Source organism: Carettochelys insculpta, chromosome 3, assembly GCF_033958435.1.
Source record: "Carettochelys insculpta isolate YL-2023 chromosome 3, ASM3395843v1, whole genome shotgun sequence".
NCBI classification, from domain to species: Eukaryota; Metazoa; Chordata; order Testudines; family Carettochelyidae; genus Carettochelys; species Carettochelys insculpta.
Genome location: NC_134139.1, coordinates 91,088,385 through 92,241,817, shown reverse-complemented (window position 1 = coordinate 92,241,817; position 1,153,433 = coordinate 91,088,385). Strand labels below are relative to the sequence as shown.

The 1,153,433-nt window shown below is 42.7% G+C and overlaps 8 protein-coding genes across 22 annotated transcripts; 4 read left to right on the top strand and 4 right to left on the bottom strand.

The window, feature by feature from the left end:
* Nucleotides 1-70,145: 70,145 nt before the first annotated feature.
* OPRM1 (opioid receptor mu 1) lies at nt 70,146-100,622 on the top strand. Its single transcript, XM_074988703.1, has 4 exons — nt 70,146-70,541; nt 87,966-88,318; nt 96,023-96,543; nt 100,513-100,622. The coding sequence occupies exons 1-4, from the start codon at nt 70,246-70,248 to the stop codon at nt 100,549-100,551; spliced, it is 1,209 nt and encodes a 402-aa protein (XP_074844804.1). The 5' UTR covers nt 70,146-70,245; the 3' UTR covers nt 100,552-100,622.
* A 26,829-nt stretch (nt 100,623-127,451) lies between these two features.
* On the bottom strand, nt 127,452-226,274 carry IPCEF1 (interaction protein for cytohesin exchange factors 1). 5 transcript variants are annotated; one of them, XM_074990357.1, is made up of 16 exons: nt 226,015-226,200; nt 224,336-224,541; nt 204,715-204,800; nt 203,266-203,359; nt 202,003-202,060; nt 180,884-180,934; nt 178,775-178,927; nt 175,960-175,996; nt 175,217-175,383; nt 165,405-165,478; nt 161,398-161,469; nt 156,859-156,920; nt 151,656-151,747; nt 140,253-140,637; nt 132,268-132,458; nt 127,452-128,793 (listed from the first exon to the last, which is right to left on the bottom strand). In XM_074990357.1, the coding sequence occupies exons 9-16, from the start codon at nt 175,373-175,375 to the stop codon at nt 128,629-128,631; spliced, it is 1,200 nt and encodes a 399-aa protein (XP_074846458.1). In that variant the 5' UTR covers nt 175,376-175,383; nt 175,960-175,996; nt 178,775-178,927; nt 180,884-180,934; nt 202,003-202,060; nt 203,266-203,359; nt 204,715-204,800; nt 224,336-224,541; nt 226,015-226,200; the 3' UTR covers nt 127,452-128,628. The 5 variants fall into 5 exon arrangements, with proteins under 5 accessions (XP_074846458.1, XP_074846454.1, XP_074846455.1 ...); XM_074990353.1 differs by lacking the exons at nt 178,775-178,927; nt 202,003-202,060 and having other exon boundaries at nt 226,015-226,060; nt 226,171-226,274; XM_074990354.1 differs by lacking the exon at nt 178,775-178,927.
* A 26,699-nt stretch (nt 226,275-252,973) lies between these two features.
* Nucleotides 252,974-328,486, bottom strand: CNKSR3 (CNKSR family member 3). The gene is made up of 13 exons (XM_074990351.1): nt 328,171-328,486; nt 286,324-286,487; nt 279,916-280,118; nt 278,489-278,576; nt 273,457-273,498; nt 270,839-270,958; nt 269,175-269,234; nt 262,736-262,804; nt 261,810-261,956; nt 259,526-259,650; nt 256,761-256,969; nt 256,200-256,289; nt 252,974-254,365 (listed from the first exon to the last, which is right to left on the bottom strand). Exons 1-13 carry the CDS (start codon nt 328,220-328,222, stop codon nt 254,067-254,069), a joined length of 1,668 nt encoding a protein of 555 aa, XP_074846452.1. The 5' UTR covers nt 328,223-328,486; the 3' UTR covers nt 252,974-254,066.
* A 152,075-nt stretch (nt 328,487-480,561) lies between these two features.
* SCAF8 (SR-related CTD associated factor 8) lies at nt 480,562-711,337 on the top strand. Of its 5 annotated transcripts, none has more exons than XM_074990343.1 (21): nt 480,562-480,923; nt 507,072-507,155; nt 512,368-512,412; nt 515,178-515,339; nt 517,140-517,296; nt 519,544-519,674; nt 522,828-523,004; nt 537,895-537,974; nt 539,418-539,535; nt 543,473-543,604; nt 543,736-543,848; nt 544,366-544,559; nt 548,352-548,452; nt 552,191-552,304; nt 552,912-553,068; nt 553,886-554,016; nt 559,920-560,064; nt 560,804-560,881; nt 562,769-562,990; nt 563,662-565,423; nt 711,218-711,337. In XM_074990343.1, exons 1-20 carry the CDS (start codon nt 480,894-480,896, stop codon nt 565,407-565,409), a joined length of 4,119 nt encoding a protein of 1,372 aa, XP_074846444.1. In that variant the 5' UTR covers nt 480,562-480,893; the 3' UTR covers nt 565,410-565,423; nt 711,218-711,337. The 5 variants fall into 5 exon arrangements, with proteins under 5 accessions (XP_074846444.1, XP_074846445.1, XP_074846443.1 ...); XM_074990344.1 differs by having other exon boundaries at nt 711,222-711,317; XM_074990342.1 differs by lacking the exon at nt 711,218-711,337 and adding an exon at nt 620,597-621,699.
* TIAM2 (TIAM Rac1 associated GEF 2) lies at nt 664,197-924,561 on the top strand. Of its 5 annotated transcripts, XM_074990337.1 has the most exons (28): nt 664,197-664,386; nt 711,218-711,342; nt 782,630-782,740; nt 783,755-784,957; nt 793,001-793,436; nt 804,303-804,475; nt 806,393-806,617; nt 818,888-819,073; nt 821,525-821,671; nt 824,686-824,757; nt 839,374-839,541; nt 843,256-843,360; nt 846,584-846,662; nt 848,314-848,406; nt 849,831-850,088; nt 877,802-877,905; nt 905,005-905,184; nt 908,756-908,824; nt 909,228-909,353; nt 910,255-910,363; nt 911,062-911,241; nt 913,064-913,182; nt 914,845-914,953; nt 916,251-916,309; nt 917,525-917,630; nt 920,723-920,810; nt 921,680-921,834; nt 923,936-924,561. In XM_074990337.1, the coding sequence occupies exons 4-28, from the start codon at nt 783,761-783,763 to the stop codon at nt 924,559-924,561; spliced, it is 5,169 nt and encodes a 1,722-aa protein (XP_074846438.1). In that variant the 5' UTR covers nt 664,197-664,386; nt 711,218-711,342; nt 782,630-782,740; nt 783,755-783,760. The 5 variants fall into 5 exon arrangements, with proteins under 5 accessions (XP_074846438.1, XP_074846440.1, XP_074846437.1 ...); XM_074990339.1 differs by lacking the exon at nt 664,197-664,386 and having other exon boundaries at nt 711,311-711,337; nt 839,377-839,541; XM_074990336.1 differs by lacking the exon at nt 664,197-664,386 and having other exon boundaries at nt 711,311-711,337.
* Nucleotides 924,562-925,592: 1,031 nt separating this feature from the next.
* On the bottom strand, nt 925,593-983,476 carry TFB1M (transcription factor B1, mitochondrial). Of its 3 annotated transcripts, none has more exons than XM_074990347.1 (8): nt 983,276-983,476; nt 980,657-980,811; nt 972,996-973,147; nt 966,558-966,666; nt 963,863-964,014; nt 955,170-955,289; nt 930,034-930,161; nt 925,593-925,839 (listed from the first exon to the last, which is right to left on the bottom strand). In XM_074990347.1, exons 2-8 carry the CDS (start codon nt 980,784-980,786, stop codon nt 925,593-925,595), a joined length of 1,038 nt encoding a protein of 345 aa, XP_074846448.1. In that variant the 5' UTR covers nt 980,787-980,811; nt 983,276-983,476. The 3 variants fall into 3 exon arrangements, with proteins under 3 accessions (XP_074846448.1, XP_074846449.1, XP_074846450.1); XM_074990348.1 differs by lacking the exon at nt 983,276-983,476 and adding an exon at nt 982,943-983,085; XM_074990349.1 differs by lacking the exons at nt 980,657-980,811; nt 983,276-983,476 and adding an exon at nt 968,398-968,471 and having other exon boundaries at nt 972,996-973,026.
* On the top strand, nt 944,672-945,331 carry CLDN20 (claudin 20). The gene has a single exon (XM_074990350.1). It carries the CDS (start codon nt 944,672-944,674, stop codon nt 945,329-945,331), a length of 660 nt encoding a protein of 219 aa, XP_074846451.1.
* Nucleotides 983,477-1,020,594: 37,118 nt separating the features above from the next.
* NOX3 (NADPH oxidase 3) lies at nt 1,020,595-1,081,785 on the bottom strand. Its single transcript, XM_074988702.1, has 13 exons — nt 1,081,741-1,081,785; nt 1,080,994-1,081,089; nt 1,080,682-1,080,792; nt 1,079,799-1,079,883; nt 1,073,740-1,073,885; nt 1,066,243-1,066,424; nt 1,063,991-1,064,120; nt 1,055,330-1,055,422; nt 1,049,074-1,049,327; nt 1,045,410-1,045,572; nt 1,032,153-1,032,299; nt 1,024,683-1,024,807; nt 1,020,595-1,020,747 (listed from the first exon to the last, which is right to left on the bottom strand). Exons 1-13 carry the CDS (start codon nt 1,081,783-1,081,785, stop codon nt 1,020,621-1,020,623), a joined length of 1,704 nt encoding a protein of 567 aa, XP_074844803.1. The 3' UTR covers nt 1,020,595-1,020,620.
* Between the last annotated feature and the right edge of the window lie 71,648 nt (nt 1,081,786-1,153,433).

Below are 1,153,433 nucleotides of genomic sequence, written 5' to 3'. Positions count from 1 at the left end.
CACACATACCATCCCTGAAGAGAAATCTCTGCCCTTGTAAAAGAATGTCCTGCACTCCCAAATTGCTTATCTCCTGTCTTACAAGTGCAAATTAAGTAAGAATTGCCCTTGTAACAAACTGGCGTCACAAAATACAGACCAGTATGATCTGGCTCCATAGATAAGAAAGAGAATACATAACCTAAAAGGGGGTATAAAGGTGGGCCCAGCAGAACTCTAACCTTGAGTGCATTTCCACCAACAACCTGCTAGTCGGGTCAGGTGATTGCCTCCCGAGGTCCGCAGCTGGGGACGCCCAACCTCGTATTCGTCTTTCCGCAGAACTGACTGACCGATCCAGCTTGGCTACAATGGTATCGAGAGACGCAGAGAGGGTAAGATATACCCATGCAAGGTCTTCTTTCTTTTTGTGCACAGTGAAAGAATTAGAGCTCTGTAACTAGATGTCATTGTATCAAGATATCATTGTGTTAGATGGTAACAGATATCTTTGTATTGGATTGTAACGTAACCTGTTAACACCTGTACTTTGCTAGCATATAAGAAGTAGACAATAGCCTTTTGTAACCACACACTTATAACTGTAGCTTAATAAACTTGTAACCAGTTAAGATCTAAGCCTGACTGCTGTCGCCCTTTTGTCACTGCAACACAGCCGGCACAATAAAAAGAACTTTAACCGTTTGGTTACCACAGCCTGGCCATAGGTGAGAGTGCTAGGAGCTCCCTGCTCTAACAGTAAAAAAACTGGGTTGTTTAGGACACAGGGGAATACCTCACCATACTTTACCTGGCCACCGGCTAACAGGTGTCCATCCAAGGGTTCTGAAAGAACTCAAATGGGAAATTGCAGAGCTATTAACAGTAGTTTGTAACCTGTCCTTTGGGTCAGCTTCTGTACCAAATGACTGAAAGATAGCTCATGTGACAGCAATATTTTAAAACAGCTCTAAAGGTGACCCTGGCAATTACATACCAGTAAGTTTAACGTCAGTTCCGGGCAAACTAGTTGAAACAATTGTAAAGAATAAAATTGTCAGGCACATAGAAGAACATAATTTGATGGGCAAAAGTCAACATGGTTTCTGCAGAGGGAGAAGAATGGGGAGAGTCAACAGTGTAATGCTGTTGGAAAAAAAAGCAAACATGATTCTGGGATGCATTAACAGGTGTGTTGTGTACAAGACACAAGAAGTCATTCTTCCGCTCTACTCTGCACTGGTTAGGCCTCAGCTGGAGTATTGTGTCCAGTTCTGGGCACCGCAGTTCAAAAAAGATGTGGAGAAACTAGAGAGGGTCCAGAAAAGAGTGACAAGAATGATTAAAGGTCTAGAGAATGTGACCTATGAAAAAAGGTTGAAAGAATTGGGCTTGCTTAGTTTGGAAAAGAGAAGATTGAGGGGAGACATGATAGCGGTTTTCAGGTACCTAAAAGGGAGTCATAAGGAGGAAGGAGAAAACTTGTTCTTCTTGGCCTCTGAGGATAGAACAAGAGGCAACGGGCTTAAACTGCAGCAAGGGAGGTTTAGGTTGGACATTAGGAAAAGTTCCTAACTGTCAGGGTGGTCAAACAGTGGACTAAATTGCCAAGGAAGGTTGTGGAATCTCCATCGCTGGAGATATTTAAGAACAGGTTAGATAGATGTCTATCAGGGATTATTTAGATAGGACTTGGTTCTGCCATTGGGGCAGGGGGCTGGACTCAATGGCCTCTCGAGGTCCCTTCCAGTCCTGGTGTTCTACAATTCTATGATTAATCTGTTAGAGTTCTTTGAATGGGTTAACAAACTTCCAGACAGGGGAGATCCAGTGGATATAGTATACTCGGATTTCCAGAAAGCCTTTGACAAGGTACCCCATCAAAGGCTGTTCCATAAATTAAGTTGTCATGGGATAAGAGGGAAGGTCCTTTCATGGACTGAGCATTGGTTAAAAGACAGGAAACAGAGGGTAGGCATAAATGGTAAATTTTCCAAAGGGAGAGGGGTAAATTTTCCAAATGGAGAGGGGTAGTGGTGTCCTCCAAGGGTCAGTCCTAGGACCCATCCTGTTCAATTTATTCTTAAATGATCTGGAGAAGGGGATGAGCAGTCAGGTGGCAAAATTTGCAGATGACACTAAACTGTTCAAGATACTCAAGACAAAGGCAGACTGTGAAGAACTTCAAAAAGATCTCATCAAACTGAGTGAGTGGGCAACAAAATGGCAAATGAAATTTAATGTAGATAAGTGTAAGGTAATGCACATTGGAAAAAATAACCCCAACTATGCTTCCAATATGATGGGGGCTAATTTAGCTATAACTAATCAGGAAAGAGATCTTGGAGTTCTCATGGATAGTTCTCGTGCATAGTGAAAACATTCACTCGGTGTGCAGAGGCAGTCAAAAAGGCAAATTGGATGTTAGGTATTATTAAAAAAGGGATAGAAAATAAGACAAGGTATATCCGACTGCCCCTATCTAAATCTATGGTACTCCCACATCTTGAATACTGTGTACAGATGTGGTCTCCTCACTTTAAAAAAAAAAAGATATCCTGGCACTGGAAAAGGTTCAGGAAAGGGCAACTAGAATGATTAGGGGCTTGGAACAGGTCCCGTATGAGGAGAAACTAAAAAGATTGGGACTTTTCAGTTTAGAAAAGAGGAGGCTGAGGAGGGACATGGTAGAGGTATATAAAATTATGACCGGTGTGGAGAGGGTGAATAAGGAGAAGTTATTTGCTTGTGCCCATAATACAAGAACTGGAGGACATCAAATAAAATGAACGGGTAGCAGGTTTAAAACTAATAAAAGAAAGTTCTTCTTCACTCAGAGCATAGTTAACCTGTGGAACTCCTTGCCAGAGGAGACTGTGAAGTCTCGGACTATAACAGAATTTAAGAAAGAGCTAGATAAATTCATGGAGGTTAGGTCCATAAAAGGCTTTTAGCCAAGGGTAGGAATGGTGTCCCTGGCCTCAGATTGTCAGAGGCTGGAGACGGATGGCAGGAGACAAATCACTTGATAATTGTCTTAGGTCCACCCCGTCTGGGACACCTGGCACTGGCCACTGTCTGCAGACAGGCTACTGGGCTGGTTGGACCTTTAGTCTGACCCAGTATGACCATTCTTATGTTCTTACGTGAATTAATTACTACTTTTTATGTTTAATACATTCTCTTTCGTTTATTGCCAAGCCCAGTGTAAATAATTTTTATCTGAAGCAAGTAACTACTATGTATACCTCACTTCCATTAAGTCCCTTTAATACTTAAAGGGTTACAATAAGGGGGGTGCATAATTGGTTGAATAGTCATTCCCAAAGAGCAGTTATCAATGTTTCACAGTCATTCGGGAAGGACATTACAATTGGAGTTTCACAGTGATCAGTTTTGGGAAGAGTTCAGTTCAATGTCTTCATTTTAGATAATGGCAAAGTTTGTGGATGATACCAAACTGGGCAGGGTTACAACTGCTTTGGAGGACAGGATTATAAGTTAAAAGGATCTGAACGATCTGGAGAAATGATCTGAGGCAAATAGGGTAAATTTCAATAAGGACAAATGTAAAGTACTCCACTTAGGAAGGAAAAATCAGTTTCACACATACAAAATGGGAAAATTACTGCTGGGGAAGGATTGATGCAGAAAGGCATTTAAGGGCCATAATGGATCGCAAGCTAAATGAGTCAACTATCTTACACTGTTGCAAAAAAACATAAACATCTTTTTAGGCGGTATTAACAAAAGCGTTGCAAGAAAGACATGAAAAGTAATTCTTCTGGTCTACCCTGCATTGATAAGGTGTCAGCTGTAGTATTGCGTCCAGTTCTGGGCACCAAATTTCAGGAAAGATGTGGATTAACTGGGGAAGTCCAGAGAAAAACAACAAAATGACTAAAGGCTTAGAAGGCATGACCTGGGAGGGATGATTGAAAGAACTGTTTTTAAGGCTGTTACAAGGAGGAGGGAGAAAACCCTAACCCTAAACCCTAACCCTGTTTATTAATCCTAGGTTTTCTATTGAAAGTTATTATTGGTAGAATCACAAAATCATATGTAGTACTCAGAGGCACTGAGATCTCATATGGGGTGAGTGAAGTCTCTGTTCTACAGCCTTGGCTGAGAGCCAGCTGAACTCTAGCTCATGGGGTAGAGTACAGGGCTTTAGACCCTATGCTCGCAGACTCTATCCCTGGTGCTGGCAACCCCAGGTCTGTTGGTGTTAGACATAGAATACTAAAACTGGAAGGGACATCAAGAGATCATCAAGTCTAGTCCCCTGCACTCATAGAAGGAGCAAGCACCATTTAGATCATCCCGAACAGATATTTATCCTGTGCTTTAAAAACTCCAATATTGGAGATTCCACAACCTCCCTAGACATATTATTCTAGTGTGTAACCCCCCTGACAGTCAGCAAATTTTTTCCAAATGTTCAACCTAAATCTCTCTTGCTGCAATTTAAGCCCATTGCCTCTTGTCCTATCAGATGCTGAGAATAATTTTTCTCCCTCCTCCCTTGTAACAATTACATTGGGTGACCCTTGATTTTTATGCTATGTGAAGGAGTTCCTTATTTATTTTCTCCATACTACTCAGCATTTTATATACTCTTTCATATCCCCTCTTAGTCACCTGCTTTCCAAGTGAAAAAATCACAATCTTTTAAATCTCTCCTTGTACAAAATCTCCTCCTATGAAAGCAACCATAACCATTTTTTCTACCCTTCTCTGTAATTTTTGAATGGGTCTGAAGATCTGACCTATTGTATCTTTCAACACTGTTTTACTGGTTTAATCTAGATTTTATTTTTTTAAATAAATCTTTCACCTTTCATATTACAGCTGATAATGGGCTATATTCTGCTTTTATTGACACTGACATACATTTTAAGTAAATCTGACGGACTGGCATTATTCCTGTTTTGTACCATTACAAATGTGAGTATAATGTAGCCTGTTACTTTTTCAATAAAAAGGCAAGTCCTTTCATCTATTTGTCTTAACTTAAAAATAGAACATTATTATTTCTCAGTTATTCCCAGTTTCTCTGTTCCCTCTATTGATTTCATTTCCATTACAATAAATAACAGAAAATTAGAAGACAGTGCTCGAGCAAATAACAAAGTCATTTCTGAATAGCACATCTGGCCCTTATTTCATGTACCTCCACTAGAGGTAGATAGAATTAAGCATGTCCTCGAGTTTCTTTGATAGAAAATGGCATATAAGCAAGGTTTTGAAATCTCCTAATACAGTGGTTCCCAACCTTTTCAGTAACACAGCACACTTCAATGAGACAAACAATTCCATGGCACAACCACATTTTCAGCTGAAACAATTACTCACAAAGATCATATTTACTTATGTTTACAATGGTTATAATCTTATTAGAGAGGTCTGCGGTACAGTAGTGCATATAACAAGGTAACCAAGGATCAAATGCATTAATGTTTCAAATCCACCACAGAATACTCTTCTTAGACAGTGAGCACAGACACATTTTCAAAAATCGGCTCAATGCCTTACTAGGGATGTTGAGTAAATGAATAACCACTGAAAGCAGGTTCCCCCCTCTGCCAGCCCATTGGCATCAGGATGTGGTATTTAAACTGTGTCCCAGATCCAACAGACCCCTGCCCTCCCTCTCTCCCCCTAGCCGCAGCAAGGAGTGGGGATGGGATCTCTGCCAGTTTGTTTGGGCTGTGAAGCAGCATTTCAGCTACCTCCCAACGCAAATGGGGTCCTGCGGGCTCAGCATTTCCCTGCTCAGTGATTCTGCAAAGAGCTGCCATGGGGGGAATTAATGAAGTGTCATGGCACACTTGCACAGTTCTCACAGCATACCAGTTGAAAACCACTGCTCTAGAGCTGTCAGGCCCAATTCTCAGCTGGTTTAAATCAGTCTAGCTCCATTGATTTCTGTGGAGCTATAAAATAAATGATGATTCATTTCAATGGAGTAATGCCAGTTTACACCAATTAAGGATCTGTCCTGTTACCTTGAATTGTTTTGTATTGAATATTTATGTTTATAACAAAAAGGCAAGATAGTATCTGCAAGGATGTCAAATACAAATCTAGTGTAAGAGTGATAACAAGCTTATACATTTATAAAACAAATCAACATTTTTCAGCACTAAAAGTCCCTTGCTATCTCACTTCAGAAAGAGAGAAAGAGAGAGAGAGAGAGATGCAGTAGTATGTGTACCATGATCCAGCACTAGAGATGCTTGTGACTGTTAAAAAACACCTTCCTAATTAAGTGCAAACATTCACTTATCAATCTGCTACTAGTACGTAACACACCTGAAAATTAAAAAGAGGAAAATTATGCCTACCCAAATTACTCAATCAATCAAGCTAAATCAGAATCACAATTGTAGGGTGCAGTGCTGTTGTAGTTATGTTGGTCTCAGAGACAAGGTGCGTTAAGTAATACCTTTTGTTGGACCAACTAAATAAAATAAATTAACAGAAAAGAAATATATTTCTCTCCAATGTTCACTCTCTCAGGATCATCATAGCATTCAACAAGTATTGTATGTCTTGAATGATTATGAGCTACTAAATTCATCGACTTTCAGGTTGGAAGGAACCATCATGAACATCTAGTCCGACCTTCTGCACACTGAAGGCCATAGAAACTATTCACTCACTCCTGTAATACACTCATAACCTCTGGCTGAGTTTATACATGCACTAACCCCTAAAGGTGGCAGCTAGGTGTATGGAAGAATCTTTCTACTATCTGCACGGTGGGGGTTAGATCGGTTTAACTATGTTACTGGGTGGGTCCTTATTGTTCACATCCCTGAGCAATATAGCTGGATCAATCTAATGTTTCAGCATAAACCCGGCCTCAGAGCCATCTCCGTTTAGTGTGTTTTCTCCAGCCATAGAAGATATTTGCTAACAGTGCAAGCATCTGAGTTTTCTATCCAACAGCTGAGGAATACAAGAGAGATACAAAAGAGATACAGGAAGGACATTCAGGAAGGAAGAAGGTATAACCAAGGCTAGCTGAGCCCAGCCAGTGCAGAGATCTCATGGAAAGGAAAACTTTCCCTAATACTGGCCCTATGGGAAAGGATAAAGGTAGAGAAGCATTGTATATAATATCGTTTCTGGGGCTGTAGTGGTATAGTAATGGGAATGTAAATAAACCACATGAAGTGTCTCCACAATGGATAGAGTCTGAGAGGTTGCTGATGCATTTAAGGAGAGAGACAGGGCATGCCCCGTCACAACCCTTTTAAGCGGGATTCAGTGCCATGCTCTTTTCTTCGTGCAGACAAGAAGGAGAAGAAGGGTATAAAATCCTGAGAACTTCAGGGTAAAAAACTGAAAGAGCCGACTAACTTAACAACACTAATACTGTGTTCATTCTTCACCACACAGAACTGTCTCATACATGAAAATAGCATCTTAATCACAAGAATCTGCAAGTCTAGAAATAACAGGCGAAGCTGTAAATCTCATTCTATTTTGAACTTGTCTTATGATTTGGCAGGCACACTTGCTGAGATTTCTAATTTCTATGGCGTCACAAAGTTTTGAGCATCTTAAGGTGCATGAAATATATGTCACACCATAATCCACTTCCTACACAAAGCACAAAGGACAAGACAGCCACATACTTACTTTAATCATTATTATCAAAATTATGGTAGTACCTAGGAACCCCAGTCAAGGGGACAGCCCCTGCCACAGAGAGGTTGACATAGGTGGCAAATAAGACAAAGGAATGGAGACATGGAGAAGGGGATGGTGGGAAGGCATGGTCCCAAAGCAAGCAAAAGCTAGCAGAAATCACAGCCTGCATTTGCCTGCCCAGCATCAAGCAGGAGCAATCTATAGGCATCACTTTTTAAGTAGCTTCTAAGGAATGGGTTAGAAGAAAAGGAGATAGCTTGATTAATGCTAATGTGGAGTTTTTCTCCAAAGAGTAGGAAGGCGCTGTGAGAAAAGCTGACTTTAAACCTACAGAATATTATATATGACTTTTCATCTCAAGATAGAGCAGCAGAAATGTAGCACTTTAAAGACTAACAAAATGATTCTGTCCCACGAGAGCTCGTCACAGAATAAATAATTTTGTTAGTCTTTGAAGTGCTACGTTTCTGCTGTTTTGTTTTGTTGGAGTACAGACTAACATGGCTCCCTCTCTGTTACATCTCGAGATAGATTGGGGCATGACAACCACTTCGAACCATGAGCGTAGTCTGGGGGAAAGAGGAAGGCATTATGTCCTCAGGTTGAATTTGCCCCTCCCTTCAGTGGGCCCATTGGCCTCACTGATATAGCCCCTTCCTCCCAACATAGAAATCAAACTATGCCTATGTGCAGGCCTACCTATAGGGGGAAGAGGGACAAAGAGGGCACCTGCCCTCGGACCCAGCTATTTAAGAGGGATGCTGCTCCTAGCTGCCATCTTTGCTACTGTGGCAGCAGTGGCAGGTGGAGTTCCAGGCCCTTTAAATCACCTCTGGAGCCCCACGTGACACATTCCAGGCATCACTGAAGGGCTGGTTGCAGGAGGCTATCCTCCACCCCACCCGAGAGTCTGTCCCTTCTCTGGGAATGGCATGAAGCTGCCCCCGCATCTTGCCCAGGGGCTTGACAAGTCCATCAGCTGCCCTATCTATATGTTAATCCATTACCGATATTGCATGTTGGCAGCCACCAGGATCAACACCCACTTACCCTAAGTACACACATGCTAGTGTTGATGAGCACTGATGTCCGGCCCTGACTGCCATCAACTCACATTTCTGGCTACTAGTGCCACAACTAGTCCAGTGTCTTTCCCTCAAAGGGGAGCGCAAAGGAAATCTCTGCACAACAACCCAGTCTGCAAGGTGAAGCACAATCGAGCCATTATCATTTAATTATTCAACCTTTTCTGGCTTCCTCCAACCTGCAAATTCCTCACTGAAATGGCTTATTATTTTTAACTCTGTGTTCCAACTTTCTTTTTCCAGTGGGAACCGCCCAGCTGTGACATGTCTGCATGAGGGACCCCCCAAACCCTTGGCATTGTCACTGGTTTTTGTCCATTGCCCCTCGCCTTTCTCTTTTGCCTTTCTCTTGCTTTTTTTTTCCCTCCCTGCATATTTTTGCAATTTGCATTTCTGCTTTTTAGTCTTAATTTCTTTTCTCTCATTTTTGTCTCGGGGAATGTCTACACCACAGTCAGGTATGGCTGCAGCACCCGTAGATGTTGCTCAGCTAACTTTGAGGAACAATACCATGGGAGGTGGTGGCAACATGCAGCTGCATAGGCTCACAATGTGTGCTTAGAACTGCAGGTACACATGAAAGCAGCTGCTGCCTGTGCTGCCACAGCTTCATTGTTATTCCAGCTAGCATATTTCTGTTATCAGTTCAGGAACAAGCCCATCAGAGGAGATGCCAAGAGGGCAATTTGGCCGAGGCCTCAGGAGACAAAGGGGCCTCTAATTTGACATTTTTCTATGAAGTCATTTCCATGTATTGTACACCTTGCAGTTATAACAGAGACAGCAAAAGAATCTATATTTACCTGCAAAAAATCAATTTAAATCATTGTAGGACCTCAGGCCTTTGCCAATTTTTTGGTCACATCTGAGTTTTCATCTGCATGACTGCAGACTGGAGTAGCTTCTGTGATTAATAATTCTATGTTATGAAATGTTGTTTACAGTCTTTGCATAGCTTAGAGGTTTTTGAAAGTCATAATTAATTCAGTTACTCTAAAGTGATTTGCTTGGGCTGAGGGTGAGTTTAACCTTTAAATCAGATGTTTAGCTCTGCACAGGCGATTTTTGTATTCCTGTTTTTTCTTGCATATCATTGTATACAATAGCCATGTCAGGCTCAGCTGCAAGCTACATCTTCATCCAACTTTACATTCAATGTAAAGACTTTTTTGTGATAATGAAATTTTAATTCTAGGTGTTTAATAAACCTTGTACCAGGCAAATTAGTAGAAACACTAGTAAAGAATAAAATTGCAAGGCACGTAGAAGAGCACGAATTGTTGGGCAAAAGTCAGCATGGTTTCTGCAGAGGGAAGTCGTGTCTAACTAATCTATTAGAATTCTTTGAAGGGGTTAATAAACATGCGGACAAGGGGCACCCAGTGGACATAATATACCTAGATTTCCAGAAAGCCTTTGACACGGTCCCACACCAAAGGCTTTTATGTAAATTAGGTGGTCATGGGATAGGAGGAAAGATCCTTTCATGGATCGGGAATTGGTTAAAAGACAGAAAACAAAGGGTGGGAATAAATGGTAAATTTTCACAATGGAGGAGGGTAACTAGTGGTGTTCCCCAGGGGTCAGTCCTGGGACCGATCCTGTTCAACTTGTTCATCAATGATCTAGAAAATGAGGTAAGCAGTGAGGTGGCCAAGTTTGCAGATGACACCAAGTTGTTCAGGACAGTCAAAACCAAAAGGGATTGTGAAGAACTACAAAAAGATCTCAGCAAACTGAGTGATTGGGCAGCAAAATGGCAAATGAAATTTAATGTGGGTAAGTGTAAGGTAATGCATGTTGGAAAAAATAACCCAAATTACACGTACTACATGATGGGGTCAAATTTAGCTACGACAGATCAGGAAAGGGATCTTGGAGTTATAGTGAATAGTTCTCTGAAGACATCCACGCAGTGTGCAGCAGCAGTTAGTAAGGCAAATAGGATGTTAGGAATTATTAAAAAAGGGATCGATAATAAGACAAAAGATATCATACTTCCCCTATATAAAACTATGGTACGCCCACATCTTGAGTACTGCATGCAGATGTGGTCTCCTCACCTCAAAAAAGATATATTGGCATTAGAAAAGGTTCAGAAAAGGGCAACTAAGATGATTAGGGGCTTGGAACGGGTCCCATATGGGGAGAGGCTAGAGAGACTGGGACTTTTCAGTTTGGAAAAGAGGCGATTGAGGGGCGATATGATAGAGGTATATAAAATCATGAATGGTGTGGAGAAAGTGAATATAGAAAAATTATTTACCTTTTCCCATAATACAAGAACTAGGGGACACCAAATGAAATTGATGGGTAGTAGGTTCAAAACTAACAAAAGGAAATTTTTCTTCACACAGCGCACAGTCAACCTGTGGAACTCCTTGCCCGAGGAGGCTGTGAAGGCCAGGACTCTATTAGGGTTTAAAAAAGAGCTTGATAAATTTTTGCAGGTTAGGTCCATAAATGGCTATTAGCCAGGGATAAAGTATGGTGCCCTAGCCTTCAGAACAAGGGCAAGAGATGGATGGCAGGAGATAAATCACTTGATCATTGTCTTCTGTTCTCCTTCTCTGGGGCACCTGGCATTGGCCACCATCGGCAGATGGGATGCTGGGCTGGATGGACCTTTGGTCTGACCCAGTATGGCCATTCTTATGTTCTTATGTATCTAATCTGGCAATTACCCCATGTTGATAATAATGGGAACATGTTGTCAGACAAAATTTAAAACCTTTGAAATAAAGCTATATCGGCAGTAGTAAATAACACCCACAAACCATTATTATATAATATTCATTTTGAAGTATATACAATTAAAATTTTGTATAATAGCCTTTAGCCAATTAATTTATTGTGTGCCACTCTTATTTAAAGGAACCCATTTATAAAAATTAAGTGAAGATTTGAAAGTGATGCAAGTAAGAGCTGGCAAAGCAACAGAGTGAAGCAGCAGTTAAGAGTTTAAAGCCAGTAACAATATTTCCTGTAGAAAAGATGCCTCAGCCATTAGACAGTGACCATACTGACAGTGATGCTTCCAGTTCTGATGATGAAAACCTTGTACCCCACATGACATTTCAATGCCACTGCTTAAAAATGGTCATTTATCAAGACACAGAAATGCCAATAGCAGTGACAGATACAGAATCTATGCTCAATGGGGGAAAGCCGATTGGTACAGAGGAGCAGGTGGATTGGACATAAACTCCTCTTAGAGGAGAATCCATCGAAAGAGATACTATGGGCTTTAGTAAAAAAGAGAGATGGGGAAATATCGAACAATGGGCTAGATTGGACAAACAATCACTTATAAAAAATCTAATACATCTGGCATGGGAAGACAAATAAGCAGAGGCAAATCTTTAAAAAGCTTCAACACAAATGCTAGAAGTCTGACTAATAAGATGGGTGAACTAGAGTACCTTGTATTAAAGGAGAAAATTGACATAACAGGCATCAAGGAAACCTGGTGGAATGAAGACAATGTATGGGACACAATCACACCAGGATATAAAATATATCAGAAGGATAGAATGGGCTGTCTGGATGGCAGAGTGGCACTGTATGTGAAAGATAACGTAGAATCAAATGAAATAAAATTTTTAAATGAATCAAAATATTCCCTAGAATCACTATGGATAGTAATTCCAAGCTCTACTAAGAATATAGCAGTAAGGATTTATTATCGACCTGCTGATCAGGACAGTGATAGTGATGTTGAAATGCTAAGGCAGATTAGAGAGGCTACCAAAACAAAACAGTCAATGGTAATGAGGGATTTCAATTATCCCCATATTGACTGGGTACATGTCACATCAGGACGAGATGCAGAAATAAGATTTCTTGATGCTGTTAATGACTGCTTCTTGAAGCAGCTGGTACAGGAACGCACAAGGGGAGGGGCAATTCTCAATTTAATACTGAGTGAAGCGCAGGATCTGGTCCACGAGGTCACTATTACAGGACTGCTTGGGAATAGCGATCATAATATAATAACATTTAATAGCCCTGTGATGGGAAGAAAACCTCAGCAGTCCAACACTCCAGCATTTAATTTCAAAAAGGGGAATTATGCAAAAAGTGAGGAGGTTAGTTAAACAGAAATTAAAAGCCAGAGTGACTAGAACAAAAACCCTGCAAGCTGCATGGAAGCTTCTCAAAGACACTATAATAGAGGCCAAAGTTAAATGTATACCCCAAATTAAAAAAACATACTAAGAGACAGAAAAAAAGAGCCACCATGGGTTAACATCCATGTAAAACAAGCAATGAGGGATAAAAAGACATCTTTCAAAAAGTGGAGGGCAAATCCTAATGAGGTAAATAGAAAGGAACATAAACACTACCATATTAAGTGTAAAACTGTAGTAAGGAAAGCCAAAAATATTTTGAGGAACAGTTAACTAAAAGCTCAAAAGGTAATAACAAATTGTTTTTTAAATACATTAGAAGCAGGAAGCCTGCTAAAAAACCAGAGGGTTCCCTAGATGATACAAATACAAAAGGAGCAATCAAGGACATTAAAGCCATTGCGGAGAGACTAAATGATTTCTTTGCTTCAGTCTTCATGGCTGAGCATGTTGGGGAGATTCCCACACCTTCACCATTTTTTGTGGAAAATGAAACTGAGGAACTGTCCCAGATTGAAGTGTCATTAGAGGAGGTTTTGGAACAAATAGATAACCTTAACGTTAACAAATCACCAGGACCCAATGGCATTCATCCAAGGGTTCTGAAAGAACTCAAATGGGAAATTGCACAGCTATTAATACTAGTTTGTAACATGTCCTTTGGATCAGCTTCCATACCTAATGACTGGAAGCTAGTGTGACACCAATATTTGAAAAGGGCTGTAGAGATGACCCTGGCAATTACGTACTGGTAAGTTTAACATCAGTTCTGGGCAAACTAGATTTTAAAATAGTAAAGAAAAAAATTATCAGGCACGTAGAAGAACATAATTCGACGGGCAAAAGTCAACATGGTTTCTGCAGAGGGAAATCACGTCTTCCTAATCTGTTGGAGGTCTTTGAAGGGGTTAACAAACATGCAGACAGGGGAGATCCAGTGGATATAGTACACTTAGATTTCCAGAAAGCTTTGACAAGGTACCCCATCAAAGGCTCTAATGTAAATTAAGTTGTCATGGGATAAAAGGGAAGGCCCTTTCATGGACTCAGAACTGGTTACAGGACAGGAAACAAAGGGTAGGCATAAATGGTAAATTCTCCAAATGGAGAGGGGTAACTAGTGTTGTCCCCTGAGGGTCAGTCCTAGGACCAATCCTGTTCAATTTATTCATAAATGATCTGGAGAAAGGGGTGAGCAGTGAGGTGGCAAAATTTGCAGATGACACTAAACTGTTCAAGATAGTCAAGACAAAGGCAGACTGTGAAGAACTTGAAAAAGATCTCATCAAACTGAGTGAGTGGGCAACAAAATGGCAAATGAAATTTAATATGGATAAGTGTAAGGTAATGTACATTGGAAAAAATAACCCCAACTATACTTCCAATATGATGGGGGCTAATTTAGCTATAACTAATCAGGAAAGAGATCTTGGAGTTCTCATGGATAGTTCCGTGAAAACATCCATGCAGTGTGCAGAGGCAGCCAAAAAGGCAAATACGATGTTAGGTATTATTAAAAAAGGGATAGAAAACAAGACAAGGTATATCTCACTGCCCCTATCTAAATCTATGGTACTCCCACATCTTGAATACTGTGTACAGATGTGGTCTCATCACCTTAAAAAAAAGATATCCTAGCACTGGAAAAGGTTCAGAAAAGGGCAACTAGAATGATTAGGGGCTTGGAACAGGTCCCGTATGAGGAGAGGCTAAAAAGATTGGGACTTTTCAGTTTAGAAAAGAGGTGGCTGAGGAGGGACATGATAGCGTTATATAAAATTATGACCGGTGTGGAGAGGGTGAATAAGGAGGAGTTATTTGCTCGTGCCCATAATACAAGAACTAAAGGACACCAAATGAAATTAATGGGTAGCAGGCTTAAAACTAATAATAGAAAGTTCTTCACTCAGCGTATAGTTAACCTGTGGAACTCCTTGCCAGAGGAGATTGTGAAGGCTAGGACTATCACTGAATTTAAGAAAGAGATAGATAAATTCGTGAAGGTTAGGTCCATAAAAGGCTTTTAGCCAAGGGTAGGAATGGTGTCCCTGGCCTCAGATTGTCAGAGGCTGGAGACGGATGGCAGGAGACAAATCGCTTGATCATTGTCTTCAGTCCACCCTGTCTGGGACACCTGGCACTGGCCACTGTCTGCAGACAAGCTACTGGGCTGAATGGACCTTTGGTCTGACCCAGTATAGCCATTCTTATGTTCTTAATTTAGATGCCACAAAGCAAGAGCAAGAATTTACGACTGGCACACAAGACAGTGGCTGTATCTACGCTAGCCCCCTTCTTCGAAGAGGGCATGGTAATCAGCCTGTGCAGGGAACAATAATGATGTGCTGTGATGAATATGCAGCACCTCATTAGGCTAATTCTCCCTGCAGCAACTTTAAAGTTGCAAATTTAGAAGTGCCATCATGCTATGCAGCAATGGGCACTTTGAAGTACCCAGGCAACTTTGATGTGCCCTTGCTCCCTAAACTTTTTGGAAGTGAGGGCATTTGGAAGTTGCATGGGTACTTCGTAGTGCCCATAGCTACACTGCATGACAGGACTTCGAATTTTGCAACTTTGAAGTTGCCACAAGGAAAATTAGCCTAATGAGGTTCTGCATATTCATCACAGCACTTCATTATTATTCCTCGCACAGGCTGATTACCATGCCCCCTTCAAAGAAGGGGGCTAGTGTAGACATAGCCAGCATAACAACAGTGGAATCAGAATCTGGTATTGGACTTCTTGATAAGAGCAATGCTGCTCAAATGGAGTCATTTCTCTAAGTTAATTGTCTTCAGATCCCAAGTATTATACTGAAAGATGCTAAAAATCGTGGTTTTCCTGCTCATATGCTGACAAAAACTTTCAAAAGGAGAGATCTACACATGAGACTGGCTCTGCTGGAGCATGGAAAAGCAGGCTCTGTACTGTGTACCCTGTTTAATTTTTAATAGTAATACTTCAAATGTATCAGTCCTGTCTGTTCCACCTGGCTGGAGCATCCGTAGAGATTGGAAGCAGTTGACAGACAGAAACCTTCACATGAAACTTTAGTGTCTGATAAAGATAACTCTGTTGTGCGGTAATCGTCTAGTAGAGCAGTGCTATCTGACAGTTCCATTTAAAACTTACTCCTGAATGAAATAAACACAGCAACTAATAACTGGAAAAAACTCATTGAGCACATAATGAATGTCATTCTTTTTCTTTCTGAATAGGGTTTGGCTTTGTTTGGTTCCAGTCAACATATTGGTGACTCTACAACTGGCAACTTTCTTGCTATACTTGAGCTTCTCAGCAAGTAGGACCCAGTTTTATCAGACCATGTTAAGCAAGTTCATGAATCGTAAGAAAGCAGAAAATGAATGCAAATCTATTATCTGTTTACCAGAATACAAAACAAGTTTATGGAGCTGTGTGGGACATTTGTGCAAACAACAGCCCTTGAAGAGATATGACATGTGAAGTACTTTTCAGTTATTATTGATGCAACTCTGGGCCAGTCTCATCAAAAGCAGACTGCCTTGGTTGTTTGATGTTTTAACATGGCAGGAAGTTTAAAAATTTCAGTTGAAGAACGATTCATTTTATTTGATATTTTCACAAAACTACTAGAAAAAAAATCACAAGCTCATGTATTAAAAATTCTGGAAGACTTCAGATTATATTTTCAAGTCTGCATTGGCAAAGGCCATGGCAATGGATCCAATCTGGCTGGGAAATACAATGGCATACGAGCAGTCCTTCTTGAAGAAAATCCAAACTGTATTTTCTCCAGTTGTGGCACCACACAATAAATCTTGTAGTCATTGATTGCACTGAATCATGCAAGGAAGCAATCATGTACCTTGGAACAGTCCAGCAATTGTACAAGCTCCTCAGTAGCAGTCTTTGAAAGTGGGCAATTCTAACACAGTGTCTGCCTGTTTCCCTTCACGTCATGTCGATGGTCAGCATAAAATGATGGCATTGAACCAGTTGCAAGGTTTTGGACTTAGTGAGAAAGGCTTTCAGTGAGCTTGTATCTCTTACTTTCACAGCACAGGCTCACACTGAGCTTAAATCAATTCAGAAGTATACACCCAAATTTGAATGCATTTTAATGTTGTCCATGTGGGTGAAGATGTTAAAAATGATCCTCAAAACTGATCTTGCAATTGAAGCACACGATGCTGCATTAGGTATTGAGAGGGATAACACTGAACTTCTTAAAGATATTTCAAAGATTTGTGATCCATGGGACACAATCCTTTGAGTCCAGATCAATAGCACAGGCTATTAACATTTCATCTAAATTTTCCATCAATCACTACCCAATATCTCAATCTGATGCTGAAAGGCACTAACAAGTCAGTGTGGATTTTGTTGTTGTTGATGTTACTATTTACTCCATCAAATCTGGTTTTTAACCTATCTGAGTCACTGCAACAAATTTGTACCTTTTTTGGATTAGATATGTATGGGGTCTGGGGCTGGACTGGGCTGGGATCTCTAAACTCAAAGTGGACTGAACCTTTGTCATTCTCTGAGAGGGCCTGTTCAGGATGGTAGGTCACTAGGCATTGTGACTGTAAAAAATAGCATTGTCATCTTCTTGGGGGTTTTCTTGTCCCTCATTTTTATTCTGTGACAGATAAGGGACCATGTGGCTGAAACAAGCCCTCTCTGACTTTGTGATTACTATAACTTGCTATTTTTCCCATTACCAGAACAACAATAACTAGTCCCAATTCAGGGAAACACTTAGACACATGCTTCAGTCCTACATGTGGAGAACGATTACATACTTTTCCTGGCTTTCAAAAATGTTACTAGAATTTAAAACAAACAAAAAAACCCCAAACCAGAAATCACTCTAAAAGCTACTGACATAGTCCAAGCCACAGACCAATCAGTGAAAGAATTTTTCCCTAGAGTTGCATATCATTGGAGGATCTGTCATCAGCAACTATTCTAAGTGTTTGGAGCAGGTGCTGTCTGTTTGGTCTGTGCTTGTACAAAGCCTTGCACAATGAGGTTCTGGTCCACGACCAGACTCTTAGGTGCTACTGCAGTACCAACAGCTATGCTAAGAACAGTAGTAATATTTGCCACACACTTTCCTTTGTATGCCTCTCTTTTGATATGTAAGTGTTGGGTTATGATTTTGTTACTCAAGCTATGAGTGGGACAGACCCTGCTATCTGTGCACCAGCCTGCTGGAGGGACAGCATGGTGCTGCACTTTTCCAAGGAGTGCACCAGAGTGCAAATCTGTCCAATCCCCAGACAGGCCATGCATGTGGAAAAGGCCCTGCAGACACCCCTTCCCACCACACACACACACACACACACACGCCGCATAAGCAGAAGAGTAATGCAAAAGATGCTGGACAAAGAGCCAGCTCCCATTCCTGTGCATCAGCAAACAACTCTTAGGCTAGTTCCACACTAGAGTGTTTTGTTGATAAAACCTGGGGAGCCTCCGGATTCCCAAGGCGTTCTGTTGACAGTAAATCATTTACAGCACTTTGGGCAACAGCTGTACCCCACTCCCCATGAGGCAGAACACCTCTCTCGACTGAGATTAGAAAAGGCCTCCAGGATACTGCACAGGTACCCTGGGAGACACCCTGTCTACAGCAATGAGCCCTCTATGGTGCCTGACTCTGGCCCTTCTTAAAGCCACAGGGAGCCCAGGAAATCCTGTGGCAGGAAGCTGAGAGTATGCAAGCTGCAGAGGTACCATTTATGGTTCCCTCATGCCCTGACAGCTGCTCCTCTCTCAAGAGCCTTCGCAGCCACACATGCACAGGGGCTCTCGAGGGAGAAGTCTGAGGGTTCACGGTAGCTACCCCAGGGCACCAAGAGGCAGTCGCCCTCCTGGACCAGGGTCGAGGTTCAGGCCCTCCTGGACCTGTGGGGTGAAGAGGAGCTACTCCAGCACCCCAAGGCAAACTGCCGTAATGCCCCAACCTACACCCAGATGGCCACTGCCCTGGCAGATGGAGGCCACACTCCCCCTCCCCCACCCCACTCCCCGCAGCATGGACCTGATCCAGGTGAAAGAGCTCCAGCAGAGCTACACCTGGATGTGGGATGCTGGCCAACACTCCAGGGCAGGACCCGCCACCTGTCTTTATTACAAGGAGCTTCATGGACATCCTGGAGGGGGAACACATCACCTCCAGTCCGCACCATTGACACAGTACTGGAGGCCCCCTCGCCACAGCCAAAGCCCCCAGAGAAGGAGGAGGAAAAGGAGGCCTCAGGGTCTCAACCACCACTGGAGCCAGAGCGGACAGAGCCTCACAGGCCAGCAGCACCCTGGTGATACACCTGGAGCCAGTCCCCACCAGCCATGCCGCCTCCCAGGCATCTTCAGAGCTGGACAAGGTTCCCTCCAGGGAGTACCCTCGCCACCCCAGGGCATGGGAGGCAGCTGCAGATGTGGGGGTGTTATAAGCATCACCTGGCCGGTTCGGGTGGGACCTCTCACTTTAGAGCTTGCACATGGTTCCATGTGCCAGGACTGACCAGACCCAGCAGACAGCCCCCAAGCATGCGCACCAGCCTACTCCCAGGCTCACAGGAAGCTGAGCGAGCCCCAGGCCCCGGTAGGCAGGAGACCCTGCCAGCACCTGCCATGTTTGGAAGCAGGCTGACCACAAGGGTGCTAGCCTGATGCCTGACACCCCAGAAAGTGCAGCTCCTGGCACACAGGTGTGCATGCAGGTGTGACGTAGAACCCACTCCCATGGACAGTGCTTCAAGCTACAGCTATGGGGGTGGGGGACCTGCGGAGGGCCAGGCTGCTCCCAGCTCATGAGCCTCCAATGAGGGGACCCCTCTGTGGCCAGACACCTCCCTTGGCCATTAGCCCATTCTCCAGGGAGGCACCATGGATTCCCTGTGTGGCAGGGCCCCATTGTGCAGGCCACACATTACTTTGCTCCCAGGACACGGGAGTGTTGGTTGCTGCTTACAGTGAGGGGGCAGGGCCTTGGAGACTGTGTTGTATGAAAACTCACTGTCCCCCCTCCTTGGCTACGTCTACACGTGCCCCAAACTTCGAAATGGCCATGCAAATGGCCATTTCGAAGTTTACTAATGAAGCGCTGAAATGCATATTCAGCGCTTCATTAGCATGCGGGCGGCAGCCGCGCTTCGAAATTGACGCTCCTTGCCGCCGCGCGGCGCATCCAGACGGGGCTCCTTTTTGAAAGGACGCCGCCTACTTTGAAGTCCCCTTTCGAAAAGGAGTCCCGTCTGGACATGCCGCACGGCGGCAACGAGCGTCAATTTCGAAGCGCGGCTGCCGCCCGCATGCTAATGAAGCGCTGAATATGCATTTCAGCGCTTCATTAGTAAACTTCGAAATGCCATTTGCATGGCCATTTCAAAGTTTGGGGCACGTGTAGACACGGCCCTTGTCTCCCCAGCCAGCCCCACCCCAGCACCAGTGAGGATCTGCAAACACAGGAGCTAGTGCCAGATGCAAAAGGACTTCCAGTGATAAAACAATGCCACCCTCTAGGGGATGACTGGCGGCCTGGAGTGGCAGCTGCAGGATGACAGGGAGTGGCTGTCATGGGGCTGGGACAAACTCATGCCCTGCTTTGATGCTGCAACCCACATCTGGTGGGACTTGATGGCCCAGCTGCCCAGAGCTGCTGCCCCCATCCCTGCTCCTTCACCGTCCATCCCGCAGGGTGCCCTGGACCTTCTGCAATGGCAGGGCCATGCCTGCCTCACCTTCCCACTCCCTAGGCTGCCCTCTCCCCAGGTCCCCACACTCCTCCTGCCCATCCAGACCCTAGCCCCACCTTCTCCATACCTCCCTTTGATCCCACTGGAGGGTCCTGAATCTGGGGGGGGCCTCCCACACCCTCTATGGACTGAAACCACCCCATCTCCTGTCCCAAGCCCCACCCAGCTGAGTTCTGATGCCTCAAACCCCTATCCCAAGCCCCCCCACATTGTACATAAATTAAGAAATTTTTGCACTTTGCTTTTGTAAATAATTTGTAATTACACTTGTTCTTTTCAAACAAGAACAGGGGTCAAGAGGCTCAGGGGGATGAAGAGAGGTGTCATGGTGGGGACAGGTAGGGCTGTGGGGCCTTGGCCCAAGGCATCTGCTGGGGGAAGTGCCTGGGGAGGGTTACTGGGGATTGGGGGAGGTGCTCTCCCTCAGGGCCTCCCAGATCCACACACCATCCTGATGGGCCTGGTGGATCAGAGCTGCTTCTGGCAGCTCGTACCCGCAGCTGGCCTCCACCCTGCACCTCATGAGGATGGACTTCCCCGTCCCCTCCATGATGCTGTGCAGGGCACAGCACGTGGCCACAATTTGGGAGATGTTGTGCTCTCCCACATCCATGCAGGTAAGCAGGCACCAAAAGCATGCCTTGAAGTGGCTGAAGGTGCATTTAACCTGCGTCTGGGCCCAGCTGAAGTTGGCATTACAGAGTTCCTGACTTGGGTCCAGGTGGCAGGTATAAGGCCTTGAATCCTAGCACGTTGGGGTAGGTTGCATCCCCCCATGATGCACAGTGGCATATGTATCCTCTGGCACACCCAGGAATTATGTGCCTGCCCCGACCACCCCAGGTAAATGTCTGTAAACTATCCAGGGTGGTTGACCAGGGCCTGCAGCACCATGGGGAAGTATCCCTTTCAGCTGATATGTTTGGCCACGCTCTGGGCCAGGGCACAGATGAGGCTATGGGTCCCATTGATGGACCTGATGCAATGTGGGACTCCCCAGGTGGTGAAACCAGACGATATCTTCCAACAAAAACTTCTGTAGACAGATCATTCTAATCTAAACATAGCCTATCTGACGTCAATCACAGCAAGATTGAGAGAAGAGCAACTGGAATCAAATGCAAACTGATCTTATAGGGGTTTGTAGATTCAGCTGAGAAAATATATGCTAAATATTTGCAAATGCTAAATTAACTTTGTGATTGTATTTTTATGAGTGGCATCATTGTTTTGGCCTACTAATCAATCATCACAATTCATCAAATGAATCTTACACTGTTAGCTGATGATGTTTCAGAGCAGTCCCTGACCAATCCAGGGGAAAAAAATAATACAAGGCGTAGGGGTGGGGTATGTAAAATGGTTTTTCATTTCTTAAAAACATTATAGCTTGTTTTCCCCCCTATGGAGATGTCAGCTCAAGTCTCTCCATGTCATTGTGGTATCAATAGGCTGTTGCTAGGATGTGAATGTTTCCATGGCAATAGGTGAACTCTCTAGCTGCATTGACAAGTAGAATTCCTTCCTCCTTCTCTCTTTCTTCCGTTATTGAATTTTCTTCTGAGTTTCTGAACTTATGCATACACAGAAGTGGAAGCTGGATGGGTAAATTCTGCATCGATTTGAACACTATGCAATCTCCGTTACTTAAGGGGCACTGCAAGGCTTGTAAAGCTGCATCCACACTTGTATTCCTCTTTCAAAAGAGGCGTGCAAATGAGGGAAAATGAAGATGCAAACGAGGTGTTGATTTACATATCTGGCACCTCATTTACATATTCTTCTTTTGAAACAGCTTTTTTCAAAAGAAAAGCAGTGTAGACTGTTTCTGTCAAAAGTAAACCCGCATCTTCGAAAGAACTCTTCTTCCCTTTTTGTAGGTGAAGAAGGGTTCTTTCAAAGATGGGGTTTACTTTCAAAAGAGCTGCGTCTACACTGCTTTTCTTCTTTCGAAAGAAGCTCTTTCAAAAGAGGATTATGCAAATGAGGTGCCAGATATGTAAATCTGCATCTCATTTGCATTTTCAATTTCCCTCATTTGCATTTCTCTTTCAAAAGAGGAATGCCAGTGTAGACGTAGCCTAAGTGAATTTGGCCCCAGGAATAGTTTGCTGCTTTCTCTTTATTCAGATTTCTAAAGTAGAACTAGTAATATATGTATCTGCTAAGAAAATGGCCAGAAAACAGTTTTTCTAGCAAGAAGCTAATTTTTCAGTCTGGCATTCCCTTTCTTCTCCCCCGCCCCCATCCCCGTTCCCTTCCTTCTTCCCACCCCCCTCTCCCATCCCCCCCCCCGGCACACTTTTGTTTTTTTTTTTGTTTTTTTTAAGAATGCAGAGACACTTCAGCACACTCAGTGAACAGGAACAGGCTGTAGTGTGATTGCCACCTGTTGGGTATGAAATTGCAACTGCAGCAGTGTGAAATGTGAGGATGACACAGTGGTACAGTAACCAGGTATTCTTAAAACAACATTACAACATTTACAGGCCCCTGGAGGTTTTACCCCAACAATGAAAAGTGTTTTGCTTTTGTTTATGTAACGCTGAAGCCCACCCTCCAGAGACTGGCTCCTGGAAGTAGCCATTGTCTTTCTGAGTAGATGAAAGCAACAAAAGGTTGGTCAGGGCAGGTAATACAAGAGCCATGTCCCTACAAAAAGCAGCATTTTGCCCTCTTCAGAATCACATCAGCTAACATTGCTGTTCCAGCTCTGCCAGTGTCCCAGTAGCTGGCTGAACAGCTGAGTCTCTCAAATGGTTCCTCCTTGTCCTTCTTACCACAGGACCTCCCAGTAATTGCCAGCCCCTATTATCACAATATCCACTTACCTCTGAGCTGATCAAATCCTCCTGGAACATGCTAGGATACTCTGCTTACTCCCATGACTTATGTATTTCCCTCACATTGTTGCAAGGATTAGGCAGGGGTTTTAGAGTGACCCCATAAGAGTAATTTGTGTTTGTATTTTGTTGCCAGGCACCTGTTTTTGTTTGATGAGCTAGCTAAATAAACACCCATTAAATCAGAAAGCGGGGGAAAGGCACTGAAAACTCAAAATGCAGATTCATTTGTTTTTTGGTTTTTTTTAACAAGTTCCTTCATTCTCTTTCAATTTGCAGTCTCTTAAAGGGAAAATCCCCATCTTGAAAGTCTCTCAAATGGCATCAAATGCTCTTACTGGGGAAAAAGAGAGAAGAAGGCTGGTAGCTGTCATTTCCTAGTTTCTCTTCTTGCTGCTTCTTCTTAAGACAAAGAAAGACAAATGCACACAAAGGGAATGGTGTGAAGAACAACAAAAGATGGGAAAATGAACCTTCTGTCTCAGATTTGCAGTATATTTGCTGGAGGACCACAACCACAGCACCTCACCTAGCCATTCCTGGACCCTGGCTTCATAATCCTGGCTGTAAAATAATAATAATAATAATCTGGCTCATCACCTCCAATTTTCTTCTCTCCAATTTAGAAGGCAAAACTTCTACGGCTAACATGCTTCTCAGTCATTACGTTCAGCTTGCCTAACTGATACAACAGTGAGGGGAAATTGACCAACCCTGTGCCAGCTGGAAATCAGGCAGCCTTGCTGCTTGAGCCTGCAGCTGGCATGTGATTATCAATCCTTCCTCCCCTTGCCCCCACCCCAGCTCTACAAAGAGCTGAGGGAAAGGGTAATTGACCAACCCTGGACTGGCTGGGGGCTCAGGTAGCTAGGCTGCCTGATTCCAAGCTGGCAGAGGGTTGGTCAATTTCACCTTGCAGAGGCTTTTCAAAGGTTGTGACATTTATGAGTAACCAATGCAGCTGGAAAGAGTAGGTGTGCTGTGGAATTGTTTGTCTCATTGAAGTGTGCCATGTAACTGAAAAGGTTGGGAACCACTGCTTTGGAGGAAGCAGAACCACAGAACAGAGACAGGAAGAGGCAGATAGGTGAATATTAAGACACAGTAATGCCCCCAGATGTTTGGGTGCTTTATGCAGCTGTCTATTCTGTGTATGGGTAGGGCCCTAATGACCACAATGGTAATGGTGATCAGATCTGGCGAACTGATTAACCCTGCTAGAAAATGACATTGAGTGAAATCTGTTCTATTCTGAAAGCAAATGTGCAAAAAAACAAAACAAAAATGGAGAAGAATTTCAGCCCCCCCCCACCCCATGTGGTCGGGCAAAGGCCTCATACATGCCCTTCAAAATACACAAGCTGCATGGTGCTAGACAGTCAATGAGCTCAGTGTAATTTTTAGGAACTATATCTAAACATTTCTGGAATGTGTTTTTTTGCCAGATAATTTTGATAAATTTCCTTGGTTTTATACTTTTCTTGAAATGAATAAATTTCCCAAGCACAACGACTAGGTGGGCTGATTAAGTAGGTGACAAGTTAAAGAAAAATATGTGTAGAATTCCCTTGCTACAATAGTCACAGTACATAGTGGCCTTTCAGTCTGTGTTTGTGATTACATTCAGATGACCATCAGCAAATCCCAGGACATCCCAGCTCACAGATATGTTCCTCAATAGCACAAAACTCTCCTCCCCATACTTTTTGTTTTTCCTTAATAAGTCAATTAATCACTAATATAAAATAGATGTACACACTGAATGTTGTGTTTTCAACTAGGAAATGCACCATTCAATGTCTGAAAAAAAAAACAAACTGTTCCTGGCTTCATATCTCTTCTGTTGTGGGAAGCCGGTAGGACAACAGTATCCTGATTTATTTACCTAATGGAAATTTTCTTAATTTTAAAATTGTTGTACCAATTTCCTGCAAAAACCCAGCTCCTCAGCTGGTATAAGTATGTGCAATGACATGCAAGTCACTGATAGACCCATTTTCACAGTCCTATGTGTTTTGTAGCTCTCACTGGGACAGGCTTTAATGAAAATAGTGGAGTAAACAATGTGATGCTACTTCGGCTTCCACAAGTGTAATTGACAAGCTAAGAAGCTGCAAGGAGAGATTATTGCTGGGGGAAAACAACTGATGGTGCGAGAAAAAAACCTCAGTTGCCTTTAGTTGTAAATGAAAATGTTTGAACTTGACGAGGACAAAAGGCGGGCAAAGAGGAAGGAGAGACTGGCTCCCAGTGATGTTCAGCAGCCTCCTGCTGTACCTGGAAATATCTATCCTCACTGTAATAGAACTTGTGGTTCAAGGATAGGCCTTATCAGCCACCTGAGGTTGTGCAGCCCCCATGAAATATGATCATACTCAGCATCGAGTGATCGCCCTCACCATCAACCATAAACCTCAGTGGATTTTGGAATATGTTCCAAGAGGGAATGAAGAGAGGACATGACAGAAAACTTACTAAGGAAGGTCAGACCATGTAGGAAGGAATAAGATAAAGCCAGGGTTCTGAGCTAATTTCATTTACGCTGGAAAGCATTCTACAGAATTTTGTGAAAGGCACCAATGGGCTAATGATCCCCAGCTTTTGTTTCTTTCAATATGGTTGAGCGTAAGTGCCTTATACGATCAGCCCCTCAAACAATAAGAGAAGGGGCCATTTTCTCTTCCTCAAAATAGGTGATAGAACTCCTGGCTACCACAAGTATATGGTCTCAGAGAGGTAGCTGTGTCAGTCAGCATCTTCATAAAACAAAATGAAAAAAAGCAGTCCTGTAATGCATTATAGACTAATAATATTATTTGTTAGGTGATAAGCTTTCTTGGGACAGACCCACTTCTTCAAATCTGGAGAATAACTAATAGAGAAAAATGAAAAAAAGATAGAAAAAAATGAAAGGAAAAAACTGACAAATCAGCTAGATGGGGGAAGGAAGGAGCGGGGGAAGGAGGAGAAAAAAAGCCTCTGCACATGTCTTTTAATTTAAGTGGGATGCCTGCAATATTCATTCTTCTTGTCTTGAATGAAGCCCTAGAAATTCTGTCATGAGGTGTGAGGATAATCTGCTTTTAGTGGTGTTTTCATTTATCAGTGCATCAAAAAATGTAACAAATTTGAATGCGAAACTACAGAGCCTCAAGCCTGCCCTCCTCTGCCCAGCATCTTATAACTGACAAGAGCCCTAGAGCTTACCAAATTCGCCAGCGCTCTTCTCTGAGCACGTCTCAACAGCCCTCGACAACCTTAACTGAGTTCTGTAATAATACTGTGATGGAGAATGAAAAATAAATCTACTGGGTCTTTAAAAATCAGTTTAATCTCATCTAGGTCCCCAGCACTAGAAAATCTTAATCGTAATCTCATGGTTTTGAATGGTGTCATTGGGGGCAGCGTTAAGGTTTCCACTGAATGAGAAACATTCAATTATGAAAAATAATGGGAGGGGGAAATTGCCATTAAGCCTTACCTAATCAGATGCGGCCATTGCACAAGACTGCAGAGAGTTTTCCTAGGGGAAGGGGGCTTGGAAGGAAGGGTATATGACAGGATACTTGGAATGTCCTAACTCTGCATTCCTATGCCATGCTCCATTTGCATTTTTTAAGTCTAACTTAAGTGTGAATTTTCCTATAAACACTCCAGTTTTAAGCTAGTGTAATGCCATTAAAAAATTGGGTTGCACTAGTGTAAAATTGAAATAACACAGCACAGCATCAAACCTCACATCTCCTATATAATCACCAGCATGTATACCTCATTTCCCCTGTATATGTCACTTGTTTCATTAGTCTAGTTTAACCCAATTTAAACAAATTTCCTCTCATTATCAAGCAAACTGATGATAATCTTCCTGTGTTTGTCTACTTCATTTTTTGATTCACGGTTATCCCTGCTGTTTCATAAATACTGTCCTTTTATCTGCATTCATTGGCTTTTTATGCCTTGTTTATAAGCTTCAGCCGCTCCCTTTTTATTGTTGTTACTGCTAATGAAGCTCTCTCTCTCTCTCTCTCTCTGGCAGTTCTCTGCTTAGAATCTCTATTTCTCCACTGGGTAACATAATGTAACACCTAATTTGTATGAACTGGAAATATGGCAGATCAGGGCATCTGTATTACAGTCTAAATTGAACAAGATCCAGCTTATACCCTGCCTAAACATCTGCTGAAATGAGCAGATTCCAGGCTTTTCAAAGCCAAGTAGCCTTTCCCTGGGTTTAAAAGCCTCATTTGCATGGCTCAGGGGTAAATGGGACCCAAAGGCAGGTTAATGTCTAGGGGATGAGGTACCTTGTGCTTGGGTTATTCTGGGAGTGGAAAGTGATAGAGCACTCAGGATTACACACCTCATGCAGCCAGACACTTTCTCTGTTCACAGACCTGGGTGTCCCAGGGAAAGTTGACAAACTTGAGGGATGCTCCAGTTCATAGCAGCATCTAACAGCCCCCAGGAATCAAAACTGCAGCCAGAGATCAACACAGACTCCTGACCAGATACTCCTACACTCCTACACCAGCAGAAGGGAGAACAGGGCATAGGACCTATTTTATTGCCTTCAGACCATCAAAGGAACTTGCTGACACCAAGCTAAGGCTGCATTTACATAACTAGATAAATTCAAACTTAGGGCACTTAGCTCACTATTACCACGTGGCAGTCTTCACGATTTACAGAGTACTAATATTGAGATTACAATATCGTTGTTACCTGATGCATATAGTGTCAAGCTCGAATTCAGAAGACATTGTCTTCCTGCTTTGACCCCCTGCAAAAACATGGGCGGGAGGGCAAATTGAGATTCCTGTTTTCAATATATGCTCTGTGTGTGATATTTCATTGTGATCCCCCATGTTAGCAATGTCTGTGTAGTGAAGTGGGAAGACAAAAATCTTTTTTCCAAGACTTTCATATCCTCTTTCTTCTAATTTTGAGAATACATTCAGGGTCCCTGTGTTATTTTCAGGGCCCACATGCAATTTACAGGAGGGGAGCACTCAGTGGATGACCGGTTGAGAATACAGCTTGTACACAGAAGCCTTCTAGTGCACTGGAAAGCCAAAGACCCTCCCCTCAGCAACTCTCATTTTTCAAAAACTTTCCTATCTTCTCTTTCGTCTAGTTTTTCAGGGTCTCTGTGTTATTTTCAGGGACTGGATACAATCACAGGAGGAGGAACACTCAGCGGATGGCCAGTTGAGAATTCAACTACGGAAGAAAGATCTCTGTAGATGTCCCATTTTTCCTTCCTTCCAATGGGAAAAATGGACGTTTGCTTACTATGGGAGGGGAATGAGGAAAATGCAAAGTGGGAAGATGATGTCAAAAGACCGGTGAGCAGACCCAGAGTACTATGGGGATAAGGGAACTCTAAGATAGGTTCCCATGATGCACTACTGCAGCAACCGATGCTTGTCGAGTGTGGCAGCAATAAGTTGAATTTGTGAGGAGCACGTGGGGAGGTGAGGATAGTAAAAATGAAATTTATAAATTCCAGAATTACAAAAATGATATTAAGAAATTTGAATTTATTCCATAGCGTAGATGCAGCCTAAGTCCCTGAGCCAGGTATGCTAGCTTTGTAGGTAGATTCTGACAATGCAAAGATGCCCCGTCACATAAAATGATTGGCTCCTAACTCTAAATATCTGCATGGGATGTTATTCTTCATGACACACAGAGATGTCTTATAGACCTCATCAGGGGCTAATACAAGCTCATAGTGTTCTTTGATATTAGCAGCAATCTCTAACACATATTGATGGGAGTGATTCAAGGCTCACCTTTTGAAAAGAAGTCAGGATAGGATGAATTTTATTCCACATCAGGGCTTGTCTTTTAGAACTGTTCATACTCAGGAGCATAAAGCATTCAGTTATTTTAGGGAACCTCCACAATTCTTTAACTAAAGCTAAAGCTGTTTACAGTCATACATCTCTTGCTGTGAAAAAATATACATCGAACCTTGCAAATCCACATCTATCCATTTCATATCCAGAAACACCCTCCTCTGCAGCTCTGGATGCAGATACCCACAGATAATTTTTGCAGATGCAGATACCAACTTTGCATACACACAGGGCTCTAAACATAGCGGTGAAACTTTTTGGTGACTGCATTATTGGAGACCTGGGTGGTCTTCCCAGCTCTGACACTATTTTGCTAGAGGACCTGGTGCAAGTCATCTTACCACTCTGTATCTCAGTTTTCCAATTCACCATTTTGTTATTTTGTCTATTTAATCTGCAAAATATATGGGACATGGACTATTATTTATGGTGCGGCTCTACAATGGTTAACATACTGGAGCTCCAGCCCAGATTGGTGATACATCAGAAAAAAAAATATCTCTCTCTCTCTTTACATATATTATATATAGAAATATATATAGATAGTACTAATTTGTCTGACATTATTACATTTGAGAGAATGTCTTCCGTCAGCTCCAACAACCCTCAGAAGGATGGAAAAAATTGAAGCTCAATACAAAGATTTTTTTTCTCTCAGGCTCAGAATAGAATGTGATGCAGCGCTAATTCTTTTTAATTAATCATTTGTATTGACTTAGCTGGACCTCCTCCTACGGTGGCTCAGTAAAAACATCTTACTATGCACTATGTTTTGCCAGAGTAGCAATGTCAGATCTGGGTCTTGTTTAGTGTATGTCTTATTGGTTCTGTGGTGGGTGTCTGTGCTTTTTTGGTACAGAAAAAATGGATTAAACTCGTCCTTCAGGAGGATTGTGTCCAAGATTTTCTTAAATAATTTGAGTATTTAAGACATCGATAAACTTGACTTAAATCCGAGCATTATAAAGTTGACTTTTTTCCAGTTCAATTACAATCCTAGGATAATGAATCTTCAAACTTTTCATTCTACAGGCTACTTTTAGAAAGAACTATTCTGTCTGTAATAACCCTTTTCAATGTCTCAGTCTCAGTTCTTAAACTTCTTAATTTTGAAGACAAGCTATGGAAAATTTGAAGGCACCTGGTGAAGCATGCTCACAGTTTGAGAATCAAGAAATCCCTCTCTCATAAAACTGAAAGGGACCGTGAGAGGTCATCTAGTCTAGTTCTCTGCACTCACAGCAGGACCTATAACAATCCCAACAGATTTTTCCCCCCTACCCCAGACCCCCGAAAGGCTCCCTCAATGGCTGAACTCACAAACCTGCATTTACACAGCCTGCATGCTAACCATTGAGCTATCCCTACCCACTTTGTGAGTGTGAATTTAATAGTTCTAATCTGGTCTTTCATAGATATTTGAAAACATCACAAAGACTCCTGACATTTTAGTTCAAGGGCTCAAACTTGTAAAATGAGTGGGGGGGGTGTGAATCAGTACACACACACACACACACACACATATATATACACACACACACACACACATATATATATATATATATTACCTATGGGAATGTGCGATGTATGGAACACTTGCTTGCTTATAACCATCTAGTTGGTCGTCTCTAAGAATTGAACCTAAAACTGCTGGAGATAATATTATAAACATCTACAGCTTGAGAAAAGGAGTGAGCAAACTGCACCCCACTTTTCATCCCTGTGATTCATGCCAACCTGTCCAATGTAATCTAAACCAATGGACATTTTAGTTATATTCAAATGAAAAAAAAATCCTTTTGGCACATAGAATCATAGAACACTAGGACTGGAAGGGACCTCAAGAGGCCATTGAGTCCAGCCCCCTGCCCCAATGGCAGGACCAAGTACTACCTAAACCATCCCTGATAGACATCTATCTAACCTGTTCTTAAATATCTCCAGCGATGGAGATTCCACAACCTCCCTTGGCAATTTAGTCCACTGTTTGACCACCCCGACAGTTCGGAACTAAACCTTCCTTGCTGCAGTTTAAGCCCGTTGCCTCTTGTTCTATCCTCAGAGGCCAAGAAGAACAAGTTCTCTCCTTCCTCCTTATGACTCCCTTTTAGATACCTGAAAACCGCTATCATGTCTCCCCTCAATCTTCTCTTTTCCAAACTAAGCAAGCCCAATTCTTTCAACCTTTTTTCATAGGTCACATTCTCTAGATCTTTAATCATTCTTGTCACTCTTCTCTGGACCCTCTCTAGTTTCTCCACATCTTTTTTGAACTGCGGTGCCCAGAACTGGACACAATACTGCAGCTGAGGCCTAATCAGTGCAGAGTAGAGCGGAAGAATGACTTCTCGCGTCTTGTTCAAAACACACCTGTTAATGCAGCCCAGAATCACGTTTGCTTTTTTTGCAACAGCATCACACTGTTGACTCATATTTAGCTTGTGGTCCACTATAATCCCTAGATCCCCTTCTGCTGTACTCATTCCTAGACAGTCTCTCCCCATTCTGTATGTGTGAAACTGATTGTTCCTTCCTAAGTGGAGCACTTTGCATTTGTCCTTATTAAACTTCATCCTGTTTACCTCAGATCATTTCTCCAATTTATCCAGATCATTTTGAATTATGACCCTATCCTCCAAAGTAGTCGCAACCCCTCCCAGCTTGGTATCATCTGCAAACTTAATAAGCGTACTTTCTATGCCAATATCTAAATCATTGATGAAAACGTTGAACAGAACCGGTCCTAACACAGACCTCTGCGGAACCCCACTTTTTATACTTTTCCAGCAGGATTGAGAACCATTAAGAACTACTCTCTGGGTATGGTTATCCAGCCAGTTATGCACCCACCTTATAGTAGCCTCATCTAAATTGTATTTGCCTAGTTTTTTGTTAAGAATATCATGAGAGACCGTATCAAATGCTTTACTAAAGTCTAGGTAGACCACATCTACCGCTTCTCCCCTGTCCACAAGGCTCGTTATCCTATCAAAGAAAGCTATCGGATTAGTTTGACAAGATTTATTCTTTACAATCCATGCTGGCTGTTTCCTATTACCTTACCACCTTCCAAGTGCTTGCAGATGATTTCTTTAATTACCTGCTCCATTATCTTTCCTGGCACTGAAGTTAAGTGGAAGAAACATGGAAGAAAATAAGTGTGTAGAATATAAAAACTTTAACTAATCAGCATATACATGTAAAAAGACATTTTAAACTTCTGCTTATATAAAACCTTCAATGTCAATTCAGTGTTAAAGAAGGTAGAAACTGATGAAAATGACCTTTGCATACTAATTTGGTTTAACACTTAATAAAAGTACCTGGAAAACTCATTTGATTGCTTCATAACTGTAGTATTCAAAGTTTGAGGCAATGGTTGATCTTTGCCTACAATTCAGTCAACGCATGCAGTTCATATTGACTCCATTGGAAATAATTCACAGAAGGAATGCAAATCTCTTATTGATACACTTATAAAAACATAAGAAAGGCCTTACTGGGTTAGATTAATTGTCCATCTAGCTTACCCTTCTGTCTTCTTATAGTAGCCCGAGCTAATGCTTCCAGAGACAACAGGGCAATTACCAGGTGATCCACTCCCAGTTCTCCAGCCCCAGCTTTTGTCAATCAGAACTTTAAAGACATCCAGAGCTTGGGATTATGTCCTTGACTACTTTAGCTAATGGCCATCGGGAGAGTGAGGTTTGTTTAAAGACTGTTACCCAGATTTTCAACAGACCTCCTTAATTATATCTCCTATATTTGTAAACACAGTTGTTTTGACAGTAGACGAAAACTAGAAGATCTTCAATGAAACTAAAAAAAGGAGTCCTACAAAAAGTGGAAACAATGTCAAATTACGAAGGGTGAACATAAAGAACACAAGAATGTTGGGAAAAAATTAGAAAGGCCAAGGTACAAAATGAAATTAAACCAGAGAGAGAGAAAAGGTAACAAGAAAATACACTACAAATACATTAGAAGCAAGATGAAGAGCAAAGATGGGATAGGGCCATTACCCAATGAGGGAAGAAAAGCAATAAACAGAAAGTGTGGAAACGCCAGAAGTGCTGACTTTTCTGTTTCAGTTTTCACCAAAATATTTTAGTAGCAATTAGACATCCAATTTAATGAATGTCAGTAAAAATGAATTAGGATCAGAAGCTAAAACAGGGAAAGAATATGTTAAAAATTACTTAGACAGCTGAAAGGCATCCAAGTTGGCAGGGTCTGATGAAATACATCCTAGAATACTCTAGCTGTTTACTGAAGAAATATCAGAACCATTAGCAATTATCTTTGAAAAGTCAAGGAAGATGGGAGGACTAGAAAAGGATAAATACAGTGCTCAACTATGAAAAGGAAAGTAAAATAACCTGAGACTTACAGACTAATCTTAACTTTACCAAAACAAGCAGTCCTGTAGCACCTTAAAAGCTAGCAAATCGGTTAGTCTTTAAGGGGCTGTAGGATTGCTTGTTTTTTGTAAAGCTACAGACTAACATGGCTACCCATCTGAGACTAATCTTAACTTTAGTGGCCAGAACAATAATGTAGTAAATAATTACACAATCAATTTGCAGACACCTAGAAGATAAGTGATCAGTTACAGTCAGCATGGATTTGTCAAGAACTAAATCACATCAGACCAACCTCCTATCTTTTTTCATAGAATAACAAGTCTTGTGGATGGAGGGAAGTGATAGCTGTGGTATATCTTGACTTTGGTATGGCTTTGGATACTGCCTTGCATGTCCGCCTCATAAACAAACTGCAGACATACAACCTAGAGGTAGCTACAATAAAGATAGAAGAATAACTGGTTGCAAAATCATTCCCAGAAAGTAATTAGTGGTCCTTCTTCCCCTGTGGAAAGACATATGCTAGGGAGGCCCAGTACAATCAGTCCTGGTTCTGGATATGTTCATTATCTTTACCAGTGATTTAGATAATGTCGTACAGAGCACACTTATAAAGTTGGTGGAGGATATCAAGCTGAGGGGAGTGGAGGCTTCATGTGCTTTGGAGACTAGGATTAAAATTCAGAATGATCAGGACAAACTGGAGAAATGGTCTGAAGCAAATAGGATGAAATTCAATAAGGACAAATGCAAAGTGCTCAGTTTAGGAAGGAACAATTATTCACACACAAACTGGGAAATGACTCCCCAGGAAGAAGTACTGCAGGAAGAGATCTGGGAGTATAGTGTATCACAAATTAAATATGAGTGAGCAATGTAATATTGTTGAAAAAAATCAAATATCATCTGCGATATATTAGGATGACTGTTAAGGGAGACATGGAAAGTAAGCACTCTGCTCTGCTCCATTCTGATTAGGCTTAAACTAAACTAAAGATTGGTGTCCAGTTCTGGGTGCCACATTTCAGGAAAAGATGCAGATAAATTAGAAAAAAGTCCTGAGAAGAGCAATAAAAATTATTAAAGTCTAGAAAATATGACAAATAAGGGAAGACTGAAAAAATTAAATTTGTTTCATCTTGAACAAGGAAGACTGAAGGGGATCACAATGGTTTTCAAAGTGTAAAAGATTATAATAAAGAGGAGGCAGAAAAAAGAAAATTTACCTCTGAGAGAGAACGAGATGGATTTAAATTGCAGCAGGGGCAATTTAGGTTGAACATCAGGAAAAGCTTCTTAACTGTCAAGGTATTTAAGCACTGGAAAAATGGCCTAGGGTGCATGTGTAATCTCTCATTGGAGATTTTTAGGAGCATGTTATACAAGCATCTGTCAGAGATAGTCTAGATAATATTTAGTCCCACTTTGAGTGCAGAGGACTAGAGTGGAAGGAGTGGACTAGAATGACTTTTCTAGGTTCCTTTTAATCCTACAATTCTTTGATAAAAGTAGTTGTAGTCACAAATGCTAAATTTGCACTAAAAATGTAGCATCTGAACATGCAACTGTCAGGTATTTTTGCTTAAAACAAAGGCACCAGTAACTATCACATTCTGTTGGAGAAGCAATAGATAGACAGCTAGATAGATAGCTAGATCTTATTTTCTACAGTTCTGTGGTTGATGTAACATTCACACTATAGGGACTATCCTGGCATAGCTATGGCACTGTAGTTATGCCAATATAACCCCATAATGTAGATAAAGCCTACACCAATGGAAGGGGATTTCCCATAGGTGTAGCAACACCAAATTTCACAAACCATGACATAAACATTCTTCCATTGACTTATGTGCATGTACACTGGAATTTAGGTCATCATAGCTAACTCACTCCAACTGCGGATTTTTCACATCCTGTCAACCTAAATTTTAACTGTGGACTAAACTATTGGGATATACTAAAAACCAGTATAAGACATTGAAATGACAAGAAACCAAGAAATACAGCACTGCAAAACCGAGGCACGGAGATTTGATTTTTATTGGCATATTGCATCGTATGTCAGTAAAAATTCCATTTCAGATAAGCGTATTTATGAATAAGATTACAAGGAACTGAGAACTGATATGTTCCTCATGAAGTTTCATGGCTGGAAAAAAGATGATAAAATAAACACAACTGAGTAAAAGTATCAAGATCTCTGAACATCCATGTTTCAAAAATATGCGATAGAAACAGCTTTGCAAGTTATTCCCTGTTTTGTTTAATATGAAATTCTCTTGAAAATGTGATGCAGTATCTATTTCAGCTCCTTTCTTTTCATGCACCAACCAAGAATGAATTGCACAGCAGGTCTCACATTATTTTCCTATACCTTCTACGTTTCATAGCATTTAAAATGTAATGGGACCATGACACTTCTTTGGAAATATGAGAACTGGATGATGTACTGTACCATGAAACATGGGCTTCTTTGTTGTTGTCAGCTATTTTAAGGCACCTTTGGACAATATGTTTGATGAAACCTAGAACCAAAATAGCAAAGGCATTTATTCCTTGTGACAGAGTCCACCGCCTTGAAGACAGCATACCCACTGTGACTTGTTGGCAGAATTACACTAATTTTGACGGCTGTGTGGGACCTGTCTATAAACAAGGAGCTCACATTAAATTGAGTCCCTTGTCCTGGGCACATTGAGCTGTCTATCCATATAATTTATGCTGAAAATCTTCATGGGATGAGCCATCTTTTTATTTTTATCTTAGACTGGTTCTTTTCTTTTTTCCTCTTCCTGTCTTCTTGTTTAGCAAGTACCCTACATACAGATTTGAAACGCAGGACTTTTAAAAGCAGAGAAAAGATCACACTAATTTACCAGCATTCCTTTTGCATTTCTTTGAAGAAAATGTGTTCCATGCTTTCCAGTGTAAATTGTACAAGATACAGTTATGCTGGATGATGATAATGGCTGCCTTGGGTGCAAAGTCAATAACAGACCTGGTTTAAAAATCAACGGATGTGCTAAGCACCTTTCTTTCAAACTAAATGGCAGGTACCAAATAAGCTTCTCAAAACCTAGCTGGGTTGTGCGTGGCCAGACCTAGTAATTGTAGCCAGAGTCCCATAGTCAAGGAACAGGAATCAAGAGTCAACTAGGTTAAGATACCAGGACTTCAGAAGCAGGAAACAAACTGGAGATGTGAACCATGGTTCGGAACCAGACAGTCAGTACGGGTCAGGATAACAAAGAATAAGGAGGAGCCAAACTGGACATCAGAACCAGACAAACAGTCTAGGTCAGAGGTCTGCAACCTGCAGCTACGGAGCCACATGCAGCTCTTTTAGGATTTCTTTGTGGTTCCTGATGCTATAAATTGCAAAGTTAAAAAAAATAGAACATCCTGACTGTTTTCAATAGATGGTGAACGTCTAAAAGCCCCAGTATGAACAACGCATAGCTAAATAGCTGATGATATTTAATCTTAAAATGTTAGATAACTCCACCTAGTGTCCTCCAGAGAGAGAGAGATGATTTGAGAGTGAAAGTCAGTGGAAGAGAATGGTAAAAACACATACATAAAGTGTGAGGAAATAGAATACATAAAAAAAGTCTGAACATCCTGCAGTAAACATGCATCACATTACAAATCATTCTGTGTGAGCTGTTCTTTAAATAGGGCTACAAAAAGTACAGTTTGATGTTATTTATTAAGGACTGTCTCATATTCACATGCATTGCAACGCTTGAATTATTGAAGTTGTTTTTTTTAAAACCAAATAGGAAGAAGAGCCATTTTTTCCAATTTTGGTTGCTCACCCTGACCTAGGTAAACCAGTTGCAAAGGCAGGGCTTAGGAACTTAGCTGAGCAGGCTGTGGATCAGAGGCATAAAACAGCCAGGAAGTGAGCCAGGCTAAAGTAATGGAAGCAATAGTAAGAGGAACCTGGAGCCACAGCAAAGAGACAGAGCTTCTTGGGCACAGCACTCACCAGAGAATTAGGCTCTGAGGGTTTCTGATCAAAGAAACTTACTACTGTTGTTGATGTCAACTGCATTTAAGGAAACTGGACTTTGTAAAGGAAAAAAGGATTGCACCAGAGAATATCTCAGACTAAGAGGATCCTGTGTCACAACTTCACAGTTAAACTGGAAATCATTGAGACCTTGAATTTTATCACTAGCCATCAAATCCTCTGTGCAGAAATGCATTGGTCCATAAACCATTACATTCTCTCGCAGATCAGAAGAGTTGGCCTGAGCAGCTAAGCACTCCCCTAACATTTCTGAGTCCCCTGTGCCTGCCTGAGATACAGTGCCTGCCCAAAGCATCAGCTCGGGGAATGAGCTTCTACAGCAGAGCTGTGCAAAGTAGGGGGTGCACCCCTTTGGGATGCAGGACATTTTGTAAGGGAGGCACACGGTGATCAGCCCCTCCCCCCTGCAGCCTTCTTTATATATAATTTTATATGATTAGAGACACACATCTCCTAGAACTGGAAGGGACCTTGGGAGGTCATCTAGTCCAGTCCCCCGCCCTCTTAGCAGGACCAAGCACCACCCCTGGCATCTATTTGCCCTAGTGCCTCAATGGCCTCCTCAATGACTGAACTCACAATCCTGGGTTTAGAAGGCCAATGCTCAAACCACAGAACTATCCTTCATGCCTTTGCTGGCTCCTCCTCACAGCTATGGACTCTGCTGCTGCCGTTACCAAGGTAGCATGGCTTGTCGCTTGGTGCTGGGCAGCTGCCCCGGCAGCAGGGTTCGGGGGCAGGTCGTACCTGGGGCTGTAGGGCTGCCACACCAGCAGCAGGGTGAGGTGGTCATACCTGGTGATGCAGGGCGGCAGCAGTAGGGGTGGATGTACCCAGTGGCGTATGGCAGCCGTACCAGCAGCGGGGTGGGGGAGGAGATGTACCAGGGGCCTGCGATGTGTCACTTCCAAGAGACGGCCAATAGCAGGTGTGGAAAAAGTGAGGCCCAACATAAGAAGTTCACTCACCCCTGTTCTATACTATCTTAGCATCCCTTATTGCAGGCTGTACCTTGAAGGACTGGTTTACTCCCCGGATGCTGGGATACTGATAGAGTCTGAACTTAAGAGTTTGACTATTGCAGAACAAAACTAATCCATCAAAATTCAAACAGCGCTTTAAGAACAAGACAAAAATCACATCCCTCAACCTTTACACTCTGATGTTTGATTCAAGTATACAATCTACAAGAGACTGAAGCAGTGCTGCTGTAAGGATTACAGGAGCTATTCTGACACCATTTGGACTAATAGAGGATAAAATTATTAATACAACAGACTGATAAAACTAGATTCACAAGATGCTCTGTCCCTCTCAAAGCTACATGTCTAGCATGAGAATTTCCTGGCAGTGAAGACTATAGAGGCTGCTATACAGGCTGAATCGATATCCATGACAGTCAGTAGGAGAAAGCGCTTGATGTAATTATATTCCCAAAAGTTATTTATTACTTCCATGCACTTGTTACTTAGAGCTGTCACTTGCAGATAGTTTTAACCCCATATACTATTCCAAATCCAACACAGACTTTAATGAATCCCCAGTCAAAGGCCATGGATCATATATCTGAAACCCAGAGCATGTAGTCATACTATCTATATAGAAATATACACATATATGCCTTTATGTATCCCTCTGACTCACCTGCAAATATTGAAAAAGTCTACACACTAAAAAAGTTACAGGTTTTCCAAGTTTCATGAAACATGATTGTATAGTTTATAAGCTCTGCTGACTTCTCAACACAAATAAGTCCAACATTTATCCACTGAACAGTCCTAAAATAGGAAAAATGTGCTACTCTTTTGAAGATCAACACAATGACGTAAATACGATATTTCTAGGCTGTGGTATTGTTACATTATGAGGTGGCAAAATATGTAAAGGATTTTTTTCTCAAAAGTGAAAATTGACGGCTGTATAAATAGGACCGTTGGGCCTAGCCACCCTTGCCAAAAGTCTCTACTACTGCCCTCAGCTCCCCTCACTTTTTGTCAAAAAGGAAGGTGACAGAGGAGCTAATTTCAAGCACAATAAGCTCCATTTTGTCATGGTAGGGGGATTTTTTTTTTTTAAATGGAAAAACTACATGCAACTTTCACAGCCTCTCCAAAGCATAAATTATTAATATGAAAATGCATCTTCAATACAAAATTTAGTAATTGTGGCAGTAGCAAATAGTATTCTGAAGCAATTGGGGTGCTGGGTGTGTTCATTTGCTTCTCAGCCAAGATATTCTTCCAGCTAATTCCAGCTCTTGTAACCTCTGAATTCGGGAAATAAAACTGAAAGATTTGAACAGGTTTCCAGGCTCAATTCTGTGCAGTTGTTAATCCTAAACAATGCAAAATTATACACATTTTCAGTCATGATAACTTTGTTCTGATTAGGTTTTCCATCTGCTGAAAAATAGTACAAAAGATGCTCTTAATCTCACACAAATCAGAGCTGAATTTTTAAAACCAACCATCAGCACCTCTCCAGGAACAAATATTTAAGTCTATAACTGATACTGGAATTAATCGTGCCATCAGAGCAATCTGTCATGAATCAACAAACAAATATTCATACTGGTCTCCTGCAGCGAGTGACACCTCCAACAAAAAGCCACAATATTATTCATAGTGGGGGGAAAAAGGGAGGTGAACTGGCATGGAGGTTTTCACAATAGATCTGATTTTCTGAGCACTGTTGAGCTCCTGCCTTAATTATACTACCTGTTTACAATAACAGTGTGCATGGAGGAGCAATCCTGACTGTTCGAAATACTGTACACATACAGAGCATTTAAATGTTTTTCAAACAAGGGATGGCTAAATGCAATACAGTAAACCCTCAATTTAATCGACCCTGATATAAAGGCCTTTTGAAATAACAGACTATCTGCCTGCCACACGCCCACCCCCCACCCCCAACACCACCACCACCACTCTCTCCCCAAATAAATACCAGAGACTCACCAGAGCTGCTGCTAGGGCTGGAGAAGCTGCCAGAATGGCTGGGGTCACCAGGGCTGGAGGAGCCAGGGAAGGGGGTTGTGGTGGGGCACAGGAGCTCTCCTCCCCCAGCCCCATGTGCATGGGCCATGTGGGCACCTGGCTGCCACTGCCTGCAATGGCATTGAGTGGCAGCCATGGGGTTGGAGGGTGCGGCTCACTAGCAGACTGGGGACGGCCATGCTCTACCTTTGCATGGGTGGCTCAGAGCTGGGGGCTGAAGAAGCCACAGCACTGAGAGCTGCAGGAGGTGGAAGGACCCAGGCCAGCATTCAGCTCCTTTCCTGGTAATTGGGAGAGGGAGATGGAGGTGTGAAGGGAAGAAAGGGCTGGCGGGTTGGGGGAGAGAGAGAAAGGGGGCCAGAGGACAGGGTCGAGTGATGGGCTGGGAAGCTCAGTGCATCATTATACAATATAACCACTGGGATATAAACAGACTTTCAGCATTAACTGACTCCCCTTCCCTCCTTTTAGCCCATTAAATTGAGGGTTTACTGTATTTATCTGGTCCATTGCTATTATCACTTTCAATTGAAGGTGGATTTCTGACAAATCAGAGGAAATAAAATGGAACATGGGTCAAGGCTATTTTCAGATGGAGGAAGAAAAGTTTCACACCCCTTGTTGATTGCAAGTCCTACTAAAATATAACATGAAGGTATTGGAAAGAAAGATAAGACACACTAGGGAAAAGGAAAAGATGAAAGAAAACACTTCAGTGTCAGCAAGAGCATGTTCACTGTCAGGACTTCATTTATTATAAGAATTTATCATTGCTATTTATTTATTATGCTGTCTTACATGGGAAGCAGTGAGAATTTGCTTGGATCTCTATGAATCATTATGGTCTTGAACTTACAAAGTGCTGAATGCTCTAGCCCAGTGGTTCCCAAACTTTTTGGCATCATGCCCCCTTTTAGATTTTTGAGTAACCCTCCTGCCCCCTCCACCTCTTCTTTACCATCATCCAACCCCCCATTTAACAAAAAAATTAATTTGTAATTTAAAAGAAACACAAAAACTTGGCATAAAATTTTATTTAAAATTAAAAATAAGCATGAATATTTTTCTTGGCTCAAAAATTTAATACAAATTTAACATCAGAAATAAACAGAAACAAAATGAATTTAATGTGAAGGATGATGCTATATTTTCTTCACAAGCTGGGAAATCCTAGCTTTGAAAGATGAAAGTGCGCAGCACAAATCTTTTGACATTCCGTCGATTTCTTTGTTTTGTTTTTAATGTGACTAAACTTGAAAAACATTTTTCACATAAGTATGCTTCTTTTCCAACTTTCAAGCACATTGGGAAATATTTTATCCAAAATTCCTCCAAGCCTGAGTTTTTGAAATTATCCTTCACACTTGAATCATATTTTATTTTGAGTGTTCGTTCTGGCACCACTCCTGGCAATGAATGGACATCAGTGTTGAATGGACTATGTACTAATTTATGAATGGGGTTGCCAGAAAAGTTGTCTGGAAAATAGCAGAGAAATACATCAGCAAGGCAGTCCAGAAGAAACACAGTTTTGTTCCCCACATCTCTCTACAGAGTTCTTGGAAACCTTCACTTTCAGTGAGTGATGAAAATGTCAGGCGAGATGCAAAGTTAGGTGTCTAAGCTTGTGTTTGATGTTTCCAAAGCTGGATTTTTTCCCATAAATGCTTTGATGGTATCAGGATGTGCTGTAATGTTTGCAGCATTGCTTCCTTGCAGCTTCAAACTGAGGTTGTTCAAGATTCAAAAATATCCATGAGGCATGTCAGTGAAAGTTTAAATGTTTGGTCCACAACATATGATAAAACTCTTCTTTTTTCTGCTTCTTGAGGAAATTTTCCATTTAATCTTTCTGTTCAAATAGCCTCAAAAGCATGTTACATTTGGAAAGCCATCGTCCCTCTATGTGAAACAAGTGTTTCATGATCCGCTCCCAAATCCATACAACGAGCAGCAAAAAGCATGGTTCTTCCCAAAACTAACAACTTTGGTGACAATGAGTCACGTAGGTCATCTGGAGGGGTTTTAGCAGACAATGCTTGTCTGTGTATGACGCAGTGAGTTGTGATTACGGGTGGATTATTTTTTTTCACCAATGTCACAAATCCAGAGTGAGCACCAAGCATTGCTGGAGCACCATTTGAGCATATATCAACCAGTTTTCCCCATGAAGGTCTATTTTCTTCGAAAAAGTCAGAAATCGTTTTCATAACATCAGACACCTTTTATGCGGTCATCAATTCCTTCATAAAAAACAGTTATTCTATCACAGTTCCATTGTTAATTAATCTAACACAAACAAGTAACTGACAGCATTGTGCTACATCAGTGATATCGTAGCAGTGAAATGAGAGAAAAGGAGAAGCCAACACTGCCTCCACAACTTGAAGTTTGAGATCATTCACCAGGTCATCAATGCAACATTTCTCAGAATTGTCAGAAAGTGGAAGTTTCCAAGAGCTGTTTCTTGTTTTCGACACCAAGCACAATGTGAGCTGCTTTCAACAAGCAAGTCTTCACAAGAGTTTCTCCATTTATGTGCACTTTCTTGGCTTTAGCAATGAACAATAACAGTTCAAAAGATGCTTCTACCACTTTGGCCAATGCTTGATGAAAAGCTCGAGTAGCGTCCTGCTTCGTGCATTTCAAATTTTGACGTTTAGCAGCAAAAAACTTCTTTGGTTTCTCTGTCAAAGGGCTGCAGTTTGGTCAAGTGTCACTCAAGACAGCTAGGTCTCAAGGCATCATTGCTGAGAATGGTGTGGCATACTACGCATTTAGGATGATCGACCACGTTTTTTTCCATGACAGTGAAGCCATACGTAGTCTTCATCCTACTTCCTTTTCTTCATTGCAGCCATAATATATTAATTAAAAAAACTATAAAAATAATATTCCTGATTAGAATACATCTAATGGATGCAAGTTACTTTGTAAGTTATAGCAAATGTTTATTTACTACTAGTATTACATGCTGACACATACTGCCTTATATATACCGCACCACCAGTAACTGCACAAGACCGGCTACCTACTCCCACAACAGAACAGTCCCAAACACTCCCGTGAGCATGCTACCAAGTTCAAAAATGTTCCATTGTCTTCTGCATCACTCTTCAGCCTCCCACCAACTGAACTGGTGCTCCAAAATGTTGAAAGGCAAAAAAATCATGGTCTTTATTTATGGGAGATGCAGGGAATCCGTTTTGGGTCAGGGCCCCTGACCCCCACAAAAATAAGTCAGGGACCACACAAGAGAGATGCAATAAAAAAAATCCTCCAAATGCCCCTAACTGAGACACCTCCCTCCCCTGGCACCCCAGCCCTATGGTGGGAGGGTAGGTAGGACTGAGGTTCAAGGCCTCAGGCCAGATTAATTCTTCTGGGATTCCAGGTTTAGTGAAATTTGTGGGCCCTGCTACACTCTGAGGTGGGTCCAAAAATTAGGAATCCAGTGTGTGAGATGGGGCTGCTAGTGAGTGGGATAGGGATGGGGTGAAGAATCTGGGTGGAAAACGTGGTACAGGAGCAAGCTGGGGGTAGGTGTCTGGCTTGGAGGTACAGGGCAGGAGCAGGGTGCTGGTGGGGTTGGGGCAGGGCGCAGAGTGATGGTGGGACTCTGGGCAGGGGGCAGAGGGCAGGTGCAGCCCTGGGCAGGGTACTTGTGGGGTCTAGGCAGGGAGTAAGGGTACTTGTGAGTGTCTGGGCATGCTGCCTCCTACCCCACTGCCACCATGCAGGAAGGCAGCACGTGGAAGAAAGTCACCAGTGGGCAACAGACCTGGCTTTTCAGGAAACTCACCAGCCCTTTGGGGAGGCGCAGCAGCACACACACTCCCTGAGATGCCGCTTCTGGCGTGCAGCTCCAAGACTTCCCCACCACAAAGAGAAAGCCAGTGCTACCTCTATTTTTGCAGGAAGTAACTCCAGCATGTGCTCTTTCCTGGGGCGGAGGAGATTGACTGGGGGTGGGGTGGATTGCCTTGTGCCCCCCCGGAATTTCTTCATGCCCTTCATGCCCTCCAGTTTGAGAACCTATGTTCTATCCCAATCCAGCACAACACATAAGCATGATCTCAACTTTCAGCTCTTGAATTGTCCCATTGGCCGAGTCAGACTGTTTACGTGCTCTACTTCAAGTACATGACTGAGTCTTTGTCTGGATCAGGCTCAAAAGATCAGCACTTTGCAGGCTCCAATTCAGTAGTCCATCCCTACTCATCAAAGCCCTTAAGAACACACGGGCTCCAAGTGAAACATATGCTTAAATATTGTTTCTGAATTGGGCTGAAAAAGAAGTAACTCACTGATTTGATGAGCTTATATGCTAAGAAACAGAGGAGACAAAGTATTTTAAGAAACCCAAAGGAGGAGGAAGCTTGCAATTTTTGTTTATTTGTTTGATTACTTATGGTGACAGATGGTAGAACAAGGAGCAGTGGTCTGAAGTTACAGAAGGAAAGCAGTAGGTTGGATATTAGTAAAAACTACTTCACCAGGAGGGTGGTAAAGCACTGGAATGTGTTGCCTACAGAGCCGGTGGATTCTCCACCCCTAGAAGTTTTTAAGTCCTGGCTTGACAAGGTCCTGGCTGGGATGACTTTGTTGGCATTGATCCTGCTTGAAGTAGGGGGCTGGACTAGATAACCTCCTGAGATCCCTTCCAGACTTATGATTCTATGGTTTACTTTTGAGTATAATGGGGAAAGGAATCTTTGACTGTGGATTAAAGATTCAGAGAGTGTGGTGAATAGGTATGGAAGAGGTGTTCCATCCAGAAGAGTGAAGTGACAAAAAGCATGAGAGAGAAAGAGAGAGACAAATGGGGAATTGAAACAGATCCTTCTGACCACAGATAGCTGATAAGAGAACATGAATAAATGAGATCGAACATGTAGATTGGATATACTCACTTAGAGCCTTGAAGCGAAAAAAAGAAATCTAAATTTGATGTGGTGGGTTACTAGGGTAGATGGACAACTCTCACATGCAGAACTATCGATGGCATAGAGGAAGAATACAGAATTTAGGAAAAGGCTAAGCAAATGAGTTGAGGACACTGTGACCAAGAAAGATGCAGGTTGTTTCAGCTCCAACACAGCTCATGGGGAAATCTCCAAATATCACCCCCTAAACTGCACAATCCAATCCCAAGAAATATTACATCTGGTTATTGACACCCCCAAAATACCCTCTGAAATGCCTAAAGGACTGAAAAAATAGAGCTCTATCTCCATACTTTCTTCAAACCAAGTAGTGTCTGAACTTAACAAGGAGCCCAGCAGATAGGGGAATTATAATGGGTGTCTACAGATATCGTTGGAGTTAGATCTACAGTTTCTACCCAGTGAGTGATTTAAAGTGCACTATAAGCTCTATTCAGGCAGATGAGTGAAACTGAACTCAGAATCTCTAAAGTGGAAGATGATTTCTTAGAGAACAAATTACAGGCTATGAAGAGCTTTAATGGTAACAAATATTAATGCTTGGCTCATTGATGGGGTTGACCTTGTAGCTCACAATGACTGCAATTCCATGTGGAGGGAATGCTTGAGAAGTGAAGAGCAAGTTGGGCTGACTTTTTAGAGGTCTGTGATTAGCATGGACCCTGAAGACAGATACGCCATTTTCCCTCCTTTGCTTTACCCTAACTCTATTTTCTTCATGCACTATGATGAATTTGATATTTTTTAAAAAATAATAAAAATGTAAATAAACAAAGACCATGAGTTGAGTGGTAAACAGTATTAATATCAGGTACTGTGTATTTTCTCTTGAGGAAATTATGGAAACATGCAGTGTTTTCAAATGAGAAATAATTTGCTTTGTTGACTTGCTAGGGGAAAAAACTACTGATTTTGGCTTGACACTTTAAAGCCTTTCTTGTGCAAGTTGTCCAAAGAGCTTAAATGTCATGAATGAGTCTCAGTGGGCTAAATGTCATATTGTAATTACTAACAGCTTACTCTATCAGGCCCCCCAATATGCAAGGTGTTGTACAAAGAGAACAAAATGAAAGTAAGTACCTCAAAAACTTATAGATCATTGTCAAAATCATGAGACCTGGTAGATAAGGTCCGATGGATAGAAAATCTAAGGAGAAAAGAGCACAGGAGACTCAGGTAGTTTTTCAAAGAGACAATATTTAAAGTTCAACAGCAACTATACTGAAAAGAGGAAAAAGCAAAATGCAAATATGACTCGACTCCATCAGGAGCACTTAACTGAAAACCAGAAAGGAATATGATAAAAATGGAAACATGGACAAATAGCTTTTCTAATGATGAATACAAAAGAATAGCACAAACAATTAAGGACACAGTCAGAAAAACTAAGATACAAGATAAGTTACACCTAGCAAAAGACACAAAATGCAGTAAAATGTTCTATGAACACATAGGCTACATTTACACTGACCTGAACTGCCGGCAGCAGTTTGCAAGTAGATTGTCTTGAAGATGCAAATGGCTGCTCATTTGCATATTCACTTGTCAGCGGAGGCTGCTGCCAGTTGGAAAAAAGCACTGTAAACATGGTTCTGCTGGTGACACCCTGCCTGTTTTGGCAGCTTCTTATGCCTGATTTTTTCCAGGCATAAGAAGCTGCCAACAAAGGGGGCGTGGGGTGGGGGGTTCACCAGCAGAACCACATTGACACTGCTATTTTCTCTGTCAGCAGCAGCCTCTGCTGGAAAGCAAATAAGCAGCCATTTACATTTTTGAGAACACCTATTTGCAAGTGGACCCAGAAAATTAGACCAGTCACTCTAAATTTGATATTAGAAAGTGAACCACCACTTTCCCTCATCTTTCTGTTGCTCCCTTTGCCTATGTCTACACTGTATTCCTCTTTCAAAAGAGGAATGCAAATGAAGGAAGTCAAAAATGCAAATGAAGGCTGATTTACAAATCTCATGCTTAATTTGCATAATTTAATCTGATCACTTTCTGGAAGAGTTTTTTTTTTTAAAAATAAGCAGTGTAGATGGGTTCATTCAGGAAAAAAGGCTCTTGAAATAACCTTTTTTTCAGGAATAAGGGTTCTGTTGAAAAAGCTTTTTTTTTTCCTGAATGAACCCCATTTTTTAAAATATCTTCCAAAATAGCAATTGGACAAGATTATACAAAGATAATTGCTAATGGCTCCATAATTGCTGCAGATAGTTCCACAATTATCATGGGGAGAATTTCATCTGGCTCTGCCAACTTGCATACCTCAATATAATTCAAATATTCTTTAACCTGTTATTTCCCTATTTTGGCTTGAAATTGCTCCCCCTTGTTGTTAATGCTAAATGTTAAAATTAACAAAAAAGAAATATAAGTTGAAACGGGGAAATCAAGGAACCATGAGGATCTACTGAATTATAGACTACTCACCCTAAATTCTATACGGTGCCTGAAATGATAATGGAAGAAATTCTTAAGGTATCAATTTGAAAGCACCTAGAGAATAAAAGGGTAATAAGTAGTGGCCAACATGGATTTGTGAAGAACGAATCATGCCAAACCAACTTAATTTTCATCTTTGACAGGATTCCTGGCCAAGTAGATAAAAGGAAAGCGGTCAACATGTTGTGTCTTCATTTTACTAAAGCTTTTGGCACTGTCTGACATGACACTCTTACAAGCAGACAAAGAAAATGTAGTCTAAATAAAATTACTAGAAGGCTGATGCAAAACCAGTTGAAAGAACATATGCTTAAGAGGACTTATCTAGTGCTGCCCCACAAGGGTCTGTCACTATATGTATTTCATTAATTACTTGTATAATGGAGTGAAGAGTATGCTTGTAACATTTGCAGATGGTACCAAGCTGGGAGGGGTTGCTAGTACTTTGAAGGGTAGGACTGGAATTCAAAATGTCCTTGACAAACTGGAGAACTGGTCTGAATTCATGAAGATGAAATTCACCACACTACAAAGTACTACACTTTGCAAGACAATAATCAAATTTACAAACACAAAATGGGGAATAACTGAATAGGCAGTTGTAATGCTGAAAAAAGACCTGGAGGCTATCATGGATCATAAATTAAATGAAAGCTAATAATATAATGTACTTCCAAGAAAGGCTAATGTCATTCTGCCAGTCACTACCAGGAGAGTCATATGTAAGACACTCCATTTAGCATTGGTGAGACCTCAGAAGAAGTGCCATATTTTAAAGAAAGATATTGGCAAATTGGAAAGAGTCCAGAGAAGGGCAACAAAAATAATAAAGGCTGAGAAAAGGCTAAAAAACCCAGGCACATTTATTCTTGATAAAAGGCTGGGGGGAAGCTAAAAAAGCCTTCAATTATATTGAAGGCAATGATGGTCAATTGTTCTCCAAAGCAGGACAAAGAGTAATGAGCTTAATTTGTAGCACAGGAAATTTAGGTTAAATCTTATAATGGCCATGTCTACACTTGGCCAAAATTTTGAAAGGGCCATGCTAATGGCCAAATTGGAGAATACTAATGAGGTGCAGAAATGAATATTCAGCACCTCATTAGCATGCCGCTGGCCACGGCACTTCGAAAGTGCCACGTTTTGATTGCCTGCAGCTTGCCTACATAGGATCCTTTTCGAAACGACCCCGCAAACATCAAAATCCCCTTATTCCTATCAGTTGAATGGGAATAAGGGGATTTCGATGTTTGTGGGGTCCTTTCAAAACGGGACCCATATAGACAAGCCATGCACAATCGAAACATGGCACTTTTGAAGTACCCTGGCTGGCAGCATGCTAATGAGGTGCTGAATATTCATATAGCCCTTTCAAAATTTTGGCCAAGTGTAGACACGGCCAATAAGCCAGATGAGCACAGGAATAGGCCTGCCAGGACAGTTGTGGAATTCCCATAGAATCATAGAACACTAGAACCATGTCTACACGTGCCCCAAACTTCGAAATGGCCATGCAAATGGCCATTTCGAAGTTTACTAATGAAGTGCTGAAATGCATATTCAGCTCTTCATTAGCATGCGGGCGGCAGCGGCGCTTCGAAATTGACGTGCCTCGCCGCCACGCGGCGCGTCCAGACGGGGCTCCTTTTCGAAAGGGCCCCGCCTACTTTGAAGTCCCCTTATTCCCATGAGCTCATGGGAATAAGGGGACTTCGAAGAAGGTGGCGTCCTTTCAAAAAGGAGCCCTGTCTGGACGCGACGCGCGGCGGCAAGGCGTATCAATTTCGAAGCGCCGCTGCCGCCCGCATGCTAATGAAGCGCTGAATATGCATTTCAGCGCTTCATTAGTAAACTTCGAAATGACCATTTGCATGGCCATTTCGAAGTTTGGGGCACGTGTAGACGTAGCCTAGAACTGGAAGGGACCTCGAGAGGTCATCAAGTCCAGACCCTTGCACTCATGGCAGGACCAAGCACCATCTCGACCATCCCTGATAGATGTCTATCTAACCTATCCCTAAATATCTCCAATGATGGAGATTCCACAAGCTCCCTTGGAGGTTTTTCCACCATCACTGGATGTTTTTAAAAACAGGTTATAAAAAACTTGTTTGTCATGATTTAGGTTTTTCTTGGACCTGCCTCAATGAAAGGGACTGGACAATATGATTTCTCTAGGTTTGGCCAGCCCTACAGTTTTATGAAAAAATAATACTATGTTGGTTACACCTTGATAGCAAAGATCTTTCTGAAATATACACAAGCCTATGCTCTTCTAAAATATATTTTATGATTTTTTGAAATTGATAAACTAACCCATACTTTTCCAAGAAATTTCTGTTGTGTTATAGCCTGAAGCACACAATTTGCTTCCCACCCCGAATCAGACTGGACTGCCTCAAACATTCCACTATACGACCATCCATTTGACAGAAAGATATCTATCTTGATAGTCTGAAATAGCAGAAATCAGCTCATATAAAGAGAAAACTGTTACAAAAATCAATAGCTGCTGCTTTGTAATATAAAAGTGTTGTGTACTATCTAGTAGTAATTGACTATTATCCTTTGATGTTTTCATCCCATTAATGAAGGCTCATAAATATATTGAAACTAAGTATCAGGACTATTATAGTAAGTATGTATGGAAATATTTGTATCAAACAGCAGTGGATAATATAAAATGTACGTTTATTCCTGGAAAAATTCAGAAAACAAAAACATGTTAAAGTTTTAGGAAGAAAAATTATGCAAACATAGAGCTATGTTCTGGCATGTGCTAGGTGTACCCACTACAGCTGTCACCAAGTACAATGATATTTTAATGCTCTATTGATGCAGCATTAGGCTGTGTTTGTGTACATGATAATACACCCATCAGTCTTCCTTAGTGCATGGGGAGGATGACTAAACATGCACCTTGAGGCATGGCCAAGGGATTGGCCCCTCTGCACACCTGGCAGTGCCTAGTAGCAGCAGCAGCAGCAGCAGCAACTAGGTGTAATATACAATTCTTTTTTGGCCATGTCTCAACAAGTGCCTCTGAGTGTGCTGCTCGCTGGCAGGCAGAATGACTCTGGACCCCCTCACTCAGCGAATTCATCTCCTCACCAAGCATTTCCTACTCACTGTGTCTCTGGCCACAAAAGCCAGAATCTAACCCAAAGATAGAAGGAAACAAGTGGTTACTCTATCACAAAACAGACTTTTGATGAAGACATGAATAGACTGTAGAAATTAATTAGATGCCATTACGAGCCAGATCCTCAACAGGTGTAAAGAAGCATGCTTCTGCTGACTATAATAGAACTAGGTCAATTTACTCCCATGGAGGATCTGACCCTATATATAGTTTACAACTCCAAGTGAGGTAATCACACGTGGGGAATGACTATAGATGTGTGAGCAAGAAATCCAAAAGATGAGAACTCAAGATTTGCTGCCCCAACAGCAGAAACTCAAAATAGAGGCAACCTGAAGCCAGCTAGCACAATACCAAACGTGTGTGTCCCTGCAGCATGGAGGGTGTCTGAAAAGAGCTATAGGCAGCAGTTAGGATAGAGCATGATCAAGATGGCACATGGTCTAACAGATAGAGCACTAGGCAGGACATAAGGTAATCTAGAGCATGGCTATACTAGAGAGCTTACAGAGTGAAGCACAGCTGTAAAATGTAGCTGCACCACTGTAAGATCTCCCAGGTAGCTGCATTATGCTGGTAAGAGAAATCTCTCCCATTGGTAGTTAAACCACCCCTAACAAGCAGCAGTAGCTGCATCATCAGGAGAAGCTCCCCCAGGCTATGTATGAGATGGTGCCCTAATCTTGAAATAGGCTATTTCAGCATGTGGAGCTGTCTAAATGGAGCCACAGGCTGAAATAAGGCCCTATTTTGAGGCATCTGTGTACTCTTCATGCGATGAGGTTCACAGGAATACCGGAATAACACACCTGTTACTTTGAAAACTCTTTCAAGAAAACAGGAGTGTTGCATCAACATAGGCAGTTATTTTGAGATACTTTTGTATTCCAAAATAGTACACACCGTGTAGGCATAGCCCCACTGACATAGCACAGTCCACGCTCATGTTTATGTCAGTGTAATGTATGTCACTTAGGAGTGTGCTTTTTGCACAGCCCTGAGCAATATAAGTTACATTGACAAAAGTGATAGCATGGACATGGCCCTAGAGCTTGACTAAAACACAGTAGGTGACCAGCTTGGAGTGGGACTCTACTCTGCACTAGCCTGCCATAGGACAATAATCCGGGTGGACTCTGCTGACATGCATTAACATGTTTGTTAATATATTTTGATCTAGTTCTCTTTGAAACAACTAGATTAAATGCATTAAGAGTTTGCTAATGCAGATCTTCAGAATGCACTATGACAGCTGGTCTGCAGCCCTTTACTATGGGGGGGTAGATTCAGACCCCAAGTCCATTAACTAAATGTTCACAAAGACATATCTTGAATGTGTATTCCTAGCTCTGCCGTTCAGCCATAGACAGGAGCTTCTCAATTGGCCCTGAACTGCTGCAGTGAGAGACGATTGGGGTCGTCTTCTCTCCTCCAGGCACACTGTATACTGGACCCCTTATTCCCAGCCCCACCCCAGATCAATGATTTCATGGCATCAAAGGACACTAGAACTGGAAGGGACCTCACTATCTTACAGAAGTACCAAGTAAACCTCCTAGAGTCTCTGGACCATCCCTGATAAGTGTTTATCTAACCTGCTTTTTAATATCTCCAGTGATGGAGATTCCACAACCTCCCTAGGCAATTTATTCCAGTGTTTACTCACCATGACAGTTACGAAGTTTTCCCCTAAAGTTCATCCTAAATCTCCCTTGCTGAAGTTTAAACCCATTGCTTCTTGTCCTATCCCCAGAGGCCAGGGAGAAAAATTGTTCTACATCCTCCTTGTAACATTCTTTTACAAACTTGAAAACCACTATCACATCTCCTCTCAGTCTTTTCTAAACTAAACAAGTCCATTTGTTTCAGTCCTCACTCATAGCTGATGTTCTTTAGACCTTTAATCATTCTTGTTGCTCTTCTCTGGACCTTCTCTAATTTCTCCACATCTTTCTTGAAATTTAGTACCCAGAACTGGACACAGTACAGTACACCCCCAAAATACATGGCTTCAAATTGCGGTTAACTCGCGTTAAAGCAAGTTACACACAACTTGAAGCTGCTCTGTGGTTGTCAGCCTGCCAGGATGCCCACACCTGTGGGCAGCTAGGCAGACTAAAAGCCCCTTCACCCTGCCATCCCCCCAGTGGCACCACTGTCAGGCTGACAGCTAGGGAAAGGCAGGGAGAAGTAGCCAGGAAACTGACCAATGCTAGTGGGCTGTTCAGTTTCCCAGGTCCCACAAGCTGTGGGGAGCTGGGAACCAAGTGGCAACCTGGTTCCCAGCTCCCCATCCCGACTTACACAAATATTTGAGTTACACAGGGGTTACAGGAATGCAACCCTAATGTAACTCAGGGTTTTACTGTACTCCAGTTGAGGTCTAATCAGCACAGAGTACAGCAGAAGACTTCTTGTGTCTTTGTTCACAATACTGCTATTAATGTATCCCAGAATCATATTTGCTTTTTTTTGCAACAGCATCACACTGTTGACTCAGATTTAGCTTATTTAACATATTTAACTATGACCCCTAGATCCTGTTCTGCAGTAATCCTTGCTAGGCAGTCATTTTCTGTTCTGTACGTGTGAAACTGATTGTTCCCTCATCAGTGGAGTACTTTGCATTTGTCCATATTAAACTTCATCCTATTTACCTCAGACCATTTCCCCAGTTTGTCCAGATGACCCTATCTTCCAAAGTAGTTGCAACCCCTTTCAGCTTGGTATCATCTGCAAACTTAGTAAGCGTACTCTCTATGCCAATATCTAAATCATTGATGAAGATACAGTAAACCCTTGATTTAACAGACTAATGGGGGGAAGGGGTGTCTGTTAATGCTGAAAGTCTGTTATATCCGAATGGCTGTACTGGATGATGATGCACTGACCTTCCCAGCCCACTACTCACTCCTGTCCTCTGCCTCTGCTTCCCTTCCATCCTCCTGCCTCATTCTTCCCCTCACACCCCCATCTCCCTCTCCCAATTACCAGGAGAGGAGCTTAATGCCAGCCTGGCTCCTTCCACCTCCTGCAGCTCCCAGTGCTGTGGCTCCTCCAGCCCCCGACTCCGACCTGCCCATGCAATGGTAGAGTGTGGCCAACCCCAGCCTGCCAGTGGGCAGCAGCCTCCGACACCATGGCTGCCGCTCAGCGCCATTGCAGTCAGTGGCAGCTGGTCATAGACATGTTCCACAAACACGGGGCTGGGGGAGGAGACCTTCTGCACCCTGCTGCAGCCCCTACCCCTGTTTCTCTGGCCCTGGTGGCCCAAGCCACTCCAGTTGCTCCTCCAGACTTGGCGGCAGCTCTGGTGAGTCTCCGGCATTTATTTGGGTGGGGGGAATGGGGTCTAGCAGACCGTGTCTGTTATTTCCAAACTCTGTTATATCAGGGTCCATTAAATGAAGGATTTACTGTATTGAACAAACCGGTCCCAAAACAGACCCTTGCAGAACCCCCCTTGTTATGCCCTTCCAGCGTTATTGTGAACTCTTAATAACTACTCTCTGGGAATGGCTCCAATCAGTTATGCACTCACCTTACAGTAGCCCCATCTAAGTTGTATTTGTCTAGTTAATTGATAAGATCATGTGAAATTGTATCAAATGGCTTACTAAAAATCGAGGTATGCCACGTCCACCACTTCTCCCTTAGCCATAAGGCTTATTATCCTGACAAAGAAAACTATCAGACTGGTTTGGCATAATTTATTCTTTACAAATCCTTGCTGCCTGTTACCTATCACCTTCTATTCTTCTAGATGTTTGCAGATGAATTCCTTTATTACTCGCTCCATTATCTTTCCTGGCACAGAAGTTAAACTGACTAGTCTGTAGTGCCCTGGGGTGTTCTTACTTCCCTTTTTATAGATGGGAACTGTATTTGCTCTTTTCCAGTTTTCCATCCTGACTTCCATGATTTTTCAAAAGAGGATAACAAAAGGCTCAGATAGCTCCTCCAATTTTTTGTTTTAGTTAAAGATCCAAGCAATGCTGGGTGAATCTTCTAGTACTATGATAACAGTAAGAGTGTTAATCTCCACGGGTGACACTTCTGTGGCATCTCAACCACAAACTGAAGCTTCCCTCCCCCACCAGAGCCCACAGGCAAGGGAATATCATTACTGTTTCAACGAGTTGCAATTTGCTGCTCTCTGCTGTAGCACTGGTAAATTGTGTACCCTGCTCCCACTAAATCTGCCTCCAGAAATAGCTAGCATTGTACCTGAGAAGAAGGGTCCCTGACAGCTGTGCCTGAATCTTCTATGGTATATACTTGTCTGAGCATTTTCTTAGATTTTTATTGTGTGCTTGTACTCTGTGCATGAATTCTAGCTGCTGATGGCACAATGCTCTGGGAGGATGATTGCACTAAGGTAGGTCTACCAAATGATGTGGCTGACTAATTGAATGAGCTATTGGTAATAATAGTGAGTCATTTGGTTCTTTTTTCCAGCCCTCTCTCTCTCTCAGACTGGCTTCTCCATACCAGAGAAAATCTTTATATATCAGGGACTGGACTCTACTTCATGATTTCTAACTGCATAAATTAGTCACTAGAGTAGCAGTAACACTTCAGGTTGCCCTCAGTCCATCCACAATTAGCCATATCAAAGGGGGGATTTTTATGTGTTGATAATGACATGAGCTCTCTAATCCTTTTTCTAATTATTGTTTCTGTTCTTCTTGACCTAAAGAGCACTGCAGGAAACTGGCGAGCAGTTTCTCAAGTCAAGCAGAATCTACAAGTTGTCTGCCAGCTATTAGCACCACAGTACCAGCTTTATAGTATTGGTGTTGACCTCCAAAGCTTTTTGCAAATTTCAGGGCTGAGAATTCTTAACCAGTATTCGACAGGTGCAAATAAATTGTTTGAAAAAAAAAAAAAGGATATCTTCTCCACAGATTGTGATGGTTTTCAAGCACAAAAAAAAAACAAAAAAAAAAACCCAACCCTTTATCCTCTTCATCTTGGTTTCTATTAGTGTTACTGCAGAACTCCACATAGGGCTTGTCTACACTAGCTCACTACTTCGAAGGGAGGATAGTAAGTAAGGTGTCAGGAGATTATTAATGAAGTGCTGTGGTGCATATGCAGCACTTCATTAATTCTCCCCCGCAGCAACTCCGAAGCATTAAACTTTGAAGTGCCTGCTGGCATCTAGCCGCAGCTCACCCGCTGGTACTTTGAAGTGCCCAGGCAACCTCAAAGTCCCTTTACTCCAAAATTGTGAGGAATAAAGGGACTTCTAAGTTGCCTAGGCACTTGAAAGTACCAGCGGGTTAGCTGTGGCTACATGCAAGCAGGCACTTTGAAGTTTAACACTTCAAAGTTGCCATGGGGGAGAATTAGCTCAATGAAGTGCTACATATGCAGCACAGCACTTCATTAATAATCTACCAACACCTTACTTACCATGCTCCCTTTGAAGTAGGGCACTAGTGTAGACACAACCATAGTGATTTAACCCAAGAGAATGCTTTTGCCAAGAGTTACTTGATGAAATGGTGTGTGTGTATATATATGGATAATTTGGAACACCGCCACTTTGTATTGTCACATCACCTGTCATTAAAGGACCATAAGATCACTTTACAAATGTTAACTAAACGATATACAGCAAAAGCCAGGTAATCTGGAATTCAGATTACACGTATGATCAACTAACTGGCAGCTGTTCCACCAGTGGCCAGTGCAGGTTAACTGAGCATGTTTTCAAGGGATGAGCAGCTGTGAGGCCAGCTGCAGGGCTGGGGGCAGCAGCAGTAGTGCCAGGGTCTGGCTGCTGTACAGGGGTCAGCAGCAGCAGAGCCAGAAGACAGCTGCCCAGCTGGTAGTGGCAGCAGGGCCAGCAGCCATAGGGCCAGCTGCTCAGCCAGGAGCAGCGGAAGCTGGACTTGGGGCTGGCTGCCTTGCCATGGCTGGTGGCAGCAGGGCTTTGGCCATCTCACAGAGGAGACAGTGGGAACGGTGCCAATGGAGCAGGGTCAACACCCCCAATCCACTATCCTGCACATTGATTATCTGGTACCCTCTACCGTAGTAGCCTTAGAGGGTAGACAAAGGATATGCGGAGATTCCTAAACCACCATTTAAATGCAGTCACCTCCGACATGAAACAAGGCTACTGTGTAAGAACACTACTCCATAATGGCTTTCTCTCATGAAATGAAAAACAACATATCCTGTTGAAACAGCGTGTGTGGAATATAATTACCTCTTTTGTGGTATTGGTAATCTCCAGAGGCCTCAAGCAGGACACAGGGGTTAACAACTTTATTTTTACATGCAACACTGTGAAAGCATTAGTAACTATAAGTGCTCAGGACCTGAGCTTATTGGAAAGGCTCCATTTCCGGTAACAGTATCACCTAAAATCATCTTGAGGTACTGGTTTAGCATGAATTCTAATGAAAGAGCTCAGCTACTGAAACTCTCACAGCACTTACTGGAGCAACTTCACTGCTTTTTGAAGATGTCATGTCTGAATTCAGCTCACTCCTTCTGCTTTTGTGTGAGCTAAGAGGAGCGCAGCACAAGGCGGCGGGGCTACAGATAAAGTAGTGTATGGAAAGTCTCATTGTTCTGTATTGCAGTAGCACATACAGATCCCTAGTCAATGATCCACTGACCATTCTAGTAGGCAAAAGATTACATCTGTCTAAAAATTTTACAGTCTAAATACATCAGGTTACTAACTACAAGATTTCCCCGAGGCAAGGAAAATGCACCTCTTGCTGTTCTCATACAGCATATCTGCGTTGCTTTCAGTTAAATTATTCTTTACTCACCGCAGCACAACTGAGCTGAACCAGGCCTTTCTGACTCAGTCACATAAAATTCATTCAATCATGACAAAATGCATTCTTCCATATTACATATGGTACATAAAGGTGATGCCACCCAGGTTCTGATTATCTGTTATTAGCCCAAGCCTGCCATAAACAATAGCTTACCAGAAGCAAGTATTCACCAGAGTAACACAAGTACTGTTAATCTCTTGTTTCACTGACCACTCAAAGGCACGAGATTCATCCAAAAATATAAAAAAAATTATCATATGACTATGACATCAGCAATGCTTTTTACCATTGCATCTCCATTATTTTTCCCATTACACAGTTCCCGATCTTTTGTCTCATCAAAGTTGTCAGCATTTGGCTGAGCCAGGTCAAAAAGATGTCGATTCTTGTGAATTTTCATTGAGTTAGCTCTCAGAACCACACTGTTCCAGGTGACCCATTCGACTCCCAGCTACTGTGGGAAATAGTCGATATGTTGCATAACTCTTAAAATGTTTTTGGTGCATACATTGTGCAGTAAAATGGCAATAGCTCTTACCTACTGATATGGGGTGTACATGCCCTTCCACTTTGGTGAATATTGTGAAGATGGTGATCTCAGAGGAAACATAGTTGATGTGCAGGCAAGTCCCTGGCTACAGACTGTGTATCCCCATCTGTGACCAATATAGGGTACCAGGTTATTAATTTGTATGAAGACAATGATGCCCTTTAGTGCCCTAAGAACCAGAGAAGAGTCCACTCAGAACTGATGTGCCCATTGGTGTGCTGAATGAACACCACACATTTGTGTGTCCCATTGAAGTTCCTTGCCATATATGGCAAAAACAATTCTTTACATTCCTAAATTGTACACATTGTGTCAGGGCTCATGTACTTCTGGTATTCAGTCCAATAGCTCCCATTAATTAGCATAGACCAGACCATTCCTCGCAACAGCATGGGTTAGCTAAGATGAGGCCTCCCTTGCACGAGGGTGGGGAAGCAAGTACTGGGAAGACCTCCCCTCCTGTAGTTCCTGAGGAGTGTCACCCAAAAATGGATATGTAAGGAACAGAGCCATAACCTTTCATACACACTCACATACAGCAGCCCCTCCATTTATGCGAGGGTCAAGGACACACTCTTTCACATAAGTCGGGCACAGGTTTTCCACCCCCAGCGGAATGTACGTTCTGCAGCGGGGGAAGAAGTAGTCGCACCTGGAGCTCCTTTGGAAAGGTAAGGCCTGGGGTTGGTGGGGTCATTTGGGGAGGGTTAAGCCTGGAGGTGGGTTTGGGCTGTGGGAGGGGGGCAGGGGAGTTAAGCCTGGAGGTGGGTTAGGGCTGCAGGAGGTGGAGATGAGCCAGAGCTGCGGGAGATGGAGTGGGGTTGAGCTAGAGCCACATGCAGGGGTGATGAGCCGGAACGGCGCTCAGGTGGTGAGCTGGGCTGTGGGGTGGTTGAACTGGGGCCCCAGTGGGTTGAACCAGGGTTGTGCACAGAGGGTTTGTATGGGAGCCAGGGGAAGGGGATGAACTGGAGCCAGGGGGGTGTTGAGCTGGAGCCACATGCTGAGTGAGGGGTTTGAGCCAGAGCCAGGTGCGGGGGGTGAGGACGATGAGCTGGAGCTGCACATGGGTGCTGAGCAGGGCTGGGGAGGGGGTCGAACTGGGGCTGCACGAGACTGCAAGAGTTGAACTGGGGCCGGGGGTTGTGGGATTTTGAGTTGCGCTTAACTGGCACATTTTGAGGGTTTATTGTACACACTTTTTCAGCCCATGGATCTAGATGGACGTATAGAAGGAAGCCCAATTTCAAAGAAGACTGTGCAAATGAAAGATGGGAACAGGAGATCTGCATGCCTGTTCTTGGTGCAAGATAAGGCACAGAGACACATTTCAATGAGCTTGAATAGAGGTTATTATGCAACCCTCCATGTATAATACCACCACAGGAAAAAGGACTACATCTGAATGGCGAGTGACGTTTTCCCCCATAGGTATAAAGCAGAGGTCAGGAGAGGGGTAAGCTACAGTATCCCAGCTCGAATGCCATATCATCCGCAAAAACTTAACTGTACAAGATCACAGCAATGTGAAATAAAGCAAAGTTGGGTTTTTTTAGCAAATGGTCAATATAAACTTTGGGCTGGATTCAGCTGGTTCTCTGCATCCCTGACTGCTGGCTTATTTAGGGCTGGCACAGCCTAACCACACATTAAATCCCACAATCGTTCAAAGGAGGGCTAGGAGTTGAGAGCTGCTCCCCTCTCTGCTCCAAAGTTTCATAAATTCCAAGATCAGGTGGGACAATTGCAATCATCTAGTGTGACCTCCTGCATAACACATGCCGAGAATTCCCTCAAAAGGGATCTTAGAACGTAACTGGTAAACAAACACCCAAACCTGATTTTAAACTGTCAATAATGTTAAAGTATTACAATGGTTAATTACTCTCACTGTTAAAAATTTGCATCCAGTCTGAATTTTTCTAGCTTCATTTAATCTTATTATGCAATTTTCTGCTAGGTTAAAGAGCCCATTATTAAATATTTTTCACATTTAGACTACAATCAAATACCATTAACTTGTTTTCTGCTATGTGACATAAATTGAACTTTTTCATATTTTCTAATCATTTTACCACTCTTGTGGACCTTCTCTGAATGCTCTCCAATTTATCAGCATCCTTCTTGAACTGAAGGCACAAGAACTGGTGTCAGTATTCCTGCAGCAGTTGCACCAGTGCCAAACAGAGGTTAAAATAATAATGCTACTCCTACTCAAAAGTCCTGTTTATGCATCCCATGAACATCCTTTTGGCCACAGCATCACAATGAGAGTTCATGGTTATCTGATTATCCACCACAACCAACATGTTTGCAGGGTGACTTCTCCCTAGGATAGAGTTCTCTACCTTATAAGCATGAAATTTGTTCCTACATGTATACACTTATGCTCATAATATTTAAACGTTTCTTTGTGCCTAGTTTAACATGTGATCCATATCATTCTCAATAATCTGTCCTCGTTATTCTGTACAGCTCCCCAAGTTTTTATACCATCTCCTAACTTCGTCGGTGATGCTTTCATGTTTTATTCCATAGCAGACAAAATTGTAAATAATGTATGCCCAAGAAACCTATATCTGTGTCTACACTACAAAGTTTTGTCGACAGAAGAGGCCTTCCATCGACAAAGCTAGGGAGTGTCCACACCACAAATGTGTTCTGTTGAGAATCTGTTGACAGAACACAACCTTTTTCCCAGCAGAGTTATGTCTTGAAAGGTCGAGGCATAGCGCCTCTGTAGATAGATTCTGTTGACAGAAACATAGTGCAGACCTTCCAGAGGACCTCTGTTGACAGAGCAAGCTTCTGGTTCACATGGCAGCCCTGTTTGCAGATCCTCCAGTTGGCTGTTCTTTCAGCAAAGGGCTGGGCAGTCTGGCTGTTCTCTGTCTACAGAGGATGTCAACAAGAGGAGCCCCTGTTAGGTGTGGGCATGTTTTGTAGACAGATATTCTGTCAGGAAATATCTGTCAACAGTGACTTCTGTTGACAGAACTCTGCAGTGTAGACCCAGCTTTAGGGTCCAGGGAAGTGACCAGTTCCTCTTTATTTGTGAGGATAAAGTCAAATAAACAATTCCTCTGGGTTGGCTCAACACCTTTTGAATTGGGAAATTGTTATTTCTATATGGTTTAGAAATTCCAAGGATGTATAAATATTCTAAAATCAAATAGACAAAAAATGAAATAAAAGTTAATCCATTTGTCTCTGAGGCAGCCTGAATTCCTCCATCCCCAGACTCTGAGGTGGAACAGCCCTGACTCCTCATTGGCCTAGCAAACTGTCTGTATAAAATCACTTCTTCCAAAGCTCCTCGTTGGATTTTGGAGCAGTTTCTTATGTATTCTATCCCCACCCAAAATCCTAAGCAGTTTGGGACATGGTATTTGGAGGCTATGGAATCACTGTTGATGTAGTTAAGAGAAGAGCATCTCAGAGGCTCAGTTCAGTTTCCAGGAGCAAGAAAACTCCTGTCTACGCTATAAGCACTATCTATAGAGACACAGATATAGCACTGCATCTATACAACCTTAGTGCAGATAGTAGCTACAGCAACAGAAGGGGGTTTTCCTTGCTATAATAAATCCACTCCTCTGAGATGCAACAGTTATTGTTCAACTACAGGAGCTGGTGGGTGGCTAGGCTGACCTAATTACATTGCACAGGATACAGTGTTTTTCACAGTCTGGATCAATGTCGTGAGGCCAATCTCACATTCAGATGTAGACCAGGCCTCCAAAAACAGTTACAGAAGAATGAAATGAGACTCTTCAGACTGTTCTCTCTGGAAGGCATACTTCAACCATAGACCACTCCTTGGCTACCTCTACACTAGCCCCTTCTTTTCGAAAGGGCCATGGTAATGAGTGAGGTCAGAAGATGCTAATGAGGTGCTCCCATGAATATGTAGCACCTCATTAGCATAATGGTGGCCTCAGCAATTTAAAAGTGCGCTTTTGAATCACGCGCTACCCATGTAGACGGGGGCCTTTCGAAAGGACCCCCCCAGTCTTTGAAAGTCCCTGATTCCTATTTAGTTTTGTACTTGGACTTTCAGAGACCCTTTTGTAGTAAGATGAAGGCCTAAGCCCCTACAGCACAGGTCTGGTTTGAGACCTACGGCTTAGCAGCAATAGATAAAACATGGCTAAAAGGAAAGCTAGGCTCTGAGCAAGAGGTAAGCACCTAATAACAGAATTTGCCACAAACACGGCTGAAAGTACAAAACACTAATTGGTAATCAGCCCAGGTGCAGAACAATAATTAGTACAGGTCATAAACTGAAATCACAAGGCACCACCAGCTCATTAAAAAAGATCTTGGTACCTACTCCTTACAGATACAGGCCCAAGTTCAGGAAAGGGTCTAAAATGACAGCATTGTGTATATGAGATGAGCTAATCAAACCATGAGGTACAAGGTGATGGGAGGTAGCTAAGCAGCATCAGAGGGTGGTAACCTGACAACATCAGAGGGTGGCAACCTGAAATGTCAGCAATGAGGTGTGATTTCTTTGTACCTTTATATAAAGTGGTGTCTTGCAGGGACTGTCTTTGTCTGACCTGGGGGGAGTGGAATTTTGCCACTGACTTGAGTTAGTCCATTGCAACAGGTACATATGCACAGTGGATTAATAGGGTCTACTTGACAACTGTTATTGTAACTTGCTCTGCAATAAACATGGCCAAGGGCCTTTGACTTTATCTGGTCTGTGGTCTTTGGGAAACCTCATGGGTCTGCTGTGATCATTGGGACTACATCACTGAACAGACACACAAGCAGCCTTCTGGTTATCATCATTGATACAGCCAAAGACCCATAGGGACGCAATGGTGTAAATCCATCGAACTGCACCTTTAACAAGGTCCTTCATCAAAGGTTTTCAAGCAAAGTAAGAAGTCATAAGATGAGAGAGATTGTCCTCTCATGGTTCAGTAACTGGTGAAAAGACAGGAAATAAAGAGTAGTAATAAATGGTCAGTTTTCACAATGTTTAGCATCAGGGTCCCTCCAAAGATCTGTCCTGTGCTGTTCAATACATTCATAAATGGTCTGAAAAAGACTAAACAGTGAGGCAGAAAATTTTACAGATGATGCAAATTGTTCGAGATGGTTACAAAGGGATCTCACAAAACTAGGTGACCAGGGAGAGTGAAGAGAATGGGAGATGAAATTCAGGGTTGATAAATGCAAGGCAATGCAGATGAGAAAACACAATCCCAACTATACATACAAAATGCTAGGCAAATGCTCACTCTGCCCCAGGCCCTGCCCCAGGTCCACCTCTGTGCCACCCCTTTCTTTCCACTTCTTTGCCCAAAGTCTCTCCCTCTAGCAATATGGCCTGGGACAGTAGCATGGCTGAAGCCTGGTGTCAGCAGCAGAGGTTGGGCCCCAAGGCTCACCTGCAGTGGCAAGAGGAGCAATATGGTCCTAGCTGACTCTGATCTCCCACCTACTGGCCATGCCATTCTGCTTCCTGCTGGTGAATGGAGGGGGGTGGTCCTGTCCCCCTCCCAAGTGATGTGAATAGGAGCTGCAGGAGTAGAGCCAGGTTGCTCCTCTCCTCCCACCCCCCACTGCTGCCAGTGATTGGTGACAGGCTCCCCTCAACTAGTCCCCAGGCTGTCCAGAGGCTCTGGCCCCTTGCCCCTCACACACATGGCATTTGGTGGGTCACATGGCCTCTCACTCCCCTTCGCGCATCTCCAGTGATTAGGGTTATGAAACCCGTTCCATATAAGGAATTTTTTTTAAAAACAACTATGACTGTTCAGCATCGGAAAGGGATAGCTAAGCAGAGGATATGACAGACATCTATAAAATTAGCCATGGTGTGGAGAATGTGAATAAGCAAGTGTTATTTACCCCTTCACATAAGGCAAGAATCATGGGTCACCCAATGAAATTAACCAATGGCAGGTGTAAAACAAATATGAGGAAGTATTCCTCTGTGTAGCACACAGTTTACCTGTGGAATTTGTTTCCAAGGAATGTTATGAAAGCCAAAAGAATAACCGGTTTAAAATAAATGAGATAAGGTTATGAAAGCCTGGTCTATCAGTGGCTATTAGACAAGATAGTCAGAAGTACACCACCATGTTCTGGCTTACACTAAATCTCTGAGAGCCAGAAGCTGGGACTGGACTACAAGGGATGGATAAGGTCAGCAATTGTATTCTTTTGCTCATTCCCTCTGATCTGTCTGGTACTTATCACTTTTGAATGACACGATTCTGTCTTGGATGGATCATAGGTCTGAGCCAGTTTAACATTCATTTTTTCTTAAGCATATAGAAGAATGGTGAGAGAAGAGGATAAAGAGAGGAATATTGGATTCTTTGACAGGGACATCAGTCTACTGAGCCATAACTAAACTTCCTGGGAGGGTAATTTAGCTCTGCTTTGTAGAGAGGAGTGTATGTTAACTGCATTGCTTCTAAATCCCCATTGCAGACATTTTATTGATTGAATTCTGACTGAAGTTGGATAAATAATGGAAATGTGTTCATAAAATGCTCCTTGATGAAATCCTACCAACCTTCTCAATGAATATTAACAAACTCAGTGGGTGGCTCAGTGACCTGGGATAAGTCCTGACGAACGTAAGATAATATAAAGCAATAACAGCCACAGGACTTAAATTATGCCTCTTTCTTTGACAGAGAAAAAAACCCAAAATCAATTCAAAGAGATATTTAAATCTGCATCCTGTCTATGCTTTATACATTAAACAGAGTCACAAGATATTGAAGACTTTTTTTAGATAATAAGGCAGTTACTGTTTATTAAATTTTGCAGCCTTATCCTGGGTTGGAAGTAGTAAGAATGACACTCAAGTGACCAAAAAAGCTACTGACAGCTTTTGCTTGTGCAAAGGGGGCAGGGAGAGCTGGGCATGCTCTCCCATGCCTTTCTGAAGTGCACTCCTTCCCAGAACTCACTGCAAGTCTCCTGGCAGGACACTTGTGATGCGTCCTGGGCATACCTATGGTTGTTGTGAGACATCTCACTACCACCTGCCCTGAGCATAAGGAAGCCTTGTTTGTGCCTGCTGTGGGTCAGTTCTGCAGCACCATCACGCTCTGGCAACACTAGCCCTGTCCTCTTAACCCACCTTCTTTCCCAGTGACCAGCAGTGAGCAGCTCTCTTACAATCACTGGGGCAAGTCAGGCTTCTTGTTTTATGCAGGAGCAGCCTTCCTGCCTTCAACGGCAGTCCTCAATTGCTTGGCTTTCCTCCTCTTAAGTCCAATACCCAAGGAGAAGGGGGCTAACTGAGCCAAGGGCTGCTTTTTAATCTCTTTCTACCTGGTACAGCATCTGTCTACCTGGTCACAGATGACATATTTAAAGTTCCTATAGACAGGCACATAAAACATTCCCTTAAAAATACCTTTTAATTGGAAATAGATGATGCTTGTTCTGAATCTAGATGAGCATTGTAGGAAGAAGGTCTGAAAAAAATTCAGTTTGGTCATTTCTGTATCATAGACAAATATCAGAGGGGTAGCTGTGTTAGTCTATAAGGTACCACAGGTTGTTTTTGCAGATATAGACTAACAGATACTCTGGAGCATAAGCTTCTGTGGACAAAGACCTGCTTCATAAGATGCATGAGTGGGGATTCCAGAGGAGGGTCTAAATATATAGGTTTATGAAAAGGAAGGAGTCCCAGGATTTTTTTCAGCATTTGCTCTGCACTCTGACTATTCAGAAAGGCTCTTTTTTTTCTAAACTGAAAATTTTACTTGTGTGTAATCATCCCTGCAATTTGAAGAAAATTGATCTGGATACACAGAGGGTATAAGCTGTAACTCTCCAGGCCCACACTATCCTTAACTTTCATAGGAATGCCAAAGGGCCAGCTTCCAGACAAATGCATGCATCTGTGTTTGTATTGCTTCACATATGTTTCCAGATATTGACATTTCCTTCAAATGTTTAATTCTTTCATCAATTCATACAAAATGTTTAAATAAATGCCATGAATATATGCAGTGTGGCCTTCACATAAACACCCTTTAGATCAAATGCTCTTTTCCGAGAAATTATTCTCTGACTTGGGCCACATGTTCAGAGGCAAAACAAGGCAGGAGAGACACAGTGGATGCTAGCACCATTCTACATTGCTTATGCCTTGAAAAACTCAAGGGCTCCTTTAAGGGCCATCCTTACTCATTCCTGCAAGAAATGCCTGAGGTGCAGGAGTGATTTGTCTGCAGGTGGTGGGCTCCCCTTGAGGCCTGCAGCCTGAATTTAAGTGCTTGTGTCAAAGAAGGGTAGGGATTATGCATCCACACTCTGGTTGGCATGTGCCAGTGGCTAGTTTATGTGCCTTCCCACACCTAACCATGCTGGTATTGCGGATAACATACTTAGGCACCTATCTCTCCACATTCATCATATGGAGAATTTAGGTGCCTAACTCAGCTTTGTGTATTGCAGTAAAGGTTGAATATCTCTCGTCTGACACCCTTGGTACCTGACAGGTGCCAAAACAGAGGACAACTGGAGGTCAATATTGTCTAGCAGCATTGCCAATGCTTCCACAGCTTACTTGGCCCTTGGAAAACATTTAGGGGTAAATTACAGCTAAATTACAGCACAGAACACTGGGATCCAGGACTGGTAGCTGTAAACACGCTTTATGAGATCAGGGGAAACTTGGCCACACCCATGGTAAATGGTCATCTAGCTTACAAAAGTCATGCCAGATTAGAGGTTCAGCCTAAGTACCTTTGCAAAACTCAAACACTGTGCTTTGATTTTCATCCCACGACTCGTGTCATGCTGGCAGTGAGATCACAATCATCCCATCTGACCTTATTATCTTTTAAAACAATTAACCTGATAATTAATAAATTCCTAAGAAAATTCATTCTGTACATTTGTAGCAGATACAATATAATATTTGTACATAATAAAGAGATAGTGGGATCTCATGGTCCAAAACCTTTGGCTTTATATTGTTATTTACATCTGCGTATTCTGTTCTGAACGCACTTCACACAGGTGTAAATTACAATGCACAAAGCACTGGAGATGCTGACACACTGGGTGACAACCTGGTCTATGTGGGGAGTGGGGCTAGGAGTTTGCCTACTATTCCTGACAATAGGAAATATCAAAAGTGCTCCCAAAATTTGAGGGGTTACGAATGATACCAAAGATTCTCAGGGATGTGCAAGCTAAAAGCTGTGCTTCTACCTCCTGGGTGTGACAGCTGTCCCTTCTCACCTGATTCAGCAAGTCTGCAATTGAGAAGAGCTCGGCAAAACCGTACTTAACCAGGCCTTGATTATCCTAATTCCCCTGTTATCAAAAAGAGAAAGTCACATGCATTAATCCTATTAAAAATCCACTTAATATACAGAAAACTTGATTATTGCAATGTATTCAGTTGTACTGTGTTTGTAAAATGCTTCATTTAACTAGTTTCTTTTTCTTTCACTTACCTCTGACATGCTGTTTAATGAAACTTGTTCTTCATGCAACTTGCCACTCCTCAGTACAATCAAGGTTTTCACCTGTCAAAAGATCAATTTCATTTATGCTCTATTTTTTCTGTCTTGTGTAACAGATATTGTTATGTACTAGCACATTTAATCCAGGCATCAATAACTCATTTTAAGATGCTAAAGGTCCTACAATGACCAGTCTAATGAGGCATCAAACTTCATTAAAATCAAAGGCCAAAATAGGCAACAGGTGGTTGTGATAATTAAAAGACAATAAGGGATGTGAACAGACTCTGATAGCAGCATTATTAGCTTCTGCCCTACACCTTCTTATTCCTAGAAGTGGGCTAGACATAGGCACATGAGAAGAATTAATGACCACCTGGCTCCAGTCCTGAGGTGCTCTGTCACATGGCTTTGATGGGGATTACAGGAGTAATAAGTATCGGATGGGTAGCTGTGTTAGTCTGGATCTGTAACAGTAACAAAGGGTCCTGTGGCCCCTTATAGACGAACAGAAAAGTTTTGAGCATGAGCTTTCGTGAGTACTGACTCACTTCATTAGATGCTCTGATGAGTGATGCTCTGATGGTTAGAGTGGGGGCGAGGCTGGAGCTGCCTGGCTCTGGGGGAGGGCAACGGACCACATATTATATTTATGTTATCTGTACTGTGTATATATATAGAGAGAGAGATTATAGCTGTATAGAGCAAAAATATAATGGCTCATTGCATTCTATCCGCGTGGCTCTGGTCACCCCTGCTGTAGACCCTTGCACTTTTCCCCTGCTGTATAAGCAGGAGGTGCATTGGTGCAGTGACTGAGGGAGGTCTGAGCAATGCAATGCAGCATAAAGAGTAACCACACTGCCAGCTGTTTCCTGCTCCCTGTTCAGTGGGAGCTAATTTTTTTTCCTCTCACTTATAGTGCAGCTACTTTGACTTCAGGGACATGACAGCAAAAGCATTTGGTCCAAGAAATGCTGAGCAGAAAGGCTGCTCCTGGAAATGCACAGGAGTATCTCTGTGCAGCTTTGGAACGAATGTGCTTAATAAAAGTGCCAACCGGTCCAAAAAAGAAATGAGCCAATCAAATACAAGCCCCACAGCCTTCTGGGGAGGGTTCTTTTGGTCTGTTCCTTTACATGATAGCAAAATTTGTAACATATCCACCTCTTGCAACAATAATCACTAAATTAATCACACAGACGTTTCTCTGGTGACTAGCCTTTGCCTTCCCAAAAAGTAAATAATTTTCAAAGCTCAAGTCCATTTGCCAATCATTTCATAACCTGTTACCACGCGAAACGAGCAGTCTAGTAGCCCATTAAAGACTAACAAAATTATTTATTAGTAAAGCAAAACCTCATTACCTGATAAATACATTTGTTAGTCTTTAAGGGGCTACAGGACTGCTTAGTTTTTGTGAAGCTACAGACTAACAGGACTACCCCCTGAGACCCTGGCCATAGGGTTAATCACGCGTTATTACTACATACAAGGAAGCTATCTAAGAAAAGGGCGACCTCCCTTTAAGATCTCCTGATTACTTGAGTTAATCAATTGCACGTTAAACACCTTCTACACTCAGACTGCTGAATCCCTGGCGTCAGGTCACTTTCTCTGTCGTGATACTGGCGCTTTCTTGCCTCCAGCAACTGCCACGAGCAGGCGGCAGCCCCTGGGGCAGGGGAGATCTGTACTGGAAGAGCCATTGCTGCCGTGGCTTTGGGAAAGGGAGCTGTGTGGCTTGTCCCAGCAGCTGCCCTCCTGTCCCTCCGGGAGGAGGCGGCAGCGGGCAGATCAAAGCTGGGGGAGTGAGATCCAAAAGGATCTGTAGGGAGGGGATTCAGCCTGCCCGCTCCCCCGCATTCCCTCTGCCCCGGGGAGGGGCTAGTTACCGCCCTGCCAGGCTGGGACAGAGCAGCGGGCTCACGTGTCCTCCGCGGGCACGCCCGGTTCCCAGGCCCAAACCCCCGGAGCGTCCCTTCCCCCCAGCCGCCCGCTCCGCCTCCCCGCGCCGGTGCCCTCCGCCCCTGCGAGCGGGCGAGCCGAGCCGGGCCGGGCAGTGTCTTCGGCGCCAGCTCCGCTCCTGCTCCCGGGGAGGGCTGGGGGCAGCTTCCCGCCGGCCGGGCTCGCTCTCCCGGCTCAGGGTGAGACCGCGGACTCCTCCAGCACCATGGACAGCGCCCTGGCCGCCAACGCCAGCGCCTGCGGCTCCTTCGCGCCCCGAGCCGCCGCCTGCCCTCCCGACCCCTGGGCCAACCTGTCCGGCCGGCCGGAGGAGCCGGGCTGGAACCAGTCGGACGCCTGCGGCGGTGCCAACAGCAGCCAGGGGGCAGGCGGCGGCGGGCCGTGCCCGGCCGGCGGGGTCAGCCCCTCCATGATCACCGCCATCACCATCATGGCCCTCTACTCCGTGGTGTGCGTGGTGGGGCTCTTCGGCAACTTCCTGGTCATGTATGTCATCATCAGGTAAGCGGGGCGCCGGCCCGGGGCGGCTAGCAAGCAGCGCACCTTCCCTCCAGGCCGCCTGCCTCCCCGCCGCGCCCACGCCGGGAGCAGCGCCAGGGCGCCGGGCCGGCTGGGAGATGCCCCACTGAACGCAGCGGGGTGGGTCCCCGGGGAAGGGGCTAGGCAGAACGTGGCGTCCAGCTGGGACCTACGGGCGGAGTGGTGGCCGGTGGGTTCGTCTGCAGCCGCAAACACAAGGCGAAGTCCCGCGGCCCCTCCGGGACGAGCAGATCTACTGCAGCATCAGCCGGGGTGGGCAAAGACCCGGGCAGCTGCCCACGCGGGGCTCTGCCCACCGAAGTGTGTGCTCCGATAGAGCCGTTCGTCTCTAAGGCGCGGCGGGGATTCGCCGTGTGTCTGCCCGGCCGGGAGACCCTTTCAGGCGGTGTCGTGGAGAGTCCTACTCCCTATCAAGTGACGGCCAAGACTTTCCGCACCGCGCTCGGCGTCTCTCTCCTGCTCCGGGCTGGCCGGCGTGGCCAGGGGCCGAGGGAGTTGCGGGATGCCTCTCCCTGCTTCGAGACCATAGGGGCGGAGGCAGGTCTCCGTTTTCCTCTGTCTGCTTCGTGGCTAACCGCAGACGCTAGAAAAGTCTGGGCACGACACCTTGGGGGAGGCGTCCCGCCTCGGGCCAGGGGGAACCGAAAAAGTGCGGGGGAAAAGTTGCGCTCTAAGTCCGGTGGGGAGAGCAAATACTTCACCAAGCTCAGATCAGAGGGAGGCAACGGCCCTTTCTGCCCGAGGAAGGAACTTGCAGCCAGGCTCAGAGGTGAGCTTCCTGAAGGACTAAAAGTAACTCAGAGAGAAAGGAACTAGCAGCCTGCGTCAGGCAGAGGCAAAAAGTGGTGTGTGTTTGTGAAGGGGGTAATTGGTAAACTTTATGCCTGTGATTTATAATCTGGTAAACGCTACCTGAGAGCCCACAGCAAATGCTCTGAAATAACTGGAGGAAATGCAATTGCTCAGAACAGTTCTGATATACTTTGGCAGGAAACCCTAGCACACCAGCTAAGGAAACAGAGGAGTCGAACAACAATTCTTTAAAACACATGGACGTGTGTGTTTGTGTGTGTACGTATATGTACACACACACATACATACACATACCACCCAAACTTGTTCTCTGGTACCCACCTCTTTCTTCCTGGGGCTATGTAGGCTCCCTCTTGAAATTAATGACAGATTCCCACTGACCTCTGCTAAGGAAAGGATGGCATCCATTAAAACTGACTTGCTGATGCTGTTCTGTCTGTCTTAGCTTTCTCACAGCTGTCCCACTTCCGGATAAATGTACTTATTAGTGGGACAACCGTTGTTCAAAGGAGCCAGTTAGAAAGGCTTTTTAAATAAACTGCAGATGTTTCATGAGTGAGTCCTCTATTCCTCTCGCAAATCACATTGCTTAGTACAAGGCAAGAAAGGAATTAAATTTGCTCCTTACAGCTGTCTAACATTTGGGAGAAATCAGATAACAATCACTTTCTCTGAGAAAACAGCACCATCTGTCGAAAGCAAGGATCACAACAGATGGGATTGCTATAGGAAGGAGACTTCATTTAGAATATGCATTCTAAGGAAGAAATACCTTTCTAATGTTACTTTTAATGTATTTTTCAAAGTTTTGTAATAAAAGGAAAGAGAAATAATTCTAGGCATAAAAGCAAAGTGATTTGTTATGATCCTGAGTGGTCACATCTGAAGTTACACACCATTAGAGTTTGAAATAAATAAAAACAAAACCAGATTAGCAGTTATTCTCTAAAATTACTTTTTTTCACTCATTTAATTTCATTGTTTGTTTATTTATTTTAATTTTCTAGGGAATAGAAGCAGAAGGGGACTTTTTAATGTCTGATTCAACCTGGGATTAATTTGGCAGATTGGTGCAGTAGTGGCAATTAACAGGAATAGCATGGAAACTAGATGCTTGTGAGGAGAGCCTTATGGAAACAGAAAGGGCATAATTAGCAGGAAAGGAGACAGTCCTGAAGCACCTGCTTGCACTACAAAGGCAACCACAGAAACTTCACAATGGAGATGTGTCCCAGCAGTGAAAATCTGAACTACCAAAATACAAGGACTGAGGTATTGAGGAGAATAGAAATATGTCTCAACCATAGTATTTCTTTAAGAGCAGTAGTATCATGCTGGTGAATTTAGGGTATACTTATTAATACACCATCTTGGCAGACAGGATTAAAGGAAAGGAAGATTGAACAATATGCGCCAATGGCTCAGAACAGAGTAGTTCTATCCCAGGTCAGGGAGCTGTTGTTCCAAGTTACCCTTTAGAATCTGGATTTTAAATTTAAATATCTGGAAAACTTCTATACCACGCTGTGGTTTTAGCCAATCAGCAAAACATACCATTTCCCAGCAACATTCCAACTATACAAATACTTCTTCATGGCTTAACTATAAGACCTGTTTTATGCATACATTGAAAGTATTACACTGGGGGAAATCAGTTGCATAATAGAACACAGTAAGTATGATTTTAAGAAAGTAAGTATTGGTTTGCGGTTGCTTAGTCACGCCAGCTAGAACTTCTTCAATATCCAATAACTGATAGTAACATTGTAACAATTTCATATTTTTATTATTTGTATCGTATCAGCACCAAGAGGCTGCATTGTCCTAACTGTCCTCCATAGTCATTTTAAGGAACAGCCTCAGCCTCCAAAGAACTTAAATCTCAATAGTAAAACAAAGTGTGGAAAAAGGAAATATGATTACTTTCATTTTACAGATGGGGATATGAGGCACAAAGAGGCTAGGGTTGGGCTCCAAAAAGGTACATAAGCACTTAAGTCCCTGTTTTAGGCTCTACTGAGATCCACAAAACTTCTTTTCAGGTGTCACATAATGTTATAAGTGGCTAAATTCACTCAGAATCTGTAGAGTTTTTTTAAGTAAAAGTTCCTTAGGTACCTTTGTTCCTGCATAATGACATGTAAACTGCTGCCTCCTTCTAGGCAGCCGAGCACTTACCTCCTGTCTAAGCCCAAAGTGACTCACAAACTGGGGAAGACCGGTGTTTGACAGCCTAAGTTTAGGGGGTGGGATTTGTTGCCAAAGGCATGTTCAAAGGCTGCCTGCCAGAGTGGGTTCCTTGGGTACATTAACACAAACTAGCAATGTATAAAGCTAAAGCAATATTGTGACTTTTAGCCCACTGGTTAAGGTACACAAATAGCATCTGGGATACTCCTGGTTCAAGTCCTCCTGCCTGCTGAGTAAAACAAATTTAAATAGGGATCTGCCACTCTTCAGCAAAGAACTTTAACCACTAAGCAGCAGTTATTCTAATTAGCTCTGACTCCATTCATATTTCATTATTTAATTAAAAGGAAACAACTTCAATTGGAGAGATGGAGGGAGACCCACAATCAGAGTGCTCTATTATTTCAGTAGGAGTTAGGCACCTAAATACCTTTGAGGAACTGGACCTAGCTACCTTGAAGACTCAGCTCCAAGCAGAAGAATGACTTGATTTTATATGGTAATTGGAGGGAGACATCTCCTAGAACTGGAAGGAACCTCAGGAGGTCATCCAGTTCAGTCCCTTGCCCTCTCCACAGGACCAAGCACCATCCCTGACATCTATTTGCCACAGTCCCTAAATGGCCGCCTCAAGGACTGAGCTCACAACCCCAGGTTTAGCAGGCCAATGCTCAAACCACTGGTTGAGGAGAAATAATGTTTGGGATTCATGATAGGAGGCAGAGAGAAGATCCAGAGCCAAACTAAGCCAATCCAGGGGACTAAGCACCACAGCATTAGGAATCAGCCTAATGCTATGGCACCTCTTGGGTAGAAAATGAGCTCATTCCTCTCCGCTGTGGTAGGATGGCGGCACTGTCCCTGCCCTAATACTTACTCATTCAGGTGCATCTGCTTGGGTGAGTTGGTCATACAAGTGCACTCTTCTGCTCCTGTCTCCATTGAGCTGAACTGTGAGATACGCCCCGTCTTATTATAGTCTGAGGGTCTCTGCACACTGGCTGCACTGTGGGGCATTTTCAACTTTGTCTTCACAACCAAGAAGACAAGTAATTTGTTTTTTGTTTTTGTTTTTTATTTTTTAAACAGAAGGACAAGTTTTTCATGTCATCACAGGACTCCAGGAGTTGGACCCATAGCACCCATTCTTCAATCCACGATCAGAGTGGGGGAGCCAGAATTCATAGGACATGCTGACGTTGATGAATATTTTTAATAGGAAGACGATTCAGTGATTCTTTTACTTGTGTTTTGAATAGTAACGGAGAGATAGCTGTGCTCCTCTATGTACTATCAAAACAAAAAAGCAGTCCAGTAGCACTTTAACAAATTATTTATGAGATGATGAGCAGTAATTTTTTGTTGTGAGGGTAATTTTTTCTTTGAATATTTTGTGAAAAATATTGCTGCATATTTCCTCAGGCTCTCTCTTCTTTTGACATGTGGTATGCATGTTTTCCTTTGCTAATGGTATTTTCTTAATTGCTTTTTTTTAAGCGAGGAAAGATGCTTTTGGAAGAGTTTATAAACATTGTAGGGTGGGAAGGGAGCTTAGAATTCTGTGTGTTGTTTGGAGAGCTGTACATTAGAGGCTCATTAACTCCTATTAATGACTAAAAGACCCACTAATGAAATTGGCAAAAGGCCTGATCCAAAGACCAGAGAAATCAATGGAAATCTTTTAGTTGATGTCAGTGGGTCTTGTATCAGGCCTCGTAGGAACAAACAGTAAAAAAAAGCAAAGGTAATGTATCATAAAATATGCTTTACATATTCAAACACTTGAAAACTGTTATTAACTAATGAATAATGCTCTGGGATATACTACTGTAGCAGAATATGTAAAATGAATGACCTCAGTGTAACTGTGTTTGATAATAGGCATTTGCAGAGTAATAAAAGAAACTGCATTTTTATGCAAATTATAAAGTGTGGATTAGCAAATTCTGCTGTGGGGTTTTTTTTTGTTTGTTTGTTTTTTGTATGCTTCGTGTATGTTTCTGCAGTGCAGAATCTCAGCTCTAAATGGCATTTTCAGCAATGGAATTTTGTCAAACATCTATTTGGCCTACTCACTTCATGAAATTATACCTAACAATCGCTTCAAGTGCAGAGCTCTAAAATCAAATCCCACTGTGACCATTTTGAGAGGTTTCATTTGGTTGGTCCTTTTGGGTGGGATGGAGAAAAGTATTTGTCTTTTTTTTCCTTCAGTAGCACAGGTGTTTTAACTTTCTTCAGTGGGGAAAATTTAATGTCTGGGATGCTAATATCTCTTTTTTGATTTAAGGCATTATTTGTGGTGCCGTTAATCATATTTAATTCAAGTGATTAACTCAAAACATTAATTAAAATAATTGTAATTCATTGTCATTTAATCACACTGTTTAAAGCTATCGAAACAAAAAAGCAGTCCAGTAGCATTTTAAAGACTAACAACATAATTAATTAGGTAATGAGCTTTCGTGGGACAGACCCACTTCAGATCATAGCCATACCAGAACAGACTCAATCCCTATAGTATGGCTGAAGAAGTGGGTCTGTCCCAAGAAAGCTCATTATCTAATAAATTATTTTGTTAGTCTTTAAAGTGGTACTGGACTGCTTTTTTGTTTTGAAAGTATATAGATTAGCACGGCTATCTCTCTGTTACTGTTTAAAACTAATCTAAATTTATTATAAGTATTTTTGGCTCTTTTTCTACACTTTCAAATATTTTGATTTTCAATTAGGCTACGTCTACACTAGCATTCCTCTTTCCAAAGAGGCATGCAAATGAAGCAAATCAAAAACAGATATGTAAATCTGTGCCTCATTTGCATATTCCTTCAAAAGAACTTCTTTCGAAAGAAAAAAAGCAGTGTAGGCGCATCTCTTTCTAAAGTAATCCCCATCTTCGAAAGAACCCTTCTTCCTATTTTGTTTCAGGAAGAATGGTTCTTTCAAATATAGGGTTTATTTTCAAAAGAGCCCAGTCTTCTTCTGAAAAGAGATTATGCAAATGAAGCATGAAGTATGTAAATCAGCGCCTCATTTGTATTTTCAATTTCCCTCATTTGCATCCTCTTTTGAAAGAGGAATGCAAGTGTAAATGTAGCTTTAGAGCACAGAATACAAGGTGCACAGTGGTCACTTTAAAATTGTTTTTACAAATATAGGCACTGAGGAAAAAAACTGTATTTTTTCAATTTACCTCATGCAAATATCTCAGTTCAGTCTCTTTATCACTGTGCAACTTACAAATGTGGAATTTTTTAACATAACTGCATTTAAAAATAAACCAATGTTAAACTTTAGAGCCTAAAAATCTATTTAGAGCTACTTGCTATTCAGCCTATCGCAAAAACAAACAGGTCTATTTACATTTAAATATTTCATATTTACAATAGCAACTGAAAGCAAGAAGAGGTCTTCACCTGGCATTCTTGAAGCTGGAGTGGCAAGATAATTACTTGCCAGGTATGCTAAGCATTCGTATGCCCCCCCACCCCCTTCATGCTTTGACTAGTAGATTTTACTATTGTTTGCTTATCTTTTTTTATTTACAGTATAAATATTTATAAAACATAGTACTCTACGCAACACTTTAGATTATGCATTTTAATTGAAAACCTAGAAAAACAGCCAAAGATATTTATAATTAATATAAAATTTATATTCTATTATTGTTTGTCTAAATCCTTAGATTGTATACTCTTTGGATTAGGGATCGAAATGTTTATGAGAGAAGCTGAGCTCATTCTGGAGGTTAGATTAAATTCTAGATAGTGGTTACTATGCTATATATTTACAGCATTTGATTATAGATTGGGCTGTCATTTTTGTTTTTATCAAAAACAGTTTAACTGAGAAGAAAACTACATATTTTTGAGTGCTCAAACCATCACAGTTGCTGATTAGCAGTTAGCTCAGTGGGGTTATAAAAATGTACCCCACTTTTATGTAGGTTTACCATATGTGGCCTTTCAAGAAAGAGGATCGAGTGTATCTGTATTAGTATCTACCGACTCACTTTGTATTAATGTACTATATGTATAATATTACACATTAATACATGAATTGGTAGCTATTGATACAGACGCACTCACTCTCAGGAGTTTCCTTTTTTTAATATGGTAACCCTACCTTATGTTGCACTTAAAGTCTGCTATTATTGTAAGGTAATTGAACAATTATGACAAAATATTATTTGGTATTTTACACTAAATAAGCTTCACACCGTGGCAGCTCTCTATGTCTCTATGTCGTTTGTATTTCCAAAAAGACAGGCATATGTATTTGCATACCACTTGTGGCTGAAATTTAGCCTTTGTAAATCACTACGTCCTGGTAAATGTTCAACTGTCAAACCATTTTTTCCTTTAGAGACCAAAGGAACCAAATTGAAGAAAAGCATTTATACCACCGTACCTGTTTTATTAGTGCTTGAACAAAGGATGGACCTGACTCAAATGCTCTCTTTTTCCTGTCTTTATTCAGCCTCATTATCAAAATCTATCTTAACATTTTTTTTTACATTGAAATTTCACATTTAGGATAAATTGGGTGACTGAGGATTTGTATGGGCCACATAAGCTTTCATGTTTCCGAAGGATAGCAGTGTCAGCCTGCTTCAGCAAAAACAACATGGAGTCTGACAACAAAGACTAAAGGCTAACAACTAACAAATTTATTAGGGCATGAGGACACCTGCTTTCATGAAATACAACTTACTTCCTCAGATACTGAAGAGAAAAGAAAACAGAAAGGGAGACAGAGGTGGGAGTTTGACATCAGTTCTCATCCACATCCACTCTGATTTAATTAGCACTGGTGTCACACTCTACGTCTACACTACAAAGATCTTTCAAAAGAAGCCCTTCTGGAAGATCTCTTCTGAAAGAACTTCTTTCAAAAGAGCGCATCCACACAAAAAAGCGGATCAAAGGAGTGATCTGCTCTTTCGAAAGAGACCGTCCATGCAGCCCCCGCTCTGTCCAATGAACAGGTCAGGGATCAAAAAATCAGGTCCCATGAGGACTGCTCTTTCAGGAAAAAAAGAGCCTGTGGAGTATCTACACACATTTTATTTCTAAAAGGATTGTTCTTCCTGAAATGGGAAAGGAAGAGTGATCTCAGAAGGAGTGCCACTTCCTTTCAATTTACTTTCAAAAGAACACTTTGTGTGTAGATGCTCTGCAAGCTCTTTCGACAGAGCCCCCTTCTTTCAAAATAGCTTTCGAAAGAGCTTGCTAACGTAAATGCAGCTCACCTCAGCATCCCTGCCTCTTCTATTTTCTTTTCTCCTCAGCATCTGAAGAAGTGAGTTGTATCTCATGAAGACTTATGCCTTAATACCCTAATAAATGTGTCTAATTTTTAAAATACCGTAAGCTTTCATTTCATCTAAGGCTTGTCCGGACCATCCCACACCAAGTTATTACCATGTAGAGATCAACCACATGCAGTTTAGTTGATACTTTTGCTACACCCATGCATGATTTGATGCATTGCATGTTGCGTCATATCTCAAAGTAAATGCCAGTTGGAGAGAATGGTGCATTACGCAAACTAGCACTGCTATGCAATGCAGGAACGCCAGGAAGAACTCTGCTTCTGGACAATGTCCCCCAAGCACAGTGCCTCCCAGAGCAAACTTAGGGCAATACATCTGTGACCCGTGTCTTATTTTGGGCTGTGCATAATTAGCCTTGTTATTCGATGCAAATATGTAAAAATACCTCAGCTGTGTTAATTAAAACAATTGTGGTCAGATAGCAGTGACAGGATGAAATCAACACTTATCATCTAAAGTCATTTGTCTTGCAAATATCTTACTAAGAGAGTTAGGGCATTCATAATTACTTCATATACAACTCAAAGTGATGAGTTTGCTGATTTTTCCTTAAAAGTTAGGGACCAAATTATATCCATGAAGCTGCATGCATAATTGAGGACCAGTTTTGGTCCCTGTCTTACACAGCAAAAGTCACTCCATTTTGCTACCCATTCTCAACTAATAAATTCGGGTTAGTATTGAGCCAAATTCTGCCCTTGCTTCCATGGATGAAAAGCTGTAGTAAATCAATTTACTCTAGAATTTGCATTGGTGAGCCTAAGGACCAGATTTAGCTCAGGACACAATGAAATAATTAGTTGTTAAATGTAGAAAGATTCTGTTTTTATGGCCCATGATGCATACAGCTATTTCCATCTGAGCTCAAACCAAAAATTCAGCTAGTTCAGTGTGCTGTCTAACTGTGGCTGTGACCATCAGGATTCACATCTGCGCAAGGTTGGGGGCAGGGGAAAAGGTTTACGATCCAAAAATGAGCAGTTAAATTTGCTGGCGCCTACTATATTCTACTGTACTAGTAGCTCCAGTAAGGCCTCTTAGGAAAGCTTTTTGATGTACTGAACTTGATGGTCATTCTGAGGTATGTGTTGTAGACTGTGATTGTGACTCTGTTGAAAACTGCCCATAATTTGTATAATAACTTCAGATACACTGTACAGCAGGAAGGGGAACTGGGTTTAGTTGGCAACAAACCAGCTTACAGCACTCATCCATTGTCCAGTCCAGAAAAGACAATGTAATAGTAGTAAGCCTCATCTACTCCTACATCTTGGAGCACAGGCCATTAATGACTATTCACCGCGTCCCCTGTCATGGGTGAGCATTTTCAGTTCTGACCAGGTGTATCCCATCTTTTAGTGTCTGCAATGATGGACCATTAAAGTTAATGGGAAGGCATTGAACCCTCAAGTTCAGAGGGAATTTTCAGCTCCCTTCTTTGAATAACCAAGAAGCACAATGCTAGGGGCAAAATGGAGTGGGGAGATTTTGTAAAGGCTTTTAACAGTTTTTAATCAATAAACTGGGGGGACGAGGGCAGAATCTAAGCAGGAAGCTGTCTGTGAAATCCTGGCATCTTTCCATGAGGTAAGGGGCTTGCTGTGAAACAGTTTAAAGCCAGGGTGAGGAAAAGCAAATTGGGGGCCACATAAGCAAGAAGCCAAAAAAACACCATGCTGAAAACCAAGCAAACAAAAAAAAAAACTGCACCCCTCATACATGAGCCCCAGAACCTAGGAAGGCTGGGGATAGAAGATTATTTTTGGGCCTCCGTAGATTCTGGGCTGGAGCCAAAAATGAAGGGCTCAGTGCAGGAAAGGTCTGCCAGGAAGCAGGCTTGGGGTGTGGAATCTGGGTGGGAGGGAGGATGCAGAGGTGGGCTGGGGATGTGTCAGGGTGGTCGGGAGCAGGCTGTGGGGGCGGGCAATCTGGACGAGAGTAGTGCGCAGGAGTGGTCTGGGAGATGGTAGGGCACTTACCTGGGGCAGCTCCCCCACCGTAATTCTGGCCAATGAGAGCAGCAGGGGAAAAGCCTCTCCAGGCAGCACTATGCTGCCTGTTGCCCCAGCTGGGGGAGGGGGAGCAGCAGTACTGGTGCATGGAGCCTGGATCTGCATCATTCCTCCTGCACCTCCAGGCAGAGGCCTGAGCAGATCCTTCCCTGGGGTGCCTAACTCCAGCCTGTGTGGTTCTGGGCTCCACAGTGGGAGGGATGCTGGGGAAGGGGGACCTGAGTTTTGGGATCCAGATCCAGGCAAGCCACAGACTGGATCTGCAATGCGGGCCAGGGGTTCTCCACCCCTGGTTTAAATGTGACATGTTAGAAATGGGAATTAATGGTAGCCTAAAGATGCAATCTGGTTTATTTTCTATGTTAACTTGGATATGTTTGTTCTCCCTCGCTGGTTCAGGTTTGAATCTGTGGCTTGTCTATTAAATAAACTTGTTTATTTTTTACCCCAGCAGGTCTCTGTTGTACAAAAGATGAGAAGTGGGCGTGCTCTAATGTGAGCCAATAAGCAAGGCGGCTAGTTTCAAGCTTCAGGAGTGACAAATCAGAGCAGAGCGTTCAGTAGTTTGGAACTCTGAATTTGAGGAGATTCTGGACTAAAAGGGCTTGTTGGGGAGCACCCTGTGGAGAGTTACCAGGGTGAGACCTTGTGCTTGTCAGCAGCACACTGGTGTCAGTCAGGTATCTAAGTCATTGCAACTCAGCATTAAGGCTTCTCAGGGCTACAGGGCAGCCAGTCCCAGAATGCTTGAGGGTCTGGGTGATTCCCAAAGCATCACAGTGCCTGATACTAGAAGGCTCAGAGCAAAAGGAAAGAAACCCTGTAGATATTTATGAAATATGTAAAGCTGAGCAAATAATTGTTTTGGTTTGATGGCCAAGCCAAAATAAATGTAATTTTGGTTCAAACTGATTTTTTTAAGAATTACTGGCAAGTTGGAAAATTGCAACAATGAATTGTGCTTTCGGGCAAACAAGGGGGATGGGGTAGGCAATTTTCATTTTGCACTGTGTTTGGTGTTTAAAATATTAAATGATTTTTGAATAAAAAAAAATCCTAGTAGACCCCAAGCACTGCTTGTGTGTGTGCAGGTCTTGTGGAGTGTTCCCGGAAATGTTGAATTAGTTGTCGTGAATGCAACCCATGATTTTTCGCAAAAATAAGTTTCACTGGGAGCTCTGAGGACAGTGGCAAGAGGAGTGGTTGAAGCTGAGTGTTCTTTGCAGTGGTTTTTATGGCACAGCAAGTACACTCTAAAAAGGCCCACTGCTAGAAAAGGAGGGTATACTGTATGTATTAGCAACATTTATCTTTTCTCAGTGTTGTGTTACACGGTTCACTAACTGCTGGAGACCCACCTTGTGTCATAACACCTAGTCGTAATGGAACTGAGTTAATGGCAGTTTGACAGTTTTCCTTCCTTTGACTGCAGGGAAGCTTCACCCATTTACACTAGAGATGATGTGGCCCCAAATGTTCTTACAGTTTATTGGTTTGTGTATGAGAGCATTCACTCGACACCAATTTCTTTTTAAAATGAAATTGGTCTTCACTGCTTGCCTTGGAGGAGAGGAGGGGTAAGACAGTAAGAATATTTTTGCACTGAACCATAGAAAACCAAAGAATTATTTTACTGGCAGTTGTTTCTCTTTTTAGAGGTGTATTGTAATAATGTTTTTTTAAAATTATATTGTTTTTATTTAGTGCAGGCTCTTGCCATGGCTCTTTCCATATATATGTATAAAATATATGTAAAATGAGGAAATAAAATTGAGATGAAATCAGTGGTAAAATTACATTATATAAACTCTGCAGCAATTGCACGTTCTAGTTAGAACACCTTACTCTCTGACTGCTAAACTCTTTGCAAACATAGCAAAATTGTTGCCTGCACTGACTAGATAAACTGCCATTCTCTAACTAGAAGAACCCGTTTTGTTCCATCTGAGGGAGGATTAATACCATCAAATAATTCATAATTAATCATGGAAAACACGTGAGATGGAAAAGTGGTGGAGGGGGCATAGGAAACAAGTGAATTAATGGGCAGCTTGAGCACAAGGCATCCCCCACCATTAAAACAATTAATTAAAAAACTGACATGCTTTGTGAGATGCATCAGCGGGTGCCACATCATTTCTGACAAGAGCAGCTGCAGGTGGCTAAAAATTAACTTGGCTCAACAATTACCTCAGCTTTTATGCCCTCGTTTCCAGAAGCTGGGTCACCGCACAAGTTGCTAATTAGCTCTAGATGTGTGAGTAAGGGCAGTAAATACACAGGCTTCGGCAAAGGAATGTCTAGCCTTTTGAAGCTACTTCCTTCTCCTACCCCTATAGGTGCTCTGTGAGCACAGGGTGTAGATTTGCATTGCTCAGGTCTCCTAGGGATGCTTTCCTTCCTCTCACTGCATGTGCTAGCAGAGTAGCTCAGATGGCCGAGATCATGGTGAAAGAAAGAAATTTGGGGGATGACCACATCTGAGAAAGGAAATAGAGTCCAAGGAAAAGAATGAGGTGAGGAAAGAACCTTGTGGGGAAGGGAATCCACAGACTGAGACCAGAGAACTGGAAGGGAGGAATTGAGGGCAAACAGTGGTCTAACTGAACCTAACCCGTTGCCCATGCCATACACCAATATTGTAGCTATGCTCTGGTCAAGTTCTTCTCCATTCAGACCTACTGTACATCGTTTCACAGTCAGGAAAAGAACAGTGAATTCAGTAAGTTGTACCACTCATGTTAATGTGTCATGAATTAACAATGGTAAAAGCCCCAGAAGAAAACATGTCCTTGCTAATTATTGCTTCATTAGGGGAAAATATCTAGGCATGTATCCAAAATTAATCAAAGTAGCCCTGAAAATAAATGCCAATTTAAATTAGTTCATTGGGATGTATTTTATGCATTTTAATCTTCTAAAGCCCACTCACAGAGATCAACTTCATGAAATTGTTTAATGCATCTGAACAAAAGTCCTCATTTGTTTTAACAAGTCATTTGTGCATAGAGGGTGTGAGTTTGGGTGGCACATTTTAATGTCCACAAGCATGGCAAAGAGAGGGTTATAGGAATGTTATCAGTTGTGTGTGTGCGCGCAGGTCTTTCCTGCACATTTCTGAGCAGCAGGTCTGTTTGCACTCTTGCTTCAGTGAGCATAAGAACAACCTAATAGTTTCATAAGAGCTTTCTTCCCACGAAGGATCTCCCAGAATGTTACCACTCCAATTTCTCATTTATTTTCTATTGAGCCTAAATTCATCATTATGGGTTAGATTTAAGCAGAAGTTCAGCCTCCAAGTTAACACTAGCTGGGAAAATCTTTGTGTTACTGAGGTTATTGCTACCACACCATATGCTAGCCCACCTGCCCTTGGAAGCATGCTGATGGAAGACCTGACTGCAGCAGCCCAATTCTCTTCTGTCTTGCAAATTGTGTTGTCATCACAGCATCTCAGAGTTCACTCTGATTGGTTAGGGTTTTACAGTCCTGTGCTCACACCTGACCAGATATTGGCTCCCTACTCTGACCCCTTCTGGTGGCACTAAGGCCAGAAATTTGATGTTCCAGCAACCCATGATGCACTTCTGCTCTCTGATGTAAAGGGCGTATCCAGGGAACATTAAGAACAAAGTTGGGAGGGGTCAGATCTGTATCCAAAAATGAGTCAGGCCTGGAAAAATCGTCATGATTTTTAAGCTACTTTTTTAAAGTTATACATTGGGGCTTCTTTTTCAGTTGCCTATGGCTTGAAATCTCTGGAAAGATTCAAGCTTCATTTTCAAGCATTTCTTTTGCATCCAGGAAGATGGGAAACCTGATCTATGTTTTAATGAAAGTGGCGATTCTCATACCTTTCTTTCTTGCTTCCAGTTCTGTTGAGATGATGTCTAGAGCAGTTTACAAACTGCCCCATTTTAGACAGAGATAAACAACTAGGCAAAGTGCAAGGCATTGGAGAGCAAGCCTGTTGCAAATAAGAAATTTCAACACCTGACCTATTGTTTCAGTTGTAAAGCAGGGAATGTACTTCTGTCTTGCACAAATTTGGATCCATTTGCTATAGTTACCCTAGAGAGTAGTGTGGTTCACATTTTTAATTAAAAAAGAGACAATGCTGGTAGAACAAGTTACGTCTTACATAAAGAGTAAGTGAGACAGCAACAGCTATGCTGGAGGAAAGATGTAACTTAAAGCATCACAAATAGAGTTAGAAAGCCTACTGTGCAGCTAAAGGCCGTTTAAAGTAATACTCAGTCATTTAATTGCCCAGGAAGATAAACAAATGACGACTCATGTTTCTTTACTAGTTTTAAGATCTGCTTTCATTTTGCTCTAAAATACAGAGCTGTCCCCCCTTTTTTACATCTGGTATTGGAGTTGTACTCAGATACCTTGGGCCATGCCATCTGCTTTAGTTAATGTACATTAGGTCTAGAATCTTAGGTATGTAAGATGGGATGTTTCTCTGTCTATTAATATTCTACTGAAGCTTTGCTGTGGTCCAGTGAAGCATATGTCTAACTTTAAGTACAGAAAGTCCCATGGAAGTCATTGGAGCTACTCATGCTCAATGCTAAAGAAGTATTTCAAATATTCTGCTGGACTGATGCATAAATGAGGGCAAAATTTGCAGACAGACACAATACTGGACATATGAGTAATCCCCTTATTTGGGCAAGTAATCACTTTTAATATAGTACCTCTTTTAGAAAAAAATCGGTTTATGTAATCTTAAAATTGTACCATCTGGACAGACATTTATCACCTGATCAAGCCCTTGAGAGCAAAATGCTTTTGGTAAGCATGAAGGCTTTGCTTCCATTATATTTAAGAACACATCAGTTAAATATCTGAAGGTCACATAGCACATCAAGCAGACTTCTTCATCAGTGGTTTATATAGTCCGTAAAATGAAACAATCCACAGTCTGAGAATTTTTAAAGGTCCCACTGACAAAGAATAATACAATGACAGCAAGAATGAAAATATCTGAGCCTGGTCTGCCTTGGAAATTAGATCAATTTAACTTTGTAGGGCAGGAGTGTGAAAAATCTCATGGACCTATCTACTGCCTCTCAGGGTGATGAATTACCTACAGTTATGAGAGAATCCCTTCTATTTGCACTCATTGAACCACTCCAGCAGCACCACTGCAGCATTTTACAGGTAGAAAAGCCCAAACTTGTATATGGTGTGATAGTCTCAGAGACGTAGCTGCATTAGTCTGTATCTTCGCAAAACAAAGCAGTCCTGTAGCATCCTAAAGACTAAAAGTAGTATTTATTAGGTGATGAGCTTTTGTCATGGTGAGACATATTATCCCACTGTGGCCCTGATTAAAAACAAAGGGGAAGTTACTGCATCAGTCAGAGCAATATTAAGACTATCTCTACTACAAGTACTACAGGAGCAGAGTTCCAGCACTACAGCTATGCCACTGTAAAGTTAAATAGACACTTGTTGCAGCAATGGAAGGACTATCGTCATCCATGTAAATCCATGCTCTAGCGAGGTTGATAAAAGGACTCTTCCATTGACCTAGCTGCATCTACAGGAATCGGTTGGCCTATCTGTGATAGGGCACATTTGTCACAACCCTAAGCAGCATAGCTAGGTCAACCTCAGTTTGAGGGGCAGACCAGGACTAAGTTAAATTAGAATAGAAACAAACTCTACCAGTTCAGTGGTGATTGAAAGGTACTTGGTAGATTTAAAACTAATATCTTGATTTTCACAGCTGGTTGCTAAGTTTTATACTTCTAGGAATTCATCCTTATATTAGCAGCTCACTTCTCATTCAATTTTTCCTAATTATACATGTAGACATATCTCATAGAGCTGGAAAGGATCCTGAGAGGTCATCAAGTCCAGTCTTCTGCCCTGTCAGCAGGACCAAGCACCATCCATGACAGATTTTCTTTTTTTGCCCCAGACCCCTAAATGGCTACTCCAAGGATGGAGCTCACAACCATAGGATTAGAGGGCCAGTGCTCAAACCACTGAACTACGTACCACTTCAGGAGATGGGATTGTCTTACGTTTCACTGCTGGAATATAATTATAGTAACATTGTTATTTAATGGTTTAAGTTTTGAATTATAACTTTCCTAATGATATCAGCAAGCCAGAAGTCTTAAAATAAAATTTTGGATTTTTTTAAATAAATTCACAATTTCTTTTTATTTACCTTTTCACCAAGAACCTGAACCATTGTAATACCACAATATATATGAATTAGGTATCCATTTTTGTATATCTCAAATCCAATACTACTTTGATAAAGCAGTGCTTTTCATTTCATATGGTGCCCAGAGGACATTAAAATATTTATTGGATTAGTTTTTGGTTCAATTCCAGTGGAGTCATAATGATCTTCTGCAATTTTTTTCCCCTCTATCGCATTGTGGCTCATTACATTAGTGTTTCATGTTGTTCTAAAATGTGCAGGCATTTTTTATTTTGATTGAACCTTCTTTCTTTCCTACACCTTGGAGCACAGGCCATTGAAAACCATTCACCAGCTTTCCCCGGGCAATCTTTTCCAGTTATAACCAGGGGTATCCCTTCTGTTTAGTGTCTGCCTTCAGGTCTTTATGCCATGTGTTAAAGGGGTGGTCAGTGGGGTATATTCCTTTTTGCTTTAATTACAGCATGTCATAGTCCCTCAAAATGAAGGCCCTTTTTCTCCCAGGAGTGGAATCTGTGAATTGTGGGCCATGTTTCAGTAGCTGAGATTGTTTTACTTGGTGGGGGTGCTATCCCTATGCCCAATTCTCTGCCTTTCTCATCCAGGCTTGGGATTGGCCATGATGGAGTTAAACATACATGGAGGCATCTAAAAATATTACATTTGATGCCCATGCATTAGACAGTTGCTTGATAAAATAAAATGAATTATAAAAAGTATTTCTTTGAAAAATCTCAAAGCCAATACTGTTGTTCCACAGATGTGTCTTGCAGGTAAGCCATTGGTATTGATTTTATTTAATACCGATAGCTCTTTTCATTCACTCACTTTGCTGATTTTTCCAGGTACACCAAAATGAAGACTGCCACCAATATCTATATATTCAACCTTGCCCTGGCAGATGCCCTTGCAACAAGTACCCTGCCGTTCCAGAGTGTGAATTACTTGATGGGAACGTGGCCATTTGGTACAATCCTTTGTAAGATTGTCATATCCATCGACTACTACAATATGTTCACAAGTATCTTTACACTCTGTACCATGAGTGTGGATCGCTACATAGCTGTTTGCCACCCAGTCAAGGCACTTGATTTTCGCACTCCCAGAAATGCCAAAATTGTCAATGTCTGCAACTGGATTCTATCTTCAGCCATAGGTCTACCCGTTATGTTCATGGCAACCACAAAATACAGGCATGGTGAGTCTGCCCTTTCCTAACCAGGGCTGAGTTAAACTGAATGTTTAAATTCTCATGCTCTTTAAGAGAAAACAGTCTCTGTTTATTTTAGAGGTTTGGGGCTTAATGCTGACCCTCACAGCTGTCAAACAGGAGAAATCATTAGATATGATGTTAGCAGCAATGAAAGCAGAATCAAGCCCTTTCTATATGGAGAAAGTAATTCCTGTCATAAATGCAATAATGTTACAGAAGGTTTTTGCCATATGAAGTATAGCTTGGCATTCTAAACCAGTGGTGACCGTCATATCAGGGGAAAGAAAACATGAAATTTTGGCTGACAAAAGAAAGAGTGTATACCAGCAGCAGTGAATTCACTAAAGGTGATGTAGGAAATAAAGTGAGAACAATTTTTGGGGGGTAGTATTTTCAAAATTCTAAATCTCCATTTGGTCAAAAATGGGATGGCAGTGGGAGGCAGGGAGATTTCTTGGAAGTCTTCTAGATTTTCCTGTTTATTTTTTTAATTTCAAAATGTTGGTAATTTTGTCAAATTTTTGTGTTGGACAGCTTTAATGGTCAGTGTATCCTATCAGTATGGAGAGATTCCACTACAGGCAAGCAAGTTTTTTTTGCAGACACTAGGGTAACATGAAGATATTATTTGATTGTAATGTTTTAAATCTTATCCTCCACATCTGTTCTGCCCCTTCAAATAACAAAAAATCTTAATACACACCAAATACTGCAGAAGAACTTGTATGTAGAAGCAGCCAAAAATGTCATGAGATATCCACAAACTATAGCTGACTAGTAAGTAACATAATGCCAAGGATTTTTGTTCCTAAAAATAGGCTTCCAGTTCTCATGTAAGAAAAAATACTATTGCTCTATTAAAAGTCCGATTCAAGCCCAAGGAAATTACTGGAAAGACTCCTATTGACTAGGGCCTGATCCTGCACTACCTGAAGCTAATAACAAAGATCCATTGATTTCAAGGATGTATGATAGAACCCTAGAGAGTGAGCCTGGGATCAAGCCCAAAGTATCAAAAAAAGGACAGAGCACCACTTGTACATGTCCAAACATTTATAGTCTAATCCTATAAACAGATTTCCCAACATTGATTTTATTGGAACTCTTCATGGGTCCAGGAGCCCCGGAGAGCAGATCAAGGCTTAAATAAAAATATAACAAGGGGAAAAATACAGAGGAAAAATGACAGGAGGAACAGGATTAAAAGAGCATGAGTTAACTTAATGCTATTGAACAATCTGAAGATATGGCATTATGTTAACTTTACATGACGATAATAGCTGTGCACGCAATGTGGCTATGTCTACACTACAGTGGTCTTCCATAAGACCTCTTCCAAAAAAACTTCTTTCGAAAGAGTGCGTCCACACACAAAAAAGTGGATGGAAAGAGCAATGCACTCTTTCAATAGACAGCATCCACACAGCCCCTGCTCTTTTGAAAGAACAGGCCAGGAATCAAGAAATCCAGAGCCTGAGGGCGGCTTTTTCGAAAAAAGCCCCATGGAAGCATCTACAGATGCTGCTTTTTTTTTTTTTAAGCAGCTTTCAAAAGGCACGCTCTCCCTGATCCAAATTACCTGAATTACCCACCAGGAGAAATAAAAAAACAAATCGACACAGCCAGACGAATACCCGCAGACCAGCTACTCCAAGATAGGCCCAGAGAAGCCAACAGAATACCACTGGTCATGACCTACAGCCCCCAACTCAAACCACTGCAATGCATTATTAAAGACCTACAACCTATCCTTAATCAGGATGCCACACTCCAGAAGGCCCTAGGTGACAGGCCTGTTCTCTCCGACAGACAACCTCCCAGCCTTATGAGGATTCTCACCCACAACCACAGTCTATACCACAGGAACACCAGTCCTTGAACTTTTCCTTGCAACAGAGCCCGCCACCAGCTTTGTCCACATATCTATTCTAGAGATACCATCACTGGACCTAACCAGCTTATTCACAGAATCACGGGCACGTTCTCATGTTCCTCAACTAATGTCATATACGCCATCATGTGCCAACAAGGGCCAGATGCTTTGTATAGTGGACAGACTTCAAACTCTCTTAGACAAAGAGTTAATGGGCACACAACAGACATAAAAACACCCCTGATCCACAAACTGGACAGCCAACATTTTAATGGAGTGGGCCATTCTGTTAATGCATCTTACTGAAAAGGAATTTTCACAACAATCTTGAGAGAAAGGCTGCTGAACTCTCTTTTATATTCAAATTCAACACATTTACATGTGGTTTGAACCAGGATGCAAATTTTGTGGGTCATTATAGGGGCTATTTTGCATACTTGGCTTAATCTAATTCTTGACTTTCCTCCCCCACTCCCACCCCTCCACTCTCTGATTTGCTTGCCTTGATCATTTTTTTTCTGATTTGTCAACCTTGATTGCTATTTTTGGTACTCTGTGCCTTAAATATTGAGTCTGTTCTGGTATGGCTATGGCCTGAAGAAGTGGGTCTGTCCCATGAAAGCGCACCTGATAAATTAGTTTGTTGGTCTTAAAAGTGCTACTTGACTGCTTTCTTGTTTTGATAATATGTTGACTAGCATGGCTTTCTCTCTGTTACTCTTCCTGATCCAGGAGTGGAAGATTGCTTCTGGAAGAAGAGCTGCATTCTTTCAATTTTGGCTTAAAAGATTGCATTTTGTGTGTGGACATTCCTCATGTTCTTTCGAAAAAGCACCAGGTTTTCCAAGAGATCTTGCTAGTGTAGACACAGCCTGTACATGGTTATGTGTCAGTTCCTATTTTAAAATATTTGAAAACTTTGGCTTAGATCACTGAAGAGTTTTGTTCTTCATATATGTATGCATGTACTCACACATACACTAAATGTCCAGAAATGCTGGAATAAAAGTTCTCCCATGATATATAAAGCATGTACAATTAAACCCAGACTTTGCCTACTCTTTGTTTAAGAGCATATTTGGGTTTTATTGCAGAACCTACATATATTAAATCAAGGCACACCCACCTATTGATTTACAGTCCCTAAAATATAAAACATTACATTCTGGCAAGCGAGGGAGATGTAATAGTATATTAGCATTTCAGATTTTTTTAATGAGCACATTAATAGGAAATATTATCTAGAATAACACTGGGACATGTAGAAAACTCATCTGCATACTAATCTTATTAAATGAAGAAGTCGATCAAGGACTAAAAAAAAGGAAAAGCAAACAAGACAAGAGCTGAGATGTTGATGCTGTGGAGCAGAACTATGTTCCATGGCTGACATGTGTAAGCTGTGATTGCCAGCCAAGCAGGAAACAAAAGCCAAGAAGAGCACATTGGAACAAAAGTAGCCACTATTATCATCACAGATTAGTCAAACTCATTTTCATGCATCTGATGAAGCGGGTCTTTGCCCATGAAAGCTTATGCTCCAAAATATGTTAGTCTACAATGTGCCACAGGACTTCTGGTTGATTTTCCTGTTGCTCACTGACTAATATCTGCAGATACGTTCTTCATTTATTCCTGTTCAGGCTCACTGACAGCAATTCTGGGTCTCAGGGCAGCTGAGTGAGCCCACCTCCTGCAAAGAGAGTCACAAGCCCCTGCCAATTCACTGCCCAGGGAAACCCCAAGTGCTAGCACCCACATCAAATCAGAGGACTCCCTGATTGGTTACAACCTCATCCCCACCTGCCTTTGACTCTCTGCCATCCCCATCTAACCTATACAGCCCTGCTTCCTAGCAGTCCTGTGCCCAGCTCGGTTATATCCCCCCCTGCCTTTCCAGGAACCCCCAGCCCAGCTCTGCCCTTCAGTGTTCCTTTGTCTGGCTCTGCTCCTTCCTCCTCTGTCCCTCAGCCCACCTCTGCCCCCCTGCTCGTCTGTATCCATCTTTGCCCCTACCCTTCTCTGTCCCCAGCAATCCTCTGTCCAACTCTTCCCCACTCTGCACACCACCAGTCCAGCTCTGCCCTGCCCCCAGTTTTCCTGTGCCCACCTCTCCCCCACTCCCTCTTTGGCCCCCAGACAACCCTGTAAAGCTCTGCCACCCACCATGGTGCTGTACCCAGCTTGCCTCCTTCCCCTCCCTGCCCCACAGAGGTCCAGTGCCCCCACCTTGGCTCCTTTCTCCCAGCATCTCCACTACCTATGTCCTCACTTTTCTGATCTTTTCCCTTCCCAGCCCTCTTCCTCAGCTTCCTTCAGCCCTCCCTCCCTGCAGTCTCATGCCTGACTTTACCTCACAGTTGGTGCCCTCCTTTTCTTCCAGGCCTGGCCCGGCTCTGCTTCAGCCCAGCTCCCCTCCATTCTCTGCCCAGACTTCCCCTCCCTACTCAACCTCCAGCTCCAGCTCTGCAGCTCCATGGATCCCAGCACTGGGGCTCTCTCAGTCCTACCTCACTGCTACAGCAGCACCATTTAAAAGGACCCAGTTAGCGGCAGCCCCAGGCCACCTTGAACTCACCAGGCACCAATGCAATTGTCACTTTTGCCCCACTCCATCAGTGGGCCTGTACCTGTTCCATTCTGAGGGCTGGCCACTGGAAGGTCATTGGTAGCTGGCTGTGAGCTGAAATTAAAAGGGTTACCAAATTATATGAACCAAAAGACTACAGGAAGAATGTGCAGCTAGATACAATGAGATCATCATCATATAAACAATGCATACCAGTAAAACAAAGCAATTAGGTGGTAGGGGAAAGATCATTCAACACACATGTATCAATACAGATGAAGAACTCCATGTGCAGCAATAACACAAATAAGAATGAAATCTGCAAAGGCTACAGCTGTGGAGAGACCCATCTTACAGTTTGAGGGCATTGTGGAAAATCTTGTATTGCAACTTCTCTCTTTATTTGGGTAACAGAAGAACTGGAAGACTGGCACATTTCATGTGTGCTAACTATATTACATTGCAAAGAAGACACTCAAAAGTATTAACAGGAGTCTCTTGGACTCTATCATTTTGATTACACGTAAACACACACTACTCTCTCTCTCACTCCCAATAGTCAATAGAACTATTTATCGCAAGTATCTGATTAAGGAGACATTTTTTACCTGGTCATTTCAGTCAGTGAGTTCTTTTTGACTGTGTTCACTGTTATCCATGTTTAATAAGACTGGTGGAACCACCTTCTCTATGGCTGCCTGGGTTCTTGCCTCTCTTCTCCTCTAACACTCAGCAGCTAAATTAATCTTCCTCTCCCCCCCTTAACTATGCCATGCATTGTGCTTTAAGGGCTCAATCCTGCAAGCTGCTGACCACTCTGACAATTGTTCAACACACCTCTTTAGTTTGTGTTTAAGTGCTGGAACAGCTGCGCCACTGTAAGCTCACCAGTGTAGACGTGGCTTTACTTTGAGTGCATGATGGCTGTGACAGACTGCAGAGAACCAACCCTGTACTGAGGTACATTTACACAGGGTCAGCTGATTTGGGCACAGGCCTTGGGATGAGAAAGTGCCATGTAGACTCTCGGGCTCAGGCTTCAGGGTCCTAGAGCTCAGGTGCCAGCCGGCACCCAGTATCTGCATTTCAGTTTCATAGAATGCTAGAACTGGAACAAACCTCAAGAGGTCATCAAACCCAATCCCCGGGCTCATGGCATCAGTGAGCATCCCCTGGGCATCCCTGAAATGTGTTTATTGAACCAGCTCTTAAAAATGTCCAGTGATGAAGATTCCACAACCTCCCTAGGCAATTTATTCCAGTTTTCTTTCATGTCCAATGGAAGCCTCCCTTGCTGAAGTTTAACCCCATTGCTTCTTGGCCTATTCTTAGAGTTCGAGGAAAATAATTTTTCTCCCTCCTCCTTTTAACACCCTTTTAGGTAGCTGAAAGTTGCTATGTCCCCTCTCACTCTTCTTATTCCCAGATTAAACAAATCCAGTTCTTTCAGTCATCCCACATAGGTCATGTTTTCTAGACTTAAATCATTTTTCTTCCTCTTCTCCAGATGTTCTCCAATTTCTCCTCATCTTTCCTGAAATGTGCTGCCCAGAACTAGAGACGCCTGAGACCTAATCAAGACAAAGTAGATTGTAGAAATTACTTCTTGTGTCTATCTCACAACACTCCTGTTAATGCATCCCAGAATGATCTTTGTTTTTCAGCACTGTTACACTGTTCACTCATATTTAGCTCAGGAACACTATGATCCCTAGGTCCTTTTCTGCAGTACTCCTTCCTAGACAGTCTCTTCCCATATTTTATGTCTGAAACTGATTGTTCTTTCCTAAGTGCAGTACTTGGCATTTGCCCTTATTGAATTTCATCTCATTTACCTCAGACCATTTCTCTGGTTTGTGAGCCCAGAGCCTAAGCCCGTGAGCCTGACTCAGTTGACCTCGGCCAGCCACTGCTTTGTTTATCCCTGCATAGATACACCCTTACCGCTTCCCTGAGAAAGCCAAATAGTGCCTGACTGAGGTGCAGAAGACTGGGAAGATGAGCTATGAGGCTAACTATCCCATCAGCTAACAGATAAAGAACAAAAGAAGGAAGTACAAAGGAGGAGGGAAGATTAGAAGACCCAAAGAAGGCCAGGTTGCTGGGTGGCCAGATTGCATTATCTCCTTCCCCTGCAAAGAGAGAATGGAGGAGTGAAGGATGCTTTAGAGAGAAGTGCTGCCCAAGGATCATGATGTTGATTTGGTGGAGATTACAAGTGAAGATGGATGTGTTCACAACAAAGACATGCCCAAGACTATTTGTGAGGGAGCCCATGGTGGAAGAGAAGCCTGTCCTGTTACGATGGTCCAATTGATTTCAACTTGCATCAGAATACATCTGGGTGTTTTGCTGGATCAGGGATAGCATGCAAGTCAGCACCTTACAAGACTGAGCCCCAAATCCCAGCAATGCCATCTTGTTTTGTTTTGCATAAAATTCAAATGTCTCCTGACTTTGACGAAACAAAGCAAGCAGCCCTGTAGCACCTTAAAGGCTAACAATTATTAGGTGATGAGCTTCTGTGGGAAAGACCCATTTCTTCAGATCTGGAGTATCGGGTCTGTCTCATGGTAGCTCATCACCTAATAAACAATATTGGTAGCCTTTGAGGTGCTACAGGACTGCTTGCTTTGTTTTGTTAAGATACAGACTAACATGGCTACACCTTTGAGACTACTCCTGACTTCAAGGCCCTCTGCATGCAACTCATCTCTTGTCACTCCCTCTGCTTCACCCACTCAGCCTGTTGCTTCCCTTGTCTCCTCCTCCCATTCTCGCTTTTGAGTCTTTTTCATGCTGCTTTCTACAGCTGGAAAACCAACCCTCGTTTTCATTGGTCCTATTAACTCTCAAACCCTCAAAACAAGACCTTGTTGAAACTATCCTAGTTCATCAGGTTCCATACAGAAACTGAAATTGGCCCAAGGTTGCCGAAAGCTTGACTTAGGGTTTGCAAACAAACAAAAACAAAGCAGGATTCCTTTGCTCATGCCTTTTAACCCAAAATGTCCCAAATATCTAGCCAGAACACTACATGCTTCAGAAACTGTTCAGGCGTGTGGTAAGGTACCAGTATGGGCTTAAAAAAATATGTATCAGCCATTCAAAGCTATTTTGTTTTAGTTATTTTATAAAATTGCATCAAAGTGCTGTACAGTGTTGCAGAGTGGGGAGGGGAGGTCTAAAGCAAAACAAGTTAACCACTGCACTATTCACTCTTCTCTGTAATTTTGTTTTGCTTTAGGCTCCGTTGACTGCACGCTTACGTTCTCTCACCCAGCTTGGTACTGGGAGAACCTCCTGAAAATCTGTGTATTCATCTTTGCCTTCATCATGCCAGTCCTGATCATTACCGTGTGCTATGGGTTGATGATTTTACGCCTGAAGAGTGTCCGTATGCTGTCTGGCTCCAAAGAGAAGGATAGGAACCTGAGGAGAATCACGAGAATGGTCCTTGTAGTGGTGGCGGTGTTCATTGTCTGCTGGACTCCCATCCACATTTATGTCATCATTAAAGCCTTGATCAACATTCCAGAAACTACTTTCCAAACTGTCTCCTGGCACTTCTGTATCGCTTTAGGGTACACAAATAGCTGCCTTAATCCAGTCCTTTATGCATTTCTAGATGAAAACTTCAAAAGATGTTTCAGAGAATTCTGCATTCCCACTTCCTCCACTATTGAGCAACAAAACTCCACGCGCATACGACAAAACACTCGTGATCATGCCTCCACTGCCAATACTGTGGATAGGACTAACCATCAGGTATGACTAGCAGTGGAGAGGTCATCTCTGGATTCAGATCTCCCTCCTGGAGATGACATGTGTTCTGAAGTTACAGTCTTTACTGAGTTATAGCTATCAGGGGGTAGCTTGGTTTATCTTTAAAACTGGTGTATATATACAGATATGCACAGCTCCAGCCTGTGACAAGCAAGAAGTGTTTGCAATTTCCTTTTTCAGAAGTACGTGGCATGATCAGGCCTTGTGTGGCTGTGTGCACACGTGCGCACACACACACGTTACACCAGAGAAAGTAGCTTAATGGTCTTTCTTACAACATGTTCGCAATTGCTGAACATTCTCTAACTTATGAATAGCCTTTTCTGTTTACACCACTAGTGGTAAGCCGAACAGATATCCTGTATCCTTCACCCATTCACGCAATTGTTGCTTCTTTATAGCCTATGAAGAAATTCTTAAAGGCCATGTTTTTCCTTGGAGATTGTGCAATATTTGGCTCAGTCCACAGTTTTTATATTAGTATAGTTAAATAAGTTAGGGGTGTTATTAATTTTTAGCAATATATTTATACTAGTGGAATTCCTAGTGTGAGTACATTTACGGCAGGATAAAGAAGTCTTGTAACCCCTTTCCACAGAGGAATAAGTTATTACAATACAAGCCAAATTAATGACATTATAGCAGCACCCATACTAGATGAGGTGGGAAGCTTATTCTGTGCCACTCCAGCTAATGAAGAATGACTTGTGTATGCAACAGACCTTAGAGAACTAGTAGGTATATGAAAGACAGATACAAAAAAAAAAAAAAAGCTTTATTGAGAGGGAAGAGATTTTTATTCAAACTGTTTAAAATGCTGGGCTTTGTTTTGTCTTTTTTATTGACATCTATTTAATTCAATTGTCAAACTGCTGGAGAAGTTATTTTGCTACTGATTAAGCACCAGTACCCCTTTACGTCTGAGAACTCTATTCTACATCCAAGTCTTCTCAGGGAAAAAGACAAACTAAATAGGGAAGTAACAAAGAGGAAGCCGTGCTAGTCTATACACTATCAAAACAAAAAGCAGTCAAGTAGCACTTTAAAGACTAGCAAAATGGTTTATTAGGTGAGCTTTCGTGAGACAGACCCACTTCTTCAGACCATAGCCAGACCAGAACAGACTCAATATTTAAGGCACAGAGAACCAAAAACAGATCTGGTTGACATGCCTGTTCTCTCCTACAGACAACCTCCCAACCTCATGAGGATCCTCACTAACAGCCACAGTCTATACCCCAGGAATACCAGTCCTGGAACCTTTCCCTGCAACAAAGCCCGCTGCCAGCTTTGTCCACATATCTTCTCTGGAAATACCATCACTGGACCTAACCAGGTTACTCACAGAATCACGGCCACTTTCTCATGCTCTTCTACTAACATCATATACGCCATCATGTGCCAACAATGCCCAGATGCTTTGTATATTGGACAGACTTCTAACTCCCTTAGACAAAGGGTCAATAGGCACAAAACAGACATCAAAACACTCCAGATCCACAAACCAGTTAGTCAACATTTTAATGGAATGGGGCATTCTGTCAACCACCTAAAGGTATGTGTGTTACTGAAAAGGAATTATCGCACCGTTTTGGAAAGAGAAACATCTGAGCTGGCTTTTATATTCAAATTCGGCACATTAACACATGGTTTAAATTGTGATGGGAACTTTCTGAGTCACTATAGGGGCTTAGTATCGGAGGGGTAGCCATGTTAGTCTGGATCTGTAAGAGCAATGAAGGGTCCTGTGGGCTTGTCTGCATACTTGGCTCAATCTAATTCTTGACCTTCCCCCCAACCCCTCCACTCTCTGATTTGCTCACCTTGATTATCTTTTTCTGATTTGTCCTCCTTGCTTACTGTTTTTGGTTCTCTGTGCCTTAAATATTGAGTCTGTTCTGGTCTGACTATGGTCTGAAGAAGTGGGTCTGTCCCACGAAAGCTCACCTAATAAACCATTTTGCTAGTCTTTAAAGTGCTACTTGACTACTTTTTGTTTTAAATAGGGAAGCTGTGTCTGCAGTACAGAGTTCTGTCAACAGAAGTCACTGTCAACAAATATTTCCTGATAGAAACTCTGTCTACAGAACACATCCACACCTAATACAGGCTCCCCCCGTCAACATCCTCTACAGACAGAAAGCGGCTAGAGTGCCCAGCTTTCTGTCGACAGAACAGCCAACCAGAAGCTCTGCAAACAGGACAGCCCGGTGAACTGGAAGCCATCTCTATCGACAGAGGGCCCCCTGAAGAATCTACACCATTTGTTGATAGAATCTGTCGACAGAGGCACTGTGCCTTGTATGGTCAAGACAGAACTCTGCCAGGAAAACTGCTGTGTTCTGTCAACAGATTCTCAGCAGAACGATTTTGTAGTGTGGATGGTCCCTAATTTTGTGAACAGAAGGCCTCTTCTGTCAACATAACTCTGTAGTGTAGACCCAAGAAAAATGCAACATTCCTGCTATTTTAGAAACAAAGCAGAATAAAAAACCCTTTACCGAGATACCCTGAAACAAAACAGCAGAAATGTAGTACTTTAAAGACTAACAAAATGATACCCTGAGTTTTCTTTCCAATTCATGTAAAAAAGAAAGGGAACAAAACCTGCTAGTGCTGGGTAAAGCCAGACCCCTACTTGCTACTTAATTGACGTGACTACTTGACTGGCCCTTAATCAGCAAAAAAATTACACTTTTTACAGTATAAGTTGCATCTACACTAGGAGGGTTTTACAAAACTTTTACAACTATAGATATACTAATAAACCTTTCTAGTGTGGGACTTGGTCTGAGTACAGATTCCTTAGACTACTTGGTACAATTCCTGTTATTTTCAGTGGAACTGACAAAGACCTCTAACAAAGTGCTGACTGAATGCTCTCAATTCATACAAAAGTTAATGAGAACTGAAGACACTCAGAATCCCCACCAGGATGAAGCCCAAACTGATAAAGAATAGAGCTGCTCAGGAATATGACAAAGAACTCTGTGTCAGAATGTGACAATTCATTGAATTGTTTTGAAAAGACAGCTGTTATCTCACTTGTGTTCATTGAAGTAGGGGCTCAGCTATATGTTGAACACTTGATTGATTAGCTAGAAATGAAACCATCAGAATGAGCTAGACCTGTCAGAATTCAGCAAGCATCATTAATCCATTGACAGCTGATCTTTAAGCTAATCAGTAGGTGACAAAAATGAATTATAAAAAGGTTCTTTTAAGTAACAGTAGGGTATTAATCTCTGTAGTGCAGAAAAATATTCAAACAGTTTTTTACCAAGAAACATGATTCTGCAGATAATGTTCACCTGCTTGGGATAAGAAGTTGCTTTAATATTTTTTAGGTCAGATTCTTAGCTAATATTAACCAGAATAGTCACATCAAATTCGACAAAATGACAGTATGCCATCTACGCCTGCTGAGTGTCTGACCTTTTATTTAAACTCCATATCTATGCTGGGGTGCTCATAGCAGAATCCAAAATACTGCAACATTAAGCAATTTTATTTTGCAAAAGGGCTTACCTACCATTTATTCCTCTCTCACCCATCACTGAAAGCCTAGCCAGTGGGTGTAAGAGGCAAAGGGAGGCAATGTCTCCCTGGTCTTAGAGTTCAATTTCTCCCCTCAGCTAAAACACCACCACAGAATGCTGAGAACCAGGACTGGTGGCTGTAAACAAACTTTATGGGACCATGGGAAACTTGGCCACACCCATGATAAGTGGTCTTCCAGCTAGCTAAAATCATGCCAGATTATGGATGTTGCTAGGGGAGAGCGTGCTGGACTAGAGAAGTTCAACCTGTACTTGGATAAAAAGCGAATAGAATTGTTGCCACCTCACCTTACCAAATGCTGGGTAAATTCACCCAAAAACAGTTGCAAGAAAAATGTCATCGAGGAAATCCATGAGGCGCTCACAGTATTTACAATCTCTTTCCTTGCAGCTGGAACTTCTGGAAGCTGACGCCACACCTCTGCCATGAGAGGGTCTCCTGCCGCAGAGCTCTCAAAGCAATCACAAACCAGTGCCACAGTGCGTTTGTGGGGAATGTGAAGGAGACACTTCCCCTGCCCCCTTGGGCACCACCTTGGAGGAAAGTGCTTGCTTTTAAGACTCCTTCAAGTGGCTTGCCATTATGGCAGATCTGCATTGCACGTTACAGAAGCATGAAACCTAGTAGCAGGCAGAGGCAGATGAAATGGGGACCTACAATGCTCCAGTGTACAAAACTACACAGATTCATCACGAATATATACATTTGTCTAAAAGGGGACTACAGGACATTAGTGAGGTCAGATGGACCCAAGTTTTGCTCTGAATGGTTACAGTAGCATGAGGTTGGAAGCAAAAGCTCAAGGACTGGCTACTTAATGGAGGTGATTTTCTAATAAACAGAAGGAGAATTGCATACATTTGCATATACCTAGGGATATTTTGAAACAGATTCAAGCTACAAATGTTCTCTATAATGGTGATTTCTTGTATAGCTGACAATACATATGTTTTTCATGTGAAAAATCATAACTATGTCAGCTACAGTAACAAAGGAGGTCAAACCTACTGTGTGCGATAGACAATTTTCTTAAAAAAATGTATGGCCCTTTCTCACATTTTAAAGGGAAATTACTCATTTTTCCCAATGCTCACTTCAAAAACCCACATCTTAACCTCCTCTTTCATGTTTAACACACAAAACTATTTTACCAATGAGAATACTGCCTTGTCACGTGTTCAGGAAGAGGCAACTGGGAATAACAGTTGGAAAGGTTTGACAGCCCTCTCATGCTGTTGTTGCTGGTAAAGTGGATCAATAAATGGACATCAGCTATTTCTGTCGACTCCATTGTGAATATGTGTACATTGTTAATCCTTTCAGAGCAAGCACTGTGTACTTATACATTCTCTTTGAACTAGTTTCTCCTGTTTCAGCTGTGCAAACACCAACGTCTCATACTCATCCAACTATCGCTTTTTGTATAGCGCTACAGAATCCTTCAGGATGAAAGGAACTATATTAAATATAAATCACTACTATTATATCTGTGAAAAGCTTAAGCAAATACAGAACATAATTTAGCTTTTTTTTAAAAAAAAGAAAAACAGTAAAGTTACATTTTGCAAGTAAATTACTTTTTTAAAACCAAGCCCATAATAGCTATGCTTTTCTAAGCAATGTAATGAAATTATAGTCTGTATTTCCATTTTGTATTGGCTGCTAAAGCACTTTAAAATGTACAAAAGAAACATTGTACAGAAGCAATTGTTGTGTAACCTGCACTGTGGTATAAAAGAAATATCCATGTAGATAATTTGTGGTAATATGTTATTTTCTAGCCACTGTTTGGTATGTGCTGTATACAGTTAAAAAGTCAAGTGACCCTTGAGGCAAAAAGTACTTACATAAATTTACGTGCACTGTAAAATAAAACCTTACTAAATATTTGGATTTCTTTATTTCTACTACTACATTTCATTTCCTTCCCTCTTGTAATTAAAGTATAAACAAAATATTAATCTTTTAGGGTCTGCCTACACAGCACAGTTATTTTGGAATAATGACAGCTATTCTAAAATAATGCTGTGAGAATTTACACAGCAAAAACTGCTATTTTGAAATAATTTTGAAATAGCGGACATCTTATTTTGAATACTGTAAACCTCATTTTACAAGGAATAGTGCCTATTCCAAAAATAGATATTTCAAAATAGAGGCTGAATAGACAGGGAATACGGGCTATTTCAAAACTGGGAGCCTCGGCCTATGTCTACACCACATTATTATTTTGGAATAGCTGAGTGCTGTCTCAGTGCCCGAGCATTTAGGAATTTTGGGTATAGACGCACTATTTAAAAATAAACTATTCTGGAAAATGTCTCCTGGAATAGCTTATTACAAAATAACACTGCTGTGGAGACATAGCCTTAGAGCACGTCTATACTTCTGGGACGATCAACCCAGTCAGGATTGATCTTCTGGAGTTTGATTGTGCGTGTCTGGTAAAGACGTGCACAATTGATCTCTCTGGGGTCAGCAGTTGAACCCTGTACTCCTTGCTAATGTGAGGAGTAAGGGAGGTTGATGGGAGAAATGGTCCCATTGACCTTCCTTAGTTAGAACAGTCAGGTAAGTCAATTTCCAATATGTCAGTTCTAGCTAAGCAATTGTCATACCTAGAATTGAGTATCTGAAATCGATTTATTTCCCTGGTATAGACTAGCCCTTACTGTGAAAATGTTGGTTTGTGTCTGAATAGTGTAACAGAGATGAAGAACCAAATCCTCATCTAGTAAAATCAGGGTGTTGCTACTAAGGTCAATGAAGTTACATCAATGTCTTCCAACTGAATTTTTGACCCCCCCCCCACCTCTCGCCTCAGTAAAATACAAAAAATCAAACCCATAAAAGTGTCTTATTTTTCTCTCTTTCTATTGAAAGCTACCTCATGCTGACAGAGGATTTAATCCGGGGAAGCCATCTCCTGCAATAACACAAAATCATAGAAGTCTTACATGTCATAACACAGATTTCAAGGAATAAGTCCCTGATCTTGTTGCTATGATGGGCAAGCCTCCAGAGACAAGTGTGACATAGGCTTTGCTAATATATTGCATTATTCTTTGGCTCACAGTGAGAAATTGAACCCTCTTATGCACTATTTGTACCAGAAAGGAAAACGGAATAGTCCTCAGCCTGCCTGGTTATTGAACAACACTATCAATGTCACTATTCTGTTATAGCCCATTTAATGGAATTTAAAAAACACTTAGGCTATGTCTACATGGACCCATGCTGCCAGCAGCATGATGCAAAGGAGTGCTCTCAAAAATGCAAATACCACCCATTTGCATAGTCATGTGGCTAATTTGCATACTCCCACAGGATCACCCTGTCAGCAAAGGCTGCTGTGATCCATTAACACAACATGTATACATTGCTCTGTCAGAGAAAACCTCCTTTGTTGGCAGCCCCTTATCCCTGATTGTTTTCCAGGGATAAGGGGCTAATCACAAATGCGGTTTTCACTGGCAGAACCATGTCTACACAGCGCATTGTCTGACAACAGCAGCCTCTGCCGGTAGGACAATCCCAAGGCAGTATGCAAATTAGCTGCACAACTATGCAAAGGAGTCACCATTTGCATTTTTGAGACCCCTCCTCTGCATCACACTGCCAGTGGCACAGCTTTGTGTAGATGTAGCCTTACAGTATAGCTATACTTATGAGGAGATTGCAGTGCAGCAGTTGATCTTCCAAAGTTCAATTTTGCCGCATCTATGAAGAGACAGCAAAATCAATTGCTCTGGGCTCAGACATCTACCCTCGTACTCCACACTATTGCATGGAGGAAGGGACATAGGTGCAAGCCAGAAGAGCCCCTATCGACACTAGGGCAGAAAGTCAAATCCAATACGTTGATTGCGTAGCTATTACTTTGTTCCCTAGTGTAGACCTAGCCTATGTGAAATATGAAGAGCTACAACTTCTTAAAGCCCTCAGTAGTCAGACAGAAAAACAATAATTACTTAAAAAACAGAAGTTATGGCTTCCTGCATTCATTAGTTTTCCACTGAAAGTGTTTAATTATTCAAACCCCTAATTTCTTTTGGAGTGGGAATGAACTAATGTTCACAAGTGCAGTAATCACAGTCTTCATGGTTCGCCAAATATTTAAAAAAAACGATTTCCCACAGTTCAATAATTAACTTAAGTACATCCATTATTATTCACTGTGAATACTTTTTAGCAAACACTGTAGTGAAGCATTAGAAAAGTGCATTTCTTTCATTTTTGCTATGGAGGCATGAATGTTATTGGGCAATGATTTAAAATAAGTCACAAATTGCCATGTGGCTTTTTGTTGTAATGCATTAATTAAAATAATTCTTGCGCAGGTCATTCACATACAATGCACTATATTATAAATGGCATCAATTCAGTAAAAACAGCTAAAGGCTTGTCTGAGTGTCCAACCCTTTACCTTGGTTATGAAATAAGGTTCAGATCCAGTCTACTCTACAAACCTGGGACCATTTTATTCTGTCATTTGGGAACAGACCTGGTATAACCAAGTTCTTTTATATTTATTTGTGGATGGGCCTCTTCAGCTACAAATGTCACACTTCTGGCACCCTAATCTGTGTGTCTACAGCAGCAGCTATTTTGGGATATGCCCTGTGTCTATGCAATGTGTCCATCATTTCAAAATATTTTTCGATATAACAACCATGCTATTTCAAAATCCCTGTACACCTCATCACAGGAGGAGTAAGGGATGCCTCAAAATAGCACTTTATTTCAGCACATGCCACTGTTTAGATTAGATAGCACCACATGCCAAAGTAGCCCATTTTGAAACTGATTCAAAATAAGCTATGCAATTTGTATAGTGCAAATTACGTAGCTTATTTTGAGTTTAGGCTGTTGTGTAGACATAGCCCTAGGATCCTGTCACAGGTCCTCAATACAGGTCACCCAAGGATAGTAAAAATGAATGTTTCAAGTTGGCTCCCAAATGCATATTTGGGAATGTAAATGATTGACCTGATTTTCAGAATTTCCAAGTTCTTGTCAGCTGCTCTTGGAATCATCTTGAAGGCTCATGTCCTTAACCCACTGCCTTTGAAGAGAATCAATGATCTTTGTATAATCTTTTATTATAAAAAGAAAAAAATACATAGGCCATACTCTGCCTTCACTTATACCCTAAGATACCCTGCTGAAAAAAGGTTGTTACACAGCTATCATATTAAGGCAGAATATGGTACCTGTAAAAGTCAGGCAGTCTGCAAGTTAGGACAATTATTTTTTTTTTACTTGTAAACTATAGCATATTCTAAGTAATGCATGTCCACATAGTCATAAAGGGCATGTATATGAAGAGGTGAGAGGAACAATGCAGCCAAAATCTCAACAAGAGATTCTGGATGGGATAGAAAAGGGGCTATAACCTGGTGCATTTCAAATAGGCATGTGCCAAGGTCTCCCTTATTCTACAAAATGGACACACATCAGGAATGGGAGTCAATCATGCCAGGTGCATGCCTGTGTACCTGGGTCCATGAATTTTTGACCAAGTAATTTTTTCTTAATAGAACTCTGGGTAAAGGCAGGGACAGAGTCAAAGGAAAGTATTGTGGAATTTTAATAAAGACCAGTGACCAAATAAATTGCCAGCACTTGCCAATGCTCTAAGCTTTCTGTTTTACAGGTCATTAGTGGTTGGAGCTTTGCATTTAATTTCATAATATTGCTCATGGAGAATTTCATCCTCCCCTTCACCAGTTATGCAGAGGTTAATAGATTATTACAATGCCTGTTGAACCAGTGGTTTCAGATTTCTTTGCATCAGGGTGTGCTATTGATAATTACCACTGTTATAGCCTTTTTCATCTGCAATCATCAATGTAAATTATGCCTGTTTATAGGACATTTCCCCCCCAAAGGAACTTGTGAGCATATCGGAATAAACTGAGAGAAGAGAGATTTTCTACATTTGGATATACACCCCTGGGCTGCAATTGTGTGTCCTAACATCCTTTTACTTTCCATTTGGTATCTTGTCTGGATGGCAAAACTTACACAGCTGGATTCAAGTCCCATCAAAGCACACATTAGGCTTTGCCTGAAGTCAATTCAGATTTTTTTTTTAAAGGCACAGTTTGTTTTCTCTCTGCTGAAAGTACGTCACTCTTTTTTTAAGAATATTCTGTTCAAGTCATTCCCCGTACTCAGACAGTGCTAATGCAACAAACATTGTGTTAGCGGACATCAGTGTTCCCTGTAAGCTGAACACTTGTGCAGCTGCTCAGATGAGATTCACATACTACCCTGCTGATTTGCAGAAGGCCCTCTTCAAATCAGCCGGGCAGCATGTGAATCTCTTCTGAGCGCTGTAGGGCATTGTGGGATACATATGGGACAAATTTCAACAAGTATTGTTGCTCCGGCAGGGGACCACCCCCCATAGTGATGGGAGGGGGGACGGCTCCCCATACAGTCAGTCGAGGCTGGTGCCTCCACTTGAGCAACAGTGCTTGTTGAAATTTGGCGAGACCCATCCCATGTTGGACAACTCTGTGTAGTGAATTGGGAAGCCAAAAACCTTTTTCCTAACCCTTTCTGTCCTCTTTCTTCAAGCTCTGTCCCCTTAACACAGGGAAAAGTGGCTGGAGGGCCAGCTGAGAAGACAGACAGACAGACACAGACACTTTGGTACAGTTTAAGCCCTGCTGCTTTTTGTAAAATCTTGATATTTCAGTTACAAAAACTAGAAATTTCAGTCCATTTGGCAATCTTTGTTGATGCCTTCTTCCCAATCTTCGTTTCTTTTGGCAAATTTCTTATCAAATGGCTTCCTTAAGACAGGGAAAAATGGCTGGAGGGCCCGTTGAGATGACACAAACTCCTGGGTGATCCCAGGGCACAGCAGCATTCATGAGTGTATAAATTTGGTGAGCCCCATCTCCCATGTTGGGCACCTCTGTGTAATGAACTGGGAAGCCAAAACCCCTGCCTCACAAAATCTCTTTTTCACAAACCTTTACTATCCTACTCTTTCTTCAAGCTTTGCATTGTTCATGTATTATTTTCAGGGATTATTTGTAATCAAGGGAGGGGGAACAGTAGCTGGAGGGCCAGTTGAGAACTCAGACACGTGCTAGAGACAAAGAGCCAAAATACCTGTGACTATGTGGAACCACATATATATTTATTATTATCTATCTATATATAAATAGTAGATATCTATATGGGTTGTGGCAAGGGCCGTGTAACTCCTGGGCCCCAGTCCTCTGTTCAGGCCACAGTCCCACAGCTTGGGGCCCAGTTCAACTTGCCAAGGGTTGGGGCTTTGGTTCCAAGTCCCAAACTACAGAAGGTAAGAGCCCCACCTGGTCTGAACAGGCTCAGTCCTCAGTCCTCTCAGCCTTCAGCTGGGCCCTCAGGTTACCTGTGGGAGCTGCTCCCCACCTCCGCTGTCTCTGGGGTGAATGTCCTGTGTCTGAACCACTAGCTAATTCCTTGCTTGCTTGCTTGAATCTCCAATCTCCTTGCTAACCTCCTCCTACTCTCTGTCCCCTGGCCCTAGTGGGGGAAGGTTTTTAAAGGCAGCCTTAAGTGGAACCAGCTGGCCCCAGCTGATTTAGGGCAGCCTCCTCCCCAGCTGCTCCCACTTGGCCTGATTGCCAGGGCTGTATTGAGCTGCTTTTTTCTCTTGTATGTTGCTCCCCTGGTCTCACCCTGTCACAGAATAGATAGATAAAAATAAATATATATGTGGCACAATGCCCTCCCCCAAAGCCAGACACTCCCAGCCCCGCTTCTATAACCCAACCCCCACCTGTCCCCCAGAACCAGGCCCCCTCTAGACCTCCCGCTCTAACTAAATTCCCCTCCCCTCCTCCAGGGCCAGCACCCCCCAGGTCTCACTCTAACCCAATCCCCCCACCCCTCCCCAAAGGCAGGCACCACAAGACTTACTGCTCTATCCCAATCCCTCTCCCGTCCCCGAGAGCCAGGCCCTCTCAGCTCCCCCATTCTAACCCAGTCACCCACACAAACTCTAACCCAATGCCTGAGACTCACTGGAGTTGCAACCACAGCTGCCACCACACGCTTCTCCATCCAGGCATTGGGGCACATGTGTAGCGCAGCAGTAAGCACTCCCAGCGCATGGCTCCAAGCAGGAGCCACATTTCATTGCTCAAAGAGGTGTATGTGACTTGAGACCCACAGGTTGGCCACCCCAATTTATAACCTAGCAATAATCCTGGCGACCTTAAATTTGCCGAACTCCTGTTTTGAAAAACTAGTGGTAAATTTCTCTCGACTAAGGCCTCTCTCCTCTCTCTCCATTTCTCTGTTCCTTATTTTAAGTTATGGTGTGACATTTTTCATCTGCTAGGATTAAATGTGTGTTGTTCTTTACTTTTGGTTTACAAATGAAACAGTCACCCTTTAGGGAAAAGTGATGGGAATAGTGAATTGCTGGATAGTTTCAGGCTTTTTACTTTTTAGAATGAAAAAGTTTGAGAATGTGAAACACTTGCTAGACCCCATTAGATAGGCTACCAAACACTGTGATGATGAATATTCTTCTATTTATTGCCAAGAAAATAAATGACCTTCCATGAGCAGGAGAGAGAGAGAGAGGAAAAAATACTCTGGAAAAATGATCAAATATTCACAGTACATTCTCTTTATTCATAAACTTTGTAATCACTAAGAACATGAAGAGAAATATGATGCTCAATTTCACACTCTTCTTGTTTCTGCTATCAGAAGACCCATAATATGTATTAAATATTTTAATAGGCACAGTGTGCATTTCAAATTGGCAACTATTCCTAGCTAGAACTAGCAATACCTGTCCATCATTATAATAATCAAAAGATAGTTCGGCATCTGTGCAGCGGCAATACCAAGATCACTAAGCATGCTTCAGACAGAAAATATAGTGAGAACAAAATGAAGAGACAGTAAAAAGAAGTCTTAAAAATCCTTACCTGTGGTAATAGCCAATGATAGGCTCTTTCATGATAACAATGATGGCTTTTACCAAAGTTTGGATAATGTAGAGTTCACCAAAGTTCCACCTGTAATAAACCCATGGCTTGAATAATCTACAGAGAGTCCTCAACTGTATGACATTTGATTTACAATGAATGGCACTTTCAACATTTCTGAGCTGACACTCTGATTGGACTTACAACAGTGGTTCCACTTTATGATGCTCAGTCCTGCAATGGATTGGACTATGGGCTATGATTCTGATATGTATCTGGTATTCTAATTATAAGGGTAGTAAAGCTTTCAAACAAGCTTCAAAGAGAGGTTGTGGAATCTCCATCATGAGATGTTTTTTTACAGGTTGGCTAAATACCTGTTGACAAGTCTATGTTTACTTAGTCTTGCCTCAGCTCAGGGGATATCTTGTTAATATTTCGAGTGTCTCTTTGAGCTACATTTTATCTTCCAGAAGAATATGCAGTCTTTATTTAAAGACATTCAGTAATGAGAATCCATAGGGTCACTAGGTAATCTGGTCCAACGGTTAATTAGCTTCACAGTGTAAAATTTGTGCTATATTTCTAGACTGAATTTATCTAGTTTCCACACATTAGGTCTTATGCAAAAACCACATTTCCTTTAAAACAATTCAAGTACTGTACTGAAGTTACTGTTCCATGACTTTAGCAGTCAATTGTTGAATGAACTCCTACATTGCTACAAAAATAGCTGGTACATATTAACAGTGCAAATTGTTGTAAGTTTACGGAGCTAAATTCATCACTGACATAATCATGAACATTAAAAAGTCAGTGGATTTACATCATGTTCCATAAGCTGGGAATTTAACTCTTTCTAATTAGTCAAGTGAGCACAGGCTGATACAATAATCACATATATTTTGCAAAGATTGATTTGAATTCCTCATTTCTTAAAAAGTGAGTTGAGGATGTAAGTCAGGAAAAACACTGGAGAAAATAAAACATATTGGATCAAGGGAAACTTGGACAGTCATTTTAAAATAAAAAATCTCTATTACAATAACGTTAATGCATTTAACAAAGATATAGATTGATTATGGATGTTTGTTACTATTTCTTTTAAGACTATTTGTATACCATTAATGGGGGAGAGATTATACCACCAAAACATTGCCTTTCCTGCTTAAAAAAAATTAAGATTGCATCACATTGTAATTCCAAGGCCTGACATAACAATAAGAAAGAACTCTGGGTGAAGTGCTACCATTTTTTATAAGAACAAGAAAAATATGGCATTCAGTGAAGTGATAATGAGCAGCTTGTGCCATTCAAGCTGTGTCTACACGTGCACGCTACTTCGAAGTAGCGGCACTAACTTCAAAATAGCGCCCGTCACAGCTACACGTGTTGGGCGCTATTTCGACGTTAACATCAACGTTAGGTGGCGAGACGTCGAAGCCGCTAACCCCATGAGGGGATGGGAATAGCGCACTACTTCAAAGTTGAATGTCGAGGTAGGGCACGTGTAGACGATCCGTGTCCCACAACATCGAAATAGCGGGGTCCGCCATGGTGGCCATCAGCTGAGGGGTTGAGAGACGCGCTCTCTCCAGCCCCGGCAGGGCTCTATGGTCACCCTGTGCAGCAGCCCTTAGCCCAGGGCTTCTGGCTGCTGCTGCGGCAGCTGGGGATCCATGCTGCATGCACAGGGTCTGCAACCAGTTGTTGGCTCTGTGGATCTTGTGTTGTTTAGTGCAACTGTGTCTGGGAGGGGCCCTTTAAGGGAGCGGCTGGCTGTTGAGTCCGCCCTGTGACCCTGACTGCAGCTGTGCCTGGCACCCTTATTTCGATGTATGCTACTTTGGCTTGTAGACGTTCCCTCGCAGCGCCTATTTCGATGTGGTGCTGCACAACGTTGATGTTGAACGTCGATGTTGCCAGCCCTGGAGGACGTGTAGATGTTATTCATCGAAATAGCCTATTTCGATGTTTCCACATCGAAATAGGCTACTTCGAAGTAGGCTTCACGTGTAGACGTAGCTTCAGTAGCACAAAAGGACACCATATGTATAATTAACATCACCACTAGGTGGCCCTCCAGTCAAATTGGTCCTTCAGTAGTGACACCCTACCTTCAGCATTACAAAGAGCTAGAACCAGCCATGCACACACTGACTCATCACAAGTTACCACTTACAGTGACCCTTGTTTTACCTTTGACTGGCTTTTGGATAGTGTGGCCTAAGTTTACTGGACATGCAAAAATACAACTAAAGTAAAAAAGCAGCATAGAAAATTGCATCAGATCAGAAGCAAATACAAGTCATTCCTGTAGAGGAACAGCAAGAATTCCTGTGGCACCTTATAGACTAACAGATATTTGGGGGCATAAGCCTTCCTGCATCTTTGCCCATGAAAGCTTATGCTCTGAAATATCTGTTACTCTATAAGGTGCTGCAGCAATTCTGGTTGGTTTTGAAGATACAGACTAACATGTCTCTCTCTCTGATTCCTGTATAGGAGGCTCACCCGATCAACATTTTGAATCAATACATTCTTTTGTTACTATCATCTTATAATTTATAAATCTCCACATATTTTGTACTGTTGGTTTTTACAAGTGACACCAGAATATACAAATGGGTTCTTCTGTATTGTCATGTTCTTAGTGAGCTACAATAACATTTATAAATAAAAATAATTAAACCAGAACGCTTGTGCATTTGTCTAGGAACACTGCAAATTAGTGTGAGTAACTGCTCAAGAGAAAGTACTCACTACTACAGAAATTGAGAAACCTATATATTCATAGGACTCCATTAAACACTGAGAGATTTTGAGTTCTACGTCATATTAGTGCAAAAAGCAGTCAAGTAGCACTTTAAAGACTAGCAAAATAGTTTATTAGGTGAGCTTTCGTGGGACAGACCCACTTCTTCAGACCATAGCCAGACCAGACCAGACTCAATATTTAAGACACAGAGAACCAAAAACAGTAAGCGAGGAGGACAAATCAGAAAAAGATAATCAAGGTGAGCAAATCAGAGAGTGGAGGGGTATGGCGGAAGGTCAAAAATTAGATTGAGCCAAGTTGCTCAGTCTGATTCTTGACCTTCCCCCCCACCCCTCCACTCTCTGATTTGCTCACCTTGATTATCTTTTTCTGATTTGTCCTCCTCGCTTACTGCTTTTGGTTCTCTGTGTCTTAAATATTGAGTCTGTTCTGGTCTGGCTATGGTCTGAAGAAGTGGGTCTGTCCCACGAAAGCTCACCTAATAAACTATTTTGCTAGTCTTTAAAGTGCTACTTGACTGCTTTTTGTTTTGATAGTGTATAGACTAGCACGGCTTCCTCTCTGTTACTATTTATCATATTAGTGCATATGATTGTAAGTATCATCTGAAGTTCCTCAGTGTGCAATGCAGAAGCAGAAGCACTCTGACTGGTGCCCTACAGAATAACTTGGAACATCACAAACCAAAATATTAAAGGTTATCATTCCATCCCCATTCTTTTTAAAAAGGTCTCATTGTTAGCAATGGGAGCTCCCAGGATAGGATGAAGGTAATGGGAAATGTGAGGAACAAGATAAGAAAAGGGGTCTTATGCCCATGTGAAGATCACAGGTGAAGTTATCCTAGCTGATAAAAATGTTATTCCATTTACCCAGGCAACTACCACGCTGTGACATTTACATCCCTGGAATATCACAAAATAAATGTAATTTTTAAAGCAGTAGCACAGTTCAATCCCTTATTGTTATTTCAGGAAGTTCAGACTATAGCAACAAAGGCAAACAACAAATGATGTGAGCAAATGATTGAAAACTATGACTTGCAACAGGCAGTATACAGGTACGTCTACACGAGAAGCCTCTGTCAGTAGAAGTCACCATCAGAAGGGATTCCCCGGCACAACTTCTGTCGAACAATTGCTTCTGGACACAAAAGCAAACCAAAAGCACTATCCGCTCTGTTAGCAGTGAGCAGCTAGACTGCCTGGTGGCTCTCTTGCCAGAAGGGCCAACTGGAAGCTCAGCAAACAGAGTGAGCTGGAGAACCAGAAGCCCTGTCTGTCGACAAAAGGTTCCTGGAGCATCTGCGTGGCTGTTTTCTTGACAGAATGCTATCAATGAGGTGTTATACCTGAATGGGGACAGACATGATGTTGCCAGCAGATGTGCTGGGTTGTGTTGACAAACTGTTGACAAAGCACATTTTGTGGGTAGACACGCTACAGGTTTTTCTGACAAAAACCTGGTTTTGCCGGAAACACCCTGTCATGTAGACAAAGTTCGAGGGACTGGATGCCTGCCACTTGGAGCTCTGAAAAGATCCTCCAGAGGTGACTAAGTAGCCTTTATGACTTCATGGATGCTTTGGCCACCAGAAAAAGATTGCAAATGCATTATTTTGGCAAATTCAAAGAAGTGCTCAGATACTTAGTTTGGGCAGTGGAGTGGTCTAGCAATATACATAGATGTTTGGAGCAACAGTCAGGAAAAAAAAATTAAATAGTTCCTGATTCACTTCATGCTTCAGATGAAAATGCTTGCCACTTAATAACTAGAAACAGAATTGGGGAAAGGGCAGGAAAATGTTGAGTAGAAGGACAGAGGGCCAGGACAGAAATGTTTGGATGAAAACTGGGAGAATAGAGAGCAGAGCTGGATGACTGATTAAGGGGTTCATATGGCATACGTCATTGTAATGGCTATTTCCAACCACGTATCAGTTCCCATCATGAAAACAGTTGCTCCAGTTCTAGAAGTTAAAGATAAATATTGCTATGTAAGCCAGTGACCCAAGTAAGTTAGTAGTGCACACTTTTGTAATTTCTGCAGAACCACTCTGCCAAGGGAATCTGCTGGCACACTACCAAACACTTTGAGAGAGTATTGAAAACAATTACTCTTGATGTGAGTCACTGCTGGAGAAATGAGTCAGTTTTCTTTTGAAAGTAATTCTTAATATTTTTTATATCAGCTACTCAACCAGACTGGGTGAGTTTTGAACAGAGAGTGAGGCGGAGTTGAACAAACTGATATTCGTGCAACAGGAGAGCCAAAAGCTTTACACCAGAGATTCCCAACCTATTGGTCGGGACCCAAACATGGGTCATGATCAGATTTGTTAAGGGGCGCCAGCAGCTTGGGGCTGCATGTGGCTCTTAAAGAAGCCATTTGCAGCTCCTTAATGCTGCCACATCCAGTATCTACCTCTATCAATAGAGAAGCAATTATGCATTACAAAGACATCTTCTCCACCTTTGATATTTGTAGCCATCCCAGGCATACCACTTAATAGATTCTGGCAGTAAGTAATTTTCACCCCCCAGTCCACCCTTTCCCCCTTCTGTTCTATGTGGCTGATTTGTCAGTTTTCTTTTTTTTGTTTGTTTCTCCCCCCAGCCCCTGAGTGTGACTCACCCAGACCCTCCAGCCCGAGTGTGATCCTCCCAGCTCAAGTGTCACTCCCCCCGGCTCTGAGTGTGACCTCCACCCCGCAACCCCTGAGTGTGACACCCCCCAGACCCTCTAGCCCTTGAGTGTGACTCCTTCCAGCCCACCAACTGCCTCAGCCTTCAAGTGTGACCTTCCCAGCCCTGGAGTGACTCCTCCAAGCCCCTGAGTGTGACCTGCCCCCAGCCCCTCCAGCCTCTGAGTGCAGGGTTTAAGCTGAGGGAATGAGGGGGAGCAGTTTGAGGATGAGGGTCTTTCCCCCACCACAACTCAGATCAACTATAATAAAATAATAATTAACTATAATGAACGTAGTGTTATTTTATTATTAAAGTATTTTCCCTTTTTCTATGAAATAACTACTATGAATATATAACCATAAGGGGGTGTACTTTTGTATTCTTGCCTCAGGCACAAAATTACCTACTTACGGCACTGCTCCCCCCACTATTTTTGAATTGCCTTGGGTCACCAAGTCTTCCTGAATTGTCAACATGGGTCTCCATCTGGCAAAAGGCTGAGAAACACTGCTTTACACTGAGCAGACAAAATGAGACTTGAGGCGTAACTCAGACTCGTCAGATTCTTTCAGAGAGTGACACAAAGGACCAGAGTCTGATCTCACATTTGTGTCGACAACAAGTCATTCAGTTGGCGTGAAAGTGATAAAATCAGCATCAGGCTTCAGGGCCACAAATTTCGCAGCTGTAGAGTGGATACAGTGAGAGAGAGGGTAGATAAAGTTACACCAGAAAGACCCAGGATTTGGTGCCTGCTAGCTCCTCAGCAAAATCTCCTCGCACCCTACAACAATGCACAAGTGAGAAGCGAAACAGGAACTCTCGTTGACATGTTCTGTCATTCTTTTCCCCCATGACACACCCTCTGGGAAGTACAGTATGTGGCAACTAATCAGGGTGAGGGAGTGAATCACAAAAGGAGCTGCTTACATGACCATACCCAAGGTCTGACTTTATACTTTGCCACCCCTCTCTCTACCCTCACCTGTCCTGAGGCCTCATCACTGTAGCATTTGAATGACCTGCACCTGTTAATGGATCTTCATCCTGCAACCCTGTGAGACAGGCAACAGTTATCTCCATTTTACAGACGGAGAACGCAGACACAGGAAATGTTACATGACTTGACAAAGGTCACACAAGTGATCTATGACTGAGCCAGAAATTTCATCAGGTCTCCTGACTCCCAGTTCACCACCCTATCTAGCCATTAAGCCATCCTGCCTATCACAGGCAGATCTCTTTCACTGTGTGTGCAAGGTAACAAGATGCGGATGGGAAGAGTTATTGCTACTTCAATTGTACCCTAAACTTAATTGATCTGGGGTGAGATCAATACATTTTGTGGTACATGTGCTCCAAACTCCTCCAACCAGCTGCCGTAGAGTGCAGCCTTAGCTGCTACCAAATTTCCACCTTGATTTACACTACAAAATTACTTTGGTACAATTACACTGCTCAGGAGTGTGAATGACCCACAAGCTGTATTTATACCACACTAAATGATGATGTAGGCAATACTGTGTCAGCAGGAAAGTTAGGCCAGCAACATTAGTGTTTTTCAAAACAACTCAAAACTAGAAATTTTTTGGTTTTCAGCAAAAGCCTTGACAATGTTCCAACTGCTCTTTTCAGCACTGATGGTAAAGCCTGTGGACAATACAGCCAGTTGTGCCAATAACCATTCCTTTAGTAGGGATTGTTCCAGTGTTGTCCCAGAGGAGTCCCAGAAATAACCACAGTTGGCTGCAGTGGTAAATGTGGAAAGCTAGTTTCACACCTGGAGCAACATTGCATAGCTCAGTTAAAATCAGTGGACTCACAGAAGCATAGAACTGGAAGGAACCTCAAGAGATCATCATGTCCAGGTCAAATACCAGACAGACCATCCCTTCAGGTGTTTAGCTAACCCGCCCTTAAATATCTCCAGTGATGGAGATTCCACAATCTCACACAGCAATTTATTCCAGTGTTTAGCCATGCTGGCAGTTAGGAAGTTTTTCCTAACGTCCAGCCTAAATCTAAATTTTCCTTCCTGAAATGTACACCCATTTCTTCTTATCCTATCATGAGAGGTTAAGGAGAATTATTTTTCTCCCTCCTCCTTTTATATGCCTTTTAGGTACCTGAAAATGGTTATAATGTCCCCTCTCAGTCTTCACTTTTCCACACCAAACAAAGCCAATTCTTTCAGTTTGCCCTCTTAGGTCACATTTTCTAGACCTTTACTCAATAGCTGTGGTGTCCAATATGTTCACTACTCACCACATGTGGTGAATAGGTCACTGCCTTGTGGCAAAGGTATGCACACCCAACTCATAAGACTGGGGTGGCCAACCCACGGCTCTTGAGATGCATGCAGCTCTCGGACGCTTTAAATGCAGCTCCTCCTGAAAGCCTCATGTTGGGAGTGCAGTCTGACCCCTCCTAGCACATGCCCCACCACCTGGTGGGAGAAGCATGTGGCAGCAGCAGCCCTGGAGGTGGCCCCGGCAAGTCACCCACATCGAATTAGAACAGGGCATCTGGGGATGCCTGGCTCTGGGGGAGGGGGTGGCCTTTACTTAACTACCACTGTTTTTATAGTACTCGAGTTTTGTATAATACGTTGTGGTGAATATGCAAAGATGACAACCACAAGTGTGGGGAACTTTGAATTCCTATAAGATGCTGCTGCTCTACAGAGCTATACTGACCTACACCAGATCAGAGCTATAATGACCCATACCAGCTGAGAATTTGACCCTGAGTCTTTAATGGACCTCTCCTTGAGCCATAGTGGTGGATCTGCTCTCCCTCTAGGGAATGGTTACTGTTTGGCACTATGCACATTATTTTTATTTTTTTTCGATAAAAATACAGAACAATTATAGTGAAGCAGTTGCCCCATCCAATGCACAAGAGTCATACATCTAACCTTAAAAATTAGAAGTTTTGCATGAAATCTTGGCCCACTGAAATCAATGGCAAAACTCTCAGGCTATGTCTAAATTAGAGGGATTTGTCAGCAGAAATGTTGGTTGGAAGACATCTTCTGACAAACTTCTGCCGACAGATTGTGGCCAGACTGCGAAAGCAGATCGAAGGAGCAATCCACTCTGTCGACAGAGAGCAGCCAGATTGCCCAACAGCTCTATCAGCAAAATGACCAGCCAGAAGCACAGCAGACATGGTTGCCCAGTGTCCCGGAAGCCCTGTGCGTAGCCAGAAGGCCCCACAGAACTTCCAGACCAGCTTTTTGTCTACAGATCTCTGTTGACAGAGGCATTGTTCCTTGTGGCAAGCCGGGTACAGCTGTCGACAAAAGTGCTGCATTCTGTCTAAGGCCCTTGAGAATCTGGATGTTCCAGGGGGTTTGCTGACAAAATGGCCATTTTGTCAACAAAACCCTCTAGTCTAGACATAGCCTCATTGACTTCAGTGGGGTCAGGGTTTCACCCCTTATCTACATATGCTTATCTCTGTTTACCTTCTCAGCCAGCCCACAAAAGCCAAAGCATTAAGGTGATGTAAAGTGAATTTCTGCTATATCCTTCATTCTGACATCACATGACACACTCCCAGCCAACTGTCTGTGATTAATCCACACAGCAGCGTAGCAAATAAATGAATGTCTGATTAAACTGCAATGACAAATTCAAGGAAATCACACTCTCCCCCCTGATGTTTCTTGAGCAAGGAGAAAAGCTAAATTAAGTGTGTCTCTCAGTCAATCAGTTCTACTTTGTATTCTCTTTCTTACATGGACAATGTTGTTTTGCAAGCTATTCCGTCCTATATTCTCAATGCCCATCTAATTTCCCAAAGATCGAGGAAATCATGTTTCCTTGGTAAACAAGCTATGTGGGTCTCTGGGGGCAAGGTATGTCTTCACTTTGGGAAAACATCAAATTAAGATACGCAACTCCAGCTATGTCAGTAGCGTAGCTGGCGTCGATGTACTTTTAGCCAGATTTCTTTGGTGTCACACAGTGAGAGATTGACAGGAAAAACTCTCTCATTGACTTCTCTTACTCCTCACAACCTCATGTAGTACCAGGGTCAACGGAAAAGCAACAAACAGTCAATTTAGCACACCACTATTAGACGGGGTAAATCAACCCCTGGAAGATTCATCTCCAAAGCGTCCATCTCCTGTTAAGTGTACACAAGCCCACAGCCACAGCAAGACATCATGTGCGTCACTTGCTGAGGCAGAGTTGTGTCTGCATAGACAGGACATGACTATTCTGGAGCCCAACAGTATTAGCAGCATAATTCAACATTTTACAACGCAATAAACTGTGGTTCAAATGTAACACAGGATGATGGAATTTGAGTTCCCTTTGCTTGTCATCATGCAAGAAGGAGAATTTCCAGTCTGAATAATAATAATAATAATAGAGTCAATCCCAACTGACAAGTGATAACAACATCAAGTATCAAACAAAGGCCACACAAGCTGTTGATGAAAGCGATGGACATTTTTTCCAGTTATTTAACAAACTGCGTGTATGCTTTCTGTTGGCAAACACCCCTCGTCCCCCGCCCCACACCCTGTTTCAGAATTCAGTGGTGCTCTCCTGCAGCAGAACCCCAAGAGGTGATCATCAGTGCCCGTCACCCTCATGCAGTTTGCATCATTATCTGTTAACAGGAGTTAATGTAATTCTCTGTGTTTAATAAGACTGCTCCCCACCCCCTCAGAAAATAAGTAATTACAGCAGTGGAGCTACAAAGAGAAAACTGCTGGAAGTGCCATACGGCAAGATGGGTTTTGGTTTTTTTATAACGCTGGATTATGATGTAGGAATTCTATTCTTAACTCTGCTGTGGAGTGCTTGTGTGACGTAGGGTGGTTGTAAAATCTCCATCAGTGGAGATATTTAAGAACAGGTTGGATAAATATCTAACAGTGATGACCTAGACAGTGCTTGATCTTGCTGTGAGGGCAGGGGACTGGATTTGTTGACCTCTTGAGGTCCCTTACAGTTCTAGTGTTCTATTTCACTTATTTGAGCCTCAGTTTCCCCATGAGTAAAAAGGGAAATTTCCGTACTTCAGAGTGAGATTTGCAAGGTTAAGGTCACTAACATTTATGAGGTGCTCATTTAGTTCCTAGACAAACCCTATAGAAAAAGAGTATACACATAATATTTGAATGGCGTATCTTTCTTCAAGTTCATAACTTTGTTAATTTCTAGTCAAAATTCCTAAGGTAAGATTTGCAAAATTTCATATTTCAAATCACAGCTCAATTTAAGCTGTCCATAGGAGAGAAAACGTAGCATATTTTAAGAATGGGAAGAATGTATTTTTATGCTGTCAGTAACTTAAAAGCAGATGGACTCAGCTAGCTTAAACTTTCACACACAAAAAATCATATTCAGACTGAGACCAAGCATGGAACATCTCAGAATAAAATGGCATGTGTTGGAAAGTTCTGATGAGTTCTGACAAAACTACTTTTTATAACACAGCAACACTACCTCTGAGCAAAATAGGTAAGGGAAAGAAAATAATTATGTATAAGAATAGCAAGTAAGGGACCATATATTTCCACACCAGAAACACCCTAACTACATTTGAAGTCTGTTAGATAATACAATGGTGTATTTTGGGGAGGTTCTGTTGCTACTTCTACAGTTATCTAGATTGGGTAATATTTAAAATTAATATTGTTTTTTTTCAGCCATTTAAAATTATCAGTAGATTCTAAAACACAGAATTGCATAGATATTTATTAGTGGTTGCTTTATGATGCCTTTGCATTTATGTGTGCTTGTTCTTAATATAAGAAAATTTAAAAAAAAACCTTAGAGAGAGCCAAATAATCTTCATAGAGCGTACAACTAAATCAATCATTACAATTTAATCATCAGGCACCAATTTCTTGCTCAAGCCACTGCATGTAACAGATATTCTGAATCTGGGTGGTAGAATGACAAGGGCCTGATCTTGATCCAGATCCTATCTACAGAGCGCCAACACAGAAATCTACTAGGGTTCCACTTAGAAAGTCTGCCTGGCACCATCAGGGCATAACTGATCCATTTACATAGCATGTAGCAGAAGCATAACTGACACGCAGCCTGCATAATATGGCTTTGGTTTTTTGCCAGGCAAAGTGAATTGGTCAGCTGAAGCCCACCGTTACCATAGTTAGGTTTCAGTGCTCAAGTGTGAGTATCTATAGCTGCGACAAAGGTTTTTGAATCAATGACAACACTTGGACACCACATCTACACTAGGGGAAAACTTTGAAATGGTCATGCAAATGGCCAAATCAGACAATACTAATGAGGTGCTGCAATGAATATAGGGGATAGGAATAAGGGGATTTCAGCATTTGCAGGGTCCTTTCATTTCAGAGTCTCATTAGGATTCTCTGATTTGGCCATTAGCATGGCCACTTCGAAGTCTTCCCCTAGTGTAGACATAGCCAGAGTCATGCAAATGTCAAAATGTAAATGCAAAACAGAAAACATAAGGATACAAAAAGGAAAAAAAATGACTCCCATAAATGAGCTTATTTCATACTTCACTTGCAATATCAGCAAAAGCCAGCAGGTTGTGCTTGTGTACAAGTTTTCTTAATTAAAAAAAATTATTATTTGATAATGCTGTCATAAAGCTGCCTTTTCCCAAAGGCCATAAAATGATAGTTTTACCCTAAAATATTATCACCCTTTCTTCCTTTGTTTTACTGAGCTGTAAGAAGGGAACATAGGCTAAAGATTTTGCCCACTAATAATAAGTTACTGTGGCACATACAGAGCAATACACAGAAAGTCACGTTTTATGTATTTATAACACAATCTCCCATATATTTAAACCTTTTACTTACAGATAAGGTACATCCACAGATCAAAGAGTTCACTTCATTTGCATTGCCTTAATTGTTTTATTTTTTTGTAAAACGAGCTGCCTGGCTATGCTACTTGAGTGAAATTGTAAGCACATCACGTCTTTGAATGGACTTCACTTAGCATAAGGTGCCTTCCTGAAGGAACGGATACAGCAGCCAGTTAAGGGAACTGTTTCAGCCATGAAGCTCCAAAAAGAGATGTGCTCTGCTAGAATGCAAGGCATTTTTAAAAATGGCCAATCACAGAAGCTTCCTGATGCTATAAAACCAGGATTGATAATAATCCAGATTAATAAAAATAATAATCCCCAAGGAAATTTGCCTGTTTTAGCACAGGCTATTTGTTATCTTACTACAAAGCAGTCAAGGTTTGGGTTTCCCCCTGCCCCCCAAGTCAACTATGAAAAAGAAAACAGAAAAGTCTCAGTTAAGAATTCTGTCTTGAATGTTTGATGCAGAAGTGTAAATGTAGGAAACTGGTTCCACCTTGTGCACGTCATGTCCCCTCAGGTGAGAAGTTACACTCATGTCATGCACCAAGATGCCAAAAAGTATAGTACTGAGGTCACCCACAGCACTTTAAATTTTAAGATATTGATCAAATATTAACTTAACTAAGTAGGAAGCAGTGGACAGAGACTCAAAATCTGGGTTCTGTTTGTGACTCTGTCATTGGTCTACCGAATAACCTTAGGCAAGTCACTTCATTACGCTGTGCCTTAGTTTCCTTGTCTGTAAAAGGAGGATAATGTACTGACTTTCTTACTAAGGTGCTTTCAGACTTATTATTATTATGCATGTGTATCACTTTACTCATGTGAGTCATTCCACTGACTTTTCATAGGTAACATTACTCTACTGCATAAGTGCTTGTAGAACTTGGTATTAACAATCACATCACCATATGAGATAGCTATTTAGATCTCTCTTTTACAAAAGTGAGATGGGATGGATAACTTCTTAGAGGAGCTACTGTAACCTGTCCAGGGCCCCACAATATCTGGAGCAGAGCAAGCAATAGGACTCAGCTGGTTCCCAAATTGTTGGCAAATCTACTAATCCCCACAGCCTGTTGGAGAAATTTGATCCCAGTGCAGGTGGCCCGCAAAAAGGCTCACGTTCACTTAACTCCTCAAATTAGCATCTAAGTGGCATGTATTAGTGGCTTGTCAACTTGGTCATGCCTGCCTGCAGAGGGGGAATTTCACTCACCTAGTAGAGCATTCTGTTCACAAAAAAGAAAGGTAGATTTTTAAATTCAGTGGATTGGAGAAAAGCAAACTGCAGATCTTGCTCAGAGCAGAAAGAAATTTTGACTGACATTTTAAAGTGTATGTTCTTTGTAAATGTTCCACATAGCACCGGAAATTAGGAAACCAGAAGAAAACCACTCCATTTCCTGTTACCAGACTTTAGTTTCTCTTATAAATGACACACATGGCCACTGAAATTGGTCAGTCTTGAGCCACACAAACAATCCGCCCACACAATGCAGGGAGGCTCCAGCTGCAGAAGAACCTTACATTTAAAAAGGCAGATTGCATCAGAAATAAGTTGGCCTTCCAAATATATTCACGCACCCCTCTCCATATGTCTAAGTATGATACCCATGCAATCAACTGCATTTATCTTCCACATTTGACCAATTCACCTGTACTCTGCCCTTTAATTTCACCACTCAGGAGTAATTCTGAAACTTGGAGTAGATTTAAATCAGCTCCATTTCAATGTGTACATACATGTACTTCAGCAGTCTGCCATAAAAAAATTTATTTTTCCCCAAAATGGTAGGATTTCTCCCTCTCCTGCAAAAATTAAATGTGTCTGAGACACAAAGGAGTCAGCCCCAGACCGATCACAACTGTTCAGGTCACTATCTGGTGAAATAAAACAAAACATTGCTTTGACCTACAGAGTGCTGGGATGCAATCCCATCTGAGTGGATCACAGCATTCGCTCCTTGTCCTGGAAGCTCATGAGCTCTAGATCTTGGCAAGAGAGAGACATCCTTGATTTAGTGACAAATGGATTTTAAAAATCACTCAAACTGTGGCATTCTACTTGTCTAGTCTCTCCAAGGCCCGTATAGTGAAGAGATGGCCCTCATGGACAGAGGAATAACAAGGAAGCCCTTTTTCCCCTCCTCGGTCTCTGTCATATACATGCACTTAATTCTAAAACATTTTTAAGTTACCCTCAATAATATGTGAAATAACACACATAGGTAGGCTAATATACCGGTTGCTTTGGCACCCATTTAGGATCCTATGCGTAATTCTCTGGATACTTTGCATTTTAGAATAATGGTGCTGTTCCAAATTCATATCCCTAAACCTTTTATGCAAACACTAATGACCACTGAGCAAAGAGCATATAGTGATGTAATTAATAGTTACATACACCACTGACGTAGATATGCTTAAATAGGATTCATCCACTCCTGTACCCTTTCTCATTCTAAGATTTGAGATTTTTGAGCTCTCACTGATGCAGTTATTTCAGCTTCAGATGGAAGAGTTATTTATCATCTAAGAAAGTTGGAATGTTTTCCCTTAATCAGAAAACGTCATTTGGTTCTGATTCTATCTTCACTTAACATTCTCCATGCTTTCCATTTCCTCCATGTCTTGGAGGCTCAAAAACCATCTGAAGAGGCAAGAGGTGAGTTCTGATTGCTGCATTTATAGGTACAAAAATTTATTTTCTCAGACCCAGGAGTTTTTTGCCTGAGATATTAACTATATTAAAGTTACCTTGTGCTTATAATTTGCTGTTGTATTTTAAGTAACAGAATGCTGTGACCCACCCTCCACGAGTTGCTGAAAAGTCAACAGTTCACAAATCTATTGGCCAGTGAACAAGGCAGAATTCCAAAACTATTTCAGGCTGCATGACCGCATTACAACCAATAGTACTGCATTTATCAGCCCAAGGACATTGTTGTGTTACTACAAATTATACAAACATGTACACGTCTCCAATTCTACATATGCATACGCATGCCTTCACACTGATTGTAAAACAGTATGACTAACTGGGCCAAACTGTGCTCCCATTTACACAGTGTAAATCTATTTCAACCAATGGAGTTACTCTGGATTTGCCAGGATGTGAGGGCTCAGTCCCAGAAGCTGCTGACTGCTCTAGTTTAGAAACACACTTGAATGTGCAGGCAGTGCAGGTGGTTAAAGCACATAGGAAAGTGATCAGCAACTTGCAGGACTAAGCCCTAAATTACTGCAACTTGGCTATTTATTTATTGATTACTTAGCACTAACAACAGGTTTAAAGTTGAGATGGATCCAGTATATTAATCCTTATGTTGGTTCCTCTGAGCATGAGGACACCACAAATGGGTTGACTTAAATTATTTGATATGGTGCCAAACACAATCACTCTTGCATGTCTTCATTTTCACATCTCACTGGGCAGTTCTTTTGTGTGTGTGGGAGGGGGTAGAATTACATCAAGGAGTCAGACAACTAGGTGTATCTACCTTCAAGGTTTTGCTAGAGATGATTGTAAGATTGAAAGTGTTTTCAAAGCAGGTTCAATCAAAAACCAGTAAGAACTTACGTGTGCTACAAAGTCAATTCAGTCAGGAGGCAACCTGGCTCAAGGCTTGTCTGCAAACATCTAGTTCATGGCAACTATGGAGTATAACTATACCATGCACTAGGTGGCCACACACAGACTGAATGGACTCTGTTGCTGTACAGTAGTGCTCATTGATGTACAGGTTGAACCTCTCTAATCCAGACCACACATCCAACAAACTCTGTATCTGGCATGATTTTAGTTAGCTGGTTGAACACTAATCATGGGTGTGGCCAAGTTTCCCATGGTCCCAGAAAGTTTGTTCACAGCCACCAGTCCTGGCTCTCAGTGTTCTGTGCTGTCATTTAGCTGTAATTTACCCCGGAATGTTGTCGAAGAGCCCAATAAGCAGTGGAAGTGTTGGTAACATTAGTGTTAGGCAATATCAACTTCCTGGTGTCTGGCAAATTCTTTCCTCTGGCACTGGTCAGGTCCCAAGGGTTTTGAAAGAGAGAGTTTCAACCTGCATTCCAGTGAGTTGCACACTATATCAACATATATGTAAGCCCTCAGTTATTACCGATGTCCACGGGAGTTGAAGGCACAGAACCCTTCTTAAAATTAGACTCTCATCATGTATCTCTACACCTCTATCTCCAGTTGAACAAAGCCAGATTACAGATGAAAAATATACATATATACACATATATAAGCCAGCCAAGAGATAATAATTAGTTTGGTGGGTAGCAGGCACATAACAGAAAATTGGCAGATTTGCGGAAAGAATTCTGACCAGGACAATAAATATCACTAAAAATCTGCAGTTTTGGCCTTCGCTAGAAACAACTGAAAATATGTGCTTAAAGTCTAAAAGTATTATATTAAGGAATCCCTTATTGTAAGTCATTATTTTCTTGATTTATCCTACACAGAATTTTCTCTTATGTTCCTCAAGTATTACAAACCTCTGGCTGAAAATGTCAGCATACAACTGGCAAAAAATAAAAATAAAAAATAAATCTTCTGGACTGTTGTTTAAAACAAGAGAATACATACGCATGTGCAGGCGTGCGCACACACCCAGACATACATATCGAGACATAAAACAAACCTTCATTATGTGACAGTTAAGAGAGTTCAAGAGAATGGGCTGGATGGTAAGGCTGGTTTCAGATCTACTTTTGTCACTTAACGTGCGGTTTCCATAGTTTAGGAGGTTGAGTTTAAAAGGTTTTGTGGTTTTGTTTTTAACAGATATGCCCAGTGATTGTTTCACTCTCGTTCTCTGATTCCTACAGCATTTCTTAACACCCAGTTCCAGTCCCCCAGATGGTCCTTGTTCTCTAGCTATGGCTCTTGGTAGCCCAATACTAACTGACTCAGCAGTTCCACTTCCTAGTGCTGTGCTGCAGTGCTAGTATCCCAGAGCCAACTCGGCTCCCTAGTCACCGCACCCAATCAACCCATTTTTGCCTCCTGTGCCTTGCCAGCCCTCAGTCCACTCTTCTCCCTCCACTAATAGCTACAGCAGGGAAATCCTGCTTCACTGGAACATGTATAGTCTACCTGCCCAGGGCTCCCCACAGCCAAACTGTAGTAGATTTACTAGCTGCCAAAAGTGCCCTTTATCAGTTCTCAGAGCATCCCCTCTTCCCAGCTTCCTTCTCCACTCAGTTCCTATACCCAAACCATCTCTAATGAGCCAACATCCCCTGGATGTTCTAGGATACAGCTAAGTGTTTAGTGTTTAAAATATTAATTGCTTAGTAATGAGCCATCGCCAAGCAATTAAAACTAATTGCTGAGCAAGTGGAGGAGAGTCAACCTCCCTCCAGTGAAGATCATTAATATTTCTTTTCATAATCGAAATTCTAAAAATCCATACTGTGCATGCAGGTGGGTCAATATCTCCATGTGCTTCTATTTTTGGTATTTATAGTGTATTCTGTTTTAAAGCTAAATGAGAGCAATAACTCTTGAGAGTATCTTTATACAGTGGGTAACTGCAGTGCATCTCCTTCACACCCGAGCATTTGGGTATATGTATCTTTAAATGCTAATTTAATAAGGGAGACTATTTCTTAGAACTCAGTGACTTTACAAAGCTTCATGTGTTCAGAAGTTCAAATAAAATCACACTGCACCTGGCCAAATTGGGAGTTCAAAAATGTATCCTATGCTAGAAACTGAAGGCCGAAAATTATAACATACTGCAGCAAATATATTACTTTTTGATTAACCAGTGTGCTAATCAAAACTATGCCATCTGCGGTTATGAAACTCTCTCACCTGAGGTAATGGTCTTACAGAAAAATATCTTCCTACCCTAGAATATGTAGTGAAATTTTCAATCCAATCCCACAATGAGAGCTAAAGGCAGAAGTGAGGTGGCCATTGGAGCTTACAGTGCAACTCTCAATGTGCCTGCAACCTTAGGATGATATGAATATGAATTTGCATTAATTACATTTGAGTATGAAAACTGAGCAGACATTTCTCTTGAAATCAACAGATGAACAATCTCAGCTACAACATGTGGTCCTTTTTACAGTAGGAAATCCACAGTACATAAATATATAAATAAATGACAAAGTACATGGTCATACATACATGTAAGCCATCAAGAGACATATATATTAACAAAAATATAAGCAACTATGTTTTGTATTTTTGGATCTGCCCAGCTCTGTCACTACCTGCTAAATGTCATTGGGCAAGTCACAGTCATCTTGTGCCATGGTTTCTCCATCTGTAAAATGGAGAAAATGACACTGATTTCCTTTGTAAAACATTTTGTGCTCTACTTACTAAAAGCACAATATAAGAGCTATTATTATGTCTAAGAATTCAAGATACACTAATACTTTATTTATTCAATCCTCTCAAAAATATGCAAGCAGAAAAGTGTCCTTTACTCCATAAGAAAAGTTGAAACTTGATGAGACAGAGTTTCCACATGCAGAACAAATTTATTTGTCAGCAACACATTAAGAGACCTTCTCGAGATGATGTAGGAAAACAGTATCTTGATCTTGTCCATACACAATCAGGAAATATATATGGCGTCCATTGACTGAGTGCCTCGAAAATTATTTAAAATTCAGGTTTTTGCAGAATAATTATCCTAGTGGTCACCATTTTAAAAGGTTATGCAGTCTAAACAAGTGAAAGTAGAGATAAAAGGCTGGCTGTAGTTAGCTTGAAGAGACAAGTGGTAAAAGAAAGGATTGTATCCTGTTAGCAATATCATAGGTTTTCCTTAAAAAAAAAGTCCTTCTATCAATAGGTTACCTGAATAAGATGGCCCCAAAAGGTCTAGTATCTACAATATGTACATTCCTCTGTGACCTTCAGGTCTTTGTGTGCCCAGTTTGCCATTTAGGAAAGATGGTCCATTCCTGAATGTAAATCCATTTCCTCTCTACTTCATATACAGTTTGCCTCAGATGTGTACCCAGACAGGGCTTCTTTTGTGATTTTTGAGTTCCATTTGATTGGCATGAAATGAGTTTGGAAAGGAAATAATGTTTTGGAGAATGGGTTGCTTTCCTTTCAAAAGGGATGATACACACACTTGGAAAAAACAAAACGTGCAACTGTAGTAGCATCACCAGGCAAAGAGGTGCAGGGAGGAATCCCATCATGTACTTCAGGGTCCACTGTCCTCGGAGAGCATTTTCAATTAAAGAAAGTTGGTGAATTCATTTATGGTTCCTGGCTATTCCCTTTAGGCACAGCCAGGGCTGCCTGCTGCTGGTAGAGATCTTGGATTAACATGGTGTTTGTGTTCTTCCATTCTCTATATTTCCTTGCTGTCAGCTCTGGATCATCCAGCAACTGGTTAATCATGGCCAGGTCATGCTCTTTACACTAGTAGGAAATCAAAAGGATTAATACAGATATACTTCCATACAAACTTCACACTGTATTTTCCTTAATAAAAACTGTAGGAACATTACTGGCCCAGCCCCTAAGATAATTGGCAAATTGTCCGTCCTGGCAGTGTGATCTCCTTTTTGAATAGGAGAATTTTCAAACACAGCCCATGACAATTTTTTTTTTCCAACTGAAGTTATGGTTCTATTTACACCTGGGGATTTCAACTATCCCAGATATTTCACAGGCTCTTTGTACAAAAATCTTTAGATAAGAGTTACATGAAGAACTGGTCACTTTTCACAGAAATGTTAAATTTTAAAGAAACTGCAGCAATTAGAGCAACTCAGACACGGCTTTTGATGAACATTCCTTGCCTACACTGTAAATACCCCTACTTTAAATCCTAGATGTATTAAATTAGATGTAATCCATGCTCACAAAGAGTAGCCATTAGACCCTACTGTGAGGTTTACAAAGCTACTACCTTTATGTTAACAGTCCTTGTTCCTTCAGTGCAGTAAGCAGAAGCTCACATTTTTAGGCCTAGAGATCTCAGTTTTGCTCCTCACAGAGAATATGAGCAGAGACATCAGCACATGGAGAATAAACACCTCAACATTTGTTCTCTGTTTAAGCAGCCCGCCAACATTTCCTGCTTGGACAACATGCAGACAAGCCATAGTCTGTAAAATTGTAGCTTCTTTCAAGCCACTCACCTAGGCTGTGACTACACTACATTCCCCTTTTGGAAGGGGAATGCAAATGAGGCTGATTGGAAATGCAAATGAGGTGCTGATTTACATGTTGCATGCCACATTTGCATAACAGCATCCACTCGCTGTTCTGAAAGTGCTGTTTTCAGGGGAAAAAGCAAGCAGTGTAGATAGGGTTCCTTCGAAAACAAGCCTGTGTTCAACAGACCCCTTCTTCCTGAAAAATATGAGTGACCTAACCTTTTGCTCTCTTGCCTTTGGCTGTACTAGGGGAGTGTCCATGTGATGGTGGCTACTCTGCAAAAGCCTCTCCCTTGTGTTTAATCTCACACCCCCATGCAGTCAGAGCAGCCATAAGAGTACTTCTTCTGTGGCAAATTTCTGAAATCACTGCCTCCTCCTGGATGTGATACAACAGACCCCTCCAATAGCCTCTGTGAAGCCCCTCTAGTCAGCCCTAGGTAAGGGTGATTACACAAAGGAGAGGACAGTAAGACAGAAAATGTTTCAGGGTTAGAGGATGAGACAAAGAGTGTGTAAAGGCAGGTTATATAGCCCAGAGCTTTCTAGACCCAAGAAATATACACAAAAGTAGTCTTGATCCGTGGCCTCAACAATTTTCCTGGACAGCCTGACATCTGTAATCTGTGGACCAACTGGAACTAGAAAGCTTGTTAAAAAGGCAGACTACAAAGGTTATGAGCTAGACAAAGGGATGAGTAAGAGAACAGCAAAAGGCCCAGGACAGAGAACTAAACACAGGTGCTGCTAATGTAGAAGAAGGGACGTTTCCCCCCCATGGGGAAATTTTTTAACTGTGAATTTTTCTTAAATATCCCTGGAGCACAGCTTAATTTCCCCCATTCACTTAGTATGTGAAATGCTCTGCACACTGCTTCCTCCTCTTCCTAGCCACCCACAGCATGTTTTGCTAATGATATTCTGCAGCAGGAGCAGCAGTGATTCATAGCTAGAGATGCACACTCACTCAAGGTTAGTAGAAAGTCCAAAATAAGAATCCCAGTCAGCTTTGGTATGTTCATAAATCACTCTTTTTAAAGCTAATAAAGGTTTAGTCAAAGCACAGCAAATACGGATTAGACTGTAAGACTTCCCTGTGTTCTGTATTTGCAATAGACCATGCAAGGTTAATTATGTCCTGCTTCATATAATATTAAAAAGAAATTACTTGAAAAGCATACTTTTCTTCTGATGCACAGAGTTTGGCATTTTCCTTGCTATGAGAATGTGCTGCTGATCCTAGCTAACGTAAACACAATTGCTTGAAGAATTCTATTTGTCTCCATGTGAAATTCTCTAATGCCATATTTATCTTGTCGACATGCCAAATTCTCAGTCTGAATAAAGCAAAACTCATCATATTTTCTGCATTAAGAAAAACATATAAGAAAATGACCTTTGTTTTCTCAAATAATGTTAGAAAGCCCCACAGAAATAAAAGTCTGAAATTATGAAGCATGTTAACCAGTGACCACCCTTGTCAAGTCCATAATTTTCTCATTTATTTACCTAGAGGGATTTGAAACCCCCTAGGAAATAAATGAAAACTCTAATAGCATTAAAGTTTTTACTAAGCTTTCCATGATTCAAATATGAAGATTTACCACTAATATGGGAGGTACCAATCCACTGGCACTAAGCAGTTCTGTTCATTCCTTTATCAGTGATACACATCACACTGGAAAAGCCATGTAACATTTTTCTGTCTCTCAGTTTCCTCACCTGTAAAATGGAATTACTGTTTATCTATCTTTCAAGTGTGTGGTGGGACTTACTTCATTAGCTATTGGAGATCTTCAGACAACAATTGCTATAGAAGAATGGTTTATTCTCAGTCTCAGAACAACTGAACTAGCAATAGCATGGCTGAGAACCTCTGTATGAATTTCTCCAGAATAAATGTGCCTTAAAGCCAAGTAAGAGCATTTGAGGTAACACTCAGTTCTTACTTCTAGTGACAAAAAGCAAGAGGATGGAAAGCCAATTTTTAATGTTCATTCAAACCTCTTTATTTACAGTTTCATTTTATATTAATAAGTTCTCTCTCTCCTCCAGTATCACCCAGCAACAGGACTAGAAACTCCATGAGACACAAATGAGGCTCCAGGTGAGCCCTATCCATCAGAGCACCTCATAATCTATTTATTTATCAGACCCTCCAAGGAATGCTCTAAGAAACCCTGTCATCCTGTACTCAGGGTAAGATTCCAACATGGAAGCAGGATGCCTGTGTTATTAAAACTATTTTAGTTCCAGGATGACCTTAAAATAGCTTTGGCACATCCTGTGCATTCAACAGTAATCGCTTAAGGAAAACTTTCTTGGCTTAGGGTCATTTGTTTGTCCCTTAGCATCAGTGCAGACCTGCTCTCTCTCCTTTGAGGCTGCCCCATTCAGCACCTTCACCAAACATTCGCTGAGTGTGTGAATTTTACAATTGACTAAAATATGGTCCTTTTATAAAATTCCTTACATCTTCCTCCAGTCCAGTGGTCAGACTGAAACTACAGCAAGAACAGTTCTTTCTGAACTTTTGCTTCCGCTCTACTTCAAAATATAGCCACAGAACACAGAGGCACGAAAAAGTGAAATATTATTGCAAAGACTTAACTAAATAACACTCACTTGGGTATTGGGGTGAAGCCTAGGACTGTTTCATTTTTAATTCAAGTTGTTGTTTTTTTTCTTTTTACCCCCTTTTTTTCTTTTTTACCTCCTTGTGTCATCTCACCTTTAATGTGCTATTCAGCATTCGGATTTGGTGGAGTTTCTCATTAACGGAAGGGTTTTTGCTCCTTTTGACGAAGGACTTCCTGAGCTCCTTTTTGGTTGAAGGTCGACGGTCCCCTATGGGAGACAAACTTGCTTGTTCTAATGACTTGTAAAGTCGCTCCATTTCATCTTCTGAGCATTTTGCCTGTTCTGTAAAGAAGAGTAAGAATAAAGACGACAAGAATGTGACTATGACTGTGAGTTACAGTGGTGCTGAATTCAATTAGTGGAAAGGATTTTAACAAAGTTAAAGTTACTGTATTCTCAAAATAAAAACAGATGGCAATTTTTCAATAATGTATACAAGAGAAAAAATAAGTAAGTGCTGGTATTGATACTTCCAGCTTCTGTTTCAACAGTGGCATGTCTGTTTCTTGAAGTGAAGAAATTTTATGTTCTGAATGTCTCTATCATGAAACTCAAATCAAGTGTTAACAACATTCATGGTGAGCAAAAAGAAACTTTGATTGTATCTGCTCCCATTCAGCTTTTCTCTTCACTCTGAACACTGTGCATCTCCTTGTACACTTGTTCCACTGGTCTCAATCTGTTCCTAGAAAACAGAGCAAATTCTGCTTGGTACAGCAGCACATCTTGAACTACCATTTTGTAGTTTTTAAACACACAACCAAAAATATTTTCATGGAGGGAATAAAAAAATGGGAAATTCAAGAGTCACGAAAGATGTTTCTGAGATGCTGGGAGAATACTTGAACATGTGGTCACATTACATAAAGTTGCTAAATTTCATAGACTGACTGTGGCATAGAATTCCTCATGGACACGTCACAGTGAATCCCTGTTTATCCCTGTTTCAATTATTCCTTTCAGCCTGACAGTTTCCTAGTTGCAGCACCATCTACTCTAGGTGGGCACACGTGGAAGAAGGAAAGAGCAGCTTGGAATTAAGCCAAAAGGTAAGACAAAAGCGACCCTGGATAAAAGGTAATTTTTTCAAGACACAATTTAATATGAAAGCATAACCAAAAATACATGCCAAGTTTTAGAGGAGTTAGGCTTAGTAAAAGGGTATTTTCAGTATAGTAATCTTGACTGCTGACTCATTTTGCCACTGATCTGACAAGGCCAGAGATTTTTGGACATCAATTCTTACTACAAGCTACAAATTTTAGGCTCATCTAGTTCACAAAATCTTGCAGGAAAAGAGCCTGAGTATACTGTTTCTTTCAGTGATACTGAATCCTTTATTCAGCGGCGGGACACAATTCAACTTTATTTCACTGCTTTTTTGAAGTTAATTCTTTCCTTTCAGCCTATCAAACTATCTTCTCTTCTAGAAAATCTTTTCTTGCCTGAAGGAACGGGTTATACTGACCTACCCCTACTCAGCAAACCCCCTCCACACACAGAGCGCTTCATACAAAAGGCTTCATTTTATGACGGACCAGGTCTCTCTAAGGAAAGGATTAATTAAAACTGCCCACAAAGATCCTTCTTAGATCTCCATGATAAATACCTTAAGGAAAAGCACAGGCTTTTTGGTGATTCTTGCCATTAGAAAGCAGCTTTCTGGAAGATGAAAGAGTAGGGTAGGAGCCAAGATGTGATCCTAAGAATATCTTTGTTTGGTTTTCCTATAGCTCGCCTGACCAGAATGTCTAAAGGCCTCATCCTGTATCTGCTGAAGTGAATAGAAATCCTTCCATTGACTTCAATGGCCAGTGGATCATGCACCAGATGTTGATGTCTACTACTACTACTACTACTACTACTTAAGCCTTGTACTCCACATGGAGCATAGGTCATCTACAAGTCTCTTCCACTTCACCCTGTCTTGGGACAAAAATGTTGAAGTAGTCTAAAAAAATCTCTCTCGGGTTCTAAAAATAATTTTTGCTTTCTTTTCCCTCTCTTTCCCTGTTTTTCCTAATGCTTTTTAAAACTCTTTGGCTATACTGAGAAGAAATGAGCTGTATGGTACATCTACTATATATTCTAGAGCATTTGTCTGTTTAATCAGGAACTCCTCCTAAATAGCATGAAATAGAACCATCAAATTTTGTATACAGCTTCTTCTTATCATAACTTAAAACAAGGTAAGGGTTTGGTTGTGCCAGAAAAATGGGATGCACCTAGAATGGGATTGTTTCTCATAAAACCAAACATAAAAGAGAGAGAATCACCAAATCAAGTACAATCCTCAAAACTGACATAGGTGAGCAAATGTTGAAAGAGACTGAACCAAGATGAGCCAGAAGAAATAAGATGAACCTGGAACACAATTGCATCTCAATAAAGCTTACAGGAATGAGGCAAAATGGAGAAATGTGGAGTAATGCTCTGTTATGGCACAGCTAATCAATGCTTAAGATTTGAAACTAGAAGAAAACGTTATGGGAAACCAAATGGACTATATCCCATTTTTATTAAAACATCATGAATGATAAGAATTTATGGGAATGAAGAGAAAACACTTGATGGAATTCACATTTTTAAAATTTACTTTAAAAAGGAAAAATTTTAACAATCCCCATTTTAACAAATCCAAGATAATAATTAACTTTATAAAAATAACACTGTTTTTTTGAAAAACACAAGAATTTTTTTAAAAGCCCCTTAACTGAGTTAAGAACCTAAGCAATGCCAGGTAAATTTTCTGGTTACACATTTTGTGTTCCCAATGCTCAAGACATATGTACATTATTTTTACACATTTTTAAGTTACTCTGCAAAAATAAACAGATTGACTGTACCTTGCCTGGAACTAGATATAGATTGTGGCTTTGGTACAATATTTAGGTGAGGGGAAGCAACTGCTGTGTATTAAACGAGCCACAGGAAACAGGAAAAAATGCACGTGCTAAGCATAATACATGGCAGTAATATTTCCTGAAAATTGCTGGCTCACACTGTGAGTTTCAGAATTATAACTAGGTTCCTTTCTGTTTATTGTGGAAGAAGCAGTTGGGAGGGGTGGTGTCAACACTTGGTTCTATTCATGGCAGGGTTGTTTCTGAGGGTAGCATGACACATGGAGATCATAAATGTAACATTCAATTTCAGAGTGACGATAACAATTATCAGGTGCATAAGCAATTCAGTAGGAAAAAGTTTATTTTATTAGCCCTATGCAGCAGCCCAAAACACACTCATCAGAGACAAGGGTTCAACCAAGAATTAGTTGAGTTCATGGAGGAGAAGTCTATCAATGGCTATTAGACAGGATGGGCAGGGATACAACATCATGCTGCAAGCGGCTTAGCATTTGTTTGCCAAAAGCTGGAAATGGACCGCAGGGGGTGGCTCACTTGATGGCTGGTCTTTGTGTTCATTCCCTCTGGGACACCTGGTATCGTCCACTGTCAGAAGACAGGATGCTGAGCCAGACAGACCTTTGGCCTAACTCAGTATGGCCATTCTTATGTTCTTATATAGAACATTTTTGAAGCTTCTCAGTGGTCAACAATGTACTATCGGGTTTCTGAGGAGCCATCCATGTCTTCCATGAAAACCCCTCTTCTGATTTCTACTTGCTGACATCTTATAGACCAAAATTCCTTTTCTTAATAACAATTAGTCTATCTTATAGGGCAGCAAAAATCATTAGTTCCTCAGCCAAACAGCCAGTTTTTAAGCTCTTCGATCAATTCCCCTTTTCATACTGCCCACAAAATGTTTCAGTTGGAATGCTACTAAAACGCTCATATGGTCAAAGGCCACAACTGCTATTTATTTGAGAGCTTGGATGACAGTGAGCTGATGAAAATTCATATTTAATCAAATTACTTCATCAATTCAGAACGGTTAAGACCAGAAGGGACTATTAGATCATCTCCTCTAACCTCCTATATGTCACAGGCCACTAAATGTCACAGTCTTATCCTGTCTGCCTATCTCCTCAATTTAAACCTCATGATACAGTAAGGGAGGTTGTTTTCTGGACAAAGCTCCATACAGTACCTCCCAAGTGACTAGCACTTTGAAGGACAGGCCAGAATTTTTAATTCCATTTCCAAATCGGTCCAAATATTTTGGTGTCAAGATTCACAGAGGAGAGAAGATGAAGGTTGTGAGATGAAGAAAGAGATAATTCTGCACCTCCATCTTGTGGTTCCCTCACTGTCCTCCTTATTTCATCTCCTTTCTCAGATATGACTGGAAGATGCCACTGTCTGTTTTCAATTATAACAGAAGACATGGGACTTGTGCTTAAGAGGGAACGAGGGAAAGTCAAAAAAAATTTTGTTAATTTTTCCTAAAAAGGTCTGTTTCGAGGTTTTGATGATGTCCCAGGGAATTTAATTACAGCTCTCTCTCAAAGCCACAAACAAAAGAAGCTGGGGAATAAATGACTAAAGACAGCAAAGGTTAAACAAACTGGCCCCAATGAATGCAAGAGCTACAAAATTCAACCTTGTAAAATGGAGAGCCAAAAGAAACAGGAAAGTTTTGTCATTACTTACATTAAATACAAAGCCATTCACCCTATTTGTACTTTGTGTTAAGAACAGAACCAATTTTTAAAGAACTGTAACCTGTCGGGGAGTTGCTCAGTTAAAAGCAAATTTGCAAAGTTCTGAAAAATGTAAACATAAATTTTCAGTTTAAAGCTTTGATCCTTTTCTACATCTGTCAGGACTATCAGAATAAAGCTCAGGCTAGTCATTTCCACCTTCAGGACTTCCTACCACATGCAGCACCAGGTTCTCTCCTGCAGCAGAACTCCACTAAGAGAACTCTGTTGGTTATCTACAGCCAGAATCAGACCCTTTTACACAGTCAAAGAAGAAAAAAGTCAAGGCGTACTAGAGAATCCAGCCCATGGAACTAAGATCAGAGATCGGTTAAACCCAGGGAAGGGAATGTCAATTCCAAAGACCAAGAACTGTTCAGATCCAGATCTCATTAGCAAATTCCTTCCCACTCCTGCCAAAGTTCAAGGAGTTTGAAGAATAGGCTCCACTTTTGCACAGTCTCTGCTTACAAGCATGTGACAGAGCATCAAATGTTTAAGATTAAAATGAAGCAGCAGAACCACCACCATGAGAATCATTCACTGGAAGAATTCCTTGCAGTAAGGCCATTAACCTCAGCTAGCTGTAAACCCTCAGGAAGTGCTCTGGAAGAAGGATGTTATTGCTGTTGTAGAAGAAATTTTTATAAACATAAATAAATGTTTCCATTCTCTTGTACTAGTGTAATATCTTCTGCTTCCTTTCTTTCTTTGTTGTTGTTATTATTTGTGGTTGTGGTCATAGGCAAGCATTGTGTTCCAACAGTTGCCAAAGAAATAAAAATACAGGGGCTGGTTATGGAGTATGTATCTTGCTGCCAGGGAGGAGGAAAGCAAACCCCAGGATACAGAGCACGTAGTCAGATACTTGTTTATATGTTTAACTAACTGGTCTTTACTTCTCTGTTTCGTTATGTCAGATGGAGTTTTGATTCCTTTGTCTTAGGTGCAGCAGGCAACAACACTGCAATATTAATTGCTATAAAAAGCAGAAGATAGAATTGTCTTCCTATTTCAGAGTGAGAAACCAGTCACATCTCTCTACAGAAAATATTCCTTTATATCTTTCTCTTACCTCAGGTTTTGTACCATAGTCATCTCTACAATATATGAGCTTTCCTCAAAATACAGAGTAGTGGAGATTCAGTGCTAATAATAATTTTTAAATGTGCAAGTCTCAGACTATTCAGCAGTTCAGCTTAAATGGAGTCTGAACATTTAACTGCCATTTTGAAAATAGAGCACAGGTTTCTTTCATTTCTTCTTTCCCTTTGTCCATGTAATGTTGCTTCCTGAACATGATAGTTATTATCACCCAATGTATGTGCTGGGTCTGCTGAATTCTATTCTCCAAAGGGTATATCACAAAACAGGGACTCTGCTGGTGTCTACAGTTGCTCATTCATATTCTTATCAGCTTAGTGTTACACAGATGGTTTTCTTTCCTGCAGAGTATTTTTAAACTAGTGTTGCTGTGTTTCTCTCTCTCTTGCCAGTACCTCAGTAAAACAAAAAATTCTTGTTTAGTTTTGAATGCCCCCCCCAATGTTTAATTTTTAATCTGTTTTTAATCGCACTGTTTCTCTTAATCGCACTGTTTCTTTGTCACCTGTGGGCAGGCCGGCTGACGGAGGGTGGGGAGGCAAAGGGGACAGTTGGCCCAGGACCTGAGCTTTCAAAAGGAGCCTGTAACTCTTGATGGCTGTGTGCCCATACCATGATCCCACACCAGACACCCTACAGTCTGCTCCCACCTCTGGACACTCCATCTCAACCCAGGGAGCCCATTTCCTTGCACTTTGTGGTAGATCTATCAGAATTCAGTGGTTTCATGACCATTCTGATGGTGCTGGACTGCTCTTCAACAATGGCCCACTTCATTCTTATTTTGATTTTACTCTCTGTAGAGGAAACCACCCAACGTAATCTGTTTTCAAGACTGCCCAGGTCATGTCACCTCTGAGCAGGGTCCCCAGTTCACTGCCTGCTTTTGGCATGAGGTCTTGTGTCTATTAGGGGTCAGCAAGCACTTGTTCCCTGCCTGCCATCCTTAGCCAAAGGGCCAATTGGAAATAATCAGATTGTAGAGCAATACCTTTGATTCTATTCCAATCAATATCAGGATGACTGGTTTACACTATCACCACACACTGAAGTCTTGTACAATAATCCAGGCTACGCAATCAAAGGCTACAGACTCTACTTTGTCAACTATGGGTGCCACCCCGATTTCATCCACAGCCACCAACATCCTCCTGCACCTGCCTTCATCCACTTTGGGCCTTGTGCAACACATCCATCACATCCAATAAGAGGTAACACTTTGAGAAGATGGAGTAGAACTACAAAAATCAAATGGACCACCATAAGCAAAGAGGTTCTTCCTACTCTGTAGGACAAATGTCTGACTTTCTATAGCCAGGACAGACAGACCATCTCGGAAACTAGGTCACTGGTTCCTTGGCCCATGCCAGATTTGGTGACAAATCAATCCGATTACATTTGAGTTCCATCTCCCTCAATCTCTTGGACTCCACCTTGTATTCCATGTACCATTTGTAATACCCTACACTGAGAATATATTTCCCCAGAAAGCCCAGTCATCATCCCTTCTAGTGCAAGTACAAGATCAGGAGGAGATACATTGTCCATAAAGTCCTCAATTCCAAGTTCAACCTGAGTAAATTGTGGTACTTAATCAACTGGGAAGGTTATGGTGCAGAGGAATGCAACTGAGAGATAGCTGAGAACATTCACTCTCCTGCCCTGATTTGGATCTTCCATAAAACCCACACTCAGAACCCTGAACCTATGTCACCCTGAAGGCAACCCTGGGAGAGTGGATATGTCATGATCCAGAAGCCTTGAACTTTGGCCCACAGAGTTCACAGAAGCCAACACTCCCCCGACAGCCTACTGATAATGGCTTACCCAGGACCCATGAAGCCCAATTCAAATTTGAGGCTTCCCCCCTGAGGTCCTATTGGCAAAGTCCTACAACAGCCAATTGGCCCACTGGATTGATTTAAGCCAGCAGCAGGAACAGCAAGCTGTCTAAACAGCTGAGACAACCTGTTCTGTGTGCTTCCACTACCACCACCCCAGCTTGACTTCCTGGCACCCCAACTCAGCTTGACTCTTGGCTTCTGACTTGTGATTCTGATCCCAGGTTTGTCTCCTGCCTCTAAGCCCTTGGTATCCTGACCTGGCCTGACTCAGGTTACCAACTCAGGGTTCTGACTGCAGGTTTGTCACATTTGACTCTTGACTTCCATCCCAAGATGGTGGAGTCTTGCTCTGATCATGTGACATGGTCACGACAGCTGGTTATATACCCAATGCATTGTACAGACATTTACTCATCAATCACATTCCACTGGAAACTTATTTAGAGAAAAATTAAAGAGAAGAGGAAAATGCAGAATTTATTTATGCAGCCCTGCACGGAGATGCCTCTCTGATACACTCACCTTTGGATAGTGTTCTCATTCCCACCAAATCTTCTGGTACAGGTAGGTGATCTCTGCTGCTGTCTGATGAAGTTGTGTCTTCACTTAACAAAGAGTTCTGAGATCCATTATTAGACTTGAGAAGCCGGCTTTCTGCCATTTCATTAAAGTCTTCCATTGGATGATCACCAGCATTTATCTGGACACAGAAGGATAAAGGTGGATCGACCTCTTCTGTGGCAGAAGAGATGTTAACTATGTCAAGCCATGATTGTCTCTCTGGATAAGCCATTTTGGCTAGCAAGGAAGAAGAGGAACCTTGGGACTTCATGGTGCTTTCCAGGGAGGAGAGAGAATGGGATGCTTCACTTGAGAGAGGCGAGATGAAGCAGGGCTGCTGCTGAACCTGTTTTCCAGAAAAAATCCAGAGGGTGGAAAAACGTTATCCAATGCCTCTTTTTTCCATATTACAATGGCAATGAAATAGAAGACAGCAATATATTTGTACTTTGTCAAGGCTGTTCCACACTCTAGCACTTTGAGTGCAGAAGTTGTGGACCTGCAAGAACTTTCAAGTACCTTGCCACTAAAGGCTTCTGCTTAAAAAACTCCCAAGGTCACAGACTCCCTGACCTTGGGTGATACACTTAAGGGAAAAGGGGGGTGGGCATCCATCAAGTATACCAGGACGCTGCTTGCCCTTCTTTGCGGTCTTCACCATTACAGGAGAGGAAAGTACACACAGCTCGAATACATGTCCCTCACTCCTGCCAGAGAGGCATAGAGGAGTCATTCACACTCCCTCATTGCTCCCTAATAGTCAGGGGACCAGAAGGAAAAGCAAGAAGCATCCTGGTATGCACAGCTGCTGCCTCCCCTCCCTTCCCAGAAATGGCGCCTGTGGACACGGTGCCACCACCCAAATGCAAAAAGCCCTTCTGAGAATCCCAGAATGATAGAATCCCAGGGCTGGAAGAGACATTTGGGATGCTCCCCGTGGAGCATCCAAGCTCTTAGCCTCCCTCAAGAGAGAGCCTGAAAACAAACTGTGATTTCCTAGTAGCTGCCCTTTCAGCCTCAGGCACATGCACACAGAATCTCCTACTTTCAAGGACACAGGAATCAGGTCATAGTTTTAAGAACGCGATTTTTATTAACAAAACAAAGATGACGTAGTCGGTGACTCCACCTGGGTTCCATGTGTTACAGAGCAACTGAAAAAGCTAAGTTAAAGAAAATTCCACAAACCAATCCCAAAATCAAAAAAAAAAAAAAAAAAACCTGATTGCTTGTGACTAAATATCCCCTTTTTGCTCATCTATTTACTGTCTCAGGTTTCTCTCTTGAAATTCCATACCTGGTTCCTGGCTTAATCCGTCTCTCCCAACTCACCTGTGTCACACAAAAGACTGCAGCAGACAAATCACTGCTCCAATTCAAAAATCCCACTCTCTCTTCCCATTGGTTCACATGGCTGCCTGCCTGCCAGTCCTTCCTGGAGATTTTCAGGCACCCTTTGTCTCTGGGCTTAACCCTTTACACATAGTTTGTGTAACTGTATGTCTGGGGCGCCTACAAAAAGTAGTACCCTCCATCCATCACCTATATATGTAGGTTTGTGCAAAGTTTCCCATGTTTTCAAAGCATATGAAGAAGTGCATTGTCACAAATTAAGAACTTCTCCACAGACTCACTTTCATACATACCCCAAGAGTACCTCCTCTTTGGAAAATGTGGACAGATGGCTTTCAAATACCTGCCATGGCCTTGTCTATACCAGGGACCTGTTCTGCTTAAAGCCATTGGTTGGCAGTCATTAGGAAGGTAGAAATGGTGCAACTTCCAGTGTCAACATGCACACCCCTACATGTCAGTGAGACATACCCCAGTTTGAAGCAGGGGACAGCACCAACTCTACCAGTGAAATGTCTGTGTTTTGGGTTTGGACTCCATGGCACCTCAGAACTTCAACAGATATTAGTTCTTCCAGGTTCAATGATCTGTGCTGTGATGACTACAGGTATCTGACATGCTTTAAGACTTGCCTACAGAAGGCATCTGCACTATTGCATCTAAACCAGTGGCTCTAATCGGGTCAAATCCCCAATGCACAAGGGACGACAGGCAAGGATCTGCACAAGAAGCTACTTAAGAAAGTAAAAAGTCATGGGTGAAAGGCAAAATATTGTCATCACTCCAAAACTCCTAAGACAGAAAACAAAGAGCAAGAATAAAGCGACCACTTATTGTATCTATGGTATTTATTATATTTATTAATGAACTAAAAAGGACAGGGTGGCAAAGCAGCAAAGTAGCAACATTTGCAAAGGATGAAGTTAAGATGGTAACGCCCAGAGAAGACAGAGGAATTTCAAAGGGGCAACATGCTAGAGCCAAGGTGGGCAATAATTTTCACAGAGGAACCCCTCCATGAATTTTGGTACTGGTCACAGGCCACCTCTGAGCCTCTTGGAAGGAGCAGGGTCTTGGGCAAAAGAGTTGGGGCTGGGGGCTACAGAGAGAGACAAAGAGAGCATGCGAGTATCACAGAGAAACATTTTGTGTGAAAGAGACAAACTGTGACATAAATTGAGTGTCTGCTGCAGTGCATATGTGACCGTGACTCTGTGTGTGTGGCACAAACTGGGTACATGTGACAGTGACACTGAGTGCATGTGCTGGGTGATGCTGGATAAGTTTCTGAGAGAATCCACCCTCTGGTCTTTAAGGGAAATCAGTCCTGCCCTGTTGTCTTTTCCCTCCACCCAGTTGTGCTCTGCACTCCTGAGCGAGTCACTTACCAACCACGCATCAGACAAACAGTTCCACTGTGTGTCTCCCTCTCCCCAATCCCTTCTCTGCAGAGATGGGGTACAGGGGCAGGAGATCACCCTGACCTCAGCACTATCCTCTCCCCTCCAGCACAGCTAGTAGGAGGATGCTAGCAGCTGCTCAGCTGCAGGCAGAACAAGGTAGGGGGAGGGGCAGCTGAAAACATGCTGCTGGCTGTAAGTATGAAAGCTCTGCTAATAATCTGCACAGACCTGAAAGAAATGCTTGGCAGGCTAGATCTGGTCCCCAGGGTCGATTTTGCCCACCTCTGTGCTAGGGGATGAAAGTCTATGTTGATAGATGCAAAGTAAAGTACATTGAAGGGAAAACTGTACTACTCATAGACCTCCCAGGGTTTTAGTTGTACTGAATCAGCTCACAAGAGGGATTGGAATATCACAGTGAAAACATCTTTCCTCAACACAAAGCTGCAGTCCTCAAATCAAAGAAGATGTCAGAAGGTATGAAAAATATGGCTGAGAAAATTTTCAGAAAATATTGTGCAAGTGAGCAGAGTGATCACCGTGTGCAGTACTGGTCACTCCATCTCACAAAGAAACTGCGGGGGGTCAGAGAACAGCAACAAGAATAATAAGGAGCATGGAAAAAAAGTCTAATATGAAGTGAGATTGTGAAGACTGTCATGTTTTAACTTAGAAAGCAGATGAAGAAAGAGGGCATGGTGGAATGGCATCCATAGCCTTTGTTTGACAAAAGCTGGGAATGAGGGACAGGAGAGGACTCAATTTATGATTACCACCTAGAGCACTTGGCACTGGCTATTGTTGGAAGACAGGATACTGAGCTTGACAGAGCTTTGGTCTGACTCAGAATGGATGTTCCTATATTCTTATGATAAAAATATATGGAGCAATGAAAGGCACAGAGAAGGCAGACTGGAAACTTTTTATTCCCTTTCTCTTGACATATGAAGAAAGGGACAGTTAATGACAGTAAAAAAGATGGCAAATTCAAAACTGATAAAAGGAAATATTTTCCACAGACAACACCTTTAGACTGTGGCATTTGCACCGAATGGTGTGGACACTAAGAAATTAGCCAGATTCAAAGAAGGACTAAATGTTTATATAGATAAAAACAGAATCTAACATTCAGGGAAAATTAAAGACTATTGGAAGGGAGACAAAACTACACATTTCTGGGTTTAAACAAACCTCAGAGTATTCAGGATTAGGATTGGAAGCACATTATCTCACATCTACTAATTGTGGATGCTTAAACCTTTCTCTAGAGCATCTGGTACTGACTATGGGCAGAGACTAGAGGGCCCACAGTACTGCGGCAATATGGCGATCTTATGTGGGACAGGCTGTTCACCCCATGCCAGAATGTATGGGGTGAAAAGCAGCCTGGTGAAGCAAGCAGCCAGTCAGAGAGATGCTGCCTGGAGTGACCAATCTGGGCCCTTCTATAAGGGGGCGCTGCAGAGCCAGAGACAGTCAGTGACCACAGGAAGCCTAGGGAAAGAGGACTGTATTCCTAACAGTCAGCAGGAATGTAGCTCTTTGAGCAGAGTGGCTATTGTCAGGGACTGGGGGAACTCCTTTCTACGCACTGGGATATGCTAGCTGTAGGTCTTGAGAAGAGGGGGAAGAAAGTGCTGGAGCTCTAGGAAAGTAGCCCAGGAAATGGAAGGAGTGTTGCTAGAGCAGTTTAAGAGAGGCAGGAGGAGGCTACTATCTATAGAGTCCCTGGGCCAAGATGGAGAATAGTGTGAGGGCCTGGGTCCTCCCCCAGGGCCCCTCAGCTGAAGTGGCTGGACTATAAAACTGGGAGATACTCTCCCCCCATCTCTTCTCCAGAAGGGGGAAAACATGAATACTGATGTGGCCAGTGGACTAAGTCATGAAAAGGATTCTCTGAATCCTGGACTGGGGTTGGTCTACAAATGGAAACAAGGGTGGCAGAGAGACTACCAGGAGAGGGCGCAGCAGCTGAGAGTAAATCTATGGGACAGTGAGCAGGAGGCACCGCTCTGGCACGGGGACTACATCACACTGTTTTCCTAAAATAGAATAGATAGCTGTAGTGATGAGAAGAGAGATCAAAACTGGGAGCACTGAACAATGTTGAAGTTGGGTTGCTATGGAAACCTGCTTACTAGGCAAGACAAATAAAAAAACAGGATCACATCCTCAAATAAAGGACTCATCTAATTCCCTTTTTAACACTATACCAATGATCCACAGATTAACAGGGTATCTAAAAACCAAATATAACCTTGTACATTTCCCTGCACAAGCTTTTGTATCTTAGCGCTGCTGTCCGTTGCACTATCTTCCTCCAAATTAAGGGATAAAGTCAAACATAGTTTCCTCTTGTGGTGCAATTGCTAATCTTTTTTCTGAAGACAAGGCATGTTGATTTAAAAAAAATACCTCAAAAACACTGGGTAGAGCTATGAGAGGGACTGATTTTTCAGTTCACTGGCTGGTCTGAAAAATAGGGGGAAAAAAGTTTAGGTCTAATTGAAACGGAAATCTTTCAGAATTCTCAATGAATCAATTAAGATGAAACAATTATCTTGCATGTCAGACAAAGTAGCTCATGGTGGGTATTTTTAAAAAGAGGAAAGGAAGAGCTAGATTCACAAAACTGGAAGTAGAGCTACCCTTATATGCAAAAGCCAAGTGACTGGGGTGCTTACCAGGACTGGGGGAGATCCAGGTTGAAATATCCTCACTAAAGCAGATATTTGAAACTCAGCCCTTCTGCTTTCCAGGTGACTAACTTAACCACTAGGCTATCCCAGAGTGGGTCTCTCTGAAGCTCTAATGCTAAAGCTATTATAGTTTGCATAAAATATTAATTGGGCCAGAGAAAGAGAGTGGGAATAACTCTAACCCAGGGGTTCAGGTTCTCACCTGAGAAGATCAATGTCTGGGCTGCACGGCTTGCTGCAGAGTAGGGATGTGAACCTCCTTCCCTCCCGGCTGGCACCACCCTTTGCTCTAGTTCTGTGACTGGAAAGTAAGTCCCTTTCTGAATCTAGTCCCAATACTGAAACCTTCCACTGTAATAATGACAAAAGAGTTTACTTTGAAATTTCCAAAATTTTGGAACAAAGAGCAGTCAAGTAGCACTTTAAAGACTAGCAAAATAGTTTATTAGGTGAGCTTTCGTGGGACAGACCCACTTCTTCAGACCATCTGGTCTGGCTATGGTCTGAAGAAGTGGGTCTGTCCCACGAAAGCTCACCTAATAAACTATTTTGCTAGTCTTTAAAGTGCTACTTGACTGCTTTGTGTTTTGATAATGTATAGACTAGCAAGGCTTCCTCTCTGTTACTATTCAAAATTTCAGGTTTTTTATTTTGATGGAAAAAATTCATTGACTTGAACAAAGTCTGAAGTGTTCTGACCAACCCACACCTGCAATAATTAAAAAAAAGTCACTCCAAAGTTTCCTCCAGCTCTGAACCTGGGACACTGTTTGCAGCACCGACTGCAGTCTAACTCCACTGCTTTTTACACTCTGGATATGTTGCAATCTTTGGACATCAGCAATGTTTTGTTTAAAATAGAAAAGCTTTACAGATACATAGCAGAAATACAAAGGACATAAAGATGGTCATAAAAATCATCTGCTAGAATCCCAAGTTCCTTATGGTAGCTCAGGAAATAAAGCCGATAACAACCAAGTCAGAAAAGTTCCTCTTCCCCAGAATTTAAATCAGGAGCAGGGAACTTTTTCCTTATCAGGGGTCACTAACTCCCCAGAAAAATCAGTCACAGAGGACACATGCAAAAGACACCCTTAATGATATGTACACTCTGCATTTGGGTGAAGGAGTCTTTCTTTCCCCTGTGTATTAAAAAGACAAAGGGTGAGGGGGGTGACAGAGGAAAAAACTCATCTAGTGCTCTGTTTTTATTGATTTGAAGATGTTCAGTATTTACCTAAGTCACCAGAGAGGCTCCTCTGGACTTATTGCAATATTCCATATACTAGTATATCTCCATTTTAGAGATATTTTTAAAAGCAGCTATTTGGCCAAGGCAATCCTAAGGATCCCACTGCAGATCAGTGAATCTTTAGGGTCTCTTTTAGAGGAAAATTACTGACATGAACCACTTCAACGTCCTCCGGGACCTCTGCAGTCTATCATCTCAAGTTAGCTGCTGTTTGGGGGGAAAAAAAATCCATTCACCTGTGGGAAAACTGAACACACATAGCAGCATACTTCTGCCCTAATAGTTTGTTTTCACAGCTCCCCTTCCGATAGCAGTCTTATGACCAATCACGTTTTGTCTTTAACTTCTCAAATGGATTTTGGGTTCGGGGAGTACGAAGAGGCAGCTGAAACTTTAACCTAGGAAAACAGCACAACCCTTACTGCTCTAACACACACCATGACCTGAACGGACAGGCTGTGGTGTCTATGGAGTTTCAGATGCTGCTTCTGACCTTTGGGGCCTCAAGTGGACTGGGGCCTTCTTGCCGGAGGAGCCCTGTTAAGATTGCAAGAGAGTAAGTGACTTAGTGTGCTGGATCAATTAAATTTACCCCATCCAGCTCTTGTGGAGACAGACCCTCAGAAGCCTAAGTCCCATTTTCAGAAATGAAGTAGATACTTAGGAGCCTAAATCTCACTGAAATTCAAGAAGATTTAGGCTCACAAGTGTGTTACTTTTGAGACTGAATTGTGTTTCTAAGATAAATGTTACTTCTAATAAAAAACAATTAAAACCATGCAGCTAGAGTATGGACTCCAAACTAGGGTATGTCCAGAGAGCAGATTTTCATATAATGGCAGCCAAAATCTGGCCGACTTCAGGGATTTATAGCATGGCACAAAAATTCTACATGGAATAAACACATCAAAAACATTCCTTCACATCCCTTACCCAAACCAGCTGCTCCACTTCAACAACTACCCCACTATGAGATGTGTTCATTTTTTTCTAGTGGTTCTGCTGCTCCAACGGCTGCTTCCAGAGACACGGACTTTCTAACGCAGGAGTAGGCAAAAATCAGCCCTAGGAGCCAGATTTGGTCTGCCAAGCATTTCTCTCCAGCCTGCCCAGCTGATTAACAGAGCATGCATACTTACAGCCAGCAGCATGTGTTTAGATGCCCCTCCCCCCTGCCTTGTCCTGTCTGCTGTGAAGCTGCTCCCAGGATCCTCCTGCTAGCAGTGCAGAGGGTGAAGGGACTGGAGGGGAGAGGGTAGTGCAGAAGTCAGGGTGTTCTCCTGCCCCCATACCACATTGCTGCAGAGCAGGGACTGGGGAGACACACAGCGGAGCTGCTCTAGTCTGAAGCATGGATGACAAGTGACTCACTCAGGAGACAACAGAGCAAGACAGATTTCCCGTAAAGAGCCTGAGGGTGGCTTCTCTTGGAAACTTACCCAGCAGGAGCCACCACACACACTGTGTCACTGTCACGTATACACAGTCCATGCCACACGCACAGTCACTGTCACGTATACACTGCAGCACACATTTCATCTGTGTCACAAAGTGTGCCACGCACGAAGTGCTTCTCTTTCACACACACACACACACACACACACACACACACACACTCTCACTCTGTCTCTCTCTGCATCCCCCAGCCTCTCCCCCTTCTGCCCAAGGCCCCACCCCTACTGGTGGGGGGCCCAGAGCCAGCCCACAACCAGTACCAAGTTCATGGAGTGGCCCCTCTGTGAAAATTATTTTCCATCCCATTCTAATGTGTTGTGAAGGGCTCAACCCCTGCTCTGTCTCAGGCCCACCTCCCCCAGCCTCTTCCCACCTCTGATCTGCCTCTGCCTTTCCTCTTCCCATTCTGTTATACTCCCTCCATCAAGTGCACCCCACCTTCACTCCTCCTTGCTAGTTCCTCCTACACATGGCTGAAGAGCTGACCACCACCGCGTGGGAAGGGGCAAGGATGGTGAGGAGGGCCACCCCTGGGGGCTCAGCGCCCGCCATTTTTTCCATAGCCCTAGCTCAGCTTTCTGTACAAGCAGTCAGTGCCTATGATTCTCTCTGGCGACTTGTGAAATTTTGGCCAAGGAGAGCTTTGACGCAACATTAACAATAACCAGAAAACTGCGGGTAGGAGAGATGAGTGCCAGTAACTGCCCTGCCTATAGACCAGCTCTAAAGAACAACTAGGTTGCTTGGCAGGTATTAGGCTTGTTTCCATCAGGCAGGTGATGTGGGGGTGAGGGAGAAGAAAGCTAGAGGGGGAAGAAAGGAAAGAGAAGCTTGATGAGAGGTGAGGTCAAGGAAATCCCCACAACGCCCATCGTGCTTGCCCCCTCCCACTCCACAGCTTGCTAAAATCCTGAAGCCAGCCTGACTCCTGGTGCAGTTGATTTCACATTCAACAGAACACACAGGGAGGACACACCCAACGATGGCCTTTGCAGTAATGGAGCGGCAAGCTGCTGGCATGCCAGAAAAGAGAATATTAAAAATAGTACATGATAAACCCACCTGTGGCAAAATGCAGAGATATTCAAGCAAAGTCTCGGTAATGAACATGAGGGTAGGGCTACAAAGTATGGTAACAACTCATTTCCTTTAATGCTGGCTCTCTTGAGAAAATGATTCACCGCAGTCTAAAATTGAAGACACTTGACTCATTACTAGCTTTTGGGGCAGAATAAATCTTTTGTAGGATCTCTGAGCTTTTCATTCTCTCTGCTATTTATCATCAGTAGATCACATTTAACTTCCATTTAGTGCAAGGAATAAAAATAATCTGGAATTCTACATGCCAGTGAATAATGCATGTTCCAGGAGTGCCAGGTGGGTTTGTTTTACAGCACTCAACCTTTGAGAACAGGTTTAGGAGGAGAAGTGCAGACGAATTTATCTGACATAATGGAGTATGTGACATACAACCCCAACTTTATAAAAGCAACTTCAGCTCTGGTGCAGGGTGCCAAACAGACATCCCTGCAGACAGAGCCTCTTAGTTCCCACTGAACAGTACTTTCAACACCATAAGCTTCACTGACTAACCCACATGCCTCCACTTGTTCATGAAGAACCTCTAAGGGGAGTGGGTGTTTTATACTTAGGAAAAAATCAATAATGGAGCCACTTAGTGCCAACCATGTTCATGTTTACTGTGGTGTGGACTTCAGTTTACATGTTACTGGATTCCTTTTTGTTGTGAATAATTCTTATTTATTACTGATCTGGGGTAGATTGTTTAGATTGCAGTAGTGCCCAAAACAGGTGTTTTCCCAACACACAGACTGCCATAGTCCTTGCAATAGGGTCTCTCTTTATTACTAATAAAATCTTACAGTTGGCACATGCCTGCTGACTTGGGCTTGCAAGGCTCAGGCTAAAGGGTTGTCAGTGTTTGGGCGCCAGCTAATTTTGGGATCCTCTGACCTCTCAGGACCCTAGAGTTGGGGCTCCAGGCTGATCCCAAATGTCTGTACTGCAATTAAGCAGCTGCTTGGCCCAAGGGCCAGCCAGCCACAAGGCTTTAATTGCAATGTAGACATAGCCAAAATGAGTCTAAAAAGGTAAAGAGAAACAAAGTGGTGCAGCAATGTGCAAGCAAGGGGATAAGTAACTAATGGTGGGTGTTGATTTGACTGATTTTTCTTGTTATGCTTCCTTCCCCTCACCTAACTGCATATAAATACTGTTTATGTTCATCTGTAATAGCAGCCAGGCAGGAGGGAACTGGGGAGCATTCTAGAAAGAAGCTCTGTGGGAAAAGAGAAAGAAAGAAAGAGCCAGCCAGTGTAGTTTTAGTAATACTTTTTTTCTCTTTTGGTAATTGTTTGCCTGTTCAGCGTTAGAAGAAAGCGACACTGATTTTTTTACTTTTGTGACCTACCATCATCCTCCATCCATTCACTTCTGACTCACATCAGTTCCAAGGCTTTTAGGTCCTTCTCGCAACACTGAACCCCCCCTCCTGTCATGCTAATGAGAAGCTAACTCCTCAGGTAAGGAGACAAAAATCGATAGGTTGTGTGACTGTGAGATTATTTTTCCATATCACAGAAGAGGAGACTCTTTGGAGGGGAATTACAAGACAGCAGAGTATTATCTTTATGGAACAGCCCAGGAAAGGCACTCAATGTAGGGTGTGCAAACCACCACTGCCCTGAAAGATGCATTCCCCCTCCAATTTTCTTTCCAAAACGATACCTTTGGGTTGATCTGTTCATGCAACTTAATCATTTTGTTCATGTGTTCCGTTCACTCTTGTGATGAAGGTAGACATGCCAGTGTGCACTGTTGAGGCAAAGGCAGACACGCCAGCACCAGCTGTCACTGCAAAGGCTGGCAAGCATGTGCACTGCCTCAAATGAAGCCTGACACACCAATGCGCAGCTGTCACCCCATCAGCTGACACACCAGTGGGCAACTGTCACTGTGAAGGTGGGCACACCAGTGTACCTTTTCACACAGCTGTGGGGAGAATAGAGGGAGGAGGCAGATGCAGTAAAATAAGACCATCCCTTTTCCACAGGCAGATTAGATAAATGCCTACGCCCAGATTGCAAATTATCAGTCAGAGATGCACCTACTGCAGCGGGGGTGATGACATTTGGGCCAGCTGTTTAGCAACTGGAAATGTACTAATTACTGTAATGCATACCAAATGAGGAGGTGGTGGCTGTGCTGTATACGGCGGGGGTGGTGTTTCTGCTGCTATTTCTGGATCTTCATGTTCACTCTCACTATAGCATTCTAGGAAGAAAGATATTTGTGGGAAAAAAAAAAATCAGACACTCATTTATTCCTTCTAGTTTCTCAGCAGTTTAAGATCATTATAGGATTATATTCAGGAACATGATGGAGCTGCCTCTGATGGCAGGGAACTGCACTCAGTGGTCCAGCCAAGAACTCCCTTCCAGCCTTACCTATTTGGGTCCAAAGGCTAAAACCCATTGGCCGTGTCTACACTAGCCAACAGCTTCGAAATGGCCATGCAAATGGCCATTTCGAAGTTTACTAATGAAGCGCTGAAATACATATTCCGCACCTCATTAGCATGCGGGCGGCCGCAGCACTTTGAAATTGATGCAGCTCGCCGCCGTGCGGCTCGTCCCAACAGGGCTCCTTTTCGAAAGGACCGCAGCTACTTCAAAGTCCCCTTATTCCCATCTGCTCATAGGAATAAGGGGACTTCGAAGTAGCCGGGATCCTTTCGAAAAGGAGCCCCGTCTGGACGAGCCGCACGGCGGTGAGCCGTGTCAATTTCGAAGTGCTGCAGCCGCCCGCATGCTAATGAGGTGCTGAATATGTACTTCAGCGCTTCATTAGTAAACTTCGAAATGGCCATTTGCACGGCCATTTCAAAGTTTTTGGCTAGTGTAGACATAGCCATTGTGTCTCAATGCCTCTAGAACGTTGCGTCCACCTTGCTATTTTATGGCCACTTGTTTTGGAATATATTTTTATCCCAATTCTATTATTATAGCAGAAGTCATGAGATAATGCTGCCATGGACAGTTTTACCAGTTCCTTTTCTTGGCACATGTGCAGCGTTCAGTCTGAAAAATATGCTGCAGCTTTTAATTTTGGGGAAGACGTAACAAGGCTGTTCCCTTCCTCAGTTGCTCTCTCTAATGTCAATTCCTAGGGCAGAGTTGTTCCCTGTGAAGGAGGCATCAGTGTTTTGGCCAAGATTCCTGGAAGAGGTGGATTGCCTACTGTGGCAAGATACCCCTGCATCTTGCCAGGGTCCCCCACCTTTCCTCTTTGGCTGGGGGTTGAGGTTGTACATACCTCTGTCTGCCTGAGCCAGTTGGTCAGTCCCCTCCCCACTAGCCACAGTCAGGGCTTTCTGACTCGACAGGGAATGGGAGTCCAAGCCCTCTCCCCTCCAGCTACTCCCTCAAGTCTTTTGCAAACACTCTTGGTCTCTGTATCTGCCTCTCCATTGTTTCCCAGCTGCCTCTTTCACTCCCCCACTTCCCTGACTGGGACAGGTTTTTAAAAACCCCGCCAGCACCCCAGCCCTGAGATCAGCTGGCCCTCACTGATTAAGTACAGCCCACTCCGCTGCTTCTACGTGGGAGCTTAACCAGCTGTTTCTCTTCTTCCCCTGGCTGGGGCTGCATCCTGTGCTGCCTTTCCCCCTTCTTACTATGGTCTGCTGGCCTGACCCTGTTACACTACATACTGTTCATGACCATCTTCATTCTCAGACTAAGGTACACAGGGCGAAGTCAACAAGCTGCACCAGGAATACGCTCAGGCCACGTCTACATGGGCAGCCTCTGTCGACAGAGGAACCCCACCAGTACCTCTGTCAATGAATAGTGTCTATGCTCAAAAGCAGATCGACAGAGCAAGACTCTCTGTTGGCAGAGAGCAACCACACTGCCCTGCCCTCCCTCAACAGAATGGCTGACCGAAAGCTCTGCCAAGAGGGCTGCCCAGGGAACCAGAAGCCCTCTCTGTCAACAGAAGTGTTTACGTGGGCCCTCTGTCAACAAAACACTGTCGACAGAGGTGCTATACCTGATCGGGTACAGGGATAAGGCTGTGACTGAACAGCTCAGTTTTGTTGACTAACTCTTGACAGAGCACTTTAACCGTGTAGACACTTGGTCAGTTTTGTCAACAAAAGCCCAGTTTTGTCAACAGAGGCTGCCCGTGTAGATGCGGCCTCAGACTCCACCTCACTATTTTTTATCTCCAGGGGAAACCGACCTAAAGGCCCCAACATCTTCTACTGCCCAGTAGAAAGACAACAACAATATAAATCAAAAGAAAACTAGCAGGGGAGTTGGTGGAAATATTCACTGGTGCCACTTGGAGTTTTTTTAAAACTAGATTAAACAAACAAAACATTCAGAAACATGGTGCAGGTTTTAACCCACATAAATTCGTTTAACAGACAGAAATTGAGACATAGAGCTTAAAACAGCAAAGCAGGTGACAAAAGAAACCTACATGTAGATGGTTCTAATTCCCACGCCCTTGCTGTAGTCACCAGTCAGCAGTGCTTCCACTGGTTTCAATACCTCAGCAGCTAACAGCACTGCAGGCTCAAACTCAGAGGAAGTGTTTATAGGTAAGATTTCCTTCTGCTTAAATGCTTTTCTGTGCTGCATCCCACGTGCGACAGTACATGCTCCCTGTACCTGTACATCTGAGTTGAACGGAGCCATCGTGTGGTTAGCAAGCATCAGTTAAGCAAAGTGTAATGACGGCAGCAGTAGTGGGTGCTGGGAGACGGAGGTGGTGACTGCCCCTGTGGTTTGACTGCCCCTGTGGAACTAGTACTCTTCACTTCCTCTGTTAATCTGTTGCACAATATTACTGTGTGCCGTTAAACAGCAGTAGCACTCATCTGGTGGAAATACCACCTTACTATGTTTGACCGAGCTCACACGAAGTTTGTGAGGTTTCTGTTTTTATTGAAGCATTTTGTGGTTTTTGGATTTTCAGACGGGTGAGAAGGACTACAAATTAGTTTCACCAGCTGGTAACAATCTATTATCACATCTTGTGGATAAATAATTGGCTGTACATTTTTCTTCTCTCTCTCCTGCTTTATATATTGAAAACTGTGGCACTTTTGGAGTTCTAACAATTTACCTGTCAGCCAAAAGTGCTGATGTGAAGATTTTAAGCAAAAGAAAGATGTCATAAACAAGCTGATGAAATGACATGCAGGGGTTTGCCAAGTTTGGGGTAGTTTTGCATATGTTTGCTTTTTACTATTGGCAGAACTAGTGCATTAGTGTATTTTTTAAAATGCTTTGATTTTGTTTACTGAAAACTTTGGCCAGCTACATATTTTAAAAATATGTTTGGAATAAGAGATTGAAATTTCATGCAAGTAGAAGAATTTAAGAAATCAAGGAATTACTGATTAACAAAGAAAATATTCTGGCTTGTTCTTTTGGCGTTTTCTTTATAAATACACACAGTGCTGGAAACGTAAAATCTTATCTATACCTTGTTTCTCAGTTTGTAAATGGATCAAAGGAGGGACTAAATGCATAGAAACCATTCTCCTCATGCACTCTCCTCCCAGAAAAGCAGGAATACAAGAGTGAAATCTAAGAGCGCCTTGAATGACGTTACGATGTGCAACACAGGAAAGAGAGAGAATGCCGAAAACTGGGGCATGCCCATAGGCAATGTGAGCAATTGCCCAAAATGTGGGGTGTGCTCATGGACAGAAGAGGACAGGCCTTTAACAACACACATCTAAAGTACAAGGGAGAAGATGGGGAGCTGTGCATTTTCTTGAAAGTATGGGAAATGCTGGACAATATTTCATTTGTTCTGACAGTAAAGTGCTGGTTACTCAGCCATCTGCTGCAGAGGTCAACTGGGTAGTTTCTCAGGACACAAGCTCTTTCCTCTGCTGGCATGGTCCTCATTCAGCTCAACTGACTTTCCTAATTTTAGTTGCTTCTCATGTTCCTAGTTCTGCTTTTGCTTCAGCTGTTTTTCCAAACCAAACCAGTATGTAGTGTACTTTCTGGATCTTTCATTTTTTAGCTCCTATTTGTTTCCATCATACTGAGAGATTGTTAATCAAATTACTGTCCTTATCTTTCAACCAGCCATTCTGCTGCTAATCTAAACAGCTCAAGCACAGCCGGACTCCTTCTCTCCCTGCCACAAGAACTAAGAGTCAATGTAGCAACAGGCTTTCTACTTGCCACAAACTGCTCTGCTTTAATACCTGGGTGAGGGGATGAAGAGGCAGTAGGGAATGTATCCATAAGTGTCCAGTTTCTGGGGAAAGTTAAGGGACCAGTGAATAGAGGTTTTTGCTAAAGAGAAGGAAGGGGAAATGCACTGGCTACTTCTACCCTAAGAGGATTTTCAAAAAAAGCCGGGAATCTTTCAAAAAATCCTGTGGTGTGTCTACACACAAAATGCCTTCTTTTCATATTAAATTGGAAGAATGCAGCATTTTTTCCAATGCCTCTCTTCTGCTCTCTGATGAGGAAGAGCAACTTTTGCTGAAAGATTCTTTCCAAAAAAAAAAAAAAAATGTGTACACTCCCCAGGGGCCTTTTTTCAAAAAGAGCAGTCGTCCACAGGACCTGATTTTTCAATCCATAGCATCTCCTGGAACCTTTTTTTTTTTTTTTTGAAAGAGCAGCTGGAATGTGGCCACTCTCAATCAAAACAGCAGATCGGTTTTTGGTCGTGGCCTTTTGAAAGAAGTTTTTTCAGAAGAGATCTTCTGAAAAACAGCTGGAGTGTACATATAACCACTGCATCCTGATCAGAGCAAAGGAGAGAGTGAGGCATCCTGATTCTCCAAACACCTCAGATTATCACCACCACTGATTTCTATCAGCACAAAGCAGCTTGCATTGCTACACCACATGGCACTGGGTAAACTCAACACAGTTAGCCTGTAAGAATGTGCCCTCTGTACAAGGTAGATCCCTTATTCACAGAAGTAGCAAAGAGCTTACAGGGAAGAATGTATCATGACCCTTTGGTGCTCATAAACAAAGCATAAGCCATTAAGGCTCTGAAATTCCCTGGGTGCAGGGATCTGTTATTGAACGTTTAGAAAGCATCATCCACAGATATAATGCCATATTAATGAATAAATCACTGAAACTCTTTTAACTCATACATCTCACAGTTGTCATGCTAATTAATGACTGTCCCTTGGTTGACTGAAATCAGATATTGCAAGGCACAGCTGGCTTTGGTGCTAGTGAAATATGAACCAGCCAATGAGCCACTAACTAAACATTTAAAGAGAACAGGGATAATATGAAATTCATACAAGTAAAAAAAAAAATCACAACGTGAAAAATGAAATAGTTTGAAACTTCCATGTAAAAAATTATGAGTGAACATACCTTCTTCAGTCTTTCCATTGGGTGCCTGAGGAATTACGGCTAGCCCCAACTTATTTAGCCATCTATGTTGTAAACAGAAAATAAACACATTTTTAGGGATATTTGTACACAACCCTGCAACATCTCGGACAGGCTTCAGATATAGTGAGCTTCCTAAACTTTCCAATTACCACCAGTGTCCTTTTCTTTCACCCGCAGTTGAAACTTCCCATAGGATTAAGGGTGGAAGGTCTACATTTCCAAGTGAGGTTGGCTTGCCTATATGTAGGCTGTGAAAAATTTCATGCCCTCCACAGGGTAGTTAAGCTGATATAAGATCCAGTGTAGACACTGCTAAACACTGCCTCTTGGAGAGTTGGACTTACAACAGCAATGGAATAACCCCTTCCCTGTAGCACCTGTAGCTAATGTCTATACACTGCTGTGCTGCAGCAGCACAGCTGATGGGGAACCTGTTGTGTTGACTCTACTTCCATTGATTTCAAAGAGAGCTGAGCGTTTCAGAAGGGGATATGGGCTCCTCACCTCACAGGCTAAGGAACAGTTTATCAGGCTACTTAGAAATCCCTCTGTTTTTAAACTGCTTCCACACAGAGCAGTTTAAACTGAACTAGGCAGTTATTTAAGAAACTAACACATTATTTATTCCTCACAGTTACACAATCTTGTGCGCTGATCAGATCACAGTGTACTTGGTAAGAGCAGGTCCTTAACTCCAGCTTCCTGATGAAATTTAAAATTGTGTAAGTAATGTTCTGCCTTTTCTAACGTCAGTTGTCTATGGCATTCTTCACTTCCTGTTCTAAACTGTTTGGTAGCATTGTTGCGTGCTATTAACAGCTGCTGTGTCTCTCTCCTTCCCTAGAGAGCTGTGTTTCTTTTGTGCATGAAGGGGCACCTGGCTATAATTTCTGTACCTTTCAGTTTATAAGTCATTGGGATCCTTTGGCCTGAAAGGTGCTACAGTCTGTAAGATATTACCTGCCCAAAAATTCATTCAGACCCATCTCTCTGTCTCGTGATACTCTGGAAACTAGCTACGCAACAATTAGGTAACACAGCATCTGATCTTATTTCCACTGAGGTCATTGGGAAATTTGGCAATAACTTCAGTAGGCGTAGGACTGGGTCCTTAGTCCCATCTCCTCCTGATCACCGTATGAAATATAGATGTGCATTACAGGCTGTCAGTCTGGTGAAAGTGGAGAATGAATTTAGGCTCCAGTATACTAAGGACCTTGGCCCTACTGAATGCATATTAATGAAGTAGAAAAGAAAAGAAATCTTAATATGTCAAACAGAAGGGATAGAGTGAAAAAAAGTCCAGCTTTAAAAGGCTGCCATCATGGAGGAGTGCAAAGTGCACATTGGTAAACACATATAGCGATATGCTATCCAGTACTCCTTTGCTTTTTTATGCTTGCTTCAAAGAATTCATCTTCTAGCACATGTACTAAATAAATGAAGCATACTACTCCCTGAATAAACCCATTAGTGGTTTAATGGATGGATGCCTCTAAGAGTTACAAACAAAGGTCCTAATGCTGTAAACATTTATGTACCTTAGTAATTTTGTACATGTGAATAGTCTCAATATGCTCAGTGGGACTACTCACAAGTGCAAACAGTTTCAGGATTGGGACCAAGAAGACAAATACCTCTCACTCTGGTTCAATTTCTTTAAAGCCATAATGAGGTTTTGTTTGTTTTGAGATGTCTCTTAGGCAACGTCTACACCAGAAGCATCTGTCGACAGTAACGTCAGTCGACAGAGTTGTGTTGACGGAAACTTTTTGACAGAGCGCACGTACACACAAGAGCAGATCGACAGAGCAATCCACTCTGTTGATAGAGAGCCATCAGACTGCCCTGCTTTCTGTCGACGTAACAGCTTACTGGCAACTCTGCAAACAGGGCTACCTGGTGAACCAGAAGCCCTCTCTGTTGACAGAAGTGTCTACACTGCATTTCTGTTGACAGAATTCTGTTGACAGGGTGTCATTCCTCAAATTTTCGAAGGATAACACTGTTGAGACAAATGCAGAGCCAGATTGCTTTATGTGCATAGCCACTCCCTGAGTTATGTTGACAGAAGGCCCCCTTCTGTCGACAAAAATCTTTAGTGTAGACACCGCCTTCACGTCTTAGAAAAATTTGTAAGAAACTGTTCATATGAAAGAGCAAACTATTTTTTTTTCGCGTATGTAGATGTTTCCTTCAGTATGAAATGAACTGAGTTTTGTGACTAAAGGAATCTTGGTGGCAGGTCCAGAGATTTTTTTTTTCTATAAACATTTGTAAGAATCAAATTTTGTTTGTTTGAATGTTCATGAAAAACAAGGGGAAAAGTGTGTGAATAATGCTGAAGCAAAATCAATTTTAAAACTTACCAAACTGTGCAAAAAGGTTTTTATTTTCTACTCCATATTCATCCACTTTTACATTCTGCATTGTCTGACTTACTGTGGCTGGGCCTTCCACCCCATGCCTCTCCCCAGGGCTTCCATCCCCCTTTGTCAGGCCCAGCAGCCTAGTCGATGTTAGCAGCCTCTGGCCTGAGCAGCCTAATCAATACCACAGTCAGGCCCAGCAGCCTAGTCAGTCCTAGCAGGTCATGCTCCCTCTTCCTTGACGTCACAAGGGTGGGGTAGGGGAGCCCAGGCCCTCCCTCTCCACTGGACCCCAGCCCAGGTCCCTGTCAGTGGTGGGTATGCCCCCAACCTCCAGCTCCATGGGGAATCCCTCCACAAAAGGCTAAGCTCACCAGGGTAACCATCTGGCTCCCTGCCCTGGGTTATGTCCTTCCCCTATTCCATCTGTGCAGTGCCTCTCTGGCTCTGGCTGCTGCTCCTCACCAGGCTGCTGCTGCTCTCAAGTGAGAGCAGCTGTTCCTTCTCCCCTGGTGACCGGTTCCCACCGACCCGCATTTCTGGCCTTTATACCAAGGCTGCAGTTGGAGCATGCCCAACAGGGTCATAAAGATGGGGTCTTCCCCAACCAGTAAGCCTGGCCCCCACCTCCCTGGCCAGTGTGGGGTGGGTACACCCCACCACACTTACATATAGCTTATATTTCCTTTGTCTCTCCTACTGTAGATTGGATGCTTCTGAAGATAGGGATGCTGCTTATACGTACCTAAAAGCACCATGAGTTTATAGGGCTCTGAAGAAATAAGAAATAGTAATAAGCAGCTTGTTGCAGAGGCACTGTGATCTTGAGGTAGAGACAGCAGCAAGTGGGACCTCATCCTGGTTCAGACATTGATCTTTGGCAAACAACCTAATCTTTCTTCAAACTGTTTCTCCAGTCTGGAAATTGGAGCAATACTACCTATTGCTCTCACTGAGGAAGGGGGTGGTTGTGAAAATTAGGGTTTGTACACTTCTGCAAGTGTAATTAGCTACAGAATTACTAGATATCAGCTGCACCCAGGAGGAGCAGGGAGCAGCATTCATATTGTATATATACCACAGAGCTGGAAGAGTCCCTGAGAGATCATTGAGTCCAGTTCCCTACACTCACAGCAGGACCTATCACCATCCCTGGCAAATTACTTATAAATCTATTTACCCCAAACAGCCCCCTCAAGGGCTGAACTCACAACCCTGCAGTTAGCAGGCCAGTGCTCTGGCCACTGAGGTGTCCCTCTCCCAAGAGCATTGTGCAGAGGGACATTAAATACCACTCTATATATCTCAGATCTAGTCTCTTCTTTAGAGTGAAAATTCTTGTGATATGTAAATTGAGGAGGAATGAGAGAGAGTGTTTGGTGGAAGAATCTTCTGCAAAGTAAGAAGATGTAGTCAAGAGGAAAGTACACAGGGCAACACCATTTTTAGAATTCAGCTGGAAGATATTAGTATCATAATAATCAATAGTGAAAGATTTAGTCTCCTTTGAGTGAGTGATTCAAATCTACGCAGCCATGTCTCACTCCATCCTCGAGAAAGATACTCTGCAAATTGCAGTTGTTCCGTAAATTTCATGATGACTTGAAAATCAAGACCAATATTAAATATGTGTATGCTCTATTGCAATGTACCTTATTCTGTAAGGTTGTACAAGAAATTTCAGTTTGGATTGTCTAATGTGCATTAAAATTTGTCAGACAATTCATAATTCACAATACAGTCCATACTTTAAAGTCCTAAGTACAAGAGTCAGAGTTAATCTTTGTAGATTTGCTCATTTATGAGGACTTTAGGAAGACTAATTTATTTTTGTGATGCTTTGGCAGATTTATTGAAAACTGACTTTATAATCTGATCCTAACTGAATCTTCATTGTAAAACAAATAGTGTCACTCATAATATCTAATTATTTGGCATGTTTTTAAACAGCCTACACTAGCACCAAGTGTTTTATCTTATATTTATCTCGAAGATAACCACTGCATCTACAAGAAAAAAACCCAAGCTAAAATCTAATAGTACTCTTGAATCCCACCCACTACGTGCCAACTGAAGAACCAACATGGAAACAAAGGAATGTTTCTAAGATTGTGGACCAGGATAGTGGTGTTCATTTGCTTTTACTTACCTATTGCTTTCCTCCACATTCTCTGCTGCAAAATAAAATGTCTTGATCTGTGGGTGGCTGATCTTAATAGCACTTCAAGAAAAAAAAACAACACATACACATACACACGCACAGAGAGAGGAAAATTTAATAATGGCAGGTAAAAAAATTGAATAGTGTGAGAAAATTATCCAATGCATATCAGTTTTGCACACCTCATTCTAATTCTCCAAAGCAAGTTATTCACCACGAAATGAATTTCTTTCCTGAAAATGCTCCATAATTTTTAGTAGAGTTTATGGGTCTGTCATTTTAGCAAAGAGACAAAGAACATGGGTGTCAAGCTAGATAAGAGGCTTATCGCTAATGAAAGGACATTTTCAGGAGAAAAATCTATTAAAATACTTCTAGCATATTAGCATCATTTTGTGGCCTCCGGATCTGTACACCTTTTTGGTGAAGAGAATGGAGTAAACAATACACTTTTAAAAATAAATGTATAAAGATATTAGCTGCCCTCTACTTGTACATGTGCTTAAGAATAAGCACTGACAAGATTCCAGCTAAAGAAAAAGTTTCCAAATCTGAATGCTCATATTCCTCAATTCACCTCTGTTCTGTTGTGCCTCGCCCCTACGCCTACCCCTACCTCAACCCCTGTAGCCAGACAGAATCCCTCTGCTCTACTCCATCTTGCCTGCCCCTCTTAGGTGCCTCGGAGCACACAGCACAAAGAGACAGCACAATCTTGGAATGTTTTAAGAGCACATGGGCTGGTGCCTCACAAACACAGATGTGCTATGTCAGCATGACCCTGGACTGAAGAATACAGATAAGAGGGCTAACAGGCTAGCTGTCGGCCTCGGGGCTTTAAGCTGCCCTTGGCTGGCATTGATAGTTGATCCGCCCACAGCTGGTCCCAGGAGGGGATCTTTACTGCCCGTGTGAAAGTTTGCGCTGTGTCTATAAATTTAGTTATCTCTCTCCTTACAAGTGTAACTGCCTTGTCAGCGCTGGCGTCACAAAGACGAACCAGTACAATTGGTACCTTGAGATAAGGAAGAACCTACATGCCCCAAGGGGTATAAAGAGGGGCCCGGCAGCCTACTCTAACTGAGCTCCAATTTCCTGTGCCTGCCGGTCAGGTAAGGTTATTGCCTCCCGAGGATCTAGGGGACCACTTTCCTCGTACAGTTCTTCCCAGGGGATTCAGTGAATGACCTTGGCCACGCCAGAGTCGAAGGAAGCAAGGGTGAGAATTTTACCTGCAATGGTTTTTTTTTTTGTGCACGTTTAATAGTAAGAGCTCTTTAGTCTGAGGCATCTGGTCCTCAAATGGGTAACTTTCTCTAATTGATGTGTCATTTGTAACATCCTACTATAGTAGCTAAGCAAATAGAGCAACAACAGTGTAACCATTAAGATTTTATCTAACTTTTCCTGCAACTGTAGCCATTAAGATTTTATATAATTCTGTAACCATTAAGATTTTCATTTCTGCTTTGTAATAAATAGTAACCGTGTTTAAGCTTCAGCCTGACTCCTTCTAGTTGCTGTCACTCGGCCAAACACAAACAAAGAACCTTAGCCGGTTTGGCTATATTCAGCCTGGTCAGTGGTAACGTGTGCTAAAAGCTGGGTGCTGAGTCGTGCTGCCTCCACAGAGCAGATTCTTGGGGCACCCATGCCCAGCCATCGGCTGACACTCCCCCACAAATGTCACCCTGTTTCAGAAGATCAATAAAATTGCCTTGTAGTAAATGACTGGAAGACCCATGGGATTGGAATCTACTCATAGTACTGAACTGAAAGCTGATTCCATTACGTGGTTGTTTGGTGGCTTACGTAAAATGAATTGCACTCAGTCCAAATACTGTCAGCAAGTGTTCACACAAACACGCATCATCAACTCTATCAATAAGTGGCAGCTTCAATGAAGAAATGTACAGCAACATAGTCTGAACTAGCTTGTTAAAATACACTGCTAAGTTAGCATAGAAGAAATTTATACTTGTACAGACAATTTTATCTCTGTTTTGTGATACTTAGAAGATTTCAGGCAACCTAAACAGACCAGGGGGCACATTTTCTCAAAATAGCTGATTTTTTTTTCATTTATAGTAGTGGCTAAAATGCTACCAAACTAGTTTGCTTCAAACATGATCACTGAAACAACCAATTAGAAATGAATTGGAAAATAGCCACAGAAGGGGAACTCTGAATTTGCGAAGTATTCACACAGAAATCCTCCTTCTAAGGGTTTCACTCGCAACAGTTAGGGAATATAAACCCACCAGGTGACTTACCACTGAACATTTCATGCTTGAGCACCTAATTGTATTCACTTAGGATATCATGCTTAGTGGTACAAATAGTCCATTGAAGCCAAAGACAACAGTCAGTACTTGCTGAATTATGTGGCTCAACAAATACCAGCTCTGAGAAAGCAGCAAGGAACTCTAGAGACATGAACTCTCATACTCAGGACATTTTGCCTCTGTTTCTCAAGAACTCAAGTAATAGGCCTTCCAGCAAGCATGCCTCAAGGAAAATATGGGATAAAGCACAGGGAGGAAGGCATTCTCTTAAAAGCCAGACAGAAAAATGTGTAGTATTTTATAGATTAAAAATTAAATCCGTGAACTACATTTAGAAACTCCTGGAAGCCATTGCAGTGTACGACGCATAGCGATCTGGGCCGCCTTAGACCAAGTGGTGCCCCAGGGAAGGGATAGTTTTGGCATCTCCTCCCCCCTCCAGCTGTTAAATAGTTAAGCCTAGAATATTAACCCATGTCCTGGGCTCTCATTTCACATCACTTTGTTCATATGTCTCACTGACTGACAGGCAACGCACCACCTCTTATAGACCTGCACGGCTGACACATTGTAGGAGGTTCAAGGAAAATGTAGTCCTCAGAAACTGTGGAATAGCTGAAATATTTTACTTCAAACAGACAGCCTATCTTCCCTTTCATGACTGACAACCAAAACAGCATCCTGTGTCCAGTGGCCTTCAAGCCTGACACTACAGGGTTGCCTGAGTTACCTGCCTCTAACTGTCTCCTGAAAATGTCTTAATGTATTATTTATCCCTATCTTCAGATAATATATCAGACTGTTTATGCTGTTTTGTAAATAAGCTGTCATTCCCTGCACAAATAAAGACTTCTGTGTGATTCTTATTCACATCCCAATGAAGAGCCCATGTAATCTAATCAAAAGAATAATCGCTGTACACACAGTATTATTTATATCATTACAGTAAAAGCCAGGCTATCTGGCACCCAGATAACCATCACATTTGGTTAGCTGGCATGCTGCAAGCTGGTTACCCAGCCAAGGCCAGCTGCTGTGTGGTTGGTTATCCTGTTGGGTCTTTGTTGGATGCCCGTTGCCCATCTGTAGGGGCAGAGCAGAGTCAGATGCCATCTCCAGCTTAAATAACCAGCACATTTTATTATTCAGCATCCCCAGTCCTCCAGGGATGCTGGATAATAAAGCTTGTACTGTATGAACCCACCCAGTTAAGAAAAGTTGGCCAATGAAGACTGCTCTTATTTGAAAAACTGTTGGAAGAAAGCCCTTAGTATATAGACATATTTGTTGTTTAATAGAGTAGCATGACCCTACATGCCATAGATTTTATCTTTATAAGGTGCACACTTTGCACAACTCCTACGACTGCTTAAATCCCATGCCAAAGTTCTCAGTGGAAGACTAGATGCTCAGTCCAGATAGGGCAGCAATATACAGGACGCATAGTGAGCAAAAAAGCCACAGCAGAAAAATGGATAAAATAAAGTAAAATAAATAATCATAATAATACTTTTCCACGTGATGCCAAAAACACAAAACCAGCTATTCTTTGCACAGAAGTTAAACCCAGTATTGGTGAAATTAAGCAACTCAGAAGTTCCTGTTCTGATAATCTATTCATGCCATTTCTGACTAGCACCACATTCAAGTCTAGCTTTTGGTGTATAAAATCTCTATTCAGACAAGCTTTGGGCTGCATGTCACACTTACTGCTTTTTCTTGCATTCACTTGCTCGGTCCACAGTGAAGTCTGGCAGGTTGATGAATCCTTCAGCTTTTTCTGCCTGCAACAAAATATGTCATCAGCAGTGAGGGGACACTGCTGCCCAAGGTCACATCAATTCCCGACAACCCTTTATTTTGTGCACACACATTTCTACTGCAAAGAGCCAGATAGGACTTGCCTTTATGTTACTGTGGGTAGCAGGGAAATCAGAAACCTCGCATGAGTTGCCTGTCTCATTGTGCTGGTGGTGCCACTACTCTGCCTGCTGTGCTAATAAGCAGGTTGTGGATGTAGATTTTGCTCCACACCCAGGTACCCTGTAAGCTGAGTTCTTGGGCAGCTGCCTAACAGAAATTCAAATGCCACCCAGCTGGCTGGCCTGGTTCCCACAGTATGTGTTATCTTTGGTGGTGCACATCCACACATGCCTCAGTGCACACAAAATTTATTCTGACTATGGATGGAAAAAATTAGTGTGAACTCTGCTCCTCATCCCGCAGAGCCAAGCAGCAGCAGAGGTGGACTGGCCCAAGAGGGGGTGGAAACTGCACCAGTATAAGGTTAGGGAAGATTATTCACTCCTCTGGAGCAACTATGCACTGCTCACGTTCAGGATTTGTCACAAAGTCACACTCTGGTTCATATGGTCAGCTATGGATACAAGCTCCAAAAGCGAAATGTAGTCTTGGGTCTGAGCGGGACAAATAGAGAGGAGGAACTAGGGGAATGCGGTGCCTTTGTAATGATCACTACTCACACACAGAAACAAAGTCATCAGCCAAACCTCCCATACGCAGCATGGGAAACTGAACTCTTAACTTACAGCTCCAAAAACCAGAAGTCTCTTCTCATCTGAGGTGAAGGCTAATGTCAATGTTGGTCAGTAGGAGCAAGGACTATATCCTTTTTTCAGGCATGGCTATTAAAAACAATCTCAGAAGGGTTAGTGCTGGACATTCAGCACAACCCTGCTTAATACACATTGCTAAAATAAAGGGCCAGAGTTGCTAGGGTTCTTCTAGTCATTCACATCATTGCCAGTCCAATTAAGACCTCTACATATCTGATTTGCAGGTATAATTGGGCAGTTAAGCATTGACAGGTGAGATTTTTGAAAGTGCTTCTCTGAGACCCAGTTTAGTGCCTGAGACACAAGGCTCCTGGGGAAGGTTAGACACAGTACCCCGACCCCAGAGTTGTGTTAAAAAAGTTGCAGCCAGCTGCTAAAATCCATCCCTATGTCTGTTTTCTTACACTTGGGCATCCTGCTCAGTCAATGCAGCTCTGAATCCTTCCCTTCCTATGAACGGCAGTGATGCAGACAAGTAAGAACCTGCTTCCATATGTGTGAGGCAAATATGGATTTGCACCTTCAAAAAGCATTAGAAATATTCATTCCTGAATTATTCACTTCCTGCCCCTCCTCCTCCCCCATATCCCATTATAATTCTGAAAACGTACACAGCAAAAAGCAGCTCAGCTACCTAAGGAGAATTCAAAGAGCAGGGACAATCGGGATGGAGCGGAGGTGCCCCTCGAACTGACATTGTTGGTGTGTGAATATGAAGTGATCATAAAAAGGAGGATATTCGCCAAGAATAGTCTCATGCTTTTATATGACAAATATTTAAACGAGAGTGACAGAAGATATTGAGAAATTAAGTGAAGAGGAAGCAATGAGGTTAATCATAGGAGGTGAGGAAATTGCAGCTTTGTGGATGGGTTTCTTCTGCAGTGAGAAATAGTGGTTTGGTGCTGCTCTTTTTTGTCTTCTCCAGATTATAATTTTAATTATCTGTCCAGGGTGCTGAGAGACTGGGATAGGCTTACTTTTATGCTTCATACGTTGAAATGTAAGTAAGTTATATTATAGTGAGAAGGGAAATCAGAAATTTTTTAGAGGGAAAATAATAAGTGGGAGGGAATTTTACTAAAATTGCGTCATATTTAAAATAGGGTAAACACCACCCTGAGGTAATGCTGTCAATTTAGCAGCCAGAGTAAACGAATGGAAAATGAAAAGAAAGATAGGAAGAGAATGAGGAGTTCCATGAAAGTGCTTTCCAGAGTTTTGGCTACTGATAGTACTAAGGGAAGAGAACAAGTTAGCGTTTCCAAAGCTCAAACCCCCCAGAGCTAAGTATATTAGATGAACTACATCTGTGTCTCCCCCCGACCACAAGCATGCAAAACAAATGCCAACATGGACAAGTACTCCATGTGATTCCTAGCACAGCACTGCAACTGTTGTTATTACATGCACCATTGGACTGTAAAGGTACACCCACAAGTCTGGTTTCTCCACTCCATCCGTCCCCAAACAAGTTATACGCTTTTGGAAATCAAGATCCAGATGATCTTTTTTAAAAAGAGACATCCCCAAGCCCCCTCTTCCCGCAACTCTAGTCACACAACTGAAATTTAAAGCAAGAATCAATGAACTTTGCAACACCGGGAGGCTCTTTGGCAGCATGATATAAATCTCTATTTGAAAAAAAAAAAAAGAAAGAAAGAAAGAAAGAATGCATATTGCCACGGGACATGGTTTTATATCTTTCTTGCGGAAATCAACAAGGTATGGTCTGTTGGTAAATAAATGCAAATCCCCAGCATTCAGAGCCATCCCAATATACTTTTTACCATTTTAACAAGGATGTTGAAAAACCAGAGAGGGTTCAGAGAAGACCTAAAAATGAATCAAAATGCCTGACACAGAGACTTTAGAAAGCTCCAGCTGTTAATCTTGTCAAAACGAAGATTTAGAGGTGACTTGATTACAATGTATAACTGCCCTCACAGGGAGGTAAGGCCAGATATTACACTCTAGCAGGCAAATGTAAAACAAAAACCAAATGACTGGACACTGAAGTCCGCTAAATATAAATGTGATTTTTAGCAGTAAGGGTGATTAGCTATTATAACCAGCTACCACGGGACACAAGGCTGCCCCAAAACAGGGGGAGCAAAACCCCCACAGTGCCTCAGGTGCAGTGCCCTTGGCAGCACCTCACTCCCGTATGGCCAGTCCTGCCCCTTCCCAGCCCCTGGCCCCTTCCCCAACCAGCCTGGGTCAATCTCCCCACCTTGACCTATGGCCAGAACAGCTCTGAAGGGAAGCGGTGCATTCTCTGTCTCTCTCACTATCTTCAAATCCAAACGTTCAGCCAAACACTCATTGTAATGCTTCTGTCAAACAAGTTAATAGGCTCAACATGGGGAGAACTGGATGAAATTCTAGGGCCTGTGATGTACAGGACCTCAGATAAGATGGTCTAATGGAACCCCCGACCTTAAAAAACATATGTATTTATGAATCCCAGTCCTAGTCCCGTCCAGCCATTGTTAGTTACACCAGTGATCTGCAGAGGGTGCATCTCTATAAAAAAGTGTAGGATATAGTAAGTCTGATTTTAGAATTCTGCAGATTGCAACTGATCCTTTTGTTCTACTGTGGGCCACTGAGTTTTAAAGAGCATCTTTCCTGTCATTCATTTAGGAAGATGGATACTTACATGCATTTTAAAATTAATATTAATATTAATTTAACTAAACTAATTAAATGTTTATTTAATGACAATAAACAGGCATTTTAAAAAACTTATCTTTGGAAGTAGTCATCTTGCTGAAAAAGTGAGTGACTATACGTGGCTTGTGAAAAATTTCCAAAATTTTAAGCTATAAAATAATTTTAAAAAATCATCACAATTAATTGTAACATTTAAAAAAGGGTTGTGATTAACCACATCATTAACCAGCAATGGAAGACCAGTTTAAATGTATGAAATAAATTTCAATGATTTTAAAATAGTGGATTTTTAGTTTTGCAATTTTAAAGCCACTTATAAAATATATTAATCATTTCATTTTCAGCCAAAAAAGAAAAAAAAAACACACTGAAATCTTGAAAGTATTTTGATTACAAAATGTCACCAGACTTAACACAAAAACTGGTGCATTGATAGTACAAACATTTTATTGGCCTCATCAAACATCATGCTTCCATTATAGTCGGGGTGTGCAGAGGGCAATTTGTAGGCATGAGTGAGAAGTTGAGCCTCCATGTCTACCACTGCTTCTCTGACAAGTCCCAAGATTGCAGATAATCCTGTAAAGTTGACCCAGGTCGGTAAGGAACTGACTTCACAGTCCAACAGTCACCAGAAAGCAATGACTTTCATCAGGACCAAAGGCTCTGATGAGCACAATTGAAGCACAGTTAGAGCAAGACTTAAGGATAAATATCAAGAGTTTATCACCACCTGGGCCTGCCAATATGTAAAATGCCCTGCACCATGAAATCTGGGACACCCCCTGCCTCTGCTCCACCCCTTTCCTGATCACACACCACCCCTTCCTCTAAGCCTCCCCCCCCATGCTCTGCCCCCTCACGCTCTCCCCCTTCCACAAAGCCCCCCTCGATGAACCAAACCTGCCCCACTCACACACTCCGCCTCTTCCCCTAAGCCCCTGCCCACATGCCACATCTGCCCCACGCACATTCCATTCCATCCCCTCCCTGCAGCTCATGCCCAAGCCCTGCCCCTGCCCAGCCTCTTCCAGCCCATGTTCTGCCCTGTCCCAGCTCTGCTCTGCTCCCACCCCACCCCCTTCCACCCCTTCCCCAAACTCCCTCTCTTGCGTGACACGGCTCAGGGGACTAGCGAGGGCTCTGGTGCTGTCAGCAGAGGTCAGGCCAGGCCCCTGCACTTATCAGCTGCAGTGCGTGCGGGGGGAGAAGCAGAACTACCTAGACCAGCCCACTCCACTCCGCCAGCTCCCAACCACATCACTCCAACCCCTGCTGCCTCCCTGCTGTGCTCCTGCCACCTGACAGCTCCTACCCCTGCAGTCCTAAGCACAACTCCCTCCCCCCGCCCTGCAGAAGGGCTGGCCCCCACCTGCTTGGGGGAGGCTGGGTAGGGCTCCAGAATTTCAAGGGACAACCCTACCCGGGCCACCTTCTACTGTTTTTCTAAGCTAATTGCTCATGACACTCTTCGAAGTCCTAGTCCCTAGCACAATGTGCACAGCCGTGGAAGACAATTTGGAATGGATACATGACAAACAGTTGATTGGTATCCACGTCCAATGAACCATGGGTGCACATGTGAGGCAGACATGAGAGGAAACAGGAGTCTAGCACCCCCATTATTTGTGTTCATTCTCCTCCTCCCATGCAGAAGCGATGCCCCACTCACAAGGTTTCAGTATGAATGCTCCAGGCTAGAAATAAAACTGCTAGGGGGCAGGCAGAGCCTCATGATGTCCTTGCTAAGTGTTCAGTTTAGAAACATCCATCTGTACAGAACAGCAACAAAAAGAGGGAACTAGACACTAGCAAAGAGCGACTCTCAAAGCTATCTGCAGTTCAGTCTGGATTCACGTGCAGACATTTGGAGTTTAATCAGACTAACTAACCAGGTCTCATTCAGGCCTTTGCACCCAATCAGATCCTTCTCAGTTTCCTTCTGCTCCCTGGCTACCTTTCCTGCTTCTTCTCATCCTTTTTTATTACACAGTCACAAATCTGGCACAGTGTCTGTTGAATTTCCTCCACTGCTGTCTTGTGGAATACTTCCAGTGAGATGTGAATGCATTTATTCCCCTTTCCTTTTTCTGAGGAAGACCCAGCACCAGCAAGATTTGAGCATGATAGTCAGACCAACAAATAGTGCCAGAGCTTCCAAGGCCTCAGAGAAGATTTAAGCAAGAGCACACAATCCACCTGAGATTGTGGAGAATATCCACCCTTATCACTTAAGAAAACAGACACGCATTCAGTTAGAGATTCCACCCAAATTATGATATTTCTCCAGTCTCGCTAGAAAAAGGCCCTCATCACTACACTGCTGTTGCTATGCTACAGTTGTCAGTGTAAAAAAACCTCTTGCATTTTAAAATAAAAGAAATGGGTCATACAGGACCATGCGTAGCCAAAGTCACTGACTAACCTCATTCATTTGAACTCGGCTTGATTCCATCCTCACCACTTTTTACTAATTTGCCAACATCTGTGAGGATCTATGTGTAGAGGCCCTTTTATGTAGCAGTCTGAGCTGCTGAGTGTTTAGATCTTAAAGTGGAAAGTTACCGGGCTGAATCCTCACAGCCTAACATACAGCTGCTGAGCCCCACCATGTTGAAACAATACAATATTCCAATGTTCCTTAATACAAGTGGGCCCAATTCTTACGTCAGTTGTGCTGGTGCAAGTCAGGATTAGCTCCCCTGAAGGTAATACATTGACACTAATGTAAAAACTGGTGTCAGATCAGAGAACTGGGTCCATAAAATATTTCAGCAAGTCAGTAAGGCCAGGTCTACACTAAGGCAGACGTTCAAATTAAGGTACGCAATTTCAGCTATGTTAATTACATAGCTGAAGTTGACATACCTTAATTGGGACTTCTATGCCATCTCCACTGAGCGGGGTGGGGGTCAACAGGAGTGAATTCTCTTACTCCTAGTGAGGGGCAGGAGTACCGGCACTGATGCAGCACCATGGGAGTACCAGGCATGCTAAATTGAACTCCAGAAGATTAATTGTGGCAGCGTCGATCTTTCTGGAAGTGAAGACATAGCCAAAGAAACCAGAAGAATCTTATTACATGCTGGTCCACAGCAATGCACCTTTATTCTGCTTCAGCCATTCACATGTAGGAGCAAGAGCGATTAAATGACCAAGGCTTTAACAAGCATTACTAAAAATAAATGAAGAGCTGGAAGCGTTCACTGAGCTATAAAATACAATAGGCCAAATACATCCCTAGGGTGACACCACTGCCATTAATCAAACTGCACCTACCATGGCTTTGACCTAATAAAGGTAAGGGAATAATCTTCTTTTGGTGCCCTTTCATTGGTGTGAGTCAGTTGAGCACTGTCTGGAGGCAGGTGCCACTGAAGCTACAGTCCAACTCAGCCCGTTCCATAAAATTGTTTCTAAAAATCAGCAACAGTTGGAGACAAAGGGACTGGTACAAACCAGGGATTGCTTAAGTTAAAAGAGCGGTGATGAGGAGCATTACATTTGCAGATGGATGACAACGAGCTGAAATGGCCCCAGAATGGGAGGAAACGTTTTAGTGGAAAACACTGTAACGTGTTTGGAATGGTTCACTAAACAGGGTAGCCACCACTTTTTGGACATGGTATATGTGGGGCGGGAGGCGGTCACTCAGGGTATGTCAACACTACAGAGTTATCCCAGTATAGTTTATTTTAGAGTTATTATTTCAAAATAAGCTATTCCGAAACAACTCATCCACACCACTGGGAAAAAACAAAATAAACAAAACGTATTCCATAATAGTGTGTCCACACACACAATAGAGCCTATTTTGGATTAAAGCCTCAGAAGCACTGCTTCCAGGGGCTCTGATCCAAAATACTATGTCTACACAGCAGCTTTATTTTGGAATAAACTTTTTTGAATTATCTTATTTCAAAATAGCCACTATACTCTGTCTATATAGGCCCTATTCCAATTTTTTTTTTCAGAATAGGCACTATTCCTCATAGAATGAGGTTTACCAATTCAAAATAAGCCATCCACTATTTCAAAATTATTTTGAAATAGCAGTTGCATTGTGTAGATGTTCGCAAAGTTATTTCAGAATAGCAGCCGTTATTCTGAAATAACTTTACTGTGTGCACACACGCTCGGTGACCATCAGGAATGTGAGACATGCACTGGAAGGAGACAGCTTTATTATCTGGCTGTCATCTCCACCTTCTCCTAAGGCCCCAGAATCTACCATGATACTGCTAGGCCTTAAGATCACCCTGATCCTAAGAGGGAGACCTGAAAAGAGCAAGGCAGGGAGAGGAAAGAACTGATATCACCACATCCACCTAGCATGCAGGATATGCGCTCCACTCCCTCATGTCACTTTCCTTTCCAGTTTTATTTTTCCTCTTTCCTATCCCTCTTTCCTTTCACTTGCTGTCCAAAAAGATTCTGGTTAGCAGGCCAATTCTAAAATGTCCCAGAGCAGCTGATAAAGCTGTGTGTTCTGCTCACGTCCCACCAGAAGCATGGCTGAAAATAGGATTCGACAGCAGAGTCAGAAGCTGCTTTCTATCTTCGTATTGCTTCTCTTCTTGTGTTTCTGTCTGCCTTTTATTTTAAAGGAAGAAAGCTTAGCCTTCAGCAATGACTGCTGCAATAAGAATTGCCCCAAACCACCTCAACTGTCTTCCCTTTTTGTGTAAAAGAACAGTTAATCGCATCTAAAAACACTCCCAGAAAGGGGTTTCTTTTATTAAAAAAACTGTCTGCCCCTAGAAAGATGTTAAAATGAAAACCTTCCTCAACACTTTACATTTAAATATTTTAGCTGTTTTCTTTGATAAAACGTTTTAGAGATTTTTAATGGTAACTGTTACACTGCAGCTAAACCCACGATCACTTGACATGAAATCCCAGGCACGCTTAACTGTTTAATGCTCTCCTTGTAAACAAGGGTTTCAGTAATATCTTAGCTCTTGTTGGGCCTGTGATACTCCTTTTTTCAGCAGAACAGCTATTGGCATTTAGAAAACTTTTGCATCATTCAGCAATTAAGCTTCTGGTTCCAAGCCGCTATGTTGTCACCACCTAATCCCCTTACCCATCCAAATTCTGGGATCTCTCAGTGAAGGGGTCTGTGAAAAATACAGTTGAAGCTTTGGTGCCACATCCATGGGACACAGGAATGCAACAGGAGTAAAAACGGGGGGAGGGGGGAGAATGCCCCAGTTTAGGTCCTCCTGGTCAGCAAGTGCATAATGCTAGCCCTGCCTGAAGGAGTAGGGTTACAACAAATAGTCTCCAGTGCACGCAGTGCCTTAGACACAAGCCATAAGCCTTCATTAAAAACCCAGGTAAAGCTTCTTAGCTAAACAGCACCAGTTCTGGGGGATTGGCTGCAGCAGAGCTCACCTAATCATGCCACGAGAAAGACAGTGACACAGTATTTAATCTGTGCTTCTTTGGCACATTTGTTATTTCTTTTCTTAATTTTGGTGGATCCCAGAGATCCAGGGACTCTCTGTCTCCATCCCAGGCTGCATCCCATTCACATTGCAATCTGAGAGGGACTACCTGGGGAAAGGGATTGTCATAAATAGAAAGGACATACCATTTTCTGTAGGGAAAGCACATTATCTGAAGTGAAAGCTGAATGTATTCTTGCCTTTAAACAGGGCAGATCTGGCCCTTTACCGCTGCACACCAGAGCAGCAGGTCACAAATGAGCAGGACCCACAACAGTTTAATTACAGAGTACTGTCTGTGAGAAGAGCAAGAAAAGAGAGAACACAGAAATGAGCTAGCCAAGCTTTAATTCTGGCACCCGCTTTCCTAGCACACCGTAGTACCAAAAGGAGAGTAAAAAACAAGGTTGAGCAAGGTTCTATCTGGAGGTGGGGAGAAAAAGCAAGTTCCCTTATTAAAATTAAGCAGTTAGTTCAGCTGAGAACATCTGGAGAGTGCTGCCCCTTCCTTGACTGCAGGTGTCTGTAAGCATCTCATATTGGCAAGTTTCTTCCAGCATTTAAGTTACTATGAAACCAGTAAAGAACACCCCTTAAAGGAACAGACCCTACGACAAACGTATGTTTCACGAGTGCTTGCAGAATCAGAAAATGGAGCAGCGAGGTTCCAGCATTTGCTCATTTTACAAGAAACCTCAGAGCTGAACAAAAATTAAATATGCTTGATCATTCATTCACCCATCAGCAAATTATGCTTCAGATCTGCCCCCAGCCCCAATGCTTGGTCACCCATACAGAGTTAGGAGGTTATTGTACTCACCAACTGGCTGCTGTACCAGTATAAGGATGACCCCTTCAGCACAAACCAGAACTTTTTCCATTTGTTGCCAATGAAAGGTCCTTTTTCTTTTTTCTTGTAGAGCCATCCCTGGTAATCAACTACGCCCAGGTCCTTACACGATATCCTCCGTCGACTCATAATAATTCCTGTGCCATTAAAATAAATGGTTCTCCTTGTTTAAATAAGCAGTACTACACAAATTAAATGCATCAGCCAACCTACATTTGTTATATTAATGATCATCCAAGTGTCTCTTAAAATGCACACAGAAGTCAGGTGGTCAGTCTATTGCACAGAGTTAAAATGAAATGTTCTCAGAAAATAATTACCAATTATAGGTAATTGTACACAAATAAGATACATAAATTACTGCAAAGTAAAACATACTAAATAAAAATAGGTCTCATCTTTCTTGCAACTGCATTAGAAAACAATAGCTCTATTTAAGTCACAGAGAAAGAGAACTAGCTTTCAACTAAATGAAAAGCCGCCTGTCTATCTCCCTGCCTCACTCTAGACTCTCTAGCTCTGTGTCTATTGACATACCACAAGGGCTTAGTCCAAATGAACAGCATGTCGTCATTTTTTTCAGAATCAATGCAAAAATAAGCAGAGTTGAAATAACAGTCCTTCACTGGCTCAACAGTGGTACAAAAACCTCAACCCTCCACAAACAAGACACACTTTAAAAAATGAAAAAGAGGAAGAAAAAGATCTGTTACCTTGACTTTCCTGTTTTGTCTTCTGACGCAAGGGAACCTGCAAGAAATGCAGGAAGGAAAGAAAGGAAATTTCAGATTGTGTTACAACATTTGTAAAGAAAGACTGGTGAGCGACTGGAGGAGGTGCTGTTTATATAGAGGATGGATTCTAAAAACCCACTTGCAGCTAAAGGGATGCTACTAGCTGAAGCATAAAACGTGTTAATTAAAACTGATATGTGTGTAGTTGAACAAAAACAAATGTAGCATTATTGTATATAAATTTATCCACTAGTGCTTCCTGTTTCACACCCACAGTCAGCCTTTCTCTGACTGCTTTTTAGCGTGAATGGTAAAATGTTCTCTGAAGTTTAAAAAAAAAAAAAAAAGTTAAGCCTCTATTGGAGATAATTACTAACATGAAGCATGGAAAATATACGTCAGGTATTTTTGTTGTTGTTGTCATTGAGCTCTCAGCACATTGTGGATATTTCTGTAAACAAATAATAAAAATATCACTGTTTTTCCTCTTTATCCTTCTAGCACACATATCTCCCCCTATGCAAGTAAAAGGTTGACAAAATACATTACAGATAGGAGGATATTGTCTCAATATAAAAAACTTATTGCCCACATTTGGTACATTTTCCTAACTGTAATGTATAAATATGCTTAGTTTATTAATCATCCCATATATATTTTAGGTATTTTACTTATATGTATTTATTTGTATAGTTTACATATATATAAGCCAACGTTATTATATGGAAAGTACATTTGCCTTACTGAAAAACAGAGAAAATGAAACTAAGGGTTAGCAATTCAACTTTAAACATACAGGGGAGCCTAAGGTTGAAGTTGAGCTGCCAACTCAAATTAAAAGCTGAGTTGTATTTTCACTATTTTAACCTTAGTTAGCTCACACAGGTTAACTAATCAAACTTAGGAATTCACCCTTTTGTGAATCATGTGAAGTGGGGTCCTGAAAATTGAGAATTAGGAATCAAAACTCCTAGGTTCTATTAGCACCTCTCCCCTGACCTCTTAGGCTAGGAATCCACTGCTCTTTGCCTCAGTTTTCTCATCTATAAAATGGGAACGATAACATTCTTTTTTAAAAACAATCAGCTCTCTTGGTGAAAAATGATGCACACACACTTAGTATTTTGAAATTTGCACATAACCCAGCTAAGCAGAGGTGATATTCATCTGGGCTACACAAGAAGGTTTTTCCAGCATAACCAGACTTCTGTGGAAAAACCCTGGAGCGTCTATGCACAAAATGTGCTTTGTCGACAGTCTGTTGACAAAACTTGCACATCCATCAGTAGCATTATACCTCTCCCCATTCTGGTATAATGCATCTCTTGACAGTTTTTTGTCAACGGAATAGCTGTGTAGATGTTCTAGGGCCCCTTTGTCAACAGACAGGGCTTCCAGTTCACCAGGAAGCCCTCTCTGCAGAGCTTCTGGTTGGCTGTTCTGTTGGGAGAGGTCCAAGCAGTCTGGCTGCTCTCTGTTAACATGCTGCTTGCTCTTTCAATTCACTTTTACGTGTAGATGCAATCTGTCAACAGAAGTTTTGCTGGGAAAACCCTTCCGACAGTCACTTCTGTCGACAGGTGCTTCTCGGTAGACGTAGCCCTAATGAATTGCAGAACTATGTAACAAAAGGCTATCTTTGAGCACCTGTTTTCCAAGATATTGTCTTTTCAAATTATATTAGCTTTGGGGGAAGAAAAGTTTTTTTATGATCTTTTGGAAGGTTTTCATGGCTCCCCATACAATTGAGCTCATGGTAACTAAAACACTTGGCTTTACAGTGGCAGGAACACCAAAAAACTCTCAAAATCATGTTTTTAAAACCTTCAAATATTTTCCAAATATTTTTCGCTGTAACATAAGGTAACACATACATAAATGTGTACCACAACATTTGTACTGGTTCTTGTGTGGGGTGACTGCCTAACTCACTCATGCATGTCTTTGCCAAGGTTTAATGATCACAGATTGATGTTAATCATCATATATTCCATATCTTTTTTTAAATTTACATTATGGAACACTGGGTGTTTCTCTCAGGTCAACGCTCTATGGCAACAGCTCAAGGAAAACAATAAGCAAATAGTCCAGTTACATGGGAGCCACTAATTTTCCCCGATTCCCACATGGGCCTGTCTGACTCAGCCTAGGGCAACAGGGAGATAGTAACAGTTTTCAGGATTACCCCCTCCCCTTGAAGCCAATGCCTCCTACTTAGCAATCATAATGGGATGAAGGGAGAGGAAGATGAAATAAAACCTCTCATGCAGGAGCCATGTAGTGGGAATGATGCTGTGGTGCTGTATAGGTGATGCATCGTCTAAATCCAGATTAATGAAATGTCATGATGATAAGGTTGCAACACAGTGACAGGATGTGGCTCTGTGTAACTATTTGATGAAGTAGCTCTTCAGCTAATGCACAACCTTTATCACTGAGCTTTAGCTTAGATAATAGACAGCTGTGAAGGGCAGAGCTAGAATTCCCATTACATGTATCATTTATAATTGAAATGAAAAAACACTGATAAACATAACGGAGGCAACAATCCCAGCATCAGGGCATGGATTAGAGTTGCCATCAATTAATATATGCTTCTGGTACCAGTTTCTATGGTTGTACAGGCTGGACTTCTCTAATCCGGAATTTTTTTGTTCAGCAACTTCTGTAATCTGGCATGATTTTAGTGGCTGGACAACCATTTATCCCAGGTGGGGCCAAGTTTCCCCATGGACCCATAAAGTTTGTTTACAGACACCAGTCCTGGTTGTCAGTGTTCTGTGCTGTTATTTACCTGTTATTTATCCCTAATTTTTTTTTCTAACAGCCCAGTAAGCAGTGAAAGTGTTGGTAATGCTGCTAGACAATATCGGCCTCCCATGGTTCGGCAAATTCCCTCGTTCAATCACAGCCAGGTCCCAAGGGTGCTGGCCTAGAGAGGTTCAACCTGTAGTAGCAGAAAGCCATGAACTTTTATGTTAGATTAAAAAGATTAAGCCTGTGACAAGCTTGCTGTTTACACAAGCCCAACAGCATTTACTACTTGTTAATAAAACTATATAAAAATAAGAGCAGGATCTCTTTTCTCTCTGCTAAAAAATATTTCATGCACCCCTAATGAATTCAGAGTAGAGTTTAGCATCACTGTAATCCAGGACTCTTCAACAGTGGAATTTGCCATTGAATGTCCCCACCCTTACAAAATTGTCCTCCAGTATTTCAGGTCACTTAAAAAAATAAAAAGAAAAAAGAAAAGTTGATATCCCTCCTGGGCACAAAGCTAATAAATTTAATGGGGGGGGGGGGGAACACAGCTATGCGCACTGAACTCATTTGCATATTTAATATTATTGAAACCTCCATTTTTCCAGAGATGCCAAAACTAGGTCCAGCTTATCACCAAACACACAGGATGTTAGGTTGCACTAGCAAATGGGTCTTGAAAAATCAGATCAAAGTTTCTCAGCTGCATGATGTCCAGATATGTCCACCATGTGTTAGGAACCTTGCAGTACAGGATACGCCAGAAGGTAGCACAAGGAATCACACTTATAGAGATGTGATAGTTGGGGGTATAAGTCTCTGGCAGGGGTATACGTCTATGGCATCTGACAAACTCCATCTCGTTTCTGTGAGTAGCACATTGTATTTTCAGCCTCGGTCAAGGATGTGGCTTTTGATGTGGCTTCAAGCCTTCTTTGGTAGAAGGAACCTGATATCTTTTGGATAGATTAAGAGTTATGTCTTCCCTGTAGAGATATATGTCAGTATAGCTACATAACATAGATTCAGCCTACACCAATGGAAGCGGTTTTTCTGTCGCTGCAGGAATACCCACTTCCCTGAACAACATTAGCTATGCCAACAGAAGCACTTTTCTATCAGTGCAGATTTGAATACACTAGGGTTTTTTTTTCTCTTTTTTCAGAGAGCTGCAGCACTTGCAGATGTAGATGTATCACAAACTGCCCAAGAAGGGCATCAGATATGGAGTTTGCACCTGAGAAAGTGCCAGAGAGGCCCAACGCCAGGAGCAGAGACCAGAGTCACTACCAAAACCTAGAGATCTTAAAAACACATGGAACTCAGCCACTGGATCCAATCAAAACAGACTGATGCCCCTCCAGAGAACAGAACTAGATTATGTTGCTACAATCTTATTGGCCAAATTATTTTGAAATAAGTAATTTTGGAAGAGATTTTCTGGAATAGCTTATTTCGAAATAGCGCATCTACACACAAAATGCAATTAGAAATAGCACTCAACTATTTTGACATAGAGCATTCTGACACAATAGAGCCTATTTTAGAGCCCTTGGATGCATTATAACTTATTTTGAAATAGCCCCAATTTCCTGTCTACACAGCCCCTATCTGGAAAAGGTGTTATTTCTCCTTGAATGAGTTTTACCAAATTTAAAATAAGCCCTCTGCTATTTCGAAATAGCAGTTGCATTGTACAGATGCTCGCAAAGTTATTTTGGAATAGTGGCCATTATCCCAAAATAACTTAGCTGTGTAGCCACACCCTTGGAAAATAAAAATACATGTACAAGAGAGCCACTTCCCTTAATCCCCAAAATGCAAGATATACTTAGAATCACAGAGCTCTGTCTAGACACAAAATTGGTATCTGTATCATGTTTGCATCTGCAAAAATGATCTGTGGCTATCCACAAATTTGCAGGATTCTAGATACAAAATTTCTATATGAATCCATATCCTCAAAAATTATCCATGGATATCCACATCCACATCCCAGGATGCAGATACCCACAGATACAAAGCGGATATCTGCAGATTTGCAGGTCTCTAATCATACAGATGAAAGGGACCTCGAGATGTCATCTAGTCCTGACCCCTGTAGTCTAGATCATTTGTAATAGGTGTTTTTCTAACTTACAGGAGCATTGCCATCAGCAGCCATGTAGACTTCCAGAACCCAGGGGAAAAACTGTAACAAGATAAAAAGATGGTTAAGTTCTAAGAGACGCTTTAACAGAATACGTCTCAGTGAAAGGGGCAGACAGTTTTCAAAAAATTCTACATTGCCTGAATTTAAGATGGGTTCTTCAAACAAAAGGATACTGTATATGAAGTAGCTTTACTAACAGAGAAGTAAAATAATGATCTGGGCCTGACGTATAGCCTCATCAAGTCTCTTGTCAACATATACAATACAAAAGCACAAAATTAAACTTTGTCTTAGAAAATTAATAGAGATGATCTAAAATAATTTTCCCTTTAGACATTTTTGATTAAAATGAAGAACTTAAGCAAAATCAACTTTTAATCAAAATTCAAGTTTTTAAACTAATTTATCCAAAAATGGGAGTAGTGTCTCAAAGGAATTTAGTTTGTTTCTTATCCCTCAAGGCTCCTCTGTGGGCTAAGATCCACAGCTGGACTACATCTCCCATAAGCCATCCTGGTGTCTACTTTTGGTGGGGAGAAGCAGTGCAATATTAAGTCCTTGGCCATCATGTGTGAGGGGGGATGAAGTCCAGCAGGGGATCTTTCCCAAAAAGAGAGAATCTCTCTCCAGGTTTCAGGCCACCAACCTACATAATACCAACTGCAGACTCTATGATTTTGGAGAGTAATATTCCTTTGGACCCTGAAATATCTGGGTCATGGGAAAAAAATCAAAGCAACTTATTGAATAGAAGAAAGACACAATGACTTTGTGAAGACCAGCTAGCGAGAAAACCAATCCATCAAAAATAATGGATGGGAAAGAGTATTTTGGTAAAGAGCAGAGTTTAGAGAATATAGTATTCTGTTTAAATGAGCAGCAGCAGGAATGTAAGAAAATATAGTCACTCTTCAGGGAATTCTATCTAGCTGGGTTTTTTCTTCTGCTGTCTAAAACTGAAATTTTAAGAGATATGACATTCTTAATATCTAATTATCTATTCTGAAAATCACCACCACCACCATCACACACACCCCGCCCCACACACACACACACCACCACCACCCGCCTGCAAGCACACAGACAGTCTGGCCCTGAACAGTTTGAAACCAAAAAAAATAAATAAATAAAAGTAGCTAAATCTGAAGAAATATATTAATAAGGAGAGATGCTATAGAAAAGAATGGAAAGGCTGTTTAAAAATCATATCCAAGTATAAACAGGAAGAGAGGAAACATCTTAGTTATACAAGCAAATTAAAGCAGACTCATCAAATGCTGGAACAGAAAAACACGGGAATAACTGAACAAACAATTGACAATGGTCATTACTGTAATTCAGAGAATTTACAGATTTAGATCACTCTGTGCCTGTGAGTGGAAGATAAAAGAGATTTAAGTAACTGTCAACGAAAAGGTTTCTGTGTGGCAAAGAGAGGCCCATTTATGCTTCAGGGCTGAATTTGGTTTTAGGAAAATCTTTGCTATGACTTTGACTGAAGGTAACATTTTCAAAAGCATTTCCAAAAGTGACTTTGGTACAGAGGCATCTAAGTCTCACAGACTTTTTCCTTATGTTAGTTAACCTGAGATAAGTCCTGTTATTAACAATCGACTTCTATGGCCTCGCATCCAGCAGGTCAATGGTCTGATGATGGAGGTCCAGAACAGGCACACAATCAATTTTGAAGGTAAAACGTCTTCCCACTAAGCGGAGTTTGAAGCATACAATAGCAAACCCCATTGCCAAGAACTCTCTCTCAGTTTGGGAATATTGTGCTTCCGCTGAAGTGAGAGTATGAGATACAAATAGAACCGGATGTTCCTCCAGGAAAACTGCCCTGGCTCCTGATTGCATTCATCCGTTTGAAAAGCCAGAGGCTGCTTCAGATCAAAAAAAAAGTGCAGGATTGGATCTGATAGAGGACTTGCTGCAGGATTTCATTAAGTCTGTTTTGCTCTTAATCTGAACCAACTGGCCCTGGCTCTGAGTTAAAATCTCACAGCAGGTTGGCAAGGGTACTAAACTGGGGCAGAGCATGGCCACTTATGGATTAAGTTAGGTTAGAGATGAATGTAACCTCTTATGATCAGTGAGTAACACTAGGAAAGTGATAGCTTGTACCCTTTCAAGCATCAGTTTCACACCATTGTCTGACAGAGAATACCCCAGAACAGTGATTCCCAACCTTTTCATTAGTTCAAACTCCCAATCACACACCGCCCCCCGAAACAGTGTGTGGACTCTCCAATCCCTGGATCAGCAACCAAAATAGCAAGAAGAGTCATTTTTATCGGAATTCGGTAAAAAACTCAATGCAAGAGCCACTATGCTTTTAATAAATAACTAAAAACCCTTTAATAAATAACATCAAACCACACTTTGTGTAACCCTTTTTAAGAACAGTGCACACACAAGCATTTGTAATGTGATACATGTTTACTGCAGGATGTTCACAAACTTTTTACACATTCTATTTCCTTACACTTTATATGTGTGTGTTTGCATGACTGTCTTCCTGACTTTCACTCCCGAACCCACTTCAATTATGCCAATTTTACATCATGTTTAATTTCAGTTTTCTTTCTTAAAATGCACGTTGCCCTTCATAGCGGGAATGCTGCAAGCTTCCTTGTCCTTTTCAAAATCAAGAGAGATACAGTATCATCTCCCACAATGCACTGCACATATTAAAGGGGGAGTACTCCAATGTTTTGAAATTACATATTGTTTGCTATTTAGATATGCATTTGTTGTTGGGCTTTTAGATGTTCATCGTTTATCTAAAATAATCAGTTTTTTTTTAACTTTGCAATTATAGTATCAGAAGCTTCAAAGAAGTACTTAAAGACCCACAGCTTAAACGTAAATAATTGGAGAAACACATCTCCTAGAACTGGAAGAGACTGTAGGAAGTCATCTCGTCCAGTCCCCTGCCCTCTTGGCAGGACCAAGCACCATCCCTGACATCTATTTGACCCAATCCCTAAATGGCCTCCTCAAGGATTGAGTTCACAACCCTGAGTTTAAGCAGACCAATGCTCAAATTACTGAGCTGCGCCTCCCACCTAACCCAAACCATTCACAGACCCCCATCAAAGCCAATGCTAGCTGCTATGTACGCTTCCTTAAATGAAAAAGGAAACCACAACATAGACTTTCAGACAGCAATTAATAACATTATTGGAAGATATTTAGTTTAAAAATAATAATTGTTTATAACTTTGCAATTTATTTAAAACTTATTCTCTAAGATCATTTTTATTTATCTGTGTGTGTGTGTGTGTGTGTGTGTGTGTGTGTGTGTGTGTGTGTGTGTGGACCCTCCGCGATACCCTTGCAGACCCCCCAGGGGCCATGGATCCCTGGTTGGGAAGCACATCCCTAGAAAATCTACAGCATCTTTTGCAAAACACAGCTTAGCGGCATTCAATTTTATGACATGTTGGAATTGGGTTAGCACCTAGCTCAGAATACCATTGTGCTCTGGAAGGGTCTTAGCATTGACAAGAACATCATCCAAATACCAACATCAATGGTCCCTGTAATTTTTTTTCCTCCCATGTGCAGAATAAATTTTATTGTGCGCACTGAGACACCTGCTGATGTGCACCACAAATAGAAACACATGCTGCTGGCTGTCGGTGCTTCATTAATCAGCTGGACAGCACTGAACTCTTTTCTGAGAAGCCACAGAGTTCACTGCTTACAGGGGACACTGAGCAACATATACCCTGCATATTTTCATGAAGCTGAGAGACCTCTCTCCAAAATACATCAGGAACAAGATGTACACATTGATAGCTGCACCTCCCAAATGGCATGCTGAAAGTCAGCTGCAACCTTTCAGCCACAGATTGCTAACATGCTAGCAGTAATCCAACACCCAGAAACCTAGAAACCAGTTACCTGACAAGTCTGACCATTAAAGCAGCTTATGTAACATATACGTATTAAGTGCCCTCAAATCTGTGCACAGCCAAATGTGACCATTCTTCTTGTATATAATTGCTGCGGGTGAGCTCCAATCTGCAGGCCCTTCCACCTCCCAGATAATGTCATTATCTTTCATGCACTGCTTGTAGCTTCTCCGCAAGTGCAGGGGGTACACAACACGCAGGCGGTTAAAAGGGCTTGGTACTCATATCCAGCTGCTGGGAATGCACATATCCCATGGAGAGAACACCAGCACTGCTAATAAACCCACAATGAGAGCCCTGAACCATGCATCAGGGAGCCCCTTCTAATCTAACCAGCACAAACACACCTGAGGCGCCCTGTGCAAATCCATGAACAACATAGATCCTATGACAATAATGGAACAATATGCACAAAAGCACCTTAAACAGTTAACCTGCTGAAGTCAAGGCCATGCACCTGTAGAATGCAGCACATACAGTTTCAGCCACTGCCTGCAAAGCACACCCCTGTAGTCACAGAAATATCCCAATTCTGAACTAATCCAGAGGTGAAGTTACACATCACTGTCCACATCCGTCACGCATTTCATCAGTGTACCATTAATTCCTTCAAACAGGATACCAACCCCAGCACCTTACCACAAGAGAAGGTCATATTAAAACAGGGATGCACAAAGTGGAGGGCAGGCCCCCTCATGGGGACATGAAATTTCGTAAAGGGGTGCAGCACGATCAGCTGCTGGCTCTCAGGCTCACCCGTCTCATTGTAAATGTTGAAACATTACTGGTTTTATGTATGTGTGTTCACATTTATATACTGATTAAGTTTTTATATTCTACAGACTTATTTTCTTACGCATGCCGAAAGGGGCTCCCCCTCCGTGAACATTACTGAAATTTCCATCGGTCTGGATTACATTACATAGATTGGGATGATTGCAGGGAGGAGAAGTGGGACCTGACATAAAAAAAAGTTTAGTTTAGTGTTAGTTTGTGGTTTTGTTTTCTGTCTGACACTTCTTTGCTTATTTTTACTTTTCTGTGTGTGTGAAGTATGAACCAAATTAAGAGTTGACATCCTAGAGAAAACGTGCCCACCTGAGTGAATGCCTTTTACTCTCCTACTGAGGAAACCAGGAAGCTGAATTGCACTCACTGTCCTCCTCAGTTGCCCCAGCACTTGCATAGGGCATCATATGGGAAAACTTTGACTGTGAAACCCCTATTGCCATGGCAGCAGCCTGTTATACTCACTGCCTGTGTGGACCACAGGGCTCCTAGGTGCATGCTGGTTGATACCACTGACAGCGAAGACAGCTGAGTAGGTGCGTGGAAGCCCTAGCTACACTGGAAGAGCCTACCCAGTAGTGAAGCCAGCAGCTCCTGGGCACCACCAGGACCTCATTTCATTTTCTGCCCTGGGGCCCAGAAACGCTGCCAGCGGGCTTGTGCACCTTGTCATGAACCAGTGCACTATGGCCAACTATGAAAGTGTACTTCCTTCCCACAAGCTCAGCACTTAGCAGTTCCAGCATGCGGGGGCATTGGCTATGTGACTGTACTGCCATAACAGTAACAAGGAGGACTTGACCCCATTTGCTGATGAGGTCATGGAGACCATAGAATCACAGAACACTAGAACAGGAAGAGACCTCGAGAGGTCATCGAGTCCAGTTCCCTGCGCTCTCAGTCGGACCAAGCACCATCTAAATCACCCCCTACAGGTGCCTATCTAAGCTGCTGTTAAAAATCTCCAGCAATGGAGATTCTACAACCTCCCTATCTAATTTATTCCAGTGTTTAGCCACCCTGACAGTTAGAAAGTTTTTTCTAATGTCCAACCTAAACCACCTTTGCTGCAGTTTAAGCCCATTGCTCCTTAAAGATGGTTTAGGTAGCCTTATATGACTCTTGGCAACTGACCTAGGAAGTACGGCTGACGTCTCAGAAGTAAACACAAAGGTAGTAGCAGCCTAACACATCAAAGTGCTTTGAGCCTGGACCACTTCAAATCATCACAGTCTGAAATGCAGACATACAGCAGCAGACCCTAAGTAGCTGCACACCCCAATTCCCCTTCCTTCTGTGTCCCCTCTCCACTCTCGTTAACAATTGCTGCAGCACTGAGTGCAGGGAACAGGAACCAGGAAACAAACAGTTAATTGTTCACTGACAGGGTTTGCTGCTTTTCAGCGTCCCTTTTCTGTATTTGTATGGCTGCCTTTGATCGGCCAGTTTGTCACAGTGGGGTTTCATCAAAGATGAATGTTTTCATTTTTAGAAATTGATGTGGAAAAAAAATATTGAAATTTCTGCACATTATGGAGTCAGGGGGCAGAAAGCATAGCTTAGATCAGCACAAATTACTAGTACTCTTTAGCTCCGTTCTTACAAAATCTACATTAGCCTAGTGGCATGTGAGTAACGGATGATGTGATGAACATGGAAACACAGCAAATATCTTCTAAGAAATATCTTGCAATAATTTCCACCTAGCTACTGCTTCCATTCTGAAAAATACAGATGTCACTGTCAAAGGTCAAAGATACACAGAGAGGATACAAACAAGTACCGACAATCTTCATGTCAAAGGGGAACCCTAATCTGCTAATCACATTTTTCCTGAAGAATTTAGGAGCTACTGTTCCTGTGAGTTTGTATCTCACGGGTTGTAAAAATACAGTGCATGTGCTAATTTTGCCAGGACTTTAGGCACAAGTCTGGCTTATGGCACATGCCTCAGATGATATCCAGAAGAAGGGAATATGCCCTGCAGCTTGTGAACAAATACTTTGGATATGTTACATATCTTGATTCATATTGAAGCATCCAAATTGAGCATGGCTCAGTTCATGCTCAGAACAGAATAGTATAAAACAGACTGGCTGAAGAAACTCCAGTTTCCACTCAGACTAGAATCAGGCTATGTAACAATCAGGGAAGAGGCAAATGCTTTTGGAGTTCTCTCACTTTTCTTTTCTTTTTTTTACATTTCTCACTAACTTTAGTTCCCTGGTTTTTTGTTTGCCTGCAAGACTTCATGCTCCAGTAGATAAGGAATTGACAGATGAGATTAAACTACCCACAGCTCTCTTTGAAAAAAAAAGACAGCCATAGATTTTACTTAATCACCATTGACAATTTCATAATCATAATGATGCTTGAGGCACATCTGCAGTTGACATACATCAAGGTCATAGCCTCACACAGCAGTCCTTTAGTCATCTCCTGTTCTCTGGGTAAGCTCCTTACAACAACACAGAGAAAAAGCCACCTGAGCTTTAGCCCTATAACGTATGTTGAAACAGATGATTCCTCTGGACCCAGGAAGCAACATATGTGCTGTCCTTTTGACGACTGAAGATGTTCTCAGCGAGTGTGGGCTTCCCTGTTCCCAAACTACTTACCTCACTTGTACAAGGAGATGGAAGACCATCTGTAGATTTTTTCTGACATGCCAGTATTCAGGAAGGTCATAAAATGGTCTGATCAGTCATCCCAACAGGCCAGCTTGAGAGCCAAATGCTGAACAGTTGTGTTTTTGTTTTGTTTTGCTTTGTTTAATTTCCCATGAACTGTCCCTGAGCTGTGAATGCGGCTGCATTCTGCCCTACCTTGCTTGCAACTGAATGACATTTCAATATGTAAATACAGTAAAGCTGCTGCAAAACTACAGATTCTCTCATTTGTTTTTTAAGGGACAAGAACTCTGCATGGAAGCATCATCAACAATTAATGTTTCCCCCAGAGAACCTGCACCCTGGACTTGAGTGATATATTTATGGGTTGATATGTCCCCCTCTGGATAGATGACCCTTTGAAAGGGGAGGACAGGTGTAAATGAAGGCCACCCTGGAAGCAAGAAATGCAGTCAACAAATTTGGTTAGTGCAGTCTGGGTCCTTGTCTGGCTTGTCTGGATCTAGACTCAGACTCAGGGCTCACCTCCCTAGCATCTGGCCCATGGTGGGGTGGAAAGTTTGGAGCCCTGAGCCTCGCCAATCAGATCAGGCAAACTGCAGTCTGGAGCCAGACCACAGGCTCTGCCAGGGGCCAGGAAGTAGTTCCAGGGTCCACTTCTACTCACTGATGTTCCCCCAACTAGGGATTCTGGCTAATCAGAGTAGCAGAGGGTGCTTGAGAGCGGGAGGAGTGATGCAGACTCACGTGCATCCTGTGATGCCGCATAGGTAAGTGCACCACCAACACCCAGACCCTGTGCCCCCACCCCATCCAGACCCCATCTCCCCACCTTCCTGCACCCTCCCTCCAACCCCAGCTCCCCACCCACACCCTACTCCTGCCCCCTCTCTTCCAGATCCTTTATCCCACCCTGACCCCTCCCTCCCAGACAACTCACCCCAAATCCTCCTGCACTCTTCCTCCCTCCAAGACCCACACCCCCAGCCTGGTCCTGCACCCCCCCGCCCAAACCCCCACCTATACCCCCTTCCCACACAGATCCCCCACCCCCAGCCCACTCCTGAGCCCCACTTCTGCTCCCCACTCCTGCCCAGGCCTCCCCAATTTCCAGCCTGCTCCTGCACCCTCCCTCTCACCCAGACCTCATATCCCATAGTTAGGGATCATATTTTTTGCTTCTTCCTTGTGTGGCCCCCAGCTGATCTGTCTATAGGTCAGTGGCCCTGACCCAAAAAAGGTTCCCCACCCCTGAGTCAGAGGATTCAGACCTTCCACATCCTCGTTTTCAAATACATGAAAGGGGGATCCAATCCCCTCACCGGGATGTCTCCCAAACAGAAGAGCTCTGATTCCTCTGGAGAGAGACCTAAGAATGATGGAGGTAAAGTTCATGGCTCCTACCATAACTGGACAAGGATCTGTAGATGTAACCCTGCCTGTGTTCCAGCCCTGTTAATGAGCACTGGGATGTCTAGACAGGCTGCCTGCGAAAGGACTTCGGGGGAAGTCTGAAGGATGCAGATCCGAGACTAGCTGGCTCCCAGAAGAGAAGAGGAGGAGGAAGCAGGAGATGCATGTGAACAAGGATGCTGGTGCTAAGGCTATTCCTGAAGCACCCAGGACAAGCACAGCTTGTTAGGGTGGCTGACTGTCCTGGGGGTATGTTTCTACCCTTTATTTGCCATTGCCCATGTAACTAACTGATGAGTGTGCGCGATAGGATCCCTTTTGTGCTAGGGTAGTTGTTACAGCCCCTATGTATAGCACTTCAGCTCAGCCCCTAGCAGGTCATGTGGTTAGGTCTGGAGAGTCTTGGTTCAATCCCTGGCATATCAGCCACATGGGCAGCCCTCACGCTTGCAGGTTGTAACATGCTGCAGGTTCAAGTGGGTGAGTGACCTGGCTGCCTGGCTCTGAAATTTGCTCTGCTGCTGCTAGCCCTGAAAAAATCCCAGATGGGCTGCCAGGAAAGCAGAGGCCTTCTGGGAAGACAGGACTGTGATACTGAAGGGCCTAACACCCCCTTACTGACCCTCTTGTAGTGCCTTCTAAGAGATGTAAAAACAACAAGGAACCCTGCAGCACCTTTGAGACGAACCGATGTAGTAGGACATAAGCTTTCATGGGCAAAACCCACTTCATCAGATGGATTTGAGAGGAAATATCGCAAATTCTTTCATATTCAGCAGCCCAGGAACCAGGAGGTTGCTGTATGCTCAAATATTCTGCATAATAGAGAGGTGTACCTAGCAATGTGTAACGCTAAAGGAAAACAAGGTTAGATATTCAGAAAAACAAAAAAGTATGCAGAGTACTTTGCCAACAACAGTAGTATTGTACACTGTGAACTTATACAGTAAACCCACGACTTACGCATAGGTTTCGTTCCTGAGCAACCTCACAAGTAAAAATTTGTGTAAATCATGATGGGTCCCCCATCCTGGCTGCCTGCTCCCATGAGCGGCAGGGAGCCCAGAGCCAAGCACAGCAGCACTGGTCAGTTTCCTGACTACTGTGAGTGGTGGGGAGCCAGAAAATGACTGGGGCTGCTGCACCAGCTTCCCAGCTGCTTGCCACTCAAGGGGAGCCAGGAAACTGACCAGCGCAGCAGCACTGTTCAGTTTCCCAGCTCCTGCAAGCGGTGGGTCACGGCAGACCAGGGGGGTCCACTGACAAGGCAGTTCAGCTGCTCTCTGGCTTCCCCCAGCTGGGGAGCAAGGGGGCAGATGGGTGCGACAACCTGGCTGCTCCCCTGTTTCTCCCTAGCTGGAGGAGCCAATGGCAAACCACTGTGGTGGCGCAGCTGCTCTGGCAGGCCGGTGCAGTGGCATGGCTGCTCCCCAGTTTCCCCCCAGCTGGGGGAGCCCGGGGCTGGAACCCACAGGTGGAGCACTACACTGCCTGGCCAACTCCATTTCCTTATTTTGATGCGCGTTAATCCAAGTAACGCGTAAATTGAAATTGCATAGATCAGGTTTTCACTGTACTGTATTTGCTGCATTGATTTGTATTTACTTTCACTATACTGTACTTATGGAAAATGTAACTCAAATTTACTTGATCTTTAACCTAAACAGTACTGTATACTGTGTTTACTTTCACTGGACATGTACTGTGCTTATATGAAACTTAACTAAAATTTACTTGACCTTTTACTTAACTTTATTTCACCACTTTAACATAAATGCTGGTTATCTGAGAATTCTGGATGACAGAATGCCAGTTAAAAAGGGTTTACTGGGAAAAGGCAGTAAGAAAATTACTGGAGAAAAAAAGATGCTATCCATTGTAAGTTAGAGTGATCAGCCAAGGTGATTGTGGCCACTCAGTGTAAGTGATGGGGAGATATGAATGTCCATCCAGGGGAAGTTGCTTCTGTAGAATGTTAGCCAATTAAGCTCCTTATTGAAGCCTACTTGTATAGTATTGAATTTACAAATGAGTCCAAAGAGTTGTGCAGATGAGCTAAGCCACTGCTTGCCAAAGTGGGAGAACAACAACTCTAGAATGGGTTTCCAAAACAAACCTGCCAGGTTTCTGTCCACTCACCTCCCCCACTCCTCAGTAGCCCACCTGAACAGGAGCAAAACCCTGGAAATCCTAACTTCCAGACTCTCAGCACCTCAGTAGCCTGGTGTCTCAGGTTCCAGCAAGCTCTGGTTCAAAAGCTCCAAGGTTCCCAGTTCAGCTAGCATTCCAGCTCCCAGAGCCTCATCAGCCTGCCAGGCAGAATTTCATTTTGAAATCAAAATGTTTTTTATTTTTCTAAATGTATTTTTAATTTCTGATTTATGTAGAAGTTTCAATTTTTGTTGTTGTAGTTGTTCCAAATTGAACAGAAAATAAATGTGAAATTCATCTGTGAAATGGAATTTACCAGGTCCCTTACACATGAAGGTCTTGAGAATGAAAAAATTTAATCTATAACTGTATATATTCATGGAGCCATCTAGTGGCCAGAAATAATTTCAGACAATGAACACATTACCTTAGAAATCAACCAACCTAATCTACACACTCACGCCTGGAATGCCCCCGATTTAATTTTATGTTGCACACTGAACATAGAACAACATATCTGAATCTAATAAAGCTGACTGGCAATTGTAGCAAGAGCAAATCACTCCTTTCCAAAAGTGAAACCAAACATGTCACAGCTGTCAGATAATAGTAAAGTACAAGGTAATAGTAAAACTGATTGTTCAGTCACTAATACTCGGCTTTTCCCTTTGATGCACACATCTGAGCGTAAAAGAAAAAAGAATGTCATTACATTGTTTCATCCATGCATTGAGACACTGATGCTCTGCCTGCCCACCTGGCCTTGAATGTGGAACTGGAAGCATTTCAGAGAATGCCACCATGGAGGTCATACATTTCAATCCCTTTCCTAGAAGCTTAAAGTTGGCCTCCAGAACCTCTCTCCAGCCCTTTTCTATGTCATTGGTGCCTAAATGTATCACAACCACCAGCTCCTCCCCAGCACTTCCCATAAATCTACCTAAATATCTTGAGAGATCTGGAACCTTCACGCCAGGCAGGCAAGTCACTGTACTGTTCTCCCAGTCATCACAAATCCAGCTGTCTATTTTTCTAATGATCCACTCCCCCATTACTAACATCTGCCTTTTCTTAATGACTGGAGTTCCCTCCCCAGGAGAGGTATCCTTAGTGTGAGAGGGTACAACAATATCATCTGGAAGGAGGGACCCACCTATGGGGTGGTTCCCTCTGCTCCAGTTGAATGTTCTCCTTCCCTGAGCCTTTCACACACCTCAACAACACAGGGCCTGTCTGAATGGAAGTGGGACAGTTCTACAGTGTCCCAGAAAGCCTAATCTATGTACCTCTCTGCATTCCTTAGCTCCTTCAATTCAGCCAAAGCCAGTAAGTGGTCTCTGAGAGCCAGGAGCTCCTTGCATCAAATGCACACATATGCCACCTGTCCATGGAGCAGTTAATCATACTTGCTGCATTGGGTACAATAAACAGGATAACCCCCACTTTGCTTGTGGGCTGCTGCCTGCATTTCCTCCTACAAATAATTAGAGTCCTGATAGCATTTTTTTTATTTAAAATCAGGTAGTTCTAGTTTAGTTTAAAAGAAGTTTTAAAGAATGCCAAGCGTATCCAGCCTCCTTCAAAACTCCCCCTCTCAATACCCACATTGAACTCCCTCTTAGCTGTTGCTGTTAGCTAAACTTCCTCGTTGCTTACAGTGCACTTTGTATAGACAACCCCTCCCCCTGTTAAGGCTTGACCAATGGACAGAGGGTTATAGATTTCAAAAGTTCATTAAGAATCGCACAGTTTCCAACTGCTGTCCTCAGCACAAGGGTCTTCAAATAGACAGACACAAGCCCAGAACACAGTATCTTTTAGGCAACCAGCTACTAACCCCCCGCACTCCTACACAAAACTCCATTAGCAACAATCCAGCAGCAAACTGACCTGACCCCAACCTCCCTGCCCAGCGCTCTCTATCCTCCACGCCTGGCTGAGCCCCCAGGGCAGCCCTGGCTTTCCCGATACTGGGCATGTCTTCTCGTGTGGTGACATGACTTAAACCAACCCACCTGGCAGGACACTGCTTTTGTCCAGAACTCTTGCTAACATACAGAATGGCACCTTTGCCCCTCCCATCTAATATTACCAGCCTGGCCAAGTACATGCTGTTATGCCTCCTGTTTCTTTTGGCCACTACAGGACTCTACTCGCTTTCCAGTCGGACAGTCTAACCTTGCATGGATGTTTCAAAAGCACTATCAAGTATAAGAAAGACCATAAACAAATGGTAATGTCTTACAGAAGTACTGCAATGGCAAGGTATTTGGGCAAGTCATCCAGGCTATATTTGCACTGCAATGAAAAACCTGCAGCTGGCCTGTGCCAGCTGAATCTGGCTCACAGGGTTTGGGCTGTGGGGCCATTTCACTGCAGTGCAGGTTTTCAGCCTCAAAGCTGCAGCCCAAACTCTAGGACACAGTGAGGTGGGATGGTCCCAGCCCAGAAGCCTACATTGCAGCGAATCAGCCCTGTAGGCCGAGCCCTTCAAACCCAAGTCACCTGGCCCATCCCAGCCACAGGCGTCCAGTTGCTATGTAGACTCAGGGATCTGAGCCACTGAGAAGATATCTACAAAATGGGCCTACCTCGAGAGATGTTGTGAAGATTAATACATTACAAGCTGTGAAGTGTTTTGCAACCTACTTGTGAAAAGCACTGTGTAAGAGTGAGGTATTTTTCCTACTATTATTTAATATTTTGGATGTAGACCATCTAACCTTGGCCTGGTACTAGTACACTAGTGTTACTGAGTTATGAGTGACTTGTGACCAATGAAGAAGCCATCCTAACAGCTGGGTCTGACTGGAAATAGTTAAAAAATCCCAGAAATCTTTGTGTGCCCATGTGAAAACAAGAGTCCTATTCAGTAAAGGCAAAAAGCCAGGCACCTTCCTGAAGTAGGGTTTCTATAGTGCATGGTCTCAACCCTGTTCTGAAATAGAGAAAAAAATATTTAGGGGATTTAAATGCACATGACAAACACCACAGCCGAGAGACAAATTTTATCCTCACGTCTTCAGATCTCACAATTCTAAGTCATATCTATTGAAGTAAATGCTGCCAAACCAAACCTAACCAAAAATCAGTTATTCCACAGCTTTAGTTAGAGAGGAATGTGTGCAGACCAGACTACTACATAAGGTCTTGTTCACACAGGAAAATATCCTAGAAGAGCTCATGCGGAATTGCTATTGCTAAGTAGCTATTCCACATTCGCTCACTATCTCCCCGTGTGGACACTCTCATTTTACAACAGTGGTGTCCAAAAGGGCTCACCACGGCCCCCACCCCTCACCAGGCACTGCTGCACGCAGTCAGGCACCCTCCCCCACCCCAGATTACTCGTGGAAGCCAGCCCAGAACGTGGTTGCCGCTGCACTGCACGAGCTGCCCTAGAACCCGGCTGCAGATGACGACTCATGAGCCACCTTGGCTACGTCTACACGTGCACCCAACTTCGAAATAGCTTATTTCGATGTTGCGACATCGAAATAGGCTATTTCGATGAATAACGTCTACACGTCCTCCAGGGCTGGCAACGTCGATGTTCAACTTCGACGTTGCTCAGCCCAACATCGAAATAGGCACAACGAGGGAACGTCTACACGGCAAAGTAGCACACATCGAAATAAGGGAGCCAGGCACAGCTGCAGACAGGGTCACGGGGCGGACTCAACAGCAAGCCGCTCCCTTAAAGGGCCCCTCCCAGACACACTTTCATTAAACAGTGCAAGATACACAGAGCCAACAACTAGTTGCAGACCCTGTATATGCAGCACGGACCCCCAGCTGCAGCAGCAGCAGCCAGAAGCCCTGGGCGAAGGGCTGCTGCCCACGGTGACCACAGAGCCCCGCAAGGGCTGGAGAGAGAGTATCTCTCAACCCCCCAGCTGATGGCCGCCATGGAGGACCCCGCTATTTCGATGTTGCGGGACGCGGATCGTCTACACGTCCCTACTTCGATGTTGAACGTCGAAGTAGGGCGCTATTCCCATCCGCTCATGGGGATAGCGACTTCGACGTCTCGCCGCCTAACGTCGATTTCAACTTCGAAATAGCGCCCAACACGTGTAGACGTGACGGGCGCTATTTCGAAGTTACTGCCGCTACTTCGAAGTAGCGTGCACGTGTAGACGCAGCCCTTGAGAGGCGCCTGCAGCCACCATCATGCAAGCTGCCTCGAAATGCGGCCACAGCCATCACCGCACGAGCAGTTCAGGAACGTGGCTGGAGCCCGCCGGGGCCAGAAGAGTCACCTCTGCTGCTGCCACCAGGCACTTGTCCTGTCACACGCTGGGGCACATGCGCGGAGCAGTCTGAGGGGCACCCCATGTGTGCAGGCCTCCTGAACAGCACTTCACCACATGTGGTGAGCAGAGAACATATTGGACAGCACTGTTCTACACCGAAGACTCATCTACGCAGGGACAGGCAGGAAAGTGAGGATGATGCAGCTGACAGAGGGATGTCATCAGTGTGCCTGAGTTAAAGCATGCCACTGCCACCGCCACCGCCACCACCACCCACTCTGGGAAGCTCTCACAAGCAAGCAGAGTGATCTTAATTTGATGTAACTTAATCCAGCAGCAAACAAAGGCTACATCTATCCTCAAGAGTCTGTTCCAAGATAGCTTCCCCTCTGTAGACACAGCTCACACCGACACAAGGGCTACATCTACACGAGAGGGTCTTTTCAACAAAACCAGCACTGCGTTGGCAAAACCCACAGCGCATCCACACTAAAAATGCATTCTGTCGACAACTCAGCACTTTTGTCAACAGACTTCTGCCTCTCCCCCACGAAGCAGAATGCCTCTCTCAACAGAATCTGTTGACAAAACTGAAGTGTGAATGCTCCAGGGGCCCCTCTGTTGGTGGACTGGGCTTCCAGGTCACCAGACAGCCCTGTCTGCTGTGCTTCTAGTTGGCCCTTCTGTTGAGAGAGGGATGGGCAAACCAGCCAGTCTCTGTCAATAGAGCAGATCACTTTTTCAATCCACTTTTGTGTGTGGACTCACTCTGTCAACAGAAATTTTGTCAGAAATTATGTTTCAATAGTGACTTCTGTCAACAGATCACTGCAGTGTAGATGTATCCCAGAAGTTTTTCTGACAATGTAGGAACAACTTTATCAAGTACGGCATTGAGAGCATGGACCACCTGTGGGGAGGGGACACAAGGACCCATGAGGGTGTGCAGGGTGCCCCAGGCCCCTCCCAGGCACCCCCCACCTAGCCCCTTCCTCCCAGACACCCCTCCCTCCCCAGGCCTCCACCCAGCCCCCTCCCACCCCCCCAGGCCCACACCTGGGCCCCCCTCCCCAGTCTGCCCCCTGTGTGTGCATGCCCAGGTCTCCTTACCCCATGATGACGGCCCCAACCATGGCCTTTCCCACTCCAAACTGGTGTTCCACGGAGTGGTAGCTGTCTGGAGTGGTCAGCTTCCAGACTACTATTGTGACCCTTTTCTCCACAGGGAGGGCGCATTGCATCCGGGTCTCCTGGTGCCTCAGCGCGGGGGTGAGCCACTGGCAGAGCCCCAGGAAGGTCTGCTGGCGCATGCGGAAGTTCCGCAGCCATATGTTGTTGTCCCACTCCCCCACGCCCCATGACCAGCTGCTCCCACCACTCAGAGCTGGTGGGATAGCTCCAGAGGGGGTGGAGCACCCAGCGGGGGAGGAAGAGGGGAGCCTGGTAGTCAGGGGCATTCCTGTCTGCCACCTGGGAGGGCTCCTCTGCCAGGAGATGCTGGGCGGCCTCCTGTGCAGCATCTAGCAGGGTGCTTGCTCCCTGGGTGACTACCTGGAAGGCTTCCAGGTGCTGCTGCTGCTGCTGCTGGGGGTCCATGGCTCCTGTGACTTGGTCTGCAAGAGGGTGGCTAGCACTCTGCAGACCTCGTGCTGTGCAGGCCGGTTGTGTCTGGAAGAATCTCTTTGAAGGAGCAGCTTGCTGTTGCCCAGGAAGGGCTAGTCCAGCCTGTGACCCTGTCCACAGGCTTTCCTGGTCTCTTATTTCGATGGAGGATGCTTGCGTGCGTGGACGCTCTGTTTTTCCATCCGTGGCGGCCCCTTTACATATTCCCTGTCACTACTTCGACGTTGAACATTGATGGCACCCGCCCCGGAGGATGTGTAGATGATACGCGTCAAAGTAGCCTGTTTCAATTTCGTTACTTCAAAATAGACTACTTCAACGTAAAGTCCTAGTGTAGACATAGCCAAAGGCACTCTTGGGGCACATCTACATGGTGATACTCAGAAAACTTAAAACAAACCACGTAAAAGCACGAAATCAACGTGCATAAGCTAAACTACATTTAACATCCCCATTGCCACACCTGTCCAGGTGGATGCTGTCACTCATAGGTCAAGTGTGTCCTAAAGATTCATCTACACTTAAAAATTATACTAGCATAGATATGTTAATCAAGGGTTGAAAACAATCAGACCCCAAACAACATAACTATGCTAACAAAAATCAAAGTGTTGCTACAGATGTATTGACAGAAAAGCACTTCCATTGATGTAGCTGTTATTAAGTGGGGTGGTGTTCCTCCATTGAGAGAAAAACTGTCAGCACAGGCTGTATCTACACGAGGGGCTCTATGATAGAACACACCCAGTAGTGTAGACATAGCTTCAGCACCGAATAAGGCCAGGTCTACACAAGGCGGTAACATTGATTTTAGATATGCATATCCATCTACAAGAATTGCATAGTTGGAGTCGATGCATTTCAAATCAATTTTTGCTGAGGTTCAGACAGTGGAAGTTGAGGGGAGAAACTCTCCTGTTGACTCCCTTTGTTCCTTGTGACTGTCAGGAGTACTGGGGTCAAGAGAGTGGTACCATGACAGTTCGATTTAGTGTGTCCCCACTAGGCACACTAAATCAAACCCCAGAAGACTGACCTTTAGAGAGGTCGATCTTCCCCTAAGTGTCGACATGCCCTAAGTCTATCCACATGGGGAGTTGCAGCTGAACAGTTTCGCACTTTAAATTCACACCTTAGCTATGTTGCATTAGCTTTCCTGCAACTTCCTTGTATTGACAAGCCCTCAACTGCACATGAACAGTTGAAACCTGATTCCAAAGTAGGTGGTAAGAGCAACAAAGTGGTAAAGTCTGTATAAGGAACACCAGTAGGTTTACTGCCTGAGAGATATTTTTTTAAAAAATTATTCAAAAGTATTGCTGACACTTTTGTAAAAGGTTTGTGTTTATAGTAAATTTTGTCAGTAAGAAATTGCACGGTGCTCTCTCTTTGAGACAGTGTGAATGCTCCTACTGACACCTACATTCAGAGTTTTGCATTTCCTGGCTTTGAGGTTTAACTCTGTTTAACGCTTTTTCTGAAAAAGTCATGAAAAACCAGAAATCTCGTCTGTGCTTCCTGAGAGAGGTGAGCTGAGGTGCAGAAAATGTGGACTGAAAAAGACGTCAGGGGATTTCACTACTACCTGATCTTTTGGGCAAGTCAAAAACTGATAGCGCCAACCCCATAGTCTCTTACATGGAAAGGGAATCCAGCCAGGCCACAAATGCAAAGTGCCACTCCAATCTCCTCCTGGTGCAACCCAGGTACTCAGTCAAAATGAGTAAGATAGAATCTGCTCAGACCTTCAGTCCTATCCAATCTTGGCACTGGGAGGAATACAAAGGCAACAACACCACTTAATACATGAGATTATCTAATTACCCGTGGCACAAGAAAGCAGTATAGCTAAATCATCCCAGAACCACATCCAACCTGGTTTCATTAACAGTAAGTGACACAGCAGCCTGGCCTCACTCTCCAGGGCCGCTAATCATATTATATACACGATCAGAAGTCTGAGTATCCTCCAAGGCCAGTCCTATGCACATCTTAATGAAATCATTCAGCCTCACAGTGACAGAGAGCCTGGACAACTGCTGCGATTTCCATCTCAGAAAAAAGGGATGCGCCCACTCAGCTAAGTCTCAAATGTCCAGTGTGTATCACTTATAATGACATCCTTGAATCCAGCAGCCGCTGAAATCCAACAAGGCCTCTGTCTTGCAAAGTTGCTAACAAAAGGCTGCTTATTCCCTGTCCTTTGATCAAGGGAGCAATTAACATCTTCCTCCCTGGACAGTTCCTTCCAGCCACTATTAAAACCTTTTTTACCCTGATTGAATCCCTGCCAATTCATTCCCTTCCGAGAGCCCACTCTTTAAACATCCCTCTGGAAACCCCCTCCTCCATCTGATGAAGTGGGTCTTTGCCCACAAAAGCTTACGCTCCAAAATATCTGTTAGTCTATAAGGTGCCACAGGACTTCTTGTTGTTCTCAAAGATACAGACTAACACGGCTACCTCTCTGATATATATTACCTGGGCACTGACACCATAACAGAGACTTTGCCAATTTCAGCTAGCGGAAACACAAAGCAGAACTAAGTGTCATCAACTGTGAAACCCCTATTGTCTCACCGTCTCCTCTATCAGCCTCATATGTGCCTGCAGAATGGAGAGGACTAGTATAAAACTCAGCAGAGCAACACACAAGCAAGCACACCACAACACTGCTCCCATCCTGAAAGACATTTACCACCACCTTACAGTCCTTTGCAGCGTAGCTGTACCCATGTTGTCTCAGAATATCAGAGGGGCAAGGTGACTGAAGTCATCTTTTACTGGACCAACTTCTGTTGGTAGAAGAGACAACCTTAATATCCTTTAAGCCCGGGACAATTGGTAAGCAGCTTCTGCATGAAGCACAGTAACTCCACCAATGTGTGATTTCCCCTCTCGCCAGTGAAAAAGTCAGTGCTGTTTTCATACAGAACACAAAAGTTGCAAACAGAAGGCACATACCCCTCTCTTTCTATTATGAGTGAGAGATTGCCATCCCAATTTCCAAAAATTAACGAGAGAGAGCAAATAACTTGGACAAAGTCACAATGAAAACACATTAAAAGAGGAATGCTCACATCACTGAATTCAGACATATTGAAATAGACATTCTTGTACATGCAGCAATGTGGTAAGAAGGCCTATGTAAAGGATGGCACAGCAGGAACATATGCTATTTCCAGAGGGCACTAAATATCTCTAGGAATCTACAGAACTTGAAAAACTGGGAAGAGGACAGAAGTAATAGCACCCAATGGAAGCCAACAAAACATTTTCTCAGTTAAAAGAAGCTTGCTCCAGTCTCTGAATTGTAAAACTCTGGCATTGCTGAAAGCCTACCAATTCCTTAGGGAGACAAGCTGGGTGAGATATCATCTTTCATTGTACCAACCTCTGCTGGTGAAAAATACAAGCTTTCCAGCTACACCCAGATCTGGGAAAGGTCCAATAATACCAAATCCTTATTAACGGTATTCAGATTTCTTAGCTGAACTAATGTATTAGCAAGAAGTACATTAGGAATTAAATTCAACCAAGCACAGAGACACACTATTATGCTTCCCAAAGGACATCTGTTGAGAGCCAGAGAAGCTTGGAGAAGTTGCTTATCTGAACCTTAAATAGGTCTGAATTCATTTTATGGGAATTGTCCTATCTTCCGACCCAGTGTTACATAAACTGGCATATCTCTTCACAAAGAAGCCTGGGATGTGAACACTATGAGACTCACAGTTAGAGCCTTAGCTGAGTGAGAAAGCTCAGATAAATCATGCCTGTCTTTTTGCACACTGACACCTTCACCCCCATTTCTATGAGCAAAACAGATGAAAGATTTGCATATTTTGTCCTTTTAAAAAAATCAGAAAGGTATTTACTTACTGCTATTGCTGCAGCAGATTAAATCCCATCATTTATTTAGCACCATAAATACACATAACATGCTATGACACAAGTTTTTCCTCTGAGGAAGTCAGATTTGTTTAGCAGTTTCTGTTTACTTTGCTGTCACATACTTATTTTTACAGACATCATATTTCAGTGCAATGAGCAAAATGAGGCCTTATGAGATACCAAATGTTTTTTTAACAAGGTAGAAATACATTTATTTAAAAACTACGTCAGAGTAATCCATTTGCTTTAAATAAAGGGGAAAAGGAAGTAGCATCTCTCTTTTATGTGCAAATGTGAACAGCTTCCTTTATTTTCTACATGTAGTTACTGATCATTTGAAAGGAAGGAAGTAAACATTCGATACCATGATAGTCATTCAGCAAAGACAAGAAAGCACACAATTTCAGAGGAAAGGATTCAAAGCAACTTACCCACCAGCTAGGAATTCCTGTGACCAGCAACACACTTGCCTTGCCAACTCCTCAGCATCTCAAAATGGAGAGGAAATTCTTACTCAAAGAAGTTGCAATGCTTAAGTTGCCCAAGAGGAAACTGATGTGTCTTTGAAAAGTGATGACTAGTGAACTAAAAGTGGTAAGCCAGTTGATACAGCAACTGCAAAATGCCATGCCAACAAGGACCAGGCTAGCTGGTGAGACGAGAACCACAAAGGAGAGAAGGAGTGCTAGAAATGTGCAATACATGCTTTACCCACATACATATTTTCACAGGAAGTGAAACACTGAAGAAAAATATAAAGTAAATATCTTAAATACTTCGTTTTATTGCTGGGGTAACCGATCTTTGTTCACCACACATTTAATCTGTTTATTGCAGGGATGTGGGCTTCAAGCATCAAACAGGATTTAATCAGAGAAAACTGATACATCCTCCAGCACAGTGGTTCCCAACCTTTTCAGTAACATGGCACACTTCATTAAGACAAGCAATTCCAGGGCACACCCACTTTTTTCAGTTGACTGGTCATAAACATCACATTTACTTTGGGTACAGTCTTCCTAGAGAGGTTTACAACACAGTAGTACATAGAACAAGCTAAACAAGGATCAAATGCATTGATGTTTCAAGTCCACCACAGAATACACTTCTTAGACAATGAGCACAGACACATTTTCAAAGTCTGCTCAGTGCCATGCTAGGGATGTTGAGTAAAGGAGTAACCACTGAAAGCACACTCCCCGCCCTGCAATTTATACCACACAGCAGCTCCAACAGACTCCTGCTCTCCGCCACTTCCCCTTGCCACAGTAGGTAGTGGGGGCAGGCTCTCTGCCAGCTCCTTCAGGCCAGGAAGCAGCATTTCAACTGCCTCCCAACATGAACAGGGCCCTGTGGAATTGGTATTTCCCCTCATGGTAGCTCTGCAGAGAGCCACCATGAGTGGTGGGGGAAAGGGATGGAATTAACAAACCATGCACCAGCTCAGACCTAGGCAGTCTTGCTGCTTAAGCCCCAGCTGGTGCAGGGTCCATAAATTTCCCTCCATTGTGGCTCTGGTTGAAAACCACTGCTCCAGAGCTTCAAGTCTGACACATTACTTATTAGTTATATCATCTCAATCCATAGGAAGTACCAAATATACTTAATAGAACCCCCACCCTCAGCACTACTAAAAATATGGCGATTCATTCCAATTTCCCTATCAGGATCATTTGAATAACATAGATAAGCACCTCCAGAGGAAGAAAAGAAGCTGAACTTCTTTCTAGGGATTCTCAGTGTGTCTCCTCAAGCTTCTCCTCATTCATGTGCATTGAGTTCCATGGTCTGAAAAGAGGTAAAGGAAACATGCAATCAACCAAACATAGAACTATTGTAGTGTGAAAATAAAAAAATATGAAGGTGCATTTCAGACAAGTACCGACACTGGGCCTGCAAAATTGGGACGGATGTTTCATGAACAAGTTCTCTCATGGTATTGCTACACATCTAGTCCTGTAATTTAGGGCTGATCCTGTTTTGGGCAGGGGGCTGGACTTGATGACCTCCTGAGGTCTCCTCCAGCCCTAGGGTTCCATGATCCTATGTAATCCAAAAGTGTAGAATGACATACAAGGGTGGGACAAGGATGGAAGTTAAATGAAACCTCCCAGCCTTCTTGCTATAAGATTTGGGGCTTTCAGTCGTAGCGGTCTCATATTTCTGTGATTAGCTTGTTCTTGGGTTTGTTTTACAACAAAGCATATTTATTGGTTTGACTACTGCTGTGACTGACACTATTGATGTCATCTGTCACTTTATCACACTTACTGACAGTTAAGCAGAGTCCCGGGATTTAATGGCCACAGAATAGGAATGACTCATTTCAGACTGTCATTCTCCACTACATTCATTGTACCAATTTAAAGATATTGGTATTGTTAAAGCATCTCAGCTACCAACCTCCATGTGGTCACAGTTATATTGGTATAAAGGTGCTACATACTGGGATAACGAATTCTGTATGGGAAGGGGAATAACTAGAGTAGTGTAAGCTACCTTTACAGCATTACAGTTCATCCGTACTAGGGTTTGTACTGGTATAGCTGTAAGGGTAAAAAGACACACACTTAACCAATTTAGATATTTGGTATTACTTCCAGGTTGACCACAAGGCCTACGACACAGTTGAGGCAGGTTAAGAAGAGAAAGATTGCCCTGCTGCTGCTCAGGTTGGATTTTCTTTAAATAGAGGACTTCTGCTCTTAGCAAATATCTCCAACAGCCTGAAATGAGATACTAGACAGGGAGGGCTTTGAATCACTACACAGAATTATTTCCCAGGTGTCCAGTTGTTGGATCTTGCCCACATATTTAAGGTCTACCTGATGGCCACATTTGGGGTTGGGAAGAAATTTTCCCCTTGTGTCAGCTTGGCAGTGACACTGGGGTTTTATTATTAAATATGTATCTGTTCTTGTGCCACCTCTCCTCGCTGAATAAAATCACCTACATTTGCTTGAACAACAAGAAGTCCTGTGGCACCTTATAGACAGACTAACTTCTTGTTGTTCTCGAAGATACAGACTAACACGGCTGCCTCTCTGATACTATGTTTGCTTCTTACTGTTTGTGGTTCATCAGGGGAATTTTCCATTTAAGTGTTATTAGGCATTCTTTAATCATAAGTAAGTGTATGTTACCTGGTCAGTTTGTTATCCTTTTCACCCGATAATGACAAAGGCTCCAATCTCTCCATGACTAGTCAGGCTGAGTCCCCTAGCTGACTCTGGGAAGAAATAAAACTTGAAACAGAGGTGGGAATTAAAATCAGAAGCTTTTCAGTTTCTCCAGTCCCTAAATATATACAGCACTAATGATTTTCCAGAGAGCATTGCCTATGTATGTCTTCTTTCCATTGTATAACTTGAGGATACATATTAAGACAAGGGTATGTGTGTGCATGTGTGACTCTGCATTACTATTTTAAATATTTGAAGAGTACTCAGCAGAGTAATCTGTATCTACTGAGCCATGAAAGTATCAGCTCAAATGAGGAACTTGGGTGTCATATGAGACACATCAGTGAAGACCACTGAAGAATGTGTAGCTGCCCTTAAGAGTCCAAATAAAACATTAGGATGCACAAGGAATGAGCTGGTGAATAATAAAAACAGTATTATAATGTCCTTGTATAATTTGAAGGTGTGTCCTCCTCTGGACTGGTCACACCCGCATCTCTGAGGGTATGTCTACACTGTAGAGTTATTCCAGAATAGTTTATTCCAGAGTTATTATTCCCAAATAAACTATTCCAGAATAATGCATCCACACTATAGTGAAACCCCAAAATAGGAAAAACTTATTCCAAAATAACGTATCCATACACAACAGAGCCTATAGAAGCAGCCAGGATTCAGCCTCTAGAAGCAGCCAGGAATCAGGATCTGCACTGCTTCCAAGGGCTCTAATCCAAAATACTATGTCTACACAGCAGCGTTATTTCAGAATAAACTATTCCAGAATAGCTTATTTTGAAATTATTTCAAAATACTTTGCTGTGTATATACAGCCTGAAGGAATAATACAGAACTAGAGAGATGTCAAGATTCATTAGAATGATCCAGAATTTGTAAAAATGCTTGTTTCATATTAGACTGAAAATAATGGGATTTTTCTAACCTTAAAAAGGCAATGAATAAGAGGGAATATGATAAAATTGTGACTGGTAAAGGGAAGGTAGATGAGGAAATTCCATTTTCTATGCCTTCTAACACAAGAACAAGATCTATTCAACTACATTAGGGTGGCAAATTCAAAAATTAAAAAGGAAATACTTCTTCACATATTGCATAGACTGCGGAACTCATTGCCACAGAATTCATCAAGGGCAAACACTTACACTTTTTAAAGAGATTAGATACCTGGATACTCAAAGACCATCTAGGCTTATAACTAATGACAAGAAGTGGACAAAATATGAAAACTTCAAGGTTTAAACCAACCAAACTATTAGAAGGGTAGCCATGAAAATATGCGGCTTCACAAACAGCATACAGTCCTGTAGCAACTTAGAGACTAATAAATTGATTAGGTCACGAGCTAATGTGGGTAAGACCCACTTCTTCAGATGATCTGTTGTTAGAGATTAGGCTGAGACTTGACCTGGGAGACAGATCATCCCACACTGACTTCTGCAAGGTTGTGACACCTTCCCTCAGGGATACCCGAACACTTCTTATAGACTACGTCTACACTACTGTGATCTTTCAAAAGACAGTCTTTTGGAAAATCACTTCCAAAAAAAAAAAAAAAGAGACTTCCTTCGAAAACATGCATCCACACACAAAAAAAGCAAATCAAAAGATCAATCTGCTCCTTCGATAGAAAGTGTCCACACAGCCCCACTCTTTCAAAAGAATGGGACCAAAAAAATCTGGTGCCATGAGGACTTGTCTTTGAAAAAGGGGCCCACGGAGTATATCTACATATGCTTTTTTTGCTAAAGAAGCTTTCGAAAGGAGGTGCTCTTCCTGATCCGGGAGCGGAAGAGGGCTTCTGGAAGGAGAGCCAGGTTTTCAATTCTGGATCGAAAGAGTACATTTTGTGTTTAGACGCTCCATGTGTTCTTTCAAAAAAGGGCCAGATTTTCCAAAAGAACTTGTAAGTATAATGCAGCCATAGTTGGATGCTGATGACCGAAACCATGGATTTGTGTTGTTACTATCACTTCAAGTCAGGGACGTTGCAGAAGCGCGCCCCTAAACCTCCACCGCTCCTCACTATCCTTAGTTTTACCTCCTGTCTTCCTGTGAAGCATGTCTTGCTGGCCACAACCAGAGACAGTGTACGGGACTAGATAGCCCTTGGATCTGCACAGTCTGGCAGCTCCTATAGGTACAAGGGACATAGTGAAGAAAGTGGGCCCCTAAGGTCTTGTGATCAGGTCCAAGGGGTTTTTATAGCTAGCTCCTTAGAGGTTTGTATTGCACTTTGTGTTAGTGAAGGAAACACAAGAAGGGGATTCTTTGAAAATATAGAAGCTGGCATGCAAGAATGAACCCATCGTGTTCAACAGGTGTATGAATACAGCAGCCACTGAGTACCACACCTAAAGCTCTGGAAGCTGGCATGGAAGCAAAATTATAACACTGGTGAAGCACAGTAAATGGTGAATCATTGTATATAAATCAGCCAGGAAGAAAGTAGTTCCCAGTAGAAATATTACATTCCTCATGGCTCACAAGCAATAACTCAAATACGAGAAGCTAGCTGCAGGCACAGTTTCCCAGATTCAACTAGTCATGAAAACACAAAAGGCTGTTTCTGGGCCAGAGGATAAATTCTGTGCACCGAATATGTACAGTTTTGATTCTGCTGAACGATTAAAAACCCCAAAAGAATTAAAATGCTTTTTCCTCAGTAAATAATAAATTCGACTAACTAACAGGTATTGCATTGTATCATAAAGAAAACAAACACACTTTTATTTAAATGCTTTGTCAGGAAAGCTCAGTAACTATCAGATTTTTGTTCATCCCATACAGTCCTCCTTGTCCTTCATGTTTAATAGCTGGTGGTTATGCACAATGAAACAAGAAAGTCGCTGAAGGAATCATGCTTCCTAAAATTCTGCACTCTGTGTGATTTCTGTCAAACAGTACATACCACTGTTTTTAACCAATGTGATTCAGATATGTCACACCCACATACTACAGGGAAAAAGTCACAGTATATATCTAAGATTCATATTTAAAAACATATAAACTAACACACATGCTATGTTCAGATAACCTCTCAGACATTTTACCTTTACTCATCAAAGCCAGGAAGTTCTGAGTCATGCACCAAGTTGTCATTTGGGGTTTTTTCCTACTTATGTGCATAAGAGCGTGAAGTGGTTTCACAGCTCATAAAAATCAACCCATCTTTGAAAACTCTAGTAACACCTCAATACAAAGAGAGCATTGGGGCTTGTAGACAGGGTTATAGTTCCCTTACTTTCCAGGTTCAAGTCAAGCTCCTAGGAGTATTATTTCCAAGCATTTAGGAGGGATTTGGCCATACAACTCCCATTAATGTCAGTGCTTGTCTTTGAAAATACAAGATCAACAGATTTGGATGGATTAATTTTCTTTTGGTTAGAACAGGAAATCAGAACTCCTAGGTTCCAGCCCCAACTCATCATGTGATTTAGGGCAAACAACTAACCTTCTACACCTCCGCTTGTAAAGTGGGTGTAAAGACTAATTACCAATTTCAGAGTAATTTTGTGTGATTTCATTAATACATACTTGTGAAGAGTTGGGAGCTGTTTAAATTACACATTTCATATAAGGGCAATATATCACAGTGGTTAAGAGACAGTGACAGCACAAGAGGGAGGAGAAACAAAATCTCACCCGAATGAACGGGGAGGGAGAGTTGATTAAGTGCCTTGAAAAATGCAGTAGCGGGTGAACCTAGCTGAGAATAAAATACTGGCTCAACAACAGCATTGGCCAGGGGAAGGCGTTGTTTAACATTTTGTGAACAGAAACCTAAAGCTCAGAGATTCTTTTAAAATTATTCATTTCATAACCTTGCATCACTGTTTCTCCCCCTCCCACCACCTTTGGCCATCAGCTATAGGCAGATTTCAACACAAATAGGGTCTATTGTATGTACACAAGTTCATGTGTTTGTGTAATTAATAGCATGCAGTGGGTTATCTTCATACCAGTACTTCTGTAGACCACTTTCCTTCAGTAAAGCTGAGACATCTGTCAGGAACTCACCTGGCTCCAGACTCAGTCACCTACTAAACCAATGAGCTCAGCAGGGCCCAGATAAGCCCTCACTAAGTGACAGTGTTCCCTGACAATACAGAAGGGCCAATAGATAACCTTTGTACCAATAGCAGGACAGTGGCTGCTCACCGTGTTCCGTGATGGCAGTGGTGCCTGACCTGCTTCCTGTACAAGCCCCAGCTCCTACCCATCCCTGCTCTCACTCCAACCTGTCCCCACCTTCCCTAGAACCTTCCCTGGATATTTCCCCTGACCACCCTTCAGGTTTTGCACTTGGGTTTGGTGACAGCTTCTCAGCCAGACTCTTGTTCCGACCACCCAGTCACACCGCTTACATCCCAATGCAACACCACCTTTGTATAAATCTCCTTAACCCTGTGCCTGATGCTGAATGTTCCAGATACAGTAGGTACCTGCTGTGCTCATTGTGTTACCAGTTACATCCAAATGTTCCACTAAGGCAAGGTCTATATTAGATACTTTTACTGACATGCTAATGCTGGTTAAGGGTGTGATTGTTTTTAAGGACACTTCTGTACTGACAAAAACCTAGTATACATGAAGTTATAACATCCAAAAAGAATATTCTTTCGTTGCTTTAAGCTGCATCTACACTCACAAGGTTTGCCAGGCTAGATATGTTGGCAAATACCGCTTAAAGAGTTCTGAAACAAGTGGAGGCCTAGCACAATCTGGGCACTCAGCTTTGGTAAAGCAGTGCTCAAAAATGACGCATTCCCTGAATGTGGCTCTATTAATTCTGCCCCCCTCACACACAGACTGGCTACCTGTTCCCCAGCTGCTAACCCACTTTAAGCACAGCCAGCAAATGTTTCTAGTGTTTGGTAGGGCTAATAGAATGACGGCAGCACTGTAAGTTCAGCTGATGGCCTGAGGCAAAGCAGTTAAAGAAACTTTGAAGGTAGAGAAGGCTGCATACGTGGGGGGCAGCGGGAAGGAGTGCAAATTTAATATCAGGTGGGCCTGGCCCAGCAAGCCTTTTGCTCACGGAAACGCTCTGCACATAAACTGCTTGTCTGATTAGCCCTCCAACTACAATACTTCTAAAACAATTGCTAACACTATTTTTGTTAGGATACTTAGTAAGAATCCCTTGTAGGACTCGCCTCAATACAGTAAATCCCTGACTTGCTCAGGAGTTTTGTTCATAAGTCAGATTTTGTGCACAACTCAGGGGAGCCAGGAAACTGACCAGGGCAGCAGGACTGGTCAGTTTCCTGGATCCAGCAAGGGAAGGGGAGCTGGGGACCAGGCAGCAGCTGGCTCCCAGCTCCCCTCCACTTGCTGATGTGGGAAACTGACCAGGGCAGCTGCTCTGGTCAGTTCCCCACTCCTATCAGTGGCAGCAGCTGAGAACCTGACTCTTGGCTGCCCTCAGAGACAGGAGCAAGGAAATCTCTCCTATCAGGGGCGGCATCCAAGTTGGCTGCCATCCTGACAGGAGCCGGGAAACTGACCAGTACAGCAGCCAGGCACCAGATCCCTGCCACTCAGAGTCGCCTTACCCCAAGAAACGCTACTTGCTGGAGTCAGCAAACTGACCAGCGGAGCAGTGCTGGTCAGTTTTCTGGATCCCACAAGTGGAGAGGAGCTGGGAGCCAGGCTGCCACCTGGTTCCCAGCTCCCCATCACTCCGGGGAGCAGGAAGCCCCATCAGGGCCCCTTCACCACCCGGTCCCAACTTATGCAAAATTTGACTTATGCGTGGCTGCTCAGGAATGCAACCTGTGTGTAAGTCAGGAGTCTGCTTTAGTCAACTCTCAAATATTAATGTCATCTGAATGTCTTAATATTCAAGGTCTCGTTTCTGTTATAGGCAATTTTAAATCTACAAAAAATCCATACAAATGTTTAAATTTTAAATCTACACAAAGTTATATTAGTAACAAAACAGGGATGTAAAACTGCGTATATTTTTATGTTTGCGTTACAAGTTCTAAAATAATGGCTTTAAATGCATGTGTGAGTGTAAACACACACACAGACTGCTAAAGCCAAATTAACACCCAAATTGTAGCTTTGTGAAAATATACATATGAATGCTCTGAATGAAAACATTCATGTGAATGTTATGAGTGTTCACAGTTAAGTTACAAAGGCCCGAAATGAAAGCTGTATAATGGAAATGGTGATAAAGTCTTGACTGGAGCAGAATTACCAGGTGCCAGCCCCAAGAACATTTGCTTGTCATTTCTTGTCAGCACTTTATGCTGAAACTGCAAATGGCAATTTTTTTTTCAGTTCCTCTTTTTATACATTACTCGCCCACTTCATTGCTCACTTGAGCATTTCAAATACTGTTGAGGAGGCAAAGAATGGCAAGTGTCTTCTGTGTTGTTTTTCTTTTTTTCTGCATTTCCTCCACACCCAGCTTACTTGCATTCTGCATTATTAAAGATCAGTTGACTAGGCAGAGGAAAGGAGTATTTATTAAGACATATTAAGAAATTCTCCGCTAACATGAGACTCCTTATGGTCTAGTGGAGTTAAATTAGTGCCTTACTATAGTAGTCAGTCACTAACAATCAAGAAATATGGTTTCTCTCTTTTCCCATTAATTCACTTGTTTGCACCATTAACTTAGCACTGGTGCAAACTCTATTAGCTGTAGCAGCAGCAGGAAACACAACACTGAGAATGACCAAACATTTTCAGTAGGGTGCTGCTTAACACTCTTGTGTTAAAACTAGAGTTTGTCAAGCAACATTAAAGTATCGGTACATCTACACTTGGAACTAACTTTCAAGTTAACTTCAAAGTTGAGGCTACTTTGAAGTAGCCTACAAAGCATCTATACACATTTTTCCTAACTTTGAAGTTAACTTCGAAGTAAGGGAGCCCAACTTCAAAGTCCTTACTCCATTCCCAGGAATGCAGTAGTGCCCTACTTCACAGTTTAACTTCAAAGTAGGGTGTGTGTAGAAGCTCAGCTTCGAAGCCTGTTGTACTTCGAAGTAAGCAATGTTGAAGTTATTTTGTAGGGTAGACACAGCCTCTGATTCAGTATTTACATACGAGGAAATTGAGGCATGAGTGTTAAATGGCATCCTGATTAAAAATAAAAACCTTCTGCCATTTCTAAATTGGCATTTCACCATTGCTACCAGCAATGAAGACGCACTCATTCTAGACTATCCAAACAAAAAAGCAGTCAAGTAACACTTTAAAGACTAAAAAAATAACTTATTAGGTGAGCCTTCATGGGACAGACCCACTTCTTCAGACCATAGCCATACCAGAACCGACTCAATATTTGGTAACATTCTGGTAATACTCAATAAAATATTCTGGTAATACTCAATAATCTGGTATGGCTATGGTCTGAAGAAGTCAGTCTGTCCCACAAAAGCTCATCTCATAAAATTATTTTGTTAGTCTACTTTAAAGTGCTACTTGACTGCTTTTTTGTTTTGATAGTATATAGACTAACACGGCTCCCTCTCTGTTACTATTCATCATTCTAGACTAACAACAGAAGCACTGGAAATTCCCATTATAGTTGTTTCCACTTCATGAACCTGGGTGAGTCACATGACATCTTGGTGTTTGGTTTCCCTATACATAGAATGTGAATAGTCCTTAACCATCTTTCCTTTAAAAAAAAAAAAAATCTGAGATTCACAGAACTATGATATGACCATGGTGATGCACTGAACGGACTTTTGTCTGGAGTAGTCCCTTGCAAGTCTTCTTTCTTTGTCAAGAGTCTGTATGAGAGGGGTGTGGCTTCTTAAATCCTTCAAAATTCCATCTTCCAAGCTCATTTGCAGTCGGTCTTATGCACCTCTTCCTTCACCGTCAGTTTTGTGAACCTTTCTTCCGCCTTCACTTCTGACTCTGAAAATCATTTGAGTTCCTCTCTTCAGCCGCTTTTAATGACCAAGATTCCACTCCATATAAGACAGCTGTTGCCCCGCTGTTGAACATTCATTAATTAGCTGTCACACAGACATCCCATCACCCAAACGGAGGTCTTTGAGGACACCGAAATGCTGTTGACACAACCCCAATCCAATCCAACATATAACTTCTTGGCATATAAAACCTTCACTGTCAACCAGCTAACCAGGTGGATAAAAACTATTTAATGTAATTGCCTTCCACGTACGGTGTTGTCATGTCTTTCAGTTCTGTTTCACAGGAGGCATGCATAGCTTTAGTTTCATCACTGCTGACCTTACGTCTCATGGATTCTGTCGTTTTCTCACGGCTTCTCCAGCATTAGCTGTAGACAGTCTCTTCAAGTAAGGCAATATCGTTTGCATAATCAAGACCATCTTATCTCTATGGCACTATGGCAAATTTATCTACTGTGTTTTTAACTCATGAACACCTTAGATTGAAAGGGAGAAATCTGTTTTCCTTTTAGATCCTGGTTTAATTTCAAATATGATTTTCATGTTATTCTTACTGATGTGATGGAATACGAAATTAAGTTGCAATATAGGATGACTGCATTCATTTTCTTCAGCTCACTAGTATTTAAAAAAATAATATTTTTGTAAAAAGGTCATTAAAGTTGCCACTGCTGACTCTGTCGGTGGGGGTGATCATCTTGATGGAAGTGAGGTCATTTGATAGGCTGGGATCACATGAAAAGAACTGTCATGCAAACAAGTTTCCAATCATCTGAATACATTTCACAAAGACACAATCTACAGTTTATGAATGGTGACAATTGCTGCTTATGCTGTGAACTTTCGTATTGCTGGGCTGTGAAAAAGGGTCATACATTTTCCTCTCACTGCTGAAGTCTTCAGCAGTGTAAGAATGATGACAGTACCTCTAAAACGTCGGCTCCCAAACTGGGCAACACGACTCCCTGGGGGTGCATGAAGAAATTCCAAGGGGGGCATGAGGCATCCCAACCTCCCCATCCATTCCCCCCGACCCCAAGAAAAAGCCTGCGCTGGTGTTACCTCCTGCAAAAATGAAGGTAAAGCCCACTTCCTGCAGCATCGTGGGGGGAGGCACATGCGCTGCTTCCCCTTCCCAAACAACAGTTGCTTTTCCTTCTGCCAGCTGCCTTCCTGCATGGGGGTGTGGGGGCAAGTAGGAGCTCCCGGTCCATGCCAGCTCCAACCACTCAGGCAGCATGTGCCCTGCTCCTCATTCCCCATGGCAGCTGTGCCCTGCCTGAGCAGTTGGAGGTGTTGCAGACCTGGGACTCGCACTCCCTCCTGCCCCCCACCGCAGAAAGGCAGCAGGTGGAAGGAAGTCGCTGGGGGGGCAACAGACCCAGCTTTTCGGGAAACACACCAGCTGTTTGGGGAAGGGAAGCAGCATATGCGCTTCCTGAGACCCCAGACCTGGTGTACAACTGTGGGACCCCCAGGTACCAGCCAAGCTGTCCCCTCCCCTCACCCAGCCCCCCATGAGTACCCTGCCCCCTGCCCAGGGTAGCACCCTGCCTCCTACCCCCTAGCCAGATACCTATACCCAGCTAGCTCCTGTACCCTATTTTCCACCCAGATTCTCCACCCCAGCCCACTCCCTAGCAGCCCTGTCCCACACACCGGATCCCTCATTTTTGGCCCCACCTCAGAGTGTAGAGGGGCCCACAAATTCCACTAAACCTGGAACCCCAGAAGAGTGAATCTGGCCTGAGGCCTTGAACCTCAGTCTTACCTACCCTCCCGCCATGGGACTGGGGTGCCAGGAGAGAGAGGTATGGAGGGGTTTGGTTGATTGGTTGGTTGGGTTTTTTTGCATCTCACTTGTGTGACCCCGACTATGTCTCTGTGGGTCAGTGACCCCAACGCAAAACAGGTTCCCCGCCCCTTCTATAAATACAGGCTATGCTGAAACATTTGTGTTGGACATATTTTATTTAAAAATGAAGCCTGGCCAACAAGCCCCAATCTGGCCACAGCATTATAACACACACACACACACACACACACACCTCAATCCTGAGCGTATCAAACACTAGAACCTTGTTGTCCTGAGCCTCTCACAGCCCAAGTCTTCTGCCACAACACTACTGCGCCATCTGCACACTGCAAATCTGTGTCCTGAGCTCATCCTACTCCCAACCCCACTGCCCTGAACCCCTCATTTACCCCAGCCTGAACTCTTGCACCCTCATATCCACAAGCCTGTGGTTTGCTCAGCACCCCAGCACTCCACCTGACCCCAACACTCTCCCGCCTGGAGACCACTCCCCCAAGCCAGCAACCCCTTCTCCACCCCTTCCCACACCCAAATCCCTCTTTCCCACCCCAGAGCCCTGTGACAAATCCCTGTCAGCCCCCTAGCGGTTCCTGCACTTCCTGGCAGATTCCTGGTGTGCCTCAGAGACTCCCAGTGGCCTCTTAACTGCCCGAGTCTTTCCCGAGGGATGGCTCACAAAGCGGGAGCCTCTCTCATCACGGGCAGGTCCTGGGTGGGGGTAAAACAGACCCCCTTGTGGGCATTTGCAGCTCCCCCACCCCAAGATAGCATGCTGGGGAAGGGTGGGGGGAGTCCAGACCCACCCACTAACCTGGACTCCGGCCCAGGGTCCCTGTGAGGACAAGAGGCAGCTAGCAGAGCTCTTGCCCCTGCCTCAATGTAGCGACCTCACCCTGGGCCACTTCGCCCACCACTTCCCCTTGGAACCTTTTTGTGTTGAGGACTTCTTGTTTGTTTTGAAGATACTGACTAACTCGGCTACCTCTCTGGTACAAAAAACCGAAACTCAGTTACTCACAGAGCAGTGTTCACCTTGTAAGATCCTCTATTAAGAATCACAGTGATGCCAACTCGCTTCAGGTGATTCACCCACCTTTGAGGGGTCACACCCACCCATCCACTCAACACTCAGGAGAAGTTACGTTCTCAAGGGCTGAACCCCCACCAACTCCTGACCCAATGTCTGGGGTATGGTACTGTTCTCAGCAGCTTTCCACTCCTCCTTTCCACAGTGAAAACAGTTCTTTAAATACTGAAACTGATTAAGCTATTAAGAAAATGAAATTGTGTGAAGGAAACAGATTTTGAGGGTAGTAGGTGAAAGACAAGAGACAATTAAGGCTCTAATTGGGCTGGCTTTGCATTGCTCATTCCTGCTTTACGACACGTGCTTCTATGGTGTCCTACTTCTCAACATCTCCATCCCTTGCTGAAGGGTTTGTCAATCCTGGGCATTTAGCCAGAAAGGTAACAACATATTTAGTGAGCTCTGGTTACTCCTCTTCCTGCTTTCTAACCCCAACCCTATCAGTAGGTCTCTTACTTTTTTAAATGTCACATTCTTGAGTGCATCTCCTATATTGAATACTGCCTACTAAAGCCTCTAGTCCCAGCGCCTATCCATTGTGGTGTTGAAAACTATGAAGAGTCAATTCCAGAATTTCACAAGAAACTAATGAAGCAGTATGACAGAAATTCTCTCTTGCTCCCAGATAGTCCTCAGCAAAGCCTTTTCCCTTGCCAGATGTTTCACTTGAACCCATGTCCATCTCCTTCTCCAACCTCCAACCTTAGAATTGCCTCTGAACATGACCCAAGGTGTAGAGGGACAGCACACGGCCCTTTTCACCCTGTGGATGTCACAGCAGGACCTGGCAGAGCAGTCACAAAGAAAGGCCCATGCACCTCTTCACAGCATGGAAAGGATTTCTGAACAAGCCTTGAATAAACTACAGCAGAAGCTGAGATGTAGGCAGTGGAAGGTCCACAAAATCCACATTTGTGGAGATTCAGGGTTCCCACTCCATTAGATTGGTATGTGGGGCCAGATTTTCAAAAGCGCTCAGCAGCCAATGCCCATAATTAGCTCACACATTCTTAATGGAGAGGAAACCAGTATTGCATAAGTAGCCCTACTCCAATAATCTGAAGAAGTTGGTCTTACCCATGAATTCTCATTATCTGATAAATTTGTTAGTATTTCAGATGCTGCAGGACTGCTTATTATTTGTGTAGCTCAATATCTGTTCATGTCTACTGAAGGTGATGTGGAACTGAGACATGTGAACCCTTCCTCCCCAACAACAACAACAACAACAATCTGTTTCTTAGGGTTTCTTCATGTCCAGAACAGAAGATTTGTCTGTAATATGTTACTTCCGCTCACTAAAATTCAGAGCCCAGTTCATCCTAGATGTTCCTATTTATTTATAAGGCTTCCCTAGCCTGAGGGCTTTGCCAGTCCTCTGAAAGAGCATCACAGGCTGAGGAGTCCACATCATCCTGAAAAGAAATTCTGTTGTACTGCGTGTCTCTCAAGAAACCTGAACTGCTCTGTGATTCAAAACAAAAGCTGATGTTTCCTTAGCAGTGCTGGCTGCTTGAGAGCAGCTGAGGTTTATCTGTCATGGGTTTGCCAGGAACTTCCACCAGGTGGCAGCACCTCAGAACATTGCTCCAGGTTAACTTTTCTACTGGGGCATTCATAATTTTAAAGGTTGCTAGCAACAGTCTGCTGGGAAGTGGCTGCACACACCAGACAAATGGAAACAGTTACATGCCCATAATGCTATGCAAGGCAGCTTGCTCAATAGACATTATTCAGTCTGTATGCATGCATACACTAAGCAGCTATTGCATAGCACTATATTGAAATCATCAGGCCTCCTACCCTTCAACCCCAGATCTTTGGGCTTTTGGCCATAAACACTGAAATGGAGACACTGAACTCCCAACATCAATTCTAGATCCTGACTCCATGAAGCATTCCACAACCCTATCTCCTCCAGCCAGAATGTCTTTCAATTATTAACTACCTGCTGGACTGTGAAGGATTTCTAATGGGCATATAATGAGTTCTGTTTTCCTCAGCATGCTAAGGCTGGAGTAAGCAGTGTTCTAAAAACAACTTATTTTTGTGAAGTGGCAGGCTCAGTGACCCACCTGAACAATCACAAAGACGGTGGGACCCCTCTTCTCCTGCAGGACTCAAACTACAGAGACTTTAATTTCAACCATGTGCTCCTTTGTCAAGGTCTCTGTTCAAAATGCCAGTGGGCCAAGGCAATAAGTGAGGCTATTAGTCTCTACAGGAGACTAGAAAATGTTTTTTTAACATGATGAGCCCATCCATTACAGCTGACCAAACCACGGTGGAAGTTCATTAAACTAGAGCAGTGTTGAGCTGTGTTATATTTTAGAGGTCGTGATCCAAACTATGCAAAATTTTCCTGAAACTGATACTTTCAGCCATCAAAAAATTCCCTGAACAATACTCAGATTAAGCACTTAAAGGCCTTGCATGGTCCTGCTCTACAACACGCATGGAATAGATGAATAGGAACTTAAGCACAACTTTCTCTGAACCTAACCAAACTACCCTTGGAGCAGAAATGGATGGCAAACAGGGATTTTTCAAAAAAGGGCACAGGAAGGTTATTAAGATCCTGACAAAACTGTTTATACAGACCACACCTCAATACCCTTTGAACAATTATCACCTAAAACAGTGGTTCTTAACCTGGAATGCACGCACCACCTGGGGGTGCGTGATGCCCTTCCTGGGGGTGCGAAACATGCTAGATTTTTTTAGAAGGTAAATCACTGAAAACACAAAATTAAGCACAGGCACGTAAGTACAACTACTTCGTTTCACCAGGCTTATGTATTTATTAACATTATGCATGTTTAATAACAAAACTATTTTACATATATTTGATATGCATTTAAAAGTGTGTAGCCCCCCCACCTCCATTTTTGATTTTTGATAAGGGGTGTGAGAACATATTTTGAGAACCAAAGGGCTGCAGGCTGAAGTAAGGTTAAGAACCACTGACCTAATACAAAGCTCCAGTTTCTGTAGACACCTATACCACCACCACTACAGAAGGACAATCCAGGAACTTAAACAGAACTCACCCTCTACGTGTAACAGACATCGCAAACTACAAATCTTAAGCCTTTTTACAGACAACTTTCCAGTAGCTTGTAACATCACACACAGTCTGGTGATTTGTATGAGTCTATTCATCAAAATAAGAAAAAATACGGGCACTCTATGTTAAGAAAAATGAGACTGAAAATTAGCAGAAAGAAAGAATACAAGGATCTCTGAGATCCTAGTAAAAAAAGCTTTGTTATTTTTTAAGGACAAACATATTACACAGACTTGCCTCCAGTAGAACTTCAAAAGATTTTTATAGTGATCATTTTGTTCTCCCTGCCAAAAAGAAAGTTAAAAAGGGAATTCAAACACAAGCTATGGAATTGCTCTGTCAGAGCATAGCAGTGGCTAAAAAAATCAATCATTCTAGACGGAGTGAAATCACCTCCTACCTCTTTCTCAGTGACACTGCATAGATCAGGGGTGAGGAACCTTTTTCTGGGTCTGGAGCCATTGACCCATAAACAAATCAGTTGGGGTCCACACACGAGAAGAAAAAAAAAATCCAAAAAAACTGTCACTGATCTGGTCCCTGCCTGAAAAACAACACTCCCCTTGCACACCAGGGCTAGTGCATTTTGTGGGCCCTCTTGGCACTGGCATTGGTGTGCAAGGGGAAAGAGGGGTTCAGAGTGGGAGGGTCTGCCAGTAACTGGCATGAGATGCAGGGTCTGGGCAGGAAGGAGAATGCAGGAGCAGGCTGGGCATTGAGGGCCTCAGAGGGCGGGAGGGTACAGGAGCAGGCTGCAGGTGGGGAATCTGGACAGGAGGTAGATGGAGGGTTTGGGGTGCAGAACTGGAAGGAAGGGGTAAGGGTGTAGGTGAGGGGTCTGGAAGGAAGGGTTAAGGATCAGGGTGAAGGTGAGAGGGATAATGCAGGAAGAGGGTGAGATGGGGCTGCAGGAACAGACTAGGGGCATGAGGTGTGGATGACAGGGGTGCAGGTTACCTAAGCAGCACCTCTGGATGCACATGGCTCTGGGCCCCCTCCCACCCACTGCCCTCTACTAGGCTGATTGACTGGAATTCCAGTCACTCACAGCAGTGGGATGAAGCCTCTGGGCAGGGCTGCCGAGGCCACTGCTGCTCCCCCTCCCTGTCTTCCAGCTAGGGGAACAGCAGCAAGCAGCATCAGCACCACAACCAGACTTCATGCTCCCTGACTTCTCAGCAGAATCTGTGGGCCGGATCCAGCCCTGGCTTGCCTGATCCAGCCCGTGAGGCTTGGGGTTCCACACCCCAACTCTGCCGCAGGCCAGATGCTGAGGAGGAAAGCCCCGAGCCTCGGGGTCTGAATCCAGGCAAGCTGCACTCCTGATCTGTACCATAGGCCAGGGGCTCCCCACCTCAGTACTGATTCTTAGCCTCATGTGCTCTCAATAAACTAGGGGTTTGACCATGCATGGACTCCTCTGAAGGCACAGGGATCTGTTGATTCAGAGGTCAATACAGGATCAGGGATTAGGTGATTGATGGTAGCCACTATTACTACTAGGTTAATGAATAATTTGCAGACATTAAGTTGAGAGTCCTTTGAGAGAACAGTTTGAGCACTAATATATAAACGAGGTTTAATTCCCTGCTCTGCTATGGGCTTTTTGTGTGACCTTGAGCAAGTAACATAAAGCTAATGGCAAAACTCTCAGTGACTTCAGTGGTGTAAGAGCAGTAGTGCAAATAAATACATTAAAGACTGAGATGCTCAGGTGCAAGGGTTACAAGGATCATATACTAGCTAGACAGCCATTTTGTGAGAAGACTTAGTCAGTGACCGTCACCTCATCAATAGCAGTGTGCACCTTTGGACTACTAGAGAAACAAGACAAAGTCAAAGAAACACAAGAGCATATTAAAGAGCTCAGCCAAAGCATGGTAAATAAAGGCTAGGCCTGCGGCGTCCAATAGGCCTCCCGTTCACCATCACAGTGTGGCGAAATGGAGCGCCCTACACCCGCTCTGCACACGGGCCGCCCCACCACTTGATGGTACAAGCACATGGCGGCAGCAGCTGTGGCTGCTCCAGCCTGGGGCACCTGGGGCATCTCCAGCTGTGGTGCCTGGCGCTTCTCCAGCCCCAGGACCCACGCAGCCCTCGTGCCTGCAGCTGTGGGGCCCAGGGGGCCCAGTGCGGCTCACACAGCCTGGTGGTTCCAGAGTGGCAGCGGCAGTGGTTCTGGTGAGTTGCTGGCAGTTGCAGGGGTGTGCCAGGTTCTAGGGGAGGGTCTGTCTTAGGGCGGGCTGGATCTGCGGTGGGGGGGCTGGGAGGAGGCTGTGACAAACATGAAATGTCTACTGGACACCACTAGCTGGGCACTATAAACTATAACTGAGATACCCTGAGAAACCATGACCACAAAGGTGGTTAAGAGTCACCTGTTGCACTGCAGCCGCGCTGACCGCTAAGATTTCCCCAAATGGAAGAAACTCGCCTGCATAATTTGCAGTTACACAAAAAGACTTCCAGCTTGGGCTGACTCCAACAGCACGCAGCAGAGCCGATCCAGCTGCTAAAGAAGTCTTTGCCCTCAGCACGAGAGGTGTAACCCTTGAGCCTGCACGTTCTTATATCTGCACACAGCACTGTCCAACACTGAGGCTGCAAGCAAAGAACGACCACCTGTGTCAATCCAATTGCAGAAGTAGAGCCTAAATACAGAATCAGCTTCCTTTCATCTGAAATCAATGAAATAAAACAAATTTCCTGGAGCCAGCTGATGACACTGTGGCTTCTTCTCCACTCTCATTCTCCCGTCGGAGGCAGCACGATAATGAGGCAATTGGAAGCAGGCTAATGAGGTGCTAAGATTCATATTCAGCACCTCATTGGCATAATGGCAGTTGCACAAATTTTTAAGTGCAGACTTCGAATTGCAGGTTGACAGTGTAGGTGGGGGGCAGCTTTGAAATCAGTGTCCCACTTCGACATACCTTTACTCCCGAAGAACTATATTGGAGTAAGGGAACATCAAAGTGGGGCACTTATTTCAAAGCTGCCCCCATCTTCACTCTCAAGCTGCAATTCGAAATCTGCATTTTGAAACTCGCGCAGCTGCTGTTATGCTAATGAGATGCTGAATATGCACATTAGCACCTCATTAGCCTGCTTTGAATTGCCTCATTACCATGCCACCTTTGAGGGGGGAGAGAGGGAGAGTCTAGAATCAGCCAATGTTTCCCTCTTCTCAGGTAACGAAGGTGACCCAGCATAAATGCCAACTCTTCCTATTTTCACCAGTATTTAATATAGTCTTTTGACACTTTCTCAAACATTTGCAAAGGTTGCCAAGTCTGATGGGGAAGTTGATCCCTCCATACAACAGATTTTACCCTCCATTCCTTTATTTAAGCTGGTAGGGCCAGAGAAGAGGAAGGGTTTGCATGGAACTTGAGTTAGAGAAGGAAGACTTCTCACCACAAGCTTCTTTGTTTGGCATACAGAATTTAGAAAGCAGTACTCCTGCAAAAGTGGGGAGCAGCCTCTTCTTCCACCTTTAACTTCCAGGGATGTTCCCCTTTGCATTAATCTCCTCTGCTGAAAGAATCTTTTCTCCAGGGGAGGGAGAAAGAACAACAAAACTCAGGAATGATACCAACCCTTCTTTCAAAGTGGTATCCTGCCTGTCTCCTGAAGCTTGTCACAGAGAAAACACTCCTCTTTCCTTCCTTCCCCTCCTGCTTTAAGGAATTTATTTCACCCACTGTCCTCTCTCCATCCTGATCCAGAATCTAGCTCTCTGAAGCATGCAGATGTTTCTGGCAGATGATGTTGTTAGGTTTGCACTAACCCAGCAGAAGCTAAAGACACAGGTGAGACAATAATGAGAATGGAGGCACTGAGAGCCCCAGCTGTCTAACAGGCTTCAACAGATGGGCAGACTAAATGGATTTGACACATCACAGGCTGGGCCACCACTTCCAGCTGCTCCCATTGTCCAGAAACAGATAACCATGGTCTGTGAGGTTCTGTGCCTGCAGATGCTCAGGTAAATAAAGGGTCTGGCGGCCCACCAGCAGCTAACCCTAATAAACCACATGCAGCCCATGAGCCAGTTTCCTCACCCCGCTTAACAGGAATGGGTTTTAGCCAGGAGTGAAAGTAACTAGGTTTCTTAGCAGTACTGTGGTATGACACCCCCTGGGGGAGGGCTCGGAAGTGGGTTGGGGGGTGCAATACGACAGTTCCTGTAAGAAATTAAATTGGGGGTGAAGTATGAGGGGCTCAGTAGGAGATTGGGGGGCACAGGAAAGGGGGAGGGATGTGTGGGGATGCAGGAGTCAAGGCAGGAGTTGGGACTGAGGAGGAGCCCAGAGCAGGGGCTGTGCAGGAGTCAGGGCAGAGGCTGAGGATGGAGTGTGTAAGCAAGAGCAGGGGGATGCAAGGAAGCCATTTTGGGAGGGGGGTGGACTGCAGCCACACATACCAAGATGCTGCTACTCTCCTTCCTCTTCCCCTGATGATCAGGGAGTGAGAGGAAAGTGCACAGTTTGCACAAAGTATTCTTGTGCCCCTCCGCACAGCAACCAGGCGCAAGAGGATGGTACACAAGCTGTGTACTTTCCCCTCACTCCCTGGTCACTGGGGGAGGAGGAAAACAAGCAGAATCCCAGCACAGGTAGCTGCAGCCTCCCCCACTTTCCTAAAGGGCACTGGGGATGGGGCTGTAGCGTCTGGGGTAGCCCCAGCCAGTCCCTTTCTCCTGCCCAGCTGTCTGCTTCCTGGCAAGACAGCCTGCAGGAGAACCCTGGCAGCCTTCTTTCTAGAATGCCACACCAGGGCACACCAACTTTCATCTCTAATTGTGTCTAATAGTTTTTGGCTGAAGTGGTGCCAGCTAAAATAAGGACAAGGAGTCAAGCTTCCTAATGCTGGTTCCTAACTCAGCATTAAAGATTGATAATATGTTATTAGCACAACCTACAGTCAAGATCAGGGCCTCAACATACTAAGTGAAGGTGACTGCCGAAGCCCCCTTTGTGCCCCTGAAACAGTGTAAAGGAACCATAGCCTGCAACAGAATCAGGTGCCCACCATGTTCACTCCTCCTGAGAAGCCTCCCAAAGGAAGGCGTGATCCTGCCCCAGAGATCTTACAAAAATGAGTTAGCAAGGGCAAGCAAATCAGCTGATATCTTTGGAATGGTTAGAAGTGAATTCTGCTCCCCAGGAGCCACCTAACTCGACCATTTTTGATCTCTTCCAAAGTAATAATGAAATGAACTGCAATATTTAGAAATCTGAGTGTGTTTGGGTATCCATCAGGAATTAAACGCCAAACTCAGGATGCTGTGTATGCTTCTTATATGTGCCTTATGACCAGAGTCAAGCAAATAGTTTAAAAAATGATGTTTCCAGGCTCTGAAATGCCACTTCTTGTCAACTTTTTTTCAGTTGTTCCCATTGGTTTTATTTCTGTACAGACCCAAGCATAGTAATATCAGACCTATAATTTGTGGCTTCCTGACTCCATGACCATCATTCTGAAGGCATTCTCATGTTGCCATTCTGCTAGCTAAATATTTACACACATACACTGTGCATAACATTTACTTGTGTGTATGGGCAAGAGTTCAGCATATTTCACATAACTTTGCAGAGCCTACATGTGTTTCAGATCATGACAACATGTTCAAAATATGTGCCTACAAAACACATCTCATATGTATTGATACAAAACATTACCTGTTTGTCCTTAATGTATTTTCTCTATAGAGAAAAAAGACAGAACTAAGATAAGATTTCCTGTTCTCACGCAAGATCTTTCCTCATTATTAATCATTTGCAGTTCCAGGCCTTCATTGGGAATCAGTTGTGCATTGTTTTATCAGTGGTTTATGAACTCAAAATTTAGGTGAGATAATACACACAACATCCAGAAAACACCCATCCTGTAAAAAATAATTCAGAAAAAACAAATGACATTTGATCATTTTAAAGCAATTATGCTGGGAAAGGAAAGTATGTTACTGTACTTGCTTTATAGCCAATAAAGTCATATCTGTTAGGACGCTCCTTCCAAGAGGTCCCTAGCGTGCAGCCAGAACAACTGTGGTAAAGAAAGGTTGGTACATTTGGCTGTGGTTGGACTTAAATAACATTTTTGCAAAAAATCTGCTCATAAAACAGTTGGTTCTATTCACACAGGGGGAAAAAAAAGGTGTTAGAACCTGATGCAGTCCTAGTTTGTCATGGTTCATTGAAAAGCAATGTTTATGCCCTTCTCCTCAGCATTTCATGCGACCAGGTACAGAGAAAATACTTGAGGAAATTTGCTAGGATGCTCTAGCCACGGGCTAATCCCAGCCTACAGAGAACAGCAGAGGTGGCTTCAAGCCACATTTACACCATTCTTATTCTAGGCTGCTCCACACATCAGAGGCAAGACTCCTTCTACCAATACACCAAATATGCAGCTCCATAGGGCGCTATGAAATTGGAGGCACCAAACTGCCTCAAATTCTGTGATGCCCTAATGGATGCATGCTGCATATGAGGCAGCATTGACTCTGGTGGCCAGTCTAATCCCCTTTCCAGGCCCCCACAGCTGTGCCAGCAGGGCTGTCCCTCTGGGGGCTGGGCCTGAGACAATGCTCCTCCCCAGCCTTGCCCACACTCTACCCCTTCCTCCATGCTCCCTCTCCCAAGCTATGTCACCCAGGAGAGCAGACAGGGGCCTGATGCTGGCAACAGGGCTAGGATCCACACCCCCGCACTCAGCAGCAGCAGCAAGAAGTGGAGTGACCCAGCTCCACCCCACCAGCTCCCAGCTGCATTGCTCCAGTTCCACTCCTTCCCCCAAGCCCACTCAGCCAGTGATGCAGCTGGGAGCCAGGGGAAAGGAGTGGGCTAGAGCCTAACCCTGTCAGGCTGTCATGCTCCTGTCCCCTGTCACTCCGAGCCTAAGCCCCTACAGCTCCATGGGAGTGAGAGGGAGGAAAGAGCAAGTAGGGGACAGGCACTCCTCTGCCAGGGCAACACTTTGAAGGCATGAACCTTTCAGCTGGGTCTCCTACACTAAAGCCCCCACTCTTGTTCTGTCTCCTAGCGTCAACCAAGTGGGAGAAGTAGAGGTTGCCACTTAAAAAAGCAGCCGCAGCATCAACATGAGCTCATCAGCCAGGAAGGGCAGAAATGTGGGGATTTTTCTCCCCAAAATTCTTGTCAGGCTTTTCTGACTCTCCCCACCAGGTTTCAGGTTTGAAGTAGAAGTTCAGGCCAGTTCTTATTTTATCCAAATAGGTTTGCCAACCTTTACATGAGAAATGAATTCATTCAAAAAGGTAACAGTGCTCCACAGAACCAACCACATTTTCAGCAGCGGAACGTCTCTGTAACATAACAGTTAATCCAGAATGCCTTACCTTATCCCAGAGGACAGAAGAGGGTTGAGCCGAAGGATAAATGTGTCTATACAACCAAAGGAGGCAAAATAAAACATATTTTAAGTTGTGCAAGTGGCGCCTCATAGTCTACAATCTGTCAAGTTAAGCAAACAAAAAGAAAAGAAAAAAATCCACCTTGTAAATAAAGTGATTACAAATCTAGCTTCTAAATTCTGGCACGAGGCCAGGAGCTAAGTGTGAAGGACTGAAAGGAAAATCCATTACAAATTCCTTCAAGCAGAAAGTCTGTGTTTAAAAGGCACGGGATAGCAGTTTCCAAAAGCTCATGAAGTCACAGCAGTATTTCCAGAGCAGAACCCCCAAAAAACAAGCTGCTGAGACAGAGAACAAATTAAATATGACAGCCTTCTTACTGTACAAGTCAGTTTTAAAGTCAGCTGTAAGGAATCTTCCACTTCTTTGCCTGCGCAACCCGTGCTTGGCATAAACATAGCTTTTTCGTCATCAAAGCACTTTACAAGCTAATTGTACTGAAAATGCCCTATTTGAGCATCTAAGCCAAGGGTGTCCAACCTTTTTTCATCAGGGCCCACGTGGCAATTTTTTACTTGTTCTGGGGGGTCAAACACAATACAGCCCCAAAGCACCACCCCTTACCTCAGCAGCCCCAAACCACCCGCTTAACATCACACCTGGGGCAGCTCCCTGCCCTGCTGAGAGAATAGGACTCAGTTTAATTGGTTTAATGGCAGGATCCCTCCTGCCGTCCATTAAACCAATTAAATTGACTTCTACTGAAGTGTTTCTCCACCTTTTTTATAAAGTACACCTTTTTTGAAAGAGTACCCCAGTTACCCCAGTAGCCACAATTTCAAGCACACAAAATCCCCAACTCCCCCTCCCATCTCCAGAGCCAGGCACCTCCAGCTCCCCAATTTAAACCACTCCCCTTTTCCATTCCCCCAAAACCAGGCACCCCCCTCGCTATAATCCAATGGCAGCAACTCAGTGGAGATGCCACTGCCACCACCACCACCACCGCCACGTGCTTCTCCCTCCTAGCGCTGGGGAGGGATGCATGGGCAGAGCAACACACAGTGCTCCCACCGCTCTGAGCACTTTATTGCTCAAAAAGCCACATGACAGGAGTAGCTCTCAGTGCCCTGCTGCTCTGAAACAATAGGACTGAATTGGTTTAATGGTGGTTAACCCAGTCAAATCAAGTGCTATTCTTTCAGCATGGCAGGAAAGAGGAGTAAGGTGGCAGCAGTGTGAGCCGCAAATGGCTTGTTAAAAAGCCACATGTGGCTCAGAGCCACCCAGCCACCTTTAAAAATGGCGGCAGTGCTGGTGTCACGGGCCAGATAAAAAGGCTCCACTGGCTGGATTCTGGCCCACTGGCCATGGGTTGGACACCCCTGATCTAACTGTATCTTAATTTTGGAAGAATTTGTTCTTGCAGGTAATTGTCCCATAACACACAAAGCTGCCTACCTATTGCATCCCAAACAAACTAGGCCCCTTTATCAGCCCATTGCACTAGGCTTTACACCCCTGCCAAATGAGTGATGGTGACAAGCCTGACAAGACACAGTGTTACTTTTGTGGAAATAATGTAGGAGCAGAAGATGCTGCGGGATGAGTCTCAAAGGAGGATGAACAAAGTCAACTAATTAGATTTGATTGATAGATCCTAGGTTCCAGGCATGTCTCAGTCCCCTCTTGCTGCAAAGAGCCTTGGAACCCATCTGTTGTGCTGAAGTGAAGGAAAAAGCTCTAGGCCTTGAGGCCTGCAGGGTGCTTTTGGGGCCTGGTAAAAGGCTTTTTTCAACATGCTGCTCATGTAGTCCTTTGGAGCTATCTGAGGGCTGCTGCGCCACCAACCTTGACTTCCTCTGCGCTGTTCCATCTGAATGAAGCTGTCCTGAATAGATGGATTTTGGTCACTGAGGAATGGATTCCTCCTGCACAGAGCCACCAGAGCAGTGCCCTTGCAACCCACCTCTCTGAGCTAACCCAGCCCACCAACAGGGCCCAGCATCTCAAAGGGCCCCAGAGCTCTAGCTGCCACCAAACCGCTGCTTTGGCAGTGGTGGTGGCCAGAACTCCACGCCCCTTGGAAGTGCCATAGCAGTGCTGCTCAAAGGCAGCTCTGAGGGACTGGGGGAAATGGGGTGGGGATGGCAACACTGCAATTCAAGAGGTGCTGGGGACTGACTGCCCTAAGACCTGCCCCCTTCTGCCTTTGGCCCCACTCCTTCTACCCCTGCCCCTGTTTCCAGCGCATGTAGCTGAACCCCCTCCCACCTTGCCCCAGGGCCTATGGTGGCTGTCCAACCTGGTTGACCCAACCAACAGCTAACTAGTACAAGGGAGTCTGGACATGATTTTAAAGCTACCTTTTCATGCCCACCTGTGAGCTGAACTGAGAGTTCCTCTGTCGCGTGTCAGGATCTGAGCCCCTGTGTTTTCTTCTCGTGGGCCATCAGAAGGACGAGTTCTCTTCCCCTCAGTAATCAACAGGGATAGAATCTTAATTCATTTTAAGTGACAGCTTACAATCTGCAAAAATTGCCAAGGCAACTAGACTCCCATTCTACTGGCCTGCTTCGAAAGGAGACCCCATCAGTTCAGAACTGGAATATTAGCCATCCAGACTGCGACTTCTACTGAAGACATGTGAACCCAATTGACACGCTCCTACTAGCTTAGGAAAGCCAGCATCTGAGCCAGAGAACAGAGCTGCCAAATGGTCTTCATCCATGGGGTACTCCACTCTGATCCAAAGCATTTGCTTCTGCCCTTTAAGCCTGTTGAACTCCTGCTGTTATTTATTATGGCTGTGCCTAGATGCCAACTTAGACCACAGCCCCAATGTCCTATGTTGTGTACAAACATAGATTAAGAAACAGTCTCCGCATCAAAGAATTTACAATCTAAATAGATGGGACAGACACAGGGTTAGCACTTGGGATGTGGCACAAAAGCCATATTAACATTTGCAAATTGCATTATGTTCAATGGTTTCTTCCTTGTTTTAATAAAACCTGGTTCCACTACTTTAATTCAAAAGATACAAGGAGCATGCAGCCAGTGCTATCACAAACTAAACTGTTTGTGTCCTCTTACTGAGTGAGCAGAAACATGAGAACTGTATTAAGTGGTGGAGTTCCACACTGATGTTTCTCAGGAGCAGCTGTTTATCATCAATCCAGTGGCCTTCCCCCAAATAGTGGTGCAGGGATAAAGTGCTGCGGTTAGGATCTGTACATTTTGTACTATTCAAGTAGCAAAATGTGAAGCCATGGCTCATTATGTGACGATTCCCCCACCGTGGTACAGACCCTTTGATACCTTTTTATGTCCTCCCCTCCCTCTGCACCTCTTAACATAGGGGAGGTGTTGGGGGTGGGACATGGTGCATTTGCACACTTCCTGGCAAGTGGACCACACTCCCAAAGCTTCTTAGGGGTCACAACCTTCTGGCTGACATTAGACCAGTGGCTCTCAAAAATTGTGTGTTGGTTTCCCACAGGAACCCTTTGAGTGCAACCTCAACCCTTCATAAATTAAAAAGGGGAATGTTTGATTTCAAATAAAATTAAATGCAGTTTTAATTTATGTCACTAGGGCTATCAGCCCTGCACCTGTCGGAGTGCACAGTGGGTGCTATGCCAGGCACAGAGCTGACAGCTCGTGACCCCAGGCAATAGCCTTTCCACCCCCAGCCTGAGAACCTCTGCTTCAGAACAATCTCTGTGCTACTCTAAAGCGGACCAGGCTCAGCACAGAACACGCTCAAAGTTCAAAGAGGCACAGCTTGAGTGAGGCTGAGGCTCTAGGCCAAGGAGTGCTGCTACCGGTTGAACGTCTCTAGTCCGGCACATTCTGGTCTGGCAACATCTGTGGTTCGGCATGATTTCAGTAGCCGGACAAGCGCTTATCCTGGGTGTGGCCAAGTTGCCAGCAGTCCTGTAAAGTTTGTTTACAGCCACCAGTCCTGGCTCTGGGTCTGTGTGTTTATTTAGCTGTCATGTACCCCAAATGTCTTTTAAAATCCCAGTAAGCTGTGGAAGTGTTGTTAACGCTGTTAGACAACACTGAGGTCCTGTAGGCCACCAAATTCTCATCCAGTCAGGTCAGGTCCTGAGGTTGCTGGACTAGAGAGATTCAAGCTATAGAAGGATATCCTCGTTTAACAAAAACTGAGAAATACTTCCTAGCTGTAAATGAAGGTTGCTTTAGAGGAGCTCAAAACTATATCACACACGTTTCCACTCCCCTGCGCATTTTTTACTTTTACTAGAACCAGAGAGAACCCCCCCCCCACTGATTCTAGGGGGGGAGTGTCACTTTCTTTTGACTCGTTACCCTCTTTCTACCTTTTGAGTCTCTCGTAGGTTTCTAAAGGACAGGAACATCTCCATCTGCATGCAGGACAAAATAGCAGTCTAACAGAGCGTGCCTTATTCAAACCACTCTGATTATGCAGTTTTTCCAGGCGAACTTTGCACAAAATGCACAAATGGCACATTGTGCCTGTCTGAATCAAGGACACAGTTAATAGTCCAAGTACACATCAACACAATCTCTATTTGAGAAACAGAGGAAGGGCATGTTTAACTCTTTGGAGCGCAGTACATTCAGATCAATGGCTGACTATAGCTACAGTTCTTGCTGTGCACTGTTTTTAATAACCTTTTCCCTGACATACTCCCTCATTGTAGTGTGTATGTAGGATAATGGACTTATTCAATAGACATCTCTTCTAAAGCAGGCCTAAGAAAATAAAAACATGTAAAAGAGGATCTAGTTGAGGGCTCACCAACTTTAAAGCTCCCTGACTATGACGCGTACTGGTTTTAGGAAAAAATAAATCAAACAAACAAACCAGGCTGTTTCTCTCTCTAAAGAGGGCAAAGGTTCAGTCTTACTGGGCAGCAAGCTAAGAAGCAGCACCGTTTTGAAAGCTCTCTCTCCTCTTCACTTTAGCTGCATTTGGAAATTTTGTGATGTCCAAAGCCAGAAAGCATTATTCTTACAGACTATTAGAACATCAGTAAGTCTGAAGATTTCCGGGCAGTGGGGAACTAATACAAATTTGCAGGCAGTGAGCACTCGGTAAACATGAGGAAATGCCTGTTTTACTTCTCTAGTTGCAGTGCCCTTTTGTTGAAACCTTCAATTTCATACTCCACACCTCATGCTCCTATTCTACCCTCGGTCGTGCCAGTATAAAAGGAGCAACTCCATTAACTATAGTGGCATTGGAGTAAAAGCAGTGTAAAAGAATCCGGCTCAGGGCACTCAGCGGCAGCACTCAGTGCCAGACTAGTGTTTGGCCTAAAAAAACGACACACAAAATATAAGCTCTGCTGGAGGACTGAACGCTCTTGTTTACAGATACGTAACTGTCCTCCTTATCGACATCATGCCAGTTGGGCAGTGACTGAAGATAAACAATTGCTAATGTTGCCTAAAGGGACACATTACAATCCATATATATAGTGAGGACTTCCACCAGTCCTGGCCTTCTCCTTACAGCCAGGTAGGGGAAGGTGACACTAGGATGTATTAGACTCAGAGAAGTAACTATATGAGTCTATAGCTTCAAAAATACCAAGCAGTCCCATGGCACCTTAAGGACTTACAAATTTATTAGCTCCTGAGCTGTCATCTGATGAAGTGGGCTTTGCATGAAAGCTCATGACCTAATAAATTAGTTATCCTCTAAGGCGCCACAGGACTGCTTGTTACCAGAATGCATTGTTCATCTTTGGAAATAGCTTACCTTTGAGAATGGTGAAAACCATGGGACATGCCTGTGCTTTAACTGCTAAAGGGAACTGGACTGAGGAAAATGTTCATTTGCATTGGTTGAGGGGATGGGGATTGTGGGCCACAGGTGAGTACAGTTCCTACCATCACTGGGTGGATGAGGCCTATAGGATGCTACCTCAGGGCCATACTGCACTGGTGCCTCTGTTCCTCAAATAGCAAGGGCTTCATTTTCTTTTCTTACAACCTTCGTCATCGCAAACTATAGATTTACACACCTTAGAACCAGAAGGGATTACCGTGATCAGGCCTGTTGGCCCACATAACACAGGCCATAGCATTTCACCCACTCATTCCTGCACCAAGCCAAAACTATTGTTTTGCCAATTGGTTCTAGAACTGGCTGAAGATTTCTAACGTTAGAAATCCTGATTGAACTTGGCAGCAGCGGGGAGAAGGGCTGAAATTTCAGTGGGGGAAAGGAAGAGAAACATCACAAAAAGTCCTATTTTTGGACCAGATCATTTCAAAACAATAGCAATTAGACGTTTCTTTTACTTTACCAACATGTGTGTCTGTGGGTACACACAGAAGTGTGTGTTCATATGCACATTCATGCACATGCTTTAAATTGAATTTTTTAAAATGGTGTCCCACAATGGCTGTCTAGGTGGGGCTGGCAAGCTCCCTGCTAGCCTCTGAGCTGCGTGGCTCCCAGGAGGAAGCCAACATGTTTGCCTTCCAGTTCTTATGTGTTGAGACAGCCAGGAGGCCCTGAACTGTACTTCCACCCCCAAGTGCAACCACCACGCTCCTATTGGCTTAGACTTTGGCCAGTGGGAACTGCATATACATCATCTGCAGATGGGACAACACACAGAGTCGCCTGGTCGTGCCAATGCATAAGAGCCAGAAGGGTGACATGCTGCTGCATGAAAGTGAGCAACCATAACAGGACTGCACCAGTTGAAATGGATCTTAATACCATTTTTTTCCTGCTGCTTGTCTGGGGAGCTGCTGAGGCTCCCAGCACTAGCTGTTGATGGGGAAGAGTTGTCCCAGCTGGGAAATATTTCACCCCTGCTCCTCCTCACAATACTGTGGGCATCTTCTCTTCCCTGCTACTAGCTCTTCCTCCATAGGGAATAGTCCAATTAGTAGCTAGAGGGAAGGACAGAAGAAGGAAAGAGAGGAGGAGATGAGGACTACAGCTCCACCTCCTTTCCCTACAACAGGCTGCAATCCAGATTCACAGTCAATGACCAGGAGAATAGCACATCTGTCTTTGGCTCTAGTGATCTGTGTGTTTAGAGATGAAGGACCAAGCTTCCAGACACCATTCCTCCTTGGGGTGGTCTAAGCACTTCTTAAGCAGAGTCAAAACTGACTGCTTACTAAGTACCAGAGGAATTTTTAGGACAATCAAAGACTTGGAAGCGAGGATGGCTCTTGCAAACGCTGTCTTGCAGGCAACCCTATTATTATTGAAAAGAACAGTGAGGCTCTGGCTGATGTTATCTTAGACAGTGAAACAAACAGCTGGATAAATGCTATCAGTTAAAATGGCATTTGTAGTTAACTGTTTGTGCAATAAATTCCTGGAAGGAGACCACTTGGAATTAGTGCAATCTAATCCTAGTTTGCAGGACGTTCTGAGCAACATCAGATTCTCTTGTACTCGACTTCCACTTTAAAAAAAAAAAAAAAAAAAAAAAGTGGGGGATGTTTATGGGACATAGTTAATCGAGAACTTTGAAGCCAATCTGTTATAAAAACTTCAGTGTACTGAGTGGGGTGTACTTCTGTAGAAGATTTTGAATTGTAAAAATCTCAGCTATAGCTATGGGCCTGGGGATTTTTAGAGTGTCATTTGGACACCCATAAACAGAATTTTTTCTGCCATGAGAGAGGGAGGAAAATTGCAGATATTTAAGCACCGAGCTTGCAGACAGAAGATCTCATTTCTAATCCATGCTATTAAGCATGCTTTGCTTTGCTCACAGTCAGTTACAGGTACTCCGCATAAGATACTACAATTGAGGGGACAGGAGGACTTTTGCAGGACTAGAACAGGAGTCAGATCTAAGAACCACGAGATGTTTGCAAATTGGGGAAACTGATGCAGAAGCTAAATGATTCCCTCCTTCACAGCTGTAAGAGGATACAATTTCTTAGTAAGCCCTCAACCACACTCTCAAATCTACATAATGACGTAGGTTGATTAGTCTTCATCCCACCCAGGTCTCATTACAATCTAGCACAGGGGTCGGCAACCAAATTAGAAAGAAGAGCCATTTTTTTCCCGGTTCAGTAAAAAACTCAGTTATCCAAGAGCCACAATGAATATAAACACAAAACAGTCCTTAATAAATAAAGTCAAACCACACTTTTTGTAACTCCTAATTTAAGAACAGCGCCGTAGGTGAGTTGCCGCAGGGAACAGCCGAACCTGCTCCCTACAGGATGTAGCCCTGGGGCTGAGTCCTGTGTTCAAGCCTCAGTGGGTTGACACACATCTCCTTGGGCAGGCACCACGACTGGTCTAGCCCCAAAGTCAAACAGCCCAAGTCCTGGTACAGGGTGGAGCAGCGAACAACCAGTCATAAGCAAATCAGGCCCAGGCCCTGGGGCAAGACTGGGCAAACAAACAAACAGTCAATATATAGAGCCGGCTCAAGCCCTGATGCAAGGTGGAGCAGCAAACAAACAGACAATATACAAGGCAGACCCAGACCCTAGTACAGGGCATGGCCACCCAGGCATGTGCCTGGCCTAGCAAGTGGCAGGAGACTGTCACTCACAAGTCGGGGTGGCAGAGGGGACACAGGCCTGCCCACTCCACTGCATCCTGGGCCAGGGCCCTGCTGGCAGCCATGGTCTGCTGCGATGGTCAGCGGGGGTTCAGACAGAAACACACTGACCCCTGTCACCCCAGACCAATTCCATATCTCCCTTTCCTCCTGACTTCCTGGCTTCCACTCCTGAATCTTCTCTGTCTCTGGAGGATGCTGGGGGAGTTATCCAACATTCTGAGATCACATTGTTTGCTATTTAGAAGAGCTGTTCATTGGGGAGCTTTTAGACATTCACTGTTCATCAAAATAATCAGGAGGGTTCCCCCCCACACTTTTTTTTTTTTTTTTTCAAACTTTCAATTATAGGATCAGAAGCCACAAAGAAGTCTTTAAAGAGCCACATGTGGCTTCAGAGCCACAGACTGCAGACCCCCTGGTCTCGTGCAAAATAACTTCTGGAGAAGAGAAATTGTAGCTTAACTTATGAGAGGGTTTTGCTGTATTCAGAGCCCCTGCAAGGACATTTAGCATTATTTTAAACCATTGTTTCTCAAGTGGGGGTACATGTACCCCGGAAGTACACAGAGGTCTTCCAAGGGGTATGTCAGCTCATCTAGATATTTACCTGGTTTTATAACAGGCTACATAAAAAGAGTGAAGTAAGTAGGAAGTAAAATTTCAGACAGACAACTTGTTTATGCCTCTTTATATGCTTTACACCGAAGTATAAGTACATCACAAGCCCATTAAAGGGGTGAGGCAAGAGGGGCTATTACAACAGGGCCCAGGTGAATTACAAGGGCCTGGGTTCCTGGCCATTGCAGGAGCAGACAGGAGCCCTGCTTGGGTCCTTTGAAATTTCATCACGATGGCAGCAAAGCAGCAGCAACAGAGGAAGAGAGGGGGAGGCAAGGGGTTGTCATGTGGCTGGGACTTTTATATTGGGTCTGGAAGCCATTTTAATGCCTATTGTGACTATTGGCCCCAAGTATTGTGCTAGGGGTGCCATGTGAGGTGTCAAATGAAAGCTGATGATGCCCTGAATCTATGTACTTGTATATCTGTATCATGCACGTAAGTAAAGTTGTAGATTTCAGCTCTGCAGCTGTATGGGAGATGTTTCAGTGCTGAGGTTCATAATGGGAGGTGGGTCTCTACCCCAGCCTGGACAACAGACTGAGCAAAGTCCCAGACAGCCAACGCCCCTTTTGTGATGGTGGGGGTTTTCCCAATTTGGGACTGTAAAGAATGGAAACCCAGCACACAGTGATCCACCTGGTCAGATGGTAAGCCAAGACCTATGGAGAAGAATGGAATTTTCCCTCCGCATATGAAAACTATAAGATGTGGCCTTGGCAGGTACATTTTTGTTCTTCAGTGCTCATGAGTTAAGGCTGTCTGGACTAGGGGCCCATCTTTCTAAGGGATGATGTAGATTTAGCAGTGTCCATCTTGGATCTTTTGTGTTGTGGTCTCCAAGGGTCCAAGTGCCAGCATGTGGACCCCAGTGGGCTAGATCCACAATGCTCCAAAGACTGAATTTATGGAACCTGAAATGAACTTTCAGAGATTCTTAAGAATCAGCAAATACCACCACTGGCCTGCATCAGTAGTTATGATTGATGCATGTAAAGTATTGCTTTAACAATTCTTCTTTCTAACCCCGTTTTTTTTTTTTTTTTAAAGCTGATAAATCTTTAGATACTAAATCTAAAGAATCGGTAAGTGCGTTGTTTGGGTAAGATCCAAGTATATATTGACCGGGTGTTGGGCTCTTTGGGGTCTGGAAGAATCTGTGTAGTGTTTGGTGAAACAGGCTTAAGAGCCTCTCACCTGAATTTGGGGGTTGTTGGTGTGGACTGGTAGAGCAGCTGAGCAGTCTGTGAGTTTGCTTGTGTGGCTTCTGGCTGGCCAGTGGGGCTGGCAGATGTAGCGTTGTGGCTGGTTGGATATGCCTTAGTGAGAAGGAAATCCCAGCCTAGGGCTATAAGTGGCCCGAATTTTAAGCAAAGGTACCCTGGATTGATTTTTCTAGCTGTGCCCAGAAACCCCATCCTATTACTGGGATTCTGAAATTTTTAAACAGTAGCAGCAGGTGAGAGGAACAGTATTATGGTGAGTATAAGACCAGGGAGGTGTATAAAATGACTAGCAATATTAATAGGAAGTGGCAATGGAAGCAGATGGTGATCAAAGCTGAGAACAAAGAAATGCTCATGAACAAGGAGAAGGTTGTGCAGTGATGGACAAGATACTGCACCAATCTATACAAAGCACAATTGGACCCAAGTGTCTCAGAGGCACTGATCAAAGAACGAGAGAGATCTCTGCCGAGCATCGAGAGCCACGCCAATATTTCGTAAAAAGAGCAGTGAAATGACTAAAGAACAACGAGAGCCCTGGAAATGATAAGATCACAGGAGAGATGATGAAATATGGTGGAGAAAGCATGATTCAGGAAATACACTATGTAATATAGCATGGAAAGAAGGGAAGGCACTTAAGGAATGGGCAAGATCCGTGCTAATGACAAAACACAAGAAAGGAAGTGCACTGGAGTGCAAGAACTACAGAACAATTGCCCTAACTAGTCATCTAGGCAAGGTGCTGATGCTGATATGGATGGAGAGACTGAGATCAGAGAGAGGAACACCTAGGGGATCAGCAAGAGGGATTCAGGAAAGATAGAAGTACCAGACAGCCAGTAATTGGCACTAAGATTCATAACAAAGAAAGCTCGACAAAAGAACATCTACAACTGTTTCATTGATTTTCAGAAGGCATTTGACAGTATAGATGAGAAAGTGTCTTAGGTAGCGTTTGAGTCCTATGGAGCAGATAGCAGACAGATACAGTTGTTGAAGGATACCAACCACAATATAGAGGCAGCAGTGAGAATGTGCAGAGAACTGGGAAGTTGGTTTAGAACAAGTAGAGGTATGAGACAAGAAGATCGGATATCATTGAGTATCTTCATCACACACCTAGAGAGAGCAATGGACAAGATCAAGGAAGAGATAGAATGGGTATCTGTGCATGGGATGAAAATCAACAACTTGAGGTTCGCGGATGATATCGTTATCGTTGAAGATGACGAGAAGCTAGTGAGAATGATGTAGGTGCTAAATGAAGAAGGGAAGCAGTATGGACTGCTTATGAACATTGATAAAACAAAAACAATGGGGTTTGGAGATAAGAAAATAGGAAGACCAGTATAGACAGGATTAAACTAGAGAACATAGAGAAGTTCACATATCTGGGGAGCAACATAATGTATGATCTAGACTGTAAGAAGGAACTAGCAACTATAATAGCGAAAGCCAGAATGAGTTTGAAAGTGATGGATAAGATCGGGAAAAGCAAAGCAATTGGCTTAGGAATAAAACTGAGCATCTTGAAAATATGTGTATTCAGCAGCATGTGGTATGAATGTGAGACGTGGGTGATAACAAAAGATGTGAAGAGAAAAAGATATTGTCATTTGAGAGGAGTTGTTAGAGAAAGATCCTGAGAATAGGATGGATGCAGGAGGTCACCAACGAGAAATTATATAGGAAGATACAGACAAAAGGGAGCCTGCTGCAGAAGGCTATACAACTTTTTATGTATATGGAGATATACTTATCTCACAGAGCTGGAAGGGACCTTTGGAGATCATTGAGTCCAGTCCCCTGCCCTCTCAGCAGGACCAAGCACCACTGCTGACCATTTTTTTTTTATATATATATATTTGGCCCAGACCCCTAAATGGCCCCCTCAAGGACTGAGCTCACAATACTGTGTTTAGCAGGCCAATGCTCAAACCACTGAGCTATCCCTCCTCCCCCTCACAACAGCATTTAATCAGGCATATCTGCAAAATGAGTGACAAACAAGAAATCCAGACCCTGGTATTTGGCATAATGGACAGCTGGAGGAGAGGCAGACTCCACAGACAATGGGTAGATGATAAAATAGCCTCTGTAGACTAGCTCCGCACAAAACTAGGCCAGTCTGCACTGGACAGGGAAAGATGGAAGGAAATAATGAGGGAGGCTTTGGACACCAATGGGTTGTTGATGATGATGATGATGAGCAGCTGCTGCAGTGGTCACCTGTTGGGCCCTTTTAATTCGTGTCTCAGAATTGGCACAGCAGTGGCAGTGGTGGCGGGGAGCCAAAGTGCTCTGTCTCCTTTAAATTGAAACAGTGGGGATGCAGTGCAGGCATTGTCTGGTTGCCGTGGTATCATCAGTGGTCCAGCTCCACGTGGGGCTCATGTGGCGACACCATGCCAAGCCAGCAGTGTGTGGGGCCCACCTCCAGCCTGCACTGCATAGCACCAACCCGATTCAAGGAGGCAGAGGCTCCCTGCCCCCAACTGTGTACATCCACCACAGACACCACCCTCTATTGTATGTGGTGCCAAGCTGCAGTGCCACCTAGCAGGTGAAAAGCAGAAGAGCAATAGCACTTTTTAGGCAAATAATGTATTTTGGAGTGAGGAGTCAGCAAAATAGCACAAGAAAAGAATAGCACAATCCTCATAACTCCTTAAAAAAAAAAAAACCCTAAACGGTTGGTTAAAAATAGCCCGTTCAGACAGTAATAATTTTGCACAGCACTGCTGCACACTGGTGGTGTGACTGGCAGAGCATCATTATGGAGTACAAACCTAAGTGTGGAGCTCAGAAAGAGAGACAGAAAGGAGAAAAAGAAGCCTGACTTGAAAAAGTAGGCAGGGCAGTCGGACTGTATTTGATCGTGGAGTTAGGCTTAAAGATGATTAGACGATAATTACTTGTAGTGAGCCTCATAGTTCAGAGCAAGCCTGGGATCATTCCTTGAGAACAGGCTACCGAATGGAAGCAGCTAACAGGAGAATTGGTGAGGGAGCTCTCCAGGTGAAGGAGGAGCAAAAGAAACAGAGAACAGTGTGAAAACAGAAAGAGTAATATTTCTTCACACAACGCACAGTCAGCCTGTGGAACTCCTTGCCAGAGGATGTTATGAAGACGAGGACTTTAACAGGGTTCAAAAACAAACTAGATAAATTCATGGAGGATAGGTCCATCACTGTCTATTAGCCCGGTTGGGAAGAAATGGTGTCCCAAGTCTCTGTCTGTCAGAAGCTGGGACTGGGCAACTGGGGATGGACTATCTGATGATTACCTGTTCTGTTCATTGGACTATCTGATGATTACCTGTTCTGTTCATTCCTCTTGGACACCTGGCAGATGCCAAGCATGCAGCCAAAGCTATGTCAGTCAAAACACCTGCCAAGTGAAACTAGAGTCCCTGAGAAATGTGCAAAAAAGAGAAAGCTATTTCACAATGAACCACCAGAAGTCCATCTGGGAGAAAAGACAGCAGAGATTTTTAAAGTGAATGTTTTGCACAAGCCTTTGACTGTGTAATTGGTGGGTTGACATAGCAGTTTGTCATGGCCAGAGATATTAATAATTATATTTGCTCTCTGTGGTTGTATTTGGAACTTACTGATACACAAATTGAAAACTCATGTTCTGCTTTTGGCAGAGAAAATGGCAGTGGCATATCCCCAGACATCATCAATGAGCGGAAACACATGAAAGCACTTTGTAAGGCAAACTTTAGGAGTATATATCTCAGAAAGCTAGACATGTAAATAAAATTCATGAGCTTCAGTTGGAACGTTTTTTCCTAACCTTACCATAACTTTGTCAATATTCTGCACCACACTGGTCACTGTTTCTGAAGCCAAAAGATCTTTTGGCCAAATGAAACAAATCAAAAGTACGCAAAGATCAACAATTCAACAAGAAAGACTTAGTGGTCTTGCCCTTTTTGCTAGTGAGCAAGATGTTGCCAGGTCGTTGAACTTTGAAGATCTAATCCATGATTTTGCTGCAAAAATCCCAAAGAGTTGCATTTTATGACCCCTTCTACATTCAGACTTTTTAATTTTTTTAAATTTGTTTTATTTTGTATATTTGAACTTTGTTGTTCATATTCAGTTACACCTTGCATATCAGTTTTTCCTTGTCTTCACATTAAACACCTAATCCTGATTCATGTGGAATTAGTCTACTTGAGTAATAATAATTGAGTAATAATTTGTTTTCTTAGTTTGTACTTGTTTAAATGTTATATATTATTTAAATTTCCTAGCCTTAAAGAAGAAGAAGGTTGGAACAGATGAAAAACCTCAGACAGTCATCTAGTCCACTGACAGCAATTCCAGGTGCAGGGCAGAACAGTTAATGGGCTCCCTGATGGCTGAAGTTTATGACTCTACTTTGTATCCCGACACATTAGAACCCACTATCTGTAAATTGTGGTGTTGCTTGATGTAGTTAACTTTTCTAGTTACAGCACTCATATTAAACTGTGAGCCTAATAAGATGTAGATTTTAAATATATGTATATAATTCAGTTAAATACAATATGGAATAAAATTGGAAGATGACCAGTGGAGGCCAATAAAAATGATTAGGTGGCTAGGGTGCATGATCTATGAAGAGAGGCTGAGGGAACTGGGCCTGTTTAATCTGCAGAAGAGGTTTGTGAGGGAGGATTTGATAGCAGCCTTCAGCTCCCTGAACTTCCAAAAAAAGATGAGGCCAAGCTATTCTCAGTGGTGGCAGATAGCAGAATAAGGAGCAATGGTCTGAAGTTGAAGTGGGGAAGGTCTGGGTCGGATGTTAGGAAAAACTATTTCAATAGGTGTAGATTAGTGGATTTACTGCCCTTGCGTTCTCTTGGGTCTTTGGCACCACTGATAACCAGAAGGCTGCGTGTGTTTGTGTTCGTGTTCAATAATGTGGGCCCAATGATTACAGCAGACCCTGTGAGGTTCCCCAAAAACCACAAACCACATAAGGATCAAAGGTACCCAGCGAGGGTTTATTGCCAAGCAAGGTACAAATTACAGTTAGCAAGTAATTGTACACTGTACTGATACATTGTACATAGGTACATTCTGCAATGGACTGACACAGCCAGTGGGAATTCCACTGACCACCTAGGTCAGACAAAGAGTCCCCAAGAAACAACGTTATATATAGGTACAAACAAAGCATACCTCACTGCTGACATTTCAGGTTATCATCCATCTCCCTGAACCTCATAGGTTGGTTAGATCATCTTTTATCCATCATGCTGTCATTTTAGACCCTTTCCTGAACCTAGGTCTGTATCTTTGAGGAGCAGGTACTAAGCTTTTTTTTTTTTTTAAATGAGCTGGTGAGACCTTGTGATTTCAACTTGTACTAATTATTGTTCTGCATCTGCATTGATTAACCCGCACTTTTTTTTCCCCCCACTCTCAGCCATATCTGAGCCAAGTTCTGTTAGCTGAGGCCTGCCTCTTGCTCACAGTTTAGCTTTGAGCCATGCTTTGTCCATTGTTAGCTAGGTCTCAGGCCTCAAACCAGGTTTGTGCTGTATGGTCTTAGGAGTTCCAGCTCATTACAGGAGGGTGGTGAAACACTGGAACCAAATGCCTAGGGAGGTGGAGAGGTTTTTAACGGCAGGCTTGACAAAGCCCTGGCTGGCATGAGTTAGTTGGGATTTGTCCTGCTTTGAACAAGGGGTTGGACTAGATGACCTCCTGAGGTATCTTCCAACCCTAACTGTCTATGATTCTAGGATCACCACCACCACCAAAAGCCCTCTTGGCCACCATCTTGTCACACCACTGCCAATGACCCATCTTTACAAACTTCAGGGGCTGCCCAAGGACCAGAGAAGCCCTTTACCCCTGCTCTTAGAGTGAGAGCTTAATATTCTAAACCACCCTCACTATACCATGGCTCTGAAGAATGTTGTTTTGAAAACAATATTATTAATGGGATTCACCAGACTCGCTCTTCGCTCCAGACCAAGCCCACAGAAACCAAAAGTAGCAATCATCTTCCAGACAGCCATTTGGTGCTCTAAGAAAAACTGATTTTTAATATTTCTAAGATGACAGGCATCCACTAATCAACCAACGTTCTGGCAGAACAAGAGAATTTGACTTGTTTACACTATATTACCTAATGGTCTCTTATTCCCTCCTTTAGAAAGGGGAATATGTTAATCGCAGAGCAGAACTCTCAGTGTAGCTTGCAGGATGCTGAGTGTTTTCGATTTAAAAATAGTGGAGCTCAGTGAGATTACACATGAAGAGCACTCAGCCTATTTTACAGCTCAGGTCCTAGGTACAGGGCTATGGTGATAGAAAACTCACAGGCTACAAGAGGAAAAGGTCACACCCATGCAATTGCCCAGATCTTTTATTAGGCTCAGCACAGGCCAGGCAAGTCTGATGCAGGATCAGGACTGAAAAAAGGAAGGTGAAGTCTGTCTTATTGTAAAGTATCAAATAATCCAGCCAATGCATTACTCCTATATGAATATTTCATGATGAGGTCATGTTCTAAGCAACATAAGCAGTTAATTAGGGAGAAAGATAAGTACAAAACTAGCTAGGAACCTGATGCGATAAGGTGTTTAGCAGGCCGGTTTTGATGAATGATTGGTCCAGGCGTAGTTATCCTACTCACATAAAAGGGAGGCAGGAGGACTCAAAAAGGACTTAGGATGTAAGTGGTGCAGGTCTTAGGAAAGAATTTTAGCAACATCAAGGCCCCCAAAAATGCTGTGGATGCACGGGTAGAACAATTGAGGAAGGATATCTGCTCACTACATGCAACAACAAAAAAATCGCTTTACAACTTGCACTTGAGAAAACAAGTCACTTAAATAATATTCCCACACAGAGAAGTCCTGTCATTTATCCAATTGTAAAGGTGTCCACGTTTTGTCATCTGCTTCCTGATTTGGCCAAGTTTCAGGTTTTATGTTGTGTTTAAATGAACACACACGTCTACACAGAATAGTGTTTTAAAGCAAGTTTTGTTCAGTAAGAGGAAACAGCTTGCTAATTTCCTTTGATCTTTGGTTACAGAGTACATTTTTGTCACTGCTGGGCAGCTTATTTCCAAGCAGTAGTTGTTCAGAGCACTTATAAATTAAGTTATCCTGATACCAGAAAACCAAAATTGCTTTTAAGCTGTCCTGAATGTATCGTTACAGACTGTCCTCATTCTATCAGTCAATTTATTTAACTTAAACTCTACAGGCTTTCGCTGGGCCTGGCTATTCTCCTCCACAGCTTTTGATGTAAACATTGCTGCAACTGCAATGCCCAATGCACACACCTCACTCACTAACACCAAAAATTCAGTACCCCGCCTTTTTTGTGGAAAGGCAACTGATTTCTCTAATATTGACAAGAACAAAAGCGGTCCTGTAGCACTTTGAAGACTAACAAAATAATTTATTAGGTGATGAGCTTTCGCAGGGCAGACCCACTTCTTCAGATCAGGAGACAATGCTGTATTAGAAATAGTGCTGAAAGTGAATTGGCATGACAATTATGTAACAGAGTGACACAAACCCAAAAAATTGAAATGAAAACTGACAAATCAGGTACATAAGCCAGAAGGTGGGGGAAGAAGGGGGAAATTACTTTGTCTCTATTAAGTGGCTTGCCTGAGATAGCTACGAAATTAAAATGCGTTGTTCTCCCTTCCAACCCCGCATAATACTGCAAACCATTCGATTTTGACTACATGTAGGTGAACCCGCTGGACATGGTTATCCAGTGAGGGGGGCTGAGGTGGACTATGCTTTGGACACCTTTTCTAGCCCCTCCCTCATGTGGGGTGAGCAGAGTGGATCCTAAATAGGGCTACTCAGTTGTGGATGCAGCAGCCAGGCCATTCTAGCCCTTCAGTCCTTGAAACAGTATGACTGATACATAACATCCACCATCTACACACTGCTTCATGACTAAAAGCTTCCAGATTTCACGATCCTGCTCCCGTCACCATTCACCAGTCACTGTAGGGCTTAAGTTTAGGTGAGTAGTACACAGAGGAAAATGCCCATGTGTGACTTCCTTTTAACATGAGGGAACTGTTGCACTGCACCCACCACACGATTCTTGATGGGTAGAAAACTCAGGTCCAGTGGCATAGAATCCGCGACAACTGGGTGTCTTCTGTTCACTGCAGTCCTCATCCACCCTTCACAGCTGTTGTAGCAATACCTTTCCTATTCTCCGCCTGTTCTGCCATTGAGGATTTTTAAAGCCATTCTTTGTCTGGACCCTCCACCTTGATCTTGCTGCCATGGGTGACTCTGCTGGGAGCATGAGACTCCCTGTGGCATTGCTCTTGAGTTCGTTGAAACACACAAGACCTCTCACCACGACAAGGTGATGATCCGGAGAGTAGGAACATGGAATATTTGGACTCTAAATGGACAACCCACACAGTGAGCGACCGGAAAGACACAGCTATTATTGCCCAGAAGCTGCGATAATTCAACATCAATATTGCTGCCGTCAGAAACACGCGGGCCAGGACAACTAAGAGAAGAAGGCAGAGAGTACACATTTTTCTGGAAAGGAATCTCAAAGGAAAAAAAAAATGAATTCATGGAGTTGGATCTGCCATGAAGAACAAACTGAAAAAGATCCTATCTGAAGTCCCTGTTGGTGTCAATGAGCATCTCATGCCACTCCACTTGAAGCTTGCAAAAAATCAAACAGACAACTGTCATCAGTGCTTATGCACCAACTCTAGACACTGAAGATGATGCAAAGGAGAAGTTCTACACCCAACTAGACACAGTCCTGAAAGACATACCCAAAGATGAGAAGATTGTTCTCTTAGGGGATTTCAGTACCAAGGTCGGAAGAAACACAGAGCTCTGGCAGACTAACACTGGAAAAGGAAGAGTCAGCAACAGCAATGCCAAGGGAGTGCTCTTCCTTACAAATGTGTGGAACATGATCTAGTCACCACAAACATCCTGTTCCACCAGAAAAAACAAATTTAAGACCTCATAGCAACATCCTTGGTCGAAGCACTGGCACTTCATATAGACTGTCATCGTCCATGCTCGGGATTGTCATGATGTCCTTCTCATACATGAAAGGAGTTGTGCTGATGACTGCTGGATTTACTCGATCCACAATGGCGATTAGGATGGTTAGCAAACGGAGAACAGGAAATGGATCCCATGAAAGATCAATGTACAAGGCTTGAAGGACCCCATCAGATGAAGAGACTTCCAGAGAGCACTTCAAGGGAAGCTGCCAACAGTACATCCTGAAGATATGGAAGAACACTGATGTCAACTGAAAAATGCCACAATTGGAGCTTGTGGAGAAATCACTGGCTACCAGATCAGGAAGCATCAAGACTGGTGTGATGAGAACAGTGTGGAAATTGAATGATTGAGGCAAAAAGGAAAGACTTTAGGGCCGGGCAAAGCAACATCAATTGCACACCCAACACAGAAGTGCATGCCAAGGCTAAGGCAGATGTGCAATGTAAAGCAAGGACTCAAAAACCAGTGGTGGACTGAGAAGGTATGAGAATTCAGCATCTCACAGACATCGATGACACAAGAAGTTTCTTCAATGCTACCAAAGCTATTTATGGGCTGAGAAACCATGAAATCAATCCCTTGAGATCAAAAGGATGGTACCCAACTCTTGAAAGACAGACAGTGAAACCATTGCTTCTTGCTGGAGGGAGCACTATAACGAGCTCTTGAACCGCTCTCCACCGTGGTCCCAGAATCCCTTGACCAAGTCCTTCAGCAAGCGCCTAGAGATGATCTTGCAACACGTCCTACTCTGAGTGAGGTCCAAGCTGCCATCAAAGCAATGAAGCATAACAAGGCAACTGGACAAGACAGAATCCCCACCAAGTCTTCAAAGAATATGGACCAGAGCTTCACAAACAGTTCCACCTCCTGATTCTCAAGATCTGGGATAGGGAGCAGATGCCACAAGATTTCAGAGATATAGTGATCATCAGTCTTTTCAAGAAAGGTGACAAGTCGGACTGTGGAAGCTATTGTGGCACCTCCCTCCTGGCAACAAAAAGGAAAATCTTAGCTCAAGTCCTCACAAACCAACTCCTGCCACTCTCAGAAGAAATTCTCCCAGAATGCCAGTGTGGAACAGCAGACATGATCTTCACTGCCCGGCAATTGCAAGAAAAATGTTGTGAACACAACCAAGCCTTATACATGAGTTTCAATGATGTGACCAAAGCATCTGACTCAGCTAACTGTAGCACCCTGTGGACCATCCTCTCAAAGATCAGCTAACCCAAAAAAATTTGTTAGCATTTTAAGGCTGCTTCATGACAACATGACTGCCACAGTACTGAGCAACAACAGATCCCAGAGCAACGCCTTTGAGGTCAAAACAGGAGTCAACCAAGGCTGTGTCATTTGCCCCATCACAGTTCTGCATCTTCATCACCATGATGCTTCACTTTATTGATGGCAAGCTTTCATATGGTGTGAAGATTGTCTATAGAATGAATGGGAAGCTTTTCAGTTTCAGGAGACTGAAGGCTAAAAACAAGACCTCCACAACCTCAACCACAGACCTCCAGTACACAGGTGACAATATGATTGTTGCTCTATCTTAAGTGCCTTCACTCTCTTGGAACGATAGGTGCAAACACACTAGAGGCCTGGAAGAGTCTAACATGACGAGCACTCAAGCCACTGTCAGTCAGCAACTTCGTTGGACTGGTCACGTGGTTCGGATGTCTGACCAGTGCCTCCCAAGATAGATTCTGTTTTCTGAGTTGGAGGAAAATCAGAGGAGGATTGGGGGCCAGCAGAAGCGATATAAGGACATGCTGAAGGCATACATGAAAAAGTGCAGCATCGGTGTCACCACTTTGGAGAACCTTGCCCAACACCATTCCCAGTAGAGAATGCTAATCCATGAAGGGGTGGTGCAATTTGAGAGGCCTGGCCACAGTGCAGATGACAAGAGGTGGAGAAGAAGAAAAGAGCATCAAAAACTGCCTCATACTCCTCCAACAGCTACTAACACCTGCTTGTTCTGTGATAAGATCTGCAGCTCCAGAATTGGGCTGATCAGCCATCAGACTCACAAATAGATGTCCTACTGATTACCAAGTGACTGCCAAAAAGGAGGAAGATACTGCAAATAGATGCATTGTTGTACCATAACAGGATAACACTGCCAGCTTCCTGTAAATTTAGTATTATTCTATATGCAAGGGTCAACTGTTACATTCTTCAGTAAATTTAGTCTAAGGATTACTCAATAGAATATGCACAGCCTACCCACCAGGTATGTGCTTACCAGGTAATCTTGAACTTGTAAATTTCCCAAGTTTTGGCTTGATCCCAAACACTACAGAGCACACACAATACCTGTTGCAGTCAATGGGGGTTACATGTGCTTAATACCTCTCGGAACAGACCATAGAACACAAATGTAGGTCAGAAAATGTTTACGCTTGGGACACGTGTGCCGTATAACCATGGGAAACAAAAACATTCAGAAGTTTCCCCTGAATTCTGAGTCAAAAACAGCTAGTTGATAAAGTGGGTAGTTTTAGACATAAGAGGAGGGAAAGAGAAAAATGTTAGTCATATTGACACATGCATTCACACCAGGTGTGAGCTTACCTTCTCCAGCTGAGAACAAAGATGGGACATGAATGTTTTGTAGAAGTCATATTTTTAATAATTTTCCATGTTACAGTGTTAAGAGATAGACCTTTCAACAAAGACAGTTATGGTACAACATGAACTTAATTCAGACTCTGCCATAATCTGACCTTCATTGCTGCAGATTCTTCTATGTATTTTAATCCTTCTAGATAAAACCAGTAGTTGCACTTGTTCTGTATTGTCTCGCTATGTGCTAAATATCAGCTAATTAATCATGAAGCTTTGGGTGGAGGTAGAGAGCTGTTCAAGTAAGATTTAAGTTTATTCTTCTCCCAAATACATTATTCCTCTTTGCCAGCAAAGGATCATCAAGGAAGTAACCACCATCTGCAGATTCAGTTTTCTGGGGGGCAATGAGGACACACTTTGATATCTTCAAGTTCCTGGTCTTTTTATTTGATGTATTTCCCCACATGTTGGTTTTTGGATCTGTCATTTACTTAATGTTCAGAAAAAGCAAGGGGTTTGATATTGGCTTGAAAAAGATGTAGAGAATTGATCAGCATTTACACTAAGACCCCTGGTGCTTGACTTTAACAGTGCCAAGGAGCCTTATCATAAATAACTCAGTCCAGCAGTCTGTACAATTCTTCACAGCTCTGAAAAGGTCTCCCCCACCTTACAACTTGAACCACCCTCCACCATTCCAGTCCTTCTCCTGAACAGGCTTCCAGTGGTATGGCCATTTTTAGGCACAAAAAGGTATTAGGGGATATGTGTTCTCCATTTTGGGGCGAGGGAGATCAGTTGCACATGAATTGTTGTCTAGCAAACACATGGAATACTCTCAGAGATCCAACCACAGCCTCGCCACATGGAGAGTGGTCTCACAGAGAAGAGAAGACCACATGGCAACACAGCATGCTTTCAGAAAAATATAGCAAAGTGGGTATGGAAGCAGAAATTCACCATGATTCTTGCACAAACTTCTGCCCAGCTGCTTTCCCAGCCTTCCCCAAGGAAGAAAGCATAACTACCACCAGGAAGCAAACACCTAGCCATAGTGCACAAGAGAAGGAAGAGCCTTAATCAAAGCACAAAAGGTCAGGCTTTCAGAGGTTGGGACTGGGATCTTTTCTGGATTCTTGCACTGAAGATGGTTTGAGAGCTACATCCCTTTCCACAGTTTTACTAGCCTCCCCTCCCTCACAGCATTCACCACTACAATGGGAAAGTTGTTGCCTTTCCTTAAAACCAAGCCATTTTGAAGCACTGTTCCCTTTGTTCTCCCTATTCATCCTCTTCCCCCTGCTGCAGAGGAACAAAATAGTTCTAAGAGAAGACATTTTTACCTACAAAGTCTGTGCAATTGCCTCAGCTCCCAGACACAGTGCTGTACACTTGTAAATGCTCTCATTGGATTAGAAATTTTCAGGAATTGCCTTTAATTTTAATTATGCTCCTGTGCAGTAAATTAAGATCAGATCCTCAGGAAGCAAACATGCTTGTGAAAGGGTAGACCAGGTGTGCCAAAGAACCACTTTAGCAGACTGCCAGGAACCACCTGTGTGTTGTCTGATTTATATACACTGTCATGTACCTATACAACCATTATATTCAATGATATTTCGAGGTTCCAAAACATGCTGTGTTCCTTACTAATTGGATTCAGCCGGAATGAAAGCAAAGAGCCAGCGTAGGCCGTTCACAAGGACATCAGAAAGCAGGAGTAAGTTTAGTCTGTTCTAAGACACAGAAAACTGAAAGTAAGGGTACATTTTAGGTACTTCTGTGCTGGGCAGTTTGTGCTTACAAATTGAAACCACTGGGCTGGCCAGATGTTGGTGTCTGTCTTTTTCCAATATTATCTCTCTCTCTCTCTCTCTCTCTCTCTCACACACACACAGAGTCACCTCTGATCAAGTCTGCAAAATACCAGCTTCACAAATAAAGCAATGCTACAAAAGAAGATTGCAATCTGTGCTGAAACAAAATAAGCAAAGCCTGGGGCTACCAGACTCATTCACACTCATTCCCCACTAGCAGGGCAAGCTCAGGCAGCTTGCTCAAACACACATTAAATCATGGTTGATTAGCATGTGCTTTTTACAGCATCTGGAGCCAGTCCATCATGCTCTGCTGCTGGCATATGCGGTTGGTGCTCATTGACCTTGGCAGACCTGATAAGGGGTGAGCTATTATTTCACAGCAGTTATGCATAGGAAGTAGATATTGGAGACTAGCTCTCTGAAAAGCAGTTCCTCCAACTCAAGTTCTTGCAGAACTTTTTTTTTTTTTTTTTTTTTAATTTCATTCATTCCTCCCTCACCCCCTTATGCACCCTTAGTGTTATTACAAAGACACAAGTGGGAGACGTAATATCTTTTAAGGATCAACTTTCTCTAAGGTAAACTGTAAAGGAACAATAAACGTGCTTGTTATTTCCAATGGTGCTCAAGGTCTGTGCACTGATGGGTTCCAGGTAACCCCCTCTCATGCTCTTGGTTTGGGTGTCTTGTCCACATACTCAGTTACCATGGATTTTTTTCCCACTTGGCTCTGGAGTGTGGGGCCTGCTAGGATTGTCTGGGCATATTCCATCTCATCTTATTCCCCTACCTCAGTCTCTCCATCTCTCCCTGAGGACTGAAATGTTTTGGCCTATCATCACTGGAGTCAACACAGGGGCACCTAGGTGAAGTTTAGGGTATACCTACACTGCAACTACACCCTCTCGGCTGGCCCACACCAATTTAAGTGTTCGGGTTATGGGGCCGTTTAACTGCAGAGTAGATGTTGGGCCTCAGACTGCAGCCTGAGTGCTGGGACCCTCCCATGTTGCAGGGTCCTCAAACCTGGAGTCCAGCCTGGGCCCAAATATCTACACTGTTATTTAAGGCCCCTTAGCCCAAGACGCACAAGCCCAAGTCAGCTGGGTCAGACCAGCCTCCAGTTTTTAACTGTAACTTATACATACACACAAAGGCCTGTGATATACAGAAGTCAAACTAGATGGTTTAATAGTACCTTAAACATCTCATGATGTTTATGAAAAAAAATTAGACCCAGGAGCCATATTTTAAGGTTGTTAGGCACCAACATATATAGATAGGGGCTAGTGGAATTTCCTGAAGTGCCTTGTCACTCAACTCCCATTTAAATCAAAGGGAGGTCAAGACTGAAATCAATGGCAATTAGGCGCTATGACACTTATGAACACCCACTAGGTTCCCATCTGCAACTGTAGACACCTAAATATCTTTAAAAATCTGGATGCTAGAATCAGTGTCACATCATCTCTCATTGGTGGGGAATGAGCAATCCCACTACAGCTGCATCGCTCTTTGGTTCCTCCAACAAAGAGTAAGAGCCTTGCAATATCATCATTAACTTTTATCAAAAAGTCTGAAGCTATGTTTTTTTTAAGCAGTAAAGGGCAAGATAAAAGGTTTGGTTTTGCTTTGCAACCTTTCTTTAAAGAAAAGGCAGGAGACAGATTTTTAGATTTCTAGTGTGATTTGGCTGACAGATATGGAAGTGACCAAACTGTTAGGAGGGAGAGAACAGCTCAGTGGTTTGAGCATTGGCCTTGTAAATCCAGGGCTGTGAGCTCAATCCTCCAGGGGGCCTTTGAAGGGTCTGGAGCAGGTTAGATTTTATATATCTGTGAGGGACGGCGATAGGTCCTGCTGTGAGGGCAGGAGACTGGACTCAATGACCTCTTGAGGTCCCTTCCAGCTCTATGATAGGTTATAGTTAGCATTCAGAATATAGGAAAGTTAACTGGTCAAATAAGATCAGCACAAAAACTGGAACAGAATAAAATAAACTGAAAATCCAAATTAGGGTTAGGATTAAGAACTATTCTCAAGCATAGTTTAAAAACCAGTGTAGATTAAGCAGTAATAACTGAAGTTTTAAACTACTTTGGCTGAATTAGGGCACACTTTTCTCACTAGTCTTGGTAGACCAAGCGTGGCTTCCAGAGAACTGGACTGGATGAGCCTCCAGCACTAGACCCAGAAAGGGAAAATTATTCTCTGGAGGCAACCCCGCCAAAACAAAAATCAGTGCACATCTCTGATTCCACCCCCTGAACACATGGAGACAAACATGTTTTCCTACACCTTTAAGCCCATCAAATGTAGGACATCAAAGTGGATTACACTGAATTTAATAGCAGTTGTTGCATTGGACAGACTGCACTTCAACAGCAGTGAGTCTGGTCTGCGTGTGCAGGGCTGGACTATGTTGCAAGCAGTTGGTTGCCAGGACGTATTTATAACAGAGTAGCTTCTGTACTTGGCTCTACCCTATCCACACAGATAGAAATCAGCTGAGCTACAGGTGGGTTTGATCTTCTCTGAACTACAAGTTCCATCATGTTGGAGGAGACTAGGGCAGCAGTGCCCTCACTATTACAACATGGTAGGATCGTGCCTGTGGAGATGGGACCAAACCATGCTATAACCACGTTACAGAATGGTGTGACGGATCTACGGACAAACTCCACTTTGGGCAGATCACAACAGAAGTCAATGCAATTGTACTAGCTTACCAGAGAGCTGAATGTAACCATCTGGTCTCTAGAAGGTGGTAACAGAATTCCATAACATTATCATACCTTCAGCATTGTCATACCTACATATGCAGACCTGTTCTATGCTCTAACATTTCCAGGGCAGTACACCAACATGCTAAAATCCATAACACAAGGATTTTAAAACCTGTTGAACTGTTTTCCCTTTCTTTGATGTAGATGGAATACAAGAGGCTGTCATTACCACAAGATCATTCTGTGCAGCATTTGGCAGGTGATTTAATGGAGAACTTAACAGCATTTGTTTTTTGGCATGGGTTAATTAGTGCACAGTGTTTAGATAGGAATGTACAACCTACATAGGGTTAACAGTAAAAAAAAAAATACAGCTGTATTTAACACTTAAATTACATTTTTTGCATACTAATAACCTTTTGTACATTCACTTTTAAAACAATGATTCTTTAATAAACTAATTTTACAAGCTTTTTTCCCCCCTCTTCCCAAACACCTGCTGCTACTTGAGATTTTCAAAGGTGAAAAATTTGGAGCTATATTTAAAAATAGCCAGGTGCCTTAACTGTAATTTATCACACTTTTTCCTTTTGAAAAGACAGATCAGTTCAAAAACAGAATCACCGCAGAGGTTCCACAATACCAACAGGGTTTGTTTTAAAAGGAAACTTTGGTATACAGCAAATTATTCTTAAATAATGAAGGAAAATATACATTTCTTTTACCACCTTTATAAATGCACTTCCTTGGCATATTGTACCAATGCATTTCTTTATGGATGAGCATGGCAGGAAGTCAGAGAGCACTAGTCTGCCTGTAATGAGCTCTCAAAAAGTGGATTATAAACCAGGTTTAACATATTCCTAACACAGTTCTCTGGTTGTCACAGAGATGCAGGTACTTTACAAAGTTAAAGCTGCAGCAGTAACATGCCACAACACCACACTATTGTATAAAATAGACTTTTCCCATCTTGTCTAGCTGGTCAGGAGAACAACTCCAGATTTTTGTTGAGACTTCCAAATTTGGTAACCTAGCAGGCTGTGTAGCATCAGAGCATTTTAGCCAATCAAGTGCCACCGGACCTCAATGTAGGACAATGATTGCATCTGCAGAGGTCAAAGATTTTTGGATCAGATCGGACCTCTGAATTCACTGGAGGCTTACTTGCTTCCAGAGGACTGAAGTCCCCCAAGGTTGGGGCAAGAAAAAAAGAAACTAGACCTTTATCCCACTTCCATATCACATCATCCAATTCTTTCTGCTCAAGAATACCAGAACCATGCCCTTCCCCCCCACCAAATAAAAAATTCACACAAAAAAATTTGAGGGTGGTTTGGATGTGTGTACAACTCTCCATGAATAGATCAGCACGCTAGTCACCATGTAATACTGTATCTGAAAAGCAGAGAAGTTTACTGAGGAACAAAGGCACTTGGTAACAGAAGATGAGAACGCGTTCCATTAAACACTCAGTGAGTCAACAGCTTAAGTCTCGTGATCCAACTGACCAGTAGTGAGGGCTCTGTGGAGGAAGACTTTGTGGGTGATGTAACAGAGAGTTTTTTAGCTCCTTCCTCCTGGAAAGGGATGGTTGCACTGTTATGGAGATCTGTGTTCACAAAGCACCTGCTGCCTCGGATGTAGTCTGCACCCCTCACTAACTGCCTGTCAGCCACTGGCCTTGCAAAATGCTGCTGGGAGGAAGAACTTTCTTCAACGATTGGGGGTATTCTCTCGTTACTGAAGTATCTGCAGAGGACCTCATCACCTGCAATAAAACAAAAGATGAAGACCATGTACTTTTTTGCCTCTGAAATCCAATTTTAAATTTTTAATTACTCAGAGGATTCTCAGGGCATGATAAAAACATCAGTTAAGGCGTTCAGTGTACTTATGAGATGAATGAGTATTAACTGAGGTCCACAGAGGTTGTGTGAGATTTTCCCATGCGTAGACCATGAAATCAGTGACATAACCTAGGAGTTATGGCATCCCATCACCTGCTCTAGGAGTGCATCTTCAGGCAAAAAAGATAACTTTTAGCAGAGACAAAAAGGCAATTTGATACCAGAGCAAAACAATAACTGATAACTTTTAACACTATTCCATTCCGAAGAGGAAGACTCAAAGAGGGCAAAACTGCTCTAAAGAAACATTTTACATGAGTTAGCACCACAGCAATCTGTGTTAGGTGACTTAAATAACATTGTTTCCATACTGCCAAGAGACCAGTTGAACCAGGCACCTCCTCCTGTCTCCCTATAACCCTCTTATAGCTACAATATTCTGTTCGGACACTGGCAATCAAATATTTTGAAGATACTTGTAAGCTCTTTATTTCTGATTGCACATTTATATTGTAGTAATAATTCAGGTACATTTAAAAACCTCCTGAAATCTAAACAAAAAGCAGGCCTGCCATCTGCTGATCGGTTTGGTGGAGTGGCTACTTACTCGGTGCACAGCCTTTTGCAAACCTCAAGCCAGCTTCGCTATATTGCAATGGCCTTTTTTGGAAATACACACAGACTTCTGAAATGGACTTCAAGAACAGGTAACAGTCATCCCGCCGGCTTTTGTATTTTGCACAGATTATGCAACCCCTATCACTACAGTAGTACCTGAACTTTGGATTGGAGAATCAATAAGAACCATGCTAAATTAACACATGAACTAGAAGCTTGTATCCAACACCATCAAAGTAAGTTTCTCTACTGGTCTCCGCGTACTGTTTTAGGATTTATTACCTCCTAACTGACCCAAAAGTGCCAAGCAAGTCAAGGGCTCGAGTATCATCAGTTTTGCCAGCATAAGTACATTTTTTAGAGAATGGATTTTCTCAACATTTTGTTTAAAACACTGTTCAAATGGGACATCAAAAAAAAGTATGTCCAAAATTTTAGGAGCGTCTTGGTGACCCAACTGGTGTTTTGGGTTTCTTACCTTGACATCTGCTGAGGCCTGAATTGGCATTTCTAGAGAAAATGCTTCTTGTCTAACAACAACGCACTGTCTCTGACTGAATAAACGTTGTCTCTAGCACTCTTGGTCTTCTCTACCTGCAGTCAGTGAGGTAGTCCTCCCCCTCATCACAACCACTTTCTAAGAGCTCCTGGTGCTGGACACTAGCAGCAGGTGTTAATGGGGATAATTCCAGAAAAACTCTGCTTTGCACTGATCAGAACTAACTTGCTTCAAAACCCACCCCTACTTCAGGTTGAACAAACAGAAAAGCTGTGATGAAAAAAAGTAGTTTAGTTGTCAACATTCATGGGCGAGATGTGGGAGGGATGAGAGAGGACGTGTGAAATAGAACTGCTGTTAGCAGAAAAGAATACCAGTACAGATATGCTGTAATCCTTCCAATCCACCTCCAATAGGTAAGTAAAGTGCCAGACAGAACAACAAATATTTTGATCTCAACTCAAGCTAAGCCTGAGTTGTCCAACCCCTGCCATGTGTGGTTAATACTTCTAGAAGCATATAACGATGACATCAGTGCTGAACACCTCCTCTGCAAAGAAAAATTCTTTGTTCCTAAACTTAAGATTTTTTTTCCCCAACTCATCTTCTGAAGGAAGTTCTTGTTTTAATAGCCTTGCCTTTTCTGCCTGCTGCCCGTGGCCTCGAGAAAGGGTCTGCAGCTCCCAGCCAGCTCCCATCTGCAGGCATTGATAGAGGTCGAGGTTTTCCTGAGGGAAATATAGAGAAGGTTAGAAGAGGAATGTTACTGGTAAGTTTAGGAGAACATTTTCATTGAGTAACATTACCTCAACTCCATTTATCTCAGAGTATGTGAGAGCACACATTAGGTCAAGACACTTTGCTTATATAACAAGGAAGCATTATGAACAAATCTGACAGGCACACACAATGCATATCTCCAAATCTACCAAAAATGATGACTAAAAAATTACAACCAATGCACAAACAGGAAATCAAAATCTGATCTCATTCATCTGGGCTTTGATGCCAGTCATTAAATGTAATGACTCAGCAGGGTTGCATTTGAGTGAAACAAACAGTTTCAAACTTAGAATCTTGTTTATGTTTTCCTCAGATTACCTTTAAAATTCAGCCAGCAGTTCAGACTCTCACAAAAATCCACATTCGCCCAAGCATATAAATCCTGAACAGCAACAATAAAAATGGCCTGAACTCACCGCAAGACTGAATTTTTTCCCTCATCTTTGTTGGCAGTATATTCGCTTCCATGGGATACCCAGGCAGTTGATCAGAATCAGCAATAGTAAACCTTCGCCTTCGACTTTCCTGATCGAGGAAAGAATTAGGAGACTCTGCCCCCTTGGAGCCAGGTAATGACTGTTTAGGTTTATTACCTCCTCCATAAATGAGACTCTCCTTCTCATCTCTGAAAGAACATTTGTCTCGATTAGCAACATGAAAGTTATTTTACTACTGCAATCATGAGTCTAACCCAATCATTCTAGCTCATAGTCATGCTTTTTCCCAACTGTAACGGCTGTGCAAATAAACTGTCGAGAACTTTCAGAGAACAAGGCACAATTAGAGTTGAAAAACTTCAAGAAGCATATCATCAAGGAGGAAAGAAATACAAATAAAAATTCAGAGATAAGCTAGCAATGCATCCCAAGTAAAATGTATGGGTTTCCTAACAGAATACTACACATAAAACTTCAGGGACCAGAAATGAAAGTTTTTATCATGTAAACTACAAGGCTCTCATCCTCTAATGATCACATATGCAGAGCAGCTGAAGCACTTTGGAGGCTACAGTTCTTTTTTGAATGGATTAAAATTCTTTGAAGGGAAAAAGATAGGTTAAAATAATGGTATTCCTAAGGTTTTTTCAGTCTTGAGTGAGCACCCTAGTTGGGAGATTGGCATTTCAGTCATTACAAATCATATTAGCAATTGGGAGCATATTATCCTCTCCCCACATTTACAGTAGTGCAATTCCCTCAGAGTTTTTAATTATAAAATGTTCATCAATTAGAAGTTTACATATTCTTGAATTTTTCTGCATGAGCTTCCCTTCCTACAGTGACCATATGTTCATGAAAGCCAAGAGCATTTGTTTAATTCTTAAAAACACATGCACACCCCATATGACAACTGTGATCTGACCCACTTTTTGCATCCACTATAATACGGTGACCATTTGAAGGAACTGCCAATCAGCTGAGCCAATGAAACTGACAGCAGGCTCTGAGTACATACATCTGCTCTCCCCACACATACACACATATCTACAGGGATCCAGAAGCTGAGCTGCACAGAACTGCACTGAACAGCTAACATACAGAGAGCTATGCTATACCACAAACACTTGCAGGTGACCATAGTTTTCTTCACTGCGGGTTGGGACAGAAGAGACACCACCATACAAAATATAATAGGAGCGGGTATCCTCTTCTCCTTCCAACTGCCAAAGCTTCCATGTTCACTTCCTTGCAGGAACAAAATCAATTATCTATTTCCTTTCATGACCCCTCCTAGAAGAGTTTCCAAGTTTTATAAACCCCCAGCCCCCTAACTCCATCCCTTCAACCACTCATTCAAGGTCCCTAAATTAGGCTTAGATTTGCTATTCTGCGCCTAAAAAAATCTTCCAAAGAGCTGTTTAAAACCACAGAAGAGCCTTGTAATAAAAACTATTTTAAAATGCTAAAGAAAACAGTTATTTTGATAAGTTTTAGAATTAAAGACCAATGTTTTAAAAACTGGGCATTTCAGGCTCTTAAATACTTATTTATATTTGTTTCGTATTTATGTACATGAGACGTAACTTTCAGAACTGCTGAGCTTCCAACAGCTTCTCAGGCCTGTTGCCACAAGAAACTAGCTCATCAATGATGAAGGAATAGCTTAATGCCAACGTAATCTCAACCACCTGATCTCTCTCTTATGTAACTAAGTCTGATTTTTATTATGGATTTAGATCCTCAGATGACCAAAATAAAGCCTGCCAGCTGACTCCCTTTTATTCCGTCCAGAGTATTCCTGAGTTTTAGGATTCTTCGTATCTAATAAATTTCAAAGAGAACAAAACAGCAGTAATGTAGCACTTTAAAGACTAACAAAATGGCTCATTTCATTAGTCTTTAAAGTGCTACGTTATTGCTGTGTCAACACATGCTGCTTCTTCCGGAAGCGGCACGGTAATAATCTATCTGGAAGATGCTAATGAGGCACGGATGCAAATTTTCCATGTCTCATTAGCACATCGGCACATGGTTCACAGTCCGGAATAAGCTCTTCCCGACTCCAGAGAACACATGCAGAGGCTTTGCCTGCGGGGATCTTCCAGAAGGAGGATTTCCTTCCGGAAGATCCCCAGGGGCTGCGCATCTGCATGTGTGCTTTGAAGTTGGGACGAGCTTCTTCTGGACTGCGAACCACGTGCTGATGTGCTAATGAGGCATGGAAAATTTGCATCCATACCTCATTAGCATCTTCTAGATAGCTCACTACTGTGCTGCTTCCACAGGAAGTGGCACATGTGGACGCAGCCATTTTGTTTTGTTAGAATACAGACTAACACAACTACCTCTCTGTTAAAATTTAAAACAGGTTCTTTTCTGTCATAAAATTCTTCCAAGTAGTCACTGAGATTGATAAAGAACAGAACATTGGAAAAAATGTGATGAAAAGGATTAAGTATGGGGTTTTTTTGCTATTCAGTGGTTTTTCACATGCTGTAATGGGAATTGCTCTATTTAGCACACAGTGATTTTCTAAATCTGTACATAACTGTTTTCTCAAACAATAAGAAGTACTGTTATATTCTTAGTGGCTTATGTATTTACTAAGTCCAGAGAAAATCTGTAAGATCTGCAATTTCCTCAAGATAACTTGCACAGAGTTCTGCAGGCAAGCCAGCACACGGAAGTTGATGATAAAAAGAGGGAGCTTTTTGTTTAAGCAGTACACTTTATTTGCATACCGTGGAGAATATGGAACAGCTGGTGGTGGAGGTATATAGAGGTCCAGAATGGCTGGCTTCTCCTTCTTCACTGAGGTATCGATGGTGCTTTCTGGTGACTGAGTTGAAGTTGGAGGAAGACTGGTCTGAAATTAAAGCAATATAATACATGTAAGATATTTTTCCAATTATGTTCTCCAGCATCTCCTACTACCCACCAGAAGAACCAATCACATGATCAGTTACTGTATTTTACTCACTTTGGAATTTACTGTCTCAACAGACTGCTTATTGTGTATAAAGGCCCAAACATAAGTTATTGCTGATTCAGGGATTGCAATGGTTGCCTTCAATATGTTAAAGTAGTATCACCATTTCCTTCAACCCAATAGTATGATTAAACAATTTACCCCATGTCTAACGCACACAGAGAGGAGAGCAAGATATCAGACTCTATGTAGGTAACCCTGAGGCAATATTATTAGGGTAGGGGAAGAGCAAAATAGAAAATATTTGCACCACTGCTTGGAAAGTTTGCCCTGCCATCTCATATTCAGTTTGACAACCTCAGTCTTCTTGTATCCCTGTTTACCTCTAGCGTAGCAGAGGTTACAAGAGATGTTCTAACCTTTGCTTAGCAAGGAGGTTGCACTCTTTACTTTCAGATCAAGGGCAGTCCACTGCCATTCACAATTTGGTCACCCTGCAGTTAAGATCACTAATACTCAGTTTCCATAAAGCTACAGCCTGAACCCTGTTTGGTTTGCTAGTGCACCAGCAAGTACTCATTCATCAAGTGGTATTTCCCAAAGGGATATGTTTACACCCAGGCTCTGCAAGCTGCATCAGTTGATTTCTCTACATGTACAGCTAGGCAAAAATCTCCAGCTTCAACATGCTGGGCATGAACACATCTACAGAGAACAAACATCTACCCAAAAAAGAACCGTGATCAATTGATGCACCCAAGCTAACAGGCCTTAGTTTAACAAGACAGACTGTGGGAGGGGCCAGACAAGCTCTAAGTCTCCTAAACTATGAAGTATACTTCCTTCCTTGTGGTCCGTCAGATCCTGGATTTGATGTCCTTCAGGGGACGCTCCAAATACTTTTCTTTCTTGCACGGGAGAGGGAGAATGAGGAGGGAGATTATCTAGGTTCCTATAGCCTGTCACCATAATACTCAAATGCCTAGAAGGGAGGGCCTGCTAGAGAGAACAAGACATGTGTGTGGTGGACAAAGGTGTTGGGGGAGCGGGGGAACAGCAGTTTTGGACAATGGGGCAGAGTTTGCATACTGGATCCATTCATTCATTAAAAATGTGTATATATGCATAAACCTTTGGATGGTCATATTTTAAATGCCTCTGTCATATAAATGGGATACATGTTGTAAACCACGTAAAAAGGTGCTCAGAGTGCACAGGTGAAACCTAAAAATCTCATTCATATGTAGCAAGAAATTCTAATGTATAGCTTTCTGGAGCATGCGTGTGCATTCTTTTTTTTTTTTTCCTTTCTTTCTCCCTCTCCCCTTATCTTTACACTTTACTGAGAAACAATTGCCCCTATAGCTATAGGAATCCTGTGCCAGAAGAGAGGCTGCAACAAAGGGGGGGAAAAACTGTACCTGTATTCACAGGTATTTATTATATTAGAATTTTACTAATTGCCTCTTCCTGTAACTGTTAAATAACTTTCTTCTGCTAAACATGTTTTCCTCCAAAACAATTCTCTGAAATTATTAACCCTTGTTTCTCCCACACCCATTACTCTTCCACATACTACTCAAAGACATTCTATTCATGCTTACATATATGATTTGAACACATGCAATACACACAAGAAGCTCACTCTTTGTTTTTTATTACTTCATCTATTTTTTCCTTTGCAGACTAACACAGGATGTATACATTGGATAGCATTAGTTTGTTCAGCAAAAATAATCTCATATTAGTTCTCCAAATTAATCTCAGTATTTACTGCTTACTTACAAAATTCAACAGTGCGAGTCAGCAGCCTAAAATCAGTGTGCCTTGATAAACTGGACTAAGAAAACCAATATTAAATACTCTTATTCTTTTAGATGACTAGAAGAGATTATTTGGCTAAGAAGGACCCCTTCTTATTTTGACTTTGAATCCAAAAGGAATGGCCATGTCACAGTTAACACCCCCAAAACTCCATAGTTATAGGATCACATTGGCTGTTGACTTCAAATATTAAACAGTCTATTTTGGAGGGTATTTTAAATAACTCATATCCAGTCATTAATGTACAAACAACTCTTCCAGGAGTGTATTACCTGCACAAGTGGTGGTTTCCAGCGAAGGTTCTTCAGTGGGGCAGGAGCAAAATTAAAAGAGCCTGTGGGACGTTTCTTAAGTAACAATTTAACTCCAGCAGGATTCTCTCGCAACTTTCCCACAAGGTTTTTTAGTTGCCATCCCACCTTGAAAAGAATAAAAGGCACCTTTTACATGCATTCAGAATGAATGGAATATAATTAAGTCAGACTATTTCTCTCACTCAATAAAAATGAGCACCCCAAAAACAACATCCACCAAAGCAGCTATAAAAGGCACAAAACTTGAAACAATTAATCATTCTTCTCCTTTAGGGGATCTCTCAAATATGCATCACATTTTCAAATGTACATCCATTTATGATAGGTCAGGCTCCAGTCTAGCACGGACTTAGGCTTATGTTCAACTTTGAACACCTGTGCAATAACACTGTATTACTCCAATATAATTACATCTAATATTTAATACAATTGAGTTCTGTGGGTCTGCTCTTGTGTGTGAAGTGGAACCATGACTTTATGGGACCAGGAGCTAAAATGGGTGGGAGAGAGAGACTTCCTGAACCCTCTATGGGGAAGAAGGTATTTGCCCAAACAAATGTGTTTTATTAATAAATTTGGTATTTGTGTATATTAAAACATAGGCCCTAAGTAAGAAACCATTTTATCCAAACATATGGTAAAGATTTATTGACCAACTATCTGTGTGATGAAAATCAAATGTTTTACGTATTTTCAGTTGAAGAAATGATTTCCACATTAAAGCCAAATCATTTTTACACACATTACAATAAGGACGAAAAAAAAATCCACAACCCAAAACCTCCAAATTCAACAAAGTTCCTTACATACTTATTACCTTGGAAGAAAGCCTTGAAGAACAATCAAGACCTAGGAAAAGGTTGATAGGGCTTTTGGTTACTTACTACAGTCTGACGATTCACCTGGATCACCTCATCGCCAGCATGAATCTTTTGAGATCGATCAGCAGGGGACTATAGAGAGATAAATAAGAGGTGTGCTTTGACAGGCTTTTCCCAGGAGAAAGAAAGACAGACAGACAGTTTTTGTAATGCCAAAACTCAGACTGTGAAAGTAATATTTAAAGCAGCAGCAGGTAATATGTGTATATACAATTATATTTATAGACAGAACTGTCAAGTGAGTATTATGTCTCCAGTACTCAACTGGCTAAGCCCTTTGCTGAATCAAGACCTATGACAGGAGAACGTCTGTTCAATAATAACGCAATGGCCCATAGATATTTTAACAACGTAGGTCATCAAGTACAGCAGACATCCTCCTTCTGCAAACGCTACCAAGCACAGCACTAGCCACATTGCAGCATGCTCTACATGTGGGAGTCTTTACAAGGATCATAGCAGTCTTCCTTCAGTCAAGTGTAAAACAGAGAAGGAAAATAGGATAGCTGAGATCAGAGGTTTAGAAGTCAAGTTACAGAATTATAATTATAGAATTACTGTGCATATCATCTATGTGCATGGTTGTGGGTACAGGTAAAGGAAACATGAAAATAGCACTTCTTCAGGCTTAATATCGGATGTGGAAGGATTTTTCAGACAAAATGTTTTTTCACAGGGAAATATCAATATATTACTGCAGAAACATGCAGTTTTGATGTATCAGACTTTACAGAACTATCACTGGGAATGATTTCTCTGGTTACCCTGTAGCTTCACAAAAAGCAAGCAGTCCTGCAGCACCTTAAAGACTAACAAAATTTATTTATTACGTAATGAGTTTCATGGGTAAGACCCTCTTCTTCAGATCTTCGGATCTTCCAAATCTGTTTCAAGTCCTTCCTCTGCCTCATTCAGACCAGACACCTGAGCATCAGTCTACCACATCCAAGCGGAGTGCTCTAACCACTGAGCTATTTTGGAAGCTGTGGAGAAGGGGAAATCTCAATCTCTCCTGTTGGATCTGTTCAGCTTTAAGAGGAGTGACTGAAAACATCCCCACTCCTCAGACTCTAGAATAGCCCCACTATTTAGGGCAAGCAGGTGGGTACCAGGAGAATGATGTTGAAACGTCTGGGACGAATCAGGCAGAGAAGGGACTTGAATTTGTGTGTCCCCTATTCCAAGTGAGTGTTCTAACCAGTGCCCTATTCAAGGAGGAGCACGCAAGCACACTTTCATTCTGGGGAAAATCCCAGGAAGATCTCAGTTTCATCCCAGTATGCATCAGGAACACATCTGAAACCTCTAAATTTTTCATGCAACAGGAAAACACCAAGCTCTCGTCAATATGCCAAATGTTTATCTTTGCCTCACACCAAGAACATCCCCCCGACTTCCGCCCCCCACTATTCACACCAGTCAGTTGTCTCAGATACTTTAATTTGGGTGTTCTAGAGCCTGTTGTAACTATCTGATCTGCTCTTAGCTACCACCAATAGAAACAAACGTAAGTAAAGACAAAATGGCAATTATGATTGTGAGTTTGGGGAATTCTGTGCTAAGTAAAGCCAAGAACAGGGGCTGAAAGACAATTCACAATTTGTTTGGTTGTACGAGGCTGGAAGAGTTGGCTAAATTTAAAGTTTTTAAATCTACAGAATTTTAAATTTGATTTAAAAATAAAAATTTATATAAATTATTCAGAATAAAAGGTTTCTGATGAGAAAACAGCTTTGAAAAGGATAATAAAAAATTAAACAGCTAAAAACAGGCACTGTTAGTTAGGTTGCCATTTGTTATAACAATCTAAATAGAATAACTTAATTGTATTTACTTAAAACTCAAGTACAGAAGATATGGGACAGAATGCTATTGAGTGCAGCTGGGACCATTTCATTTTTCATCACTGCTTACTAATCCAAATGAAAGCTGCAGATTTTAACTTGGAAGTCCCTAATTTAGTCATTTAATCCAAATGGCTGTATCAAGAAACTACACTAATTCTACTTAAGTATAAGGATGATACCAGATGTGTGCATGATGTGTACTGAGAGATGAACACGTTTAAAAAAGAAATAAAAATTAATTTCCTCCCAAAACAGACAAATATGCTCAGACAGAGATTAACAGCCATTAAACATGTAAATGTTTACTCTGTGTTACCTAAAGTTGGTGCTATGCACAAGTTACTGCTACCGTTATTTAAAAATATTCCTGAAACCATAACAACACATCAACTCTGAGGAAACCCTGGCAACGTAGGCAGAAGAGAGATATATTAACAGATGTGCCCCCAGTCCAATTCATACAGGAGGCTACTTACAGAGGAAAAGCCTCACTCTCTCCCCAGAGAACAACAAGGTAGCCAAGCAATTGCCCCGCACTACTAAAGAACTGCAAATTAGGATGGAAGGTGTCTCTCTCTCCCCATCACCAGCCCTTCACAGGTCAAGTAGTATCTTGTACCAGAAGAAAAGTACAGGAAAGATGATGTAGAAGTACATGAGTTTCCAGTTACCAGGAGTAACATTGTTTTTTTTTTTTTTGCTATCCTCTTGCTTCTTCATCAAGGAAATGCCTGTCTGGATGGGGTGAATTCTGTCCAAACGAAGATTAATGGCATCTTTTGGTCTGTCAGTATGCTTGCAGAAAATATCCTATGAGGTCCCAGACAGATCATTTCTGGCACCATTACTATTCAGTCTCTTAATTCATGATCTGGATAATGGAGCAGACAGTGCGCTTACAAAATCTGCAGAAGCTGTTTAAGGAGTTGCAAGAACTCTGGATGATAGCATTAGATTTCAAAACTATCTTGACAAATTAGAGAATTGGTCTGTGTTTTTCTTTTTTGAAAATTATCCCCCTGAATTCAAAAGTACTACATGTAAGAATAAAAAACCCACAAATGCCTATAAAATGGGGAATAACTGGCTAAATGGCAGTACTACTGGAGAAGATCGGGAGGTTGTGGTGAATACTGAACGAGTGTCAATAATAAGATGCACTAGTTAAAAAAAGCAAGGTGGATTGTTTTAGAATCAAGGTGATTTAAATCATTGATTTAAATCACAAAAATCATTGATTTGAATAAATGATTAAAAAACCCCAAGACTCAGGCGGGTCTACACAACAGCAGAAGGTCCGATTAACGTATGCAATTCTAGCTACATTAATAATGTAGCTAGAGTCAACACGCTTTAATTCAAGCTTCTACACCATCTCCTCCATCACCTTTCCTTACCCCTAATGGGGTGGAGAGGGCGGTTGGGAGAGAGACAGGGAGAAGTACCAGCCCTCCGTGAGGTCGATTTAGCAATAAATCAAACTCCAGAAAAGGGAAAAAAAAAAAAAAAAAAAAAAAAAAGACCATGCATGGTCAATCTCCCCTGTAGTGAAGATGTACCCTGACTGTCCTTAAAGCGCACTTAATTTTGGACTGAACCTCACTGAATTGTCACTTCTGTTTATTGAGAAAACAAGTATAGAATGGGGCCCTGCATTTCTGTGATTCTATGATTCATTAAGAAGTGAGCATTGAAATAGAGTATCACTATAGGGTGATCAACAGTCTGCCTGAGATATCTCAGGCAATGCCAATATATGCAGTTTCAGCTCATAAGGCAGCTACTGCAATGATATGGAGAACATGCAAGAAAGTGGAAAATTTTGTTTTGGCCCGTATGTTCTCATGCAACACAGGAAGTCACGAATAGACAGGAAGACCTTGGAAATCCTGTCAACTAACTGAAATTAGACAGCACATTGCTTTCCTGGAACCACTGTGTGGTAGGTGCAATACTAGAGCTCTGATAACAGCCATCTGGCAGAGGTTTCATTCACATATGTTAAAAAAGTAATTTTGGAAGAGCAAATAAAATGCAGATACTACTTTTGTCAGAAAGGTTGTTTGTAGCCTGATGTGCAGAAGAGAAGGGGATAGGGAAGAGAGAGTCTATTACTGCTAGCAGAGCTCTCACTTCCATCTCCCAGATCAGTGTTGCCCCATGTTATTTGGCTACAGAACCCTTTTAAACTAAAAAAAAAAAAAAAAGAAATGTTGCGGAACCCCATTCCCAGGCTCCACCTCCCTCGGTCCCCAAACCTGCCCCCATCTCCAGACATTACCTGCCTCAGCTTCCAAATCCACCCCCCATCCTCAAGCTTTTTGTGTCGCCCCCCCCCAATCCCACAAACTTGCCCCTCTCAGCCCCAAACCCACTGCAGCCCCGGCTGGGGAGTCTATGAGAGGCAGCCACATACACCCATCAAAAGGAAGTCTGGCATGGAGGTGTTCCACTGAGCCGAGCCACACCCACTGGATGGGTGTGGCCACTTAGGTAGCCGGGCAAGTGAGGGGCTGCTCTCTGTGGCTCCCTGCCCTGCTGCCACTGAAATAATGTAATTAAATTCAGTTGGTTTAATGGCCAGGTCCCTCTCACCACCCTGCTGGCTATTAAACCAATTACATTGAGTTCTACGGTTTCAGCGGTGGCAGGGAAGGGAGCTGCAGAGGAGTCAGCTATTGGAATGGAGTTCTCACAGAACCCTTATTTGTACTTAGTGGAACCCCAGGGTTCTGTGGAACACCACTTGGGAAACACTGTCCTAGCTGATTTTATTTCTCCAATGAAAATGCAGTTTCCCCGAGAGAGGAATTCATAGAGACCCGTTTGGATTTAGAGCTTTAGCTCATTGCTGCAGCAGTCTCAATCAGAGCTTTCAGCCTGTTTCAATTATCTATATAAACTTAATGGTTACAGTCTTGCACATCTATCAAATACTGACATTGCTGCACAACAGACTCAGTCTTTCAGCCTATGGTAAACCAGTTATGCCAAATTATCCAATAAGATTAATAATTAGCAGATATAAAAGATTATAGCTTTCATGATAGATGGGAAGTACAGATTTCCACTTCACTCCTCCACAATGACTAACTTAGCAAGGTTTCAGAAGGAATCCCAAGTCCTTTCTCTCTCTAGAAAAGCATATCATATAAGCTGCATTTCTCAGGCTTTCCTTTCAGAAACCACACCATCCACCTCACCACACAGCTACTCCAGGTTGAACCTCTCTAGGCTGGCACTCTCTCGCCAGCAAAAACTGTAATCTGGCATGATTTTAGTTAGCCAGATGACCCCTTATGATGAGCGTGGCCAAGTTCCCATGGTCTTATAAGGTTTGTTTACAGCCACCCATCCTGGCGCTCAGTGTTCTGTGCTCTTATTTAACTGTAATTTACCCTAAATGTCTTCTAAGAGCCTAGTAAGCAGTGCAAGTGTTGGTAATGTGCTAGATGATACTGACCTCCTGTGGTCCAGCAAAATCTCAGTCAGGTACCAAAGGTGCATAACATAGCCCAGGACAGTTAATTCCACAACTGGAGACCATGTGTTCTGGCCAAAAGGACACAAACTACACATCCAGCATGTAGCCTTATCTCCATCTGGCAGAACGGAAGGTGTCTTGCTGCTTAGAATTTAAGAATATATGTTTGTCTTGACTCAAAGCTACTGAAAAATTTGTTCATCCCAAGTATCACACTCTCATTACCTCAGGATGTATGATAGCTATTGAGGTCTCCAACACCTATTAAAGGGCAGCTGGGACTCAGTAAAACCCGTCTGCTACAGGAGTCAGTTGTTGAATGGTAGACATTGGAGGAGGCAAACTCACTGATTCTCACTGTGATGACATAGGGGATGGAAGACTAGGTCCGCAGACTTCCCAGGGCTCATCTCACAAACATTGCCAGTTCGTGTTTTGGATGGTGTTAGCTCCCCACCACATGATTTTCTGTAATGCTTCATTTTTCCATTACCCTATAAGTGTCTCATTTACTAAGTGGTTTGGCTTAATCAATGCTATCAACATGGCAATCCAACACCACATTATGGCCTCACAGGCTAAAAAAGTAACTCAAGTGACAATCAAGAGAAACAGCCCTGTCTCAGGGTCATCACCAAAAGAAGCACCTAGAATCAGACCTAGATGTATGCCACCTCAGTGTAGAAGGCCTCTCTGCTTAACCATACTATTATATCAACATAAGATTAATGTCCTTGTGCTGTTCTATTAACATATATGCATATGTATAATCTTTACAAATCCAGAAGCACCAATGGTATATCACACAGAATCATAGAATCATAGAAGAGTAGGACTGGAAGGGACCTCGAGAGGCCATCGAGTCCAGCCCCCTGCCCTCATGGCAGGACCAAGCATTTTCTAGACCATCCCTGAAAGCCATCTATCTAACCTCTTCTTAAATAGCTCCAGTGATGGAGATTCTACCACCTCCAGAGTTGCACACAATAGGATTATGAAATCTATACAAGGCAGGAAAAAAAAAATCTCAGGAATCTGCCTAAACACAGTTTCATCCTGAAGAGTTTTAATGAAAAACACCTCTCTTTCACATTGAATTAAGTGTACTTACATTTTCTGTAGTTCCAGTAATTACATGCAATCCATCATAAGTTGATTTGATATACATTCCCTAATGGGGAAGGGGGAAGAGAAGAGATTAAAATAGTCACATTTAAGAAAGGTAGTGCCACAAATAAAAGTTTTCATACTACTTATATAACAGATTAAGCAACGTTTTACAACAAATTTAAAACTCACTATGTAAAAAACACCAAATGTATGAACATTCATGGACTCACACTTAGTAGTAGTATGATCTAATATCAACATGCTAAATGTTCCTCTTTTTCTGAATTCTCAGGCACTCAGTATACAGTAAACTCTCTCACATCCAGCAGCGCTAGGACCGGTGGGGGGTGGCGCGGCGCATGGTAAGGAGTGCCAGATATTCAAAAATTCTGGATAAGAGAGGTATACCTAACAATGCATAACACTCAAGAAAAACAAGATAATATTAAGAAACCAGCAAAAATGTATGCAGAGTAGTTTATTTACCAACAACAGTAGTATTGGACACTAAACTTATACTGGATTTGCTGTATTTATTTGTATTTGCTTTCACTATACTGTACTTACGGAAAACGTAACTAAAATTTACTTCTGGCTAAAATGCCAGTTATATGAGCATTCTGGATAATACAATGTTGGATATGAAAGAGCTTACTGTATATAAACTTAAGAGACTGGAATTTTACACTTCGCCCTTTCCAAATAACCATTAAAATATTCATTTTTAAATAGTATAACCTGACTAGTTTATAGTTTGACTACTTTGGAAAATTTTAGATTCATTTAATGCTTCATTTAGCACTTCTTAAGTTTGCTACAAATATTCTACATGTTAACAAAGAGGAAAAAATCTATTTCCTTAATGCAAGCCATCTTGTAACATAATGCGGGCATAAAACGAGGAGCACAGATAAACTAGGTGCTAGTACCACTTTACTATACTACTGACTGTGGATGCAGGGATAAATTAAAATCAAATAGGTCTGATGGTATGTTAGAGAATTCATACAATCTACAAATGCTGATACTTTAATTACATGTGAGCATAGCAACGTAGGAGACTTCTACCTGTATGGAAATTGATATACAATAGCTCTTCTCTCCTGATAAGCTGTTTTGAAGATTACTTATTACCCATGTCTTTTAGCTGTGCAGTGCTATGCAAGTGCAAAGTGCTATTTAAATGCCAGGAATTACCATCTACCACTTAGATTTATCCTTCCTGCTCCCCCACCACCTCCTACACCATTCCCTTGTTTCTTGCAGAGCACAAGCTACCCATGAATGCCCATGTTTGATACCCAAACCTCACTGTAGATTGTTGCTGTATTTCTGAAACATAGTTCACTTATGCTCTTTCTGTTAACACTGCAATAGTGTAGCTCAAAATGCTCTAATTTCTCTGTAAGAGGCCCTGTGTTTTATTAAAACTGCTCAACAAGAGATATTGCTCTCTTCTTCATAGCCATTGCTGCGTCTTTACAAACAAGGGACTGAATCTGCAGAGTGTTTTGCCCATGTAACTAGCTACTCCCACACTGAACTCTTGGTGATTTTAATGGGAGTAAACAATATTCATACGCGCAAACCGCTTGCAAGATCAGGCACTAAAAATGCAGACACAGGGTTTCACTTGTAGAGTAACCACAGGAGCCGAGTTCTTACCAGGCCTTCTCCAGGTTTAATGTTGGTTAAATGAACCTCCTCCAGACATGCACTCTGGCTCATCAACGGATCTGTAGTTGATCTGATCATCTTATCACAAATTCCATTTAAAACCTTGGACTGAAAAGGAACAAAAATTTGTTGTGAAAGCCATATTCTAGAATTCCTCCCCCACAGTTTTTTCAATGATAAAGAAGTTATTTAATTATAAAATGTGGTCCATTAGGAAACATCGATAGAACTTCTAGCAGAAGCTGAGAACATCAGACAATTATCCTCTCCGGTCTTGTCTGTCCTAGGCTTGTGGGTATTACTTATGGTCAAAGGTCTACCATGTGTCCCTGCTACAAAAGGGTCCACAAATTAAATACATGATCACTCCTGCTACCACCACTACATTAGTAGCAGGAGCATTGGGACAGCTAATGTAGATAAGGTGTCTGGGGAAAAAGGCAACCACACCAACAAAAAAAAAAAAAAAAAAAAAAAAAAAAAACTTTTCCAAAAATTATTCTGTTTTTTCTAGCATTTTTATCTTGAAATCCAGAATATCTGTCTATTCACTTGTGCCAACAGCTGCCCATGTTTAACACAGTTATTTGGACCTGCTTAGAGTTGGTCAGCCTGGTGCTAAAGAAGCTCAATGGTGAGTACTCTGCATCAAGCTTTCGAGCAGGTAGGCATTTAACAATTAAATGCTTTCACATCAGTTACCTCCTTTGTGCCTATTGCTGGAACCCTGACATAGGATCCTTACAAACATATATTTGCTTTTTACCAGAACACCTCCAATCCCAAATTAATATGAGGTATAAGGTCAAATTCTGACCTCAAATATACTTATGTAACTCATAATGAAGTCAGTAGCAGTCAGGCTTATATATCAGAGGGGAGTAATTGGAATTTTATGGTCTCAAAGTTTTAAACAGGCAAAACAACTGTTTAATCAGAGAAAAATGTAATGGTCAAAACATCTATCTTTCCCATGCACACTCAAATTTTTATCACCTATCAGATTATTTAAATTCCTATCAACATACAAAACAATGCACTTAACTCAAAGTTGTTTCCAACAGTTAAGGAGATAAGGCTCTTGAAATGTTCAGGACACCATTTATTCATAATTGGCACTGAAATTGTAAGGTGGCCCACCTGAGACAATAAATATCTAAGTGCCCTTGGGACTCCAGACTCAATAGAGACATACGTCAGTAAGGGGCCATACAAAAATGCAGCCTTGTATAAAGACAGCTCTGTTCAAATCACAGGGGGAATAGCATAAAATATTCTCAAGGCCTTTTATTCTAAACCAGACTTATAGAACTTCAATAATGTAATTTACATAAGTAAAACAAAGCCTAAGCATGAATACGAGGAACTGCTAAAACAAGGGAATTCCAAACAACAGTGTATATGTGGGAGGGTGTGTGGAAAAAATGGAAAAGTGAGAAACTGAAAATTCCTATTTGCTTAGTTTCCTTTTTTATGGACAAAATTATTTTTAGCTATTGCGCTACTGAATGCCTGAGCATCTATCAGCAAACGGAAGGCCTTATCAAAGAACACAGCCTGGCTCATGTCAAAAGCAGGAAGCGATGATTAACTGTTACAAAATATTAAAAGCATTTTCATTACATCCCACTCTTGGTCACGAGATTGCTTCAGAACAATTCTGAAAACTCAGAGCTTTCAAAGTAAAGTATAATTAGACATAGTTCTTTCCTGTTCTCCAGGCAGGACAGTCCCTTCACAAGGGCCATAAAATACATTATCTATTAAAAAAAAGTTCTCTCTCTCATACTGTGGATCATGGACACTTTTGCTATACATGATCTAATAGCACCTTACATTCTTTTCCTATACCTTAAAATCTGAGCCAGACATCGGTCTTGAATAAATACCTATTCAATAAAACCTTAAGATCATCTATTGTATATAGCAGTGCTGAGTTACATAGAAATCCACCACCATCCCTTCTGAAAAAATAATGAATGATAGAGAACAACCTACAATTGAATTTTGCTTACATGGTACATTTAAATGTTGTCAATATGACTAATCATTGAAAGTCACTGAAATAAGTGGGAATACAGTAAACCCTCAAGAAGCGTGATTTCAATTTGCACTTAACTCACATTAACACGACTTAAGTGCAAATCTAACACACACACACACACACACACACACACACACACACAGAGCCCCCATCTCCCTCATCTGGAGGATCCTGGAGAGCACACAGCTGCTTGCGGCACTGTTTCTCTTATCTGGGAGAAACCGTGCCACAAGCAGCTGTGTACCCCCCAGATGGGGGGAAGCTGGCAGCTGGAACCACCAGCCAAAACGCTTCTCCCAGCCAGGGGAAGTGGGCAGCTGGAATGGTGGCGGAGCACTGCTGCTCCCTGGCTTCCTCCAGCTGGAGCTCTGCAGAGGCTCCAGTTGCCTGCTCCCCCAGCCAGGGGAATTCCAGGGATCTCCCCAAACCGCCCCCCCACCCCTCCCACTGCCTCCAATTTATGCCAAATTTGATTATGCAGTGGTTGTCCAGGACAGAACCTCCACGTAAATCGAGGGATTACTGTACAAATAACCAAACTGAAACTGAAAAGTTTACTTACGACATGCACAACTTTATCTTCCATTTCAGCCACAGCACAATCCTCAAAAGAGAAAACAAGCACTATATTAGAAGAACTGTGTAAACAGACTAGGTTCCAGAACACTGAAATTTACCTGCCCCTGACCTCAAGTAAAAAGGATAGTATCTTTGGAGCAGGGATCAATCCGACATTCGCTTCACCTTTTAGGGATCAAACGTACCACTGAACAATAATTTTCTGACACCTGGTCTATAAAGGTAGTACAGCCCTTCAAAATGTCAAGAAACTACAAACCTCTCAGTTACTGAAGACCAATTTTCCAGGAAAAATGAGTTATGCACAAATAAAGATGGACTTTGGTAAAGTAAACCATAAAAACTTGTTTCGGGGACTACAAATACTGAACCAGCCATTACTGTGGTCAACACTTCCAAATGGACAAAAAAATGATTGAAAATAGCTTCAGAAGTGCTTTGAAAATATGCTATTGATGGCATTCATGAAGGCAAGGGAACAGCACACAACGCATTATTTACACAGCACAGGTACAAAAGACTTTGAAATGAAAAGAATTCATTTAATAGATTACTGAAGAGACTATTGTTCTCTGAATAAAATAGCCTAACTAGAACGTGCCAATAGATTTTCAGGCAACAAGAAGAGTAATAAAGTTTCAACGATGGGTACAATTGTAAATTAATTAACAAACCCCCACTGTGCAATGTTGTCTCAAAAATAACAAGATGCTAGAAAATACAAAGTTCATGTTATATTTTGGCGGGGACCAAGCCCCAAGGTTATATGGGGGTGGGGACCCAATCACCACGAAACTCACCTGAATCATCTTAACTCTAACTCTTAATGCCAAGCTGCATAACTGTTACTCCTTATTATAGGAGAGAAACATTTGAATTAAGAGATTTCATTAAGGAGGATTTGCTGAAGATGTAAGTACTCACGGTCTGCCTATGCAGATGGCTTAAATGTTTAAGTTTACTTACTTTACATAGTTTACGTAAGAAGTCAAAGATCTCAACACACAACTTGGGTTTCATGAATAAATGTACATATAAGTGTGAGCTCAATAATCTGAACCCTTCCCATCAAGTTAATTTTTGGCCTCTCTCTTAAAAGGGTTAGAGCCATAGCACAGACATCTATACCAATACTGACTACACACTTTTGCATAATACTGGTGTATCTCCTGCAGTTCCTTGGCTTTCACACTGTACTGCTGCTGGTCCCCATCATACTCAGTCTTCTGCATCCCCTGAGCTATCTGCTTACGGATGTCAATATTTCTGGAGTTGATTCAGAGTCTCTTCTTCCCACAGGCCCAAGAGTGCCACTCTCTCCTATTTACTCCAAGCTGGAGTGTTTCTGGAGCATACAGCCAGTTTGGGCAGCTGCACACAATGGAGAATAGCCAGGGTGCTCACCAAACCAGACATTTCAGAAAAGCAATTTCAAAACTTCACTGGGCTGTCAAGGGAAAAGGGACTTCTGGACTCTGTGACCTCTGTACAATGGTGATGTGAGAGGCCACTGTGGAGTACCGTAAGACAATGGCCAGAGGACAGTTCAGATCAACTTCCGTAATTCAGCATCTACACTTGCACTGTGTCACTCAAGAGCATAGTGTTACTATGCTGCACGAAAGGGTGTTTTTGTAAGTGGAAAACCAATTTAAAATGAAGCCTTGAGAATATGTTAGGGGGAAATAGGGAGCAAAAGGAATCAAAGGTAGCCTGAGAAGCCTTCAATTGTGATCTGCAAATGCACTGTTAAAAGTTAGCTCACAGCAGGGTCATGTGCAGAATGCCCCTTGGCAAGGTTAAGGAGGACACATTGAGCAATGAAGCAATAAAACCTGTGTGGGTGCCTGGTTCCAGCTTTTTCTACAATACTCCAACATTTGCGGTCATCTGCAGTATTATGAAGTTATCTCAAAAAGGGAGGGCAATTAACTAATTTTCTCAGTGCCGTTAACTAGCTAATTTTGTGCCTGAGGCAAGAATACAAAATTACACCCCTTCATGTTCATAAATTCATAGTAGTTATTTTGTAGAAAAAAGGAAACTAATAAATACATGATTAATAAATAACGATAAACATGTTTTTGTTGTGAGGGCCTCATGCCTGCCCAGGACCTGAACACACCAGCTGTATAAAATCTGTCTGGAGGTTAAAGAGTAGGTACAAAACATGCCAAAGCAGATGCAGTTGTGGAGTGCACTTTGCCTGTCCAGGAGAAAAGGGTAGGGCAGGAGGCACCCTAAGCACCACGTGAGCTGGCTGGCATGGATATGGTTGCAGAGAAAGTGCATTATCCAGGTGGGGGACAGCAGATTGGACACACTGCCTGTCAGAATGCCCCTGCCCTGAGTAGTTACCGGGACAGATAATTTGTTTGAGGTGTTCAGGCAAGGAGGGGATTGAGATCTGTTCCCAGGCGGCCCCCTGGGGATGAGGGTAAGAATGTTCTCTGCGTGTTGGCTCTCCTAAGGGGGTCATTACCGACTCCAGGGCCTAGAGCAGGGGTCTGCACCCAAATAGCGAGAAGAGCCATTTTTTCAAATTCAGTTACAAAATCCATACTTCAAGAGCCGCAATGCATGGGAACACGAGAGAGTCCTTAATACACGACATCCAACTGTACTTTTGTTGGTATCTCTGGTATCTCCTTTTTAGGTGAGGACGTGCTGGTAGCTCAGCCACCCAGATGTTGCCACATCCTCCCTCAATTCCCAAGAAAACCCTATCAAGGAGTTATACACATCTCACAGAACTGGAAGGGACCTTGAAAGGTCATCGAGTCAAGTCCCTGCACTCACAGCAGGACTTATCATACCCCTGACAGGCTTTTTTTAAATCTAACCTGCCCCAGAACCTTGAATGGCCCCTCAAGGACTGATCTCACAACCCTGGGTTTACAAGTCCATTGCACTAGCCTGTATGTGGAGAGAGGCAGAGAGCAGATACAACAACATAGCGCTCTCCCTCTTGGTAGCTCTTTGCACACCACTTGCAATACCCCAGGGAATAAGTGTTAGGCACTGGCTCGTATCTCTGTAAATAGTACATTAGCAGGCCAATGGCGCTCAGTGCGTTCACTGTCTAACAGCCAGCCAGAGCAGTGGTGTGTATGTGTAGCCAGGCCTTACATGTGAGACACAGTAAGTAACGAGTTATTTGAACCCCACTGTGGCAGTGTGGTTGCTTCACAGGCAGGAGTCCCAGCTGATCTGTTGGGCAGATAAGGAAACAAGCAGGGAGGTAAAGGGAGTCACAGGAAGAGGTGTCGGCCATATCTAGCAGCAGTGCAGGTGACACTGGTGCCTGCTTCCCCCCTCATGTCTGCTACAGACTGGCAGCCAGGCAGCTGGTCTGCAGCCGGAAGGGCTCGCTGAGCAGGCTGCACCCTCCATGGATCAGGGCAGGGAGCATTAGCCAGGGCAACAGGTAGCAGAGATAAAGAGGAAGGGAGTGGCAGCGGGCAGACTGACCCTAGCCTGCTCTTCCCCTCTACATCCACCCCAGCCCCCCAAACCCCACTTATACAGCAGCCCCCAGCACCACTACAAACCCAGCTTCTTCCCCCAAGCCCCACTCACCTGGCAACTCCCTGAAACCCCTATAAACCCAGAGGGTGAGTTCCCAGGCCGGGAGGGGGGCGGCTTGGATTTCAAAACATGCAAGCAGGCTTTTTAGCTCCAGTTAGTAGAATCAACATGGGTAACTTGTTATAACAACAGGGGTAGGGTCACCTCAAGGGGGCACAGTAGCTGGTTGTGCAGCTCCCTCTAAGCTGCATGTGGCACTTTAAAAGCCATTTGCAGCTCATTATGGTGGTGGTGGTGGCTTCTGCTGCAGACAAAGGCAACTGCAGCTAGCAGCCCCCGCTGAAACTCCCCCTTCCCCTGCCCCCCAGCCAGAGCTGCAGATGCCTTTGTATCTGTAGCAGCAGCAGCAGCAGCATGAGCTGCAAATGGCTCTAAAGACTCACCTGCAGCAGGGAGGGAGATGCCCAGATGGCTACCTCTGCTCCCTGAGGTGCAGCACCTGAAGCTATTGCCTCAATCACCTCACCCTTGCTATGGCCCTGCATATTCTTCCAACATATGGCATGGTTTTCAAGGTTTTTGAAAATTATAGTTTTTGGGCAGATCTATAAATCTGTCCCTCTCTCACACCCCCACCCTGTGCACAAACTCATTACATAGGTTTAACCCCACCCACAATAAAATCCTCTACATATACCATTTACCTAACCACCTCCTAACAAGGGAGTTCCATACTCCACCAGGCGTCAATGGGAGCTGCATGTCTCAGCATGGCACGTACTGAAGCCTCAATGTAGAGTGGGACTCAACCACTGTGACACCAGTTATACCCAAAGCATGACCCAAAGCATAAGACGAGTTGGTCTGCAGAAAGTCACTTTGGTGCTGTATACCCTCTAGCCATGATAATTTTCGCCAATCACAACTGATAGTTTTTAATACAATACTGTAGAAGTCAGCGTGGGGCAAGCAGATATGGAGGGTGGGGGAAAGCAGCTTTTCAGTCACTGGTTTCTGTCCACACCCAAAAGCTACCGCTCTCTTCACAGGTGTAATTTGGGTTACTATTACATTTATTATAAAAAGTTACAAATGTTGATTCTACCAACTGCAGTTAAAAAGCCTGCTTGCAGGTTTTGAAATTCAAAGCAGCTGTTCCAGGGCCTACCCAAACTCTCTTATTACAGTTAATAAAAACACTAATGGACTTTATATGAGAGCTGAATCAGACATAGCCAAACACTGCTGAGAAGTTTTGAAATTAATGGGACAAAAATCTTAACGGCAGAAGAACAGAGTGACCAAAGCTGGCAGCAGCCAGTATACACCTGCTCACTATCACGTATCTGGTCCTCGGAGCATTTGTTTTCCTTAGTAACAAGTTGCACATAACTCGCAGTTACCTCCCAAGCCACCCACCTTCCTTCCTTTTTGGAATAGGTGAGAAGACAGTGGGGGTGGAGGGAGGAGGGAAAAAGTCAGCTGACCTTCTGAACTGTGGTCGTGAGATCCAAGCAGAGCTGAATGATCCTGTTCTTTGTTGATGAAAACTCTGCAATCCCTGTAAACGGGGCCCTGTCACAAAACAAAAGCTACTTTAAAATAAAGAACCCGCTTGGCTCCCAACGCTGGCTGTTAATGGGCACAGCACGCAGATTTACACAGCTTCAGGTCACACAACAAACCTGAGACGTGCAGAAACTATCACATTAACAGTGTAAAAATTGAATCTGAATAATGTAGCAGAGTAAACAGACTAAAGTGCCTTTTAACACAAGTGCACAGATAAGGTTAAGAACAAACTACCCTTATAACGAGCTTATTCTCCACCATGGATAATATCTCAGCCAAGATAAACCCCTGTAACAGTTTACTTTAATCTTTACAGCTGCTAAACTTTTAGCACCTCTTACAACAGACTCAGGTCCACCTCAAGGTGTTTTTATACGCTGCCTCGTAAAGGAGACAGCTTTAGGGAGCTGGTGAGGGAGGCTCCTCAGCACCACCTGCTACTTTATGAGGCACAGGGAGAAAATGGAATGAGTTCTGAAACTGACTGGGCTCACTGTTGGGTAAGTCAGCATCTCCCTGCTGGGGCTGAGAGCAGCAGACAAAGTCAGTGTGGGCTGGCAGCGATCAGTAGAAAGGAAAGGATTAAGTGAGAAGAGAATGTGCCTGCCAGGGAGCACCACCTGACAGTGACAACAGGCCCATTCATGGAGATAACAGCTCTTCCTCCCCATGATCTCTTTTTGACCTCCCTCCCCACAAGCTGAGCGCTAAGGAAAGCTGGCTCCATGCAATAAATTTACAGTCATCTCTTATCCTATACTAGCATCACTGCTGGGACTCTATCTGCTCAGCTGCATGTTTGTTTCCGCAGCAGCTGTCACAGAGCCACTTCAGCCTAAGTAAGGAAAGTCAAAGGAGTGTCTCTTGCTGCCTATTTCACTCCACATTCGGAAAAGAGCAAATTAAGTCAAAAATGAAGCCATGTCAATAAATGGTTCTTTTAAAACAATTATTTTGCGTAAGAGGGTGGAAGAAAAAGTTGCAGCTAGATAAGGAGGTGGGGGGCAGAGGGAATTTACTTTAAAGCCCTGTGTGTAGTAGGATAATTTGGGGCAGAAGGGGAGGTGCAGGAAGTGCTCTATCACTGTAGACTCCGGTTAGATCCACTAGTTTTGGCAATATTGCCCCATCTCTTGCAGCCACCAGCTCCTTGGAAATTCAACTTGCTAATTACAGACTTCCTAATATTTAAATAAAGGGGTGGTCTGGGTAGGAACAAGAACATTTACGTCCAGACATTACTCTGGAAACTGCCTTTGCAAACAGGAATAATTCATTTCACTTACACAATCAACTAATTTCTGAACTTCACTTTTTTTACATCAGAGTACCAATCACTTACCTGTCCAACCATGCTAGCAAGGCTTTAGCAGCACCAATGAGCTCCACCACTGAGGTGAGAAATTCGTTGGGGGGTTTGCGTAAGATTTTCCCATCGTAATTTGAATTTTTCCTCCGGCTGCTGATATAATTCTGCAGGTTGTTGGAAGAAGCTCGCAATTTGAGAACCAAGTTCTTCATGTTGTCTGTTTCAAGGCCATAATTCTGCAAGAGATGTTTTAAAATAGTTTTGAAAGTTACCATAACACTTCCTGAAAAGCGAAGGCTCTTTAAGGCATCTCAAGTTGATCATCAAATGGCAGGAGTACCCAAAACCACGAGTCATCTTCAAAAAAGCTTGACTATAGTGTCTACTATACTGAGATTTTTTGAAACTCTCCCAACATTGCTATTGCACAGATGAATACCCACACTGCCTAGAAATGGCAGAAGCTCTAGTGTAGTCCACCTATGTTCTTGAATTGGAGCGACACCAATGCCATAGCAATGGTGCACTTTACAAAAGCCTGTGATCAGATACTGCCCAAGCCAATACGGCATCACTCCAGCATAAAGTACAATTAGGAAAAATAAACTACACAGTAACTCAAGGAACAATTATAGGGATACAATAGGTTGTAACATATCCTTCTGATGATTTTCAACTGCACTTTGCATCTAAGCACTTGATTTACTGATTATGATATACAACAATCCAGTTGTCTGGTAAAATCTCTGTCATTCTCTGCCTCCTCCCAAGCACAGTATTCCTCCCAGAAGCCCTCATGGCCTTCAAAAATGCCTCTTCCAACTCCACTGATCTTACAATCACCTGCGCGCGCGTACACACACACACTTTTTTTTCTTTTGCTGGCAATATTCCCAAAGCAAAAATATAATGGGATTTTTCAGGCACTGAACTGCCTTTAAACTATCTCCCTCCTCTGTCCAGGGGGTATCCATCACACAAGCCTACCAGAGTATTTGACAAGGGAGTGCATAGCATTAAGACTACATCTAGAGATGTGTTGCTGAGATGAGACAGGATGTGGTCTAACAAACAACACCCTTCCAACAGCCGAGGATATCCTTAAGCTTCCGTTATCCTAGAGCAGGAAAATTTCTGGCTTTAGTAAACAAAGTCTGAGCATTACACTCTGAAGCCATATAAACTTGCCACCCTTCAACTTTAAGAAAAACAAACAGGAGAATATCATTCGGAGGAGTTTATTGCAGCCAAGTTTTTTCATCTGCTCTTATACGATGCAGTCTTGTTTGGTTTTGGAGTGCTGCTTCCCCACCACCAGCTCTGAGTGCCAAGCCAACTCCGCAGCCACAAGTATGTGAATGTAGCAGTGTGCCAGACAAGTATAAAAGCCTAATTACATTGGCAAGGGGATAGGGCACCCTGAAGAGCCTTTCAGTGGGGACTAAACATGTTTTAGGCCCTATTAGTGGAACTACCACAGGTGGACTCAAACCTGGAACCTCTGGAGCTTAGTGCATGAGCCTCTACAGCAGGGAACAAGAACCCCTGGCACAGGGGCCAAGGCTGGCACGGGTGTCAATTTTCACCTTGTCTAAGATTTGTCCCCACCCTCCTACTCCCTGCACTGAAGGTGCACAAAAAAACAGTCCTTTCTGCTTTTCTTTTTTTAAAGGAATGGCCAAAACAAAACAGAATGAGGAAAGAAACAAGAGAGCCTTCAAAGGCAGCTAAAATTTAGCAAAGTCATACCTAACAATCTATAATTAAACAGCTAAGGCGCTCTAGCCAGGGGTGGTGCAGAACACCACTTACATTATTTTGATGCTTGATATCCCTCCAATTACTTGATTTAAATCAAATCATTTTTCATTCAAAATAACATTTTTAATCTTCAAAAGGATTCACAAATACCAGTTAATCATCAATACCACCAAGAAGTAACTAAATATAATCCACTTCATTTTAATTTCTCCATCTTTAAGAACAGATTATGTGACTCACCAGAGGCCACCAAAGGAGTTATAATCAGGATTATAATCCAGGAGTTGTTGGCTCCCAGTCACTTGATCTAAATATTCCTCCTCTCCCTACTCATACACACTGTGTTTGTCAGGTTGAGTGTTACTTTTCATTCATTTTTAGATATATTTTAGCACATACATGAAGTCCAAAAAATTTAGCTTTTTGCTTTAAGCAGTTTAGTACCACCCACATGTTTTAACTGTTTATTACTTCAAGGAAAAAAACAGTTGTGTTGCTTTTGTATATTTCTCTTTCAATAATCAACCAACTTGATTTTTCATCAAAATATACAAAGAAGTGGGCCATCAGGAGCACATGATGCCAAACATTCCTATCTGGTTATTCATTAACTGGGAAGACATATACAAAAGGTCCAGGTTAAAGACTACACCTCAAAAAGTGTATCTATTCTGTCCCGCCCTCGTTCCCCCTCCACCCCAGCACCAAACCACGTTACAGTTTACAGAGACAACAGTTTGTTAAGCATTGCACTGTCAAATAGCTGACAGCTACTGAGTTAAGGTAACTGAAATAGAAGTGGAGGAATGCGGGACAGAAGATACAAAAAAGTCTAAATTTCGAATCTGTACAGATTCCAATTTCCTGCAGTCTTAAAAAGTAAAAGTGAATGTACTGCTGGGCTAAGTTACTGGCTTGAAACCTGCACAAGCTCAGGGTATACCTTTCTGCACACAGACAATTACACCATAAGAGCAGCAACACACACTTAACCTAGAACAAGGTTGTCATCTATCCTGGTATTTTTGATTAATCTTTAATTTTTCAGGTCAATTCCACAAGTGCTGCTTATGTGATGTCACTGTGCATTGCAATCCTCCGCAATACCATCATGATACAAGTTAATCCGGCGGTCTTGTGCTCTAGGTGAGCTGGTCAACTTTTGACATGATCCTGAAGATGACAACACACCGCATATCATTAAATTGGACTGCACCATGCTGATGCAACACCACAAACATTGCAACAGCACAAGGAAGGAGTTTGCTCTAACTCAAAAAGGTGGATCTACCACACTATGATGCCTCAACTCTAAAGTGGAGAAAAAACAGCTGCAGCTCTAGTTTGTATTGTAATACAGTATTTCAAGCAACAGGAGAATTCAGGACCCTAATCCCAAGAGCAACCTAAAGTTAAAGCTATTATTTCCCATTAATGCCTGCATTGTTTTTCATTCACTACAGCTGTGCCAAAAAGTCTAGCAAGATTTTGCACACATTTTACCACCCTTCCAGGTGATTTTTGCTCAATTCACCTTCATGGTAACATCTTACATTTTAAATTTGTCCCTGTGTGTTTCTGTTGCTTAACTCAAGTTTAAAAAGCAAATTTATGTCCCTTTAAAATTTCAGTCAACTACAATGTCTTTTTCCCAAGCAAGTAAAATATGGGGAGAAAACAGGGTTGTAATGTATATAATCTCTGCAATGCCAGAGATAATTTGATATTTTAAAAAAAAGTCAGTTTTCTGACAGAGCACCCATTTAATCCTAAAATTAAAATAACTAAGGTTTTTTGCCCCAGTTACTTGTTGAGAAGGGTATTTTAGGCAGGCTCAACGGCAACAAACGTACATGCTCAGAGGGGAGCCCTTCACCGTTTTGCTCAGAGTACTCACTTCCCTGCTCTTATCAGTGACAGTTCTTATGCTGCAGGTGTTACTAATAAACACCAGTCCAAAAAAGCTAGGGAGAGGATCTACATCAAACAGACTTTGCACAATGTAATGTCAAATGCAAAAGGTAAACAGGAAATATAAAGCAACTCCAATTTTCACTTATACTGCCTTAGAGGTTCTTGACTAGAACAGATGATATTTAAAAGGAGGTTGAGTTTTCTTTTATACCATTAATTCTCATCCTTCAATATGGTCTTCTTTCCAATTTTCTTTGATGTCCTTTCCATAGTGACATCTCAGCCTCAGAGTCTCCTTTATTCAGTGGCTGGATGCACCTGGGAAATCCTCAGAGGTCAACAACGTTGGTTTCATTCAAGGAGAAAGATGCACCAAAGGCAACTTTCCTGCTGTTTTTTGGGAGGTTTCAGGATTTCTTCTTGTATACACTGGGACCAGAGGACACTCTTGAAAAGAGGTCCCAACAAGAACCAGGCTTGGCAGAACTGAGGAAAAAGGGCCTTCTTTCACAAAAGCTCAGAGTGAGGATAAAGCACCAAGATCCTGACAAGATCACAGAGAAGTCAGATGCATTTGGTATGTGCCAATTCATACAGGAATATATGTAGGGAGGCAGAGGATGAGGTCTGCATAAAAGTACACTTGTAACAGTAATTATGGATTATTTCGGGCTTTTTTCCATCAGGAGTTAAAATTTTAGGAAAAATGTCATTTCAGCACAAAATACCCAAATATATTAATACCTAAAGGTGCATCAAAGATCTAGGGAAGGCAGGGAAGACGAGACTTTCTTTCTTTCTCCCTCCCACAAAAAGTGAAAGCACTAGCAAAGTCATGAAAAACTGAATGACATCCTGATAGAAAGCAGAAATACTGGAGCATGAAATTACAGCTCATTTGATATACTAACACCTTCCATAAAATTAAAAAAAGAAATCAGGATGATGACAAAGGGCACCAGTAAAAACACAGGAACACTTTCCCCTCCAAAAGAACAAGGATATTTCAGTTATAATGTATAAACTCTGTCTGATGCATTAACTTAAGCCGTACTACACAAAGTATTTCCAGAAATGGGTCTGAGGTCAAAACTTTTGTCTACAAAGGAAATTAGGAGGAAATTGTAGCAGATAAAATACAGCTTTACATTCTGGCTGTCATCCAGTTTTGTTGTATTCTAATATCATAACAGTAAGAAGAAAAAAAGTGCCTTAGGGTAGATGCCACATCCATATTTCACTTAGGCCAGTATACAGTACATTTACTACTTCACTAGACTCCTTTTCCCCTGCCTGATACACTATACCCACCCCCACAGCATGAATCATAGTTCAGTTCTTCCTATTAACATTCACTTGAAGTTTATAAAAAATTGAGAGAAATACTTAGGGGAAAAAAGCCTATTATACAAACATTTGGCTGAAATAAAAAATGTACATATTCTTTTGATGAAACACAGTTGCTTTGTTATAGGCTACCCCATTTGTGCTTGGTTTAAATCAAGAACAAATTATCTCTGTACAACCTTTTCAACGGCACATTTCACATGGAGTAAAAGCTCTGTCCATTTTAAGAAGAATACACTCGAGGCAACAAATGTTACATACTGAACGGAATGTAGGCTAGTAATGGCAAAAGAATTACTGAGCATTCTTTCCCACCAGTCTCAGTGATGTAATTGTATATATTTCTGGCTCTAGTTCATAGTGTTACAACAAACACATACTCAAAGGCCATGGTTACACTACAATGATCTGCCGATAGAAGTCAGTCGGAAGAGATTTCCCAACAAAACTTTGGTCGACAGAGTACAGCCGCACACCAAAGCCAATCAAAAGAGTACTCCACTCTGTTGACAGAGCAGCAGTACTGCCCGGCTGCTGTCTTGACAAAACAGTCACCAGGAAGCACAACAGACAGGGCTGCCCATTGTTATGGAGGCCCTGTCTCTCAAGAGAACGCCCCCTCAGACCATCCACACAGCTTTTTTGTCAACAGCAGTTATGCCTCATGGCTGAGAAGCAGAATGCTACCGGCGAAAATGGTGAATTTTGTCAACAAACTGTCAGCAAAATGCATTTTGTGTGTGGACGTTCATCTGTTTTGTTGATAAAAATTGGGGTTTTGTTGGCAAAACGCTAACTAGCGTAACCATATCAAAGTGTGTCCAAACCATGATGTTTAAATAAACTGTATTGGTAATACTGTACCACTAACACAGACAGCAATTTATACATTCATTCCAGAGCAGTTCTACATTTAAAACCCATACATACAACAGGAAGGCAGGAAACAGGTGACATTTCAGGCACAATGATTTTTTTAATTCTCCTGTTCTATTCTCTTACCATGGAAATATTCCTTAATTCATTTTACAGACCTATTAAAAGGCCTATATTTATAATCTACAAAATACAGAGTACTACAGTTTTTCTAGTTCACAGAGCAGAAATGCAGCTATTCTAGTTCACGTTCTAACCACCAGTTATTAACGCTGCCATTTCCAGCGTCATTTTTTATGACCATTGCACTTTACTTGACAGTAATTTTCCTCACTAGTGACAAGAACCGTGTGATTTTACCTTGGTGCCACTCAAAATAACTGCATTCTTAACATAAAAGTCACTTAATATGTTCACCAGGAGTGAAAAAGGATGCGAGAACTAACAACATGGCATTGATCTAAATTAAACAGTTTTCCACAGTTTCATTTTCAACACCCTAAGTTTCTTAAGCCACATCTGTATGATCACTGTATAACTGACCAGTGCACAGAGAAGATCCACTGCCTCCAGAACTAGCTCCTGGTGTCCAATTCGTGAAATACCCAATTCTTCAAGATCTTGATGGGAAATCTGTAACAGCTGTTCACCATTTATCTTCTCCCTTTCAAATTTGGGTACGTACTGCTGCAGGCAATCATCCAAGCCTAACAAGAAAATGAAAGATACAAACCAAATTATATTTTTTAATTATAAAACATCACAAAGAAACACAGCCACCAGCATACGTCGCCCCAAATTATTAAGCAAATGACTTCTACCAGGTTGTGTATTGGCAAAAAATGCAAGCAGCATACCAAGTAGCCTGGCTTGCAAAATCGATATATGCCCAACTTGGAACATGCTCTCAATTGAGTGCACACTCCAGGGTTATGCCCAAGTAGATAAACATGCTCCCCTTAGCTGTAGATTAGTGTAGAGATGTGGAGAACTGCACTTCTTATGGAGATATTTCCAGCAGGGGAAGAAGGCTTGCTACAACTGGTGCTCAGTCCACCCTGAATCTGTAATTAGAACTGATCCAAGACCCGTACAGAAGAACATAGACTGCAAGTAACAATAGGTACTATATAACAGCCAAGATAAACGATGTGCTTTATAGGACACAAGAAAAATCAATACCCATACTTTGAAAAAAAAGAGTCCACTTTAAAAAACAGAACGCTACTGAAGGCAAAGGAAGCAACGTAAAGAGATGTCCATTCCCTGATGCAAAAGAAATCCCTGATTCAGGATGAAATTTTACATTTTAAAAAGAGTATATATTTAAAAGTAGTTCTGGGTATACTACACCTGGGGTCTGAGTTCCTATATTGATTTTTAACTAATTTCTAGTTTTGCCAGAGAGAGCGCGCGTGAGAGAGAATACCACCTCATTACAGCATGCAAGATTTTTAAAACCAAAGAAGCAGACAAGAAAAGGGAAACAATGAAAATCAACTACATAATTTAATTGAATGAAAAAATAGCCATTTTATAATCCCTTACAATTCTAGCAATCTTAGGGGATGTCTACACAGAAAAGTTATTTTGAAGTAACAGCCACTATTGTGCAAAATAGCTTTGCTAGCGTCTACATAACACAACTGCTATTTCTAAACAATTTCAAAATAGTGGTTGGCTTATTTCAAAATAGGTAAACCTCATTCCACAAGCTACAGCACCTATTTCGACAGCGTAGACAGGGAAGAGAGCCTATTTCGAAATAAGCCCTAGTGCATCCAATGGCCCTATTTTAAAATAGACCCAATTGTGTGTAGACACTATTTCAAAATAGTTGAGCTCTATTTCAAAATGCATTTTGTGTGTAGCAGCATTATTTCAGTATAAGCTATTCTGGACCCTCTCTTCTGGTATAGCTTATTTTGAAATAACACTGTTGTGTAGACATACCCTAATATGTAAAATCTTAAGAACATAAAGGAAAAAAATATACTGAAATAAGTGTTTTTAAGTCAACAGGAGCCTCTTAGTGCCCTTCTTCAATCTGTAGGCCTAATTAAACAGAATAAAGGAAAACAAATCCCACTGATTCACTCAGCTTACATGGGGCAACAGTGCAACTGACATAATGCACAGGAAGACTAATTAGACCTAAATATTTGAAATAGAGCCCACACACATAGTAACTGTATAATATCCAAAATATACTGTACATCAATACATACAGTTTCAAAAGTTTATTGTTTAAATTTATTTTGCCTTCTTCATTGAGATGTGGCGGGGTTGTCTTCACATTACCAATGGAAACAGTAATATCCTGAACTGAGGGTGGGGCGGGGAGGCAGAAAGTACTGAGTACAACTCATCTTCCTGAAAGAGGTAACAGAAAATGACATGTACCAAACATATTGGCTTGCCACACCCATATGAGAGAGAAAATGAAAGAGGGCTGTGCAAGTCCAATGCAAAGTATTCATACAATAGCTGCAAAGCATAAAGTCACTACTGCCGTACCATTCCTTGCCACAGGATTCTTGCAGACTACAAGTACTTGTGGAAGCCTGGAACTTGTTTAAATGCACTTGAATTGCCCTGATGAGAACCTACAAGCCAGGAAGAGCAGCAAACAAGCACCAGTGGGATTAAGCAGCCTGTCCTCTTCCAAGAGTTACGCCTGCTTAGTTGCTGTGGTATGGTATTTCAAACCTTGGGCAGATGTATCCACATGCATGACTGTTTACCAATGTTTGCTTAAAAAAAAAAAAAATCAAGCCGTTTTGTGCTACCCTATCAACACCTGCAGAAATGCCCTGAGGCAAATGGGATGAGCATGAATTTCCTATTGCTGTCTCCTATTAAAGTTCCAGTCTATTTTGTCAAGTGCTCAAGAGTTCTGAAAACTGAGGTCAGTGTTTTCTTTTTCCCATTGGTGCCAAATTCCTTTTTGAGTCTGGCAAACTCTTTTCCCAGAAAAGCTGGCCTTCATTGTTTAAATATTTACTTTTTATAAACAAATCTAAACCAAGACTAATATATAGCATACATATTTAAGATTCCTAATTTTAATGCTTATCCATCTTTTCTCATCACTTCCCACTGGAAGTCTATCATTTCCATTAAAATTATTCAGACATCTCAAGCAACTACATTTTACTTGGACTGTTACAAGGAATGTGTATGTCCAAGAAATTTGGAGAAAAGGATGTATCTGTCCCAGGTGCTGATCCAGTTGTTTTTTGTTTTTTTTTGGGGGGTGGGTGGAGTTATTTGATTGATTCTTCGTTTTTGTTTTTTTAAATGAACACTATACAAAGAGTCACCAGGCTCATTTATGCGCACATCCTCAACAGAAATATAATTGTGCCTTTCAGTTTGCTTGGGGATTTTCTCTGTTCACATCTTCCTCTTCTTGAATAACAGCACAATATCTTTTCCTGAGAAAGTATGTATTCAAAAGAAAAATCCTGTGTTTTTCACAATAACCCTTGAGAACATACTTCTATGGTCTTCATGAGGGAATATCTGTAAATTGAAAGAATGCTATTAAATTATGAGGCTATTAATCCCAATCAGTCAAGACCAAGGCTTGTTTATGGAGAGTAATTAGAAATCCTCTTGTATCTCATAAAACACAATTCAGATTATAAAGTTGGGAAGACTCTATATACAAGTTATAAATCAACTTCAAATAGGTGTCTCTAGAACAGTGGTCCCTACTCTTCCAGGAGGGGAGGAAATGGAGGAATGTTTGGGTGGCACAAGGCCAGTCAGGTACAGATCAGCTACCACCATGGATATGCGTAGGGGCCTCTGTCAGCCCGCATGGGGGCAGATGGCAGGCAAGAGGGCCCAGGTCAGACTCCACCCAGCTTTGGCCTCAGTCTCAGCTCTACCCCCAAGCCACAGCTCCATTCTGCCCTGACCAGTTTTGCCTTCATTCCCTCTCTGCCCCCAGGACAGCTCCTTCTTCATCCCCAGTTCAGCCCCCAGCTCTACCTTCCGCTCGAATTCCTTTGTGGAGCCAAGCGTGCAGCAATGGAAGGGGGCAGACAGATTCCATTACTGGGAAGGGTTGGGGGTGAGGGGAACACAGGAAAAGTAGACACCACTGCTCTAGAACCTCAGGGCTCATCGAAACACAGGATATAGAAAAAGGGTTTAGAATACATTATGATTAATATGCACTATTGCTTTACAATGTGTGTACTAATATCCGAGACTAGACATGAGCATTAACATCTTTTCCAGTTCTTTAAAAAATTCCTAGCCAGGTTCATGTTACTAATATCCTGAATATCCTCCAAGGAAGCTCACAGTGCCTATTTAAAATGCACAAATCTCTCTCCTTACTTTTGGGAGGTGTGGGGATGTGCAGCAGATCCTCATAACAGTCTACACTCATTTTTCTACAACAGAACTTTAACACCACTCCAAACAGCCCAGGAGTGACTTGATATTCTGTATCCATGCAAGAAAATAGAACAATATGAGAGTCTATAGATTTGTACTGATACCTATCATTAGATGATTACAGCTAACTTCCAGTCTGTTTGTCATGATTAAGATCATTCTGAATTATAAAAGGAAAGGTAGAGGACTATTACAAGGAAAACAAACTTGGGTCATAACCATAGTCAACAGTTCACTGCACAAAGGGAATTAAAATCTCCACTATGTAAAAGACCAGTCACTAGCAATGAAAAATACACATTTTATAAGATAAATCTGACTTAAGAACACCAAGGACAAGAAAGGTTTGTCAACACATACATATGTGCAATAGTGATTTGTTTTGCTTAAACACTATGCTGATATCAGACAATTTAATTAGAACATAGCACAGAAACAGACTGCAAAATTACAGACCCGTACCTACTTTCCCTTCTGTAAAAGAAATTATCTGATATGCCAAAGCTGTTAAGACCAATATAGTATCTGGCTGTAAAAGAATGGCTGAACCCTAGTGTTAACTGGAGAAACCAATTAAGTGAACACCTAACACTCTGGATAGCATTCAGGTCTCATGCTGACTGCCAAAGCCTTATCCATTTCCTTGTCACTCTCAAGCAAACATTCCAACAATGTCAAAATATGACCTTCATAACTGAGGGTATTACAGACTTACTCTACTCCACTACTTCAGCATCTTCTGCAGCACTGACATCCACCATTGGGAAAGCAGCCTGGAGGAAAATCTCTCTCAATAGAATCCTCTGCTGATTTTAAAGAATGTCTCACCTACCCATGTTTTGGTGGTACCATAGTATTGGATTCTTATATTGGATATGTAGTTTTTGTTGTCATCATCATTTAACCCTATTCATTTCTTTTCTTAACTCCAGGACTGAAGGGCCCAAAAGAAAGTTTTACAGGTCAGAGGGACCATGTGGCAGCATTACAGTAGGAGAGGGAGACAGAGTAGGGAAGCAGCCAGAGGGCACCAGGACACCAAAACAGGGAGATGGGAAAAGGAAACAGACCTAGAAAGCTGCAAACCAGCTCTGTGAAAGTACAGAAGCAGCTCACCCTGAAGTAGCTGAGTCTATGATTACACTAAAGTCAAATTTAATAAAGTCGACTTTTTAACACCAGATTTTATGAAGCTGACTTTCCACAAGTGTTCAGAAAGTTGACTTAGCACGTCTCCACTGCCTTACCTATGTTCGACTGCATGAGCAATGCACTGTGGGTACCTATCCGACAGTGCCAGTTTTGCTGCCTCTTCTCCTGGAGCTAAAGCAGCAGCCCCTCCTGCAGACCATCTCCATTCTCTCAGCAGGTACCAGTCACTTCTAGCTGAAGCTCCTAACCCCACTACCCTGCCACTCAGTAAAGCCACAGCTGGAGAAGGTCCACAGAAAAGCAACAAGATGATTAAAGGTCTAGAGAACATGAGCTATGAGAGAAGACTGAAAGAACTGGGCTTGTTTAGTTTAGAAGAGAGAGGGGAAATGATAGCAGTTTATAAGTGTGTTACAAGAAGGAGGGAGAAAAATTGTACTCATTGGCCTCTGAGGCTAGGACAAGCAGCAACGTACTTAAACTGGTGCAAGGGAGGCTTAGGTTTGACATCAGGAGAAACTTCCTGTCAGGGTGGTTAAACACTGGAATAAATGGCCTAGAAAGGTTGTAGAACACCCATCACTAGAGATATTCAAGAGCAGGACCTCTTGAGGTCCCTTCTAGTTCCAGTGTTCTATGATCTCCCTCCCCAAGTCTGGTAGGCAGATAGTGGGGGAGTATCAGTGGCTCTGTGAAAGAGCCACAAGAAGCTCACAAAGTTGCAGTTTGGCCACTCCTGATAAAACTTACCACCTTGACCAGAACTGGCATACATGTCATTTTGTGTTAATTGAATGGCTATGCAGACCGAGTTACCTCTCTTCCCCTCTGACTACAACCACACCAAGCAGATTTAGCCAACAAAGCAGGGAGAATGCATGGTCCCTGCCTAGACTGGTACTTCAAACATTGCTCTAAGTGGTGGAGCACCAGCTGTAACACTGCAGAAGTTAGAGGCAGTTTTTCCTGAGTGACGCATATTAACAGGACAATAGAGGGAAAAGTGGTACTGCTATGCTCCATATTGTACTTACAGATCCGATTTACAGGTTTAACAATTCAGTACTGTAGGCAAAGCTCTTTTTTGTTGCTGTAAAGAAACTATTTACCCTTTTCATAGCTGTTATTTAGCAGAACTAAATATGTGGATATTTACCACTATAGAAGCATAAAATCCCTCCATAATCTCAAATAATTGAGTAAAAAAAAAATAGGCTAAAGGTTCACTATTGCGCTATAGCATGACCATTTAAATAAATACAGCCTCAGTTTCACACGCCAGTGAAAAATGACTAGAAAACATCAAGCACTACAGATAATGCTATGAAAAACAGACTCAGGTGAACGGCAGAGCTGTTCAGACAAGTTTTAATCCAGGATGCAATATAAAAAGCAAGCAGCACTGTATTCTGCAATTTAGAGGTCCACATTAAAGAATTTTTTTTTAACTGCAGAGTTTTCACCAACAAGACAAATATGTACACACTAGGGCACCTAGCACAGTTCAATACAGTACTCCATGAAAGACATCCCAGGGAGAAATTATGGTTCACAGACCAGTGGTCCATTCCCCAGGGAAGCCTTGGCTAAAATTCAACTACAATTAATTTTTGAAGTTGCTTTCTTTCAGAGAAATCTAAGACATAACATTATGGGAGCTATGCACCTCTCTTTTCTTATCTTCAGCTAGAGTTGTAAGTCATTTCCATTATTTTTATAGGAATTTTCCTGTTATTTATGGCCCAGTTTTTCAAGATTTAGAATTACAAGCAAAATTGTACTGTAATACCTGGGAAGCAATATAAATAGAAAAATGAACTGAACTGTCAGTCTTTTTGAAATGTAATGTAACTTAATTTGGATCAAACCAGAATGGCTTAATAAAAAATTAATTGGTATGAAGATATGAACTAAGAGCCAACCATGAACCTTCACCACACCTGACACAGAAAAATAGAGCATAATACCAAAACCAATGCAATACTATAAGATCTGAAGTACAGCTGTGTAAGCTTTCTGAAAAATCAAACAACATATCAGTTGCATACATTTGGTGGAAAGATCATCCCCCGGTCACTACATCTGCACATGCTGGCTTGTTTGGTAGCACGTGAATATACAGTGACAGAGAGATACATGCAGACCATAAGCAAGCAAGGGCTTCTACAAGCCATGCTATGTGATTCCTCTTATTCCTCAGCCCACTCAGTTTAACACACACAATAAGTAACACATGGTCTCGATCCAAGAATTACTGGATGAACTGGTGGGTGTTATGCAGGAGATCAGACGTAACAGTGACGCCTCTTGGCCTTAAAGTCTGTTTGTATTACACACGTTTATAAGTACGTATTTACTTGTTACAAGTTGTACGTGGTAACACTGAAAGATGGCCAGAGTCACCTATGTTAAATTGTCGTTTTTCATTTTTTTCTTTGTTCATGTCTTTTGTTCATAATGCAACTTCATTACATGAGGCAAACAAAAGTGACATTATGGCTACGTCTACACGTGAAGCCAACATCGAAATAGCTTATATAGGCTATTTCGATGAATAACGTCTACACGTCCTCCAGGGCTGGCAACGTCGATGTTCAACTTCGACGTTGCGCGGCACCACATCGAAATAGGCGCTGCGAGGATACGTCTACACGCCAAAGTAGCACACATCGAAATAAGGGTGCCAGGCACAGCTGCAGACAGGGTCACAGGGCGGACTCAACAGCAAGCCGCTCCCTTAAAGGGCCCCTCCCAGACACAGTTGCACTAAACAACACAAGATACACAGAGCTGACAACTGGCTGCAGACCCTGTGCCTGCAGCATAGATCCCCAGCTGCCGCAGAAGCAGCCAGAAGCCCTGGGCTAAGGGCTGCTGCCCACGGTGACCATAGAGCCCCGCAGGGGCTGGAGAGAGAGCATCTCTCAACCCCCCAGCTGATGGCCGCCATGGAGGACCCAGCAATTTCGACGTTGCGGGACACGGATCGTCTACACGGTCCCTACTTCGACGTTGAACGTCGAAGTAGGGCGCTATTCCGATCCCCTCATGAGGTTAGCGACTTCGACGTCTCGCCGCCTAACGTCGAAGTTAACTTCGAAATAGCGCCCGACGCATGTAGCCGCGACGGGTGCTATTTCGAAGTTGGTGCCGCTACTTCGAAGTAGCGTGCACGTGTAGACACAGCTTATGTGTTGTTGCAGTAGGAACAGCAAGAGCATCAGACCTGTGCATTATGCAGGAAGAGAACTAAGGACAACTCTACCGACTGCTCCATTCCTTCCCACATGATTCAATCCATCTTCACTCCCTTCTACCAAAACCCACAGATACAACTTTCTCTGTTTCACAGGTGTGAGGGCAGCTAGCAAGGATTGCAGAATCTTGGGAATACCCATGATTTCCCCAATTACAGCAATTACTTTACCATAAGTACAGACAAAATTGCATCGTATTTTAGGTGCCTATTACGTGGCCTGATTTTCAGAGCATCTGGTCACCCCCACAAAGCCTTTTTTTAGGGAAATGTAGATATAGTTAGGTTGGGATTAGTTAACACATGCTAACTGAAACTGAACTAACCTCAGCCTCTTTCCTAGTGTGTTTGTATGAAAGTTAAGACCAGGATGAGCTAGCACCTATTAACTAAGTCAGACTTGAAGCTGGCCACTTTTCATAGTCAAGACAAAAACCCATTGGCCTCACATTTGACTATTAGGTCATTGAAATAGCTTCAGGCCCCAAGGCTGAAAATGACTCAAGTGGAAAAGGTAAACATGCCCCTCTTTAAGAATTCACCCCTCACACTTCAATAGCCAGGCTTCCCTGAGACACTGAATACTCAACTTGCCTGTTCCTTCTCTACTGACATTACAAACAAGGCCCATATCCAGGTTTCCAAGTGCTGACCACACAATGTGCTGTTGGCAGCTCTTCCATGCCAGCGGCTCACTAATTTCATCCTATCTCAAAAGTGGGGTAACTGACTAGAGCAACAGGGCACAAACTTTCCATGTTGCCCTTCCCCTTCGCAGCAATGGAAGCTGTCTATGCCCCCTCCCTCCATCACTGCACAGCTGGCTCAGCAGAGGAGCTTAGGCTAAGGGTAGAGCTGGGAACTGAACTGGGCCTGTGGGGAGAGCTGGCCTGGGGCAGAGGGAATGAGGGCAGTGCCATGCTGGGGGTGGAGTAGATCTGTGGCTGAGAGCAGAGCAGAGGCTAGGGCTGGAGATGGGCTACGTAGCACTCCTTCCCAGGTGCCCCACCTCCACCGGTGGGGACTGACTCAGGCTGCCACTGCATGCTCTTCAAATGTGTCTTCATGCCCTTCCCTTTGCATCGTTTGCAGACCATGGGACTAGAGAGCATTCAAAGCAATATCTAATGTGGTAACACACATACTCAAAGCATGAGAGGGAAAAAAAAAAAAAAAAGGGCATCACGTGTTTGCGCCGAGACTGAAATTTCAGCGGATGAGGTGGTTTTGTGGATGTATGTTACTGGGCTGACTCACCAGCAGCCAGCTCTAGCAACTCTCTCATCTGCTACATCTGAATAAATCTCAACTTCTCCATTCATTAACTAGATTTGACAAACTTAATAAATGACATGAAAGCAAAGTGCATCCACTTGTTCACGGCAGACCCCTGACACTTCAGTTTCAACAAAAAACACATTTAAAAAAGCCAACTTTCCGCAAGTGCATGCAATATATACACATGATACTGTAGTATACCTGCACTGCACAGGCACTCTCACACCCAATATCACAGAGTGCCACTACTGACAGCTCTATAGCTGAATCTGTACAGGCTGAACCTCTCTAGTTGAACCAGCACTTTCTGGTCTGGCAATGTCTCTAGTCCAGCATGATCTTAGTTAGCAAAATGTCCAGTTATCATGGGTGTGGCCAACTTTCCCACAGTCCCATAAAGTTTGTTTACAGCCACAAGTCCTGACTCTCAGTGTTCTGTGCTGTTATTTAGCTGTAATTACCCCTAAATATTTTATAAGGCTATGACTACATGGCGGGAGCTATTTCGGGATACTGAGGTATCCCAAAATAGCTGCCCATGTCTATTCAACGCACCCATTGCCTCAAAACCGTTTTCAAGATAATGGGCACACTATTTCAGCATCCCCACACACCTCATTGCAGGAGGAGTAGAGGGATGCTTTGAAATAGCACTTAATTTCAGCATGTGGCACCATTTAGATGCATGCTGAAACAGCCTATTCCGAAATAAGCCATACAATTTGCGTAGCACAAACTGCATAGCTTATTTCAAGGCTAGGCTAGATCTACACAGAACCCTAAGAGCCCAGTAAGCGGTGGAAGTATTGATGATGCTGCTAGACAATACAGACCTCACCGGTACAGCAAATTCTGTGGCTTGGCACCAATCACATGCTAGACCAGAAAGATTCAACCTGTATTAAAAAACAAACGAAAGCCCTATTTGTGGCGAGATCCAATTCACCTACAACCTTAACTAGTGTGCACAATAAACAAGACAAAAATCAAATGAAAAGCAGCATATCCTAGCACTATTAAGGCATTTACAAATTTGTTGTTTAATTGACTTATAGATCTGTTTAGGGGGCAGAGAGCAACCCAAGTGCAGCACTCTCTGCTGGTAATACCCAAATGTTTGTTCACACCCAAGGGGAGTAAGGGGGGGGAGACAAAGCTCATGGAAGATGGGAGGTGATGATCTAAAATAAGAAACCTCCCATTCAATTTTTAACACAACTAAATGTGTTTAAAGAATCACTGTAACCTGTGCCACTGATAAGGATATACTGCCATCAAGTCAAAAATGTGACTCAGATCTACTTTTTGTAGTTTTCCCTGATTCATTATCACTGTATTAAAACAACAATCCACTCATTTCCCCAGAACAACAAAAACCATGAACTATGCACACCTTTCCTGTTTACACTTACACACACACACACACACACACACACTCTTACAGCCTACAGAGTTTTCCTGTACACTGATCATCTAGTTTAGAAGAACTTGTGAACAATTTCAGCCATGCTCTTTCAACAGTAATTGTCTCAAATAACTGCTGCGATGTATCCTACTGTTTATCACATCCTATTACTGAAATCAGTTTGGCTGAATGAAAACACATGCCTGGGAAAAAGTGTCAAAGGAACAGCTTTTAGCACGGTGACAGAACAATTGCCAAAAGCAACTTTATGCATGAGTGTTTTAAAGGGGAAGTGAAAAAAATTGTTTAATAGACATACCAGAAGTAATACAGGCAATGACTATATACACATACCTAATAAGACCATACATAGTGCCATGATCAGCAACACTCAGCCAGAACGATTACCAATCCCTCCTTCAAAAATGGTAACTGATATAACTTTGCCTTGATACAACTATGGCCTTGTCTACATAGAAAATTATACAAGTTTAACTAAAGCAACGGATTTTAGTTAACTCAGGGCATCTCTTGCATTTAGACTAAAGCACACAGGCGCTCTCACTAAACCCACACACCACGTCAGTTTAATATATGTACATTGACTGTCACCTCAAAGGCCCTTTCCAGTTTATCTTAAATATAAGGCCCAGACAACAGGGCTAAAAGGCCCAGAAATTTAGTGCACTACTTTCAGCATGACTGAACATCAGCACGGACTCTTCTACCAGTTTCAGCAATGTAATGCATAATCCTGATTTATATACAAGTTTCTTCTTTTTCAACCAGCGAATCATTCAGTAATAGAGGTGCCTTTTCATGGATCTCCTCCTACATGAGGACCTCCACCCTATATTCCAAGGGTTTTCTGAAAGGGAGATATTTCCAGGAAAAAAACTCTAGTACACAGGGGCCTTGAAAATTCAGTTATCTAGGAAGAAGAGTAGTTCTTCCCAAGTGAGTAGGATCAAAGAGCTGCTGGATCCCTCCTCAGCCACTGGAAGCAGAAAACAGAAGCCCTGACAGGAAAACAGAGTGACATGGGCAGTATTATCTTTTTAAGGCTGAGCCCAGACTAGAAAAATAGCTTGCATTTTAAGACATGTTCATTAAAACATTGTACCTAATTCTTCAACTGACAATTGCATCAGTCTACAGAAATGCCAACCTTACCCTGAGAATTGTAAGGAAGTTTATGAAAATAATTAGAAAGGAATTAGGAAGGTTGTTTGCAACGCACCCTTCTCCCTCCCTCCTACAATAGTGACTGACAGGAGGCAAGCCACAAGCTGTGCTCCATACGGACCCTGCTCATGCAGTCTAAGTACCTACAGAATGTTGGCACAGTCCACCAGAGTCCAAGCAGGGCAGCCCTAGGCTAGGAGGGTGAATCCAGGAGTACCTCAACCCATTCATAAATGACCATGTCTTGCTTCTTACCAGTGCCTCACTGCACCCCATGGGCAGTGGGGAGAGAATGCCCCTTCCCCCCATTGCAGCACTATTTGCTACTGCAGACTAAACCATTGTCACCACCACTTAAGAAGAATTCTACGCTATAAAGCTGTGACATATTCCTCAAGGTAATATAAAACAGTTGGCTAGTTTTACACATGATGGACATTCACTCAGCCTCAAAGTTCAAATCCCTGATTTATTGGGAGGATAGGTCAGTCAGGACACTGGGTAGGGCCATTTAACCTGCCTTTAGCTTTCACTAACGATAAATGGAACACCATTTCTATGAATCATTGGAGAATACAATTTCAAAAGAGCCCGTCTCTCCTTTTCCTAAGTGCTCTGATTTTTTACTGAAAAGGCAAAGACCAACTGACATTCATTCAAAAAAAGACCTGCTTAGAGAAGCAATGAAAATATATTCAGTAACACCTTCTACCACTTGGAGTCTCCCAGCTTACTCGACTTCGAAAAGAGCAAAGCAAGCAGTTCTGTAGAACCTTAAAAACAGTTTTATTTATTAGGTAATGAGCTTCATGGGTAAGACCCACTTCTTCAAATCTGGAATGACCCTAAGGTTCACTACACTATATTCTGCGAGATTAAACTGCTCTCCTACAGGTTTATGTATCTCCAAATTCCTGATGTCTGAGTTGTGTTCATTCATTCTTTGGCATAGGGACTGTCCGATGTACATGGCAGAGAAGCACTGCTGGCATCTATCACATTAGTGGTCATGCAGCTGTATGAGGCCCTGATGGTGCTGCTGATGTGGTTAGGTCTCTGTCCACATATCTATATTAGAGACACCAGTCAAGTTCCAAGGGTACCGGATTAGAGAGGTTCAGCCAGTATCAGTAAATCTGCTGGTTATTAAAGTAAGGGATGGCTTGCAGTTTTGAATTTCTCTTACGCTCAACGCACACAGAAATACTGTCCTCTACAGGGGCAGGAGGAGAACAGAGGCACAGCACTTTTTGCCTATGCAAGCCAAGTCTACACTAGACATTGAAATTGATTGTAGGTAGAAATTCTAGCTAGACAATTGCATAGCTAGGATCAACTTACCTGGACAACCTCACAGAGGGAGGCTGACAGGAGAAACTCTCCTGTCAACCTCCCTGACTCCTTGCAATATTGAGGAGCACAGGGGTTGACTGCCAAACCCAGGCAAGTTTGATTTTGCGGGTCTCTACCAGGGGCACAAAATTGAACCCCAGAAGATCAACCCTGACCCAGTTGCTCTTCCACATAGTATAGAGACACCCTCAGCTTTTTTGTTTCTCTGTATAGTCAGTCTGTTCTTCACCTGCTGAAGAGATTGTTCCCGAAGTAAGGACAACAAAAATGATTAGGGGTAGGGAGTGTCTGCCATATGAGTAGAGATTAATAAGACAGACTTTTTAGTTTGGAAAAGAGATAATTAAGGGGGCTAAGGAGACGGACTGGGGAACCCTAGCAGGGTTGGTGGATTTAATGGACTTTTGGGATTAACAGACACCCTTTCCCTCCCATTAGGCTGTTAAATCAAGGGTTTATTGTTGTCTTATTTACACATCTATTAATAATATTAACAGAATTCTCCATTTTCATACCTTAGCACTATACTGTTAAAATAAGGAGAGGGTGCACCTCTACAATGCACAGGAGTAATTTATCCCAAAGATAAGAGCCAGAGCTACCACAGGCCAATCAGCAATTAAAAGCAGTACACCTATGTCTAGAGTCACTTAAAAAAGAAAGTTTCTCTTTCAGTTTCTTATACAGTTTTTCATTCATTGGTCTCATAATTGTTTAATGACTAGTGGTTTTTAAAGTCATTCATAACTTTCTACTTGACAGCCTCCTGTTGTTGCTCAGAGGTCCTATGCCGTCCACTAACAATTATCCCAAAACACAGTCAACTGTCATATCCAGCATTCTGTCACCCGGAACTCTCAAATAACTAACATTGTAGCCTTAAGTAAATTTTAGTTATGTTTTCCTTAAGTACAGTATAGTGAAAGTAAATACAAATAAATACAGAAAATATAGTATAAGTTTACAGTATCCAATACTACTGTTGTTGGTAAATAAAGTACTCTGCACACATTTTTGTTTGTTTCTTAACACCTAATCTTGTTTTTCTTTAGTGTTATGCATTGCTAGAGATACCTCTTTATTATCCAGATCATTTGAATAGCCGGCAACCTCTCAGCCCTGGGGCTGCCCGACATGAAAGAGTTTACTGTACTAAGTTGCATGTACAGTCCTAAGAAGGAATGTGACTTGATGGGAGTGGTACCTAACACAATGTAAGGTACTATTATAAGTTTTTATATAAAATGACGTGTTATACAAAGGATACACAATTCCAGAAGAGAGCCAGTGTAATATGATCCTGGATTGAAAATAGCAAGATGTAGGGAGAATAGAAGGTAGTCATGTGGGAAACAGAGAATCATTTTGCATTAGTTTAACAGAGCTTTGTTAGTTCTCCTTTTCTATCAAGCCTAGCTAACTTTCACTCTCAATAAAACAGTACTGTACCTCTAACACATTTTCTAGGTTGAAAGCCGAGTTGCTAGAAGGATATATTAAGCTCTCTCCTTCCCCCAGTCTATTACACAAGTAATATTTATCACAGAGTGGTTTTATTAGTACTACTAACTCAAAACAAGTAAAAGGCTATAAAATCCCACACAAAATTAATGTTGGTTTGTGGAGGAGGGGGTTGTAACCCTGCAAATTACACCTCACCTTTTAAAAGGTTGCATCTGTTAGGGATAAAGTTTATATAGAAGTAAACAGCATAGAAACTTTTTGCAACTGACACATCCACTGCTCAAAACAACTGTGAGTCTTGCAAATTCAAACAATACTGAAAGGTTTAATTTTGGCAACAAACTCACAAAGTAGATTGCAGCCTCATCACCCATTTTGGCTTGGCTAAGCAGTAGAGGGCCTTGTATTTGCAACCTACCCAAAAAGATGAAGAACCATAGGTTACCTCAATTTAGGAAGTATTTTTGGATGTTCACCTGTCTGTTGGTGTGATCATATTGATCGTATGAATAACTTCCATGTTCCAAACAACACACATGCACCAATATAAACTCAAAGTAGTACTTTGATGCAAGCACATGTATTATTTTGGGAAAGAAGAATTTAAAACTAAGTAGGGCTTCCAGGTTAGAGAACTAAAGTCACTTTTACATTTAAGGGGTTTCCAGGTTCTTTTAACCTCATGTTTAACACAAATTACATGTGTATTGATTTTGTGTAATAATTTTAGACACTTACATCATTGAACATATTTGTTCTCCCATGTGTTTACACGCCTTATAGTTTCAGAGTGGTAGCTCTCTCAGTTTCAGCAAAAACAATGGGGAATTCTCTAGCACATTAAAGACTATACCCTATACCCTAATAAATTTGTTCATTTTTAAAATGCTTTATACTGGTGTTCTTTGTATCAAGAACATAAGTTCATTTGTGAGAGGTCAGGACTTCTAGGAATTTTTGATGGACTTTTTTAAGGGCATCTAACGCTTCGCAAGATGCCAAATTGCCAGCTCTTGAAACTGAAGCCTCTACCCACAGAAAGGCAACAAAACAAGACCAGAATCCCACAACAAATCTGTGACCAGCTTCAGCCCCAAGATAGAAAGACTGCCACTAGGAGCATCATTTAAATCACTATTCTCACCACATCAGGGGTGGAGATAATGTTCGCGGGGGGGCCACTCCAAGAATTTTGGTAAATGGTCACAGGCTTCATTTTGCTATAACATTAAAGGGGGGGTGAGGTCTGGGATGGCATTGGGCACACAAAATAATTCTGACCTGGGGTAAGGAGGAGGGGGCAGGCTGTTGGCTGGAGTTTGGGTTCAGGAGAGTGTTCTGACCACGGGACAGTATGTAGGAGGGGGTGCATGGCCTGAAAGGGAGGTTGGGTGCAGGAGGGTGTTCTTCTAACTTGGGAAAGGGACATAGGATGGGGTACAGGGCCTGTGAGGGGGCTGTGACCTGAGGCAGGGCGTTGGGTGCCAGAGAGGGTTATGACCTCCGGCTGGAAGGGGTTTACAATAAGCAGCTCCCAGCCAGTGGCACAGCAGGGCACTCAGGCAGGCAGGCTGTCTGTATGCCGTGGTGGCTGCATGCTGAACAAAGCAACCATCTGCTGGGACAAGCATATCCACAAACTCCCTGAGGGGAGGAGGGCAGCAGGTATACACATGCTGCCCCTACCCACAAACACCCCTGCAACTTCCACTCGCTGGTTCCCAGCCAATGGGAGCTGCGAGGATGGTGCTGGGGCACAGGCAGTGTGCAGACACCCACTGTTGTCCCCCTCCACCCAAGGGGCAGGCAGAGGCATGCTGGCCACAGTAGACGGCTGTGGCACTTCCAAGAGCAGCACAGTCAAGGCTGCAAGCAGGTAGGCGGCCTGCTGTACCGCCCAGCTGAGCCATGGGAGGTTTTCTTCTGGCCCTGGCCCAAAGTGTCTTGACAGGCCAGAGAATCACAGAACAGTCGCACTAGAAGGGATCTTGTGAGGCCATCGAGTCCAGCCCCCTGCCCCAATGGCAGGACCAAGTACTGTCTAAACCATCCCTGACAGACATCTATCAAACCTGTTCTTAAATATCTCCAGCGAGGGAGATTCCACAACCTCCCTTGGCAATGTATCTCACTGTTTGACTACCCTGACAGTTAGGAACTTTTTCCTAATGTCCAACTTAAACTTCCCTTGCAGCAGTTTAACTCCATTGCCTCTTGTTCTATCCTCAGAGGCCAAGAAGAACAAGTTTTCTCCCTCCTCATGACACCCTTTTAGATACCTGAAACTATCATGTCGCCCCTCAATCTTCTCTTTTCCAAACTAAAACAAGCCCAATTCTTTCAGCCTCCCTTCATAAGTCACATTCTCCAGACCTTTAATCATTCGTGTTGCTCTTTTCTGGACCCTCTCTAATTTCTCCACATCTTTCTTGAACTGTGGCGCCCAGAACTGGACACAATACTCCAGATGAGGCCTAACCAGCGCAGAGTAGAGTGCAAGAATGACTTCTCGTGTCTTGTTTACAACACATCTGTTAATGCATCCCAGAATCACGTTTACTTTTTTGTTTGCAACAGCATCACCCTGTTGACTCATATTTAGCTTGTGGTCCACCATAACCCCTAGATCCCTTTCTGCTGTAGTCATTCCTAGACAGTCTCTCCCCATTCTGTATGTGTGAAACTGATTGCTCCTTCCCAAGTGGAGCACTTTGCATTTGTCCTTATTAAACTTCATCCTGTTTACCTCAGACCAATTTATCCAGATCATTTTGAATTATGACCCTATCCTCCAAAGCAGTTGCAACCCCTCCCAGCTTGGTATCATCTGCAAACTTATTAAGCCTACTTTCTATGCCAATATCTAAATCATTGATGAAGATATTGAACAGAACCGGTCCTAACACAGAACCCTGTGGAACCCCACTTGTTATACTTTTCCAGCAGGATTGAGAACCATTAAGAACTACTCTGAGTATGGTTATCCAGCCAGTTATGCACCCACCTTATAGTAGCCTCATCTAAATTGTATTTGCCTAGTTTTTTATAAGAATATCACGCAAGACCGTATCACATGCTTTACTAAAGTCAAGGTAGACCACATCTACCACTTCTCCCCTATCCACAAGGTTTGTTATCCTATCAAAGAAAGCTATCAATCAGATTGGTTTGACATGATTTGTTGTTTACAAATCCATGCTGGCTGTTCCCTATCACCTTACCACCTTCCAAGTGCTTGCAGATGATTTCTTTAATTACCTGCTCCATTATCTTTCCTGGAACTGAAGTTAAGCTGACTGGCCTGTAAATTTCCTGGGTCATTCTTATTCCCCTTTTTATAGATGGGCACTATATTTGCCCTTTTCCAGTCGTCTGGAATCTCTCCTGTCTCCCACAATTTTCCAAAGATGATAGAAAAAGGCTCAGATTTGGTGAAGCTGGCTGTGGCCTGCAGGCCATAACTGCACACCCCTGGCCTCTCTACTGAAACTGCCAGAAAAGGTATCAATCATGATGCTGATTTCTGGAAAGTGGATCCCATTCACTATAAAGCTGACATACCGCTAAAATGTCACAGTAACAGTAACTATGTAATAATGAATCTTCCCACCCCAACTGGGAGATGGTGAAAGACTGCACAAGCAGTTCCCGAACCACATTGACTCCATGAACCACTGATTTTCCACGGAGCACTTGCTGGCCATGTGGCATTCATCTCTTCTTGTTCTTTCTACCCATGTCTGGGCTCTTCCTGCTGAGAGCTTTGGGGAAAAAAACACCGCTAGTGAGGAGCCAGCTTGGCTGCCTCCTAACTCTGTAAGAGCAAGGAAGAGAGAGAACAGGAACTACTGCCTCCATGTCAGGAATGCCATTAGAGAAGGACATAAGGTAACTGAGCAGCATATTCAACAAAGCAGAGGGAAAAGATGAAAACTAGTTATCTAGAAGGAAGTAGCAGGAAAGACTGTACATAAGGAAGAGGGCATGGATAAGGACAAATGAGAAGGAGTACCAGTATGCAGATATGTATACATGACAGACGCCAAACAACGTTAAGAGCAAAAGTAGGCTGTGTAAGACTTTTACAAATCATATTTGTCATAAATGAATGAATGCCCGAAAAGGGTTAAACGCAGAGAGAGTGGGTTCTCCGCTAGCAAGCAGCCAGGTGAGCCAATGGGCAAACAGAAGGACTTTTTTGAACTGAAGCAGTTACCTGCCGAGGCATTTCTCTTTTGTGGGGCTGATGCAGTGACTACCAAACGTCTTTGGGAAGGCTGCAGGTGCACCGGGTAGTCCAAAAGGGAGAACATTACATTCATACAGTTAAGCAAAGGTCAGCCTTCTGCAGGAGTTTGATGTTCTCCCTTTTGGGCTACATAATGCACTTGCAGCCTTCCCAAAGATGTTTCGTAGTCTCTGCTCCAGGCCCACAAGAGAGAGAGACTCCTCGGCAGGTAATTGCATCAATTAAAAAAAAAAAATTCCTCCTCTCTCTTCCCATTGACTCACCTGGCTGCTTGTCAACAGAGAACCCACTCACCCTCTGGTTTCAACCCTTCACAGAAATTCCTTCGTGACAATACTGCATTGAAGTTAGCTAAATACATTACTTCCCTCATGTTACTTTTCCTGATTAGCAATCGATTTCATTTCCAAAGATAGCACGATTGAAAAGGAAACTCCCCACAAGACAAACAATGAAAATTTGTGTACCACATGCCAGGTCTCTTTATCCATATACAATCCTGCTAGTAACTGTTTTTTCTCTTAGCGCAGGACAGGTTCGATTTCCACTGGAACAGAAAACAGTATGAAATTGCCCTCCATCCCACCCGCTTACATATCTAACTTAAACAGTATTAGACTATCAACACTTATGAGTATGCAGTAGGGAAGTTAAATCCTGTTTAATTGGTTAACCAGTTAAACCTAGCATTTAACCAGTTAACCAATTAAACAGGCAGGTTGGGGATGCAGCTGGGGAGGCCAGTCCAGCACAGCTACACTGGAGCAGCCCCACTGCCATGAACAGGGGCTGCTTTGGCTGCACTGGAACACCTCCAACTGTGGTGTGCCAGAGACTGGGCTGTTCAGACCCAGCTGGAGCGTCCCTGCCCGTGGCCCTGCTGCAGGTGGGAGGCACTCCAGCACAGCTGGAGCAGAGCACAGCAAGAGTAGCCCCCATCCACAGTGACCTGGCCAGGAAGTGCCATGCGTGGGGGTGCTCCAGTCAGGTCAGAGTAGTCGTGGTGCACAGCAGGGAGCCACTACAGCCTGGCTGGACTATAGCAGCCTCCCCAGCTGCCCCTTCCCACTTTCCAGCCACCCTGCTGCCCCAGGGCTGCAGTGGACGGCGCTACTCCACCTTGGCTGGCTCAGGGGTCAGGTAATGGGACAGGGGCCTTTCCCCTCTAGGGGGTGCTGGCTCCAATCTGCCCACAGGTTGGGAGGCTGGCTGGCTTGAGGGGTAGGGAATGGGGCCCTAACCCTAACCCTGCCGGTGCCCCCAGCCAACCCACAGCCAGCACCCTCTGGAGGGGAAAAGGCCCCTGCCCCATCCCCTGCCCCCCGAGCCAGCCACTACATCCCCCCACCTGCAACAGCCCTGTGGGCAGGAGGCTGCCCCAGCCCCTACTGGTTAACCAGTTACACTTTAACACCCCTAATCTCTTTTAACGTCTCTGTGCCTTCTTTGTATGTCTGAATTTAGTGTTTGCCCAGGATATTTTAGTGCTTGTCAAAGACACTGGACTGACAACCCTAGAAACCAAAGTCTTCCATTTACTCACATACACTGACAGCACTGTATGCTTCCCTATACTCTGACCTGGAAGGACCAAATTCTAGGGCTCAGAAGATGGGCCAGCCTCTAGCCTACTTGGTTTGAAAACATATGGGTTGTTGAAACAAAAAAAATCCCCTTTGAAGCATGTCTCCGAGAGATTTATCTTAATGGCTTGTCAACTAATACTTCAACATTTTGGGTTGCAGATACATGGTTCAGGGAAATGAGGTCAATGACTTTCTTCCAAAGAAGAGCCCTGTTTATAGACTTCAACAAATGTAGCTAGACCCTTCATTGACCTTCAAAAAAAAAAAAATACATAAATTTATACAGGTCAAGCCCAAGTTTGTTTTGCTTTAAAACTGGATTAGTGTATTGTATGTTACTTGTTTGTACTTCTTACACATCAAGTTTGTGTGTTTAGTAACTCCATGTGGTTGCAGCAGTGCAGCAAACCCCCGCTTAGGGCTTCACCTAAAACACGCAATTAAGAGCTCACTCTGTTCAAAGGGACATGGACTTTTGTGGTTCAAGGGAGCAGATCATTAGTCACAAGAGCTCATTTTCTTGAGCTTTATAATTAAGGCTCTGGTGCCCTGTTCCCACAGTGGAAGCAGGAACAAGCATTGCAAAACTGTCTCTTGATTCCCAAAAAGAAATGGAGCAATCTCTTCAATTTGGTGGTTAGGCTCTTGTGCTACCATTTGGAAGTGTTCTAGTTGATTGCAACAAGGTCTATGACTCACACTTTTTCCCCTTTGTGCATAGATATATGAATAATGTACCTATGTGGGAATCTGCCACAGCCATTGTTACACCCATGAACTAGTCAAAACAACATTTAGGAAGGCAAAAGCTGATTAAGTTGACATATAACCAGCCTTGGAGATAACCATCTAGGAGATGAGTATGAAATCTCTTGAAACATTTATGAGTAGCAACCCTACAAATATTTTGTTTATGCCCCACCTATGAAAATCACTAGCTATCAACAAATGCTAATCACCTAAATACGGCAGAGCAAGACTTATGAAAATAAATACACTGTTTGAACTCCCAAATTAAAAACAAATTGTGAATACATTCCTTACAGCAAAGGGACAAAAGGTTGCACTTATTGGGATCAGTGTTCTGGCTCCAGTAGGAGACTGTTATTAATATGACTAATACCCAGGAGCCCCCATCATGGAACAGAACCCATTGTACTAGGTGATGTTCAGACAGAGTAAGATGACAGTACCTGTCCCAATGAATTTACTATTTATGTACAAGTATTAGGGGGTAGCCATGTTAGTCTGTATCTGCAAAAACAATGAGGAGTCCTGTGGCACCTTATCGACTAACAGAGCTATTGGAGCATAAGATTTTGTGGGCAAAGACCCACTTAGTCAGATGCATGGAAAAAGGAGCAGCAGCAGCTCATGTTTGAAGTAACAGAGAAGGGGAGCCAAGGATGCAGATAAGGGTGACATGGTGAAAGCAATGGGCTAGGAAAATGATCTTTACAGAAGAGCGCACCTTTCCTGCACAGGCAATATCCCAACCCCTGGCCCAAAGACCACAAAGACCAGTCTTCAGTCATTCTCACTGCTACAGAACTCTCACTTTGTTGTAACCTGGTTAAAATATGGTTCACAGTTTTCAGTTGGTGGCTGGAAACAAACCTGATAGGACCACGGAACACTGGGCCACACCCATGATAAGAGGACATCTGGCTAATTAAAATCATGCTGGAACACTGATGTTGCCGGATGTGAATGTGCTGGATTAGAAAGGTTCAACCTGTACTGTCCCTCTGTAGAATCCAAGTCTACATTCCAAAATTATCTCTTCACAAAAGTCTCCCGAGACATATTCTGAAGATGCACAGTACAGGAATAGCTATAGAACTGGACCCTTGCAAGACAATTAGAGCCACAAGAATCTCCTTTCTTATGGGCCCTATAAAACATAGCCCCCGACTCTGCCCTTAAACACAGAACAGGTTATTGTTCCAAGTTCACCTCTTTTTTGGAAGTTATCTTTAGCATTAACTTGGACAACAAAACAATCCTCAGCCTACATTTCCTCCTGGGTCAGGCTCGTTCCAAGGGTTTTCCCCTGAAGGACCCCGCTGTCAAGTTCCCTAAATCCTTTGTAGTAGAGACAGACCCCAGCTTCAGCCAAATATGATACTTTAACAAGAGCCACCCATCACTGGGGCAACAAAAACTGCTCTTCATCTGACAAAGGATGAGTCCAAGCTCTCCATCAACATGCTATTTTCTAAAACCTGCCATGCATGTTACAGGAGCTATTTACATTATACACTTTACCATTGGGAAAAGCATTTTAAAAACATACCACAGGACTGCCTCTGCTGTAGTGGAGTAGTTTGTGTCAACAAAAGCAAAGGGGCAGGGTGTACTATACTATACTGATAAGCTTGACATGCTAAACCATGTAGTACGATTTAGCAGCTTCCACATTATAAATTTGATTTACTAGAATGTAGCATGTTTGACTCTGGGAATCAAACAATCCTCCTTCACTCCCATATTTTCATAGTTGTTTAAATAATGACCCACCTTTTAATTATTCCATATCATAAAGCCAAACACACTGACTGTTACTTCCCAGTATGACGAGACCTTGTCTGCATACAAACACATGTGCAATGCTTTAAGAAAGGCGACTAATACGTGACTTTTGTATGTTTAAAACACCAGTTCATATCAAACATTTGGCAGCCTTGTCAATTTACGTGTGTGATGTGTGCTCACTGTGGCACTAAGCACAAATTGGTGCAACATAAAGTGTAATGTGTTATTTTGGCAACATTTATTACCCTTTTTTCTTTTATTGGTGTATGTTCTAGAGCAGCAACAGGCAACCAAGAATAAAGCGAGCTGTATGAATGGCTCTCCACCTCAGTGGGACACAACCTGCCTGCAGCTCACTGGGGTTCCACCTGAGGTCCTGTGCATGCGTCGGACTTTCCTCCCTCATGCACCTCTTGCACACTGGGACACCGTAGCCCTGCACTTCCTATTTCTCCCCCTCCTTCCCAGTACTTTCGGAGATCATGAATCAACTGATCTGTGCACCATCCCTGCTCCTGGCCCTCCCTCCCAGAATTTAAAAAGCCAGGATGGCTGACTCACAGTGCTCCAAAAGTTCTGGGAGGGAGGAGGAAGAGAAATAAGCACAGGGCTCCAGTGCCACGTGGGGAAGGAAGGCAGACAGAGGGTCCGTGGGCTGCAGGTGGAGCCCCAGTGGACCACGTGTGGCCCATAGGGCGCAGGTTGCCTACTACTGTTCTAGAGTCAATGGGAGGTCAAAGCTTGCAGAAAATAGTCAGGCAAACACACACAAAACAAGAACCACAAAACCACAACAAGACCACCTCTTGGGAATGCTCTGAAGGCAAATGAAGTTTGCAGAAGTTGGCAATTTTGTGAGACAAAGCAGTTTTAAGCAATTTATACTAATGAGCAGAATGAGTTTTGGTGAAGCTGCAACAGGTGTTTAACAAAATTTACTTACAGTTAATGTGTTATAATCTCAACATATTTCATCCTTGGAAACCCGACAATGATTTTAACCTATCATAATTTAACTGAATGTGCAAACATGGGTCTGAGAAACAGGGACAGCCCATCCCTCTTCCAGCATTTCCAGCAGTAAACCAGGTTCTATTGACTGATGTATAACTAAGTTCTCAGAAAAGTTCAGGATCTGGGATGTCAATATTTGCCTGAATGACTGATGAACGAAAGGCCCCAAGCACGTCAGGCGTGTGGTTTGTCCACTGAGAGCTGGAATTCCTCTCCAGGTAGACTGCCTTGAGATTTGTCAGCACAACTCTAACAGAAGTAAAATCTCTGCCATTAAAATAAAAGTTGCCAATGTTACTGTGATCGCTAGCTGGTGCTTAGATACCAACTTGATAAGAGACTTAGAAATACGAGATTTGCATTACTTTAAAAAACAGGTGGATCAAGAATATAGGAGTTCTTTAAATGATTTATTTTAAAGCTACGTTTTTATAGGCACAAATCCAAGTATCTACATACCTCATAGAGCTGGAAGGTACTCCAGGAGGCCATTGAATTCAGCCCCCTTCACTCACAGCAGGACCTATCAGCATCCTTGACAGATTTTTTTTTTTGTTTAAATCTAATGTGCCCCAGACCCTTGAAAGGTCCCATCACAGACTGAATTCACAACCAGGGGTTTACAAGACCAATGCTCTAACCATTGAGCTATCCCTTCCCCCACTGACTGTATGTTTTTATCATGTCCAGGGATAACCATGGTGCAACTAGTTGCACTTCTATGTTCAATTCCATAGGTGGACACGATTTCAGTTACAGCAGGGAATACAACTGAACTTGGTAAGAGGGTCCAAAGAATACCAGCAAGGTAAAATGGGAAATGTTCAGAAAGTATAAAGTAGACTGATATTTGAGAATTAACAGAAACTTGATAGCACATGGCACCTGACAGTAGCTCAGCCTTCAGTCTACTCCTCAGCTCCTTTCCAGTCTTCCGAGAGGCCAGCTTGGTGTCTGTTAATTAGTAATATTGCATCAGCCCTACACGCCGTCAAGCTAAATTCTTCATGTTTGACATTATCTGGCTGGCTTGGACAAAATATCACTTATTTACAGTATTATGACAGCATCTATAACCCTAACACAAATGGAGGAGGATGGTCCAGTGATTCAAATAGTAGCTGGAGACTTTAGGGCACCAGCTCATCCTCCCCACTCCACCCCCAGTCACAAGACACCTGTATAACCCAGAACAGGGGTGCACAAACCAGGGTGGCACAATATTTCAAAAGAGGGGGGTGCAGCACAATCTGCCCCTCCCACAGGAGCCCCCCACTGCCTCCCTGCAGCCTATCAGCTCAGCAGTGCTGCCCTATGCAGCACTACCTGCCTCTGTCTGCCATTGGCAGAGGGCTGGCTTCATTTCTGGTCCCTCCTCTGCCCCGCGGAGGCCTCTGCAGCCTCCCCAGGCTAGGCAGACCTCTGCTGCCAGCCTTCCTGCCTCCTAAGGGCCCATTATCTCCTGGGAGCGCTGGAATCATTTCTGGTCTCCCGGCATGAGCAGGCTGGGAGGCACATGTGGCAGAGGCAGCTGAGTAGGGGTAAGCTTCTAGGGACAGCCCCTTTGTTCAGATTCCCAAGAGAGTTTGAGTGTGTTCTTTTTATGTGCAATCATGTTGATCTTTTGTTTCATACTTCTGTTTAACTTTGCCAGGGAGGGCTGGAGAAGGCAGCAGGGTGGAGGGGCCTCTAAACTTCAGTGAGATTCCCTGTCCTGCCCCATCCCCAAGCTAGAAAGTGGGTGGGATGGGCTCTTAAAACAGCAAGATAAGCATTTTTAAAGATATAAAGCACTCTCCATCTCATTCAAAATTTTGAAATAAGTTACTGTTTTTATGTACCTACAGTAAACCCTTGATTTAACGGACTAATGGGGGAAAGGGGTGTCCATTAGTGCTCAAAGTCCATTATATCCAAATGGCTATACTGGACGATGATGCACTGACCTTCTCAGTCCATCACTCATACCTGTCCCTCTGCTCCTGCTTCCCTTCCATCCTCCTGGCCCATTCTTCCCCTCACACCTCCATCTCCCTCTCCCAATAACCAGCAGAGGAGGTGAATGCCGGCCTGGCTCCTTCCACCTCCTGCAGCTCTCAATTCTGCGGCTCATCCAGCCCCTGGCTCTGAGCTGGCTGCATGAAGGCAGAGCATGGCCACCCCAAGAATGCCAGTGGGCAGCAGCCTCCGACACCAGGGCTGCTGCTCAGTGCCATTACAGACAGCAGCAGCTGGGCACCGACCTGCTCCATGCACACAGGGCTGGAGGAGGAGGGGGAGAGTTCTTGCACCTCGCTGCAGGGCCCCTCCCCCCGGGTCCGGTGACCCCAGCTGCTATGGTGGCAGCTCCAGCCCCAGCAGCAGATCTGATGAGTTGCCAGCATTTATTGTTGGGGGCAGGGGGAGGTGCTGGCAGACAGAATTCATTATTTCCAAAATCTGCTATAGCAGGGTCCCTTAGATCGAGGGTTTACTGTAGAGTCACATTTATACACTGATTAATGAAGTTTTTACATTCTACATACCTCTACATGCTGAAAGATTGTTGGGTTTTTTTTGTTTTTGTTTTATTTTTCATGTGAAGATCACGGAAATTTCTTTTGGTCTGGATTTTATAAAAGTGGTTGGAGGGATGAAAAGGGGGTCCCCCAACATAAAAAGTTTACTTGCCCCAACCTGGAACAAGTTGCTTAATTTCTCTGTACCACAGTTCCCTTTCTGTACAAGAGGGTAACGGTCTTTCCTCAATTAACAGGGATATTGTTAGGATACATTAAAGATGTGGCTGTGCCTAATGAGGGTTTCCTTCCAGAAGATCTCCACAGGCTGCGCATCTGTCTGTGTACTTTGGAGTCCAAACCACATGCCGATTTGCTAATGAGGTGTGGAAAATTTGCATCTGCACCTCATTAGCATCTTCTGGATTGTTCATTACTGTGCTGCTTCCAAAAGAAGCAGCACGTGTAGACGCAGCCTGTGAGGTGCTCAAAAATACAGTAATAGAGATATACATACTTACTATAGGATCTGGGTACTGTGTAAACACACAGAACCCTGTTCCTGCCCCCAAGGAATTTGTTTGCCGAGTCTTTTTAAACTGTTTCCTACTTTTGGGTGTTTTAAAATAAAAAAAAAAAAAACAAAAAAACAGACAACATATCCAAATATGCCAGCGTCCCACTATTCACTGACAGACTGTGCACATGCTCTGGCTAATCATCAGTCATGTCTGGGAAAGCAATTAGGACATCACAGAAGAGAAAGCAACAAATATGAGAACATCTTTATATGTGGATAAAAACAGACCCTCACAACTTAGTAATTCTAAGGTCAAAAGGCATCCTCTATGCTACTTACCACCTGGCTACTATCTGTGTCACACTCTCAGGACTGGGACCTTTTATGAGCTTGGCACTGCTGGGTCAGTGACCCCACTTGTGATGGGAACAACAGATGAACTTCACATGCTCTCTTACTAACAGTCACCTGTATCGGTGCCAGAAAGGAGGAGGGAAAAATTAAAAATAGTCTTTTCGTCTTATTCCTGTGTAGGTACCACTAAGAGAAATGGTATTCCAGTGAGTCATATAAAATACCTTCCAGAAGTTTACCTGAGAGTTTGGTTTTCAAAATTTTGTTCTATTTTGGTCATATATGGAGTTCAACTGTATATACACATACATACACCCAATCTATGATTTTATTCCATGTTAATTAGATCTCATTAAAAGATAGCCAGTTTCTATGAAATAGGCTTTTTATGTCTAAACAGACACGGATCTTCATAGTAGGCCTGAGCAGTCATCACAGTTGAAAATATAAATCAGAGAGAAGTGTATATACAGGGCTTTTTTTATGGTAGGAGCCCAGGGTGGGAGCTTGCCAGAAAAGCGCACGCAGGGGCGCGCGCACCACACACACACACAGTGCATCATATGTGCTTTCCTCCAAGTCCCACTCTTATTTTCTTTATTAATTTTTTAAAAATTATGTTTGTAGTTTATCATCACTTGAAAGTTGACTTTGAACTACTATTAACTAGAGACTGAGCAAGAGGATTTTGTACTAGGACTCTGAGGGAAAAGAGGAAAGCTAAGCAGTTAAACAGTTTCTTAAAATCATTGCCAACAAAACTAGGAGGTGAGCAAACTAATGGGCCAGGTGAACTCAAACTGCCTCTGAAAATTCCACCTTTCATGTTTTCCACATTTAGGGTAAACGTACTAGTGATTCTTCCTCATTATCAGCACACAACAATTCCTTCAAAAAGTTATATGTTGACTCTTCATAGTTAAGATAACACTTTGGAGAAAGAATAGTACCTTTTTTTCCCTTCTAAATATTTTTGATAATCTCACTCATAGTTCAGATTTGTGCTTTTCACTGCATTCTCATTTTCTCTCCCTAGGTACATAAGCCACATTCGACTAAGCACCACCCTCAAATCTTCCAAAAGCTGTCTCCCTGGGCAAATCCCATATTCTTCAGTCATGTCCAAACTTGTTTCTTCTTACTTGGTCCTCTGTGGAGGGTGAAGCAGAGGGGGAATACACACAAAAATCCTATAGCTCTGTATTTCAAAGTAAATACTTTAAGTGAGGATATTATTGAGCAGTAGTGCTAAGTTACCTGGTCAGATACTGTACAGCATTCCATCACAGGACTTCTTCGGGCAACGTGACTAGCTTTTTTAGGGCTGCCAGTTTTGGGTGGATGTATTGCTGGAGATTTACAGCAAGGTCGCAACACTTGAGTTCAACATTCAAGAATTCAATTATTCATGAGCTGCCACCGCTTCGCCGGGGCTCCAGGGCTGGGAGCACCCATAGCTGGCACTTCCCCATAGCTCCTAGGGAAGAGTACTGTCGGCTGCTTCCCTAGGGCTCTGAGAGCCAGCCAGGGGCATGGCACAGCTACTGACCAGCTCCCCACAACCCCAATGCCAGTCTCCACCTCCCCCACTGCTGTCCAGAGCTGCTCAGGAGCCTGCTGAGTTCCTCTCCCTCAGCCGGGACAAAATGATATTCACAAAATTCAACATTTGTGAGGGTTCTCAACACCGAATCCTCATGAGTGTTGTGACCCTACTGTAATCTTCAACTCTTGGAGACATCAGGCCAATGCTGGACGATTAGCAATGATAAAACTTTCAAACTTACTTTTCAAGATCACTGCCTGAGCTGCAATATTCTCCCTCTCCAGACACAGACTGATTGAACAAAGAGTCGATATCAGCCACTCAAGGGAAGCAATTAACAAATGAGGGGGGAGAGAGAGAGAGAGACACTGCTATTCTGATAAGCAAGTTAAAAAGGCAGAAAAATGTTATATCTGCAAGTCACAACATGCACGTTCTTAACTACAATGACAGCAACAGTACCTTAGATCAGGTGTGAGCAGACTTTTTACATCAAGCCCCACTTTTCACCCCCGCAATTAGCAGGGAACCCTCCCAGCCTGTCTAATGTAACCAAAATTTCAGTCGGTTTGCATTATGTTCATATGAAGAAAACCCTTTCTGCATGGGTAAGAAAATAAGTATATAGAACATAAAACTTTATTAATCAGTATATAAATGTGAATGCACATACACAATAATGGTAACATATTTCAACATTTTTAATGAGATGGATGAACCTGAGTCCCAACAGCTGACTCTTATGAAATTTCATGCACGCACATATACCCAAGGGAGCCCACCACCCATTTTGCACACCCCTGCCACAAACCAGCAATTAGCAGTGAAGGGCAAAGAGCTTTCTTCTGGGAGGCTGGGCTCCACTATCAACTGCTCTCTGCTTCAGTTAACTAACCCAGGCTTAGTGCAACTTAAACCATCTAATAAGAGCCCTGTTTTGAAAGAGTTACTTTATTGGCCACTGCCGCCACAAGCCTGTCGGGATGGCGGGGGCGGGGGGTTCTCCTCTCTCTGTTATTGACAAAGAGTCCATGTAAACGCTGCTATTTCTTTTGTTCCCAGAACCAGCTGCCATCAATATCCCACTATGCCTGCCCTGATCTCTCTGCTCAGTGTTTTGATCTCTGGTACCCTGCACTCATGCACCCCTAGCCTTTCAAAGATCTGGGAAGCATCTGACAACTGTCCAACAGCTGAGTGTGCTGCTCCATTTGAGGAACAAAGAGCAAATCACTGGACAACGCTGCACTAGGAATACAGCAGCAAGCAGGCTGCTGCTGCATACAGAGGCACGAGGGGAGAAGACAGGGACACAGGACTGGTAACATTCCTAGGAGAGGGTGTTCCAGACAGCCCCAAGCCATGCCACAGAGGGGGAAAGGAGCTCTAGCCTGACCAGTGACTTGAACCCTGGGCCCTCAGATTAAAAAAGTCTGATGCTCTACCAACTGAGCTAGCCAGGACAGGTGCTGTTTTTATATTCTTCAGCCTGGAGAGCTCACAGACCTGTTACTTCTGGAGGATGAGGAGACAGAGAGCATTAGCTCTGTCTTCCCACAAGCACTACATACCTACAGGGCATTGCTCACACAGTCCACACTCAGAGTACAATGATGGACATAACCTGTTATCAAAGCAAGTGTGAACACCCACTGGTGATTTTTGTCTTGTCAACTTATGGGCTTCAACCTAAGTTTTGTCACAAAAAACTTGGTAATGTAGAGATAGCCTTGAAGATTTTTAAGGGAGTCTTGGTTGATAGAGCAGAAAATGGAGACAGCTCACTTTGCAAGGATTTGACCAACTGTGCTTTTACGAACTAGTTTAGCTACAGCTAACTGCAAGTGTAAATACACCCAAAAATGAACTAAGGTCTTGTCTACACTTACACTACACACCCCTCAGAGACAGGGTGTCGTTAAAAGTCAGGCACAGTGTAAATGTATTTTGTCAGCAAAAGTGCAGACAAACAGCTTCCACCTCCTATGAGCAAGGGTTCACAGTGCAGACAGGAGAGCACGCCAGAGGACAATGTGCTGTTTACACTGCCACTTGCTGCAACAAAACTTTTGTCTTGGTGGGGGAGGAGTGATTAAGCACCTGTGAATGACAAAAGTTTTGTTGCTTAATTGGCAATGCAGACAAAGCCTAAGAAAGATCAATCACTTGTGTGCCACTAAGAGGAACCCATCTTCACTGACAAAGATTTATGAGTAACTACACTGACACATGCCTGGTTGTTTGATGTAGTAGGATAGTACTCTATTGCCTGATTCAGCCCCTAGCTAAGTGAGCCTCACAAGTACAGTTTTAGCTATCATCAATTCAGTAACCCATAGATTCCAAGATTTGTCTGGCATTGTGTGTGACAATTAATGCAAGTTAGCTCATTCACAAGTTTGGAAATAGCTTGCCTATAATCGTCAGCGTTGATTTTAAAATACATGATGTGGATTTCATGCCAGAGCAAGGATTTCCCTTGCAGGGCCTCTCTGCTTGGTCAGGAAGCACGTCAGCAGGTATCTATCCTTCTTAGGAAAAGGACAGGGCAAAGTCCATGGGAAGCCTTGGCTAATCAGAGGATTTTAGGGGGAGCAGTCCTGGGTGGCAGGAACTATGGTCCAGAGTTACAGTGCCCACATGGCACTCTGGAGACTCACTCAATTCTCTGCTTTCCACAGATTCACGCAAGTCACTTAGGCCAGTGCTCAGCCACCTTTAACACCTCATGGCACACTTCAACAATCTATAATTTCACAGCACACCCAATATATACACAACCCAATCCCCCTCCCCCGAATAACTCAATGCCATCCCCCCGAACTAGGCCCTTCAGCCATGCCCCCCTTCCCCCCACAGGCTCTAACCTGATGCTGGTGACTCACCAGACCCACTACCACTGCTGCCACCACCCAGAGCTGCCATCGCCAACACCACCACCTTGCGCTTCTCCCATGAAGCAGTGGGACACACGCGCAGAGCGGCAGAGGGTACTCCCTCCGCACGGCTCTGAGCCACACTCAGCACGGCTTCGTGGCACACAAAGGTGCCATCGCACACCCATTATGGAGCACTAACTTAGGGCACATCTACACTAGCACTTTTGCATGTGTAACTGACATCACTTAGGCATGTGAAAAGGCCCACTCCCGAGCAATGCAAGATACACTGATTGAAGCACTGATATGGATTGTAATACACCAGCAGGAGATACACTGCCACTCACACAGCTACCAGTTACGGTTGGTATAAGTAGGTCAATGGGAGATCCCTTTGGCATATTTACATAGCAAGGATTTAGGATGATCAATACTTCCTAAATAAACAAACAGTTTTAAAATGAGAGAAAAGAAATCATGAAGAGCTCAGATATCATGACAACTAGGGCCATATAAATACTATAGCTAGATAATGGGTTGCTTCAAGGCCACCCCTTTTTTAGTCTCTAGCCCAATAAGAGCTTCTCATCTCCTACCTTTTACCAGTCCACTGCTTGGCATGGCTGTGATCAGAAAGTGGAGAACAGTTAGAAAGGGAAATAGAAAAGCTGCCTTCTCAGCAAGAAAGAGTAGCCCTCGTGGTGAGCAAGCTGACCTGCCACCCATACTTGAGGCCTGTACAGATACAAAATTGGTATCTGCATCCACATCTGCAAAAAATGAGCTGCAGATAGCTGCGAATTCACAGAGTTCTAGATACAAAATACGTATCTGTATCTGCAGAAATGAGCTGCAGATATCCACGCCCACCAATGGCCATGGATATAAAGCAGCTATCCACAGATTTGTAGGGCTCTATGAATACTCTCCTGCTTGCCCACAGCCCAGGAAAGCATAATAGCTAACGTATGAGGGGTGACCTTCAGGACAAGCCTATGAAACAGGACAGGTAATACCATTATGAATATTAAATATAATTACTGATCTGTTAAGAATGAATCTAAACAATGTTCCTGTTAATCAGCTTAATAGTTACAAAGAAAGATGTTTTCTTATTAATGCAAGTTCTACCTCAAGAAGAAAATGCAATAAACAGAAGGAAAATTGAGTGGCTGCCTGATATTTTCAGAGGGAAACTGAGGTTAAGCCACTTCTGAACTTCCGTGAAATGGAAAATTACTGGTTATTCCTAATCATTGTCTGTTTTTGATTTTCCACCCCACCCCCTTCCCCAAGAAAAGAATTAGCCCCAGAGAAGTCCATTTACCCTATTTAAAAAAAAACAAACAACTTAAAACATGATTTCAAAACTGTAGAAATTCCCTGTGTAAACATATACACACATACCACCCCTCTTATAAACTACAGTTCACACAGCTGCCTGCTGTCACAGTAAAACAGCTAAAGTCGAGAGGTTTTTTGCTTTCAGCCAAGATGGTGGCAACAATGACAGCACATTGACCAGTATGCACTTTTGTTTTTCCCATGCAATGGGCCAGGAATTGTACAAGTATACAGAAGTATGGTCTCTGCCCCCAAAAAATTTACTTTCTGAATGTGTCCAGCTTTCTTCTGCTCTAGGAAAAAAAATCAGGTAAAAGCATAAAGCAAAGAGCCTACCATTTGAACTAGCAAGCACCAGTTTTTCCAACAGGAACAAAGCTTTCCTCATATACAGTGATAAATACAGAAGACTTACTGACACTGAAAAGCTTTTCAAAGGGAAAAGTTACAACTTGGGTTTATATACCAATCTCTTCTACACGGCAATTTACAGGGGTTTCTCTCACCTAAGACACTTGACATCTCCAGTAAGCTAAAACTGAATGCATGCATTTTTGGATCCCACAAGCCCTCCAAACACACTGCCACCACTCCTGCATATTTCCATCCACAAGCAGTGCTTACATTACAGAAAAAAAATTAAAAACAACTTTCCAATAAACCTCTGTTGCTTTAAAGTTTAACATGTGTTTAAAATAACCTAATGGTATTTTGTTTGTAAGCTCCTGATCCTTTGTTAAAATAGTTTCCATCAGCCATTTGATGTCCAAAGTAAATAGACACAACTGACCGTGTACACTCACTTAAAAAAACCTCATTCATAGAACCCGTGAACTGCTCAAGAAATTGCAACACAGCAAAACCAGAAAACATGAGCTAAATACTCTATAATAATGAAAATGCTAGCTCCTTCTTCTCAGCTCTGTTTTTATTTGGTTTTTGGTATGCATTCATTGATCTTTGTGCTGGTAAATGAATAAAACAAAATAGGAACTTGCTGGGCAACTTTAAAAAATTAGTTTCAATGTAGATAAGTGATTTGTTAAATATTTTTAACCTTCACCAAGCACATTTACTGGGTGGTTCTGTTCTATTTCAATAGACAGGGCTTAAAGTATCCATTCAAAGCTATTTCCTGGTCAATAATGCAAAGCCTCTTCACAATTATTTCTAAACATAAGAAACAAAAATTCTTCTGCAGCCCAACCAATTACAATAGCAACTTTCAAGTCAGAAGAATGAAGATGCAAGTACTTGCAAGTAAGAATCTATAATCCCCACAATACTGTACTTAAAATTATTTGGTACCTTGCTACACTGTTCAGTTTTCCCAAGAGAGTACTACAAAAAGTGAGTGCTAAGAAGTCCAATGCCCTTGTGCCATTCATGGTTGTTCCAACTATGGTTTCCAACTTAATAGCATAAGCAATCATGTCACAATTGACCTTTAACTCGCATAAATTAAACAACATAAAAGACAAAGAGCTTTAAATAGTCAAGAGTCTGTCTTGATTAACTGCTGTTAAACTAGTAGAAAACAGAAAAAGAAGGGAAATGTATTAAGATATATTTAGCACAACTGTTTTTACAGGTATCAAGAAAAGCAATCAGAATAGTTTATGAGATACTAGAGGCAGAAGCCAATGAGACCCATGAATAGACACACACAGACAGAATAATTAAAGCAGCAGCAATTAAAGAATGAAATGTCAACTTGGTCCAAGGCTACCCAAGTCTAGAATTATAAAAATCATAGAATCCATTCTGTAGTATAACAAAGATACACAATCAAAGTGTCTCTACTCCAGTATATCATCACATTATCTTTGCTGTATGCAGAGTTTGGTTTGAAGTCACAACTAACATAGGTATGTCAATAGGTAGAGAACCAAGCGGCTATAGAGCACAAAAGAAATATAGGTGATATTCCTTTAGGTTGCAGGAAAAAGCAATGGCACCAATGCTTGCTTTACAGAAGAGAACCACATCGTTAAAAAAAAGTAGCAATGAATAAATCTATATTCTTCCCTATCATTTCTTCTGAAGAATAAACACAAAATGGTTACAGTTATATCAGAGGCCTCTGGGGTTTGTCTACACAGGGACATCAGACCAGCTATTGGTGCTTCCTGTAAGCTGTGCGCTTGTGCAGACACTCGGAGATTCAAATGCAACCCAGCTGATCAGCAGAGTGCCCACAGCTAGGTTTTGTTACTACTAGTGGTGCACATGCACGCCAGACTCAATGCACATAAAATTTATTCTGCACATGGAGGAAAAATATCAGAGGGAACATTACTAGGTATAGTTGTACCAGTGCGTCTCCCCATATGGACAGTCTTATTCCATAATGTGTGTCCACACAAGCAACCATATTACTGTAACAGTGGTCTGTTTACAACAGTAAATTCACCTGGTAACTACAAAGAATCTATCCTAGATTTGTAAAGACTAAGGATGCCCCCTCACTGCACAGCTACCTCAGTCATCAGCACCTGGACGAGCTTCAGTGACACACTGCAGAACTATAGCAGAGTGGTTCTACACTAGCACTACACTCACTCATCTGAGAGCACAAATACTCCTGGGGTCACTTCCCGCACTTGTTTGCGCTGCAACTGAATCAGGCTAGGATTCTTTCACAGTGAGTAGTCAGATAACTTGCCCATTCTGCTAAGCACACTGGAGGAAACCATGGTAAGGCACTAGAGGACTATCAGCACTTGAGTGGTTCAGCCTGTCCCCACACCACAAGTTACTAGGTGGAGTATAAGCAGTATGTGGAACACCCAACAGGGCAGACCAACTACCCATGTTCCTGTAAGCTGAGTGCTGGGGTGGCCACCCAAGAGGATTCAGGTGCCCTCCCATTGATTAGCAGAGTGCCCACAGCCACTCTCAGTGGGTAGCCTATTGATGGTGCACATCCCCACATGTCTTAGGGCACGTAACAAATTTATTCTGCCCATGGATAGAAAAAGTTAGAGGGAACACTGCTAACTACCCTAGGTATAAAAGCAACACCACTAGACGATGTGTTTATCAACAGAAATCATGTTAGGGATAACACATAAGAGCAAGAGTAGATTCTGCAGTGAAGTCCTGAAAAGTGGAATCCTCAGTTCCTTGAAGTCCATGGTTAGAGTCCTATCATCTTCAGGGGAACTCGAATTCTCTCTTAACTAACAGCTGGTCAGATACTGCACGTAAGATGGGTTGTTAACCTCAGTACAATCAATCAATCACTTTGCAGAGAACAGGTGGCTACACCACAACTGGCATGACCCTTCCAAGCAGTCTCCATAGTGATTCAATGGGTCAACTGACCCAGATAATGAAGTATCCTCTCACTGCTAAAGGTGGGCCCCAGAATAGGGTCAAGGTAAGTTTGTGGGTCCGTGCAGAAAGCTTGCAAGCCACTCTAGACTTTTTCCTGTAGGTAGAGGAGTCCAAAGCGCTGTCCTCACAAGGGACAGGAAGCATGGTCCAAACTGTTTTCAAACACTGTAAGCAACATGATTTGCAACTATCATTACAAATACGCAGGAACAGCACTGCAAACTGGTCAGAGAGTAGTGTTGAGCATGGCAAAAAGGAAAAATTCTGTGCACATTGAACAACGAAGCCATGGACAAAGACAGCTATCAAACACTGTTATTTTCAAACAGGTTTAGCTTAGCTAGCTATCACAGCTGTGCTCTTACAACATGCAGTGTCCAGTACTGTCAATTCGGCACACTTTAATCACAAAAAACAATTTATATTAATTCACCTGTACAGGAGAATCATGCAGTATTTGTTTGAATTAAGAAGAGGCAGCAAGTGACAATAACTGACCTGTACCAGCCATTAGACATTGATGGTCGACAGTAAGGCTATACACATATTTACACAGAAGTGTCTACCTAAAGCCTATATTCAAATTCAGTTTAAATCCTGCAATATAAGCTTCTATATCATCTCTTCAGACAAAAGTCAGTCTGTCAATAAATCCAAGTATAAAAGGCAAATATAACCTAGTGTAATGCTGACAGACCCAGGTTGCTGACCCCAGGGATAGAACCTGCAAGCATAGGGTTTGGAACCCTGCACTCTACCACATGAGCTAAGGCCAGCTGGCTCTCAGCCAAAGCTGTAGAGCAGAGACTTCACTCACCCCCAACAAGATCTCAGTGTCTCTGGATACTACATAGTTCCTCAGCTTCTGAGACCTTCCAGCAGTTCTTCCTGGCCAACACACCAGTTGTAACACTGACAGACCTGAGTTGCCCGCACCAGGGATAGAACCTCTGAACACAGTGTCTAAAGCCCTGCACTCTACCATGTGACCTAAAGGCCAGCTGGCTCTCAACTGTGGCTGTAGAGCAGAGACTTCACTCACTCCAGATGAGGGCTCAGTGCCTCTGAGTACTACAAGAGCTACAGTCCCCTCCACTGTTCCCTGGAAGCTGAGCACTTAAGTGACCACCCAGGAGAGATTCAGGACTTGGCCAGCTGATTACTAAAGTGCCCACAGCCCCCCCACAACACATGGGTAGCATGTGTTTCTATTGGTGGTGCACATAACATTTACTCCACTTGTGGACAGAAAAAAAAAAAGAGAGGGAACACTATTCCTTCCATCCACAAATGCTCAGAAAACTAAGTGCCACTCTTTATAATTGTACTAAAAAGTTTAGTGTGGTTCCTTAATTGGATTTCTTTTCAAAGGAGAAAGGAATTCCAGAAGTCTACTCTAAAATAATTAGAAGCTGATAAGACTTTACTACTAAAAATAAACGTTTACAATCTCCTGTTGAGCATCCAAATAGAATCAACCAGATCCAAATGGTTATTCCCAAGACTTCCTTGAGTGTATTAATCCTCAACTAACAAGAATGCATTGGTATCTACAAACCTGAATCCTCCTCTGTAAACTGCCTTCTCCCCTGGCATCTATTGATACCATTTTGGCAGTTCATCTCCATGCCATCCCAGTTTTGAGTACAAGCAGAATAGAGCACCAAAACACAGCACCGTCTGACGAAAAACTGTCTAGTCAGCTAGCTGTGACTACCTTAGCTATTTGTCAGGGGCACACATAGAGAAACAAATGCTTTAAGTATTTGTTATAGTTTTGATGGATAATACAGATGTTTATTTGTATCAATTTTAATTTCACACAACTGTGAAGGTTTTGGCAAGTCAATTATTATGAAAGCAGATTTGATTATTCAAAACGTTTAACTTTTAGAACCATAAACGCACAAACTGTCAATATCACACATCAAAATATATAACATATCCTAAAATCAAATGCTAACAGGCTAACTAAGAAAAAACACTGGTTAGAACTTCTGTCCATTGATAGAAATATTTTTCATCAGTTTGAATGTACAATAAGTTAATGTTTACTGCCTTTTTTTTTTTTTTTATAAAAATCTTATTCTTCTAAACCTAGTCATAAGGGGGTGGGCAGGGAAGGCAAGGGTGTACACATACGGTAATAAGAAAACACTATAAAAAAGTTTTATGAACTGACAGCAGGCACAAGATAAAACTTTAAATATTGGTCCATGGTCAGGAAATAAAATCTGCAGGACTGAAAGGCAGACATATCCTGAATGAAAAATTAAACATGGAACATCGTGCCAACATAGCACAATTATTTACAGGCTTTTAAGTGCCAATTCTGACATTCAGATGCAATGACAGAGGTTAACATGCATCCACAGCAAAACACTTTTTCCCTGCTTACTTCTTCATTATAACATTGTCATGCATAGAGTGGTAACAGAAGGAGATTTCTGATATGAAGTTAACAGATCAAATTCACACTGTCAAACTGAAAAACCAATGACAGTCTTTAATTTATTCACTCATCTGAGCTTCTTTTCAAAGCACATATCAATCATGTCAGATGATTAAACTATAGCCAGCCTTGATTATTATGTGTAGTACTAATTAAGTGAAAGCCCGAGTAAAGAATGACCTGTTAAAAGGAACAACAATCTGAAATAAGTAAACTTGATTTCTTTTCTTGCAAAATTTAAGGCATACAATAAAAGCTTTTCAAATAATTAGCAAGTTTATCCCTTTATCAGGTAAGGCAAACTTTCAATGCCAAGATAATATACGGAAGAGGAAAGAATGTGTTAGGTAAATAATCCATGTGACAAAGCAAGACATATTTCATTAAAACAATGAAGGTCTTTGACAATCAACAGGACCTTTCTATGCAGTTAATCGTGTTGTGAAGTTAAGCATTACACCACATTTCTACTGAATTCTTTCATAGAGGCTACTTGCATGCCCTGTCATCATAGGGTAGCATACGTACATGAGCTCAGACTCACAAAGGCTGGAATTACTCAGGTCATCCTATATGAAGGCATGGGCATGGCTTCCAAATCTGCCTTAGTACAATGTTGCCAAGAACCAACCACAGCTATGCAGCTCTATCAGCATTAAGATGCTTAAGTGCTTCTTCTAGTCAATAGCAAACTCCCTCTACAGAAGGACAATAATCATAGCTTCAAGTCAGCTTGATGCCAACCAAAGAATGTGATCAATATAGTATAACTAAACACTCACAAAGATGCAAATAATAGGCTGCAGGAAGTAACTGTTCTCATACAATCCTTAATCATTTTCCTCTTTGTGTAGCATACTGCAATATGTAAGAGCAGTCCATAAAATATCTGTAGTCCCTTAACCCAGGGGGGAAGAAAGGAGGTTATAGCTCTATGATGTGACAAGGCCTTAACTATCTTTAAAAGGCAGATCATAAATTAAATCAAAACTAGAGCTGCCAGTATCTGACTCTGGAGGAAAAAACAAAACAGACAATACTTTAAAGCTGCCTTTGCCTTGACAGGCAGATAGAAACAATCACACACAAAATCCAAAGTGATCAAAAAGTTATGGACTCCTGAAGCTGAAAACGCACATCACCAGTAGACAGCCCAGACCTCTCCAGTGGTCTGTCTCCCGCTCCTCTAGAAAAATATGCCCATTTGTTCAGCTTTGAAGATGTTCTGCAAACTCTTTTCAGATGCAACAACTCTACCAAGACTTCCCATGGCTACCTCAACATCCTGATGAAGGCTCAGAATAGCATGGGAGGCTTTAGTGAATAAAATGAGAGAGACAGATGTTATAATCACAGAATCTAGAGCTCAGAGTGCCAATCCCAGATCTAACACTAATTCCTTCAGTCTGTCTGCCTGTAAAATGGGGTTAATAGTTCTTCCTTACTAGTCTCAGAGGGGTAGCCACATTAGTCTGTAGCTTTACCAAAAATCAAGCAGTCCTATAGCACCTTAAAGATTAACAATTTTATTAGGACTGCTTGTTTTGCTTGCTTAATAGAGCTGGTTACAGTTTTCCATCAAAATTGTAGCAACTCCTGGGGGGTTTTTTTTGGGGGGGGTGAGTAATTCCCTTTGCTTAGCACCTTGCTGAAAGAATTAGATCATAAATGTACAATTCTTTGAACAAAGCTGCATTACTGATTATGCAAAAAGACCAGGCAATGTGACCACAAGTGAAAGGGGCACAGGGATTAAGCACTGGACAGAACCTAATTAAAGAAAACACACACACACCCACACACACACACACACCTCTGAAGTACCGTACAACTAACGCCAAGCAAAGTTATCCAGCTCATCTACATACACCTCCCCAAAATAAATTCGGTAACTGTGCTGGATTCTGAGCTAGGGAGCCAGGAGAGTGAAGTCAAGTAAGCGAATGGGGAATCTCCCAGCAAACTGCCAGCTCTCCAGCAGGAGTCTGGAAATCCTCAGCCAGTAGTTCCAGGCTCATACGCACTCACGGCAAAATCAACACTTCCAGCCCAAAAGCGGGGCTGACTTCGAGTCAACATCAAACAGCCTCCGCGGCGCAAAGTTTGGCACGTTCTCAGCTCCTCTCCTGCCGGGGGAGGGCGGGGGGGCGCAGTTGCGCTGCTGCTTCGCCAGCCGAGCGGCCGCCCTCCGGCTCGGGGTTATTTGGGAGCATTTCGGGCCGCTTCACCAGGACGACAAACTAAGAGCCGCGGCGGGGCCCAGCCCCCCGCCCCCGGAGAGACCCACGCACCCAGAAACGGTGAAAAGGAGGCGAGAACCAGCAGCAGCTCCCCGGCTGCAAACCACCCTGGCCGGCGGTGGCGGGGCCGTACGCTCGCTGGCCGCCGACCGGGGGAGTCCAGGCGCCGCGGGGAGGGGAGGGAGCAGGCGGCCCCCGGTGCTCCGAAGAGGAACACGGGGCGCTGACCGCGCAGCTGCCCTGGCGCGGGACACAGCCGCTCACCGCCGGGCGCACAAAGTTGGTGCCGAGCGCGCGGCGCGCCCGGGGCCGGCGGACTTGCTCTTACCCTTGGTCCAGTCCACCACTTGCTTCGGGCTCCACTTGGTGACCGGCTCCATGCTGGGCGCTGCCGCGTCGCGGAGCCAGCGGGGCACGCCGGCCCGAACCACTTGGCCCGCGCCCGCTCGCCCGGCCACAGCCTCCGCTCTCCCGCCCGCCGGCTGGGCTGCCCCACGCCGGCCCCGCCTCCCCCTCGCGGCCCGGCCCCTCTGGGGCGGAGCGCGGGAGCCGCTCAGGTGGCGCTGGCAGCGGCCTCCCGCCCAAGCGGGGGCTGAAGCGAAACTCCTGAGGGGCCGGGTCGGGCCGGCACAGCGCGCCCTGCTCCCGCCTGCCCGGGCCGCGCCGAGCTGACGGCTGTGCAGCGCGGCCAACTTTTGCGGAGAGAAAAGCGGGCGCGGGGGCGGGGCGGCAGCTGGGACAGTCCCAGGCGCTGGCAGAAAGCCCTGCACCCAACACCAGCCTGCGTGTCGGGGCGGGAAGCCTCGAGGGTTGCCCTATAAAAAAAAACAGGGCACCCCTGCGCGGGAGGGGGACCGTAGCAGTAGCCACCCACTGCCCTGGTGTTCATGTCTGTCCACTATATGAATACCAGGGGAGCAGGTAGCTACTGTTACAGATCCCGCCCCGCGCAGGGGTGTCCCCGGTTTAGAAAGGTCCCATATCTCAAATATCTTTACTGTTGGGGGCCATTGACTCCCGGCAAAAAACAGACACAGGGTCTGGGGGGCAGAGGCTCTGGGTTTCTCTGAGTTGTGGGGTGGGGCCAGAAATGAGGGGATCGGGGTGGGGGTGGGGGAAGAGTATGTCTCGGGGGTTATTCCAGAATAGTTTATTCTGGAGTTAGTATCCCGAAAATAAGCTATTCCAGAATAACACGTCCACACTAAAGAGAAGCCCCAATATAAGCAAAACTTGTTCCAAAATAGTGCGTCCACATGCAATAGAGAACTGCTTGCAGAAGGTCTAAGTAAAATACCATGTCTGTGCAGCAGCTTTATTTCAGAATAAACTATTAGTTATTTTGAAAGAGCAGCTGTTACTCTGAAATAACTTTGCTGTGTAGACATACCCTTAGGGTATGGGAGGAAATGAGGGCTCCAGCTGGGTCTGGGCTCTGGGAGGAACTTTGGATGAAGGCTTTGAAGTGCAGGGGGGACTCCAGGCTAAGGGCAGGGGGCAGGAGTCTGAGAAGGGGTGCAGGCTCTGGCAGGGGGCGAGGGTTTTGGGATGGAGCTGAAGATGGAATGGGGAATGAGGCATGGGAGGAGGTTTGGGGTGCAGTCTCTGGGAGGGAGCTAGGATGTGGGAGGGGTTCTGATGGGGGCAGGATTGGAGGCCTAAGAGGGGCTAAGGAGCAGCACTCACCTCAGGAGGCTCCTGGTGGGTGTTACAACAGGGCTAAGGCAGCCTCCATCCCTGCCCATCCTGGATCCACTCTGCTCCTGAAAGTAGCTGCCAGGTCCAGCCCCCTGACAGAGCGAGGACAGGCGGCTCTGTGCGGTGCATGCTGCCCCTGTCTGCAGAGGTGCCACTCCCGCAGGTCCTATTGGCCACAGTTCCTGGCCAGTGGGAGCTACGGAGCTGGTGCTGGGGCAGATGGCTGTACTCAGAGCTTCTCTGATCGTCCATGTAGCCCTTAGGCACAGGGAGATGCCAACAAGCCAGATCCCACAGCTCTAAGGCCTGGGGGACACCAAGTCTTGGGATTTCTGTCCAGGTGCACAATGACTTGCTGCAGACATGGTGAAATGAAGCAACAGGCCAGATCCAGCCAGTGGGCTGCAGGCTCCCTACCCCTGCCGTATATAATGTAAACCTTTTTAAGGTAGGGGGAAAGGTAGCACCTGCTTCCAGCACATATATTTTCTTTAAACAATATCTCCTGGGATTTTTCTTTCCTTTTCCTGAGTCTCAATTTCTCTTAAAAGGGCCTAGATTGGTGCTTAATTTTTGCCAGGGTCGAGCCCCAGCACATCTCGGCTTGGCAGTTTATAACCCCTGGAACCTCTGGGCTTATCACCTCAGCTATGAAAATTAAAAAAGAAAAAGAAAATATCTGAGACCCAGAACCTCTTCCATTACAAATTTAGCACTAGCCTGAGTCCTTCAAGGAGTTGAGGGAAAGCTCTCCCCTTCAACACCACAAACACACACACGGTACTCAAATATCCAACTCAAGACCCAGGGCTTAAATTCAGCCAGAGCCATCTGGAGCTGAGCTCCAGTAAATATTTTCAAATCCATGGGAGGCCCAGCACTCACCATGGGGCAGAACCCCTGAGCCCCAAAATGCCTTGAGGGGCAGAAGCTCTGGAAAATAATCTGTGAGCATTTAAGCACCACCTAGGTCTTAAATCAAGCAAAGATCTAACCCACATATGCCTAAATGTATGCACTGGGAGTCACCCTATGGAAGTGGAACTGCCCAAGTGAAGCAAGTTAAGTTTGCCAAAGCAAGGCTCTAGGATGCACATCTCTCACTAGTGGCCTCAGATGTGCTTCCAGAGAACATAAGATTTAGGGCTTTGATCCTGCATACACTTATGCATTCCCAGGTGCCCAGCATCTTACTGCTGAGTCCTACTATGGAATGCATGGAAGAGCATTACAAAGACCAGGAATGAAGGAAGATATTGCAGTGTTGCCAATTCAGAACATTTTACACAATTGTTATGACAGCTTCTTGTGTTTCTCTGAAAACCTGGCTTTGGAAGTCATGTGATTACATGGCATCTCAGGTTTCATAAAAACAAGGTACAATTTTAGACCTCCTAGTTGCAGAGAAAAGCTTGAAAAGATGAACTCTAAAAGGCTGAAAACTCAAAAGGTTAAAAAATCCTGTTTAAAAACACTTTTTAAAACAGTCTCATGATTCTTTTGGCAGTCGCTCGATAACAGGTAGGATGTCTTCATGTCACCGTCCTATTTGTGAGTCTGAGGATGGCTGATCAGCCCAACTCTGGAGCCGCAGATCTTATCACAGAAGGGGCAGATAAGGGGCAGATACTGGTAGCTGTTGGAGGGGCGCATGGCAGTTTTTGACACTTTTCTTCTCCCCCTGCACTGCAGCAGTGCCTCTCAAATTGCGCCACCCCCTCATGGATTACCGTTCTCCACTGGGCACCATCTTGGGCAAGACTTTCCCAAATGTTAACAACAATGCTGCATTTTTTCATGTGCGCCTTCCTCACATCCTTATATCTCTTCCACTGGCCCCCAATGCTCCTCTGACTTTTCTCCAGCTCGGAAAACAGAATCTGTTTCAGGAGGCACTGATCAGACATCCAAACCACGTGACCAGTCCAACAAAGTTGCTTATGAATGATAATGGCTTCAATGCTGGTCATGTTGGACTCTTCCAGGACACTAATGTTTGTGTGCCTATCCCCCCAAGAGATATTTAGGATTCTTCTGAGGCAGCATTGATGATAATGTTAAAGTGCCTTCAGATGATGCTTGTATGTTGTACAGGTTTCACATGCATACAGTAGTGTTGAAACAACCACAGCACGGTATAAAAGGAGTTTTGTCTTTGTATAGATGTCCTGGTTGTCGAAGACCCTTTGTCTCAAGCAGGCAAAAGCAGAGCTTGCACTGCTCAGGTGGGCTATGTCTACACGTGAAGCCAACATCGAAATAGCTTATTTCGATGTAGCAACATCGAAATAGGCTATTTCGATGAATAACGTCTACACGTCCTCCAGGGCTGGCAACGTCGATGTTCAACTTCGACGTTGCGCGGCACCACATCGAAATAGGCGCTTTGAGGGTACGTCTACACGCCAAAGTAGCACACATCGAAATAAGGGTGCCAGGCACAGCTGCAGACAGGGTCACAGGGAGGACTCAACAGCAAGCCGCTCCCTTAAAGGGCCCCTCCCAGACACAGTTGCACTAAACAACACAAGATCCACAGAGCCGACAACTGGTTGCAGACCCTGTTCCTGCAGCATGGATCCCCAGCTGCCGCAGCAGCAGCCAGGAGCCCTGGGCTAAGGGCTGCTGCACACGGTGACCATAGAGCCCCGCAGGGGCTGGAGAGAGAGCGTCTCTCAACCCCTCAGCTGATGGCTTCCATGGAGGACCCCGCTATTTCGAAGTTGCGGGACGCGGATCGGCTACATGTGCCCTACTTCGACGTTGAACGTCGAAGTAGGGCGCTATTCCGATCCCCTCATGGGGTTAGCGACTTCGACGTCTCGCCGCCTAACGTCGAAGTTAACTTCGAAATAACGCCCGATGCGTGTAGCTGCGACGGGCGCTATTTCGAAGTTAGTGCCCCTACTTCGAAGTAGCGTGCACGTGTAGACACAGCTATGATGTTGGATTTCCGCACCAATGTCAACTTTAGTGGAAAGATGACTTCCAAAGTATGGGAAGTGCTCCACATTTTCCAGCAGTTTGGTTAGATCAATGAAACTCATGCATAAGGCTTGGTTTTGCTCACAAATTTTTTCTTGCAGTTGCCAGGTGATGAAGATCATGTGCACTGTGCCTCAGAATGGTCAGAAGTCACACTGGAATTCTGGGAGAATGTCTTCTGAGAGTGGCAGGAGTAAGTTTGCAAGGATTCGATTTAAGATTTTCCCTGCCATTGCCAGGAGGGAGATGCGCCAGTAGTTTCCACAGTCCGACTTGTCCCCTTCTTGAAAAGACTGACAAACAGTGTGGGAGTACAAGTCTCCCTACTGCATCATTCTGAGGTTCATAGGAACACACAAGCCTACTCACCATGACAAGGTGACAATCTGAGAGTGAGAGTCTCATGATTAGGTGGGACCTGACACACAATTTTGAAATGCATGAGGATAGGTTACACCAAATCAGGGAGGAGGAGGGCCTCAGACAAGGCAGGCTGCTACAGTAGTAGTAGAAGCTGTATTATCATAGTGCCTATGTAACCTAGTCATGGACCACAGCCCATTATGCTGGGAGCTGTACAAATACAAAATACATTGCCTCCCTCCAAAAATGCTGGCAAGATACTGCACAGAGTGTCTACACTAGGAACTAACTTCGAAATTAACTTCCAAGTTAAGCAGTACTTTCAAGTAGCCACCAGAGAGTCTACACGCATTTTCCTTTACTTAGAAGCTAACTTCCAAGTAGGGAGCCCAACTTCCCTGGAATGGAGTAGTGCCCTACTTCGAAACTCAACTTCGAAATAGGGTGTGTGTAGACACTCAGCTTCGAAGTTGCTTACTTTGAAGTTGTACTTCGAAGTAAGCAACTTCAAAGTTCTTTTTGTATGTAGACACAGCCAGAGAGTAGGGAAGGGAGAAAACAATCTTTGATGGCTTGAAAAATAACTTCTCTCAAAAACATCAGCAGCAACTGCAGGATCTCTAAGCCCAGCCACTCTGAAATATTGGCACCCTCACAATGCTAATTGGTATTCCAACTCTAAGTCCTTGAGTTCTCAGTATTAGTGATTTTGGAAATCTATCTCAGTAGATTGTTTCTCTCACTGTTACCTTTGCTGTGGGAGATACGTTAAGTTTTTCAAGGTGACTGTCTTCTGAGGAAGTGTTTATAATTTGTCCAAAGTTACTACCTGTGCTCAGAGCAAACTCCTAACAATTGGTAGTCTCAGTTTAGAGGTTCTAAGGTCTGCATGAACTAGTGCATAACACAAATTTTAAATTGTTTCAAATGACCAAGTACGTTGTGCATCTCAGAATCACTTTCCCATTAAGGAGCTTTGGAGGAGCCTGGGAGGAACTATCTAGGTGTTTATACCATGTGCTAGGGTATCTTGCTCAGCAACAGCTTTGTGCTTCTCAGCCTATAGCTGAGGCCCATTTATCAGATGCATGAAGCTCACACCATTCCTCTTCCTGCTCAAACAGAATGGTGAGCGCTAATGAGATGAGTGAGTATATGTGCAAGAAACTTTGTTCAAAGCTGCTGAACCACACAATGGGTATATGCAGCAGTGGTGTAGCGATGCTGCTTTCTAGAATTAGAGAGAAAAGGTGGGTGTAGTAATTGACTGGCAAGAGAGACACACAGAACTTCTTTTAAGGTCTGGGGAATATAGGTGCGATCTAAACTACAGACCTATGTTGGTATAACTCCATCACTCAGGGGTGTGAAAAATCCACACCTCAAAGCAACATAGTTATACAGACCTAACCCCCCAGGTAGACAGCACTAGGTTGGCTGGAGAGCTTCTCTTGCTAATATATTGCTACCTCCTCTTGGAGAAGTGATTAACTATGCCTTGGCTTAAAGCGTCTTCACTATAGTTCTAGAGTGGCACTGCTGTAATGTAGGTGTCACCTAACTCAGAGGCTATGACTACACCATGAGATAAATTCAAATTTATTAATATAAATTTTGTAAGGCTGGATTTTATAAATTCAAATTTGACTATTCTCACTTCCCCACATGCTCCTCACAAAGTTGACTTATTGCTGCCACACTCAATCAGCAAACATTGACTGTTGCCGCAGTGTATTGAGGGACCCTATCCCACAGTTTCCTCATCCCTGTAGCATTCTGGGTATGTTTGCTGGTATTTGACATCATCTTCCCACATCGCATTGTCCTCATTCCCCGCCTGTGGTAAGCAAACGTCCATTTTTCCAGTCGGAAAGAAGTTAAAGTAGGGCATCAACAAAGATGGCAAAGTTAACAGAAATCTCTTTCTTCTGTAACTGAATTATGAAGGATTTTATAAAAATCAGCAAGTGTGTGTCTTCTCAACAGGCCATCCATTGAGTGTCCTCCCTTGATTGCATCTGATTCCTGAAAATAACTTGGGGACAATGAAAAGCATAAAGAAAGAATTGATAGTAGAGATTTTGGGGGAAAAAGAGTTGCTGAGGAGAAGGTTTTTGGGTTCCCAGTTCATTATATAGCTTCTATGCACAGTCTGTATTCTCACCTGGTCCTCCACCCACTCTTCCCTTGTGAAGGGGTGCAAAGTTAGAAGAAGGAGGACAGAAAAGGCTAGGAAAAATATTTTTGTCTTCCCCTCTCACTACACAGAAATTGCCAACATGGCAGCAACACACCAAAAATCTTAGCCACCGGGGTAGACTTGCCCCCTCTTGCAGCTAGCCCCTTGGGTCCTTTTTGGGGCAGGAGAAGGGTGGTTTCAGTGTTGGGGGGGAGTTGAAGTAGTCCCCCCATGCAGCAGCAAGCCCCCAAAAATCTTGGCCACCAGTGGAGACTTCCCATAGTGGAAGAAAGGCCCCAAAACTATTTTTGGCAGGTAGCCAGTTGAAATAGTTCCCTCCCACCCCCATGCAGCAGAAAGGCACCAAAAATGCTAGCTGCCAAGGGAGACTCCCCCTCCCCTCCCAGGCAGCTGCAAGCTCCTGAAACTCTTTCCCACTCTTGGAGCCCTAACCACACGCAAGCCAGGACATAGCGCTCTCTGGTAGCACGGTCAGGACCGAATGGCAGGCACATCCTTTTACTGAGACAGAGACTAGCCACGTGCTGTGGTGGAGCATGGGAAAGATCCCGACTGCGTGGCACCTCTGGGGGACGGAGGGTGGAACGCCCACAAATGTACACCGCTGAGAAGAAGTATCTTGGCCTCTTATGAAAGCATGACCCCCCCACAACAGCCTTACTGCCATGTCGTGCAGCAGGGCAGAGGCTGGCGCCAGGCAGGGCGGAAAAAAATACCTGGCTATTTGTAATGGGTAGATGCATTCACAGCCCTAATAGCAGAGAAAGAAAGACATTTCTCAGGCTCTCATGCAAACATTACCCAACAGCCACAAGCTTCCTGATCTGGTCCCGATTTGACATTCACGGTCTTCCTGTGACGTAATTCCTGCACACCTGCAGAGCAGCAGCCAGGGTGGAACACTGGGGGGCATTGTGGGTTACATACGGGACACCACTGGAGGCTAATAAATTTGGTGTTAAGACGTGGCACTGCCACACTGGCCTTTATTCAAACTTTTAAATTCAAACTTGATGCTGCGACCAGCAGGAACGGATGACATTATTATATGGATATTAGTGCTCCCTAAATCAAGCTAATGGTATTTACAGTGAACAGTCACATGGTAATATTGAGCTAACTGCCTTAAATTTGAATTTATCTCCTAGAGTAGATGCAGCCTCAGACTATGTCTACACCAGCATTTCCTCTAATATTTCCCACCTTGAGAAGAATGAATTTTCTTATGTGTCCCAAAATGGAAGTGGTGTGTGACACATTACCTTCATATTGGTGCATGTAACAAAATTCATGTGATGGAGGTTCACAGTTTGAGAGGGAGCTGAGGCCTGGGGTACAGGAGCATGAAGTCTCGGGCTGGGGATGTGGGCTCTGGGGTGGGGCCAATGATGAGCGTTTTGGGGTGCAGGAACATGCCCTGGGGCTACAGTAGGAATACAGGTTCCCCCCCAGCTTTCTCTCCCTTCAGGAGTACGTGAGGTGTGAGGGGAGAGATGACTTTCCAGGCCACAGCAGCTCCAGAGCAGGATAGGCACCCTGCCCTTGGCCCCAGCAGGTCCAGCCTGAGGGAGGGATACCACAGTAGCTCCTGGCACCCTAGCCATGGTTGGGGGCAAGCTGGAATGTGGCTGGGTTCACACCAAGGTACGGGTGCCCTGGCCATGCAGGTTGAGGGCCAAGTAGGTTGGGGATGTGAGAGGGGTGTCCCTCCCACCTGCCACAGCAGGTCCCCAGGAGGGTTCCCTGAGCACCTGTGTAGTGCTAAATAGGTGCTGCATGGCTGTGTTGCTTACATGGAACCTAGGTCTCCACCACTGCAGTAAGATGATGTAACGATCCAGCTACTTGGATAATATATCTGAAATTGACTTAGCATAGGTTGACTTATTGTGTTGTCTACATTGTGCCGGGTCAATGAAAGACACTTTCCCCCCTCCCCCCCAGCTTACCTTATGCACCTCATTCAGTGTGGAATACTGAAGTCAACTGGAGGTAATCTGTGGTGAGTTTTGCAGGTCTTCACTCGACCCACTAAATCAACCCCTTGTGCATTGATTTCCAAAGCACAGACCCAGCTGCAGTGTAGACATAAACCAAGTATCATAGCTATTTGCAAAGTGGAACAGATTGCTTAGCATAAACAGTTATTTCATAGGACCATTTAAGGTGAAGTGGCCTGTTAATACATTCATCAAGGGCTTGAAGGAAGGAGGCAGGAAACAGATGGGAGGAGTGCAGTGGGTTATAGATTGTTGTAATAGGCCATAAATCCAGTATCTTGTTCAGTCCATGATTTTTAGTGTCTAGCAAAGTTACACATTTAAGCTCCCAGACTCATCTTTTGAAAATGTTGTGCAGTTTTCCTTTGAGGGTGAGGACTGATTACCTGTGGGTGAATGCTTTTCACAAAGCAATCACTCTATGACTGACCTATCAGTCCTAATCGTCAAGGAAAACAGGCACAACAGTTTCAAAGACCAGCCTGAGAGCTTAAATTCATACCTCCACAAAACACTAAAAATCATGAATTGAACAGAGACACTGGATTTATGGCCTCTTACAATAATCTACAAGCCTCAACCCCCAGATGCTTTCCCACCCACTTATCCCTTTTTTTAATTCCGTGTGATTGCTGGGGTGTTAATGGGCCATCTCACCTTGAATGGGCCCTTGAAATATGTCTCGGGGCATAGCCATGCTAGTCGGTAACTCGAAAACAACAAGCAGTCTTGTGGCACTGCTTTTTAGATAGGATAACAAGTCTCATGGAAAAGGGAAAAGCAGTGGATGTGGTATATCTAGACTTTAGTAAGGCATTGGATACAGCCTCACGTGATGCTGTAAGTAAGGAAACATCTACATCACAAAATTAAGTTGACATCTTTTATGTTGGCATGCAGTCACCAGAGTAATTATGTCATTTGTTCATCTGCACTTTGCTCCTTGTGTCACCAGTGCATGTCCTCACCTGGAACATATTCATCAATTGAACAGTCACAATGGGGCACTACAGAATGGCTCTTGAAAGCCAGCAACAGTCAATGTAGGCAACACAATGTTTCCACTGAGACAGGGTTGACTTAACTAGCTCACCACTAATGCTATGCCTCTTAGGGAGCTGGAGTTAAGTCAGTGTAGTGGATGCATTACATCGGCAGGAGTGAAATTTTAGTATAACCACTTATGTGACTGAGTCAGTCTAAACTGCCTTGTGATGACCTAACTCTGTAGTGTAAAACACGCCTAAGTTTCCTAAACCTGAAGAAAAGCACAGAGGTCCTCAAAAGCTTGTCAGTCTCATCACTAGGTGTTGATCCAGTAAAAGATTACTCACTGACTTTGCCTTCACAATGGTTAGGGTGCTGACATGCTGGGGCCCCTGTCTATCATGCTGTCCAGTAATGGCCTGTTTTCTTTTGCTCCTCCATCTATCTAGCTATATCCATATGTTGTCTCTCATCAGATACTTATGCTGTAAGCTGTTTGGGACAGGGAATTCCTTTGTTCTGTATTTGAACAGCACCTAGCACACTAAGTTGTGGTCCATGACTGGAACTTTCAGACCCAACTGCAACAGCAAGTAGGTAACCAGGTACAGTGTTGGTTGCAGAGTCTGTTGAGGCTTATGGAAATATAGTTTGGAGAACAGAAACAACATGAAATTAAAACTTTTGAGTGAGGGGAGAAACACACACACACACACACACACACACACACACACACACACACAAAAGCTCTCTCAAGTTTAACTTAACAGAGTGCCATCAGTTTGCTTAAGGTTTTTGTTAGGCTAGGGTTCATTTATTTGCTACTCTGTTGTTCCTAGCCTCCAACCACTTTGGTAAGACTAAAATGCAATTAGTTAAAATCCTCACATTGATAAAAAAAGCCATAGGTTTCCTGATTGCCTATATTACCTATGTCATTCAAACTTCAACAACAACAAAATACAATTCTCTCCTAACCAACCCACTCTAGGCCAAAGACTGAATAAACAGATGGGCCATGCAGTGCCACTTTCACAGTTTAACAATAGTTAATGTAACAATGCTTCTATATTGTCTAGTACACAAATGCTGACCTCCCCAGAGTGTAAAAAGAAAAGCAAGTGCTCCTCCCTACTGGCTTTAGAGCACTCATATGCTGAGCAACATCTACTTCTGGCCCAGTCCCACCAGATAATGCCTCCCCCGCCACAGGTTAAAGCATACAGATTAGGTCTTTCATCGGCAGACTAGCATGGTGGCACATTCATGGGTGGTTCTTAATTATTCCTCACTGGTATATCTGAAAGATTTTAAATTGTTGATTTAGCATTCTTAGACAAGATGGGATTGTGCTGACGCTATCCATGTGCTGTACTGCAACCACTTACCCTAAGTTTGCTGAAGGAGATCATTAGGACCTCATTTGGAGCAGAGCGAAAGAGTCCTTAATGTGCCTCCTGTTTCTTCTTTGGATCTGAGTTGCTTTCCCATGGCTCTTCAGACAGGAACCGTGCATTAAACTGCCCTTTTTTTTTTTTTTTTTTTACAACTGCATCACCTCACTCTTAAAACAAGATTCACTCATAAGTGATTATCACGATGCAATTAACCAGCATCATTTGTTTAGTTATGTCTCTGTTTTAAATATTTGTGGCGATAGAAGGGAAAAATCAGTCTTATCAGCTTCCTTCAATGAAATCATGTTCATCGATGTCTACTTGAAAAATAGCATTGCCCCTTGGCATGACTTCAGATGCTGCATGGTTTACCAGACATATTTTTTTTTTTTTACACTTTGTCTGACATAACAGTGGTGTCAGTAAACATGTCCGTGCTCTTCCCTTGCTTACATCTAGGACAGGTCTACACTAGACCTGAAAGTCAACTGTAGATATGCAGTTCCAGCTGTGACAATTGTGTAGCCAGAATTGACTTAACTAGGATCAACTTATCTGGCTGTCCCCACTGAGAGAGGTCAATGGGAGAAACCCTCTTGTTGACTATCCTTACTCCTCACAATTATGAGGAGTACAGGGGTTGACTGTCAAGCCTTGATAGTCTGATTTTGGTGTCCCCGCTAGATGACTCTGTGGAGAAATATGAGGGAATAAGGACTTCCTTTTTCCCATGTGGGAGTGACACTATTGTCAGGTGAATTTTTGAATGCTTGCTCTAACCCAGGCTGCTGGAATGCACATCATTCTCACAAATCCTGAGCAGTTGTCTGACCATGAAAGGGTCTGGAATCTCAAGTTCCAGCCATTGGATCCCTGACCCTCCACCCACAAACACATGTACAGGACAGGTCTCAGGAGTACAATGCCATGGCTCCATTCCTGCTCCTCCACACCATCAACAAACCAGTCGAGGATGAAGAATGGAGAAAAAGGGGCCAATTGAAATCATATTCCTCCAACCACAGCATGCGAGCTGCAGGGAAGGAATCACGTGTCTGAATTATGGTGCTGTTCCGGATATGACACAGCAGGAGCTACCCTATACCTAGGGCTCAGACTGAATCTAGTCCTTAATCTGCAAATACCTGGTGCTGGAGATCAGATCCCTGTAGGCAGAGTCCCAGCAAAATCAGTTAGGTTCTACATGGACATAAGAGCCGATCTGCACAGATCCAGTTGCAGAACTGGGGCGTAGATCTTAACACTCATTTTCAAAGGCAGGCAAGCATTCTTAACCCTGTCTAGAAGTGCAGAAAACTCATTTCTTTTATTGTGGACATACACTTAGAGGTCAAATGACTACCGGCACACACCATATTAAAAAAAACGTAAATGTTTCCAGTTCAGGGAACAGGCAAATTATTCTAACTGGAATTTTTTTTTAAAGGTCAGCATATTACAATTTATATCTTTGCTCGTAGGAGTTGTTTGACTTTATCCTGTTTGTTCCTTCAGCAAATCTTTGTCTGAGAGAGCTTCATTGTATTTTACTGCATGTGTCGAAAGGGTTTACGTATTTATTAATGTGGGATTCACAGTGTACAAGAAGTATTGGCAAATTTCTAATAACAGAAGAACAAATCTTGTGCTTCTCTTTATCATCAGTTAACATTATGGAATGATTACCCTGAACATCCCATTCATATTGTAGCATGTCATTCATTATGCCTCCTCTTAAAAACAACAACAATGACAAAGTAACAGCAGTTTAACATTTATATAGACATTTTCAAACATTGCCATACTTATTTAGATAATCCCACTGAAGTCATAGGACCACTCACAGAATAAGAAGAAGATTTAAACCTAATTAGCCAGTGTTCACAATGTAGCTTTGAGGTAGGTAAATATTTGAAACCTCACTTTACTGATTGGGAAACTTGAGAGAGAGAGATTAAGTGACTCACTGTGCATCAGTTAGAAGTGGGATTGGTCCAGTGGAAAAACTAGCATGTGATCATGTAATTAATGATTATATCATGTTGCATGTACAGAGGAGAGGCAAATCAAGATTTCATCCGTATTTATATTCCACTCCTCCTGTTATATAAAATTGGAATGTATTTTGTATGTGTGCTGTAACATGAAGATTTTAACATTCCACATTACATGCAATAGGCCTGTTTTGTCTGCAGTTTGAATATGGAGTATACCATTGGAATAGTTTTCTTTTTGAGAGATGCAGACGGATATGCTGCATGGCTCTATGGCTGATTTATGTAGTACCACAGGCTTAACAAAAAGGGAGTCTGGACAGGTTTTCCCTGGGCTCCAGAGAACACAAGGTACCATTTCAGCCCTTTAGGGGTGATGGGAGCTGGAATAATTTAGAGAAATGTGAAGGCTGTTAATCTAAACTGAACTGAGGGATTGATCCATCCCATCACCAACCTATGACTGGGGAAAGCAAAAGTCACCTTGTGCTCGTTCCTCCAAAGATTCAATTTGTATGCCTTGGCCACAGCTGAGTATTTCAACCTATGGCTGTGTGAGTGGGAATATGTTACTGGTGGAATGATATTGACCGAAACATATGCAGACATTAGTTTTTTCCAGACACTAAATGGCTTACCTGCTTGATGTGAAAATGTATTAGTTGACCTTTGTAATGTGTTCTGAAGAGGACTAAACGCAATGGGCTCGTCTACACTACCACCCTCCTTCGAAGGAAGGGTGGTAAGCAGGGTGTTGGGAGTTTACTTATGAAGTGCTGCGCTCCATATGCAGCACTTCATTAAGCAAATTCCCCTCCGCCGTTGAACTTCGAAGTTGCTGCCGCAGGGGGGAATTTGCTTAATGAAGTGCTGCATATGCAGCGCAGCACTTCATAAGTAAACTCCCAACACCCTGCTTACCATCCTTCCTTCGAAAGAGGGTGGTAGTGTAGACGAGCCCTAAGTGTTATGATTTTAAAATAGAAACTGGCCAGACTTTTTCTTGCTTTACAGTTGATCATGAACCTCTATTTATTACCATGAAGAGACAAGCAATTAGGAGAATGTCGTCAATAACCACAGCAATCCTGCATATCGCTTACCAAAAACTCCTGATGGAATGACTAGGCTCTTCCATGAAAGGGTAGTTTTTCATCTGGCTGTTCCGAGTCTACTAATTTCTTTCAAATTTCATTGCAGACTGGATCAGGTAGGTCTGATACCTAAATCTCCAGCTGTGAATTTTGGGACTTGCTTGCTCCTCTGGCTGTTTGTAGGTACATTGGCTGCTGCTACTTTGCTAAAGGTTGCTAAACATTACTATAGAGAGACCGCTGTTGCTGTTTTTCCTCAAGGTAAAATACCCTAGACTCTGATGGCAAATTGCCTTAGTAAACATGCAGAAAGGGGCTCTGCATTATAGTCTATTTACATTGCTTAACTCAACTTATTTTAGAAAGTCAGTCTCAAATCATTGAGCAGAAAACGTTTTCTTTTATTGGTTTGTATTTTTATACCATTGTTCTTTCAAGGATCTCGACACGGTTTACAATTGACCGAGCCCCCCAGTACCCCTTGGGGGTAGGTAAATAGAAAGTATATTTCACAGCTGGACAAACTGCAGTTCAGAGGATGGTTTGCCAGCCTGTCAGTATCCACATTACACAGAAGCCTAGGGTGACATCCCAGCCCCACTGACGTTAGTGAGAGTGTTGCCATTGATTTCAGTAGGGCCAGGATTTCACCTCTGGAGTCTTGACCCTCAGCTGCTTGACCTAGCCCTTGGACCACGCGTATAGAGAGAGAGAGAGAGAGAGCAGATACTCTCCTCTCTGCTTTTCTGCAGCGTCAGAGGAATTATGTCCCTGGGTGGGGGGGAAAAACTGGGGACAGACTAAATACAAGTGAAGTGAAGGTTATGCTGGTAAAGATGGAAGAACACCTTGAGAAGATAGCAGAAGCCATGCTACTCTGTCTGTCAGAGACATGCGTCCAGCAATCATGTATCAGAATGGTGTACATGCAGCTCTGTCTTCTGCTTAGAAACATGGGGCTGTGCCTCTAGAAGGGGAAGCCAGATGGTGCATGTCGCCAAGGAGGGTAGCATTTTCTGCACAGTGCAACACTGGGGGCAGAGAGGGGGAATACCTTTAACCCCACTTTTACACCCTCCCAATTACTATTTCAGGGGCTGAAACAGTGGAGCCTTCAGAGTAATTTAGGTACCCTGGGGGACTATTCAAAGTACAGCCATCTCTTGGCACTGCTGATTGCACGCCACCCAAACTAGAACAGCAACAGCAGCATGTGCTACAGCCTGACCTTACTGACAAACACCAGGGTTCCCATGTACTGTAACTGTCCATAAACCCGTTCTGCCATCTCTGCCTGGTCTGTTGTTTTTTTTTTCCACTCAGAGGAACACCTCAGGAATAGGTCACGCTAATGGGACAGAAATCTAACCTAGAGAGTGTTGCTGACAGTTCTTTAATTCTTGTATTTCTGCCTAGATGGTCTAGTGACAGCAGTACTGGAAATAGCAAAATATTTGAAGAAGTTATAGAGGACACTGCTTTCAAAACTACTGCAGAATTCTTCTCTTCATCCTCCACTGCACTTACTCTCCTAAGTATATATATTTCTTCCCTAGAAGGCATAAATACATCAGAAAAGCAAATATAGCAAATATTTGAATTCAGATACCTGTCATTGTCGTTTGTTCATTTCCAGACTCCAGTCTCTTGGAATACAGCAGAGTTGTGAAGGAACACTTAATAGGTGCGTCTACACTAGAACGCAACATCGAAGTAGAAAGCCCGACTTCGAAATAGCACGTGCCATGTCTACACATGGCACATGCTACTTTGAAGTGAAATCAACATTAGCTGACGAGATGGTGAAATCGCTATTCCTTTCAGAAGATGGGAATAGCACCCTACATTGATGTCTAACGTCAAAGTAGGACGCACGTAGACATTCCGCGTCCCACTACGTCGAAGTAGCAGGGTCTGCCATGGCAGAGATCAGCTGTTAGGCAGAGATGTGCCATCCAGCTCCTGCAGAGCTCTATGATCTCTGTGCCCAGCAGTTCTTAAAGCTGCCCGGAGCTGGAAACCCCATAGCAGGAAGCTGAGACCATGCAGGCAGCAGCTGTGCCATGAGGCACCCCTGCACAGCCCAGAGGGAGACCATGGCAGCCAGCCAGTCCCCTGAGCGCCCCCAGGGCCCTCCCCCAGGCCATCCCAGGCCTCCAGCCAGTAGGGCAGGAAGTGAAGCCCCTCCTGGACTGACTCCAAGCTCCGTGACCTGCTGGGGCTCTGGGGTGAGGAAGAGGTGCTCCATGTAATGGGGAGCAAGCGGTGGAACACAGAAGCATTTGCCCAGCTGGCCAAGGGCCTGACTGCCTGGGGTCACCCTGCCTGCACTCCTGACCATGTTAGGATTAAGGTCAAGGAGTTGCAGCAGGGTTATGCTTGGGTGCGGGACTCAGCCAGCTGCTCTGGGGCCACCCCCAGCGCTTGCCCCTACTACTGGGAGCTCAGGGCCACCCAGGGCCCCTGGGACACCTCCTCCCCCATGGCCACCGGACACCACGGCCAAGAAGCCCCAGCAGGCCTCAGAGCCGGAGCCGGGTCTGGAGCCCAGTCAGCACCCTTACCCTTGGACAGTGCCATGCCCTGCCTTCTGGTGGGAGGGGGTGGACCATGGGAAGGGGCCTTGCACAGGGCCACCACACGCACCAATGGGGGATGGGGACCAGATGCCCAAGGGGGGATGGGGGACATGGGCCACGGCGCAGTGCTCGGTAGTCACGGCCTCCCTTTCCCCTCCCCCCCAACATTTCCACAACCTCACCATCCGATGACCAGGACACCATAGCACCTTCTGTGGGCCTGGACAGCCCCCTTGAGATCCCCGGACCATCACCACCCGGGAGCACTGCAGGAGCCAGGACGGGCCCACCCCCGCCAGGGCCAGAGGTGTACCACCCTGAACCCTGAGGTGGCCGCTGCCCTCCACCACCAGGCAGACATCATGGAGTGGAGGCGCCACTTCGAGGTTTGGGAGGCTGCCTGGTGGCAGGAGGCCTGGCAGGACTTTGTGGCCACCTTCAACAGGGTAGCCATCACCTTCGAGAAGCTGGTGGCCCAGCTGCCCCCCATTGCTCTCCATGCTGCCCTCCCTGCTGCCCCGCCTGATGCCCCAGCTGCCACCCCACCTCCTGCACTGCCTGACCCCCCACCTGCCATCCTGACTGCTGCACTGCCTGCCAGCTCTGCAGGGCAGGAGCCCACTAGGGCCAACAACTGGGCCAAGTAACCACCCTGGCCGTACCTCCCCATCCTCCTGTCCCCCAGTCGGCCTCACCAGGGACCGTGGCTGAGGAGGGGACCAGCCACCCAGACATGGCGGGGGTTGTGCCAGGACACTTCCGCCCCAGAGTCATGGGCCAATGGCTGGTCAGGCCACATCCCCCCCACCCATGTATATAGTTACCCCCCCCCCACATTTTTAGTTGCCCCCCTCCATGTACATAGTTATGATGCTGTTTGTTATTAGTTTCATGCTCAGAGGCATGCTTTTTGGTTATTTAACAAGAAAGTAGTTTTACTATTCAAAAACTCCTGTGTTTCATGTGCCTTCAGTGGGGCAGTGTGCAGGTGGTCGGGGCAGTGTGTGGGTGGTGGAGGCGGTGTGCAGGGGGCCCACCAGGGATGGCCTGGGTGGTGCACACTGGGACACCTGATCAAAGTACTCCCACAGGGCCTCCCAGACCCATACCCCATCCTGGTGGGCCTGGCAGCTAGGGGTGGTGGCCGGCTGGGGGTAGCTCATTCCAGCCTCAAGCGCCCAGACCTGCACAAAGGCCTTCCCCTTATTTTCCACCAGGTTGTGGAATGTGCAGCCGGCACCCACAACCTGGGGGATGTTTGGGAGGCCCACATCCAGGTGGGCCAGGAGGCAGTGCCACTGGCCCTTCAGGTGCCTGAAGACCCGCTTGACCACCTGGCAGGCATGGTTCAGTAGGGTGTTGTAGCATTCCTGGCTGGCAGTGAGGTGGCTGGTGTACAGGCACATAAGCCAGGGCTGGAGCGGGTAAGCTCCATCTGCCATGAGGCAGAGGGGCATGGTGGTGTCCCCCAGAGGGATCTCCCTCTGGGGGATGTAGGTCCCTGCCTCCAGCCAGCAGCATAGTCCCAAACTGCGGAACACACGAATGTCATGAGTACAGCCGGGCCAGCCCACATATACATCCTGGAAGTGGCCACAGCTGTCCATCATGGACCTGCAGGACCACAGAGTGGTAGCCCTTCCTGTTGATATAGTGCCCGCCACTGTGGTGTGGGGCATGGATGGGGATGTGGGACCCATCAAGGGCACTGAAGCAGTTCAGGAACCCCATGGTGGCAAATTCTACAACAGCCACATCAAGGTCCCCGACTTGTATGACTCTGCAGCAGCAGGGCATTGAGCACATGCACCACCTGTGGGGAGGGGACATGGGCACCAGTGAGCGTATGCAGAATGTGACCTGCCCCCAGCCCAGGCCCCCCTGCCAGCCCCTCACCCAGGCCCCCCTCCCTCACACCCTATCCCCCAGCAGGTACAGGCCCAGGCCTCCTTACCTCCATCATGACAGCCCCGACTGTGGCCTTGCCAATGCCAAACTGATAGCCCACAAAGCGGGAGCTGTCTGGAGTGGCCAGCTTCCAGACAGCTATTGCGACCCTCTTCTTAACAGTGAGGGTGTGTCACATTCGTGTGTCCTGTGCAGTGGTGAGCCACTGGGGGTGAGCCACTGGCAGAGCTCCATGAAGGTCTGCCAGCGCATGCGGAAGTTCCACAGCCACCAGTCATCATCCCATTCCGCTGTGACCAGGTGCTCCCACCACTCCATGCTGGAGGGGTAGCTCCAGGGCCACCAGGGCACCCAGCGGGGGTGGGCCAGGAAGGTCCATGGTCCAGGGCATCCCCTTGTGCCCCTAAGGAGGGCTCCCCTGCCTGGAGCTACTGGGCAGCCACCTGTGCAGTGTCTAGCAGGGTGCCTGCCCTGCGGGAGACAGCTTGGAGGGCTTCCAGCTGCTGCTGGATGTCCATGTCTGTGGGCTTGAGGTCTGTAAGGCTTGTGCCACCAACACAGGGCTCGTGCAGTGCAGGCTGAGTGTGTCTGGGAGGGGGCCTTTAAGGGAGCAGCCTGCTGTTGCCCGGGAAGGGCGTCTGCTCTGTGACCCCTTTCCTGGCCTCTTTTTTCGAAGGGGGGCACGTGTATGTGTGGACGCTCCCTTTCCACATCCGGGGCGGCCCCTTTCAACGTAGCATGGTGCTACTTCGATGTTCAACATAGACAGTGCCAGGCCCGGAGGATGTGTAGACCCTATGCATTGAAGTAGTGTATTTTTCTATGTTGCTATTTCAAAATACGCTACTTCGACATAGCATGCTAGGGTAGGCGGAGCCAATAATTGCCGGTGCAGCTTTATATGGAAATAGAAAAGTTATTTATGAAGAGGAGTGGATTCAAACATAAAGACAGGACATCTCTCAATCGCCTATTTAAAGCAAGGCCCAAACAATCTGAGCAGCTGTTTTGATGTTTTCCTTTATTGATTCACATGGTTTGATGTGAGTTTTGTGTGTAATCCAGATTGCAAGGCACATGTATTAGAACTGATTCCTGCAGCCAAACAAAGTGGTACAACCAGGACCTGAAACCCCCATGAATTTATAAAGAGAGTTACCTAAACATCAACAAACACACTGCCACAAAAAGCATATGCATAGCTCTTACAACAATGCTTTGTACATCTATAGCAGCTTCCACCTGGTACTCCCAGCCATGGCACAAACATTAATGAATTGTCTCCCTCGTTACATGTGGCGCTGTGGGTAAGGCATTGAACTGGGACTCAGTTTTTTGCTGTCAGTTATCCCCCAAGTCAAGCTGCAAGCTGCTAAGATCCTGACCCTGGAACTTCATACATACCTATTTAACCTTAGGTGTGACAGTAGCTCCATTAATTTAAATGGGAAGCTATGTTGCGAAAGGCAGCTGAATATTAATAGAGAGGGTCCTCATGTTAAATGGGAAGCATGCATCTCAGAGAACGTCTACAGTGCACTTAGATATGGCTGGACCATGCCAACTGACTAAAGCTATAGAGCTCAGGCCAAAGGGCTGTTTATTTGAGGCACAGACGTTCACTCTGGGACCCTCCCACTTCATGGGGTCCTAGGGACCTGAGCCAAAATAGCTATACTTCAATAAACAGATCTGTGGCCTGATCCCTTCAAGCTCAAGTCAGCTGGCACAGACCAGTTGCAGATTTCTAAATTCAGTGGAGACAGTGGAATTAAGGGCACAACAGGCTAAGTCAATAAACTTACATTGCTCAGGGGTGTGAAAGAAGTTCCACCTTTCTCCCCCAACCCATGCAAGTTTTGCCCTCTCTGTACCTCCGCTTCTCACTGAAGTGGTCTAATTATGCTGATGGGAGAGCCTAGCTTGTCTTTACCAGGTGGGCTACAGCCACGCTGATGCAGCACTGTCAGGTAAACTTGCCCTACATGTTTCTAGAGCAAGGACCATAATCTCTGCGCACATAGTTCCTTGCCTATAATGAAGCGATGCACCAGGATTTCGTAAGATTAGATCTGATAGCGCTTGTGGGGCACTCTGATACCACAGCAACAGGGCCCTACAAGGATGTAGACATATAGGAAAGTATTGTCCCCATTTTACAGATGAAAGAAAATTTGCAAGACTTAGGGGTTTAGGGACTTGTTCTGGTCACACATGAAATTTTTAACAAAGAGTGGAGCATGAACTTTGTAGTCATGAAACTTGCACAACACCAGTTTCCACCAGTTCTGCTGTTTGTGCTGTGAAAGTATCCCAACCGTGAGACAGTCATCTTTCACTTCATCTAGGAGTTTTAAATTAAACTCATGGCCTTGATAGGACTGTTACATATTAAAGGTTGGGTCTCTATGGTCCAGACTTCAGTAGTCCAGCAACATCAGTGCTCCAGAAGCCTCGTGGGTGCTCCCAAGTTTGAGCACTCAAGAGAAAAAGTTCATCCATGCTCAGCAACTTCTTCTGCTGCCTTCCCAGAGCTTCTGGAGCACCGCTACAGTGTAGCCCTAGCCTTAGAGACGTTATTAATCACAGAAGAAGGGGTAAAGCAATTATCTGAAGTATAACAGTTCCTCCTGAAACCTATCTACTGTTTAAAAATAGGTTTACTCTTCCCCCCTCAGGACAGTAATTTTCATAACAGAAATCTGGCAAAAAAATTTGGAAACTACTTCCATTAAACATTTACTTCTACAGGTCTTCTGTCTCCTACAATTATCGCTGTGTATTTCCTTTCCAGTTTAGAGGAATTGTTTCAAATATGATAATATAATTAAAAAGTTGAACAGGGAAGGAGTCCACCAGACAAGGAAAGAATGATACAGTTGTGCAGGAAATGGGTTTTTGCTAACAGCTTTGCTATTCCCCTGTTGAAAAAAAGAAACACAGCAGTGTTCTGCTTCTTGGTCAGAGAATCCTCAGGACCAAACTGGAGCCAAGAAAGACATAAAGCAGGGCGGGGGGAGGGCGTGGAAAAAGTCACAGAACACGATTAGGTCAAGGACATAAAGCAGAGTGATAATAGGAGATGCAATGGGCAGAAATTACAGCATCATCAACTGTGCATAGTTTGTGCTTGGGGCCAGAAGGATACAAAATTGAAGTCCTTGGCTTCTTGTGGGTGTGATCCGTCTGTAGTATATATTATGGCAGCAGGACAACAGGCATTTTTTCTTTCCAAGAGCCACCAGAGATAGGCAGAACTATTTTAATAGTTGAAACATTGGAGGTGTGGCATGTCTAGTGTATTACTCATTGAATGCGTAGTGACGTGTCAGCATTGGGTATAAGTCAAAGCTAAGAGTCAAACACATGAGTTTCTGGCTCTTCTGTTGAAGCAGAGCCATAGACATTTATCATGCGGGGACTGTGTGTGATGTATTCTGTTACTTCTTTTAAAAAGGGAATTTCCTGTTCAGAAAATGGACAGCTTTCAAGACTAAAGGCCTCTTCATAACCACAAAATAGGCATAGCATAGTGGTGAAGTCAACTGTAATGGACTTCAGGACAGGCTCAAAAGTTTCTCCTACGCTATACTGCCAATGTGCTTCAAACACTATCTGGAGAATCCTCCCTCTTGGAGGGAGTACAGTGCACACCAATGTAAAGAGCACTGTGAAACAAAGAGGATATTAGTCTTTGCATTAATTCAATCCACGGCCATTTCAGATCAGCCAGTTCAGCTTCAGGACTCCTGATAGACATTTATCCACAGCACAATAACTCAGAGCAAATCAGCACAACTTTCACTCCGCTTAGGCTTTGTCTACACTAGGCAAAGTAAGTCAACTGCAGATACAATTCTAGCTCTCGCAATTTCGTAGCTAGAATCAATGTATCCGCTCTCAGTTTACCTGGCCGTCCCTACTGAAGAAGGTCAACGGGAGAGTTTCTCACATCTCGTGAGGAGTACAGGAGTCGACTGGGACCCCTTAAAGGCTGAGGTCACACATCCCTACCAGACGTACTAAATCAAACTCCAGAAGATGGACCCTGAGTCGGTCAACTTTCCAGATGAATGTAGACATAGCTTTAGGGTAGACACTTGTCTTTTATTAAAAATGTCACGTTAATTGAGCTTTTGGGGGAGGCGTATCTTGTGCAGTTATTCATTAGCTTGTCTTTCATGACCACCCACTTTGCCGCACTATTTACATATCTTTCGCACACACATCTAAGCCTTAGTGTGGGATTTTCAGTACAGAGCACAAAGCCTAAGTTCTATTGCGTGTGAGCAGGGGTTAAGCTCCTAAGTCTTTTAGGGGCTTTTGAAAATCATCCTCTTAACTTGCATTTGACTGTTTTGCTTTCTAATGTTGGTATTATATAAAAATGGCAAAGAAATGCAACAACTCCGCTGAGTCTCCTTAAGCATTCTCCCCATAGCTTTACAGGAAGTCTAAGTTGGTTTCGTTTAGTTTTTCACTGTTTCTTTAAGATCTCTTCTGGAGCTTGCTCCAAAAAGACATGCCAATAGTACACAAATAAAGGTCCAATTTACAAAAATTGCCCTGACTTGAATTAGAGCTGAGGGTGCTCAGGAGCTCTGCAAACCATACCCTGAGTTTCTAAATGTCAAATGTAAGAAAAATACATGAACATAGGACATCCTACAGATTTTTGAAGAGTGACATCCCACCACTACTGAAGTCAATGAGAGTTTTGCAGTTGACAGCAGCGTGGTCAGGATTTCACACTTGCCCTCTAAAATCTTCCTCCGAAGCCCATTGAAATGTATGGGAGTTGACACGGACTTCATTGGGCTTTGGATCAAGCCCTAACTTGCCTTCTCCCCTGGCAATTGCATTCGCACATTTGGGTCAAAACATAAACCTCTTCTCATTGAGAGAATTGATCACATAGTTCAGATTAAAATGATGGCTGGCAATCTCAGTGTCTTTTGCCTTGAAAAAGCAGAGAGCTCCCTAGGCAATATGGTTAGTCCTTTGTTTATTTTCTGAAAAGAAATAGGAAGAAAAATACATATCCCAAATACTTCACAAGCCCACTTCATTCAATGTTATTGTACTGGAAAATCCTTTTATAAAGTAATATTTCCTTGTCTTTTGATAACATTCTAGCTTTATGGTGCTCAATGTAATTCTTTCCCCCTGCCTTTCATTATGATAGCATGTGCGTGGTAGAGAAGGCCACAGTTAAGGCTGCCAATATAGTATTTGAACAAAACAGGTTTAGAAATGCATTATTCGCTTGGTGAGGCATGAGATGGTTTGCTACATCACTTGTGTCTTCTGAAATAATTACTTTCTAACAATGATGTCCCCATCATGCCTTATTTTACTATTATCACTATATTTACCTGTGTTCTTTTTCTCATTGACTTTATTTTGAACAAATGTTTATTCAAAAATGTTAAGTACCCAGCCATGCTGTAGATTAAGGCCATGTCTACCCCACCCACTTAAGTCGGCACAATTTACATTGCTCAGGTGTGAAAAAAAACACCAAATTGCTATGCCATTCTTTGAGGTGGTCTTATTAAATTGAGAGGAAAGCTCTCGCCTGTCTGCACAGAGCGGCTACATGAGAGATCTTACAGCAGCACAGCTGCATGGGTACAGCTGAGCCACTGTAAACTCACTAATGGAGACAAAGCCTAAGAAAATGTGGGGCTTTTGTTCAAGAAGCCAGTGATTCAGCAAAGGTACTACAGCATATAAGCAGTCCTCATGAAACAGAACCACTCCTGCGTTTAAAGCTACACGTGTTCTTAAGTACCTTGCTGAATGAAACCTTAATCTTGAGGAATTGCACTCATCTGGAATAGATATTAGGGGAAGTAATCATACATTTCTCCTCGCTAAGTCATTACATAGTTGCTTTTGTTAAAAGGCCAAAGGTGAGCTGCTGTCAAATCACTGTGTGCTGTGACTGCAAGAACAAACCGCTATAATAGAAGATTAGATGATTTAAGAGATCATAATCCCATAAGCATTGATACAAAATAGGCCTAAATCAGTGTAGCGTGAGAGGCCTTTTGTTAGGTTCTTAATGCAAAATACTGTATAACAATCCATTTAACCAGCCAGGTAAAGTGAAAGTGAAATCTGAATATTTAAGCCCATGGTGTTAAGCAATACTAAAAAGTGAACCAGCAATTGCTAGGCCTAGTGTGCCCATTTTCCCTGTATGTTGTGCGATAATGGTGTATATAGCATTGTGGTGAAGTGTTGAACATCCTGTAGCCTTCATCAGCGGTTTATCAGAAGGCAAGTTTTCCAGATGGTCTTTAAATGATCACTTATATTGTTTGGGATAGCGAGTGCCTCCATGTGACTGCCTCCCTGCTGTTTCTGTGTGAAGAAAGGTAAAATCTTTAACCTGTGAACAGCTGGTAGAGTTTAGGTAAACACTCACTAGTGTGGTAACTGAGAATAATTACAGGATCAGTAAAACCTGAAAATACATTAGCCTTTCATGCTTTAGGATTTTCATATAGGAGAAAGGTCTGTATGTGAAAGCTGTACTATTGCCATGAAATGTTATTTTTCCTTTTGGTGAAAAAAACTAAATTAAAAATAGAAGAAAAATCATTCTTAAGTCACACATATTCAAGAGCTAGGTTGTCAAATGAGCACATTGGGGGACCATCCATCCCATATGAGGCAGGACAGTCCTGTATTTGGGATGCCAAAAAGGCGTCCCTTTTAAAAATAAGTCAGGAATCTTTGTCCCATGTTTGGGCCCTCAGGGAAGTGGGGGCAGGAGTGGGAAGGCCTGGGTGGCTGCCATGTCCCTGTCACTTCCCTGGGCTCCTGGGGCAGGTGGCAGCTGCTGCTTCCCTGGTCAGGCCTGTGGCTGCCACCTTCTTCCCATCTCCCTGGGACTTGCTGGAGCCATCCCTTCCCCACGTATCTCCCTGTCCTGTATTTGGGACAGAGAGATATGGAGACAGATGGACAAAATACAAATTGAATACTAAAACAAAAAAATAAAGACTCATTTGAGTAATGCCTATTGCCAAACAAACAAACCCCTTTTTCACAACTATAATCTGCTTTAGTCTGAACTGAAGACATAGAATGTGATCTTGCTCCGGCTGAAGTCCACAAGAGCCTTACCAATGAACCCAGAGACCAGGACCAGCCCTGCAAAGAATCTGTGGGCCAAATTAATCTTTAGTGTAAGCTGCTGAGGTTACTGTGTTGCACTAAGCACGGGTGTGGCTCTATATTTGTCGGAATGCCTGCTTGTGTCAAGTCAGTGCAGGGGATGTCAGATTTTTAAAAATAAGATATTACTTTATGAGGTTTGAAGTTGGCCATGAAAAACTGAACTGTATTTAGATATTTTAAAGCAGCAAAAACCACATGCACTTAGCATTTTCAGTTAAAGAAGAACAATAGGAGGTTATTGCTTGTTTATTTTCTCTGGCACTTTGCAATCTTTAAAATAATTTTACCATCTCAAACTATAAATGTTGAGGCCATTTACCCATTACAGGGAGTATACAATGTTTCTGAGGTATGCCATGGGGTCACGCCTACCCAGCAGTGCTTTGGCCGACCAAGTAAGTCCCTTCAGGCACATTTCCCTCAATATCCTGCATTAGAGTTAAAAAAATAACTCACTTGCCTCCAGAATCTTTAAACAATATTGTCTTTCTTCAGGGGTCTAATGTGTTTAGTTCTTACACCTTCCTCAGTATAGTTCCATTTTAAAGTCAGGCATGCTACCAGTCCTTCCTTCCAGAGTTGTGGAGGTTTTAGTATTGCTCTTCCTGGCCCATAATCTTTGCCCCTCAATTTTGGGAATCTTCCCAGGCCCTTAGAAAAACAGTGACACAGGATTTCCTCACAAACACAACTTATGTATATACACAATCAGACTTTTCAGAACCTTAAAAGGGTTACACCACTAAGGTTTCAGTTTAGAAAAAAAGGAGACTGAGGGGGGACATGATAGAGGTATATAAAATTATGACAGGGGTGGAGAGGGTGAATAAGGAGAATTTATTTACTTGTGCCCATAATACAAGAAACTAGAGGACTCCAAATGCAATTCAATGGGTAGCAGGTTTAAAACTAATAAGAGAGAGTTCTTTTTCACTCAATGCAGTTAACCTGGGGTACTTCTTGCCAGAGGAGACTGAAGGCTAGGACTATAACAGAATTTAAGAAAGAGCTAGATAACTTCATGGAGGTTAGGTCCATAAAATGCTATTAGCCAATCCCTGGCCTCTGATTGTCAGAGGCTGGAGATGGATGGCAGGAGAAAAATTGCTTGATCATCTTTGGTCCACCCCCTCTGGGGCACCTGGCACTGGCCACTGTCGGCCGACAAGGCTACTGGGCTGGATAGACCTTTGGTCTGACCCAGTATGGCCATTCTTATGTTCACATGACAGTGATGGGCTAATCCCTAGGCCCCACTCCCTATAAAAGGTTGATTATCCCATCACAGGGTGTTTTTCAATAAACCATTTCAAGGGCCCAGTTCTGCTCCCCCTGAAGTAAACAGATTAAGATCATGCCCAAAATGCCTATATGCATTCTTTAGAGATTTGTGAACTTTTTACACCAGACTGCAAAACATGGAGTTTATAGAGTAAAACCCCTTTTTGTACTATTTAGGCTACGTCTACACGAGCCCCAAACTTCGAAATAGCCACACAAATGGCCATTTCGAGGTTTACTAATGAGGCACTGAAATGCATATTCGGTGCTTCATTAGCATGCGGGCGGTCACGGCACTTCGAAATTGATGCGTCTCGTCCCGACGGGGCTCCTTTTCTAAAGGACCCCGCCTACTTCGAAGTCCCCTTATTCCCATGGGGATATTCCCATGGGGAATAAGGGGACTTCGAAGTAGGCGGGGTCCTTTAGAAAAGGAGCCCCATCGGGACGAGATGCGAGGTGCGTCAATTTCGAAGTGCCGCGGCCGCCCGCATGCTAATGAAGCGCTGAATATGCATTTCAGCACCTCATTAGTAAACTTCGAAATGGCCATTTGCGTGGCCATTTCGAAGTTTGGGGCTCGTGTAGACACGGCCTTTGACTTGTACGTTACTTGGATTAACGCGCGTTGAAATTGTGAGTAGTGGGGAGCTGGAAACCAGGCAGCTCCTTGCTCCCCTCCACTTGCAAGAGCTGGGAAACTGACCCGTGCTGCTGCACGGGTCAGTTTCCTAGCTCCCAGAAGTGGCAGGGAGCCAAGAACCAGGCAGTAGCCTGGCTCCCATCTCCCCTCCAGTCCTGGCTTCCCTCTGCTTGCAGGAGCCAGGAAACTGAGTGCTGCTGGGGAGTAGTGCTGATCAGTTTCCTGGCTCCCTGACTTGCATGCAATTAGACTTACATGTGGTTGCCTGGGAACACAACCTACATGTAAGCTGGGTGTTTGCTGTATATGTCTGAAACCCACTGAGTACTCTGTGAGCATGTTCTTGGCCTGTTGACTTTTGCTAAAATTCAAAACAAAATTATCTGGTAGCCCTGAAAACTAAAAGTCACATTTTCACCATGGTTCATGAAGCTTCCGATAGTAGATGTGATATGTTGTTCTTTGTTCAACTGTTTGAAATTTCTGATGCTAAAAATGTAGCCAACGAAGGATTGACTACACTTGAGCTTTCTTTATGAAAAAATATTCCAGCCACCAAATAAAAACTTTAGCCAATATTATTGTATAAGAGAAAGTTGTACAATGTGAAAGGGAGACAGGCATACCCCATCTCCTGGGCAGCAATTCTTATTTCACAGCATCTCAACCTTCATTAGACATGCTACAAAATGCACTCTTGAAACTCCTTCTGTTTCTAGGACAGTAGCTTACAAGTTGGAAAGCACTTTGTACATCAAAGATACAACTCACCACTTTGTACCAGTTCCTTAACATTTTGTTCAATACCTTTCCTTGTGTCTGTTTTGGATGCTACATTTTAAAGCAGTAGCCCTTGAAAGTGCCTGTGCTAGGACGTGCAAAAAATATATTTTGCCTGTGATAGGCTTTATATTTGCTAATGCCAAAAGCTAATGCCAAATTCTCTAACAGTCCAGTAAACAATACGCAACATAATGCACTTCTTTTTTGGGTCTTGACTTTGACAAGAGGACTTCAACTTTTCAACACTTGAACACTTATCTGTATCTATGGGATGGGATATTTTAAAAAAGGCTCTTTCTACCATTGCAGTCAATGGCAAAATTTCTGACTTCAGTGGGAGCAGAATTATGCCAATGAGGGCTGTTTAAGATGCCACCCCTTGCATTTAAAATATGGAGCAGGATGGGAAACACCATAATAAGGGCTCATTGGTTTGGTTTATCTGAACAGAGCCAAAAATCTGATCGTTAGAAAGCTTCCATCATTAGCTGTCATCAGCTAATTATGCTCCTGTGTTCCCAGCCATTCACACTGTTCATTCATTTGTAATCACTTAGGACCATATTTTAAAAGGTATTTAGGCATCTAGTGGGATTTTGAAAAAAGCACTGGGTATTAGGTATCAAGATACTTATGAAAATTTCACTAAGTCTTCTCAGGGCTGGATAGAGTGCGATATTAAAATCTTCTGAGCCTGATAAGTTTTCCGGTTTTTGTTCACCAGTCTTGTATTGCCTTTGTATTTTTATTTGCATTATGCTTGTGATTTCTTCCGCAACAGGAAGAACTGACAATCTCCTCCAAATCTCTTTGAAATTTGGCAGCTCCTCTTTGTAGAGGTTTAGCTAGGAGACAGCACTTCTGAAGTTCTCTGTGGACAGATAATTCTTTGTACCATTCTATTATGTTCAGAATTATATCCAGATGGCTTTAAAAGTGCTGTTCTATTTTTATTATCCAGATATCTGCCTATTTGCACACTTCGCATGGGAGAGAAAGAAGGCCTAACCATTTAAGCCAATCACAGGACACTAATAGTATAAATTTTCTCTCGTACTATGGGAAATCAGGTGATTATTTTAAAAACACTTTGCTAAATAAATCTCACATATGACCTCTTCATGTTATTTGAGTTGTTACCTTATTTCCACTAAAGTCCACCCCAGGGTTGTACTCATATGTATTTTATTAAATGCCAATGTTGGATTGAAGGAAAAAGGGCAACTAGCTTTCAAATACACACACACACACACACACAAACTCATAGCTGACGAGTTGCATAGAGACAGCAGAGGAAGCCAAGGGTCCAGTGTCTGTCTGTAGTCATGAATCCAGGCCTGTGAGCTAATCATATGACCCCCGCTTGTCTGCATGTGCTCTCTTTTCAGAATCATGTGCAGGAGCAATGAGTACCATCCACCCTGGGGAGAAGGGGAGGGGCCCAGGGCCAGGTCCCTGAGCATCCTCCTTCCTCCCCAGCCAGCTGAGACTAACTCCTGCAGAGTGATGATGGCAAGAAGAACCCCCGCTATAACTTTGCATCCATCTTTTTATATGTTTCAATCCAGTAGCTCTTGTCCTGTCTTGCTGCTCCAGGGAGCTGTATGACCATCACCTAACAGCAGTGGGACTTTGATCTTCTCTTGATGGTGCCTCTCTCTTTCTTGGGTGGGTTCTTTTGCAGGGCTCAGCTCCTATTATTCTCTGGCCATCAAGGTGCTGCTACCCGTCGGTTGTCCAAATAAGCTGGCTTTCTCTGCCTTTCCTTTGTGTGAATAAGGAAAGTATGAATGTGGGTGTGTGTGTAATGGAAAGCTCTCTTCAGAGTCAGTGATTTCTTTTGCAAATGAACAGCCAGGATTTCTTAGACTTATGGTATCTATAAACAATTTCTCTCTAACTTGGAATACTTAATGTAGACCTAGCAGTCTATAGACCTGAGCAGAGGCTTTATCCAACAGAAGTGACTCAGTTCTTGAACGTGAGCATTGATTTTGAAAATATGTACCTCAGAGATCTTATCTTAAGAATTTCTTACTTTTGTGCCAGTTCTTATTAGTTACATAGACAGCGTGCTTGCTCGGGTATACAATATAGGATAAGACATAAGCTGTGCCTCAGGAGCATACAATGTAAGAGCGATAGATATGAAACACAAACCACATTTGATTTGGATAGTGATGCGGCAGTCACTTTTTGCTGGGGGAAGAAATGGGAGTGAAGTGTTTAGTTTTGGTTAGCTGCAGATTTCAATCAGTAAAGATCTTGGGTCTTGCAGAAATAGTATGTCTTAAAAGGAAGGAATGATGGATGGATAGATGCAGTTGTAATAGGAATGGATGAAGAGGATACAAGGGACAGCATGAAAGAAGGAATGGAAAATAGAGCGGGGAAGTGTATGAAGGGGCTAGTAAGGCATGATACATTGGAGGAGTAGGAAATCAGCCAGCCAATGTATACTGGGTGGGGCGGGGGAGCGTAAAACCTGCCCAGAACTTAATTGGTCAGGGAAAAAAGAGATCATCCATGGGCACACTTCTGATTGTAAGTCATGCGAAACTGCTACACATTCATCTAAAACTGCATTTGTGGATCTCTGTGTCCGTAAGTCAGGCATGAGAATAGCTCAGCCACCAGTAAGAATGAAAACTTCTCCTATTTTACAATTTTGGTTAGTTCTTTGCACCAGCTGTCCATTCTATGCTGCATGTCCTACCTAGTGTTCCTCTTGGCTTAGTGATAGATTGTGCTGGGTTTGCTCTAAGACTGAAGTTCAAAAGATTAAAATTTCAAATTTAAAAAGGATCAGTTACATAATACAGTATTAATTATCTTCTCAAATGCTTCTGCAACAGTGCAGATACAGGGCAAGGGTTATACTTTAACAACTGATGCACAGAACTTTTTTTACACTCCTGACAACAAAAGAGCCCAAGCACCACACAGTAAGTCTAAAATATACTATGTACCACATACATCACATAATACACATGGTTAAAGCAACTGCCCTGTTATGGTTCAATTAGATATTAAGAAACCAGACTGAAATCAGAACGTTCACATCATTGCAAACTAATTATATTCTAAAATAATTATAAGGCAAACAGTGCAAGATACATAAGCAAATTAAGAAAATCACAAGGACATTCTCCTTTTGTTGCATCATGTCATGACCAAGCCTCTTTTATCTCAAGTTAAACCTCAGATGAGACAGGTGTGCTTAAAAACATTAAGTGACTGCCCATGGTCAGACAAAAGCTGAGTAAGGCCAGATCTGAGGGCTCCTGACTCCAACACCTATACTCAGCCCACTCAACCACTTCTGAGGGCCAAATTCAACAAAGCACTTCAGTACTTGAGAGGGGATTGCACAGACACTTAAAGTTACTCACACACACCAAATGAAGCACCTTCCAGAATGGGGCCTGGAACATGGGGACTCAACCTGAAAAAATGGCCTGGTGGTAGTATGGGGAAGTACTGCAGCTGACTTTCATATCTCTTCAGTAGGTGAGCAAAGCACCCAACCCCCTGAGCCTACCTGCTGCAAACACAACCTCCCTTTAAAAGCATTAGCTCACGAGCCAGTGAAATCATCCCACACATCAACAGGTTGAGTGAAATCCATGAAACCTCACAGGTTTTGATTGTTGTCACACCCAGCAGGGCCAGACTGCAGGGCTAGGTGTGCTTTGCAGGTACAACACTATTTTAAAAAAAAAAAAAAGCTATCAAGTAACTCAGGGCAGATAATGTTTCACATTTTTAACAAACGGTTCAGAGACTTGTTAACTTGAATACAACACTCTAAATGAACTGCTGCTGCTCTACTTTTTTCTAAAAGAAGGTTTTAATAATGACATTCTTGATGTAGAAGTGGGTCTGTCCTACAAAAGCTAACCACCTAATAAATTATTTTGTTAGTCTTTAAATTGCTACTGGACTGCCTTTTTGTTTTGATAGAATATACACTAACACAGCTATCTCTGTTACTATTTATAATGTAATAATTCATTTTAAAAACCCACGACACTTAAGTGGATTTACTTGCAGTAGAATTATGTAGTGATACAGGATCTCCAAAGTTCTTCACTTCCACTGCAACAGGCTTTTGCCACAGAATGGTAAATTTATGTCAGGGGACTATATTTACAAAAGTTCTTTTCTGTCTTTGCCTATACTGTATTTTAACACATCTATTTGCCAGAAATCAGGATAACATACCCAGCATCTGGAGAGAATCCAGGCAACTATCTGTTGCTCTGGCCCTAATCCATTGAGCTGTAGTCATTAATAAAATATACATTCTTTCAACCATTTTCACCATGTTCTCCTAAGGACTGCCTATGAAAGAAGGCGAGGTCATTTTATAAAGACAAAGAGAGGTTTTGCATGTCATAGGAGACTGTTATCTCAGTACATACTTAGCTGAAAGGATCAATTTCCCCACTGTCTTTCATCAACAAAGATTTCTTCCTGGCTCAAATAATCACAAAAATATTCAGAAGACTTGTTCCAGATTTTTAACCCCCTTGGAAACCAAATTCCAAGGAAACAAAAGATTTAGAAATTAGGTAAAATAATGAAGGTCATTGAGCCAAGGATGCTTTTACTCAAGCCAGAGATCTGGAAGCCAGGGAAGCAGGGGAGGGAGAAAACACCTTCAACAGATTTCACAATTAATTCGTCCCTAATTACTTTCAGAAGCCTTTACGAAGGGATAGCCTGAACTCAATCCACACATGGATCAAAAAAGCTACTTTTCCATGAGGTCACTAAGAAAACCAAACTACTCCATGTAAATATTCACAAACTGTACTCACCCACCAGACACCTTTACCCCTCCCACAGCACACAGAGCTACGTAGTACACAACATAGCACTCACACACACAAGCTCAGGCACACATTACAACATTGCACACACAGAAAAGGAGGACGAGTAAAAAGATCCATGAATAAACTAATCCAAAGCAAATAGACAGAAAAAAAGCACATAGCAATTTATCTTGAGACCCACCACATTTACAAAGGGTACATGCTACAGCTTGGCCCAAGAGCTTGGGAGAACAGCTCTCCCCGTAACAATGGATAGAAAGGAAGAGCTGAGCTGACATGGTAGTTTAGTGGATTAAACTAGCATTAATCCATTAGACCCTGATGCCACAGGTCAGGTCAGCTCTGTTTCTAGTCAAGTCAAATCATGTCCATGTGACTTTTATTTCTGGGAAGGAAGAAATACTTGCATTTAGATAGGGTTCATTGTTGTTTTTGTTTTTTAAATGGCAGAAATAACCACTACAAGCCCTGGATGGTTTGCTGACTGTGTTTAGCCACACAAATACCAGGCTGTGGGGTGGAGGTGATTGTTTTATATAATACATGTTTATTCTCAGAAGTTTACTTCCTACGTATTGAGCATCACAAGTAGTAGTGAAGGCTTAAACATTTGGGAGGTGAATTTCAGCAGATTTAAAACACACCCAAATTCTAGCACTGACCCAAATTTCATAGCGTGGACATCCCCACTGGTTTTAAACAGATGTGGAAATCACAAAAGAACAGACTCCCCTGGTTATTTGGTGTGTCTATTCTTGTCCCCAGCTAAAACTATCTTTAGAGATACATTTTAACAAGCTATGCCTATATTCTGTGGTTCACTTCTCTGCTGGGAAGGCTCTTGTGGAAATTGAAAAATTTCACCTGGTTCCAGTGGATACCCGAGTTTAAAACCTGGCAGAGTTTCTACTGGTCAGTTGCTCACAGTTCAGTTAAAGCCAACAAAGAACAGCAGAAACTGATAGAGAGCAATGGAATTTCCACCAGCATGCCAATGAGGATTCTCCTAATGCCAATTATGATAGAGATTTTTTTGATTCTCCAGTGAATATTTGCTTAAGAGTTACAGGCCACTGGGGTGAAAGGCCTCTTACCCTGCTGTCAATTCTCTCACCCCTCCTATCTTTAGTCTTTATACTTTTTCATTAGTAATAACACCCCCAATGCATTTTAACTTAATGTCTTTCTCCCATTTCAATAATTAGTATTGACATTTTTATTTTTCTAAAGAGGTTTTGGATATAACCAGCACAAAACCACCATTAATGCAGAGCTGCAGACAGATTAAAGTAATTTCAGTTTTCAGCACCAATTAATATGCCTTGAGAGAATTTTCACTGGCAATTATAAACAGGCACAAGCTACTGCCATATAATTATGTGATTGCATTTTTGAAATTTTACATTTCTATCCAGTAAGCTTAAGTTTTCTTAACATTCTTCTTAACATGAAGCAATGCATCCTGCTTTCCCTCCAGTGCTATAAAATTCCTTGGGTACTTGGGAGAACCTAGGAGCAGGAGTTACCTGTCGTCACTCTGGGATGTTGAAAGGTAGTTACATTAATATAGTCATTGAGTAACACCATCCATTTGGAAGACAAGCCATACTGGGTCTTTCGGAGAGACTGGAAAGATGACAGGCAGGGCAAGAGGGAAAGTTTCAACACATTACTTTACTAAACTTTGATTTTTTTCACTTTCCCCCCTTGTTCAAGTTGAGGCTTTGCATCCAAGGGGCACTGCTCCCCACTCCCCAGAAAGGTTTAGCATTCTTCTGAAACAGCTGGAGTTTCCCAGAGTGGCTTGCCTCAGCTGAGCTTTTGTGCCTGGCTGCAGGAATTCTCCATGAGCTCACCACGGAGGACATGCATCCCTAATGAGGTTTAGGCTTGGGTTTTACCTGACAGCTGTTGCTATGAGAGGATCTGTATTACTTTGCATGGGAAATAAAGGGCTGGAGTGTTTACTCAGGGCAGAGAACTCATCTGTTTGAGCTTGGATGGGGGAAACTGTATAAGGCCAATCCCCGCTCCCTTACAAATGTTTTACATAAGTTGGAAATAAATCAATTGACCCACATATGGGAGTCAACTGTTATTTAGAAGGGCTGGTTTTAAAGTTGGGTAATACAGCAAAACAGTTAAGAAAACAAAAGTAATTTGCTGTAGTGACAGATAATAAAAATAAAAACCAGGACTAAACAAATAACCAAACAAACGAGCACCTGCTTGAGCTTGAGGGTGAAAAGTAAATTATCTACAATGAGATATTACTGATCCTCTTAATTAGATGGAAATTGGTTAGGTGTTGTAACAATTACCTGAGAATGATTAAGTAGGTGAGGTTAAACCATGTTGTCTGGTCAACACGCAGGGCCACTGGTTTTTTGTGGAAGTGTAGAAGAGGACATAAAAAAGGAGCATCTAGTTCATTCCTGTTTATCTGCCTCAGCTGACTATGTAGCCATCACTGAATCAAGTCCATAATGCTTACATAAGCAATGAAACACACGGCTATACAGAGATTAAGTTTAGAGCTGGGTGAGAACATTTTGTTGGGATGTTTTGACATTAGAAAAATGCAGTTTTTGCCCATTTTTGTGAAATGTTTCAACATTGAGGATTAAAAACTGAAAGAAACTATTTTATTTCAGGTGGGTTCAACAAGCTGCAGCAGAATATTTCAGATTGTTGAACTGACACTAAGTATTTCATTCAGGTCAGTTCCACATTAAACTGCTTTTTCCTGTTGTGGTGCAAAGGGAGCTGGCATTCAAACCCCCCATTCTGTCCTATGGGGGCCCTTCAGCACAATTTCTCCTGTGAAGCACTGCAGTGTTTCTTCTGACTGACCAGCATGGTGCATCATGATTGTAAGATGCTTGATGGGAGATGGCCCCTGGCCCAGAGAGCATGAGTCATGGGACTGACAGGAGCATCAAGCTTCCAAACCACAATTCTCGTGAAGCAACATGCCACCATAAAGAAATGTGATGTAATGTGGGCTCAAAACAAAGGCTTTTGCATCAGTTCAGTAAACTGACATAAAACACTTAGATTGTTGAATATCACAATGTTTGAGCTGGGTATGAAATGAAAAGTTTAACTGATTGCTAAATCAAAAATTTTTGGAATGTTTCATTCATGAAAAAACGACAATACTTCAATTTTCCTTGTAACTAGAGACTAAAAGAAATATGAAAATATCCAAATCTCCCATGAGAAGGAACCTCTGCATTTTTTCTCCCCTCAGTATTACTTAAAATAAACAGGAGCATGATCTAGGATTTACTTACATAGCTATGATGCAGCTAAATTATTAGTAGTACTGTTATTGTAGGACGCCACATGTCAGTTTGTTTACATGCAATGGGTCTGAAAAAGGAATCCTCTGCAGAGAGATTTCAATGAGAGTGCTTGGTATCCTGAGGCAAGCGAAGAGAGTCTACAGTGGATGAGGCAAATCCAGCAATAATGGACATTATTGCCATCAGTTTGTCCAGTCCTGCTTGACATCTACAAGAGGAATTTTTTATGAGTCTGTAAATAGATACATCTGGAGCAGGAGAGATATTGATTAGCCTGCTAAGTCCTCTATCATTTTTAAATGTGGCGAAAATACTGGCCTATTATAAAGCTCCCATTGACTTCAGTGTGGCTAGGATCTCGCCCCAGGTGTTCAACTTTAGGTTGCACTATTCTATGTGACTTTTTAGTCACAATTTATTGAAGGGTTTGTGAATTAGAACATTATACAATTAATGATGTGAGCATCTGCCGTGGAAATTTAGAGATGAAAATACCCAAAACTACAGCTGAGGGAGAAATGCAGCTCATGGCATTCTTAAATGCAGTCCATTAACAGCCATCTCCCTATAGCTTTAGGGTTAGGAGCAAGCTAAAAAACTGCCAGCAAGCAATTTTATTAACCTAACCAGAAACATGCAAATACAGCACACATGAGGACAAGGGTATTTATTCCTGACAAAAATATTGATGGAATTTTCATGCAAGCTAGTGCAGGCCTCTGCTTCCTGGGAAATTGCAATGCCACAAGTTTTGGACAATGAGACATCTTAGAAACTTACTTTATATATAAATTTGCTGGAGTGTCATATTTATAGAATCATTTCAAAGTTTGCCAAGGCACAACTTACATTTTATACCACTTGGTGTTAAAGCCCGATTCTGCCATCTTTATTTATGCCGCCTAATGTGCTTTTTTGCGTCTCCTACCTCATATGTGACAAATTCATTCTTTGATGTACAGCATAATGCTTTAATTGTTAAGGGAAGCAGTAGGACTGGCCATGCACTGCTTAAAAGAACAGCAAGCTTTTCATTCACTGGTGACTATATTTTTAGAAGTGGCATTTATTTCAGTTAATGTTCTGGAAGTGAGTTGGTTTTTCTTTCCATGTGGCCAGCAGCAGCTTCCTGTATTTTCAATAGGCAACTACAACTTGCTTGGGAGCAATCATAACTCTATGCAACAGTTCAGTTCCACAAGGAAAGGGTTGCCCAGGCCCAACACATTTGTTTCCCTCTTTGGAAATAACAAAAATGTGAAGGCTTTAGCTAGAAAGGGCTAAGCAAAACAGCTCACTGTGGTCCTGATTCAGGAAAAAATGTTAAGCATGTGCTTAAGTTCCACTGACTTCATTGACTATAAAAATAAATGTTTTCTTTAGCAGGAACTACATGAAATAAACACCTAGGACTGATCTGAGCTGTCAGCTGAGAGTTTAGCAGGCGTTCCATGCCAACAAAGCTTTTTCTAGGAAACCAAGATCTTCAGCTATTACAGAGCAGAATTCAAAAAAATGCTATTGCTCCCATTATATCATGATACCATGCACAGAAACAGTTAGAGAAAAACAAACAAATGGATGTTGCCAACTGTTGGGAAGTAGCCAAACCAATCTCAACATTTGCCAATCCCACCCACGGATCAAATAAATTCCATCCATCCTGACTTACCTGCCCAAACCAGGGAATGTTAAATTATAGAAATATTCTAAATCGAGATATGGCTTGTTAGGAACTGTGAAAGAAAAGCTATTGATTCAGGGACTTCCCTGGAGGGTCTCCTGCCGCCAGCCTCAGACCTTAAAGCCTGGGGAGTAACTGCTAATTAAGAAAACTCATAATTCCTTGCCTGATCCAGTGATGGGTAGAGCACCTGCCAGATGAAATCAACTGCAGTTCAGAAGACTCAGCACCTGGTACAACTGGGCTCCTTGATATTAAATTAAGACAAATATGTTGATCATTTAAATAATCCTGAGGATTTCTGATAGACATTTAAAATAATTCTAGATCTTCCCTACCCAATTCCTTGTTTGCTTACAGATTCACCTGCTGCAGATACAAGGGATGCACACTGCACCGGCAGTGCTGGAATAATTTGGTTAGGAAGCATGCTGAGAGCCACTGAATCATGCTAAACCCAGTATATAATCTAACTCTCTTCAAGCTAGGGGGTGCCACTTCTTCCAGCTACTTCCCCTAGTCCCCACACCTATGCATTGAGCCCATCTGCATCGAGAGGTACAGTTGTCTCAAAAGTGATACACATTGGAGGAGAGCAGTTTTAACCCCTATCTCATGGCCAACAAGAACCCCGCCATCTGACTCTTCCCCCACAGATCAAGGTTATTGTTATTGACTCTCTAGGTTTCCCTACCACTGTTATTACCATGGCATTTGCAGGCTGTGTTGCTGGCCCCCCACATGGGATGAAGGGTGTGGACAGCCACACAGACTTCCCACAGCTAGGCGCCTATTACTTAGGTTCCACAAGGACAAAATCCATGCTTATACCACATCATCTTATTGCCACTCAAATGAGAAAAAATCCTTTCAGTTTTGCAAAGGAAAACTTGTCTTTCCTTTATCAAACACACCACCCTTCCTGACTCACTGTGGGAGGGGAATCAAGCGCTAAGTTTGTATTTATTGTAGGAACATGGAAATTGAAAAAAAAAATCATAACTAAAATTCTTAATCGGTCTTAATTCTACCCAAACCTCTAATTGTTACCAGGAATGAATGTCAAAAGGGGAATATACCCAAAAATAGCAGTGGATGCACATACACAAAAAAAAACCTGTTTGAAATCATTCCTATTCTAACTCCACATGGCTATGTAGTAACAAGATTTTGACAGTAGGAAGGTGCACATGTTTTAACCCCTCAAACTGAATGTAGTTATCTTACCTGGGTTCTGATCTCAGTTACACCCAGTTAAATCTAGAAAAAGATCCTTGAGCTGCAGGGGAGTTACTCTGGATATTTACTACAAGGAGATCCGAATCTGGCCCATTGTGTCTTCTGTGTTGGGATGAGATATATAACAAGAGGCAAGAAATTCAGAATTCAAGGAATACAGCCAGGTTTCTAGTGTAAGGCTGCATCTTTCTGTGCGGAGAAAATGGAGTGAGTGTACATCACTGGTAGAGCTGGTGGGAGGATGGCAATCCCGTATTACATTATCTGAGGTTTTCATTCAGCACTGGAACAAAAACAAACTTTGGAACATTTCACTAAAAGAAATCATGTCAGAATGGGTGTTTTCAAAGCCAAAAGGTCAGGATTTTGATTTAGACTCTATCAGAAGTGACCCAAGAGCCCTGACTTCAAAAACCTCCCCAATAAGAAACTTCCCCAAAATTGAGACACCTCCATGAAACATTTTGCCTTTGACAAAGCAGCATAGTTTCATGTAGCTAAAAATGTTGCCACCAGTTCTAATCATTGGTTCTTGGTTCACTATCCTGGACTTTGAGTGAAAACAGTCTTGAATAATAAAATAATGCCTCTATCAGTAGATCTCAAAGCACTTTACAATCTTTAATGTAGTTATCTTCACAACACCCTTACAAGAAAGTAAAGAATTAGCACTGCTTTTAGAGACTGTCTTGCAGTGACTTGGATCCCAAAGGATCAGTTTCCCCTGTAATCCAACAGATTACAGATGACTGTGCCAGCAAATTGGGTTTGCAGGGCTCAGGCTAAAGGGATGCTTAGCTGCACCGGTGACACTTGGTCTCAGGCTGCAGACCAAGCTTTGGAACTATCCCACCTTGCTGCTGGAGGACTGTCCTACACAAGTGGACCTCACAAATTTTCTGAAGCCAAAATGAAATAAATGCAAAAAACCCACAAGACAATTGGATTTTAGAATTTTTTTCCTGCAGTGATAATTTACCTACATCAACAGCAATGCCTAAAGAAATGCATTTGTTTACACCAGGGGTGGCCAATCAGTTAGGGACTAAGAGCCACAGATAAAAATAAACATACAGTACACGGATCTTTGCATTCTATCTATCTAGATGGATCCAGCCCTGGATCCATCTGTCCATCTATCTTTCCGAATCGATCCATCTACATATTGAGAGAGAGAGATTTTTAAAAAATATAGTATGTGGCTCAATGCCCTCCCTGTCCCCAGAGCCAGGCACACCCAGCCCACCCTGGCTCTAACTCGATGCTGGCGACTCACTGGAGCCACTGCTGCCACGTGCTTCTCCCGCCAAGCAGTGGGGCAAGTGCACAGAGTGGCAGATTCCACCCTGGTAGACAGCTCTGAGGAGCAGCCACATTTAGTGGCTCGAGAGCCACGGGTTGGCCACTCCTGGTTTACACCATATACATTAAGATGATGGCACTCAAAAAAAAAAAAAAAGAAAAATAATAATGAGAGTCTGCTTTCCTGAATCGCTGCTAGGCACTCAAGCCACCCTGGGAAATCAATGGAAGTATACAGGACCTCTAAAAAGCAGGTCCACTCTGCCAAGGGCCTACCGAGCTACAGGATCAACTTTCCTCTTGGCAAATGTGCTTCTCCCCAAGGCAATTAACTCTCTTCTCATTCAGCTGCCACATAGATAATTATTGAAATACAACACAGCAGAAGAGACTCTCTCTTTTGCAACAGTTTTACTAAATTACCACAAGGTGGATTTCTCAGCTACAGGACAGAAAGGATCCTGCTCAGCACTTCCTTTCCCTCTTTTGCCTTTTGAAATCCCAGTACCTTTGGAAGGTCTTTTTTTTTTTTAAAGGAAACAAAAAAACAAAACAAAACACTGTGGGTGCATGAAGACACATTTATGTAATGGGAACATTTGCTCCAACAGCTGTCACATCCCTACATTTTGCCAAGAAGCTCTCTGCTTTTGGTGGGGACACTTGCTACTTTGGGAAAGCTGTCCACAAAATGGGCATTGTTTTGAAAAGTTCTTATTTATGCTGTTCACATGGAGCTGGCAACAACACTCACTGTTCATAAGGAAACATCTGTCTGCAGAGTTTCACTGGGGCAAGCAGTTTACTGTGCGGCTTAATGGTTCTGGAGGCAGAGAGGCTCCTTTACAGCAGTTCTATACACCAGCACATTTTACAAACCAACATAAAGTCATGCAGAAAATCCAGGTCACTGATAAAAAGCCAATGTGCTGATGTACAGGAAGACAAGAGGGAATATTAAGTTCAGTAACTGCTGAACTAAAGTGCTTTGTATGTGTATGGCACTTTCACCCAAGGTTTTCCACTGTGTTACCAAACCACCCAGGCTTCAGAAGCTGAAATTATGGATGTACATGACAAGTTTTAAAAACCAAGACTAGCCCTAATCATTGGTTCTATGCTTCACATTAACTGAAACACTTCACAGATCTAAGCTTGGCTCACAATGAAGATTGTAAGAAATACTATGAGACCATTTGCACATAATTTATATGATGTTTACATTTTGCTTCTGTAAGGGACTGTTCAATGGAAGTTTGCTTGTTGACAATAATATCCCAGTCATGCTGAATTAGGACAGTTAAATCTGTGTTCCCAAGTCAAGAAAAGCCTATGCCAGACACTCTGAAAGCAGTCCATACACAAATTTTAAGGACAGCTGTTTCTAGGGCTTGCAGGCAAGTAGCTACAAAATTCACTCAAAGTGATGAAAATAAAATCAAATGTTTCAGTGCCTCCTCCACACGCACAGGAGAGTTATTATCCAACTAGTTAGCTGTTAATGGATATCCAGACATTGAAATTAGATTTAACTCATTGACAGAAATACGCACACCCCTTCCCCATTTGATAGGCACACTCCCAGGCTATGGTTACACTAGTGAGTTTCGCCAACAAAATCAGGATTTTGTCGACAAAACTGGTGGAACGTCCACACACAAAATGTATTTTGTCGACAGTTTATTCTGCCTCTCAGCCACGAGGCACAATGCTGTTATTGACAGATTCTGTTGACAAAAAAGCTTTGTGGACCCTCGGGCGGGGGGGGGCGCGGGGAGGGAGGTGTCTTCTCTCAACAGACGGGACATCCAGAACAATGGGCAGACCTGTCTGCAGTGCTTCTGGGTGTTTGTTTTTTCAAGACAGCAGCCAGGCTGTCTGGCCACTCTGGCGACAGAGCTGAGCACTCTTCCAATTTGCTTCTGTGTGTGGCCACACTCTGGCTGCGTCTGCATGGACTGGCTTTCCCGCAGATCCATGCTAATGAACAGCCTGGAAATTGCAAATGGCCTCTCATTAGCATGGTCCCGCGGCTCATTAGCCCAGCCATGCGAGAGCTTGCTCTCTGCAGAGGGGGGTGCTGGCAGTAAAGAGTCCAAGTGGGCGTGCCCCTGCCAGCAAAGTGCCCCTCTGTCACCAGCCCTTATGCCTGAATTTTTTGTTGATTGTTTCTCTCGCCCAAGAAGAGGATAGTGCATAAATCTTCATCCCATCACAGCTTGAATGCTGGGAAAAGGGCATAAAAATCCTTGTCAAGGAAAAATTACCATCACTGAGGCAATATCTACACTAGAACATAAAGTCGATTTTAAGGCATTTAGCTCGATTTTACAATGTGACTGTCTTCACTGCAAACACCATAAGGTCAATTTTAATGGGCGCTAGGCTCGACTTCCTTGCCTCGACCCTCCAACGCAGTAACACCAAGTTTGAATTTAAAAGGTTGAATTAATGCTAGTGTGGAAACACCATTACTTTAAACTGATTTTAATTGGCTTCCAGGGGTATCCCACAGTGCCCAGAATGCATCCACTCTGGTCGCTTTCACCTCCCTTGCTCTCCAGGCTCGCAGGAAGTAGGAAACAGGAAGCTCAACAATTTGAGTTCATTTTTTTTCTGATCAGCATAACAATCAAACGTGGTCATGAAAGAGAGCCCCAACATGGAGCCATCAGGTGAGCCAGGATCTCATTTTGGCTGGCAGGCTAGCTCCCACTCCACGGCAGCTTGGCTGTGGGGACCAGGCAGCAGCATGTCTTGTCCCGTTCAGGGTGAAGGCTTCTTCTCTGCACATGATGTAGCAAGAGAGGCTGAGAAACTTCTTTTCTGTGCTCCACATTTGTACGGGGCAGGCCTCCCCAACTCCGGCACCATGCGGTCAGCAGTCTAGCCCCCACCAGACCACATGGCTAGCCCTCCTCCCCCCTGCCAGGCACCATGCAGCTGCCAGGCCAACCCCCACTGCACCACATCACATGGCAGCTAAGCTGTGGGGCTTGTGCTTGCAGACAGATGTCCTGGCTTGTGCAGGGTGAAGACTTCGCGCTTTTGCTGGGGCTCACCCATTGCTGGGAAGATGGCCTCCCTAGCAGCAAATGTTTTCATGGGCTGGCTGGTCCCTGAGAGGCAACATGTGCTGGGCTGCTGGACCCCGGCAGCAAATATTTTCAGGAGCTGGCCTCTGAGAGGCAACATGTGTCGGGAGGACCACACTGCCACCCCATGTAGCAGCAAATATTTTCAGGGCTGGCCCCACCGCCTATGCACACAACTGATTGAAAAATTTCAACAGGTTCCTTGCCTCCTGGTCCCTCAGAGGCAACACTTGCCAAAGGGCTGGAGCCCCGCAGCAAATGCTGTCGAGGGCTGGCCCCCTCAGAGGGCAGCAGATATTTTTGCCCCAGCAACTGATATTAACACTCAGTGGTGGCAGTCAAAAAAAGCTAACAAAATGTTGGGACTCATTAAGGAAGAATTAGATAATAAAACAGAAAGTGTCATATTACCATTATATAACTCCATGGTATGTTTGCATCTGGAATACTGTGTACAGATGTGGTCTCCCCATCTCAAAAAAGATATATTGGAGTTGCAAAAGGTTCAGAAAAGGGCAACAAAACTGATTAAGGGTATGGATTGTGGGCCATATGAGGAAAGTTTAATAAGACTGGGACTCTTTAGCTTGGAAAAAAGATGATTAAGGCAGGGGGATATAAAATTATGACTGATGTGGAGAAAAATAAGGAATTATTTACTCCTTCACACAACACACCAAATGTGGTCACCAAATGAAATTAATAGGCAGCAGGTTAAAAAAACCAAATAGGAAATATTTTTCCACACACTACACAGTTAACCTGTGGAACTCCTTGCCGGAGAACGTTGTGAAAAATCAAGACTATAGTACAGTTTAAAAGAGAGCTAGATAATTCATGGGGGGAGGTCTATTGATGGCTATTACCCATCATGCACATGGACGGCGTCCCTAGCCTCTGTTTGCAAAAGGCCGGAAATGGGCGACAGGGAATTGATCACTTGATTACCTGTTCTGCTCATTCCCTCTGGGGCACTTGGCATTGGCTACAGCAGAAGACAGGATATTGGGCATGATGGACATATGGGCTGACCCAGTGTGGCTGTTCTTATGTTCTTAAGATGCTCCAGTACTCTCCCTTCCCAAAGCCACAGTCTCAGCAGTGACCTCTTTGGGGTGTTTTCCCTGGGGGGGAAAAAGTAGCTGAGTGACCTGTTGACATGGCACAGTCAGCTGGGTGTTCCCTTCTTTTTAAAAGGTCACTGGTTCCCTCCCGCCCCCTCAGATTCCCTCCTTTCCTTCCTTCCTGCTTTGCTTGAGAATTATACAAATTCTTCCCCAAGTCTCATGGGTATCATGGGTACATGGTACAGTCAGCTGGGTGCTCCCACTGCTCATTCGGGTGCTTCACCTTCGGAAGCCCACCACTATTCCTTCTTCCCTTGAGAATAGGAAGTCTTTTCTTAGTTGCATGGAGCCAGTTTGTTCTAGTTGGGCCTCATGGGTTTCAGCTTCTGAAGCCCACCTGTTTGGTGTTTTTTTGCAGGAGAGTGGGGCAGAATTTGTTGAGCGATCTGTTGACAGGGTAATTATTTAAAGTCACTGTTCTTTAGGAGAGGGACAGAAAGAAGCACAGTTCCAGCAGTGGACTCTTAGAAATGGCTTGGGAGTGGGCTTGGGTCCATAATGCAGATGACAATTTCATCAGGCAGACTTCAGAAAAATAGCAGTTTATTTTCAGTGGGAGGGGAATGAGGGTGATGCATACTGGGAAGATGACATCACACACCCACAGCCACTTGTGGGGCATTTTTCCCCCATAATGCACTAGCAAGAAAACCCAGAATTCCATGGGGCTGAGGGAACTGCGGGATAGCTTCCCACAATGCACTGTGGCAAGTCAAACTTTGGTGGTTTAGTGGGGACACAGTTGGCTTTGTGAGCAGGTGCAGAAACTCTACTAGTTTGACAAAGCTGACGAATAAATTTGACTTTGTCATAGTGTAGACATCATCTGTGCTACTTAGAATTTGGAGACAGCAATATTTCTGGTCATTGTGATCCGCAAGCTGCTTCGCTCATTCTAGCCCCAAAGAACACATAGAGCTAGTATATTATAGCAGCTACTGTCACCTTTTGGAACTTAAGACTGGATCTCATTTGCCTGTGTATGTTTAACCTTGTAACTCACTCTTGTTTCTTTCTTGGCTAATAAATCTTTTCTAAGTATTACAGGATTAGCTGCAGGTGTGGTGATTGATATATGAAGTCCATTTGACATGGGGTCCTTTGGGGCTGAGTATAGCTGAATATTATTGTGATTTGTGGTGCGTAAGGGCCTACCTATCATAAATGCCAGTTTGCCTGGGTGGCAAGATGGATCACAGGACCCAAGAGGACTGTCTGTGATTGCAAGGTGGTGATGCCTGAGAGTTCAGTTATTACCTGGTTGATGCAATGTAGGTATAGAATACACAATGAGTTTTTGATTTAGGCCCTGTTTCTTGATAATCTGCCCTAAGACTGACACACACCATCAAGAGCCACTCTACGTAGCCTGAGAGCATCAAACAACTACAGCCCATGCTTGATGGGAACCACTTCCTGAAAGATCTCTCTCCAAAACCTCTTTTGGACTTTAAAACAATACCCCAATCTTGCCAAGCTCAACACAAGAAGCATGCTCCCAACACCCCAGGACACTCCAGCTCCATGCAGTCACAGTCATTGTCATAACAGATGCAGACAGCCATAAGAACAGATGCAACCCCCCAGCCCACGCCCACGCCCACGCCTTTTGAGATCCATAGGTCTGACAAATGCCTATCAGAACCTGTGGACTACCTCATCCCATACACTACATACCCCAATAATCACTATGTGCATGAAAACAGACACTCACTACACTTTCAGATGAACTCACACAGAAAAATAATAAAAGACAAAACACACCCTATGACCACAGGCAAAACAATCACTTCACATCTGACTGCCACTCACCTGCGCCACTCTCAGAAGACAGGTCTGGGGGCTTACATTCATGACCTTGCCCATAAAAATTATGGGCTCGGTAAAGACACTGGATTTCTAACTCAGTGTAACACTCTGTAACCCACTACCCTCTTATAACTAAAGGGAGGCTAACTACCCAGTTGCCTCAGATGGTCTCTTGCAATGTGTTCACTTCTTATCTTTCCCACCTTGTGTTTAGCTGTGACCTTCTGGGTGCCTTTCCCATACCCGAAGAGCTCTATGCAACTCAAAAGCCTGTCTCTAGTCCAGTAATCGATATGACCTAGCCCACCTTGTCTCTCTAGAAAGAGAGTGCACATAAGTAAAATTGTCCTCACAATCTGTGCTCAGAATGTGAATTCACAGCATTATAACTCAAACATTTTAAATGGAACAGATCCAACAGATAAGCACCCCAAATTCATTCAGAAGTCAGTCATGTGCCAAGAACAATGAATAAGAATTTCTACTCACAGAGCATTTCTCAGTCATTAATTCAAAAACCACACGCACATTTTCAAAATGGAAGTCAAACTACCCTGTTGGGGGTCCACCTTTAGCAGACATTCATTCACAAACATTGGCTTGTCGAGTTAGGGTCACCACCTTTCTAGTCACTGCAAACAGGGTCCCAAAGCCACACCCCTGTTCAGTCTCTTCCCCACAATGCCCCACTCTGGCTCCATATCTTCCCCAAGACCCTGTCCCATACTCATGCCTCTCTCCATCTCCTCCCATAACTCATTGGATTATCCCTTCCTCTTTCCCCATCCCAACTGGATTCCCACCTGATAAGGAGCCTGCCAGCAGGTTGGAGGCAGCCCTGGCCGAGCAGGAACAGGCACAGGTTAATGCATCCCCTCTGGCATGTGCTAACCAGACTTTCAGCGTCCAATCAGTACATCTGACCAGACACTGCCAGTTCCCCTTTCTGGTCAAAAATTGGGCACCTGGCAAGCCTAAATGGCACCTGGACATAGAAGCCAAAACCTAGACAGGTGACAACCCCAGGTAGAGCAGGTTAGGCAGAAAAAGAAATGCAGAACCCATTAAATGTAAAAAAATTTTAATATAATTCTGTGTCATTTCTCATATGTGGTAGGTGCTGTACATACAAGCTGTGTCTACACGTGCACGCTACTTCGAAGTAGCGGCACTAACTTTGAAATAGCGCCCGTCGCAGCTACACGCATCGGGCGCTATTTCGAAGTTAACTTTGACGTTAGGCGGCGAGACGCCGAAGTCGCTAACCTCATGAGGGGATCAGAATAGCGCCCTACTTCGACGTTCAACGTCGAAGTAGGGACCGTGTAGACGATCCACGTCCCGCAACATTGAAATTGTGGGGTCCTCCATGGCAGCCATCAGCTGGGGGGTTGAGAGACGCTGTCTCTCCAGCCCGTGCGGGGCTCTATGGTCACGGAGTGCAGCAGCCCTTAGCCCAGGGCTTCTGGCTACTGCTGCTGCAGCGGGGGATTCATGCTGCATGCACGGGGTCTGCAACTCGTTGTCGGCTCTGTGTATCTTGTGCTGTTTAGTGCAAGTGTGTCTGGGAGGGGCCCTTTAAGGGAGCGGCTGGCTGTTGAGTCCGCCTTGTGACCCTGTCTGCAGCTGTGCCTGGCACCCTTATTTCGATGTGTGCTACTGTGGCGTGTAGACGTTCCCTCGCTGCACCTATTTCGATGTGGTGCTGCGCAACGTCGATGTTGAACATCGACGTTGCCAGCCCTGGAGGACGTGTAGACGTTATTCATCGAAATAGCCTATTTCGATGTCGCCACATCGAAATAGGCTACTTCGATGTAGGCTTCACGTGTAGACGTAGCCACAGAGAGCAAAGTAACAGTCCTTGCCCCAGAGATCTAATAGTCTAGGGAGGTCACCAAGACAATGTTTACACAGCGGCATTAGACAGCAGCGGAAGAGGTTTTCCGGAATAGCTGATTCCAAAATAGTGCATCTAGAAACAAAATGCATTTTGAAATAGCGCTCAGCTGTTTTGAAACAGTCTACACACAATAGAGTTTACTTTGAAATAGAGCTATTGGATGCACTAGGGCTTATTGCAAAATAGGCTCTCTTCCCTGTCTACACAGCCCCTATTTCAAAACACATATTTTGAAATACAGTCTTCCTTGTATAATGAAGTTTACCAATTTTTAAATAAGGCATCTGCTATTTTGAAGTTATTTGCAGTTGCATTGTGTAGGCACTCCCATAGTTATTTCAACAGAGCAGCTGCTATTTCAAAATAACTTACGTAGACATACCCCAAGTGTCTAAGTTCTGAAAAATGGTGAGGAGAAACTGAGGAGCTACCTCAAGCTGCACTTCAAAATATGCCATGATCCAGAGAGAAACAGTCATTTGCCAAATGCACCTTGACTTGCTAGGAAGACACCCACCGAGTATAAACCACAAGCTCATGTGTCGGTGCCACTGCTCACAAACAGCACTTCATTCTCTGCTATGTACTATTACCAATTTTTCCATAGAACACACACTGCATTACTTGAGGAATGCTACCATTAATTAATTTCCACAGATTAAAATCAACATTCCTCCTCCTAGTACCCAACTGTTTGATTGGTGAAGTAAGCCAAATTGGGAAGCCTTCACATTATACACTTAGGCTGTGTCTACACTGCGAGATAAATTCGGATTTCAGGCAGTTAGCTCAATATCACCATGTGACTGTCTTCACAGTAAATACCATTAGCTTGATTTTGGGAGCGCTCGTATCAAGATTACAATATGTGTTACCTGACGGGTATAGAGTCAAGCTCAAATTCAAAAGTTCAGTTAGAGGCCAGGGTGGAAGTGCCAGGTCTTAATGGAATTTATTAGCCTCCAGGGGTGTCCTGTATGTAACTCACAATGCCCCTCAGTGCTCTGCTCTGGATGCTGCTCTCCAGCTGTGCCGGAATTAGGTAACAGGAAGACTGAATTTCCAAGAGGGAGCAGCAAGCCTATGGCTGTGGGCTCATGTTTGTATCAGAGCCTGAGAAGCACATCTAACCATTACAGATATCCCCTGCAGGGACTTCATAGTTCTGGCTCACTCATTTTCCCATGCTGTCTGGCACCAGCCACTGCCCCATTGCACCAAGGCTCTTGTGGGGGGGGATCATGCTTGCATAAGAAAGGAAGAAACTTCTCAGTGGTTTACATTTGTGCACAAACCCCTCTTCCCTCCCCCACAAGGGCCACACAGTTGGGGTCTTTCCCATGCTCAGCCACCTCACGTGGGGAGCCCCCAACCCAATAAAAGGATGTGCCTGCCATTTGGTGCTAAGCATGCTGCCAGGCAGCACCACATCTTCACTTGTACGCATTTAGGGCTCCAAGGGTGGGAAAGAATCTCAGGAGATTGCACCCACCAGGGGGCAGTTTCCCCCTGCAGCTAAGATAATCAGGGGCTTGCAGCTGCCCAGAGGATGTGTCCTTGGCAACTAAGATATTTGGGGGCTTGCAGCAGCTCTGGGGAAGTCTCCCACAGCAGCTAATATGGTCAGGGGTGACCACTTTGACTGGCCCCTCACTGGACTGCTCTCCCGCACAGCCCTAGAAAGGGACTAGTGGTGCTTGCTGCTGCTGGGGTGGGGGTGAAATTCTCCAGTGAGCCCCCCCCCACACACACCTCTTGCAACTGTCCCCCCCACCACCAACAATGTTTTCGGTGGCTTTATGATGCTAGGGTAAGTCTCCCCTCACAGAAAACAATGTTGGGTGCTAGCTGCCGCCAGGGGGAATGTTCCCCATGGCTGGTAAGATACTTGGGGGCTTTCTGCTGCCTAGGGAGAAGCTCCGCTGTGAACCCCCACCACGGCCCTAGCAAGTAGCCCCCCCATCAAGAATCCCCATCTTTGCAATGTCTGGGTAGTGAAGAGGGAAGCCAAACATCTTCCTTCCTACACTTTTCTATCCTCTTTCTTCTAACTGTAAGTCTTTTCCTTGTGTTATTTGCAGGGATCAGATGCAACCAAGGGAGTGGGAGGACCAGCTGAGAACATAGCCATTGCACAGAAGCCTTATAGTGCACCCAAAAGGCAAAGACTCTTCCCTTAGCAACTCTTTTTTTGAAAAACTTTCCTATCTTCTTTCTTCAAGCTTTCTAAGGTCCAAGCATTGTTATCAGGGACCTGATGCAATCACAGGAGGGGGAACACTTGGTGGATGACCAGTTGAGAATTCAGCTACAGGAATAAAGATTTCTGTAAATTTTGTCATCTCTGTGGACCTTACTTTTCCTTTCTTCCAACAAGAAAAATGGACATTTGTTTAGCATGGGAGGGGAATGAGGGAAATGCCATGTGGGAAGATGTCAAAGACCAGCAAGCATACCCAGAATGCTATGGGGATGAGGAAACCGTGGGATAGGTTCCCACAATACACGACAGCAACAGTCGATGTTTGCCAGTTGAGCGTGGCAGCAATAAGTTGACTTTGTGAGGAGCACATGGGGAGGTGAGGATGGTCAAATTTGAACTTAAATTCCAGAATTACAAAATCAATCTAAATAAATTCAAATTTATCACAAAGTATAGATGCAGCCTTATAGTGCAGGAAGTCAGGGGAGCTTGTATGTGAGACCTAGTACTGCCACATGACCTTGGGTAACTCACTTCCTCCTCTGTAAAATGGGATAACACTACTGACCTATGTTATGGGGTTCTGTGAAATACAGTTCACTGATGAGCATAAGCTCTTTGCTGTTTCTCAAAGCCATGGGTCTAAAGAGGTGCACGGTACTGTAGCATTATAACTGGAGAGTTACGCTCTGTAACAGAACCTGTCTAATCAGTGGACAGACAAAACATCAGCTGGCCCTAACTTAAGGCCAAAACAGGCTTACAGATACTTACAGCTTTCAAGGAGGGGTGAGAGGATGATGCAAACAAGAAGTCATCTCATCTGGCCCTTGCCCTTTTCAATTATGATTTGAGTAATGACAGTGAGTCAAGGAGAGGAGTGGTTGCTTATGAAAGTAATGTGATAAACAAGTCCAGCTGGAGAGCACTCAGTTGGGGCCCTGATTTTCTGAGGTAGATGATTGCCCCTTTACTATCCTGTGCTGAGTGGTCAGAGTAACTTAGGTTAAAAAGCTACAATAAATACATAAAATAAAGACTTACTCTTCTCTTCCAACGCTGCAGCACTGACTGGGCTATGTAGCCCACCATGAGAGGAACCAGCACAGGAGAGTGGTAAGGAGTGCACAAATGAGCTGAGGAAGCAGTTTGTCAACTTTGTGTTCCTTATGTAGCAACACAGCTAATGGTCTCCTTGATGACCAGGTCCCCAGGGCTGCAGCTGCCAGCAGGGCTGCTGAGGCTCCCCAGCCCTGGGTGGGTTCCCAGGGCTGGAGCAGCCAGTGGGGCTCCATATTCCAGCAGCCAGCTCCCAGCCACTGGGATGGTATCATCCCCCACCACCTAGCTGGGGCTGCCTCCATGCCAGTACAGTGTTCCATCCTGTACCAGCACAAAAAACAGCCCTGATTAGAACCAATGAGATACCTCCACAAAAAATGGCACCAGCACAAGTTTTGGGAGTCCCAAATGAGGGTCCACAAATCACATGCTCCACAGAGCTTGTCTTGGTACTTCCTGCATTACAGCTATGAGTTTATTGGACATAGGGAAAGAGAGGAAAGAGCAGATCAATAACTGCCATTCTTCTCTGTTGTGGGGCATCACAGGCAGTTACATCTATTACTGTATGTAAGGTTGTACTGCAGCCTTGAGAGTTCTTCTGTGTCACTTGAGAATCCAGTTCCATTTCTCTAGACCCTCAAGACATCCCCAGCTTGTAGCCTGGCTCCTAAGGCTGACTGTTAGCTCCAGGGCTTGGTCTCTGGTCTCTTGAAATTTATCTATTTTCCTCTTGTTAAATTCTGGTGGGTTCTTATGGGCAGTCAGGAGGAGGCCTGAAAGAAAGTACTTTTGTAGGCCTGTGCTACATGTAATTTCTTACTTTTTGGAAGGTGTGAAAGGACAACCCCAGGCTGTACACTGTGCCTTTAGGCAGTGAGAGGATATGGCCCTGGAGTGGAATTCAAGAGGACTGGATTCTATTCTGAGCTCTTCCAACAGTCTCCTCTGCTTCCCATCTGTTTAGACTGTCAGTCCTTTGGGACCAGGGCCTATTTTACTATGTACAGTGCTTGTAGAACATATAATCTTGTTTAGAGTCTCTACAATCTACTGTGATGTAATTTATAAACCCTTTAACATGAATTACCCTCATCCCAATGGGATGGCCTTGATATTTGTTACAATAGCAGCTACCTCCCATGGTCAGGGAATCTGTGACCTTGAGTAGATTTTAAGCAGAGCCTATGGAGGCAAGGTATTTTAAAGTTTCTTGAGGGTCCCCCTTCACCTTCTGCACTTGGAGGGTCAGAAGGGGATTGGCCCTGACAAGCAGAAATAGAGGAAAGGTAAGAATGGCAAATTCTCCTCCAACAAAAATCCTCTGCTATTGGCTTAACGACAAGGACATTGATGCACCAGCTTTTGTTTTTCTTTTCTGGGAGTCCAATAATAACTGCAGGATCCCTGCAGTTCAGTCAGACGCAGGACGCATGGTTTGTTTCCTTTGTAAAGACACGGTGTCAAAAACAGTAATGCAGATTTGCATTGCCATTCAAACAGATGATCTGATATCCTTTCTATCTCCCATCCACTATAGCTCAGAGACAGACATGGAACTAGATGGTTGTGCAGTGAGTTGCAGGCACCCAAAACCCAGCCTTTACTGTGACAAGTGTTGACATCACCTTAGTCTCTTCATATTTATTTTTCATTTGGAAAGAGCACAGAGCCATTCAGGTCCGGTGAGCTCTCACAAAGGTGCAAACTATATGCTCAGCCAATTTCACCACTCCCATTCCTCTGAAAGAAATGAAAGTCTCTCCAAAGGGCAGAATACTGGAAGCCTTTGTGTAAATACAGACTTTAAGTCCTACTATACAAGTTTGTCTGGTCACACATAGAAAGGAAGATGTTGCAGGAGGCGGCAAGAAACAGTCATAGCCTGAATCAGGAGATGAGCTGTGAGAACAGATTTCAGAGATAGCATGAAGCTGCATGATTTAGCAAGATCCTGCAAGAGGTGGTGGAGGAAGAAAGACCATATATATATATATTTAAGATGACACTAAGGAAAGCCCAAGTGGCATGCAAGATAGGGAGAGGTCAGAGGCAGATTTGTGAGTCATCTTTACAAAGATGGAAACTAAATCTACAGGAACAGATAGAATGGTTCTTTGTTCTCCCCTCCCCAGCCAACTCACCCCTTTTACTTTCTTCCTGGTTCTCAGTAGGCCCCAAGGTGGACTACTGAAATGGTCTGAGAAGCTATCCTTGAGGTACTGCCAACTCAGTGGGACTAATTTCCTTACCAGTAGTCTGGTGAGATAGCCTCTTCCCATTTTCTTGCTGGATTTCTGTGTAGATTGAGATTTTTGGGTGCACACTCAAACCAGAGACACAAATATCATCCATCGCTGGTTGTGACCATACAAATCCATGCACTGACAAACAGAAAACATTTTCAATAACTCCTGATTCATGATGGTTTAAGTTTTACTAGATTTGAAAAAGCTAACATAATCCCAAGACTTTAAATCCAAACTAGCTCACATCTGCCTTTTACAAGGCAGTAAATGAAGCAGTACTGTGTAAATACTGTATTGAAAACAAACATCTACCTGTAAATATTTGTATCAGAATGAGTATGAAGAGTAGTTCTATTTGTTATTGATCTCAGAATCACAATATATTATAGGAGTGATGATACTCTGACATCAGAATAGATTGCCTGGAGTTAACGCAACTCAACTTTTCCAGCAGTAGATAAACTAATGTTGTTTGAGCTAGATGTTTGTTTTTGTAACCAATACCATTAACGATCTCAGTGCTATTCTGTCGGAGGCAGGTATGGAATTCTACATATAAACACAGAAAATGCTGTATGGGATCAGATCTTCAAGGCACTTATTTCATGATAACTTGCTGTTGCCACTATTGACTACTTTAGAAGAAAATAAGCCCTCCTCACCTCTCCCTCATTTCATGCAATGCCATGTTGTGTTTTGGTGGTGGTAAATTCCTCCTCTGACTTCCACAGACAATCAGCTTCTGATTGAAAATCCCAGATCAAGCATTCTTCACTTGTTCTGTTACCGGTTTCTTTTACTATTTCCTGATGATCTGACCGATGAAGAAACCAAAATCATTGCTATCTATTTTTAAAAGCTTTCACATCCTCTCAAATATTATACTGAGATTATATTTCATCCTGGTCGATTTACATATTTGGCAGTTGAAATCTTTAAAAAAATACAGTTGTTCCAGTTAATCACAGTCTTCCTAATAGAGACATTTACTTATTTGAAACATGGTGTTGGAAAGTGATTTTATGTAATGTATTTAACTTGTGGGGTTTTTACATCTGTTTAACTGAGATACCCTTTGCTAGACACTTTCGTTATTCATACCACACATTTTTTTTAAAAGTGCCTATTAGAGTAGTAACAAAGTGTCAACAAGGAGCCTGTGTTTTACATTGCCATGTGCCATATGATAGAATTGGAATTTGTAAAGAAATAACTGTGATAAGAACTATGAAATACTTCTGCACATTAACTTTTAATTTCTTTGCACAGTAATTTGTTTGTGTTAATAGTTCAAAATTATAGCAGAGTGCAATGAAAGTGCACAGACACCCAATTTATCAGTCTGCCCTACATGATTTGCCGTGTTTTTTATTTGTCCACTTATAAATAAGACTGCCTGTGTCATTCATGATGTGAACACTTTCTGGAGACAAAAGCTTCCCTTGCACAACATTTCACCATCCATGAATAGTTAACTTCTTTTGTAACTAATCACAGTCAGCACCTCACTTCCTGTTCTTCCCTTTTCCCCCCACAGACTCCCCAACAACTTTCCATGAAGAATGAACATGGGGTAAGACTAATAAATCAGGCTTTGCCCAATAAATTTGGCAGCTAGAACTGTGTTATTCATCATGCATTCACACCTGTTACATTAACAATAAGCAGAGGTGCAATGGTCATAAGTGTGCAGGCACATTTGTTTGGTTTTGTAACTTGTGCAGTTCGATATACATTCAAAATGAAATGGTGAATGTCGCCTGATTTACAGGGCCTACTCAGCCCCGGCTGTGATCTTCTGATCTGATGATAACACTCCTATTCTCAGGAGTCCTACAGCTGCTATCATTAAAAACATAATATTTACATTCTGAAAAGCGATGACATGAACCTGCTGAAGAGCAGCCGTTTAAACAGCATCTCGCCTCCTTTTAGAAGGAAGAATTTGCACACCTGTCTTTTTTGGAAGTGTTTCAATTACCTTTGGGGGTGGAAGCACGAACACATTAGACAGACATATCTTGTGTGTGTTCACCAGCTCCACCCTCTTTAATCCTCTCTTGCTCAAGGCAGGCACATAATCACAGACATGTTGGAAGACCTGGGGATATACGGAGTATCTGACGTGCTGACTTATTTCCAATATACTTGCTGCTACTGTCTTAGACTTTAAAGTGCTAGGTATATGACATGATGCAATTTCCCTTCAATGTCTTACTCCCACAAAAATTAATCTCTCACGCAAGAGTGTGGAACACTCCTGGGAGCTGTGGATCTGGCACCGACCAGACCAGCAGTGAGGGTAACAAAATGGTTAAGTCCCACAGATAAAGCATGAGACCTTCGTGCTTTACTAGAGCAGGAACTGTATCTCCATCAGGGATTTTTCAGTGTGCTGTTCTCTGGATGGTTCTACTGCAATATCCTAACATCAGTATGTGCTCCCTTTAGTCCATACTGCACTTTTGCAGTCTTAATTGCTTCATCTTTCCCTATGGTGTGTAAGGAAAACTTACGAGCTGGAAACAGGGGCAACTGGAAAGACTGTCAAGGAGACAATTACACGTGTAGGGTACCCGCTGATCTCTTCCATTATACATTAATCTCTCCCTGTGTCTGAGGTCGAGCTGTTCCATGCAAACAGGTATCCACCTGTTACAGAAATCTCATTCTGGAAAGGCATTTTCAGCAACTGCTCTCACATGAATTTCAGTAAAAATGTAGGAAATGCTACTGAAGACCAGACAGAAAAAGCTTTCAGCAACAAGTCACCTTGCCCGCATGTGCCTAGTTGCAGCACTGTTGCATTATTTCTACAGCACTTTGTGAAGATGCTACCTACACAAGGGGATAGCTTCTCTTGTCAGTGTAACAACTCCACTTCTGAGATGTGGCAGCTACATCAACAGGAGATGTCCAGATTTTCCACATGCTAATAGTGACATAAAGCGGTAGCATGTAGCTCAAACCCTAGTCTACGTGGGGCTAAAGAGAACACTATGACAGTGCATCTCATTATTTCTGTAAACATCATCATCAATAACCGTGGGCTCAGCACCCATTGGTGTCTGATGCCTATTACCTTCCATCTTTCCCTATCCAGTGCAGAGTGGCTTAGTTTCTGTAAACTAGCTCCACACCAATCTACTATATCACCTCTCTGTTCTCCGTGGGGTCTGCCTCTCCTATTCAAACCATCCATTATTCTGAATACGAGGGTCGTGATTTTTTGTTTGTTGTTCAATCTGCAAATATGTCCAAATAGTTGTAGCTTCCGTTTTATACCCATCTGCAGCAGGTTCTCTTTCGGCTGTATCTTCCTATACAATTCCTCACTGGTGGCCTTCTGCATCCATCCTATTCTCAGAATCTTTCTATAACAACTCCTTTTGAATGCCAATATTCTTCTTTTTGAATCTTTTGTTATCACCCATGTCTCACATACACACATTTTCAAGATGCCCAGCTTTGTTCTTAAGCTAATTGCTTTGCTTTTCCAGATCTTATTGCCTTCATAAACATGCTTTGTCTTATTTTGCTTAGTAACCTACATTGTTTTCTCTTATGACCACTTAAATCCTACTTTTTATTCTTACAAACAATCACTTTTAATTGCTATCTGGGCTGAGGGGCAAACAGCTGTGCATCACTCTCATTCATTGATAGAGGGGGTGAACAATTAATGAGCTCTCTCTATATAAAAAATTTTAGAGCAAGTAAGGTTGATTTATGTGAGGTTCTGGTCCCAGGGACTATGTGCCTATGTGCTTTTGCACATCCCTGTGACTAAAGCTGTGTCTAAAGTAGACAGACGAACACCAATGCACAATTTTAGCTATGCCAATTGCACAGCTAAAAATCCACTCAGTGATTGACTTTAATGTCTGTCTACACAGAATAATTTCGACTAGACCTTCCTTAATCCTCACTGCTGACAAGGCGTTCCAGGGTCATCTTTGACCCTGGAAGGTGGGTTGATCTTCCGCAGAAGTATAGATGTAGCCTAAGCCTTCCAGAAATAAGCTGATTTCAGTGTCCATATTACTCTGCTGTGGACTGTGATCCCATCTCTGTGCCAGTGCTGGAGGGACCAGAGGAGCTGTCTCAGCAGGGTAGGGTGGCAGGGTGCCCCACAGGCAGGTAGGTGGGCTCAGTGGTATTTTCAGCACGTCAAGTGACAGTCTGAAGGGGAACTTTGTGATCAAACCTGTCACAGGCACCATTCCAAATTTACAGCACAACAGAGATGCCAGTACTTCAGCCTTCTCAGGCATTATCTACAGCAGCCTTCTGAAGTTGGTGCAGCTCAACAATGGGGCAGAAGGAGAAGAGCTCTAGTGTGTGTGGGGGCGGTGGGGGGAGGGCATGGAGCTATAAGTGATCTTCATGTTTTCATATTACAGCCATGGTGGGTGAGGTGACAACTTTTTCATATCAGATTCTGTTGGTGAGAAAGACAAGTTTCAAATGTGCACCAAGCTCTTCTTTATGTGTTTAAACATGTGTCAACTGAGCTGTGTTAACTAACTGGGTTGTAAATGCTGGTGTGGACAGCAGGACACATGCTATGACCTCAGAACAAAGCTTAACAATAACAAATATGGTTTTTCCATAACCATATTGAGAAGCCTCCTGCTTCTCTGCAGCCAGAATAAAGAGCAATAGCCATTAACTGTAGAGCTACAAAAGTTACGTACTCGCTTTCCATCTGAATTTCATTACAATAGTACTGCACCAAGCTGTTAGAAGGAGAACACATCCTAATTCCACCCACTGTCCCCAAAGAAAAGAAAGCAGATCTCAAGATGGGTAAAGAAAACTTAGTTAACAGCATTTTGTCTGCAAGAAACTACTTATTAAGAACTGAAGCTGTGGAATCCTCATTCCATGAGGATTGTCCTCACTTTTCTACTGTTTTCCATAAGCTCTCTGTCTGGTGTGTAATTGTTTGTCTGGTGTATAATTAATTTTGCTAGGGGTAGATCAAATTAAGGTGGAGTCTGATTGGTTAGGTAATTCTGTTACAATAGGTTATGATTTCTTAGATTATACTAAAATAATTGGTCAAGATATAGCTAAGCAGGATTCTAGTTTCACTGCCTACACTGGAGTCCAAGAAGGAAAACAGCAAGAAGAGGAAGCAGGGGAAGAAAGCTGGGGGCAGAGATTCACCCCCAAGACCAGAGCTGCCAGACCCTGAGGTGCAGCAACCAGCGTCCAGACAGACTGACAGTCTGTCCAACAGGGAAAGTTTGCCTGCCTTTATCAGGATTGGTGAGCATCATACTGAGTGCTTAGCATGTATTCGGCTTTCTAGGTAATTGTAAATAAACAGGCAATAAGAATATTACCATGTAAGACTTTTTCAGTGGCACAGATCCTGCCTACCAGCAGGGAATTACACCCTTCACCCTAGGAACTGGTTAAGGGTGGGGATTTAAATTAACAGGCTCACACCTTGAGCCCTAGGGATTGGGTAAAGGTGTGTGCGCCCTGGAATGTGGAAGGGATAAATACATTTGTGTGGGTAACAAAGCATCCTTAGAACAAACAAAATCCTTATGGCTCATCTCCATTACACTGTTAGTAAACATGGCTATGTTTAGACTGCAGTCCTGTCTTAAAATTGTTTACACAATTTGCACAACACAAATTATGTAAATTATTTTGAGATACCTCATTTTGAGCTTGGTGCTGTCCAAATGGCACCAAAGTTGAAAATAAGAGCCGTTTTGGAAGATTCTGCTACTCTTTTCATGATGAGCGGTAGCGGAACCAGAATACGGTGCTCAAAATAGTGCTGCTATTTCGAGTACTGGGAGAAACCACAGAGCTGCTATTTCAGGATATGTTTTGGGATACAAATAACCATAATCTAAACATGGCTCATGTGTTTAAACACATTTAAATGTAGGGAATGTGGCAGAAGGAATGCAGTGCTGCTGAAGGCTGGGAGGAATGAGTCTCCCAGAGGTCATCTGCATGAGAATGCAAAAGGTGTGCATGTGTGATACCTTTTCAGGCAAAGCCTAATGGGTAGCAAGTAAGCCATGAGATTTGGTCTATTGTAAACATGTAGTTGTAAAATCACAATTTAATCTGACACTTAAGGTGGGAGTTGTGAGATCTCACCAATGCTCTGGGTTGTTGTGGGGGACAGGGCAGTCGCCTTAGCTGTGTAAGACATTGATTACACAGGGCTCCCTGGTTTAAAGCATTGTGAGACAGCAAGGGGAGGGTATGGGTTGAGCCAGCTTGCTGAGTGCCTTGGCCCTGCCTATGCCTTGGCCATATAGCTATAAGCCTGGCTTGACTAACCCTCCCCGCCTGTTAAAAGATAGAGCTGGATACTAGGGTGTTTGTGAAACCCCACACTAGAGATACCAAGAGCTGAAATCACAGAGTGGCAGCTGAGGCCACACAGAGCTGAAATCACTGGGTTCTGCCTTAGGGCAATCCCAAGCAGTGGAGTTAGGACCAGTGGGCGGCTGGTAGGAGTGGTGGCGGCGGCCAGTAGGCGCGACGGCGACTGGTGGCAGACAACGGCCGGTAGGCGCGACGGCGGCAGACGATGGCGACTGGCAGGCGGCCGGTAGGCACGACAGCGACCGGCGGCAGACGACGGCGACCGGCAGGCGGCTGGTAGGAGCGACGGCGGGCGGCCGGTGACAGCAAGGGGAGGCTACAGACAAGTGGACAGCTAGTATTGCCCTGGTGATGTATCTGTGGGCTTTGAGTTTGGGACTGCACCGCAGAGGGTACACCCTGTAACTGTGTGTGTGTGGAAAAGGGCCAAGAGCCCCAGCAAGAGACTGGGTTCTACTGCATATGGGGATGGTATCTGGGTAAAAGGGGTTTTGTCTCTTCTGTGCTGAGATATACTGCATCTGTCGCTGTAACCTTGGGGTAGGTTACAGTCATTAAACAAGCCATTTCTATCTCAGACTCTGTGCTTGCGAGGTGGGGGAGAACCGCCTTACAGGCACCCAGCACGGGGGTGAAATTGTCCCAGGCCACTGGGTGGAGGCTCGAGCCGGTTGATTGTATCCTTGACAGGAAAACCCCACAAGAGTTGAACCCGGCCCTTCTGGCAGGCATCTGGCGTTAACAGAAGGGTTACATAAACTTTCAAATGAAACTATACTCTTGTCAACAAGGAGCTGGCTGCTAGCAGTGTTTTAGTCTGTGTTGGGTAGGCTTCTGAGGGGAATGAAACAATACAAATGTTAAAGTAGTAGTAGCTATCTAGATCTTTGTCTAGATTAGTGATTCTAAAGTTGCTACCAGCAAGGGAGCTACACTTTATGATCATGTTGGTCATGGGTGCGGGGGGGAAGAGAATTTTAGTTAATTTGTGTTAGAAAAACAATGGCGTTTTGCAAAATTTCTCAGAGAATAAGAAACATCGTTCATTGCATTAATGCCTGTAGATCACCAGGAACATCTGTTGACTTATTCAGTTGTCTGGTAACTCAGGCATAAAATAAGGAGGGTCTAAAGACCCAACATTATGTTTGGTTTCCTTTTACAGTCATAAGAAAAAAATATAAAACTGTTCGCTTAACATAAATTCACCAAAACCAATTTAAAGACTGGAATCATAGAACAACAGAGCTGGAAGAGACCTAAAAAAGCAATCGAGTCCAGCCCCCTGCCCTAGGCAGGACCAAACCCATCAGATCAGCCCAGCCAGGGCTTTGTCGAGGCGAGACTTAAACACCTCCAGGGATGGAGACTCCACTACTTCCCTGGGTAGACCATTCCAATGCTTCACCACACTCCTAGTGAAAAAGTGTCTCCTAATGTTCAACCTGAGCCTTCCCAACTGCAACTTGAGACCATTGTTCCATGTTCTGCTATCTGTGACCACTGTGAACAGCCTCTCTCCAGCCTCTTTGCAACCTTCCTTCAGTAAGTTGAAGGCTGTTATCAAGTCCCCCCTCAGTCTTCTCTTCTGCAGACTAAACAGTCCCAATTCCCTCAACCTTTCTTCATAGGTCATATGCTCCAGCCCCCTAATTATTTTGGTCACCCTCCACTGGGCCCTCTCCAGTGTATTCACATCCTTCCTATAACTGGAGGCCCAGAACTGGACACAGTACTCCAAATGCAGCCTCACCAAAGCCGAATAAAGAGGAATAAATTACTTCTCTGGATCTACTGGCAACACACCTCTTGATGCAACCTAATATGCCATTAGATTTCTTGTCTACAACAGCACACTGTTGACTCATGTCCAGCTTCTCATCTACTACAACTCTCAGGTCCTTTTCTGCAGAACTACCTATCCAGTCGGAACCCAGCCTGTAACTATGCTTGGGATTCTTCCGGCCCAGCTACAGGACTCTACACTTATCCTTATTGAACCTCAGATTTCTTGCAGCCCAGTCTTCCAATTTGTCTAAGTTACTCTGGACCCTGTCCCTACCCTCCAGTGTATCTATCTCTCCCCCTAGCTTAAAGTCATCCACAAACTTGTGGAGGGTGCAATCCAATCCCTCATCCAGGTCATAAATATGTTGAGCAGAACTGGACCCAGAACCAAACCTTGGGGCACTCCACTAGAAACCAACCACCATCCCAACATCGAGCTGTTGATCACTACCCTCTGGGCCCGACCTTCTAGCCAGCTTTCTATCCAATCCACATTCCTTTAACTTGCTGACAAGAATACTGTTGGAGACCATATCAAAAGCTTTGCTAAAGTCAAGATAAATCACATCCATTGATTTTCCCCTATCCACAGAGCCAGTTATCTCATCATAGAAACTAATCAGATTGGTCAGGCATGACTTGCGCTTCATGAATCCATGCTGACTATTCCTGATCACTTTCCCCTCCTCCAAGTGCCTCAAAATGACTTCCTTGAGGAGCCCCTCCATGATTTTTCCAGGGACTGATGTAAGACTGACCAGCCTATAGTTCCCTGGATCATCCTTCTTCCCTTTTTTAAAAGATGGGCACTACACTTTCCTTTTTCCACTCATCTGGGATCTCTCCTGATGTCTGTGACTTTTCAAAGATAATGGCCAAGGGCTCGTCAATGACATATGCCAACTCCCTCAGAAAATTAGGTCCGGGCCCATGGATTTACATACGTTTAGCTTTTTTAGGTAGCTCCTAACCTGTTCTTTCTCCACCAAAGGCTGTCCACCTTCATCCCACAGTGCATCACTTATCCCATTAGTCTGGGAGCTGTCTTTGCCCATGAAGACAGAGGCAAAGAAAGCATTAAGTACTTCAGCTTTCCCTACATCATCTGTCACTGGGTTACCTTCCTCATCCAGTAGGGGCCTCACGCCCTCTCTGATCACCTTCTTCTTGCTAACATGCCTGTAGAGACTTTTCTTGTTATCCTTCACATTCCTCACGAGTCGCAATTCCAGTTGTGCTTTCACCTTCCTGATTCTGCCCATCAGGTTGCTGAAAGAGTCAGAGTCTGCTTTTCTGAAGTCCAAGGTGTGTAATTTACTGCTCTCTTTCCTTCCTTTGGTCAGGATCCTGAAGTCTACCATCTCATGATCACTGCTTCCCAGGTTGTCACCCACCTCTACCTTCCCTATTAGTTCCTCCCTGTTTGTAAGCAGCAGGTCGAGCTGTGTATGACCTCTGGTCGGGTCCTTCAGCACTTGTACCAAGAAGTGATCCCCAACATTCTCCAGAAACTTCCTGGACTGCTTGTGTACTGCCATATTGATCTCTCAACAGATGTCAGGGTAATTAAAGTCCCCCATGATAACGAGAGCTTGCGATGTGGAAACTTCTCTCAGTTGTCCAAAAGAAGCCTCATCTACCTCATCATCCTGATTTGGTGGCCTGTAGCAGACACCAAACACCACATCTCCAGTGCTGCCTACATCACTAAGCTTGACCCATAGATTCTCAACAGGCTTTTCTCCCTCTATGTACTGGATTTCCAAGCAATTATAGTGTTCTCTTACATGCAGTGCAACTCCTCCTCCTTTTATCCCTTGCCTGTTCTTCCTGAACAATTTATACCCTTTCATGACAGCGCTCCAGTCATGTGAGTCATCCCACCAAGTCTCTGTTATCCCAATCAAGTCATAGTTCTTGGACTGGGCCAGGGATTCTAATTCCTCCTGCTTGTTACCCAGGTTTCTGGTATTGGTGTACAAACACCTTAGATCACCAGTTTATCTCCCTGCCCTCTGCTTGAACCAGGGGTCCACTTTTGTTGTACATTCCTCTTTGCATTTCTTCCCAGCCTCCAAGTTCCTTTCTCCCCACAGGGTTTTGGTCACCATCCCCCAGCAAACCTAGTTTAAAGCTCTCCTCACTAAGTTTGCAAGGCGAATTGCAAAAATGCTCCTTCCTCTCTTGCTTAGGTGGACCCCATCTCTTCCCAATAATCCTTGTGCTCAGAACAGCATCCCATGATTGAAGAATTCAAAGCCCTCTCTCCAACACCACCTGCATAACCCTGCATTTACTTCCTCAATTCAATAGTCCCTATCTAGCCCTTTTCCTTTGACAGGAAGGATGGACACGACCACCACTTGCACTCCAAATTCTTTGGCCCTTCTTCCCAGAGCCACGTAATCCACAGTAACCCCCTCAAGGTCATTCTTGACCATATCGTTAGTTCCCACATGCAGAAGTAGGAAGAGGTAGTATTCTGAAGGATTGAGCAGTTTTGCAAGGATCTCAGTCACGTCTTGAATTCAAGCTCCCGGTAAACAGCACACCTCACGAGACTCCAGGTCCAGTCAGCAGATGGATGGTTTAGTCCCTCTTAGGAGGGAGTCCCCAACCACCACCACCCATCTTTTTCTTATGGGGGTGGTGGTCATTGAACCCCCACTCCTAGGACTACACATCCCATGTCTTGCTGTAGAAGCAGTTCCCTTCTGATTTTTTCCCTGTGAAGCTCCTTGCAAAAGCATTCACCACCGCAGAACCAGTGGAGAGAGCCTGAAAGCTGAGCGTGGGGGAGAAGGGTAAGGCCTGCTGGGGAGAGCATCCATATTTACACAAAAAAAGCAACTCCAACTCACCCCCAGAAATTCCTGCTTATGGGCCTGAATAAAATTATTCAGGATAATTAATCCCAAAACAGACTGAGGCATTACAGGGGACCTTACAAACTGGGTGACTAGGCAACAAAATGGTAGATTAAATTCAACACTGATAAGTGAAATAGAATGCACACCGAAAAATATAGCTCCAGTTATACATGCCAGTGATGGGTTCTAAATTAGCTGTTAGCTCCCAAGAAAGCCATCTTAGAACCCCGTAAATAGTTCCATGGAAACTTCCACTCAACGAACGGCAGTATCCAAAAAAGGACAAGTTTGAGATTCCCACCATATACACAAAGAGCTGGCTCCCAGGTGTTAACACCCTCAGCTAAAAGGGATGTTTAATGGCCAAGTTATAGTACTCTTTAATGATTTGTAATTAATGCTGGTAAGCCTCTACACTACAATCGAAACAACAACAATGAAGTCCAGTTTAGAACTGAACGGTAAACCAAAAGCCAATCTTCAGTAGGGGTGACTTAAAAGTGTCTTTTATGTAAATTTGAGCAGGATGCAGGGAACAGCCAGTTAAAACAAACCACCACTTTCAGGCACCCACAAAGTTCAAGTCTAAAATTACATAGCAAGGATGGCCTGCTCTTCATGAGAGGCTAAGCCAAAATTCCATCTATTAATTCCCTTATACAAGCCTATCTCAAGTGAAATGAAGACCCTGATCTTGGTGAGAGCTCCACGCAGGCAACCCCCAGCATCTACATGGAACTCCACTGACTTCCTTGGGCCTCTATGCAGTGAGAGATCAGGGTCTAAAACATGAATGTCCACCAACTATTCCCATTTTGCAATGATTTCTCTTTAGCAGCTATACAAAAAGCTATTTTCTGCTCCTGATTATTTTATGTAGCTGTCAAAGGGCCTCATAAAATAAGGAGACAAATGTCTCCAAAGAGGTGCTAAACAACCTCAGAAGGTTGAGGACAGCTCAGCTTCTGAGAGGATCAGGCCCATAATTTGGTGATACAGGTTTTCACGGAGCTGAAAAGATACACACACAACATTTCTTAGTGCTTTAAATGGAGCGATATGGTTCTTGTTAAATATTAGTTGATCTTTGATTTCACACACAACTTGCAGGAGGATGAATAATTATGCAATAAGTATGAACAATTCTCAGTCCACTGCACACACATAGGCAAAGAGGGAAACAGGGAGACAGAGTCAGGTAGTTTATACTCCAAATTAAGGAGTTTTTAAAATAGTTAGAGAAATGTTTAGATTTTTTGTTATTAAATTCATGATTTTTTTTATTTAAAACTTTAAGGCCTAAATTTGCCACATCCTATTAATGTCTGAAGCCCAGACAACTAGCTTTTCATTGTCTAAGGACAGCAAAATGGAAAAGATCACCAATACCAGTTGATTAAGAAAAGTAAAATTAATATACTATTTCTTCCTCTTTAATAACTGAAGGTGGGGTTTGTAACACAGACAAAGCATTCCTTTCATCAAAAACATGTTGAATCAGACCTCCTCTCCCATGGAAAATATGCACAAAGAAGAGAAAGGAAAACAGTCTTTTACAATTTGCTATTTCTTTAGCAATATGCGAATAATCATCTTACCAATTTAGAACTAACCTAGGGAACCCATATTGTGACAAAGTCAGTCCCATTCCTAGGCCTCTGGACTCTATGCAGTCCATTGGGATCACTTAAGGGCCCAGATGCCCTCGCTGGGGCAAGGGTGGTCTAGGGGGAACTGGGCCCCCACCCACTCATGCCAGGTTCCGGTCCAAGGACCCTGTGCAACTGCCAGTGGGAGGAGCTGACTCCCTTGGCCCTTGGCACAGCAGCTCTCCTCCCTGGGCCACTTCCCCAGATGATTCCCCCTGGTACCTTCTCCAGGCCGTAGCAGTCACAGGTCCCCACTCTTGATCTGTAGAAGCTCCTACTCTCCCTCTGTGATCTCTGGTGTTTCTGCTGCTCTCCTCTACACCTCTCAAACCTGTTCTTTCCCACCACTCCTGTCTCCCTGCATCTCTCTATTCACCTCTCACACTATCCCCACCTTCCTTCCTTCCTTCCCCCCTCCCCCTCCCCCTGGTGAAGGGTTTTTAAAGGCCTCTTATTGACCCCGTCATTGGGGCCAGCTGGCCCCAGTTGGGCTGAGCCATCTCCCATCCAGCTGCCTGTAATTGTCCTGCAGGCCCTTCTGTTTCTCTCATCGCTTGGGGTCCGTGCTGCAGGATGTGGTCCACCCCGACCAGACCTACACCGTCCCGGGCCACACCATCCTCCATAATCTGTCCTTGGTCCGGGATCTCCTAGAGCTTGGGTGTAGGGAGGGCCTGTCGTTCGCCCTCCTGTCCTTGGACCAGGAGAAGGCGTTCAACAGGGTGGACCAAGGGTATCTCCTGGGCACCCTGCAGGCCTTCGGCTTCGGACCCCGCTTTGTCGGGTTTCTCCGGGTGCTGTACGCTGCCTCGGAGTGCATGGTCAAGCTCAACTGGACCCTGACCACTCCGGTCAGCTTCGGACGGGGAGTACGACAAGGCTGCCCGCTCTCAGGACAGCTCTACGCCCTGGCCATCAAGCCCTTCCTCTGTCTCCTTCGTCGAAGGTTGACAGGGTTGGTGCTTCCAGAGGCTGGGCTGCGGCTGGTCCTGTCGGCATACGCCGATGACGTGCTCCTCGTGGTTCAGGACCCGGGAGACCTGGCACGTCTGGAGGCTTGCCAAGCCATCTACTCGGCAGCCTCCTCCGCCCGGGTCAACTGGGTCAAGAGCTCCGGCCTGGTGGTCGGCACTGGTTGGCAGACGAGCTGCCTCCCACCCGCGCTTCAGGCCATCCGGTGGAGCGCGGGTCCGCTGTCCTATCTGGGCATCTTTCTATCCGCCACGCATCCATCTGCACCGGAAAACTGGCAGGGTTTAGAGGGCAGGGTTGCTGAGCGGTTGCGGAGGTGGGCAGGGCTGCTCCAGTGTCTCTCCCTATGGGGGAGATCACTGGTGCTGAACCAACTAGTCCTGTCCATGCTCTGGTACCGCCTCAGCACCCTGGTCCCACCCCTGAAGTTCCTGGACCAGCTCCAGAGGTTAATCCTGGAGTTTTTCTGGCCAGGACTGCACTGGGTCCCTGCAGGGGTACTCCACCTTCCCCCAGAGGAGTGGGGACAGGGCTTGACTTGCATGCGCACTCAGGTCCATGTCTTCTGCCTCCGGGCCCTGCAGGGACTCCTCAACACCAACAGTGCAGATAGTCCGGTATGGAGTACGCTGGTGCACGCTTTCCTCCGCCATTACCGAGGGCTCCGATACGACCGGCAGCTCCTTTATTGATCCTGGAGAGACCGTCCACGAGGCCTCTTGGAGCTGCCAGCCTTCTACCAGGACCTCCTCCGCACTTGGCGGCTGCTCGCAGCCTCCAGGTCCTTAGGGGCCACCGCGGGGGAAGACCTCCTCGCGGAGCCCCTGCTACACAATCCCCACCTTCGTGTGCAGGCGGCGGAGTCTCCCGAGGTGCGCCAGAGGTTGCACCGAGTCTCCCGAGGTGTACCCTAGGTGGAATTACCAGGGTCGGAGACCTCCTGGACTACGACCGGGGGGACTGGATGGAGGCCCCGGTGCTCGCCCAGCACATGGGGCTCTCCAACCTATGCTCCCCCCGTCGCGTACTCGAGGAGGTGAAGGCCGCCCTGCCGCCCACTGCTCATGTCTACCTTGGTCGGGTCCTGCGAGAGGGTGCACCCCGCCCCCCTCTCACTCCTAGCCCTCCGGACCTCTCTGTGGGCCCCCAGCTTCGCGATCCTGCCCGCCCCCCTCCACCTCAGCTGGCTGCATACCTTGCACCCAGTCCCCTTCCAAATCGCGCCCAGACATCTTCTGTACGCGCTCGTGCTTCACACGCTCCACTTCCCCACCCTCGTGTCCTGCCCCGACCACAAGTGGCGGGACCTCTTGCCGCCATCGGAGGGTGGGGAGCCCCGGTGGGCCAGCCTCTACTCCACCTTGGTTCCGCGGCTCGCCAGGGATATCAGCTGGAGAATCCTCCACGGAGCAGTGAGCATGGGCATGTACCTGGCGCGGTTCACCCCCATCCCAGAGACCTGCACCTTCTGCGGCATGAGGGAGAACCTGGCGCACATCTACATCGAGTGCGCCAGGCTGCAGCCCCTCTTCCGGCTCCTCCAGAACCTCCTCTTGAGGTTCTGGCTGCACTTTTCCCCGCACCTCCTCATCTTGTCACACCCTATCCGCGGCCCCACAAAGTCGCAGGACCTCCTCGTCTGCCTCCTCCTGGCCATGGCCAAAATGGCCATCTACAAAACCAGGGAGAGGAGGCTGGCAGAGGGGGCGACATGTGACTGTGGGGCCTACTTCCGTTCCTCCCTGTGCTCACGAATCCGAGCAGAGTTCCTCTGGCCAGCGTCCACCAACTCCCTGGACACCTTTGGGGAGCGGTGGGCGCTGTCCGGGGTCCTCTGCTCGGTATCCCCTTCTGGCTCCCTTATTTTAAACCTTTGACCCTCACTCCCGTCCCTGTTTTTTCCTTTGTTGTCCCCCATATCCATTTGGTGACTGGGTGTTTTTAGTGGGCCCCCCCTCACTGTGAGAGGGGCCTTTTAGCCGTGGGCAGGGCCCACCTCCCCCCCAGTATCTCCAATATGAGGCCCTTCTGTTTGTTTGGACTCCCTCTGAGGGGCCCTCCACACTGGCCCTGCCACAATATTTAATATCACCAATTACTATTTTATGAGCATGCATCATTATTCTTTTTGTCCAGGATCTAAGTGAATTTCTTTTAGTCATTACACATCTCAGTATGCTAGTGTATCCTCACAAAATAAACAAGTCAGAAATGATTAGTTTTTTTTTTTTAAAAAAACTCAAGGCTGTTCCTAAGATCTGTTCTTTCCAACCTCTAGCTTCACAGGTTTCATGTAGTTCTAGCAAGAAGAAGACAACTCACCCGCTTCTTCTCTAGCTTGCATCTGTTTCTTTTACTCACATCCCATGACCTATGAGCCTTTACTTTGTTGAAGTTGGAGTCATCAAAGCAGAATTAGGAATAAGTACTGTCAGTTTTCAAGCTTCATTTCTTCATGTGGAGGAGACACCATGCAGGCACTGGAATGTTTGCCTTTAAAGACTGAATATTTTGAAGTGTAATTAGTTTTATTTCTGCTGTGTTAACAGACAACTTCCTATTTTTCCAGTCAAAGTGCAGACATTTCTTTCCAGCTCCCATGCTCAGTAGAGGTGGGCCCAGTGCAGAACTCTGGGACCCAAATACCAGGAATTTAGCTCTAGGCCATCACTAATGCTTACTTCTTTTAGGTGGAACCTTAAAAACAAGGGATCTTATTACTCTTCTCACTTCCACACACTGGTAAGTCCACATTAGTCAGTGGCCTTGATTCCCTACTGCCCCAAATCTTGTGTTGGCACAGATACACAACACGTCCAATGTATGCTGCCAGTGCCAAGTCAGAATTTTTCACTCCCTTGCATCACTGGAAGAATTGTTTTACACCCACTTTTCACAGACTTAAATGATCACAGAAAGGGCAAGATGGTAGGAAAAAAAAATGTAACCAACAGAGTTTGTGTTTGGCTTAGGGTTTTTTAAAAGAGAAAGCAAAGAGACAATGAATCACTGAAGCTCAACCAATTTATATCAGTAAGTTTCTGGCCATAGTTCCATTTATCCCACAGGGCAACTCACTGATTCCTGAGGCAGAGAGAAGGCATGTCTGTTGTTTCCACACTCACACTTGTTTTGGACATGCTTTGTTACTGACAGGAAGTGTGTGTAGAGATGCCTCCTAAGGTAGTTTCAGGGGAGAAGTCATTTTTACTGGTAGGGAATGGTTGGGCCACCAGTATACAGCTTCCCCCTTAACCATGTCCTGAAAATCTATTTCTTCTGAGCAATGGCCCAAGTACTGCTGAGTTCTTGTCGTTCCTAGTGAGGTAAAAGGCATGCATGGCTACTCAACACCTCTCAGAATTACATTCCTAGGCCCTATTTTGCCATTTCCTCATTTGTGTGCTGGGCACTGGAGTGCAAGAGGGGAAAGGTGAGTTTCAGCCACCTTTGTGTCTCCTGACTGCTGTGACTGCCCAGACATCTGCTCAGTCCCATGTTTAGAAGTATAATGAAGGCTCTTCGGACTTTTAGTTGACCTGCCCATAGCCATCTTACACACCATGGGCAGGTGAGAATAGCTGGAACACAGTGCCACACCCCTCATGCCCCCTGCCATGGTCCTATCATAAAGACTGCAAGGGTGGTGGCCCAGAGCTGTTCAACCAGCTATATGCAAAGCAGGGATCCTTTCTTAAACTGTAGCATTTGCAAGGGAGCCAGTTCTGCTCTCTCATTCTATGGCCCGTTTACACTGCTGGGGCTGCATGAAGAGGCCACAGCAGATTTTTGGGCCGCCTGTTCTAAAACTTTTCAAAATTAGTTGGAGAGCTTTTCTTAAGTTGCCCTGAGGGGCACTCTTTCACCTCAAGAGTCTACCTGTCTTTCCCCCTCCACGTCCCCATGTAATCATGGGCACAAGCTGATTTTTAAAAGCATATTTAAGCATTATTGCCAACCCCAAGCCCTCAAAATCAAGAGGCAGACCCCTCCAAAAATTAAGAAATTGGCTCAAAAATTCCCTAAAGAGTTTCAACAATCACATTTAGTGTTCTTGCTTCTGAGTACTAGGCTTCACATTTTCAAGCTTTCCTCCGCTACCATGAAGGCTAGAAACTTACTTTTCTTTTTAAATGATTGCTGAGAGCCTCACATAACCACTTGGCTCCAGGACCTGATTCTTTAAGAAGCAAATGTCATGAGGCTCCAGGTGCAAACACATGACTTGGCAATTCTGCTTAACCCATAAAACTTTTCTTCAGTGCAAATGGAACCTGTTTTGGCTGAACAGCCAGATGATCCCCATTGAGCCAACTTCCTCTGCTTAGGTGGAGTTAAACTCTTTGTCTGCAAAATGTATTTCTTAAATTGTGTATTTTCATTTAACCTGCCTAATTGTCACACAACTAACAAATATAACCATGTTTTTCCAATCACTGTTTATCCTCCCAGTCTCACCCCCTTCTTATTCAAATATTTGTCACTTTGCTAGTTGTGTTTGGTCTTAATTTTGCAGATAAGTTTCTTGAGGCAGATACTGTTACTTTGCATTTGTCCAGAGACCTGAACAATGAGAACTTGGTTCTGACTGGAGCCTCTAGTAAATATTATCTACAGTACAAATAACAGTGTACAACACTCCCCCACTGTGGGTTTTTCTTGACTGGACAATTTGACCTTTAATATTGAATTATTCACTTTTTCCGCTTCCTAAAATACACGGTTTGCTTTTCCAGTCCACAAACACTGTAGGTTATTCAATAGCTCAGCCAAACCAAACCCAGCAGCACATACATTCCTGAAATTGAATGAAGCTTCTATTCAGTTCCATCAGGACCTGTGCTACATTATAAATGTTTCACTGTCAGGTTTTATAAACTAAAAATAAAGTAGGTGTAAAAAAATGCATCTAATTACAAGTTCCCAAAGTAGAGATAAATTGCCTGCTAACATGCTATAGCCTAGGCACAACCAAACTATAAATGAAATGCAAACAGCTCATAAACCCATTTGCTAGACAGCAACAAACTCAAGGGCTGTGGCCGCACTTGACCAAAACTTCTAAATGACCATGCAATTGGCTACTTCGAAGATTACTAATGAGGCACTGAATTGAATATTCAGCACCTCATTAGCATTAGGGCGCTTCTGGCCACGGTGCTTTGAAAGCTGGGGGGGGGAATACGGGGATTTTGAAATGTGCGAGGTTCCTTCGAAAAGGACCCCCGTGAAGCTGCACTGAGCCGCGTGCATTTGAAAGCGGTGCTTTCAAAGTTTGCCACATCTGGAAACATCCTAATGCTAATGAGGTGCTGAATATTCAAGTCAGTGCCTCATTAGTAATCTTCGAAATGGCCATTAGCATGGCCATTTCAAAGTTTTGGCCAAATGTGGACCCAGCCATGGTTAATAAGTTATACATTAGATGTAAATAAGGGCGGAAGCCAACTGCAGACTGTGTGTAAACACTCAGTGACAATGCTGTGTGAAAAGGGAGAGATGCTCACCTAAGCACTTCTCCAGCAGCAGAATTCAGATCCAAAAACTGGGTTATGAACTACTTCCATAGGGTGAGCTTCATTCTAACTGGCACATGGAGGTCCAAACTGCACCTTTCTTTGTGAACCTATCTCAATTCACCTCAGGGTGGAAAGTCACCAGAGAAATAGGAGGTGATGGAGATTAAAGTGCTCTTGTGGTACCTCACCTGGGATTCAGTAAAAAAAACATATGAATTTTGATGAGTAGTTGTTCTACACCTGGTTTTACCCAGCTACGATCATTGCAGCCTTTGAAACATTCATTGAATGGACTCTCTGCTGCCTTGGAGCAAGCCAGCTTGGTATACAATTGGCCTAAAGTACTCTTACAGCAGCTGTATGATATCATTTCTGGTGGGACACAGTGGCCATGTTTACACTAGTCCCCTCTTTTCAGAAGGGACATGGTAATGAGGGATTTCGGCAGCTGCTAATGAGGTGCTGCCATGAATATGCAGTGCCACATGAGCATAATTGTGGCTGCATGTGATCCAAAATGCCACTTTCAGAACTCACGCTGCCCATGTAGCCGGAGGCCTTTCGAAACACCCCCATGATTTTGAAAGCCCCTTCTTCCCCTTTGGTTTTTGGAAGAAGGAGCTTTTGACGTCTGGGGTAGCCTTTCGAAAGCATTCCAAAAGCAGCACTTTCGGATCACGCGCAACTGCTACTATGCTAATGAGGTGCTACATGTCCTTGGCAGTGCCTCCTTAGCATCTGCCAAAATCCCTCATTACCATGCCTCTTCTGAAAGGAGGGGGCTAGAGTAGATGCAGCCTGAGAGTCCGAATCACCTCTTTGCATGTGCTGATCCTATTTTAACCATGGTTCTCAAGCTGTAGTCTGTAGACCACTGATGATCTATGGAGCGCTTGGTGATGGTCTGAAAGCTAGTGACATAGTGTTGGGTCGCCTAATTTCCATTCGAGAAATCAAATGAAGAGACAGCAAAATATCAAATACTTCTACAACGTTACTTTACCAGATAAGCAACCGTTGTAGCTGGCTTCAGAAAGTTACGTGATCGTTTATGTACGTACGGTAGATGGTACACAGCATCAGAGGTATGAAAGGAGGGAACTGTGGAACTGTCCACATGGTTTAAAAATAAAAAAAGCAGAGAGAGAGTTTGAGACTGTTGTTGGGTCCAGTTTTGGTTTAGGGCGAAGAGGACAGTCAGGGGAAAGTAGCAGTTTGTTTGAAGCCTCATGGCACAGTCAGCAACTGTACATGGTGCTATTCAAATAACTTCATCTCTTTAGAGGAATATAATCCAGACAAGCTTTCGTTGCAGCATTTGTTTTTACAACACTAATAAGGGAACTTTTTCTTATATATTAAGTGTCCTAACTCAGATAGGTGCTGGGCACGACCAATGTTTTTGAAGTCAGTGGGATTTGAAGGTCCTCAGCACCTCACAGAAATAGGCCCTAAAATCCTCCTAAGAGCTTGCTTGCTCAGACAAATAGGCTTTGCCATTGTTTCTGAAATGGGAAGGCCTCTTTCACCTATAAACCTATTTATACCACAAATGTATTGTCAGTATAGAGCATGGATCAGCAGCCTCCGACACAAGTGCCAAGAATGACACACAAGCCAATTTTCATTGGCCCAAGAGCTGGGAACTCGGCCCCACCCCTCCACCCACATGCAGACAGGAGTTTGCTCACAAAAGACGAGTTTATTCTACCAACCACCATCTAAACAGTAAATCTCTGAATCTTTATTTATTTATTAATGAAGCTGTTGTAAGTAGGACTCTTAAGCCGTGTCTACACTTGCACGCTACTTCGAAGTAGCGGCACTAACTTCGAAATAGCGTCCATCACGGCTACACGTGTTGGGCGCTATTTCGAAGTTAACTTCGACGTTAGGTGGCGAGACGTCAAAGCCGCTATCCTCATCAGGAGATAGGAATAGTGCCCTACTTCAACGTTGAACGTCGAAGTAGGGACCGTGTAGTCGTTGCACATCCCGCAACGTCGAAATTGCGGGGTCCTCCATGGCGGCCATCAGCTGAGGGGTTGAGAAACGCTCTCTCTCCAGCCCCGTCAGGGCTCTATGGTCACCGTGTGCAGCAGCCCTTAGCCCAGGGCTTCTGGCTGCTGCTGCTGCAGCTGGGGATCCATGCTGCATGCACAGGGTCTGCAACCAGTTGTCTGCTCTGTGGATCTTGTGTTGTTTAGTGCAAGTGTGTCTGGGAGGGGCCCTTTAAGGGAGCAGCTTGCTGTTGAGTCCGCCCTGTGACCCTGTCTGCAGCTGTGCCTGGCACCCTTATTTCGATGTGTGCTACTTTGGCGTGTAGACATTCCCTCGCAGCGCCTATTTCAATGTGGTGCTGAGCAATGTCGATGTTGAACGTCGACGTTGCCAGCCCTGGAGGACGTGTAGACGTTATTCATCGAAATAGCCTATTTCAATGTCTCCACATCAAAATAGGCTACTTTGAAGTAGGCTTCACGTGTAGACGTAGCTTTAGTGACTTTAAAAAGTATTATCAGCACTTGGACCATGCGTAGAAGTCAAAAGGTCAAATTTCAGCACTCTGCCTCAGAAAGGTTGCTAACCCTTGGGTTTAGAGACGTTAGAGTCACACCTCAAAAGAAAAGTAACAAGAAGACAGATAACTCTGCAGAGAGCTTACCTGCAACATACTAATCCAAACCCAAGCAACCCTGTCCTTGTTCACATTCTTGCAGAATCATCAAATGCAGAAACAGAGCAACTGATATCACTACTTATGTAGGCACTCAGAATAGTTACACAACATACTGTTAATGCAATCATACCCCTTGCATCTAGTTCAGGCATGTTTGCAGTTGTGGCTGGTGCCTGAGTGAACTACCAGTGTTGCATTGCATCTATTGGAGAACATTATCTAAGTATAGCACTGTTGTGGATGCACACCAGGGCCTGCTGACTCAAAGCCTTACTGTTTGCTGGGAAACCTAACGTAACTGATCCCAAGTCCCAAGATGTGGGGCAGGTCAGCAAGGGCAGTGGCAGAACTTATTAGTGTGAAATGGAGAATGAATGCTCACTCTCACTTCCAGATTTCAGGCTTTCAATTCAAGTTCATCATCCTCGCTACCAGCCCAACTATTTCCAGTCATTAAATGACACACCTAGAACAAACTGGCATATTTGATGTTAATATGGAGCTAAGCTTATTTACAAGCTTATTGTAGTAGTTATCCCTTAAATAGAATGAAGAAGCTAAACAGCATGGCAGTGGGCCAGCATGGTTGCCTAAGAGGGACTACAGACATGCTCAATGGCTGCCCTATCAAAGGGGGTTGACTTTTTGTTTGCATCAGAGTTTCTTGAACAGCAGCACAAGCAGAAAAACCCTCCAACCATATCTCAAAGAATCTCTGAGAAATCCAGCCATGAATACTTACAGGAAGTGCTACCAGCATCATCATCATCATCAACAACAACCACCATGGGCTCAGCCACCATTGGTGTCCGATGCCTCCCTCACTATTTCCTTCCATCTTTCCCTGTCCAATGCAGAGTGGCTTCATTTCTGTAGATCAGCTCTGCACCGATCTACTGTATCATCTACCCCTTCTCTGTGGGGTCTGCCTCTCCTATTAGAGCTGTCCATTATGCTGAATACCAGGAGCTTGACTTTTCGCTCTTATCCTGGAAGTCAGACCACAAGATATGTGATTATTTACCTGGTGGTGGTGCTTCGGGGACAACAAAAGATAAGAGAAGCAACTGATTTGGGATTGCAGCTGCTCACAGACATGAATGAAGCTCAGGAATATACATACATTTTTTCAGTTTGTCAAAATCTGGGTACAAAAAGCTGAGCCCAATTAGTTTCACAGGTATTTCATACCTCCAACACAGAGTAATCAGTGCTATTTCTGGCAATTCCAGGGATAAATTTCAGCATCTTGGGAGCTAGAGACTCAGGAGACAGACATAACAGAAGTACCTCAGACAAACTGGATAAACAGATATATTTGAAAGAAAATTGTCTGGTCTCTGGGATTGTGACTCAGAAGCAAGAGACACCTGATCTACTAATGGCAGTCATAAGGTTTTCACTTCACAAAAAGAGGGCACCCTTCAACCCTATATCCTGTAATACATCTTTCAGCTACCACAAGAAATGAGCCAAGTCTAATGGGCTCGATAACTTTGAATGGTGTATGTACAAAAGATGCAAGGTCCAACGGGGCTCCAGCAATAGGGGTTTCTGTTCAAACCCGCCATGTGCCAGCTACTAAAAGATGTGGGTAGTTACTGGACTGACAGGCAGCATTGCTTCTAATCACTTCCAGCCACTTGCAAAATAAATTCTTACCTGCGCCCACACATGTGTGAACGTGCACCACCAGCAAAACCCAAAGTCTGGCTGTGGGCGTTCTGCTAATCAGCTGGGTGGCATTTGAATCTCTCCTGAGCAGCTGCCCAAGTGCACAGTTTACAGGAAACACTGATGATAGGCCAAGGTCTTCAAGTGCAGGTGTGTGAAGTTCAGTGCCTGAGTAAAAGTGGCTTGATTTTCAGAGGTGCTGAATGACACTTTATTCCCACTTAAGTCAACGAGAAGGGTGTGCTTTTCAGCCTCTCTGAAAAACCATGCTACTTACCTAGGTTCCCAACTTCAGGCACCTAAATCAGAAGAAACTGATATTCTGAAAAGCATGAGAGTAGTAAATGGCCATCAAAGCATAGGAGCTACATATTTCCTTTCTGCAAGTTCCTGCATCCTTTGGCATCACCAGCTCACTCCACTTTCTGATCAAACACAACTGCATTTCGAGAGTCAAAACCAATGGAAGGTTCTGCAAAAATTACCAAGGGCTTCAGTCACCCATGATCTTGCCAATAAGGTGTTTGGATATCCAGAAATTCCAGTGGCACCAATGGTACTGGGCCCACACTCAGAAGGCGCCCAATGCCGGGAGCATGGCCCTACCCCACTTCCCCCAGCCTCCCTGAAGTCTCTCCACAATCCATCAAGAGTCCCTGCCCCTGCTTGACCTCTTCCCATCCACCCACCCCCAAAACAGCCCCACTTACTAGCAGTAGGTGTGGCTTCAGGGGAAGAATCTGATTGGAGATGAATGCATCAGGGCAGAGCGGGGCTCACAAAAGATTAATCTGCTCCTTACATTTGGTGCTGTTCCATTTGAATGTATTAAAATAAACACTGTGATGGGGTGGACTAGGCTCCAAGGCCTCTGTTGGAGGTCTCAGGGCTCTGCCACCTCCATCCCATGAGAAAAGCAGTGAAGAGGTCCTCTAGGCAAGCTAGAGTGGCTGCAGGGGAAATAGTCACACAGGAAGCCAGAGGGCCGTATAAAAGGAGCTGCACAGCAGGACAGCACTAAGGCCTGGTCTACACTCATTGATCCCTTTAAAGAAGTCTTACTGAAGGCACAGGAACAAACCATCCCCCTGCATAGTAAGAAATGTGAACAGGGTAGGCAACCAGCTTGGCTTAACAGAGAAATCCTTAGTCAGATTAAACTCAGAAAGGATGCATACAAGACATGGAATATGGCTAGAGAATGCCGGGGAGTAATCAGGAAAGCAAAAGCATGATTGGAATTGCAGCTGGCAAGGGATGTGAAGAGCAATGAGAAGGGTTTCTACAGGCATGTTAACAATAAACGGGTTATCAGAGAAGGCGTGGGGCTGTTACTGGATGAGGGAGGTAACCTCGTGACAGATGATGTAGGAAAAGCTGAAGTACTCAATGCTTTTTTTGCCTCAGTCTTCACAGACAAAGTCAACTCCTACACAACAGTCCTAGACAATGCAGTATGGGAAGGTGGAGGGCAGCCATCTGTGGGGAAGGAACAAGTTCTGAGCTATCTAGAAAAACTAGATGTACATAAATCCATGGTTCTGGATTTAGTGCACCCGAGGGTACTGAGGGAATTAAAGGATGTCATTGCTGAACCTTTGGCCATTATCTTTGAGGACTCTTGGAGATCGGGGGAGATACCGAATGACTGGAAAAAGGCAAACGTAGTGCCCATCTTTAAAAAAAGGAAAGAAGGACAATCCAGGGAACTATAGACCTGTCAGCCTTACCTCAATCCCTGGGAAAATAATGGAGAGGATCCTCAAGGAATCCATTTTGGAGCACTTGGAAGAGGGGAAAGTGATCAAAAGTAGCCAAATGGATTCATCAGGGGGCAAGTCCTGCCTGACCAATCTGATTAGCTTCTATGATGAGGTAGCAGGCTCTGTGGACATGGGGAAGTCAGTGGATGTGATGTACCTTGACTTCAGCAAAGCTTTTGATACGGTCTCCCACAACATTCTAGTCCATAAGTTAAGGAAATATGGTTTGGATCCTTGGACTATAAGATGGATAGAAAGGTGGTTTGACGGTCAGGTGCAACAGGTAGCGGTCAGTGGCTCAATATCTGGATGGCAGTCAGTTTCAAGTGGGGTGCCACAAGGCTCAGTTCTGGGGCCAGTGTTGTTCAATATTGTTGTTAATTATGTAGATGAGGGACTGGACTGCACCCTCAGCAAGTTTGCAGATGACACAAAACAAGGGGGAGAGGTAGATACGTTGTAGGATAGAGAGAGAATCCAGAGTGACCTAGATAAATTGGAGGACTGGGCCAAAAGAAATCTGATGCAGTTCAACAAGGAGAAGTGTAGAATCCTGCACCTGCGGCAGAAGAATCCCAAGCATGGTTATAGGCTGGGGCCTGACTGGCTCAGCAGCAGTACGATGGAAAGGGACCTAGGGGTTGTGGTGGGTGAAAGTCTGGATATGAGTAAACAGTGTGCCCTTCTAGCCGAGAAGGCTAATGGCATACTAGGGTGCATTAGGAGGAGCATTTGGAGCAGATCTAGAGAAGTAGTTATTCCTCTTTATTCGGCACTGGTGAGGCCGCATCTGGAATATTGTGTCCAGTTTTGGGCCCCCCAGTATAAAAAGAATGTGGATGTGCTGGAGCAGGTTCAGCAGAGAGCAACAAAAATGATTAAATGGCTGGAACACAAGACCTGTGAGGATAGGCTGAGGGATTTGGGCTTGTTTAGTTTACAGAAAAGAAGACTTAGAGGTGATTTAATAGCAGCCTTCAACTTCCTGAAAGGGAGTTCTAAAGAGGTAGATGAGAAACTGTTCTCCATGGTGTCAGATGGCAGAACAAGGAGTAATTTTCAGAAGTCGAAGAGGGAAAGGTGTAGGTTAGATATTAGGAAAAACTACTTCACCAGGAGGGTGGTGAAGCATTGGAATGCGTTACCTAGAGAGGTGGTGGATTCTCCGTCCCTCGATGTTTTTAAGTCCCGGTTTGATGAGGTCCTGTCTGGGATGACTTGGTGGGGGTTGATCCTGCTTGAAGTAGAGGGCTGAACTAGATGACCTCCTGAGGTCCCTTCCAGCCCTATGATTCCATGATTGTATGATCCCAGATATGCAATTCTAGCCACATTATTAGCATAGTTAGAATCGACGTATTAGGACCAACTTTGTTCCCTGGTGTAGATCAGGGATCTTCAGGCTCACGCCGAAGTCCCTTACTCCACACAGCAGCACAGAATACCAGGGCTGACGGCCGAGCCCAGAGAGAGCAATTTTGCCGTGTGTTCACACACAGCAAAATCGATCCCCCAGAAGATTGATTGTGGCATGCCAACCCCCCACCCACCTATAAGTATAGACATACCCTTAGTAGCTGCTTGAAGCAGATTAGGAAAGACTGTATGCTTGGCAGGGAAAGCAGCAAGATCACTAAGTGAAGGTAGGGTCAGGAGAGAAAGAGATTCCTGGCTGTCTGCTAGGACTGAGCCTAAGGCAGTTTGCTAGCAGAGCCAGAGGGAGCTCCTCTCTGGCAGCAGGGAACGAGTAGGTACTGAGCCAGGGGAAGGTCATAGGAAAATAGCATCTCCAGCGAGGAAGTCCTGAGTATATGGCCCCATACCAGAGCCAGACTGGTTTACTGGTGGCAGGCACAGCCAACCAGAGAGGGTGATCATGAGGCAGGTGCTGACCCTAGTCACATACAAAAATTATTTCATCAATGAAATAAACACAGTCTTAACTACGTTGCTAAAAAGTGTCATCTTGACAAAGATCAGACCAGCTTCCTCCCACTTACTCTTTTATAAAGTTAAGATTTCGTTCCTTCTCTCGGCATTGCTTTCCCAAGGTGGAAAGATGTTGGTAACAAGGCAGCAGATTCAGCAGAGGAACACTCTTGCTATTACACTAGAGCAGAGACTGGACTGGCGTTCGTAGTACTTTATACGTGCACCATTTTCAAAGAACAAAATATTTGCTAAGTCTCTTCAAAGCACCATATAAACATACGTTAATCCTCAGAATGCTTCTGTTTTTTCTCCCCTCTCCCTCCATAAATCTGTAAATTGTTTTGTCCAAGGCCACACAGGAAGGCACTGGCAGAGCCAGGGTTAGAATTCTAAGGACTTGATCTTCATCCCAAAATTCAATTAGACCAGTGGTTCTCATCCTGTTCCACACCAAAACCGTTCTCTATACCATGACTGCTGCTGGGCCCTATCTCTGTTTCAGCCATATGAGAGGATTAGTGTAGAAACAACCTTCTGATACGTTTGCAACACCTTTGTGGATCAGACTCACCCCAATTTAAAAATCTCATATTACAGTACGTTGCCTCTCAGTTCCAGAACTATTATATAATAATAATAAATATTGGAAATACACATCTCTTAGAAATTGAAGGGACCTCGGGAGGTCATCTAGTCCAGTCCCCTGACCTCTTGGCAGGACTGAGCACCATCCCTGACATCTAGTTGCCCCAATCCCTAAATGGCCTCCTCAAGGATTGGACTTACAAGCCTGGGTTTAGTGGGCCAATACTCAAACCACTGAGCTATCCCTCCCCGCATATATATATATATATATTGAAGTAGCTTTGCTTCTGACAGTCCTAAAAAATCAATCTCTATGTCTACATCCCAAGATTTATGGTAGTGCTTCCAAGACACAGTCCATCAAAGTCAGGAGGGGTTTGGTTTGTAATTTAAGGATTGGATTGGAGACTAGCCCCACAAATAGTGTTTAAGCACATACTCCCCACGGAAACCTATGGGAGTTAGGCAGCTAAATAACTTTGAAGATGTGGTCTATGGTCCATCATGATTCTGGTGTACAAAAGAGTAGGAACAAATGAGTCTCTAAAAGCTCAGACTACCAGTAAAACAAGGAAGACTTCCAGGTGCATGACTTCAGAATTCTCAGAGGTTCATAGCTGTGCAATTATTTTCAGGGCTGCTAACCTGATGCAGCTGTTTGTATTCCCTTATCTTGGTAAAACCATAATTTCTGCTCCTCCTCTGCCTTCCATGACATCTTACATCCTCCATGCTTGTAACCCACATCTTCCCCTCTCATATTCTGCTGGCGAAGAATTCTGTTTTTCTAAGTGATTGCCAGCCAAGGCTACTCAGATGCACATGAAGACATGTCAAGCTTTTGAAAAAGTGAAGCCTTAAGTTCCTACATACCTGAATTTGAGCCAGATGCCTGCAGTAGCATTGCTGATGAGAGCTAACCATTCTGCTCAGATTCAGAACAAAGTTTGAACAAGGCTTATGTTAAAGACAGTCAATATTTAAATATATTGTTGGTTCAAAAAGTGGAGAACAACCTGAAGCCAGTAGTCTTAAATGAGACAAGTAATGTCAAAAGGTAAATTAACTGCCCAGAGGGACATTATGCTCATTATCATCCTTCGAATACAGACTAACTATTATGTTTAATAAAACAAAGCGGCAGAAATACAGCACTTTAAAGGCTAACGAAATGATTTAATTGGTGATGGAAGGTTTCCCATGTTTTGTAATTTCCTCAGGAAGTCAGTGGTATCCTGGAGATAGCTAGGAGGGCTGGTGGTGTAGGGTTTGAGGAAGGAGTCTACACAACTGGAAAGTTCAGTAGTAAGGATGCCAATACCTGAAATGATAGAGCATCCTGGGTTTCCAGGTTTGTGGATTTTAGGCTGACTTAGGCCAACGATTCCTTAGCTGTCATCCCCTGTTACTCCTCCTCTACTTACAATACACTGATGACATCTTCATCATTTGGACCCACGGTAAAGAGACTCTGGAAGAATTCCACAGAGATTTTAACAACCTGCATCCTACCATCGATCTCAGCCTTGACTATTTCACATGAGAAATACATTTCCTGGATATTGCAGTACAAATCACTGATGGCCACATCTACACCACCCTCTACTGGAAACCCACTGACTGCTACACTTACCTACATGCCTCCAGCTTCCATACAGCTCACACCACATGATCCATCATTTACAGACAAGCACTTAGATACAATTGCATCTGCTCTGATCCTACTGACAGAGACTGAAAACTTCAAGACCTCTACCAAGCATTTATAAAACTGAATTACACACTGGGAGAAGTAAAAAACCAAATTGGCAGGGCCAGGTGAATACCCAGAAACCAGCTACTTCAAGAGAGGCCCAAGAAGATCAACAACAGAACACCACTTGTCATCACCTATAGCCCCCAACTGAAACCCCTGCAATGCATCATTAAAAATCTACAACCTGTTCTGGATCAGGATGCTACACTCCAGAAGTCTCTAGGTGACAGGCCTGTCCTCTCCTATAGACAACCTCCTAACCTGAGAAAGATTCTCACTCGCAATCACAGGCTACTCCACAGTAATATGAATCCACTCTGTTAAAGACCTGAGAATTTGTGTCCTGCAACATAGAGAATATAACAACATATTAGAGTGAGAGATTTGTGAGACAGAGTACATATTCAAATTCGACACATTAAGGTGGTATGAACAGAGACATCAGCTACCTCACACATTACAAGGACTGCTTTCCTTCCTTTGATGCTTGTAATTATCTCAGACAGAACAATAATATCCCCCCCAACTCTCACCCCCTTCCTTCTATCCTACTTGATTTGTCTGTTTTTATTGCATTTTTTTTTCTTTTTGGTCCTCAGTACTTACAAATGTCAGTCTGTATTAGAAATGAAATTGATCTGAAGAAGTGGGTCTGTCCCGTGAAAGCTCATAACCAAATAAATCATTCTGTTAGTCTTCAAATGCTATATTTCTGCTGCTTTGTTTGGTTTGAGTACAGACCAACAAGGCTACCTGTGTTATTATTATGTTCAATGTTCTTTCACCAACCCAAAAAATGATGACTATCCCTATTTTGGTAAGTTAGATGCATACTTCACTGTAGTATCTGAGGTTTCTGCTATTAAGTTGTGTTGTTATTGTTCCACTTTAGTCTGTCAGTTCAACTGTATCAGAGATCTCTATTCCTCTACCACCACCACCCAACTTTCCTTACCCTCAGCACAGAGGAACAAAAGTTCCAGCAAAGGAGACACAACATCAGGACATTACAGTTTCTTTGCTTTTGACTAACCAAGGCTTTGATTTAAAGTGGGCTTCTTGCACACCTAAAAATGGTGTGGTGCTGGAGGTGGAGAGAAGAATCTACCTGCATGCCCTCTGTGTCCCCAGTGTAAGACAGTCGCTGAGAATATGCTTAACTTAGCATATGCGCAGTGCTACTGACTTCAGCGTGACAACGCAAGTTTTCTAGCAGCAACTTTCTTTTCAAGTTATCAAGATAAAGTTTATTCTCCATGCACAGATTCTTCCCTCTGAAAGATGTAAAAGAAGGGCAATAAACTGAACAGAACACAGCAACTGAAACGGGCAAGTACGGGAGGTCAGAAAACTATAAACATGGCCAGAATCTGCATAGAACACTTACCTGGAAAGGTTCACATGCCAAAATACAGACAAGACCACCAATTACTTCAGCATTAACTCATTAGAAGAGGCTAGCATTGGCAGGGTAGCGCAATCTAATTTGGTTTTAGTTTGTTTCAAGACATGACCCCTTCAAACGGGAGGGCTTCTTGTTCCAGAATAGCTGTCAACAGCACCTAAAATAGACTGACTCAATGCATTATCATCAGACACGCAGGGTCTTACATTTCTGCACATTACAAATTCTCTCTAACAAAAAAAAATTACACTCTGTCTCCAAAAATACTAAGGCCAATATGATGTGGAAGTTGACAGATTGCTCAGAGCTTTAGACTTCTTTAAATGGAGCATTCTTTGTACAACTGACTCTGGCCCTTGTTATACTCAGGGTGGGGTTTTCAGAAGACCTCATCTCACTTGGAACAAAGGACTTCTGAATTTCTGCCACCATCCTCTCAGCAGTATAATTATTATTTGCAATGAAGCATGTACACAACTGTCTGAGTTAGGGAAAGAAGCAAAAGGAAGCAACACAGAATACTACGGGAGGCACCTCTCTAGTCTGGCACCGTTGGGATCTGACTGGTGCTGAACAAGAGAATTTGCTGGACACCAGTATTGTCTAGCAGCATTATTAAAACTTCCACTCCATTTACCAGGCTCTTGGAAGACATTTAAGGATAAATTACAGCTAAATAACAGCACAGAACACTGAGAGACAAGACTGGCGGCTGTAAATAAACTTTATGGGACCACAGGAAACTTGGCCACACCCATGATAAGTGGTCCTCCAGCTAACTAAAATCATTCCAGATTAAGGATATTGCTGTACAAGAGAGTGCCAGATTAGAAAGGATCAACCTGCAGTAGCACTTAGCCTGACACTGCTCAAAATCTTCAAGAGATCATCAATTTTAGATACGGTCCTGCTAGGAAGCAAGAGTTTTTAAATATGTTTAAAAAGTATCTATATCAGGACTTTTAAAATAAGCATCAGGCAAGTTTTTGCAGTGCATGCAGCAGATATTTCACAGGCTATGTCAAAAAAAAATCTTGAAGCCCTCCAACTGATAGGAAGGTAGACTATGTAAACACAAGTTAAGACTTGGTCATCCAGTGCAGCGTCTCCCATGTTCCCTGCTTTCCACTGAGATCATTAAAAACTTAAAGCGTAGCTGGTACCTCCAACAGTACAGCTGAGGCACTCTAGCTAGATGGGCTATGTAGTGGTTCCTGGAAAAAGAGTAAAATAATCAGTTACGTAAAGCACAGTAAGTGTTCCTACACTGGCAGGGGTGTTGGCAGAATTGCCAGGCCTCTGGGCAAAGTGGGGTGGCAACAGCACCCTGGAATGGTCAGGGCCTCAGTCAGACAGGATGGGGCTGGGGGCTAGCCTCCACCAGCCAGCCTTTCTGCACTGTCTGGCCCATGCCACCCAGGACTCCAGCTGTGATTTAAAAGGCCCAGAGTCTGGCTGCTGCCAAAAAGCAGCAGCTGGGGCAGATTTCCCTTTTGCCCCCATTGGTGGCCCTGTACACTAAAGACATTACATCAATCAACTGAAAAGCACCTTTGGCTCATACACAAGAGGACTTCCATTTAATTGCTGGGGAAGCAACAGTCTCACTGTCACCTACCTCTAAACTGTGTAATGGTAAGAACTGGAGTAGGCTGAACTGGTGCCAACTCAGTTATATGTGCCAGGGTCTGCACAGCACATTGGCACATTGGGAACACTGCCAGCTCCAACCTGGTCATCTTGGAAGAGAAGTGTGATTTTAGTTTTGGTAATGAACATCTACTTATTTCTTAATAATATCTTGTATTATAGTAACCCCTTGAAACCTCAACTAAATTCAGGATACCATAGTACTAGGTACTGGACGCACACAAAATAAGAGTCTCTGAGGGGTAGCTCTGTTAGTCTGAAGCTTCACAAATAACAAGCCATCCTCTGGCACCTTTGAGACTAACAAATTTATTAATATTCGTTAATATTTAATACATCTGTTGATCTGCAAGGCAGTGTACCCAACCTTTTTGGTAAAACAACACACTTAACTAAACAACCCAGCAATCATGTAGCACTTTAAAGTCATGTAGTGCTACTCGGTGATGAGCTTTTGTGAGGCAGACCCACTTCCTCAGATCTGGACATATAACATTTCCAGTACAGCACTGAGGGTTTTATAATACAGAGGTCCAGAACAAATTGAAATAAAAATAAAAATAATTGAAATAAAAATAAAATTCAACAAGACAGTTGCAGGGCACACCCACTTTTTCCAGATGACTTGATTGCTCATAAATGTTACATTTATAGTGCTTACATTTCTAATGGTTACAGTCTTACTGGAGAGGTTTGCAACACAGTAGGGCAAACAACAAGCTAAACAAGGATCAAATGCATTAATGTGTCAAGTCCACCACAGAATACACTTCTTAGCGAGCACAGACATATTTTCAATACCTCCTAGGGATGTTGAGTAAATGAGTAACCACTGAAAATTTCAGCTGCTACTCAATTATTCATGAATTGGGGAGGTGGCCCCAGAAAGCAGGCTCCCATCCCTGCCAACCAGTTAGAGTCGGAATGTGGCATTTAAATGGTGTCCCAGCTCCAATAGGCTCCTGCCTTCCCTCTTGCAGGGAGTGGGAGGCGGGCTCTGCACCAGCTCATCCGTGCCAGGAAGCATCATTTCAGCTGCTTCCGTGCACAAACCAGGTCCTGTGGGGTCAGCATTGCCCCCCACAAGGGCTCTGCAAAGAGCCAATGTCTGTGTCTGTGGGGTGGGGGGAGGGGGACTTCACCAACCTTGCACCAGCTGGGACTCAGGCAGCCTTGCTGTGTGAACCCCAGCTAGCATGGGGTCATCAGTACCCCCCCCCACACACACACACACACTGTGGCTCTGCAAAGAGCCAAAGTGAGGGGAAATTGACAACATTTCATGGCACGCTTGGACAGTTCTCCCGACACACCAGTGTATCATGGCACATTGACTGAAAACCACTGCTGTAAGGTGCTACAGGACAGCTTGTTGCACGTAGTGAAAGCCTGTCTTTGTTTTTAAAATACAATTTTAATTTGTTACTGTATCACTTCTGTGAGGAAAAGGAGACAGAAGACTGACATTTGAAGAGACCCACAGAAGGGTTAAATCAACTTTCTGTTTCACTCTGAACTCACTTAAACCATAATTTTTTACAGTGATACTTTACAAAACAGCTTGAATTGAGATAGAGGAAGGAATTTGGGAGCCCACAGCAAATCCTTGGAAAGAGTTCTGTTGAATAGCTTTTATCTTTCAAACAACTCCAATTACTGATCTAAAGCCAGAAAACCTTTCTTTGTGTGCCCTTTTCCAATAAGAGCTAAGTTGCAACGCAGAAGACTACATACCTCAGGATTTAACAGAGATTCTACATTTAACTCTAGGGTTTTAATACATCAGACACATCCATCCTCCCTGGAGGGAACTGCATCACTTATTCTTTTCAAAGTGAATTATTTTAGTCACACTGGTGAACATAAAGATAAAACATCTTAACAAAGCTCATAGCCTGATCTCCGTGTGCATCTCAATGAGCCACACGTACCCAAGTCCTTCTGTGTATGATTTGGGCGCTATAGAGGGAGTGTTCTTTCCCAGCACTATAAATCTTGTCTTGCATCGAGTACACAGGAGAACAATAGAGGCCTGTTACCACAGGAATTTACAAGACAGTCAGCATAATCAAAATCCATTTGCACTTCCTTTGCAGGTGGATTAAAGAACATGCAGATTATCAGATCAGTGTGAACTACTTGCTAGCATGGTTGTTACAATTTACATATTTTAGAGATTGATACCATGTAGGATCTGAAGAAGTGGGTCTGTCCCATGAAAGCTCATCGCCTAATAAATTATTTTGTTAGACTTTAAAGTGCTACAGGACTGCTGGTTTGTCATGTAGGTATGGTGAGCAGGAATTGAGTAGGTGGTTAGGGCAGGGAGTACTCACACGTAACACTTCAGCTCATGGGAATTCACAACAAGAAGGGCCAGGTTTAGTATCTAAAGGTTTCTCTTCAGCAATACAATGCAAAACCTAGGACAATTACATACCAACCCTGGGCACCTCCACAGACAACATTTCCCTTCCCACAAGCACAGAGTTTGAGTGTAAGAAAAATTAATACAAGAAAGGAAATAATCCAGCAGTGATTTGGGAAAACACTGAAAACAAGGTTCAAGTGCATGAGCAAATGACTCATCCTCAAGTAAGTTGGGTAGTGTCCTTTTCCATCTGGTTAACTCCAGCAACAAAATGTCTGTTCAATGTGCCCATCCCTTCTCTGTGTCCCACTCACAGTTGTTGTCTGTGGTCAGTGCAAACGCAGAATCCAGTGGTGCACCTAGAGAGTTCACCCGGGTGGAGAGGGATAAGAAGACACTCACTCCTATTCTCCTTCACCGGCCACGCCGCTAGCCAATCAGAACTCTGGTCCTCTCCCCAAGCCTATCACCATGTCTCCCTTCCAGCCACCCTGCCTCTCTGCAGGGCTCTATTGCTGGTCCCCTGCACCAGTCACTTTGCTAGCTGGTCTCAGCCAGTTGCCCTACCAGCTAATCACAGATCTACCAGGATGTCTTCATGTCCCCCCACCTACCCAGCTCTCAAAGACTTTAGCTGTTGGTTGGGGACCTTTTCTGATGGTGCACAGAGGGCAGTGGCTTTCTTCAAGGACATTGTCTTAAAGCCAGCATAATACTTAGACCAGAGTGTCAGTGATTACAGCTCTGCAGTGTGTTAGAAGCCTCTCAGCTGAGTTTAAATGAGCTCTATTGCTACACAACAAAGCACTGGAAAGACCAATTCCCACTAAAATTCTTAAACAAACCTCACTATTTCTCACTTTACTGGACTTTGGGATGCATTTCACCTGCCTAATGGGAGCCATTTGCTGACAGTGAATTCCTCAAACGGGTTATGGGAAATATATTTTAGCTGCCTGTGGATTCACACATTAAGGCTAACAACCCTTTCTTACTTCTGCCCCAATTACAAGGAAACTGGGGATCAACAACAGCCAAAAGCGATCATCTGGACAAGCAATCCCATCACACTGAGCACATAGGCAGTATGGCCATGCTATGCAAATGAGATTAGCTCCTGAAGTCCTCTTCCACAGCTCATCACTAGATGTCAGGAGAGAGCTCAGTCAGACACTTTGCATATACTTGGCTCTGATAGCTGCTTCATATCCTTTTGTATGATCCTTCTTTAATGCCGTTTAGAAAAGCAGCTAGATTACACGTTAAAAAAAAAAGACCTTCTGTAGGAGACCGAACATGAGCAATTTCAGTCTCAACAGTGAAGACCCAGAAAAATGAGAATGGGTGAAAACAAGGGGTTAAAATGAGAACAACTACACAACTCAGTGATGTGCTGCAGAAGGTTTGAGCTGGCTCACTGAGTCAGCTAGTTCAAATCTTGCCACCCAGAAGAGGGAAGTTTGGGTGTTTTCCCTGCCTCCAGTGGGGGTCACTTCTTTCCATTCCAGGGATGAATCATCCCTGGGGCTCATAAAAATACTTCTGAAGGCCAAATACATTGCCTCATGCATGCAGTATTCTGCATTACATGGGGAGGGGTAGCTCAGTGGCTTAAGCATTTGCCTGCTAAACCTAGCATTTTGAGCTCAGTGCTTGAGGGGGCAATTTAGGGACCTAGGGTGGGGGAGAAGGAAAAAGGGGAGGGTGCTTGGTCCTGCCAAGAGGGCAATAGATTAGACTCAATGACCTCCCAAGGTCCCTTCCAGTTCTATGAGATGCAAAATGTACCAAATACAAGGTATTTGCTTTAAAACTCCCCAGGGAAAAAAACTATAGATTCCCTACATAGTATTTAAGCCCCTACCCAATTCTAAATGTTAAAGCTGAGCCACTCATGCTATTTTCAGTCTAATGAATTTTGCTTTCGTGAAAACAATATAAACATTTCAACAGGTACAGCTTAATACGAATTTGTTTGCCAAGTAGCCGTGCCTCCTTCCTTGGCTGTGGTTGTGAGAAAACATTTTTGCTGGAAATGAGAAGATGAATGGATTTCCATTGTCTCTTTCCTCTTTACAAGTCTAAGCATGTCTACCCGTGCCCAGTACACAGGATTTCTCTCACGCTACAAGAAGCAGCTACTGGCAGCAGCACTTCACTGATGCAGTATTAACTATTACAGCTGCTGCCAGGTGCCACGGTAATGAACTTATGTAACTGTAATTAATGCTTCAGGATGGGAAGGAGGAGGAATGATTTCCAGCAGTCTAAAAAAATGTGAAGGATCCAATAAAAGAATAAAATTGAGCAGTCTGGTGATTTTCTCAAATGGATCGCCCTCTTCCCACTTTTATGGCTTTTATCTTCCTCATCCTTTCCGTCATTCGGCAAAGCCAAGTGATTTAAATACATTTTTCAAAATGGAATAATAAAAAGTCTCTCTCAGCAAATTCTTCTCAGCATTTCTAATAAGTTCTGTTCCCAGTTGCATATAGTCTCCCTTCCTTTTCCTGTTGTAAGTGGGAGCCCTTTAGGGTTGCTATATGTCTGGGTTTTGACCCAAAAGTCCATTTGAAAAGGGAACTTGGCAGCATCCAGTCAGCACTGCTCAAAGTCTGGTCACCCACAGGAAACAGCCCTTGCTGCCAGCAAGCCAGAACTGCTGCTGTCACCAACTGCGCTCGTGCAGAGAGGTACCAGTGGCTCTCCCATCCTGCCCCATAAATCCCTCAGTCCCTGGAGAATGGCTCTCTCTCCCCTGCCCTTCCCCACTCACTTCTCCACCCTGCTTAGAAGGCAAAGGGAGGTGGGGGAGAAGGCAGCCTGTGACAGTGGAGCAGGGAAAAGAGGGGCAGGGCTTGGGATATTGCAGGAAAGAACTGGAGCAAGGGGTGGGGCCTTATGGGAAGAGGCCGAGCAGGGCAGGGAGGTTCTGGTGCTCAGTGTCTGGTTTTCACCAATTAAAAAGTTAGCCACTCTAATGATCCTGTGAGGAGAAGAAGCCAGGGTATCATCAATGCAACAGGTGAAAGGGAAAAATTCATCTTCAAATGCTTCTCACTCACCATACATAATGTGTACAGTTGGTTGAACTCACCTATGCCTTATGAACAGTCCGGCTTACCATAGGGCAGGGAGAATGACCTGCTTCCTCGAAACACAATGGGCCCATTGCCAACTTTTACACTTTCTTTTTAAAATTGCAATATTTACCATATAAAACTGATTTCCTTTTGGTTTCCTTGGTTACAGTTTTAAACAAAGTAATGGTCTTACATGCATGTCCCATGATTGGAGGGGGAAGATTTCAAATTTGAATGCCTACAAGAGGCATTTAAGTAAGTGGCCCAAATTCTTCAGCGGCATTGATTCTGTGTAGCACCAGCATCTTTGAAAACCAGACTCATTTAAGTATCTAAATGGGGATTTAAGTGCCTAATTTCAGGCACCCATGTTTAAAACTCTTGAACTTGGTTTTTACAGTTCAGGTTTGTCAGATTAAAAAGAAAACAGATACTGCAGGATGAACAGCAGTAGTTGGTGCAAAAGGATACTTCTTACAGTGTTATACCCTATTCTGTTCATCTGTTCTTTCTTGTTGGAATGATAACTCTGAATTGGCCTCATATACCACTCTTAGGCTACATCTCTATTACAGGTGGAGTTGATGCTCTGAGCTCTATCCTGCTGTTGATTTAGCAGGTCTAATGAAGACCTAACCAATTGACTAATTATTAGCCTCCAATCTACCTCTGCACTGTATCCCTGATGAGAAGAGTCAGGTAAGTCGACCTGAGTACCACTCCCATCAACCTCCTATGATACAGACTCCAGGGTAACTCAAAGTAAGGTACAGCAACTCCAGCTTCATTATTCACATAACTGGCTTTGCGTACCTTAGGTTGACTTTCTGCAGTAGTGGGGACCTGCCCTGAGTCATCAGAGCAGTTCACAGACCTTAACAATAATTCACCACCCTCCTGTGTGATAGGTAATCTCACTTTGCACTCTAGAAACTGGAGGAGAGCGAATCAATGACCTGTTCTAGATCACAGAGAATTATTAACTTCACTGGGAGTTTCACGTGCATCTGACTGGACGACCAGACCCAATGAGCAGCTCCCAGTTTTGCGTGCGCTCAGGGGACTCAAGCATGCCTCTGCCCACCGTTTGCTCAAATGCTACAGCTGCTTCTGATTTATGTAATGTATACCTCTGTTGTGTAAACAAAGGCCCCAGTCCTACACTCAGATAGTCGTGGATGGTCTCTGTGCCGCATGGGGCACAGAGATGTATTTGGGTCTGTGTTGGCATTAAAGCTGTCTGGCTATTACACGTTTGTTGTTGCGAGTAATACCTATTTGACTCACTGGCATGAGATGTTGCTGAGGCAGAGGTGCTAGTTCAGCAAGCATCAGTGGCTGGTGCCTGTGGGCAGAGGTAACTGGTGTGAGGATTGCAGGGGAAGCACCAACCCAGTGCCTTTGTCCCATCCTTCCCCAACCCGTGTTACTCCCCCTCCAACCCCTGCTTTGCCCATGCCTAGGGTGACCACATTGCCTTATGGCAAATACAGGACACCAGCCTCCAGGGATGGGGGTTGGTGGTGCTGTCCCATGTCAGGGCTCCTCAATGATAGGGGCTGCTGCCCCACCATGAGGCACCGGAGATGGGAGCTCTGCGGCCTCCAATGGGGAGAACACCCAGGATGGAGGGTCCACAGGCCAGGCTGGGGAACGTGGCAGCAGCCCCACAGCAGGGGTCCCTGGCAGTGTGGGCTGCCTCCCCAGAGAACAGGGCTGTTGCCCTATGAATGAGCTTCCCTGCAGCAGGAGCTGCCTCCCCAAGGCATGGGATGCTGGGGGACAAAGCAGTCACCCTATAGAGGAGTTCTCAGGAAGTGGGAGCTGTGTCTCTTAGGCATGTGGTGGCAGGGAATGAGGCAGCTGCCCCATAGCAGAGCTCACCAACAGGAGAGGCTGCCACCATGGGGTGCTAGGAAATGGGGCAACTGCCCCCTAGAGGAGCTCCCTTGCAGCAGGAGCTGCCATCCCAAGGCACAGGACACCAGGGAACTGGGCAGCTGCCCTACAGTGGGGCTCCCCATCAGCAGAGGTTGCTGCCCTGGGACTTCAGATGCTGGGGAACAGGAGCCCCACAAAATACGGGACGATTTGCACATTTTCTGAAAGAAAGTAGGGATGTCCATAAAACAGTTTAAATGAAGGGACTGTCTGGGTAAAAACAGGATGGATGGTCACCCTACACAGGTCCTTCCCCATCCCATTCCACCCTTGCTCTGCCTCTGCCTTCCTCTTCCTGCAGAAGGACTGGGCTGCTTCCAGTGCATGCAGGGGTAGTCCCCCATCCCCTGGAGTGGTGCAGCCTACCAGTAGTGCTTTGGGCCATGCCACTGCAGGGGCGGGGCCAGCCTGACCCCAGGCTCATCGGAAGCCGCGCAATGCGCATGGTGAGTGCAGGGGGTGGAGGGATGTGGGAGTGCACATGTGTGCCCCCCACACATCGCCTGTACCTGCAGGGGGGGTGTGCAGGAGGGGTAGGGGAGGGCACGCAGGGGCTCCTCATTTAGCAATTAAAATGTTGGCGGGGGCAAAGAGGGCCTGGTGAACTTCCCGAGTGCTACCTCCATTTACCTATACCAACGAGGTAGTCAAGCACTCACCTTATTTCATAATTGAATGTGTAGCCCCATTAGCTCAGTGTTAGGCTCCTGCATGGGTACTTTTCTGAATTATGTCAGAAAGAGGAAAGCAGAGCCTTTGAGACGCAAAGTACTTCAATCCATACTTGCTACACTGTGACCCAAAGCCTCACCTTAACTGAGCAGCCTGCTTTTCCTTCTTTGGAAGGAAACTAAATTAACACAGTTTGCTTTATTATTATTATTAACCTAGAAACAAGCCTGAACCAAAACCTGAAATCCAAGTATCCCTTCGCACAAGGGAAGTTCAGGCCAGAACTCAGCTTTGGAGTTCAGACCCATCTCTACCTATTTGACTTGGAAGGAAGTTCAGAGAGCAAGTTGTAAGAGGTTGGGGGGTCTGTGAATATGACTAACAAAAACCATCACCAAAGAGAGTTAAACAGCAAAAGCACTCGGGTGCAGAATGGGACAAGCATGGAAATACAGGTGCTCCTTTTCTGCTGCCAGCAAAGCCCCACACAAACATCCCTTTTCACAAAAGGAAGGGTGAGGATCCCAGGCGAAGAGCAGCAATGGATGTAGGTGAAACAAAAGACCAGTATAGCAGGGGTGTTGTGGTAAATGCCTCATCATCTCCTTCTCCTCCCTGGACCAGAGTCAACAGCCGCAGCAGTTGTTCCTCCCCTTTACAGAACAAAACAAATTCTTCTCATTCCACTAAGCCATCAGCTCATCAGCAGCATCAGCTGATGCACACCCTTTCTCTCCTGCTATTCTGCACTGTGTGCAGCCACATTGCTAGAAGCATTAACACTAATAGTCTCTGTTGACGTGAGACACAATCCTATAGGAGTTTGCTGTGGAAATTCCCACTGAAGTCAATGGGAGTTATACACGCTGGATGTTATTTTGTCTCATTGAAACTTAGCTAACCTCAGCTTTAGTAATAGAGGTTGTATCTCCCTGGTCCAGCACCCTCAGAACCTGACCGGTCCAGAATGAGGGAATTTGCAAGAAGCCTGTCCCCCCACAGCCCAACAGCTGCCCTTCTCTGCTACCAGCTTCTTGTGCGACTGGCTCCACCCACCTCCACCCACCCCCATCTTGAGCCCCTGCAGCCCCCTTACCTCTAGCCTGGTTTGCACTGACTACTATCACAGATGCAGCAGGGCTGCTGGCTGTGGCCCCAGCTGCCAGCCCTGCCGAGGCAAGCTCCAGCCCCAGCCAGGCTGCTGGCTGTGATCCCAGCCCTGGCTGGCCTGCTGGCCATGGCCCTGGCCCCTTGGGTGCCAGCCTCAGTAAAGAAGCCCCACTGGGCTCTCCTCCCAACAGCCTCACAACCCAGGGCTCTCTGGTCCAGTAAGAGCCATGGTCCTGCCAGACCACAGATGTTGCTGGACCAGAGAGTCCAAGTTCTGGGAGCTGGAATCTATATTGCTGCTTGGGACTAGCTGAATCAAAGAGATCTCAGGTTTGTAGGACAAAGGGCAAAGCATTACACAAATAAATAAACAAATAAATATATTAATCCCCACATCCAAACAAGTACCCTTGTCATTATTAATTCACTGTAGCAGCAGAAACAACTTCCAGCTGTCTTCTTCGGGAGGTTCTGTGCCGAATGATCCAAAATTCTAGATACGATGATGTCACAAAACTGTCAGAGTTGCAGCCAAAGGCAATAAGCAGGCCTGAAACAATGGAAGAGAAAGTCCGTCCCTGCTGAAGTGATGTGCATTTTATTACATAAAACAATAGGAAAAACCCTGGGTTGAAATCCTGGATTTCCATGGGGCCTGGATTTCTCCTCTGGAGTTAATGTTTAATTGGAATTTTAGCCCCGCTTGTGCATAATATAAACCGCAGATAACAAAATATCTGTACGTTGTTGCAAAAATGGTCTCTGTGTTTTATTTGACATCTACTTTAGACAAGTGACCCTGTTTCTCAGAATAATGGGCCTGAATCTCAATTATACGAAGCCCCCTTTAGGCTATTCTGGCAACATAAAGAGTCTTAAAGTATGTATAAATTTAATTTACGCCACCAAAGCAACAGGCCTTATTGTAAATGAGCATCAGGCCCAAAACATTTTAAAAGATGTACTCAATAATATAAACACTAAGGATCACAGAACCTTACTTGGTATGAATCACCAGTTTATACCAACTCAGAGTCCAAGCCAAATTATTATAGGTCAGTTGCTGGATTTTGTTCCTCAAAATATATATACACACAATGCTTATCTACCATAATTTGTTCTATCTCTGAGAAGGTGTGGCATACATATGGATTAGATAATTGTATTAAGACACCATATCGTCATATGTGCCATGCAACTGGCCATTCTGAAGTTTACTAATGAAGCACTGAAATACATATTCAGCGCCTCGTTAGAATGCCAGCAGCCGCAGCACTTCGAAATTGCCGCGGCCCACCACTGCGCGGCTCGTCCACATGGGGGCCCCTTATTCCTATCTGCTGGCATTCTAATGAGGCGCTGAATATGTATTTCAGTGCTTCATTAGTAAACTTCAAAATGGCTATTTGCATTGCCATTTCAAAGTTTTGGGCTATTGTAGACACAGCCTAAATGTCTTTCCTGTTACTTGTTACCCTTCATCTAGATGGATCCCAATGCATTTTACACATGTATGTGTACATGTGTGACAGGAAGATGAATTATTTTATCTGAAATGCAATCAGCTCTGGGATGGAATGCAACAGCTGTTTTGCAGCTGGAAACAGCATTCTTGACAGTCTGCCCAAAAGTTAAATTCATTTCTGCAGTCAGCTAGAGAACTGCCACAACCTTTACTTTCTTTGGAATGGAGGAAAAACTCACTACTTTACTTCAGCTTTCCTACACAAAAACAAAAGAAAAGAGGAAAAAAGGATGAACACAAAGATTTCTTTCTGCTATTGCTGTGTAGGAAAAAAGAACCTAGAGTACAGTGTATGAAGAACGCTACACTATATATGATTTGTGCACAACTCACCAATTTAACCATAAAGGCCGTGTCTACACAGCATTCCTGTTTCAGAGGAGGAATGCAAATGAGGGAGATCAAAAATGCAAATGAACTGCTGATTTATAAATCTCACTCTTCATTTGCATATTCTCACATGATCTCACTTCCGGAAGAGACTTTTCCAAAAGCAAAAACAGCCATGTAGACAGGGCTCCTTTGGGAAAAAAAACCATTTTCAAAAGAACCCTTCCTCCTCATCTGTTTCAGGAAGAAGTGTTCTTTCAAAAACTCTTTTTTTTTTTTTTGTTTTGCTGAAGGAAACCCATCTACATGGCTGTTTTTGCTTCCGGAAAAATCTCTTCTGAAAATGCGGTTTAGTGAGATTATGCTAATGAAGTGCAAGATTTGTAAATCAGTGCTTCATAAGTATTTTCGATCTCCTTCATTTGCATTCCTCCTCTGAAAGGGGAATGCTGTGTAGATGTGGCAAAAGAGAAAATAATGTAAGTGTTTTGATGGATATGTTAGCTGTACATAATAACACTAAACATTGATTTGGGACAGAAAATGAGAACAAATTTCAAGTTGAATCACACTAATCCAGCAACCTCTGGATCTGATGGGTACCGAACAAGGAAGGTCGGCACATGGGAGATTAGTATTGTCTGGCAGCATTACCAATATGTCCACTGTTTACTGTGCTCTTAGAAGATTTTAGGGGTAAATTACAGCTAAATAACAGCACAGAACACTGAGAGGCAGGACTGATGACTGTAAACAAATTTTATGGGACCGCAGGAAACTTGGCCACACCCATGATAAGTGGTCATCCAGCTAACTAAAATCATGCAGATTATGGATGTTGCCGAACGAAAGAGTGCTGGACTAAAGAGGTTCAACTTCTAGTACCACCTAGATACCCTAATCAAGGATTAGGGCCCTGCTGTGCTGTACAAGCATGTGACAAACTCATCCCAGCTCCTAGACCATTCTTAATTAACATCAGTGACATGGTGCACAAGGCATATGAAAATGGAAAATGCCCACACCACAGTTACGCATCTATATTAGAGAGTTTGTCTAACAGAACTGGCCCTGATGCCTACCTGTCCCGGTTGCTGAGAATCAAATAAAAATGGGGACATGGACATTTGTTAAAATCTCTGTAGAGAATACTAAAGGAAGCAGCGTATCCACACAAAAGAATGGCGAGAAATCTGAAATGCCTTCTCAGCTAACATTCAGTTACTTACAGGGGAGTCCCATAGGAGCAGCAGTCCCACATTCAGTCCATGTGCTTTATTTACTGCCTACAGAAGCCAAGGCCACCCTGAATGAAGACATTAAAACAGTCAATGGTTGCTTTTGCCAGTTGGGGATTTCTTTTCAGCTGAAGGAAACTGATTGATGTGGAGATTTCCACACATCTGAAAAGCAACATTAGCATGTTCGTCCAATAGCATAGTAGCCACACAAATATTGACCCCCTCCACTGAAAAGGCTTACTGTGCCTCATAGGTTTGGCAAGCATACAGTAATCAAGACATTTCCTTAAACAACAAAAGACAAAGGAAGTCTGTGGAATGTAGGAAACAGACGAAATTTCCATTGGGGTAAGATCTGTGACTGATCGGCATTTCTTTAATGTGGTAATTAATTAATTAAGCATTTGACTTAAAATATCACTTAATAAAACAAGGCAAGAGGACATTAGCAAACCGATGAAAAGATCATTCACCACAGCATTGAGAGAGTGGCCTGAGACACAAAAAGACAAACAACCTGACTCTTAACAATATGCAGTTATGTGTTTTTCTTCCCAAAAAGCCTTATGACATTCTTCTGTTTTATCAATAGAACGTATTGTCTTGGTAGATAACATTTGCTTCTTTCCTCTCCTGCCCCTGTCCCAGTTTCTATATTAAGAAGTGAGTGATTTCAACAAATTCAGGGCTCAGTTGCTGGGTGAGATGTCACGCTGAGCACAGACCGCCCACTAACTTTGTTTGTTTGTTTTAGCTTTTTAGCCAAAAATTTCTCAATTTTCCATTTCTGGTAATGAAAAACATAAGCATTTTTATACAGGAGGTAACAAGTGGGGTCAGGGCGAGGGGAATTCCGTGAAGAGCCTGGGAAATACAAGATGTCATGCTGCACATGTTTTGCCTTTTGTCCCATTTATGCCTGAAGACAGAGCATCTTGGTCCCTTCTCTTCAGCTCACAGTGCTGTTTAGAGGCGATGCGAGCCATTTCCCCCTCTCTCGCTGCCCCGCTCAGTCTGCCTTCTTGAGGCTGCTGGACAAGATTACCAGGTTCTAGCTGGTTCACACTCAGGATCTCTACATGACAGGAGGACAACAAAACTGGAATGAACAATGGAGTTAACTCAGAAATGTATGCTAAATGCTGCTTCAATCCAATCTGTCTGGGATATTCAGCAGAGCTATGTTGTGCAAAGTTCTTTATCTTGTGAAATCCTCTGGCATGTCCAAGATAGCTAGACATCCCTAATGTATTATTCTGTGACATCAGTGCTACCATAGATCATGTGGCATTTTTGGCCTAAGTGCTGTCACACAGAGATATATTCTGGGAGAACAACCAGACTATGCCAGAGGTTAATTTCATAGACATCCAAAAGGAACATTTAAAGGGGAAATTTAGAATGCACTTCTCTGCTGAATGCATCTAGGTAGGAGAAAAATATAATATATGTATCTGGTGTTAAATTTTGCATTAGTTTCGCAGATCAGTTCTGAAGGCTCGCCTATTAATGGGAAAGTTGTTTCATATGACACTTTCTAGTTCCAGCCTAGGAACTCACTGCTCTGTTATGTTCACAGACCTACCCCTACAGACAGGCTCATCTCTAACCACAGCTGTCAAATGTAGTTATCTTGGACCCAAATGACACACATCTATTATCCTGTTAGTTGTAAGTTATTTACATCCCATTGCTTAATTTTTTTTATTTACAAAATATGTCATGTATAATAAATGATAGTTATACCTTACAGGAATCACTTCACCCTTCACTTAAATATAGCCAACACTTAACGACATACATTATTTGCGTAATGCGTCATGGCAGTATTACACAGAGCAAAGTGAAGGGTGTGACTTCAGTGAAGCGCAGAAACTGAGGAGAACCTTATCAAATGACACTAAAAGCAAAATTTTAGGCAGGCCAAATACAGACGTCAAGTTAGAATCTGTCCAGAACCCTAGATCTAGTAGTATTGTGCAGACAGTCGCATCGCATAGCCCAGCCAGTCACCTGACCATGGGCATAAATATATGAACATTGAATTTTGCTCCATGGGATTTATGAGGAAAAGACTGGTGGTGTCCTCCGAATTTCATGCACCATTTTAAAATAGCAACATTTGCATAACCCTCACCCCAAGGCCCTAGAGCCCCACAGAATCCAGTGATAAGCCAAAAAGGATAGGAGCTAGAAGAGGAGTGGGCAATAATTTTCACAGAGAGGCCACTCCACAAATTTTGGTACTGGTCACAGGTTGGATCTGGGCCCCCCTGGAAGGGTGGGGTCTTGGGCAGAAGGGCTGGGGTTGGGGATGACAGAGTGTGAAAAAGAAACACTGTGTGTGAGAGACGGACTTTGGCTATGTCTACACTACTGCAATCCGTTGACAGAAGTTACTATCGGACAATATCTTCCAACAAAACTTCTGTCGACAGATTGTAGCCACACACAAAAGCGGATCAAAAAAGCAATCTGCTCTGTCAACAGACAGAGGCCAGACTGTCCAGCTGCTCTTTTGACAGAACAGCCAACCGGAAGCACAGCAAACAGGGCTGCCCGTTGACTCAGAAGCCCTCTCTGTCAACAGAGGGTCCCCTGTAGCATCCACATGGCTTTTTATCAACAGATTCTGCCGAGAAAGGCAGTCTGCCTTGTGGGGGAGAGGCAGAAGGCTGCTGACAGACGTGCTGTGTTCTGTCGATTTGCTGTCATCGGAATGCGTTTTTAGTGCAGATGCTCCGTGTATTTTGTCGACAAAACCAGGGTTTTGTTTACAAAACTCTCTAATGTAGACCTAGACTTTGTGACATCGTTTATGTGCTGCAGTGAATATGTGGCAGTGACTGTATGTGGCACTGACTGGGTATGTGTGACAGTGACACTGAGTGCATGTGCTGGCTGCTGCTGGGTAGGTTTGAGAGAAGTCACCCTCTGGCTCTTGAGGGAAAATCTGCCCTGCTCTTGTCGCCACTCCCCTGCTCTGCACTTTTTGTCTACAAAACTCTCTAGTGTAGACGTAGTCTATAGGAACTATGGGGGAAAGTTTCTCTTAATAAAAATACAGTTTCTCTTAAAAGGGTGGCGCACTTCTCACCTTGGGTGTGTAAATAATATGGCAGATCAGAGGCTGCAGCTGACAAGTGCCTGACAGAGGGTGAACATTTTGGTGCTGGATGAACTCCTTTTTGTTCCCCTCCTAAATTCCCAGAGGGTGCAATCCTGCAGGTTGGATAGGCAGCTGGGGCTCATCAGGAGTCAGCCAACAACTGCTTGCAATCAAGCACCTATAACCAGTTAAGACCTCCATGCTCCCTAGAAATGGCTGTTCCCAGGCTGCAGGAGGGGAGAGCAACGCCCGGAGAGAAGGAGGCTGGAGGTCTGAAAGAAGGACAGGACAGGACAGAGTGGAGCTGAGTGACACCAGCCACAAGGTACGAGAGGGAAGTGGTGGGTGAAGAGACCCAGGGAAAGGTCGCTGCCCTGGGGCAGGGGCAAAAGCCCTGCCAGCTCCCTCCTCCCCTAAGATCCCTGGACCGGAGTCCAGGGCAGTTGGTGGGACTGGACTCCCCCACCTCTTCCCTGGGAGGGGTACCCAACTCAGGCCAAACCAGGGCAGCTTGAGACTGGTGGAGAGGGTCCTACTCCACCTCCAATTAGGACTGGCCTGTGATGAAAATGGCTCACTAACGGGAGACCCTTGGCTTTGGGAAGCCCCAGGGCACCAACGGGGCCTCTGTGAGTCTCAGGCACACAAGGAGCTTCCTGGAAGCGCAGGTCCGCTAAGGAAGTGATAAGGGGTCTGTCACAATAAATAACTCATAAATGGGAGAGGATGTGCTTCTTTCGCTGTATGTTAAACTTTTCCACAGCCAAAGCAAAACATGGATAGCCATTTAGCTTCCACGATGTCCTTGTGGGTTTCCCTTTAGCACACAAGCAGATCTTTTGGGCTACATCTACAGTAGAGTTTTGTCGACAAAACTGGGGTTCTGTTGACAAAACTCATGGAGCATCTACACACAAAATGCATTTTGCCTACAGAAACTGTCAAAAAAAAAAAGAAAGACATGTGGATGCTCCAGGGAGCCCTTTTGTCAACAGAGGGGCTCAAAAGATCGATCCACTTTTATGTGTAGACAAGGTTTTGTAGACAGAAGTTTTGTCGGAACACCTCTTCTGACAGTCACTTCTGTAGACAGATGCTTCTCGTGTAGACTTAGCCTTGGGATTCCAAGACAGAGAGCTCATGCATTTATGCACCTAAGAAGCACATCAGTAGTACAGGTTGTACCTCTAAAAAACAGGATTTCCTGGCAACATCCATGGCCCAGCGGGTATAGATGTTCCTGCTCCAGAGAATCATGGGCTGGAGTCTGTGGCAGCAGGCTGGCACCTGGAAGTCAAGCTGGGTCTGGCTCCCCCTCTGGAGGATCTAGAGGCACAGTCCTTGCCAGTAGGGCCAGAGCTGGATCCCTCGCCATTAGGGCCACTGCTGGGGCCAGATCCCACAGCCTGCAGCAGCAAGACTGGAGCCAGCCGCAGTGAGGCCAGCATCCTGGGCCTGCAGCAGGCATCATTGAGGCTGGGGCTGGCAGTAGGGTGTCAGTAAGGGCTGGAATGGGGCAGAGGAGGGCTGGGGATTGGTGGTGGGGAATCTCCCCAGTCCGTCAAATCCCCTTGTTTGGGAGTGGTCAGGTCCCAAGGGTACTGGACCTGGGAGGTCCAACCTGTAATGTGAAAGTTATTGTTAATCATCCAAGGAAGAGACACAAAAAGAGAGGAAGCTCTTGAAGATTGTCCATAAATTGCTCTGCTGTTTCACTCACAACAATTAGTAATTAAAATTGGAAGCTACAGTAATAGATATAATGGAGCAATTAATCTTGAATGAAGCTGTGGCTTTCTCCAACTCTTTTAAGAATGAAACAATTGAGATTTGATTTGGCAGAGGGGAAAGTAGCTGCAGCACTTTCCAATGGAATAACAAAGGCCAGCTAGTGAAATTCTATGCAGTTTTTATCTGAGTTTAAAGGGTCCTGTTGATATCACAAACTACAAAAGCACACTTAGGAGCCAAGGAGCAGAGGAAGCTGAAGATTGAATTACTCAGCGTTTGGTTCACTTTTTTCTGGGCCATTATTGTTTCAAGCGCAGAGTTGCAGAATTGCGGAAGAGGTCATTTATGTAAATGGGATCGGCCCAATGGGAGAACACTGAGAGAAAAAAAAGGCAAACAGAGCTAAAGAACAGTACCAAGAAAGGGCATGAGATAGATGTGAATGATTAGCATATGGATGAAGTGCAGAGCTGCAATGCCGCGCCTATCCCATGATGTCAGAAGGGGTTAGACAAGGCACATAGGGTTTGTTTTTAATGATGCTAGAGAGGGAAGGTTTGGAGTAAAAGGAAACATAAAGCTAGGGACGTGGCTCTGTTTATTTGTGGGTACTTGCATTATTTGTATCTCACTGAGGAGAATGGCACCAATCCAAACCATTTTAATCCTACTGACTAGATTGTCACTGTGCTCACTGGCTGTGTCTACACTAGCAAGTTCTTTGAAAAGACTGGGCCTTTTCTGAAAGAACCCATGGAGGGTCGATGCACAGAAGGCACTCTTTCCATCTGAAACGGGAAGAACGCAGCACTTTTTCCGGCGACACTCTTCCACTCGCAGATGAGGAAAAGCGCCTTTTCCTGCAAGATTCTTTTGAAAAAAAAGTGTGTAGATGCCCAGGGGGCCCTTCTGTCTAAAGAACAGTCCTCAAGGCACTGGATTTTTCCATCCCTGGCCTGTTCTTTGGAAAGAGCAGGGGCTGTGTGGACGCTCTCTATTGAAAGAGCAGATCGATGTTTTTTTCAGTCTGTTTTTTGTGTGTGGACGCACTCCTTCGAAAGAAGTTTTTTCAGAAGAGATTTTCCAGAACAGCTTCTTTCAAAGGATCGTTGTAGGGTAGACACAGCCACTGTGTGGCATAGAGAACCAAGAAGAGCCTTGCTTAGCCACTCAGTGTTACCCCGGCTCTAGGAAAGACAGCAGGCGTCAGTCCAGCAATAAACTTCACACAGGGAGGGGGGCAGAGTCACTGCTCCTTCCACTCTGTGCCCCTCCCCACCCTTCTCACAGTAGCTGGGCAGGTGCCCATGGGAAGCAATCAGCTCCAGAGAGGGGTGAAGTAACTTGACTCTCATCTACAGCAAGGGATGGGAGCAGGGAAGTAATGTGACTGTATCCCAATTTACTCTCTGGCTTGCCCCTGGATGCTGCTGCTTGCTATTCCCTGCCTGTTTCTCAGAGCAGACTGGAATGTTACTGTCCTCTTGTCCCATAGAATTGCTGCTGCAGAAGGGTGATTTAGGGAAGCTGTGCTCCTTTTACATCTCCATAAAGGTGTAGTAATTAGCACTGAATCATCACAGTTAGCACCAGTTTGTGTATGTCTACATCTGAAATGCCACAGAGGCACAGCTGTACCGTTGTAGTGCTTCTGTGTAAACTCTACAGTGGTGCTGACATTCCCCTGTCACTGTAATTAATCCACCTGCCCAAGAGGTGGCTATGTCTGCAGAACGACTCCTGGTGGCATAGCTATGTCTCTCAGGATTATGACAAATCTACAGCCCTGAGACATAGCAATGTTGATCCAAGTCAGGGTTACCAGCCGTCAGTAAATTTACAGACCATCTGTAAATTAGCCAAAATTGGACATGTCCATAAAGTCCATAAAAAATTTAGGCATCCTTAAATTCTGTAAAAGTGTAATAAAATTTCAAAAAACGGCAATTATTTGATAGCAATTAAATTCCTTCTGTGCTGCTTCAGCCATTTTACCGTGGAGCAGTGGAAATTGGACGTTTTAGTTGTTTATTTAGCTCAATGGTTGAGGTGATGTAATGTGAATCATGTGATCCATGTGACGTTGTCATCTGCATTGTTCTGCCGAGTTAGCTTCAGCACATTGGCAATTTATGTAATTTAATATCATTTACCATAAAAGCTTCCAACGAATGACAAGGATTACTTTTCACTTTTGGCCATTTATGTCATCTTCATATAGTATAAAAACTGTCTGTTAAAAAAAATGGTTTGTCCATAAATTTTCCCCATTTTGTCCATAAATGAAATTTCTGTGAGTTGGCAACCCTGATCCAAGTGGCCAATGTAAACTAGCCCAAGTTACTATATCTTGGAGGATTATTGGTGTTTCACCAGTACTAAATGAAAGTTTGTCCACTTGACCTCACTCCTCCTTCTTTTGCCTTGCTGAGGCAGCAATCATATATCCCAATAAAATCTTTTTCTAGTTAAAGTAGATTTTTTTTAAAAATTCCAAAAATGCTCATCTTCTTTTGTCCTTCCTAATCGCTCATGCCGGTGCTTCTTATTTTAGAAACAGACTGAGTGCTCATGCACTTAGGCTAATAAACGTGTATTTGCACTTCAAGGCACTCAGCAGCACAAACAGCAACCCATCACCTCACTCAACTATCTCAAGGGTTTCATTGTTTTAGTTTTTGTTTTTTAAGGAAAATAACCTAAACTTTAAAATTAGAACACACTGTTTCTTCCCTTGGGAGAACAAATATGCAGAAAAAGTGACGTAATACATTGTACGGTGAATGATCCACATGACAAAAAATCAGCCAACTATTTAGAGATCATTCTTGCTCCCATTGAAATCAACTAGTTTTGCCACTGACTCTTCTAGGCGTTGTATTAAATGTGATAGAAGAAAAATGTTTCTCTAAACAAAATTGGGAATTGTCACCTAGACAATGTGGAAGCAAGAGAACATATGTCCTAACAAAAAGAAGCTAAAGCCAGCATTTGCAAATGTAGCAACTGATCCCAAGTGCCTCTGCTTCTGGGCACTCTATATAAAACACCTTTGTTTGGTTTTTCAGAGATGCCCCACCATTCCCATTAACAGGAGTTGTGAGTGCTCAGCAGTTACTTTAAAATGTTTTAGGTGTACAGGGCTGGGCATCCAAACACTGATGTACCCAAAACTAATAACCTTTTCAGAAACTGGCCACATAGGACTTATCTGGTACCACTTGACATCAATAGGCTAGGATCAGGCCCTTAAGAGAACAGGCAAAGAAATTAGGTCTGATCAATACAGAGAGGCTCAGTTTAGATCAGAGAAGAACCTCCACATAAAAAGCCAGATTTAAGTAAGAGCTGGAATCTCTTTGGGGTGTGATTCTGTAACCCTTACTCTTATGAATAGCCCAGACACAAGTAATCCTATTAAAGTCATGGAAATAAGGGCCGCAGAACTGGGCCACTCCAGGAGGTCCCGCATTTATTTTAAAAAAATGTTATTTTGGAGTTTGGGGATACAAAAGGTCAGATATTATTAGTTTATTTTATTAGGAAGTTCTGAAAACAATATTTTTCTTTTAAAATTCATAAAATTTTGGGGGAAAAGCTAGAAGAGTTGAGAAATGTTCTAAAATTGTTTTAGAATGTGCAAATTTATTAGTTTTTCACAGTGCTTACCTTTCTCCTCCTCCGTCTGCCTCGTCAACATACTTTTTTGGGAAAAAAAAAAGTAATATTGTACATTACTTTGACTTTTTCAGAGAGTATGGAAATTGGGACTATAATAAGCAAGGCATGTTTACACCACCCTTACGTTGATTCTATGGAGAAGGATGATTCTGCTGATTCACTAAGGCTGTGTCTACACGTGCCCCAAACTTCGAAATGGCCATGCAAATGGCCATTTCGAAGTTTACTAATGAAGCGCTGAAATGCATATTCAGCGCTTCATTAGTATGCGGGCGGCAGCCGCGCTTCGAAATTGACGCTCCTTGCCGCCGTGCGGCGCGTCCAGACAGGGCTCCTTTTCGAAAGGATGCCGCCTACTTCAAAGTCCCCTTATTCCCATGAGCTCATGGGGCACGTGTTTGGGGCACGTGTAGACACAGCCTAAGGTTGCATCTATATTACAAGATAAATATGATCTTTAATAAATTCAAATATTTAACCTCAATATTATGAATTCGGATAAAGTGTCCACAAAGCTTCTTGAAATTCAACCTACCTTTTCTCTGTGTCAAATCTCCATGTCCCCATTGCCCCATGCAAGTCTGACAGTGTGAGCACTGCATTATGCGTACCTACCCCATAGTGCCTTAGCCCCGGTTACTTGTGGTTGTTTCATGCTGGAATCCCAGAATTCCAAGCACTGTCCCAGCATTCACTGCATCACTAACTGCGCGAAAAAAGAATTGGAAAATTGCACCATTTCCTGCTGCAGAATTCCAGCACAAGCATGGATCCACAAACGCTCCAGCTCATAACACAGACTTTTTCGGTAAACACAGCGGCTGTCACACAATTTGTCCTTCAATTCCAAAGCTCGGTGACACTTGGCTATCCTGGTGGTGGTAGTGGAACTACTGCTGCTGCTGCTGCTGCTTCTGATAATGACAAGGATGATTTGGAAGAACAAATCTCCCAGAGCAGTCTAAGAACTCAAAGCTGCTGGCTGCCATGACTACATTGGTGACAGTGGAGCGGCAGTTTTGGACGCAAGAGACCAGCACTCACTGGTGGGACCACATCATTCTGGGGTCCTGGCATGACCAGCAGTAGGTGCAGAACTTTCACATGTGCAATTCCACCTTTATGGAACTTTGTGATGCGCTGGCGCCCTCCCTGAAGTGCAGCAACACCAAAACAAGGCAGGCTTTAACGGTACAGAAGCGAGTGGCAATTGCACTGTGGAAGTTTTCAACCCCCGACAGTTACCGGTCAGTGGCAAATCAGTTTGGGTTGAGCAGATCTACAGTGGGGTCCTTGGTGATGGACGTGGCCCATGCGATCTGTCAGCATCTCCTCAGGAAGACTCACCCTGGGAGATGTACAGACCATAGTGGAAGGCTCTGCTGCCCAGGGCTTTCCTAACTGTGGTGGGGCAATAGATGGCACACACATCCCCATCATGGCCCTGGCCCACCTGGCCTCAGAGTATTTTACTCAGAAAGGATACTTCTCCATGGTCATGCAAGGGTTGGTATATCACAAAGGTCATTTTACTGACAACATTGGCTGGTCAGGGAGGGTTCACGACACGCACATATTCTGAAATTCGGGACTGTACTGAAAGCTCCTGGATGGGACTTTTTTCTCTGATCAGAAAATCAAGACTGGTGATATGGAGGTGCCCATTGTTATACTGGGCAACCTGCTTACCCTCTGCTTCCTTGCCTGATGAAGCCCTATACAGGAGCCCTGGACCGCAGCAAGGAAAATTTTAATCACAGACTGAACAGGCACAGAATGGTGCTGCAATGTGGGTTTGGACATATAAAAGCGAGGTTCAGATGTTTATTGACCTGTCTGAACATTTCTGAAGCTAATGTCCCTACTGTTATTACAGCATGAGCTGTTTTGCACAACATATGTGAATCAAGGTGGGAGACGTTCCCATCTATCTGGAATTCTGAAGTGGAGGCAATAGGCAGGGTGTACTTGCAGCTGTCTACACTGCCATCCACCAGTAGCCACGCTCAGGCTGCCGCAATAAGGGTGCTTTAAAAAACAGCTCTATGACTGATCTGTAACATGTGCTATCTATGTATTTCTCTGCCATAATGCCAGTAAATCATACCATGCCATAATGAACGAATGCTTTTCCTTGGTGAAAGTGGGTTAAGTTGCAGTAAATAGAATGCAGGTGTTGAGCAGCTGAGCCTTCAGCACCCCTCCTCCCAGCCCACTTGATTCCCTCGGCCGTGTGTCTGCCACGGACCAGAGAGTATCACTGGGCAGCTGTGCCTTCAGCAGCGCTCACCCTCCCCCACCACACCACATGCCCATTTTGATTTGTCTCCCCCCACCACAACCACCAATCCTGCAGGACAAGAAATCACACAGAATCACAGAATTACAGGGCTGGAAGGAACCTCAGGAGGTCATCTAGTCCAGCCCCCTGCTTCAAGCAGGATCAACCCCCACTAAGTCATCCCAGACAGAACCTTGTCCAGCCGGGACTTAAAAACCTCAAGGGATGGAGAATCCACCACCTCTCCAGGCAACGCATTCCAATGCTTCACCACCCGCCTGGTGAAGTCGTTTTTCCTAATATCTAACCTACACCTTTCCCTCTTCGACTTCTGACCATTGCTCCTTGTTCTGCCATCTGACACCACTGAGAACAGTTTCTCACCCTCCTTTTTAGAGCTCCCCTTCAGGAAGTTGAAGGCTGCTATTAAATCACCTCTAAGTCTTCTCTTCTATAAACTAAACAAGCCCAAATCCCTCAGCCTATCCTCATAGGTCTTGTGCTCCAGACCCTTAATCATTTTTGTCGCCCTTCGCTGAACCTGCTCCAGCAAATCCACATCATTTTTATACTGGGGGGCCCAAAACCGGACACAATATTCCAGATGTGGCCTCACCAGTGCCGAATAAAGAGGAATAATGACTCTCTAGATCTGCTCGAAATGCTCCTCCTAATGCACCCTAGTATGCCGTTAGCCTTCTTGGCTACAAGGGCACACTGTTTACTCATATCCAGCTTTTCATCCACCATAACCCCTAGGTCCCTTTCCATTGTAATGCTGCTGAGTCAATCGGTCCCCAGCCTGTAACGATGTTTGGGATTCTTCCGCCCCAGGTGCAGGATTCTACACTTCTCCTTATTGAACCGCATCAGATTTCTTTTGGCCCAGTCCTCCAATTTATCCAGATCCCTCTGGATTCTCTCTCTACCCTCCAACGTATCTACCTCTCCTCCTAGTTTTGTGTCATCCACAAACTTGCTGAGGATGCAATCCAGTCCCTCATCCAGGTCATAAATAAAGATGTTGAATAACACCGGCCCCAGAACCAAGCCTTTCGGCACTCCGCTTGAAACAGACCACCATCCAGATATTTAGCCGTTGACCACTACCTGTTGGGCCCGACCATCAAGCCAGCTAGTGTAGACATGGCCTGAGAGTTAGAACTGGTGGCTGAAAATAAACTTTATGGGACCACAGGGATTTGCCCACACCCATGATATGGGGTCATCCAGCTAACTAAAATCATGCTAGATTACAGATGTTGCCAGAGGAAAGAGTGCTGGACTACAGAGGTTCAACCTGTACAAGAAAGAGTAGCATCTTGTGACTATATACAGCATGTGAACTCTGTTTTAAAAGCAAAAAGGAAATTCATTCAATCATAATTAAAGAGTATTTCAGTCATAAGAACGAAACAGTAAAACGAAAATTGCAAATGTTTGCAGCACTGACAAAACGAAGAAATAAACAGCTAACTGTGAGCAGAAATGACCAAAATATTTGTGCTTTCCTCACTGTCAGAGACAGAGATGATGATTCACCATTTTCATGTGTGCATTGGGTCAGATGTGGTTACTAGGGGCTGAAATGCAGAAGCTAAAGTTACCAGGGTACATTTTATGATCTTTGGTGTATTTACTTAATACAGAAAACAACATTTGGAAGACACATATTACTCTTTGGCTGTGTCTACGCATGCCCCTTCCTTTTGAAAGGGGCATGTTAATGAGCAGGTTCAAAAGATACTAATGAGGTGCTGCAATGAATATGCAGCGCCTCATTAGCATGACAGCCATGGTGATTCGAAGGTGCAGCTCTTCGAATTGCGCGCCGCCTGTGGAGATGGGACCTTCCGAAAGGACCCCCCAGTTTTCGAAAGCCCTTCTTCTGATCCAGATAGGAAGAAGGGCTTTCAAAAACTGGGGGAGTCCTTTCGGAAGGTCCCGTCTCCAAGGGCGGCATGCGATTCGAAAAGCTGAACTTCTGAATCACCGCAGCTGCAATTATGCTAATGAGATACTGCATATTCATTGCAGCGCCTCATTAGCATCTTTCGAACCCACTCATTAACATGCCCTTTTTGAAAGGAAGGGGCACGTGTAGACACAGGGTTTATGTTTGTTTTCCACTGAAAGGAAGTTATGGTAAATTTTCTGCTATTATTTTCAAACCTGGATGCTTTGTCATATCATATTTTTGTCATATGATGTAGTATAAAGACTGGCATTTAACAAAGAAATAAATATAACAGAGAAAAATGGTAAACTACATACTTGTAGGTAACACTGAATAAGAAATCAATCCAAGCTTTAAAAGAGACAACAAAACAATGTTCCAAAAAATTCTATGCCTCCCACCTTCAAACATTACAAAGCTATTTTGAAGCACAACTAATAATATGGCTTCATAGTATAGAAGATTATTTATTTAATATAGTAGATGAATATTGTCACATTTTTTATTTAAGCTATCACTGGAAAGCCAGGATGAACCTCTCCTGTCCATCTCCTTCAGGACCTGACCAGTGCCACACGAGAGAATGTGCTGGACTACAGGAAGTCAATATTGTCTTGCACGTTATCAACACTTCCATTGCTTATTGAGCTCTTAGAAGACATTTAGGGGTATTCGGAGAACTCTGAGAGCCAGAGAACTCTGAGAGCCAGAACTGGTGGCTGTGAACAAACTTTATGGGACCATGAGAAACTTGCCCACGCCCATAAGTGGTCATCCAGCTAACTAACATCATGCCGGATTGCAGAGTTTGCCAGGTGAGAGAGTTCCAGATTAGAGGGGTTCAGCCTGTACTAATTCTTTTTCCTATGCAGAAGTCCCTCAGAGAAGTTGCCTCCAGTAACACTAAGGCTAAGTCTAAACTTCAGGTTACATTCAGGAGCCCAGATGTCTCCCAACAGAACTCTGCTGCTCTCAGAGCATTCTGCTGACATCCCAGTCATTCTCATTACACGAGGAAGAAGGAATATCTTGTCAGAGGAGGGTTTTCCCCACATTTGGCACTGTGTGGACAGGCCAAATGTCGGGAAAAACCTCTCAGGAGAGAACTGTTGGCAGGAGATATGCAAATGCATTATACAATTTGCATATCTTTTGCCAACAGTTCTTTAATGAGCTTCAGAAAAGTTTTGCTCACTATTCCCTCCACACTACCTAACTACCTTAGGTTTTATGTTCCTCTGCCTTACCAGCACGTGATTCTGCCCCACTGAGGATAATAAGAGCTTTGCTATTGACTTTCATAACATAATATCAGGACTTCTATTTCCAGGCTTAAAGGGCTGAAATACCATCAGATAAGTTGGTTTTTCTAGTACAGGCAGGCTGACTGGAAGTAGGAAACCCTAGAAATCTTACAAGAAATATTATTCTTCAAAAACATACAGGCCAAAATTACAGATATGAGAAGTTCAGAGGGACAGGAGAAACTACAGCTAACCTTAAACCTTTGGGACACTTTGCTATTTGAAGTTTTTAGAGATTCCACCATTACTAATAATTGTCATCCTTGGCAAAACATACCTCTTTATGAAGACCTCAGATATTTGCATTTCCTCAAAGTCAAATATTTTGTATTTGTCAAAACGGCTCACAGAGAAAAATATCCCCAAGACGCTTTATTAAACTTCATAATCCATGAATCTGCCCTGATTTGGCAAGTAACTCTTGAGAACATACTCAAAGGATTTACTTCATGATTTGCTTAGCTTCCCCATTTAGCAACAATTCCAAGCATAGCTGAAAAACAAATAAACAAAGACTCAACTGTTTAGTTTGCAGTAATCATGCTAAATTAAGGTTTTTCTGTATTATTGTGGGCTTGTGAAAGGGAAGCGATTTGGAGGACCTGCGACCTTCTCCCCCAGACAATTTTATACATACATAGACTAGGGGATATATGTAATCAAATAGCTCAGTTGCTTGAATGCAATTAGAAACATCAGCTCCCCTTTTCTGAGCTGTTTGGCACAACTCAGGAGGAACAGGTTTATGTGCCACCTTTACAGTCCCTGGAGTTGGCTGCAGTACCAGGGAGTCCCTGGTATAAATTGCAACGGTACCCAATAGGCTGTTGTGGCAGCCAAGAATAGCCGAAGAACAGAGTTGTTGTGGCCGTGACCTCCCTTTTCCAGTCATGCCTCCCACAATCCCTGTGCTGAAAGGAGCAAGGATGGTAACATAGGCCCAGCTATGCCAGCATGACACTAGCTGGGGAATATCTCACTGCAGGGTGCAACCAGCTGTGTGGCTCCTTTGCACTGTAAGTACCAGCATAAAGGGGCCTCTAATGAGGCCTATGAGGTATGCATACTCCACACTGGAATGGAAGGAGTTAATATCCTGTAGGCCAAGGAAGTCCCACCCCTCCAGCAGGACTGGGCATGCTGCAAGCACTAGGACATTATAAATGGGAGCAGCTCCACGCAGTCCGGGTTGGATGCTGGAAAGGAGGTACCTGCTGCCAGAGTGCCAGAGGTCATCCAGCCAGAGACCCAGCGAGTGGGAATTGGAGACCTGGGAGACTTCAGCAAGCGTCCAGAGCTGGTGCAGCCACAAGGGAAGAGTGGTGCAGTGGAGCCTGAGGATCCTACAGCTACATGGATCACGACTGCTCCAGAACTGGGTGGAAGTGGCCCAGGGAGGGTGTGTGAGTGGTTTCTCTCCCCTGAGTGTGCTCTGTGTTGTGGAGGGCTTCCCTGCTGAGCCTATCCCTGCCCCAGCCCCACGCCTGTGTCCCCCAACCCCTTGAACTCTGGCCCTCAGGCTGCGCTGTTCTGAGCCTCAGGGCCATGATACAGATTCTAGCTGGTAGGATGCACTGTCCTGAACTCAACAGCTACCCTATGGACTCTGGCCATTATGCTGCACTGTCATGGAGTGATGGACTCAAGCTGCCTACAGAGCAGCAGCAGTGCCAGCGGTGTCCACGCACACCACACCCCTGTGCCCTTGCCCTCATGGGACAGGGTGAGCATATGCTGTGACAGGGCCACCGTGACCCAGGCCTCAGGCATTTTAGTTTGCTGTTTCTACTCTGTGTCTGCATGTTATACATCGTGCTCTCGTTCTGCATGTTGCTGAAAGCACTAAACTCATTCCACCAAATTTTAAGTGGCAAACTTGTTTCATCATCACCTTTCATCTTCATAAATAAAGCAAATCCAGTCACCTAAAACTGTTTGCCTTTATTAGAATAAAGCACGTACAAATATATTCCTTTTGAACGCTCTATTTATCTAGAAGTCCTTGGGAAAAGTACCTTTGCGAGATCAGCTGCCTACCTACATATACTTCTAAAGTCAAGAACAGTGCTCTGAAACTGGTGTGCCATGGCACGTTGGTGTTCTGCGAAGCAACACTTAGTGGGCTGTCAAATTTTGAGGAAAAATACATCTAAAATTAATTGACTGAACCAGGGGTAGCCAATCCACATCTCTTGAGCCGCATGTGGCTCTTTGAGCCATTAAATGTGGCTCCTGCTCAGAGACGCATTCCAAGAGTGCTGTCAGCTGCTCTGCACATGTGCCCCAGTGCTTGGTGGGAGAAGCACATAGTGGTAGCAGCAGAGTACCTGGTGAGTTGCAGGCATCAAGTCTGAGCTCAAGACTGGGGATACCTGGCTCTGGGGGAGGGCATTGAGTGGGGGTTTGGGGGAGGGGATGGAGTTAGAGTCAGGGGCTGTGTCCTGGGGGTTGCTGGCTTTGGGGGAGGGAGGGGAGATTGGATGTGCCATGAAATTATAATGAGCGCTGAAGTGTGCCATGAGATGATAAATGTTGTTGAGCCCTGGGCTAGAATAAGGCCCTTGGCTTGGTCACTGACCACCTGTATAATCCTGAGCAAAGCATTTCAATTCTGTGCTGCTTTTTCTCTATCTCACCCTTTGTCTATCTTACCTGTTTAGACTGTGAACTCCTCAGGGCAGACGCTGTCTCTGTGTACTGTATCTGTACAACACCTACCACAATGGGGCTCTAATTTCAGACAAGGCCACTAACTAGTAATTTTAGTTTATTATGGACGATTATTGTTGCTGTTTGATAGGGGCTGCATTTTTGGCAGGCATTTCTGAGTTCTGGACTGGCATATCAAGGGCATTTTTCAGGACATCAATCTCCCGCCTCTCCATTCCAAACTGTTTCTCTACCGCTCCTTCCACAATACAGGTCTCCAAATTATTGGATTAAAGATTGAAGAACTAAGAGCTAACTAATATAAAGTATAAACGCGTTGTCCTTTTGTGTGTAGAAACCCCTGTTGAAAGTCAGGTAAACAATAATAGGATAAATGTGGTGATTTCAGGACCACTTGGAATAAAGGCCATTTACAGGGCAATTCTGCTGTTGACTTATCTGCAGTTTAAAACAGTTACTTCTTGCTAGTACCGTGTCTCTAAACTTTTAACCACAGAGCCAGACTTCTGGCTTTCTGAGACTGTATGACTATGATGTTAATTATGCTGCAGCCTTCTTCAGAGACCAGAAGCTGTGTTTTAACTAGTTTATGTCCTTTGGTGTCAAGACCTTTCACTGTTCATGAAAATCCCCGCCAGAAATAAAAAACAATAAAATAAAAAGCCCTTTTCTATCTTTAATCTTCTGGTGCTATACAGTTCCATGTAGACTACTTTTGTTGTATAAGGCACTAAAAGCCAGCTACCTACGCAGCACAGTTGGCCATTTATCCATTGAAAAGAGGCCTTGGATTGGAACCAACGGGAATGTTGCAGACCATGACTGAAGTTCAATGACAAAGCTGTGGGAATGAAGCTGGCACAGTCCCGGGCTTTTCTGTTGAGAGGCCATTCCATGCTCTGCTGGAGGAGTCATTGCATTTTGAGCTGCGTCCCTTTAGATTTCAGTCCGCAACATATCATTCTAAGTGGCACTTGCAGTAATGGACAGAAGCATAGAAAAGATGTTTACTCAGCACTAGGGCAACTTCCTGGAACCTTCTAATTATTACCCATAATGATCTAAGCTCTTAACAGAATCCACCTTGATTGTCTATGGCATCAAATTATTATGGTCAACTTTCCGTTTGCACAGAAAACTCCCCTTAGAACTATTTCAATTTGCTTTACTTTGCAGGTGGGGTTGGAAAAGTGCAGGCCCACCAGTTCCACTAAGACACTGTCTCAGGACACTTGAGATTCCCTCAAGGAGGAAACACTGCTGTCTATCACAGCATTCACATTGCCAGTCTTAGTCACTCTCTCCTTCTTGCCTATTATTTGCCTTCTTCACTCCCAGAAGCATACACACATCCCGTTGATAATCCATGTTGTTCCCCTCACTAGCTACTGTCAAGCATAATGAGGTTGTGTCTATGCTGAGTGAATTTATGAAATAGCTCCTCCAGTGCTTGTATACATGCACTCCCAGCTTCAGGGTCACAAATAGGTATCAAGGAGTCAGATGGAACCCAGACAAGATCCCAGGTAGATGGGAAGTGGATCCTGTGATCCATCGGGTGAGAAGGGTTGTCACGTGGTGTTCTGATCATACCACTGAGCCAAGCCTACTCGTCCTTTGGGACACCCTACCAGTCTGTCCTGATAGGCCACAAGCTCTGATCACCCCCCAGACAAGGCACAGCACTAGGATTACAGCCCCCAGGAAAGCAACACAGATGCTGAACCAACTAATCTATAAGGCCATTAAAAATATCCTGGAACACAACTCCAAAGAGGATCAAACCTCCAAATAAATCTGTCTTATGCTGCATAAAAGTTTTACACGGAGAAAGCTTGTAAGTCCATGTTCTTTATCAATTAAATATGTGTAGTGGTTGCTCCCCTCCCCAGGTAACAATTATTTATACTAGGCTTGATAATAAATACACGTGCTTCATTACATATACAGCGTAGAACTTATGTGATTGCAAGTGAAAATGGAGAGATCACGCCAAAATAAGCCACAATAAGCAAAACATGCCAGTTAATCCTAATGCACTAAGAAACCTGTTGCCTCCTATGCTGGGCCCAATCCTTCCCCCTGTCAGTCTTAGATGTTTCCAGCAGACATCGTGGGTGGTAAGTGGCTGTGTTCTGGCATCTGGCCACTTCCTCTATTGTTTGGTTCTGCCTGTATATCCCTTTTTCCCATGGTGGAAATTCTTTGCGCTCAGTTCAAATTTTTCTCACTCAATACAAAATGGGTTCCAGCATCAAGTGGCCTGGCCACATGTCTTGCATGACCAACCTCAATCTAGGTTTACAGGACAAACAAAACTATTCACGGATTGTTACCATGAGCACAGGGTCATTAAGTTTCCAGAGCATCAGTAATGGCCCTCGTTAGCACATTTAGAATTATAAACAGATCCACACATAATACTTACAACTTCACATGCAAAAATGATACGTGAACAAAAACAGAATATACACATTCAGCAGATTGTAACTTTGAAATGATATGTTACACGATGCATTTTTGCCTAAAGCATCTTCAATTTATGCATATTCATAAGCCAATTTTCTTAAAGCAGGTGGGGCCACTGATCTGATCTGAGAGAAGGGATTACAACACAGGAAAGACTAAAGACCTTCTCTGGTACTAGTATAACTTCAGGAAAACTGACAATGGCTGGAGTTCTAGTGCAGACCTGCAGCCAGCACTTCCATTATGTTGTCTGATTCTGCTTCTGTCTGTTTCTACTCCTGTGATATGAAAGCTCGCCTGATCTACTCCTACTGGGGCAGTCTCACCATTTCTTGAAACCAGGTACAAAGTTGTCTAGCGTAAATGCACCCTTTGTGGCAGATGTGTTTTGTTAACCTGAATATAAGCGATGTGGAACAGCATCCACCCTTCAGATGCAGTAAGTCTTAAGTGAGATGAGTAGCTTTTGGGGGTAGCATGGGAAACACTGCAGGTAGGGGTGGGAAGTCCTTGACAAACTCACTGTTGCTACATTCTGGCAAAAAAGAACTAGATCTGAGTAGTAATCAGATGCCCTATCAAAACAACCCTGTGCCATTCCCTAGTAGTTCAAGTTTAGACCAACAGCCCATTTTAAACAAAAAAGAGAAAAGACACCTCCAGCCCCAGGCATGGGATGGGGTGAGGGCCAGGGAGCCAGCTAAGTACTGGCTCCTCCTTTTTTTTTGCAAAAAAGTCACTGGACATGAGTAATCCCTACTCACACAAGTGTAGGCCCAGGCATAGCCAATGAACCAATGAGAATAGGTGTTAGCCGAATCCAGCTTTCACACTGCAAATGGAGCTCTAGGGCATGGCCAAGAGAGCATAATTCTTGTTCTTTGAAAAAAACGGAATCCACTCGAGACTAATCGACTTTAACAAATGCAAAGACTGACTACGAACTAAAGTCTAAACATTTAGGATATGTGCAACACCAGGCCAAAGGCAGGTTAAATGAGAAATAAGGAAAGAATGTACCAAGAGAAGTGTAAATACACAAAAGAGCAGCTTCAGAGTCACAAAGTGACTAGATAAAACAATTAAATTTGTTTTATAATATCTGTAAGTGTTAGGGTGACCACATTGCCCTACGGCAAATACGGGACACCAGCCTCCAGGGATGCGAGTGGTTGCTGCTGTCCCATGTAAGGGCTCCTCAACAATGGGGGCTGCTGTCCCACAGTGAGGTCCCAGGGATGAGGGCTCTGCAGCCTCCCACAGGAGGGGACACCAGGGATGGAGGGTCCACAGGACAGGCTGGGAAATGCAGCAGCAGACTCATGGCAGGGGTCCCTGACCGCGGTGGCTGCATCCCCAGAGAACAGGTCTGTTGCCCTATGAATGAGCTTCCCTGTAGCAGGAGCTGCCTCCCCAAGGCGTGGGGTTCTGGGGGCAAGTCAGTCACCCCATAGAGGAGATCCCAGGAAGTGGGAGCTGCATCCCTTAGGCGGGGAATAAGGCAGCCACCCCATGGCAGAGCTCACCAGCAGTGGGGCTGCCACCATGGGGTGCCAGGGAATGGGGCAGCTGCCTTCTACAGGAGCTCCCCTGCAGCAGGAGCTGCCACCCTGAGGCACAGGGTGCCAGGAAAATGAGCAGCTGCCCTGCAGCAGGGCTCCCTACCAGCAGAAGCTGCTGCCCCGGGACACTGGATGCCAGGGAGCAGGAGCCCCAAAAATACAGGACAATTTAACCATCTTCTTAAAGTAGAGACACCTGAGAGACAGCTTAAATGATGAACTGTCCTGGTAAAAACAGGACAGATGGTCATCTTTGATATTTTTCAAAGACAGTGCTTAAGATGGCTAATTACTACCTATTTTCACCAGGTCAGCAAGCGACAATTAGGGCAGGATGAAAATTATTGAACATTTTTGGTTATAATGAAAACACTTTTAATGATCGTTTAAACAGTACATGGTAGACGACCTTCCCATGACCAGCAAACGGATAGATTTACCTCATTGGCAATATCTGAGTCTCAGTAGCTCTCCAATAGGCTACAAAGCCATGTACAATGAGGAACCACAGAAGAAGTTGTATGACACAACTGAATAACCATCTTACCCTCGTTGATTCGGATTTGAAGAATAAGGAAAAAGAAAAGATAAATTGTGCATGGGAAAGAGGTAAATAGAATTTAAGTGTAATGTGCCATATAACTAGAGCAGCTATGTTTTTCCGTTTAAAAGACTTATTCTAGATTAATGGAAAAGCCTCAGAATAAGAGAAAACGAGACAGCATAGTCAGTAACTCTCCAGCAATGTGCTTCATCTGACATGGAACATGAAACAGCAGCTGCCTCCATCAGACAGCAGTCTGCTAGTAATTTAAACTTGAACCACCCAGAAATCACTAGCACTAGTTTCCATATATGCATCAGAACAGGGGCATGGCCAAGATATGGAATTTAAGGGCCAGCGGCAGTGGTTCTGAGGATGGTAACAGCCTTCGTAGCCATGTGAGAGTATTGGATTCATTCACAGACTCTTTCTTCTTTTCTGTCCCAAACAATGCTTAGAGTGTTCCAGGTAATAATGGATCACAGACCTAGGAAATATAATTTCTAAATAGTGAGCCAGGAGCCCTGCCTGGAGCCCAATCTCTTCTCATTGGCTGCTTCCGCATCTGCCTGCCTCATGAGGAAGAACAAACAGTTAGAGCTGCTGGAGGCACCAGGCAGAGCAGACCCTCCCCTCAAGAGCACTCACCACTCTCACAGAAGGAAAGGTGCAGGAAAGTGGGCAGAAAAAACACTGCAGCTCAGGGAAATTAGACCTTCTCCCTCCTGAAAGTAACAAGGATAATTCCTGTCCTGCTCTCCCCTCTCCTCCCCACAAGACAACACTGAGCCAGAGAACAAGGAGAGGGGATCTCATGGCAGGTGCCCTCCCCCAGTGGGTCTGGAAGTGGGGTGAAGAGCTTCAGAAGCTGCAGGAGGATGAGAGTGAAGCTATAGAGAGGGAACTGACAGGAACTGGTGGGGTCAGAATTGATATGGGAGTTGGGGAAATCATTGATGAGCAGGGGACAGGTAGATATGGAGGTGATGATAGACACCCCCACCACATACACACACCTGGACTATTTTCAGACTGCTTTAAGGCAGCACACCAAAACCCATTCTAGGTAGTCTGAAGAATGCTGATGACAGTACCAACGGTTCCAAAGTCATTTAAGGGAGGCTAGACCCTGCATACATGAGACTATAAAAGGATGGCCCAGTACTCTAATTAGTATGTAATTCGTAATTACTATGGCTGCACCTACACTACAAGATAAATTCGAATTTAAGGCACTTAGCTCGATATTACCATGTGACTGTCTTCACTGTAAGAATCATTAGCTCAATTTAGGGAGCACTAATATCAAGATTACAAAATCGCAGTTACCTGACAGGTATAGCATCGAGCTCGAATTCAGAAGTTCAATTAAAGGACAGTGGGGAAGTGCTGTGTCTTAAAACTGAATTTATTAGCCTGTAGAGGTGTCCCATATGTAACCCGCAATGCCCCTCAGTGCTCAGCTCTGGCCACTGCTCTCCAGTTAATTAGGGAACAGGAAGACCATGAATTTCAAACCAGGAGCAGCAAGCCTGTGGCTGTGGGCTCATGTTGGTATGAGAGCCTGAGAAATGTCTTTCCTTCTTTGCTGTTAGCACTGTGAGTGCATCTACCCATTACAAGTCGTCCCTGCAGGGTTCATGGTTCTGTCTCTACACTGGCTATTTTTTTCTGTGCTGCCTGGCACTATCCACTGCCCCACTGCCCCACGTGGCAACAAGGCTGTTGTGGGGTTCGTGCTTGCATAAGATGCCAAGCAACTTCTTCTCAGTGGTTTACATTTGTGTGCAAACCCCGCTTCTCTCCCCGCCAGGCACCACGCTAGCTGGGTCTTTCCTGTGCTCAGCCATATCATGTGAGTAGCCCCCAATGCAATAAAAGGATGTGCCTGCCATTTGATGCTGACCATGCTGCCAGGCAGCACCATATCACAGATTGCATGCGTTTAGGGCTCCAAGGACAGGAAGATATTCCGGGGCTTGCAGCCACAGGGGGGAAGTCTCCCCCCACGGCTAAGATACTCGAGGAGAAACACCTCAGCTACCCACCCCCGCCACTGAACACCACTACGCCCATAGCATGAGACCCCTGGGGCTTGCAGCCACAGGGTAAAAGTCGCCCCTGGTGGCTGAGATACTCAGGGAGGACCACTTCAAGAGATGCCCCATGCCACTGAATCCCCCAACGCCCACTGCATGGGACCACTGGGGCTTGCACTCGCCAGGGTGACTACTTCAGCTACTTCAACATTCCAAGCAGCTCTGCATCTGCAGACCACAGCACCCCCATGCTCCCTGCCACAAATATTTTTGGAAGCTTGCTGCCCATTGCAGACACCTGTGGGTTTGATATTAGAACATAAGAACATAAGAATGGCCATACTGGGTCAGACCAAAGGTCCATCAAGCCCAGCATCCCATCTGCCGACGGTGGCCAATGCCAGGTGCCCCAGAGAAGGAGAACAGAAGACAAGTGATTTATTTCCTGCCATCCATCTCCTGCCCTTGTTATGAATGCTAGGGCACCATACTTTATCCCTGGCTAATAGCCATTTATGGACCTGACCTGCAAAAATTTATCAAGCTCTTTTTTAAACCCTAATAGAGTCCTGGCCTTCACAGCCTCCTCGGGCAAGGAGTTCCACAGGTTGACTGTGCGCTGTGTGAAGAAAAATTTCCTTTTATTAGTTTTGAACCTACTACCCATCAATTTCATTTGGTGTCCCCTAGTTCTTGTATTATGGGAAAAGGTAAATAATTTTTCTATATTCACTTTCTCCACACCATTCATGATTTTATATACCTCTATCATATCGCCCCTCAATCGCCTCTTTTCCAAACTGAAAAGTCCCAGTCTCTCTAGCCTCTCCCCATATGGGACCCTTTCCAAGCCCCTAATCATCTTAGTCGCCCTTTTCTGAACCTTTTCTAATGCCAATATATCTTTTTTGAGGTGAGGAGACCACATCTGCACGCAGTACTCGAGATGTGGGCGTACCATAGTTTTATTGTGGTTATAAAATCTTTTTGCGAACATCTGCTATCCGTCTTCATGCTTTGACCCCTTCAGAAACACCAGGGCGGGGGACTAATTGAGATTCCTGTTTCCGTTATAGGTCCAGTGTACGATACTTCACTGCCATCGCCCGTATTGGCAATATTGGCATAGTGAAGGGGCAAGTCAAAATTCTTTTTTTCCTGGACTTTTCTATCCTCTTTCTTCTAATTTTGAGAACACAGTCCAGGCCCCTGTATTATTTTCAGGGATCACATGCAATGATGGGAGAGGGGACACTCGATGGATGGGCAGTTAAGAACACAATCGTTGCACAGAAGCCTTATAGTGCACTGGAAAGCCAAAGACTCCCCCCATCACCAATGATCTTTTCTGAAAAACTTTCCTATCTTCTCTTTCTTCAAGCTTTTCGGGGTCCCTGTATTGTTTTCAATAAAGTCAAAAATCTTTTTTCCAAGACTTTTCTATCCGCTTTATTCTAACTTTGAGAATACAGTCAGGGCCCCTGTATTTTCAGGGATCAGATGTGATTATGGGTGGGAGGACATTTAGTGGATGGCCAGTTGAGAATCAGCTACAGAAAAAAGACTTTTCTCTAAGCCTTTTTTGCCATCTGTGTGGATGCCCTACTATTCCTTCCATTCAATGGGAAAAATAGACATTTGTTTAGCATGGGAGGGGAATGAGGAAAATGAAATGTGGGAAGATGATGTCAAAAACCAGCAAGCATACCCAGAATGCTACAGGGATAAGGAAACTGTGGAATAGGTTCCCACAATGCACTACTGCAACAGTCATTGTTTGCCAGTTGAGTGTGGCAGTAATAAGTCGACTTTGTGAGGAGTACGTGGGAGGTGAGGATGGTAAAATTAAAACTTATTAATTCCAGAATTACAAAAGCCAATATTAATAATGTTGAATTTATCTTGTACAGTGGACTCAGCCTACGTGAGGAGCAGAAACAAAAAGAAAAATGGGGTTTCCCTTTTTCAAAAAGGATGTAAATGACTGATTCATCTGGGCTACTTTTGTGTGCCCCTTTATTGCAAGGAAGCAATTACTGTAAGCACTATCACGTTTAAGAGCTGCTTCAGCGACAGAGATTTTATTCCATCAGAGAAAGTTAAGGTGGTTTGGTATTTGGTGGTGTTGTGTCACAGGGCCAGTACTGCCATCTAGTGTCTAGTACTGAGGATGTTGAATGAGTACTCAAAGGCAGATACATATGTAAGAAGATTACTGCAAAAGAAGTTACTTTCTATTGTAAATTAAGGTGATCAGTCCGAGTGGTTGTGGCCATTTAATGTAGTGGATGGTAAGATATGAATATCCCCTTTCTTGAGGTCTGATTTGTGCTTGTTTGGTGCAGGGACCTTGAATAGTCATTTCCACCTGTCTAGGGTGAGTACAGAATCATCTTTATTCTAATCTGCCAGTATCTACATCCACTTTGTACAGGTGGAAATGACTATCCAAAGCACAGGGCGGGGAGAAGCAGGTCTATGATGGGATATGAGACTATGTGAAGGATCCTGGGAAATTCAAGCACAGTCCCTGTGGACATCATGACAGAAAGCCCAAACTAACTGAAAATGATGGCTTCCTTTGCTAGTCATATCTTCCCTGGAGGTCTGACAGATGGAAATCAAAGGCTTATATGAATATATTGGTCCAATTCTCTCCTGTAGCTGAGCTCTGCTCAGAACAGAAGGTGAGGTAATGGCATCTTGCTTCAGTCCCAGTGCAATATGAGTTAGTGCAGTCCCAGGGCTACTGTAGGGCTCTTATAAGTGGCAAGGCAGCATGGTGGATCTTGTTACTGTCTTACCACATACCAAAAGGCTCTCCTCCTATCTTGGAATACTTCCTAAACAGGGGAAGCTGGTCTAACGGCCACTTCTACCAGCTTCACACCACCACAGAGTTGCCTCCACAAGGGAATTCCCTGATGCTATTTATAGTCAGAAACAGGTCATAGAACTTTCTATTTTATTTCATTTTTATGCTAAATAGCAAAATATTACCAGCCTACACTTTCTCCTCAACCCTGGCTGGTGTTAAGTTTATTTATGGCCTGAACTTCTCAGCCTCTGCCAGACTATAGCTCCTTGTGTCAATGAGCCTAAGGCTGTGTCTACACAAAGCAAAGTAAATCAACCGCAGATGCGCAATCCTGGATACAGCAACTGAGTAGCCGAAAACAACATATCTGCACTCCGCTAACTTGGCTGTCTATACTGGGGAAGGTCGATGGGATTGTTTCTCCTGTCAACCTCCCTTTCTCCTCGCATTTCGTAGGGAGTTCAGGCATCAACTGCAACTCCTGAGAGGCTGATTTCGCGCTTCCAGACTCGATGCACTCAATCAAGCCAGACATCAATCTCCCACGTCCCTCTACTCATACAGTGGCAATGACGCTGCAGCTTTAATATTCTAGCACCTCTGCAGCCTGCTGGAGATTACCTCCCCATTATAAAAAAACGAGGAAGTTAGTCAAAAGGACACTAACATAAAAAGTGAGTAAGTGTTAAAATAATTTGATTCAGCATGGAGGCTACTTAAATAAAACAGCCACAGAAACCTCGTACACCTCTAAGCGGCAAAGGAAATTCAGAGTTAAGAACAAGACATAGTTAAATTACAGATACAAGACATTATTCAAATTCATCAAAAAGTGGAATGCTCCCAAAAACAAGTCAATAGAAAGACTGATCCTTTCTGTGAACAGGCATGGGAAGGAGCATTTCATTGATTTGTTTAGCAAAGAGAGGCCACTCTAAACCCAACGCTGGGAACATTTGAATGTGTGATGGCTTTTTGGTTTTTGTTTTTGCTCTGAATACAGTAGCGCATGTAGATTTACAGGGGAACAGGTGCAGGGGGATATTGGTCATTGGCAAGCACCAGACAGACAGCTGGTCTGATATGGCCATTCATATGCTCCTATGTCTTAAACTATCTATTTTATAGTAACAGAGAGGGAGCCGTGCTAGTCTATATACTATCAAAACAAAAGAGCAGTCAAGTAGCACTTTAAAGACTAACAAAATAATTTATTAGGTGAGCTTTCATGGGACAGACCCTCTTCTTCAGACCATAGCCATACCAGAACAGACTCAATATTTAAGGCTAGAGAACCAAAAATAGTAATCAAGGCTGACAAATCAGAAAAAAAAATTATCAAGGTGAGCAAGTCAGAGAGTAGATGGGTGCAGGGGGCAAGTCAAGAATTAGATAAAGCCAAGTATGCAAAAGATCCCCTATAATGGCCCCAAAATTTACATCCCAGTTCAAACCACGTATTAATGTGTTGAATTTGAATATAAAAGAGTTCGGCAGCCTCTCTTTCCAAAGTAGTGTGAAAATTCCTCTTCAGTAAGACGCAAACTCTTAAATCATTAACAGAATAGCCCACTCCATTAAAATGTTGGCCGACTGGCCCACAATATGCTAATATATTTATGGCTGACCTGGAACAACGATTCCTCAGCTCTCATCCCCTATTGGCCCTCCTCTACTTCAGATAAATTGATGACATCTTTATGATTTGGACCCATGGTTTAAAGACTCTAGAAGAATTCCACAGAGACTTTAACAATCTGCACCCCACCATCAACTTGTGCCTCGATTACTCCCTGAGAGAGTTACATTTCCTGGACACTACAGTACAGAGCAAGGATGGCCTGATCGATGCCACGCTGTACTGGAAACCCACTGATCACTATATTTACCTACAAGCTTCTAGCTTTCATCCTGCATATGTAACTAGATCCATTGTTTACAGTCAAGCCCTTAGGTACAATCACATTTGCTCTGATCCTATTGCCAGAGACCAAAAACTACAAGATCTTTACCAAATATTCATAAACCTGAACTACCCACCAGGAGAAATAAAAAAAAAAATTGACAGGGCCAGACGACTACCCAGAGACCAGCTACTCCAAGATAGGCCCAAAAACGCCAGTAACAGAACACCACTAGTCATTACCTACAGCCCCCAACTCAAACCACAGCAATGCATTATTAAAGACCTACAACCTATCCTTAATCAGGATGCCACATTCCAGAAGGCCCTAGGTGACAGGCCTGTTCTCTCCTACAGACAACCTCCCAACCTTATGAGTGTTCTTACCAACAGCCACGGTCTATACCGCAGGAACACCAGTCCTTGGACATTTCCTTGCAACAAAGCCCACTGCCAGCTTTGTCCACATATCTATTCTGGGGATACCATCACTGGACCCAACCAGGCTATTCACAGAATCACGGGCACATTCTCATGTTCCTCAACTAACATCATATATGCCATCATGTGCCAATAATGCCAGATGCTTTGTATGCTGGACAGACTTCAAACTCTCCTTGACAAAGAGTTAATGGGCACAACACAGGCATAAAAATACTCCTGATCCACAAACCTGTCAGCCAGCATTTTAATGGAGTGGGCCATTCTGTTAATGACTTAAGAGTCTGTGTCTTACTGAAGAGGAATTTTCACACTACTTTGGAAAGAGAGGCTGCTGAACTCTCTTTCATATTCAAATTGACACATTAACATGTGGTTTGAACTGGGATGTGAATTTTGTGGATCATTATAGGGGCTCTTTTGCATACTTGGCTTAATCTAATTCTTGACTCACCCCCCCCCCCCCACCTCACTCCCATCTATTCTCTGATTTGCTCACCTTGATAATTTTTTTTCTGATTTGTCAGCCTTGATTACTATTTTTGGTTCTCTAGCCTTAAATATTGAGTCTGTTCTGGTATGGCTATGGTCTGAAGAAGAGGGTCTGTCCCATGAAAGCTCACCTAATAAATTATTTTGTTAGTCTTTCAAGTGCTACTTGACTGCTCTTTTGTTTTGATAGTAGAGCATTCCATTTATTTCTACTTAATGCAGATAAGGGTTAAAAAACAAACAAACAAAAACTCTGTGCCAATGGTGTATTGCCCAAACATAGCAAAAATATTTTCAGAGCATTGTTTAGCATTTTCCAGTGTGCTGCGCTCATTCAGAAACCATTTAGTAGCAAATGGAATTAAATATCTTTTGCAAAATGATACGCCTTTGTTCTGTTGGCTTTTAAACTTTGTTTCCATAACTTATGGCAGGAGTATATAGAGTCTTGAATGGGTATCCCTTTGGACAGATCTAAATAAAGACACTTTTTAAAAAATATATCTGCATAAAATAAATGAAGGATTTTGGATTTTGCTTATAAAGGACTGTGCCCGTTCTGCAGTTGATCAAAATGACAGGAACTGAAGCTCACAGATTTTCTAAAACTAATTTTATAAATTGCCTTCCCATTCAGATTACAGCACTTCGTGTATTTAGTTGCTATCACAGCAGAGAGGCAGTTAGTGCTTTTAGACTTCCCATAGTGCAGTTGGATTGGTGTATGGTTTTTTTTAATAGACTATGTGAAAAATATATGACATTTGGAAAAAAAAGGGGGGGTTGTGGTGGTGGTGGGAAAATTAACTGTAAAACAATGCTGGACCCCACCCTCACATGAAGGCAATTCTATGGATTGGCAGCTATGAATCTCTTTCCTGTGACCGCTGAATCATTCACTCCTATGCTATCACAACAGGGTTTCCTATCAGCAAGTCAATCATACATTCAGGGTAGGGCCTAAAGGTCAGGTCTTGTTCACCAGGAAGCCATGATTAGCTATGTGATGTCAGAGGGACCTTTTGATAGCTTTGATATAGCATCATGGCAGAATAAAGCTTATTCAGTTTTGAGGGTGGAGGATAGAAGGGGGAGTGAAAGCAAACCAGAGCATGCCCTTCTACCAATCTCTACATCTATTATGTATTTTCCAGCATATCAGGATCCACTCCTGCACTTCCCTATTTCTATCAAATAAATGAGTGTTATTCAACAGTCTTTTTCAATATAGGCACAGAGGGTGAGAAGGCCTGAGTAGCTGAATCGATACACAGAGAGGAAATTTGGGGTGAATTCACTGTTCAGTTGATGGGCAGGTGAAAGCTGTCTCCTCTGGAAGAACTGGGTGACTGAATCATGTAGTTAAGGTCCCATAGTCTGTTTCACACAGGCCTATCCTGTTCTGGTGGTGTAGATCCCTCCATGCTGGAAAAAAAAAAACTTCCTTTCTGTGCGGCTGTTTTGTCTGTTGGTCTAAAGAGATTCTTAAGTGATGTGGAGGGCACTATGTTGGCCCTCTGCGTTAAGCTGTATTTCACCCTGAGCTAGAAGTGGTAGAAGGGCTCAGTGATCATATTGACTTCAGTGGTATAGAAACCCCAGAAGTCTCAGGGAAGAGTTAATTAGATAAATTATAACCAGCCAATGGAAGCAGCAGATTACAGATACTGCTGGTCAGAAAGATTGCAGGAGGTGGTGGGACAGAATATTCTACCTGCATCTTTATTAGATTTCAATATGGTCTGTCAAAATTTTCCAAACAACCCAAGTAATTCATATCAAGTATAGTTGTTACTCACTAAACACCTGTTTAAAAGTTAACATTTCTGGGTCAGTGGATAGCTCTTAGATTCTCCATCAAGAAGCCCTTAGCCCTTTGGCCCATACCTGTTCCAGATGTCCTGCTCTAACTTTATATTTGCTCCTGCTAGGATTTCATCAGCTGGTTTATGCAGACTGAATTTCCCTCTATTGAAAAGCTAAGTGATTGTAAAGGGTGAGAAAATTAGAACATTGTATGGTTAAAGGGGATATTGTTTATAAAATCCTCTATAAAAAGGAAGTAGATTTCTGGAAATATGTGTCATAAAATTCACATTTAGTGATGGTTTTGTACACAGGCAGACTTGATATTATTACTGTGGTCATAGTTTAAAAGAATTTAATTAAGATAAAAATAAAGGGTATTTGTCCCTTTCCAGACATCAAGTTGTAATTGAGGTTATGGCTTGTTTTCTTAAAACCTAGTTTTGACTGAGTCATTTGGTTTTGTATAAACAAAATTAATCTGATTTTTTTTCATATGCATTCCTCTTGTGACAGAGTCAAGCTAGTTGGCTACAAGAAAGTAATGGGAAGCAGACATTAGCCCCAGTTTAAGTAAGTCCCTGTTTCTCTGATACCTGAACAAGGTCTATCTACCCCAGGTTTATTAAGACTGATGGAGGAACTTTGTAACCTGCTAGAATCAACTGAGATAGTTAGGTTTGATTGAGACACCTGCAGCAATCAGAGGGCTCTCTGTTGACAAACAGGGCTTCTGGGACACCAGGCAGTCCTGTCCGCTCTGCTTCCAGTTGGCTGTTCTGTCGAGAGAGCAGCTGGGCAGTCCAGCCACTGTTCAAGGTCGATCTTCCAGGGTTTCATTTTGCACGTGTGAAATGACACTCCCAGGAGTCAACCTCACCTCCTGTGCTCCTCACGAGAGGCGAGGACTAAGGAAGGTCAAAGGAAGATCAACCTGCTACCATGTGGACAAACATGGAAGTCAACCGTGGATAAAACAATTTTAGCTATGTAATTGGCATAGCTAAAATTGTGTATCTGTTGTCAACTTCTGTGTCTAGTGTAGACCGGGTGCTTGCGAACAGGAGGGAGTTTTGAGAGGCTCTCCTGGAGGAGGAGAAGGAAGGAGCAAACTAAAGCACCTTGGGGTAAGTGGCTGCTTGTGTTTGGGGGTTCTGGGCTTGTGTTTGTTTGTTTGTTTGGAGTTTGGAGTGCTGAGCTGAGTGTTTGTTTGAAAGGCCGTGTGCTCAGGCAGGCAGTTGGAAGCTGTGAGTCTTGATTAGGTTTGAATTGAAACACCGTGTGCTGATTGGCTGAGCTGTAGGCAGAGGGAGGAGCTATCAGGGAGGCCGAGCACTTAAACCCCGCTAGGAAGCGACCAGGGAGCTTTGCGACCGGGTGCCTGCGAACAGGGTGAGTGCTAACAGGAGGGAGTTTTGAGAGGGCAGTTGAGAGGGGGAGCTTGGAGGGAGCCGGTAACTTCTATTGCCCTTAAACTTAAATCCTTTATAACAACCTCTATCTGAAACATTTAATTAAACCCTCATATATAATTAGAGTAGGAAATGGAGGCAGAAGCCCAGCAGCAGAGTGGGGGCTATCCTGTTTATTGTGTCGAGTGCAATATGTATGACTACCTACCCTGTGGGCGGGTGGTGTATGTGTGCGCTCGATGCAAGGAGCTCCTGGCCCTCAGAGACCGAGTGCGTGCTTTGGAGGCCAGGGTGGCTGAACTGGAGGAGCTAAGGAAGGCAGAGGTGTTTGTTGATGAGACTTTCCGGGACATAGTAGGGCTGTCCCACCTCCAATCTGACAGTCCTCATGCTGTTACGGAGGATGAAAGGCTCAGGGAAGGAGAGCAGTCAATGGGAGCAGAGGGAAACCATCCCATAGTTGGGACCCTCCTTCCAGAGGGTGCTATGGTATCCTCTCGCGCCGAGGATACTTCTCCGGGGGAGGGAGCACCAGCTGTTAGGAAGAAGCAGGTTTTAGTAGTGGGGGATTCGATCATTAGAAATATAGATAGTTGGGTTTGTGATGACCAGGAGAACCGTATGGTGACTTGCCTGCCTGGTGCGAAGGTTGCGGATCTCTCGAGGCATCTAGACAGACTTATGGGCAGTGCTGGGGAGGAGCCCGTGGTTGTGGTACATGTCGGTACCAATGACATAGGGAAGGGTAGAAGAGATGTTCTGGAGGCCAAATTTAGGTTACTAGGAAAGAGACTGAAATCCAGAACATCTATGGTGGCATTCTCTGAAATGCTTCCAGTTCCACGCGCAGGGCCAGATAGACAGGCAGAACTTCAGAGTCTCAAAGTGTGGATGAGACGATGGTGTAGGGAAGAGGGGTTTAGATTTATTAGGAACTGGGGACACTTTTGGGGTAGGGGGAGCCTATACAGGAATGATGGGCTCCACCTAAATCAAGGTGGATCCAGACTGCTGGCATTAAATATTAAAAAGGTCGTAGAGCAGTTTTTAAACTAAGAGGTGGGGGAAAGCCGATTGGTGCGGGGGAGCACGTGGATCGGACGGAGACTTCTCTTACACGAGGCTCCATAGATAGGGATTCCCTAGAAGTTAGTCAGATAGGGAACGTGGGAAATAATATATGGGCAAGATCAGATGTGAAACAATCGCATATAAAAAAATCCAAGGCGTCTGTGAAAGTGGACATATAAATAGTGGTAGTTTTTTAAAGTGCTTTAACACAAATGCTAGGAGTCTGTCTAATAAGATGGGTGAACTGGAGTACCTCATATCAAAGGAGGAAGTTGACATAATAGGCATCACAGAAACATGGTGGAATGAAGACAATCAGTGGGACACTATCATACCGGGATATAAATTATATCGGAAAGACAGAACAGGTCGTGCAGGTGGCGGAGTGGTACTATATGTGAAGGATAATATAGAATCAAATGAAACAAAAATCCTAAAAGAATCAAAATGTTCCATAGAATCATTATGGATAACAATTCATTCCTCTAATATGAATATGGCATTAGGAATATATTACCGACCACCTAACCAGGACAGTGATAGTGATGCTGAAATGTTAGGGGAGATTAAACAGGCTATCACAATAAAAACACAGTAATAATAGGAGATTTCAATTATCCCCATATTGATTGGGTACATGGCACCTCAGGACGGGATTCAGAGATTAAATTTCTTGATGCCTTAAATGACTGCTTCTTGGAGCAGCTAGTACAGGAACCCACAAGGGGAGAGTCAATTCTCGATCTAGTCCTGACTGGAACGCAGGATATGGTCCAAGAGGTAACTGTTACTGGACCGCTTGGAAATAGCGACCATAATATAATAACTTTTAATATTCCTGTGTTGGGAAGAACACCGCAGCGGTCAAACACTCTGGCATTTAATTTCAAAAAGGGGAATTACACTAAAATGAGGAAGCTAGTTAAACAGAAACTAAAAGGTAGAGTAACTAAACTAAAATCCCTGGAAGCTGCATGGAAACTGTTTAAAGGCACCATACTAGAGGCCCAACTTAAATGTATACCCCAAATAAAAAAACACAGTAAGACACCTAACAAAGAACCACCATGGCTTAACAGCCATGTTCAAAAGGCAGTGAGAGAGAAAAGGGCAGCTTTTAAAAAGTGGAAGTCAAATCCTAGTGAGGAAAATAGAAAGGAACATAAACACTCCCAAATTAAGTGTCATAATGTAGTAAGAAAAGCCACAAAAGATTTTGAGGAACAGCTAGCCAAAAATTCAAAAAATGATAGTAAAATGTTTTTTAAATACATTAGAAGCAGGAAGCCCGCTAAAAAAGCAGTGGGGCCCTTGGACGATAAAGATATAAAAGGAGCAATCAATCAAGGAAGACAGTGCCATTGCGGAGCGATTAAATGATTTCTTTGCTTCAGTCTTCACGGCTGAGGATGTTACAGAGGTTCCTAAATCTGAGCCAGCCTTTTTAGGTGACAAATCTGAGGAACTCTCCCAGATTGAGGTGACATTAGAGGAGGTTTTGGAGTTAATTGATAAGCTGAGTAGTAACAAGTCTCCAGGACCAGACGGTATTCACCCAAGGGTTCTGAAAGAACTCAAATGTGAAATTGCGGAGTTATTAACAGTGGTTTGTAACCTATCCTTTAAATCCACTTCGGGACCCAATGACTGGAAGACGGCCAATATAACGCCAATATTTAAAAAAGGCTCCAGAGGAGACCCTGGCAATTATAGACCGATAAGTCTAACATCAGTACCAGCCAAATTAGTAGAAACAATAGTAAAGAATAAAATTGCAAGGCACGTAGAAGAGCATGAATTGTTGGGCAAAAGTCAGCATGGTTTCTGCAGCGGGAAGTCGTGTCTAACTAATCTATTAGAATTCTTTGAAGGGGTTAATGAACATGCGGACAAGGGGCACCCAGTGGACATAATATACCTAGATTTCCAGAAAGCCTTTGACACGGTCCCACACCGAAGGCTTTTATGTAAATTAGTCAGTCACGGGATAGGAGGAAAGATCCTTTCATGGATCGGGAATCGGTTAAAAGACAGAAAACAAAGGGTTGGAATAAATGGTAAATTTTCACAATGGACAGGGGTAATTAGTGGTGTTCCCCAGGGGTCAGTCCTGGGACCGATCCTGTTCAACTTGTTCATCAATGATCTAGAAAATGAGGTAAGCAGTGAGGTGGCCAAGTTTGCAGATGACACCAAGTTGTTCAGGACAGTCAAAACCAAAAGGGATTGTGAAGAACTACAAAAAGATCTCAGCAAACTGAGTGATTGGGCAGCAAAATGGCAAATGAAATTTAAGGTGGGTAAGTGTAAGGTAATGCACATTGGAAAAAATAACCCAAATTACACGTACAACATGATGGGGTCACATTTAGCTACGACAGATCAGGAAAGGGATCTTGGAGTTTTAGTGGATAGTTCTCTGAAGACATCCACGTAGTGTGCAGCGGCAGTTAGTAAGCAAATAGGATGTTAGGAATTATTTAAAAAGGGATAGATAATAAGACAAAAGATATCATACTTCCCCTATATAAAACTATGGTACGCACACATCTTGAGTACTGCGTGCAGATGTGGTCTCCTCACCTCAAAAAAGATATATTGGCATTAGAAAAGGTTCAGAAAAGGGCAACTAAGATGATTAGGGGTTTGGAATGGGTCCCATATGGGGAGAGGCTAGAGAGATTGGGACTTTTCAGTATGGAAAAGAGGAGATTGAGGGGCGATATGATAGAGGTATATAAAATCATGAATGGTGTGGAGAAAGTGAATATAGAAAAATTATTTACCTTTTCCCATAATACAAGAACTAGGGAACACCAAATGAAATTGATGGGTAGTAGGTTCAAAAGTAATAAAAGGCAATTTTTCTTCGCACAGCGCACAGTCAACCTGTGGAACTCCTTGCCGGAGGAGGCTATGAAGGCCAGGACTCTATTAGGGTTTAAAAAAGAGCTCGATAAATTTTTGTAGGTTAGGTCCATAAATGGCTATTAGCCAGGGGTAAAGTATGGTGCCCTAGCCTTCAGTACAAGGGCAGGAGATGGATGGCAGGAGATAAATCACTTGATCATTGTCTTCTGTTCTCCTTCTCTGGGGCACCTGGCATTGGCCACTGTCGGCAGACGGGATACTGGGCTGGATGGACCTTTGGTCTGACCCAGTATGGCCATTCTTATGTTCTTATGTTCTTATGTGAGAGATTATGAAATATCAATATCATTGAAGCCACAGAGGGCCTGCTCTTGCAGTTGGATCCACAAAGATGGGTGTCTGCGCTGACATGGATCCTCACTGACATTACTCACTGGAGTAAAACCAAGCAAAACATGTTGAATTAGGCCCCTCGATACAATGCTTATGAATGTGGTGTAAACCCTCAATACCTACCTTCAGTAACTTTTCTCCAGATGCTTCTCTAAACCAAAGGCTTCGAAAAAACACTAACAAAATGAGGGAGAGTGGGGAGGTTTCTTTCAAACAGTTAAACTGAGTAATTTGAAACATGACATGTAAAAATTACTCTCATGATTGTCAAATAATTTGAATACACAATAGAAAGCCTGAATCCTTCTGAGTTACATGCCTTTTGGATCAGCTGCACAAGTGTCTTTGAAACTGACCTTCTACTAATTGACTCAGTTTTAGATGTCATGCTACACACAGCAGATTTGGTTACCTTTCCTTGTCTTTAGAATATGGAAACATTCAGCCCTGAAATATGTCATACTTATTTACAGGGGTTTTTCATATTTTTGACTAGTCTTTCTTACACTAATATACTTAGTCTTCTAGTGTTTAAGTCTTGTTTGTTTGTTTGTTTGTTTAACATTATTCAGTGACTTTTATTGTGAGTTCCATTCTCTTTGGTTGTATTCAGTATATCATTTACTTTGAGAAAGCATCAGTGGTAATCAGAGCAGCACTTTAAAGAATCACAAAATGATTTTTTAGGTGAAGAGCTTTTGTGGGACAGACCCACTTCTTCAGATCTGGAAAATCCATGAAAGCTCATCACCTAATAAATTACTTTGTTAGTCTTTACATTTCTACAGGACTGCTTTTTTTGATTTGTGAATATACAGGATAACATGGCTACCTCTCTCTTAATTAAAGCTGGTGCAGGCAGACTGTCAGATGACAGTATCCCTTCCTCCCCCCCACTCAAAGCAGGCCTTCCCAGCAACTGCTGTATCTGAAACTGACAGACCTTTGGCGTGGTTATTATATACTCTATGTAGAAAGTCAGTCATACAGCTTAAGGTTGGGCACACATTAAAAGATGAGCACATCTCAGAAAGTTTTGTTAAGTCAAATGAAGCCTCAAGATTCACCAAAGAGTTCCATTATTACGGCTCCGTTGAGATCTGAGCTGTATTGTAACTTCTCTGAGGAAATTTCTCTCAGTAGATGACTCATGCCTCCCCCAAACTGGAGGGGCATGATCTGAAAGGGAGGACAAGTGACTGCCCTATGTGTCTTCTGCCGAGTGACACACTTCACTCTGTGCTGGCACAGTCTCCCTGCCCCGTATTACCTCCTGGTGGGGAGGAGGGGTGGATCCTATGTGCTTCCTGCAGTATGTTCACCACTTTTCCTGGCAGCTGAGGAGGGAGCAGGATGGAGCCACTTCTGCCTGAGAGACTTCCTGGGAGGGAGTGGCAGCCATGGCCAGTGTTCCCTCTAATTTTTCCTGTCCAAGTGCAGAATAAACTTTGTTATGTGCACCGAGGCATGTGTGGATGTGCACCACCAATAGATACACAAGATGTCAGCTGTGGGAGGTCTGCCAGTCAAGTGGGCAGCATTTGAATCTCTCCTGAGTGGGTGCCCATGCGTGCAGATTAGAGGGAACACTCGCTGTGGCCCAGTCTCTGCCTGGGTTCGGCTGCTGAGCCACTTATGCCCTGTGATATGCTTTTGGCTTGCTTGTCCCTGACGATGTGCCGACCTACTCCGGGTCCCGTGGGTGCGCGTGGGGTGTGATACAGCGGGGGGAGTCGGGTGGCCCAGGACCAACCACCCCACCTTTATAGCAGCCTGATATAGTGTAGCAGCAATATGTGATTTAGTGTATTTACTTTAAAACCTAGGTTTCCACAGTATTATGAGTACCAGAAACAATAACACTCCGATTGTGAACACCACAATGCCTTGTGGCTGTTCTAAGTCCCAATAATTCTCTATACAGACCCAGCTAGACCAGCTAGTGGTATTTACCAATAGTGATTTATTTATTTATTTGTAACTACAATTACTTAACACTTGTTATATATATATATATAGATAGTTATTTATTTGGCATAAGCTAAATACTAGGTTACATATAACTATATATAATTACATGTGACTTACCAATAACATCCAATGCTCCCACATCTCACCAATAACTACGTTACAGCGGCCCTTCAAGTCAGAGATACGGCTTGGTTGGGACCTTTCGTGGTGGTGACGTCCGGGTGATCAGGCCGGGGTCTGCTGTCTGGACTGGAAGTTGCTAGCCTCCGCCTTGTGTCCAGGAGCCCACACCCTTATTCCTGCTAAATCACCTTTTATACTGTTTCTTACTTGGGGGTTCGATACCTGGCCAATTAAAGCGTTTGTTACCTAATTTGGGCTTTCTATCCTCCCGGCCTGTTAGAACATGTTACAAGATTTCCTCTGTCCTTGGTCTTTTTCTGAACCTCCCCTGAGACCCTCTGATGTTGTACAACCAAGATGTTCTCTTTGGGGGGCTTCCAGCTACTAGCCCCAGCTGTTCTCTTTGGGGGCTTACTATCTGCTTGTCAGGATGTTCTCTTTGGGGACTCTCCAACTACTTGTCAACTTTCTGATTTCTTTCTCCTGGCCTGACTTCAGACCTTCCCGCCGCTGTATGATAGCATTCCAAGATGGAGTGTATGGTCATTCTGCCTTGCGAGTGAGGCCCGGCCACCAGGTGCTCGTGCTCCCACAGTCCCCTGTCCCTGGCAGCTGGGGTGGCAGTGACCCCCATCCCAGCAGCTGAGCCCAGGCAGGGAGCAGGCCGCCACTGCCTCCCAGCCAGGCATTCTCAGGCTCCCTCCTGCTCCCTGCCTTGCTAAGAGGAGGACGCAGCACCAGAAGAGGACAGAGCCACTCTTCCTCCCATCCCCTGGCAGGGCAATCTGGGGGTGGGGGGGCGCAACACTCAGTCATCCATGTCCTACCTTCATTCCCACGATCTACATAATCTATATTAAAAAAACCTGACAGCACAGACAGCACGTGAGAAAGGAAATGATGTTCCATTTTGAACATGGGGGCATGAGACAGCTGCACACAGTGTCCCCCATGCTGTTTAGAGGGAGGTGGCAAACATAGCCAAAACCTGCAATAATTTAGAAGCAGACTCTGCTTCACACTGATGTGCACCAGTTACAGGTGCCTTTTGAGGATATCCTAGCCAGTATAACTGCAGTTCTGCAGACCTGGGGAAAGGCCCAAACTCTACAGGCACTGCACCTTATGCAGATGGTCCTGGAAGATCTCTGCATCCCCTGAGGTCTGTGTGGATCTCACAGAGGCAATAGGATGAACCTCTGGCTTTCCCTGTATATAAAATAGTGGTGCAACCCTCCCCTCCAGTCAAAAAATCTGATGAAACTCCAGAAGGGGATGCGCATAAAATTTCTATGGCCCTTTTGTGGCTGTCTTTGCACAGGAATATGATCTGACCCCCCGCCATGTGTCCATTTCATGCGAATACTCTCTCAATACGTTATTTTTCTTGTGGTTTGCCCACATACTGTCACTAAATATTTCTGATGTTAACAATATCTGCAATTTAAATGAAAGAAAAAGGAGACATGTAGCTTGCAGTACTTCTCTATTTCCACCTTTTGTCTGAAGAAAACTTCCATAATTGAAGCAATAGTAGGCTTATAATGAAATTCTGTCTATGCATGTGCAAATCCCTGTAAAATAAGTGAGAAGCACATGCAGCCATGAGAAGGCAAACATTTGGTCTCCACTAAGCTTAAAGTCTACTTCAGCATGTGATTAACTGTAAGTTGGGGTAGAATTTTAAATTACTGGTTTCTGTCTCCCCAGAAAGCAGACTTAAAATCTGGTAACATCTAAACAGCCTTTCCTTTGGTTCTATCCTAATCAGTAAACTGACATGAGTGGAATTCGAAAGTTTTCTATATTTAAAGGGCACAAGAATCCTCTTCTGTTTAGTACAGAATTATTCACTAGATGTCACTGTTGTCTTTGATAAATATCCTAACTATTCCTGTATATCCTTAGCAGGTGCTTCTCTTGTATATGAGTCTTGTTGTAGATGTGTTGGTCCCAGGGATATTAGCAAGACAAAGTGGGCGTGGTAATATATTAACTGGACCCAATTCTGTTGGCAAGAAAGACAAGTTTGTGAGTCACAAAGAGCTGAAGAAGAACTCACTCGCTACCACAGGTTGGTCTAATAAAACGGTAGCTCTCACCCAGGAGTCCAGCGCCCCTGAGGGGACAGAAACAGATTTCAGGGGATCTGCCAAGCAGAGCCAATATTAGACTTGCTGGAATCCAGAGCAGGAAGCCAAAGCCCAACTGTATGAGGATGAAACCCAGGGCACCGAGACCTGCCATCTAGGGTGGAAGCCAAAGCCTGGACAATGCAGCTTTTCGGGGCCCCCTGTGACATGGAGCCATGGACAATTGCCCTGTCTAGTACTCCCTGATACCCAGCCTTGTATTTACATGCAGAAAAACAGTCGTTGTGACACAGGTAGGCTACGGAGTTTTTCTATCATGTTGGAGGAGGGGAGATCAGAAAGAAAAAGGTTGAGAATCCCTACAGTAAAAAATATTACCCCCCTCCCCACCACACACACACCCTTGTCTCATATAATGTAACTTCATATTTCCTCATGGGCTACTCTAAATCATTCGTTGTGCTGATGGCAACATGCATAAAGGAGACTAAAATACCTTGTACTCAACCATTCTAATAACTGTCAGGACTATCGCCCTTATAGTAATTCCTTCTTAATACTGACCTGTGTAGCATTTTATATCTGTGCCACAGGATTCATTGTTGTGTCCCTCTGCTTGTTCTTCCTGTATTATCCTGGAGATTGGGTGGCTAGTCAAACCTCACTGAAGCGTGAGGGCATGATAACCACTTTTCACTCAAAGAAGAAACAGTTAAATATCCCTTTGTTCAGTATTAGCTGAAACAACAGAAGGCATTACTCAAACCATACACCAGCCCACAATGCTGGTGTAGGAGCTGAATCTTGGCATTTTCCTTGGGGATGTGAATGTGGATACAGTGCATAAGACTCTGCATAGTGTTAGGGGAGTCTGTGAGCCAGAGGCTACGTCTACACGTGCACCCAACTTCGAAATAGCTTATTTCGATGTTGCGACATCGAAATAGGCTATTTCGATGAATAACGTCTACACGTCCTCCAGGGCTGGCAACGTCGATGTTCAACTTCGACGTTGCTCAGCCCAACATCGAAATAGGCACAGCGAGGGAACGTCTACACGCCAAAGTAGCACACATCGAAATAAGGGAGCCAGGCACAGCTGCAGACAGGGTCACGGGGCGGACTCAACAGCAAGTCGCTCCCTTAAAGGGCCCCTCCCAGACACACTTTCATTAAACAGTGCAAGATACACAGAGCCAACAACTAGTTGCAGACCCTGTATATGCAGCACGGACCCCCAGCTGCAGCAGCAGCAGCCAGAAGCCCTGGGCTAAGGGCTGCTGCCCACGGTGACCACAGAGCCCCGCAAGGGCTGGAGAGAGAGTATCTCTCAACCCCCCAGCTGATGGCCGCCATGGAGGACCCCGCTATTTCGATGTTGCGGGACGCGGATCGTCTACACGTCCCTACTTCGATGTTGAACGTCGAAGTAGGGCGCTATTCCCATCCCCTCATGGGGTTAGCGACTTCGACGTCTCGCCGCCTAACGTCGATTTCAACTTCGAAATAGCGCCCGACGCGTGTAGACGTGACGGGCGCTATTTCGAAGTTAGTGCCACTACTTCGAAGTAGCGTGCACGTGTAGACGCAGCTAGAGATGGCAACAGAAATACTGTACTGACACTAAAAGGGAATCTCTCTGGTAAGGTGCCCCCGAGAAAGCCAAGAGCTTTCTGGGAAGAGTACAGGCTAGAATGAGGCTTTGAACTGTGAGGAAAGAAACTGTTTCCTGCTTTATTCTTAGCGCACTCAGAGAAACAGGACTTTGAACATTCTTTGTTAATTAACAGGATTGCCTTAAAGAAACACCTGTTTGGCTACATCAGCAATCTCTCCTTTACACAAACATGAATATTGACTAATCATTTAGAAAAGAGAAAACTTAGAGGGGGCGTGATAGTGGTTTTCAAGTACCTCAAAGAGGGCTACAAGGAGGAGGGAGAAAAATTGTTCTCCATGGCCTCTGAGGATAGGACAAGGAGCAATGGGCTTAAACTGCAGCGGGGAGGTTTAGGGTGGATGTCGGGAAAAACTTCCTAACTGTCAGGGTGGTAAAACCCTGGAATAAGTTACGTAGGGAGGTTGTGGAACCTCCATCGCTGGAGATGTTTAAGAGCAGGTTAGATAGACACCTATTGGGGATGGTCTAGATGGTGTTTGGTCCAGCTAAGAGGGCAAGGAACTGGACTCAATGACCTCCTGAGGTCCCTTCCAGTTCTAGTGTTCTATGATTCAGGCTAACATGTTTACCTTGAGTTTACAAGAATACTACAGGTTGTACCTCCGAAAACCAGCTCTCCCTGATCAGGCAACATCCATAGTCTGGCAGGACAACAGATGCTCCAGACAGCTTGAGGGCAGGAGGGCCACCCCAGGGCCAGAGATAACAGAGTTGACTGCCCAGCTAGGGGCACCGCATGACTGGGTCCAGAGTCCCATTCCTGCCAACAGTCTTTGATAGCCCACGACAAGTGGAGCAAGGGCCAGAACACCCAGTCAAGGTGACCTGCAGTAAGTGGGGCTGGGCCAGGGTCCACGTGGCAGTGGGTAGGGGGAACAGGGTTAGAGTTGAAATCCTTGCTGAAGCAACCAAGAACACAGGGCCACCCAGGAAACTGGTGGCAGCTAGGCTTGAGGGCTGGAGGCAGGGAACCTTCCTTGGTCCAGAAAATTCTCTTATTTGGGATGAATCAGTCCTGACAGAGCCAGACCAGGGAGGTCCAAACTGTATAGTTGTTCAATGCCCTAGTCTACACTAGGCGGTGATTTTGGAGTAAGGACCCTCATTTCAACACAATAAGCAGAGTGTGCACATTACCATGCCTATTATGAAATAATGGGCCACTTATTATAAAACTGGTACTCCAGCTTCCCATGAGGAATAACACTTATTTTGAAATAGTTATTTCAAAATAGCAGTAGTGTGGACCAGCTTTTGCAGATAATTCAAAATAGTTGGACTCCAGAGGCCTATCACAGCTGCAGCCCTCATGACTCTGGCAACAGCAGGCATCTCCAGTGCTCCCCTCTTTCTGTGGAGCTACATAAGGCCTGCCAGGGGAGAAGGGCTCAGTGCATGTGGTCAGCCTGATGGCATTGTGCGGGACACCACCACCCGAGGTCAGCATGAGCAGCCCCAAGGCACTCTCTGATGGTGTGGTTGGGGGGACAAGGTGCCACCACGCATCTTTTGGAAGAGGCACGAATTCCAGAAGATGCGGGTGTTGTGTTTTTCCCGACCATCACACATTGATGTTGTTGAAGCTTCCATTGTGATCCAAAAGGGCCTCCAGCACCACAGAGAAGTACACTTTCTGAATGACACAGTCCACAACCTGGTGGTCAGGGGACCCAGGATGGGAATGTGCATACCATCGGTTCCCACGCTCCACAGTTGGCTGTGAAGCCATCTGCGATGGTGTCCAGATGTCCCAGAGTGATGACTCTCTGTAGCAGCATGTGGCTGATGGCCTTGTCCGTCAGCAGAAGCATGAACCTCACTGTGGCTTTTCCCAGGCCAAACTGGTTCCTGTCTGAGCGCTAGCTGTCTGGCATGGGTGAGCTTCCACAGGGCAATGACCACATGCTTCTGTACAGGGATGGTGGGTTTTATGCAGGTGTCCTGTTGCCTGAGGGCAGGGGCGAGTCACTCACAGAACTCCAGGAAGCTGGTCTTCCTCGTCCAGGAGTTGTACCACTATTTTTAGTTGTCCCATCCCTGCAGGAGGATGCAGTCCCAGCAGTTCAAGCTCTTCTCATGCCACCAGAAGCAGCGTTCCATGGTGTTCAGGAGACTGGGAGACATGCTCAGCAGTCGGCACACCAGATCCTGGGTGAGCACGGCCTGCAGGTCATGCTGGGGTTCATCCTGATGGAGCAACATGCAGGCATCTTGGCAGCACTGCGCCCATGGTCCCGACACTGCTTTGCAGCAGCTCTGGCTCCATACTGTGCACGCTGTGGTGTCCACAAGGGCAACCAGAGCACAGGAAGTCATGTGCCCACTGCATCCTTTAATGTCCTCCAGACAGAGGCTGTGGTTGAGTGGCTTGTGAGATGCCACAATGGACAGGAGCTTCTGGAAGCACATATTGCAGCTTGCCTGACTCAGCAGCCATAGAAAGTATCCATCCTCCTGGCAGCCTCCCCAGAGTTCTTCCAGGTGCTGGGCTCCATTCAGTGTGGAAACACTATTTCAAAACAGCTCCACCTTATTTTGAGGCTTCCCCATAGTGTGAAAACACTACAGTAAACTCTGTTTTATATGGTATTCAAACAACAAGAATTCTCAATTAACTGGCATTCTGTCCACCCCAGACATCCCCTTCTTACTCTGGCGGCCTCTGAGTGTGTGCGCAGCCAGCAGATCCTCTGCTCTCCTGCCCAGTGCCCACCACCCAGAGTGGCCATGCAGACAGCAGCCCACAGAGTTGTGCAGTAGCCTCCCCTAGTGAGGCTCTGCACCAAGTGCCCACCAGCAGCAGAGGCTCCCGGAGGGGCCGCATGGCAGCTGACACCAGCAGTGGCTCCCCACCCAGAGCCCACCACCAGCAATGGCTCCCTGCATGGCGCAGCCATGCCTGAGCACCGCAAGTGGCTCCTCGCCATCCTCACCAACAAGGTAACAGGGCAGCAGCTGAGCAGGAGCTGGTGCTTGACGGTGGGGAGATTAATTTTGTCATCTGGCATATTTGAATACTTGTCCCAGGGCTGCCAGCTATGTAAGAGCTCACTGTATTTCTGTTTAGTTATCTGGGAGTTAACTCAATTTTAGTAATTTTGAAATAATTTCCTAGTGTAGCTTAGTGCTATAGGTGAATATTATGTTGTCTAGGGTTTTGGAGTCTATTTCTCATGTACCTTTTTGGTAGTACATGATATTGTGCACATTTGTGCAGGGATGACACAAAAAGGTTTCACAGCAATGCACTAATCCACATTTCTGCACAGAGGGGAAAAATGAGACAGGAACCTTTTTAGCCAAAAAAGGCAGACTTCCATTTGCTGAAAGGACTCACTGACCCATAGCATGTGTCACTAAAGTGATTTTTCAATATGTAGCAACTCAAAATTATTTATCAACCCCAGTTTCTCATGTGGGTGAGAAGGAATTTTAGGTGTCAATAAAATGGTTGCTCAGGAAAAACTTATATAATACAGAATTATATCTCAATCTCTCAATACTCAGGTAATACAGGTAATTAAGGTAACACAGGTAATAAAGTTCTCAGAATTTGCATTTAATATTTTGTAAAACTGATTATAAAATACACAAACAACAAACCCAGGTTAAAATAAATAACTTTTGTCTTTCAGGAGTAGCTGATTTGGCTGGAAAATTTGTATAAATCTAGTTTGCTTGTTTACTGTTTATATTATATTTAGTTTTTGTTGTTCATTTAGCTTCTGTCATCAAAATAGTACATGTGTGCCTTAAAGAGTAAATATACGTATTGGATTGATGATACATACAGGACAAATGTGTACAATCTGTAAAATAAAAAGAGAACAATTTCTCTGATTTTTATGCACTAGTACAAAGCTGAAATGCTGAGTTATCAAAAAAAAGTCTTCAGTGAATGTAATATTATGTTTCTGATCTGTAAAAACTCTTTCATGCTTAAAAAAATTAAACTTGCAATTAATGACCTCAACAGCATTTTGGAAATGGAGGTGCTGTACACACTGATACAGCAAACATTGGTTGGCATACTCCATTAGCAGAATCTATTTGCTTAAGGGGGTTAGATATATCATAAGATCCTATATCAAACGCAAACAAATAGAGGGTTTAAAATGGATTTTTAATAATAAAACCAGCATTTAACAATAAAGGGATGCTCCACTAATCTTTTCTTATTACAATCAATATGTTTAGTTACTGCTATTTCCTCTATAGCTGGCCCATATATTGTTGCAACTCCTCTCTAACCTGGTGGTGATTAAAACTCAAAGGAGTGTAGAGGCTAGTGCTTCCCAGATTTACATTGGTGTGCAATCCGAGGAGCTTGTTCAAACACAGCATTTCAAATATTTTAACTATATCCATTTAAAAACAGAGTAGTTAAAAGAACACAACCCCCTCATGTGTCTGGAGCTACACTCGTATAAAACTACTTCTGTTGATATACCATATTTCCCAAAATAGAGAGGAATAAGCTATCTCACCATAATGTATCTGGATAGTAGTACAACTGTGCCAGCACTATGAGAGACTCTCTATTTTGTTTTTGTTTTTTTATACAACCCCCCAACTGCAACAGTGAAATTGGTAGAAAAACTGTGTGTAGGCAGGATCAGACTGGAGCTAAACTAGCTTGTGTTTGTAACTGAGTACTGCCATTTGTGGAATCACTCTGTTGATGGAAACCAGGCTCTTTGGTTTTCCAGGCTTTCCCTCTGCCAGACCTCTTGTAACCTAGAAGCTGTTTTTAGGCTGAGAAGCAGAGGAGAACCTTTTGGTAAAATGACAATAGTGCAGGCAAGACCCTTGCTTCTGCAGGTGAGGCTTCCTGCTACTATCAATGGCTGGGTCTATACTAGGGGATAAAATTGAATTTAAGGCTCTTAGGTTGGTTTTATAAACCAACAGTCTTCACCACAGTGCTCAACAGGTTGATTTTAAGGGGCTCTTAAGGTCAACTTCTGTACACCCAATTTCACCAGCAGTAATGCCAGAAATCCATTTTTCAATGTCAACTTATGCAAGTGCAGATGGCAGCATTATTAAAATCAATTTTATTAGCCTGCAGAACTATCCCATAATGCCCCTTGGTGTGTCCTCTCTGGTCATCACTTCACCTCCACTATTCTCCAGGTGATCAGGAAGTAGCTGACAGGAAGCAGTGATCATCAGCCCAGGAATTTTGAATTAATTTCCTCTCCTCTCTGGCCAGTGCGGCAAGCAGACATCAGGAGCACACTTCTGCAGCATACCTACTAGCCATGAGTTCACAGGGTCACAAAAGAGCCCCAGCATGGAGCCATCAGGAGATCCAGGACTTCAGCACTGGGGGGAAGAATCTATCCTCATGTGGCTCAAAACCACAAAAGAAATGCTGATATTAATGCTGAGATATCTCAAGGTATGACTAACAGAGGGTACACCAGAGACACTCAGCAGTTCTGCATTAAAATCAAGGAGCTCAGGCAGAATTACCAAAAGATCAAAGAAGCTAATTGTCAGTCTGGGGCATCTCCCCAGAAATGCCACTATTATGATGAACTGTATGTTATTCTAGGGACAGACCCCATCTCTTCCCCTAGAAAATGCACGGACACCTCAATATGTGTTGCTCAGCAGGAGGATGAAGCGGGGTCTGAGGTGGTGAATGAGGAAAAAGTGGAAAACAGTAGGGTGCACTCCAGCACAGAAGCTGATCCTGCAAGCCAGGGTATGTTTCTCACATTGGAGCCCATCGCCTCATCCCAGGAGGTTTTGGAGGCAAACCAGGATACTTAAGCGGGCACTTCTGGTGAGTATGATTTTTTTCTACTGAAAACAGTATGGTGCAATCAAGGTGGTGGGCAGGGTGCAGCCGGAATGGGTGTATATTTATGCACATTTCCTTTGGAACAGCTTGTTAATATTCCTGGTGTGGGAGTGCTGATTCTGTTTGGACATCTCACTGAAGGTCTTGGACAGGCACTCTTGGATTCTCTTCATGAGATTTTTGGGGAGACCTGACATATTTCTGCTTCCATGGTAAGACGCCTTTCCATGCCAAGCCACCAGTAAGTAATCTAGTATCATAGAATGCTTGCATATTTTCCAGCATCGTACCCGGACAGGGTAAGCATTCTTTCCTTATCTGTTTTTCTTATTTTGTGGAGGCTGATGTCTCCTTTGACAGCCTAGAATGCATGGGAAATTTCATGAGTTGCTGCAGTGACTTTTCATGATTTTTTGCCTGTGACCCAGCACAGAGCAAAACTCAGGCAGCCTGACTGGCTTTTAAATCATGCTGTGGCAATTCCCCCACTGCACCTCCCCTCCCAGGGCCCTCCTGGGCTGGTGGGCAGTCAGACCCTGCCCTGTTTCACGTGCGCACCCTGCAGTGACTTTTAATGATTATTTTAATTTCTGGTGCAGCCTGTTTTAAAATCAAGGCACTGTTTCAAGAAGCCCAAGTGGCAAGCCTTGCCCCTGCCCCTGGGCTGGTAGCTGATCAGACACAGGCTACAACTTCCAGTGCTCAGTGCTTGTCCCATCCAAGTGGCAGAAAGGGCGCTTCCACATTACTTTTTCCTGTGAATGGAAGATATTTACCATGAACACAATGGTAACTGTCAGCTGCAGAAGCTTGAAGCCTTCTGCTTGAATTTATTCCTTCTTCGTGAAGTGAGATTACGCCAAATGCAGAGGAGGAGTTGGAAGAGTCATCAGGAGCTGATGACGGATTATTTTGAAGTGGTAGAAAAAGACAGGAGACGAGACTGGAGAGAATCATGATGGACAATCTGACTAAAATGCATTCTTCAGTTCTCCCCTCAATGACCAGGCAGACAGAGATAATGGAAGCCATGCTTGAAAGAACAAACTCCACACCCCCTGTGCAATACATACTCCCATTTCATGCCTCATTTTCCATATTCTGTTCCCTCCCTGGTAGGGGCTCTTCATCCCCCACCCAGTCTATTCCCCCATTTCATATCTCCTCCCTCCACATATTCATCCTCTTCCCCTCATTGAGGCCCCAAAATGAGGGCTGGGGAAGGTCACAGAGATCCCTGCAGTCCACTTCCAGGGAATTGCCCCCGCAGCAGAAGGCTAACAGTCCCGCAAATGTGACTCCTTCATTATCCTTTTGTTTTCCCTATACCCACCACTCTGCCATTAGGGCCCACTAAATAAAATCATTGTAGGTTGAGAAAAGAGAGTTTTGTATATTAGTTAACATGCTTTGAGATTGGGTGTGGTGGTGAGTGTTGGCACATGGTTGGAGGTGGTTTCATGAAGGGCAAGGAACCAGAGATGAGGAAACTCCGGTTGAAATCCACTCTGCCCCTCTAGCAGATATAGGGGGTGAACTGAACCTGTACCTCTACATGCCATGCAAGTGCTCTAACCCCTGGGTGAAAAGGTGTTGTCATCATAGACATCTCTTCTGATGGTCAGATTTTGAATGGGACCTAATCTGCTTTGTTCTGGAATTTAGGGAGGAGAGAAGCAGCAGAGCATATACTCAGAAGTAGAAACCTGGGCACCAAGAGAACTTTTCCTGTGAAAATTTAGGTGCTGAGTGAGCTGAGGAACCTACAGCATTTGGCTGTAGTTTTGTGGATTGCAGTGGGGCCAAAATTAGGACTAAGTACCTTTGTAGGATCCAAAAGAAAATTCAATGCCTCTACAAGTATTTGAGAGAAAATGTCATCCAGTAGATTTGGGAGCATAGGCTATGTGTTCTGAAGTGCGTTTTTGCCTCTTCTTCTGCTCCTCCTTTATCCAGGTGGAATTTGACTGTGGTGGAACTGCTGGTAAGGATTCTGCAGAGATGGTTATGTGGGAGTTTTGTGGTTACTTCAAGGCCAAATTTGATGCAATTGCAAATCTATGCTGCTTTTGTAGTGTGGTATTCTACCAGTTTTGTGGGCAAAGCTCAGAAGTCCATCTTACCTTTGTTTAAAAAACAAACTAATCTTATGTAGAGTAGTATGTTACAAGTACTTCAGCACTGATTTTATAAGTGGTTTTCCAAATCAGTATAGTTATTAATGAAATAAGGTGATGATTTTACAAGCTATGACTGATTGATATAACTAATCTAATTAAAATCTCTACAGCAATTTAAATTGATTGCTTGGCAAAACTTTTATCATATTTTCATAGGAAAAGAGAACAAAGCAGAAGCAATAGTCCTGTCCTGCACAGAATAGTAAGTTTTCTTCATACGTGAGCACTGTGTAGAGAAGAGTCCAAATTGTGCCGCTGCATGCCAGCACACAACCTTAAGAGAAGAAATGTCTGTCCACTGTTTGGCACTATAGAAAATTCATATATATTTACCTTAAAAGAACCTGCCTTTAGAAATGCTTCAGTTTGTTTCAGTAATGAGGCTCTTAGAAGTGTGATTCACTCTGAAAAGCAGATCTTTAAAAATGACATGGTAATTTCATGTTTGTCTTATATATCATTTTAGGGTTATCACTCTGAAGATTAAAATGACTGGCTCAGAATGAAGTGATAACAGCTACACAAGCATGGCTGTAGGTTCTTTTCAGAATGTCACCAGTTTTCATCAACACTAGGATACTGTTTGTTACAGTTCAAGTTTGAAGTTGTCAGCTATTCTGCCTTTACAAATTACAACTGTGCAGGGTATAGCTACAGTAAGGCACAGTTAATGCATTTGTCAAGAGTCCTAGATCATTGTGGTATCACGGGTATGTCAGTCAACACTTTACTCACCAGCTAATTAGCATGCAACAATTTGATGGCTGTATCTGAGAGATTGCACAGGTGATGGATTACTTGACTCAGCTGCCACACAGATTTACAAGCTCCTAGTTTTATCTAACACTTACTTGGTTTACAACTAAAATCACTTTGTTTTATATCAGCCCTACAGGCTCAAGCTGGAAAACAAAAGTCAAACTAAGTTCTGTCTGGCTCATATCATCAGTGTTAAAGATTCTGAATTGTTGCACAGGTCTGAAGGAAACCCATGGATGAAAGGAAAATTTAAGTGGGCGTGCCTGAGAAAAGAGAGACCTGCATTAAATCTTATTGAAAAATTCTATGAATGCACTTTATAACAGAGTCTAGCTCACTCCCTAGTATAAACTTCTGTGTTGACAGCTATCAACCTGAAAGCAGGCAAGTTGTGGAGTGGGCTACCACTTTTCCAGTCACTTCTCTGGAGCAGCACTCTGAATTATAGCAATTGAGTTATTTATTCAAGGCCTTTTATCCTCCCTCAGAACTCCCTGTGGTTTAAATAAGCAATACCTGACCCCATATCTGGGGAATAAACCTCTGAACATCAATAGATACCAAAGCTCCTTATATGGAAAAGCAGAGACCCCTTCTTTGTCATGCCTATTTCAAATGGTCATTTTGAAATTTCTTGAGTTATGTTTTGGCTAGCAAAAGTGAAAAAGACACATATTTTGCCATGCTGGAGTTGTCTGGTGTGACTAAGCTAACACCAGCCAGTGAACTCTTTTAGGGGACCTGAAGTACTTGTATCTGTAGTGAAGTGAGTGTAGATGATAATGTCAGTTGGAGGATTATTGAAAATGTAGTAGTTTATCTAGTTTGTGCATGTATTTTAAAACAAACAGCATCCAATGTTCATAACTTACTCTTTAAGTACTTTGTTTCAAAAACATCACTTTTACGTATATAAAAATTAATATTGAAAGTATTTTACCTAATGTTAGATACTTTACAAATATTATAAAAATTGTAAATAATCTCCACTTGGGCTCCTAATTTTTTTTAGCTGCCTGTCTCTTTCCCCTCCCTAGCCTCTGTTAATCCCACACAAGCTAATCAATTTCACACCCTCCAAGGGTCTCTCTGTATGACCCCGGGCTCCCTTTGCTGTACTTTGAAGCACACAGTTTCCTTTTTATATTTCAAATTAGATTTTCATAGTGTTGGGTTTTTTTTGAACACCGACAGTGACAGTAAGAGTTAACAGTAAGATACCGCACTGGACTATTTCCTGCCTAGGCGCAACAACTGACCTGAGTGATCCCTACTTATCCCTATCAGAGAAGCACCGTGCCCGGTGCAGCCCTCCATAATCCACCTCAGGCTCCGGGACGAGGGTCCTTGTCCTCTGGTTGTGGGGCAGAAATGTAATGCTGGTCCTTCCTCCAGAGGGGCGCGGGGCGGGGAGCCAGCCGCAGGAAAAGCTCTTGGGGAGTGGGCTGGGCTGGGCGGGGCTGCGCACAAGCGATCGCCCGTCCTGCGGCTCCTTCTGTTCACCCCCAGCTTCACCCCCACAGCGAGCTGCCTGGGCAGCGTCGTGAGATGACGCCTCCACCTCCGCCCTTTCGGTCCGCCCGCCGGCCGTGCCTGCAGCGCTCGCCTGGCCCTCCAGGAGGCGTAGCCGCCCGTGCCAGAGCGGCGTTCTAGACGCCATCTCTATGGTTCCCCGCTCTCGGCGGGTGAGGTTGGTGCGCGCGCGACCACCAGGGGCCGCTCTGGCCGCCGCCTCCGCTGCTCTCGGCTTCTCCGAGCTGCGCTGCCAGGAGCCCGCGTGTCCGCCATATTGGTGTCCGCGTCTGCTTGCCTGTGCGGCTGTTGCGCCGCGTCCCTACGTCTCTCCCCGGCCAGGCCGCGCGCGGGGAGCCGGCGCTGCGGAGCGAGGAGGACGCGCGGAGCGGGGAGTAGACGGAAACGAGCGGGGCCCGGCTCCCGCGTCCCCTGCGCCACCCGCCATGGCGGGGAGGCCCGGCGGACCCTGAGCGAGACCAGCCCCCTCCCCGGCCCAGCCCAGCCCAGCCCAGCCGCCATCAGCGGAGACGAGCCGCCCGGCCCTCGCCTCTGCCTCAACATGGAGGCCGTGAAAGCCTTCAACAGCGAGGTCAGTAGCCGCTGCCCTGGGCCTGGTCCCTTCCCTGCGTGCGCGCCTCGCCCGGCCGTCCTCCCTGCGGGGCTGCGCCTCTGGGAGCCCCCGGGCCTGTCGGGTGGGCGGGGAGCTGCCCCCGCGGGGTCGAGGGGCGAAGGGGGCTCCCCTGCCTTGCGGGAGGAGGGACGGGGGGGGTCTCCCCGTGGCTGACGGCAGCAGGGGCGTGCCTCTGCTAGCCGGGGAGAAGGCGCAGCGCGGAAATCCCGTCCTTGTCTCCGGGGCTTGGGGAGGTGGACGGGAACGGTCTGTGTGCAGGTGGGATGCGGAGAAGGGAAGGAATATTTCTCTTGGGGGTTGGGGGTGGGTTCTGCCTCGAGCGGGAATGGTTGGTGGTTTAACTAACTTCAGGTGTGGGGTTAAGCGGGTTGTACTACGGGAAGAGAATCCACTGGTTTCCTAGGCCATGCAGGTCTCTCCTCCATTGAAGCTCTCGTGTTTCCTACCGCCCTTTCTTTTCCTTGTTACATATGTATCCACCCATCTCAGTGCCCCTTTAGTCCGGGGGTATTCGGTAATTTTTTTTCTTGTCGAAGTCCAGATTTCAGGGTCTGGGTGTAAGCTAGGTCCAGGTTCTAAAGTAATCAAAAATTATCATTAATAAGCAAATAAAAATTTTTGGTCCATGCAAAAGTGTCTAGTGGTCTGAATTTGGGCCACAGTCTGCCTAGTCTGCTCCTGCTTTAGACTCTTTCATGAGTTCGGTTTTTAATCAGAGAGTAATATGAAGGGCCAGAGGGTTTTCTTGTAGCTGAAAGCATTTTCCTGTTGCAGTTAAAGCACAAACAAATTTTCCCATCTTTGCTTCATTGCACTTACATGAGATATCAAAACATCATTTATGTTTGGAAACAGTAGCAAAGGCCTCTAAATCTGCATCTGCTATAATACTGTTAGAAGAGGCCGAAGCAGTATTTCAGGGTTTTTTTGATACTAGTAGCTAAAGATGCTGTTAAACTTGAGGGTCAGAGTTAGGGTTGTATTATTTTACTTTTCGCCTTTGCCAAGAGTAGAGAGTTAAAAAGTTACATTGATAATGAAGGAGGAAATTTGATTTCCTGTTGTGAGGCCAACAGGAGGTTTGATTATTTGTTCATATTTGAAGGTTATGTGATATATGAAAACCAGTAAAGGTAGTTAACCAGCTGTGCTTTTTCATGTGTATATGCATACATTTTTTCATATATATTAAAAATATATATATATGTATGTAATGGCCTTTTAAATCACTTGCTGTCAAACTTTCCAGATAACTGTACCCCTTTCAGGAGTCTGATTAGTCCTGTCTACCCCTCAAATTTAATCATATTTAAAAACTACTTGCTTACGAAAATCAGACTTTAAAATTCTCACAGAATACTATTGTTGAAGAATTGCTTATTTTCTCATTTTTACCATATAGTTATAAAACAAATAATTTGGAATATCAGTCTTGTACAGTAAAAGCATTTTATCTAGCACAGTGCTTCCCAAAGCATGGTCTGTGGCCCAGTACGAGTTCTGGATGTGAAAAAAATACAGGTCCTTAGAAAATATATAAATTATCATTATGGACTATTATTCTTGTGTATAAATAGTAAACAGTGAAAAATTATTCATTTTTCATTCCTTTTTTTAAATGTGAGTTTATATTTTTGGGCCGCAAAAAAGAGTACTGAAAAAAAATGTGTCCCAACTATCTAAAGTTTGTGAAACCCTGATGTAGCATATTGAGGTCCGGGAGTGCAAGTAAATTAAAAATGCTGCTTAACTGAGAGGAGGGGCTGGGAGAGGGGGAAGGAGCTTCAGGGCACAGGATCTGGGAGGAGGACTTGGGTCTGGCAGTAGTTTGGGGCATGGTTGCAGCTTGGGTGCTTAGTTGGGGTGTGTGCTCATATCTGGGGGCTTCACAAGCCGCTCCTTGTCCCTGGGGCTTTTGGCAGTGACATGGCCCAGTGTCTCTAATACAAGTAGGCACCCTGCAGCTCCCATTGGATGCAGAGTATGTGCTGGAAGAGGAGGGGCACAGCCACCTGGCTGTGTCTCCACCAACAACAGTAGGGGCATAGAGCTGATTCTGGGGGCAGGGAGGGACACGGGAGGTTGGCTAAATTGATGTAACCCCTGGAAGATTGTCTCCATACCCCAGAGGTACCCACATTGCTCGTTGAGAACACTGCTTTAAATTGTTCAGAGTAGAGCTTTTTGCAATGAAAGTTATTGGAGAAAGAATAAAGGCCCAAATGTCTTGGTCAAAGTGTAGTCAAGGTCCAGACTTCAGAGAAAATAATGATAATTTAACTAAATGAGGTGTTTGGTTCCATTCAGCTATGTCCTGTGGCTCATATTGGTCTGGGATTTGCCTGTTGACTACCCTTGTCTTAGATCAAGGGGTCTCAAACTCAAGGCTGGTTGTACAGTCCAGCCCAGCCCAGGAATGTAGTTGAATTTGGGGGGTTAGGGGGGCACTCTATTCCTGTCTCCAAGCTCTGCCTGTTCCTGCCCCCACCCATTCCCTCCCAGGGATGCAGCAGAGGGGATTGTATGAGAGGAGAGAAATGGTGTGGCATGGCAGCAGTTGTTGCTCCTCACTTCCCCATTTGCCATGCCAGGCTCTCTCTAATCCTGGAGGCTGTATCACTGGGGGACACAATGCAATGGGGGGGATGGACAGGCTCCTCCACTCTCCTCTCCCCTCCCCAGCAGGATTGTGCAGCTCCTCTGGCAGGGGATGGCTTCGGGTCCACGAGTTTGAGTCTCCTGTATTAGAGCCTGGAGGCTGTTGAACTTTTGGCATATGGGTAAGGTGGGGATTTATTTAATGAAGTAATTTGATACTTTTTAACTGTAAGTAACTATTAACTTTAGTTTATGGTAGAGGGGAGTGTGTGGCACATTACTGCTACCAGCCAAAATTAGAATATAGATTGTTTTCAAAGTAGAGCAGTGGTTCTCAACTAAGGGTATGCAGGCCCCTGGGGCTAGGCAGAGGTCTAGTGTTATGACAGTCTACATGATAAACAATAAAGGTCAGTAAAAACAAAAATTTCATATAATGACTTGTTTACAATGCTTTATGTATTATGCACTGAAATGTAAGTACAATACTTGTTCCAATTGATTTATAATTATATGGTAAAATGAGAAATCAAGCAATTTTTCAGTAATTGTATGCTGTGACACCTTTGTATTTTTATGTCTGATTTTTGCACTTAGGTAATTTTTAAGTGAGGTGAATTTGGTGATACACAAAAATCAGACTCCTAAAAGGGGTACGGTACTTTAGAAAGGTTGAGAGCCACAGAGTTAGAAAACATAGGGAAAAAAATAAATGGATAGTAGTCAAACAAAATACATCTGATCTATGACTATAATGTCTGTTACATAATTTAATGAAATTTAAGTGGAAAAAACAGTGGTTTCACACTTTGGGATGGGGAGAAATTTGAGTCAGACTCTAGAAATTGATTCCACACTCAATTTTTAGTGAGATTATGTGCATATCTACTTTGGAACGGGAAAAAGAGGATTGTTGCCATATGAACAGAATCATGTAAGAACACATGGATTTGGAGTCTCTGTTCAAAAACACTTGGGACTTACAAGCAAAAGTTTTCTGTTTCATATTGAAAAACTCTGAAGTTCTTCCCAGCCAGCCAAATGAATGCTCAGATACAGAGACTAGATAGAGGCTTTGTGAAACAGATTTACAAAGATTTAAACTGAGAATCCTTCTAGAAAAGGAAGGTTCTAGACTCATGTGGGTTTTAATTTTAAACTTTTGATATGAAGGGGAATTTTGGGTGTATAAGAAATGAATGATCAAGCCACAGCATTTTAAATCAATTTTCACCCTCCGTTGTGAGCAGACATTAATATTGGGGGGTTCTTAGTTATTTTTTTCTGGTTACATTTTGAACTATGCTTGTGTGTTTGAGTTTTGGGCAACATGATGTAGGCATTTAAAAAGATATTAACCAAAACTGTTACCTTGGAAATCAGGTATAAATGGCTGTAAGGTTCTTTGCGTAGCTGAGGCCTTGGACGTAACAAGGACCAGTCAGATCTTTGACATATCTGTGACTTTGTGACCCTTGTCCCCCCGCCCTCTTCAACATGCAGAATTTGGCATTAATTTCCTGTGCCCAAAGATCATATAACTAGTTTTGAAAACACTTTTGTTGAGCACTAATAAGGGACATCCAAAATACTTGAACTTCAAATCTGCAAGTAGTGCTGCATTGCTTTCAAACCTAACTTCTTAAAGGTAATGGATTAGTTAAATGTGTTGTGCTTCACTTTTTAAAAGTGCATATTATTTGTTTCTATTTTAAAGTCACATCTATTTTCCAGTAATTATGGTAGGTGTTTTGTATTTTGGTCACATTGACTTAAAGTATGGAGAAATTGGCAGCAAATGCATTGAGCTAAATTTATAGAAGGGTATTAGAAGTGCTTTCACCCCTGCAGTTTGGATTCAGTTAATAACTACATTGGTTTACAAATGACAAGCAGTCCTGTAAGCACCTTAAAGACTAACACATTCATTTATTTGGTAATGAGCTTTTGTGGGTGAGATGAGGAAGTTGGGCTTACCCACAAAGCTCATTACCTAACAAATTTATTTATTAGACTTCAAAGTGCTACAGGATTGCTTGTTGTTTGTGATGCTACAGACTAACATGGCTACTCCTTTGAGTCTGTTTACATTGGTTTGTGTGACTTAGGCTGTGTCTACACTAGCCCCAAACTTCGAAATGGCCACGCAAATGGCCATTTCGAAGTTTACTAATGAAGCGCTGAAATGCATATTCAGCGCTTCATTAGCATGCGGGCGACCGCGGCACTTCGAAATTGACGCGCCTCGCCGCCGCGCATCTCGTCCCAACGGGGCTCCTTTTCGGAACAAGGGGACTTCGAAGTAGGTGGGGTCCTTTCATTAGCATGCGGGCGGCCGCGGCACTTCAAAATTGCCGCACCTTGCCGCCGCGCGTCTCGTCCCGACGGGGCTCCTTTTCGAAAGGACCCCACCTACTTCGAAGTCCCCTTGTTCCGAAAAGGAGCCCCGTTGGGACGAGATGCGCGGCGGCGAGGCGCGTCAATTTCGAAGTGCCGCGGTCGCCCGCATGCTAATGAAGCGCTGAATATGCATTTCAGCGCTTCATTAGTAAACTTCGAAATGGCCGTTTGTGTGGCCATTTCGAAGTTTGGGGGTAGTGTAGATGTAGCCTTACTGGTTAAATTCAGATGACAGCTGAGAAAATAGCACTTAAACAAATTAGTTTTTCTGGTGTAACATTTTTTAGTTGTATGGTGTTCTTTTCTTCCCTCACAATTGAGGGCAAGGTCTTACATATAGAACGTGTTTCTAGTTTTTCATTCAACTTTGAAGTGGTTAATATGACATTTCATTTGTTTAAAGGAAAACTTTTTTTTTTGCCTTAGTAAACAAGTTTGCAAAATCCTGAGTTTACCAATTTATGTAAAAAACATGCTCATCCACACAATATGAGGTACCTAATGAGATTTATATTTTCTGGCCAAAGTGAATTTTCCTAGATTATGTCCGTGGGAAAACTGCAAGAGTGTTTTAAAATCAGTTTGTTTTTCTCTTGCTGAATTTCATATTTTCAACAACCTGTGTCCTCTACACCATTTGACATCACTACTGCTTAAAGGATTGTTCTCCTCTGAGGGTCAGTTGTGACACTGATGTTTTTTCTGGTATACGCATATCTCAGAACCAGACTAAGATCTTGAAAGATGAAAAAGCTTTTCTTTATTTAAAAAAAAAAAAAAAAAAAAAAAAAAAAAAGGTCGAGTACACATACAAGATTCCTGCTCAAAAGGGGAGCGGACCTTCTATAAATTGATTTAAAATATTATTTTGTTTTAAATTTGAAAGGACTCCATCAGCTGAACTTATAGTGAGTCTCCAACTGCTAGTGGAAAGTAGTTTCAGGTACTTGTCTCTGAATTCCCCTGCAATTTTTGTGCTTATACAGTAACATGCTTGTACCTTTTAAAATGCCTTTCTCCTCGATTGAGTGAAAAATTGATAGGAATGTGCAAGAGTGTATGAGAGAACCAATTAAGAAGCATGTGTTTAATTTTTCTCAAGTTAATAGTTCCAATGAGTCAGTGGGACTAACATGAATACATATAAGCACGTTTCTATATTTGCAGGTTTGGGATCTAACTTACAATACACAGAATAATTGAAATGGATATTTACAAATTACTGTTAAATGGGATTATTATAAATTGGAAAATTCAATATTTTTCTCTCTTTTGGTAATATCTTAAATATTACTTTAAAAATCACACTTCTGGCTGAATTTATTTTTAAAAGTTGATTGTGGATATGGGCTGTAAAGTTAAATGGTCAGCGTTCTAGAGAGGGTACTGCCCCTTTCGGCTTGTCTTTATAACAGTGGTTTCCAACCTTCTTATACCCAAGATAACTTTCTGAATTTAAGGGCAACCCAACATCTATTTTTCCCCTTATAGAAGCTTCACCATTCCCCAAATTCTGGCCCCATTTACTCCATTTCCCCCTCCCCACAATTTAATAATATTATATTGTAAATTGGAAAGTTTGCTCCTGCCATCATCACTCACATTGACTGGGCTGGAGTGAACCCCTGGAGGTTGGGGTCTGGGAGAGAGTGCGGGCTCTAGGCTGGGGTTGGAGTGCAGGTGGAAGTGATGGGTGCTGGCTCTGAGAGAAGGGTCAAGATTGGAGCCCTTGGTCGAGGTGCAGCATAGAGTTAAGGGTGCAGGAGATGCTTTGTGATGCTGGCGCTGGGAGGGGGCTCTGGGCTATGCTTGGAAATTGGGGTTCAGGAGTGGGCTTGAGTGGGGCTCAATGCTATGGCTTGGAGTACAGGAAGGAGTTTGGGGTGTAGGACTGGGTTTGAGTTCTGGTTCTGTGAGGAAGCTCAGGGCTGAGACTTTGGATGCTAGCTATAGAAGAGGACTGAGGCCTTGGTGTGGGCCTCTTGCTGGGTGGTGTAGGGAGGCTGAGGCTGTCCCTCTGCTTATTCTAGCCCTGTACTTCTCCTGGAACTAGTTAATGGGTGCGATGGCCCCTGGGAAGGGGAACCGGGCACACAAGGCTCTGTGTGTTACTCTTTCTGCTGGCACCACCTCCTTTGGCTCCCACTGGCTACAGTTCTGTGTTCTTGGCCATTGGGATCTCGGGGGGGGGGGGGGGGGGGGGTGGTTGCAGGCAGGAAAAGCATCCAGAGAGTCTCCTCCTTCTCCTTCCCCACCTAGGGCCACGCAAGCTGCTTCCAGGAACAGACCAGCATCATAGGGCCGATGCAGTCAGGGGCTGACTAATCAATCACAATGTGTCAGTTATTGTCAACTGCTGTACAACCAAGTCTAGAATTCGTTTGCTTAACATTTGTAAACCTCTCTAGCTTAGGATGCAGACACAGATGTGTGGCTATAATTTTGTCTTTCTACCCCCTTTTTCTAAAATCTTACTGTGATTCTATGTTTTGTGAGCGTGGCATTTTTCTTTATATTAAAAATAACCCTCAGAACTTGTCTGTTCAATGTGGGAAAATTAACTGCTTACCCTTTCTCAGAGCATTTGGAGAAAAAAAAAAGTAAGAGTCCTCACTCTGCTGCTGTAGGATGGTTGCAGTATAGAGAATTTGTAAAAAGGTAGCTATAGAAAAAACAAAAGCCATTGATGGTATTTGTTTTGTTTTGGAAAATGTTAAAAAAGTTTTGTTCTCAAACACTGGCCTTCCAATGGGAAATATGTGGAATGGTTAACTTCTAAACATAAAGGTTTCATCTATGCTGCATTCCTTTTTTGAAACAGGAATGCAAATGAGGAAAATAGAAAATGCCAATGAAGTGCTGAATTATAAATCTCACATTTCATTTGCATAATCTCTTCTGATAGTGTTTTTGGAAGAGGCTGGTGGGTTTTTTTTGGTGGGGAAAACAGTGTTGACAGTGTTCTTTCAAAAAAAAAAATCAAACAAAAAAACCCCTTCTTCCTATATTATTTCAAGAAGAAGGATTCTTTCAAAAGTATTTTTCCCTTAAGAGCCCTGTCTACCCTGTATTTTTTTTGAAAAAATCTCTTCTGAAAACACAATTGGAAGAGAAGATGCAAATGAAGTACGAGATTTGTAAATCAGCACTTCATTTGCATTCTTCTTTCAAAAGAAGACTGTAGTTTAGATGCAGCCAAAACATAGCTGGTTGTGTAACTTGGGGTACTGTTATATAGTAATGCTTATTGGAGTACCTCTTGTAAAAGTACACTGTCAACTAAATTGTTTCAATTGTTTTAAGTATTCTTAATATAGGTACCCCTAAGGTTACTCAAGCTGAAAAATAATAGATATTTTTCATAATTGTTTCATTCATTTGTCAGTGCTTTGTGTAGGCAGCATCATTGTCTTCCCCTGTTGTTTTGTGGTGGCAAAAGGGGAGAAAAATGTACAACAGGAAGTCATAACTATTGTCAAAAACACTCAGTGGTAGGAAAAACAGAGATAATTCCAATTAATTTATCATAAACTGATTCACGTTAATGTCGTATTTAAAGCAAAGTATAAAAAGTCTAAGGAATCATAACACCGAAGTTGATTGCATCCTGTAGTGGACTCAGTTTTGTCTTTTTGGTCAACTTTACCTAATAATAAATTTACAATAACAAGTGAGTCTAGAATACCAAGTTTAGAAGTGTGTTTGACCCACACATGCTTTGAGTAATTTATATTTTGTGCGTAATAGCTTCTGAGTCTTTTTATATGTACCTCTTGGTCTCTGACAGAGATTTTGGAGAAGAAACATCACAATTACAATAATGAAAGACATCAGTATGGAGAATTCTGTACTTATTACACTTGTCCTTCGCTATATGAGCATAATTGGTTCCCATATCTCTGCTCGTAAGCGAAAACTCATAAGAGTGTCCCTAAATTCCCATTAAAATGCTTGTAAAAGTCTCCAGTTTGTTCCAAGTGCTTGTAACTTGACGTAAACCAGTTGAGTTTAAGTACTTTTCTGATGTATTTGAATAGTTGGGCACCAGAAATAGGATGTAGCATATGTATATAGAGCAGGGATTCTCAAACTATGGGTCGGGACCCAAGCATGGATCCCATTAGATTTGTTAAAGGTCACCAGCTGGTCAGTTTACAGCTGCATGTGGCTGTTTAAAGAAGCCATTTGCAGTTTCTTAATACTGCTGCCTCAGGCAGATATCTATCAATAGAGAGAGCTGTCATCTCCAGCAGCTATGTCCATCACTAGGGATAGCAATTACCTTATGCCTAGGTGCTGAAACCTTAACACTTGAGTTAATTGGTTTTAACAACCATTACCTTCTGGGAGCAGGAGGGCTGGAGGAGCCACCCAGCCTAGCAGCCCAGGTGAGAGGCTGAGGGGAGAGGAGGAGTGTCTAAAGCCGGGGCCGTTCAGGGATGTGGAGGGGGGAGGAGAGTCTAAGACTGGGGGCAGTTTGGGGCTGCTGTGGGGGTGTAAGCCTGCGGGCAGTGTGGGGCTGCTGGGGGGCAGTTGGGACCTTGGATGTGGGGGTTAAAACCTGGCCGAAGGTGAGGTCTTTGGGGAGGGGGGACTAACACAGTAAACCCTCAAGTTACCCTGGGGTTGTTCCTGCAACCCCTGCATAACTTGAATTTTCCTTCAAGGGCAGGGGAGCCAGGAACCACCAGGGCTGGTCAGTTTCCTGGCTCCCAGAGTGACAGGAGCTAGGAACCAGGGGCAGGCTAGTTCCAGTCTCCCCATGGTTTGTGGGACCTGGAAACTGATCATCTCATGGCTGGTCGTTTTCACATTCCCGCCAACACAAGGGAGGGAACCAGGCTAAGAGCTTTCTCCCTGTCTTTCCCCGGTGGCAGGGCTGTCAGACAGTTGCGTGTCTGAGGGAAGGGAGAGAGGGAGAAGGCTCCATCTGTGGGTTGTGGGTCTCCCCACCCCCTGGCCAGGGACTCCGCAGCTGGAGCAGAGCCAGCTGTTGGTCTCCCCAGCCAGAGACTCTGCATCTGGCTCCACTCCAGCTGCGGGGCTGCAGGTCTCCCCACCTCCTCGGCCAGGGACCCAGTGGCTGGCTCATGTAAGTGGGGGAAGTTCACTCGTTTAGTGAACAAAGGTTGGTATGTATGTCCATGTTTTAGCAAGTACTCGTAAGTAAAGTATTTGTTAAATGAGGGGTGTGTGTACTAATAAAAATTATAGTCCTTGTATAGTTCTTCATCTGAAGGCGAAGTCTTGGTCAGTCTTTGGTTTGGCCAAAAAAATCCTAAGTAAAATGCTAGGGGAATGGTGAAGGAAATATAGTCATCACACCATAATGATTATTTTTCAAAATTATTAATAAAGTGCACACAATGAATTAATTGTTAAATAAATCATTGTATATAACAGCATTTTTGGTTCAGTAACAGTTGATAAATCTCAGGATATATTTCTTCCTATACATATTGTCTTATCTTTATTGATTTTTAGAGATAGAGTTCTCCATGCTTTAGTTGGAGCTGTTAGCAGCCCTGCTTTTACCTTAGTTTTTCTCACATGCTGTAGTCTTTTTTTTTTTTTTTGCCATTAGTACTACTACTAGTGGACTTTTCATGTGCAGTGCTGTTGTAATTTAAAAAAGAAAAAAACCAGACCCCTATCTCAGAATTTGAGAAACATAAAATTCATGTCCCAGCTTAACCTATAGAAGTAATAAACCTTCAGATTATTTTTAGATGATCTTGTTAGCTAGAGTAGACGAGAAAACTGAATGAATGCACATAAAACTATGGAAACTTCAGTCATGCATTGAACTTTTCGTACATTGAATTGTCTGCAAAGCAGGGAAGTAGCTTGCTTATAAATAGAAGACAAACAATGGTGAGCATGTAGTACTAGATAGATAAGAATGCTAAAAGTTCTGCATATCTTAGACTATCATGGAAAGGGAATAAGTTGCATTCAGTCTTTGTTTTAGCAGAAGTTTAGCTGCTTATGTTTTTAAAACTTGTTTTTGCCATTAAATGCTCAGAAACTTGAGGAACTAGAATGAACAGATTTTATTGTTTTTATCTGAAGTTATTCTGTTGTTTTTTCATTGGTGAGATGTCACTTACGTACTCCAGGTCAGTTTCTCATTTATTGTAGCTAAAATTGTCCCTTTGTTCCCTCGTTTTTTTGTTCACTTTCCTTTCACATCCAGAAAAATACTGTTATCTTGCTTTTTATGTAAAAGCTTAATTTTTAGGCAGAGAACTACATTCATTAGTCAAAGATGAATAATGAAAGGCAGATGCCCTCCAGGTGCAGTGCATGTATTAGAAGCGAGCAGTCTCACTGATAATGAGAGGGTCTGTGATAAGATTCCTATCGAGATACTATCTTTTGACCACTTTTTGATGCTCTTTCTTTGGTATCAGCCTCTACGTGATATATTTAAAGGCATTCTTTACCTTCTGAACCATCTCACTTTCCAAGTTCCTCTCATCATTGGAAGGAAGAATAAGTTCTTATTTTTGTCTTGTTCTATGTCCTTTCCACTTCAGAGATTCCTGAGCATTGCAAAAGTTGTATGTATGCATGTGGTCCCATCTCTGCTGCCTCCCATCTCATACCCTGCAACTACTTAGTGCCTGCCTTTGGTGCTGCTCAGAGTATTCCAGTGTTGAAGCAGTGTGAAATTGACCTATTTTTGCCACATTTACTATGGGTTTGAACCTCTCATCAAGAGCCTTCAGGATCTGACCAGTGCTGGATGAGAGAATTTGCTGGACCGTAGGAGGACAATATTGTGTAGCACGTTACCAACACTTCCACTGCTTACTGGGCTCTTAAAAGACATTTAGGAGGTAAATTAGAGCTAAATAACAATATAGAACACAGTTCTGACGTGTTTAGTTCCTAGGATTCTATTGTCATGCACACAGATTCCAAGGTTTGTTTAGTGCTCTCTAACTGGGTTTGGTTGGAATAAAGGGTTAACTGAAAAGGGGTCCCGATAGTGGGTCTGCCCACAGCTCACTTGTCAGTACCAACAAACAAACACAGCACTCTGTCCTGTAGAACATGGAGGTTCTGTGGGGCACGCTTCCCAGCTGAGGCAGCTTGCTTTCAGAACTTCCCAGTCATCAGGCCGGAGCCCTTTCGGGAGTCCTGGGGCGTCTTTGCCTCGGCCTTACACATGGCCCTTACAGGCTCGTGAGCTAAGACATAAACACACCACAATACACAGTTAAGGGTACCTTTCCCTCTGACCACTTGTCAGGGTACTGGGTAAAAGAATGGATATGAGTAACGAACAAGTAACAAGATGTAGACGAATTTAATACAAGCAATATTTTTTACTTCCGCAATTTAGCAGGTGCAAAAATAAAACAACAAGCTTTTGCATGATGTTGCTAGAGCTATACTTATACAGGTTTCTTCATGGTACTGATAAGTATTCGCGAAGTACTCTAACTCGTGAGCAGGTGGGGGGGGGCAGTGTAGGGTGATCAGTCCTCAGCGCAAGCAACACTCCGCTCCTCCAGGACATCAGGAGTCTTCCCACCCGCCCTTGCGGGTTGCTGTTATGCTACTTTATAGGATTTTTGATGTCACTATTTCCTGGTGTGATGTATGCCTATACACCAATCATTTTTAACATATTTTGCTTTTTCCCTTATATGGGATATATGAGGGGAAGGGTATTTTAACGCATTTCACTTGGTTCCTTGTTTGGGATGTGGAAGGGGGAAGGCTCACCAGCCTTAGCTTGATTATCGTATTCTTTAAGTCATGTGTTAGTAACTGCTCCTCCAGGCTCTGCGTTTGTTGCATATCGTCAAAGAGGCCCCCTTTTTCTTCCCTTCTTCTTGTCTTTTTTGAGACACTTCCCCATTTTATTTAGCTGAGGTCGAAAGTTAAGAGCCTGAGCTGTGCACCCAAGGACAGCCATGCTGATATTGCTTAAATGACATTTGACGAGTTCCAGGACTAGTGGCTTTAAACATACTGTCTGGGGCCATCAAAAACTTGGCCATACCCATGATAAATGGTCCTGCATCTAACTAAAATCATGCTGGATTATGGATCTTGCCGAATGAGAGAGTTCTGGATTACAGAGGTTAAGCCTGTACCAGGAAAAGAGAAGTTCCCAATAGGAGATATTACTGATAAGCCTTTCTGCTCTGCTACAGTTTGAGAGCAGTTAGAAGCAGCATCACGTGCACTGGGACTGTCACTTTACAAACTGAGGAGAATGGGACTTGATTGGCTAAGGAAACATTTTGTGTTCAAAAGAGTATTTGTAAGAGCAAGAAATTTTATTTTACAAGTGAAATCTTAGACTATGTAGAAGATGATCCTACTATTCCAAAAAAAGATTTATATTGCATTATTATCAGAGAGGTAGCCATGTTAGTCTGTATCTTCAAAAACAACAAGAAGTCCTGTGGCACCTTATAGACTAACAGATATTTTGAAGCATCAGCTTTCGTGGGCAAAGACCCTCTGATGAAGCGGGTCTTTGCCCACGAAAGCTTATTCTCCAAAACATCTGTTACTGCATTATTGAATGTTTCAAGCTTTTATAATGAATTATTAGCAATAGTAGATAACAGTGAGACAAAATAAATTTACAAGGAAGCTACATGCTATGTTACAATGTGTCTGTCACTCAGTAATAAATATTGAAATAGTCTGTAAAACAAAGCACTTTTAAATAATGGGTGTGTGCGTGTGTGTGCATGCACGCACCTTGGTAAATAAAAATGTATGATTTTTTTAAATGAAAAATCAGACTTTTTTTAAAGTTAATAAAATACTGAGTTTTTCATTTTAAAAAGTTACAATTAAATCCCATCACAAACATGCTACATGTATAGCATGCTCAGTTCTCATAAATGAGAATGGCACTAGTCTGTCCAACATAACGGCTACCTCTTGCTTCTTTAAAGTTCTGGGCTTTCAGTTTCTGTTAGCAGACTACAAAGTAACATGTACAGAGAAAGACACAAGCTGAATGGGATTTGTTTTTGTTCTGTGCTTATGTGGTGATGGATCTTGGTCAAGCATGGAGGAGGAGTTTAAGACATTGCCATTCGACTGAGAGATAATGTATAGAAAAGGATAGAGGCAGAATAGAAAGGAACACTAGTGTGGACTGGAAACGGAAGAAAGGGGGAAGACATTATGCAGCACATGCACGGCTTCTTATATTCCTCCACACTTCTGCTACAGGGAAAAAAATGTCATGGCTCCTGAGCATGAGAGAACCCTATCTGGGAATACTTTGAAGAAATTTGTTCACTGGGTAAAAAAAGTAAATGTATCCAAGTATAAGCAGTACAAGAAAATGATGCAGGGCTTACTTGCAAGAATGAAACATTACAAGGAAAACTGCTTATGGGCAGAAAATGATGTGGATAAATAAGTGGGTATTGCTGAGTGGATCCACGGGTTAGTACCTTAAATAACTCACTTCACAATGCATCATTCTTGAAGTCTCTCTCTATGCCTTTTAGTATAAGTGCAATTTGACAAGTAAATTACCAAGCTGTTTGTTGTATTGAATGTTGATGGAAAAATAGTTTAGCTAATCCTTAGTTTGTTTAATTAGTTAGCTAAATTTAGTTTACTAAATTATACAATACATGAAGCTCCTGTAAGAGAAATCTGGAGTTCCCAGTTGCCACGTTGTCATTTTCTTACATTATATTACATAGTACATGTCCCTTATTTTGGAACATCATGGCCACAGACCATAGTGGTGATGTCATAAATCTAGGCTCTCTTCTATTTCAGCATAATTCAGCTTTTCCAAGGGAACCCCATTCTATACAGTAATTCCCCAAGATACACAAGGGTTGCATGGATGCAACCCTTGCGTGCCCCAAAATTCATGTAAGTTGGGGCAGTGGGTTGGGGGGGGGGCAGGAGGAGTTAAGCCTGGGTGGGTAAGGGCTGCGGGGGGGTGGGTGGAGTGGAGATAAGCCTGGTCTGCCGGGGCAGGGGCTGGAGCCTTGTCTGCGGGGATTGGGGCTGGGGCGCATGGCAGTGGCTGGAGCCTCCCCTCCCCACCCCCTGGGGCACTCAGGAGAAGAGCTGGCTTTGACAGGGGGATCTTCTCTTCCCCACTTGTTGGCGGCCGCCTGTGGCTGGAGCTTCCAGAGTCCCTCACCAATCCCACTTACTTGAGATGCGCACATGTCAAATGTGCATATCTCAAGGGTTTACTGTATACGTATGAATCGGAGGTCAGCTGTGTAAAAGCGGAGTCATGTATTCTGGATTTGTGTCCTCTGAGACCTTACTGTGCTTGTTAAAAAAACAAATGCCTGTGAGTTCAGTGGAGCTCACTCCAAAATTAAGTGCACTCTAAGCACAATCAGTCTTAATTTTTTTAGGTACCTTGATTAAAATCTTTTTTTTTCTTTTGTGATTTAAATTGGTGATATAAATTGTCTTCATTTAAATTAATCCACCCTGGTTGTGTACAAAGAATATTTAGGATTGGGAAGAGAGAAAATTTGAATGCTGATAACATCTTGTAGAGATGAGTCGGGGAGTGGGTAGTGGGATGTTGACCCACAGCCAGAGAGGAATTGTAAGAGGGATGTAGGTATTTAAAAGGGCTGATGCTATATGGTGATAGCCATATTAAATATTTGTTTTTCATTGTCTTAATTTTTAAATCTGTATGGACATAAATATCAACATAATATTGGATTTTTTTTCCTGCATTGGGTATTTTATATATTCCTCATTTTTGATAAAACTTCAGATTATTGGCCCTGCAAGATCTTAAGAAATTTGAACTTCATTTTTTTCTGTTAGTAAATGTGATTGTAGTTCACCTTAGCAGAAAACAGGAAGTATAAAATTTAGATTTTTGAGCCCCCAGAGAGCTGATGTTAAAAATGTATTAATCTGGTTTTTAAAATAGCATCAATATACTATGTCATTTTCTCTCTCGGAAAATAACCAGTTAAAAATGTTTTACACTCTAACTTGGTCTTTTTCTGCCTTTTTAAAATCTGTTTCCTATTTACCAGGCTACTTCTATAAATTGAGTGATCTCTCCTACAGCATGTTAAGCACTTCTCAAATCTTCTAGAATTTACATTGAATTCCAGGATTTATTAAAAATTAACATCAGTGGGACAGATATCTCTTCACACAACTCTTGTAAGGCTCTTAGGTGAAAGTTACTTAGGAACGCTAATTTTAAAATCTTTATGCCTACTAGATGCTATTTAAGATCGACCTTTTGTTACAAATGGATGACCCTGTTTGAAAGGATAATTTTAAGCAACATTTATAGTGGCACTGTTAATCTGCAGTTGGAGTTTGCACTGATCTGTAGTTACACCACTAAATCATAACTGACCGAAATACCCTATGCGTACGATACCCAACTTAGTTAACTATCTTATGTGTTTAATTATTTGACAGTAGAGAACTCCAAAGCTGCTGCTGCTCCATGTAATTAGCTAGACATCAATCACATGCAAAAAATGGAAAGGCTGAAACAGGATTAAATATATCAAGTATGAAAAAAAAGAAAGGACAATTTAATCAATTTAATTAATTAATACTGGCTAACATGACTCTTGGAAAGCAGATTTTATCATATAACCCTGACTTCAGTTTTGATGAGATTATCAGGCGTGGTGTACTCAGACGATTGTATAAACTTTGGCTTAGTAGCCACATTTTTGGGTTAAACATGAACACTATCTAACATCAAAGAAGTTCAAAGGATTGAGAACTGAGTTATCAGTTAAGGAGTAATCATCACAGAGTGAGAATATTTCTAATAGGAGTGTACAGAGATTAACAACAGGGTAGATGCTACAGGTTGGACCTCACCCACCTGGAACCCTCAGGACCTAAGTGGTCCAAAATAAGGGAGTTTGCCAGATCCAGGTACGTCAGTTGTCTCTTCTCTTTCTCCCCTGCCCCCCCACCACCACCTCCACTTCCAGCTGCAGCTGCTGTTACATCCTTTCTTCTGCCCCCTTCCTGTGTGGCATGAAGTAGGTAGGACTTGCCTGTTCTGGGTCAGTGGCAAGTCTCCCAGGAGATAAAGTGTGGGGTGTCTCGGTGGGATGGAGGGAAGGGACAGTCTGCGCATGGGGGATGGTTGGAGCGATGGGCCTGTGTCCAGGCTGAGGGGACTGCAGTGGGCAGCTCAGCTCTTGAGGAGCGGTGCCTGTGAGGTGCCATTTTGCCAGCCCCAGAGTAGCCATGAGAAGTTGGACATTGTGGGGATGGTGCAAGATTCCATGCCCTGGCTGAATTCGAGTTTGAGCAACTGCTGCCCTAAAAGCTTGCCAGCAATTTCATCTGAAAGTGGTATTCTGCCCTTCCTTACGTAAACTCTTGTGTGCCCTTGATATGCGCAGTGTTCCACCCCAAGGAAGATTGCATTTCAGTGGGTAAGGCAATTCGTGTTTGTGGAACTTGATGATGGAAAGCGATAAAGACAAGATAGTTGTATTGGCTCAGAAATGGAACAGTAGTATTCTGCTACGAGCTTCCACACAGCAGTGCTACAAGAATTCTGGCAACAGCTGCTGGAGTGCATTAAGAATGTGAATATCTGCACAGTACTGCTGTCTTTTTGCATCCACAGTAAAAAGTATCGCCAGCACTTGGACCTTACATAGCGATGAAAAGGTTGTATTTTGGCACTCCACCTTGGAAAGGTTGCTGACCCTTATTCTAGTCCATAAATTGATTACTTTGTGCTATCTCCAGTACAAATAAATCCACCATCTTGTGTGAAATAGTTCTCTTCTGTCTCCAGTTTCTGGATGGTGCTTATTGTGTTCTCAAGCAGCAGTAACAGAATGAAATTGACGTGGCTTAAAATTTCTCTGCTGCGCACAGAAATCTGAATTAAAATAGATTATTGATGTTTTAAGTCTGCTGCTGAATCATAAGAGGCATGGGGGCTGGTTGAAGGTTTGAGAAAGATATTACTGTAGTGTTTGATATTTGAAGGATTATCTTTGCAGGCATAATGGTCAGGCAGGTGAGTTATTTTTAAAATGAAAGTTTTAATTCTTCAGGCATTGATGGTCCAGTCCCCATCAGTCACTGGGGAATTGATGAGTGGACTTTCCAAGAGCTATGTATGGAAACTTAGTCTTCTCTGGGAGGAAAAAAATATCTCAGCACATATTTGTTGTTATGCTTAGTAGTAGTTTGCTGGTAAAATATTTAAAATCACAGACTGGCAATGAGGTTTTTCTGGCTCTGTTCATATTTCTTAATAACTGCATCTGTGTTGCAACATCAGAACAAGAAGGCTGCATCTACACTGGCCCCTCCCTTTGGAAAAGGGCATGTTAATGAGGGATTTCAGAAGATGCTAATGGAGCACTGACATGAATATCCAGTGTCTCGTTAGCATAATGATAGCTGCATGTGGTTCAAAAGTGCCACTGTGGAAAGCATGCCGCCCGTGTAGCTGGGGGCCTTTTGAAAGGACCCCCATGACTTCAAAAGCCCGTTCTTCTTATTTAATTTTAGGAAGAAGGGGTTTTCTAAGATTCAGGGGGTCCTTTCGAAGGCCCCCATCCACATGGGTGGCATGCGTTCCGAAAGTGGCACTTACAAATTGCGCATGGCTGTGATTATGCTAATAAGGCACTGCATATTCATGTTAGCGCCTCATTGGCCTCTTCTGAACTCCCTTATTAACATGTCCCTTTCCAAAGGGAGGGGCCAGTGTGGATGTGGCTGAAGTGATTTTCATCTATTCATATAACTGGGTATTGGGAGAGGGAGGCTGAGGGCAGAGCCTTTAGGGTTGGCTGAGTCAGGCTTGGAGGTAGTGGGGAGAGGCTCAGGGCAGGGGTGTGCATAGTGGGGCAGATTCTGAAAAATCAATCATTTAGATAAAGCATGTACATTTTCCTTTTATTGTCCAATTCACCACCACATCATTATTGACTTAAGAACCCAAGCAAAGCTGCATAAATTTGCTAGTAAGGAATTTAACAAAAATTTTTCAAAGACAAACCTTACTTTAAATTAAACCTTACCTTAAGTTAAACTACATTGCACTGCACAAAACTACATATCTTGGGACTGTGTGTGTCCTCTGTGCTGAACTACAGAGAGGACAATAACTTTGTAGATTCAGAAGACTTTGCCATCTGTGAGACAGTGCACTGGGGACGTAATACACCTGGGCTGTGTCCAGACTACAAAAATAACTTTGAAGTTGCTTACTTCAAAGTAAGCAAATTCAAAGTAGAGCATCTACATGCACCCTACTTCGAAGTAGGGCACTAGTCTATTCTTTTCAGTGCCTCATTAGTATTCTTTGATTTGCCCATTAGCAAGGCCATTTCAAAGTTTTTTGTAAGTGTAGACATGGCCATAGAGTATATCCAGCTGAATAAAACATGGTAATAGATTGTTAAAGAAGGAAGGCCTAGTTCTTTTTCATAACCTTTCATGAGCAAAGACCCACTTCGGCAGATGCATCAAATTATCTGTTAGTCTATAAGGTGCCACAGGACTTCTTGTTTATTTTGAAAATACAGACTAACTCAGCTACCTCTCTGATACTAGTTCTTGTTGACTTCATATTTCACTCTGTTTTAGTAAGGAAAATTATTTTGTAATGAGTAAAGTTAATAAATACTTGAGTAAACTAAATGAAGAGGTGAGAAATTTATATGAATTTTGCAAGGTAGCAATATTAAACTTGGCATAAGAATAGTTTAAATTTAATATTGTGCAATATCTTAACCATGAATGGGTCATTTTCCTGTTAATTTTTTTTCCAATTTAATTCCCTGTTATGCAATTTATACAAAAAAACCCAAAGGAAATACCGCCTGTCTGATGTGCAGGTTATATGGGGAGAAGCAATATATGTGAACTTCCTGTAGAAAGCAAATAGTTTATGGCATCTTTTTCCAGAAGCACAAAAAGGGGTTGACATGAATAATTTGATTATCATCCATATGTCTGAGAGGTGTGAATCCACTTACCAAATCCTTCTGGATGAAGCTCAGAGTGGGTCACAGAGTGGTTCCTTTATACTGGGTTGGGGGGATTCCTTTTCTTCCCCCACTTCCATTACCTCCTTGTAGAAATCCCTCTTCTCATGCACATACCACGATGCACAAAGATATGTTTCTATGGTTTGAACCTCTCTAATCTGGAACTTTCTCATCTGGCAACATCTTTAATCTGACATGACTTTAGTTAGCTGGATGACCACTTATCATGGGTGTGGCCAAGTTTCCTGCAGTCTCATCGTTTGTTTACAGCCCCCAGTCCTGGCTCTGTGTGTTCTGTGCTGTTATTTAGCTGCAATTTACTCCTAAATGTCTTCTAAATGCCCAGTAAGCAGTGAAGTGTTGGTAATGTGGTAGAAAATATTGACCTCGTGTCTTCCAGCAAATACTCTTGTCCGGCACTGGTCAGGTCCCAAGAGTGCCAGACGAGAGGTTCAACCTGTATTTGTATTAGTTTGGGTATGTAATTATTGAATTAAAGACTCCTGGTACAGCTTGTCTTTTCTGCCAGACAAGAGAGTTCCAGATAAGAGAGGTTCAACATGAATAGTCTTTAAATGTCATCCATTGTAACAAATACACCAGTATCCTCCTGCATGCTGTGTATCAACTACCCTGAGTTCCTTTCTAATACAGTTTTTCAATGGCTACAGCCTATTTTCAGTTCTTAACTGAAACTACTGTCATTGATGTCTCACTGATTGTTGTGTCCAAATTCTGTGGTCTCTACTTCATCTTCATTTTTGAGCTCATTGGCCTTTTACACTATTGATCGTTCCACAAATAAGCGTACCTTCAGCCTTCATTTATAGTAGTATTCAACATTATTTTGATATTGCATAAAAGTTTCAATTAAAAAAATTAAAGTTTTGAGATAGTGTCTGTACTCCTATTGTGAAACAAATCCTAGCCTGTTTTCAGTGCCCTGATAAATGAAAAGCTTGCCAAAGAATATTTTCATGTTAAATGGAAAGTGAAAGAATATACCATGGTTGACGTAAGTAGCAATGCCTTTTGTTAAGGTTACCTATTACTTCCATATAAGAATGCATTTTCAATTGCCTATTACTTTTCCAATTCTAATGAAAATTTTTCATGCTGGTTGTCTGTCTGACTGAATTATTTTATGGAAATTACAGTTACAAAGGGGTAGCCATTTCCAAGAATAAAGTCAAAGATAAATACATTTTTTCACTTATGTTAAATTCTTACAGCTGTTTCTTTAAGAAGCTCTAGCATTTCTGTTCTTTGGTATAGGGAGTTCAAATTCTGCCCCTACGGTAAAGGTGTAGTGTTATCTTTCCTGTAAAAATTGCCCAGGTTTTAAGCCTCTGAAAAGTCACAAATCATGAATGCTTATTAAAAGTTCATTAGAGTTCAGGAGCTAAATTCCCTGAGAGTGATTGTCTTCCTTGAACATACTTTGTCCCCAACAGCTCCTACATTTTGATTGGACTGCATATGTACAGTCACCACAGAGTTACTAAGCATCCTTTAGTGCATGATTTGAGCACGACTTTCCCTGTAGTTGTTGCTTCTGTCAGCCAAGGATCAGTGTGCCACTAGGCACTGGAATTAAGGTTTTCCTATAAGGTCAGTGGTCCCACAGCTGGTATTTGGACACAATGGAGGGTAAAGCATACTGGAATGCACAGGTGGGAAAGATGCTGGGTGGAAGGGGACAAGAACCTAGAAGCAGAGTGATCCGGCAGAAGAGTGCAGAAGATGGGACTGAACTCAGGTATGGGGAGGATATTGAAGGGATAATCAGGGGCTTGACTTTGGTCAGGCTGGGTAGGTAAGGGCAGGGAGAGGGAAAGGAAGTCTCATTGAGTGGGCATGGTGAGATAGGATGAATCATTGAAGGTATATCATTTTGGTGGGTGGGGGGTTGAGATTTGAGGGCAGAGAAGAATGGAAGAGGACAAGTGGAGGCATGAGAGACACAGGGATGGAAGGGTCTGACCACCAGAGAACAGAAGAACACTCTTCCCTTTAAACCTTTGACTTGAATGAAGATTCTTGAGTTTCTAAATTCCTCTGCTGTCCAGTAAATGGCTTTTGAAACCTACCAGCCAAGTGTCTCTCCATTCCTTTTGGGGGCAGGGCAACATAGAGGCTATTATCTTAGTCTTTCTCCAGTGGCTCAAGTGGGAGAGAACTAGGCTGAAGATCTAAGGATTCCAGTTTTTGTGGTGACCAATTGTTAGCCAATGGCCAAGGATGTTTGGTGAGGTGCCAGCTATGCCCGTTTTATACCATCCGTGACTTTAACTGCTAGGACGCACTGTCCCTTCGCGGCGGGCAGCCCGGGCTAGGCTGACGGATGCCCCAAGGTCCTAAACACCCGTGACTTTAACTGCTAGAGCTCAGAGCCCCTTCGCAGTGGGCAGTCAACACTGACTGACAGGTGCCCCAATGGCAGCACTAAGAGCTTTTCCACACCCGTGACTTTAACTGCTAGAGCTCAGAGCCCCTTCGCAGTGGGCAGTCAGGATTGACTGACAGGCGCCCCAAGAGTTTGCCCCGTGGAGGCGGCACAACTCAACGCTAGGCTCTTAGTACTCTCACCTAATGGCCAGGCTTTTTAGCCAAAACGGCTGAGGTTCTTTAATTGTGTTGGCTGCTTTACAGTAAACCAGAGAAACACGTCAGGCTTATGCACAAACGGTTACCAAAATTTATTAAACTAGATTCTAATCATGTGGTTACAAAATTGCTAGTGCCTACTTATTTAAATGTATAGATGTTACACACACAAACAAGTTACAAAACTGAAGCCACGATCCCAAAGAAAGAAAACAAAGTATAGAGCTCTATTTCAAAATATGTGTACACTAAAGATAGGAGATCAGGTGTGGGTGCTTCTTACGCTCCTTGCATCTCTCGATTCCAGCGGTGCCAAGCCAGGATCGGTCACTCAGTTCCACGGAAAGACGAATAAGGGACAAGGCTTAGGGACCCTTTTAGCTGCAGAAGCCTTGGGAGGCTGTCACTTATCTGACCAGCAGATAGATAGTGAAAAGCACTCAAAAATCATGGTGCTGTAGGTCCCATACTTATACCTCTGTACTCCTTTATTCTCTTTCTCCTTTCTTATGCCAAATTGGGGCTGGTCTGTCTGGGTGACGCCAGCTCTCGCAAGAGTAGTTTACACTTGCAAGGGAGAGAAACAATAAGTTTCGACTACTGGACATTCCTTTTATTAGGGTAAATATTTTCCCACCTAGGATGTTGGTGTGTGTGCATCACGTTATTTAGTAGGGGCTAAGAGCCATGTCTGTCACAGTTTCTCTGTCTGCTGTGAGCCTAATCGTTGTATAAGTTCCCAGAGGCACATTGTAGCAGCGCACCTGTGCTTCTCACAGCTTCAAAGGCTGTGCTGGAATTTATGTTAAGTGCCCTGTTGTTTTGGCTCCCTTGTGTTCCCAGCAATGCTGGTCTGAGAGGGGGCTGGCTGTCTGGCTACACCAATGTTGGGGAATTGTGTTTCATCATGATGTAATTTTTGTTTTTGACTTTTCAAATTATTAAAGTAACTTTAAGAAGTTAGCCCCCCACCAAAAAAAAAAGGAAATACACATGACGATCTTCAATTGCATGATTATGTACCGGGGGACAAATTAAATTTGCACAGACAACTTAAATTCAGCCATTTCCCAACTTCTGAGTGCTAATTTACAATCTGAACATTTTAAAAATAGTTCTGCCCTCTAATATATAGAGAGAGAGTGAGTTTGCGAGTCTGTCCAAGATCTCGTCCTAAACAATAAAATCTAGGATCACCAAAATTTTGTATAATTTCTTACCATAGGTTAAAGCAAAGTAGGGGTTTGGTTATACCAGGAAAATGGGATTGCTTCTCATAAAATCATACAGGAAAAAGAGAGAAAATCAACAGGCAGCTGAAAGTGGCTCTCCCCTCTATCCCAGTCTGGGATGGCCTCAGCCCTGAAACTCACCCCTGAGGCACTCTGTTCCCGTAGGTAAGGGAGTTAGGGAAAAGTGCACAATTTGCGGCATTCCCCGTTCTGGCTGGGGAGTGCAGGAGGCAGACTTGGACCCTGCCCCAGCTTGCGTTAGCTGGAGCAGGAGGACTGAAGCTTCCTCCAACCCTCCTCCCCCTTCCCCACTCAACTCCCCCAAGCCCCAGTTCATAAGGGAACTTTGTTGGCTGTTGCCTTCATCAGGGGTTGAAGGGAAAATGCACAGTTTGCGCTCCCCAAACAGAGTGAGAAATGCAGCCAAGGGCAGACAAACCTGAACTTGCCCTAGTCAGGGGACATCCACTCCTTCCCCAGTTGTGCCCACTGGAGCTGCAGAGGCCATGGAGAGGCACTCCTCATCTGGCCCCTAGCTGCTGCAGTGAGAAGAGTCTGGGGTAATCCTCTCACCCCATTGCAGCCTGCATCCTGAACCCTTCATCCCCATCCCAGAGCAACGATTTAAATGAAACGTGTACATTTTCATTTTGTTTTCCAAAAACCAAAAAATAAAAATTAAATTAATTGTGTTAAGGACACAAGGAACACCAGGTAAATCTTCTAGTATAAAATATTGAGGCAGAGTAACTGTAAATAGATTTGTAAATTGAAAGAAGAGGTGACATTGTAGATTTATTCTAGGTCACAGTTATAAGGCATTCTGGCTTGGAATTTTATTTCTGGTTTTGCCCCTGATTTGCTGCTACAAGTACAAAAAATCACAGCATCTGACCGTCTTACATCTGGTGGCAGAGTAGTGGTGTAAAATCCCATTTAACTGGTTAACCAGCTAAATGATAAGTTTAACTGGTTAACCAATTGGCTGAGGGGGAGGGCAGGGGTGCTATGGGTTGAAGCAGTCTCTCCAGCTGTGTCCCCTCCATCACCTGTGGTGCACTGGGAACCCAGGATACTCTGTTCAGCTTGGAGCTGCCTGCCTGTGGAAGAAAGAAAAGAAAATGAACATTGAGACAATTTATTATAAATAGCTCTAGGCTTTCACAGCAAGGTTTGGACTATGCATTTCTAACTTGTTTAAGGGAGAGGGATGAATTATATTTTTAGTTGTGGTTCCTCAGTTGTGACTACAAAATTAGGATTACATTCTACCCTCAGTCCTGCACAAACCTTTGAGCTCTATTCCATTGGATCTCTGCTGGCAATGGGATGTTTGTGCAAATACAGAGGATGGAATACAGTCTACTTCTAGTTATTAACATTACTTTTGAATTTAGTATCTTTGCACAATTTACTATATATGCAGTTTCCTGGTTAAGTTGCATAACAGCATACTCAAATGAGGTGTATAATTGCATAGCAAATTATTTAAACTTTAACTAGGATATTTTTAAGGGGCTGTCACTGGATGCTTTACCTGCTGCTGGTTGGCACCTTCTGCTGCCTGCTCTGGGATTAGCTCTTTCAATCTGATGTTTTTCTTATTCTTCCTCTCTTGCCCCTCAGAAGCTTTTTTGTCTCTTGTTCGTGGTTTAGAGCTCCAGACAAGTCACAGTAGTCTTCCTCTTACACTGTACTCTATCACTGTGTTCTTCACTAGGTGGGCCTTGGTGGGTCCTTCCCTCATTGGGTAGAACCTGTGGTCCCTGACTGCCTTCAAGCTTTCTGCCAGATCATGCCACTCACTCAGGTTCTGGTTCTGGTTCACGGTTCATCCAGCAGTGGGGGCCTGCACAACCACAGACCTTCCTGCCACTCTCCTACCTTTCCTGTCCTAGCTTTACATTCTCCACTTTTCTAGTCACTCTTCTTCGAGGTTTTCTAGTCAAGTCCCTCTATTTGGTTCCAAATCCCTTTTTCTCCATCCTGCTGGGGATAGTGACTTTCTGCTACCAGCTCTTTTACTTTATAGATGTGCTGCCTTTTCCTGCACAGGTGAGCTTCCCTTAATAAGGGCTTTCCTCTTAGCCTGAATGTCTCCTGCTCCCCAAACCTTGCTTTGCAGCCTAATCTGTTCATTGGTTTATAGCCTACGTTAACTCCTTCAGGGTGACGGTGGGGAGCACACAGGCACACATTTTCTAAGTTAACTTTCCATTGAGATAGTCCTTGCTTTTCTTCTTAGAAAACTCTTGCTTTTTCTTCCCCAGTTGTACTCTCTAAATGAATACAAACCACCTATTTCGAAGGCTAAAATGACACAGATTACCAAGGCAGCAATCAAGGCTATAAAGGTAAGGAACTGGCTATTTTTTATTTCCTTTCAGTTACTGCTCTTTTTATGTTTTAAATAACTTGCTAGCATGGAGAGTTTGCTAATAATTTTTTTCATTCCATACGTCTTTTCCAAGTTTTTGGCAGATGTGAGAAATAATGGAATTTTGCAGTTTAACTGGGGACCTAGTTGTGGTTTAATTTTGTTGTTGTTGTTCTTGATGTCTTAGAAAGACCTTGGCTTGACCCTTTGAGCCTAGCATGACTTTGTAAGGTCTAGAAGTTACTCCCCCCCCCTACTTTTTAACTGCAGATTTGCTCTGGGATGAATGAAATACACAAGAAATCAAAGTACACAAAGACGCTTCTTATTTTTTAGAATAGAAGCATGGGTGCCAGGTGTAGGGGTTCTGCCACATCCCCTGCCTTGAAGTGATTTCTGTTACGTATAAGGCTTGCAGTTTGGTCTAGTGGATCTCAGCACTTGTGAAAAGAAGTGTACTTTAAAGCTGAGTAATAAACACAAATATAACCTCTTTTTTTATACTCCTAGAATTCTGGAGTACTTCATGGTGTGGCACAATATTGAGTGTTTCTGGGGTTTTATTTTTCATGTTTGAATACAAATTATAGAATGGTTTAAAAAGTGAAAGTTAAATCTTAGTGAAGAAAATAGAAAGGAGCATAACTCCAGTAAATGAAATATAACAATATAATTAGGAAGGCCAAAAAAGAATTTGAAGAATGACTACCCAAAACTCAAAAGTAATAGTAAAAAACTATTTTAAGTACATCAGAAGCAGGAAGCCTGCTAAGCAATGGGGCCTCTGGATGATTGAGATGCTAAAGGAGTACTCAAAGACAATAAGGTCAGTGTGGAGAAACTAAACAAATCCTTTGTCTTGATCTTTATGGTTTAGTTTCCCTAAGGGGATGCTGGGGGACATATCTTTTGCCCTGGCCACGCTTTTTCCTTGCAGGGCTGCTGAGAGACTGGCTCAGCTTGTCCTCCTGCCTCAGCTTTTTCGTCCTGCCGGACGAGCAATGTTGCTGGACCAGTGTGTACCAGTTACTGGAGGTGCAACCTGTAGTGTACTTAGATTTCCAAAAAGCCTTTGAGCCTTTAGGTAAGCCTGTGTCTACACTACAAGATAAAATGAATTTTCTTCAAATCAATTTCTTAACACTGGGTTTTATCCATTCGATTTTGAGCATCTTCACTGTCCCACATGCTCCCCACAAAATCGACTTACTGCTGCCATACACAGGTAGCTCAGATCGAGTGCTGCTGCAGTGTATTGTGGGAACCTATCCCACAGTTCTCGGAGCCCCGTTCTGGTCTGGCCCCACAAGTAGACATCGGTATATGATGCCATCTTCCCACATTTCATTCCTCTCTTTGCCCTGCCATTTGAAATATGTTTAAGTAGATGGGGTCGTTACACTGAAACTCAAATGAATCATCAGTAATGGGCCAGGGCAGCTAAGAGACAATACCCAGTTGACAGCCATGCAAATTGTGATGGCACACGGAATCCCTTTCTGGACTTGAATCTGGATTTAGGCTCCCTGCAAAAGAAGACCCTTATGCCCAAGTAGACATGGTTATTACACTGAAACTTAAATGATTCATCAGGCTAAAAGACCCCAGACTACAGCCAGGTTTGTACATGGAAAAGAAGACCGTTAGGACACAGATATTCCCTGCAGCAAACCTTACTTCAGCAACTGTGGTAATTGTATAACTAATACATGCCCTTCATTGAGACATGTATGGCTTGGGGCTGCACAAGACCCCTGGCTAAGCCCCTGAAAATCGTGACCATGGAGGGAGATGTCCCCCAGGTAGCTAAAAAAGCTGTAGTTACAGTCAGCCTCTGAAAATCGTGACTGTCAAGGGAGACATCCCCAGGCAGCTAAAAGAGCTCAGGCTGCAGCCAGCCCCTGAAAGTTGTGACCCTCACCGTGCACAATCTGCCTGGCACCTTTCGCAGCACATCCTTTTATTCGTTTGGAGTCAAGCCACGTGATGTGGCTGGGCACGGGAATGTTCCAGACTGTGTGGCACCTCCAGAGGGAGGAAACCGAGGGGATATGGGGGACAGGGCAACTTGTAAACAGCTGAAAAGAAGTTTCTCATAATACCAGATAAGCACGACCCCCACCGACAGCCTAGCTGACACATGGTACTGGGGGTGGGGGCAGTAACTGGTGCCAGGCAGCGCAGGAAAAAAAGGCAGCTGGTGGGGGTTTACACAGAAGTAGAGACCCTACAGCTGCACTCCTAGCAAAGAAAAATAAGTTTTTTCAGCCTCTCGTGCCCTATAGCCACAGGCTTACCAGTGCTGAATTGTAACGGTCCTGTAACAGCCTAATTTTTGTGCAGCTGAGAGTAGTGGAGATGTAAGAGGCCAGAGCGGAGAACTGTAGTGCATTGTGGGGCACCTACAGGACATCTGTGAAGGCTAATGAATTCCATTTAAAGATGTGCTACATCCTCACTACCCTTCATTCAGATTTGTAAATTTGCAAAGAACGCTACACACGAATTTACTTCGATTTTAGGATTTCGATATCATGTCGTCCATAAATCACGCTAATGGAATTTACAGTGAAGACAGGCACTGGGAAAAATCGGGCTAACTCTCCTAAAATTGATTTGTATCTCGTAGTGCAGATGCAGCCTTAGTACCTCACCAAAGGCTCTTAAACAAAGTAAGCTGTCTTGGGATAAGAGGCAAGGTCCTCCCATGGGTTGGTAACTGGTTAAAAGATAAGAAATAAAGGATAGGAATAAATAGTCAGTTTTCAAAATGGGGAGAGGTAACTAATGGTTTCCTCCAGGGTTCCATACTAGGACCAGCCCTATTCACCATACGCATAAGTGATCCGGAGAAGGAGGTAAACAGTCAGGTGACATAATTTGCAGCTGATGCAAAACTGCTCAAGACAGTTAGTCCGAAGTATATTTTGAAGATCTTTCAGAAGGACCTCATAAAACTAGGTGATTGGGCAACAAAATGGCAGATGAAATTCAGTGTTGACAAATGGATAGTTGTGCATATTGGAAAAACATATCAGCTATACATGTAAAATGTTGGGGTCTAAATTAGCTGTTACTATTTGAGAGAGATCTTGGAGACGTGGATAGAATCATGGTTGCCTCATGTCAAAAAAGGTATCTTACATTGGAAGAAGTTTAAAACAGGCTGAAAAAATTATTTGCAGTTTATGGAATGCCTGCCATATGATGACAGATTAATAGGATTTGGACATCTCAGCTCGGAAAAAAGATGACCGAGGGGACATATGATAGAGGTCTATAAAATCCTGACTGGTGTGGAGATACTGAATAAAGAAGAATTATTTACTCCTTCACTTAACCCAAGAACTACGGGTCACCAAATGAAATTAATAGGCAACAGGTTTAAAACAAACAAAAGGAAGTTCTTCACGTAACACAGTCATCCTGTGTAAGTGCATGCCAGAGGATGTTGTTAATTTCAAAAATATAACAGTGTGTGAAAAAGAACTAGATAAATTGATGGATCAAAGTTCTGTCAACAGCTACTGGCCAGGAAAGGCAGGCATGGTATGTCTAGCCTTCATTTGTGGGAAGCTGGGAATGGGTTGTGCGAGATAGATTGTACAATAATTACTTGTTCTTGTCATTTCCCCTGTGGCACCTGGCAGTGGTCACTATGAGAAGTCAGAATACTGGGCTAGATGGACCTTTGGTCTGAACTAGTGTGCCTGTTCTTATGAGTAACATTTGACATTCCTAAATAGCAACAAAAATTAGATAATAGCATTGAAAAATGGGTGGAAAATGCGGGTTACATAGTTGAAAGAATGGGAAACTGGAAGAAAGATGCAGGAGTTTATAAGAACAAGGGAGACAGTTTAGTCCTCACAACTGAATTTTTACTCTAGAGTATTCAAAGGTGTTCTGGAGTGAGTGAAATCAGTGGCATCTGAACTAGGGAGTCACAGTCAGAGAGAGACAGTAGCATGACAGTGGTGGAATGGAATGAACAGGTAGAGATTGAAGAATCAAGAGCTCTGCAAAGTATGGTTTGCTGAGTACGGGAAATGCTCCAAAGTTTTAATCAAACATTAGTCTGTGATGCATTACTGAGTAGCTGTTGTGCTAAACAATAATGGTCATGTATGAATGCTCGCATGGGTGAAGCAGCATCTTTTATTCGACCAACTTCTAATGTTGACAGACAAGCTTTTGAGCTTACACAGGGCACTTTTTCAGGTCAAGGAAATATTATGCTTTTCTCCAGTGACACTGAGTGTGTTCCTTGCACCTGAAGGAAAAGCACACATGCCAAATGGTATAATAAACATTACTGTTATAATTAAAAACATGCAAGAAGAACCCACTGTTGGTATTTTGTTATACCACATGGAAATTACAAAACAAAACAGCAGTAATGTTGCACTTTAAAAACTATAACAAAATGAATAAATCAAATAAATCATTTTGTTAGTCTTCAAAGTGCTAGATTACTGCTGTTTTGTTTTGTTGGAATACAGATTAACACAGCTACCTCTCTGTTACTATTCCATATGGAAGTTAGTGTGTTTTGTAATGGATTTAGAATTCTATCTTAAGTTTGAGTAGAGGAAGAGTTCTTGGTTGCTCCGGATTGCAGAGCCACCTGGGTACAGAAATCAGAAGGCAGGCATAAATTAGAGAAGCTGCTTTTGTTCTGCATGTCTTTCCTCTGCCTTCCTTCCGTATCCCCTCCATCCCCCACTCCCCCTCCCCAGCTACACCCAGTTTTGCATTTGGGTTGCAGCTCCTGGGGGTTTAACAGAGAAACTCACTATGTTTCCAAAATTGCGTTGTTATTTGGATAGGAATGTTTGTTGGCATGGGATGTTTCAACAAGTGCAATGAACTAGGGCAACTTTTTCTGAGTAACTTATGTTGAAGAAAATGTACATCTGATAAGATCCTCCTTTACTCATTTTGGTAAAATATAAATCATTAGTATGTTGCATTGTATGCACTAAATAAGACTTTCTTCAGCTCCTTATAGTAAAATAATAGCTTTATAGGAAATGTGCCGTTCTTCTATTTCAGTAGAAATAAACATCTGGGCTAGAAATTAAAGTCCAAATTGACAGAACTCAAAGTCCAAAATGATACTTGAAATCATATATGTATAAGCATTTTTGTTACTTCTCTGTGATACAATAATCTCTCTCATTTTTTAGTTCTACAAACATGTTGTGCAGAGTGTTGAGAAATTCATTCAAAAGGTGAGTAATGTGAACATATTATATAAACATACAGCTGTAAACTAGGACTTGATCATTTGCTATTTCAAATATAATTGTGAAGAATTTTTTTGGGGGGGTGTATACACAAATATAAAATATAGAAATATCAGTCATGCACAAATTCTGGGTAACTAAAATAGTCATGTTGAGCGGAAAATGTCTGTACATGAGGTGATGGTATATGAAAGGTAAATTGTTGCCTGAATGAGTAGAGAGGTAAGACTCTTCAGTAATTGTTGTTTTTTACTAATTACCTTTAGAATTTGGATTAATTTTTAATATAGGCTTATGTAGTCTTAAACGGATGCTATCAGCTTGAAAACTAGTCAGTGTAAACCAAAAAGAGTTAAATGTAGTTTCATGTACTATATCAGCCCTTCATTTCCTGCTAATTTTTTCCTTAGATTTTAAAGGGTAGAAGAGAACAACTGTCATTGTCTACTTTTCCTTGTATAACACTGGCCACAGAACTTCACTCAGTGATTCCTGCACTGAACTCATGGACTAGAGCTTTTAGAAAGACAATCAATCTTGATTTAAAGATCCCAAGTACTGTAGAATTTATTCTACATTGATTGGTAAACTCTTCCAGTAGTTAAACAAACTGTTAGAAATTTGCATCTTAGTCCCAGGTTGAATTTTTCTGTATTCAAATTTCTGTCACTGGATGTGGTTTTATCTTTATCTAAATTAATAGCATTTAGTAGTGTAAGATATCTTCTGGTTGGCTAGATATACCTTGTGATCAAATCACCTCTTAAACTTTTCTAAAGTAAGAAGTATTAAGCTCCAAAAGTTTGTCATTATAAGGCATATTTTCCCAGATGCAGTCCTGGGAAGGTTCTCAGTGTCATGTGGGGAGTTAGTGTGGTATAGCTATTGGGCTTTAACTTCGTACTCCACCTTATTCTGTACTTACATCTTAATGTAGAAAATTCTCTAATTTTATTTGGCCACAGAAACCTTTTAAACTCAAAAGAAGTTTGCGGAACCCCATTCACAGCCCCTACCCCCCTCAGTCCCCAAACCCACTCCCCACTTCCAGGCTTTACCCGCCTCAGCCCCCAAATGCTCCTCTTATCCCTAAGCTTTACCCCCTCCATCCTGCAAAACTGCCGCTTGCCGTCCCCAGGTTTAACCCTCTCAGCCTCAAACCAACCCCCAGGACCATCCAATCCATGGTGCTGGTTGGGGAGCCTACGTGGGGCAATTACGTGCACCCAAGGGGTGGAAGGCTGGTGTGGAGGTGAGCTGCTGGTGCGGGGGGGGTAAGCCAAGCCATGCCCACCGGAGGAGTGTGGCCACTTAGATAGCAGGGCGAGTGCAGAGCTCTGTGCAGTTCCCTGCCCTGCTGCCACTGAAACAATGGAACTAAATTCAGTCGGTTTAACAGCCAGATCCCTCCGGCCGCCCTGCCAGCTGTTAAACCAATTAAATTTAGTTCTACTGTTTCAGTGGCAACAGGGCAGGGAGCCACAGAGATGTCAGCTATTGTACTGGAATATTCTTGCGGAACCTTTATTTTCAGTTCGCTGAACCCTTGGGGTTCTGTGGAACACCATTTGGGAAACACTGACTTAGATGTTTAAGACCTTGGTTGGTTTTAAATGTTAATTTTTTTCCATTGTCCATTTTACATAGCAATCCAACTGTCTCCTTGTATCAGGGAGATGTCCATTTTATTAATTACTACGCCAACTTCCGTATCATTTGCAGACTTTGTTTCCATTAACAAGTGCAAATTGAACTCCATCTGCTTTTCATTATTTTCACATTGACTGTATTGATCTTGCACATTGCTAATTTTAAAATTACAGTAATGTTCATTGTTGTCATACATCTTATTGAAGTCTAAAGTATATCACATCAGCAGTTAATAGATGTGTAATCTTATGAACTATTCAAATTAAATTCATTTGAGGAGACCTTTTTTGCTTAGAGGTAGGGATGATAAAGTTTAACTGGTGAGATTCATGCTAATTTTGCATCAGTGGTATCCATAAAAGCAGTGCCATGTGCCTTTTGCTACCTCGTGCTGTGTGGGGGGTCAGATGTATCTAAAATGCTACAATAGATAGAATTGATTTCTTTTCAAACACACACATGTATGTGCATTAGGGATATAAATAATAAAAGATTTGCTATTTTAAGTGAAGGATTGTCCTATGGCTAACAGGGATTTTAAAGAAGCCAGAATTCTGAATGAATGAGTGGTAAGAAAGAAAGGAAAATGTAGAAAGTTGCTGACAGCCTGCCCCAACTCCCTTTTTGAAATTCTCTCTAGCTGTTCATTAGTGCAGTGCATTTTATTTGACCATGGTATTAGGAGCATTATATTTCAAAAGTATATTCTCTTCCTTGTATAGATTAAAATTGACAGACTCCTTGATTATAAGTCCATGTTTTGGGAATGATGTAAAATTAGTTTTCATCAATTGAGAGAGCTTCAGATTTATCTCTTGTTTATACAGTGCAAATTTCATAGCTATAATGTAATTTTAAAAGTGGTTTATATATTTAAAGTCTTATTGCAATGGTATTGATATCCGTAATATTTTGACTAACTGAAAACTATTATTAATCATTGCACAGCATTTGCTTGTATTAGTGAGACAATTTATAAAATGTAAGCAGTGGAAAATCCATTCATTTATTATTTTATTGATATTTTCTGTCCTTGGCCTCTTAACTATATGATTTTGTTTTTTCATTTATACATAGTTTAAAAATTATCTTTTCTGTAGTGCAAACCAGAATACAAGGTGCCTGGTCTCTATGTCATTGACTCTATTGTGCGACAGTCCCGCCATCAGTTTGGGCAGGAGAAGGATGTGTTTGCTCCTAGATTCAGCAATAATATCATCAGCACTTTCCAGAATTTATACCGCTGTCCTGGTGATGACAAGGTACGTGTTGGTTCCTTCTAAAACTAACAGGTATTAGAATTTTAATTTTTTTTAAATAAAATTAAGGACTTTTGATGACAGTAGCAGACCTAATTGTAACCCTTCTAAGTTCTCCTTAGGAAAATTTAAAAAAAAAAACCCTGAAAGTATAGCTGATATTAGGGAGAATGGAGGAATATCTACATAAGGTGCTTTCGAAGAGAGACAGCTGGGTGAAATAAAGTTTTTATATGAGTAAAGAGAGCATGATATGTGTAGACATGTACTACAAAGGAACATCTCCCATTTTCCCAAACTGCATGGAAAGTTTCTACAAGGTGTATGAAGGAATGTGATTGGATATGCATTCTCAAGATGAGTCGACACAGTTTAGTCCAAAAGTAGAGCAGCACAAAATGCAGAACGCTTTCCAAATTATTGTATCCAGTATGAAAGAAATTGTTTTGGCATATCAGCATAGTCCTGAAATACACAGAATTGTGAATTATATGAGATACATCAGAAAGAAATTACAAACTTTTATTTGTGGTGGAATCCAGGGTATGCCGACCTTCACGTCTGGCAGAGCTGAAAGAAAGATGGCAAAGTTGTTTTTAAAGCTCTGTGTCCACTACTTTTGATTCTTAAGGGGACCAAGGTCTGAACCAGTTCTAAATTTTACTGTATAGCACAGTTATTTTGGGGCCTTTTCAGCAAGCCAGGGTCACTTCCAGAATGTCCCTATACATGTGGGAGGTAGGGAAGACTGACAGGGGGCAAAGACAGCTCTACCCCAGCCAAGGAATCTTCCACACTAATGTAATGGTTGGTAAAAATACATTTTATGTATGCTCAACAGAACGTTGACAGTTTTCATGGGAAGACAAAACATTCAAGGAAGGCTGTTGTACTGTATTCTAGTTTTTAATCTCTTGAAATATCTGTGCTAGAGTTGTTCATTAACAGGCTTTGATATCATGGTATTATAGCATGGAAAATTACTTTTTGCCTCCCTCCCTTCACCCCCATCTATCTCCAAATCACTGTTTTGTCTGAACAGAGCCACATTTAGCACCTTCAAAACAAAAGTTATGAAGATGCTAAATGTGATTCTGGTCAGACTTACAAAAATAAATTACCTTTGAGCAGAGTTAAAATAGGTTTTGCAGATCTAAGAGCAAAGCGGAACAGGTTTTGAATGGAAGAGCTAGTTAGTCTTTTAAAAAGAGCTTGTTCAATTTACATGACAGTTCTCTTTATGAAATTTCACAGATTGTGATTTCATAGTTTCTTACCAAATGTTAAAGGAGACTGATCCCTAAATCCAAAGTTCATCTGTATTACTAGATTGTTTATCATTATAGTAATTTGGTGCAAAAGCTCTTTCTTTCTTAAGAATATACTATATGAACAAAATTACATTTTAAAAATCTTCTCTAACAGCTCTAACAGGACTTAAACTTACAGTTTTTGGGCTCCTTCAGCAATAACTCATTATTTTAAGTTGTCCAGATTTCAGTGGATGGAAATGATACTGGTGCTTAAAGATGGATTTGAACCATGTTCAACGTGCGTTTTTAATAAAATGCTAGGAGAGGAGGAAGGATTCTTGTTTTACATGTCAGTTTCCCGTAAGGTAATTTTCTAGTGTTGTCCCTCAAGAATAAGAGTACAGAATATGGAATTGCAAACCTGATCCTTTCGTGTAGTATGCTTGTAAATATGCACGACTTTTTCCTTCGTGAATTGACAGTATCAAACATGATAGGCATAATGTACTTTCCCAGCTTTAATCCTTTTGTTGTCCCATTTTTCCTTTAGAGTAAAATTGTTAGAGTGCTAAATTTGTGGCAGAAGAATAATGTATTCAAGAGTGAAATTATTCAGCCTCTCTTGGACATGGCAGCAGGAATTCCTCCTCCAGTTGTGACTCCAGTCTTGCCCAGTACCACAGCTGCTATGAGCAACAATACACCAGGTAAAGGAAAATGGGGCCTAATTTAGTGAATTTGGAAAGCTTGCTTCACCGTTTGGAACAGAATTTTCTGTTCAGCTGTCATCAAGATTTGCCAATTTTACATGCTTGATATTGAGCCAAAATAGTCACTAAACTTCAGACAAATACTAAAACTAAATTGAGTGGTTTGAAGGGCAAAAGTTGATCCTACTAATAACTGACTAGCACAGAGGTCATGGAATTACCATAAATAGAAAGTGGCCATGCTTGTTAAATTCACTTTCTAACCACACGTGCTTTTTTTTATGTGCATTATGCAGTTTGTCATGGGTGCATTGATTTAAATCCCAGCGATTTAAGTTTCCAGTCTTAATCATGATTTAAATAATCAATTTCAGTCTTATTTTGCATTTGTACTTATAAGTTATATCGCTAAGAAATGTATTTGTGTGCATATGTGTGCGCGCGTGCGTGTGTGAGAGAATAGTTTATTATAGGAAGTAAGTAAGCACTTTGCTTGAACTTCATGTGTATCTTGTGTGCATTTTTATAGTCATGCTCCACTTTATTAAGCTGCTGGTAATCATCATTTCTTACTGTACTAACACTTTTTTGAAATCTATAGTGGATTATTTTTTAAAATGTTATCATAGTTTGGATTTGGCATTGCTGAGTATCTGCCTTAACTTCAGAGTTACAGGAAGGAGGGGGTGTTGCTCTTACATCTGGAGCAGAAGTCATCAGTACTACAGGCTGGAACTAATCTTCAAAGTCCAATTCTTGGAACTCTTTTTTAACTCAGACGTGTTCATCCCAAAAATAAACTGGATGGGAGAAAGACAAAACACAGGAGAATTTCACCCATGGAATTTGACAGCCAGGTGTGAAAAATGGAGTCAAGTAGAGAGGCCCCACTGAGGAATGAGCTGGGAGAGTGCAGCAGGGTTGCAGACTTCTGGACATCTTTGTTTATAGTTCCTTTTAGAGCCATTGCATCCCTTCTCTGAAAATTTATCTTGCAGCAGGCCTTCAGCGGCTTCCTTCTCTCGGGCCAACATCTCTTCAAAGTTAGTTGTCCACCTGTTGTTGTAGTGGTTGCTCTGTTTTGTAAGAATATTTTAAATATTTTTAAGTTTATCATTTTAAAGACTGCAGACTACTGAGTCTTGGATTGTTGAACATTTGCCCAAATGTGAAACCTATCTCTTCTGTGACATTTTACAGGCTATGATACTCGTTTGACCAATAGTGATTTCTGTTAAACTTTTATTTTATTGCTACATTATCACCTCAGCCTACCTTAACCTCATTTGTCTGTTTTTGTTCGCTGACTATGTCTTGTCTGAAATGTACATGTTGTGAGCTGTCTTAAGTTTTCAATTTTGTTACTTGTCTGTTCAGCACGTAGCAAAATGGTGATTCTTTGATAACACAGATAAATAATAATAGCTTGGTAAGAGTAACACGGAGAGCATTTCGACAGAAGAACATTTTTAACTACAGTTTTATAATTTGTATTACATTTTTGAAAGAACTTAGCCCAAGGCAATTTATAACATCAAAATTGACTGTGTAACTCATCTTTCTTGATTACATCCCCCTTTTAATGCTGCTAAGTTTCAAATAGTATTAACAATTCTTCAATGGCCCAGTAGCGTGTTAAGGCATGGGAGTGACGACTGAACATTTTCGCCTCTATTTTCAAACATGGCCATCTCTGTGGCTACCAGACATCATTACAGTCTGATGACTGACAATGAATTTGAAGCCAGTTTAGGTCTCCCTTAATGTCCGAAAAACTTCTCCATAATAGGGACTCTTTGAAAATCCCAGATCACAGTCAACACTGCCACATTTTGCATCCAGTGGCATTCTTGTTGGCAGTCCCAGTGGACAAGCCAATAGTAGAATGTGTCATGAGACTGTCTTACAGGTAGTTCCACCACATGAGGCTCACTGGTGTGGAAGTTTGCTTTATTCCTGCCCCATACTCTACTGTGTATAAGGGAATTGATGGTTTCCATGGATATCAGTAGGACACTTACCCAGAGCACTACATTTAGTTAAAAAAAAATCCTTTTTGGAAAATAAAATTACAAAACCGTCTTTTATTGTTGAAATACAGTTTCTGTTCAATGGGCCAATAGCATAAAATAAATCTTCTTATTCAGTGTGACTCTGATTTGCTGTTTTAGTTTTTACTGCTGTACTTTATGGATATGAAAAACTGTATATTAACATTTATCTACCTTGCTTTTCTTCTTTCAGGAACTCCTGTGACCCCTGTTACTCCAGCCAATGTTGTCCAAAGTTTGCCTGATCCTTGGGTGTCTCAAATTGCTAATTCAGATACACTTGCTGCTGTTGCACAAATCCTACAGAGTCCCCAAGGCCAACAGGTAAATAATTTTTGGGGGCAATTAAACTTCTGCACAATGTTTCTGCATGACACGTACACCTGAGAGTATTTATCAGTGTTGTTGGTTTGTTTTTAAGCAGTTGTCCTCAGTGTAAACAGACCTTACAGACTACTCTTGAGAGAGAAGTTTGAAACCACATTTAACAATTCTTTTTATCCTTCATGAAATTCTCTTGGTTCACTGAATGTATGCAAGAATGTACGATATCTTTCATGAATCAGGAAGCAAAAAATTAATTTGAGAAGTGAGGGGAGTAGTTAAAAACTTATTGCTGTGCTGCGTACAAATTACAACACGTTTCTGCATTTAGTCAGGGGTACTCTACACAGAAGTTTGCGATGAACTTAATTGTCATTCTTCTTTTAGAGTTCACCTTTTAATATTCCCTTTACTTGCATTCTTGGGATATCTAGGAAGGTGGCAGTAGTCTCACTATAAGTCTTGGCCTACATTTTCACAAGTGACTGAACTTGGTTGCCTCACTGCATGAATGCCCAGTTTGTTGTATCTTAGGTACCTGATGTGAGAAAATGCCGAGCACTTATTCTCTGAAAAGTAGGCTTTGGTAAGGGGTGGTATCCAAGTGAAAGGGAGAATAGGAAAGGGGGGGGGTGGCGGTAGGCATTTTATGAGACCTTGAAGGTTGCTGGCCAGTGGAGGAGGAAAGGATAAAAACACTGTGGACCAGAAGGGATTAACCAGGGGTTTAGAAGATGGCAGAAGACACAGAAGTAGCTTTTGGATCAAAAGATATATGGAAGGAAAGATGGGCTGCAATAGGAATATGTCAGTATATACTAAAAACAACATTTATACATACACACGCACAGAGTATTTTATGGGTGAAAGAAGAGACTTTATGGCTTAGTTTTTGGTGGTACATGCAGGTAAGATGAAAGTGTAGAGCTAGTAAAAGAAGGGAGAGAGAGGAGGATGGCACTCCATCATCCAAATTTTCCTGTTCTAGGGTTTCCTCCTCAGCTTCTTCAGTTTGATTCCTGCCTCACTCAGAGCAACACGCAAGGTGGTGACCTCTAATGGTGTACAGACATGGCCATAGTTTCTTTAGCACACATGTACAGGTACAGAAGAGCTATGACTCTTGCAATCAGTTCTTTTTCATGGGTGCCTCAAGTAATTTTCTGCTGTACTGAATAAATTCTTCACCATGTTAGTGAAGTAAAGCAGTGGCTTTGTGGATTCTGACAGACAAAATCAGTTACCCAGTTTCACTAAAAGGGGATGCAAACTCCCTTATGATGGCAGAGGCACTTTACAAAGTATAAATGGAGCTAGGTATGAGTTCGTTAAGTTTTAGGTGTACTTTGGAAGACAAAACCAGTACACTCAGGTTATACAGACTTTGCAGTGACACTTCTTAGTAACAGAGGATCACCATCTTCAAGAAGCATTACACCAGTGAAAAAGAATCCTTACTATCCCACTCATTAGCTTGAACTTTTTAGTAGGCTGGAGGTCGAACTCAAAGAAAAATGCAGTCTTAAACTCTGTTCACTAGGAGTAAGGTCCTTTGAAAAAAAACATTTGGTATGAAGTCTAAGACATTAGGGATTCCGGTTCATCTAGAAGGGAGAAGAAAAAAAACTCGTCCTGCGTTATATAGAAAAACTTCCAAAGACTGCCGAAGTAGATCCAGAGATTTAGGATCTTATCTTCTGAAAATGTTGAAGCACCTGCTTCTTCAAGTCTTGACGAAAGCCTCTTTCCATATGGGCGGGCTTCTTTGCCTTTGCAGTAGCATGATTGGTAGATATAGTCTGAGGGGTGCTTCTTCAGTTGGTAGATTTGTAGCTCTTTACCCTGAATGTGCTTTCCAGCAATAATTTTACATGGGAAGTCTTTTTCATATTTTCTGTACTCCTCCATATTTAGAATTCCATAGTGGCACATCTATCATAGATATTTTTCAAAAGTCAATTTCTTTTCATTTATCTAGGACACCTCTCTCTAGAGATAGACCTAATATTAAACTGTGAACAGAAATTTTTTACACAGTATCAGTCTCAAGAAGGTCCTGATCGTGTATTTAGCTTAGAAACCTCCAGCAAAACAGACCGGTCTATCATTCTTTTCTGTGACCCAGTGTCATTTTATGTTACGGCCAGATGGTACAAGTCCAGTTTTCAGGAGATTTATAAGACTGTAGAAGTTCCTTGTCCACTGAAATTTATACCCATCCCAGCACAGTCATAAACATCTGGGCTACAGAGGGAAGGTGTCAATTGAAAACACTTTCCAATTCCTTGTATTTCTTGATTATTAAACTCCTTGTCTGCTTAACTATTATGGAGAGTTGGTGGGGGCCTTTGGGTTCTTGTTCGTCTTATTACCCATCTCCTGCCTTCAGGCTGCCTCTTCTGGTTTAATCATGAGTGTCCTGTTCTCATTTCCTAGAGTATTTTCTCATAAGATACTGCTGTACAGAACCCAGGATCTTTTCTGTCTCAAGATGAGGCACTGAAAGGCCAATTTTATTCACATTTACTGGCTAATTTGCTTTTTGTAGCTTAGTTGAGACTGCACAGACTTACTAGTAGACTTGCCAAACCCAGCTTCAACATGAGACTGGTCTGTTAGGCAATACAGATACACAAGTGTGAAGACTTGTGCAGCATGTCTGTCTCGCGTAAAATGGAGATTGTACTGGTGTGACTTGATGGAGGACTGGACTTGATGACCTCTCCAGGTCCCTTCCAGTCCCGTGATTGATTCTGTACCAGTGTAGCTACACTGGCAAAACTTTCCCTAATCTAGATGGCCTCTCGAGAGGGTAGAGCAGGCTAACAGATTATTTTACAGATCAGAAGGAATCAAACTGGAGAAACAGAAGAGGGACCCCTAGAAAGCAGAGCAATCCTGGATTGTGATTGGTCATCATCCTGCCTGTCAGCGAATTAGGAGGTGGAACCTTATGTCTGCAATGTCTTGTCTGAGCTGCAGAAACCAAATTAGCCAGTAAGTGGGAAAATAATTTGCTGTAACTACCCACAGACTAAACTGAAAATTATAGTCCTGGTATTGATATACTGCACTGGTGAGATCTTTACTCACGAGAATGGCAAAAAACCTAGCTATGTTTTATTTTGTTAATGTTATCACTCTTTCTTTCAGCTGCAGCAGTTAATACAGACACTGCAGATACAACAGCAAAAGCCACAGCCTTCACTACTTCAAGCTCTGGATGCTGGTCTGGTCGTTCAGTTACAGGCACTCACAGCACAACTTACGGCTGCAGCTGCTGCTGCCAACACACTTAATCCACTGGAGCAGAATGTCTCTTTTAACAAGGTAGAAGTTTGAGGACCGAGTTTGAAGAAATGTATTTACTGTTGCTATTTATACTTAAGGATTCATCTGGGTTCTGATTCTCTTCAGTGGCTTGTTAAGAAGTGCCTGACTAAGCTACAGTGAAGTATTTTCAATATATGCTTTTCCATACAAAATTTTTCTTTAGGCAGAGTAATACAAATAATTTATATAATTTAAGAGTAAGGGACATTTTTAGAAGGCCAGAACTAATTCCATTAGTATAGCAAAGTCGTTGTATTTTCTTTTAGAATTATATAGAAGAAAGATCTCAGTGAGTTGGAAGATTATCTGCACAAGAAGGAAGGTTGGGCTTGTACAAGGAGAGTCTGAAAGGTTTTCTCAGTGAGAAAATGACTGTAGAAATTCAGGTTTTATGTGCCCCCATTTTCCAACAAGACAGTTGATGAATGTAGAACTAATAGGTTTCTTACAGCACAAATTCCAAGCAAATAACTACAATTGAACTTGAAAGCAATAGTGGCACAAATATAATCAAGTTTACATCATTAGCAGGAGGCTTATATGGCTTAAACTTTAGAGAAGGGTTTTATTTTAAAGGGGCAAGCCTAATCTAAAGAGTCCAAAAGTGAGGAAATTAAAATCCTTAGACATATGGAGGCTATGTAATGAATCTCAGCAGAGCACAGAGTGCATGCTTTTCTCAGAAAAAAGGGGTTGAGGAGAGAAGGAAGCAAGCCAAGAAGAAAACAAGAGTTAAAGAGCAGGGTAGAGGAGTGTAAACTGGCAATAGTAAAATATAAGTAAATGTTAGGAAATTTGAAGATGAAATACCCAAGTTAAAAACAGGTTATTTTGATACATAAAAAGCAGGAAGGCTGTGAGAGGGTAGTCTCTCCTGGATTATTAGGGAGGAAAATAATGGTGTAGAGAAGCTAAATTATCTTTTCATCAACCTTCATCACAGAGGATGTTGGGACCCACTCTCCAAGGCCACTTCTTTTCAAATAATTAGCAAAAGGAATCTACAGCCAACTGATAAGGGGTGGTAATATCTGGTAGTTAGTGTAGAGTAGGCTAAGTGTTCGAATTTAGACAGCTGTGACCTAAATCCAACTTGACTATGGCAGACCTATATCAGAATTTTGCCTTTGTAAAGACGTGAAATCTTTGCCAGCCATTGCTTAAATGCTCTGTTCCCAGGGTGTTTATAGCATCTGTAAGAATAGAATGGTAGTATGTATGTTGTTGGGACTTCAGAGTTAAGTGTGCATTGCAGAGTTGTTGTATACCTTAACTCTCATTCCTGTTTTTTCTGTGATTCTTGTGGCTTATGCTACCTTAATGCTTCATTTCCTATTTTTCAGAGGTTTGAATTTAGTGGAAATACATTCTAGACAGCCATGAGTTATCACAGGGTAACCTTAAATCTTTGGTAGTTTTGAGCAGTTAATTTATGTGGGGTGTGTGAAAGGGTTTTCTTGTTTGTTTGGTTTAATAGTTTCTCATTATAGCCCCGTGTTTCACATCCAAGTTTTTCCCCAGCATTACATTTAGCTTCTTGGCGTTTGGATGCCCTAGTCTCAGAAGGCATTTGTGCATATTAGTCTTTTCACAGCCCCCTGCATCCTTGGTTCACATCTCTTTACCTGTTCAGCGCACGGTGTCCTCCCTTCCTACTCACCCACCAGATGCAACTGCCCCGATATTCCTTACTCCCCCAACTTATGTTTGATCCCATTCCCCTGCTGCGACCTGATGGGTTCCAAAGTCTAGCTTCTGCCTAAGCTGTTTAATAACAAATTCACAGTGATTATGATTCACAGGTGCTGTACCTTGTTCTAGTGTCTTTACCATGCTCCGTAGTACTTGGTTTTCCCTCATGATCTTATCTTTTTCCTCTACCTGCTGCAGTAATTCTTTTCCCCTCACTTTCTGTTCCTTTGCAGCATTTTAAAGCATATCTAGTTGGCTTTGAATCCCTGTAGTCAATATTCTCAAATTATCTGCATCTCTGGTAGCTGCAGTAAGCTTTTCATGCAGTGTAGTGATTTGTGTATGGTTACTGGCCAACCTAAGGAATGCCTCATTACAGCTTCCCACAATAACTAGAGTGCAGCAACATCCTTTTTAGTGAGCTTGAGGGTTTATAAATCAATAGGTATTTTGCCCGTTTATCTGATATGGTGTGGACATCAGCCATTGCTTGCTCTGTCCACAGGCTATGACCAAATTTTTGCAAGATTTCTTTAAAAGGGGTTACTTCTTTTACACACAGCAGTTTAGTTAGCTCATTAAGCTCACTTTGAGCTTGGTTCTTAGGGGACTCCTTGCATTAAACATTTTGTATTAAAGGTCTTTTTGTTATTTCTAATTATTTTCAAGATTTCTTATTTGCCCTTGTTAGCATCAGTGCTCACAAACTCCTTCTCTCACACCTGCTGCTAAACCTAACTCACTCTCCGGGCCAGAAGGAGGGACACTAAGCCTCCCCCGGTATTGCTCAGCACTACGACCACTGAGGGTTCATGCACCGACTCGAGGTATTTCCCCAGGCAGACAGCCCCCTGTAGTCCAGTAAATCAACCCACTCCGGGCCCGAGAGAGAAATGCTAAGTTCTCCCTCTTGTGCTCAGCCTTGCTATGACTGAGGGTGTACGTACCTAGTGTTTCCTTTCCAGTTTGGAGCAAGGATCGCTAAGTCCTCCTCCTAGTGCCCAACCGTGCTATGACTGGGGCATATACACTGACTCGGGGTATTTCCCTAGGCAGACAGCCCCCCACAGTCAGATTTCCCCCAGCACTCTGAGGGAAAGGGAGGGATACTAAACCTCTCTCCTGTTACTCGCCCATGCTATGACCGAGGGTGCATATACAAACAATCAGTATCACAATTAGTTCCAGTTAGTTCCTTATGAACTGGGGTGTGCACACCTTTTCCTGCAATATTTGTCAATAAATACAGTGCACGTCTCTTGTCCCGCCCGCCCCCCCCCACCACATTCTCCACCAAATATGTTATGCTTAAATGAAGCACATGAGATCTTTTATAGGGGAAAAGGCAGTACACCACATTTGTTGAGAATATAACAGCAGCGTATGCTTTTCTTTCTCTCACCCACACCCCAAACCATGTTATAGTTCATCCCAGTTTTCTCCAGTATGTAAACAGTTATAAGATTCTCTTGGGATGTTCCAAGCAATTGAGAGAGAGAGAGAGAGAGAGAAGCTGCCTCTCATTTAAACCCTTGAACAGATGACCAAAATATTGAGCCACAATTACATTGCCCTAACTACATATTAGAACCTTTACATCTTTTCTCTAATGAATAGTACTGTCAAGGAAATTAACATGTTTGTGGAATCAGCATGACTGTAAATTGTTGAGGGCTGTCTTTTTGTTCTGTTGGTTCAGCCTGTCACAGTGTTGGCCTGTTCCATGATTGGGACTTGTAGGAGCTACTGTAATACAATTGATTAATAAGTTTCAAAGGGCTCAGGGTAGTTTGGTGCAATTCTGGAGCACTAACCCTTCCCCACAAGTCATTTAAAAACAAGTGATTTTATAGACAGGTTGTGTGGGGAGAGAGCTGTAACTTTGGAACCACTTGCTCAGGTGACCCAAATTTAGACCACTAACCATTCCCTGCATCCTCATGAGGTGCACCCAATTTCAAGACATGGTTGTAGTCAGCATGTGCATTTTAAAGCACTTAGAATGATGGTCTGTTAATTGTCAGTGATTTTTCAACTTTAACTAAGATGATGTACTGTTAGGGGTCTTGTTAAAAATGCAGGTTTTGGATCAAAATGGTAGATGAAATAATGACAAATTACCAGCACCAGATGGTATGCATCCAAAACCTGAGTATATAATATGCAACCCCTTATTTGTTGTAGAGGATTAGAGAGTAACATGTTGTTGCAGCTTTCTTAAAATAAAAAGATTTATTTTTTATTAAAGGAGTAAAGAGCAGGGATAATGTCATGGTATGGGTCTACTGCAGACCACCTAACCAGGAACAAGAGGTGGATGAGGCTTTTTTTAAGCAACTAAAAAAATCATCCAAAGCACACTTGGTGGTGATGGGAGACTTCAACTATCTAGACATCTGTTGGGAGAAGCACACAGCAGGGCATAGATTATTCAACAAGTTCTTGGACTGCATTGGTCACAATTTTTTATTTCAGAAGGTGGAGAAAGCTACTGGGGGGGGAGGGGGAAGCTGTTTTAGACTTGATTTTAACTAATAGGAAGGGACTGGTTGAGACTTTGAAAGTGGTAGGCAGCTTGGGCGGAAGTCATCGTGAAATGATAGCGTTCATGAAATCTAAGAAGTGGTAGAAGGGAGAGCACCGGAATGAAGGCATTGGACTTCAGGAAGGCAGACTTTGGTAAATTCACAGCTGGTAGGTAAGACCCCCTGGAAAGAAAAACTATGAAAACAGACAGTTGGCAGTTTTTCAAAGGAACACTGCTAATGATGCAAAAGCAAACCATTCCTCTGCATAGGAAGGATAGGAAGTGTGTCTAGAGACCAGCTTGGCTTCACCAGGAGATGTTATATGACCTAAAAATCAAAAAGGAATTGTATAAAAAGTGCAAACTAGGTCAAAGTACAAAGGATGAATATAAACAACACAGGAATGTAGGGGGAAAATTACAAAGGCAAAAACAAGCCCAATCTAGCTTGAGTTATGAAGGGAAAGAAAACATTTTACAGGTATATTAGAAACAAGAGGAAGACCTGTGAAGAGAAGGAGAAACAATGACAGAAAGCATGGAAATGACAGAGGTACTTAGTGATTTCTTTGTTTCAGTTTTCACCAACAAAATTGATGGTGATTGGATGCCTAACTGAGTGAGTGGAAATTGAGATGGTCAGGGAGTTAAAATCAGGAAAGAGATAGTTAAAAAGTTACTTGGATAAGATAGATGTCTTCAAGTCACCAGGGCCTGATTAAATGGATCCTGGAATATTCAAGGAGCTGGTAGAGGAGGTATCTGAGCCATTAGTTATGATCTTTGAAAAGTCATGGAAGTTGGGAGAGATTCCAGTAGACTGGCAAGAAGCAAATATAGTGGCCAGCTATGAAAAGGGAAGGAAGGACAACCCAAGAAATTACAGACCAGTCAGTTTAACTTCAGTGCCAGGAAAGATAATGAAGGAAATTAATAAGGAAGCCATCTGCAAACATCTGGAAAATAATCAGGTGATAGGTAACAGGCAGCATGGATTTGCCAAGAATAAATCATGCCAAGCCAACCTGATACCTTTTTGATAGGATAACAAGCCTTGTGGATAAAGGGGAAGTAGTGGATGTGGTGTACCTCAATTTTAGTAAAGCATTTGGTATACAGTACTACATGACCTTATCAGTAAATCCGGGAAGTGCAACCTGGATGGGACTGTTGTCAGATGGGTGCAGAACTGGTTTGATAACCGTTCAGAGAGTAGTTATTAATGGTTCAGAGCCATGCAGGAAGGGACTAACAGTTGGGGTTCTGCACATTTTTGGGGCCAGTCCTCTTTGGTATGTTCAGTGATTTGGATAATGGCATAAAGAGTACAGTTATTAAGTTTTCAGATGACACCAAATTGGGAGGGATTGCAAGTGCTGTGGAGGATAGAGTCAGAATTCAGAAAGATCTGGACAGATGGTCTGAGGGAAATAGAATGAAGTTCAATAAGGACAAATGCGAAGTACTGCACTTAGGGGGGAACAATCTGCAGAAAGGGATTTAGGGGCATAGTGTACCATAAGCTGAGTGTGAGTCAGCAATGTGGTGCTGTTGCAAAAAAAGCAAATACGATTCTGGATCCATTAATAGAAGTGTTACGAGCAAGATGAGATGTAATTCTTCTGCACTACTCTGCACTGAGTAGGCCTCAACTGTAGCACTCTGTCCATTTCTGGGTCCCACATTATAGGAGAGGTGTGGACTAATTTGAAAGGGTCCAGAGAAGAGCAACTCAAATGCTTAAAGGTCTGGGAAATATGACCTATGAGAAAAGATTAAAAGAATTGAATTTCTTTAGTTTGGAAAAGGGAAGGCTGAGGGACGATGTGGTACTAGCTTTCAGGTACCTAACAGGATATTACAAGGAGGAGGGAAGAAAAATTATTCTCCTTAGCCTCTGAAAATAGGACAAGAAGCAGTGGGCTTAAATTGCACCCAACTGTCAGAGTGGTTAATTGTTGGAATAAATTGTCTAATGTGGTTGTAGAGTCCCCATCATTGGAGATATTTATGAACAGGTTAGATAAATATCTAACAAGGATAATATAGATGGAGCTTAGTCCTGCCATGAGGGTAGGGGACTGGACTTGTCAACTTCTTGAGGTCCCTTCCACTTCTAGAAGTCTGTGATTCTAAGTATAGATCCTGATCCTTAGTTTGCGAACAAGAAAAATAAAAAAATAAGTGGTTTGCAAGATAGGCTCAAACTACACAACTTCTGTAAATTGTGGTTATCTATTAGAATTTTTGTCTGTGTCAGCAAAACAGTAATGAAGGAGAGCCATGTGAAATATTTATCTGGTCTTTCAGAAAACCTCCTGCTACTGCCTTGAGTTGCATCTCTGGCAAGAGTTCCACTTAGGTGCACATGCACCTGTGTGACTTTGATCAGAAATTTTTTTGTGGTCACCTAATTATTCTGCATGTTTCCTACCCATACTTTTGTCTGTCCCAACATTATATAGGGCTGCATGGGCAAACTGCCCTTAATCTCAGATGGATTTTATCATATCTGCGTCTTTTATTAGTGTTTAGCTATATAGTTGGTAGTAGAGTACAATTTAGTGCATTACATTCAGAACATTTGCCGCTTTATTTTTTTCTGGGAGAAAAATTTTTTCCCCTTTTTCTATATTTGTATAATATTTTTCTTCTGTTAGAGGTTCAGGGGTTTTAAAAGTGCTTCTTGTGCTGAGAAGCAATCCCCCTTAGTACAGACATTCCCACTGCTTTCATTGTTATGAAGACTCTCACATTCTTGACAAATAACCCAAATTACACGTACAACATGATGGGGTCACATTTAGCTACGACAGATCAGGAAAGGGATCTTGGAGTTATAGTGGATAGTTTTCTGAAGACATCCACACAGTGTGCAGCGGCAGTTAGTAAAGCAAATAGGATGTTAGGAATTATTAAAAAAGGGATCGATAATAAGACAAAAGATGATATACTTCCCCTGTATAAAACCATGGTACGCCCACATCTTGAGTACTGTGTGCAGATGTGGTCTCCTCACCTCAAAAAAGATATATTGGCATTAGAAAAGGTTCAGAAAAGGGCAACTAAGATGATTAGGGGTTTGGAACGGGTCCCATATGGGGAGAGGCTAGAGAGACTGGGACTTTTCAGTCTGGAAAAGAGGCGATTTAGGGGTGATATGATAGAGGTATATAAAATCATGAATGGTGTGGAGAAAGTGAATATAGAAAAATTATTTACCTTTTCCCATAATACAAGAACTAGGGGACACCAAATGAAATTGATGGGTAGTAGGTTCAAAAGTAATAAAAGGCAATTTTTCTTCGCACAGCGCACAGTCAACCTGTGGAACTCCTTGCCGGAGGAGGCTGTGAAGGCTAGGACTCTATTAGGGTTTAAAAAAGAGCTTGATAAATTTTTGCAGGTTAGGTCCATAAATGGCTATTAGCCAGGGGTAAAGTATGGTGCCCTAGCTTTCAGTACAAGGGCAGGAGATGGATGGCAGGAGATAAATCACTTGATCATTGTCTTCTGTTCTCCTTCTCTGGGGCACCTGGCATTGGCCACTGTCGGCAGACGGGATACTGGGCTGGATGGACCTTTGGTCTGACCCAGTATGGCCATTCTTATGTTCTTATGTATGAAATCTACTCATCCTTTGAAGAAGGAAGAGGCTACGAAAACAGGGAAATAAAGAATATATTTTTAATGATGGAAGAAGTCTGTGTCCGCTCTTGAGACCGCTGCCCAAGGAAAAACCCCTATACAGGTACTTTCCATGACCGTCCGTGCCCTGTCGTCATGAGACCATGATCACCAAAAGTTTCCAAAGGGAAGAAAACACCGAAACCCAAGTTTCCAACAATTTCATGACTGAGATGCCGATAGCTGTACCATTTGTACTGAAAGCTGCTGATGGGGAAAGGGGGTAAGAGTAGCAAATCATCAGAAGTATTTTTCAAAGATAATCTGGTCACTGGAAATATCAGTTACTGAGAGGAGCGCTACTGAGCGCTAGGTATTTCAGGTACCATGAAATACGTTGAGACTTCATCTGAGACCCCAACTTCAGTAGTAAAGAGCTCAGTATTGAAGGCCACTGTTTCCTAGAGATCAGCTTCAGTGCTGGATGCCCTTGACATCCTTGGTACTTGTGTGAATGCCTCACATGGACTCTGCAGTGCAATCAGAACTGATACTGAATTCATTTGTATTTTCAGTGCTTGAGGAATTCTGGTATCTGAATTCCTGCTCTTGGCAACCTCCAGATGCTTATCAGTATCAAGGTCTGCTGAATCACTGATTGCTCTTGTTTCTGGGAGATCTGCCTATTCTCCTTCAGGAATCCACTAAAGGGGCAGTACCCTCCTTTACCATGTTTGAGGAGTGTTCCAACTCTGACTTCTAGTGTACGGATCTTCAGTTTGTCCTCAGAGTTGTTATTCTCTACTGCGAATGCAACAATGGCAAGATACCAGACTCTTGGTTTCCTTGGAAGGACCAATGCTGGATTCGCTGCCTCCATTTCCACTACTATACCTTGACCTTATTGGGATTCGCTGGTATAACAGGACAGTAGTTTTGAGGGACTTCAGCTCAGTCTCACAAGGGAGCACAGAAGACTTCATTCTCTGGTACCATCTATCCCCCCTGCCCATTCTGAGCGCAAGGAAATCTTTGGAGGAGAAAGAAGCAAGATCTGACAAGGAGGTTGTGCCATTACAGACAGCTCATCACCAGTAATACCATCATTAGTTGATGACCTTAGGCAATTCCAGAACTTAATGAAGTGGATTACTGCATGTTCCCCTAGAAGTAGTCCAGGATTCTCTTCCCAAGCTCCTGGACATGTTGCCCATCTTTGTCTCTTCATGAATAATACTACCAATTATTGAAACTCTCCTTGAACCAACCAAGTCTATCTGGTAAACTCCAGCGACAACTCACCTACCCGCATCTCACTTCCGTGCAAGAAGAAAGTGCAAAAAACAAAACAAAACAAAAAACAAAGTTCCAGTTGCGGATTCTGAGGTTTTTATTCTTTCAACCAACACCAAACTCTCTGGTCATGGACACTTCTCAGTGAAAAGGGCTGACAGCATATCCAGAATGCCACACCTTTTAATAAAGCAGTGGTTCCTAACCTTTTCAGTAATGAGATACCTCAGTGAGACATGTCCATGGCTCACCCACTTTTTTCACATGAATCAATTGCTCATAAATGTCACTTTTACTTTTACTGTGGTTACAGTCTTACTAGAGAGGTTTGCAACACAATAGTGCATACAACAGGCTAAAGAAAGTTCAAATACATTAACGTTTCAGACCCACCATAGAACAAACCATCTTCAACAGCTAGCACAGATACGTTTTCAAAGTCTGCTCCACTCAAATATTTCTAACTATTCATAGCCTAAATCTGTTCCACGTGCAGTATTAAGTTCAGGCACCTGAATTTCACCTTTTTGTGTTATGAATTTCATATTTGTAACTTTTTTAAAGTATAATTTTTATTAAATAATTAAACTGATAGATAATTGAAATTCAGTGGATCAGAGCAAAACACAAAGTAAAAAGTAACTTGCTGGGTTAGTGCAAAACCTGGGCCTGCTGGTGTGCACAGAGCCTTTTGGTCTGGGGAGGAACTGATGAGAGGGCTGCCTTCAAATCTTGCTCCGCCGACAAGCGTTGCCTTCTGTATTTTATGTATGCTAATGTTGGAAATGCTAGCTCACAGATTTGTCAGAAATGGCAAGAGTACAGCAATAGCATGGTCAGAGACTGTCAGATATTCATGTACCACAGTCAACCAAAACAGGTCCAAAAGCACTTCTGCAAACTCAGGCTCCGTTGTTCCATCCATTCGTAGCTCTGTATAGTCCTCTTTTTCCTTTAATGTCAGCCTTTGCGATCAGTTGAGAGAAAGTGAACTAAATGGATCACGTATCCAGTTATAATCTTCCTCTTTACTAGAAGGGAAGTAGCATTTGGATTTCTCTTGCAGGGTTTTGAGGTGTTTGAACAATATGAGGCTGTGTGCCTTGGCATCTGCATCTGCCACTTACAAAGTTAGTGGAAATGTCTCAGTTGAATCCCCTGTCACTGTTTCTCACCAAAGGTCCAGTTTTGACCTGAAACCTTGAAGTTTACCTCTGATGGTTAGGATTGTGTCCTTCTTCTGCATTTTAATATTCAGCTCATTCAGATAGCTGAAAATGTCTGTGAGATATGCATGCTTAGCCCTCCAGTAATGATCAGATATTAACAATTTATAAGGCAGTTCCTGCATTGTTGAAAACTTTGTCAGTTCTCTCCAGAGCTTATGAACACAGGAGAGAAAACTCCCTTTGATAACCATCACACCTCAGAATGTAACAGTAACCTCTGATGCTTGGCCCCCATCTCTGCACACAAAATAGTGAACAAACGTGATTTCAGTTAACATGATTTAACTTAAGTCACTGTTCTTACGGCTTGCTGTAATACTGCATCTAACACTGATGGCAGTGTTTTGGCCACAAGCACTTCATGGTGGACGATCTGTTGATATAAATGTGAGGATTTTGCTCTTTCACCTTACTTTGACCTTTCCTGTCATCGAGGCTGCTCTGTTAGTGCAAATGCTATAACACATGGCTCAGGTAGGTTTGTTTTTCTTAAATAAGTATTTGTTGCCCAAAATAGTTCTTAATATGTTATCCAGAATATTTCATGACTCAGCAGTTCCTTAGAAAATAAGTATCCTGAGTGTAGTCCCCATCAACATATAGAAAGCTGGTCAGCAGCTTACAGCGTCCACGTATATCAGTGGACTTGTCAATCTACAAAGCAAACTTTCCACTTGTCACTAACTACTGCATCAGTATCAGCTGAAATTTCGCTGTTTTAACTGTATTATTGGAGAATGTAATTTTGTCCATCTGTTTTGCCATATCAGCTACTAACATCACACCTGCAATTTTTTTACGTGCTGGCATGTTTAAGGTTTCAGCAATGGTATGGGTCATCTTTGATTTTTGCTACAAGCTCAGCCATCAGCAGCTTGAGCTCTTAGCCGTGTATATTCTGTCAGATGCTGGGTCTTAATGTTTTGTTCTTTAAAGCGCTTGAAGTACTGAATGTCTTTGCTCTCAAGAGATGTGTGTTTTGTCTGCAAATGACGATTTAACTTTCTTGGTACCAGCGCAACATTTGCCATCTTCTCTCTGCAGATGAGACATTCGGGTAAGGGGTAAGCAGCATGTCCTGTACACGAAAATCCAAAGGCCAGAGATTTCTCATTATGTTGTCTCTGAACAGTTCTTGGGGTTTTTTTTCCTGAGGGTTCAGATATTTCATCAACAGTTGAATACGCGGAGGAATCACCTCTTTTCACAACAAACTTGTCCATTTCTTTGTAGATCAAGATATATAAAATAGAGAGGGAGGTAGGAGTTGGAGCTGAGGGTTAAGAATCAAAGCAGTGTCCTATATGGGGGAGTTGCAGAACTAAAGGAAGAGGCAGGGCCATGCAGGGAGGCAGTACCATTGCGGGAGGGCAAGGGGGAACCTGGTGGTGGGGGCAGTACAAGAGCAGATCGGGGCAGCACCGTGTGTGAAGGGCAGTACCAGGTCTGGGGTCAGAGAATGCCAGGCAGGCCTGGGCTCTCTCCCATTCCTGAGCTGTTATTCCCTGGCTATTGAGAGAGCAGCACTGTGTCCCCAACTCCGTAATGTATGCCCTCCAAGTCTGCTCTTAGGCAGCCAACCAGTTCAGAGTCGCAGATAGTTGGGAGGATTTGAGGGTGGGCTGGAAGGAATGTAAGGGTGAGGTTCAGCCAATCAGAATCCAGAGGTCGGGTGAAGGAGTGAGGTGGTAAAAAAGACAGGAAGGTCAACCGGTGCTGTCCAAGGGATGTTGAGTAATTGAGTAACTGTTTGAAAATATTCACGGGATTTGGGGGGACAGCTCCAAAGAGCAGGCTCTGCTGTCCGCCAATCCACTGGAGCCAGGATGCAATATTTAAACTGAGTCTCAGCTTCAGCAGGCTCCCTCCCTACCCACTTAACCCGCCCCCCCCATCCTCTATTTTATCATCTGCCAACCACTTCAGGCTGGGAAGCAGCATTTCTGCTGTCTCCCAATGCCAGTGGGTTCCTGCAGGGGGTCAGCATTTCCCCTCATGGTGGCTCTTCAAAGAGCCACTGCAGGGGAGAGAGATCAGCCATCCTCACACCATCTGGGACTCAGGCAGCTGTGTCTGTTTTCCTCTTGTGGTGAGGCTGCAAAGAGCTACAGCTGGGGAGAATTAATGAAGTTTCATGGTACACTTGGACAGTTTGCATGGCACACTTGTGTGTCACGGCACATGGGTTGAAAACCACTGCTTTGATCCATTATTTGAGGACTTCAGTAACTTGGCCAGACATTAGGGTCAATTTCAGAAGTGGGTGAGGTGCTATGGCCTGCAGTGTTCAGGGGTCAGACTGGATTGTCCCTTCTGAACTTGAGTCCATGAGAATCAGGACTTAGAGCATTTAGGAAGTGAGCAAGACTTCTTTTAGCTTTTGGAGATCAATGTAAAGGGAATGCCTTTTATGTTTAGAACTTGTTTTAAGTGGATTAGGCTGTGCACTGAGACAGATCTACTGTATATTTGAGAGTTTGTCTGAGTGTCTTTTTCTTCAAGAAATCCTCCTAAACAGCAAAACCTAGGACCACCACATTTGGTATGCGGTTTTCTTATCATAACTTGAAGCAAAGTAAAGGTCTGGCTGTGCCAGGAGAGCAGGATGTGCCTGGGATGGGATTGCTTATCATGAAAAGGGAAAGTAGGATCTGTGATACAATGACCACATGGGGCAGCAGGAAAGCAGAGATGGGGAGTGGGATGGCTCTAACCTCATTAGGGTAGCAGGTGTGGAGAGGGGTATGGCTGTGTACTATCTATTTGAGCCTCTCATAAAACCATGGAGCAGAGAGACAGAGTCACCAGGTAGGTAAAGAGGCTAGCTGTGGAACAGCCTCAAGCCTCCAACCCCTGCAGGTGCACTTTAGGGATGATGGGGAATGGGGCCCTAAAGCTTCCCATCCCTACCCTTTGTACAGGAACATTTTGTCAGTGAGCAAGGGGAAATTGCACAGTTTGCTCCATTCCTCACTCTGGCTGGGAGGTGCAGGGGGTAGACAAACTTGGACCTAGGGGCATGCACCTGTCCCCTGGATGTGCTAGCTGCAGCAGCGATGGACAGGTGCTTCTCACCAGGCCCCAAGATGCTGCACTGAGAAAGGGGTGGGTTCCCCCCTCTCTCTCTGGAGCAGGCTGAATACTGAACCCCTCATCCTCAACCCCACCTCAGAGCAATCATATGTTACATTTTATTTTCAATGTTAGGCGCTCAGTTCCTTAGTGCACTCTACTATGGTTAAGGTGTCATCATTGGCCTGCTTCTACAATGCTTTCTTCATTGAATCTGCAGAGCTGCTTCTTGGAGTTCTGTAGGCACATTTGCACAAGACTACTCTCTTTATTTCTGGATCTGATATTCACTTTGGAAAAGTAGTTCAGCACAATCTTTTCTCAGAACAACCCCATAGCCAGTCTATGTCTTAGCAGTTTGTATTTGCTAGACTTTGATAACGGGGGAAAAAAGTTATTTACATGTGTGTGTTAGTTATTTGAGATTGCCTCTTCCGTGTATGTCTTTACCTCTCCCAACCCCCCAAATTCTGCTTTCAAAGAACTAGTGTTTGGTGGAAGGAATTGAGGTGGGTGGTAATATTACTTTAGTTGACTCTTCATTGCTCAGGAGAAACTTGTTAGGCACTAGTAATGTTAATGATTTAATCCTAAACAGGTAAGACCTGTTGGTTATGGTCAACCAGTAGGGGCTGGAGCAGTGCCTGGACAGGCCTCTCCAGGCTGACTGGGTTAGCATGGGCCCCCACCGCAGACAGGCTACTCCATGCAGGCTGGAGTGTGTCTATCCATGGTGCCCTTGGGGTCTGCCACTGTGGACAGGCTGCTCTGGAGCATCTCCCACCTGTAATGTTGCTGTGGGCTGGGACACTCCAGCCAGCCTGGAGCAGCCCTGGTCTCTGGTGTGCTGTGGCCAGAATGCCCCCACCCCAGCCACCGTCTCCCACATTTAACCAGTTAATTCATTAAATGGGATTTTAAATCTCTCTTAAGCACTCCATGTGTAGAGACAACACTTTTGAAGAACCACCACAGTTTCTGTGACAAACAACTTGTGTTTCTGAATCTATATATTTTGTTTGTATTTTTGAATTTATTTTTTTTTAAAATTTAAATTATTGAAACAAAATCATGCCCTAATTCTTTTAACATTCAGAAGTAGTATTTAACAGGTAATTCCTGTTCAGTGTTATGTTTGATCTTGGTGTTAGCCACAGTAATTGACCAACTACTAAAGGAACAAGCAGATTATAGATTATGTAATTAACATTATATGTAATCTACATTATATATACACTTTTACTTCAGGAGAATAGTCATTTATTTACTGTTGGGCACTGCATACTCTTCTTGGATTAATTGGAAAATCTCAAGAATAAAACACGTAAGGGTCAGCTTTCCTTCATTATTTCTATAGTTTCCTATTTTTAGGTGAAGTATCTTGAATGCCTTTGTACGAAACATTTTAGAATATGCTCTTTTTAATGTTTTATTTGTTTTCTCCTAGAAGCTGATGGATAGGTTTGATTTTGGAGAAGAGCCTGAACTCAGTGAAGAGCCTAAAAAAGAAACTCCCAATTCCCAGCTGTAAGATTGTTACATTCCTTTTATGTGTTTTTTTCTTGTTAAACATGACAGTAGTTGAATATTGAAGTGAAAAGTAGACCATTTGGTAGGCCTTCAGTATATGTCAACTACTGTATTGGAGCAGTGGTAAAAGAACAATTTACATGAATTTAAGTGTTTTAAATGTTCTGAATTACATGAGAACCTTTCAGTTGTTGGCCTACCATTTTAAAATAGAGAGAATGAGAGTTTGGTTTGGAATAGTGCTTTACTTAGAATAACTATCTTATATTTCTCCTGGAGGGATAATTGCAAGTAAGCAGTATGTGTTCCAGCGTGGCTTCATTTAAATCAATGCACTATAAATCACAAAAAAAAAAGAAAAGAAAAAAAATTTAATCATGTTATCAAAAAAGCTAAGACTGGGCATAAAGTGCACTTAATTTTGGAATAAGGCCCACTGCACTGATGGAAGGCACTTACTTCTTTTTTTTGAGAAAACCAGTATAGGATGGGGTTCCCTTGGAGAAGTTAGCTTAGCTAAACTAAATCTATTTTCTAGCAACATCGAACACAGCCAACAGCTTGTAAATTTACGTATCAAATCACAGTTATAAGAAAGCTTGTAATAAAAAATACAGTCTTGAAAAATTACGCGTTGCAGAGTAAATTATTTAAGTTACTAAACAGTTGATCTACTCAGCTCTGTTCATGTCTTTGTCCGCTTAATTTTCTCCCAATAAACAATTTTCCTTATGTTTTATCCTTGCAGCTAGGCCCTGCTTCATCTTCTGGCACTGCTTACACTTGACATGTTTTCCATATTACTAAGGAAATGAATTTCTTCAAAGTGTTCTCAGTTAGGTTCTCTCTTATGCCCAGAAGGAATGACAGTTTTTCTGTGGCAGAAGTGTGGGTGAATATAGAAAGATGTGTATGCATTGAATAATGCTTTCTCTTTTTCTTTCCAGTTTACTCCTCTGTTTTCTATGCTGCCTCCATCCTATGCTGTATATTATCTCTGTCATTAAGACCATGTCTTAGCTAACTCCTCTGCTGTGTTTGGCTCAAGTCCTCCACCATATAAGCACAGAAAAGAAAACAGTGCTATCCAGCTTGTTTCTGTCTTGGCACGTCTTACATTTTAGTCTGCTGAGAAACAGCAGTTGAAAGCTCAGAACTTTCAAGAAACAACAGCTAGTAGTTAGGCTGGACAGACTAGAGCCACTAATTCAGTTTTGAGACTAAGTGTATATGTAGCATTTTTGTGATGAGATGTAATTAAAAAATGGGGGTTCCAATTTTTTTTAAATTATCAGTTTTTATCCAACCTCCTTGTTACTAAATTTCTCATTGGTTTGAAAATGTATGTGTTGCTTGCTGCTTTCTAAAATATAAAATTTTGTTTATCAGATTATTTGGTCTGAAAAAAAAGGTAGGTATTAAGCATCTTTCTTTTTTTAGGCCTCTTGTATCAGAATCTGTGAACAACTCGCTTTTTCATCAACTGGCTGAACAACTGCAACAACAAAATTTAGAACATCTGCGACAGCAGCTCCTGGAGCAACAGCAGCCTCCAAAGGTAACTACTCCATCTTGTGGTTGTCATAGCAATTGATTTTAATGTTTTTACGTACTGCATTTCAGGGCAAAAAACTGTCGTCTTCCTAATAGTCTGCTTCATAATAATGAAACTGTTGCTTTCTAATTACCTAGAGAAGGCCTGCAAAGTGGTAATTTGAACTAAGTGACACTAAAAAACATACAGTCAAAAAAGCCAAAACAAATGTGAGCTATGCATTTTGTACTTAATAATTGAGGAGGGACTAGCTGTCAGCTGAACAACAGACATACAGACAAGCTACTTTGTTCACTTCTTAAGCAAGATTTAAAAAAATTAAAAAAAAAAGATTTTCCTGCTTTCATTGAGGACTGGAGAGATGGCACGCTGCCCTGCCTTGTAAGGGGGGAAAAAAAAAAGTTAAATGTGTTTCATTTTCTGTCAAGATCATATGTAGTCATACGTAAATCAAGACAATTCCTAATTCAAAGAGGGACCTGAACTTGGAGGGGATGAGAAGCTTGTATGCTGCAGCAGGAAATGGAAGTGGGCTCTGGCAACTCCTCCCCAAGGTCATTTTGGGTCCTAGTAACTAGGAGATTTTGATCTCTCCTCAGCCTGCTTGTGCAACTCAGTAGGCATCATCTGTTGTCACACTGATAGAGAGCTCAGGCTTTTGACAGCCCACACTTGTTTCCTGGACAATGCTGTACATTGACTCCGCAGTGGAGTATAGCTGATTCCCTACTGCACAAATAATGAAAGTTTGCGCATCTTAGCAAATAATACTAGGTAGGCATTAACCCTATGAAGAAGTAATAAGAGTTTTTGGTAGCTGTTGATATACATTATCTAGAATAATTATTAAAATTTCAGAATAAATGTGTTTAATAGGTTAGGTATGTTCCACTAAAATGTGTTACCGTTGAATGAGTGAAATGGGTGAATTTTTAGGAATGGAGTAATTTTGGGGACTGTGAATGTGGCATTTCTAATTCATTTATGAGTCTGGTGACATCTTACCACAGTGGATTACCACTCAACTCCCCCATTCCCAGTGTGCTGCTATATATGCTTCCTGTGGGTGCCTCTCAGTTAACCAGCATGGGAGAGGGAATTGAATCTAGTCCTGGTCGCAGCTGAGAAGCTCAGGCTTCTTCTGAAATACACAGTAGTTACTCCCAGTGTACAGCACACTATAAAGAGTATCTTTGTATTTGTGTCCAGCCCCATTTAGAGAGACTAAAGGAGAAAGCAAGCAGGAATAAAATGTGAATGCTGCGGGGAGGAGGAGATGCCAAAAAACAAAACAAAACAACAAATCCCAGACAGACAAAAGGTACTAGAAATAAAGTGGAAATTGGGGAATGAGATTTTCAAAGGACAATGGCTTTTAAAGAAAACAAGATCAAGAAAACAGAAGTAAAGGATAGTGATTTTTGATATTTAAGCAGTCTTTCAAATTACAAATGTTAAATTATACACCAGTTTCTCACTATACGCCCACTCTCCTTAAAACTGTGCTCCTTACACTAGTGACATCGTGTCAGAATGTTCAACAGTACCCAAATTCATTTACCTTCCTGTTTTTCTGAAGTGTCATCATCCCATTATCTTTCTGCTTCATGTATTTTCCTGAACCCACCATTCTATTTTATCATTTTTGGATACTTAAGACATATATTCCTAAAGGATATATTTGATTAACAATCTAGAAGTGACCCTCTGATAATTGTTAAAATAGTCATTACAAGAATCCCAAATCAAAATGTGGATTCTAAGTTGCTGTTTTATTTGGAACTTTCCTTTTGTCAATTTTTAGTTTACTTTTAATTCATTTTAGGAATACCCAGTACCTTTAGTACTGGCAGGCTGCATCGTGGTACCCTCGCATTTTGCATGCAGACTGTTGTTGTAATCTACTATATATTTTAGCTCCATGGTGTCCAACACACTAGCCACATGTGGCTGTTTGGCCAGGTAAGTGTTAGTAATTGGCTTGAACAATAAATATGTTTTCAGAATAATCTGGCTAGTTGGACACCACAGTTAGAGAGTTTGTCTGTTTGATCAAGAACTAAATAATAAGAGCTAGGACCATCAAATTTGACATACAGCTTCCTCTTATACTAACTTAAAGCAATATATGGGTTTGGTTGTGCCAGGAAAACATGATGTGCTTGAAATGGGATTGTCTTTCATAAAACTTTTATACAGAAAAGAGACAAAATCACCAAATCAAGTACAGTCCAAAATTGAAATAACTGAGCAAATGTTGAAAGAGACTGAACCAAGATGAATCAGGAAAATACAATTAACCTGGAATATGATTGTTTCTCAATAAACCTTACAGGCAAGAGATAAAACAGAGATTTGGAGTGGTGCTCTGTTTTTGGTACAGCTAAATCAATTCCAGAAGATGATGATGTTGGAAACCGAATTGGCTATAGCCCCTCTTTGTGAAAACATAGCGAATGATAAAAGATTATAAGCATGAAGAAGAAAATACACTTTAGACTTCTCATTTAAAAAAAAAGACTTAAAAATGGAGAAATATTAACAATTCCTTTTTAAAGAAATCTGAAATAAAAAATAACTTCATAAAAACACTATATTTGAAAAATTATTGAAAAATGTAATTATTTAAAGTGTATACATTTTCCTTTTATTTTAAAAAAGGAAGAAAACCTTAATTGAGTTAAGGACCTGATTAAAGCTGGGTAAATCTATGAGTTAGTAATAAGGATGATGGTAATAGTTTCTTTCCAGTCTGTCAAGAAGAGAAGTAATATATTCTATTGAATGTGTCCTGTGCAAGAAGTTTATTATATAAGACAGATTTTTAGGACGCTTGTCTTCTCCAAATTGAATTTGAAAGTATAAAAGTTGTATTTTTTCGTCATGTAGAAAGCCACCTGCCTTGTTGTGTAACATTCACATAAAAACACGGTTGTAATTAAGTTGGACATCTGTTTTATTTTTCTAAAATGTATTCATTTAGTTAAAGGATATTTTGTGGGATGTGTCCGTCCGTCTGTCCCCAGCCCCCCCACCCCAAAAAAAAAAAAAGAAAAGAAAAAAAACCTTTCTGACTGGAAGCTGCTTGTCAAGCCAACTTCTGTAGCTGGTATATCCTGTATGCTCATGGTTCATTGTAAGCATTCACTTTAACAAGCCAAACTCTAAAGCGAAAAATGAAATGTGTTATCTGTTAACCTTTCTTTAATATTAATTTTGTAGTTTACGTTCTAAACTCAGTGTGATTTGTTACATTTTTCTGATCTTGTTGCAGTGATAGATTCCTTTCTTGTAACTAACATCCTGGCATAAAATACTACACAGTTTCATGGTTTGTCTAGTCTTATGTTATCTTAAATCACATACTGGTCCAAAGGTTGGAATTATATGAAGATTTTTAAATTACATGTAAATTGGATGTCATGAAAATGGTGGGTTTTGATGGAATTGATTTACAATAAGTTGTTACCAATAACTTATGTACCAACAGAATATTTATATATTTAAAAATTACTGTTTTGATACCTACTTCATTGTATTGTACAAGATTACTATAGTCCCTTAAGTTATGTGTTTGTTTTTCCTGTTGGAGTTTTACTACTTATCTAACCAGAATTGTGAAAAGAGAGGCATCCTCAAAGAATATTGTTAACTCTGACTTAATAATGATACTTCTTGACAGGTAATGAAAACACAATGTCTATGTTAAATTGTGTATATTGGAATATACAGAGTATAATGGAAGAAAATAAAACTTATTTCATAGTTAGTAGGTTTTCACATTAACTGTTTCTGCATTTACAAAAAACAAAGTGGTAAAAAAAAAATCCCAGACTCTTGCAAATGAGCTGTTTTCAAAAATATTGTAACAGTCACATTTGTATGTCCTACATACAATTTGTCTTTAGACTTTTTAATGTAATATTCATATCCTGCACAGGCAAGCCCCGAGGAAAATCAAGAGGGAAATTTTGGATCAGAACACTCTGCATCACCATCACAAGGAAGTAGCCAGCAGCAGTTTTTAGAAACGGAAACAAACCTAGATGATTCAATGGATATTCAACAGCAGGTACAATTTACCATTTCTGATTAATGAGTGTTGAAGGAAAGGAGAACTTCAGAAATTACATGGTGCATCTTTGTATACCAGTGTGTGTTTAATATATTTTTGCTAATATTTCTCATTTCTTGCATATTTAGGATATGGATATAGATGAAGGGCAGGATGTAGTTGAAGAAGAGATCTTTGAACAAGAAGAAAAGAAAGCAACTGTTCGTTCAAGATCAAGAACACGCTCAAGATCCCGTTCAAGGTTTCATAATACACTTATTATTCAAGTATAATCAACTTTTTTATTCTAAAATGTAGAGACATTTATGTTTGTTCTTTTTACGTTATGATTTTGTATTTTCCAGCTTCTAACAGGAGTGAGTGTTGGAGATGAATAAATGGTGTATATTTAAGCATAGGAAAAAGTTGTGTAATCTAGTTTTTTGTTGTAGCAGCTTACGTGGTTTAGGTTTGGATTCCTTAAATTTTCAAGTAATACAAATAAGTAGCTAAAATTGTTGGTTTTGGTAGGGGCTTTTCTTCTGGTAAACTGTCTTAAAGTGATACCAATACCCCATTTCTCCTCCTGACGAATGGCAGTAAATTTCTTTATACAATACTAATATAAAGTGTGGCTGATTTTCCTAAACATTAAAGAAACACCAGAGAGAGTCTGCATTTTACCATATTGCATTTTGATTTTCAGTAAAACAAAAAAAAAAATGGACTACATCTCTCGCCTATTCCTCATTCAAGGTATTAAAATTAATGTTTTGTAGGTCACCAAGAAAACGGAGGTCCAGGTCACGGTCTGGTTCCCGAAAACGTAAACATAGAAAACGTTCGCGCTCAAGGTCAAGGGAAAGAAAGAGAAAGTCATCTCGGTCATATTCCAGTGAAAGAAGAGCAAGGGAAAGGGAAAAAGAACGCCAAAAAAAGGGGTTGCCTCCTATCCGGTCTAAAACTCTAAGTGGTAAGTAACAGTTTGTGTTTTATTTTTCCAGGTTGCATCTACACTATTAGACAAATTCAAATTTAAGGCAGTTAGTTCAATATTACCACATAACTGTCTTCACTGTAAATACCATTAGCTCAATTTTGGGAGCATTAATATGGAGATTACAATATCATAGTTACCTGATGGTTATAGTATCAAGCTTGAATTCAGAAGTTCAATTATAGGCCAGTGTGGAAGCACCATGTCTTATAATTGAATCTGTTAGCTTCCACAAGTGTTCTGTTTGTATCCGACAAAGCCATGCGCTGCACCTGGCTTCCCAGCTCCCTGCTACTAGCAGGAGCTGGGAAACTACCTGGGGCTGCTGCGCTCAGTTTCACGGATCCTCCAAGCTGCGGGGACCCAGGAAACCAACAGCACTGCTGCACCTGGATTCCTGCTTAGAATGCAGGGGCTGAGGGAAGTGTGGGGTAGTGTCCCACAATGCGCTGCTGCAACAGTTGATATTTGGTGATTTCAGTGTGGAAGCAACATGTCTAATTTGTTGGGAGCCTGTGGGAAGTGAGGGTACTCAAAAATCTAATTAAAAAAATGGCATTATATAATCAACTTTAATAAATTCGAATTTCTTGTAGTGTAGACATAGTCTTAGTCTGAGAGAGAGAAAGTATCTGGAAACAACAATTAGATTAACTACCATCCTGACTGATTTTTAATCTATAACTGAAATCTCAGCAGTCCGTCATTTCATCATGAAGAAAGTGGGATTATGGTCACTGGCACCTACCCCACAGACAGTGTTACAGTATATACTCTCATCCCTTGTTTAACGAGTACTCAACTTACCACTGTTCACTATCTGAGTGAATTTCCCCCGCTCATACGAGCCCTCTGCGGGGTCCCTGGCTGGGGCGCGGGCTGACCTGCAGCCCCATAGCTGGAGCTGAGCCTGCCACGGCATCCCTGGCTGGGGCGCAGGGAGACCCGCAGACCTGCCCAGATGGATCCCAACACTCCCCCTGTGGCAGCTCCCCACGAATCGCCCTGTCTGGTCCCAACATTCCCCCAACCCACAGCTCCTGCGCATCCCCATCCCCTTCCAAACCTCCCTGCCCACTGCACCCACTAGGTATCTCTGCTGCAGCTGGGAGGAAGAAGCCACCACCACCTTCACAGGAGCCACCTGCAGATTTTTACTCTCCCTCTCGCCCTCCCACTCATGTCTCCAAACTGCCCCCAACCTTTAACCCTCTCCAACCCAAGGTTCACTTACCTTTCCGAAGCAGCACCACCTGCTTCCGCTCCTTTGCTGCGTTGGAAGCATTAGGAACCAGTCACACACTTTTACATTTATTTTAATGGTAATTTAATGTCCCTGTTATGAGTTTACGCCTACGAGCAGAAAGTTGGGAACCAATTGTGTATAGCAAGGGATGAGCGTACTCTGTTTAAGGTTAAATATTGTATGTACATTGCAAATATTCATAATCATGTTGATTTTAAAATTAGTTTGTCATTTTATGGTCCAGGTAAAGTTTGTGATGCAGATTTGAGGTCATTTAATCGGAAGGTCCTGAGAACTGTTCCCCTTCTGTACTATTCTCAAATTACCTGTTTCTAAAATGACACCATTTTTATCCTACTTGTTGTGTGTCTGTGGGGACTTAACTGGGGTGCCTAGGGTTGGGTCCAAAAGAAACTTACTTCACTGATCTGTCCTTGTTACGTTTGTGTGTCCAGCATCAAGATAAGTAGCCAGACCCCGGTTAATTCAAAGTTGTTAATCTTTAATTCTCATTCTTTGGAGTACTACTGGGAGACAGCTGTGATCTTTGCAGAGAATGTTAGCGCCTTGAAGATGGAAAATGAAAGGGTAGAGGGAGGTAGAGAATTTCTCTCACAAAACATCCTTTAACCTAGAACAATGTGAAATGAGCTGTGTGCTAGAAGCCATGACTTAAGTGTCTTTGTCCAATGGTATTCTGGATCACTTTACAATCAGTGTTTTTTAGGATTCTGCTGCTGCATAATCCACAACAAATTTCTAGTGAAGGTGTGTGTTTGCTCTGGAGTCTCAGTTTATTGGAAAAACACGAAAGGGCTGGAACTTTCTGAGCTTATGAAAAAGTATAAGGAACTTTTGAGCTATTTTGGGGATTCACGTGGTGGAAAAGTTGGAACTCTGCTAGCAGTAGGAGTAAGTATGGATGCAGGCCTGGGATCTCTTCTGTGCTTAGTGGGGAAGAAAAGATGGGCAGGACTCAAAGGAGATGGAGTTATGGGAAAATTGGCTAAAAAGCCAGATTCCAAGTCTCCGTTTCTGTGGTATATGTAAAAGTATGCTTTAGTAAATGTAAGGAGGGAAGAGAGTGAGGTGTGGTCTACAACTATAACTTCCACTGACCTGGCTGTGTTGTTCTGGGATGTGAAAAATTCACACTTTTGAGAGAGGAAATTAAATCAACCTAAATCAGAGGGTAAAAGGTACTACTGGGTTCGTGGAAGAAATCAACGTAGCTAGTGCCTCTTGGGCACTATGTCTACACTGTCACAGGGATCGACAGGCAGCAGTCAGTCCAGCAGAGACGGCTACTATAGACTTGATAAACTGACTGCTGATCACTTGTGGCAACTCTGGCAGTCCACCAGAATGAGAAGTGCAAGGGCTGTCAATGGGAGAGTATCTCCCCTCAATGTGCCACAGTGAAGATGCTGTGGTAAGTAGATCTAAGTGCATCAGCTTCAGCTACATTGTTTAGGTAGGTAAAGTCCTTTAACTGATGTCTACGCTAGCTTGGAAGATTGACCATGAGTGGGTTTAAATTTTGCACATCTGGTAGGGAGTTTCTCCCGTTGACCATGTTCGGTAGGAATGTCCAAGTAAGCTGATAGGTTGATTCTAGCTAGACAGTTGTGCGAGCTAGAATTACGTATCTGCAGTCTACTTACTTTGCCTGGTGTAGACAACCTTAGATTGATCTCCCCCCAAGGTGTATACCATCCCTCAGAGAAGTAGATTTACTACATTGGTGGAAAAATTCCCTTCTGTCACTGTATTAAGTGTAAGCTTCAGCTATGCCACTCTAGTGTTTCTAGCGGAAACATATCCTCAGGAGACAAAGGGTTGTTTTGGTGGGGGAGAGAGGGGAGAATGGATCCATTTTAGGACTTCATTGTGCCAAGATATTAAACAAGTGAATGACTCTTCATATTAAGTCTTCCTTTGCAGTTTTATGCTCAGAAGAGGGAGGAAATTGACTTAATGATCATGTCTTCAAATACCAATTGTAATAATGCTCTTCAACTTTCATTTTTTCATGTAGTAATCTGTTCCATAAATCTTCAGATACACGAGATTGCATACTTAGTGGAAATGTTGCTTGTTAAAAATATTTGTTTCGTTAATGAGTGCTTTAGCTGACAATTTGTGCTGTGCTTTTATTTTCTTACCTCTTATGTACTGTTTGAGTTAGGAAAGATTAAGAACCTTTTACAAAAGCTAGTTTATCTGAATGGAATGTTAGATTTTTTTTTATTTGTTAGCGCAATGGGCAAGGAGTTAAGTCTACTTGATTCTGTTATCTGCTCCGTCATTAATTCATTTTTTGACATTTGGCAAGTCACTCAATCTCTTCACCTCAGTTTATTTAACCTGTTACTTGAGTAAAACATTTATAATTCCTGTCTCAGATTGGTTATTATTTTAGATGTAATTGTTTGTGGAGCACTTTCAGGTTATTGGGTAGAGAATGCAATGTGGTACAAATTATTACCTTTTTTTAATTTATGTAATGTGTCTTTTGGCAGTCTGCAGTACTACTCTTTGGGTTGGTCAAGTGGACAAGAAGGCTACACAGCAAGATTTAACTAATTTGTTTGAAGAATTTGGACAAATAGAATCTATTAATGTAAGTGAGCACAGTGTTCTCCTCTTTAAAATTCTGTCTGCATATTACTAATTTGAGAGAGAGGTTATGATGCATGATGAGGTGCCTCAAGTGGGGGCTGGAGGGGGGAGGACAGCTTACAGGGTGGGGGAAGGCAGTTGCAGTGGGACCTGGAGATGCAGAGGGGTACGAAGATGCAGAGGAGCTATTGTACAGCAGCGGCAGCTTCAGTCCCGAAGTCCTTTGAATTGCTACAGGAGTGCCACTCAATGTGCCTGTAAAGGCTGGAGAGGGGTTGGGGTGGAGTGTGCTGTAGTCTGAGCCATGCTAAGAGCTGATTGCCCTTGACTCTGCCTCTTCCTCCTGAGACCTCGCCTCTTCCAGGAGCATGGAGTACCCGCCACTCCTCAAAAACCTTGACCCGAGTCCTGCAGCGGCTGTCAGCCCCACTGTGTAGGATATACTTCCCAAATATCCAAAAAGATGTACATAGTATGTGGGAAAACATTACAGATATGAAACATGTTGCATGTATGGAAATGTGTGTGAACTGAATGGTCTAACAGAAAAAAGCTTTTTTGTAGTTTATTAATATAAGCCAAATTTTTCCAAAATGAGTGTGTATTGTTGGATTCCTAAGTCCTGTTTAACTATCTAAGTATAGATTTAGAAACTTACCTTTTAAGGCATCATTTTTACAAACTTTGGCCATAATCCTTACCTCTTTATTTCTACTTTATTACAGTTAGCATTTGAATCACTAAGGAAAGGGTACTTTGCGTAGTAAGATGGGTGTGCTTTTCCCCTCAGATTATTAACCAAACTGGGTTTTTTTGTTGTTGCTGCTGTTGTCGTCACACTGCAATATGCTATGAGAGGTATTTAATATTTTTAAAATATTAATTAAAATATACATATAATACAATATTGGGAAAAAATAGTGATGAACCTGGACTGCTATTCCAGTAACCGGTTTCAAATCGTAAAAATTTCAGTTGCCTATCAAAGACAGGCTATTTCTTAATATAACAAAGCAGTTTATCTAATAAAAAATAAAATGATCCATTGGGCACTCTAAAATGTAGTTCTTTTTTCAGGGATTGTTTATCGAGATTCCACTCTAGGTGTGCATTGGTTCTGTGCCTGCACCTCTGGCCACCTTCTCTTCCTGTAACCAATGGTATAAAGAGCAGGTCGGCGTACAGTCTGCAGACACCTTTAAACACCATCCTCTCCACTCCTCTTCTCTTCCCCTCCTGCACTGCATCCTCCCACCTGCCCCTTACCCCGTTCCTGTCTGGAAGGCACCCCCCCACCCACCAGAGATGTGCAGGCAGCAGTGTGGAGCTCTAGCCACATGTTTATTGCACTCTATTCCTTGGTTCAGGCATTCAAAAGTAGTATTAATTTTAGTAAAAGGATGGTCCTGCAAACTCTATTCAAGTAGGACTCCCCTTGCCTACCTACAGATGAATGGGCAACTTCTTGTTTGTTATTGAGTGCAGTGTACGGATAAGCATTTGAAGAAGAAAGGTTGCTTACTTAACCCACAGTAACTGATGTTTTGAGATGTGTTGTCCGCTCAAATTCCTGTTGTCATGTGGTCTTTACTGGCAAATAATGTGGGTTGTAGCTACCCTACCTGTTGCATCTTCAGCTATAGAAGTGGGAGGTGGTGAGAATGGAGGCACGGCCAAAACACGCACTGCTTTTCAGAAGAGTCCAGCCTTGTCTTGCGCAGGTGGGGCACATAAATACCAAAAGTGGTTCTTTGGGATGTGTTGTCCACACAGATTCCACAGTTAATGTAAGGTATAAAACCATTTTTTGTACTCTGAAATGTCAAAGTAAATTAAACATCTTATTTAGCATATCTGCTTCCTGTGAGTATTCAGTCCTATCAGATGACCGTAGTGCTGACAAAAAGGTTTTGTTTGGTTGTTCTCTTGCCCAATCAACCCCATTCCAGGGGAGCAAACTAGTTTCTTTCTGGCTTCAACAATAAAATTGTTTAAAAACTCTCATTTCAGGGCCACATGTACTATCACAATCTTTGCAAGTTTTTTTTCTTATTTACACCTGAATGCAGTAGTGTGACACAGGAATAGCTAAGGATGGCGTTTGCCTTTTAGAATCTTAAATACAGGTGCACAAGCCAGAAGAAATACTGTTTGAATTTCAGATTCCAGTTTTTGTTTGCTGGGCTAGCAGGTAAGAAAAATACCTAACCTAAGCAAATTTGAGATTGAAATGACAACAGAAATAACCATGATGCTGTTTTTGTAAATTCACCTCTGAGGGCTTGTCTACGCTACTGCCCTACTTTGAAGGGAGTATGGTAAGTAAGGTGTCAGGAGATTATTAATGAAGTGCTGCACTGCATATGCAGCACTTCATTAAGCTAATTCTCCACCACGGCAACTTAGAAGTATTTAAACTTGGAACTGCCGGTTCGCGTGTAGCTGCAGCTAGCCTGCTGGTACTTGGAAGTGCCTGGGCAACTTTGAAGTCCTTTTACTCCTCATAATTTTGATAACGATTCTATAAGATTAAGATTGCAAAGTTTAAACAATGCAAAGTTGCCGTGGGGGAGAATTAGCTTAGTGAAGTGCTTCATATGCAGCGCAGCACTTGATTAATATGTTCCTGACACCCTACTTACCATGCTCCCTTCAAAGTAGGTAGGTAACATAGAGAAGCCCAGAGTAGAGCTACACTTTAAGCAATTCATCCAAAGCAATTTCAGACATTTCCTTGCACCATTCCTTCACACTGGAGCCTCAACACTTTTACATCTGATGAAAATTCATCTTTTAAAACAGCAGAACTCAAGTTAGCCATATTCAATGACTTTTTATATTTATATGACCAAAATTAACCATATAATAGATAATTGTTATTAATGAGATGACAGCATCGGTCTTTTTGCCGCTTCCTGTTTTTGAATGTTCGTGAGTCTAGGCTGTTTTTCTTTTTGACTGTAAACTTCTGTGCTTGGCTTGTATAGGGAAGAACAATTGTTTGGTAATCTTAAGGAAATTCAGTTGTTTGAATTTAGAGACTGTATAACTATTTTTGTCATTTAAGAAGATAAATTAACTACACTTCTGAAACATTGATATGTTTACAGATGTTTCATATTTGTTTTGTAAATAATATTTAATAAGGCATAGTGCTTTTCACTGGATTAGGGTAAACAAAAACCAATTGAAAAATCACTTTCGAACATGCTCTGTGAGTATATGGGTAAGTGAACTGTTCAAACTTTGTCTCCCACCTTGGGAGATGCAGGGATGCTGTTTTTCAGGCATCTGCTGCTGGGACATTTTCCAAGATAAACTATTTTTCCATTGTGTTGTTTGTACCTGGGCCTTATATTAAAGTGGTTCTTACATTTTTCCCTAATTATGCAGTTGAGTCAATGTGAAGCAGGGCTGTTACCAAGATTAGTAAAAGGTGTTTTCTTTTGTTGTTCTATGTTACTTGAAATTCTAAATACAATGTCTTACATCCATTTGCATGTCTCAGATATCCTCTGAATTCTGCTTTCTTGATGAGAAATAACTTAGAAATGTGTTCCAATTACTTGATCAGGACAGTTTTACTGCTCCTGTGCTATTTAAACAGCAGAGCTCTAACCTCTTACATTAGTTTTAACAGATGTTAACTTCACTGTTTTATAAAAAATTAGAATTCACTGGTACATTGACACACTGTCTAAAGAAGGGTTAATTGCAATAATAGATTTCTTTTTCATAGATGATTCCTCCAAGAGGTTGTGCGTATGTCTGCATGGTTCATAGACAAGATGCGTATCGTGCTCTTCAGAAACTTAGCTCTGGATCCTACAAAATTGGTTCAAAAATTATTAAGGTAAGACAAATTTTGTTCAGTAATATAGTCCAATTTAAATACAGCAGAAATCTTACGATGGTTTAACATGCACTGGGAAAATACTGCATTTTCTGAGAGTCTGGTCAAGGTGTGCAGTATAGAGCATGAGAAGGAGCCAAAATAATCTCTGTTGGTAAGAAGTAGAGTAGAAAATTTTCTTACAAAAATGTATTTGAGCTGGAAATGAGGAAGACCTTTTAAAAATGATAAACCTGCTGTGTAGGGAATACTTGAATTTTGAACACACAAAGGAAGTTGGGAGACATGGATTCTACACCTGACTATCAGACTACTTAAACATTAGCTTAACTTTCAGTAGTATGCAGTCCTGTTGACTTGAGTGAGGACTGGGAGCTGAAAAATTAATTGTGCTTAAAATTTTTTTGCTTGTGTGACGTCTTAGTATCAGTTTACTTCAATATTCTTAGGCAAGTCTTTTCAGCTCTGTGCTTCCATTTCCCCATCTGTAAATTAGAAGTAATATTTAACATACATCTTAAAATTCTTTTGGCTTTTTGTTCTTTCGAGGTTCTTCCAAGTAGCTGCTTCTCTTCAGCTACCTAATTTGATTAAATTCTATTTTCAGATTGCTTGGGCTTTAAATAAAGGTGTGAAAACAGAATACAAGCAGTTTTGGGATGTAGATCTTGGAGTTTCATATATTCCTTGGGAAAAAGTAAAATTGGATGATTTGGATGGCTTTGCTGAAGGAGGCATGATTGACCAGGAGACAGTAAATACAGGTCTGGATACTTTAATATAAGTTACATTAAGTAAAAATTATATTTCTTTTCTTTAGTCATTGCATTAGTTTTCAAAAATTTCACGTGTGGGTATACATGTTGTCTTTTGCATTTTTTCAGTTTTAGTTTGCTTTGTACTGTTCAGAGGGCATTAAGCTCTGAAATTGATGTGTAATGATATAATTGAAGGTACACATCTCCTAGAATTGGAAGGGACCTTGGGAGGTCATCTAGCCCAATCCCCTGCCCTCTTGGCAGGACCAAGCACCATCCCTGACATCTGTTTGCTCCAATCCCTATATGGCCTCCTTAAGGATCGAACTCACAACCCCATGTTTAGCAGGCCAATGCTAAAACCACTGAGCTACCCCTCTGCTGTCTAGCAGCAATTTTTTAGAATGCCAACTTCATTTTTCCTTGGGATATTGGAAGTAGATTTTTTGCAGTTAATCAAAATATGTGACCACATATCAGACTAGTCACTCAGTAATATAGAGATGTTGTAAATATAATGGAAAACAGATAAGGGACTGCTATAGTCTTTATATGTTAGGAACCATTTATGCAGTCACAGTCGACTTCAATTTTTTAAATGACCAGTTTAAGGGTGGGGGGGGTGTGTGAGAGAGAGAGAGAGAGTGTTCATTTTTCATCCGTCTGCTTCTTTCAGTTACAGTAAGGTAAGCTGTTGCTTCCCACCGTCTAGCAAAAATGTCTTCCCCCCGCCCCCCAAGTTGGTGGGGTTTTTTTCATGTGGATATGAAACAAAACATTTAAACTAAAGTTCTATAAAATAAATACAATTTTTTTTATTTAGAATGGGAAACTGTGAGGAGTGCAGAGGTTGTTAAAGAGACTGTCCAAACTACTCAGAGTGCAACTGTTGATAAGAATACTGCTGTTACAACACAGACAGAAGCTTATACTCAACCTGTAACGATGCTACAGGTTAGTGTTGAGCATGTTTATATCCCCTATTGGCATATGTTTTGCGGTTTCTGTACAGAGCGATTTAATTTGTTTAATATGGATGCATTCAAATACTAAGTTAGAATTAATAGCATAGAGAAAAACATAGAACAAGGAGGATTTATATTTTATGTTCAAAGTAAGCAAACATCTGATTGATTCTGAGATTATACATGGGTGTTTTGCTGAATCCAAGCTTAAATGTTGGTGACAACATGACTCCTTTTTGCTTGGGATCACTTCTGCTTGTTTTTAATTCCTTTTTACGTTGGATTACCCTTTCTTTCATGTTTTTCTGACAATAAGTGCAAGTGGTTTTTCTCTGCACTTCTGGACAGCTTTAGTATTAATTTTAGAGACTTGTTGGACGCTTTTCTGAATGGAGTTTGTAAGGACAGTGTAAGCTTTACAGTAGTTTGAATTACTCCACTTCTAAAAATAATTTTGTCTGTTTTAATAAGCAGGTGATTTAGGATTCTCATTACTTTTTTTTTTTAAAAGCTGAAGTTACTGTATTAACTTTTGTAGTCTTGTATTCATTACCAAAACTTGGTCATGAATTTATTGGAATGCTCAGAGTCAAAATTATTTTTAAACCTGCTGGTGATGATTTTTGTTTGGGTTTATTGCTGTTGGGATTATTTGGTTTTAAATGTTAAAATAGTTATTGGGGCATCAAAATGAAGATAAACTTTTTAGTCTGTTTCCATTAACTAGCATTCCTTTAAACAACTTGTATTTTCATTTCCATTTTTTGTCACAAGAATTATGCTTGTTTGTATTTCAATCATCTTGCACTATACTGTATTCTAATGTATTTTTAATATATAATCTGCCTTCTTACTGCTGTTTTACATTTTCCATTGACTTAAGAAGACATACAGGCTATTAATAACTAAGTAGTCTTTCTGGTTTGAGGTAATTATATTCTCAGCTAATAAATTCAGACTTAAGAGCCATGTTTTTCTTCAAGTAGTGTCCCTATCTGTGTCCCATGTGCCTCAGATCAGAGATTTTAGGTAGTCATATCTTTTTCAGCCTGCACGTGCATCCCCTGCAGCATCTTGCCCTGAACCAAGGTTTCTAGAGCTGCACTAGGAAACCAAAGCCTCAACCTGCAGCAGAGCCTCAGCAGCATCCAAATAGAGCTTACCTCAGATGCATTTATCTCTTCTTCTTATGCGTTCGTGTTCTTAGTTTCCTTTTTATGAAAATGACAGTTTTATAGATCTGAACCAATTAATTATTTAAATTAAATAATTTTAAAACAAATCACTTTTTATTAGGGTAAGGACTCTTCTCAAGTGATTGCTCATTTCAGTTCTAAGTAGGCTCCTGCTTCCTGGTCACTGCCAGCCTCCCTACCATAGGCCCAGCTGTGGCTGCACTGGCTGTGGCTTCTTGGCACTGGTCTTTCAGCTGGCCCCCTCTGCCAGGCAATGGTGCTCTTTGGTCCAGCAACAGACATGGTCCTGCTGGACCAGGGATGTTGCCAGATCAGTGTGTCCTGGATTTCAGAGGTTCAGACTGTACAGGTTAGGATCTTGCTTTTGAAGGAATTGCAGGTCTTCACATGTACAGTCTCCAGTGGTGGTTCGTAACTGTTTATTTGCCAAGCAAACAGTTTAGGAAAACTGTTTAAGAAAGCAATCTTCAGCAGAGAAGAGCAAAAGAAACCCTTGAGGAGATGCTCTCCCTTGAGTACAGATCTTCTATATCCATTTATCTCGACTCCCGTGATATACAAGGTGCTGTGCAAGATAAGTAAAACAAAAGTTATTCTTGAAGTTCAGATATGACAGAGACATACATGGTTTCCTTAACTCACTCAGCTGGCTCTTTGTCAACTGATTGCTCCCCAGAACCATCTGTTCTCTCAGGATGCTAGTCAAATCCGTCACTTCATGCTCTGTGTTTTGGCTCAAGGCATGGCTGATAGATGGTTTGCAGGATTAGGAACAAAACAGGAAACAATTTACTTGTGGTATACATGCCCAGAAGTGAATGGGATCCAAACATTGGTATGACCTGAACATCTTTCACCAACTCCTCTCCATTGTCATTTGTACTAGATATATTTTTAGAGCTAAAAATGGCAGGATTATCTTTATGCTCCATATAAGTGCATTTCACAGTTATTACAGCATTCCATCATGTGGTAGAAAGTTTTTTCCATCTTTACTTATCCTTTAACAAGGCAGTTTCTTGCAGGATTTGACAACCTCTTTCCACAAATCAGATGCCCCATGCTGGCATGGGACCTCAGTTGGTCGCATGAGGCCTGCCTTTGAACATATGGACTCCAGCTCCACTCTGTACTTGTCTGTGCAAATTGTATTTCTAGTAACCATTACCTCTGTTAAAACAGTGAGATGTGCTCTGACAGCGTATTTCACACTCTTTAAGACTAAGGTCAGGCTGTGCCTGCATTCCAAATTCTGGCAAAGGTATCATTGGACTTCCACAAATCAACCTATGGACCTTTCAGTTTTCTTCCCTAAACCACATGCTTATTAATTAATTGATCAGAGATGGGGCCAGGAGAGACATTTGGCCTGGGCATCCGAGACAAAGGGCCCTCAAATTTTGACAATTTCTACCAAGTCATTTCCACTTACTATATACCTTGTAGTTATAACAGAAAACAAAAGAATGTGTGTGTCTGTGCGTGCACATGTGCCTTCAAAATTGATTTAAATCATTGTAGGACCTTGGCCCTTCGCCAGTTTTTTTGGTCACATCTGAGTTTTCATGTGTGACTGGAGTAGCTTCTGTGATTAGTGATTGTGTGTTATGAAACACTGTTTACAGTCTGCATAGTTTAGAGGTTTTGAACATTGTAATTGATTCTGTTACTATAAAGTGATTTTGTTTGGTTTGTGAGTTTAACCTTTTAAATTGGATTTGTATCTTGGCATGGAAGATTTTTATATTCGTCTTTTTTTTTCTGTCTTCATATACAATAACTATTACAAGCTCAGCTGTAAGCTATGTCTCTATCCAGTTTTAGATTCACCTCTAAAGGTTTTTTTTTTTTGGTTTTGTGGCAAACAGCTGGAATTAAAAATTTATTAGTCAACTTGGAATCTAATCTGGCAATCGCCCTGTGCAAACATACCAATAGACCTTAGCAAATTAATTTACTATATGTTACTGTGATTTAAAAGAACCACTTTATAAAAATGAAGCAAAGATTTGAAAGTGGTTTAAATGAGAGGGCAAAAGCAACAGAGTTGAAGCAGCAGTTAAGAGTTTAAAGCCAGTAATATCATTTCTCCTAGAAAAGACCCTCAGCCTTTAAACAGTGATCATATTGACAGTGACACTTCGTTCTGATTATGAATACTTTTTACCCACAAATGACATGTCAGTGCCACTGCCTCAAAAAGAGGAGGCCATTAAAACGGAGGAATGTCAATTGTAGCGGTAGATGCAGAACCTTATGCTTGATTTAGAAAATATGCAGGCAGAAAATGTGCAGGATGTCAGAGATGCTGTACAGCAAGAGCAAGAACTTAAAACTAGGACAGGACACAGTGTAACCACAGTGGTATCAAAGCTTGATACTGGACTTCTTGATAAGAAAAATGTTACTCAAATGCAAAAATTTCTGTTAGTTTTCAGATCACTAGTAATATACTAAAAGATGCTGAAAATTAAAATCATGCTTTCCCCCACGTCTGCTAGCAAAAACTCTTCCAAGTGGAGAGCGCTATGTGACAGACTGGCTCTCCAATTCAGTAGGCTTCAAGATTGTTCTGATCCTGGGAATACATAGAGCCATGATTTGGGAGTCCATTCAAACATTCTCTGATCGCTGTGCAGTCATTCATTCAACTTCTGATGCCATATTTTGCTCTTTTGTTTTATCTCCAGTCTAAAGGTAGTCTTTGGTTTTGGTTTTTTTTTGTTTGTTGCCCCCATCACCACTCCCCCGAAGTCCCATTGCTCTGTAGAAAGGACAGCCTGATGGCTACCTAGAGTGGAACACCTATGAGGATACTACTGGCAGAAGAATATAATTGGTCTGTACAATAACTGTGGTTCTTCAACATGTCCACCCTCCACCCCTCTGCTTCAGAGCTCTTTACAGAGTTCTCTGCAGTAGTGAAGGAACTGAGGGTTGTTCATCCAGGCAGTTCTTTATAGCCTCGCTATCAGGTATGCGGCTGTGGAGAACTCATGAGCAGGCCAAAGAGACAGTGCTACCTAAAACTTCTGATTTGAGGCATGTGTGGTGCAAGTTTGTCTAGGCTATGTCTACACGGCATTCCTCTCATGAGAGAGGAATGCAAATGAGGGAACCCGACATTGCAAATCAAGCATTGATTTGCATAATCTCACATAATCATGCTGTTGGGAGAGATTTTAGTTTAAAAAAACCCAGCCGTGTAGAAGTGATTGTGTCTGCAAAAATCCCCTTCCCCAACAGCACCCTTATACCTAACTTTTTTCAGGAATAAGGGTTCTGGCAAAGGAGGAGGTTTTTGCCGACAGAACCTCGCCTACATGGATGGGTCCTCCCCCGCCCCTCCAAAATCTCTCTCAGCAACACAGTCGCGCAAGATTATGTAGTGAAATGCGAGATTTGCAAATCAGTGCTTCATTTGCAGTGTTGTGTTCCTTCAGTGCCATGTAGACATAGCCCTAGAGTGATATGCCAATGGTGGGGCATATCTTGAAGAACCAAAGTTACTGCACAGGGTGAGTCACTTCTTTATTAGCCTTAAATAATACTTTTGAAGCATTCTTAGCATTGTGTTACCAAAATATTTAAATATTTGAATTTTTAAATGTAAAGTGACAGGGTCATAAAACAACCAAAGTAGGCTCTCAGTTGCTGTGAAAGATAAAGTGTTAGGAAAAAATAATGAAACTCCTTTTAAATCCTTCCTTCTCTGCACAACCTATCATCTATTTTTTCCTTTGTACCTTCTTTCTCTGTCTTTTCTCCACTGTCTTCCTTCCCTGCAGGTGATCAAAGCTCTAGTTCCTGAATCAATTACAATATATAAATATGTATTTTCACATTCTTTTATCTTTAAAACAGAATAATAAAGGATACGATGGCCTTCTCCCAGTGTGCATTGACATCTTTTAGATATTCTTGCTGATGTGTAGTGAGGGAATGGAGGTACATATTAAAACATTTTCTGCCTCAGCTATATAGAGTCAAATTGCAGTGGCATCTTTGCTAGCATATGTTGATGCCCATGAAGTCTGTGGACTATTCACGTTTGCTGACCTGGGGCCACAGTATTGTAGGGGAAAATTCTGCACTTAGCTATATTTGCAGAGCTCTACCTATGTAATTTAGACAAGATTTAGCCATGCAGAATCTTTTGCAGATAAGTGGAACCAGATAGTTTGACTCAATCATTGAGCTGAATTTTCAGGAATAACAGTTAAAAAAATTATAAACGGGACAAGTTGGATATGAAAATGAAGACACAAGAAACTTTGGTGCTATTATGCTAGCTTTAGTTACTTTTCTAAGAGGAACTGATTTCATCCCTGCTTTACCTGCCAACTTCTGTAATATAGTTTACTCTTTTATTTATATAAAATTGTTCAGGATATTTGAGAAATTAGGTCTAATATAAAATTTTAATTAAAAAATAGTTTATTCACAGCAAAATGTTTTCTTTATTTTCCATATTACATTTATAAAACCCTCAATTTTTTATTTACCTGGAGCTACTGCAGAATTTTCAGTCTGCCCCAAGGTGCCATTTAATTTTATGCATAAGTAGAATCTTACTTATAATTTCAATTCTTGTTGACTGAAAGTAGTAATCAGATTATTTTATTTCTTGTCAAAGTCATTGAATAATTTAAAAATTGAAGGTTTTGTTTTTGTTTTTCCTTCACGTCAAAAAAAGATTCCAGTAGCTCCAGCTGTGCCTGCTGTTACTTTAGTTCCACCAACATTTCATGTAACAATGTCTGTCCCACCTCCCGGCTACAGTGCACTTCCACCACCTCCCTTCTTGAGGGCAAGTTTCAACCCCTCTCAGCCACCTCCTGGTAAGTGTCCATTTTAATTGTTTGTACAGGTTGCACATCCCTAGTCAAGCATAGATCTGAAAGGTCCTAAACAAGAGAACTTCCAGGCCAGGGGAGATCTAGGGCTTCTGCTGCCAGACGGCCTCAGCCTTATGCTCCCCGGGGGCTCCCAAACTCTGGCCTCCTTCCTGAGCCCCATGGATGCTGGGTTTGGCGGGGCTGCAGGACACCAGATCCACCATTGCCACTCCCAAACCCGGTTCTGGGACATCTGTGGTCCTGAGGAACCATGAATGGTGCCAGAAACGTATCTCCTGGCTTTAAGAGGCGCAATCTGTGTGTGTATATTCGTGCTAACTCAGCATTTTAAATGTGTGTTTTATCCATTGTTTTATCTCAGGATAAATCGTAGGATTATTTCTGAGTCAGATTTAGCTGTAGTTAAATCTTTACATTTTCAGGCTCTTATCTTTTGTTTCATTTTTACCTTTTTTCTTCAACAGGAAAAGTAGATTTAGTTGAAATTTTAACTTTTGTTTGAGTATTGCTGATATAAATGCTCATAGAAAGAGGTACATATACATCTGTGGTAAAGTTATAACCTTCTGGAGAGCGGTAACCCTCTCGTTCTGCGCCACTGATTCTGGCTGATTTGCAGTGGGTCAGTCTTCTCCTGATTAGTGCCGATTAGTGTGTTTTTACTGTAGCATTTTTATTACAGATGACCATTCTGTTCAATTATTTTGTATTGTTCATACAGGTTTTATGCCTCCTCCAGTTCCACCTGTGCCACCACCTGTTGTTCCACCACCTGTTGTTCCACCTGTAGTCCCAACAGGTGAGTTGTCTCTCTCTTTAAAGAACATTAATTTTGAGTTTATTGGCTGGTAACCATTAAAGCATGTTGATTTACAGCTAAATATATCCTTGATATTAAATATTGTTCTTTGTGTTAACCAGAAAGGTACGCTATATCAATACACATTTATTTAAGTAGTTTTGTATCTTTATTTCCATTTATTAAGATTCTCAATCTTTAAATTTTTATTATGTTGGAAAATGGTGACTGACATTTCTTACTAAATGAAATTTTTACTTGTGATTTGTATCATACTCTTATTTGGAAATGTTAATTAAATTAAAAGGTACAGAAACGACATTTTACAAAATTTTTTAATACCTATAAGTACCTACAAATTTGCTGGTTGCATAAGACAAAAAGTCACAAACTGTATCAGAAAATGTTTTGCATTTAATGCAAAGTGATTGGTTAAAGTGTTCTCTATAGGTAGCAAATTGAACTGATTGTGTCTAGTCACCATTGTCCTTCAAAGGTGTGAAACAAGTAGATCTCATTCTCTCACCTAGTTTTTATTTATAGATTTGGAGACGAAAACAAGTTCTTCTGCATTTTTATCTCCCAGTGTGTTTTCCTGTTTGAATGATGGAATAGTCATTGAATTCAACTAGTATAATAAATGGAAATCAAGAAAAAATTCTCTCTGCATCTGCAGGGGGGAGGATACAGCCATCAAAAGCTGGTATAACACTTCAGCAAACTATGGCTGCAGGTGCTTAACTACTACAAATTGAACCTCTTAGTCCAGCACTGTAGGAATCTGACCAGTGCCGAACGAGACAGTTTTCCACATCATGGGAGGTCGGTATTATCTAGCAGCATTACCGACACTTCCACTGCTTACTGGGCTCTTAAAAGACATTTGGGGGTAAATTAGAGCTAAATACCAGCACAGGACTCTGAGAATCAGGACTGGTTGTTGTAAACAAACTTTATGGGACCATGGGGAAAGTTGGCCAAACCCATGGTAACTGGTCTTCTGGCTAACTAAAATCATGCTGGATTACTGATGTTGCCGGATGAGAGGGTGCCAGACTAAAGAGGTTCAATCTGTAGTGACTTCCCATAAATGAGGTGGTTCAACTTTAACTTTCCACAGCTAATACGTAAAGTTTAGCATTGCTGTTTTCATTTACTTTAAATGATTTTAATTGAGTGTGTGGTAAGTTTAGGCCTCATTGTAAATTGCTGTGATTTAAAATACACTTTTAAATAGATTTATTTAAAAATCTTATACTTAATTTAATTTAAAAAATCTAGTTTTTAAATTTAAGAATAAAAATCATCGATATTAATCCACTCTGTTCTTTCTTCAAATTCTGGTACACACAGGATTCTATGGGACATTGATATGGGACAACATATGAGTACTGAGAACAAGTTTATAGTGTATAGTTAAGTTGGTCTAATAATATTCACAAACATTACATTTACTCTTTTCTCAGCGTTATAGAGGAAGTTATTTGCAAACAACTGATTATTAATTGTTTTATTGAAAGTTGTATAGGTGGTCAAATTATATTCATTAAGCAAGTTACTTCCGTATTTTTCTTCCAATCATTGAATTAATTTAATTTATAATTTTCATTTTTCATGGCTATGTTCAGTTGTTCGAATATTAAAGATGGTTGAAACCAGTGCGTTTTGTTTCCATATTGATAACCTGCTACTTAAGAATTGAAACATTGGGAAACTTATATTTAAGGATTTAAAATGTTTTTAAAGTAACAGTTTACTCCAGATTGAACAAGGTGGCTGTTTTTGGTGACCATACTTCATTATATGCTCTAACAGTAAAGCATCTGCCAAATTAAATTTGCAACCTTGTTTAAGAAATACTGAGATTTTTTTTCCCTCCCCCTTCAGCCCTCGTGCAGCCTCCTCTATCCATTACTCAAGAGGCAATGAAAGATGTTCGTTTTGGTAGCCTTGTTTTACCAATTGGCACCCTCTCCAGTGTTCTAGCCACTCCAACATTGTCATCAGGAAGTGTTTTTAACCCTCTTCCAAGCAGCAAACCAGAGTCAGAAGAAAAAGGATCTCATCTTTCAGACGTTCATATTTCTTCCAGTGAAAACAACAGATCTGGTAAGAAATGTCTGTACCTACATATTTTGCTACATATAAGTTAACCATAAATATTAGTTTTAAAGTTAGCTATATGCATTCTGTTAACTCATCCAAGCATAGGAAGTTTTGCGTTGAATATGGTCTAGGATTTGGGATTTAATTTGTGACAAGAGTGCTGGTAATGAGCTCTGTTAGCATCTCTTTGTCACTTCCAGTAGGTCATGTCCTCAGTGGACAAGGCATTTCTCTTGCACATCTCTGCATATGGGGTAGAGAAGTACAGCTGTATCATAGGATGTGTAGTTAAGTGTGTTTTGAAATAAATCCTTTACATTTTACTAATAGTGGAATAGGACTGGAACTGGTAATTAAGTTTACTACATGATTTTAAGTTTTCACTCAAACGTATGCACATTTTTTATATAGGTTTGATGGGCAGGGAAAACTGCACGATCATCAAAAGCTTCTGTTCATGTTTACTGTGTGTGAAGTCATCAGTTTCTGTGACTTAGTCCCCAGTCATCACTATGGTTGTGGCAAAAAACAAAGCAAAACAAAACTTTTTAAATCAAAACTGTTCCTTATATTTAAATAACTAAATATTCCAGCTATCTATGTATTGACTTAAATAATAGATTAAAATACTACTTTGGCTTTTCAGTCTACTGAATACTTTTATTGCATTTCAGTTCAAAGTGATGTCTCAAGCAGCTCCGGACTCACGGGAGCAGTGCAGCCACCTGCTGTCTCTAGCAGCTCTGGACGTGCAGGAGGACTGCAGCCACCTGCTGTCTCTAGCAGCTCTGCACTAGCAGGAGGAGTGCCAGCTCCTGCTGTCTCAAGCAGCTCCAAGCTAGCAGGAGGGGTGCCACCACCTGGTGTCTCAAGCAGCTCCACGTTGGCAAGTGGAGTGCAGCCATCTGGTGTCTCAAGCAGCTCTACGCTCGCAGGAGTGCTGCCACCTGGTGTCTCAAGCAGTACCACAATTGCAGGAGGAGTTCAGCCACCTGGTGTCTCAAGCAGCTCTGGACTTCTAGCTGGACTGCCGCCGCCCAGTGTCTCGAGCAGCTCTGGTCTTCTGGTGGGACTGCCGCCACCCAGCGTCTCGAGCAGCTCTGGTCTTCTGGTGGGACTGCCGCCACCCAGCGTCTCGAGCAGCTCTGGTCTTCTGGTGGGACTGCCGCCACCCAGCGTCTCGAGCAGCTCTGGACTTCTGGCGGGACTGCCACTGCCCAGTGTCTCGAGCAGCTCTGGACTTCTAGTAGTACCACCACCCCATGTCTCAAGTAGCCCTGGACTTTTGGGGATGCAGCATCCAGCAGGAGTTCAAAATGTACCTCATTTAAATATTAGTAGTCAGAGGATGCCTGGAATGCCTATCTTAGATATCCGTCCAGGACTAATACCTCACTCCCCTGGACCAAGATTTCCATTAATACAGCCTGGAATACCACCACAGCGCAGTATCCCACCTCCAACAATCCTTGACCCATCACTTCATCCACCACCAAGAGGTCCTTTTCCACCTCCAGGAGATCTTTTTAACCAAACAGAGAGACATTTTGTGACACCTGGAAGACAAAATGTTGATAGCATTTCTAATCCAGAAAAAAGGTTACCACTTGGAGGTGACAGCATTCAACAGGAAGGAGACAGAGACTATCGCTTTCCACCAGTGGAAAGCAGAGAGACTCTTAACAGGCCATCCTCAGTTGATGTCAGGGATTCTATTGGGCGGCCACCAGTAGATCCAAGAGAGGGTCTAGGAAGACCTTCTGTAGATGGAAGAGAACATTTCGCAAGACCACATATAGATATGAGAGAGAATTTTGGAAGACCGGGTGTAGATAATATTGGTCGAAGAGAGCATTTTGGTTTCAACTCAGAAAAGACTTGGGGACAGAGAGGAGATTATGATGAAAGAGAACACAACGTTTTCCCTGTCTATGGTGGTCCTAAAAGTTTCCATGAAGACAGAGAGAGGTTTCGGCATATAAATTACAGATTTGATAATAGAAGTGGTCCCAATTGGAACAGGGGATTTGAACAAGATGCTCACAGAGATTTTGATGACCGCAGAAGACCCTGGGAAAGACAGAGAGATAGGGATGACAGAGATTTTAATTTTAGCAGAGAAATAAATGGAAACAGATTTGGAAGAGACAGAATTCAGAACAACTGGATCCCTCCTCCGCATCCAAGGGTTTTTGAATATTTTGAAGGGGCCACTTCACAACGCAAAGCTGATAATACACCCCAGGTAAATGGTGAAAATACAGAGACAGAAAGTCAGACTTCAGATGTGCAAGTGCAAAATGATCCAGAACTTTATGAAAAACTTGCATCTTCAAGTGAGATAAAAAAAGAGAAGAGTGACACAGAAGCTGATATAGAAAGTGAACCAGTGGTAGAAAGCACAGAAACTGAGGGGACATAATCATCACTCAGTAGGTAAAAGATACCTTTTGTAAAGTTGTCATCTCTCTGTAATAGATAAATGGCTGACTGGACCTTAGCAGTTCACTTTTGTCTGCCAGAATTAAGTTAATCTGATGTTCATGTTCATCTTTCACTTAAATAACTGTACAACTGACTTGTATAGAACACTGTTCTTAATTTGAACATGGTAGGTAAACATTTTTTATTTCTCTGATAAAACACAGACTTGCCCTGAGTTGCTTTTAATGTCACAATGATAAATAACAGCTTGTCAAACAAAGACTTCCTATGGAAGAAAATGGAATTTTTTAGATACTACCATTAGGTTGGTTGTGGAAATTGTTATACTTGAAAGCAGGTGCTGGTGTATCTCGTCCATGGTTTTAGGCTGCTGCAGAATTTTAAATATAGACAAAGCTGTGATATTTTATGTTCTTGAAATTTGGCAAAAGAAAAAAGAAAAGAAAAAGAAATAGTCCCTGATCATTTTAAGAAGCATAATACAGAGATTAAAAGTGATTTTGTAAAATCTACACTATAGTCTCTGTTTTCTCTAAAGTAAAAGCGTCTGTGATTTGTTCTTCATACTGCAGTGGGTTAAAAAATTATAAAAGTACATTTTAATGTTGGGTGCGTTTTGTTTTTAGATGCCAATAAAACATACTTGTTTGATAACAGTGTTCTAGGTATTGTATTTTTTTAAAAAAAGAAATCCTACAAGCTATGAAAATCTGGATCAGCTATGATATATGCTTTAGCAAGTTGTTGCAAATGGTTTATATTACTGTTGTAAGATCAGTGCAACAATTGTGTGCTAGAAAGAAGCATATTGAAAATCATTCAGTCACATTAGTTTATGTATATAACATGTATGTAAATATTTGTGTAAACTGTAAGTAGATATCATTTCTTGTTTGCCTGTGGGCGTGCACACAGAATAATGAAGGCAGGTTAATAAAACAGAAATTAACTTAGGTTATAAAAGTAAGCCACCTTCTTTAGGTAGCAAGATAATTAGAAATGTTAATTTGATTAAATAAATCAAATTTACATTTGTTTACTCATGGGTACTGTTCTTACTTTTAGAAGGTGAAATGAACATATACTGTAAGGATTCACAGCAGGATTTTGGCTTACCTTTTCAAAAATGTAGATATGCATGAAGCCAAAATTGAAGCAAACGTTTGCCTTGTCTTATTTGTAATCTATTTGGTGTTTTGGGTAGATAGGGTTAGCATTATCGTACTTTGTGGTGATTTGCTTGCAGTGAATATATGAAGTCCAGAATGTAGCATGAAAAGTATAAAGCTATTTTTTTCCTTTCTTTAAAAAAAAAAAAATCTATATGTGAGTAGAAATAAAGTGGGCTTGGTGCTTTGGAGGCTTAATACCGAAAACAGAACTTCTGAGTTAAATTGTTGAGATGAAGTGGCCTCCTGGGTATAATTCAGTATCACTGCTCTCTTCTGTTCCACCTGTTTTGGTTCTTGCATATCTTTTTCCTTGTTTCTTTCTTTTTTAAGCAGAGTGGAAGATTTGGTCAGTATAGCAATGGATGATTTCAGCTTGTCCCATTTATATTTATTTCTCTCCACTCCCAAAAACAATCTGTTGCTGAAATTCCCTGGGAGAAAGAATTTTCTCTTTCTCTATGTTTTGAGAGTCAATAATGATAATTTCTTCTGTAAAACAGAAAATAATTCAGGGAAATATGAGTTGGTCTTTAATATTAGAGAATACTAATTTATCTCTAGTTTTGTATTGTGTTTTAAAAAATCCCCCAACCATATGAAGTGTGAGGATATCACGTGGGTGTTCATCTGTAGCGCTTAAAGATACATCTGGACTTAGAGAAGTTATGTATGATCCTTTTTTTTGTGTGTTGACCTGGTTCTGTTTTCCTTTTTGGATTTTTATTTTAAAAGGCACCAAAATTGCTCTTGTAAATGAAAAATACCACTTTTAATATCTTGAATATGAATGATTTTTCACATATAGTGCAAGTAGTAGTAATATTACTAGGAAGCAGTGAAATTCGGATGCATTAAATAAGCAGCAGCATGTAACAGGACCGTACTGATATACTGGATACCAGAATGTGTCTGGAAACATGGGTTTTTACAGTGTTTACTGCAAAAATATCTTCAAATGCAGACTGTAGAAATCAAGGAACTGCATCAGTGTTGTGCCTCTTAACTTCCAATAATATGCTAATCAGGCATGTATCTTTTAGGATTACTGAATATGAAAATAGCTGTATAGTATTTTTTTTAAGTTACTAATTTCCTTTCCTTTCATTTTGATAGCGTTTTGACTTAATTTAATTTAATTTGATTTAATAGTTCATGGAAAAAGGTTACTCTCACTGATTTTTTTTCCCAAGTGTTCATTAAAAAATTACAAATATTTCCAATAGCTTTGCTTTCACCATTGTGTTACACAGTGAAACAAAAACACAAGATCAAAAAGTTAATCTTCCTTGCCTTTTTTTTAAATTGAGATTTGCCGTATATTCATTGTTTGCAGTAGGATGGTTTAGGAAAATTACCACGTGGTGAGAGAGGTTAAATAATGCTGTTTCCTTGTGCATGGTTGTTGGGTCAGGAAAAAAAAATTAACTCTGCAATGTATATTTATGAGTTGAAGAATAATATGTTAATATTTTAATCTGTTGTGTACATGTCTTTTACATTTTAATTGGCTACTGTACTTAGTGTAGATGTATACTGTACCATTACAGTTTAACAGCTATTCAATTATTGTGTAGAATAAAATTTTATTGTATACAGAATAGTCTTTAGCTGCATCATGTTTCCAGCTAGAACTTTTTTTTGACATTTGAATTTTAGTAGTGCTTAAGTATAGAAAAATAGCCTGAAGAGTAAAGCATTCAAAAACAGGGAAAGAGCCTAAATCATGTCGTCTTAGGCAATAAAGGTAGCGAATTGTAGCTGTTTATTCCTGTCACTGAATATTCACAAGAAAAGGGTTATCTTCGAAGGAGAGAGTAGTCTCTGCTCTTGAGCTGTTCTTGACAGTGAAGATATTTTCCACATACCAGCTATTAATGAACTTGATGCATTGGTCTTTGTTTACATTTTGATTTGCATTAACATAGAAGTAGGCTTTTTTTTTTTTTTTTAGTTTGAGACAGTGCCAGACAGGTTTAACAAACATGAAATATTAAAATTTGTACATACATGTTTAGTTGAAAAACTTACTCATATCAGTTCAGCCACGTAAAATATTACCTTTTTGGACATTCTGCATCCTTCCATCCCTAGGGTCTTACCTGCGTGAGCAGACTTCTGTGCTTATGTCAGCCACAGTTTAGGTTCATAGCCTCTATTCAGTGTGGAGAAGTCATAGCTATACTGAGGCTGTTTTCTGCAAGCCTTAATGTGCTATTGTTTTAATCTTTTATATGTGCCATGTGACATTATTAGACAAATTAAATTGATAAGACCCAGGGTGGATTGGTTTCACACATACTCACGCACGCGCTTTAAATCAAGTGACCAAAAAATCTAAGGTGGACTGTGTTTACAGTGCACTTAATTTTGAAGGAAGTCCTGCTGAATTCACTGACACTTGTGTTTTTTGAGAAAACAAGTCTATAGGAGGGGGTTCCCTTGAAAAAGCGGAGTTATGCTCAAGTAAAATAGGGAATGTGCTTATAGCATCACCATTTTGCACTGTGGCCATGATGTATTGTGTAATATAAAATAAGAAAATGACAGTGGAAACTGGCAACTCTAGATTTTTCTTACTACAGCTTTCTGTATTGTATACTTGATTCATAAATTCTATACAAATTATGCCATGCTTTTGACTCTTTATAACAAATTTGTTATTCATTTTGAGTTTAGATGTGGAGTTATTACAGTGAAGAAAATGTCTAGTACTTCTAAAAAGTTGAAAACGCATAACATCTTTTTTAAACAACTGACCTCCAGTAAAAGAGACTCACCTCTGAAATAGATTTCTAGGTGATGGAATGGCTTGTTCAGGTGTTTTTTGTTTTTTTTTAAATACTTATTTTGAGGTCAGTACTGTGTAAAATTAGATTTGCCTTAATATTTTGCCCTTTTGTGCTTTACACACACAAATTGACATGGTGAAGAAACATAAGTCAGCTAAAAATGATACTCTTATGACCTTTTAGTGCCAAAAGTTAGAAAGGAGGGGCAGGTTTCACTTAATGAACAGCTTAAGGTTGCATAGCTTAAGGTTGCATAGCTTAAGGTTTCTTCAGTTTGCTTTTCAATGTAGTTAAAATATATACTTGATTTCTGTAAGATCAGTGATATAATGATGAGAAAAAATATTGGGAAGTTAAATTAATTCCCCAATTTTTAACCTTTATTCTACAAATCATGAAAGGTAGCATACCAGGGTAGCATAACTGTTATCAGATAAAATCACATGTGGCTAGTTATACAGGAATAAATTGATACATAATCTCAGTTAAATTTGTCCGCTTTTCTCAATATTGTGTTTTCTTCTATACATATTTTTTTCTGTATTTCTGTGTAGATCACAACTCTCATAACTTAAATCTACCATACATCAGATGTTTTAACAAATTTTCCAGTGAAATCAAATTTGATGCATGCTGCTAGTTAGAGCAATCTCATCTTTATGAATCTAGATCAAGGTAAACAGGTACAAAACTACCAATATAATTTCTAATGTAGAAAAGTTCTTAACTGGTGAAGGAGTGTCAGCAAAAACGGATTTATTAATTCAGGCCCGGGTTAGTAAAAGTGGAGTACGTAATAGAAGCAGCAGACTTTGTGTCAGAATCCACTTTCCCAAGTGAGATTATGGTGTATAGTATGATCTAGAAAATTGAGAGCTATCATGGCCAACTATCATGGTGATGGCAACATTAAAAATAGTTACCAGCTACTTAAATGATTCCAAAATACATAATCATTTTTTTCACTTCTTCCCTTTCTTCCAGATAAAGTAATGTTACCATTACTCTAAATTGATCAAAGCTCTGGTATTTTAGCCCATGAGTTATTCTAGTTATGGTGTAATTAGTGCCTAAGTGCTTTGCTGAAGTAGTGTCTTATATACCTCCCCTTAAAGGTATATAAACTATATCATTTATTAGCAGTTTGGTCAGATGAACACGTTACTAGTTGTGAGAATTGGGAGGGGAGGAATAGTGTGGCATTCATAGCATGTTTTTTCTAAATATTATTAGCTGTTGGCCATCAGTCTGTTTTCTCTTGGAATGTATATAAGAGGCTTGATGATAACTTTTCCATCACTACAGAAATACATTGAGTTTTACTAGGGATGCCTGGTCTTTTATTGCTTGTTAATGGTTCTGGTACAGGCTGAACCTCTCTAGTCCAGTATCCTCAGGACGTGATTGATGCTGAACCACAAGAGGTCAATATTGCCTAGCAGCATTACCAACACTTCAACTGCATACTGGGCTGTTAGAAGATATTAGGGGTAAATTAGAGCTAAATAACATCTCAGAACACTGAGCCAGGACTGGTGGCTATAAACAACCTTTATGGGACCACAGAAAACTTGGCCACACCCATGACTCACTAAAAGCATGCCAGACTACAAGTATTGCCGGATGAGAGAGATTCAACCTATATTGGAAATATAGGGCTACCCTGAACCTATGAGATTTTCATACAAAATTATTACTGTTGTAAAAATTGCAGGGCTGGTCTCTTCATTGATAGGTACCGCAGAGTGAGGTTCCACAAATGGCTGGGCACATCTTGCATTGTGCAGAGTGTCCTCATATCATCCTGTTATGTCTGCTGCCATTACTTGTGTCTTTCAGTTCCTGCAGAAATGCTCATTTTCATCATTTACATTACACATTTCTGTTGTCAGGGGTTTATAGCTTAAAGTCAGGATTGATTTTCAGGGTCTCAGTCAAGAATATTCATGGTCATTGAGGTATTGTTCTTCCATCTTTATAATACATAAACAATGAATTTCAGATTTTGTATTCCCATGTAAAAATAAAAAAAAAAAATCTTACTTGAAAACTTACGGATGCAAATATATTCTTTTGAATCCTACATTAAAACTTCTCATATTGGAAATAAAATTCATTCAAAAGACTATTACAAGTTAGAGAGTCTTGGCTCATCCATTCCCGTTGCTTTTGAAGCTGGGGTTTAGGCTCCTAATTCACTTAGGCTTTGGGGAAATTTTACCCTATCCTGTGTGCCCCATTCTATCTTGACCTTTTTTTTTTTTTCTTTTTTTTTATTTTGGTGGGGAGGTATTAAGTAGACCTCTTTGCTTCTGATTTTTGGTATTTATTATTAAAAATCTGGAAGGTGACATACACTCAGATTCTTTTGTTGCTAAACTTTAATACAATTTTAAAAGGAGTATTTGACAATATCGGATGGTGAATTCTTGGTTGATCCTCTGTAAGCTATTCCTGACGAGTTCCTGATACATTGTTGATCGTTTTTATTAAATATATGCTCCGTAAATTCAAAAAGAAACCCAATTTAGTTCATTAAGGGTGAGATTTCAACTGCACAACATTTTATGAAATTCCAAGTTTCTGATTAATCCTAAATTCTGCTACTATAATTTGCAGATTTCTCCATTATATTGTATGCATGAGAACTGCAGTCTTTATTACATGATCACAAAATATTTTATGAAGTAATACAAAAAGATTATATATGGGGCTTATTTCAATGGACTATTCAGTTTATTCATATTACCTTTTATATACAAACAGTAATATGGTTAAAGTTGTGCAAACTGTAGCTTCAGGGCAAATAAAGTCTTAATCTATTAAATTTATGTGTTTTATATATTGTGTTTAAAGAAAAATTAAAACAGCTATTTTGACAAAATAACGAAGTACACATTTCAGTGATCAGTTTTTAAAAGTCTGAACAGATTTGTTTTGAATCATTTTTTTGAAACCCAATATGTATGCTGAACATAAAAAGGAAATTTCAGCTCAGAATGTAGTTCTTTGGTAAAATTACTTCTGAGAATAAGTATTTAAGACAAAAATGCCGTCTTGTGTACTTCTATAACAAAAATTTGACAAATACGTTAATTTTGGCAAGAACACACAACTGTAAATGCCTGACACATGGACACTGGAGAACTCAGAAAGGGGCCCCAGTAAAGGAGTGAAGAGCAATGTGATGAACTGAGGACCTTTTTTCTCTGAGAGTTACTCAGTCCCCAGACCAAGCTCAGGGTTCTAATCCAAGTGCTGATCAAAGGAGAGCATGAGCTGTTATCTTTGTTCATTTTTATATCAGCCACTTCAAATTTACATAAATCACAGTTCAGTTGAAAAGTTGTTTTTTTTCATACCGAAAGAAAGCCTCTGAAATGTTTCTTAAGCAGTAGATGAGCAGTTTTTACTGAATGACAGACTACCAATGTGAATTTTAATTGCCGTGTTACGCACACCCTGTATACAGGCAACTGTGACTGTGCATTTAAAATGTATTGTACTTTACATATAGCTTCTAAATTTAGCAAGCTCTAGAAATATTATAGCATACAGTTTTCTGCTCAGCAAACAGGGATGGCTTCACAAAATTTAACATCTTTTCATTTGCCTTATTTGTAGGACATTATAGTGCTGTTTCATTGGCTTTAATTTAAAACACCTTTACTTTGGGGGGCGGGGTTCCCTCCCCAAGTCAATGGGAGTTCTGTCTTTGACTTCAGAGGAGCCAGAATTTTATTCAGTGTTCTGTGCCTCAGTTTGTTCTCCAAAACTTGCAGAAACACAGTTGATGGAGAACTGGTTTGACTTTCATTGAGTGATTTCTACTTCTTTGTGTGCGAAGGAGGTAATCAAAACAAAAACAAAAAAATTCCCCCAGCCACTTTCATAGTGAAAAGTAGATCTAACCTTGCCTTTTAGGGGTGATATCAAGATTGATAGTAGGCTGAAGCAGTCCAGTTTTACCATAAATATTTGGAAACCTTGTCTGTTCAAGTACAAATGGATGAGGAAATCTTAGAGCCACACAGACAGATCCCATAGCTGTATTATGCTTATAATCTTCCTTCTACTTTTCCTGACCTTTTGGATGCTCCTGCTCAAGCCCTACACGTCTACAGTCCACATTTCTGCAGGAGCAACCTTGAAACTTCCAGTTCTCAGTTCTTTCTTTAAGGTGTTAGATGTAAATCTTATTTTTCTCCCGTGGCTTGCTAATATATTGTTTAATTTCAGTTTCCAAAGCAGCTGTGTTGTACTTGGACATCCTTTATTATCATGTGGCTCACCAATGGGATTAATGTAAGCCCTTTCCCTACATAGAATCTCAGAAAGCCTGCCAAATTTGTTTCATTTTCTTTGTTCCCACAGTCCCTATGAAAAGTTAGTAAGAACCTTGAATGAGCTAAAATGAATGAAAGATTTAAAATATGATATAATGTTTTCCGTGTCTAAAAATAGTCTTTCTTCATCTTCATAGTCTGATTCCTATTCTGGGCACCATTTATAAGAGCATAACTCTACACTGATACTCTTCCTCTCTTCTAGCATGTAGGAAACATCTTGTACTCCTGGCTATTACCTACTTCTGACCATCTCCTCTGGAGCCATGTAAAACATAAATTGCAGCATCCTGTAGTTGCCCTAACTTCTGACTGAGACTGATTGCAGAATGTGAGGATGGCAGAGGTGCCATGTTTCCCTCCCTGATCTCCACATCCCTTTCCATGTTAACATAGAATCAGTCCTGCTTATTTCAAGCCGGAAAGAGATATTAAAGATCTACTCGTTCCATCAGAGATTAGGGAGGAATTCCACTTTCCTGTATCTTACTCTGGAAGAATGCTTCTGAATGGCTACATCCTCTGGGAGAAGGCAGGGGGAATCAATCTAAAATTTGAGAGATTAGCAAGTAGGGCTGTCATGTAATCACAGTCTTAGTCAAACTGTTAAAACAATAGAATACCCACTGAAATTTATAATAAATATTGTGGGTGCTTTTCTATATTTTCAAATATATTGATTTCAGTTACAACATGGACTACAAAATGTATAGTACTCACTTTATATTTTTATTACAAATATTTGCAATGTAAAAATAATAAATGGTATTATTCAGATCACCTCAAACAAGTACTGTCGTGAAGTGACTTTACCATGAAAATGCAACTTGCAAATACGGATATTTTTGTTACATAACTGCGTTCAAAAACAAAACAATGTAAAACTTTAGTGCCTACAAGTCCACTCAGTCCTTCTGTTTTGTTCAGCGAATAACTGAGAAATAAGTTTGCTTACATTTACAGGAGATATTGCTGCCCACTTATTTACAGTGTGACCTGAAAGTCAGAACAGGCATTTGCATGGCACTTCTGTAGTTGATGTTGCAAGGTATTTATATGCCTGATATGCTAAACATTCATATGCCTCTTCATGCTTTAGCCACCTTTTCAGAGGACATGCTTTCAGCTGATCACACACACTAACGTGTAAATTTATTAACAGAATAGCATGTCGTCTGCTGTTCTACCAGTATTGTGCTATATATTTCCTAGTATAGCAGTTTCAGTGATGACCCAGGACAAGTTCATTTTAATGACAGTTTCACTGCAGAATTGACAAAATGCAAAGAAATTTCAGAAGAAAGACACGGGACTCAATCCAAGTTTAAGAATCAGAAGTGCCTTCCAAAATCTGAGAGGTTTGGAAAATGGAGCATGCTTTCAGAAGTCTTGAAAGTTGAATACAGTAAAAATCCAAGTCATCTTGTATTGGAATAACTTGCACATCTGTTAACTGGTTGCTGTGAGGCTGGCTGACTGGCCGGGGCTGGCTACTGCAGCTGCTATGGGGCCTGCTGCCATGGTAGTGGCCAGGGCCAGGCCCAGCTGCCGCAGGGCTCGCTGCCTGGCCAGGGTGGCAGAGTGGGGCAAGCTGTCCCCTATTCCTCTCCTCCCATCTCAAGGTAGAGGAGAGGGGCTGTCTGCTCACTGCCAAGCCCGGGGCACAGAGTGGGACTGCAGCCTGCCCCAGCTCAAATATACAGTCAGTTTTATTATCCTGCATCCCCAGTTCCCCAGGGATGCCAGATGATAAAACTTGTGGAAAACCTGAAACACAAAATGGAAAATCAACTTATGCTAGTGGCATCTGACTCAGATGATGAAAATGAACACACGTTGGTCTGCTCTGCTTTGGATTGTTATCTGGCAGAACCCATCATCAGCATGGAGGAATGGTCTCCGGAGCAGTGGTTGAAGCATGATGGGAGATGCATCTTTAGCCTGTCTGGCACATAAATAGCTTGGCACTGTTCTAGCTAGTGTTGCATATGAACACCTGTTCTTACTTCCAGATGATATTGTAAATAAGAAGCAGGCAGCATTATCTCATACAAATACTAACAAACCTTTTCGAGTGATTGATCATACAAGAAGTAGGACTGTGGGTGAACTTTCTAGACTGAACAGTTTTGTTTTATTTTTGAATGCAATTTTTAAATATAATGCTACATGTATAAGTTGAATCTACAGGTAGAGATTGCACTGCAGTGCTTGTATTAGGTGAGTTGAAAAATACTATTTTGTTTGGCTTTAATGTGCAGATATTTGTAATAAATTGAGCACAGTACACTTTGTATTGAGTTGTAATAATACCTGAAAAATGTAGAAAATATCCAAAAATGATTAAATGGGTTTCTATTGATGATGTTTTCCAACCTGCTGTGTATACTCCTATACCTGGAGAATGTACTCAAATAAACAAAGCTGAACACAGCCCCAGAAGAAACTGGGACGTACCTGGTTTTTAATAATTCCCATTTCTTAGCCAATAGGATGTATTTCCTGGTCTGAAAGTTTCCCTCTATGCCATAGGGACCTAAGCAACAAAGATAATCCAGGTGTTTCAGAGAACTCTAATGTGACATGTCTCCATTTAAAACATGTTCTTCCCTTTAACCTAGATAGACTCACATTTCTGGATGTGAGCTGAGGAAGCATTACTGTCTTTCTTAGATCCATTTATTCAAGGGCAGCCTGGGTGGAATTAAACATTTCAGCAACTTGCTAAAGAAGTAATTAAAGAAATCATGCATCTAAAACTAAATAAAAAATCCTGGGCTATGTGTACACTAGACCGTTTTCTCAAAATCTGTGGAGCGTCCACATTCCCAGGGCGTTCTGTGGACAGTAAATGGACAGAATGCGACACTTGTGTCATTAGTGTTCTGCTGGTCCCCCCATGAAACAATGCTTCTGTTGACAGAAAGCCGGTCTGAACGTTCTGGGGGGCGCACTCTCAACAGACAGGGCATCCAAGACACTGGGCCACCCTGTCTGCTCTGCTTCCAGTTTGCTGTTCTGTCGAGAGAGCAGCTGGGCAGTCTGGCCACTCTGTCAGAGCAGATAGCTCTTTTCATCTGCCTTGCAGTTTGGCAGCAAGCTGTCTACAGAAGTTTTGTCGGGCGATACCCTTTGCCAGTAACTTCTGTCAACGGATTGCTGTAGTGTAGACATAGCCCTGCAGTTTCCACCGGAGTCGGCAGTGGTGTTTTAGCTTTTCATCATTGTAATGGAGGAGAATTTGGCCAAAAACTTCTACGGCTCATTTTAATAAGTATTTTATACTACAAAGGGGCATCTCTACAAAGGGATGTTGTTGCTTATACACAAGATCAGCAAGTGATCTAAATCCAGTCCATTCCCTTCTTTCCCTTTTTTTCACCCTTGCTAGCAGGTACAAGTGTACTGGTACCACCGCTATAGAAGCCGCGCAATTCTCCCACAAATAATTGCTAAACTAGGAGCAGTTCTTCTGTCACTTTGCTATAATAGTCTGTCCCTTTATTTTTACCTTTTTGTGTTAATGATCCCCTTCCCCCGCATTCTATGAACATCTTCCTTGTGACTCATTCCGTCAAGTTTTGAGGTTTCTGAATTTGAGGCAGTACTCCTTAGGTGTAATTTGTAACCTTAACACACAAACCACCAGGAGTCTTGTGGCACCTTAGAGACTAACGCATTCATTTGGGTTTAAGCTCTCATGGGCTAGGACCCACTTTGTTAGAAGAATGGCTTTCATCCACAAAAGCTTATGCCCAAATAAACGTGCTAGTCTTTAAGGTGCCAAAGGATTCCATGTTGTTTTTGCTAAAGCAGAGTAACATGGCTGTCCCACCTCCTGAAACTTTAACATAGGTACCCTAAACTGAACATGTTACATAATATATTTTATATCCATTTTATTAAGCATTGCAGAGCTTTACCAGTCAGTTTGAGGGGTGACAGTTGTTCTATATTCATCAGGGATTCTGTGTCTGATGAAAATCCTTTTAAAGATGTCCAGATACTCTTCCGTGTAACTGGTTTCGCTGTTTGAGGCACCGCTTGTCAGCTGTGTGGTAGATAACCTCATGACCAATACTTGTGGAATCAGGGACCAGTTTTCATGAGCGCAGTGTGCCTAGGGCTTGGTGTGTCTGCTCTTTTTCTTGCCTCTTTCTCAAATGTCTGTCTCTCTGTGCTTATGCTTTTTGTCCTCTAGCTCCACTGCTCTTTGGATCGCTTCTAGTGTTGCTTCTCTGCCTCCCACTTTTATTTTTCTGCCTTCTGTTTTTGCTCTGCCTGTTTTGCAACTTGTTTTCCTAGGCTGTCTGCTGCTTTTCACTATTTCCTGCATATTGGCCTTCTCCATTACCTCCAGCCTTTCGATCCTTAATATGACCAGTTCTAGCTTTATGGCTAGCTCACTGGGACTGATGCCAACTGGCTTCCTAAGTCTACACGTGTACTTAATCTCAGTCCCTGTGGCTGGATCATTTTTGATCTTTCTGCTGCTCCTCAAATTCCATGACTAGAGATCTGTTCCCTTTTACACTTCTCCTTTCAGCACTCAAGTCATGACCTGAACAGAGTGTTTCTAAGTAGTGTCTTAAGTTTAGCATGTGTCTCTGGTGTACTCAAGCTGGCCTCCTTTTTGTTCTGTTTCCCTTCCCAAAAATAAACAAATTGAAAATAAATTGTAAACTTTTTATTTCCAACTTTCTTACTTGTCAATCTCTCCATATCTCTTTTGTAGTATAGATGTTCCTGGAGTGCGATCCTTAGCTAACCAGAAAAATTGGATGTCAATGCTGCTGCCTATGCTACTGTGATGTGTTGTGAGGCACCGCAATACCACAAGCCTTTAGCATGAGGGAGCCTTGTGTGTGCCTGCCAAGCATCATCTCCCTTAAATCCCCCACCACAGGCAGCGCTGGTACTCGCCTCTCAACCTATGCAGGCTCTGTCTTTTTGCAAGTTTGTCATAGGCAGACTGCAACCCCAGAGCCTTCTGAGCATCTCCTTGGAGGATCCGGTCCTTATTTCCATGGACACTTAGTGTTCAGAGATTTGCTGCTCCCAAAGGAATAACACACACCTGTGTTATCAATTTCACCTCTGGACATAGCTCAAGCACACAGCACTTAGATTTTGTTTAACAACTGAAATCTGAACAGCAACTAGGATTAAAGGAAACAGATATAAACACGTGCATTCTAGAGCTTACACGTACTGTGAAAACATCCTCTTCTCTAGGGTGGTCCTGCTTATCTAAAGTCATCCTCACAACTGTTTTCGATCAGAATGACTGAGACTTTCCTGAGAACATGCCTATTTGGTGGTTTCTCTCTCTAGATCAGGGGTTTGAGAGTCGTGGCACGTGGGCCATCCCTGTTCAGAGCAATTGCACAGTCCAGCCTGGGGGTACCAACATGCCAGGGAGGGGCCTGTCTAATACCATCTCCCAGGCCCTGCCCTTTCCTGAGACTGCCTGCCGCCTCTTCCCCCTGCCCCCCCTTGTGGGGCCTGGCTGCGAGATGGCAGCAGTGGTCACTTCCCCTTGTGCTTACCAGGGGGAAGTGGTGTGAGTGTGTTCCACTTCTCTGCTGCTGCTGCTGCAACAGGAAGGGCGGGGGGGTGACCACTGCTGCTGCCCTGTGCTGGAACACCCCACCCCAGGCCCCCATAAGCCCAAAGTGCACATCCCACAGGGGAATGGGGTGTCATGGATGGAGGGAACAGGACTTGGGTGATAGGGACAGGCAGCTCCCCCCACCCCATTGTCCCCCACTGGTACTCTTGGGCTGTACTGAGCAATTGCTAAAGCAAGGGATGGCCCACTGGCCAAGTGTTTGAGACCACTGCTCTAGAAAAAGTGTGCCAATGTGTCTTTCTGCATCTTTAGGCCTAGTAGACCAGTCCTTCATGCTTTACCTCTAAAGAGGATTCTTTCCCATGCTGTTCCTGTTAATTTCTTCTCTGGAAGTCCCAGCAAATTCTTAGCATTTGACTCAGCATGTGAATATACTTAGATGCATAATACACGTAGAAATACAAAGTGGGTGAGATAATGTCTTGTACTGGACCAACTTTTTTTGGTGAAAGAGACAACCTTTTGAGCTGTGCAGAGCCTGAAAAGAGCTCTGTAGCGCAAAAGCTGTCTTTCGCCAACAGAAATTGGTCCAATAAAATATATTGTCACCTACATTGTCCTTCTAATGTCCTGAGACCAGCATGGCTACAATAATACTGCAAACAATACATAATGGTCGGCTAGGCATATAAGTGTCTCCCTTCTCCTTGGTGGAATCCTCAGGGGATCTGCCATTAACTATTCCTAAGAACATAATTTTATATATAGATATAATACACACACTGTCACACTCTGTCTCACATTTTGTAAAGGTTATGTTATGTTGACCAGCATGACACCTTCTGGTAAACTAGTATGTAAATACTGGACTCAGTAACCCTTATGCGTCGTTGAGCTCTATGCCAGTTAACATCAAACAATCCTTAGCTGTCATGATTTCACAAAAGTGAAATTCTTTCTTTATCCCACAAAATTGTACTCCAAGATATAATTATTTCACTCTATTCAGCACTGATAATACCTCGTCTGGAGTACGATGACCAGTTCTGGATGCCGTACTTTGGGAAATATATGACTAAATGGGAGAAAATCCAGAGTACAGCAACAAAAACTATTAGCAAATTTGAAACATGACCTACAAAGAAAGATTGATAGTAACCGTGCTTGTTTAGTTTGGAGAAGACTGAGAGGGAAACCTTGTAACTGTCTTCAAGTATGTATAAGGTTGCTGTAACATGGAAGGGGTAATTTGTTCTCCTTATAGACTGAGCACAGGCCACGGGCTTAAATTGCAGCAAGGGAGAGAAGGGTGGAAATTAAAAAAATGCACCAACTCTAAGGACAATTAAGGGTTGGAACATATCACCAAAGGAGCTGTGAAAATGTGTAACTGGAGGTTTTTAAGAACAAGTTTGACAAACACCTGTCAGGGGATGATCTAGGGATACATAGTCCCGCCTAGGTGTAGGGACCTGGACTAGGTGACCTATCAACATCCCTTCCAGCCCTACATTTCTGTGATTATTTGCACTAAAATCTGCAGAACTTTGAAAAATGACAATGTGAGCACTGATGCATGACACTTAGGAACCAAACTTGGTCTCCAGGGCTTCTAAAAGTCAGGCCTTGGGTGCTCCAAAGTGTGGCACCAAAGAACATACAGTCACCTGGAGGTCACTTTCAAAAACTGGCTCCAGACTTCTCAATTGGTGATGAGTTTCATAATATTACGGAGTTTCATAATCAGAGTTAGAAACCGTCCGAGTTTTCCAAAGCTATGATGGTTCTGTAGCGTTAACTAGAAGGAAGAAGTAGTAAACTTTTAATGTCTCTCTCATATATAAATGACATGTTATTTACAAGTTCTTTGAACGCTTGTTCATCTCCATTCAGTGTTAGCTACATGTACGTCATATGCATGGTTTCAGGAGAATTTTTCCCCTACTGGTATCCATGAGGCTGGTAGTAGTGCCCTTTGGAGTCGAAACACATGTGTCCTCATACAAGGTGCCTGCACCCTCTGTTCTTGCTCACCATCTATGATGGTGCTGGAGTAAACCTTGCTGTGGCAAGGTTTCTTACTTTTGGACACTTCTGTGTTCATATTTTTGTGGTTCTTATGGTTAGTGTATATAGCTCTTAGTAAGAGGCAGTGTACATAGTTGCCTTTGTCATCAAAGAAGGGTTTGCCCCGAGGGCTGGACATGCAGTGGTACCGGGGCTTCAAGCCACGTGTCTCCTGTGGCAAGCTGATGTACGTGAGAATATTACCGACCCTCTAGCTGTCTAAACTATCTGAGGGAAATTCACATTAAAAGTAAGTGCCAGCTCTGCAGAGACTTCAGACCATTCACTAAGAAGAAAAATGACATTCATCTGAAAGCTATCCTCCTGGAGGCAGTCATCAGACCAGTCTTAGAGACAAGCCACTCCAAGTCAGCATCAAACTGATCCCCAGCATAGGACTCTCTGGCCTGCAGCTGGTCAACAGATCCCCAACATCAAGGAGGCAGAAGCAGGTATGGCTCCATCACTATTCCTAAGATTAGAATCCTCTTCAGAATCCAAAGGGGAGTTTTTCACTGCACCCAGAATTTACCATCGGTATGAAGCCTGTGCTCTATCAAACTTTGGTACTGACTCTTTCTAGCACATGGTCAGCAAGCCAATGCAGTATCTGTATTGCAACCCTTGGGAAGTTCCTCTCTCCTCACCCCTTTCTATCAGATCCTTCTTCCCCCTGCTCATATACAATGGTTTCTGGGCTACAAGCCCTTCCTGTTCAGCTCTAGGTTCAGGGTCTCATGCAGATCCCCAGGAGGTTGTCCCAAAGGGCATGGTACAAGCAGAGGGAGAGGAGGCAGCCCTCACCTTCTGGTGCAAGTCCCCTGCTCCTCATCTCCAGACAGAGTGGTTGTGAGACCTAGTAACATGCTGCTCAGGGCAACTTCAGGGCCCCAAATCTGAGTTGGGAGATTGAGGAGCTTATGGAGTCAGCACCCAGCCTGATCAGTATCCTCAACAAAGAGGTGATGGGACCCATCAAAATTCTGTGTTTTTTGCCCCTCACTGCAAAAGGGCAAAGAGGAAATACCATGTCGCAACAAGTGGGATTGAATACCTTATTCATATCCCCATTCCTCAGGGTCCCTCATAGTGTTGGCAACAAATGTGAGAGAGAAGCAGGGCAGTTGAATGCCACCTTCAAGAATAAAGAGATAAATAAACAGACTAGACCTGTTTGGATTAAAAGTCTGTTCGAAGGGCATCCTCCAGTTACATATCTCCCACCAGCAGGCTTTGCTGGGGAGTTCCAATTTTAATCTGTGGGACTTGTTGTCCAAACCTGAAGACCCCCTTCTGCAGGAGTCATGGCAGGAATTGACAGCCATCCTGGAAGAGGATAAAAGTGTGGTCAGGACCTTCCTCCAAGCAGCTCTGGATGTGGCCAGTTTGGAAGCCAGAGCCAAAAAGGCCCTTTTGAGGGTGTGCCTGAGGACCTTATGGCAATCGCCACTCCTGATCTGATTCATTTTTTGTTTTTGACTTGTCTGTTAGCTTTCAGCCCATGATGGTCATATATAACATGGGATTATTGTGTCCTTAGTACAGTAAGGGTAGGTTACACCCTCCAATTTTTATGCACACTGTTCCTCCTGTCATCCCTCTCTCTTCCAGGGCCCTTCTCATGAGGAACTCCTTCCTCAGGAAATGCGATCTCTCCTACATACATGGGCTGCAGAGCAGGTCTCCCAAGATTGAGAGAGAATAGTCCCCCTATTTCCTAATCCCAAAGGTCAAAGTCAGTCCATGGCCTATTTTGGAGCTATGTCACTTCAACAGCTATCTCAAGAAATAGGTTACTCTTGGACCCTCTGTCCTCCATCCATTCTTTTCCTTGATCCAGGAGACCAATATGCTGCCCTTGACTTAAACCATACTTATTTTCACATCTCTGGTCTTCCAGGAAGGCCACTGAAGATTTCTCAGGTGTGCAGTGGGTCAACATACCGCTACCAATGTACTAGTCTTCCCTTCAGGGTATCGGTGGCCTGGTGGGTTTGCACAAAGTGTCTGGTGGCACTAGCAGCCCTTCCTCAGATGTGGAAGTGTGCAAGTCTATCCATACTTGATGACTGGCTGATCAAAGGTCATCCACAGGCTCAAGTACAGCACAGCATCAGTACATTCCAGGCCATTTTCTGTGTACTGGACTTGCTGATAAATGAGCAAAAGTTAACTCTGGTCCTAGTTCAGAGACCAAGTTCATACTTATCACGACCCAAGCCAGAATCTTCCTACCTGAGGCCCAATTTCAGACTCTGTTGGCCCTGATAGCCAAGGTCACACTCTAAACCTTAATGACTGCTTGGATCTGCTCAGACTATTGGGACATGGGGTAGCATGCACTTACAAGGTAGAGTACGTAAGTGTATGTCTCAGGTCCTGCCAGATGTGACATGTCAGTGTGCTTCCTGCTGGCTGCAGTCCTTGTTTCCCTTCTGGTAAGAGCCAGGATTGATGATGATGATGCTCCTCAGCCTTAGTCTCAGATGCATCAGAAACAGGTGGGTTTCCCACCCTCAGCAAACTCAGGATCCAGGGCCTCTGGTTCTAAGAAGAACTCTCCCTACATACATATGTCAGGGAACTCAGGACAGTAAGCTTAGCTTGTCATTTTTTCCTTCTCCAGATCACAGGCGAGGTGGTTGAAGTCCTGACAGATAATACTATGTCCATATTTAACATCAACAAGAAAGGAGAGGCTCAACCTTGTGCCAGGAGGTTTCCATTTTTGGGACTTTTGCAAGAGACATACCGTTCCCCAAAAGTCTATGCATCTCCCCAGAGCCCAAAACTGACCGGAGGGTCACCTCAGCAGATCCTTGTCCTCTTCACCATGTAATCATCGTGTACTAGAACTGGATGGGACCTCGAGAGATCGAGTCCAGTTCCCTGCCCTCACGGCAGGACCAAGTACCGTCCCTGATAGATGTCTGTCTAACCTGCTCTTAAATATCTCCAGTGATAGAGATTCCACAACCTCCCTAGGCAACTTATTCCAATGTTTAACCATCCTGACAATTAGGAAGTTTTTCCTGATGTCCAGCCTAAATCTCCCTTGTTGCAGTTTAAGCCCGTTACTACTTATCCTATCTTCAGAGGCTAGTAACAATTGTTCTCCCTCCTCCTTGTAATGCTTTTTTAAGAACTTGTGAACCACTAGCATGTCCCCTCTGTCTTCTCGTTTCCAAATGAAACAAGTCCACTTCTTTCAGTCTTTTGTAATAGCTCATGTTTTCTAGACCTTTAATCATTCTTGTTGCTCTTCTCTAGCCCTTTTCCAGTTTCTCCATATCTTTCTTGAAATGTGGTGACCAGAACTGAACACACTACTCTAGTTGAGGCCTAACCAGCGCAGAGTAGAGCAGAAGAATGACTTCTCAGGTCTTGCTCACAACACTCCTGTTAATGCATCCCAGAATTATATTTGCTTTTTTTCTCCCCTCCCACAGCATCACACTGTTGACTCATATTTAGTTTGTGGTCCACTATGACCCCTAGATCCCTTTCTGCAGTACTACTTGCTAGACAGTCCATTCCCATTCTGTATGGATGAAGCTGATTGTTCCTTCCTAAGTGGAGTACTTTGCATTTGTCCTTATTAAACTTCATCCTGTTTGCCTCACACCATTTCTCCAGTTTGTCCAGATCATTTTGAATTCTGACCCTATCCTCCAAAGCAGTTGCAACCCCTGCCAGCTTGGTATCATCTGCATATTTACTAATCTTACTCTCTCTGCCAATATCTAGATCGTTGGTGAAGATATTGAACAGAATTAGTCCCAAAAGAGACTCTGGTGGAACCCTACTTGTTATGCCATTTCAGCATGACTGTAAACCATTAAGAACTACCTTCTGAGATTGGTTATCCAGTCAGTTATGCACCCACCTTATAGTAACCCCATCTAAGTTGTATTTGTCCAGTTTATTGATAAGATCATGAGAGACTGTATCAAATGCCTTACTAAAGTCTAGGTATACCATGTCCACCGCTTTTCCCTTATCCACAAGACTTGTTGCCCTATCAAGGAAAACTGTCAGATTGGTTTGGTATGATTTGTTCTTTACAAACGCATGCTGGCTGTTACCTGTCACCTTATTTTCTTCCAGATGTTTGCAGATGAATTCCTCAATTACTTGCTCCGTTATCTTTCCTGGCACAGAAGTTAGAGTGGGTGGTCTGTAATTCCTTGGATTGCTCTTATTCCCTTTTTTATAGATGGTCACTATATTTGCCCTTTTCCAGTCTTCTGGAATTTACCTGGACTTCCAGGACTTTTCAAAGATAATAGCTGAAGGCTCAGACACCTCTTCTGTCAGCTTCTTGAGTATTCTGAGATGCATTTAATCAGGTCCTGGTGTCTTGCAGACATCTAACTTTTCCAAGTAATTTTTAAGCTTTTATTTTTATTTTATCTTCTAAACCTTTCTACTAGCATTCAATATATTAGGCATTCCTTCATCAGACTTCATTTCAGTCTTCTGCAAGAAGTCATTAAGTGCCTCTGCCATTTCCAAGTCTTCTGATACTGTTTCTCCCTCCTCACTGAGCAGTAGGCCTGCCCTGTCATTGGTCTTCCTCCTGCTTCTAATATATTTATAGAATGCCTTCTTGTTACCCTTTATGTCTCTAGCTAGCTTGAGCTCATTTTGTGCGATTCTTTCTAATCTTGCCCATTTATCTGTATTGCTAGCTTATGTTCATCCTTTGTAATTTGTCTTAAATTCCACTTTTATATGACTCCTTTTGTTTTTGAGATCATGTAAGATCTCCTGGTTAAGCCAAGGTGGTCTTTTGCCCTACTTTCTATCTTTCCTGCATAGTGGAATAGCTTGCTTTCAGGCCTTTAATAATGTCACCCTGAAAAATAGTCAACTCTCTTTACTTGTTTTTCCTCTGACTTGCTTCCCATGGGACCTTACCTACCTCTGAGTTTACCAAAATCTGCCTTCTTGAAATTCATTGTCTCTGTCTTGCTGTTCTCTTTTTTACCACTCTTTAGAATCATGAACTCTGATTTCATGGTCACTTTCTCCCAGGCTGCTTTCCACTTTCAAAGTCCCAACCAGTTCCTCCCTCTTTGTTAAAATCAAGTCTAGAACAGCTTCTCCCCGCTAGTCTTTTCCATTTTCTGAAATGAATTGAAGAAAAATTTTAAGAACTTATTGGGTAGTCTGTGCATCGTTGTGTTAGTTTCACAACATTGTCACAAAGTCCCCCATTACCACCAAATCTTGACTGATGATTTTGCTTAGAAAAAACCTCATCCACCTTTTTTACCTGGGTAGGTGGTCTGAAGTAGACACCTAGCATAACCTCACCCTTGGTTTGTTGCCCCTTTTAACCTAAGCCACAGATGCTCAATGCTTCCATCTCCATGTCTAGCTCAGTCCAGGTGTGTATGTTTTTAATATGTAGGGCAATACCATCTCCCTATTTATCGTGCGTGTCCTTCCTGAGTAAGCTGTAACCTTCTATACCAATATTCCAATCATGTATATTATCCCACCAAGTCTCTGTGATACTGTCGTAATTGTGTTTGTTTATTAAGACTTTGAGTTCTTCCTACATATTACCCATATTTCTTGCATTTGTATATAGGCACCTAAGATACTGATTGGATTTTGACTCCCAGTTCTGACTAGTCATATTTTTCCCTCATATTATAGACCATGTTCTCTCTCAATTCTGGCCCAACTCACGGGTCTCCATGTTTTTCTCTTACCTGTGGGCTTTGTTCAGCTGCTCCCCTTGAACCTAACTTAAAGCCCTCCTCACTAGGTTAGCCATTCTGCTTCCAAAAATGGCCTTTCCCTTCCTTGAAAGGTGAACCCCATCTTGGCTTAGCAGGTCTTCTTGGAAAAGCATCCTGTGGTCAAGGAAGTGAAAGCCCTTCTGGCGACATCATCTTCGCAGCCAGGCATCCACCTCGAGGATGCCCCTGTATCTGCTTGGACCCCTTCCTTTGACTGAAAGGACTGAGGAGAATACTACCTGTGCCCCAGACTCCTTTACCTGTACTCCCAGAGCCCTGTCGTCACTCTTCATCAGCTCCATGTCAGTATCATTCGTGCCCACGTGGATAAGGAGCACGGGGTCAGAAGGCTGGATGATCCTCGAAAGTTCCCCTGTAAAGTCCCTCCGTAAATCCTGGCATGCGGTATACCTCCCGGGACATCGTTTCAGGGCAACAGATGGGTGCCTCTCTCTCTCTCTCTCTCTCTCTGTCTCAGAAGAGAGTCTTCAGTCACCATTACCCTGCATTTCCTCATGAGTGGTCTCTTCACCTGTCATTTTCAAAAGGTGGGGTGGGGTGGGGCGTGTCTTCACAGGTAGACCTGTTCACCGCTAGGTAGAACAGGAGATGCCAGTGCCATCAGTTCTGTTTGCTGCATGGGCATGGCCCGAGCCCCCTCTCTCATACTTTCTAGCTTCCATAGGCAAACAACTTACTGAACCTCTTTTCTCCAATCCCCTTCATTCACATTATTATCCTAAAAGTCAAATGGGACATGGCAAGGGTGGTCCTGAAGGCACCCTCATCTGGCTTTTCCGCCAAAGATGGTGTAGCAATTACAAACCACCAGGTCGTTTTTTTGTCTCTTCTTACCAAAACCTCACAAGACTTGTGAGGCATGTTGATTTCATATTTTAGCGATTAGGCTGGTGCTCACTTTTTATATTGAGAGTTAAACCCTTCTGCAAGTGCATATTACTTGTAATAATGGCAGAAAGGATTAGAGGGTTACCAATGTCAACCCAAAGACACTCTTCCTGAATAGCCACTCGGATCCAGATCTGCTAAAAACCCACAAATGCTCTACTTCTGGCCAGTGTTCCAGCTCATTCCACAACAGCCTGGGCATTGTAAGCATTGTTTCTCATCCAGGTACCAATGCAGAGCCTCACCATGGTCATCAGTTCATACCACTGGCCTCACCCAAAAGCCCTGTGATGACCCCAGTTGCAAGAGATCAGTTTTGTTTTGAGCCTGGTCAGGAACTCTGAGCCTGCCTCCAGGGTTCTGCCTCTGAGTTACCTATTATGAAATGGAAGGAAAAGAACCAAAACAAAAGTTACTAGCCTTTTGTAAGTATTCTTCTTCAAGATATGTTGCTCATGTCCATTCCATGACCCATCCTCCTACCCTGCTGTTGGAGTTTCAGACAGGAAGGAACTAGAGACTATGGGGACAATGGCAACCCTTACAGCAGCACATCCGTCCGGAGGATGCTAGAGCTGGCCCTGTAGATAACGCTATGGGAAAAGTCCCTGGCAACTATGCACACAATGAGCGCGCGCCTGGCGTGGAATGGACATGAGCAACACACCTCAAAGAACAACAGTCATGAAAGATGAGTAACCATTTTATTTATTTAATAAGATACCATTTCTTTTCAGTATTTTTTAAAAGAATAAACCAGAATGACTATGCGAAGTCCACTAACTCCCCTCCTCAAGCATCTTGTGGACTTCTAAAATTATTTTCACTCCTTAGTTCCTGTGTGTCGACATGGGAATAATTATATTTCTGTTCTACAGAAATGTATCTGACAGAAGCTGCAGCAGGAGGATGCTTCCTTTCTTTCTTTTAAATGTAGGATATGAACCAAAATTGTAAACGTCTGTTGCTTCACTTCGTTAAGTGTCACATACTGTCTGTCGCCGATGTACAAGCCAATGCAGATTAGCATGGTAATTTAAGGTAGTTTCTTCTACTGAAAAATCCATTTCTTCTCCTTTCTAAACTAGGAAAATTAAGACCCCCTAGTTCACCATTAGCTCCGCTAGCACAAGCAGTTAGGTAGCAGGTAGGACTCAGGCCATGTCATCTAAGGGTCAGAATTCTGTGTGCATGACTTAGCCTTTGTAGAAGTGCACTTATGATGAATTACAGGTGTCTCTTTGAATCACACAAAAATTCTCCGCTGTGGGAACACATATGCTCCATTACATTCTCTGTACCAGAACATTATTGTAAAATTATCATTGATCTGTACTGGAGCCCCTGTTCTTCCTATATTCTAACTGAGGTTATAAGGGCCAGACCACTCCATTTCCTCCTTATGACTGCATGGCCTGAGTCAGAATCCTCCAGTGTCCAAAGCTGGTCCTTTCTCATTTTCTTGTAAATGTTCAACATTACATAAGGATTTGGGATGTGTTTTTTGTTTTTGTTAGTGCTTTGATATTTCCACAGTTATCAGTAGAATTCCCACCACAAGTAAACTTCCAGGGGTAGTATTTAGATTATTCCCAAGATACTGGGTTCAGTGCTCCGGTTACAATGAGGTGAGTAACTTCCTGATGTTTTTTCCATAGTAAAAGAAAATCTTTTGTTCTAAACTTTCACTGGCAAAAGTGCATATTCTTACGTAATTGGTCATTGCTGAATACTGATGTCTAGATTTTAGAATAACCCACCCAATCCCAAGTACTGTGAAAGAGAGCTACAAGCAATTAAAATTGTATTGTTCACCTCTGGACCCTTGCTGAAGTATTGACACATGTAATATAGTTCATACAGTCCTGTGGTATGTGGGGCACCAGCTCTACTTAAGGGTGCATAAAGTTACTTTCAAAAACTAGAATCTGGAGGATACAATAGGAAAAGTATTCCGACTCCTGGGCTGAGGTTTATAGGAGAAGAGTGAGTTTCCAAATCTCCGAGGTTTTTACCTTCTAGACTACAGGGAGGTGGGCATCACAAATTTACCATTTGCCAGCATGTCTCCCCACTTCTTATCTGCCACCTTATGGTGACTATGTAACAGTCAGCATGGATTTGTTAAGAACGAATCATGTGAAACCAAACTGATAGCTTTCTCTGATAGAATAACAACCCTTATGGATAAATGGGAATGGGGACAGGGTATAACTAGACTTCAGTGAAGCATTTGATACAGTGTCACGTAACCTTATTATTAAACTAGGGAAATGCAACCTAGATTTGGCTACTGTCAGGTGGGTGCATAACTCTTTCTGATAACCATTCACAGAGAGTAGATATGAATGGTATACAGTCATGCTGGAGGGGAATAACAAGTGGGGTTCCACAGGAATCAGTTTGGGGGCCAGTTCTGCTCAGTATCTTCATCAGTGTTTTGGATAATGGCATGGAGAGTACACTTAAGTTTGGAGATTATACCAAGCTGGGCAGTGTTGCAAATGCTTTGAAGGATAGGGTCAGAATTTGAAATGATCTGAGGCAACTAGGAGGAAGTTTAATATGGACAAATGCAAAGGACTCCGCTTAGGGAGGAGCAATCAGTTTCATAGATACAAAATAAGAAGTGACTCCTTAGGACTGAGTACTGCAAAAAGGGATTTAGGGGTCATAGTGGACCACAAGCTGAGTATGAGTCAACAGTGTGACACTGTTGACTAAAAAAGCAAAGATGATTATGGGATGCATTGAGAAGCAAGACACAAAGTAATTCTTCTGCTCTACTCTGTGCTAATTAGGCCTCAGTTGGAGTACTGCGTCCAATTCTGGGCACCACATTTTAGGAACGATGTGAAGAAATTGGAGAGGGTCCAGAGAATAGCAACTAAAATGATTAAAGGCCTAGGAAATATGCCTTATGAGAGAAGATTGAAGGAATTGGGTTTGTTTCATTTGGAAAAGAGAAGGCTGAGAGGATGACAGCAGCTTTCAAGTACCTAAAAGGGTGTTATGGGGAGAAGGGAGAAGAATTATTTTCCTTAGCCTCTGAGGATAGGAAAAGAAGCGATGGGCTTAAATTGCAGCAAGGGAAGTTTATTTTGGACATCAGGAAAAAAAATCCAAACTGTCAGGCTGTTTCTACACACGCCACTTTCTCCAAAAGCGGTGTGCTGATAAATGGCCCAAAATATGCTAATTAGGCACTGATGTAAATTCCTGGCACCTCATTAGCATAAGGTCACATGATGACTCCAAACAGCGTGTAGAAGCACGGCCGCTGGGGGATCTTCTGGAGGCCCTTCTTCCTGAAGATTATTGCTTTAATCTTTTAGTTGTAACAATTGTGTGTGCATGTAGAGACATTAAAAATTCAAAACAAAATCCCATGATATTGTGGTTCTAGTCTCAAAAGTGGCTCTGTTCAGTGACCTACACGTAAAATTTGTTCAGTTTACAAATAAAATATTTATTTAAACTGTCACTCTTACAAATTCAACTGCAGATATATACATGGCTTTGGGTTCTTTTCTTCCCCTCTCAAATCAGTACCAGTAATAAAGGCTCTGAGGGCCAAATTACGTCCTCCCTGATGCCTCAGTGGTTACTAGTTACTCCAGGTAAACAAATCTCTTGATATGCAGGAAAAAAAATAGACTTAACAGCCCTACCACTGATTTGTTAGCTTTCAGTTCTAGCATGAAAATAAAGCAGTAATTAAACAAAAGCACTTTTATTGTCACTTATGTCAGAAGATAATACTCTGAATACACACAGTAAACAAATCTCTTAAAGAAGTGCCATTTTTGTCACTTTTCAGAGTAAAACCATATATTGATCACTTAGCATGAGGACTGGTGGACAGTACATAAAGGAAAGATGAAATATAGCATGTTCCCACTGATACTACATACCACAAGTCCACTCTCTCGCCTCCATGGAGCAATTAAAGCTTCATGTGAAATTGGGGTGAGGCCTAATCAAATGAAGGTGGAGTCTGGACTATATGTGCCCCCAGAAGAAAGGATCTTTCTGTTGCATATTGCCACTAAGTTAATGCAAAAGTGTTTTCTGAATTTTCTACCCATTGAGACTTCTGAAAAGTAGTGTAATGAAACAAGTACATCATAGGTAAGAATCCAATCAATGGCTGCACTGCAAGGAAATTTAGGAAAATCATTAGATTTCCATTAAGGACAACCAGTCTGCTAAAACTAGTGGTTGAGAGATCCATGCAAGTAGAAGAGAGCTTTGAGTCTCTGCAAATTAGTAAATTTTATTTTGATTTATAACATTAGCTGTGAGCATTTTCACCATTAAAATATGTTGATTAGTATCAAGCTATCTCCTAGCGGAGTTGCAATGATTGTTCTATTGAGAGATCAAATTTGTGGCCCAAACAGATTTATAATGTCCCTTTAATCTGTTAGCAGAGTCTTCACTCTCACATACGCAAAATTGTTTATGTACTGTAAACTTTTCCTGAGAAAACTAGTTCTCTTCTTTTGTTAGAAAATGGTATCATTATGAATTTGAGACCTAAATTTATAGTCGTCCTTAGTGCCTTTTTTGTAAAAGAGAAGGAGCCAGGTACTTAGCCAGCACCCCGTCCCCCACCCCCAGCTATTTCCCTGGCTAGACCTGCTGAGTACCAGCACAAAAAGAGCGCTGGTCTTCCTTAATTTGTTTTATCATTTTAGAACTTACCACCATTTCAGAGTAGAATACATAGTTTAAACAGAACAGGTCTTTAGTGAAGCTATTTATCACCTGTGAAATGAAAGGATTTATTAATCACAAAAGAGTGAAGGCACGTTTTGTGTGTGTTTCACTATTTTATCAGGTTATGGTGCAACATTTTTGTTGGTAGAAGGCCATTGGTTATTCACAGTACTATTAAGGATTAGTGTAAGCATACGTAAGTGTTATTAAATTTACTTTTACTATTTGCAGTTTTGAAGACATACAGTTTAGACATACTGCTGTTACAGAATACAGAGGTTTATAATTTGTACACTGAATTATTAATGCTTCAGGGGAAGAATTATTGTGAGATGGGAACAAAAAGAAATGCAAATTAAATGCATCAGTAGCAAAAAATTAATAAAACAAGACTTATTGGAGAAAGTACTAAGCTAAATCATGAGTGACTTATGCATGTGAGTAGAATATTTCTACAGTTTGTAATGAAATCAATCAAAAATTAAAATAATTTTCAGATTAGTACATGGCTTTGCTAGAATCAGCTGGTGGTTCCTCTTTTCTCCCATCCGTAACAAAAGTATTCACTGCCTCTGTTTCTTTAACAAGATATATACATTTTAACAAACATTTGTTAAAATGCTCATGAATTTCAGTGAATAGTCCAGGGTTTCAGTTGTATACTGCAGGGGTGGGAAATATATATCTGTACAGCATGCAACTTACAAGGGTTACTTTTTAAGAAAGGATCACTGTTAATCATTAACAGGCAAATATTTATTATATTCCTTTAGAAACTTGAAACTGGTCCTCCAAATGTTTACTACTTTCACTTACGGCACTGTTTATTTGTGTTCTTCATAGAATTTGCAATTAACATGACTTTTATTTCCTAGTTTTTGCACTGGCTTTATTAACATGGTTCCACAAATTCAGGAAACTTGATTACTTGCTGCTGTGGAACCACCAGAGGGAGCACAAACTATTTTAAGCATAATAGTGGTGGTTGCTGTTTGCTTACAATCCAGTGACTATTCTTTAATTGATATGTAGAATTCAGATAGCACCTGCCAAAATAGTTCAAATTGCCAACCTAGTAGTACTTGAACATGACCTTACATAATTGCATTACTGAGTAGTAGTAGTAGTAGTAAGCCTCTTCCACTCTTCATCTAGGAGCACAGGCCACTGACAACCATTGCATTACTGAACTCTCCTTTGTCTATATACTCGTACCTACCCCACAAACGAATAGTAATTTTCTTTTTTCCTGTTTACTATATACAGGCTAATGTATATGGCTCCAGTCACATAAAGACCCAGTGAAGTTTACAGGGGCTTCTCATGCATAAGTGTTGCAGGATCAGTGTCTAGCTACTTTAAAGAGTAGAATCTGTGGGATGAATTTTAATAAAGTGCCACCTTGGACATTTGATTGGGATATAATATTTGGGGCACTTGTTAAATGCTTAGTTATTTCCATGTAATGATTCTGATCAGATTAAACAGTGCAACTTGGGTCATGATCATTTAAATCTCTTTCTCCTCCCTGCATTTTTTAAAAAAAACTTCCATCAAAAAGCAAGCAAGAATTTCTTCTTGTGGGCGCTCTGCCATAATACTAGACTTCTTCTCGTCAAACCCCTCTCATTTTAAAAATTAGAACAAGTATGTTTAAATACAATCAAGTAGTATATTTGAAGGGTGTGTAACAATCTAAGAATGATTAATTTAACCAGTTTTTGAACAATTGTGCAAAATTTCTTTTGAGACTATCCTGTAATATGTGTCTGAAGGGGTAGTGGGTGTTTTCATCTCTGAAGAAAATTGAAAAGAAACTTTAGTTAAAACATATCACATACTTCAATCTCCGGGTGGTGTGAATTTGCTTGGTTTTTAACGGACTGGGCTTCTCCACGTGAGCATTCCCCTGCATGTCTGTTCATCCCAGTAACTTCAGTGGGGTCCCATGGAGGTTCAGAAATACATTGCTCATTGCAGGATCCGGTCCATGGTCTTTATAGAATTAGATTAATATAATTTGCTATTGCTCCACATGTGACTACAGCAGATTTAATCCAATATGACAGTCACAAACCCCATATCTAAAATAAGGAATATTGCAAATAATTTCATAGTATAAACAATATTCTCTATTTCTGACTAGTAGGGTACTGGAAGAATGTATTTCCCAAGGTTTAATTTTTAAATTATACTTTCAGAATACTCAAGTTGATAAGGCATGTATTCTAATACTATGTGCACAAAGTTAGCTACAACTGGTCAATGTCATTCCCAAAAAAATACCATCAGTTTTACAACAAATTAAATGGGTCATTTGATGGTTTCTCCAGGTAACCATTTCACTCCAGGACCATAGTTACAAGTTCACACCAGCTCTTCAACTTGAAAAGAAAGATGACAAATCTCACATTGATTTAATTTGTACAATTTAGGATTTGGCTAGACCTGAGAAAAATCTCAGCATGTAGCAGGTCCCAATTAGTTCTGAAAGACTGCTTCAGGAGGAGAGTAGCAGATGACTCCTATGTAGTAGCATGTCTAAAGGAGCACACCTCAAGTCAGAAATTGTCCAATTTCCACTTATGACTCAGTACATTTGTTACCTTCTAAAGCATACTTATGTTTTTTCCACAAAGCATGTCACTAATCCATTTGTTACAGGAAGATGAGCTAAGGGTATATCTGAAATTCTTCAGGAAGAGACTTGAGATTCATTGTCACTCATCAGATGTAATGGTAAACCAAACTGGCTGAACAAAGCATAAGGATGTCCAACGGTCTCTAACTGTCTAGCACAATCCACATTAATACATGTTCAGAGGCTTTGAGGTCATGAGCTGGACCAGAATTATGCTGCATTTGCTGACATGTAGTACATCATTTTGCCCTCCTCCTCATGTCTCTGTCGCTTCCTGGCCACCAGATATGATTCCAAGCTATGGCCTTCATCTGCACAATGCCGGGATGACTTTTGTAAGAGCTTCCAAAACCTGATGTAGAAGTTATTTCAGAATGATCACTCATATTCCCCAAAAGATGCCACCATGATTAACAGATAATTTTCACTGACATGACATGAGTTGTTTAAACTGGCAATTTTTTTCATACAGCACAGTGCCTTGCTACCATCCTTTTCACAAGAAAAACCACACCATCCATAGCTATTTCTTTGTTCATTTTTGCATTAGTGATGGGTAACTTATCCATCAAATTGAGAGAGAACAATTTGTAGTTTGTTGAGGGTGATGAGGACTTGGGCCTGGCTTATACAACAGTTTATCAGCAATGCCATGCGGAGTCCTTTTACAGAATTCACTAGCATAAGAATGAGCCAAAAATAGCAATGTGTATCATTGCATATGAGCAACAGCTAATGGAATATCACATATCAGTCCATAACTAGAAAGTAATGGGCAATAATCTGCCAAAAAGGAAAATGTTTAGCTTACTGATGGGTATGGAACTTCTGGATTCCAAAGACAATGCTGATAACGTTTTGCTCTATTTGCATTTAGTTCTTCTCAGGAGTAGTGAGTGGTTTTGGTGCAAAGGCAGTTGGCTTCTCCATTCCATTAGGAAAAACATGGAGAAGACTTGCACCCGTTCCACAGAGCGAGTGTTACAAGCCAGTTAGCACACCATCAAGATGTATAACAACTTCAGGTGATAGCTTTTTGCTTCCTTAAATGCACAGTTTTTAGTCCATTTCCATTTTTTAATTTGCTTTTATGAGTTAATGAAAGGTGCAATGCTGTCACCACATTAAGCAGAAATTTACCAGAGAGTAGCTGAAGAGTCCTGAGAATGAAGGTAACTGACGTAATACAGAAAGACAACTTCTTGAAATGTAATAAGCCTTTTTGTGTGGTGATGGATCCAACAGCTTGAAAGTATCTCCTCATCTGCATTTGTAGGTCTGCTTGAAGAAATCTAATTTACTAAAACACCGTTCACCATAAGAATAGCAAACATCTTAAATATGATGTAGTGGATACTGGTCTGCTCAAAAAACTGGATTTCCACAAATTTGGATTGAGCCATCCTTCATGATCACTGTTATGGTAGGTGTAGCCCACTCACTGTGGCTACATCTACACTTGCCCCCAGCTGATGGAAGATTACTAATGAAATACTGCGATGCATCTGCAGCACTTCATTAGGCTAATTCACTCCCATGGCAACTTTGAAGTGTCAAAATTTTGGGGAGTAAAAGCACTTCAAAGTAGTATGGGCACTTCGAAGTGCCCACAGCTACATGGCATGCTGGCACTTCAGAGTTTCCGTGGGGGAGAATTAGCCTAATGAAGTGCTGCATATGCATCGCAGCACTTCATTAGTAATCTCCCATCAGCCTGATTACCTTGTCCACTTCGAAGAAGGGGGCAAGTGTAGCCATAGCCTGTGTGAAACAAGTGACAAGACTCCAGTTTCACTAACTGATCCAAATGAATTTTTGCTTGATGCTTTGGCACATAAGGCACAATTCTGGAGTTGCAGTATTTTGACTGGCTGTTGGACGTAACAGTGAGCTTCACAAACATATTGCTCATCTCTCAGGTTCTTTTTTAAAACCTTGGACAGTCTCTCCAGTAGTTCTTGAAGATTTTGTGGAGCTTTCATTATCACCTTGGTCTCAGTTCAGTTCACTTTGGTTTTCTCAAGCCAAAACCTACCAAGTAATGGTGGATATTAGCCTTCAATAACATACAAGAGTAAAACAACTATCCATCTATTTCAGTGATACTCAGATTAAGGCTTACACTTTGTAAGTGGCTCTCTGTGTGGGGTGGAACAGAGTTTGACAGCAAAGTATGGCAGAGTCTCCGGTCCATTGCATGGAACCAGATAACACGAGATGGTAGGATCCAAAGCCAAAAATAATCTATGCCTTGTCATGGTGAGGCTAATCTTTGTCATGTTGAAATGTCTGCAGATTCTGCTGGACAAGGAAGAGGAGTGTTTCTGTAAATTTGCTTTATGAGGGGCCTGATCCTGTCACTCTTGACCTCAATGTGGGCAATGATCAGTCCTATAATGTTGTGATTCATGACAGTATGCCAGTTATGAAGTGCCTTCAGAGCTGTGTTATCTTTAACACCTTGGAACTTGCAGTTTAATATTATTAATACAAAAACAGAATTTTGAAACCTTTCATTCCTTCTGGGTGCATCGCAAATTCCACACATTTTCTCGCTTGTAATACTTTAAAAGTAAGAAGCTCAGAAAATTACTAGGACTTCCATGCTAATGCTTACCTTAATTTTATTGTAAGCACCCAATCAGCATCTTATAAATCATTAAAGGTAAATTGTAAGTGTGTGTGTTCTTGTCAAAAGCTGAACTAAAAACCAAAATCATATATAAAGTGGTTAATTAAAAAATTATAAATATTTTCTATAATTTGAAATAATCCACTTGAAAAGCAGGGCTCTAGGAAATCCTCTGCTTGGGGCCCTATGTTTTTCCATCCAACAATTGGTTTTCTTTCTGTCTATGCAAAAAATGCAGTAATGTAGTTGTCATATTTTCAGCAACTGAGTTGGTAAACAAATCTCAAATTGTGGTCATGGGAGATGAAGAAAAAATGTTATTGAAGAGTTGGGTGAAGGTTAAACATAAATGTATTTTCATTTTAATTTTACATACAAACTTCTGATTTTTGACTCTTGATCGGTTAATTTTTGTAACTTTATAGATCACCTTTAAAAGATCAGCATTGTAGTAGTACAGTCTTGCCTGTTTAATCTACTAAATGCTGAAGGAGTAAGATCAATAAAACAACTACATTATTGCACAACTGGAGTCCATCTACTCTGAATTTGTAGTAAAAACTAATATGTTTCAAGGTCCCAAAAAGTGGATATCACAGTTTGAGATAAACCATTAATGCACTCATGAAACTTCGATGTTCATTACTGAAGAGCTCAGCAGGGGCTTGAAGCTTTCCTCTCTCCCCAGCAAAAGTTGGTCCAATAAAAATTATTCTTCAAGTGATTGCTCATGTGCATTCCAGTGTAGGTGTGTGAACACATGCATGCCCAGTTGCCAAAAGATTTTTCCCCTAGCTGATAGCCGTCAGGTTGGTGCAGCGCCCCTGGGGTGGTGACAGTATAGTGCCCCATATAGACATTGCTCAACCTGCCCACTCAGTTTCTTATTGCCACAGTGTCGATTGTTGGAACTCCCCTTCGCTCATGCGAGCAATCATATCAGTAGCTTGTAGCATTCAGTTCTTATCTGTAGATAGTTCTAATTAGTTGTTTTCTAAATAGTTTCAGTAGTTCAGTTAGTTGAATAGTTAAATAGTTGTAATCATTCTTAGTAGAGTAGTTCACTGGGCCTGAGTAGGGAGGCTGCTTCCCCTCCTCGAGGCCAGGGCATGCCAAGGTCTCTGAGCTTCAAAGCCCCTGGAGACTGTGGAAAGCGCATGCTAAAAAGCGACCTGCACTCTACCTGTGTAAGGTGTTCAGGAAAGAGCCACCAGCAGGACTGCTGTCCCATTTGCAGGACATTCAAAGCCAGGCCTCAAGGTCTTGTCGATTGAAGGCACCTCTCCAGCCAGAGAAGTCCCCGTCCACCAGATCGAGCACATCTTCAGTGAGGAGTGTACTTACACTGTATTTGGCTGTGGCATCGACAAAGGAGAAGGAAGCCTGGCGCCAAGGTGAAGGCCAGCACCTCACCCTCCCAGGAGACAAAAGGCTCAGTCCTCACTGCCTCACAAAAAGGAGAGACATGACAGGGGGCCACTCCCCCACGACATCAAAGTGGAGAGGGGATCCTCAGGTGCCACCAGGAGTGCTGTGATATGGGCATGCCTCGGAAGGCCGAGCATTGACACTGGTCAGGAGGTCCATTTCCCATTCACTGGAGCTGTCATCGATACCAGAGGCTTTTAGAGCAGTGCAGAGCTTCCTCCAAATCATGGCACTTATCTCACCACCAAGGAGAATAATGTCTCCAAGGCAAGTGTTAAGTGACCCTCCCTCCCAGGGCAAACTTGCCGTGAAGGCACAGCCATCTAAGTCCCTGGCACCATGGGGACTAAGGTACCAATATGAGCATCATCTCAGCCAGTGCCAACGCAACCACCCTCGATGCAGGTGCCACCCTGGTCGTTGGTGTTGGAGGCGTCCAAACTGGAATCTGACTCCTACTTCTCTGGTTCGGGTAGGAGTAGGAGTGCTTGTTCTTCCTCCCATCAGAATCGACACTCAGCGCAGGGGCAGTGGCTGCTGAACTGGCAGTTGGTTCCACAGTGGCCTTCTTGGATCCCATGGGCATTTCATGAGACCAAGGGGCAATTCATCCAGCGTCAGTCCTGGGCCCCATTGCTGCTGGCAGTGTCAGAAGCTCCTCCAGTACCTTCACTAGGAACCCCACCGCACAAGGCATTGGAGCAGCTCTTCTCTGCGAACCATTTCTTGTCAGCACCTTTGGTCTCCATGGCACCAACCCCCTCAGTGCAGGTATCATCGTCAGCTCTGGTGGTTTCTGTGCCTCTTCCTTCGGTGCTGTGTACTGTGGAGCTGACCATGCCAGCATTTGCAGGACTTGGAGGATTCCAGCTGATGCCAATGTCAGCGTTGATGGCTCCTCCTCCTCCTCTTCCACTGATATAGGGCTCAGCAGCACCCTCTGTGGGCTTGTCAGTGAATGGGGCAGGCTGGAGCCTCCTCATCTTCGTCTCTCGACAAAGCAGTCACGATGTCTTCTGTGTCCCTGATTTTGGAGGATGGCCGGGCCCTTCAACAACTACTCTGGCATGTAGTCCAGCGCTTGGGGGATGCAGGTGAAGGAGATGCAGGATGAGGCTGACCCAATAACATATCTTGTCCTCATTGGATCCCACCAGAGTGGCATTACCCCTCATAAAGACAGTTGCCCAGACTGCCAAGAGCCTGTGGCAGACCCCAGCTTCAGCCCAGCACATAGCGGGGAAAAATGTAAGTCATTTTGTGGGGAACAAATGCCCTTTCGCCCACCCCCATCGCAACTCCCTGGTCATAAATGTGGCCAACCCGGGAAAGGCAGGGTTTCCAGGCACCCTCGCCAAAAATAGACAGGTGAAGAGACTAGATTTGTACAGTAAGAAAGTTTATTCGACCTATGGCGGGGATACAGCTGTGCATAGCTAATCAGCAAGCACTAGTGAGCAGGTACTCATACAGTAGGGTCGCTTTCCTCTTGAAGTTAAGAGTTTATTCCTCCAGAGGCCAAACCTGAGTTCATCGTGGTTGTGGAGGAAAACAAGTTAATATTGCGTGTGGCCTTGCAAGACCCTTTGGACACTGCCAACACAGTGACAAGAGTCATGGCATCAGGGGTATCCATGAGAAGGGGGTCACAGCTGTAGGTCTCCAGCCTTCCCTACAAAGTGCAGCAGACTATTCAAGACCTGCTCTTTGAGGGGCCGACTTCATTTTATGAGAGAACTGATGCAGTAAGCTCTTTCATATCGGGCAGCCCTGGGACTGTGAGGTTGCCAGATAAGCAAATATTCTGGGTACTAGAGAGACTCAGGAGAGGCTCAGTGCCCCCCACCATAACAAAGTTCAGAGTACCCCCCTCACTTCCTCAGACTACCGTGCCAGCTTCTGCTCAACTGCTACCCCTATCTTATTGGTGGGGACAGGATGGAGCCACTTGAAGATGATGATAGAGGAGCTGGTTATTTGAGTATGTCACTTACTCAGATACTGGATAAAAAAAAGAGTTTTCTGTAAAAGGCTGCAGAGTTTCAAAGACTCTAGATCCACCCTGATGTTGCTGGGCCTCCATACCCCAGTGACTCGGCTTAGACATTTTAACCCCCACCCTCCCCCTCAGCAATTTCTACAGTAGACTAGAGGTCAAAATTAGGTGGTGAGGTCAGAGTAGCAGGAAGGGCTCCCATCAGCCTGGCCAGGGGCATCAGAAGCCCCCACAGGGACCTAAACCCAATTTTTAAAGGTGTGGTTGAGAGCAACAAACCACTCTCCAGTTTGTATCTAGCACATGCTTTGTTTTCATTCTGCTTATCCCCTTTCTACCCTGCTTGGTGCCACGTAACATAGGACCAGTGGGTCCTTCTCATGATGGAAAGGGGCTATGCTATGCAGTGCTTACCCCCACTTTCAACCCTCCTTCCCTGTCCCTCTTCAGAGAGACCTCTCACAAGAGTCTGCTCAGCCAGGAGATGTATTTGCTCCTCGAGCGCAGGGCAATAGAGGAGGTTCCCCCACAATTCAGGGGCCAGGGGTTTTACTCCCATTATTTCCTAATCCCAAAGTTGAAAGGACGTGCAAGGTCTGAACAAGTTTGTGAAAAGGATTAGGTTTCATACAGACTCTCTGGGGCTCATTATCCTGATGCTGGATCTGGGGCACTGGTTTGCAGCTCTTGATTTACAGGACGCATTTCCACATCTTGATCTATCCTCCCCACAGGACATTTCTAAGGTTTGAGGAGAATGGAGGACACTATCAGTTCAGAGTCCTTCCATTTGGCCTGTCAACAGCTCCAAGGATCTTTACCAAGTGCATGGCAGTGGTTTTGGCTTTCCTCTGCAGGCACAATGTCCATTTGTTCCCGAGCTGGGTGACTGGTCAGTCAAAGGGAGCTCATGGGCCCAAGTCCATCAATACATGAAGTTCATTTGACAGACTCGGCCTGCTGGTAAACAAGACAAAGTAAATTCTCCATCACCACCCAAAGAGTAGAGTTTGTGGGGGCTCTCCTGGACTCGGTGCTCTCCAGGGCCTTTGTGCCAGAGAGCAGGTTCCAGGCTATGGCCAGCATCATAAACGGCATGTTCAGGTTTCCCACCACAACAGCCAGGTGTTGCATGAAGCTCCTGAGACTCATGGCAGCATGTACGTTTGTGGTGCAACACGCCAGACTTCAGCTACATTCCCTCCAGTTGTGGCTTGCTTCAGTGTGCCACCCTGTGAGGGTTGACATAGACATATTAGTGACATTGCCACCGCACATGTTGCGGACTCTGTATTGGTGGCTAGATTCTCAGACCATGTGTGTGTCAGGGGTGCTCTTCAGGCCTCCCCAATCTTTCTTGTCCCTGTTGAGTTTTGCCCTCAAAATTTGATTGGACCAGGCCTTGGGAACCCTGGTGGCTCCTGTCAGTATGCAATCTTATAACACTCTGTTACACCCAGACCTGTTGATGCAGATGGAGGGGTGGCTCCAGCACTCCGACCTCCTATCTCTTCACCTCACAGCATGGAAGCTTTATGGCTGAGTGCCATGGAACATTCCTGCTCAGACCCAGCAAGAAAGGTGCTTTTAAATAGTAGGACACCTTCTACAAGGGCCACTTATTTGGCAAAGTGGAAGGGGTATGCTGTTTGGCAGGCCAAAGTCCCCTTGATTCTGGATTATTTGTGGCATCTAAGTCAATCGGGGCTGTCCCTTTCCTCCATTGAAGTACATCTGGCAGCTATTTCCACCTTCCATCCTGATCCAGGGCTTTTATCAGTGTTCTCTGACCCTGTGGTCAAGAGATTTGCAAAGGGCATGGAAAGGGTTAGTCCACCGGTGCAGCACCCCTTTCCATCCTGGGACCTTAATTTGGTTTTGATGAAGCTCATGAGGCCCCTGTTCAAGCCCCTTGCTTCCTACTCCCCGCTGCTCCTAAGCTGCAGAACAGCCTTTTAGTGGCCATCACATAGCGTGTCCAAGCTAAGGGCTCTTACAGTGGACACACCCTATTCAGTGCTGCACGAGGATGAGGTTAGAGTGAGACCCCATCCGGCTTTCCTGCTGAAGGTGGTCTCCTTTTTCCAAGTCAACCAGGATATTTCATTACCTGTGTTTTACCCTAAGCTTCATGGCACCCCGAGGGAGCAGAGCTTATGTACCTTAGATGTCCATAGAGCCTTGGCTTTTTACTTAGATAGGACCAGACCTTTCAGGAAGTCACAGTGGCTGTTTGTGGCTGAAGTGGACAGGATGAAGGCCTCCCAGTTTCGTCCCAGAGGATTTCCTCCTGGATAGTGGCTTGTATTAAGGAACTCTACAAGCAGGTAGGGGTTCCCCCTCCTCCAATTACGGCTCACTCTTTGAGGGCCCAAGCCTCTTCAACAGCATTCCTAGCCCAGGAAATCTGTAGAGCCACCACTTTGTCTTCCATACATACATTTTTAGCCGATTATGCATCATGCCGGAGAGGACACTGCAGTGGGCAGGTCTGTACTGCAATCATTCTGGGATTCCGACCCCACCTCCTAATGTCAGCTTGCATTCATCTACATTAGAATGCACATAAGCCATCACTTGAGGAAGAAAAGACAGTTACTTCCATAACTGGTGTGCTTCAAAATGTGTCGCTTGTGTCCATTCCAAAACCCTCCTGCCTTTCCCCACTGTCGGAGTAGCCAGCAAGAAGGAATTGACTGAGTGGCGGGTTAGGCAGTGCCTGTATGGGTGCAGTATCAGTGCTGCACCAATTCAACGGCTACCATCTAGGGGGGAAAAAACTTCCAGCAACTGGGCATGCGCTTGTATACACACCTACATAGGAATGGACATCAGCAACACATCTCAAAGAACACCAGTTACGGAAGTAAGTAAATGTCTTTTACCTTGTGTTTGATACCCTGGGACTGACACATCTATAACAGCATTGTATGTAATAAATAAAGTTTATGTATGCAATAAACTTAGCTAGAAGTTAAGGTTTTCACACAGTGACATATCCAAACTAAATCTAACAAACAGAATTATAAGATACTCTCTCTGTCTTCAAAAACAACAAGTCTTGTAGTACCATATAGACTAATAGTCTATAAGGTGCCACAGGACTTCTTGTTGTTTATGAAGATACAGACTAACTCAGCTACCTCGCTGGTATACATCTCTCAGTCTTATAAAAGACACTGGGATGGTATGACTTAAAGAGAGGAGGCTACTTTTGAAAATTTTGGCAGTGCATCTGATGCTAGGTTTCAGTCAGTTATAAATGGAATGTGTAAACTCTACCGCATTTTGTTACTTGGCGGTGAAGTAAGGTGGTTAAGCTGTATTTTCACTGAGGATATAAGGATCACAAGAGTCCAAATTATTTAGTCTTATGTCAATTAATTCTACAAGTTCAGAGATGGTTTGCTGGACTTAAGGAAAAGTTTTTAAGCAAAATTCATAAGTCTCTAAAAATTACATTAGGAAACTAACACAGTTTAGGTGACCTGGCTTAGCAATGTGTCTTGTTGATCTGTTGCTATTCAGTGACTGTTTGTTCAGTTTTGAGAACATAACAGCCAGTTGTAAGTGTTTAAAGGAGTGTTAACTACCACACTTAGGAGGATTAATCAATGTTTCTAAAGCATTGTGATATTCTCTATGTAAAAATAGGAAGTATTGTTTAATGAATTATCCTAAGTATTCAAATGCATGTATGTATTACATTGGCACCTAGAAGCCCCAGCTCAGATCGGGGCCCCATTATGCTAGGTCAGGGGTCCGCAACCTTTCCAAGCTGGAGTGGCAAAATTTGACCATTTGACCTCTATATATGGTCTGAATGCTGGTGATACTTTTTAAAGTCACTATTAGTCCTACTTACAATAGTTTCACTAACAAATAAAGATGCAGAGCTTTCCTGTTTAGTGCGAGGGGTGGAAGCAGTTGGCCAGGATGGCTCTGGGCCTTCATACCTGCTCCATGAAGGCTGCCCATGAGGCAAGCCAGCTCCCGTTGCTGCTCCATCCGCGTGCTTCAGCCCCGCACTGTGGCAGGAGGCCTCATGGCAGGGGCTCTGGCCCTGCACTTCAGCGGGGGCTGGGGCTTGGACCATATGCAGTGGCAGGGGCCCCACGCTCCAGCCTAGCTCTGCAGCAGTTGGTAGTGCTTGGAGATGGGTTGAACTAGATGAGCTCCTGAAGTCTCTTCTCACCCTAATCTTCTATTAAGAGGACTTGGCCTAGTTCCCTTAAACCCAGGTGAAAATCTACACATTTTATATCAACTCATATTTGATCATCAACACTTAACTTGTCACATCTGTTCTTTTTAATTTCTCTACTTATATACTTCATTTTATATTAACTTTGAAACTGTATTGAATTCTGTAAAACAATGGATACATTTTGTATGAAAGGTGATATACAAAGTACAGTTGTATTGTAGTTGCATCCAGAAATCTGTCATCACAATAAAAAAAAGGCTTCTAATTCTTTTATAGATATTTGTTTTGTAGTATATAAAGATGCCATTTTATCCTTTCTCTTGAGATGTTCCGGTTTCAGTTTAGGATATACTTTGTCTGTTTTTGAGTTTAAATTGATTTATTGTTTTATAATTTATAGAATAAACAATTACAAGACAGAACTCTGGCATTCCAATATCTTTGCAATGAAAATAAAGCTATAGATTTCAATTTTCCCCCATAAACATAATCTTTGTCCCCCCTGCTTTAGTTTAATCTCTTAATTTAATCTTAAATTTGAATAAGGAGTAGGAGGAATAAATGCAGGTTTTAAAAGAGCCAAATTCTGCTCTTCCACTACATGAGAGCAAACCCAATTGAAGATGCATCTATTAATTGAAAGGCTTATTCAGATTCAAAGTATCATGTCTATACATATGTATTTTCTATATCATAATCTTCCATGTAGTTTTCTCCGAGAGAGTATATACGGCTACCATGTTTCTTGTGTTCAGTTCAGTTTGTCCTTGAACTCCCATCTCCTGCAAGGTTTTAATTGTTACAATTTATAAGCACTTGAGTCCCAAGTTAGGAGGGGGTTTAAGCATGTGATTAAGTGCTTTCTGAATACTTTTTTAAAATTAAATTAAGACTTGTTATGAGGATATTCTAGGAAAATTTAATCAAACTAAATTCCAATCTCTATTTTTCTCCTTCCTCAAGTTAAGGAAACATCATTTTTTTAACAATATATAAAATGTTGCATATGTAAGGAGTTGTGGTGGAAATAGCAGGAAAGACTGTCCTTTGGAAGGCATTCCTGTTAAAGTCCTGCAAATTAGCACCCATCCTGTCTGTGTTCTGTAGGAGTAGGTCAGAAGGAAGTACCATTTCAGGGTCAGTTCTAGGGCTAGTTATGTTCAACATCTTTATTAATGACCTAGATCGGGGGACGGATTGCACCCTCAGCAAATTTGCAGATGACACTAAGTTAGGGGTAGATATGTTGGAGGGTAGGGACAGGGTCCAGAGTGACATAAGTAAATTGGAGGATTGGCCGAATGTAATCTGATGAGCTTCAACACAGACAAGTGCAGGGTCCTGCAAATGCGATGGAAAAATCCTAAGCATTTTTACAAGTTGGGAACCAACTGGCTAAGTAGCAGAGCTGCAGAAAAGTAGCAGAGCTGCAGAAATCCACTGGGGATTACAGTGGATGAGAGGCTGGATATGAGTCAGCAATGTGCCCTTGTAGCCAAGAAGGTTAATGGCATATTGGGCTGCATTAGGAGAAGCATTTCCAGCAGATCTAGAGAAGTTATTCCCCTCTATTCGGCGCTGGTAAGATCACACCTAGAATACCGTGTCCGGTTCTGGGCCTCCCAATACAGAAAGAATGTGGATGCATTAGAGTGGGTACACTGAAGGGTAATGGAAATGATCAGGGGCTGGAGTACAAGACCTATGAGGAGAGGCGGAGGGATTTGGGTTTATTTAATTTGCAGAAGAGAAGAGTGAGGGCTGATTTGATAGCATCCTTCAGCTTCCCGAAGGGGGGTTCTAAAGAGGATGAAGAGAGGCTGTTCTCGGTAGTGAGGGATGGCAGAACAAGGAACAATGGTCTCAAGTTACAGAGCGAGAGGGGTAGATTGGGTATTAGGAATAACTATTTCTCCTGGAGAGTGGTGAAGCACTGGAAAGCATTAGCCACATCTGACAAAGTGGGTCTTTGCCCACGAAAGCTTGTGCTCCAGAAAAATCTGTTAGTCTAACAGGTGCCACGGGTGTCAAGTTAAGGTGCCACAGGACGTCTCGTTGTTTTTGCAGATACAGACTAACAAAGCTGCCCCTCTGATACTTATTGCCTAGAGAGGTGGTAGAATCTCCATCCCTAGAGGTTTTTAAGTCCTGTCTTGACAAATTCCTAGCTGGAATAATTTAGTTGGGGTCGATCCTGGTTTAGGTAGTGGGCTGGACTTAATGACCTCCTGAGGTCCCTTCCAGCCCTAGGAGTCTATGATTTTAACACCCACAAACAATTTCTCTTTGGAAATTGTTTTCCTCACTCTTGCTGTTTCTGTGTTGTTACCAGCGGTATGCATATATGTTCATGCTATGCATTTCCTACCTGAGATGAAAAGCATCCACTTCTATTTCTTTCTGAAGGGGAAGTTTCTCTTGTATTCCAGTGAGGCAGCTGGTTTCACCCCCAAGGCTTCCTGGATACACACACGGTTATAATTCTGCCCCAAACCTTATTTTCCCTGGCTTAATTCTCAAACCAAGTGGCTGGCTTCCTGCTCACCACCTCCACTTTCACATCTGATTGTGTCCTGCTCTTCTCTTCAAAGCCTTTGTTTACCCTCTCCCAAGTTCCTGGGTAGTCTTACCATGATACCCAAGGTACCCCAGTTCATGGCTCACCCCACACCAGGGAACTAACAAGGGGGTGAAGTTGTTATGTCTGGACTTGGGCAGGATGTGGTGTGGAGAGGGTGAGTAGTATGAATAAGTGAAGGAATGAATAGTGTGAAATGAATGCCTGGAGCATGAGAGAGGAAGTAGGGGAAGATAATGGAGTTTTATCCTTTGTGCCAGACAGGGTCCTCCTTAGGATTTATGGAGCCTTATGCAGTATTGTTAAACTGGTGCCCCTATACTCAATGGCAGAGATGTGATTTTATAATCTGTAGCAACACACAAATGAAATACTTTTTAACAAATTTTAGACTGGGGTAGGGAATCTACAGCCCAGATCAGGCCCACAAGGCTCAGGGCTCCCCCTGCCTGGCAGGGGCACAAGCCAATGCTGGTGCTTCAACCAGGTGGGAGGGCACCATGGCTGGAGCGCCAGCACCCACTGTCTGCTGTGGAGGGGGGGAGCCCCAAGCCTGGGGAGTCTGATCCCTGCAAGCTGAGGCCTGAACCTATCTACAGTCTGCCTGGTGGGGGGAAGAGCAGGGAAACATCTGCAAGCTGCAGAGAACTCCCTGCTGGCATGGCACCCCCACCCCAGTCACTCCCATTGGGCAAATCGTGGCCAGTGGAGGGGGGGCAATGCTAGCAGGGAGCACTTCTGTGCCATGTGCAGAGCCGCATATGCCCTTCCCCAGAGCTGCATCAGATGGGTCCCCCAAGCCCCTGCATCCCCACCCCCAGCCCATTCCTACAACCCTTTGGAGTTATCACACTCCCACCCCCAGCCCACTCCTTTACCCTGCTTCCCTCCCAGACCCCACACTCCGAACTCTCACCTGCACCCTACCTCCCGCCCAGATCCTATATCTCCTTTCCAGCTCACTTCCCGGTCGCCCCCTCCCATGCATGGAACCCATCATTTTTGGCCCCTCCCCAGAGCGTAGGGGGCTGCCACAGAATATACTAGCTCCAGTCTCCCTCAGCTCTAGGGTGGCACTCAAGTGTAGAGAGGTGACTGTCTGTCTTCTTTTTTAATGCTTCTCAGTCAGGGGCCACCTCTGGGACAGTTTTTATTTTCTCCTCACTTGGAGGCCAGGTTAGAGATTTTTCTGTGGGTCAGTGGCCCCCAGCCTTAACAAGGGTCCCCACCTCTGTTTTAAAGTAAGAACCTGGAGAGTAGACTAACAGTACTGTATAGTCAAACACTGATGGGGTAGGCACATGCCTGCTAAATGGCTTCATTGCCACTTGAATGGCTCTTTCACAGGTTCTGCTACTAATAGCTCTGGCAATTTTTTCCACTGTTCACTAGAAGAAACACAGCTACAGAACTGGTATAGGAAGATACAGGTGGGTGGACATTATGACCTTGTGGAGACCCAAATTAAGGGGTGCTTTATGCTGCTGCATAGTCTGCAAATGGTTCAGTCCAGAGGACTACTACGTTAGTTTCTCTCTTTCTTTGCATTACTTGTTTTGTCTGATTTCTTAGAGATATCAAGTGTCCTGCAGACGGAAACATTTTCCTTTGGAAAGCTGTGGCACCTGTACCTTACCTTGCACTTAGTGTCAAGTATAATTAATTTCCATAACCTTAGAAAGGAATAAGTTTCATGGTCATGAATTTAGGTTGATACAAGTGTCTATGGTACTCAGTACAGACTCTAGCCTTCCCCCAGTAAGAACATAAGAATGGCCATACTGGGTCAGACCAAAGGTCCATCCAGCCCAGTATCCCGTCTGCCGACAGTGGCCAATGCCAGGTGCCCCAGAGAAGGAGAACAGAAGACGATGATCAAGTGATTTATCTCCTGCCATCCATCTCCTGCCCTTGTACTGAAGGCTAGGGCACCATACTTTACCCCTGGCTAATAGCCATTTATGGACCTAACCTACAAAAATTTATCGAGCTCTTTTTTAAACCCTAATAGAGTCCTGGCCTTCACAGCCTCCTCCGGCAAGGAGTTCCACAGGTTGACTGTGCGCTGTGTGAAGAAAAATTGCCTTTTATTACTTTTGAACCTACTACCCATCAATTTCATTTGGTGTCCCCTAGTTCTTGTATTATGGGAAAAGGTAAATAATTTTTCTATATTCACTTTCTCCACACCATTCATGATTTTATATACCTCTATCATATCACCCCTCAATCGCCTCTTTTCCAAACTGAAAAGTCCCAGTCTCTCTAGCCTCTCCCCATATGGGACCCATTCCAAACCCCAAATCATCTTAGTCGCCCTTTTCTGAACCTTTTCTAATGCCAATATATCTTTTTTGAGGTGAGGAGACCACATCTGCACACAGTACTCAAGATGTGTGCGTACCATGGTTTTATATAGGGGAAGTATGATATCTTTTGTCTTATTATCTATCCCTTTTTTAATAATTCGTAACATCCTATTTGCTTTATTAACTGCTGCTGCACACTGCGTGGATGTCTTCAGAGAACTATCCACTAAAACTCCAAGATCCCTTTCCTGATCTGTCGTAGCTAAATTTGACCCCATCATGTAGTACGTGTAATTTGGGTTATTTTTTCCTACGTGCATTACCTTACACTTACCCACATTAAATTTCATTTGCCATTTTGCTGCCCAATCACTCAGTTTGCTGAGATCTTTTTGTAGTTCTTCACAATCCCTTTTGGTTTTGACTGTCCTGAACAACTTGGTGTCATCTGCAAACTTTGCCACCTCACTGCTTACCTCATTTTCCAGATCATTGATGAACAAGTTGAACAGGATCGGTCCCAGGACTGACCCCTGGGAAACACCACTAGTTACCCCACTCCATTGTGAAAATTTACCATTTATTCCAACCCTTTGTTTTCTGTCTTTTAACCAATTCCCGATCCATGAAAGGATCTTTCCTCCTATCCCATGACCGCCTAATTTACATAAAAGCCTTTGGTGTGGGACCGTGTCAAAGGCTTTCTGGAAATCTAGGTATATTATGTCCACTGGGTGCCCCTTGTCCGCATGTTTATTAACCCCTTCAAAGAATTCTAATAGATTAGTTAGACACGACTTCCTTCTGCAGAAACCATGCTGACTTTTGCCCAACAATTCGTGCTCTTCTACATGCCTTGCAATTTTATTCTTTACTATTGTTTCTACTAATTTGGCTGGTACTGATGTTAGACTTATCGGTCTATAATTGCCAGGGTCTCCTCTGGAGCCTTTTTTAAATATTGGCGTTATATTGGCCGTCTTCCAGTCATTGGGTACCGAAGTGGATTTAAAGGATAGGTTACAAACCACTGTTAATAACTCCGCAATTTCACATTTGAGTTCTTTCAGAACCCTTGGGTGAATATCGTCTGGTCCTGGAGACTTGTTACTATTCAGCTTATCAATTAACTCCAAAACCTCCTCTAATGTCACTTCAATCTGGGAGAGTTCCTCAGATTTGTCACCTAAAAAGGCTGGCTCAGATTTAGGAACCTCTGTAACATCCTCAGCCGTGAAGACTGAAGCAAAGAAATCATTTAATCGCTCCGCAATGGCACTGTCTTCCTTGATCGCTCCTTTTATATCTTTATCGTCCAAGGGCCCCACTGCTTTTTTAGCAGGCTTCCTGCTTCTAATGTATTTAAAAAACATATTACTATCGTTTTTTGAATTTTTGGCTAACTGTTCCTCAAAATCTTTTGTGGCTTTTCTTACTACATTATGACACTTAATTTGGGAGTGTTTATGTTCCTTTCTATTTTCCTCATTAGGATTTGACTTCCACTTTTTAAAAGCTGCCCTTTTCTCTCTCACTGCCTTTTGAACATGGCTGTTAAGCCATGGTGGTTCTTTGTTAGGTGTCTTACTGTGTTTTTTTATTTGGGGTATACATTTAAGTTGGGCCTCTAGTATGGTGCCTTTAAACAGTTTCCATGCAGCTTCCAGGGATTTTAGTTTAGTTACTCTACCTTTTAGTTTCTGTTTAACTAGCTTCCTCATTTTAGTGTAATTCCCCTTTTTGAAATTAAATGCCAGAGTGTTTGACCGCTGCGGTGTTCTTCCGAACACAGGAATATTAAAAGTTATTATATTGTGGTCAGTATTTCCAAGCGGTCCAGTAACAGTTACCTCTTGGACCAGATCCTGCGTTCCAGTCAGGACTAGATCGAGAATTGACTCTCCCCTTGTGGGTTCCTGTACTAGCTGCTCCAAGAAGCAGTCATTTAAGGCATCAAGAAATTTAATCTCTGAATCCCGTCCTGAGGTGCCATGTACCCAATCAATATGGGGATAATTGAAATCTCCTATTATTACTGTGTTTTTTATTGTGATAGCCTCTTTAATCTCCCTTAACATTTCAGCATCACTATCACTGTCCTGGTTGGGTGGTCGGTAATGTATTCCTAATGCCATATTCATATTAGAGGAATGAATTGTTATCCATAATGATTCTATGGAACATTTTGATTCCTTTAGGATTTTTGTTTCATTTGATTCTATATTATCCTTCACATATAGTACCACTCCGCCACTCGCACGACCTGTTCTGTCTTTCCGATATAATTTATATCCTGGTGTGATAGCGTCCCACTGATTGTCCTCATTCCACCATGTTTCTGTGATGCCTATTATGTCAACTTCCTCCTTTGATATAAGGTACTCCAGTTCACCCATCTTATTAGACAGACTCCGAGCATTTGTGTAAAAGCACTTTAAAAAACTACCACTATTTATATGTCCACCTTTCAGAGACGCCTTGGATTTTTTTATATGCGATTGTTTCACATCTGATCTTGCCCATATATTATTTCCCACGTTCCCTGTCTGACTAACTTCTAGGGAGTCCCTATCTGTGGGGCCTCGTGTAAGACAAGTCTCTGTCTGATCCACATGCTCCCCCGCACCAATCGGCTTTCCCCCACCTCTTAGTTTAAAAACTGCTCTATGACCTTTTTAATGTTTAATGCCAGCAGTCTGGATCCACCTTGATTTAGGTGGAGCCCATCATTCCTGTGTAGGCGCCCCCTACCCCAAAAGTGTCCCCAGTTCCTAATAAATCTAAACCCCTCTTCCCTACACCATCGTCTCATCCACACTTTGAGACTCTGAAGTTCTGCCTGTCTATCTGGCCCTGTGCGTGGAACTGGAAGCATTTCAGAGAATGCCACCATAGATGTTCTGGATTTCAGTCTCTTTCCTAGTAACCTAAATTTGGCCTCCAGAACATCTCTTCTACCCTTCCCTATGTCATTGGTACTGACATGTACCATGACCACTGGCTCCTCCCCAGCACTGCCCATAAGTCTGTCTAGATGCCTCGAGAGATCCGCAACCTTCGCACCAGGCAGGCAAGTCACCATACGGTTCTCCTGGTCATCACAAACCCAACTATCTATATTTCTAATGATCGAATCCCCCACTACTAAAACCTGCTTCTTCCTAACAGTTGGTGCTCCCTCCCCCGGAGAAGTATCCTCGGCGCGAGAGGATACCATAGCACCCTCTGGAAGGAGGGTCCCAACTATGGGATGGTTTCCCTCTGCTCCCATTGACTGCTCTCCTTCCCTGAGCCTTTCATCCTCCGTAACAGCATGAGGACTGTCAGATTGGAGGTGGGACAGCCCTACTATGTCCCGGAAAGTCTCATCAACAAACACCTCTGCCTTCCTTAGCTCCTCCAGTTCAGCCACCCTGGCCTCCAAAGCAGAGACCCACTTGGTCTCTGAGGGCCAGGAGCTCCTTGCATCGAGTGCACACATACGCCACCCGCCCACAGGGTAGGTAGTCATACATACTGCACCCGACACAATAAACAGGATAGCCCCCACTCTGCTGCTGGGCTTCTGCCTCCATTTCCTACTCTAATTATATATGAGGGTTTAATTAAATGTGTCAGATAGAGGTTGTTATAAAGGATTTAAGTTTAAGGGCAATAGAAGTCACTGGCTCCTTCCAAGCTCCCCCTCTCAAAACTCGCTCCTGTTAGCACTCACCCTGTTCGCAGGCACCCGGTCGCAAAGCTCCCTGGTCGCTTACTAGCGGGGTTTAAGTGCTCAGCCTCCCTGATAGCTGCTCCCTCTGCCTACAGCTCAGCCAATCAGCACACAGTATGTCTCTTACATTCTGTGTATTTTGTGGTCTTGATGTAATAGTCCAAAATAGTGGAAAGAACAGAACAGTATAAAATCCATTCTCACTTGAAAATATTCATTGTAGCTCCATTAATGCAGCATTGTCCAGAGTGAATTGATGTAAATCAAAGTCATTTAAGTCATGATATAAGTTACCAAAAAAAGTCATTGCTTTAAATCAGGTTACCAAAAAGCCTAACAGTGACTATACTTAGGGCACTTAATTTTGGAGTAAGCCCCGTTAAAGTCACTGGGACATCTGTTTGAGAAAACAAACGTAGAATGGGGTTCCTGTGGAAAAGCTGAGTCATGCTGAAGTAAAATAGGGAATAGACTTATGGCATCACCATTATGGTTGATGGCCATGATGTTCCAAAGTAAAGGGCATGTATTGTGCAATACAAAGTAAGAAAATGACACTGTGTGGTAACTGACAATGCTAGGTTTCTCTGACTGCAGCTTTCTCTATCGTGTACTTAAGTGACAGATTCTAAACTTACTAATTAATTAAATAAGCCCTAAACATTAGCTAAGCTAAACTTTTTTCTGTCAACGTACAACCCAGTGTAGGGGTCGACTGCCGACCCCAGATAGTTCGATTTCATGCATCTCTACCACGGTGATCTGCGTCATGTAGACAAGCCCTGAGCTGACGTTGCTTTGGACCTTTGGATTTCCTGCTTTTGTGTTTAAGTATGAAATCTTAAAATGTACTTTGGTGCCATAAAAGTGACTTAGGGGAAAATGTTTTATGGTGAGCTCCATATTTATCTGAATTTCCATATCAAAGGTGTTCAGCTGGCAGGTAATAAAGAGCCTTTTTTTAATCCTAACTGATATCCTTGCCTCCTGGACTCAGAGAGAACAAGCTAAGTCCTTTCCCTAACATCGTACATGCTAGAGGTTCACTTACATCCGTAAGCTTTTAATCAGGGGGCTGTGACAGTGGAGTTGCACAATTTTACATGGATCACTTCAATGTTATCTGTGTTCACTTTGCAGTTCTAATAGAAGTAAGAATTTGCTTAACAACTGTGTTTCTGAACACACAGAGCGTCTGTGGGATGGGTTGGCATCAGGAAAAGATTATTACAACTTTTTTGTAGAGATGGGTCAGCGTACAACTTTGGTGACATTCAGATCCAGATTCAAATGTAAAACACGGACCAAATATCATAGTAGACCTTATCACTATATTGGACCAAGTCAATGAAACCCTGTTTCTACGTTCTCTGTGACTTTTGAAAAGTATCTTGTTCAGAATTTGACAACATAGGGTTCTCTACTTTTTAAAAGCTTCATGGGACTACAGGTTGAATGTCTCTCATCTGGCACCCTTGGGCCTGACTGTTGTCAGATGAGAGAATTTGCCGGATGACTGGTGGTCAATATTTTCTGGCACTTTACCAGCACTTCCACTGCTTATTTAGCTCTTAGAAGACATTTAGGGGTAAATAACAGTTAAATAACAGCACAGAAACCTGAGAGCCAGGACTGGTGGCTGTAAACTAACTTTCTGGGGACCACAGGAAACTTGGTCACACCATTGATAAGGATCATCTGGCTAACTAAAATCATGCAGGATTATGGATGTTGCTGGATGAGAGAGTTCCAGATTGGAGAGGTTCAGCCTGTATTTTTAAAAATGATTATTTGAGGTCCCTTTCAATGAATATCAGGTAGACACATTTTATTTAAATGAGTGAGTTCTGGAAAACTAATCACCTCTTCTACCTTCTATAAAAACTATTTCAGTAGCTTTCTGGGAAATAACTGCTTTCCACTTTTTCTTGTGAGACTCCACATATTAGTTAGATTTTAGGGGTATTGTTTGGACTTGGCCTGAATTCAGATGGCGAGGTTAGAGATCATGGATATTATATAATGGCTGTACTTCTAGAATTCAAATAGGAAACAAAGATTGGTTATATTCTTCAGTATTTCCAGCGAATGAATAAGTATGATTAACTGAACAGGTGGCCATTTGCTATCCTCATTATTCCACTCATATGCAGCTGTAATATCTTTTCTTTCGTAGTAAAAATATTTAGGGTATGTCTACACTAGACAGCTTTCAGGGAGACTGCTGTGTTGACACAGCTGTGTCACTAAAAGTGAGGCACTTTTACCGGAAAAAACTTCCACCCCCTATCAGCCGTGTTTGTTTTTCAGCAGACAAGCATTAATCTGTTTAAAGGTGCCAGGTTACATTTTATTAGTTTGGGGCTGTTTAAGAAATGCAAGAAATATAATGAGTGAATGTTTATATTTTCACCATCTTATACCCACAATAAACATCTAAATACTCATTCAATAATTAAAGTAGATACATCAAAAATTGCTTTGGATATCTACTTTTGTACTCCATGGATCTTCTTCCTGTGGCTGTGTAGACACATGCCCCTCCCTTTCAGAAGGGGCATGTTAATGAGGCACTTTGGAACAGATTAAAGAGGTGCTGACCTGCATATTCAGTGCCTCATTAGCATAATGGTGGCCAGTCCCTCCTCGAAAGTGCTGCTTTCAAAACACGGACGGGCTGTATAGATGCAGGCACTTCGAAATAAGTGCCACGCTTTGAAATTCCCTTATTCCCAAAATGAATTGGGAGTACGGGAATTTCGAAGTGTGGTGCTTATTTTGAAGCACCTACATCTATTCAGCCAGTCTGCATTTCAAGTGCAGCACTTTCAAAGCGCGACTGGCCACCATTGTGCTAATGAGGTGCAGAATATGCATTTTCAGCACCTCATTAACCTGTTCCTAAGTGCCTCATTACCGTGCCCCTTCCGAAAGGGAGGAGCATGTGCAGACGCGGCCTGTGTGTGTTTACTCGTTTGTAGTGTTGTTGTAGTCATGCTGGTCCCCAGATATTAGAGACGAGGTAGGTGAGGTAATAGCTTTTATTAAACCAACATCTGTTGGTGAGAAACAAACTTTCAAGCTATGCAAAGTTTGTCTCTTACACCATCGACATTTGTGCAATAAAAGATTGAATCCACCTTGTATTTCCAATTAGATCTGGTACCTTTACTGACTAAAAGAAGCTTTTGCTACTTCTTACACACCGCAGAATTACAATAAAGTGAGAGTCTCAGGCATGGGTCCTCATCAGAACAGCTAACTACATGCTAATAGAGGAACATTTCAAGCACATGACATATGGAAATAAGCTCCATTTTAACACCCCAGGATAAGTTTTCAGCACTGGCTCTTGGGAAAAAGTTGTGGTGGTGAGCCTTGTTCTGCTGTTGGTGGTGGTTGCTAATGCCTCACTAAGAGGCATCTCTCAAGCAAACGAGTGTTAGAGTGCATTCTCAGGAAACCATCTTCTTGACAATCTCTGTTTTTTAGAGCAATTAGTTTTGAGCTGCAGAAGACTTTATAGTTAAGGTTGCCACCAAGTTCTGCTATTAAATCCCTATTTTGGTACCTCGGGCCGAGAATGCTAATTAGGACTTCAAATTACCAGACTCGCTCTGCAGGCAAAGGAGAACATATGTATTCGTGTGTGAGGCAAACTCTTCAGACGGTCTCTGAGTTCTGTGTTATTGACATTTTTAATCTGATCTGAAGCTGCCTGTTGTCTAATTTTTTCGACACCCCGAAGCTCATATGTAACTTATTACCATTTCTTCTGACTTTTCCTAATGTTAAATGTCTTCACAAATCCCTGTGCCAGCTACTTTTGAAGATGGACTGTAATCAAGAAAAGTTGTCAAAGTTTTTCAAGCTGCATAGTTCGAAGCCAAATCCTGTTCTCACTTGATGTCAATAGGAGTCCTTTGGAGGACTGGCTACAAGGTGTTTTGGAGCTTGTTGCTCTCTGCTGGAAGGTTACAGTTTAGAAAGACTATATATAAGGTTACTCTTTATACTCACAGCTACAGAGATTTGTGGATTTTGGAAGCTGTAGGACAAGCAGAATTCTAGCTCCACTTCTGAAAATTTGTGTGACTTGCTACAGGAAAGCAGTACAGTAACCTGTATCTGTTTAAGGTTGCAAGCAGCATTCCTTATGGAACTGTTTCCTCTGGTCACTTAAAACAAAACAAAACAAAACACGCTGTTCCAGAATGTTAGGTCTGTGTCTCGTTGCAAAAGTACTGCTGGGTATTATAAAACAAGTACTGCAAGTGTCTAATGTTTCCTTTTATCCCCTTGTCTTCCTAATTAAGAATAATATGAAAACAAAGCATCACATAGAGATCTGTTACATAATCCAAATTAGGTAAGGAGATTGATCTGTGTTGTTCGTGAAACTGTTCCAGAATTACCACAGTGTACTATAACAGCTTTCCTTGAAAGAATATGTTTAGGATATGACTCTTGCTTTTGGCAGTCAGATTTCAGTGCTTTCAAAATGGAGGCCTGATTCATGATTGGCGGCTCTAGGCTCTGGTGAAATCCAGGTAATAGTGTGAAATTAGGTAGAACTAAGTTTTTCAAGGATATATGTAATTGATTGATTTCCAAAAGAATATGGTAGTACTATTCCTTTTTTATTTGATTTTGATTTAGGTTTGCTTTTTAGAGTGGAGGTTTTTATTGAAAAATACTGTGTTTTAGGAGGCAATGGATACATGTGCATTTAGCCCTTATTAATGGCATTGTACAATTATGCGACACCTTGCATGTATGGTAAAATAGTTATAAAATTATAAAACTGTTTGAAATATGACAAATTCATGTGATCCTATAAAACATGCCTCTTTCTTGATGCTTTACTTTTCAAAAATACTTTAAAAGGCACTTAAAGATATTAACTGCTTTAATGAAATAGAACAATGTGGCACACATATGTATTGCTCTTAAGGCACTATAGTAAAGGCGTAAAATGATAAAGACAATAATTAAGTCAATCAGTCAATTTGGATTGCCGCAGTGATGTTACAGGAGTGTTCAGAAATAACAGATATCAGTTCTGCAACTTCATTGCATAACTGATGTATATAAAATATATATAAAAAATTCTCCTTTCTCTAACCTTGCCCAGGTCAATCATGTGTGAGAGTCATTACCATCTGATGACTCTATAATGGCCTTTTTTGAAATAAGGGGGCGGGGGGCTCAGTTAGGCTATGTCTAGATGGCGCCCTAAACTTCAAATAAGCTACGCAATGTGCGCTACACAAATTGTGTAGTTTATTTCAAGTTGATTTCTAAATATGCTATTTCAGCATGTGGCGTGGTCTAAATGGTGCCACATTCCAAAATAAAGCCCTGTTTTGAGGCATCCCTGTACTCCTCATGTGATGAGGTTTACAAGGATGCTGGAATAGCACTCCGTTGTCTTGAAAACTGTTTTGAGACAATGGGTGCATTGCATAGATGTGGGCAACTATTTTGGAATATCTTGTATCCCAAAATAGCACCTGATGTGTAGACATAGTCTTAGGATCCCAGCACACACTGTAACAGTTTTCACAGTAATCCCTGGCTAGCATTCCCAATGGGAGCCAATAACAGAATGGTAACGGAGACTGCTCTACCCCCTCACTTACATTCTGCCCTTCTGTTATAGAGGAGAAACTCATTGGAAGGGTTGGGAACTTTTCATTCTCCCTCCTCATTTTACACCTATTCCATGGGTAAAAAGAAAGGGTCACACTCACTACTAGTAAGAATACATTTATAAAAGGTTGATCAGGCACTATGTTACAGATGTGATTAGTATGTTTTAGTGACAGTTATAAGTTTCTTGAGCTGCTGGTCTCTGCAAGTCCTAGAACAGCAAATTAGTCTCTTCTTAAAACATTGATTTACAATTATGAATCCTATGTAAATTATTTAAACTGTCCTTTTAATAAAAACTAGAGCATTGTCAATCCAGCTTTTTCACCGGCAGTGACGTTACTGTAAAAGTAGCAGTTGTTCTTTACGTAATGTACATTAGATAGGTGTTTTTAAATGTTATAAATTATGGAACAAAACAAGATAATAGAAAAATGAAGAGCTGCTATTGGATTCAATCTTGGGTAGCGCTTTAGGAATAATACAGTATAAAATATGTTTCTTCTTTTTGGCATGCTAAGGATAAGTGAGAGATTGAAAAGTACATCACAGATTCCTGATATTTATGGAGCAGTTGCTATTGAGTGGCTTCATCTCTCTTTTTCAGGAGTTTTTATTTAAACTGGAAACGTACCCATGACCAGTGATGACTAGTTATTGTTCCTTTTGTCAACAGGCAAGATGATGGAGGAAGTTCTGGCATCTTACCATGTCCCGGGCCCTGCAGAGTTAAATGAGAAGTACTTCAATGTTCTAATGTGCATCACATCGGAATTTGTTTCTGAAGTGTTAGAAGGAACCCAGCATTACATGTGCACCAGTACACTGTTTGTGATAGAACCCAGGGATGGCAAATTTACATACCCGTATTACCTGGCTGGAGCAGGTTTAAATTTTATAAATTAAAGACATATAAACTCTGTGAGTTTCTAGGTGTTATTTATGTTTTTAAGGATGAACTCCTCAGATGAAGAATTTTGCATCCATTAGAGAGACAGGCTCTTCTGCAGGACCAGAAGATCATATTGGACTGTAAATTGTAATTAACTCCATTTGTAGCATATTGTAGTGCAAGGAGTTGAAGGACGAGTTGCAAGAAATTCCTTCAGGGAATGAGACTTGTTTTGTTTTCATCCACAAATTTTAAGAGAAGGGTGTTTTTTAAAATAACCACTTTTACTTAACACTACATGTATAGCCTTTGTGCAGTTCTTGACTGGTGACAACACCCCAGAGATACTGGATTCCTGAACGTAACTAGATTTGTGATGAACCTTTAAATTCTCAAACTTCTATGAAAATTAGACAGGGATCGTTCAAAGGCCAATACTTGACTAGAGCTGTCTTGTCATTTCCTTCGGCTCACAAAAGGATTGGAAAAAGGGCTGGAAGTGGTAATGAGATGCACTGTACTCCTTTTTGATAAAAGCACTTACCAAGAAAAGTGTTTTCTCTCTCATAATCAAAAGGAAAGGGTACACTTGCTCTCTCTAAGCCCGCAAATGAAAGCTTTGCATATAGGTTCAGACATGTTGATTTAGCTAACTAGCTACCAAAAGAAGAAATTTGTATAATACCCCCTTGTATGTGAAAAGGACACTTTGTCATTCCTTTATTTATTTTTGCTCTATCAAAATTAAAGTGCCAGTTCTCTGGAATGCTGTATTCTGTGGTCGCTTGAAATTTGATTAGTGAGAATCTTTTGGCAAGATCATCATTCCCATTATGGTGTAACTGCATGATGACCACAGCTATGGAGCTGTATAATAAAGATCTAAGTTCAAAGTTCTGTTTCTGACAATCTTCTTTGTCTTTTAGAGTATGACCTTAAAAATTTCCAGTATATCCTCTTTGGGTTTCCCATCGCATGGCTCAGTGCCCAGGAGCACAATGAACACGTTTTGGAGACTTACTGTTACTATGGATGTAGGTATTAGAAATAGAAATATGTATTTTAAGAACTACTTTGTTGCATAAACTTAGACTAGGCATTTAGCTCCAGATCTTTGAAAATATGGGGAGTGAGGTGCCTAAATATTTTGCAGGGTCAGAGCCCTAGCACCTGTTCCCATGAAGGAAGACGCTGTTCCTTGTAGGCCTATCCAAATAAAATTCAGTACAGCCAAGCAGCAAGGCTGAGGTTTTTCTCAGTAAGACAGCTCAAGGGCTCCAGGTAACCTTTCCTTAGCTGTACTCGGTTGGAATCCCTGGTTAATGGTACCAAGGCTCTCCTAGAAAGGGTGTTAGAGTGTGTGAGAGGCAAATATTGGTATGTTTTGGACCTGATTTTCCCTTGTGTCCTCCTCACTTGCTGCAGCGCAACGTAAGAGCACAGTGGTGTAAAATGATTCCAAGTCAGCTTAACACCATTTTACCTCCATTTTGCATTGCTGTAAGTGACTGCACAGGCCCAAGCCCTTAGAAAATCAGGCCCTCGAATTGAAGACGTTTGTTTCTATTGTCTGGCTTGACAAAGCCATGGCTGGGACTAGTCCTGCTTTGAGCAGGAGTGTAGACTTGGTGACCTCCTGAAAGTCTCTTCCAATCTTACCATTCTGTGAACCATTTAATTAGCATAAAAATCCAGTCTCCATAGACTGGTAAAGTTTGAAAAACACATAAAGCCATAAAAAGCCTTTGGTATCTCCTGGGCTTGCTCTGCTATTGTTTTGTCCTTGTGTAGTCATTCACATTAAAATGGGTGGGTTTAGCATCTCTACTGCACTCCCATGGCATGAACGTGAATGTCTACATTTGGTGTAGTGTAAAGGAGAATCATCTTCTTTCTCTTTCAAGTGCCTGGTCTCTCAACTTGCCCATTGCATGGCTGCTGTCTATTGGCATTTTTCATCCATAATCAAAATTCACCCACTTAGTGATGTCACAAGGAGATAAGTGCTTATGAACCTTACCAAGTTCCAAGCTTTCTGTAGCCACCTTTCATGTTTTTTGTTATGGCTAAATATCCCATGACATGCAACTCTGAAGCAGTGAGTGTGTCAGGTCCGAGGTAAGAGTTAGTTGCAAAGAACAGGCAGTCCTTTGCTGAGGGAGAGACTCTTGCTCGTCATCCTTTCCATAAGGGAATAAGCTATTATACTATAAGGACTTTTGTAGTGGTTTGGACTACACTTGGGGTGGCACCACTTTAACAGCACTGGAACAGCTAAGGCAGCACAACTTTTGAGGGAAAACAAGGCATAAAAAGCAAAGGTGAAAATAAGCTGGTGTCCCTAGTGCAGTGTGGTGTATCAGTAAGAAGGGAGCTGCCCGAGGGTGGGGACCTGGATGCTGCTGGACACCAAACACGGGTAAAGTTCCCATGCCGATGCTGTGCATAGGAGGCCAACTCTCCACTTCTGTCCTCTCCCCATGAGTCCAAACCACCTCGCTGTAGCTCCTGGCCCCAGCACTGCATGTCTGGGGTGGTGGGGACGGTCAAGACCTCTGCCCAGTGGGCCCAAGCCAACACACACACCATTTGCATGGCACACTGCATCCAGGTTCCTGCCTTACTGGCTCCAGGGATGTGGCTGCCAGGCAGCGTGGTCGCCGTGCCCCGGCCAGCCCCAGGGATCGGGCAGCTGGGTTGCATTCCCACTGCAAGCTCCCATGAGCCTCCTGCCCTGAGCACCCCCCACACCTCCCAGTCCCCCACCATGAGCTCCCACATGCACACCCAACCCTCTGTCCAGTTCACCCCGCCACACACGCCAACCCCAGCCCTGAGCTTCCAGCAGGGCATCCCACACTGGCATTTCTTACAGGGATTATCATATTGCAGTCTCCCACCAACCTCCACCCTGAGGGCCTGTCCCTTCCCCCCGCCCCTGGGAAGGTTGCACTACAATAGTACTTGTAAGACATTTAAGTTATTTTTACCCCAATAAAAGATCTAAATGTTGAGCAACTAAAGCTGTTGGAATTTCTAGAGTTATTGTCGAATGCGGCCGTGGCATAATTTGTATTTGAGTGTCAAACCTGCAGTGCTGCCGAAGCACTGCCTGCCTCAGAAAAGCTGACAGATCACTTTTGTCTGTGCTGCAGCAAGCTGTGCCATATGCCCGGGTGTTCTGTTAGAAGTCATCTTCTGAAAAGAAGATGCCTAGCTGTGGTCCCAGCTGTTGAAGCAATGATTTAAAAACAAGAAAATCCCATGGCACTCTAAGAAGGGCAAAGGTTGGAGCTTTTTGTTCCCTGGCTGAATCCTCTTTTCAGAAGTGTCCACACCTTTAGCCTCAGCAGCTGCACACAAACCTCTCTGTCAATGGGCATGAATATTTAAAGAGCTCCAGTGAAGAGCTCTTCAATCAGTTTCAAAGGTCATTATTGTCTGATGACTTTAAACCTTTTGGTGCAGGATAGAGATAGCTTTATACACAGTATCAGCAGACTTTGACAAGTTGAATTAATTCACTATTTGCACAATTAGAACAAACAATGTGGGTGTGTGTGGTTTAGCCAGCAAATCACTGGCTTCGCCAACTGAATTCCAGTATGAAGTTCACATGAAATAAGGTGGTCTTAAGTAAATTCCTTAGCAGACAATAATGCCTCTCAAAAAGGAGAACATCAGTTGTGGCATAATTTTATGTCAAACCTGAAATAGTAGGTACACAGATGGCTCTTCCATGCAGTCTTGTTTGGATATTGGACATTTTGTTCTCATAGAAGGAATGAACCCTTTTGGTCACAGCAGGACTTTTGGTGGTACAATGCGAGGCTGTTAACATTGCAGCTGACTACACCAAACTGAATGTTTGGATGGAGTTTTGTTCCTACTGCCAGTCTCCAAAGCTTCAAAAATACCACTTAGTGCCACAATTATATGTCACACTTCAGATTGCTAAGGCTTAAAATTGACTTCCTTTTGAAATATACATTTGAGCAAGATGCATGTAATTAATAAAGGGGAAAAACCGTCAATAGCTGATCCATAATATGTCAGCTAAATTATTGTTTATGTGCTGTTCTGCTTGTCACATGAAATAAGCCAAAGATTATGAGAAATAAATGATCAAGGTTATGTATAATTACATATCTTATATTTAAAATTACTATTGTAGTTTTCATCCAAGAATCTTAAAACTGCTTTACAAATATAAAGAATAATATGCCACAGAAAATCACCCTGCAGTAGCTGTCATTATCCCCAATGTGTAGACAGGTAAACTGAGTAAAGGGAGCATTGTCTGATTTCTCTACTGTCTCATGATAAATCGGGGGCTGAGGTGGCATCCAGAATAACTACTCCTGTGCTCAAAAAATCCAAAGGCAACAGACATTTGGTCAGAAAAGTAATATCAAAAAGAACGTGTAAAAATGCCCACTTCCAAAGAGGTTTTCTTCCCACAGACTTTCCTCATCATTGTACTTTTCTTTTAAAAAAAGGGATTCTCTCCATAGACTTTGCCCACACCCTGCCAACTCTGTCCCTTCCCCACCTCCCATTAGCAGGTGCTAGCAGCTCATAGAATCATAATAATGTAGGTCTGGAAGTGACCTCAGTAGGTCATCTAGTCCAGTTCCTGGCACTGAATCAGGACCAAGACCATCTCTAACTGTTCTTAAAAAGCCTCCATAGATGGAGATTCCAACACCTTGGTAATTTGATCCTGTGATTAACTACCTTTTAACTATAACTCCATCTCAGAGCATCTGGGAGTTACAAGTTTCATTCATTGGCAGTTCCTGGCAAATTATTATAGATTTATCAGACCTTTCCCTTTTTGACATGTTCAGACCAATCCCTCTTTCACCAACACAGGAGGCTGTCAGGACCACGATGGCTTTTAAACAAGTCATTGCTGGTGAATGTGAAAGGCGAAAGCCACAGGATGGAAGGAAGAATGTTCATGGTACAGTGCTGGAATTTGCACAAGGAGCTGTGTGCATTCCCTAGACATGTACATGCAGGGACTCCAGCTCTCCTGTGCCTGTGTGCAGCATAAAGAGAAATTCAACATTACCTCTACGTCGAAGACTAATTCCAAATATCTTGATGCTACTCTTTCTCACTCAGCTGAAAAGTAAAAGCACAACTGAAACTAGGCCTGAGAGGTGCACATGAAGTTTTTCTTGGGAAGGAAACTGAAGAGCTTGTGATAAAAGTGATTGGGATCATTCTACTTTCCATGAAGAACTCCCCAAAGTGGCTATTTAACTGAACAGACTAAAGATGGTCGGGAACTAACCCATTTAAACAATGAGCTGCCAAAGTCAGAAGACTGCAGAGAAGCACAGTAACTCAAAGATCCAGCAATTACTCTATATCCATTTTCCAAGGGATGTTATTTAGGGCCAGAGGAATAGTGGTTTCTATTTCTGTTAACATTTTCATTGCAATTTATTAGCATCAGCAGTAGACAAGTGAAAACTAACCCTTATGCATATGACAATGACAAAAACAACAAACCAGTGATAGGAGCTTCAAGTCCATGGGAAACAGTAACTTCAACAGGCTCAGGGCTAACTTTTAATGACTAATTGAATTTAAAATTGTTCTCGCTGACTGTCAGATCCACATTCTTCATGACAGCAAAACAATTATCTGCTTTGATAGCTTCTAAGAGAGACGGGAAACAATGGTTGGTTCATGGTTCTCGGCAAATGATAAGAGATTTGATAACCATTTGAGCATTGTAGGGAAGCAAAACATTTTGTTTATTCAATGCAGCTGTAGGGCGTCCATCACAATAATAACAAGATCCAGTGTAGTGAAGGCTAGACAAATTCAAACCTGAAATACCAGACAGATTTTGACTAGTAAGGGTAATTAGCCACTGGAACAACTTATCCAGGGATGTAATAGATTTTCTATCACTTGCAAGGGTGTGTCTACACTAGGAACTAACTTTGAAGTTAACTTGGAAGCTAGGCACTACATCAAAGTAGCCAGCACAGAATCTAAACATATTTTCCCTTACTTCAAAGTTAATTTCGAACGAAGCAAGGAGCCCAACTTTGAAGTCCTTACTCCATTCCCAGGAATAGAGTAGTGCCGGAAGTAGGGTGTGTGTAGATGCTCTACTTCGAAGTTGCTTACTTCAAAGTTCTGCTTCAAAGTAAGCAACTTCCAAGTTATTTTTGTAGTGTAGACACAGCCTGAAAGTCTTTAAAATCAAGATTAGATACATATTAAAAGATGAATTCTAACTCGCTCAAAACTTATGCGACTGATGAAATGGGACCAGTGAAATCCTATGGCATGCCTTATTAAGGAGAGCAGACAAAATTATCATAATTTTATCTGGCTCAAAAATCTATTAATGTCAGAACCTTTTACAACAGCTACAATTGAAATTTTGCCAATTACTGCTCATGAGCAGCAGTCTTTTAAATTTATACTAAGAAGGTGAGTGGATTAGCAAGTATAAACCTACAAATACCATAATAATGTTATTTGAAAGGGCACGGTGGTAAAGGTTTTAATTGTATCTACTGTGTGTCTTTACAACAATAAGAATTTCCATTGAAAAAGGAGACAAATGGTCTACATCACTCAGATCATCCAGTAATATTCACTAAAGAAACCCCCAAACCTGGGAAATAAAACCAAAATCAGACTGGATTTGGAAGATGTCCATTTTTAGATGTTCAATTCTACAGGATATGTTTTGTTTAATAAAATATTCAAGGGATGAAACCAGCCTCATTCCGCCAGGCCAAGCAATCAGAAGAATGAATCTGCAGGCACAGCCTTGTTTTCTGGGTGCGTAGACAGGCTTCCAGGTTGTGGGCCTCAGTGGTGAAGCATACTTAGGTGGTAGGGCTGAAGGACCAGCTGATAACCTTTCTGTAGACCATGGTGGCTGAGGAGCAGGCCTTATCGCCATCTCTGCTTTACCTCAGGAAATGATTTGGGAATGTCTAAAGGAGTGCACTTAATGCTGAGAGCCACGAGGCACGTGGGGAGGATCCCGGACCTCTGGCAAGGTGAAAAAGTATTTGTTTGGAACTGTTGCAGTGCAGGGTGTGGTGAAGCACTGTGCATGGGTCTCCCAGGCTAGGAAGTGAGTGACCATGGAGTTGGCCAAATGCATAGGTGAACTCGGGGTGTTGGTAAATACGCCTCTGGGTATAGCTTATGGCATTACTCAGGAAGGATGGAGTCCAACTTTCAAAGCTGTGGAGCGGGTCATGTTTGGGGATACTGTTAAAGAAGATGTTTGGGAACCCTCCTAGATGTGTGTGCAGAAATGGGGGTGGTTTGAAGGAGGGCAGGAGGCAGCCAAGCTAATCTCTGGCCCATCCTTGTGGCAGATGTCTCATGCAGGTGCTCCATAGGGAATGAGTGTGGTGCCACCATAAAAATGAATTGGGCAAGGAGTTAAAGGTGGTATTCTTTAAAGCAGCAGGGCTGACAGCAAGGTGGAGGCTGGGGCTTGGCTCCATGCCCGAGCAGGGGCAAGGGCCAGAGCAGAAGGGGCGGGTCCTAGAGCAGAGTGCAGCACTGGGCTCCCCCCACTCCCTCACAGGTGTGCAGAGTGGTGGAGTAGCACTGCCATGGTGTTTCAAAGGGGCCCGGAGCTTTGGCCACCCTCACTGCTACAGTAGCAGCAGAGTGGCCAGAGCTCTAGTCCCTCTGAAATGCTGGGTGCCTGAGCAGCTGCCCTGTTTGTCCCCTTCTCACCTCCCCACTCCACCCCTGTCAGTGGGCCTGCTCTAAAGGCACGAAAATGTGTGGGCTTGAGGCTTCTGTCTTTGGAACGGCAGAGAGTCAAGCCCCAGCCTCTATAACCCTTTTTAACCTTCATTTTAGCAGGTGGGTGAAGGCCCACCAGAAGTTTGCTTGGGGAACAGGAGAAATAAAGGTTAGGGTTGCCAGCACCCCAGGTATATGTAAATGATTATAGAATTACCTGCACTGTACTATTTTATCTTCCAGTTCTTCCCAGACATTTAGGAACAAGTTGCAGCCTAATGAAACTACATGCAGAGTCTCCTAGCTTTCTTCTGGCATAGCTGAACAATATTGGCCTTTTTCACAGCTGCAGCACATGGTTGATTCATGTTCAGTTTATGACCCAAAATAGCCCCAAGATCCTTTCCAGCAGTACTGCCACCTAGCCAGTTGTTCCGTTTTGTAGTTTTGCATGATTTTTTCCTTCCTAAGTACTTTACTCTTTACTGAATTTCATCTTGTTGGTGCAATTAGGCATTAAACACTTCAGCCTTTACGCACTTCCCAAGCCCCATGTGATCTCTCATGGTGCAAATGCCTCCGGTAAAAGATTAAACACCTCAATTTCTATTAACTTGACTAAGCAGTGGGCCACAGAACCTTGTAGGAATGAGCCAACTGTAGAACCCCCAATCACAAACTTAGATATACAGAGCCTGATTCTCATTATCATCATGTTTAAGATTCCTTTACACATACAGAACAATGTAAAGAGACTTGCGCATAAACAAGACCCAGGCCACAGGTTTTAAAAGAGTACCATGAACTATAACGGAAAGAGATTGTATGGACAATATTTTTCTCTGCTTTTTCAGTGTGTTTATTTTGCACATTTGCCAGTGCTCCTTGCAAAGACAGTTTCACAGTTTGCCCTGTGCGTTGTCAGTTTTCTCTTTTGTTTGTGTGTATCTTTTCAACTGTAACAGGAGTGAGAAAAACATTTTTAATATTATCAAAAAATTATTGTAGAAGGTCTGCAAAACATTTGGCAGGAGCACTCAGGAGCAGATGTAGCCGCTGAATCTAGGGTCAACTCTCTTTTCTAAAGTGACTACATTTCCAGTTTGGTGTCACTTGTGTTGCGATTGTTCTTTTTCCTCAAGCTGTAGTGCACGTAACTCATTTCTGATTTTCTTTTAACAATGGGAGACCTGTATTTAGCTGTTTTCAGGCTAGCTAATTTAACAGATTTTCAGCTAGTAAATTAATGAATCTCTGAGAAAAGATGCAGTCATTCATGTGGCGGGGCCATTTCTTAGGCAATTTCACAGAGTCTTCCATAGTATGCCTGCTAGCATTACTTTTACCTTGGCCCACGATCGCATCAGAATATGAATCTTCCTTTACTAAACACTACAACTTATTATGGTCAGTTAAAAGAGCTGTTTTGTTATTCATTTTAAATAGTTTTGACTTCTGAGCTCCAGTAGCAATGGCATTTCTCTTTATCCATAGACAGAGTGGTGAGGAGGAAGAGAGAGAGACTGAACCCAAAGTAGTAAATGTTAGCCACATTGTTTAACACACTATTTGAAGGCAGTCAGGTGCTATGGTAATGAGGGCAGAATAGTAACCTGAAGAGAACAAAAGGATAAACTGTATTTCAGTGCAGTACTATACACAATATACAGAATGACCTGGTTGCTGTACTAACAAACTGATAGATTAAGGGCCTAAGAATCCAAACCTGGACGACAATTTGACCCAAAAGCACCATGGAACAACATTGTGGAAATGTAGGGTGATGTACAATAGCTTTTCTTGACATGTTTTTGTGTTTCTTGTATTTCGTGAATCCCTAGAGGAAAATTCATTTGAAAGTTCTCGGCTGGTTCCTGTTGCTTCCAGGTGGAAGACTAGGTTATGCAACAGAAGAGAGCTGTTTGGTTACTGATTATTTTGGTTTATTAATCTTCCAGGAAAAACCAACAGAGACCAATAGAAAACAATAAAGTTTTAGTTGAAAAATGGAACCTACTTAAACCACACAAGGAATCATAGAACCTCCTGAGGGTTATTGCCTTTCAGCCAATTGGAGAAGCATCTTTCAGAGAGATCAGAACCAACACTCCATGTTTACAAAGTAACAGAGAGAAAGCCGTGCTAGTCTATATACTATCAAAACAACAAAGCAGTCAAGTAGCACTTTAAAGGCTAACAAAATAATTTATTAGGTGATGAGCTTTCATGGGACAGACCCACTTCTTCAGACCATAGCCATACCAGAACAGACTCAATATTGAAGGCACAGAGAACCAAGAACAGTAATCAAAACTGACAAATCAGAAAAAAATTATCAAGGTGAGCAAATCAGAGAGCAGAGGGGCGGCGAGGGGGGGCACAGTCAAGGATTACATTAAGCCAAGTATGCCAAAAAGCCCCTATAATGTCCCAGAAAATTTGCATCCCGGTTCAAACCACGTGTTAAGGTGTCAAATTTGAATATGAGAGAGAGTTCAGCAGCCTCTCTTTCTAAAGCAGACTGGAAATTCTTCTGTTCTTCTGTTAATGACTTAAGAGTTTGTGTCATATTGAAGAAGAATTTTCAGTCTGCTTTAGAAAGAGAAGCTGCTGAACTCTTTCATATTCAAATTCAATACATTAACACGTGGTTTGAACCGGGATGCAAATTTTCTTCTTCGAGTGGTCCCTGTGGGTGCTCCACAATAGGTGTCGGGCTCGCCTGGCACCGCAGATCAGAATTCTTCTAGCAGTTTCTATTGGATCACGCATGCGCCGACGCACGCCGCTCCCTTGTGCGCCCCCGGCCATGTGCGCGATCCGGTCCCCGCCGGTTCCTTCTCAACTGCCATCGGCTGCAGACAGAATCCACTCTGGCTAAAGCCAGAGACAGATAAGATAGTTGTTTTTACGTGTAGTTTGTTTGGTTTTGTCACAATCAAAAAAAAAAAAAAGAAGAGAAAGAAAGAGAATATTAGACAGCAGAAATAAGAGGAACAAAGGAGAGAGGGGCGGACAAGAAGGCTAGTTAAGCCGTCCGCTGCCCCGCAGGCCGGTGAATGTTATTTTGGGCTAGAAAGCACTGATTAGTGGCTAAGTACCCTATTAACAGTAAAGACTCACCGCGATGGCCTCCTCGGGGTTTAAGAAGTGTGAGTCATGCCGCGAGGCTATGCCGCCTCCGATGGGCATAGTGAATGCATTCCCTGCCTGGGAGAGTCACACGTTACCCAGAAGTGTTCCCACTGCGCTAAGCTTACAGCCAGGGCCAGGAAAGACAGAGAGATGAGGCTCAAAATGATCTTGTTTGATAAGGCTCTCCAGCCGGAACCACTGGAGAAGCCTCACGCAGAAGGGCCCTCTGGGTTGCATAAAAGGAAGGCAGCCTCTTTGACCCCCTCGGTGCAGAAGAGGAGGAAACTCTCCCCAGCTCGATCCTTGCCGGCGGGCTCAGCGGGCAGGACGAACGGAATGCAGAGCCCCCAGCCGCGAGCTCATGAAAGCAGCAGTGCAGCAGCGCACGTGGCAGAGGCTGATCCTCCGATTACACAACAGGCGGCATGGAAGGCGCCGTGAGCACCAGCAAGGCAAGCACCGGAATCGGCGGCCCTGAAGCATGCGGCACCGGCCCCCGCGGCGCCGACGGCGCAGGGGCACCCGGCACGGAGCCTATCGGCGCCGGAGGAAGCTACCCACGCGGCACTGCCGCTGACTGTGCCGAGCGCGGCGCCAACAACGAGGCTGAGATACCTGGCATGGGAAGGGGCGGCGCCCACCACGCAGGGGAGGGGCAAGGCAAAAACAAAAACTCGACACCTCAATCCATCTCCAGGCAGGGCCACGTTGCCCTTATCTCCTAGCACCCCCCCACCCCCCCCGAGATACACACGCCACACCAACGGGCTGTAACTCCACCGGCTTATTTAGGGCCTCCCTCTCCGTTCCTCCAACCAATTTCGCCGTGGCTTGGGCCACCTTCACCATTTCTGGGCATGGATCCCCTTGAGTACTATCACAAACCAGCTTCACCACTATCTATGTCGTCGCGGAGGTCCCGCTCTCCCAGACATCATGGGTACACTCCCTGATTGTGGTCCAGGTCTTCATCACTGGGCCCTTGCCCATGCTGCTGTGGTCGTCCTCATCATGCTGAACACAGACACCGCAGGTCTAGATCCAGGGGCAGGTCCTCCCCTGCTTCTCGTCAATACTCCCGTGTACACTCTCGCTCTGGGACGGGAACACAGTTGTCTCAGGGGGAATTAGGTCCAGAATCCCGAGACTTCCCTTCACAGTCCTCCAGGGAGCAAGTATATCACCGAACTCGGGAGCCAGAGGATTTGAGGAAGATGTACCCCAGTGGTTCCTCCTCATCCTCCCCAGATGAGGACATGGCCCCCGGGGATGTTTCCCCCCCGGATGACCTTAAACAATTCCAGGAGCTGTTCAAAAGAGTAGCTTTCACGCAGGACATTCAAATAGCAGAGGTGCAGGAGAAGCATCATAAACTCCTGAAAAATTTGAGACCCCCCGGCTTCATCTAAAATTGCTATCCCGCTGGACGAAGCCATTATGGAGTCAGCCGCTAACATATGGCAGACCCCGGCCTCTATTCCGCCTACAAACAAGAGAGTGGATAAGAAGTACTTCGTCCCAGCCAAGGGCATGGAGTTCCTCTTTAGTCACCCACAGCCCAATTCTTTGGTGGTTGAATTGTCCCAGCAGAGGTCGAAGACGTCTCAGTACAAGTTGTGGGGGTTGGATAAAGATGCTAAGAAGCTAGAGCTGTTTGGCAGGAATGTATATTCCTCCTCTACCCTATTATTGAGAATGGCAAATTACGCGGCACATCTATTAAACCACAACTTTGACAATGACTCTAGACTCACTCCATGGATTCACTGCCGGAGGACGAGAAGCCGGTGTTAAAGGCGATTGTCCAAGAGGGCTATGTGGCGTCGCGGACGGGAGTCCAGATTGCCCTGGACGTGGCGGACACAGTGGCACGTTCAACAGCTGCAACAGTGGTAATGCGTAGGGAATCCTGGCTCCAGACGCCTGGTATCCCCAGGAACCTGCAGGCGAAGATCGTGGATCTTCCCTTTGATAAGCAAAAGCTGTTTGCGGACTCAACCGACTCGGTCCTCCACTCCAGCAAAGACTCGAGGGCCACACTTAGGACCTTGGATCACCACAGACAAATGGGTACTTGAAATTATAGCCATGGGTTACACGATCCCTTTCCAGTCACTTCCACCGACGAAGCCTCCCACCAGGCCTCATCTCAGGGACGCTGCCCACGAGGCGAGGCTCAAGCAGGAGGTAGATCACCTCATGTTCATAGGGGCAGTGGAAAGAGTGCCGGAACAATTCCAAGGGAAAGGTTTTTATTCACACTACTTCCTAACAGAGAAGAAAACAGGAGGCTGGAGGCTGATCTTGGATCTACGGGGCCTCAACCGTTACTTGCGCAAGCAACACTTTCGGATGATCACAGTTGCCTCCATACTTACGGCACTGGATGATGGAGACTGGATTGCAGCCCTCGACTTACAAGATGCTTACTTTCATATACCAATCCACTCGGCACACAGACGCTTCCTCTGCTTCACGGTTGGCAGGGAACATTTCCAGTAGAGGGTTCTTCCGTTCGGCCTATCCTCGGCACCCAGAGTCTTTACCAAAACCCTGGCAGTGGTATCAGCCTACCTGCACAGACAGAGGGTGTTTATTTTCCCATATCTGGACAACTGTCTGCTGAAAGGGGCCTCAAAGGCAGAGGTCTTACGCATGATACGCGTCACCGCGGACACGTTTACTTCGCTAGGCCTAGTTATCAACCTCGCAAAGTCAAAGACCGAACCCACACAAGATATGGAGTTCATAGGGGCACACATAAACTCTATCACAGCAAGAGTATACCTGCCCGACGCCCGCTTCCGTGCCATCAATTCCCTGGTGCAAGTCATGACATACAGCCCCACGGTGCCGGTCCTAACGTGCCTGCAGCTGTTGGGGCACATGGCGGCAGCGACGTTTGTGGTACAGAATGCCAGGTTACACATGTGAAGCCTGCAGCATTGGCTGGTGAGTGTTTACAAACCGGCATCCCACACTGTCCAGGGGGTAGTGTCGCCCACGACGGAGGTGTGCAGATCCCTAGCGTGGTGGGAAAATCCCAAGAATCTGCTAGTGGGGATGCCTTTTCACCAACCACAAATTTCTATCTTTCTTACTACCGACACCTCCCACATAGGATGGGGAGCGCACATTGACAGCAAGGTGACGCAAGGGCTATGGTCCCCTGCGGAACAGACACTGCACATAAATATGCTGGAGCTCAGAGCAGTGTTCAACGCGTGCAGACATTTTCGAGATTACCTGCATGGCAAAGTAGTCGGGATCAATACCGACAATACCTCTACTATGATCTACATCAATTGACAAGGAGGGGCACGATCCCGTGCGTTATGTGCGGAAGCAGTCCGATTGTGGAACTGGTGCATTGCCAACAACATAACGTTGAAAGCCTCGTACTTGCCGGGCGCTCACAACGTGAAGGCAGATCAGCTGAGCAGGCTCTTCGCACTCACGCACGAATGGCAGATCCGCTCCGACCTGCTACGGCGCATATTTCGTACATGGGGGTTTCCCCAAGTCGATTTGTTTGCCACCCAGTACAACAAGAAGTGTCCCCAGTACTGCTCCAGAGCAGGAATAGGGCGGGGGTCCCTGGGGACGCATTCATGATGTCATGGAAGGGCCCTCTACTCTACGCGTTTCCCCCCACAACGCTTATCCACAAGGTTCTGCAGAAAGCCAGAAAGGAGAGAGCTCGGATGATACTCATAGTCCCAACTTGGGACCGGCAACAATGGCTTCCCTTGCTTCTGCACATGTCGGATCGTCCACCACTTCCCCTACCGGTGCTGCCAGACTTACTCACACAGGCTCGGGGGTCCGTAGTGCACCCGCACCCTCAGGGTCTGCACCTACAAGCATGGTTAATCCATGGCTCAGCGCCTTAGAGAGCACGTGTACGGAGGGAGTACAACAAGTCCTGGAGTGTAGCCGAAGGACCTCCACCAGGAGGACTTATGAACAGAAATGGACTCGATTTACAGCCTGGTGTTCCGCCAAGCAGTTAGCTCCCCTTGACATTCTTATAACCGTAATACTAGAATACCTACTGGACCTCAAACGAGACGGGCTTTCTCTATCCTCGCTAAAGGTCCACCTCACTGCTATATCAGCTTTTCAGCATACAGAGGAAGGGCCCACTGTATTCACCCACCCTATCGTCACAAGGTTCTTGAAGGGGCTGGTAAACCTTTACCCCCCTCGAAAACCGCTTCCGCCATCGTGGAATTTGGACTTGGTGCTCAGCACGCTATCGGGACCACCCTTCAAACCATTAGCCACGGTACTCCTCCGACTCCTTACGATGAAAACAACCTTCCTCCTTGCGATTACATCAGCCCGCAGGGTGAGCGAGCTCGCAGCAGTGATGGCAACGCCCCCCTGCACAGTATTCTCAAAGGAGGCAGTAACCTTACAGTTACACCCAGCCTTCGTTCCAAAAGTTTCCTCGGAGTTCCATCTTAACGAACCAATAGTTTTACCCTCATTTTACCTGAAGCCTCACAGCTCCAGCAAGGAGGCGCGCCTACATCTCCTAGACGTGAGAAGGGTGTTGGCCTTTTACATAGACAGAACTAAGTCCTTCCGAAAAACGGACAGGCTCCTAGTGTCTCTCGCTCCCAGGTCAAAAGGGGAAGGCCTCTCTTCACAGAGAATTTCAAAGCACATTGTGTCCTGTATAAAAATGTGCTACGAGCTTCGAAAGACCCCTTTGCTGGCCCCGCCTAGGGCTCACTCCACCAGGGCTGTGGCGGCGTCAACAGCCTTCTTCAAGGGCATCGCGTTAAAAGACATCTGTAGAGCGGCGACCTGGTCATCCTACGACACCTTCGCCAAGCATTATGCCCTACATCGGGTATTCAAGGAGGATACCCGTCTGTCGACAGCAGTCTTCTCGGGGGCAAGCTGTACATGAATCGATTGCCCACTTCCTTACTTGGGTTACTGCTGGGTAGTCACCTATTGCGGAGCACCCACAGGGACACTCGAAGAAGAAAGAGAAGTTACTCACCTGTAGTAACGATGGTTCTTCAAGATGTGTCCCCGTGGGTGCTCCACCACCCGCCCATCCTCCCTGCTTCGGCTCTCTGTCTGGTGTTTTTCAGGAGCATCCGAGGCAGTTGGTCAAGGAACTGGCGGGGACCAGATCGTGCACATGGCCGGGGGCGCACAAGGGAGCGGCGCGCGTCGGCGCATGCGCGATCCAATAGAAACTGCTAGAAGAATTCCGATCTGCGGCGCCGGGTGAACCCGACACCTATTGTGGAGCACCCACGGGGACACATCTTGAAGAACCATCGTTACTACAGCTGAGTAACTTCTCTTTCTGAGACATTATAGGGGCTTTTTGGCATATGTGGTTTAATCTAATTCTTGACTCCCCCCCCCACCGCCCCTCTCCTCTCTGATTTGCTCACCTTGATAATTTTTTTCTGATTTGTCAACTTTGATTACTGTTTTCAGTTCTCTTTGCCTTCAATATTGAGTCTGTTCTGGTATGGCTATGGTCTGAAGAAGTGGGTCTGTCCCACAAAAACTCACCTAATAGATTATTTTGTTAGTCTTTAAAGTGCTAGTTGACTGCTTTTTTGTTTTCATGTTTGCAAAGGTTGACTCAATAATGAGGTTTTGTTTCAAGCATGTTCTAATTCTGTTTGTGCATAGGTAAGGGCAAAACAATGCTCTGACAAAATAGGCTATAGAGCAGACATGAATATACAATTGTAATCCATTAAAACTATTGGGAATTATTGCTGATCCTGGAAGTCTGATTGGCAGAACCCTGGGTGCCATTTTCTGGTAATTCTCTATAAATCCCTTGAGGACCATCAAGCACACTAGTGTCAGTCTGAGGTTGAAACCCCGCCTTCTGTGTGGTAATCTTTGATCTTTGCCACATACTCAGGTTAGTCTTGAGTAACCATCTGTCTTCATTACCCAGGGCAGTCTGAGGAGGAATAGTTGAGGTTTGAGCTCCAGGAGCAAAGCATGGAAATTATTTCAGCTCTTGAATAAAATCTTGCTTTCACAGCTGCTGAACTGTGGAATTTGAGGAGCCTGGGCAATGCAAGTTGGGATTTATGCTGAACAGAGCCTTGTAATAAAATTTTCCTTCCCTCTCAGGTTTCAGATATTTCATGTTATAATTGGGAGGTTTAACAATATGCCTGCAATCAAAATGTAGTTTCCTTTCCATTCCCAAAGCCATTACCTCCAAATTCATCATTCTCTGTACTTCCAATAATTCTGAGTCTTTCTAATCCAGCTGTATTCTGCACAATGTAAGCTTGCTAGGCACAGTTTATATTTTGCAGCAGAACATTATGTTTTGAAATATCACTCTCAGACTTGAAATCTGTCTTATTCAGCTTCATGTGGTTTTGGAAGGGAAACCTCCACTGTGACTGCTTCAAAAGAGAATGTTTGGTCATTGCAGAACACCTTTCAGCTGTGCTTCTCAGAAGACTTTACAAGGTCACTCATGCCTATCCTGTCTCTGTGGGGACAGAGGAAAAGCTGCAAGAGGTCTTGCCTTCCTAATTGTTACCCCTGTGCAAACGGCAGTCCTTGCTGTCTCAATTCCTGCACATAAGGCAACAATCCTACTTAGCATCACAGGGCAGGCAAGGCACCCCGAGAGGGGTGCAGCTAGGCTTGCTGAAGGTCTTGTAACAAGTCAAGGGAGTAAGGCGGCCTAGAAAAGCTCTTTGCCACGGCTGCAGAGAATTCCAGCTATGCAGTTTCTTAGGGAACATTGTTAATAAGTTGCCCTGATGAAGACAAAGATGAAGGGTTGCCTATGTCCTTCTCCAATTACTTGTGGTCAAGCAAACCTATATATTCAGAATAGTGGTGTAGGTTTAGTCAGGACTGAATAATGTGTTGCACTCTTTGGGAGTCCTGGATGAAAAACATTTCTCAAGTGTTTTCCTGCTATGTCAAAGCTATAGGTAAACCTAAATCTTGTTCTTTCCCTTTAAAGAAACATGATATCTTTCTCTTGCCTCATTCAACAATGATATATTTCCCCTCCCATGGTCAACCTTTTTTGTTCATTCAGAACAAATTTACTTAGGGCTTGTTTGGTTTCCCTGTATCTTCTGTGCTTTACAGCCGTGATGAATTGCTGTGATTGTTCTGGGAGAATGCAGGTGTGTGAGTTGGGGGGAGTGATTCAGCAGAGCTCAGTATTGATTCACTTTTATAGCTTAGCTGTATGATTACTGAAATCTTTTAGTTTGTGACTCCTGCATCTGACTGTTCTCACTCATAGATGCCACATTCCAGTCTGCCAGAAAATTATCAAGTTTTCACACTCTGTGAAGTTGTGATTTCTTTGCACTAGAGGGAGCTCTTTTCAAATCTTAACACTGGCTCAGTTCATTTACACTTAACGGAGGGTGTATTTTAAAGTACTCTGTGGGGCTGCACCCCCTGCTCGCTGCACCTGCCAAGCCCCCTCTCTTCGCAGAGGGTAAAGGAGTTGTGCTGCCAGTCCTGGCCTTGCCAGGGTGCCCCCACTGCCTTGGCCCCTCTTCCTGCCTTTATACCCCCAGCACTCCCCCCTCTCACCCCCATGGCAGACTGATGCCTTTACATTATGATGTCATTCTTTCACCTGAGAGGAAACATTTTTTTTTTAATATATAGTGAAATTATTTTGAATTTTTTTCACAAGTATATCATTAACTATTCATAAATGTACTTGGATATGTTATGTGGAATATGTAAAAAACAAAAACTTTTAATCCAACCTTGAGCTAGTCAAGGGATATGTCGTCAGGCTATTTAGACAGTCAATGTACTTCTCACTTTTTTCCAGTCATTTTTGTCTTTCTAAACACTAAAATAATTCAGATTATTTACCAAATTTATTTGTTGGCAGAGATTTGAACTGTTAAACATTCGAGAGAAAGTTTTAAAATCACATTTAGAACTGTGCTTCCAAAAAATAAAACCACCCCACTCACAAAGATACCCACAAATATGAATACACCCCAAAGAAACCCTGAAAAAAGTTGTTCCTTTAAATGGACAACAGAAATTTAAAACTTGGTGCATTTGGTAATACTCTGTGTATAATCCTTTTAACTGTATATTCAAGTAGTCATTTTACACGGCTTGCGTGGGCCTTATGTACACCAGCAGGGGAACTACAACTTTTTTTTAAACAATGATATCTCTGTCCCTATAATTTGTAGCAGAGTCTATATTATTTTCCTGAGGCTTACAGATTTTGCTTCAGTTATTGGCATGTTTGTTTTTTACTACATAAACTTGCTCTGGCCTCATTCTCAGTTCTACCCATTTCTTGGGCTGCCTGTCCGTTTCATTGCTGAAAGCAAACATCTGTGTCAACCAATTTTCAGGGTACTAAAGATAACTTTTCTGGCCTATAATTTCCAGGATCACCTCTAGAGCCTTTTTTAGAAGTTGGAATAACATTAGTTATTCTACAGTCATCTGGTACAGGAGATGATTTAAATGATAGTTATGTGCCACAGTTAATAATTCTGACATTTCATATTTGAGTTCCTTCAGCACTCTGGGTGAATGCCATCTGGTCTCGGTGACTTATTACTTAGTAATTTATCAATTCATTCCAAAATCCTCCTCCGTTAGGGACAGCTCTTTAACATGTCACTTTAAAAGTGTGATTCAGTTGTAGGGCTCTCTCTCTTTTATGTCCTCTACCATGAAGACTGATACGAAGAATTCATTTAGGATCTCTGCAGGGGCCTTGCCTCCCTTGCTCCTTTAGAACTTGATTATCCAGTGCTCTGCTGACTTTTTTTTTTTTTGGCAGGCCATCCTACTCATGATGTATTTAAACAGCTTTGATGTTGGTACTTGAGTCTTTTGCTGGTCACTCCAAATATTTTTGGCCACCCTAATTACACTTTTAACCTTGACTTGACAGACTTGATACACTTTTATATTTTCCACGGTAAGATTTGACTTCTAAATTTTTAAGGATGTCTTTTTGTCTCCAACTACCTCCTTAATTTTCTTTAGCCATGGTGGCATTTTAAATTTGGGATATATATTTAATTTGAGCTTCTATTTTATTGTTTTCAAACAGTTTCCATACAGTTTGCAGGCATTTTGGACTTGTGACTTTTCCTTTAATTTTTATATAATTAGTTTCTTCATTTTTATGGTGTTCCCCTCTATGAAGATAAATGCCACTGTACTGGTCTTCTTTAGTATTTACCACATACCTAAATGTTAAATTTCATTATATTATGATCCCTATTACTGAGCACTTCAGCTTATTTGCCTCTTTGACCATATCCTTGAGTCTCCAGAGAAATAAATCAAGGATTTCCTCTCCCTTTGTGGGTTCCAGGACTAGCAGCTCTAAGAAGCAGTCATTAATGGTGGCCAGAAATCTTATTTCCACATCTGTAAGGGCATGTGGACTAGAACTTGTAGCTGTCATGTCTAGAACAGCTGACATTCCCACAGAGCCTCCAGGAGGTCTTGATAAATCATATCTGGGAAACACTGTGGCAAGTTGGTGCCAAAGGAATTGCCACCCAACGAAACCAGAGTGGACATTGGGTGTGATCCTTTGGCTGCTTCTACATTTGCCCCCTCCCGCCGGAGGTGGCATGATAATGAGGCAATTTGAAGCAGGCTAATGAGGTATTAACATGCACATTCAGTGCCTCATTAGCATAATGGCAGCCGCGCGAAATTTGAAGTGCAGCATTCATATTTCAGATTGACAGTGAAAATGGGGGGCATCTTGAAACAAGTGCCCCATTTCAACATTCCCTTGCTCCACTGTAGTTCTGTGCAACTAAGGGAATGTCAAAGTGGGGCGCTTATTTCAAAGTTGGCCCCATCTACACTGTACATCTGCAGTTTGAAATCTGCACTTCGAAATTCGCACGGCCACTATTATACTAATGAGGCACTGAATATGCATGTTAGCGCTTCATGAGCCTGCTTAGAATTGCTTCATTACCATGCCACCTCTGATGGGAGGGGGCGAGTGCAGAAGCAGCCTTTGATTGGCCATGTGCCTTATTTAACCCCTGGGGACGGCTTACGAAGTTGTCTGGACAACTAAACAGAGTTTGGCCAACTGTGACTTAGCCTTGTCGCATCCATTCTCTGCCCCTAACCTCCCAGTTCTGACGTGGTACTACCACCAATCTCCAGTTCTCAGCTTCAGCAAGACTCTGACCCTGATTTCTGCCTCCTGATTCCAGTCTGGTGCTACCTCCAATTTCCAGTCTCTGACCCTTGCATGACTCTGACCCCAACTCAGACTTTGCCGGGCTCTTTCAAGTCCTATGACTCTTGCTTGATGACTACTGTCCCTAATGTGTAGACCTCAGCATAGCCGTCACTTCTAGGCAAGTGTGCCTATGCCCTGGTCCCTTACAGCATCCCATCTTAAAGTGACATGTACCCAGTTAATATGATGACAGTTGAAATCTCCCACTGTTATTGAGTTTTCTATTTTTACAGCCCTGCTATCATTCTTCCCTGAGTATTCCACCCTTGTCTTGTTCAGGTGGTCAGCAGGATAGTCCTACTGCTGTACTCTTATTATTCAAGCCTGGAATTTCCATCCATGGCATGGAGAGGTTGGGGTCATGCCACTCTCACCCTGGATCAACCAGACCCCTCCCTCCCTCACAGCTGAGCCACCAGCTGTAGTGCTGGAAGGCCAGAGTGGCCACAGTGCCAGCAGGACAAGGCAGTGCGGCCACCCACCTGTCTGCCCCAGCCTCTGGCATTACGACAGCAGGCTGGCGGGACTCCAGTGGAGCCTGGGCAGGGATGGGTGAGGCAGTATGAGAAGGCATTGCCATCCTCTGCCTACAAAACTGGTTGCGCATGTTGTCTGGCTTCATGTGATGTAACTGAATTGGACTTTTTTTTTTTATTTAACAGTTTCTCTTCAGTTTGTACCTCACCTTTACTAACTTCTATCCTCTTCACTTTACTAGACTATAGAGAATCCCTGTTAATAGATCACCCACCCTCACGGGCTAGCTCTGTCTGAACTATACACTCCTTTTTGTTCCAAGAGAGGTAGTCTGCCTGCAGGGTTAGCCCTTAGTGACCCAGAGAACATAGAGCTTCTCATGCAAATGAAAACAGAGGTTTTAACAAAGCCTGGCTGGAGCATAAGTGGCAATCAGTGTACAGTAACCCCCCGATTTAACGGACTAACGGGGGAAAGGGGTGACCGTTAATGCCGAAAGTTTGTGATATCCGAATGGTTATACTGGATGATGATGCATTGACCTTCCCAGCCCAACACTCACTCCTGCCTCTGCCCTCCACCCTGGTTCCCTTCACCCCTCCTGCCCCATTCTTCCTCTCACACCTCCATCTCCCTCTCCCAATTAGCAGGGGAGGAGCTGAATGTCGGCCTGGATCCTTCCACCTCCTGCAGCTCTCAGAGCTGTGGCTCCGCCAGCCCCTGGTTCTGAGCCACCCGCGCAAAGGCAGAGCGTGGCCAGCCCCCAGCCTGCCAGTGGGCAGCAGCCTCTGACACCAGGACTTCCACTCAGTGCCATTGCAGACAGCGGCAGCTGGGCACCGACCAGCTCCACGCACACAGGGCTAGGGGAGGAGAGCACCAGCCCCCCAGTGCAGCCCCCTCCCCCCCACAGCTTCTTCTGGCCCCAGCGGCCCTAGCTGCTGCGGTGGCCCCTCCAGCCCCAGCCTCTCCAGCAGATCCTCCAGCCCCAGCGGTGACTCTGGTGAGTCTCCAGCATTTTTTTGGGGAGTGGGGGAAGGGCGGCATCTATTATTTCTGAAGTCCTTTATATTGGGGTCCTTTAAATCGAGGGTTTTACCGTAACGTTCATCACAGGTCTGCCAGTTTTTCAAATGTTGGCTCTGCCTTTTGCCTTCTCCCTGAACAAGAGTTGAGCCTGCAGATACCCTCTGTGCTATCGATGTAACAGAGTGCAAGGGTCTGTGGATCCTCAACCCAAGTACACAAGCCACTGCTGCACTCACAATGAATCCTAACAGGACTACCAGTGACCAGAATATTAGGAGCCCTAAGGCCTCATACATCGCTAAAGGTGCTGTCCATGGGCACCCGACTGGAGGAGGTCCAAAGTACCCAATTAGGCCAAGAGCACTATTCAAGCCAAAGAGAACCACACAAAGTTGTTTGTGTAACAAGGTAGATCCTGGCCTGCAGCTGCTGCTGCTGCTGCTACAAATCCTGCAGACTGAAACCTGACTCTCAGCCTCAGCCCCAAGAGCTGAATTCAGCCCGGTCCCTATGCCTGTTTTCTGACGCCAGCTCTGAGCCTTTGACTCTAATTCCTGGCTGGGGCTCTGGCTTCCAAGTCTGTTTTCGACCTTCATTTCCATGTCCTGACTCCTGCTTTGACCGCTGAAGTCCTGGTGCCTGACACAGAGACCATCCTCTCTTTTGTTCGCTCGTTAGGTCATCCTCCTTTGCACTTCTTCTTACTCATCCTCCATATTATTAAGGGATGCACAAGAGCATATTGTTTTAATTTAAGGTGGTTTTCCCTCTCTCCAAAATGCCTTCTTGCTACACCATTAATTACTCAGCATTTCCTTCCTGTGTGGCAGAGTGACTAAAATCCAGACCTTTTTCAACTTCTGAGTCTGTGGACCACATCAGCAGCATTACGTCAGTGTACGAGTACTGCAAACAATGTCATTATCAGGTCCTGAGAGTATGAACTCTTCAGCTGTCTTCCCTGCAAAAACCATCCAGCTAGCCAACCCCATGTAAAAAACACACCACGTTTAGCAGTGAAGACATTAACTTTGTGAGCTACAGAGTGTAGGAGTTTCCTACGTTCATATTAGAGAGTTGTGAACAGGCAGGGGTCAGAGAAGGACTAATGGAGCCAAAATTAGGGACTCACCAACCACCACCACAAAGGTGAGAGACAGTAAGTTATTGCTGCCATGGAGTAACGGTGCTTCCTTGGGACACATCTTCCTAGTACACAGCCTGGTTATCTGGGAACACTTGGAGAGCAGGCTATGCCATTTATTGACTACAAAGATTGTCTACATGCTGCTGCCTTTTTTGTGTATCTAAGCCAATATGTTGTAGTAGTCCAGTAAATTCTTCCCCGATGAGGCTTTTTCAAAAGCCCTTGTGCTGCCAGAAAGCCTTTTTGAGATTTTGTTTTCTCTCCAGGTAAATTGTGATGCAAGAGGGGCCAATTACAGAGAGAAGGAAATGGTTAAGTGTGTCACGGAAAGTCCTTGTTTATACAGAAAAACAAAATGCTTCAAAGAGTATTACGTATACACAAAGTCAGGCCAATTTTTTTTCCTTAAATGTAGTCCTAGAGCTCCAAGGATGCCAGATTCTACAGATAATAAATTTTATACATACGCCAAAACTTTCCATACCATTCCATATTTGCTCAATATGACTTTAATTACGTACGGTTTGGATAGCTGGAAAAATACACTTCAGTTAGATATTATAAAGATAAAGGCAACCCCTCGGATGATTGTTGCTGCTTGAGGTTAAAACATATGCAAAGGACAATGAAACCTCTTTCAATGAATCACTTCTGGAATGTGTTGATTTCTTTAACTCCTCTGGAATTGTGACATGACTCATCTCTAGCCCAGAGACCAAACTGACTGCTTGAATGGAAAATGTCAGCTGAACCAGGCTATTGGAAGAACTGCAAGGGCTGTTTTTATTCTAGATTTGAGATTTGATTTACTATTGCTTTGCAAAGCAACTGCAAATCAATTCTAACTGGGTAAGATTATGAACTCACTTTGCACTGGTGTAAATGACTACAGTAAACCCTCAAAATATGTGACTTCAAGTTGCGCTTAACTCGCATTAAAGTGAGTTAAGTGCCACTCAAAATCTCGTTCCCCCCAGCCCTGGCTCAACCTCTCCGGTCCTGCATGGCCCCGGTTCAACCCCCAGCTTAGCTCACCACCCACACGTGGCTTCAGCTCCATCTCACCACTCTGCACATACAGCTCCAGCTCAACCCCCCCTGCCCCAGTTCAAACCCTTTTCAGTCTGGCTCACCAACCCAGTGCATGGCTCTGGCTCAATGCCCCAGCCACGGTTCAACTCCCCCATGTGTGGCTCTGTCTCAACTCCACCCCCCTCCCGTCTCCCCTGCAGCCCTAACTCACCCCAGGCTTAACCTCCCTACCCTCCTCACACAGACTCAGCCCACCCCCAAGCTTAACCCTCCCAAACTACCCCCCAAAACCCCAGGACTTACCTTTCCAAAGGAGCTCCAGGTGCTCCTGCTGCTTCCCCGGCTGCAGAATGTGCATTCCGCCGGGGAAAAAAGCTGCCCTCCGACTTATGCAAAATTTGAGTTATGTGAGGGTGTGTGGGAACTCGCTGGACTACTGTAGACAAGCTGCAAGGCAATGGCAAATTGCATCTTTAGTTTTGTCATTTACACCTGTTTTTTTAAAACAGCTTGTTCTTTCTGCTTATATTATTGGTATATTATGTGCAGCTGACTTTTGAAATCGCTATAATTAATTTAGTCAGGCTGGCGGGCTAGGGTTGCAAATTAGTCCATCAGCTCAAATCTGGTAAAGAGGCACAGGCATTAAGGGCTGAGGGAGAGAGATTGAATTTTCGTGTAAATATTATTCCCATTGAAACAGTGCACCTTTTGAAAATTATGACTCTGCTCACTAGTAACCTGTAGGGGTCTGATTACTCATGGATAATGGTAACGTGTGGACAATGGCAAAAAGTGTCAAAACAGAATCGTCATTGAACTGGGGATGTTTCTAGAAAAGTTCTGTGTTGATTAGCCCTAGGCCCAATACCAATCAATATTTCCATGAATGATCCTGAAAGTAAATATAAAAATCAGTGTTGATAAGATTTGCAGATGACACAAAGGTTGATGAAGTGGTAGGTAACAGTGAGGACAGGGCAGTCATGCAAAGTGATTGGGAGTGCTTGGTAAACTGGGTCTATTCAGACAAAAAGTGTTTGAAAGAAGCCAAGTGCAAAATTACAGATCTACCTACAAGAAACTCAGGTCCTACCGATATGGCAGAGGCTGCCTCTTGGAAATCAATGACTCTTAAATGGATCTCTACGGTTTTGTCTCCACTTGCCCCCAACTTCGAAGGGGGCATGTTAATTAGGGCGAAGGGAGATTACTAATAAAGTGCAGCGGTGAATATGCAGCACTTCATTAGGCTAATTCTCCCCAGTGGCAACTTCGAAGCATCAAACTTTGAAGTGTCGGCATGTGTGTAGGGTTTACCACTTCGAAGTTGCTGCGGGGGAGAGTTAGCCTCATGAAGTGATGCATATTCACCACAGCACTTCATTAGTAATCTCCCTTCACTCTATTAACATGCCCCCTTCGAAGTTAGGGGCAAGTGGAGACCCAGCCTAAGTATAATATCAATGATACAGTATATCTATATCTATCTAGATAGATCTAGATATATAGATATATTCCTCCTCCCACTCTGTTAACATCATTGCAATACGATACTCCGTATGAAGGAGACTGTGTCAGCAAAGTTCTTGTTGAAAAACAGTCTAGCAGTGCAAGCAAACGCATTTCTTCACTCTCTTTTCAGGCAAATATATTGTTGTCTGGATAATATGTTGATTTCAGAACAGGCCCCCTTGTGATGCTAGCACGAACTTTTACTGTACTTAATTCTACCCAGTGACTGTCAGAACAATGACACGGAAAAGAACATTTTCCCTGGGACTCAGCCGTGAATGATGGAGCCCTTCACTTCAGTGTCACCAGTCTGTTCCAGGATAGTAGTGATATAAAACAGCTATCATAAGATGGTGGTTTGGGGCTTATGTGAAATAAGTCAATGGTCTCAGTCAAGTTTGCAATCAGTAGGTGTCCATGCCACAAAAACCATGTTCACTACTCCTACTGACACCTTTAAGAAATTTCAGGCAAAGGCCAGTGACAACAGAATGAACCAGGTGACTGAATTAACTTTCATCCACAGAGGTGGCCATTCCTAACAAGGATAAACCATATTAGTGTAACCACTTAAGGCCCCATTGCTAAGCACAGTATGCAAGTTCTGTGAATGAAGGGAAAGCTTCAGTCTCGAATGCTATCTGATACTTTTCACTAGCACTAAACTCTTCTCTGTGGGCCCGGGGAAGAAACCCCTTTTCTTCTAAAGTTTGTGCAATGGTCAGCTACAATGGAGCAAAAATAGATACATGTCTGTCTGCTGTCATCTTGCAGTGAAAATGTATTCTGGTTGTCTTTGGAAGTGTGTTGTTCATTGCCCCATGGCATAACAGGGTCTTACAAAAATTGTCTGAATTAACATAATATAAACTGTTAGTTAAACAACATTATCGTACTTCTGAGGAGCAGTAAAAATGCTTTGTACAGAACAGCAAATATACTTGCCATACTTGGGCTGCTTTCATATAGAAGATAGTATACTGGACAATGCCGGATGGATTGTGCTGAATTCTACCACAATGTAGCACAGTTACCCAACACCAATTTCACATTTATTGTAGGATTCACCTCGCTTAGGTGATGTTCCACTAATCGGGAATGGTTTAGAATTTCTAAATTGCCTCTGTTGTTGCTAGCAACCGTGCCGATTAGCACATCATAATACTTCTGAGTTCCACAGAGCAGACCAGAGTGCACTGTCTCGCTCTGCGGACCGTGCTGAGATGAGGTATCCCACTGGGTTGTCAGACTGGTGAATTTAATTGAAAGGAAGATGTGTTGATTTAGCAGCAGTTCAGGCAGCCTTATATATTAGAGGATCTCCAGGATGCTTTGTCCCTGGGGAGGCAGCAGTCAAACTGTGGTCTGGATTGAGGTCTCAGCTTACTGCAGTACTGTACTGGGCTAGGTTTCCTCAATGCTAATACATGTAGTGGAAACCCATCTGTTTATCTGTGGTAAGAAATTCCAGGTATTTTTATATTGTTTGGAAATGCTTTGTTTCAAGGCAAATGCCCACGCATGCATTTGTTCTGGCTTTTTACAAAACATTTCTATTCCAGACAGTGATTTCTGGTTTTTGTTAAGAGGTCTCGACCTAAAATAATTCTTGAAGTAAGTAACTGAAAGGGTTTGGAAGCTTGAGTTCAGATGAGGGTGAGGCAAAACGGGAACATGCTTTAGTGAGATGCTGAAGCCAGTCTATGACCACTGTCTTTTGCTTCTCCACTTCATTTCAACTGGGAAGATGCAGTGATACTGGATAAGGGAGAGAGAATTCTGTGCGAACCCGAGCTGTGAGTCTGTGATCAGGCATTCTTCTGGTAACAAGCTTCTTTGCACCTAACATTTGACATCCATAGCCAGGTGTCATGGGCAAGCTGCAGGCTGCTGTTTGTTCTATTTATGATTTTAAAATACCCGTAGGCAGCTTTATTTATAATCGTTGACCATTGGTTGGGGGGAACTCAGTGCTTTATGAAAATCGTGGATTGAGATCCCTGGAGGCTGAAGGTCCCTTCTTCCCCCACCAACAGTAATTCAATCTTCCACAGACTGCGTCATCCCCTAGTCTATTGCAGCCATCTCAGGAGCTGAGGAGGCATTTCATAATAGGTGCTCATTTATTCCATGGTGTTTGCTGAGACAACCAGCCAGGATGCCCGCCTGTTAGTGTCAGGTATAAGTGTGTTGTATGGAAAACTGTGGTAAAAATCGCATGTTGTGTCTTTAAACTTTAGGGGGTTTCCTAGTCCTGCTTGTGTCTCAGGAGGCTCTGAAGGAAAGCATGCCATCTGCCAGACAGTCAAGAGTCAGATGGGTTGAGTTGTGCCTCTTTGCTTTAGGGAACTGCCTGCATTGTATCTCTCTGGTGTGGCTTCTCTGGGTTTGGTTTTTGGAGTAGATTCTTGTGTGTTCTTATTCAGAATTCTAAGAAATAAGGTCATGTTATGTTATAATCTGCAAACAAAAGAATCTATGTTTTTATCTCATCTTTCTGTTTGAATGCTGTTATTTTGTGATGTAGCTTTGATATTTCTGGGTTGCCTGCCATCTTGGTGATTCAGATGCTCTTCCAGGCTACAGCTACGCTACAGTATCCCTCAAAAGAAGTTCTTCCAGAAGATCTCTTCCAAAAAAACTTTTTTCGAAAAAGCATGGCCACATACAAAAAAGAGGATCAAAAAAATCGATCAATTCTTTCAATAGAGAGCGTCCAAGGGGCCAAGGATCAAAAAATCTAGAGCCATGAAGACTGCTCTTTGGAAAAAAGGGACCTTAGGGAGAGGAAGAGGGCTACCGGAAAAAGTGTTGCGGTCTTCCTATTTAATATCAAAAGAAAGTATGTTGTGTGTTGACGCTCCATGGGATTTTTCAAAAAAGCAGCAGCTTCTTCAAAAAAACTCACTAGTTTAGACCTAACATCAGTGAGATCTGGCCTGAGAGCACCATCCTCACTTCATGTAAGCTACATGAGTAATCATACTATAGTAGCCTTCAGAGATCTGAGCTGGATGTCACGCAGCAACCTATGGCCGCGTCTACACGTGCACGCTACTTCGAAGTAGCGGCGCCAACTTCGAAATAGCGCCCGTCACGGCTACACGTGTTGGGCGCTATTTCGAAGTTGAAATCGATGTTAGGCAGCAAGATGTCGAAGTCGCTAACCCCATGAGGGGATGGGAATAGCGCCCTACTTCGAAGTTGAACGTCGAAGTAGGGCACGTGTAGCCGATCCGCGTCCCACAACATCGAAATAGCGGGGTCCGCCATGGCGGCCATCAGCTGAGGGGTTGAGAGACGCTCTCTCTCCAGTCCCTGAGGGGCTCTATGGTCACCGTGTGCAGCAGCCCTTAGCCCTGGCCTTTTGGCTGCTGCTGCGGCAGCTGGGGATCCATGCTGCATGCACAGGGTCTGCAACCAGTTGTCGGCTCTGTGGATCTTGTGTTGTTTAGTGCAACTGTGCCTGGGAGGGGCCCTTTAAGGGAGCGGCTTGCTGTTGAATCCGCCCTGTGACCCTGTCTGCAGCTGTTCCTGGCACCCTTATTTCGATGTGTGCTACTTTGGCGTGTAGACGTTCCCTCGCAGCGCCTATTTCGATGTGGTGCTGCCCAACATCGAAGTTGAACATCGACGTTGCCAGCCCTGGAGGACATGTAGACGTTATTCATCGAAATAGAGTATTTCGATGTCGCTACATCGAAATAAGCTATTTCGATGTAGTGTGCACGTGTAGATGTAGCCTATGTGTGATGGCTTTTTTATCTTCCATGTAGAAATGGATTTCTTATTTTGAGATCTAAATTTTTTACCCATTTCCCATTGGGATGAAACTGAGATCTTTGTGTCAAAACCAGAATAAGCAGTCCGGAATAGCCAATAGCCCAGTGATTAGGGCAATCACCTGGGATGTAAGAGACTCAAAGACCTGGACCTAATAACCAAGCTATAAAGACTTGTTCTCTCACCACACCAGATGCTCCAGTCTGGACTAGAGAAACCTTCCCAGTGAAAGTTTTGCCAAAACCAATCCTTTCCCCCAACTAAAACTTTCAGTTTTGAAAAATCAGCATTATAGCCTGTACTGCTGAAAAATTCCTGACCAGTTCTTTTCCCACTTATCTCTTGGAAAGTTGGGTTGTATTTTAATCCAGTCTGTGCTGATCAGTTGTTGACATTTCTGTAGTGATCATATAAAACCATTTTTGGAAGTTCAACCTTTCTGCTTTGGGCAGATGGCCAAGTAGGAAAGTTTCCTTTATAAATAGCCCCTGAAATATATCGATTGTATATAGTTTAGGTTTTTCCTCACTTCTTCAAGTGTATTACTCAGGATTTTAAATTCCTGAATCTAGGGGGGAAAAAACCCTGTTTTTCTCTTTGAATTTTAGGATTAGGCTTGTTCGAGCGCCTGGAAGTCAGCTTCTCTAACAGAGGGGTGCATAAAAGGTTAATGGAAGACAAGCCCTGTTCATTTGCTAGATTTAAAAGGCAGGGTGAAAATGTGCTGCCAAAGCTGAGAAATTATGTATGTATCATTATGCCAAACTGATGGCCCATCAATATTGGATCATGTGGAATAACAGTGAGACAGCTTTCACAAAAGAGTTCATCAAATTATGGACACACTCAAGTGCCTATGAAACATGGCACAGACATATATTGCTCCTTTGCTCCTATCTGTGTGTATAAATTACTTGAAAAAAATCATTATGGCTTTTGAAAAATAAAAATATTGAAAAAGTCCTTTCCCAAAGCTCAAGCTTTTGCAAAGGCAGGGTGAGCAGGTTAAAAGCATTTTTGTGAAAAGGAGTGCGTTGTCTAAAAATGTGTTTGTGTAGTGTTGTTTGTCATGAGGAGTAGGCCTTGCCTATCTAAAACTTAGAGCACCAATTTGCTGTGATGTCATCAGAACATGAACAAGCCAGATGCACATGTGCTATATGTTATCTGTGACTTACTGACAGGGTAGGCCAGGGGTCAGCAACCTTTCTGAGGCAGAGTGCCAAAATTTGACCGTTTGACCTCTACGTACCACCCAAGTGCCAGTGATACTTTTCAACATCCCTAATAGTCCTACTTACAACAGTTTCATTAATAAGTAAATTAAGATACAGAGTTTTAGTGTTTAGATGGTGGGTGGTTGCATTAGCTGGCCTTTTGTTAATTTACAGGTGGCACGGTTTTGAGCAAGCTCTCGGTTGCATGGGTAGGACGGGTAGTGCTGAGCGTGTGCCACTCTTTGCATGAATGTTGGGGGTTGCTGATTTCTGACACAGACACTCATGTTAATGACATTTACCTTCTTGTAGTGCACTGTGAGATCAACTGCCAAAATTATTAACTATCGATAGTCATATAGTATTATTACTAATTGTTAAACCACACTCTTCAAGGCTAGGTTCTGTTGATCAGTCCAATTTTGTGTGCATTCTTATATAAGGGCCATATATTTCTAGTGATTTAAACTTCAATGGAACAACACAAAAGCCCATAATGTGTAATAGTTAAAACCTGACTGTCAGCATATGTAAAGTTTTGGAATCAGAATCATGGGCATAATTAGTTTTATATCATTCTAGTAAGTAACAGTTGCGGTCTCCCAAGATATCTGATGTAATTGTTTCAGTACAGAACATTGCAGTTTCTTCCTTTTAGCACAGATTTATAGGAAGATTTGTCGTCAGTAATACCAGGTTGTCTTTACATGCATACTTGCTATCATATAGACTGACATATTTTGGAGCATAAGCTTTCGTGGGCAAAGACCCACTTCGTCAGAAGAAGCGGGTCTTTGCCCATGAAAGCTTATGCTCCAAAATATCTGTTAGTCTGTAAGGTGCCACAGGACTTCTTGTTATTTTTGAAGATATGAACTAACTCAGTTACCCTTCTGATACTTGGTAGTATAGTATTTTTTTTAAAAAAAATAATAAATTTTTATACAGCAAATGTGGAAGTAATAAATTGCAGAACCATTGGCTAGATCATATTTATCGTACTGTGTACTTTTGATTGCCTCATATACATCCTTCCTGTTAATTTATCTATGCTTGAACTATTCATAACATCCCAAGCCCCTGAGATGCTTCAAATAACTACCATGTAAAAATAAGATGCTAGAGTTTTCTTTTTCTTTTTTCTTTTTCATTTCATCCCTAACAGCGACATGGGGAATTCCTCCATTCATGAGCTCGTCCACCATCCCACACATGCTGATAAAATTTGCGTGCCACCCCCTCAGCTATAATAGTGGCACTGGCAATGCAGTAGTAAAATGAGCACAATGCATCACCTTTGAGATCTAGGCCATGAGGGTAAATATCACATCTAGGTCAGGAGCGCAGGCTGGCAGTGACTGAAAGTAGGTTATTTGACTGCTCTGTGAAATGAATTGGATGATGTCAATCTACTTACTCTTGGACAGGTTTCCACAGCATAATAAAATAACATCACAACTGGCATGAACCAGTGTCCCCTGGGGCAATCTCCACAAAGATATCAAAGATTGAATGGACATGAAGACAAAACTGCCTGTCACACTTGAGATGTTGTATCCAGGTCAGGGTTGAAGCATCTTGGCTCATCACACAGCATGCTTGGTGAAGCCTGCACTGCTGCTACCGGGTTAATGGAGAGAGAAAGAGAGAGAGAGAGAGAGAGGAATTCAGGTTCCAGAGCTTTCAGTCTGACACATTTCATCAGCACTGCCATTTGTAAGTAAAAATCAAACAAATAGTTTTGTCCTGTGATGTCAGATTCTGATTCTTCATTCCATTACACCAGTTTTACGCTGGTGTAAATACATTAATTTCAAGTGAGTTTATGACAGTATAAATGTGGCATGACAGCATGGAGAAACAGGGCCCACATCCCTTAAGGATCTCTTACTGAAAAAAAAAGAATCAAGTCCTTCCTTGTGGTGTTATTAGAAAGGTTCCAGGTCGAAGGCTGGTCTTGAACAGTTGGGAATCAATGCTCCTATGTCATTCCTGCTGTGAGGAGTGGCAGATGAAATCACTGTTCTCACATGGCATTGTTCTGTTCTATCAGGTTATGTTTCTCCAATTTTCCATCAGTTTCAGCTTACTTTTGCACAGGTCAGAAAAGGTTGCAAATGGCGTCTTTGACTAAATCTCACAGCTATGTGAGTAGAATTAATTAGTCTAATTAGTTTAAAATGTTGTCACCTATTAGTATTGGTCTTCTTTGACTGATGGCCAGGTGTGAAACCATTGACTACATTTCAGTAGCTTGTGAAGAAGATGGCGGTTTCACAATTAACCATTGCTTTGCCAGGTCAAAGCCCCTGAGGGTGAAAGATGAAGCAACAGAACACAAAGGAAACACAATGCAAGGCTTTGCACAACTGCAGTAGGGCTTTTTGTCAGGATGACCATAGGCACCTGAAGAGAAGAAATGTCCTGCTTCTCAGGGTTTTGGGTCTCTATTGGTTTTACAGAAAGTGGTTGTCTGTCCTAGTTTTCTACATCCCTGTAAACTGGTGCACTGAGCTAGTGAATGGGATTACAAGCTGACTGAGTGAATAGTATCTCACAGACCACGTCCCACCAGGCTTGTCCCTTCCCTCCCACCTGCCCTCTTCCTTCCACAAGACTGTGTCCAGGCCAGTTTGTTTGAATGAAGTGAAGCTCTGGGTGGTGGACCCAGATAAATCCAAACAGCCAACCTGGATAGGATGAAATGTATATGTTCCCTTTGCCCATTCGGACTAGAGTACAAGTGCAGCTTAGCAAAATGTTTTAAGTAATTCATTTCTAAACATGAGTCTGAATAGGATTTAACACTTTTCAAAATGTCTTGACTGGCTGTGATCAGCTAGATGCTGCCTCACAGGGTCCTCCATGACCACCTGAGAACTGAAATAGACAGGTTCTGAACAACTCAAGCCTGAAGAGAAAATGCCAAAGCCCATGTTAAGCAATAGCAAGAAAATTTGACTAAAACCCATAAACTGCTGCAGTGAATCTAGTTACTCCTAGTGAAGAAATGATAAAAGGAAACTACAATGGGAATCTATATATTGCATATTACTGTAGTATTTCAGCACATAGGATAGTATCTCAATCTTACAATGATGCCTAGAACTTCAAAGTTCTTTACACACATGACTTTGGCCTCACAATATTCTTGCGAAATTTGGACCTATTATTATTATCCCCAACTTGTGGGATATACCACAGTATCTGACCCCAGAACTTCCTTTGGCCCTTACGGAATATGGGCCTGACCTCAGGCAGAATGGCGGATGCTCTGCATTTCTGAAAATCTCTCTACTTACAATGGAAAATGGAGAGCAGACCTCAATCCCTGGCATGCATAGCTTAATGGGTTCTATTATTGTTTTCTGAATTAGTCAGTGGCCTTGTGAATAACACTAGTCTGGGTGTATTGTGAATCCAAATCTACTGTAGCATATTGAAGCAACTCAGTTTAGTTGGCTGGAATGTCTTGATTTGTATCTTGGAAATGTCTATTTCCAGCAACCTTAACTGAAAAGAAGTGTGTGTGTGTGTGTGTGTGTGTGTTTAAGGGTTTCCATTTTCAGTGCCAGTATATATTAGCCTGTCTATACAAGTGATAGTATCTGCATTTCCAGTGAGGGCTCTCAAATCACCTTACAGACTGCTGAGTGTAGTTTCACAACCTGTGAGGCAGAGAAGTATTGTACAAATAAGGAGGATGAGGAATAAAGATGGTAATGACTGACTCAGGGACAATTAGGGTATGTCTACAGAGCAGCCTCATTTTGTAATAAGAGAATTTCCAGAATAGCTTATTTTGAAATAATGCTGCTAAACACACAAAATGCATGTCAAAATAGCCCTCAGCTATTTTGAAATAGAGCATCTACCCACAATAGAGCTTATTTTGAAATAGCGCCATTGGACACACTATGGCTTATTTTCAAATAGACTCTATTCCTTGTCTACACAGTCCATATTTCAAAACAGCTGTTTTCAAAATAGGGGCTACTCCTCATGGAATGAGATTTACCTATTCTGAAATAAGCCAGCTGCTATTTTGAAGAAATAGCAGTTGCATTGTTTAGATGCTAGCAAAGTTATTTCAAAATAACAGCTTTGCTGTGTAGACAAACCGTAAGGCTACATCTACACTAGAGTTTTGTCTACAAAACTGGGGTTTTGTAGACAAAACTCTTGGAGCGTCTACACACAAAATGCATTTTATCAACAGTCTGTCAACAAAACCTGCTACTTCCACTGACAGTGTTCTGCCTCTCCATAAAGAGGAGTAATGCCTTTGTTGACAGTTTCTGGCAAAAAAAAGAGCTGTGTGGACGCTCTAGAGGGGCCCTCTGTCACCAGACCAGGCTTTCCAGTTCACTGGCCAGCCTCGTATGCTGAGCTTCTGGTTGGCCTTTCTGTCGAGAGAGCAGCTGAGCAATCTGGCCTCTCTCTATCAACAGAGCAGATTGCTCTTTCGATCTGCTTTTGTCTGTAGACATGATCTGTTGAAAGACATTTTGCCAGATCTCTTCCAACAGTAACTTCTGTTGACAGATCGCTGTAGTGTAGGAATCGCCAATGAGAGCCTTTGTAAAGTGAGGAACAGGGCCCAGATTTCCTGACTTCAAGTTCTATGCTTCATTCATCCACCTACTCTCTGTGAACCCAGGCCTAACTTTATGTTATCATGTCACATACATCTTCATTTTAAGGATTATCACAGTTACTAGGTCATAACCATATCCATGAATAGGAGATCAGAAGTCAACAGCATTTCTTTTAACTAAATCATGCCATAGTTCCATAGATTCCACTAGAAATGTGTGATGCATTGACTATGAACTAAGATGTTCTCACTTAAATTGCTGACTATACAGCTACTGATAGTGAATAGAGTATTCCTGTGCTCTGATGAAAAATAAGTATCTCACAGGAAAAGTGCAAGTGTGATTCTGAGTCACATCTTACTGACGCTTGCATTTCTAGGTCTACTTTTCTCAGCCTGAGCTAATGCTCCAGGCAGAATACCTGGCACTCACCCGTCAAACTGATTATCATGTGAGAGTCGAGATCAGTTTTTTAAATGCTTTCAGTGAAAGAGAGGTACATTCTCCACTTTAGGTTTTCAAGAAAACTAAAAGAACATATGGGAAAGCGTGAGTACGAATAGATGAGACAGAAATTTAAAGTGGGACGTACGAAAAATCATTCAGATTATAACCAAAGTTGGTTTATCAAAATTAAGGTTTTTTCCTAGCACAATGCTGTTTACTTTCCAGTTGTTTTTCTATGTGGGATATTTGATACCAAAATTAATGTGAATAAAGCTTCCTGATAGGAAGTGCTGCATCTGTGGCTTATGCGCTCATTGAAGAACAACCATAATGCATACGTTATCTAAACCAGCACTTTTACGATGGCTCCAAGAGCTAGAGTGACATTTTTCCTGCATGCACACACATATACTTAACTCCCATTCATACTGAGACAGTCCTGTCTTGGAATCCCCTGTGCTCCAGGAAGAAGATACATTCTTCTTGTAGACTGAGTGGGAGAAAGGGCAGAACAGCTGAAAGTCAATACAGAGGAACTTCAGAACAAACGTGCAAGAAACCTTGGAGCTCTCTAGCTAACTGCAGAGTTTAAGCCAGGGCTATTGAAAGGACAACATTTGGTCAGTCCCTATGCAATTTTATAAGGGGAGGGAGTATGAAATTGAGCTCCCCATAGACACACTCGCATTCCTGCCCATTGCATAGTGATTAATCAGAAATCTGCTAATGGGCAGCATATTACCCTGTCCAGCTACTAGGTCTTTCCATTTAAGTGACTCAGGCTCCTTTTTCTGCAGCTAAAAGAGAAACTTGCCACATTGCTATATCTATGCAGCTTATTCCAACCCAGGCAGAACTCAGACATGGTACACACTATTTGATAATATAGTGTGGGGACCTTTCATCATGTGACATACCTGGTTGTGTTACTCACTAGCGCTACATCTACCTTAGAGACTTTTGTGTAAATCAGCACTTCATTTGCATTTTCAATCTCCCTAGTTTGCATTCTCCTTTCAAAAGGGGAATGTAGTGTAGATGCAGCTTCAGAGATGGAAACTTGGAGTATCTTGATTGCTGCAAGCTGTCTAATATTGCACTAAGGCCATGTCTAAACTTGGCCATATTTCGAAATGGCCATGCTTTGAAAGTGCTGTGTTTTGCTCATGCGCGGCTCATCTATACGGGGGTCGTTTTTGAAAGTATCCTGTAAACTGATAGGAATAAGGGGATTTCAATGTTTGCAGGGTCCTTTTGAAAAAGACCCCCATGTAGATGAGCTGCGCACAAGTGAAATGCGGCACGTTTGAAGTGCCGCGGCTGGCAGCGTGCTAATGAGGCTCTGAATGTTTATTTCAGTGCCTCATTAGCATTCTCCAATTTGGATATTAGCATGGCCATTTCGAAGTTTTCCCCTAGTGTAGTGCAGCCTAAATATTGTTAATTTGCGGCAACAGTTCAAAAACACAAACTCATCCTGAAACTCTTCATAGCTAGGCTTCAGGTTTTAATCAAAAGTGCATGTCTTGATATATGATTAAAAGGACTGACCGAGAGGGAAGTCTGATGCTGATAATGCAAAAACCATGTATTTTGATTGCTGAGGAAGATAATCATCTATTAAACTTGTGCAACACGAAGTTTATTATCAGAGATGAGACTGAATCAAAACCCTTGAGCAATGAGAAAATTTGAATCTGGACCAGAACTTTGCACTTTTGATTTATTGCTTCTCAGTTCATCTCAAAAGAGAAATTAAAGGGCTTATCCCTACTTACCAGAAGATTGACACACTGGCAGTTGAGCTTCTGGAGTTCGATTTTGGTGAAGATGCAGCAAAATCGATTTCTCTGGGCTCGGCCGTTGACCCCTGTACTCCACACTATCGTGTGGAGTAAGGAATGTCAACGCAAGACTATAGAGGCTCGGTCTTCTCTAGGGCAGTAAGTTGATTCTGATACGTTGATTCTAGCTACACAAATGCCCAAAAGCAGGCATTAGTCAGTGTTGTTGTTTCTCAGCAAACCAAGGAGAAGCAAATTTATGTGGGTGAGTTTGTATGGTCAGAACATCAAACAAACAGGCAGGGCAATTGAAGAAGGTGAGGACGATGGACAAGGAAGATAACAATGCTTCTTACAATAGTGTCATTTTATTCTATATCTTGAAAACACAATATACACAAGCAACAGACACATGGGTTTCATTGAAACGCACTGAAGTAGACCACAGGCATATAAGGGGAAAGGAATAGTCAACCTTACTTGAGAAACCAAGTTGGAAGAGCCAAAGTTTCCCCAATAGTTAGGGTTGTTTTTATCCACATTTTTATTTTGGCTGATTTCTGTCTGTTTTATCTTGATAAAATGCCCACTAAGTAAGTTGTGAATAAGGACTTCAAAACTGCTCCCAAAGAATGCAGAATATAATACGATATGATATTCCAATGGAAAGATGTTGTTAAACAGGCCTATAACATTGATACACATGTAAAATTATCATATGTAGCATTTCATAGAAATATTACAACTGAACATTGTAGAAAGCCGATGAACATTTTTGACGTCTCATTTTTGTGTCTTCCTGGTAGATAGCTAGTTCAGTTTTCAGCAGCTCAATAGATTTTTCTCCCTAGACTGTAGTATAAATCTACCTATCAATTTTTGGTACCAAAATGTAATTTCAGAGACTAAGGGTAATGTTATTGATCTCCATTACATCTACATTACAGGTGCCCTTACTCCCAAACACTTCAAAGTTGCCGGGTACTTCAAAGTTCCCATGGCTACACAGCATGCTGGTGCTTTAAAGTTATCAAATTCAAAGTTCGCACAGTGAAAATTAGCCTAATGAGGTGCTGCATATGCATTGTAGCACCTCATCGCTGTTCCCTGCTTGGGCTGATTACCATGCCCCTTCGAAGAAGGGGGCTAGTGTAGACAAGCCCATTGTGTGGTTAACTATCCCATGGAGTGGCAGCTAGAAAATGTCCTCTACAGCCTCTGCTGAGAGCCTATTGATCTATAGCTCAAGCTGTAGAGGCACCGGCACTAAGCTCTTACTTAGACTTAGGTCCACCTGTGTGTCTGGGCACATTGAGCAACAAGTGCTTTCCAGAGATTCCGGTCTGATGCCACTGTTTCTGCTTCTTCCCATATTATGCCAATGTTCTCAAAATCTTCTTTAACCGTGCTTCGCCATGTTTTCAGTGGTCTTCCCCTTTTTCTCTTTCCTTCAGCTGGTGTCCAGCTCATTGCTCTAGAGATGCCAATTTTGAGCCTGTCTATAGGCATTTACGCACACTGTCAATGTCCAAATTGAAAGGGGGTGGGGGATTTGGCAAAAGTCATTCATTTTAGTGGAGTTACTGTTTCAGCTGAAGATCCTGTTATTCCAGAATAACAAGCTTTGCAGTTTGAATGCAAGGGTCTTTTATTTTCCAGAAAAAAGGACAATTTTTGGAAACAAAACAAAACAACAAATAAACAGTGTAGGCAAACCCTTCAAGGCAGCTGGCCTTTAGCTCAAACTACAGAGAGGCTCCTGCACTAAGCTCCAGTGGTCCCAGTTTTGAGTCTACCTGTGGGCAGTTACAAGTGCACTTCCCTGATGCTGCCACTCCTGCCCCTGCCTGACAGCTTTGGATCCATCAGTGGACTTGCCCTGGAAAGCTGTGCATTGCAGCCTGCCAGATCTGCATGGAGGGAGGGTGGCAGAGCCCAGTGGGCTCCTGCTTTGCCCCAATACCTGCATTGCAATTTTATAGCTCTGTCAGCCCAGCTCAGCTGACCCAGGCTCTGAGACTCCTCCTGTGGGTACTTTATCCTGATCATGAGCAGCAGGTAACATAGGCACCTTCCCAAAACTTCTTATGCTCTGGCTGTCCCAGTGGGCAGGGCATGTGGCATGTCTATCCAGCTCTCCAGGTCTCAAGCCATCAGGCACTCCAGCTAACTAAGAAGGCCAGGGCTCTGCCGTCCACTAGGACTGGGGAGACTAAGGGGCCTAGTGATGCTCAGGGGCTGGGGGGAGTAACCTGCAATAGGGGCCAGGCTTGGCTCCGAGGGGCGGAGGATGGCTACGTCTACACGTGCACGCTACATCGAAATAGCTTATTTCGATGTAGCGACATCGAAATACTCTATTTCGATGAATAACGTCTACACGTCCTCCAGGGCTGGCAACATCGACGTTCAACACCGACGTTGGGCAGCACCACATCGAAATAGGCGCTGCGAGGGAATGTCTACACGCCAAAGTAGCACACATCAAAATAAGGGTGCCAGGAACAGCTGCAGACAGGGTCACAGGGCGGACTCAACAGCAAGCCGCTCCCTTAAAGGGCCCCTCCCAGACACAGTTGCACTAAACAACACAAGATCCACAGAGCCGACAACTGGTTGCAGACCCTGTGCATGCAGCATGGATCCTCAGCTGCGGCAGCAGCAGCCAGAAGCCCTGGGCTAAGGGCTGCTGCACACGATGACCATAGAGCCCCGCAGGGGCTGGAGAGAGAGCATCTCTCAACCCCTCAGCTGATGGCCGCCATGGCGGACCCCGCTATTTCGATGTTGCGGGACGCAGATCGTCTACACGTGCCCTACTTCGACGTTCAACTTCGAAGTAGGGCGCTATTCCCATCCCCTCATGGGGTTAGCGACTTCGACGTTTCGCCGCCTAATGTCGATTTCAACTTCGAAATAGCGCCCAACACATGTAGCCGTGACGGGCGCTATTTCGAAGTTGGCACCGCTACTTCGAAGTAGCGTGCACATGTAGACGTGGCCGATGTTGCAGAAGGGGTGGGGCCTTGGGGGGCAAGGCAGGGCTGGAAGTTCAGCCACCACCATAATCTTAGTGTATGCAACGTAAGCACAGAACTCCAATGCAGGCTGTATTCTTTACCCCCCCCACAACATCTGCCCAAATATCATACTAACCAAGGACAGGATCTCATGGGAGTGCAGGTTCTGAGTCAGGTTGAGCCAAGGGTTCAACACCTAAAGCTTTGTAGTGAGGACACAGATCAATTAGACTAACCCTGTGACAGTCTGCCAAAGGTGTTCCATAGGCTCACCCTCTTTGTCCTGTGGACAGTGGAGTTTTCTCAACACTGCACCATGAACAATGGGCTAGAATGGCCACATTTTGGGAGGGTGCTAGAAAGTCTGGGATGTGAGTGATGGAATTTAGGCCTGTATAATACAGTGTAGCCACCAGATCTCCAATTGGGACCCAAGGTTCAAAAATTCCAAACCTAGGGTCACAAATCAGTGTTGATGCTCAAGGCCTGGTATACAAACCCAGGGCTTGCTAACTCAGGTTCTCCTAACACAGACTTACTCTGCAGTGTAGGCATACCCTTCGGTGCCTTTGAAAACCTCACCTTAAAACCTGTTTGAAGGGAACTGTCCAGGCTGTGTTAGACTCCCACAGAGGAATTGTATGGATCACGGGTATAGTGCTTTTAATCCACAAACACACACGCACACACAATCAGAGGGGTCAGTGAGTAACGTTACTGATGTGTAATAAGTATTTGCAAGATCTGGGTCACGTTTTTTGTAACAGCCTTCATAAAAGTTAAACGTGTATATCCTTGCTGTATGCACATTATTCATCTAAGGTATCATAGGCCTAGATCTTGCATTGAGCTGTGTACCCAGATGTCTGTGTCCAAATGGCGCCCCACTGAAATCAGTAGGATTCCACAACATCACTAGAGTTGCTCCCCCCTGCCGAACTCAGTGCATGGTCAGAAGTATACTGGGATGAAAGTCAAAGACTGCTATCCCTAAGCGTGAGCAAGGTCTGAAAAATCATTAGCCTGGCTTAATAATATGAGCTTTATTTGGGGGGGGGGGGGGGGGGGGGGAGTCCAGGCTTTTTGTAACTTCTGGCTTTTGACTCTTTAGGTTACTCTTGAGTTGTGTTTTCAAGTAGGGCTGTCAAGTGATTAAAACAATTAATTACCACTAATCACAGGGCTGAAGGGTTACACGTGACTCCAGTTGGGGTGCCCTCTGCTCCAGGACTGCCAGCAGCGCTCTGCACCCCAGCCAACTCCCAGCTGTGGAGCTGCCCATGGTTGGGGTCCCCACTGCTTACAGTTGGGGTTCCCAAACCAGCTGGCTCTGAGCCACGAGGCTGCCCCTAGCCGGGGTTCCCACAGCTGTAGGTGGACCTTTTAGCTGCAGGGCTGCCCCCACCCCAGTTGGCTCCATACCTCAGCTGGCTGGGGGCCTTATGCCCTAGCCCGGGCTTGCACCCTGGCTAGGGGCTGCAGCTGCAGGTTCCATGCCTCAGCTGGCTCCCATCTGCTGCAGGACTGCCCCTGGCTGGGGTCGCCCAGCTGCAGGCTCTGCACCACGACAGCTCACCGCCATGGGACTGCTGGGGTTCCCTGGCCCGGGCTGGAGTCCCCACGCTCAGGGGATCCCAGCTGGGGACAGAGCCAGAACTAGCAGCCTTGCTGGGACCTCCAGCCCTGGACACCCCCCTACTGGCGGGGAACTCCAGCAGCTCCAGCCGCAGCGGCCATACCGGGGACAGCCTAGGGGCTGGGTAGGGTTGCCAGACGTTCCGCAATGTGGGTTTCCGCCAGCAGCCCCCGGCCCGCCCATACCCACAGCTGTCCCGCGGGTTGCGGCTCAGAATCGGGGTTCCCCGGGCGAGACTACCGGGGGGGGGGGGCTCCGTGTGTCCCGCCGACCTTCTCTCCATATGCGGCGCCCCTGCACCGAGTACCCGGGGAGCCACCCGCTCCCCCGTGCGCCCCGCACCAGCACGGGAACTGCTCACCGGGGCGTCCCCAGGCCCCTCCCCGCAGGCGCCACTCGCCCCTGGGCCGCCGGTGGCGCTGCTGCTGCTGCTGCTCTCTGCGCACCGTGTAAAGGCTCCCGGAGCGGCAGCCGCGTGGCCTCCAGCGCCCTGAGCAAGGAGCGACTCCGCTCCCCACCCCCGCGGCACTAGCTGTGCGCCCGCCTCCGGCGCAGGGAGCAGGAACAGCCGCCGCCGTGCCGCGCTCAGCCCCGAGTCAGGGCAGCACCTTCCCCGCCTCTGCGAGACCGAGGCTGCCCCGCCTGGGCTGGCTCGGGACGGCGGCGAGCGCGGGGCCATGCGGGGGAGGAGAACGTCCTCGCGCGCAGCCCCGGGTGCGGAGCGGCGCCGCCTCCCCTCAGAGCCAGGTAAGGGGCGCGCGCCTCCCCTCCCGTGGGGGCGGCGGAAGGGTCTCCCGCCGCCTCTCCACAACCCCCCCGCTGTAATTGCTCCCAGGTGGTGCCGGGCTGCAGAGCGCTGCTGGCTCGGGTAGAGCCTGTTCCTTCCCCCCCCGCCCAAGGCGAGCGGCGGCTGGCGGCGGCGCTGGGAGGTGCCCGCAAAGCGCCCGGGGGCTCCGGCTGGTCCCAGCGCAGCGCTCGCCGGGCGGGCCGAACACACAGGCGAGGAGGCGGCGGCGGAAGGTGAACCAAACCCGGCGGAGCGCGATGGGACCCTGAGGGCTGGACGGGCACAGGGGGGCGACTTGGTTTTGCTCCGGGCCAGTGGTTCCGCATCAGCTCGCAGGTGTGCCACGAGCGGCTGGCGCTTCTTCGCGCTGCTGGCGGAGATGTTCTGTTACTGAAACTAGGGACAAAGTTACTACTTCGTCGCTCTGGTACCTGGTCACATCGCTGCCTTCCGGCTGTGCCGGTGGCTTTTAGTTTATTTTAGATTTAATTTTAATTTTATTTAATTTTAATTTTGATTTTTACTTTTGGTCTGACAATTTTTTGAAGAACGTTTTCCCAGGCGCTCTGCGGGAAAAATACTGTTTGGTGTTTCGTGCTCTCAAAAAGCGTGAGAGAGACACTGCTGTAGGAAGCACCTTTTGGAAAACCTGAACAGTCCGTCTGCTCCCAGCGAGAAGGACTTGGGGTTCTGCTGCACCAGGCAGAGCAATGACGTTGGCCTCGCGCACTTCAACGTGTGCGAGTGGGGTTTGAAAGGAAGAAGAAAAACTGGAGGGCTTTGATGTTCAGTGGCCAAAGCAACTTTTGGGGCAGCGTCTCGTTGAGCAGATTGGCCAAAGCTCATGCATCTGATGAAATGGGTCTTTGCCCACAAAAGCTTCTGTTCCAGAATATGGTAGTCTGTAAGGTGCCGCTGGACTCTTGTGTGTGCTGTGGTGCAACATTTGAATGGAAATGGAGCTCAATTTGAAAAAGCTGGGTGACCCCACACTAAACCTTGTCCAGCTGGAGCAGTTTCTGAGCTTAGTTCCAGTAGCCTCAGGCAGTTGCTGCCTGGTGACACTTGTAACAATTAAGGCATCCAAGTGTTGTGATGAGGCTATTATTGACAAGTGAGATGTGGCGATAGCCTCAGTCTCCCATTGTGCATGTTGTTTCGTCCCCCAGTGGTTATAGCTGGTGACTTATTAAAACCTGCTTCTTTGGAATAGCTTTTAAAAAGTCATATACTGGTTTAACTGTAAAAATTGTACTTGGAAAACAAAGCTATCTTGTCACAGGTGCTGATTCACTTTTATTACAAACATTTGCTGAACAAGACTTTATAACAAATGAAGCCTGTATAACATTGCTACTGTAATTAGAGATACATGTAAGCGCTTTGAATATGAAAAAGTTCAGCTAAAAAGGACTAAAAATCATTTAGTGATGACAGTGAAAAAGCCATATGGGTTTAGTGGAAAGATGTTGAAATTGGCAAGGAAGATATGTAAAGACAGCACTTTTCAATTATATTTACACATTGTATATCAGAATTCTGTCCTCAGATATGCCACATGGCTCCCATCAGTTTCAAAGGGCTATGCGTATGTGAATCCAAGGATATAGATGTGGCCCCTTGCTGCATTCCTTGCACACCCAGAACTTTGACTACAAGCAAGCGAGGCCTCTTTATTGTTAAAATTAAGATTTGTAGCCACACTCTTTGCATTCACTAGGGTGCTTCTATCAAGCTGTATTCAGAAAATTGATTAATGAGAAGTCTGGGTGTGCATGAAATGTAGGACAGAATCTGTCTTGTAGCAGGATTTCATGAGTGATTATTTTTGTGACTTCAGCACAGGGACTGTATTGCTAGTGCACTGAGGTCCTGATTCTCCCTGAGATCTCTGTAGGCTGCGATAGTATTAGTACTACTAATAATCACATGTAGTAAATGTGGTGTTCAATTCAACACGGTAGCCTTCAGCAGCAGTAAAGGATGTTTCTCCACACAATAGTGTTGTATGTGTTTCTCATTCCTTCAGATGGTCACAAAGTTGAAAATAGTCCCTACTACAATAGAGTCCTGTGCATGACTAGGTGCTATAGTAATACTACTGCTAAAAATCTTTTCATGGACTTCTAAAAAGTATCAACAGCTTTGCAATTCTGTTTTTTTCTTTTAACTGGATAATTTTTAAATTTTGTAATGCTTTCACGTTCATCATTTTTGATTTAATTAAAATTTAATTTCAGAACTTCTTAATTTTAAAAACTTTTCCTATGACCCAGCTAAGCTGACCAATCAGAAAAAGCAGTGAAATAAACCCATCACAACAAAATACACCTAAAAAAATCTGTCTGGAAATAAAATATTTAGAAGAATATTGGAAAACTAAAAAAAAATATTTTTCAAAAGAAGTGTGGTGCATTTCAGTATCACGGTTGTTTTCTGTGAACCTCATGGAGACTGACTTTCCTTGTATACTGCAGGAGCTGTCTCTGTAGCTGCTGCTTCGGAGGGAAGCTTCAGGGCTCTCTCATAGGTCAGTCCCATGTTCCTCCCAGATGATCATACACAACATTTAGAAGCACCTAAAGGTTTAAATACATCACATAATCAGAAGTACTTTATTTTCATAAATTAAATAGATATTAAATTATACTTTCTCCTCAATTGCATGTATTCTCATTCTGAGTTTAGTTTTTACAAAAATAATGAAAACAGTAGTAGCACGTCCATGAACATAAGTCTAGAAAACCCACACAGAATAAACTGTAGACTCTTTGTGCCAGTGACTTTCATCTTTGTATGTTTATTAACAGCACCTGTCACAACTGAAACCCAGTGTGTTTTGGACTTCTGGGTTTCACTGTAATGTATGTGAAAAATGCCCATCATGCAGTCAAGGATTGCATTGTGTAGGGTGACCATCCATCCCATTTTGGGCAGGACCGCCCTGCATTTCGGGTGCCCTACTGGTGTCCTGATTTATTTTGCAGAAGGGGCTAATTGCCCTGTATTCTGCTTTCTCAGTAACTGAGGGAGCCAGACCTACATGGTGGCATGCCTGCTACCCAGGTCCCCCAACTGGGGGAACCAGATCGACACAGCTGCTGCCTGGCTTCCCCAGCTGTGGGGAGCTGGATCAGTGTGGCTCCCGCCTGGCTTCCTGCAGCTGGTGGAAGTCGGGAGCTTTGCTGGCAGGGCTGCAGCACTGTTCCCAGTGCCCCAAGTCGTGGGGCATCTGAGAAACCCCTCTCCCTGACGCCACACAGCCCCACAGGGAAGCAGCTGCCTGACTCCCAGGTAGGATGACCCTCCGTCCTGTTTTGGCCGGGATGGCCCGTGTCCCATATTTGGCTAGGGCAGATATGGTCAGCTTAGCATTGTGTGAATAATAAAGGATCGGTTTATTAAAAGAAGAGTCTTGGATTTTGTTCCGATCCGTGAATTATTACAGGTTGTACCTCCTTTATCTGGCACCCTTGGGACCTGACCCATCCCATATGAGGAAATCTGCCAAAGGTGGGGAGGTCCCGTGCTACAGCCCCCCAGCCTGCTGTCCCTCCCCACTTCACTCCCCTGGTGCCTTGCTACCTTCAGCCGTAAGCTCCCCTTACCTCCCGCCCTGTCATGGCCCCCTACTTGGCTGACACCGGCCCTGGCCATGTCCAGGCCAGCAGCAGATGACAGTTCCAGCCCAGGCCTGAGGCTGGGCTGCTGGATGCAGCTCTGGCCCCATAGCTAATTAATTTGTGTTGTTTTAATTTAAAGTAAATACATATTTACAATGTTTTCCTTCAAAATTATGAAATGAAAAATTATTTTAATAGGTCTCGTTAGGTGTTTTTGTGGACTGCTGGATGAACAATACTTGCTACCAAATATATTACGCTGGGCAAGATTCTGCCTTTCTTATTCATGTTGCTTAGTTCTGCAACTTCATTAATATCCCATTTAAATTTATATTACAATCATGACCAGTTACACTCTAATGTGCCAACTTCTTTATATGACCCATAAAAAGTTAAGTCACAACAACAAACAGTTATAGTAAATATTGAGGAAGCTCAGACAAATACAGGTTGAACCTCTCTCGTCCAGTATCCTTGGGACCAGACCAGTGCTGGATGAGAGAATTTGCAAGACCACAGGAGGTCAATATTGTCTAGCAGCATTACCAATGCTTCTACTGATTACTGAGCTCTTAGAAAACATTTAGGGCTAAATTACAGCTAAATAACAATACAGAAAGCTGAGAGCCAGGACTGGTAGCTCTGAAGAAACTTCATGGGACCACAGGAAACTTGGCTGCACCATAGGTGATGGTCCAGCTAATTAAAATCATGCTGGATTTTAGAGTTTGCTGGATGAGTGTGTTTTGGATTAGAGGCTTAACCTGTAATAGCAATGAGATTATGTAATACAATAGCTAAAGGCTTTATTAGGAAACCTGTTACTGAGTCCAAGACTAAACAGTGCTTCTAGTGGATCATGTATACTTTCTAGCTTCCTACCCTTCAACATATGCTTGCAGCTCCTTAGAAAAATGGTTTGTGAGGCCTTTATTAGAAATTACTTGACTTGTAATTATTGCTCGAGGGAGCACAGCTGAAAATAGGTTTATTAGTGTTGATTCAGGTGAGTGTTTATTCTCTCTCTCTCTCTCTGTCTCTTATTTATTTTTGACTGTGATGTGCTACAGGCCACATTTGCAATCAGTGAAAACTATCTAGGCTTAAAGATGCTTTTTCAATGTAGAGGATTTACCCTAATCCGTAAAAAAAATTTCAAAACATTGTTTCCTCTTCTGTTACACTACACTTTTATTTCTTTCTCTCTACCTCTCTTCCACCTCCAACTCCTTCTGTCATTTTTGATTTTCAGACAACAACATAAGAAGTTAGATGGATTCAGTGGTGCTCAGGTAATAAAAGAGGTTGTGGTATTCAGTTTGCAGGAAAAAAAACCTTTGAATTTGGAGGACTTGAGTGAAATTTAAGAAATAAGTGACTTAAAAGAGAAAGGTAGTTCTTTGTATTAAATGCTCTTTTCTTTATCCCCATTTCCATTTTTTATTTGTATCAATGTACATTTTTTATCTGTATTCTAATTTAGGCCCACATTCTAGATTAGAGAGCAAATCCCATGAAGTTTTTTGTTCTGCATGCAAATCTGCCCCACCAGCGTAGTGCTAGGCATTGGAATGGTCTGTGACAGGTTGAGAGGGCATGTAAGAACATCAGGCAAATCATAGTCAGCACATGGCTTGGAGATGCTGGTGGTGTTTCAGATAACTAGAACTTGGGAGACTGTCCAAGTAAAGGTCCCCCATAAAATGTAAGCTTGGTTCTGCTCTTGGTTTCACAAGATCTTGTGAACTGTATTTCACTGTCGTCATGTCTTGGTTTGATAACTATGGATTTTTCAATGACCTCCTGAACATGTTATTTAGCAAATGCAGTTTTAATGATGAGATTTGCTTGCTTAAACAGTATGTCAAGTTGTTCATAGTGCTGTAGCTGTCTTGGTCTCAGGATGTGACGGCCTCTGAGGAAGTATCTTTTAGTGTGTGTTCAAATCAGGTTAGTTTAATCAAGTTCAGGAAAGAATAATAGTAAGAGTTGGGATACCATTAAGGAGCACTGTCAGCTGGATACACTGTAGCATGAGTGGAGTACGAACTTTAGCAGGGCTGCAAATACAGCTTTAGATATGTCAGCCTGAATCATAATGGATTTTTCCCCCAATCACATTAATTCCACTGAGCTAACTTGACTTCAAGACATTAACTTACCATGTTTCAGTAGACCCTAGCACTGTGGTGTTTATTATTACCAGTTTTAATAAATGCTTAGAATAAGAAGCACATACATATGTATTCTGTCTGAATTCATGCTTTGTGGTTTGTTTTTTGCCTCGAGGAAAACTGTCTTTGTCAAAAGCTTGAAGTGTGAACCCAAAGAGTAGGATATCATGCTCAGCTCAGAACGTAGAGGCAGGCTTGCATTTGGAGTATTTTCAGCTTAAAAAACCAGGCCTCCTTGAAGTGAATGGGACTTTTGGGTTTGGATGGGTCTACACTTACCTTGAATATTGACGGCCGCTACGCAATTTTAGTTACGCCAATTGAGTACCAAAAATCAATTTTGCAGCCATCAATACAGCACCCCAGAAGATTGAACCTAAGTGTCTGATGTTCTGCAGCGAGTGTAGACCCAGCCCTTGACTTAGTGGAGCCAGGACTTCACCCTGTATTCTGGAAACAAACACATTTATTTATTTCTGTTAGTAACACCACCTTATCCCAGGGGTCAGAGAACTTCTTGCATCAGGCCCCACTTTTCATCCCTGCAATTAGCAGGGTCCACCCAAACTGTCTAATGTAATCCACACTGATGGACATTTCAGTTATGTTCATGTAAAAAATCCCTGCTTTCAATACTTGTAAGAAAATAAGTATGTAGAATGTAAAAACTTTATTAATCGGTATATAAATGTGAATACACATACATAAAACAGTAACATATTTCAACATTTTTAATGAGTTGGATGAGCCTGAGACCCAGCAGTTGATTGTGAAATTTCATGTCCCACCAAAGGAGCCCACTCCCCACTTTATGCACCATGCCTTACAATATTAAAAAGTAAGAATTCTAAAAAGCCATTGAAGTAGTCCAAAGCTAATCTCTGCCTTCCCCTTTTTTTTTTAAATTTCTCACAGCTGGGATAATGAAAATCAATTGTTACTTTCAAATGTTTGTTGCTTCAACTACTGAAGGAGCATGTTAACATGAAAATAACCATGTTTAGTAGAACTTCAAAAAAAAAAAAAAAAAAAAAGTCCAGAAATTTTTCTACTGGTCTTAGCCTTTGAAAGAAGCTTATCTTTACAAAGCATAAATTGTGAGCGAAATTTAAGGTGAGAGTGTCTTTAAGTTTCATAACGATAATACCAGAAGAAGGGTAGAGTGAGATTTTTAAGCTTATGTGGTTTTCATAAAACTTGTATACATTTGAGATTTATAATTGTGTAACAACATCAGAAAATGTTATGAAAAATCACTCTCAATGTTATCTTTATAGTCAGATTTCTAACTACAGTGCTAAGTGCATTTCAGTAAGATGGCTTCTGCTTTCTCATTTTTTAAAAGAAGCAAGATTTTTGGAGAGGAGACATCAGGAAATTAGCAAGGTCTTTTGCAGGAATAGGAAATAAGACTATGCTCATTGGAGATAGCAAGAGGAATTTGTATTATTAGCATGTGCATAGGACCTGCCCAAAGGAAATTCCTACCTTATAGAGAAACACTGGTCCTTGGCAACTCTGTTATGCTAATTACATCAGTTAAAATGCAAACTCCCTTTAGCATCTTGATGATGCAGTCTATTTTAAAAATTGAATTATCGACTTTGCAAAGGAGTGGTATAAATGTTTAGATACATAAATCATTGCTCTTGGGTGGAGATGAAGGGGTTCAGGATGAAGGTTGCTCTGGAGAGAGAGGACTACCCTAGCTCACTGCAGCAACTTGGGGCCAGATGAGGAAGTGTGTCTCTATGACTCCTGGAACTATATAAGGGGTGCATGCCCCCCCAGATGGGCACTTTCCCCTTGCTCCCTGATGAACAGGAACAGCCAGCAATGGTTTCCTATATAAAAAGTTTGGGTGGGAGCTTCATATACCCCTCCTGCCCTTCCCAAAAGGCACCCGGGGAGGTAGGAGGTTCAGGGTGGGGCAGTCCTGGACAGAGACAAAATATTTCAAATATATAGTAGGTTTATTTTGGGCTGCTATAATATATGCATAATCTCAGTTTTTATGGAAGTTTGAAAAATATCCAAAAAGCCATTTTACGTTCCTGCTAAAAATGTAAATATTTCACATTTGTAACACTTGTATCGACCTTCCTTTGAAACTGGTGACTTAAAACAGCTTTAATGTGACAACAGGAGACTTGCCACGCCTGCACTTGTCAGTGCACACCCATTCCTGTGGCAAACTTGAATTGTTCAGAATGAAGAAAATGATACAAGTCTCTAAAGTCACAGCATTTTTTGGTCTCTAAATAATGGAAACCTCACGCACCATGTGTCTTCTAAAATTCAGGGTTGCATATGTCCTGGTAATCACCTGCATTTCACTACTCTGAAGCCATAATGAGTTCTCCAGCAACCTGTCTAGACTCAACTAAACCCAGTAATATGTCACCTGACTATCTCCTCTTTAAGTTGTCTGTTGTTAGCATCAGCTGCTGGAAAGGATATTCTCTTTGATCTTTGCCATCTTATGTCTTTCTGCATCATCCTGAATTCCTCAGCTTCTCTGGAGAAGAAGGGAAAGTACACTCATTGGATCAGTTTGTAGGAGATGACAACAGGAAGTGACCCTTCCAGATTTCCTCTTACACTCATGTACAAAGCCCCAGATCCTCCAAGGTCTGTATGCATTTAGGTCCCATTGCTTTGTAATGGAAATTCAGTGGTTTAATCACCTTTGATATACTGGGTCAAAGGGCCCAGAGAGCTTTGTGGCAATGTGGGGAAAGCTGACATTTGAGCATATATCTAATCTAACGCTACAGGATAAGCCTCTTTGGTCTGGCGCACTCTCATCTGGCAATATAGGTAATCTGACATGATTTTACTTAGCCACACGACCACTTCTTATGGGTGTGGTCAAGTTCCCCATGGTCCCATACAGTATGTTTACAGTCCCCAGCCCTGGCTCTCAGTGTTCTGTACAGTTGTTTAGCTGTAATTTATGCCTAAATGTGTTCCAGGAGCCCAGTAGGCAGTGGAAGAGTTGGTAATGCTGCTGGACAATACTGACTTTCTGGGGTCTGGCAAAGTCTCCAGCACTGGTCAGGTCCCCAAGGTACCAAATTAGAGAGGTTTAGTCTGTATTATAAGTATTGCAGCTCAGGAAACTGACAGTGAAATAAATGAATATCAAAATAGGACAGATTTTTAGAGGAAAGCTGATTGTTTAATAATTAGCATTAAATTCTGTTTTCAAAAAATAAGTAAAAAGTGGTACTTAACAATAGTGACTTCAGTGTGATTAAGCATAGGTGCAAGTGCTCATCATTATAACAGTGGTACCAATCTGGCCAATAGTGCCAGTATAACACTTGGAGTAAGGAAAAGGTATTACATAAGCACTCAGCATTATTATATTCTTCAGTGTTACCCCCAAAACCAAGAATACAACTTTTTTTGGACAATTTTATAAGAAATAAACACAAAATCCAGTCTTAAGTTCCGTCTTTATCTCACTCTTTTTTGGGCTTGGTCTTCACCACCAGAAAAAGGTGTGTTTTTGCCACAGGGTACCTAACACTATATTAACCACCTCACTGTAAATTCCTAAGGTAAACTGTGATGCCACCCATAGGCAGATAGGGTTGCTAACTTTCTACCTGTACAAAACTGAACCCCTTGTCCTGCCTCCTAAACCATCATTGTGTTGAGTGGGGCTCCTGCTTCCTCTATTTCCCCATGCCCTCTGTTGCTTGCTTTCCCCATCTTCACTCACTTGCTAGTTTTCAGCAGGCTAGCTCAGGGCTGGGCTGTGGGAAGCACTGAAGGCTCTGGCGTGAGGCTGGAGGTGAGGGATTCAGAATGTGGGAGGGTGCTCCAGGCTTGGAATGCAGGAGAGGGATGAGGGCTTGGGCATGGGTGAGGGGCTTGGAAAGGGTCCCATTAGGGGCTTGGAAAGGGTCCCATATGGGGAGAGGCTAGAGAGACTGGGACTTTTCAGTTTGGAAAAGAGGCGATTGAGGGGCGATATGATAGAGGTATATAAAATCATGAATGGTGTGGAGAAAGTGAATATAGAAAAATTATTTACCTTTTCCCATAATACAAGAACTAGGGGACACCAAATGAAATTGATGGGTAGTGGGTTCAAAACTAATAAAAGGAAATTTTTCTTCACACAGCGCACAGTCAACCTGTGGAACTCCTTGCCCGAGGCGGCTGTGAAGGCCAGGACTCTATTAGGGTTTAAAAAAGAGCTTGATAAATTTTTGCAGGTCAGGTCCATAAATGGCTATTAGCCAGGGATAAAGTATGGTGCCCTAGCCTTCATAACAAGGGCAGGAGATGGATGGCAGGAGATAAATCACTTGTCTTCTGTTCTCCTTCTCTGGGGCGCCTGGCATTGGCCACCGTCGGCAGATGGGATGCTGGGCTTGATGGACCTTTGGTCTGACCCAGTATGGCCATTCTTATGTTCTTATGTTCTTATGTTGGGCTGGAAGTAAGGAGTTTGGGGTGCAGGAGGGTGCTTTGGGGTGGGACTGAGGGGTTCAGAGGGCAATGGGGGGCATCAGAGCTGGGAGAGGGGGTTGGAGTGTGGGGGAGGGTCAGGGTGTAGGCTCTGAGCAGTACCTCCCTCAAGCAGCACCCAGAACCAGTGGCACATACCTCCCACCCCTGTTTCCTAAGTGGAGGGATGAGCAGGCAGCTCTGTACACTGCTCTGTCCTTGCTGAGCCCCCAGCTGCTCCTCTGCATAGGAGCTGGAAGCGGGGACATGCCAGCTGCTTCCCAGGAACTCTGTGGCACAAAATGTAGCAGGGAGCCTGTCAACCCACTTGCGCAGTGCTGTGAACCAGGCAGTCAACAGCTCAGTCTGTGGTGGTGACCGGAGCTGCCAGGACCCCTTTTTGACTGAGTTTGGCAGGACAACTGGTCATCTTACAGGCAGAGGTATTGTTGACCTTGCCTTGCTACATCATGATAAAACCTGCAGGTACCTTATCTCTTCCGGCATTTTACAGTTGGAAAGCTAAGGCATTTTAGTTATCCTGTGGCAACCCAACCCACCCTCAACGTTCCCCGTATCTCTGTTGCAGTACAGATATAGACTTTGTCATCTAAAGACAGTGTGGTCAGCCTTGATTGAATTAGCAAGTCTTTTGTGGAATTTTGGTTAAGTGCACATGTGGTTCATTTACATGATTTTTTCTATGGTGAAATTAGAGGCCCAGTACTTACCAGTAATCAAGGGAGTTATGCATCTCCTGTCCATGTAGTTTGCAATGTCTCTTCCCTCTTACTGTTAGTACTATGTAAATAATGAGTTAGGGACTTTACAGATAGGTACGAAGACATGGTCCCTGTCTCAAAGCATTTACAGTAATTAACAGAAAAGGAAGGGTAAGCATAGGTTGTAAATGTGCCAAACTGCCAAATTTTACTGGTCATGTCTATTCCATGAGTTCTAATCAGTACTCCAGTATGTAGTTTTGTGCATGTGGTTTACATATTCACAGTTTTTTTTTTTTGGAGCTGATTGCTCTTCTGAAGGAAATAAGTCGTCTTGCCATGTCAAACTGCATGTGGTAACCAATCTTTGCTCATTGCTTTAATTATGGAGTCTTCTAAGCTTTTGGCTATGCAATGAACAACATTTTGAATTCAACACTGTATTGACATGTTCAGTGCACTAAACAAGGTGAACTTTGATTCCAAAATACATTGAATGTTACTAACAAACATTGATAGTCATTTCCTGGAAAACAAGTAACTGTGATTTTTGTTGTTACAGTCTGTATATATTATTTCTTAGGACCATCAAATGACATACTATGAACACTGTCCTAAGAGAGTTTATTGAGGGAAGCTTCAGCTCTTGTGCTATTAGAGAAATTAGGTGAAAGAGTTCAGCCTTCCACAATGAAAAGAAATGTAACCAGTGTCACACCTGCTTGCAGGGAGGTATGTGTACATAGAGGGAGGAACTTTGCAATCCAGTTAATATTACCCCATGTTCAGAGGTCATTCACTTGTCTTCTCACCAGAAGAGGGAGATTCTCATACCTCAAACAGTGTCTTGGGGACTGACACAATATTCTTGATTGATTAGTTACTTCAGTAGTTTAAACCGATCAGAAATCACTTCAGTTTAGCCCTTCTCGTACTACTGACATCTAATACAGACTGTTGTGGACCAGATCAGGTCAGATTCTGAAGGAGGTCTCCCATTCTCCCCTCCCCCACGCAAGATGTGGCAAGAAGCAGAAGAAGCTGCAGAGGAACCGCCATCTACGTGCTAGAGAGAGTACTTCAACCGATTTTGTTTGAGGGAGTAGTTTAATCCCTTTTTTGAAAGGCATATAATCAGACTCATGATCCAAAGGGTCCCTACAGACCTTAAAAACCTGTGAGAATTGAGAGCATCCGTTCAGCAGTCCATGTAGGCTCTCCATGTCTCCCCAGACTTCAAAAACATTATCATCAACATCAAATATTCTGTTGGAAGAGACTTAAAATATTACCTTCTTAAATAAATGACTTGAAGGACTGGGGTAAAAACAGGAGACTAGGAGTCAAAGCTTCTGAAGTGTGATTTTTTTTTTTTTTTTTTTTTTTTTGGCTGTGTTGTAACTCATCATCTATCCTGAGGTATTTTGTTTCATGTTGCCTAGGTTTGCCCGTTGGTAAAATGAGCACAGTAACTCTGCCTACCTCATGGAAATTAGGAAGCCTTATTCGTAGCTGAAAAGCCCTCAGTGGAAAGATGCTGTTTCAGTGCAAATACTTCAGTTTATTTTTTCCAATAGAGCACGTACAAAAGGTTAGGTAACAGTCTGACAAAAGGAGTGCTTTCTTCATAACAGGCACTTAATTGGACAGTTGCTGGAGATAACATTTTTGCAGTATTGTTTCTAAGCTCTGCAATAATTTTTCATAATGTTACATAAACTTGTTTTTCATTTCTTCTGCTAAAAATGTCCCTAATCATCATCTTTTACCCTTAATTTTTTTTATTGTGACAGACAAATATGCTGGCTTGAAAGAAAGTTACTCCCCACAGTAAAGTACTATATTAAAAAACCAAATCCAAATAAATAAAACCAACACTCACCAAAACAAACTGGTGAACAGTTGTGGTCCTCTTGTTTGACATTTTTTGGAGGAAACACTGGGCGTACACCATTTGGCATTCTGTAAGACAGAGTCCCCAAACAGTGCTGCCAATTTCATTATGCAGTCAAACCAGTTATTTTTAAAACTTGGTCCTGTTTACATAGGAATTTGAGTTTTACTAGCTTAGCCATCAAAAGGTACAAAGAGAGTCACTGTTTTTTAGGGATTCTGCCTATAAATCAAAATAACCAGTAATTAAAGGGAACTTTGAATGCCAGCCAGGAATAAAACTGAGGGTCTCCTTTCTCCCTAAGGGATATGAATTTATGGTTAGCATGTGTTTAAAACCAATTGGTATGTAAAATAAAAATAGTGTAAATCTTCATCAAGACCCGTCTTTCCTTGCTACCTAGTACTAAATACAAATGAAATAATAGAAATGGTTCACATGAGCAAAAATGTTTCAGCATGAGACAGTAAGCTTTGTCACAACGAAAGGTAGCTGGAAGGGGCATTGCTTTTACAATTCAAAACACAAATTAAGGGCAAAGCTGGATGTCTGGAAATGGGATTGAAACTTTTTTTTTTTTTTCCTGAAGTCTTAAATGTTTGCTTTCCCTGTTAAGATATAATCCAGGCACAAATACCACACTTTTATATTTCTGCCACACCTATTTTATTGACCTGTATTGCACGATAGGGAATCAGCAGGTTGAGAAGTACAATACTTTGCAGACACATAATTTATGCATGAAGAATATAAACTAGGTATCCAAGTGTGCCAGAATTCGCTTGTGGTCAGTGTAGTGTGTGTAGCAAAGTTGTGTGTTTTTTTTTTTTTTCTCCAAGTAATGAGTTGGGTCCAACTAATTTCACAGCCTTAAAAAATGCATCCGGATGGAGAAATAAGCCCTTCCTTGTGAAATCTGATGTCATTTTGTTCCTAGTAGCACCACATAAAGTGGGTTTCCTAACTTCAACTGGGCAGGGGAGGGACTGGACATGTTCCTCTCCTCCTCATCCGCTGGACGTGAGGAGAGACCAGACAGATACGCCTGCAGGTGCCTTTCTCTGCTGCGGGACGTTCTCTGGGACTGGGCAGCAGCCTGAGGTTCCTGCAGCTGAGTATGGGGCAGGGGGTATAGCACTTGTTGCGTCTATACAAAGAGCAAGAGCAGTTATATCTCCCAAGCTGATCAGGACTAGCAGCTTTGAGTCCCTGCCTGAGGTGCTCTCGGCAGCACGGGGGAGATCAGACCCACTTCTACCTCTTGGAAGCGCCTGAGTTTGAAGTAAATGCTGTGGTTGCTGCCTTCACAGTCCAGCTGTGAAGGCAACACAGAAGTGGGGGTGGCAATCCCATGACACCCAACAACAGACATATGACCTCTCCCCTCCCACTATGACTCCTTTTCATTTCCATTTGGCCCAGGACCCCGTGGGTAGAATACTGTGAAATTTCAGGTTTAAACATCTGAAAATGTTTCAAATCCTATGGCTGTGAAATTGGCCATAATAGACTGTGAATTTGGTAGGGCCCTAATAATGGGCAATATATATAGGTTGCATGGTTAGTAGAAGATATATGTGGAGCAGAGCATTAAGAAAATACAAAATAATTTTTAGAGTTCACCATTATCATATCCCTCTCTCTGTCTTAAGAGAGACAGTCTCTGTGTCAGAGGTCACACTGTGGAACTATGCATTTAGTAATATTTTTAAATTTTATTGGAAATCTGAGGGGAGTGTCTACAGCAGACACATTTGCTTGTTATGTTACTAGCCTCCAAAATATATGGCTTATGACAGCAGCATGTCTTTTGTATTTATGCTGCCTGGTTTAAGGAAAAATGAGATTTATTTTTTTGCCGAACAAATGCATTATTGCTTGCGCTGGTTGAAACGTTTCAAGTGGTACATGCTTCGTTAGAAAATACAGTTCTGTCAGTATAGAAATCTTTTGCAGGACTGTCATAGAAAACTGACAAAAATGCCTGAAATCAATTGGAAAAGTTTTGAAACGGAACACTAATGCAAAACTGAAATGGTGCTTAGGTTTGGTTTGTTTCACCTTCCAAATTTCATTTTGACTTGATGTGGGGAAAAAAATCTTTTCAGTGTAGTGTGACTGCTCAGTCTCAGCAGGTTAATGTGTGTGTTCTTTCACTGAGTGCACCTTGGGTCAGATTTATTTGTGATGCCCCATGGATAAACTGAACCATCATATCTGCTAATGGTCAGACCTCTTCTTTTTAGATTCAGAGTGAGGCTGGGATTTTGTAATGATGAACCTTTGGTGGAAGGGAACAGGGCTCACCATGTACTTTTTGTGTGAGTATGCACAACTGGATAAAATATTAATTCATTTTATCCCACAAAGCCTCTTACCCCACTGTCCCTCCATTCTGGAAGATTAAAAGAGGGTGTGTTCAGGTCACAGGCTATGTCGACACTACAGAGTTTACACCTCTGCTAAAAACATACTGTCCACCAACAGCAGCAGCCTGTATAGAAACATCATTGCCTTGAATGATGTTACCTCTGATAACAGAAGCAGTTTTCTATTGGTGTAGCTTTTCTACATTGGAGTTTTTGTTAGCATAGTTACATTGGTCAGGGTGTGACTTGTTTTCACCTCTAACCAACCTGTTTAAGTCCTCATATATTATATAGCGCAAGTCTCACCAGCTGTCCAACTCCCAAACAAGTATTTGTAACAGGTTCCCCTTGGGGTACCACTGAGCCAGCCTGGGTTCCCTTTTAGCCCGTGCTGCTGTGACAAGTTGCAGCACCGCTCCTGGTCCTGTGCTTGTCTTTCACCAGCATTTATGCAGATAGGAACACACCCAGCTGCCGTTACATGCAGGCTCTCTGAGAAGCCACTGCATCAACCAACAACAGAAAGGCTACAGCCAAAATAACCCCCAGCTCTCCAGGCAGAGATGCGTCTGCTGGGGTCTCACCAAGTTAGCAACAGTAGAAAGGCTACAGCCAAATTTTATACTGTTTAGCACTGCACAGGAAACTGTACAACATAAGCTCATAGTTTACCCCTTAATGTGGAGAGGAAATGCAGTAACCTTTGTCCCTTGAGCTAAGATTTCCAAGCACTTCATTCAAACCCACTGCTTTAGATAAAGCAAAAACAAGTTTATTAACTACAGAAGGCAGGTTTTAAGTGATAGCAAACAGATTAAACAAACTAAGCTTAATGTACTAGATGGGGTAGATGAGAATTAGTAGTTTTTCACCCTTACTGATGATTGTAAAAGCAGGTTTGCAGATTCTTAAGGGACAAGCTGCATTTATGGTGTTCCCAGTTGACTGTGTTCCCTGTCCTTTTTACTTAAGAGCTTCTTTTAGGTGTTTACTTCTGGGGGAACAGGGAACCACTGATAATACCACTCTGCCTTAGTAGCATCGGTATATGGTGGGAACCTTTTGTTTTAAACTTGGTTGGGTTCCCAGACCAGTTTTTAGAAAACTATATATATATACACCAAGATTAAGTCCATAGTCACATGGCCTGGTCACCTGACCTTGCATGCCCTCCTGAGTCACAACAGCCTTCTTAAGAATCTAGAAGGCTCGCCGGAACAGTGTTTCTCAACCTTTTTTTATCGTTTATAAAGTACCCCTTTTAAAAATATATGTAAGTACCCCCCAAGTACTCACAATTTTCAGACACAATTTTTTTTCTACCATTGCAACACATTTGTTTAAACCAGTGTTTCTCAAGGCGTGGGCTGCATACCCTGAGGGGTACGTGAGAAGAGTCTGGGGGCGGGGTGCATGTGCTGTGTGGCTCTTGGAGCAATAAAATGCTCAGAGCCGTGAGGGCGCTGTGCACTTCTCTGCACGTGTCCCTCCCTGGCGCTTGCTGGGAGAGGTGTGCGGCAGTTGCAATGGTGGCAGTGGCAGCAGGGGCTCCAGTGAATCACCAGCATTAGATTACAGTGGTGGGGGAGAGGGCATGCCTGGCTCTGGAGGAGGTGGGATTGGGTTAAACTTTTAACCAACCTTCCTTCCCCTTCTCCAGAGCCAGGCAGCCCCAACTCCCTGCTTTAACAGTTCAAGCAGAGAGCTGGGGGTGCCTGGCTCTGGAGGAGAGGAGGGGGAATTGGGTTAAACTTTAAACCAGTTCCCCCTCCTCTTCCAGAGCCAGGCACTCCCTCCTGCCCTGCTGTAATCTAAACAAAGAGCCACACAACATGTGTATCCCCTGGAATTTTCTTGCAGACCCCTTGGGATACGCATACCACACCTCAAGAAACACTGGACTGTAACATTTACACAAAATTTAAATTCTGACAAGGTCTGCTGTCTTTGCTGATGGGCCCTGAGTGCTGTCTGGCTTCTTCATTGTTTGTCCGTGAAAGACAAAATGGGTCTTAGTGGGTGTCATGCAGAATAAGCCCATTTGAAATACAGTTATATATTCAATAGTCATAACTCTAGCTACAACAATGATGCATACATGAAAATAGGATAATCCATATTCATCAAAATATAACTTTTTCCAGTGACGCCGTACATGGCCCATCTTGTACAGAATGCATCATAATTATTCCATAATACTCACCCTTGTTAAATGAGTACTTTACTTACGAGTACTCACTTAAATGAGGGACACCTTTTCTTACTTTTGTTCACTCTGAGTGAACTCCCCCCCACTAATACGAGCCTTAGCCCCACTCCACGGCTCCAACCCCCCCACGGCCCTGACCCCACCCACCCCACAACCCCAAACCACGGCAGATTGCCCCTCCTCTGGCCCCGCAGCAGCTTGACCCCTGTTGCTGGCCCCGTGGCCCCAACGTGCGGCAGCCTTAACACCCGTGCTGGCCGGCAGCCTGACCCACCGCAGCCTGACCCCCCCTGCCCCGCCCCGCTGAACCACACGCCCAACCTTCAGCAGCCTGAACTCCCCACCCACCCCACAGACCCAACCGGCCACCAGGTTTTAACCCTGCCTCCCACTCATGGCTCCAAACTGCTCCCAGCCTTTAAACTTTTCCAACCCCCAAACCCAAGGTTCACTTACCTTTCAAAAGCAGCGCCACCTGCTGCCGCTCCTTCAACCAGCTCTAGGAACCAATCAGAGACTTCTACCTGTATTTGAATGACAATTTAGTGTCCCTCTTACGAGTTTTCGCCTACACACACAAAGTTGGGAACCAGTTGTGCTCGTAGAGTGAGGGATGAGTGTACCCTAATATTATTACTGAAGAATATGGGATGCACTGTCTGTGTTTTTCTGACACTGCCCTCACTAGAGGAAACCTCACACTATTCTTTACACAAACCCTGTCTGAAAGCTATGTTAGCGGAACTCTCAGACACAAGTACAAGGCTGCTCAGAAGTTGTGAGCTTCTGTTGAGTGGTTTTAGGTAGCAAAAAACCTTTCAAGGCTCAGTATTGTGCAGTGAAGTTGATGATGTGGAAGCAGTGAATTGTGTGGTCCAGGAAGTGAAGGGGTGGAAATTAGACTGTCCTTAGGTGGAGGAGCCAGCAATGTCTGTTTTGCCCAACGCAGATGGCTCCTCTGGAGAAAAATATTTCCTGGGCTATAGTTGACCAGTTGGTGCGTAGGTGGTGGTGATGGAATAATAAAGAGAGTGTTGCAGATTTCATTAGTTCAGGACTACACGAGGTTGCTTCTCTTCTACAGGCTGGCCCTCAGCAAGCTGGTGACCAGGAACCATCAGTACTTCAAGAAGTGGTCCTTATGTGTGTGCCACATGCGTGCCATGCATTTGAGTCTCCAAGTGTTTCTTAGTGTGTGATGTGCATGTGTGTGGTCTATCAACTCACGTTCCTGGCTGAGGGTATAAAAGTCATCTCTCCAGTTCCCTCCTACTGCCATATGGCCCAAATCAGAACAAGTGTTCCCAGTAATCTGTGCACTTGTACAGCTGCTCAGGAGAGGTTAAAGAAGAGATAGTTTTGTCCTTGCTAAGCGGCGGGGGGGTGGGGAGGGTTCTTTTCTTTTTGCCACTTCCCAGCTCCCTTTCTGTCCAAGTGGCCATGGAATAACCATGGCAGCAACCACAGAAGTCTACTTCTGCAGACAAAGCAGCTGGACGAGAAAGTCTGTTTTTCTGCAGAACTACAATTCTGCATCACCAACTACCAGACTCTGCGAGCTAAGTGCAATTTTTAACAGCTACTAAAGACTAGCAGAGTTCTAGAACAAGCTGCCAGTCGAGCAACAGCAGCAATTTCCGGTCCTGTGAGGGGAGGAAAAAAAGGTGACCGGGTCTTCAGATTGCAGTGTGTGTGGCAGACGTGCTCTTTTTTTTTTTTTTTTTTTTTTTGGACACCAAAGTCAAAATGCAAAGGCTCCTGGCTACAGTTGTCTGTCTTCCCAGGGAGGTACAAAATATGATTTCAGGACTTCCCTTTTGCTGAAGTACAAGCAGTTTTGTAATAAAATGGATGAATCCATCCAGTTGCTGAAGCACCCCAAAGCCATACTATGGACCTTTGGTACATAAACCGTGGCTTCAGTTTGCACATAGTAGAGACAACTTTTCCCCTAGGGATGTTAGAGCGAGCAATCTGGTAACTGAGTAACCATCAATATTTCTGTGGGTTACTGGGTTAACACCCCCCACCCTTGTGTTTAAAAGGCTGAGCTGCACACATGCTGGCTTAGCTTCTGTCTCCACCGTGCAGATCAGGCTCTTTTCCCTTCTATCCCCGACAGGGCAGAGCCTGATCCCCATGGCACAGACAGAAACTGAGCCAGCCTGTGTGTGTCAGCCTTTTAAATGCAGAGCGACAGCAGGGGAAACTGCCTGAGCCCAGGGCAAGCTGGAACAGAGGCTGAACCGGCCACTTCCTCTTTCCTCTGGGGGTGGGGTGGGGGAGAGGGAGGCTATGAGTTACCAGCAACACTGGCTGATAAGCAGATACTTATTGGTTAGTTGTGTAACCGAATACACTCTTACATCCCTAGCTTCTACCTGAACTCACATGTCCTATCCTCCCTGCCCTACTACCAGTACCAGCAGGAGCCCATAAGCAGTGACACTGATCACAGCTGCCTCTCTTCCCCACCTCAGCTACACTTATCTCCTCAACCCTTTCCTAGCAGGGGACCAAATGGCAGTCTTGACCTGCATGTCAAGGCCTGTGAGCCTCTGCCAATGACATCTGTAGCACCTCTTAGCATTGTTGAGGCTGTCTTGGCCTATTCACCAGCTACTGGGGCAGGATCACCAGAGAGATTGGGCACTGGAGGTCACCTACCACAGAGAGGAACTAGTTTCTCTCCTGCTGCAGTGCCCCTCACACTTCACTACCACCACCCCACTCCCTGGGGGCAGTGAATCCTTTAAGCACTGATATGACTTCTGTGATGAGTAACTGTTTGGACTGGATGGGCTCCACTTAAGAAGAAAGGGGATTATATTCAGGTTCAAAGTTGTCTGGACTTGTTAGGTGGGCTTTAAACAAGATAGGAAAGGGGGAAAGCATGGCTGTGACTAGTTCAAATGATCTAACAAGCATTTAAAAACAAGAAAATATGGATTTCTGAAAAGTAATGAAGAGTGAGTAGATCACAGTACAAGCTTTATTATCTAGCATCCCTGGGGAACCCAGATGGGCAGCGGGCAGCAGGCCCTGCCACAGCTGTCCTCAGCCAGGCATGCTGTTTAACTGAATGTGCCAGTTATCTGAGTGTTGGGTAACATGGCTTTTACTGCATTATCATACTAAAATAGTTGCAAACAATACACGTTGTGGGGAAACAAACAAGGTGAGCTAAGAGTGTTAGCAAAATGGCGGATCTAAGGGTGGTAACTGAAACGTGGAATAACCAGAATCTCAATATAGATAATTACATTGGGGTGGGGAGGAGAAGAGGCAGAAGAGAAAATATTTAATATTTAATAGCAGATGCTAGTGTCAGAAATAGCATCTGAGACCTATGTTTGCAGTGTGATGTGGCCCAAAGAGGCCAGTGGAATTTTGAGCTTCAGAATATACGGAGGCTTTATAGCTATAGCTTGAATGTATCTGGACTATTACAGTCAGTTCTGGGGACCACATTAGTAGAAGGTTACATATACGTTGTAGGTAGGTCACAGAAGAATGGCAAAATGGTTAAGGGACTAAAGAGGAGTAATAAGAAATCATAAAAATAAGAAATAATATAAGAATGGGTAGCTTAGCTAAGAGGCGGAAGGGGAGAGTATAGCAGTTGGAGGAACTGAGGTATACAATATTCCTGCAAAGAGCATCACCTACAGTGACACAAGGGATTATAAATAAGAAGGATTAGAAGTTAATTTAGACTCAATATCAGGAAAAACATTTTTACACTCAAGCCTGTTGTTAGGGTATAGAATAGTTTTCCAGTGAAGTGATGGGAGACCCATTCCTGGAAACACTTAAAATTAGACTAGACAGAACATTAGAAAATGTCCAGTAAGGAGCTTTCATTGGCAGGAGTCCGCTTGGATGACGTTTTGTCAGCAGTATTTGTTATGATGAACTGTTGACCCAAGTGGTGTGTGTGGGTCTTAAGGCTGTAAATCATAAATTCAAGTCCCAGTTTCTGTATTGCTGGGGATAAAAATATTTGTGATGAAATCTTGTGCCAAAAGTGTAGTGTTATGAAATGTCTTTCAAGAAGATCTCATTATGCACAATTATCCTTGTGAAAAATCTGTAGGCAAAGGTCAGTAGTGACAGAGCATTCACTTAACCCTTTGTCATAATTGACAGTAATATCATCCATTGCTAGAAAATAGTTTGAGTGATGGGATTATCTTGGTGTTTCTGCTTCCATATTTGCTGTCTTTCCACTAGTCAAGATGCTATTTAATCTTCTATTCTCTATGTTGCTATACAACACTCTGTAAGCTTCTGAATACAGTGATCCAGAAGAAGAAAAAATGTATTATTTACTTAAGAATAGTCCAATTCTCAACAAGTTGTTTTTGAATAAAAATAACAATGAAAACAACATATTCATTATACAGCTTATGAAAAACAACAAATATGACAGTGTCAGACATTATTTGTATCTTCTGTCACAAAAAAGTCTGCTTTATTAGAAAGGCTGAATGATCTTTTTCCTACTTTGTTCCATTACACATTAACAGTTTCTGAACTTAGTTGTGCTTGACTATTAAGCACAATTAAAAGTGTTTTCTTCCTTTTGGAAGAATTTACTTTCTGTTCCTGAACAGCTTTTATTTTCCTCTGATTCACACATTGACGTCACTAATATTTCTTCCAGTTTTTTACTCCAAAGTCAGTGGGAGTGCTGTATTAAGGGAGGAGATGAGTCTCTTACAAATAGAGCATATTTGATTAAATACCACAAAGAGCTGTGTAGAGCCTAGTGCTCTTATTTTATAGGGTGAGATACTGGCAAACTTTCATTGTTTTTTTTTTGTTCTTTGTATCACCATGAAGTTTGTAAAGTTTGCTTTGAAGTATCTATAATTCAGCAGTGGCTAGATCCTTGTGAGGAAGACTCTCACTAGTCTATATTTCTTTGCTTGCTTACCAGTCATTCCACTTCTCAGTAAAGAGTTGATAGTACAGGTTGCATCTTCCAAAACCAGGATTCTCTGATCTGGCAACATCCGTGGTCCAACAAAACCACAGATGTTACTGGACCAGAGAGACCCAGGCTGGCAGCTGGGAGCCCTGCTGGGCAGGAGCCCAGTGACAGGGAGCTGTTGACCCTGCACAAGGGGAGCCCAGTGGGGCTTTTGTCTCTGGTGCTGGTATCCATGGGTCTTGGGCTGGAGGCGGCATCCACAGGACTGGCAGCCTAGCCAGAACCGGTGGCCAGCGTCAGCCCAGCAGGGGCCAGGAACCAGGGGCCAAGGCTGGTGGTAAGAGGATTACTGGGGCTGTGGTCAGGGGGGACAGCTGGGGCAGAAGCAGAGCCAGCACCAGGAAGGGGCAGCAGGCTGTGGGGCTGGAGATGGGGGGACTCCCCTAGTCTGGCAAATTCCCTTGTTTGGGACTGGTTGGGTCCCACGGGTGCCAGACCAGGGAGGCTCAACCTGTAAAATCTCTATAGAAGAAGTGTCCTCTTAGTAAGATTTCATTTCTTACAGGACACACTGCATTATACACTCAGTGTAATATAAAAATATCAAAAACTAAAAATAAAATATAATTAAAACTCTAACCTGTGGTGTGCTGTGCTGTGCTTCGGTATTGTACAGAGTAGTGCCTGTAGGGAGCCATTTGTGCCTTGAAGCTGAGCCATAGAGCAGCCCTGTGGCAGAGCTGGGAACAGAGCCTAGAACGCCTAAGCCTTGAGTCAAGTAAGGATGTTTTTATTATGGAGCAAACATTAGTGGAATGTACAGATGAGCCTTTAGAAATGTGGTGGCCATTTCTAGCTCATTGGCAATCAGTTAATATGAAAGGGTGGGAGCGGGGGCATCCTGTATGAAAAAAATGAGAAATGAAAGCCCAGATTTTTAAAGGTACATAAGCATTCCGCTCTTCAGTGCTGCAAGGCACGAGTGAACTGAATGGCTAATTCCCATTTTCAAAAGCGACTTTCAGTGAGACTAAGAGCCTGGTCTATGCTTAAAACTTATGGAGCTAGATTGACCTCACTGAGGAGGATAACATTTTCACGCATAGGTAAGCTGACCTACATCCCAGAACAGATGGATGGAAGAATTCTTCAATTCACTCAGCCTCTGAAGGGGTTTTATATACTTCAGCAATGGAAAATCTCTTCTCTCTCATTCTAGCAAGGGTCTTGCAGCACTCCAGAGGTGTAGCTGCAGTAGCACTTGTAGTGCAGTCCCACCTGAAGGAGATTGCTAAGGTGTTTTAGAAAATGGGACTTTAGCCATCTAAGAATGAGTGCAAAGAAAAACTTGGGACTTGAGTCTGATAGCCTGAGTCAATTGATTTGGCCTGGTGGGGCTAAACATAGCAGCGTAAATGTTCTGCCTCATCTGGGTCCCGCCTCTAAAACCCAGCAATGTGGGAGGGTGTTGGAGCCTGAATGTGTACACTACTATTTTTAGGCCAATGCCCAGCCCATTGATACAAGCTTTGAGATTCAATTCCATGGGTTTTATTCTTCAGCAAAGACATACCCTGAATTACTTGGATTGAGCATTGGGCCTACATGACTTGCTTCAGGTCACACAGGGAGTCTGTGACAGAACTATAGTTGAACCCAAATTTTCTAAGCCCAGTGCAGTGCCTTAGCCATAAGGGCATCTTTTTCTTGGTTTAATATCATGTCTGTAAATAATAAGCAAAGGCTTTTGTAAGCTAGGTAGCTCCGTTGAATATAGCCTATTATAGATGTGAGAGCACCACAGCATTTCATACCATTTCCACTTAAAACCACAAGCTAGCAAACAATTGGTCTCCCCTCCCAAATGCATGGAAAAGATGGTAAAAGGGAGCGTGAACCTTGTAGGTAGCGGGAAGAAGCGGTAATCCAAAACTGGGCTAAATTTGGGTTTACTACCAATTAATCTGGGTTGGGAAATACATTTGAAAGCAAGTGAATTTTAGTAGGTTCCTTTTTCTGTTCTGAAAAGTTATTAAAACTCCTCTGCTAAATGTATATATTTATAATTTTAAAAAAAAGTGAGATCAGTGACAATCAGTATTGTAAAAGAAACTGATAGGAGTGAAAACTGAGTTTCAGTGCGTGGACTCCCCCTCTACCCCCGCAGGAAAATTCTGAGATTTTTTTTTTCCTGAGGGGGAGGGTATGTTTAAATGTAATTAACTGTGCAGATGCAGCAAAAGTGTTTTCTTTCCCTTCTCTTGATGATAGTTATACCTTCTGGACTTATTTCCTGCAGTGTAGGAGCCAGTGTCGTGTAGCTATTTAGGATGCTCTCAGTTGGTGGTTAGCCATGTGAGTTCTCTGTTGTCACATGGATAAGTCATCCCATTTTGCCTTTTGCTTATGCAAGTTATACCTTCTGAAGGCAGCTATTAGCATGCTTGCTCCTGGCCTGATCTGACTTAGCTTTTCATGCTTGGGATTAAGAACACATAATGGCCCCTTTAAGAGTAATTTAAAAGATTAAAATTCCGTTTTCATTTGATGTCATTCTTCCTTCTTTCCATTTTCTCTCCAATAAAATTTAACATTTCTCTTTTTGCGAATAAAATAGCTTCCTTGACTGTATTCATTTTCAGATTTTGGATAAAATAGATACCACTAAAACCCAATCAAAGAATACAAATTAGGTGTACCTGGAAGTGGCTATATTTAAGGGAGTATTGCTTTCAAGAAAATAATTCCACAGGGAACAAAAAAACCTTTACTTATCCAAAGTCACAGGGAAGATATATGAAGATATATGCATCTCATTTCAGTATTTACCACCTAATGATAAATTGAAGACAGACATTTGGATACCATGGTACCAACAAAACTACTACAGGGAACCTCTCTTGTCCACCACCTTCAAGACCTGACTGGTGCCAAGCAAGAGAATTTGCAGGATCACAAGAGGTCAATGCTGTCTAGCAGCATTACCAACACTTCCACTGCTTACTGGGTTCTTAGAAGATATTTTGGGGTAAATTAGAGCTAGCTAACTAACATCACAGAACACTGTGAACCAGGCCTGTTGGCTGTAAACAAACTTTCTGGGACCAGGAGAAAGTTGGCCACACCTATGATAAGTCTTAATGAAATCATGCTAGATTATGGATTTTGCCAGATGAGGGAGTGCCAGATGAGAGACTAGAGAGGTTCAACATGTATTGCTTCTACTTTTTTTTTTTTGGTTCTTGTTGGCTGTCTCTACACTAGCCCAAAACTTCGAAATGGCCATGCAAATGGCCATTTTACAGTTTACTAATGAAGCGCTGAAATACGTATTCAGCACCTCATTAGAATGCCGGCAGCCACGGCACTTCGAAATTGATGCGGCTCGTCCAGATGGCTCCTTTTCTAAAGGACCCCGCCAACTTCAAAATTCCCTTATTCCTATGCTGTTAGGAATAAGGGGATTTTGAAGTTGCTGAGGATCCTTTCAAAAGGACAATTTTGAAGAGCCGCAGCTGCCAGCATTCTAATGAGGTGCTGAATATGTATTTTAGCACTTCAGTAGTAAACTTCAAAATGGCCATTTCAAAGTTTTGGGCTAGTGTAGACACAGCCGTTGTGTAGTACACTGACGTTCATACAAGTATTGGGAAGCCTGTTGTAGTGTGGCATACTATTAAGAGTGAGTTAATTTGGTTAGATTCTTCGACTAGTTTTTAGAGTTCACAAATTTTAATACTTGAATTTTTTAAAAAAATGTGTGCTGCTACTACTTTTTTGTTTTTAATGGCATGTTGCAGTTATTTGTTTAGTGACAGTACGGTCATTTTAATATACTGTATGACAGATGCAGTAAGAATCTGAGTAGAATAGAACAGAATTCTGCTAAATTTGCACATACCAAGACAGATTTTTAGTCTGTTTTAGGAGTGTTTTTAAATGGGAGAGGACTGCAGGACTGAGGATTATTAATAAATATAGTTCCTTCACTTTTAGGTCATTGGTTTGACTGCAAATTGCTAATTACCAGAAACTGGAGATTGATATGAAAGAAAGATAATATCGTATATCAAGACATATATATGAATAGATAAGTAGCAACATGTGATGCTTTTGTAGATGTTGAAATAATCCATTCTGCTTTTTTTAAAAAAATCCCATTGATAGCTTTTTTTGCTAAGTAAGTTGGCAAATTACAACAACATGTCAGTCACTCTCAGCTCGTCTCAGCAAATCACCTAAGCACGTGCATAAACTTCAGCACAGGAATATTTTAAGTGGCTTCTTATGTACCTAAAATTATTCATATGCCTAAGTGCCTTGCTGGATTAGAATATGGATTATGGATTATTACTGATGGATTATGTTTGCATATCTAATTAGACTCAGACCCTTTTTGTTTTGTGTGAAGTATGTAAAGAAAGCAAGCTTCCATCTAAGATGCGTTGTTTTCCCATTATAGGTATTTTTGAATGTCATAATTGTAGTGACCCACTCTTGGCCTTTTGAGCACCCAAAGCTGTTGCATCTCCAGATAATTCTTCTTGAGTCTTTAGATGTAAAATAAATAAATAAATAAATAAAATCACTATTGCCAAAATTGTATGTAATAGTTTTTTTAAGTGCAGATAGACAGATAATTCATATGCTAAAGATTGTATTGAAAGTAAGGACTGAGGAAAAAGCTGTTATGGGTTCACTATTACCTTAATTTTGCAACCAATTGCTAATGTGGCATGTGTGTTCCTTCACTGTGACATGGCAAAGTCCCAAGTGACTTGGAAATTCTTAAGTGTCGTGTTCCCATTGCTACTTACATGACTATAAAGTAAGAGTGCACAATATCAACAGAAATTTCACACCACTGCATCATGAAGATGTTTTGTTTTTTTTGTGTTCCTCCTCACCCCTTTTGCAAAATGTTTCCAAATTTGAACTGAACTAGAAATGAGCCAAAACAAGAACTAGAAATTTTGGCTGATTTCTAACAAAATTGTGGCCACAGGTATCTGTAATATGAATTGTTGTGCATAAGATGAATCTATTTATAAGCACCTACTTAGCGGTTCTACAGAAAGAAATAGTCTAGTAAGAACAGTAACTATGAACATTTTATAGTGGTAAACATTTGCAACATCTGAGTGATAGGACATACAAAGTTACTGGTCCAAGCCATTCATAAAGAAAGTTGCAAATTGTTTTTGTTTTAAAAAAGTGAGCTGTATATATTTGTGAATATTTCAGATAGCGAGGGCAAGACATCAAATGTTTAAACAAATATGGTGTGTGTGGGTGTTGCTTTTTGTTTGCCTGTGTCCCTTGTATTTCAGAATTGTCAGGTTGTGATGAACCAGAGTGACTAATGGATCCTGCTGGAGTATGAGACCAGTCCTCGGAGAGTACAGAACATTTCATCATGGAAGTTTCATGGTTTTGAGAGAGATTTTTTTTTTTTTTAATGGGGGAACATGCTTTTCAAAACTCAGGAGACTACAAAGTCAAATGTCTGATTCTATGTGCCTGGCTGCTTACTCCTCATAGAATCCATGGTAACTGTGATATTACTGCATACAGTATGCAGTGTATCATTACAAAGCCACAATATGGATTTCAGGGAACCTGTAACGAACAGGCATTATTATAAACTTGCTTTTTAGTATGGTGCTGATTGTACTTTTCACCCTTGCTCTTGGTGGTAGCCAAAACCTTTAGTTTAAAAAAAAAAAAGGTATATATGAGCTTCCTTAAATATTGAGCCATTTAACGGGGTGTGGTGAAACAGTCAATGTAGTAGAATACTGAAAATATACTTTGGATTTTTATTTGAAAATACAAGGTGCTATTTCCTGTTCAGGTGTGGTAGATCATATTGCAGCTTCATGCATTAAGAGAGACAAGTGAACAGGAAAAGTGTGAATATAATAGAAAACCTTTTACACAGCTGGCAATTTGACATTATCCTTCTTTCTGAAATGTAAAGCAAGTTCTGGGATTATAATAATCACAATAGAATTTTTCTTGGATGTTTTTCCTTTAGGGTATCTGATTTTATAAGAAGCTGCTTGCTTACTGCTGCAGTACTATGGCTGTAAATTTGGTTTCAGTGATTTTTCTGACTACTCTGTTGACACTACTAAAACAGAGCCCTGTGTAAACCACAAGGGGAGAAGCTAACAATCCCAAGCCACAAAGTTACAGAGCAGTAAAATGACCATGTAAATTTAGCATTAAATTTTAAAATGACAGCTTGCTTTCCTTTCTGCTTGTCCCCTTCCAAAATGGAGGAGCCATGTCTTGTTGATTTCTTGATAGTATTACTAGAATAGACATTTTTCTGATACATGCAGAAAAGATTACAAGATTAACAACTGATTTTTTACAATGGTCATTCTGAGAGTAGTTTGGAGACATCAGAATCCTGTAAATTCTTTTGGTGTAGAATCATAGAATCCTAGGGCTGGAAGAGACCTCAGGAAGTCAAGTCCAGCCTCCCCTGCCTAAAGTAGGGCCAACCCTAACTAAATTGTCCCAGCCAGAACTTTGTCAAGCTGGGACTTAAAAACCTCTAGGAATGGAGATTCCACCACCTCTCTAGGAAACCCATTCCAGTGCTTCACCACCCTTCTAGTGAAATTTTTTTTTCTAATATCCAGTCCAGGTTTCTCGTACTGTAACTTAAGACCATTGCTCCTTGTTCTGCGATCCATCACTACTGAGAATGGCCTCTCTCCATCATCTTTAGAACCCCCCTTCGGGAAGTTTAAGGCTGCTATCAAATCCCACATCACTCTCCTCTTCTGCAAACTAAAAAGACCAGCTCCCTCAGCCTCTCCTCATTGGTCATGTCCTCCATCCCCTCTAATCATTTTGGTTGCCCTCTTCTGGACCCTCTCCAATGCATCCACATCCTTTCTATATGTGGGGGCCCCAGAACTGGACACAGTACTCCAGATGTGGCCTCAGCAGTGCTGAATAAACCATTCATATGCTTTCTTCCCCAACTGTCAACTAACTGATTTTAAGGAGCGGAACAGGACTTTCTTTCTCCTGTCATCTCCTTCACCCAGTGTCACCCCACCATGATTCCTTTTTCTCTGAGGGAATCCTGAAGATCTCTTACAAGTTTATTCTTGACATATTTCCCATCCAGCTCTATTATATTCTCTAGTGTCTAGTAACTAGAATCTAGTCACTTGCTGATTTATGAATGGATGAATCGGTGATGATCTAGAAATGAGGAGCTAGGAGAGAGATGGAGGACTCAGCAATGCTCCTAGTTGTCCTCTTCTCATTCCTGCCTGCTAGGAAAGAGCACATCATTTCCACACAAATCCTAGTTTATTGCGTAGCTGGACTGAAAATCAAGCAAGCAAGTAAGAACATTGGCTGTTTGTTTTGTATTTGTAAATACAGATTTTCAAGAATAAAAGAAGTATATTTTAAAATGTCACATCACTGATTGGGCAAGGTATGTTAGCTTTTTACATATAGCCGTCTAGTGAGCCAGTTACAGTAACCAGGTTATTTCTTCATCATATAAAGAAGCCTTGGCAGACCCACACATTCATAGAGCGAAAGAGTGGAGAAAATGGCCAAAGTTGGTGAGATTCCCTTGTATAAGGTTCATTAATTTTTGCTGCTTTCAACATTGTTAAATTATAAATGTCACAGATAACCCAACATTTAAAACAGGTGTTTAGTCTCAAATAATTAAAGGAAATGCAGCCAGTTAAAAAGAACAAATGGTAGGTTTGTAAGGTAATGCAGAAAACTTTGATGCAGCACTAGATGTTTTTTTTCTTACCATGTGTGTTGTTGCCAAGTGCAAGGTACTTTTCAAGGCTTCACATCTCATATTCTGTTGATTTCCATCCTGACCTTTTAATTAGAGGCTGGGTCAAAGTCCATTGAAATCACTGGGAATCTTACTGAGTACCATTTGTCTACAGTGGAGTGACAACATGCAATATAAAGAAAACGCTTTAAAAATATTTTTTATTTTATTGCCTGGTACTGATGACCTGTACATAAGAAGTGTTGTTTTAAAATGACATGCCTGTGTCTTGCTGAAAGTGTGCTAGAGTGCTTACAATTAGCTGAGAGGATGTACAGAACTGATGACTGATAGATTTCTGGCTCTGCTAGTAATCAGACTTACAATTCCCTCCTCTTCCTTCTCCTCTTCTGTTGGTGTTCTTAAAATTCCAGATGGACAATTAACAGCAAGTTTTCTAGTAAGAATATGAAACACACAGGGTTACCAAAGTGAGGTTAAAGCGGGGGCATTCAGGAATGAAACTGAGAGAATTTAAATTAGAAATTGAAGTCAGTGTATATATACTACTGGACTCTGTATGTGGTTTGAAAGCATGAAATAGTTAAAAGAGCAATCAGTCTCATTTATAATGGCCCTTCAGGGTTTCTTTAAAAGTTTATTAATATGACCTTAATATTCATGTATATACATGAAGAAGCTAAGAATTAATGGTGTTGCACATTTTTCACCTTATATGGAAAGTTGCCTGCTGCTTATCAGGCAGAAGAAACACAGTATTTGCTATTATTGTCACATTCCTCAAAGATGGAGGAAATCACTTTTAATCTGCCTAAAGAGTAAACATTAAGGGTTGTTTTGCCGTTTAAACATTGCTTTACAGTAACTGTTAGAATGGGCAGTTCTTCTTTGGCGAAATAGTGCCTTGCCATATCTTCATACTCCTGTATCTTTCTTTCCTCAGCTTCTCTAGAGAACCTTAGATGTACTCAAGTACATGTACATTTCTGTTTGGAATCATCTTAGGCTTTCTCCTGTCTGGTTTGTGTGTGTGTGGTTTTTAAAGGGATACTTTTTCACCTTTTAAAGTGTGTGTGTGTGTGTGTGTGTGTGAGAGAGAGAGAGCTGTAAATAAATAGCAATTTGTATTGCTTTTCATATAAACTTTCTGTATTGCCTCTTTTGCGGATGAAGAGACTTGGGCTTGAGTGGTCAGTTTAATTCACAAGCTCTGCCTGTTTTAACCAGCCCTGAGGGTTTGGGTAATCATTATGCTGCTGTGACATGTCACAAGTTCATCATTTTTTACTATAAGCATTCAAAAGTTTAGAAGTATGGGCATGTACTTCCTCTGCCCCCGACACCTTCTGTCCTATGTAGCCGATTTGTCATTTTTCATTTCATTTTTTTCTTTCTGTTTAATTCTCATTGTGCTAGTTTACTTTCATCAGAATTTCAGATCTGACGAAGTGGGTCTGTCCCACAAAAGCTCACCACCTAATAAATTATTTTGTTAGTCTTTAAAGTGCTACATGACTGCTGTTTTTGCAAAACAGCAAGAAGTAAAGCACAAGGATGTTGAAGAAATTTTTAACTGACTGTAATCTGATCAGAAAAAAAAAATTCTGATCTTGCATCAGTGTAAATGTTCGGCATGGAAACTCTGCTGAAACTAGTAGCCTGTGGAACATTAGAATCTTGGAAGGTAAGAGAAGAGACTCTGATCTGCTATAGATGTTTCTTCCTAATGTGCAAATATTTCTTCCAGTTAAAATATTACAGCTTCTTGAGACTGACATTTGAACATAATTCTTGTGGCATACTACTGCTTACATGTGGTCTTTGCAGTGTATAACACACTGTAGTGTTTGGGACCCGCTTCTGCCACCCCAATTAACGAATTATTGCTGCCTTACTGTGTAAATGATCTTATATAGTCAAATGGAACTACTTGGTGAGGTAGGCTGCTGTTCAACGGGTCTAAAAATAACAAACTCTGGGCCTAAATTATTTTGCTGTTTTTTAAATGCGCGATTATGTAGTTAAAAATAGTTAACTGGATAGTAAAAGTCAATACTTTTTTATTGCTTCTTAAAACAAATGCTTGGATATTAAAATTTTTGAATAATAAGATGTAGAAAAAAATCATGAGTAGGAACAACTTGGGCCAACAGACACAAACGGATAGGGTTATATGGCTATGTTGGTTTATAATATGTGGTTTATGAAGTGGTTGGATTGAACTATCCATATAACTATCCTTTTTTTGTGGAGGTGGGGCAAGGAACATGGTGGGGTTTTGTTTTTTGTGGTTTTACCAATCTTGGTATTTTTTGGTTCATAAGAAAAGAACAAAATTTTTTGTTATACCAAGTCTTAAAACTATCCACATATATTTTCAGGTCTCCGACATTGGGCTTTGGATTTTGCAAACTGCTATTTTAGTAAATTGAAGTCTCTCTATAAAAAAAAAAAAAAAAAACTGGCAAATTAAATATTGTGTAAACCTGTACAATAAAAATAGCAATTACTATGTTTTGAAAATCTGGCTATAAAAAGTAAATGATAAAAGAAAGCAAAGTTAAAAAGGATGTCATTTTAGTTTGTTACTAAAATGGCCAGTGTTTCCTGCTGGCTCTTGCACCCTGCAATTGGAGTATCTGGCATACAAATGTCTTTTAAATAATGCTAGGTTTTGTTTCTGTTTGGCGCTGCATAATACTGAGTCTGGAATGACTTAAATATACAGGGCATGGGCCAAATCCAGGAGCCCTTTCTTAGGGAGAACTGACACTGTCGGCACATTAAAGTGTCTGCAGTGAGAGTATTGACTGAGAAATTGCTGGAGATTTTGTCCCAAAGTGTTTGTTACTAGATTTTGCACCTATCATTTTTGTGATTATTTTCTTCAAAAATGGAGCACACCTATGAATACTGGAATTTAGTATAACTCTTCATTTTTAATCTTATTAACATTTTACAAGCTCCATAATGGAAAACAAAGCTATCACTGAAACTAATTTAACTGTTCTTAATCGTTTTCTTAAAATTACTTTGTCAATAGGAAGGACAGTTAGTAAGTCCAAAAATTCTGTGTGTGTATTGCTAAGGAATCTACTGAGCAATTTATAAGTCAGTCTGTGATGTTAAGAAGCTCAGTAATCTATTTTTGAGAGGCAACAGGTTACTTATCTGTTTTTCTTTCTTTGAGGGGATCTATGTGTTCCTACTAGAGCCAAGATGATGTATTTCTATGTGGAAGACAAACTAAACATTTAGGCTACGTCTATACTACGGTGATCTTCCAAAAGACAATCTTCGGGAAGATCATCTTTCGGAAGATAGCGTCTATACACAAAAAAGCAGATTAAAAGAGCTATCCACTTTTTTGAAGGAGAGCATCCACGCAGCCCCCTACTCTTTTACATAACAGGCCAGGGATCGAAAAATCCATTGGCATGAGGACTGCTCTTTTGGGGGGGAAAAAAGGGACCACAGAGGCCGTTTGTATGCAGGCCCAGTGGCATGGTAATACACAGCCTGAAATATGCTAATGAGGAATGGATGCAAATTCCCTGCACCTCAGTAGCATACAGTCATGTGATTTGGAGTCCAGAAGACCATTCTTCTGGACTCCAAAAGGCCGTGTAGGTGCGCGGCCCTGGGGGAGCTTCTGGAAGGTAGTCGTTCTTGAGGGGGGGGCCCTTCTTCCTGAAAACTTTTGGGAAGAAGGGGCCTCCAGAAGAAGGACTTCCTTCCGGAAGACCCCCCAGGGGCCGTGCTTCTAAATGGTGTTTTGGAGTCCGGAAGAATGGTCTTCTGGACTCCAAATCACGTGACCATATGCTAATGATGCACAGGGAATTTGCATCCATGCCTCATTAGCATATTTCGGGCCGTGTATTACCATGCCATTTCTGAAGAAAGTGGCCTATGTAGAAACGGCCAGAGTGTCTACACACTTTTTTTCCAAAATAATCTTTCGAAAAAGGTGCTCTTCCTGATCTGGGAGCGGAAGATGGCTTCCAGAAGAAGAGCCACGTTCTTTTGCTTTAGAATCAAAAGAATGCATTTTGTGTGTAGACTCTCCTCAGGATCTTTCAGTAGAACACCTTCCTTCAAAATCTTTTGAAAGAACTTGACAGTGTAGGCGTAGCACTAATATTTTGTCCTGCACTTTGAAAATCACTGTCCTGATGGCTTCTCTCTCAGGGGCACAAATGCACAAAAAGGAATATGTTTCCCTTCAACAAGATGAGCACTTGGAGCTTGTCACCCCCTGGATCTTCCCGTGTTTTAAAACAATATATACATTATAGATGGAGCTGGAACTGCAAGTTGCCTAACACTTTCCATTATTACCTCGTTTTCAGTTGCTTTAAACTTTGCCAAACTTCAGCCACTCAAGTTAATATTTTCCATGCATGCTGTCTGCCACAGGCAGAACTCTCTTGGAAAGTTTCAGCATAAGCGGTTCAGCTGTTTCCAAGAATGCAGTTAGGGAAAAATGGGTTGGGTTGCCAGTGCTGGGTTAGTTAACTAACTCTTCCCAACCCTTGTCCAATCTTTCTTCCACCATTTATTTGAGGAACTGTGATAGCTGCAGGTTGTAGAGCACAACTTTGAAAAAGGGGGTCATCCTGGGCTCAGGAATAGTGCCTTACGTTATCATTAACAGCAACAAAGGGTCCTGTGGCACCTTATAGACTAACAGAAAAGTTTTGAGCATGAGCTTTCGTGAGCACGGACTCACTTCATCAGATGCTGGTCTTGGAAATCTGCAGGGCCAGGTATAAATAAGCCAGAGCAAGGGTGGGGATGACAAGGTTAGCTCAGTCAGCAAGGGTGAGGCTTACTACCAGCAGTTGATCTGGAGGTGTGAACAAGGGAGGGGAAGCTGCTTCTGTATTTAGCCAGCCATTCGCAGTCTTTGTTTAAGCCAGAGCTGAGGGCGTCGAATTTGCAGACGAATTGTAGCTCAGAAATTTCTCTTTGGAGTCTGGTCCTGAAATTTCTTTGCTGTAGGATAGCTACTTTTAAGTCTGCTACTGTGTGGCCTGGGAGATTGAAGTGCTCTCCGACGGGTTTTTGTATATTGTCATTTCTGATATCTGATTTGTGTGTGTTTATTCTTTTACGTAGAGACTGTCCAGTTTGTCCAATGTATATAGCAGAGGGGCATTGCTGGCACATGATGGCATAAATTATATTGGTAGATGTGCAGCTGAATGAACCCACGATGGTGTGGCTGATCTGGTTAGGTCCTGTAATGGTGTTGCTGGTGTAGATATGTGGGCAGAGCTGGCAACAAGGTTTGTTGCATGGATGGGTCCCTGAGTTAGAGTGACTGTGGTGCGGTGTATAGTTGCTGGTTAGGATTTGCTTCAGGTTGGCAGGTTGTCTGTGGGGAAGGACTGGTCTGCCTCCCAAGGCCTGTGAAAGTGGGGATCATTGTCCAGGATGGGTTGTAAATCCCTGATGATGTGCTGTAGAGGTTTTAGCTGAGGACTGTGGGTGATGGCTAGTGGGACCCTTTGTTGCTGTTACAGATCCAGACTAACACGGCTACCCCTCCGATACTTGTTATCATCATTGAAATCAACCTAGATTTGTCCAACATACAAGAGTCTGACAATTGCCATTTGCACATGGCCATTAGAATAGACTAAAAGTTGCCAAAATCTCTGAATGGACTAACTGCACTGAATCTGCTCCAGCCTGCAGAGCTCCAAAATAGGATGATAACATGTCAGCAGCTCTTCCCTTCCCTTTGGCTGAGGGGGAGACGAGCTGGGTGCCCAGAGGAGATTGCGAGGGGTCTCATCTCCGCTGTTCCAGCGATTAGTTGTTTAAAACTCTGTGCATTTCACATCTCTTACTATTCACCACGGCCTTAGGCCCGGGTAAGGAACTCCAGATGCAAGGGCGGCCATCCCCATCGTACAGACGCAGGAGTGGAGAGGTCGCTTCTGGCAGAGGTGGGAGTAAAACCCTGGAGCTACCTTCCAAGTGCTGCTCCTCTCAGGAGGTGCACAGCATGGTATTTGCAGTGTAGGGTAGGCCGAAAAGGTGGCGTTAAGCCACTCTTGTGTCTCCCAGATTGTGTGGGGAGCCTTAGAAAGGAGTCATCTGAGGCACACTGCCTCCTTAGGGCCATGGCGGGGTGTGAGTGTTATATGGGATTGTGGTGCTTTTGTGTCACCAATATTCTGAAATGTGGGCTTGGCTCCACCAATGTTTGGTCTTATGGATGCAACAGCTTTGGAAATGTGAGAGAGACCAGGACAACCTCCCTGGGCCCTGTGTTTGGGGGCCAGGGCTGTGCTTCAGTGGGACATGATGTCCAGGGTGGCCTGAGAGAGCTGGTTAATGGAGCATGCGACTTGTGTCCAGCCTGTTCCGTCTCTTCCCGCCCCACTCTTTTTTGGCTTCTGCCCTCTCTCTGCAGTGGGCTGGGGCTTGGTAGTTTGCTGCTGCTGGCACCAGGCACACACTAGTTCCCCAGACTGCCCTGGAGCCTGCGTCTCCCTAAAGTGCAGGGTCTGTGGCGGTTGCCCTGGTTCATCCTATAGATGGGACAGCTTTGCTTGGACCCCATACTGGGCACCACAAAAAATTATGGAAACCTGGCACCCATGCTTGAGGCTACTGTTCAGATGGCACATCATGTACAGCACCCCTTGCTTACCATAACTTATCGTTTTGGATCCGACTCCCACCATATTCTCTGTGCCTTGCTCTGTGGTTGTCTAAATCCTCCCCATCTCTACCTTTTAGTTTAAGTCCTTCCTCAAGGCACTTCCCTTCACTGAGAACAGTGAAATAATCTCATCAGCAGAAGTAGTCATGTTTTAAGGTACTTTAATTATTGTAACTGTGATTATATTTAAGTGCTATGCGTTTCTGGAGAGGAAAAAGATCACATTTTTGGGTGAACGGGGGTTGGTGGTGGAAAGGGGAATTCACAACTTGTTGGTCTCTTGCACTACAGAATTAATATGATTTGTACTGAAAAGGTTATTAGCATGTAAGAAACTCTCTTTAGAGCAGGAATGTCTAGGTTGTGTGTACAGTCTTACTAGTCACCTGCTGTACTTACAGTGATTTAAGAATGATGTTTTGTACTCCTCCTGGCTCACATTTCATACCTGGGTGAATGTTACCATGGATTTCCTAATGCGTGCAGTAGTCGTGGCACACCTTGTAGTATTTACAGCATTTCCAAACCATTAGCACTGTTCTGAAAAGCTTTGTTCAGAAGCACTAAGCACGCGTATTTTAAACTAGAACATACTCCCATGAAAAAGTCATTAATTAAACTATGTGCATAAAAACACTGTCAGCATCAACCTTCTGTTCTTAATTGGTAAAAGCACGTGAACGGAAAAGTGAAGTTAAGTAATTATCCAGTACCAAGTCCGTTTGATTTTTGCTCTTTTTAGATTAGATCTAGTCAGGGGTAACTTGTAGGTCCAACCCAGTTTTCATTGAGGTCAATGGTGGTAGATTTTCCAAGTTCAGTGAATTTGGGAACCGGTGCTGTGGTGGGCAGGAATGATTTGGATGTTTCTCTTCAACAGTTTGTCTTAACATCGTTTTGCCCAGTATTTCCATAAGACAGCATTTTGATTCACTCTTGTGATTTGAAAATACATTTAGAAATATTAAATCACACAAATAATGAAAGTCCTTATTTAAAATGTAGTATAAAATTCAACTACTGCAATATATGGACACAATGTGCTAACAGTGCAATAATACAAAGCACCACAAAATGTTATGAGAATGTTATGTTAGCTAGAATAGAGGAGTTCCCTCTAATTTGCATAACTTTCTCTCACTTTTTTACCTGTGCATTTTTGGATTCCTGAAGAACACCAGAGAAATAACTGTTTAAAATTGGTCTGAGTTTTTTTTTTTTTTTTTTAAATTTGGGATATGGACGATATTTATTTTCACATTTCTCCCACCATTAGATCTTAGAAGTTAAAAATGAAGGAATTTCCTGTTGCTATGATGGTTCTTCTCATCCCAGTTCTCAGTGCTAATAACACAGATGATTTTGACATATGTGGTATATATGTACAGCAAGGTCATGAATTTAACATTTGTGAATTCAGCTATTCACGAGTGGCTCATCGTCCCCTGCACTGTTGCCGCTGCACGGTGCAAGGCTCTGTAACCACCCATGTGGCACTGGTGTTGCCACCATACGGCGTGTGGCTCCGTACCTGCCTGTGTGGTGCTGGTGTTGCTGCCACGTAGCACGCGGAGCTGTAGCTACCCACTCTCTGCTTCTGGAGCCACCGTGAGGTGCCCGAGCTCTCTGTGCAGTGTCCCCAGCTAGTCACGAAATCCAATTTGTGAGGGTTCTCAGCAGTGAACCCTTGCAAATGTTGCAACCCTACTGTGTAATAATAATGCTGTAGGCTGCTGTCTCCTGTAACACTCCTCCTCCCTCTTCTTTTGAGCTGTGACGCAGTGATCAGATTAGCAGTCCCACTGTGACAATGGTTGTCTTATGGGTCTGGATTAAGCTTGTATAATTACTGTATAGCTTACAATATATATTTTAAATAAATAAGGAAGACCATTTATCTATATTTCCATAAAACTTTTGTGGAAAGCAACCTTTCAATTTTGTTTAGTGGGTTCCTCTTCAGAAAAGTTTGAAATACTATTCAAAATGTGGCAGTGAGTCTTCCACTTTTTTCCATTTTTAGGCCTAATTCTGCCTGGTTGGTGAAAGCAGGTGTTTTACCATTGACTTCAGTGAGCACAGGACCTATCCCTGCATTTGACTCTATACACACACTACTCCCACTCTTGCAAACACCTGTTCAGCCATTATTGGCTTTTCTCTGTTCCCTATCTAGCCTGCTTCACTGAGTGAATGCACTAATGCTCCTTCCCCCCCTGTGGTGGTAGCTTCATGAGCACAGCTATACCAGCTCTGTGATGATAAATGCAGCCAATCAAGAACACTGCATCAAAACTACCTTTCTCTTTAATTTTCTTGGTACTTTGGAATATGAGATATGTAGAGTAAATGCATCTTCCATGGAGGTGTGGTTGGGATTGGGGACAAAGCTTAAAAAAAAATAAATCCAAGAATAACTAACTTCTGGACATTTCTGTGTGTGTGTGTGTGTGTGTGTGTGTGTGTGTGTGTGTGTGTGTGTGTGTGTGTGTGTGTGTGTGTGTGTGTGTGTGTGTGTGTGTAATGGCATTTCTAATGTAGGAGCAGATTCCCATCTTCATTGTGTTGTCCGATGCTAATGGGGAAGTCTGTTGTGAGCTTTTTTGGTTTTGGTGCTGTCGAGTGTCAGCTCCTTCATTGGTGCGGAACAAAGAGCAAATATTAATTAACAGCAGCATTGCAGAGCAATGAATATGGGGACACATAATCCCACCCATAAATATTTTTATATTTGCGATGGGAAGGTCTGGTATGCAGTGCGGGCTCTGTGGGCTGTCCTTTGGCAGGAAACCTAGAACAAGAGAAAACTGTTCTACAAGAGGATGTAAATAAGGTTTCGGTGGAAACATAGTAACATTGCAAGAGGAAGAAGGTTATGATGTCCCATCCCCTATTTTGTATTTGTATCCTGTCCTTTTCCTATCTGTGTGTGTTAATTTTTGTAACTAATCTGTGGTTTGTGTTTTTGTTTTGTTTTGTTTTTTTCCTGAACTTTCATATCTCTATTAAAGCTCCAACTAAGCATTTCTGTTCTTTTGAAGGAACGTGATATGTTGCAGGACTAGGCACCTAGTTTTGAAGTTGAGAATGGGAAGACTAGCCTTCTTTAAGATGTTCTAAACTACTAAGGAAACACTGCTGAAGGTTTTTTAACATGGATTAAGAAAAGAGACATTAAAGTTGTAACTGGTTTGAGTGAGTTCTCTACTGTGGAACAATCTCTGTTCAGTGATAACTCCTCTTGAGCAACTCAACAGCTTTAATGAAGCTGTCTCAATCTATTTCATTAAGACTGCAGAGTAGACATTCAGAGGATTTTGACTGTGATCATTGGTTTTGCCTTGATGTAGTTGAATTTGAGTAACTGGTGTTAACAAGATGTTCACCTTGTTCCCTCTGTGGTCAAACACATTTACCCTCAGTACTTCAGGGAAATAATCTGTGCTTTCTGTTTTATTAGGGCATTGCCCTTGACACATCAATCCTAATACTTTGTTTGCACTTCAAGGTGACTTTCAAAAGTGCATCCCCTAAATAAAATGAAATAAAGGAAGATTATGTTTGGAATAAATACCATTCAGTCATTTTAAATATGAGTGTTGATCTTATTTAGTGCCTCTTTTGTGCAGCCAGGGTAGATGCCAATACTGTTCAAAGATAATCTACAATACTTCTGGATTTGCTTAGAGTTAAAAACAATTGTCTTCACAAAGGGCTGGGGCGTGGCTGCAGACATGTCCTAATTGCTGCCCCTTAAATGAGGCATTCTACTGGCCTAGAAGACCCATTCCGGGCTCTAAATTAGGGGAATAAGCTTTTCAGAGTATAAGCAATGGCAAGACTCCCTTAGACTGAAGGCAACGGTGCAAGTATTACACAACTCATGCATGGAATCAGGACTGCCTGTGTTCTACGCTATGTCTAGGCTAGGCAAAGTAAGTTGACTGCAGATACTGAGGTTGACAGACTTTCTGCCATCAACCTCCCTTACTTCTGGCATCTTGTGAGGAGTACAGGGGCCGATTTCTTGTGTCCCTTACTAGATGCCTGAACTTGAACCCTGTAAGACTGACCATGAGCAGGTCGATCTTCCAGGCTAGTGTAGATGTAGCTTCAGTGTGCTCCTTTGGCGGGGTGGAAATGGGGCCGCGAGTGTGTGTGACTGTGCCCACATGTTCAGTGTGTTTTGCACAGGTGCAGTATGCCGTTGATAGTACAAAAGAGTAAGCAACCATAACTCCAGGGGAAGGAGATTTCACATATGCTCTGAATCTCTTCCTTCGCATCCAGAGACTCCTATGAAGTTGCTGGTGGCACGTTATGCTCTTTCAGCACAGATGGGACAAATCAGGCTCACTCAATCACGTTGCTCTGTGTCTGATTGTGTTCCACTAGCCTTTGACTCTAGCGAAGGGTGATGATTTGCATTGAGACTGACTGACCACCATCCCAAAGCAAGTGACCAATGGCATTTGGTTGCTGATGTGGTATGCACAAAGTGAGTTTTTTCACTCCAACCGATGCTCCAAGCCTCTCTTATGCTGAGTTTCAGTAGTAGCATCCATGACATGGATTTTGCTACAGAATACAGAGAATAACTTATTCTTAGTCCGTTACGAGCTGCAGAGCGGTGTAACAGCTTTACTCCAAACTCTTCCCTGCATTACTAGACCTAGCACTGTGTCAGCATCTGTTTGTATATACTGCTCTTCTTGGTAGGAAAATATGAATGTATTTGTACTAAACAACAAAGATTAATTACTAACATAAATTGTATGTTAAGGATGTCTAGCGTAAACTCACTTAATGTAAGGCATTGTTATGCTTTAACTTGTTCCTTCCTTTCTTGGTTTTGTAGCATACAGTATTCACTCTGTTAAACTACACTGGTTTAACATACAGGTCAACAAATTATACAGGTTGAACTTCTCTCGTCTGGCACCCTTGGGACCTGACTGGTGCCAAATGAGAGAATTTGCTTGGACCCCAGGAGGTCGGTGTTTTCTAGCACTTTATCAACAGTTCCACTGCTTGCTTGGCTCTTAGAAGACATTTAGGAATAAACTGCAGCTAACTAACAGCACAAAACACTGATAGCCACGACTGGTAGCTGTAAACAAAACTTTATGGGACCATGGGAAATTTGGCTCCACCCGTGATAAGTGGTTGTCCAGCTAAATAGAATCATTACGGATGAGAGAGTTCTGGATTAGAGTGTCTCAACCTGTAATTGAGAATAGTGTTGCATTTTTGGATGTTACCTTGATTTTTGTGGTGTCTTAAGTAGCCAGAGTTACTTTAATATAGCAGTTCTTTGCCTCTTTTTTTTTTTTTTCTTCTTTTAAAAGCAAATGTTCTAATAAGATCAGATCATTCACAATTGATTCAATCTCAGTAGAAATTCAGAGGGAAGTTTGATATAGAGTGGTTTACTACAGCAGACACAGATTTAAGTGGAAACCTTTCTAAACAAGATGCAGGGTTTATGTGCTCCCATGCCACTCCACATAACAAACTGGCGAAATGAAGGAGGTGAAAAGTGCATGTATGTGAAAGCGACACATACTACTTCTTTGGAAACCCAGAGGCTATTCTGGTCATTCAGGCCTCTGCAGGTCTGGGGACATGGGTGACATGGGTGTGCCAAAGGCAGAGGGGGAATTGCTGGTTAGCAGCTGTTCTACATGGCAGACTTTCTTTAACTCCTGGTGGATTTTCAGGAGGTAATGTGCTGTTTTGTTTGTTTGTTTTTCTCTTAAAGAGATATTAGCAGGAGGAGTTGAGGTCTAGATCAGTGTTTCTCAGAAGCAGGCAACCAACAGATAAATGTATTTTTTTTCAAATCCCGGCAGCCTCTTGGGTGCAGACTGGGGATGGCAGAGCTCTGTCTGTGGGCTTCAGCTCATGAGAAGTTGTCAGAGCCATCACCAGTCAGAACTGAATTTTGTTGCACTCTCAGGCCTCCAAAATTGTGAGGAAACCCTGGGGTAAAAAATGCTGCAGAAGAACTGGACCTCTCTCCCATGATCTGTGGGTTTTCCCTAAGGAAAGGAACATGTAAATGCCTAATAAGGATCTCAGAGAGATAATACACTGTGAGTCTTTGATGGTCTGTCATAAGATGGCTCTTTTATGTTAGAGGGCAAACTTCTGGTCTATGAATAAACCAATGTGAGAATGGACTCTGCTAATTTTTTAGTCTTTGAAGGAGATTGTGACCCAAAACAGTTCAATTCACGAGTTACTGATAGTACTTCCTTTATTTAATAAATTGGCTTTAATGCAAAACATTTTAATAATTTTTCTTAAGTACACAGCACATTTAATGCAGTTTTATTGAAATAATAAACACCTCTTAAATGTTTTTACGCACTGTAACTAAAATGTCCATCCACATAGACATGACATTTCCCATCTAGTAAATAAGAAATGCACTATCACCATTTTCTAACTTAATTTATATATAAAAATAGTCTGACTAGATATATGTTAAGCTATGTCATTGCTCAAATAAATGTGTATAAATATAATGTACAGTCCGGGCTAGCAAAATGAAGAACCAAATGCGGTGTTAAGTCTACGTAGAGTTGGAAAATCCATCTGTTTTTAATAGTTAGCAGTTAATGAAAATCAGTCTTTCTTTTTGGGGAAAAAGGCACAAATGCAAAAGAAAAATATCAACTATCAATGTTTTGGTTTTGCTGACTTAAATATAATAAATTAATCTTGGCAGCTTCTTATATATTGAAGTTTAGCCTTCATCTGTGCTGTCGTTTGCCCTGATTTACTTTTTGGCCATAAATTTATAAACCTTTTTAAAACTGATTTTTATTAATGTTTCCACAGATCTAGGTAGTTACGAAAAGCACATATCACTTAGTCTTATATGCCAGTAGTTGCCACTGAAATCACCGGGAATAGGACTTGCATATGAGGGCAAAATTCAGTAGGCATTATTATAGTGCCCTGTGTATTGTGCCATAGTGGCTCATATATTTCAGATGTGTCATTCCAAACCTATTAAAAAATGAAGAAATGTGTTGATGAGGAGGAGCCATGTATGTAAGAAACTGTTTATATATGTATGTATGTATGTATTTAAATCATAACAAATGGGCACAACTAATATGCCTTAAATCGTCTTACACATACTTCCTTTTGGGTAGAAAGCAAAGTGTGATAGTACTTTTTTATCCTGCTAGTTTATTGTTAACTTGTCTGTCTATGTTGTGGCGAGTTATTTGCTGTTCTTCCTTGCACTTTAAAAGGTGAATCATCTGCTGCCATCAAGGAGTCTGCCTGTAAACAAACTTTATGGGACCATGGGAGACTTGGCTCCACCCATAAGTGGTTGTCCAGCTAAATAGAATAATTTACTGAGGGTTAATTTTCTTTTAAATAGAATCATAGAACACTAGGACTGGAAGGGACCTCGAGAAGCCATCGAGTCCAGCCCCCTGCCCCAATGGCAGGACCAAGTACTGTCTAAACCATCCCTGATAGACATCTATCTAACCTGTTCTTAAATATCTCCAGCGATGGAGATTCCACAAGCTCCCTTGGCAATTTATTCCGCTGTTTGACCACCCTGACAGTGAGGAACTTTTTCCTAATGTCCAACCTAAACCACCCTTGCTGCAGTTTAAGTCCATTGCCTCTTGTTCTATCCTCAGAGGTGGGGAAGAACAAGTTTTCTCCCTGCTCCTTATGACACTCTTTTAGATACCTGAAAACCGCTATCATGTCTCCCCTCAATCATAATTTTTGTATGGCCCTCTCCTGGCTCTGCAGTCAGAGTTAAATTAAATTCAAAGTAATTTAAAACACTACAGAATAGCAGGGCTAGTCCCAGATCTGCTCAGATTACTGAATAATTATTGCTCAAAAGAGAAGAGTATTGCATAAAGAGAATGGTCGTGACAAGGTGCTATAATAAGTCAGTCAGAAGTGGTTGAAAAGCCGTGTTAAATTCAACTCAGTGAAAAAGGCAAACAAATAAAATGGCAAGTTTGCCGGCTGGAAAGTGACATTACCAGTAAGGAAATGCAGTATTCCTTTCCAGCCTCTAAAGAGGAATGGGCAACCACCAATGGCTCTCCTTCACCTCAGTGGGCTGCAGCAGCCTGTGGCCTACTGGGGTTCCACCTGCACCCCCTCACACATGCACCAAATTTAGCTGTCCTTCCCTCTTCCAGCACTATGAGTGCACAAATTGCCTGATTTGCACTTCGTCCTGCTCCTCCTCTTCTGTCTCAGGGCTGGAATGCCGTGAATCAGCTGCTTCATGGCATTCCAGCTCCAGGAGGAAAGGGGGACAGAACACAAATCAAGTGATTTGCTCCTCTGAAAGTGCTGTGAGGGTGTGGGGTGGGGGTGGGTAGGAAGCATGAGCTCCAGTGCTTGCAGGTGCATGGGATGTGGGGCAGCCAGGGGGTCTGCAGGTCACCGGTGAAGCCCTGATAGGTTGCTCACCACTGCACTAAAGGTATTTCCAGGATTTAAATTGTGGCCACATTGCAGCCAGGAGGTGCAAGGGTGTCACTGCAACATGTGCAGGCATACCTGAGAGAGTTTGGGCTGAGTAAACGCTGTCTGAAAACAGTGGTGGAGTCACAGCAGCACACAGAGGACTGCCATTTGAGTGTACACACAGGGTCCCAAACAGGCTTGATTGCAGGAGGCTGCCCTGTGCTACTGTCAGGGCTTCTGTGCTCTGTTGATACGTAGCCACAGTTGTCTAAGGTTAGTGTAGTCCTTCTGCAGTCAGACCACCTGTTGTGGTGTAGATGCACCCTCAGAACTTGGTTAGGCTCCCTCTTCCCTTTGAAATAGGGATGCACAGCTGTGGTGTCTTCAGTTTAATTGTTGTGAGGTGACAGAGGCAGACAAGCAGCAGATTAGGGGACCCTGTACTCCAGAAGCACCAGTGTTTGCAAGTTCAACTCTTTGGTTGCAGGAAAATGCAGGAGTGCTGTTTTGACCTGTTCTGGATGTGCTGTCTAGGTGATATGGTTGAAATTTGATGATGATGCAAAGAATGGATTATGCACAACCTTCTAGTGAAAGACAAGTAGGAATAGTTTTCCAAAGCCTTCCTGCTTTTTGCCCCCATGTCAGGTGCAATCCTGTGGGATGGCTAAAGCACTAGCAGGGACCGTTTATCGGTTGAACTTCTCTAGTCTGGCATTCCCAGGACCTGACTTGTGCCGAACGAGAGAATTTGCTGAACCATGGAGGTCGGTATTGTCTAGCGGCGTTGCCAACACTTCCACTGCTTACTGGCTCTTAGAAGACATTTAAGGGTAAACTACAGCTAAATAACAGCATAGAACGCTGAGAGCCAGGACTGCTGGCTGTAAACAAACTTTATGGGACTGTGGAAACTTGGCTACACCCATGATAAGTGCATTAGCTTGATTTTAGCTAGCTGGATGGATTGCGGATGTTGCTGGATGAAAGTGTGCTGGACTAGAGAGGTTCAACCTGTAATGCCTCAGCTATCTAGATGGAGCCATAATGGTGACGGTCCTGTTCACACGCCCCGACCAACCAGTAGAACTGAATAGAGGGAGGGGAGTGCATTCTGCATCTGTTCAACCACGTGGTCCTCTGGAGAGATTCTGGGTGAGTGAGCAATAATTCTCTGATGTGCTTGCTGCAGGTTGGCCCTCTCTGCATTGAGAGTTAACGATATGCCGCTGGCTTCCAAAACCGTTTTCGATGGGTGCATCTCCCATTTCTCACACAAAATATGCCCCCATGTGTAAAAAATCAACAGCTTAAGCTACTCAACTACCTCTGTTGCATATGTGCCTGTGTGTTTTGAGTGTGAAAACTTTTTGGAAGTTTAATTGCAGGGACTCAAAAATAAGTAGCCTTTCATGCAATTTGAAGCTTACAAATGTTCAAATGTTTTTATTTTCCAGGCAGACAGCTCTACTAAAATATAGAATAATAACAAGAATTCCTGGACTGGGAGAGCAGCAAAAATACTTCTTGCCAAGGATGCTGTGGGAAGCAAAGGCGTCAGATAGCAAATAGATGATGTAAGGTTTGTTTTGTTTTCTTTATTTCATTTTCAATGTATAAACCTAGTTACAAGGTAGTTAGACTAACTCTCCTAGTCTTCACCTAATCCTTATCCAACTCTTATTTAAAATCAGTGGGAAAGTTTTATGTAACTACAAAAGGAGTTTTATTTAGCTCTTAGTTCATACCAAAGTTTTTTATAAACCAGTTCAGAGCACAGATGAATCCTGCCTATACTTGCTTGTAATAAAATGTCCTCTGTGTTTTACTTTCCCTGCTACTAATAGGCTCATTCTGTCCAGGGAGGGCTAGATTCAAAATTTTTGGTGTCTGTTTACATGGTTCCTGAATCAAACACAAAAGTCACTTTTGAGAAATTCAAGGTAAATGCCCCCCACCCCTACCAACCCCAAAGGAAATTATAGCTAAATAACATCACAGAATATTGACAGCCAGGGCTGGTGGCTTTCAAACTTTATGGGATCATGGGAAACTTGTCCACACACAAGATAAGTGAAAATGCAGTTAATTAAAATTATGTCAGACCACGGATGTTGCTGGACCATAGAGTGCCAGACTAAAGAGGTTCAACCTGTAATCCAAAAGCATCACCATACATTATTACTGGAAAAATTAGTTATGTTCTCCTATGAAGTTGTAAAATCAAATGAAATATAAAATATTGTTCTTGCATTTCTGGGTATAGTTATAGCAGGGGTGGGGAATAAGTGGCCTTGCGGGGTGAATGTGGTTTACCAGAGTTAGCCCCTGGTTGGTCACCAAACACATTAATTACCTGAGCATCTGCAGGTATGGCTGCTTGCAGCTCTCATTGACTGCCATTTGGTGTTTCCTGTGGTGTATTAGAGAGTTGGTGTAGATGTTATAGCTTTCTTCCTGTTGTGTTTTTATGGAGAAGTAATGCTGGGAGGTGGGGTCGGGTTGTGTTTTGGCATTTTAACAATTTTAGTCCTGAGTATTTTATAAAGGAATGGTGGTAGAATTGCTCCAAAGTTCTGTTTTACTGATACAAAAAATATAGTTTTCCAGTGTGAGACTGGCACACCTAATGGTGAGAGCCAGGGCGGGCTGAGGTGGTGAATCCTGCCAAAGTTTAAAGTCTGAGCCAGCAGCCATGCCAAGGGTCAGAGTCTGAGACCCGACAAGGAGTAAGCCAGAGTGGGAGTCACAAAACATACCAAGGGTTGCACAGCAGGGGTCTGTGCATGGTAGCAAGAGTGGGGATAGTAAATGGTGTCAAGAACAAGGATTAGGAAACGAATAAAAAGGTGAGACGTTCTGCTTTTGAGGAGCTAGTTGCTCAAACGAAGGGTGGAGTAGGAAGGGGAAGCTTTATGTATCTTACTGTCTAATCAGCAGCCAGGTCCTAATCACCTGCTTCTGCTGAGTCAGCCGGTGTAGCTTCTGCGGATTGCAATGTTACTGGCAGTTTCCTCCTAGGGCTCTGAATTGTGGTGGCACAGAGGACAAAGTTCTTGCTTGGCAAACCAGTAGGTGTGAGTTTGGGACAAGTCGCAAAAAAAGATACAGCTCTATAGGCACCATGCAGGAGGAAGCCTGTGACTAACCTCAATAAACCTGCTTCGGTTGAGCCTCTTTAAGGTTGTCCTGTGGATACCTGTACATGCCATGGAGCTGAATTGTTCAGAGGCCTTGCTCATCAGGGCAGAAGAGTAAGGCCCTTCTTTTTCCTTTTGTTGTCTCCTTTCAGTCTCATTTATGCTTCTGAACAATGAGTGCAAAAAGCTACATTGAGTGGTGAATTCAGATTTGAAAGCATTTTGCATTTGCTTAGCACAGGTGTAAATGATTATAGAGGTGCAGGATCAAGGAGATCAGGGCTCTGGCCTTTATATTTCTACTGTTGTCACAAGCAATGCCAAAGATTGCTAGATCTGAAAGAAACGAAAGGCACTAACCTTTACAAAACATGAAATTCTATTGAGACGTGATCAGTGTTGAATAGTAATAGAGACGTAGATGTGTTAGTTTGTCTTCTAGCAAAATGAACAAGCAGCGGATACAGGCAACTACTCCCAACACTTTTAAAATTTAATTACATTCATTTCATACTTCTGTCCCTCTTAAAATTCTCATATAAGATTGCTTTGGCATGCTGACAAATCACTTTGAGCCCAACTGTGGCCCAGCTAGCATGGCAGTGAAGTCATGGGTATGGGGTCTCTCTGAATCACAGCATTCATTCCAGGAGTAGTACAGGAATGTACTGCACGCTGCTCAGGGCAGGTAGTTGTCTTGGGATCAGACCCTTTAGTTCAGGGGTAAGCAAACTTTTTACATCAGGCCCCACTTCTCGTTCCTGCAATTAGCAGGCCACCCTCCCCCATCTGTTTAATGTCCAATGGATGGAAGTTTTGCTTATGTTCATATGGAGAAAAAAACCAAAACCTTTCAGCACATATTAGAAAATAATATGTAGAATGTAAAAGCTTTATTAATCGGTATATAAATGTGAATACACATACATGAACCAGTAACATATTTCAACATTTTGTAATTAGATGGATGACCCTGAGACTCAGCAGCTGATTGTGCTGTACCCCTCCCCTAGAACATTTCACCCCACCCCTCCCAAGGGGGTCTGCTCCCACTTTGCACACCCCTACTTTAATTGATTGACATCAAATTATGTCTTGCATAAACAGTCTAGCAGCTTGTTCCTTTCTCGTTGGCCAGATTTTTTTAAAGCGAAGAATATACTACTAGGCCAGATCCTGAAATTGATGGGAGTTAAGCCTAAATGAAGCATTGTAGGACTGGGTCCAGTGTAACACACTTCTTTATTTCTTTGGGATCTTAGATAAATGTTATTTTATAGGTAGAGTTCAACTGAATTGTTAGAACCCTTGACAGCTACCAACAACATTTTTTTAATTTTCATTCTAGCTGCCTTTCTTGTATTCATCCACAAGGAAAGCCTAATAATAAGAACCTGAGAAATGAAACTGGCTCTTTTGGCTTCAGGATTGTAAAAGATGTGAAAGGAAAAGTTTATGGCATACAGAATGTTCTTGATGTAAATATAACAATTTTTCTGAAACTTTTAAGGTTAATGATGAACGGAGGCATTAAGTTGGTGTTTGGCCTTGGTACAGGTAAATCTTCTGACTATCCCATTAATGCTAGGCTGTTGTTTACCTGCTTACCATTTCCGAAGACTGAAGCAGCAGGAACAATTGTCAGGAGATTAAAACACTGCACTTCCTAGATGCATTAGTCTCTGCCAGTTAGGAAATGGGATTCCCTAAGTTGTTTTTAAATATGGGGTCTTGAAAGTGGACAAGCTTGAACAGGAATCTAATTAAAAGAAGTCCAAGATATTGAATAAAGCCCGCAAGCTCCATCTGTTCAGCTTAACCGGGAAATTATTCAGTGAAGCAAAGAAATGCACCTGATTGCTTTTAGCATTTTACTTGAATTGTTTAATCACAACTGTCAGTCCCACATCACAAAAGTTATGCAGAATCTATTACTAGTAATAACCATTCTGACCTTATTAATTATGCCATCAAATAGTTTTGGGGAAATAAAGGAAGATGTTTAAACATTAATCCTATCAGTGTGACATTGCTATCCCCATGGGTCCTGTACTGAATAATTGTTTTCATTCTGTCTGTAGCTTGTTTGTGTTCTACTGAGGGACACGACTACCAAGTTCCTATTAGTATCAAGTCATGACTGTTCTTGATAAACGGCCCAATCCTGTGAGGTGCTGTGTGCTCTCAACTTCTACTGAAATGAGCTGAAAACTTTGTGCAACTTTCAGCACACATTCAGCATCTCATGCCCTTGCCCTCACTTTCTTTCTCCCACCTCCCCATACACAACTTTGGACATGTGAGTTTCTGAGAACTATGAGCTAAGCATTGCAGAATATTTTCTTAGTTTTGTGGGAGAAACATGCTGATGGTGCTAATAATATAAAACACTGGCAGTATTTTGGTGTCAGGTACTTCCAGAAAAGGTTCCATAGTACCACAGAATCAGCATCTTCTAATTTTTGTGAAGGGGTTCTTCATAAAGTATGATTTTAAGGATGCTTTAAATGTATCTTGTATCAGAGGGGTAGCCCTGTTAGTCTGGGTCTGTAACAGCAATGAAGGGTCCTGTGGCACCTTATAGACTAATAGAAAAGTTTTGAGCATGAGCTTTCGTGAGCACAGACTTGCTTCATCAGACGCTGGTCATGGAGATTGCCGTGACCAGCGTCTGATGGAGTGAGTCTGTGCTCACGAAAGCTCATGCTCAAAACTTTTCTGTTAGTCTGTAAGGTGCCACAGGACCCTTGGTTCCTGTTACATGTATCTTATGGTTCTTGAAGGGATGTTTTTTGATATGTTCATTTACTTTAACAATAGTGTGAAATATGGCTCACTGTAATTGGCATATTTCAGTAGGGTAGCAGCCTCAGGTCTGGCAATTATCTTGAGAGCCCATCACAAATTCATCTGTTGACCCTTAAAACAATTCAACCTCAATTAAAACTATAAACAAAAGAGCAAAACACAACTTAGGTTTAGTTCTTTTTTTCCCATGTGAAAATCTCAGTCATGTTATTCAGTCAATAATGGCAGAACACTTTTTGACACTGATGCCATCATTAAATTCTGAAGAGACTCAACTGATTGCAAATTCATATTGGGAGAAAAAGATGAAGAGAAAAATATACACCGATGTTCTCATGCAAATGGTAGGCTAGTTGTATTCAACTTGAGGAATGTCTGTTCATGACACCACACTGAATTGGTAAACAACAGCACTACAGTAATAGCTTATGTAAACCAACATGGGGACAGGAACAGTAAAAGGTGACTCTGTTCCTGCTTTGGTGTCCCACAAGGAAACCCTTACAACTGACACCTCGGTATGTTTTGGAAGAGGAGAACCTCTGGACAGGCTGACAAAGCAGACGAAAACTTCATCCTGCTTGTCGGAGTCTTAAGGAAAACTGTTTCAAACTCATTGTGAAAAACTGCACCAGTAAATTATGGGAACAACTCAGCATATGCGTATTCTTGATTTTTCTGGAAATTTCACCCTGGCTTATGCATTCTTTCCAGCATATTTCATCTGGTGGATGTTAAGGTAATGCTAGAAGAACAAAGCAAAAAGAAAGCTGTCTGGCAATCAGTGTTTTGAAAATCCCCCATGTTAGAGAGTGTATAATGCTGACATTTTTATCTCCCCATCCCTAGTGCAGCTTGAGATCTTTCTCATGGCCCGTTCCTACATCACAATACAGCTCAGTCATACTGCCTGCCTGGAGCATGAACATCGAGAGCTTAGCTAAACAAAACAGGACAATGAAAAGTTGCGCATGCCAGAAGCAGTTCTAATGCTACAAGCCTCCAGGGAAAGAAAAGAGTCCTCTCTTCTCTGTTACATGTTTGGTCTAACGATTCATGCATCAGTGCTCTTAGACTATAATAGTAAAAATTGCAGAGTGGAACCCTTCTCTTCTGGAATTCTGAAGCAGCGGTGCTTTTCCATATGTTCCTCAAGCAGTGTGTTTTGTTAACCCACTGATTAGATGCTTGGTTTCCCACTTGAGTTGCAATCTTGTCTAAAAGATATGAAAACCTGGGAGTTGCCTCTTTGTGCTCATGCAGAAGGCTACTTTCTTTAAGGTGCCATGTGGGAGGGGCAAGAAGAGGGGGGGCCCTTCCCCAGATGCTAGAGGCCCAGTCACATTCACAGCAGTGAAATGAGTGGAAAATGGGGCTGCCACTCTCAAGAGTCATTGCCCTGTGCTGGTGCCGCCTCCCAGCATAGCTGTACAGATCCCAGGAGGTGCAGCTGTAGGAGAGGGCTAGAGGCAATACAGACGTGCCAGAGTAGCTGCTGGTGTGGGACTTCCCGGCAGACCCACACCCAGCTTTTATTGCCGCAGTGGTTCTGGAGTGCTCTACAACTCAGAAATCTGTACCTGGTGCTGAAGCAGAACCCCCTTGTTCTCAGTAATGTGGGATGCAGAGGGGATAGTGAGAGCACAGAAGCCCCAGACTGGGAGGTATGGGAATGGTCAAGTGGGGATGTCATGCGTTACCCTTCAGCTGGTGCTCCCTTCGTATTCGTCTCATGAATTGCCTGCTTTTGCTCTTACCTATTAAAAAAAAAATTAAAAGAGATGTGCCTTCAACATGTGCAGAGTACTGCTTAGCCTTTAGAAAACTGGAATCTTTGTCTTTTGTAGAGACATAAACAAATTCATAATGCTAACTTTGTAAAACAGATGTGTTTCCGTGAAGTCAAGGCCCATAAGCAGACGGGACTGGTAAAGATTAATGCCTGGTAAAGATGGATTAATTACACGTTCCTCTCAGGCTGTTCCTTCAGAAAGAGAAGATTTCTTAGGTCATAATGTGAGGTAGTGACCTGAGGTCACCCCACAACTTCCCTAAATGCTGAAGACTGCTGTTGCTTTGCCTTTTGCATTCCTTGGCCTTTAGGGCCATCCAACCAAAGTGCAATAGGTCTTGCCTCATGCTGTCAGGCACTCTGCCAGGCACCCTCTCCTCCTTATGTTCTGTTTTTTTTTTTTTTTTTTGGACACAATCCTAGTTTATCAGAATAAAAATGCCAGTGGGAGACCTTAATCAGATGGAGCAGAGTAGCTCCTTCTCTTTTTACTTCCTTCTCTTCTCTATTATTGTTCTTCAGTTCTTAAATGTGGGCCACATGAGGGAGTATGGAGTTATAGCAGCGATTAAGTGAAATTTTTGTAGATTCTTAAAAACATGAAAAGTTGATTTAGAAAGTGAGAAGTATAATTATAGTTTAGCTTTACTGAATACAGCTAAAATTTCCCTGTGGAAATCCATCAGGATTTTTAAAGATCCTTTTTTAAAAAAATCCTAAAATACTTGATACACCGTCTCCGTATTTAGTTGAGTACGTATGTGTGTGTTTTTAAACTTTCAATTTTGTAACATGAGTTAAAGAAGACAGCGATGTGATGTTGGACACAAGTGACCCAGATACTTAGCATTCACAGACCTGTTTATATCATTTCACAATGGATCACACAGTCTTCACTGGTATGCTGAAAGGATCTACAAAGAGTTTTTTTTGAAAATTGAATAAAAACTCACTGGATGTGAACTCAAAAAGATGCATGATTGTGTCTCATGATTGACAATTGTGCAGTCCCTTTGGCTTTTAATATGTTGTTGTTGTGAATGATTGTAGTGCATGTTGTTCTGATTTGAATGCTCCTTGGGGTAGGGGCTGTATTTTCTTTTGTTTGTATACAACATGAAGCATGGTTTTTCCCATTTAACAAGTAATAATAAGCGAGACTCTATCAGCTGCTGGTAAAATCAGGCATACTGTGGTCAGGCAGTTGCCCATCTTTCTTACCTAGTTTTACCAAATCATTTCATTTCTGACCATTAATCCAGACCCATTAATATAGATTCATACATTCCAAGGCCAGAAGGGACCACTGTGATCATCCAGTTTAATCTCCTATATAACACAGATCACAGCACTTCCCTAAATTAATATTTGGACTTGAGCATGTGTTAGGAAAAAATCAAATCTTGATTTCCACCCCCACCCCCTCCAGTATTTCCCGTGATGATCTCAGCAACTTTTTAGCAAGTTGTCTGGATGGTTTAAATTACCTTTAATAGTACCAGTATTTGAATTCTGATCTCTCATTGTGGAAACAAATGAAATAATGTCCTGCTTCGTTTGCCTTTCTTCTCCTGCCATCAATCACTCTCTGGCTGATTTTAAAAACAAATAATGCCCCCTCTCTCCTCCCCTCCCCAAAACCAAGCAAACAAAAATAGAATCTGAACCCTCCACTAAATAAAAACACAACAGTGACCTACCAGAAACAGAATCAACCTGAGGCTGACATTTCGGAAAACAGATTCAAAAAAGCTTAGTGCTCACACTGGTCACATAAAATAGTAACGGAGAGTAAGCCGTGCTAGTCTATACACTATCAAAACAAAAAGCAGTCAAGTAGCACTTTAAAGACTAGCAAAATAGTTTATTAGGTGAGCTTTCGTGGGACAGACCCAAGTCTGTTCTGGTCTGGATATGGTCTGAAGAAGTGGGTCTGTCCCACGAAAGCTCACCTAATAAACTATTTTGCTAGTCTTTAAAGTGCTACTTGACTGCTTTTTGTTTTGGTCACATAAAGCTCTAGTTCATCCTCGTATGTGGGAGTGAGTTGTTGCAAAGCTGGATTTTAATGCTTTAGAATAAAGCATCATTTAACTACGCTAATAAATTGTAAGTTAATGATTACTGCTGAGCTGTATTAAGTTGGGACTCCAGCCATTCAAAAGACGGGGCGGGGGGAGGGGCAGGGGGGAAGTGTTGTCCAAAAATAACTGAGGTGTAAGGAAAAATAAATCACAGGGGTGATTAGCTCTTAGTATTGAATCTTCAGTTTATTATGATCTTGGGAGAGGGCAGGAATTAAAAATTAAGGAAATACTAAAATGCAACTAAAAATAACCATATTTGCTTTATATTAAAAGTTTACGTACCCTTTTCTAACAGCTGAGTTGGCGCAATGCGTTGGAAGTTTGCCACTGACTTCAGTGGAATGAGAATTTTACACACAGTATTTGAAGATTGGTAAGAGTTTACACTCTGAATGCATGCACGTGTGATCATTATTCCTTACTTTCTGGGTAAATGTCTCAGTGGAAGAAAATTATACTTATTTTTAGTTACATTTTGCAAAACTTTCATTTTTTCCAAATGAAAAGCCATTTTGGTTGGTGGATTCTGTCCTTTGCTTATGACAAAATCAGAACTGTGCTGGTGAAAGTATTTAATGTTTGTTTTTTCCCCTGTAAAACTGGCCAGCAGCCAAAACTTGACAGCTTCATTTTAAATATGAATTTTTCTTATTCCCTGTTGGCTTTAAAGGAAGCCCGGGTTTAAACACTGACAAAATGCACATTGCTATTTTTAGGAGCAGTTTATTCTATGGGACTTGCTTCACCATTGCAATACTTTACCATTTAGATGAATTAATATTAGAGGAATATACAGTAACATGAAAACAAAAAAAGCAGTCAAGTAGCACTTTAAAGACTACTAAAATAATTTATTAGGTAGTGAGCTTTTGCGGGACAGACCCACTTCTTCAGACTATAGCCACACCAGAACAGACTCAATATTTAAGGCACAGAGAACCAAAAAAAGTAATCAAGGTTGACAAATCAGAAAAAAAATTATCAAGGTGAGCAAATCAGAGAGTAGAGGGGCAGAAAGGGCAGCGGGGGGTGGGGGCGGAATCGAGAATTAGATTAAGCCAAGTATGCAAAAGAGCCCATATAATGACCCAGAAAATTCACATCCCAGTTCAAACCACATGTTAGTGTGTTGAATTTGAATATAAACGAATTCAGAAGCCTCTCTTTGCAGACTGTTGTGAAAATTCCTCTTTTTGTTTTGATAGTATATAGACTAGCACAGCTTTCTCTCTGTTACTATACAGTAACATGCTATGCCTACTTTTGATAAAGGCTCAGTCTTGCTGCCACTGAAGTCCATGGCATAACTTCAGTAGACACAGGTTTGGGCTCAAAGGAACGAGTACAAAATAGCTATTAATGTTGACTCAAGCAATTGTGAATGCTGCAATGTACTACTCTGTTCATAATCAAAAACTATTACAAAATTGGTAAGGTATAACATGCATCAAATGAATCTATCCAGCAATCAACAGTTGCATTATGATTTCCACAAAATAATCTTTTTGACCTTCAAAAAATGCCTCATAAGTGTAAACTTTTGAAAATTAATGTAAAGGATGCGTTCACTTCTCTCATATCATGTTGCTTGTATACTTTTTGAAGTCAGAGTGATCATAGTATACTGATTGGCAGTTATTTGAATATTATCCTTTGAAAAAGTAATTTGATTCTGTAATCCTGTCACACTCTTTTTTTGGACCTATTTAGTATATTTTTGGCTGTATTAGGTGGCAGCGTTTAAGTCTGGACAGGTAACAGTGAGTGGTTAGTGACTGTGCAGCAGTGGGGAAATTGGGGCTCTAATGAGTAGCAGTTTAAAAACATGTTGAGTTGTCAGAGAACTAAATGGTTAATAACCAATCAAGAATCTGACCAAGAGGCAGATTGCTAGTTAGTCCATATCACATTGTCTGGTTCATTTCTTCACCTTCACAGGGCCCATATACCATCTTGTGAAAGATTTTTACTTGGTGACAGCAGCATCTGGTTCTTTGACGTACTCAGCAGGATTTTGTATCTGCTACTTGGCAGCTGCTCTTAAACCGTCAGTGCTGTGTTGTTATCTGGAGGTCTTTTCCTTCTGATATCTCAGTGTTTCTGAGGAATCCACATGGAATCCACATGCCTCATAGCATTGTCCTGGAGAATGACTAACCATGTGATAGAAAAATATTTGGCCTAAGATCTAGTCCAATCATTCTGTTGTTCTTGCAGTCTAATGTACTTCCTTGATGATAAGATCTAGTCTTGCCTCCTAATGTTGTACTGCTAAGAAACTGAGAACGAACAGCTGATGGAACAAACAAAATAGTTAAGTATTAGGATAATTTGGTTCAAATATGTCTCTTTGAAACTTTTGTACAAAGATAGGAATGAATTGTTTGGGTGTGTGGGGTGAGAAGACACTTTCTGCTCCCAACTTTCTGAACAATGCTATTGCACTCGAATGGCATACACCCCTGAGTGAGGTAGTTATACTGACCTTAACATCGGTGTGGAAAATGCTATTTTCCCATCAACAGTGTTCTCCTGCTGGCATAGTTAATCCACCTCCCTGCTTATGTCTAGACTGCAGGCTTCTGTCAGGGGACCAGAAGTCTCTTGACAGAAGTCTGCCATGTCAGGAGCATTCTGCTAACAGCTCTGTCTTCCCCATTCCATGGGGAAGAAGGGATGTCTCACCAGAGTGGTTTTTCCTGACATTTGTCCTTGTGTGGGCAGCCAAAATGTTGGGAAAGCCTCTCCCAAGAGAACAGTTAACTAGAGATATGCAAATGTGTTGCACAGTTTGTGTATCTTTTGCCGTCAGTTCTCGGCTGTCTAGACGCAGCCCCTGAGAGGCAGTAGCTATCTCTCTTCAGTTTGAACATCTTCACTGAAGCACTAAGCAGCGCAGCTGTGCTGATGTAGTATTTCAACTGTCAACCTGCCCTATGAAATTATTTTTTATTTAGAACAATTTCTCCTATTGCAATTTACAACACAATATTGTGAACACAGTGATACAGGTTGCACCTCTAAAAACTGGCATTCTCTGTTCTGGCAACATCCATGATGGATGCTTCTGGACCAGAGGGCTGGGGCAGGAGGGCAAGTGAAGCTGGCCTCCCGGCAGCCCCCTAGGGGGCAGTGGGGCCAGATGCGATGTCACCCAGCAGCCCCTCGGGCGTCCATGGCCTGGGTGGAAGTATCCCTGATAGCTGCACAGAGCTGTGGCTTGGGCACCGGTTTCCCCTGGCAGCTGCGCAGAGGTCCAGGACTGAGGAGATAATGTTCTTGGCTGCCCATCGCAGAGCTGTGGTGGAGAGTCTGTTGTGATAGCAAGCTGGATCTGCATGGCCACGGAGCTGTGGCAGGCCACTAGGGGCGGCCAGGGACTGGGGGATGAGGCGGCGGGAATTAACCTTCCCTGGTCCAGCAAAATCCCTGAGGTCCTGAGGGTGCTGGACCAGGGAGGTTCAACCTGTACATGGCTTTTTGTGCATTAATGTAGTCTCTTTGCATTAATATAGAAGCCAGTTATCTGATTTTCACATTATCTGCTTTTGTAATTATTTCAATGGTTTTACATTTTGCATATTTTTCACTTGATCACAATAATATAATTTCTTATATGGCAGGTGGGTTGGTTGTTTTTTGAGTAGCCACTCTGAAATATAATGGAAATTTAAAGACTGGAGAAGGGATGGTGTTCTTTTGGAGTGGCGTGCTCCTTTCAGAGGAGAGGAGCTCAAGATCTATAGATGATAAATTGCCCTTGCCGAAGGTCATGTTCTCTCTAACGAATGGGATTTGCAAAACAGCTGAAGTTTTTTAGGTGCCATTGATTTTCAAATAGAGCCTAAAGAATACTCATGCCAGTGTGCTCTGATTTTTGTCTTCTCTTAGCATAGATACATAAATTACATGTTAAATGCTACGTTAAAATGTTCAAGTTGCAGAGTCAAGTGTTCAGAAATTAGGAAGTACTTGGATAAAGTGTGTGTGTGTGTGGGGCAAGAGAATTACAAAATTGTAATGGCAGCAAGTGTTCTTTCCCTTCCCTCACTCATTGAGATTTTTTATTATTATTAAAAATATGGCTTTTCCCACAAAATATAAGTAAGGGAGGTGCAAACCCAGACATAATATTAGGTGGCTTGAGAGCCATGCAAGAAGAGGTTGCCTGCATTGGTTGAAATAGTTGATTGTCCTCATTTTCTTGCAAACTGCTCCAAGTTCTTCGTTGCTCTTGCTGAGACCTTCAAGAAATGTGTACACCTTTTGGGATTTTGTTTGGTTTGTTGGGCACAGTTCTAAAGTGGAGTCTTGAGAATCTGTCTGGAACAAGTATTATTGACTGTATTTTAAGACAACTGGATTATCAAAGGTCACCAATTTCCTTTTTTTTCTGTTCCTTGATCCAAGCATCCGTCCAGAACTATAACAAGTAAATATAAAAATTGCAACAGAGAATCCAAATGTTGAATTATATTGACATAGTTAGGATAACTTCAAGAAAGAAGGAGGGAGGAGGGGGAGGCATGGGTTTATGCTGTCTTTGGCCCCTGCCCTGCAATGGCAGGGTCCAGTGCAGGAGTCGGAGCCCCCACCTGCTCCGCAGCAGCTGGGAGGGAGAAGGAGCCCCCCATTTGCCCTATAGGGCCTAGGGGGTAGAACTGTAGTCCTGTAGCTGCCCTGTAGCAGCCGTGGGCAGGGGCTGGAGCTCAGGGCTGTACGGGGGCAGAAGCTCTGGGCTTCCCCTCCTCCAGCATATGCTCTTGGTCGGAACTTCACAAGTCCAGAACATGCCAGACGAGGGAAGTGCAACCTGTACTGCTTAGGTACCAGTTCAAATCCATTTACATCAATTTTGTAACTTCTGATTCACAACAGGGTAAGACTCAGTTGTTCAAAACCTTGAGCAAGGAATTTTCAATTAAAATAGATTGACAAGTTTTTTTACGAATTTGGCATTGGTATTTTTTAAATATTCACGCCCCCAGTTGCGCTACAAAGATGTCTGCAAGAGAGACTTCAGAGAGGTAGACATCGAGCTGGACAACTGGGAAGAACTAGCAGATGACCGCAGCAGATGGAGGCAGGGGTTACACAAGGGCCTTCAGAAGGGTGAGATGAAGATCAGACAGCTAGCAGAGGAGAAGCGAGTGCACAGAAAGCACAATAAGGACTTGCCAGACACCCGCTACATCTGCAAGAGATGCAGCAAAGACTGTCACTCTCGTGTGGGTCTTCATAGTTACAATAGACGCTGTAAATGAAGTCCTCAATTGAAGCTTTAAAGGGTGCGATCCATAGTCTATGCAGACTGAAGGATGCCTACTACTACTACATCAATGTGCTGTTGTTGATTTGTGCCATGCTAATGTTACAGAGCTTCCATAAATGCCATGTAAGTGTCTGAAGTTGACAGATATTTAGTATGGCCACAGGAGTACAGGGCAACTGCAAAATTTTTGTGAATCTGATCCATAATTATCAAAAGAAGTAAAGAGGATTAGTTTCAGCTTAACTTCAGTGAACAGAATCAAATCTGTACTGATGGCCTGCTTGGAGAAAACAGTTTAAACCAGAAGGTACTGTCTTTAATAAACTTGTCATATTGGTCACTGCATCTTTTTTAACTTAATATTTTTATAGCTTTTGCAGATACCTGTTGCACAGCACAGAGTAAATATGTGATCCCAATAGATGTTTCCAAATATGCTGCATGAAGTGGACTCTCTAAGTGCCCTCTCACATACAGAAATTTGAAATCCAAAGAGGCAGACTGGAGAAAACCCTCAGAAATCTGGGTGAGGAAAGGGCAGGGGGAGTGTCACTGAATATCCCATCTGCCTGTCTAGCAGCCATACGTTTACTTTGTCCTGAATTTCCCCTATGGATCAGAGCGATCTGGTATATTACACATGATGAAGGTGAACTTAAGCAGAAGGTGCTAATGTCCAGATCATAGAAGCCAAGTTATGTAGAGCCATGAACATAATAGAAAGAACTTTTGATACCAATGCATATATTTCAGATGGGTAGAGCAATGTGGCAGGTCATCTTTTCTATGTGGAATGGCTCTGACTCAGCCATGGCAACCCAGTGTGCTAGACTAATTAACTTCAAGCTATGGTGTTATCTAGCAAGCTGCTTAAGATGGGCTAATCGATTAAAATCTGGTTTGTCCAAGTCATCCCATGTCTGTAATGAGTGAGTGAATTCTGGGTGCCTTTGTCTGCAGGAAAGGAGAGTACAAGGGATGGGAAAACCAGCAGGAAGACTTTGCTCAGAAGAGAAAGAGAGAGGGTGGCAGGGCCACCTTTGCTAAGGAGAAAAGTGTGTTTCCAAGAGGGGAAAAAAGTAAATTATTTTTCAGGGTAGGGTGCCAGGTTAATGAAAGATTGGGGAGGACTCCAAAGAGAAGGTGGTGGAGCAGAGTAGCTAGAAAGTTCTCCCATGAAGATCAGTACTTTCTATAGCATATGTGATAGCACAATTAATTACAACTCTAACAGGTGCCCAACATAATGTTTACAACAGTTACCGCCCTGCCCTTGTCTTTTACCAGGTCCTTCCTAGGTGAAACTCTCTCGATGTGGATAATAACCAACATAGCCACAGAAATTGTTTGAATTTTAAATGTCATTGGGGGGAGGCGGGGGGGAGAAAGAGAATGTGTCTGTGTCTGTAGGTGCAGATGTTCCTTAGCTTTTCAGAAAGGAAACTAAAGGAGTTACTTTGGGGAAGACAGGATGCCCTTTTCTGCAGTTTTTCATTTTCAGTTACTGCAAGAGTCGTAACTTGTACAAAAAAAAAAGTGGAGGCAGTGGGGGTGGAGGAGACAGAGTTGCTTCCAAGGAAGGGAGAAACTGAAAATGTCTGAATATGTTATTGGGATAAAAGCTTTATGTAGTGGCCTATGTCTGTGCACTTACAAAGTGTGAGAGAAGGCGTTTGCCTGTTTTGTCTGCAGGATTTTTCCCTAAAGAGGAGTGCTGATGTATTCTAGTAAAAGATTAGCATTATGCTTCCTTGTTTTCTGTTTCTGATGCTTGTAGGTAAGGCACAACCCAGAGAAGAGAGCTATGGAAAGCTGGTAATTCTGTCACCCCATTATACGTGGTGAAACTTTAGACCTCATCCATGGAAAGCCCTCTGCACAACTTAAGCTGCTTGGTAGGAGTAAAGGCGTAGACTTCTGGCAAAGCAACCGTGTAGAGGAGCTTCTGCACTCCTTTAAAATTTGGAATGGGGACAAATTTTCACTCCCCCCCCAATTAAACGGGGGGGGGGGGGTCAAGGCTTTTTTTTTCCCTCTTGCTCTTGAAGCTGAGGTTCAAGTAACTGCCTAAGACTTGAAGTGATTTCAGGAAGCCCTGCAATATAAATGTCTCTTGGAATTCCTGTATCGTGCCATTTCCTTCACTTGGGGACTCATTGTTCTGGTCTGTTTCATGCTGGAAAGGATTTGTCTGGCATAGCTCTACTGCACAGGAACATGTTGCACTGAGGCATGCCATTTGATGAAGAAAATGACTCTACTTTTCCTGTGGCTTTTCCACCCATAGAATGTTATAGTAGTAGTATTGTAATTGTAGAAAAAATAACTTTGGTTAAACAGTGGTTTTCTTTTCTGCAATGGGAGTTTGACAATATCCGAGGTGCTGTGGGATGTTGTTTGTTTTTAGAAACAACAGCAGCTTTTCAATGTGTTAGCAGCAGATGCTAGCCAAAGTAAATTGACAAGGATATAATGAATGTGTTTTCTTTCTCTGGTAACTTGGATACTAGTAACTGGTCAAGGAGGTTCATGCATTTTCACTCGCATTTCCATCCCTGTTCTGCTCCTTTTTGCAGTTGCAGAAAAGACAGCCTGTAATTGTTACGAGTGGAATATTTTCTGCATGTTATCTATACAGCACATTTGATAGCAGCAAAATCCAGCAGCTCCATGCTTAAAAAGCTTATGTTCTTTCTTTATAGTTGTGAACCAGACTTTTGCTGTGTTCTGTCTCCATGAACATCAGCAATAGCTATATATTGCCTTTTATCTACCGAGAGCTCAATAAATACCAGGCCAACTTCACCTCTGATGTAAATTGGGCTGTGCTCACTTAGAAGGGTTGTGCCCCTTACATCTGTGATTCAGTTTGGCCCATTTACTAATTAAACAGTCTTCATGCACATCTCTGCTATGGGCTATCATCATCATCAGTTTATAGATTGTGAAAATTGAACTAAAATAAGGCCATTTTTTTTCAAAAATAGCATCTAGTTTAGATGTGCCCAACTTTAGATACCCAAAACCTGATTTTTAGAGGCATAGAGCCCTCATACCTGCCACTTACTAAGCCTGTGTCCACCTTTATGGTCATGTAGTGATGAGATGGTGAACTCATGGTGGTGTGTCCCATAGATTTTCTAAGTCTAGAGGTTCTGAGCCAGTTATGACACAAAGGCCTTTGCTTTACCAGGAGCCCAATGAACTATTTACATAATGATCCTGTCACATCAGAGGACATTATAAACATTAGCGAATTCATGTCGCCAGCACACCTCTGATGAAGGGAAGAGCACTCCCATTTTGTCAAGGAAGTACGGAGGCGCAGAGAGCTAAGGGAGGAAGTTTTCAAAAGCACAGTTGTGCCTTTGAAAAATCGTCCCTAAAGGTGCTAGAGATGAGTGTTTGTCTCACGGCTTCCTGAGATTCTGTACAGTGCCATAAGATCATCCTGACTTTCTGAAAGCTATGAGTACTGGGAGAGACATCTCTCAGAAGACTATGCCTAGACATCATCCCAACAAGAAGGAGGCATTGAGGAAGTACCCCTTGTAGAGGCCTGAATCTTGACATCAGCTCAGCAAATTAGAGGTTTCTATCCTGACATTTGGTGACAGAGGTGTGTGTTTGTCTGGGTAAGTGGGTACTTGAGAGTATTGATTTTCTTCAGATACATTAATTCCCTTGTATTGTTATAAAGATGATGCAAAATCAATTAATCACATGACACAGCAACATATAAGGCAATAGGATTAATCATCTCCCCTTCCTTTTTGATATGTAAAATAATTTATCACCTAATAAATTATTTTGTTAATTTTTAAAATGGTACATGACTGCTCTTTTTGTTTGGCGAAGGTACAGACTAAGACAGCTACCTCTGTCTATTTGATATGTATTTGTCCACTGCTGCTAGTACAATAGAAATATGAAATAATTGTAATCAGCACCTTTATTAAATTAGGTCCTAGATATTGCAATTGAAACATCAAAAACAGATGCCACTTTTGACTATTTGGCCTAAATAATTTAGCACAAATGAAGACCATGAAAAATCCAATTGTGATGCCTGACATAGAGAATGCTGGTGGAAAAGGGGTAGAGTTAGTTTTTGAAATAAAAAAAGAACAAGTTAAAAACCATTTGGAAAAATTAGATGTTTGCAAGTCACCAGGGCCTGATGAAATGCATCCTAGAATCCTCAAGGAGCTGATAAAAGAGGGAGCTGAGCCGTTAGCTCTCATTTTTGGAAAGTCATGGGAGACAGGAGAGATTCCAGAAGACTGGAAGAGGGCAAATATAGTGCCCATCTACAAAAAGGGGAATAAGAACAACCCAGGAAATTACAGGCCAGTAAGCTTAACTTCTGTGCCAGGAAAGATAATGGAGCAGGTAGTTAAGGAAGTCATCTGCAAGCACTTGGAAGGTAGTAAAGTGATAGGGAACAGCCAGCATGGTTTTGTAAAAAAACAAATCATGTCAAACCAAACTGATAGCTTTTTTTGACACGATAACGAGACTCGTAGATAAGGGAGAAGCAGTGGATGTGGTATACCTAGACTTTAGTAAAGCATTTGATACGGTCTCGCATAACATTCTTATCGACAAACTAGGCAAGTCCAACTTAAATCGCGCTGCAATAAGGTGGGTGCATAACTGGCTGGCTAATCGCACCCAGAGAGTAGTTGTTAATGGTGCTCAATCCATCTGGAAAAGCATAACAAGTGGGGTTCCGCAGGGGTCTGTTTTGGGACCAGTTCTGTTCAATATCTTCATTAATGATTTGGATATTGGTATAGAAAGTACGCTTATTAAGTTTGCAGATGATACCAAGCTGGGAGGAGTTGCAACTACCTTGGAGGATAGGGTCAAAATTCAGAATGATCTAGATAAATTAGAGAAATGGTCTGAAGTAAACAGGATGAAGTTTAATAAAGATAAATGTAAGGTGCTGCACTTAGGAAGGAATAATCTGTTTCACACATACAGAATGGGAAAAGACTGTCTAGGAAGGAGTACAGCAGAAAGGGACCTAGGGGTTCTAGTAGATCACAAGTTAAATGAGAGTCAACAGTGTGATGCTGTTGCCAAAAAAGCAAACATGATTCTGGGATGCATTAGCAGGTGTGTTGTGAACAAGACACGAGAAATCATTCTACCGCTCTACTCTGCACTGGTTAGACCTCAGCTGGAATATTGTGTCCAGTTCTGGGCACCCCAATTCAAGAAAGATGTGGAGAAATTAGAGAAGGTCCAGAGAAGAGCAACTAGAATGATAAAAGGTCTGGAGAACATGACTTATGAAGAAAGGCTGAAAGAATTGGGCTTGTTTAGCTTGGAAAAAAGAAGATTGAGGGGGGACATGATAGCGGTTTTCAGATACCTTAAAGGGTGTCATAAGGAGGAGGGAGAAAACTTGTTCTCCTTGGCCTCTGAGGAGAGAACAAGAGGCAATTGACTTAAACTGCAGCAAGGGAAGTTTAGGTTGGACATTAGGAAAAAGTTCCTAACTGTCAGGGTGGTCAAGTACTGGAATAAGTTGCCAAGGGAGGTTGTGGAATCTCCCTTGCTGGAGATATTTAAGAACAGATTAGATAGATGTCTATCAGGGATGGTGTAGATAGTGGTTGGTCCGCCGTCAGGGCAGGGGACTGGACTCGATGGCCTCTCGAGGCCCCTTCCGGTCCTAGTGTTCTATGATTCTATGCTGAGTCTAGTGTTTGAGTACCTAGGCACCTCCCTCTTAAAAAAGAATCTTCCTTCTTTATGCAATTTGCTGAGTCTTTTGAGAAGATGTTCTGATAAATTAAAGAAAAGTCCAGCTTCCTTCTTGATGTGTATCTCTTTCATGGTAGAACAGAAACTTCTGCAGTTTGGATTCAGTCGTGTAAAGTTCATGTACTTCAGGACTTGAGCGAGCTACTGAGAATTCTGTCAGACAGTGCTGAACTTTTCTGCTGGCTTGTGAGGGAGATGAATGTTGCTTAGGGCTAGGTAACGGCGATGCTGTGGCAATCTGGGGATTACCACCCCTCACTTGACACGCATCCTATTTCCAAGTGAGGTGACTCCTGGGACTTTCTTATGGAGCTGTGAGGCAAAGTAGGGCTAAGCCAGGGGTGGTACTATCAAATTAGCTGAAATACGCACAAGTGGTAGTGGCTGCGGCAGCTGTAGGGCTACAACAGTGTCTATAGAACACCTTTGTTACCATCATGTGGCTTGGAGAAAGTGTCTGCCTTTCTTCCCTCTGCTTTCCCCTCCAATAGGCTCTCCTGTCACAGAGTGCTGTTGTTCTTACCCATCCCATCCTTTCATTTCTCAGCCTGAAGGCTTCACTTCTCCCTGGTTACTGAGCATGGAGTTAAACTGCTCGCTAATGTTCAGTCAGTTTTTTGTGGCTAGCAGGAAACCCACTACTCATAAGATTTATTTGTAAAAGTAGAAACTCTTCCATTCCTGGTTGTCTAACCATTCTTTGCAAGCCTCACTCTCAAGTATTCTAGGTTACTTATTGAACTTAAAGAAAAAGGGCTGTCAATGAGCTCATTTAGAGTACACCTGGTGGCCAATATGACCTTCCACTTCTGGTCTTTGCCTATCCAACTATGATCAGATTCCTTAAAAATTTGTCCAATTTATTTCCCTTTTTCAGGAGCCTACCCTACGTGGGATCTTACTTTAGTTATCAGTTACTTGAGAACCTCTTGTTTAAGCCAATGTCTACCTGTTCTCTTACCCCTCTTTCCCAAGACTATTTTTTGTTTGGTTTATGCCTCAGTTTCCACAGGATTTCACATTGTTACCTAATGAGTGAAAAGAGACAGTTTGCTCTTGGGACAGGTTAAGGTATGATATGAATGGTGTCTAGCTATGTGGGGCTATAAGTCTTATATCAGTATAGCTTTTGAAAACATAATGGCAGATCCAGTTGCCTGCGCATAGACATGTAGTAGCCAATGATCCAGAAGAATATGGACTTACCTGGGCATCTGGCACACCAAAGGGGGTCCTCCCACAGACTGTTCCAAGGAGCTGAGCCTATTAATCTGTGTCACCTATACAGTAACTTGAGTTCAAGATTTTTTGTCTGTATGTGTTCCACCTCCTTCCCGTTGGCTGCAGACTCTTCCAGGCTTTTTAGTTGAACGACTGGAGTGGCAACTGGTTCCTTCCTCCTTTATATGCCTTTAACTGAGAGTACAAGGCTTTGCTCTGTGGAGGTGTGGGCCTCAGGGTACTGCCATACATAATTTATGGTCAAGAGTGCACAGGCATGTACACATCCCATGATGGAAAACCCATAAGACAAAGCAGCTTGAAAAACTCAAGTTAATGTGCAGGTATGTAACCTCTTCTTCCTAGTCCTCCCACCAGGAGAGGAAAACAGAGCAGAGATCTACTCATGTGAATGCGCCAGCATGGTCACGGTCATAAGTTTGTGTATGTGGACAGAGGTGGGTAGGAAATGCTCCCTTAACATGCTGCTGGTGTAGAGTTTAACCCTAAGGGCATGGAGAGGGACAGGGGAAAAGAAGGGAGCCTTGGTAGTGCTCCAAATTTCTGCACCTAAAGGTTGGGGCAGGATGTGAATTCCCCTGTATATTAGCTAGCCTGGTGTGGGGTTGTGCCTCAGGTTTCCCTGTGGTTAAAAGGGCACAGCCTTGCTTGTCTTCCTCTCTCCGTTACTTACACCTCACAAATGACTTTCTTTTGTTCATTACTGCAATACTGTGGGAAATTGTGGGGTTTCCACCACTTAATTTCTGTAGTTAAGGGTTTATGTTCTAGTTTTGATTCGATAAACTACAGTGCAGGGGAGAAAAACTGAAGTTGAACCTTTTCTTAAAAACACACACAAAATGCTTTGAGTGAAATCAGTATTTTTCTTCCTTGCAGGTGGATGCTCAGAATATACTGCACATTCCTATTTTCTTCTGTCCCGTAAATGCTTTTCATTGTGTCAAGTGACATACTTCTGATTTGTCTGATCAATTATAATGTTTAAGCCTGACTAGACAGTGCTTTCAATACTCTTTACATATTCCAAATGAGATTTTTAAATTGATCAGTTAACATTTTCTGCTAAAATTACTTCAGCAGATGGAGGATTGCCCCAGGGTTTGGTTTGTATGCATATGAGAATGGCTTTCCCTTTATTGTTGTCAAAGTAGTTCAAACACAGTTTTTAATAAACTGTCTCTTGTTAACACTGTTCACTATTTTGCAGTGAGCAGAATGGTGATATAAAAAACAAACAAACAAACAACCCCTCCCCACAAATAATTAGTTATTGGGAAAAATAGTTAAGTGTTTAATGGAAGTAACAACTCTGAAATCAGAGAAAAACAGCTTGACGTCAGACTCAAATGTTGTTGAGGTTTTTTTGGCATGGAGGGGCCCCATAATACATAATAGATTTACATTTAGAAAATCTGCTTTTTCATAGTTTTTTGTTTTTTTTTTTTGTGTTGTGAACGTATATTGGGTAATCATGAATACAGCAGGTATTGGATTTGCTTTGGACATTGTACATAAAGAGGTGGAAAAATCTAATTGTCACTGTTCATCATATTCAGAACTTCGGCAGTGCGTGATATTCTTCAAAATTTTACAGTATGCGTCATTGCTCTTTGCCTTATTGTGGGATTAAGGACCTAGGGGCTCAGTCATCTACCCCGTGGAGAAAGCGTATAAAAGGGAGTTAGTATTGGATTGGAATGCTGCCAAATTTTACTTCATGAGTGTTCTCCAAATAATTTCATGGTAAGTTTGCTCTCCCACTGAACAGTAGAGGTTCAGCACAAAGAATGTGATGGAGGCACAGATCCAACCATTGAATGCCCTTGCTCACGTAGTGACTTCAGGGTTGCCTTGGTCTCCCTTCAACTCCCTAGCAAGGTTAACAGATTTCTCACAGGGCTTTAGGGGGGTGATAGTGTTTCACCCCATTCCCATTTGCAATGTTCACCTTTGATCTTGGACTTTCCCAGGTATCTATCTATAACATCTGGGTGAGCTCACCAAGCTACAAGTGGAGGATAGCATTGCATGGAAGCAGTTGCCCTTCTCCCTTTGCATGAACAGAGGATAAGGTGTGTGTGAGTTCTCCTATCCATGATCCTGTCTCCTGGGAAGAAAGTAGGGCCGAGTGTTTGAAATATTTTAATTGCCTAAGGTTTGCTTTTGGTCAGATATGGTCCTAAAGGTGTACCTAATTACATCATCACTAAATTTGGCCCTTGAAATGTATGGTGGGTGAATGTGTTCTTGTAAGGCCTGTCTACACTACAAAATTAAGTCAACTTCAGTTGTTGTACAGCCACTGTAGTAATTAAAGCAGCAGTTGAAGTCCATAGGATGCTCCTTCAGTCAGCAATGCACATCCTCACTTGGAGGAGGGGCTGTCAGGGGAAGGATAAGAAAGAGATCAGGGGTGGGCAGCTGTTTGTCCAGCACCCAGTTCACAGCTTGGATTCTCAGCATCAGGGAGGGATATGAGGTTCCAGGTGTCAGTCCCACTCAGGGCTGTCAGTCAATGACCCACATAAGTAATGTAGGCCTGGCCTACACTAGGGAACAAAGTTGATCCCAGCTGTGCCTTTCTAGCTATGCTACTAGTGAAGCTAGGATTGACTTTCTTCCCTGGTGTAAATCAGGGATCTTCAGGTTAGCGCCAACATCCCTTACTCTACATGTTAGTTTGGAGTATGAGGGTAAACGGCCAACCCCAGAGCGATCAGTTTTGCCATGTGTTCACACATGGCAAAATCAATTCCCAGAAGATCAATTGTAGGTATAGACAGACCTATAGTGTCAACAGATACAGGTAAAAACAAAAAAGCAGTCAAGCAGCACTTTAAAGACGAACAGATAGTTGCCCTAGTTACATTGATGTAAGTGCTGTGCCTCTTGAAGAGATAGTTACTTTGTTGATGTAGTCAGCCACTTACTTCAGCAGAAGGAAGATTTTAGTGACATAGTTATGGGCAATGTAAGCTGCTTTGCAGCAGCTTAACTCTATAGTGTAGACCAAGCCTTCGTATTGTAATTCTTTTTAGCCCTCTCAAGTTTTAAAAAAAAAAATTAAGGAAAAAGTGATATGATGGCTTTAATTTGTGTGCATCAGCTCCAAAGAGCACAAGTGATGGTGATTTTAAAAATATAATGTATAACAGTAATTAATCCCTCCTCCCTGCCAACCCCACCCCCCACCCCAACCTATATAAATGTTCAAAAAAAAACCCAAACAAACTGAAATTCAATATGTATGCCTAACAGGTAACCTCTTACTTTGTGCTTTTGTATGATAGTACTTTCTCTGTCATGTAAGTATGTAATTCTGAATTATTCATATTTTCACAATTGAGATTAGGATACCAGACTTGCTAAAAACTTCTTAACTTTGGCCAGTTGCCAGCTGTCTGGGCACGGGTTGGCAATTCACAAACATCACAGGGGATGAAGTGTTCTCTCTTTCTGCCCTGGCATGATTGAGGCTTTGTTTCATTGGAATGAACTCTCTCTAGAAGCAAACTTCTTCTGGACTAATCAGATCCCTGTTGTTAAAAGGGAAAAAGAAAAGGTAGGGAGGAAACTATAAAATCCTCTTAATGTTGTATGAACTGTATGTAATTGTTTTAGCAGTCTGGTTTATTTTGTCATTGCAAATGCAGTGAAAAGGAGAGGCTGTGCCTGTTTTGCACTGATATTTTTTTTCCTGCAAATGTAGAGGAATAGTCATGACAATCATTTTATTGAAAGTAGATGATAAAACAATGGAAGGATGTGGGCTGTTGCATAAAAGTGATGTTGAGGCAAATGTGGATGATTATTAACCAGCTGATACTTCCTCCAAGGCTTGTAATCCACAAATACAGCCTGGGGTGAATCTCAGTGTATTAATAACAAAGGTTTCATAGAACATGAGTGCATGATTTTGTTTAAACAAGCTATTTCCTGTTTTAGTCCATAGTGTTAAGTTTTTTTGAATGAAAGTGAAATGACAGTTCCGTGTCAGTGATAGTAAGTACTGTATTTGGCGCAAGCCTGGAACAACTTGTGGAAAGATTTCTTAAAACTGATTCACATAACAATACTCTTTTTTGGCACTATGTGCAGCAACACATTTAGAACTGAGTGACATAATTTAGACAAATCTGTTTGTGTTCATGCAGCCTGGTTTTAATATGGTGACGTGAGAAAGCAGAAGTATTGGAGCAGAAGAGGATCTAAAATGAACTTTATTACATTGAAAAGTTATGGACTACCTGTTTAATTTATTCTGGGTTTCTGTTTTATTGTCCTTCATTGTATATTGGGAGATATAATACCAGGTTTTTATAGGAATCACTGGGGATTTGTTTGAAATACTTTTTAATGTGTGCCTTCCTTTCTAGTTTTTGTAGAGAAAGCATGCCTGATTTATTTTCTTTGTTCTCAGGTTTTCTGGAAATTTGTAAGACAGATGAAGCACAAATTATCCAACTAGAACAAAAGAACTGCCTTTAGCCTCTGATAATACTGTGACACAAATATTACTTTGATTCCTGGTACCATATTAAAATGCAAGCAACAATTTCAGTGGCTTATATTAGCTTCCACGTTTGGTCTACAGACTCGTTCCCTGGAGCAGGGACAAAGCATAGGCAATATTGAAGAAGGGACGTTGTATAGTAACAGAGAGGTAGCCGTGTTGAGCACATACGCAATAAATGGGTTGAATACAGACTTCTGTTGAGAAGGTAATGTCTGTACTTTGGGGTTCTGTAATGCCTTTTTTAACGGATTTCAAAACACTCTATAGACGTTACTTATGCGTATGAAACTCTTCTCACTGACAAGAAATCTATGTATGGTTTATATAACCAAGCGTGGGCTTGTTTAAGTGCTAAAATGCAGTCACCTCTGAAGTGGCAGCTGTTTAACCCTACACAAACATTTAATCCAGTAAGTGCTAATGATATTGTTTGAACAATAAGCAACCAAGAAAAATAGAAGTATGAGCATAAGAAAGTGGAAAGAGATGATGAAGAAGAAAAGAGGGTAGATATCTTTACCTTAAAATATATTTTAATTCTTATAGAAGTTAAATTGTGTAAGAAAGCAAACAGACACGTAACAAAATGGGATTTGCTCTAAGTAGTGATCACTTCATATTGTTTCTTTAGTTTCAGAGCTTGCTTTCCAGGGGCTAATTAAGTAAAATCTTTAATTCTTGTTTTTTATTTGTTTTCATGTTTTTCAAAGCTGGATAAGTCTTTTAAAACAAAGCAGCCTATGCCAAGTCAAATCACTAGTTTATTGGTGTGTACCCAACCCCCTCCCAATCAGTCTTCCTGAGTACAGGGAAGTTCCTTCAGAAATTCCTTTATGGTGAATTAGACAGGTCAGTGATGAATAACTCAGGGCAAAGGACATTCTAAGCAGTGAACCAAATTGATTATATAAACCTTTAGCTAAGTCCTTTAGAATAATTTTGTATAGAATGAGTATTCTCTGAGGCATAAGGGAGGTCTAATGTCACACAAGGGGTTTGTCTTTGCTAATGTTTTCTGTCATGTTGTCTTTGTTTTTTTTGTTTCACTTTAGGAAACTAAAATAATTTTTTTTCAAGAATTGGGGATGTGCAAATAAAGACTGAGAGCTGAAATCTGCTGCATCCTTGCCTTTGCTGCCTCTCTATATGTCTAAGTAGAGATAATACACCTTCATTTGCAGAGCTTTTCTTTCAGTTAAGGGTTTGGGCTATCCACATGGAGAGTCAGCCTCTGCATATCCACCAGGTCTTTTTCTGCCTGTATCCTGTAAGCATATTCTCTAGGTGCTGTATTGCTTTTGGGCTATACTGTTGTGTTGTAATTGTTTCTTCCCCTTCCTCCCAGGTCCCTCCAAACTTCTGAGATGCAGATGGTAGGTAATCCCTCAGTTAACGCTACTCATTTCTCATATGGTATTTTCTACCGGGTCCACAGAGACACATGCATTGTAAAATGTTTGTTCTCTCTTTCTCCTGCTTTTGAACTGGCAGATGCCCCACAATGTACAGAGTCCCTACCATCTGGTGTTTAAACTAGAAAGAATTCCACAAGCTTCTAAGGAGGCGGGAGGTATGCCTCACGGACCATGCCTCTCCACCTCTCCTTGAAATCTGGAGCTTTTGCTTCAACCGGAGAAGAACCTTGCTTACAAATGGAATTCAGCGTTACTGTCTCACTATACTGAAGGCTGTGGAGAATATGCTAAAGTGTGTGTTTGCCAAGAAACCAAACAATATTATTTAGCAACATTTTGTTTTCCTCTGTAAATTGAAATATGAAACCACGAGTAAAGTAAGGTTGAACACATTATTTTAAAGTGCACTTGAATGTAATTTTGAGCAGCAATATAATTTTCAAAATGTTCACTTTAGTGTGTAGATTCATTTAATAGTCAAAATTTCCTTTTTAAGCCATATTTTATGGTGACTGTGGTACCACTGAAAAGATAGTCAGATCTGTACACTTTCAGTGTATAATACAGTATCCCCCCAACCACAGACAGAATGGGGGCAAGATACAAAACCAAAATGATTCCAGATCCCGGCTGTAAGAACAAAATTAATCAAAAATAATTCTTAAACAATTTCACTTTCCTCATCTGTAAGTTCCCCTTCCCCTGAAACCTTACCTCCAAACTCCCTTCTTGGGTTCAGTTTTAAATGTTACATGACCACTTAATTGATTCGGTTTGCAGAAACGGCTTATTCTCCACAACTTTTGAAAGTTAAAGATGCTAAGTGAGAGAGTGAGTATGGTCCAGCGCTACAGTAAGGAACTGGGATGCAGGAGTCAGATTGAAAGCAGGGAAATTGTTCTGTTCGAGCCCCTATTGACTTTCGGTGCAAATGCTAAGCCCTTGTAGGTCCTTGGATGAACACTCCTTTATAGCTGCATATATAGCTGAATAGGGAAATTGGCCACTATTTTTAGGATGAAATATAGATTAATTGATTGACTTTAAGGCTGAAGAGACCATCATGATCATCTTGTCTGACCACCTGCAGGCCCCAGAATCTTACATACCCACATCTCTGTTACATTCATAACATCTGGCTGAGTTACTAAAATCCTCAGATTTTGGTTGAAAGGCTTCAAGAGAATCAACTATGTCCTCTAGGTTAAGCCTGCAAGTGACCCATGTCACCATGCTGCAGAAGAAGGCAAAAATCCTCCAGAGTTTCTGCCTATCCAACCTAGGGAAAAAATCTTTCCTGAACCCAATATTAATGGTTAGTTAATGGCTATCAGTTGGGTTCTGACCACCTGCTCCCAACTGGCAAAGCACCCTTTTGTTCTTTCGATCAGCTCTGTTGACAGGTCTTTCCATCCTTCCCAGTAGGGTGTCTCTTTCTTGCTGTTGGTGTGATTTTCCAGCATGGTTCCTGGTCTGTCTGACAGCAAGTCATCTTGTCTTTTGTTCTCCCTTTCAATCTTCTGAGAGTCATTCTCTCTCCTCCTAGAGGGCTCTGAACTCTGGCTGACTCATATCCTTTTCCGACAGGACTAGCCATTCTTCTCTTCTTCCTTTCTCTTCCAACTTGTTATTTCCTGCTATGCCCCTTCTTCATTTTCAAACTCAGAAGACCTTTTCCTGAGCTCTGGTTCTCCTTCATTTGCTGAAGTGCTTCAATAAACATTTCACAATAAAACATTTCACTTTTACACATACTTTATTGAAAGTGAAAATGTTTTGTGTAGTCTGTGACTTTGGAGAGGCCTCTGCAGTATTTGTTTAACCATCTGGAATTCTTTGTGCCAGTTACTTCCCTATCAGAAATGCCTAAGATTTTTGCCTTGATATTTTCATGGCTATCGTTGTGACAGAGTCTGGGTGTGGGTCACTTAAATCAGTTTCCTGCCATGTTGTCAGGGATCTCAGGCACTAGTTTGCTTTGGGCTATGTTATTCTATTTGTGGCATGTAATAGTAGTTTCCTGTGAGCTGTACTGCTCTGGTCTAATTTTGGTTATTGGCTTTAGACTGTGGCTGCTGGCTGGTGTTGGTGGCCTTAAAGGATACAGGAGTTCATATGATCTACTTGTCCTTTCAGCCCTTAAACTCTATGGCTAGTTCTGCACCAGAGAGTTTTGTAGACAAAACTAGGGTTTTGTCAACAAAATTTGAGGAGCATCTACCCACACCGTGCATTTTGTGGACAGAAACTGTTGACAAAAAAAAAAGGCAGTAAGGTAGCACTTTAAAGACTAACAAAATAATTTATTAGGTGAGCTTTTGTGGGACAGACCCACTTCTTCAGACCATAGCCAGACCTCTGTTCTGGTATGGCTATGGTCTGAAGAAGTGGGTCTGTCACACGAAAGCTCATCGCTTAATAAATTATTTTGTTAGTCTTTAAAGTGCTACTTTACTGCTTTTTTTGTTTTGATAGTATATGGACTAGTGCGGCTTTCTCTCTGCTACTGTTGACAAAAAATGCCTTGTAGACACTCCAGGGGCCCTTTTGTCAAAAAAGCGGGTCAAAAGATTGATTTGCTTTTATGTGTAGATGTGATCCATTGCCAGAAGTTTTGTTGGAACATCTCTTCCGACCGTAACTTCTGTAGACAGATGCTTCTAGTGTAGACATAGCCTATACATATATAGGCTATGTCTACACTATGAAATGAAGTTGAATTTATTAGTCAACTTTAACTCTCTGTTTTAAAAAGTAGAACTTGAATTTCCACACCTGTATATAAGGTCAACTTAGTGCATCCCCACTAACTCGCCAAAGTTCAACTGTTGCTGCAGTGCGTTGTGGGAACCTATCCCATAGTTCCCTCAGTCCTGCGTCATTTAAGGTTTTTTGCTTGTGACATTGTGGGGGAAAAAATGCCCTGCAAGTGGTTGTGGATGTGTGATGTCCTCTTCCCAGAATGTATTGCCCTCATTCCTCTCCCTTTGAAAACAAACAGCCATTTTTCTGAAGTCTCTTTTCCCAATGAAATAAATTGTTTGATTTGTCCTCATTATGTGCCCCCCCCAGGCAACATTTCTAAGTGTCCGTTGCTGGCACACTTCTTCACTTTGTCCCTTTTTAAACAACTGTGACTTTAAAAAATAACCTGTAGTGTAGAGTAGATGGCTTCTCTTTTTTGCTCTTTCACCCACTATAGGCAATTGACACATGGATGTGTGGACTGTGGATTGTTAGTTCCTATCCCAAGTGGACAGAGGACTGTGTGAACTTTTGGGACACTGGATACTCATGAGATGTTTTATACTTTCAGCACCAATCTTTTTCCTGGGAGCCAGCATGAGGGAGTACTGTTCTATCAAAGGGGAAAATGTTGGGAATCTAATGAGAAATGGGACCCGAGTGAAGGTAGTTTGGCTCCACCAGTGCCAGTCCTCCTGGCTGAGAACCAGGCCAATGGCAACAGTTTGTATTCTGATAGTTTTTTCAGAATACTTCTGATAAATTCTGGAGTAAAAAATATGTTTAACTTAGCAACATCTATCAAGTGTGATAGAGGTCATGATGGATGTGTTCTCATTAAAAACAAACAAGGAACCACATTAAATTATAACAGTCATCGCTGTCTTGTGGCTTGTGTTTCTTGTTACCTGAAACCTAGGAGAACCAAACACTGAGCCCAGAATCCAATGTGCACTAGGAATAGGTGTAGGAGGAGTGGGAGAAATAATGTGGGGGGTATGTTCCTGTGCAATTTTCCATCATGCTCTGATACCGGAAACAACAGATGTCTTCCTGAGGTGATACCGCAAGCTGTCTGGTGGCACAGGTCACCCCTGAATTGATTGCCACCAGATAAGCTTTGTGTTCAAATTTCATCATGGCATTTATTAGGGAAGGTAAAGCTTAAGAAGAAATCAGGGCTATAATGTGTGTGCAAGGAGACAAATGTAGCTCTTAATTTATAAGCAAGAGAAAGTAATGTACACAGTAATGGTCTGTTAATGAATGCATAATAAAAAAAATGTTGTTGTGTTCTCTTTGAGAAATCAGCTTCTCCAGAATCAGGAAATGTTATCAGATAGATTAGTGATAAAGAGAAATCAAGTAATGTTTCAGTTCATGAATGAGACAGCCTACACTGAAACACTGCATGTGGTGAATGCTATTAAAATTACACATTTATTGAGCCACAATGGTGTCTGCAATCACCACAATATCTTGTACTTAAAATTGGTGCAGCATGGCAAATGTTGAATTTTAAAAGGTGTGTGCAGTATCTGTAGTGCGATAGTTAGTATCGCCAGAGCAGTGTTAACTTCTTCTACGAGTGTCCCCGTGGGTGCTCCACGATAGGTGTCGGGCTCGCCCCAGGGCCGCAGATCGGAAACTTTCCAGCAGTTTCTCTCGGACTGCGCATGCGCCGGCGTGCGTCGCTCCCTTGCGTGCCCCCGGCCACGTGCGCGATCTGGTCCCCGCCAGTTCCTTCTTAACCGCCATCGACTGCAGACGGAATCCGCTCAGGCTGCGGCCAGAGTCAGCATAGTTAGAGTTTTTAGTTGAGACTGTTGATTTCTTTTCTTGCAAAAAAAAGGAGAAAAAGGAAAGAGGACAAAAAAAAAAATATAGAAAGTTTTAGTAAAAGAGAGGGAGGAGCGGAGACAACGCGGGTCCGTGAAGGCCAGTAGGCCTCCTGCCGCAGCAGGCTGGGGCCCATGAAAGGGGAACAGGCACAGAGACAGTGCTACGTACCCTATTAACAGCTCAAAAGACTCACCGCGATGTCCTCTTCAGGATTCAAAAAGTGTGAGTCCTGCCGCGAAGCTATGCCGGCCTCCGATGGGCATAGTCAATGCATTAGGTGCCTGGGGGAATCACACGTTACCCAGAAGTGTTCCTTTTGTGCAAAGCTCACAGCCAGAGCAAGAAAGGACAGAGAAATGCGACTGAAAATGCTGCTGTTTGATAAGGCCCTCCAGCCAGACGTGCTGGAGAGGCCTCAATCGGAGGGACCCACAGGGCTCCATAAAAGGAAGGTGGCTTCCCTCACCCCCTCGGTGCAGAAACGGAGGAAGCTCTCTCCAGCCCGATCCCTGCTGGCGGTCACAGCGAGCGGGACGGGCGTAGCGCACAGCCCCCAGCTGCAGTCCCAAACAAGCGCCAGCGCACGTGGCAGAGGCTGAGCCTCCGATTACTAAACAGCTGGCACGCACAGCCTTCAGAGTGGTGGCCAGGCAAGCACCAGAACCGGCGGCACCGCCACAAGCGGCACAGATCCCACGGCGCCAACGGTGCAGGGCCAACAGGCACGCAGGCACCGGAGCAGGCTATCCGCGCGGCACCGCAGCTGAGCGTACCGAGTGCGGCGACGACAGCAGGGCCAAGATCCCCGGCACGGGAGGGGGCGGTGCCAGGCCCGCAGGGGAGGGAAAAGGCAGCAGCAAAAACCCGGCACCGCAGCCCTTCTCCGGACAGGGCTGCAGTGCTCCTTTCAACAAGCCCTCCCCTTATGCTGCGCACGCCACCCAGAAGGCATGGGTCTCCTCCAGCCTACCCAGAGCCGCCTCCTCCATTCCTCCAACCAGCGTCACCATGGCTTGGGCCACCTTCTCCTTTTCTGGGATTGGATCCCTTGGAGTACTATCACAAACCAGTTTCACCGCTGTCTGAATCATTGCAGAGATCTCGCTGTCCCAGACACCGGGGGTACGCATCCCGAGAGTGGTCCAGGTCTCCATCCCAGGAACCGTGCCCGTGCTGCCATGGTCGCTCTTACCATGCTGGGCACAGACACCCCAGGCATACACCTAGGGGCAGGTCCCCCCCGACCGTCCAATACCCCCGCGGACACTCTCGGACGGGGACGGAAACACAGTTGTCTCAAGGGGAGTTGATTTTGGAACCCCAAGACTTTCCTTCGCAAGCCTCTAGCGAGCGGGTGTACCATCGACCGCAAGAACCTGAGAGTTCGAGGGAGGTTTACCCTAGTGGTTCCTCCTTGTCCTCCCCTGACGAGGCTACGGCCCCCGGGGACGTTGCTCCACCGGACGACCTCAAACAGTTTCAGGAGCTGTTTAAAAGGGTGGCTTTCACGCAAGGCATCCAAACAGCAGAGGTACAGGAGAAGCATCACAAACTCCTCAAAAATCTGAGACCCCCGGCTTCATCCAAAATTGCTATCCTGCTCGACGAAGCCATCATGGAGTTAGCCACCACCATATGGCAGACCCCGGCTTCCGCTCCACCTACAAACAAGAGAGCGGATAAGAAATACTTCATCCCGGCGAAGGGCATGGAGTTCCTTTTTAGTCACCCACAACCAAATTCATTGGTGGTAGAATCGTCTCAGCAGAGATTAAAGACTTCCCAGTACAAAGTGGGGGGGTACGGACAAAGATACCAAGAAACTAGAGCTGTTCGGCAGAAAGGTATACTCCTCCTCCACCCTGCTGTTGAGAGTGGCAAATTATGCAGCACATCTAGCGAACCATAATTTCGATAATTACTCCAGGCTTACTTCTCTCATGGACTCGCTTCCGGAAGATAAGAAGCTGGTGCTGAAGGCCATCGTGCAAGAGGGCGATGCAGCTTCGAGGACGGGAGTCCAGATCACCCTGGACGTGGCGGACACGGGAGCATGCTCAACGGCTACAGCAGTGGTCATGCGCAGGGAATCCTAGCTTCAGACATCGGGTATCCCGAGGGATCTGCAGGCGAAAATTGTTGATCTCCCCTTTGACACGTAGAAGCTGTTTGCAGAGTCAACTGATTCGGTCCTTCATTCCAGTAAGGACTCAAGAGCTACACTTAGAACCCTGGGTATTTATACCCCTCCATACAGAAAGAAAAAGTATTACCCTCAACAAAGGCAATACCCGTACCAACCTCAGCTTGCTCAGTACCAATGGGGCTACGACCAAGGGCGACATCAACAGCAGCAACAGTATAGAACTCCTAGGCGACGTTCCCAACAGAGCCGTGCATCCTCGGGGCAGGCCCAAAGGCAACAAGTTTGATGGACAGGTCGAGGGCTGCACTATTACCACCATCGCGCAATGCCATCCCCAGCTAATGTTCCATCATCGCCTCCGAGTGTTCCACCCCCAATGGCAAAAGATCACCACAGACAAAGGGGTACTGGAGATCATAGCAACGGGTTACGCGATCCCCTTCCAGTTGCTCCCACCGCCGAAACCTCCGCCCAGGCCTCATCTCAGGGATGCTTCCCACGAGGCGAAACTCAAGCAGGAGGTGGACCATCTTATGTTCATAGGGGCGGTGGAAAGAATGCCGGAGCAACTCCAGGGGAAAGGTTTTTATTCACGATACTTCCTTACAGAGAAGAAAACAGGAGGCTGGAGGCCCATCTTAGATCTTCGAGGCCTCAACCGGTACTTGCGCAAACAACCTTTTCGGATGATCACAGTCGCCTCTATACTCACGGCACTGGACGATGGAGATTGGTTTGCAGCCCTCGACTTACAAGATGCGTATTTTCATATTACGATCCACCCGGCACACAGACGCTTTCTCCGTTTTATGGTCGGCAAGGAGCATTTCCAGTACAAGGTCCTTCCGTTCGGCCTCTCCTCAGCCCCCAGAGTCTTTACCAAAACCCTGGCAGTGGTGTCAGCCTACCTGCACAGACGGGGTATTTATATTCCCATGTCTGGATGACTGCCTACTGAAAGGGGCCTCGAAGGCAGAGGTACTACTCATGATACGCGTAACAGCAGACACGTTTTCTTCGCTGGGCTTGGTCATCAACCTCGCGAAGTCCAAGACTGACCCCACACAAGACACAGAGTTCATAGGGGCTCGTATAAACTCTATTACAGCAAAGGTCTATCTACCCGACGCTCGCTTTCGCGCCATCGGTTCCCTTGTGCAAGTCATTACATACAGCCCCACGGTGCCGGTCTTAACGTGCTTGCAGCTGCTAGGCCACATGGCAGTGGCAATGTTTGTGGTGCAGAACACCAGATTGCATATTCGCAGCCTGCAACATTGGCTGGCGAGCATCTACAAGCCGGCGTCCCACCTTGTCCGCAGGGTGGTGTCGCCCAAGACAGAGGTGCGCAGATCCCTGCAATGGTGGGTAAACCCCAAGAACATGCAAACAGGGGTACCCTTTCACCAACCACAAATCTCTCTTTTTCTTACTACCGACACTTCCCACATAGGGTGGGGAGCACACATCGATGACAAGGTGACGCAAGGACTGTGGTCCCCTACGGAACAGTCACTGCATATAGATATACTAGAGCTCAGAGCAGTGTTCAATGCCTGCAAACACTTTCGAGACCACATACAAGGCAAAGTAGTCGGGATCAATACAGACAATACCTCCACTATGTTTTATATAAATCGACAAGGAGGAGCTTGATCCCGTGCCCTATGTGTGGAAGCAGTCCGGCTGTGGAACTGGTGCATCGCCAACAATATAATGTTGAAGGCCTCGTATTTACCAGGCGCTCACAACGTGAAAGCAGACCAGCTGAGCAGGCGCTTTGCACTCACACACGAATGGCAGATCCGCTCCGATCTGCTACGACCGATCTTTCATACATGGGAGTTTCCCCAGATAGACCTGTTTGCCACTCAGCACAAAAGTGCCCCCAGTACTGCTCCAGGGCAGGATTGGGGCGGGGGTTCCTGGGGGATGCATTCGCGATTTCGTGTTAGGGGCCCCTGCTTTACGTGTTTCCCCCCACAGTGCTCATCCACAAGGTCTTGCAGAAAGCCAGGAGGGAGAGAGCCCGCGTGATCCTAGTAGTCCCAACGTGGGATCGACAGCAATGGTTCCCCTTGCTTCTGTGCATGTCGTACCGCCCACCACTTCCCCTTCCAGTGGCGCCGGACCTACTCACGCAGGCCCAGGGGTCCATAGTGCACCCACACCCTCAAGGCCTGCGCCTACAAGCATGGTTAATCCATGGCTCAGCTCCCTAGAGAGTACATGTACGGCGGGAGTACAACAAGTCCTGGAGAGTAGCCGAAGGACCTCCACCAGGAAGACTTATAAGCAGAAATGGACTCGATTCACTGCATGGTGTTCTGCCAAGCAGTTAGCTCCCCTTGATGTTCCTATACCTGTAATACTAGAATACTTACTGGACCTCAAAAGAGGCGGGCTCTCCCTATCCTCGCTAAAGGTCCATCTCGCCGCTGTATCGGCTTTTCGGCATGAAGAGGAAGGGCCCACGGTGTTTGCCCATCCTATTGTTACCAGGTTCCTGAAGGGGCTGGTAAACCTGTACCCCCCTCGGAAACCGCTTCCACCATCGTGGAACTTGGACCTGGTGCTCAGCACGCTAACGGGCCCACCTTTTGAACCCTTAGCCAGAATTCCCCTATGTCTACTTACAATAAAAACGACCTTCCTTCTTGCAATCACGTCAGTTCGCAGGGTGAGCGAGCTCGCAGCAGTTATGGCAACGCCACCCTGCACAGTATTCTCAAAGGAGGCGGTAACCTTACGGCTGCACCCAGCCTTTGTTCCGAAAGTTTCTTCAGAGTTCCACCTTAACGAACCTATAGTTTTACCCTCGTTTTACCCGAAGCCTCACAGCTCCGGCAAGGAGGCACGCCTACATCTCCTGGATGTGAGGAGGGTGTTGGCCTTCTACATAGACAGAACTAAGTCCTTCCGGAAAACGGACAGATTTCTAGTCTCTCTCGCTCCCAGGTCGAAAGGGGAGGGTCTCTCTTCACAGAGAATCTCGAAGCACATTGTGTCCTGTATAAAAATGTGCTACGAACTTCGAAAGACTCCTTTGCTGGCCCTGCCCAGGGCCCACTCCACAAGGGTGGTGGCGGCGTCAACAGCCTTCTTCAAGGGCATCGCGTTAAAAGACATCTGTAGAGCGGCAACCTGGTTATCCTATGACACCTTCGCCAAACATTATGCTCTGCACCGGGTATTCGAAGAGGATACCCGTCTGTCGACAGCAGTCCTTTCAAGGGCAAGCTGCACATAAACTGATTACCCACCTCCTTACTTGGGTTACTGCTGGGTAGTCACCTATTGTGGAGTACCGACGGGGACACTCGTAGAAGAAAGAGAAGTTACTCACCGTAGTAACGATGGTTCTTCAAGATGTGTCCCCGTGGGTGCTCCACCACCCGCCTATCCTCCCCCGCTTCAGATCTCTGTTTAGTGTTTTTCAGGAGCATCCGAGGCGGTTGGTCAAGGAACTGGCGGGGACCAGATCGCGCACGTGGCCGGGGGCGCGCAAGGGAGCGGCGCGCTCCGGCGCATGCGCGGTCTGAGAGAAACTGCTGGAAAGTTTCTGATCTGCGGCTCCGGGGCGAGCCCGACACCTATTGTGGAGCACCCACGGGACACATCTCGAAGAACCATCGTTACTACGGTGAGTAGCTTCTCTTTTTGGAATTACCTGGCTTCTGTGTGGTTAGTCTTTCAAACTTAACATTACATTAATTCCAGTTTTTTGCATGTAAAATCCCTGTCCTTGTTTTAAGAAAAAAGGGTTATTGGGAGAGGAAGTAAAAATAGAGAGAGAACCTGTTTGTGCAGTTTAGAAGTTCTGCTAGATTTTACCCCATTTTGATTTCCTTCTAGGCTCAGTCAAGGAAGAGCATGAGAGTTAGAGGACAACAAAGAAGGTTGAGAGTCTTAATATCTTATATAAAGAGATAATGGAAAAAGTCATTTGCAAGACACAACAACAAAAATGTTGTTGGTCCTGCAAACCCAGGGACTGTGCTACATATTGGTACGTGCCAATTTCTGGTATCTTATCTACTAACTAACTAGTTACAGACAGAGCTGTCTTATAACACGGGATTAAACAACACATTTCTCTTGATGACTGGGACAGGGGAAGGAAAAAGAATACAAAATATGTAATAGATGAATTGACGTCACTTTCAGTGAATGCAGTGTACCAGGATGTACATGCTGGCTCTGTCTGCTGCCTGGTCTGTAAAGGTGGGAGAGAATGATGCTACTGCCTTCTTCCTGTCCCTCCCCACCCTATTCGTGGGAAATTGGAATTAGAGTTGTACTCAGCTGTTGTATAGGGGCAAAAGAGGGTGGGGGCACTCTGGCACTATGTCTTCCTTCAGTACCGTCACTTGAGCACCAATGTTCTCTCTAATCTTTTATGTTCATGTGCTGATTTTTTCCATCTACGTGCAGAAAAAACGTTATGTGCACTGAGGCATGTACAAATGTCTACCACCAGTAGAAACACAAAACCTAGCTGTGGTAGTGTGTAGTGTGGTAGTGGCCTAGTGTAGGCGCACTGCTACTCAGCTTAGCAGCATTCAGATCTCTCTTGAGTGGCTGCAGAAGTGCACAGCTTACAGGGAACGCTGCTGAGCGCCCACTATGCTGAAAGATACAGTTTGCATCCAGATTTGAACACAGCAAATCTGTAATCTATGGGTGAAATCCTAGCGCCACTGAAGTCTGTGGTGATCCACTCAGACATTGTCTGGGGAAGGATTCCACCTTAAAAAGATAACTTGCCATGGATGAAAGTTGTTAGATGTAGTTTTAACTATTTCTAGGCTACTCAGCATCAACATAACTCTTTACTTTTTCCAAATCTTTTACATGTGTAAGGCCGACTGACCCGGGCCAGCTGCAGGAGGGAATAAACTTGTGACCTTTGGGGATAAAGCAATGTGGTCTCTTGGATCAGCCAAAAGCCATCTGTCACTCCGATAAGACTGTAGCGCGGATTCTTCTCTCTCCCTGTTGTCAGTGGTCTCAGTGCCTCCGGGGTTGCACATGATTAAAGCTTTTCTAACTGCATTTGTCCTGCAGTCTGTACAACCTATGATTGTTCTTTCTCATTAATTAAACCTGCAAATTGCTAATCTACATTTTAATAATGGATCATAGTTTCAGCATGCAGCCTTACATGTACTCACAAAGACAAAGTGTGCATCTATTTGCAGCAGTTTGCATTTGTACTGCAGGTGGAAAACAAATAATGTTTTTGTGCAAATTGCTACTTGTGCCTGTTGTGATGTGCAAACATGCTGTGCTCAGAGGTATATTCTAAGAAATTATTCAGCAGACCCCTGATCTGTATCTTTTGCTGTGAAGGCCAATGAAGAGTAAATTACAAAAATTAATTTAAAAAGATGAAACAGTAAAATACACTGCTCTTTTAATTGTCACCAAAACTATGTTCACCATCGCACAAAATTCTCTCTGTGGGAAATATCCTGCCAGCTCTGTAATGAAATAATGAAAATTCTTGTAATCCTTGGGCTTCAGTACAGCCATGTGGCTATGATTCTGCAGGAGAGAGTAAGCGTAGCTGAATGCTAATTGGTATAGCCTTTTTAATTTGGATGTTTTAAAGTGTTATGGCGATAGAGGAAATAGATGGGGGGTGTAATCTGAAAAGGAACTGCCATTAAGGATTTGAACTGTGAGTCCTCCTTCAGGAAAGTACCTAATTTTAAGTATGTGCCTAAGGCCCACTGACTTCAATGAGATGTAGGGTACACATTTTAAGTTAAACACATCTGCTAAGTGCTTTCTGAACAGGGATGTTTTCTTGAATCAGGACATCAAGCTCTCAAATTCACCCTGGCTACAGCTTTCTTTAGTGGATGTACAAACATGGTGTTTGCTTTTTGAAGCCAGGATGAATACATCTTGCATTTCATGGGCAGAGCTAATGAGAATCAGGACAAGAAACTGGCTGTGATCAAAACATGTCATTTTTACCCTCCTCCTTTCCCCTCCGTTGATGAACGGGAGGGGAGGAGGAGAGAGAAACCCTAAAACAAAAGAGAGAAAAGGCAGAGATTGAAATGTAAGTAGATAAATGGTTGTTTGAAAGAGCTGTTTTATTTAATCTTCACCAAGATGTAACTAATAGTCGCAACAGATCTTTAAAATTAAACCATATGCTTTTTTCCATTTATTGACTAATTGACATCTTTGTTGGCAGGGACGCATGCCACAGGATCAGTCTCACAGTCAGACTCATGGTTTCCTGAGACTTTCCATTCGTGGAACAAAGAGCAAATAGAACTCTCTTGTAAAGTGTATGCTGTTATGCTCCGTCACTTTGAAAATGTTCTTAAATGACTTTGCTTTTGGCACTCAAGGGACCAGGCAGCAAACAGCAATCCTTTTTTGAACACAGTAATTAGCCAATATTCACTGTCTTGCAGGATGTTTCTGTTACAAGGAGAAATTGAGGAATCGGTTATTTCCTTGATACAATAGTATTTATTTCCCTGAACACAGTAGGAACTAAACAACAGAAGGCAGTTTCGTTCCTCAGTATTCCAAACCTCTTTCCTGCCAGCACTGTGCCCAAAAAACGTTCTCTCAGTTTTCTCTCAGGGTAATGGTATAAATGCTTCTCTGGCTGTCTTTGTATGTTTGTACATCCTCTTCTACACTCACTCACACCCCTCTTCACCTAAACCATACCCAGCAAAACCATTCTACCTACATTGCTCAGTTTATGATGCACCTTGCACATGGCCTGTGCTTTGGGTAGTAGCTTTTATTGTTTCAGCTGTTTTGGTCTAAAGAGAATCTAACTGATTATTAATGTTTATCCTGGACATAGCTGACTTGTGCCAGCATTTGGGAGGTGTACTGTCCACTGTGCCATTGCTAAATGGGGTGCCTCTAATGCCATCTCCCTCCTTGCACACTCCTCCACCCGGCAGACACCAGTCACCTATGATCCCTAGAGCAAACCAGCTTCATGCAAACCAGCTTCAACAAGGTTTCACTGAGCCCCCAGCAATTCTTTGTCCTGATTCATGTTCTTTTCCCTTTGAGTTGGATGGGACTACTCTTGTGCTTCACGTCAAGCATGTACATAAGTACATAAGCTTGTACATAAGATTGGGGCCTAAATATCCTCTCAAATTACTTTACCGTGTAGTCAGTTCTCTGTTATTTTCTCTGCTGCTGAGCTACTTGGTTTGCTAAGAGTTAATTACACACTGAGAATGTTTTATTTTCATCCACAGAGTGACTCATGTATGGTTAAATTGAGAGCAGCAGAACCATCAATTCATGAGTTCTGTGACTGTATAGAAGAGTGTAAACAAAGATTTTTATCCTGCCCTTGAGGGTTTTGCTATTTAATCTTCATTCTTTCTTTTCAAAATGTGATGTATGCTGCTCTGTATGTATGTGATGTATACAAACATTTTTTTAAAAGATTACACTAAGATTTCAGATGATTGAAAATGTTTTTCATTTACTCCCCTTTTGGGTTAAAACCTTTAGAAGATGGGAAATTACTCAGATAGTGTTTCAGGGTGACTGGCCCCAGGACATGAAGTTGGTCCAGCACCCTTGTTCCAGTTGATTACTTAAGAAGGCAGGGCAGCACCTGGAGGCTATAAAAGTCCAGGGATAATTTGAGAAGAAAAGAGCTGGTGATTTAAGGTTGCTTGAGTCAAGAGACTGGAGTTGGTCTGTGAAATGGTGCAGAGAGCACAAAGCTCTGTGTAAGGGCCTTTCTGGGAAGAGAAGGGGATTGGCTAGGAGACTGTTGGACAGGCTTGCTGCCCTGAGCTAGAAAGCCAGTGCCTGGAGGAGACTGGATAGGGCTGAGAACTAGGAGCCAGTAAAGGGACTAGCCTGTGGGACTTCTGGAACTTCTGGAGACTCAGGGCTTGTAGGCTGAAAAGATCTAAGGGCTACAGTTCCCTACATTTATAGCAAATTTGACCAATTTACCAATAGCCGCAAACACCACAACAAGGCTCACTTTCAGGCACTCCTGGAGGAAGGGATGCTGGTGGCCAGAATGGTGTTCCACTCAGGAGTGGACACTGCAGATACTTCCTTTAGAGTCATGTTTATGTCTATAGTTACGAGTAGGGAATCTTGGCTCCTTTCCTGCGCCTTCCCTAGGGAGGTTCAGCGCGCTGCTGAAGACCTCCTCTTCAGTGAAGGATAACTTTAAAAGTCAAAACACGGATGAATCCCTACACACCCTGAAGGACTCCGGAGCGATCCTTGTCTTGAGGGGCATCTACACTCCTGCCCAAAGTTGAAGTTCTACCACCCCTATCTACCCACGGCACCCAAACTCACCCAGTTTTATCCTCAGAGATCCTATGGGCCACTGAGGCAGCAACAGAAAACACAGAGATTCTTCCTTCTGAGACTCCCTTCACCACTATACCTACTACTACATGATCCCTCCACAACCTCTTTTGGGGTCACTTAACACTCTTTCGTCCAAGATTGGAGTGCACGTCTCTCCTCAGGGACTACTTTCATGAAGGCATTTTCACCCAAGAGGTTGATTTCTTACCATAAGAGAGGAAGTAATAAATCACATTCCCTTGGAATATCAAGGTGTGGTGCTCTGACTTCCTGATACACAAGAAGAAAAGCAGGTGGAGATCAATCCTCAATCTCAGTCATCTCAGACGCTTCAAAAACTAAAGTTTTGTGTGGTCAGGTTGGAGGTGATTATCCCATTATGGCTCTCAATGTGAGGGATGCTTATTTTCACATTTATTTACGAGTACTTTCTTAAACGAGGGACATATCTACCGACCTTTTGTTCACTGGACAAGTGAACTTTCCCTGCTAATACGTGACTTACCCACTCCCCACAGCTCCGACCCGCTGCAATATAAACCCCCACTGCCTGCCCCACAGACACCAAACCACCTCAACTTAAACCCCCCGCTGCCGGCCCCCGTGCACCCAAAGTGCTGAAACTTAATTCTCCCCCACCCCCCGCGCACCTGAACTGCTGAAAAGTAACTCCCTCCCAGCACACACCTGAGCCACTGAAATTTAACCCACTGTGCTGGCCCCACAGACCCAACCTGCAGCAGCGTGAACCCTGCCCCCCCCCCCCCCCCCCGTGGACCCCAGCCTCCCCCATGTTTTAACCCTCCCTTCCACTCATGTCCCTAAACTGTCCCTGGCCTTTAACCCCCAACAACCCCAGGTTCATTTACCTTTCAAAAGCAGCACCACCTGCAGCCACTACTAGAACTTGGAACCAGTCAGAGACTTTGCACACATTTTAGTTGGAATTTAGTGTCCCTTTTACGAGTTTTCGCCTACGAGCAAAAAGTTAGGAACCAATTGTGCTCGTACGGTGAGGGATCAGTGTATTGTGATTTATTTTGTGAAGGGGGAAAAAGCGTGTTCAGTACAACCAGAAGCAAATCTGGAGGGCTCCCTGGTGTGACTGTTTCTTCTATCACTCAGCAAATAGCCACCCTTTTTATCATAAGTTAAATATTTCTCTAACTTTTGCCAGTGTTATTGATGGCACTTAGTACACTGCAGTCCAACTTCCTTTTCTTTATTATGATAAGTATCCTGTTGCATGAACTCTGTTTATTTCACAAATGAAAGTACAGTTCTGCTTAAGGAAAGCAATTATAACAGTACATATTAAATAGTATCTTGCTTTATTAGTTCAGAGCTACATAGTGGCTTTTCCTCAACCCCTGTGTATAGCTGCCCTGCCTCCAGAGTAGCCTTGTTTGTCTCCTGATTTTTCTTTTTGCATTTGGGGTGGGGGCACATTCTCTTTATCATTCTAGACCTATAGCTACACTGGCAGACTCACTGGGTGTGGAGCCCTGGCTGCGTTAGCTTCCCATCCCTGCTAGCCCCCTCCTTGCCTTCTGTGAAGATGCATTAAACTTTAGAGGGGCTTTACAGAGGCTGCCTCTTCCCCCATGCTGCTATTGGTGATGTATGTAGCTGGTGCAAGGAGGTTAGTGGACACCTTTATTCTCCTGTATTACCCTGTAAAGGCATCTAGGATGGCCAACTATCTGACCCTCCATTGAGTGAAATCCAGAAACCATAGCTGTTGCCCAGTAAGATAGCATGTGAAGATCTGAGAATGCAGATTTAGGGGCAGAGCTGAGAAATTTGATTAATCTATGCTAATAAGAAATAATGTAAAACATCAGAAGGTGATATTGGTACTTGACTGACACATCTTTGCTTTTTATAACAATTCTTAGTTAAGTTGATGTGTCGAAGTGCTCTAGATTCCACATTGAATGTTGCTGTAGAGAAAAGGGATGGGTTTTTGTTAATAACCTCTGTGTGTGTACAAACTAAATCTGGGGCTTGACAACAGCTTTCCCTGTTACTGACCTATGTTACTGTGGGTGTGGGTTTCCCCTTCTCCTTGCTGCTGGTGAAGATAAGACTTCAGCAAACATGGCTTTCATAGAAAGCCAGGGAAGAACACTGAAGGCAAATCCTGAGCTTTGTTTTAATAAGGCCCAAAAAAACAAGAACAGACCACCACTGGTCATAACCTACCGCCCCCAACTCAAACCACTGCAATGCATTATTAAAGACCTACAACCTATCCTTAATCAGGATGCCGCACTCCAGAAGGCCCTGGGTGACAGGCCTGTTCTCTCCTACAAACAACCTCCCAATCTTATGAGGATTCTCACCAACAACCACTGTCAATACCGCAGGAACACCAGTCCTGGAACTTTTCCTTGCAACAAGGCCCGTTGCCAACTTTGTCCACATATCTATTCTGGAGATACCATCACTGGACCTAACCAGGTTATTCACAGAATCACAGGCACATTCTTATGTTCCTCAACTAACATCATCTATGCCATCGTGTGCCAACAATGCCCAGATGCTTTGTATACTGGACAGACTTCAAACTCTCTTAGGTAAAGAATTAATGGGCATAAAACAGACATAAAAACACTCCTGATTCACAAACTGGTCAGCCAGCACTTAAATGGAGTGGGCCATTCTGCTAATGATCTGAAAGTCTGCATTTTACTGAAGAGGAATTTTCACAGTAGATTGGAATGAGAGGCTGCTGAACTCTCCTTTATATTCAAATTCGACATATTAACATGTGGTTTGAACTGGATAGGAATTTTCTAGCTCATTATAGGGGCTCTTTTGCATACTTGGCTTTATCTAATTCTTGACTCCACCCCATCCCCTTCTGCCCCCCTACTCTCTGATTTGCTCACCTTGATGATATTTTTCTGATTTGTCAACCTTGTTTACTATTTTTGGTTCTCTGTGTCTTAAATATTAAGTCCTGTTCTGGTATGGGCTGTGATCTGAAGAAGTGGGTCTGTCCCACGAAAGCTCATCAGCTAACAAATTATTCTGTTAGTCTTTAAAGTGCTGCTGGACTGCTTTTTTGTTTTGATAGTATATAGACTAGCACAGCTTTCTCTCTGTTACAAAACAAAGAAAGGACTTCCTTTCAGAACACTGAAAAAGGAAAATAATGATTTCTTTACAATAGTGACCTGCAGCTTTAAATTATTACCTATATCATAACAAAAGAGGAATAGATATTTGAAGGGTGAATAGTAAAGTGTATGGTGTTGTAGCTGACAGAAAGTGAAAGAAACTTATACTTCTAAATCCCAGGGAGGAAAGTGAAAAGAATAGCACAATAATCACTACCAGTAAATGTGTGGATGTTACTGTTTATAGGCTACCTAGACACAAGTGCAGCTAGCCTTTCAAAATGAGAGGAATTCAATAACATTAGGAAAAGAGGTAGCTAAAGTGTGTGACTGTGTGGTGGGGTTGGGGGTATGGGGAAGATGGTAAAATCATCACTTGGTCAAATTTAGATTAACCCCAGAGTGATCAGATACTGGGTCTGTTGAATGTGTGGAAGCCAGTACTCTTCCCCAGAAAGGATATTTCCTGGACCACCTTCACAGTATATTCCTGCCCACGTTGCTAGGTTTTTCCCAGAATTGCCACCTTCTCAATTTGTTTGTTTAATCTAGCTTCCAATATGTTGAAATTGGCACCTGTCCTTGTAATATCTGAGAGTTTCATATAGAGCTCTCTTCTTTTCCAGCAGTTAGCAGTAACTGCTTGTTTGGAAGAAAACTTGTTAAGCCATTTGTTTGAATACATGAGTGAGAGGGATGTGCTGGTGGTTTTTTTGGGGGGACAGGGGGTATTGCTTTATGTTTTGGGATTTTTATTTTGAATTTTTTATTTTGTTTCATTTTATGTTTTGTGGCAAAGCTGAGTGGAATGGTGGACTGGAATCTCTCTTGCTCTATTTCTTGTGTACTTAGTTGTATCAGTGCAAAGTGGGGTTAAAATATTACCAAATTAGAATGGTAAAGTTGAAGCCAGTTAACGCACATGGTGCATGGGTGGAAAAGACTACACCAGATGCAGGACAACAGAGAAACGGCTCCTTTTCCTTTTGCTCATGAGAATAAAGTTTGTGGAGGCCCTCACAGCTTTGAAGCAAGTGCTGGAGAGAATACAGTATGCGGAGGAGGTACGGAGGTACACCCATTTTGGGCAAAAAGTCGCTTTTCTCATCTCTGGTTTAAATAAACATAGCAGCATAGATTTAGTCCAGTCTTACCAGGTACACAAGTAAGCAAACAATCCTGTCTTGTTGTCCTGCCCATTTGTCACATCTGCTTTCTCCATAGTTAGAGAAGTTGCATAGGAATATGCTGTTTGTCTGCAATAACCAACAGCCACCACAGCAATTTTTAGACTCCAGACATCAAAAAAAATTGTTGGGACGTACCTGCTAGCCAGGGGACCAGACATACAGACCAGAGTTGGTTATGTCACATTGAGGGGCCTAGGAGCAAGATACAGCGCAATGACCAGTATCTCCTCTCACTTTTTCCATCCAGAGGTGGAATAAATTTTGTTGTGTGCACCAAGGCATGTGTAGATGTGCACACCAATAGAAATACAGGCTGCCCACGTGTGGGTCACTGTACGCCCTCTGCTAATCAGCTGGGTGGCACCTGAATCTCTCTTGGCAGCCATCCAATGCTCAGCTTACAGGGACACTGCCCCCCTGAAAAAGTAACTTCCCAACCTGGGAATGAGGAAAAAAGGCAATGCTTGGAATCCTGCTAGGGGCCTGTCTCTGGACTCCGTTTAATGTCTTTGATATCAGCCTGTGGCTAGTAAGCGTTTAGTAATGCAAAGTCTGACCCTCTCCCAGAAGGAAGCCAGGAGCTGTGTTTCTGTCCCTGCTGTCTAACTCAGCACCCCAGACACTTCATTTGCAGAGGTGGTTTCTGACAGTTTACTCTCCCCTTATGTGAAGGGGCTGTTACAGCTAGTCTAACCTTCTACAACCATCTACAGACTTGTATGTCTGGGGGAGTCTCAGACAAGCTATCCTGCTTCAGTCTTGTTTAATATACAAGGTTCCCAAACAGCAGGTAGCATAAAACCAACACGAATCTTGACAATTTCACCATTGCTGCAGTGAAACTGACCAGAGTTTCAATCATTTTATGCCTTTGTGTCTTGGCAAAGTTCTGAGGAACAGCAGACACCTGGAAGTTATCAGTCTGCAGATGCAGACATATATCATGGTTTAGGTTTCTTCTTTGCTCACATTTCTAAGTTATCATTGTTGCCATAATGGCTAGAAACATTGTTTGGGTGTTTTTGTTTTTGTTTTAAAAGAAAGCTTAAGCAATTTAAAGAAAAGTGACTTATTGTCTTATGTTCAACAAATTAATAACAAAGAATTCTTCAGAAATTGATGGCTTAGGTCCTGCTCCTAGTAGGAACAGCTTACAAGCTAGGTGGGACACAGTATGCAGCTGCTTTACGGATGTGGTGAGACACCTGTGGCTTTTGTGAAATATAGCAGAAGCTACAGGTGCTCAGCTCTTCCGAAGGACAGGCCTCATACACCTGTACGTTTATTGATTAATATAGTGTTAGTTGGTTCAGAAGGGCGAGTGAGCCTGAATTGCAACATAGTGAATTTTGTTCCTGTTGTTTTGCTAACTTTTCAATTCTTGTTGAAGATGTTTTGTCAAAAATTTGAATTTTAAAGTGCTCCAAGAAACTTGAAAATTTATACAAGCAGTGCACTCAAACAAAACCATTGGATATGAACGCCTTTGAACTTCAATGATGGGTTGACATCCAAACTTAAATCGGGATTCAAGTTAGTTCCCGTCTGTACAATGTACTTGAGCCAGTGATCTCCAACCCATTTATGCCCAAGATCCCTTTCTGAATTTAAGGGCAACTCATAACCCATCCTGTCTCTTTTCTGCCCTGCTCATTCCACCCCCACTTCTTTCGCTCTCTTACTTTTCCCAGGCTGGGGCAGGGGTGCAGGAGGGAGTGAAGGGTGCTGGCTCTGGGGTGGATCTGGGGAGTTTCAGGACAGGGGTTTGGTGTGCAGAAAGGGATGTGGGTTGCTGGCTCTGGGAAAGGAGTCAGGGCATGGGACTGGGGTGCAGGAGGAGGTATGGTGTGCTGGGTGGGGATTGAAGGGGCGTTGGTAGCGTAATAAGGATGAGGCAGGCTCCCTGCCTGCCCTTGCCCCACACCACTCCTGACATGGGCCAACACATCCCAGTGGCTCTGGGGGTGAGTGCGGGGGGACATGTTGCACGCTGTCCTTCTCTCTCCGAGCACTGGCCTCTTCACTCTCATTGTCCACAGTTCCCTGTTCCCAGCCAATAGGAGCTGCAGGGACAGCACATGCAGGCAGGAGCAGCACACTGAGACTCCTGCACCCTCCCTATCCTCCGTATATACAGGGTCACAGGGCTGCACTGACAACTTCCAGGCAGTATGGGCTGGGCCAAGCAGGGAGCCTGCCTTACTGGCCACCCCACTCCACCACCTCAGATTACGATTGATTGGGAAGCTTCCCCCTGGCCTAAACCAAACTCCACAGTCAGGGTGTTCAAAATCCGAGCCCAGAGACCGGTTTCTGTGTTGGACTCATGACACTTTCAGGCAGCACAGGTGGGCAATTGAGAAATACCTGTGTGATCCTGGCAGGTGCTGAGTGATTGACAGGCTTAGGGGAATGGAAGTCTTTCCAGCATACACTCATAGCCCAGGAACTAATTTTTGAGTGTCACAGTTCAGAGCAGTTACATTGCTGTTTCCTCTCAGTGGTCCACTCAGCGTTGCCTCTCTGGGTGGAGAGACACATCGCTTTCCCTTGTGACAAGGGTAATTCTGTGTTAGCCTCAGCACAGACTGTGTGTCCAGACACACCTGAATGCTTTCTTGTCAGAGACAGTTATTATTGGTAATGCTTTAAAGTACCACCTAACACTTCCTATGGAAGCCTACTTGACACCTAAGGTGAAAAATATTGCCAAGAAAACATATCTGCCATAGGTTTAATACATGCTGTTTCACATCAGGGTAGGGGAGAGACCTGTCGCAACTCCATGGACCCATCTGAAGGGTGTGCCGCATCTTCGGTCTATGTAACTCAGTGTCTGCATCATTTGCCTAGTCCCTGTAACAGTCCCCCATGTTCAAGGTAGCGATGCCCAACAACCAGAGTCACTAGAACAATCCCCTGAAGTTGGTGTAGGGTTCCACAGTGGTCAATCACTGTACACTGCACCGGGACACCAGGTATGTGGTGGCCAGAGCAGGGGAACCGGGGCCCTCTCTCTTCACTGGGTTCTGAGTCAGGGCCCTCTTGTTGGCAAACTCACTTGCCACCACGTCGGCAAGGGTCCATCCACAACACATCAAACTTTTTAGCCAGTTTTAGCACCGTTTTCCCCCCTATTGTCCCTGAGTGTCTATCCCAGCATATGGATATTGGGTGACCATGAGCCAGTTGTCTTTGCATACAATGCGGTATCCCCTGTCTGGGTTCCTAGACCTGGTCCAGTTTGCTTGGCCTCTAGCTCTTAAAGCACAAGCAGTCCACTTGCTGGAGCTCGTGATGCTCCTCCTCCTCCAGCAGTCAGTCCAGACTGAGCTCCTCTTTGGCCTTTTGTATGCTGATTCCAAATGGAGCATGCTCAGAAGAGCAGGAGGGTTGTGACCTCTTCTGCTAACAAAGATGAGTTAACCTTTGGTGCCCCAATCAGGGCTTCTACTCCCTGTCACAATATTAAAAGCAAAGAACCTACTCATGTACTAATGAGCTTGCCAGTATTAAGCACAGCTCTGACATGGATTCCAGCAGGAGCAGTCCTTCAATCTTGCCACCTTGATCTCCACCTAAGAGGAGATCTCTTGTGATTCCTTGTGGTTATGTTCATCACCATTTCAGCCTGGATGGGAGGAAGAACTGGAGCCAATTTAAAGCCCAGTTATTATCCAAAACTCCCTTCCTTGGCTGTGGATTCCCAGGCGTATCTGTTTTAAATTGCTAGATGCATATGTCCCCCGGGGAATGGCTTCAGAGGGCTGATTAATGAAGAAGTACGTCAGCATCCCCTTCCCTATCAGAGAAGGAACCTACAATGCCACAATAACACATTCACAAGGGCATTGTTAATTCACTGTAACACAAAGGTATTAATCTTAATTTGTTAAGATTTAATTTAATTCATTAAGTTTAATCTTAATTTTCCAAGATTTGTTCAGGATAGTGTCAGTCTGTCACAAAAGTGATGATGCAAGATATGTCTTTTCTATTTTATGAAACTAGGATTGGTGTAACGGTGCTCCTAATATGGAGATGTAGGATCTAAATGCTCCTATGACCCAACTCAAACTCACTGTACATTGCTTTCTGTCTTTAAAAATAATCTTTTCTTGATTTAATCTGTAACCAGGAGTTTTGGGCAGAATATTGAAAAGTAACGATAAATTATAGTAATTTGATTTAAACTACATACTTTGCAGTGGCTTCAGTATAGGCTTGGCATGGCCTTCCCATACCAGAACAACATGAAACCAGTGTGACTATTCATGTGCCTAAAGTTAGGCTGAATCAGGACTGAAACCCAGATTTTCATAACTTTTCCCCAAAGCTGTGGACCTCATCCATAGCCTGCTGAAATCAATGGAAGTCTTTCCACTTTCTGCACTTCGGCTTTGGATCATGCCCTGTATCAGTAATACCATTATGTCAGCGATGATAATTCAAGAAGTTGAAAGATTAGATTGATGATGCAGTAGGGAATATACAAGACTGTAAAATTGCTGCTTCAGATCAAGATTCTCATTGGAAAAAATCATATTTAAGTGTTTTGGTGGGGGAGAGAGAGCAAGAGAGAAGTTAGAAAAACAGTTCTGCTTTTGCAAAATGTTTGGTGTTTTTGGAAGCAAAGAACTTCCAAACCATACTTTGCTGGCTATATTTCTTGTAAATATACTTAATAGCGATGTGCATGATGATCATCTATATATGGAAAAATGCTATAGGATTTCCCCTTAGGCCCTTGCCTGGAAATAGTCAACAAAGAAGAACTTTAATTGCAACCCTCTCAGATGCCAGGGACCAGGAAAGAGTCCTTATGGCTGCCAGATGTAAACAAGATATCCTGTCTGAGGGCAAGAAAATCCTTTCTCTTCCCAGATCCAAACCCTGCAGTCCAGGCAAGGAGAAGGGAACTCAGAGCAGTCAAAAGAAAATATATAATGGAAGATGCCAATGCTATGCATATGATTTCCCGTCAATCTCTAGGTTAAGTGCAGACAAAGGCTCACATCATTCCCTAAGTCTTGGAAGGCAAAGGAAATGAAAAGCCCAGATCTCCTGTCTTTGTGGTGTATAAAAGGAGGAGAATGCCACATCTTTCCTTGTACCTTGCTGAAGCTACGGTGTGGCATGAAGTGTGCTGTGTGTGAGGAGGATTCAGGAGGAGCCATACAAAAATTCACACTGGCCTAGAACAATGAGTTTTGGGCACTTCCTCTTCACAGTGTTTAAACCTAGATGTGGGAGAGGTTGTTCCATAGATGGCAAGTAGTGGAGGAAATCCCTGGTAATGCATTTCCATGCAAATGGCCCTGGCCCTTTGGTAGATCCCTAAATCTTGGCTAGTTCTGAGGGTGGGCCCCGGCTGATTCATCCATGGGATCAGCTTCTCCACAGGCCCACAGAGAGAATGTAGGGGAGGTGCTAAACAGAGAATCTTACTGAGTATGTCTACATTACACTGCTTCTAGTGGCAGGGCTGTGTTTGCACTGTCCTGTTGCTAAAAGTCAGGGTGCGTGAATGCTGTTTGTTGACACTTTTGTCAAGAAAATGCTTCACCCCTCTACAAGAAGATTTTGCTCTGTTGACAGCACAGCACTGCTGTTGTCCCAGCAGCATTAAAGCTGTCACTTGCTCAAGCAAAACTTTTGTTCATGTTTTTTTAAGCCCCCATTAATGACAAAAGTTTCATCGAACAAGTGCAAGTATAGTCCTGCATAGGGGATAATTAGGACCATAGTCAAGAAGATTTGGACAAGAAACTGGGTAGTTCCTTGCTACATATGGCATAAGCTGTAAATTATGTGGTCAGTCTAGATATGTTTGCTGGTTGTGTATGTCCTGCGTTTAATTAGTATTTTGTTTTTTTTCATGAAGTTGGTTATTTACAATGTTATGTTGGCAAAACACTTTAAATCTTTCCATTTAATCAGCAGTCTTTCAAGTCTCTGCCTGCTGCTTCTGGAAATGCTTATATGTCAGTGACAAATAGGTTTTTGGGTTTTTTTTCCGTTTTACGTTAATGGAACATTGTGTAGTATTTTTTAAAAAACACTTGGAGACAATTTTGTTACATATTTGATATATCCAATAAGATTGTAACTTCTTATTCCCAATCAGGTTGCTCCAGACAGAACAAGAGAGTTACATTTTAAGCAATATTCTCTGTCATCTAACGAATGAATTATCAGTGAACTATGGTCTGTTTTATTCCATATGGTGATCTCATAACTGTTTACATTGCCTCTTCAATGTTGTCTGCATCTTTTTTTGCTCATGTTTTTTAAGAGCGCTATAAAGTTCTAATACATATATTTTTAATTACTACAACAGGGTGAATCTCTTTAGTTCCGCACTCTCTCATCTGGCATTATCCGTAATCCAGCAAGATTTTATTTAGCAGGATCATGGGTGTGGCCAAGTTTCCAATGATCCCAGAAAGTTTGTATTCAAGATGTGGGCATACCATAGATTTATATAGGGGCAGTAAGATAGCCCTTGTCTTATTTTCTGTCCCTTTTTTAATAATACCTAACATCCTATTTGCCTTTTTGACTGTCTCTGCACACTGAGTGGATGTTTTCAAGGAACTGTCCACGATAACTCCAAGATCTCTCACTGATTAGTTATAGCTAAATTAGCCCCCATCATATTGTAAGTATAGTTGGGTTTTTTTTTCCAGTGTGCATTGCCTTTACACTTATCCACATTAAATTTCATTTGCCATTTTATTGCCCAATCACCCAGTTTGATGAGATCTTTTTGAAGTTCTTCACAGTCTGCTTTTGTCTTGGTTATTTTGACTAGTTTAGTGTCATGTGCAAATTTTGCCACCTCACTGCTCACCCCCTTCTCCAGATCATTTATGAATAAATTGAACAGGATTGGTCCTAGGACTGACCCTCAGGGGACGACACTAGTTACCCCTCTCCATTTGGAGAATTTGCCATTTATGCCTACCCTTTGTTTCCTGTCTTTTAACCAGTTCTCAGTCCATGAAAGGACCTTCCCTCTTATTCAATGACAACTTAATTTACATAAGAGCCTTTGATAAGGTAACTTGCCAAAGGCTTTCTGGAAATCTAAGTATATTATATCCACTGGATCGCTCCTGTCTGCATGTTTGTTAACCCCTTCAAAGAGCTCTAGCAGACTTGTAAGACATGATTTCCCCTGCAGAAACCATGTTGACTTTTGCCCATTAAATTATGTTCTTCTTCGTGCCTGACAATTTTATTCTTTACTATTATTTCAACTAATTTGCGCGGGACTGACGTTAGACTTACATCACAGCCTTCCATAATATCCCTTTGCTAGAATTAATTTATTTACTCATTTGGTGTCTGTGAGGCTTCACAATGTATGGCCTCTTTATTTAAAGGAAGAATCTTCTAAAGTTTGATCTGTTATACTGAAACATAAATGCAAAACAAACCCTCTTCCCCATATTATTTTTTAAACAAAATAGAAGCTTCTTGTCTACTTAACTCATCTGATTAAAATGGGGAACACATTATGATGGTGCTCTCAACCTATGTGATGTGCTTCAGGGGAGTAATTGTGTCACTTCACTTTTTTTTTTCTAATGACAAGAAAGAGTCCTCTGTGAATTGCTGAGTAATCCAGGCCATTAGGAACCTATCAATTTAAACACCAGCATCCCCAACCTGGAAAATTGTTGCAAATAGGCAGTCACCGTGGAATATGTTGAAATTGTCTTTACTATTATTTCTGTTTGGGCATATTTTGTTGCAGTGACTTACAAATCCTCATGTGCCTCCCTTCATTTAAAAAGCGTAAGCATAAAATGACACACACACTAACAGGGAAACCTCATTTTAGTATTTGTATACCGGGGTTAGTTCCAGTTATGTTTCTGTACAGTTGTAATATAATTCAGTAGCAGTTTGGTGAACCCCACATGCTCAAAAACCTTGAGTCAAGCCTTCAGAAAAAAGTATGAGATTGGCTTAAAATCATGGGGTATATTTTCAAATTTTGTTATTTGCCTACTGGCTTGCAAGCCTTTGGTGTGCACTAATGTCCTGTTTTCAAGCTTTTGTCTGCTATAGTGAAGGATGGGAATTTTATTTTTTAATAAAAACAGATGAGATTCTTGTGTTTCTTCAGATGCTGGAGCTTTAAGAACACCAGCTCTTCAAAACTTGCAATAACCACAAGAGCTAGTAACCAGTGCTTTAATTACAATGTATTTTACACAAGATCTGCTTTTGCGTGTCTTTTGATGCAGGTTATCTAAGCAAACATTAACTGACTGAACTTGCTTAGAAATTACCCCATATTTGTACCAGATGCTCACTCCATAAATAATGCATGTATGACTTAGTGTGTTGTTGCAAATATCAGCATGGTGATTCAGTGTGAATTTAGCGCGTTCTGTTCATTTTCCAGCAGCGTTCCTTTATGAAAAATATTTCGTCTGTCCCTCCATGTTTAATGTCATAGTAAATATTGAGTACTGCCCAGGTAGTTAACTGGTCTGTTGGATCAATTTAATGGCACAAGCAGCGTTTGTTATCCAATGTGAAGTAACACCTGTGATTCTTAAATATTTATGTTATGAGGCCCCTGCCTGCACTAAGGTGACAAATGACATATTCTTGCATGTCAGAAAGACTTTTAAAGTGCTTGTTTGAAGACTCCACTTTCCAAGTGCTTTAAACTATTCTAAGTGTTTTGTATTTCCATGAGCATTTTCCAATTGTTTTTTCCCCATACAATAACATACATTTTAAAAACTATTGTTGCATGTTTTGCTGTAATAAGTCTTACAAATACTGTTAATATTTTCCTTAAAACAAAATATTCCCCTGAGCTGCTGATGGAGGTTGATATTGCTAGATTTCTTTACGCTCATTTCCATTCTTCTGTGCAGAGGTCTAGAGAATGGTACAGAAAGCAGCAGGAATCTGAGAGAGAAGGGGAAAAACCTAAACTGCAAGAAATCCTTCCCTAATATTATTTTCCATGTAAGCAGTTATTGTAGGTGTCAAGAAGGTATTATGTGACTCGACATGAAAGAAGAGTAGTTAGTCCAAGAGACACATTTTCTATTAAAAGTTGTGTCCTGTGTTAGGAGAGAACTGTGTGAACCTGTGAAATACTGTGACATATCAATGCTATTTCTGTGTCTTTATAGACACCGGCTTGGAAAAGGATTGGATTAGGATGGTACACAGTGGCATGGTGTGTTGTCAAGTCTGTCAGCTGTTATCTTGTTTTTGTGAATCTTTACTTACTTTTTTTAATGAAAGCTTCTACCTGTTAGGGTTGTGAAGAAAAACTTAGTTCAGATATTTGAGGTTAACTGATGCAGAGCTGAGTCTGTGGAGAGCTTGAAGCAATACCTCTGAGAAGCATGAATTGCCATATTCATCTTAGGGAAGTGTTAACTCAGATGTGTACAGGCCCACTGACAGAGGGATGTGGGAAGGGTAATTTCATGGAGGACCTTTTGGCCTGGCCACTGCTTCCACTACTGAAGCAGTGACAACAGCCAGAGCTCCAGGCCCCTCTGCAATGGTGTGGGAGTGCCTCTCTTTGCGGCTGTGAGAGTGGTGGTGGTGTGATGGGGGGTAGGGAGGAAATGGGTCCATTTCAGAAGAGTATTTCCAAGGAAAGGGACCTTCAGAGACAATGCACTGCCAGCACATACTTCTCAAGAACTGTGATTATACTGGTGATGGGTGGTGGGGAGACTAGCTCACACCTCTGTTGATCTCAGCTGTGGGCAGTATTTCACAAGAAGCTTGGTGATCTCTTGGGTAGAAAAATCTTGGCCATTTAGGGCATTATGGCTATGTCTACACTAGCTAAAAACTTTGAAATGGCCATGCAAATCTTATTAAGCTGAGTTGTATAAGCGGATGAGCAGATAGGAATAAGGGGACGTCGAAGTCACCAGGGTCCTTTTGAAAAGGAGCCCCATCTGGACGAGCCGCACGGTGGCGAGCCACATCAATTTCAAAGTGCCGCTGTTGCCTGCATGCTAATGAGGTGCTGAATATGTATTTCAGTGCTTCATTAGTAAACTTTGAAACGGCCATTTGCATGGCCATTTTGAAGTTTTTGGCTTGTGTAGACACGGCCTATGTATCTATACATTGGTTGAGACTAACTTCCTCCTCACCTACTCTCTCCCTTTTTTTGCTGTTTATGTCTTAACCAAGTAGCCAGACTGTCTTACTTACATTTGGAGTGGCTTATTTGGATCCTTGCAGCTCATCAAAGAAAGAAAGCTCTTTGTGCTCTAACACATTAGGTTAATTTTTTTGTCTGCTCCCTGGACTCTCAAAATCTAAATTTAGGAAAGAAATAGATTCATTTGGTCATCCTTTCCTTGACAATCAGGGAGATGAGATCAGGAAGCAATAATGGCTATAGCAGCAGAACATAAGCTCTAGCAGAAAAGGTGAAATTTCTAAGAGATTGGAATGATCATGCTACTTTATGGGGATTTCACATGGTTTGATCTTTCCCTGTCTGTTGGCTACATGACAGGCAACTAAACTGGGTCCTCACGACAGATCTGCTTGTTCCAGTTCCTTTCAGCTGGCTACCGAGACCAAAGAGAATTGAGATTCTTACTTGTTAATCAGATTACCCCAGTAAGAGACTTTGTATCCTTCAGACTTCTCTTATATGAAATCAGTAATACTTCCAAACTCCGTCATCATCCATGAAAAATCCTTGTTGGTAGCAATAGCTAATCCCCTTTTAGGTCTTAAAGCCCATGCCTGGCATTCATTGCACACTTCATGGTAGCTTGACTAGGGGATTCTGATATGAGAAACCTCATGTCCTACTTTGAATGTCATTATTTGAAGAGGGAGGGTTTATAGGCATTATGAAGTGAGAAAATATTTATTAATAAATACCAGCTCAAAGGAATACATAGAAAATCTGCATATGTTGCAGGTCGTCTGGGCTTAGGCCATGGTTTAGCAGGGTAATAAGCCACATTTAAGCACCTTGGTAGTCCTATGCAGGTCTTGTGCAGGCACTTGTTAAAAATCTTTGCTGAATTGGAGTCCCAAAAGCACCGTAGATCTCTAGGGAATTTGCATACAAGTTGACTATATATCATGGACAGATATTTTTGAAAGAGCATGAAATATTGTGGACATACCAGAAGACAAATTATAGAGCTGATCTTTCAAAAGGAAAGAAGAATGGTTCTGGTACATATTGTACATTTAGATTCTGCTTCTATACAATAATAATAAATTGACTTTGTAACTGGGGTACTGTGTCACACTGGCAGTAGTGGCTTTATTTTTGTATGTCCTGGGTTTCCATTGCTTAAAGGCAGTGATTGTGTTCAGAAATCTATCTGCCCTTAGAATTAAAATTAAAAGCAAAATAACTAACGTATCCTCTGATTCAAGTAAAATACCCTCCGGGTGTGTCTACATGGGCACAAATCTTTGAAATGTCCATGCTAATAGCCATTTTGAAGATTACTAATGAGGTGCTGAATTGAATATTCAGCGCCTCATTGGCATTAGGACGCTTCTGGCTGCGGCACTTTGAAAGTGCCGCTTTCAAATGTGCGCGGCTCGGCGTGGCTACACGGGGATCCTTTTCGAAAGGACCCCACACCTTTCAAAATCCCCTTATACCACTCAGCGGAATGGAATAACGGGATTTTGAAAGGTGCAGATCCTTTCAAAAAGGACCCCCCTGTAACTGCGCCGAGCTGCACATGTTCGGAAGCAGCGCTTTTGAAGCGCTGTGGCTGGAAGCGTCCTAATGCTAATGAGGCACTGAATATTCAATTAGTAATCTTCAAAATGGCTACTAGCATGGCCATTTCTAAGATTTGTGTCTGTGTAGACAAACCTTCCCTGTTTGATCTGCGGTCAAGTCACTTACTATTCTGTGCCTCAGATTTTCCGCCAGTTTCCACATTTGAAATGCCCTTTAAGGTTCTTGGGTATGAAGCACTACGTAGGTGCTGTAATACTCTATTTTTTGAGTTGGAGAGGAAGAATGGTCCAGTGGTTAAAGTAGTAACTGGAAACTTGAGTTTCCTTCCCAGCTCCACCATTTGAGCAAGTCTCTGAGGTTATGTCTACACTGCAGCTGAGACTTAACCAGAGCTGGTGTTTGTCTAACACACTAAAAATAGCAGTATACTTAGGGCTGCAGCAATGTGGGCTAACCAGCTGGGTACAGGCCCACCAATGCCTTTTGGGTATGTGGTCTCTAGGCTAGCCTGAGCAGCTGCCCATGCTTCACAAGGCTGCTTTTAGTGTGCTAGCTCGAGCGGAGCTGGTGTATATCTCTTCCCGAGCCAGCAGCTCTATAGATGCACCTTTACTTTCCCTCTCTCCCTTGCTGTAAAGTGGAGTCCATCTCTTTCCTACCTCACCAGGATGTTGCCAGAATAAATCTAGGACAGACTGTGAGTTGTTCACGTGCTGTGGAGATGGGGACCGTGTAAGAATGTAAAACATGTACTTAGCAATATAGACATACCCTTTGCTGGTATGCAGGTATGGTACAGTGGGAAACTCTACCATGCATTGGAGAGTTCTAGAAAAGGTGTTACTATGGGAATGCCTCCTGCCTTTTGGGTAGCTAACAAGATATTTGGAGAACTTTGGATAAATCCAGAGATTATGCCTGATTGACTTTTGTACTGATGCATAACTGGTCAATGCTTAATTGGTGCCAGGGCTTGTGAGGGCTGTGCCCTAGTACCTCTAGCCTTGGCAGTTTATAACTCTGGCACAAGGTGCCGATGATGACACTGGTGGAGAGACTAAGATCGCAAATTGCAGATAGAAGAACACCTAGCAGATGAGCAAGCAGGGTTCAGGAAAGATAGAAGTACCATACAGCACGTATTGGCACTAAGAGTGATAGCGGAGAAATCTCGAAGAAAGAACAAGAATATCTATACTTGCTTCATCAATTTTCAGAAGGCATTTGACAGGATAGATCAGAACATCACTTGGGCGGTGTTGGAGTTGTATGGAGTGGATAGCAGACTGATACGGTTGTTGAAGGATATCAATGACAGTGCGGAGGCAGCGGTGAGATTGTGCGGAGAGTTGGGAATTTGGTTTAGAACGAGTAGAGGTACAAGACAAGGAGATCTGATCTCAGAGTATCTTCATCACACATCTGGAGGCAGCGATGGATAAGATCAAGGAAGAGGGAGATGGGATAGCTGTGTACAGGAAAAGAATTAACAACTTGAGGTTTGTGGATGATACAGTTATTGAGGAAGATGAGGAGAAGCTAGCGAAAACAGTGCGGGTGCTAAATGAGGAAGGGAAGTGGTACAGGCTGATTATGAACATTGATAAAACAAAGCAATGGTATTTGGAGTTAAGGAAATAGGAAGGAAGATCATTATAGATGGGATTGAACTAGAGAATGTAGAGAAGCTCACCTATCTGGGGAGCAACATAACACATGATCTAGACTGTGAGAAGGAAATAGTGAGTAGAATAGTGAAAGCAAGAGCAACTTTGAAGGTGATGGATAAGATCTGGAAAAGCAAAGCTGTTAGCTTAGGAACGAAGCTGAGCACGTTGAAAATGCATGTATTCGGCATCATGTTGTATGGACGTGAGACATGGGTGATAAAGAAAGATTCAAAGAGAAGGATATTGCTGTTCAGGAGGAGTTGTTATAGAAAGATCCTGAGAACAGGATGGATGCAGAAGGTCACCAACGAGGAATTATATCGGAAGCTACAGCTGAAAGAGAACCTGCTGCAGAAGGTTATACAACACAAGTTACAGCTATTTGGGCATGTTTGCAGAGTGAACGATGAATGAAAAATCAAGACCCTGATATTCGGCATAATGGGTGGCTCGAATAGGAGAGGCAGACCCCACAGAGAATTGGTAGATGATACAGTAGATTGGTGCAGAGCTAGTCTACAGAAACTAAGCCACTCCATATTGGACAGGGAAAGATGGAAGGAAGTAGTGAGAGGGCCATCAGACACCAATGGGTGCTGAGCCCATGGTTGATGATGATGATGCTGTCAAAGAAGCAACATCTGTACGTGTGACCCACACACCTGGGTGTGGTTAACTGTCCCATGTTGTGGTACCTAGACCACTTCAGAGAGAGAGAATGTGTCCTCTAAGCCTAAACTGAGAGCCAGTTGGCCTTTAGCTCAAGCTGTAGAGGTGGCTGCACTAAGCTTCAGAGGCCTCAAGGTTCAGGCCTTCCTGTGGGCAGTTACATACGGATTGTGCCTCAGCTAAACACAATGTCTTACAAAGCAACTCTGCATACATTTGTGTGCATGTGGGCTTTGCAATAGTTATTGGGCATACATTGCTCCCCTGGGCATACCAGGTCTGCTTTGCAAGATGGCTTGGAAGGGAAGAGAACCCAGGACCCATCTCTGGCTCCTTTCTAATGTCTTGCTCCTTGTGGGTGGTAGAGACAATAGCTAAAAAATCCCCCTTCCCCAGAGCAGAGTGGCTGCTAGTAGAGGAAGCTCTTGGTCAGCAGCAGGTAGGAGAGGGGTTCTTGTACAGCTCTTCCTCCACCTGCACAGACCAGCAAGCATCATCATACCCTTCACCACATGTGTCTGGTGAATCTACTCAGAAATTTGCTTAGAGGGGCTGGCAAAGTGTACCATAAAAAACTTCTTAATTTCAAAGGGTTTTCAAGAAATCTGATAGGGAAAAACCTCACCTGTTTTAAAAGAATGTAACAGGTGTCTTAGCCAGTTAGGTAGGTGCAGCATAGACATGTTACTAGTGCATCACCTTGATATTCCTTTTTTAGAAAAACTGTGGAACTCACTGCCACAGGATTTGATTGATCCCATTGGGACTCAGAAAAGGATAAGTGGGTTATATGGATAAGGAGAATGTATTAATAGTTGCATCTGATAACATAAACATGTTTAGAAAGGAATTAACCTTTATGGTTCAGTGCAGGAGCCAACCATTAATTTTTTTAGGGTTAAACAGAAACCCAGCACAGATTATTTCAGAATAACCAACTGGACAGTTTATTGCATTTTTCTCTAAGACATCTGGGACTGGCCACTACCTGAGACACATTGGACTCAATGAACCACAGGTCTGATGTGTTATAGGAATGCCTGTGTTCCTGTGCAAATTGGTTTTAAAATAGGTCTCTTTGCACTAAAATTAAGTGTGTGCAAACTGGTGTAAAAGGATTTCTGGTTTCTGAAGTAGTCCTGCTGTTCAACATGAAGAAATATGTTCCTAAAATAAACTTTGGAATAGGGAAGTTAATTTTGTGAAACTGATATTCTCAGATGTGCTTGTCATCTGTAGATTCCACTGCAATCAGTTGATGTGGCTGCTTGGCATCTCTGGAAATCAAGCTATTATCCATGCACCGAAATGCAGATTTAGCAGCCTTGCCTTAGGCTTTAAATTTAAAAAATATTCTAATTTATATAAAATAATATATGTCTGCTTTTTATCTTATAATAGGCTTCAGGTTGAACTACTAGTTTCTATCACAACTTGGTACTTTTTAAAAAACAACCCCCCCAGGAGAGTATGCATGACAGTATTACGTAAAAAACATAAAATTCTTTTTGAGAGGGTTTTCATGCCTATAGCATTCCAGGGGTGGGTTTGGAAATTATGTATTTACCAAGGCATCACATACACGAACATTAGGTATATGTACTTGCTATTAATGAATTTAAAAAAGACAGTAAGGCTACCTGCAAGCAAGCAAATCTTTATTCAGCAAACTTTCTAGTAGCTTTCCTATGGAACTTTTGTGGTAATTCTGGAATGCAGGGTCAAACAACAGCCTAGTCATAGAGTATTCCCTGGTGGCTTTGAGGCATTATGGAAGGCTGTCCAGGCTAATCATTTCAAGCGGCCCAAGGAAAACCACTTTCTGGTTAAGTCTGCATCATACTGTTCCATCAATGGAAAAAATTGAACATGAGGAGGGTGTGTAGTTTTGCAGACAAAAATACATCCAGCATAGCCCAGGATCTGTTTTTAGCTCGTAACGGCTGAACATTTTGAAGTGTTAGACACAGTTTCCTGGCTTACTAGAGGAAAAAAGAAAGGGAGTGTCTCTCTCTCTCTCTCTCCCTCCCCCCCCCCCGCCCCCCCGGCTATGCTGCATAGTTTTTTGAAACGTTAGGGAGAAGAGGCTGAAGCAGGAGCTTTACTGAAGGTAAGGCTGGTGGGAAGTAGAAATTGGGGAGGGGGCAGGAGAGAGTTATTGGTTAGGCACAAGACAAATATTTACAAGAAGACTAGAGGGAAATAGAGGCCTTTGAGCTTGCAGGCATTGTGCACAATGAACAATTTTTTTGTCTCTACTCCTTCGATGTCTTCCTGCTCCTGGGGTTTCTTTTGCTAATATCCAATATCGCACAGTCTAAGCAAATTGCTTTCTTCCAAAGAACTCTTTGTACCGGTGATCAAGTGAGTTTAACTGTTGTAATTAATGAATTAGACATTACTAAAATCACTTTACAGCTCAGCTGTAAAGGTGATGGATTTTGTTACATTGTGTAGAAGGGGAAGAGGTAACAAATGCTTCATATTTAGGGTATGGTTTAATAGAGCTTTATATTGTTAGTAGTACACTAGAGTGACTACTCTAATCCGTGACAGCTAATGTATAGACTCTCTTTCCCTCTTTGATTCTGCCTAGTCTGTCCCATATGCTTGCTAATTTACAATAAATGCAAATCATGAGGCAACAGTTTCCTTTTAGTGTTAAATAAATTTAAAATATTGGATGGGAAAAGGTCCATTCTTTATGGTGATAGAGAAGTAACGTGACAGGAGACAAATTTGGCCTCATTTGTTTTTTGGATCTCTTTGCTACATTCAAAGACATGGAAAGGAAAAAAATACAGACCCTAATGCCCACATAACTTTGCTAGTTAAATTATTTTCTGATGTATGACATTTCCATTTTCGAGTGGCTAATTTCGAAATTTACCCATAACCATTTCAATAACAAACCTAGTGCAGAAAGGTCCAGTTTCAATTCTGGTATATAAAACCAATGCCTAATCTTTTCCATCCATCTGCAGAATAAGTATTTTTTGCACACCCCCATTACGACCTCTTGCCACTAGCTAATCAGCTAGATGGCATCTGAATTTCTCTTCTGTGGTGGCACAAGTGCCCAGCTTACAGGGATTGCTTCATATGACATATATACAAGAAGTTGAAATAAACTACAGAAAGGTGACATGTTAGTTCAGGGAACTCATGTGAACTAGGTATCAGTGGGTAGCAATGTCCCTTTTGGAGAAGAGCATGAGCTTTATTCAAATAAGGTTGTGAATGTTCCACAGATAAGATACGAAATAGCAGGTCTAATCGTCTCTATTGATTGTCCAAATGGAGGTGGAAGCTTTTTTTAACAAAATAACGAGGACCTAGGTGTGTTGGCCACAATTCTCTTGCTCAGTAAGAGACATTCTCACGTACGAGTTTGTAGAGAGCTATTGCTGAACTGCTCTCATTTAAGATTATTTCTAGGCACCCAGTTTCATGTAGGCACAGTGGAGTGAATTAGCTGAGTGTGTCTACGTCCAGAGTAGTTGGACACCACCTTCTGCTTCTTCCATACTTTTGGTATTACGTAGTATCTAAGGGCTCCAGCCTAAATTGGGGCCCAACTCTGTTGTTTACGCCCATATAAAGAGACAGTCCCTGCCCTAGACTACTTACAGTTCAAATAGACACAACAGGTAAAGGATGTGAGAGGAAATGTTATTGGGTGGAATTTTCAAAAACACCTGGGTGGCTTTAGAGTACTAGTCCCATTGAAAGTCAGTGGTATTTGCGTGTCACTGAGACACTTTTGTTCTGAAGTCTCTGGAGGAAGTGAGGCATTGATTGACTAGATGATTTGCCCAACGTCACCCAGGATGTCTGTGTCAAAGGCAGAAACTGAACTTGGCCCTGAGAATCCTAGTTCAATACTATAACCACAAGGCCACCCATTCTCAGGATGTATGGCTCCATAATGACAGCTGCTGCACACATTTCTGCCTACAAGCTTTAAGACGAAAAAGGGAGGACAGTTGGAGAAATCTGTTTTTAGAGATCTTTGCTAAGTTTGCTTGCAGTTCTTCTAGGTGCAGAGTCCCTGCACTCCCAGAACGTAACTGAGTAGTTGCCTAAATATTTTGAAGTATCTTGAGGGCACTACATTAATCCACGTTAATAGTTTGGTTTATACACTTTGGACATTGCGGTTAGAGATGAAAAAGACTTGTCAGATCATTGAGTTCACACCCACTGCAAGGGCAGGAAATAATCCCTCTGAGAAAGGAGACAGCACACTCTTTAAAGGACGCTCTTTACCTATTGTGGCTACATTTGCCAAAGTTTGACCTGGCCCTCCTGAATTAATTTTGGGCTGTTCAGGCTTGGTGGTTATTGCTTAAATGGATGTGCACACTAGCTATTGTACATCAGTTCAATAACATTCACAAATGATGGACTTTGTATTTCCTGCAGAAGAAAATTATGTCTCCAGAGATTGATTGATTGTATCAGCCCTCCTGTAATAGGATAAGGATTTTCAAGCTTGAATCAGTTTCTGTACAGTACTAACCTAACCTGAAAACAGTATAACTTAATAAATTACACAAGCTTGGACTCAGAATCATTTGAGTAGGAGAAAAAAATATTATGTCCTGGTTATAGAGTCTGCAGTTCTGACATAACATATGGTGAATGATGTAGACTTTTTTTGATGCTGACTTTATATGAAAACAACAAAAAAGTGTGTTTTTTTATTTATATGTAAAATTAGATGTGTGTATATTATGACAGACAGTTTAAAATGCTTTTCTGGCAGATACTGAATAATTGAATACTGTATTGATTGGTGTTTTATGAAGAAAGCTGTTGTCTGTTTTGTTTGTTTTAATCTGTGATATACTGAACAGTTTTTTTTTTTTTTTTTTTAAACTTAATGGAAGTCAGATGAGTTTGAGGTGGATTCTGGCTTCAAATGGGATTTTTAAGACTAAGTCCTGTTTTTTTGCTGGAATACAGTAGCATATAAATGCAAAATATTCTGCCAAGAATACTGTTGTATAATTATTATGGTGTATTTTGTCCTAGAAATGTGATTTGGAGTTGCAGGAATCAAAAATCTGCTTCTGATTTGTGAATGCATGTGCCCAAAGTTCATAGTTTTTAAAAATACTGTAAATTGCTGCCAATAAGAAATTCAGTATTTACTTCTGCTACAGTGTATCATTACACACATCCCTTGTTATTTCAAATATAGATCCATGTACAGCCTTGAAAAAGGTGATGTCTAGCTTTTTGTGTGATTTACACACATTAAGTTGAAAACCAAAGTGGAGGAAGAAGATACTTTGTAATCGGGTTACTTCTAATCCTGTATTCCTGTGGAACTAACAAAGCAAATACACTAATCCCTTCTCCCCTTACGCAGCCCATGATGTATAGCAGCTAAGAAATACATAAAGGTAATTTGTAAGATTTGGTAGGATGCAAACTAGCTAAAGTTGATGTTCTGACCATTATAGAAAGAAGGGTATAAGTGTGATTTAAGTTGAGAAGAAAAAGTGCTGGGAATTGCTGAATTGTTGAAAGAATCTTCTGTAAAGAATTGTCTTGAGCTAGAGAAAGCGTGGAGAGAGGTGGTACACGTCAAACCCGTAGCATTCCAGATCACATAAATGCTGCAAAAGAAAATAACAAGCTGGCAATTTCATATGGGTGAGTGTTTCTTCTATTATTCTGAAATACTTTTAGATTTGTCATACCGAAAAGCCCCACTAACTTAGATGCAGATAGATCAATTGTGTTTGGTAACATTGGCACCGCCATGTTTCTTTTTTCTTACCCTGAAGATGAATATTAGACACAAACTACAGCTGAAAGCCCTTTTAATGGAATGTATACAGTACAAGCTGGGGGTGTACCATCATCATATCCATCCCTGCGCAAGCTCAGTGAGGGTTATTGAGAGTATAAATAGTAGTGTAGCAGTGGTAGCATGGGGAGTAGCATGACTTAGTTGTGCCAAATACATGCATAGTGTTAATTTTATGGATAACATTTGCAGAATTTTAAAATATTGTGTGCAGAATGTTTAGTTTTTTCGTGCAGAATGCCTGCAGGAGCAGACAGAAGACTGCTTTTGGTGAGTTCTGGGGACTTGTGTTACGTACTTCACTCTAGTTAAAGGATCAAATCATTTTATCTCAAAAATAAGAACAATTAAAAAACAAGTGAAAAAATAGAAGGTTTGTAATGTTTGCTGTAGTGTCCCATCAGAGGTCAATGCCAAGTACTGTAAGTGCTTCAGTAAGGAAGGTCAGGGTTTGTGCTCCCTTTACTGTGCTTATCTAAAGAAATCCACATTCATCTGTCAGTGTGATCTCGCTTTGATTAATTTCCTACCTGTTGTACAAAGCATAGGGTGGTTTGTACAAAGGATTACAAAATTCAGGTCAGTATTTGTACTAGTAGAACAGTGAGCTTGGTGTACCTTCTAGTTTTTTCGTCTTCCTATCTCTTAATTTTAGCCCAGGTACTTCAGAGTTTGGGGTTTTTTCAGGGTGGCCCTGATGTTCAGAGGAGTGGGCTCTTTTTACCCATCATAATTCTGTAATGTCTTCTAGGAGCAGGGGATTGGCAACGACTAACTACAACTACTAGCAAGAGCCATAGGGCACCAAAATTTTGCTGCCACTGTTGTAAATGAAAGGTCTCTACAGTGATTCATGAAACAGTTTTCTGATGTCTGCTCTCGTATTACTGTCAGCAGGAAAAGAATGGAAAGACAAGGCCTTTATTCTTCATCATGTCTCTCAGGTGGCCTTGCGAGCCTTTGTCTGACATTCCACATCAGCCCTTGGCTTTCTGTCCAATATGCCAATCTGGGGTTCTCTGCTGTATCCTGAGCCAGAAAATTTGTTCTGGATACGTTAGTTTTCATTTTTCCATGAACGCTACTACTGTCATTCTCCCAGCTATTTACCCAGTTACATATGGAGTGTATGTGGTTATATTATGTGGTTATATTGCCCAGACATCTCTCAGTGAATTTCCCCTTCCAGAAGATCTATTTATATACATCAGCAATTTCTAGTCAGTGTTAAACAAGGCTCTTGCTCTTGGTCTGCTGAATTCAGACTTCGAACTAATGGTTCATGAAACTTGGGGTGGTAAAGACAGGTTAATGACCATTTTTCCCTCAATGATGTGCTTTCTTTTTCATGGCCACTCAGCAACAGCTACATAAGTGTAAGATCTGTTTTGAAGCCTGGATTTTTCATTGAGAGACTTCGTCCTTTCAAGCTATTGGTTCTGATCGATATTGGCAACATGGTGACAATTACATTGAATTACCACGCTTGGAAAGGAGGCTGCATTACTCTAAAAATCTGCTTTTTTATAGTTTTGTAGTGAAGGAGTTCTATCTGTACCCAGATCCCTCACCACAGCCTGTCTCAGTATCCTTCAGTTGAGATAACATAAGATCTTAAAATAGGGCTAAAGTGGAATTTATCTTATGCATTGGTCTCATATGGGTGTGGTGTGGCACAGGGATGAATTTGACACTGAGCACTCAAAAAGAGGACTGAACACATTTTAAATGTTGCATAAAATAGCTATAGTAAATGAATTCATTTTTTGTGTAAAGATGCCATTTTCGCTATTGCTTAGGATGTACACTAGTACAGCTCTAATGCCTTCATAGTTGAAGAGGTCAGCCATTGCCAAAGAAGTCTGCAGAACTACCACATGAAGATTCCACTGTCGACTCTTGTCCCTTTTATAGATTTCCTCTAATTCTGCCTTTTGGTTGAAGGGTACTCCATCTGCTCAGGTTTTCCTGTGCACCTTCTGTCAATCTGAAGTCTAAAGTTATAGACTGCACAATTTAGAATAGACACACATTCTGCATTTTAATTTTAGAGAAGACTCAACCTCGGCACTATCATTGTATTGGAAGGAGAGAGAGGGCAGTGCCAAAATCAGTATAGTGAAATCAATTAGTGAAACCACAGCAGGAATCTTTGAGATCTCTGGATGTAAAAGGCTCCAGGATAAGCAATTTAGTCTGTAGATCTGAAAACATCCTATTCCCTTGAACTATTGTTTCTTATAAGAAAATCTAAAGCCAAAATATTGCGTATTGTTGTTGCTTTGTTTTAAAAGTAAATATTTGCTTTAACCTAACATTTTGAAAACACAAAATTTTGTCTTTTGCTTTTTGCACAGTCTGGGATGCTAATGAGTTTATCTAAATACCTCTTTATAAACCTATGTTCTCAGAGAATAATAATTGGTGTGGAAAGTTCCTTTAAAACTGCAATGTGCTACTATACCCTTCAGTCCTAAGGGAATTGTATCCCACAACTATGGCAAGGGATTGCTTAAAATTCCTTGGGCATATGATGGTTTTGCATATATGTTGTACAACAGGTGAAGCTCAGGCTCGGACCTCTCCAAACCCAGCTAGCATTGGTGTATCGAGCAACATTTTCTATCATTTTGTAAAGCTGTCTAATCACTCTCCTGCCATAATGGCCATCAGTGAAGGTGCTTATGATTCAGCCCATTGATTTATAAGAAGGGGTGTAGCAGGCAGGTCATTGTCCAGGAGGGATCCTCCATTCAGGATCTCACTTCCCTTCCTGGTCTGACCTAAATGTCTGATCTTTCAGGGAACCCTACAATACGTGCTTTTATTCTTGAGCCCCGAGAGACTGGGAGGACTTCATATGGAAGCTCGTAAACAGGGGGAAATGCTTTTAGCTGCTGGATTCTGACATATGTTCATTATTGGGTGTGATGGTGGTCTGTGTTGCTTTCCTGGAGTAGTCTATCGGTATACATGCATTTTTTAAAAGTGTCCTAGAGCACGGAGGGTGAGGGTTAAACACTCCTTTTTCCTGGAATGTCTAGTACAATTGGAAATATTCTTTTTTCTCATCCTTGCATGGGATGAGCTGGTTTAGAAGTACACTTGTTATAATGATGGAAAACATTTAATAGAAGCTGGTTTGTTTATGGGAGGTATCCAGACTGCCATCCCTCTAAACTGGTGAGAGAATTAGTCTTTTAAACACACAGGTGCTATGAAAAACATATTTTTATGCTTTAGATGAAGAAGTCAGTCCTTTGTGTTCCAATTGCTATATCTCCCAGAATTAAGGGGGTTTAAAATAGGTGGCACCTCTGATTCAAAGCAACTAGAATTTATCCTGGTACCCTTTTCAGTATCGTCTTGGATTTGGTACTAAATGGGTTCATCCAACTCACCCATATTGTAGGTCGCCAAGGAAAATCTCTGCAAATGTGAGGGAAATAACAATGGTTGTGGCTAATTTTGAGGGTGGTGATGCTCTGTAGTCTTGCAGATGTCATGATTTGTTATTTCAGTGATTTGAAAGCTTAGAATGTTTTGGTCTTCTCAAGTCCCAGAGTGCTGAGAAAAAACCGTTGTCACTATTTCCCTGGAATTTATTGACTGTTTTGTTGTACTTTTAATAGGTGCCTGCACTGACTGAGACCCTATTTTACAGATAATGTGCCTTAGATAAATTTATTCCTTCTCTCCATTATATAAAATGCACACGGTATCAGACATACACAATGGAAGTTGTACAAGTGACTCAAGCTTTGAAGAACTGATGTCTATTTTTTGAGGTTCTTAGCAGATTGCTCACGATCCTCTTTGTTAAAAGGGTTACCCATCCAGTACACAATCGTTCTGGAGACCAGATGGTCGCTTTGCCTGCTTCTTTAGACAAATTGGGTTCATTCTTCCCTTATGAATAACAATAAGCCCCTCAATGCCTCCTTGCAAATGCAGTTTATGCTCTAATATGCAGGCCCTGCATAGAAATTCCCTAGTGTGTGATCTGCTCCTATTGGAATGATAAAAATGGGTTTTCTGAAGATTTAGATTGACTAACTGGGAACTTGACAACATTTATGGTGGTTTTTTTTCCCTATTTGTTGGTTTCTATCTCAAATTTAGAGCTTTTTTCATCCTTCTGTTGCTAAATCCATTGTTGTGTATACAGCTGCTTTTATATAAATAATGCTTATTAGGCATGGAGAGTACCTAAAAGATAAGGGGATGCATGAATATCTAAATTCCTTTTTATGAAAAAAATCATATAAAATAGATTTTATCATGATATGTTCAAGATTTTCATGTCATATTTAGCTCACACATTTAGCGAAAATCTCTAACAAACAGGTTGATGAAAGTTCATACGGTTTTGTGTACAGAGTTGTGTAGGCACTTCAGAGCAAGGTCAAAAAAGTGTGTACCTGTAAGACATTTGTTTGCAGACCTATGTCTAGGGCTTTCTGTCCATACTGTTTCTAATGCTAATTTGTGACTTTTAATTTAGGTAACCTAAAGGTTAGCCAAATACATAGCTTGCTAATGAGGTTCTGCACAGTTCTTAATATGTTAGAGACAGAACATCATCCACATTTTCTATCTTGTTTTTTTAAAGAAGCTAAATCTTCCAGTGTATGGGGTTTGTTTGTTTGTTTGTTTGTGCTGATTTTTTAAATTGAAAACGGGATAGTTTTTCAATTGCAATTTCATGATCCATTGGACTGTTTTTGGATTACCTGTGAACTATCCACCAATTTTTTTTTTGTGCAGAAGGAAGTGACATTTTGTTAACAGTATATCTGTTAAACTGATGATCTAATAATGTTTCCCTAAACTTTCTCTCCAGTGATGCCTTTCTTCTGCTAAGTGTTTTCAGTCAATAACCTGCTGTTGAATTTTGTGAAATTCAGATCCTGTCCTTTTGTTTTGAATCACAGCCGTTGTGTGCTATGTGAACAGCTAGTATATTCTCAGCTTCTCAATAGCAGCTTTTGTCTTGTTACTTTTGGTGTGTGCAGAGCCTGGTGCTTCCTTTTTGGTATTTTACTGGCAGATTGATTTAAAATCAGAATAAACTTTAAGAAAAGTTTTCTGGCTGGTTGGCAGAGTGAATTATTAAGTAGCCTTTTACCTCTGGAGGGTCTTGGTTAGAATTCAGTCATGACGAGTAAACAAGTGGGAAAAAATTGCTCTGAACAGTTAGCTAAAAGTGGTCCAAATTATAATGGATACTTGCAGAGACTGATGAATTTTAATCAATGGTAGTAAAGCAAAATGAACGCTGAAAGTTTCTGCAAAATTCATCACTGAAAGTGGAATAAGAAAGATTTAGAAAATAATAAAATATCCTAATATTGGGTTCTGTTGCAACAATTTCACACCACTTAACAAACGTAATAATATGTAGCTGAAATATAAAGGCTCTTAAACAATTTTCTTCTGTTTCTGTATTGTCTTATTTTTAAGTTGATTTATCTGATTAGAGACATGTATTTGAGATTTTTCCCTTGTTTTGTATTTTTCAGAAAGTTTGCATGGAATCCCATCCCATTTTTGAAAAGTGTGGTGGCTAGCTGTCAAGACAATGTAAAGTATGCTGATTGCTATTTTCACCTACATTTAACAAGCTTCTAGAGGTATTTCTGTTTCTATTCCATAAACTACATTGAAGAGCAAAAGACTTAATGAAAAACAAATAGGGTGGGATCGAGAAGGATTTAAAATGGGTTATTTCTGAGACTCCTGTAAGGAGACTGCACAAGCTTTGTTCAGCCCTACTGTTTGAAAGTTAATTTGAAGAGAAGCATCAGTTACCATATGAACAATGAAAACACCATTTAGAATGACTTATTTGACCATCTTTTAAAAACAATCCTTATTGTCATTTCTATGTATATTACAGTCAATGGAGTTTGAACCCAAGTAAAAGTGAGCCTTTAGTTTTATGTAGGGCCAGACTGTACAACCATCTCCCACAAGCAATTGAACTTCTCCTGTAAATGCTACTTCATGTGAGTAAGGATTGCTCAAGAGCTTTTTGGTGAGTGAACTTCCAGCCTTTTGTGTGCTGAACAAACTCTGTGTGTGGCTTTGTAATAAATGAGGGATAAAGCTATTTAAAAAAAAATCAAGCCCTCCTTTTTCTCCCTCAAGAAGTAGGGGTTTGCTGAACAATTTACTGAAGGAATATTTATTGCACAGAAGCTAGTCACGCTGAAACTGCAGTTTGCATGTCTCCTGGCAAAAATGGTTTTCTGAAAGTACAGTTCACTGTATAGCTAACTAGTGATTACCCTGTTGTTTCCCTTTCATTACGCAATTGTTCTTGAGAGTTATCGGTTTTACAAGTTGTAAGATGATGTTGCGAGAGGTGTGGAAGGATGGAGGTGTTACGATGATTTCAATGGTATTAGATGCCAGCAATTATTAGCTTTATAGCGGGGTAAAAACCACATAGAGTGAACTTTCCTGACTACCCTTCCACCCCCAGGAAAAAAATGAGTTAATGAAAATGGTTATGGACTCTACCTTGAAAGTTGTCTTGTGTGAAGAAGTTTATCTTCTGTTTAGAGTAAGAAGTGCCCTGTTTTTCTTAGCATCCATGACCAGAACACACAAACTAATTGAACTTTTTTTTTTTTTAAATTTAGTGGAAAATGGGGAATTCAGAAAGCCAGTACAGTCTTCATGGATCAAAAAATCACACTAATGCTGCGTCCAGTGCCAAGCAGAAGCCTTGTTCTCTGAAAATCCGCAGCATTCATGCTAATGACGAAAAGCCTTGCTCCCTGCATGGATGGGGACACAGCAGCAGTGGTACTAGTTACAAATCGAGATCACTAGCCAGAAGCTGCCTGTCTCACTTCAAGACTAACCAGCCTTATTCGCCCAGGCTCAGTGACACAGTCGCAAAAGCTTCTAAAAGCAGTATCCATGCCAAACACAGGACAAATGCATCGGGGAACTACTGCCAGGGAAGTAGTGCCGCATTTTTGCCTGAGAATGGTTTTCACTATATTGGCCTTGAAGCTGCAAGCAATCATGTTGCCTCCAGAGAATGCAATGGACATATTTTAAATTGCTATGGAAAGAATGAAAGCCTACCATCAACCCCTCCACCAGATGACAGGAGGAGCCCCAAAGTTCTCATTAAAACACTGGGGAAGCTGGATGGCTGTTTAAGGGTTGAGTTCCACAACAGTAGCAACAACCAGGTCTCGACAGAGGAATCTAATGGACCAGTGCAGCTATTGAGGTACTCCCCTACTTTAGGATCAAAACCTAATGATCTGCTAGACGTGAGGAGGAACTCTAGTACAGATGACACTTCAAGCCATCGTCTGTCTCCCACTGACTCAAGACTTAGATCCAGTAAAGGAAGCTCCCTAAGCTCAGAGTCTTCATGGTATGACGCTCCCTGGGGCAATAATGGGGAGATCAATGGGTTAGGTGGCTCCTACTTGACCAGGAGCACTCCGGATACAAGTATTCATGCCATTTTTCCCACAAATGACAGCAAAAAGCCCTTCAACCAAAGTTCATCTCTCTCTTCTCTTCGTGATCTGTATAAGGATACAAATTTAGAAAGCAGCCCATCATCAGCTATTAGGCTGTCTGATGAGTACATTGGTACCCGTGCCAATTTGAGCAATCGTGTTTCTTTTGCCTCAGATATTGATGTTCCCTCCAGGGTGGAACACAGAAGCCCCACACAGTATTCCTCCTATACCCTCCCATGTAGAAAATCCAAACCCCTAAATGACGATGCCTCCAAAAAGGATACGTTAAAAAGCAGAATGCGACGCATCAGTGACTGGACAGGAAGCCTCTCTAGGAAGAAAAGAAAGCTCCAGGTATGTGAAAAATGGCCCATAAAGTCTAATGTTGAGAGAGCTGATTTATTGACACCCACCATTAGTATAATGTTTGTTTTGTTTTTTCCCCAGAAAATGATGGGTATCTCCTTGGTAAATTATGAAATTCTCAGACAAAAATGTTAGTAGATCCAATTGGAAGATGATAAAATGTCAATTAAAAAGGGAGTTTAAAGGAGGAAAAAAAAAGCATCCCCTGCCTGTTTTTTCCAACTCTCTCTTGTCATATATGGAAGTAGATATATCAATATGGGAGGGGCCAGCCACTGCAAAGATGAGCAGAGAAGTGGTGGAGCCATGTGCCTGTACATCTTCATACCATCCAGCAAGAGTATCTAGTTCAGGAGTCTGCAACCAAAATAGGGAGACGAGCATTTGTTTCAAATTCAGTTGCAAAATCAGTACTTCAAGAGCTGCAATGCATGTGACTATGAGACAGTCCTTAATAATGTCAAACCACATTTTTGTAACCCCTATTTTAAAAACAGTGCACACACAATGATTTGTACTGGTTAGAAAGTTTTTTACTTTCACCCCTGGATTGGAGAGCACATGAGGACAAGGCAAATGCCGTGGCTGGGAATAGGCTCTTAAACAGGAGGGAATAATATTCGCATCAACCCTCCGCACTGCTCCCCCTCCCCATTCCAAGGCTGTACCCCCCTTGGCCTGCAAACCTGCCCCCCATCTCCACAATTTACCCCATTCACCTCAACCCCCCCACTGTCCCCAGGCTTAACCCCTCTGAACCTCAAATCCACCGCTTGGCCCCAGGATTAACTCATCTCAGCCAACAAACTCCTCCAGCTGCATGCAGGATGGCTCCTCACCCTTCTTGTGGAAGACCTCATGCAGCTTGGACTGCAGGTACCTTTTGTACTGATATGTGCACTTGCGCTCAGCCAGCAGGAGGTGGTACCACTTGTTCTGCTCCATGTGTTGCTACTGCTCCTCCACATCCACCACCTGCCCCCCCGGGTTCCTCTTTCTCTTTATGAGCGGGGCTGCGCAGCTCCAGCAGGGGCAGACTTGGCCGTCCTTCCACCCAGCTCTCCTTCAGTGTTAACACTTTCCCCACCTGCAGCACAGGTAGCTTCCTGTCCTGCCACTGCTGAAACAAAGGAACTAACTTTAATTGGTTTAATGGCCAGATCTCTCCTGCTGCTCTGCCAGCCATTAAACCAATTAAATTTAATTCTACTGTTTCAGCAGTGGCAGGGAAGGGAGCTGCAGGAGGAGTCAGTGGCAGCAGCATTCAGAGCCACAAATGACTCCTTAAAGAGCCACATGCATCTCTGGATCTGCAGGTTGCTGAACCCCTGATCTATCTGATCACACACTGCTGCCCTAAGTCTAAGGGATGGTGCAGTAACAGTGTTTCCCCCGTGTGCTGGGGAGATTTCATAGGTACTGTGCCTTCATGAAACATAATGTTCCTAGAGCATATTCTCAAACTACACTTATCTCAAGATACAGCATACAGTCATAGGTGCCCATTTGTACCAGGAAATCAAGTTAATGTGAGGGGTGCATCTGTAAGTGCCAAGAGAGGGTCACAGAACCTAGCTCTAGGAAGGTTGCTCATCTGGTTCATTGCCTCATTTGTGACTTCTTGTGGAGCCTTCAGCTTTCTTCAAACCTGACCTTTGCACTGCTCTATTAGTTAGAAAACAGGGAAAAAAAACAACCCTGAATTAATTAAATAAATTAATAAAAGCCTTTTACTGCAAGTTTCATCACTGATATTGACAGCCCTATATATTTAGATTTTATAAAAGTTTGTATCTGGCTCTAGATAACTCTACAACATAGCGGATGTGTTATGAATAAGTGAATTACAACATTTTCAGAATGATACATGGTAGTATCATTAATAGTTGTTGTCTGCCAATTGTGTATACGTAGTACAGAGCCCCTGACTTTAACAAAAGTAGGGAAAAGTTGCTGGTGAGACTGTATCAAACCAGGCTCTGATGTGGGTGAAAGGAGATTGACCCCCAACCCTAATTAGACTATCTCACTTTGAAAATGTAGGGCTTGAGTAAGAGAAAACAGCAGTGTTTGAGAGAAGGGCACCCGCAACAATAGGTTAAAATGTGTAGCTTCTTGTCCATAGATACAGTTCGTTTGGTTTGGCTGGGTCCCGTCCATGTTACCATTTTTAAAATATGTTGAAACTGGCTTAGGGGACAGCTGTACTTTCCGAAGGTGACAGTGTTAGTGTAGCTGGGTCCCAGCGGGAGACAACATTTCTGTAAATGATACTACTTTGGGGCTCAGTGAATTGCTGCCGGACAGCTTGACGGGAGTTTCAAACCAGTTAGTGGCACGGCTGGTGCTAAACAGAGGTTACTTGTTTAGCAGGTCCCGAAATGAGGCCTTATTAGTAATTTGCAAACCTAATAGTATATTCTATAAATAAACTGAAAAATTGGTTCTGTCTGTAGGAAGTTGCTTGATTCTGAGGAGCAATTAGACATTATTCAAATGTCAGTGTTTCAGCATGTGGCCATGTTAACCCAGGGTTAAAGAAAGGGGAAAAGGAAACTCCCAAATCTTACAAGAGAATTGCTACTAGTCAGGACCTGGAACCAGGCCAGGAGTTGTGGGAGCAACAGGATATGCATGGGCCTGCAAAATAACTAATATATTTTGAAATATTTTTTTTCTTGGCTCTCCAAGAGAGGGGCAGGAGGGAGTAAGCGCACTTTGGATTGTTTCAAGTAAGGACACTTTGAAGTTGCATGGGTACATTGAAGTGTCTGTGGCTACACAGCATGCCAGCACTTCAAAGATGCCGCAGGGAGATTTAGCCTAATGAGATGCTGCATATTCATCGCAGCACTTCATTATTATTCCCTACACAGGCTGATTGCTGTGCCCCCTTCAAAGAAGGGGGCTGGTGTAGACATGCCTATGTGATGTGGTGCTGTTGATTAGAGGTTAGGCTCAGAGCACTAAGTCCGTAGTTAGCTTTGTGGAAAGGATAGAGACCAATGATGTGTTAAAACTGTATAAAGCTGGACAAAGGGTAGGAATAAATAATAAGTTTTGTAACAAGTGGTGTCCTCCAAGGATCTGTGCTGGAACCAACCCTATTCAACCTATTTATAAATTATCTGGAAAAAGTGATAAACAATGAGGTGGCAAAATTTGCTGATGATCGTAAACTGTTTAAAATACTTAAGAACAAAGTAGACTCTAAAAGATCTCAAAAAACTAAGTGGTTGGGCAACAAAATGGCAAATAAATTTTAACATTGATAATGTTGTTAATGTTGATGTACATCAGAAACAATAACTCCAACTACACCCGCAAAATGTTAGGGATTAATTTGGCAATAACCACTCATGAGAGATCTTGAAGTCATAGTGAATAGTTCTCTGGCAACATCCACTCAATGGCTGTGGCTACACTGCTTTCGGAAGAGGAATGCAAATGAGCAAGATTGAAAATGCAAAGGAAGCATGGATTTACACATTTTGCATGTCATTTGCATATTCTTGTGTGATTGTGTTTCCAGAAGAGGATTTTCCAGAGGCAGAAACAGCCATGTAGGCAGGGTCCTTCAAAAACAAATCCCGTTTTTGAAAGAACCCTTCTTCCTGAAACAAAATGGGAAGAAGGATTCTTTTGAAAATGGCATTTAGTTTTGAAGGATCCCCATCTGCATGGCTGTTTTAGCTTCTAGAAAAGCCTCTTATAAAAGCACAGTCATGCAAGAATATGCAACTGAGGCATGAGATATGAGATATGTAAAATCTGTGCTTTATTTGCATTTCTGATCTTGCTCATTTACATTCTGCTTCTGAAAGCAGAATGCAGTGTAGCTGCAGCCAATGGTTCTGCAGCAGTCAAAAAGGGCAAACTGAATGCTAGGAATCATTAAAAAGGGATGGAGAATAAGACAGAGAACATCGTATTGCCATTATATAAATCCATGGTGGACCCACATCTTGAATATTACATACAGATGTGGTCACCTCATCTGAAAAAAGAGATGGTGGCACTGGAAAAGGTTTGGAAAAGGGCAACAAAAATGATTAGGGGTTTGGAATAGGTGCCATATGCAGAGAGATTAACAAGATGGGGTCTTTTCAGTTTAGAAAAACCTATGTGGGGCTGTGATCATGACTGGTGGGGAAAAAGTGAATACGGAAAAGTTATTTGTTCCCTTAACAAAAGAACTAGGGGTCACCAAATTAAATTAATGTGAGGCCAGTTTAAAACTAGCAAAAGGAAGTTTTTCTTCACACAGCACATAGTAGGCCTGTGGAACTCCTTGCCAGAGGAAGCTGTGAAGGCCAAGACTTTCACAGGTCCAAAAAAATAAAAAACAAAACCCTAGATCAATTCATGGAGGTTAGGTCCATCAATGGATGGCTTGGATGGCTATTAGCCAGGATAGGTAGGAATGGTGTCCCTAGTCTGTTTGTCAGAGGTTGGCAATAGATGTCAGGAGAGGGATTGCTTTTGTGATTACCTGTTCTGTTCAGTCTATTGGCGGGTATCAGGCATGGGCCTCTGTCAGAAGACAGGATAGTGGGCTAGATGGACCTTTGGTCTGACTCACTATGGCCATTCTTATGTTCTTCTAGGCCTATTTTGCTGAGCGCAGTGACCGAAAAGATCTAGACGTGGAAGGGGTGTTTTCCAGGGTCACGCTTAAAATGGTCTGTCTTGAGACATAATCTTTAAATAAAATCTGGCATTGAGCCTACTGCTTCAGGAGCCATTTTGCTGAAAAGTGGCCTGTGTAGTGACGTGTGATGGCTTGGGACCTCACTGTTGCTCTTGGCTTTATGTTGGCAATTGTCATGCTATCAAAATGTAGCACAGCTTCTTCTGATCTGTTTTTGGTGGGCAGCATTTAGGATGGGGGAAGGGAGGAGGAAGCATTTGCTTCCCAGCTTCTGGTGTGACTAGATCACAGGAGACCAGTATTTGTTTACTCTAGCTCTGTGTAGAAGTCAGAGTGCAAATAAATATTGCTTTACAAGTAGTGTAAACTTGAGTCCAAAATAACACTTTCATGATTAATACTGCTTCTGTTTGAACTATTCACAGCCCTTGGGTATTTTCAAGTAACATTTGTTCATTTTTTCACCACTACAAAAGAAAGGCAGCAAATAGTTTTTCTCTTACGTAGTTTTTAAGCATAATATATTTTTTACAATGTCCATAAAATACTCTTGGATGGGACATAGTCCGCCATTCTCATCAGAGAATTTGTTTCCCCCCACAGTGTAATTTTGCTTGTAGAGCCCAGTTTTGTGAAATATTTAGGTGCCTGATGAAGTCAATGGGTGCTGAGGGTGTTCAACATTTTGCTGAGTCAAGCCATGAAGCCCAGATTTTCCTACAGACTGTTGCAGGAATGAGTGAACATTCCACATCACCAGTGTGAAATTAAAATCATATGTAGAAGTCATCTCAGGGCAGTTAAAAAGGAACTGCCCTGCCCTGCTGCAGAAGAAAAGAAAATTGCATCATGTGAATAATACAAATGGATTTCATAGTGCACTGCTGGATCTGGGTGTCAAGCTCCTACAACAGTAGAAATGCTTTCAACCTTTCGAAAGTATGCACCCTGACATTTCAAAACCTGGATTCTTGCAAATCATCCAGCCTACTTTCTCTCAGTTTTAAGACAATGCTGAGCATGTTTATCTTGGTAGAGAGTTAGTACATTCAGTGGGTTTAAAAATGTCAAATTTCAGGTAGACATTTTTCAGATCCTCAGGAAGCAAAATCTGCTCAGCACCATTAACGTAATCAATTTACAACTGTTAATCCATAGATCCAGAGTGTTTACATGGTCAGATATTGGAACTTTGCCACCTGGGTTGAATTTTAATTTCATTCCACCATAAAACCCCTATAATAAACAGAACTAGTCTTATCAGTGTTACTGTTGTAGTCCGGGTGTTAAAGACAATGTCCATGTTCCACAATGCTCAGGAAAACAGATTAATTCACAGATGTCATGGGTGGTTGCTGAAGTGTAGGGGAGTCCCAGGGCTCTGTGCCCCAATCCGCGGTCAGATGTGACACTCAGCCAGCAGGTAGAACAGACTGGTTGATTAGTGGGCAGGAACACAGCATAGAACAGATTTGTCAGCGCAGTAACTGGAAGCAGTCTGCACAGCCCACCCCTGAGAGAGGGGGCCCAGAGGAAGATAGAGCCAAGGCCCTGGCTTGTGCCCCTGCAACCGAAGCCAGCCGACAGCACCCTACTCCCAGCCCACCTGATCCAAGCCCCTCAGTCAGGCCCCTCCTGCAGCCTTTGTCCTGCTTCCCAGAAGGGGATGTAAAATCCTGTTTAGTTGGTTAACCAGGTAAGCACTAGGTTTAACTGGTTAATTGATTAAATGGCTGCTCCAGCTGGGTTGGAGTGCACTGGGGCCCACTGGCATCCACAGCAGCCGGGCCAGAGTTGTCCCCCGTCTACAGTGGCCCCTGGCATACCATTGATGGGGGTGCTCCAGCCTGGCCGGAGAAGCCTTGTCTGTGGTGGCGGGACCGGGAGGGTGCTCCAGCCCAGCTGGCCTGGAATGGCCTCCCAGCACCCCTCCCTCCTTCCCTACTACCCCCTCCCTCTGGGGCTGCTGTGGATGTGGCTGGAGAGCCCACATTTGTGGCGGACCTGTAGGGCCGGCTGCTCTGGCACGTACCATAGAACACTAGAACTGGAAGGGACCTCAAGAGGTCATTGAGTCCAGTTCCCTGCCCTCTCAGCAGGACCAAGCACTGTCTAGATCATCCCCGATAGATTTCTATCTACCCTGCTCTTAAAAATTTCCAGGGATGGAGATTCCACATCCTCTCTAGGTAGTTTATTCCAGTGTTTGACCACCCTGACAGTTAAGAAGTTTTTCCTCATGTCCAACCTAAACCTCCCTTGCTGCAGTTTAAGCCCATTGCTCCTTGTCCTATCCTCAGAGGCCAAGGAGAACAATTTTTCTCCCTCCTCCTTGTAACTCTCTTTAAGGTACTTGAAAACTCCTATCATGTCCCCTCTAAGTCTTCTCTTTTCTAAACTAAACAAGTCCAGTTCTTTCAGTCATGTTCTCTAGACCTTTAATCATTCTTGTTGCTCTTCTCTAGACTTTCTCCACCTTTCTTGAAAACCAGTTAACTGGATAAAACTTTAACAGCCCTGCTTCCCGGGCAAAAGGTGTTACTGGGCTCAAGTTAGGAAGGACATTGCCCACAGTATATGTGTGAGAAGTTGTCACACCCAAAGGTCCCATTGCCATCTTGGTATTGGTGCAGTGCCCCAGGAGACTGATGGACAGCCCCAAGGTTACTGTAATATAACAGAAATAGCATAAAAATAACAAAACAAATAGAAATCATATGCAATAGAAGACAAAATCACCGCTTTGTCGCAGGGGTATGTCCTTCTGTTTGCAGTGCTCATAGGACAGCTGGAAATCAAAGTCACAGCAACTGGTAATAAGTTCTGAGGGGTGTTTTTGTTTTTTTTTGTCTTAAGGCCTGTTGAATCAGCAAATACTACTGGCTTGGAAGTTAGTCTGATTGGGATTCTGTTTGAATAAAAATGTTTCAGTAATAGAGGTTGAACCTCTCTAATCCACTACACTCTTGTGTGGCAATACCCATAATCCAGCGTAATCCCCTATCGTGGGAGTGGCCAAGTTTTCTGTAGTCCCATAAAGTTTGTTTACAGCCACCAGTCCTGATGCTCAGCAGTCTGTGCTGTTATTTAGCTGCAATTTGCCCCTAAATGTCTTCTAAGAGCCCAGTTACCAGTGGAAGTGCTGGTAATGTAAAAGACAATATTGACTACCCATGGTCTGGCACAAGTCAGGTCTCAGAGTACCAGATTAGAGAGGTTCAACCTGTACTGACAGTAGCACAGATTGCTAAAATTAACAGGCACCATCGTAGTGAAAGCAGGAACACACTGATGGAGTTTATGATGAAGAAACATGAAATAAACGAGATGCTATAGGCTGTCTCTTCACTATGTATCTCTTTACTCTGCGTTAATTACAGGAGCCAAAATCCAAAGATCTGAGTGAGTACTTCGACAGCAGAATCAATAACCTCGCTGTGGACACTCTGGCTCCTTCACAGCTCTCTGGTTTACTCTGGTCATCAGGCTCTGGCCACATTCCGCCCCAGAGAAGTGAATCTACTAATGCAATCAGCAGTGATGCCCTCAGGCAGAACATTTATGAAAATTTCATGCGGGAGCTGGACATGAGCAGGACTAATGCTGAGAATACAGACACCTCCACAGAAACCGAGGACTCTAGCAGTGAATCTCTCAGTTCCTTAGAGCAACTGGATCTGCTATATGAGAAAGAACAAGGCGTTGTGCGCAAAGCAGGATGGCTCTTCTTCAAGCCGCTGGTAACGCTACAGAAGGAGAAAAAACTTGAGCTGGTCACACGAAGACAGTGGAAGCAGTATTGGATAACACTCAAAGGTAAGTCCCAGCTAAACTCTGTTAACATGCCCCTGTAGGTGTTATCCCTTTGTTTGGTGGTCATCATATTTATTTATTTATTTTTTAATGAGGTCTAGGTAATGTTTTGGACCTTCAGAAGACCATTTTTGTCAGTTAGGAATGTGAAGGAACCCTCCTCTTAACTGATGGATGTTTCATTGATAGAAGTGCTGATGGCACGAAGTTGGTGGAGGACGCTTTCCAGATGACATAGCTACTGCCCTTTCTTAAGGGTGGTTTAATCTTGCCAGCAAGAGTGCTCTTGCCAGCATAGCGTAGTTTTGTGCGCTACGTCCTGCGCACGTCAGCAGGAGGCCTGACTGCGGCACTGCCACAGTCAGTACTGCTGCAGCAGCTGTAGTGTAGATGGACCTAATTCTGGTACAAGGGATAGCTTGTGCCCATGGCTCACTACACAGGTCATCTATTCCTCTGCTTAAAAATAATGTGTGCTGAGCTACCTCCCTAAAAGTGCGCCTCCATTTGCATCTCCAAGCTTTGGGTGTGCCGCTGTGCATTTGTTATTGAAAATCAAATGATATTTGGTTAAGCACTCTGATTTACAGACTCATGCACAATTACATGTGTGCCAGGTTAAAAGATGCATATGATAATTTGGTGGTTTGAAGTAATTCTGTGCCTGTCACAGGGTGGCTGGCTTCTGTAAGGGAAATAGTCCATCTTCCTCTCTAACAAGGTAGGTGCTTCCCACTTGGGCCTGACTGGGGATGAGGGGAAGACACCTAAGACTGATGAAAGGGATGATGGGAAATCTCTGAAGGGAAGGGAACTCTGTGGAGTGCATATTGGAGATAGCTCAGACCAGAAAGGCACGGGTAGGAGCCGAGAAGAGGCAGGAAAAATGATTGCAGGAATCTGAAGCTTTGTTGCAAGTAACTCTGGGTCTAGGGCTGAGCCACAGGCAGAGTGACTGGATATTACTGGGAAATGACTTGGAGGTTTGGACTATGAGAGCTAAGTGGCAGCCTGCAGACAGAGGGATGGTAGTGATAACAAAAGCCTTGCTTGAAGGCATAACTTCTTATCCCCAAAGCTGGTGAAGGTTTTGTTGAAGCAGCAGAATAGTCTTGTTTTTTTTTTTTTTATTATGGGGGTAAAAAAACACAGTCTGTGGAAGAAGGTGTCTAGCAGGAGTTGAGGTGAGGTGTCTGTGCTGGCTTTGGGAGTCAGGACAGACTGGGGAATGAGGAAGAAGACCAAGGCACAGCATGCTTTGCAGGACTGGGACTGTCCTGTAGAAGTTGCAGTACGCTAACTTTGCAAAGTCAAAAAGGAGCTGCATCCCCAGGAACCACGAGACTGGCCCAAACAATCATGAGAATTTTTTAAAAAGTGGATTTTTTCAATCTGTCTTTTGATTATTGAACTTCCCTGCCAGCCCTCAGAGCGTGTTTGAGGTAATTAGAGGGGACCGCTCTCTCAAATGTATTGGGTAAGATGATTTGATGCCCTGATGCAGGACTCTCTCACAGCTGCCTGTCCCTTCTCAGCAATTCACCTTGTTATCTTCAGCCTTCCTTAGTTCAGCTGCCCCCAGCCCCTCATCAATCCAGTCCTCCTATTGTCCTTAAGCCCCACAACTATATTGCTTGGTGTTCTTCACCTCTCCCAGGCCTGGGAGGGCTTCAGTGGAGTCCCAAAACCCATTTCTGAGCTGAGTGGGGCGGCTCCAGGGGCTTTTCACCCCTCATTCCCCCTTCCCAGGATGGATGCTGCAGTGCAGGATGGGAGAAAAGAGGAGCAGAATCACAGTCTCCTCCATGTTGCTCAAAGGAGCAAAGGCATTAGAGTTGAGCTGAACTACTGGTCTCTTTGCATCCTCCTCTTCTCCTGTGAGAAGGATGAGCACAGAGGAGAGACTGCTGGCTGCTGTCCAGGTTTAATTTCTCAGTGGGACTGGAGTTTCTTGTCATGACAAGTCATGCTGCCAAACCCTCTGAAATCCCATTGCTCTAGCCACAAATAGAACACATTTTAAAAGAAACCCTCTTGAGTTGGCAATACTGGGTGGCAGTGTCCCATCCCAGGGCCAGGTTTTTAAAAAGCAGAATCCCACTTGCAGCCACAAAACTGCTCATGTGTGTAAGATTGAGTATCTTTCTAAAAGATATGCTCTGGTTTAACCAGATATTATAGGTTTGTTGCAGCAATTACTTAATGAAATTCTATGTTCTGTATTATACAAGAAGTCAACTTAGGTAATCAAGATGGTCTCTTCTGGCTTTAAAAATCTGAGAGTCTGTATTTGGCTGTAGAAATGCCTACTAGTGCACACATGGTTGTTTGTGTTCACAATTTCTTCATGTGTGACTTTGAGTGGACAAAAGTTTCCAAGTTTTCCTTTTTTTTCCCCCTCCAAAATATTTGTCATTTTTACTTACTAGTATGATACTAAGTACCTGTTCCTGAGCAAAAATTGCCTCTTCTATTTGGGAGAATTTTTTGAGCCACTAAATCGCTATGAATTCATGTACTAGAAAACCACTTTATTTTCGTACGTCGAAAGTCCTCTTTTCACTTATAAACACATTCGAATGTTCATTGCGCATCTCTAGTGCCCATACTGGTACTTGATCCTTCTACTTATCTTCTTTCACTAATGGTAAGCATCGATAAGTATCCCCACCTGTTGTCCAGGATATCAGGGTTTGATTCTCTGCTGGGGAATCATAGGTAACCCCCACATCTACCAGGTGTGGGTCACTGACCCATGTAGCAGCACCTAGGCTACTTAAAGAGTGAGAGAAAATGAGTCTTCTCTACCACCTTATTTAATAGCTGGCTGGCTATTTTGCTCAAGCAGTGGAAGCTCATGCCCTAAACTGCAGAGATCCCAGGTTCAGTTCTGCCTGTCAACATTACATTAGGACTGGTGCATTACTACTCCTGCCATTGTCTGTTCACTTGCGTGTGGCACAGCTCAGAATGGAGGCTATGCCTACAACTTTATTTCATAATGAATTTATTAAAGTCAACTTTGTAACAGTGGATTTTATAAAGTCGAAGTTGAGTGTCTGCACCAGCCCACAAAGACGACTTAGTGCGTTCCCACTAAATTGCCAAAGTTTGATGGCTGCAACAGTGCATTGTGGGAACCTATCCCACAGTTCCCTCAGCCACATGTCATTCTGGGTTTTTCTGCTGGTGCATTATGGGGAAAAATGCCCTACAAGCGGTTGTGGGTGTGTGATGTCATTTTCCCAGACTGCGCTGCCCTCCTTCCCCTCCCCTTGAAAATTGAAAATAAGCAGCCATTTTTGAAAAGTCTCTTTCCCTGATGAGAGAAATTGTTTGTTGTCATCGTCATTATGGATCTTGTTACCAAATGTGTCCTGACAGCACCCAGCTGACTGAACCATTTCAACAGATTGCTCAACTAGTTTTCTCCACTTCACGTTTGTACGGGGCATCCCCCCCACTTGAAGACACCATGTGTCTGGCTGGCTAGCTCCCACCCTACCACACCATGTGGCGTCTGGGCTGTGGGGACCACGGTTGCAGACAGTGGCGTGTCCTGCTCTGTGTGGGATGAAGGCTTCTTCCCTGCACAGGATTTAATTGGAGAAGCCAAAAAACTTCTTTCCTGCACTTCACAATTGTACGGGGCAGCCCCTGTTCTCCAGATGCCATGTGGCTGGCGGGCTAGCCCCCACCGCACCACACCACATGCCAGCTGTGAAGTGTGGACAATGCTTCTAGACAGTGACATGTCCTACCCTGCGGGGAGGCAGGAAGGTGAGGAGGTTGAAGGCTTCTTCCCTGAGGAAAAATTTGTTTTCTCCACTTCACATTTTCTAGGGCTCATTCTTAAAAGCTTCGACCTCTTGAATTTACACCCGGTGCCAGGGTGCTGGCCACCTGACGCAGAAATGTTAAGGTGCCGCCCCCTTGCTCAGGTGCACAACTGATTGAACCAACTCAACAGGCTGCTCCACAGTCTCTGGGGCTGGCCCCCCACAAGGCACCATGTGCTGGGGAGCTGGCTGGGGGGCACAGAAATTTTAAGGGCTGGCCCTCACCATGTGCTGGGGGTCTGGCCCCAGACAGAAGTTTTAGGGGGGCTGCCCTCTCTCCCCAGGTGCACAACTGATTGAATCTTGTCAACGGGTTGCTCAACAATATCCGAAGCTGGGCCCCCGCAGGCACCACATGCCACGGGGCTGGCCCCAGGCCACACAAGTTTTACGGAGCTAGTCCCCCAAGGCACCAGTACTTTCCCTTCCCAAATCGTGTATCTTGGAATGACTTCTTGTGACGGAATGGAGCTTGTGGGGTGTCTCTTCTTACTAGACAAGCAAGGGAATGCCTTCATTCTTTCATCGACTTTTCTATCTTCTAATGCTTCCTTAACTTTTCCTTCTCTTCTCAAGCCGCTACTACTTCTGACAGAGTAATGCCTCCTTCCAGTAGCCACTAGACATCAGCATCCTTTGGGATTTTTTTCCCTCTCTTCTGTTTAGACTTGGAGATTCACAATGAGTCTGGAACGCCTTTGGCCAGATACACTACTACTTTTATATTGTATCGCCTTTCCCTGAGAATAATATGAAGTCTTTACTTAGTCACATGGAGTCACTTTTTTTCCATTGGGCATTCGGGGCTTTGGTGTTTGGTGGAGAAAACTAGTTGAGCAACCTGTTGACGTGGTACCGTCAGCTGGGTGCTCTCAGAACACATTGGTGAAGTTATTTTTTAAAGTCACAGTTGTTTAAAAAGGGACAGAATGAAGCACAGTCCTAGCATTGAGCGCTTAGAAATGCAACCACCTCATGGTGGTTTGGGGGGGGTGGGGGGGGCTTACCCTTTACAAATGTGAAGCAGAGAAAACAAGGTGAACAACCTGATGAAATGATTCAGTCAGCTGGATGCTCAGAGAACACATTAAAATGTTTGAGTGGCCACTGTAAATTCCATAGATGAAGCTTTTAAGATGATTTGCAAACTCTTTAAGATTATGTTGCTTTCGTGTCGGAAGTGCACGCTGTCAATTGTACAGATGGTTCTCTGCAGCACTCTGTAAAGGGTATGGAGTAATTAACTAGAAGAAGGGTGTCTGGGCCCACAAAAGGGGGGGGAAGAGTCAGCTGAGACTCAGGGTACACAGCTCTTTCTTGGATTTTCCTGATAAATCCTGTGCAGGCAAAAAGTCCCCTCAAGCACTGAAACCCTGCACAGGGCAGAGCATGCCACTGTCTGCAGACATGGTCCTCACAGCCTGGCAGTAATTTGGGGGGTGTGTTGGAGGGGTTGGGGGTGTTTGATTTTTATGGAGCACTGCTGCATGTCCCTGGTATTCACTCATCCATCGACACAGAAATGAGATCCTGGAGCTCCTGATGGATCCATGCTGGGGCTCTTGAGATCCAGAGAAATCACCATGCCGTCCAGAAAGAAAATTAATTCAAATTGCCAGGCTTCCTATTTCCTACTTCCTGCACACCTGGAGAGCAACAGAGGTGAAAGTGGCCAGAAGGAGCACATTCAGGGCATTGTGGGATACCTCTGGAGGCCAATAAAATTGATTTAAAGTAACACTTTTTCCACACTAGTACTAATATGACATTTTAAATTTGAACTTGGGATTACACTTCATTGCTCGTCAAAATTCACCTCATGACATTTGCAAGGAAGACAGTCATATTCTAAAATTGAGCTAAGTGTCTTAAAATTGACTTTATGCTCTCGTGTAGACATAGCCTTCAGCTACTTCAACCACAGTCTCAAAGGTTCAAAGCAAGGCAAGATGCATTCTGGGTTATAACATGCAGAGCTGAATAGGATCTGTGGACATTTCGTTGGGTTATCTGAGGGGTAGAATTCAGAATTTACACATGTGTAAATGAGTATCAGTTAGTTAAACATATGGGTCAAAAGTAGCACTGATGCTGTGGCACAGACACTTGGTTCCTCTTAGTGCTGCTGAGTGCTGTGCTAAGGCAGCAGTATGGCTGGAATCTCTTGAAGCCTTAATGTGTCAATATAGCAACTGTCAGTGCCCCAGCATTGTGACCTGGGCTGTCCTGTGTACCTGGGAGGCATGTCATAGAGAGACAAGTGACCCTGTGCTACAGCACTGACACACAAAGGGCATCCCATATTGCTAAGATAGTAGCAGTTGAGGGAGGGCTAGTTCCTTTTTTTCCTAGAACTCGTGTGCAGCCTTGTTCACCCCAGTCCAGGTATGGCCCCGTGTCCACTGCACAAAAATCTCTTCTTTCCTGTGGCATTTTACATCCACTCACTACTGTCCTACATTATGGCTGCACGTTGCACTCCTCACTGCTCTTACCCTGCTTACCTTGCCATGAAACAGCACAATGTGTAGCTAGTCTGTTGGATTTAGGGGTGTAGGGAGCTATGTGGAGAAGCTGGTTGTGGGTGACCTTGGGGTTGTAGCTAAGGTTGTGCATTTGCTGCTGAGTGTAATGGCGAAAGCAGATGTGTTACTATAAAGGATTGCATCATTGACTATGTGGAGGAAACACAACATACCATTTGTGTGGGAAGATGAAGGAATTCAATACATGGTTTCCTAAATTTTATAGAGTACACTGCTGGGAATTGCCTTCTAGTAAATATGATGCTGAGTTAATTAGTAAGGAAATTAGTTTTAAAAAAATTCCTAGTGTATTTGGGGTTGAAGGAGAGAAAATAATAACCTTCCCAGAGGTTTCACTTTTCACGATTATTACCTGACTCATGCATGGGTCTAAAAGTGGAGAAAAAGGAAATATTGTGGTCTAAGAATTGGCAATGTTCAATGTTCAAAATGCTTCAATGTCAAGTCATACAAAGTAAACCAGCAGGAAAGGGGGAAAAAAATCAATAATTCTGTACAATAATTTTTAGATCTATTGTTAAGCAACCTTAATGCAGTTAGACTGATTTAACAGGATAAATCACCTTCCCTTATTGTTACCAAGGCAGTAAAATGAATCAGAGCTGCAAATGCCATATGTAAAGAGAAAAAGCAGTTTGTGAATGCCACTGTTGTCTCACCTTTGTTGAACCTTTTACATGTAAATATGAGTTTAAGCGATCTTGAAGAAATCTTTCAAAAGTACAAGTGAAGCATCTTGTGCTAAATATGTTATACGTGTTTTCTGAGAGTCCTGGTACTGTATCTTGAATGCTTTCCATGAGAAATTAGTGTTATAGTTACCTTCATGTGCTGGATCTATTTGTCTGTATTAGTTGTTAATAAATAGGTATTTCTTCATTCCATTGATTAAGCATACGCTTTACTTGTCTTGCAAAGATTTCTGTTTCTAGAATGAACTTGCCTTTGGGGATTTGAAATGCTTGTTTATATGTCCGGCATCCTATTACAAGGTTAACTTGCTTTAGAATTTCTTTTATAGATTTTCATCAAATGTTGAGTTAATTTGTTCTGGAAATTTTAAATAACCAAAATATTTTAAAGTAATACATATTTAAAACCTCCACGTTTGAATGGATACGAGCATGTTTCTCTGAATTCTACTGAGATGTATTTAATTTATGCAAAAGGCTTACAACTTTCTGGTTACCTGCCAAACGTGTCCTGAGGCCTCCATTTTACTTGGTATGCTGTCAAGATTTGAGCTTGAATAGTAAATGCTCCTTCCCATCTGTCCCCTCCTAATTAATTTACTTTAACAAGGAATATTGGTTTTCCCACCAGGTGCCCGTCAGCATAGGCTTTGATCAAAACACATAGACCATAATCAATTCCAGGGAGACATCAGCAATAGAGAAAGTGTGTGGACCTATCAATGTATAAGGATCATAGCTCTGCTGTTACTTGGCTGAACTCGTGCTCCTCTGAAAACCTTAGCATTAGTGGAAAGCTATTAGGATAAAATAATATAATTAAATATCCTTCCTTATAGTCTTATAACACCTTAATGATATCCTAAAAACATTTAAACTAATTTAATTTGCACTTTTTATAAACAAAACTGTTAATCCTGTTAAGTCATATTACATTGAGATCGTATAGTGCTGTGACTGAAACAAACTGGGAACAAAAGCACCAGTCCATTAAAAGTAGATTTTGCTTCTAAACCTCAAAGGTCCAGTTCTCCCTTTCCCTGCATTTTGGGTGGTCATTTATATCTGTGCAACATGTGTGTACATAGTTAAAAAACTGCCAGTGATGCTGACAGCTGCTGGGGGCAAGGGGGGATGGGAGCGGCTCCCTGCCCCCAGCAGGAGCGGAACCAAGGGTGTTAAGGATGAAACTTAGGGCAGTGAGCCTTGGGAGTGGCGGCAAAGTGCTCTGTAGCATTTCAGAGAGGCCCGGTGCTCCAGCTAATGCCTCTGCTACTGCAGTGGCAGCTGAACTTCCAGGCTCCTTGGAAATGCTGGGCCCAGGAGCAGCTGCCCCCTTTGCCCCCTCCTGTCACTGGGTCGGAACACCGATGCTTGTGTATGCAGGTGTAGAATTTGGATTTGGTACTGTTATGCCCAAGCTACTGAACTATATGAGACCCCACTAGGCACACTGCCTGTTATGTACCGTGCTGTTGAGAGCTAATCATGCCCCTGTCACTGCATCTGCCCAGAGTTCTTACTATGGCCCTATTGTATGAGGGAAAGGCATAGGTAAGCTGGGGACAAAGCTGTGATTATGCTGGCCAGTTTTGTCAGACAGCCCGGCTGTATGTGTGTGACTAGGGAAGGGCACATAAATAGTTGTGCAGCCCATTCCAGCTACTGGCTTACAATGCCCTAAGTGCTGGCGTATAGTAAGGAGAGAATTCTTTTCTCTCAGACCAGGGGAAGGGTTGGCTTAAGATACCCAACTCCAGCTATGCTTTATTATGTAGCTGGAGAAGATGTACCTTAATTCAAACTCGTGTGCAGTCTCCGCAGAGTGAGGAGCAGGAGCACTGGTGTTGATGGGAGCACCCTCCGAGTTCAGTTTTAGCATGTTCCTACCAGAAGAGCTGGATTGAACTCAAGAAGATCACCTGTGGCAGCATCGATCTTCTTCATAGCAAAGATGTAGCTGGTGCCAATTTATGAGTTTACTTTTTACCTTTAATTCTCTCTAGAGACAGAAATGATACTCTGGAGATTCACTTGTGTTGTTCTTAATTCTCTAGGGAGAGGGGCCTCAGCCAGAATGCTGGCTTTAAATAACTTAGATCCTCAACAACCAGCATGCACTGATCTCTCTACTGTGCAGTACTGGAGAACAGCAGCCAAACACCTCTGAACTTTGAGGAAGTTTGAAGCTGGACCTGGTGTTATGTCTAAACTTGGTGACCGAGGTCACATCTCCAGTTCTCATGAAGTAGAACACTGTGATTTTGGATTTCCAGCACTAGCCAGGGGAACATTAAAAGTGTGTGTGTGGGGGACGGGAATCTATTTTCAGTTATTTTTTGAAAAAAGTATAAAACCAAAACATTTCTCTTTGTATTAGTTTGTACGGCATCCCTGGGGGACACACCATAAGTGTACATACATATGCATGCAAAGACACACCATTATCCTCAATCACCACTTTATAGCAAAACCTAAGTTTTGCTCCTAAATTTCATTATAGTGCTTCCTAATTTGAAACTGGTGGGAAAAAGATGGACTGTTAATTATTGTTTGGTGCAGATTCAGACCCTTTGTATTTTCTGTAGCTCAGGACAGATATATATTCATAGATTAAAAAGCCAAAAGGGACCACTGCAATCTTCTATTATGACCTCCTGTATAACAAAAGCCATAGGGATTCCCAGAGTTAATTCCTGTTTAAATTAGTGTGTCTCTTAGAACAGACATTCAACTTTTATTTAAAAATTGCCTGTGATGGATAATCCACCACAATCCTTGGTAAATCGTTCCAATGGTTAATTACCCTCAATGTTAAAAATTTGCACCTTATTTCTGGTCTGAATTAGTGTAACTTCAACTGTACTTGCAGGCTGCAATCAGGTCATCTCTAACTTTTTATTTGGTTTATGATTATCCGATTAGGAGGGAGTGGATAGCTCAGTGCGTAGCGCATTGGCCTTGTAAACCCAGCATTGTGAGTTCAGTCCTTGAGGGGGCCTTCCAAGGGTCTGGGGCAGGTTATATTTATTTAAAAAAAAAATCAGGGATGGTGATAAGGCCTGCTGTGACTACAGGGGACTGGACTCAATGACTTCTTGAGGTCCCTTCATGCTGTATGAGATGTGTAGTCTTTAGTTACTGATGTTTTAGTTCCAAGATGCAGATGTGGCAGTCTGCTATCTGGCATGTCATTGCATCTGAGAAACTGAGAATGCAGTCAAAGAAAGGGAAATCCTTTAAAACATCCAAGATATTTGGATAGAGATCATTGCCTTACTACAGGATTTGCGGATAGACGTTAAGAGAACTGAAATTAATCTCTTGAGACACTGAATCATTTTGTACAGTGTTTGAAGATCAAAAGTACTGAGTATTTGCTAATCCTCTTTAGCAAATATTACAGTGTCCCACATGACTGGGTGAGAGAGAACAGGCCCCAGAAATATATTAAATAAACACAACAGCTTCTTCAGCTGAGCAGCCCTTCTTTGTGCTTCAAGTATTTTGGCATTCTAAGCTTGCTAAGCTATAATTAATTTTTGCAGCCCAAGTTTGTATCTTTCAGAAAATTGTTTCCTGTTATCAGTTTTTCTCTTCTTATTGACAAAGCCACCATTAACCTGCGCCTTTTTCCAGGTTTAATAACACTTCTCTTTCTAATTCTGAGGGTGGATAGCAATGATATGCACTGTCCTTAAAGTGCATCTAACACTGCATGCTATACAAATAAATAATTAGAATGCAAGAGAACTTTGGAAGCTCACTTTGTTTCTCATTTTTCCCCCAAAGGTTGCACCCTGCTGTTTTATGAGACTTATGGGAGGAATCCCATGGAACAGAGCAATTCACCAAGATATGCACTATTCGCAGAAGACAGCATAGTGCAGTCTGTCCCTGAACATCCCAAGAAAGAAAATGTATTTTGCCTCAGCAATTCTTTTGGGGATGTATATCTGTTTCAGGTAATGAAGACAATATTTTTATTTATCTCTTAGATAAGTAATTAGATAAATTCATGGAGTATAGGTCCGTCAATGGCCATTAGCCAGGATGGGAATGGAGGGTGTTCCTAGCCTCTATTTGCCAGATGCTGGAAATGAGCAACAAGGAATCAATTGCTTGATGATTACGTGTTCTGTTCATTTCCTCTGGGGCACCTGGCGTTGGCCACTGTTGGAAGACAGGATACTGGGCTTGATGGGCCTATGGTCTGACCCAATATGGCTGTTTTTATGTCCTTATGTCTTTACATATAATATAATACAAGCAAAATGATCAAAGGTTTAGAAAAAATGACCTATAAAGGAAGACTGGGATAAAAAAAGGTGGGGGCGGGGTCTGTTTTAGTGTGGATAAGAGAAGACTGAGAGGAGACCAAACAGTTTCCATGTACGTAAAAGCTGGTTACAAGGAGAAAGGACAAAAGTTATTCTTCTTAACTTTTGAGGATACGACAAGAAGCAAAGGGCTTAAATTCCACAAGGGCAGGATAAGTGGGACATTAGAAAAAATGTGCTGTGAGGGTGGCTAAGCAGTAAATTGCCTGGGGAGGTTGTTGAATCTCTGCCTTTTGAGATTAAGAGGAAATTAGCCAAACACCTGTGAGGAATGGTCTCGCTCTTGATGATAATCCTGCCATGAGTGCATGGGACTGGACTAGATGACCTCTAAGGTCCCTTCCAGTCCGGTGATTCTGTGATAATTAGTAATGTGCCCTGTGTAGACTGACTGTTCCAATCCTCACCCTCCCTGCCCTGCTCCTTTATTCTCTTCGCCTTAGTTTCATTCCTCAGCTATTCCCTCAACCTCTTCTGCACAGCCCTGTTTCCATCACTTCCTTTCCCTTCCCTTTTATTTCCATTTAGCAGTAAGGCATCTGTGGTTTGCCTGTTATAACCCATAGGAAATCAGCAGTATTATTAAATTCCATATACCTCTGTTGGCACTCCACACTTGTATACAGAGGGGCTTCCCCAGAATCCATTATCCTCAAAGGGAGTTTTGCTTCAGATAAATGTTGAGGTTTGGAATCCAAAAAGGTAGTTAAAATAATCTAGGGAAAGTAATCACTTGTCTGTACTCACAGAGAGGCACATAAAGTCCAGCCATCCTCCGAAGAAAAGAGGGTTGCTGCAAAACTGTATGTTTATAATTGAGGTTCGCAAACTCTTTATAGAAATGTATCCTCCCTTGTCCCTGTGTGCCCCTTCCAATAATTTCTGATGGTTTAAATACGCAGACTACTGTCCCCAGAAAATCAGTTTTGTGACCATCATCTCAGTGGTCAAGTCAGACTGGAGGAAACTTCTTAGGCTGTCTGTTTTACTTCTGAACGGGCTGCGGGGTTGAGCTGTACAAGTCATGTCACTTCCACCACTCTCAAGAGCTCCCTTGTGCTTGCTGGTTTTGCAGCACTCACAGTAAAAGGTAGTGTGTAGCAGTCAAGAGGTGTATCAACATTTCAGTAAAAAAAACCTGTGGCACCAAGTCTCATAACCCGGTTCAGCTGAATTGGGGCTAAAAATTGCTGAGCCTTTATTCAGTCTCAGATTAGAGCACAGGTTGTAGGACTCTGCTGCCTCATGGGGTCTCAGAGCCTGGACTCCACAATGAGCATGAGCAGCTACACTGAAAGTTTTCAGTGGGAGAGCCTCAGTCAGATTATCTGGGCCAGCTGTGGTCCTGCTGTGGGTTTTTTTAATCAAAGAGTAGATGTGCCGCTGGAGACTATAGAAAAATCTAGCTGAATTCTAAACACTTGCACGGATTTAAGCCTAATGCTGTTAGAAACCAATGCACCTGACAAAAGCTTTTTCATATCACTTCCACGCCATTTGCCCCCTTCTATTATAATGTTGCTTTCTTGATCTGTTCTGTAGGCAACAAGCCAGACAGACCTGGAAAACTGGATTACAGCAATACATTCAGCTTGTGCCTCCCTCTTTGCAAAGAAGCTGGGGAAAGAGGACACTGTCAGGCTTTTGAAGAACCAGACTAAGAGCCTTATACAGAAGATTGATATGGATAGCAAGATGAAAAAGATGGCAGAGTTACAGCTTTCAATTGTCAGCGATCCAAAAAACAGGAAGGCCATAGAAAATCAGGTATTACGAATGATATATTAATTTCTGCTCCTTAGTCATAAATACATCCGTGTAACAAGACTACAAAGCTCACTTGCTCCGGGTTTAGATTCTGTTAATGTTTCCTAGGCTTGAGAGCAAGTATCCCTGTGGATTCATGCTGTACAATGCCATACAAAATGCCTTGCCTGTAGTTATAGAAGCTAACTGCTACAACTTTGCCTGTAAGGACTACTAATCAAGTTTCCATATATGGAAAGGGCTATTTCTGAAGCATGCTGCAAAAGTCAAGCAAGGTCTATGCTGTACTTTTGTTTGGTGAATTATTAGCCAGACATTCCCATCTTCTGTTGTTGCTTACAGTTTATTAGTCATTCATATAAGATTTAAGAATGAATCATCATTAACATAGAACAAATCCAGTAGACAGTTATGGAATCTGAATTCTTAATATTTTAGGGCAAAATTTGCCTGTCTGTATTCAAAACTCACAGGGCTAGCTACAGAAAAGGATTTAAGGGCCTAATTGCCCCTTTAGGAATCTCAATCTCAAAATCAGGTCCCTCTGGGATTCACAAACACCAACTGAGGTGCCTTCAGACTTCGTTGGTACCTAAATTTGCTTGGTGCCTACTACTGATGTTTGCAGTAGAAGTTTCCCAAGTGCATATTTTCTGCCTCTCAGCGTAAGCCCTGGCAGCCCCACACCAAGTGTCCAGATGCTTTGGCTCTGGAGCAATGTAAAAAACAGAGGAAGACAGGCATTTCTCTGCCTGACTTGACTGCGGAGCCTGATCCAGTAACCAAATTCAGCTCTTGCCTACCTTACTGGGCCCTCTCGCCACTCTTACAAAAATTCTGGGGCCTGGAGTAGGGAAGAGGCCTTTCCTCATAACTTCTAGCCTAGTGGCTAGGTTTCTCATGAGCTAGGTTGGAGATGTCTGATTTAAGTCCTTCCCCACCACCTAATGGAGAAGAAGGAATTTAAACTTGTCTCTGGAGAGGGCTGTAAGCACTGAGATGTGCTGTTGTGGGCATTTCCCCATCTCTTCTGTTCAAGCTGTTCCACTCTGGGTAAATAAATAATTTTACCAAGTCATTTGAGCAGAGGGGGATGGGTCCTGGGTTTCCCACTTCTCAGGCGACTGACCAGCCACAGAATTGTTCTCATATTTGTTGTCTTTAGCCCAACAATTCTTTATTTTTCAAAAATTCTGTTAAAACAGTATCGTCCCCTAACACCAAGAGAGCGTTTGGAGCTGAGAATCCTGAGCAGAAGAACGTGCCATGTTGCAGCTTGGGATTCAGGTGCCCATCTCTGACAGAGGGGTGGATTAGCCACCCCTGTCCTAGCTCAGCACCTCCTGTTTGGCTACATCACAGGGTATGTCTGTGCTGCACTTTTTGCAGCGGCACGTGGAGTACATGGACTGCACACATCCATAGCACAAATACAAACAGCATAGATAGATAGATAGGGCAGCATGGCTTAGCAGAGTGAGGACATGCCTGAACTCTATGGACATGTGCACAGGCCCAACAGGGCCTCTCCCTACATTGCTGTTTTTAGCAGTGTTTTTGCCTTCTGTGTGCACCTTTCCGTATACATGGAAAAGCTCCAGCAATGAGAAAAGACTGTTTTGCTTGGGTAAAGACCCAGGATCCAAAGGCCATTAAGTGAGTAAAATGACTCCCGTTCATTTGTGGGGTTTAGCTCAGGCCGTCAATCATGTGACCTAAACTCAGATCTGAAGCCATGATATTCAGAGCAGAGTCTCTCTTCCGCTTTTACTGTTTCATAACCTGTGGTACCCTGATAGAAGTAATGCAGATAAATATTTATTTAATGTGCTTACCCATTCATTTAAAGACAGACTATAACAGGTTAGTGTGATTCATATATACAGGCTTAATGAGTGCATATTAATTTCTCCTAATTTCATCATCTGAGGCTTGAATATCTCCATTGTTTTCCAGTCTGGCTCATTGAAAATAAATTAGCGTTAGCCTTTTTGCAATTAAAGTCTGTCATTAGCCCTGCAAAAGAGTCATTCCTGTTGAACTTCTAAGAATTTCTTGCATGGTCAAGTGACTGAGACAAAAACTGAGTTGGATTATTCACAAACAGCACATGGTGTATGCACAATGAATTCACAAGTCTCTTCTCTGGCTTTGCTAGCTATATAATCTTCTATTGGGATGGGCAAATTACGGCCCCCAGACTATATCCTGCCCATTAGATCTTTTAATCTGAGCCTCAAACTCTCACCAATGAGCAAGTCATTGGATTACCCCACTCCCCAGGGCTCCTGGGAGCATCAGCACATCTCCCCTCTGGCTCTTATGCATAGGAGTAACCAGGGAATTCCGTACGTTGTCCCTGCCCCAAATGCTGACGCTGTAGCTCCCATTGACTGTTGTATTAGCAGGCAAACAAATCACAATATTTGCAGCAGTCATAAGGTCCAGTGTAATTGCTGTTAAAGACAATTAAAACATTCTCTTTGACTTCAGTCGTGTGGGTTCCGGTGAATGTCCAAGAGATCTTTAAAGAATTATGTAAAACAGAATGTTGCAAAATAAATCAAAAGTACAGCCCAGCATGTGTGCACATGGGGAACTTCTATCAGCATGAATGGGAAGTCCACCCTGGACAAAAGATAATATGCATCTCTTAGGCCGTGTCTACACTAGCCCCAAACATGTAAATCCCATTTTGAAATTTACTAATCAAGCGCTGAAATACATATTCAGCACCTCATTAGCATGCAGGCGGCCGCGGCACTTCGAAATTGACGTGGCTCGCCGCCGCGCGGCTCGTCCCAGTGGGGCTCCTTTTCGAAAGGACCCCAGCTACTTCGAAGTCCCCTTATTCCCATCTGCTCAGAGGAATAAGGGGACTTCGAAGTAGGCGGGGTCCTTTCGAAAAAGAGCCCCGTTGGGACGAGCCGCGCAGCGGCAAGCCACATCAATTTCGAAGTGCTGCGGCCGCCCGCATGCTAATGAGGCTCTGAATATATATTTCAGCGCTTGATTAGTAAACTTCGAAATGGCCATTTACATGGCCATTTCGAAGTTTGGGGCTAGTGTAGACACAGCCTTAATGTTTTTATACATGTATTTGCTACTCTTCTATTACACGGTTACTTCCCTCCCTCCTCCTCCTTGTTTTCTTATCAGTTTCTTTAAAGAGAAAGGCTAGTAGGGCGCAACTTCGGTTAACGCTAGCTTAAACAAATTCTGGGCTTCTTCTGCAGGTTCTATGACAGTAACATAATCATGGTATTTTTTTTTAAGTAAGTTTGGCATAGCTGACATGGTTCACATTTGCTGTGCGCGTTATACTTAACTCACTTGTCTGATAGTTGTGAGGAGAGGTATTTGTTTATTAGCAGGCTCTAAAACAATGAAGTGTTAATGGCAGAAGCAGACGTGTGCTTAATTACTTTTATGGCAGTTTTCCTTGGTTTCCTTCAGCCAAGTGTATTTCTTCTTTCACCATAAAAGCCAAAATAGGAAGATCAATATGAACGTATGCTGCTCACCCAAAGTTGTCTTGAAATATGGTAGTTCATCTCTGCATTCCTTTCTGTTATTACCACTTTAAGGACAACATATTACATGTTCAGATTAATATTAAACAGGTTGTTTTTCTATTTAACATTTTATAGATTTTCAGTAACATATATTTGATTGACTTTAATTTCATGATCTTTTTATTGTGTAGACTGATGTCCTGAAGTCCAACTTTTAATAGTTTTTTGAAAGAATGAAATTTAATACTGTTAAATAATATACATGAGTAAACAGCCAGAGTACTAATCCCCAAAGATAATCTTTTCAAAAATACTCAGATGACTTCTTGCCGTTTTTCAGCAGGAGAAACACAGCTTTAGGTGCAATCAATCCAATTCATTTTTTATAAAAAGTAGCACTATCAAGGACTAACAACTGATAACTAGATTTACTGAGCTAGAGCAGCAAGTGGTGTAAATCAGTATCACTTCATTGACTACAATAGACCTGCACTGATTTGCATCAGCTGAGGTTCTAGCCCATTATTTTTTATCACTTTTGTGTGTAAGTTTGACCTCGCCATCCTCATTAAGATGCTTATGCTTTGGTGTAAGCTCACCACTAGGGAAAGATGCACATAGGGAGGGAGAGAAGTTAGGGAAATGGTGCTCTGCTCTTCACACTGGTGTATTTGCTATTTTACAGATCCTGAATCAAGAAAGGAAATCAGCCAGGGTTTAGAATAAAATACTTTCTTTAAACCCAAGATATAGAGCATCTCTGCATTTGGAGAAACTGTGCTGGAGGCTGGAGTTTGTGGGCTGCAGGTCGATTCTTCTGTCCTTTTGCAGAAGGCATGTTGGCTAATAAGCTTTGGCCCCAATTCAGCAAGTTTCCTAAGTGGGTATCATACAGAGTTGAGGACTTGGTACTGGTACTATCGTTCTGAGATGACTCCTTTCCTTAGTGAGGTCAATATGGTAAATATTCTGTTCTTTCAGTCATAAGAAAGTGACAGTGGTTGCAGGGGAAAAAAATCTGCAGTTTTTGTTTGTCCGTATTCTTGTTGTTTCAAAAACAACAAGTCCTGTGGCACCTTATAAACTGACAGATATTTTGGAGCATAAGCTTTCATGGGAAAGAGCCGCTTTGTCAGACTCGTGCATCTGACAAAGCGGGTCTTTGCCAACAAAAACTTATGCTCCAAAATATCTGTTAGTTTATAAGGTGCCACAGGACTTCTTGTTTTTGAAGATACAAACTAACACTGCTACCTCTCTGATACGTGTTATTTCAAGATATTTCCTTTAATGCTTCTGCCTTATTACACAGAATGGAAAGTAAAGGATACCGTTGATTTCACAGGAATGTTTTACTGTATTCTCTTCCATTTTGCATCTACTTGGTTTCAAAGACGTAGAGCTAGTTGAAGTAACCCTTCAGTTACACAAATTCTTGGAAGAGTGCCCTAATTGCTGTTTCAAGTTCTCTGTAGGAGCACATGACAAAATAAAAAGATCTTTTCACCGTCCCCTGATAGTGAGTGACTCATTCATCCAGATGAGTGTAATATGGATTGTGTCTGAGAACTGAGGAATGGAATGCAAAGAGTTTTTTGTGGTTGTTGCAATGTGCCGCAAAAACTGTTCCTATAAAACAGCAGTGATTTTTTTTTTTCCTTTTAAATCTATGGGACCACACTTGGTTCCCCAGGTCAGCGTCTACATTCCATTTGAAAGAAAATCTTATGGTAAAGTTCTGCAATTCTTACTGATGCAAGTAGTGTTGCTGGAGTAATTCCAATTAGCAAGTAACACAAGGTGTTTTGTATGGGGGGAAAATAGCTGTCCCATCATTAAATCACATCAATTCAAAAAAGGAAAATCATTCCTTTTCCTTGCCTTTACTTCAGCTCTCTTTGTTTTGTGTCACCCTTGTTTGGTGCAATGGAAATAATTTGTTTTTCAGATCATATAATGTGTCAAGGATTTTTATTCATTTTTGTAACCCTGGTTCAGTCTGAGTGAACACAAAGGTTTTTCATGTGAGGTCATGTTTAGAGCAGTCATTTAAATGTGTTTCATCTCTGCTTCCTTGGATGCCCCCTTTTAATATGTGTTGGTGTCTCACTTTTTTTTTCCTCTCTCAGGGCACTCATTTGTATGTCCCCTTTTATGTTTTTCTCCCATACCCATGTAGTTGTTGCCCTCGAAAACTGGACCTCTTTTTCTGACTATACCGAGTACACGGTGTCAATCCCTTTCCTTTTTTAACTCTCTTTCCACATGCCACTTCTTCAAAGTGGCGTATAACCTGTGGCAAAGATATTAAAACCAGTCTCAGAGGGGTAGCCATGTTAGTCTGTAGCTACACAAAACAAACAAACAAAAAAAAAAAAACCAAAAACCAAGCAGTCCTGTAGCACCTTAAAGACTAACAATTTTATTTATTAGGTAATACGCTTTTGTGGAGAATGCCCATTTCATCAGACTATAATCAATGGGACTTGGATACAATTGACGGGAACTTGGCTTTCACCTCCCAACACTGCCCCCATAACTGGCCTGGCAGATTTCTGTCTACCAGTCAAAATATTTACTATTACAAACAAAATACTTGCAGTTATTGGAGAAATGCTAGCTTGCCATGTGACCAGGTACTCTGACTGCTTTCTGCTTGGCCATTTCTACACAGGCCACTTTCTTTGAAAGTGGCATGGTAATACACGGCCTGAAATATGCTAATGAAGTGCAGATGCAAATTCCCCGCACCTCATTAGCATGTGGTCACATGATTTGGAGTCTGGAAGATGGTTCTTCCGGACTCCAAAATGCTGTTTAGAAGCGCGGCTCCTGGGGGGCCTTCCGGAAGGAAGTCCTTCTTCCGGAGGCCCCTTCTTCCCAAAAATTTTCGGGAAGAAGGGGCCTCCAGAAGAAGGACTTCCTTCTGGAAGCTCCCTGGGGGCCGCGCTTCTACACTGCATTGTGGAGTCCGGAAGAAAGGTCTTCCGGACTCCAAATGACTTGACCGTATGCTAATGAGGCGCGGGGAATGTGCATCTGTGCCTCATTAACATATTTCAGGCCGTGTATTACCATGCCACTTTCGAAGGAAGTGGCTTGTGTAGAAACGGCCCTTGTGTGTGTGAGTATATGGGTTTTCTTAAATGTCTCAAAACCATCATATCTGTTAGTTATCCCATCATATGCATAACCACATCCTTTACCTGTTGTTCTCCTCCATCCATTCTTTCCTATTGTTTGTTGCACTGACCTCTCCCCACCCCCCTACCACCCTGGTCTTTAGTTAAAAGCAGGAGTTATCGTATATGTGCATGATGGGGTTAAATTCTCCAGTCTTAACTTAGGCTGAAATCAATAGGACATTTGCCTCATTCAAGCAAAAGGCAAAGTAAGGATGGTAGTTTTTAGCCCATGGGTTGTAATTAACATGTTGGAGCATGGTGTGTTTTACTTTGAAGTTGTTGCTTTTTAAATTGTAAGTTTTTTCCCTTTTAGTCTTCAAGAGTATAAATCATGGGCAGGGAGAATTATTGTAGTTTAAAAGGTTTAAACAAATAGCAGCTGGTATTAGTTCAGTCTCCGATTGGTTCCAGACATCCCTTGTTTTGATAAGACTACAAGACAATCCCTGAAATTCCCTGCCCACAGCTTTTGCTAATGCCATTAAACGTCACATCACGATCGCTGGTGCTTTTGGAGTTGATTAGCTAGCTTCCTGCGTGGCTGATAAACACAGTCATGTAAACCTTTCTCCAGAAGATCCTTGCATGTCTTCCTGTCCCTCCCTGTTTTAGCTTACATTTATTTAAAATGCAGAGAGATAGCTGTGTTAGTCTGTATTCTATCAAAACAAAAAAGCAGTCGTGTAGTGCTTTAAAGACTAACATGACAGCTCTTTTTTGTTTTTATTTAAAATGCGTTTCTGTAGAAGAGTTTTAAATGGAATTTTTCAACTTTGGTGCCTGAATTCCATGATTATATGAGAGTTTGAATCCTAACTCCGTGAGTATCCACAAACATCCTAATTCAAGTACTATTTTCTCATATGAAGTGCTATTTATGCACAGTAAGCCCTCGAGTTAAGTGGGGGTTGTGTACCTGCAACCCCCATGTAACTCAAATTTTCATGCAAGTTGAGGGAAGATGGGAACCAGGCTGCTGCCTGGCTTCTGGTTCCCCTCCCCTTGCAGACCCAGGAAACTGGCAGGAGCGGTTTCCCCACTTCTGTCAGAGTTGGCAGCCTGATTCACAGCTGCTGCCCATGACAGGAGCAGCGGTCACATTAACCCGTGACATGTGCAACTTGGTTGCACTGTACTCAGAGTCAGCCTAACTTTTGTCTCCGTATAAAACCTCCCTTGGCTGCTGTGGGTACGGACTTAGGCCACACTGAACCTTTTTGAAAATTCCATGCTAAGGCTTTATTTGCAATGTAGTTGGGAGATGTAATTCCCAGGGGATGAAGACTTGCATAGGATAGCTCTGCTCAAGGTAGCATGCTAAAAAGAGTAGTGTGGCTGGGGCAGCTCGTGTTGCAGCTTGGCCTACTTGCTGTTGCACAGCCCCGTCCAAGACCCGAGATAGGTGCATGGGAGGCAAGCTCAAGCCACTTTCAGGGCTACTGCCGTTTTGTTCAGAGCTTACACATGTACCTCTAGCCAAGCTGGGAGTCACATATCTTAAGTGAGAAGACCTAAGCTTTTTAATTTTTGTGGAAAGCTTGCAACACACTTTTGATCTCTGTGACCATCAGTGTCTGGAGAGAGAGCAGCGTTGGAAAACTGCATACTAGCTAATCCCATCCACGAAGCAGAGGTAGATGAAAAAGTGTTATATTGAAGGTATCTGGGGAAAAAGGTTGAAGTAAAGGGAAACTTAAAGTAAATGACGATCATAAAATAAATCCAGAGTCAATGGTGCGGGGACGGCCTTGTAAGGATTCGTGCATAGACGTACATACATATGCTAAATGTTGTTTCTGGTGAGAGTGCACTATGTATTTTCCTTATCTATCTATATCTATATCTTATCTCTCTCCTTTGTGTGTGTACATTTGTATGTCTCTTCTTTGTGACCTAAAAGCATAGATATAAGGAAATAAAACTCAGAGATTTTCTTCCTTCTGGATTTACATAACACAAATATTTTTCTGATCACGAAACTCTGATAAGGTATGTCCCAGAAAAACTGAAGGCTCTCTTTGGTTCTTTTTCTAAATGTCCCTAGATGCAGATAACTCTGGCTCTTGTATAAAATGGTGCGACCTTTTTCAGGAGAAGGTGTGCAAGGTGGGTGGAGTGGAGGAACAAAAGCTGAGTAACTCATAGTGAATCCAGAACATATAGTGGCTGCTCACTCAGCTACATTACAGCTCCTACCAGCACCATCGCTCATCTTTCTTTACGATAAAGGCCCTGATGTTCACCTTCATCAGTCCGTTTTTTCGCCCATGAAATTAAGAGTTTCACAAGCATAAAACTAAAGCAATCCGGTGCTGTACAGAGCCCTTTCTGTTGTTTGCAGGAGATGAAGAAAAGACACCACACCCAAACGCTGGTAGATCTGTTACGGGAGACTTTCTATGGTGCCTCTACTTATAGTTATTGCAATAGCAAGAAAGAAAAACTTTATACGCCCATTACCTTGGGAAATGGTCATTTTCCTGTTCAGTGAAGCACAGGCGTTAAAACACACATTTGGGGAAAACAAAAAAGGGGTGTGCATCAAACATGATGGAACAGACCTGCTCCTTCGGAATAAATAATATATGTGGAACCTCTGGTAGCTCATGTCAGCATGCGAATGGCAATTCAAGGTTTGTCTGTCAGCACTATTTTTGCACAGGTGAAGTTACACTCTCCCTGTGCAGGTGTGTGACACCACTGCAAAGCCATGGTTGAGACCAGCATGGTTTATCTTGTTTTCCAATCCCAGTGCATACATTTGTGATTTAGAAGAAGCATAAGAAATGAAATATCAGGGAAAAAACATTGATGCAACCCAGAGAGCTATTAGCAACTTAAAGCAAAAATGTAAACCCTATTGCAAAGTGAAGATACGATGCACCCTTGCTATAACAGACTAATGAGGGTGGGGGGAAGGTTGTCTGTTGCTCCCAAAAGTCTGAAGTATGCGAGGGTTTACTGCCCACCCATCCTGGCCAGGCTCCCCCAGCCTCCCCACCCCCCACAAAAAAACCCTCCAAAAACCCTGACAGTCACTGGAGCTGCCGCGGATGGAGGAGCTGCTGCACCCATCGCACGGCTGGAGCTGCATCGCCACCGGAGCTGCACCACCGTGTGTGGCTGGAAGCGTTCCACCACACATGGCTGGAGGCACCCGACCCTGCAGCTGGAGGCGCTTCTCTGCGCGCGCTGCTGCTGCATGGCTTGGAGGATCCCCTACTATGTATATCTGGCGGCTCTGGCAGAGGAGGTAGCAGCTCCACCAGGCTGCACCAGCCGTAAATCTTTTAACTTTTTTTTTTTTTGTAGGGGGGATGATTTTATGGACCCCAGCAGACTTTGGGAACAGCAGGGGAGGGAGGTGTCTATTCTTCCCAAAGTGTGCTAAATTGGAGTCTGTAAAGTAGAGGATTTACTGTATTGCGTAGCTTATACAGAAGTATGTTTTACTTTTTATTAGTGAATCGTTTCCTTGGTTCCATGACTTGTTGTTATGTCGCTCATTAAGGACTAAGAACGGGTGACTTGTCCATGAATGATCTTGAAATAAAATGGAGTTGTCTAACAAGAAAGCATGGCTGTTCCGTTATTTCCTAAGCCTACATGTGTTCTTCCTGAAGTGTATTATGGGAAGCAGCATATGGAAGGAGGCAAAGAATTTAGCAGTGCAACAGCTTCCACAAGGAAGTCATTCTTTTCTTTCCGATTTTAGGTGCTATGATCAGATTTTGCTTTGGTTAAAGCTTAATCCGTGCACCTAGAATTTTTATACCTTGTCCTTTTGGCAGTAAATGATTGAAAGATGCACTGTTGTCCGGACTCAAGTTTTAGTAGCTTTCAGGTGATAGTGTTTTTCGAAGGGAAGGTCTACACTTAACAAGCTATTGCAGCACTGAATTGCTCCATTGAATTCTCTGCTTACACCTACAGGAGGGATTGTCCTATCAGTATAGGTAATCTACACCCCCCCAAGAGGCAATCGCTAGGTTTATGGAAGAATTCTTCTGGTGATCCAGTGCTATCAGCATGGGAGCTTAGGTCAACTTAACTATGTCACTCAGGGAGATGGACTTTTCATGTGCCTGAACAATTTTCTAGTGTAGACTAGGCCTAAGTGTGACCACTGTTAACTTGCAAAATACAGCAGCTCTTTCCTTTTGAGTCATATAACAGATATACATATTACACACACAGTCTGCCTGGTTCTACTTGCCCTTACACCTCTCTGAATTAAGCAGTTTACATCAGTGGAGCTGAGGGGAAAAACCTAGCCCACATACTTTATGGCCATGTCTACACTAGCAAGTTCTTCTTGAAATAGTTTTCTAAAGAAGGGGCTCTTTCGAAATATCTAGTGGAGCGTCTACACACAAAGTGTTCTTTTGAAATTCAATTGAAAGAATGCTGTGCTCCTTTTGAAAGTGCTCTTCCACTCCCATTTCAGGAAGAGCGCCACCTTTGGAAAACTTTTTTCAAAAGAAAATGTGTAGATGGTCCTCAGGCTTTTTTTGAAAGAGCAGTCCTCATGGTGCCTGATTTTTTTTTTTTTTTTTTTTTTTGATCCCTGGATCATTCTTTCAAAGAAGCGGGAGCTGTGTGGATGCTTTCTTTCAAAAAAGCAGATAACGCTTCTGATCCACTTTTGTGTGTGTACATCTTCTGGAAGGATTTCTTTCGAAAGATCACTGTAGTGTAGATGTAGCCTATGTAAATAGAGGTATCTGTTTGTACATACACGCTCATATGCACTCACAAAAAAGCCTAGGCTGCCTATGTTGAGTATCCTGCCCAGCATTTGGGTCTTCTGCTTAAAATTTATTCATAGAAGTGTGCACCATAGATGAAAATTTATTCACCGTTGAAATCTTCAGGTCAGGGTTTGAGTGCCTAATTTAGTTTAACAATTGGACTTTGTGTGTGTATTTGTTTTATGTTATATGCTGCAAAGGCACTCTTCATTGCAGTAGGCTCTATATTGCATATAAGCCATAAAATGTATTTAATTCACATCCACAGCATGCTTAGGTATAGGCAATGTTTATCTGTTCATAGGAGTAAGGCCCATAAATGGTGGTGTTACTTACCAGTGGCTACCTTTTCTTTAGGGATGGGGATTCAAAAGGAAGAGCACTTAAGATCAGCAGAACCCATCAACTTTGCTATTTGAACGATTGATTTAGCTGAATCATGCGATTTGGTCTCAGGCAGCCAAACATAGGATCTAAGCTCGTAAAAATGCAGGAAATATAATTAATCAATTTTCTTGAAATTTTGTGAACCACAAGGGTTTGTTTTTTATGTAAAAGCTTCTGTGGGAACCAGGCTACCCATGATCTATTCATCGTGTCAGTATATATTTAGGACCACCAGCTTTGTTTTATTTCAAGCCCTCTTTGGAATTGCTGTAACGCAATATGACTGAATGTGTTTTGGCAGGGGGAAACTAATCCCATCCATATACCTCCAGATGAAAGTAATTTACTAGGAGTTTGTGGAAGAGCTCATATTTTCAGTAAGACCCACAAAAACATTTTTTTCTCTAATTGTCCCTCTACATATCTAAACAGATACAGCAATGGGAGCAGAATCTTGAGAAATTTAACATGGACCTCTTCAGGATGCGCTGCTACTTGGCAAGTCTGCAAGGTGGGGAGTTACCAAACCCTAAGAGCCTTCTGGCTGCCACCAGCCGCCCTTCAAAACTGGCACTGGGGAGGCTGGGCATCTTCTCAGTTTCATCCTTTCATGCACTGGTGAGTATGACTGCGGTTTTTAGATGACTGTTACAGAAGGGCAGTGTTACATATCTTTAATGACTTATTTCTGTGAAGAGTGAAGCTAGGGAAACTCACACATAGGTGTGCGCACCCAGAGCCAAACCCACTAGCTGCCAGAGAAACCTCATTAGTTTGCGGACTAGCTACATCTACACTAGAGGGTTTTATTAACAAAACTCACAGTGTCCACGCTAAAAATATGTTCTGTTGACATACTGTTGACGGAACTCAGCACGTTTGTTGACAGCCTTCTGCGTCTTCCCCAGAAGGCAGAATGCCTTTCTCAGCAGAATCTGTTGATAGAAAAAAAGCTGTGTGGATGATCTGGGGGGCCATCTGTCAACAGACAGGGCTTCCGGGTCACCAGGCAGCCCTGTCTGCTGTGTGTCCGGTGGGCCATTCTGTTGAGAGAGCAGCTGGGCAGTCCTGCTGCTCTCTGTCAACAGAGCAGATCCACAGAGTGTTCCGCTTTTGTGTGTGGCCTCAATCTGTCGACTGAAGTCTTGTCAGCAGATATCTTCCAACAGTAACTTCTGTCAACAGATTGCTGTAGAGTAGAAGTAGTTTAACTGTTTAGGAATTATCTTGCCCAGAGACGGACCTTGGGATCTGGAACCATTGGGCCATGCTTTCTTTCACACCAAATATGGAGACTCAGAAATGTTGAAGCTCATCTCAGCTTTCATTTAGTAATAAAAGAAGACCACTGTATAAAGTTTCCTCTTCTTTGCTTGAAAATGTAAACTTACCCTTGTGGAAGGTTTGCAGTGGTGATTTTTTTTTTCCTCCCTTAAATTCACAGGTCAACTTTTATATGATTTGAATCAGTTACATTGGAGTGATGGCTAGAGCCAATACTTTTAAGTGATTAGAGATTTTGGGCCCATCACTGTAAAGTTTTGTTTTTTTTTGTTTTGTTTTGTTTTTTTTGAGATGAGCAGCTCTAAAGAGACTCATTTTAGACTGTACCAAGAACCTACCATCTGAAAATCAGGCTTCCTTACCGTGTCTGAAGTTGTGACCCCAAAAGTAGGGCAGTATCCAAAATCACTAGCCACTTTTCAAAATCCTGCCATCAATCTGCTAAGCATAATAGTACTGATCCTCAGCTGTTGTACGCTATCATATCTTTCAATACACCTACCACAGTTAGCACCAGCTGAGAATCTATAATCCTAGTCACAATCAGCAGGAGTCTCAGAGGTCTGGTAGTCTGTATTTTTACAAAACAATACAACCAGTCCTGTAGCACCTTAAAGACTAACAATTTTATTTATTAGGTAAGGAGCTTTCATGGTTAAGAGCTGAAGAAGTGGGTCTTACCCACGAAAGCTCCATTTGTAATAAATGAAAATGTTAGTCTTTAAGGTGCTACAGGACTGGTGGTTTTGTTTTACAAATCCTAAGGCTGATCATCATCAACAGAATTGCATCACATAGGGTATGGTGGGGAATGAGGGTGAAAAAGAATTTTGAAGGTCCACCTTGAAACATTAAGACAAGCTCTGTCACAGAAGGTGGTTATGTTTCTCTTTTGAATTTTCACGTGCTTTTTTTTTTCCCCACACAACTAGCTTTATTGTTTGCCGATGATGCAGTCTGACAATATGCTCTTTATCTTGCATGTTTGAGACTTTTGAGGGTCTTTACTCCTTGAGGAATGTAACATCCAACTCACGGCTCATCATTCTTCCTCATGATCTTTGCATTAACTTTTTCATTGACACAAACACAGGGCCTTATACTTAGCACTAGCCTAATGTGGGACAGAGCAATTAGTTTCTCAGTATCTTCTCCACCTTGACTTTTTTACATCATATGTCTTCAGTTGTCACATTGTTTTTAATACAGTAGATGCCCGACTCATGCAGGGGGAGGGAGGGTTGCAAATTTTGGGCAACTTGGGGGAGCCAGGAAACTTACTAGGGCAGCAGTGCTGGTCGCTTTCTGGCTCCAGTGAGTGGAAAGGAGGTGCCTGGTTCCCAGCTCCCCTCCACTCACTGGAGCCAGAATGTGACCAGGACTGCTGCCCTGGTAAAGTTTCCCACTCCTGTCAGTGGCAGCAGCTGACAGCCTGACTCCCAGCTGCCACCCCTGAGAGGAAAGGGGTGGGGGGGAAGGGGTTCAGGCTGCCACCCCTGATGAGAGCGATTTCTCTGCTGCCGCCACTGACAGGAGCAGGGAAACTGAATTGGCTGCCACCCCTGAAAAGAGCCAGGAAAATGACCAGCACAGCAGCAGTGGTTGGTTTCCCCCTCTCCTCTGCATGGCATCTACTGTACAAAAAGGAGTGCAGAAGTTTGACCCATTGATCTGGGACTCCATTGAGACAAACTGAAATAACCCTTATTTGATGCCTCATTATAATTACTGTAGAGTTACTTTGTTATGTGACTGAGATTTGAAGGCTTGTATGCATTTTAATAGATCTGCTCCAGGGACGAGGCTGCACTAAGGAAACGAACCGTCTCTTTGTCACAGAAGGTGCGAAGTAAGAAGGGCTTATTTTCCTCACTAAAAGGACTAGACACCTTGGCAAGAAAAGGGAAAGAGAAACGACCTTCAGTATCCCAGGTAAATGCCACTTTCAAATAATTAAAAGGCTTGTGTTGGGCTTATACCAGTAGTGTAAAGTTAAGTTTTTGTTGCTGTATGTGTGCACATTGCTGAATATCCCAAGGTAGCAAGTGAGTGGCCGTAGACAAGAATGTTTAATGTGCTGGGCACTCTGCTGGGGTGGTCTGGATTCCTGCAGTGCCTTGTGGTGATCTCACGTGGTGGACATGCAAAGTGGCCCTGGTAGGTCTTGGCAACAGCTAAGACCCCAGTGTATCTTCAGCCAGAGAGGGAAGGACGTGATGACATAGGGGGCTAGATTTTTGGCTGGTATAAATCAGCACAGCTCCACTGACTTCAAAGGAGTTCCTTCAGTTTGCTCCAGATGAGGATCTGGTAGGTTTTCTGTGAATTGCGCAGCCAGTAGAGGAGGGGTAAAAGGGAGGTCGGACAGAAATTTACCTTTTAACTGACATAAGGAAGGCAGGCTCATGCACACTCTTGGAGCGCTACTGTTCTCAGTAGCTTTCTGCATGCCTACCATGTTAATAGAACTCATTTTGTAAAACCAGCTGTGTGTGTCATTCATTAGCCCACATTATTCTTCTATTACTCCTTCAGTCTTGCATTTTACTTTTATTAAACAACAGTCCCCGATCATGTAGCATTTGAAAATTGGCTGCTGCGAATACACAAGCAGTTAGATTTTCAGACTTTTAAAACATGCTCATCCATATTCATATCACAGTAGCTCCAGAGCCGGAGTAATAGATTTAATATTGCACATTAGTGTGTCTGCACTTTGTGGTCTAGCAGTGCTTATTCTGAAAGGCTAACTCTGTGCCTGTTAGACTGTGGGTGTAGTTTATTGGGCAGTGCCATATTACAGCATATCAGAGAGGCTGTGCTTGCGTGATGGACGTAAGCAACAAAATACTGAGAGTCAGACTTGACTGAGTGCCTGCCTGTCAGGGCTGCAGAAGAGAAACCATGCACCCCCTGCCTTGGCCCCATACTCAGCCACTAAACTGTTATCCTGCCACCATACAACTCCCCTGCATACCCAGACCCCGTGCAGAGGTGTCCATAGAGCTCAGAGGGGGGGATTGTGTCACCAAGGAACACTCACTCTCTCTCTCTCTCTTTTTTGGAGTAAAAGGGAGGAAAGTTGAACATGGAGAAGAGGGCCCCTTCATGCTTAGGTATGCAGGCAAAAGTCAGGACAAAATGCTCCTTGGATCACCCTAGCTGCAGGGAATTAATGCCAAGGTCTGGAACAAGCTGGCTCCAAATAAATCTCAATTTTCATATGCTTTTGAGTTTGTTACTTGACTTTTTATTTAAAACCCAACTGTAAAACTAAGGAAAAGCAGATGCTTAGTACTGCATGTCAGTAATTCTAGGGCTCTGACTCAGGTCCATAAAAATAAAGAATGTAAGAACCATAGCAGAAATTTTGAACCACAGACTCTCACAGGGTGTCGTAGTATTGCATAGCTATACAGATAGATTTATTCTGGACCTAACCCAGCCTTTCTTAAGGTACCTGTTGAATACAGTAGGCATTTCAGATGAGTAGAGAGGTAAGACTGAGTGTGTGGCTCTGTTCACAGCCCTCTAGTGCTTAATCATTAGATTGTGGGTTAAGAAAAGAGCATCAGCCTTGATTCTGAATTTCCTTGCTTTCACTGATTTAACTCAAATTATGGTTCAAAATACTGTAAGCAGAAAGTCAACATAATTTTGAACCTGTTAGTCTTTTTTTAATCTTCAAACCAATTTTATTGTTTCAATTTGAAACCCATCCTGAGAAGCTTTCTGATGTAAAATCGAGTGAAGGGTTTGTTTGTTTGTTGGTTTGTTTACTTATTATATTTTCATTATGGAAATTGAATCCTGCTAGATGGTTAATATCAAGGCTCACATTCTCCCTGGTCTCTGATAGTTTTTTTTCTTGATTGTAAATTGCATATTATTTCAAAATATCGTAAATAATTTGATTACATCTCTGAATGGACATGGGAAAGTAACCTCATAAATTTTGCCTTTCACATTTCAACACTGCATCATGCATGACATGTCAAGAGTTTTTGAGATTTTCTCCCTCCTGAGGTACAGCTGGGATGATAAACAAACAAACAAACACACCCACATGGTCTAACAGGAGGATTAATATTTCATGTTGACCTACTTTGTTAGCATCAGAAGTGAGCTAAAAATTATATTTTGTTTACATATGCCTTTGAGGGAGGCGGGGATTGGTCCTATTTCCTACAAGAGGCAAGATCATGAATGAAATACAGAGATCTATCTGTATGGATACTCTATAGCACTAATCACCATAGTTATGGAGAGTGTTGTGTGATTAGTCATTAGTGGCTTTTTTTAGCCTACAGCACCTCTGAGTTATGTAAATTGTATCCCCACTTTACAAATTTATAAATTCAGCCTTAATTTCTCTTTGCCTCAGTTCCATCTCTAATCTGGGGATAATACTCAGCTGCCATTGCTTGACATTGGTGATAATTTTGTTTTACCTTCATTCTGTAAAGGCAGACTTTTCATACTACCATGAGTCCAAGCTAATAGCTTTAGAAAACTACGGCATTTTTTATGTTAGGGCTTCTATAAATAACAGTGACATGACTTAAAGGTAAAGTATTTCACAGGCTACTAGGACTGGGAACTGTTGACCAGAGGGTTAGTTTGCCACTCAATAAATGCAATTTATCATGTGGATATAAGCATCATATAAAGATAGACAAGGGTGAGGAAAAGAGTGAATATGTTTGTGGCTTTATAAGAGGAACATCAACTATGGAGAGAGCATGGATGTTGTCATAATATAGTCTCCTCGTCATAATAAAATGGTAACATGTCACCAAAATAATCTATTCTCTGGTTGGTTGATGGAATGATATTTTATCGTTCATGTTTGTTTGTTATGCACAAGAGGTTTAGCTGTAGTGAATACTAATCCTTTATGTTGTATAGAAATTTGATTATTTGTGTGTGCAATTGTTTTAATTTAGATCTTTGATTCAGCTGGGGGAAATGGATTTACAGGCACACAGCTACTACAGAAATCATTCAACTCTACTGAGGTAAGATAAACTGGTCTGTGTATTGCATCATTAAACTTATTTTTAAATTTCTGAAGGGATGTCACCCAAGGTTATGAAAAAAAACCACTTGAGAAATGTTATTGAATATTATCTAGTATTAGATGATAGAACCACAATTTGATTTATACCTTTCTGAGAAATCACTCTGGCATGGGTTTCTAAATGTGTACTATAGACTTTTCCCTTAACTAAAACTTCCTATAGCATTCCAATCCCTATTGATAAATACATACCTGTATTGTGTGTGTGTGAGAGTGCGAATGCAAGAGGGAATGACTGATTGCAAGTATTTGTTTCTTTTATAGTATAGCTTAGACCAAGCTATAATTGGATATTTGCTCACCATTTGCTGCAGATTAGTTTGACAGAACCTGTATATTAAGGAGATTAAAGGACTAATATTACTTCTCTTGTATTTTGAGGTAGAAAGAGACAGAGCCAAATATGTGCCTGTGTGCTGCATATGCGTGGGAGGGGGCATAGTGGAGGCAAGAGAGTTTCTCTACTACTACTAATACCCTTCTTGTAGTGTCTGGTCACAGTCCTCCTCCTTAGTGCCTGCCAGGTTGCAAGCCACTTTAGAGAAGGAGCTGGAAGTGGGGTAATAGGGACGTGGCCTCTGATCTGGTGGCAGAATTGTCTAGGAACTGAAAAGACTGAAGTCCCTCGTCTTTCTTGGGGTGATGTTGTTTTGCACCACTGCTGAAGTAGAGCAATATCTTGCAGAACTGCCACAACATAGTCCTTGTCAATTTTGTTGTTAGTTGCATTTGCAGGTACATGGAAGACTTAAAATGTATTGCAGAATATCTTAGGCTTGTGCAAATATTCCCCTAGAATTAAAAAGATCACATCTAGGCTTGGCTTGTTTCTTTTCTCTTATGCTTTTAATTATCTGTTTAAACAGAAGTGATTTTACAAAATGTGAAAGATCTTTATTATTCTTACAGAATAATACATAGCCTTTCTTTGTCATTTGATACTTCATTGCATCTAGGTCCTTTCCAGTCATGGCAGCAGAGTGTAACAAATCTATTTCTGTGTTTGCTAAATAGGGTGAATAAAAAACAATGAGCTTTATAAAAATATTTTTAAAAATTGGATTTTTTTGTTTTCAAATTAATAAAAAACTAAATTTCTTATTTAAAAATAAGTTACAATTAAATCTCATCACAAACATGCTACATGTGCACTTACAGTCTTGTAAAAATGAATTAATTGCTCCAGTCAGTACAGTCAAACTACTAGCTCTTGCTTCTTGGAAGTTCTTGGTTTTCAATGTCTGTTTCTCAGAAGACTAAAAAATAACATGTGCAAAGGAAGACACAAGCTGGATAGGATTGTTCTTGTTCTGTGCATATGTAGCGGTGAGCTTTGGCCAAACATAGTAGAGGAGTAAGTTAAGACGTCTTAAAGACACAGGTAGAGAATATATAGGAAAGGACAGAGGTAGCATAGGAAGGAGCTCTGGAGTGGACTAGAAAGAAAAAGGATAGACACACACAGCTTTCTATAATAACCCACACTACTACCACCAAAAAACTGTCATAGCCCTGGGCATAAAAGATTGACTATTTGGGAATATTATGAAGAAATGTATTCCCTGGATAAGAAAGGAAAATGAATCAAGTGTAAGCAGTGCAAGAAAATGATGCAGCGATTAGTTGCAAGAATGAAACATCATAAGGAAAACTCTTTATGGGAGAATGATACAAATGAAGGTGTGGATATGACTGAGCAGATCAACTGATTAGTAATTTAAATAATTCACAAATAAAAAGCAGTCATTTAGCATCTTAAAAATTAGCAAATTTATTTGCTTTCATAGGTAAGATCTGCTTCTTCAGATGATTGGAGTACAGACATAGAATCCAGCTTTTATATAGCAGGGGGAATTGGGGTGGGGGAAGGGGCGCAAAGGAAAAGAGGGGGAGCAGGGTTATGTGTTGCTAATAGGACCAGCAAATGAAGCAAATTAAGCATAGTAGGATATGTCCCATGCCTGAGATAATCAAAGGTGGGGAAATTGCCCTTGTAAAGCTTAAGATAGTTGAGATCTTTGTTAAGGCCTAATTTAAATGCATCAAATTTTCAAATAAATTCCAGTTGTCTCCGTATGTGAGCTTTTGGTAAAATTCATTTCTAGAAGAATGGTTACTTTCAGATCCACTACTGAGCCTCTAGAGAGGCTGAAGTGTTCATTTATAGGCTTATGTGTGTTCCCATTCCTGATGTTGGACTTATATCCAAACATCCTTTGGTGCAGAGACTCTCTGGTTTGTCCAGTGTACATGACAGAGGCACATTGCTGGCACATGATGGTATATATCTCATTACTTGATGTTCAGGTGTATGATCCACTGATGACGTGGCTGATGTGGTTAGGTCCAGTGATGGTGTCACTAGTATAGATATGTGGACAGAGTTGGTAAGGGGGTTTGTTCCAGGGATGGGCTTCTGGGTTTGTATTTCTGTGGTATGGTGCGTGGCTGCTGGTGAGCATTGTCTTGAGGTTGGGCGGCTGTCTGTAGAAGAGGACAGGCCTGTCACCCAAGGCCTGCAAGAGTGAGGAATTGTGTTCCAGTATGGGTTGTAGATTGTCAGTGATGCACTGGAGGGATTTAAGTTGTGGGTTATATGTGATAACAAGTGATGTTCTGTTATTTTCCTTGTTGGGCTTATTGTGAAGTACATGACTTCTGGGTACTCTTCTGGTTCTGTAAATCTGTTTCTTTATTTCCCCTGGGGACAAGTAGGTTTTAAGAATGCTTGGTAAGGATCTTACAGGTTTTTGTCTCAATCAGTGGGATTGGAGCTGATACAGTTGCATCTTTGGGCTGGGCTGAAGAGAGTGGGTGAACTGGGTCTGATTCACATAAGGTCTTGACCTAATAAGTTTGTTAGTTTCTGAGGTGCTACAGGACTGCTCACTGTTGGTGAATCTACAGACTAACACCACTGCCCTTCTGAGACTACTAAATAATTCACTTTACAAATGCATCATTCTTCAAGACTCAATGCCTTTTAATATAGCTGTGATTTGGGAAGTAAATTCCCAAGCTGTTTGCTGTGTTGGATGTGGCTGGAGAAGAAAGGTTAGTTTAGCTTATCCTTATGGCTTGTTTAATTAGTTAATTAGGTTTAGAATCTATCACTCAAATATACAATAGGTAAAGTTGCAGTAAGAGAGATCTAGAGTTGTCAGTTACTGCTGTCATTTTCCTATTTATATGACATAAGAGGTTTGTTATTTTGGAACACCATGGCCACAGACCATAATGGTGATGCAATAATTCTGTTCCCTATTTTACTTCAGCATGACTCAACTTTTCCAAGGGAACTCCAGTCTGCACTTGTTTTCTCGAAAAACAGAAGTACCAGTGAGTTCAAGGAGCCTTATACCAAAATTAAGTGAACTCTAAGCACAGATCATCTTAGCTTTTTTGGTAACTTGATTTAAATCAATGATTTTGGGGGGAGTGGTTTAAATCAGGCCAACCTGCTGCTAAATATGCATTTGTTTCTTAGGTCTTATTTTGATCCTTTTCAAAATATCTATGCATTTTTTAAGATCCCCTAATTTTGATGAATCACAGAACAACTCGTGATTCATCGTAACTTTCAGAACAGTTATGCTTGGAATCAACCAAGTTTCTTTAGCCAATTTCAGATTAAAAGCAATACCTTTCATAAGAGGTTTCCCAATAAATGTAACGACATACAAGTAGTGCAGTGTTCCAGGCAGCTTTTCTGAGGCATTTCTTATGAAGACGGTGACAACAAACAGAGAGGGATGGGGAAATCATGAAGTCTCCTACTGTTCCCCAGGCAACACTGTGGCATAGTGTAAGACAGTGTGAAAGTTTTGGCCCAGGTGGCTGGAAAACTGGATGGGTTGTTGCAGCTTTATGTGGCAAGGAATGAATGAACTATTGTAGTATTAGTCACTTCAGGCATACCAGGAAAAAAAAAAAACAAAAATACCCTCTTTCGGCGTCAGAGTTTCTGCGATGGAAAATACGGATGAGGTGACAGTAGTTTGACCAGAGCTAAGGAATATATTTGTCTTTTGACATAGAACTAGATTTAAGTTTTCCTCACTTCAAGCCCTTAGTAATGCTCATGTTTAGGTATCAGTGTACATTGTAAACAGATTATTTTGGATCCATAGCAGTGTATGTTGTTTGAAAAGAACTCTGGGTAATATAATTAAAAGGGATTTGTGTGTGTGTAGGGGACTGGAGAAGGAGAAAGATCTCTTTAAGGCTGTCTACAGTTGCAAATTTTGTTGACAAAAACTGCCTTTTGGCAACAAAATGATGAGCATACACATTGTAATGTGACTTTTTTGTCAGGAAAAACACCCACATTCAGCAACAAAAAACTTGCACCCATATGAGACACCTCCCCCTGCACTTCATTTTTGACAAAGAGCCAGTGTACATAGACAATAATGTCTGTTTTGTCCACAGAACTGGCTTTCACCAATATCCCACAGTGCCTTCCCTGATAGCTCTGCTCACTGTTTTGACCTCTGCTTCCCTGCAGGCATGCACCCCTCCCCCTTTTAAAGCACTAGGAAGTATCTCCACATCCTCCATGGCTGAACTGACTTTGTCATCTCTGGCCTTTCTCGCGACTGGGACTCCCTCCTTTTCGTGAGCCTATAAATTTAGACCCTCCTCTGAAACCCCCACTCATGCATCTGACCAATCGGGTCTTTGCCCATGAAAGCGTATGCCCAAAGTACTTGTTAGTGTAAAAGGTGCCACTGGACTACTTGTTGTTTAGGAAGTATTGGACAGCTGAGTGAGCTGCTCTCTTTGGGGAACAAACAAACAGAGCAAATCTTTGGAGTTCTCCTCTGTCATCCTGTCCAGCTGTGCTGCTTTGATATATTCGTCAGCACAGAGAGGTTCCAGAACTGCTCATGATGCGGCTCCTGGCAGCTGAGGAGGTAGTGGGAGAACTCGGAGGGAATCGCAAGATGTGCAGGGATCAGCTCTGTCTTCCCACAACACTGCACTGTAGGATACATAACCCACAGTGTATTGCCCACACTGTAGAGGAGGGGTGAGCAAACTTTTTTTTTGTCAGGTCCCGCTTTTTGTCCCTGCAATTAGCAGGGCCCCCTGCCCCCAAGCTTGCTAATGTAATCGAAACTGACAGAAATTTCAGTTATGTTCATATGTTGGGGGGGGGGGGGGAACAAAAACAAACCCTTTCAACACATGTAAGAAAATAAGTCTGTAGCATGTAAAAACTTTATTAATCAGTGTATAAATGTGAATACACATACATAAAAACAGTAACATATGTCAACATTTTTAATGAATTGGAAGAGCCTGAGACCCAGCAGCCAATCGTGCTCTGCCTCCTTATGACATTTCACGCCCCTTGAGGGCTCTCCTGCTTCTTTGCGCACCCTTGCTGTAGAGGGCCCCGCTCCCAGTGTTGATCTGTTGACAGAGGGAGCAAGTGTGAACACCTTCTAGTAATTTTTATTTTGTCAACTTTGGGGTGTTGACCTAAGTTTTGTCAACAAAACTTGGTACTGTAGATGTAGTCTAAAGGTTTTTCCCCACCTTGCTCCTTTTGTTGAATTTTTCTCCACCAATGATTGTGTGAGATTTGATTGATTTATGAAGAGAAGACTGAAGGACTGCTTACTGATTTTCCTTCAGTAATCCAATTGATTATTGCTAGTTGATGAATTGATATACATTGCTTCTTCATGTTTCTCTCTGGGAAGCACACTAAGAATTAACCGTTTGACACATGGTATCAGGACTCTTAATTTTTGCAAGCTATCTGTCTTGCTTTATCTCTTTATCATCATGTGTACAGTTATTAGGAGTGCATCGTTGATTCCTAGCTCCTTGACTTTTCTGTACTTTCTGATGTGAGCCTAGTTGTACAGGAATTAGCTACAATATAGTGATTTTCCTGTATGAATTATGGTACAGTAAAACTTCAGTCAGATATAAATTGTCATAGCTCCATTGACTACAGTTAACGCTATGACAATTGACACCAGTCAAGGCTCTGCCCATAGTATCATTTTTCTAGCTGGCAGTGAAGTGTCAGTGAAAAATGTTACTCTTTAGAAGTCTGGAGCAGGTATTGTTGTATAATCTGTCTGTAACTTGTGTTTATGGGTAGTAGGGTAAATACACTGGTGTGGCTGTTTGATATGCCATTTTTACTGCAATGATGGTCATGAGTGTCAGGAATACCAATGACTTTGTTGTTATTTGTAGAATGTGGCTATTATGTTTGGTGCTGTGCCAGCAGAGAGGGAAATACAGTCCCGACCCAAGGCTTCTCCACTATAAGAATTCTATTGTGGCTTTTAATCACAGCCCTGCATGGCCCCTGCAGGTGCTTCAGGAGGAACTGTGTCTCCCAGGGTTTCCAAGCAAAGGGAAGGCATGCATACATTCTCACATCTCCCCTGCCAGGAGGGCTGGCTTTGTTGGCTGGTGGGGAGTGGGCAGGCTCATGGCCTTACATCTTCTTCCCTCCCCCTTTAATATGACTCCCAGTATTGGTGCACTCATGAATTCTGCAAGCTCTGTTGGTGGTTGGGCCCTTAGCCTTGTGCTCCCTCACTAAAATCCCCTGTATTGTCTACATGCGCAGAGGCCAGCCACAATCTGGCTGAGAGTTCCGACACCTAACACAATGGTTGGAGGTCTAGTCTCAGCTCAGCACTGGTGTAGCTGTATTTTAATTATCCGTTAGTGAATCTCTTTTGAAGCATCAAGCATAAATTTCAGCACAGAAGAAAGTGCAAAGAGGAGAGGGATAGAAAAGGGATATTCAAGAACGATCATACTATTGTGTACATGTTTACAGAAAATGACAAAGTAATATGTGTTCTTCTACGAGTGTCCCCGTGGGTGCTCCACAATAGGTGTCGGGCTCGCCCCGGCGCCGCAGATCGGAAACTTTCCAGCAGTTTCTCCTGGACCGCGCATGCGCCGGCGCGCACCGCTCCCTTGCGCGTCCCCGGCCACGTGCGCGATCCGGTCCCCGCCAGTTCCTTCTCAACCGCCATCGGCTGCAGACGGAATCTGCTCAGGCAACGGCCAGAGTCAGCTTAGAGTTCTTTTAGTGTAAACTGTTGGGTTTTTTTCTTGCAAAAAAAAAAAAAAGGAGAAAAAGAAGAAAGGACAAAAAAATAAATATATATATATAAAAAAAAAAAAGATTTAGTAAAGAGAGAGAGGAGCGGAGAAGATGCGGGGATGTGAAGGCAAGTAGGCCTCTGGCTGCGGCGGTCTGCGGTCTGCGAAAGGGGAACAGGCACAAATCTAGTGCTAAGTACCCTATTAACAGCTCAAAGACTCACCGCGATGTCCTCTTCAGGATTCAAAAAGTGTGAGTCCTGCCGCGAAGCTATGCCAGCCTCCAATGGGCATAGTCAATGCATTAGGTGCCTGGAGGAATCACGTTACCCAGAAGTGTTCCCACTGTGCAAAGCTCACAGCCAGGGCCAGAAAAGACAGAGAAATGTGGCTGAAAATGCTGTTGTTTGATAAGGCCCTCCAGCCCGACGTGCCGGAGAGGCCTCAATCGGAGGGACCCCCTGGTCTCCATAAAAGGAAGGCGGCTTCCCTCACTCCCTCGGTGCAGAAACGGAAGAAGCTCTCTCCAGCCCGATCCCTGCTGGCGGTCACAGCGAGCGGGATGGGCGTAGTGCACAGCCCCCAGCCGCAGATTCAAACAAGCGGCAGCGCAGCAGCGCACGTGGCAGAGGCTGAGCCTCCGATTACTAAACAGCCGGCACACGCAGCTCCCAGAGCGGCGGCCAGGTAAGCACCGGAACCGGCGGCACCGCCACAAGCGGCACCAACCCCCGCGGTGCCAGCGGCGCAGGGCCAACAGGCACGCAGCCTGCAGGCACCGGAGGACGTTATCTGCGTGGCACCGCAGCTGAGCGTGCCGAGCGCGGCACCGACAGTGGGGCCGAGATCCCCGGCACAGGAGGGGGCGGTGCCAGCCCTGCAGGGGAGGGGTAAGGCAAGAGCAAAAACCCAGCACCGCAGCCCTTCTCCAGACAGGGCTGCAATGCTACTCTCAACAAGCCCTCCCCTTATGCTACGCACGCCACCCAGAGGGCATGGGTCTCCTCCAGCCTACCCAGAGCCTCCTTCTCCATTCCTCCAACCAGCGTCACCATGGCTTGGGCCACCTTCTCCTTTTCTGGGATTGGATCCCTTGGAGTACTATCACAAACCAGTTTCACCACTATCTGAATCATCGCGGAGATCTCGCTCTCCCAGACACCGGGGGTATGCACCCCGAAAGTGGTCCAGGTCTCCATCCCAGGAACCGTGCCCATGCTGCCATGGTTGCTCTTACCATGCTGGGCACAGACACCCCAGGCATACACCCAGGGGCAGGTCCCCCCCCGACCGTCCAATACCCCCGCGGACACTCTTGGACGGGGACGGAAACACAGTTGTCTCAAGGGGAGTTGATTTTGGAACCCCAAGACTTTCCTTCACAAGCCTCTAGCGAGCGGGTGTACCATCGACCGCAAGAACCTGAGAGTTCGAGGGAGGCTTACCCTAGTGGTTCCTCCTTGTCCTCCCCTGATGAGGCTACGGCCCCTGGGGACGTTGCTCCCCCGGACGACCTCAAACAGTTTCAGGAGCTGTTGAAAAGGGTGGCTTTCATGCAAGGCATCCAAACAGCAGAGGTACAGGAGAAGCATCACAAACTCCTCAAAAATCTGAGACCCCCGGCTTCATCCAAAATCGTTATCCCACTTGACGAAGCCATCATGGAGTCAGCCACCACCATATGGCAGACCCTGGCTTCCGCTCCACCTACAAACAAGAGAGCGGATAAGAAATACTTCGTCCCGGCGAAGGGCATGGAGTTCCTCTTTAGTCACCCACAACCAAATTCATTGGTGGTAGAATCATCTCAGCAGAGATCAAAGACTTCCCAGTACAAAGTGGGGGGTATGGACAGAGATGCCAAGAAACTAGAGCTGTTCGGCAGAAAGGTATACTCCTCCTCCACCCTGCTGTTGAGAATGGCAAATTATGCAGCACATCTAGCGAACCATAATTTTGACAATTACTCCAGGCTTACTTCTCTCATGGATTCGCTTCCGGAAGATAAGAAGCTGGTGCTGAAGGCAATTGTGCAAGAGGGCTATGCAGCTTCGAGGACGCGAGTCTAGATCACCCTGGACATGGCAGACACGGCGGCACGCTCAACGGCTACAGCAGTGGTCATGCGCAGGGAATCCTAGCTTCAGACATCGGGTATCCCGAGGGATCTGCAGGCGAAGATTGTTGATGTCCCCTTTGACACGCAGAAGTTGTTTCCAGATTCAACCGATTCTGTCCTTCACTCCAGTAAGGACTCAAGAGCTACACTTAGAACCCTGGGTATTTATACTCCTCCATACAGGAAGAAAAAGTATTACCCTCAGCAAAGACGATATCCGTACCAACCACAGCGTGCTCGGTACCAACGGGGCTATGACCAAGGGCGACATCAACAGCAGCAACAGTATAGAACTCCCAGGCGACGTTCTCAACAAAGCCGCGCATCCTCGGGGCAGGCCCAAAGGCAACAAGTTTGACGGGCAGGTCGAGGGCTGCACTATCACTACCATCGCGCAATGCCATCCCCAGCTAATGTTCCATCATCGCCTCCGAGTGTTCCACCCCCAATGGCAAAAGATCACCACAGACAAATGGGTATTGGAGATCATAGCCACGGGTTACGCGATCCCCTTCCAGTCACTCCCACCACTGAAACCTCCGCCCAGGCCCCACCTCAGGGATGCTTCCCACGAGGCGAGACTCAAGCAGGAGGTGGACCACCTTATGTTCATAGGGGCGGTGGAGAGAGTGCCGGAGCGATTCCAGGGGAAATGTTTTTATTCACGATACTTCCTTACAGAGAAGAAAACAGGAGGCTGGAGGCCCATCTTAGATCTTCGGGGTCTCAACCGATACTTGTGCAAACAACGTTTTCGGATGATCAGTCGCCTCTATACTCACGGCACTGGACGATGGAGATTGGTTTGCAGCCCTCGACTTACAAGATGCGTATTTTCATATAACGATCCACCTGGCACACAGACGTTTTCTCCGTTTTATGGTCGGCAAGGAGCATTTCCAATACAAGGTTCTTCCGTTAGGGCTCTCCTCGGCCCCCAGAGTCTTTACCAAAACCCTGGCAGTGGTGTCAGCCTACCTGCACAGACAAGGGGTATTTATATTCCCATATCTGGATGACTGCCTACTGAAAGGGACCTTGAAGGCAGAGGTACTACGCATGATACGCGTAACAGCAGACACGTTTTCTTCACTGGGCCTGGTCATTAACCTCGCGAAGTCCAAGACCAACCCCACACGAGGCATAGAGTTCATAGGGGCACGTATAAACTCTATTACAGCAAGGGTCTATCTACCCGACGCCCGCTTTCACGCCATCAGTTCGCTGGTGCAAGTCATTACATACAGCCCCACAGTGCCAGTCTTAACGTGCTTGCAGCTGCTAGGCCACATGGCGGAGGCAACGTTTGTGGTGCAGAACGCCAGATTGCATATGCGCAGCCTGCAACGTTGGCTGGCGAGCGTCTACAAGCCGGCATCCCACACTGTCTGCAGGGTGGTGTCACCCACGACAGAGGTGCGCAGATCCCTGCAGTGGTGGGTAAACCCCAAGAACATGCTGACAGGGGTACCCTTTCACCAACCACAAATCTCTCTTTTTCTTAGTACAGACGCTTCCCACATAGGATGGGGAGCTCACATCAGCGACAAAGTGACGCAAGGACTATGGTCCCCTACGGAACAGTCACTGCACATAAATATACTGGAGCTCAGAGCAGTGTTCAACACCTGCAAACACTTTCGAGACCACATACAAGGCAAAGTAGTCGGGATCAGTACAGACAATACCTCCACCATGTTTTATATAAATCGACAAGGAGGAGCTCGATCCCGTGCCCTATGTGCGGAAGCAGTCCGGCTGTGGAACTGGTGCATCGCCAACAATATAACGTTGAAAGCCTCGTATTTGCTGGGCGCTCACAACGTGAAAGCAGACCAGCTGAGCAGGCGCTTTGCACTCACGCACGAATGGCAGATCTGTTCCGATCTGCTACGACCAGTCTTTCACACATGGGGGTTTCCTCAGATAGATCTGTTTGCCACTCAGCACAACAAGAAGTGCCCCCAGTACTGCTCCAGGGCAGGATTGGGGCGGGGGTCCTTGGGGGATGCATTTGCGATTTCATGGAAGGGCCCCCTACTTTACGCGTTTCCCCCCACAGTGCGCATCCACAAGGTCTTGCAGAAAGCCAGAAGGGAGAGAGCCCGCATGATTCTAGTAGTCCCAACGTGGGATTGACAGCAATGGTTCCCCTTGCTTCTGCGCATGTCGGACCGCTCACCACTCCCCATTCCGGTGGCGCCAGACCTACTCACGCAGGCCCAGGGGTCCATAGTGCACCCGCACCCTCAAGGCCTGCACCTACAAGCATGGCTAATCCATGGCTCAGCTCCCTAGAGAGCACATGTATGGAGGGAGTACAGCAAGTCCTGGAGAGTAGCCGAAGGACCTCTACCAGGAAGACCTACAAGCAGAAATGGACTCGATTCACTGCATGGTGTTCTGCCAAGCAGTTAGCTCCCCTTGATGTTCCTATACCTGTAATACTAGAATACTTACTGGACCTCAAGAGGGGCGGGCTTTCCCTATCCTCGCTAAAGGTCCACCTTGCCACTATATCTGCTTTTCGGCATGAAGAGGAAGGTCCCACGGTATTTGCCCATCCTCTTGTTACCAGGTTCCTGAAGGGGCTGGTAAACCTGTACCCCCCTCGGAAACCGCTTCCACCATCGTAGAACTTGGACCTGGTGCTCAGCGCGTTAACAGGCCCACCTTTTGAACCCTTAGCCACAGTTCCCCTACGTCTGCTTACGATAAAAACGACCTTCCTTCTTGCAATCACGTCAGCTCGCAGCGTGAGCTCGCTCGCAGCAGTTATGGCAACGCCGCCCTGCACAGTATTCTCAAAGGAGGCGGTAACCTTACGGCTGCACCCGGCCTTTGTTCCAAAAGTTTCTTCAGAGTTCCACCTTAACGAACCTATAGTTTTACCCTTGTTTTACCCAAAGCCTCACAGCTCCGGCAAGGAGGCACGCCTACATCACCTGGACGTGAGGAGGGCGTTGGCCTTCTACATAGACAGAACTAAGTCCTTCTGGAAAACGGACAGATTTCTAGTCTCTCTCGCTCCCAGGTCGAAAGGAGAGGGTCTCTCTTCACAGAGAATCTCGAAGCACATTGTGTCCTGTATAAAAATGTGCTACGAACTTCGAAAGACTCCTTTGCTGGCCCCGCCTAGGGCTCACTCCACCAGGGCGGTGGCGGCGTCAACAGCCTTCTTCAAGGGCATCGCCTTGAAAGATATCTGTAGAGCGGCGACCTGGTCATCCTATGACACCTTCGCCAAGCATTATGCTCTGCGCCGGGTATTCGAAGAGGATACCTGTCTGTCGACTGCAGTCCTTTCAGGGGCAAGCTGCACATGAACTGATTACCCACCTCCTTACTTGGGTTACTGCTGGGTAATCACCTATTGTGGAGCACCCACGGGGACACTCGTAGAAGAAAGAGAAGTTCCTCACTGTAGTAACGGTGGTTCTTTGAGATGTGTCCCCGTGGGTGCTCCACCACCCGCCCATGCTCCCTGCTTCGGATCTCTGTTTAGTGTTTTTCAGGAGCATCTGAGGCGGTTGGTCAAGGAACTGGCGGGGACTGGATCGTGCACATGGCCGGGGACGCGCAAGGGAGCGGTGCGCGCTGGCGCATGCACGGTCCGGGAGAAACTGCTGGAAAGTTTCCAATCTGCGGCGCCGGGGCGAGCCCGACACCTATTGTGGAGCACCCACGGGGACACATCTCGAAGAACCACCGTTTCTACGGTGGGTAACTTCTCTTTACCTCCACATGAAAGTTGAATGAGATTTGCTGGATGTATTTCATGTTTTAATTTGGGACTGAGCTTCAATTTGAGCCTGAATACTCTTCACTAACAAACAATGTAATTTTAAACTGTTGGTACAGCAGAAGTACAGTAAACTCTTTCATATCCAGCAGCCCTGGGACCATGAGGTTGCTGGATGTTCAAGTATCCTGGATAACAGAGAGGTATACCTAGCAACGCATAACACTAAATGAAGACAAAATTAGATCTTGAGAAACAAAAATTTATGCAGAATACTTTATTTACCAACAACAGTAGTACTGTACACTGTAAAAAATGCTGTATTTGCTGTATTAATTTGTGTTTAATTTCAATATACTGTGCTTATGGAAAATGTAACTAAAATTTGCTTATGTTTAAAATGCTGGTTATTTGTGAGTTCGGGTTACCAGAATGCCAGGTATGAAAGAGTTTACTGTAGTTTATGGCTTTGCTATGTTGTCTTGGCGATGTTTCTTGCTCGATAGTGCCCTCTGCTGGAAGATTACTAGATGCTGCTCTTTTTTTTTTTTTACTGAAAACAGAGGATAATTTGTTATGAACACCAGTGTTAACCAACTGACCAGTCCACCACAAATTAGAACTCAGCAGCAGAAATGTAGCACTTTAAAGACTAACAAAATGATTTATTTTGTCGTTAGTTTTCATGCGGGAGACCCAATTCTTCAGCTCATCACTGAATAAATCATTTTGTTAGTCTTTAAAGTGCTACATTTCTGCTTCTTTGTTTTGTGGGAGTACAGACTAACACTGCTACTTCTCTGTTACTGTCCAATCAGAACTGGCAGCACAGTGAGGTGGCAGCAGAGGACACACGCCTCCAAAACAAAACAAAACAAAAAAAAAGCAAATGCAGTAAAGGACTGTTAGATGTAAACTGCTAAAAGTAAGCAGAAAGCAGCATTTTTCTTCTGCACCCCTAAAATTGCAAAACTGCATTAAGTCAATATTCAGTTGTAAACTTTTGAAAGAAAAAACACATAGTGTTCAGAGTTACAAACAACCTCCATTCCCAAAGTATTAGTAACTCTGAGATTCTGTTTTGTAGTGATCTGTTACAAGTCTTTGGTAAAGCATGGAACTAATTATTTAATCCCGTTTAAGACCTTTTTCCATTTGTTCATGCAAGTGTCACATTAGCCGTTGGTTTGAACTTGTACCATGAGATGGGTGAATGAAATACTGGTCGCACTTCCCTGGTCTCGCACCCTTGTTACCTGACCCGTCCCAAAGGAGAGAGTTTACAATAACAAGGGAGCTTGCCACTGGTCCAGCAGGGCCTATTGACCTGGGACACCTAGCCGAGCCCTGCTGCTGACGGCCTTCCTGCTGCCAGAACAGAGTGTCCAGGTTTTGAGAGGCTCAGCCTGTTGTGTCATTTGAATGCAACAGAAATAATATGTTCCACTCTGGAGAAAAAATCTGGAGCCAAGTCAGGGACGGGACCCTGTATGAGAACTGGTAACATAATTTGTTATTGTATGACAGGTGATATACCTGTAGCAAAACTATAGTCTCATATATTACTGGTATTGCCATATTGTCATTTTTTCCTTTCTTTTCAGCAGCAAGTTGATGATTTTTTGAATGTCCAGCCCTCTGCACCAGAAAGTGGTCAGAAAGAGAGTACTTGGGAAATGCAAACATACATTCATTTCTGTGATAGGCTGGGAGTCATGTTAACCCTCAAGCCAGAATACAGAGTGGAAGACGTTTTGTCTATGGCTTGCAAGGTACAGAGTTCCTCTCACACTTGAATGTAGCGGGTGGGCTTTAAAAAAAATGCTGCAGAATTATTTTCAACTGTAGATATAGCAGAACTACAGTAAACTCTCAAATATTTTGTATTCCTTACTCTGAGCCTAAAAAAGGGACAGCCCTGTCTCTAAGTCCCAGTATTCCTCTTGTCTTTCTGCCTCAGTTCGGGCAGCGATACTGTTTAAAGCATGTTGCAGCCAAAAGCAGAAGTGTTGTGGGGAGCCTTTCAAGCAGTTGTATGGGCATTCTTTGGTGCCCAAGCTAGCATGCAGCCAAGAAAGAGCAGTAACACCTGTGCCTGTTAATCTATTCAGGAGAGCTCACATATGTCCAGTCTCCCACATATCACTGAGTTGTTATAATTTAATAATAAAATTAGCTGTAGAAGGATGGTAACTGATTGAGTTACCTTTTATGTCTAAACAGCCTGTTTAAGAACTACTTAAACTGTTCACCTGATCTTAATCATAACAATTAGAGATAATAATCATTAATGAGTTAGCTTAATTAGAACCTACTTTTTTAAATAGAACCTCTGTGTAAGATTTTAATACTTTGAAACTGTATGGAAAGTCTGAAGTGGCTGCAATATTCAGTTGATAAGATTATTTCAGACAAAGAAAAGACAGACCCAGATGTTAATTTCTTAAAGGATTCAGTGTTTAATGAGTCTAACTAATGGATTGATATAAATGCTCAAAAAAATCAGCCTGCTCTCCGAGTAAGAGCTGTAAGTTTAGGGAGGGTACACTGTAATTTTTACATAAAACAGAGGTTGAAATCACTGCTGAAAGGCAAAATAGAATTCAGCCTTTGTTATGGAGCCATGACCAGTGCCTCTAGTTGTCAATTTTGCCAACAGATTGAACTGAGTTTGTGAATTGTACCATTTTCTGTTTATACTGGAATAAAACAATTTTTGGTGAACATTTATTTATAAAAATCCCAGTAACTAACAAATGAAAAGTCCTGTTGACTTTATCTCCAGATTTAAAAACACACCAGAAAAATAACTCTCCACTTCTTCTCAGTTAGTCCAATGTGCAGTCCCAGAAGCATTGATTCATTTGAATGATGTTGAGGAGTGCCAGGGCTTTGAAAAGAAAGATAATCACAACTACTTTCACTCCAGGCTAGCTTCATAAAAGAAGAGTCATAAAGTGATTTTTTTTTTCATTTAAAAAGTCTGGTATTGTCTATGCTTTCTAAATCTACCCAAAGATGGTGGTTCAGGAAAATCACAGTGAACCCACATATTATCACTTAAAAAAAAAAAAAGATGTAATTCTGTGATTGCTTTTGTTAGTCCCTGTTCCTCGTGGATCACTGAGAAGGAAACTGGTCCTTAATTTTAGAAAGAATGATTGCCTACACCATTTGCAAAAGAGTTAAATTTTAGAAAGAAGGGCTGGGCTGTTATCCTACAAGACTTTGGGTGACCACCAGATGGCAAGACAGAGCTGAAACATTTAAAAATGAATTGGCAAAGTAACACATAGAAGTCCTGCTAAAAGAAATAAAAGGATATAGAAATAAAAAATCAAATTTAAAAGTAAATTACTTGTCTTCCTGACTACACTCTTCCAAAATGTGTGGTCTGTCTGTGGAAAATATGCAATGTTTTGTTATACCTGTGTCACTTTCAGTCGTCTAGTAGTAAGTTGCTTTATTTTAGTATATTCATTCAGCAATACCTTTTTCTGATTATCTTTTCTTTTTATTCTGTATGTAAAGTTTTTCATAAGCACTTTAATGCTGACTCCTTTCTATTACATCTTTTCTGGCTCTTTTTCCTTCTTACATTGCCATTCCATTCTGGTGAGGGTAAGGAATCTTCATTCTTTAACACAAGATCATGTTTGAAAGTCTGTGTGTATGTATGTGTGTGTGTGGGAGAGTAAAGTCTGATATTTATTTTCTCAACCATACTTCATTTGTCTTCTGCACATCTAAAGCTTTGAATAACACACTGGAGAGAATATGTATTTAAATATAATTATTTTGAATGCAATGCACGTGTTGCCTATACATTTTATTACACATACCATGTGTCTACATGAGCCCCTTCCTTTCGAAAGGGGCATGTTAATGAGCGGGTTCAAAAGATGCTTATGAGGCGCTGCAATGAATATGCTGTGCCTCATTAGCATAATGGCAGCTGCGGCGATTCAAAAGTGCAGCTTTTTGAATCGCACTCTGCCTGTGGAGTCGGGACCTTCCGAAAGGATCTCCCCACTTTTTGAAAGCCGGGCTTTTGAAAACTGGGGAGGTCCTTTCAGCAGATCCTGTCTTCACAGGCAGAGCACGATTCATTAACATGCAGTGTGTGTAACATTGCATTCATTAACATGCCCCTTTTCAAAGGAAGGGGCTCGTGTAAATCCAGCCATAATGAAATATTTAGCTAAGCAATCCTTCCTCTGTGGATTAAGATTTCACAAGCTTCAGAGGCCTGTTAGGCTGCATCTACTTGACCAGACTCTGTCAGCAGAAGTCACAGTCGGAATGGATTACCTGGCAAAACTTCTGTTGACAGATTGCATGTACACATAAAAGCAGATTGAAAGAGCAATCTGCTTTGTCGACAGTGAGCAGCCAGACTGCCCAGCCCTCTCTCGACAGAACAGCTGCCCAGAAGTTCTACAAACAGGGCTTCCCGGTGAAACGGAAGCCCAGTCTGTTGACAAAAGAGCCCAAGAATATCTACACCGCTGTTTTGTTGGCATTATACCTGAATAGGAAAGGTATAACACTGCTGGTAGATGTGCTGGGTTTTGTCAACAAAGCACATTTTGTGTGTAGATGCTCCATGTTTTTTCCCCGACAAAAGCCCAGTTTTGCCAGGAAAAGGCTCTCATGTAGACATAGCCTTAGAGAGGTGAAATGACCTTTAGTGGATGTAGAGCCACCTTCTATTCTGAAACATTGCTGTGTTATTAGTAATATTCTGAAATACAAATTTGCTTCTCTAGTCTCAGCAGGGAGCTGAATTTAAGAAAGAGAGAGACTTCCAAGGGGATCATCACTTTTATGCTAGTATCTTTAGGGAGTAGTTTCATGCCTCCTTGATTTCTTTCAGGTATTAGGTTATCACTTCAACCACATGTGATGAAAAGTGGGTGTTAGTCATTAATTATAGATGAAACCTGGCAATACAAAGTGCAATGAAAACAACCCCTTAGGGAATCCCTCTCTCTTAAGAACCAGTATGTGCACATGCATTTTCTACATCAGAAGTACAAGTTGTGTGCAGAACTGAGCCACACAGGAGAGCCATAGAAAATGATGATGTGTGTAAGTTCAAAAGGACAGAACACAGTTCTGCATTTTCAAATAAACATGTAAATATGCTTTGTTGATCTAAAGCCAAGATGTAACATTAATCCAACTGTTTCCTGAGTATCCTTACAAGTAACCAAAAACCACACTGATGTGAAGTAGAAATGAATCTTTTAGGCAATAAAGGCAATAAACCACAAAACTACTTGAAAAATAACTTATCATGAAATACATTTGAGGCCCCAACAAGGATAAAACTCTCAACCCCTAATTTTACAAAGCCAGTGCTCTAATCACTGGGCTGTTGCCTTTGCATAAGTTTTTAAGGCTTTGTGTGTGTTTTGGTTCTTTGAGATCTGGGATCCTGTAAATAAATCATGAATTTCAGATATGCTCTTTTCATTCCTTAGATGAGGCAGCTGGAGCCAAAACACTATGGTCTACAACTGAGAAGATTAGTTGATGAAAACGTTGAGTATTGTATTCCTGAAGCATATGAATACATACAAGATCAGGCAAGTTTGACTAAATTTAGATCAGAACTCAATATTTGTAGATACAGCTAAATTATACTCTGTAAGTGTTGTGAATTAAATACAAAATGAGATTTTTAGATTAGATGTCAATCATGGACTGTGTTTGCAATCCTTATACACAGTGGGTTAAACTCAGCCATTTGCAGAGAACTACAGATTTGGACACTTAATTGTTGGTTTGTAAGCACTATTTTGTGGATTTAAATGAGACTTAATAGTACTCAAAATGAGACTAGTGCTGCTGCTCTGTATGGAGTGAATTTCACACATTATGTAATATCTTATTCCACAATTTGTCCCACCAAGTTCAGTGAGACTTGCAGCGTAGCAACCTTCTCTAACATGAGTAAAAGTGGCAGAATCTGGCCCTTTGTTAATGAATTATTTAACAATGCAACTTATTTTTTTAATTAAAAGATTATAAGGCTATGTCTATACTACATGATAAAGTCGATTTTAAGGCAGTTAGCTTGATTGTTTACAATGTTACTGTCTTCACTGTAAATACCATTTGGTCGATTTTAGGGAGTGCTAAGGTCGATACTATTACACCCACCATGCGAGTCGATGTAGAGTCAAGTTTGAATTTAAGAGGTTGAATTAATTCTAGAGTGGAAACTCCATTGCTTCAAATGAACTCTATTGGCCTTCAGACATATCCCACAATACCCCATGGTTGTCCACTCCAGCTGCTTCATCTCTGCTGCACTCTAGGGCCGCGTCTACACATGCACGCTACTTCGAAGTAGTGGCGCCAACTTCGAAATAGCGCCCGTCATGGCTACGCGTGTTGGGTGCTATTTCGAAGTTGAAATCGATGTTAGGCGGCGAGATGTCGAAGTCACTAACCCCATGAGGGGATGGGAATAGCGCCCTACTTCGAAGTTGAACGTCAAAGTAGGGCACGTGTAGCCGATCCGCGTCCCACAACATCGAAATAGCGGGGTCCGCCATGGCAGCCATCAGCTGAGGGGTTGAGAGACGCTCTCTCTCCAGCCCCTGCGGGGCTCTGTGGTCACCGTGTGCAGCAGCCCTTAGCCCAGGGCTTCTGGCTGCTGCTGCCACAGCTGGGAATCCATGCTGCATGCACAGGGTCTGCAGCCAGTTGTCGGTTCTGTGGATCTTGTGTTGTTTAGTGCAACTGTGTCTGGAAGGGGCCCTTTAAGGGAGCAGCTTGCTGTTGAGTCCGCCCTGTGACCCTGTCTGCAGCTGTTCCTGACACCCTTATTTCGATGTGTGCTACTTTGGCGTGTAGACGTTCCCTCGCAGCGCCTATTTCGATGTGGTGCTGCCCAATGTCGAAGTTGAACGTTGATGTTGCCAGCCCTGGAGGACGTGTAGACGTTATTTTAGCCTATTTCGATGTCACTACATTGAAATAAGCTATTTCGATGTAGCGTGCACGTGTAGACGTAGCCTAGATGTGCAGGACGTAGGTAATAGGAAGCCCGCAAATTTGAGTTTGGCACCAGGAAGCCCGGGAAATTGAAATGGGCACCTGGGCCCATTTTGAATTCATTTCATTCTTATTAGCACAGCAATTGCAGCTGGCTTCTTGCCTGAATGGGATATATCAGGAGAGGCCAAGACTCTTTATTCACCATTGGCCCCAGGCCCTTCACCATGTGGCAGCTAGGTTGTGGGAGTTGTGCTTGTAGGAAAGGCTGAGAAACTTCTTTTCTGCGGCTTGCAATTGTCCAGGGGCAGCCCCTCTCCCCCCACCCCACAGGCACCATGCAGTCAGGGTCTAACCCCCACCCAACCACACCATGTGGCTGGTCCCCAACCCGGTAAAAGCGTGTGTCTGCAGTGCAGTGCAGACCATGCTGCCAGACAGCACCGTGTCCTGGCTTGTGCATAGTGAAGGCTCCAAAGGCGAGGGAGATTTATGGGGGCTGGTTGTTGCTGTGGGGGGAGTCTCCCTCACTCGTCAAAGATTTTCAGGGGGTGGCTCTTGCTAGGGGCAAGTCTCTCCAGCAAACACGACAAAAAATTTTGGGGACTGGCTGTTGCCAGGGGTAAGTCTCTGAAGGGACCATCTCAACTGACCCATCAGCTATACCCCCAACCATCAATGTATGTGGGTGGGACAGCCCCTGCATGCAATGATATTCAGGGCTGCCCCCCACACCTGCCGGAGAAAGCACATGAAGGGATCTGTCCCCTGAAAAGACCATGTCAACCAGTCCCTCAGCTTCCACCCCCACCCTATAGCGTGATCCATTGTACCAAAGCAAATTTCATAAATCTGGCTCCATTTCAAGAAAGCACTTATTGTTTTCAGTGAACTGAATTGTTTCCATTATTATTGGCAAGATGTGTCATACCATGCATATTGTGCTTTCAAGGGAGAAAAAGTAGTTGAAGAACCGGTTGAGATGGCACAGTTAACCTGGGTGATCCCAGGGCTTAGTTATAAAAACAAGAGATTTTAGTTAATTTGGCAATCTCTCAAAACTTTGTTTGGCAAATTCATTAGCAAATGGCTTTCCTTAGGACAGGTCATACCATACTGTGATTTTAAAGGGGGCAAAGTATATGAGAGACCAGTTGAAATAGCAGTCACCTGGGTGATCCCAGAGCACAGTGTCATTCTGGCATGTGGGTATGACAGTCCCCTGCCTGGCAAGCTAGTTGCTGATCAGAAAAAAATCGTGCTTAAAGGGAATAATAATAATACGAAGGCGTTCTTTCAGTGGGGGAAAAGCAGCTGAGCAACCAGTTTACATGGTTGTCACCTTCTGAAGCCCACCTATTTGGTTTTCTTTCACCTGGGATTCCCTATTTTTAGTTTTTTCCTTCTGAAAAAATGGCCATTTGCTTTCCACGGGAGGGCAATGAGGGCAGCAGTGTGGGAAGATGACATCACATACCCACAACCACTTGTCGGGCAATTTTTTCCCCATACTGCATCAGCGAAAAACCCCAGAATGCTATGGGGCTGAGGGAACTGTGGGGTAGGTTCCCATAATGCACTACTGCAACGGCTGGTGTTTGACTCGGTGTGGCAGCACTCACTCAACTTTGTGGGGATTTTGTAGGGAGGTGAGGATACTCAAATATGAATATGTAATACCCAGCATTATAAAACTGAATTAAAAAATTTATATTATAGTGTATATATGATGATTTATTGAACTTTTGGCTTTTGCAGTCTGTCTGTTTTGCAGTTTAACAATTTGTGATATTTTCTCTCTAACAGATATGTGATGAAATAGAAATTTTTCCTTTAAATGTTTATCATGTTCATCTTACTAAGACTGAGAACATAACTGATTTTGGTAAGTTTTGAGTAAAATCCCTTCCAATAATTTTCTGTTAATTTTCTTTGTTCTACTTGAACTTTAATTTTTCCTTCCAGGAGGTTTCTCTTTGTTGATAACTTTTGGGCTACTCCAGATGGCTCAGTATGGCAAGACTGCAAAGCGGACAAGTTAGCACATTAGCAAAGACCCGGTAATTCCTCCCCATTGAACACTGCTGACTATTATATTTTTTTACTCTTGGATATGGGGGAGCAAATGAAGGCCTTGTTTTCCCCATACAACTTCACTGACCAACCAGTGAAGGAGCTGATGAAGCGTTGACAGGCCGCTTCCTTTTGTTTGATTACATAGAAATACCCAGCTCACTCTTGAAGTCTGATTTGCTTTTTGGCAGCAAAGCAATCATTTGGCCCTGTGCAAACAGGCTGTCACTCAAGAGAAATTTTAACTGGCTTTTATCCCCTGTGGTAGGTAATATCAGAGAATATCCATATGCTTGCTCATTGTGAAATGTGGACTTGAGCCATTCAACTAACAAGAATGAGTGAGGCTATGGAGGAAAAAAGCCAGGGCAATAATACTGTAGATGGAGGGGACAGGAAAAAAAAAATAATTGGGGTGCTGATCCATTCCCATTCAGGCTGATTCATTCTCACGAAGGTAGTGTTTCCATTGATTTTAACATGTCCATATGGTGCATTAATTTGCCTCAGAGATGTAAATTCTAGTATGCAGTAGTATGTTATACACTAAGTGGCCTGTGTGGACCTTGCTGGTGCTCATGAAAAGTCCCAGTGTGCCTGTAAATGTAGTCTTGTTTCAAACAGTATTACAGTAATGCTCACCAGGGGATGTTTAGTGTGTGCTGGCAGGCTCCATGTGCTCTAATTAATACATCACATGCTGGTGCACACTGGAATTTACAACCCTTTAGTGTGGACTACCACACCATGTAAACAAGCTGTCATGTAAGTTGAATTGGGTCTGAAATGATAGTCCCTGAGTCAGGGACTGAGACCAGAAATTGGTATGTGAGGAACAAGGTGGAGAATTCTCATGGTATTGCAAAAGAACTCCTTTACCTTCATGCTGACTTCTGTTCTCATCTGCCTCCTTGGGTGAAGTATTTTCAGCCAGAGAAAGGGGACAGCTTTTCAGGGTAAGGATATTCTTTTTCTTTGCTTTATGTAATGTTTGTCCGGCACCCATCAGAATGAGGGTCTGATCCTGAGTAGGTCACTTGCACACCAGAATTGATTGACATGCAAAAAATGATGCTTATCTTCAGACACTTCTCTCCCAATTATTGCAATAAATCATGTAAAATCTTCACACTATTTATCCAAGTATCTTATAGATCTTCACTGGATCTGGTGATCTGTATTGAAATGTTGTATTGAGCTGACTTCCAAAAACAATGGAATATAACAACAGCTTACATTACTTTCAAGAGGAAAGAAAAGAATTTGTCCTTAAGGCACGGGTCTGCATGTATGAGTGTGTATATATGAGTTGGGAGTGAGAAATATGACCTCCCTTTGGTTACGTAGATTAAATCTACTGAATATACAAAACTAAATGAGAAATATCTGCCAAATTATTCACTGATCATTATTTGAAGTAGACAAACTGATGAGGGTAAAACCATCTGTCTTCTTAATTCCAGGGTTTGCTGTTACAGCTCAAGTTGTTGAAAACCAGCATCTCACCCATATATTCATAAGTGACGTCCTCCCAGATGGGCTGGCTTACAAAGAAGGTTTGTGTCACAGCTGTATTAACCATTTGTTTACAGTTTTCATTAGTTGCTATTAAGCAGCAAACTTTAAGGAACTTTAAAATTGTTGTCTGAGAATAACCTTTGGCTTCTACTATCTTTGTCCTCTTGCTTGTTCACCAATGGACAGTAGATGATGCTAGGTAAGATAATTTACATGACGTAGCCAAGGAACCCTTTTAATGAGAGATGAAGTGAGAAAAATGCTTGTCTATACTTGGGGAAAATTCTGCCTCCCAATGCCTACATGAAACATTGGGATCTGCACAGAGACAGGAGAGAGAAATTCTCCAACTCACATGGTGGAACCTCCTAGGCTGAATTAGCCTCCATGGTGCTTAGCTTCCCATTTGCCCACATTAAGCAGTGGTATGTCTGACAGGCTGGCTTCCAAAGAACTACCTTGTTCACTACATTGCCACTGGCATTCTCTACTTTGCGGTGCTTGTAGATTATTTGTCCCCTCATCAGGCTCTTAAGATCCATATCTTCCCCTCCAAACTGCAGAAGTGCACCAGTTCCGCTGTGTTTGGGACCATCTGCAAAGGAAGTTGGAGAGCGGGAGGATTGTTCCCTTAGTCAGCTGTTGCTGGTCCTGAGATGTACAAGTTTCCACAATTTGTATCCAGCTGAACTGTCCTGTAAAAATCTCACTTGTTCAGTTTCCCTGTTGCAATTTTGCAGCAATGAACAAATCAACTTGAAAAATCCCCGTGTTTCCCTAAACTGGGATTCTAAAATAAGTAATTTTGCCTATAGGCTTCTCAGGATGCAAAGAGCCACTTTAAAATGAACTTGCAGTTTGAGAGTCTGTGTGATTCTCCTGTCCTTTCCGAAAGTGGCATAGCAGAGTTATCCTACATTAGCCTTTGAGTAGAAACAGCCCTGTCATCAGGGGCACAACCAATACCAATCCTTCTGTCGTGGTGCACACCCAAAACTCCCACTGACTGCAATGGGGTAAGTGCAGGATTTGGTCATTTCTTTAAAACATATAGACTGTGTCTATAGCAAGTTTTTGAAATATTTTTTGAAAGAAGAGACTCTGTCGAAATATCCAGCAGTGTCCACACCCACAAAGTTTCTTTCGAAATTAAATTGAAAGAATGCAGTGCACCTTTTGAAAGTTCTCTTCCACTCTCATTTCAGATGCTCTGTGGGACTTCTTTTTTCTAAAGAACAGTCCTCATGATGCCTGATTTTTTTCAGTCCCGACCCATTCTTTCAAAAGGGTGCTGTGTGGATGCTCTCTTTCAAAAGAGCAGATCTCTCTTTTAGTCTGCTTTTGTGTGTGTGGATGCACTCTTTCAAAACCCATATGGTTTAATCAAAATTTAATATAATTTGTTTTCTAGCCTGGTTCATCAGAGCTCCTTCTTGTTTTCTTTCCTTTCTCATTCTAACAGGGCTGAGAGTAGGCAATGAAATCCTGATTATAAATGGAGAGGCTGTGTCTGATCTTAACCTCAAGCAGATGGAGTTATTGTTTTCAGAAAGAAGTGTCATGCTCACAGTGAGAAGAAGCCATGGCCCTAAGCAAGCATCATGTACAGTGTGGTCAGATGGCAACATTTCCAGAGACCCAAAAAGCTTGTTACCCCCTCCCAACCAGTCCCAGCTCTTGGAAGAATTTCTGGATAACTTCAAAAAGAATACTGCAAATGGTGAGGAAATTATGACAGTTTTATTACTTTTCCCCACTACAAGTCCATTATTTTGAAACTACAGTTATTCTTTTTTTGCCCATTTAAAAAATCGTCCTCATGCTACAAGACAGAAACTGTGATACAAACTGTATTTTATATTTACATTTTGTGCATTTCTGTAGTTATAGTGATTTCCTGAGAGTAGCTGTGAAAAAGTAGATGCTCATTTCTGCAAGAAAGTCATATACTTTTAACCTGTTCCACTGAATCATCCCAGTAATGCTAAGGACCCTGCTTCACCATGTCAAGACTACCCATTATAAACCCATGGTCAGCATCATCATCACCATCATCATCATAATGTTCCCATTATGCTTCTGGCATTTAAGGCAGCAGTGAAGCTTCTCCACTCCTGTCTGTTTCAGGCAAGTCTTTTGGTGGTTCCCCAGCTGTGCCCCAGATTTTTTATCTCGACTTCTTCCGCTCTTTGTCATGTTGTTTTTGAGCAGCTTCATTATTCCTTTACCTTCTGGTGTCCATCTGATTGCTACTCTGGTGATGGAATCCATTTCTATCTGAAGCATGTGGCCAATCCATTTCTACCACCTACTGGCATGAGGAGCACTCAGATCTTCTTGCATGTTGAATGGTAACAGAGAGGAAGACGTGCTAGTCTATACACTATCAAAACAAAAAGCAGTCAAGTAGCACTTTAAAGACTCACAAAATAGTTTATTAGGTGATGAGCTTTTGTGGGACAGACCCACTTCTTCAGACCATAGCCAGACCAGAACAGACTCAATATTTAAGGCACAGAGAACCAAAAACAGTAAGCAAGGAGGACAAATCAGAAAAAGATAATCAAGGTGAGCAAATCAGAGAGTGGAGGGGTGGGGGAGAAGGTCAAGAATTAGACTGAGCCAAGTATGCAGATGAGCCCCTATAGTGACTCAGAAAGTTCCCATCACGATTTAAACCATGTGTTAATGTGCCAAATTTGAATATAAAAGCCAGCTCGGCTGTTTCTCTTTCCAGAACGGTGCGATAATTCTTCTTCAGTAACACACATACCTTTAGGTCATTGACAGAATGCCCCATTCCATTAAAATGTTGACTTAACTGGTTTGTGGATCTGGAGTGTTTTGATGTCTGTTTTGTGCCCATTGACCCTTAAAGTGCTACTTGACTGCTTTTTGTTCAGATCTTCTTGTGTGTGCAGTGTCTGACTAGATACTTGGCTTGAAAATGTGCTGGGCCAAAAGCTACGGATGACTTTTCAGAGGCAGGCTGTAGGAAATGAAGACAGATGTAACCCTAGATCAGCATAACATTTTGAAATGGTGTAACTTTTAGGGGCAGGAGTTTTGTTGTATGTTTAATATACTTCAATTGCTCAACTTACTGTGTACATTCAAGGCACAATGAAAATAACAAGAATCTGTTGAAAATGGGGACATTTTACAGCAGCCTTCCTCACCAATTAATGTTCTCCGTAATACATTCCAGGTCAATACAGGTATCCACTTTTACATAAATGTGTCTTTTACCATCAGACACTTTTGACATCTGATTCTTCAGCCACCTTCTCTTTTCGATTCCTGAATCTCATCATCATACTAATATGCACGCTGTGTGCTAAATGTCTGATGTGAGGGTAAGAATGTGGCTGTGTTCTGTGTGGCTTAACAAGAAGAGGAGGTGCGAGTGTGCTGAGTGCTAGGGCTGCTCCTGGCTAGCATCATGAACCCCCTGGAACATAGAGAATGGAGGGGAGCATATGATCTTTTTTCTGCTGTATCCACTAACAGAAGGCAGCACATACATGCTGCACACGCTTAAGGCTTGTAGCACTGGGCACACACCCTTTGGGTCTGATAATTCAACTGGAGCCTTTCCACTGATTCACCGGGAGCTGGATCGAGCCCTAAAGCAATGTTGAATTCTGTCAGGCACTCCTTTCTCCCCAGACTCATGTCCATAGTAAGGCAATGCCACTTTTACTCGGTTTTTGCTAAGTCATATAGACTTTGAATGATTTCTCATTTCCATTCTATTCCATCGGAGCTCATTCAACTAGAGCATAAGCATTTTCACTAGCTGGCAAACGTATGTGTGTGTGTGTGTGTGCGCGCGCGCGCTCACCACATGCACCAGTGTTGGAAGTTTTTCCCTTAGCAGTATCCGTAGGAGAGTGGCTGTGGAGCCCTCTGGGTTGGCACCCTCATGGTACGATAGAAGAAGCAACACCTGCTCCCCATACTCTCAGTCATTCTTCCAGTGGTTGGTCATGTGCATTCCAGTATGTCTGCGTGTACACCATGTGCACAGTTGCCAAAAGGCTTTTCCCTAGCAGTACCCATTGGGTTAGCTGTAGCACCCTCCTGTGGAGATGCCTCTCTCTGTTGTATATATATCCCTGCCGACCCAGTGCCTGCTCAGTTCCTTTTTGCACAGTGGTGGTTGCTGATGCTTCTGTCTCTTGCTTGAAAGTGGGTCTTCTCTAGTGTGTGTATATAGTTCTTTGTAGCTTAGATAGAGTCCTTATCAGTTGTTCAGTTAGTGTTCTGTGGGGAGGGAAGGGGAGGGTTTCCCTCTGCTCTTCGTTGTGGCTGGTGGGGCATGCAGCAGGCCCAGAGCCTCAAACAGTGTGGAAAGTGCAGGAAGTGTACGCCCAGAAGCGACCTGCGCATGGTCTGCTTGCAGTGTCTACAAGGCCATCAGCAAGACAAGAGCAGGATCTGCAGAGGGTTTAAGCCTCAAACCAAAAGAGAGCATGATCAGAGGTGGAAACGTATCCTGCTGGAGTTGGCACTTAGGCCCCAGCTGAGTGATGCAGCTTCAACTCCCTCAGTGAGCAGTGTGCTGGTCTTAATACAGAGATTTCGGCACCACAACAGGAAGAGCCTCAGGACCAGCAGCACTGCTCCCCTTTGCATGCAGCAGGCTCCTCTTCATGACACCGTTCCCATTCACTGGTGCCTCAGAGAAGAAAGTGGACTGGCAGCATTCCCCTTCTAGGACACCTCTTAAGCTCCCAGAGGCAGCTGACAAAGCACCAAGTCTGCTTCAGTCGAGCCCTTTGGCTCCAGCACCCACCATGTGGCCATTGAGTCCGGTGTCAGTAGATTTGCCAGAGCCAATGGTGGAGGAGGATTTAGACTTGCCCTTCACTTTGGACACTATTAAAGCCACCCAGGACCTTACTGAATTTTCGGAGCTGGCACCATGTTATCAGTGCCCGTCCCTCGCGGCACCCATTGCAGTGGTTTGGACTCTGGTACCATTGGTAGGTCCTCCATTGGCACTTTCCATGGGCTTGGCCCCCATGCTGCACGTGGTTCCATCTCCGTTGTCAATGGCCCCTCAAGTGGCAGTGCCACCAGCACGGCTGGCATGTCCATGGCACTGTCTGTGCTCCCAGCTCTGATGCCTAGGGGCAAACCAGCATTGATGAGCTTGGCATTGGCCACTGGAACATTGGGCTCAGTGGTCGGCAGCAGACTACGCATCAGGATCCGACGTCAAGTCTTTTCTCGGTACCAATCGGTGTCACAGCACCGAAATCCCAACTGTTCAGCAGCACTGACCCAGTCTTGGCCAGACCAATGGCAGACACCCATGCAATCACCCTTTTGGATGCCGTGGGTGTATCACCGTAGCCAAAGGCAGGGCTCCAGGGCTGCATCTGTGGTGCTGTCCTCTTGAGCATTGCCAGCTCCTGCTCCCTATTCTGCTTGTCCTGGAAGGTTGCTTTCCTGGTAGTGATGACGTCTGTGAGACAAGTCGTGGAGATCAAGGCCTTGACCTTTGAACTGCCATACACGGGGTTTTTTGGTTTGTTTGTTTGTTTTAAAAACAGGGCAAGGTCCAACTGTGGTCCCACCCGTTCTTCCGGCTGAAGTTGATATTTTCCTTCCATATGAACCAGTACACATTTATGCCAGTGTTCAGTCCCAAGCTGTACAAGACTGCTGGTAAGAGGCATCTGCCCACTATGGACATTTGGAGGGACTACATAGATACACAGATTGTACCATGCTTTTCAGTGTATCAGCACAGCCCTTTAGTGCTATGTTGAAGGGGATGAAGGCCACCCAGTTTCTTCACAGAGGATTTCCAACTGGATCACCTCTCATGTACAGACCTGTTACAAACCAGCAACGGTCCCACCACTGCCAATCAGCGGAGCTCATTCAACTAGAGCATAAGCATTTTCACTAGCCGGCAGACATCCTGAGCCAGGACATTTGTAGAGCCTTGTTACGATTCTCCATCCACACATTCACATCTCATTTTGCTGTCGCTCAGCAGGCCAGAGATGGGGCTTGGTTTGTCAGAACTGTGATATGGTCTTCATGGCTGTTAACTCCTACCCATCTCTGAGAGTTTGGCTTGGAGTCACCTAATGTGGAATGGATGTGAGTAATCACTCAAAGAACGCAGTCACCTGTTCCCATAACTGTCATTCTTTGAGATGTGTTCCTCATGTCCATTCCGTGACCTGATTATCTTCCCTGCAGTCAGAGGTTTGGGAAAGAAGGAGCAGAGGATGGAGGGAGTGAGCAGTGCCCCTTATGCCATGCTGTGAGGAAGGCACTCCGAAGGGTGTCACAGTTGCTCCTCAATGAATATTACTAAGGGGAAAAACTTCTTGCTCTAGCACAGATGGTAAGCATTCACACCTATCGTGAAATGGACATGAGCAACACATCTCAAACACCGGTTACGGAAATGGGCAAAATGTCTCTTTTTGTCTAAATAGGAGTGAGTGGGAACTGTGGGATTTGGCCTTGTGTGCAGTGACACATTCTCTCAAATGCCACATCACAAACAAGCACTGGAAATATCACTGTGTTTGAGACTGCCCTGCTTTGTCGGAGAAAAGTGTTTTGTTGTCAGCATGTTTTTAAGATACTGCCAGGAATACTTTATATTTTGGTGGAATTTTCTGCTCTGAAAATTGTGCATATGAGAGAGAAGCACATTTAACTCAATGTAACATGAATGGGGAAAAACGATGCCATTCCCTCTTTATACCTCTGAAGGATGATATTAAAATTCCATGGGAAGCCTAGCTCAGAGTCATGGCTGAGGGAGAGAGAGGAAGTTATATTTGCACTTAATTGTGGTAGCAAGTATTTTCTGATTTTTTAAAATCTTGACATGATTAAAAAGATAAAAAAAAAAGTCACAGAGAAGAAATTGATAGAATGGCTTTCATTATAAAGTAGCCTTATTAGGTCATCTTTGAAATTTAAAACCAAAATTCCTATTGCAGGGTTTGTAACATGATAAGTAGCATCTCTCATGGACCTTTGTTCAATTTAAAAATATCATTAGCTTCAATATTGGCATATAAAAATGTCATAAAACAAAATTATGATAAAAACAATTAGTTATCTTAGGACCATCACTCATCTTGCTGGTTTGATATTACAATTTGGGATTACTTGGAGTATTAAGTGTAATAGACCTATGTGTCCATTCACTAGAGTCATCATTTCTCAGAGATAAATTTGCCACCTCTGTTAATCTCCAGATTTCCATTATAAAAAGATATTGCTAGAGTATGTTTTATACTCTAAGCACTCAAAGTATATATGCTTATCTGATCAAGAAAGTAATTAAGGCTGACCTGTTTATCTTGCAAGGAAAAAAAATCATTCTAACTCAAGCCCAATGGTGTGTCATGCTTATGAAGTTACTGTGCCACCAGCATTTTGTTTTTGGTCATCTAGTTCAGTTTGTGTGGAAACAAAAGAAAGCAGCACTTTTTTGTCTTACTAGGTAGTCATAATGGGTTTCATCCTTATATTCTGATTTTTATACACTAGAGGCTTGATTACCCAGCATCCCTGGGGCACATGGGTTACAAGATAATCAAATTTTCCAGTTTGTTAAGCTGGGTTGCTTGGCTGACCCTGGTGGTGGGGCTCAGCTCCACTCCTGAGGGCTGGGGAGCAGAGGGAGGGGCCCTCCAGCCACTGGTCCCAACCAGGAAGCTGGCCCATAGCAGCCTGCCCTGGCCAAGAAGAAAGCCGCAGTCTACTGGCCCTGGCCCAGGGGGCTGACCCCTGGCCAGGAAGCCAGTCCCCTGGAAGGAAATCCTGGCCAGGAAGCCAGCCCCAGTAGGGCAGCTGGTTAGCAGACTGTGCTGTAAATACCTTGGATGTAATACTGTGAACCCAGGCTTGGATGCCAGAGACTCTGTGGTTCTAACTTTGGCTCTGATTTTGTTATCCTGGGTAGTATTAAATAAGTCACTTAGACCACAGTTTTCCAAGGTTGCTTTTGAGTTTTGGTGCCTCACTGTGTGGGTATTCACCTTGAAACAACCAGAGCCTTATTTTCATAGGTACTGAGCACCCACATCTCCTTTGAAAGCCAGGAGGATTAGCAGGTGTTGAGCACTTCTGAAAGCCAAGCACAGAGGCCGTGTCTACGCTTAGCAAAACTTCGAAATAGCCATGCTACTGGCCAAACTGAAGAATACTAATGAGGCATTGAAATGCATATTCAGTGCCTCATTAGCATGCCGCCAGCTGTGGCACGTTGAAAGTGCCATGGTTCCCTCCTGTGCGGCTCGTCTACACCAGGGTTCAGCATCGAAATCCCCTTATTCCTGGGATTTCGATGTTGGTGGGGTCCTTTCGAAAAGAACCCTGGTGTAGATGAGCCGCACAGGAGGGAACTGCAGCACTTTCAACGTGCCGCAACTGGCAGCATGCTAATGAGGCACTGAATATGCATTTCAACACCTCATTAGTATTCTTCGATTTGGCCATTAGCTTGGCCATTTCAGAGTTTTTACTGAGTGCAGACATTGCCAAATTGTCTCAAATCAGGCATCCAAAAGCAGAAACCATGTTGGAATATGTTGGCCTTAAAGTTTTTGCTTTACCTTCCCCATTTATATACAAAGATGACTATACTTAGCAATTCTGTAGGGAAGATAAGAGAATGTATTAAGGTGTAAGATGCTTTTAAAATAAAGTGTCTCAGAGTATTATTAGAAGGACAAGGTGGGTGAGGTACAGGTTGGACTTTCTAGTCAGGTACTGTCATCCAGCAACATCTGTAATCCAGCATGATTTTAGTTAGCTGGATGGCTACTTATTGTGTGTATGAGACCAAGTTTCCCATAAAGTTTGTTTCCAGTCACCAGTCCTGGCTCTCAGTGTTCTGTGCTGTTATTTAGCTGTAATTTACCCCTAAATGTCTTCAAAGAACCCAGTAAGCAGTGTAAGTGTTGGTAATATACTAGACCAGTGGTTCTTAAACTTTTTCAGACCCTGGGACACCAAACAATGTTGTTTTTTATACAGAACAGCTGTAAATTTTCTTTAAAAAATTGTCAGAGCAAAGAACAAGAACAAAAACAAAATCGAGCATCAACAAATACAGCAAGACCAAAATGAAGTAATTTAATCTGGTATCACAGCAATGAGGTAGTAACATTGTATCTGGTTTTAATCAGAGAAAATATATACCAGCTATGTATGGTATCAAAAAAAAAGTCAGATGCTTGTAGCACACCTGTGATTTGTTCATGGAACACAGCGTCCTACAGAATATAGTTTAAGAAACATTGTATTGAATAAGATTGACCTCCTGTTGTCCAGCAAATTCTCTTGTTCAGCATCAGTGAGGTTCAGAGGGTGCTCTATTAGAGGGGTTCAACTTGTAATATCTTTTACTGGATCTACTTCTGTTGGTGCAGGAGGCTAGTTCTGGAGCTACTACAGAGCTCTTTCACATTTGGGAAGTGTACTCAGAGTGCATTAATGTCTTGAAGAATAAATGGCAATACTCTACTTGTCTTCACCATGCCTCACTGTCTGCACTCCTGTTTATATCCAGCCTAGTTGGGTGTGCAGTGTCTGTACTTTGCCCAATGCTATAAGTGTTGATTTACCTTCAGTCAGGCTGAGTACCAGCATCTGGTCTATGATAAAGCAGAATTTACTGTAGTATAATGTAATCTTTTGAAAATCTCCAACCTCACATAACTTTTGTGATAGAGGTTTTTCAGAATTTGCATTTATTTCCTTGTAATTCTTCAGTGTCATTATGATGAATGTAGTTTCTTACCTAATCCCCGGCATCATAGACATGTTATTTTACCTCATGTCAAACTCGGGCAACTTTTAGCTTAGAGAAAGGAAGAAAAGTGGTTTTCCATTGCTGAAAACAGTAATTGGGAGTTGAGTTTTCTGTAAGAGAGATTCATTTCCTTCAGGAGATCAGAACTCTCCTGTGGCAGGGTATACAGTCTCACTGATGCTATAATCTCACTTCCCATGTGGCAGTATACACGTGCTGCCAAGCCACTTGTTTATGTTGGAAAAGAAATAAAATGAAACACTTGTTTCAAAATTTTGTGTGTGTGTGATATATATATATAAATAATAAATTTGGAAAACCCAGTTAGCCGAGCAATTAAATTTGCACCAGGTTCTCTGCTCTAAGGAAGTTAAACAAATATTTGTAAGGAAGTAATAAAAATGAGGGAATTAGGTTGGAATTTTTGATGCTATAGAAAATACAAACTTCCCCATTTCAATAAGTAGATGTTAGAGAAATAAACAACTGGTTTAATAGTAAGACTGTTGTATATCTTAGTGTTTAGTGCATCTCTTTTTGTAATTAACATTCTGCTGATAGCTGAAGCATGAGCTACAAACAGGTTGGTATGAATAGGTTGAAATGAGAGAAACTCAAGAGTGATAGTTCAACTTTGTTCTGATCATAGGAGGAAAAATCAAGATCGTTATGTAATAACCCTTAAAAACCTTGCATGATCCAAAGCATTTCTCATTCTCAAAGTTTTGTGTGTGTCACATTATAACAATATATAGAAAATGAGTTGGAAGCACTTCTAGGTGGTAAATTAATTGCTTCCAGTAGCAAATTGGATGAAGTACTGGCTACTGCCGGTCTCACAGCAGCCCATGTCTTTCTGTCTCCCTCCATCTGTTGCTTCAGATCTTTCAGTAAATCTGTGAAACGTTCCTCACTAATCCTAATGGCTTTTTTTAAAAACACTTTTGAGATGAAAATATACATTACTCCAAAGTTAATATTTTAGTTCTTCCTGAAGAAATTGCTTTGCTCCTGCATCTTTTGTTAATTCTCTGGTCTTTTACTAAATACTTTTACTACCACATGTTCTCTTGTGTTGCAGAGATTCTAAGACAGGTTTATTTTTATCCCTTCACTTCTGCAGTGTTGATGAAAGGCTACAATCAAGTCTGTGTTTCATGTATTCAAACACACTGTCTCCTTCTGCTGCACCATCAAGCTAGACAGTGCATACAAGTTAACAGTCCTCTGTTCTTCTCAATCACCCTGGCTAGAAAGAGCCCGTAGCTGTCTGTTATGTCAATCATTTTCATTTACTTAACATCTACTTATTAGTCTTCTGGTTTATCATTTTAGCTGGTGTTTCCCCCTTTTCATTTTATGTTTAAAAATAAAAACCTTTATTTTTCTTCACACCTTGTCTCCTCTAATAGAGACCTTTTCCCCCAGTGGGATATGCCAAGTTCACTGAACTTCAAGGAGTGTCTTTGATTACAAATAAGGACTCCATGCATTCACTGCCTTGGGGAAGGCCATATACAAACAAAATGTAATCTTTGCCACCAGTTCAGGTCAAGATATTGCAAAAGAAAGAGCGCTCTGCCAAAAGATTATCTTCATAGAGGCAGCTCTTCCACCTTAGTTGTGCATAGACATGAATCTGCACCATAGCTGTTTATACCTAAGGGCTGTGGCTTGAAAAAGCAAGTTGCCAGGATCCTTTTTTTAGATTTTCTAAGAAGAGAACAAAAATCCTAAATATTGACCTTCAGGATAACTGCAAGTGATCACCATGATCTCAATCAGTACTGACACCACTGGCTCATGGAAATTAACAAAAATCAATACCACTGACAAGCCCACAGACCCAATGGGCACAGGCACCAAGTAGTAGTCTCTGAATGACAGGAGTAAGCACTCCTCTAAAAAGATGCTCATACATCAGTACTGCCAGTGGTGGCCATATTAGGACCTGTAGGTGAACTTGCCTCTTGAGCTCCAAGACTTAACAGAGAACCCTTGAGGCATACGAAAGGCCATGCCATTGAGGGTGTTGGAACCACACTGAGATTTAGAGGAACAGGAATCCAGTACCAAGGAGAAAGAGACGGTCAGTACCATCTCCTCTTCCAGACAAAGCCATTGTGGCCTTTACACCATTTTTGTGGCCAACTTTCTTCTCTTTCAGGAACTGTCAAAGAGCGTGGCAGACATTCTCTGGAGTCTATTGAAAGAAATCAGGGTTACCTACCATCAGCTCTTAGATATCCTCTGTTCTTCCACCTCCTTAGCAAAAACCAAAATCCCTTGCCAAATTCCAGCATCAGCTTCCCTGACTTGTAAGCAGGCTGACAAAAAATACTGTATCCCTGCTAAGGAGTTTGAATTGCTGTTCTCCCAAATGCCACTGCATCATTTCAGTTCTTGCTGCCAACCACACCTGTCCAGGGTTTTTCCCTAGAGCAGGGATTGGAAGCACTTTGATCTGTTTGGGAGAAAAAGCATACTTCTTCACCCTATATCACCAACTACCAGGCCCTAATGGAAAAATATGATTGCATTAATCAGGGGTGAACAAACTTTTTATGTTGGGCCCCGCTATTCATCCCTGCAATTCGCAGCATCCCCCAACCTGTCTAATGTAATCCAAACTGATGAAAAATTCCATTATGTTCCCATGGGGGAAAAAAACAAACCTTTGGGTGCATGTAAGAAAATATGTATCTAGAATGTAAAAACTTTCTTAATTGGTACATAAATGTGAATGCACAGTCATAACTAACATATTTCAACATTTTTCATGAGCTGGATGAATCTGGTCATGTTGCACCCCCCACTTAGGAAATTTCACAATCCCTTAAGTGGGGCTGCCCCCCGCTTTGCTCACTCAAGCATAAATTACTCAAAGCTGAATGACGATTGAAAAGATGCCAGAAACGCTTCCTGATTGATTCAAGGCTGTTATCTCGAAGGCCCAATGAAAGGCAAAGATGCTGCTGCAATGTGCCTTGAGACAGCTGAAATGGTGGCTAAATCCATCTCCACAGCTGAGATGATGCAATGTACAAGCATCACAGCTTCATTTGCTGGGATTTTCAAAAGAAGTTCAGTTCATTTTTGAGGGCATGAAGCTCTTCATCAAGAAGACTGACTTTTCCCTTTATTCCCTGACAGATTTCAGGGTTACACATTAGATTTTGGGCTTCTATGCATCAAGTCCAAAGAGACCATTCAATCCCCAGTCCCAGCCCAGACAACATGCATCTCAGTATCAGCTTCAGTACTAGCATGAGCCTTGAAGAGGGAAAAATAGAAGAAAATTCTATAAATGAAAACCCTCTGTCCTACAATCTTTATCTCAACTCTCTATAACTAAACACCACTTCTGTTAACCAGGTCATTAGACCATTACATGGCTGACATAGCTGACTATGTGACTAAATTTCACATCAATTTGGGTACCGCTTGGCAGCATTCTGCAGTGTCTGTGAATGTATGTTATTGGACGGACTGGGCCCTAGAGAGTTCAAACCGATGAAGCCATTCAGTTTACCTCCCGTCCTCCCTCTACAACACCCTTCCTTCCACATCTCTTTTGACAGACTTTTCTCACAAGAGTTTGCTACGTGAGTTAGATCATCTTCTCTAGTTAGGAACATGAAAACCAGTACCTCAACATCTGAGACAAGGGGTTCTACTCTTGTTAATTCCTAACTCCCTGTTAGCCGGTGGCCGGGTAATGTGCGGTGAGGTACTCCCCTGGGTCCTAAGCAACCCAGTTTTTTACTGTTAGAGCAGGCAGCTCCTAGCACTCTCACCCATGGCCAGGCTGTAGTAACCAAACGGTTAAAGTTCTTTTTGTTGTGCCGGCTGTGTTGCAGTGACAAAAGGCTTAACAGCAGTCAGGTTCAGATCTTAACTAGTTACAAATTTATTTAAGCTACAGTTATAAGCATGTGGTTACAAAAGACTATTGTTTACTTCTTATATGCTAGCAAAGTACAGGTGTTAACAAGTTACGTTACAATCCAATACAAAGATATCTGTTACCATCTAACACAATGATATCTTGATACAACGACATCTAGTTACAGAGCTCTAATTCTTTAGCTGTGCACAAAAAGTCGGAGACCTAGCATGGGTGTATCTTACCCTCTCTGCGTCTCTCGATACCAGCGTAGCCAAGCTGGATCGGTCACTCAATTCCGCGGAAAGACGAATACGAGGTTGGGCGTCCCCAGTTGTGGACCTCAGGAGGCAATCACCTGACCCGACCAGCAGGTGTAACTCAAAATTAGAGTTCTGCTGGGCCCATCTTTTATACCCCTTTTGGGTTACGTATTCTCTTTCTTATCTATGGTGCCAGATCATACTGGTCTGTCTTTTGTGATGCCAGTTTGTTACAAGGGCATTTCTTACTTAATTTGCACTTGTAAGACAGGAGATAAGCAATTTGAGAGTACAGGACATTCTTTTTGCGTGGGCGGGGCACTTCCCCTTCTGGGATGGTTGTGTGGTCATCATATCCATCAATGCCAGCTGGGGTGATTTCTTGAGGATCCCCCCCTTCTCATGTTGATAGTTAGGGCTGTTAGCCTTCTAGCTGTACTTTCTGCTTCTCAGGGTCACGATGAGCTAGCACATCTGGGCCTCAATGAGGGCATCAAAGACTGTGCTGTCAGCAGTCGTTTCCGTGCCCTGTGTGCTTCTCAGTGGGGGCGGGGGGAGCAAGCAAGCTGGCTTGTAAGGGGGAGACTTTGTCTGGCTACACTCCCCAAAAGTAGGGAGGTGCGATATCCATGCTAGACCTCAGAGCTCTCAACAAGTTTGTCAAGGCGTAAAAACTCTAAACTTTATCAATGATCATTTCATACCTGAAACAGGGAAATTAGTTTTCAGTGCTTGACCTCCGGGATGCATATTTTCACATCCTGAGCCAATTAACTCTCAGACGGTTTCTATGATTCACCCTGGCACATGACCACTATGAATTCAGCATGCTCCCTTTGGGGTGTCATTGGCTCCGAGAAGGGCATGTTCCAGGATTCTGTCTGTGGTGGCTGCTCATTTATGCTCCCACAGGATAATGTTTTACCCATACCTGGATGATTGTTTCCTCAGAGCACAATTTCTCTGGGAGGCTCAATAAATCACCAGCACCAAGATACTTTTTTACATAACTGAGTCTACATATCAACATCCATAATTCAACCCCCACACTGCAGTGCGATGCCTAGAATTCATAGGGGTCAACCTTGGTACATTACAGGCCAAGGCCCTCTTACTTCAACACATATTCCTATCCTTACTCAAACTCTCTGACATCCAAAGCAGCCCACAAATCTGGGCCAGGCTTGAAGTACAACTCTTGGGGCAATGTGCAAAGTGGTAATACTTCATGCTAGGCTCCTATATGCAGTGCCTCCAAATGTGGTTCGGCTTGGTTTATAGACTGAACGAGGACAGATTTCACAAAGTCACTACCCACCAGGAGTAAAGACTCATTAAAGAGCTGGAAAGACCCAGCTAATGTTTGCAAAGGGATCCCCCTCTCACAGACATCGCTGTCCTTGATCTTCAGCATCACTCTTACGGTAAGATGTACACCTAAACTCTTTCCTGACGCAATGCAAATGGTCACCCAAAAAGAGATCCCTCCACATCATTCTTCTGGAGTTGTGTGTGGCCAGGAATGCCTGCACCTATTTCCTCTCACTGATCACAGGCTCACACATAAATACCCTGGCAGACATTGCCTGTATATCCTACATCAATTTGTTGGGGGAGTCAGATTTGTTCTCCCTGTGATTATAAGCAATGAGATTATGGAATTGCTGCCTCTCTCTTCACATTATATGGTCTGCAGAGTAACTGCTGTGTACACAGAATTCAGTAGTGGACTTGTGTAATGGTCACAAATTCTTGCATACCTATCAGTAGTTCGGACCCAGTCAGACCGTGTAGGGCACCATCTCCAGATCTGTTTGTCACTCACCTAAACAAGAAATGTTCACGCTACTGCTCCGGAGTGGGGATGGGACAATCCCCAGTAGGTGATGCTGTTCACCTCTCCCAGTACAGGGACCTTCTCTACGTCTTCCCTCAGTTTCTCCTACTGTCAAAGATTCTGTTGAAAATAAAAAGAGACGGAGTTTGTGTCATCCTGATTGCTCAGACTTGGTCAAGACTGACCTGATAATCTTATCTGTCACAGTTTGCAATGTCTGACCTGTCTTCTGGCTGTTCCGCTTCTCTTACAGGGCAAAAGACAGAGACACCAGGAGCTGGGTGAGTGGATTTCTGTTCCCTGCATGAAAGCCATGTGAGGCTCGTTGAGAGCTGGCTTGCAGCAGCAGACTAAATCAGACACCTGCAGCCAGTAAAGACCAAAAAGCTCAGCTTAAAAAGTGTTCCCTCAGGTGAAGGAGGCGGAAGAAGTGGAACGGATGTGGAGAGGAGGAAGTGATGCCGGAGAACTGAGGTTTGGAGGAAGGGAGAGACTCAGCCAGGTGCCAGGGAGAAGGTGCTAGAGGGAAGCAGTAAGAGAAATGGCCCAGGGAAAGGCTGTTATGATTGGGGCAGAGGGAAAGCCTCCGTAAGATGCCTCTATTTATGGTCCCTGAGCCAGAGTACTGGAGGGACTCTCTGCCTTCAGGCAAGGCTTCTGTTTGATTCCAACACTTAGAAAGCTTCAGTTGAAGAGAGATACGAGAGGATCTATTACATAGTAGCGTGTCCTGGATGTAGCACACACTTGCCTGCAGAGTTGGCTCAGGTTTCAGATTTCCTGTAAACCCCAACAAATCTCCTCAGCATCCACAACTCTCTTTTGTGCCTGAGGCAGAGCTCCGGTCATGCCTTCTTGAGTCCTGAGTTTCCTAGTGGCTTTTTTCTGTGTGCCTCGGAGGCTCTCAGCGACCCTCCGACTGCCTCTGGTCTTTCCAGAGGCAAGGGTCTCTGCTTACTGAGCCACGCTTATCACTGCCAAGTTGCTAGTGTGGGGCAAGACCTCTCCGATGGTCCTGGCTTACCTTCTTTCTGCCTAGGCAACTCTCCCAGGCATGGAATAGGGCAATGGAAGCCAAGGCCAACCCAGTACTCTGGACTCTGGCTCAGGGACCATAAATTAGAGGCAGCTAATGGAGGCTTTCCCTCTGCCCCAGTCATAACAGCCTTTCCCTGGGCCATTTCTCTTACTGCTTCCCTCTAGCACCTTCTCCCTGGTACCTGGCTGAGTCTCTCCTTTCCTCCAAACCTCAGTTCTCCAGCATCACTTCCTCCTCTCTACATCTGTTCCACTTCTTCCGCCTCCTTCACCTGAGGGAACACTTTTTAAGCTGAGCTTTTTGGTCTTTACTGGCTGCAGGTGTCTGATTTTAGTCTGTTGCTGCAAGCCAGCTCTCAACGAGCCTCAGATGGCTTTCATGCAGGGAACAGAAACCCACTCACCCAGCTCCTGGTGTCTCTGCCTTCCATCCCGCTCTACAGCCCACTACCTTCAGTCTGCTTCACATCTTAGGCTATGTTTTGTAGCCCTAAAACATTCTGGAATAGCTCTAAGCACACTCAGGGTCCAGCTAGAAGATCATACAGCCTTTCGCCAACTGTCTCACCCAATTACAAAAATGTTTGTCAAACACATAGCATTGCACTCAACAGTGTCATCCTAAAACTTTCCAACTGGGTCTTAAACTGTGTCATACATTATCAAGTTCGTAACAGACACCCTTCCAGATGCCATTGGTACATATTCCACAGGATCAGTTTCCTCATCCATTGCCTTCCTTGAAGCTGTCTTATTTCAGATCTGTAGAGTGGTAATGTGGGCATCAGTCCAAGCTTTCGCAGAATGCTGTGAGGTCACTAGGCACTCCACTCCAAGGCCATCTTCAGCTCCATGGCACTTTCATATGTAATAGACACGACTCCAAAGTCTGACCCTTCACAAGGGGTATTATACCTAAGTCATCTACAGTGGCCTGCCTATGGGGGGCACACATCAGAGAACCATCATCCTGCACATGTTGAGTAACTTCTTCTTGGGTTTTAAATCCTGACAATCCCAAGATTCCCTGCTGCCTGAGAGAGTTGCATTTGACAAGCATATGCATACTGTTATCTAATACCTGTGACATGACTACAGGGGGGAGACAATATACAGGAGACTATAGAGAGGATCAGTTTTTTGGTCCACTTTAGCTCCTTCTCCTTAAACAAGCTCTTTAAATGTGCCAATAAGCATGAAGCACAATAGCCTTTGTCAACAAAACATACAGACTTATATATATCAAATACTTTTTTAAAGAAGTTGATGGATCTCCACTCCAAATGGCTAAATGTAGTGCCTTGCATGTTGATTAGTAACAGAAAGAAAGCCATGCTAGTCTATATACTATCAATATATCAATTGATAGTATATAGACTAGCACAGCTTTCTCTCTTTTAAAGAACAGTGTGCATTGTACTGGCTTCCCAGCTTGAACTAAGACAGGAGAGGTCTTGCCCCATACATCACACCAGTCTTAATTTTGTAGCCCTCTAGATGTCTTGTAACAATTTTGGCCTGTGGCAATCAAATGGCATGTAGTGTGGGGTGGGGGACATTAATTCCTAGGAAGTGAATACTCCTGTTTGCGTCTCCTAAAATGGATTAACAGAAGCCCTTGTTGCCTAGTGAATTAGGCTATAACGCAGCATTTTCTTTCCTCTCCCATGAGCAGTGGTTTAATGAGTTCCTGCTGGCACTTGACAAACTCTTGTTAACTTTTGTTTAATGTGTACATTAAAAGATTGAGTATGATGTAAATCTGTTCAAGCCTTCAACTCTGATCTCTTTTGAAAGAAAATGCCGTTCTGTTTCAACTGGTACTCTGACCTACCTACAGTGAAGACAATGGATCAAACTAGTAATGCTTGATATAATGCCATTAAAGTCAATGGAAATACATTAGGGGTTAATTTGGACTATTGGAACTGCATGAGGTATACAGGCCAGTTCGTGGACACTACCAAATCCAGTGTAGTAATGATACAGACAATGGGGAGCTCATTATAAGTATAATGTTACTTCCATCCAGACATAAGGCCACAATCCTTGCCATAATTTAGGCCTAAGCTTTTAAAACCTATCAGACAGCATCTCTGTGTTTCATGTAGAGGAGATGTAGGTTGAGTAACAACAACAGCTGAATGTCAAGGCTTTACCACAAATTCTTGCTAGAGTGTGAAGCAACTTCCTCTTATCTTTTTCTGTTTCATACACATTAAGCCCATATCTTCATAGTAGAGGTGCAGTATCTCAAGCTATAGTATGTAATCTAATATCATTTGTGGGTGACACATATTTCATTTCTCCCATTGGCCAAGCTCAGTGAGTTATCCAACTTTTCCAGTGCAAATGCTTTTTCAGAATGAATCAAGTTTATCCCATATGGCAGTCATTTAAACTGTTCCAAGCTAATACACCCTCATCATAATTCTCCTTTTAACTAGCAGGCTCCAGATGAGTGTTGTTTCCATGGTGTGTGTGTGTGTGTGTGTGTGTGTGTGTGTGTGTGTGTGTGTGTGTGTGTGTGTGTGTGTTCGTGTTCCCCTCTGCTAGGGTTTGTGTGTCTCTCTCCCTTCTCTTCATACCAGGATTCCAGAGTCCCCCTCTGCAAGGATTTCTGTGTATCTCTTCCTTTTTCTCCCCACTTCTACCAGAGTCAAAGGGACACGGAGATTGCTGGTGCCATTTCCCTTCCTTCTCTCTCATCATGGAACAGGTTTTGGGGGAGCAGGGTGCATGGCATGAGGAGTGAAGTTTCTTTCAAAATCCTCTCTCTCTGCCTCTGTCTGCTGCTTAAGCATCTGCCCCCAGCTGTGTTAGGTAGCTTTCCTAAGGAGAGCAAGGAGCAACTTTTTGGAAGTGCTAGTGGCTTTTCCAGTTTTTATCAGTATCAATAGGGTTTGTCTACAGTGTTCCTAAAAATGTGGGAAGTGACTGGATGCAAAGTTTAAAAATTACTGGTTTAGAGACACAGACAAATAGAGAAATGCCATCAAGTTGAGCGTAGTGTTTTGGTTTCCCTGGACAATCAGAAAGTTAGAGCCATTTAAAGCATTCAGGGTATGTCTACACTAAACCAAGGATCGATGCTGCTGTGATTGATCCACTGGCTGTTGATTTATCGCATCTGTTGTAGACATGATAAATCTGTCTCTGAGCTTGCTTCCATTAGCCTGGTACACCACCTAAATGAGAAGGGTAATTGGCGTTGATGGGATAGGGGTCCCTGGCAAAATTTCTGCACACAAGATGCAGCAGTATGTAGAAGTATGGTGGCCCGTAGTGTAGACCAGGCCTCCGTAACAGACCCCTTCAGTTTAAGGAAGTTAGGAACTTCGTAATTGTCAGGGAGGTAAAACACTAGAATAAGTTACCTAGGAAGGTTGTGGAATCTCTTCCATCGCTGGAGATTTTTAAGAGCAAACTAGACAGACACCTATCGGGGATGGTCCAGACAGTGCTTGGTCCTGCCAGGAGGGCAGGGAACGGAACTCTGACCTCTTGAGGTCCCTTCCAGTTCTAGTGTTCTATGATTCTATGATTTGTTGTTTAAGCAACCAGATGAAAATAGTTTGGACCATGCTGTCTATTTAAAATAGACACTTGATCATTTAGATACAGATAGGTACAACTATTCTTTGACAAAGGTATATCTCACAAAAACTGAGGAGTCCTGAGGCACTTTAAAGACTAACCAAAGTATCTGTGCATAAGCCTTTGTGGGCTGGAGCCCACTTTGTTAGAGGCGTACATGTTCCAGCCCACGAAAGCTTATGCCCCACTACAGTTGTTAATCTTTAAGGGGCCACAGGACTCCTCCTCGTCTTTACTCAAACAAACTTACACAATTACCTCTCTGAAACAAATCTCACCATCAGGGAGTGTGAAAAGGCATTACATAAAGATTGTTCTAGCTTCAAAACTGATACGTTTGCAGACAGATAAAAATGGTGAAAAAAGTAAAAAAAAAAAAAACAACAACACAGAGTTGTGCAAAGTTGGAACAAACTGTGACAGACCTATAGAAAATAACTTGCTGAAATAGGATGCTGACTAGAGCAAAGCCACTAGGTGTTTAATGCATGGACCAACATGTCTTACACAAACTGGTATGACACAAGATGCTTTCCACAGAAACTTTGCCGATTTGATGTTGCAACAAGCCATATAAAAGACGCATTGTTTTCTCTTCGGATGATTAAAAGGGACACAGCTGGAGGTTTCAAATCTTCATTAGAAGCAGCCCTGGTTACTTTCTCATTGGCCCTTTTTCAAGAAGAGGAGCCAGGCCAAGCCACCCGACAGAAAATATATAAAATGCCTTGTATTGTTCAACCTGTTTCTTGGTGAAGCCAGAACCTCTGGATGGGAGAGACTGGGAGCAGGACTTCCACCATACAACCTGCAAGAGCGCCTTCACCTTGGTAACAGCTAAAATCTTATTGCTGACAAACTGCCTGTGAACTTTGTCTTTTAAATCCTATCTAAGGAAACCACTGTGAAATCTGGAATGAGAACTGGAATTGAGCTATCATAACACATGAAATGAGCTACCTGAATGAACTTTGTTTTGAGTAACTGTTCATTTCAGCTGTGAAACTGAGTTAGAGAACTTGCCTTTCTGTGAGCTCCAACTGATAAGTAGCAAATAACTTTTATACATGTACTGTTTACCAAAGCAGCAGTTTTTTAAAGCAAGGCTGAATCCTTCTCAGAATATATTTATAAATCTAAATTTGCTGCATGACTAAAATATGTACCTTAAAACATGACTTAAAATATGTATCTTAGAACTTGCTGCATGACTCTAATCTCTTATATGCGCTTGTTACACCAACTCAGTGAGTGAGTGTGACATTGGAGAAACTCATGATGCTAACAGCCTGCTACTGTTTGTACAAGGGGACTGTGCTTCCCCACAGCATCAGTAAGCTGTGAGAAACTGAGTATTTTAAAGAGTTCAGCCCAGAAACCACACAGATGTTGTGGTCAACAGAACAGACATTTTGTTAGACAAAAGGAAGAAGCAGCTTTGAATTGGCTTGTAAGCTATATGTTTACCTCCTGTTTGAGCCTTTGCTTAAAGTAACACGAGAAATTATTTCAGACTCTGAAGTTATTACTTTACTATTATGTGTGATTGTTTTGTGCATGTACAGCGGGCAAAGCTTGGCGTATGAGTATCACCTTGGTAAGATAGTTTTGGACTGAATTGTCAGTTCTTTGATGATTAAGTAACCCTGTGTAAATTCTGACATCTCCTTTGACTTTGTTTGGTTGAACTAATGTGAACAGATCTATGATTCCATTAGCAGGTAAACTTGATAGAAGATTACTCAGGATCTGCATTTAAGGATCCATAATTTGGTTTGCCCACATAATTGTAGAACTAGTATAAAATTTTGTCTTTGAAAAAAAAATGGTAAGAAAGCCAGGCATTAACTGAATTGATTTATTTTCTCTTGAAAATTGTAACATTCTCTGTCAAGTTTAGTTTTTGACAGTGAACATTATAATCTAACCATCTTTTTTTTTTTTTGGTTTCCATAATTTCTTATCCACTTTAAAAGTTACTTTTGACTAATTAAATTCATAAGATTTTATAATAATTCTCAAGAGTATGTTTTAACTAAGAAACCCCAATCCAAATCACAGTGAAATACTTACTAGCAGTAACTGGGTTAAAAGGCAACTTACTGTTGTGTTTTATTACTTGTTCTCATATCTGAGAATTTTGCATTTTTTACTGAGCTCCTGCAATTTACTTAGAGAGAGCTCAAAGACTCTCAAGATTTGTCTTTAAGTTAGAAACCTGTTCTGGAGGGTACCTATACTGAACTGTGGCTTTTAAATCTCTTCTCAAGGTTGTTAGTTTATATCATGAGCAGCTATCACGCAGAATAAGTAATTTTCCATATGCTGCATTGTGTACTGGCAGGGCACGAGAGTAAGAAGGGATGCACTTCTTAATGTGGGAATAATAAGGATAGTTGACTTTGGGTGGAGTAAGGTTTAATGTTCAGTTTTCTAGGAGACTCCTCAGCTTCTCCTCTTTCCATTTAGTGGGTAATTATTTTTGTTTCTGGTTATGTCAGTTTTCCATCTGGCTTGCCTTCACAGAGAACATGATGACTCTCTCCTGTAGGTTAGGACTTGAGGTGAGGGCCATCATCCTCACCATGAGATCTTCCGTCCGGGAACAGATTGTGCCCCATCTCTGTCACAGATGTGCTTCTCATAGATCAAGCAGATACTCTGCCCCCCAATTCAGTGGGTCCCATGGGACTGACAAAGACTATGGGCATCAGGTGGCAGCACCATGCTTCTGTTTATAGCATTAGGGCCTTCTATCTCTTGCCTGATTCTGTTCCAGCAATGCTCTAGTGAAACTTCATTGTCAAGTATTCTCCAATCACCACCATTTCTGGACACATTTCACTCCTGCAAGTAGATTTGCCAGTGCAGAGGAGGGCTTTGCTCAGTCAATGCACCCTCAGGCTATGGATTATCTGTCTGCTGAATGCTTCACCTGTGCTTGTTGCCTCCCCACAGAACCTTGCCTTCTGTTTCCCATCCCTTCCCACTGCAATCATAGTTTTCATGGAAGGTTTCCTCTGGCTGCTAAGCAGTAAGATGTAGAGGTGACTGACTGCATCCAGGATGGCAGAGACCATGTAGAATGCCCCCTCCAAGAAGATAGCCTGGAAAATGATCTGAACCAAAGAAGTTAAAAGCCTGATTCTTCAAGCCCGATACAGACCAAACTCATTAATGTTACCAAGTTTTGCCTGTATCAAATTGGCCCCCAAATAATTTAGTGAGTCTTTGTAAAACTGAAATATTTTCTGTAAGAAAATAAAATGTTTTTATGTAAATTACTCCATAAGAAATTCTTTTGGAGCAAATGTCACCTTTGCTTGTCCCCCTATTGAAATGCAGATTCAGGTAGGTGACAGGGTTATAATTTGGAAGAAAGTTAAGAAGATGCATGCTTTTATTCAAAGCAAATATGGTCGTTTAAATTATTGTAATTTTACTTCAAAAGAGTTTCTACTGTTGAAAAGAGGAAATAGTTTTAGTTTTCAGTAGATTAAGATAAAGAAGCATATGCAGTTGCCTGTCAGGCTGAACTATTTAACTGAAGTTTATGAATTCTGTTCTCCAAGGGGATCATTGTTAGAGTTCACCACATTGATATTTCTGCTCTGCAAGTTATGGTGGAAAGCTTCGTCTATCACTCCCTGACTCTTTTCCAATAGCTGTTTTAGAATGAAGACCACCCAGGCTATGTACCTTCCTGAGATTTGCCTCAGGCCATGCAATGACTTTTGCCAGAGACCTTGGAAATATTCTTTCCAGATTTTTGGAACCTTGCCTTTCTCTTGGCAGTAACATTTGCTAAACGAATAAGAGGAATTGCAGGTTTTCATAACTGACCATGTTACTTTCCATATGCCTGAATTAGTGTCTTTACACAAAAGTCGTTTCTGATTTCCACATTACGGAAATTGTGTGTCATGCTTGAAGCCACAGAGAGAGAATGAATCAAATGCTAAATATTGGCTATGTTATGAGCATGGTCTAAAGTATGCACAATCATCAAGAAACTAATGAAAGTGATTGTTTCCTGCCCAACAGACTGAGGCTACTAATTTTTAATGTGCTGTATAATAATTTTGCTAAGTTGCAAATAAATTTGCTGGAACCATACCTCCAAACAGTGCCTTTTTGTAGACATATTGCTCTGCCATGTCTCACATCTCACGAGATACTGTGGTGCAGTATAGCTGTTTTGCTGTGGGATACCGGCAGTATCTGTGCATAGGGGTGGTGTTATCATCCCTGACAGTATCACCCCATGAATCCTTCAATGGAGTAGAGCTTATGTAGCAATTATTACACTATTCTCCTTCCACTCCCTATGCTAATAGTATATGGGATGGAGCCAGAATATGGATGGGATGTGCATGCTTCCTGCAGATTCTGGGCTATGGTACCAATACCCTGGGTTTCTGGCAGGCAGTGTAACTTTAAGCTGCTCACACGCTGCTCTAAGTTTTCTTGAGGAACTGGCTAGGCACTCAGTCCACTCAGGGTCGAGGAAGCACAGTGACCAACTTTGCATTTGCCTACTTAGTGGAATAGAAACAGTGATGCCTTTTTTTTATTTTAATGTGGTAACTTGCTTTGAGCTGTCTCTTTTCACTTATAGCCACTTAAATCCTACTGTTTTTGCTTAATAAAACTCTTTTGTTTATAAACCAGCTCAGTGTAAGTAATTATTACATGGGGGTGGCCACCACTGTGCACATCTCCCTTTTTTTTAATAAAGGGGGCTTACAAAATGAGCCTTCCCTCTGAGAAACTTTGTCACAGACAGAGACAGATTTATTTGGGGTATGATCTCTCTTGGGCGTTGATTTCCTGGGTGCTGTGCCCTAGGATGGCATCCTCCAAGAGCTGCGATAAAGCAGTGTCTGTATTGCTTTGCAGGGCCGTGGTAACTCAACTTTGCGCTGTGGCTGTAGGGAGACCAAAGGATCTGGCCCAGCAGGACAGGGTAGTGGGAAGCCCCAAAGAGTAAGAAAGCAAGTGTCAGTGGCATGATCATCATACACTGCACCACCCTGCATCAGTGAAAGAGGAGAATCAGGTTCTTTGGTCTCAGTAATTTTTTTTTAAACTTCCTGAGTTTTGAGTAATACGCAAGTGACGAAAAGTCTTTCTGGTGAGATTCCTAGTCTATTTCATGAGTCTTCTGCTCTTCTCCCTACCCCAGTAGATGAGGATTGGTTTAGAGTAGGTGTATGAGTTTTTGTTTGCTTGTTCTTCACCTCCCCAAATTTCATCTGTTTTGCAAGAGCAGAGAGGAAGATAGGGTTTCTGTTGAAGAGGAAATATAAGAGGAGAAGGAGAACAAAATGTGCTTAGTTACAAAGCCCATCAGAGGAAAACACTCAAGCCGATGATGATTCTTCAGGAGCAGTTGAGGAGTTAGATAATTTCCTTTAAAAAAATCTTTTCAACACTTTAGCATTTATTTTTAAGGAATAACAGGCTTGCTAACCTTGCTGGATTAAGAATATGCCATATCCCCTTCTTTCCCTGGGAAGGAGCCCTCTACAACTCCCCCTTCAAATCACCCCCAGATCTCCTATTTTACACTCTCCAACACTGAGGCATTTCGTTGTATTCATCATGTTCTTGCCAAGGTGAGGACTGTGCCTGAAGTTTGTCAGGAGAGGACTGCTTCTGAATCCGACGGGAGGAGGCTGGCGTGACGCAATGCACAGAACCTCTCCCACTCCCCAAAGCAGAGCATGCTATCTCTGTACCATTCCAAGCCTCTTCAGAGGGGGAGACTGGGTACATCTAATTTTGCTGTGCCATCTGTTCCTTTTTTTTGTACTGAGTTTGTTGAAGTTTTTCCATCAATTGATGGTGTCAGTAGAGTGTCAGGTTGAAACACCCTAACATTCCTTTGGAATAGGAGGCAACTTCACCAGCTACAATCCTTTTGACCTTTGATAACACTCAAGTGTGGATGATGAGTGTGTTAGATGTTTTTTGGATTGGTCTGAAAATTTAAAATAGAACAAGCTGGGGAAAGGAAAGATTCTAACAGGCTGATAGTTAGAGACAAGTTTTCCTGTCACTTCTTGCTTCCCTTGATAATTTTCTCTTCACTTGCAGTGGGAGGTGGGGTTGATTAAAAGCAGCACTGACTGGAATGTAATTAAGACTTCTTTGCTAATTAAACAGGCAAAGGAGATGGGTGACATTTGCATTGGTTGATGGTTTCTTTATGGTAGATGAAGTCATTGGCAGGCTAGCTATGTTGACATATTTAACTTGCTTTCCTTTGCTTTCCTCTCTTGCAATGTAATATAAGAATGTTGCTGCCTCTGATGTCTGCCAGGGATATGCTTCCATTGTACCTTAACTCTCAGTCTTTAGAATACCTTCCATATTGACTTGTGTGTGTGTATGTATATGTATATGTATAAGCAGAGTTACAAGTACTGAAATTGCCTTACATGTATGGAATTTTTGGACACCATGCATGCATTTGTGTGTCTCATTGACTATGCCATCTCTACACTATCTGCCCTGCTTTAATTGAATAATTAGCAGTAAGCAGCTGACTTAGGAAGCATATTTCCTTTTGAATTCTAGTGGTGGTTACATTATCATTTCTCTTGAATGATGGTGAGTCATGGATCTGCCTGCCAGCATGACAAAACATAGCATAAGTAATATAATTAGGAAGGGAGCTTATCAAAACATTTGTGCATATTGGGCCAAATCCCAAGATGTGCAGAGCACCCATAGGAGTTGTTGGTAACTGTGGATGCTGAGAACTGCTAAGTACAAATTTTAGGTTGTTTAGTTCGCATTTCATTGTTTACTTCAGGTTCCATTTGATGCAGAAACTTTTTTCTGCAAGCGGAGATAACTTGAATATTAAAGACCATCTTCTCCATGCACATGATACTCTCCAAGAGAATTTTCTTCTGGGATCAGGAGGGTGAGGGAGATATATGCAACTTTCAGCCCTGGAGCTGATGTCACAGCTGTATATCTGACCTTAGGGGGCCAGTTCTGATGGCACACAGGAGCACTATCAAAGGATATTTTACTTTCAGTGTAAAAGGCAGAAATACGAGGATACAAATTTAAGACTAGCCAATAGACCATCTCCTTCCTTCCCTGTGTTAGCATGGTATCTAACTTACAGAATGTTGTGTAATGTTCCAAACATGGTTCCTTCCCTGGGAGTGAAAATTTTTTGTAACTTTTGAAAAATAATTATGTTGATTTCAAATTTAAATTGCGGTTACACCCTGTGCTGTTAACCACAGTCCAGTCATGTTGTACTAACTGTAAATGCTACGTAAATATTTGAGGCGACAGTCATTGCACTGAAGAAAGTCTGGAAACTCCAAAGACTGAACTCAGGTGAAAGGAAGTGGCGAAAGTGGCAGACTGTTCAAACTGATGAGGATGAGAAACTGTGTGTCTCTTGGAATGTTTCTGCCTGACTGCTCTATTTTCCTTGTACTTTATTTTTGGTTGGAATTTTGATCCTTGCGTAGTTATTTGTTCTGATAATGTTATCTATTTCTCATTTAATTTTATCTTTTACTTTTTTTTACAGTTTTTTTTTCTTCCTTCATTATTTACCTGAGGTATTCTATTTAACTTTTCTGTACAGCACCAATTAGTATAATGAGCATTTTCTACATCAGTTGAGGGGACAGTCCCTCCCTGAGCAGATATTTAACTGAGGTCCTGATCTTACAAAGGCATCTGGCCCTCGCAGTGTGGAGTCCCACTCAAATCTGGAATGCATAGAGGAGTGATTTAATTGCTTCACTGCTTAAGGCTTGGTCTACACTAGCAAATTATGTGGGTATAACTACATTGCTTGGGGCTGTGCGTTTTTCATGCTTTTGAGTTACAGTTACAACAAGCTAACTCCCAGCGTAGACTGCCCCGTGTCAGAGGCAGGGCTTCTCCTGCCAACCTCTCTTAGAGTGGGGAGTCATCAGCCCACAGTCAGTCTCTTCTCCGTAACATCCATCCTGCAGTGGAGTAGAGGGTTTGCAGCTCTGAGCCTCCAGGCTGGATCAGGCAAACCATGGTCTGGATGCAGACTTCGGGCTCCGCTGGGGGTAGGGGCCGGGGGCAGGAAGCAGTTCCAGGCTCCCCTGCAGCTCACTGCTGTTCCTCCAAGGGAAAGGGAGGCGGAGCAGCAGTGGCCTTGCAGCCAGCCTGGGGGCTTCTACTGCTGCTCTGAATGACTGGATTTTTTTTTTGGGTCACTTTTGTGGCCCCTGACTGATTTGTCTGCAGTTCAGTGGCTTCTGCCCAGAAAAGGTTCCCCATCCCGACCTAGCTACTGCCTCACATGGAGGTGCAGTTCCTCTGTTGGCCCACCATTGGTGCAGACAGGGCTTTCTCTTCAGTTCTACACTGGTACTGCTGCATCGGAGCAGCTGTTGCTTCTGCCCTTGAAGTGTAGACAAGTACTGAGACAAGATAGTACTAGGGCAGCACCTGCTGATTGTTGTGCATTACACTATATAGGCACTGAACATGATGCAAGTGATGAAAATGGTGAGGGAGCTAAAGGCCAACAAAAGTTACTTTTTCCAAGACGAGATTCACTTTTTGATCCATTAAGGAATTTAAAACCAAGTCATGTCCTAGAACAGCATGTTCGTCCAAAGAGAGTGGTTTTGTACACTTCATCATGTCTGATTGTCCCTCCCCATCAACTGGCAAAGACTGCTGCGCTGTAGACAACTGAGACTTCATCAGTAAGCATGCCATTTAGCAAGAACTAAGAGGCTTATTTTTGCAGATCAAACGTGTGTGTTACTTCAGGTGTTCCCTCTTACCCAGCTGCATTTTTAAAAGCAGAGCTTCTACTGTGAAGTTTTTCCATTCCTTTTTTTGTGGTGTTATACAGTAGTTTTCCCTATATATCATCTCTTTGCCTAAAATGACCCCACTACAAGCGGAGAGAATTGACAAATGACAACAAATTAATTCTGCTCCCTCTCATCATGTGTAACTGGTTTTCCTCCAAATGCAGATTTTAGCAACGTACCAGATGTCACCGCTGGCCTGAAGAGGAGCAGTACTGATGGCACCTTGGATCAAGTGCCATGCAAGCAGAAGACTGACCCACCGTTCAGGGTAGGACTAAGAGCCTATCTCAGACCTAGCAATAATAAACAAATTAGAATAATTTTAATGAGACATTCTGGGGCTTGCCAAAAAGGGGTGTTGAGTATATGCCAGTTTTTTAATTTTTCTTAGTGAATTAATACACTACTTATGATTCTGGAGGACTAATAATAATATCTTGAGGCCAGCCATGACCTGTAACATCCCAGGGGCATAATGGCTTATCTCCAGTGGTGTTGCCATGTGAACAAATGGGCATAAGATACAATTCACCAAATTTATCTCAACAAGTCACCTAAAGGTGGGGTTTGAGCCTAGAGCTCAAGAGAAGATAACTTAGCATTCTCATCACTGCCTGATCTATGCCTTCTAAGTTCATCACCTGTGCTGTGAATATCTGTTAACATTCTTATTTTTGTGCTGTTGTTCCAAATAGTTTTTATAACTTTTTAGGGCTGAAGTGACCACAGCAACTGTTACTTAGAGCATTGTTCCCAACCTTTTCAGTAATACAGCACACTTAAATGAGACAAACAATTTCATGGCACGTCCACTTTTTTCGTCTGAATTGACGCTCATAAATGTTGCATTTATTTACATTTATTAAGTTTATAGTCGCACTAGAGAGGTTTGTAGTGCATACGCCAAGCTAAACAAAAAATCAAATGCATTTATGTTTCCAGTCCACCACAGAATACACCATCTTAGACAGTGAGCACAGACACTTTTTCAAAATCTGCTCAACACGATGCTAGGGATAGTAAGTAAATGAGTCACCACTGAAAGCGGGCTTCCCTCCCCACCAGCCTGTTGGAGCCAGGAAGCAGCATTTAAACAGCGTCCCAGCTTCAACAGGCTCCCACTCTCCTTCCCTCCCCACCTGCCACAGCAGGGAGTAGGGGCATGCTCCCCGCTAGCTCATTTAGGCCAGGAAGCAGCATTTCAACTGCCTTCCAGTGCAAACGGAGTGCTTCGGGTATGGGGTCAGCATTTTTCCTCACAGTGCCTCTGCAAAGAGCCACAGTGCCCAGGGGTGGGGTGAGGGGAAGGGGGGGGAGAAATGACAAACCCCACGTCATCAGGGACTCAGGCAGCCTTGCTGCTTGAGCCGCAGCTTGTGCAAGGCCATCTTTTCCCACAAGGTGGCTCTGCAAAGAGCCACTGTGAGGGGAAATTGATGACATTTCATGGCACACTAAGGCAGTTTTCACAGCACAGCAGTGTGCCACGTCATGCTGGTTGAAAACCACGGACTTAGGTTACTGTGAAAGAGGCCAGTGGTTCTTTTTTGTTTTGTTTTATTTTTTGTTTTGCCTGACCATCACAAAGGGATCTGATTTTCTTTTTTTAAGAAGTTTCAAGCGCTCACCATTTCTGTTAATGCATTCAACTCAAATTTTGGGTGCACAGCATTTCTTTTAGGTTTCTCTTCCTGGGCCCCCAAAATCGGGTCATCTTTGGACGTGTTAATCTTGATAGAGATGTTTTGTGTTTTTGTTGCCATGACAAGAGCAGTAAAGGACTACTAGGTATCACACAATGCCCTGAAGAATGGTGGTTTCCTCTTCTGTGGACTTGGTTGAGTTGAACCTTGCAGCTTTGCCAAAGGAAGTTTGCTGTTTTGCTGATGAGAGTGGCATATCTAAAAGGAGATGTTGAATGTCACCATTATATTGTACTTCTGGGAAGCTAAAATGAGATGATGTTGTTTGTGCTAGTTTTAGTAAAAGAGCAGGAAATGAATGAAAACAAACCTCTGAGAAGAATACAGGTAATGAGATTATGGTTTCCTCTACGGTTTTCCATCCATGGGCAGAATAAATTTTGTTGTGTGCACCAAGGCATGTGCACGTGTGCACTACCATAGAAACACCTGCTGCTGGCTGTGGGTGCTCTGTTAATCAGCTGGGTGGCACCTGAATCTCTCCTGGGCAGCTGCCCAAGTGCTTATCTTACAGGGAATGTTGATAGGGTATATTGTACCTCTGGGCTGTAGCCCAGGCCTTGTGCAGTGTAGGTGGGCCAGGCACTGTGCAGGTGGACAGGGCACGGGAATTCGCTTTAACTTCTGGAATTCCTGTCTAGCCTGCTTCAGCCCAGTGGATGGCATAGTCTCTATGGGCCTTCTGCAGCCCAACCAGGGGTTGGAAGGTGGAATGCTCTGTGCTGCAGGTGCTATCCTACCTATCATTGGTGCATTGCTGTGCAAGGAAACCTTGCAGAACTGAGCCATGTGTATTGCAGGGGTTGCATGGCACGGCAGAGCCAGTTTCTCGTCTCGGTCAGGTAGTACACCAATTTGATTACTAAGGAATGTTCATGGCCATGGAACCAGTGAGTAGATTTGCCCCTTAAACCACTTAGTTGTTTCACTTGGGGCAACGTGGAGGTATAGTGTCCTGCTAGGGGCCTTGGGATGCATTGTAGTTTGGGGAGCAAAACAACTGCTACATCCTTTTACGGCAATGTCTGTTGCTTTCTGAATCCAGCTTTAGTGCCCATTTAGGAGAGGTGCTAACCATGCGTGCCTTTGGTCTGATGCATCCTAGTATCCAGGGGAGGCTATTTGTACCCCATGTATCACTCTCTCACTTCTCCTGGCATACCCATCTGCTGTAATCTTACCTAGGGAGTGTGTGTTAGAGAAGGGAGAGCAGTGGTTCTGGAAGACAGAGAAACATGCAAATAAGACCCCAGGCTGCTTGAAGAAAGACGTTTCTGTACTTTTGATTTATCTTTGTAGAAAAACAAGACACATTTAGTTGCCAACAGAAAAGGAACAGACTTGTTTGTCAAAACCATTCCTGATGTCTTTTTTGACTATGCCAGAAAATGGGAAGTAGAATTCAGCAGGATATTGATACACAGAGGGCAATTCATTTATAGTAGTTATTGGAGGGGACAAGCTATTCTGAACTGCTAAATTATGTGCCATTGCTAATTGCAGAAGAGCTAGAAGGGATCACACAGGTTTGCTCCATGGCAACTCTCCATCCTAAAATCTCTGTAGTATCTACCAGTTGTTCCGGTGCATAATGTGTTAAGTTATTTCCTAGCTCGTGTTGCAGTTGGATTCTTTGATTGGAATACAGTAACACTAATGTTGTTTTTAAGAGGTAACGGAGGGTGTCCTAGCTTTTTAGATGTAGTGAAAAAATGGTTTGGCAATAAGATGCAGTTGGATTTGATGAACCACAGCTGTAAACGTGTCTTTGACAGCCCTACAATTTTTGCAAATGGTTTATAATTGATTGCCTTCTTTCAGTTGGTGGGTGCCTATTACTGTCAGAGCTCTTCGTATGATTTTGTCGATGTTTCTAACACAAGTAGGATTTTAAAAACAGTACATTAGAAAGTAGCAATGTTGTGCACGTTTGGTGATTGGGAACAAAAAGAAGTGGTTTTTGTTTAGGACTGATCACCCCATGAACAATAGGCACTACTAAATAAAAGCTAGTGTCAGAAAATAGTGATCCTCTGAAGGTGTAATATCTGTTTTTGCTGTTTTTTCTTTGCCTCACATATCTGTGTATGCTAATTTGATGCATTTGTATGGAAGTACAGTGGTAAGGATATTTCAGTATTATGTAATTTTACAGAAGTATGGGGGTGAGAGGAGGCTACATATGCATGTAGAGCATTGTGAAGAAGACATTGGTGGTGGTAGGTGGTTCTGAACATACCTTGGAACAACAGTCATTTTGGGGATTATTTTATTGGTAGGGTGGAGACAGAGAGAGAGAGAGAGAGAGAGAGAGATGCTCATTTCCTAACAGATAACAGATGTAGATGTAATCACTTGATTTGTGGAAGCAGCATCCTTTGAACTTTGCTTGAAATTTTCCTAAAGCAGGTAAGTAAACAGCAATCTTAAACTAAATTCTTAACATAAATTAATATGTTTGCTTATTAAATTTTATATTTGCACTTTTTAAAAATTTTTCATTCTATATCCTCTCTCTTGTAAACAACCAAAGAGATAAGGATAATCTTTTATGCACTGAATGCACTGAAGAGGGTATCCAAATGAATTTCAGTAGTGCACACTAACTTGGGGCAAGAAAATATTGTTTGTTATGTGTACTACATTGACACGAACAATCTTTCATTCATTGTTTTAGTCTGGGGACAGATAAATTAAAGTACAGAAGTAGTTTTAGGTCAGTCCATCAATCTAAAATTCATGAGATAGCAGGAAGAGAATGCGTTACTTAGTTACAGAAAAGGAAACTTATTGATTATGCTCTAAGAAATTGTATAAAATAAGCAAACGCTTAAATTCATCCGTTCTTGGCAATTCTGTAGCTTTGGCAGTTTTCCTTTCTATGAGATGCCCAGTTTATACCCTTAATAACTGCTCCCCTTTATTTTTTTTTTTATAATAAAAGTTAAACTTTTTAACACATTCTGTGTCTGTTTCCAACCCATGTTAAAATATTGTTTATGTGGCAGTGGAATGTAACCTTGGCAATTGTTGTTTCTGCAATATGTAGGCGTATTGTTGACAGAAGAATAGAAGACCCTGAAAAATCTGAGGATGCAGCATGATTGCTGCTTGTTAGATTTAGCTGTGTTTAATTGCTTTGAGGTCTAATTCCTTGTACTCATGATGTTCACTGAAATGTTACTATATTGAGAAATGCCAAGGATCAAGTCCTCCAAACATTAATTTAATATAAGCTGTGTTTTGTGTTCCATGCCTTTGTTTATTTTCTTTTATTTTTATTCAGAAGTCAGAGCTCTCAAAAATGTATTTTGTACGTTATAGTTTATAGTAATTGAAAATGTAAGAGTGCAATTGCCAGTTTATCTGTCTTTCCTGGGCATTTTTCATAGATTCTTTTCATGCATTACACATTTTATTTTGCTTAAAAAAAAAAAAAAAAGGTGACATGTCACCAAAGAAGGCACTCCCACTTTAAGGCTGTCTTTGAGATTAATGTAATCTGCCTTTAAGCTGCTCTAAATCTTTTGAGTATCATCAGAGGAAAGTGTTTCCCAAAACTAATCAATCACTTGCATATTAGATATGTTTGTGTGTGAGAGTAAGAGAGAGAGATTTTTTTCAGATCAGAGATTTAACAGATAATAGAAAAGACCAGAGTAAAATAGAATTTAGTCACTTTTCTTAAAGACATATTTTATTGGCAGACAGGGTGATTTGTTTTGGGTTTTGTTTTGTTCCCTCAGACTGGTCACATATCTCTGGCTTGGTAAAGTAGTTAATAATGCTGTGAATAAACCTGTATGACTATCTTAGATGTTTCTGTTCACTTGAAATAACTTCATTGTTTCAAAGTTGTATATTCAGATCTTATGAGAAGAATGGTTTTCACATATTTACAAAACTTTTATGAAAAAATAGATGGTTGATACTTAGTTGTAATAATAGTAATAATGAAATGACTGCAACAATTCAGAATGACATATATCAGCCTCTTCCAAAACTGTTAAATGAAATAGAGCATTTTTAGAATATCGTCTTTTGTGTCCCTGATTAGCAGAATAAAAATCATAGCTATTGGCAATTTGTGTTCTCACCTATTGTCAATAATTTGAGAGACATTTTCAAAGGGCAGATCAAACTGAGTTGTCTAAAAGCAGAAATGTGCTCAGAGCAGTTGTCCTGTTCTCACTTTATTTAGAAGAAAACCACTACGAACAAATGCCTTCTAGCTTTTGCAAAATAATTCTTCCGGGCTGAAATTATATTTATTTATTCAGAATCTGATTAATGTATTTCTTGGGCCACTTGAAATAAACCATGTCAGACATATTAAATTATGGGCAGGCAAACGTTTGGAAAGTGTGAAGAAAAATAAATGCATGCCCCTTTTTTGGACTGTTGGAAAACATGTTTGTCATTTACTAAAGATAAGAGAACTTGTAAATTTCATAGTGATTTAAAAAAAAAGTAGATATTTTCATTAACTCTGCCTGTGGATAAGCTTCTGCACAATTACAAACAGATTAGGAGGCAAGAGTTAGTGGCCTCCAAACATTGAGAATCGAGGTTTGTCTTACTGCTTCTACATGGAAGGAACCCTGCAACTATATTTTTTAGAATATCAAAAGACAAAGTACACACTTGCCGTGCGTGCTCAGTAGGCAATCTGCAAATACTCCTAACTTTGGCAGAAACAAGTTTGTGGGGTTGGGTTTTTGTTTTTGGTCCCAACTCCATCTAAAATCTACCTACATTTACGCATCAAATTTGCATGCACAATTGCACTGAAGGGCTGTCTAAATTTTTTGCATATCTACACTTATAAGCACATCTGGCCATTTGCACAGGCAAAGAAACCGTTTGTATGGTAGTCTCAGTAAACTTCTTTACCAGTCAAGCATATGATTCCTCACACAAACTGCGTGCAGCCCTAGACTTCTGATGCTTCGAAAATATTGACTCCTAGCTGCTTGATAGGCTACGTTAAAAGGCAGAATTTGATCAGTGTCAAACTGTTACCTTGTAATAGGGATCCTCACAACAAATTCCTTCAACAGATATGCTCTTGGAGGGAGAGGGGTATGCACACATGTCCCCTGCTGCTTTTTATGCCTGAGGGAATTCTGTGCCAAAATATAATAAAATTATGCATGCCATCTTTTAAAATCATGCAAGTTTGATTTATCAGCAAGTGTGGCTACAGCGAGCACAGGCCTCTGGCTGCGGTGGGAGATCACCCTAAAATCCGCACCTCCGGCAGCACAGGGACTCTGCAATGAGGCTGTACCAACCCTGCCGCAGTGCAAAGGCTGGGCCTGTCCCAAAGATACTCTGTGGCTCTGCAGCAGGCATCCTGGGTGTGGGTGGGCAAGCTCATGCTGGTGGGATTCAAGGGTAGAGGAGCTTAGTGGGGTGGATCAAGCTGAGCACTTGTGTGGGGCAGTCTGGATGCAGGTGGCTCAGTGGGAAATCTGGGTGCTCAGAGGCTTGTTGGGGGATTCTGGTGCCAGGGGAATAGGAGTCTGTAGGGAGCCTAGGAAAAGGTGATTGGGGCTCACATGAGGTCTTGGTGTGCAGAGATGGGAGTTAGTGTGGAATGACTAAGTAGGAGGATCCAGGTGCTGGTGTTACCTGCACAAAGTTATCTGCCTCTCAAACACTGTAGGGCAGAGGTGGGGAACCACTGGCCCTCAGCTTTTCTTGATCCAGCCTGTGGTCTGACTTGGTCCAACTTGCAGCTTCCTCCTCTGACCCCCTGCAGCAGTATGAGGTGGTGGAGTGGGGGAATGGGCCTGAGCCATGCAGGCCTGATCAAGGCATGCTGGGGTAGGATGCAGCCTGTGGGCTCTGCCTGGCAGTGGGAAGGAAGCAGCTCTGTGCACTACACGGAACCTCTCCCTAGCAGCCCCTCCCGCACACTGACCCCTTCATTTTTGGCCCCCTCGCAAAAGCTTGGAGGGGGGCACCACAGAATCCACTAGCCCCAGCCCTGGAGGTCAGTCCTGAGCCTCTCTGGGGCTAGAGCATGAGGAGAATATTTTTTCCTGCTTCTCATTTGGGGGCCACATCCATGAATACTTTTTTCTCCTCACTTGGGGGTGAAGTCAATGAGGGCCATAGGGTTCTCTTTTTTTTTTTTTTTGCTTCTCACTCGTGGTCCTTGCCCCCCCCCCGAATAATTTGTTTCGTGTGCAGTTGATGGCCCCCACCTCTAAAATGGTACCCCACCCCCGGCCTACGGTCTCCCACATTTAGCCAGCTTCTTTGTTAATTTAAATATCTACTCTCACCCAATTCCTAGGGCTCGGAGAGTAACTCCTGTGAGTTTGCAAGACCTTTTACAGTGAAAATGCCTTACACCGTAATATCCTATTTAGCATCTATTTATTAAGTCGTTAAAACAGAATGCGCACGCTAAGCATGCAATGTTCAGCACTCCCACTAAGACAGATGCACTTTTCTTGATGGCCAGCCAGGATCGGGTCCATTGGGGGAAGGGAGTGGAACACACTTTCTGCATAGTGTCATTAGCACAGGGTTGAGGACTGGCAGCTCTGATCTTGGAGCTGTGTCCTAGAGTTGGTTCCTGAAGAACTTCCTTTTGGACCCCTATTCATATAGTGACATTTTGAGTCCTGCTTAGCTGTACCATAACCAGTTATTTTACTAAAATTTTGCTAACCAATCCTAACATACCGTAACAATTATCTAACCGTTCATATCCCACTACGTTAATGGAGTCACGCCTAGCACAATTAATTATACAGCAGACTGAAACAAAATTAATTGTACAGCAGACTGAAACAAAGAACCAGATACAGATTATACAGACAAACAGGAAAGTGGGAACCATAATGACAGATTTCACAACCCCCACTATTGGTCAGTAATTCCTCATGAGACAGAATACTGTCAAACTAAGTTTTCTGTTGGTTCTGGAGCAGAGACACAGCCTTCTTCTGTTGGGCTTCTCTGTGCCTGCAGAAGTGGTGGGAAGAGGGGGCAGAGCAGTGAGTGGTACATACCCCTGTGTGCCTCGGGTTAGCAGGTGTTCAGTTTTTCATTAGAATGCACTGTTGAAAAAGGATCCTGGCAGCTCCAGTTCACGCTGGAGCCCACAATTTCAGCTGGGGCTCTATCCCTCTCCCACCCCAGCCAGATGAAAGTGAACGAAGACTGGGGAGGGTAACTTTTGCCAGGGAATTTAGTGCTAATGCCAGAGTTTGGAATGAAAGCTCTGAAGGCTTTTCAATCCTTAATTTATTCCAAAATAGGTGAAGCACAGGCAGCTGCCACATGAATTTCTCAGAGATGCTCTTGACTGCCTGAAGACGTGTGAAATAGTTACTTCATACGTAGAAAGGGAAACCCTGCACTTGAAAGGTTGGTTGCACTTTCTGTTGGCTCAGTCTGGCTGTTCCTGTAATAAATAGTCACTCTGTATTTATAAATTTTGCTGTGCATCTGTGCGGCGTTGGACGTTTTGTAGTGCTTGTTTTTAACCTGACACAATGGGGTGCTGGAGGGTTATTCTCCGTAGCTAATGGAATCCCTTATCTGAGGCTGCCTAAACACGATGGGGCTGAAATGTCTTCATTTGGCGCTGTCCTAATGCTACTAAATTCTTTGAGAGATTATGATGGTGAAATATCTGTCACTACCCCATTTAGCCCCCATTCACACTTAGATGTTAGTGGCTGAATCCTGTTGCCCATCCAGTTCCTCCATAAACACATTTTAAAAACTGGAGTATTGTTTGTTTGAGAAGCAGGCACAGCAGTTGCCATGGAATTGTGGAGCTGTGAGTAATGATTCCCATCCTCCACAGGAGATTAATAAAAGCATGTAACGAATGAAGAAAGTCCTGAGAATCACTTTGCCGTCTAAGGGAGGGCAAATGGCTGTTTGTAATGGCGCATACATTAACCTATTTTCCAACAATTAGTCTATGAACATGCTATCCATGAAGACATTTACTGTGCATAGGTACAGGGGATCATTATGGTATAATAAACAGTGACTTCTCTGCCATGGCTACCAACATGTGTAAAATGGGGCTATCTCCAGTGATGATGGTGATTATTTAGAAACCAGGCAAAGGCCAGTAGTTGAAATTGGGTGTATAAACTATGGAAGGACTTCCTTTTTAATCAGTAAATGTTAGTAGCTGTCTAATTTTCCCTCCCCCAGAAGTTGACTAGAATATACAGAGAACGAAAGCATTTTAAAATGTGTCTTATACATGTGATCAGCATAAATATGACCTTTGATTTCATCCAGGACGTGGGTGCATGATAGGGTGCGTATATTGTTCAGGCACCAGAGTTCTTCCAGAGCAGAAGTTCTCTCAGCTCAGAATAACTATTCCCCACTCGTGACATCCCAAAAACTTCCCCAGAAAGAAATAGAAGAAAGAAAAACAGATATTTTTTTTCAGCAAAGATTGTAAAGCTCCTGGCTGGCAAATGCCACTATGCTGAATACATGAACAATAGGCATTGATTCAAATTGAAAGAAAATCAAACAGCTGACCCAGTCTTCATCAGGGGTCTCTCTGGGAGGAATGATATAAAAGGAAAAGAAGCCGCCGCTGGTTGCCTACAGAACCTGGTACACATTTTATGCACTGAGTCAGTTCCAGTGTATATTGTTCATGGGTATAGCTTCTTATTAGCTGCGCTTTGCAATTGCCCTGGCAGTGCACACATACCCAACATATGATGAATTGCAAGAGAAGTAGCTTCCCAAAGCTTTTGATGGCTATCAATAAGACATTCAGGATTATTTGTTTGGTGAGAAATTTTCTTTAGTACTTGCTGAGAACCCAGAAGTAGTGGAACAACCAGCAATTAACTTCTTTGCCTTTTTTTTTTTTTTTAAGGGGCCAGGGGGAGGAGGGGAAGACACAGTGGAGATCATAATTCCCTTGAAATCATCTGTTCAATGCTAGGTGGGCATTGTTCCAGTACAGAATCAAGATGTATTGCAAGAGGACAAGCTGATCTGGGAAACTGTCTATCATTGTTTGGTTCAGTTGTACATTGAAGGCATAGCTTTGCACTGAAAGCTGTACACAGCCATACTAAGAACTCAGAAAGATACCATATGACATTTCTAGATATTATAACATGTGCAGAATGGAGCTGGAGCCATGGCTGTGCCATCACACTGCTCCTTTTGAGCAGCGAACAGTTTAGGTAAGACAGAGGTCAGCAGAAGTTTTGTTGTTGACCACAGTGAAGCCAGGATTTCACACCCTCCCCATATTCAAGGGAGGACTGCATTTGTGTCTGACACCCGTGCAAGGTGCAAACACTTGGCCTCCAGTATGCATGGACTTCTAGAAGAGGACTTTCTAGAAGTTCATCAACATCTGCTGCAAATATCAGACGTTTCCCATCTGTTGTGTGTAGCACAGATCCTGCAGTTCAACCAAAATTAATAAGAACTGTAATGTTCATGGATTTGTAGTTCATTTCCAATTGTTCAATAGTGCCAAGAAGAAAAGTAGGTGATTTTATAAATGTGTGTGAGTTTGTGACTCCTTCTGTATGCTATCACATCCTGGTTTGCCTGGCTCGAGATAGGAACATTCCCTAGAAGCACTGAGACAATGAGTTTCTCATTAATGAAATTGGTTAACACAACTCAAAGAGGGAAGGAAACACACAAGTCTCTCTGATGCTTGCATGTGATGAAATTGATGAATATACATCTTTTCTTTCTGCTACTCTGGGAAAACTCCCTCAGGTTTACATGTAGATGAAGTATTCTTTGACAGCTATGAGGTATTGGATTCATTCTTCAAGGACGAGATGACACTGTTCTAGTGACAATAACATTCTGCACTTTCTTGGCTTGTAAGGAAGAAGCATTTAAGCACAATTTTGTCATCTCCCTGGCTGTTGGTATATCCAGCAGGGACAGCTTAACAGCGGCTACTGAATACTGGAGATGGAAGCACATTTATTACCATGCACTGCATGTAGGCACAGCACCAGTGATGTCAGAGTCCAGAGGGAGAATCATTCCAGCCCAGTGATGCTTCCCAGTGTATCTCTTTGACTTGTGACACGAGGCAAAATGAGCAGCTGTCCATGAGGGGACACAGGATACAGAATGGCAAAGCCACATGGAGAACTGGAGAAAGGAATGGGTCTCTGGCAGCCATAATTCCTCCATCAGTGGCCAGGTGGTCCTCACACAGTAGACTGTGTGGATAGCAAGGCAAGGGCTATATATCCTCCTTGAGCCATCCCACTTCCTCTGAGGTGCACCAAACAGCTGTCCATGAGGACACATCAGATACAGAATGGCAACAGCTGTGCGCCTTAGACAGTAGACTGTGTGGACAGCAAGGAAACAGCTATGTATCCTCCTTGAGCCATCCTACTTCCTCTGAGGTACTCTCCTGTGTGTAAGGACTGCAAGTATGATAAGTCTTTTCACAGGCCATTAGATGGCAGGGGAGAGTACATTATGGTATCCATCTAGCTGTCCATCTGCTTATGCAACTGGCAGGTGAAGTAATCTGCTGACCTTATTAAAAAATCAGTAGCTCTGCACCTATGTGAAAGAGAAGATGGATGAATAAAAATTATACAGTCAGAAATTAATAGCTTGAGAAGCTTCCCCCATCCTCCTTTTGCCCACCTGGGACAGAATCTTTACTCAGTCATTGCAGTCCAACCCCAGGAGACTTTCATGATGCTTACTGCTTCTGTCAGTAACAACAAGTGGCTGAAAGTGGCTACTACCTCTGTACCTTGTAAATATTTCAGGGAAGCAGAATATATCCTACCAATCAGTTACTCATTATTTTGTTTTGAAACCACATAATCCTCAGATAGAGTTTGATTTCATTGATTCCATTGAATTCAGTGGGTTGTAGATCAGTCTTTCAATGTTTTAACTGAAGTTTTTGCTGTCACAATTAGGGTTTCTTTTTATAAATCAACTGTAGTCTGTGCATTAATGGGAAAGGAAGAAGGTTACCCTTTCTGTCTCTAAAGAATATGAATGGCAAAGTTAAGATATTTTGAAAAGAAGGAGTGTAACTGGAAAGTGTTAAAAATCTCAGTGATTACTGTAGTTTCTCATTCAGCATCTAAGAAGTGTTTCTTGAATACAGAACAAAGCTCTGTGCATATAAACATATGCACATTTAGAATTCAGTATTTTGTGATGTTTTAAGATGAAATGTTAATATCATATATGGCAAGATCATTATCTGTTTTTAAAATGTCTGGACTTAAAGTTCTTTATTTCTGTTAATTAAACTTTGAACAAGAAACAGTATCCAAGATATTTTTAAAACATTTGCTGCAAAGTGAAAACATTTAAGGTGGCAATCAGAAAACAAACAAACAAAAACAAAACTTAGAAATAATGGTGCACGTTATGCACCAAATTTCTGAGATATAAAAGTTCAAATCCCTTGCACCTTACGCCTTATATATATATATCAAGTGACTCAAGCTTGAACTAGTAATACCTAGGGATTTGTGAACAGTTTGTATGTCAGAATTTCATACCTACCCTGTAATGTTGTACAGGTTCAACCTCTTACTCCCTCATCTGGCAACATCCGTGGTCTGGCATGACCATGGATGGATGTTGTAGGTCCAGAGAGTCCCAGGGCTGGGGCTGGACCTGCACTGGGGGCAGGGACTGGGGCCAGAGCAGTGGCTGGCAGCCTGGCCTGGACCAGAGCTGGAGCCCTTGCTGGCCCTGTTGCAGCACATGGGAGGTACAGCCCTCTCCAGAGCACAGGGCTGGGGCCAGAGTCCTTGCTGGAGCTCCTGCCAAGCTCCCATAGGAGGAGGAAGGGAGAAGCAGGGGGCAGGAGTCAGCAAGCCTCAGCGGCTGGAGCGCCAGCAGTGAGCAGCAGGGCCCTGTTGGCTGGGGAGCTGGTTAGGGAGTTGTGGGGCTGGGAAGCTGGCCAGGGAACTGTGGGGCAGGGATCCAGTGTGGGAGCTGTGGGGCCTGGGACCTGGCTAGGGAACTGCGGAACCAGGGGGCCTCAGGGGCTGGGTAGCCAACAGAAAACTGGTTTGGGTCCAGTGACTGGGTATCTGGGGCTAGGGAGTTGGACAGGAAGACAGCTGGGGAGCAGTGGGGCTGCAGCTGCCACAACAAGGAAACCACAGCTGGGGCCAGGAAGCTGGGGCCTGTGGCTGGCCTGGGACCTGGAGGCCAGCACCTTGGACTGAGGACCTGGAACTGGCTGGGGAGCTGCAAGGTCATTGACCACCCGCAGTCTGGCAAAGTCCCTCGTCTGGGACTGTTCAGGCCCTGAAGGTGCCGGACCAGGGAAGTGCAACCTGTACATGCATACTTCAGTGCAGGTTTGCAAAAGTTAAAGCTGTATGCTGTAAATGTGGCCAACCCTTCGCTGTTTCCACGATGAAGCACTGCCTTCTCCTCTTTCTGCTCTTTGAGTTGTCTCTCCCCACCAGTATGCTCGTTCACAGAACTGCCATAGCAGGAAGGTTCCTAGGTTGTTCTTCTGTACTACATATACAGTGTGTTGGTTTTAGGAGGGATATAAAACCTTGAGTCAAGCCAACAACAATCAGAATTGGAGGAGATAGGGGTGTTCTCTCTCTCTCTCTCACACATACACTCACTCACTACCTTAACAGGTATTTCACTGATCTCACCCAGGATGGCAGGTCTTAACGTTCATGTCTATCTACCTAGCTTTCTGTCAGTGGTATGAAAAGATGACAAACATCTGTCTCTATGGGACATCTGTTCCTTTTTGCTGTAAGTAAGATACACACATGTTTCTATATGTCTTAAAATAACTTTTCGCAAGAGGGTTGATCATTTTCTGTGTAAACTTTCATGGTGGATTTTTGTGGGCAGAACTTGTCTGATTATCACATTGCTAAATCATAAAGTAATTTAAAGGGTTTATTGTTTTGTTTTATTATTTTTCACTTCTTTAATATATTCAACTCCTAGACAGGAGCTGAAAATATTACTAGAACATTTGTATTTAATTTTGGAAATTAATACAATCTTTGACAGACCTATTAATTGGTAGCATTTTTAGTCGGTTTATGGATAGCTAATAATCCAGGCTTAATTAGCAAGTCTGGGGAAGAATATCCTCTTAGTATGGAATGTAAGTAGTCATTATTGTTCTTCAATCAAGAATAAGGACATTTCTGAACATAGAATTTAGCAGACTTTTTCAGTTATGGTGTATGAGTTGGGTTTTTTAATACTGATAAAAAACAAAGGAACAATATCTCTTTTTCCATATAATTGCACCTTAGTGAAGGTGATGCTGAGGACGTAACTTGCTTCTTTCTCAAATAATTAAACTCCCTCAGATGCTACCATGGATAAACGGGGTTGAAATGTTGCTCGACCCCATTTTTGTGACCACTGTAGATTGTCCTTTGTTTGAATCTCTTCACTTTGGCACTCCACTGCCCTGCCATCATCCAAGGACAGACATGATCCCTCAGCAGGACAGCACATGTGCACTATCTAGATGTCCTTGTAATGCTTAGCACTACTTAATAGTATGTCAGGAATTAAATGGTCTTTGGTTTGTTGACAGGCAGCCGCCCTGCAACTTGGCCTTACAAAATGGTTAATGCTATGTTGTTGCACCCCCATATTTTATGAAAATATGTTTTGAATATAACTCTGCATAACTTATATATGCTTTGTGCAAAAGGAGGCATGTAACCTATTGTTGGACATGTTGTAATTCCCTGAATGTGTATATCCTGTTTGTGAGTGTGTATCATTGTTCCATCTGAAGTTAGAATTATGAAATACAGTCAACCCTCGAGTTACACAGCCCCCACGAAACTTGAATTTTCACACGAGTCCAAGGGAGCCGCGCACATCCCCCGCGATGACACTCCCCTCCCACTCCCTCATGTAAACACGAGGTACGTGTATGTTGAGTGCGCATATCTTGGGGGACTATTGCATAAGCCAATTTATATGTATGTATCTGTACTAATGAAGGCCATTAGCAGTTCTCAGAAAACTTAATGGCCTGGTGCTCTAGGCAGTGATCAGTGAATAGTTTACTTTTTCCTGTAAGCCTGAATTATGGTTAGTCCTACAAAGACATGTGATCATATTACCTAATGCTGGAATCAATCTTGAATTTTGTACTTTTCCACAGGGGTGGGGGAATTAAACAAAGACTTCCTGCCCTGGGGAAATTCTGTATTGGGAATAGGAAGAAAACAATGATTGTTTTCAGCTGGCTTCACAGACAGCTCCCCACCCCAAAAAGATACAGAAAAACACCCCAAAATAAAAGTATTTGAAGGATAGCAATAGAGAGAAGCCGCTAAACACACTTCAGAGAGAGAAAAAAAAAAAAGCTCAGCTCTGGCTTGAGAAGAAATTTACCTGAAATAAGAACAACAGTGAGAGATTGATTTGTAACAACTCATAGTGCACTAGGTATAGCTGGAGTGTTTGTTTATTTTAGCTTAGTGACTTTGATCTATCTGTCCTCATTTGTTAACCGCTTTAAATTATGCTTTTTTATGCTTACTAAAGTCACTTTTAAAATCATTGGCTATCTCCAGTACAGCATTGTTTCCAGATCTGAAGAAGTGGGCTTGCCCCAGAAAAGGTCATCTTTTAACAAATTATTTTGATATTCTTTAAAATGCTTACATGACTGCTTTTTGTTTTGTTAAGGTACAGACTAACATGGCTACCTGTCTGTTACTAAGATCTCTTTTATTCATTATCAAACCTATATTGGGACAAGAAGAGGAAAGTACACTCACCCCTCATTAAACGAATACTTTACTTATGGATACTCACTTAAACAAGGGATACATATACTTACCTTTTGTTCACTAGACGAGTGAGCTCCCCTCACTAATATGAGCCTTACCCTTGCCCTGTAGACCCAACCTGCCTCAGCCTGAACCCCCCCGCCCTCCTCAGAACCCCAACCTGCCTCAGCCTGTATCCCCTCAGACCCAACTGCTAGCAGCCTGAGCCCCCTGCCCTCCCTGTGGCCCCAACCCACTGCAGCCTGAGCCCCCTGCCCTCCCTGTGGCCCCAACCCACTGCAGCCTGAACCCCCTGCCCTCCCCACAGCCCTAACCCGCCTCAGCCTGAATTCCTGCCTGCCCAGTGGCCCCAACTTGCCTCAGCCTGAACCACCCCACCCACCCTGCAGCCCCAACTCGCCTCAGCCTGAACCATCCCATGGCCCCAACCTCGTGCAATCTGAACTCCCGCCACGCACCCCACAACCCCAACCTGCCTCAGCCTGAACCCCCCTGCCCTTCCCATGGACCCAACCTACCACAGCTCTAACCCCTTCTGCCTGCCCCATGGATCCAAACCACCACCAGGTTTTAACCCTCCCTCCCTCTCATGGCCCCAAACTGCCCTCAGCCTTTAACTCTCCCAAATCCAAGGTTCTCACCTTTCAAAAGCAGTGCCACCTGCTGCCACGCCTTTGCTGAATTATGAGCACTTAGAGGAACTTGGACTTTGATGTGTATTTTAATGGTAATTTCATGTCCCTCTTACAAGTTTTCACCTATGAGCAGAAATTTGGGAACCAGTTGTGCTTGTATAGCAAGGGATGAGTGTATAGTATTTAAGGACCCAATTATGTGAGATACTGAATATCTTCTCAGTGGTGCTGAGTGCCTTGAGCCCTAGAAGTGTTAGTAAATAGAGGGAAACTGGGAAGGGATGTCACAGATTTTTATTCCATAGGCAGAGCATAGACTATTTACTAAAGAAATTTTTATTCTTGTAGCTCTTTGGCCCAGTATTTCTGCTTATGGTATAATATCCGTTTTGCCTGATGTCTCGTTTTATAAGTAAATTATTTACAAACACAATATTTTTGTGCCTTGATTAGCATAAGACTTACAGAGCCCTTATGAGCATGAATTCGTTAATGAACAACATAACACAGAATATTTTTATCAATATAAGTACAACCAGAAAGTTTAAAAAAGAACAAGCACAATTATATACATAAAATGTCTAGCAAGCTGCTCTTTCTCCCATTTTATATTTCAAAGCTTGTTTGTAACCCACACCATTTAGTGGTGGATATGGCTGACAGACCATTGATGTTATTTGTAATTCACATTGACCTTGAGGGCTGTTCCTACCCTGTGAGTGTTTAGGTATCTGGCTAATTTCCTTACCAATACATCAGATGCTGTTTAAATGGTAAATTTCAGTGACACCACTGCATTCTGTTAGCAGGTACGTATCAGGAGATTTGCTTTACAAAAAGCCATAATCCTTCAAGCCATGAACTGGAATTCTGTTTACATTCCTATACAGTATTTAATCCAATTAAAGATGAGCATGAACAGTACATCTCAAATTTTCATTTATCAGCTCAAAAGATAACTTCTGCAGAGCATTTCTCAAGTTGCAGATGTTGAGCTCAAAGTAACCTTGCTTCGAAAAGCCTATAGATATATATATATATATAATATATTGCACCTAATCCATCAGTAGTCGATTTAGTGCATCTAGAAGGTAAATCAGCAGCCTATGTCTCTGTAGTGGGTCCCCTTACTCTACCCTGACAACGAGAGGCAGGGAAGTTAATGGGAGAGTTTCTCCCATAGCACTCCCCCCCAGCGTAGGCCCTGTGGTAATGTAATGTAAGGTATGTCAGCTCCAGCTACATCATTCACATAATTGGAGATGCACAGCTTAGGTTGACTTTCTGTGGTAATGTAGATGTAGCCTTAGTGAAGTTGATGACAGCAGTCCGCAAAGCATGCCTTCAGGGAGGGGTAAAACCAGAGCTAAGAATTTAGTTTGGGCTCACGAAACTCAGCAGGTAGCTGCAACTTGCATGTGTCTGCGCAAGACTTTTTCTATTTGTAAACGTTGGAACTATTTTCACAAAAGGATGGTTATTCAACAAGGCAAGGAAAGTGGCCAGTTACACGTTCAATAGGGATTGCGTGTTTCATCAGATGAGTGGTTTGGTCATTGCTGTTAGAACAGGGAAAGCATAAGTGAACCCTGCATCAAATTATTGTAGCTACTAATTGAGAGTGTCTCCTTAATAAATTGTTTTATTACAGTGATCTGTGTTTCAAGATTTTACTTGCAATTGCACACAGCTCATGGGATCTTGTGTGTGTCCATTGCAGACAGATGATTCAGATGATCAAATGAGGATTCAAATCATAGCAGGGTATTGTGCTTGTTTTACCAAACGTTCATTTCAGCATGTACATAAGCAAAATACTAACATTTGGTTCCCTTTCCGAGCTGTCTAACAAATAATCTGGTCCTGTAGCTTCATCTGCAGGAGAAGCAGAGGCTGCGGTCTTGGACTCCTCAGAGGAAATAGATTTTAAGGAAGTTGTGATACTGCATACACAACACAAAAGCATGTAAGACCCCTGCCTGGAATCTTCTGTTCCTTAAACTGTATATATTAGTGACTGCTTCAGAATCAGCAAAGGGGGAAAGAGGATGAAAGAAATATTATTAATAAGAAGAATTGATTATAATCTAGACATACAGTAGTTATTCAGAAAAATTATTACACACTTCAATATTAGGTGTATACCGAGAGGTGCTTCCTTTTTCTAAATCAGGATGTCACTCCAGACACTCTGTCTGAATAATGCCATCTGAAAATGTGTGGTGCATTAAAGGCCTGGACACTGCATCATTACAGTGATGTTCAGTTTTGCTTTTAACTCCAGTACAAATTAGATCAGATTCCTAAGGAACTGGTTTTTCAGAGGTGCTGAGCAAAACTGTGAGCTGAGTGGGAACTGAAGGTGCTCAGCCGAATGCAGACCTAGTTGGATGCAAACCTTTGTACATTTCAAATCCTGATATGCTGTATTGTTGCACAGGAGTGTTAGATGTTTAACATACTATGCTTCTTTATCAGCAAATATCTCGATGGCTTGAAAAATGAAAGTAATATTAAAACTTCTCATGTTTTAATTAGAGCAACTTTACCTTGGCAGCATTATTTTACATTCTTCATAAGAAAAGCAAGCCAATGAGTTTTCCCTCAGACTTTGTCTACAGTTGCAACTGATTGGCAAAACTTTTGTCATACATAGGTATTTACCCCCTTTGCAACCAAAAAAAATAAAAAGTTTTGTCGCAGCAAGTGTAAGTGTAAATGCCTTTGTCAGTAAAGTGAACACCACTTGCGGAGGCTAGAAGTATTTTGTCAGCACTTTGGATTCCCACATGACAACTTCTAGTGATGAGGCTGTTGGTGCAGCCTTGTTGCTAAAAAGTTACATAGTGTAGACATAGCCTCAGTGTAAGAAAATGGCATTAGAATTCTGATTTAAATTTGAGATGGAATTTCAGCATTAATCTTAGGTCAGCTCATTGTATTTAGCTACTGTGTGAAAAATTCATCACTTTGTCTTCCTGTACTGCCTAGGTATGCTGCTGTATCAGAGAATCATAGAATACTAGGACTGGAAGGGACCTCAAGAGGCCATCGAGTCCAGCCCCCTGCCCCAATGGCAGGACCAAGTACTGTCTAAACCATCCCTGATAGACTTCTATTTAACCTGTTCTTAAATATCTCCAGCGATGGAGATTCCACAACCTCACTTGGCAATTTATTCCACTGTTTGACTACCCTGACAGTTAGGAACTTTTTCATAATGTCCAACCTAAACCTCCCTTGCTGCAGTTTAAGTCCATTGCCTCTTGTTCTATCCTCAGAGGCCACGAAGAACAATTTTCTCCCTCCTCCTTATGACACCCTTTTAGATACCTGAAAACTGCTATCATGTTGCCCCTCAATCTTCTCTTTTCCAAACTAAACAAGCCCAATTCTTTCAGCCTTTCTTCATAGGTCACATTCTCTAGACCTTTAACCATTCTTGTCGCCCTTTTCTGGACCCCCTGTAATTTCTCCACATCTTTCTTGAACTGCGGTGCCCAGAACTGGAAACAATACTCCAGCTGAGGCCTAACCAGCGCAGAGTAGAGTGCAAGAATGACTTCTCGTGTCTTGTTCACAACACACCTGTTAATGCATCCCAGAATCATGTTTGCTTTTTTGGCAACAGCATCACACTGTTGACTCATTTAGCTTGTGCTCCACTATAACCCCTAGAACCCTGTCTGCTGTAGTCATTCCTAGATACTCTTCCCATTCTGTATGTGTGAAACTGATTGTTCCTTCCCAAATGGAGCACTTTGCATTTGTCCTTATTAAACTTCATCCTGTTTACCTCAGACCATTTCTCCAATTTATCCAGATCATTTTGACTTATGACCCTATCCTCCAAAGCAGTTGCAACCCCTCACAGCTTGGTATCCTCTGCAAACATAATAACCGTACTTTCTATGCCAATATCTAAATCATTGATGAAGATACTGAACAGAACCGGTCTTAAAACAGACCCCTGCAGAACCCCACTTGTTATACTTTTCCAGCAGGATTGAGAACCATTAAGAACTACTCTGAGTATGGTTATCCAGCCAGTTATGCACCCATCTTACCGTAGCCTCATCTAAGTTGTATTTGCCTAGTTTTTTATAAGAATATCATGTGAGACTATATCGAATGCTTTACTAAAGTCTACGTATACCACATCTACTGCTTCTCCCCTATCCACAAAGCTCATTATCCTATCAAAGAAGGCTGTCAGATTGGTTTGACATGATTTGTTGTTTACAAATCCAGTCTGGCTGTTCCCTATCACCTTACCACCTTCCAAGTGCTTGCAGATGATTTCTTTAATTACCTGCTCCATTATCTTTCCTGGCACAGAAGTTTAGCTGACTGGCCTGTAGTTTCCTGGGTTATTCTTATTCCCCTTTTTATAGATGGGTACTATATTTGCCCTTTTCCAGTCTTCTGGAATCTCTCCTGTCTCCCATGATTTTCCAAAGATGATAGCTAACTCTAAAGGTAGATCTGAATATGCTTAGTTTGCAAATCAGGACTGTCTAAATATGCAGAGTGTCAGGGATATTGTAAATGATTTTTTGCTAGTGAAATCTGGTTCCCTAAGAGGTTCATTCTCAACAATCATCTCTCTCTCTCTCAAGAAACTACAACTTTCAGATTTCTATGGTTGGAGGTACTTTTGAATGTATAGCATTTTCTGTTCATAGGGTGGGTGAAGAAGGACCAAAAAGTACTTTAAACAGAAAAAATCAAACTAGGTCTACTCCTGTGTAGTGTTTAAAGCAAGTGGAAACTTCATGGACTTCTAAGGGTTTCTTCTCCCACAAGAGTAAATTCTAGCAAAGGCTTTTGGCATTTCTTGAAATCCTACTGCTTTTTTCCCCCCTCATTAATCAGCTACATTCCTAATCTAGTCTCATTCCTGGAAAATAATAAGGTACTTATATGTTAGGCAACTAACCAGACAGGCATTCAAGTTTAAAGTGTGTCATTTTTAACATCATTGCAACGGAAAGGGAAAGTGTCATTCTCTTCCTTTGTAATGATAAATCAATGTGCTTCACCTTCAGATAATAAATTCAAATAATTAATTACCTCTTTGTAGATGTAGGCACTCTTTGTTAGAGTGCACAAGTATGAAACCTAAGCAAATACTTTGTGTGTGCACATATACATCCACATACATGTACAGTTTATATATGTATTCTCTCTTTCTCTTTTGGTATATGCATATAAACCTCCCAGTGAAATGTTATATTATTGTTTTACTAAGCCTTTTCAAAAACGTTCCTGTTTGTCACTTTTTTTCAAACAAATGCCAGCTAGCTAGCAGAGCAGGTATTGACGTACACATGGCTCTTAAATGAGAAATGGTAAAATAAACACAGAGAAGCTAACACTAATTAACTTAATGCAACACTATTTTTCATTCAGTATCATTCAGTGTCAAGTTGCACTGTGCCAGTGGGCAGCCATGAAATTGTTCTGGAGCGTAACCATTTCTGATTAATGTCTTGTTTTCTTTTGCTAATTAATTTTGCTTAGGTTTTGAACTCTGCGGGGGATGGCACAGTTTCAGACTGCCATGTGCATAAGTGGCAAATAGTAAAGAAAATAAAGAAGGTTGTCATAGCTAAGGCTGCAAGTCTATTATAGAAGTCAGAGATTCGGTGTCTTGCCCAGGCATCTGGAGCCTGCTTCTGTGCCTGACCCCAGGGCTCCCCATGCACCTTGGTTAGCCCCAGAGACAGCAGCACTGGCCTCCTCAGAAGTGGCAGTGGTCCTACTCCAGCACTGGCAGACATTCCAGCACCTTTCCCTGGAGCACCAGTGGGTGCCCTCAAGACCCCACCCCCAGTGGCACCCCAAAGCCCCCAGATTTAGTCATGGATGGGTCATGGGGCCTTGAATTATTATTGCCCATGGCCTATTCATGATTTTTACTACCCATGACTAAATCTTAGCCTTCATTATAGCTTCCTAGTAAGGGGATTTTTTTAATAAGAATGTTCTCAGAGTATTTTTTTCTCAGATACATTTTACTCAGTGTTTTTGAGGCTCAGGCGTGACTCATAATCAATTTACATGGTATAAGCATCACTGCTTGGGCCCAAACTCACTGGAGAATCCGGCAGTATTAAGCATTAGCACATTATAACTTTGCCAGCACAAATCACTCTAAATGGTCTACTAAGATATTCCCTATTTACACAATGTTGTACTCAAAATACAGAGGCAATTGTATTGTCATTTCTTAATGCAAAATGCATGGCACCAGAGTGTGACCAGCCACAGAGAGGAGAGAAGGGAGTTTCTGACCCATTGTGTGATTCCTCACAACAAGAACCTCTGGGGCCTCTTGCACATCCCCATGAGTAGGGGAAATGAAACAGGATCATGGCCCAGCTCCCCGTTATATCAGGTTGCGCAGGTAGAGCTGGTGTGGCAGTAGAACAAGTGTGCACACCCACCTTGGAAAACCTGCTAAAAGGGTCATATTGAACATAACACAGTATGTAAGTCTAGGAACTGGATGATAACCCTCATTGCCATGTCTTACTAGACCTTTTCAACTTAAGTTATTTGTTTTAGACATTGCGGGCTAGATCCTGAGCCCAGGTTAAACCTCTCTGTGCATTGCCAAGGGGGAATGAGAGTCATTTGCAGCCAGCTGTGAACTATGCCAAAGGCTGGTCAGATTCATATTTTGGCTGCAGGATCAATGCAGCTTCCTTCCTTCTGGCCTTTGCCCAGATCCTGCCCTGATTCCATTTACGTGAATTTTAGTTTTGTAATGCTGCTGGGATTCAGAATAGTAACGACACCCTGTGAAGCTGACACAGAGTATCACTGCTATTTACTGAGGCCCACCAGTCTGCTTAGCACTGTCCAGAATTAAAGGAAGAAGTAGTATGCTCCACGAGCTCGCAAAATAAGGCTGAGATTACCAGTCACTTGGCATCCAAATCCCCTAGTTGGCAGTGGAGAGCTCAGCCTACTTCACTAATTGATGAGATACTGTACATAAAAGGTTCTGTGACTCGCACTGATAGCAGGTGGTGAGCAAGCTTTGATGTGACAGAGCTGGTGTAGAGGAATCAGCATAGAAAGGCTTTAAAGGTGTGTTTCAAGGAAGGATTTGAATATAGTGTGTGAGGAGTAGGAGGCTGGGTGAAATGGAAGGTTGCAGCAGGAATAAAAGGAGGAAAGAGTTGCAGGAGGTTGTGGCTAGTAAAAAACACAGGCAATAGAGTAGGGCAAAATGAAAGCAGGAGTTGTATACAGAGGCATTGGTTTGTTGTTACAGTTGTTCACAAATGCAGGGTGGCTGGTCCAGACAAAACCCAGTGAATCTGTCATGATGCACTGCCAAAACTCTTCTGCAAAGGGCCATGTCCTGTACTGCCTTTCCTTTTAGTATGACCTTTCACACCTGTGTAATATGGGCATAAAGTCCTGTCATTGGGTAGCATTCCATAGTTTGTATCAGGTATAAATGGCTGCACCAGGAATAAAGAATCTGTCCAGGGGAGTGCACAACCCCATGTGCATATGGGGCCATGTTCTGCAATATCTGATTTTACAGAACACAGTGGGCAGTGAGTCTGCAAACTGTAAAGATGTATAGGCCCGAAGCCCCATCTAAAGCAGGGGGCGTGTACTGCAACATCCAAGGACTAGACTTGTGTCAATGTAAGCTGTCCTGACAGTTTAATAAAATAAAGGCATGGGATACAATGGGGATTTAATCAGGAAGCGGCTGGGAAAGCTTAGTTCTTCAAAGTTCATGGTCACTCTGCAAGATGCTTCCAGATCATCTTCACCATCCCACGTCCCTTTCAGGAAATTACAGATGACGCATTCACCATTCGTGCTCAAATGCATCTCTCTATATGTAATTTATTACACATTTTTTCATACAGATTAATACTGTGCTTTGCTTACAGCTTTCAGTAGGCTATCCAGTGTCCTTGATCAAGGGTTGCACTCCCCTTGATGTCAATCAGAACTGCCCACACACGCATCTTGAGCAGTATGTTGCCTGAAGTCTGAGTCATTATGACACAAATGCCAAACTTACTGACATCAGAAATAAAGGGGACAAAACTCAAGTGTTTTGGAAAGGCTGCTTCTTTTAAAGGTTCTTAAAATAAAACTGTGATTTGCTAAGTGAAAGGAATTATTTCAACAACTGCTATTTGTAATGCCACAAAGTTAAGCGGGAAATGTGACAGATTTCATCGAGAGAAAGCTATAATCTCAATGAAAACAGCAGAGAGTCCAGCAGCACCTTAACAAGTTGTTTGTTCATCTTTATGGTGCCACCAGACTCCTTGGTTTTTCTGAAACAAACTAATATTGCTGCCTCTCTGAAACCTATAATCTCAACAAGTGCCATTCAGTGTGTGTTGTATTTTGTCATATCTATTTCATGCTGTAAGCATGGCCCTTAATGAGATTCTACAGTCTTGAGAGCTGCCATTGTTACAGGATTGATGCTTGCATGCATTTGTGATGCAAAGTACTGTAAACAGTGTTTTGCGAATAATGACCATTTAAAGCCAGGAACTGGAAAGTCTTGTGTTGATATGGCATGTGTTGCAATTATTTGACATTTTAAAAAATTGTACCCACTTAGTAGGATGTTAGGAATGCATATTTATTTTGCCCAATAATAAGTGAGGATTTTATGCTGATATTTATGGAGTAATTTATGTGATGTATGCCATCTAATTATTACAGGAAACGTGGCAGAGCCCTTTATCCTTTAGGAGCTTTCCTTTACCTCCCTAAACAACAGAAGAAATGTTTATTTGTCCATTGGATGACTCCATAATGTGGCAAACCTTTGTAGGTTCTGTGTCAGGTGTTAGCCTGATATTATTGCTTCAGACACCTAGCTCCATATTCTGGACTGAAGTCTGTGCTGTGCTGAGTTTGGACTCAGAAAGGCTCAGAAGGGAAGAGAGTGGAAATGAGCCACCTTTCCACTTCCCTAATTTTGGGCCAGTTGAAATGGCTTTTTGGAGTAATTTAGAGTAATCAGAAGGCTTGTGCATGTTACAAGATTGCTTTGTTGAATCAGAGCTTTAGTTCAAAATAATGAAGGATGTATTTGTATACAGACCCTGACCTATGTTGGTGGTGGGTTTCACTGATGGTTTGGTCTCCTAAGTAGAATATATGATGTAGCACAATGTTTTGTGACAATCCAGTATTGGTATTGTACAGTCCAGGTGTAAGCATTAGTAGTACAAGTATTTGAAAACATGACCACTGAGGAGGGGAAAGAACTGTTCAGTGTGGTACATGCAGGTATATAACTTGGAGTAGTAATGGGCTAGAACTGGACAGTGGAAAAAATGAATGAGGACTGTGGAATAGGTTTCCTAAAGATGTAATCATAAACCTCAGATCTGCTTGAATACCTCAGTGATACTCGTGGTATAAAGCTGTATTCAGACAGATAGGAGTGCTTGTGTAATGTAAAAGTGCGCTAGGCTAACCACTCCATAGTACACAAAGAACCGTCTTGCATGGTCTGGAGAACATTCTCTCTTTTCTGCTATCTTTGTCTTGTAGGATTCACGGCCTTTACTGTTTCATCTCCAATTCTCATTCTGCCTAAGAAACTCTTTTATCCCCTTTTTACAGTGGTTAACATTTTTCAAGCACCCCTAAGAGATTTAGGTTCTGATGTCCCATTTTCAAAAGTGACTTTGACGCTAAGAAGCTCAAGTCTTAGTGAAAGTCAGTAATTTGAAGCAGATGACAAATAACTATATTTTTCTAGTAAAAAGAAAAGGAACATTTTACTTTCTGTCCCTTCCTCATTCCCTGGAGTCAATGTGGTTTTAAAAAAAGGCAGAAATAGATCACATAGAAAGTAATTTCAGATGATACTTAGTACCAAAATAGATGTTCCAGATTTAGCATGATCACGTGGAAGTCAATATACAAAATGCTGGATGAGGTTACTAAAAAAACTGCAGATTTTAGTGTTTTGATCTGTGAAACAGTATTTCTTATAAGGGTCACATTATGCCATTGGTCATTTCATTTTATGCTGTATTATGTCTTCACAGCAATGGGGAGCTGTGCTTAAAATATTAATGGCATGGCTTGGCCCAGTGAATTTACAATAGAAGCAAACCTGAATTTGTGAATCTCCTCTCATTATAGAAAGCTTTAAAAGGCTGCCTCTGCATTTTGTGTTGTATGTTTTCAAATGCGTCCACTTCTTTTAATCCAATAGAGCACCGAACAAATCTCTGCGTTGTACCAGAATTTTCCCAAAGTACAGGCAAACAGTATGGAAGGACAAAAGGACAGCCAAGATCTGCCCCTGAGACCACTGGGACGACCCCTATCTGATGCTGATAGGTTGAGAAAGGTCATCCAAGAACTTATGGACACTGAGAAATCATACGTCAAGGTAATAGAAAAAGCTTTCTGTTTAGCTGTGTTTTTTCTGTTGAGCTCTATAATGGTTTGCATACTATACATGTACATTTTCTGTCTTATCTGTGTCTGAGTTGACCTCTAAAAGTGTCTAACCCTATAGAACTTGCTCACACCACCTTCAATGGACTTGCCTCTTGTGAGTAAAGGTTGTTGAGGGGGCCCAAGATTTTTGATTCCCTGGCAATTTGAGGTATATTCCTATATCTGGGGGGTGGGGAGGGAGGTATGGAAATTGATGGACAGAGGACATTCGCAATATCTGAGATTCAGATCATTCAATCTGATCATCCAGTGAATTTTTCCATAGTTCTCTAGAATTTAAACTTCCATTTATTTTTTTTTTAAAGAAAAACTGTTCTGGCCCTGGTGGTTATGAAGAATGCCATTACCATGGAAGCTAATGTATTGGTCAATCCATGATTAAAAAACACAATGCACAGTTTCATTTGTTTCTAGAATGACTAATTTGTTTACTTAGTAAATAAGGCTCCAATTTTTCTCGAATGCAAGCTAACGTAAGTCTGGATTTAGAAAGTAGTAATTTCAATTGAAAGTCTTGTGTAAAGCTTAGATTTCAAAGAATCATAGAACACTAAAACCGGAAAGGACCTCGAGAAGTCATCAAGTTCTGTCCCCTGCCCTCATGGCAGGACCAAGCACCATCTAGGTCATCCCTGATAGATGTTTATCTAGCTTGCTCTTAAATATCTCCAGTGATGGAGATTCCACAATCTCCCTAGGCAATTTATTTCAGTGTTTACCCACCTGACAGTTAGGAGGTTTTCCAAATGGCCAGCTTAAACCTCCTTTGATGCAGTTTAAGGCCATTGATTCTTGTCCGATCCTCAGAGGCCAAGAAGGACAATTTTTCTCTCTCTCCCTTGTAACCCTCCTTTAGATGCTTGAAAACCAGTATCATGTACCCTCTCAGTCTTCTCTTCTAAACTAAACAAGCCCTGTTCTTTGTCTTTCCTCATAGCTCATGTTCTCTAGGCCATCTCCAATTTCTCTACATCTTTCTTGAAATGTGGTATCCAGAATTGGACACACTACTCCAACTGAGGCCTAATCAGTGCTGAACAGAGCAGAAGAATAACTTCTCGTGGTTTGCTCTCAGCACCCCTGTTAATGCATCCCACAATCATGTTTGTTTTGCAAGAGCATCACACTGTTGACTCATATTTAACTTGTGGTCTATGACCCCTAGATTCCTTTGTGCAGTACAGTAATCCCTCAAAACGCATGATTTCGAGTTGCACTTAACTTGCATTAGCGTGAGTTGAGCACAACTCAAAATCCTGCTCCCCCTGGCTGCAGTTCAAACTCCCCAGCTCGCACCCCACCCCACGCATGGCTCTGGCTCTCTCCACTCCCCCATGCACAGCTCCAGGTTACCCCCTGCAGGGCCACATGGCCCTGGCTCAACTCCACCCCCACCACCCTCCCTGCAGCCTTAACCCACCCCAGGCTAAACCCTCCCCAACTGCCCCCCCAACCCCAGGACTTACCTTTAAAAAGGAGCTCCAGGTGCCCCTGCTGCTTCCCCAGCTGCAGAACATGCGTTCCTCTGAGGAAAAAAGCACCCCCTCCCCCGACTTATGCAAAATTCCAGTTATGTGAAGGTGCATGGAAACACAATTCTCACATAACTCGAGAGACTACTGTACTCTTTCCTAGACAGTCACTTCCCATTCTGTTTGCATGAAGCTGATTGTTTCTTTCTAAGTGGAGTACTTTGCATTTGTCCTTATTAAACTTTATTTACCTCAGACCATTTCTCCAGTTTGTCCAGATCATTTTGAACTATGACCCTCTCCTCCAAAGCAGTTGCAACCCCTCCCAGCTTGGTATCATCTGCAAATTTAAGAGTAGTTCTCTCTTTGCCAACATCTAAATTGTTGATGAAGATATTGAACAGAAACAGTCCCATAACAGACCCCAGCGGAGCACCACTTGTGAGGCCCTTCCTGTGAGCATAATTGAGCCATTAATAACTACTCGCTGAGAATGGTTATCCATCCAGTTATGCGCCCATCCTTATACTAGCCCCATCTAAGTTGTATTTGCCTAGTTTATTCATAAGCAGATCATGTGAGACTGTATCAAACGCCTTACTAAAATCTAGGTATACCACATCCATCACTTCTTCCTTATCCCTTTGTTGACCTTCATCAAGGAAAAAGCCTGTTCATTATCCCCAGTACTGCCAAACAAGTAGAAGTCTAGGGGAAAGGTAAACAAGGTGTTTGCTTTAGAAATCCCAATTTTCAAGGTTTCCTTGAAAAACTAAGTATGTCTACAGAAAATAGATCCCTGAAGAAGTTCAGCTTTTTCTTGTACAGCAGTCACTTTAATCAAGGTTCAGACTGTGCCATCAGATATTTAGATGTATGTACTTATGATACATAGCAAGCTTTGGTGATATGAGACACCTAACTGTATGTGGTACCTAAGAGACCTAAGCTACCTGCAGGCATTTGGTAATCAGATACACTTGTGCCTCTTTAATCTGGCATGCCAGGGTATGCTGGAATAAAGAGCTTTCCAGGGAGGGTGCTACAGGATCTGGACATGAGGGAGATGGAGATGGGGCACCTACCTTGCACCTTGCTCCCAGGGGCAGATGTGGCTCTGCATCCCTCATTGCTCGCAGGCACTGCCCCCTTCTGCTATGAGAGCAGTGGGAAAGAGGTTCAGGAGCAAGAGTGTCCCTGCACTGTCATTTCCCTCCAGCTGGAGTAGAGGGAGCAGCAAGTTGCAGAGCCACTTCCTTCTCCCCTGCCAGAGTTCATACCCTGGGTATTCTTGGATTAGGGACACCCAGCATACAGAGATTCAAGTGTAGTAGCTGTCAAGGATGACAGTTCAGAATCTTTTTATTGTGATTTAGTATGGAGGTCATTGAGGTGTGTTTTTAAACATCCCAAATCAGGTAATTCATGACATTTTGGTGCAGGGCTCTCAAGGAGATACACTTCCTGCCCTCTGCGTAAGAAATTCTGCCACTTTTTCTTAGGGTCACAAAGCCCTGTCACATTGACCCATGGAGCATCAAATCTTTGAAGCAATGACTGGAAAACCCCTTAATCATGTTCCCCTGAGGGAAAAAAAAAACAACAACAACAAACCACACAGATGTATAATAAGATTTTAAAAGATTGCTCGTGTGTAACAGATTTGTTAATTTTGTTCACCCAAGTTGCACCTTGCTGGTGTTCATGTATTTAAATATTTGTGTTCATAAAACCATCTTTGGTAATATTTTTATACATCTCTGCACTAAAACATAAATTCTTTGTTACACTGGGTTGATAAAGCTACAGGGTTGATAAAAGCTTTGGTATTTTGGGCTACAGGGTTGATAAAGCTTTGGTATTAGCCAGCATCAAATTAGCTTACATCTAAACTAAAACATAATGTTTTGGTGTTGCAAAATAGTTAATTGTTTCTCCGTTTTCTCCTTGACCATATTTTATGCGCCGTGCTCAAGTGCAATAAAGTTTTGAACGCTTAATGCTGAGCAAATTTCTTGTTTTTTGCAGGATTTGAGCTGCCTTTTTGAATTATATTTGGAACCACTTCAAAATGAGACCTTCCTGACTCAAGATGAGGTGAGACAATGGTTAAAAAAGAGGCTTTCTTCATTCTTTTTAATTCTTTGTAAAATCACTTGACACTGTTACATTGCTGAGGAAATGACAGAGAAAGCAAACAACATAACAATAGAGCATAAACCATTGTGTTTTTCTATTTAGCACATTAGTTACATCTTTTGTAATGGTAATCAATTCTCCTGACTAAAGCATTTTTAAATTTTCTTTGTGTTTTCTAACGTTCTTTGTTTTTCTTAGAGTCATTGCAAATGCTATTAAGAAAACAACAACTGAAACCCCTGCCTAAAATCATTGACCTGTTTCAACCCTGTGTTTACAGCAGCTTCTGAGTGGATTGTTGCCTTATGGCATCCGTTAGGGTTGGAGACTTCATGTCTGCCATGTTTGATTTTCCACACAGATGGAGTCATTGTTCGGCAGTCTGCCAGAAATGTTGGATTTTCAAAAGGTATTTTTGCAGACCCTGGAAGATGGAATTTCTTCTTCTTCAGATTTTAATACACTGGAAACCCCATCCCAGTTTCGGGTAAACATATGGTCTTTTAACTCATTGTAACGTGCCTGAAAGTCTGTGCAGAATTCTGGTATTGAGGTTTTTCTCTCTCTCTCCTCTTTCTCTGCTTCTTATCTGGGCTGTTTTATTGAAAATACATATACACAAAAGCCCTTCCTTTTCTTTTTGAAAAGTGAATTAAATGCTCATGCAACATCATTTTGACAGCAGTGGAGACTGGCATTCTCTGTTGTGAGCAGCTGTGCCCCACAGCATTTCTGACCTGAAGGGACCACCCGTGTGAGTGAAGGAAGAGTCAGTGTCCATTCCTTTGTAATGCTTGGCCTCATGGCTGACAATGGCTGCTAGATGAGATGGTTATTTTGGTGATGTCTATAGGGAACTGTCTGAAACCATCCACTTACTGTAGGTCACTGAACAGCTGTCAGTCAGGAAAAACTTTTACCTACCAATCTGGATTGGATATGAGTATATAACCAAAAGCCAAAAGGCTCCGTATCCTATTTATAACCCTTTCATGTATACAGTCATGCTTTGGAGAGGCTATTCTTGTTTTTTGAGCACATGGCCTTTGGAGAAATGAATTTCAGAACCAGCTTTTTTCAGTTTTAAACTGAGCACTTTTATAAGAAAGCCAGTGAAACAAATCAAATAAGGAATCTAACAAGACCATCTGGCTTTCAGAGTAAAGCCAAACTTCCATGTTCTGGTATATGGTGATTTCAGTTGTTAATTTGGGTTTTTGGTTACACATAGAGAATTACCCTTTCCAATGTGGGTTAGAACACAAGCTGTCCCATCATGAAAACAGGTTCACAATGTAAACTCGCAAAAGCCAGTGAAATCATTCCATAGACTTCAATTAAGATGTTAATAATGAAATAAATAAATATGTTGGTTAACTTGGTTTCAGAAACTGCTGTTTTCACTCGGAGGTTCTTTCCTGTATTATGCTGACCACTTCAAACTGTACAGTGGATTCTGTGCAAACCACATAAAAGTCCAGAAAGTTCTTGAGAGAGGTAATTAATTGTCTTGATTTAAAGTAATCTGCATGATAATTTTAAATAAGTCACTATCACGAGTTTCATCTATTTGAGGCTTGTGTTTCATGAGAAGTCTCATATGTAAAAAGAAGTGGGAGGTCTTTTCATGTGAGTTTCTGTGGTCTGTCCTTGTGCAGCAATGTAATAATGATCTGAGGCAGTAACAGGAAAAGCTTAATCTTCTTTAAGTAACACCTCCAGACAACTTGAATAGCAACAGAAGCCATTTCCATAAGGCTGCGCTATCTACAGATCCAGTTCATGCTTTAAAAACAGCAGCCTTCAGATCTATGTTTGGATATTTGTGCGTGTGCAACATATGAAGTTTTGTGTCAGTCAAAGCTGCAGAGAATTAAGTTTAGATTGAAATGTACGTGATAACAGTTCTTTCACACTGAGCTCTTGGTGCTTTGTTGCAGACTAAGTTTATGGTACATAGAGAGAGTTATTCCCAGGAGATGCTCACTCACCAACTATCAGTTCTATAACATATATCATTTAAATATACTTATCATGCTGTTAAAATGTACCAATAATTTGTAATTTTCTGCTTTAAGTATTTCTTGAAATGCATACGCAACGTGTCTTAAAATGGAAGCATTGTTTTATATCGTTCATAAATTAGCCTCTGCAATTTGCCAACTGAACTGATCACCTGTCCTTTGTGCATTTAGCCAAAACAGATAAAGCTTTTAAGACCTTTTTGGATGCACGGAACCCCACAAAACAGCATTCTTCTACCCTGGAGTCGTACCTCATCAAGCCTGTCCAGAGAGTGCTGAAGTACCCCTTGCTCCTGAAGGAGCTGGTGTCCCTGACCGATAATGAGAGTGAAGAGCATTATCATCTGACAGGTATCTACCTTTCTGCCTTGTATGGGGACTAAAGGGAGTGTTTAATTTCAAGCCTTATTAAAATGGTGTGACTGCTGCACAGCAGGATTTCTGTGATGCTAGAATATTTTCACGCTTAGAGAGAATCTCTTTAAAAAAGAAAAAACAAAACCAAAAACAGTGACTAAGAGCAAACTGCTTTCTGTTGTAAGAATTCTTCCTGGAGCTTAGATGCTGGAGAATCTGGATGTCTTTGGAAAAAATGGGTGTGTCCAAATGCTGCTACAATGGATGGGACCAAGATTCCCAGACTCTATTATTCTAGGCCATTTCTACACATATGGCCTGAAATATGCTAATGAGGCACGGATGTAAATTTCTGGCACCTCATTAGCATCAGGTCACGATTTGGAGTCCGAAAGAAGGTCTTCCAGACTCCAAAACAGCGTGTAGAAGTGCAGCCCCTGGGGGATCTTCTGGAATGAAGTCCTACTTCCAGAGGCCCCTTCTTCCTGAAAATTTTCCCTTCTTCCAGACTCCAAATCATGTGACCTTATGCTAATGAGGTGCCAGAAATTTACATCAGCAGCTCATTAGCGTATTTTGGGCCATTTATTAGCGTGGCATGTGTAGAAACAGCCCTTGAAAGGCAATTATGACAGTCTGTGCTTCTTAAAATTTTCTCGTTTTTAAATAGAAAATGATGACAAAAGCTCCATCTTGTGGTTGTTATTCACTGGTGACACATGTTAAATAACTCGGACAAATCAATGAGTGAAAAGTGCCCATAACCACCTTCTTGGTAGAGGTGGCAATATAACTTCAGACGTTTGCAGTCTTCCCATTTGGAAAGTAAAAGACCTTCTCTTTAAGCACGATGACCTTCTGTTTAAGCACAACAAAAGAGAGAGCACGTTTGATTATTATAACAGGCTTATGATCAGTTCATGTAGTACCAATGGCAAAACTTTCCTTTGACTTCAGATGGAGCTGGATAGAGCATTTAATGTTGATTCTTATGAAGAATTCAGAATAGATGCCAAGTAAATACAGGTGTTAGCAAACCTAGTCACTTAAAAAAATAGTCAAACATGCAGTTGTGCCAAAACTCCCAACAGCTGGTGAAATTCTTATACAAAACATACGACTTTTGCATCAAAAACAATTTTGTGGAAGAAGGCTTATGGAATAAACTTGACACCAAATATGAGAAGAGTGGTCATTTGGCAGGGTAAGGGGAAGTGAACCACACCTGTCCTAACCCCTTTAGGTATAACTAAAAAAATCCCAGCTGAAATTCAAAGCCCTTCTTGTAGTAATATCCATTTTAAAAAGATGATTTAGGAATTTAACCCCATGTTTCCCCAAGATTCCATAAGCAAAGAGCCTGTATGGCCAGCTTCTGTATTTCTTCAAGTCTTCCTGTGCTGAACCAAACATTTTTTTTAATTGTACAACTCATGAAAACAGCTTTGGTGTGTCTATGGTCATCTGAAGCTCCCATTGATTCTTGTTTATATTAATGGTGCCACAACTGCCATCAGGCTGAAATTTTATATAATTTGTAGCTTTTACTAAAATTTTTATTTGTCTTATGAGGTACTTAAAACACTAAGTTCTTTGAACATGTTGATCAGGATGTATGGAGCCCATATTTACTATGACTAAGTAAAGTACCTATGTAGTCATCATTATTGGGCATGGACAATAGCGGCTTGAGATCTTGAAAAAGGGGGGCCCTGAGTTAAAATTTCTCATAGATTTTAATTAGAAAACCCCAGATATTTAGAAAATGAAACTGAATTATTTGTCTGTTAAATGGTGGATATGTTTAAAACTTCAGAAGCATTGAAGGCAATGGAAAAGGTAGCCAGTCATATCAATGAGATGCAGAAGCTATATGAGGATTATGGTGCTGTGTTTGACCAACTGGTTGCAGAGCAGAGTGGAACAGAGAAAGAGGTAAGAGAAGAAACGGAACATACTCACACTTCAGATGTAGTCCATTAAGACACTGTATCTCCTTAACTCTTACTGAAGTCACAAAGAGGATCTTAGTTGGGATTTCAAGGTGTCAGTTTTATGTCTATCCCATCAGATGTCCCTCTCAAAGAGCTGACAAGCAGTGCATGGCCAATTGAGGTGTAAATCTACTTCACAATGAGCTGCCACTCACTCATTGTTCCTGTGCATCCCAGTGACTAGCACGAAAATGTGTTGTTTCAAAGTGCACTGGGGAAATTTTAGTGCATGTCAGTAGGCTCCACGCAGATACTTTGTGCACAAAAGGCAAGTATAAAATAGATTTACATCCCATGCTGCAAACTGAGTGTTCATATAGATAAGATCTCAGCAGGTACTGTCATGTTAACATACTGCTGTCAGGTCTTCCATGAGGTGCTGTTGGGAGCAGTCAGTCAATATAATTCAAAGCAAGAAAACAATGTCGATAAGTGGCTCACAACTTTTCCAGACTACTGTGCCCCTTATTTGTTTTATGCTCCCCCAAGTTTCATTCACGTTTCCTGGCCCTGTCCTGAACACTAGGGGTTGGTGAGGCTGGGCCAGGCTTACCAGCCTCCTCCTGAGCTCTGGGGGAGGGGTGGGGACACCTTCCCTTGTGCAGGGAGTGCCAGGGCTGCCAAAGCTCCCTCTGTTCGGTGCTTCAGCCAAGGGCAGGAGTTGAGCATTTGGTGCAGAGGGGCACTTACCCTGTCTAGTGGCCAGCAAGATCAAGAGCCCCATCTCCGTTTGGCCGTTTCTGGTTGCAGCTGCCCCAGTGATGTTTCTGTAGTATCACTGTTCCCTGCATTCTCTGCCCCCCAGCGCTGAGCCTGAAGTACTTTGTTCCTCCTCTCTCTGCCCTTCCCTTTCCATGTTCTGTAAAACTATCAGATTCTAGGCACTTCCTGTTTTTGCGGCACAACCAAACCCTGTCTTAAATTGGGGTAAGAGGAAATGGCACACCAAATTTGGTGGCACTAGCTCTTCTGCTTTTGGAGTTCTCAAACAAATAAATTCACAGAAACCATCAAATATATAGAGATTTAAAAGAAAACTAGAGAAAAGATAATGGATCGTGTTCTCTCGTGCCTTCCAGAACAAGACCATCAAGCTCTCTAGTTAGTTGTTTATGGCCAGTGATGTGTAAGTGGATCAGTTATTTAGCTTGACTGTTAAAGGTACAGAGCAGATGGGATACCTACAGATTTCATTGTTCTACGTTCACCCAGTAAAATTGTTCTGTTCTGGAAGAAAGCACTGCTCAAGAGAAAGAAAGTCTAAGAGCACCAGCCATGTCCTAACTCAGTCAGGACAGGATCTTATACACTGATTAGTCTACAGAAAGACAAGGGATGATTAAGGCTGTATTCCAATGACTGAACTCCAAATCAGACCTAACATTCTTCATATTAAGTGGCAGTAGCAAAAATAAGAGGCAAATTATGCAGCTTCTATTTCTAACTTGTGTGCTATTATTTTTATGGATAGTATCTTTTAAGATATATTGTTCTGTGTGTGCGTGTATGTGTGTAATACACGTATGCCTGTATTCAGTGTTCTTAGCCTGCACTAATTAACTTTTGTGGACATTACTGAACTTATTTTTATAACATAATACAGGTCACAGAACTTTCAATGGGAGAACTTCTGATGCACTCTGCTGTTTCCTGGTTGAATCCTTTCCCATCACTGGGCAAAGCAAGAAAAGACCTTGAACTTACAGTGTTTGGTTAGTGTCCTATTAAGTGAAAACCCTAAAAATATCAATGACATTGTCTTGCTACTAAAATATGACAACCTGTATTATACTAATTAGACTAAATAAAATGACATAATGTTTGGGGTGGCCCTGGATGAGGAGGACAGGCACAACATTTTCCAGTCATTTTATTGAGATGTAGATAATAAAGGTCTAGTTACCTGGAAGTAAGATTAATAACATGCCAACTAACTTCCCTGTGGTGGCTTTTCCTTCTGCCTACTCTAATATCATCAAAGATCTCTGTTCATCTTTGCAAATGTTATAACTATAGGCATGCACCTGTGTGTGTAGATGAAGATAGTGAATTAACTTTGAGGGCTTGACTTAGTTATCTGTTAAATTGATGAGTACCAGAGACTTTGAATTTCAACTAGTTTAGACACAGTTGATTTATGTAGGAACTGAGGGTTAACGGAAAAAAAAAACATGCTAGCTCTGGGTAGCCTTCAGGCCAAGTGGCATTTATTTGACATTGAATAACATGCAGGAGATACCCTTTCCCAGATACTAATACAGTAGGATTTAGCTGTTGTTTGTTTTTTTTTTTTTTGACCATGTGGGGCCAGCCACTGGAAATTCCCAAACACTAACCCAAAGGAAAATGTCAAAGTGATATTTGTCCAGGGGCTGGAGTAATGGACTACAGTTTAGGAAACCTGGCTTCAATTTTCCATCACCACCACAGACCATAAGCAACTCATGAAGTGTCTCAGTTCTCCATCTACAAAATGGGGATTATAGCACTTCCCTGCTTCATTAGGCCATCGTGAGGCACCCAGATACAACAGCAATACCTTACATGGACAGTCAGGAATTTTCAGAGCTCTAAAGTTTTGTCACACTCCAAAGCAAATGCTGAACTACATATCAAAGAATAGAGTTTACATCAACTATAATGGGCCATTTTTTTTTTCTGCAGGACTTTCCTTCCCCTCAAGGCAAGTTGCTGGCATGCTGCAACTTCCCAATAACATTTTCAATTTATGCATCTAAATTTAATAAAGGCCAATTTCTGTAATCTTGATACAGGGAGATATGAGCAATACTGCTAGAAAGCCTCTTTAATTCTTTTAAGTAAGTAATTTTGTGACCAAGACAGACTTGTATCACACAGTTAAGCAGTTGCTATGGGCATTTTTTGTTGTGTGTAGGTTTAACACATATTCTGTAGATTGTAGTTAACTAAAAATAACTGTAAATAGTCAGTCCATCCATCATATCAGTTTTGTTGAAAACTAGACCGCTTATTTTTTTTTCTTTTCAGTTTTTAAGCGAGCCGTCATACTGGTATATAAGGAGAACTTCAAACTGAAAAAGAAAGTGGTAAGTCTGGCAATAATTTCAATTCAAACTAGAATTTAAGGCCAGAAGGGGCCATGGGATCATCTTGGGTCACTACTATGTTTATAAATGAATATGCCAAAACTGAAGAAAAAAAGTGAGTGGTACACCCTGTTGGTTTAATGCAACCAGACCACGGTGGCATGCACTTGCTCTCACAGGTTAAACTGATTGAACTGATCCATATTTGACTGAGACTGGAAGACTGTCTGGATATTGCAACAGGTTGTGTTACTAATTCAGTAAACAGCACATTTCCTTGGAACTAGTGCCCTGGGAGGATGTTGAGTGGTGATTTCTACCAGAGGACATAGAAAACTTAATCATTTGAGAATCATTAAAGAACCCAGTAAATCTTCTCATTAACCTGGATATTTTGGCATAATTCAAACTGTTATTTGGCAATTATATCACTGGCCCCTACAGTACCAGTAGAATAAGGCATTCTCTGTCCTGACCTAAACTGGGGAGCCGTGCAGCTAAAGCCATCCCTTTGCATAGTGTATCTTTCATTCCGGAGTGCACTGTATTGTGAAAAGGTAACATTTATTTAATTAGGATGGCTAAAACAATTTTCAGTTTATAGCCAAGTATCATATTTTATATGGTGCAATTACCTAAAATACCCCCAACTCTCTATTCCCAAGGAGGTAACCAGGAAACAGCTCACATAACTGAGCTGAAATAACTTGCAGCGACTGATAGACAGTGAGCAGTTAAATCCAGAAAGAAACATGCAGTGTCTGAGTTTGACTGGAAAGATATGTGCTTCTGTGAGTAAACTAATTACAGCAGAGAGGAGATGACAGGGAACATTGTGCTTATCCTGTGAGAGATGTAAACAATTGTGCTAAAAAGAACAGGAGCAGTGTTGTCAACTGGAACAACTTGTTTTCCTTAACAGCAGATAGTTGGTTTAATCATAGTGAATTTGCTCCATTGGTTTCTTTCATGTAGAAATATTATATAATTTACTTAAACTCATTTTTCAAATCTGCATTAATCTGTCTCTCGCAAAATTCTGATATCACTGATCTACAGTCAAACTAACACTAAGGTATTTAATGAGCAAGACTTTTTGAATAAAATTCACTTGTAGAGGTTCTTGGACAGAAGGCCATTTTATGAAGAACACAGATACATATTGCTTTAGCTCATTTTTTAAAAAATACGTCTTGGTTCTTCTTCCCTTTGTAGCCCAGTAATGCCCGGGCTGCACATAATTATGGTGACTTGGATCCATTTAAATTTCGTTGGCTAATTCCTTTATCTGCTCTTCAAGTCCGGCTGGGGAATACAGCAGGTAATTATATTTTACCTAATACAAAAAGAACTAATAAAGATCAACACATTGTTCACAAGACTTCAGGAAGCAATCAGACATTTCTTGGTAAAATTTGTTACACATGTGTGGTCCTTTGTTTATCTTGCAGCATATTTATATACACGTACATGCTGCTACAAGGTGTGGGCTTACACACGAACAGATATTTTCATAACAGATTTTGTCTTCACACCTCTTTCTTCCTTTCTATAATCTCAGAACAAGTTTAAGAACACTAGATATTAAACTGTAACAGAGGCGTAGCCATGTTAGTCTGTACTCCAACAAAACAAAGCAGCAGAAATGTAGCACGTGAAAGATGGACAAAATGATTTATTCGGTGATGAGCTTTCATGGGACAGACCCACTTCTTCAGATGAATTTCATTTCCAATATAGACTGACATATAAATACAGAGGACCAAAAAAGAAAAAATTTGCAATAAAAACTGATAAATCAAATAGAAGAAAGGGGGTGAGAGGTGGGAGATGTTAAGTGCCCTGTCTGAGGTAATGACAAGCATCAAAGGAAGGGAAGCAGTAACCCAAGTCGGGGTTCAGATGGCGTGTCTGAGTGAATTTTGTCTCAAGTAGAGGCAGGGAGTTCTTTAAGTAGATGGTGTAGTTTCTTTTGGGATTCCAAAGTGGGATCTAAGGAAAAAGGTCTGTAAAATGTGGTGTTGGATAGTTGTCTATATGGCCGTTTCTACACAGGCCACTTTCTTCGAAAGTGGCATGGTAATACATGGCCCGAGATATGCGAATGAGGCATGGATGCAAATTCCCTGAACCTCATTAGCATACAGTCACGTGATTTGGAGTCCGGAAGACTGTTCTTCCGGACTCCAAAGCACTGTTTAGAAGCGCAGCCCCCGGTGGGGGGGTCTTCCGGAAGGAAGTCCTTCTTCCGGAGGCCCCTTCTTCACAAAAATTTTTGAGAGGAAGGGGCCTCCGGAAGAAGGACTGACTTCCTTCCAGAAGCTCCCCAGGGCTGCGCTTCTACACGGCGTTGTGGAATCCGGAAGAACGGTCTTCCAGACTCCAAATCATGTGACTGTATGCTAATGAGGCGTGAAGAATTTGCATCTGTGCCTCATTAGCATATTTCAGGCTGTGTATTACCATGCCACTTTCGAAGAAAGTGGACTGTGTAGAAACAGCCTACGCCTCCTGTTCATAGTCTGACTTATTCATGATGACTATAGCACCCCGTTTGTTAGCCAGCTTGATTATAATGTCCAAGTTATTTTTGTGACTTTAAACCTATTCTGGATCAGGATGCTACACTCCAGAAGGCTCTAGGTGACAGGCCTGTCCTTTCCTACAGACAACCTCCTAACCTGAGAGAGATTCTCACTAGCAATCACGGGCTACATCACAGTAATACTGGAACTTTGCCTTGTAACAAACCCTGCTGCCAACTTTGTCCACATATTTATTCTGGGGATACCATCACTGGACCTAACCATATTAGTTACAAGATCAAAGGCGCATGCTCGTGCACTTCCAGCAACATTATATTGACATTATATGCCAACAATGCCCTGCCATTATGTACATTGGACAGACTGGGTAAAACCTTTGCCAAAGAATAAATGGACACAGAGCAGACATCAAGAAACTCAATACACATAAGCCTGTCAGTGAACACTTCAATGGAGTGTGCCATTCTGTTAAACACCTGAGAATTTAACAACAGATCAGAGCGAGAGATTTGTGAGTTAGAGTACGTATTCAAATCCGACATACTAGCACATGATATGAACAGAGACATCAATTATACTTCACGCATTACAAGGACTGTTTCCCTTCCTTTGATGCTTGTCGTTATCTCAGATAGGACAATTAACATCCCCCCCACCTCTCACCCGCTTGCTTTTATTCTATTTGATTTGTCAGTTTTTATTGCATTTTTTTTCTTTTTGGTCCTCTGTACCTCTATATGTCAGTCTGTATTGGAAATGAAATTGATCTGAAGAAGTGGGTCTGTCTCACGAAAGCTCATCACCGAATAAATCATTTTGTCTGTCTTTAAAGTGCTACATTTCTGCTGCTTCATTTTGTTAGATATTAAATTGTGAGCCTGAAGCTGGGCAGGGTGATGTTGCTATGCAACGACAAACTCTGAGTAGAGTTTCAACAAGTTAGGATTAATATGGCAAAACAGAAGCCCACAACAAAACTATAAAGGAAAAGCCTGAAGAGGTTACTCAGGGCAACCTAACGATAGCATGGGCCAAATTTCAGCATATCTGACTCCCTGTGCAAGACTAAAACCGTCCAGTGATGGCAACAGATATAATCAAGAGGCAGTATAAGAGAAAGAACTGTCAAGTGATTAGTGAATCTAGCCAGGTATTTGGGTTCCCTTCTCTACTCCATCACAGACTTGGGGAGGTCATTTATGATGGAATTTTCAAAAGCATCTCACTGAAATCAATGGTAATTAGGTGCTTTAGAAAATCCCACAAGTAATCTCTTTGCTTCTGTTCCTCATCTGGAAGCATGGGGATAATGGCACTTCCCTACCTCAAAGGGATGTCTGGGGACCAATATATTAGCTGTGAAGGGCTCTAATACCTCGCCTCCATCCCCATAGTAAGTGCTTCAGCCATAAGGCCTAATCAGTCCATAAGAGCTGCAGCTGATACAGCTGAGTTGAATTATGTGACAAGCTGTCAGCTGAGCTGGAGGAAAGAAAAAGCAAACACAGAAGCAGAGAGAAGTCGGTCTGTGCAAGAAATAGGCCAACAATCTTGTATAAGGTGAGAAAAGCGCTAATAATTGGACCTCACAGAGGGGCTGTCAGGCTAGGGTTTGAGGCTTCCGAAATAATGAAGAGCACTTAATATATTTGTTGAAAAGAGCTTCTGGAAAATAAGTTGATTTTTTTAAAGACATGTAAGTGATAAAACTTGGCACTCTTCATTGGGTTCCAGCTTCTGTCAAGCCCATTATGCAACTTTCATCAGCTTTTCTACCAACCTTGTCTTGGTGAGAGTTGGAGACCTACAAAATGCTGTTTATGTAGTGTCAAGGAATGAATTATTCAATTATTTTTTTAACCTCTAGGAACAGAAAACAACTGCATCTGGGAACTGATTCATACGAAGTCAGAAATAGAAGGCAGGCCTGAAACAATCTTTCAGTTGTGCAGCAGGTAAACTTGCCGCGAAGATTATTTTTGACAAAATTAATGGAATGACAAAAGTACATTAAGAACATTTATTTTTCAAGTGACCTGTTTCTCAGTGCCTGTGAAAACATGCTTCACCTCAAATCTAGGCACTGAGCCATCATTCAATTGGATGGAATTTGATGTGCAAAAACCATTTGAAATTAGAGTGAATTTGGCTTAATCATTTAGCATTAGGAATATGTGCGCATGCTTTATTTGGTCTTAAATTCTAGTGAATTATTTCTGCTGCAACCAAGGGCTAGCTTTACAAAGGGATTTAGGCACTTGCAGTGGCATTTGGGAGCCTAAGTCCAAAATTTAATTATTCAAAATCCCTGTAGCTGGCACCTTTATGTTCTTACTGGGCATCTAATCTTCAGTTGCGTCAGTCCCCTCAGCTTCTGGGAGGCATGTTAAGTTTGCCTTTCTCATGCCCAAAACTGAGTAGGCTCCTCACACTGCCTACCTCTCTTGCAGTGCCTAATCCAGTAGGCAAGCACAGAGCATGCTACTCAAGTGGGTCTTGCATTAAACAGCTGTAGGAGGTTGCCCCCTGTAACTTCCAGTTAAATTATTAAGAGTATGTACCTAGACTGTAAGAGATGCACAATCACATTCCCTCCATCTCCCTGATGCAGAAGTACCTTTACCAGTGGGCTATGGGGTATTCTGGGGTGGGACTCCCTCAACCTTCCTACTGAAGCTGGTCCACTTCTTATAAATGAAGAGCACTTATTCCTATAGCAAATAAGGCAGCTTCCAAAGGGAAAGACTGCTTGTGCATAGGAAAATAAAACAGAGACAGTGACCTGTAACCTGCCCATTCACTACTGTTTCCTTAAACCTTGCAGTGACTGTGACAGCAAAACTAGCATTGTTAAAGTGATTCGTTCCATTCTGCGGGAAAACTTCAGACGTCACATAAAATGTGAGTCACCACTGGAGAAAACATGTAAAGATCGCCTAGTTCCACTGAAGAATCGCATCCCTGTTTCAGCCAAATTGGGTAAGAGGCAGCTTGCTAGACTGGGAAATATTGACTGGCAGTCTCATGATTAGCATGACCCATCCCTGAAGCAGGTGGTGTATTTTCACACTCTGATTCATGTTTTAAAATAGAATTTACTTCTGTGTAGGGAGGCTTTTTATCAAAAGTGCCAGTTACTAGCCCACCCATCCTCTCTGGGGAAAATAAGCAGACACCAAGATGCAGACCCTGCTTCCAATATAATTCTGCCAGGCAGGTGGTCTGAGCCAGAACAGAGAGGGGCCTTGGTTTATGGAACCTGAGATCTTCTGGAAATTCCCCTGACTCATCAACTCTTTTCACTAATCCATGGCATCCTATGGGGTGGGGCCAGTAGCTGCCATCTCCCCTCACTCGGGGAAATATCATAGTGGGAGAAGTGACATAAGATGCTAACAACATCAACTATGTTGCTGTGTCGTCAGGCAGGGTCACTGCCACATCATCCAAACTCTTCGGCTGTGTCTGCACTTGCATTCCTCTTTTGAAAGAGGTATGCAAATGAGGGAAATCAAAAATGCAAATGAGGTGCAGAGTTGCACGTTTGGCACCCCATTTGCATATTCTTGTTTCGAAATAGTTTCTTTCGAAAGAAGAAAACCAGGGTAGACATAGCTCTTTTGAAAGTAAACCCCATCTTCAAAAGAATCCTCCTTCCCTCTTTTGAAAGAGGTATGCAAGTGTAGACATAGCCTTCTTGTGGCATACTTGCGGTTAAGGGAACAGCAGCAGTCAGCCACAGAACTGCTGTCACTTAGGTCCTTTGTGTCCCCTACCCATTTAGCATCTGTCCACCAATAGGCCTAATGCCTGTCACATGTATTACTTTAGCTGGAAAGGGATTTGCCCTGTCACCTACTACAAGGTTTCCCTCTGTGATTTGACCTTACCTTTATCCAAAGCTCAGACAACAGTACAGGAAATGAGGCAAGGTAGCGCTTGTTCCCTCACAGCACCTATTCATTCCACCTATCAGAGTCTTACCAGCATTTTCTGGTGGAGTACAAGGCATTTTGGGGGCATTGCTTTCTAGTGCTGGGTACAAACATCTGAATATCGGTAATGTACAATGTGTACATCTTGGACCAAAAAAGGAGACACAGTAAGATACCTGCTCTTTGGAAGCAGTGATGCTCAAAAGGATTTAGGGGTCCTGGTGGATAAACAGGAGGTCTCTGTGATGCTGTAACCAAATATGATCCTTGGATGTTAGCAACAGGGGCTCTCAACTAGAGGTTTTTACTTGTTTTTGGCAATGGTGAGAGCGGTGCTGGAATACTTTGAATTGTGGATGCCAGAATTGGACAGAAGCTACAAAATGTCTATTTAGCTTAACAAAGAGAAAGTTAAGGGATGATTTACAGTCTAAGTATCTAAATCTTAAGGGACCAAAATTTAATCGAGTTCTCTAGAAGAAGAAGGTGTAGCACAATTCAGTGGCTGGAAATTCAAGATAGATCTATTCAGACTGGAAGTACAGTATACATTTTTAAAGTGAGAATAATTAGCCATTGTAGTGTGGATTCTTTGTCACTGACCATTTTAAAATCAGAACGGGATGTTGTTCTAAAAGTTATACTCTAAGCATCATTGGGGGAACGTTCCATGGCATAGTTCCGTACACTAAATGACCAGTAGGTGTTCCCCTATTGCCAGTCCTCTACCCTGAGTTGAGACAATTATGTCGGCAGCATTCCTATTGTATCATGGGAAGTAACTGATGAAGATGAACTGAAACACAGATGGCACTTGGCCATACGATGCACATGGTCACTAAGCCAGCATCAGTATTGTTTAGATTTCTTGCTTTGCAAACTATACTGTGGATTTACAAAGTATTTTGCATATACTCAAAACACAGTAACATTTCAGTCTTAGTAAGCAGAGCAATATTAAAACAAATATTGTCAATACCAGCCCCATGAGGATACAATACACTTTGGTGGTCAGTATGGAGCTAATTAAAGAATAAACCACACCACCATAAGCTTACATGATTATACTACTGAGAGATACAGAGAAACTCCCTTATTTTGTGGAAGTTGGAATGCAAAAATAAGACTGCCTTTTATACTTGCAGCTTCTACAAGATCCTTAAAGGTACTCAAGAACTCCTCCAGTAATGAGTGGAACAATGCGACAGGGAAAGGAAACTTACTGGATTCTGATGAATGCAGCCTGAGTAGCAGTACTCAGAGTAGCAGCTGCCATACCACAGAAAGCATACAGGAATCCAAAAATTCATCTCCTAGCTGCACACCAGATTTTTCAACCAGCCTGGTCAAGGAATCTGATATTCTCAGTGATGAGGAGGATGATTACCAGCAAAGCCTAGTGAAGGGCAGCCCTACAAGAGACATTGAGATACAGTTCCAGCGACTGAAGATTTCAGAAGAGCCCAGTGCTGACACTGAGCACAAGCATCTTGCTGAGAAAGGGGCTGTGGATGGTTACAAGGCAGGCGACCACCCGAAGCTGGTACGTGGGCATTTCTGTCCAATTAAACGAAAAGCAAACAGCACAAAACATGGCAAGGGAACTTTACTGACAATGCAAGAACATCACCATTCTCTGGACGGTCACTCTGACACTACAAACTTGGATCTGAATTCTATTTTAGAGAGGGAATTTAGTGTCCAGAGTTTAGCTTCTGTAGTTAATGAGGACTGCTTTTATGAAACAGTGGAGCGGCATGGAAAATCCTAGCTTTGAGTATTCTAATTATATGAAAGACCATTTAAAATTTTAAAGTCCACACAAAATTTGACCTACTTGATTTGCTTTAAAACTAGTGATTATGTGGAAGTTGCTGGGGGTGGGGGGGGGGGGGAACTACTGTTGGTTTTGTGCACTAATACATTTTTCCACAAAAATATAGTTTGTAAAGGATTTTTAAGTTATTTTAATTTATTGTGGCTCAAGAACAATAGATTAAGCTGGCCAAAGTCTGTAAATTAGTTTATCCCTTTATCAAGATTGTTGTGTCCTTTAAAAAGGTACATTCTAATTATCTTAAGTTATATGGAAAAGGTGCTGGGGGAATTGTGAGCTATAGCTTTATTAAAAAAAAGTCAAAACAACTTTCCCTTTGGGCATTTTCTTTCAGCAGTTTTAATTTTTGCTTTATTTTAAAGCAGAATTAAGTTATTTTAAGGTGTTTTAGTGCACAAGAGTCCTTTTTTGTAAGTGGTAAGATACTATTAACTTTATATATATGTAAATAAATCAAAGCATGTACTGTAATCCTTTGATTGTATTTTTATTTTCTCTACCAATGTGTACAGTAAAAGGAAAAGGAGCATTATGTCTAGTTTCCTTCTTCATTTGTAGCTTTCAACACAGAGTTCTTTTCTGTAGGATAAATAAGCATATTAATAATTTTCGTGCAGTTTTGAGTGCATGAATCCAAGATTTTTGTCTAGTAATACTCCAGGATAAGGAGTGAAATGAAAAACTTCCACATGAAGTAAAATTTTAGTTAAGAGCTTCCTCATGCACTTTTCTCTCTCAACAAACTGCCCTTATTTTCAGAGTGTCCAAGGTTCTGAAGCCTGTGTCTAACTTTGAGTTAGAACCAAAACTGCTAAGGTTTCTATGTCAATGCACCCTCCTCCTGTAAAGCAGAATGGAATAAATAAGATAACACCCCCCACACACACACTATTTCAATAAAATCTCCTTTTACTAAAACAATTATAGACTGCACATCTAACAGAAAAGTAAGTTTGTCTGAATTGTTAGAGCTGGCCTTTCTTTTCAGACTGCTGGTAATCTCCTTTTCTCCTAGTTTTCTTCTGCTTCCGTTCTTCCCTATAGTCATAGCTGAAAAGGCTTGTGTCTTCATCACACATTTTTCTGTATGCATCACACAGGCTTTTAAAATGTAAAAGGGAAAGCTGAGTTGGACGCAAAGTTGGATCCACATCTGCCAATATTAGCATCTGTTCACTTTTTTCCAAGCGCTCAGCTTCTGGAAACAAGATTCTAAAAGGGAACAAGGAAGAAGCTATTCAAATACATTTTTTTTTTGTTAAAGTTTAATTCTGGAGTAAATCAAACTTCTTCACAGAAGCGTGCATGTTAAACTATCTAATATTTCAATATGTAGACAGGAGAGAACAAGAATTACTTGGATAAGGTCAAAACTCTGTGCTAGTACTTACCATTTTGGTCCTTTAGTAAAAAGAATCACAGCCCCCAAGGAAAGCTATCACCTTTACTGTCTACCATGGAGGGTTAAGCCATAAAGGCTGAACAGTGAAGGAATGTTGTTTAATATTCAGAACAACACACTGGATGCCAGAATTAGTGGGTGTCAGAACTGAAAACAAAACCCACTAACATTTTGCACAACACTTCACTGCCCTGGGCTTCAATGTTTCCAATTGTAGCATGGAGCTAGTATTTACCTATCTCACTGGGGCACTAGTTATCAAGTACTGAAAAATCACTTGGCCAAACAAAACGCATTCTATTAAGTAAATGCAGCATTAGCTATAATTGCTTATCTTCTCACCAAAAAGTCTTGAGCAGGAGTTTAACTCAAGCCCAACCAGCACACAGCTGTGTCCAATGTGCTATCCTCATGGCCATACAGGTAATTGCATATTTTGTCTAGACTTGGTCCACTTCACACAGACTTGCACATGCAGCTCACAATAGTAAATAAGTTGCACACCACTGACCTTAAATATTGCAGGGGGAGAAGAAGTGGCCAAATGTACACCAATTTTGAAATGCTGTATTGAAATATATTATATTCAACTTTTCTGCAAACATCAACATACAAGACTAGCACTGCAAGCTAACTTTCTTGAAGGCATCAGGGAGCAGACATCCTCTAACAAGGCTGGCAACATGAGCAACAAAAATAATCTCCACTGTATTAACTCAAGCAAAAGCTTGATCATGCCCCTTACTGTAAGTATACTGGGGGTTTGTAACAACTTGCAAGATAAAAATCAGCAGGCCCCTGCACTAATCAACTGTCCAGAGGCATAAACAAGTGTGATCTAGAGTAAACAGAGGATCATAGAAGCTGGAATACTTCCCTAACAGGTTTTGTTTCTTGAAGGCTTTTTGAAATTGAAGGTGGCAGGTAGAGAGCAGTATGTGGGTGGCAGGTGTACCAGTGCAAATTTTCAAGGAGAAGATAGATATGACCAAAGCTCTGGCACACCATTTGCCTGCATGTTAGTGGGTATTGCCCTCCCTCTGAAAACAAGCCAGACCCCAGCAACACGTAGCCTGACATTTCCAATGTGTCAGCAAAACCACTACTTTATTAGCAATGGCAATTTTCCAGTTGGAGAAAGGGACTGATCCTATTCTATCCCACCTCCCAAGACCCAGCACCATCAACTTGCTTGCTGAGTGCCACCACTGTTGACAAAACCTTTCTCCTTCATTCAAGGAGCATATGATGTGCCTTCAGCAGAAACAGGGCACACAGACTTGATGGCTAGAAGCCCAGTAAAGAGCAGACTGCTAAGAACAGCTGGAAGGGAAGAACAAGATTTGTTACTTGTGCAGGAAAGGATTTGGGAAGGGAAAACTTGCTAGACCAAGGCAAAAACATTTACAAACAAAGGGGTAAAGACAGGAAAGGTGTCTTTATGTCCATCCTGAGTTAAACATCTTTGCTCAGTGCAATATTCCTCCTCAAGCAGTATTTAATTTTCAAATCTCAAATTATTTTGTAATTCAAAAGGGAGAATGTGCTGTTAATGGATAATACTGCAACTAGGGGTAGTCACATTAGATAGTTTGAACTCTAAAACGAGACAATCTGTCAACCTGTGAACAAACTTACTTGCACAGTAAGGGTGTCTACCCAGGTACAAATCTTCGAAATTTTCAAAGATTACTAATGAGGTGCTGAATTGAATATTCAGCGCCTCATTAGCATTAGGACACTTCCAGCCATGGTGCTTTGAAAGTGCACGGCTACACGGGGGTCCTTTTTGAAAGCACCCTGCACCTTTTGAAATCCCCTTATTCCAATCAGCGAGCGGGATAAGGAGATTTCAAAAGGTGCTGGTCCTTTTGAAAAGGACCCCCTTGTAGCTGCACCGAGCCCCAGGCTTTCAAAGCGCCACATCCGGAAGCATCCTAATGCTAATGAGGCGCTGAATTGAATATTCAGCGCCTCATTAGTAATCTTCGAAATATGGCTATTTCAAAGATTTGTGGGCATGTATACACAGCCTAAGGGTGCAGCTAGGCTTGCATTCCCCTTTCAAAAGTATGCAAATGAGGGAAATCGAAAATGCAAATAATGTGCATATTTGGCATATTATTTCAAAAGAGCTTCTTTTGAAAGAAGAAAACCAGTGTCAATGCTGCTCGTTCGTAAGTAAACCCCATCTTCAAAAGAATCCTTCTTCCCATTAAGGAGGAATGCAAGTGTAGACGTACTCTACGTGAGTATCAATTCCTTTGCATGCCATGTTTTCTAAATATAATAAATACACATATGAACATAAATTCAGCCTACCACCTTGCTTTCCTATAACTATGCAAAGCAGCATAAGACTCCTGGTTTTAAACTCTAGAATCTGCTGATTTCCTTTAGCCAGATAAACAACAAAAGGTTCGTAACCCTTAATTGCATGCTAGGCATAGTACTAAGGCATGTTAAACTGCTGCAAAAAGTGCAGATTTTTCTCCCTTTGAAAGAACTTAAACAGTATCAGGCATTTGAGATAAAACAAAGGATGACCATCTTTCATCTAACAACACATTCTGCATGAAATACAAACACAATAATGGTTGCGTTTTCTGTGCATCAACAATGTTCTGTACTAACACAAAATCTACACTAGGCTGAAAGGTTGACCTAATATACACAATTCCAGTTATGACAACTGTGTAGCTGAAATCAAGGTATCTAAGACAGATTTTTCTGGCCGTCCACCCAGAAAGTCGAGTTTCTCCTGGTGACTTCCCTTACTCCTTGCAACAATGAGGAGTACCAGGACGAACTAACTGTAGAGCTCTGAGGGTTCGACTTAGCATAACCCCATTAGGCATGCTAAATAGAACCCCGGAAGACTGACTCTGAAGGAACTGATCTTCTGGTAAGTGTAGACATACCCTACGTCTATCTCACGCTGCTTCATCCTGTACTTGGTCTCTTGTTCACATACAATCTCCCAACGTATGTATTCAGCCACTAGTGAAGACAAACTGGCATTGCAAGTTTACATCAAACTCCTTGCATGCCAGAGAATAAATGTATTTATCTGCTGGTTACAGGTGTGTCTTACCATTAAAAGATAAAACACAGAGCTTGCACCCCTACAGATGCAATTCCAGGCTGCTCCACAGCCATAAATTATTTCTCCCTCCCCACACAACTAGACACCCCAACAGGGTTGTCTACAGTTACAGAAGCACAGCCTCAGTTTCCTTGGGCAACAGCTCCTCCCAGAGCCTTCTGTGAGCTCAACCCAGGTATGCCCCCAACACCAGTATCTGAGCAGGGCCTCAGACAATAGCATAGTGCTGTCAGGTCCTCCGCAGAAACTGATGGGTTCCCCCAGATTTTTATAACAGGACCTTTAAAATGTCTTTTACACCACTGCAGCTTTTTTACTCAGTATAAAGGATCCAAAGTGGAGGTGAAAAAAATCTCCGTTTTTGCCACTACCTCCATGTAAAGTAATAATTCATCTCATGTTCATGGGTAGTAAAACCTAATCTAATCATTTCATCTGCAGTTCAGAATTTCAGACCTTTCCTTTTGGACAGAACCCACACCGGCTCTTGTCCAGAACATATTTTGTCAGTATCTGGGTCAGTTATTTTTCATCTTCTGAATACAAATTTGTGAAGAAAGTTTAAAAAACAAACTATTCAAAAGCTGACGAATTTAACTTCTTAATGCCACTTGATTCAAATGTGTCTTGTGCAAATAAAAAAGCTATACAGGGTTTAATTATGGAGCAGTAGGCACAGCATAAACTACGTAATTTATATGAGAATTGCTTTTGTCTTCAGTCAGCATTTAGCGAACAACTGAAGGTGATGAACTGAGACACCTTGTAAGCAGTACAGATTTACATAGAACGAACAAACTCAGAATATATAATGAAGGCTGCATTATTCTTGATGGATTTAGTAGGCATCAAAAACAATATTGTTCTAAAGAGAGTTCTGGTTCAAGAATTTACTTACTCCACTCCCCGGCAGCAGTATTTTCTTCGGAACTGAAAAACACTTTTAACGACCTTTTCCACCAGCTTAAAGGGTTGCTGTATCTTTGGTTGCACCAACGGAGTAAAGTGCACTACTGATACATCTACCTACAATGAAAAGCAAAATATTACATACCACATAGCAAATACAGGTTTCAATGTTCTAATTTTTTCCTCTCGAAAGTGCATTCTCACCATCCTAAACTGGCAGCAAGGGTGTCAGGAATCAGGGTTACAGTCCCCTCTATTTAGGGTTCCTTCCATTTGGTATAACATAAAAAGATACATGAATGGCTTGAAAATAGCTAGCAGATAAAGTTCTGAAATCACATTACAATTCTTCAAGTTCAAAGGTGAAAGTTCAACTCTTTGGCCGTGGCCACACCAGCCCCTCCTTTCGGAAGGGCTATCATAATGTGGCACTTTGGAATATGCTAGTGAGGCACCACCATGAATATGCAGCACCTCATTAGTATAATGGCAGCCATGTGCGCTTCCAAACTGCCAGGTTCAAAATGCACAGCACCCATGTAGCCAGGGGCCTTTTAAAACGGCCCCCTGATTTTGAAAGCCCCTTCTTCCCATCTGGTTTTCGGATGACCACCATACATTCATGACAACACCTCATGAACATATTCCAAAGTGCCACATTACCACAGCCCTTCTGAAAGGAGAGGCTCGTGCGACCACGGCCTTTTACCCTTCAAGGCCCTTCGTAAGTTGCTTATCCACTTATCATACTTTTCCACTTGCATCACACACGTTCCTGCTGCTCTACCAATGATATCAGCTTCAACTATCTGTTTGTCTGCTCCGCTCAATCCTTTGTACTTTTTTCCATGCTACATCTTATGTAAACACTCTGGCTGTGTCTACACGGGCACAAACTTTCAAAATAGCCGTATTTTGAAGATTTGTGCCCATGTAGACACAGCCTCCCTGAATTAATGTGTGAAGCTACTAAACTCTCTTGCACATCCTTCTAAGAAGATACAATTCCGCCTTAAGATATAGAAGAAATTAGCCAATATTGAACAGACTGAGCGGCAGTTGAGGAAAGTCATTATTTATATAATTAATCATTACATGTTTAATATTGTATTAGAGTTTGTGCAGACTCAGACACAAGGAGCAACACTCAAACGCATTAGCTAAGGTTTTAGAACTCTAGTATATCCAAAGGCACATTGAATTTTATCAAGTGTTAGCCTGGGAATGTGAATTCTCAGAGGGGATAAACTCAAACAATGAATGAGGAGCATAGTTACTGCCAGTGCACTACAGTACTTGTAACAGTCCCTCTGTAATCCTTTTGTTATATGGTTCCTATTTTATTTTTATTTTTTTTAAATAGTATAAATTTTTGTTCTGTATGTGCATACAGATCCTGGAATAATGTAACTTCAATCCTCATATATGTCACCAAAAAAAAAGTTCTAAAAGTAAGATGAAATGACAGTGACTTCATTCTCTACAGAAGAATTACCCCAGATAAATTAATCTGATTAAATTACTTACCCATACAGACAGGCCAGGCTAACAAATTTCATTTTGAACAATAAGGAATACTGGCCTGCATGGGGTGATTTTTAAAAAATGAGCGACCAAATTCTACTCAGTTGTACGCTTTATCTTGAAACACTTCTAAAGCACACACAAGTCTATTTTTTATTTAATTCCAAATAATACATAGGAATTAGTGTGCTAAAAAATAATTCATAGAATCATAAGGCTAGAAGGGATCTCAGGAGGTCGAGTCCAGTCCCCTGCTTCAAGCAGGATCAACTCCAACTAATTCATCCCAACCAGGACTTTATCAAGCCGAGAGTTAAAAACCTCTATATGGCTGGAGATGCTACCACCTCTCAAAGTAACGCATTCCAGTCCTTCACCGCCCTCCTGGTTGAAGTAGTTTTTCCAAATATCCAACCTACTCCACTCCTTCTGTAACTTCAGACCACTGCTCCTTGTTCTGCCATCTGTCATCACTGAGAATAGTTTCTCTCCACCCTCTTTAGAGCTCCCCACAGGAAGTTGAAAGCCGCTATTAAATCACCCCCCTCCATCTTCTTTTCTGCAAACTAAAAAAGCCCAAATTCCTCAGCCTTTCCTCACAGGTCATGTGCTCCAGCCCCTTAATCATTTTCGTTGCCCTCCTCTGAACCTGCTCCAGCACACCCACTTCCATTCTATGCTGGGGGGGGGAGGGGGGCAAAACTGGACACACTATTCCAGATATGGCCTCACCAGTACCGAACAGAGAGGAACAACAACTTCTCTAGATCTGCTCAAAATGCTCCTCCTAATGCACGCCAATATACCACTAGCCTACTTGTTTATATCACTGTTTACTATATTCAGCCTTTCATCCACCAAAATGCCTAGGTCCCTTTCTACTGCTGCTTGGCCAGACGGTCCCTAGCCTATAACAATAGCAATTTATGGGCAAGGATGTGGTTGAGTAAGTAAGAACAGGTTCTACTTCTGCCATCTGGTACCCTCAGGACCTGACCGGTGCAAATTTGCTGGACGATGGGAGGTCAACATTTTATAGCACATTACAAGCACTTCCACTGCTTACTGGGCTCTTACAAGACACACACAGGTAAATTACAACTAAATAACAGCACAGAGCCAAGACTGGTAACAGTAAACAAACTTTATCGGACCACAGTAAACTCAGCCACACCCACGAGAAGTGGTCGCCCAGCTAACTAAAATCATGCTGGATTACAATTTTTGCCGGACAAGAGAGTTCCAGATTAGAGAGGTTCAACTTGTAATAGCAAATGGAATACAATGAAGTTAAAATATCATTTTTGAAGGGATCAGACTGAAAATTAGTATTACACTAGCACAAAAGCATTCTAAACTTTAAGAATGAAGTGGCTGAGAAGTAAAAATATGCAATTTCTCATTGAAATCAGTTATACAGCACAGAGCAGGAGATAAGCCAACGGTGTACTTATCTTTCTTAAAAATACACAAGAGATGATCATCCTAGGAATTACAAAACAGTGAGTTTGTCTGCAAAACAAGGTAAATTATATTTAATAAAGGGTTATAAAACAATTGGATAAGGACTATATGGTAAGAAATTAGCATGGTTTCTGTAAACTGCACCTCCTCAACCTATCTGATTCCATAACATTTTCTTTTAAAAGTCTCACACGAGACTATTAGAAGCAGTTTAGGATTGCGCTAGACCAAGTTTTGGTACTAGTTTAACAATTATGGTTGGGAGCGTGGTTTTCCCCCTTCTCCCCTATAGTTATATCAGTACAGCTCCTGGAGTAGATGTACTGTTAAGGTGTTTGCTCTGCTATAGTTTATTTCCCCTCCCCATACAAATAATTATACTGCCAGAAGCATCTTTTACCAAATATCAGAAGTGTAGCCATGTTAGTTTGTAACTTCACAAATAAGCAGCAGTCCTGTGGCACTTTAGAGACCAACAAATTCATCAGGTAATGACTTTTTGTGGGTAAAGCCCCGCACATCATTATATGGGTAAGCCTTACCATGAAAGCTCATAACCTAATAAATCTGTTGGTCTCTGAAGTTCCACAGGGCCGCCTGTTCTTCATACCAATACAGTGCTGCCCACACTAGAGGTGCTGTTGTAGAGTTAAAATTGTACACAATTTGTGGGTAGACCAGGCCTTCTAGGGTGACTGGACACAAAGTATGAAAAATTAAGACAGGAGAATGGGGTATAATAGGCATCTATAAAAGACAAAAGCCCCAAAACCTGGGACTGTCCCTATAAACTGAGGACAGCTGGTCATTCTAAGGCCTTCACAGTTAAGGGATGAAAGGCAAAGTACCACTATGAATCTGAAAACGATAAAAAGACAAAAAGAGAGGTATTACATGGTGTATTTTTAACATGGAAAAGCCTAAAAGTGCAGGGGGCACCCGAAGATTTCTATCTGAAAATAAGGATCAAGAATGGCGTGAAAAATTATTTAGGTGATTCAAGAATATAATGGATTATGAGGAACTTGAGGACTTAAATACTAACTGATAGAACTAAAAGGTTGCATATGGAATTTAATGGCAAAAAATGCAAGGGAATCTACACTGAGTAAGTATTTTAATTACTCAAACATCGATGGACTCTGCATTAACTATAATTACACACGAAAAATAGCTGAGCCTCACTTTGGACAGCTCAATGAAAAATAATGTTCAAAGTACAGACTGAAAAAAATCCAACAAGATTTTAGGCTGACAAACACCAAGGAATAGTGCTGAAAATTTAATTTCATAATACTACGTTCGGTTTTCTCTAACCCCTGCTTCCAAAAGAGCGTAGCAGAAAGAGACGGGCAATACAAAGAATTACAGGACTGAAGAAAGAGAAGGGAACAGGGTGACCTCATGGATAATCAGTGGAAGGGACAACTTGGAATCTTTCTGGGCTTTTCTATCGATCTGTTATTTGCCGCTGGCAGGTCACAGCAGGTCTCCATGTCCACTCAGACCTTTTGTACACATTCTCTGTTTAGATTCAGATTTTCAAAGAAGAGACAGTCCCTTACAATGTTTTTCTATGGAACCTAACAAATGGGCTCCTGATCCTGGTTGAGGCAGCTATACACTAAAGTAAAACAGATAAATAGGAACAATAAAATAAATATAGACTACCCTGCAACAAATAACAAATGATTTAAGTTTTTTTTACCATCTCCTCATTTGGAAGAGTGGAAAGGAGAAGAATAAGGATACACTACAGAATTACATTAAATATGAATGAAAGGCACAGAAAAGGTCAATAGAGCTCTCTTATTCATCTTTTCACACAGTACAAGAAGATATCCAGCAACATTAAAAGGTAACAAAAGTAAAACAGATAATTGTATACATTAAACACAATCTATCGAACCTACTGCCAGGAGTTAGTGTGGTGGTGAAGTAAGCATCCCTGAAAAGGAAATAAAGACATGTTACCAGTTCCCGTAACTGGTGTTCTTTGAGACATGTTGCTCATGTGTATTCACTGTAGGTGTGTGAACTTGCCATATGCATCAGTGCCACAAGATTTTTCTTTAACAAATACCCATGGGGAGCTGGCTCAGGTAGCCCCTTGGAGTACTGCTGCACTACACAGGGCACCTGCGACTACCACCCTCAGTTCCTTCTTGACATGCCACTCCAGCAGTGGGGAAAGATGGCAGGGAGCTGAATGGTCACAAGCAACACATTTCAACGAGCACCAGTTACAGAGTAATTGCTCATGTCCATTCAATGTAGGTGACTGCAAGCGGTATGCCCAGAGGTGGTAGTAGTTGTCTGGCATGCTGACTGCAACACAGCGGTTCCAAAGGGTGTGTCTTCTAGAGCTTGTTGCAGCAGGACAGAGCATGTGGCAGAGGCATGCACGGAAAATTACACTGCAGCCTTACAAACATTCAGGACAGGAACATTGGTGAGGTAGGCCCCTCTCTCAGACTTGGAGATCAAAAAGTAGTGAGAACAGCACCCTTAGTTCCAGTAGCAATGTAGACCTTACTCTATGGCTCATATTCCAAATAATCCCTCAACTTTCGGCAGAAGTGGCAGCTCATGAGGAGGGTCCCTGAAGAGGAACTGGCAGGGATGGTGAAAGGGGAGGAGGCAGAAGAGCTTTGGAGCCACATCATGCTGAGAACCTAGCAGTCCAGTTATCAAATGCCAGGCTGGGAGGAAAGGGTGCAGGCACTGGGAACGTCATGGCGTTAGCCCAAAACAGATTAAATTATAGTTTTGCTGGATAGAAGATGGGTTGCCTGCAGAATTCTACCCCCTCTGCATCCATTGCCAGTTTGGCGTAGTTAAAACAGATACGCTGGGTTAAAACAACTGGGATTTTATTAATAACACAAACAAAAATAGGATTTCATAACAAAGGAAATTAGGATGCTCCGACCACTGCCACTGCTGACTCCTCTTGTGGCATCGGGGGCAGCTGTCACTTAAACGGAATTTTGCAGTCAGGGGCAGCCTGGAAGTGAAAGCCAGCCAGTAGGGAGCCACCTCACATGGGTGGAAGTCAGCCAGGAGGAGAGCTGGGAGGAGGGAAGACTGAGACTGCACCCGCCAGAGCCGTGCAGCCTTCTGAGAAGGAGGCAGTGGCGGTGGGGAGCACCAGGGGAGGCTGCGGTAGAACTATGCGCTGAGATGAGTTAATCCTGGGGGTGGGGGGAGAGGTTGAGGCTCAGACGGGTTAAGCCTGGTGGTGCTAGGGCTTTGTGGGATGGGGGTAACACGCCCGGAGATGGGGGTAACAACTTTCTAATTGGTACAAAATAATTATGTGTGCGCACCTGTGTTATTAAAAATAGGGATGACAAAAAGTAAGGTTTAATGTTATTTATTAAGGACTGTCTCCTATTCCCATGCATTGCAACTCCTGAAGGATTGAATTTTGTAATTGAATTTGAAAAAATGGCTCTTCTCACGATTTCGGTTGCAGACCCCTGGCATGTAACATAAGAGTAATGGCTCAGTTGTTAGCTTAGCCCTGACCCTTACACTAGAACCAAGAGCAGAAGGAGGAAGACTATAACATATCCTGGGTGACAGGGGAGGACATAGGAATTGAATACCAGGCACGTCAAGGACAGGTATGTGGATCTCTTCAGTCTTCTGCCTTCAGCTCTTGTCCCACCATCATGTGTGCAGTGAGCAGACCCTACCTATGTGCTCTGTGCATGTGTGTAAGAGACAGGATCCCTCTGGTGTTCCTTCCTTTCAGCAGGCTGTCACCTCTGTAAGAGTCTCTGTGTCTCACTGAGATGACCTGCCAGCACAGCATCCAGTGACACAGAGCCCTGACTGTCAGCCACTCCCCTATATCTGCTCTGGTTGCTAGGAAGATTTACTGTCACGTGGCATTCCATGGTCCCACCCTGTTCCTGTTTTGGCCCCAAAAACCTGGAGAAGAAGGAGCAACAAAATGGAGGCCAAGTTGTTCTTTTTCACAACCAAGATGGCAGCCATAACCAACATAACAATAATGTGTTTCTCTCCAACAACAGGGGAAGTATCCGGAGGCCTGTGAAGTAGATGATACTCAATCATACCCCCTAAGGGGTGCTTGGAGGCAACTTTAGGATGGGAGGAGCCGAGTTGCATGGAAGATCAACGGCTGGACTGTTTCTTCCTTAACTCCTTATATTTACTCTGCCCTGAGCCCCGGTGAGGTTGGGAAGGCTGAGCGAACAGAGTTTGAGGCCTGAATTTCGTATGTGCCAGTCTGAGGCTGTACAGGATGAGAATGCAGGGACAGGGAAGTCACGGCGCTTCCCCGCCGCTCCCTGAGCCTCACCTGAAGGGATGAAGCAGCTGAGGAAAATACAGGCAAGTGGTCCCTTTTCTAAACTAAGTAGAGATGTCTTTTTGGCGTCCCAAAAACGGGACAGATGGTCACCCTGCACTGAGAGGACAAATGTACATCCAAATTATTCATCTACATATGCAAAAGGGGTACTTAGCTAGGAAAATTTAGCAGCTGCACATACAAATACTAGTTTGAATACATAAAAACATTGTACATATCTGCACAGTCACAGTGTGCTCAATGTAAGTGACTGGTGGTTAAAATTTAACCTAAGACATATAACACAGGATTTTCAAAAGTAAAAGGGAGCAAGGCCAAAAAATCCACTCTGGTCCCTACATGTAGTAGGAAGACTGCAATGTGAGATATATGAATTCTTGGTTTTGAAACTAGGATGACCTTTAAAAAGACAGAAAATTTCGGAAAAAAAAGTAAATGCAATTTAGAATTTAAGAGGACAGCAGCTTTCCTTTATATGAAAATTTGCCACTTCACGCCTGATCAGCAATATTCTGTAACTGAGTGAATGGTGATAAGTCATTTTCCTTTGAAACGCAGGAAACTGCCTGGTTGCTCCGGCAACAGATCAAGGAAAAAGGCTTTTTTGACTTGTAACTGTAATTTACTTCTACTTTCCCTTAAAGAACATACATTACTATCCTGTTCTATTTTATAGATGTTAAAAAGGCTAAAACAGTATAAGAGAGCACAGTGCACACAAATGTATTTAAAATACATGGATTCATTTGCTAATCTTATTATCAGCTCTTTTTTACTTAACCTTTTTAAATGGGGGGAATAATTATAAATGATACAAATATAAATTAATAATAAAAGCTAAAATTATTTAAAGTTGAAATGAACTAATCAGCAAATAGTGTAGCAACACTCTCAACCATTCCTTGTTCCCACAGGGTGTCCTTTTTATTATAGAGATTCATGACACAACCACCCTATCACAAATATAATTTAGCTTAGGTCTGCCCATTTCCTGGACAATGAAAACAAATGCATTAAAGAAAAATAAATTTATGTGCTAATCAGTTATCACTGTTCAGATAAAGTAACTACCCACTTTCCTTGTGATAGCAAAAAAGTTCAGATTATGGGAAATACACACATCCACAGCAGACCAGCACTAACTACAGCCAGAGATACTCTTTTCTGAGATTCAGTTTTCTCACACAAGAAGTGGAACATTCCAGAACTTCACCAAAATAAGAAACATATGTTGCTTTCACTCTAAATAATTTGGACACAAGCTATCATACTGATATGACGACAATTTTCAGAACTGGGGTTTTATCTGCCCACCCTAGAAATAAGGGACAGCTGTATATTTTGAAAGCAGAAATAAGTTCTGCACAATTTACCACATTCATGTCTGGGTTTTCAATCAGGTTCAATACCAGTGAAAAATGATAGTCACAAAAATATTCTTTCCTCATTGCAGTTGTGCCACCGTCCCACCGCCTCCCCACATCATCAGCTGACCTGATTCCAAGATCACAACAGCTTTACCCTAGTATAAGTACATCGGCCAGAAAGAACCAGGCCCAACATTTGAAAACTGTACCTGCAATTTCCTTGCTTTAGTTAAAACATCAACACTGGTAGCTTTTTGTTTGTTTGTTTGTTTTGAGGGGAGGTGTAATTTCCTCTTGTTCCCTCCCCCATATCCTCTCACAGCATAACTAAAGCTACATAATCTCTTTGGAAGCTTGTTAATTTTAATACTAAAGGCTGTATTGACTCAAAATGATTAAAATATCTAATGCTCTACAGGATTTCATTGAACTAATGAAGGAAGAGTACAAGGAGGCAACAAAAGACCTCAGTTTGATTAAATCTAAGACACTTATCGGTCACTTCTTTATGGATCAAAATTTACAGGTAGTTTTTGGTCTGAGAGATTATGGAGAGTTATACATCTGATACTGTAATTGTTAATATTATGGTCCAGCCTTAAAATACTAACTGTAGAGTTCATTATGTTACACGAGAAAGCCTCACCCAGGTTATGACTCCCCTAACATTCTTTATAAGGAAGAGTTAACACAAAAGCATTTTAAGTTCTTATGAATCCTGCAACATAAACAAGTTCCCCCACAGATGATAAATTACATGTCTTTTCTCCCACTAGACAACCAGCATTATTCCCATCCTCCTTCTTAAATTAACATGCTTCTTTACATTGACTTGTTGGGACCACTCTGCCAGTGCTCTGTGTTTGCCATGTAAGCCTTCATGTGCATTACTATTTTATTCATTCATTCAAGCTCATGGAAAGACAATCAACTGGAGGAAGATCCACAGAAGACTAAAGGCTGTTAATCAAAGGTATGTAAAGCATGAAAATCAGATGTAGCATTTCCAATTAAGAATTCAAATCTACAGCATAAATCTTAGCAGGAACTATACTATAGTTATCTTTATTCTGACTCAAGTCCACCAAAATCATTGAAATCCATCAAAATAAACCTCCTCTTTAAAACATGCATTTGTAAATTTTCTAAATTCTCAAGATTTTCCTGCATTTGCAAAATGTTTGTAAAGGTCATCATGGGATCTGGATATCATTATGTATTTAGGACAAAGGGTTTACATGTGTTTTTCTCATAATCTCTGCTTTTGCTAAGAGTGTTTCTCCAACACAACTCACTGAACAAAGTGATCCTTTATTCTCTGGTAGATGGAACTGAGAGAGAGAACGGGCAGCAGAGCTACACATGAAGAGAGAAAAAGAACACACAAAGCATGTTTTGCTTACTAAAATGCCAATGATATTTTATATGAAGAACAGATCTTTGCACTCCAGAGATACTGTATTTCTACAGGGCACTGGCGGTGAAGAAAACATCACAGACCTCACATTCAGTGGTAAGTGCTACACAATCAGAAATACAAAATAAAAAATACTATTATGGTTCACAGTGTTTACACTAGCTTTTATCATGCCTGGAATTTACAATATACTTATTAATTAAAATATGCAACTACTGCTAGCAATGTTTTAAATTGATGTTTGCAGGCTTGAGTATGTTGAAATTAAAAATCAAAGTACTTAGGAAGACTGAGACGTAAACACCCAAACATGTTGATCAAACCACACTTTAAAAATGTAAATTTTGAGATGACCCAGACCTGCAAATTAGCCATGCAAATGGAAGCTACATCATGCCTTTACAGGTCCTCCTACAGCAAGTGAAAGATGCTTTAGCTGAAGAAATTCTTGTTGGTTTGAGCAACCTGAAGGGATTCTAAAAAAGAGGATGTCTTCTGACATGGCCTGAGTTACTAATACTAAAGCCAGAATCACTTCAGAGACTGCTTTTTCTAAAATTTGTACCTTAACTTTAACAATTTGGGTAATGTATCAATCATATGTCTGGAAAGATGTAAAACAGCCTCTTAAATGACTAAAACTGCAACACACAGAAATTCTAATTTCATTCACTAATCCCACAACCTACAAAATCTGGAGAGTTCATTGATTAATAAATAAGAGATCTTCAATGGGTAATGCTACCACACAGACACTGATATAAACTAATTTCACTTGGTAATACATAAGAAAATAAAAGATTTCTATCTCAGAAAAGCTAGTATTCCTCTGACTTCAACGTTTTCCACGTATTTCTTGTGGTTTCCTCCAAACCTCTGTGGTTGAATAATCCTTCTGTTTTCATTTACACAAGCCAAACAAACAAAACCACAACCATAAAAATTTTTAAAACACATGCAAACAGCACTGAGCATGACTACCATATTCCAGGGGTTCAGGCTGATGTCAGTCTCTTCCCTGTGGCTCTGCTCAAAGCCCCAGCCAGCCAACAAATGATGTCATTTTATAAGGCAAGCTTTGCCTAATTCTTGCCTCCTTCAAAGGCTCCATTGAGTCTGAACTGCCTTACTTGGTATGACAAACAGAAACGGCCTCTATTCCATTCCACTCGATAACCAGAGAAATTCAATCATTTTAAAGGAACTGTGTCCATCCTCATAGATATAAACCTTTGGCATTGCATTACAAGTGTCTCAGCTTTTGTTAATGTAGCCTGACCTTTCCATCTGTAACATGAACTGAAAATTTCCTTAATGCCAAGAGTTTGAAAAACGTTCCAGCCTAAGCAGTGAAGTGGGGTGTGCTAAGGGTCAGAAAAGTGACTAAGTAAAATTGCACCTCTTTCCTGACAATTCAGAACAACAGACTAATTTTAGTGACAAATTTACTACCTTTTGCCCTTCTTAGTTTTGCACAACCATCAGCACTGTGGAAAAGCAACTGGATTTTATTCCACTGTATCCATCCACAGAATTTTTAATAGCCTCCCAATTCAGGAACAAATCACTTTTTAGGATGCCGTGTGCTTCAATTTATGCTAGTGGAGTTTAAGCAAGCGTGTAAGTGTAATAGTTAAGCATAGGTTTTAATGCTTTCTTGGGGGCCTAAGGTCCAACTACAGCGTCTTTATTATAGTGGGTGCTGAGCAACCCAAAGCACAAAGGTTTGATTTTCAGATCTTTAGCTGAACTGGCAAGGCTGGTGATTTAGAAAAATCATAACTTTACTTGTGAAATGAGCAAATTTGATGAGAAAGTTAAGACACATGACTGTGAAACCTCAATAAACATTTTTATGGGCTCATGTCATAGTGGAACGGTACTTCAATTTTTTCTTTTTGAAGTTTGTATTTAACTACCTCAAGATATTGTATAAAGATATACAGAATACCAAGTATTAATGCCAGCTGGGGAATTCCTCCTAAATTGCTTCACTCTTTTAATCTCCTCTTCCCTCCACTCAACCTCCCTCCCTTGTGAACATAAGCACTTAATTGGTTAAACGAATAAATGGTATTCACAACACATACATACATTTTGGTACACAACAGTCTCCTTTGGTGTAAATATTAACAGAGAGATAGCCGTGTTAGTCTATATTCTATCAAAACAAAAACACAGTCCAGTAAGTACTTCTGGACTGCCTTTTTGTTTTGGTGTAAATATATGTTTTTAGTTCATGACTCATTCACACAGTAGCACAAATGAGGCTTTTTAAAAACAAACTATCTCCCGAAGAAGTGCCCAACTCAGTAAGACAAGAAATAAGTCTGTCCCACAAGACAATTTCAACGTCTTTTTAAAAAAAATACTGACAACACACACTGGCTTCTGCTATTTTCTCCCTGGAGAACACTATGCATTTGAAAAAGTAGTAAGTAGGTTTTCATTTAAGAAGGATCTATTACTTACTGAATGGGCCACACTGTAGTTAGAACTGTTTTGTTTTTAATTGTAGGCTTTTGTCCACTGATGTTGGCAACTAATTTATCAATCAGGCTAATGTACATTTCCTCCACCTATGAAAATAAAGTTTTTTGGTTGAATCTTCTCTCTCTTCATGAATGTTAACTGTTGTAATCCCATCTCCACCCTTCAGCAGCTAGGTTCTCCCTCCACCCTCCAAAAATACCTAATGGAGTATTTTGGACCTCTTACTCATATTGGGACTGATTATGTACTACTGAAGTCACTATGAGCCTTGCCACAGACTTCAGGGGCCCAGGATCAAGCCATATGTAAAATGGGATTAGCCACAAATTAAGGTACAGCTGGTATAAACGTGGCAGAATCTTGCATAAGGATTGCATCAGAGAGAATATGGGTGAGGTACATTTTTTTATTAGAACAACTTCTGGTGATAACAGAGAGAAGCTTTTGAGCTGATACATACCTCTTCTTTGGGTCTGGGAAAAGTATTCAGTGTGTCATAACGTACTTTCAGTACCTCTGCTAGACCTGAAGATCTCTGTGAAGTTAGAAAGCTGGTCTCTCTTACCAGAAGTTGGTCCAATTGAACGCTACCTCAGCCACTTTGTCTAACATCCTGAACTAACATGGTCACAACAACATTGCATAAAATAAATGTTAGATTGTAAATTAGCTCCAGATTATTCCTCCTAGTCTTAGTGCTCTAGAGTTGCCAGTTCTGGATGGACGTATGCCCAGACATCTCATTCCATAACAATCTTTCAAGAAAGATTGATCTTTCATTCCTCCAGGCCAATCCTGGAGCATTGGCAAACTTATAGTGATCTGAGATGAATAAATTACATCACCACTATGGACTGTCCTTTTTTATTACCATATAAATAACTGTACCTTGTGCGGTCCACCCATAGCCCAAATAAAATAATATTGTTACTGGGCAAAAATGTTTGTTTGGGGCCAAAATCTTAATTGGATATCAAGCTTCAATTTTAGGGAAAAGATTTTTAAGGTACAGATTTAGGGCATGATTGTGCAAGGTGCCAAACAGCCTTTGTTCCCAAATCACCAGACCCTGATGACAGTCAGCCTACACCTAGATCTAACAGAGAGTTACTGACTATAATCCCTTAAAGTCACAGATCCCACAGTGACAGACATTATATGGAAACCCAAGCCTGACATATCAGTTGAATGACAGTGCAATTATTATTTTTGTACTGAAAATCACTAAGATTGCAGCTAAATCCTTCATGTGCTCTGAGGAACTAAAACACATTTCTTGATTTAAAAAAAAAATCAGAAAAGGATAATATAAATAGTAGCCTAATTACAAATATATTTCAAATCAAGCTAATCTGTCTCTTCACTCCTCCCCAAAAGCGTGTAATTCAGTTATGACTACTAGGCACAAGAGTGGTTGCTATGACCAAATGAGAACATTTTAGAATAGAAAACATTATCAATATTTTTGTTTAAAAAAAATCAATAGACAGCTACATGCCAATTCCTATTACACAATTTAGGTCAACTACTTTAAGAGTAAAATATAATGACCTCCAGTTTATATGCCAAGTTCTATAATTTTATATGCAGCATTCAATTTGCTTAATAAGCCAAAAACCTGGATGCTGCCATCAAACATGACATTGATAGAAAAAGTGTTAGTTCATGGCTTAGACACCTATGAAAGGGCAGCCCTTTCTTGTGATCACTCTCTAAAACATTGTTCACTTGTTATCATTTATGTTCAAGTGCCTTGTATACAGCTGCTCAGTTGTTCTACAGGCTTCTCATCTGCTGCAGGGTCACGTTCATATATTCATTCAGATAGCTCTAATTTTAAATGCAGGCTTTTTTGTTTCCTGATTTCTCCTTTCTTTCCCCTGTCCTCCTCCTCTCCCCTCCCCTTCTTCTGTCACACACAGACGGCTACAGCCTTGGCTGGGAAACTATCTGACTGTTAAAAACGTTTACAACAGAAGAGGAACGGGCAGACAAAAGGTGACAGAAGGTAATCATCATGGCTTCAGCAGGTCTACAATTCTTTGCTTTTATTCTAGCTTTGCTTGGTGTTTTCGGTGCCATCACAGCTACCTTACTGCCCAACTGGAAAGTAAATGCAGACGTAGGTTCCAATATCATAACAGCTATAACACAGATGCAAGGGCTCTGGATGGACTGCACATGGTACAGCACCGGGATGTTTAGCTGCACTCTGAAATATTCAATCCTATCCCTCCCTGTCTACATCCAGGCTGCACGGACGACCATGGTTCTCTCTTGCATTCTGTCAGCTTTTGGAATCTGCATCTCCACAGTAGGAATGAAGTGCACAAAGTTGGGAGGAGACAAGGAGACCAAAAGCTATACTTCTTTTGCTGGAGGGGTCTGCTTCATCCTTGCAGGAATCTTTGGGTTGATACCAACATCCTGGTACACAAGAGAGATAATTTCAAATTTTCTGGACCCAACTGTCCCGGAGAGTAGTAAAAATGAACCAGGAGGAGCCATTTACATTGGATTCATTTCAGCAGGACTTCTGTTCATTGCAGGTGTGATCTTTTGCACTTCCTGTTTTAAAAAGCAACAGGGAGCAGGGATTTACCCTAATAAGCAGCACCAGTTCCCAGGCACGCAGCAAGAGAACAATGAAGGTTACAACCTGAAGGACTATGTGTAAATACAGCAATGTTTATCAGCTGAGGCTTTTTTGTTTACTTTAAACTTAAAAAAAATTTCTGAACTATTCTTAATGAAGTTTGCAATTTCATTGTAACAAGGTATTTGTCCTTTTTAATTAAATCAGGAAACAAGAGATGGCAAGAAAAAAAAACAAATATCTGTACAAGTGTTATTTTTTGCTGGATTTGCCAAACCAAGTTCTTTGGCTTTCCAACTGAAATTACTGAACAGAAAGGAAGCAATTCAAATAGTACAATTAAACTGATGGTTAGTTACAGCACAGATATTTAAATACAAAAGGAAATGTATTCAGCAAGTACTGAATGTAATGTGCCAAAATTTGTGATTTTTTTAGAATTTTGTTTTAATTGTGGCACAAACAAACCCAATTCTCCCTTTATGTGAATCCCCATGCATTGCTTTCAATCACAGCCACATCTGCCGTTCATTTCCTGCTCCCAACTGCCATGGTAACTAGATTTCTTTTTTAAAAATGCAGCCACATTGTACACTGGCATATCAGGACCTGAAGAGCTAACACTGCCATTCATATATGGCCAAAAAGGGTCCACAAATCCTCACCTGCTATGGGTACAATTTTTATTTTAAAAAGAAATATCTACTAGGCAGTCTCCAACTGCTGGCAAACTACAACCAAACAACACATGTTCCATTTGATGAAGAACACAACAAAAAAAAGTGTCATCATAACTGTGGAAATGCTTGGAAGCTTTAACCCATTGGTTACAAGCAATACATTCAGGCACAACACATTTTTGCACTTTTTCTGACTTTACCTTCCTTACTCTTGAAAGCAAAAGTCCTAGACTTTAACGAGTATTTGGTCTACTGTTATTTATTCATTACTTACTGAAACCGGCAAATTTTTGGCTTTTAAAATTTAATTTCATAGACTCTTATCCAAGACTGAGTGAAGTTAATGGATTAAACCAACTTCGGTTCACAATGTACTGCTGTGGTTGATTGAAGCATTTTAGCTTACAAGTACTTTGTCAGTTTAATTAACTTGGTCAATGTTTCTAATGTCTGAGTATGCTCTTTCCAGTAAGGAGAATTTACTGGACATTGTAGGAGACATCTCATGCCAAATATTGTGCTAGGTGTTTAAAAAAACAAACAAACATGTCAATTGTTAAATGTGGGAAGAAAAGAGGGTGAGATCCAGGTTTGAAATCTGGTGATGCAACTCTGGACAAGTTCCTCACAATTCAGTCATGTGCTATAATGTTTTGTTTATTCTCACACAGCTTTTTAGTGCTCAGATTACTATCTCATGATTCTACTGTGGCAAAACTGTAGAATAAAACAGATTAATATGGTAAGCATCAAATAAAACATCTGAATGGTGTGGAAGGAAAGAAGTTTAATTTTTGTTATGGACTTCTATAAAGAGAAATGTTTTTGTACACACGATGACAGAGTGTTTATCCGATATCCATTAGCTCTGAGTTAGGGACTCATAAACTTCCTTTATATTATATGTTAACAGTGATCATTTGAATTTCCTACCTATTTTATCAAGACGTTTGTTTTGTACCACCACTGGCAACTGGGACAGGTCAGCAGTAATTCAGTGGTGCAGACTGGGCTAAGAACAGAACTGAACTAGCCAAAAAGTTATTTAGAGACAATGTTAGTACCCTGATACACTCCAAGACAGTTGTATTAAGTTTGTGTACAGTTGCCTTGAAACATTTTTCTGAAGAACGGATTACGGTACTATTGTTTCAAAAATGTCTAGTTTAGTGGCATATCCCACACTTAATCAAGAACACCTCTAGCCTGTAAATCAGTATTTTTAAAAAATCACCAGAGAAAAGAACTAAAAAAGAAGTCTTGTGAAAAGACCAAAAATGTATTTGAATGTTGTAAGCAAAACTGAAGACTCTATCACATAAGCAACTAAAAGAGAGTTCTATGCCAAGACTATTTACATAAAATAATCACAAATTCCGTGTTTCCTGACACAAAATCCAAGCAAGAGCCTTTGAACTTCTGACAAGCACCTTAAGAACTTCCCGAGAGGAAAGAAAGTAGCTTCACATACAGCACTGGTATCTAATTAAGTCTGTATGCGAGTCAAACTCTCAAGGATCACAACCAAAAAGCGAAGAGGATAAACCTATAGCAAGACAGCAAGAGTCATAAAGCAAAATATGGCAAAAGGGGTGTGAAAAATAAATGCATTGTTTTAGACCACTGATTGGTGTTTCCTTTGCTCTTGCAAAAGTCACTATTTGCTTTAGTTTAGAGAAAAATATTCAATAAATAAAAGCTTAGCTATGTACATTGTCTTTCTTGAAGGCTGCTAATCAGAGAAAGACGGGATTACAGGACTTCATTTTGATGAACCCATTGGCGGATAACTACCTATAAGCAACCAGTGAGCCAGATTTTCATGTGGCAGAGCTCTATTTAACATAGGAAAGTGGGAGGCACCAGGACGTCAGGTACATCTACCTGATCCAGAAAGCCTGTTTGCAGTGGCTTCAGTTTTGACTATACCAATGCTGCTATCCCTCCTATCCACCTCCTTTGCTGTAGTGAAGGGGATGATAACCAACACAAAGTTGAGATTTTAGCTTCACCAGTAGGATTTCCTCATTTGCTGTCAGTTCACATATTTCTGCTATAAAAAAGAGCCAGGACTCACTGGTAGGAATACAGTATTAAAAAAAAGAGGACATCTCTGAGAGACAGTGTATCTGTATCAGTATCTACCAACTCACATTGTATTAATGTGTTATAGCGTGTCTAATACATTAATACCACATGAGTTGCTAGATACTGATACACTGTCTCTCACGGGTGTCTTCTTATTTTGTTAGGTCAAACGTGGCAACCCTAATCACTGGCATTACTTTATACAAACAAAATTGGAGGAGGAAATGATAAAAGAGATCTTTAAAAAAACCTTTAGATGTTTGGTACTCCTGACTGACTTCCACAGTCTTTTCCTCCATGCTGGCAGTAGGAAATTCCTGATAGCTTTGAACATAATTAGCAGTAGAGGCATGAGGAAATGCAGAGGAAATGGGGGAGAGGGGAGGGATGGAGAAGAGAAAAAGCAAAGAATATGGGAGAATATGCAGCCCAGAAAAGGAGACAAAGGCAGATAAAGACCAAGCAACCGGCTAAGTCAGGGAGATAGCAGTCTCCCTATAAGAGCTCTGCATGCCCGTAAGAGAAGCTGGCCTGAATGTTGTACTCCCTCTTCCTTCCTGCAGAACACTGGTCTGTCTCCAGTTCCTTTCCTTTCCAACAGTCATGGGGATCTCCCACTGGGAGGAAGGAAAAAGGATACAGGACTGACCCCAGGCACTTTATGTCAGTCTGTTATCTTCAGGCTGTCTGCACAGTCCCTTGAGCTGCTTCTACTGGGATATGAAATTACAAGAGAAAATAAAGCAGGCAGAAATTCAACTGAACTAGAAAATGTGTCTGTCAGAATGGCATTACAGGACTGTTTGTTTCACAAGGATTCAAGATGAAATGGCTCAGTTTACAAGTAAAGAGATTATTTTTTTAACCCGTCCTGTCAAATCAGCCAGGGACCTGACAGTGAAGTCAGGCAGTTATTGCTGCATGCACGCTTGTAATTAACAGTCTGCAGACTGCATTCTGCTTTCAGTTACACACATGCAACCACAGTGCTTATACTCGGGAAAAGTCCAACTCTTGTGGAGAGGAACTTCATCCATCCCAAGTTGGAAATCACCTCTCCTTGCCACCAGGACCCTCCTGTGACTTTCCAACTTCTGGTCTCCTAGTAGGAAGAAGGAAGTGGTTCAGTTTGTCCTCAATTCATGGCAGCGACATTCTGCACACTAAAAATAGCTATGTATTAAGTTCAAAAAGAGATGGTGAGAGCAGATAAGTGGGCAGGGAGCATGCTGTTCCCTGCCTATTCACAAGTGAAGTGGCCGGAGAAGGATAAAAAATGGTGGTAGCGGTATTATTTCTTAACTGGGAAGGAAAAGATGCAGTCAGGAGTTGGGAAGAGGAGGGAAATTCAAATTAATATGCTAAAATCAAAAGTTATAGTACTTTAAGTCACAGACAGTGAAAATAAAGACTACAGAGCTCTCAGGTAGACCACTAGCAAAGGATACCACCACGGTTGAATAGGACTTTGAGATTTTTATTTGCATTTTTCAGCAATGCACATCAGGTTTTCAAGGCAAAAGAAACACAAAAGGGTTTTTATCAAAACAAAATCATTAAAAAGGCAGCATCTCCAAAAACACTGCAGCCTCTCCACAAATAATTCCATCCCGCCACCACATCCATCCTATCACCAAAACCCTAGAATAACCTTGGAAATCTGACAAGTCTCGCAGCAGGACCCAATAATCACCAGACCAGGTTCTAGTAGATCAAGAAAGGACAAGTTCAAAATCCAGGGACACTTCATTTAGAATGCCCTGTCCCCACAATGGATAAAAATTGATGATTTTTTAAAAATACCATTTTTTTTCATTTAAAAAGTAAACATTACAATTAAATCTCATCACCAACATGCTCATGTGCACTTACAGCCTCATAAAAATGAATTAATGGCTCTAGTCTGTCCAGCCTAACTAGTAGCTCTTGCTTCTTGAAAGTTCTGGGTTTTCAATTTCTGTTTCTCAGCAGACTAAAAAGTAATGTGTCAAAGACACAAGCTGGTTAGGATTGTTTTTGTTCTGTGCTTAGTGATTGTACCTTGGCCAACAATGGCAGAGGAGTTTGTTAAGACATTGTCTTAAAGACAGAGACACAATATGTAAGAAAGGATGGAGGCAGCACAGAAAAGGAACACTGGAGTGAATTTGGGGCGGGAAAAAAAAAGGAGGAAATTATTCAGCACGTACACAGCTTCCTATATTCACCCCACACTTCTGACACTCGATAACTGTCATGGTTTCTGGGCATAAGAGGCAACTTGTCTGAAGAAATTCATTAGCTGGGCAAAAAAGGAAAAATGTGTCAAGTGTAAGCAGTGCAAAAAGATGATGCAAGACAGGGGTGGGCAATAATTTTTGATGGCAAGCTGGCCCACCAAGATTTTGGAAAGTGGTCAAAGGCTGTACTTTTCCATGGATGGGTGTGGGGTCTGGGATGGAGCTCAGGTTCCAAACGGAGCTCGGGGTAGTTAACTGGGGTGCAGGACAGGGTGTGGGGTCTGAGAGGGAGTTTCTGACCTGGGGTGAGCTACAGGGGTACAGGGGAGGATTCTGATCTGGGGAGGGGGTGTAGGAGCAGGTGCAGCATCTGGGAGGGAGTTGGGGTGAGATGCCAGAGGCATGCTCTGGCTGGAAGGCTCTTATCTAAGCAGCTCCTGGCCAGCAGCTTTCTCAGGCAGGCTTCCCCTCCTGCCAGGAGCCCCCTCCCACTGGCTTTCCACATGGCTCTCTGCACTGGGGGGGAGGGCTTCCCACGCTGCCCCCACTCCAAGTAAAATCTCTTAGCTCCTATTAGCCAGAAGCCAGCTAATGGGAGCTGAGAAATTCTGCTGCACTGACCCTGTCCCCAGCAAAATCCCTCAGCTCCTACTGCAAGGCAACTGGCAAATGGGAGATAAGAAATTGTGCTGTACTAATCCCCAGCTAAGTCGCTCAACTCCCATTGGATGGTTGCGTGTGTTGTCCCCACTCCCCATGAAAACTCTCTCAGCTCCTACTGGCCAGTTTCTGGAAAATAGCTGATCAATTTTGCTGAAGGTGAGGGCACCACCCAAGGCTCTCCCCCACCATGGCCTTAGGTCCAGTCATGGGCTATATTAAAAGGCTTGGCAGGCCAGATGCATATCTTGCCCAACCCTGATATAGGGTCTAGTTGCAAAAATGAAGCATCAGAAGGAAAACTGCTTACTAGGAGAAAATTATGTCGATATGGCTGAGTGGGGCAACCGGTAGGTAACTTAAATAATTCACTTTGCAATGCATCATTCTTCAAGACTTCCTCTTTATAATTTTACTGTAACTGTGATTTAACAAGAGGTTTGCTAGAAAAACCAGTTTTGCTTAGCTTACCTTTTTGGCTTGTTTAATTAGTTAACTAGGTTTAGAATCTATCATTCAAGTATACCATACAGAATGCAGTAGTAACAGAAATCTGGAGTTGCCAGTTCCCACCTGTCATTTTCTTAATTTATAATTAAAATATATGCTCCTAATTCTAGAACATCATGGCCACAGGCCATAATGGTGATTCCATAAGACTATTCTCTATTTTACTACAGCATAACTCTGCTTTTCCACAGGAACCCCATCCTATATTATATTATATTTATATATATTTTAAAGAAAACGAGCCAGTGAGTTCAAATGGGCACCTGGGCTTACTCCAAAATTAAAAATCATCTAAGCGCTGCGATTTAGATCAATCAACCCTGCTGTCCCCAGCCATCTCTTCTCTTGATAGCATGGAGGTGTTAACATGCACAGCTCACATAATCATAGGTTTCAGAGAGGCACATCAGGAAAAAAGCATTACCCACATGAACAAACATGGATCACTACACTAATGGTGCCCACCCAATAAGTATTTTTTCTTTCAGGAAACAATTCTACTAGATAATTTTCAAATACATAACACAGGGCCATGAGCACTGGAGATAAGCACTGAGGTACTTTGGGTCTGGAAATAAATCACATGGATTTTTCTACTCTGTCTTTCAATTTCTGCAATCTGGAATTTATTAACTATCAGTTTGAAAGTAACTCATCACACTACCATGCTGCTGCTCTGGATCCATCCCCAGCTAGTCTACCAACAGAGCAAAAAGAATTACACAGCACTCCCCAGCATGGTCAATTTTCTCTCCAATCTTTTCCATCCATGAGTGAAATAAATTCTGTTAAGTGCACTGACCAGGAAAAAACACAAACCTAGCTGCCGGTGCTCTACTATTCAGCTCGATGGCACTGGAATCTCTCAAGTGGCCAAACGTGCACAACTTACAGGAACCACTGATGTTGGTACATCATCTTGGTATCCTTTCTCTTCTGCTATATATATATATATACATATATAGCAGTATAAACAAAGTAGTGCCCTTCTCATTAAAATAGTGTTACAAATATATTTAAACAAAGTGACCTAGGACCAACATTTTGGCATGTACAGATAAAACTCCATCATTTGGCAATGACAGATGTGTCTTGTTTGAGGCACCTTCAAAAATTCTTCAGCATTACAGGACAGTTTTTGATACACCAATTTACTGCTATGGAAAAAAACGGAGATTGCAGGTGTAACTTGTGACCAACTCTAGCTCACTGAGCAGCTTTAAAATACTTTGGAACTCCAACTGAATAGCCCTGTAGCAGCTGATCTAGGAGTTAATCAGACTGATTTATATACTCTTTTGCTAATGCTCTGTTACGGCTAAACATCCCCCTTATATCTGGAAACTGCTTTCCTAATATTACTCTCTCTCTCTCTCTCTCTAAGGCTGTCTCTACACTGATCCCTAGTGCCAACAGTGTGATGCAAATAAGCAGTCTCGAAAATGCAAAATGGGGCTCATTTGCATATCTGTGCATGTAATGTGCACATTCATTAGGCTAATTTGCATATTCATGGAAGAAATGAAGCCATGTAGATGTGGTTCTGCTGACAAATGGGTTTTTTGCCAGCAGAACCATATCTACACTGCTTGATTCCTGCTGTGGATATGCAAATTAGCCTCAAATGACCCATCATTTTGCATTTTCGAGGCTGCTTATTTGCATTAAACTGTCAGCACTAGGACTCAGTGTAGACACAGCCTAAATGTTTACTTATATTCCAAATCAAATATTTCACACTCTCTCACTGGCTGTTAATCAGCTTAAACAAGAAATATTTTCATCTTATGTTCTATCATTAAAGACTATACATTTTATTAACAATTCCCACAAAGATGTTTATTGGAAGACAAAACTTTAGAATCAGCGTGCTGTCCCAGGTCACCATTAATAACTCTAGTCCCAATCGGTATAAACCACATATAATGTATTTTGATTTAAGGATCTTCCTCAGAGAAGAAGTATGCACGTTAGTAATGCAAAAGAAATTGTACTCAAAACTGTACCATTCTAACCATGGAGGCACTGGTCTGATCTTACAGATTAAAGACTATTTAAAGGAGACAAAATTAATCAAAAGAAAGAAAATATAGATACACGGGGCTCCATTCACTGAAAGACAGAGGTATGTACGTTAAGTGCCTTATGTCCAACATTTAAGCAACTTTGTCTTTCACAAAGCCACCACTGAGATGCCACCTTACAGTGTAGGTGCCTAAATTTCATGAGTGCCTAAGCTATTACCACTAGGCATGTGCAAAGCTGCAAAACCTACTGAGGCACCAGGTCTTATCAGTCTAGTCCAGGGGTGAGCAAACTTTTCATCCCAGGCCCCACTTTTCATCCCAGCAATTAGCAGACCCCCCTGCCCAGCTGCCTAATCTAATCCAAACTGGTGGAAATTTTGATTATGTTCATGCGGGGGTGGGAAACACTTTTGGCACGTGTAGGAAAATCTATAGAATATAAAAACTATTAACTTGATATATAAATGTGAATACACATACATAAAAACGGTAACATATTTCAACATTTTGAAGGAGAGGAATGAGCCTGAGACCTGCAGATCGTGCTGGGCTCCCCTCTATGAAATGTCATGCCCCCCACCTTGCTCACCACCATCTAGATATTTCTTTGCCTATCTCATCTGCACAGTCCAACCCAGTAGTTAGCATCACAACTAACCTTACAGAGCAAAAAGCTTCTCAACATTTCCCACAGTTTATTTTAGTCAGGTCCCCACACAGCTTGCTAGCTTCGGTATATCCATTTGTTAGGCAACTAACTCTCTTCATGTAATTCATGGGAAGCTTAAGTGACTGATCAGGCTCCTGAATTCCACTGGGGAGCAGGGTGCCTAGGAGTTAGGTGTTACAATGCTTAAGTTTACTTTTTGAGCCTAGCCCCAACTTTCTTATATTGTATTAAAAAGTTAAATCTTGTATCATACTGCAATCCCAGTTTATGGCCCAATCCTACAATAAAGTCAATGAAAATGTTACCACTATCTTCGACAAAAGCAGTTATGTTCTTTTTTATGCTCCATCTGACAAGCCCAGCAGATCCAGCTAGTCCAGTATTCCCTACTGGAAGCTCCAAAGCAAGGTACAAGAATCATCAAAATATACAACCATGGAATAACTTCCATCCACAGCAAAAGATCTTCCTTGAATCTCTCTGTTAGTGGCTGGTTTATTCTATGAAACACGAGCATACACACCCCTTCTTTAAAAAATATCTATTGTCACTGCAAATGTTATCTATATAGATGCTTAACCTAATTTAAGTCCTAATAAGTTTGGCCTCAATGATATTTGGTGCCAATTCTTCCCACAGGTTAATTGTATGTGATGTAAAATATATTTCCTTTTATCAATTTTAAATTCACGTTTCAATTTCACTGGACACCTCCCCATGTTCTGTTATTTAACTTCTTTATATCATCTCCCCTGTAAACAGTCACAAGTCTCTCCAGCCTTTCAAGCTCTACTCATATGGAAGAACTTCATGCTTTCTATTATTTTATCACTCATCTTTGAGTGCCTACTATATTTCTACACTGTCTTTTCAAAGATCAGGTTCACACTGTGTTGGCCTTGGTTCTCAAAGTGCTGTGTGCCTTCAACTCCCACTCATCCCAATGGTTTTAAGCATCTCTCAGAATCAGTCCTTTCTGTACAAGTTGTTGTTATGATAAAGAATTAGATAAAACTGTAGCAGGTTATCTTCTGCGAGCAAAGTCAATGCACAAAGATGACTCACCTCTGGCTTTGGAACAAAGGCTTGACCGGGAATTGTGAAACAGGTTTGAACAGTGCAGAGGTATTGAGACATGATGGACAATCTGCTGCGTTGCTTGCTTCCTGTGCTGGCTGTGAGCCTCTGTGGGATAATCAGAGTGTCACTTATAAGTTAATGAATCCAGACTGACCAAGTGGAAAGTATATTAAAGCTCTATAAACTCGCAGCTTAATCTAAGGTAAGAATATTTAAAACCAAGAGTTACAAATTAATGTGTAGAGGCATCGGCTTAAAAGTAAATACAAAGATCAAAATTAGTGTCCAAACCATCTAATGTTTTTCTAATGTGCCTATCATTGTATCTGAATTACACACAATTTATTGCCCCAAACCTATAATTTAATCTGTGCAGGTAGTTCCCTGTACTTCTGTGGGGCTTCACTGATACAAATAGGTTCTGTAAGCCAGCTGAACCAGTCTGATTGCAGAACCTACGCTAAAGATAGCATTGGATGACAATGGTCTCAAAGACTCCCCTGTTCTCAATGTCCATGTTTGAGTGCTTATTCTTCTTGGACTTTCTTCCTTCTTGCAAGATCAATCAAATAAGATTCTCACAAACTCAACAAAAGGATGCACATAAAAGTATTCTTCCCTGTAAATCTATCTGAACCTATTACAAAGATAAGGCTGATTTTTTTCCTCCCCTCAACAACTGGATGACATTTTAAAAATATTGTTAAAATAATTTCATAAAAATGAGGCAACATATCTTTAATTGTTTACTTGAAATTCAGTTCCAAAAATCTCTTCATTTCCACAAGAAGTCCCAAAAAGACTTATAAAGCTACAATTACTAATTTTATAGATGACTACCACAGCAGACATCCATTATTGTAAGTTAAGTATAATGGAGCCAGAAATGGAGCACTCTGATAAGTTTCACAATGAACAGCTAGGCTGAGAAATAACAGAGAGAAGTAGGTGGAAATGTAACCTTTCAGCCGCAAGGCAAGAATGTACAGCTTTACGTGGCACATAAGTTGCACTAAGACATTTTACCAACAGAATCTGTACGGTCACTTTTTTCTTTGGTATTGTCCTTTTTCGTCTTTCAAGCTTCTCTTCATTGCATCTAAAACCCACATATTGGCAATGTCTGATTTTTGTGTCATATAAAAAAAAGAGAAGTTACGCACTTGTGTAGTAACAATGGTTCTTCAAGATGTGTCCCCGTGGCTGCTCCACATTAGGTGCTGGGCTTGCCCCGGCGCCGCAGATCGGAGATTTCCAGCTGTATCTTGTTGGGTCGTGCACGCGCCAAGGTGCGTCGGGCCTTCGCACGCTTTCGGTCACATGCGCAATCCGGTCCACACCAGTTCCTCAATCAACCACCCCGGATGCTCCTGAAAGAAACAAAGCAGAACTCCGAAGTGGGGAGGAATGGGTGGGTAGTAGAGCACCCATGGGGACACATCTCGAAGAACCATTGTTACTACACAAGTGAGTAATTTCTCTTTCTTCTTCGAGTGGTCCCCACGGGTGCTCCACATTAGGTGACTACCCAGCAGTGACCCCAAAAATGGAGGTGGGTACCAGAGTTATGTGCAGCTTGCCCTTGAAAGGACTGGTGTCGATAGACGCGCATCCTCATCCAACACCTGGTGAATCGCATAGTGTCTGGCTAAGGTGTAGTAGGCTGACCATGTTGCCGCTCTGCAGATGTCCTTTAATGCGACTCCTTTGAAGAAGGCTGTCGATGTCGCCATCGTTCTAGTGGAGTAAGCTCTGGGCGGAACTAGCAGAGGGGTCTCACGGAGTTCGTAGCACATTTTTAGGCAGAATACGATGTTATTTGAAATTCTTTTTGATGATAGGCCTTCCCCTTTTCATCTGGGTGCAAGAGACACCAGGAGCCTGTCTTTCTTCCAGAAGGGTTTAGTTCTGTCTATGTAAAAGGCCAGCGCCCTCCTCACATTGAGTGAATGCAGTTGTACTTCCCTACTCAAGGTATGTGGTCTCGGGCAGAATGATGGTAGAACTACTGGCTCATTAAATGTGGAACTCTGAGGTGATCTTTGGAAGAAATGTCGGGTGTAATCATAAAACCTCCTCTTCCTTCGAAAAAGTTGTATAGGGTGGCGTTACCATTATCACTGCCAGCTTGCTCATGCAGCGGGCCAATGTAATCGCAAGAAGAAAAGTTGCTTTTATGGTAAGTAGTCGGAGGGATACAGTGGCCAATGGTTCGAAGGGTGGTCTAGACAATGTGTCGAGGACCAGGTCTAAGCTCCATGAAGGCGATAACTGTTTCCGCGGGGGAGGGGGGGGTATAGATTTGCAAGCCCCTTTAGAAACCATGTGGTAATGGGATGGGCAAATACAGTTGACCCATCTTTCGTATGTCAGAATGCTGACATAGCTGCAAGATGGACCTTTAATGATGATAAAGTGAGTCCGCCTTGTTTCAGTTCCAGTAAGTACTCTAGAATTGTGGGAATGGAGACGTCCAGAGGAGTCAATTGCTTGGACAAACACAAGGATATAAAACGTTTCCATTTGTGTGCGTAAGCCTTCCTGGTGGAGGCCCATCGACTGCATTCCAGGACCTCTTTTACTCCTTCGGAGCATGTTCTCTCTAAGGCCCTGAGCCATGGATGAGCCATGCTTTGAGGCAGAGCATTCGAGGATGAGGGTGTGTTATGGACCCCTGACTCTGCATGAAAAGGTCCGGTACTCTCAGGAGGGGGAGTGGTGGGCAGCATGACACGAGTAGCAGCAGACGAAACCAGTGCTGTCGATCCCATGTTGGGGCTATGAGTATTAGGCGTGCCTTCCCCCTCCTCACTTTTTCTAGGACCTTGTGAATGAGCCTTGTGGGAGGGAAGGCATACAGCAATGGGCCCTTCCATGAGAGCATAAATGCGTCCCCCAAGGAGCCTTGCCCAACGCCTGCTCTGGAGCAGTACTGCGGGCATTTCTTGTTGGTGTAGGTGGCAAACAAGTCGACCTGTGGAAACCCCCACCTGTCGAATATATTGTGGAGTAGATCGGAGCGGATCTGCCAATCATGTGTGAGAGCAAAATGCCTGCTTAGATGATCTGCTCTCACGTTGTGGATGCCAGGCAGGTATGAGGCTTTCAGCGTTGTGTTGTTTGCGATGCACCAATTCCACAGTCAGACCACCTCTGCACATAATGCACGAGACCTGGCTCTGCCTTGGCAATTGATATAGAACATTGTGGAGGTGTTGTAGGTATTGACTCCAACTATCTTGTCATGCAGATATTTGCGGAAGCGTCTGCATGCATTGAACGCTGCTCTGAGTTCCAATACACTTATGTGCATCACCATCTCTGCTGGAGACCATCGCCCCTGTGTCACTTTGTTGCCCATGTGTGCCCCCCATCCTATGTGGGACACATCTGTTGGGAGAAAAACCACGATTTGTGGTTGGTGGAAGGGCATCCCTGATAGTAAGTTCTTGGAGTCTGCCCACCATGGCAGAGACTTTCACACCTTCATCGTGGGCGATACCTTTTTGTGAGTGGTATGAATCATTGGCCTGTACACTGTCGCCAACCAGTGCCAAAGGCCTTGAATATGTAGTGTGGCATTCTGCACCATGAACGTGGTGGTGGCCCCGTGTCCCAGTAGCTGTAAGCAAGTTAGGACTGGCATTGTGGGGCTGTACGTAAGCACCTGCACTAAGGATTTGATGGCGCAAAAACATGCATCGGACAAATATACTCTCGATGTAGTAGAGTCTAGGCATGCCCCTATAAATTCTATCTTTTGTGTGGGCTCCGTCGTCGATTTTTGAAAACTGATGACTAGCCCCAGTGAGAGGAAGGTCCTTGTTGTGATGTCTATCATGAGCAGGACATCTGCTCGTGAGACGCCCTTTAGAAAGCAGTCATCCAGATACAGAAAAATGAATACGTCCTGCCGATGCAGGTAAGCTGACACGACCTCAAGCATCTTGGTAAAGACTCTGGGCACTGAAGAGAGTCCAAACGGAAGGACCCTGTACTGGAAGTGCTCCGTGCACACTTTGAAGCGAAGAAAGCGAAGAAAGCACCTGTGTGCCAGATGGATTGTTATATGGAAATACGCATCTTGCGGGTCAAGGGCTGCGAACCAATCCCCGTCGTCCAGTGCCATGGAGGCAACTGTAGTCATCTTGAAGTGCTGTTTGCGCAAATATTGATTGAGAGCCCGTAGGTCCAGGATTGGCCTCCAGTCTCCTGTTTTTTTCGCCGTGAGAAAGTATCGGGAGTAGAAACCTTTCCATTGGAATTCGTCCGGGACTCTCTCCACCGCCCCTATGAATACGAGGTGGCCGGCTGTTCTGGCATACCCATCTCAGGAGGAGAGCTGGGAGAAAGTGGCATCCTGAGAATGTCTGGGGATGGGCTATGGTGCCGGGTCTTAAATCTTGCCTTGCGCGGCCCATGTGGCTGTGTGGTCGGTGCCACCATGTAGCCAGACAAAAGTCTCCCCCTTACAAGCCAGCTTGCTCGCTGCCCCCCCCCACTGAGGTGCCTCACAAGCACACAGGGCACGGAAACAGCTGCTGACAGCACAGTCTTTGATGTCTCTCACTGAGGCCCAGATGTGCTAGCTCATCATGACCCTGAGAAACAGAAAGTACAGATAAAAGGCTAACAGGCCAAACTGTCAACAAGAGAGGGGGGGACCTCAGGAAATCACCCCAGCTGGCATTGATGGATTTGATGACCACACAGCCATCCCAGAAGAGGAAATCTCCACCCCTGTAAAAGAATGTCCTGTACTCCCAAATTGCTTATCTCCTGTCTTACAAGTGCAAATTAAGTAAGAATTGCCCTTGTAAAAACTGGCGTCACAAAAGACAGACCAGTACGATCTGTCACCATAGATAAGAAAGAGAATACATAACCTAAGGGGGTATAAAGGTGGGCCCAGCAGAACTCTAACTCTGAGTGCATCTCCAACAACTACCTGCTGGTCGGGTCAGGTGATTGCCTCCCGAGGTCCGCAACTGGGGACGCCCAACCTCGTATTCATCTTTCCGCGGAATTGAGTGACTGATCCGGCTTGGCTACGCTGGTATCGAGAGACGCAAAGAGGGTAAGAGATACCCATGCTAAGGTCTCCTTTTTGGTGCGCACAGTTAAAGAATTAGAGCTCTGTAACTAGATGTTGTTGTATTAAGATATCATTGTGTTAGATGGTAACAGATATCTTTGTATTGGATTGTAACGTAACCTGTTAACACCTGTACTTTGCTAGCATATAAGAAGTAGACAATAGCCTTTTGTAACCGCACGCTTATAACTGTAGCTTAAATAAACCTGTAACTAGTTAAGATCTGAGCCTGACTGCTGTTACTCTTTGTCACTGCAACACAGCCAGCACAGTAAAAGAACTTTAACCGTTTGGTTACCACAGCCTGGCCATAGGTGAGAGTGCTAGGAGCTCCTTGCTCCAGCCGTAAAAACTGGGTTGTTTAGGACCCAGGGGATTCCGTCAGCCTGGCCTGGCTGCCCGCAGCAACAAGCTCCATACCTGGCCACCGGCTAACACACCATCTCCGGTGCCTGGGACCTCGGTGCGGGCATTGGTGCCGTGCCCAGTGCCGCCATGTGCGGTTCCGCAAGCGCAGCTGTCTCCAGCACCGTCGGGGTCTCCGGTTCCAGTGCTCTTGGTGCTGTAGCCTCCAGTGCCTGCCATGTCGGTGCCTGCAGGGTTCTTGGTGCCAACTGTTTACTGGTCAGAGCCCCAGACACTGTTTTATGTTGCGTGGCCTTCTTGCTGCTTTGAATAGCCAGCAGTTCACAGCCCTGTGCCTCACTCGTCCTGCTCACAGATACCACGGGCAAGGATCGAGTGGGGATACCTTCTTTTTCTTATGGAGAGGAGGTCAAAGAGGTTGACGTCCTCTTATGCGGCCCTGAGGGCCCTTCCTTCTGGGGCATCTCCGACGGCTCAGGCTGGAGGGCCTTGTCCATCAGGATCATTTTAAGGCTCATCTCCCTGTCCTTTCTTGCTCTGGCCATTAGTTTAGAGCAGTGCAGACATTTCTGGAGGACATGGGCCTCTCCCAAGCAACAAATGTATTTGCTGTGGCCATCGGAGGCAGGCATAGCTTCGTGGCACGATTCACATTTCTTAAACCCCAGTGAAGACATCTCTTCTTAAGGTACTTAACTACTTTGAAAGTTAAACAGGGCACTTAACAGCTACTAATAGCTAGCAAAACAGATAAGGTTCACAGTCTCTGAGATAGTGGACTGTCCCAAGTGGTCGCCTCTTCCTTCTTTCCCTCTTTTTTTTTTTTTTTTAAACTATATATAGGAAAAAACTTTAACAGTCTTATAGAACGAGAAAAACTAATAACTATATTATAAACGAGTTTATCTGCCTTAGGCGTTGGAGCCGAAGCAGATTCCGTCTGCAGCCGTTGGCGGTTGAGAGGAGCTGGCGTGGACCGGATCATGCACATGACTGAAAACACACGACAGACCGACACGCATCGGCGCATGTGCGACCCGACGAGATACAGCTGGAAATATCCAATCTGCGGCACTGGGGCGAGCCCGACACCTAATGTGGAGCACCCATGGGGACCACTTGAAGAAGAACAGTAATAAGTATTTCTGGTCATGCTTTTCATTTCTTCCAAAATCAAGAAATTCTACGTACTAGTATCTTTCAGTTAATAATCTAAATGCGTAGGTACCTCTGTGAAACTGGTTAATGGTTTTTATTCCCAGTTTTCTACTAGTGCATTTTAAGTATTTATAAGATACCTATATCCTGGATACCTAAAAGGACCATTTTTATAAATAGCTGAACAGACACAGAAATAAAACAACTTGCTTAAGGCCTAAATAGAGAATGGAGGATTCAGGAATAAAATCTAGAAATTCTGACTCCCAGTTTCCTGGATGACCATAAGATAACCTTTTTTTTACATTTTTAAACTGAAGATGGTGTATTTCTCAAAAAAAAAGCATATCAGCTCATAAATTATGGAAATGTGAGCCATTAACACTGAAAGGCTTTGATCTTCTCTTTTTAAAATATTCACTGCAATCTTGGAAATTAAAATAAAGTATAAAGAAAACAAGATCCTACAGCATAAATACTAAAACCAACACTGACTCATTCCATGACCTTAAGCACATCAGTACACTTTACAACGTTCAGTCTTTTCAGCTTTCTAAATACAAGGAACTTAATGGGTATGCTATTTTACATGTCATTTGAGCTATGTTGGGTAAAGAAACACTATAATCTACGTGTCATGAAGGGGAAAAAAAAACTAGAGGCACATACAGCTGATTATAGCTCTATAAAGTACAGAATGCATTTATGTTTTCAACTCTTTGTATTTCTTTCTTGTTGCTATCACAGCATTCCATATCTTTCCACTTTATACCTTAAAACCTTGTCCATCAGCCATTTTTTATGTTTGGGCTAATAGCCCTTATGTTATGAAGTATTTGGGGAAGTTCTGGATCTTTTCTGCCAGAAGTCACAATGGACTCAGAACTGAAACAGGCAGCTGATTTACTTCATATTCACAATACACAAAATACTTGCCTACAGCCATCTAGTGAAACTACTTAAGTACCTATCTTGAATCTTGTTCTCTCAAACATTTAAAAGTCCTTGCAGGCGAAACTTAGTTTTAACTGGTTTTCTATTTGGAGAAGCTGTTTTAAAAGCTTCAGAGCAACATGTATTATGCGCTTAGGTAACAAACAAAACAGTGAAGAGGTTGAGAAAATGGCAACCTGATTTTCTGATAATGAAATAAGCCAAGAAAAACGTTTGAGGGCACCGCCAAGTAAGTTAGCTGATTACCAGTTGACCCAGCAACATCTGACAGAGTCTATGGAGAGCAGGCAGATCAATTTCACTTTCATCCTTGCTCATTTTTCAGATGAAATGTAACCCATCAAAAATTGCCCAAAGAGTTCTTAGAATTGGAAACTGATTTGGTGCACTTGCTTCTATTCTTATCAGTCAAGCTGTGGTGAACAGACTGGCAACAGTCCCAATCAGATTTCTGGCATCAAGACTATAGTCAGGAAAGCAAAGAGCAGTATTTATGGGCTCTACTGACAAGAAATATCCTGTTTCAAGTGTTTAATCATTAGTGGGAATCAGTGATACTACATGTTTCAAATCCAAAATCCTTCTGGAAACAAAGGAGGTTTAAAATAAAGCAAGTTAAAAAAGTATTTCCAGTGTAATTCAGACTTAAGGATTTAGAAAAACAATATGAGGAAGTGCTAACTCAAAATGTCACAATCAACTGTTGAAGAAAAGAAATAGTTAAAGACAGGAAAGAAGTAAGCTGTGGATGCTGTGAATGAAGCAGCCTTCAGAGAACACCAAGACACTGAAATATCTCAGTGTGTAAGAGATGTGTTTCACACAAACATTTTAAACATACAGTACTGCAATGAAAAGAAATAGTGATTTTGAAAATTAGAATTGAACTCTTTAATTTGTAGCTAAGTGCACATAAACTTAGGCACCGTGCCAGTCCTCCTGCCTTAAATTACAATTTGAGAGAAGATGGACTAGTAGGAAACTTTAAAACATCCTGCCTATCAGCAAAATCTCAGAGGCTTTTCTCAAACAACACAAAAGTAATTAGGTACAGAAATAACTTGTCCAACTGTAAGCTTTTTAATAAGTCAATAACAAAGCTTACCTCTGCTACTTCCTTCTGAAAAGTCAAAGTCATCTGAGTTCTGCCATAAATGAAAGGTCCATCTTTATTGGAAACATTTTCAAGCCACCTGATGATCAGAGGAGTTGAAACATTAAACGGCAGATTTCCAATAATATGTATGTTTGGCGGATCTATAAAAATTTAAAAAGAATTCCCTTGTAAAAATAGTTAGGTAAGTGAGGTAGGGTAAAGGCTTCTGGTTTTGTGAAACGATGATCATTTCTATGAATAGATAGGGCTGAATAGTTTGGAAGGCTTCTGCCTCAGCAGAAGAGGGATTAATCTCCTTGGGGAAAGGCTGGCTAGAATAGTCATGATGGAAAATAAACTACTCAAGAAAGGGGAAAAAGCAAAGAAGGAAGATAAGAGCACTTAGAACAAAACCAAGATGTTGAGAATAAAAATTAATCAAGAAACCAACGGAAGTAAATGGGAGGTGGGGGGGCAAAGACCATGAATCACCTATACACTAATATTTAGCAGTCTTGCTGGGTTTTTCTGCAGGTAGCACCTTTTAAAATAAAGAGCAAAGCTTATTCTGCCTCTCCTTTCTGCTCATATTTTAAACGTTGAGCAAATCAAGCATTATGAAGGCGAGTGACCCACAAGCAAATATGCCAGGCATCAGGCACGCACGCTGGACACCAGAAACACTGCCAGTCATGACAGACATCTTTTAAAACTGGTACAGGCTGAAACTCCTAAATCCAGCACTGTCTGGTCTGGCAACATCCCTCATCCTTGACTGGACCAGAGAGACAGGCAACAGGCTGAAGCCCACACATCCTCTGGGGGCTTGGGTAGGGAAGCTGCAGTGGAGCCCATGCCGCCCCCCCGCTCCGCTCCCGCAGCCCCTGTGGGAGGGCAGGTGCATAGGGTTGAGGCTAGCGCTAGCATCTGCTGGCAGCACCACAGGACTGTGGCTGGAACTGGAGCCATCTTTCCTCGGCAAAGCCAGAGCCGGCTTTCTCCCGGGGAGCCATGACTGGGACCGGAGCTAGCTTTCCGCCACAGAGCTGAAGCTGATTTTCCTCTGCAGCCCCATCAGCAGATGCCCAGGGCTAGAGCTGCATCCCCATCCCCAGAGCTGTCCTGAGCCAGCTTCTCCCGGCAGCCCAAGAGCTGAAGATAGGATAGCAGGCCAGTGGTGGGAGCTTAGAGGCTATGGCAGGGAACCTTCCCTTGTCCACCAAATTCTCTTGTCTGCATCCAGGGCCTGTATCACTTCTTTGCTTTGGCTGTGTCCATACTGATAATTTAATATTAACTTACTGTAATAATACACTACTCTGAGTTTTACTCTCATAAAAATAGTTACCAATGCAACCATCAACACCATTGAAAGCCTGCCTGTTATGAACCAACCTGATGATGAAACAACAGTACAGGAGCTTAGGCTTGTCCTACATGGCCTCTCTAACACATACCATTAGAGATCATAAAATACAGAAATCCTATTGTATTGGAACATCTCCACAAGTTGCTCTGCCTGTGCTGGAAAGAAGGTGAAGTATTACAAAAATGAGAGATGCCAACATCACCACTCATTACAAAAACAAGGACGACAGAAGCAATTGTAACAACTATCATGGTGTTTCTTAGTATTATAGGAAACAACGTGCCTATCTTTGACTACAAAGCAGGTTTTGAAAAAGAAGCCTGTAAACTTATCTGTAAATTAATCTAGTGGTTTTTGAAGAAAAGATTAAATCTAGTCATAACCTCCATCCCCTCAAGATTTGGTAAAAAGCCTTAATTAGATGTTATACTTTCCAAGTATACAAGACTGAAGGGACAAGACTGAAGGGTCAACAAGAAAAACAATCTTTCAATAACTTCAAGTACTATGAATGTCTCCAAGTTTCAAAGAGGATTCTACGAGAATCTTCAGTGTGGTTCCAATGAAGTTTAATAAAAAGCGATTTATCATGCAAAAGCAGGATGATGGGTAAAAATAAGAATACACACATTATTTTACTTATTTTTTTCAGAAACTGTTTTTTCACACTGACAACACTCGATAGCTAGTACTTGCAAAGGTCCCAAAATTTTTAATTGGATTGAATGTCATACAAATTCAGCTTCACTGCTTTCGGGCTTGCCTACCATTAAAAGGCTGCAAGATCAGCTGCACCAACTTATTGATTCAATGAAGGTGCTACCTATGCCAACAGGAGGACTTCTCCCATTGGTGTATGCACTCCAGCTCCCCAAAAGAAGTAATTATGTAAGGGGAGAAGCTCTACCATTGACACAGTGATGTCTACAATAGGAGTTAGGTTGGTGTAACTGCATTACTCAGGGTGTAAATTTTCCCTAAATAATGTCATTATACTGAATAAGTTCCTAGAGTAAACCTGTCTCAGGGAAGTCACGTGACAGGTGATTATAGTTTGCTATTGTTTTCTTTTGGAGTAAAGAAGGCTGGCTTCTCTAATCTTACCTTTCTGGAGAAATCTTTCTGAAGGATTAACCATTAACAGCTGAAACATAAACTAGGGTGAAGCTAGTCAACTGCTATTAACCAAAACACATCAAAACCCTTTTATGTAGAAGTAGTAAGAGAAAATGGAAATCACGACAAACAGTACACTCCAAGTACCTTATCAAACAAAATAATTTTCATAAAAACAGTTTGGAGGAAACAAGAAATACACTGAATGCAGATACTAACCATCTTCCCACTTCTTTTGAAGGTGCTTTGGAAAAGCTCTCTCCATCTTATATGTCAAAATGTCCCCGTGAACAATGTGCACTTTTCCTGGAGCTGCTTCAGACAACATCTATTTGTTGAGAAGCAAACAGAATTAGTTTATTTAGAGCCAATAAAATCTGGTAAAACTTTTAAAAAATATTGAGCCCCATAGTCATCCTTGGCTTCAATGCAGTTACACAGTACATGAATCTAGCCCTATATTAGTAAAATAGAATAATTTTAGTTTCTCTCTGGGAATTTTACAAGTAAATAAAAGATTAACAGAATGCACATTTCAATGCAACCTCCCCACCCCCCTCACACCCGCGCCACACAAATACAAGATACAGGTCTCACACCTTCTATTCACTACAGGTTGAATCTCTCTAGTCTAGCATGCTTGGGACCTGACTGGTGCTGAACAAGAAAAATTGCTGGACCACAGAAATCAGTATTGTCGAGCAGCATTACCAACATGCCCACTGCTTTCTGGGTGCACAGAAGATATTTAGCAGTAAATTACAGCTAAATAAACCGCACGGAACACCGAGAACCAGGACTGGTGGTTGCAAACAAACTTTTTGGGACCAGGGGAATCTTAGCCACATCCACGGCAAGTGGTTATCCAGCTAACTAAAATCATGCCAAATTACAGATGTTGTCAGACAAGAGAGTGCCGGCGTAAAGAGGTTCAATCTGTACTTGTGAGAGTAAAAAGTTACAAGAAAAAGGTTTTAGACTTAACACAAATAATTAAATGACACACACACAATTTTCAAGTCTGGGATGAACGCAGATTATTAAAACATATTGTTGAAAATTCTCAAATATTAATGTAACTTATTATTTATGCTTCAAAACATGCAAACTCTAAGGTTTGATCCTACAAAATGATGAGCACTGTGGCCTAATCAAGCTAAGCACATTATTAGTCCCACTTTAGTCAATGAAATTATTCACACACTTAAAATTAAGTCCATGCTTAAGCATTTGTGCAGGATCAGGCTAAAGAATTTAAAGCCTTTCAGGAGCAAGTATTTGTACTCATGAACAGAATTTTGCACTAGAACAAATTTGTAGATAACAGTATGTTTAAGCAAAAATAAATATAGTTTGTAATTTTCAGTGTTGTACTCGTTTTTCAAACTCCTACAGATATCTGTTTCTCACGGCTTATCTAGCAAAACAGTCAGTGCATGGCAAGTCAGGGTGTAAATCTACAGTGCACTAGAGTGCCAGACAATCTTTGTGGACCCTGCTCACTTGCACGAAAAGTCCCTTAGTGTACACTGACATAACTCCAATTTTAAATTGGAGTAAACCAAAATGCCCTAGGAAACCAGAAGTGTGCACTAATAGGTCCACGAACAATTAGCAAGCAGCACACTACACTGTAAATTTACATCTCAGCTTGCCTCACACTAACTGTTCATCTCAACAGCCCTCAGGAACTTGGAGGCTTTTTTTGGTTTTGTTTTCTAAATAATTAGATGTTCCCTCATGGACCATCTATTGCTGCCTGACCTTACACTGATTTACAATGCTGCACGTAAGATATTAGCATACAGGTTGAACCTCTTCCTTGGGACCTGACCAGATCCGAATGAATTTGCCAAACCACAGGAAATCAATATTGTCTAGCAATACCAACACTTCCATTGTTTACTGGGCTCTTAGAAGACATTCAGGTAAATGACAGCTAAGTAACAGCACAGAACACGGAGAGCCAGAACTGGCGACTATATATAAGCTTTATGGGACCATGGGAAACTTGGTCATTACCCGTGATAAGTGGTCATTTGGCGAATTAAAATCATACCAGATTACGGATGTTGCCAGATGAGCGTGTTCTGGACTAGAGAGGTTCAACTTGTACTTGAAATTGTGTGCTCACTGTAGGATCAAACAGGAAAGAAAATACTCTTTGAGAGAGCAAGCCATTATATTTAATCATAAACACCACTGGCATTGAGTGCACAGAGTATGAAAAAGCATGAAATGTGTGAAAGATACATTGACTGAAGTGTTTTTAATCTGACAGTGGCAATGCTTTTCCCCAGTATAAATAGAAGTGCCCCTACTGAATATACGATTTAAGGAGCAAATCAATTTTTATATTTCGAAAGTGTCAGGGGAAGTTTTTAATTTTTTTTTAAAACACATTAGGAAAAATAGGTGGATAACGTAAAAAGCAATTTTGGTTTGTGTGTGTGAAAATTCAAATCTACTTTATAAACAGTTAAATGTTCTGAGTTTAATCAACGGAAAGAAGGGATTTTATTTTTGTTGTAGCTTAGATTTATCACTCATCAACTCAGTTCAGCAACATAATCTGTATATTTAATTTCAATCGTGCTGCTTTGCTCAGGGATTTGGATACGATAAAAAAGTTTTTAAAAAGTTCACCTTTACACTGCTAAATGGAAAATCAACTTTCTGAACCCAAGGGAACTGCTGTTTTGCAGGAATATTCATGTAGATGAGGCCCAAGACACTCACTAATCATGCCTGCCAAACTGACTAGACGTCACCAAATCTACAGGAAGGAATACGCCACAGGAGGATATCCAGTTATGACTAAGATGAAAGGATTCATCTGGTGTACTAAAAGAACGCAGAGAGATAAACTTCTCTTCTCGCTGAAGAACACAAAGTGGTCTGTCCATGAAAAAGGGATCACAGCTCATCTGGCTGAAAAAAGCTGGAGAACAATACTGTAAGACATGAAAGTGACAAGTTAAATAAGTCTTGATTCTAGAATGCAAGTCATGATTTTATATATATATAGTCATTTATTTCCAATTCTTCTATTTGACTTGACAAACCCTTGTATTCTGAGTGAAGCATAGGTCATCTACAAATCTCCACTTCACTCTGGCTTGGGACAAAACTTCTACCTGACTCCAGGAGTACCCAGATTGTTGTCTTTATCTGAGTAGCTCTTCTCCGCTTCGCCTGAGGTCTTCCTCTTTTGTGTTTTCCACATGGGTTCCATTTGAGAGCTTGATGTACTATGCTGGATGATCATTTTCTAAGTGTGTCCTAGTTATACACACTTTCTTCTTTTGATTAGAATGTCAAGTGGTTCTTGTTCTGCTCTGTTCCAAAGCTCTTCTTTTGTGATAAAGTCTTGCCATTTCATGCAAAGGATATACCTCAAGCATCTGTTTATAAATGTCTGTAGCTGTGATTTGAAGACTTTTTAGTACACCAGGTCTCCCAGCATATTCTTCCCTTTGGTGTTGAAGACCCCCAATTTTGTATTCGCAGCTATTATTTGTGAACTCCATATGGGATGAAGAGTTTTGAATGCAGCTATTGCTTTCCCTATTCTGGCATTAATATCCTTGTCTGTTCCTCTGTCTCTGCTCTTAATGCTCCCCAAGTAGGTGAGCTGCTCCACATCATCCAGGTCATCCTCCCCCAATGTGATAGTGTTGTTGTTGGACTGGTTGATCCTCATTGTCTTGGTCTTTCCCTTGATAATGCTCAGTCCAATCACTGAGGCAGTTTTGTCTAGTGTTGCAACCTTTTCTTCCATGCATTTATGTCGGTCTGAACAAAGGGTGACATGGTCAGCAAAATCAACGTCCTCTAGCCTTTTGAGAAGTGTTCACTGCATGCCCTGTTGAAGGCCATCTGATGTCCTGATCATAATCCAGTCCATTGTGATCAAGAACAAGGCAGGTGACAACAGTCACCCTTCTGGCCTATTCTGTGTCATGGTGAGGTGGCTTGTGTGTCTCAATGACCCGAAGAGCTATGCCAACAGGAGCCACAGCTCCTGAAAGGGTCACCCAAATTGGACAAGAAAAAAGGTAGAGATCAGACAAATTTGGACCACCTCTCCCCAGGGTAAAAGGGGTTGGCTTAGGGTTAACAACCCTCTGTGTAAAAAAAACAAAAGTTACAGAAACATCTACAATTCTTCTATCTGCATATGTAACTCATACCAACGTCAATAAGATTTGTATGTGCATATATGATCTAAGGGCAGAATTCTGCTTTTCAGCTCTTTATTGTTTTTCAAATTTGTACTAGACCCCCTACCTCAGTTCTATGACAGAAAAATTATGGGAATGCCTGAAAATAACTTAGTAAAACTGCAGAATGCTGTAAATGTCACTGGTTTCACAAATTTGATGAAAGATCCATCTAAACAACAGCCCTCAGCTGTTATTTTAATATCTTGCTTTTTTTTTTTTTTGCTGTTCAATTCCAAGGCAGCTATTCTAGACTGAAGAGAACATTCAGGGAAAAGCTAGAGAAAAGAGAGAATATAACCTACACCAAAGAGGGATTAATTCTGTAATTTATCATCTTATTTAGAAAATAAAGCTCAAAACCAAATTTAATAATAATGGATACAAGATACCATTTGTTTATTCCCACCCCCTATTACTCAACATGAATAGCTTGTCAAAAAGCAAATGAACTTCTTCTGTGAGTAGGCTGCTATTCAAAAATAGTGACTCACTCAACTAGTCTGATTAATAGAGCTGTACATATGTACAAGACACTTTGTCAGAGGATCCAGAATCAGTGCTTCTACTTGGAGGAATCTGCTTTAACAGTAGATTGTGAAAGCTGAACAAAAATATGATTCGAGCAATTATCTGATAAGACATGTACAAAGAATGAATTACATCATATGCTTTCTTACTTGACTGAAATAATGGTGACTGAAGAGTCTATTATGAAACATAAATTTATTAACTGGTGGATAATGTTTACATTTAATAATCCTAATGGATGCAGTTATAAACCACAGTAACAGGACAATCCTAAGTACAACATTTTTTTTCAAAGACAGCACGGAACTGCACATTTCTCTCATCTGAGAGGAGATAAAGCATTATGAAACCTTGGGGGGGTGAAAAACTAATTTTCACCAAGAAAGATCAGAAGTACACTAAAGCCTCAAAATGCGCAGTTTCAAGCTGCACTTAACTCATATTAACGCAAATTAAGCACAACTCAAAAATCCTGCTCCCACTGGCCCCCGTTCAACGCCCCCCCCACCCCAGTTCAACACCTCCCCACCCCGTCGCTCCAACTCACCACCCCTACCTTGGTTCAAACCTCCCGCGGCCCAGCTCACCAACCCCACATGTGGCTCCGGCTCCAACTTACCACCACTGCGCGTGGCTCTGGCTCAACACCTCTGCGTGGCGCCACTTCAAACCCCACAGCCCTGCTCACCACCTGCGCTCATCTCCGGCTCACCCCCCACCCCCCCATGCAGCTCCCACTCAACCCCCCAGCCCTGGTTCAAACCCCACAGACATGGCTCTGGGTCACACCCCCCACCCATGGCCCAGTTCAAACCCCCGCCCCCCAGCCCCGAATCTAGCTCAACTGCCCACTCCCACACCCCTAAGTCACTCCAGGTTTAGCCCCCACCCCACCTCCCTTCCCACAGCCTCAACACACCACCAGGCTTAACCCTCCCCAACTGTCCCACCAACCCCAGGACTTACCTTTTGAAAGGAGTTCCAGGTGCTCCTGCTGCTTCCTTGGCTGCAGAATGTGTGTTCCACCAGGGAAAAAAGCCCCCCCGCCCCCCCCAACTTACATGAAATTCCAGTTATGTTAGGGTTGTGTTCCCATGCACCCTCACACAACTTGAGCAACTACTGTACAGAAATGTCACTATGCTAATCTGCATCAAATGAATGTTGTTTGAGATGGTTTAAAATTTATTTTAAATTTCAAACCCTTAAAAGGATTTCTATATAAACTATATTAAGATGTATTCTTCCAATTAATAGGTAATACATCCAATCAAATACAGTAAAACAGATTAGTGTACTCTGTCTAGCCAACACAAATTAACTAAACATCTGACCTCAGGGAGAAAAGCAGAGAACACTGCTATATTTCTGATACAGGTTTTTCTTTAGAGCTGGTGATGCTATTTTCATTTGTTGAGATCAAAATAGAAAATATGACTAAAAAATACTTAAACCTATTAAATACTTAAACATGTACAGGTTGAACCTCTCTAATTTGGCACACTTGGGACCTGACTGGTGCCAAACAAGAGAATTTGCCAAACTGTGGGAAGCCAATATTGTTTAGCAGAGTTACCAATACTTCCACTGCTTACTGGGCTCTTGGAAGACATTTAGGGGTAAATGAGAGCTAAACAGCAGCACAGGACACAAAGAGACAGGACTGGTGGCTATAAACAACCTTTACAGGACCACGGCAAATTTGGCCACACACATAAGTGGACATCCAAATAATTAATAAACAAACTTTACAGGACCATGGAAACTTGGCTACAGCCATAAGTGGACATCCAAATACTTAAAATCAGGCTGGATGACAGATGTTGCCGGATGAGAGAGTGCTGGATTAGAGAGGATCAACCTGTATTAATCATACAAAAATAAACTATTTCCCATTTGATACCTTCAATCCTGGAATAAATCGAGTATCTTTTTCAACTAACAGGAGTTGAGCAACATCAGCATTGAGAATGGATCTTGTAATTCCTCCTGGCCCAGGGCCCACCTCACAGACATGGGCATCTTTCAGTTTGCCAGCTTGTCTCACTATTTTATCTGCAAGTCACAAAGCACATACACAGTTTTTATGTTACGAGGAACTGACCTCACCACAATCAGTGTGGTTTGTGTTTCTACAGGAAACAAAATTATCTCAGTACAAACAACATAAACAATGGCACCCTCTAATTAAATGACTGGAGTGCTGTTGTGTATGGAACTTGTCAGACCACACAAAATTCAGTTACATTTCTGGATTACTAGTGAATCTCATTTAATCCCAGAGTCTGCAAAGTCAGGCTATGTCTACGCTATGAAATAAAGTCAAATTTATTGAAGTCGACTTTCTACCACTAGATTTTATAAAAACTATGGCAAGTGTCCACACATGTCCATTGCCTTTGCGAGGTTTGACTGTGTCAGCAAAGCATTGTGGGTACCTACCCAACAGTGCCTGCAGCCCCACTGCATTCTGGGGTTTTGCGCTAGTGTGTTATGGGAAAAAAATGCACCACAACTTCTTGTGGATGTCTGATATCATCCCAGAGTGCATTACCCCACTCCACCCGCTATTTGAAAACAAACAGCCCAAGGAATTTCACACCATTTTTCCAAAGCCTGACCCTGACTCGGGTCTGCACAGAAAGCTCCAGGAAAGGACTTTCTTACCAGACCAGAAAATCAAGACTGGAACCATGGAGATGCCCATAGTGCTACTGGGTGACCCTGCTTATCCTCTGCTCCCTTGGTTCATGAAGGCACCCTGGACTGCAGCAAGGAGCATTTCAATTACAGGATAAGCAAGTGCAGAATGGCAGTGAAATGTGTCTTTGGCCATTTAAAAGCCAGATTCAGGTGCCTTTTGACCAGCTGGGATCTCTGTGAAGCCCACATCCCGGCTGTCGTTTCAGCTTGCTGTATTCTCTAAGATTTGTGAAGCAAAGGGGGAAAATTTCACGCCAGTCTGGAGTGGTAGACACAGATGTTCCAGCCAGTGTTTATGAACAGCTGGACACAAGGGCAATCAGCTATCCACAGATGCAATGCAGAACAGGGATGCTTTGAAAAATAGCTTTATGAATGAGCAGACAGCCACATGAATATGCTGCATTTAGTTATTGTGATACCCATCCCCATAATGATGTGAGCTTGACCTTTATGAAAGCACCCCCAAACTGCACCCCAACCCATGTTAACTAAGAAATGACACTGTGGTTTTCATGAGGGAATTTTTTTTTTATTTAGTGGAAGTGGGGGGTAAGGGGTGGGAAGAAGATAGGGAATCCCGCCATCATGGGTGGGGAATGTGAGCCTTTTGCAGTGTGGAGACGTCACGGGCTGAAGGCTGTCCTTGCCCTCCCCCTAGCATTCAGGCCCATAGCAAAGAGAGGGTTAGGCAACACGGTGAAGAGGCCATAGGACTATGCATTCTGTGGTGAGGGTCTATCTGCAGTTCCAGCATGGACCAGAGGATGTCTGTCTGTTCTCTGACAGCCGACAGGAGCTCTGCCGAGTCCTGCATCTTTTGCTGGAACATGCTCTGCTGCTATGCGGTGTACACTTTCCATCTACAGCAGCTTGCTCCTTTTGGATCAATTGCAGCTGCTGCAGGACAAGGTCCTGTTTTGTTCTTCTCCTACAGCGTATCACAGCGACCCTGTCACTCCAACTTGCACTACCTGTTGAAGACAGCCAAGGTCAAAATTTAGATACAATTTTTAAATGTGACACAACACAGAGAACCACTAAGGGATAGCTCAGTGATTTGAGCATTGGCCTGCTAAACCCAGAGTTGTGAGTTCAATCCTCAAAGGGGGCCATTTAGGGATCTGGGGTAAACAGATTAAAAAAAAAAAAAAAAAGTCAGCCAGGGATGGTGACAGGTCATGCTATGAGGGCAGGGGACTGGGCTCAATGACCTTTCAAGGCTCTTTACAGCTCTATGAGATGGGTATATTTCCACTGAATGAATGGGTGTCAGTTCAACAATCACTGCAACTTTTGTTTTACAAGACCACTTTTGACTTAAGACTCAATGAATCCACCTCTGCAGAACAGAAGCTAAAATTTATCCAGACCATTTCACTGTGAACATGGTAATATCCTGGTGGCTAAGGGTGGGGAGGGAGTTGGAAAGACACAAGCTGGCAGCCTCGTGGCTGGGAGTGGGGGCAAACCTGCTGGCTACATGGCAGGTTGTGGGGGTGGGGGAACTCCTGGGGATTATAAAGCCAGAGGGGGTTAAAAAAAGAAAAAAATAATCCTAAATCTTATGCAGGGAAAAAGCCTTTTAAAGCAGGGAAATCCCACACTGTACATACCAGTGTCTGGGAGCAGAATCTGCAAAGTCCAGCAGCCATGTGGTTGGGGGGTGGGGGGGGCCAAGCCCACCATCCGCATGGTGGGCTGAGGTGGAAGGGCAGTCCTGTAAAATATAAAGCACGGGAGGGAGGGGGAACTTTCTTGCCATCCCCTCATAAATCCTTCATAGCTGTAAGGTTGCAGGGGAGGACCTGGAGAGCTTGCCAGCAGCATGGTGGGAGGCGAGTGGGTCAGGACGGCACATTAGCTGCATGGAGGAGGAGGCAGATGGAGAGCCCGCCAGCTTCATGGTGCAGTAGGGAAGTCCTGGAAAATTTAAATGGACAAGGAGCAGTGTGATAATGTTAAAGGGACAAAATTCACGAAAAACTTTCCATGCTTCTTCTAGGCTGCAAAAAGAGACATCAGCCTCTTAAGAATACCAGAGTAATACTCTGTGGGCACCGGGCTGGAAAATTTGCAGGAATGCTGTGTTGTGCCATGATGCCAGGTTACTTACTGGTGACTTGGTGTGGCAAGGTGTGCTACTGTGGAAGCCAGAACAAATCAGGCGTCCCTAAAAACCTTGTGAGAAAAATAAAGTCCCTGATTGAGATCTTTATGTAGATCTCCAAAAAGAATAAGCGCTCCACCCTCAGAAATATTAACAAGCTGTGCCAGGGGTCCTGGGCTGTAGCTGCATAGATCCACCTCATGCCACCTGCAACCCCCTTGTAGTGGTTTAAAAACTATGCTCAACAGAAGTAACTCTCTACCCCAACCCAGTCGCAACTCGCATGTAGCAGTTTAAAATATATACTCACCAGAATAGTCCACTCTAACATTGCTGGACTCCGGAGCATCCTGCAAGGAGGGGACCGCCTCCATGGTGATGAAGAGTTCCTGGACAGTGGCTGGATCAGCTTCCGTGGTCGTCTACTGACTTGGTTGCTGACTGGCATCTTTCTCCTCATTGGTCTCCATCTCCTCACCCTTGCTGCTCTCACTGGAGACCCAAACCGTTTCTCCTGAGGAGCCCATGCAATTCTTGGCAACTGTACTTGGATCCTTATGCAGAATCACATCAAACTGCTCATAAAAGCAGCATGTTTTGGTAGATGACCCAGATCGCCCATTGGCTTCTTTCACATTCTGATAAGTCTGCCTGAGCTCCTTGATTCTGACCTGGTACTGTTGAGTGTCCCTGGTGTAACCTTTCTCCAGTATGCCCTGGGACATTTATGGGTAGAGATCCAATTTCTTTTGCTGTTTCACAGTTTACTCAGCACAGATTCATCCCACTCTCCTGATAGCTCCATGCTGGGGCTCTTTTGTGAACCTGAGAACTCACGGCTTAGATGGGGTGTGCTCCTGAGATCTGTTAGCCAGGGTGACCAGAAAGAAAATGAATTCAAATTCTCGGGCTAACTGTTACCTAATTCCTGCATACCTGGAGAGCAGCGGAGGTGAAAGCAGCCAGAACAGCTACATCTAGGGCATTGTGGGATACCTCTGGAAGCCAATAAAATCCATTTAAAATAATGCTGTTTCCACACTAGCATTAATTCAACCTTTTAAATTCAAACTTAGAGTTACATCTTCTGAGAAGAGTGGGACAAGAAAGTTGACTTTAGCACCCCTTAAAATCAACTTAATGATATTTGCAGTGAAGACAGCCACATTACAAAAAAAAATCGATCTCGGTGCCTTAAAAACATACTTTGTGCTCTAGTGTACATAAACCCTCTAGTGCTAACTGTATTCTGTTAAGTATAGAATCTATTTTTAAAGCCAGAAAAATAATTCTCTCACAAATAAGACAGTACAGTTCTCTTTATGGAAGATAACTCCTATAGCATAACACCAGTCTGCTCGTTTTAATGGAAATTCATTACCCAGTGACTTTCCTGTGTATATATGAGTGTAGAATTCTGCTTTTCAGCTCTTTATATTTTTTTCAGATTTGTACTACAGTCTTCTAATTTAGTTTTATGATGAAAAAAATCATAGGAATGCGTGGAAAGAACTTAGTTAAACTGTAGAATTTAGTTCCAAAGAAATATAAAATGAACACCAATTGAGAGGCGCAGTCTCATAAGAAGCAGCAGAAATAGCTGAGATAAAAGATTGGGGAAGTCAGGAATAAGAACCAGGAAAGATAAGGACAAAAAGGAGAAAAGACAGCTGTGCACAAATAAAGGTTTAAGGGAGTGAGACGCAAGAAAATCTGTACAAAAGAAAGTGAAGAAAACAAGCACTAGGAGGTAGAAAACAAACAGTTGGGGCATAAAATGGAAACATTTCAACAGAAGAGAGTGGAGGACAACCAGACAAACACTCACACCTGGCAGATCAGAGTTCAAGTTCCCACTAAGTATGAAGATTTGAACTGGCTTCTCCCATATCCTAGCTGGGTATTCCTGCTATTGGATACAAGGGGACAGAGGCACCACAGCCACCATCTCTGTTTTGGGCAAGGCCTGATATACCAGATGTGTCTCAACAGTGAAGCAGGCATGGAATGCCTATTTTGTGAATTCTGCCAGGGCTTCTGTGTGAATTAGACAGTAAGCTGGTCAGTGGTATCATACTGGGTGCATGCCCATCAGCAGAGATGTAGATGCATTGGAGACTCTACCTGTGGAAACTTAGATACTTAGGCAATTTAAGCACCTATAAAATTAAGCAACAGCTGAGCAAGGGTTTTGAGAATTTAAATTTTGGGTTTAGCTGTCCAACTGCCATTTTAGGTGCTTGAGTTCCCTCTTGAGAATCTCAACCTTAAAATTTGTCAATACAGTAAACTCTTCCATATCCAGCATTCTATCATCCAAAACTTTCAAATATCCAGCATTTTAACCATAATCAATTTTAGTTAAGCTTTTCGTAAGTACAGAGCAGCGAAAATAAACACATAAATACAGCAAACAGTGTAAGTTTACAGTGTACAATACAACTATTGTTGGTAAATGAAGTACTCTGCCTATATTTTTGTTTGTTTCTTAATATCTGATTGTGTTTTTCATTAGTGTTATCCATTGCTAGGGTATACCTCTCTATTACCCAGAATATTTGACCATCTAGCAACCTCATGGTCCTGTGGCTGCCTGATATGAAAGAGTTTACTGTATTTGGCAGGGATGGGGAAACCAGGGAAGAGGTGAGCCATGTCACTAATCCTCCATCTCAGTGGAATGCAAGACTGTTGTGACCAAGAGTCTCCAGCGACAGGATGGTTTTTTTAACTACGCTTGCATAACCAGATTATGAGGGTATGCCGATTGAACTGTAACAGTGCTTTGATTGGCTGTAGTGGCAGCACACGGCTCTCATGGTCAATGTTACACCTCATTTCATGTACCACTGCTTTATAGGCATGTCACTTACAGAAATCAGATCAACTATGCAGACAGAGTGCAGTAGAATCTGGCAATAATGCGTGTGGGCCATGGTAAACAAAACATCTTGCCGCCCACACACAGAATCCTGATGGACCTTATGTGACCCACAGATTGCCCATGACTGATAAATGGTGTTGATCCTGATTGACTCTACATGTTCCCATTTCTCTTAACTAATTTTATTGCACCTTCCCTTAACCTGAGTTAATTTTCCATTTGAAAAAAAAGCCTTAAAGCAGAGGTGGCCAACAAGTGGCCAGCAGGACAGAATCGGGGTTGCCAAGCATTTTTATTCATCATGCAAAGCCCCGCAGCAGCAGCAGCATTTTACCTAAGCCAGACAAAGTGAGCGTGGGGTGTAGTCAAGCTGGGGCAGGGGTCAGCAAGCTGCAGCTCCGGAGACACATGCAGCTCTTTAAGGAGTTACATGCGGCTCCAGAAACTGCTGCTGCCAACTCCTCTTGCGGCTCGCTGACCTGCTGCAGCTGAAATAATGGAACGAAATTTAGTTGGTTTAGCAGCTGGCAAGATGGCGGGAGGGATCCATCCATTAAACCCATTAAACTTAGCTCTATGATTTCAGCCCAGCAGGTGGGGGAAGTGAGCAGAAGAGCTAGGGGAGCGGGGGTGGCCAAGTCTGCCCCTACTGGAGCCGCACAACCCCGCTGAGGAGGCGGCATGGGGGAGGAGGTGGCTGCAGAGGAGCAGTGGTAGCACACATAACTGGAGGAGCAGTTAAATCCTAGAGATGGGAGGGTGGGTGTGGGCCTGAGAGGTGTTCAGCCTGGGTACGGAGACAGGCAGTATGGCACTGAAAGGGGTTAAACCTGGGTATGGGGAGCAATTTGGGGTGAGAGGGATTAAACCCAGGGATGGGGGGGGGTGGTTTGGGGTTGAGGGGGGTTAAAATTGGGGATGGGGGATAACTTTCTAACTCGTACAAATCAGCATGTGCGCTGTTCTTAAAACAGGGGTGACGAAGTACGGTTTACGTTGTTTATTAAAGGACTGTCTCATATTCACACACATTGCATCTCCTGAAGTATTAATTTTGTAACTGAATTTGAAAAAAATGTGTCTTCTAGCTATTTTGGTTGCAGACCTTGCCTTAGAGTAATAAAATATCAATTTATGCTGCATGTTTCTATTTTGAGTGATTATGCTGTTTTGTGTTCAAACCCTGGAACATGTAAAAAATTGCCATTTGGCCCCCTATGCAAAAAGCATGGCCACCCCGCCCTAAAGGGTTTCACAAGCACGCTGTGCAACTAATGAACAGTAGAACCATCTCAGAAGTCAGCAGAAAAAGAGAAACAAGTTGAAGTCAGCAGCATATGTAATGTGAAATACAATCACAGTAAACTACACCACCTACCAGTCCTAGTCAGAATAAATGCTAAGATGTACTATATTTCTTTTTATATCCTATTCATGCAGGGAATGGTCCTCAGAGTGTCCCATTTTTGAGACAAAGAAAGTTATCTGACTAATCGCCTCCACCCTACAATTCCCTAAGAGTCTCTGGTAGCGTTTGAGAGGAATTAATTTTTACAGGCACTGGAACAGCTCCAAGAGTGAGCTGACTTTTGCATTTCAATAAATTCAATCTTCTGTTACATATAACTTCACTGTACCCTCCAACTCCCCCTTCCCCAGCATATACTTTGCATACAAAATTCAATCTTTGAGCATTTTCAGGTGAATGTATTTGGCATTAAAATATGTTTTAAACGTACCAGAATGCCTTTGAGGAAGATATGAGTCTCCATGCAAATAAATATAGACAGGGCTTACATTCTGAAGAAAATTAATAGGCAGTTTTAGTTAAAATTTTAAGAGATGCAAGATTAAAAAGTCATCTCACCTGTTAACCTCAAATCCAGGAGAAAATTCTGAGATAGCTGCTTTTGTGCTCGGAGATTAAACAGTTTAATAATCTCTCTAACAGTGGGTAGAGGTGGTAGACGTAAAGCTACCTTTCCTGAAGCAGCCATTGACCAAAATAGTTAATTATGGTTCCTAAAAAAATGGGAAATAAAAAGTGAACTGTAATCAAATCTGCAGTAAGACAAAATTATATATTTAAGAAACCAAATGGAATGAATATAGGACTAAAAATATTTACTTACTCTGACTTTAAACGAATCTATTGCTTTAGAAGCATATACTAAAAGATTTACAACCTTAGATCTCAATTTGCAAATACATATATATGCATTTTAAATTTAAACACAAAAGTTTCATAAAACTTTAATGAATTACTCAACCCTTTAAAATAGAGTATTGTGTGCAGGACACGTAACTAGTTCTCCCTCTCTCTCCGGCTGGTTAGGATAACAGATTTTAAATGACCCCCGCCACCTCCAAAAGCAGTGTTACTTAACAGTCCATATTTTGACAATTACATCTATTTTTTTAAAAAAATGGAAGCACTGATTTTTACACCCTTCAAAAATCAGTATAAAGCTGAACATGGTAAATGTGTTTAACTCCCACCCCAAAAACCCCACCTCCTTCCTCTGAAACATTTTGTGATGAGAGAAATCATTTGCCACATAAGCTGCATGTTTTGATAGGGCTGTTAACAGTTACCACCTGGAGCAGTTCCCTGTCCACAGGGCCCACTATGGGCAGGGGCACACCAATGCAGCCAGAGCAGCCCTCATCTCTGGTGGGCCTGGGAGCACCACAGAAGCTCCAGCTAAATCAGAACAGCTCTTGCCCTCAGCAGTCCCTAAGAGCACCATGGGTGGGGGCTCTCCCATCACATATGGAGCAGCTCCCATCACAGTGGCTCCAGGACCACTGCCAGGCGGCGGCAGCAGCGGCAGGGGGGGGTAACAACTGCAGCAGGTCCACAGCAGCTCCCTGCTGCCATAGCCCTGGGAGCACCACAGGTGGAGGGAGCTCCAGCCCAGCTGCCCACCTCCCTTAATTGGTTAACTGGTTAAATTAAACATTTAACCGGTTATCTACTCAAAGAGAATTTTATCTCACTACTTTTTGATCCCTCTCATTCTGAAGCTCTGGATGATAGGGAGCCTGGCTTCCACAGACATTGCCAAAGTGTGCCCCCTTCTCAGACACACTGCACTAACTTAAGGGTTACACAGTATTGTGCAGCAGAGTCTTTCTGGATCAGCATGCAATACTTCACTATGATCATCTGAGGAGCCTTGGAGATAAGAGGTCCCAGCATACAATGGCTTACTTGAAAACAAATGGCTTTCTGTCTGGAGCACAGAAGAGCCTATATAGCTCAACAGTTGTCAGACAGTGCTTCATGAACCTTAAATGGTCTGCGAGATCATTTTAATTGGTTCACCAAGACCAGCATTAGACTTGCTGGGGTCCAGTCAGGCAGTCAATGCCAGAGGGCTTTGTCCACACAGGCCTTTGGCTCAGGCATAACTCCAGCCCCAAACTCCAAGGCTATGTCTACACTAACCTCTCCTTTCAAAAGCAGGATGCTAATGAGACACTTTGGGGTATGCCATTGAGGCACTGCAATGAATATGCAGCACCTCATTAACATAATGGCAGCCACAGCACTTCAAAAGTGCAGCAACTGAGCACCACTTGTCTACCTGGGATCCTTTTCAAAAGCACCCCCATATGTCGAAATCCCCTTACTCCTGTTTGCTTATTCCTGTTTGGTTGTAGGAGTAAGGGGATTCCAATGTGTGCAAGGTGCTTTCGAAAAGGACCCCAGGTAAACGAGCCACATTCAATCAAAAGCAGCAATTTTAAATTGCCACAGCTGCCATTATGCTAATAAGGCAATGAATAGTCATTGAAGTTAATCAGCATATCCCCTTAGGAACGGGGGGGCTAATGTAGAGATAGCCAAACGCTCTGGGTTTTCTCCCCATAGGCCTCAAGGAGCTTAATTCCAGCCTCATTGTGCCCCATCCGAACCTGGGCAACTTTTTTGGCTCGGGCAGCGACATGGGGGTCACGTACTAATTTGGTGATCACAAAAGAGTCGTGGGGCAGCTACGGCCTCCGCACAGCCACAGCATCCCCACACTGGAGGGCCCTAACCCGCTCCCCGGTCTGCAACGCCGCTGCCCCAACTCCTCGTTATGCGGAAAGCCCAGCGCAGGCTCTACCGCCTGCGCACTTGCAAACCCGGCCCCACGGTCCTCACCCCGAGCGCTCCACCCCCGCCTCACACGCCCGGCCAGGCGGGAACGGACTTTCCCAACCTGCCCCTCGGCCCGCGCGCTGCCCTATCCCCATGTAGGGCCCGCCCCTAACAGGTGCTTAGCCCGGTGATGGGAGAAAGGCGGGCAACCGCCATCAGGGCAGAAGGGCACGTGACGAGTCACGCCAAAAGCGACAAATCGGCCTTGTGCCCCACCCCCCAACAGGAGGGACCACGCGGTGACGTAAACCCGCGGCAACGCAAGAGAGAAGCGGGGCGGGCGGACGCACGCACGCACGCACGCACGCATGGAAGCTGTCTTCCTCTGTAACTTACCGGCTGAGGTCGTAGCCACGCGGGCGCCGGCTGTATTTTTCCCAAATGTAACTTTACTAGCGCGTTAACTAGTAACGAGCACCGCGCGGCGCGGTGACCCGGATGTGTATGAAAGGCAACCAGAAACAGCTTTTGGTCAGCCAGTCGAGGGTGACCAGTTGCCTTACAACGCATGCGCCCGGTGATTCCGCAGAGCAACGAGAGAGTTTCTCCTACGTCACGTCCCTCCTGAGCCTGTCTCTGCTATGGGCTACTGCCGGTTTCCTACGCGTCGTTCGTTTCCGCCCAGCTCGCCGCGCATGCGCTTTCCACTTTCGGGCTGCTGCTGTAGGCGGTGGGCTGGTTCGGGCGGGACGGTGCAGTATAGGTTGAAGCCCTAACCCCGGACTTGCTGGCGCGCCGGGCCCCCATCGCTTGGGCTTTGGGGACTGTGCCATCCCGGAGGTTGGAGAGACACGCCAAGGGGCAGGACCCTGGGCAGAGCTTCTCGTGGCTGGGAGCCGGACTCCCGAGGATGTCCAACTCCCATCCTGTACATAAGCAGCCCGACGTTTCACCCGATGCCATAGTGCGAGCGGGTCCCATGTCAAAACAAGGTGGAAACAAGCCGCTAGCTGAAAGGACCCCCACAGTGGCTGTGGCCACGCTAGCCTCTTCTTTCGGAAGGGCCGTGCTACTGTGGTACTTTGGAATATGCTAATGAGGTGCTACTGGGACTACGCAGTTCCTCCTTAGCATAATGGTGGAACACCCGCCCCCCACGCGTTGAAACTGCCGTTTTCAAAACACGCACCAGCTGTGCAGCCGGGGGCCTTGTGAAACGGCCCCCTGATTTTGAACGTCCTTTCTCATCTCATTTTGGGCAAAAAGGGCTTTCGAAGTCAGGAGGGTCATTTTGAAAAGCCCCGAGCTAAACCGTAGCTCAGAAGTGTCTGCAGGTGGTATGCAAATAAAGCGCCTCATTAGCATATTCCAAAGTGCCGTATTACCATAGCTCTTCTGAAAGGAGGGGCTAGTGGGGCTAAGGCCAGTGTGACTAAACACCCCAGCACCCGGCCTACAATTTGGGACTCGAAGCTGGCTGTGTACCCCTGAACTTTCCTGGCCTCTGCTTGGCTCTTGTCCTAACCAAACAAGCAACAGGCTACAGCAAGCCCCAGGAAAAGAGCTCAGCAATATATTGCTCACAAGCCAATGAAGCCAAAAACTAGCCCCATCTCTAGGTTTGATACAAATTTGGCAACTTCTCAAGCAACCCCTGCACAGTTTTTCCCCTCCCTTTGGCTGTGTGTACACTAAGACAAAACTTCAAAATGGCCATGCTAATGGTCATATTGAAGAATACTAATGAGGTGCTAAATTGAATATTCAGTGCCTCATTAGCGTTAGGACACTTCTGGACGTGGCATTTCAAATGCATGGCGTTCCAATGCTTGTGGCTCAGTGTGGCTGCACAGGGTCCTTTTTGAAAGGACCCCGCACATTTTGAAATCCCCTTATTCCTCTCAGCTGAGGGGAATAAGGGGATTTCAAAATGTGGGGGGCTCCTTTCAAAAAGACCCCCATGTAGCTGCACCAAGCTGCGCATTTTTGAAAGCGGTGCTTTTGAAGCACCACGGCCAGAAGCGTCCTAATGCTAATGAGGTGCTGAGTATTCAGTTCAGTGCCTCATTAGTATTCTTCAGTATGGCCATTAGCATGGCCATTTCGAAGTTTTGTCTTAGTATAGACACAGCCTTTGCTCCATTCTTCATAGTCCCATCCTGGCTCCAACTCTATGTCTTTCCCCTCAGATAAAAAAAGTACATCCGGGCTTGTCAGATAGCACCCATATACACCAAATTGCAGACTGTCTAGAAGAAAACCCGGCAGGTGCAGGGGCTGGTATTGGTGGGAGTTGGGGGGGAGGAGCAGTGGAGCTGATAGCCCCGCTGAGCTCCAGAGTAAGGTGGGAGGAAGCCTTGGTCCATGCCCCCCGGAATGGGTGAGGCTGTGGGCCCTCAGACCAGCTTCCAAGCTGATGGAATGGCAGAGAGGCACAACCCCACGTGAACTGCACAGCAGGTCAAAGGAGCCAGGAGATTCAGCTGCCCTGAAAAATGGGACTCCCCACTTCCCTGCAGGTGTGCTTGTGTGTATATGTGTATGTGGCTGGGCTCCCCCCCTTCCCTCTGTGTGTGTGTGTGTGTGCGTGCGCGCACGCACGTGCACTCGCATGCACATGCCTACTTTAAAAACACCTCCGATGGTAAGTGATGGCTGCAGTGTCATGATGGCACACATCTGAACAAGCACACATGACCTCAGTATTGGTGCACAAGTCAAAACTCACTACACTTGTGGATGAAAAATCTTAGAGGGTACAGTGCCCCATGTCCCAAACCTCTTTCCCCTGACTCCTCACCCACATTCTCCATTCTGACCCAATCACCCTGCACTTCACCCAACACTTACATTTAGGGACGATAAGTTGCAGTAGTACATTGTCTGTAAGAAATTTATTACTTTCACCCCGATCATGAATAAATACAAAGGTTTGGAAAGAGATTCCAATCATAGTGTGTCTCTAAGGATTTGAGAGTACAGTAGGGTCTCAACATTTGCGAGGGTTCCATGTTCAGAACCCACGAGAATGCTGATTTTTGCAAATATGGGGTTGAGGGGGGCTTAGAGCCATGGGGAAACAGCAGCTACGGGCACCCCCCCTGCCTGGAGTCCCAGGAAAATGGGCTTGCCCCAGATTCCCAGAAAGTGGCAGCAGCTGGTGCTCCCAGATGGAACCCTGGGAAGCAGTGGCCTCAAGCAGCCTCTTGTGAATAGTTGAATTTGCTAACATTAAGTTCACGAATGTGAGGCTCTTACTGTATAAAAATCGTCCCCATAACATTCTCTGAAGGTACTCAAGTTTGAGAGACTTTGCAACCCTCAGAAATATTAAAAAGTAAACAGGAGCTAAGAGTACTTACCCATTAGAAAGACGGCTAGTACAGGAGAGACACAGCGATAAAATGGCTGGGTGCTTAGGGCAAGGATTTGTTGCTTCTGCACAGTAACAAGTAGCAAAGGTGTCTGGGAGAAAGTTGTTAGAATTCAAAAAGTGCATTTGCTGTCCTGAGGAGGAATCCACATTTGTGTGTGAAGTCTGGGCCCTACCTGGTAATTTGACCCAGACTACTGTAAAGAAGAGTCTCTCTGACAAGTGTGAAGTGTTACTAAATGGAAGACTAGATGCCGCATGCTGGGGTATTGCCATTCCTCCCAAAACTGGAGAGTTGGAAAAACTAGGAAAGTTTTAAGTATAATTTAAGCTATGTTTGTGATGTGACAGTGTTTGTTTCTTGACGACCTGGGGTCATTCTTTAGCTCTGCTGCTCTTATAGGCCGTGTCTACACTAGCCCCAAACTTCGAAATGGCCATGCAAATGGCCATTTCGAAGTTTACTAATGAAGCACTGAAATGCATATTCAGCGCTTCATTAGCATGCGGGCGGCCGCAGCACTTCGAAATTGACGCGCCTCACCGCCGCGCGGCTCATCCCGACGGGGCTCGTTTTCGAAAGGCCCCTGCCTACTTCAAAGTCCCCTTATTCCCATGAGCTGCTCCCCTTGGTCCACCCACCCAAATTATGCACCTGGGCTAGTGGCAATCTTAATCTTCATTAGGCAGCAGTGTCCCGCCATGTAGAGCCATTTATTCTGAAAAATGTATGAAGTGAGGGGGTCTAAATAAAAGCAGCCAAAGCCACAGTGGAATAAAGATGGCAGTGCTCAGCACTGTGGTCGCTAATGTGCGGGTGTCCTGTTGCCCAGAGGAATGCTCAGCCTCCCATTTGGTGTTTAGTCTCCCTATGCAAGCCACACCAAATATTAGTACTTACAGATGGAATAACTAGAAAGCCAGCAAACAGCTTTGAAAAGAGCGCTAGCGAGTTATCTAGTCCAGAAAGTACTATAGTTGGAAAGCTCAAACACAATTTATCCTGAGAGAGTTACTCAGTTTTCTTAGTGTTATCCCCATTATACAGTTAGGAAAACAGAAGCACGTGTACTTGTATCAAGTTTCAAAATTCACTGCAATCAATGGTAGCTGCAGATATTCAGTAACTTTGAAGATCTGGCCATAAATAACAAAGTGGTGCTCCAAGTCTGGAGCAGAACTAAAAAGATGAAGCAGCTACCTTTTTAGGGTGAAGTTACACTAGATATTTTTATTTTAACGAATTTTCAAGTTTGTGGTTTGTCCAACCCTACGTACCTAAGACTTGATTTCCATTACGTACTCTCCACCGGCAGTTCTTCTTAATTTTCACTGGAGTTAAGAGTGTTGAGCACCTCTGAGAACCATGCCTTAGGGTTCTTGAGTTGTAGACAATTAGGTCTAACTCCCTAAAGGATATCATGGAAGTGAGGCTCCTAAATACTTTTGAAGATCTGGGCCTTCATGGCTTTAACTCCCTCCAACTACAGTGAGAATTTCAGGCACTCAGAAGCTTGCACTGCCACTCCACCTACAAATGACAAAATAAAATCAAGCAAGTGATGTCACAAGTTAAGTATTTGAGTTACAGGACATACTATAGCTAAAAATATGTAAACGGTATTTTCTTTCAATATTTTTCTGTAGTGTTATCAGAGTCCCCTGCTGACATCAGCAGTCATTTGGCACAGTAGAGAAGCACGTTCCTTTCTCTGTGTCACTGTAATGATAGGTTTCAAGGGTCCACTTATAATTTTTCTTTTTTATTTCTTTTCTTGCTGATTGCTTTGGTAGGGTAAGTGAATGGCAAGAAACTGTTTTCTGGAAGTGGAATGTTACATAAAAACCAAAGAGCCTTGGAGAAGTAATGTACCTATTGGTAGTTGGAGGCAGAAAAATAAAGGTCATTGAAGTGTTTCCAGTAAGTAACCCCCCAATCAGGGTAAATCACTGACAGGAACTCTAGGTAGTATTCACTGAATAAAGCCGCTAGCATCAATAACAAATTCCCAATAACACATCAGTAAATCAGTAGATCCCACTAACTTCTTAAAGTCCCAGTATAAAGGGTAAGATGATCGTGGTGGGCCCCCTTCCTGCTGGTATTGGAGTCATTGGGCTTTGTCCTGACTCACACTCATGCATTTTGTACTATAAAAGAGATTTTAAGCATCAGTTATGTAAAGTTCATGGAATCAGCAGACGTATACAGCCAGCAATGGAAATAGCAGATATAAAGGGAAAATTAAAATGCATACTAGTATAAACTTTTTAAATGTTCATATCCAATTGTAAAGACTAAGTCATTAAACTATTTTAAATACCATAAGATTAATTAAGAATCATACAGTAAATTAACATGCCATCAGCTTCATAAAGTAGATTAAGGCTGAAGAAATTAATATCCTTCTGATTTAATAGTTGGCAAAACAACTTCTTAATTAACTGAAAGTATTGAAAAATGTTAGGCTGCTGTTTCCCCTATTTGGTCTATTTACACATAGGCTTTATCTAGACTAGAATTTAAATAAGCTAAATCACATTTTACAGCTCTAATTAAAACCTTCTGAAATGCAGGACACAGCCATCACATGCCAGGAGATGAGCTTTTCCCATAGGCCTTGTCTACACTAGGAACATAGGTGAGTTTTTACCATGTGACATTTACTGTTGTCAGCCTAATACGGACAGGGCAAGTTGTCCAGCTACCTCAGTTTCTCTGGTTGGGGTAGAGCCTTTCATTAAAACATCCCATACTGTCTACACAAGGAATTTATATGACATAACACTTTTTTTTCTTTGTGCAGGCATTCTATAAAAAGGTGTTTTTTTTTTATAGATCACGTTAAGGTCAGGTATATACTAGACATTAAAGTTGATTGTAGGTATGCAATTCTAGCTGCCACAGCAGTTTTGTTTCTAGAATTGACTTATCTACAATCAATTTGCTTGGCCATCCTCACAGAAGATTGATGGGAGAAACTCTCCCATCAACTTTTCTTACTCCTGATATTGAAGAGTACTGGGGCTGACTGTCGACTTCAGATAGTTGGCTTTCATGCGTCTCTACCTGGTATGCAAAATTGAAACTTGGCAGATTAACCCTGACGAGTTCGATCTTCAGTGTAATTAATACGTACCCTTAGTCTACTATCATACCTTTAAATCCCATTCGAAGCAAGGCTTTTGTGGACAAGAAACTTCACCAATTTTGATTTTACAGAGTTTGTGTCTTACATTTACGGATCCCTTGACATCTACCTGTATTCTGGGAGCCTGTCAGAAGTCAGGACAATCTATGTGGAAGCTTTCAAAAATCGTGACGTGTCCCCTGAAAAAAATATGACATTGACTTAGAAGTAATGAGATTTTATATGAAAAGAACTCAACATTTATGTGTCTTCTGGTTTTGAAGTCTTTAGGTGACACAAGTTGTTTTTCTCAAAAACTGAGAAGGCTAGAAAAACTTTTAATTGAATGTTCAGATTTCTATATATTTGTATGATTCCTGGAGCAAGCGTTTTAAGGAAAACACCAAATAGTGTGGTAAAATCATGAGAACTGATAACTCTGTCCCAGGAAAGATAGTGCCTTCACCTAGTTCCCTGGAGTTCAGGCACTATACTGCCATGGCTTTCTCCATGGCTGTGGGCACCCACTTTTGCCATAAGGATTTCTTCAGCCTGTGATGAGGGAATCAGTGCAAGGTGACGTCAGTGGGATTAGCCTTAATTTATATCCAGAATATCATGGACAGGATTGGGGAGAATTACCTGGCTTAGGGCAGCCTATTTAACACTGTGCAAAATAGTGCCCAAAATAGTGGTGTGAGCCAGGAACCTATGGCAGCCAGGGGGAGGGACAGCCCACCCCTGACCCTAACCTAGGCTGACCTCTAACCAGCTGCTCCTGGGGCCACCAGGCCTCAGCCCAGCCCTTGCACAGATGGCCCCGCCACTACGACCCTGGCCTTGATCCTGCTGTTGCCCTGGCCCTAGCCCAGCCTTGGCCTGATCCCAGCTGTCGGGGGGAATTATTAACCTCTTACGGCCCACTCTGAGCCACCCGGTTAGCGCGACCAGATTGCGAGGCTCCCCCTTCTAGTTGTCGGGATCCTCGAGGACCTAAGGTGTTAGGAGAGACGGCAGAGGCCCGGCGACGTTAGACCGCCCCGTCCCTCTGCAGACCGCCCCACCCCTCACCGGCAAGAGGAGCAGGGGTTGTGCACGTACCCTTCCCACTGTATAGATGTAACCTCCCCTGGCAGGCAGTGGCTAGCTCAAGGGGCAAAGGTGGAACGAGGAGGAGGCTTAGGGGTGAAACTAATGTTCTATTTATTTAACAGAGCCAACAACAGGCAAATAAACAACAAACGGTATAAAATAAACACATAAAACAGTTCATAATGATCCTATACACTAACAAACACTTATTATTATTAATATTAAATCCATAAAGGCAACCTGTAAAACTTTCTTTATTTTACCAGAAGGCAAAAAACAAGGTGGTCAGAAATGGACTTTTAAGGTGAGAGGTAAAGGAAGTTTATTCTATTTAGCTCTGAGGGGGAGAAGGGTGCTACTGCTTCTCCTATGCCCTCCGGCCTATTGGGGGACCTTAAGGCTCTGCCTCTGAGGCCCCCTACCAACTGGGTGTTTGTGTCAGCCCCACCCAGCTGGAACTTGGATATTTTGGGACAGGTAAAGGTGCAGGGTTACTGGGGAACCAGGAGGCTATGCCTTCACCTTGGTATCCCACCTGCACAAAGGTAAGTATAACTTATTGTTATAAACTATTTCTATGACTAGATAACTAACCTAAACTATAACTATAAGCTATTAAATCAAGGCTACGTCTACACGTGCACCCAACTTCGAAATAGCTTATTTCGATGTTGCGACATCGAAATAGGCTATTTCGATGAATAACGTCTACACGTCCTCCAGGGCTGGCAACGTCGATGTTCAACTTCGACGTTGCTCAGCCCAACATCGAAATAGGCACAGCGAGGGAACGTCTACACGGCAAAGTAGCACACATCGAAATAAGGGAGCCAGGCACAGCTGCAGACAGGGTCACGGGGCGGACTCAACAGCAAGTCGCTCCCTTAAAGGGCCCCTCCCAGACACACTTTCATTAAACAGTGCAAGATACACAGAGCTAACAACTAGTTGCAGACCCTGTATATGCAGCACGGACCCCCAGCTGCAGCAGCAGCAGCCAGAAGCCCTGGGCTAAGGGCTGCTGCCCACGGTGACCACAGAGCCCCGCAAGGGCTGGAGAGAGAGTATCTCTCAACCCCCCAGCTGATGGCCGCCATGGAGGACCCCGCTATTTCGATGTTGCGGGATGCGGATCGTCTACACGTCCCTACTTCGATGTTGAACGTCGAAGTAGGGCGCTATTCCCATCTGCTCATGGGGTTAGCGACTTCGACGTCTCGCCGCCTAACGTCGATTTCAACTTCGAAATAGCGCCCAACACGTGTAGACGTGACGGGCGCTATTTCGAAGTTACTGCCGCTACTTCGAAGTAGCGTGCACGTGTAGACGCAGCCCAAGTGTGTAGCTTTTAGATGTTTTTGAATTTGGGTGAATCAAGCCCGGCCCTAGGGTCGAGCCCTGGGTGCAGCCCTTCCCTGGCCCTGGAAAGTGCGCGGCTGAGGTGTGACCCCAACCACCCTGTTAGGGGACCCAGTACCCGATAGTGTCTGTGATGAGCTGAAGTGTCAAAGGTCCTGGGCTGTGCCACGGGCCAATAGGTAGGTTACGTGTCCGGTGATAGAGGTCCTGTCCAGGTGAGTGAGTCATGTCCAGTAAGTAAAGGTCTTGTCCAGTGAAGCACAGCAGGTGCAGGCGCAGATGCTGGGGAGCACTGGTGGTATCATTGGCGGGTCCCTGGTTACGTCACCGGGTACGCAGTACCCCCACTGGAGTGGGGGCCAGTTCGCCACCCAGTGACTTGGCCAAAAGACCCGCTTGCTGCTCCCCGATGCAATGTGCTGCTTGTGGGCGCTGAGGCGTGCTGGGGCATTGCTGCTGCTTCTGCCCCAGTGGGCACCTGAGGTGAGCCGGCAATTTCCCGCTCCCGGCTGGCACCGCCTGAGGGCAGGCGCCGCAGTGATTTCAGCTCTCAGGCCTGGCCTCGGAGTCCAGCGGACGCCACTGAGTGGCCACGCTCCTCCGTACAAGGTAACAGGTGCACAGCCTGTATCCCTCAGGGCCGCTGAATGGGCTGCGGCTTCTGAATTTGTAGAGATATCTCATGATTATTCATTACATGATTAGCATACTCAAGATTCTATGCAGGTGCTTTCAAATAGGTCCTCCTCTTGGCCGAAGGCGCTAGAAACTTTTCACCTGGGCCAATCAGAGGGCTCCATTTTAAACCTGCATTCATGAGTTCACGTTACCGGGGAAACCAACTGACTCAGAGTGACCGTTGCAGGGGCTGCTAAATGGCAGCCTGTGTAACTTTAGATTTTACCTGTACCTGCATTGATGTTTAATGGCCAAAGGCTTGTTTCCCCTGGCCCACGGGGATGATCATGCCCAAAGGATAAAAATCCCTGACACCAGCCTTGGCCTACATCTGGGCAGGGTGGGGAGAGGTGTTGTTTCTCCCCACCCAAGTGCTGCTGAGAGCTGGGAGGAGTCCTCTTTCCTTGAAGCAGCCCCAGAGCAACATCCTTTATCCCAGACCTCTCCCAAACTCAGCCCCACCCCATTGCCTGTATCTCCAGAAGGAGCTCTCACACCCCTGTAATGCCAACTTTCTGCTCCAGCCCAGAGCCCCTTATCTGTGGCACCACCCTAGAGCCTGCACCACCAGCTGGAATCCTTACAGCCTGGCATCCAACCCTCTGTCCCACCCCAGAGCTCCTTATCCCTGGCTCTACCCCTGTTCCTACACCCCAACTGTCTGTCTTAGGCATGACCCTCCTCCCTCACTAGGAACCCCTTGGTCTCAGCCCTGCCACATGAATTTTGTGATGTGCACCAATATGAAGGTGATGTGTTACACATTGCCTCCCTAGTGGTGCACATAATGTTCACATAAAATTCATTCTTGGGGGGGTGGCGGGAGGAGCTTAGAGGGGTCACTGCTGATGAGACCTCATCTGGAATACTGTGAGAGTGCTGGTCTCCCATCTTTAAGAACGACTAATTCAAACTTGAACAGATACAGAAACGGGCTGCTAGGATGATTTGAGAAATGGAAAACCTACCTTATCAGAGGAGACTTAAAGAGCTTAGCTTGGTTAGCCAAATCAAAAGAAGATGGAGAGGAGATTGATGTATTTATAGGGCGCTATCACAAGGGATAAATACCAGGGAGGGGGAGAGAGAGGTTGCTTAAATTAAGAACCAGTTTGGACACAAAAACAAATGGATATAGCCATCAACAAGTTTAGGCTTGAAATTAAGGATGGTTTCTAACCATTGGAGGAGTGAAGTTCTAGAACCGCCTTACCAAGGAAGCAATGGGGACAAAATAAACCCAACTCACTTCAAGACGGAAGTTTAAGGAGGACTTGTTAAGATGGGACTGCCTATGATGGTATGTGGCCCACCAATGACTGTCAGTAGCAAAAATTCACAACAGCTGATGATGGGGAGGGCTCTAAGTTACTACAGAGAATTTTTCATTGGTATCTGTCTGGTAGATTTTTCCCACATGTTCAGGGTCTAATTGCCATATTTGGGGTTAGGAAGGAACTCTGGGTTGGACAGCATGGATCCTTTCCTGATTTGTAGACTTGTGCCGGAGGTGAATCACAGAATCACAGAATACTAGGACTGGAAGGGACCTCAAGAGGCCGTCAAGTCCAGCCCCTGGCCCAAATGGTAGGACCAAGTACTGTCTAAACCATCCCTGATAGACCTCTATCTAATCTGTTCTTAAATATCTCCAGCGATGGAGATTCCACAACCTCCCATGGCAATTTATTCCACTGTTTGACCACCCTGACAGTTAGGAACTTTTTTCTAATGTCCAGCCTAAACCTCCCTTGCTGCATTTTAAGTACATTGCCTCTTGTTCTATCCTCAGAGGCCAAAAAGAACAAGTTTTCTCCCTCCTCCTTATGACATCCTTTTAGATACCTGAAAACCGCTATCATGGCACCCCTCAATCTTCTCTTTTCCAAACTAAACAAGCCCCATTCTTTCAGAAGGTGGGTGTGTTGTGTGGCATATGTGCATACGGTCAGGTGACCCAGCAGCCACAGGCACATCCTGGCTGCAGTCATGGAGAACTGTTGGAGACCGAGGATGAGAGAACTGAAGACCTGAAAGAGGGCCTCTGGGAACAACCCTTTGGCCATCATGGAGTCCAACAAGGATCCTTTGAACTCTGTGAGTTGCGTCAGGACTAACATGGACTTGGCCCAATGTGCGCCAAAGCCTTCTCACCTTGGCCTTGATGAGCCAGTCATCCAGATATGGGAGTACCTAGACATGGTGCTTGCAAAGGAAACCTGCCACTACTACCATGCATTTCTTAAAGCCTTTTGGAGCCGTCGAGAGGCCAAAGGGCAGAACCCTGAACTGGTAATGGAGGTCTCAGGCCACAAAACATCAGAATTATCTGTTGCCGGGAATAAAGGATATGTGAAAATATGCGCCCTTGATGTCAAGAGTAATTTACTAGTCCCCCAGACACAGGGAGGGGATAATGGTGGCAAAAGAGACCATGCGGAAACACCATTGATAGATAAATGTGTTGAGGGACCACAGGTCCAATGTAGGCCTGAGGCCCCCTTTCGCCTTTGGGATAAGGAAATAATAGGAGTAGAAACTTCTGTTCCTGAACTCCTGGGGGACATCCTCTGTTGCCCCTAACATGAGGTCCTTCAGCACAAGACACTCCTCGTGAGAGGGATCCCTGAAGAGGATGGGCTGGGGGGTGGGGGAGCGGGAGGAAATGGACTTGGCTAGAATATCTCACTCCCATCATGCTTAGAACTCAGTCTGAGCAGTCTGATGTAATTAAAGACAAAGCAAAGTGCAAGAAGGACAGATGATTTCTCAAAAGGAGAGGAGGGATCCAGAACGGGTGCAAGAATGAAATCCTTGGGCGCACCCTCAAACGGTGGGCTTAGGTCCTTGTCAATGCATAGAGGTGCTTTGCTCATGTTCCAAGGAGTGCTGTTCTTGCCACCTTCTCTTAGACTTGCCCCACCCGCTGATTGGAGTCCTGGCGAGGCAGAGCATGGTAGAAGCATGGAGAAGCTGTGATCGGAATTGTTTTTGCTGCAGGGCAGGGGAGTGGTTGACAAGGCTTTGAGGATAGCCCTGGTAGCCTTCAAGCTATGTAAGCATGTCTATATTTTCAGTGAACAGACCTGCACATTAGTAGTTGTTTAAATTTGTCCATAGCGCTTCGGGACTTATAAGTGTATTTTCTTAGGACTGCCTGCTGGTTTGCCATCTGCAGTTACAGTCCAGTGGTGTAGACATTTCATCTGAAAAGGTCCATCTTTGGGATGCTTTGAGCTTAGGTGCAGACCCCGGCTAGCCCTAGAGCGCCTTATACAGTAAACTCTTGTTTAACCAGTATTTGATTAACTGACACACTTGAATACCTGTCATGACTCACAGCTGGGCAGGCCTGGTCAGCAAACACCAAGCTGAAGCATGGAGAAGCAGCATCAGGGCTGAGGTTTGTGCACACAGAGGGAGAGCAATGCCCTGCCCCCCGGGGAGGGGAGCCAGCCCTCTCAGTGCTGCCCTGCATCCCTCCCTCAGTGCTGCTTCTGAGAGCAGCTTCTCAATTATCCAGAATATTTGATTATCTGGCAACCTCCCAGTCTTGTGAATGCTGGATATCAAAGAGTTTACTGTAGTTAGCTGCATCCACATTAACATACCCAGCTGCAGGTGCATAAACAGGTGCTCATGCACCTTTTGGAGCACAAAGGACTTCCTTTCAACTCCCTTGTGATAGGCCAGATGGAGGCCAGCATTTGCCAGGACACCTTTGTGGTTGTCCAAATGGACCTGCTGAGGGACAATGCCACCTTCAAAGGCCCCTGAACCCTGAGGCTATCCAACATGGGATCCAAGTCCTCCACCACCTGCTCTACCTGCAGCTGGATGTTTCGTGCCTGCACAGGACGTCCTGGTGGGTTTTGAGCTCCATGGCTGGGAGGAAAGTGGATGACACACTCTCCACTGCTTCATCAGTGGAGGATGAGGATGCTACCAGAGTCAAGGGTTCTGTATGCTCCATGTGGGTAGGAAGGGGCGTAGACATCACCATCAGTGTTCCCGGTAAGATGTGTGTTTGGGCAGCTGCCCAGGAGAGATTATTTGTCCTTTTGTCCCTGTCCCAGCTTGCTGTGAGACCTAGCAAATCATTTCCTCTCTGTGTTCCAGTGGGTTATAGCATTAATAGAAATAAAGTACTTTTAACAGTGAGGGAATTTAAGCTTTTTTGCCCCTTTCCTTTTTTTTTTTTTTTTTTTTTTTGTGTCAATCTGGAGTCATGGTGGGTTCTCTAGCACTGACAATTTTTAAATCAAGGCTGGATGCTTTTGTAAAAAATGTGCTGTAGTTCAAACAGGAATTATTTTGGGGGAAGTTCTATGGCCTTTGTTAGGAGGTGAGACTAGATGACCACAGTGGTCCCTTAGGGCCTTAGAATTTAATAGTCACTAAAGTACAAGGTCTTTCCACCTTCTGAATTTCCCAGCCCTTCAGGAAGGCAGGAAAGCCCTCAAACTTACACCCATTCATTTAGCTTTTTCCAGCGCTATCATTCACCCCATAGTGACCTGAAGCATGCAGAAGCAGGGGTCTCTTTCTAAGCACACCAGGAGTACGCAGGGAGAGGAGACCAGAGAAAAGAAAATTGGGAGGAATTCCCCCTCTCCTCCTGTGAAGATCCTCAGATGCCAAGGCAGAAATAAATCCCTTGTGAGCTTTTTGATGGAAGTCGGTTTTCTGTTGACAAGCTTCCCAAGCAATGAGTTGCATTACACTACAAGAAGAGGGACTTCTATTAAAAATAAAAGCCTCATTCTCCAGCAGTCCCATGACATAGTAAACTACTGTCTCTGGGGCTGTCCTCACTGAGGCACTGTGTATAGAGATAGAGCATCGGCTTGAGAAGATATATGTTTTGTTCCCAATTGATATATGATGGGAATTTAGGCAAGTCTCGTCACCTTTCTATGCCTATTTTCCACTCCCTATGCTTTGTCTATCTTGCCTATTTAGATTGTAAGTGGTTTGGGGGAAAAGACTAGGCATTAGTAGGTATTTATTAATCTTTGGTTGTGAATGCCTTGGGTGTGACTGTTCTTCTTAGGTGCTTAGAAAGCAGCTAACCCATAGTGGGTACTGCTATACATTATAATAAAGCTTGAATAACAATTGAAATTAGACATTAATCAACTACATTTTGGTCTTGAAATTCAGCCTTGCAAACCCAGTAAAGTAGTTTTTAACCTATCGTGTGGCATTTTTTTCCCTAGAGTGGGAAGGAGAGGGTTTTTTTGGTATAAGTGACCCAAAAATGTAGAATTTTTGGGCCTATGGTGAATTTGCTTTCAAGATATTGTAATTGACAACGTGTAGTCTGATTCACTTCACAGAAAAATTCCATCTCAGCCCAGTGCTAAGGTATTGATTTTGAGGCTGATGTGATAGGACTTCCATGGCCACAAAGAGCACCATTGGCACCAGGGGAGTTGCAGAGATCTGCCTACAAGCAGAGGACTAGGGCCAGAAGTACAACCCTAGCTATGGAACGGCATCTGCCATTCCAACATACTGTACTGGTATCCAGTGAAGAATTACCACTGAAAGGATAAGATTTCTGTGGAATTTTGAATCGTTAATGTGCAATGTTGTTATCTATAAACTCAAGAAGATATTAGCTTGTTCATTCTTTTTCCTCCTCTTTTTATGAATGCTGTTGGCATTTTCCTTCTACAGATTTCTCTTACGCTCAGTAAATGGCATATTGACTATTTACATTATGACACTATAGTTGTAAACATTAGCCTTATTACAACTTAAGTATTTTCTCAAGAATTAAAATATAATCACAGTGACCTTAAAACTAATGTGTTGCTTGGAATTACTGTTGGTAGGCTTTAAATATGCTCATCTTGTTCTAGAAAATTAGCTTAAAGAAAATGCTATCCTCAGAGTTTTGTAGCCTGCAGCCTAGTAGAGAGAGATCCATATGATAACTATTTTACACCAATTTCAGGTAAATACAAAAGGATAGATTAAAACTGGCTATCTGCAAATATAACACCCAAATGATGTTTAAACTAGAAAATTTGTAATTTCTTACCCGATTGAAAGTTTCCTTAAGTTTCCTCTAAGCCAGTGTCTGTATCTCCAGGTATTTTTTCCTATTAGCCTTCTAAATATAATCAGAGGTGACTGGTGAAAAATCCTACGGTGGGAGGCACCCATCACGTGCCCCTGCCCCCTCACCCCACCCCGCAGCCTGTGGAAGGGCCAGAGAAATGCCTGCTCCACCCCAAGACCTGGCCCCCTTCCCCAACCTTGCTCGGCCCCCTACCCTCTTCCTCTTGCAGCACTGTGCTGGTTCCAGTGAGATCCAACCCCTACCCCGGAGCAGCCTAAAAGCAGGTGAGCTGGAGCAAGATGGCCCTAGCTTACACTGCTCTTGGGCTATGCCACTCAGATTCATCATTCTGACAGATATTTAGTCTGTTTTCAAAGCCTCCAACGGTGGGTTTCTACAACCTTTTGTTTTTGCAGCTACATTGTTGACTCATATGCAATTTGTGATTTGTTATAATCCCCAAATGCTTTTTAACAGTACTATTGTCTAGCCATTTTGTGTTTGTACATTTGATTTTTCCTTTCCTTTGTAGTATCTGGCTTTACTGAATTTCATCTTGTTGATTACAGACCAATTCTCCAATACGTTAAGGCCATTTTAAATTCTTATTTGTCCTCCAAAGTGCTGGCAATGCCTCCCAGTTTGGTATCATCTACAAGTGTTATAGGTATATTCTCTCCATTATCCAAGTCATTAATGAAAATATGAACTACTGGACCCAGGACAGACCCCTGTAAGCTCTGCCTAGATCCACCCCCTCCACTTTGGCAACGAATTGTTGATAACTATTCTGTGAGAACCATCTTTCAAACAGTTGTACTTCCATCTTGCAGTCATTTCATATCAGCCACATTTCCTTGGGTTGTTCACAAGAATGACATTTAGGTCAGTAATCCTGTCAAAGAAAGAAATGTGGTTGGTTTGGCATGCTTTTCCTTGACAAATCCGCAGTCTGTCCCTCCTCTGCCTCCGGACTTTGCACCCCTGCCAAGCCAGAGGGCAGACTGGGATCTGCCTCTCCAGCCCTGGGTGGGGAGGAGCTGAAAGCAGCCCTTGCCCATATCTCTGGCCCACAAGTCCCCATCCAGAGCATGGTCTGTGGCTCCCCTGCCCACGCCGTTCTTCTCAAGGCCAGGCTCTGGCTCTGAGGCCTCCCACCTTTCACCAGATCTGGGCTGGGTGAGTGTTGCACAGGCAGCTGTGGTGAGCTAGTGCAGAGTTGTGACACTCCACATGCCCTGAGCTGGGAAGGGAGACTGGGAGCCAGAAACATGGGCTGAGGGCTGCTCTCAGCCCTGCTAAGTCTGCCAAACACACCACAGGCAAGTGGAGTGTCCACGCAGCTACCACAATTCCCTGCGCTCACCAGCTGTGTTCCATGCTAGCCTAGCCAGGGGTGAAACCTGCAGGGAGCAGAATGGTAAGTGTGTGGGAGACCCACTGATGTGGGGGGCAAAGGGGACAGTTTCCCTCAGGGCTGGCATCTCCAAGGGTCCCAGAGCTCCAGGCTGCTTTGAAACACAACAGCAGCATTGCATTAGCTACATACGGCTGCAGGGAGTGGAAGGAGGGTCCACAGCACCACAGTCCAGGTGGCACTGAGGCTGACTGTCCTTGGCCCAGCCCTTATATTCTTGGCCCCACCCCTTCTGGGGTGCAGAGCTGGCAAATCTAGTCCCACTGCAGAGGAAACGCTAGGAAGGGGTTGTGTCCCAAGGATCATAGAATCATAGAACAATAGAGCAGGTAGAGACCTAAAAAAGCCATCAAGTCCAGCCCCCTGCTTTAAGCAGGACCAAACCCATCAGATCAGCCCAGCCAGGGCTTTGTCGAGCCGAGGCTTAAACACCTCCAGGGATGGAGACTCTACTACTTCCCTGGGTAGACCATTCCAATGCTTCACCACCCTCCTAGTGAAAAAGTGTCTCCTAATGTTCAACCTGGACCCTCTCAACTGCAACTTGAGACCATTGTTCTGTGTTCTGCCATCCGTGACCACTGTGAACAGCCTTTCTCCAGCCTCTTTGCATCCTCCCTTCAGTAAGCTGAAGGCTGTTATCAAGTTCCCCCGCAGTCTTCTCTTCTGCAGCCTAAACAGTCCCAATTCCCTCAACCTTTCTTCATAAGTCATACGCTCCAGCCCCTTAATTATTTTGGTCGCCCTCCACTGGACCTTCTCCAGTGTATCCACATCCTTCCTATAAATGGGGGCCCAGAACTGGACACAGTGCTCCAGATGCGGCCTCACCAAAGCCGAATAAAGAGGAACAATCACTTCTTTGGATCTGCTAGCAACGCTCCTCTTGATGCAACCTAATATGCCATTAGCTTTCTTGGCTATAATGGCACACTGTCGACTTATGTCCAGCTTCTTGTCCACTACAACTCTGATGTCCTTTTCTGCAGAACTACTACCGAGCCAGTTGGACCCCAGCCTGTAACAAGGCTTGGGATTCTTCCAGCCCAAGTGCAGAACTCTGCACTTGTCCTTATTGAACCCCATCAGATTTCTTGCAGTCCAGTCTTCCAATTTGTCTAAGTCACTCTGGACCCTGTCCCTACCCTCCAGCGTATCTACCCCTCCCCCAGCTTAGTGTCATCTGCAGACTTGTTGAGGGTGCAATCCAACCCCTCATCCAGGTCATTGATAAATATGTTGAACAGAACAGGACCCAGAACCGAAACTTTGGGCATTCCACTAGAAACTGACCATCATCCCGACTTCGAGCCGTTGATCACTACCTGCTGGGCCCGACCTTCTAGCCAGCATTCTATCCATCTTACTGTCCATTTATCCACTCCACATTCCTTTAACTTGCTGACAAGAATATTATGGGAGACAGTATCAAAAGCTTTGCTAAGGTCAAGATAAATCACATCCATTGATTTTCCCCTATCCACAGAGCGAGTTATCTGATCGTAGAAACTAATCAGATTGGTCAGGCATGACTTGCCCTTCATGAATCCATGCTGACTATTCCTGATCACTCTCCTCTCCTCCAAATGCCTCAAAATGACTTCCTTGAGGAGCCCCTCCATGATTTTTCCAGGGACTGATGTAAGACTGACCGGCGTATAGTTCCCGGGATCATCCTTCTTCCCTTTTTAAAAGATAGGCACTACATTTGCCTTTTCCCAAACATCTGGGATCTCTCTGATCTCCACGACTTTTCAAAGATAATGGCCAAGGGCTCATCAACAACATACACCAACTCCCTCAGAACCCTTGGATGAATTAGGTCCAGGCCCATGGATTTATGTACGTTTAGCTTTTTTAGATAGCTCCTAACCTGGTCTTTCCCCACCAAAAGCTGTCCACCTTCATCCCACAATGCATCACTTATCGCATTAGTCCAGGAGCTGTCCTTGTCCTTGTCCTTGATCCTTTGGGATGTTGTAGACTGTTCCTTGGAGTGTGTCAGGACCGTTCTGCAGGACAGCTGGGATGAGGGATGACAGCAAGGTCGTGCCTTCTCCCAACCCACATTGGGTTGACTTGTACCCATGTGGTATATGGATGAAGAACTCAATCAGTTCCCTTAAGTGTAAGTACTGAGAGTATATCTGCCCTACACAGGGATGTGAAAAGAGGTGGCAGCTTTTCCTCTTCTTCCTGAACAACACCCAGTCACAGTTTCGGGATATAGACATGTTATGCAATTTGAAGTGTTTGAACCTAACAGTGTCTCATAGTCCACTTTCAAGTACTCTCTATAAACACTTTAAGGCAGTATAGGAGTACATACTCTACATGCTCTACAATTGCTCTGTTTTTTAATGCTCTGTCCAGTACAGGAAAATGATTCTGAGAGTTAAGTTGCTATCTTCAGCATCCCAGAAAAGCATGGAAAAACTATGATACATGCTGCAGGTGACTGAGCTGGCCACTGGGTGCCACTATTGTTCCATGTTATGCAAATGCTCTACTCTTCACTGTACTTTAAACAACTACAGAGTGTGGAGTTAGATTACCAGAATATTAATATTGTACCTGCAAATGAAAGCAGAAGGTCAGCGAAACAAGCTTACAGTGAAGAATGAAAGCATATGTACAAAGCAAAAATTAATATATAAAACCTGACTAACAAACCTGAAAAATAAATGTATTTAAATTTATCAAATCATAGGTTTTGAATCATAGCTCTTCTGGATTTTGAAAGCTTTCAAGTAATTTAGGCCAAAATTGACATTTTGCTAAAATGAAGCAGCAGGAGTGCATACAAAACCTAACATAAATAGAAAGGATTTCATGACATTTTTAAAATTTAAGTGCAAATATTATTTCGTTTGGTTTTTAATCCTAATGCAACTTTGGAACCCCAAACAGATCAGCATTGTGCTTGGGAATTTAAAAATGAAGTGCAAAAAATAACCACACATGCTAAACAATGGAAAAGGTATTATTCAAGTTTTTAATACATCACACACAACAAAAAGTCCTGTGGCACCTGAGAGACTAACAAATTTATTAGGTCCTGAGAGGTCATGGGTAAAACTGAAAACTAACATGTTAGTCTCTCAGGTGCCACAGGACTGCTTGTTGTTTTTGAAGTTACAGATTAAACACAGCTACCCCTGAGACAGCAGTGTGTTTTCCTCAGAAATACATGAGGTTTCTTTAACGAGATTGGGCCAGCATCTCAGCTAGTGTAATGTTCCATTAAAGTCAATGACTGATGATGAGTTACACATCAGTTACACCGATGTATTTTAAAAAAATCTTGCCAGCACCTATCTTTAAAAAAAAAAAAAGAAAGAAATCCTTGAAAATAACACTGCTCTACTTATCCATCCGGCCTTTTATAGACAGATCCCAGTGCACTGTGACCTAAAGATTCAGTTAGGTCAAGGGTGGGCAATAAGCAGGCCAGAAACAGTTCACTAGGGTTAGCCCCTGCTGGGTTGCCAGATACATTTGTTTACCTGAGCATCCACAGACACGGCCACTTACAGCTCCCAGGGCCTGAGATCCGCCATTCTTGGCTGATGGGCATTGTAGGAAGTAGTGGCCCAGGGCGCACCACTTTCTGCAGCTGCCATTGGCTGGAAGCCACAAGCAATCAGTCCTGCTAATGCTCATGTAAACAAAGCATCTGGCTGTCCACCAGGTTCTAACCCTAGCAAACCACCTCTGGCCTGTCGGCCACACATTGCCCAGCCCTGAGTGAGGTGGTGATAATAAAAAAAAATATAATTTTGAATTTTCATATAAGAAAGCCTTGTCTGAAAACTTAAAAATGCACAGCTGTCCTTAAGCTGGTTGCTAAGACAGCTAGTCAGCCTTGTGCACTGGATAAACTGTTCAAAATTGGTATGAAAAACTGCATTTCGAGCTTCTATTGGTTTTGGTTTTTTTTTTCTGTTGTTTATTATCTGTATTGAAGTAGCATGAGGGAGCCCAGATCATGGGCCAGGACCACACTGTGCTAGGGACTATATAGAGCAAAATGATAGTCCCTGCTCCAAAGAGCTTACAATTAATGTGTAACACAAGAGACAACAGATGACTAGAGACAGATTGTAGAGCACATGGGAACAATTAGATGATATGGCCGTGCATGGTAGGCTGTGGTGTCCACCCACAAGAAGCTTTAGAACATTATCAAAACACTTCAGTCTGTTTTCTTTCCTAAGTGACATTTTATTGAGATCAGCACATTTAGAAACATAAGAAAGGCCATACTGGGTCACACCAAAGGTACATCTACCCCACTGTCCGGTCTTCTGACAATGGACAATGCTAGATGCCCCAGAGAGAATATACAGAAGAGGTAATCCACCCCGTTGCCCATTCCCAGTCATGACGAACAGAGGTTAGGGACACCATCCATGCTAATCCTGGCAAATTGCAATTGATGGATCTAATCTCCATGAATTTATCAAGTTCTTTTTTGAAACATGTTAAGGAGTTGACCTTCACAGCAACCTCTGACAGGGAGTTCCACAGGCTGACTAAAAAAAAGCAGTCAAGTAGCACTTTAAAGACTAGCAAAATAGTTTATTATTATTCCACAGGCTGACTGAATTGTGTGAAGAAATACTTCCATTTCTTTGTTTTAAACCTGTTGCCTATTAATTTCATTTGGCAACAGCTCCCCCACTTTTTGTGTTATAGCAAGGAATAAATTAGCCTCCCTTATTTACGTTCCCCACACCAGTCATGATTTTATAGACTTCTATCATATCCTTTGTTAATCATCTCTTTTACAAGTTGAAAAATCCCAGTTTTATTCATCTCTAATATAGCAGCCATTTCATACCTGCTAATCATTTTTGTTGCCCTTATTCAAAGCTTTTACTAAATGAAGCAACCACATCTGCCCGCAATATTAAAAATGTGGGCATACCATGGATTTATAATGTGGCAAAAATATATTTTCTGCCTTATTATCTATCTCTTTCTTAAAGATTACCAACATTTTATTTGCTTTTTTGACTGCCACTGCACACTGGCTGTTTTCAGAGAACTATGGACAATGACTCCAACATCTCCCTTGAGTGAAAACAGCTAATTTAGACCTCATCATTTTAAATCTATATTTGGGATTATGTTTTCCAATATGTATTACTTTGCAAATTTATCAACGCTGAACTTCGTCTCTCATTTTGTTGCCCAGTCACCCAGTTTTGTGCGATCCTTTTGAAGCTCTCTGGAGTCTGCTGTGGACTTAACTGGCTTCATCAGTTTTGGGTCATCTGTGAATTTTGCCACCTTACTCTTTACCCCTTTTTCTTTACCTCATTTATTAATATGTTGAATAGGATTGATCCCAGTACAGACTCTCTGAGGACACACTGCTTCTCCATTCTGAAAAATGACCACTTATTCCTACCCTTAGTTTGCTATTTTTAACAAGTTACCAGTCCATGGCAAGATCTTCCCTCTTGTCCCATGACAGCTTACTTTACTTAAGAGACTTTGGTGAGCAATCTTGTCAAAGACTTTCTGGAAATTTAAGTACACTCTATCCACTGGATCTGCCTTGTCCACATGCTTGTTGGCCCCTCTCAAAGAATGCTAGAAGACTAGTGAAGCATGATTTCTTCTCACAAAACACACATGATGCTTTACCAACAAATTACAAATTACATTCATCTTTGTATTTTACAGTTTGTCCAATACTGAGGTTAGATTACCAGTCTGTAATTGCTGGGATTGTTTCTGGAGACCTTTTTAAAAATTGGAACATTGTTAGCTATCCTCTAGTTGTTTGGCACAAACAAGGCTTTAAGGATTGGCTACAAATGCCATTTAGTAAATGTGCAATTTCACGTTGAGTTCCTTCAGAACTCTTGGGTGAATACCATCTGGTCCTGGTGACTTATTACTGTTTAATTTAACAGTTTGTTCCAAAAACTCCTCTAATTACACCACAATCTGGGACAGTTCCTCAGATTCCTCACCTAGAAAGAATAACTCAGATTTGGAAGTCTCCCTCACATCCTCAGATGTGAAGATTGATGCAAAGAATTAAGTTAGTTTTTTTGCAATTGCTTTTGAGTGCTCCTTTAGCAACATCCAGTTGCCCCATTGGTTGTTTAGCAGACTTCCTTTTTCTGATATACTTTAAAAAATTGTGATTACTTTGAGTTATTGGCTAGCTGTTCTTCAATTTGACAAAGTGAAATTTTTTATGCAAATTTCTGACTAGTTTTCCAAGAAATATGAGAGTCCTAGAAATGAGAGGTTTATTGGGAGTGAGTATAGGGTTGTATCCTCAGTTCTGTTCTGTTATTTGTCTACTACTGTTTGGAATGACTCCAGACATGATGCTTCTGGCAATGCCTTATCAGGGTATTTTCTTTCATTTTTTTACCCTTTAAGTGACTTTCCCTGTTTCATTAATTTTTCCTCCTGTTTCTTGGACCCTGTTAAGTTATTTGTCTTACCATAGCACCTAAGATTTCTAGTTATGAACCAAGAGCCCATTGTGATAGGCACTGTACAAACACAACAAAAACAAGAGACAGGAGATAGAGACAGACAGAGAAGGAACCAACGAGACTGTTGGTCAGCCAGAGGCTGGTTTCATTGGCTAATGGGAGGCAGGAGAGGTCCAGAACTCAACATTTTGTTAGTTGAGGAGAGCTGAAGAATAGGGTAGGGGTAGGCTTTGAAGGGCCTTGGAAGAGAAGATAAATAGTTTGATACACTAGAGGAAGAGGACCCAGTGTAAGGATGCATCGAGAGAGGTGCCAGTACTCAAAATGACAGCTTGTAAAATGATCTTTGCAGCAACTTTCAGAAAGGATATGAGTGAGGCAAGATTAAATTTATCAAGTCCTATTGAAAGCCTGTGGAACATAGGCTTCTAAGGCTATATTTAAACTGTAGGCTTCTATCAGGAGGCTGGAGGTCTCTCAACAGAAGTCAGCCATGTCAGGAGAGTTCTGCCAAAATTGAAGGGATGGCTTGGTAGAGAGTGTTTTACCAACATATGGTCCTGTGTGGATGGGTCAAATCCCAGGAAAGCCTCACCTGACAAAACTGTTGGCAGGAGAGTTGCAAATACATTGCACAATTTCTGTATCATTTGCTGACAGTTCTTGGTAATCTAGACACAGCCTAAATGACAAAGATACTTTTGAGAATGAGATTTAGGCTCATACCTTCAAATGTATTCACGTGCGGAATTTTTATTGATTTCAATAGGAGTTTGACACCAAAATACCTTTGAGGATCTGGGCTTTGGGCACCTTTGGAAATTTTACCCTTTATACTCTCATGCACTGAGGGAAAAAGTTAATATTAATATGACTCAGCAAATAAGAGTCTAATAAAGTACTACTAGCAGGTCTTGTTTCATAATCACATATATGTAAGAAGAATGCAAATAAACTAAAATAACATGGAAACTTAATTTTTGACCACTTTGAGTTAAAACTATTTTGTAAAAATGTAAAGGTACCTTGCAAATACGCCATATACAATTGTTCCCATGGAAACATTTTTTCTCCTAATCTATCAGGTAAAGGAAACTGCTGTTTTGTTTTATTTTAGCATTGTGCCAGATGGTACTATGGTTATATAAGTTTGATAAACAAATGATCAGTTTTATGTCCCTTACCCAAACTTCCTTATTATACTTGAACAGTGGGATACCGAACCTTTTCATTGGATCAAGTATGTAGGATTGAATAGGCAAATATGCCATTTCTAGAGCTTCCAAATGTATTCAAATAAAAAGTGGCTTAATAGGTAAAAGAAAAGATAGTTGTGAAGGATATTTTGCAATATTATAAAATTCTGTATTTGGAAGCTTTATGTCACCTTTTGTTTTTGTGAGAAGCTAGTTTATGTTTTAATTTTTGGATTTCTTCCTTCCTATAGAATGATTTGAATCATATTCGGAATCCCCCTAAAGTGACTGGGTGGAATTTTTAGTGGCAGCATATTAAAAAGGTAATTTATCTGTGGGACTACAGGTTAAACCTCTCTAATCTGGAACAATCTCATCCATCAAACACTATTACAGCAAGCTTTTTGTTAGCTAGATGACCACTTATAGGTGTGGCCAACCCATGGTCCCATAAAGTTTTACAGCCACCAGTTCTGGTACTCAGTGTTCTGTGCTGTTATTTATCTGTAATTTACCCTTAAATGTCTTCTAAGAGCCCAGTAAGCAGTGGAAGCGTTGGTAATGTGCTAGAAAATACTGACCTCCTGTTGTCCAGCAAACTCTCTCATCCAACACTGGTCAGGTCCCAAAGGTGTCAGATGGGAGAGGTTCAACCTGCATTATTATTTTCAGGATTAGGATTCAACCCTACAGTAAAAGCATCAATTAACTCCAGTTCATGAAACAAGCTTTCATTAACAGGATTCCCAGATTAATAATGTCTCATAGCAGTTTCCAGTCCTTTGCTGAACAGTTTGTCCTAGTGTGCTTGACTTTGGCAGTCATGGAATTTAATTTACATAGTAAAATATGAGGATAGATTTAAACAAGAGAAGTGTTACACCCTGACTCCCCAATATTCACAATTGTCATGTAATTAGGATATCTGTTCTGCAAAGTATGCGTTCTATTCTAAAAGTTTTGATCTGCTTGACATTAATATTTCATTATGTTGTATGTGTTATTGTTGTCACTGAAGTTTGTTTATATATAGTAAACTCTGTCTTAACCAGCATTCTATTATCTGGGTCACTCAAATAACCAGCATTTTAACAATAAGTAAATTTTAGTTATGTTTTCCATAAGGACAGTTCAGTGAAAATAAATACAGCAAATACAGTATAAGTTTACACTGCACAATACAACTGTTGTTGGTAAATAAAATACTCTGCATACATTGTTTCTCAATATGTAATCTTGTTAGTGTTATGCATTGCTAGGCATATCTCTCTATTATACAGTATATTTGAATATCCAGCAACCTCCCATTCCTGGGACTGCTAGATATGAAAGTTTACAGTGTGTGTTACTGAAACATGTTGTGAGATTGAAATCAGTCAGAAAAAGCCTTATTATTGCACCTGAAAAATGGCTAAAGAATGTAATTGGCTTGTTGAGGAAATGCACAAAAGAACCAGGATAAACCCAGGAACTGTGTAGAATGGAAATCTGTCACAGATAACACTACACAGGTCACAACAAAAGAGCTTTCCAGCAATTGGGAGGAAGATACAAAAGGGGGCAAATGTCATCATGGAGCAATCTCACTTTCCCTACAACAATACACCTGAAAACACCTGAGGAACAAAGATTGAACTGCGGGAAGTGATGGCCCCAGGCTGGAAGGTTTTTTAGCCAGTGTATGAAAACCTGGGAAAGCCAAGACAAGCTGTGTTTTAAGAATCTGTTAACTGGTTTATCAGTCAGGGTCAGAACTTGCTAATGTATAGACTATCTAGTGTGCTAAGCTCAGTTTGCAGGTTTTGTTTATTTACAAAGGTAATCTGCTTTGTCCTGTTTGCTATCTAGTCTTTTTCGGTTAATGAACTTGTTGTTTATTCTGAAACTCAGTTTGTGCATTTCATACTGGAGGAGGGTAAGGGAAGAGGATGTGCATACCTTCTTCTATATTGAGGAAGGAGACAGGTTTCATAATATACCTTTGGGTCTGCACTCTCGGGGGGGGGGGGTGGACACCCAAGTGCTAGGGCAAATCACTTAAGATGAGCCTTCCCACACTTGATCTCAATATCTGTCTCTTTCTTCAGCTTGGTGTGGCCCTGCTTATGTGTGGGCTAGAGGAGGCTCGTTCAGTAAAACAGGGTAAAAGGGGGCCCAGGATGGCAGAAGAGTGGGGCTCAGTGGTATCCTAGTGCATCAGCTGGCCACTTAAAGGAGTGGCAAACCATCTCAAGATGTACATCACTTTTTTGCAAACTTACTTTATACACAGTGATTTTGAAAAATAATTGATCTCCTTTCTCAGATGAACTTTGGATTTGCCTGTGTAAATTAACACCAGACCGGAGAAGCAGAGTGTCAGCTACATAGTAAAATACATGCTGTTTACCCATCCTATTCCAACTTCTATTTTCTGATTACTTTTTGATGTAAAATGTGCTAAAATGGCCCCACATTAAAAAAAAGAAAATAGAGTAAAACAGAAAATAGTGAGGACGGCTGAATTTACTGATGTAAAGAGCAGTATGACAAAGGGAGCATAAAATAAAATTTCAAGGCAGGACAATAACCAAACAGCATCAGATGGCAGTTGTACACTCACTAGCTTGGATTGCTCCAGAGCCAGTGACATAGAAGTGATAAAACATCAGGATGAAGACTGTAAACCTGGTTCAGATAGGATTTATCTTAAGCTGTTAAAGGAGACTAGACAAGAGCTGAACAGATCTACATCTGTAATCTTAGAAAATTCTTTAAGTAGGAGTGAGGTAACAGACATCTTAAAGCAAGGAAGTGCATTGTAGTGTCAAGAGTCAGAAAGGGGATAAATGCATCCCAGGAAACTGAAGCAGAACATTATTTATTTACTAAACAGTTTTCTTTGCCATTGTATATACTCTACATGAAATATTTAAAATCAGTCTTTCATCCTGTTGAAAACTTTCTGATATATCATACATAAAAATTAAACCTCAGCTGTCCTGATCTGAAGCACAGGATCTGTTCCTGCTACTGTGTAAGCCATTGAATGTTTTGCCATGCACTTTGCTGGAAGCAGGAGCAGGCCCCAAATCTTGTTCCTTTTCTCTCATTAAGGTAAAGACTGTCAGGACCAAGTCTGCTGATAGGGGTAGGTGCAGAAGAGGAGAGACAGGTACAAAGGGGGCAAAGGCGGTTGTTTGTGCCACTGGCCAGGACAAATTTTTCTAGGAACAGAGCTGAGCCAATGATGGATTTTTTTCCTCAAAGTAGAATTTTTTATTTCCATTTTCACCATTTTTGAAAATGGTCTTGAAATAAAATTAAAGGAAGGTTTGAAATATTACATCATTTCAAATGAAAAGAGCCGAATCTTCCGTTTCAAACATGTGAAAAAAGCATTTTATTTTTTCTGATTTTTGTTTTATTTGCTAATAGAAATAGGCAATATCAATGTGCAATATGAAATGTTTCAGTGTCACCTAATATGCATTTTTCATTCACAAAAAACAGTTCAATCTGAAAACATGTTGCCTCAATTTGTCCAGGAATTCTTACTCCTCATTTCCCATTCTAATACCCTCCCCCCACACGAATAATCGCTTGCTTATGCACCACTTTTTATAAGCTACTTAGGACAGTGATCTAGCAGAACATTAGGAAGGTGCTTAACTTTAAGCATATGACTACACTCATCCCTGGCTATATGAGCACAGTTGGTTCCCAAATTTCTGCTCATAGGTGAAAACTCATAAGAGCGACACTGAATTGTCAGTAAAATATTTGTAAAAGTCTCCAATTTGTTCCAAGTGCTTGTAACTTGAGATAAATCACTCAAGTTTAGGTACTTTTCCGACGTATTTGAATAGTTTGGCACCAGAAATAGGAGGCAGTGTATGAATGTAGAGCAGGGATTCCCAGCTTATGGGTTGGGACCCAAACATGGGTCACCATTAGATTTGTTAAGGGTCACCAGCTGGGCAGTTCTGAGCTGTATGTGGCTGTTAAAGAAGCCATTTGCAGTTTCTTAACACTACTGCCTCAGGCAAATATCGATCACTGGAGATAGCAATTACCTTATGCCGAGGTACTGAAAGCTTAACACTTGAGTTAATTGGTTTTAACCACCATTACCTGCTGGGAGCAGAAGGGCTGGGGGAGCCACCCAGCCTAGCAGCCCCAGTGAAGAGGCAGAGGAGAGTCTAAGGCTGGGGCCGTTTAGGGCTGGGGGTTGGGGAATCTAAAGCTGGGGGTGGTTTAGGGATGTGGGGGGGTCTAAAACTGGGGGGGAAAGTTTGGGGCTGCAGCGGGGTTCTAAGGCTGGAGGCAATCTGGGGCTGCTGGGGCGAGGTGCAGGTCTCCCTGCTTCCCAACCAGGGACCCTGAGGCTTGCTCATATTAGTGGCGGAAGTTTACTCATTCAGTGAACATAGGTGGGTATACATGTCACTCGTTTCAGCGAGTACTCATAAGTAAAGTACTTTTTAAATGGGAGATAGGTATAATCCCATTAACGTTAAGAGGGCATTCTGACCCACTGAAGTCAAAGGGGCTGTTCTCTTGCTAAGTGCTTTGCTGGATTTGGGCCTAGAGCAGCAACTTTGAATTCTGTGTTTACTTCTGTCCTTTCACAAAAAACAAGCTCACAGCTTGTGAACTGCACTATTAATTGTTACATATATGTTTAGCAATAAGAGAAGCAGCAAAGACATAACAATAAGCAGACTACAGGCTGGATGCAGTTCACCAGAGTTAGCTCCTGGTAGAGTGCCAGATGCTTCACTTACCTGAACATCTTCTGGTAAGTCTGCTTGCAGATCCTGTTGGCAATGGTTCACTGCTCCAATGGGCACTGAGGGAAGTAGTGGCCCAACCTGCACCATTTCTTGCAGTTCCCATTGGCCAGGAACAGTGGGCCACAGCCAATGGGAGCTGTGAGCAGCTGTAAACAAAGCATCTGGATTCCTGCTAAGAACTTACCTGGAGAATGGTGTATGGTCCCCAGGCTGCTTATTGCCTATGCCTGGCTTAAGATAGTCGTTATAAAGAAATCTGATTATTTCAGTCATTTGGCCTGAATTTATTTCTCTCTTTTAAAGAAGTTAGTGTTTGAGCTTTGTAAAATTTCATTTGTGCTGATGCTGAGTAATAGCCAAATTTTCCTCACTCCAGTACAAGTGCAATTAATTTAATTGACTAGACTCTCATGCAGTGATGCTGCATAATACTGAGTACCTACAATTCTTTTGGACTAAGCACTGCTCAGAATTAGATCATTTGTTTATAAAATGGCTTGTATTCCTTGTATGAATTTATTCATAAGTATGTTATACTACGATACTACAGTTACACTTTATATATATCAGGGATTCCCCGCCTACGGGTCAGGCCCCAAACATGGGTCGCCATTAGATTTTCTAAGGGTCGCCAGCTGGGCAGCTCCAAGCCACATGCGGCTCTTTAAGGAGCCATTTATGGCTCCTGCCACTGCTACCACGCTCTCCTCTGGCTTCCTGTCCCTGTCCTGACATGCTGAGATAGAACTCAGTTTGATTGGTTTAATGGCCAGCAGGAGGGATCCAGACATTAAACCAATTAAATTGAGTCCCATTTCAACATTGCAGGGCAGGGAACTGCTGGCGTTGTGGGTGAGGGAAGGGAGTAGTAGAGCTAGGGGGAGTGGTGTGGAGGAGAAGGTGCTGGTGGTGGTCCAGTGAAGGAGCCACAGGGGAAGCAGTGGTACTCCTGTGAGGTAGGTGGTGGGGCTGTGAGGGGTTCAAGCCTGGGGCAAAGGAGCATTTTGGGGCTGCGAGGGGTTTAAGCCTGGGGGTGGGAGGTAGTGGTGAATCAAGATTAATAAAAAAAAATTTCCTGGGGAACCTCCTTCTCTGCCCCCACCCCGCCCCGGGTTTTGAATGGCCTTGGGTCACAAAGTCTTACTGAATTGTCAAAATGGGTCACAATCTCAAAAAGCTTGTGAACCATTGATGCGCGTGCACACAGGCACACGTGCGCGCACACACACACACACACACACAGATTTACACTCAGCCATGCTATGGACGTGGCATCATTTGGAATGATTATCATACATACTGTGGCAAAGCTGTGGGGGACCAGTGTTTGCCTCAGAGGCTTGCTGACACACCAAACATAGCCTCTTTCCCTTTACCTGAGGCAACGATCACAGTCTACTGAGCCATCCTAATTGAAAACTAGGCCACAGTGTCGGGTGAAAAACCCGTCCATAGTCATGGGTTTCTCTTGCAGGGGGTAGATTCTGCAGTAACATGGGGAGCATTGGGAGGAAATCCTGGGCCCACATTTTACTAGAGGGGTCTGGCCCAGGGATCCTAAGGCACAGGCAATAGATGGGATTTCCCTTCCTCTCAGTCTTGTGGCTTCTTCCCTGGGCTACTTCCCCAAATGATCGCTTCTAGTACCTTTCCTCTGGTGCTTGAGCAAGTCTGTCCTGCTCCGCCACAGGACTCTGCCTTGCTCAGCAGCCTCAGTTCTTTCCCAGTGCACCTCTTCACCCATAAATCATGGACTCCTGCTCTCCCTGCAGGGAGACCTTTTAAAGGACCCTGCAGCAGGCCTTAATGAGCTGTAGCTGCACTGACTACCTGCTGCTTCTGGCAAGCTCTTAGTTGGCCCCAGGTACCTGTTTGATTGTGCTGTACTGGGCTCAGCCCTGGTTACTCAGGGAGAAGGCTATTTTACCCAGAGCCCAGCATATCTGCCTTCCATGAGGATGCAGACGCCAGCTGGTCTGGGTTGCTCACACTACCATAAAATAGTCCAGTCCCTTTGAAGAAACAGCATAGTGGATTGGCTAAACTTCCAAAAGCCAGTTCACCAAGCCAGTTATTTTGTACATAGTTTATATTCAAAAGACTCCATGTGTTGACCAATAATATCACAGCACAGATTTTTTTTTTACATTGTGTTCAGAATTGTGAATCTGTATATCTTAACTATCATCCTCTTTTCTAATGAGTAAGATTTTTTTAAAAGGCTCTACAATGGTTAGAATTGCAGTTGTATGCATTCTACATAGCTGTCTGAATTCTTCAGCAGTACGTAAACATACGATTACATGGTTAATTTGTGAACATTAATGTGCAATGGTGGTTGTCCAATATAGCTATTTTTACAAAAAGGTAACATAGTCCTATAGCAATGCATAATTAATGAGTGTTTGTTGCTGCAGGACTCATCAATGACCTTTTAATTTGAGGTTTCTCTTTTTTTAATCTCAAAATTGTTTAAGACGCTTGACTGAGTATTGTACTTGCGTTAATGGGTATTGGCTTCAGTCAGCTACAGCACAGCTAGGGGATTGTGCAACTTCTCCCTGAAGTTCTGACCCAACACCTTAGGTTTTCTTTTGAACTGGACATGCCCATTATGACAACACACATGTGGCAGTTTTGTGAGCTGAACAAAAAGGAACTAGTATAAAACCATTTATGTTGGATGTGAACCGTCAGCAAAGCCAGAATTAAAAAAAAAAAACTTAATGAGAATAAAAATTGTTTTGAACAGATATTCATATCAGGATCGAAATAGCATTTTGCATGTGTTGTGACTGAGGTCCACATACAATGATGATGGCTGAAAGGTGTTTATGTACGTGGCAATAAGGAAAACACGGGGCTGGGTGTGGTGCTAATGCAGATGGACAAAAAGGAGGAGAGACACCCCTTTGTGTACTTGAGCAAGAAGCTGCTGCCCCAGGAGCAGAACTATGAAGCCATAAAGAAGTTAATGTCTGGCAATGGTGTGGGCTCTTGGAAAGCTGCAGCCATATCTAGGCAGTGCTTCACAGGGTATACTGGCCGCTCATCTCTGACATGGCTGCATAAAAAGAAAGGGGCTAATGCTAAACTCCTAAGGTGGCATCTGCTCCTGCAAGATTATGACATGGAAATGATCCATGTTAAAGGGAGCATCTGTGTAATAGCTGATGCCCTATCACACAGGGAGGATCCAAAACTTCCCCAGGTCACTGCCTAAGTGACACCAACTCAGTTCGGTCTTGAAGGGTGGGGGGAGATGTGATGAAGTGGGGTATGTGAGCATTTATTTTCCCCAGGTTAGGTTGTATGTGTTTCTGTCCTGTAGTAATGTGAGGAGGGTGCCTCAGTTTCCCTAGGCAGAACATCAGTTTGTGGTGGCATCTTTCTTCCCTGAGAAACAGGACAAGAAGGCAGGATGGGCCTAGCTGGCTTTAATTGGAACTGGGTAGTTGAGTTGAGGAGTCTCAGCTGATTTGAGGGAAAGGAAGGAGGGACAGGACCCTGATTTGGGGTCCCAGAACCCTGTGTCAGGGTACATAATTTAGAGGGGCCCTGTGTCGGGACTTGGTGGAACCAGTGTGGGCCTGCGTTCCCCTACCCTCAGCTTATTCGAAGTGGTCTGTAGTGAGGTGCTGTGGCCTTTCCTAGACTCAGAGGAAACTGATCAGAGGCCGCGGTGGGCAGGCCCTGAGCCAAAACACCAGTGCCCCGCCCCCTCAGAGGGCAGCACCTGGAGCCAGAAGGGCCAGAGGCGGGGCTCGAGGCCCATTAAATGCTGGGCTGCCATGCTGGGAGGAGACTGCTGAATGCTGGGCCTGCTGCCCCCCTGCTGCCCAGACCAGGCTGGAGAGCCACAGATAAGGATGCCACAGGGATACTACCCGGACTTACCGGACCTACCAGGGTCCTCACACCGGTGGAGGGCCCCCACCCCCTGAGGCCTGGCAAGGACCAGAGAGGCTGCCCAGGGGCCCCGGAAACACACTATCCCGGAGTTCAGCCAGACGCCCGCAGCGCAGAGGCCGCTGACTGCCTTGAGCCCACAATCCTGCCGCTGCCGGACTACCCCAACGACATTGAGATGTCTGATTGGCCAGAGCCCCTGAAGGCAGACTACTTGGATGAGACTTAACAGCCAGGACCGGCAAACCAGGCTGACTGGGACCCTGCACCGATGGAGGTAAAGGTAGGAAGTGGCCCGGGGAACGCTCTTCCTGAGCCAATGGCAGTGTATTGCGGTCTGGATCCCCAGTGCCCAGTTCAGGTGTGAGCGATCCATAGGGCCCCAAGCTGTGTTGTAGTGGAGTGGGAGGGCCTGCGACCCCCTGCCCCCTCCCTGGCAGGGTAAGCCCTCGCCTCTCGAAAGCCACCCCCGGTTAGGGGAGGGCAATGTGACTATTGCCCTGCCCCAAACTGAGGGCTGGGCTCCCTAAACTGTTCAGTTTAACTGTAGCTCCACTCTGAGCCAAGCACCGAGCTCCCAGACTGTTTGTGGAACTGTGGCCCCCACCCCAGACTGAGGGCTGGGCTTCCCAACTGTGTACTTACCTACAGCCCCACCCTGATGCAAGGGCTGGACATCCAAACTCCTTGTGAAACCGCTGCCCTGCCCCAAGCTGAGGCCTGTAAGCCGCTGCCTGGCCCTGGACTGAGGGCCAGGCTTCCCAAGACAGCTTGTGTGACTGCTGCCCTCCCCGAATGAAGGGGCGGGCCTCTAACTGTTTGGCTGACGGCTGCCACAACCGGACTGGGGCTCTCCCGCTGCTGACCGACCACCAGCCGGCCCTTAAAGGGGACAAAGCCCTGGGCCAGCTAGACGCGTAGGGTGAGCTGTGCTGGCCCACGCCGCCCAGAGGGGGCGCTGCCACAGGCCAGGGCATTACAGGTCCTTGGGATTCCCACTGTTTGGCATTACATCCAACAGCATCACTGCTGGGTGGCACTGTCATCTCAGTATTCCCAGCCATCATCTCCCAACAATATCATTTAGCACATTTATAAACATTTTAAAGAACTTACTTTCACTGGGAAAACAATTGTTGAATTTCTCTAGTCTGGTGCCAAAAGGTTGAATTTCTCTAGTCTGGTGCCTTTGGGACCTGACCAGTGCCAAAAGAGAGAATTTGCTGGACCATGGAAGGCCAATATTGTCTAGCATGTCACTGACACTTCCACTGCTTACTGGGCACTTAGAAGACATTAAGGGGTAAATAACAGCTAAATAACAGCACAGAACACTGAAAGTCAGGACTGGTGGTTGTGAGCAAACTTTATGGGACCACAGAAGCCTTGGCTACACCCATAAGAAGTGGATATCCAACTAACGAAAATCATGGCAGATTATGGATGTTGCTGGACAAGAGAATGGAAAGAAATAGCGAGGGAGGCATCAGACACCAATGTGCACCAAGCCCATGGTTGGTGATGATGATGGACAAGACAGTTCCGGACAACAGAGGGTTAACCTGTATTTTCCAAACATATCAACTAATCCATGTTAGTTATCATGTATTAAAACCATAGCGTAGACAAGGCAACTTGTATTTTAACTTGTGTTAAAATATGGCCTTGGTTGATTCCTATCAGTTAACTCATGATACAATACAATTTTCCTGCCTCTGCTGGGTTTTAATGTACGTTAACTAACACATTGGTTTACATATTCAAAAATATAATTTGTCCCTAGACCAGGCACAGCCTTACTGCTGGAGGACACTTCGAAGACTCAGAAGTGCAGAATTTCTGGGGCAGAGAAATTATAAAGGTCACAGTATGTTAAAAAATGGAGGAAGAACAGCTGGATACTGTAATTTGCCAGAATGGACTAAACAATATAATTTTCAAAACTAAGCCGGTTTGGCACTAAGTAGTACTTGGATGGGTGACAATCTGAGAATGCTATGCTTTCTAAGCTTGTTGCTTTTTGGTAACAACAAGCTGTAACCTCTTCAGAATTCAAAAGCAAAGCAAGATTTTGTATGGCCTGTGCCTGCATGAGATGCTTCCAAAGAGAAAATAAAAGTCTGTAAATTGTGCACATTTGTTATACACAAGAGGACACCTTTGGGCATGAGAAAGATGCATCTTTGCCCATTTCCATCCTTGTTCAGGCTCTATGACACTGTTTTAGGCAGTTATGGCTTCATTTCTCATCATTTTATTTTTCATATTCACATTCAGGTTATTTCCCCTAACAAAACCCTAATGTAACACTAATGTCAGGTAATATTCAGTTAAAACTATCCCCTTTTCAAGATACCTCTCTTTGAATAAGCTTCAATAAGTTTTCCTGCTAATCTGGAATATTATTTAAACCTTTTGAAAGTCCCATTCTTTTTAGTAGTTTTTAATATTTGGTTTTGCCCATATACAGCTCTTTATCATACAAGAATGAAAGCTGGAGGGGCTCCCTTGTAATGATATAATATTTATAATATGATAGAACGTAATAAGTATGGAAGTCCCTATTTCATTGTTGGTGTAAATCAGGATAATTTTCACTATATAATACAGTTTCCATTGCACAAAGGATTTTTGGGGGAAAAATCATATATTATGAAGTATACTTGTAGATGAATAGAAGTGCACAGTTTAAATTCTTACAGTAAATCTATTGGACAAGTTAATTTTATTGTAAGGTCCAAATAATTAATCTGTAGCTAGGCCTTCAAGTACACTGAATGACACATTAGTACAGTATGAGATGACACTGTGCTATTTGGATAATATTTTATTTACCTATATTTTTTTTCTACATATGTGAACATTTTCCACTGAAGAAGCTGAATGGACAAATCCATGAAGACATTTTTCATGTTCCCTAATAGCAGATGTTTTCATACATAAGCACAATAATAATGGCATATACATTTGCATTATCATAGCTGCTGTGTGCTTTGTGCTACTCAAACCAAATCTTTCTAGTTTCCATTTTGATTTAAATTACATTCATAATAAAAGGATTGTCATTCAACCTAAATGCAGTTTCATTCTAGTCTAACAAACCTCCCCACTATTTATTACTATTATTATTATTATTATTATACTTTTCCTTTTATTCTAGGTCACTCAGCTCTGATACAAGCATTATTCTCCTCCAGTGGTGGTAATGGTGATGCTACTCAATGAACTATATAACAAAGACTCTAAATGCATCTCTTGTAGCATACCACAGTGATTTGCAAAAGTGGGAATAAATCAAAGCATTGAAGAGATAGCATGTTGAGCCAGAAGCTAAATTTACATCTTGTTGCATGAGGTAAGGGAGAACAGATCCTGTTTTTCTGGCAGAACAGTATCTTTGTGCTTGTTGCCTCAGACCCAGGCCCATTAAAACAATCATTCAGAATCTCCAGGAGACTGTCACCACTTCCTTTCATGTAATGGCAGCTGGTATTGGTGCTTACACACATTCCTCATTCCCTTCAAGATTTTCAACACACAACTAAAGAAGCTTAATTTATATTTAAAAATATGTGTCAGCTTATCCTGAGGCTCTTCACTAGCATCAGGGGGAAAAAAAAAGATAAATGCCTCTAGGTGAACTGGCAGAAATTCTAATTCTTCACTCACTTTACTGCTACATTATATGCACCACATTAATCATTTCACACAAGCAGACGTTTCAGAAAACTTGCACAATTTTCAAATAAAGATGCATTGTTTTCAACTCAATAATCACACAACTATGTCTTGTAGCACTAGCTTGGTTCATACAAACTCCATCCCAAACAGGACATTTATAAAATATTCCTGTAGTCTTCTGAGATGTAATTTTTATCCTTATGTGTTTGTTTGTATAGTTTTGTCTTCTCTAGTGAATATTTTTCCATGTGTTTGTACATATAATATTATCATTTGTCTAGTCAATGCCAGACACACTGGGGATGTTTTCTGCTTCACAGTTTGATTGAGTTAATGGATAAATGCATTATATTAACTGTGTTTTACACCTTTGTACACGTCTAATATATTTTTGTTTTGTTTTTAATATAGGTTAGAAGCTGTAGTTCTGCTCTATGTAAATTTGGGGGGGTTAATATTTTGAGTTTTAAAAATAAAAATAAACCCTGAATTATAAAGACACTTAGGCCCAGATCCTCAACTATATCTCCTCTAACTTAATTGAAAAAGCATCCAATATAATGACAACATTTATAAAATTTTAAAAACCTTGTCTAGAAACTTTCTTTATTATAATGAAACTGAACACCTCTTGGATCAGCTGATGAATACAAGTTGCACCTCTTTTGAAGGACTTTGGAGAGAGCTTTGGGTCCGCAGAAGAACACACCGATGCTGTTGCTGCAGCAATAGGAAAAAGATAACAGAAAAAAATGATAATAAACCACATCTCTTGGCAATCCTGTTTTGTTTCAATCTTTTAAAGTGGCCTTTTGATAAATATATTTTTAAAGTTTTCCCCATGTTTATTTCACACGTTATTTTAGAACTACATTTTTAAAATTTTCTTTAGTGTTTGTTACATCTTATTACATGGTTCAATTGAATTGTTCTAGCTGTTCTAGCATCTGTCTACAGAAGTTGCTCTCAAAAGAGATGTTCCAACAAAACTTCTGTCAACAGATCTCTTCTACACATAAAAGTGGATCGATCTTTTGATCTGCTCTGTCAGTATAAGCCCCCCCACCGAGCATCTACCCAGCTTTTTTGTTGACAAAACGCTTTTTGTGTATAGACACTCTGAGTTTTGTCTACAAACCTCTTGTGTAGTTGGACCCCATGAGCAGAAATTTTTCATTCTTTGTCTCCAAGTAGAGGTAATTTTTTAAAAAAATGTACAAAATTTGAGTTAATTTTGAGCTCTATGAAGATGAGAAAAATACACATTTTTGCCCAGAGACAATTTAAAAGCGTCTGAATTTTGAAACATGAGTTGTAAGTAGTCCCCACAGAAGACTAATTCCATACTCAAGTTTGCAGTTATGTAGGCAATAATGTTATGGACAACAGAAAAAAATGGCTATTTTCTGCGTAGTAGAATATAACAGTGTCTGAGGGTTTGCTTTTAAAAAGAAACTACCCATTAGACATATAAAAGTATACATCATTAGTTGTATAACTACTGGAATAAATTTTAGAATTTGCATCATTAGAACAGAAAGCTAAATTTGTAGCAATGAGGTGCAACTGATGATTACTTCCAATAAGCTTTCTCAAAGGAAAGTACAAATGCAGTTCAAGTGAATTCTAACCACAAAAACTGAGAAGTGCTACTGTGCCCACCACTAAATTTCCACAGCACACCTAGGCACAGGTGGGAACTTCAGCTCCAAAATGTTTGTACCAGCAATTGCACCCATAAGATCTTGGAATGGTGGAGAATCTGATTTGTAGCTGCAGCTCCAGTCTCTAACTTGATAGTTTCAGCTCTCTGTATCACGTGTGAATGATAGATTCACACTGCCAGAAATAGACCACGACTCTTTTCCATCTGCAAAGAGACACTGCACTGCAGAGAAGGGAGTCCATGTGGACCTGGATTCAGTGGCATACAAGGGATGTAAACCCTGCTCAAGAGCAGCCCTAGTCATTTTCCTGGCCAGGGAAGAAAGCTTTTTGGCACCCACCCTCCTGGAACAAATCTGGTAGAGAAAAACCTAAAACATGGCTGGCCAAGTAGCTGAGGAAGGGGAGTCTAGCAGTGCACTGTTCCCTTGATTTGCTATAATGCTCCAGAAGCTGGTACCCTGGGCAATGGCTGTGTTTGTCTGCCCCTAGAACCAGTCCTGAGTCTGGTCACTTAATGAAATCCAGCTACCCCTTTACCCCCCCCAACAGCAGATCCATGCCAATTCTGCTCCATCCTAAACCATCTGCATATGTAGATGGCCTAGATTGCCCCAGACAGGTCCAATAAATGTTTATCTCATGTAGTTTTTCCTTTCAAGTGTTCACATTTAACCTTAAGGCTATGTCTACACTAGCTGCAGAACTTTGAAAGGGGCATGATAATGAAACTAAATGAAAGAATCTAATGAGGTGCTGCCATGAATATGAAGTGTCTCATTAGCATAATGGCAGCCACAGCACTTCAAAAGTGCCACTTTCGATCGTGTGTGACTCGTTTACACGGGGTCGTTTTTGAAAGGACCCTGCACACTTCAAAATCCCCTTATTCCTATAACCAAATAGGAATAAGGGGATTTTGGACTATGTGGGGTCCTTTTGAAAAGGACTCTGTGTAGATGAGCAGTGCCCAATCGAAAGCGGCATTTTTGAAGATCCTCGGCTTCCATTATGCTAATGAGGCACTTCATATTCATGGCAGCACCTCATTAGCATCTTTCAGTTAGGTTCATTATCATGCCCCTTTCAAAGTTCTGGAGCTAGTGTAGACATAGCCTAAATGTAAAAACTGTTCACAAACAAATTCACAGAGTCATCGGGCCAATTGAAGTCATCTAGTTTGACCTCTTCCATAGAAGAAGCCATAGAACTTTCCCAAAATAATTCATTTTGAACTACAGCATATCTTTTATAAAGTGATCCAACCCTGATTTTAAAATTGCCAGCAATGGAGAATCCACCATGACTCTTGGTAGATTGTTGCAGTCGTTAATTGCATTCACTTTTTAAAATATTACACCATATTTCCGATCTGAATTTGGCTAGCTCCAACTTCCATCCCTGGATCATGGTATGCCTTTATCTGCTAGATTGAAGAGTCCGTTATCAAATATTTGTTCCCCATGTAGACACTTAGCAACTGATCAAGTCAGCCCTTAATTTTCTCTTTGTTAAGCTAAATAGATTGAGCCCTGTGAGCCTGTCACTATAATGCACATTTTCTAATCCTTCAATCACTCCCATGGCTTTTCTCTGAACCCTCTCCAATGTATCAACATCTTTCTGCAATTGTGGAGACCAGAACTGGAGACAGTATTCCAGAAGTGGTCACACAAATGCCAAATGTCAAGTTGTAATAACTTCTCTCTTCCTATTCAAGATACCCTTCTTTATCTACCCAAGGCTCATATAGCCTTTTTGCCCACAGCATTGCACAATTCCCAAATCGTTTGCAGAGCCACTGCATCCCAAGGCAGAGTCCCCCGTCACGTAAGCACAGTCTAAATTCTTTGTTCCTAGCTGTATATATTTACAATTAGCCATATTAATTGTTTGTGCCTAGCTTACCAAGCAAGCCATGTTGCTCTGTACCCATGACCAGCCATCATTATTTACCACTCCTCCAATTTTGTTCTCTACATATTTATCAGGGATGATTTTATACTTTCTTCTAAGTCATTGATAAATAGCATAAGGTGAGAACTGATCCTTGTAGGCCCACACTAGAAACATCTGCTTGATACTGATTCCCCAATTACAGTTACATTTGGAGACTATTCAGTTAGCCAGCTTTCAATACATTTAATATTTACCAAGTTAATTTTAGCTCATTCTAATTTTTAATCCAACATTGTATAATGCCTTATAGAATTCTGCGTTATCACCACTGTAAACTTTATTAACCAAACCTGTAAACTCAGAAAAAAGATGTCAGGTTAGTTTGGTCAAATCTGTTTTCCAAAACCCCATGTTAATTGACATTAATTATACTGCCCTCCTTTAATTCTTTATTAATTGTGCCCTGTATCTGCCACTCCATTATCTTGCCATGGATCAATGTCAGACTGACAGGCCTATTTCATTTGGAAATGGAAATGAAAAACAAAGAAAGATTCCAGAATTTTCTGATGATAAACAAACATATTTCAATTTTTCTTCAAAGGCTTCCTGGAACAAAGAACCTTTTCTCACACCACTAGCAAATTCACCAAGTTCAAATGAACGGTCTTTGCCAGCAGAGATGAACTAATAACAGAATAGCAGTGTCTTACAACAGGTGCCAAATATGTTGGGAGAACAAACATATCCTTGACATCATAAGAAAAAAAAAATCCGTTTCTCTCTTTAATAACCATCTTCAAGAGAAAATAATGTTACTTTGTCCTTTGTGCAGAACAGTAATTGGATTGTGTGTTTGAATTATATCTGGCAAAGGCCAGGATATTGAAATACTTATAAATATTAGATTTCCTTATCCAAAAATTAGATTTTATTGGCATCTTCTTTCTGAGATTTCTTCATTAAAAGCTTCATTAAATATAAATCGTCTTTCAAAGAGGAAAAACTAAATTATTTTAAAATAGGTCATTTTAAAAGATTTTCCCTCTTTGAGAAAGAGTTATATAATGATAGACGCAAACCTGCCTTACCTAGGATGATTATCTGCTATTTGCCTGAACTCACTGTCCCAGTTTGGTCTTCCATAGAAAGTCTTTTGTCTCAGACCAGTAATTACATCCATCTTTTCATCATCATGTAGAGCTATATGAGTAGCCTAAAGCAAAATTTACAGCAAGACAAGCAGTCATTTTAGAATCAATAATGTATATGCTGAGTAAGAGGTAAAGTGATAATACTATCTCCCAATAAAAGGTGGAAATATACATTACTCAGGTGCAAAGAGACATAATTAATCATAAGAGGGCAACACTCTAGATCCTAAAGAGATGGGAAGGGAAAGGTAACATTTTCAAAAGTGCCTAAATACCTTAGAAGCCTAAATTCCATTTTCAAAGCTGACTTGGGCATATAGACATTTAAATCCTAGTGACTTCTAACGAGATGTAAGCTTCTAAGGCTCCCATCCTGAAAGATATTTAGATGCCTTTGATGGTCTGGGTCTACATCACTTGTGCAGACAGGATTTAGACTTATAAGTTACTTAGTTACTTGTAGAGAGAAGAATCTGCTTAAATATTTTGAACACTATTCCACATTATACTTTGCCGTGGTGTATACATGTCACAATCATTAGTTGTGGCCAATCCTTTACCAATAGCATGCTTTATGATATCAGAGCAGCAGCAATAACTTACACTCATTAAGTTGATAATGAGAACTGCCTGACACATAAATTTGTTTGCCATTTTCCTTCCCCTGTATTCTCCCATTATTATTATTTCAGAAAATATTATTGTACCACCTATAAGCAAGGAGAAAAAGAACCAAAGCTGATAGTGAGAATTATCCAAACCCACTTTTACCTCAGCTGAGAAATTCTCAGAACAAGAACATAGATGCATTTTCAAAATTTTATCTATTATACTACACATTTTTCAAGGCTCTGTGGACGCAGACTGAGCTCCTAGCAAGGATCTTCTCATATGCCTGGAAAGTCCCTAGCAAATTGCAGGTACTATGGTAAGCCAGTAAATAAATACATAAGTAATAATCTTATTAACAGGCCTATAGTAATTGATATTGCCACTCCTGCACAAGAAACAAAATAGAAACAAGATGAAAAGATGGCAAAGACCTCTGCCATGACACGGTATGATGATGTAAAACAGAACAAAGACGGATTACTAGAGCACTTGAAGCAATCCTTCAGGGTATGAATGAAAAGCTCAGGAATATGTTAGGTACGCAAAACATCCCAATTAATGATTTCCAGAAGTCAGTGCTCATAGGCTTTGTGAGACCTGTAAGGAAAGTCAGAAGAGAACCCGTTCGTTCAAACACCTGAAATTCAGGAGCCTGAGGACAGTTTAAATAAATTTTTAAAGACCCAAACCTTTAGAGTCAGTTTTTCGTCAGGCTTTATTAGTGACTTATAGACACAAAATTTTGATGGTAGTGTTTCCCTTTTTATTCCCAAAGACCTTGTATCTTGTGAAGGCTAATTGTGGGAAAAAAATCCCTATGATGTCATACTGAGGGATAATTATACTACATTAATAAATATTTTTATTGGTTCTACATAGCAATTCCTACATTCTTTTTCTCATACATAATATACATGATTCCTATATATAGACAGAAATCTTTTTTCCATTTACATCTCCAGAAATGAAGTTATTCGCATAATTTACATGCAGATTTACTCTCTCTTTAGGTTCTTTTATTGCACCCATCACCAAACAGGTATTTAAAAATCAAGCAGACAAACTTTCTCTATTTTCCTCCCTTTGTACGTAGCATTAACTATTTCATTGATAGAGAACAACAAGAAGTCCTGTGGCATCTTATAGACTAACAGATAGTTTGGAGCATAAGCTTTTGTGGGCAAAGACCTGCTGCATCAGATGTGTGATGATATTTTATCTATTTATTGATTGTATGAAGGGCTATCACCATTATTACCCTTGTCAAGAATTACTGAAGGAAAGCTAACACCATATTTATTTGGAATTTAGTTCTGCATGTAGTGTGACTGGTGGTTACTATTTTTGCAGTTGTGGATTCCATAGTTTGGATCCCTTCGTTATGAAAGGTCCCTCTCGTGTTCATGAGTCCCCCCCCATTGCTTGACAGCTTCAGCATTACAATGAAGTGCAGTCACAAAAGCTCATGGTGGTAGAGAGAGACACAAGGGATTCCTGATAGCTTGGACCAATCACTGGACGGTATCTTGGCAGAGGACACAAACTGGAGTCTATTCAGCGGGGAGCCAGTGAAGGGACTGGATGATTTGTCCATGTCCAACTGTGCTGCTCAGCGAATGGGGGCTGCATTCTCTGGCAGATGGAACCTTTCCAGCATTTGTGGTTTCAATCCTGTGTATAATAAATTGCAATCGTGAAGCCTAGATGTCGCAAATGCATTGCCAGGACTGGATTTCATATGGCGGCATAGTTTCCTGACTAGCCACGGAGAGAAGAGGGCTTGTTTGCTACCTCCCTTTATATTGGCCTTCAGTGGCAGTGAAGAATCCATAAGGACATCAAGACTGAACACATCTAATAGTCTGAAAGCATATGCCCTCAGCAGAGGGGAAAGAGTTAAATTTTCAAAAGGCATTCTTGCTTTCTAATAATGTCACCTTCATATTGCCTGGATTCAGCTTCAGTCAACTGCTCTTTACCCTAGGTTGTGGGTGTGTGCTGCATGCTCCACAACATTGGTGAGAGCAAGGGGGAGGCCTTCATCCAGGGACAGGCAGTTGATGCCAGCACGGGCTTCCCCCAGCGAGCCACTGCACCCAGGCCCACCATGAGGGGGTACAAGTCCGTGAGGCCTTGCAGACCCATGTTGATCAGGAAGACCCTGAGCACCTCCCTGGCCATCTCTGGCAGGCCTCTCACACAGCACCACCACCACCCACAAACTATCCCCCCAACAAGCACACGTGTCACTGGGTTCTTTGAAAAATAAAACAGTGGATTATTGAATAACTGATAACTGTCTGGAATGGTATGCGAACAACAAAAACTGGACCTTATATACAAATGGAGGACAACTATATACAAATGGGGGGCCAGCAGATGGCTTGGCCGTTGGCCCATCACTCTGGGGTGGGGGTAGCGGGGTGCGACTCCCGGTGGGTTTGGGTCACAGGCCCCCCCTTGTCCGCGGTCCCTGGTGTGGCAGGCTGGGGGCTGGGAGGACCGGCAGGAAGGGCCAGGATGCCTCTCCCGGCTGGTCTTCAGCCCCAGTGGGCTCCAGTCCTGGGGGGCTGGCAGGCTGGTCAGGTGGGGTGGCAGGTGAGGCAGGAGGGGCAGCAGTCAAGGCATTGAGTGGAGCATCAGGGAGGGTAGCGGGGAATGGGAGCCAGGCCACGGCCTCTCAGAATGACCTGGCTATGCCCCAGAAAACCTCCTTAAACTCCTGCCATGCCACCCAGTGCCAGGTGGACTCCTCTCTGTCGAATCACAGCCTCTCCTTGGCCACCTCCACCTGCCACTGGAGAGCTGCCAGGAGCTGGGGGTACACAGGGAACCATCCCCTGGGTCCAGCAGTGGTGCACCCATCCTGGCCTTGGCAGTATCCCCGGGTAATGGCGGTGCCTGACCTCTGGTGGGCTCTGTGGCACGATGGAGGGTGCCTGGTTGCCTGGGGCCCCAGATAGTGCGGCTGCGAAAAGGGAGAGAGAGGGAGGGGAAGGCTGTTAGTACTGTGCCCTGGCCTGTGGCCCTTGCCCCGCATGCCCCCTTGGGTGCTGGGTCTCTGTCCCCCATCCGTGGGTGTGGTGTCCCTGTCAGTGGCCCCATTGCATGCCCCCCTACCCCTGGAGTTAGAGCGTGGCGCTGTCCATGGGTGTGGGTGCTGACAGCCGCTGATGGCCATGCTGTCATCCTGGGACCATGCTGTGGCTAGGCAATTGTGGGTCGGGGTCCACTGGGGGTGTCTGGTGCCCGCCCCAAGGCCCAGGGGTGTGTGCCCTGTGGGGTACATACCTGATTGTCCACTTGCACAGTTGGGGGAAACCCAGTAGGCAGATGCCCAGTTGGTGCTCCAGGAGGGAGGTCAATGAGGAGCCCCCCCTCTCCTTGCTGCTGGACCCCTCCTCTGCCGTCCTGAGGGCTGGCTCCGTGGGAGGGCCCCGGGGTGCGGGGCTGGCCTCCAGGCTGGACTCCGGCTCTGAGGCCTGCTGGGACACCTTGGCTGTGGTGTTCAGTGTTGCTGGGGGGGAGGAGGTGCCCAGGGGGCCCAGGATGGCCCTGAGCTCCCTGTAACAGGGACAAGCAGCAGCAGCGGCCCCAGACCAGCTGGCCAAGTCCTGGGCCCGAGAGTAACCGTGCCACAGTTCCTTCACCTTGCTTCGGATGTGATCTGGAGTGCGGGCAGGGTGACCCCAGGTGGCCAGGCCCTTGGCCAGTTGGGCGAACGCTTCTGCATTCTGCCACTTGCTCCCCATCGTGTGTGTGGGAGCACGAGCACCTGGTGGCCGGGCCTCACTTGCAAGGCAGAATGACCATACACTCCATCTTGGAATGCTATCATACAGCGGCGGGAAGGTCTGAAGTCAGGCCAGGAGAAAGAAATCAGAAAGTTGACAAGTAGTTGGAGAGTCCCCAAAGAGAACATCCTGACAAGCAGATAGTAAGCCCCCAAAGAGAACAGCTGGGGCTAGTAGCTGGAAGCCCCCCAAAGAGAACATCTTGGTTGTACAACATCAGAGGGTCTCAGGGGAGGTTCAGAAAAAGACCAAGGACAGAGGAAATCTTGTAACATGTTCTAACAGGCCGGGAGGATAGAAAGCCCAAATTAGGTAACAAACGCTTTAATTGGCCAGGTATCGAACCCCCAAGTAAGAAACAGTATAAAAGGTGATTTAGCAGGAATAAGGGTGTGGGCTCCTGGACACAAGGCGGAGGCTAGCAACTTCCAGTCCAGACAGCAGACCCCAGCCTGATCACCCGGACGTCACCACCACGAAAGGTCCCAACCAAGCCGTATCTCTGACTTGAAGGGCCGCTGTAACGTAGTTATTGGTGAGATGTGGGAGCATTGGATGTTATTGGTAAGTCACATGTAATTATATATAGTTATATATAACCTAGTATTTAGCTTATGCCAAATAAATAACTATCTATATATATATATATGACAAGTGTTAAGTAATTGTAGTTACAAATAAATGAATAAATCACTATTGGTAAATACCACTAGCTGGTCTAGCTGGGTCTGTATAGAGAATTATTGGGACTTAGAACAGCCACAGGGCATTGTGGTGTTCACAATCGGAGTGTTATTGTTTCTGGTACTCATAATACTGTGGAAACCTAGGTTTTAAAGTGAATACACTGAATCACATATTGCTGCTACACTATATCAGGCTGCTATAAAGGTGGGGTGGTTGGTCCTGGGCCACCCGACTCCCCCCGCTGTATCACACCCCACGCGCACCCACGGGACCCGGAGTAGGTCGGCACATCGTCAGTGTGGAGCACCTCCTCTTCACCCCAGAGCCCCAGCCAGTCTCGGACCTCGGCATCTGCCCAGGAGGGGCCCCGACGCTTTTTGGCTCCCCATTTGGCTGCGGGGGAGCCCTGGGGGCTGGCTGCCATGGCACTGGGTGGATGGTTAGGATCTGTGGAGGGTGTGCAGGGCTGGCACGTGCGTGTGCTGCTGCCTGCACGCTCTCAGATTCCTGCCAGAGGAAATCTGGGTGTATGGTGCTTTGAGGGCTGTTGTGCATGGTGATCACAGAACCCTGCAGGGGCTGGACACACGTCTTGACCTCTCACCTGATTGCCACCATGGAGGACCCCACTATTTCAAAGTAGCGCGATACGGATCATCCACACATGCCCTACTTTGATGTTTAACTTTGAAGTAGGGTGCTATTCCCATCTTCCGATAGGAATAGCGATTTCGACATCTCTCCACCTAATCTCGATTTCAACGTCGAAGTAGTGCCTGGCATGTGTAGATGCAACACGCACAATTTTGATGTTGTGCCAGCTACTTCAAAGTAGCTGGCTAGTGTAGACGTGGCCTGAGTGAAAGTGGAAAGTAACTAAGATAAGAGAAGAGCAAAGCTACAAGAAAAAGAATGATGTGGTATATCTTCTCTTTTTAATCCTATGAGATTGCTTTCGTTAAATGCAAAGAGCAAAAATTAGGAATCAGGATTAGAGGTCTTATTTTCCTCTGCCTAATGTGATTTGATTGACCAATTCAGAGTCTGATTTTTATATGGATGTGATGGGGGCTGTTTTGTTTCCGGGCCTCCACTTTCTACATCTCCAGTGCCTCTTGCTGGCAAGCACTCCAGCACCATGACGCCCTACCTCTTGACTGAGCTCTTCATTCAGGCCACCACAGTAATTTCTACCAGCCTTAGGTAACAGAGTCCAAAGAAATATAGAGTCCCACGTCCTCATCACAGGAAGGGCTTTAAGTTCTCCTGCTGAACCCCCTGGGTGGCTCACTTTCACCTGGGGACTTCCAACATTTTTACCCTCTCTGTACTTCTGAGAGGTATGAGGAATACAGATTTTTGTACTCTCCACAACAAGGGTGGGAGGACAAGGAGCATGAGCCCTCCAATTGTACCAGGTTCCAACCCAATATCAGCATACTGAAGTGCCTCAAGGCTGCCTTCTTGGGCCACTTCCTACCACTTGCCTCCCCTCAGAGTCTCAAAGTCCAACATATTAATAAAAAAGGAAAATCTGACCCTTCAGCCCTGCTGATAGCTCGTTCCTGGAAGTAAAGGCTTTTATAGTTCCCTTATTCAGGAGTTCTCAGGATAGGTTTGTCCTCCTATCCTCACTGCCCAATTTTTAAGGGTCTCTCTCTCTCTCTTTAAAACTACTCCTCCAGCTGAAGTTGGTTTTGCAGGTGATGGGGGGAGAGGGAGGGGTAAAAGAAATCTCCTAGGCTTAGAACTGCCCCTTAAACACTTCAGTTCCAGTATGGGATTTATATACTCCATCACACTGCATAACAAAATATATTTTATAAATAGAATAGTAGCAATTTTAAAACAACCAATATTTGTGGTAAGTATTTCACAAACTGTCATGCCAACATCCAACTTAATTCAGAAGAAATTTTCCATTCTGTCAATTTTTTTCCCACCTTAATCACAGCAGATGGTACTCATAACTTCCAGAGATAGGCTATTGGAGGTTGGAGGTAGATGGACCATGGATTAGATACAGTACAGCAATTCCTACGTTCCTATTTTTCAAAAGCTGAGCTGGAAGTGGGCTCTATATTTACAGTTCTTTGTCTCCTTGCTCTCTGTTAGTAGAGTCACAGTGGTGTATGTGTGAAAAAATATCACAAAATATTAAAAAAGAGAAAATGTTAGGAGAAAAAAACCTGTTCATCAAATAACTTCTAGAATTAAATGTAATTACATTAATTCATCCATTTGCTTGTTCCTATATCATATGCTGCCATACTGGAAAAGTAAGGTACATTAACTCAAACCCATTTGTTAATACCTGACTTTCATCCCAGCCAGTAAGAAATATATGATAACTTAGAAAATGGGTTTTCCCTTTCTCAGCCATTTGTGTTTCCAGCAAGAGCAGGAGATCAGCAAACCACTCAAAGGCAGATGGATCTCTGCAAGTCCAATAGAAATAAACCTGTCAAGTAAAAGTAAGAAGATTCAACAAGACACAAGCTTTCAACAAGCTTTCCATAAAGCAGTTGAATTATATACGTTGAGATAAGTGGTTAATCTTATAGCATGCTACTCTGCTCCAGTGGAAATTTAAACACGATCCCATCTATTTTTGACACTGGAGTTTCTTTATATGTTTTAATACACCTTTTTCTTCTTCACAAATATGAGTACATTTAGTGATTAAAGTATTAATGCAGACAGGCAATATGCAAGCCATGTAACTCTGTCAATGCATCACCACACTAACTTACAAAACCTAACTGCATTTTTCTTGACTAGAGACTGAAAGTCCTAAGAAACTGCACAGTGATTCCAAGAGGAGATCAAATTGAGAGTAAGTTGAGATCATAACACTCAATTTCATTCATTCCCTAAGAAAGATACTCTGTGTTGTTGAGATGCCTACACCAGGCCCATCATGGTGGTATGGAAGTTCAGTTGCTAAGATGAAAAACTTGGAAACTAGCCCACTCTGTCCTTTTAGTCTCAAGTTTACTGACACTGTGTTGAGTGTAGCATTAAACACTTATGTTCCTGGACACAACTCCTACACACGACTGGACTTTGCACACACCATTCCCACAGAGCACCTGAGCATGCACCAGCCAAAGGCTACAGGAGTAAACCCGAGCTCTCTCTGTAATTGCTGCTCCCATCTGTTGCGGGCTGGGCTAAAGCTGGCCACTGGATCTGAGGGCAGGGTACTCTGCTCTCACTTATCCTCTAGATAGCACCTAGGCAGCATAGGAGAGGAAGCAGTCTAATTCAAATACAGAGGAAACAAAAGCCAGACCCATAGGAGGGTAAATAGTTGACTAGGACAAAAAGCGTGGTGAGATTAGAACCAGCTGGGCAAAGAAAGTAAGCCTAGGAGGCAGGGAAGGATAGGCTGGGGCTATCTGGAGAAGGAGTCTGGGATTGGAAGCAAGTGAGGGAAATGCATGGGGGGCAGAAGGAGGGTTGCAAACCAGCTTCTTGGGGTGGGAAAATGGGGAAATTGAATGAGGACCTAAGAGGAAGTGGGATTCAGAGGCAGCGATGGCTGGAATAACCTTAGATTGGATGAGATGCCAGGTATTGGCAGCCTTGTAATGTACTTTTAATATAATTATTTGTATAATCCCTCAAAGTATGCTAGATAACCCATAAGAAGCCAGTTCTCTCTCAAGGGGTATACTCTCTCTCGCTCTCATTCTCAAAGGCTACGTCTACACTCGCATTCCCCTTTAGAAAGGAGGATGTTAATGGAGACACTTGGGGATATGCCAATGAGGCACTGCATAGTCATATCTGGTTCTAGGAATAAGGGGTTTTCAAGGGGTGCGGGGTCCAGTCGAAAAGGACCCCTTGTGGACAAGCCACATGTCTCATTAGCATCCCCCTGTTGAAAGGGAGGTGTAGCATAGACACAACTTCAGTAAATGCACTCTAAGAAGAAAAGAATGGGACAACAAAATTTGGAAAAGATATAAAGCTAAAAACAAAGTCAGAAAAACAATGTTTGGCTCTTCTGTTGTCTGTGAGTTTTATATTGTTTTGGTCTTTTAAAAAAATCCCCTCTCTCCTTCTCACCATGCGCCCAGTCACCCTGTTTCATCTTTAAATGTCAAAGTCTGGCAGGTCTTAATATCTTTTTGTCTCAAACAGATCACATTTCAAAACCTGGCTAAGTCCATCTTCAAATTCAGCAAGAGAAATTTTTAATTCTAGTCTTTTAGCCTCACACTTATTCATTTAATTAGGCTACTTCGAAAACTATTACTACTAACTAATATTATTCTTGAATAAATCACAATGTGTTTATAATACATTTGTGTTTTGGCGATTGTGATAATTTGGCATTTACAGACAATGTTGGTAGAATAAATAGCAGAAAATGAGGCATACTTATCGTGAGGTTTTTGAAGTTACTGTGGAGGGCAAATGAGACAGACATTGTGATGTTTTTAGAATGCATATAAGCAAGGTAGATGAAATAGACTGAGTTGTGTAGCTTCTAGTGACATGTAGATGGTAGAAAGGGAGTATGTTGCTTTGTATTATAATAGTAACTGAGAGATAGCTGTGTTAGTCTGTATTCTATCAAAACGAAAATGCAGTCATGGAGCATTTTAACAGAATGGCCCACTTCATCTTTCTCTCCAAATGCAAGAGGATGGACATCATATGCAAGGGCCTGACAGTGGAAAAACCCATTACAATCATTGTACTATACGACTACAGTGAGAATCTGTGCCACACACTCACTAAGAAACAGAGGAACCACTTGATCAAAATTCTTTACACTAAACAAGAGAAGAGTAAGAATGACCTCTCTCAACTTGATGCTCTCATCAGTAATCAGGCATCCACGCAAGATCCCACAGAATGAGACTTTACCTATACTAGACAAGAAATTTATGAAACACACTTCCACTCCTTAGAAAAGAGAAAGGACAATAAACTAAATTACTTCATACCTCAGGATACTAAAACAACCACAGCTCATCGGATAATGTTGTTAACATTTCCAGCTACTAATTCAGCCCAAAAAGGAGTCTCTCTTATCCCAGGGTCTTCCTTTCTGCCCCTCTAGCTCCACAAACTCAACACAATTTTGCAGTGACCTTGAAGCCTTCTTTCCCCATCTCCATCTAAAGAAATTCTTCCAACACACCTATGAACAACAGTCTGACTTGCCAGATGGCCCCCCCTCCCCCAACACCAAAAGAAGAACTCTGTGGGGACCCCCCGACAGTTGTAGTGACAGTCTGGATTTCTACATTCGATGCTTCCAGAGCCATGCACAGACTGACATGATATGCAAACACCACCAAATGAGACACAGTCTCAGCTATGTTCAATGCTATGCTGTCCAGAGTCCCAAAAATAACTCGGATATTATAGTCAAGCCGGCTGAGGAATGGGGTGCTGTTGTCATCATGAATAAGTCACACTGTGAACAGGAGGCAGCCAGACAACTCTCCAACACCATATTTTACAGACCTCTGTCGTCTGATCCCACTTTAGAATTCCAAAAGAAACGGCACCATTTACTTAAGGAACTACCTGCTTCTACCTGGGCCCTTATTCACTTAGGCCATTTCTACACAGGCCACTTTCTTCAAAAGTGGCATGGTAATACACAGCCTGAAATATGCTAATGAGGTGTGGATGCAAATTCCCCATGCCTCATTAGCATATGGTCATGTTATTTGAAGTCCGGAAGACCGTTCTTCCGGACTCCAAAACACTGTGTAGAAGCGTGGCCCCCGGGAGCTTCTAGAAGGAAGTCCTTCCAGAGGCCCCTTCTTCCCAAAAATTTTCTGGAAGAAGGGACCTCCGGAAGGACTTCCTTCCGGAAGCTCTCCCAGGGCCACGCTTCCACATGGCATTTTGGAGTCCAGAAAACGGTCTTCCAGACTCCAAATTATGTGACCGTGTGCTAATGAGGCATGGGAAATTTGCATCCGCACCTCATTAGCATATTTTGGGCCGTGTATTACCATGCCACATTCTTCAAAAGTGGCCTGAGTAGAAACAGCCTTAGACACACCAGCTAAACCTCAACCTGGATTATTCTATTTACTTCCTAAAATCCACAAACCTGGAAATCCTGGACATCCTATCATTTCAGGTATTGGCACTCTTACTACTGGACTAGCCACCTATGTAGACTCCCTCTTCAAACCCTACGCCACCCACACACCCAGCTACATCCAAGATACCACTTACTTCCTGAGGAAATTACAAAACATCATTCCTGAGAACACCATCCTTGCTACCATGGATGTAGAAGCTCTCTACACTAATATTACACATGAAGATGGACTACAGGCATCAGGAATAGCATCACTCACACTACCACAGCTAATCCGTTGTCAGATCTATGCAACTTTGCCCTCACACACAACTGTTTCCGATCTGGGGACAATTTTTGCCTCCAGATTAGTGGCACTGCTATGGGCACTCGCATGGCCCCACAATACGCTAATATATTTATGGCTGACTCGGAACAATTCCTCAGCTCTCATCCCCCATTACCACCTTTTTCTTTATGATACATCGATGACATCTTTATCTTTTGGACCCATGGTAAAGAGACTCTAGAAGAATTCTGCAGATACTTTAACAATCATAAACCTTAATTATCCACTGGCAGAAGTGAAAAAAACAAATTGACAGGTCCAGACAAATACCCAGAAACCATCTACTCCAAGATAGGCCCACAAAGGCCAATAATAGAACACCATTTGTCATTACCTACAGCCCCCCACCACTCAAACCACTGCAATGCATCATTAAAGACCTACATCCTATCCTAAATCATGATGTCACATGCCAGAAGCCCCTATGTGAGCGGCCTGTTCTCTCCTACAGACAACCTCCCAACCTTATGAGGATTCTCACTAGCAACCACAGGCTATACCTCAATAATACTAGTCCTGGAACTTTTCCTTGCAACAAGCCCAACTTTGCCAAGTTGCCAACTTTGTCCACATACCTGTTCTGGAGATACCACCACTGGACCTAACCACATGAATTCCAGAATCAGGGGCACAGTCTCCTGTTCCTCAACTAATGTCATATACACCATCATGTGCTAGCAATGCTCACACGCTATGTATATTGGGTAAACTGCAAACACTCTGAGAAAGAATGAATGGACACAGAGCAGAAATCAGAAATCTCCAAACACACAAACCTGCCAGCCAGCCCTTTAATGGAGTGGGCCATTCTGTTAAAGACCTGAGAGTTTATGATCTAGAGAAAGAGACTTTAACAACCATCTACAGAGGGAATGTTCGGCACTAACATTCACATTCAAATTTGACACATTAACATGTGGTTTGAACAGGGACAACAACTACCTGACCCATTATAAAGACTCCTTCACATACTTTGATGTTTCACCTAACACTTAACTTCCCCACCCCATGCTCTCCTCTTTCTGCCCTTCTGTCTGAGTTGCCAACAATGATAACAATTTTTCTGATTTGTCAACCTTGATAACAATTTTTGGACCTCTGTGCTTTATATATTGTGTCTGTTCTGGTCACATTATAGATCTGAAGAAGTGGGTCCGTCCCACGAAAGCTCATCAACTGTTAAATTATTTTGTTAGTCTTTAAAGTGCTACATGACTGCTTTTTGGCTTTGTATTAGAAGTGATTATATGACAAGATGTTGGTGTATTTCATTCTGAAGAGTTTTGTGAATTAGAGAAGGGTCTAGGACTGCTGGGAGGGGTTTATTACACAGTGCTGTAGCTGAGTGTAAATTTGAGGAGAATCAGGCCTAATGGCAGTAAAATATTTCCCTTTGGTAATTAAGAACAGTTTTGTTTTAAGTTAACTGTTATGTACAATACTTACATGATTATGCCTCCCTTTACAAAGATTTTTTTGTCTGGGAATTTTGATATCAGCAGTTGCTAAAAGCAGCCAGTACCTCTGAAAGTAAGACCAGTGCAAAACAGCAGTCTGTATTTTATCAAGACTGTTGGTAACTTCTGCTAAAGAATTTGCCCTGCACCCTCTATTTTACCATCTAATGACTTGCACCTTTTCAACAACTCACCTGACAAAAATGTCTGGCTCGTACAGATGGCTGGGAGTGGAATGGGGAGAGAACGTAATTTCTCAAACCCAATATACTGAACCACATTCCTCCTTGTTGTAGCCCCATTGAAGCCGTTACTACTTCATTTATTAAAATTGTTGTTTGTTATAAATGAGAAATATTTGTAATTAATTAACACAGTTTCTCCGCACAATACAATTTTTTGCCACAAATAGAGTCCTGAGAAATAAGGAGAGAGTCGCTAGTGAGAAAAGTTGGCCTTTGGCGGGGGGGAAAAAAGCCTGAGACATACAGTTTCCTATTAAAATAAAAATAAAAAAGGTAATTATTATTCATAAACAGCCTTTCTTTCCACTGAGTTGCTCTGGGCACTCCACAACATATTACATCTATGATTAAAATATAATGAAAACAAATAAAATCTACCCTCATTAACACTGTAGAATGAAATTAGGAACAGTATATTTCTGTAAGTAAGGAAATATTCTGAATTTTGTATTTTTATTGGAGGGCAGTAGTAGACAGTGTTAATAGTCTGTGCTGTTATTTAGGCTCCTCAGATAAAAAAAAAAAGATCCTAGTTAGATTTATGTTTCACAAATCCCCTCCCACCTCACATTCATCAGCTTGATGGCTTGCAGAAGTAAACAGCCTTAAATTTTCCAAGTGCTCTTTCTGCAGATTGAGTTTGATGCATTATTGCTATTAATCAGATCTGTAAGGCAGGATTTTGAGCAGCCTCTTATTTTGACAATGCACTTATGCGCCACACCCTTTTCATCCTCACCTATTTATCATTCATTTTCCTCCATCATAAACTTGGCAAAGTAAGGAAGAGTAAAAAGCTCTGCTCTGTCTCTCATATACAGTACATGCATACAGGGACAGTAAGTTTGCAGAAATTATCGTGGTTCCCAAAGCTCAAGCCCCTCCATCATCCAAAATTCCCTTTGTCCTCTGCCCCCCATGCTTAAGGCTCTGGGAGGGAGTTTGTTTAGTAGACTTCCTGCTTCTGATGTATTTAAAAATGTTGCAGTTACCGTCTGAGGTTTTGGCAAGACGTTTTTCAATTTTTTTTTTGCCTTCCCAATTACACCTTTGTGCTACATTTGACGGAGTTTATGCTCCTTTCTAATTTTCTCACTAGGATTTAAATATCCACTTTTTAAACACTGCCTTTTTATCTCTTACTGTTTCTTTTACTTGGTTGTTAAGCCACAATGGCACTTGTTTTGTTCTCTTACTATATTTTTTTCCTCTTTTTTTTTTTTTTTTGTTTGTAGCATACATTTGGGTTGAGTTGAACCTCTACTATGGTGTCCACAAGGAAGGAGGACTGTCTCAACAGAGGTGGCTTTTTCTGACAGTTGACGCAGTGTGGATGGGTCAAATATTGGAATAGCTTCTCCAGGCAGTTCCCCAGAGTCTAGAGACAGCCTGAGGTAATATGCACCCAGTCAATGTGGGGACAGTAGAAATCCCCCATTACTGTATTATTGAGTGGTTTCTTCTTTTTATATTCTCTCTCTAATCTCCCTTAGCATTTCACAGTCACTATCACAATCCTGGTCAGGAGCGCCCCCCCCCCACCCCCCTCAAATTCCACCTCTAAACTCCCTTGCAAAATTCCCCTGTTAGCCTGCCTTTTGTTTCTTACCTTTTTACTGGAGGATCTGACAATGATTTTGAGATATTCTAATAATCATCCCCGGAATCTATTCTAATCTACACACAAAATGCTTTTCAAAATAGCACTCAGCTGTTTCGAAATACAGCATCTACACACACAGAGCCAATTTTGAAATACAGCCATTGGATGCACTATAGCTTATTTTGAAATAGGCACTGTTTCCTATTTTAACAGCACCTATTTTGAAATAATCTAATAATCCTTAGTTCACTATAGTGACAAAGACTTTTGTCATATTAATCACCCTGACTCTGTTTACACACAAAATCCTGGTGCAAAGGCTGTGCTGCTTCCAAACTCATCACAGTTTTTCTTTTATTAAATGGACTTTGGCTTAACCCACTTATTTAGAGGAAACTGTTATCATTTCCTTAGGGAGTTATATACAACAATGCACTTCATTGTTTTCATTAGCCTGTGGGAGAACACACACACACACTGCACAGTTACACTCAGGCCGTGCCATAGTTAACATTGCTGGACCTGAGCCCCCAGGCTTGAATATTCATGGTGCCTGAGCACCTCAAGATCCTATAACCTGCTTCCTAGGCATGCAACTACTTCATAAAGCTGCTTTCAGCATAGTGATAGTCATTAATAACTACTCCATGATGAACATTCCTGCCCACGCCCGCCCCCACCCCATCAGAGTACTGGGGAAGGGAGTGCAGCAAGAGATTCAGCTTGTACTCAGGAAACATAGCAAGAATGACTGCGGGTAGGTTTACAAACAAAGTTGTTTCAAAATAACAGCCATTGATCCAGAATAACTATGCTAGCATCTGGACAATGCAACCAACTCTTTTGAAATAATTTCAAAATAGCAGTTGGCTTACTTCAAAATTGGTAAAGCTCATTGCACAAGGAGTAGCACTTATTTCAAAATAGGTGCTGTTAATATAGAGAATAGCGCCTATTTCAAAGTAAGCCATAGTGCTTCCAATGGCTCTATATCAAGATAGGCTCTATGGCCCTTTCTACACATGCCACTTATACCAGAAGCAGCATGCTAATGAACAGCCTGGAAAATGCTAATGAGGCCTGGATGTAAATTTCCATTGCCTCATTAGCATATGGTCACATGCTTCGGAGTCCAGAAGAAGCTCTTCCAGACTCCAAAATAGCCATGTGGAAGCACAGCCTCCAGGGATCTCCCAGAAGGCTTCCAGAAGGAAGATTTCCTTCTGGGAGATCCCCATGGGCCACACCTCTACACGGCTATTTTGGAGTCCAGAAGAGCTTCTTCCGGACTCTGAATCACATGATCATATTGCTAATAAGGCACCGGAAATTTACATCTGGGCCTCATTAGCATTTTCTGGGCTGTTCATTGGCATGCCACTTCCAGAACAAGTGGCCATGTAGAAATGGCCCATGTGTGTAGACACTGTATTTCAAAACAGCTGAGTGCTATTTTGAAATACATTTTGTGTGTAGCAGTGTTGTTTCAAAATAAGCTATTCTGGAACAGTTCTGCTGGAATAGCTTATTTTGGAATGCTGCTGCTGTGTGGACATTACCTCAGGGGCAGTGAGAGGAAAACATTCATCATTTGCTCCTCCTGCTGCTCCTAGACATTCTGTGTGTAAAGTACCTCTCAGCTGCTTCTGGCTGGCTGTGCAGGGCCCACAAATGAAGAACTACACCCTTAGTATTACAGGGCCTAGTCTGGCACACTGTAGTTATCTCTGTCTCCACACGCAAAGGTGAGGGTCCTGCATAGGTTCACTTACAAGGCTATCAAGAATTTAGCACTCAGCCTTATAGGCATAGAAGCGATTTTCCAAAAACAGCTTTAACACAAGGTCATATTGGTCTTTTAGTATTTCTGAAGAACAATATTTTGCTGGAAAGCTTGTAGGGTGAGGTGAATCTTAAAGAGGAATCAAGAGGATACAGCTGTTTGCCAATCTGGGTTAACCAATTCAGTTGCATAAATTCCAGCTGCAAATTTCTGAAATTGAGGCTAGCTGCTGTGAGGAAAAAAATCAGCAGGTGCGTAACTAAACTGAATGGTAAGACTCCAGTTTTGATACTGGAATGTTCCCTTTAAGCCCTCAAAAAAGCAATAGGAAAGCTACACTCTATGGCTTCTTAATTTTGCAAAATCAACTAGATAAACATGTACTACTTCTAATTTTTCAAATTATACAGCTGCAAACATTAAGCAAGCTAAGAATACTTGTCTTTCAACTATATGCGGGCAACACTAAGAAATATTAGTTCAGTAAGTGTAAACGATAGCTGTACTCAAATCAAAGCAAAGCTGTTCAAAAAAGAAAATCCTCTTATTTATTTTCTTAATAGGCATTTCTGTGGTACTCATCACAATAGAAAGAACGCCACCTTCTTTGAGACAGATTAAATTATGTGCAATTATGTCACAAGTGAAAGCTTTTAGCCAATGGAAAAATATGCAGGGTCACTCTGAGATTAAGTCACTCTCACTAAAAGGACAGATAAAAAATATTCTAATACTACTTTGGACTTCCAAAGCATCTTCCATCCAGATCTCAAGATGTTCTTCCAAAAGTAATGAATTTAGATTCACAGCACTTCTGAGTAATTTCATTACTCCCATTGTACTTAGGAGGTAACCACAGCACAGAAATTTTATATGTAAAGTAGAAATAATAGTACTCCTGTTTCTCACAGAGACCCAATCAGATTTAGTGCCAACAAGCCATAGCAGGGTATAAATTAATGGGTCACTGTGGCATACCTTAGGTATCTTCAACCTTGTGCATTTATCCACCCCAGAAAGTCATCATGTCCTCTAGTGCATACCCTAAAAAGTGACTTACAGCTATTGAAGTATGGTGTATTGTTATTTTTCTCTCTCTCTCTCTCTCTCTCTCATCTATTTGGAACCCTTGTCACCTTGTGCATTCATTCAACAGCAATGTGTCATCAAATAACTTATTTAATGTTATAAAGGTCAAGTCCTTGAACCTGCATTCAGGTCCCTATGGGTGAATACTTACTTACACTGGCTTCCCACAGATTCAACTACAGGCTCTGGCCCTAAATCTAAAACACTGAACAGTTCCCAGTTAAGTTTTTACATCAGAAGAAGAGTTAAAGTGGTTGAAAGGTCCACAGGCCACAAGCTTGCCACTGTGGATGGGGAAGGGACAGTTTATATCAGAGGCAGCAGCTCCCAGCATGGATGCCATGGATCTCCACTTCCACTTCAGCTGTTTCTTCTTCATGATATCTTCATAAGTCACTGCCATATTATAAATTATTATTACACCAAAGAACAGTTCAGAGACCCTGTTGTGTTCCTTCTACTTTATTTAGGACCTGTCTGATGTTGCAAAATGAGAAATTGGCCAATAGTTGCCGAATGTAGCTTACAGAACCACAATAAAACACCCACAGAGCTGTCCTGAAAACTGCAAGTGGATGGGAACACAAAAAACCTCCAGGAATAATTAAGAAGGAATTTTCAATCTCAAGTAAAAAAAATGCTACTTTTTGAAAGAAATCCGTTTCTGTCAAAACCAAAAGATAGTTCAAACTCCTTTTTTGTGTGAGAGAGACTTGCTGGTTAGTCACCAGGAGTGGAAGCACTATCTAATGCCTTAGCTTTAGTGCAAACATTTTAATTAACCTAATTTCCTCCCATTCAAATATTAAAATGATTTATGAGCATTTTTGTTGCCCTTTATTTCCTCAGGCAGCTGGGTAGAAGTAGGGAAGAGGTGAGGGAAGTTAAAAAAAAACAGCTGGACAAGGAAAAGGGGAGAAGGCAGGTGTTTGAGGGTCAAGTTAGTTGCAGGATTAGCTGCGTTTACATGCCGTTTAAATGTCTCTGCATTATTAAAAGTTGACTTTGAAAACAGAGTGTCTGTTGGGGTTGGAAGGAATTTTAAAGCGGACTTCCATCTTTTTTATTCCTTTGTTACTGCAATGGGCAACCTATGTTCTGCTTTGGACAGCTGGCCTCCAAAGCCACTGTAGCTTTAGCTCTGTATGCTGCTGAAGAGAATCATTGACAATGGATGACACCAAACGCCACGCAGAAGAGCAAGGGGCTAAGGACCAGCTTTGAAGTCAGGCAGCCATGCCCAGTCACTCCTGCAAAGCCTGTGTCAGCTGGAGGTGTGTCTTCAGAAAAGGTAGGGTCGTTTTGAGGCAGGCAGAGAAAGGGGGCAGGCGGCTGTTCTGAAGGGGAAATACTGCCCTGGAGCTCACTGTCTGAGACATGACAAGCCAGATCTGTGAGAGCCCACAGAGAAGAGGCTAGTGACTGAGCGCATGGGTCAGAATATAGCAGTAATGACTTTTTCCAGGAAGCTAAAGGAAACAGGGGTAAGAAGTGGCTCAGGAAGGCAGTTGCTTAGCCACCAAGGGATTGACTGGCACTGCCCACCATTGGGCCCTGGATTGAAGCCTGGAGGAGAAGGCAGGCCTGGGCTCCTCTATCTACTCCAAGAGAACCATTACAACCATAAGAACCCTAACCTAGTGTGAAAGGCCAGCTGGAAAAGACTTTGTTTTGACAGTTTGAGGGCCCAGTCCCCCGAATCCCACTGCTAATGGGGAGGACTGCAAACTCTTGAGAGGGTGCTGAAAGGAAGGATTGAGTTTCACCCAGGAGACAACCTGCCTGCCCCTCCTGACAGCCCCTATTCATTAGGCTGCACTGTTGGTGGTTATGCACTATCTACAGGGACCCAAATGCTTCCTATAGCCTTAAGATACTAAAGCGTGAGTTCTTGTTACAAGCTGTAGCTCTCAGTTTTCGCACACTCTTTGCATTACACAAAGTGGAACACACTCAATTGAAATTACATTATTGCCATATTCTTTTATGGCCACCTTTCTACTGACACAATCCAACCATACCAGATCAGACTGACCTGGTCCATGAAAGAGTTTGAAAAGTCCTCGTAACAAGAAGTGCTCAACCCATTTACCAACAGTCTAGATTCACCAGGCTGTTGACCCATTGAATCAGCTCTGCTAGTCTGGATTTCACAGAGGACTTAACCGTCAAATAACGCTTGATGCCTCTATCACATCCATACATAGCAATGTAAAATCTTTAGGTTATGACTAATTGGACTTCGACTGAGTTTCCTGATGCTAACATTCTGGTCTTCTTCTAAATGGTGCTAATGATCTGGGGCTGGAGCAACCATGAGAAAAATATAATAGGTGCTCATCACCCCCTGGCAGCCCTGAGGATCAGCATCTCCAGCCCAGCACCTCCCACCTGCTGCAATCAGCTGTTCAACAGCATGCAGGAGGTGTTGTAGGAGAGGGAGAGGAATGGAGACAGAAAGAGACAGGGGAAGGTGTGGGAAGAGACGGGTGAGGGGAGAGAACTTGGGAGAAGAGTTAGAATAGAGGCAGTGCCTGGAGTAGAGCAGTGATAAGAAGAAATGTGTCGGAGTCTTGGAGGAAGGCATGGTGGGGTGGTTGAGCAGCTACTGGGGGTCGAGTAAATTGGCACATATGCTCCTCTTTTACTTCTTTTCGATTATCTGGGTACCAAGGTGAATTATTAGAAGATGCAACTGCACCAGTGACTGAGGGCAAAATAAAAACATTCAGTTAGGCCTTTAATGGAGTGGGCTAGTTGCTAAAAGGTACTTCGTCTCAGAAAGTTCTGAAAAATTATTGAGTCCATTGGACAATGGGTAAATGATATTTCCTCCATCTCAACAGAAACTAAAGTAGTTTCTATCCTCAACTTGAAGGAGCTGGTTATTTAACCTGGAGCGGTATTGGCTTATTAAAATATTGCCAGGGGATGTGAGGGCAGTGAACTACTTAAAAGGAACTATATTCCTATTCCCCCCATACCTTCTCCAATATCAGTTCTGAATTAGGATTACAGCACTTGAACCATATGGATTTTAGAATCGAGGCAAATGGAGTGACTCCTATTCCTGCTGCAATGCATACACTGACTTGATAGTGGAAAACATCTGTAGTCGGAGCTCCAAATGGTCCATCCACAGCCAGTCTGGAGTAAGAAAGTAACATCTGTTTAAAAGTCAGCAACATAGCAATGTAACTTAATCTGAGAGATACTGGGTTACATTTTCAAAAATTGTGCTTCTGATGTGTATATAAAAATGACGTGACTAAACTGTCACACAAATTGTTGTTACACAAAGATTTAATTTTCAGTTAGTGGGATTTCATAGCAAAGCAGATATTTTATATGAAATGAGAGCACAAGAGCATCCACGTTGAGTTAGGACCCTGGCCATGTATTTAAGCATGCAATTGCAATTTTCAGGCTTTCTGAAACGTGATTAGTCATTTAATTGAATGTCCAAATTTAGCTAAGGTATTTGCACAAATTTAGCCAATGTATTTGCATATTTAATGATGATTTACTGCAAATCATCTTGTTTTTTAAAGCTTTATATTCCATATAGTATAACTCAAAGGACAGGGGAGAAGAAGATTTATTAATATTTTTGAAAAGTTTAAGTACTGTATGTATTCAATGAAAGAGAGAGCAAGGAATTAGTTTCTGAACTATTCCAGAGAAACAAATATTTCATAAATAAAATATACTTAATGAAACTATAACCGATACTTCCTATCAGAATTAAGAGAAATTTGTGCAGGTCTGAATTCCTCTTTAAGCAACAGTCCTTAGCCTGCATCCATCTATTTGAACAGGAAGGATATAAATTAGAGCTGAAAAAGAACAATTACATCATCTAATCCATCCTATTGCGTGTTTTGTACAGCCTAATTTTAAATGACTGAGGTGATGGTGCTTTCATCACTTCCTTTGGAAGACTGTTTTGCAATCTAACATCTTTCTTTGAGGAAGCGTAGGCTTCCTGTATTCCAGATTTTCTGTATGATTGCAGATATTATTGTTTGAATTCCAGTAAACTGAAGTTTACATAGTGCAAATTAACATAAGGATGTTGTAGAAAAGACAAGTTTGTTAATAAGAAAAGAAAAGGCATGTAACAGTCCACAAAAGGCATTTTTATTAATTATTTAAAAATCTACTATTTTGCATGTCGTGATGCTGGCTTGTTTAAGAGTGTTGCTGCATAAGCAAACATGTCCCATTTTCAATTACTCTATTTCCCATCTTCAATCACACTAGTTATTTGGTTTGCTTTTATTCAACTATTTCTGATTGTGTGTGTAATTGTACGTGAAATAGCATGTGCTACTTTGACAATTTAGCTGCAAACCCAAATATGTGGTTATATAAACATCACCTATTTTTCTCCCTACATCTGTTTTGATTTGTATGTGTGTTATGACCATTCCTATATTTGTGGAGCACTCAAAACTCCCAGTGAAGTCAGGGGGAATTTAGGGAATAAAAACATACAATGAAGTTTATTGTCAGCTGCCTAGATAACATGTGGGTACACTGCATTATGTAGGATATATTATACACTGTGTAAAGCATTCTAAGCTTTATGGAATATTTAGAAGCACTTTTTCTATATCATGCAGTAATGATTTAGCAGCATGATTTCATTAATATCAGTAGATGTTGATGGCTAAATCCTTGTGACTCTGAAAATTCATCCTTCTCTATAAGTACCTGAAACACACACTTTTTATTTTGAAATTGAAGCTCAACAAAGGTTGCTTACCGGTTATATGAATTCTCCAAACATATTACTCTTTGCAGATCTTGTAGGAATTGCATAGCATGCCTATCAAGCTGCAGAACCATTTCTAGTAGTTAATTATTAGTGGGACACAAAAGCAGCTGCCATGAATTTAAATGTTCAGCACCATCTTTATAAGACTCTCACTTCTAGGAATCCTCTGTCTCTCTTTGCCTCACTCGTCTTTAAAAAGATAGAAGGAAAGGGAGGTAACTAAAGAGGATTTTTTAAAGCAGGGGCAAAATGGAGCGGGGGAATGCTGGGAAGGAGGAAGAAGCAGGTTGGTGTTTGCAGGTCAGTAGAGGGGAGAAGTGAAGGCACCAGATAAGAATTCCCTAAACCAAATGAAAGTGGGATCAGCACAGCTGGGAGAAGTAGGATTTGCTCCGAGATAAGGACTGGAGGTAGAAGGAGAGAGCCAGATACTGGAAGAGAGCTGTAGGTCAGTGGCTCTCAATCTTTCCAGACTACTGTACAGTTTCAGGAGTCTGATTTGTTTTGTGTATGCCCAAGTTTCACATCTCTTAAAAAAACTACTTGCTTTCAAACTCAGACACAGAAACACAAAAGTGTCACAGTACACTATTACTGAAAAATTGCTTATTTTTTCATTTTAACCATATAATAATAAAATAAATCATTTGGAATATACCTATCATGGAGATTGAACCGCTCTAGTCTGGCAGTCTCACGATCTGACTGGTGCAGAATGAAAGAATTTGCTGGACCACAGGAGGTCAATGCTGTCTAGCAGCATTACCAGAGCTTTTTTCCTGGAACACACCAGAACAGCGTTCTGGCACCCTTTTTTCTGGTGCCACCATTTTGGAAGCTGTCTGGGTGGCTCTGAGCTATATGTGGCTCTTTAAGGAGCCATTTGTGGCTCCCACTGCTGCTGCTGCTCACACCTCCAGCTCCCTGGTGCTAAAACAGGAGGACAGTGGGACAGTTTGAGCTGTGAGGGGTTAAGCCTGGGGGTGGTTTGCAGCTGCAGGGGGTTAAATCTTGGGTACAGTTTGGGGCTGCGAGGAGGTTAAGCCTGGGGGTGGCTTAAGGTTGCAGTGAGTTCCAGCACTGTTTTTTCAAGAAAAAAATCACTGAGCATTACCCACATTTCCACTGCTTATACTGGGCTCTTAGAAGACATTTGGGGTAAATTACAGCTAAACAACAGCACAGAACACTGAGAGCCAGGACTCGTGGCTGTCAACAAACTTTATGGGACTACATGAAACTTGGCTACATCTGTGATAAGTGGTCATCTGGCTAACTGAAATCATGCTGAATTATGGGTCTTGTCAGGCAAGGGAGTGGCGGACTAGAGGGGTTCAACCTGTACTTACATTTCGGGGTATAGTAGACAAACAGCATTAACAAGAACTGTCCGTGTGAATGTTTAATTTGTATTAACTTCACTGGTGCTTTTTATGTAACTGCTATAAAACCAGGCAAGTATCTAGGTGAGCTGCTGTACCCTGTGGAAGACTTCTGCATATCCTGGCTGAGAACCACTGTTGGAGGAGAGCATAACATGGGGCTAGGGAACAAGAAACAGGTAAGATACTATGACGACAGGTGCCATTATAAGAACCTAAATGCATAAACAGATGGGAAGCTAGCATACATAAATGGCTACTCTCCTACTCTCCTTTTAATCTGATCGATAAATAGTCACAGGTACAGCTAAATGGCCATATTTACGTATGAGCTGATTCTGAATCTGGGATTTGTGGCAGACCTTCTTAATAACCAAAAGCTCTAAGTTAATTTCCATATTGTTCTTTAGCAGAATGAGGTACTGAGATGGTTCCAAGATTATCTACTCTACAAAAGGCAACCCACACAAATATTAACATTTAAACCTTGGCAACTTCCATGGCTCCTTGAAGGCCTTTTCCTCTGCTCCACAGGCCTTGAACAGGGCTCCCGTCCAATCCCCAACTACCCTTATGTGCACACTGAAGAATTCCTCCTCAGGAGCTGACGTCAGTGTGAAAGGATGCCACTCCAATTGTGATACAGCAGGGCACTGTAGAAATATATACTGACCAGGCTCCATTTTAAAGCCACATTTCTTCATATGGAGCTCAAGGACTCCAGAGGAATGAGTCACCACCTAAACCACAGTAAACCAGAAGAAAAGATCTATTTTTCCTGTTCTGCTATGTTAATTATGAATACATACTCATTTATGGTAAGTCTCAGAGCTTCTCTACTTCACTTCTACTTGCTGTCAGCAAAAAGGAACTATAAAGTGGGACACAGTTTTGAAGCTGACAGTGGAAAAATGTGCTATACAGTACAGGTTGAACTTCTCTAATCTGGAACTCTCTTGTCTGGCAAACTCCATAATTCAACATGATTTTAACTAGCTGGAAGACCACTTATCATGGGTGTGGCCATGTTTCCCATGATCCCATAAGTGTGCTTCCAGCCACCAATCCTGGGTCTCAGCATTTTGTGCTGTTATTTAACTATAATTTACTGCTAAATGTTTTCTAAGAGCTCAGTAAGCAGTGGAAGTATTGGTAATGCTGTTAGACAATATGACCTCCCATGGTTCTGCAAATTCTCTTGCCAAGCATCAGTTAAGTCCCAAAGGTGCTGGATTAGAGAGGTTCAACCTGTATATCATCATGCTACAGTTACTCAACATCAGCCCCATAATTTCCACTGAATGTATTATATGGTATTTTGCATTATGGGTTTGAGAAGCCAAGTGAACCCTGTGTAACAAACCACATTTTAGGCAACATTTAGCTTGGGAGTCAGAGAGAGACCATACAACAGTATCTCCAAACATATTTTGCTTAATGTTCCTTCACACCAATTTGACTGTAGTGCAACTCAGCTGACATGTATGATGTTATTGCTGATTTACACCAAAGTAAGAACAACCAAGTCCATTGAATAGAAGTCTAATTTACTTTTATTAGAAATTCATTTTTTAGTGTCATGAATGGTTGCTTAGCAGTAATTTTAATTCCACTGAAATTCTCATTTTAGTGACTTTACCATTGAGGCCTCACCAGCTACAATTATCATTCCAGGCCATGATTCTATACGTAGAGCCTGAGTCTGACATCACTTAAGCTGGCTTCACAACTGTGTAACTCACTTGATTTCAGTGGAATTATTCCTACTTTACACTAAAGTGAGAGCCACAGGCCTTGAACTTAAAGGCGGATATTAATCTGATGTAAGTTATCATAACTCTATTGCCTTCACAGGAGCAAGGGCTATTTCTGCCAATTAAGGATATACCTCATAACCACCATCAAGTCTCTAGGCTCCATTAATGGAATCCTGGCCCCTTTAAAATAGGTGGGGTTTTGCTGCCAATTTCAATAAGATCAGGATTTCACTCAATGGAGCCAAAGAGGGAGAGACTTCATCTGACCACTGGCTTCATCATCAGGCTGGTACATTGTGGATCAAATTTGCTTACTATGACATAGTCCCTGGTAAACCCCTGTGGGTCCCTGAGCTTCTTGGCGGTTTTCTCTGTTGTGCCTCAGAGACTCATGGAGACCCCTTATCTGCCCAGGCCTTTCCAGAGGCAGGAGTCTCCGCTTAGCAAGCCATCCTTATCATAGGCAAGTCCCAAGTGGGGCAGAATAAAGCCAGTCCCCTTGCAGGCCCATGCCTGTTCTAGTGGAATAACCCTCAGGGAAGGGTAGGGGAGACCAGACCCGCCCTCTACCCTGGACTCCAGCCCAGTGTCCCTACAAAGTCAGGTGGCTGCTGGCAGGGCCTTCTCCCCTGCCCCAACGTAGCAACCTACCCCTGGGCCACTTCACCCACCACTTCCCTGTGTTACCTCTTGCTCTTGCTCTTGCTCTTGCATGCACCTTCCAAAACCTCCCCCCCATGCAACCAGCTAGGGGGAACCTTTCATAGGGAGTGCAGGGCCTCAGCTAACCAATGACTGCTGATTAGACTCAGCTGTGGCTAATGGTTAATGAGGCCCCCAGCTGTCTGCCTTAATTGGGAAACAGGAAAGCATTCCCCCACCAGCCAGTATACCTGCCTTCCTGCAGAATTCTGTAGCCCCCAGGCAGCGGTCTGTCACATTACACATAGGGAAAGTCTACACTTGGGAATAAAGTCGAATTTGTTAAAGTCAACTTTTTAACACTAGATTTTATAAAGTTGGACTTGAGTGTCTGAAACTGCTCGCATATTGATTTAGTGTGTCCCCAAAAGGTTGCCAAAGTCTGACTCTGGCAGCAGTACATTGTGGGCACCTATCCCATAGTTCCTGCAGATGGTTTGCATTTTGGGATTTTGTGCCAGTGTCTTGTGGGAAAAAGAGTTGCCACAAGTTGGTTCTGGATTTCTGATGTCATCACCCCACAATGCATTTCCGTCACTCCCATCTTTTCACTTAAAACAAACAGACGAGGGAATGTTCCTGCTGCTTTTATGTTGACTGATGCCTTCCATTACAAACAATGAAATGGATCCTGACGCACTTTACAGTTTGGTGCAGTGCTTTGTGATGACTCTCACACTGTGATGCAGTATATTCCAAATGAAGTGCCCAGGCTGGTTGATGCTGGAGGCATTGATGGACGTGAAGATCTGGTGAGTAGCACTGCAGAGTTATTAGCGGCACTGGAGTCACTGCACAGCCTGCAGCACAGGTTCTGGACCCATGAAACCAGGTTGGGCTGGTGGGAGCTCATCATTTTGCAGTCATTGAATGATCAGCAGTGGCTGCAAAACTTCCACATGCATAAGGCCATTTTCATGGAACTTTGTGAAGTGCTATCTCCCACCCTGAAGTGCAGCAATATGAGAATGAGACCTGCTTTAACAGCTGAGAAGCATATGGTAATTATTCCATGGAAGTTTGCAATGCCAGACAACTAAAAGTCAGTGGGAAATCAGTTTGGAGTGGGCAACTCTACCGTGGGGGCTGCTGTCATCCAGGTAGCCAAGGTGATCAATAAGCTTCTCCTAAGAAAGACAGTGACTCTGGTGAATGTGCAGGACATAGTGGATGGATTTGCTGCCATGGGGTTCCCTAATTGCAGTGGGGCCATTGAAGGAATGCACATTACCACCTTGGCACCAGACCACCAGCCTTCAGAGTATATTAACTGCCAGGGGAACTTCTCTGTGGTGTTGCAGGACTTGGTGGATCACAAAGGTCATTTCACTGACATCAATGTACGGCAATGTACAATGTACGACATCAATGTACGGTGGTTGGGAAGGGTGCATGACATGTGAATCTTTAGGAATTCTGGTCTCTTTACAAGGCTCCAGAGTGGAACCCTCTTTGCAGACCAGAAAATTAACACTGAGGGTGTGGAAATGCCCCTAGTGATTCTTGGTGACCCTGCTTACTCCTTGGTCCCTTGGCTCATGAAGCCATACACAGGCAACCTTAACCCCAGTAAGGACCTCTTTAATTACAGGCTGAGCAGGTGCGGAATGGTGGTAGAATGTGCCTTTGGTCATTTTAAAAGCAGGTTCAGATACCTTCTGACCCACTTAGACCTCAGTGAAGAAAACATTACCCTTGTCGTTGGAGACTGCTGTATTCTTCATAATATTTGTGAGGTTCAGGGGCAGGGGGATACAAGGCCCTGGGCAGCAGACGGGAATGTGTAGGGATAGGGTGGCATATAATGGCGCATGTGTTGGATGGGGGTGCAGAGTTCATTGACCAGGACTTTTCAGGCACGCTTCAATTAATTCAGTCTACCTGTTCATTATGGGCAGGACTGAAGCATTCATTTGTGCTTGGTTATCCATCATGCTTTTCCTTCACTCTCTCAGCTCAACTTTTTCCTTTGCTGCCACATCAAAATAATTCCTATCGTTTCTTGCCATGACTTCTTCCTCCTCTACATCTGTGACAACCTCAGAGGGGAAGACTGGGCCCTCTGCTTCAGACTGCAAGATTGCTTCCTCACATAAAAACACACAGAAATACTAATGGCATTGTCAACAGCAATGTTTTTGTCTTCTCTTGGAACAATGAGCATACTGACAGAATGAAGGGCTGTCTGTGTCAATGGAAGAAAATATTGCAACTGCAAGGTCACTCTGTGGACTCTTAAGGCTGAAGAATTTTTCATTCCAAGCAGAATGCTTTAAGCTCTTCTGCAGCTGATTATCTTCAACACCACAGTAAGCTGTTTGTAGGTTCATAGGAAAAAATTTTGATCTCCCACTGAACCAGGGGGCAGAGGGTTGGCCACAGCATGCACTTCTGAAAGCACCACTTGGATTTTAAAGCAGCTGCTCCAGGAGTTAAAAAATCATTAAAAGTCACTGCAGGTGCACATGTGAAGTGGGGGGGGGTCCGATCACCCAAAGACCCTGGGGGAAAGGGGGTTTGCTGTACGCCCATGTGGATGCCATTCTAGGGGGGAGGGGACAGCTGCACCATGGACTTCTTAAAGTAGCACCTTGTTTAAAAGCAGGCTCTGCAGGAGGAGTTAAAAAAAATCCAGCACCTGGATTTTAAAGCTGCACCGTGATTTAAAAGCCAGTAAGGCTGCATGAGTTTTGCTCTGTGGTGGGGGTGTCACCGGCAAAAAATCATTAGCGACTCATGAAATTTCCCATGCATTCTAGGTTGCAAAAATGTGACATGAGCCTATTCAGTATAAGAAAAAAGGATAAGGAAAGATTGCTCATTGTGTTCGGGTACAATGTTGGAAGATTTCCAAGAATGCTCTGTGGGGCCATGATCCAGATTCCTTGGCACAGTAAGGTGTCTCACTGTGGAAACAGGAGCAAGTCAGGTCTCCCCATAAATCTTGTGAGGAGAATCAGAAAGTGCCTAAATACTTCAACTTTTTGTCTAAACAGGATCAGTGCTCCATCGTCAGACATATTAACAAGCTGTACGAAGGGAAACAGGCAGAAACCCTCCCACCTCTCGACTGCAACATACTTTTATCAGCAGAAAGAAAGCAAACTTCCCAGAAGTGCCCTCTCCAGCATCCTGATTTGCCTCCAAAACTGCCTCCTGAGATAAGCAGACAGGATATAAGTTGAAAAGTGGCTCCTGGCTTGCACGATCTGCTTCTGCACTTGACTGTATCTCACTGTCATCTACCTCTTCCTCGCTCAGCAAATCAGACTGTGCTTCGTGAGCCTGTCAAGGAACACTCTTTAATGAGGAGACAATGTGTGTTCTGGGTGAAGAGGTTGAATCTGTCCCCAGAATAGCGTGAAGTCCATAATAATATTGGCATTTCTGGGAAGATGCCCCAGACCGACCATTTGCTACTTTGCACTTCTGGTAGTTTTGCCTCAGCTTCTTGATTTTAATGTGGTAGTGCTGAGCGTCCCTGATGTATCCTTTGAGAATCATGCCTTGTGATGTCTTTGCATAAATATTAACATTTCTTTTGCGGGCTTTGAGCTGAAGGAAGATAGCTTTTTCCACCCCCTATACTGGGATGAAGTCCAAGATCTCTTGATGGCTCCATGCTGGTGCTCTTTTGTGATCATGGGAACTTATGGGTACTGTGTGTGCTGCAGAGATGTGCTCCAGATGTCTGCTCACTGACCAGAGAGGAAAGGAAAATTTATGGGCTGATGACCACTGCTTCTTGTCACCTACTTCCTGCTCATCTGGAGAGCACCAGAGGTGAAGCAATGACCAGAAAGAACATGTTGTGGGACAGTTTCAGAGGCTAATAAAATAGTTTTTAATCATGCTGCCATCTGCATTTCCATAGGTTGACATTGAAAAATTGACTTTTAGGAGTCACTCCCAGTGAATGCGGCACTACAAAAATCAACAGTTGAGCCCCTAAAATCAACATTATGAGAGCAATGGTGCAGACTGATGGTTTATAAAAATCAACATTAGGCCCTTAAATTCGACTTAATGTCCTAGTGTAGACTTGGCCATAGGATTTGTATACTTGCTATTGTAGTGGGAGCAAATGCTAAAATCAAATTAAAAAGCAATATTGTGCAAAACTACCTGGTAATACTGAAAGAGTTCAAGAAGCTAGCACTGAAGACAAAGCTACCAAGAGCATTGAAATCATCAGCAAAACTAGCTGACAAAAATCTTCTGTTAATAGAACAATATAATTTGTATGTTGCTTTTTGTTCAGACATTTAGACTGCATTACATACCTTTGTAATGACAACCTCTTGCTGAAATCTCCAGAACCTAACAACTCTTTCACTGATGTATACCACCACTGGACCTAAAACCCATTTCCAGGCCTGTAAAAAGTTACATAAAAGAAACCAACAAAACTTAAGGTACAAAAAGTTTTCATGTCTGATGAAATCAGCAATTAGCATAAAATTATATGACATGGACCTTTTTTCTATGGCTTTTGGTTGACCCATCAAGACAGCACATTACTTGTACTGTCTATCAAGAGACAAATTCTAGCATACTCTTGAAACAAATATAATGAATTTCTTAATAGGCATATACAAAAGTTGTGTTATGTATATCTGCATTCTGGTCACAAACTTCCCTTTAAAAACTTCTCCTGCTAAGAGACAAAAAGGATTAACTACTTAGGAGCCGTATGTATATATCTCATCACTAAGTCAGAGACATACCTTTATGGAGAAAAATCCAGAGTCTTACTCCCCTTCTTTTTTTAAACAGAGACTCTGAGACATTTCAGAGTAGATAGAATACAGGTAGCCTCCCCACCCGCCACCGGTGCTCTCATTTAGCAAAGGTCCTTCCAGTTACATAGTATGCAAATATGTGCAGCTCTAGCCACAATTAGATCCAAAATGTTCACATATTCTTTAAGTATATGAACACTCACATAACCAGTCTATTCCGTATCAATAATTGGTGTGAGCTGATTTATGGCACTGAACTGGTCGCATCATAGATATTATACACAATCATGGTACTTTGCTTATCATATATAAGGAGCAACATAATAATCAAAGATTCTTAGCTGATCATGTATATTAGTCTGATAATTGTAGTCAGCTGGATTATAATAGCTTCAGATAATTAGATATGCCTGAATCTGCAAGACTACAAAAATGCAGATATATGTCTGTACAGAGTATACCATCATATTCCCAGTTTCAGAGATGGAAGAATGCACAAAAAGCTAACTGAAGCTAACCAAAGACCCGAAAAAACATGTGGCTTTTCAAACCACCCAAATCAACATTTGTTTGCTGCAACATTGATGGTGGGTGTACAAGCCGGAATGATAGTAGGATAAAGCAGCTTTTATGAGAAGGAAATCTTCATTCATATTGGCCATGTCTACACTTAGAAAAAACTGTGAAATGGCCATAATGGCCAAATCGAAGAATACTAATGAGGCGCTGAAATAAATATTCAGCACCTCATTAGCATGCCGCCGGCTGTGGCACTTCGCAAGTGCCATGTTTCACTCACGCGCAGCTCATCTACATGGGAGTCCTTTTCGAAAGTGCCATGGCCGGCAGCATGCTAATGAGGCACTGAATACCCATTTCAGTGCCTCATTAGTATTCTTTGATTTGGCATTTCTAAGTTTTTTCTATGTGTAGATGTAGCCATTATGGGATTCCTTTAGATGATGCTAAGGGGCTGTAGTTGCAGTTTGCCTAGGATAAGTCTTGAAAATTAAATTAAATATTCACATTTAAATAATGGTAAGAAGCTAACAAAAGTTAGAAGATTTTGTGTTAAAGCAGAAACTCAACTTATTGATTGTCTGTAAAGGCAATGGATGTCTCTGCACAGTCAACTTTTCAATATGTCCCACATAAGTTATTAGTGTAGATCAAGTTTCAATAATGATGAAACCTGTTTTTTGCCCTTCTGTTTCCACTACTTGTAAATAAAAACAAGTAGGATGAACTATTGTTTGTGAGCGCACAGACAAAGCTTTTAGTTGAGCCACTGTGATCATCAACAAACAGTTTTTAAACACTTTCATTTTAACATGCCTTCTGTGGGGTTGAGAATAGGAGTATCAGGGGGTAGCCATGTTAGTCTGTATCCTCAAAAACAACAAGAAGTCCTGTGGCATCTTACAGACTAACAGATTTTTTGGAGTATAAGCTTTTGTGGACAAAGACCCACTTCCTCAGTTGCAAGTCAGATACATCTGCTGGAGTGGGTCTTTGCCTATGAAAACTTATGCTCCAAAAAATCTGCTAGTCTATAAGGTGCCACAAGACTTCTTGATGTTTTTCAAGAATAGGGGAGCATTCTCCAGGACTGGTGGATGGCTCAGTGACAGATCTCCTTCCCTGGTAATCAGAAAATTTACATTCTTCCCCAGCTGGTGATTTCTCTCCTTAATTACAATAAGTGAGATGGTGCTGGATGGTACCGATGATATACATTCTGAAACTAGTTAATGGAAATTGTTCAACTGATTTCAGTAGGAGCCAGATCAAGCCCATATGGGTTGACAAATACAATACAAAGTACTACACAAATGTCATCCTGACTTTTACCCTCTTTGAGAGACATCTACTGGATATTATACCACAACATATTACACATCCAGCAAAGTAACCTTCTTACAGATAATCCACAGGCCATACAGTATTATCAAAATACATTAAAAATAATGTAACTTTAAGATGTGGCTTTGGGTATACAGGCAAATCTGGAAAAAGAGGTGCAACAGAGAAAACAGTAAGTTCACTAGTTACCTTTATGATAGTTAATATCAAGCTATGCTGTTGGAATCAAGCTTCTGTCTGTATTTACAGAGCACAACAGTGTATTGATTTTTATGGAAACACTGTGGCTGAAATTTTTAGAGTTGCATTAATTTTTTTCATTAATATGTAGGTGGATAGTGTCTAGCAATGGTTTAAGAAAAATATGTCAGCCATTAAAAGCACTACAAGACACTGAATGTTAATTTTTCTTCTATGTTAAAAATTCTTGTATTTTTTTCTTTCCTAAAACTTCCATATGTGCAGTCTCAGTTTTTTTAGGTTGAAAAGTTAAATGGTTTTGTTTAGATGATAGACATACAACATACTGTACGTGTTTCCTACTTAATTACCTCCTGTGGATTTCCAATCTTCTTGTAGCAAAACGACTTTCTAGGAGACATTTTTCTTGCTTTTCTAATTCTCCTTTCTTTAATTCCTTGTATCTAATTCTGTTCTTCTCACCTAGTTCAGGATTTCAATACTGCTGGTGAGAAGTACATGTTCCAAAGTAGGAATATTATTTTTATCTTCAATTTAATTACCTGTATTTGATATTTGGGTAATCTCTATTAAAACAACAACAACAATAATAATAAACCCACTAAGGCCCTGTTTGCAGAGTTTATGGTCAGCTGTTCTGCTGAGAGATGGCCAAACAGTCTGGCTGCTCTCTGTCAATAGAGAGGATTGCTCTTTCGATCTGATTTTACATATAGATGCAAGCTGTCCAAAGAAGTTTTGCCAGAAGGTCTCTTCCGACAGTGACTTCTGTTGACAGATTGCTGTAGTGTAGAAGTAGCCTAAATGTCCTACTTCATAATGTCTTAAAAATATCTGTTGTTTAAACCAGTTATTTTCAACCTTTTTTATTTGTGGACCCCTAAAATTTTTTAATAGAAGTGCAGAATCATCTGGAAATGTTAGAGATAGTCTACAGATTTCAGGTTGAAAACCACTGCTTTAGAAAGTAAGTTGTTAGAGGATAGAGTCTCCTTATTAGAGCTGTCAAAAGATTAAAACATAATCTCCTGATAAATCATGATTAAATCATGCAGCGAATAACAGAATACCATTTATTTAAATATTTTTGGCTGTTTTCTACATTTGCAAATATATTGATTTCCGTTACAACACAGAATACAAAGTGTACAGAGCTCAACTTATATTTATTTTTATTATAAATGTTACCTCTGTAAAAATAAATAGTATTTTTCAATTATTCTAACACAAATATTTTAGTAAAATTTCTTTATCATGCAAGTTGAACTTAGAAATGTAGAATTATGTATAAAAATAACTACTTAAAAAAAAAAACAATGTAAAACCTGAGTCCATGCCGTCCTACTTCTAATTCAGCCAATCACTTGGACAGACAAGTTTGTTTACATTTTCAGGAGATAATGCTGACTGCTTCTGTATCAGCCTTAACTGCTTTGGATCATTACCGAGCAGAACTTGTCATCGGGATGGAATCATGTTCTCTGGAATGGTAGCTGAAACATGAAAGGTCATGAATGTTTATCATCTCTAGAACATAAATATCTTCGTGTGAACACTGTTCTCACTTTCAGGTGACGCAAATGGCAGCATTACCTCCTGTAAACAAGGCTGGCCATAGGGAAAATGGCACCGGGGTGAACTTGTGCTTTGGTGTCACTGTGGGCATGTCATAATACAACTTTTCTTTGTCCTTTGGGCATGGTACCTCTCATTTTCACTGGTCCCAATGGGAACGCCCATCCTGAATCCCCTTTGCCACTATATTGTGCCCCCTTTCCCTCTAACCTCTGCACAATGCTGCCTTCACCCTTAGCCTTTGCACTTTACTACCACCAGTGCTCCCAACCCCAGTGCTGCACTGCCAGTATGCCCTGCCATTCAACCCCCTTATGCCCAGAAATCCCCATGCCTAGTAATCGCTCACCCAGAGATCTCCACCCTGTGCCAGTAGCGTTCCCCTGCTAACAACTGCCCAGCACCAATATTTCTGATGGAATTCCACACCAAAAATTAAAAATTCTGTGCATGGTATTTTCAAATTTTGGAAAATTCTGCAAATTTTATTTGTCCATAAACAAATGTGGCAAGCATGGGCCACTAGCTCCATGCAGGTGTGAGCTCACCCTGCAACTTTCCCTCTCCCTTCCCATCCTAGGATAGGGACTAGGCAGTGAGATACCTTTGTGTGCCTAGCGAAAGACATAGAGAAGCATTTACATAATGGCTGGGGCATCAGCCAGGACCCAAAATCTATTTGATTGGCAAAAAAGAAGCAGGTGATACCAACAGCTGAGTCCAGCTCCCATCCAGGCTCTTTATTGCCTGTCACACCTCTGGACCATCACCTCCCAAATGGCCTCTTCTTCTCCCTAAAATAGAGACTTTTCCTGTAACCCTGAAATTGAAGAGGTCTCTGGGATATGCAGTTTAATAAGGAAAGGAACCAATTCTTGACCTACAGATGTGCAAGACCAGTAAAATACAGTGGAATAGGGACTGGTCAGGTGCACAGCTGCTTTAGAGCAAACCGTAGGCCTTGTTTTTCCTAGGCAACAGGGCATTTTTTCCACCACATTTTTAGCTGACATATGGTTAATTCCAAAATTTCAAAATATTGTGCACAACATTTTCAATTTTTTGGCATGGAATTCCCTCAGGACAGTTGGGGTGGGGGTGAGCACTGGACCCTGGGGAGATCTGTCAGTGGAAGGGCACTTAAAAAGACTAGTCCTTCCCCAAACACACACATCTCCTGTGTCTGTTCCCTGCCCTTTCTACCAGTTTCTCCCTTCACCCCACAATCACAGGCTCTGATACTTTCCCAGTTTTACCACTCTTTTGTCTTTTTTTTTTTTTGGTTATTTGATCCTCTGCCACTCCCTCCTACACCCCACATTTTAAAACGAGAGCTTTCTTGTTCACCTTAAGACTTCATCAATGTGTTAGTTACCATGTGTCAGCTAAAAACGTGGTAAAAAAATACCTTATTGCGTGGGAAAAACAAGGCCAACACATACGCTTTAAAATAGCTGCACACATGGCCAATCACTTTTCTACTGTAGTTTATTCTCTGTCAGTTCTTATCCCATGATCATTACCCCAGTATCTGAGCATCTTCCAGTAATTCATTCAGCAACTGTGACTAACATATTTTCCATGTTATTTGTTCTCTCTGAATTCTCTAAGTAGGGCAAATCCCCAATGCAGAGAAGAAATGAATGACTCCCTTACTCCCAGGTCTGGGCTGAAGCATGAAGTGGTGGGGAATTACACCTCCTTGGCTGTGTCTACACTCGCCCAAAACTTCGAAATGGCCATGCAAATCGGACAGGAATATGGGAATAGCAGATAGGAATAAGGGAATTTTGAAGTTACTGGAGTATTTTCGAAAAGGAGCCCCGTCTGGACGAGCCATGTGGTGGCGAGCCACATTAATTTCAAAGTGCTGCGGCTGCCGGCATTCTAATAAGGCACTGAATATGTATTTCAGCACTTCATTAGTAAACTTTAAAATGGCCATTTGCATGGCCATTTCGAAGTTTTGGGCTAGTGTAGACATAGCCCTTATGTAGAAAAATTTGTCAGTTTCCAAAGCTGTGAGCTAGGCTCATTTCACCAGTGCCAACCAGATGCAAGCAACAGCACAAACTGAATTTTGTACAAGCGTTTCCTTTAAAAGTTTTCTGTTTCAAATGGGGCAAATATCTGACACCAGAATATTACTTATAATAAGAAGAAAATGTTCATTAAAGTCAAATGGAATTTTTAAAGGATTTTAAAAGAAAAATATGTACCCATATTTTAAGATTACTCCAGACCCTCAGCAATGTGCATATAATTCACCTATATATAATCCCATGATTCATATTGTCATAACCTTTATCCTATCACCCCCTTCATTACTCTTGCTTATTACATTAAGTCTTAGTTTGGGCAGCTGACAACACCAGGGAAACCTCACTGTTTCCATCCTTCCCTGCCATGCCTGCTCCTTACTGCATCCACATATCAATGCACAGTCTGGTTGCCTCCAGCCAGGTTCAGCCTCTGCCCTCTCCTCTGGTCTGCGAAGTCCCAAGCCTGGCTCTGCTCCTGAGCTGGGCTCCCCTCTTACTTCCCAGCCTCTGGGTATCCCCTCCCTTGCTCTTTTTGCTCACCCTTGCCCAGCTCCTCTACTTCCCTGTGGGCAGAGCTGTCCCAGCCACAGAATGAGGTGGGATAGCTGCTCCAGGTCCCATGATTTTGGAGGCCCCGTAGCAGCCACCCCCACTTTTTTACCGACAGGAGCAGGAGGATTACCTGGAGCAGGGCATGGGGGCAACTGCCAAAAACAACTGCTGCAGGGGCTTGCCTCCCTTTGGCCTCCCCCGTCCCTGCCCGGCACTCATCACACAGAGTGAGCGACAGCCTACTCCGCTCCACCACGGCCTGCCCGTCTGCTGAGTCAGACTTCTCCATATGCTGCTGGAGGGCCTTCACTCCCAGTGGGCCATGGAGAAGAGGGGCTCAGCAGGCTGGGAAGGCACAGTGGAGCACTACATGGGGAGCAGGGCAGGGAGTGGGGGAAAAAAAAGACAGACCGGGGAAACATAACCCCCTGCAGCTGCTGCTGCCATTTGCTGCCCACCCCAGGTAATCCCCAGCCAGGTTGGCCAGAGAGGGGGCCGGAGGCCAGGATGGGAGTGGAGTGGGGAATTGACAAGGTATGCAGCATGGTGGTGGGAGAGGGGTGCTCAGGGCCTCATGCCTTGGGCACTGGGTAGGATTGCCCTGGGCTCCCTCCTCTCAGGACAGCCCTGCCCTCAGGCTCACTCATGTGGAGAGAAAGTTATGCATGCGGCCCTGGCCTGGCTATGCAGGGCCCTGCCCCTGCCCCTGCCCCTGCCCCTGCCCGAGATCAAGCAACACAGGCAGGGATGGACTCCACTCTGCTCCATATAGTGGCAGGCTGGGCTGCTGCACTGCTAGCGATAGTCTACATTACCCTGATCTCCTAGGGTGGTGGGGTGGAGCCAGAGGCCTCAGCCAGGCAACTCAGGAGTGAGCAGATGGAGGGGAGGGGTTGAAGAGAAGCTCCTCAGCCCAGTGCTGGGGAGGGGCTGGAGGGGAGTAGTCTGTACTGCAGATGGCCAAGTGAAGTCCTCCTATAGCCAATATGGGGAAGTCCCAGTTTCTTGTGGCATCCCTAGTTATGTTGCTCTGGGCCGTCCAGTGCCCTGTCCATAAACGAAACCAATTCATTTACGTTAATGATTGGCTGAACAAGAAATAGGACTGAGTGGACTTGTGGCCACTAAAGTTTTATAATGTTTTGGTTTTAAGTGTAGTTATGAAAGAAAAAAATCTACATATGTAAGTTGCACTTTCAAAATAAATAGATTGCACAAAAGCACTTCCATGAGGTGAACTGAAAAATAGTAGATCTTATTTGTCATTTTTACAGGGCAAATATTTGTAACAGAACAATGTGACATAAGCACCATACACATTGTGTTCTATGTTTTCTCTGAATTAAATACATTTGGAAATGTATATAAACATCCACACTATTAATACATTTCAATTGGGATTCTACTGTATATCAGTACAATTAAAATTACACTCAAGATTAATTTTTGAGTTAAAACACGTTAACCATGCTTAGTCACCAGCTATGCTCTTTATATTTGTGTATTGGACTATCAAGCACATTATTTATACTGAACAAACAACAATCACAAAAATGCTGTAAATAATGGATTTATATACAGAGACTGGATTCTGAAATCCATAGTCTTCACTGGGAATGCTGTGTTACTGAAAGGACTATACCAAAAACAATTATTAAGGAATAATGACACCAAACATTTTTATCCCTAGATAGTGCATTTTATAGAGGAGGTTGGCATCATTATCCTCGTATTTCAGAGGAGGAGACCAAAGCACAAAAAAGTGCTCTTAGTTGTCTAAGGTCTCTGTACAGGCCAGCAGCAGAGCCAAGAATAGATCTCCAGCACCCTGAGTCCAGGTCACTGCTCTAGTCAGTGCCATTCTACTTCCCCAAGAACAGGCATAAAAATAAAGCTTAGTGAGGGCCATAGCAAAACCTTCTCTCCATATGAGTGACAAAAATAAAGAAGGCCTAATCATCATTCTTACCACAGGTTCACTACCAGAGAATACTGGCAAAGGACACTGCGCAGCTTTTCCCCATTCTGAATAGTGATCTTTACAATAAGTCACATTGTGCAGCAACAGACTCTGTGGCGTTTGACCTCGGATGAGCTGACTTAATATATTAAAAAAAAAAAAAAGATATACACATTAGATATGATGTCTTTGTTCTGTACTGAATGCAGAAAGAGAGCTAGCCGAAAATAGGGTGGCTGTTTTGCTGTTTTAATGTTCTTTTAGATTATTTTAATCATACCTTTTCCATAAGTTGTATAGATTTTTCATTACAGATTGAACCTCTCTTGTCCAGTAGCCTCGAAACCTGACTGGTGCCAGACAAGAGAATTTGGTGGCTCACAGAAGGTCAATATTGTCTAGCACATAACCAACACTTTCACTGAGCACTGGGCTCTTGGAAGACATTTAGGGATAAATTACAGTTAAACAGCAGCACAGAACCCTGTGAGGCAGGACTGGTGACTGTCAACAAACTTTATGGGGCCACAGGAAACTTAGCCACACTCATGACTGGTTGTCCAGCTAACTAAAGTCACGCCAGATTCTGGATGATCCTAGCCAAGGGAGTTCAGGATTAGAGAGGTTTAACCTGTACAACCCACCAAATACAATGGGTCAGCTATGCTATAAGTATGCAGAAACAACACTTGCAGTTGGGTTAGTCAGTACATGTAACATGAATATTTGTCTTGTCTGTGGATTGAGTCAGATATAAAGCTCCTTGGAATGGAGACTTTGTCCTCTACATCTAAGTGGCTGGTCTAACTCAGAAACAATAACATAAGTCACTCTCATTTCTTTGCAGCTTTAAGAAACATATTTAAAGAGAACCAAACAACGTGAAGAACCTTAATGGGCTTTCTTCTTTGTTAATATACATCTTTTCACTGAGAACTTAGAATGAAGTGAATTCCCTTGAACATACCCTTTTCAACTATTAAGTTTAAAAATATACTACAGCTGGTGCTGATTGTGGGTGAAGAAGAGAAGATAAAGGGTCTAGCTCATGTTGTCACCCTTATTGTTCCATGATTTATTCAAGGCCAGATCATGATCTCTCCTGTGCTCTCGTGCAAGGGATTAGTGGGAATAAAAGGTGCTTCCTCTTGCAACTGTCCCAGTGTACCCTACATCCTATAGTGAGAGGGCTTCACATTGCCACTCCATGTCTCCCTCCCTTGGGTGGATATGAAGAAGCAAGAGGGGGTGAGGAGTAGCCAGAGCCTTGACTCTTGCTGTTCCTGTGTCCAGTTGAGTAGCTATGTTGGCAGATCCAGAAGTTTACCTGTGACACACATTACAGTTTATTCACACCCAGGAGCAACAAGCAGAATAGGAGAGAAATTGAACATCCTGAGTCACAGTCACCCTCCTATATTGTCCCTATTTATGGGATGTATCACAAACTGATGATTCAGCACTTCATTATTGTCTCAGGTGCTCTTTTCTGAGACCATGGTGTGGTATTCTCAGTGCTTTCTTTGTGCGAGTACTTGCTAGTACTGGGTACTGGCACTTCAACAGCCCTGGCTGCAGGATTGGCCGGGGTGGAGAGCTGGATGAGTATGAGTTCCCCCTGCCTTTTTTTTTTTTAAATATGAGAAAGCACTGGGCATTCTTACAAAGAGCAATTTACACTATGAGTATTTGAATAGGAGTGGAGAGAACTCAGTGGATCTATTTATGGAATAACGTATTAAACCTGTCATGCTAGCCAGCACTGGCTTATTGTTTTCTTGGACTCCCAACCAATTACTATCCACCTGTAGTTTCTGTTTTGGACTTAGCCTGTAAGCTTCCTGGGGGCAAGAACAGTCATTTTTTAAATCTCTGGCATCTAATGCTATGGGGGTCCTGGCCCAGGACTAGCACTCCTAGGCACCACAATAATACAAATAAATAAAATGGAGTAAGATTCATAACAGTATAAACATAGGTTTGAGTAACCCTATCACACTTTGTTCCTAATAGATTAAGAGATGAAGGCCTCAGGTGCTATCCACTAAAGTGCATAAGGGGCAAAGTCCTGTTATTAAGAATCCCTGTGATACACAAAACTTCAGCCTGGTTTATGCCTAACCCACAGCAAACCACCCACTCACATTCACTATCTTAGGTCTGAATCAGACATCATGACAAAGTGTTGATATCATCCTATGTAAATCACCTCATACCAAGTGTATTTTGAACACATATATAATATAATTTAATATACTCACCCCATTCCATGCATAACCAGGCCAATAAAGAAAACCATAAAGAGGTGATGGGTGTACCAGAACACCTCATAGAATGATCTTCTGATGATCTCTGTGGATGAAGTCACAATCAGAATGAAACCCACGGTGATCACGACACCAGTTACTCCAGCTATGGTAGTTAGTATCTGTGTTGTTGTGTTCTAAAATAAGAATATACTATTGTGTATAGAGACTAAATCAAAGATGCAGCTTAAGCATAAGAATGAATGTAAGCAACAAACCAGACAAGGCAGAAAGATTAGCAGCTGCATTAAAAAAAAATCTGCTCTGTTGTCCATTCAGCTTGATTCCAGACATAAATGTGAATATTAACTGCAATTTGTCTGTTTCAGCAATTGATGGGAGGCACAAGAGTGCTTCAAAATAGAGAGAGAATAAATTATTTGAATTAAAAGCTAAAAAAGGTAATAACCAGAAAAGCACTAAAAACTCCACAATCGTTTTGAGAGAGATAAATATGGGGTGCTTACTGGTCAATAAACTGTAAGAAGCAAGGTGCTACTTTGTTCTTATTTCACTTTAACTTACATCATTTCCTACCAGGTTGTATCCATCCATAGTTTCTTGTCGTGGACATAGAATATAAGCTCTTTGGGGCAAGGACAATCATTTTGTAAAGTTTACAGCACCTAATGCTATGGTGTCCTGGTTTACGCCTAGCACTCTTACGCACCATGGTAATGCAAATAAATAAAATGAAGTAATAATATTTGTATTATTATTATTACGGACCACAATGCTTGTCTACTTGCCTCCAGCTTCCATCCAGGGCATACTACATGATCCATTGTTCACAGCCAGGCACTAAGGTACAACCGTATTTGCTCTGATCCCTTAGATAGAGGCAAACATCTACAAGACCTTTACCAAGCTTTCCTCAAACTACAATACCTACCTAAGGAAACGAGGAAACAAACTGACAGAGCCAGACGGGTACCCAGAAGCCACCTGCTACAAGACAGGCCTTGCAAGGAAAACAAGAGAACACCATTGACCATCACATACAGCCCCCACCTAAGGCCTCTCCAACGCATCATCAGTGATCTGCAACCCATCCTGAACAACGATCTTTCACTCTCACAGACCTTGGGAGGCAGGCCTGTCCTCACCTACAGACAGCCTGCCAACCTTAAACAAATCCTCACCAGCCACTACAAATCACAAACCAGTGGCTCTAGGCCTGGAACCAGCCCCTGCAATGGTCCTCGCTGCCAACTCTGCTCACATATCTACACCAATGACATCATCACAGGACCTAACATCAACTATACCATCAGGGGGTCCTTTACCTGCACATCTACTAATATAATATATGCCATCATGTGCCAGTAATGCCCCCTGCAATTTACAGTGGCCAAACTGGACAGTCTCTATGTAAAAGAATAAATGGACATAAATCAGACATCAGGATCAGTAATGTACAGAAGCCCTTGGGGGAACACTTCAATCTCCCTGGACACTCAGTAGCAGATTTAAGGGTGGCAGTCCTGAAACAAAGAAAATTCAGAACTCAAATGGAGAGAGAAATCTCTGAGCTGCAATTTATTCGCAAATTTGACTCCATTAACCAAGGCTTAAACAGAGACTGGGAGTGGCTCACAGCTTACAAAGGCAGCTTCTCTGCCCTGGGTGTTAAGATCTCCCCATTAGACACTGACAATGGCTCATATCCCCCCTGTCTGATCTGACTTGTTTTTTTTCCTCTTTTGATACCTACTATTGATAATGGGCCATTTCCACCTTACTGAATAGACCTTGTCAGCTCTGGCCCTCCCTCTTACTGGGACCCCACTCTTTAAATACCCCTCTGAAACCACTCCCCCACTCATGCATCTGATGAAGCGGGTCTTTGCCCATGAAAGCTTATGCTCCAAAATATCTGTTAGTCTATAAGGTGTCACAAGACTTCTTGTTCTTGAAGCTACAGACCAATACGGCTACCTCTCTGTTAATATTTGTAATAGTAATCATCAGTTTGAGTAACAGTCTCACACTTGGTCTCTGATGGATTAAGGGACCAATAACATGGAGGCCTCTGGGGTTCCAGCCACTAAGGTGCTTAGGGGCTAAAGTGCTGTTTTTAAGAACTTCCGTGCTACATAAAACTGCTGCTTGGCTGCTGCCTCAACCGCAGCAAACCACCCACTCACACCCACTATCATAGAATCATTTGAATTTGAATCATTACCATTTGCAAAAATTTGGAAGATAAGTTAATGAAACAATAGTCAGAATGGATTTGTAAAGAACGAATCATGTCAAACCAACTGGATAGATTTCTTTGATAGGATAACAAGCCTTGTGGATAAGGGGGAAAGCAATCGATGTGGTATACCTAGACTTTACTAAGCATTTTATGCAGTCATGCATTACCTTCTTATAAATAAACTAGGAAAATGCAACTTAGACAGGGTTACTATAAGATGGGTGCATAACTGGTTAGATAACCATTCCCAGAGAGTAGTTATCCATGGTTCACAGTCATGCTGGAAGGGACTAAGGAGTAGATTCCTGCACAGATCAGTTTTGGGACCGGTGCTGTTCAATATCTCCATCAGTGATTTAGATAATGGCACAGAAGTATGCTTATAAAGTTTGTGGGTGATACCATGCTGGGAGGAGGTGCAAGTGCTTTGGAAGATGGGATAATAATTCAAAATGCCCTAGACATACTGGAGAAACAGTGTGAGGTAATGGGATGAAATTCAATAAAGACAAATTCAAAATACCCTGCTTAGGAAGGAACAATCAATTTCACATATTCAAAATAGGAAAAGACTGTCTAGGAAATAGTATTGCAGAAAGGGATCTGGTGGTCATAGTGGACTCCAGCTAAACATGAGTCATCAGTATGACACTGTGACCAAAAACACCACCATCATTCTGAGAAGAACTAACAGGAGTGTTGTAAACAAGATATGAGAAGTAATTCTTCCACTCTGCTCTGCTCTCAAGTGGAGTGCTGTGTCCCGTTCTTGATATCACATTTCAGAAAAGATGTGGACAAATGGGAGAAGGTCCAGAGAAGAACAATAAAAATTAAGGAAGGTCTAGTTAAAGATGGAAGATTGAAAGAATTAGGCTGTTTAGCTTGGAAAAGAGAAGATTGAGAGGGGACGTAATAAGAGATTTCAAGTACCTAAAGGTTGTTGCAATGACGAGGGAAAAAAAATTATTCTGATTAAAGGACAAGAAGTAATTGGATTTAAATTGACCAACAGATTATAATCCGCATATAATTCACATATGCAGCAAAGTGTAAGAGATTTTTGATTTGGGCATGCTCACATCATTTATTTCCCCATCACACAGAAGTCACACATAGGCTACGTCTACACTAGCCAAAAACTTCGAAATGGCCATGCAAATGGCCATTTCGAAGTTTACTAATGAAGCGCTGAAATACATATTCAGCGCCTCATTACCACGCGGGCAGCTGCGGCACTTCGAAATTGACACGGCCGACTGCTGCACGGCTCGTCCAGACGGGGCTCCTTTTCGAAAGGATCCCGCCTACTTCAAAGTCTCCTTATTCCCATCTGCTCATAGGAATAAGGGGACTTCGAAGTAGCCAGGGTCCTTTTGAAAAGGAGCCCCATCTGGATGAGCCACACGGCGGCGAGCCACGTCAATTTCGAAGTGCCGCAGCTGCCCGCATGCTAATGAGGCGCTGAATACGTATTTCAGCGCTCCATTAGTAAACTTCAAAATGGCCATTTGCATGGCCATTTCCAAGTTTTTGGCTAGTGTAGACACAGCCATATTGTATTATCTCTTGCATCTCAAATCATTAGGCCTTTCAAATAGTTCTCAGAGTTCAACTGGCTTCTTTCCTACATTACATCTTTGAATAGACAATGTTTCCATTTTTTCTTTTAGATTCGTAGACTTAAAATTCAGTTGGGATCATCATGATCACCTAGGTGTGGTCAACGTTCACGTTCCTGTTTCTGATCCAGTACCCACTTGATATTGAAACCAGTGCTTTTCAAACTGGTAGGAGCTCCCTCACATCTATGGATATGACTTTTATTGTCTTTGAAGACTGAGTTTTTTGGTGGCAATAGTTTCCAGTAGCTTACCATCATTTTATTGTCCTGTAACTGGATAAGGTGTCCTTTAGGCCACATCCTAAATTTATGCAAAAGTTATTGCCAGCACTCCTCCTATATAAGACAATTAAGCATATGATACTTTTCTTGAAACTCCATGTGTCCGAGACTGAAGAGGCTCTCTATAACTCGGATCGAGCCCAGGCTTTTTTACATGGACTAGATTGTTCAGGACTTCATCCCAGCTCTTTGTAAGCTATGTTGTCTCATCTGAGTGAATCTCACACTGGGTCACTGACTATATCAAGCTCTGTTACAACATCACTAAGGTCTGTCTTCCAACAAGAATAACTGTTTGCTCGACCAAAGCTCATTCCACTATGTCAGCATGTGTTGGGGCCAAGTGGGCCAAACTCGACCTCACCTCTCATGCCTGCTGTGCATACAAGGAGGCAGTGCAGTTCAGTTGGGACTGGCAGAGGAGGAGAAAGAACAGGTATTGCAGTCTCTGGCAGAGGAACCAGGAATTTTGAGGGAGCTAGGATTGTGAACCCAGGGTATGCTATGGAATACCAGCTGACCATGGAGACTGACTGGCACACTGCCAGACAAAGAGATGCCTTATGTGCTACAGGCTGATAATTAACAGGGAATTTTATGGCTTCTTAGGCACCTGGGTTGGAATCTGGTAGACTAGGATGAGCCTACATTCCTCTGCCCCTTCCCCTGAGTAATACCCAATAGGTCATATATGCAGGGCAACAATGTGGACTGTGCATACATTCTTTACATAGAATGCCACTCACTGGCTATGTCTACACTAGCCCCAAACTTCAAAATGGCCAGGCAAATGGCCATTTCGAAGTTTACTAATGAAGCGCTGAAATGCATATTCAGCGCTTCATTAGCATGCGGGCGGCCACGGCACTTCGAAATTGACGCGGCTCGTCCCGATGGGGTTCCTTTTCGAAAGGACCCCGCCTACTTCAAAGTCCCTTTATTCCCATCTGCTCATGGGAATAAGGGGACTTCGAAGTAGGCGGGGTCCTTTCGAAAAGGAGCCCCATCGGGACGAGCCGCGCGGCGGCGAGCCACGTCAATTTCAAAGTGCCGCGGCCACCCACATGCTAATGAAGCGCTGAATATGCATTTCAGCACTTCATTAGTAAACTTCGAAATGGCCATTTGCGTGGCCATTTCGAAGTTTGGGGCTAGTGTAGACACGGCCACTGAGACCTTTCCTGATGATGCCAGCTTTGGCAAGTTGGTGCTGTGATCCCACTTCAGATGATCCAAAGTCCCTTTACATCCAAAGGAACTGCTGGAAGGCATATCAATGGGATGTACAGAGGCACAAATTTTCAAAGGAGGGGAAAACAAGTTATTTACCCTGTAGTAACTCTTGTTCTTTGAGATGTGCTCTGAGTACATATATTTCACAGCTCTGACAACCTTTCCTCTACTTTGGAATTCATGACAGGAGATGAAGGAAGTCATCCCTTGCCTGAGATCATGAAGAGATAGGGGTGCATATGCCTCTGAGTGCTACTGCTGCCAAATCAGAGTCAAATGTACTGGTGCACACACATACCTACAGTGGAATGTGCATGTGTACAACACATCTGAAAGAACAACAGATACCGCATGATAAGTAACTATTTTTAAATAGCATCATGGACGGTCTAATTGAGCCTGAAGAACCTTTATTCCCATGGATGGTGTACAAGAATGAAAGAATCAAGTTTGACTTCAAGATCCCAACTTGACTTTGTACTGATAGAAGTTAGGAAAAAAAAAACATATTTTTACTTGTAAAGTGAACTTATTTGATATGGAAGTGCTGGAGAGGTAATAAGTTCCACAGTGCCATTTTTAGAACTAAACCCTCTCTCTTGACAGCACAGAGTACATTTTCAAATAGGTACCTTTGATGAATATGTTCAGATCCTATTACATGTTAACAGGATTGATCTAGGTGACATTTCGACCATTTACACTACTGTGGTTAGTTTGAATGGTGAGATGAAACAATGAAAAATGTCAAAGACTCTTCATATGCTGCTACTGCAGGGGCATAACTAAGCTGAAAAGAATACGTGAATTACTGCTATCAGAACTTTATTCTAAAAAAGTAGAAGGAATCCTTTGTTTGCTTTTATTCAGAAGGGCAGACTTATTCAGAACGTACAGACAGATGCACATGGGCAATAAAATAAATGTAACACTATACATCAAAAGGTTAGTTACAAAGTAAATGCCAGGCAAATATATTATTTGAAAAGTTTGGAAAAGACATAAGGAAATCTATCTGCCTGTATTTGGGAGACTAGACCACAGAAACAACGGAAGGAAACCACCAGAAGGGACTGGGCCCCCTTTAAAACTTACAAACACTTCCTCTGTTGTCAGTGGTGAACTCAACAGTGTGCATCTAGTGACTGCATGTATGGTGTCCCAGCAAAGGCACCAAACTCTAAAAATTTCTTTCTCCCTGTGCATGAGAGATCTGGCTAACATGCCAACTTTCCAGTCAAGACCACGTATATTCAAGATTTTGATGCAAGTGGCATAGTTTTTTTATTTGCTTCATGTGTCTGAGACTTGATTTTTGGGCAGATGAAATAGTCACCTTTTGTAAGTTAAAAATAATACACTATCATAACTTTACACTTGCAAAACAATGCAAATACATATATTTATGCAAGCCCTTCCACCTTCTATTTGCATACCTTTCCCCCCCATTACCAGCTATCTACTGAGAGCCTAAAATTCTCATTATATTTGAAGTATATGACGGTATACACAAGCAAGCAAACAACATTAGTGTAATCTATGGTCTAAAGTAATAACCTTAAAAATAAAATTAACTAACTGAAGCTTTCACTCACTGAGTAAAAAATAGATCTTGGTCACACTGATATACCATCAAGAGTAAGTTCACCATTCAATGAAATTAACTCCTCATGTACACAAATTAATGAATAGAATCCAGTCCCAGATTAAAGGAACCTTGCACACCCACAGGGAGTGTCTAACCCCAGTTCTGAAAAAAATGTCATTGTACTCTGATTGGGCTTTTAAAATTTAAGACATTGTTTCTCTTTTTCTGATCAGAGGTATTTAGCCATATTTCACATGTCAACAGCTTACAAGTTTATTACATTTTCAACTAAGCATTAAACTCATCATCCACATTGCACACATCTCCTTCCTAAACTAATTAAAATAGCAAACATTTCTCTGAACTGGAAAACCTTAAAATTGCATTTCTTACATATAGTTTTCAGCTGAAATTCAAGTAAATCTTCAACAGCCTCTGCTAGCTTTGTTTTATCATCTAAAGGATCTGCAGACTGCAATTTTTCAGATGAGGAAAACCAACAAGCACCTAATGACAACTTACCACTTCATAGTTTCTGATTGGATTCAAGTAGCTTTCATTTGGAGTTTCGCCAATGCCAGAAAGTTTATTCCGTAACCCCCCTGCTTCCTTCGATTGACTTATGTGATATCGCTCTATGTTGACCAGATGTGCAACTATATGGATGACTGTTTGAAGGAAACAGTTATGCAAATTAAAGTTAAAGTCGTACATGTTAGCACCAATTATATTAGCTATAACATGAAACATTTTAAAAGGCTCTCTGTCAGTTAAGATCTTTACATAGTAATCAAGAACAAAACAGACTTTGGTCAGTGTGTAATACATGGTAACTGGTTATGTTCAAAGTATAAAATGGAATAACGTCAACATAATCTTCCCATGTTTGTGGCCCCAATGATGTCATTTCCCATGTTCCAAAATCTACTGCCCTTCAACTTTTGGTGCCAGAGAAGGTGCTCTTGAGAAGTGGGATGATGGTATGTGCCCTGGATTTCCAATGCTAAATTAAGCTAGAATAATTTAAATCCCCATTTAATTCATTAAAGGGGAGGATGTGTCCTGGTTTAATATAGATGCACATGGGAATAATACCCAATGCAGTGCTGGAGGAGGACTTGTCCACTGCTTAAGGACCTAGCACTAAGGCTTGGGAAACCCTCATCTGCTATAGACGTCTGGCATGGTCTTGGTCAAGTTTCGTAAAGCCTCAATTCTCCTTGGGTACAAAAGGAGATAGTAGCACTTTCTTTTCTGATGGAGGTATTGTGAGGCACATTACAGATTATGCAGTGCTTTGACATCTACTGCTGAAAAGGGCTGTGTAAGAGATGGGTATTAATAAAGATGTCCATATTGTAGCTCTAGCACTGTGGAAAGAGCAGGAGAGGCCATAGCTCCATCTTTACACCACCAGAGCTGACTGAACTTGCCTGGGAATGGAATGTACGCTTGATAGACTACAGCAACTTCCATACCCATCCATTAGCACAAACACAGGGCGCTAGAGGAATGGTGCCTCAGACAGATGTCACTGAGGCACAATACCAGCTGCTAGTGCGATTAGGTACCATTTCTTATTCAGGCCTGTGCCAAAAGGCAACAACTAGACTATAAAAAGTTAGAAAGGTAGTTTTGTTTTTTTGAATTTATAGTGAGATCTCATACAGTGTTATCTATTCAGACAATAGAAGTCTGGACAGGCAGGCCTGATCTACACTAGGAAATAAAATCGAATTTAAGGGTCTTAGGCTGATTTTACAAACCAACAGTCTTCACCACAGTGCTCAATAGGCCAATTTTAAGGGTCTCTTAAGGATGACTATCATACCCCCAATTTTACTGGGAGTAATGCCCAAAAACAATTTTTCAGTGTCCATTTATGCAAGTGCAGACAGAAGTTTTGTCGGAAGATATGGCCTCTCTGTGAACAAGAAAACAATACATTTCCAGGACAATTTATCTATGATATTCTGCTCTAATCATTGTAAAAATGTTACTTGGTATCAGCAGAGCAGTATTTCTTTCTTCTTCCATAATCAGAGTTCTATTGCCAATGCAAACACATATTACCAGTTTAACAACTTTTGGCCTTACTAAGAAATCTACGTAGATCTGAAATTTTTAACTTTCTAGTGGGTGACAATCATTCCAACTTGTACCTGACAAGTAGAACATCAGTGTTCTAGCATGAGCTAGATTTTCTGAAAGTTACTTTGTGGAAGAAGTTAACATACAAAATAAAATCCTACACTGAAAAAAATAAAAAATTAAATTCAAACAAGTGCATTCAGAATGTTGGTTTCCCCAAGTCTCTTATGATCGTAAACACTGGCCTGAGTTTTGTTAGATTTGTGCTTCTTATAATTTTTTGTATGCCACTAAAAGGAAAAAAATTCAATCTCAAAGTGAATTATAGCAGCCTAGCAAGAATAACATGAACATCTAATTCCATTTTCAGTGTGGTTCATTTAATGTACAATAGATATAGCAAACTCAAGAGTCTGGCCTCAGATACCTTGCCATTAGTTAAAACATTTTAACTCTTTATAGTGCATTTTGACAAGTTTCTTTAGACTGACAGGTTGTGGAGTTTGCTAAGTATTTCAAAAGCCACCATACACATTCCTAAAATGTATGGGCATTTTTAATTGCTCTTAGTATATTATATGGGTACATAGCATAGAATACTTCATCTATAATTTATTGTTATCGATATTTTCCCATCACTCATAGTAAATATACACTGTGGGTGAAATTCTACAGTCCTTATGCAAGCAAAATATCCTTTGATATCAGTGGGAACTTTGCCTTGGGTATGGGCTGAAGGATCAGGCCTTTTTATTAGTAATACCTTGAACCTTAGAAACAATATGAAAGAGTAGTAATACTAGCTTTTATGTTTTTAATCTGTCTACAACTGAGTTCAAATCACATGCTTTTATTGTGGGGACAAAAAAGGGAAAATAGCTGCTATTAAAGTGCTATTATTTTAAAAAATAACAAAGAACAAAGAGAAATGTAATTTAATTACATTCTTGTAAGTCTGGTCAATTTAGTCGTAGTCAACCAATTCTGCTGTCAGTGAAGCATGCATTCCTCTCATTGAACTAAACAGAAATTGCATGTGCTTATCTGACGGCATGTGCTTATCTCTCTCTTTCTGCATGCCTGCCTAGGATAATCATGATTTTGGAGTAAGTTGCTACTAATTAACTCTCTTGGTAGTCTCACTATTATAAAATCAAAGGGTCAAAATCTTGTCCTTTGTAACCTCACCAAGTCAGTAGTCTTGTATAAATCTGTAAATGCTTCCGCAAACTAAGTTTTGTGGCAGCATCATTTACCCTGCTTTCTGCTGTCACAGATTGTTCATTTTAAATGCCAAGAAAAATCAAAATAATACCTTTTAGTATATAATATTCACCTGGGTAATACAAACAACACATACATGTAAGAAGCCAGGCAGCTGATTGGATATCTTTTGATACCAAATTCCATACAGTCTCAATTTTGGAGGGTTTTTTTGTTCTTTTTATTAATGGTTTTTTCAATTTAAAATTTCACTTTATGATAAAGGTGAGGCTAGTGCAAACTTTGCCTGATACTGGCCTCAGAAATACTGGGACTATAGAAGCGTATCTTCCTCAGTTTTTCCGGGAGGACTCTTTTTCTTTGTAGGATACCTTTAAACACTCTTTTTTTTTAAGCAAAAGAGGAGACTGTACTCAGCTGGCTCCCTGCCTCCCACCCACTTCCATAGCTGGGGTGGCCAAGGTGCCAGTACTGAGTACTGGCGAGTACTGGCACAAAAAGGCACTGTCTTTGAAACCAGCACTAGTATTATGACTCTCTAGTTCCAGATTTCATGTTTTTTTTAAAAGAGATGGCTACGGCAATATTTATAAATACAGGTTGAACCTCTCTGGCAACATCCGTGGTCCTATTGGAAAGTACCTGGACTAGAGAGCCTGGCAGCTAGGTGGCGGGTGGGAAAGGGAGTGGAGCTAAGAGTTTGGTGGCTGAGGACCTGGCAGTTGGGAGCCTAGCTGAGAGGGTAGCCAGCCCGGGGAGGCTGGTGGCCCAGAGCCTCGGCAGCGGTCTGGGAGCAGAGCCAGAGGGGCCGATCCAGAAGTGGAGCCAGCAGCTGGGAGCCTGGTGGAATGACATGGCAGCATGGGAAGCTGGGCCAGTGGCCAGTAGCTTTGCTGTGGCCCAGATCCTTGATGGGCCAGTGGAAGGAGGGAGGTGCCTGAGAGGCCAGCAGCTGAGCCAGGAACTGAGCCGCATTAGGGGCTGGGGGCAGAGAGACCAGAATTGACCTCTATCTCATGTGCTGATCAGTTTCCCAGCTCCTGCCAGCAGTTCTGGGCTGCCCATTTCTCACAGGAAAGGGGATACTGTCCAAGAGTCAGGCTGCCGCACCTGAGAGGAGCAGTTTCCTCACTCTTGGTAGGGTGGTTTCTGACTCTTCGTTCCCCTCACTTCTGCCACCCCGACAGGAGCTGGGAAACTGGCCAGTGTAGCACCTGGTCAGTTTCCCACCCCTCTGAATGTCAGGGAGCTGACTTCTGGTAGCCTGGACCCAGGCGCCAGGTCCCTGCCATTCAAAGTGTCATTAAGCTGAGATACAAACAAATTGAGAGCAGTATCTTGGGGGGAGGTCTATTGTATGGAGACTTAGCTACAGGTATTCTTTCCCAAGACCACAAAAACCTCAGCCAAACTAGTTGACTGTTTGAGAAGTAAGATAGTAAAGAATGTTAATAATATTGCTGATTATCTTTAGCATGCTAGTAAGTGAAAGTGCTAAAATAATTTAAAAATAGAGACAAATACTTGTGATATTTTATTTTATTTTAAAAAAAGTTATCTACAAATTTATATTGTGCAGATATCAAGCTCAGTGCTTTGAATTGAAATCAGTTTACCTTCTTACTAGCTAAAATCATTAACCCTATGTGGAACCATAAAAATAATTAGTTGTTGATGTAGTTGTTACAACTAACTTGAAAAATTCTGATTTCTAATCTTGCATGGCACTTGATTGCTTATGGAGGTACTGTACCTAAGGCTTTTTATCATACAAAAATAATTTAATTTGTGCCTGAAGTATTTCAGTTCTCTTTGTATACCGAAAAGCTGATCATACTTGTGGGCAAAAGCTTAGAGTATAAACAGAGAAATGTAATTTTCTATACAATGTACAGATCTAAAATAAATATTTAATCAGGAATTTTCTGTAGCATCTATTTTTGTAATTTAATCAGCTGAGTTTTTGGGCCTTCTTTATACAAAGGATATCATTATGAACTCTGTATTTCCCAAAGAAAATGGTTCTCTCTCTTGTTTTTAAAAGGAAACCTGAGTTCATATAAGTTGTGATGTTGTACTATTCAGATGTCCTTTTGTTTTGATATTTTCTTTTTTCAATTTCATTATCAGTTGGTTATTCCCTTTCTCTGCGGAAATATTCCTCTGGTTTCTACCTACAGACAGACAGGATTAAGTACTGGCTCTTTCTGGCACTTGACATCAGCTTCTGGGTTAAAGTCTCTGGGATTACTCAAATTATGAAGTAATCCCTTTTCTGATAAATTTGCATTTCCAGAAACGTCCAGTTTAATACACTAGCAAACATTTTTACACTAATATGAAAGATAAACTAAACTAAAAAAAAAGGCATATTCGACAGTGCAGTTTCACTCCTATTGTGGAGTATAACAGAAATTATAGCCCAAATAAAATTTGGTTGATTTACAGTCCTGGGTTGATTTGCTAATTACAGGAAAACAATGTTTCATTCTCTAGCAACACGCTGTATGCTGAAAAAGAGCTCTGATACTCTGTGTGTATGAGTGGGCACAACAGATAAACAACTTATCCTAGTATGTTGTAAAATGCATATTCCACCTCTTCTCCATTCCCGTCTGACTACTTTAACATTACATCTGAAAGTTAAAATTCAGCTCTCAGTGGAGAATCCTGGTTCCATATTCTGCTTTCCTTCCATGGAAACGTTAATGCCAGATAAATGCATAGGAAAGCAGATCCTTCATATACAGAGAACCTCCCTTACTAATATTGTGTCTTCTAGCCACCTCTTAGTTTAAAGCTATCCCTTCACTAACCATCAGCTTAATGAGGGTTCTGGGGTAAAAACTTGATCCCACCGTAACATTACTGTGAACTTCTGAGCGCGGTTTCTATCACTATAGACACATACTCTATGATTCTGAATCAAATGACATAGCTTATGGGGTCCTCTATCATGAGAGCTGTTTTGCTGCAAACTCAGCTAATACTTATGAGAACCTGCAGGGGATGGAAGCTGATAGTAGGGAAATCAGCACCCTAATACTCCCAGCTGGCCAACCGGTGCCAGAAACTGCAAGCAGAAGGAGCTACCCTTGTCCATTAGCAGGTGTCCCCCTTCCTTCACTGGTGATTCTATCAAGTTCCCCCTCCTGGTGAGACAGGCGAGTGGCACAGAGAAATTAAAACAACATGAGGTTTCAGAATCACTATATAATTACTAATTGACAATTGAAAGATAAACCAGAACAAAACAGGAAACTTACCTGCATTCACAGCTATTCCACAGGCAACTATCTTGTGAAACGTGAGATTTTTGTCAAGTTGTCTCCTCAGGGTTCTTGCACAACACTTGGCAAAAAAAATACAAAACCCATTTTACAAATCTCATGGTTAACTCAATTTACTATTTCCAACTCACGCATGGAAGGCGAGGGGGTATTGAGTTCAGTGGCAATTTTTTTTGAATCAGGCAATTGCATGCAACATAGTGATATAAGCTATTCAAGTAATTATAACAGGAATTAGGTACATTTGGGGGGCAGGGTGCTTAATGGCAGAAATCAATTATTGAGTAAGGCCCTGTTCATATAAGTGCAGTACACAGAGGATGTGCACATTAGCACAATTTTGCTAGCTCCTGTGATTTTAATGCAAGTGTATAAACGTTTGCTTTTTTTCCCCCTTAAATCCTGGTCTCCTGGAATCATGTGATTATGTGAGAGTATCAACGTTCATTGAAATAATGAGATTCCACCTATGTGTTCCTCACTTTGGCCTTTATCTTGCTACTAGATAGGAGTAACATGTTGGAAATACAGCAACGTTCTCCATTAAAGTAAGTTGAGTTTCCCATAGTCCTTCCTTACGCTGTCACAGTTTACTTTGTTCTTATATACATAGAGAACACTTCACACCATGAGTATTATGCAGAATCTTGCCCTAAATAGTGTTGCCTCAATACTGTAAATAGTCTCCTTTTAATCATGAGCATATAATAACATTATATCCAAAAAAAAAACCACACCCCACTCAAAACTAAATGCACAGATTTTTCTAACAGTTCTATTCCTTTGAAATATTTTATTTGGATAATATTGATGAACTATAGAAATAAGAGAATACATGTATTTCAAAAACTGTACTTACCATGCTTGTTCCCCTTACGAGTGAAATAAGGTTTCTACTGACTGGCAGCAGGATTAACATGCAGTTAAAATTAAGGCATGTTGCAGAAGCTCTCGCCCAAGCCAGTGCTGACTGTACACATAATGATATAAAAATTATATTACAAATCTGGGAGGAGGTTAAAAAATAAAGGAAATATACTAAAAAGCAAGTCTCCTATTTGAAAAAAAAATACTCTGATCAGCAAAAATAGAACATTAGAGGTTGATAATAAAATATGCCAGTTGCAACATTCCAATACAAGAAGGTTCTTAGCAGTTTAGTTATACTTACACCCAGCATAACCCGTGTATAAAGGTAAGCATCATCTTCTTCATACCAGTGGAATGTGTCAATAAACAGATATAAGTTCAAACCCAGCCACACCAGCTACAATAAAAAGTGGGGGTAGAAGAAAATGACTGATTAATGCCATATTGGACATTTTATTACATATTAAATAATTGTAATTATTCTTTTAGAAGGACCTGGGAAGTACTTCAGTACCACTATGAAACACTACTCTAGAAGAGCAGAGAAGGCAGAAATGGAAAATACATGTTAGACAAAACCTGTAATTTGCCAAATGCAGGTTATAGTTCCCAGTAAAGCACATATCATTACATAGTAAATGTCAGATAGCGAACTTGTAGAAACTAGGTATAAGACTTAGCATGGAAGTATATCTGTTTGCAAAAGACAACAACAATGGCAAAAACAACCTTCCAGAAGTGAAAAGATTTGGAGACACTGAGGGAACTCCCTCGCACAAACAAGTTACGAAAAATTATTTAGAACACAATTTCAAATGTGATTATTAACCACTATTCCATTAATCTGAGAAATAAAATGCATAGACTTAAAATTATACAAGACATTAAATTGTTTTAAAGGCTACTTATAAAAGTTGTTGAATATTTTATATAGGTTTTACATTTTGCACATGCATTTACTGTAAGCAAACCCTAGAAAATCTCCTCAACAAGCTTAAAATGCTTAAATATATTTAATTAGCATTTTTATTATTAAAGGGATACTTACTAATAACAGAACTGACAGACTTTCATTGAAAATCCAGCATCCCATCTTGAGTGTCACTCTTTTATGCTAAGAGCAATTCACTCTTGCCTTAGAGCCTCAGTTCTCTGTCCATTCCTCAAGCTTTTCTATTAAATGCTTTTGTCTTTAGATCTTAATAAGCACCTACTGGGAGGTGCAGCTCTCTTTAGGAATTTCTAATCAAGGACTTCCTTCGATGAGTAAATCAGCAAACTGACACGCCTTATGACCTGTGTAAATACCAAGCTGATCATTGTCCAGTAATTCTTCTTTTAAAAGTTATTTTACAAAAAAATGAGTGCTGACTTTATTAAATTATCTTTACTTATTATTCTACGTTGGCTTTAACCAACATAGCAAACATTAACATAATTCTTCATTATGCAACTTGTTAAAATACCAAACAGGATAGAAAATTGATTTTGTACATGTCTTAAAACACACACAATTATTTTAACCGAACCTGATGGTTGCAAAGGTTAGGAAATGCCAGAATAAAATTTGCCGATACAACCTTAATGTAGACACTTTGTACTATGATACAGACTTATATATTATGATACAGACCTTAATAACACAATGAAATACTGTTTTTTCCCATAAGACTTCTGCTTTAGTCAGAGTACAGCACAACCACTGCTCATTTAGCAGTCCCATGCCCTATTTAAACTCTGCACTGAGTACAAAATTATTGATTTCCTTGTTGGCTTTTCTAGGGTGCTCATCAATATAGGATCCAACCACTTCACAAACATTTACACATTTATTTCCATAACAACCTGCAAGATTAGGAGGAGTAACAGAGAGGAAGCCGTGCTAGTCTATCAAAAGCAGTCAAGTAGCACTTTAAAGACTAGCAAAATAGTTTATTAGGTGAGCTTTCGTCTGAAGAAGTGGGTCTGTCCCATGAAAGCTCACCTAATAGACCATTTTGCTACTCTTTAAAGTGCTACTTCACTGCTTTTTGTTTTGATTAGGAGGAGCTGATGCATGGGGAAATTAAAGTCAAAAGCATTTTGGGTGTCCAATTTGAGACACCAAAAGCCTGACCTTCAGTGTACTCAGTATTACATATCATTTATACATTAAAGTACTACTCTCGGTGACTTTGGGTGCAGCTCTGAGTCATCAGCACTTCTGCAAAACAAACCAAGTACCTAAAAATGTGGCTATGTGATGGGGTGGACTAAGCCCTGATGCCCTGTAGAGGAGGCCAGAGGCCTTGCCACACACACAGTGAGGAACTGACAAGAAGTCCTCCAGTGATGATAGAGCAGCTGTCTCAGTGGCAGCTAATCAGGGCCCAGGAGGCCAATATAGAGAAGCTGCTGGGCTAGTTCCAGGCAGTTCAATTTAGGAACTGAACCAAGTGAGATGCCTATGCTCTCTGAGGCTGCTTCTACACTACAAGGTAAAATCAATTTTTAATAAATTCAATTTTTTAACCTCATTCTTATGAATTCAAATTAAGTGTCCACAAAGCTTCTTGAAATTTGACCCACCATTTTTCCGTGTCGAGTTTCTATGTTCTCCATTGCCCTGTGCAAGCTTGACAGCATGAGCAGTGCACTGTGGGTACCTATCCCACAGTGCCTTAGCCCCAGTTGCTTGTGGGTACTTCATGTTTGAATCCCAGAACTCAGAGTGCCCAGTAACAGCACAAAAACAAACTGAAGATCATGCCATTTGCTACTGTGGCATTCAAGCACAAGCATGGATCCCCAGATGCTTCGGCTCATAGCACTCATTGTTTTGGCAACCACATTGGCTGTCGTGCTATTTTGCCCACAATTACAAAGCTCAGGAATGGTTCAGTATCATTATGATGATGACAATGATGGTTTGGAAGAGCAAATCTCTCAGCTGTGGTCCAATAACTCTCAGCTGCTGGCTGCCATGACTGCATTGCTGACAGTGGAGTGGTGGTTTTTGGACTTGTGAGACCAGCACACACTGGTAGGACCACAGCGTTTGGGAATCCTAGGACGACCAGCAGTGGGTGCAGCATTTTTGCACATGCAAGTCCACTTTTATGGAACTTTGTGATGTCCCGGCCCCAGCCCTGAAGCACAGCAACGTGAGAATGAGGCCAACTTCAACAGTTCAGAAGTAAGTGGTAATCGCTCTGTGGCAGTTTGCAATGCCTGATGGTTACCATTCAGTGGCATATCAATTTGGGTGGGTCGATCTACAATGGGGTCTGTGGTGATGGAGGTGTCCCATGCAATCTGACCCTGGGAGATGTACAGACCATAACGGATGGCTTTGCTGCCCAGGGGTTTCCTAACTGCGGTGGGATAATAGATGACACACACATCCCCATCATGACCCTGGACCACCTGGCCTCTGAGTATCTAACAGAAAGGTGTACTTCTGGACAGCGTTGCAGAGGTTGGTAGGTCTCAAAGGTAATTTCACCAACTTCAACATTGGATGGTCTGGGAGGGTTCACGACACTCACATCTTCCAAAATTCTGGGCTGTACAGAAAGATCCTGGATGGGACATTTTTCCCCTGACTGGAAATGTGAAGATGCCTATTGTAATATTGGTTGACCCTTCTTACCCTCTGCTCACTTGCCTTATGAAGCCCTACACAGGAGCCCTGGACCTCAGCAAGGAAATCTTCAATCACAGACTCAACATGTGCAGAATGGTGGATGAATGCTCCTTTGGCCATTTAAAAGCAAAGTTTGGATGTTTATTGACCTGTTTGGACCTTTCTGAAACTAATGTCCCCCCATGATTACATTAATAATTAATAAATAAATAATAAAATTAAATAATAATAAATAATTAATAAATTTTGAGTCTGTTCTGGTCTGGTTATGGTCTGAAGAAGTGGGTCTGTCCCACGAAAGCTCACCTAATAAACTATTTTGCTAGTCTTTAAAGTGCTATTTGACTGCTTTTTGTTTTGATAGTGTATAGGCTAGCATGGCTTCCTCTCTGTTACTATTCACCATGATTACAAGGTGTGCTCATTTTTCACATTTGTGAAGCCAGGTGGGAGACTTTCCTGTCCAGCTGGAATTCCTAAACTGAAGCCATAGGCAGGGCTTACTTGCAGCTGCCCACACAACCATCCACCGGTAACCATGCTGAGACAGCAGCAAAAAGGGACACTTTAAAACATAGCTTCATGAATGATCTGTAACACACGACACCCGTGCATTTTTCTGTTGTAATGCCAATAAATCATACCGTGTCTTAATGAATGACCACTTTTACTTGGTGGGAGGAGTTAAGTTGCAGTACATAAAATGCATGTGGTGGGCAGCTGTGCCTTCAGCCTTCCCCCAACCACCCCGTTCCATCAGCCACATGTCTGCTGTGGACCTGGGGATAGCGGTGGGCAGCTGTGCCAGCAGCCCTCCCGCAACCTGCCCAGTTCCATCAGCTGTGCATCCGCTGCAGAACTGGGCGTATTGGTGGGTAGCTGTGCCCTCCGCCCCCACAATGATTTGTGTTCCCTACCATTCCTGCACTCCACAAAATCACACCGAGCTCAAAGGAATGATTTTATTTTGAGGGGAGGAGAGGTTTACGTGGCCAGGAAAAGAAGCCTTCTCAAAGGTGCTTGAACAGCCTTTTGCCAGGGTCCTTGGGGCTGGAGCGTCAGGCTATCCTTGCCCTCCCTCCCTGCATTCAGGGACCACACTGATGGGAGGTGGGCAGCCTTTCTTCAGGGCACTCTGGGCAACAGGTATTGGCTCCCGCAGTGCTGTGTTGAGTCCCTCCACAGATGCAGCAGGGAGTGCAGGACCTCTGTTTGCTCTGTAACTCCCATTATGAGCTTTGCCGCAGCCTCACTCTGCTTTGCTGCTTGCTATTGCTGGAAGTCAAGCATTGTCTGGTGCCACTGAGCTAGACTCTGACGCCACTGAGCAGCGTCCTTTGTCAGCTTAGTGTGTTCTGTCTTTATCGTGCTCCATGTACTGTAGGACAACATCCTGCTTTCACCCATCTCTCTCTTCCTGGACCTCTCTCCTACAGTGGCATCTGGAAAGCAAAGGTCATGGGCAAGCCTGGGTGGTAGAGACTGTGCTGCTGGCCCGTGAGTGAGCACTAGGGTGCTTGCTGCCCCCAGGTAGTCACTGAGTATAGCTATCCCCTGCGCTTGGTGCCCCGCTGTGGTCACGGGTGAGTATAATTGTCTCTGCTCCCTTACATCTTCCATTCCATCTGATACAAAGCAATCCCGTTCCAGGCACATTCTATTATTCTGGCACAAAGAAACACTGACTTTGCTTTAAGTTATAAGCAGAGGAAGCTGCATACCAAATGTGGTGGTCCTAGCGCTTACTGTTGAGGAGGCATTCTTGGACAAACAGATTCACAGACGGACAAACAGACAGACTCCCACTTTTAAATAGATGGATAAAAATACTGTGATTATTGACTGACACACTTCTACAACCTAATGGACACTCATTGAGCAGCTCCATCATATGTTTCAGCAGATGCTATACCTGTGCTCCCAAAGTCCTTTTAAGATCAATAATTCACCTTCCCTATTGCTACTTCTCTATCACAGCCACTAGCAGGAGAATTGCTGGAGTGCTGTTTTTCAATGAGACAAAAGAAAGAGGAAAGGAAAAGGTGCTGAGGGCAATGAAAAATGTTGGGAAAGTTAGATGCCAACTTTGACTGCTTTAAGAAAACCCAGCACCTGGATTAGCTGGACTTCAAAGCAGAATGCCGCACTGAGATGTTTTGCTTTGAAGTACAGCTGATCCAGACCGCAATTGTCTAAAATGAGGCAAAACTGGCACCTGAAACAGAATTTCTTTTAAAGTGCAGCAGATTCATATGATGGCCTGGGCACCAAAATTTGTCTGGCGCTGCAGCTGCACTGCAAAGCAGCACATCTCAATGTGGCATTCTGCTTTGAAGTGCATCTGATCCAGAGTCCAGGCTTCCTAAAGAAGCCCAAACCATCATGTGACTCTACATTTTTTTTGTTTAAAAGCAATGATTTTTCACATATATGAGCAATGGGTTTGTGGAATTGTATTATATCTGTCATAAACAATGATCAGGTATGTAAACAATATGACAGCTGTTTCTTATAATCATACGCAACGGTCTCAAACGTCTAACATAGATCCATCCAGACAGGAATCAGCACTGAATACAAGCTGATCTTGGAGCCAGCTGTTGCTTGGTGGATGCTTCACCATAATCTTGGGATGCAACTTCTCCCACCAGCAGGTGGGATGTGGAGAGAAGAGGAGTGTCCTTTTGGCAATCTGGGGCAAAAATCAATGATGGGACCCCTGTGCTTCTGCACAGAAGCAAAACACAACAGTGTGGTCCTTTCAAAGAAGCAGCCTTACAATGACTGGGGACTGTGAGAGTAGAACTGATTCCACACAAATGCCTAAAAATATTTAGTTGTGATGTATGTTTAATACAACTGTCCACTGAATGTTAGGTACCTGTCACGCATTTATCCTTAACATCTCTAATAAAACTTGGGTTATTTTTATTTGCTGTCTAGATTCTCAGGCTTTAGATTGTACATGAGTTATGTTTTCTGAGCATGATAACAGCTAGAAAATCAAAAAAGAAAAAAGAAAAAAAAAACCCTGAAGATTCCTATGCTATTACCTGATTCCAGGAGCCAGGGCTTGAAGAAAAATGTAATTATTGAGAAACTTATGATGAAATAATTAGATTTGGCAATGCTACAGTACTTAGTGCATGAACAGTTGCTTTTCTTCCTATCCCATATGTTGACAGATGCCTGGGGTAAAATGAGAACACAACAACTTCATTATTGCTGATTTTTTACTTCACAAATACTGAAGGTTTATACTGATTCTCGTTGTTTAAAAAGATCGGGAACTTGTCATGTGAACTCAAATGCTATGGCCATGAGCCTCAGCCCTTGTTGATAACGCACAGACTGGGATGAGATGCTTCTTTCACAACACAGAAGAAAAAAGGACTGAACAGTATGTTCTGATAATGTCATTTTGAAAAATTGACCAACATAGGTTACTAACAATAAAGTCTGATCAGGCTATTATGCCACTGAAAAGTCCCATGGTCTCCCAGCCCCTTTTTAAGAACAACTTAATGAAATTGAAAACATTTGGCAATCATCATTTGGGCCGTAGAAAGAGAGGAGAGGAGACAGCATCCTCCTGGTGAGAGGATGGTGTGAGAAGTGAAGGAAAGGTGTTGTTCTGAAGTTTCCTGGATAAGGAGTGGCAGAGGCACTTGAGTTCCTCATGGCTCAGGCTGGGCCTGCAGAGTAGTGGGACGCTGAAGCCCCTGGAACCTCTGAGGTGAAGCAGGCTGGGCTCTCCAAGCTAGTGTGGGGAAGGGTGTGGCAATGGCAGCCACTCAGGGCAGGCCCAGAGCCTGTGTGTACCCAGCCTAGAAGCAGTCAGGGAGGGCCAGGCCTAAGCACAGAGACATGGAGCAGCTCTTCTTGCCACCGCTGAACCCTTTAGTAGCCAAGAGGCAGCAGAGAGAGACATTGAGCAGCTACTTTTGCTGCAGCTCATCCTCCCCCACTCTCCTTTCAGCACACACAAAACACACTGTAACACGCAGTCCACCTCATAAGCACCCTTCTTCACTTTAACTCCCCACCAGGTACTTCAACACAACAGACTGATCCCCCCGTGTGCCCCATGCCCCTCCTCACCTGCAGCTATTCCCCTTTGAGGTACCACAACCCACAGCCCTTCTCCACACCACCTCTCCATCCATTCCTCCTCCTCCTCCAGGTATTTCAACTCATCGCTTTCCCAAACACCCCTGCTCATCCAAACTAAGCTCCCCTCAGGAACCACAACACACTGCATTGACACACAACTCCTCTCCCCCTCCACACTCCTCCTCATCCATGTCTACTTCCCTTCAGAGTCCATGCACACAACTCCATGGTGCTCACATGACACCAACACACACATCCATATCTTCCTTCACCCTATACCCTATTTAGGAACTCCACACACCACATAAGATAAGACTACCATCCATCTTCTTCATCCACCCCCTGCTCTCCATTCTGGTTCCACAACACACACCCCTTCTTCATTCATCCCTACTCCCTATTTAGGCACTGCACACACTACAATAGACCTCAACACACATTGGGTACATCAGCCAAACATCCCCACACCAACCTCAGAAAATAGTCTCCTCCCCCTGTGCATGCATATCCCTAATTCCTGTTTACATTCCCAATACTTTTAACACCCCTCCACATGCTCCTTTTTCATGTACTGCCTTCCATCACACCAAAACACACACAACCTTTCACACCCATAATCATTCTGTCCTAAACCCCCTTCAGGTACCACATATTGACATACAAACAGAAGTGATAGTACTGAAATTTATTATAAAACTTAATATAAACAATTTAAGGATTTTTATAGTCTGTTCCAACATTTCAGTGACAACATTATTAATTATTATTATTTAGTTTAAACTGTCACCTGTTGTGTTTGCTTTGGGCTGATGCATGATTTTGGTTTGGCAAAAATGACCCTGTAGCCATTGTTAAATTAGGTTAGTTCTCATATTGTTGCTTGGACAGCATAGAGGCCATGGAAGGTGTTATGTACATTTATGATGTTCTGTCATGAGCCAAATCTGACATCTTATGGTGTAGGATAGCTATGTGAGCAGGTGTCTGTTGACACTACTTTTGCCACCGGTTTTAGGTTTTCTGGGGAGCCTTTTCCAAAGGCAATTCTTCCACAGAAGTTGGTAGACGACCATAGCAGCTTAGAACGTTCTGGGTAACCATTTGAGGGAGTGGTCTGCTGTGTTAGAAAATGGATCTTTTCTTTCCCCTTGAATTTGTACCATTTGATGTTTTCAGTTATTTAAAGGTGCTTCATCTAAATGATGTCCTACTTTTTCAACCTTCATAGCTAGGAACCTTGTTTCAGCCTTATAAGTCAGAATACTGAGAACCAGAGCATTATATATCATCAGCTTTGCCTGTCTATTTATCAGGGTAAATAGTCTCAGGGGGTAGCTGTGTTAGCCTGTAGCATCACAAACAACAAAACAGTCTTGTAGCACCTTAAAGACTAACATTTATTAGGTCAGTAGCTTCCATGGAAAGACCCACTTCCAATAATCTGAGGCGTGGGCCTCATCCACGAAGGCTCATGACCTAATAAAATGTGTTATTCTTTAAGGTGCTACGGGATTGCTGGTCATTTATCATAGTGATAGATTTGCACAAGACATACTTCATAAATTGTCAAAGTACTGAAACATTTTAAATAAGGTGGTCCTGAAAGCCACTTCCTCCTAGCCCCTGTCATGACCTTCCCTCAAGGCAGGCACTGGATCAGAATCAAACGCCAATGTGCTAGGCTGGGATCCTGGGCTTTGGGGCAGCAGCACAGCCCCAGGTGGAGGGCTGGAAGTGCACGTTAGACCAGGAGCAGAGCCAGCAGCCCAAACCCCACAGTATGGGAGGATGCACACCACCAGCAAAGAAATAATAGTATGGACATGAGCTCTGCAGAATTGTATTGATGTTTTGTTCATAGATGTGCAAAGTAAGAGCATAAGAGAAATCATGATAGTGCACGGGGTGGAAAAAACAGTTGCAATCTTATGTGGTGTAGTTTAATTTTTTTTTTACCAATCATCATAAAAACAATTTACAAAATAAAGTAATTGTTCAATCACAACATTAGAAATATCCTTGATCTCTATTTATTTTGCTACAATAAAGTGGATTAGGTACTGCAAATATTTCTTAGCTAGACTGTTAATACTTATTTTTTAATATTTATATTTTTTACACAGATGTTACTGGACTAAGATGATCTCATTTCTGGCTCTTATTCAAAATTTTGTGATCCAATTCCCTGTCTTTTTTTTTGAGTATGAAATGTTTTCAAGCGCTGTCTGGAATACTTATAGTGGAATATTTGAAAGTATATTTTTGTTGATATAATTTTAAATTTATTCACTGGATATATCAGAGATCATAAGGTACGAGCTAAAATTACATATATATATTCACCTGTCCATGACATATATGGCATTTAAAGCGTGGATAAAAGGGGTTTAATTAAATTAATTTTGTTTTATGTATAGGTATTATATTTAATGCAGTTTTCCCAAATTTTCTTTTCTAAAACTATAGTAGTAACTTTAAACAGAATCATAGCACACATGCCTCATTGCCATAGCTGTAAAATTATCACAGGTGATAGAATTATATGTTATCTGTATGGTTTTCAGATGCTATGTCCTCTCACATACTCTTTATACTTCTTACCAAATTCATTCTCAGATGATTATTAAATCTTAGTTCATGTCAAATTAGAGATGAATATGTTTTTGTCAGTACAGAAGTCTGAAGTGGACATATCATTATATACTTTGTAATATCAGCTACTGAGCATACACATGGAGGCATAGTAGCAAAATTTACAAGATCTTGTACATGGCTATTCATTACTGCATACAAAAATGTGGATTAAACTCTGGAAGGTTACATAGTGGAAACCTCTTTAGATCATACACAAAGCAGAAGTTGTATTTGAGAGTGATTACAGGCCATCTCTTTTAACCCTGCAATATGGTAATATACAAAAGTATAAGGTGCGAGAATTCTGGACTCATTCCTCTCCCATAAAATATTGGCTTTTGTTTGTTACTTTAGCTGTAAATCAGTGAATGGTACAGACTACAAAGTAGAGCTATTGATTGGGACATAGAGGCGAGTGAACACATACAGGGATAGATTTAAGTGGTAAAGCACGACTTCATTCACTTAACACTCGAGAGAAGCACTATACATCCACCATTTGCGCTCACAACTTGGCATTTAATTGGGTCTAATGAAGGATCATAGGTCAATAAAACTAGTAACTCATAGGACGTACGCTCTTAATCACTTTTCCACATTATTACTAGGGATATTTGCAAACCAATAAGCTCTTAGGAATTTGTCTGCTTGTGCTACTTCTTCTTCACTTGAAATGAAAATCCTTCTGGATAAATGAGCTTCCAAGCAACAAAAATAGTTTCAAAAATATAATTTTTAAATGAGAACAAGCATAGAAAAAATGGAGCCATTTTTGCAAACTAGCATTTTTCTGAAATATTTTTCATAGTTTTCATCTCAGTCAACAAACTTAATACTCTCTCTCTAATGTACATACTACTAAAGCAGTTTATTCCTTTACTTCTAAACTGGTATGGTTGGGAGTCTTTGTGGTAGAGGCATCACTGATTCATGAAGTGCTAGCTCTGATCAAAAAGTGTTTGGGGAGCAGAGTAGCAGGGGACAGCAAAGTGAGGGGCTGTGTGTCTGGAGCACAGCATCATTTGCATGGATTTGATGGATTTACTCCCTCAGCACCTGATTCTCAGTGGCCACTTGCACATTCAAGCGATTCAAACTCTTTCCTACTTCCGAAGTTGGTTGCAGGAGACAGTTTTGTAGAACTTCCCTGCTTGAACATTCCATTTGGTAGTCTCCTATTAAAGACTCCCTAGTATAAAAATCCATGAAACTTGTCAATTTCACAGCTATTCCATCTGATTTGACAGAGTGATGACTGTTGGAGCTATCACCTTTTATCTTCTAGCTTTCTTGTAATCTATCTTCAAGCATTACAAAGCTAGAAGGTACATAGGTAAAGCTACATTATGGCTGTGTTTACATTAGAGAGGTTTGTCAACAGAAGGGGCCTGTGCATTGTGGTGGATGCAGCCTATCCCCTCATGGCCTGGATCATGAAGCCTTACACTGGCCAGCTGGACCCCAGCCAGGATGCAGGTCAAGTATACTTTCAGATGTGGGAACACTGGTGAGCAGTTGCCAGTACTGGCAAGAACGTCCCCGCCCCGCCCCCCCAAAAAAAATACCCTGGCGAGAGGTAGTATCTCTCCTAAAGTGATCTAATGGAATCACGTTAAGTGGTTGTTGAAAAGCACTAAAGGCTTTGTTTACAAACTTGTTATCTAGTGGCTGTAAAACACGTGGGGCTTGTCTACACTACCACATTCCTTCAAAGGAAGGATGGTAATTAGGGTGTTGGGAGTTTACTAATGAAGTGCTGCCGTGCATAGGCAGGACTTCATTAAGCAAACTCCCCCCTGCGGCAACTTCGAAGTTTTAAACTTCCAAAGTACCAGTGGGTGTGACGCAGCTAGATACATGCCGGTTCTTCAAAGTTTAAAACGTCGAAGTTGCTGTGGTGGGGGGAGGGGGTATTTGCTTAATGAAGTGCTGCCTATGCACGGCAGCACTTCCTCGGTAAAGTCCCAAAACCCTAATTACCATCCTTCCTTTGAAGGAAGGTGGTAGTGTAGACGCAGCCTTGGTGTCAAATGCTATCATATTAAAATTACAAGTCTCTTTGATAAGACCATGTATTTTGGCTAAAATAATGGCATACGTATGGAAAACTCTAGCCAGGAAGACATATATTTAAAAGATCACAAGTTATCTGATACCCCTTCAAAGTTTCACTATAAAAGTGATATTTAGAGGTGCACACAGCATTGATAAATTTTGCTAAATATTAAACAAACATTAAATAAATCATACGCTACATGTAGGCTTGGCAGAAAGCATTTATAAAATATTTTGACAGATTAATATTTCAAGATTTTTTTATTTTTATCAACTGAAAATTTTATAGTTGCAGGAAATTATGGGAACATGAAACAATGGGAGAAAGACAGTATTTATTTAATAGCAGTAGAAACTGATAATTCATCACAAGGCAAATAATCCTTATAACTGGTGCTAGAAGCCTTTTGAGGGACCTTTGCTTTGGGGTTAATTTTGTCCTTAGGGTGTAAAACGCTAGATTCTCGAGAGATGTAAGAGAAACTCAGAATGTCCTGGGGTCATTCTTTAGAGATGTAAGTATATAAATAGACATTTATTTAAATCCACCACTTTTTCCAATGAGGAATTTAATAAATTACAGAAATATTTGTTCTCATGAATGTAGCTATATGATGCTCTGATTCTAGTGAAGACATTGCAGACATAATAGCATTAACTATACTATCCATACCAATACTTTTTTAAAAGTATTGAAAACAGCTGAGCACAATGTATCAGATTCTCAGTCTTGGCACATTACCCTTATTGCTGATCATAATCTCATTAATGCATAAACCACCGTTTTCCTACTTTCTTTTTTACTTTTCTTTTATTATCCTTCACAGCTTGTTTCTGGTGGAGGCTTCTATTGTTACAGGCTGTTAAACCAGTTTTTGACCTAGGACAAGTGCATGTTCAACTCCTATTAATTTCAATATTAGTACATATAAATTTTGATAAAGAAAGGGAAAGAAGTTTACTCGTTACAGACCATGTTCATAAGAGGATTGTGTGTTTAGTGTCTGAACTGAAAGTTCCTATGAGAAATCTTAGCTTATCCTTAACTTTAGACTACTGATCCAAAACATCAAAAATTGGAAGCTTGTTTGGAATGGTAGATGTGTCATCTTTTGTGACTGAAGATTTTAAGCAGAAATAATCTAAATCATTTATAGGGACTGTCCCGATAGTATTGGGATGTCTGGTTATTCTAGTCCCAAGAGGGACAGGCCACTTCAGCCACATCTATGCTAGGCATTGTGACAGGAATTAACAAGAGTCCATAATTTAAAAAAGCATTTAAGCATGTGCTTAACTCTGAGCATACAACTAGTCCAATGACGCCAACTCATGTACTTCAAGTTAAGTAGTATGGCTGCCTGGAAAATTAGGTCAAAATGGTGCATCCTTCTGATACTTGAAATTTTACTATATATCTGATTTAAATTACATTTGCTTTACACTTACCGAAAATAAATGCATTTAAAATACTACCGATCTTTCAGTCAACAGAAAAGATTTATTTTGCATTTTCCCTGTTAAAAATTACTTGAAAGTGCTATCTGTTGAACTGTTATCAGGAACTTTAACTTAAATAATACAAGTATTACTGGAAAAGTATAGTCTAAATAATAGAATTGGAAGACATGTAATTTCTTTCCATTTAATAATTACCAGTACATTACTAGCTACTTTTAAGTAATCAAAATGTGATCTGTTTTAAGCTATTTTTATAGTTATTGAGTCATAATTTCTTAACTTTTCTACATTGCTTGCTTGTAGAAATGTCTGATGTTTGGTTATTTAGTATGAGCATTCTGGCTGGGGCAGTTCTCTATGTTTTGATGCTAGCTGGTGTAACATGGCTAGATGCTATCTCTAAAAAAGCACTCTTATGCATAGAGTGAAGGTATAGTAATTAATCTAAAATTTATACTTACTATATTCATTGTTTTTGTATTTGTTTTATAAGAAAAGAATTAACGTCATTACATCTGTGCACAATACCCATTAGATGTGAAAGTAAAACAATGCAGTCTAATCTCTGCAAATAGATTAATTACAGTAATCCTATCTATTATAGAACAAGCTTCCATTAGAATGTCATTAAAAGCTATTTGAAGCTCCTTATATTTATATGGGATGTCTATCCTTCCAAGTCACCAGCTCTCCTCTTTGCAAGTCATTTACTAAGCAAACTCTTGGGATTTGAACAAAATCTTAGTGTGTTGAAAGCCAGTATGTCCCATTTGCCAAGGAAGGGGGGTGGTGCATAAAGGCTGGGATATGAGGACAGGAGATATTGATGGCGCTGCTACATCAGCTGTTCCATCTAGTGAAGACATAGCTTGAGTGTTATCCGCCTTGTTTCGTGTTCTAGTAAAGTCATGTTGAGTATCATTAGAATACATAAATTTTCTGGATCATATTCTACTGTTTCCCAGTAGTACCAACACAGATAGTTTGTGTTCATGATATACTTTCCAACCTACGTTTTCTATTCTTTCTATTGATCTGAATTCTGAGTTTACGCAATATTTAGTAAGTCATAAGATAATCAGAGGCTTCTCCTCCTCCAAATAAATTAATTACAAAGCACCTTACTAAGATTATATTCAAATTTGATCTTAAACTCAGAGTCAAGGCATTTGCATTAAGCCTGCTTAATACAGCTTACTGGGCCCACTCCATTGTGCTATAGAATCTTGTATTAGATTGTCTAAAAATGGTTGGCAAATCATTAACTTGCTTACGTGCAACTTAATAGTTTGCCTCCATGCTGTGGTACTGTGTTTCAAACTCAAAAGCCATAAAAAGAATTTCTCTCTTTGTTCACTTTTGAAACCACCCTAGGAAGTGTGTGTGTGTATTATACTGCTCCCAGGCATCCAAAAAGTGCCACAGTCACCTATATGTAGTTTCCAGGAATTAAGAGGGCAACAGGAGTTTCTTACGCAACTTATTTTTAACTGACACAAATATTTGTCCTTGATGAGGTGGGAGAGGAGGAAAGGATACAAAGGAATACAAATTGTAAATATTACTATATAAAGGGAAAACCAGAAACATGAGAAAAAGATCAGAGGGATGTACTTCAAAGGTTGATAGTTTTGAAAATCATTCATTCCCTGATTTTAAACTTTGGGTATTGGAAAGCCTTTGAAGTTTATGAAAACTGTACTTGAAATAAATCACATTTATGCTTTTTATATTTTGGCTGAAAAAAAGCCTTATATGTGCTGAAGAGGATACATCCATCCACTAGGTGTATTAAAAATCCTGTTGTGCAAGCTTCTTTCCTTTTGGTGTATTGACTGCCCTATTCTAATATCTATTTAGAAAGCATAAGTTAGCTTTGGAAGGAAAAGAATGGTATTTGTAGGCAGCACTTCAGATCTGTATCACTGCCAATTGTCATTTGTAGTCAACTTAGTGAAAGGGGACAATTTTTGACATAGGCATTGTTGGAATCAAACGTATAAAGTGTAATCCAGTTTCTTTAATATGAGCGTAATTATCAGTAACTTTGTTTAATATTAAAACATAATATTTAGCCTTGTACATTAAAGGATTTACTGATTTTAAATTGGCATTGAAAAATTCTCTGTACCTTGTCAGTTCCACTGATTGCCCCATCAATGGCCATCTGTTGTCCTGTTCATAATCCAGTCCGTTGTGATCAAGGACAGGAAAGGTGACAGTAAGCACCCTTGTCACATTCCTGACAGTTTGCTGAAGGATTCTGGCAAGACACCATTGTGAACAACTTGGCATGTTGAGGGTTTGTATATTGAACCAATCAAGCTAATAATTCTGGATGGGATGTCCTGGTATGGCAGGAGTTTACACCAAGTGTCCCTACCAATGCTGTTAAAGACTTTTTCAAAGTCTATGACTTATGTACAGTGGGGCGTTCCACTCCAGTGACTTCTATGATCACTCAGAGTTCTATTTGGTCAGTACAGGATCTCTCGCTACAGAAGCCGGCCTGTTCTTCCTTGAGCTGTCTATTAATTTTTGACTTCATTCGCTCCAAGCAAATCCTATTGAACACTTTTCCTGGAATAGACAGTAACATGATGCCCCTCCAGTTCTTGCATTTCTTCAGGTTGCCTTTCTTTGGAAGCTTGATAAGGTAGCCAAGTTTCCAGTCTAGTGGAATCGCTTCAGTGTCCCAAATCTTCCCAAATAGCTTATACATCCTGTTGACTGATGTCTCACTACCTGCTTTTATTGCTTCTGTGGGGATGTTGTCTGGACCAGGTGCTTTTCTGCTTTTCAGATGGGCAATGGCTTTTCTGATTTATTTTGTAGGTCTGCTGCTGTTAATTTGCAGTGGCATAGTTGCAGGTGGTGACTCAGGAGGTTCCACGTGGTCAGGGCGGTTCAGTAGCTCCTCAGAGTGTTCCTTCCATCTTTGGAGCTGCTCACTTGGGTTTGTTAGCGTACGCCCCTCCTTATCCTGTACTGGCTGATCCACTGTACGCCATGACTCAGCTAGCTTCCATGTGATGTTGTAAAGATCTTGCAAGTTTCTCTGTCCTGTAGCTTGTTTGGCTTGTTGTGCAAGGTTTTCCACAAATTTCTTCTTGTCCCGTTTTACAGCTTTTAACTTTTGTTGGCTTCTGAATACAATCTGAGCTTCCACCTTGGCTGCTCTTGCTCTGCTGTTGTTGACTGCTTTTTTTCTATCCTATTGTTCCTTCACTTTTCTCAGAGTTTCTGCTGTGATCCATTGTTTGTGATGCCTTGTCCTCTTTCCCAATGATTTATCGCAGGTTTCTTTCCAGTCTTTTTTGGTGCATTGCCAAATTTGTTCCATGGTAACATCTTTTGGGATGAGGTTTGCCAGAGTGCGTATCTGTTGGACAGCTCCACTTGGAAATTGGCTCGTCTCTAAATCCTTCAGCTGCTCCATGTTGAATCTCAGCCCTGGCTTGGTTACTTTTGTGGTGTACCTCTTGAGTTTTACCGTGACCAGATGGTGGTCTGAACATCTGCTCCTAATCTAGCATGGGTATTCTGCATTGATCTTTTGAAAGAACTGCTGATACAGATGTGATCAATCTGGTTTTCTGAATGGTGGTCTGGTGAAACCCAAGTGACCTTATGGATTCTTTTGTTTGGAAAAACACCACCACCTATCAACAATCCTTTGAAGGAACAAAAGCCACTGAAGTGCTTTCCATTTTCATTCATGTTGCCTGGGCCTTCTTTTTCCACGATCTGTTCTCTGCCTGTATTTATGCTTTCGATTTTCGCATAAAGTCGCTCATCATAATCAACATATCCTTCTTTGCTTTCTGGTTCACCACACTTGTTAGTTTCTTCCAGAAGCCCATTTTACCTTCCTCAGCTGCTTCATCATTTGGTGCATAAAACATTGCACAATTAGTACCTTTTGCACTTTGGCATAGCATCTGGCTGTAATGATGCGCGATGATACTGCTGTCCACTCCATTGAAACACCAGATACTTCTTTTGATAACAAAGCTCACCATTTCCGTGTGTGGTGCACCCTTTCCTTCATGTCCTGCGTAGATGAGGTTATCACCTGTTGCCAGGCATAGCTGCCCAGGTTGTGTCCATCTTGTCTCACACAAGCCCAAAACTGCAAGCTTGTACGGTTTCATCTTCCCTGCAGTCTGTGCTGTCTTCCCCACTTGATACTTGGTCAGAACATTCCACGCACCAAACTGGGTGGTTGTCCTGGGTGAGGGAAGAGTCATCTGTGGGGCAGCTTCCTTTCAGCTTTCCCTGCTGTACTTCATACTCAATCTGAGTGGATTGTCAACTCCTCCCAAGACTTGTGTAGTTGTAGGTTTCTTTGTAGATATTTCTGTAACTTTTCTTTTTAGATGGATAGGGTTGTTAATCCTAAACCAACCCTTTTTACCTTGGGGAGAAGTGATCCAAATTTGTCTGGTCTCTACCCTTTGACCTGTCCAGTTTAGGTGACCCTTCCAGGATCTGTAGGCTCCTACTGGCATAGCTCTACGAGTTCTTGAGGCACACAAGCCACCTCACCATGACAAGGAATGGATCATGAGGTAAGAATGTTATTTACTAAGGTTTAAAAAAAACTAAAAAACCAGAAATTCTATGATGTGAAACCATACTGACAGCCTTTATGGGTCATCAGCCATGTTTGCACCTGCAACTTTCAAAGTCACAGCACTTTGGAGCAAGGCAATATGCTCAGTGCAACTGGAACATTCTAAGATTTTAGCAGCAAGGCTCTATAATGGGTTACCGAGCATGTCCAAATAGTGATTTTCAGAGCTTTATGACCTGTTTGCTATTTAATTAACCTGAAATTTGTAATAATAAATATGGTATCCGTTTATTTATTCAACCACAGAAAATCACTCAGTGAATGAAGTGCAAGCTGGATTTCTTTTTTTGTTCTTTTGTATTGATTGTTCTGAATTATCATTTCATTTTTGTTATTTGTTGCCACATGGATTAACAGTAGTGGGAATTCTCTGGAAAGTAGTCTGCTCTTCTGTAACACATCACAAGTCTTGTCACCCTGGAGAGACCACACCATCTTAATACAGTGGTTTTTGGTTTTTTGGTTTTTTGACTTCATAGATAACGCCAGACAGGAGGCCGTGGCTTAAGATAACAACCTCTCTTGCCTTCCTCTTTGGGATTGTCTCTCTCAGGTAGCTCTCTCACAGCTGATTATCTTAATGACATCCTGGACTGTCCATCGCATTCTCCATCTTGTCAAATGTTGAAAATCACAGCTGTATCTTGTTTAATTGCTTGGACTTGAGAAGCAAACAAACCATAGACTGAACCCTCAGTCAGGGTGGGGTGGAACAGTGTCTGGGGGTCTTGGGGCTACCCTCAGATCAACAGCACAGAGCCCAAGCCCTTAGGCTGTGGCCACAAGTCTTTTTTCTTCATTTATAATCAAATTCTGTTCATGCTGAAGTCACTGGCAAAACCACCTTTGATTTACAAGGAACTGGAATTTGGTCCTTCGTTGTGCTTTCCAGTAAAATTGATTTCTCATGGCTTTTTGGAGCATTTTTTCCTAGAGTACCTGGGCAGCCAAGCAGAGAGCAAATCTCTAATTCCTTGTTAAAGCACCATTTAGTTTTAAGAGTTATTACTAAATCACTTTATTAAAAGGTAGAAAATGTTTGTTTAATGTTAGTTACAATTTATTTTTAGTTTTTCTTTTGTCAGTATAACTCTAAAATTTTTATAAACAAGCTAATGAACTGTGCACTCTTCTCAACTGATCAAAAAGTTAGTGAGACAAACTAGCACTGTAGAGAAGGATGATAGTAAATGTATTAAGGAATTTTAGTCGGAAAAGTTAAACAAGTTAAGCAACATGTCAAACCTCTCAAAGATAATAAGACAGTAAACTTGACATTCCATAGTATTTGACATACAGCAGTATTTTTACTATTTACATTTTATCCCAAAACATTTACCTGAGAAAAGGTCATGGCGTTAAATTTGGAGACATTTACAGCAATTGCCGAATGTTTACTATCTATATGAATGTCATGTTTCTTAGTCAAAAGAAGGTTGATGTGCTAAATGTCAATTATTTCAACTTGTTTGATGGCAGTACAGATTGCCAAGCAACATAAAAAGAGGTTTAATAAATATAATACACATTGCTAGCCATTAATCTTGAGCCTTCCAGAGGTTTGAGTTTCATGTATTGAGGATTTATGACAAGAAACAGCACAAGACATTAACACTCCATTATTGCTATGCTAGATGAAGTCATTACCATTAACTGGTAGAAGCAGTACCTTGCTTCTTCTAGTACTGCTGGCAAATTCAGGAAAGGGCAAAGGACAATGACATGATACCCGGAAATGAAAGTGTTAATATTTTACAATTCTATAATGCTTTTTTCATGCTGAAAGATCCAAAACCACATTATAAACACTCAAAAAGCATCACTAAAACACAGAGATCTTGCGTCTGATGAAGCGGGTCTTTGACCAAGAAAGCTTATGCTCCAAAATATCTGTTAGTCTATTAGGTGCCACACGACTTCTTATTGTTCTCAGAGCTACAGACTACCACGGCTACCTCTCTGACACTAAAACACAGCTAATCCAGGGCATATAATGGAAGCCAATCATTGCACATCAGGGAAATTTTGGTCACCCATCTCAAGTGTGTTATGAGATCACTGAAGTCTGTTTTTAAGGATCTCCTCAAATACTGTACATAGAACAAACTTCATGGTGCTTCATCTTTCTTCCTCAGAAGTCTGAAATCTAAGATATTCTTATTTGCTATGTTTACACTAGAGAGTTCTGTCAATAAAACTCACCATACATCCACACACACACACAATGCATTTTTCAACAGTCTGTTGACAAAGCTTGGCACTTCCACCAACAACATTTTGCCTCTCTGTGATAAGGTATAATGCCTTTGTCAACAGTTTGTTGACACAAGCCACATAGATGCTCTGGGGGGCCCTCTGTTGACAGACATGTCTTCTGGTTCACTGGGCATCCCTGTTTGCTGAGCTGTCACTTGGCCACTCTTTTGAGAGAGCGGCCAAGCAGTCTGGCCATTCTCTGATACAGCAAATTGGCCTTTCAATCTCTTTTTGTGTGCGGACCCAATCTGTCGACAGACATTTTGCTGGAAGAGCTCTTCCAGCTGTAAATCCTGTTGAGAGATCACGGTAGTGTACACATAGCCATCATCATTTAAACCTGTTGTTCCAGGAACTATAGGCGCAGAATTTCAAATATAAAATATGATTCATTACGCCGTCCCTTCTGGCAAGCAATGGTTTCCAGGTAACTTCATTATGATAAATTCAGTGTTCATGTTTTCATTTTAATGAACTACGGCTTAAATTTAATGCACAAAAAAAGATGTGGTATACTTTATTATAAAGTTCAACCAAATCTGATTGGTCAACAAGATTTTGTACAGATTTAAAAGAAACCCAACACTGTAAGAAATGATAAACTGATTAACATCAATATTCTGTGTGTGAATACTAAAACAAAAAGTTGCAGTAAAACAGCATCTTAGAGAAATATAGGCATCATAAAACCATGAGACCTTTGTATAATGTTTCCCTAGTGTGTCTGTGTAAAAACTGTAAAAATGAATTACATATTTCTAGAAGTGAAAATGCATCATTGTTAAGTACAGCCATAAGTTCCTTCATCTTGAAAATAATAATCATCTTTGAAGAACGGAGCGTTTAGAGGGTGGAAGATTTTCAACGAATTTAATAGTAAGAAGGAAAAGCAAAACCAGCCGGGTGAAACTCATTTCCATCATTCCACAAATGACAGTGTTTTTTCCCTAAAGAAGCAGCAAAAAGGACTTCTACCATTTCAAACTGGGTCACTAATTGTATGCTGGTTTATGATAGTTATGAAAGGCACATAGATAAGCTTATAAGGATTAGAGTTTCAGTAAGTAAAGCCATATGTTTCATCAGACGCACACAAACCAACCCAAGATAATATTCCATTAACAGTTGAATTTACAGATATTGAAAATAGGAAAAATGCTGCTTTAAAACATACAGTTTTAAGGATATTTACATTGATTTTGAAATGTGATGTTGATAACTTGTATTTTAATCATTATAAAGATTAATATTTTCTTTAATGAAATAATTATTGTCTCATCTCCACCCATGCACACAATTTCCCTCAGCTGTGAAAATACAGTGGAAACTCTCCACCCCTCGCATCCTTAGGTAATTTCACACAAATATGAAAATTTAATTAGATAAATTTAAAAAAAGCTTAACAATTAAATATCAATATTACCGTTTGAAATTACAGATATATAAAAATTGAATTCTGCTAGACTTCTGCATAGAATGGGTATTTGAGACAGGACATCTTCTACAAGAAAGATATTAGCAAATTGGATAGAAAATTGAGACAATATTGTTCTAAATCTCTGTTTTGCCGATGCTACAGAGGAACACGTTATGACCAATCCATTATAGAGAAATACAAAGGAGAAAGGGCGAAAACCTTTTATTCAGCTGGTGTAAATTGTTCCACACAACTCACTTCCACAGAATCAGAGAACACTAGAACCCAAAGGGACCTCAAGAGGTCATCAAGACAATTCCTCTGCCCTCATTGTCTCTGGGTTCTTTTATGCTACAACCATCTATCTCTGTTGCTCATGTCTTTCCTTCCAATTCCCAATCCAAGGTGAAGAAACGCAATATCATAAAAAAGAGAAGTTGGAAGAAAACCCTCCCGACTGAAAGTATCTTGCAGACTATGGATTGGCCACAGAGGACAGGGTTATCCTATCCAGCTCACTTCATTTATGAATCCCTTGCTTTGGATCCTAGAGGGCAGAGCCTTTGAAGGGAGTAAGTGCTGTAGTTCTGCTGCAGACAGGTCAGCATACCCTCTCCTCCAGTGTCCAGTCTTTTAAAGTGCCTACACCTCAGAAGTGGGGCTTAGGGCATAAGGGCTCACCTTGGAATCTCCATCTTCTGACTTGGTTTCCAGAATATTCCACTTCCTCTAGCCCTTCTTCCATATTCCTTTTGGAACCCGACACTCTGCAGCAAGTTTGTTGGAAATGCCTCCTCTGATTCCAGGACAGCTGGCAACAGCCACTTCCAATGCACTGTGGGGACTAAACGAGATATCAGGAAAAGGCACCAAAAAAGCACTGATTTCTCTTTAAGCCACCATGCCCTAGTGACTGTTATCCATGCCACACCATCCCCACTTCATCTGTGAGTTCGGCCATCCCATGGCATTCTCACATTCCCATAAGCAGACTGCCATGGAAGAAAGAAAATGCGAGTAGCCCAGACATGGGCTTCTTGACAACCACTTACTACAGTTTTCCCTGCCTATTAATAAAAGTGTGGAGTAGCATATGTTACTCCTAGCAAGACAAAATGTCTGGCAGTGTGGCCAATTATGTAAACTTGCCTCTTCCTCTATGAGATTCAGAGACACAAATCAGTTCCTCCGGGAGAAGTCTTTTCCTGCCCCTCCCTTACAGTGGATTTATGGACCATCTATAAAGTCAAATGAACCCACTTAGGAATCAGTTGAGAGAACTGAACTCTTTCAAGTGTTCTACTTTATTTAGGTTTATGGAACACCAACAGCGGCTTCTTCTTTAATATGCACTTAAGAAAAATTCCAGTCTATCACAAATTGGAGACCTTGGCCCCTCTATCACAAGTTAATGAAGGACCCTGGAAATTAGAATTGGCCAAGTATTTTACCTCTGAACACCTATCATCACAGAAAATTCAGTATTTGAAATCCAAATGTTCAGTATGGAAATGTTAGTTTTTTTTGAAAGTATTCCAGTTTCCATCAGGAAAACCAAAAATGTAATATTTTGATTTAGGTTGATTTGACCCAAATCAGAAGATTTTGTTTTGTTGACCTATGCAAGACTTCTAATTTCAAATTAATTCAATGTCACATTCACAAGACTTCCCTTATCAGCATATTGCCTTATAGGAGATTCAGTTGAAGAACTCATTCTTTTCTACAGGCCACTGGCTGGTCCAATAGGTGGCCCACTGGCCAATACTGCCCGTAAGAAAATTTCTTCAGGCCCCCTGAGCATGCCTGCCTTACAATAGATTTGCTCTACAAAATGGTGTTAGCTGCATAACATGCCTGCACATACACGCACTGTATGTATACCAAACAGCAGTGACCTGACTTACACTGAGTGTGAGAAATTAAGCTGCATTGAGAACACCGTTTGGTTTCTCTATTTGGCCTTCAGAGGTGCTGCACAACTATGCATGCTGCCTGGATGACTTAAAAGGTTGGATGGGCTAGTTATTTTGCAGATTTCGCTCTGAACGAGTGCTGTGCATCCCAAGTTTCCTGAAAGACTGTGAGGAAGAATGAGGGCATCAGGCTCCCCAGTTGCACTGAGGTGATGAGAAAATACAGCGCAATAGTTGTTGACTTAAAACGAGGCATTTTTGTCATTCCAACAAACCAAACAGTTCTGTAGATGCATAGATTCCCAGGTCAGATGCACAGATTCCCAGTCACCGTCCAGTCTAACCTCTTGTTTCATAGGCAATAGACCTGCCCCAAAATAATTCTTACAGCAGATTCTGTACAAAAGTAACCTAATCCTGATTTTAAAACTGTCTGTGGTGGAAAAAATCTACCAAGACCTTTGGTAAGCTGTGCTAATGATAAATTACTTGCACTGCTAGTTACTTTCAGGCAATTCAAGGAATCTTGAAATGTTTTGATCAAAACCTTTTTTTCCTAGAATTTCTGTTCTCAGAAAAATATTGAAGTTTCAACTTCTCACCCCAATTTAGGATAAAACAAACATTGGCACATTAGATTTTCTGCAGGAAATCCCAAATTTTGTTCAGCTGTACTATAGGCTATGACCACCGAAGTTAGCAATTTCCTCTGTGAAAGAGTAACATTCTGGCTTTCAGTAAACTAAAGAACAAGAGGTGTGAGATCCCTTCTTCTTCTTCTTCCAAGCACCTTTTAGTTCTTCTCAAGTTAAGAACATAAATTTTTCAAGCATATAAAAAAAGACATTAAAAGTAACAGTGAAAAGACCAAGAAACAGAGAGGTTTCCTCAGCTCCTCATCCTCTTTTGGACTTGAAGCCAGGACTTCAGATTATGCTATTTCACAAGCAGTCTGTCGAACACATTCTGAAGAATGCTGATAATCCCTTTCCTTTAGGTAAGCCCCTGAAAGAGGTAAATTCAGATCATGTGGTAAGGAACGGCAGTGAGATCACTCACAAACAAATCTGACCCGGTTATACTTTTAAAATTGGATGCAACACTGATTTTGGGTAATAGCATGGCAATTTTTAAAGCCACCTCTACAGTGATTTCCAGCCTTTGTTACCTCTGCATCATGTTTCAGAGAGTCAGAGTGGCATATCTAAAGTAGTGTTGTGTGCATTTTTATTTTTATTTTTAGCAATAGTAAATTCACTGAAAACCACATGTTTAGGTATTTGCAAAAAAAATTTGCAAAACACAGGCTGATTTCAGCTAAAAGGTTGGTCTGAAAAAGTATTTAAAATGTCAAAACTGTTCATTCTGAGTACTTGGAAACTGAATATTTTGTCTTTTCATGTCAAAACCATGTTTTACTTTGAAATTTAGCTGAACTTCTTCAGAACCAACCAAACAAAAAGGGACAAGAAACACTATAAAACAAAATTTAAACCAACAAAATAATTTTGTGTCAAATGAAATATTTTGTGGATGAAATTAATTTGTTTTTCATTTCAGCAAAAAAAAAAAAAATGAAACATTTCCATGTTCATTACAATCTCACTTTTTTTCCTCAGCTTTTTTTATTTCAGCCTCTGAACTGAAAAAAAAACAAACTTCACAGTTTTAGTCCAGACTTCTTACTGGACACTCTCCCCACTCAAGTTTAGAAAATTCTTTTACAGCTTACACTTTCCTGGATAGTCCTAGATTTAAATCCAGAGTAAAGGATTATAATTTAGCATCACAACACCATCTCTATTATGCCACAAAAAGATGGTTCCTAAGCAAAACACGCACTGGTCAAAATAAAATATCATAGCTACAAGGAAATCTAGCTCCTACCAGGAACTTCAGCATCGCATTCGCAGAAGGGCTATCAAACCATTAAAAGATAAATTTAATTGATCAAAATGCACGTGAGACATGGATACATCAGGAAAATGTTTCATTCCCTTCCAATAAGTAAGAGAAAAGGTTGATCCAATCTGATATGCTTTCACATACTGGGCACATACAGCAGGACATTAGTGTAAAAATACTGTCAGACAATGGATCTTAGTTATATCCCCCAGTGTATACCCTAGAATTGAATGCAACTCCATATTAAAGGTTAAATGACATCTCTTCACATTCACATCCCATTTCCTTCAACCCTTTGAAACACCAGCATATGAAGAGCATGTCTGTGCTTCCTAGTTCCACTGCCAAAAGGAGTACCTCCTTATTTCATGGCTAGAAGAAAGTAGCTACTCTGCAGGCCACAGAATGTTAGAATTGGAGTGGGTTGGGGGTGATAATTAATACCAGATTCTGGAGCTTGTTCAGGGAACAAATTACCATGGCTAAATCAAAAGTATGGAATTATAACAAACCAATGGCTGGAAGGTTAATCTAGACAAAGTGAGTTTGGCAATAGGTCGTACATGTAGCAAAGAAGGAGATTAACCATTGAAAGAGTTTACTGAGGGTCATAGTGGGACCTCAGTCTCTGACATTTTTTAAAATCGACTTTCAGTTTTTCTGAAGAACATGCTGTAGGAATTATTTTGGGACAGTTCTATGGCCTGTGTTACACCATTGGTCAGAATGGATAATAACAGTGGTCCATTCTGGCCTTGGACTCTATGAACCTCATCCAAGAATAACAACTGACAGAACTCCACCACAGTATCAATTGACTCAAGGTCCGAACAACCAGATATTTGCACGTTGTCTCAACTCCAATCCAAATCAGCTGGCAAAGCAGACAACGGTTTGGCAGTCGTTTACAGTAAAAAGAAAGGAAATAGCAGGTCCTCAAAGCTGCTGCAAAATGGGCTGTCATCTTTGGACCCCACACTGCTTTGCTTTTACACACAAAAGGAAATTAAACTCTTGTCTACAGCGACAAGGTACAGTGTGATAAATTAGCTCCCAGCATGGTAACACCCGAGGGGGTCACACTGGAAAGGCACTTAGCATGCACTAACGCCGCAGATGCTGCCCTCTAGGTAAACCACCGTGACGCGTAGTGTAGAACTTTCTGCACAGGGGCTGCAGCCCTGTAGTGCCAGTGTGGACACTAAAAATGTTTGCTGCATAGTAACTGGCCACTGGAAATGGCCCATAATCCCTCTAGTGGCCACTCTGGTAATTGTTTTGAACTTGTCTTGCTGCTCTGCAGGCATGTGCATATCCCCTTTCAAAGCTCTGTTTTGGAGCGCCTGCTTGCTGGGCTGACCTGCTCTGGGACATGGAGCTAACAGTTTGGGCAACATGCTCGTGTTGTTAGACAGAGGCGGGTGCGGGGTGTTTGTGTGAGCGAGAGAGCGCGTGCTATGCAAAGAGACAGGCGGGGTGGGAACTGATGTCTGGATTTTCCTCTCCCCCTGCATCTGGACACTTTTCTTGTCACGGTCTGAATTTACATGATGGCAGATTGACACCTTCAAAACACACAAAAGTCTCTTCCCCCTCATCTCTCTTGTCTCTCACATGCTTACTGTCACATTCTCCTTTCCCCACCTCCCAACCTTCCCTTGTACTTCAGTTGAAAAAACAGCTGTCAATGTACAGGTTTTACCTCCAAAAACTGGACACTCTGGTCAAGCAACATCTGTGGTCTGGCAGGACCACAGATGTTCCTGGAGCAGACAGCCCTGGGGCTGAGATCCCAGTGGCAGGAGGGTTGGAGCTGGTGTCATTAGGGCCACGGCTAGGACCTGGGCTGGCATTCAGCAATGAGGTCAGATCTGATGGTAGGGGTGCTGTCCAGGGCTGGTGGTGGAGGACCACCATCTAGCAAGCCTGGCCAGGGTCAGCATCCCAGACAGGCTTGCGGGGCGAGGTGGTGGTGGCTGGGGCTCACATAAGTAGTAGCCATGGAGAGGGTTGAGCTGATGGGCCAGATATGGTGGGCTGGGGGCCAGTGGCAGGGGACCTCTTCTGTTCTGACAAATTCCTTCATTCGGGACTGATCAGGACCCAAAGTTGCTGGACCAGGGAGGTCCAACCTGTAGTAGGATGACCATGGAGCAATGAGCTTGGGGAAAACTGCATCATCTGATGCTGCCTGGCCCATGCAACATTGCAAAGCCTCCCCAAAGCAACTTGTAGCCATTTGCATGGTTGGACAGCTGCCATGCTTTACTGCTCTCTGTGGTGTTGCAAGCACTGCTAATGTGGATGTGCTTCACTGTCACAGGGAGCACAGCGTGGACACATCACAGCAGTAACTGTCAGCACCGTACATCTGCGCATATAGGCGTGCCCTAAATATCAAAGCAGACAAAGTGTAGAGCCAGAAAAGTGGAATCTACATTCTTAAGTCTTTGAGCAGAGAATCAGGTCTCTCTCATCGCTGTCGATGGGTCTGTCTGTGTCCAGGATAAAACAGAGATACCAACATTTTATGTCACATAAAGAAATCAACAGCCAGTACCATAGTTTTGCAGTTTCACCCTTTGCCAAAAGCAGAAAACATACACAGTTCTCAGATCCAATTCAAACGGTGACCACCGCTCTGAAAGGGACTGCTCTTGAAAGGACCTTTTCTGTTACCCAGCCCAGAGAAATTGAATTAGCATCATGGATCTAGTCAAAGCAAGGGTAAAATGTACTTTGGAGCTCTTTTAGCAATGTCTTACTATGCACCTAAAGCACCAAAGTTAAAAATTGCAAGTGGCATACTTTTTCCAGCATACTTAGGACACAGCAAACGAGTGCAAGATTTCATCTCATCCCACATCAGACAATTTTGCCCAGCTCCCTCACACGTCATCTCTACACTAGAACAAAGAAAGTCCCTTGGGGACTAAAATCTTGTATTAAACACCCTGACTAAGCATTTCTTTGATCGCTTATCAGAAGTGCTCTTATAGTCTGTTTCTTTAAAGATTGCCTTCCTGTTTGCAATCCTGTTGGTCAGAAGACTCTCATCAGTAGAATAGCAGTATTTCAACACTCACAAGGGCACAGTTGTGCTAAGAGCTAACACAGCATTTATTGTTATCACAGATCATAAGCTGACAAGAGTTCATTCTTCCATCTTTTTGCCCATATAAGAATGTGCTGTTTAAAAAAAAAGGGTGTATTCTTCAGTGTGCTAGAGCTCCACAATTATTACAATGGAGACTCCAACCTGCTGCTTTCAGCCTGGTTCAGACAGAACCAGACCTTTCATTTACTGGCAGCAGGGAAATGTCTTGCCACCTGAAATTTTCCCCAGAGCTCTCTGTCCAGCAATCCACCAGACCCGTGGGCTTCAGAGACCTTTTATGAGGAGAGCCCAAACTTTATTTCAAATTTCTACTACTGTTTTAGCTCAGTAGCCTATCTGCCTAATTACTAGTCGCATCATGGGGCCAAACTTGGTTTCTGAGGTTATTGCCTCTTCAGCTCTGCTTCCCTTTGTCAGGTATTTACAATGGGTGGTACCCCTGCCGGCTTCAGGGAATGTGCGAGGCCAAAAAAAGCCAGAGGCACAAGGAAGGGTCTATGTCTCCCACTGCACTCTCCTCCTTGAATTTCTCATTGAGGAGTTTGGCCAGCTCTCTGGGCCGAGTGCACTTCCCCATGTAGGCAGGAAAGGAGCCAGGCAGGATCTGAAAAAGCAGCATCAAGGGCAATTAGTTCCCTCTCTCTCATTTCCATGAGAAGAGTGAAGACAAATGAAAGATAATGCCTGAGTTCCTATAGCTTGCACCTGCAGCCATGCTCTTGACTGTGCAATTCAACAGCTTTTGAGCGTAGACTCTTCCCAGGCCATGAGTGTAGGCCATTGGACACAATGTGGATACTGCCAAGAGCAGACAGTGACATTGTTTTTAAGCCCAGTTCCCTTCCATTACCACCACCTCTGTAACTAGGCCTCTCAGAGATCATCATCTGATATTCCAGGCTGGATCCATCTAGACCATGGGGGCTAATGTAGGCATTATTATCCCAGATCACACACAAGGTCTACATAGCCTAGTATCTGCTGTCTGATTCTGGGCAGTGCCAGATGCTTCAAAGGAAGATGTTAGAATCTCATTGGAGGCAGCTATGGGATAACCTACTCTCTGTCCCTGCTCACACACACATTAGATGTCATCCCTGGTCTCCAATAATAAGAGACCAGGTTTAAACCATGAAGCATAAAGTCTAATATCCTTTCTTAAAGTTTTGTTGTAATTCATTACAAGTCCAGATTTTCACAAGAAAATTTTCTTGAAGGCATGTTAACTTTGAATCAGAGAAATAGATCTGGAGTTAAGACAAGTGCACAGTGTCTACATGTAAACACCCCTTCGAAAGGGCAAAATCAAAAGATGACATTCACAAGCATGGCTGCAGTCAGCTGCTCCCTTAAAGGGCCCCTCCCACCACCCTTCACCTCACACAAACTGAGTGCTGACCAGCTGCCCCCAGCCAAACAGAGCCCACTCATGCAGTGGGGTCCTAGCAGTTGCTTTTTGCTGAGAATGCCCTCAGCATGGAGACCCTACTGGCAGTGCTATGAACTGTTGACACAGCTACTCCAATCTACTCAGGTGGATGAGCAAATTCCACCCCCCCCCCCACCCAAACCCTGACATTCTTCCACGGTGCCTCTGGAGCCACCCCAGCAGCACTAACTGGTGGGAGCACCTGGTGCTGGGGGAAGTGAGATGACAACCGATGGCTCTGAAACTTCCACATGACCAGGCAGACCTTCCACCAGATCTGCCACTGGCTCACCCCCATGCTCCAGTACCAGGACACCTGCTTGTGACCCACTCTCTCTCCCTCAAGAAGCAGGATGCAATACCCATCTGGAAGCTGGCCACCTCGGACTCCTACCGCACTGTGAGCCACCAGTTCAGGATGGGCAATGCCGCCGTTGGGGCCGTACTTATGGAGGTAAGCTAGGTCTGGGTCTCACACCCTCCCACGGGGGAGCGGGACGGGGCAGAGGACAGTTTGCCATGCCCTCGTGGGACTGCATGTGATGCTCCCCGACCCGCCTCCCCATGCAGGTCATCCAAGCCGTGAATGCAATGCTGCTGCACAGGGTCATCTACCTGGGGGAGCCAGATGCCACCATTGTGGGTTTCACCACACTGGGCTTCCCAAACTGCTTTGGCACCTTGCATGGCACACACTTCCCCATCCATGCCGCGGCACACAGCACCGGCCAGCATGTCAACAGAAAGGGCTACCATTTGGTGGTCCTCCGGGCCCTGGTGAATGCCAGGGGCCAGTTCACCAATGTCTATGTGGGCTGGGCTGGCTGCACACACAATGCCCAAGTGTTCAGAAATTCCAAGCTCTGCCAGTGCATGGGGGCTGGCACCTTCATCCCACAGCATGAGATTCTGGGGGGAGTTGGGGGTGGGATGTCACCATGCCACTCTGCATGGTAGTAGACATGGCCTACCCCCTTACAGCCATGGCTCTCGTGGCCATATACAGGCCATCTCAGCCCCACCCAAGAGGCGTTCAACGTCTGCCTCAACCAAGCCCACGATATTGTGGAGTGGGCCTTCGGGCATCTTAAGGGGAGGTATTGGTGCCTCCACTTGAGGTTGGAGATCAGGATTCTCAACATGCCCCTGGTGGTGGGTGACTGCTGTCCCCTCCACAACATCGTAGAGGGCAAGGGGGATGCTTACTTCCAGTGGGGACCAGCAGGCTCTGCACCAGGTACAAACAGCTGGGCGCTGCCCCCATCTGCCAGGCCCATCAGGACAGCCTCTGAATTAGGGAGGCCCTTTGGCAGAGCTTTGCAGCCAGCCTCCTGTGACCCCCCCCACCCCCACCCGCCCCAACCATCCCACCCACACATCTGCCACCCACCATCCCTCCCTGACGAGCACAGGACAAGGGGATGTTAGCAAAATAAAACTCTAACTACTCACTATTGAATCCTGAACAGGAATCTTTGTATGGGCAGGTATAATGGTGTACCAAGGGGGAACAGGAGGGCTCAACCTGGGTGGGGGTGGTAAGCTGTGAGCACCATCAGCCCCAGGATCCCCTGCCCACCTGGGTGCCTGGTCCCTGGCTGGTAAGGAGGTGGGAGGGGCTCGGCGGGGGCACAGCCAGGTTGTTGAGGAGGCAGTCCACATTGGCCACATGCTCACTCAGGGTGCTGCTGATGCCCTCCAGGTTTGTTATCAGCCTGTCCCAGGTGCCTGCCACCACTCCACCAGGTGAGCCAAAGGTGCTGCTTGGCCACCTCAGGCTGGCGGTGGCTGGCCAAGTCCTCCTCTGCCCACCAAGGGGCCCTCTGGCCACAGCTCTGCAAGCATGCTCTGTGGGGGGCCAGGGCACTCTCCACCTCCTGTGGGAGGCTCTACAGGATGATGGAGAGCACAGGGCTCCCCCAGCCCTCGGATGGTGTAGCTGTATAGAGAGAAGGAGAGCATGTTGGTATCTCATTAAGGCCCCGGGGGCTGTAACCATGGGGCAGCATCTCATCCAATGGCATGGCAACCAGGAGGCATCTTGGGCAGGTGGAGGTTCCTGGCCCATGCGGAGTGGTCCTCAGGTGCTGCCCAGCCCTGATTACCCGTCACCCCCTGCATAGCTAACAGTGCTGTCCACTGGGGGCAGGTGCTGACCATCGCCAGCAACCGTCACAGGGTGCCATGTGCTATGCCATGCCAGGATGTGTCTGGCCCGGGACCACTGGTCCTGTGCATGGCCAGCTGGCAGGTGCATTGCCCCCACACTGTGGACCAGGGTGCATGCCCTGCCATGTACATACCCAAGGGTTCCTAGGTGACATTTGGGGATGCCCGGCTCCCAGTCACTCACCTAGATGAACGGGAGGGGATGTAGATGATCAGGTCTCCCTTCTCACTCAACCACTCAGTGGTGATGTCAGCTTCCTGAGTCCCTGGTCAGGGCTGATCATCCATCTCCAGCGGCAGCTTGTCCACTGACATGCTGAGGACTGCAGAGGGAGGGGAGCTGTCCCAGGATGCCCCATAGCTCTCTACGGTAAGGGCAGGTTACCACAGCTGCCTCTAAGTGGCCAGCCTAGTTCCAGGACCAGGCATAGCCCTGCCACAGTTCTTTCACCTTACTACAGAACTGGTCCGCAGTGCGCGCTGGGTGGCCCCTCTTGAGGAGGCCCTGGGCCAAGTGGGCTAATGCGGTGTCATTTTGCTGCTTCACACCCATCTTCTGGAGGACTACCCCCTCCTTCCACAAACTGCAGAGGTCCCTCGGCTCCTGCTCTGTCCAGGTGGGAGCAGGGTTTTTTTTAATCCCTCGCTCCCAAGTCCCTGGGAGCCCTGCAACAGCTTTGAGGCTGGGGGGGACTCTGGGGTGCCTGCGGGGGCTGTTTCTGCTGCTGCTCTGGGGGTGTGCTGTGGAAGCTCGTGCTTGGGCTGCTCTTAGCACGCTCTCAGATTCCTGCCACCGGTTCCTGTGTCCATGTTGCTTTAAGGGTGGCTGGATGCAGGGATCATAGATCCTCAGTGCTGCAGGCTAGAGCGTCCCTGCACTCCAGCTGGCTGGCACCATGGCAGATTCTTTCAAAAGATACGGGATCGGGGTTCAGATTTCAAAGTCTGCACCGTGTTCTTTCGATTTTCTTTCAAAAGAAGGTGTTTCATGTGTAGACACTCCTCCCATTCTTTCAAAAAAGGGCTGGATATTTCAAAGTTTCTTGCACGTGTAGACATGGCTATGGCTTCGCATGTCATCAGCTTAACATGGGTAACACTGTGCCAACAAACATGCACTGTATAGTTTGTTTTTCCAAAGTATATATTGCACATTGAATCCAGTCATCAGTGTGAAGTTCCTACCTTGTCGTGCCCATGCATTGGCCTGAATCTCAGCACTATGGTAATCAGATAACTGATTATCTCAATTTCACGAAAGCCTAACCAGAACATTCAGTCCCAGTGTTTTAAGCATGACACAGCACTCTATATCAAAGAAATATTTGGCTCCATACATCCAAAGGAGAAATCAAAAAGAGCTTTTCATAATGTAAGTGAAGCCTGGATTTAAAAATAATTTTTCTGCAACATATGAATGAGACTCTACAAACCTATGACTTATTTTCTGGGCACTCACAGCCCCAATGGAAATCAGGGAGAGCTGCAGGTATTTAACACCTCTAACAATCAAGCTCCCCATCTGTCAAAACACAGGATAACCATGTATCATCTTGATTTCTTCTCTGTCTCCTGTGGTAAAGCTGCCAATGATCTTAGACCCACAGCTAAACAAATTCAGGATAGTAATGTTTACTTTATCTAAACATTATCCTTTTACCCTTGAATAATTGAATAAATATCAAATATAAAAATATTTCAATTATTCATTATTTCACTTACTAGAAAAATGGCTGTAGGCAAACAAGTGTCACTTGAACTAGAAACTGTGAATGTCCTCCTGAGTTTTGCTAATCAGATTTTTGCTCCTTAGACCATAGAGAATCTTTATTCAAATATGAAGAAACAAAAAAAATCCCTCAGTAGCAGCTGCAGTTACAGTCAGATAATGAAGCAAGTTGTCTTGTAGCACCTTAAAGTTTTCCACTTCTTTCAATAACTTTTTTCTTTGCTGGTAAATCAGCCCAAAACACAGAGGCAACATCTCCACTAGCCCCTTCCTCTTCAGAGGGGCATTGTAATGAACAAGTTGGGACGATGCGAATGAGGCGCTTCCGTGCATATGCAGCACCTCATTAGTATAATGGCAGCAACGCTTTGAAATAGTGCGCCACCCATGTAGACGGGGGCCTTTTGAAAGCCCCTTACTCCTATTTGATTTTAGGCATAACGGGCTTTCAAAGACTGGGGGGTCCTTTCGAAAGGCCCCCGTCTACATGGGTGGCATATGCTTCTAAAGCAGCACTTTTAACTCGCTGCAGCTGCCATTATGTTAATGAAGTGCTGCATATTCATGACAATGCCTGATTAGCATCTTCCAACCTCCTCCATTACCAAGCCCCTTTCGAAAGGAAGGGGCTGGGGTAGATGTAGCCTAGGAGGGTGGTGAAGCACTAGGACGGGTTACCTAGGGAGGTGGCAGAATCTCCATCCTCATGTTTGTTTGTTTTTTTTTTAAACCAGACTTGACAACATTTGGCTGGGATAATTTAGTTGGGATTGGTCCTGCTTTGAGGGGGTTTGGACTAGATGACCTCCTGAGGTCTCCTCCAACCCTAATCTTCTATGCTTCTATGTAGGAGTGAAAGTAAATTTCTGACAGGTACCATTATATCGCATTGTGGGGCTCTGGGCAGGGGGTTGGCATGGGCAGGAGGACTCAGGACAGGAGATGGGGTATATGGAGTGCAGGAGTCAGGGCAGGGGGATGGGGGCAGAAGGTGGTTCAGGACCGGAGCTGCAGGGGTAGGAGGTGTACTTTGTTTTGGTTAAGAAAGAAAGATGGTGGCCCTGGAATACAAGAGGAGTTGATATTAGTATTGGGTACTCATGCATCATAGCCACCAATCAAGGACTTTAGCTAGCATGTTTATTTACAAACAAGTGATAGATGAACATTTAATGCCCAACTCTCCATTGAGTTTCACATGGTTTAGCTATTTACATCTGAACAACTGACTGCAAAGCAGGTGAAACGAATTCTGATCTGGTTGCATTTTCCTCCCATTTTCTATGGGTTTAAATGACTGCGTAAGATACAGGGCAGGGGAAAAAAAAATCAGACCCGTTACCTCTGTCAGCTTCATATGATGTCCTACCCCTTGAGTGACCTCAGAGATTCATCAGGACTCACTGCACAAGCAGAGGAAGCTAAGGAACAAACAGCTTGAGAATTTGCTCCATAGTCATTCATTTCAAACCTCCTAAGGTATTACTACATTCTAATGTATCATACTGAAGCAATAGACATAGCTTGTTTTACACATATGGTATACTGTATGGATCCCAACTTCTCTTATTACTTATGAGAAAGTATTAAATGTGAGTGACTAAAGCTGCATAGGCAAATAAAAACAACCTGGTATTCTGATCTTAAAAGCACCTACAACTCACATTGCTTCAAATCAGGCCACTTTTATTAGGCTGTGCACTGTATGTCCCCTTTTGGATGCACTTTTGCAACTTTAACAAATCTGTACAAGGCTGTACAGTTAGAGGATACTGACTTGTTGCTAATCATTACTTTTTATTTCTCAGATCATCATGTGTATGTGATCTTAATTACTTTACATAGGAAGTTGTTTTCCTTTTGATGCATGTTCTATTTACGCAACTGGTAGAACCCAAACACCAAATAAATGCATCTTGCAGTGAAGTTTATAGTAAGATGGTACTTCCTATTTCTATGGCTAAATTCCTTGCAAAGGCAGTGCAAAGAAATCCATCCTAAATAAAGCAATTGATCAATGTTCCTTCTCTGCTTACACTCCAATCTTCTGAACTGCTGGTTACCCAGCTAGATGGATTTACTTAGAATGGTGAAAGACATTCAGAGAGTCCATCCACTTTTTTGATTTATTTGCTATTGATGCATAAAATAAGCTTGTCTGTGAAATAGCCATGTTGAAATTGCTGTTCTCATGCATTTTTCATTGTTTTTATTCAGCTAGACTGACTCCCGAGGATCAGATTAAAATTCATTCATCCAAAGCTACAGAAGTGACAGTAGAAAGTCTCAAAATGGTGCTTCCAGTTAAGACCTGTAGCAGTATTTATAAAACTGTTTAGACAGAGAGTGTTCCAACTGGAGAAAAAAAAAAACATTTTGAACAGTAGCTCTTTCACCCTCGTGTATAAGACAATTTAGAAAACACCAGTCAGTATTCTACACATCTAATTCAGTTTTTATTCCAGTCCAACATTGTAGTCCTCACAAAGTTAACTGCTAGTGATGAGGGACCAATACTTATTAGATAGCCACATTTCTTGTCTGCAATATTAGACATACCCATTTAATGCAATTTTAAAGCTTAATACTCAGTGCTCTTCTTCACATTGCTTTACAAACATCACGTAATTCAATTCTCAAAATTCCTGGAAAGTATGTTAGTCCCATTATACAGAAGGGAACACAGAGGGGCATGCAAGCAAATTTCCAAATGATGTCTAATTTTGTGTAACTCATTTTAGATTGCCCAGTCTGAGTTACCTTGAGCCCTGCTATTCAAAAGATACTAAGCACTTGCACCTATTGGCCTAAATTAGAATATTGGGTGCCAAGCAATTCAGAAAAATCAGGCCCAAGGCAGGCATCTAAAAAGCTGACCGACCTAACATTAGTCATTTCAAAATATTCACATAAGTGGCCTGCCATACTTGCCAATGGAAATCAGTGTCAGATAACAAGGAATAGAATGCATCTCCTGATTCCTATTCCTGTGCTCAGATCATGAGCATCTATGCCTTTTTCATGTGGAGGCTAGATTCTACAGTTCATATTTTAGCAAAGCGTCCATTGATTTCAGCTTCCACAAATACGTATTTCAGGTTATTTCATCACTTTCTGCTCTCATATGTTGCAGAACTGAATTGATCCAATACTCACATTTTACTGAATTTTTTTTAAATTATAAGCAACTTGAGTCAGACTTTGACTTATGTTGGTACATCATTGAACAAACTAATGGTACTAAAAATAATACATATTGACAATTATGGAAAAACAGAAACCAACATTTTTGACATTACATGTTGAATACAAACTTAAGCAGCTCTTACAAGAATGACAAAAAGTACAATATAAATGAAAAATATATAAATATGCTCAAAATGGTATTAAAAGTAGTTATCAAAATAGTCATATTTGAGTTTGATAAGCTGACCTTTGAATTCACTGGGAGAAATGTAAAGCACTTTATTTGCTCATCCCCTTAGAAAGATAAACAACTGAATATTCTCCTGTTTTCTGCCACAGTTTACCATATATCGGGCAATTTGGTGTTGCCCTTGCACAATTGACATTCCCATGAGCAAATACCAGAATATTCATTTTTCCACTTTCTTTCTATCAAGTTGTTTTTCTGTTTATTTTCCTTTTGTGAAACTGAGCTGTTGAGTATGTGAAACACTCCTCTTGTAGAAATAACAGCCTCAATACCATAAGCTTGTTCACACAGGCAGAACCCAATACCTGTGAAAGATAGCAGGCAGGAGTGGGAACAAAATCTATCACACAGTCTTATTTTAAGGGACTGCAAAAGTAGTTCTCCAGTCAAGTGTTTTCATTTCAATACATTTATGGTAAAGCTAATTATACCCAGTTCTTTTTTTATGCCAGTGTTTGCCGGTACTGAGTACATCACCGCAATAGCCCCAGCCTTGGGATTGGCTAGGGTGGTGGGCAGCCAGTTGAGTACCGGCTCCCACCAACACACACACACACACACACACACTTTTTTTTTTTTTTGTAAAAAGGGCATTGAGTATACCCTTTATATAACTCATAAAATACTGTTTAAATCATGGGTGTCCAAACTTTTGGCTTGCCTGAGCTGCATTGAGTGAAGAGAAATTGTCTTGGGCTGCATATAAAACATATAATATAGTTAATGTATATAAATCACATAATAATGTTAAAAGTTTACAATCTTGTGGGGCCGCATTACTAGCTGTCCAGGGCTGCATGCGGCCCGCGGGCTGGACACGCCTGGTTTAAATGATTGTTTTATAATGTATCTAATTAAAAGCTCCAATGAATCGAAAAAGTCCTTTGCAGGCACATTTTAGATTTGCATTAAGTACTGGCCAACATGTGCATATATTTTGCACTTAAGAAGTTTCTAAAACAAATATCTATTAAAATATGCTAGACATGTTCATTATCAGTTAAAATATCACACCTTAAATTTTCTTATGACATCCTAATCTCTTAATACTTCAGAAAGTACTGGTTTGTGATAAATTGCATATATTTTTGAAAGCTTATATTATTTCCCTAGGAGAGTAGGGATATTGTCCTTATCCTTATCTGTAAATATCTGTTATTTAGTTAAAATGATCACTTTGGAAAGCCATTTCTGAATACTGTTAGTGGTATTATCAAAGCAGATTGTACACATTTTTATCTTGTGACTTAAAAACAGACTATTATATAAGAAAGCTCTATTTTGCACAAAAAAGATTACTATTACAAAACAAAACCCAATTTTTCTGGAGGTCTTTAAATTAAAATATTCTGGCAGGAAACAAGAGGTTGAAATAGTAATCTCCTTTTAAAGTAAGACCTTGATAAATTCCAAAGAAAACAACTTGAAAATTATAATTTCTTCCAATGCACAGGTGCATTCTCTCACTCCCTCATTTCCTCTATCTCAGTCACATACACATATTTAATGGTAATTATTAACTCGTTTCATTGAACACAATGGAAAAACTTGTTGATTTTAGTGACAGGCCTTGAATACTCTACTACTTCTTCGTAAGGTGCTTTATTCTGCTTATGTGAGTCAGCCAGAACAGGCTGTCTCATGCACAGGACAACTATATTTTTATGCATGTTTTATAAAACACTCACCAAATAAAAGTTAAAATCCCTTTACGAGTTCAAACAATTCTATTACAGATACACACACTTTAAAATTTAAAAAAACACAAAGCAAATAATTTTCACTTACTAGAAATTCATTAATTTTTTTGGGCTACAGCTACACTATGCCACACATCCACACACAAAGTACTTTTTGTCAGCAGTCTGTTGACAAAAAATTCAATTCGGCACTTCTACTGACAACCTTCTGCCTCTCCCAGATGAGGAAGAGTGCCTTTGTTGACAGATTCTATCAACAAAAAAACTGTGTGGATGCTCTGGGGGCCCCTTCTATCTACAGACAGGGCTTCCAGGACACTGGGCAGCTTTGTCCACTGTGCTTCCAGTTGGTTGATTTGTTAAGAGATGGGCTGGGCAGTCTGGCTGCTCTGTCGACAAAGTGGATTGCTCTTTCAAAGCACTTTAGTGTATGGCCACACTCTGTCAACAGACATTTTATCAGACAAATGACTTCTGGCAGAAAAGTCTGTCAACTGATGCTTCTAGTGTAGCCATAGCCAAAGAGATTTGAAAAATATGGATGTTCAATAGGGAAAAAATTGTGTAACTTTTCTTAAAGCTAGTCACATTGAACAAAATTTTAGCAGTAAGTCATAATATATTTCTCCTCCTCCAACCTTCCATCTGCCCAGTGATTCCATTCTCTCCTGTTATGTGATCTCTCTTGCCCCACTCACACCCCTTCAGGATGCTTCCCTTCACAACAGAAACATGCCATGTTCTTGCTCATTCTAACATAACCAATTTTTATTCCTATTCCTTTATTCAACAGCTGACATATCCCTGTACAGCTGCTGCCTCAAAGTCATCTTCCTCTCACGGCCCTTCCAGTCTGGCTTCTACCCTTACCAGTCACTATAACTGATAATTCCTAAGTGTCTAAAGACATCTCTTTCCTCTGAATGTTCCTTTAGGGTCTATTCCAAAATAGATATTTTGGAATACGGGCTGTATAGATAGGGAATAGGGGCTATTTGGAAATAGAGGATCACCAATGCCACCCCGGGTGGTCTGCTAGCCAATCAGCGTGGAGGCTCCACTTCAAAAGAGCTAAGCGCTATTTTGATTTATGTTTTGTGTGTTGACACGCTATTTCAAAATAAGCTATTCCAGAAGATCTTTCAGCATAGTACTCTGAAATAATACTGCTGTGTAGACATAGCCATAATGATCACGAATGAACTCTCAGTCTTCTTTCTCAAGCCTTCCTTTCTTTTCCACCCTCTTTCATCACTGACAGCACTGTTATCCTTCTAGTCACTCAACCACATAATAAGCATGTCTGTTCCCTGCTTTGCAGCCACTGGGTGCTGTACTTTACTTCTATAGCTGGGTCCCCTGTGCAGCAGGGTAGCCTAGTAGTTTGGTCCCCACATTAGCTGAGAGCCCGGGGAGTAAGACTACCAGTCACTTACAAAAGTCTGTATCTTCAGTTCAGGGTGTGGCCCCCAGAGGCCACGTTCCTTCATGTTCTCCCCCTTGATCCCTGTGCAGGGTTTGGAGGCTTGCATCCTCCCGAGGCCAACCTGGTAGGCAGCTCTGGCTCAGGTCTTGTGGATGGCTGAACCAGCTCCTGTCCCTTCACTGGTCAGCCCCAAACTGAGCCAAGTTCCCTCCTTTTATTCTTGCTCCAGGCCTGGCATTGGCTGTGGATGAAACAAGGTGGGGTTAGTTGGGAAAAGAGGCCTTGTTTAGCTCTTACACTGATAGGCCTTCCTCTCACACCCTCACAAGGTGTTTATATACAGCATATTAACAATTAAATATTTAAAAAATTAGATACATTGTTTTATTTTCATAATTTTAAAATGGCACAGTCCCCAACTGTGCTAACCACATTACAGGCAAATAATTAAAAAAAACCTGCCCTAAATCTTAGGAAAATAGAAATATAGCAGAAGTGAATATTAGAAAAAAAGGACTAAGGTGAATGGGCTCCACAAGTTAGAGACAAGATCAAGAGATTGCTTTCATGGTTTTAAGTATATCTTGTTGATTTTTTTGTTGTTGCTGTGCATGTTTTTATTTTATTCTTATTTTTTAATATTGGTGGAGTAGGAATGGACCATGAGTCATGGTGGTGAAGAAATGAAATGGTAGGACAATGAGCCTGACCCAAATTGCACTGAAGTCAGTGGGAATGTTTTCCATTAACTTTAGAGGGCTTTGGATTAGGCACAAAGACAGTGTGGCAATTGGAGTGGGATGGGAAGTCCTAACCAGCCAACCAGTCATCCAGTCAACAAGCGTAATGACAGTTCAGAATGCAAATTCTATAAGTGGGAAGTTTTGGCGATATGTTAAAACTACTAGGTGCCTAATTCTTGTTGGAGGTGCATAATGAGTTGTGGGAGAGAGAGTCTGGACTCTTGTCTATATACACTACCTCCCACTAGCATCAGTCCCAGTATTTGCCGGGCACTTTGCACTTCGTCCCACTTACTTTGGAAAAAACACGGGACAGGGTACTGGAGCTAATATCACTTGCTGGTAATAAGCAAGCAGCTTTGAGAGTGCCAGAGCTTTTATAAGGCATCTCAAAGCACCCGCCACTAGCTTGGCACCCTGGGTAAATCTCATTTGGTATGAGGGAGAACATTAGTGAGAAGATAGGAGGATTTGCAAGTCTAAACTCACCCTGTTTTCCATTGGAATCACAACTAGCTAACAGTGTTTCTAAAAGTACATAGTTAACCTAAAAGCTGCTCTTTGGGATGAAATCCCTACTCTCTTAAAACAACTCTAGTCAAAGTCAGAAAATATTCTAAGCTCTAACAATAAAAAAGTAAACACCATTGCCATCTTGTGGCTTAAAGCTGCTTTAACAGATTTATGCTAGAAGATTATATGCTTCATCTGATCTTCTGTAAACAAACACATTTTCAAATTAAATAGCATCAAAGTGACACAATAAAGAAACAATGTCCAGACATACATATCAGAGTCAGTTATAGAAGCAGAGAAAATCTTATTTGTCTAGAAGAATTGTTCACATCGCCAATCATTAGAAATGAATGTGCACTGGTTCTTACTGAATGAACTAATAGTAGACATGCTTTGCTACATGGTCATAACTCCTAACTGAATAAAACTTGCAAATAATGTAATGAATTTTAAGAGGAAAAATAACTAAAATAAATATAGCATGAGCCCATCCTCATACCATTTTGGTCAATGCTAGCTTTCACTGACTTCTGAGAGAAAACATTGGGCTTCCTTAAAAAAATAGTTCTGCTTCAAATAAAAGTATATATTTAACATGGTTACATGCAGAAACACGAACTACCTCTATCTGTACATAGCAATTTTTTTTATTTGGGCTTTTATTTGTTTGTAGTTTACATCAATCCATGAAATACCCAGTACTGTAACAGGAAGAGCATACAAGATTAAATGACCCATTGGTCTGTGCCAGAACAATTAATGTTTTACACATGAAATTTATTGGAGTCCTAATAGTGGATGTGTCTTAAAAATAATTTAGGTTTTCTAAATTATTGAACTGAAGAACTTTTGGCAAGCTATGGCAGAAAAGTCTAATTTAATGTCTCCCTGTACATAGGGAGCCATTACAAATGAGTGTACCAATTTTCAGATTGTAGCTTTAACACATGAACACTTTAAACTGGTTAAGAAAAACTGTTGACCTCTGATGAAAATTTTAAAGTTGAATTTTGAGATAATTTTTCCTGTATCTTGAAGTCTATAATAAATGAGTGGACCGCAGAATACAAATAAAACACACAAAAAATTGAACCAGAATCCAAGATTCTACCTCACAGAGAAAATGGATATTTTAAAGTGCCCCTAATCAAAAAAAATACTGAACCAAATACTTAGCTTTAAGCATATGCTTAAGCCAAAGATCAATGGGATTCAGGTGTCCAACTAAAAGGTAAGCACATGATTCAATATTACATTGAAGAGGCAAGGAAACAAGTATCTTGTATGTTATCTTGAAATGGGATCTAGGGATGGGTCTACACAGCAAAGTTATTTTAAAATAACTATCCTAGCATCTACACAAAGCAAGCAGTGTGTCAAAAAAAATTTCAAAATAGTGGTTGGCTTAGTTCAAAATTGGTAAACCTCATTCTGGCTGTGGTTACACTATCCCTCCCTTTGGGAAGAGTCATGTAAATAACCGGGATCAGAACTGTTTAATGGGGTGCTGATATGAATATTCAGTGTGGCATTAATATAATGGTGGCCAGTCACACTGGCTATGTAGACATGGGCACTTCGAATAAACCCCAGACTTTGAATTCCCTTACTCCCAAAACAAATCAGGAATAGCTCTTCTGGAATAGCTTAGTTTGAATTAAGCCTGTTTTCCAGGTATACCCTACAGCTGGGGCTACATTGTCATCATAACTCCAAATAACTTTATACAATTTGCATTGTGCTAATTTCATAAATTATTTCAAGTTAACTTGTTTCCAAGTTGGTGCAGTCTACATGGCACCAAAGTTTTAAACAAGTGGCTATTTTGAAGTTTCCAGTACCCACTCAATACAACAAGGGGTGACAGAACTGGAATACCATCCTTGAAATAGAACTGCTATTTCAAGTCTGGTGTTTAGCTTGTATCCCGAAATAGCAACTATATTGTAGCCATACTTATTTAGGCCTAGATCCACAAAAAATTAGGCATTTAACTCTCATTTTTAGGATTCAAGCCCAGAATTTGAGTACTCTGAACCCTGCCATATGCACCACTGCCTCTGTCTACCTGTCTCACACTCAAGGCCCAGCTCTATCTAATATATACATTCGTTCAGCATTCTTTAGGACAAAGAGTGAGAATTTGCTAATCCAGTGGGTTAGAACACTTGATGGAGTGGTAGGTGTTCAAATTCCTTCTCCTCAACAGAAAAAAGTGGGAATAGAACTGGGGTCTCCTACATGAGCAACTTAACTACTGAGCTAAAGGCCACAAGGGAGCTGAATTTGCTACTAAACGGTTCAATCCTATGACAAACTAGGCCTCTCCCTAGAGGTTCAGCTCGGCAGCATTTGCTATTGGCTAGCTTAGGCAGCTACCTGCTTAGCAGGCTGGCTTTTGTGGATCTCATTTTCAGTTGCCTAAATCTGTTCTGCGGACCTTAGTTGCCTGTGTTAAAACATTTGACATCATGTAGGGGATCTTAAGTCTGAGAAGCTCAGTTATCGACAGTAGTAAAAATTTTCAACTCAAAAGAAATATAGAGAGTACAACACATTCGTTTTTCACAAACAGTTGAATCACTAAAGACTCAGTTGAGGACATTACTTCAGCGTGTGTTGAATTCTGCTCCTATTCCGGAACACAGTAACCTGTGTGCTTAAAGCTCACTGACTTCTTTGCCAAACAGGGATATTTTGCTGAGAATTAGACATATCCAAATGTTGAGCACCTTCAGTGTTGCAAATTCCCTCAAGCATCAACAGTTGAACCTCTAGGGAGCAGCCTAGCTTCTCATAGGATTAGAGCATTTAGTAGCAAATTCAGCACACTACAGTGCTTTTTTTTTAGACATTTATACAAAAAATAAAATATATTAACTGCAATTACATTAGCTGGGATGAAAAGTTTTAAATGTATTAGCTCATGTACCTTAGGATGTAAGCCAATCACTGACTGAATGGAGTTAGACTGTTTTACTGTTGATATGTTGTTGCCTAATTGTCCATTAATAGAGCGGCATTTATAGTTTGTTTTGGTTTATATTTGCCCATGAAAGCCATAGGAAGGACTATGACTGGCATTATAAGCAAGAAGGATATCAGACTAAATAATCCAGTGGTCTGATCCAGAAGTATTTCATATGCTTACTGACTAGCTGAACACACAGATAAGACAACATAACAATCTTATTGAAATTTCAGTTCTTGGTGTCCTGAAGCTGCAATAATTATCCATACATTTATGTTAAAAATATTTCCGCCTCTCTCCCTCAGAATATGAATATTTTACATTAAGTTTCCTCATGTACACAAGAGTGAGTATGTTAAATCTAAAATTTACAGTTCAGGGATGTGGTAACTTCACATAAATTTCTCCAGAGAAATAAGGCAGAAAAGGGAAATAGCTATTCACATTAGACAATTAACTGAAATTCCATGCATTTTCTTATACTTGAAAGGACTTTATCTTGCACCAGTTAAAATTAGAGATAGAACATTGATTAAATTTTATCTCTCTGCCATATCATACTGTATTATTGTAACCTTAAAAAAGTTAGTAATTTTTGTCCAATATGTTTTAAATAAGATTTAAATAGATTAAGGAAAAAATATAGTGTTTCTGATTGTTGGCGAGTATTCAGAATACAAATATCTGTGCAACTAATCCTCTATGGGTGTGTCTATACAACAAAGTCTTTTTTTTTTTTTAAATAATGGCTGCTATTCTGAAATAATTTAGTGGCCATTGACACAGCAAAACTGGCAGATAGTTTATTTTGAATTCTGTGAACCTAATTCTATGAGGAATAGCACCTATAGATATTCTGGAATAGGAACTGTGTAGACAGTGAATAGGGGCTATTCCAAAATAAGCTATAGTGCTCCCAGGGGCTCTAATTCAAAAGAGACACTATTGTGTGTGAATGTTCTGTTTCGAAACAGCCAAGCACTATTTCAATAGGTATTTTGCATGTGGACTCGCTCTTTTTAAATAAGCTGTTTTGGAAAATCTCTTCCAGAATAGCTTATTCTAACATAATGCTGCTGTGTAAACATCGTTCATGAGAAATGCTGTGGTACTTAGCTTTACATGTGACTATCTAAAAATAAAGTGATTAGAAATCCATTTCTAATGTAACTGGCTACGTACCAGGGCTAGGATGTGGCCATGGAGTAATTAGGCAACAGTTACTTTTAAAAGATCTAGTTATACATAATAAAAAGAGAACAAATCAGTCAAGGACCTCTATCACTGACCAAAGGCAGCAACAAGTTATGCTGCAGACACAGTTGGGTCTATTTAAACCAGGGGATCAAAAGTCCATGTACTAGGAGAAGGAACTACAGTAATATTGCTGGGGAAAATAAGCCTTTCATGTATGTTTTATAAATCCTGAAAACTTAATTCCCTCCTCAGAAGACAACAGATTTTTCATCAGGTTCCTGGAAAAGGGCCATTTTGAAGTCCAAAACTCATTTTTTGGCCAAGAAAAGTAACAAAAAGCATTTTATTACCTTCCCCCTACCCAGGATAGCTTGCAATTTTGTCACTCTGTGCCAATTTGAGAAACTTCCAGTTTTAACATAACCAGCTTTTTCTGTCTCATCTGGGTCTGCCTAGAGATCTGAAAATGTGTGAACCTGTTTTTCTAATTAAATAACATGTTTCTTTCTAATTGGGACACCAGTACAGACACCCGGGTTTCCATTTGCGTAGTAGACAGATGTACCAGTAGGTCCTTAATAATTTTTGCCACCAGCTGGTGGCAAGAATAACTCAAGATGGATTTTTTTTAACTGGCAAAAACATCAATTCCTGAAAAATTGAATGAAAGCTGGCATAAATGCCCTGACAGAATCACAGAACCCTCATCTACCAAGCTTGGCCCGTCTTGTCCAGAATGCAGCACAACTATGTATGCTTCAAAATGTGATTCTCCTGTCAGTTTTCAAAAGTCATCCCTTCTCACATGGATAACAGTGCTCAGTCACGTTGTTCAGAAGCAGATTATTAAGAGAGGCTAGAGAAGGGAAGTGCTGAATTCTCATAAAACACCTAGCTCTACCTCTTTGGAAATACAACTTGGTTTTATCCTGCAAAGTCTGGGAGGGGCTGGGAAACAAAAGGGGACGACTTTGTGGAGCATATAAATATATGAAAAGTCAAGGAAGGGGAAGCAAAGTTGGGGAGAGGCAGCTGACAACACTTGTCCTATAGCAAATAATGCCGGTGGAAGAAACCACTTGCACACATTCTTTGCTCAGGCAAATTTTCCTTTGAAGTTAGAGAAAGTTTTGTGTGATTAGAAGACTTGAGGAACCAAGTGGCATGAACTAAAATGAAGAAAATCAGAAAAGTTCTCTGGAGATTTACATTTCTTGATGAAGATCCCCTTATAAAGGCACAAGACAAAACGGACATTTCCTCTTACTTCTTCCCTGATGAAGAAATTGGTCAGCTAAGTAAAGTATAGTTTGAGGGACAGTCAGGTATATTTGATGTATCTGATTTTAATTATAAATAGAATTCTAACTGCAGTTCAGCTCAGCCTGGTCAAAAGACATTTTGTTACCTTAAAATGGACATTGGTGTACTTTTTGGACAACAGGGATATTTTAAACTTCTATAATTCTTAAAAGATAGGAGCATTTAATACTCATAATTAATTTAAATGGAAGATGAAAAATAAGAGTATTGAAAGTGCCAGAGCAAAGAGGGCAGCAACAGAGAAGTTGCAATAGAAAACAACCAGGGAAAATTACATTATTAGCTTTATCCAGTTTTGCTGCCCTAATCTTCTATCATGTTCCTGCCACTTGCAAGTTTTCCAAAATCCATAGCTGTTTCCATCTGCATAAGTGTTTAAAAATCAGACCTTTAATATAAAACCATAATATACAGACAACCCGTGCCTTTTATTTTAAATAAGTACCTTGGGATACTTAATTATGCATGTCACTGAGGCTGTATATACAACTTTGTTACCAAACAAATATAACTTTGAAATATTTTAGGGTCTTTGGGATACATGCATTTTAGTGTTATAGTGTTTGTAATTTTGCATTTTGTAACGTTGACTGGTAACAAATATAAAATAGATTCTTCATGTGAGTAGCTAGATTGGTCACAGAATATATTCACAGATTGCTGAATATTTTGAGTTTAATAAAGGTAACATCTGTAAACTTAAAACAAGTAATTTTTATTTATTTTTACAAAAGTATTTTTTCCAGCAAGAAGATGGTGCCAATTTCTTTAACTTTACCACTTTCTCAGTGATGATTCACTTAGGCTGTGTCTACACTTCCAAGTTCTTTTGGAAAATCCAGACCTTCTCTAAAAGAACACAATTTGTCTACACACACAATTTGCTTTTTTGAAAGTACTTCAAAAGAACGTGAGTCTTCTTCCAGAAGCCCCCTTCCATTCCTGGACCAAGAAGAGTGCCCTCTTCTGAAAGAATCTTTTATTTAAAAAAAAAAGAAAAAACATGCTTAGATGCTCCACAGGCTCTTCTTTTGAAAGAGCTGTCCTCCATGGCACGGGCCAGCTGGAGCATTGGGATGCCCCTGCCAGCACCATCAGGGCTCTATGGTTTCTGCCTCCATCTACTTTTAAAGGGGCAGGGACCCAGAAACCCTATGGCAGGAAACTGAGAGTGTGGAGGCAGTGAGCACACAGGCTGCTGCCATCCACACCCTCCCACTCACTGCAGCTGGATCAAGGCCATGGCTAGCAGCCAGCAACCCCCAGAAGACCGGGCACAAAATGGAAGGCCCCCTCCTGGGCTGACCCAGAGAGCCCAGGGCTCTCGCAAGATGAGGAGGTACTCTGGGACACCTCAGGACACTGGCAGAATGCACCTACCTATGACCAATTGGCCAGCAGCTTGGCTACCTGAGGCCACCGTGCCTGGACCACTGACCAGGTCCGATGCAAAGTTCAAGAATTACACCCGAGCTATGTCCAGGCCCAGGACAGTGCTAGATGGTCAAGGCAGGCACCGGCTACCTGCCCATACTACAAGGGGCTACACAAGCTCTTAGACAGCAATGACAGCTCCCCAAACCATACCCTGGTGGACTTGTAAGTGGATGAAGCATTGCTTACCCCAGGGCAGGGGTGCCCACTCCTGCTACAGCCCGAGGTGGCCTGAGCACATGGACAATGGCCCAACCCCAGACATCCCACCCAGGAGTGTGCCCCCAACATGTGGGCACAGCCACAGGTGACTCCCAGCACCTGGCCCTGTGGACAGTGCTATGAGCTGGGGGCGGGAATGGCCAGGCCCCCATTTAGCATGGATGAACCCCCTTGCCAGCTAGCCCATTTCCTGGCCTCCCCCACCCCACCCCCCCGAGACCCTCACTGCCCACCTGAGGCCCAACCTCTCCCCTGTCACCCTACAGGGCCTCATGGCCTGGATCAGGGCCAGGATGGGCCCCCACCATGGCAGCACATCTGTCCCTCCTGCTGAGGCCAAGCCCACTGCCCCCACACCCAACGTCTACCTCCCTGTGCTCCCAGCCCAGCCCTGATGAAGACCCCACACTTGGGCGGATAAGGACCCCACTGCTGCTTCAGCTCATGGATCTCCATGCCCTCCCTGGAATGATGATCCCCAGCCATGCTCCTGCCTCCTCCTCCATGTGGAGATGTCCCCCTGTCCCAAGCGCCTCCATGTAAGTAATTACCCCCTCTCGCCCATGTATACAGTTAAGTGCATGATTTTTATTTTTCTACAGGTCCCATTTTTCAGTGAAGTTTATTAGTTGGAACCCTCCCCATATCCGCTCTTATTGAGGCGGAGTGGTGAGGGAAGGGGCCCTGCCCCTTCACTCTCCCTCTCTGGCACCCACCCTCCCTTCTCCCCATGCAGAGCCAGCCAGCGGAGAGTTTCTTACCTTGAGAGCGACAGCTTCTATGGTGGACTTGCCCACCCCGAACTGCTGCATGACAGAGCAGTAGCTGTCCATGATGGCTAAGTTCAATATGGTGATGGCCATATCCTGGCATTCTGGCATTAGAGGATGAGGACAAGCTCCATGAATGTGTCCTTCGTTCAGAGGTTCTGCAGCCAGTGTGCACCACCCAACTCAGACAGGACCACCCGGTGCCACCAGTCAGAGGTTGCGGGGTTGGTCCACATGCACCAGATGTCCCAGAGGAAGCAAAGCAGCAGCTGAAGTGGGTCAAGACCCCTTGGGCTGGGTCTCCAGCACCATAGGAGATGGAGGACATCCGTCAGGAGGATGGGCAGCAGGCAAACTAGGGCAATCCTGTGGGTCCATGGGTCTCAGAGGCAAGGTTTAGACACAGGCTCAGCTTCACTGTAAACAACTCAGCAGCCCTTAGCAGCATGTGCAGGGAGGGGCTGTTTGGTAAGGGCCCTTTAAATCTGCATGTGGCCAGCGCTCCTCGAAGGGCTTGCCAGCCATGCGACCCTGTCTATGGCATTTCCTGGGCCATTCTTTTGGAAGAGCACCTGGGGCTGTGGGGATGCACTCTTTTGAAAGAGCGGATCACTCTTTCAATCTGCTTCTTCTGTGTGCCTGAGCTTTTTTGCAAGACAATCTTCCAGATCATCTTTTAAAAGACCACTGTAGTGTAGACACGGCCTTAAAAAATTAGCAGTGATTGCATCAGTCCTATAGGAAGTAGAAACTGCAATGAACCTTTAAAGCAAAATCTGAAATAAAACAGTAAACTATAGCTTAACTAGGCTCAACTGAGAGGTCCACAATGCTAAAGCAAGGATTTAATGGGCAGAGTGCGTGTGACACAACCAATGTGAATTGCAACTGAATACAAGCCAGCAATTGGCTTATGGTGCCCTAGCTATCAGAACAAGGGCAGGAGATGGATGGCAGGAGATAAATCACTTGATCATTGTCTTCTGTTCTCCTTCTCTGGGGCACCTGGCATTGGCCACCGTCGGCAGATGGGATGCTGGGCTGGATGGACCTTTGGTCTGACCCAGTATGGCCATTCTTATGTTCTTATGCTCTATTACTTATCACATGGATATTATCAACTGTGTGTGTAGTTTTTTTTTCCCCCTAGGTGCAGCTATCTCCCATGTTTTATTTAAGTCATCTTATAATCATGATCTCTTACCTACTAACAGCTGCCTCTCATCTATATAAGATTCTTTTAATTTTTAGGTGGCTAAAGCAGTGACCGTAAATCTTACCATTGTGATTCTGCTTTTTTTTTTGTACATGATAAAGCTTTTTATTTTTGTACTCTATTATAAACTTTTAGTTCAATAGCTGTCAAGAGCTACTTTTCTAAAAATTCAGTGTCTTTTTCTAAAGAGCATGTGAAAAGTGGGGGCAGCAGATTAATTAGTAAGTGAACCAGTTAATTAATATTAAATTAAATCTGCCTAAGGTATGCTTATAGCATCCTTGGCAGTTCTGCAAATGTAAGTAATGAAAGTGTTTGCTCTCTCCTTCTTTCCTAATACAGTATTGAAAATATAGTTAATTTGAAACAAGTGTGAAATGGTCAGAACAAGGAATGGTCAGAATGAGGTAACCTACTGAGTTACCATAACACCAGATGTATTGTATGTCCTATGACACAGGACAGAAATCAGAAAGAAAATTAGTAATTGTATGCAATATTGTGCCAAGAGATCAACTTTGTTGCCTTTGGCAAACACTAATTATCTTTTTAATTTGCAAGTACAGCACAATGTTTTATTTTAGCCCACTATTTTAATAAAAAAATCAATTTTCAAGTATGTCTGCAAGAATGAACCATGATACCATGGAAAAAGCCCAAGAAACACCTAAAACAGAGAGGCCATGTCTACACTTTGTAAAAGCTTCTAAATGACCATGCTAATGGCCAAATTGAAGAATACTAATGAGGCACTGAAATGCATATTCAGCGCCTCATTATTATGCCAGCGGCCATGGCACTTTGAAAGTGCCGTGTTTTGCTCCTGGGTGGCTCGTCCACACCGGGTTCCTTTTTGAAAGGACCACACCAACATTGAAATCCCCTTATTCCTATGAGCTCAAGGGGATTTCGATGTTGGTAGGGTCCTTTTGAAAAGGACCCCAGTGTAGATGAGCCACCTGGTAGTGAACCGCAGCACTTTTGAAGTGCCGTGGCCGCCAGCACGCTAATGAGGTGCTGAATATGCATTTCAGTGCCTCATTAGTATTCTTCGATTTGGCCATTAGCGTGGCCATTTCGAAGTTTATACTAACTGTAGACATGGCCACAGTGTTTATCCTGAATAAGAACGGGTGAGCTACTATTGCACAACACATTTCAGACTGTATCTTTCCCTTTGAAAAAAACATTTCTATTTTCTTTTCCTTAACCACATACCCCTGTTTATAATTGTAAATCATGGTCCTATTCTGCATGCTTGCTTCCCACACAAGAATCCAGATATTAATTTGCCTATAAGAGGAAAGTGAGTAGCCTAAGGCAGGTTTATAAGCCAGAGAACAGCTTACTCTTCCTTCAAGTAAAACATTTAATTAGCAGCCCCAGATCTAGAATTTACTGCCAGTTTACTAGTGGGGGGATGGGGTATGAAGGGTTATGTAGGGTGTACTAGTAGGTTTGTTTATGTACTGGTCTCATTTATATTACTTTTTCTGAACTACTCGTAGACCCATTATATGTAGTACTGTGATCAGAAAGTTCTACCTGAGAAGTATGTTTGTTTAATGAAAGATGACTGACTAGTCCTTCGCTAAAGCCATGCCTATGCTACTCCAGAAGATAGACCCACTTTTGCACATCTGGTAGGAATGGGCAAAATGGACCTATTAGGGGTCCGCATCGACCCCAGTACTTCTGAAATGCAAAGAGTAAGCGAGGTCAACAGGAGAAACTCTCCATCCACCTTCAATGAGGATGGTCAGGTAAGTCGATTGCAGACACGCTGATTCTAGCTATGCAATTGCTGTAGCTAGAATTGCACAGATGCAATACACTCTCTTTCCCTCGTTTACACACAGTGTAAGCAGCAGAGAATCTGGGATGAGTCCACAAACTCCCAAACATACCTTTCCTCCTTGCCATGTTACTCTGTTTTGATGCTACTAATGCTAACATTTCCAGGTGTGCTGTGTTAGGGAGCTGAGTAAGTGGCAAGCAAGCATGCACTTGTGTGAGCCTGCTGTACTATAAGTACCACCTTCTGGAGGGTAATTCATCACCTGTAAACATTAAATATTGCTTAACCCTTGCAACAGCCACTTCCTTGGAAGGTAATTAGCTTTGGCATATGGGAATTTTGCACAACATAGAACTTACATCGGCAGTATTACACACTGTGATAAGTGGAAAAAAATTATTATTAAATAAATTAGATACACAATAATATATTATTTACAACCATATTGTACGAATAGGTAATAGAATGGAAGCTAAGGCCTTTCACCTGCATAGAGACCACATACACCAAGTATTGCTTCAAGGCAATTTTCTCCGTGCTGTTCTGCTGACAGAATTGGAGCTAGGATGATGACAGGAGTATGGGCAATGAAGCTAGCAAAGTTTCTATTATTATATATTGGTATCATAATAGTACCTAAAGGTGCTAAGAAAGATTGGAGCCCCCTTGGGCTATGTTCTGAACATTTGGAGGTTATTTTCCCTGAGATAACATAAGATGAAATGTAGCAAATGAGTGTTGTGATGAGTTAGGTGAACCCAAAACCGGCCCCAGAGGGTATATGAGCTAATGTCAAGTTGGGTGGGGCAGCCCCTTGACACTGTGAGACGTGTCAAACTGGAGGGAAGCGCATATGAGGGAAAAATCCAGCTCTGTTGACAGCAGACTAGGAAAAAGAGTAGAACTTCAGTTCCAGGAAATAGGCCTTTCAAAAGCTTTGGCTGCCAGTTAGCACCATTCAGCCAGCTCAGCCTGAGGCTGACTCACCTTGTGAAATCTATTTCCCACAAACTCAGGTTGGGGCTGCAGCCGGATGGGTATCCTCTGAAGTAAGCCCTTAATACAGCTTAGGGATGATTCACTTGTCTTAATTTCCCTCTCTTCTGTTAACTGATAACCCACCTGGAGGGCTGAACCTCTCGGGTCCAGAATAGGAGTAGCAAAGTATCCAAACATTGCAGAGAAGTGGGGTGGATGAGTTATTTGGCTATGGCAAGGGTCTAGCTGGTGCTCTTGGGGGAAAGAACTCAAGCAACAGTGTTAAAACAACAGGATACAAGGAGGACTTGAAGTTACAAGATTTTTAATAGAAAACTAACCCTTTTTATTTTTCTATCAGCTATTGGCCAGGAGGCTATGAAAACAGCAGTGGAATAGCACTGTCAGTGCTTCCTCAAACCCCTCTGAAGATCCTGGTCACAAAGTTTATTTATTCTGCCCTTGAACTAGCTGTAGAATTTGACCCTGTGTCTTATTGTCCCTCTTAGCTTCACTCAAAAAATAGAGAACCAGATATATTGAAGGAGCCTTTTTTCTCACAGCTCCTCAGCTTACTGAAAGATCCACCCCCTCCAGAAGGTTTTAGAAAACACCTGCCATTTGGTTCAAATTAGTCTGTTCTTGTGAGTGCTTTTTGGAATTATTTTTCTCTACAGTTATTGTAAAACAATTGGTAATATCTAGTAACATTTACAGCGGTATTCCTAGAAGATAACTTTCTGTGCGTGCTACTAAAACACAGAATTAACCAACAATTAGTTACAGCAAAACTGAATTTCCCCCATTTAACAAATCTTTCTTCCACTATGTCCAAATGATTAGCTCACAGTTGTTACCTGAATGATGTACAAGTCACAAGAGAACCAGAGGCAGCTAAGTAACAAAGGTTTAAAAAGAGAAAGAGACACATTTAAAGGGCTGTTTTAAATAGACAGCCTGGAGTATCTGTATTTGTGCTTTAATCATTTAGAGCAAGGTTTTAATTGTTTCTTCACAGTCTGAAGTAGAGCCTAAAACAAAAAGCAGACTATCCTTTCTAAATAGTGAGCCCAATCAGAGATGGTTTACCAATATTGTAATCAGGACTATCAGAGACAAATTCCTCCTTGTTCTGACCTGGAGTGAGAATAAGCTTGTAGAAAGGAAGAGTGCAAGCATTTGGAAAACTTGTTCACATTTAAACTAAACACTTTCCATAATCAAGGAGAAGAGGCAAGATCAACCCTGCACCAGTGGTGTTGCCAGCAAAAGGCAGTGGCTTGTGCCTTCCCTATTCTCAGGCTGGCAGAAAATGATTGTAGCATTTTTGTAAGTTCACGTAGGTCTGAGGGCAACCTCAATTTCTTCTCTTTCTGAAGCAGGTCTCAAGAAACAGCCCATTACTGAGAGGTAAGAACATACTGGCTATGCCTTCTACTAACCCCAACACGCTATCAGCCTGCCCCACTCCCACCTCACTTTTTGAAAGCCTCCTGTATATGACAGAAAATTGAGCTGATGCTGATCTAACTCTGCCAGCTCCTGTAGAAGGCTCCTATTGCAAGAGCTCTTATGCCTGCATTATTACACCCTTGTGCCACTGGGCCACAGCCAGAGGGATGAATTCCATGATACAGTGGCTGGGAACGAGAAGGTGATAAAACTTGTCTCTGTCACCTCTGCGACTCACCAGCACTGTAACCTTGACCAAGTGATTCACTTCCGAGTATCAGTTTGTCTTTCTATCCTCTCTGTTTTGCCTATTTGAGTGGTGAGGTTTTGGGGGCAGAGGTTCTTTCTTAATGCGTATGTGAATAGTTCTTAGCACACGGGGGGCTCTAGGCACTACTGCATATAATATCGGTATCACCATATCTTTTTCCTTGCTCTTCTCAGAGTGTCCAGAATTCACCCTCCCACCCCAGGAAGGGGTTTGGGAAAACACCTGCCACTTTGGCAAAAGCAGATCCACTCCTAAAAATATACCTTAAAGAAATATTTTCCACTAAAGATATCTTATTGATATCTTTGTCTCAGCTCACAGCAGGAGACAGGCTGGCCTTGGTGAGATCGGTCTCTATTACCTTTAGAAGCATTTGGGAACTCCAGAAAATCTGCAAGAGTTTTGGGAGTTCCCATCCATCTTGCCATAGGAAGCCAAGACCCAAAATTCAGAATGCAGGCAAATACTAACTCCAAAGTAGTAAAGATCTCAAGTGAATAATTACATGTTATGAGCCTTAGTCAAGTGTCTTTCTCAAGGAATGACTTATATGTAGTTCATGATAGCTCATGTCCCTCAGCCCCCCTGGCTGTTGTATTACTGTTTTAAAAGAAAACATGTACTTTACAATAAAAAAAGAGGGCATGATCCTGCTCCAGGTAGGTCGATTGTAATTGATGTAAATAGAAGCAGGTTCAGAACACCATACCCCATTGAAGTCTAAGAGCATTCAGAGTAATAGGGGCTCGTCTGCATACCTGGCTTAATCTAATTCTTCACCTGCCCCCCCACCCCTCCACTCTCTGATTTGCTCACCTTGATCATTTTTTTTCTGATTTGTCCTCTGATTACCGTTTTTGGTTCTCTGTGCCTTAAGTATTGAGTGTTCTGGTCTGGCTATAGTCTGAAGAAGTGGGTCTGTCCCACGAAAGCTCACCTAATAAATTATTTTGCTAATATTTAAAGTGCTACTTGACTGCTTTTTGTTTTAATCCTAAGACTTTATTCCTATTAAACCCCTCACTGAAGTCAGTCTTGCACACAGTAGATGACGGCCTTTGATAAACCGAAATCTGGATTTCTCGGACCAGCACAAATTTTGTGATTTGTCTGGAACTCGAGCTGACTGAAGAATTTGTTAACTAAATATTTATAAAATATTTTACTTCTTTTAAAAAACAGACTTCCCTGTTGGGTGATGGGAGGAGAGTACAGAGGTAGAGTGGTAAGGATAAATGCAAGAAAGACATAAAAAAAAGTAGTGCCATGACAATTTTTTTCTGCACCATCAATCTAGAAAAATAGTATGATGATGAATATTTAGATTTTGCTTACCGAAATGTGCCTTCCACAAACCTCATCCAAGGTGATTGGTCCTTCTATGAGTCCCTATACCCACATTAGATTTTCATGTTGCATGTTGACAATTAGCTTCATATATCAACAGAATGCCTCACACATCAGGAGCATTGTAAGCCATCTCTCTCCCTCATCTAAGTTCCATGGCAGGGTATGAGCACATTCAAAAGCCTTTTTTTATTATTCAGTTGTATTGTTGGTAGCACAGTTAATTATATAGTCATAAGGGAAATTTTACTATCAACCTTAAGTATATAATGCATAGTTTGGTGGAAATATTTCACTTAAAAGGTTTTGAAATAGTCTGACTATGCTGAAGAAAAAGCAAACCAAATATCACTCTGGTGTTGTAGATTCTAAACAACTGCAAATACCTGCTGTAAGCATGAAAAGGGGGCAATTTGTATTAATTTACTGAGACGCCAGTTAGATTTTAGAGCTGAATACAAACAAAGTAGGTTTGCCAGTTGTAAATTAGAGCCAAATGTAATAGAATCCAGCAGCATGACCCATTTATTCAGTCTACGGAGCACTAATTTACTAATTTTAACACTAGATTCTTTTCAGGTCAACCTTTAGCTTGAACAGTATTTCACAGATTACAACACTTGCTTATTCTTAGCCAACCAATATTTTATTAATTCACCCATAATCACAATAATTTACAGTCACCAGTTCACCACTCAAATGCAGTCACAGCCAATGTTCTAGGTTTGTACTCTCTATATAATTTTGCAAGTAATCACCACAGAATAGTGTTAGGGCTCAGCAGTTGTAACAACAAACAGTGAAAATTACCAAGAGCTCTTTTATGTATTTATGATCAAGTCTTCAGTTTCCAACATTTCACAGTTCTAGTTCCACAGTTCCATGTTCCACTTGTCTTTAAGGCAATTTTGTAAGAGAATATGGTTACTCTTCTTTGAATGGATTGGTCTAAATGGAACACACTTATTTAGAACATATAAAGCAATTGCTTAAAGCTATTGTTTCACTCACTCTCTTAGGTCAGTTGGTTTGGACCAACTTAATTCAAGTCTGAAATATGGCTACTTGCAGTCTCGCTAGAGATTGTGAATAGAGCAAGCTAGCAGACAGGTATTTATAATCAAGAAACAGAAGGGGAAATATAATCTTTGAAATTAAATATGACTACTGGTCGAACCTCTCTAATCTGGAACTCTCTCATCTGCCACCATCTGTAATCTGGCATGATTTTAGTTAGCCAGATGACCACTTATCATGAATGTGGGTAAGTTTCCCCTGGTCCTGTAAAGTTTGTTTACAGCCACCAGTCTTGGCTCTCAGTGTTATGTGCCATTATTGACCCCCTTAATGTCTTCTAAGTGCCCATTAAACAGAAGTGTTGGTAATGTGCTAGATTATATTGACCTCCCATTGTACAGCAAATTCTCTCATCCAGCACTGGTCAAGTCCCAAGGGCGCAGAGTGATAGCCTGTACTACTTCCTATCTTCCTAATCTTGGGAAGTGGGAAAGTCCAATCCATCCAGCTGCAGCAGGGATTGCTTATATTTACCATCTTCCAGCTTCTTAAAATATCCTAATTTCAGGGATTTGAGGGGGTAGGGCCACTGCTAATTTCTATTGGATCAGCGCCACATGAGTGCATGGATTTCAGTTCTCCCAGTTTTTCTGCTGCTCCCATTGTTACCCAGTAGATGCCAATAGAGTATAACACCTTTCTTCAATTTTTTTCTCTTATTGGAGGGTGTTTAAGTTGGATTCATGTCAAGGTTTATATTTCATTGGCAGATGCTACTTTCAGTTGAATCCCCTCAGCCCCTCCCCCACCACACCCATATGCTCACTTGAAGCATTCTCTCTTAATATTCAGAATTACACCCTGGCTCATATCTTAACATTCCTTCTTCCTGGAGCAAGATCATTAAGATTACTCAGAGTGCAGTGATTATATACAAAGACAACCGACAAAGTCTCTTCTAAATTTGGAGGACATACCCTATACAGCTTTTGGATTGCACAAAAGCATTTCACATTATTGAGGACTAAAAAGAGAACAAGAGATATTGTCCACATAGAGAGAAAAATGTTGAAGGCATCTAAATACACAGCTTCTAATCTGGGGGAAAACAACATGGATAACCTGTGTCTGGGTTACAAGAAAAATATTTAGTGTATAATTTGAGGGCAAACACACATGACTTGCACTTTATGAGGTAAAAGTAGTTTGTCTCATTTGAGCTTCCAACTTACGGCCAATTATTTCTAGTTTGCTTCATTCACAGCTTCTTCACCCATCTCTTGACCAACTCACAACATGCAATGGATTACTTTGCCTAAGAAGGCACACTATCACTTTTACTTGGTAATTTAGGGCATGTACACACTACTACTTACAATGCTCAGGAATGTAAATAACCCCCCTCCCCCAGCAACCTATATTACACTGATCTAAGCACCAGTGTGATCAGCACAACATTGGTGGGTTTTATCATGCCCATGAGAGAGCTCTTTCCCATCAACAGAATGCCTCCAAGAGACACAATACAGCAGCACAGCTGCATTGCAGTTGTGAGTCCAGTGTTGACTACTAGCCCCCTGAGTTGGAAAGGACAAAGAGGTTTCATCCATATTTAAATTGGGATTCTTGCCTTGATGACTAACAAAACTCTGAGATTTTCAATTCTGTTCTTGAGGAGAGGAACTTCTAACCTTGCTCACTTATGGCTCCTTGGACAAAGCATCTCATACAATTTGAATCATTTTCTTATTAATAACGAGCAGTCTCTAATATTCCACAGGACTAACAAATGTATTAGGTCATGAGCTTTCGTGGGTAAAACCTTCTTCAGATGAAAATAAATCAATCATTCTCTCATTGTCTTTACTTTGTATATGGATCATGTTTGGGGATAACAGATATATAATTTGAAAAAAAAATTGAGGGCCAGAAGTAATCAATAGTTATTAATACCCAAAGCAAATCTATTCTATATATCCCATACATTGCACAGTTTCCAACACACTCTTAGCATACTCACACTAACAAGTGTGTTTCTGCAATAAATACACTTTGCATATGACATTTAAAGAAGCTGATGAAAGGAACAGAATAATTTGAAGTTAATAGAAGTATTAGATTTCTATTGATGCACTTTTGGTATCTTTTATTTGTATTGGTGTAGTACAAATGTACACTACCATTCTTGAAAGAATTAAATGTGACACTGGAATATTTGCTGTAAAAATATTTTAAAATCTCTTCCCTAGTACAAAAATATATATATTCATATAGAATTCTATAGTTTTCTGAGTGGTTGTTTCATTTGTTAGTGTAAGTACACTCGCCAATTTGACTAAAGGGGTATCTATAAAAAAAGACATGGTCAGGTATGTCCTGCTGCAGTGAATGCTAATATGCCTTCAGTAGAAGCATATTATGCTTTTATTTCTGACTGTACATTGAATTATTTACACCTTCGAGGCAGTTGATTGAACTGCAGCATCAGTCAATTAGCAAATCAAAAATTTATATGATTCCAATTTAGCACGGAGTCCTTCTCTCTCTCTTTTTTTCCTTTTTAGATTTTCACCCTGACAGTGACAAATTACTCCTCTGCTGGCTGAGATTGGAAATTAAAAGCATTTAGAGTTGCTCATGCATTTATGCTAATGAGAAGTTCTGATATGATTTGCATGCAAAAGAGGACAATCTGAAAGCTCATCAGTTTTTCATGCATCCGCGTTTTGATGTAGTACGATTTTCTGTTTTTCTGCAGAGCAAAAAAATTTTTCTTGGGGAAACAATATAGAATGTGAACAAAAAGAGCTTCTTTTAAATCAGATTTTTTTTTTTTTTACCCTCCAGATTCTTGCCAAATCATTTGCTTTTCTGTTTCAGAACTGCAGCCCACATTCATTAGCATTTTAGATGTTTATCAAAGGAATGATCCACTATCTGCCATGCAAGATTATAGCTCAAGCTTCATTTTAAATTCAGCAAGGGGAAGGAAAAAAAAAAAAAAGACCGGAGGACAGATAAGAAGAGGGCCGAGCACTCTGACAATCTTTTTCAGAGAAACACCCAAATTAATCCCATTTAGAGCAAAATTTGACTAATCACCAGCAGTGAAAGCTGTAAGTTTAGTGAAGTAGTTAGCACTGACAAATTTTGGGGAGTTCTTTTGGCACAGTCTTTCCTGTTATTCAAACACAGGAGATGGACATTCAAATGATACAGCAGATTACTGAATAGAAGCTTTATACATTCCATTTTTAAGCTAATCAATTAGTTCAATTTTTAGGCATTTAGTCTTGCTCACTGATTTGCATGAATGGAAGACAAAATGTCAAAGGGTCAGGGACAAACTAACACCTTTTCCATTTATTTATTTTGCAGTGAATAGTTGTACATATTACAAGCAACATAACTAAAATAATAATTCACTGAAATAAGGGAGGAAGACAGCTTCTTGATTGACTCCTTTGTTTGGAAAGCTCAATTGAGTTAGAGTTTTATGAGCAGAGCAGTTTTAGAGTAGACTTTTGTTTTACAAAACCAGGGTTTTTTTGGGTTTTTGTTTTTTTGTTTTTGTATTTGTCAGCAGTTACTTAAAAACACCCTCAATACAGAACTCCAGTTTGGATCAGACCAAAATTCTGGAATCTTTTTGCTATAATTATTAGCACTACCCAACCTTTATTCTAATATGCACTGACCTCTATAAAATGATACAGAGACCCCTGCTTTCTTACTTCATGCCTTGATAAGTGAATACTAGTATGTAGTCCATTTGGCAAACCAAAGATAAATATGGACATAACTAAAGAAGAATTTTTGGTTAAAGACAGAAATCACCCAGATCATATTGCACACACAGCACTCTCCAGAACACACTTCATACTTTAGACTAAATTTTACCAATGGTTATACACAGACTGTGTCTACACGTACTGCTTCTTCCGGAAGTAGACCGCTAATGAGCTATCCAGAAGATGCTAACGAGGCGTGGGTGCAAATTTTCCATGCCTCATCAGCATATCAGCAAGTGGTCTGGAGTCCCTTCTTCCCCAGGCCACGTGTACTTTGGAGTCCAGAAGAGCGCCAATATGCTAATGAGGCATGGAAAATTTGCATCTGTGCCTCATTAGCATCTTCCGGATAGCTCATTAGCATGCTGCATCCGGAAGAAGCGGCACGTGTAGACATAGCCCTATAGAATTCTAGGCCATGAAATTTCAGGAAGGTATAAAAACCATAATTTTATCTATAAATGTAATCAGGGTTACCATGAAATAACTGAAGCCAAAAACTGGCACTTTAACAAGCTGTCTATACACTTAAATGGCGATGCATAGGTAAAGAGGAGTAGGTAGTCCGTAGTGTCCGACAATGACATCTTGAGCTTGCACAGGCTCATCGGTTGTGGACTCGCATGTGGCTGAGGAGTCCAAGCTTTGAACAGCATGGGCGTTCACAGTGGGGGCAAGGAAATTGTCCTGGCTCTGTTGGTGCGTCTGCTGCTGTTGCTTTCTTCCTCTCATGAGCAACAATGAGGTGTACACGTCGCTGCTGTTCAAAGTTGTCATACATGTGTCATATGAGAATACGCCAGCCTGTTCAGTCTTTTGCATGCTACTCTAGCTGATCTGGTTTTAAACCAGTATGAGCAATGTTGGCCTTCACACAGTCTTTATATCTCTTGCGAGGCCTACCTTGATTCCTTTTGCCCTGGGAGAGTTCACCGTAGAGGAGTTGCTTAGGGATTCTTGACTCCTCCATTCGTATGACATGTCCTGTCCAGTGAAGCTGGGCTTTCGGAATCATGATTTCGATGCTCATGTCTCCTGCTCTGTCCAGGACTTCCAGGTTCGTAATATATTACCTAGACAAAGTGATGGCTCAGCCTACTTGGAGGTAAAATAGCTGTCAATTATATAATTATATAAGTCTCCCCCGCCCCCACTTATGTGCACACAAATGCATGCATGCTCTTTGGGTCCTGCTTCATAAAGCACCTATGTTTTTTACTTTCTTTCTTTCTTTCTTTCTTTTTCATCTTTTCTGGGCTCCATCCTTCACTTCTAAGGAGGAGGGCACAGGAAGAGAGCTGTAAAGCCCGATGAAAAGAGGAAAGATGCAGTATGAAAAGGCAGCAGAAAAAAGATCCACGGCCTCCCAGCTTCATTTTCCCAGAACAGAAAGATGAGCAGCAGTGAACTCACTAACCATTCTCCTACCTGCCTTTTATCACAAGCTCTGACACTAATCTGCCAGAATTCATCATTTTTATGTTCAAGGCTTTTCTTGGTATGCCTTAGAGTCTTAGGCTGTATCTACACTACCGCAATCTCTCGACAAAAGGCACTGTCGAAAGAGATCTTCCAACAGAACTTTTGTTGTCAGAGTGCAGCTGCACACAAAAGCAGATTGAAAGCAGCAATCTGCTGTGTTGACAGAGTGTGGCCGGACTGCCCGGCCCTCTCTCAACAGAGCAGCTGACCAGAAGCACAGCAGACAGGGCTGACTGGTAACCTAGATGCCCTGTTTGTCAACAGAGGGCCCCTCAGAACATCCACACAGCTATATTGTCAACTGATTCTGCCGAGAAAGACATTCTGCCTTGTGGGAGAGAGAGGCAGAAAGTGGTCTACAAAGTGCTGAGTTTTGTCAACAGCACACATTTTTAGTGTGGAAGCTCTGGAGGTTTCGTTGACAAAACATCTGTTTTGCCCAAAAACCCTCCAGTGTAGTTGTAGCCTTAGTGAATGACCACTTAATCCATTCCCCTTCAGCCGCTACCTAAATGGCTAACTGACATAACCTTTTCTATAGGTCATAAACATAAATCTTACAGTGCTACCGCAGCTTCCAACTGGAATCCTTGTGCTAGTGGGCCATGCTCCTTCTGTCTCTAAGGATTTGGAACTTTCAAAACTCTGGTGTGATTTTTCCACTGGTGGAAGTAGTACACCAAACACTGCCTATTTCTCAGCTTTGCCAGTCTCTCACTTACTATTCATGGAGACAGTTTTCCACAGGTACCATCTGCTTATGACACCAGGCTTTCAACATTCAATCTCAGCCCCTCCTTGGAAAAGGCACTAGTCAGCCTGTCTCACCTGGTGTATACTCTCTCTGTCCTGTAATTTCCCTTTGGGGCAATCATTTTCTCCAGGGTTGCTTCAGGTGCCTCTACCACTTATTCTTCTGAAATGCTCAGGCTTGCTACCATATCTATGGATGTCTTCCTCATTTTCACAGTATTCCCAGCTGGCTCAGAGGATGAAACAGGACAGGCACAAAAAAGAAGAGCCTTGCAAAGGTCGTGGACATTGTGAGCTTTAGAAGAAATTCTTCCTTGTTACCCTTCATCAAAAATCTTCCTTTTAGCAAAGGTCCCAGAGGGAGGGAGTTTTGCACATTTTACATATACTTCCTCTTCGTCTTCCTTTCCCTTTCATAACCAAACAGTTTATTCTTTGTTAGGCTTTCAGAACAACTTAGCAAGACATCTTGCACTGCACAGACTGCACTGATTAAACGCTTTCACTTGACCTCCCTTTCCTGCCGCTAACCCTTGCAAGAGAGTTATCTGGCGAGATCAGGCCAATTCTATCCTATTCCTAATTCTGCTCTCACACACGAACAAGGCAGCAGCAGGGCTGGTTCTAGGGTCGGGTGAGCAGGTTGGTTGCCTTGGGTGCCAACTTCCAAGAGGTGCCAGATCACTGAGTGGCTCAGCCATTATTGTATTGTGGGGTTACCACCCCCACACAACACGTCCCACCCACGGGTTGGCTGGCTTCTTTTTCCTTTTGGTGCAGCCACCCTATGCAGTCTCTTTTCTGACCAAGATCTATTTTTTCATTACCTAAGGGGACAGGTTTCTTTTCCCCCCCAATTCCATGCCTGAAGATGGTGATTTGTTCTCCTATTCTGAATCTAGACATCCTTAACCAGAGGATTTGAAAACACAAACTTCCATGGAAAGACACTTTCAACATCAACTCACTCAACATTTCAGGGATGTTATTTGGCTTGGTGAACCTCAAAGGGGCCTGGTCCACCAGTGACTAGTTTTCGGGGTAGAGAACTTCTTTAAAAATCTATTTTAATACACCGTATTTCACTTTGGTGCCCAATTAACCAATGAAGATCATGATAATGTGCATTATATCTTGGTGCTGCTGTAAATTCATAACATTGTGGGGGTAATCCTTATCTCATTTGGATCTCCCAGCAAAGTTCACCAGTATCTGACGTCTTCACTTTCTCAGCAAATCACACCACTGTCCCATTTTTGCATGGGATTATGAAGCTAAGCATGATTCCAAACTCCCAGGTGAGCAAATTTTTTTTTGTCTTTCTTATTCTAGATTCATATATTCAGGGCTCTAAGCCCTGTCTCTGCACCAGCAAATCTTCATTTACATAGATACCTTGCTGCCTGGGTTTTTGGGCATGTTAGCATCTCTGCACCACTCCAAGACTTCCCTCCTGAAGTGACACCTTTAGTCCTTCAAGGAAAAAAATCTTTTCCCCCCTAACAATGCAGGAACCTGTTTTGGTGGGGGTCACCGACCTCACATTGCTATGGAACTGATATTATAACTTCCACCCAATCTACACTCTCATAATGAATTTTAGCCTGCCAGTTTGAAATGTTCACCTGAGTCCATTTTAATACAGAGGTTTGGTTCTGCTCAGAACAAGGACGTATAGTCATTACTCCAGTGGACTGCCCTGAACAGGTGCCAAGATTGGCACACGAGCCGATTTTCATCTGCATGTGAGGCAGGAACTCAGCCCCACCCTCCTCACCCATGCACTGGGAGCTTGCTCAAAGCTATGCCATCTGTGGATTAACAAAAGACCAGCTAATGCTACCAACCATCACCTAAACGGTAAAGCTCTGCATCTTTATTTATTAATTAAGCTGTAAGTAGGACTACTAGTGACTTTAAAAAGTATCACTGGCACTTGGACAATACCTAGAGGTCAAAAGGTCAAATTTCAGCACTTTGCCTTGGAAAGGTTGCTGATCCCTGCTGTAGACGCTAGTTCACTGGACTGAAATATGTTAGCCAGATGCAACCACTAAGGAAATATTTTGTGACATAAAGGGTGCCAGGTCATTTTGGGGCACAGTTCCATCTTATCAGCTTTCACTTGCAGGGCAGGGACTATGCCTGTGAATTTACTTTGACATTTTCAGGATATAAGGAAACAAATCTTCAAGACCCTCTTTCTGGAAATTTTCCAGCTCTCAGGATCCAAGATGTTGAGTTTGGGTCAACATCTTGTTTCTCAGTCATCTCCCCAAAACTCTGGATAGCCTTTATCAGCTGATGTTTATAACTAGCAAATCTTTGCCTTCTTGCTTTTGTGTAGGTGGAACCAGAGTACTGTGTGTTCATGTCTCCTCAGCAGTATGACAAAAGGCATTCCTGGGAATACTTTCCCATTTTTCAGTTTACTTAATACCACTGTAGACACAGCCATGAATAGTTATAGGATGTACTTCAGAAGTATTGCACTATATTTTCTCTTTTTCTATGTGAAAGTCTAATAGGAGCTATATATGCTGCTCAGTGGCATAATCAGGCAATAAATTATGAAACCTCTCTTCAAAGAGGGTACATTCTGTAATAAGAGAACATCTAATGTAACACACCTCTAGTAAATTATAGTATAATAACTACAAAATATCCATATTATAGTAGCATTTTAAAACAATAGTTTTGGAAGAGATATAAATCCTCAAACCTGAGGGCCTAAACCAACCTAATTTATAGGGGGGACTGGATTAAAATTTCCTGAGGGCATCTTATCCTATAACTGCTTGTTGCAAGAGTTCATTAGCCTTCCTCTAGGGGAGCTTACAATGACTACTTTTGGAGACAGGATACTAAACTGATTTGACATAGCAACACCCAAATTTTTATGGTCATAGTTCCATACATCACTGGTGACTCGATTTAGGGTAGGACTGATATTTTTGGGAAACAGAAGAAAACTTGTGCTGAGCAGTTTTGAAAATTTCATCTTGAATTTAGAATCAAAGAGAGGCAACCAAAAATGTCTCTGAAAACCATTTCTTTCCAAAAGACCATTTTACATTTAGGGCGCTTCTACACTAGGGACTAACTTAGAAGTTAAGCTTTGAAGTTAGGCGCTACTTCGAAGTAGCCTGCAGAGAGTCTACACACATTTTCCCTTACTTCAAAGTTAACTTTGAAGTAAGAGAGCCCAACTTAGAAGTCCTTACTCCACTCCTACGAATGCAGTAGTGCCCTACTTCGAAGTAGGGTGTGTGTAGATGCTCAACTTCAAAAGTCTGTTACTTTGAAGTAAGCAACTTCCAAGTTATTTTTTTAAGTGTAGACACAGCTGAAGTGTCATAGAAATAGCAAAATGTTAACTGGCTATGCTCAGCTCATCATTCCAAATGAAAGATTCTCAGGCAAGTTTGAAAGATTATTTGAGCATGCTTACCAAAGGGACCAAATGTTGTGAACTGGGTGATGACCAGAAATAACATTTTTTCAAGTGCTGTTCCAAAGCTTAAAAAAAAAAACAATTAAAATAAACAAGGGATTCCAGAGTTTTGAAAGTTCAATACCACTTATATCTGAGCCTGGCTTTCAAACAATAACAAAAACAGTAACTAACAATAAAGAAAATGTTTGATCTAAATTACAGTCCTGTTTTTCTGAGGTGTCAGGACACATTTGTAACTCTGTAAGATGAGGTGTGCTAGGATTTTATAGCTGATGCTGTTTACCTTTATTTAGACATACTAGCTCAAAACATTGTCCAAGAAAGCAGGTCCAAAGATATGACTGGCACATGCTCCCTTTTCAAGGAGCTAGATTCCATATAAATTGAGGTGTGTGGGGATTCCATATTGCCTTCCCACACAGAAAACACCTGTTAGTGGAATCCTTCTAGACTCTCAGGTGGGCAGAGCTTTCCTTGAAACAGGATTTGTCATACCTGATTGACTTTTAAAGGGATTAAGAGCAATGTCACCAGCTAGTAATAGTTGTCCTCAGACTGATGGGTCTTAGAGCCCAGTTACATTTGTAATCCTCTTGCTTGATTCCTTTGGCTAGTAAGACTTTAGCAACACATTCTTGAAATTTGCTCTCCCAAATCCCAGCCTTAACTGGTCATGAGATTAAAAATATACCTTTAGTCACTGAAACCAGACTGAATATTATCTTTTTTTTTAAAAAAACTGTGAAGTATATGTGCAGCATAATTCAAAACACTTCGGAAGTGGAGACATTTTTCAGTCAAGTTGATATAAAAATCTTTAACTATTCATGCTGGGAAGTTGTTCAGAAGAGTTGTTTGAAAGTAAGAACAGAGAATCATGTAGTGGGCAGGCTGCAGGGGCTGTGGAGTCAAAAGGCAAGTGATAAATGCAATGCATCATACAGGCTCTGATTCCTCATATGAATATCACCGCATATACACTGTGGGTGTGTCTACACGTGCACAGTATTTTGAAAAGACCGGCTCCCTTTCAAAAGAGCGAAGGGAACGTCTACACGTGCCATGAGCTCTTTCGACTTGAAATTGAAGGAACGCAGCCCAGACATCAAAAGCTGGACCCCGATCCCGTACGGGAAAAGCACCACCTGTCGAAAAACAACGTTGAAATAAGGCACGTGTAGACGCGCCATGGCCCACTCTTTCGAATGAGTCCTCCTCCATGATGGTGCCCAGCCCAAGCACGGAGATGCCCTGCCCCACCAAACAGAGCTCTATGACCCACGCATCTGGCCACTCTTAAAGCCGCATGGACCCAGAAACCCTGTAGCAGGAAGCTGAGAGCAGGCAAGCTGCAAAAGCATGAGCCCCAGGCAGCATGCCCTCTCAGCCACCCCCGACAACAGTGACAGGCATATGGCCAGTGATCGGCAGTCCCCAGGGCCCCCACAGGGCTCCATCCCTGGAAAAAAAAAAAAAAAAAAGGAGGGGCACCTCCTGGATGGATCGTGAACTCAGAGACCTCCTGGGCCTCTGGAGAGAAGACAAGGCCCTCCAGGAGATGGGGGTAAAGTGGAAGAACACCACTGCCTTTGCCCGGGGACTGACCAGCCAAGGCCACCCAGAATGGACCCCGGAGCAAGTCCGGAGCAAAGTAAAAGAGCTCGGACAGGGCTATGCCCAGGTCTGGGACGAAGCCAGGCACTCAGGGACAGGGCGCTCCACCTGCCCCTACTATTGGGAGCTCCACAGCATCCTGGGGCCCCGGGACAGCTCCCCACCCAAAGCAGTCCTGGACAGCTCGGCAGACCAGCCTGAGCCAGAGGAGCTGCAGGAGCCAGGACCAGCCAGCCCGAGCCAGAGGGTAGACACCACCCGGGACTGGTCCAACAAGGAGGGTGACCTTGTCATTGACGTCCCTTCATAGTCGTCCAGCGAGGCCACAGGGGATCATCAAGGTCCCCCCCCGTAAATGCACAGAGGGGCCAGCACCACTGCAGGCAGAGTGAGGGTGGCAGCCCTGCCAATGGACCGGGCACAGGCCCAGAGCCAGACACCCCAGCTGGCCACAGCCCCAAACGCTCCCTGCACCTGCCAGCACCACCCAGCACCCAGACCACACCTGCGGGGGCAGGAAGCCCTTGTGCACTTGACACCAGAGATTCCATGACCACCATGGCCAGGCCCCTGGGGAGGCAGGGCCTCTGGGGGACAGGGTCATGGGGGGAATGGGGGATGAGGTCCTGCTCGGAGACTGACATGCTATCCATCACCCCTTGCAGGTGCAGCAAGTGAAGGCCCACACAGCCCAGTGGCATCGGTGGTCCCCGAGAGCCCCCTGGAGGCATTGGACAGGGCCAGGCACATTCAGCAGCAGCATCACCCCAGGTACACAGCAGGAGATCACAGTGGTGCACGGGGGATGACCCCGCCAACCTCCAACAGGCAGTGCTTATGGAGTGCCGCCTCCAGCTGGAGGAGTCTGGCCTGGCATGGCAGAGGGAGGCCTGGGACCAGCTCATGTCCCGCCTGGATGCCATCCACGGGATTTTGCAGGAGCACATGGTCCCGTTCCTGGCCCTCTGCACCTCCCACAGCTGTCCAACCCCCTGATCCCCCCGCAAGGCCCTCCCAGAATCCCCTGCCCACCCCACACCCCCCCCAGAGTCCTCCACCCCACTCCACACTGATGCCCCCTCTGCCATCCCGCCACACCCCTACCTTCTGGTGCTCCCTGCCCCATCCCAGCCCTGCTGTGGCACCTGCTCTCGGCAGGGAAGGCAATCTCAGGGCTAGTGTGATTCTCAGCCCACAACCCCCTTGCCTGAGTGACCCTCCCAATTCTGGCCCCCTCCCCACCCCCACCCAAGTTCAGGCCCCCTCCCCACTCTCCTCCAAATTCACACCCCCCACCCCACAACACAGATTGTAAATAGTTGGACTTTTATACCACAGGTTTTTTTACAGTTTATTGTTGGTAAAGGTTTATATTGTGCACCAATGCCCATGTCCTGTGGTCCCATGGGGGGGAGAGGCATGGGCGCGGTGGTGGTGGGGGTGTATGTATGGGGGAGGGGTGGGCATGGGGTGGTCACTGCGGCCCCGGGGCAAGACTTACAAAAAGGGCCTCCCAGATCCAGAGACCATTGCGGTTTGCCTGGCAGCAGGTGACAGCAGCCAGCTGCTCAAACCCCATGGTGGCCTCAGCTGCCCACCCCTGGATGTAGGCATCCCCCTTGGCCTCCACAATGTTGTGGAGGATGCAGCAGGCACCCACTGCTTGTGGGACATTACGCATCCCCACCTCGAGGTAGGCAAGAAGGTACCGCCACTGCCCCTTGGGGCACCTGAAGGCCCATTGGACCATGTGCCAGGCCTGGTTGAGGTGGGTGTTGAAGGCCTCCCTACTGGGGTCAAGGTGGCCAGTATAGGGCCACATCAGCCACGGCAGTAGAGGGGTATGCTGCATCTGCAACTATGCATAGTGGTGTCCCTAACTGGCATTTCCCACTGGGGGATGAAGGTGCCGGCCTCCATATGCCAGCACAGGCTGGAATTGTCGAAAACCCTGGCATCATAGGTTCACCCCAACCAGCCCACATAGATGTCTGTGAACCAGCATTTGTGGTCCACCAGGGCCTGGAGGACCACTGAGTGGTAGCCCTTCCAGTTGATATAGCGGCCGGCACTGTGCGGTGAGACGCAGATGGTGATGTGTGTCCCATCCAGGGCAGCAAAGTAGTTTGGGAACCGCAAGGAGGAGAAACCCTGCATGATGGTATTCAGATCCCCAACACAAACAGCCTGGTGCAGGAGCATGGCGTTCAGGGCATGGACAACCTGCAGGGAGGGAGGCCGTGCACTCTCATGAGGCTGTGGCAGGGTGTTCTCAGCCAGCGACCCTCTCCTGGCCCCCCCGGTCAGCAACCCCCAAGGGGTACCTGTGCCCATGTGCCCCCTCCCCACTTCCTGTGGTGGGAGTGTGCCCCGGGCCCAGCTTACCTGCATGAGTGCTGCTACAAATGTGGCTTTGTCCACCCCGAACTGGTGACCCACTGAGCAGTAGGAGTCCAGGGTGGCCAGTTTGCATACCGCAATTGTGACTTGCTTCTCGAGGGGGAGTATGGGCAACAGTGCCCACAATGTCTGCATCCAGAGCGAGGACCAGGGCATCGTCGGCCATGGTGCTGCTGCGCTGGGTCCTGCGTTGCTCCTGGCATCTCGGCAGGCCTCAGCTAGTGCAGGTCGGGGGAACTGAAGGGGGGGCCCTTTAAGGCTGCGGGCCCTGGAAGGGCTTGGCGACCAAGCAACCCAGTCCAAGGCATCTCTGCCTTCCTTCTTTCGAAAGAGACCTCGTACATGTGTGGACACACTCTTTCAAAATAATGGGAGGGGGTTTTCGAAAGAGTGGGTCGGAACTGCACTCTGCCTTTGCCGTGTGGTCGTGTTCTTTCAAAAGATGGTATATCAACTTCTGAATTTCGATTTTGCTCTTTTGATGGTGGGCTCCTGTGTAGACATGGCCTGTATGTATGCATACACCTGCAGATTGTCAGCTTGTACAGTAACTGTACAAGGTAACGTGAGTGTTCAACATTTTAACTACTACTAGAAATAGTAATAAATGATAAAAAGTTATGTACTGAAGCTTAAAATCAATTAAGCAGGAAGCCTGATGTGCTGAAGTGAATGAAACATCCTATAATTTGGTTTAATGTACATCTCTAACCACTACTGCATCACAACTATCAAGTTGTGAATACTAGGGAGAACACAATACAGTCAAATAAACCAAAAAGAATCTTTCAGATTTCCTTAATTCCAGGACACGTTATTAATAGTTGCCGGATGAGCAGATGCTATTGAAATAATTGGGTGTAGAGATTCCCATCTCCTCAAGTTTTGGGCCAAGAAAAATAATCATTATTATTGTTTTTTTGTTAAAGATGTTTGGTGTAAAATAGCACTTTTCTTCTATTGC

Bases quoted from the DNA above. Each gene is read 5' to 3' on its own strand.
- NOX3 (XM_074988702.1), bottom strand. From the start codon at position 1,081,785: ATGGGATGCTGGATTTTCAATGAAAGTCTGTCAGTTCTGTTATTA. The intron at 1,080,793-1,080,993 runs GTAAGTATAACT...TTATGTGTACAG, and splicing joins ATACACGGGTTATGCTGGGT to TCAGCACTGGCTTGGGCGAG. The intron at 1,064,121-1,066,242 runs GTGAGTATATTA...TAATATATTAAG, and splicing joins CTGGTTATGCATGGAATGGG to TCAGCTCATCCGAGGTCAAA.
- SCAF8 (XM_074990343.1), top strand. From the start codon at position 480,894: ATGGAGGCCGTGAAAGCCTTCAACAGCGAG. The intron at 515,340-517,139 runs GTACGTGTTGGT...TTTTTCCTTTAG, and splicing joins GCTGTCCTGGTGATGACAAG to AGTAAAATTGTTAGAGTGCT. The intron at 553,069-553,885 runs GTCTGGATACTT...TTTTTTATTTAG, and splicing joins CCAGGAGACAGTAAATACAG to AATGGGAAACTGTGAGGAGT.
- TIAM2 (XM_074990337.1), top strand. From the start codon at position 783,761: ATGGGGAATTCAGAAAGCCAGTACAGTCTTCATGGATCAAAAAATCAC. The intron at 846,663-848,313 runs GTAAGTTTTGAG...TCTTAATTCCAG, and splicing joins TGAGAACATAACTGATTTTG to GGTTTGCTGTTACAGCTCAA. The intron at 913,183-914,844 runs GTAAGAGAAGAA...AACATAATACAG, and splicing joins AGAGTGGAACAGAGAAAGAG to GTCACAGAACTTTCAATGGG.
- CNKSR3 (XM_074990351.1), bottom strand. From the start codon at position 328,222: ATGGAGCCGGTCACCAAGTGGAGCCCGAAGCAAGTGGTGGACTGGACC. The intron at 278,577-279,915 runs GTAAGTGATTGG...GTTTTGTGACAG, and splicing joins TTGCTAGCATGGTTGGACAG to GGCCCCGTTTACAGGGATTG. The intron at 256,970-259,525 runs GTATGCAAATAA...ATGTTCTTTCAG, and splicing joins GCTGTTCCATATTCTCCACG to AGATGAGAAGGAGAGTCTCA.
- TFB1M (XM_074990347.1), bottom strand. From the start codon at position 980,786: ATGGCTGCTTCAGGAAAGGTAGCTTTACGTCTACCACCTCTACCCACT. The intron at 966,667-972,995 runs GTATCAAATGGG...CTCAACAAATAG, and splicing joins GATTTATTCCAGGATTGAAG to ATGTTGTCTGAAGCAGCTCC. The intron at 930,162-955,169 runs GTGAGTCATCTT...TTTTCATTGTAG, and splicing joins CCTTTGTTCCAAAGCCAGAG to GTAGATGTATCAGTAGTGCA.
- OPRM1 (XM_074988703.1), top strand. From the start codon at position 70,246: ATGGACAGCGCCCTGGCCGCCAACGCCAGCGCCTGCGGCTCCTTCGCG. The intron at 70,542-87,965 runs GTAAGCGGGGCG...TGATTTTTCCAG, and splicing joins GTCATGTATGTCATCATCAG to GTACACCAAAATGAAGACTG. The intron at 88,319-96,022 runs GTGAGTCTGCCC...GTTTTGCTTTAG, and splicing joins AACCACAAAATACAGGCATG to GCTCCGTTGACTGCACGCTT.
- CLDN20 (XM_074990350.1), top strand. From the start codon at position 944,672: ATGGCTTCAGCAGGTCTACAATTCTTTGCTTTTATTCTAGCTTTGCTT.
- IPCEF1 (XM_074990353.1), bottom strand. From the start codon at position 180,907: ATGGCTGCTGATGGCAATGCTCCT. The intron at 175,997-180,883 runs GTAAGTTAGAAA...CATTTCTTGCAG, and splicing joins CTGCTGATGGCAATGCTCCT to GTTCCCTTGCGTCAGAAGAC. The intron at 140,638-151,655 runs GTATGCATTACA...TCTGGAAAACAG, and splicing joins AGCCACCACCTCCTCATTTG to GTTCAGCAGCAGCCCTGCTT.